General features: G+C 35.8%; 5 protein-coding genes and 1 long non-coding RNA gene across 13 annotated transcripts; 4 read left to right on the top strand and 2 right to left on the bottom strand.

Moving 5' to 3' along the window:
• The first annotated feature begins 27,302 nt into the window (after positions 1-27,302).
• LOC141448497 (uncharacterized) lies at positions 27,303-29,933 on the top strand. The gene is made up of 3 exons (XM_074116876.1): positions 27,303-27,532; positions 27,768-27,957; positions 29,621-29,933. Exons 1-3 carry the CDS (start codon positions 27,439-27,441, stop codon positions 29,931-29,933), a joined length of 597 nt encoding a protein of 198 aa, XP_073972977.1. The 5' UTR covers positions 27,303-27,438.
• Positions 29,934-32,038: 2,105 nt separating this feature from the next.
• LOC141450052 (uncharacterized) lies at positions 32,039-166,211 on the bottom strand. 5 transcript variants are annotated; one of them, XM_074120075.1, is made up of 6 exons: positions 165,429-165,566; positions 163,354-163,600; positions 146,958-147,192; positions 86,530-86,585; positions 35,410-35,483; positions 32,041-33,054 (listed from the first exon to the last, which is right to left on the bottom strand). In XM_074120075.1, exons 1-3 carry the CDS (start codon positions 165,455-165,457, stop codon positions 147,121-147,123), a joined length of 348 nt encoding a protein of 115 aa, XP_073976176.1. In that variant the 5' UTR covers positions 165,458-165,566; the 3' UTR covers positions 32,041-33,054; positions 35,410-35,483; positions 86,530-86,585; positions 146,958-147,120. The 5 variants fall into 5 exon arrangements, 4 of the variants coding, with proteins under 4 accessions (XP_073976177.1, XP_073976176.1, XP_073976175.1 ...); XM_074120074.1 differs by having other exon boundaries at positions 32,042-33,054; positions 35,401-35,483; XM_074120073.1 differs by having other exon boundaries at positions 32,808-33,054; positions 35,414-35,483.
• On the top strand, positions 124,270-834,389 carry LOC141450051 (Krueppel-like factor 7). Of its 4 annotated transcripts, XM_074120071.1 has the most exons (7): positions 616,278-616,436; positions 637,403-637,447; positions 669,659-669,709; positions 714,944-715,336; positions 715,430-715,646; positions 826,939-827,104; positions 832,487-834,389. In XM_074120071.1, the coding sequence occupies exons 4-7, from the start codon at positions 714,956-714,958 to the stop codon at positions 832,515-832,517; spliced, it is 795 nt and encodes a 264-aa protein (XP_073976172.1). In that variant the 5' UTR covers positions 616,278-616,436; positions 637,403-637,447; positions 669,659-669,709; positions 714,944-714,955; the 3' UTR covers positions 832,518-834,389. The 4 variants fall into 4 exon arrangements, with proteins under 4 accessions (XP_073976169.1, XP_073976170.1, XP_073976171.1 ...); XM_074120069.1 differs by lacking the exons at positions 616,278-616,436; positions 637,403-637,447; positions 669,659-669,709 and adding exons at positions 166,264-166,500; positions 246,127-246,193; XM_074120068.1 differs by lacking the exons at positions 616,278-616,436; positions 637,403-637,447; positions 669,659-669,709 and adding an exon at positions 124,270-125,389.
• Positions 834,390-861,729: 27,340 nt separating this feature from the next.
• Positions 861,730-884,519, bottom strand: LOC141450053 (uncharacterized). Its single transcript, XM_074120077.1, has 10 exons — positions 884,069-884,519; positions 876,377-876,571; positions 876,090-876,274; positions 872,162-872,264; positions 871,607-871,786; positions 869,911-870,015; positions 866,396-866,592; positions 864,406-864,535; positions 863,479-863,655; positions 861,730-862,097 (listed from the first exon to the last, which is right to left on the bottom strand). The coding sequence occupies exons 1-10, from the start codon at positions 884,207-884,209 to the stop codon at positions 861,855-861,857; spliced, it is 1,656 nt and encodes a 551-aa protein (XP_073976178.1). The 5' UTR covers positions 884,210-884,519; the 3' UTR covers positions 861,730-861,854.
• Positions 884,520-913,654: 29,135 nt separating this feature from the next.
• Positions 913,655-932,309, top strand: LOC141450056 (RCC1 and BTB domain-containing protein 1-like). The gene is made up of 11 exons (XM_074120083.1): positions 913,655-913,910; positions 917,120-917,266; positions 920,394-920,590; positions 922,007-922,153; positions 922,246-922,460; positions 923,545-923,636; positions 925,086-925,318; positions 925,412-925,524; positions 927,597-927,700; positions 929,141-929,265; positions 930,512-932,309. Exons 1-11 carry the CDS (start codon positions 913,823-913,825, stop codon positions 930,683-930,685), a joined length of 1,635 nt encoding a protein of 544 aa, XP_073976184.1. The 5' UTR covers positions 913,655-913,822; the 3' UTR covers positions 930,686-932,309.
• Positions 932,310-944,523: 12,214 nt separating this feature from the next.
• On the top strand, positions 944,524-951,028 carry LOC141450054 (uncharacterized). The gene is made up of 4 exons (XR_012455913.1): positions 944,524-944,742; positions 944,834-945,126; positions 946,129-946,425; positions 946,590-951,028. It is a non-coding gene; the product is annotated as an uncharacterized lncRNA (long non-coding RNA).
• The last annotated feature ends 48,374 nt before the right edge of the window (positions 951,029-999,402 follow it).

Here is a 999,402-nt window from a genome sequence, read left to right on the forward strand (position 1 = left end):
TAAAATACACACTTTTGTAAAGTTTACGTATGTTCAGGTATGTTCGTAAAAAGAGACTTCCATAGCACTTATTTCGTCCCCGTTTTACCCAGTTAAGCCAACTGAATTTTAAAGATGTTTAGTTTTGAAAATATTCATTTTAAAATTTTTAAACTTAACTCTTGTGCAAATGGGCATTAGTGACCCAAAAGCTAGTACTAAAAAAAATGAACAAAATTTGACCCACGTCTCAAAAAGGTTTGCCATATCTAGTCTACGTACACTCGAAAATAAATTGAATAGCAAAAACTAGAAAATAAGTTAAGAAAAAAGAATATTTCATATTTTTCTTCTCAATTTTTTGTTGTTTTCTTTTCTCCATCAACAGTTTCGAACTTAAAAAAGAAACTCCACCAGGTTACGTTCAATGTAAGCTAGAACAAACAAACAAATTTTGAAGATCACTATTGCCATGCTGGGCAGCAAAAGAGCGGGAGTTGTCCAGAGGGGCGGTTCAAATAGTAATATAAATTTGGCGATAAATATAGGGTGACATCCAAAATGTGTCAATAAGTATCCATGTTGGATGAAGTTATGGTAGGGGATTAGACAAGGGTTGTCTGTCTGTCTGTCTATCCACGGAGGGTTTCGAGTCTAGAAATAACACAAGTATAATAGCCTGGATAGGATAAGGTCAAAAGTAAACCAGCCAACCAAAGCCATGTCACACATCTGGGCGTTCTATCCTCTCTCCTTGAACCTGCTCTACAGGATTGGGGAGGCTGTGTTTTTATTACCCACCAGTACCAAGAGAAAATGAGGGGTAGTTTAGAGCCGGCGGTGAATGAGGTGTAAACCTTGTATATATATATATACACACACTTTCATCCCCTGTCTAAGGTAATCTATTACCCAAACTATGCGAGGAAGGGGAAATGCGAAGGGAAGTTTAGTAAACTGCTAGCCAGTGAGTAATATATCTCATTTCCGGTCTTGTCCTAACTTCAACCACCCTCTCCCCCGCTGATATTTCCCTAACCACGCTTTACTATCCCAGCTTTTCCCTTTTTTTTTATATATATTTATTTTCCTTTTTCCCCTCTAAATGGTTATCCCACTTCTCTCATACCAAAGTCGCGTCTGCCTACAGCCCTCTTGGAAATTCCACATACTTGTAGAAAATTCATTACTTATTTATTAAGTGACTAAGAAAGAAGTTTGGTTATTTTCTCTTACTAGCTTTTCTTGCTTTTAACATAAATAATGGCGGAAGTCTTAATTATCTTGGTAATTACTATTTTCCTAGTAGAACTAATGTTCTGCTACTGTTCTGTTAGTTCTTCTCTTAAGCTATACAAAGTTACATCTAGTTTAATTTTGTAGGAAACTCAGCTAGACTAACTATATTACTTAAGGGTTTTTTTTTTTTAGCTAATTCCAACTTCCGGTTACGTCTCAATAAATTTTGTGGTAATAAAAACATGTCAACGTATTTAAAACTACGTACACACAAATAAACAAGGGGTGCATTGTAAATATATAAGAATTCTAAGATATGTACGAGTATATTCTCATGCGAAGATTCAAGAATGGATAGAACTGGATCAGAATTTGAAATGGGAAGAGGAGTAAGCCAAGGAGTATCCCTTATCTCCCAATATTTTTAATGCAGTACTGGAACAAGTATTTAGAGAGCTGTATTGGAAGAATTTAGGTATAAAAATCAATGGCAGAAAACTGAATAATCTACGGTTTGCAGACGATGTAGTTCTGTTTGCTGATTCTGCAGAGGAATTGTCAATTATGATCGAGGAACTCCTTAAGCAGGCGTCAAATGCAGGTTTAGGTATAAACGCCCAAAAGACTATGGTACTGACAAACGGACGAGAATCGGCCATAACAACAAATGGAGAAGAAATCATGTGGGTATCCGAAAGTATAATTACGAGGGTCGTTTGAAAAGTGCGTGCAAAGTCAGAGAGAGCACTACTGGCGCGTATCGAGGTTATGTTTAGTTAGTAGCATCTCTTGGAAGAACACACACCAAGTTTCAGCCAGATCGGTCTATTTCTTTGTGTTTGGCATTCGTTTGAATCGAGGAAGTCGAGTGATTTTCAAAAAATGGACGAAAAAGAATTTCGTGTGATGATTAAACACTACTTTATGAAAGGCAAAACGCCTCAGGAGACTAAAGAGAAGCTTGATAAACATTATGGTGACTCTGCACCTTCGATTAGAACAGTTTATAAGTGGTTTCAAAATTTTCGGAGTGGCCATATGGGCACAAGTGACGCTGAACGTTCTGGACGCCCTGTTGAGGTTACTACACCAGAAATCATTGATAAAATCCATGATATGGTGATGGATGACAGAAGAGTGAAGGTGCGTGAGATTGCTAGTGCTGTGGGCATCTCGAATGAACGGGTACATAATATTTTGCATCAACATTTAGACATGACAAAGCTATCCGCAAGATGGGTGCCGCGATTGCTCACGCTTGACCAAAAACGAAATCGTGTGAAGTGTTGCAAGGGACGGTTTGCAGCTGTTCCAGAAGAATCCGCAGGACTTTAAGCGTCGTTTCGTCACTGTGGATGAAACATGGATACATCACTACACTCCTGCGACCAAAGAACAATCTAAACAATGGGTTACCAAGGGGGAATCTGCGCCAAAAAAGGCGAAGACCGTTCCTTCGGCCGGAAAGATTATGGCGACTGTCTTTTGGGATTCGCAAGGAATAATCCTCATCGACTATCTGGAAAAGGGTAAAACTATTACAGGTGCATATTATTCATCGTTATTGGACCGTTTGAAAACCGAGCTGCAAGAAAAACGCCCACGATTGGCCCACAAAAAAGTCCTTTTCCATCACGACAACGCACCAGCTCACACCTCAGCAGTTGTGGTCGCAAAATTAATGGAAATAGGGTTCCAACTCGTTTCACATCCCCCCTATTCTCCAGACTTGGCTCCCTCGGACTACTATTTGTTCCCCAATATGAAGAAATGGCTGGCGGGAAAAAGATTTTATTCAAACGAGGAGGTGATTGCAGAAACGAATGGCTATTTTTCAGACTTGGACAAATCCTATTATTCGGAAGGGATCAACAAACTAGAGCAGCGTTGGACGAAGTGTATAAGCCTAAAAGGAGACTATGTTGAAAAATAAAAAAGGTTTACCCCAAAAAATTAAGTAGTTTTTATTTTTGCACGGACTTTTCAAACGACCCTCGTACTTAGGACAAACAATTTCATTCCAAAAAAGGAACCACGCAGCGGGTGAATAGGAGAATCTCCATCAGTTGAAGAAAATACTGGTCACTCAAGCAGGTCTTTAAAGCCCCCATTAACTATGGAAATAAGAAAGCAAGTGTTCAATGGTTGCATAACTCCCTGCCTTCTATATGGTGCTCAGACTTTCGTCTTTGACGAAAAAAAATGATCAAAGTATACGTTGTAAACAACGTGCTATGGAGAGGAGCATCCTAAGTGTGAAAAAGGAAGGATACAGTCCGAGCAACGGTAATCAGAAGAAAGACTTTTGTCTCACAGATGTGGTAATGACAGCCCTAGAAAATGGCCAGTTGCTGAATTCAAAAACCGGGAATTCTGGACTCCCTAACCGTTTGTTATTAAATTTTGCAAATATTCTCACGTTAATATGGTAACAGAAGTGTGTAATAATAGAATATTTCTAAACAAAATGTTATGAAAGGAAATAGAATTAGTTGCTCTGTACTAGATTAATTGTGGCATCACTAAATGAAATATTTTGTAAGTTTTGGGTGTGGCCATTTAAATAATGGGGACCCATAATGGTGTTATGAAGGGAGTAGTGTGTTGTACGTATAATGTACGAGTTGGGCGAAGGGTTACGCTAGGTTTGGTTTTGTAGTAAAGTATTATAGGATGATGCTGTATAAAGATGAGGTTAGTGTATTGTGGTGGTCCAGCTAGTGGATATTTAGGAACTAAAACTAGTGGGCGGAGGCGAACTTTGCCTCAGTTAGTGAGTTTCATTGGTTAAATTAGTTCAGAAGTGCAGTGAAACTATTGCACTATTCATGCACAGGACACACTATGTGTACGTATGTTTATGGTTGTTTTTCACCATAAAACCATTGCTAAAATCATTATCCAGAAATCTCTCTTTTAAAACTTCATCTACACCCAAATTACAACACAGTAAAACTACCACGAATGTTTACGTAACTAGCCAGATACTACAATTCATGAATATTAAATCTCTTTTCTAGTTTCTGAGTGTGTGTTTATTTGTTCGTGTGCAGGAGGAGGAAATGCAGACTGACAAACGGAAGTATCCCCCAGTGGCGTTTGTTTGTTTTTTTGGTACCCAGTATCCAGGACAAATTAAATTATCATAACAAACCGATAGGAACCGAACAAGCAAAAGCAAAAGCAACAAGACAAGCAAAAGCAAAAGCTCCAAAATCTAACCTTCGTGTATACACGTACAGCACTATATAGACATACACAGAACCAACAAAAGGGACACAATATATATAAGGCTGGCTGGGGCTACCTTATACTCCAAGGGAGATAGATATTGTTACAGAGAGAACTAACTACACTATACAACACAAGAAGATGGTCCAGTTGTTCTAGCATGCTGTTCAGAGTTTATGCTATACACACTCAACTTAAACTCAACTAACCATGTTGTCACCAGAATGTGCTTAAATTTCGTTGCTCAATATGTAGTACCCGTTACCTCCCAAAACTATGATACTTCTTCCACCTAGAATAACTATTGTGTATGCAGTGCATGGTCATCCTCTGTAACCAACTCACAGCCTCCATTATTTTATAAATCTTCAAACCATTAACAAGGAGATTTACCCATCCTAAACTACAACGTTTTCATGTTAAATTTACTACAATATAACAAATTTTAATGTCCATTTTACAGAAAATGAAATCATTGAAATGTCTATAGGTAAAATTAAATTTTAACATAAATTTACTGAATCTAATTAAATAATAGAAAACATGAAATTAAAATTCATGTTTTTCAAAAGGCAATTATGTCGAACGTGACTTCACTATCATTGTAGCTGGTGCAAAAACCAAAAATGAAACAAAAAAACTCGGATTTACGAGTCGCTTACAAAAGAATAAGTCTTTTTCAGACATTGCAGGCTTAGAATAGCACAATTGAACTTTTCTACAGAGTCTGCTTAGTTTTCATGGGATAGAAACAGGGATAATCACTTCTGGAAGTGTTTTTTTTTTTATCCCTGACATACTGTGAATGTTTGTTTGTCCACCATTGGACTCGTGTGAACGGTCCACTTAGCAACAGTAAAATGAGGAGGGGGGAGGAACAGTAGATCTAGTTGGTAGCAGGATATCCGGTTAAAATACACACAAGATAAGATCCCTGTGATAATACGCACATTGTTTAATAAAACTTGCTAAAGATAAGTGTTTAACGCTAGGATCCTTTTTTTCTAGCCTTAATGTTTTGGCTTAATTAGGAGCTCAATCTATCCCGAATAAATTTAGTAATTTTTAGATTAGAATTAGAATTAGAAACGGGACGGAACCTAAGCCCCACGGCACCGCAGCCACAAGAGACTATTGTGCCATCCCTCTTTAGATCTAGTAGACGAAATCTCGCCTACTAAGGCTGGAAACATGGTGGAGTGGCGAGCAATGCGGCGATGATAGTTGTTTCAAATCAGAGAGAGAGCGACGAACAACGAGCAAATAGTCGCCAGCACATAGTGACCGAGTTTAGTCACGTTTCTCCTTTCGACGAGACATGATGGCGGAATTATTTCTCTACGAAAATTCTTCCTTGAAAATTTGGTATTTACAGCAGCTTAGAAGCAGGAGCTGCAGTGTTCATGATATAAACAGGACTAGACATGAACTTGGTGAATTCCATCACTTGTACCCAACTACTTCGGGAGCATCCTGGCAAGTTTCATGCGTATTTTCGAATGTCTGTTTCAACATTTGATTACATACTAACCAGAGTTGAAGGCATGTAAATCAAGGAAAAGGACGAATTTCCAATGTTAACCCCATTAATCCTGTTCCATTTCTTATCCAACACAAATCGGTTGTGATGTAGAAGATCCTTTTGGTCTCACAGAGGTTTCTTTAAAAAAAACTACACCAATAAATGCAGCAATATCCCATTTTAACCTTTGCAAATAGAGCGCGATGAGAGCGAAGAAATCATACATGTCACAACACGTTGCTCTACTCTCTCTTGGTAGCGTTACTCTATCTTCGCTTTGCTCCCGACTATGCGCGCTCCCATGTGTTTGTTTACGCCGCTCCACTATGTTTCCAGTCTAAAGAGGTTTGAGGTCTTTCCCTACTAGTTCTTTTTTTGCGCTACTATCTTCTTAGGTCTCAAGATTTCCAAAGGTTTCATAGCGCAACTACTCGATTGTAACAAAATCAAACAACAGCTGAGAGGCCATCTTTCATTTAGATTAACTCCAAACTCACATTATTAGGAGAAATTCAAAAAATCGAACAATCACAGGAATGATTTGTGTATCGATATTCAAGAGAAGTTGAAGCTACCATCCACTTACTTCAGCCACAATTGAACCATTAGATTCCTCGATATTTACCATTTCGTCAACCCTAAACCCATATATGAAGTGAAGCCCTTCTTTTTTTGCCTCCTTCATTCCAAATATTGAATAACATGAGCCGAGAGGATCGCAAGATGAAGAAAATAAGATCAAAAAAAGTTTAGGGATCATATTTCTCATCTCCAACCCTTAGTCGAAGATCAAAAGCTCACCTAATCAAAAAAAAAAAAAAAAAAAAGCGCACCATTGGAAGGGTGGTACACAATCCATTTGTATTCTTTTACTCTTAATGAGAAGAGTGTAATCCCCCATAATGTTGATGATGCTTGGGGGTAAAACTCAATACCAAAAAAGAGCAAAAAAAAGTCCCTACCACATTGAAGCTAACAGTTCAGTCAGGATTTAAGTACGTAACAAAAAATTTAAAAATTTCGAAAAAAATTTGACTGACCGGAAATGGATATTCCCTAAAAATAGTTTCCGGTCTAATTTATCATTTCCCCCCTCACAAAATAAAAAAAAATTGGTACCTAACAGTGAAAATGTAAAAGAACATCGTATGTGTGACCAGAGCAGCTTTTTAAACTGTAGAATTAACTTTGTAGGCATTTTAATATAATGCAAGATTACATAACCTGTTTAATTATAATATCTAATTTGATTCAGTTGTTGAACCTGTTTGTTAATCCATGCCATTGTGTTTCTACTAATGTATTAAATTAATTAAACACATGTTTCTGTTCTTTGTTGCATAAAATCAGCTGATAATCTTTTTTTTTAACATACACCATATGATTTTATTCAAAATTATTCTACACATATAATTATTAGTTCTTTTGTACATTATTTAATATTATTTTTTTGCAAAATTAAGTTATTCAAGAGCTAACAGAAGAATCACTATTACGAAAGTAAAGTCAGTGGGAGAATAACCAACTGTTTCTACAGCATTCTTGATCTGTTCTTTCTTCATATTTCTTCAACGAAACAATTTGTCTTGAAGCTGATCGTTACTTTATACCAATTTCAGAATAATTTTCGAAACTAAGGTGGAACTTTTGTAGACAGTTTAGTAGAAAGAGACAAGTACAGAGTTCCCCAATTGCCCGGTGTAGTACAACCACTCTGGGTAACAGGCCATCTGGTTCTCAGCTTCTGGATAACAGCCCCTTACCGACCTTATCTCTCACAATCTCTCTTCTACTGACTAAACGAACTCTGCAAACAGGACTTCCATCAATGATCTAGATCAGTGATGGCGAACCTAGTCAGACACTGGACCCGTGCAAGCTTTTTCACTGACCCACACAATTGCTAGGGCAACCATTTGTTTGTCTACGCGGGTTGATTTAGATTTTTCTAATTGTGTGGATAATTTTTATTCTATCTGTATTTTTCAATCACACATTGGACACAAAAGCAATTTAAATGCTATCTATAACCTTTAGTTTGATTATTACCAGTTCTAAAACGCAAATGACGACAAATGCTTTTGTAGTATTTGAAATAAAGCAAAAGTGTTTACAAAATATCAAATAAAATGTATAATTTTACTCATATTTTGTTTGTTACAAAAAAATCGACAACCCAAAGCAAATAACCATATTTAGATTTTTGTCTTCAGATAAAACATACTTTTGTTCAGTTATGTTTGTAAAAAAAGAGACTTCCATAGCCCACTTGTTTCGTCCCGTTTTAACCCCGTTAAGCCAACTGAATTTTAAAGATGGTTAGTTTTGAAAATATTCAGTTTAAAATTTTTAAACTTTACTCTTGTGCAAATGGGCATTAGTGACCCAAGAGCTAGTACTAAAAAAAAAAAAAAATGAACAAAATTTGACCCACGTCTCAAAAAGGTTCGCCACCCCTGATCAAGATCTTCCGAATCGTCATTGGATTATCGTCATAAAAAAAAGAAAAGAAAAAGGAAATTAGGATTTGATTACACAGTAAGTAATGGTGCTGTGTGTAAATCAGTTCATTCCTGTATCAACAAAAATCTCGTAAAATTATTGATCAATCCAGTTGTAAAATCCTGTACTACGATAATATTTAAATTTTTGAAACAAACTTCATAAAATTTCCAAGGTTTTTCTTTTCCTCGTCAAATATTAATATTCTATTTTTAAATCTTTAAATGTCCTACATTTCAAGATCTGCGATAACAATAATGTTATTATAAATCATAAAAAAAGCAAATATTATCATTGTACAAAGCATACGTATACCGCTTGTGTCTGTTTATACATGTACGCGCGTATGTTTACATTATATATGTATTCAGTGTAAAAAGTCCTTCAAGTAACATATAAAGTAACATTTGACATCTTAAATGTCACCTAAGGTGCTTGACTTTACTTTATGAGTTGCACTTATTTAAGTAGCACAAATAAATATTTCTGATTGCGTTTTTTACAACTTCATATAAATATTTTTTAATCGTATTCATGTTTTATAGTTATTTTTTTTGTCTATTATTATTAATAACGAATCAATTCCATTAAAAATATAATTATTGAGTAATTCTTCCCTCTATAAACTAGCTTTATTAAAACTGTCCGGTAGGACAGTTGTATAAGGGTTGATCATCAAAAACTGCACGAAAAAGCGTAACGTTGAAAAACACCCAACTTTGACAATTTTTTTCTCTTTTTCTATAAAAGATAAAATTCCCAAATTTTCTTCATAATATAGGGCAAATCCTCCTTTATAACTGTAATTTTTTTGCAACAACCTAGATTTGATAGATTTTGAGAAAAAAGATGCTGAAAATGAGCAAAAACGGCATTTTCAAAAATTGTTCTTGTTCTTGTTCTTGTTCTTCTTCTTGTTGTTGTTGTTGTTGTTACCTTTTTTGTAAACAACGTAGCGCCTAAACGCGTGAACCGATTTTCATGAATGAGGTATCATTCGATTCGGAATTTTATGTAGATGTGCCTTTTGTGGGTCTCGACGCTGTACATGGAATGGGAGAGGAGTTAGCCGCTTTTATGTAAGGCCCCCTCCAAAATTATTATAATTAATTACTCTGTAAATCTTAGCCCGATTTTGATAAAATTTGGTAGGATGACAGGGTTAGGGCTCCCCTACGTAACATTAAAACGACGATCTGCTCTTACACTTGTTAAGGGGAAGTATAGCAATCGTTTCAAATTATCGAAACGTGAACCGATTTTCATGAATGAAGTGTCATTCGAATCGAAATTTTGTACAGATTTGCACTTTAAAAGCCTCGACGCTGTGCCTCATAAGGAGGGGAGTTTGCCCCACCCAGGTAAGGCCCTTTCTAAAACTATTATTACCAATATTTCTATTCTATAACGCTTAGTCCGATTTTGATAAAATTTAGCATGAAGAAGTGATCAAAGCTCCTCTACGTGGCTGTGAAGTGCCATCATGCTCTTACACGTACTAAGAGGAAGTACTGCAATCGTTAAAATTATCAATGAGTGAACCGATTTACATCAATGAATTGTCGTTCGATTCAAAATCTTTGCCTCTTTGCCTTTTAGGGAGAAGTACTGTAATCGCAGTTTATTTTTCTTACTCCTCTTAAAGGGAAGAACTGAAATCGCAGTTTAATTTTGCTATTTACGTACAAATTACCTTCCTATTTTATTCAAAATGCTTTCTCAAAAAAATTGTTATTGAGGATGGTTTGGGGACCGCAACTATAATCATTCTTTAAAAAGATCTCTCCAGTGGTAGTAACTCCGACTTAACACCTTTTCAGGTTATAATGATACAATTAAAATTTATTATTCCCAATTTTAATAAAATCTGTAAAGCAGATATGTAACTTTGAAGAACATACAAAAAGGAAAATCTATTCAAAAGGTACAAAAATCTCTTTAACAAAAACTTACAGTTTAAAATGTTAAGTATAAGGGTTGATTAAACGCCAAAAGGTACACAAATCAGCAAGTACCCAACATTTCATTAATACTTCATTAATATTTAAATAATTCTACTGCATTAATTTTCATTAATATTTTTTTGAATTTATTAGATGTTTCACAGACCCTTATGCTGGCCAGTTCATTCATTTTCTTTTTTTTTTTTTATGATTTAAGTCGCGTCAACATCTAAGGTTATTGGCGCCCGGAACTTTTTTCAGTGCACTGCCGGCCTCCGGACAGTGTTCTCTCGTTACAGACAACACTGTCCATCACCCAGACAGTGAGCTGTAAGAAGCTCTTAGAAAGAGAAAATCAAAGGGTCTGCAGCTGGATACGAACCCGGAACCTCCACGTGGGAATCCAATACGCTAACCGCATAGCTAATCCCTTCCCTTTGTTCATTCATAATATTTTATTTTTTTGTTCTAATTATGATAAAATGTATATTATATCTTCATAATTAAATAGGTACTTTATTTTAGCTTTATTCCAAATTATTCTTCTGATTTATCTTTATTATGCTCTTTATTCTGAGTAGTCACATGTATGTACGAGTATGTACATGCACGTTAAAGTAGATAAAGACTAAGTAGAGTCGGCTACTATTTAAATTTGAATCACGGATTTAAAACAATATTTCAGTCTAGAATTCGCCTTTCCGAAGTATTTGTGAGCGTAGGTAATAACGCGTAGGTAATATCAAGTAAATTATTCAACAATAATTATTCATTTCTCAATTGTAATTTAATGTAGTCCCTCTAATTTTACTTATAGTAAAATACTGGAATAATTATGTTAGCTGTCATAAAAATATGCATATCTTATTTATCTTATTACAGTCAATCTAAGTTAAATGGTGTTCTACTTGAACAAATATTTTGTAGATTAAAATGGCCAGCATAAGGGTCTGTGAAACATCTAATAAATTCAAAAAAATATTAATGAAAATTAATGCAGTAGAATTATTTAAATATTAATGAAGTATTAATGAAATGTTGGGTACTTGCTGATTTGTGTACCTTTTGGCGTTTAATCAACCCTTATACTTAACATTTTAAACTGTAAGTTTTTGTTAAAGAGTATTAATAATGCAACGTTATTTCATCTAGAATTTTATTCTTTTGCAAAATTAATTATTGTTCTTCAATTCTTTCTTGAGTGCGATTCAAGGTTGGCAGAACTGCAATCTAACTTCCTTTTAACGTTTCATTTAGCTGTAATGTACGCTATATTATGTAGATTGTAGAGTGAATGGCTTAATAAAAGTCAAATCTACTGCAATCTATTGTGGATTCAGTAAAAAAAAAAAGAAGAAGTTAAGTGATGCCTTTGGACGGTGGCGAGTTGTAAACATATTTTATTATAAATCTCTCATGTATACGAGGGTCGTTTGAAAAGTCCGTGCAAAGTCAGAGAGATAGCACTACTGGCGCGTATCGAGGTTATGTTTAGTTAGTAGCATCTCTTGGAAGAACACACACCAAGTTTCAGCCAGATCGGTCTATTTCTTTGTGTTTGGCATTCGTTTGAATCGAGGAAGTCGAGTGATTTTCAAATCGTGTGAAGTGTTGCAAGGACGGTTTGCAGCTGTTCCAGAAGAATCCGCAGGACTTTAAGCGTCGTTTCGTCACTTTGGATGAAACATGGATACATCACTACACTCCTGAGACCAAAGAACAATCTAAACAATGGGTTACCAAGGGGGAATCTGCGCCAAAAAAGGCGAAGACCGTTCCTTCGGCCGGAAAGATTATGGCGACTGTCTATTGGGATTCGCAAGGAATAATCCTCATCGACTATCTGGAAAAGGGTAAAACAATTACAGGTGCATATTATTCATAGTTATTGGACCGTTTGAAAACCGAGCTGCAAGAAAAACGCCCACGATTGGCCCACAAAAAAGTCCTTTTCCATCACGACAACGCACCAGCTCACACCTCAGCAGTTGTGGTCGCAAAATTAATGGAAATAGGGTTCCAACTCGTTTCACATCCCCCCTATTCTCCAGACTTGGCTCCCTCGGACTACTATTTGTTCCCCAAAATGTAGAAATGGCTGGCGGGAAAAAGATTTTATTCAAACGAGGAGGTGATTGCAGAAACGAATGGCTATTTTTCAGACTTGGACAAATCCTATTATTCGGAAGGGATCAACAAACTAGAGCTGCGTTGGACGAAGTGTATAAGCCTAAAAGGAGACTATGTTGAAAAATAAAAAAGGTTTACCCCAAAAAATTAAGTAGTTTTTATTTTTGCACGGACTTTTCAAACGACCCTCATTAACAAAGTCTTTAAACAAAATGTATAGACTACGTATGACTGAGAATCGAATCACTTTACGGACACACTAGGCTATCGTGGTTTCTAGAGTATGTGGCAATGTTTGCTCATAGAGGCGTCTGTCTGTAAATGTGAATGAGTGAATTTTTGTGTTTTTGGTAGTGAATGTGGTAATCACTGAAACCAAAACAGTTGCCTGTTCAGCTGTGAATGTTTAGAACAAGGATGAGCAACACGCGGCCCGCCAAGCATTTCTAAAATTGAATTTATTTTATCGACTTTCTCCCATCAATATATTGTTATAAAATTAATTATAATAAAATGGTAGTAAATACTAAACCGAAATATTTTTTTATGGCGAGTTACTGTCGACGACGTTTTTAAACATGCAATACGAACGCGCCGCGTCTGCGCGATTTTTTTGTGACGAGATACACACTTGTCGGTGACTTGTTCAAACATGCAATACGGACGCGATGCGTTTCGTACGAAGTTTCGTAAATTATTAATAAGAGTTAATCTATGTGCGGCCCGCCAATAAAAATAAAAATTTAAATTGGCCCATTGATTAACAAGGTTGCTCACCCCTGGTTTAGAAGAATAAGAATTAATTGTTACTAGGCTGGGATGCCCTTAGTGTCCACTTCTTTCTCATGGGTTTCATCTTTGGTTAAAATTTAAAAGTATTTTTTTTTTTAGAATTTCAAGTTGAAATAAAAAATAAATCGGTCAGTGCACTACGGTAGTTTCATTGGGAAATACTCCTTCAGGAGAACTCCTTAAACTCCGATGCCTTAAGAAGAGGGAAAGTGAAACTTTGGGATCAACTCTTTCCAATTTTCTCTTACCACAATTCATGGAAACTTAAATTTTCTGAAAACCTAAAATTTTTACTAAAAATATTGTATATTTACTCGTACTTTCAATATTATTATATTGTTGGCTAAAATAAAGTTATACTGTTGAAGTAAATAGAGCTCCAATCCCTTATTATCATCCCTAAACACCGTTTTCCCTTAAAAGAAGTTTAAAGAAGCACCTTAAATTAGCTTATCCCTGAAAAACCCACTTAAAAAAAAACATTTTCCTGGATCAATTCTTCAAATAAGACTAATAAACGAACTCAGAGAGAGAGAGAGAAAAAAACTATATTTAAAAAAAGGTGTTTTCTGGAAATATAAGAATACGGTTTTGATCAAATTCCCTAAATCGGAAGTTCGACTTTTTCTGAAAAAGTTCTTTATTTTGTTTATTGTTTGTTGAAAATGGCTCCAATTTCCGGTTTTGAATTTTTGATCCTGAACTTAAACATTGTTGAACAGTACATGTTTTTGATGCTAATAAATATAATGAAACATTATCTGGGTTGCAGGTAATGACAATAAAAATGCAATTTAAATGATATTAACTGCAGCTGAAAAGTTCTTTATTAAAAATGCAATTAGGATACCTGTGAGAAAGCTATCCAATCAAATAAACCCCCTTCATCCTGTAGAGAGTGCTACCGCTGGGTAGTTTCTCTCCTCCTGCCTTTCACGCAGGATATAAGGGATTCATTTATCCCTTATATTCCTATTTACTCACTGTACACTTGTATACCGATTATAAATTACAAAATAAAAAAACAAAATCATAAGAATAATTTTCTGGTCAAAAATCTAATCAATAAAATGGCCATGTTTAAAATTTTATATTTCATTTACGTAAGCCTTAGCGAATACTGGGTTCCCCAACTCGGAGATCATAGGTTCGAATCCAGCTGGTGGCCCTTTATTTTTTTTATTTTTTCTTCCTAGGAGCTTCTTAGCGTTTACTGACGGGTGATAGGTTGTTTGTAACGCATCAGGTGCGACGCGCCTTAAATTTAAAAGAAAAAAAAAACCAAAATCTATAAATTTTTATTCCTTTTATTATACAGGTGATAGGGCCGTACATTGTCCAGAAATGATCCGTTAGAAGGAAGCTTTAACTCCACCTCTCCCCCAGAGCTATCTAAAATAAAATGAATTTCTTAAAAATCGATCAAATCAAAATTGAAAATAAAATAAATACAGAATGACTTTTTCGTATTTAACCAGTAAGTAAATACTAGTTGTGAAAGATATAAAATTTGCCATTAACTAAAAAAACTCGAAATTTTAATGTAAATACAATAAGAATATTATTTTACATGAATACATACAGTTTTCACACTAAACCGGAAAACCCTCCCTTCCATATATTTCAACCATATTGCTCTTCCTACCGTTACAAAAGTACGTTACCTTGGACTTCACCTCGACAAGCGACTGACCTGGAATCCTCATAGTCGACTAAAACGAACTGAGTTAAATAACAGATATAAACTATTAAAAAAATTACTAGACAAACGTTCAAAACTGACGCTACGTAACAAAAGACAGCTGTACTACACATTACTAGCCCCTATATGGACATATGGAATAGAACTGTACGGGACAGCCAAACACTCGAACCTTCATCGTATCCAATCCCTTCAATCCAAAATCCTTCGTACCCTTGTCAATGCTCCTTTCTACGTCTCTAACCATACTATCCACAATGACCTTAAAATTCCCTTCGACTCTGTCCTCGCCAAATCCCGTTACATAAAATTCCATTCCCAACTAACCTCTCACATGAATCCTTTAGTCCAAGCCCTCTCAACCTCCACCCTCCCAACTAATCCTCCACGACGGTTGAGGCGTCGGTGGCCTCGCGACCATCTGCGAATGTAGCGTCGGCTGTCTAGTGTGATAGTCGTGATTCTCCTGCTATTATGGCATATTACGACTGCTATCGCTGGATGGCCGTCGTTCATGTCAGTCATGTCAATGTGTGCTTGTTGGCCTAGCCTATCAGCACACTCTATTATCGACCATCTGTTTTGCTTGTTGCATTGATTTCTGTGCAGTTGTAAAAATCTAAATAAAGGTTAAAAAAAAAATTTTGGCGGGATGTTTCCTTTATCTTAAAATGTGGTGGGAGTCAGCCAAATGATAAGTGGTTGGTACATGTTTGGTCTCCGCTTTAGAGATTGGGGAATTAGGCACACACAAATAGAAGCTCTCAACCCTTGTGCAATGCCCGTTTTTTTACCTTAGAGATTCAGACCTCAGTACGAGCATGATTTCATTTTGAGAACAGAATGCAAAGCTCTTTTCTTCCTTGTAAAAGCTCTTGCGTCCCCTAGTTAACTAGAGGCAATGCATAACGTGAAGCGGTGCAAGATTTTTGAATGAGCACAGAATGCTCTGGTAATCTCAAACCCTCAGAGAGATTACAGAAAAAGTCGCTTGCAAGTGCCTAATTACGAGACGTTGTAAACTTTTGGTTTGTTTTGCCCTGCCTGCGTTCGACCTTGTATACACGTCCATTGTCTGATTTTAATTAATTCCGCACACTGTGGGGGCAGGTTTTTTTAATTGGTTAAAAGGTATTTCCAAAAAACAAAAATTCAGCCCGATCACAAACCTTCCACTTTCAAAAAGGAAGAGAAAGTAAAAAAGAAAAAGAGAAGACATTCAGTGCTGCTGCTATCTCTTGTTTCAATTAAACTAACTACAGTGAAAAATTAAATCAATTTTCCTAAGCGCCCCCATTTTTTACTTAATTAAAAATGAAAAACAGACTCGTAAATTTATTAGATAACATCAGAAAATGTATCACCTAGTTTTTCTCACAACTTTTCGTAGCATTTTTCTTTTTCTTTTTTAATCGTTATCATGAGGTCCTTAATTATCACAATTACAATTAATACTACCAAGATATAATTACAGAATCACTTTAAAGAAAATTTATTGCAATTAAAAATTGAAATGCAAGATAAATAGTTGTGTTGGTGAGGAAGGAAAACCTGTTGATTTGGAGATCTTTAACAGTTTATTAAGAAATTGTTTTTATCTTGTTTGCTTCCGTTAAAATCTTATTCTTCTCCTTTTTGCTTTATCCGTGTGTACTATCTTTGGATAGAAGAATTAAGTCTGTTTTTTTGGAGACTGTGTCAGTAGTTTTTTTTAATAGTTATTTAATTTTTTTTTTGTACCCACTATAATGGTGTGAAACGTTTTACAGTTGTAATCGTAGTATGCTGGAGTATAGGATGACTTCCTATACAAACGGAAATGCCTTGCTCCAGTGGCCCTCCCGTTTTGTTATTTAAATGCTAAAAACTGACAAGCGATTACCATAATGGCTTATTTCCACTTTAAATGGTTTTTCCAGCCAATTTGTGTGTGTGTGTGTGTGTGTGTGTATTCTAAAAATAGAATTCTGATGCTTTGAATGATGAGAAAAACTAGCGCTCTTTGTCTGGGGTGGAAATTGGTTGAAGTTCTGAAATGTAAAAGAAAATTCTAAATTACTTTTTCTTAGTATTAGGAAAAACAGAAAAACAAAAGGAAATAATGAAAAATCGTGGCCAAATATTTGCGAATTGAGAATTCATCGGAAAATTACTTTTAAGGACCCAAATTTTCTTCCAATTTAACTTAAATTTCGCTGAAATTGATACTTTATAGAAAAATACAATCTTTACGTGACCTTAAATAAATTTTGTTTTCTTTCTCTCAAGTTAAAATGTTACCAATAAAAGTAATAGAGCTCTGGCTAAAGCCCTAAGTTAGTAAGAAGGAGAGAGGGGTGCACATTTGAACAGAATTTACATTTTCTGTTCACAGAGTGCGCACAGAATCGTATTATTGAACCTTTTTATTTTGTTTTCTACAACTTTCAAGTCTTCTTAACAGATCTACGATCAATAAAAAGCTGGTACTTTACATACATATCTATATATTTTTTTTTTCTATTTAAAAATGTGTCCAATGTTAATATCTGCCCCACTGGTTGGGGTAGCTTTGAACACAATATAAAATAGAAAGAAATGATATTACTTTACTCTGAATCTACCTTCTATCAGTTATTTCTCTCTCACTACTACATTACTTTCTCTTTTAAACCACTGAAATCTGGTTCAAAAAATCAAGAATGACTCAGTTCCGGGATGTTGTACCCGAGAAGTGATGGGGTTTAGGAAGTTTGAACAAAATATTCGGGTTTGTTGCGCTTCTTAATGTAGTAGAGGTTCGGACCACTTTCTCCTTCTCTGCGATTAAACAAAAAAAAGTCACAAACTTGCTGAAATGATGGAAATGTGCTCCGTCTCCTTCCATAAAAGAAAATTTAACATCCAACACTATTTGCAAGCAAATAGACTTTTTGTAAAATACTAGGTTTTTAAAAATACGAATTACAAAATGTTAAATATGGACTCTAACAATACCCAACACCTTGTCAACTACAAATCTTTACAATACCACTTCCAAAGGCTGCAACAAAAATTTTTTACTTCCACCTTACAGAAAATATAACCATTCCTCAATTCTGGACTTTACCAAACCATGAAAACAATGAAGGGAAACTCTGTCAATTTGTACAACAGGTCTACCACACAAAAATATGGAGAAAATTAACAATCATAAATGTTTGTAAATATTTGGCGAGAAATTAAAACTGTTCAGGTTTTTTTTAAAGTAAATCGTAGGAGCCATTTGAGAGGGTCATCTCAAGAAACTGGAAAAATCTGATGGGAAAAAATCACACGATTTTTCTCTTACTACTATTTCTCCAAGGTTCGAATTCACAAATATTATTTTAACTTGGTATATTTGAGCCATAGAAATTATTTCACTAATATTTGACAAGTATGTAACTGTACTTTACACTAAAATATAACCTTGGAGGGAAACCCTACTATCCCTGGGTACTTCTTTACAACAAATTTTCGCAGAAAAATTGAAGTAGTTATTTTTACTTCGAAAGAGAGTGTAGAGCGAATAACATTAAACACTTTTTATCACTTTCTGTCTGGTGCACAATTAAAGATAAATACCAGAATAGAATAATGAACGTATACGAACAAAAGAAGACTTAGAGTTCAAGAAAAACAGAACATAGATAAGAAGATGAAGAATTGAGAAAAGATAATTCAGCCAAGCCCCTGAATGATCAACATATTTAGAGGTATGTTTTTTTTTTTCTTCTATTCTTGATAATGATCCATTTCAGTGTTTGTTTGTATATAGGTATATAACGAAAGTTGCGAAAGTTTCAAAGTTTACTCGGCAGCAAGAATGAAGTTACTTTTGCACTGTTCAGTTTCTGGATGAAGAAGACGGTAGTGGTACATCAGCAACGAAGTTGTTTCTCACTTACTAGAGGAGAATATACACACAGAGCTCTTTTCTTCTACGTCTAAAATAACATCTTTAATACATTTAAACAGGAAACCGGGGCAGGCTGCAAGAAGAGGAAGAAAAAGAGGAAGTAGAACGCAGAAGAAGAAGAGGAAGAAGAGCAACACTAAGTGAGAGAGGAGAGAAGAAAGACAGATAGACTGTTTGGGGGTGGAAATGAAGGCAGACTTAATAAAACTTTGCTGTTAACAATTTTAGTCCATAAAACATGATAATCAATTAGTAATAATTCTAAATTTAATTATTAAAATTAAAAAGTTTCCCGAGAAGAAAACAGGACTTAATTAATACAAAAATAAAACTATTATATTATTCAAAAATAAAAAAGAAGTATTTTAAACAATATGCTGGAATGTTAAATTATAATTAAAAATAAATGACTGAGATTAACTTTAGAGAATTAACTCCTTTTTGTTTTGGATAGATTGCTACCAAACTTTATTAACAGGAAAAAGGGAAGATTCAGGATTATGTAGGGATTGATGGTTCAGCACGTGGAAATCTCTAGTTCGATTCAAATTTCCTTTTTGATTTTATAATTTATTAATTGTCTTTAGGAAGCTATTCGCTAAAAACTGGTTGCAACTTTTTCTTCAGCAAAACCATTTGGAACGTCTTGTAAAGGATTAGTTTGGCTCAGGGATTCTGGAAATCAATATTTCCCAAGTTTTCCTTCGTTTTTGAAGTTGTTTTGCCAAAATATTAGCGACCCAATATGTATATTTCAACTTTCTTCTAGTTGTCGGTAATGTCAGCATAAATACACAATTCTAGGTCATTTCAGCTAATATTTCCCAAGTTTTCTTTAGTTTTTGAAGTTGTTATAGCCAAAATATTAGCGACCCAATATGTATATTTAAGCATTGTTCTACTTGTCGGTAATGACAGCAAAAATACACAATTCTGGGTCATTTTAGCTAATATTTCCCAAGTTTTCTTTAGTTTTTGAAGTTGTTATAGCCAAAATATTAGCAATCCAATATGTATATTTCAGCTTTGCTACAGTTTTTGGTAATGAAAACGAAAATATCAAGAAGGCAGAACCTTTGGGGCAAATTTCGTACTGCGATAGTCAGTGTTCATTTTAGGTAGTGTAATTATTTTTAGCACCCTCTATTTCTTAATTATAAAATATCCCTTACCGACAGGAAAATATAGGAACTATGGTACCTTTAAAAAAAAAAAAAAATCCAAAACGTTTTCGTAAGTAAAAACGACCATTTCCTTCCACTCCAACTCAAGGTCCTTTTTTAATAATAATCAGCAACGTGCAGAAAAATTACTTAATCTAAAAAAAAGAAAAATATTAATAAATAATACAAAAGAAACTGAAATTAAACTGTAGATGAATCTAAAATCTACAATGCTCTCTAAATTAAAAGCCTCTCTAATTGGGACTCTACTTCTAGATACATCGCTACCAGCAGCCAAGAACTAAAATAAACACTTCTACTAAATAGACAAGAACCATCAAACTATTAATTGTTTCCTGAAGTTTTTTCAATCACTACTTCCTTATTAAATCAAGCCAGTTAAAACCTGATCAGTGATCACCATCTACAACAAATAAGCAATGTTTATCATTTGGATGAATACTTACTAATCAATATATCCGTGTGTTCATCAGTCATTCTAGCCCTAACATAGTTCCCACATTACTAGCGCATTCCGCAACATAAGTATGTACATTTTTGCAAATAAAATAAATAGAAAAGGAAGAAATAGAACTGTACGCAACTCTGGACTACGTATGTGCATTTCACTGTTTTATGTCATACCTATAAATAGACAAACTATTATAGTTGCAGTGTACATCAGTTATATGTGTATGTTTGTGTGGTTATAGAATGTGCCATCATCATCAATCCGTACATACTGGATTCATTCCAAACTATTATGTCACCAACTAGTTAGCTCCCAGTTATTTCCACATTTTACAAAACTATGAACTATTCCCGAATTTTCTCCTCATTTTCCTCCTACCTTACCTACTTCTTCTTCTTCAGCTACTTTAATGCCTTCTTCTTCTTTGGTACTTGTGGATGAGAGATTTTCACCAATCTCAAGATTTTAGCAACACATTTAATCCTGTTTTACAGGATGGAAAACCAAAACATAAAAAACCATATAATAATTTTTTTTAAGGAAACCAGCCTATCAACTTCCTTTCTAAGAAGTGCCATTTTCCAACATGGTAGACTAAGACGAGAACAATATGAAAAGAAAGTTTAAAGAAGATACGTTGGATGAAAACGAGTTCTAATTATCAATAGTTAGTTGAGTTTATTACAACAACGAAAAATAACTTACTAATTACGAAATAATTAAGAAAAATAGTGACCATGGTTAATAATTAGCTACTAGATGTCAAGGAAATTGTGAAATGTTTACTTTAGGTAAACAAATCCCGCGAGAGAGAGTGGGGAAAGAATCAGATCTCGAGATCGAGTCATGCATCATCGAGCCCGATATTCATAATTCCGGTTATGTAATATTTAACCAGTTTGTTTTGTTCACAACTTGGAGGAGTTTAAGCTTTCATTAAGTTGCGCCAAGGTCATTAATTTAAATTTATTAATTTTTTAATTCAATACGATAATGATAAGGTTTTTGATCCAATTCTGGTCAGTGGTACTGGAATGCTGCGGAAATAGATTCACATCTCATTTAACACTAATTTCATAACTATACCCACCAGAGAATGGAAAACATAAAGTACTGCATTATGAGAAATGCCACTAAACCTATCGTTCCCTTAATAAACTCAAAAAGAATGTGTAGTAGAATAATACCTACACTTGTGTAGGATGTTCTGCACATCATTGTGTGACATATTCATTTATGGTATAACCACACTATAGTTCTAAGATTACTAACTAAAGCTAAACATATAGGATCATAAATAAACTCAAAAACAATGGAATGTAGTATAATACCTAAACTATTGTAATGAACACTACTGCCTGACATATTCATTTATGGTACAACCACACTATAGTTCTAAGTTCACTAACTAGAGCTAAACTTATATGGTCATAAATAAACTCAAAAACAATGGAATGTAGTATAACATAATACCTAGACTACTGTAAAGAACACTACTGCCTAACATATTCATTTATGGTATAACTACACTATAGTTCTAAGATTACTAACTAGAGCTAAACTTATATGGTCATAAATAAACTCAAAAACAATGGAATGTAGTATAACATAATACCTAGACTACTGTAAAGAACACTACTGCCTGATATATTCATTTATGGTATAACTACACTATAGTTCTAAGATTACTAACTAGAGCTAAACTTATATGGTCATAAATAAACTCAAAAACAATGGAATGTAGTATAACATAATACCTAGACTATTGTAATGAACACTACTGCCTGATATATTCATTTATGGTATAACCACCCTATAGTTCTGTTTACTAACTAAAGCTAAACTTATATGATCATAAATAAACTCAAAAACAATGGAATGTAGTATAACATAATACCTAGACTATTGTAATGAACACTACTGCCTGACATATTCATTTATAGTATAACCACACTATAGTTCTAAGATTACTAACTAGAGCTAAACTTAATATGATCATAAATAAACTCAAAAACAATGGAATGTAGTATAATACATAAACTATTGTAATGAACACTACTCCCTGACATATTCATTTAAGGTATAACCACACTATAGTTCTAAGATTACTAACTAGAGCTAAACTTAATATGATCATAAATAAACTCAAAAACAATGGAATGTAGTATAATACCTAAACTATTGTAATGAACACTACTGCCTGACATATTCATTTAAGGTATAACCACACTATAGTTCTAAGATTACTAACTAAAGCTAAACATATAGGATCATAAATAAACACAAAAACAATGGAATGTAGTATAACATAATACCTAGACTATTGTAATGAACACTACTGCCTGACATATTCATTTATGGTATAACTACACTATAGTTCTAAGATTACTAACTAGAGCTAAACATATAGGATAATAAATAAACTCAAAAACAATGCAATTTAGTATTGTTAAACTAATACTGTTTAGGTATAACTATATTTACAATAGTTTTATTGTAATGAACACTACTCCCTGACATATACATTTAAGGTAAAACCACACTATAGTTCTAAGTTTACTAACTAATGCTAAACATATAGGATAATAAATAAACTCAAAAACAATGCAATGTAGTATAATACCTAAACTATTGTAATGAACACTACTCCCTGACATATACATTTAAGGTAAAACCACACTATAGTTCTAAGTTTACTAACTAATGCTAAACATATAGGATAAACTCAAAAACAATGCAATGTAGTATAATACCTGTTTAGGTATAACTATATTTACAATAGTTTTATTGTAATGAACACTACTCCCTGACATATACATTTAAGGTAAAACCACACTATAGTTCTAAGTTTACTAACTAATGCTAAACATATAGGATAACAAATAAACTCAAAAACAATGCAATGTAGTATAATACCTAAACTATTGTAATGAACACTACTCCCTGGCATATACATTTAAGGTAAAACCACACTATAGTTCTAAGTTTACTAACTAATGCTAAACATATAGGATAATAAATAAACTCAAAAACAATGCAATGTAGTATAATACCTAAACTATTGTAATGAACACTACTCCCTGACATATATTGTACATTTAAGGTAAAACCACACTATAGTTCTAAGTTTACTAACTAATGCTAAACATATAGGATAATAAATAAACTCAAAAACAATGCAATGTAGTATAATACCTGTTTAGGTATAACTATATTTACAATAGTTTTATTGTAATGAACACTACTCCCTGACATATACATTTAAGGTAAAACCACACTATAGTTCTAAGTTTACTAACTAATGCTAAACATATAGGATAATAAATAAACTCAAAAACAATGCAATGTAGTATAATACCTAAACTATTGTAATGAACACTACTCCCTGACATATACATTTAAGGTAAAACCACACTATAGTTCTAAGTTTACTAACTAATGCTAAACATATAGGATAATAAATAAACTCAAAAACAATGCAATGTAGTATAATACCTAAACTATTGTAATGAACACTACTCCCTGACATATACATTTAAGGTAAAACCACACTATAGTTCTAAGTTTACTAACTAATGCTAAACATATAGGATAATAAATAAACTCAAAAACAATGCAATGTAGTATAATACCTAAACTATTGTAATGAACACTACTCCCTGGCATATACATTTAAGGTAAAACCACACTATAGTTCTAAGTTTACTAACTAATGCTAAACATATAGGATAATAAATAAACTCAAAAACAATGCAATGTAGTATAATACCTAAACTATTGTAATGAACACTACTCCCTGACATATACATTTAAGGTAAAATCACACTATAGTTCTAAGTTTACTTACTAATGCGGACTACTTTTCAATCAATGGCATTCAAAAATAGATTATTGTTTGCATAAAATTGTCAAAAATGAATACTTGATGTTTCAAGTCATTCATAAATACAAAAATCAAAAATAAGATTTAGTTACAACATGCCATGCAGATATTATTTTGACTTATATATTATTATTTAGAATAGAAATAAACTTACCTCAGTAAAAAGTAGGAGGATAAGACTTAAGGGGGTTCTCATAGGATAGGCTTCCGCATCATAGGAGGTTATTATACTGTATTGAAGTTGCAATCAGGTGACTACAATGTCCGACGATACTAGTGCCTTTTTGATTGTGTTTTATTTTATTTTATTTATGCATACATAAATTAGGTAACATTATCTATTCTGTAATTAATTAACTTTGGAATTACCAAAAAAATGTATGGTACTTTTTTTCCCAATGAAATGCAACATACCAGAGCTAAGAAACAAAATTATAGTTATATTAAAAAAATTATGTGCTCGTCAATAATTAGATGGGTTGCTATAAATTAGCAGCAATGAGAGGACACTGTTACAGTGGCTGTGGAATGAGTAGCCAATGAATTTATTGCTACGTGACTTAAGAAAAAAAAATACGTGAAAAATGTTAAGGAAGAAATCTCATGGTATACGATGAAACGAATATGTTAAGGTCAATCTTTAGCAGTTCAAGAATTGAACCTTATGTAGGGGACGCCGTCACTGAAGAAGGGTGAACTATTAGGGTATCTGCAGGATAGCTAAGAACCCTAATAACGTAGTACTCCCTTAAGGGCACTTCTTCTCCTTCTTCTTATAAAGCACTTCACTTTAACTAGCATAAATTGACATTTTACTGCACCCTAGTCATGAAGAAAGTGTACTTGAAGAGTATTGGGATACTTCCAAACTGGTTCTAGTACCGAATGCAAGTAGTAATTGGATGCAAGAGCAACAAGTACTTACTTGTATGATCCTGCTTACTCCTGAAGAAAACGCATTACGTATATTACTGCACTTACGCTAGACTAAAAGAAAAGTAAAATAAAATTTTAATTGAAAAGTATTAAATCTTTTAGCTTTAAAAGAAGTTACTGAGAGAAGTTATAGGATACGAAAGAGAAATGTGTGTTAGGCGGTTAAGAGACTGTACCCGCAATGCTAAGATGTATTGTTGGTTTAGTGGGTTCGATTCCCCCGGTCTAGGCCTTGGATTTTATTTAATGGTTAATATGAGAAATTTACAGTAAAATATGTTACGCGGTTAACAGACGTAGACCCGCAATGCTAAGATGTATTGTTGGTTTAATGGGTTCGATTCCCCCGGTCTAAGCCTTGGATTTTATTTAATGGTTCATATGAGAAATTTATAGTAAATTGTGTTTGCTAGTTGCCTCCGTCCACGACACCTAATTTGGTAGTTGGTCGTAAAGCCCGCCTGAAAAAATAGGCATTACTTTTACTAATGGTCAGATCAAGGTATCGCAATAGTGACCAACAATTTGCGATATCGAGTTGTCACTGGAAATTCCGTTTTAAAGTTCCCTGAAAAACAAGTGATTTTTTTAAAATAAATTTTTCCCATGAAAATGGATTTGGAAAATAGGAGGGGGTTAGTCTTCCTACAGAAATTTCAATTCAGCGTAATAGAGCTGGTTTAAAAATAGTAAATTGTTAGTAAGAGCAGAATGTGGTCCATGTACGAGGGTCGTTTGAAAAGTCCGTGCAAAGTCAGAGTGATAGCACTACTGGCGCGTATCAAGGTTATGTTTAGTTAGTAGCATCTCTTGGAAGAACACACACCAAGTTTCAGCCAGATCGGTCTATTTCTTTGTGTTTGGCATTCGTTTGAATCAAGGAAGTCGAGTGATTTTCAAAAAAATGGACGAAAAAGAATTTCGTGTGTTGATTAAACACTACCTTATGAAAGGCAAAACGCCTCAGGAGACTAAAGAGAAGCTTGATAAACATTATGGTGAGTCTGCACCTTCGATTAGAACAGTTTATAAGTGGTTTCAAAATTTTCGGAGTGGCCATATGGGCGAAGACCGTTCCTTCGGCCGGAAAGATTATGGCGACTGTCTTTTAGGATTCGCAAGGAATAATCCTCATCGACTATCTGGAAAAAGGGTAAAACTATTACAGGTGCATATTATTCATCGTTATTGGACCGTTTGAAAAACCGAGCTGCAAGAAAAACGCCCACGATTGGCCCACAAAAAAGTACTTTTCCATCACGACAACGCACCAGCTCACAACTCAGCAGTTGTGGTCGCAAAATTAATGGAAATAGGGTTCCAACTCGTTTCACACATCCCCCCTATTCTCCAGACTTGGCTCCCTCGGACTACTATTTGTTCCCCAATATGAAGAAATGGCTGGCGGGAAAAAGATTTTATTCAAACAAGGAGGTGATTGCAGAAACGAATGGCTATTTTTCAGACTTGGACAAATCCTATTATTCGGAAGGGATCAACAAACTAGAGCAGCGTTGGACGAAGTGTATAAGCCTAAATGGAGACTTTGTTGAAAAATAAAAAAGGTTTACTCCAAAAAATTAAGTAGTTTTTATTTTTGCACGGACTTTTCAAACGACCCTCGTAAGTTAGAAATTTTGGTAAACAAAAGTCGTTTAAGTGTACCAAATGGATTCTTTTTTCGTTGTCTCTTTTTAAATGGAATTATAAAATTGAATGTCTATTTTTTTAAAAAAAGAATAATCGATTATGTAATTGGTTTCCATTTTCTGTTTTTATCTTTTTTTAAGTATATCTCTGTCTCTCTCTCACTCTCCTCCAACTTGTGTCTTAATGAAGCGTTATGAAATGTTTAACAAAGCGATTAGTAACGATCTAGAACAAAAAGCCCGCTAATAAACACGTGTATTCTTGAAAATGAATTATTAGAATGTTATTGTTAATTTCTTATTTTAGGTCACAAAGTTAATTTACTTTTTTAATTTTAATTTTTAAGAAATTTCATTTCTAGCTAAAAGTCGCGTCATGTATTTTAGGTTGATTATAGTTCTATCGTTATTTAGTGTAACTACAAACGATCTAGTGCTGGTTAATGATTTGCTGGATCCATTTGTCAAAGGTAACTAATTGAATTTTCAGTTTTCTTTTTTTCTTTTTTTTTCTTACAAAAGCAAAAGGAAGTATTAGTCAAATATTTTCCAAAATGATGTAAGGAAATTCATGATTTATGGCTTTAATAATTGAGAACATCAATAAGATTAGACCATATTGTCACAGCATCTCCCATTCCAGGAGATTTACAAAATGTTAAGGGATAAAAAAACTAATTCATATTTATTTAAATTTTATTGTAGAAAGAGTAAAAATTCTTGGTGATAAAATTCAATTGGGTGACATCAGTTTTGCTGGAACTACTCTAAAAAATGCAACACTAGAAGGTTTACAAAATTTAAGAAGATCTGGAGATATTTACGCAGGTGATTGGTACACGAAACTTTGGTCAATTATTTTTGGTGATTTTAAAGTTGATTATTTGGTAATAAGGTTTGTAATTATTCTTTTTTTCTTGTTAATTTTGACTATTTTTCTTTATTATCTCTCGTTACCAATAACACTGGCCAATAACCGTACAATGAGCCGTAAGAAGCACCGAGAAGGTAAAAAAATCTAAGGGTATGTAGCTGGATTCGAACCCGAGATCTCCACTTGGAAATCCTGTATATACGCTAACCACTGAACTGATGCCTTCTCACGGCACTGCACATGTTGTGTCAGTGCGAAGGGCTTGTCTGGCTAAGGATGTTGGAAAAAACCAACGCCTGAGAGTTTTACCCAGGAGCCGCTCTCCAGAATTAAGAGTCTGATTAAATGGATGCGTCTGGAGAGCGAGGTACAGAGTGGGGGAGCCACAATAGGTCCAAAGGAGTCGCAGTGGCGTAGTTAAATTTCTCATATTAACCATTAAATAAAATTCAAAGCCTAGATACCAGGAATCGAACCCACTAAACCAACAATACATCTTAGCATTGCGGGTCTACGTCTCTTAACCGCCTAACATAATTTACTATAAATTTCTCATATTAATCATTAAATAAAATCCAAAGCCTAGATACCGGGAATCGAACCCACTAAACCAATAATACATCTTAGCCTAACATACTTTACTATAAATCTCTCATATTAACCATTAAATAAAATCCTAGGTCCTAGAAAACCGTGAATCGAACCCACTAAACCAACAATACATCTGAGCATTGCGGGTATAGTCTCTTAACCGCCTAACATACTTTACTATAAATCTCTTATATTAACCATTAAATAAAATACAAGGCCTAAGATAGGGGAATCGAACCCACTAAACCAACAATACATCTTAGCATTGCGGGTCTAGTCTCTTAACCGCCTAACATACTTTACTATAAATCTCTTATATTAACCATTAAATAAAATACAAGACCTAGAAACAGGGGAATCGAACCCACTAAACCAACAATACATATTAGCATTGCGGGTCTAGTCTCTTAACCGCCAAACATACTTTACTATAAATTTCTCATATTAACCATTAAATAAAATACAAGGCCTAAACCTGGGGAATCGAACCCACTAAACCAACAATACATCTTAGCATTGCGGGTCTAGTCTCTTAACCGCCTAACATACTTTACTATAAATCTCTTATATTAACCATTAAATAAAATACAAGGTCTAAGACCGGAAATCGAACCCACTAAACCAACAATACATCTTAGCATTGCGGGTCTAGTCTCTTAACCGCTCGGCTACCGTGGCGCCTTAATTTACTTAATAATTTTCCACTAAAAAAAAAAAATCTAAATTTATAAGAATGACGAGATATGCGCACCATTCACCTTGATTTATAAATGTTATTTTACTATTTCAAATTACAAACTAAAAGGAAAACCATGTTTTTACGAGGAGAACTGATTCACATGTACAGCAAGCAATTTGCGTACCTCTTACCCTGGCCCAAGGACTTTTCCAGCTGCATTCGCACACTAGCCTGTGAGTCATCTCGCATTTCCTGCATCTTTAATTAATTCCACATTTTTTTTTATTTTGAATTTCACTTTTATTATTCTGAGAGAATTCCCCAAATACATTGTACTTTAAAACTCTAACTGAAATAAGGAATTGATTTATTTGTCAATTAATATAATTTTTCTTTTCTTTTTCTACTGAAAAGATACACGAAGATAATTGGCAACCATAACCAAAATAATCTAGTATCAAATACTGGTTGGATTAAAATATCAAACGCTGAAATACACATTCATTATGAAGCATATTTCTCGGTGAATGGCAGTTGTAAATTAGATAAAGAATTGATTGGATGGAAATGGTTGGATGAACTGATAATAGAGAGCAGAGGATCATCTGTGATCATCACAGAAGATGAAATGAATAAGCTGAAATTATCGCTACTCTGTGAACCAATTAAAAACTATTTCAGACAATTATTTATGTATAAATGTTTGATTGGTTTTCCAAAGCATTAAATGATTATATTACTTTCCTATTAAAGATTAATGTAATTTTATTTAACAACTAATTAAAACTTTTAAATAAAAAAAGGTTTTCCTTTAAATTAAATCCAGACAAGGATCATTAATTTGTAAAACAAGCTTTAAAGCTTGTTTAAACTGGATTTCCAATATTCTAATAAGATCCCTCCATCATGAAGGCCGGATAGATTAAAGTTACGAAGGTTGGTGGTAAATCCAAACCGGATTTACTAACTCACAAACTTACAATCTAATCTTATCCACTTCAAATTATATTAGATCAGTTTGTCATCAAAAGACTCAAGTTAGAGCAGCAATCAATTTTAATTCATAATTTTTGATCAATATTTCTTTTGGATTTCTCTAATATTGAACTTTAGGTTATAATCAATATTATAGCAATTTATTCTCTGTTCTGATCTCACGACTAAATGAGAGAGCCAACTACAAGTATGATTCAGGCGGGGCTTTACGTCCAACTACCAAATTAGGTGACGTGGACGGAGGCGACTAGCAAACATATTTTACTGTAAATTTCTCATATTAACCATTAAATAAAATCCAAGGCCTAGGCCGGGGGAATCGAACCCACTAAACCAACAATACATCTTAGCTTTGCGGGTCTAGTCTCTTAACCGCTCGGCTATAGTGGCGCCACCTCATAATGCTTTAAGCTATAACTCTTTGAGACTGGGAAAATTTCGTTAATAAAATGAATTGTAAATTTAGTGAAATTGCCTTCGTACAAAAAGTGGCACCCTTTCCCTATACCTAAATTCGTCCCTTTTTTACCTGCGTCGCAAGCATTACATTCTCCCTGTAGTTGGTAATTATTCATTATAAATAAAAGGAATAAAGAAGGACTTAGCTTCTTTTTTTTTTTTTTATTGGGATTGAAAAGATAATCGGTTATACGGATAGCTGGACGGGGGACAATGAATGCATCTAGAAAGGTAAACCATTGAAAGAAGAATAGAAAGACAATTGTAGTGAAAATGCAGCCATAGAAAACGACCACTTGTAAAATCATGTTCATATCTCGTGAAGTGCATTTCCAAATGCAAGCCATCAGACGTCGTCATTATGACGTACTTTAAGCGAAGCGGAAATAAACAGAGATAGAGAAAAGGAAAGTGGATTAAGACTAGGTAAAGATTAGAGATGAGCTTTAGAAGCTGTGCTACACATAAAGCATATTGTGTTTAGCATGCGGTGCAAGCAGGAAGGGAAATAATCCGTTGTCTTAGTGTGACGAGGATTTGTTCCCAATGACAATAGCCGCGGTTGGGGGTAGGGAGGATGCTTCAAGTTAGGGCCAAAGCTTTACACTCATATCTGTAATTCTGCTTTTGCCATTGCACAAACATTATTGTACGGTGAAGACAAAATTTGGTTTAACACTTAAGATTAAATCCCGACTTCTGAATGGAGTAACAATCCTTGTTGCACCGAGTATTTTAACAATAACTTCACTTAAGTGCATACAAATTTGACCACAATTTTAGCAGAAGAGTATCTAAGATCCTCCGTGTCTAAACTTCTTCCTTCATTTTCGGGAAAAGGAGGTAGCAATGTCTTCTTTTTTAATAGGTCTACTTCTTCATGAGGGAGAAGGCTACCAGGCGTGGATCTGGACGACGACACCCTGGTTGACCAGCGACTAAGAAGCGACTATCATTCTTAACCACACCTTGCTGGATTTAATCCCTTTCCAATAGAAACTTCAACAAAAATGGCTTGACTCGTCAGGCGCAAAAATACGCTTTTGCAAAATCCATAAAAAAAAACAAAAAAGCAGCCTAAACAACATTGATACTCTCCCAAAATCCGCTCAATTCCAAAAGCCTTAATCTGCAAGAAGTACAACTAGGCTAGCCATGACTAGTCATGGTGCTCATAGCGACGTTGAGACTCTCAGAAATTATGATCATAGGCCATAAATGATAAGCCTAGGCGCCACGGTAGCCGAGCGGTTAAGAGACTAGACCCGCAATGCTAAGATGTATTGTTGGTTTAGTGGGTTTGATTCCCCAGGTCTAGGCCTGGGATTTTATTTAATAGTTTAATATGAGAAATTTATAGTAAAGTATGTTTGGCGGTTAAGAGACTAGACCCGCAATGCTAAGATGTATTGTTGGTTTAGTGGGTTCGATTCTCCTGGTCTAGACCTTGGATTTTATTTAATGGTTAATATGAGAAATTTATAGTAGTATGTTTGGCGGTTAAGAGACTAGACCCGCAATACTGAGATGTATTGTTGGATAGTAGATTCGATTCCCGGTGTTTAGGCCTTGGATTTTATTTAATGGTTTTTAAAAGAAATTTATAGTAAAGTATGTTTGCTAGCCGCCACCGTCCATGACACCTAATTTGTGATGGACGTAAAGCCTGCCTGAAAAAATAGGCAATTACTTTACCTTTTTAATAAGCCTTAACAGCTGACTACTAAAACATGACTTATTTGGATCCGGACGCTCCTAGGCATTCAGGACGTGTACGAGTTAATACATCTAATTAGGAAGCCAGACACTTCCTGTTCCGGGAGGGGAAACTTACAAGTAAACAGATAAAAAAAACTAAATTCTAAATTGATGATTAAGTGGTAGTACTTAAAATCCTGCGTGGCTACACCTAATGAACTTCCAGTACTTTAATAGCTCACCAATACTCTGTCCTGATTTACTGCACTTACTACAACTACTGAATCCTTCTTTCTCTTCATGTCCCTTACTTTCCTACCATGTGGTCGTATCGGATTATTTAGGATTATAAGGATCTGCTTCCTCTCTTGAAGCCAGGGAATCAGAAAAGATTGATGGATCTTCTTCTATACAGGAGTTGGCTACAATTTAGGAAAAATAATAAAATTAATAAAGATAAAATAAATGTTTTTTAGGATTTATTAAACAAAAAAAAAAAAATATTAATAAATATATGAAACTAAATATCTGAGAAAAAGTAACTGCCATATCAATACACAAATGTTCACTCGTCTCCTAAGATATGCTCAACTTCACTTTCTTGGTGTTTGGTGCTCTGGATATCCAGGCGGAAACCCTGTTTTATTTTTTGTGTTTGTCTCCAGTAAATACTTGTTCTCAGCTCCTCTCAGCGCCTGTAAAAAAAGTGGATTTTAATAAAATGGTTTTCTCTCTCTCTCTCTCCCTCGCTCTCTATCTCTCTCTCACAGACCCATACACAGAACGAGCGTTAAATACTGTGATAAAACTCCCAAGTTTATGAAAAATTCCACAAACCAGAATGGATTCTTTGGTACGTTTCTAAATTTTGAGTTTTAAATTCTGAGTACATGTCGAAGAGCTTCGAGAAATGCAGTCAGAGATAGTCATGTGAGTGTTCCAAGTGTATCTTTTTAAAAGTAAAAATTGCATAGAATTGCAGTAACAATTATTATAATAAATTCACACAGAAATATACCAATTTAACATCAGCACATTAAAAAAAAAAAAAAGATAAAATACAAATCGCTTTATTATTGACGTTTATTACAAAGTATGTAACATCAATCATGCCATAAATCACTTCCTGATAGATTGGAATGAACATCATTGGTAATTTTTTTCTAAAAATATTTTTTTAGTCATCAATGTAAAGAAATACAATGATTTCATAGTAGCATCAAGGAAATATAGTGTAATGTAATTCACTGTTCATATCTTTGGAATGTAGCTAATTATGTAGTCATGGTTTTAAATATTAAGCGTTTATGTAAACTACCTAATGTAAATGATAAAGACTACAATTGAGAAGTTTAAACGAAAAACAAAAAACAAATGTTTAAAAGTTAAGTAAATTTATAATAGAATCGCAAAACAGAATGTTGCTGGGAAAATAATACAAATAAAAGTTAGAAATCTACCAGTAGATAGCGCACACTTTGTGGGAAATCTTAGAAAACTCCCAGAAAAAAAGAAGAAAAATTCATTCACAAAAAAACTAGTTTGCCTCTGAGTGTAGAAATTTAACTAAAATCTCGGAATTTATTAAACATAATTCACCCTTATTAGTGTAATACGACAATCCACCGTCCGTCCGTACATTATACTGAAATAGCCATTAGAGAAAAGCTATCCGTCCTGTCAATCCAGGAATTACTCAGCCGAACTTTCTAGTAATAAAAGTTTAAAATAGATGTTGGATCAAAATGAGCTCAATAAGTACTCAAGTTTCTAATAGGCATCGCTGAATTAATAAGTGTTCAGGTTTCAAATAAACTTTGATAGAATCGACATAAGTATTAAGAAGAGGACTCAAATTTGAAATAAACCTTGCTGATCAAAATGAGTTAATAAGTACTAAAGTTTCTGACAGAAGTTATTGAACAAAATATGTAAAAAGAGTACATACTCAAATTTCAAAGAGGCGTTGTTGAGTTCAAAGAGTTCAGGCTTTAAATAAACTGCTGATCAAAATGAATACAAAGAATACTCAAATTTCAAAGAGGCGTTGTTGAACAAAATGAGTTCAAAGAGTACTCAAATTTCAAAAAGGCCTTGTTGAGTTCAAAAAGTTCAGCTTTTAATTAAACTGCTGATCAAAATAAAATACAAAGAATACTCAAATTTCAAAGAGGCCTTGTTGAGTACGAAGAGTTCAGGCTTTAAATAAACTGCTGATCAAAATAAAATACAAAGAGTACTCTAATTTCAAAGAGGCGTTGTTGAACAAAATAAGTAAAAAGAGTACTCAAATTTTAAATAAACCTTGCTGATCAAAATGAGTTATTAAGTACTAAAGTTTCTGGCAGAAGTTATTGATCAAAATTAGTAATAAGAGAACTCAAATTTTAAATAAACCTTGCTGATCAAAATGAGTTATTAAGTACTAAAGTTTCTGGCAGAAGTTAATGATCAAAATAAGTAAAAAGAGAACTCAAATTTTAAATAAACCTTGCTGATCAAAATGAGTTATTAAGTACTAAAGTTTCTGGCAGAAGTTATTGATCAAAATTAGTAATAAGAGAACTCAAATTTTAAATAAACTTAGCTAATCAAAATAAAATAAATAAATAAAAAAAAAAACTCAAACTTCAAAGAGGCGTTGTCGATTAAAATGAGTTCAAAGAGTACTCAAATTACAAAGAGGCTTTGTTGAGTTCAAACAGTTCAGGCTTTAAATGAAATACTGATCAAAATGAATACACGTACAAAGATTACTCAAGATATTGTTAAAAAAAAATAGTTCTCAAGTTGAAAAGAATATCTTTAAAGCTATTTTCGAGAAAATCGAAAAAAAAGAAAAGAAAAACCCATTTCTTTATTTAATGATTACTTCCGGCTCAGTGATTTTATTTCTCAACTCATCGACTAAATCGAAATATATCCCCACTTCCAGCGATTTTGTGTTCCCAAGATTTCTTTCTTTTTTTCTTGTTCGCACACATTTTTTTTTTCTCAAAAACTTGCGATATCAAAGAGTTTTGATAATATGAACGCAATACTTTTCTTACTAACTCAAGATGGAGGAGGATTTTCTTCACGTTCAGGGCTGCACAGCCCTGTTTGAAAAATCTTCATGTGTCATCTGAAACATATAAAACAAATACAAATTTTAAGGTACATTTTTTTTGGGGAATTACAAAAATATTATAGATATTACCGAAATAAATATTACTAAATAGTTACCAGTTAAGAGGAGGTGTTTTCTAATAGTTAGTTCCAACAGATTGATTATGAGTTTTATTTAGTGAAGCGAATTTTATTGGTAAACCACAAAAATAAAAGAAATAAAAGAACTTTACAAAGTTTTCTTTTCTAATTATTTGTAAAATACAAACAAACAAATATAATTTGAACAAATCAAGATACGAGGGTCGTTTGAAAAGTCCGTGCAAAGTCAGAGAGAGCACCACTGGCACGTATCGAGGCTATGTTTAGTTAGTAGCATCTCTTGGAAGAACACGTACCAAGTTTCAGCCAGATCGGTCTATTTCTTTGTGTTTGGCATTCGTTTGAATCGAGGAAGTGGAGTGATTTTCAAAAAATGGAGGAAAATGAATTTCGTGTGTTGATTAAACACTACTTTATGAAAGTCAAAACGCCTCAGGAGACTAAAGAGAAGCTTGATAAACATTATGGTGACTCTGACACCTTCGATTAGAACAGTTTATAAGTGGTTTCAAAATTTTCGGAGTGGCCATATGGGCACAAGTGACGCTGAACGTTCTGGACGCCCTGTTCGAGGTTACTACTCCAGAAATCATTGATAAAATCCATGATATGGTGATGGATGACAGAAGAGTGAAGGTGCGTGAGATTGCTAGTGCTGTGGGCATCTCGAATGAACGGGTACATAATATTTTGCATCAACATTTGGACCATGACAAAGCTATCCGCAAGATGGGTGCGAGCGATTGCTCACGCTTGACCAAAAAACGAAATCGTGTGAAGTGTTGGCAAGGACGACGGTTTGCAGCTGTTCCAGAAGAATCCGCAGGACTTTAAGCGTCGTTTCGTCACTGTGAATGAAACATGGATACATCACTACACTCCTGAGACCAAAGAACAATCTAAACAATGGGTTACCAAGGGGGAATCTGCGCCAAAAAAAAGGCGAAGACCGTTCCTTCGGCCGGAAAGATTATGGCGACTGTCTTTTGGGATTCGCAAGGAATAATCCTCATCGACTATCTGGAAAAGGGTAAAACTATTACAGGTGCATATTATTCATCGTTATTGGACCGTTTGAAAAATCGAGCTGCAAGAAAAACGCCCACGATTGGCCCACAAAAAAGTCCTTTTCCATCACGACAACGCACCAGCTCACACCTCAGCAGTTGTGGTCGCAAAATTAATGGAAATAGGGTTCCAACTCGTTTCACATCCCCTCTATTCTCCAGACTTGGCTCCCTCGGACTACTATTTGTTCCCCAATATGAAGAAATGGCTGGCGGGAAAAAGATTTTATTCAAACGAGGAGGTGATTGCAGAAACGAATGACTATTTTTCAGATTTGGACAAATCCTATTATTCGGAAGGGATCAACAAACTAGAGCAGCGTTGGACGAAGTGTATAAGCCTAAAAGGAGACTATGTTGAAAAATAAAAAATGGTTTACCCCAAAAAATTAAGTAGTTTTTATTTTTGCACGGACTTTTCAAACGACCCTCGTATGTCTGTCATCAGCTGCATGAATTCAACTTGATCACAGATAATTTTTTTAAAAAAAACTCCTAGGAATAAAGAATAAAGTGGACGATTGAATTCTATTGTTTTACAAAAGAATAGATTGTGTACAGGTAAAACAATAAACACATAGATTAGTTTGTTATTTACCAAGGTTCGCTAAACTTTCAAGAAAATAAACGGTGGTGGTCCATAATTTTGAATAAACGGCCATGAGTAAATCAAAAATTAATGTGCATGACCTTTCTTATGCTTCATGTTTCATGATCATTATTACATGAACATGAGGTAGTTCTTAGTTTCCAGTTATGTGAATGATTCTGTTTTAATTTTAATTGCTTCCTCTTGTAAATCTATTGTTCTTTTCTTTTTCTAATTTGGCCATGTATATATATGTAACAAATAGTTCTATAGGACCAAAAAAGAAAAAATTGCACGATCACTTGACTAGGGTGGAAAAGCGGCAGTAATACATCGTGATCTAGCCCCTTGTAGAGATTATTTTGGAATAGATTTCCAAGATTTATTTTAGTAATTCATCCCTAAACTATTTAGTTCAAAGTAGGTAGTAGGAAAACCTCTTCATAGCCTGAGTTTCTCCTATTGTACCCTTAAATGTGGGGGTATCAACGACTGCTTTCAGGATTCAGGTCTCTTAGTATTGGATACCTGTACTTAACTACTAAGTTTGGGCTTCGTTTAACAATGTCTGCGCTGATTTTCTACAATGTGGTTAATATCAGCTGCCATCTAAGAAGAAGAAGAAGAATATAAATTTATTATTCTGGGACTATTGTCTCCTAAGATGGACATGTGCAGTTGGAGGCCCTATTAGTTTGGCCTAACTTTTAAATATTTATAAATAAAAATAAGTATTTACAAAAATACAAAATTAAAATTAATGAAATAAAAGAATACAATTACAGTTTCAGAGGAAGCTGAGTAATTGAGCAGAAGGGATTTAAAAATGGAAAGGGTAGGAGTATGTCGGATAGATGAAAATGAGGAGTTCCAGAGAGAGGTAGCGCGAATTAGGAAGAATTTGTCAAAGTATGAAGTACGGTGTGACGGGAATATAGAGATCAGAGGATCAGAGATCTAGTATTACGAGAATGGATCGAGGATTTGAACTTGAAGAGTTTGGAAAATATAAGATGGTCTCTTTGAGACGGATGACTTGGAAAAGGAATGAAGCCCCCCCCCAAAAAAAAATACCGGGGAAAAGCCACTTCAACGCGCTTTTAAGCTGAAGAAGAGTGATAGGCGATTGGCTGGAAAATCACCAAGGGGGCCTCTTTGCCACTTCAAATGGGTATTTCCAAATTAAATCTTTTTTTTTTTTTTTTTTTTTATCAACCACCTCGTAGCATCAATTGGATGGCTGATAATCATAGTGGCATTCTTCTAGGGATCTCCTTTTTCTCTAGGGACATGAGATGTTACATTTCAATCATAGATGTTTCTTCTAACTCGTTCTAGAGACATGAGAATCATAGATGTTTTGTTCTGACTCGTTCTAGAGACATGAGAATCATAGATGTTTTGTTCTGACTCGTTCTAGAGACATGAGAATCATAGATGTTTTGTTCTGACTCGTTCTAGAGACATAAGAATCATAGATGTTTTGTTCTGACTCGTTCTAGAGACATGAGAATCATAGATGTTTTGTTCTGACTCGTTCTAGAGACATGAGAATCATAGATGTTTTGTTCTGACTCGTTCTAGAGACATGAAAATCAGATGTTTTGTTCTGACTCGTTCTAGAGACATGAGAATCATAGATGTTTTGTTCTGACTCGTTCTAGAGACTTGAGAATCATAGATGTTTTGTTCTGACTCGTTCTAGAGACATGAAAATCATAGATGTTTTGTTCTGACTCGTTCTAGAGACATAAGAATCATAGATGTTTTGTTCTGACTCGTTCTAGAGACATGAGAATCATAGATGTTTCTTCTGACTCAATCTCGTTTAGGATTAACTTCAAATATCAAGAATGATGCCTCGAAAGATATGTTTTTTGAAACCTATAATTATTTGGAAGATTATCAGCGCATGCAGTCTTTGTCTGCACTGAATTGTTGTAACGTTCTCTCGTTCTAATTATAGAAATGCCCCCTATCTCTCACTCTGAACATGTGCGTGTGTGTATATTGGAGAAAAATAATGGATCATCTTTGGAAAACATTGTTCAATAATATTTCTTGATGGACATAAAAATGGCTTTTATATTATTTTAGTGTGGTGAAGTTAATAAAAGTACTTTGTATGAAGAAGCCCCGCCTACCATGTAAAGCTTTTAGCAAACTTCCAAAACAAACTGTCGGCTCCCCTCCAGTGCACTTCCTTCCTCTCCTACCATCAACTCTACATATACTTGTGCTTCTTCGCCCTCCTATACCCAACTTCAACTTCACTTGGCCATGACAACAATGAAATAGTGGTGAATACTATGTTTATTCCATCCTATGCAAATGCAATTATACTGTTACATGTTAAAACATTAGTGCATCAGTGCATATAACCTTCATTTAGATCTAGAACTCTGGCAGACTCTTTCTCTGTCTCTCTCTCACTTTCCGCCACATACGAGTATATTCACAAAACATTTCTCCATCTCTTTTTGTTCACCAGAGGATGGATTCCTAATAATCACTTAGATAACTTTAAACTAAAGATGGCTTTCATGAAACGGTACAAAGTAACAGAAAAAATGGCAACTAATTATTTCTTCTTAATTTTTTTTTAATATGTAGGAAAAGTTCGTTGAACGTTTAAAGCGAAGCGTTCCTGGAAAATATTCGTTTTAAGGGGCTCCCCTGATCTGAGATGGGGTGGCTTACGAAAGGGTTGTGTAAGTGGGACATTGTTTTCTAACAATACGAGGGTAATCTGGAAAGAAAGGTGAAAAGAGCTCGCCATTTCTCTGTGGCGGTATAGCCAATTAAAGCCGACAAGCAGTGGCTAGCCACCAATCTTTATTGAAGGTTGAAGGCTGAAGGTTGTATATGAGCGAGCTCATTCGCTGCTATGATTCAACGCAAGATAGATTCACTTTATGGAGTAGATGTTAAATTAACAGAACATGTGACAAATTGGTTACGGAAGTACGATTTTGGTAGAGGCGAAATCCACTGTGAATTGAGAAGTGGACAGATATCCTTAGTGAATGATAAGTTGGGACTTAAAATTGAAGATCTTCTTCAGTTTTTTAATCACCATAAGATCTTGGACGCTCTGCACGAACTTCTGTTGAAAATTCATTCCAACAGTCTACTGGAACAGAAAAAGAGTTCTGCTCATCAAATTTCTGCAAAAAGGACAATCAATCAATGCTGCAAGATTGTAGGAGACTTCACAGAGCCATACAAAACAAATGCCGTGGGATGCTGACAAAAGGAGACTGCGCCCTACATGACAATGCTTATCAGCAAGAGTTTTGGCTTCATCTGGTTGGGATGCTTTAAACTACTTCCCTCATAGCCCCCAATCACACACCTAGAGACAAATACTTTCTCTTGGCTAAATTCGAAGAAAATTTTGGGTGGAAAACAGTTTCCCAAATGACGATCAAATTAGAGAAATGGTTAGAAGTCATAACCGTTAAGAAATAAATATCTTCTGGTACAAGTAAAGTAATCGCCTATTTCAGGGCTTCGCACGTCCAAGTACCAATTAGGTGTCGTGGTCAGAGACGACTAGCAAACATACTTTACTATAAATTCCTCATATTAACCATTAAATAAAATCCAATGCCAAGACCGAGAGTCGAACCCACTAAACCAACAATACATCTTAGCTTTGCGGGTCTAGTCTCTTAACCGCTCGGCTACCGTGGTGCCTTTAGTAACAAAGCCACGTTCATGACCTCTACACTAACATCCACCCTTCAATAATTTCTAGCATTACAGTAAATTATTAGAAATTAATAAAACTTATTGTAACAAAAAAATAGATAGAAATATCTATCAATAACTATTGAATAACTGCTCGTTATTTATAAGTTGGTAATAAATGCTCTGAACAAGGTCAAAACGTAAATTAGATACTTTTAGTATTTCACTTAATGACTCTGAAATAATATGAATTATTTATAATTTGATAAGATTGTAGTAGCTAGTGTTTTATTATTAATAATAATATTTGAGTTTTTCTTTAGCGCTATTTCTGCATTTAGTTGTTCATCTTTTTATTATTATAATATTAATTTATTTAATAATATTGTGGCTGTGATGATGTTAAATAAATAAAAAAGACGAAAACGTTTCCACATTGCAGTTTACGTAATCAAGTTTACTTTAAACTTGCAGTTTGTACCGAAAGAACAGATGATCTTAATGTTAAACTTTAAAGCTTAAATTTTCGAAAAAAAAGCTAAAAGCTAAAAAAAAAGAACGAATCAGTAAAGTGACCGGTGAGCCAAATTTAGAACTTTTGTTACATATTTTTAAGTCGCCCCCCTTTATTTTATACAAAATATACTCTTTAAGACTTTTCTGAGGACAATGTTTCAAATTAACGATGTACAAGTAAGTACTACTTATGAGCAATAAGTATTAGTAAGTAATTACCTACTTTTCAGGCGCGCTTTACATCCAACTACCAAATTAGGTGTCGTAAAATCCAAGGCCTAAGACCGGGAAACGAACCCACTAAACCCAACAATACATCTTAGCATTGCGGGTCTAGTCTCTTAACCGCCTAACTTACTTTACTGTAAACTTCTCATATTAACCATTAAATAAATTCCAAGACCGAAACCTGGGGAATTGAACCCACTAAACCAACAATACATCTTAGCATTGCGGGTCTAGTCTCTTAACCGCTCGGCTACCGTGGCGCCTAGCAATAAGTATTATATCAAGTTTAAATAAAATCATAAAAAAGCCGGCAAATCTGGTTAACTGATTATTTTTTTTTCTCTTAAAACTTAATGTCACAACTCTTGATGTTCTTTCCTCATAACGAATGTTATTGGTAGGTATAGACTTCTAAATAGAATATAAGCTCTATTACTATTCTTTCTTCTGTAGAATGAACATAATTAAAGTAAATAAAGTAAATTTATGGTTAGTTATTATTGTAATAAAATACATTCAAGTTAATTAGGCGCTCTCAATATGGCATAAGTTTTTTTCAATAGCTGATTATGTATGTAAATTAGACTATACATGTAAATTATCGTCTTTATTTCGTGACTAATCATTAACTTTTGTTAGCTTATGAATAAATAAAAACTAATTGCTTTAAGTAAAATTTTAAGAAATGACTTTATTTCTTAATTTTTAATTTATACCAGCATTGCGAGAATAGAAAATTAAGGGAATTCGGGTCAATGGGACAAGGAACTTGAATGGTACCGCTTTACACGAATCGGCAGGACTGGCTCTCACTTACATTGCGTGGAGAGCGGTATCTGTTTCAATGAAAGTAGGCGTTCTTGTCGAGAGAAAGAGATGGAGAAATGGATCTGGTATTTTAGCGAAGAGAACCAAAGTAATCAGGAAGACAGTGTACAGTCTGCCATGGCAATTACACTTTTAGATACATGGATCCATAATGAGAGATCAAACAGCAGATTAGAAACAGCAAATAGGGAAGGGATCAACGTGCAAGATTCCCAACGGGTAGATCACGGGTTCAATCTAGACGCTGACACTTCCTAGGAGCTCTCTTCAGTGTCCGCTGATGGACAGTGTTGTCTGTAACGAGAGAAAACTGTCCGAAAGCTGTTAATTCATTGAAAAAAAAAAAAAAAACAGCTCTTAACTAGTCTGGGCCAACTAAATTTCTGTAGATTCTCCAATATTCTACACGAAATGAAGGAAACTCTAGTCGTTGAGTATAATGTTCACTATTTGGCTTCCCAGGAAAATGGAGAAAAATTTGAACTACCTACGGTGATACGAACAGACAAACAGGACGACAGACGCACATTTGAATCTGTAAAGGAAGAATAGAAATGCTTCAGGAATAGCCATAGAAACTAAATCTATCTGCCATTGAGAAAATATGTAGTAATTCCATTAGATTCTCTAGTTGCGTAAAGACCATTTAAGGAATCAAATAACGAAGGGATGTTACTAAATTTATCAATTTAATAACAAACTGGAGACTGTTAATGCACTTCTTCAAGTCGACTTGGAATGCGCTACAGTTTCTGGATAGGAGATGTGCCACAGGACAAAAGAATTCCACTCAACGATGCTCGTACATTAAAAGATTTGTATAAATCGATTAGATTAGATTCTACAAAGTTTGACTTGAAAGCCTAAAAATTGAGTCAATAGTGGTACCCACAGTATCCAGTCTTGTGCGTTTGACTAGACTTAAGCAAGGTCTGATGCAAGATAACTGGATAAAGTATGACGTAAGGGATTTATCTTCTAGTAAGTATAACTGCCATGTTTTTAGTGATAATAGTTATTGAGAAGAAGGTTAAATATAGAAGGTTAAATGTTGGATGTTTTCAAATTCTTTCAAATTTCAAACCTTTATATCTCTTTTCGTATTTATCAGATTTCAATGTATTTTTTACCAAATTATTAAGAAAAGTTAGCTGTACAACAGGAATAAAGCTGCAATGTTTTAGTGACAATAGTTAATGAGATATGAAAGGTTAAAAGAGCCGAACTTGAGCCCTTAAAATCGACCCACAAAACGTGTAGTATTGTTTCATCTTCTTCCTGAAAGAGCCTACAACAAGCTGTCCTTCTGCCAAGACCATACCGATGCATGTGTTTGCTATAAGAAGATAAAAGATTGCCCCTCCACAACTTACTGTTATTAAAAAGAATAACAAGACCGTTTAAATTCTATTTTTCTTCTTTATCTTTTTAATTATTCATAATTGCATTCTATATTTATATAATGGTTGCAATAAAGTAAGATTATCCAAGAAGGATGAGAAAGCAAAATTAATTGTATTAATTCAAGGTGAGTAGATTAATTTAATTTATTAAAAAAAATATAATATTTGATTACATTAAATGATTACGCGGATGCGGAAATACGTGTTACGGTATTAAATATTATTATTCAATACAGTAAAGTAATTGCCTATTTTTTCAGGCGAGCTACACGTCCAACTATCACAAATTAAGTGTCGTGGACGGAGGCGCCTAGCAAACATATTTTACTATAAATTTCTCATATTAACCTTTAAATAAAATCCAAGGCCTAAGACAGGGGAATCGAACCCACTAAACCAACAATACATCTAAGCTTTGCGGGTCTAGGTCTCTTAACCGCTCGGCTACTGTGGCGCCTTTATTATCAATAACATACACACAAAATGGATATAACTGGTAAAAAAAAAAAACTTAATTTCGGAAATTTGACATGACCGCAATGCTTTCCTTTACCGAAATAGTGGGAAAGAGTGTGTGTGTGTGAGAGAGAGAGTGATAAGCGAAAGGCAAGAGTTGATCGCCTTGAAGTTCACTAAAGTTTGTTATTAAAGGAAGTGAAATAATTTTGTTTTCAATAAAAAAAAAACTCAAATTGTATATTTCCGGTGGAAAAACTCAAATTCGAAAATCTACACAATACCCTGTTCTCACTTTATATGATAGACAAAAAAATAGAATTTTATCAAAAAATAGGAATAGAAAATGAGGACAAAATCGTAGAAGCTATTTTTAATGATGAGCATCTAGATGATGCATTTAAACTGCATGGTAATAAGCTCTTCAACTATAAACATGAGATTTTTTATTGCACACGGGTGATGTTTTTTTTATTGCATTTATTGCTTTGTACTGTTTTCGTAGTATAAATAAATTAGAGTAAACATTGCAAACATTATAGCGCAATTAGATCATGCGCCTTGTTTGCTCCTCCCACTCATGGACCAAATTCATTCATTTTTTCCGAAATAATTCCGAAATGAGATTCTACTAAACTGTCTCAATAAAAAAATAAAATTAAAACCCAAAACCTAAGCTTTAAGCCTAACTTTATTTGTAATTGGGTTTTAGGTACCCCAATTAAAGTTTTATCTTTTTGTGAAGAATTGAGAAGTTAGTTATTTTTACTTACGGTACTAGAGCTGTGGGGTTCAGCCAAACCTACAAACATACGGACTGAACTACTGCCGACAGATAGTTGACGAAACCTTTCTACGGTGACTATCCTCACTCTTCACAAGGACCTCAACGTTCCCTTCATAGACCAACTCGCCAAGACTAAATATCAAAACGTTCCATACTACTCTCTCCACTAGCTCTAATCCTCTTGTTTTTCAGGTGGGGCTTAACGTCCAACTACCAATTACGTAGGTGACGTGGACGGAGACGACTAGCAAACATACTTTACTGTAAATTTATTTTATCAACCATTAAATAAAATCCAAGGCCTAGACCTGGGAAATCGAATCCACTAAACCAACAATACATCATAGCATTGCGGGTCTAGTCTCTTAACCGCCTAACATACTTTACTGTAAATTCCTTTTATTAACCATTAAATAAAATCGAAGGCCTCGTCACCGGGAATCGAACCCACTAAACCAACAATACATCTTAGCATTGCGGGTCTAGTCTCTTAACCGCCTAACATACTTGACTGTAAATTCCTTTTATTAACCATTAAATAAAATCGAAGGCCGTCACCGGGAATCGAACCCACTAAACCAACAACACAACTTAGCTTTGCGGTTCTCTCTAATCCTCTTGTACTGTCTCTCGCTTCCTCTGAAGGCCTAAACACCATTATTCTTCTATCTTTCCTCTCTCTTCCTCGTATTCTCTTCCTCACATTCTCCTCTCTCCTATAGAGAGTGCTACCGCTAGGTAGCTTCTCTCCTCCTGCTCTCATCCGACACTAGTTCATCACTCTCTCCATATTTACTGATTTTATACAATGTATACAGATTGTAAATTACAAAATAAATTTAAAAAATAATAATTCTGACAGAAAACTACGTCAATAATAATATTTTTAAAATTTCTTTTCGATTGACCATTTTTTGTCCAAAGTTTAGAAGACCATAGCTTCAAAAATAACAGTAGAGGATCTATTTTTATAACAACGCCACAGTAGAAGGCCGGGAAACTAACTTGTGACCGTCTGGATTCCCCCACCACGATCAACGAGGCATCGCTTCTTCAACCTTGGTACATCATCAACTTGTATTGCGTAACCACTTATGTCATTTTTTTTTTCTTTTTATTCTTTTACAGATTGCCAACGTCTTTTTATTGTACAATTTATTGTTCACCTTTATAGCCGCACATTTAACTAGCCCGTTATGTACATAGTATACACAGAGCGACACAATAAAGACCTTGACTCAGTCACACAGTAAATTCTCTACGAAAGAAATCAAGGTTATTTTAAAATAAAACAATCTCTCTCTCTCTCTCACACTCTTCCTCTCTCTTTTCGGAAACTACTAACCACTTGTTGTGTTTATATTATAATTATTATTATTGCATTAATTCCTGTGGGAAACAGTTTCTATTTAGTTAGTGTATCTTGACTCGTCAAATTCTCTTTTTGTTTTAGTCTATTCGAAGTAGATATATGTAGGTCTAAAATGTAGATCCCCATGGAGTATTAAGGACCCCAAATTCCCCCTATTTAAATGGGACAAATAAAAATTTGTCCACTAATATGCAGTATCAAACTACATTGCAATGTTTTTATGCACTTTTTGACTTTTCTAATAATAATAATATATATTGGTTTAGTGAGAGCTGAAATATGTATTGTGGTACTGGGTTCGATTCCCGGTCTTAGGCCTTGGATTTTATTTAATGGTTAATAAAAGAAATTTACAGTAAAGTATGTTAGGCGGTTAGAGACTAGACCCGCAATGCTAAGATGTATTGTTGGTTTAGTGGGTTCGATTCCCCAGGTTTAGGCCTAGGATTTTATTTAAAGGTTAATATGAGAAATTTACAGTAAAGTATGTTAGGCGGTTAAGAGACTAGACCCTCTATGCTAAGATGTATTGTTGGTTTAGTGGGTTCGATTCCCTAGTCTAGGCCTTGAATTTTATTTAATGGTTAATGTGAGAAATTTATAGTAAAGTATGTTAGGCAGTTAAAATACTAGACCCGCAATGCTGAGATGTATTGTTGGTTAGTGGGTTCGATTTCCCCGGTTTAGGCCTTGGATTTTATTTAATGGTTAATATGAGAAATTTATTGTAGTAAAGTATATTAGGCGGTTAACAGACTAGACCCGCAATGCTAAGATGTATTGTTGGTTTAGTGAGTTCGATTCCCCCGGTTTAGGCCTTGTATTTTATTTAATGGTTAATATGAGAAATTTATAGTAGTAAAGTATGTTTTGCTAGTCGCCTCCTGTTCCACGACACCTAATTGGTAGTTGGACGTAAAGCCCGCCTGAAAATGGGCAATTATTATTGGTTTAGTGACCGTACATTATTAAATTAAGGATTCAAAATTGGCGAGAAATCGGTCCAGAAATAAAAACAACAACTCGTCTTTTGCCAACGTTTCGACAAATATATTGTCTTCTTCAGGGCCTGGATATTACAAATATAAAAAAATCAAACAATTTAGAGAATTGAAAAATCTGTAATAAAAAAATAAATAAAAATTAAATATAAAAGATACAATAATGTTTTTATAATTATTATAACTAGGCCCTGAAGAAGGCAATATATTTGTCGAAACGTTGGCAAAAAGACCGAGTTGTTGTTTTTTATTTCTGGACCGACTCCTCGCCAATTTTGAATCCTTAATTTAATAATAATAACAATAACAATAATAATAATAATAATAAAGGGAAGGGATTATCTATGCGGTTATCGTATTGGATTCCAACGCGGAGGTCCCGGCTTCGAATCCAGCTGCAGACCCTTAGATTTTCTCTTCCTAATCTCACTGTCCGGTGATGGTCAGTGTTGTCTGTAACGAGAGAACACTGTCCGAAGCCCTTCCCTTTATTTTCCTAAATAAATCTAAGTACATACAAACAAAAGGAGTAATCAAAGCTAAAAAACTGAAGAAAAATGAAAGTAAAATAAAGAGTTGTGAAACAACTAAATTGATATTCTAAAGGTCGAAACGTCACATCCGTCAAAGCCATCTTAAGATTTAAAAAAAAAAAATTAAATAGAATGAAAGACGACGAAAAAGCAGATTTTAATAAGAAAATAAACGCTGAATGGAAATTTTTTGAAGCAGGCTTTGATGAGGTTTTCAGGATTGATGAATTTAGTAGGGATTTGAAACGATTTGGTTTCAAAACAAGTCAAGAGTATGGGGATATTTTTTTTGGGGGGGAGGGGAGCAATTTTTGAAGCCTCAAGGTAGGAGGAAAAACGATATCCAACAGTAGCAAAATGGATGAGCAAATTCGAAGGAAGACGGGAAGACTGAAGCTGATCTCTGTTGGCATATCCTTCCATTTTATTTCCGCACCTAAAGGGTCTATTTCTGTTCAATGACTCAGCAAAATGAAAATTAATGAAGAAAAATAACTTTGTTACAAGTTTACTTTTGAGATTAAGTTGAAAACGTAATAAGGAGAGAAAAAAGATGGCAGTCAACGGAAGTCAGCCAACTTATAATAAACGCTTAAAAAAATTAAAAATAATAATAAATTATAAAAAAAAGAAAATACGAACATTTTCCGGTGGAAAATCCAAAGTAAAACTTTTTTAATTATAATTTCTCTCTCTGCGCTGGGGGGGGGGGGCTTTCAGCTTAAAAACCTTTCGACTGTCAAAGTTACAGCAGTTTTAGTGAGAGGCTGTGGCCGCCCAGTTTAGCGTGTGTAAAGTATAACTTTTTTTAATCATCATCTTAATTTTATTTTTAGTTCTTCTACAAATGTTTCCATTATTACAACTAGAAAGGATTAAAAATTAAATGAATTAAATGTAACTTTACTTAGTTTGCACTTCCATAGTTTAAGTCCTGAGTCACAGGTAAATATTGTATTTAGAATTTTACTGGCATTCTCTAAAAGGCCCCTTTTCAGGGTGTAGCCTTTAATTACTAACAAAATTATGTCCAGTCTATTGTCTTGAATATCATAATAAGGAGTAAATGAGTTGCTGAATCAGAAACACTACTCGTTACGGGATGGATTTACTGAACTTCCTGAGAAATACGTCCCTGTTCCAGATTTTATTATTTATTACCTGACAAAAAAAAAAAAAAAAAAAAAAATTGCGTCTTTTACTCGAAGAGTACACACTATGTCACCATCTAAAGCAGGGGGTCCCCAAACTGCGGCCCCTTGAGGCCACTTATCCGGCCCCCGGCCACACTTCCGGAAGGGTACCTCTTTCATTGATGGTATGTGACGGCGTCGCTCATGGACAGTACTACTTCCGGTGACACGGCTCCGGAAACAGTGTAAAATAACAGCCAGAAGTAGGAAGAAAGGCAAATGCACTATAACTAAACCGGACATTGGACCATCTCATTAGCCAAAAGCAGGGGGTCCATAATTCCCACAGAAATACTGGGGCAGTTTGGTGATTTTAATTTACTTGTTCATTATTTTAAATATTGTATTTGTTCCCGTTTTGTTTTTTCACTTTAAAATGAGATATGTGCAGTGTGCATAGAATAGAAAATAAATTCATTATTCTGGGACAATTGTCCCCTAAGAATAAATACAGGTAAAAATAGAGGCCTTATCAGTTTGGCCTGTGATTAAACAGAAAATAAATAAATAAATAAGTATTTAGAAAAAGTGAAAATAAAAATAACAGCAGAAATTAAGGAAATAAATTAAAACGATTAGAATTTCGGAGGAAGCTGAATAGAAAGGAGATAACTGAATAGACGGGATTTAAAGATGGATAGGGTAGGAGCATGGCGGACAGATGAAGGTAAGGAGTTCCAGAGAGAGGTAGCACGTACGAGGGTCGTTTGAAAAGTCCGTGCAAAAATAAAAACTACTTAATTTTTTGGGGTAAACCTTTTTTATTTTTCAACATAGTGTCCTTTTAGGCTTATACACTTCGTCCAACGCTGCTCTAGTTTGTTAAGCGAATAATAGGATTTGTCCAAGTCTGAAAAATAGCCATTCGTTTCTGCAATCACCTCCTCGTTGGAATAAAATCTTTTTCCCGCCAGTCATTTCTTCATATTGGGGAACAAATAGTAGTCCGAGGGAGCCAAAACTGGAGAATAGGGGGGATGTGAAACGAGTTGGAACCCTATTTCCATTAATTTTGCGACCACAACTGCTGAGGTGTGAGCTGGTGCGTTGTCGTGATAGAAAAGGACTTTTTTGTGGGCCAATCGTGGGCGTTTTTCTTGCAGCTCGGTTTTCAAACGGTCCAATAACGATGAATAATATGCACCTGTAATAGTTTTAACCTTTTCCTGATAGTCGATGAGGATTATTCCTTGCGAATCCCAAAAGACAGTCGCCATAATCTTTCCGGCCGAAGGAACGGCCTTCGCCTTTTTTGGCGCAGATTCCCCCTTGGTAACCCATTGTTTAGATTGTTCTTTGGTCTCAGGAGTGTAGTGATGTATCCATGTTTCATCCACAGTGACGAAACGACGCTTAAAGTCCTGCGGATTCTTCTGGAACAGCTGCAAACCGTCGTCCTTGCAACACTTCACACGATTTCGTTTTTGGTCAAGCGTGAGCAATCGCGGCACCCATCTTGCGGATAGCTTTGTCATGTCCAAATGTTGATGCAAAATATTATGTACCCGTTCATTCGAGATGTCCACAGCACTAGCAATCTCACGCACCTTCACTCTTCTGTCATCCATCACCATATCATGGATTTTATCAATGATTTCTGGAGTAGTAACCTCAACAGGGCGTCCAGAACGTTCAGCGTCACTTGTGCCCATATGGCCACTCCGAAAATTTTGAAACCACTTATAAACTGTTCTAATCGAAGGTGTCAGAGTCACCATAATGTTTATCAAGCTTCTCTTTAGTCTCCTGAGGCGTTTTGCCTTTCATAAAGTAGTGTTTAATCAACACACGAAATTCTTTTTCGTCCATTTTTTGAATATCACTCGACTTCCTCGATTCAAACGAATGCCAAACACAAAGAAATAGACCGATCTGGCTGAAACTTGGTGTGTGTTCTTCCAAGAGATGCTACTAACTAAACATAACCTCGATACGCGCCAGTAGTGCTATCTCTATGACTTGGAACGGACTTTTCAAACGACCCTCTTATTAGGAAGGACTTGTCAAAGGATGAGGTACGGTGAGAGGGAATATAGAGATCATATGAGCGAGATCTAGTGTTACGGGAATGGATGGAGAATTTAAACTTAAGGAGTTGAAATATATAGAAAGACTGGATGACTTGAAAAAGGAAAGAAGCCAAAAAATAGACAGCGGCGATAGACAGGAAAAAGCCACTTCAACTCATCGTAGCAGTGCGAAATGCGAGAGTCTCTGGAAATGCTGGAAATAAATCTTATGAAGCAGTTCATAAGGCGCTTAGAGATTAGTTCATAGTTTTTTTTTTTTTTTTTATAGTCCGGCCCTCCAACGGTCTGAGGGACAGTGAACTGGCCCCCTGTGCAGAAAGTTTGGGGACCCCTGATCTAAAGCTTGAAAATGTGCTTGGACAATCTCTACAACACTTTTGAACTACGCCAGCGAATTTTATCGTTATAGAACATCAAAGGGCTAAGCTCCCTCCCCATTTCAACTTAATTTAAGGGCTAAAAACAAACCCTTTCGCTTTTTCCTTTTTTAAAAATAATAATAATAATAATAATAATAATAATAAGTTTATTTAAACAAATAATAATTGTACAAGTACATAAGAATATCTTATCTAAAAAAAAAAGCCAGAAAACTTAATTCGGCAAGGTATCCGTCTGCCGGGATTTGGTAAATATAAACATTTCTTCATATCAAGTGAAAAAATATGATAAAATAGATAAATAAAAAATAAAAATATATCTTTAGAACCAAATTACAAAAATATTTTCCAACAAAGGAAAAGTTAATTAAAGAAAATTGAATTTTTATAATAAAACAAAGTAACAGACAGCTGTTAGTGAAGTAGCTGAATAAATTGCAGGCATGCAGCTAAGTAAAACTCCATAGAAATACATTAATGAGTAAGCTAAGAGACAAAATAGATAATTCTAGCCAAAGAATAAGCATAATAATAATAAGAATCACTTTTCAAATTTAATAACTAATTGTAGTTCTGTAATTAAAAATGTAGGAGAGAAATATATATATATTTATATTTTTTTAATATACTTCATTAGATGAATTCATTATTTATTAGTTTTCTATATTCCCATGCTGCTGTCACATATCTGATTAAGTGAGACCATTCTGGACCATTCAGTACATTGAGAAAGAAATCATATGACAGAAATCTGTCCCCAAATACCGACAGTCTGTATGGGGCCAAAATAGGGCATTGTGCGACGAAGTGGAACGTATCTTCCTTTACTCTGTAATTGCAAAGAGTACATTCTTCCTGGACATCCAGGCTATAAGGCTTGTGGTTGAGGTTCAGCAGTTCCCCCCTTAACTTAAAGACCCAACGTATGTCCGATATACGATTTTCCGTTTCAGTTTTATCAACCAAATTTGCACATTTAACCTGATGATTGAGTAGCTTATAAATAGTATATCGGCGCGATGCCTGAGCTCTTTCTCTCTGCTTCAAAGCAAAAGTTTCCTTCAGCCTGGAGATAATAGATTGAAATTTTAAATGGAGGGCTCCTCTTTCCAAATTGCCAAAACTCAAAGAAGTTGCGGTCTGTGCAGCCAAGTTTTCCCAGTCCTCAGCCCATGATATGCCCAATCTCAAAACCTCTTCCGCAACCACACGAGGAAATCTTAATTGGTCCATATTTAACACTTTGTGTATGTAACGGCTATTTAGACCCAATGTATAGAAAAAAATAGGTTCCAGACCAGTTTCTAGATGGAGAATATAAGATGGTGTAAAATTTGGCAAAGCAAACAACTTTTTTATGAAAAACCACAAGACTCTTTCTATTTCCTGAGATTGCTGGGTTCCCCACACTTGGGCTGCATAACACAGTATGGATCGCGAAGCGGCATTAAATATTTGTAATTTCGCATTCAAAGTTATTTGAGGTTGCATTATAGCTCGTCTCCATACATAATTAATTGCGTGCCTTGCAGAAGATGATTTTTCCAAGAAGTGTGGCTTCAAGGACAATTGGGGGGTTAGCAGCATCCCTAAATAAACATATCTGTTTACAACCTCTATCTCCTGAGACCTGTACGTCCAACGCTCTCTGGCTCCAAGTTTGCCCCCATTACGAAATACCATTACTTTGGTCTTATTGAGATTTACACTTAGGTTCCACCTCTCACAGTACCCCTCTAGTTTGAAAATATTCCTCTGTAGAGCAACTGGATTCTCTGCCATGATTACTATGTCATCTGCGTATAAGATAACCTTAATTAATTGGGTTCCCACTTGCATCCCTTTTTCAAATTCATCCTCTAGATCATTTACATACAACGCAAAAAGAAGGGGACTAAGTAAACAACCTTGCCGCAATCCACTAGCTACTAAAAATGGTTCAGTTTTGCCAAGTGGGGTCCAAACCGAAGCCATAGTTCCACTAAACATATTTTTCAAAGTTGTTATAAATCTTGAAGAGATCCCAGCATTATATAACTTTAAGTACAGGGCTTCACGATCAACTGTATCGAAGGCAGCCTTTAGGTCCACGAACAGAGCATAAAGTTTCTTTCTGTGATACAAACGCTTTTTAATTAAATTATATAGAACAAATATGCAGTCAGCTGTGGAATAGCCTTTTCGAAAGCCAGCCTGGCACTCTTTCAGAACCTTATTTGCATTCACAAATAATTCTAATCTACTTAAAAGAAGACCTGAGAACAGTTTACCCACACAATTCAAAAAAGACAAACCTCGGTAATTTTTCACATCAGTTATGTCTCCTTTTTTAAATACTGGAAAAATAAGAGATTCTTTGAAGCTGGAAGGAATCTGGCCTGTAGAATAAATTTCGTTGAAGATAAAGAGAAGCTGTTCGAGGTACTCCAATGGCGCGTTCTTAAAAAACTCGTAGCTCACTCTATCTACTCCTGGCGCCTTATTGGATTTTGATTTCTCTAAAACCATTTTCAATTCATCCATTACAAAAGCGCAATCCATGTCGGAAGAGCTATTTACCGGGGAAGCATAATAATTCAATGCGTAAGTGGCACGAGACGGACATAACAACTCTCTAAAATGTTGAACCCATTCACCCACAAGAATACCGCTATCGACCATGCGTTTAGAGCTTCTAAAAACATTCAATATATCCCAAAACTCTTTACCTAGTCTTACCTTTTTAAATTTTTCTAGCAAGTTTCTATAATATTCTGACTTCTTTGAAGATATTAATTCCTTATAGCTACTATTCGCCTCCAAATAAGCTCTTTTAACAACTTGCGATGAACTCTTACGGCAAAAATTTAACAACCTTCGCGATTTTTTCCTTGCTTTGTGACAGTCCCAATCATACCATGGTTGCTTAAATGCCTGTTTTTTACTAAGGTGATCGCGATGCCAAAAAGCCGCCCTCCTAATACTCTCAATCATCAAATATATTGCATCCTCAGGGTCGTACTGTCCAAACCGCTGAACCACTTTGACAAGCAACTCCTGATAAAGAAGCTTATTATCACTACTCCATCTTATTTGAGGGAGCAAAGGAAAAATGTCTTCGTCCACATCAATTGATTTTAAAGAGAAAGTTATTGGAAGGTGGTCAGAGAATGTCTCACTTTTTATTGAGAAATCTATTATATTGGACAGGATATTCAGCGACACACAACAAAAATCGATAACTGAGCTGCCACGAGCTCCTATATAAGTAAAGTGGCCTTCAGCATCACTTTTGGAACGACCGTTCAATACAATTAGGCCGTGCTCATCACATATATCAATGAATTTTTTTCCTCTCGAGTTAACCAAACTGTCTTTAGAACATCGGGTAAAATCGAGTTTCCCCGAATCAATAGGTAGCTCAGTATTTAATTGTTGAAGCAAACCAATTCTAGCGTTCATGTCACCTGTTACAATGAAATCAACCTCAGATATTTCTGAAATTAAATCGATAAAGCCATTAAATTGTTGCTCCCAACAGGAGCAGTTTAAATAAATAGGAATGATATAATACTCAGAACCACCACAGTCAGCACACGAAACCAATATTGAGTCCCCAATTTTTATAAATTTAAATTTCTGTTTTAGTTTCTTTTTAATACCGTACAGAGCACCTCCACTAGGCCTCCCATATTTATGTAGTTTTGATGCCGCAATCCAATTAAGGTTAAATTCAGAAAGATATTTATCAAAATAAGCAGAACAATTACCATTATCTATTACATGAGTCTCAAAAAGAAAGAAAATATCGTAAGATTTAATAAAAGAAATAAACGAAAAATCTCCTATCTTATTATTAATCCCTGCAATATTATAGGATAACAAGTTTATAGAATTTAATTTATACTGATTACCATAAGTCGCTATTGAATTCGTATTTTGCCGGCAGACGGATAATTCTCAAGTATTTCTTCTAGATGAAGACTGTTGGCGCCCTGGAGATGTAGGAAGGTTGGCTCCGCGGCGAGGGGGTTCCTGCAGAAGTCCGTGGATGAACTCAGAGAAGTCATGACCCACAATCTCTTTTAATTTAGCTGCCCCAAATTCCTCTTCATAGGAGAGTCCCATAGTATCGTCCCAAGAGAAGATAACATCATTGATAATTAGTTTATCTACCTTAATAAAAGATTTATGGTTGCTATTCAATCGACGAATCTCCCATCGCAGACGAAATAAGTTATGCCTCCGGTTCCGAGTCTTCAGTGAGTAATCTTGTTGAATTCTCCAGTCAGTTCCCTTTAGGCGAGATGTTTGCCTTAAAACTGTCCATTTTTCATGATTACGAAGAAATGACACCATCACATGCCTTTTCTTCATATTCTTATTCCCTAGAGGGCGAACTTCCACTATCTCCACCTTGTCTTCGATTTTCATCACATTAGAAAAAAAATCATATACAATATCTAGCAGGTTATCTTGATCACTGAACAATAGACCTTTTATAATTAAATTATTTTTACGAGAATTATTCTCGAGCATTTCTAATCGTTTGTTTAATTGACGTTCGTTTTCCTTCAAAGACTTTATTTGTACTTTCAGAGACTCATTTTCAATTTTCAAACTTTTCATTTCCTCTCGAAGTAAATTAAAATCATCTTTTGTCGGAAGTACTGCCAATTTTGTGTCTATTATTTTGCCTATTGATATTAACAATTCATCATTACCTGAGATGCTCATTTCACTACTTTTTTCTTCTGTAATTAACTTCTTAGATTGTGAAGGCAGGGATTCTGGAGAACTTCTACTTCTCTTGAGAGGGATTCTTACTCTACTAGGTGTTGAATTTGATGAAGATTTTTGCACCAGATACGACTCTATTTGCTTTTGTGACATTAGTTAATTGCTGTTAAATTTTATATTCTCTCCCTTTCCTTTACTCTTTTATTTATCTAACTAATAATTAAGCAGACTTTTAAATCATTTAGACCTCTTCAATTAATAACTGATTATGAAGAAAATAGAAAAAAGAAAGAAAGAAAAAAAAAAAAAATAATAATAATCATAAAATTATTATAAGTGCCAAAATAGAGATGAAAAGGTGAAATGAAATAATATTTCGTCTTTGAAATAAATTGACTTTGTTGTTTCAATCAGAAAACGTAAATAAATGGATTATTTACTTCATTCATATAAATATGGGAGAGTTACATAGGTGATCTATGAACTATTTGTCTTTGCGGCTCACCTGTGACGCAGAGCCCTCTTCTTTATCCCCTCCAAGTCTGCACCCACTATTCTATTAAAGCAAATCTATTAAAAATTTAATTAATTTTCCACTGATTACGGAGAAACTGTTCGATAGAAATTTTTCAAACTTCACCACAGTTTTTATAAAGTAAATATCTATCCACTTGACAAAATTCACTTTTTAAATCCGTTTTAAACCTTATAAATTTTTAGTTAAATACAGACACGATCTTACTCTGTCGAAGTACAGAACCAAACTCTTTTAAAAATAATAAATACATAAAATATTCAAACATAGCTCCTTGTGTGTACGCAAACAAAAAAAAATTTGCAAAAGGTACGTCCACTCAGCTGATAACATTCTTCGTGCGATAATTGTATTTTTAAATCAGATGTTATTTAAAAATATTAGCTTACATATATATATATTATGACGGGAAAAGACAGGGGTTTGAAATATATAGAAAGACTGGATGACTTGAAAAAGGAAAGAAGCCAAAAAATAGACAGCGGCGATAGACAGGAAAAAGCCACTTCAACTCATCGTAGCAGTGCGAAATGCGAGAGTCTCTGGAAATGCTGGAAATAAATCTTATGAAGCAGTTCATAAGGCGCTTAGAGATTAGTTCATAGTTTTTTTTTTCATAGTTTTTAAGAATCAGCTTAAATGAATAGCCAGCAGAAGAAGTGCTAGAAGAGATTAAGGAGGCTAAGCTGGTTCGGGCACATCCTGGGAGAATGGCTAGAGAGTGGCTTATTGAAGTACATGTGTGGAAGAGGTAGATGCTTTGGGACAAGGACAGAAAGGGATTGGAGGAAGATGCACCAAGAAGAAGGGAGCTTCACACTGTAAAAGCGGAAGAAGGATACGATGAAGATGGAAATGTTATTTATAAAGCAGAGCGGACAGAAGACTAACCCAACTTACAATATCAATGTAAACAAGCATGTCGTAATTAGTTATTAACATAAGCTCTGAAGTAGATCTAAAGTTCCCTAGGTCGAAAGCTCGGCCAAAAATAATGATGACTTTGCATCAAGTAAATTTGATGAAACTGGTTAAGTTCTCATGAATGTCATGTAATAGCAACCACCCATTGATTTCCCAGAGTGGATTGCACTCATATCAGTAGATCCTTAGGCCACTTCCGCTTCAAGCGACGAGGAGGATTGTCTGGAAGGTGAGAAGAGGAGGAGTTGTACAAGAGGATTAGGGTGGAGATCAAGGAGGCTGTGAAAGTTGCTGGTAGATCGGTTACAAAAGGGATGTGAAGGTCAGTGTGTATGGTGAGGTTAGATATGTAGTATGGAGCGTTCAGGATTTTCCTGTAAGATTTTAGAAGACTGTAGTGTCTGTAGGCGTTTGGAGTTAACAGGGATTTGGTTGAGACCCACACTTCTGCTCCGTATGTCCATATCGGTTTTAACAGTGTCTTGTAAATTGTTAAGTTTGTGATTCAAAAGTCGAGTTTGGGATCTGAATGATGACTGAAATTGTCATTATTCTTTCTTCCTTCTAGATTTAAGGCGCGTCAACATCTGAGATGATTGGCGCCCAGAGCTTTTTTTTTTTTTTTTTAAGTACACTGCCGGCCTCTGCCTCTAGACAGTGTTCTCTCGTTACAGATAATACTGGACCATCACCGGACAGTTAGCTGTAAGAAGCTCCAGGGGAAGAGGAAAATCTAAGGGGGCTAGCAGCTGGATTTAAACCCTGGGACCTCCGCGTGGGAGTCCAGAATATACTAACCGTATAGCTCATAACTTCCCTTTTGTCACTAATTAATATTACCAAATTAATTTCTCTTCCGCCCCTCTTAAGATCTCATTGCCTTGTGATGCTTCTCCCTTGGTAAGTAAATTTCCCTTTCTTGGTTCTGTGATATACTTATCTCCTAGTTCCTATAGTTTTAAGTCCTCTACCCTAACTTAGCCGACAGGTGAAATACCAGGCAATAACCAGTTTTACCTCAATTTACTTTTTCCTTCTTTCTTTTTTTCTTGTTTTTCCTGTCCTCTTCCAGCGTATCCCCAATGATGACGACATAGACTGGAACGCTTAAAGACAATACTTTGAAGAAGTCATCCTGGATATAACGACTTATACCACCACTAACTCTTCTACCATGGTCTCTCCGTCTCTCGTTTTCCTTTTTAGTAAGGAAACCTTGTAACTTCATACTGTTGTCGTCATTCTTAAAACCGCCTATCTCACCAACTACTCTTTCATTTTGCCTGTAAATTTTTTTTTTTGTCCGCTTCCCAAAAGAATATTCCTAACGTAGAGTGGGGGGTGGAGGGAGGGCAAACAGTATAAAAAAGTATAAGAATGCAAAGAGAAAGAAAACTGTTCTGTAAAACTCGTTCATAGAGGTAAAGGAACAATGAAAACTTGCTCGTAAACACGCACAACTCGCTCTATCTCTCTTTCTGCCCTCTCTCTCTCTCTCTCTCAGAAAATAACAGGAGAGAAACGTAAATTCCTATTTCTTTTACGTTAACTAAAATTACATGCGAAAGTTACTTTATATGAAGATCAAAATTAAAAAAGTTAGCACTATGTGAAGCTGTAGTAGAGAATATGGAAAATTTGTCCTAATAAGGACTGCTCACGTTTTGAGATTAGGTGTAACAAGAAGTATTCGCAAGGAAGAGATTAGCTAAGAGGTTAGCGTACTGGATTCCCACAAGAAAAAATCCCCCGTAAATCCACGGCCCAGTACGATCTAATGAAGGGACCCCCCCCAATTGTAGCCTGGATTAAATTAAACCGGCTGAGATGGGCAGGCCACGTGGCGAGGCTGAGTGCCGATGAGGTTCCCTCCAAACTGCTGCGCGGGACCCCGGCGGATAGGAGACGGAGGGTAGGTAGACCTAGACTTCGTTGGAATGATGGAGTCGCCCAGCGAGGACGCGAGGAATATCCTCGGACTGCGTTACTGGATGGCGGCCGTTAGAGATAGAGACGACTGGCGGAAGCATATTGAGGAAGCCAAGACCCACAACTCTGGGTTGTGGAGCCAGGAATGAAGAAGAAGAAGAAGAAGATGTGAAGCTGTAGTAGGGAATATGGAAAATTTGACCTAATAAGGACCGCTCACCTTTTGAGATTAGGAGTAACAAGAAGTATTCGCAGGGAAAGGGATTAGCTAAGTGGTTAGCGTACTGGATTCCCACAAGAAAAATCCCCCGGGTTCCAGGGAATCCAGCTGCTAGCCTTTAGATTTTCTCTTCCTAGGGAGCTTCTTACAGCTTACTGTGCGGCGGTCAGCAATGCACTGAAAAGAAAAAGCTCCAGGGGTCTCGAATTTTGTAAGTACATATTCGTCTTCAAAAAGAAAACTTTTACGCCTTTTACAAAGCTTTCTTTTTTTTGTGGGGGGAGGGGCACCTTTCGGTTTTCGTTGAACCCAATTTTGCACTTACTTTAACCAATGCTGCCAGGCACTCTGATATCGTATTTTAGAGAGAGAGAGAGAGAGAGAGATGAAATATTTTGAGGTATGGTGGCTTACGATTTATTGTAAACGTAAAGAAGATTAGAGATCCGAGAGAAGTGGCTAGTCCACTTTCCAATTACATTGGTATCACGAGATACTCTATGATCTCCTGATCTTTGAAATTAAGGAGCTTCTTGTTGAAGGTTTTTTTTCCTTGACTAAGGTTTTCGTTCCTTTCAAAACTACTATTTGTTTTTTTTAAATTCTTCCAAGAAAATATTGTTTTTTTTTGTTTTTTTTAGAGGGGGTCCTCCGGGGGTATGACGTCACGCTTCCTGAAACTTCCTCTCTTTGTAGCGAACTTGTACAATATCAAAGTCAACCAATTTCAGATTTCATAAATAAAAGAAACAATCCTCCGCCCCCCAAAAAAACCCGAATCTACTGGTTTCTTGTAACACACATCAAAAAACCATGAGCTTAGAACCAAATGTTAAATTAATAACATCCGCCCGCCTAGCCGCCATAATTATTTCCCGCAAAACCCATTAAATAAATTAATAAAATGTAATTACAATAACACAATATCCATTAATGTAAGTAATTATATACTCGTAGCAACAGCATTATTACAGCTTTGCCGCTACAATTTAATATGGTATGTGGAACATTTTAAACAGTTTCTGCATGTTCTAAATTGCATGGATGGTATTTCTAGGAAATTTAGTTACTTGATCATGTTTCTTCACATTGTCAAGACCGCATGTAATCTCTTATACATACAGCATTTCGCAGAAAATATTCAGTTGTAGGTTTTCTGTAAAATGGGAAAGTTTTCTTAACGTACTGGTAGGTTAATTGAAAAGTTGATGGAAATGTTAAAAGGTTTACTCAAGAGATATGTATCTCGAGATATTATCTCAAGATATTTACCTCGATAAAGAGGTAAGTATTGTTTTCATTACTTGATAAGTTGAACTTTTCAGAATGGAGCTTTTACCAGAATTAAATGTGCTTTAGGATCCCTGGAACGAGGAAAACACGCTTTCTGGAGTTTTCCAGCAACTGGAAGTGGTTATTCCCCAAGACTAGCGGCTACAGACTCTCTGGAAAGGGCAGTTTCTTTGTAATCGGAGGACCGATTTTCAGAAAATGTGGGGTGTTATGTAGGGGGTTCTTTAGAGCACCAGGGAAGGCGTTGAAAGTTATTGTACCCTACATAGAATTCTTTTGAGGGAGCAATGATGGAAAGGGCTGTGTTGGCTCTCAAATTGGATCGGATTGGTTGACAACAATACGAACAAGGGAGCTCCAAAATTTAGTCTCTGTACGTAATGGTACCATGGGATCGAGAGCCACAGCCCACTGGAGTTCTGCCTCCAGGCTCCAGGAGTTGGGGAAAGATTTCATGGTGGTCGAGGTATTGCAATGATGATGGTAGAGTCCCCATGGTCTATTGTGTAGGAGGTGTATTTCTAAAAGTAATAATCACGACACCAATTAAACGGTGTTACCTCTAAATGGCTCTTATGCTTTGTGTTTTGTGCTTTAGCCAGCCAGTCAAACGACCTTTACGCTCTCATATTAACCATTAAATAAAATCCAAGGCCTAGATCGGGGAAATCGAACCTCACTAACCAACAATACATCTTAGCATTGCGGGTCTAGTCTCATAACCGCCTAACCCCCTTTACTATAAATTTCTCATATTAACCATTAAATAAAATCCAAGGCCTAGATCAGGGGAATCGAACCCACTAAACCAACAATACATCTTAGCATTGCGGGTCTAGTCTCATAACCGCCTAACCCACTTTACTATAAATTTCTTATATTAACCATTAAATAAAATCCAAGGCCCTAGACCGGGAGAATCTAACGTAGTACCCACCCAATACAGTTTCAAATCCCCTACTCCGCTTCCAGTAAAAACAAATTGAAAAAATAATAAACAAATCGGAGAATGCGAGAAAACTCTGGATTCCAGAACTGGGATCCATAGCGTATGGAATGCCCAATGAAAAATATTTGTTTTTTTTATTATTAATAACATTTTCAATTCTGAAAACACTCGTTTCATTTTATTCAACATTACCATCATCATAACTTCTTGCATTTACGCACATCTGGTTCAATTATAATTTTTTTTTTTTTTTTTGTAGATACAGGAAGTGAAATTCTATCTGAGTGCACTTCACTTCCTGTCACACCATATGATGGGCCTGCAAAGTGCCCATAAAAAAATAAAATAAATAAATATTGCTACATATCAGATTTCTTGTTTGAGGATAAAATGCAGCAGCCCTCGGTTTAAACTTTTTTTTTTTTTATTTTAATTTCCTGCGCAGTTATTGGAGCTTATTGTATATATATTTATGGGGACGTAGATTGCATTTCGTGGAGAGCTGTCTATATGGCCTCCCGTGGGATCGATTGGCCTTTAGCGTCGGTCCCAAAATACCCTTCTCTAAGGAATTCTAGGATCTGGGAAGGGTATCTTAACCATTTTCACCGGATCGCTTTCGTTATGAACTAAAAAAAAGATTCAATATATTTTTCTACATTCCAGCCAGTATATACGAGGTCTGTAAATTAAGTAATGAGACAGAATTTTTAGAAGTTTTTTTATTCAATGAACCGGGGCCAATTATCACTTTTACCGAGAGGTTCTTGAAAAAACTTCAAAAAAAAAAAGGGTCATTCGTGTGGAGACCAAACATCAAGAACAAGTGGGTGTTGCATCACCGATAATGCTCCTTGTCACACAGCAATTTCAATAAACCAGAGTTTTTGGCCCAGTAAAAACATTCCTGTGGCTCCTCACAGCCTCCTTATTCGCCCCTGACTTGAGTCCTTGTGACTTTTTTTCTCTTCCCGAAGTTGAAAAATCACCTCAAGGGAACAGTCATTTTTGGGACTGTCGAAAACATTCAAACGGCTGTAACGACTGAAGGCTATTCCAGTATCGGAGTTCGAGCACTGCTATTAGGAGTGGAAGAAACGTCTACAGCGCTATGTGGCTTCAGAAGGAAGTTATTTTGAAGGTGACAATATAGAATTGTAATTCTCTTTTGAATAAAAAAATTTAAAAAAGTCAGTCTCATTACTTAATTTACAGACCTCGTATAAACAAGCGCGACAAATTGGAGGGGTAAAAAAGCAACATACTTTGTGGAAATATTGAATAGAAGTGGGAAAACTTCCTCTCAAGTGGGGGAAGATAAAGCAATCAATAAATCAATAATGGAGGGGGTATGTGAGTGTGAGGAAGTGAGAGAGAGAGAGAGATAAAATAATAGAATGAAAATGACAATTCTACCAACAAGAGTCACAGCCGCAAAACAACAACCTCCGCAAAAAATTCTCATTCATCAATGTGGTGTTGTTATTTGTGTATATGTACGAGAACTATTTATTATGTAGGCAGCGCCACAGTTCATTGCTAAAAAAAAAATTCGGTCGTTTAGGTGGGAGACAGAGAATTACAAATGAATGGTAGATAATAAAAGTTCACTTTCACTAATTTTCGTCTCCTAGCACCTTATTTAGTAGAAGTATAAAACTGGTTCTAGCACATGTGACGTAACAAGATAGCTATATACCTACACCTGCTTATTTACAAAACCTTAAATAACTATTTATTTCTTTGTATGAGGAACTTGGGATTAGGTCAACATTTTTCGAAATTATATTTTTTCTCTTATTACACCGGAAATGATTTTTTCTCTCAGCAAAAATCTGCTGAATTAATTTTCTATTAGAATTTACAGTCGAGCCTCCCCCATAAAGGACACTCTCACTAGCGACCACTTCCATTTACGGACAGTTTTTGGATTTCCCCGTTTTTACCCCTATACACTTGCCTATATAAAAGAACCTTCGGTCTAACGGTCATTCTACATAGCGACCGCGGACATTGAGATTTTGGGGAACGGATTAAATGATGCACCTCCCACCAACGACCACCTTATTATTAAAAGTTTTCGTTTGACGCGGAGATAAAAATAATTATCCCCTCTCAAGTTTTTTTTTTTTTTTTTTTTTCTGGTTTTTCCTAAAGTTTCCTATGCAGGGTGTATAAGAAGGAGTGGTCGAAACTTCGGGAGGTGATTCTGCAGCTCAAATGCAACAAAAAATATTCTATTCACTATGGCCCGATTCTCAATAGTGACCAAGATATTTGTCTATATTCGTGTTTTTCACTATAAAAACAGACGTAACTTTTCTATCCTATATCCTACAACAAATCTGCTTGTTCCAAACGAAAGAGCATTAAATTTCCTATAAATTTGCTCAATTCAGAGCCTCAAAACGTTTCTTATAACTATGAAATTTTTACTTTAATGTCTAAAAAATTAGTTCTCGATGATTTTGGTTAAAATTTTCAACTGTATTTATTCAATACAATACTGTATTTAATACTGTATTTATTCAATACAATACTGTATTTAATACTGTATTTATTCAATACAATACTGTATTTAATACTGTATTTATTCAATACAATACTGAATTTAATACTGTATTTATTCAATACAATACTGTATTTAATACTGTATTTATTCAATACAATACTGTATTTAATACTGTATTTATTCAATACAATACTGTATTTAATACTGTATTTATTCAATACAATACTGTATTTAATACTGTATTTATTAAAGTCTGAAATATTCGCAAATTAAAGAAAATCTCTCGACTTTTCCTACTCTGAGAAAAGTAACTTATGATTAATAAGTTACTAGAATATAGTAGAACAAATAAAAGTTATTCTTCCAATGATATTATTGGTTTGTAGAGTATATTTCGTGGTAAAAAGCCCGAAGCAAAATGATAACAGAGTTTTAGTTACCTTAATGAATCAAGGAGTCACATAATTTCAGAAAAAGTTGCGCATTTATTGAGCTTCAAGATCATATGGATGTTTTTGGTTTTTAATAAAACCCTACCCAGATCAGAGGTGTGTGAATGCAGAAAACTGGGTTTTTGCGTAACCGACTTTTCACTACTAATTTACTCAAATGTCAATTTTTGGAAAAAGAACTAAAAGAATAGTTACCTTTATAGTTTTTAACAATTATTATTTAATAAAATGGAAGTAAAAGCCCATATAAGCTCCATACATCTGGTACCATTTTAACAATTTTTCAATATTACTTTGGACGAACAATATTATTTTTTCCGCTATGTCTCTCAAACGAAAGTGGTTTAACTCTAGAAGAGAAAATAAATGTTTTAGAAGATTTTACAAAAACCAAATCGAGCCATCATCATCAACTTGCCGAAAGGTTTTTTTTCTATTTTTCTAATAATGGATGATAGTATGATGATAATTTTACCATAAATTATTATGGTTAAGAATAAATGTGATGATTATTACAAAAATTGTTATAAAAATTATTAATTAAGTCAATATTATGTAGCTTTTTTGATAAATTTTTTGGATAATTAAGAAAAATCTGATGCATATCATATAGCTGCAATAATTATGCAATTATGCACGTTTTTAAATCTATTAATAATAAATAATTTTTAAATAGATGTTTGGAAAAAAAACCATATTTTTTCTAATGAAACTTGCCTACCTCCTTCTAACGGCCACCTCCAAACAGCGGCCACTTTGCTTTCCCCCGCCAGTGTCCGTTATTGAGAGGTTCGACTGTATAACTAATTCTTGGGGTGAATTTCCCTTATAAGATTGCATGATTTTGGCAGAACAAAGGAAATGCTAAAGAATATTACAATCCCTTTGTTACGTTGGAAGCATTTAAACAGCACGGTACTAGCTGCAAAATCTACGGAAGTAAGGCCAAGGGGACGGAACTTCAATAACATCTCCTTAGAAAATGCTTGCATTACGCTCGTGGACGATTCCTAAAGGTATAACGGCTTTCAATCTAGAGCCGAACTAGCTAGCTCTATTCTGACGACTTTGAATGGTACAGGATTATATTGAAGTAGTGTTCTAGAAGAAGTACAATGTGTTGGACCCACTGTTGTTCCTCTCTTGGAGAACCCTCCACCAAGTACCAAATTTGCCAAGTTACCAAAAATTATATCATTGCCTGAAGCTCGACGTCACAACTCTCCCAGTAACTAACAAAAAATCAATGCTCATGGTAAATAATTTCAAAACCAAAATGATAAGCCTAAAATAGATTTAGTGCGAATGATTTATGGTAACTAAAATATTACAAGTTCAATAATCGAAAGTTCTGAAGAGTGAGGTTTAAATTTGATTGGTGAAATCAAGGTCGCAGAAGGTTAGAACATATGTAAAGAATACCGAGAAGATGGTGATATATTTCAAGCTCTAGTTTAAATAAACGGGGCTCCTGTGCACCTGTCCTCTTCAACAGCAATCTCTCTTCCTAGTACAAGATCTGGTGCGCTACCTTGGACTCTTTATAGGACAAACGATTCACATGGAACCCACACACTAGACTTAAAAGACAAGCAATGACAAAACGTGCGAAACTTCTTTACAGACTACTTGGACGACTCTCCAAATTACCCATTGAACTCAAACGTTTAATATACAATACTATCCTCAAACCTATGTGGACTTACGGTACTAGAGCTGTCTTGGGTTCAGCCAAACCTACAAACATACGGGACAGTACAGGACATTTCAGACAAAACTACTGCCGACAGATAGTTGACGCTCCCTTTCTACGGTGACTAACCTCATTCTTCACAACGACCACAACATTCCAATCGTACAAACAACTCGCCAAGACTAAATATCAAAAGTTCCATACTGCTCTCTCTGCTTGCTCTCGCCTCCTTTGACATTCCTGACAATCCTTTTCGCAGACTGAATCGTCAATGGTCCCGAGACCTCCTTGAAGACCTCAAGGAGGTTATGATAATCGGTTTCCTGTCAAGAGCGCTACCGCTGGGTAGTTTCTCTCTTGCTGCTCATCACGCACCAATATATCTCACCCACCTTCTAATTTACTTATTGTATGTATAAATAAAATTTTAATTTTAAATTATTGGACGTTACAGATTTAATAAGCGGTTTTCTACAAATTATGTACAAAATTTGTAATCGGAGTATCGAGTAATTATGTTACAAAAACATGAAGTTAAGTCGAAATTCTAGTAAGAAAAATTCTTGTAGTGCAAGATTGAATTTAGTTTTTTCTATTTCATTGAATGTTGTGGAAAGATCAAGGAGACATCTATAGACACAACCTAACTAGTGTTAATGACTTTAGATTAACTAAAATAAGCTAGCTTAATAAGATAGTTGCTTAATATGTCACCCTCACAATCTCAGTGTGAAGATCTTTATGGCCAAAGATTCTTAAAAAAATAAATAATTCCAACACCATATTGGCGTGCCACAAAATCAACAGATGGTATTAATCCAGGTCATGTCGTCACCATCAAACACGAACACTCTACGTACTTATGTTTGTATGCCTGTGCACATGGTGGGGGGGGGGGTACCGTTAATGTCATATCATCCGACTCTGCTTTTACGGTGATTGGTGATTTAAAAATCACAGAAAAAAATTAATTAATTATTAAATTAAATAAAAAGGGAAGGGATTAGCTCTGCGGTTAGTGTATTGGATTCCATGGGGGAGATCACAGGTTCGAATCCCAGCTGCTGGCCCTTAGATTTTTCTCTCTTCCTAGGGAGCTTCTTACAGCTCACTGTTCGGGAATGGTACAGTGTTGTCTGTAACTAAAGAAAACATTCTCCGGAAGCCGGCAGTGCACTGAAAAAAGTTCCGGGCGCCGATAACGCTCAGATTTTGACGCGCCTTAAATCATAAATAAAAAAAAAAAACTAAATAAAATAAAATTTAAAAAAAATAGACGTCATGGAAGCCATTTTGATTCACTCCAGCGCTCGTAATGTAAATCGTTGCAATAATTCAACTCAAATTCAGTGTCTGGCGCTGAATGATAACGGTAAATTTATTTGAATTTATATTATAAACAGGAATTTTAACAAAACAATGTACAATTATTTCATCGCATTTCTCCATTTTTTTTTTGTTTTATGGAGTTAATCGAATTGTGCAGTGAATGGCTCAAATGATTCAAGTTACTCGTAAAAGCTAAATATGCGCTAAAAATTTCCGAGATGAATGAAAAAATTACTCAATGAGTAATACGTCTTTAACTCTCAATGGATTCTCCGCTTTCCTTTTCTCCAAAATGGCTCCAAGGATTTTTCCATAAACTTCCAGACATATTATATTACACGATTTATAAGTTTTGCTGGAAATCATTTTTCTGGATTCATTTTAGGAAACGGATCTCTGAGAGGGACTAAGGTAAAGCTTCTCTATAATAAGGTTACAATTTAGAGTAGTCATCATAAATTGAATAAAGTCTGAAATATTCGCAAATTAAAGAAAATCTCTCGACTTTTCCTACTCTGAGAAAAGTAACTTATGATTAATAAGTTACTAGAATATAGTAGAACAAATAAAAGTTATTCTTCCAATGATATTATTGGTTTGTAGAGTATATTTCGGGGTAAAAAGCCCGAAGCAAAATGATAACAGAGTTTTAGACACCTGTTTGCGAGAGATAGCGGCCTTGATTTATTGCCGCTATTTGTTGCGCAGCTGATATTTTGTGGGGGTTACCAGCATTTGTGTGTGCCTGAGTGTGGGTGTTATAACCCAGTTTGATGAGTGGGGGGGGGAGTAGAGTGAGATAGACAAAGTGGAAATGGAGATAGTGTGAGGGTAACTCTACAAGGGGTTGTGAAGTCTGGAGGTTTAAAATCGAGGAAGATGCGCCAGAGAGGATTTCTTTTTTTCCCTGTCCGTGTGCCCACAGGATAATATAACAGTAACAGAATCACAGCCCTCGAGAGCTAGGTATAACTAAAATGGAAGTCCAAAAGAGAAAAAGGAAAGTCTTACTCTTGATCATCATATCCTCAACATCCCTTGAGGGTGGAGGAACTAGAACGCGCACCAAAAGAGAATTAGTACCCATAGAGGTTTAGTACCAGTCTGGGAATACCTAGTCCGCTATGGTTTATTCTTGAAGTGTTTCTCGGGGTCGTTGCCGATTGATTAATGCACGACCAAGGCGGCCGTCCCCTAGACACCAGGATGTGGACACTCCATCCGGTAAAAAGCGCCCCCAAACGTGGCCAGTTTATCTCATTATCCCGACTACTCCTCCAGGTCACACCAACCAACAAAATTTGCACTTCCTTTGCAATATTTAGCCACCAAGAAAGCCACTGCTAGGTAGCACAGTGTTTGTACTAAAAGTAGCACAAGTCATTTCTCCTTTCATCTCCCTATGATGCACTGAGTTACCATGGTTACGTAGTACGGTGGTGTGTGGACTGTATTGTGGTAATGAGGGTATCCTCTGCAGACAATCCTCATTCCCCAGCACATAACCTTCCAGGTCAACAAAAATGGTTACTATTTCCTCTCTTTCACAATTCTATCGGTTTCCTGAATTCTTTTGCAGTACAATGATGGGTTCTTTTTTCTTTCTTTTTTGTGACAAATAATAAAACATAAAAGAGAAGGGATTAGCACATTGGATTCCCAGAGGAGACGTGGAGATCCTGGATTCAAATCCAGCTGCTACGCACTGGATTCCCAAGCGAAGATCTTGGGTTCTAATCCATCTGTTATCCCTCAGATTTTCTCTTCCTAGGAGCTTCTTATAGTTCACTGTTCGGTGAAAAGTTTCGTCTACAACGAGAGAACTCTGTCCGGAAGCCAACAGTGCACCGGAAATGTTTGTAACAAACAATAAATCATAAAAGAGAAGGGAATTACCACACTGGATTCCCCGGGGAGACGTGGAGATCCTAGGTTCAAATCCAGCTAATGTCCCTTAGATTTTCTCTTACTACGTAGGAGCTTCTTATAGTTCACTGTTTGGTGAAAAGTTTCGTCTACCATACAACGAGAGAACTCTGTCCGGAGGCCGGTCGGTAGTGCACCGAAAAAAAGTAGGTATATTAATTCAAAGAATTACGACTTTGCAGGTTAACTGATTTCTTACAAATTCCCATAGTAGATCATTAGAATATAAACACGATCTTAAAATGGGCTTAATCTTAAGAAAATATTTATTTTTAATTGCTTCTGTACAAACAGATAGAAGTAACAGTTAATGCGATAAATTGCAGTAATTACAAAATTAATTTAATTGGCAAACCACCTGTAAGCGGATCTAATACGAGTTATTGTTTTATTTACTTTATTTAATTAGATAATTTTCTAGACATGGAGATGAATATTATTTCTATTAGCAACGCCTTCTAAATGATTAAATGTAGAAACAGTTAATTATTTAAAGAATGCTATAAAATTTTATGTATTGATATGTAGGTAGTAGGTTTTATACTACACACCAATCACTTGTAATTAAAAACCAACAAAACAATAATAATTAAAATATCAAAAATGGAATTTTAATATCTGATTTTATCCATCTCACACTATTCACCGTAAGTGTAGCTGAAACATAAGTGGAAGTTCGAAAGCTCTACACTAAACTGATCAATATACCTCTGATGATGCATTAAAGTCCGAAACCGGGTCAAGGATACAATAAACATGCAAGCTTCGACAGGATTAAATCACTGATGTTTCATTAGCTGCGGATTTTCACATTTTTCTACCTTTTCAGCGCTGAGTTCAATATTCTAGGATTTCCCGCGTGGGGTTCCAATTCGTTAACCAACTGAACTAATCATATTTCCTAAGAGTGTAATATTATTTTTTTTTTCTGCAAACGTTTCAAATAATTTACAAGATCAACTCAAAAAAAAATTACACGATAAAGCTATCCCTTAAAGGTTAGGTTAGGTAGGTTATGTTATGTTAGGTTAGGTAGTTATTGAATTTTGATATTGCACTAACTTAAACTTTAGAACCATAGAATTTAAAAAAACAAATTAGCGATCAAACGACACACAACAAACGATCAAATCTGACCCTGACGAACAAACGAGCACTATAATACCGCTCTTCTTGCCCCCAATATGGACGTACGGAATACAACTCTACGGAAGCGGTAAAAAAAATCGGAACATCAATCGACTTCAAACCTTACAGTCCTAAAATTCTAAGAACAATAGTTAACGCTCTCTTCTATGTCTCCAATCACACAATATTCACTCTGAACTAAATATTCCTCTCGTTTCTGGAAATAGATCCAATCACGGTACACAAAACTCCACTCAAAATTTACACAATCACAACATGTCTACTAGAAAGCGCTTCCTTCAAATCCACAGCGTAGACTAAACGTGGCGGTAGCGACCATCTCAACATCCTCCTAGGATGGTTGCTCTGTAAGGAACATATATAGAACAGACATTTAGCTCTGTTGGCAGGTTGATTTTAACTGCTAGCGATTGGTAATAATTTGAAACTATTTGTAATTCTTCACATATAACATCTCGTACAAGTACTGCTACCCCACCGCAGGCACGTTGTCCTCGGAGATAGTCGTGTCTAAAACAGTTATAGTACGGTATCTGTAACCTGTCTTCTGGTTTCAAATGTGTCTCCTGTAGACACACTATTAATGGAGACTGTTCTCTAATCAATCGTCTTAATTCCTCCCTATGAGTTGTATAACCATTTAAGTTCCACTGTAGAATACTCATGATGATGGTAGTTTGTTTCCATTGAAAATCATTTTATTTTACTTTTTGCCCCTTTCAGCTGGTTCTCCTCGGTATTCTCATCTACGGTGTTTTGAGGTTCTTTTGATTGTTTTGAGGATCTCATTGATTTGGTCACCCTTTGAGTCATAGATGAACCTGATGACGAGGCTGATGACAACGGGCGTCTTAGGCCTCTACTATTAGGCCTACTTGAAGGGCGTTGGTCGCCAGTATTTTCAAGTGTCTGGTCTAGGTTTTTACTTTCTATTTCACAATTTCCTTTTTTGGGAGTTTCATTAACATTAGATTTACTTACCACTTTTTTATTTGACTGTTTGTTAGTTAAACTTGGACCCGTCGGCAGCCTAACTCGAAGACCACTTCCGGAGGGTTTAATATCAGGAGTTTGTACACTCTCCGCCGGAACTTCTGTCGGTTCCGGCAGAACTCTCTGTACTCTCTCCAACTTTTCTATCCTCTCTGAAAGTGCCTCAACAGCTGTCACTAATCTTGTTAACAAGCTTTCTAGTGGTCGCTCCCGTTCATTACTGATGCTGGCTGCTTGTGCGTATGACTGTTCATTCGTTCGAGAAGGTAAAATTCTTCTCTTCGCTTGGGCGTAGGTGAGTTTCTCCTTTGTCATAATTTCTTTGATTTTCTTCTCATTTATGAACACTCTACACTTTCTAGCCCAGGAAGAGTGTCCTTCAGAACAGTTCACACATTTCATTGGGGTCGTGCACTCGCCATCGTGCCTTGGTAGGCCGCACAATCCGCAGACCGGGTACTGGCTGCTACAATTCATCGCTGTGTGGGCGAACTTCATACATTTGAAGCAGCGCACTGAACTAGGAATGTAAAGCCGAACTCCCAATACCAAGTATCCAATATTGACCTTCCTAGGCAGTATAGGGGTATCAAAGGTAAGCACCATTGCCGGTGTAGGTGTAGGTGCTGCTGCCCTGTTCTGCTTCCTGGAAGTTAGTCTCTTAATTTCTATGACATTTTGTGAGGCTAATTCTTCTTTAATTTCGTTCTCATCACAATAGAGTAATTCATAAGAACTGATTACACCTCTAGAGACATTCAGGCCCCTATGAGGTTCAACTCTCACCGCTTCATTGCAGAAAACTGTCACACTTAGTAAATTGCCAAAGTGAGCCTTTGACATAACTTTTATCAATAATGTCCCATTTCTCAGCTTTTTGATTTCAGAACCAGGTACTATGTTATTCAAAGCCTTGTATAGCTTTATAACACTTACTTCCTTAAAAGACTTCTGCTCATCCACCATTTTCATTATCATAAATTTACTTTCTAATACACTGCCTGATGAAAAAAGAGGGTTTGTTTGAGGATTCATAATAGTATGAATAAGGTTCATCTCCTAAGTGGTCCAGCCTCCCTGGACTCTCAAATGGGCCCCGATAGTAGCCATCCCTTTGTAAAGGTAATGGGGTACCGGGGCAGACCATCATAGAAGATATAGTCAAACACCCATGAACGACCCAGTCACTGTGTAAAACACAATGTAGTGCCTCCACGGGTCTCATCCTAACCCACAGGACCCACACAAAAGTATGGTCGTCCCAAGCCGATTGATCGAACTAGGGCTGTCGTTCGACCACCCCTCTAGACGAAGCAAGGGCCAAAGACGAGTGTTGGACTTGGGAGTCCGCAGATCTCCGTCGTCCTCAGCGCCCAGGATCCCTCTTTCCGCCAACATGGGTTGCCACGCACGGCAAACACGTGGGAGACCGTAAACTTCTCAAAGACCCTAGTGTACGAGTGTAAACTGAGAGTAAGTCTGGGTGTGAATGTGTGTGTGTTTGTGTGTGTGTGTGTGTGTGTGTGAGGGTGTATGTATGAGTTTGTGTGTGAAAATGTATGTATGAATCTGTTTGTGTATGTGTGCTGACTGGTACCCGTGGGGGCGTCACTCCCCAGGAGCAGCTAATCTGCACCCCCTGCGGGTAAAGTTTAGTTAATTGCAATTTGTGGCAATTGTGTGAATAAAAAAGTAAATAAAAACAAAATCACGTTATATTATTATTCTTTGTTTTATGTGAGAAAATAGAGTGTTTTAAAAAGTAATTAGAAATTTAAAAAAAAAAAATAAAATAAATAAACAAAATCCCTTCACTTCAAGTACGAAACTAGAGAGAACTAACCCGTAGTACAGGGAACAGTAAACTTAATAACTATGGAATTGTTTATAATTCAAATAGGGTTTTATTTCCCTGCCCCCCCACTACAGCCTGGCCATACTGTTGTCAACAGAAATTTTACAGCTGTTTTTCCAGCTTTTGGGAAACAGAACTTTACAGCTGTTAAAAATAATTAATTTGAACCAGTTAGTGTGCCGGAGAATGGTGGGAGAGAGAGAGAGAGAGAATGAGGGAGCGAGAGGAGAGTTCCGGTTTGTGCGTGCAGAGACCGGGGCATTGATTTAATGCTTCAATTTTTACAATTTATTTTCTCCTCTCCCCTTGTTTTTTTGGGGAAGGAGGGCGCTACACCGTGGGACAATGCTAAGTAATTTTCTTCGTCAAATAATGAGTTCGCTAAATGGAAATTGTGCAATTATACTGAACAATTATTGTTGAAATTAGTTTTTTGTTTGGTGTTTTTTTGGCAGGATAGGATGATTTATTCTGTTCTATTACTTTCTTTTATCGCTGCCACAATAAACTTCATTGAATCAATCACAATTTTGGGTGTGACGTTTTACAGTGGAAATGCATGTACGAGGGTCGTTTGAAAAGTCCGTGCAAAGTCAGAGAGATAGCACCACTGGCGCGTATCGTGGTTATGTTTAGTTAGTAGCATCTCTTGGAAGAACACACACCAAGTTTCAGCCAGATCGGTCTATTTCTTTGTGTTTGGCATTCGTTTGAATCGAGGAAGTCGAGTGATTTTCAAAAAATGGACGAAAAAGAATTTCGTGTGTTGATTAAACACTACTTTATGAAAGGCAAAACGCCTCAGGAGACTAAAGAGAAGCTTGATAAACATTATGGTGACTCTGACATCTTCGATTAGAACAGTTTATAAGTGGTTTCAAAATTTTCGGAGTGGCCATATGGGCACAAGTGACGCTTGAACGTTCTGGACGCCCTGTTCGAGGTTACTACTCCAGAAATCATTGATAAAATCCATGATATAGTGATGGATGACAGAAGAGTGAAGGTGCGTGAGATTGCTAGTGCTGTGGGCATCTCGAATGAACGGGTACATAATATTTTGCATCAACATTTGGACATGACAAAGCTATCCGCAAGATGGGTGCCGCGATTGCTCACGCTTGACCAAAAACGAAATCGTGTGAAGTGTTGCAAGGACGGTTTGCAGCTGTTCCAGAAGAATCCGCAGGACTTTAAGCGTCGTTTCGTCACTGTGGATGAAACATGGATACATAGTGATGTATCCATAGTGATGTAGTGACACTCCTGAGACCAAAGAACAATCTAAACAATGGGTTACCAAGGGGGAATCTGCGCCAAAAAAGGCGAAGACCGTTCCTTCGGCCGGAAAGATTATGGTGACTGTCTTTTGGGATTCGCAAGGAATAATCCTCATCGACTATCTGGAAAAGGGTAAAACTATTACAGGTGCATATTATTCATCGTTATTGGATCGTTTAAAAACCGAGCTGCAAGAAAAACGCCCACGATTGGCCCACAAAAAAGTCCTATTTTAAGCTAAATCATATTTAGCGTATCCCTGATTGGTTTCAGGAATTTCATCCATCGTCAGGGGTAGACTAATCAGTTTGGTGAAGAGATTCGTCTTCACTCACTGTTTCCTGTCACTCACTACGCTTGCTCAAATGAAATCATTTAGAGGCTACCTAAAGAGAATTTTGGAAAACTCGAAAAAGATCAGGTGTGCTCAACCTGAGGAGAAAATGAATAACGTAGTGAAGAATATTTTTATCCTCAAGCGTTTTAGGGTACGATATTTTGCGAAATACATCTTTTGCCAGCTACAATCTTCACTCTGTAACCCTGTTGCACTCTGCAACAACAATAAACGCTACATTCCCTTCCTGCTAGTACCTCCCCCTACCCGCCTCTCTATCTGTCGGCCAAGAGATAATTAAAACAGTAAAATAATTCTAATTAAAGACTAATAATTAGTTTTAAGGTCGTGTGAAATAGGACGCAGCTAGAAATTTTTAGATTACATCCACTTAAAATACGTTCTATAAATAGAAACATATTTTTTTATTACCTACAATTTCCGTTCTTAATAAAAATTTATTACAAACATGTCGTATTGTTTTATTGCGAATGCCGTCATAAATTTGTAAACTAACATATGGAAATGTGTAAAATATTAGCTATTTTTTGATAAGCGCCTTCTTGTATAAAAAGGAAGTCAACACTGAGCGAGCCAGAAAAATCCAAGCAGATAGATTCAAAACCCAGGATTTCTGCGTTTGTATTTCACCTCAAGGCAATCAAATGATTAGGGAAACCATGAAACACTAACTTACAAGATAAGACCGGTAGTGCTTTATTAAAGCGAATGCTGGATTCTGATCCAAGAGAGGAAGACAGCGTTGAGAGTATGATGGGAAAGAAAAGTATTGAGGAAATGGTCCTGTAAACGAGGGAGAGGGACGGAGAGAATCAACACCAACTTGGAACTGTAAACCTCTCTGTGGAGAAGCAAACATCGTTGAATGCATTAAAAAAAAAAGAAAAAAGACTGAGTTGTGGAGAGGATGGTGGATAATAGAATCCCTAAACGCCTTTTATATGGAAGGTCCGGAAGCGTCAGAAGGCCAAGGCTGAGGATGCTTGATGACGTCGAAGAGGATTTAAAGGAAATGGGTGTGCGAAGGTGGAGATTAAAGACTCTTGAAAGAGCTCAGTGGAGAGCCTTGATTGAGGGGTCCCTGGTCCTTTCAGGACTGTAGTGCCGAAGAAGAAGAAGTTCTCTTTCCGGTAACGATTAAAGACTCTTGATAGAGCTCAGTGGAGAGCCTTGACTAAGGAGGCCTTGGTCCTTTCAGGACTGTATCGCCGAAGAAGAAGAAGTTCTCTTTCAGGTGGCGATTGAAGGCTCTTGATAGAGCTCAGTGGAGAGCCTTGATTGAGGAGGCCCTGGTCCTTTCAGGACTGTAGCGCCGAAGAAGAAGAAGTTCTCTTTCAGGTGGTGATTAAAGATACTTGATACAGCTCACTGGAGAGCCTTGATTGAGGAGACCCTGGTCCTTTCAGAACTGTAGTGCCGTGGAAGAAGAAGTTCTCTTTCCGGTGGAGGATTGAAGGCACTTGATAGAGCTCACTGGAGATCCTTGATTGAGGAGGCCCTGGTCCTTTCAGGACTGTAGCGTCAAAGAGGAAGAGGAAAAAGAAGAAGAAAATAAAAACTCACAAATCTTAGAGGGTGATGGTAAAACCATTATTTCAGCTTCTAACACTGTCCGTGGTCAAAAAAACTAGACTAAGTTCGAAACTCTGCTATGAGAATAATTACTTAGAGATCCCTCGTTAGCCCTTAGCTGTTTCAATGGAGGCACACATCTTTATTGTATTCCTAACCTTTTTCGAATCTTCACCCATCATCAGAAATAAGATTAACCAGCTTGGCGTAGAGAATTTGACTTCATTTATGTCTTGCATTATACACTTGTTGACTCAGCAGTGTGGACTAACTTAAATTCAACAAGTGCAGTAAAAAATAATTAAATTCAAGCTCTCTTCAACACATAGATTAATCAATCACTAATGATGGATGAAACTGCGAAAAACCAATCAGATATACAACAAAAATGCGTGCCACGATGGATACAAAAAAAATAAAATAAAAAAATCATTTTTTTCAGACTCAGGGGACTTCATGACGGACATTTCTGAATTAAACGCAAAATTAGTAATTTTGCACAACATTAATGGACATCATTAATGTGGATTTTGTTTTAAGATATTTTTTTTTCTTTTTAAAGGCACGTCAACATCAAAGGTTATTGGCGCCTGGAGCTTTATTTAGGCTTTATTTTCGGACAGTGTTCTCTCGTTAGAGACGATCCTGTAAGAAGCTCTTTCTTTATTATTTAAGTTTTTATTTAATATCGCAAAAGGGGGGACAAAGAAGACAAACAAAAAACTTGGATAATAATCATTATAAGAATAAACAAAAAATTACCTAAATACCATTTTTCATATTAGCCTGAGGAAATTTTCAATTTTAAAAATATCTAATATACCTAAATATTCTGTTTTGGAGATAAAAACTGTTTACAAAGGAAACATTAGCCTCATTATGATATTCTGTAAAAATTATATTTCCACCGAAAAAAATTTATTCCATAAAAGTCTCTACTCTTCAAGATAGCACTGAACAAACATTGTTTCATCTGAATATTATTTTATATTTTCTTTTCGATTAAATAAGAGTTTTTAAAGAATTCTCGGTTTTTCCTGCTTTATTATTATTTATTTTTTTTATTTAACCCATCAGTAAAAAGAGGAAATGTAGCAGATTTGCAATAATATGGTTTCCGTAGTTTCACAGATTGTAGGCACCACAAAAGAAGAGCGGTTAAGAGAGAAACTAGACCTGAAATGCTAAGATGTATTGTTGGTTTAGTGGTTTCGATTCCCCTGGTTTAGGCCTTGAATTTTATTTAATGGTTAATATGAGAAATTTATAGTAAAGTATGTTTGACAGTTAAGGGGCTAGACCCGCAATGCTAAGATGTATTGTTGGTTTAATGGGTTCGATTCCCTTGGTCTAAGCCTTGGATTTTGTTTAATGGTTTTAATATGAGAAAATAGTAAAGTATGTTAGGCGGTTAAGAGACTAGACCCGCAATGCTAAGATGTATTGTTGGTTTAGTGGGTACGATTCCCCTGGTCTAAGCCTTGGATTTTGTTTAATGGTTTTAATATGAGAAAATAGTAAAGTATGTTAGGCGGTTAAGAGACTAGACCCGCAATGCTAAGATGTATTGTTGGTTAGTGGGTTCGATTCCCCAGGTCTCTAGGCCTTGGATTTTATTTAATGGTTAATATGAAAAATTTATAGTAAAGTATGTTAGGCGGTTAAGAGACTAGACCCGCAATGCTAAGATGTATTGTTGGTTTAGTGGGTTCGATTCCCCTGGTCTAAGCCTTGGATTTTGTTTAATGGTTTTAATATGAGAAAATAGTAAAGTATGTTAGGCGGTTAAGAGACTAGACCCGCAATGCTAAGATGTATTGTTGGTTTAGTGGGTACGATTCCCCTGGTCTAAGCCTTGGATTTTGTTTAATGGTTTTAATATGAGAAATTTATAGTCAAGTACATATGTTTGATGTGTGAATAATAAATTCAGGGCCGTTAGCTTTTCACTTCCTAGGAGCTTCATTGTCCAGGGATGGACTGAGTTGTTTGTAACACTGGAGGCCAGCGGTGGACTGGAAAAAGCTCTGGGTGCCAATGACCACAAAGAATGAAAATAAAAATGAATTTAGCGCTTCAAGATTTTGAACTTAAAAACAGTTTTCGTCAACTCAAACATAGAACCTACTAGCTTTTGTTTGGAAATATGTTAAAAACTAATTAATTATAAGGAAATCTGGGAAAGCTGTAGAGTTTGGGCTTTTCTTAATAGAGTTATTTCACATTGGATTTTCCTTATTGCTTTCTCTGGCTGTTCGTAAGACTAGTGCCCAAAATTTTTTGTAATAAAGTTTTCAAAAACATCTATGTGTTAGCACAAAGACATGGAGGAGGGAAGAAAGCAACCTACGTTTGGAAAGATTTGAGAAGGAAATTAATTGACCAAGATTTGTGATAAAAACTATACTGACGAGGCCGGCCCTAAAAAGGACAAAAAAGGCCTTGAAATGAGTGAGCCTTAGGATAGAATCCTAATTATGCTTTACTTATTGTTTTAACCTCTTATTTAATATTGCTATGTCCTTCTAAAATTATAATTTAAATATTTATATGCTTTGTATGTTCATTATTACGTAACTTAATGATATGGTATTCTGTCCGTAATAAGAGATATCAGTCTACTGATAACACAACAATGTCCTTTCGAAATCTGTCTCGTATTACGTATGTTACATACATACGTACATACGTGAGGAACAATCATTTTTGGTTTTGTTTTCAGTTTTACTAATTCTGAGTTTGGGCTGAGTTAGTTAGTTTCTAATTTTCTTTATGATTATAAAAACATATCACAATTAGAATTGTTTTGCTCAGAAATGCACATAGAATAAATAATTGCATCTATTGTTAACCTAAACCTTGCTATACAGTTCTTGTAATGTTGTTTTCTTTTTTTTTTAGGTCATATTATTTAAGGGGATTTCAAAATTATTATTAGATCTATTGTTCAACCAACTTTCTGGAATGATCTAAGTTCTATCTCTCTCTCAAAATGAAAACAAAGTTCCGCTACTTTTACTACAATTGTCGAAGTTCCAATTTACACATTTTGTCCAGCTACGAATTTTGTAACAATATTTAATTCTAAAATTAGGCGCCACGGTAGCCGAGCGGTTAAGAGACTAGACCCGCAATGCTAAGATGTATTGTTGGTTTAGTGGGTTCGATTCCCTGTGTCTAGGCCTTGGATTTTATTTAATGATTAATATGAGAAATTTATAGTAAAGTATGTTAGGCGGTTAAGAGACTAGACCCGCAATGCTAAGATGTATTGTTGGTTTAGTGCAGTAGTCGGCAAAGTGCAGCTCCAGAGCCGCATGTGGCTCTTTGGCTTCTTAAGTGCGGCTCTGGCACGAATATCCACGGAAGGCGCAATAATACTTTCATTTAAAAAAAAAAAACGGTAAGAAAAAATTACATCTTATTTTAGTAAATTAAAATTCTTCTAAAAATCGAGAACATGTATAATTTTTTGTATAAGTTAAAAGATAGATAGGTAATTAAAATTTTATATTGTTGTAAAAATACGTAACGAACATCGAGTTTAATTTTATTAGTTTTCGTAAACACAAACCATGTACAAGCTACCGGCTGAAATTGTTCGTATGTTATAGCAGGTTTCAGGAATTCAAAAACAGTAGAGCAACTTTAGCATTTGTTTAAAATCCTCTTAATGCTACGATAACCGAGTTGAAATTTTCTCCTTTTGAAATTGACATTGGTAGCTTTGAAATACAATTGCTGGATTTAAAAAACAAGGAGATATGGCGCTCTAAATTCGAACGTCTTTGTGTTGAATTGGAAATATTGGAGAAGAAAAAATGTGATCTTAGTTCACAACACAAGTGGTCTGCTTTGAATGACCTGGAGAAGGAAGACATGATCATTTTCAACGTTTGGAATAGTATTCCTGACTCTTACGATCACTGAAAAAGCTCGCGTTTGCTGTTCTTTCCCTTTTCGGTTCTACATATGTATATATGCGAACAATCTTTTTCAAGCATGAACATTATCAAAGAGTAAACTGAGAAGTCGTCTTATTGATGAGGACTTGGAATCATGCCTAAAATTAAAAACAACAACATACAAACCTGACTTACTCAAACCTTCCAAGGAGATGCAAGCACATTGTTCGCATTAATAAATATTTATTAAGTATGAAATTTAGTTTTATTTAGTGTACTATTTATTTAGTGTAATAAAAGTTTACTAAACAAGCAGATTTGGCTCCCATTTTTTTTAAAATTGTTGTAATGTTCATATTTGGCTCTTTGGCTAATAAGTTTGCCGACCACTGGTTTAGTGGGTTCGATTTCCGAGAAAATGGTCTTGGATTTTAATTAATGGGTGATATGATAAATTTATAGTAAAGTATGTTAGGCGGTTGGAGACTAGACCCGCAATGCTAAGATGTATTGTTGGTTTAGTGGGTTCAATTCCCTAGTCTAGGCCTTGAATTTTATTTAATGTTTAATATGAGAAATTTACAGTAAAGTATGTTAGGCGGTTAAGAGACTAGACCCGCAATGCCAAGATGCATTGTTGGTTAAGTGGGTTCAATTCCCGGTCTTAGGCCTTGGATTTTATTTAATGGTTAATATGAGAAATTTACAGTAAAGTATGTTAGGTGGTTAAGAGACTAGACCCGCAATGCCAAGATGTATTGTTGGTTAAGTGGGTTCAATTCCCAGTGTTTAGGCCTTGGATTTTATTTAATGGTTAATATGAGAAATTTACAGAAAAGCACGTTTGCTAGTCGCCTCCGTCCACGACACCTAATTGGTAGTTGGACGTTAAGCCCCGCCTGAAATTCTAAAATTAGTGTTTTTAAAAAAAACTGCTCAATAAAACAAAATGAATGTAGAAGGAACAAAATTAGAACATTTAATGTACACCCATCCTCTGTTCCAAAATCTCGACAACTAATTAAATAATTTATAGAAAAATTATTCATAAAACCATTTCTTTTTTCTTTTTTGTTTCCAGTGTAAGTTTTGGCTCAGGGTTTATTATCTCTTGGTAGAGAGAAAATCCAAGATCGCCATGGAGCAAGCCACTCACCAGCAGACTCCCAAGTCAAAAAATGGACAGAACTAAAAAGGAGGATGCTGTAATCAGTGAGCACCACAATATAGACCCTCTTGTGTTGCAGTGGCTTATAGCCTTTCTAGCCAACTTTATATAGGATCTAATCTGATATAGTGGGTTATACTTCCCCCACCCCCCAAACAGCCAATTCAGTGTAATGTATGGTGTTATAACCTATTAAATTCAAAACTGGTCCGGTAGGAATTTTATGAGGATTGTTAGCCAAAAAAAAACTGCACGAAAAAGTGAAACAACTTTCAAGACTATTTTTTCCCTATTTTCCGGCAATAAAAGACTAAATCCCTGAATTTTCTTTAAAATAAAGAAAAATGCTCGTTTATAAGCGGTTTTTTTTGCTAAAACGCGGATTTTATTAATAAGCATTTAACTATGCAATATAAATTTGATTTATACAGGGTGTCCCAAGCTATATGGATAACGACTTTTTCTCGGAAACTAAGATAGCTAGAGAAAAACTAAAAAATACGTGTTCCCTTAGTTTTTTGTTAGGAATCCAAATTTAATTTGTAAATTTTTTTCGGTGCATTCAGAAGCGAGATACAGGCACCAACTTTATTTTTTCAAATGGGAAGGTGCGGTTTTTATTTCAGAAATAGATTCCTCTATTTTTTTTAAGAAAAATTTACTTGAACGGTTTTTTTCTGTGAGCGATATTTTACAAGTTATGAATGAAAACATGATTCTTATAAGAAATGCCAAAAAGATAATATTATAACGGTTTTTTGATAGAATAAGAAGAAAAGTACTATTTTATTATAAATTTTACTCCTCATTAATATTACAGATCATGCTCGAAATGGCCTCCACCATTACAGATGCATAGACATGCTCTTTCCAGCCAATTGCCCCTTACTGCCAAAGAAATAGATTCGGCTTTAACCGAGTTACAGGCATCTATTATTCTTCGCTTTAGCTCATCTACAGATGCCAACCCAGCTTGATTCTGATGCACCTACATTTAGAAATGCTTCTAGGTAAGCAGAAATAAGGAAAGAAAGAAAAAAGTTATGAATAATCACCTTGTTTTTCAGGTATCCCTAAAGGAAATAGTCCATAGGTGTCAAATCCGGTGAACGAGGTGGCCACTGAATCGCCCCCCGAGTTGATATAACACGCCAATCAAATAGCCTGTCGAGATATCTCTTTACATGCCTGATGGTGTTATATCGACACGGGGGATATTGAGTGGCCACCTCGTTCACCGGATTTGACACCTATGGACTATTTCCTTTGAGGATACCTGAAAAACAAGGTGATTATTCATAACTTTTTTCTTTCTTTCCTTATTTCTGCTTACCTAGAAGCATTTCTAAATCTAGGTGCATCAGAATCAAGCCGGGTTGGCATCTGTAGATGAACTAAAGCTATCTTAGTTTCCGAGAAAAAGTCGTTATCCATATAGCTTGGGACACCCTGTATATTCGTATATTGTTTTGTTTTATTATAAATTCAATTAGAGAAGGTCATCAAAGTATATTTCTACAACATTATATGCGCAAAACAATAGTGAGTGATTGCTACTTTTTGAGTGTTTGCGCAGAAATAAAATATTTAAGGTTATCATTTTATCAAAGAGCAAAAAAAGAAAAGTAGTATCTTATGTACGTACAGTTATTCATATTGTAAGAATTTAATAATAATAAAAAATCATAAATTAATAAAATAACGACAATGTCTCCAAATTGTTATCATATTGTAAACATAATATAAAATTTCATATCTTTTTATTAAAAAAAAATATGTGGAGATATTTCTCAGTCTAACTGTCCAATACAAACAAAAAGAAAAATAAAGAATAAAAAAAGGCCTAAATATTTATTTATTTTTGTATATCATATTTACTTTTCTCCCAATTTGAAATGAGCCTATACTAAAATAAATAAAGTTTAACAATTTAAATTTATAAATATGGGGCGAAGTATTCAAAGAGATAAGAAATGAAATATATGATAATAAATTCTAAAATAGTTTTGTTGGCATAGTGATTTCAAATATAGTAGTGTTGTCTTTAATTTTTTTTTTTTTATTTATCCTTTTAATGTAATTTACACCTGTACCCACAGGGTACAATAGGTAAATGCGATAAGTGTATAAACCATTAACGTGTCAAACGTGAATGACGGCCATCCAGTGATGGCCGCCATTAGTCACCCAGTTGGTCACGGGGCCGACGGCGCCTCAGCCGTCTTCGAGGATTGGAGGGTAGCCGTAGTTGAAGACAGGTTTGCAGCTAAAGGGTTGGGATGAGATGAGAGATTTTGATGAAAATTTTTATATCGGATTTTGGCAAGTTCAGAGATGAGTGGAATTTGGAGATCTGTATGGATTGTGTGGTTACTAACATAGAATGGAGTGGTTACTACTATGTGGCGGAGAATTTTAGATTGGAGTGTTTGCAGTCTATTGATGTTTGATTTTTTAGCTGTTCCGTAAAGTTCGAGTCCGTAAGTCCATATTGGTGGTGAGAAGAGCTGTATAGAGTCGTCGTTTCTTCTGCAGTGAGAGTTTTGAGCGTTTGTCGTAGTAGTCTGGCTAGAAGTTTGTATCGTTTGTTTAGTTCGGTAAGTTTAAGTCTCGTATGGGGGTTCCAGGTAAGTCTCTTGTCTAGGTACATTCCAAGGTACCGCACATGGTCGGCTGGTGGGATAGGTGTATGATGTAAGAAGACAGGTGGTGGAGTTTGACGTTTGAGTGTGAAGACTATGTATTTAGATTTAGTTGGGTTAATTTTTATACGCCAGTTTTCTAACCAAGGTTCTATTGAGTGAAGGTGAGACTGTAGAGAGCGTACTGCGAGGATAGGGTCAGAGTGTGTGGAGAGAATGGCAGTGTCATCAGCGAAGGTGTAAATAGAGGTATTAAGATTAGAAGGTAAGTCGGCAGTGTAGATTGTGTAAAGTAGAGGAGCTAAGACACTTCCCTGTGGCATACCAGCAAGGACAGGATAGATGGAAGAGTGAGTAGTGCCTTGAAGAACTTGGAAGAATCTGTCAGAGAGATAAGAGCTGAGTATGAGGTAATAAGTGCTAGGAAAGATGCGTTTGAGTTCCCATAGTAGACCTTCGTGCCAGACTCGGTCGAAGGCTTGCGATACGTCAAGGAATACTCCAGCGCAGTATTGTTTTCGCTCGAGTGAAGAAGCGATGGTGTCTACAACACGATGGGCCTGCTGGATCGTCGAGTGGCAGCTTCTGAACCCAAACTGATGGTCCGGTATAATTTAATCTTTAATTTAAAAATAATATTATAACTTGACAAACGCTCAAAACTCTCACTACAGAACAAAACGACGACTCTATACAGCTCTTCTCCACCACCATTATGGACTTACGGACTCGAACTTTATGGAACAGTTAAAAAAAAATCCAACATCAATAGACTGCAAACAACTCCAAACCAAAATACTCCGCCACATAGTAGATTGCTCCATTCTATGTTAGCAAACCACACAATACATACAGATCTCCAAATTCCATTCGATCTCTGAACTTGCCAAAATCTGATATAAAAATTTCCATCCCAACCCTTTAGCTGCAAACTTGTCTTCAACTAAACTGCCCTCCAATCCTCGAAGACGGCTGAGGCGCCGTTGGCCCCATGACCAACTGGGTGACTAATGGATGGCCATCACTGGATGACCGTCATTCACGTCTGCCACGCTAATTATTTATACACTTCTCTCATTTACCTATTGAACCCTGTTGGTACAGGTGTAAATTTCATTTAAAGGATAAATAAAAAAAAATATTATAAGACGACTGATGAGAAATATACTCGCTTGAATTACTTTTACCGCAATTTACTCCAGAAAAAAAAAAAAAAACCGTTAAAAGCGCCAAAATTTACTCAGTAAAGTGGTGAAAGTTGCGATGTTCACCCCAAACACATTTCCTCATACTAAAAAAAAAAAAATTATAAGCTCCTGGATTAAGGGCACCAATGGGTATTCAAAAAGGAAGAAAAGAAAAATTAAGAATTTTGATATCTGATCTAAACCTTTACATCATTAATAAAGATCTTAGGAAAAATTTATGTACATCACAATTTTGAATAGTATAGTATATAGTTTAAAAATAAGTTACTCACCTCTGTTCTGGAGCCAACAGGATCGGAAAACCGGATCTCCCAGCTGATAGAAACTCCTGAAACATTTGATAGTTCATCAAATCATAGTTATTCAAATCATCACAGTTTGATAATTTATTTTTACAAAAAATTAAGGAATATAGTCAATAGAAATAGATTAAAAGATTGTATCGGTTTGCTTTAATTAAGATAGAAATATGCACATATATTTTTTATTTTTCTTTGCGTAATGAAAATTTACTACCGCATATTTACCCCAAGATTTTCTTAAAATTTCTTGTGCTAATTATTCATACGTAGTGATTTTGAAACTTTTTTAACCAGTTAAGCGGTGGAATTTAGTTTTAAAAAAACCCCACCACAGTGTGCCGGGATTAAAATCAGACAATGACGTGTATACACGTGTCGAACGCAGTCAGGGCAAAACAAACCAAAAGATTACAACGTCGCAATAGTCACTGCAAGCTCTGCAATTTCTAGGGCTTGAGATTACCAGAGCATTCTCTGTGCTCATTCAAAATCTTGCACCGCTTCACGTATGCATTGCCTCTAGTTAACTAGGGGACGGAAGAGCTTTTTACAAGGAAAAAAAGAGAGCTTTAAATTCTGTGCAAAACGAAATCATGCTCGTACTGAGGTCTGAATCTCTATCTGAAGGTAAAAACGGCATTGCACCAAGGGTTGAGAGCTTCTATTTGTGGTGTGCCTAATTCCCCAATCTCTAATGCGGAGACCAAACATGTGTACCAACTACTTATCATTTGGCTGACTCCCTCCACCCCTCTCCGTATAAAATACTTGGCAGTTCTTGGTAAGATATAGGAAACAACCCACCAAATAATATTCTTATTGTAAAACTTAGGATGGAAGATTTGCAAGGAATCGGTCAAATAAAACAACTCGTCTTTTTGCCAACATTTCGACAAATATATTGTCCTCTTCAGGGCCTGGATATTACATATATTTGGACACAATATATTTGTCGAAACGTTGGCAAAAAGACGAGTTGTTTTATTTGACCGATTCCTCGCAAATCTTCCATCCTAAGTTTAACAATTTGCGGTCACGAAAACTATATATTCATTCTTATTGTATTTTATTAAAATTTCGAGTTTTTATAGTTAATGGCAATTTTATATTTTTCAGGAGTATACCACGTCGAATAGAGATTTGGTTTGACTAGTGTACACGTCAAACACGCTTAACTGGTTAAAAGAATACACTTTAATTAGATTCCTCCAAAAGTTCTAAGAAATTGAATATAACTCAAACGCTAAGGCTGGAAACATAGTGGAGCGGCGAGCAAAGCGGCGAAATCAAACACAAGTAAACATAAGGGACCGCGCATAGTGGCGAGCAAAGCGAAGATAGAGCAACGCTATCTCTAGAGAGTAGAGCAAAGCGTTATGACATGTTTGATTTCTTCGCTCTCATCGCGCTCAATTTGTAAAGGTTATTTTTCAAAGGTTATGGATATTGATACATTTATTGGTTTAGTTTGTTTAAAGAAACCTCTGTGGGGCCATAGTATTTGTGAAGCTACAATAGTTTTTAACAATTAATAATTAATAGTTGAAATTAATTAACAATTAGTAGTTAATGGAGAATTCAGGTAATTTTTGCTACATTTAATTTGGTTCTCAATCCCTTAATGCTAACTTTCATCTAAATACTAGGCAAAATTAAATTACATTTTCACGTCCTACTACTTCTGATCAGGACGGATTCTCCAATCCTTCTTCTGTAGCGTCGTACTACTCCAGTTTTTCAGATGAACAACATTAATTTACGACAAATCATGGTGTAGTGATTTAATAAAATTATTGTGTTTTTTTAATTGACTAATTTCTTTATATCTGCATATATTTCTATTTTATTTTTATTTATTTTCTTATCTTAAAGTAACTGCTAGGATTAATGGGGTTACACAGATTTGTATTTAGTAAATAACCTACATAGTTAATTTTTCTATATTGTGCCTAACTCATGTTATGAGCTGTGTAAGGGTAGTGAAACCCCACCACTCATCCACTCTAGCGTAGGGGTAGTGAAACCCCACCACTCACCCACTCTAGCCAGAGAGAGAGAGACAGCCCCCTCGGCACACAGAGAAGGGAGGCTCGGCGAATGTATATAAAAACGAGAGGAAAGTCAAAAAGGATTCTGTTCAAAGTCTTGCACTTTAATTGTACACATCGTTTTAGCCACGTCAGTCAGTCTGTTCTGTTCTTGTAGTGTAAAGTATACAGTCCTTGGCAGTCAGTCAAATACATATATAATATCTTATACCAATACAAGGTGTTATTTATCCATCAACATCTACAACCAACCTCTCCTCAAACACCATTACAAGCTGTATTACTCAAAAACAATAAAATTTGATTTTGATTAATGGGGTTACACTGGGCTAGTATATAATCAAATGTTGATAAGACATACGAAAATACGCATGAAACTTGGCAGGATGCTCCCGAAGTTGATGGTACAAGTGATGAAATTCACCAAGTTCATTTCTAGACTTATTTATGTCATGTACACTGCAGCTCCTACTACTAAGCTGCTGCAAATACCAAAGTTTCAACGAAGAATTTTCATATAAAAATAGTTCCTCCATCTTGTTTTGTCAAAAGGAGAACGCGACTAAATTCGTCACTATGTGCATGCGAATCTTTGCTCGCTGCTCGTCGCTCTCTTTGATTTGAAGCAGCTATCATCGCCGCTTTGCTCGCCGCGCCACTATGTTTCCAGCCTAAGAGTAAAGTAAGTGCCTACCAGTAAGGTGTCGTGGACGGAGGCGAATAGCAAACTTATATTACTTTACTGTAAATTTCTTTTATTAACCTTTAAATAAAATCCAAGACCTAAGACCGGGAATCGAACCCAGAACCACACATTAGCTTTGCAGGTCTCGCCTCTTAACCGCTCGGCTACCGTGGCGCCTCAAACGCTAAGATTTTAAAAGGAAATTAGTGAGTTTCGAACTTTCGAGTTTAGTCGTGTGAGTGTTCTCAGCAGATTTCTCTTTTTTTTACAATTTAAATTTTGGATCCTGAAAAAAAAGTTACAAAAAAGAGTTTAAAAATTTTAGATTTTGCTTTTATTGGTTAATTTTGTGCTTGCTTTTGATCATTGTAATCACGTTACATTCTAAGTATTTCCGGAATAAGGTAGGGTATAAGCTTAAAAACAGGAAAGGCCCACTAAATCTCCTACTGTTTCACTTTGCAACGGAGTACGAATGTATGAATGCAGAAGTAAGAACAAAAAAGACACTTTTTTGTTTTTTGTCTTAACACTCACAAACAAAAAAACACGCACAAATACAATGGGGGGTAATCATTCACTTTCAAAAGTAAACCATTAATTTTATAGTCTCCGTAAATCTTTTATTTAGTGAATGAACAATGAACAAAAAAAAAAATGGCGGATAAATGAATGAGCCACTGGGAATCCATGGAAATCCTTTCTGTTCGCTTTTGACTGGATCCTTTTTTTTATTTAGTGGTGCGCACATGCGCAGTAAAACAACGAGAACGAAAATGGAAACCAAAACAAAATGTACGCAAGAGATTTAAATGGTTTTGTGACTTTTGATTTTTTGTATCTCCACTTTTCATTGATTTTAATACAATTTTGCTTCTCTTGCATCTTACTGAGACTTGCTTCTCCCGCATCAGTCTTCTTCTCAAAAGCTCATCCACAAAGAGTGGTGAAGCCGAGGGGGAGAAAAACCAGAGTCTCTAAGTTCTTCAAAATAAATGTAAAGTAACTATTTGAAATAAATAGCCATGCTCATTAATAACCCAGCAGTTCTAAGAAACCCTAAGTGTTGAGACTCACTGAATGAAGGATGCTGTTTGCTAGGCAACGTCGTCTTAGACCACATGCTAAGCTGGGGCGGCTTTGCGCTCTCTCTCCCCGTTCTCGCTGGGTAAAAGTCCTAGGACTCCAGACCCAGACAGGGGAGATCATCACTAATCGAGAGAGGATTTTGGTTGCAAATTTATTGCAAAATGAGATATAAACACTTAAAAGGGAAGATACACTCAATCACTCCCTGCCATACCACACCACACTAACATGCACACCCACACATTCGGGTGCCTTACCAAAGTTTAGAAACTTTACCAGTAGTAGATGGCAAACTCCTCTTCGTCACTAGCCTCAGGCGTGTCAAATGTCAAAATGGTAGCAGTCAGTAGAGGAGCTTACTGCTGAAACATTCGCTATAGAGCGCCCCACACTCGTTGTGTGCGCGTACTAGTGAAGTTCAAAGCACAAAGCTGTTCTCCTAATACAAACAAGTACAGCGCTTTGGGTGTTTGTGTGTGTGTGTGAAAGAGAGAGTGAGAAAGAGAGGACAGAAGGAAGGGAAGAAAGCAGAAACATAGTTATAAACCTATTCTCCCATCGTGTTTCTTTCTCATTCAATCCCCAAGCTCCTGTTCAGCTCAAAAAACCTCTCAAGGGACACTTCTATTCGAGTAGGAGCTCACCACCCCTTCTCCTGTGAATAGGAGTTTCGTACTTCTAGGGAAATCGACCTTCTCTCACTCACTCTCTCTCTTATTATTGTCACGCTTTCTCTCTCAAATTCTCCGCTGCTTTCTCTCTTCTTATTTCTCTTTTCTCCCTGATCCAATTTCAAGTATTAACGAACTGTGAAGTCGTGAGACATCACTCTTTCTAAAGTTACACAGAACCGTATAGAGGAGGCTACCACTATTATTCTCCTCTCTCTCCGCCAAAACTAGACAGTAAACCAGATCACGAAGCTCTTGGGGCGCATGCGTTGTCCAGTTTACTGTTTCAACTTTATATTAAGTTCATACTTTTTGTAATTAACTTTTCGCTGCTTTCTTGAATGTAAATATTATTATTTACCAATAAAATAAAATCTATCGTTTAGACTCACATGACTTCCTCTTACTTTTTAAAGTTTCAAACTCAAGAATTTCCTTCAAACTCCGAACGTTTGAGACATATTTCATTACTTAACATCGAATGGTGGTACACGGATGGCTCCAAGACAGTGGAGGGGTTAGGAGCGGGAATGTACGGAGCGAAGCCGAAATGTAGCTTTCCGGTTAGCCTAGGAAAACTAGGCTACGATCTTTCAGGCTGAGCTAGCTGCAATTAGGTTCTGTGCTGCCGAGATTGTGGGACGAGGAATTATTAATTCTAAGGTCGTGATTTTCTCGGACAGCCAGGCTGCTCTACGAGCTATTGGTTTCTACCAGGTCAATTCAAGGCTGGTAAAGGGGCTGTCTGGGTGCCCTGACAGAAATTAGTGACCAAAACAAGGTCTTCTGGTTTGGGTACCTGGACCATTCAGGATATAAAGGAAACGAAGTGGCAGATTTATTTGCCCGGGAATGCTCTGCGAGACACTTCGTTGGCGCGAAGCCCCCTGTTTTGGGGTTTCGAAAGTATGTTAAGTCTGTGGCCATTAACTTAACTCTCAGGAGTGGTGGGTATTTCTTGTAAAAAAACTTAAAATCACCAATTTAAACTATCGTCAAGCGATGCTTAAAGTCTGACTTCCCAATTCTACTACTCGTAATTAAAATATATATACATAAAATAAAATAAAACTTTTCAAGTAATAAAAATAATTAATTTAAATTTTGTGTACTTAATAAACAATATAAATACAGTTAATTTAACAATAATATATAAAGTTAATATGGCGACGTATTGTGCAGTATTATAAATTGTATACATTAAATAATTACAGAGATGCCATGTATATATATATATATATATATATATATATATATATATGTATTAACTGTTTACTACAATAATATTTGTCCACATTAGTATGATAATATTGGGCATTCATTATAGGTGGTGAATACGTATAACTGAACATAAATATGACGTAAGCGATCTCTTCTTGGAAAGTGTCAAATGGGAAATTTAGATTCTGACGTTTCGAAAATTGACAACAGCGATAGCGTCAAACTTAGAAGTGTTATCGAGTTTTCAGAAATAAATTATTATTTTTTTTGTAAAGGAATGCTTATTATTAAGGACACCTAAACATCTAGCTGGCCTAAGGATGTTACTTCTCGGGGAGGAAAAACCAAGGCCTGTGAGCTTTACCAAAGAGCCGCTCTCCAGCATCAAGAGTCTGATTAAAAGGACAGGTCTGGAGGGCGAGCTTTAGAGTAAGGGGAGCCACAATAGATCCAAAGGGGTCGTAGTGGCGTAGGCCTTGAGGCCGCCCTAGTTTAATCTAATCTAATCTAACCATCTAGCTTACTCGAAATGGAGGGGGTAGAGCACTGGCTGGCAAGGAAGGGTTATCCCTTTGGTTGGTACCACCATTAAGGATGAATTGTTCCAGAAATATAGTTTGGTCAGAAATTTTCTCCCACAAAGATGAGCACCAAGAAGTAGGAATGGATGAAGCAGGGAATTTAGTACACGGATGAGCCAAGGACTCCTGAGGCACCTGTTATTTGGGCCGTTCTAGCAACTTCCTGGTGGAAATTCAAGGAAAAGTAAGTTGCGGTTAATTCAGGAGACTGTTCTTCCTCTCCAATACCCAAACTTTTGTGTTACCAACTCAACCGCGCACTGGGAATACGCTAGCAAACACATTGAACTTGGCAGAGACACTTTCTCTCTCTCTCTCTCTCTGTCTAGATCTAGACCGTAGTCTGGGACTGGACCCACCAACAGCGGTACACTATGTAGGGATTTTTATTGTAACCTACAGGGCCTTGTAGGAAAGCTTAATACCAGATTTAGGCGTCAAGAGCACTCAGCATAGTTCGGGTGAAGACCGTGTTGGAAGAGTGTCGGATAGCCGTCTGTTCGTGGCGGCGGAGGCTACTTGGATGTACTTAGAAGGACGCATACTTGCCCTATTCTACCATCCATCCAGTCTAAAAGCTCCAAGGGCCAGCTACCAAAGCTTGGCTCTAAACTACAGCCCAAATTTGGGCAACAAAAGCGTTCCCCAGCTACTTCCTCATGATATCATCACGAAAAGGGAGGACACAGCCACAAAGAGAGCATTTACTTGCAGTCACTTATCAGTTAGCAACCCCAAAATTGTTGTAAGAGAGTATTTCGTCGTTGTCAAAACACATATCTGCTGAGATTTCGACATTTTAACTATTACGACTACTTTACTAACCCAAATTTTCGTATAAAAAGACTGCTATGTGACTCTAAGCATTATACAGTGAATTGTGGTCGATGCACATGCTGTGTGCATCAGCCAGAATATTGGTCAGAATAAAAACTAAGAAAACTAATCAAATAAGATTATGCGACCATCTAACCAACCAATTTCCAGTCTATCAGACCTGGAGATCCCTTCTGTGAATGCTATCAGAGGGATATTTATAGAGGTCTAACAGTGGAAATGTGCTTTTAACTTTGCCTGTCCACATGATTATATAATACTTCCTCAAGGAAGGCGTCTATCCTCGAGAGTATCCTGAACCTTCAAAATTGTTTGAAGGCCCAATTGGGGATTGAACTCGATTTCAGTTCAATCAGTTACAGGAACTTAAAACCGTTTATTGGCCCTGACTACCATCCGTTTTATGATTGGTTAAAGTATAAGTCTGATTAATGCCAGTTTTGGGGTTTTCATTCAACATTATTAAAATACTAATGTAAATTAGACATATTTTTTTACTAATACCAATAACTGACAATTTATAATCTGCTATGTGCACAAATTACTCTAATTTGGTAATAATAAATAAATTATTACATTTTAATACCTAAAAAATCAAACAAAATACATGGTTCACATACAGGGTGAACCATTTAAAACGCACCAATCGCTAATAACTTTTTAGAAAAGCGGAATTCCGAAAAAAAAACCCACGAAGTAAACTATATGTTTTATTTTGGTCTAGTTTTCAAATTTTTCATCCCCGATCTGTATCTTTATTTTTGGCGGAGTTACGGTCAAAAACCCGATTGGGGTACCATAAGGACCACTGTTTTGACAATAATTATGAAAACACCATAATAAACTGTGAAAAATGTCGTTAATCCCGTTTCGATATCCCTAATATTTGTCGAGATATTTAAGATCAAAGTTACAATTTTATCTATTCGTGAACGGTTTTCAATATTAATTTTCCACTAGAAATACACCAGCTTTGGGAAGGTCCTCTGACTGCAAAAAAAAAAGTTATTTGTGACGCAAAGAACAAAAATAGTAATAATAAGAATTGAAGATTTTAAAACATTTAGTGTAATGTAATGGTTTTGGGTGAGTCAGAATAAATTTGTTTTATCATCAAATAAAAGCAAGCAACACATCATTTTAATGTACCCCGTATGCAAGACTTTTTGACCAATGATTGCGGTAAGAATATCTTGCCAGGGAGGGGCGGATGTTGGTCTAGTGGTCAAGAGCGTGGTTTTGTAAGTGGGAGATCCCCAGTTCGAATCCCGCGTATGGCTACATTTTATTAAAAATAGTATTATGATGTATTAAGTAGTATGAATAACTAACTGCATATGCGAGATTCAAACTGGCGATCTCTCACTTACAAAGCCATGCTCTTGATCATTAGACCAACAACCTGGCAAAATATTCTTACCGTAATCACGGTTTAAGAAGTCTTGCAAACGGAGTACATTAAAATGATGTGATGATTGCTTTTATTTGATGATAAAACAAATTTATCCTGATTCACCCACAACCATTACATTACACTACATGTTTTAAAATCTTCAATTATTATTATTTTTTGTTCTTTGCGTCGCAAAAAACATATCTTGAAGTCAGAGAACCTCCCCAAAACGTGTATTTCTGGTGGAAAATTAATATCGAAAACCGTTCACGAATAATTAAAATAGTAACTGATCTTAATATCACGACTAATATTAGGGATATCGAAACGGGGTTAACGTCATTTTTCACAATTTCTTATTTAGTTTTCATAATCATTGTCAAAACCAGTGGTCCTTATGGAACTCCAATCGGGTTTTTGGCCGTATCTCCGCCAAAAATGGAGATACAGCATCGGGGGTGAAAAATTTGTAAACTAGACCAAAATAAACATATAGTTTACTTCGTGGGTTTTTTCGAAACTCCGCTTTCCTAAAAAGTTATTAGCGTTTTTGGTGCGTTTTAAATAGATCACCCTGTATAATACTTCCTCAAGGAAGGCGTCTATCCTCGAGAGTATCCTGAACCTTCAACATTGTTTGAAGGCCCAATTGGAGATTGAACTCGATTTAAGTTCAATCAGTTACAGGAACTTGACCGTGACTACCATCCATTTTATGATTGGTTAAAGTGTAAGTCTGATTAATGGCAGTTTTTCATTCAACAATAATAAAATACTAATGTAAATTAGACATGTTTTTACACTAATACGAGCTATGTGCCAATAATTGACAATTTATAATCTGCTATGTGCCAATAATTGACAATTTATAATCTGCTATGTGCCAATAATTGACAATTTATAATCTGCTATGTGCCAATAATTGACAATTTATAATCTGCTATGTGCCAATAATTGACAATTTATAATCTGCTATGTGCCAATAATTGACAATTTATAATCTGCTATGTGCCAATAATTGACAATTTATAATCTGCTATGTGCCAATAATTGACAATTTATAATCTGCTATGTGCCAATAATTGACAATTTATAATCTGCTATGTGCCCAAATTACTCTAATCTGGTAATAATAAATAAATTATTACATTTGAATACCTAAAAAATCAAATAAAATAATGTAACATATAACACATACCTATATCTTTTAATTTAAATTAGTTTTTCAAAAATCTGCTTCATATAAAATTTTACAGGAAAACGTTTTTATTCAATAACTCGAAAGTTATACGTTTTTCCATGTGTTATAACGACGATTTAGTAGTTAGTTAGAAGAGGGTTCGTTAGTTAACAAGGAGAATAACAAAGATAGAGGGAAGTGAGAGTAAAATTAGCCTTGTTCAGGCTATAGCCTATATACTACTATAGCCTATATAATACTATAACATATACACGTGTATCTGTTATATAAGTAAAGGGTACTAAAATACTAAAACAGTTTCACATCCGGTTGCCAACGAAACATATTATTATATTCGTACTAATTGGAATAGTTAGTAATTAGTAGAAGGTTACAAATTCGAAGTAAATTCTGCTTTGCACACTAAATGAAGGCTTTGTTCACGTTGTATTGTGTGTACATACATAATACATAAGCAATGAATATTTTTTTGGGGGGCTACAACTTCTCTGGCTAAACACACTATCTTGACTACAAAGTCAAGATGATGTAACAGCTGACCTTAAAGGCAATCGTTAGTTTTAAAAAAGCACTCTTATTTTAAAATAATATATGAGCTAAGATATTTATTTTTTATTTATGGTGAAAGCTTGGAAGCAAAAAAAAAAAAAGGAAAAAAAAAAGGCCCCTCCATTGTCAAAATTCCATGAGTTATATCACGGTTCGCCTAGAACGATTTTAATTGAAAAGTTCACCAACATGAAAAATTTTTCTTTTTCCTTATTATTTTGGGTCAAAACTAACCAAAATCCACTGAAAACCAAATCGGTTTACGTTGCGGAATTGTTTTTTTTTAAATTTTTCAGAATTTTTCAAAAAACGGGAAAAACGGCTTTTTTTTTGCATTGTTAAGCCTAATAAATGGAAAAACAATACAGTTTTTTGCATTTTGAAGCTGAGGGAATTTCTAACAGATTGATGTATTTTATAAATGATAAAAATGAAATTTCGACATTCAAAGACATTTTTGAGCAAAATAAGGCAAAAACAAGGTGTTTCTCGCATTTCAAAGCTTACTTAACAAATAAATCATCGTTTTTTTTGGTGGAAGGGAATGGGACTTTTCAAAAATGAGAAAAATTCCTGCAAAATACAATATTTATACACTGGGAAAAGTGAAATTTTCCAATTCAATTTCATTTAATGAAAGAGCCTAAATAATTTTTCTGTCGGTAATTCCCTCAGCTTCAAAATGCATGCATTGGTTTTGCAAAAAACTGTATTGTTTTTCCATTCATTAGGCTTAACAATGCAAAAAAAGAAGCCGTTTTTCCCGTTTTTTGACCTGAAAAATTAAAAAAAAAAAATCTGCAACGTAAACCGATTTGGTTTACAGTGGATTTTGGTTAGTTTTGACCCAAAATAATAAAGAGAAAGAAAAAATTTTTCATGTTGGTGAACTTTTCAATTAAAATCATTCTAGGAGAACCCGTGATATAAAAGCCTCATTTTTGGTACAAAGACTAATCCAATCAATCCTAAATGTGTGCTCAAAATGGGCTACTTCCGCTGTAAAAGATGTATTTTTGTGAAAAATTTGACACGATATTGCTACACTTCCTGTTTTCACCTGCGAAAGGTTTTAGTAAAAAAAAAAGAAAAAAAAAGTGCAGCGAAACTTTTGGGAGTCTGTGTGTATCTTAATCTTTTTTTGTTTTTTTTATAAGAATTACAAGTAAAGTTACGAGTTCTAGTTTTTTTTGCTTTTGTGTGGTATGTGTTTTCAAGTTTTAGTGAGTGTATACACAGGTTGTGAGAAAGAGAGGGGAGAAACGGGATGAAGTTAGAAGATCTGTTCACCGTGGAGGGGGTGGCGAAGAGTAGAACAGAGGGTGGGAAGTGATGGATGACATTAAGTAACAGATGGTTCTCAAACAATATTAGAGTTGGTGTAAGTAAAACGGCAAAGGGTATATTTCGACATCACCCTGGGCCATACCACCCAGAGACGCCAGAGTAGAACAGTGTTTGGCATTGGACAAGAACATAGGCCTAACACTACCAACACATCTTTGGCACAATTCGCTGTGGTGGGGCGGGGGCATGGGCGGGAGGGGAGACAACGTTGTTGAAGGGAGGGTATGATCATATCCTTCGTTTCTACGAGCTGTGAGGCTGCAGTCTCCTCTGCGATAGAGTTAGGCAGTCTGTGGTAGTAGAAGGAGGATGAAGCAATATATATATATATACAACTACAAGGAGAAGTCCCAAGACGGGAGAAGTATTAAGAAAAAAGAATGGGTTGAAAGCACCCTCTTGCAAAAACTCTTGCATTAAGGAGTAAAGGACTCGTTTTGGTAGGACGAGAGATAGAACCAGAGATTTGGTAACCAGTTGTATTAATAATCTTACCTTTATAAAACCAGTTTCCACCACAGTTAGCCAAACTAATCAATCAATCCATAACTTTTTTTTTTGCACACCCCCGTCCACTCTAACTAAGGCTACACACAGCCGACTGACTTCCAAAACCCAATCTAACTCATAAGCACTTAACTAAAACTAAGGAGAAAGGATTACACAAGTTATAACTCTCTAAAGATCACTTCTTTGTAACTTCTTCTACCAACACACTCTTCCGTCTATTAAAGTTACTATGCTTTCCCATTTTCCTGGCCCAAAGGCTTCCTCTTCCCTCACACCAGGGGCTTATTTCCGGTTCTCCCTACCTCACTACCATTTCACCCACTACCAATATCTTCAACTAAATTGTTTTAAACTTCAATGCTCAGGACTTCAAAACTTCCGGTTATATTGAATTAATTAATTAAGGCTGTTGTTAAGGACAACCAGAGAGGTGGAAGAACCGAAGAAAAAAAGAGGTCTCATCTTATCTTTAGTTGTTTCTTTTTATCCCAATCCTTTTCTTCTAGTTTAATTTCAGACAAATAATCCAAATAATTCGTTTAATTCTTGACTTTTATTTAAAAGAGGTTTGAAACTTTTTTGGGGGCGGAAATTATAATTAGGTGGGCAAACCTCTAATTATTGGATGTTCTACTTACGCAAGAATAGAATAGAATAAATCTTTATTTCAATAAAAGTGTGTACATAAAATAAATAAATGAAATTTAATGTTCAAAATATTGTAACATTCGTAAAAGTGCTAATTAGAAAGGTTAAGATGAGCAGAATAAGAATGCAGGGCAAAAAGGAAAGGAAAAACCTGCAGCTAGTGTAGAGAGTTAGAGAAGTACCTGTTTTAGTCCTTTGTAGAGTATAGATGGATCTGTAGGAGGCTACGTCGCGGCAGAGTGGATTAGGGTGGGCAGTCTAGGATGGAAAGGAGTTTTGAGTAGACGATTTTGGATATAGGAGTGTACGGGGGGATTATGGTTGTAGTCTCCGTGGTGTGAGTCAATGGCTAGGTCTTTTATGACTGTAGGAGGATAGCAGGATCTGTAGGAGGCTATGTCGCGGCAGAGTGGATTAGGATGGCAGTCTAGGATGGAAAGGAGTTTTGAGCAGACGATTTTGGATATAAGAGTGAACAGGGGATAATGGATGTAGTCTCCGTGGAGTGTGTCAATGGCTAGGTCTTTTGTGCCTGTAGGAGGATAGCAGGATCTGTATGAGGCCATGTCGCGGCAGAGTCGATTGGGATGGCAGTCTAGGATGGAAAGGAGTTTTGAGCAGACGATTTTGGATCGTAGGAGTGTACGGGGGATAATGGATGTAGTCTCTGTGGAGTGTGTCAATGGCTAGGTCTTTTGTGCCTGTAGGAGGATAGCAGGATCTGTATGAGGCCATGTCGCGGCAGAGTCGATTGGGATGGCAGTCTAGGATGGAAAAGAAAGAAAGAAAGAAAGAAAGATAAATTTATTATGCTCTGGGACTTAAGTCCCTTAAGAGCAACCAATAAAATTTACAATTTAAAAAAAAAAATATTTTCTCTGATCTGAGAGATTAAACTAAAATAAATTCTTGACAACTATTTACATCCATAATTTTATATAAAATATGTACATATATAAAAATTACTAATTATAATGAATTAATAAAATAATAATAATAATAGTAATAATAATTATTAATATAATAATGTAAAACAAAAACAAACAAAAAAAAAAAGAGAAAAATATCTTCTATATACAAACTTAAAAATCTCTTTTGTACAATTCAAACAAATGATTGTAATAGAAAAACTTAAAACTAGGCAGTAATTTCTTGTTGGTCAAGTCAGTAGGTAAGTCGTTCCAAAGTCTACTGGCAGCAACAGTAAAAGAGTTTTGATACGTTACAGTCCTATGGGGTTGTATGTAAAGTCTGGAATCGACAGTCCTTGTAGTTCTTAAGTCTAGTGCAGCTTTTTGTGTAAACATGTCATATAAGTATTTTGGAGTCTGTGTTCTAAACAATTGGTATATGAAATTACCCATAAAGTATTTTCTACGGTAGTCAACAGTAAGCCAGTTTAAAGTAAAGTAATGTGGTGTAATATGTTCGTCTTTCCTAATATTTAGTATAAAACGGATACAAGAGTTAAGTGATCTCTGGAGTTTGGTGTTAAGTTCCGAGGTAAGATCAGCATATACCAGGCAACAGTAATCAAAACGAGGAAACATGAGAGTACTAACTAGCTGTTGACGGAGAGGTATAGGCAACATATTTTTATGGAGTTTTAGCTGGTATAGAGATTTATGAATACTATTACAAATATTACTAACATGACTATTCCAAGATAACGTGTTAGAAATCGTCACACCTAAACATTTTGCAGTCGTAACATAAGGTATATTTATGTTATTAACAGTAATTTTAGAAATTAGGTCCAAATTGATTGTATTTATATATTTTCTACTGCCAATTATCATTGCTTTTGATTTTGTTATGTTAAATGCAATAAAATTTGACTGTGTCCAGCTAAGGATGGAATTCACATCAAGCTTAACTTTCTCAATGCCAGCTTCTAATTCTGACGGTAAACAGTGTAAATATATTTGCAGATCATCAGCATAGAGCACATGTTTGCAATGCTTTATTACTCTTGGCAGCAGCATAGAGCACATGTTTGCAATGCTTTATTACTCTTGGCAGATCATTCAAATACAAGCAAAATAAAAGAGGTCCCAAAACAGAACCCTGCGGGACACCAGAATTAACTGACTCCCAAGGAGATCTTTCTTCATTACTATCAGTCACTAACTGCTTTCGGCCACAAAGATATGAACTAAACCATGAGAGAACAGAATCCGAAAAATTTAATAATTTTAATTTATGAAGAAGTAACAAATGGTTAACTGATTCGAAAGTCAAAAAATACCAGAACAGTAACCATTCTTTTGTCAATTGCAGAACGAATGTCATCTGTTATTCTGAGCAAAACACTCTGTGTGCTGTGTCCTTTTTGATATCCAGACTGGTATGGATCTAATAAATTATTATCACTTAAATATTCTTTTATTTGACAACAAACAATCCTTTCCAAAGGCTTGGAAATTGCTGGAAGTAAGGATATTGGACGTAATTCATGTAAGGAGGAAGGAACTTTAGTTTTAGGAAGAGGACGAATAAGTGATTGTTTCCATATTGATGGATATACTGAATATGTTAAGGAGAAGTTATAAATTTCTAATAACGGAGATATGATAACAGGCATTGATTTTTTTACAAAGTCTATAGGAATTTCATCTATACCTTTGGCTTTAGTTTTACTATGAAAGAGATTAGCTAGAAGTACGTCAAGAGTTATGTATTTAAAGTAGAACTGCTCAAAACTCAAAGTTATAGGTGCATAAGGTAAACTCGAGGTATTAAAGTCAGTAGGATTATTAACAAAGCTGGCGAAGTATTTATTAATTTCGTCACAACTGAAAGGTATGTTTGTCTGTCCTGAACGAGATTTAATTAGTCCAAGTTTTCTTAATTCTTTCCAAATTAAGTTGGAATCATTTATGCTGGAAAATGTGTTTGAGTAATAAGTACGTTTAGCTTTTTTAATTATATTTTGCACTTGATTTCTTTTTATTTTGTATTTTGTATTTCATATAGAGAACCTCGTTGTGCGTTCTTATAAAAGCTCTACGTAATTTATCACGGTCACGCATTAAACATCTAATGTCATCTGTCAACCAAGGTGCTGGTGGTCGCTTAATATTAGCAGAACGTCTGGGAGCATGCTATTGCTGGAAAGGAGTTTTGAGCAGACGATTTTGAATCGTAAGAGTGTACGGGGGGGATGTAGTCTCGTGAAGTGAGTCAATTTTAGTGCTTCGTGGAGAGTTAGTCGCTAGTCTCAGAAAATTTGTTTTGCGTTGTCCTGGAGATTTTTGATGTTGCTACTACAAGTCAGGGGGTTCCAGGCGGAGCAGACCACCGTGTAGAGGAGGAGTTTGTTTGGTCACAGTCATTTTGGAGTCACGTATAAGTAGAAGGAAATAAAAGTTTACGCAAGATGCTATTACGTGGAAGTAGCGGAAGGAAGTACTGTTGAAGGAACAATACTTTTTTTGCTTTCTCTCGCCAAGTAATGGAAAGAATTTCGTTTTTTGTTCGTTTCCCGCTAATTTAAGGTGAATCCACACCTGAACCTGAACCAGGGCACAAAAGAAAAAAAAAAGCCTAGAGCTTGTTTTAAAGTGCCCTCACCGCCCTCAAAGTGCTCTAGATAGCGTTCTCTGATTCTCAGCCACGTGATCGTGTGTTAAGGGCCAACCAAGCTGGATTCAAACCTGGGATCTCCCGCTTGGGAGAATCCCATATAAGCTAACCCCTTTTTCCCCCTTTAATAGTAATAATTAATCTACATATATTTTGGTACTTTTTAGTCACACAAACAGGTGACTAATTAAAAGCCCCAAGCTTAAGGGTGGTGCTTTGTACGTGGTCAATGATAGTGACACTGTATCTAATGTATTTATTTATGAACCGATCCGACTAATACGAAAGGTGGGGGGGGGCACAGCTTAGTGTTTAAATTTGCATGCCAAAGGTAATAATTTCCATCACCTGTGTGAAGCACGTACGTCGCCCCCACCACAAAAGATCGTTGTGTTTGTAAGCAGTGTTCAGGTGAATGCGTGGTATGTGGTTATACCATATATATATTACGAGTATGTTCCATGTACTACCAGTGTACCTCTGCCCAAATAGTTAATAATCGATTTCTACCAAAAACATACATAATCATCGTTAAATATCCAAAACTGTATAATCGCCATGTTTTAGCATCAAACGCGTACTACATACTAAATTTATGCAAATCAACGTACACATGAATAAAATACAAACTTTTTTTTTTTAATCAATGAAAATTATGTTTGAATGAAAAATTCATTCAATCAATCAAAATTTTCATTCAATCAAATTTTTTGTTTCACTTTATTTGCCATATTTACAACTGCAACAAACGTTGCATCAAGTAAACATGATCTTACTGGTTCAGTTCACTTGTAATGTCATGGTTAGAGCAATCACCCACTGGTGAAACTCTTTCACAATGATTTAATCACAGCAATAGATCTCTAGGCCACTTGCGCTTCAAACGACCAGGGATGGTGAGGAGAGGAGAGTTGTTTTGGCAAGAGGATTAGGATGGAGAGCTCTAGGAGACTGTGAAAGTTGCTGGTAGCGAGACTTAAATTAGATCGGTTACAACAAAAGGGATGTGAAGGTCAGCGTGTATGGTGTAATGTAGTATGGAACATTCAGGATTTTCTTGTGGGATTTTAGACTGTGTAGTGTATGCAGGCGTTTGGAGTTCGAGGGTTTGGGTTAAGTCCCAAGCTGCTGCTCTGGATGTCCATATGGGTCTTGTTAAAATTATCAGTTTGTGATTCAAGTCGAATTTGGATCTGCGTTCAAGTAGTCTAGTAAGTAGCTTGTAGCGTCTGTTCACATCTTGTCGTTTCAGTCGAGTATGTGGGTTGTGTCACTTGTCAATGTACAGTCCTAAGTATCGTACTACATACGTTAGCTTGAGGAATCGTTACACCGTTCAGTTGAACTGGTGGACTCGCAGATTTTCGTAAAGTAAACGTAATGTGCACTGATTTTTACTCATTAATTTTTATTTTCCATCAATCAAACATAATTACGAAGTTTCATTAACGCAATAACGTGATGACCAAAAATAATATCACTTATCTCTCCGCCATCTTAGTCTTGGCAGGAAAAAGCAGAATTCCCCGAGGGCATCGTGTATGTTACTTAATTAAATTGAAGGTAAATTTCATTCAATATTAACCAGTTTAATGTTTATAATGTGATCTTAATAGTTAATTGATATTATTGTAGTTAATTACGTAACTTAATTATATTTCAGTTGGGCATCCCTACTACTCACCGTAGGGCAGTATTGTTCCAGAAACTATGATGATCAACTCTATTAAAACTACCAAAATATAAAAAAATAATTGTTGGATCTGTAGAAGGGAATCGATTTCAGTTATAATCACTTTTACTTTTACAATTCTTTAGTAGATCAGTATCAAAAGCGAAAACAAAGAGAATTTAGCTTATAAGGACGCGCTAAAATCAGTCAACCGGAAGTACGACATTCGATACTGCGTATCGATTCTAATCGATGAAGAGCGCATCACACTTGTTAAATAAATAACTATTTTAGCCATTTTTTTTTTTTTTTGTATGCTTGAGTACATCTAAAGCTCTTAACATTTGATTTTTCTTAGGAAAAATCACTCGGAAAACCACTTATTTCCCGATTTTAAGAAAAATACTAGCTTTACTGCTTTGGCAATATTTTTTAGTAGAAACGGGACGAAAAAATTACATAAAAAATGATCTATAGCGTGTCTTCTTTCTCTTTGATAACAAGTTACAAAAATTTGAAATATGATTAATAAATATCCGATTTTTGAAATGGCCTAGCACCTTTAATTTTAAAGATATCGAATTGCGGTTTCCGGTTTCTTTCATTAATTTTTATACTCTTTAAAACTATGTAAATGGGGGTCACCTGCGAACCCTTACTTTTGGTCGCGCATCTGCCCTCGTATGTGGGCAGGAATCACAAAATCAAGTCACATATTCTGATACTAGAGGTGACGGGTAACAAATTTTGTCATCTACCATTTTTTGCTCAGATCAACCGTTTAAGCATGAAATGCATTTGAGGCCGTCTTGAACACCCTGTATATTTTTTAGAGAATTTCAAAAAATTTAAAATGGTATATATTTTTTATATTAATCAATCTGTATCTATATTAGTGTAACATCCCTTTTGTACAGACCCTGAAGAAGGTAAATATTATTTACCCGAAACGTTGGTATGAAGAAACAATATTTGCTTGTGAATTTACTGACCGCACGTTCGCTATTGGTGAACCCTAGTACAATCTAATGTTAGATAAAAGCTAGCAATATCCACCACCACTATTCAGGAAGGGCTCTTAATTGAATTTTTATACAAAAATCCATAAAATAAAATGGCACTTCCGTTTAAAAAAAAAAAAATTAATCTAAAAGTCACAATCGAATCGCCCATGATAGGATCAAATCGAAATAAAAAAAAGTTCCATCTTGGCGCGATATATTTAGTTAGTTAGTTCCTACCAGGTCAACTCAAAACTGGTTTGGGACTGTCTGGGTGCCCTGAAGGAAATTAGTGACCAGAATATAAATTCTTTCTAGTTTGGGTACCTGGTCATTCAGGACATAAAGGAAAAGAAGTGACAGATTTATTGGCCCGGAAAGGCTCTGCGGGACACTTCGTTGGCCCGGAGCCCTGTTTTGGGGTCCCGAAGTGTGTGAAGACTGCGGCCATTAACTTATGGGTGCAGAGTAGGTCTCAAGAGTGGTGGTGACTGCCACCACTGGGCAGAGACAGGCAAAGGAGTTGACTGCAGAACTAATCCGCCAAGGACGTGTGGTTACTAGGGTAATTATAGGCCTATTAACTGGCCACTGCTACTTCTCGGGGAGGAAAAACCAAGGCCTGTGAGCTTTATACCCAAGAGCCGCTCTCCAGCATCAAGAGTCTGATTAAAAGGACGAGGTCTGGAGGGTGAGCTTTAGAGTGAATGGGAGCCACAATAGATCCAAAGGGGTCGCAGAGGCGTAGGCCTTGAGGCCGCCCTAGTTTAATCTATCTATCTATGATAGGATCAAATCGAAATAAAAAAAAAGTCCCATCTTGGCGCGATTTATCGTTGTAGAGATACTTAATCACTTTTTCGAACTCAGAAACTCTAAAAAAAAAGAGTAGTTCAGGCGAAAATCTAATTTCGAAATTTGACACGATAGATGCAATGAAATGAAATTTGCATTAAGTTGGAGGAAAGGTAAAAGTAGTTTGAATGCATCAGCTTATTGCATTCTCTAAACCAAGCCAGTATATTCTGTCTACAGAACATTCACAAAATCACTACACTACACACACATACGAACACAAAATGCATATTAGAATTTGCATAGATAATGCATAGTACATTCGTATAGTATATATCTATTTGAATATGGGGGTTGTACACTGAAAAGGATATTCCCCCCCTTACTGGAGGAACGTGATTTGACTGTTGCATTAACTAGGGGAAGAAGATCTTCAGAGAGCCCTTTGGGCCCTTTCATAATCCAGCTGGAACACAGGTCAAGTTGCGAACAGTCCCTTGGGATACCATGTTATAGTGGAGAGAGTGTAGAAGTTGGTCAAGTCGTCTTACCCGTGCTATCCGCCTGTCTCTTGTCTACACTTGTATCGACCGATACGGGGGGGGGGACTCTAATGAAATTGCCATCCGTATTATAAAGCGAACTCTTTCCTTTTATATTCTTATCATTTTTACTTCCTCTTCCTAAGGAAAAAACAAAAAAATTATTGTTTCAAATTTTAATTTTCACAAGAAACATCCGTGTCTCCTGAGTTCGAAAGAAAAAAAATTGGAAATTGTTTTCCGCAAATTGATGCGCGTTGGACAAAAAAAAAATCAATCAAACCAGAAACCCCATTTACACAATAAATTAATTATTTGGTCATTATTAGGTCACACACAAAAGAGATTTGAAGATCTGTATGAATGGTGAGGTCAGAAATGTAAAATGGAGCATTAAGGATATACCGTAAGATTTTAGACTGCAGTGTCTGCTGGCGTTTGGAGTTAACAGGGGTTTGGTTGAGCCCAACAACACTTTTGCTCCGTATGTCCATATGGGTCCTGACAGATTTTTAGTTTTATGAGACAAGTTGTGGTTTAGTAAGTACCGTAGCTTAAAGCGTCGGTTCACATCTTGTCATTCCAGTCGAATATGTGAGTTCCAGGTGTGTCTTTTGTCAATAACAGTCCTAAGTATCGTACTACGTCAGCTGAAGAAATAGTTACACCGTTCAGGTGTAACTATTAATTTAATTAAAACTGTCCGGTAGGACAGTTGTATAAGGGTTGACCATCAAAAACTGCACGAAAATAGTGTAACGTTGAAAAACACCCAACTTTGACAATTTTTTTCTCTTTTTCTATAAAAGATAAAATTCCCAAATTTTCTTTATAATATAGGGCAAATCCTCCTTTATAACTGTAATTTTTTTTGCAACCACCAGATCTAATAGGTTTCGAGAAAAAAGTTGCCGAAAATGAGCAAAAACGGCTTTTTCAAAAAATGTTCTTGTTCTTCTTCTTGTTGTTACCTTTTTTGTAAACAACGTAGCGCCTAAACGCGTGAACCGATTTTCATGAATGAGGTGTCATTCGATTCGGAATTTTATGTAGATGTGCCTTTTGGAGGGTCTCGGCGTGTACATCGAATAGGAGAGGAGTTAGCCCCCTTTATGTAAGGCCCCCTCCTAAATTATTATTACTAATTACTCTGTAAATCATGGCCCGATTCTGATAAAATTTGGTAGGATGATAGGGTTAGGGCTCCCCTACGTAACAATAAAGCGGCGATCAGCTCTTACACTTGTTAAGGGAAAGTACAGCAATCGTTTCAAATTATCGATACGTGAACCGATTTTCATGTCATTCGAATCGAAATTTTGTACAGATTTGCACTTTAAAAGTCTCGACGCTGTGCCTCATAAGGAGGGGAGTTCGCCCCACCCAAATTAGGCCCTTTCTAAAACTATTATTACCAATATTTCTACAAAGCTTAGTCCGATTTTGATTAAAACTGTCCGGTAGGACAGTTGTATAAGGGTTGATGGTCAAAAACTGCACGAAAAAGCGTAACGTTGAAAAACACCCAACTTTGACAATTTTTTTCTCTTTTTCTATAAAAGATAAAATTCCCAAATTTTCTTTAAAATAAAGGGCAAATCCTCCTTTATGACTGTAATTTTTTGCAACAACCCAGATCTAATAGGTTTTGAGAAAAAAGTTGCTGAAAATGAGCAAAAACGGCTTTTTCAAAAATTGTTGTTGTTCTTGTTCTTGTTGTTCTTCTTCTTCTTCTTGTTGTTGTTACCTTTTTTGTAAACAACGTAGCGCCTAAACGCGTGAACCGATTTTCATGAATGAGGTGTCATTCGATTCGGAATTTTATGTAGATGTGCCTTTTGGGGGTCTCGGCCCTGTACATTGAATGGGAGAGGAGTTAGCCCCCTTTATGTAAGGCCCCCTCCAAAATTATTATTACTAATTACTCTGTAAATCTTGGCCCGATTTTGATAAAATTTGGTAGGATGATAGGGTTAGGGCTCCCCTACCTAACAATAAAGCGACGATCTGCTCTTACACTTGTTAAGGGGAAGTATAGCAATCGTTTCAAATTATCGACACGTGAACCGATTTTCATGAATGAAGTGTCATTCGAATCGAAATTTTGTACAGATTTGTACTTTAAAAGTCTCGACGCTATGCCTCATAAGGAGGGGAGTTCGCCCCACCCAAATAAGGCCCTTTCTGAAACTATTATTACCAATATTTCTACAAAGCTTAGTCCGATTTTGATAAAATTTAGCACGAAGAAGTGATTAAAGCTCCTCTATGTGGCTGTGAAGTGCCATCATGCTCTTACACCTACTAAGAGGAAGTACTGCAATCGTTAAAATTATCAATGAGTGAACCGATTTACATCAATGAATTGTCGTTCGATTCAAAATCTTTGCCTTTTAGGGAGAAGTACTGTAATCGCAGTTTATTTTTCTTGCTCCTCTTAAAAGGAAGTACTGAAATCGCAGTTTAATTTTGCTATTTACGTACAAATACCTTCCTATTTTATTCAAAACGCTTTCTCAAAAAAATGGTTATTGAGGATGGTTTGGGGACCGTAACTATAATCATTCTTTAAAAAGATCTCTCCAGTGGTAGTTACGGTTCCGATTTAACACCTTATCAGGTTATAATGATAGAATACCTTATTCCAAATTTTAAAAAATCTGTAAAGCAGACGTAACTTTGCAAATAGACAAAAAGGAAAATCTATCCAAAAGGTACAAAAATCTCCTTAACAAAAACTTACAGTTTTAAAAGTTAAGTATAAGGGTTGATTAAACGCCAAAAGGTACACAAATCAGCAGTTCCCAACATTTCATTAATACTTCATTGATATAATTTAAGTAATTTTACTGCATTAACTTTTCCTTCACATTTTTTAGAATTTATTAGATGTCACAGACCCTTATGCTGGCCAGTTCATTCATAATATTTTTTTATTATAATTATGATAAAATGAGTGATGAATTATTCTGAGTAGTCACATATACATGCATGTTAAAGTAGAAAAAAACAAAGTTAGAGTCGGCCACTTTTTAAATTTCAATCACGGAGGATTCAAAACAATATTTCAGTCTTAAATTCGTCTTACCGAAATATTCGTGAGCACAAATAACATACATTTAATAACAAGTAGATTATTCAACAATATTTACTCATTTCTCAATTGTAATTTAATTTAGTCCCCCTAATTTTACTTATGGTAAAATACTGGAATAATTAGCTGTCCTAAAAATATGCATATCTTTATTTTCTTTATTTTATATTACATATATATAACATTGTGGGAAGAACACCTAGATTGAGAATGTAATTGAAGAAAACTATATTATTTGCGATAAAGCCAGATTATTTATTACTTATTATTACAAACGTTTGACTACAACATAAAATAACAATTACTTTAATCGAAGAATGAACTTAAACCAATGATTTTTATTTAAAAATAAAAATAAATGCATAAAATTATTGATGTAAAAAAAGTTTATGAATTTTTTAGCCTCTTATTTTTTTTATATTTTTTATAACGTTTTCTTTTTCACCTGTGATTAATAGTTTGATTATTATAGATAAATAGATATTACAGTCAATCTAAGTTAAATGGTGTGCTACTTGAGTAAATATTTTGTAGACGAAAATGGCCAGCATAAGGGTCTGTGACATCTAATAAATTCTAAAAAATGTGAAGGAAAAGTTAATGCAGTAAAATTACTTAAATTATATCAATGAAGTATTAATGAAATGTTGGGAACTGCTGATTTGTGTACCTTTTGGCGTTTAATCAACCCTTATACTTAACTTTTAAAACTGTAAGTTTTTGTTAAGGAGATAAAATTTATTTAAATTCAATATCGACGAACACCTGGATCGATTTACTGAACAGAGGCAGAGTGTAATGATGGAAACAGAAGTGTAGTCAAATTCTCTACACCAAACTACATAAAACTGAATCTACCTCTGATAATGGATGTAAAGTCCTAAAGTGTAGTTCAAGAACTACAATAAACATGCGAACTACAACAGGATAAATTAAATTAAATTAAATCAATAAAAAAATCGACTGACCACAAATTTGCACTTAAACCATGCAATTTCTTGTGAGATTAATAAATCTCGTGAAATTGGACTCGATCGTGAATACTGGAAATGCAATAGAAATAACGGAAGTCCTGTAAAACTTGAAATATGATTTAGTCTTATGTTTCGATTACATGGAAACACCAAAAAACCCAGAGCAGTTAAGATCGCTGGTACCCAGCAGCTAAACGTTACTCTAAACATAAATTTCCCTTTCATTTTCCTGCAAAAAAAAGGGAAAATATTTTCCAGCTTATTATATAATCAAAATTACAACTTTACACAATAGATTTCTGAATTGAACAACGATAATGATTTGTCATTAACGAATTAATGAGCAACTATTCAAAACAATAACGATTACTTGCATTGTTTATTGTGTGTCATTTAACTCACATAAAAATAATAAAAAGGAAAAAAATCTTGTGACAAAATTAAGATAAATAATACAATGAACAATGTTTAAGAGGGGGGGTGGTGGTCGAGGGAATTCCCATAAAATATTTCTGTTTCTCCTGTACCATTGTTCTGGTGACTGATTCGTTAATTCAGAAGGAAGAAAGAATATTGCCAATGATAGTTTTGCGTTTTCGACCATTGTTAAATTGAAATGATTTTGGGAATATTTTGTGATGCTGTCAATCAATAAATTAAAACACAAATATTTGGTTTCATTTCACCAAAGGTTTCGGGTAAATCAATTACCTTCTTCAGGGTCTGTACAAAAGAAATACATTACACTAATATACTTAGGATACAGATTGAGTAATATAAAATGTATTCAAAAATTGTTTTCGATTTTTTTTGAAATTATTTTAGAAATGAATAAAAATATTTGAAAAGTAAGGATTGAAGATTGGCGTTTTTGTCAACGTTTCGACAAATATATTGTCTTCTTCAGGGACTGGATATTACAAATACAACAAATGCAAACAATTTAGAGAATCAGTAACATAGAAAATCAGTAAAAAAGCAGTAAAATAAAATACAATAAATTCTTTATAATTATTGAATAATAGAAGAAGAATAAATATTTATTATAATAAATATATACAATACATAAAATAAATATAGAAGTATAAATGTATAAAACATTTCAACCTTCTTAACAAAGTGAAGTAAGAGAAAAGTTAGGTGAGGAGGATTGGAATGCAGGGAAAAAAGGAGAGGAAAAACCTGCAGCTGTCTGTATGTTGTACGAGGGTCGTTTGAAAAGTCCGTGCAAAGTCGCGTATCGAGGTTATGTTTAGTTAGTAGCATCTCTTAGAAGAACACACACCAAGTTTCAGCCAGATCGGTTTATTTCTTTGTGTTTGGCATTCGTTTGAATCGAGGAAGTCGAGTGAAGATGGATGAATCGCAAGATGGATGCCGCGATTGCACAAGCTTGACCAAAAACGAAATCGTGTGAAGTGTTGCAAGGACGGTTTGCAGCTGTTCCAGAAGAATCCGCAGGACTTTAAGCGTCGTTTCGTCACTGTGGATGAAACATGGATACATCACTACACTCCTGAGACCAAAGAACAATCTAAACAATGGGTTGCCAAGGGGGGAATCTGCGCCAAAAAAGGCGAAGACCGTTCCTTCGGCCGGAAAGATTATGGCGACTGTCTTTTGGGATTCGCAAGGAATAATCCTCATCGACTATCTGGAAAAGGGGTAAAACTATTACAGGTGCATATTATTCATCGTTATTGGACCGTTTGAAAAACCGAGCTGCAAGAAAAACGCCCACGATTGGCCCACAAAAAAAGTCCTTTTCCATCACGACAACGCACCAGCTCACACCTCAGCAGTTGTGGTCGCAAAATTAATGGAAATAGGGTTCCAACTCGTTTCACATACCCCCCTATTCTCCAGACTTGGCTCCCTCGGACTACTATTTGTTCCCCAATATGAAGAAATGGTTGGCGGGAAAAAGATTTTATTCAAACGAGGAGGTGATTGCAGAAACGAATGGCTATTTTTCAGACTTGGACAAATCCTATTATTCGGAAGGGATCAACAAACTAGAGCAGCGTTGGACGAAGTGTATAAGCCTAAAAGGAGACTATGTTGAAAAATAAAAAAGGTTTACCCCAAAAAATTAAGTAGTTTTTATTTTTGCACGGACTTTTCAAACGACCCTCGTAGAAATTAGAAAGGTTGTTCGTCTCTGTCCTAATATTTCTAGATAATTTAAAAAAAAATCGTCAAAAATGCTTGTATAATTTTTATATTACTCAATCTGTATCTACAATATATTAGTGTAATATTACTTTTGTACAGACCCTGAAGAAGGTGGTAATAGATTTAACGAAACGTTGGCGAGATGAAACAAAAATTTGTGTTTGAATTTATTGATTGACCGCACTTCAACATTCTCCAAAATCATCAATATTACCAATTTCAATCATTACTTTTGCCAAGTTTTCGACCTAAGGGACTAAGATCATCTTCAGGGCTATACACTATGGAACATATTTTATAATGCATTTACAATAATTGTATTAAAATGAATTTAGTTAAAGTAATGCAGCTGCAAGTCCTCTTTCTTCTAAGAAAACTTCTTACAGCTCACAGTCCGGTGATGGGACAGTGTTGTCTGTGTCGAGAGAACACTGTCCAGAGGCCGGCAATGTATTGGAAAAAGCTCCGGGCACTAATAACCTCAGATATTGACGCGTCTTAAATTATTTTTTTTTTTTTGTACACAAGGAGCTTCAAAACCTAATAATTCTTTAAAAATCTTAATTACCTCCTTACTATGAACAAAAAAAAAATAAAGTAAAACATTAAGACTATAAACAAAAGCATTACAAATAACTGGTTATACTAAGCTTGGGACAAGAACAAAGTGACGAACAAAAAAATGGCGCGTTACCATGGTGATCCATTTAAAGATAACGAGGAGATTAGACCGTTAAAAATTGAAAATAGCACTTAAAAACCCTCTAGCAACATAAACTGAGGCTTAAAAGAAGACGCGAGCACCTGTCAAAAAGTGGGTACGAACTCTTCTTTTTAAACTAAACATTTTTTTATTTTTTATAAACTTTTAAATATTATTTTAATGTTATAAACTAAAAATAGTCTCAAAACATTTTTTTTAAAAAAAAGAGTGAACTCAAAATAATTACTTAGACCAGTTACGGGCCAACTACGGCCAAGCGAAAGGTCCAAAATCCGGCCCGTATTTTATAATAATAATAATTAATAAAGATAACAATTACTTTTTGCAAACCAGAATATGGGCAACGTTTAGATTAGATTAGATTAAATTAGGGTGGCCTCAAGGCCTGCGCCACCGCGACCCCTATGGATCTATTGTGGCTCCCCGGCTTTAGAGCTCACCCTCCAGACCCGTCCGTTTAATCAGACTCTTAATTCTGGAGAGTGGCTCCTGGGTAAAGCTCTCAGGCCTTGGTTTTTCCTCCCCGAGAAGTAACATCCTTAGCCATACGAGCCCCTCACACTGACACAACACGTGCAGTGCCGTTTCTTCCTCTTCCTGACAGAACCTACAAAGGCTATCATCTGCCAGGCCCATGCGAGGCATGTGCTTTCTGAGCCTGCAGTGGTCCGTTAATAGGCCTACAATTATCCTTATAGCCCCACGGCCTTGACGGATTAATTCTGCGGTCAGCCTCGGCGAATAGCCTCTGATGAACTCCTTCGCCTGTCGCAGCCCAGTGGTGGCAAGCCACTACTCCTGAGTCTTACTCTGCACCACCCATGCATTGATGGCCGCAGACTTAACACATTTCGAAACCCCAAAGCAGGGCTCCGGGCCAACGAAGTGTCCCGCAGAGCCTTCCCGGGCCAATAAATCTGCCACTTCGTTCCCCTTGAGTCCTGAATGACCAGGTACCCAAACTAGAAAGACCATATTCTGGTCACTAATTTCCTTCAGGGCACCCAGACAGTCCCAAACCAGCCTTGAATTGACCTGGTAGGAACTAATTGCCCGTAGAGCAGCCTGACTATCCGAGAAAATTACGACCTTAGAGTTAATAATTCTTCGCCCTTTAATCTCGGTAGCACAGAACCTAATTGCAGCTAGCTCAGCCTGAAAAACTGTAGCTAGTTTTCCTAGGCTAACCGAAAAGCTACATTTCGGTTTCGCCCCGTACACTCCCGCTCCTACTCCCTCCTCCAACTTGAAGCCATCTGTGTACCACATTGAATCTCCCACAACTGGGGGTCCACTTTTCCAAGCCTCCCGGTCCCCAATACAGACTTTGAAAGGCTTGTTGAAGTTATATTTGGGAGTCATAAAGTCCCAGAATTGGGTCGGCCTCCAGCTCCTCATATAACTCTTGATACGCTCCTCCATGCCTAACGGTAATGGGGGCTTGTCCTGTCATAAGTCTAATGACAACGGCCTTTGCAACGCCTTGAATATATATGTGCAATGGGGGCAAATTTAATAAAACCTCCAAGGCCGCAGTAGGGGAAGTCCTCATGGCCCCAGTGACACTCAGGCAAACCAGCCTTTGAATACCACTGAGTGCTCGGATTCCCCCCACCTGCAAGGTTTTTGCCCCACCACGCCACCGCCCCATGTGACAACATGGGTCTAACCACACTTTTATAGATCCAGAGCGTCATCCTAGGGCTTAATCCCCAACTTTTCCCACACAGCCTTTTGCAGCATCCTAAGGAAACCTTAGCCTTGTGGGAAATCATATTTATGTGTGAATTCCATGTAAGCCTTTTATCGAAGATAACCCCAAGATATTTGGCCTCCATGGACAGAGGGATAGTAACTCCCCCCAGAGTTGGTTGCTCCAATCCACCCAGATTCCTCCTCCTCGTGAAGGGAACAACCCTTGGGCAACGTTTGCATCTTCATTATATTTGTAAGCAGCTTCCCCCCCCCCCAATTAATGAAACTTAGAAAAAGCTCTGCCGGAAATAGAGTGAGGAATAAACCACTCTTAAGAATAACTACGTCACCATTTAGGGCCAAATTACGGCGAACTATTATCAAAACACTTGTAGCTTCACACATTGCATTAGTTAAATTCTGATATTATAAAAATAAGTTTATTCACTTACCAATATATGTATAGGTTTCGTGACCGTAAATTGTTAAACTAAGGATTGAAGATTGGCTGTGGAATAGGTAAAATAAAAAACAACTCGTCTTTTTGCCAACGTTTCGACAAATATATTGTAACGAAGTTGACCTGGGCATAGAAGAAAGGCCTAGATTGTTCTAGGGGTTGAGCGACCAAAGTCGGTATCAGGCCACCACTGTGTAGACAAAAGGGCCGGTCTCTACCTGAACTAGAAAGGAAAGGGCTAGATTGTTCAAGGAATTAGTGACCTGTGTAAAAGCCAGCTAAGAGAAAGGCCTCAGTTGGGGGTGGTGGCATATGTGTTTTCCCAGCCAGTGATTGACAGGTAGGAGCGAGACAGAGAGTAGGAAGAGGGCGGCCTCAGCTGAGGTGGTGGCAGTATGTTTTCTCCAGCCAATGAACGTCAGGAGGGTGTGGAAACTTATGCTCAGAGGTTGGAGTAGGGCAGTCCCAGTTGGAGGGAGCCACGCAGTTAAAAGGAGGCAGACACAGCTGGAGAAGTCAGTTTTTAAGGAGTTATTAGAGTTGTTAATCAGTTTTAACCAGTCAGTGAGTTTTGGAGTTAGTCTAGGAGAGTCAGTGTTGAGACATAGTTAGAGAGAGTCAGTGTTGAGACATAGTTAGAGAGAGTCAGTGTTGCGGAGTGCTTCATTGGTAGCTAGTTGGGCAATTAGTCAGTTGATGAGTAGAGCTGTGTTAGTGCAGCTGAGACTAGTGCAATTCGGTGCAGTGCGGACCAGGGGTCAGTCGGGGAACAGTTTTGTGGCGTTACGTAGTGAGTAAGTAACAGAAAACTGTTGTGACTGTTGTAAATGGTGACTGTAATGAATAGCGTTAGTTGCTAGTAAATGTTAATGTGAATAAAGGTAATGTGTTAATAAATCAGGTTATTACTTACAAATTTAGCGAGTTTTATTATTAATCAAACCCACATATTATATAAAATAACTAGTGGCAGGCACTAGTTGTGTAAGTAAAGTTATTTCTTAGTAAAAGGACAAGAAAAACTTTACAATATTGTCATCTTCAGGGCGTGGATATTGTTTTGTATTTGTAATATCCAGGCCCTGAAGAAGACAATATATTTGTCGAAACGTTGGCCAAAAAAAAAGACGAGTTTGTTTTTTATTTGACCGGATTCCACAGCCAATCTTGAATCCTTAGTTTGACTCACTTACTGTACTTTTTTTTAAAAAATTATTTTGGTCCGCCAAAAATATTTCCTTTTAATTTTTGGCCCGCTCCTAAAAAAAAAAAGTTTGCCCATCACTGACTTAAACAGTAAAATAAATTTAAATCAAATTATTATTTTTTTCAGCGTCCCAATATAGATTTCTTTTTTGGTACCTTCCCTCAATGTGATGAGCTTAAAACCTAACAGAGCTAGTTAATATGCGAGCACATTTCTGATGCTGAGTTTATAGGAGAACCCAGGCGCCACGATAGCCGAGCGGTTAAGAGACTAGACCCGCAATGCTAAGATGTATTGTTGGTTTAGTGGGTTCGATCCCCTGGTCTAGGCTTTGGATTTTATTTAATGGTTTATATGAGAAATTTACAGTAAAGTACGTATGCTAGTCGCCTCCGTCCACGACACCTAATTGGTAGTTGGACGTTAAGCCCCGCCTGAAAAAATAGGCGATTACTTTACTTTACTTATAAAAGAACCCCCATACAAAACCATTCCTAAGACATCCATGGCGATGTCTACTCTTTTCTTTCTATTAAGTTTTTCATAAAGTTAATTCACATCTTCCTGGGCCACCATAGTTCGGGCGATCGAGCAGACAGACATGAAAAGGAAATTAAGATTGCACAACCTGTGTGACCCGCAAGGATTTCCATTGTATTCACTTTTTTAGCAACTTATAGCTCAGAAAAAAAAATGCCGTATTATTGCCAATAATTTGTAGAATATTGTAAACCGGAAGTAATGTTTTTTTTTTAGAAAAAAGTTATTTTTTCTCGAAAATAGCTGCCATGATTGATTTCCTGTCTATTTCGTATACACAATACATGCACATCGATTTAATTGGAAAATTCGATTTTGGGACACTTTTCTCTCTCTGTATTTATGAGTGAGGTATCCACCACTACTTAAACACAAACACATAAACACATTTTAATCATATGTTTAAAGAACCACTCATTTCCGGCGTGAAAACTTAATTTAAAAAAAAGAAGAAAAAAATGTCTCCACTACCGTTATAATACTTTTCATAACCAGAATTTAAAAGAGAAAGTAATAAATGAAAGTAATATTGAATGAATGAATATATTCAAAAGGCACTGATAAATTGCATTTCCTAAAAGATTGCACCCTTGAGATGGGAAAGAGGAGAAGGGGAGGGGGAGAAAATAAGGCTGAAAACTTGACACTGTGTAAGGCTTATTCATATTATTGCTTTTAATAACGGAAGCTATTTTTAACGTTTTGCATTTAATAACTGGTAGAGCTAAGCTTTTCTTTTTATTAAACATCTTTAAGATGACTTTTTTTTTTTTTTTTAATCGTTTATTTACAATTAGCACATCAATGAGTAATGATAGGTGCCAAGGCGCCACGGTAGCCTAGCGGTTAAGAGACTAGACCCGCAATGCTAAGATGTATTGTTGGTTTAGTGGGTTCAATTCCCCGGTGTCTAGGCCTTGGATTTTATTTAATGGTTAATATGAGAAATTTATAGTAAAGTATGTTAGGCGGTTAAGAGACTAGACCCGCAATGCTAAGCTGAATTGTTGGTTTAGTGGGTTTGATTCCCGGTGTCAGGCCTTGGATTTTATTTAATGGTTAATAAAAGAAATTTATAGTAAAGTATATTTGCTAGTCGCCTCCGTCCACGACACCTAATTTGGTAATTGGGCGTAAAGCTCGCCTGAAAAAATAGGCAATTACTTTACTAACTTTAATAGATGCCATAACACATTTATAGAATCCTCAAAAACACGGTTTCACGAACTGTATAAGATAAGATAAGATAGTAGATGGGACGGGGCCTATGCCCCAAGGCACTGCCGCCACAGAAGACTTATTGTGCCAGTCCCTTCTTAATTCTAGTAGGCGAACCCTCCCCTCCTAAAGAGGTTGAGGACTTTCCCTACTAGTTCTTTTTGCGCTACTATCTCCTTCGGCCTCAACGTTCCAAAGGTTTCATAGCGCAAACGTTCGATTGCAACGCAATCGAACAACAGGTGAGAGGCCGTTTCCTCCTCTTCCTGACATAATCTGCACAACGGCTCCGAGCTGATAAGCCCCACCTTGCGCAGATGCTTCTTGAACCTACCGTGCCCCGTGAATAGGCCTGTAATAAGAGTAATCTGATTTCTGCCCAAACACAGGGTCTCTTTGGATCTTTGCTTACACAGCCAAGGCATCAAGGTCTTGCTGTGTTTAACCCCAAGGACACATCACCCAGTACTTTTCGTGCTCCCTCCAGATCCAATCTCTGAGAGCCGCGCGAACCGAACCCCTGGTAATCCCCAGGACAGGCTCTGGACCAATGAAAGGAGTGTTAGCTCCCTTCTTGGTCAGATGATCAGCTTTTTCATTCCCTTCAATATCCACATGACCCGGCACCCATTCCAACCGAACTTTGTTGTGCCGCGCCAGTAGTTCCTAGGGCCTTCCTGCATTCCCAGACCAGGGAAGAGGTCATTCTGAAGGATACGAGAGCCTTCAGTGCAGCCTGGCTGTCCCGAAAAGATACGAATCTCCCTATTTCTAGGTTCCATCCGCAGGTTTTTCTCAGCGCACATTTTAATAGCAAAAACCTCGGCCTGGAAGACTGTGGCGTATCTCCCAAGAGATCTCTCAATGAGTACCTCGGGTTTAACCCTATACACTCCAGACCCAGTCCCACAGTCCATCTTGGAGCCATCGGTAAACCAAAGGCATCCCTTCCGGTACTGGTCCGTCCAGTTTACCCTCCATTCAGTCCTCGGTTTAATACACACCTGAAAAGGAGTCACAAAACTGTATTTAGGACAGATACTGTCCCCTGCCATGTCAATAACCGGCCCAGGGTCGACCTTATCTGAAATACTCAAATGGCCAATGCAGGAACTTATACGCCTCCATTGCCCATTGCTCGCCACTCTGTACGCACTGGCCCTTGCCTCCGCAAGGGTTTCACGAACTGTATAAAGAAGTTAATATATTTTTAAAAATTCCAAGTTTCAGAAAATGTATGAGAAAAGAAAAATCATGAGAATTAATTGTAAGAGAAAGTCGTATCATTCATAATGGATTTTTTGTTTTGTTTTCTTTTCATTCATCGTTTGCTAAAAATAATTATTTAATGGCTTGCTAAAATAAATATTAATTGAAACGAAATTATCCATTCCATTCTAAAAATAACCCTAATTTTAATTAAATAATAACATTGATAAAAAGGGAAAAAAGAAATTGAATAAATAATGGGAAAAGATGGAGAATCCAGAATATATTTCTGTTGTCCTGATAAATTATTTTACGTATTTTTTATATGAAGTAATTTTGCAGAAAGAAATTTAGAAATTTTCACTTTTCTCAGTCTGCATGATTTCTCCTCACCACTAAGAGTATGCACTACCAAGTTTGTCTTTTTCCACGGGGGTAAATTTCCGTTTTGGGGGGGGGTTTAAGTTATATTTGTAACGGAGGGGGGCGTGCAAATTTAAGTGGCAACACTGAATTATCGGGTTCATTTATATTGGGAAATAATTATGGTTTTCAATTAATCATTGATTAACATCTGAGTCTAATCTCTTAAAAAATATCAACCGTAAATAAGCAAAAACTTAAAAAAAACAAAAAACTTTAAATGGGAGAGACCATGCCACATACGAGGGTCGTTTGAAAAGCCCGTGCAAAGTCAGAGAGATAGCACTACTGGCGCGTATCGAGGTTATGTTTAGTTAGTAGCATCTCTTGGAAGAACATACCAAGTTTCAGCCAGATCGGTCTATTTCTTTTTGTTTGGCATTCGTTTGAATCGAGGAAGTCGAGTGATTTTCAAAAAAATGGACGAAAAAGAATTTCGTGTGTTGATTAAACACTACTTTATGAAAGGCAAAACGCCTCAGGAGACTAAAGAGAAGCTTGATAAACATTATGGTGACTCTGCACCTTCGATTAGAATAGTTTATAAGTGGTTTCAAAATTTTCGGAGTGGCCATATGGGCACAAGTGACGCTGAACGTTCTGGACGGCCCTGTTGAGGTTACTACTCCAGAAATCATTGATAAAATCTATGATATGGTGATGGATGACAGAAGAGTGAAGGTGCGTGAGATTGCTAGTGCTGTGGGCATCTCGAACGAACGGGTACATAATATTTTGCATAGGACTTTAAGCGTCGTTTCGTCACTGTGGATGAAACATGGATACATCACTACACTCCTGAGACCAATGAACAATCTAAACAATGGGTTACCAAGGGGGGAATCTGCGCCAAAAAAGGCGAAGACCTTTCCTTCGGTCGGAAAGATTATGGCGACTGTCTTTTGGGATCCGCAATGAATAATCCTCATCGACTATCTGGAAAAGGGTAAAACTATTACAGGTGCATATTATTCATCGTTATTGGACCGTTTGAAAAACCGAGCTGCAAGAAAAACGCCCACGATTGGCCCACAAAAAAAGTCCTTTTCCATCACGACAACGCACCAGCTCACACCTCAGCAGTTGTGGTCGCAAAATTAATGGAAATAGGGTTCCAACTCGTTTCACATCCCACCTATTCTCCAGACTTGGCTCCCTCGGACTACTATTTGTTCCCCAATATGAAGAAATGGCTGGCGGGAAAAAGATTTTATTCAAACGAGGAGGTGATTACAGAAACGAATGGCTATTTTTCAGACTTGGACAAATCCTATTATTCGGAAGGGATGAACAAACTAGAGCAGCGTTGGACGAAGTGTATAAGCCTAAAAGGAGACTATGTTGAAAAATAAAAAAGGTCTACCCCAAAAAATTAAGTAGTTTTTATTTTTGCACGGACTTTTCAAACGACCCTCGTATAATTTTAAACGAGTGTATGCGAATTAAAACTCGAATTTGGTCGTTCATAATGTAATAGGTATTTCTAATTCTTTCTAAGACGTTCATATTTCTTTACTTCCTTCCTGTAGGTTGCAGCGTCATTGAGGCTGTTGATAGTGTCCGGTTGGTGACTGTGTCTGACGTAAGGTTCTTTGTGTTTTGGTGTTATCTACTGCTTTGACCAGTATAGGGGTACTGTCTCATCGGAATAGGCTAGTTTTTATATTCCACTTGAAAGCCAAAAAAAGATTGTTTATTTCCGTTTAGACTCCTGTTTCTCTCCTTCATATACTCCCAAAGTTCGGAAAATTATAAAAAATTGCTGATCTTTGACAAAGGAAAAAAAAATTACCAATCCAATCTGTACTATACAGAGTGACCAGAGTTATAGGCTCCACCCACTTTTTGTTTTAACGGCGGGAAATTTCGAAAAAATAAAAAACACGTATTTAATCATTTTTGGTCTAGTTTATTTTCAGTGATTGGCCCATTTATTTAAACCCCTGTATCTCGAGATACAGCATCCAACTTTTGTTTTTTAAATGGAACGTTATATTTTTTTTGCATATTTTTACAGTATTTGAGCTCCTAAAAAAAACAAAAAAATATTTTTGAAATCAGTTAGGTTTTTCAAAAGTTACGGTAATTTAAAATATGAAAAACAAATTTCAGTTTATTGTCAAAATTACGTTATTTTTTCTTTTTATAGAATCTGTTCAAAATGGGCACAATCAACGTATAGGCAAGCCAAAACTCTGGACTTCCACGCTTTGCTTGTAGCAGCACTTATGCTGGCGAAGTCAAGATCTAGGCAGGCTAGAGTTATTCACGTTTCAGAACATCTACTGAATCCATGGGATTAAGGTTACTGTGCACTTTATTTTTTAGATTTCCCCACAAAAATTAGTCCATTGGGGTCAAGTCCAGAGAGATCGAGGTGGCCATTGGATGGGACAATGGGTCTCTAAGCACTTTTCATGGAAATTTCTGCCCAGGTAACCTCGAACAACTCTCGCATTATGTGCCGGGCAACTATCTTGTTGAAAATACATATCTAGCCGACGTTGTAGAGGAACATCTTCAAGCAGAACTGGTAAAATGTCTCTTAAAAAACGTTAGATACCTTTTACCAGTTAAGTTCTCTCTGTAGAAGTATGGGCCGATTAGATGATTTCCTAAAACTCCACACCAAACGTTTGTAGAAAATACAACCTGAACGTAGAATAACTCTAGCCTACCTAGATCTTGACTTCGCCACCATAAGTGCTGCTACAAGCAAAGCGTGGGAGTCCCAGAGTTTTGGCTTGCCTATCCGTTGATGGTGCCCAGTTTAAACAGATTCTTTAAAAAAAAATAACATAATTTTGACAATAAACTGAAATTTGTTTTTCATATTTTAAATTACCATAACTTTTGAAAAACCGAACCGATTTCAAAGAATTTTTTTTTGTGGGGGGGGGGGAGCTCAAATACTATAAAAATAAGCAAACAAAAATATAATGTTCCATTTGAAAAAAACAAAGTTGGATGCTGTATCTCGAGATACAGGGATTTAAAAAAAATGGGCCAATCACTAAAAATAAACTAGATTAAAAATTATTAAATACGTGTTTTTTATTTTTTCGAAATTTTATATAACTCTGGTCACCCTGTATAAGCATCAAATTTTTTATTAAATTTTTTTTTTTTTTTTAATGATTTAACAGTCAACAGTCAACATCGGAGACTATTGGACGCCCGGAGCATTTTTTTTCAGCGCACAGCCGGCCTACGGACAATATTCTCTCCTTGCAGACAACACTGGTCCATCACCAGACAGAAGCTCCTTGAAAGAAAAAAAATCTAAGAGCCAGCAGCTGGATTCGAACCTAGGATCTCCGCATGGGAATACAATACGCTATGCACACGGCTAATCCGTTTCCCTTTTTATTACAATTATTTATTGAATTATTACTTCGGATTTGATCACTTTTTTTTTTTTTGTAATTTATAATGTTTAACCTTCTTTATTTTTTTTCTCCCCCTAAATATTAAAAAACATTCTTTAAAGTTATTTAAAAAGTTATTATCAAGAAAGGACGAGGTTAGTTTTTTTTGAGACGTCTTAGTGGAGGGGATAGTCTGTCTGTATAGAGGCGCTGTACAACGGCCTTATTGTGTACTATAGCGGCGGCCTGTGTCAAGATTAAACCAGTCTGGTCTGAGCCCGCGCTGCGTAAGGCAAGCCAGTGGATTCCGGTCATAACTTACTGTGTTCCGTTTGTACGCACGCACAGCCCCCCCCCTACGCTGTCCCTTTATCAATAATTTTCTTCTTTTTTTTTTTCTTTTCTTTTCTTTTCTTTTTAATTCCTTCCCTATTATTCTTATGTTCCATTTTTTTTAAAAAAAAATAGATACAAGTAAAATTTCAGATTTTTTTTGAAATTCTTTATTCTCATCACTTCTCACAATTTTTTTTATATTTTTAAAATATTTCACTTTTTCTATTTTCTATATTTTCTCGCTTTCATTTCCTCTCCAAATACGCCAAAAAATAAACTACAAATCCTTCTTACTAAAAACAAAACGGTTTAGTGTTGGAATCTATTTAAATTTGTTTTCTAATCATTTTTCCTTCAAAATTATTTCATTCCTTGCCACCAAAATTATTTCCTATTTTTTTTTTTTACCCCAGATTGGAATACTGTGGAAGGAATATTCGGGACCAACGGAAAAAGTGTGATCCGTGTTTTTTGTTTTCTTTTATGTGTGTCTATGTGTTCACGGCTCTGTGTAATTTTTTTAGGAAAAAAAAGTTTTGTTTAGTTATTATATCCATTTTTTTGGTTAATACCTGCAGCTTTTGAACAAAGCGCCAGTTAAGTATTTTTTGTTTTGTTTTGAGCTGTTTGAAACAAGAAGAAAATCTTCAAGAACAAAAAAAAGAAAGAAAGAAACAAGACTGAGTTATATTAAATTAAAAAAAAATTTTTTTTTTTGTACAAAAACAACTCAAAATCCATTACGAATGGAAGTGTCTTAGTGAAGTGATAGTTTTTTGTTTTATTTATTCAGTTTACAGTTTTTTTCCCCCCTTAAAAAATTTTTGAGGAAAACTAGATTTTCCTTAAAAAATAAAACTGTGGCCAAGTTTATTTCACCAGTTTTTCATTTGGAAATTACAACATAATAAAAAAAGTTCCACCACAATCATGGATATACTACCAAGCGGAAATATATTCCGGGAATTGCAGGATATACACGAAACAGGATATTTTTCAGCTCAACCATCCTTAGAGGATCATTGGCAACAGGTCGGTGATTTTTATTTATTTTTTTTTTTTGTATTATTTACTTTTTGAGACTTCAAAGACGGGGAATTTACCACAACTTTTACTACAGCCTTTTTTTTTGGGGGGGGGGGCTTGTCTTGGAACGCGTACTATCGGACAGGAAGAAAAATTATCTTCTTACGCCCCTGGAAAGTGATATAAAAAGTCCATTATTATCTAAGCCTAGATAGGATTCAGTTGTTTACAATATTCATTCGATCTATGCAAGGCCGGAACAAATTTTTCTTGTTTTGACGCTCCATATGGTATTCATGTTTTGACTACAGATACCACAGCCTCCAAAACAACCCACTCGCATTAAAAAAAAAACCTTTTAACCAACCCATGGAAATCTTTCCCGCCAATTAAATCGCCAAAATACCGCGCAAAATTCCATCACCATTGATCTCTCTCTCCCGAAGGCTACTCGTAACTAGTAACCGTCGTCGGCAATTAATACAGGAAATAGTATTTATTTTTAAAATTCAATTTTCATTTAGATTTAGGCTAAATAGTTAGCTCTTGATTGGTGGTACCTAATTTCGAGTTTTCATCCCAGTAAACGCTTCAGTCAAACACCACGATTTCTGATTGTCCGTTTTTAATTGATGCGAGTTGATCATCAACTGTTGTTTCTAACGTTACTTTTGAGTTATTTAAGGGGTTATAGGCAGTCAGAGGCGCCAAAAAAGTCATTTTTTCAATTTTTTTTTTTTGGGGCGGGGGGGGGGGGGGGGAAACGTGTTTACTTTTTTATTCGGGAACTTTTGCGTCATATCAGTCCATGTTTAAAGAACTTATTGTAATTTTTTCGTTACAAATTAATAATAATTGTACTAATAGCGAATATTTTAATGCCACACGTCAAAAAAATGCAACCCTCTCGTGGACATGATATCTTGAGACTGGCTCATCTGAAATCAAAATTTCGAATAGATTTCGTTAGTAGATGATTTTATCTCGTACTTGACCGAAGGATTTAGAAAAAAATTGAATTTTTAATTTTTGGGACAACTTTAAAGTTTGATTCACGATTTTCACTAAAAAAAAAATTGACCATTTTATGTTTGTAAAACAAGTTCTATTCATTGAAAAAAAAAAAAAATCCTTCGTCCAAGTACGATTTTAATATGTGTAAAAGAAATACGTAAAATTTCAAAAAGATCGGTGCAGTAGATTTTGAGATATCGTGTCCACCGACTTTGAAAACGTAGTTTTGAGAAAAACGCGTTTAAAGTTTTCAGCGGTTAAAGGTTTGCGAATAAAACCTGGATAAAACCCAACTTACAGAGTGTCATCGATTCCAGGCACATAAAATAAGTCCTCCATGTCTTCTAAAATGTCCAAGTTTTCCGATTTCTGCTGTCTCCGTAGGATTCTTGCCTCCCGCGTAGCAAGTTGAGCTCTGTGCTAAGCGATGGTTTGTAAACACTTTCACTCTTACAATTTTGCTCGGATCGGCTTGAAATTTTAGGACAACATTCCTGAGAAACTATACTTTAATATAAATTTTTAAAAAAAAAATCAATTTTTTCAAATTTCTGACTGCCTATTATAACCCCTTAAGTCAAAATATAACCGACTTTCTAATTTTAATAAGCAAATGACGTAATTAAAATAAGTTACATTAACTAGATTTTTTAGGTAAGAAATACTTCAGTTTTTCGCTAAATATTCCCAATATTTTGAAATAATTAAATTAATTATTGATTGATTTGAACCCACCTACCCCCAAAAAGGCTAACATAAAATTGAATCAATTTAAGCCTAGTCTATTATTTATTCATTTTTTTGTTTGTTTCTTTTAATTCATCACTGTCCAGCCTTCATTGGACGATATTATTCACGTTGGGAACCCACTATTCTACACATAGTATTATTATAGTCTGATAAATGCAATCTCCCAAAAATATTTGGTCAGCATTGATAAAGATAGACGAAATAAAAAAATATGAACACTGGGAATAACATTTTGTTTCCCCGTCTCATTTCATTATTATTGTTATTATTATATAGCTTTTTATTATACTACTTTTGAATATGCATATAAATTTTAAGCAAACAATTTTATACCCAATCATAGTACGAGGGTCGTTTGAAAAGTCCGTGCAAAGTCAGAGAGATAGCACCACTGGCGCGTATCGAGGTTATGTTTAGTTAGTAGCATCTCTTGGAAGAACACACACCAAGTTTCAGCCAGATCGGTCTATTTCTTTGTGTTTGGCATTCGTTTGAATCGAGGAAGTCGAGTGATTTTCAAAAAATGGACGAAAGAGAATTTCGTGTGTTGATTAAACACTACTTTATGAAAGGCAAAACGCCTCAGGAGACTAAAGAGAAGCTTGATAAACATTATAGTGACTCTGACACTTTCGTTTAGAACAGTTTATAAGTGGTTTCAAAATTTTCGGCGTGGCCATATGGGCACAAGTGACGCTGAACGTTCTGGACGCCCTGTTGTGGTTACTACTCCAGAAATCATTGATAAAATCCATGATATGGTGATGGATGACAGAAGAGTGAAGGTGCGTGAGATTGCTAGTGCTGTGGGCATCTCGAATGAACGGGTACATAATATTTTGCATCAACATTTGGACATGACAATGCTATCCGCAAGATGGGGGTGCCGCGATTGCTCACGCTTGACCAAAAACGAAATCGTGTGAAGTGTTGCAAGGACGGTTTGCAGCTGTTCCAGAAGAATCCGCAGGACTTTAAGCGTCGTTTCGTCACTGTGGATGAAACATGGATACATCACTACACTCCTGAGACCAAAGAACAATCTAAACAATGGGTTACCAAGGGGGGAATCTGCGCCAAAAAAAGGGCGAAGACCGTTCCTTCGGCCGGAAAGATTATGGCGACTGTCTTTTGGGATTCGCAAGGAATAATCCTCATCGACTATCTGGAAAAGGGTAAAACTATTACAGGTGCATATTATTCATCGTTATTGGACCGTTTGAAAAACCGAGCTGCAAGAAAAACGCCCACGATTGGCCCACAAAAAAAGTCCTTTTCCATCACGACAACGCACCAGCTCACACCTCAGCAGTTGCGGTCGCAAAATTAATGGAAATAGGGTTCCAACTCGTTTCACATCCCCCCCCCTATTCTCCAGACTTGGCTCCCTCGGAGTACTATTTGTTCCCCAATATGAAGAAATGGCTGGCGGGAAAAAGATTTTATTCAAACGAGGAGGTGATTGCAGAAACGATTGGCTATTTTTCAGACGGACAAATCCTATTATTCGGAAGGGATCAACAAACTAGAGCAGCGTTGGACGAAGTGTATAAGCCTAAAAAGGAGACTATGTTGAAAAATAAAAAAGGTTTAACCCCAAAAAATTAAGTAGTTTTTATTTTTGCACGGACTTTTCAAATGACCCTCGTACAATCATACTATGGTAATAATTAATTACTTATTATTCTTTTTAAAACTATTTTAAAGACCAAGTAAAGGCGAACAAGCTTTTAGTCATTGTATATAAGTGATTCGCATTTTTTTTTTTACAATGTACAAAATTGTCCAAAATTTTGTATTATAGTACATTGTATTTTTCTTTCGCTAAAAGTGTAATTTTTTGTTTAACGTAGCCACGGTGGAAGGGGGCCCCTTATCAGTTTTTTAAGCCTCTTTATGTTTTTATGCTCCAGTTACAAAGTTTTAACTTAGAAAATACTGTAAAAACAATAAAAATTCTTTTTATACCTTTTTGCGTATTTATTTTGTTTATTAAAATATAATGTGAAATTAATTAAATACTTATTTATGATTTTAGTATTAATTTTTTAATTGATATTTTTGTTATGGTTACCTAATAATATAATTTATTAATACCATTAAAAAAAAAAAAAAAAAGAACTAAGAAGATCGCGTGCTTTGAGGGCATAGACCAGATGACATACTTTCCCATATTTTTTTTTATCATCAACATTGTTAAGCGATTACGTCAACATTAGCTTATTTCTGTGATTATCTTTTAACAATGTTATTTTTATAACTATTTTATTAATGAACAAAATAAAATGCCGGCCGGCAAAAATACTATGAACTTATTTATTTTTTTTCATTCTTAATTTCCTTTTTTTGTAATTTACTACTAATGCAATTTTTATACTGTATTTACACGAAACAACATGGTGGTAGGTTCTTCTAATTGACATATAATTAATATTTCTAATTAAAAACAAAAATTAACTCGAGTTTTTAATTGCTTTTTCAAAAAAGACGAGAATTTTTTTTTTTTTCTGTAGTAAATGAAGCATAAAACTGTAAAAATAATTTAAGTTACCTTTAAATAATAATTAAAAATAATCCCTTATTTTGATAAATTAATTAACAGTTTTAATTATTATTTTTTCTACTAATTTTTTTTTTATTTAATTAATTGTACAGTTAAAGTTCTTGTTCTTTTGGTGACTGATTCACAATTGATGTTATTGGATTAATAAATGATGTCATAACACAAAAAATGGTGATATAAACTTGATTGATTTAGGCAATCATCTTTTTTACCTTCTTAATTAATTGAACTAAAATTTATGTTTTAAATAAATTTGTATTTTATTTATTTAAATTATGGAAATCAAGTGATGAACTAAGAACGAGACGGTTCCTAATCTGACAATCATTGTTGTGAAAATCCACTTTTAGCAAAATAGCTTGTTGAAGTTGAATTTTGTAGCCTTTTCAAAAATGATTATTAATTTAATAGCTGCGATAAGTTTATTGTTAAACGGAAACATTACATGAAATCTAAATTCTCTACACTAAAAGTAAAGTAACTGCCTATCTTTTCAGGCGGGGCTTTACGTCCAACTACCAAATTAGGTGTTGTGGACGGATGCGACTAGCAAACATAATGTAAATTTCTTTTATTAACCATTTAATAAAAAATCCAAGGCCTAAGACCGGGGGAATCGAACCCACTAAACCAACAATACATCTTAGCATTGCGGGTCTAGTCTCTTAACCGCCTAACTTACTTTACTATAAATTTCTCATATTAACCATTAAATAAAATCCAAGGCCTAAGACCGGGGGAATCGAACCCACTAAACCAACAATACATCTTAGCATTACGGGTCTAGTCTCTTAACCGCCTAACATACTTTACTATAAATTTCTCATATTAACCATTAAATAAAATCCAAGGTTTAGACCGGGGGAATCGAACCCACTAAACCAACAATACATCTTAGCATTGCGGGTCTAGTCTCTTAACCGCCTAACATACTTTACTATAAATTTCTCATATTAACCATTAAATAAAATCCAAGGCCTAGAGACCGGGAATTCGAACCCACTAAACCAATAATACAGCTTAGCATTGCGGGTCTAGTCTCTTAACCGCTCGGCTGTCGTGGTGCCTATAATTCTCTACAATAAATTCACCCAAATCTACCTCTCATGATGGCTGAAAGTCTAAAACCGGACGGAAATACCATTTATACATGCGTGCTACGAAAGATAAAAATCAGCAATATTATCCAGCATCGTGGTTCTAATCCAATTTCACAAGTAGTAAGCAATACGCAATCAGTAGACTGTCAGCCAAAAGTTACTGTTGTTTTTTTTGTAACTGTGACTATCTTGTCGACATACCGTGTGACTGAAGCTCATCAGTAAGTGATTGCTATATCCGACGGCCTAACTGACAATCCAATTGTCCGTTTCCGGTGCCCCTATAAATTATAGCATCACGGTAAGTACACGGAGCTGTGTAATGGTCAGTATGAGCTGAATGGACCAAAATCTGAAACTCCAGTCCAGCTGGAACATTCTACGCCCAAATACAATGTGCACGCACGCCATTAGTAACTATTGAAAAAATAAACATTAGAATTGCCAAACTCAGTTGACGTGGGGTGGTCAATAGAAAAGCCGTCTCCCTCCCTTTTCACCCCATCCCAAAAAATGAACATAGTATATATGACCGAGAGGGGGGGGGCCGACGAACGCATCGACTAAGTGAATGCACACATCTACTGAGCACACCTGGTCACCACTAAATAGCCACTCAGGTTAATTGGCCAGTAATTACGTTTAGCCATTCTAAAGTTGAACATCACTTTTCACTAGGAGGCTTATAATTCAGTTTCCTTTGGCTAGTGCACCGGAACAAGCTGTAACGGGCTAGCAGTAAAATTAATCCTGAACTAATTAAAAAATCTGCCCTTGAACACGTTCACGTCCTTCTCTTACTAGAGTTGTTGACGTATTCACCTCAAAATGTCCAAAACGGATTATCCACCCCCTCCCCCCCCCAAAAAAAAAATTATTTGAAAATAAAAACTTTTGATGAATAAAACGTTGAGGCCGAAGGAGATAGTAGCGCAAAAAGAACTAGTAGGGAAAGTCCTCAACCTCTTTAAGAGGGGAGGGTTCGCTTACTAGAACTAAGAAGGGGCTGTGGCACAATAAGTCTTCTGTGGCTGCGGTGCCGTGGGGCGTAGGTCCCGTCCCATCTACTATCTTAATCTTAATCTTTAATGAATAAACGAATACATTTGCTCTAAGAATAGAGAAGGGATTAGCCGAGTAGTTAGCGTATACTGGATTGCAACGCGGAGGTCCCGGGTTCGAATCCAGCTGCTGACCCCTTAGATTTTCTCCTCCTAGGGAGCTTTTTAGAGCCCACTGTGTCCTGATGTTGCCCGTAACGAGAGAACAATGTCCGGTCGCCAATCACCTCAGATATTGACACGCATTGAAATAATAAGTAAATAGAAAAAAAAAATTTAGAACGCATTTTCGAAAGAATTAAACTATTACAGGTGCATATTATTCATCGTTATTGGACCGTTTGAAAACCGAGCTGCAAGAAAAACGCCCACGATTGGCCCACAAAAAAGTCCTTTTCCATCACGACAACGCACCAGCTCACACCTCAGCAGTTGTGGTCGCAAAATTAATGGAAATAGGGTTCCAACTCGTTTCACATCCCCCCCTATTCTCCAGACTTGGCTCCCTCGGACTACTATATGTTCCCCAATATGAAGAAATGGCTGGCGGGAAAAAGATTTTATTCAAACGAGGAGGTGATTGCAGAAACGAATGGCTATTTTTCAGACTTGGACAAATCCTATTATTCGGAAGGGATCAACAAACTAGAGCAGCGTTGGACGAAGTGTATAAGCCTAAAAGGAGACTATGTTGAAAAATAAAAAAGGTTTACCTCAAAAAATTAAGTAGTTTTTATTTTTGCACGCACTTTTCAAACGACCCTCGTACTACTTCCGATAGGTTTTGGAATTTTCAACTAACTCAGAATTTTATCAAGAAATTTAAACGCCGTTTTTTTTTTAATATAAAACACGCATTTATTAATAAAACAATAAATTATAGACTCATGCAACGAAGTGCCTGAAAAAGTTAAAAGGAAATTGATGAAGCTACTTAAAAAATAAAAATCACAAAGAAGCAAAAAACAACCGCTCAGTACAGTGGTATTTCTTAATTGTGGGATTTAGAACTCTAGACTTCAGCCAGATCCCTTTGGCAGGGATATTAAGTTTCAGCATCCTACGATTTCCCCCCCCCCCCTTTTTTTTTTTTTTTTTTAAATTTTATTCAAATATACAGACCAGTTTCCAAAAATAAAATAAACAAAAACAAAAATTCGAATCCAGGGGGGGGGCCATCAAAATGGGTACTTCTGGGAAAAACTGGAAAAATCTAAAATGTTTCTCAAATATCTTTCTGTCCTTGTAAGAGAAATTTAAATTGAAAGAGTTAGAAAAGGAAAACAATTTCCGGTACAATAATTCTGTTCAATACAGGGCCTAATGGCAACCAATGGGAGCTTGCGATAATGTATTTGTTTTATCTATTTATTGCTATTAAGCTTACATACGCTTTTGAGCAAGTGAATCAGCCATAAAAGTGCAGAAGTAATTATAATAATATTAACGACAAAATATAGAAATAAAATAAAAGATACAAAAGTAAAATAAAAATAAAATAAGAGCAATAAACCATCTTAAAAAATAATTATATCTTGAAATAAGAGATAAGAACCAAAACGGGCATGCTTGAAAATAAAATATAAAGTTTAAAATATCCTCGGATTAAGTATAAAATAAAGCCAAGTAAAAAGTGAATGTAGAGGTTAATAAATTAACCCAGTAATACTTTTGGTTTTGCCGAAAATGTAAATAATAGCATACAAGTTAAATTATTAATTCAGAAATAAATATTTATTATAAAAGTTAGTTTATTTATGGGATGACACAATCATATTCCACACTCCCCCTCGTCGACAACGTCGATGAAATAAGAGGGGATGTGTGGAGTGACACTCTTGCAGAACCCCGGCTCCACCCTACCTTGTTAAGCAAGGTGTAGTGATTGGAAGCTGTGGGTCTGTACGTGTCATCCCAGCTCGAGTAGTATTTGGAAATAAGAAGAACTATGATAGTGGGCGCTAATGACCAAGATGTCGATGCGCCGAGGAAAAAAAAAAAAAGTTTAAAATAATATACTTATGAGCAGAGAAATGAACAAAACGTATTTATTTTATTAAAACACCCTTACTAGAAATATATAATATTTAATGTTATTGTTTTTATTAAGTTCGATAAGTTACAATAAATTGGTAATGTGTTCAACCGACTGATTGTGAACGAGAACAATGAAATTGTTTTTAAAATAATTTGTTAAAATTAGTATTAAAGAAATAATAAACTATACTTCTAATCTATTTGTAACACAATAGCTTTTAAACTTTTATTGTCTTCAGTCATATACTACGCACAGTTGTATAACTGTACGCACAAAAGAGGCCCCTTTTTTTACATTTATTGTTATTGTAATTATTTATTAGGTATTTGTAAAGTAAGTAGATGCTCTTCGTATTTCGAGAGGGGGGGGGGTGATAGAAATGTGGCCATTTCTTGGTAAAATTTATGGTTTTAACTCTAACCTTGAGAATTGTTTTAGATTTAGAATTTTTAGATTTTACACGGCGGGACCGGGATCCATGCCCCACAGCACTTGCAGCCACCAAGAGGCTTATTGTGACTTCCCTCTAAGTCTAGTAGATGAAACCTCCCCTTCTAAGAAGGTTGAGGGCTTTCCCTAGTAGTTCCATTCTGCGCTACAATATCCTTTGGTCTTAAGGTACCAAAGATATCTGTAGCGCAGCCGCTCGATTGCAACACAATCGAATAACAGGTGAGAAAGGCCGTTTCTTCCTCTTCCTGGCACAATCTGCACAACGGTTCCCCGAGCTAATAAGCCCTAACTTGTGCAGGTGCTTTCTGAACCTGCCATGCCCTCTGAAAAGGTCTGTAACCAGGGTAATCTGATTTCTGCCCAAGCCCAGGAGTCTCTTTGGTTCTTTGTTTACACAGTAAGGGCACAACCCTCTTACTATGTTTGACCCCCAGGAAGCATCACCCAGTACCTTTCAGATCCAGTCTCTGAGAGCCTCATGAACTGCACACCCTTGGTGATACCCAGGACTGGTTCCGGGCCAATGAAGGGAGTACTAGCTCCATTCCTGGCCAGCTCATCAGCTGTCTCATTCCCCTTAATCCCCACATGACCCGGCACCCATTCCAGTCGAACTTTATTGTGCCGAGCCAGTTGATCTAGAGCCTTTTTACAATCCCAAACCAGGAAAGAGGTAGTTCTGAAGGTGTATTGTTTTAAGAGACATTTCAATGGTTTTTTATTTTTTAAGATGGGGTTTAAAAACCTTTTTTTCTCTAAGAGAAACCATATTACCAAAACATTTTATTAAATAATTAAATTTAAAATAAAAAAAAATTAATGTAGCACTGTGTTGTTTTAGTAAAAAGTTAGTAGTTGGTAATATTTCATTGCCAAACAGTAAGTTACAGTTGTTAGGCAAACACAATCATTAAACTTTTACAACTTACATTTAGTAAAGTAATCTCCTTTTTCCCTTTTAAGTAACCTTTTTACAAAATACTGTAAATAGGCTTTTTGTATTCTCTCTGTCTCTCTTACCCCGCCGCTCGCCCCATCTCCTTCTCTTTAAGACATTCTAGATAATTTAGTTTGAACAACATGGAAAAAGGCCATCAATACAAAGTGGAATGGGTTGGGTGGGAGGTGGAGGGGGTATTTTAATGGAGAAACCGATGTAATTCTCATGTTATTTTGAACGTTTTAAAATGTTTGATAAAACTTCAGCATTACTGCATTCTAATGGATTTAAATAAAGTAGGTAGCGTTTTTTTTTAATTTCTATTTCTTGTTAAAAGAAATTTATTTTTTAATTGTGCAGACTCTTAATTCTAAGTACACATCGGAAGTATCCCTTTTCATCGGAAGTCGATGAGGATTATTCCTTGCGAATCCCAAAAGACAGTCGCCATAATCTTTCCGGCCGAAGGAACGGTCTTCGCCTTTTTTTTGGCGCAGATTCCCCCCCTTGGTAACCCATTGTTTAGATTGTTCTTTGGTCTCAGGAGTGTAGTGATGTATCCATGTTTCATCCACAGTGACGAAACGACGCTTAAAGTCCTGCGGATTCTTCTGGAACGGCTGCAAACCGTCCTTACACGATTTTGTTTTTGGTCAAGCGTGAGCAATCGCGGCACCCATCTTGCGGATAGCTTTGTCATGGTCCAAATGTTGATGCAAAATATTATGTACCCGTTCATTCGAGATGCCCACAGCACTAGCAATCTCACGCACCTTCACTCTTCTGTCATCCATCACCATATCATGGATTTTATCAATGATTTCTGGAGTAGTAACCTCAACAGGGCGTCCAGAACGTTCAGCGTCACTTGTGCCCATATGGCCACTCCAGAAAATTTTGAAACCACTTATAAACTGTTCTAATCGAAGGTGCAGAGTCACCATAATGTTTATCAAGCTTCTCTTTAGTCTCCTGAGGCGTTTTGCCTTTCATAAAGTAGTGTTTAATCAACACACGAAATTCTTTTTCGTCCATTTTTTGAAAATCACTCGACTTCCTCGATTCAAACACAAAGAAATAGACCGATCTGGCTGAAACTTGGTGTGTGTTTTTCCAAGAGATGCTACTAACTAAACATAACCTCAATACGCGCCAGTAGTGCTATCTCTCTGACTTTGCACGGACTTTTCAAACGACCCTCGTACAAACTAGCTCGGTTAGATTCTAGTAAACCTTTAAGGTTGCCCACATTTCAGTGTCTAAATGGTTAGCCGACAAAAAAAATTGGGTTTATTCGAGGGAACCTTTACTAGAGACCTACTTGATTGCTATTTATTTATAGTTAAAAAAGTATATATTATACTGCTCCCACTGCGAGACACTTCGTTGGCTCGGAGCCCTATTTTGGGGTTCCCCAAGTGTCTTAAGACTGCGGCCATTAAACTATGGAGTGCAGATTAGGTCTCAGAAGGGGTGGCTTACAACCACAGGGCTGAGACAGCAGAAGGAGTTCATTACGGGGCTAAACGTCTCTGTACATTTGAAAATATTGTGAATGAATAGGGCTGAAAATTTGACACGATAGCTCTGCATTGGTTCATTCACAAAAGTACTACTTTTTGAAGTAGCTTCAAAAATGTACGTAATTACTATAGCACTTGTTACATCATCAAAAATTAATTACTTTACTTTTTTTCACTATTATTAGAAATATTCACGACTACAACAAATGCTGTATCAAGAAAATTTGTTGTTACTAGTTCAGTTCACTTGAAAGACTCATTAGAGTAATTACCCAGTGGTTGAACTCTTTCTCGGTGGTTTACACTCACATCAGTCAATAAGTACCTAGGCCATTTCCGCTTCAAGCGACAAGGAAGATTGTTGGGAAGGTGTGGGAGCTGTTAGACAAGAGGATTAGGGTGGAGAGCTAGTAGGCTGGGTATTTGTGGTAGCGAGACTTTATTATGTCAGAACCGAAGAGATGTGAACAGGCGAAGGAGTTCATTACTTGGCTATTCGGCCAAGGCTGACTGCAGATTAAATCCGTCAAGGCCGCGTGGGGCTATAAGGGATAATTTGTAAGCGTATTAACTGTGGCCACTACAGGCTCAGAAAACACTTGCACCGCATGGGCCTGGCAGATGATAGCCTCTGTAGGTTCTGTCAGGAGGAGGAAACGGCAGTGTGCATGTTTTGTGCCAGTGTGAAGGGCTTGTCTGGGCTAAGGACGTTACTTCTCAGGGAGGAAAAAAACCAAGGCCTAAGAGTCGCTCTCCAGAATTAAGAATCTGATTAAACGGGCGGGATCTGGAGAGCGAGCTCTAAAGTCGGGGAGCCACAATAGATCCAAGGAAGTCGCAGTGGCGTAGGCCTTAATGGGCCGCCCAATCAGAATCTTATCTTATTCTGCTCCCAAGTAAAATTTCAGAATTAGGTTCACCACTATTACGAGAGTATTTCTTCAGTTTTAAATTCTTTCGTCTTTTACTTTTACAATTTTGAGAAGAATCTTAAATTTTATTTAGGATATATCCTATAGGATAAAAGAGACGATCTTGAAATTCATTATTTATTGAAAAACACAGCATAAAAAGATTGTGTGTAGCAAGATAGCAACAGCAGTTAACTTTTTATTATCCTTTTCAGAAATGTTTATATTAAAAAATGGAAACAAGAATGAACAAAGCAAATTCTTTCTACATCCGGTTGGGTTATTTCCTGTAAACTTGTCGAATTTTCAGCACAATTAATTCTCTTTAATAATATACAAGACTTAGGTCCCATACATTTGTACTAAATGGTTCTCTAAAATGATCTTTTTTTGCTAAAATTGTGACAGGAATTTGTGTTGAACAATTAATTTTAAATATAAATTGAAGGCTAACAGGGATCACAATTTTGTAATACGTTGGAGTCATTTTTGGGAAAGTAGAAAAAAAAAAAAAAAACCAATCAGAAGATCCGCTCAGAATGGTGGCACTTCCGTTACAGAGATCTTGATCGCTAAGTAACAGTCAAAAGTCCTTGGGTGTAATCCAATCATGGATTGCGATTTTTTAAAGTGTTTTTGAAGATATCTGATCAATATGCACAAACATACAAACAACTTTTTCCGATTTTCAGGGTAACTTAAAACGAGGAAACTACAAATAGAGAATTTGACATTATGTAATACTTTCTTTACGCAGTAACCAAAATTTTTTTGAATTAAAGAAAAACTTTAAAAAGTACGATTTCCAAGATTTAAGTGAAAAGAAAAACCATTCCCTGTGATTTTTCCGGTAAGGTACGAAACTAAATTCCAATTATTTAACCCAAAATCAGAGAAAAACAAGTTCTTTTCCGGTAACTTACAAGTCCATTTCAGTAATAATAAATCATGATTCCTAGAATTCAGTATACTCGTACAACAAATCTTCGGATATTTCAGAAACACATTAGGGAATTCGGGCATTAGCTTATTAGGTTGGTTGGCAAACCTGCAACAGATCCTAGAACCTAAATGCATAGCTCTCTTTATTTGCACGTACTAATAATTTATTGATTACCGTTCAGAAAAACAGGTCAAGTCAAAATTTTGTCATGTTCACTAACACACACGCACATATCACATATGTGTTGCATTAAGCTAGATGACTTATTGAGGTCATATTGTAAATTTATATATTTATTTTGTGACAGCTTTTTTTTAAGTTAATATTTACAGAGATACTATTAAGTAAATTCATTATTATGTAAATAATATTACTTTGATTTTTGAAAGAACAAATTAGCGTACTGGATACACCCACGCAGAGATCCCGGGGTTCGAATCCAGCTGCTGGCATTTCTATTTTTTTTTTTTTTTTTTTTTTCTAGGAGTTTCTTTTAGCTCATAGTCCAGTGATGGACATAGATGCCATATAACGAAAAAACAATGTCCAGAGTGCTTTGAAAAAGTTGTGGGAGCTAAAGAATCATATTTTATATTTTGGAATTGCATCCGTAATTTCCGTTTTGTTGGCCTTTCTGAACGAAAAAGTCCTTTTCCATCACGACAACGCACCAGCTCACACCTCAGCAGTTGTGGTCGCAAAATTAATGGAAATAGGGTTCCAACTCGTTTCACATCCCCCCCCCCCCTATTCTCCAGACTTGGCTCCCACGGACTACTATTTGTTCCCCAATATGAAGAAATGGCTGGCGGGAAAAAGATTTTATTCAAACGAGGAGGTGATTGCAGAAACGAATGGCTATTTTTCAGACTTGGACAAATGCTATTATTCGGAAGGGATCAACAAACTAGAGCAGCGTTGGACGAAGTGTATAAGCCTAAAAGGAGACTATGTTGAAAAATAAAAAAGGTTTACCCCAAAAAATTAAGTAGTTTTTATTTTTGCACGGACTTTTCAAACGACCCTCGTATGTCTCTGTGTGAATGTATACTTTTCAACGTCCTTGAGGGGATAGTTCCTCCCCTCCACCTCACCACACTCATTTGCAACGGAAGTGCTGTCCGTCCCCATGTGTTTGTCTGTTTGTTTGTTAGTCCTATCTGCCTCTGTGTATATCATGTATATTATTATATAGTCATCCGTTTCTCCCAGCCTCTTCACAACACTAACAAATTATCCATCCGCACGTGCAACAATATATTCCTCTCTCCCCCACGCCACCCTATATACATGGCTCCCCACTCGCAATTCCATAATTTTTTTGTTTCTCCCCCCGCCAAACATTTCCATTTAAAAGGAAAAAAAAAAAAAGTATAAGAGAAACGTACGTAAGAGTAAGTAACATTCAATTTCAAAAATAAATGAAAACACATTTGCACACTAATAATAAATAAATTAAAAACATGTGACTGAAATACAACAGCTGGGATTTATTTCTATTATTCAAACCCACGATGCCCAATGCCTGTGTAATATTCAACTTTTTTTTTGCCTTTTTTTTTTTTAATATACATTAAAGCCTTGCATTAATGTATATATTTTTTTAAAAAAATAGAGTAATCCCTTTGTTTTATTGTATTCAGAGTAATTAAACGTTTTGTTATCATTTCTAGTTTTTTGTTTGCTTTTTTCTATTATTAATATTTTTTTTTGAACAAAGAAAGCTTGTCTCAGTAAACTTTTAAAACACATACGAGGGTCGTTTGAAAAGTCCGTGCAAAAATAAAAACTACTTAATTTTTTGGGGTTAAACCTTTTTTATTTTTTAACATAGTCTCCTTTTAGGCTTATACACTTCGTCCAACGCTGCTCTAGTTTGTTGATCCCTTCCGAATAATAGGATTTGTCCAAGTCTGAAAAATAGCCATTCGTTTCTGCAATCACCTCCTCGTTTGAATAAAATCTTTTTCCCGCCAGCCATTTCTTCATTTTGGGGAACAAATAGTAGTCCGAGGGAGCCAAGTCTGGAGAATAGGGGGGGGGGATGTGAAACGAGTTGGAACCCTATTTCCATTAATTTTGCGACCGCAACTGCTGAGGTGTGAGCTGGTGCGTTGTCGTGATGGAAAAGGACTTTTTTTGTGGGCCAATCGTGGGCGTTTTTCTTGCAGCTCGGTTTTTCAAACGGTCCAATAACGATGAATAATATGCACCTGTAATAGTTTTACCCTTTTCCAGATAGTCGATGAGGATTATTCCTTGCGAATCCCAATAGACAGTCGCCATAATCTTTCCGGCCGAAGGAACGGTCTTCGCCCTTTTTTTGGCGCAGATTCCCCCCTTGGTAACCCATTGTTTAGATTGTTCTTTGGTCTCAGGAGTGTAGTGATGTATCCATGTTTCATCCACAGTGACGAAACGACGCTTAAAGTCCTGCGGATTCTTCTGGAACAGCTGCAAACCGTCCTTACACGATTTCGTTTTTGGTCAAGCGTGAGCAATCGCGGCACCCATCTTGCGGATAGCTTTGTCATGTCCAAATGTTGATGCAAAATATTATGTACCCGTTCATTCGAGATGCCCACAGCACTAGCAATCTCACGCACCTTCACTCTTCTGTCATCCATCACCATATCATGGATTTGTATCAATGATTTCTGGAGTAGTAACCTCAACAGGGCGTCCAGAACGTTCAGCGTCACTTGTGCCCATATGGCCACTCCGAAAATTTTGAAACCACTTATAAATTGTTCTAATCGAAGGTGCAGAGTCACCATAATGTTTATCAAGCTTCTTTTTAGTCTCCTGAGGCGTTTTGCCTTTCATAAAGTAGTGTTTAATCAACACACGAAATTCTTTTTCGTCCATTTTTTGAAAATCACTCGACTTCCTCGATTCAAACAAATGCCAAACACAAAGAAATAGACCGATCTGGCTGAAACTTGGTGTGTGTTCTTCCAAGAGTTGCTACTAACTAAACATAACCTCGATACGCGCCAGCGCGCCAGTAGTGCTATCTCTCTGACTTTGCACGGACTTTTCAAACGACCCTCGTATTTCTGTTCTTACATTTTATTTTTTTAATTTAAAATAGTATGTTTTTTATTTTTACTTTATTATATTTTTGAAACATACGATGAACACACATTGATAAAACTTTACTTTTAACACAATTTACTTAATTAAATTTTCTGAAAACTTAGAATATATTCAAAAAAAAAAGGTTGATGACTTTAATCATGTATATATATGTTTCATGCAATTAAATATATAACTTTTTAAGGATACATGGCTTTACAGTTCCTCTTGATATACATTCTTTGATGATTATTATTTTTTATTTTTCAATCAAACAGATGGACCTGATGATATCGTATTTTTGTACACGTTCACATGAACCTCTTGGTATATTCCTACAAAATTACGGAAAATTCCCCCCTCTCAAGAAAAAAAAAGCTACACTATCGACGAATTCCATCTTACTAGTTAGGCGCCACGGTAGCCGAGCGGTTAAGAGGCTAGACCCGCAAAGCTAAGATGTATTGTTGGGTTTAGAAGGTTCGATTCCCCCGGTCTAGGCCTTGGATTTTATTTAATGGTTAATAAAAGAAATTTACAGTAAAGTATGGTTTGCTAGTCGCCTCCGTCCACGACACCTAATTGGTAGTTGGACGTTAAGTCCCGCCTGAAAAAAATAGGCGATTACTTTATTACTTTTTTACTACCTTCTATCATACTGAGATTTTTGCTTTTAAATTTCATAATTAATTATTTATAATGTTAGTAGAAAAAGCATGATGTCTAAAATGGCACTTTAAATGAGATCCTTACTTCACCCCTCTCAAAGATACCCCAACTTGAAATAATGTTTAAGGAAAAATAGGAACTATTTCTAAATAGAAATATACAAATAAAGTAAAGTAATTGCCTATTTTTTCAGGCGGAGCTTTAACGTGTCGAACTACCCAATTAGGGTGTCGTGGATGATGGCGGAAGATCATACTTTACTATAAACAAATTTTTTGTTTCTATCAAATAAAAAGTAGTCATACGCAGGATTCGAACTGGAGATCTTCCTGTTTCAAAGTCACTATCTTGACCACTAGACAAATACTCGCCCTTAATATAAAGAAACAAAAAAACCTATTCACTGCCGGCCAGCTGACCATCTTCAAATTTGAAATTGCAATTACGATTCTTATTTTAATATTTATAGAGTCGATGAGGTCGTAAATTACAATAAAATGGAACATTAGAGGGGGGTGACTATCTCCACCTTTTTTTCGCCCCCCAAATTGCTGATATATGGAAGTTATCTGGAGAAAATTAGAAATTTAAACTGAAAAAATAAAGCCACGGAATTATCACTTCCCTAAACTTCAGCAATACGTAGTTAACAAAAAAGGAAAAAAAAAAAAAAAATGCCTCAAAAAGATATGCCAAGTGGATGATGGTAATTGTGAATCAAGGCTACTAAAACTATGGTCCAAATCTTTTTCTGGATATCTACAACTATGCTCAATTGTGTCCGAGTTTAAGTATAATTGTATTCAGAATTTAAGTTAGCCAATAGCTTCCAGTTTCCCATTTTGCCTCCCATCCCAGTGTTGCCAAATTAAAATGACGACCACCCAATAAACGTGACGATAAACGTGAAATGGTCGCGCGCGGGGGGAGGGGGAGAAAGAGAGAGAGAAAAGAAATGTAAATAATGCAGAATGAGTGAGAAAGACTTAATCTAAAATTAATTTAATAATCTTAGATTACACAAAATGGAATTTTAGTATGTTCACTGCTTTGCCCAAAAGACCTTTTGCTCAAGGGAGGGAAAGGGTTACTTTGTAAACATACAATCCATTCTCTTACTTAGAGGACTAGAGTCAACATCTTAGCTGGCAGGATATGCCAGTCAGAGCTGGATAGCTAGAGGACCCAGCTTAAACTTCTGTCTTACTGGTTAAACATTTCAAGATCTATTGTCTGTTATAAAATTTATGAGAATGTTAATTTATTTCACAATAAAACAATAATAAAAAAAAACAATAAATATTATTATATAATTCTGATTTAATAAATAAATATTTAACTTTTATGTATTCACAAAATTTTGAATGAAAAATTATTCATTTTTCACGAAATTGCGTTTCTAATTTGTTTTCAAAGATAAGTCCGGGAAAAGTGACCTTGTTTTAATCTTGTGTGAAAACTCGATAAGAATTTCCCTCATTATTTCCTTCTTCTTTTTTGTGGCACATCAGTAAAATAAAGTAATGCCTAATTTTTTTCAGGCGGGCTTTACGTCCAACTACAATTTAGGTGTCGTGGACGGAGGCGACTAGCAAACATAGTTTACTGTAAATTTCTTTTGTTAACCATTAAATAAAATCCAATGCCCTAGAGACCGGGAATCGAACCTATTAAACCAACAATACAGCTTAGCTTTGCGGATCTAGTCTCTCTCTTTACCGCTCGGCTACCGTGGCGTCTTTGTGGCGCATCAATTTTCCCTCATTATTATTCTCAAGCTTCTAATTCAGAATTTTAATACAAATTTAATTATAAACAACTTTTTTTTTGTTAGTAAAAACTTAAACCTCAACATCTAAGGCTTTTAACAGAACTCTGCCGTTCTACGGACAAAATTCTTTTGAAATAGATAAACATTGTCCTAACTAATAAAATAGTTGAATTATACAATTTTAATGAAACTACCCTCTCTCTCTCTCTCTCTCTCTCTAAAGGAAGTATACTTTTATACACATATAACTAATGAAAAAGTAATATGTACGATGTTGTTCCAATTTTGGAGATAAAAATGTTTAACCGGAAGTGAAAATAACACAAAAACACATTTAGGGGATTTGCTGCCTAGATATTAACTTTGAACTGTAGCAACTGGAAGTGAAAATCAGTAGTTTAATTAAAAGTATACTTCCTTTAGAGTGGGAGAGAGGGAGAGCGGGCGGGTAGTTTCATTAAAATTGTATAATTTAACTTGGAACAGAACATCTTTAAAGTTGAAAGCGAAGTTGATTGTGTTTATTAGCTTGATCCATAATGTAGAGCAGCACAAAGTTGCGTGTAGAGGCAGGTTCATATTCGGTGAGAGACAGAGAGAGTGAATGAGTGAGGCAGAGGGAGGGACTTATTCTCTTTTCATGGAGGCTATCGATCGCGTCTGGGACATGGAGGCCCACAAAACAAATGAAATACAATGGGCTGTGAAATTTCAAGTGAATTTGCGCGCGTTTTCTCCGTAGCAAATACTCAATCCTAAAACACAAAAATATCGTAACAACGCTTTCGGTAGTTTACTTTAAAGATTGGCTTAAGTTCTTGGAAAAGAATTATACAATGAATAGTATTTTAGCAACGATCTGGTGTCGCCATATTTTATCATAAAACCCTCTCACTGGTGCGAACTATTCAAATGACTTTCTATTACCGGAAGATTTACGTAAAGAAGCTTCCGTAAAACCAATTTTTCACCTAAGATTTTTGTTGTTTCTCTTTCGCTTATTTGTGCTACAATCACAGTGCGGTAGCAATGATAACAGTGAACAGTAGTTAGATACAAACGAGTGGAGAAGTTACCCGATTGTAAAACCTTTCAGAAACACTCTTTCTTGGTTATCAGAAAGAGTTCTTGAAGAAAGATTTTGAGCTACTAGGATTTTGCTGCATGTTATTTATTGCAGGTTGATGTGGTAGTTTCCTGTATCGTGATTTGGACGTCAGGGGTGATAAAAAGGAATGTTAAGATCAGTATAGTCCTGGTTAGAGGCATAAAATGATGGAGCGTTAGTTATAGAGTTATAGATCGAAGTATTTTGTAGAGATTACTTTGTTTGGTGCGTTTGGTTGAATCCCACAGCTCTTTTCCATGTTGACGCACGTTATGTTTAAGATCAGTACGATATACTCGTAGTCCAGTTAGAGACGTAAAATGGAGCGTTTACTATGGATCGAAGTATTTTAGATTGTAGAGATTGCATTCTTTGGTGCGTTTGGTTGAATCCCACAGCTCTTTTCCATGTTGACGCACGTTATGTTTAAGATCAGTACGATATAGTCCGATTAGAAACGTAAATTGGAACATTTACTATGGATCGAAGTATTTTAGGTTGCAGAGATTGCATTCTTTAGGGCGTTTGGTTGAATCCCAGCTCTATTCCTTGTTGAAGCACGTTATGTTTAAGATCAGTACGATATAGTCCGGTTAGAGAAGTAAAATGGAGCATTTACTATGGATCGAAGTATTTTAGGTTGCAGAGATTGCATTCTTTAGGGCGTTTGGTTGAATACCACAGCTCTATTCCTTGTTGAAGCACGTTATGTTTAAGATCAGTACGATATAGTCCGGTTAGAGATGTAAAATGGAGCATTTACTATGGATCGAAGTATTTTAGGTTGCAGAGATTGCATTCTTTAGGGCGTTTGGTTGAATACCACAGCTCTATTCCTTGTTGAAGCACGTTATGTTTAAGATCAGTACGATATAGTCCGGTTAGAGACGTAAAATGGACCATTTAGTATGTATCGAAGAAGTTTAGATTGTAGAGATTGAATCCTTTGGGGCGTTTGGTTGAATCCCAGCTTTATTCTTCGTTGAAGCACGTTATATAATAATAGTAATAAAATAATAATAATAATAATAATAGTTATTATTATTAAAGAAAATCAGTTCAAGGACTTGAATGATCATCATTCAACCATCATAAAGTCGGTTAATTAAAAGTACCGAATGAATTGATTGCAAAGGATGCTCTTGTCTATTGTTTAGACCAGATAGCCGTGAGCCTCCATCGCTTCAGCCTACAAGGAGGATTAGTCAGGAGCGGTAGTACGGGATAAATTGTGGATTAAGAGATTATGAAGTAGAGGAAAGTTACGAGAGGAATTTTATACAAATCTCAAGATTTATCAAATTTGAGATTACGCAAGTTGAGGATGGTATGGTTGCTCACATAAGAAGGGTGCATCGATGATGGTCTAGAGAGTTTGGATTCCTTTCTTAGGTTTATAAAACGCCTTCGCTGTTCCTTACAGTAAGTCCAGATAGGAGCAAGAAGGACTAAGTATAGTCTTTTCTTGATTTTTTAAGAGTCAATTTTGATCTTTTATCAAGTAGTTTATCAATCAGTAACTTTGGTTGAGTTCAAGTCGTGAATAGAAAAAAATTTAATAAAATTTGTTTAAAATGTGCTGGAAAAATCTCAAAATTTAAATTCTGGATAAATTCATTTGTATAAATAATTAAAAAAAAGTACCATCTTACCTGGAATTCTGTACGGTCGAAATCTCTTTTGCGCTTCCGCAACTGTTGTCTTCTTTTCACATCATCACTATTTTTAAAAAAAATTATATCGCAACGGAATTTTGTAAAATAAAGAAAACAATTTGTTAACAGAGCACAGTTTCAAAAGATTCACGCACACTTCTTAGTAAAGAACAATAAAACACTTCCGAAGAATTAATTGTACATCCGGGAATTTTTTACACTGCCGCACTATCTGAAAAAAAGGGGAAAAAATTAAATTAAAAATTTTAAAAGTCCACGTCAAACTACCAAATTAATGGTCGTGGACGGAGGCAACTAGCAAACAACTTTACTACAAAGTTCTCATATTAACCATTAAATAGAATCCAAGGGCTAGACACCGGGAATCGAACCCACTAAACCAACAATACATCTTAGCATTGCGGGTCTAGTTTCTCTTAACCGCCTAACATACTTTTCTACAAAGTTCTCATATTAACCATTAAATAAAATCCAAGGTCTAGAGACCGGGAATCGAACCCACTAAACCAACAATACATCTTAGCATTGCGGGTCTAGTTTCTCTTAACCGCCTAACATACTTTTCTACACAGTTCTTATATTGAATAATAAATAAAATCCAAGGTCTAGAGACCGGGAATCGAACCCAGTACCCACAATACGAGTACAACGTAAACCGTGCCTAGACTCGATCCTGCAGACTAGGTGGAAGTTTCAAGGTATCCTGCCTAGTCCATCAAACACTTATAAGTAAAAATTTTTTATAATGCATAATTTTGAAAGTTAACTAAATTTTTCTTAATAATATTTATTTTTGTTTTAAACTAACCACAGGCGCCCAAATTATTAGCCATTCAAAGTAAGTTCCGGTGCTTGTTAGTAGCCTCGGACTACCTGTGTGGGCTACCGTTTAGCGTACTCCATCTACAGCAAATATCCCATTTCATTTTCTGAGAGCGTATCGTTTGAAGATGTAAAAACTTTATCGTTAGAGAGAAGATATGGTTTTCTTTAAAATCTCAGTACTCTGAAGTCTTAGCGCCGCTGCTTTAAGCAATTGTTACACAAGTAATATACCAAGAATGGAAACTTGTACTTTTGGGGATTTTTGTTTAGTGCTTTGAAGCTTTAATATTGTATAAGGTTCTCTTCTTCAATCAATAATACATCGATATCTAGTTGGCAGAGAAGTTAAAGCAGCAGGAAGTGTGGGTAGCGTAGTATCTCTCGAACTGTTTCCAGTCATCGTGATCACGCGAAATCTCTGTCACTTCCCCCACCCGAAGTAGGGGTGAAGGCAGAAGGGTTTTTATCCACTTTCCTTTTTGCTTCACCACCCACCTGACGTGTCTTTAGCTGTTTATCCCCTGCCACCACTCCTCCATAGACCTTCGTAGACCTTCTTGGTTTTGCTTCACATACACACACACAGCTCCATTTCTTTCTATTTCCTTCAATTAATTTTCGGCAAACCTATTTTCCACTCTCTTATTCCAATGTACTCCCTAGAAACTCCTACCTGAGGTGACTCGTTCTTACCTACCTTGGGGTTTTTAGATTTGTTACTCATTTTTATTTCATCTAAAAGAAGAAGGGTTGTCGTTCATTACACGCGAAGCAAAGATTAAGACCATTGCAGAGAAAGAGGGTGTGGGAAAACCTAGGAAAACTGCATGCAAGAATGAAGGAATTGGGTTGCATTTTCCATTTTTTTTTGTTTTGTTTTTCGCTCTCTGTTTCCTTTCTCTTAATCTCCATTCTCTTCAATTTCCCAGACTTCATCTCTTCTTTTGTTTTTAATCTAGATTCTCGAAAGGATTCACGAATTACAATTATATACTTTTAGATAATACTAGTTTTTCACGTAAGAAATTTTTTTTTAAATTTCCGCTGGAAGTATATTTTTAAACAATATGATTAGCCGAGATGAAGTTTCAGTTTTTTCTTTGCACTCAATTTGGGTGCGCATTGCTCGATAATATCGTTGATTTTATTAGTATCCCTGATCGATTTTGTACATCAGAGGTCGTAGATTAATCCAGTTTGTTGTAGAGATTTCCACTCGCATTCAGTGACAGCAAAAGTAGTGCAAAAGTTATAAAATCAATACAAAAGCTTCATGTATTTTTTTTTTATTTTTCAAGTCATCTTTGGCGCCTTCAAGCAAAGTCAACACTGATTGTTACATGGAATCGATTAAATCGATTATTGAACCATTTCGCTATGTTCAGCTCATAAACACACCTATTTACGATAACTTGTCAAACAGGGGAGATCTCTGAATAGGAGACCACGTGTCTCCTCCGTCCATCAAGTATTTGGTCCCCCTCTACGAGTAACACTAATATAACCTCTCTGGGCTAAAAATATATCACCTTCTTTTCAGGACTTCGTAACATTACTTATTTACACACAAACGGACAACTTGTTTTCATCAAGAGGAAGTTTTTTTTTAATTTCTCTAAAACTGGTTTCCTAACTCATTTCGTAAATACTACACAGCTATAAATTTAACTGTACAACGTTTACGAATGACGACATTAAGCTGTGCCGTAGATGGTAAAGAATTTTTATACTGAAGGAACAAGTTATGGTCAGTCCGCCATACGTTTAAAGTTAAAAAAAAAAATGTTCTTTAGTAAAGCACTGTAAAAACAGACCAAATGTTTTTTTTAAAAATTTATTTATATAAATTTTGTATAAGGCTTTAAGTTTAAAAGCTACTAGCCATCGAGATGGATTACTGGGGAAGGGCAGCACGAATACTAAGACTTGGAAGAGTAAGAAAAGAAGAGATAAGAAAGAAAATGAACATTTCAAAAATAATGTGCTGCAGAAGATGGAGGAAAAGGAACTTAGATGGTATGGCCATATAAATAGAATAGAAGATGGAGGAATGGCTAAAGAAATCCTAGACAAGAAAGCTGAACAAAGATGAGGCAGATCCAAGGATAGATGGCGTCCGAGAAAGCCTCCACACGGTTACGAGAGAAGAGAATATCCAGGATAGATCTAGTTGAAAGCTGAGATTAAAAGAAATATTCGGTTGGAGGCAAAAAGCACAGTATTGAGGAACTCCTGGAGAAAAACAAAAATCCTAAAATTTCCCGGAGAGAGTAGAGTGGATTCCAGAATTAGAGGGTAAAGCCTTGAAAAAAAGAATGGAAGATATTTTGGTTTTGAAAGGTGTACCACATCGAAGGTCCTTTGCACCTGAACTATACCGGAGAATAGACACTTTACCATTTTACTTGATTTACTTTAACATCTAATCTTGTAAAGAACTCTAACCTATTGGTTGTCCTAACTCTTTCCTTTTAACCTAACTAATGTTGGGGTGGAATACTCGATATTCCTTGCACCCCATAAAGGTCTAACCTAAAGTCACCTATTTACATAAAATTTATATACACACTTATACACTCATCCTAATAAGTACATTCGTCCTAATAGATACGTTCATCCTAATAAATACATACATCCTAATAAATACATTCATCCTGATAAATATATACAGTCGAACCTCGCTTAACGAGCATAATTCGTTCCAGAACCTTACTCGTTACGCGAAATACTCGTTAAGCGAAACAATTTTTTCATATAAATTAAAATAAAAGGGGATAATTGCTAGATCAGCCACACTTACACCATTTTCTCGTTTCTCAATGATTTTACGTTTCAATTCTAACGTTATTTTAATTCTTTTCGAAGCCATTTTGTTAGAGGGATAACAAAATAAACACAATAATATTTAAACACAAATATCATTATATGGACTTCCCCTATACACCACTCATTCGGTGAAATTCGGTTTCGACTGTATCAATGCATTAGATACGTGGAGAATATGAAACGCATATGCGTAAACAGGAATGACTAATCGAAGAATGCGCAGTTTTCGATGAGTCAGCGAAAACTGCGCAGTCAGCGAAATGTCATTGGAAAACTATCGTTATGCGAAACATCGCTCGCTATAAGAATCAATTTGTTTTACTCGTTATGCGAATTACTCGTTAAGAGAGGTGCTCGTTATGCGAGGTTCCACTGTATACATTGTTATATTGAATTAAAAACCTTATTATCTTTAAGGAATTGCCGAGTGTTTTGTACGCTGTTTTCATTGTCGTTCAATACTTCTTCCAGTTGTGAGGGAATGTCAAACTTTTGCCCAAGCTCTGGAATATTTGGAACATTCAAATAGGATGTGGCGTACATTTGAAGGAACGTTACACCCAGAGCAAATACGAGGTGGTTCTTCACTTCTGAAGATGTGACCATGGGTTAATAACGTGTGACCAATCAACACGGCGAGTGTGTCGGACATGATGTTAATCACTCCATTGGTGTTGACTTTATATTTCTCAATTTGTTTGTTAGAGGAAATGATTTCCCAGTCTCTTATCTACTGGGACATAATCTTTGATCTAAGATAACTTTTTCGGTCTGAGGGCAGAATAGGAAGATAGAAGAATGGATGCAGAGAGTTCCTAGACTGGGAAGCTGAAGAAAGAAGAAGTTAGCGTCCGAGAAAGCGAACGAGAGAAGAGGATATCGCAAGACACACATTAGGATAGCGCACCAAGAAATTTAAAATCACGGCTAAAATTTTAATTTTCGATAGAAAACAAAAAAATCTGGTAACTGAAAGAGCTACTTAGCATTTGTGTCAACATCTGTGTGATTATTGGCGACAGAAGCGGTTTTTCTTTTTTCAGTGCTCGGTCGGCCTCCGGATAGTGTTCTCTCATTATAGACAACACTGTCGCATCACTGGACAGTGAGCTGTAAGAAGCTCCCCTAGGTAGAGAAAATCTTAAGGGTTAGCAGCTGGATCTGGGATCTCCGCGTGGTTTCCAATACGATAACCGCATAGCTAATTCCTTCCATTCAGAGTTATTTTTGATTTTATAAACAATTCCGAGGATATTTATTATTATATGTCTATCATTATTATATGAGATAATTTTCAGGAACAAATTGTATTAAAGAGTATTTCGGAAAAATGTGGTTAGGCCTTGTTGCCAGCAAGTATAGTGTAAGACGGAAACATATGTTAAGTCGAAATTTCTACACCAAACTCATTAATCTACCTCTGATAATGGATGAAAATCCGAAACAGGTCAGGGGTTACAATAAACTTTTCATGTTTCGGCAGGATAAAATCAAAAAGTTATCTAGGAAAAGCGCAATAAAAAAAAAAAGTTCCTATTTGATGGAGATAAGATTGATTTTCCCTTGATAGCAAGCCAAAACCCAGTGCGTAGAAAATTAAATATGTGTCCAGTAAAATTGAATATTAGAAGGAGATTTTTTTCTATTAACGCAGGAGCAAATCATGTGAGTGTGAAAATAGTTTTATTTTTTAAGAAAATATCAAGTTTATACCAAAATATCCAAGAGATTTTGATCCTGAGTAATGAAACTGATCAGATTGTGTAAATGTTGGGGAAGGTGGAAATGGAATTTTCTATATTTGGAAATCTATTAGTAGGTAGGTCACGGTCGCAGTATGGATTGTACGGGTCAGTTAGGTGGGTTAGCTACATTTCCATTGGATTTTCCTTTTAATTTTCACCAATTTGTTATTTATTTTCCAAAAAATTTCAATAATAATTGAAAGAACGCACCAGCCCAATCTTTTAAAATAAACGCTTTCCCAAGTCACGGCAATTTTTTAAAGTAATGTTTGAGTTTATTGTAAAAATTAAACGAATTTTATTCCAACTTAGTGCGCTTAGTACTTATTTAATAAAGCACCACTTTTATTTTGAATCTTTTTTTCATAAGAAAAGTATTTTAGGTCGTACTGAGAGCACAGACTTAGTTTAAATCATAAATCTCATTGCTTGAAGTAGCGCTCCAAGTAGAGAACAGTGTAACTAGTAACATTCAGATATATTATTTTTCTTAATTTATTTTTATTTTTTTTAAATCATTTATTTAGTTACAATCAACGCATTTTGCGTTATAAGCAACAAGGGTAACAATTAGCAACATTCACACATATCAGAGTGGAGCAGTTACCCAGAGCGGTAACACTCCAATAACATTCTACATTCTACTGACTCTCTACATCAGAGAGGAGATCGCGAGGCCACTGTCTTTTTAAGACTGTCCTAGAAGTGTTGTCTGGAAATGTTCTGGAAGGCAGATGTTGTACAAGTGGATTGAAAGTTCAAGTAATTGAAATTTAAATTTAAAAGCAATTCAACAAATACATCCTTAATTGTAAAAATAATTTTAATAAATATCTAGCCCAGGGGTCCCCAAACTTTTTACCCAGGGGGGCCAGTTCACTGTCCCTCAGACCGTTGGAGGGCCGGACTATAAAAAAAAAAAAAACTATTTTAAAGTAAAACAAAACGGGAACAAATAGAATATTTCAAATAAAGAACAAGTAAATTTAAATCACCAAACTGCCCAATATTTCTGTGGGAATTATGGACCTGTTTTTGGCTAATGAGATGGTCCAATGTCCGGTTTAGTTATAGTGTTTTGTCTTTCTTCCTACTTCTGGCTGTTATTTTACACTTGATTTCGGAGCCGATAACGCGTGCATCCCGCGTCATCGGAAGTAGTACTGTACATGAGCGACACAGCGCTTTGCGGCACCGCCACACAATATAGTGCTCCTCTCATTGACCACTAATGAAAGAGATGCCCCTTCCGGAAGTGCGGCGGGGGCCGGATAAATGTCCTCAGGGAGCCGCATGTGGCCCGCGGGCCGTAGTTTGGGAACCCTTGCATTCACTCAACTTGTGAAGCATATAATGTGCCTTTAAAGGTGCCTCCACAGATACAGAGAGCAGTTGATAACCTCCTGGCTAACCTGGCTTGCGAGTCTGAGGAGGCACCTTTCAAGACACAGTTCATGCTGCAAAAACTGCAAAAGTGCATTATTTGATAAATTAAGGAATAAATTTGATCCTTTACATGAAAGATATTGATCTCTCAAATATGTGGCAGGAGGTTTCCAATTTTTTTGGTAATTAAACGCAACTCTCCCAAAATTACCAAATAATTATTAAACCTTCTTGTTTGTAACAGATGTAAAATTAATTTTTAGCCATTTTGTGTTTGCTTGAGAACATCTAAAGCTCTTAACATTTGATTTTTCTTAGAAAAATCATTCGGAAAACGACTTATTTCCTGATATTAAGAAAAATACTAGTTTTACTGCCTTGGCAATATTTTCAGTAGAAAGGGGATGAAGAAATACATAAAAATGACCTATCGCCTGCTCTTCTTTCTCTTTGATAACAAGTTAAAAAATTGAAATATGATTAATAAATACCAGATTTTGAAATGGCCTAGCACCTTTAATTTTGAAGATATCGAATTGCGGTTTCCGGTTTCTTTCATTACTTTTTATATTCTTTAAAACTGTTATATGAAAATGGGGGTCAACTGCGAACCCTCACTTTTGGTCGCGCGTCAGCCGCGTACGCGATCAGGAATCTAAAATCAAGTCACATATTCTGAAACTAGAGGTGACGGGCAACAAATATTTCCTCTACCATTTCTCGTTCAGAACAACCGTTTAAGCATGAAATACATTTGAGCCGTCTTAAAATGAACACCCTGTATAATAAAAGGTACACATCACATATTTTTCGAATTATTTATTTTTATAGTTAAGTTACGTGTAATAAGTTTTGTCGTATATATATATATTTGTGCGGAACGTTAATGTGATGTTTGCAAAGTTTAGAAATGGAACTCCCATAGACTGGAGAACAGACAGACAGACCGACCGATCGTCCAGTGCCCTGGAATTGCGTGTTTTGACAGACAGACAGACAGACAGACGGCGGTATCGTGTTCACACACACACTCTTTTCCTATAACAACGAAAAGTTCCCACCAGGTATCCCTTCCACTTTATAACTTACCTTCTTTACAATCATTATCGCATTTAAAAACTTTTAACTTATGTACTCGTAATACTTTTACTTGCTCCCTTACAGCTTGGGTAAGGAGAATAATGTAAAAATTAAATATAAGTTGTAAATGTACATTTTTTTAGACGTTTTAAATCACCATATCAAGTTAAGATGAAATTCGTAGAAACCGTTTTCGAAAACAAAAAAAAAAGATCTTAAAATAAATCTTTTCATAAAAAATGGGGCACTTCCGTTAAGTCTAATTTAGTCGCACTAAACAGGAAAGACAGTAAAAAAAGCTTAAACACCTTTTAAAGGGAAACCTATAAAAAAAAAACCTCATCCTCTTAATTGAAATTTCTTCAAAATGTTTCCAACCATAAGTTATAGATCTACATATTTACAACTTAGAATACACCAAGTCGTAAAAAAAAATAAATCCTAGCAGCCATTTTGTTTTGGATAAAATCTCAAAAATACAAAAAAATTAAAGATTTATTTTTGTAAAGGGGTATTTCCGGCTGACCCTATCTTGGCCCCCAAAAAAAAACCATTTAAGGCGAAATATCAAATTTGTACTTCCGGCGAGTTTTTGTTTTTTGAGCTACTGGGGATACGACAGACAGACACATACGAGGGTCGTTTGAAAAGTCCGTGCAAAGTCAGAGAGATAGCACTACTGGCGCGTATCGAGGTTATGTTTAGTTAGTAGCATCTCTTGGAAGAACACACACCAAGTTTCAGCCAGATCGGTCTATTTCTTTGTGTTTGGCATTCGTTTGAATCGAGGAAGTCGAGTGATTTTCAAAAAAATGGACGAAAAAGAATTTCGTGTGTTGATTAAACACTACTTTATGGAAGGCAAAACGCCTCAGGAGACTAAAGAGAAGCTTGATAAACATTATGGTGAGTCTGCACCTTCGATTAGAACAGTTTATAAGTGGTTTCAAAATTTTCTGGAGTGGCCATATGGGCACAAGTGACGCTGAACGTTCTGGACGCCCTGTTGAGGTTACTACTCCAGAAATCATTGATAAAATCCATGATATGGTGACGGATGACATAGTGAAGGTGCGTGAGATTGCTAGTGCTGTGGGCATCTCGAATTAACGGGTACATAATATTTTGCATCAACATTTGGACATGACAAAGCTATCCGCAAGATGGGTGCCGCGATTGCTTACGCTTGACCAAAAACGAAATCGTGTGAAGTATTGCAAGGACGGTTTGCAGCTGTTCCAGAAGAATCCGCAGGACTTTAAGCGTCGTTTCGTCACTGTGGATGAAACATGGATACATCACTACACTCCTGAGACCAAAGAACAATCTAAACAATGGGTTACCAAGGGGGAATCTGCGCCAAAAAAGGCGAAGACCGTTCCTTCGGCTGGAAAGATTATGGCGACTGTCTTTTGGGATTCGCAAGGAATAATCCTCATGGACTATCTGGAAAAGGGTAAAACTATTACAGGTGCATATTATTCATCGTTATTGGACCGTTTGAAAACCGAGCTGCAAGAAAAACGCCCACGATTGGCCCACAAAAAAGTCCTTTTCCATCACGACAACGCACCAGCTCACACCTCAGCAGTTGTGGTCGCAAAATTAATGGAAATAGGGTTCCATCTCGTTTCACATCCCCCCTATTCTCCAGACTTGGCTCCCTCGGACTACTATTTGTTCCCCAATATGAAGAAATGGCTGGCGGGAAAAAGATCTTATTCAAACGAGGAGGTGATTGCAGAAACGAATGGCTATTTTTCAGACTTGGACAAATCCTATTATTCGGAAGGGATTAACAAACTAGAGCAGCGTTGGACGAAGTGTATAAGCCTAAAAGGAGACTATGTTCAAAAATAAAAAAGGTTTACCCCAAAAAATTAAGTAGTTTTTATTTTTGCACGGACTTTTTAAACGACCCTCGTACATTTCCGATTATGCAGATATTTACAAACTCGAAAACCTATCATTATGATTACATTACCTAAAATAAATACGACAGAAACAAACACAAAAGTAAGTAGCCTCTTAGAAGAATGCTCTAAAAAGAAACGAGTATTAAACATCAATAAAATAAAAAAAGAAATAAGAAAAGTAGAACTGGACCAGACTACGATTTACGATTGTTGATTGGATCTTGTTACCACACTAAGAGCAATGTATGTTAGCTTGGTGATGAGGGTCGATATTTAAATATAAAATTGGCAACACTTAGTAGCAAGCTTGGGAGTTTATTTATAATTATTATATAACCAGGGTTTATATCATCTTTGTTTATATTTTGCCATATCTACTTACTACTAACCACAGTGTATTCCGCAACTATTTACTAGCACACTCTGTTGGCATTATTAAGAGTTAACTACTTCGCTCAGTGAAGTATGCAAAGTAGAAATCAATGTAGGTTACAAATTAATGCCTGGCGCTGATTAGAAACATTCAGTTATTAAACCATCTATTGTTTGGTTGCAAGTAACAGGGAAATTTCAAGAGCTTTTCCCCGTGGAAAAATACTGAACCTTTTACTCGGACAATCTCTTGCAACGATATTTTGGAAACCCCTTAAAAATAAGTAGAGGGCAGACTTAAGTCTTAAGAGTGGTAAAAGAAAAGAAGTTGCAATCGAACTGAATCGATAAATTGTTTCGATTTTTTTTTTTTACAAGAGAGAAAGAGGATTCACACCATACCATCCATTCACGTTTCTCTAAAGAGTCGTCAGTTATTGATTGTCCACCGACGAGTTAATCGGGTTGGAAAGTAAAAGGAGAAAAGAGCTAATCAATGAGAGAGAGTTTAAGATGATGTACAGAGAGATTCGAATATGAAACTTCTTGTTTGGTGATTACAGCTTGATGGTAATATTAGATCAATAGAGGATAGAAATATTCTCCTACAAAACGCAATCACTGAGATAGAAAAAATGAAAAATAACAACTACAAGAAGACTTCACAAGAGCACTTTCTCGGGAGCCACTACTTTCTAGGACGGGTGGGTCTGTGTCGGGATTGGCACCCTGGCACGCGTATGAATGGGTTGCGTGAATGTAAATAGGTTTAGGATTGTAAATGAGTCACAGGAATATAGAGTACTCCACTCAATGTATATACAGGATTATATCTATTAGGAAGTATGTATTTATTAGGATGATTGTATTTATTAGGACGAATGTACTTATTAGGATGATTGTATATATAAATTTTGTGTAAATAGGTTTTTTAAAATTTAGGTTAGATCTCTATGAGTTGCGAGGAATATCGAGTACTCCACCCCAACATTAGTTAGGTAGGTTAGAAGGAAATACGAGTTAGGCCAACCGCTGGGTTAGTTTCGATTAGATTGACTAGGTGTAGATTAGGCTGTGTAGTAAAGTGTCTATTCTACAGTATAGTTTAGGTGCAAAGGACCCTTGTTGTTGCGCACCTTACAAAACAAAAAAAAAAAAAAAAAAAAAAAAAAATTTTCAAAGAACTTCAAGACGGACTGCACTGTTCTTTTTTAGGTAAAAGGGAAGAATTTAAATTTTCCAGAAGCAAAATTTTGAAGCTAAAAAAATTAACATTAGAAGAATAAAAATTAAGGCCGAAAACAGATGTCCGGAGGCGCCAAGAGCGATGCTTCAATACAATTAGTTTAATAAGGATATATTTCTCCAGGCGGGGGCCAAAGAGACTATATTTACATATATACACAAGACTTATCCTCAGTAACACATCGATACATATAGTTCTAAGACTTGGACATTGACAACTTAAAGTAAGCTGTAGGGATAGAAAAGTTTTAAGATCCAATAGCATCCGTTTACTGAGTAGGCGAACATGTGTGTTGTGCATAACGAAGTACGATACGCAGTAGCAGTGCAAGGAAGTGCAATCTGATGCATCAATAAAACTATAGGTTACGTTCTGAACACTTAGGAACATATGAAACTACTCTTCCACAGAATTGCTGTGGTTTAAGATGCGACTGGACCAAGTCTGAATGAAGAAAAAAGATGGACTTGCCATCTGAATGTATTAGGATGAAGCAGGAAGATCTGAAGTTTATAGAATGAACATCTTTTAGCAATACTTTGCTTTGCAGAGTAAACAGAAGAGTTTAACAGCTCCATATATTACGTTGTAGTAACGATTAAAAAGAATTGACTAAAGAATATAAATTATTGCTTCATTTATTGCTTAGAAGTACATTAAGTCTTTATAAGCAAAGAGTTAGTTGTGTTTTAAAGAAAATTAAAAATAAAGACAATATTCAAATTATCTAATAAAATGAAAAACTAAAGAAATATTAACTTCTAATTAAATAAACTGTAAAAAGAAAAGAAGACACAAACAAAGAATTGGAAGAACACCTTGTTGAGATAACAACATCTCGGAAGATGAACCATATAGGAGCTTCCTTGCAGTAATGATACATTAACTTAAACATGATTTTCTTTTATTTAAACAGTTGATGGTAAATAGGAATATATTGTTCAGTTGAGATTCAGTTTCAATAGTTAATAAGTTAACTAAATTGTCACTATTGGCATTGTAATTTAAGTTTTACTGAATTAAATATTTAAGTACAATGAAAATTTTGAAAACATTGGAAAATAAAATGGCAGAGATGGTTATTTAAATTTAGAGAGCACAATGAACAAAAATGATCCGGATTAAATTGATGTTTCCCATTTTTAAATAATAATTCTACAAAATTTTCGACCCATTAAACGTATTTGAGCTACCAGCCTAATTCTTTTCAACATTGCAGTTAAATAAAAGATAATTTTCTATAGAACTGAAAGAACAAATACTTCTATACTATAGACTAAAAGAAGAATTGACCCGGTGAGAATGAAAGTGGCGTAAGTCCATTTTGAGCAGTTTTGAGATAAAAACGAGTTTTGTGTTTTGCTCTGTAAAAAAATGCAGATAATAAAAATAGCTTTATTGTTTTTGTTTTTATTATTATTACATAGAATCAAATTTTTTGGTGCATATTTGAATGTAATGGGATTTTAAGTGATTTTAGAAAATACATTGTCATTCTCAACATATCTGGCGCAAGGTGTTAAACAAAGCGGCATTTAAAACCAAATTTAAGGGTTTTATTCCATAAACTAATGCTTCAAAATGCAGAAGACTCATCACAGAGACTCATTTTACTAGCAGATCTTATTTCAACATAACCGACTACACTATCCACAGAACTGATCACCCTGATGACACTGCCCACAGGGGGGGCCCTGCAATTCTAATAAAAAACTGTCTTCAACACAATCTGATCCCAACTAATCCTACCAATTCTCATCAATCAAGAGTCATCTCTCTCCCAATAAACTGAACAGACGATTCAAACTTCTCTCTAGACTTTTCGACAAGCGATGTAAACTCTTACTACAGAATAAACGACTTATCTACACCTGTTACTGAAACCTGACTGGACTTACGGGAATGGAACTTTGGGGCTCAGCTAAAGCTTCCAATATCTACAGAATCCAATCCTCCCAGTCAAAAACACTCCGTCGAATTGCAAATGCTCCTTACTATGTCCCTAACTCTACCTTGCACCGAGATTTCCTTGTTTCAAAAGCTGTAAGATCTCGTTATATTAAATTCTACACATCAATCCCCTCACATCCTAATCCACTAGTATGCCCAACTTACTGCATTGCCTGAATATTCTCCAAGACGGCTGAAGCGCAGGTGGCCACTTGATCTTCTAAATGAAGTAAGTGCTAGTGCACAATAGTGAACTCCTCTTTGGGAATGAGTGAATTCTCCCCTCATGCTATTCATGTACTTATCTATTATCATGTTGTATGTATCAGCTTCACTTATTGCAGAAATATATTGTGCAGTTGTGAAAGTAAAAAAAATCGAAATTATAATTTAACTAATAACACCAACACTAAGGCTTATTTTTAATTTTTAGTTAACTACGTACGTAAAACCACGTAACAATTCACAAATTAACACCACACGACAATAAACTTCACCAAGAAAACAGTCATAAAGAAACAATCAATCTGGTGGACTTACGCCACTGTCATTCTAAACAGTATGAGCTTTTGAGTAAGTACTAAAACTTTGTGCTTCTCCTGATGGCCAATAAGTGCACTAAGAACTTACTGCATTGTCACTCTAAACAAAACAGTTGTTGTAGAATACAAAGCCTTGTCGATACCTTGATTTCAATAAAAAAAATGCACTTACGTCACTTTCATTCTCACCGGGACATTTAAGAAATCAATAAACTGAAGAATATAAATAATAATTAAACTTAGGATTGGTCATAATAATCCCGGATGTCAAACTCGAAAGAATTGTTCCCAAAATGTTGAGGAAGAAAGCAGAAAAATAATTTTCCTGGAAATTTATTTCGTAGATTTTACGAGATAAGGAATTCCCCTTAGCTTACACCTAAATAGCTAAACACCCATTCTTTAACTGGAACATTAAATTTTCTATAGGTGCACCCCCATAGAGCTTCTTTTTTGCTCTGAAAAATAATAAAAATATCCTTGAAGAAGGCTGAAGGCAGCAGCAGCACCTGCTCAAATATTACGTAGAAGGAAAAAAAAATTTCCCCCCTCTCCCATAAAATTTATTTTCCACGAACTTGAAGAGTTTCCCTCCCTCCGAAGAAAAGTTTATTGGCAAGAATAAAAATGGCCATAACAAGCAAGCAGTAAGGCAAGCCAGCGATACGCCAGAGAGAAGACCATGTTTTATGCACTAGTAAAAACTATTGTTATAAAAATTTAAACATAATGAATAGAGACAATAAAAAGTTTTCCCTATTATAAACATTTTGTTTTTTCAAGTTTTCTACTTTTCTTCTTTTAAATATATATATTTTTTTGTTTTGCACCATTTTTAGCAGAAAATTCATCACTGAACTGTGTAAAATCTATTTGTATCTTAGAAAAATATGACTTGCAGAAGAGCTGGTCTATCAGGCAAGCATTTTCTATCATTCAGCTTACAGTTGATTAGCTAATAAAAATGTAAAGAATGGGACCTTAACGCTTATCTAAAGTTTTGTTTAGAAAAAGGGTCTAAAATTAGGTAAAACAGTCCAATTTTGCGACTATTCTAGCTTAGATAAAGGCTTTTATTATAATTGCGAACAATTTTTTTTAGCTTTTAAAGGATCCCCTCAGGTGAATTTCTTATTACAGAGCAGTAAGATGCTTTAAGGAAAAGAAAATCAAGAGCATTTTACTAAAATTAAATTAGAAGGCGTCCGTCTATACAGCGGAGCTAATCTCTATTTTAAAACGGCTTTAAAATATATTTATTCATTGTCGGAGAAAAAAAAATATATCATTATTAGTGTCAGCCAGAGTGCGTTGTGTAAATTATCACATATACACAACCAGTCTGCAGGAATGAATCATATTATCGCAGAGATTGGTAGAAATTATGGGCCATTTTTAAAGAAAAGGGGGGGGGTCTGCATTAATTTTTTTTTTTGTGGGTAAGGGGTGTTCATTGTGTGGTATAAAAGAAAATGAAATTGTTGATACACTTGCAAAGGAAGCCACCAATAGTGGGGCGGCAATAGCTAATTATAAATTACCATACACACCGATATCAAGTGTTCAATTGCAAAAAAAAAACAGCATTACAAAAAAATTGGTAGACAGATTATAGTAATCGTAATAAAGGGAGGATTCTATAAAACTATGGCAGATCAGTTACCTAGACAACCATGGTTTAAGGGAACTGTCAGTAATAAATGACTTGTTACGACAATAAGCAGGCTGAGAGCAAACCACGCGGTGTGTGGATCGTATCTTCACAGGATCAACAAAAAGGCCCTCTCTCCTCTTTGCGTAGATTGCAATGAGGAGGAGGATTTCAAACATATAATAGTGATATGTCCACGTTATGTAGTGTAGGAAGGCAACAAATATTTGACCACTTATACAGGTATTTAGATGCACTATTTTGCTACGAAGATATAATATTCTCCACCAACATCTATGTGCTTAAATCTATAGCAGAGCTAGCAATGAAATATGAATGTATTTAAAAGTTATAGCCGATTAGAATGAATGCAAGAAAATGATTGGAGAAGGATTACGGTGATTCAGGTTGAACTATAAGGATGGCAGGAATATAGAGTACTGATCCATCCATTAGTTGTATGAAAATAGTTGCATATAGTAGAGGGATGAATGTGTGAAGCGAATGTATTTATAAGTAAGAATGGAGAGTGAGTGATATTCTAGTGATAAGCACCTAGACGATGCTGGCTGTATGGCGAAAGCCAATGCCACAAAAAAAGGCAAAAGAAAAAAAATCAAGAGCAAGCAGTTGGTTTTGAACCTGGGATCTCTTAGTAAGAGTCCAATACATTAACAACTAACTCTCGTTTCTTATTATAATAAAAATAACTCTCTACTATTGTTTGTCATAATGCAGAAATAAATAGACAGCAAAATAATTAGGCAATAAAATAGAACAGTTTAGAAATAATAAATAATCTGATTAAAAAAAATAAGTTACAGTTCACTTACCACACCAAATAATGTGTTATTCCTATTTACTCCGTTGGAGAATAGCCTGGAGTATTTTTGCAGCTGAGTTACTTGCTGGAAATAGTTGCCCCCAAAGTAGGGGGTGGTGAAGAGGAGCAGTGGTTCACCACAAACGTTACTGAATTTAGACACCATATGCAGCATTTCATACTCTCTCACATATGTGGTGCCTATTGTGTGTAGTGTATGGTACAAACTCCGCACAAAAAGCAATATGCTTTGCAACCTACAAAAACACATACAACAATCTAAAGTAAACTATATATTCCATATATAAACAGTCAAGTTGTTTCTAGTATTTAGTTTTGCACAAAATTCAACAAAATGTTTATTATAACAACTTAAAATTCATTACAGCTGATTAAAAATAATTTTATTTGGTTTTCAAAAAAGAACAGATGTTCTTTAAAAATACTTTTTATAAAACAGCTGATATATCTAACATTTTATTAAAGAAATAAAAGTGAACTTAAGGAGGAATTTCATGGATATCCCATTAAAGAATTATTGCTCATGATTCATCCAATCATGAGAAGCAATGAGTAAATCATTAATTTCAAATATTTCTTAAAATCTATTATCTCTCTAAAAGTTCTAATCTCGTACAGTTTCTTTTATCTCTGAAAACTTTTCTGTAGCTCGCATTACATAAAAATGATTTCTTACAGGGAAATCTACTTCAACAAACCACCCTGGAAACTATCAAAAAAATCAAAGAATTTTTGGATTAAAAGTTTTAGATCTACTGGTATATTCTAGAAACATTCTACTTAAGAAAAATCTTAAAAATCCATTCACTATAATGGTTTATATGCTTTATATAAATTTATCCTGCTTTACAGAACATAAAATTTCATAGAAATAGCCCTTTAGGGTTGAAGCCCATTTTCATAACAAGATGTTCAATAAAAGAGTTTTACCTACATACATTCCATACACTGGTCATTTCAGAAACACTTGAATCAAATGATGAGATAACTTAATAAGTAATAGACAACCTGATGAACAAATCTGCGAACAGTCAGCTCGATGATTGGGAATCTAAAAAGATGCCAAATAGAAACAGAAAGAGGGAGAAAAAAAAGGATGCTGGACAGCAGGATAACGAATTTATCAAAGTGCAATAAAGAAAGGTGTGGACTAAAAGAAACAGAAAAATAAAGAAGATTCGAAGAAAAGAGAATAAAATTTGTATGGAAGTGTACACGATTAGCAGAGATCATGCAGCAAGTTTCTAAAAGCATCAGATGAGCTTATTAACATAAGAGTTTGGAATTAGATATTCTTACTTTTCAGTAGGCCATTAGTAAACGGCCAACACGACTTAACACATAAAAAGATTCTCAATAAGCTTGAAAAAAGCTACGAATAATTCATCCTTTTCATTATTTTCTACATTCATTCTATCCTAGAAGACCTTGAATGTGCCAAGCTATTTCTAATAATATCTAGTCTCAAAAAATGGTAGGCAACACTATCATTTTTAAAGTGCAAGTTTCTGTCCAATAGAATAGGTTCGACCAAATATAGCAGGTTAACAAAAATTATAAATAATTTTCTCATTACTAAAATATGGCAAAATTAGTAATAAACCAAACCGAATTCTGGCCTCAGAATTACAGGAAATTATTCCTTATAATGGTCTAAGGAAACTGAAAGATAAGAGAGAGTAAGTTGGTAAAGATTCTAAAGTGAAAAGACTAAGTGAGTGGCCAATACAGAAAAAAAAGGAGACAAATTCAGGTACCTAGTCTAAAAATATAAGACTAAGTTGTTTCACTATTAATATTGGATTTAATTAAAATATGTGCAACATTAATTAGTCTAAAGTATCTCAATCAGAAACTTGGTTAAACCTTAGATAATGATTCATTAAACTGTTCCACCTTGATATGATATTAGCTCTAATTCACTTAACTGTGCACATTTTAATTTTAAAGAAGTATTTATTTACTAAAAGCCTAAAGCAAGGAAACTAAGAACTAAAATCGTTCCGGAGGCAATTTTTGCTAATCATTAAACAAAATTGTAAGCATTAGAACAACTGAACTCACAATATCATAAGTTTTAGTGACTGCTTCATATCAAAAAAGTAAAATACCAGTCCCGAAGAGTTTATAAGCAAGTTTACAGATGCTAGCCTCAATTAAAGATGGAAATACAGTAAAATGGTCACTCTATAAAGGATCAATTCTTCCAATCTAAAAGATCAAACCAATTGCATGATTCAGAAATGAAAATTAAGAAACTAAAGTAAAATATATTTTGCAAGAATCAAAAACTATAGATTAACTAATCACTTTTCAACAATATAACAATAACCTTGAGACATAACTTATTTTAAAAAATCTTACTCTTGAAAAAGTTAAGATATTTATCACTAATAATGGAAAGAAAAATCAATTCATATGAAATCGTTATATTGGTGACTCCAAACGGTTATAATTTTTGACTTTGTTTTATTCTTCTTTTACCACAAATCTTTTCTTAATAATAATCTAAAGCTTAAAATTCTTCTTTAATACTTTAAGAAGATTAATATACTATGAGAAACAGTTTTATTGGTTAAAAGAACTCATGAATCTTAGTTCCCCTAGTTCTAACCTAAATGTGATAAGAGCAACTTGCAATTTAGAAAATGAATGTTTTTAAACCTTATAAGCTATCGAAGTAATAGTTTAATTAAGTATTGAAACACTTACTTCTTTTCCTCTTGTACTAAAAATCCTTTTCATGAACTCAAAGATCGCTAAATCACTTTAATACTCTGATCAGACTTGAACGTTAAAAGCGGTAATGGCCGCATCAATTTTTTTTTTTTAACTACCACAGCCAAAGCCCTAATGATCTACTAATCAGCTGATCAAGTAGGCAGTGGCAATTGCCCAGTTGCAAAGATCTCTCGGCTCGTCTTTTAAAATGGTTTCCATTTTTCATTTCTAATGTTAATCTAGTTAGATTTTTTTAATGAATTCGTATTTATTGTTCAATTTTAAGTGATTCTGTGAATAGTTTAAATTAAATCGGATTGGAATTGTTCGTGAATAATTACGGTTAGTGTTTGTGCTTCAAAAAGTGGACTTACTAACAATTGGGTTGTGGAGAATTCCTTGATTAACAATTGCTGTAAGTAAACTTAAATTCACTTTAATCTATTTGTACTCGTATTTTGTGAAAAGAAAAAGATTGATTTTTGCTTTTTCTATTAATCATACATATAGATTTCGCAAGAACTGCAATAAATAGCACTTTTTAATTCAACAGTTATTGAGGGGCATCTTCTTCTCTTGTCAAATAAGATTTTTAGTTGTTCTTAAAAGAAATTCTTTGCTACGATACTCTTTTTATTAAGTAATGCCATTTTTTTTTTCGAAAAAGCGAAAAGAATTAAAGCACTATTTAACTGCAAAATTAGTAATAATTTCATGAAATAAAAGATGACTTTTTTTTTGTAAGTACGATTATGAAAATGGCCATAAGATGGCAGCGTAGTCCAGAATCTTTCTACAACCTTTAATGAAAATCAAAGCTTAATTTTTAATAATTTCTACTAAAATTTCAACTATTGAGTTGTTCTTTTTTAAATTTTATTAATCATAAATTAAAATTAATTTTATTCAAGTTATTCAATGAACTATTATTTTGCAATTTAACACCTCTGTAAATTGCAGAGATCTTATTTTTTTTTTTTAAGCAAATTTACCAATACCCATTTGCTTTATATTATTTAATATCAGACAATATTTCACTCCAGCTACCTGTTTACTACTATTTTATACAACCTTGGCATTTTTACTGTTTAATATTCAAAAAGATTATTCAACTTTTAGAAAGAATATTGAGCAAGTGATATTTTGATTTTGTCTGTGCTTTGTTTTGTGATTCTAACAAAATATATGGACAGAACTGGACAACTTTTTCTTTTTTCTAACCTTGGTAATGATTTAAAAAAAAACTGGAAAATCTACTACTGGAGAATATTATCACTGGTGTATTTATTTTAAAATGATTTATGTTTATAAATATAAAATGAAATCTGATAACATAAACCATTTTTATTTTTAAAAAAGTTGAATCTGATACAAGAAATTCTTTTTATTTGAGACAGTATATAATTTCAAAAGTTCATTGAAAGATATTTTTATAGTTAATAGTGTTTGTAGTTAATTTTAAACAAATTTTATAACTTATTTATAGTTTAAACAGTAAATATTTTGATTTTTTCTGTAAAATTTGTATTAATTTTTGTGCTAGATTAGCAATTTCAATTTTCTTCTTAACAAATTATTCAATAGGATGAAGAAATTAATGCAAGTTTCAATCATTACAAACTTTATTAAGCCGAGCTTTCGACCTAGAGCTAGGCATCTTCAGCCCTGTAGATGACCCTAGTCCCTTAGGTCGAAAGCTCGACTGAATAAAGTTTATAATGACTGAAACTGGCATTAATTCTTTTCATCCTATTGAAACTATGATTCAGTCACCAAAAATAATGAACAGTAATAACAAATTATTGTTTTTCTTCGTCTACGTTTTTTTGGCAGATCTTTTATTTCTAAAAGTGATTACTGTACGGATACATGATTCAGGTATTCTGCCTTTTAAATTCTACAAAACAAGTTGAATATTATTTTTCTTCTTATGGTAGTTACTGCCTTTTAGAATTAGGGATATTTGAAGTGTTTTCTGCGCATTTTCTGTGAAGAACGTTTTTATCTAAGCACTTTTTGCTAGTCCCATGTTGTTTTTGAGGTGGTATATTAGTAATACCTGATGAATAGTATCCCTGGATTGTCCAGATCTTATCCAGATAGTATAGGTTGATGAGAAATCCAATGATGTTTTTTTTCTGGATTATTCATTATATTCATGCTTTCTATCTTTTCATAAATTTGAAATAAGTGGTTATAGTTTTAAATTTTGCAATGTTAAGACACTTTGCGTTTAAGATTTGTTAAGCTTAGAGATATTTCGTACTAAGTCCAGCTTTTATGCTTAAAACGAATTTTCGCCTGTGAAGCTTTGTTTGTAAAGGGTCGAGGCGCACTATGTCCTATCTGTTGTAGTAAGTAGCTGCCAACAAAACATCTTAGCTTCAATTTTAGGAGTGTTCTCAGGGTACCTCTTCTCTTTTCTAAAACCCTTTCAAGACATAAGGCCCTTATCCTACACAGTGGTATTATCCAGCTTCATGTGAATTGTTGCTTGTATTCTTTGCAAGAGTATTTGGTCATCTCCTGTAACTTTCCAAGCTAACTGTCCGAGGCTTTTAAAGCTTTGAAAAAGAAAATATATACACCCTCTTTGAGATTGATCTTCTAAGCACATCTTTCAATGGTGTGAATTACCTGGCCCACCTGGAATTTGTTAGGAAAACTTGGGCCATTCCCTTATTACGTAGACCCCCCCCCAAAGACACGAGTTAATCCCTTGAGTGTTTTTCCCGACCTTAATGATTCTTTAATACGGTTCAGACCTGAATTCATTGCTCCACTCTCAGCTATTACTCAAGGCATCTGTGGATGAATTTTAGATATTTCTTAATCATTAAATCTTCCCTCCGTAGGGAGTTTCCTAAAAGAGGGGAGTCATCGGCAGATATATGTTTTCCACTCTTTGATGTTAGTGTTTTCACTTTCCTTGTTTTTTTTTTTTCATATATTAGAAGTTTTCTTTTGATTGGAATAAACGCTGAAGTATCAGATTTGAGAGTTTCAACTCTTTTCTTTTTAAACATTCAAAATAAATATTTTTAAGCACTTTTTCTTAATAGAATTTTCTTAAAAAGAATTTTCTTAATCTCTTCGTTTGCTTCGTTTTTTTATTTTATCTTTACGTTTTATAGATTTTTATCTGCTTGTAGACTCTAAAAATTACTGTTCAGAGGTTAAAATAGAAATCACAGGAATCAAATCCATTTCAGTTTTGAAATTTTACTGTTTCTTGTTGTGCTATTCTCTATTTTCATCTAATCACCATCTGGGTTATTAAATGTGGATCTGGAAGATTTTTTTTTTTTGGCATTGGTTTTCACCATACAGCCAGCATCGTCTAGGTGCTTATCACTAGAATATCACTCACTCTCCATTCTTACTTATAAATACATTCCCTACACACATTCATCCCTCTACTATATACAATTATTTGCATAAACTACAACTAATGGATGCAGCAGTACTATACATTCCTGCCATCCTTATAGCTTGAACTGAAATTAAAATCACCGTAATCCTTCTCTAATCATTTTCTTGCATTCATTCTAATCGGCTATAACTTTTAAATACATTCATATTTCATTGCTAGCTCTGCTACAGATTTAAGCACATAGACGTTGGTGGAGAATATAATGTCTTCGTAGCGAAATGCTGCATCTAAATACCTGTATATGTCGTCAAACATTCGGTTCCTTTCTACTATACATAACGTGGACATATCCATTATTGAAATCTTCCTCCTCATTGCAATCTACGCAAAGAGCAGAGGAGGACCTTTTTGTTGATCCTGTGAAGAACTGGAAGATTGTAGTTCTATTTTTCTAGTTTTCTGAATTTTCCGTAATGGCCAACAGAAAGTTTTTATTGTGTCTCAACACTGTAGACCCGCAGGAGTATACACTTTTAAATTACTGAGTTAAAGTAGTTGCTCTCCACTACATTTCCGAAGGTCCCTACTCTTGTCCTTTATCTATCAGTTTTTTGAAAAGAGATTCCTCTTCGTTGATTTCTTCCTCAGTTTACTGAACTCCCTGTCAGTTATTTGGTCACTGCTTGGTACTAAAGAAAAATAATACATTATGAATCGTCTCTCAATCTCCAATATTTATTTATTTAACCCTAAAACATCTTATTTAAATCCTGGCCCATATTTAGTTTCTTTTCTTTTCTATTGTAAAAAGATTAATTTTCTTTTATTTATTTATTATTTTTTTTGGCATCGGCTTCCGCCATACAGCCAGCATCGTTTAGGTGCTTATCACTAGAATATCACTCACTCTCCATTCTTAATTATAAATACATTCGCTTCACACATTCATCCCTCTACTATATACAACTATTTACATACAACTAATGGATGGATCAGTACTCTGTATTCCTGCCATCCTTATAGCTTAACCTAAATTAAAATCACGTAATCCTTCTCCAATCATTTTCTTGCATTCATTCTAATTCGGCTATAACTTTTAAATACATTCATATTTCATTGCTAGCTCTGCTATCGACTTAAGCACATAAATGTTGGTGGAGAATATAATGTCTTCGTAGCGAAATGGTGCATCTAAATACCTGTATATGTCGTCAAACATTCGTTACCTTTCCACCACATAACGTGCACATATCATTACTATATTGTCTTGAAATCTTCCTCCTCATTTTCTTTTATTGCCCTAAAACTTTATTATTTTTGTTGTTGCTCAAATGTTTTTGGTACCATTGTCACCCTAACATCAGAATCTGTTCACGATCGTTTTGGTTTGCATTTTAAAGTTTTAAGATTTAGAAATCAGTTTATTTGCTTTTAATTTTTCGATTTAAAGCTTGTCAGCATTTAAAAACCATAGGCGCTGTGAGTCTTTTCGGTGTAGTACTGCCTACTACCAGCCACCAGTCGTCTTTGCAGTCCATTACTGCTCATCACCGTGCAGAGATGTAGCATCAGTAATACGAGGTGTGTTCAAAAAGTAACGGGAATTTTCGTTTTTTGAAAAAAATATTTATTTATTCATCTACATTAATATTGTCGCCTTCAAAGTAGTCCCCTTTGCATACAATACACTTGTGCCAGCGCTTTTTCCAATCCTCGAAACACTTCTGAAACTCGATCTTTGTGATAGCTTTCAGCTCTTTCAGCGATTCGCTTTTAATGTCATCTATGCTTGTAAAACGACGGCCTTTTAATGTTCTCTTTATGTTTGGAAATAGAAAAAAGTCACATGGAGCCATGTCTGGCGAATATGGAGGCTGGGGCATCGTTAAAGTTTTGTTTTTGGCCAAAAATTTACGAACAAGCAATGAAGTGTGAGCAGGTGGATTATCGTGGTGCAAAATCCATGAATTGTTTTGCCACAAATCCGGGCGTTTTTTTCGGATTGCTTCACGCAAACGGCGTTGAACTTGTAGGTAGTACTCCTTATTGATTGTTTGACCTTGTGGCAAGAATTCATGATGCACTATGCCATTAAAATCGAAGAACACAGTGAGCATAACCTTCACATTCGACCGCACTTGTCGAGCCTTTTTCGGTCTTGGCGATCCAGAATGCCTCCACTGGGACGATTGAGCCTTAGTTTCGACATCATATCCGTAAACCCATGTTTCGTCACCTGTTATAACACGTTTCAGTAGATCCGCATCGTTGTCGACTTCATTGAGTGACTCTTGAGCAACTTCCATTCTCCGCTGTTTTTGTTCGAAATTCAACAATTTTGGAACAAATTTTGCTGCCACACGTTTCATACCCAAAACATCCGAAAAAATTTCATGGCATGAGCCAATTGATATGGCAACATCATCAGCGACTTCTCTGATTGTGATTCGGCGATCGTTCATAACCATTTCTTTCACTTTTTTCACGTTTTCATCGGTTGTTGATGTGCTTGGACGTCCAGGTCGTTCGTCATCTTCAACGTTTTCGCGGCCATCTTGGAACGCTTATACCACTCGTAAATCCTTGTTTTACTCATAGCAGACTCACCATATGCCTTTATTAACATTTCACACACTTTATTTCATTTTTTACGCAAAATTTAATATAAATTCTTTGATCCATTTTTTTTAACAAACAAAAATCGCCAAGCTCGAAAAACACGTCTAACCTTAACGGCTGCCACTTAAGAAGTAAACAATGAATATTACTGAAAATTTTATCGTACTTCAGGGGCATGTGTACCAACATAATAAAAACAAAAATTTTACAATCAGACTCTCCAAACCCGCGAAATTTAAAAATTCCCGTTACTTTTTGAACACACCTCGTAGGCTTATTAGAATGAGTAAATTTAGATTAAATTATACGATATACAGAGTCGATTTTCTGGGGAAAAAAAAGGTGGTAGAATTTAATGCAACGGAACGAACAATTGCATACATTACCATATCTACTAGAATGAAGTGAGATTCAGGGATAACGATTGTAGTTAGACTGGGTACATGGAACGTTATAGATCGTGTGAAAGAGCTTTTTATTGGTGCTCGTTTTGGATCAAAACTTGTTACTATATTGCATTCAGATTTAGAGAGGTAAAGTGCTTGTTTTTTTTGTTATTACAGTATGAGTTTGTGTGTAAGTTGGTTGGCTAATATACCATGGAAGCTCATTGCATGCGCCATTGCTTGTGCAGATCCAACCAATCCTGGCTAACGAAGCCGAACGTTGCAATGTCCAATAAAAATGTTCCCATGTTTTACCAATCAGATTAATAGAATATTTTGTTTTCATTTTTGCTTTTCTCTTTTTTCTCAATTTTTTTTTGTTTTGTTTTGTTTTTCTTTTTAAACATTTTATTTTCTCTTAACTTTAACTCTTTTTTTTTCCAGTTACGCATCAAGTTCAATTTTTATGTTATTCCATAAATCGTTTACCACACACACTGAGATTGGTTTTATTTTCATGGATTTGGTTTATTACTTTCTATTTTTCTTCTGAAGGCCCTTACTTCCTTCAGAACTACGTTTTCCCTGGTTTGGGAATGTAAAAAAAAAAGGCCCTGGAACAACTGGCCAGGCACAATAAGGTTCGACTGGAATGGGCGACCGGGGATTAAGGGAAACGGAGCTAATACTCCTTTTCATTGGCCTGGAACCAGTCCTGGGGATCACCAAGGGTGCAGTTCGTGTGGCTCTCACAGTTTGGATCTAGAGAGGTAGCATGAAAAGAACTGGGTGACACACTTCCTGCGATTAAAAACGGCAAGAGTATTATGCCCACCGCCATTCGCCTCCATTCACGATACCCGTCGGTTAGTTAGGCGACAAAAATACAAATAAAATAGAGCGCAAATGTTTATAATCTAAAATGTGAAAAAAAAGAAAGTTCGTAGGAGTCTTTCATTCTAGAAATCTAAATTTTTCATTTCCTTCAAAATGACACCAATCATTTCCTGGTTCTAAACATTTGATACAAAAGATTTCTTGGGGGAATTGGTAGCTTTAGATAGATAGATTCTAGCTGGGCGGTCTTGAAGGCCTACGTCACAGCGATCCCCTTGGATCTGCTGAAGCTCCCACCACCTCAGACCTGTCCGTTTAATCAGGAGAGCGGCTCCTGGGTAAAGCTCTCACAGGCCTTGGTTTTTCCTCCCCGAGAAGTAACATCCTTAGCCCAGACAAGCCCCTCACTCTGACACAACCCAGTGCCGTTTCCTCCTCCTCCTCCTGACAGAACCTACAGAGGCTTAACATCTGCCGGGCTCATGCAAAGCAAGTGTTTTCTGAGCCTGCAGTGGCCAATTAATAGTCCTACAATTATCCTAATATCCACACGGCCTTAACGGATTAAATCTGCAGTCAGCCTTGGCCGTTATAGCCCCACAATGAACTCCTTCGCCTGTCTCTCTGCCCAGTGGTGGCGGCCAACCATCACCCACTCCCCTGAGTCCTTCTCAGGCAGCCACAATTTAATGGCCACCAATCTTAAGGTAAAACTTGGAAACCCCACAAAATAGGGCTCCAGCCCAACGAAATCTCCCGCAGCGTCTTCACGGGACCAGTAGAACTGCTGCTTCTTTTATATCCTGAATGACTGGGGCTACCCACACCCAGAGAAAATCTTATTTTGGTCACTGATTTCCACCAGGGCACCCAGACAGTTCCATACCAGTCTTGAGTTAACCTGATAGGGGCCATTGGTTGCTTTAAAGTGCATTGATGTGAATGAGGCGAATAAAGTGATTGCTTACTTTTTTCCAGGCGATTGCAATCCACAATTTAATAAAATTAGTTTGAATGAAATGAACCAAACATTCTGTTGCATCAGTATTAACTTCGAAAACGTTTGATCTTGTTACATGAAAGTGAATTTCATTACTGTAATAACGTAGATGCATAATACTAGTACTACTTCTATAGTAACTTCACTGTTAGTCCCTTTGAAGGACCTAATTACAACAACTACGTCACCACAACCTGTCATTACTACGTTATTATTTTCTTCTCCTTTTTTTGAAGTAGCCGTTAGTATTTTACAAACACATCCTCTATTAGGCAGATATATATATATATATATATATATATATATATATATATATATATATCAGCATAGTGACTCGACTTCCTTCCGTCTCGCCAGGCCCCCCACTACAACTCACTTGACTACGTCCTTATTCACTCCGTTGCTACAAACAAAAGAGTGTACAATCTACGTACACTATCGTAACACTTGTTGCATCAAAGCCTACGTCATTTATAGCTCTTACTTGTACTGCTTTTTTTTTGTTCTTAATAATTTTTTTATTTTCTTTTATCGATCTGGTAGAGATCTTCAAAATGTTGTAGTTGAATATTTTACCGGAAATATACATGTTTCTATAAGTAGCTGTCAAATGATTATGTACGTCTAATGAAAATGCTCCGTGATTTAGGCTATTTTTGATTGGTTAACCGGAATTGGGGGCGGGCGGGAAACTTACGGTCAACACATTTTATTCAAATCGTTTTGTTCCGGTTTCCACATTGATATCGATTTTTTTTTGTTTTGTTTTTGTTTTGAGTTGTTCTGATTCGTACATACAAACATACATAGTCCAGTCCAATACTACCGTGTGAACAGTGTAGAGAGGCCTTTACAAGGCTTCTTCTCCATTCATCTCTATCCCTTGCCAATTCATTCATCCCCCCCCCCCTTCTCCAATCGAATTTCCATCCCCCGCCAAACCTTCTTCCTCCAAGGTTCTTCTTGGGCGGCCACAGTGTCTTCCACCTTCTGGCTCTTGACTCGATAAACTAGTTTATCCACCCCGATCTAACACAATTCTAAACAACGTGTCCCAAACCAGGAAAGTTGGTTTTCCTTTTTTTGTAAATACAAGAACATGAATTATTATTATTATTTTTTTTTGCCTTTTTTTTGGGGCATTGGCATTCGCCATACAGCCAGCATTGTCTATGTATACGAGTACAGCCAGCATCGTCTATGTATACGAGTACAGGCAGCATCGTCTAGGCGCTTATCACTAGAATATCACTCACTCTCCATTCTTACTAATAAATACATTCGCTTCACACATTCATCCCTCTACTATATACAACTATTTACATACAAACTTACAACTAATGGATGGATCAGTACTCTGTGTTCCTGCCATCCTTATAGCTTAACCTAAATTAAAATCACCGTAATCCTTCTCTAATCATTTTCTTGCATTCATTCTATAACTTTTAAATACATTCATACTTCATTGCTAGCTCTGCTATAGATTTAAGCACATAGACGTTGGTGGAGAATATTATGTCTTCTTAGCGAAATGGTGCATCTAAATACCTGTATATGTGTCGTCAAACATGAATTATTCTCTTAAAAAAACGTTTTTTTTGGCTCAGACGTCTTCAATGCGAATATTTGTTGAGAATTTTTTTTTTTTTTTTTGGGGGGGGCATTGGCTTCCGCCATACAGCCAGCATCGTCTAGGTGCTTATCACTAGAATATCACTCACTCTCCATTCTTACCTACAAATACATTCGCTTCACACATTCATCCCTCTACTATATACTGCTATTCACATAAACTACTGCTAATGGATGGAGCAGCACTCTGTGCTCCTGCCATCCTTATAGCTTAACCGAAATTAAAATCACCGTAATCCTTCTCTAAGCATTTTCTTCCATTCATTCTAATCGGCTATAACTTTTAAATACATTCATATTTCATTGCTAGCTCTGCTATCGACTTAAGCACATAAATGTTGGTGGAGACTATAATGTCTTCGTAGCGAAATGGTGCATCTAAATACCTGTATATATCGTCAAACATTCGTTTCCTTCCAACTACATAACGTGGACATATCATTATTACATGTTTGAAATCCTCCTCCTCATTGCAATCTACGCAAAGAGGAGAGGACCTTTTGTTGATCCTGTGTAGATACGATCCGCACACCGCGTGGTTCGCTCTCAGCCTGCTTATTGTCGTAACAACCCATTTATTAGTGACAGTTCCCCTTAAACCATGGTTGTCTAGGTAACTGATCTGCCATAGTTTTATAGAATCTACCTTTATCACCATTATTGTTGAGAAAATTCTGTTTCTGCTAATGTAACTTTATTTAAATTATTGAAGTGTTGGTGTTTACATCATTTCTTTTTAATAGAATAGATTTTTAATATATTAGGTATATTTATTTTAAAATATCTAATCATTTATTTAAAGATTTTATTTATTTTTTTAGCGTAGTTATTTATTTCTTCAAAAAAGATTACTAACTTATAAATTAAATTACGTAAACTTCGGCGTCTTCTAAGTGTTCAAACCAGATTCATTTTTTACTTCTTACATATTGTCTTGATGAGTTTATTAAGTTTACTTTTTCAGAGCAGTAAATCATTCTAATTACCAACAGTATGTGTTTACTTAAAAAAAAAATAATTCCATATTAAGATTAGCTTCCCTCACCAATCTATTTTATTACAGGCGCTAAAACCACACATTTGGGAACATCCCAGTCCTTGTCCCTAGGCTTGGTTAATAAATGTCAGCGGCAGTGTTTCAAGTTCTTGTGACTCTCATATTGGGAGGAGTAACGTCAAGTCACTTAGTGTCGAGTGGTGCATGAAGCGTGGGTGTTTATTTATTCTCTCTTACTCTCTTTATCTTTCTCTCTCTCCTGAGCTTGTTACATTATATATATGTGCATGTATGTTCGTATATATAGTATACCAGCTTCTCCGTTAATATATAGAGTTGCCTTAGAGGTTCTCATGAAGGGTTTCTTAATTGGTTACCAGGGAATGATTTTATATGAGAACGGAAATTCTAGACGATGTGAACCGTTTTAACTAAAGCCCCAACAACATGTTTGTAGTTGTTATCCTTCAGAATGGTCGACTTGTTGTTGTTGTGTGTTGTAGTTGTAGTGTTACTGTTGATATGTCACTTTACTTGCTTTTTTTTTTCTTTTTAAGACTGAAGTTGAAGTCATAAGATTCACCCTACCATCGTATCAAGCACAACGGAACTATTTCCGGTTTTCAGATCATTGAAAAAGCGTGTGTCTGAAACTAATGTTTTTTTTTTTGCTTCCGGTTACTAATTAAGCCAAGTATTTGAATGACGTCTAATTTTCACCGACTCCGACGTGAAACTTTTTCCTTCCATAAAGACCAAACACGATTCCTCTTTTCCCCCTCCCTAGTTCGATAGACTGGGGATGCCCTATGACTTCAGACACGCACAATCCATAGGTGGCTACCATAGACGGTAGCTACCACTTGTGGGTATCCTGATGACTTGATAATATATACCAACAGCATACTTAATACCGAATCTGGACTTAAGTTCCTTGGAACTGTTAAGTTCAACTAAACTTTCAAAATTCACGAAAGAGAAAGAAATACTTCGGTCAGATAAAGAATTCTGCACCATTATCTACCCTCCTTTACTACTCTAAAGATCTGAAGAATCGAAAACTTTTTCGACTCTCTTCCGTTCTGCCCAAAATCCTCTTGTTCAAAAATCTTGCCAATACTGTCGATTCCCACATCCATTCTACAGTCAACAGAAAGGCTGTTAGTCTTATGATCATCTCCAGTAAGATAAGACACTCCGGCTAAAGTCATTGGCCAGCTTATCTCCTCCAGTGATGAAGACTTCTTACATCAGTTTCACTGATAACGTCCCTCTGCCACTTGTTAGTAGCAAATTAATAAATTAAAAGAAAATTTTTAACCGAAAATATTTGTTTTGGAGGTTAATGATAGCTGTAACTTACCGGAAGTTTAAAAATAAATTTAGCTCTATTTGAAATAAGCTGATCAAATGATCGATCTATCTATCAATATCGATCGATCGATATATCAAATTATCGATTACTAGCGATAAAATAAGAATGCCCCCATATAAGCTGGACTAAGCCATAGATACGTATAGTGTGGAAGTCAGCCAGGTTAGCACCCAGACATCCGCCACCGTTTAACCCGAACTATCGATTCGTATTTTATCTTTATTAACACACTCACACAGACACCAAAAGCAGTGACAATTTAAATTTGAATGTAAAAAAAATAGAACTAAAAACAGACTCATTTTAATATCCCTTAATGGACCACAACAATTCTTTGCGATATAACCAGAAACTGTTTTTGAACATTTAAATAAATAACAAATATTTGGAATATTATATCAAATAATGGATAACATTATTTATTTTTTTATAGATTTATTAAAAAATAAAGATGAGATTTTTTGTTTTGAATGAATGCCTGGTTAAAACAGAAGAATAAATTTAAATGTGATATCACATGTTTAAATAAAGTATTGTTCATCGGTTTTTTTGGCGACTGATTCATTGTTCCAAAGGGAACTGAGAAATTATTGCCAATTTCAGTCTCAGCTTTCAATCCTGCCGGGAACAAAACTTGACTAAAATTGGCAATAATTAAAACTGTCCAGTAGGACAGTTGTAGTATATAAGGGTTGATTGTCAAAAACTGAATGAAAAAGCGTAACGTTGAAAAACACCCAACTTTAACAATTTTTTTCTCTTTTTCTATAAAAGATAAAATTCCCAAATTTTCTTTAAAATATAGGCCAAATCCTCCTTTATAATTGCAATTTTTTGCAACAACATAGATCTAATAGATTTCGAGAAATACGTTGCTGAAAATTGGGCAAAAAACGGCATTTTCAGAAATTGTTCTTGTTCTTACCTTTTTTTTTGTAAACAACGTAGCTCCTAAACGCGTGAACCGATTTTCCTGAATGAGGTGTCATTCGATTTGGAATTTAGATGTTCCTTTTGTGGAATCTCGACGCTGTACAATCGATATGGAAAAGGAGTTAGCCCCCCCCTTATATGTAAGGCCTCCTCGAAAATTATTATTATTAATAACTCCTGTAAATCTTAGCCCGATTTGGATTAAAATTTGGCAGGATGAAAGGGTTAGGGCTCCCCCTTACGTAACATTAAAGTGACGTTCTGCTCTTATACCTACTAAGTGGAAGTTTTGTAATCATTTAAAATTATCGTTTTGTGAACCTATTTTCTCGAATGAAGTGTTATTTGATTCAAAAAGTGATGTAGATTTGCTTTTTTTTTTTTGCCTTACGCATGTATGTAGAGATTAAACGATTATTCCAAATCAGGTGAAAGCCAATCAACTTAATAAGCTTCAAAAACAAAAATTACCAAATATTACATAGTCAAATTACGTGATAGAGGATGGTAACCAAAATAAGTATGAATAGAAATAAACAGATGTCTGTTTGTACGCACATATGGTAACTAAGCTTAATATGTAAAGCTTATGCTGTAATAAAGCTTTAGGAGCCGTGATCTCAATCTCTCTCTCTCTATCTTTCTATTTGCGACGGAGGAGAGTCACGTCGAGTGTTCAAATCTGGGTCATGGCTGTTGGGTCATTCAGCCTACCATTTTTATTCTTTTTGCATTTCATATCTTCTTTCTTCTGTTTTGCAAGTTGTTCTACCTTTCTCCCACTTCTGTAGTTTCATTAAGCTAATATAGTGTCTTCTTCTTGATGCTAATGATTTAAAAAATCCTTTAATTTTTCTCGATTTTACACTATTGCTTTCTATTTATTTTATCTGAGATATTCTGCACTCTGTGATCTTTTATTAGATTCATTGTGCCTTGCTCTAGTCTCAATTCTCTTCAACCCTCCAGGGGGCCCCATTTATTCTTCTGTTTTCTTTCCCATATATTCCCAATCTTTTTATTATTTTCTTTGGTCAGTAACCAGGTTTCACAGCCATAGGTAAACGATTGGCCAAATTACTGTTTTTTTGGATTAGGTCCTTTCATGGCTTCTATAGTGCAAAATAACACTTTACCGGCAGTTACAGAAAATCGCTAATGATCTTGAAATCGATAGTTTAATCGATTGATTCTTTTTCATATAGTAGTAAGTAGTAGTAAAGTTATCGCCTATTTTTTCAGGCGAGGCTTAACGTACAACTACCAATTAGGTGTCGTGGACGGAGGCGACTAGCAAACATACTTTACTGTAAATTTCTCATATTAACCATTAAATAAAATCCAAGACCTAGACACCGGGAATCGAACCCACTAAACCAACAATACAGCTTAGCATTGCGGGTCTAGTCTCTTAACAGCCTAATATACTTTACTGTAAATTTCTTTTGTTATTCATTAAATAAAATCCAATACCTAGACACCGGGAATCGAACCCACTAAACCAACAATACAGCTTAGCATTGCGGGTCTAGCCTATAACCGCCTAACATACTTTACTGTAAAGTTCTCATATTAACCATTAAATAAAATCCAAGGCCTAGGCACTGGGGAATCGAACCCACTAAACCAACAATACATCTTAGCATTGCGGGTCTAGCCTATAACCGCTCGGGTACCGTGATGCCTAATTCTTTTTCATATAATTTTAAAAATATTGAATTTAAAACAAAAATAGGTTGAAGCCAATTTCAGTCATTATATTTATTTTTTTTTGTATTATGCCGAGCTTTCGACCTAGGGACTAGGGTCATCTTCAGGGCTGTGAAACATATTTTACGGTGTATTAACAAATTAAATTACATTAAAATGAATACGTATAATGTAACGTAATTTACAAAAATTATTTACCTAATTGACAATGTAATATTTTTTGATATCATTAAAGGGTTGATTGTGTCTTCTGTCTTGTCCGCTCATTGAACTAAGTTTGCGCGCTGTTTTTCGTGTGTTTTTGGTTGTGAAGGCAGTCAGTGTTGCCAATTGTCGAAGTATTTTGTAAGTGATTTAGCGTATTATGTTGTTTATGCCAGTTTTTTGAAATTTTGTACAGTTTTTTTTGTCTTTGATATGTATTATATCATTTCTAGCACTTCCTTTTTTTTTTGGCTTTTGTTTGTGTTGGTTTCTGATTTTAAGTATCTTTGTTTTTTTTGGGTGGGGGGGGGGAAATCGGAAGTGTGATGATTTTCTGTGCTATGAAAACAGAAAAAACAAAAAACTTCGTATGAGGAAATTATTTTAATACGCACGATCGCAGCATGGCAGGAAATGTTATGTTAGATATCTTTATAAAGAGATAACATCTTTTCCGGACCAACGGGTGATCTTTTTCCTCCAGCTTCATTCGTTGGCTGCGGGGTGGGAGCAAAAAAAAAAGGAAGAGCATTCTTTCCTTGTTTTATTTGGGAGGAATGCTACGACGAAAAAGAGGTAGCAGGCGTTAGTATATTTGCTAATCCTGTTGTTGGGTTCATGAAACGGAATTTCTTATATAGTAAAAAAAAGTAAAGTTCCATCCACATAGGATCGTTGTAAGAACTGGAGGACTTCCTCTCTCTCTCTCTCTCTCTCTCTCCAGTGTTAGATTCAAGGAAGTGAATGGGGAAAAACGAACTTCATCCCAGTAATGTTTATGCCTGTATGGGTACAGTGTCCCCCTAGGATAGTGGTATCAAAAACCCACTATCTCTATCTCCCTTCATTCTGGGTTCTACCCACACCCACCACACACGTCTGTTCTGGGTGTTCCATCGCCCTTTCCTTGCTTGCTTGCTGACTACGCCTGGTTTCTACATCTCATCCTATTCCCCGTTTTAATGGATTAACCTTATCTACTCTTCTCTCTTCGCCTTCTATTTCTTGGCCCCTCTTCTGCGAGAGCCCTTCTCTCTATTTTTTTATGGTCATCCTTTCTAATTGGTTTTCCACCCTAGCATTTTTTTTTTTTTTTTTATATATTTCAAGTTGCACACATTGGTGGCAAGTTCTCATTCGTAGGTATGTATGTCCGTAAGTCCTGAAACTAACTTTTTTACACTCGTCCCTTATACTCTTACAGGCGTAAGCATATTTGTACACTCTAACAAACGGACAGGCCAAAATACAAATACATTGGTTTTGCTTTATCAATACGGAAAAAAAAAAAAATCCATTTAATTCTTTCCTGTCCCAGACATGTAAATACGTAATTCCGGTACGCGGTGGTAAACAAGTTAAAATTGAAACACACTTTAAAAAAAATGTGGTTTACAACTCGTTTCAGCGGGAAATCGCAATTGACCTGTAATTGAACTCATCCCCAATTTTACTCACTTCCGTTCTCTCGTTACCTCAATTTTCCTGCTCCTAACTACAGATCGTTCGATTTCATTATTTTTTTTCTTTTTTTTTATGTATAAAAAAGTCTACTAATTGGATCAGTGTTTATTGCAACCAGAGTTCTACCATTCGACTACTATCTCTTCCATCAATCGACTTCACTCTCTTGTCTACCCATTCGACTTCACCTGTTTCTCTATCTCTCATTGGCTCCAGTACCCCCCTTTGTAATCACTCTGTTATTAATTTTCCTTTGTTTCCTACATCAAAATTTGCTACCTTTTCCATACACTTTTTGACTCGTATTTTTCCGTATTACACATTGAACTTCCGTTATCTGTTTTTTTTTTTAGAATTTAAACCATAAAACATTGGGTTTCTCTCTCTGTCTCTCTCGCCACCAGGGCAGAAAAACGTTTTTGCAAGCACAGGTTTATTTTTTTATCTTTGTTTTGTTTTCTAAATGAATGTACGTATATGTGTGTGTTATCGTACAGCATCATATCACAGAACAGTATCTATCTAGAGATGAATCGTGCAATTAGGGGTGGGGGAAGCCACCGATTTTCAATGAGAGCACTATCCACTGATCATGTAGTCTAAACCACCTGGTGCCTGAACTGCGGAAATTCAAAGATTTACGTGTGTGTAAACGTGTCTGTAAAATAATAGCCAATTATCTGAAAGAGAAATTCTCCGCTTAGCCCAATAAGTTGTTTTTCTTTTAATTTTAAAAATGGCGAATCAAAACTAACGTTACGAAATCAAAATATATAGTATGTACTCTAAGACGGAAAATCCTACCTTCCATCATCTTGAACCATATTCCTATAACAACTGTGGGCAAAGTATGCTCCCTTGGACTGTACCTAGAAGCAAACGGTTGACATGGAATTCCCCCAGACTAGACAGGAAAAGACAAGAAACTAACCAAACGCTACCTAAAATCCTACCTAAAAGATCAATATTTTCAGTGTCAACTGTGGCGCAGCAGACTCTGATATCCATCTAGCCAGGAGCTGGTGTTCCTCAGGGCAGTGTCCTAGGTCCTCTTCTTTACTCCTTATACAGGGTGTTCAGCATAAGACTACGGTAACTTCGGGAGGCGATTCTGGGCATCATTTGCAACAAAAAATTCCATATAAACTATGGCTCGATTCGGCTCCGTTTTATAGATATTTTTAATTTTATGTTTTTTCAAGGTGTTACTACTTTTTAGCAAAAAGATGTCTATATTTCTCAAACTATAAAAGCTACAGCTATTTTAATAAGCTCATTAGAAAGAAGGTTAAATTTCCTTTTAAATAAGCTAATTTGTATTCCAGAATAATAATTATAAGTATTTTACTTTGTGGCCCAAACATAAGAAATAGCAAGTTTCTAATTTTTTCCAAAAACTTTGACTTCATTTTTCTCAAAAACATTTCATATGAAAAAAACCGTGCACTATTCAGGAAAAACATCTACATACGATCACCTTTCGAACGGTATACAATAATTAGGGTTATGTTAAAAATTGATGCAGAAATCTGTGATTAATTGCAAAAAAGTAGGCCTCAAAACAGCGTCGGCATTATGAAAGGAATTCACCTACCATAAGAATATAACTGATCAGAATCATCAAATCCAGTACGATTTTTTGCAAACGTGTAATTTAATAATTAATTAATTTAAGAACTATATTCGAATAGTGCACGGTTTTTTCATATGAAATGTTTTTGAGAAAAATGAAGTCAAAGTTTTTGGAAAAAATTAGAAACTTGCTATTTCTTATGTTTGGGCCACAAAGTGAAATACTTATAATTATTATTCTGGAATACAAATTAGCTTATTTAAAAGGAAATTTAACCTTCTTTCTAATGAGCTTATTAAAATAGCTGTAGCTTTTATAGTTTGAGAAATATAGACATCTTTTTGCTAAAAAGTAGTAACACCTTGAAAAAACATAAAATTAAAAATATCTATAAAACGGAGCCGAATCGAGCCATAGTTTATATGGAATTTTTTATTGCAAATGATGCCCAGAATCGCCTCCCGAAGTTACCGTAGTCTTATGCTGAACACCCTGTATACAGCAGATGTAACCTCAACATCCTAATACCATTCTTTCCCACCTTTGCTGACGATACTGCTATCTTATCTCCTCATTCCGATCCTCATATCGCTACACGAGCTCTACAAACAATTCAACCACTTACAGGACTGGCTTTTCAAATGGCAAATCAAAACTAACGTTACGAAATCCAAATATATAGTATTTACTCAAAGACGAAAAATCCTACCTTCCATCATCTTGAACCAAACTCCTGTACCAACTGTGGACAAAGTATGCTAATCTTGGACTGTACCTGGGACAAACGGTTGACATGGAATTCCCCCAGACTAGACAGGAAAAGACAAGAAACTAACCAAATGCTACCTAAAATCCTACCTAAAAGATCAATATTTTCAGAGTCAACTGTGGCGCAGCAGACTCTGATATCCATCTAGCCAGGAGCTGGTGTTCCTCAGGGCAGCGTCCTAGATCCTCTTCTTTACTCCTTATGTACAGCAGATGTAACCTCAACATCCTAATACCATTCTTTCCCACCTTTGCTGACGATACTGCTATCTTATCTCCTCATTCCGATCCTCTTATCGCTACACGAGCTCTACAAACACAATTCAACCACTTACAGGACTGGCTTTTCAAATAGGGAATCAAAACTTAACGTTACGTAATCAAAATATATAGTATTTACTGAAAGACGTAAAATCCTACCTCCCATCATCTTGAACCAAACTCCTGTACCAGCTGTAGACAAAGTACACTACCTTGGACTGTGCCTGGGACAAACGAATGACATGGTATCCCCCAGACTAGGCTGAAAAGACAAAAAACTAACCAACGTTTCAAAACTTTTCGCCAGACTACTTGGACAAACGATCTAAACTCAACTTACAAAACAAAAGACTCTTATACCTGTTGTTACTGCGACCTATTTGGGGTCATACGGCATCGAAGTATGGAGGATCGACTAAACGTTTCAATTCTTTACGCATCCAGACTTAACAATCAAAAATACTACGAAAACTACTTAACGCTCCGCTCTACATTTCTAACCTCACCATTCATAATGATTTCAAAATCCCTTTCATTAACGGACCTTACTAAAACTCGTTTCTTCAAAATTTCATTCCTTTACAGCAGCTCATCCTAATCCCCTAATTGAACACACCTATCTTCTTCCACATTACCAGGCAATCCTCCAAGGAGATTGAAGAGAAGATGGCCCCGCGACCTACTCTCCTCATAACAGTATTGCGATCTGATCACGTTAATGGAGTGTCGCCATTGGGCGCCTTCTCCAATCTTCAATCAAGACACTATATATTAAATCACATTTGCTTGTTGCAACAACCGTTGCAGTCGCAAATTTCAATAAAAGATTGATCGGTGTTTGTCTGTACATCTGTCAACATCGCAGAATTGATTTTAATTAAATCGGTCTACCGGAAGTGAATCACATTACTGAAAAGATTTTTCCGTTTTTTTTTTTTAAAGGATTTTCTCGAAAACGGCTCGTAGTAGTCTTTTTTTTTTTAATGTTCCGGAGTAGGAGTAAGAGAAAGTTTTGTACGTTTTTCTTGTCACCAGATTTTTTTTTTTTTGTTGAGATTTCCGGGATAATGGCTGCTACGATTTTCTTGTAAGTTGGCACTTTTATATATTCATTTTTTTTTTAACGAAGCTTAATGTTGGGCTTAATTTAAGTTGTGACCGTTCAGAGTAATGCAACGAGAGATTGTCGTGAACATGATTTCTGTTTGTTTCTCCCACCCATTTTTAGCTGCTAGTTTTTTTTTTTATTAACATAATATGTTTATTTCCATTGAGGCACTAAAAATAAACTTCTTCTATTTTTTCCACTGTTAGTTTTTTTTGAATTTGGACTAAAAAATATGAGAAAATTTTATTTTTAGGCTGTAATTTTTAGTGCTTTAAACGAACTTAAATTACAGTAATATCAATTATCATAAACTAAAACTGTAACAAATTTTGTTCTTTAATTGGAGCTCATTAAACTGGATATTGTTTTTCATTGGTCTATTTCTGTTAGTGTTATTTTTAAACTACTACGTTCGAGTCCCAGTATAATTCTTAGACTAAAATGTTTTACATATTTTAAGAAATATTTTTTTTTTGCTCTTGGGTTTAATTATTCTGTTTTCCTGTTTCCGCTATTGATTGTTTATATTTGTTTGATAATGGGAAGAAAATCTGATGTAAAATGATAGTTTTTGTCTCCTCTTTACCAAGTCTACGCCCATAACCATTATACGAGGTCTGTAAATTAAGCAATGAGACTGATTTTTTAAAAAAAATTTTATACAAAAAGAATTACAATTACAATTCTATATTGTCACCTTCAAAATAACTTCCTACTGAAGCCACACAGCGCTGGGAGACGTTTCTTCCACTCCTCATAGCAGTGCTCGAATACTCCGATACTGGAATAGCCTTCATCTCGTCTCGGTTACAGCCGTTTGAATGTTTTCCGACTGTCCCAAAATGACTGTTCCCTTGAGGTGATTTTCCAACTTCGGGAAGAGAAAAAAAAAAAGTCACAAGGACTCAAGTCAGGAATGTTTTTACTGGCCAAAAACTCTTGGTTTATTGAAATTGCTACGGGACAAGGAGCATTTACTTACTTACTCCATGGCTCTACAGCCCTTGTAGGGCCTTTGGCCTCCTTCAACAATTCACTCCAAGCCGTTCTATCACTCGCTTTCCTTTTCCATCCTCCCGCATTTAACTTGGAGAGGTCCTCCTCCACCTTGTTCAACCACCTCAGTCTTGGCCTCCCGCTAGGCTTTCTGCCTCCGGGATGCCCTTCATAGGCGATGCGACGTGCTCTACCTTGGTCCATTCTGTACAAGGAGCATTATCGTGATGCAAATACCCACTTGTTCTTGATGTTTGGCCTCGTCCACAAAGAGTATAATTATTTTTTAATTTTCTGCCTCGAATCACCTGATAAACTTCCCCTGTCTGATACAGCGCTGCTACCATAAAAAGCATAAGTGGGAAAATTGTGTACGAAGTTAAAAGAAAAATCGTTGGAACCAATTTTCAAGAAAATCTTTGTTTTTTTAGATTGAGTAGATTTTTTTTTTCTGTTTTCAGTGAAAAATTTGGTTTTAAACGACTTTTTTTGGTTAGAAAAAAATAGTTTTTACAAAGTTTAGTTATTTTTTTTTACGCGAGAAATGTCTATAAAATCATACCGGATATGGTTAGTATAGCCGTAGCGGATAAATATAATTAATTATAGTTTTTATAATTATTTCCTTTCATCTTATTCTTTTAATTTAAGGCGAGTCATTGGCGGCCGGAAGCTTCATTCAGCGCTTACTGCCGACCTCTGTTCAATGTTCTCTTGTTAACGCCATCACCAGGCAGTGTGCTGAAGAGGAAATCTAAAGACCGGAAGTCCCTGTAGTTTAATCGTAATTTATGTTAGGTTTAAGCTCGCGTTATTCTAGTACGAGGGTCGTTTAAGAGGTTATGTTTAGTTAGTAGCATCTCTTGGAAGAACACACACCAACTTTCAGCCAGATCGGTCTATTTCTTTGTGTTTGGCATTCGTTTGAATCGAGGAAGTCGAGTGATTTTCAAAAAATGGACGAAAAAGAATTTCGTGTGTTGATTAAACACTACTTTATGAAAGGCAAAACGCCTCAGGAGACTAAAGAGAAGCTTGATAAACATTATGGTGACGCTGCACCTTCGATTAGAACAGTTTATAAGTGGTTTCAAAATTTTCGGAGTGGCCATATGGGCACAAGTGACGCTGAACGTTCTGGACGCCCTGTTGAGGTTACTACTCCAGAAATCATTGATAAAATCCATGATATCCGTGATGGATGACAGAAGAGATGAAGGTGCGTGAGATTGCTAGTGCTGTGGGCATCTCGAATGAACGGGTACATAATATTTTGCATCAACATTTGGACATGACAAAGCTATGCGCAAGATGGGTGCCGCGATTGCTCACGCTTGACCAAAAACGAAATCGTGTAAAGTGTTGCAAGGACGGTTTGCAACTGTTCCAGAAGAATCCGCAGGACTTTAAGCGTCGTTTCGTCACTGTGGATGAAACATGGATACATCACTACACTCCTGAGACCAAAGAACAATCTAAACAATGGGTTACCAAGGGGGAATCTGCGCCAAAAAAGGCGAAGACCGTTCCTTCGGCCGGAAAGATTTCCTGTCTTTTGGGATTCGCAAGGAATAATCCTCATCGACTATCTGGAAAAGGGTAAAACTATTACAGGTGCATATTATTCATCGTTATTGGACCGTATGAAAACCGAGCTGCAAGAAAAACGCCCACGATTGGCCCACAAAAAAAGTCCTTTTCCATCACGACAACGCACCAGCCCACACCTCAGCAGTTGTGGTCGCAAAATTAATGGAAATAGGGTTCCAACTCGTTTCACATCCCCCCTATTCTCCAGACTTGGCTCCCTCGGACTACTATTTGTTCCCCAATATGAAGAAATGACTGGCGGGAAAAAGATTTTATTTAAACGAGGAGGTGATTGCAGAAACGAATGGCTATTTTTCAGACTTGGACAAATCCTATTATTCGGAAGGGATCAACAAATTAGAGCAGCGTTGGACGAAGTGTATAAGCCTAAAAGGAGACTATGTTGAAAAATAAAAAAGGTTTACCCCAAAAAATTAAGTAGTTTTTATTTTTGCACGCACTTTTCAAACGACCCTCGTATAAATTATTTGTTCCTCGTAACAGGGTTATTTCCAAATCAGGTTTTAATTTTAAATCCTTTTTTTTTTTCTCGTTACTTGAATGAGAAAGCATCGTCTCAAGCAGCACCATATTCCTCTTCTTAATATTCCGCTCCTTCTCTTCTCAATAGGAGGCTTTTATCTTTTTTTTACTTTATCCACAGCGGCTCGAAAACAAAGATTTAGTGCTGCAATGAATCCTAGTTTCGAAGATTTCTTCTTAAATCAAGAATGCTCTCTTCTGTCTACGTCTTCCTAATCAGTTGCAATATTTACTTTTTACTCTTCTCCGTCCAAAATGCTCTAGTTATCTCTACTTCTTCTCTCTCTTTCTCCAGACATTACTTCAGCGTATCCTATATTCTTCTTACCTCGATTGAACACTGGGCTTTACAGGAACGAACCACAAGTAGATCACTTAAGTCACCGTGAGTTTCGCGCCATATAAAGTCACCATTCTCTCTTCAATCAACCAATCAATTGATGGAAAAAAAAATCCCTTGATAAATTGATGTGAAAGCAGTTCTAATAATATCAATCATGAGAAAATTTTGTAAAAAATATAGTGAAAAAGAATTCGTCTGAATAATACAATCCATTTTGTTTTTCCATCTCTTTTTTTCTTCTCTTCTGTGAGTAATGGGTTCTCACAAAAGAATTTTCCTCTTTCTCCTAGGGATTGCTTGTGTATCCCTGGTGACACACTTTGAATTTATCCTATATATACCCGACATAACACGTCTGTCATAGATAAACGTGTAGAAGGAACAGAAAATATAAATAAACAATGTCTTTTCTTTCGTCACTGTCTCCTTGGCAGTGGATGAAAGTAAAAGATGGATATTGGCATATTACGACTCTCTCCTATCCGCCCCAAAAAAAAAAAAAAGTGGCTCCTCAACTTCTTCATCGTCTCAAACTACCAACACACGTACAGTACTGTGCAGCGTTCTTACCATCCATTCTTTATATTGATTGGGTTCTACTTCCTCCAGGAACGTACATACCCCGAAGGAGATGCCGTTGTGAACGTGCAACGTGCTCTGACTTCACAAAAATCTGCCTTCTTCTTCTTTTTTTTTTTCTTCACGACGACCAGGGTCTTCCTCCAGTCTATTTTGTGCAATGAGAAAGGCCTTCACTGAGGCTTGGTTGTGAGCTTGTGTATTGTTGAAATCCTGGATGAGTGTGCGTGTGTAAGGGCAGGCTTCGCGGGCTTCCTCTTCGTATACGTACGTCTGTATGTGTTTTGTGTGTGCAATGTTAGAAAAGGAATACATAAGAACATAATATTTGTGTTAGTGTTGTGCTAGTGCTAGGTAGACACAAGGGCTGGTTGTAGTTATTCCCTTACACTCTACTGATGCTCCCAGTCTTTCGTGTACCAGGAGAAAGGCCAGGAGGAGATATGGGGTAAGAAGAGAGAAGGTAAAGCGGCTCTGCACAGAGAGAGAGAGAGAGAGAGAGAGAGAGAGAGAGAGAGGAATTGGAATGAAGTGTACGCACAGGAGATCTACCAGAGATGGAAAACTCCATCCTTCTCTGGGTCTTCAGTTCAGATCCAAGTAAAGACACCCCTCTTTCTTTCAACTAAAACATGCCCGTCTTACTGAGTGCGCCCTCTACAACTCTATATATATAGAATTCCCTTCCCCAAAGAAGGGGAGCCATCCTTCTACGTTTGTTTCTAGATTCTTCTTTCACTCTTCCTATATATATAATTTAATTTTTCCCCCATCGAGTGCACGTTGGTGAAGCTGTAGTACAGACTTGGTGTGTCAGCTCAGTTTTTTTCTAGTTCTCCTTAATATTTTTTGCCATGAGCACGATTCTTTATCATTTCTTCTTCTCTTTCTTCTTACTTCGTTTCATTTATCACTAGAATATAAATAAATCATTCGATTGTCAGGACATAATGTTGGTCAACAAGGCATGCCCAAGTATACTCTGTATACAAGCGAAGAGATCTGTAGAGTGTAGCTCTGAGTAGCTTTAGTGTTTTGTTGGTGCAATGGACTTCTACCCGGAGATTCCAACTTTTGTCCAGATCTTCCAATTCAGCACTTAGATTTCTTTTGCTTTTTTAAGAGCCCCTTACAGCTCACTGTACGTTAGTGAACAATGGACCGGATAGTCTGCAATGTCGAAAACACTGTTCTTAGAATGGCTGTTCAATAATAATAATAATAATAAAAGAACTTCCCAGATGTTGATATGCTTTATGCCCTACTGCCAATTAGGTGCCGTGGACGGAGGCGATTAGCAAACATACTTTACTATAAATTTCTCATATTAACACATTAAATAGAATCCAAGGCCTAGACACCGGGAATCGAACCCACTAAACCAACAATACATCTTAGCATTGCGGGTCTAGTCTCTTAACCGTCTAACTTACTTTACTATAAATTTCTCTTATTAACCATATAAAATCCAAAGCCTAGACCGTGGGGAAACCGAACCCACTAAACCAACAACACATCTTAGCATTGCGGGTCTAGTCTCTTAACCGCTCGGCTAAAAGTGGCAATGTACTTGTTGCAGTTAATCTGAATGCTACTTTCAAGCAGGTTGAAACATTAGCAAATGAACTCTACATTCTTGGCGCTTATGGCTTCAACCTTTGTCATTTCACTGTTTGCGTTTTTTTTTTAATTGCCCATCTTTAATACTTCACTTTATTTTGGTTCTAATTCTACTGTTTTCATAATATTGTTTCTTTTTACGTAGAGACATAATTTAGATTTTAGTGGAAATATCCCTGTTGGTTGAGAGTTAAATACAACTAGAAAGGTTTTGGAACGTAAATAACTATTTAGATCCTAAAATTAGCTCCTAGTCTAGCCCCACTCATAAACAGTATTTCTTCTTGCATTCAAATAATCTATAAAAAAATAGAGAATAATTTTTAATCAATTACAACAAATGGAAATCAAATAGTAAAACGTCTCTTTAAACAAAACTTGCTGCAGATCTGAGGAATGTGCATTTTTACCTGCTTAATACTTTGTAACCTGCTTCTCAACCTGACTTTTTATGTGAACCTGCGTAGTGAACCTTTTTTGCTTTTACTCTCCCAGTAACAGGAAATACTGAGATCGCGTCAATTTTTTGAAATTAGGGTTTTTACCGGAAATATAAGTTTTAGGCCCCGTGGATAGATCCATCCAAGAAATTAGCGCATTGTTTGTGTATATGTGTGTGAAGATATATATATATATATATATATATATATATATAAAATTGGGGCAATATAAAATGCATTGCTACCTATATAAGATCTATTGTGCGTGCTTATTGGTGCAGGAACACCATGAAAACCTGGTTCATTCCCAGATATATCAGGATATTAGGTCGATACTACGCAGAATATGTACGCCTCCTCCAATATCTCGTAGCTTCATAGTAACTGATTTCTTAAGTTGTTATACCGGTTGCTCAGACTGGTTTTTTTTTTAAATTCAAATTGAACGCCACAATAAGAGAATCTTGAATTTAAATCTTACCAAAATTTAAATTGTTTGTGAACTCACTTTATTTCATTATAAGAAACAAGTATCCCAATTTAAATTCACTTAAGATGCTCCTAAAATTGTTGAATAATATTAAAAACCTATTTTCTCACATAAGATTCTCCTATTATGTTTCCACCAACTGCAGACAACAGGTGTAAAGATACTGGGAAGATCTCGGGGACCAGGATTAGAAGGGACTTTAGTGAAAAGCACTAAATAGTTGATCCTTGTTGAGCTTTAACGTAAAATTGAACAGGGTCTTAAGGTTGATGTTTAGATAAGAAGGCTGTGCTGGCTTAGGGATTTAGGGCTGCGCTACTGGATTCTAAAGGTTTGAAAGTAATGTGTAGACGACTGTCTTCTCCTGTCCTAGCGCTTCCGTTCTAATGGATCTCGGATATCTTCTTCTTATTTGGTTTCCGGAACTGTGTTAAATGCTTTCTAAATCAATTTGTGGGTGGTGGGGGGAAGGTTTCTTTTTAGAAAAGAAATCACTTCAGGAAGGAAAAGGAGCACATTTGTTTAACTCTATAACAGGATCTCAGACATTTACATCCTGAATAATGTATGCGTTAGCTATCCTGAATGTCAATCCAAAGCACACAAACGAATACTTTACGAAGTTTTTAAGTCTTTTCCACCTTTTAAATGCATGAATTATATCTACTTAAACTTAGAATGACATATATTTTAATGCCATCTAAGAAAAAAAAAAGCTATATTTTGTCAAACTGAACCAGTATACAGGTTACAAAGTATTCAGCAGCGTATTGTTAGCGTAGTTTTGATCTGAATTGAATTAACGCTCAGAAAAATTTATGATCGTAAATCGATGTCCACCATCGATCAGAAAGCCAGCAAGTTTCACTGATCCTGAAGTGTCCTGGTCACAATGTTTCTTCTTCTTCTTCTTAACTGGCGCTACAACTCTAGAGTCTTGGGCCTCCTCAAGGTTCCTCCTTGTGCCCGCCAGGCGTCTCTTTCCTGCACAGCCGCCCTCCAATTTTGAAATCCTAACATAGATGCAGCATCCTTTTTCCACACTATCAGCCTCCCAGCGGAGCTTTGGTCTGCCTACCCAACTGGATCTCCTTGCATGTTTCCTTCCAGCATTTTCTTAGGAATCTCATCTTCCACTCATCCTAGCTAGGTGTCCTGCCCATCGCTGTCTACCAAGCTTTATTACTTTTACTATATCTGGATCCGTGAACGGAGTGTACCATTCCTGTTTTTTCCCCCCCTACTTCTTCAATTCGGTCCATCGCGTGTAGGAACATAGATTCTACGGAGTACCTTCCATTTAAAAAGCGAAAAGGCCCGTTCATCTGCCTTGGTCATATAGGTCACAGTGTTTACCATTACGACCTTTCGATTTCCCTCTGGCTCTGGCTCAACAATAGAAACCGCCTACTCGTTAACTTTGATAGGATACTCCCGTGAAAACATTCATCCTTCTGATTAGCATCATTACGCCTTAAATTCACTGATTTTTGCCTCAGTTTCCTAGGCACGCATCAGAAGGTTTTCGTTCTCTTGAGAGGAATTACAAGAAAATTCCCCGGGGCCACTTCCGTCCGTTTTCCAAATAAATGTACCGAATTTATTTAGTTTTTGAATCGCTATACGAAGTTCGAATAAAAATTGTTGGAGCTTTTATTTTCAGGGAAAGCTTATTATGTGGGAAAATCTATTCTAGTAAAGTCGCATTTCCGGTTTTCTTCGAGTTTAATCTCAAACGAGAGAAAGTTGAAATTAGTCACAGTTAGTACTCGAGAATTTCAGTAAGAGTTACTCGAGTTTGTGTGTACAACTGATTACTTTCTCTTTAATTGAGAAATAAACAATTAATATTTATCTTATTATTTATTTATTTAATTGTTCACATAAAAGATATTCGGCCCTCCTAAAATGAGGGAAGTAAGTAAATGGGCAACTATTCGATTGTATTAGAGGAAACATGAATCGAAAATCTATTCGATTTATTTGTTGCTATGGGAAAATTACGTATGATATTTTCCTTATTGTTTATCCTTGCATTTTTGCCATCTTCTTCTCTCTCTCCACTTCCCCCTTTTACTGCTATTGCAACATCAAGTGCAACTAGGAAAAAAAAAGAAGTAGTATAATGTATTAGTGAATCATTATTTTTAGACTGCAGTTTTTTATTATTAAGAGTTCTACTTAAGTTTCTGTTCTTTTGTTTTCTTTTTATTATTGGTTGCTTCAGGTTTTCCCATTATTCTTCTAGCCAAAACCATATTTCTCTTTTATTCTTCCTGCAATTCAACTGGTTTATGTGCTATAGCGTGAGCTTTTATTTCTTTTTCTTTACTTGTAAATTCTTCTAAAATTAAGATAAGGAATTTGGATAAAATTATTTATAAACAAAGGGAAGAATGTTGTTTACATTTAAAAAGCTGTACAAAGGGAAAAAAATAAGAGCTTTCGAAATCCTGCTATAAACCCTCGCACGACGTTTCTCTTAACTTAGATTATATATATTTTTTTTTTCTTGCATTTATTGTGCTACAATCAGCGCATTAGCGCTGTAAGTAACAATGATAACAGTGAACAGTAAAGTAAACGAGTGGAGAAGTTACCGCAGTGGTAACACTCCAAAACATTAGGCTGTTAGTCCCACTCTCTTCACTTGAAAGGAGATCACGAGGCCACACTGTCTTTTAAGACGTCTTGTCCCCGGGTTATCAGGAAGAGTTCTAGAAGAAAGATTTTGGAGCTAGAGGATTTGCATGAGCTTGTAGGCTGTAGTAGAGTTTTTCTGTATCGTGTTTTCAGCAACTTCTGCGATAAAAGGAATGTTAGATAGATAGATTCTACCGGGGGAATTGGCTATTCAGCCTACGCCACCGCGACATCCCAAGGATTTATTGTGGCACCCCCTTAGTTGGAGACCCTCCCCCTATCCTGTCCTTAACCGAACTATGGAATTGGGGGGGGCTCCCAGGTGGTCAATCAGAGCACCTGCCATCAGAGCACCCTCTCGAGTCCTGCTTGCCTTAAAAGCCTTAATAGGTCCGAGAGAGGGCCCTGGCTGAGGCTTGTTGGCACCAGCTTCTCTTTGCCAAAGAGGCGGTACCTTAGCCAGACCAGCCCCTCGCACTGACATACCACATGCAGTGCCGTCTCCTCTTCTTCCTGACAAAACCTACACAGGCTATCCGTTGCCATGCCCATGCAAAAGGAATGTTAAGGTCAGTATGTATAGTCCAGGTTGGGAGACATAAAATGGAGCGTTTTACAATAGTTCGAAGTATTTTATGTTACGAGTTTTGTCTCTGGGGTATAGTAGTGGACCCAAGTTTCATCTGTAGTCACAAACCGGCGCAAAAAATCTTATTGGTTGCGCTTAAAACGGGCCAGACTTTGTTCGGACATTTCCAATCTGGTCCAATGTCAAGAGCCGCGGCACCCATCTTGCGGATAATTTTTTCACATTTTCGGTTAAAATGTGATATACCTGTTCAGATGACATCCATACAGCTTCAGCAATCTCTCGCACTTTCAGTCGACGATCCTCCATGACCTTTTTTTATGACTTTTGCGATAAATTCTGGGGTCGTAGCACTTTTTGGTCTATCCACTACGCGGATAATCATCTAAGCTCTCACGACCAAAATTTAAACTCGCTGGTCCACTTGAGTTGAATATGAAGGAGCAGAGTCCCCCAGTGTGTTCTGAAAGTCGGCATGAATTTCTTTTGCTTTCATACCTTTCTTTACAAAGTACTTAATCACACTGTTCGAATCTCAGTTTTTTCCATTGTCACTAATCACTACGCGAGAACAAGAACGAAAAGTCGTCACTACCACTCTCCTGCAGCAAGAGCACTGACGCGCCACGTGTTCACTCACAAAGGATGGGTGATTATTGAGCGGGAACCTCGTTGCTCTATCGCAGACTTCTAGCGGTGATTTCGAGAACTTTTCAAACCACCCTCGTAGATTGTAGCGATTGAATCCTTTGGAGTTTTGAGCGTTTGGATGAACCCCACAGCTCTATTCCATACGCCCAATGTACTTGTTGCAGTTAATCTGAATGCTACATTCGAGCATGTCCAACAGTAACTCTACAATCTTGTGCTTATCAATACTATACTTATGTCGTTCACTGTTTTCTTATTTTTGGTTCTGTTTCTATTGTTTTTTATTGTTAGTTCTTCCTTCTAAGTTTCCAATACGAGGGTCGTTTGAAAAGTCCGTGCAAAAATAAAAACTAATTAATTTTTTGGGATAAACCTTTTTTATTTTTCAACATAGTCTCCTTTTAGGCTTATACACTTCGTCCAACGCTGCTCTAGTTTGTTGATCCCTTCCGAATAATAGGATTTGTCCAAGTCTGAAAAATAGCCATTCGTTTCTGCAATTACCTCCTCGTTTGAATAAAATCTTTTTCCCGCCAGCCATTTCTTCATATTGGGGAACAAATAGTAGTCCGAGGGAGCCAAGTCTGGAGAATAGGGGGGATGTGAAACGAGTTGGAACCCTATTTCCATTAATTTTGCGACCACAACTGCTGAGGTGTGAGCTGGTGCGTTGTCGTGATGGAAAAGGACTTTTTTGTGGGCCAATCGTGGGCGTTTTTCTTGCAGCTCGGTTTTCAAACGGTCCAATAATATGCACCTGTAATAGTTTTACACTTTTCCAGATAGTCGATGAAGATTATTCCTTGCGAATACCAAAAGACAGTCGCCATAATCTTTCCGGCCGAAGGAACGGTCTTCGCCTTTTTTGGCGCAGATTTCCCCTTGGTAACCCATTGTTTAGATTGTTCTTTGGTCTCAGGAGTGTAGTGATGTATCCATGTTTCATCCACAGTGACGAAACGACGCTCAAAGTCCTGCGGATTCTTCTGGAACAGCTGCAAACCGTCCTTGCCAACACTTCACACGATTTCGTTTTTGGTCAAGCGTGAGCAATCGCGGCACCCATCTTGCGGATAGCTTTGTCATGGTCCAAATGTTGATGCAAAATATTATGTACCCGTTCATTCGAGATGCCCACAGCGCTAGCAATCTCACGCACCTTCACTCTTCTGTCATCCATCACCATATCATGGATTTTATCAATGATTTCTGGAGTAGTAACCACAACAGGGCGTCCAGAACGTTCAGCGTCACTTGTGCCCATATGGCCACTCCGAAAATTTTGAAACCACTTATAAACTGTTCTAATCGAAGGTGCAGAGACACCATAATGTTTATCAAGATTCTCTTTAGTCTCCTGAGGCGTTTTGCCTTTCATAAAGTAGGGTTTAATCAACACACGAAATTCTTTTTCGTCCATTTTTTGAAAATCACTCGACTTCCTCGATTCAAACGAATGCCAAACAAAAAGAAATAGACCGATCTGGCTGAAACTTGGTGTGTGTTCTTCCAAGAGATGCTACTAACTAAACATAACCTCGATACGCGCCAGTAGTGCTATCTCTCTGACTTTGCACGGACTTTTCAAACGACCCTCGTATAACCATCCACAGATAACTTAGCATTCTTTACCTCAGTCATCCTTAGTAATCCTGTCGCTGTTATATGAAAAAAAAATCTATCAATTCCTATAATCACATCTCTCATCGTACACCATCCCAGAGCAATTAACTCACCTATTTGGGGAGTTTTACCCCACGCCTTCAGAAGAACTGACTAGTAACGTCAGTTCAGCTAATGTACTGCGAGAGGTAATAGAGACGTAAGTGAAGTCAGAAATCTTTACACAAAACTGATCAATCTACCTTTGACGATGGATACAATCGAATAGCTGCCCATTTACTTATTTCCCCCATTTTAGGAGGGCCGAATATCTTTTATGTGAACAATTAAATAAATAAATAATAAGATAAATATTAATTGTTTATTTCTCAATTAAAGAGAAAGTAATCAGTTGTACACACAAACTCGAGTAACTCTTACTGAAATTCTCGAGTACTAACTGTGACTAATTTCAACTTTCTCTCGTTTGAGATTAAACTCGAAGAAAATCGGAAGTGCGACTTTACTAGAATAGATGTATAATAAGATTTCCTTGAAAATAAAAGCTGCTACAATTTTTATTTGAACTTCGTATAGCGATTCAAAAACTAAATAAATCCAGCACACTTATTTGGAAAACGGACGGAAGTGGCTTTTAATTCTTCTCAAGAGACTGGAAACCTTCTGATGCGTGCCTAGAAAACTGAGGCAAAAATCAATGAATTTAAGGCCTAATGATGCTAATTAGAAGGATGAAAGTTTTCACGGGAGTATCCTATCAAAGTTAACGAGTAGGCGGTTTCTATTGTTGAGCCAGAGCCAGAGGGAAATCGAAAGGTCATAATGGTAAACACTGTGACCAAGGGCCTTTCGCTTTTTGGAACGGAAGTTACTCCTTAAATCAGAGGATATTATCCAGCACTACCAACCTAACCATATTTTCATTTATACTTCTTACTTAATTCCAAAAAGGTGAAATCAGGCTAAAGTACTGATTTTACACCTACAAAAATTCAAGCAAATACGCTTAAAATTTTATTTTGTGTGGAGTTGGGAACAGGGACCCCCCACCATCACCCTCCCCCCCCCCAAAAGAGGAATGAATCCATAATTTATGCAGAAGAAATAATGTAGCAGTAAGGCTAACTTTTGTATTTAGTTAGTTAGTTTTTTTTTATTAATTTTTTAATCCATTACTTTTATATGTAGACGCTGCGGAATGTTGGCGGGAACTCTGAACGAACAAACACAGACAGAAATGGAAATTACTATTTTCTATCTCGCTCACATGCTCTTTCTTTCTCAAACTCTCCTGCATTTATATCACACATTCATTCTTAAACTCCTACTCTTTATTCACATCTTATTTATTTATTTATTTATTTATTAAGCCAGGAAGACTACTACTCATTTGTATTTATTTTATTTATAATTTTTTTTTTTTTGTATATATAATATAAATATATACGTATTTATAAAAGTTGGTTGGTATACCTGGGATAATCCAGTTGTCGGCAGCAAAGGTCACGGACATTGAATAGTAATTCTTTAATTTAAGTGATTTCTTTTTTGTCCTGTGTCATCTTTTTTTCCATTTTGCTTTTAACCAAGAAGAGGAACAAAGAAGTTGGAGAAAAAAGAGAGGGATTGATAGAGAGAGAGAGAGAGAGAAAGAGCCGAAGAAAAAAAGAAAATGTTTTGCTTGTTTACGTTTTCAATAAAATTCACAATTTTCCAGTTTTTGTATTGTTTAATAATTTATTACTTTATTTATTTAATTTTTAAGGTTATATTTATTTTTATTAACCTTCTTAGATGAAAATCTGAGTAAAGCTGGCTCTGAAATTGCCAACAGCCCCCCCTCCAAAAGAAAATTTTAACAAACATAATTAATTTTTGGTATTTTCTTTTTGTTTCAGGTGAGTACCTATTGTAATATTTTTGGTGGCGTAATTTTTTGAAGGTAGGCATTTTTACTAAAAACAAAAAACAATTTGCGAATTAATTCCATTTTAACCATCTCGAAACATGGTTCCGGAAGTGGAAAATAAATATTAATGAGCAGGGGCGCCACGTTAGCTGTGCGGTGAGAGGTGAGACCCGCAATGCCAATATGTATTGTTGGTTTAGTAGCTTCGATTCCCCCGGACTCTACGCCTTAGATTTTATTTAATGGTTAATATGAGAAATTTATACTAAATAATTTAAGGCGGTTATAGGCTAGACCCGCAAAGCTAAGATGTATTGTTGGTTTAGTGGGTTCGGATTCCCCCGGTCTCTAGGCCTTGGATTTTATTTAATGGTTTATATAAGAAATTTATACTAAATAATTTAAGGCGGTTATAGGCTAGACCCGCAAAACTAAGATGTATTGTTGGTTTAGTGGGTTCGGATTCCCCGGTCTAGGCCTTGGATTTTATTTAATGGTTTATATAAGAAATTTATACTAAATAATTTAAGGCGGTTATAGGCTAGACCCGCAAAGCTAAGATGTATTGTTGGTTTAGTGGGTTCGGATTCCCCGGTCTAGGCCTTGGATTTTATTTAATGGTTTATATAAGAAATTTATACTAAATAATTTAAGGCGGTTATAGGCTAGACCCGGAATGCTAATATGTATTGTTGGTTTAGTAGCTTCGATTCCCCCGGTCTCTACGCCTTGGATTTTATTTAATGCTTTATATAAGAAATTTATACTAAATAATTTAAGGCGGTTATAGGCTAGACCCGCAAAGCTGAGATGTATTGTTGGTTTAGTGGGTTTGGATTCCCCGGTCTAGGCCTTGGATTTTATTTAATGGTTTATATAAGAAATTTATACTAAATAATTTAAGGCGGTTATAGGCTAGACCCGCAAAGCTAAGATGTATTGTTGGTTTAGTGGGTTTGGATTCCCCGGTCTCTAGGCCTTGGATTTTATTTAATGCTTTATATAAGAAATTTATACTAAATAATTTAAGGCGGTTATAGGCTAGACCCGCAAAGCTAAGATGTATTGTTGGTTTAGTGGGTTTGGATTCCCCGGTCTAGGCCTTGGATTTTATTTAATGGTTTATATAAGAAATTTATACTAAATAATTTAAGGCGGTTATAGGCTAGACCCGCAAAGCTAAGATGTATTGTTGGCTTAGTGGGTTTGGATTCCCCGGTCTATAGGCCTTGGATTTTATTTAATGGTTTATATAAGAAATTTATACTAAATAATTTAAGGCGGTTATAGGCTAGACCCGCAAAGCTAAGATGTATTGTTGGTTTAGTGGGTTCGGATTCCCCGGTCTAGGCCTTTGATTTTATTTAATGGTTAATATAAGAAATTTACAGTGAAGTATGTGTATGTAAAGTATGTCGCCTCCGTCCATGGCACCTAATTTGGTAGTTGGACGTTAAGCCCCGCCTAAAAAAATAGTTGATTACTTTATTTTTATAAATGAGCAAAAAATGTGTGAACATTACGTTTTCAGTACCAAAATCAGTGTGCCCAACAGTACAACTGAACGGTATTACTATTCTTCCAGCTGACGTAGTACGATACTTAGGAGTGTACGTTGACTAGAGACGTGAACAGATACTTCAAGCTACTTACTAAACCACAAACTTGTCTCAAAAAACTAACAATCTACAAACTGACACTGTAAAAACTGATATGGACATCCAGAGCAGCAGTGTGGGGCTCAATCGTACCCTCTGACTCCAAACCCGTACAGGCACTGCCGTCCAAAATGTTAGGGAAAATCTTGAATGCTCCATATTACATTTCTAACCGCACCATTCATACTGATCTCTTCACATCTCTTAAGATATGATTCTAATAGGGCGTCCCTTAAGGCCTACGCCTTTTGCGACTCCTTTGGATCTATTGTGGCTCCCTTCACTCTAAAGCTAACCCTCCAGACCTCGTCCTTTTATTCAGACTCTTAATTCTGGAGAGTGATTCTTGGGTAAAGCTCTCACAGGCCTTGGTTTTTCCTCCCCCCACTGCAAAGACCCATCTGGACGTGCGAAGCTGAGCTGTGGGGCTCTGCGAAACCTTCCAACTTCCAAAGAATCCAATCCTTTCTAATCCTAAAGTCCTTCGGCATATCGTCGACGCTCCTTATTATGTATCCAATTTAACTCTCCATACAGACCTCATATCCCTTTTGTCAATGACGGCTTCCTTAATTTCCATATCAGGCCTAAACCATACATCCTAATCCCACAGCACAAGCCTTATCCACACAACAACCCATCCTGACAGTCCTCCACAACACCTGAAAAGACGTTGGCCCCCCGCGACCTTTTACCAATTTCCTAAACTTCCTTCCAACCTCTAGAGAGTTCCATTATTGGCTGGGGCCCCTCTCAGCAAGCCTTCCCGATTGTGGCGCTGGATCCTCCAGGATTCAGCCTACAATCTGTGTATAACTAAATGAAGATCACATTTACTTGATGTACGATATAACATATGTATATGTACACTAATGTAAAGGTAAATAAATAAATAAATATAAAAAAATAAAATTAAAAAAAAATTAATTTTTGATGATGTTAAATTATAGAGCTATAGTAACTATGTAAATTTTTGAAGCTACTTCAAAAAACAGTAATTTTATGAATGAACTAATGCAGAGCTATCGTGTCAAATTTTCAGCCCTATTCATTCACAATATTTTCAAATTTACAGACGTTTTTTTAAACAGTATTTTATGAATGAACTAATGCAGAGCAATCGTGTTAAATTTTCAGCCCTATTCATTCACAATATTTTCAAATGTACAGATGTTTTTTTAAACAGTATTTTATGAATGAACTAATGCAGAGCTATCGTGTCAAATTTTCAGCCCTATTCATTCACAATATTTTCAAATGTACAGATGTTTTTTTAAACAGTATTTTATGAATGAACTAATGCAGAGCTATCGTGTCAAATTTTCAGCCCTATTCATTCACAATATTTTCAAATGTACAGACGTTTTTTAAACAGTAACCAAACATTTGAACTTGAATTACCATCTCTTTTTTTGCGTTTCCATCTAATTTATTTGTGAATATTTTTTTTTTTCTCTTCACAATAAAATACGCTAACTTCCGCTGTGAACCGCTAACAGCTACTTCGCTAGCACTACACATCCGCTTCGTATTATAAAATTCATTCCAGTCTGGGAACAGGAAACTAATAAGTTTCTTTTTATTTTATTTTCTAATTTTGAATATGCAAATGAAGCGTTCTCTCTCTCTCTCTTTCTCTCTCTCTCTCTTCGTATAATTTATATTCTTTCATTTAAACAATACTTTAATTAGGAGGTTAAGTGGTTAATTGGTAACCTCATATATACAGTTTAATTGGACAGAATGAAAGGAGGTTAAGTTTAATTATTGGTCATTAGTTAATTTTTATTGACAGTTTTATTGGATTTATTGCTTTAAATAATTCTTTTTCTTTTAATTTATTTTTTGAAGTTTTATTTCATTTCCTGAAAAGTTGGTTATTGGTAAAATATGTGCTGAGGAAACCTAGAAATAGGGAGATTCGTATCTTTTCGGACAGCCAGGCTGCACTGAAGGCTCTTGTATCCTTCAGAATGACCTCTTCCCTGGTCTGGGAATGCAGGAAGGCCCTAGAACTACTGGCGCGGCACAACAAAGTTCGGTTGGAATAGGTGCCGGGTCATGTGGATATTGAAGGGAATGAAAAAGCTGATCATCTGGCCAGGAATGGAGCTATAACACTCCTTTCATCGGCCCGGAGCCTGTCCTGGGGGATCACCACGGGATCTGGAGGGAGCACCAGAAGAACTGGGTGATGTATCCTGGGGTTGAACACAGCAAGACCATGATGCCTTGGCTATCTAAGCAAAGAACCAAATAGACTCTGTGTTTGGTCAGAAATCAGATTACTCTGATTACAGGCCTATTCACGGGGGCATGGTTGGTTCAAGAAGCATCTGCGCAAGATGGGTCTTATCAGCTCGGAACCGTTGGTGTAGATTATGGTCAGGAAGAGGAGGAAACGGCCTCTCACCTGTTGTTCGATTGCGATGCAATCGAGCGTTTGCACTATGAAACCTTTGGATCCTTGAGGACCTAAGGAGATAGTAGTGCAAAAAGAACTAGTAGGGAAAGTCCTCAACCTCTTTAGGAGGGGAGGGTTCGCTTACTAGAACTAAGAAGGGGGGCTGGCACAATAGGTTTTCTGTGGCTGCGGTGCCATGGGGCGTAGGTCCCGTCCCATCTATTATCTTATCTATCTATCTATTGCACCAAATTTTCAAATTATTATCGTAAAATTATTTTGGTTTTGATTACGAAAAAAATGTTTTCGAATAGACTTTCCATCGTTTTTCATCGCTTTCCAGCGTTTTTAAAATATTATTAAAAATGTTAAAATAATGGAAAAGCGGCAACATCGTAGTGAAAATAAATCTGTGAACACTTATCTATTTTCCCGCCATATCTTCCGCCAAAAGTTCTGAGGGTGACGCCTTCTGTACCCGTTCGTTACTCCTGGTGAATCCTGATTACAGGAATAAATATCTATTCATATTGTTTTTAAATTTTAATAAGTCAAGAACTATGCACATACAGTACAACCTCGATTAACCGGGGGTTCAGATTAACCGGGATCATGTTGTGTCATCATAAGAACACCTGGATCAGCGCCGAAACAAAAGTTAATTTTCGGTAGCGACAGGAAAATGTTTTTGTCTTCCGATGTAACACATAATTGGTAGGCGTGGCAAGCAACTCTTTTATACCTGATTTTCTTGAAGGGTCATTATGTACGTACAATATGAAAAAACCCAAAATTTGGTGCAATTAGTACTGGAAATTCTTGGAATTTACCATGGTCTTACAAAAGACCATGGGATTTGATGTGTCGTAAATGGTTCATTTTCAAAACTTCACGGTTATATGTAAAATATTTTTAGTGGATAATTACCAGCATTACTTTAATCTTCCCAGAGAGCAGCCTAATCTCAAGCTAGTCTTCAGTGTTAATCAGTTACGTCCTACAGAAAACATCTTTCGATTTGCCCTTTTGGTCGAATTTTTATTTCACTTACGCAATGGAATCCGTTAAGAAAACTGATGCTAAACGTAAACGTATTTGAATGAATGAATGAATGAATGAATGAATGATGTATATTTACAAAATATATGAAAATACATAAACAGAAAAGTATATACTTATTACAAAATGATAACTACAAATAAATTAAATTATAAACAATTCACATAAAATAAAATTTCACATCATAGACAATGGCTCGTAGGCCGTCTGTCGAGTAGTTCCATTTAATTTTAAAAATACAATATAAGTTTGATAATGAATGATAAATGTAATCTAAAAGAACAATAATGTGCACACAAGCGATGAGGGGCTAAAAAATGTAATAATTGTGTTATAATTGCCTAGTATTAATTTATTTTTATTTTTATTTATATATTAGTTATTATAATTAAATTCAGAGCATAACATTTTTCTGTAACTATATGCATCGCGGACATATTTATATAAATTATTTAAGCTATTGACATCATTATTTCCATTTAATATATCAATATATTCCTGCCACTCCAATCTCTTTTTCCCAAAAGACCGTAACCGGAACTCCTTAAGTACAGGGCATACTGATACAAAATGGTAGGTGTCCTCGTTCACATTCATGTTACAGAGGGAGCACATGAAGATTCTGTCTCTTTTCCATGGTTGGTAATTTAATTCTAATAACTCCCCTCTGACACGGAAAATAGTCTGTATCAGATGGAAGTTACTACTGTCGTTAATATACCTGCTACCACCCGCCAAATCTAAACATTTATATTGTTTGTGGAATTCGCTGTTTATAACTTTCTCCTGTAGTATTGTTGCCTGTTGTTCACATAATTTGCCAATAAAGTCTTTCAACCATCTCAAATGCCGGTCCATTAGAAGTGAAACAGATATTTCCAAATTATATTTCCCTGCTTGTACCAATAAAGCTTTGTACCAGGACAACTTGTTTTCTATGATAATTTTGGCCAGAAAATTTGTTAAACGATCAGGGCTTTGGTTCAGTACTTTGTTTAAATAGTTAACATGTAGCCTGAGTGTATAATTGTAGAGTGGCTGACTAGAGGTTTCTAGAAACAACATGTAGTTAGGCGTGTTGTTGGGCAGTTTGTACAATTTCTTCAAGAAATATCTCTGTAGTTTCTCCACCTCGTCATGCTCCTCACCACCCCACACTTGAGCTCCGTAGCACATCACCATCTTTGAGGTAGACTTGAATAATTGCATCTTGCTGCTGAGAGCTACCGCATTATTGCTTATTACATGATGCCAAACACTATTCAGTCCAAACTTGGCGGCTGATAATCTTTCTTTAAAGTGTGGTGATAATGACAAGGTCGGGGTTAAGGTCATTCCCAAGTATTTATATTTTCGCACAACCTCAATCCGCTGATTCTTATAAAACCAATTTTCATTTTTCTTATATCTGCCACGTAAACTTATTTGTTTATCTATCGAAGAGGAAATCCACATCGATTACTATGTAATACTCTGTGTATTCGGTTTAACCGGAATTTCAGTTTTCCCGGGGTGGGTATAGCCGGAGGTCAGCCCGATTAATCGAGGGGTAACTTGGCATCACATTATTGACTTATAAAACCAATACAATAACTATTAAACATCATTCTCTTTAAAAAAAAACCATCAATGAAAAGTACGACAAAATTTTCTTTCACCTACATTCTTAAGTTATTCAGACTGACTGCAGATTTAATCCGTTTAAGGCCGTGTGGATGTCAGAATAATTGTAGGCCTATTAAATGGCCACTGCAGACTTAGAAAAAAACACCTGGGCCTCGCAGATGATATCCTTTTGTGGGTCCTGTGTATTCCTTGGGTTGTGTCAGTGCGAGCGGCTTGTCTGGCTGGTTAAGGATGTGACTCCTCGGGGGGGAAAAGCTTTACCCAGGAGTCGCTCTCCAGAATTAAGAGTCTGATTAAACTAAACGGACGGGGTCTGGAGAGCGAGAGTAGTGGGAGCCACAATAGATCCATTTGGGTCGTCCTGCTAGAATCTAATCTTAATCTATTATCCCTCTACATTGTTTTCTTAATGATTTAAGTGCGCGTCAACAGCTAAATTTATTGGCGCCCGGAGCTTTTTTTCAGTGCACAGCCGGCCTCCGGACAGTGTTCTCTCGTTACAGAACTTTCTAGTTTTGATATTTCCCCCCCACCCAAAAAAAAAAAAAAAACAACCCGAAGCAAAAAAGAGGAAGTAAAGACAGCTGATAATGGATAGAACAAGCTTGTTAGGAAAGCATAAAACTTGCTTCAAGTCTTAAAATATACTTTAACTTAATTTACTATTTTATCTTTTCATCTTATACTTTTCTCTTACAAAAGAGAAAGAGAGAGAAAAAAAAACTTATTTTTCATTTTGAAGTAATATATTTAAAAAGAAAAAAGAAAATTCTATAAAAGAGGAGTTTTCCCATCATTTGTTGTTTTTTTTTGTTTTTCTTCTCATCTTCCATTTTTCCCTTTTATGTTCTATACTTTTAGTTGTTTTAAGTTTTTAAAAGCAAAGTTATTTTTTGGGCTAATTTAACTAAAGTTCGGCTACTTTGTCTCATTTCTCTTCTTCTCCTTTCTTGATGTTTATTTTACATTCTCTCTCTCTCTCTCTCCAAGGCTTTCCATTTCTGAAAATTGTATTGTTCTTTCTGACAATTTGCAAATTACAGTATAACAAGAGTTGTTATTTTTATATTTTTTCATTAATTTATTCAATTAATTTATTTTTCATTTCATTTTATTTTATTTTTTAACAAATATGTCTGTCCGATCGCTTCTTCAATTAGCGTTGTGATGTTCGTCAAGGCAGCATCCTAGGAATTTAGACGGCTGTCCTTCCTACTCAATCTAATAAAATGATATCCTCTAGCTTACGATATTGTCTACATCCTTTCCCCAGGTAGTCTCCTAAAATAAGAAAGACCACCTCGATCTAAGTAATTGAATAGTGCTCGCCTAACCTATAAAATTACATTTACACTGAGACTAGGGCAAAACTATCCGACTGATACGTAGATACGAGTAAATAGAATAGAATAGAATAGAATAGAAAAGAAATTTATTATTCTGGGACAATTGTCCCCTAAGAATAAATACAGGTACAAATAGAGGCCTTAATAGTTTGGCCTGTGATTATAGAGAAATTAAATAAATAAATAAATATTTACAAAAGTGAAAATGAAAGTAAAAATAAAATAATAAAACAGCAGAAATTAAGGAAATGAATTAAAACAATTAGAATTTCGGAGGAAGCTGAATAGAAAGGAGATAACTGAATAGACGGGATTTAAAGATGGATAGGGTAGGAGCATGGCGGACAGATGAAGGCAAGGAGTTCCATAGAGAGGTAGCACGTATGAGGAAGGACTTGTCAAAGGATGAGGTACGGTGAGAGGGAATATAAAGATCAGATGAGCGAGATCTAGTGTTACGGGAATGGATGGAGGATTTAAACTTAAGGAGTTGAAAAATATAGGAAGGCCTTTGAGACTGGATGACTTGAAATAAACCGAGATATACTGTATATACGAGGTGTGGTTATTAAATAACGAGACTATTGCTGTAAAACATTTTATTTTAAATTTATACATAATTAGTTATTATCACCTTCAATTTACACCCCTCCCCTATCCCTAAAACGCTCCATGCGAATTCACCATTGTTCTGAAACAGTGCTGGAAGTCTTTTTCTGTGAGCTCCTATGCATGACGCGTGCAGGCTTTTTCTTTCAGAGCTTCAAAACGGACTGAAATCGTGTTCCTTTTAAGGCAGATTTGACTTTAGGGATCAGACAAAAGTCATACGGGGGCCAGGTCAGGCAAATAAGGCGGATGGCCTAAAACTGGGATATTCTACTTGGCTAGAAACGTCGAGAGCCGGCGCCCGGTTTTCTTGATGGAGAGAACCCCGTGACTTGTTCTTCCACAATTCGGGTCGTTTTTTTCCTTACTCTTTCACGGAGTTGAGCTAGCACCTCACGCGGTAGTAATGTTGATTAATTATAATCCCGATATTTTCATTCGTTTTTGGACGTGGAAAGGCGACCCGGGCGGTCATCATCTCCGACGTCTTCTCGGCCATCTTGGAAACCACTTGAACCACTCCAAAACTCGCGCAAGTGATTAACATTCATCGCCATAAACTTCTTTTAATAAAATATAAGTTTCAGTAGCGGTTTTACCAAGTATCATGTGAAATTTCACGCCAATTCGTTGCTCTACTACAAGTATAGTATCATGTTTTCGGCAAAACGAAACTAACACCTCTTACACAAACGGACGGTTCCGGTCAGACAGATTTTCTCTACAAACACGTGAGACACAGGCTGCAATCGAAAGAGAAGGCTTTACGCTGGATTTGGCGTATGAATAGTTCTTCTGTAGCAGCATCAGTCTCTTTATTTAATAGCCACACCTCGTATTTGCATTTGTTGGGGTCCGGGTGTTGGTCTAGTTGTGGTGAAGAGCGTGACTTTGTAAGTTGAGAGATACCCAGTTTGAATGCTAAGAATCGAAATCTTTGGAAACTGTAAATTTAGACTGCGAAAAATTCCATTTCTACATATTGTTATCGTAGGGAAGCTGTGCCAAAAAGGATGAGAAAATTCTTGCAGATTTTTATCCAAAGATATCATTGAATATTTTAGGAAAACTGAAATAACTGGGCCTTTAGTGTGTTATTGTTCTTGTAGATACTTACAAAGACTTTAATGTGCTACGGAGAACTTGGGAAGGTATAGCACCTGAAGAAAGAAGTCTCTGTAGATTCTATGCTGAGGTTATATGGCGCGTAATTTAGAAATGTAGGCTGAGGTTATTTGAAAGATGTTGAAAAAAATAGTGAGGGAATAGTTTTTGAAATTTATTTCACCTAGAATGAGGAAGTAGTTATAAATCCTGAATAATGATTCGTAATATTGGGAAAAACTGTACCAAGAACAATCTCCCCAATGTTCTGGCTAAGTTAAGGAGATTTAATGCAGTCTCAGCAGGATTAATCTGATATTTCCTTAATACTAAATAAGAACTTCCCTTAGATTAAAGTATCAAAACGTTTAATCAAGATATTCACCTTAACAGGAGCTGTAGGGGTTGTGTTCAAATGAACTTCGCAGTATATAACGGTGTTCTTTATATTAATGACAAGTTATTTTATAAATTATTTGCAGTTATTTAGGGAGCCAAAGGAACTAAATTACTGCCCTTATCCTTATCCCTTTTAGAAGGAACCAAATATTAGTTTTTTATACAAAAGCTGGATATTATATATTTTATACTACAATTACTTTTTATAAATATTTATTTTTTATGTATATAAGAGCTTATAACCTAATTCTTCTTCTTTTTAAATGACGCTACAACTCATGCAGTCTTGGCCTCCTCAAGACGTGCCCGCCAGGCGTCTCTTTCCTGCGCAGCCGCCCTCCAGTTACGGAATCCAAGCATTGCCAAAGCATCTCTTGCCACACAATCCTGCCATCGAGTTCTCGGTCTGCCAAGACCCTCCTTGGACCTTGTTCGCTGCCCTCCATAATTTTTTTTTTGGGGGGTATTTCTTCATCCCCCCCATCCTTGCCACGTGCCCAGCCCCCATCGCAGTCTAGTCTAGTTTTCTGAATTTTGGCGATATCCGGGGTTCCTTGAACAAAGCATATACCACCCGGTTTTTTTTTCCTTGATTCTCCAACTGTGTCCATCATGTACGGGGGCCATAAATTCATTGAATACCGCCAAGGACCGCTCATCTACTTTTGAAATATGGTCCATGCTTCGGAGCCGTACATTTTGAGGTTTCGTGATAGGTTGGTTTAGGATTTGGGGGTTATCGGCCTTCAGCATCCAATTCTGACGGTAGGGCTGCTACCTTAGAGCCTTCAGACCGGCTCCCCATTATAACCTAATTACTGTCTCAAATTAAATAATTATTGTTGTTCATTCTTTTTGGTGACTGATTCATAGTTCCAATAGGTTGAAAAAATAATTGCCATTTCAGTCGAGTAAAATTTATTCTGCCGAGCTTTCGACCTAGGGACTAGGTCATCTTCTGGGCTGTGGAACATAATTACAGATTGTTAACAATGATTCTATTGAAATAGTAATATAATATGTATAACATAATGAATTTACAAACTAGGTAAATAATTTTTGTAAATTCATTATTTTATACATATTATATTATTATAGAACACTGTCCTGTTAGCGGTATACCCATTTTTTAGTAACTTGAACCTGATCGCCCTCAAAAACTCCTAATTGCATCCAATTCAGCTAGAAAATGAGCCTTACATCTTTTACCATTTCTTGAAAAAACGTTTATCCTAAACATAACTCATTTTGGAGCGTCCCAAATTTTTTTCTGCTCGTCAACCCCGTTGGCTGCCGGGACTATAGTTACCCAGTATTGATAAGATCCTATTCCAGCATCCAGTTCTCGAACCACTTTCTCTGCAGATATCCAGAAGTGGTTTAAATTGCTCCTATGAGCAAGGCTTTTTTTTTTTTTTTTTTTAGATTGCGACGAATTCGGAGAGCCACCTTTTGTCCTCCACAGATTTAGAGTATCTTATAGAATGAATTGATGAGCGTGATCTAAAAAAGAATACATCTTGCACCCTAAAGAATCTGTATCTATTTTTTTTTTTGTTGTAAACGTATTTCTGTCAACTCAATTACAATTCTATTTTTATTACTACAAACAACTCAAACTATTTAAAAGCTAAAATTAATTTTGTCTACTTCCTTTATTGCTACAAGTTTTCCTCACAATGCAATAGGAAGTGACGTATCTACTGTAAATGTCTCATAATTATTACGATATTAAAAAAAAAAAAAAAAAAAATTGACGTATAGTGTGGGATTATTGTTTGTAAGAGGAAGCTGTAGTTATGGTAACAGGATGTCCTTTTTTTTAGATGTGATCATATTATTAATAATTATTATTTACTACTACGAGACACATCACTTCCTTAATGTTTAAACTATATTTATTGCGCTACACCCATCAGTGATTACGTAAAATTGGCGGGTTCATTTTTTTTCATTCTTCTCTCTTGTTCATTGAGTTTTCCAGTTTGGGCTTTTTTTTGGGTGGGTGGGGGGTTAAAATATTTTTAAGGAGGGCATTCAGCGTTTTAATATTTTCTCAATTTGTGAACCTCAAATTTTTTTGAGGTTCACAAATTATTTAAATAATAATAATTTCAGCATTTTTTATTTTATTTAGGTAATTTTTTTTTTTAATTTTAAGCTCATGTAGACCGGATTCGAACTCAGGATCTTCGCAAGAGAATCTAGAATGCTAACCATTGATTTTGATCGTATCCCTAATATCAGTATTATTTTATTTTTTTTTTAAAATAATCAATTCATTCAATCAAATAACTTCCCTTTCAGTTCTTTTTTTGACGTAATTTCATCAAGCATCTTTTTCTTTTTTTTGATGTGAACAATAAAGTGGTTTAAAAAAAAAAAAATCTTATCAAAAGTAAGAAGTTTTTGCTAAAATTTTAAACTATCTGTGATTTGATTTTTAAATATTTCTCAACGCTAAAAACATGAAAGATTACTTTTTACAGAATCTGTCCAGTCCTTTAAATAAACATTAGCAAAGAATAAGAGAGCTCATTGCAGCCAGCCAGAGAAAGATTTAGGTCATATTTATTAATAGGGCTAATCATCACGTAATGTCTATTCAGACAATAGTCTGCCGTTGTCGTGATAACTCCTTATCCTTCTCAAGGTTATCTTTTTGTCTTTTTTTTTTTATACACACAATAAGGTTTTAGTCCAAATTGATCTCGAAGAGTACAACTAGTTTTTGAGGAATTAATTTTTTAAGATTATTTACTTTTACGATTCACTTTAAACATGGTTTAATAGATGTAGATTTTAATAGGGCGGGCCAAAGGCCTACGCTACAACGACCCAATGGATCTATTGTGATTCAATAGATGAATTTAATAGATATTTAATAGATTTGTAACTTTTCTTTGAAATAGTTTCCGGGGAAAATACGATTAAAGGCACTTCCGTTAGAGAGAGAGAGAGAGTGTGAGGCGGAAAGAGAGAGAAGTGGTCAGGCATTCCTCTAAAGTGCCCATTATTGTTCATTGTACTTCCGCCTCACCAATGTAATGTTAATAAGAATGAAATTTGGAGCCAAATTTTCTGAATTCAAAGAAAATCTGCGGACCGGAAGTGCTATTTTACCGCCAAGAATTCGCATGATGTTAAGATTTTCCCCAATAACGGCTGCTGCAAATTTCATTGAAACATCACCAAAAAAAAAGAAAAGTTACTAAAAACATTTTCCCCGGATGTTATAAAGGGGCGGAAGCTTAATAGATGTCCTCTAAAGTGTCACTGTTGTTTAATGTCCCAGTCTTATGTCGTGTGAACTGATTAACTCAAGAGTTTAGAGAAAATTCCTGAATGCGAAGTAGGTTTTTAAACTCCATGGATTGTTCACTCTTTCGCCCTTAGGATTCACCGCAAACTTCGTTTATACTTTACATACATACACACAGACTTAATAAGTTTTACTGTGGGGGTAGATTCCCTGTAACCTTTAACCTTGGAGAGTTACAGGAAGGCGTGTGAGTGGTGCAAACTAGTTTTTTCTGTATATTCATTAAATTGTACTAGTTGATATTGTGTACAAACTGGGATGACGTAAAAATAGGTCCCACTACAAATCATCTGTCTAATAAAATAACTATTCATTGAATTAACTCATGATTGTGTTGAGGGATTCTGTATCACATTTTTTTTAAATCACTTTATTGGCAATATTTTTACAACCAAAACGAAAGTTATGATTAGTACAATTGATGTTATTGGTTCAGTTAACAAGTTATGATTAGTTAGGGTAATCACCCAGTAAGACGGTCTCTAAGCCACTTCCGCTTCAAGCGACGACTAGGATTCTCTGTTAGGCAAGGAGAAGTGAGCTATTGCACGAGAGGATCAAGGATGGATGATAAAAAGGAATTGAAGGACAGTGAAAATGGTACAGTTTGATGTATAGTATGATTGTATAGTATGATATTGTATAAAATGATTGTCCATATCTATCGATTTGAAGCAAATGTAGTTCTAAACGACTACATTTTCTATTTTCTTAACTATCTAACTATTTTCTTAAATTTCATTGGCAGGTTTCCCAATTAATTTATTTACTGGACAAACTAATGACAATTATTAGGCTTGTCATTGACAATTATGTTTGTCCAACGTATAATATTAGGCCTCTATATTTTATTTTTTTAGTTCTATTTACAGTATGAATAGTCATTACATAAAACGAATGTAAACAATGAACAGTAACATTATTACAATTATTACTACAGTCAGTGGTAATTGTATTTTTTTTTTTTTTTTTCATATAATTTAACGTAAATTTGTGTACATATTCCGGTTTTTTAATTCATAGCCTTCTTTATTTACAAATAATATTGAATGGGCAAACTGCATTGTCGCTAGTACATTACTATTATGTACATATGTGTGTATAATTATCATTGGGCCGTGTAGGTGAATGTTTCTGTTGTATATAGTGGTTTGCGCGTTAGTTACGTTACACGTAAATATAACAACGGAAACTGTGTGTGCATAGTAAAATGGGTCGACGTTATTTCCGGTTTTTATGTTTGTTTGTAAAAAGTGTGTGTATTGTATTTGAAAGTGAGGTTGTACAAGTTCAGCGAAGCGTGCCCAAGAATTACTAAGTATATTTATATATATATATATATATATATATACGTAGTATATACTCGTATAAGCAGTTTATTTTCGTTTTTCTCATATTCGAGTTTTCCAGGCTTTTTGTGGCTCCTGAAATGAATACATATATACATATATGTAAGGAACGGATTTTTATGTATTTAAAAATGCCAAATATTTAATTAAAATATGCATTTATTTTCGTCAATTATGTGGAAAATATGTGATTTTCTTAAAATATTTTCTGGAATATTTAAGTAAAATGGACATTTTTTTTATTAAAATGGAATTTTTTTGGGGGGGGGCAAGTTATAATTATTTATACAAGAAAAGAACATTTTTACAATTTATAATAATTTATTAGGAACAATGTAATTTGTTTTTACAAGTTATAATTATTTATACAACAAAGAACATCAGCATCACTGTCAAGTTTTCCAATAACTGCATTGGCAATATACCTGCCCTCAACGTCAGTGGTTTCATCAATTGACACCCAAATCGGTCAATCTTTGATATGTTCTCGAATTTTGGTTAGTGTATCTTTATAGATATCTTCCAGGTAGTTTTTCCGCAGAGTCTCGTCAGGCATTTTTTTCCCAATATAGGTCTCTAAGAATCCTTTGAAATGAGGATTTTTTAAGTTTGTGGAAAGAGATATCTGCTCTAACCAAAGCCCGACACAGATCTGTACTCAGAGTAGACTTACTCTGATGATGGAGATGTAAGGAAGGCTTGATAGGACGTCCTCTCTTTATTTCTGTTTTTATTCTCTATGTGCGATCCGGTGGCAATATGTTGGGTGACTTGGGAACGTTGAGAGCAAGAAACGCGCTTGTCACAAGCTGTGCAGTACAAAATGTCTCCATCACTTCGAAAAAGTTCTGCTGGAAACTCGCGAAGATATTTAGCAACCAGTTGTTTGTTTTAGGCCGATGTTCGTGGCATTTCACCCAAAAAAAGAATACACTAAGTGACCGAACGAAATGAATTGGACACTTCAACGAACGAGCTGAAAGAACAGACAACGTCAGACAACTTCAAAGAACTAACAAGTGCCCGTCACTGTTTAGCAGCATTCTGTGTAAATTACAATAACCATTGTACCCACTGTGATTCACAGCCCTACAGTCTGTGGTTCACAGTTCCTGTCAACCACCTCCCAATTATGAAAATATGCCCAAAATGAGAAATATGAAAAAATATGTACATATTTTGATTAAATATGTAGAAATATTTATTTATTTTAATCAAATATGTATAAATATGCGATAACATCCAAATATGTGGAAATTTGTGAAATAAAAGTAGACTCAAACGGCTTAAAAAGTGTCAGTATGAATACTTCTAGTTGAAAAACGTCTGTAAATTGCCTAGAAAAAAATATGTAAATACATACGAATCCGTTCCCTACATATATGTATATGTGAATTTTTACTAAAGTTGTTTGAAAGTTTGAATGGTTTTTGCCAATTTCAGTCATAATTTTGTGTCTATCTTTAGTCTTAGGATTATCTAAACAGTCTAGAATAGAAGACTTCCCGAACTTTGATGGTTAATAGGGTCAGACATCCCTTTAAAGTGGCCATTTATTGATCATTGTACTATCTTATACAGGGTGTACACGGAGGAAAAGTCAGAAACATCCGGGAGGTGATTCAACAGCTCAAATGCAACAAAAAAATATTCTATTCACTTTGGCCCGATTCTCAATAGTGTCCAAGATATTTGCATTTTTAACTCGATATTCGCGTTTTTTTCACCAACATAAAAACGGCCATAACTTTTCTATCCTTTATCCTGCAACAAATCTGATTATTCCAAACGAAAGAACATTAAATTTTCTATATTTCCTGTGTTTTATTGCAACTATATTTTTTACTTCCGTTTTATTAAAAAAATAATTGTTAAAAACTAAAATGGTTACTTTTCTTTTTGTTCTTTCTCCAAAAAAATTGACATACGAGTAAATTAATAATTTGATATCAGTGAAAAGTCGGTTACCACAACATCCTCAGTTTTCCGCATTTACACCCCACTGTTCGGGGTAGGGTTTTATTAAAAACCAAAACATCTATATGTTCTTGAAGTTCCAATAAATGCACAACTTTTTCTGCAATTGGGTGATTTCTTGATTCATTAATCACTAAAAAAAATACAGCTGAAAATTTAAAACAGAAATAATCGAGAATGAATTTTTTTTAGAGATTAAAGGAAAAACTTCATGGTTTTTAAGAAACGTTTTGATACTCTGGGTTAGATTTACAAGAAATTTAATGCTCTTTCGTTTGGAATAAGCAGATTTGTTGTAGGATAAAGGATAGAAAAGTTACGGCCGTTTTTATGGCGAAAAACGTGAATATCGACGGAAAAGTTAAAAATGTTAAATATCTTGGACACTATATTGAGAATCAGACCATAGTGAATAGAATATTTTTTTGTTGCATTTGAGCTGCTGAATAATCTCCCGAAGTCTCTGACCTCTCCTCCGCCTATACCCTGAATTATGTAGGCAAGAATCCAATGTAGGGCTAAATATCTAAAATTAAAAGAAATTAGTGAATCAAAACTGTCACTTTTCTGTACAGATTTTCCCGTATTTATTTGGAAAAATTTTTTACCCCTGAAAATTCGATCGAGGGGTACTTCTAAGGGGCGTGCGAGCTTAATAGATTTAATCCTCTAAAGTATCATTTTAGGGAAATTGACAGTCCTTGGGCAGTAGATAAGTTGGGTTATATTTGTCATTAGAATTCGGAGAAATTGAAGAAAAATTGCTCAATCCGAACTGGATCCTTTACTCCAAGGATTCTTTTTGGGATTCCCTCGTCAATAGCTCCTAGGATTTTCCGCAAATTTTGTATATATATTACAAGCATACTCACGGACTTGTTCTACGGCAAGTCCATTAACGCTCAAGTGTTATGCTTTACGAACTTGTTAGTGTTGGCAAATAATTCATTGTAATTATTGTTATAGAGAGAGAAAAAAAAGAAAGAATTGATTTAAATGACTGTTGAATTGAATGACTATTAAATTGAATGACTGTTGAATTGAATGACTGTTGAATTGAATGACTGTTGAATTGAATGCCCGTTGAATTGAATGACTGTTGAATTGAATGACTGTTAAATTGAATGACTGTTAAATTGAATGACTGTTCACAACTGATTTTTTTTCGACTTCTTTCAGACACTGGCTACCTGGCCAACCCCCACTTCGCACTAAAGCTTGGAACCTCTCTCTCTTGCCACCTCCAAACAAAAACTAATCGATATATTTACCAGCTATAAATGCTGCTCTGGCCAAACTTTCTTCCACCATTGGCCTCCATTTAGAACCCGCTGGGCGCCTAGGGGCGGCTCTCCAATGGACAGTGTGTGTGTAAACATCCCCAAAAACTCGGAGAAAATGATGTGCTTTTGCTTGCGTTTTCTCTTTCGCTCTCTCTCTCGCGCGGATACCCTCTCCTTCTTTCCTGTATCTCTCCAACGCCATGTTGTCCCATATAACTTCGATAGAGAACGGCCCGCGTGCTTTATACGACTTGGCTCCCTCAAGCTTTTCATTGATTCTCCACGGCTGACTCTAATTGACCGCTAATGAATAATCGATAAAGTTCTTCCACTTTCCTCTCAACTTATTTATAATAAGTCTCTCTTTCCTCTTCTTGCGTATTGTTTCATTCTATCTCTCTTTCAATCTAGGATTTTGGGCCCAAAGAATTTGATAAATCTAATCAGAGGAGGTTAAAAATAACGTTTACCGTTATTTAAGAATTTCTTTGATTTCGTTCGTCTTAACTTCCGCTACCATCTCGTACTTCACTCGCTGACTGCGCTTTGTTTGGTTGGAGAGGGAAAACTTCTCGCTCCGAAGTACCTTAGACTTAATCAGTTTTTCAGAATAAAAATTGTTACCAATATAAGATGAGCGAGAAGTTAAGTAGATTCCCAGTTAAGTGCTATTTTTCTGTAAGAACTGTACCGGAAGTATTCCTTTATTCAATACGTTAGTTTACTTTCACGGGAATGGCTGTTAAGTTTTTCCTGTTAAGTTCGTATTTGTAGGGGCTTCTCTGTAAGGTTACATTTCAGTGTTTTTTCCGGTTTTACTAACTATAATGTGGGTCCTCTCCTCTTTGCGTAGATTGCAGTGAGGAGGAGCAGGATTTCAAACATATCAAAGTAATGATATGTCCACGTTATGTATAGTAGAAAGGAAACGAATGTTTGACGACTTATACAGGTATTTAGATGCACCATTTCGCTACGAAGATATAATATTCTCCACCAACTATCAATGTGCTTAAATCTGTAGCAGAGCTAGCAATGAAATGTGAATGTATTTAAAAGTTATAGCCGATTAGAATGAATGGAAGAAAAATGATTAGAGAAGGATTACGGTGATTTTAATTTCGGTACAAGCTATAAGGATGGCAGGAATATAGAGTACTGATCCATCCATTAGTTGTAGTTTATGTAAATAATTGTATATAGTAGAGGGATGAATGTGTGAAGCGAATGTATTTTATAAGTAAGAATGGAGAGTGAGTGATATTCTAGTGATAAGCACCTAGACGATGCTGGCTGAATGGCGGAAGCCAATGCCACAAAAAAGAAGCCAAAAAACAAAAAAAAAAAACTATAATGTTACAGAGAAATTGTATGGTACAAAAATTCCAATTTTTAAGAATACTAATGAGTTCGAACCTAGTGAACAACTCATTAACTCAGTGCTTTAGCAAATACTGGGTTCCCTAATTAGGAGATCATAGGTTCGAATCCAGCTGGTGGCCCTTTATTTTTATTTTTTTCTTCCTAGGAGCTTCTTATCGTTCACTGTCCGGTGATAGGTTGTTTGTAACGCAGTGCACTCCGAAAAAGCTCCAGGTAGCCAATCACCTTAGATGTTGATGCGCCTTAAATTAAAAAAAAACAACAACAAACAAATCAACAAATCTACAAATTTTAGTATCAAGTTATTGATTGCTCTCTTTCTGTTTTTCTTCTGTGCCCAACATATTTTTTAGAATAATATTAAATTTGGATGCCATTTGATTAAATTTTTTTTTAACTGATTCCAATGAACTTCTTCAGCTATTGATTGTACTAAAATTAATCTGATAATTATTGATTAATGGATGCAATGTGGCTGAGTATTAGGATGTCGACTGATCATTAGGCCCTTCATCAATCACGTTCAATTTTCCCGATTTGATTTTATTACCCCCACTCCAGCCCTTTTCACCATAACGGTGCCCTTAGAGCTTATTACAAACATTCTTAGATACAATTATGGCCATGAATTTGCCATAAAAATTTTATCAAACTTTGATTTACAGACTTACGTAGACGAACGTTCTAAGAAAGTTTCTGTATCATTTCTAGTTTTTTTTCACCGAGCGAGCATTCCAATAAGTTTACACGAATGCTTCGAAAAGTGGGTGGAAGAATGGGCCAGCTTAGGCTTGTGATAGGGTTAGAGCATCTGTTGGCTCGCTTAGCGGAAACGGAGCTTAAGATTTACCAGCCATGGTTTTTTAAGCGGTAACAGGAAATCGTGAGAGTCGTCAGACCAGTTTTTTTTTTGTTTTTTTTTAAAGTGAAGTTAAAAATTCACTGAACTATACGAGCTTAACATAGTTTGGTAATTAGTTAGCGAGGGTAATACCCTAACAAAGCCAGTTGGAAACAACTTCGACACAACTTTGCCTTGCCACTCTAGTGTTAACACACTGAATTAGGTGTGTCTATCTTATATTCGTCTCACGTTTCACCTTGCTTTTGATTAACCCTCTTTGGGGTACCTTCATCAGTACTAATCCCTGCGGGGATGTTGCCATCTCACCAGTCTCCACCCACACTCGTTGGGCTCGTTTTCGTATTGTTTTGTGGCCAGGGTGGAGGGAGCCGCGCTCTACCACTATTAACTGATTCTCCAGGCTTTATTCCGTTTACCCTTGTTTCTGTTTTAAGCCCAGGAACACCCCCCCATTGCCTAACTTTGTGTACTATTGTTGTTATGAAAAGCCAGCAGCTACCAGGAGAGTTTCTTTCCTTTACCTTTGAAGAATTACTAATAAGCATTGTGATCGTTACTGATGTTTCTTGTTAGCCTCCTAGTTTAGACATAGAACAGGAATAAAAGAAATTAGCTCTGTGATGAGATGATGACTGGATTTGGGCGCAAAGATCCCGGGTTCGGATCCCGAATTAAAACCGAATTAAGTTTCGTTTTAGTTACCAACTATCAGTGAACTACTTTATTCTTCAACATCTTCGCTCTAGTATTTCGTAGATATCCTTATTAAAAACAGAATTTGTTCAAAGTGAATATTTTTAGGCGATATACCTAATTATTGGAACTATGGTACCTCAGAACTAGGAAATTCAAAAGTTGGAAAAAGTGGTAGTGAAAGGTTTAAAGGGTTAAAGCTCAAATTGGGCTCAGAGAACAGTAGAAGTTGCCCAAAGCCATCAGAGTTTATAAGGACACTCAATCGCATTCAGAGCATTGCATTCACTCGTTGAGGATTCATTCTTCAACTCTCTTCACGGCGTAACTCTACTCGTCATTCAGTGTAGGCCAATTCTTTTAGAAGGGTTAAAGCCCCAGGTAGGGCTCAGAGAACAGTAGAAGTTGCCCAAAGCCATCAGAGTATATAAGGTCCGGCAGACGGTTTTCCATTGCCGTAGAATACTTTTCTTTCACCACCCAGCCAAACAACCCAACCAAAACCACAAAAAAACACAGACACGATCTTAACAGTACCAAGTACAGTACAGTACAGTACAGAGTATATAAGGACGCCAGAATACCGCTCGGGACACCCAATCGCATTCAGAGCATTGCATTCACTCGCTGAGGATTCATTCTTAGACTCTCTTCACGACGTCACTCTATTCGCCATTCAGTTTAGACCAATTCTTTTAGAATTAGTTCATATTTAATTAACCCCAGTTAGTTGTAGCAATTTAGGCTCATTCCTAAGTTAGTGTTAACGCTAGCCATAACACTCTTAGTCTGTGATATTATCTTTTATTCTATTTCAGCCCTCCAGCTTCCCTAGTAAAATCTAATTATCCTCTCGTGTCTATAAATTAATAGCTACTTAAAATCTTCTTTTCATCGATATCAACTTCATCTACAGCTTTTAGTACACTTCCACAAATAATGCAAAGACTTAAAGTTGGGAATCATTTAATTCAACCACCCCTCACCACCATCTCAATTTCATCATTGTTTCAGCATAAATAAATAAATACAAAAAATTGCAGTAAATTTAAATTTATTATTTAGTTCAGTTTCCACTTTCATACCTGAAAAATAAGCTCTTGGAAATTAGCCTACCGGATTTCCGCTGTACTGAATAGATTACTCCGTTTTTTTGTTCTTTTCCATAAAACGGTTTGCCTATGAGTTTTTTCAAGCGTAACGTACTACTTGTGGAATTCTCAGTACTGGGGCCCTCCCCCTGCTTGTTGATATAGAAAATCTTGTAACTACCCCATAGTTGACTAATGGTCTTAGTGTAACTATTGAAACAATTTAATTCTATTCGCTCTTGGAAACAATAATTATTATTGGTTAAATTCACGATAGGGAACCGCCCCAACCGCCTTATCGCAAACTTTTCACCAATAAAGAGAGGTGTACAACCCGACAGTGTGTAAGGGGTCTAAAGTTTTAAACAATAGCGCCGCGGAGAATACCGGAACTAAAACAATAGAACTGAAAATGGTGTTTAGATTGTAAATGAAACTTTACGTAAAAGTTCCTGGGTTCCTGCAAAATTTACATGAAATGTAATTATTGTTAACTTTTCCAATAGGTATGGATGATTTTCTTTTTTCCTTTTTTTTTTTGCTGCAGTTTTCATTTTTTCGTTCAGGTTAAGTATGTTAGGCGTTTGTTATAATTTTATTGAAAGTTCTTTTGCAATTAAAAAACTTTTGCCGAAGTATTCCGTACACTTTACTGAACAAAGTTTCCTGTATTTTTAAGATTTTAAATACGTTTCTAATGATTTTCTTTTGATTTAGTATAAATATAAATATTTAGATCTCAATGGCCAATTTAGGTGTCGTGGACGGAGGCGACTAACAAACATACTTTACTATAAATTACTCATCCAAGACCTAGACCGGGGAAATCGAACCTATTAAACCAACAATACATCTTAGCATTGCGGGTCTAGCCTATAACCGCCTAAAAACAAGCACTTGATATATATTTGCTTAGAGCCGTACATGTCAATTCGTATTTGATAAATAAATTAATGCAGTTTTGTTTTTTCATTTTAAAATGCTAATTTTTGATTTAAATTAAAACTAAATTTATTTCTGTGATATTTTGATTTATAATACGAAGTACTATTGCACATTATAAATGGCTACACATTTGTTGACTTTTTTATATATATATATATATATATATTCAGAACATAAAAATAAACCGGTCCCTACGAAGGTCGATTAATAGAAAGGGTGTCCACCCTTCCCGCAGTCTCTAAAATATTATGCGAATTCACAGCCAAGTGCTGTGTTCACTTAACATTAATATGAATTACCTGCTTCACACTTAATTTATCAATTTTGTGTGCAAGTATGTGTTTGGTGAAGCATAACTTAACGAGGGTTGGTTGGTTGGTTTGGTTTGGTGATAGTAAATAGGAATTGGTTGTTTGGAAATATTCACTTTAATAAATAACATGTGTGTGTGTGTGTGTGTGTGTGTGTGTGTGTGTGTGTGTGTGTGTGTGTGTGTGTGTGTGTGTGAGTGTGTGTGTGTGTGTGAGTGTATGTCTACGAGACTCTGTAGATAAGCATTAAATAATGGGCGCTATGCTGTTGTTATGTCCATGATCTACACCAGTATTTCATGCAGTATCTATTAGCAGAATGGATCTAAGAGACGCCGGTTGACAGGAATTTCATTAGTAAAATTGCTTTAGCAAATCATGCTTTTTTATTATTTCAATTCTTAAGTTCTTCTTTTTCTTCAACTTCCTCTGGTTTTCTGTGCTTTCTTGAAGGAGCTCCGCTAAAGTATGGGCTACACCTTCATCTGATCATAAAGCACTCATGCTTGTTTTCAGCGTCTAAAACTAAGATCTTCTAAGGTGTCTGCTAAGCTTCAAGTCACCTTGTTTTATTTCTAGTAGAATTTTTGGTCATCTTCAAGTCCAGCTATCCTGAACTAGTTCCTACAAAATCTTTGCAATAATCCTTTCTCCCTTGAGATTCTTCACGGCAACCTTTTACTTCTATTTGTACCCCTACTTAGTGTCACCTGTAATAAAAAAAAAAAAACACACAATTCACTCAGGTAAAAGCATGCACAACTATTCCTGTCCCCAATTCACCCCCTTTCTTTAGATTGTGAAGCAAAGCACTTCCAAAAAGGTACTAGAATATTCCTCCTCTCTAATACCAAAGATCTGTGTGCAGGCTCTCCAGAAAAGCTTGGGAGATCATGTCAGGCTCCTAGATGTTCTAAGGACGGGTTTCCCCCTGATTAAAAAGGAGTTAAGTTCTCCAGGGACTTTTTAAGGAGAGAAGAGAACTGCTAGGTGTAATGTTTCCTGATGTTCCATGCATTCCTTCCCATAAAACTCTCCAAAATCGGCCCCAAAATAATTTAAGGGCATCCTAAGAATAAGTAAAGTAATGCCTATTTTTTTTTTCAGGCGGGCTTTACGACCAACTTCTAAACTAGGTGACGTGGACAGAGGCGTCTAGCAAACATACTTCACTGTAAATTTTTCGTATTAACCATTAAATAAAATCCAAGACCTAGAGATCGGGAATCGAACCCACTAAACCAACAATACATCTCAACTTTGCGGGTTTAGTATCTTAACCGCCTAACATACTTTACTGTACATTCCTTTTATTAACCATTAAATAAAATCTAAGGCCTACACACCGGGAATAGAACCCACTATACCAACAATACATCTTAGCATTGCGGGTCTAGTCTCTTAACCGCCTGATATACTTTACTATAAATTTCTCATATTAGCCATTAAATAAAATCCAAGGCCTAGAGATCGGGAATCGAACCCACTAAACCAACAATACATCTTAGCATTGCGGGTCTAGTCTCTTAACAGCTCGGCTATCCTAAGAATAATATACACCTCCAACTCTAGTAATCGTCCATATCTCTGTCTCAAACGCCCTAAGAGGTGCTCTAATTTCAACCATTCGGTTCACGTATCCAAAACACTAAAGTCATCCTTTTTTCTGTTCATTTTGGAGGAATAACTGCCTGCTGCAGTTATTCTCTGATTTATTTTTTTTCGCTTTCATTCCTAACATTATCTCAAGTTGTTTAAAAGTTTGAACCTGTTGTATTTGCAGTCCTTTGAAAAAGGTATTGATTGAAAGGTATCGGCTCATCAGATTGTCACAAATTCTTGGTAGATGTCTAGGTTTTTTTTTTTTTTTTTTTGAGTTTCACCCACCCCTTTCAAGTAAATGGTAGGTCTTCGGCGAACGCGTATATGACAAAAATTAATTATAGAATGATACTAAGTAATCTTTCTCACCCTGAAGTACTCTGTAGGAGCAGTCTTGAATGGCCGGTCAACCACACGAACTTGAAAGAACGATTTAGTTCTAGGTACCGGAATTTCGATTCCAGTTACCAGTTTCGTCCTGTTTAGTTTGTCTGGCGGGTGGGTATATTCCTAAGTGATTGTATGGGAGTTGCAGAGCTCAGTAATAATGAAAGTATCACTCTTAAGATGTTCCTGGGAGATGAACCTAGGAAGGATCCTTTTTTCGTCACATTTACACCCTTACCCTACATAGCTTCCCAACCCAAATTATGTCCTTTCCCTTAAAACTCTTTAAAAAAAATGCCATTTACTCCTGCAGATCATCGCCAATAGCACTAATATCAGCGTAAATGAAGTGTTTCAATAAACTTGTAAATTGCTCCTGCTAGTTTTCTAGGCTAGGAATAAAATAGAGGCGATCTAATGTTTCCTTTTGCTTTTAGCCAGTAAACCTCCCGGAAAATCCTTAATACATGATTTATAAAATAATAATAACAATAATAAAGCCTTTTATTTTTAGAAAAAACAATAAATACAAAAGAAATTTCACTCTTGAACATAATAAAAGACATACACTGGGTCCAAAAGACCATCCGTGGAATTGTTGCCTACAATAATATACTTAAACATCACAAAAATTGCTTTAAACTTTGATTATAATTTAAAATCACAAAAATATTATAGAATTTATTGCATTATACCATTATTTATTTTCTGATTGAATTAGGTAATTATGACGGAAATTCCAAGCGTATTTACAAAAATTTATAATTGGTTTCCATTTAAGGTAACCATTTAGATACAGTGACTCCCATTAATATTGGGACACCTATTACAAAATGATTTAAAAGAAAAATGAAAACAACATACAAAAGTTTGGAATTTTTTTTTTTTAAATTACATTAGCAACATCTGTGGAAATTATATATAAGTATAAATCGATGAAATTCCAAACTGTTAGGTAGCACTTTTTGGAAAAGTGTAAAATAAGGATCTCAAAAATATTGGGACACCAGAAGTGCTAGAGTTTAAATGTTCAATATTTAAAATCTCCTACTATTTAATATTTGGTTGGTAATAATTTAATAATTGCTTTTTGACTTACAATAGCCCTCAAACGATCAGGCATAGGTGAAACAAGTTTTTGGTTAATTCAGGTGGTGTTTTTTTCCCATTCTTCCAGGAAACATCGTTTTAATTCATTTTTGTTAGATATTATTCGTTTTTCTTAAAGCACTGGCTAAATATTGCCATAAATGTTCAATGGGATTACTGCGGAGAGGTTTGGAATACTTTTGGGCAATTGTATAACAGTCACTGACGTATCACCCAAGCCGTAGGTTTGGGGTCGTTATCTTGGTAGAATTTAGAAGACCCTAAAATACCAAATGTTTGGGCACTTTTTTCAAATTATATTTTAATATATTACTATAAACCATTTTGTGGATCATTCCATCAATAAACACTAATTCTCCAAATCCTGATGCGGACATCCAGCCCCAAACCAGAACTGACCCACCTCCACCCGGAGGTGCAGCTTTAAAACCCTTTAAAGTTGGCTGTAAATTCTTCTTTTCGAGTTCAGCATTCGCTTTCCTCCAGACCATAACCCTTCCATCTGACTGGAAAACATTAAATTTTGATTCATCGCTAGAGTATATCATTCCAAAAGTCACTATTTACATTGGAATATTTTTCGGCAAATTTCACTCTCTTAACACGATTTATCTTACTGACAAAAGGATTCTTCCAGGCTACTCTACCATGATAGTCGAGTTTTCTTAGCACTCTCCGAACTGTTTCTGCTCCTTTTTTGCTCTCTGAACATGTCAAAAATTTCACATAGAAGTTTTGGAGCACTAAGTCGGTGATCTTTTTTAATTCTTTTAATATATAACGCTGCTCTCTCTCAGAGAGCAGTTGAGGACGGCCTTTTTGTGGGGTTGAAACAATTCTTTTTTCTTTTTGGTAACGCTGAATGATGTTCCACGCAGTAGATGTTTTAGGTCCGATCAGTTTTTCTGTCTCTCTAACACTTTTTATTGTCTTTGTGCAAAGAAATTATAATATTTCTTTGTTCAATCGTTGTATTTGTATTTTTGCGCGACATGTTACACCTGGCTTGATTTATATAAACTAATTTAATTATTAATTTCATATTGAATATATGCTTAAGGTATATATTTACAAATTGTATAGATATTCGGGCAAAACCTTGGACAAACTATAAATTATAATAGTGTCCCAATATTTATGAGAGGTAGAATTTGCTCTTATTATTATATATATTTTTTTTAATCTACCAAAACATTTTTATGTACTTATTTAAATAGTTTTTATTTAATTAATAGTAATTATAAAATGAAATGAATTTATAAAAATTTGAATAAATGGGTGCCACTTTTAATTTTCGTCAATTTTTAACTTCTATATGTACTGTCCCAATATTAATGGGAGTCACTGTATGTTATTAGCTGCTCTTTTGTGAGACTCTCCTTTTCAAAAAAAAAACAAAAAAAAAAACGAATGCGTAACTCTTAATAAGTGCCGAACAGTCAGCGAGAAAATGATAAGTACTCTTCTCTGGCAAGGACATATCGCACAAAGAACAGAGGGAACATTCAACATCTCTAAAGAAATCTATAAATTAAGATACATAAGTTCGCCTCTCGCTTTTATAATCCAGGAGATCTGGATCTTAAGAGTACTCATTGTTCAAAAAACTTATTTTCTCCTAAATCATAGCTTAGTTTTCCTTGTACAGACTTCCGGTAGAGGAGTTTCTAACATTAATTTATAAAATATTTTCTTCAAATTTTCTTAATTTAATTGTGTGAGTTTGTTTTGTAGTATAATCTTCTAATAATTATGCTAGAAGTGGTTGGGTTCTAAGCATAAATCTATGCTCTGTGGGGAGATAAACATAAAATAATAGATCCCTGGATTTAGTACAAATTATTAGGAACACAGTAACTAGGAATAGCAGGCTAGAGAAACATTTGATGGGAAATTTCATTTGTGAAAATTTACTTTTAGCTTAATTTAATATTTTCTATTATTTCAGTTTTAATTTGTGTTAGTCTAGTTATATCCCCTCCTCCTCCTCCTCCTCCTCCACCTCCTGCCACAAACACACAGAAATTCGCCAGCTGATTATGTTCCCAAAACATTTGGAACACTAACAGATGATAATGTTCACTTATTTAAGCAACAAATGGGAGCCACCACCATGTTTAGCAATGGCGTGGCGTATGGTGTGGGTGAAGAGGCGAGTCAGTGGCGGGTGGGTGGGTGGAGGGGTAAATATCTCGCACAATTTGTGCACACACATTTCTGTGTGTGTATGTGTAAGCATTGCACATTTACACAGATGTTAGTATTACCATGAGACCGCTACGCTATCAGGTCTTGATAGTTACCATGGGTTCGTTATCAGTAGGTCGATATATACAATATATATGTATGTATGTGTTCTCTTCCTTCTTCACCTACCCGTCCTCTCTAGTCCCCCCTTTCTCGCGCGCACGCACAATGCTTACACACCACTCTCTTTATCTAACCATCTTTCTCTAGTAATAACCCTCTACTCTTCTTTTAGGTTGTTTTTAATGCATACGTTTGTATGTGCATAAATTTTGCAATCTACAAATGATTGTTTTTGTTTGTTTTTTTAAATGCTAATGCGCAGACTCCAACAGATTGAACTGCCTTTGTGACGTGGTTATAAACTAACTTTTTTGCAACAAAAAAAAAAAAAATCATCTAAACCATGATGCATATTTTTTTTTTTTTATACATAACGACTTTATGGGCGAAAGAACATCTTCCTTCCGGAAGCCCTGAAAGAAAAACTCCTGACGCCAATAACCTCGCGATATTAACGCGCCTTTAAAAAAAGAAAAAAAAAAAAAAAAAGTATATACTTCAGACTTTATTTTCTCATAAAAATGGTCTCATAACTCCTTAAGAGTGTAGAGCTATGTAGGAAAATTAAATTATGCTATTCGAAAGAGTTATGAGCACTTAAAAGAAACCAGAGAAGAATTAGTGGTACCGTATTATCATGCGGAGATCGTAGGTTCGAATCCAGCTACTACTAGTCCATAGATTTTTTTTTCTTTTCCTAGGAGCTTCTTTTACAGCTCACTGGCCGCGGTGATGGTACAGTCTTGTCTGTAACGAGAGAACAATGCCCATTAACCAGTAGTGCACAGTAGTTTCAGTTCTCGCCTATATTTATATATTTTAAATATATATGATCTGAGGTGCCACGGTAGCCGAGCGGGTTAAGAGGCGAGACCTGCAAAGCTAATATGTATTGTGGTACTGGGTTCGATTCCCGGGCCTTAGGTCTAGGATTTAATTTAATGGTTAAATGAGAAATAGTAAAGTACGTTTGCTATTCGCCTCCGTCCACGACACCTAGTAAATGGTAGTTGGACGTTAAGCCCCGCCTAAAAAAATAGGCGATTACTTTACTTTACTTTATATATGATCTGAATTTGAATATACAGGGTGAACCAGTATAGTCCATAGGCCTACTGTGTGTAGTACATCTAAAGTGAAGTTCAATGACGTATTGGCCAACTTCATATTTTCCACTGTTTCTTGAGAGACGTTACTTTAAATTTTTTTTTTCTAAAATCATTACTTTTTTCCAATAAAAATGTTATTACTCAGAAAGTTTTAGTCCGAATTCGATTCTAATGACACGGTTAGAAAGGTAGATAAATTTTCTAAAAATTGACCACATTTTGAAGCATAAGTTATTCTCCGAACAGCCTCAATCTTCCTCCTGGATACCGGCAAGATAAAAGTAATCGAAAATTTTTGAAGAAAACTCATTAGGCCCTTACGTGATCATTATCAGACCTAGGTGCTGGCACTTTTTATAAAAGTTTCCTTGTCTAATGTGGGCTTTCAAACGGTATATTATTTTCCAGGATTCCTTTTATCTTCGTGTGAGAAATAACGTTTGTTTTAAAAGAAAAGATTCTTAGCTTGTAAAAATCTCACACATGACAACAAAGTGGGAGACAAGAAGGTAGTCTACTTCCATTTCTCCCAGAACTATACCAGAAATCTCTTGGAGACAATTATTCCTCCTGGAGAACAGCTTTAAGAAAATCATTGGTACCATTTTCCAGGATATCATGAAAATGGTAGAAAATTCTTTTTAACACGTGGCATTTCCGTTTGTGGGGATTTTTATCGCTGAGTTATTTCCGGTAAAAATGTAGGTGTCAAAAAATGGTTTCCAACACCTTCTTCTTCTTCTTCTTTCAAGGCGCTACAACCCAGTGATGTGGGTCCTTGGCCTCCTCCATATGTTTCCACCAGTCGTCCCTATTTTTAGCAACCGCCATCCAGTTACGAACTCGAAGAATGCTCTTAGCATCTTAAGCCACACCGTCCTGCCATCTTAACCTGGGCCTTCCAATTGTTCCTAGCACCTAGTAAGTGAAAATAAACCTAGTCTAGATCCAGTATAGTACGAGGGTCGTTTGAAAAGTCCGTGCAAAGTCAGAGAGATAGCACCACTGGCGCGTAAGGAGGTTATGTTTAGTTAGTAGCATCTCTTGGAAGAACACACACCAAGTTTCAGCCAGATCGGTCTATTTCTTTGTGTTTGGCATTTGTTTGAATCGAGAAAGTCGAGTGAAGATGGATGAATCGCAAGATGGGTGCCGCGATTGCTCACGCTTGACCAAAAACGAAATCGTGTGAAGTGTTGCAAGGACGGTTTGCAGCTGTTCCAGAAGAATCCGCAGGACTTTAAGCGTCGTTTCGTCACTGTGGATGAAACATGGATACATCACTACACTCCTGAGACCAAAGAAAAATCTAAACAATGGGTTACCAAGGGGGAATCTGCGCTAAAAAAGGCGAAGACCGTTCCTTCGGCCGGAAAGATTATATGGCGACTGTCTTTTGGGATTCGCAAGGAATAATCCTCATCGACTATCTGGAAAAGGGTAAAACTATTACAGGTGCATATTATTCATCGTTATTGGACCGTTTGAAAAACCGAGCTGCAAGAAAAACGCCCACGATTGGCCCACAAAAAAGTCCTTTTCCATCACGACAACGCACCAGCTCACACCTCAGCAGTTGTGGTCGCAAAATAAATGGAAATAGGGTTCCAACTCGTTTCACATTCCCCCTATTCTCCTGACTTGGCTCCCTCGGACTACTATTTGTTCCCCAATATAAAGAAATGGCTGGCGGGAAAAAGATTTTTTTCAAACGAGGAGGTGATTGCAGAAACGAATGGCTATTTTTCAGACTTGGACAAATCCTATTATTCGGAAGGGATCAACAAACTAGAGCAGCGTTGGAGGAAGTGTATAAGCCTAAAAGGAGACTATGTTGAAAAATAAAAAAAGGTTTACCCCAAAAAATTAAGTAGTTTTTATTTTTGCCCGGACTTTTCAAACGACCCTCGTAAAATAGTGAAATTAGGCACCCGAATTCCATAGAGAATACCTTCTATTACTCCTAATCTTTAAAAAAAACTCTCTTAATTGTTTTGTAAAATAATGGGAGACATTAAAATAAGTGCTTAAAAATAAGTTACTTCTAAAAATAAAAAGTTTTGCTCATTTTAGAAAAAAAACATTCTGACCTAGGTTATCCAGAATCCAAATTCTTATTAATCATTAAAATTCATCCCACATTCCCTTTATTAAATTCCATAACTTTCATGAAATATTTCAACTTTTCTGGATATGAGGATTCCTCCAGCAAAAATCCTTGACATTTCTTTAATTCCCACAGAAAAATTATTAGTCAAAAGATGAAAACAAATTGAAATATTTGTTGATATTTAGTTTATTTTTTTCCTTGGAATTCAAATAATTCGTTGTGTCACTTTTATTTTAATAAATTTATTATTATTATTATTATTTTTTAAATGACATCAGAACGGATGTTGTGAAATGAAAGATGAATATCAAGGTTTAATTTTTTCCAATATAAATTCTCTCTAGTTTATTATATATTTTCTTCCCTCCTCTTAAATGAGAAAATATACTACGCGTAATACTACGCATTTTCTTCTTTCATTATTTTTCCTGCTAAATGATATTCCTAATATCTACTATTTCCTTTTTATTATTATTTTTCATTTTTCTAATCTCTAAAAGGTATTTAAAAGTTATATCAATTTATCTTATTGTGTTCAACCGGAAATACACATTTTTTTTGTGATTCCTTGATTGCGAAAATTTGTATAAAGCGTAATCGCTCTTGCTGATTCATTTTTTAAATCTCTCACCTGTTGCATTACATTATTACATGTATTTAAACAGTTGGTTAGGACAGTTGTATAAGGGTTGATCGTCAAAAAACTGTTATAGGCTAGACCCGCAAAGCTAAGATGTATTGTTGGTTAGTGGATTCGATTCCTCAGTCTAGGCCTTGGATTTTATTTAATGGGTAATATGAGAAATTTATAGTAAAGTATGTTAGGCGGTTAAGAGACTAGACCCGCAATGCTAAGATGTATTGTTGGTTTAGTGGGTTCGATTCCCCGGTGTCTAGGCTTTGGATTTTATTTAATGGTTAATATGAGAAATTTACAGTAAAGTATGTTTGGCGGTTATAGGCTAGACCCGCAAAGCTAAGATGTATTGTTGGTTAGTGGATTCGATTCCTCAGTCTAGGGCTTGGGATTTTATTTAATGGTTAATATGAGAAATTCACAGTAAAGTATGTTTGGCGGTTATAGGCTAGACCCGCAAAGCTAAGATGTATTGTTGGTTAGTGAATTCGATTCCTCAGTCTAGGCCTTGGATTTTATTTACGAAAAAGCGTAACGTTGAAAAACACCCAACTTTGACAATTTTTTTCTCTTTTTCTATAAAAGATAAAATTCCCAAATTTTCTTTAAAATATAGAGAAAATCCTCCTTCATAACTGTAATTTTTTTGCAACAACCTAAATCTAATAGGTTTTGAGAAAAAAGTTGCCGAAAATGAGCAAAAACGGCATTTTCAAAAACTTTTCTTGTTCTTGTTCTATATAGGGTCAATATTAAATAAAATTAATGATTATTAAATTGAGTCTTACCGAATTTCATCAAATTTCATAATTATAGTCCAACTCTAAATATTAGTTTAGAATAAAAGGCTGTAGAATTAAGCTGTAGAATTTAACGACTCAAATCTGCAACTGGACAAAAAGGTTCAATTAAAGAAAGAGAAAGGACCAAAAAGAGCTCAGAGACTTAGCCGAAAAAACCCATCGTACTTAGTTTACCGTTGAGGCTTTCCATTTTCTGTGCAGCCCGTTTAAGTTAGGCCCTCCCTCGTCAGTTAACAAAACCCGAAAGGGCGGTCGAAATGAGCTCGGTATGTACCGCACCTCAAGATATAGTGTTAGTTCAAAATAATGGGCGACCAAACTATCTTGTAGAAAGTTTACACCGTTACCGGAATGGTGTAACTTGCAAATTAACTTTGCGCTGTTACAGTAGCTTGAACACCACAACTTTAACGGGAACTGAATCTTAAACTGATATTCGGCTTTCTCAGGGATGCCCACTTCATTTTTTTAATTGAAGATTTATTACCTCTCTCTCAGCTAATATTCTGCACGACAAATTTAAATTTAATTGCCGCATTTAATGAGCATAGAATATCTGAATCATTAAAAGTAAACCATGATTTAGAAACATTTATTCTTGAGTTTACGATTAGTTACCTCTAGAGTAAACGCTCCCGATTTAGTAATTGGTCCAAAAAGTTTACTTTACGGTAAGGTTTCATTCAGTTTCCTGGTTACCGCAACCAATAATTTTCTTAGAAACTTAGCATTATTATTAGGACATGAATTAATCCACTCCCGATTCCTAAATTTCCACAGCAAACTCTCTCTGACCACCCACATCCTCTGGCTCAATCACTATCCACATCGTCCCATCCTGGCAATCCTCCACGTCGTCTAAAACATCGTTGGCCACGTGACCTCATTGCTTCCTGAACCCCAATAAGTTCCTAGAGAGTTCCAGCGCTGGCTGGTTTCTCTCATCCCGACATCCTGGCTGTGGCACTGAGCCAGCCAGCTCTGTGACACAATCTAATGTAAATTAAAAAAAAAAAAATATTAGAACTTAGTGCTGGTCGTGTTTCTTTCCAAGCCATTTCCCAAGTTGTAGAGGTTCAATTGCACTGTCCGCTTTGAAGGAAGTAGATAAAGACTATATTCACTTTACGTGATCCCAAGATTCTATGAAGTAATCGTTTTAGAGTCATGATCTTCTTTAGTTTCAGCAGAGAGATCGCAACCAAGCAATTTCATGGAAATTTCTTTCTGTTATTGACACGATTTTAGCCAAGTTTTTGGTCAAAGGAATGAACAACTCCCCAAATTCTATTGGGAAGAACCTGTCTTCTTATTACAAAAAGCCACCGTTTCTCACTGGTCCTTGTATTGTTGTTTTTCCTTATAAACTCCAATGATTTCTAAGAGCCTGTAGCCTGGTTGTAGCGTAGACTAGCGGATTGCAGCACACTCCAACCAAATATAAGAGACGTTTCCTTTTCTTCTCTCCACAGAGTATCCTCAGGAAATTTTTGACCCCACCTTCAACAAAAAACACACTTCCGATGTTTTTACTGATCTAGCAAGAAGGCACAAAGCTAGGATCTAGTCGGCATGGACACTCCAGACAAGACCCGCCACCACTGAAATCAGAACGGTCGGTTTGCCATGATCAGCAAAGGCTAGAGGAAGTACTAGCATGACGCATGCCTATGTCACTTACCTGATCAGAAGTTCCAAAGGCTGCAGGTGGAAAGAAGGAGGTTTATCGCACGGAAATCGTTGTCGCACAATGCTGGTTACCTGACCAGCTTCTTGCAGTTTACATAAAACCTCGGTACAAAAAAAAAAGAAAAGCTTACCAGGCTTTTACCCAAGATTACTTAATTCTTATAACATCTTCTCTGAATATAATAGAAAAACATTTTTCCCCACAAAACAAAATAATCAAAAAATAAAAATATATTCTGTATTGATTTTCCAGAGACTTCATTACTTATATATTATTATATACTACTGTCGTAGCTGAGGAATGATGGGACCAGTTAAGTCATCATTTCATGTTATCATCTGATGATGCAAAAAGATACACAAGTCAAACATAATTCGTCATAGTTAATTCTAGCTATACAGTCATTCATAAATGTCAGGCAATGTCATTAGTTTTATTTTTGTCCAGTATAAAAACTTTTATCTTTTTTTTTATTTATTTTTTTGTAATAGAAAGTGGATATGCCTTGAATTTGGTAAAATTTTTTTTTGTAATATGTGTTCTTTTTTGTAATGTGTGTTCTTTTTTGTAATGTGTGTTCTTTTTTGTAATGTGTGTTCAATATCGTTATTTATTTATTTATTTATTTATTTTTTTATAAAATAATTTAAATTAATTATTTAACTGCAATGTCTGGAGGCGTAGAGAGTTGAAACGGTTTAGTCGATCCCCCGTACTTCGATGCCACATGACCAGATAGGTCGCAGTAACAGAAGATATACGTAGGAGCCTTTTGTTGTGTAGGTTAAGTTTCGATCGTTCGTCCAGTAGTCTAGCGAGAAGTTTTGTAGCGTTTGGTTAGTTTTCTTGTCTTTTCCAGTCTAGTATGGGAGGATTCCATGTTAACCGTTTGCTTCTAGGTACAGTCCAAGGTAGCGTAATTTTTCCACAGTTGGTATAGGAGTTTTTGGTTCAAGATGATAGGAGGTAGGATTTTTCGTCTTAAGAGTAAATACTATACAGGGTAAACTAGTAAGTATTGTCAATAGGCCTACTGCGTGTAGTACATCTAAAGTGGAGTTCAATGATGTATTGGCCAACTTCATATTTTCCTCTGTTCTTGAGTGACGTCACTTTAAAGTTTTTTTCTAAAATCATTACTTTTTTCCAATAAAAATGTTATTACTCAGAAAGTTTTAGTCCGAATTCGATTCTGATGACATGGTTAGAAAGATAGTTAAATTTCCTAAAAATTGACACCATTTTGAAGCATAAATTATTCTCCAAACTGCCTTAATCTTCCACCGGAACCTAGGAAAATAAAAGTAATCGAAATTTTTAAGAAAACTTATTAGGCCCTTACGTGATCATTAGACCTAGGTGCTGGCACTTTTTATAAAAGTTTCCTTGTCTAATGGGCTTTGAAACGATATATCATTTTTCAGGATACCTTTTATCTTCGTATGAGAAATTGCGTTTGTTTTGCAAGAAAACGTGTTCACGAGCATACGAGCAAACTCGTACAGCAGTGATATTGTATTGTGTTGTTTAATTCATTAAACTCTTGTGGATGGAGCTGTAGTCAATTTTTAAAGTAGATTGTCTTAAAATAAGGTAGTCTAAGGTTACTTATTGCACATAAAAAAAAAAGAAAAAAAATCTAAACTGAAATATTTGACAAAATGTTAGATTTTGAAACTAAGCAAATTAGCCTTCGATTATAAAAATAGCACTTGTTTAAAATATTTTCTAATATTTTGTCAAATATTTCAGTTTAGATTTTTATTATTATTATTTTATTTATTTATTTATTTTTTTTATGTGCAATAAGTAACCTTAGACTACCTTATTTTAAGACAATCTACTTTAAAAATTGACTACAGCTCCATCCACAAGAGTTTAATGAATTAAACAACACAATACAATATCACTGCTGTATGCTCGTGAACACGTTTTCTTGCAAAACAAACGCAATTTCTCATACGAAGATAAAAGGAATCCTGGAAAATGATATACCGTTTCAAAGCCCATTAGACAAGGAAACTTTTGTAAAAAGTGCTAGCACCTAGGTCTGAAAATGATCAGATAAGAGCCTAATGAGTTTTCTTAAAAATTTCGATTACTTTTATTTTCGTTGGTTCCGGTGGAAGATTAAGGCAGTTTGGAGAATAATTTATGCTTCAAAATGGTGTCAATTTTTAGGAAATTTATCTGTCTTTCTAACCATGTCATCAGAATCGAATTCGGACTAAAACTTTCTGAGTAATAACATTTTTATTGGAAAAAAGTAATGATTTTAGAAAAAACTTTAAAGTGACGTCACTCAAGAACAGAGGAAAATATGAAGTTGGCCAATACATCATTGAACTCCACATTAGATGTACTACACGCAGTAGGCCTATTGACAATACTTACTGGTTCACCCTGTATATTTTGATTTGGGCAACGTTAATTTTGATTCGCCATTTAATAAGCCAGTCAAAAATACTTCTTAACGCTTCTTTCTCACTATCCCAAAATGATCTCAAAATCCCCTTTCATTACAGGATCTTGCTAAAACTCGTTTCTTCAAAATTTCATTCCACTCTACAGCAGCTCATCCTATCTTCACCTATCTTCTTCCACATTACCAGGTCTATCCTCTAAGGCAGTGGTTCTCAACCTTTCTAATACTGTGAGACCCCGCAATACCCCAAACCAAAAAATAATTTTGGTGGCTACTTCATAACTGTAATTTTGCTACAGTTATGATTCGGGATGTTTTTTTTGGGGGGGGGGGCCTATGCCTGTGGCCATTAGCCAATTCGGGATGTTAAATACCTGATATGCATTATGTATTCTCATTGTTACAAATCAAACATAATTTAAACATAGTAATTAATCACAAAAACAATATTAAATTATATGTATATTGAGAAATATTTGTTACTAATTCCAATAAATAACATTAACGGCCATAACGGCGTGCGTTCCAGCTGAATAGCGCTGCTGCAGACGGTAGCACGGCTTCAGCTATCGGAAATATGTATTTTCCGATGGCTTTAGGCGACCCCTGTGTTTTGGTCGTTCGACCCCCGCCGGGGTCGCGACCCACAGGTTGAGAACCGCTGCTCTAAGGAGATTGAAGAGAAGATGACCTAGCGATCTACTCTCCTTCTTAGCAAGAGCACGTTAATGAAGTGTCGCAATTGGGTGCCTTCTCCTATCTTCATTCACGACATTGTTATATTTTATATCACATTTGCTTATTGCAACATAATTAATTTTTTTAATATTTTTATAACGCCATTTTCTCTTATTACTTGGTAAAGATCGTAAATGTGTTTACAAAATATTCCAAAAATAAAAAAATCACCGGAAGTCACATAACCTTATATTCCGATTGGACTTCCCTCCAGGAAGTCGACTTTTCATTTTTGAAGAACCGAATCCTTGAACAGGAAATGCCACTTTTTCTGAATGGATTTTCTTTTCTTTTTCTTTTTTGAGGCGATTTCCCCAAAAATGGCTGCAATGATTTTCTTTTTAATTTTTTCCACTCTAACAAATTTCTTTCGTACCAACATCAATAAAAAAATAATTAAACACAAATTAATAATTACTATAAATAATTTAAAAAAAAATCTATGAAACCACGTCCAACCAAAAATACGAGATTAAAAGTTGGGAAAAAATTATATTTTTCTGCAACCATGTCGGGAAGTTCTCATTACTCAATTAAAATCAGCTGTGTAATGCCCAACTTCCCACACTGGTGGGGAAAAATTCCCATTAGTGTCACTTTCCGCACTAGTGTGTGGAAAAACTTTATTGTGCTTCCTTGATATAAGAAGTTTTGTTATTAACATAAATATTTTCTGTAAAACTTTAATAAGCTTATTTAACGTAATTAAATAATTAAAAAACGAATATTAAAAAATAAAATAAAAATTGAAAGGAATATAGAAATAAAAATAATACTTTAATAAATAATTCGATATTTTTAATTATAACAGTTAAAAAGGTTATAGTGTTACCTTATAGAAATTTAAAATGGATTCTTGCGATTCCTGTTTAGAAAACACTCCATCAATAAAAGAAACAGCAGAAAATGTAATAAGTAATGTAAACACGTAAATAATGTAAATAATTGTAATATAACAATAAATGTTTATAATAAATAAATTACTTTTTGTAGACTGTAAAAATGAAATTTTTAATTTTTTTAGTTAATAAATCTAATGGTTGCAGAAAAAATATAATATTTAACTCGAATGTAAAGTATTTTCCTCACACTCGGCAATTTGCACTTGCACTCGCCTCGCCTCGCTCGCTCGTGCGTGCAAACCCTGCCTCGCGTGAGGAAAAGTACTACTTTCCACACTTGTTAAATAAATAACTATTATATTAAAAGAAAAAAAAAACTGTTACTTTTTTCGCCTGCCAACAACAAAAATTGGTTGTAGATATCCCATGGTAAGGTGAGTCATTTATTGACGTCGGCGCCAGCTAGGCTAAAGTTGGGGGTTGTTTTGCCTTGGCACCCCCAGCCCCACTACTTCCCCTCTAACCGTTACGAGAATACGTAAACCGTACACTGTTCTCTCTCCTCTAACCCCGCCTGCTGGGTGAATATATATATATATATCGAGCCGTGTTTTTTTTTTTTTGGTTAGTATTGTCGGCAGCACTGGCCTCCTAAGGTAAGATTGGGTTGGCTGGTCCCCGAGTTTTTGGACGACAAAACTATATATATTCTAATGGCTTTTGATGGTTTTCTTCTGGGCTAGCCTTGTCTCTCTTTGTCGAGCAGAATGTCCTAGCTCTTCTTGGGTATGGATTTTTATCATAGTAAGACCCTGGGGGGACACGACTAACCCAGTGACGGAGTGCTTCGGGGACAAGGTTTATTTCCTTTTTCTCTCTCTGTCTCTCTCTCACTTTTTGCTTCTAAATGACTTCCTCTTGATCCAATTCACACGATAAGTTGTAATTTCTTTTCTTTTTCTTTTTAAATATAGTGCGGCGCGTTATTGTTGCGTCAGCTCTCTCACTATGGCATTTGCTATTACTTTATTTATTCATTTATTTATTTTTTATTTTACGTGTCTTACAGTTTATTTCTCTACGTAGCCGTGCACGTAAGTTCACCAAGGTGTTTTTTTTTCTGTGGCCGACTTTCATCAAGTTTTCTGTATATTTCACTTTTTAACTGAAGACTCCATTATTTCCGGTTCTTTCTTCTTCTTCTCCTTCTTCTTTACTTCCTCTTCTGCTCGTACCATGAATATTTTTTGAGTGTCCATAAAGTTTTTCAAAACTCTGTTTTTTTCTTTATAATCACATGTAAGAGGGGTTCAAACGTGGATCTGTAGGTTTTTTTTTTTTTTTGTGGCGTCACTGGATAACCGGAAAGCAGACGCAACACTGACAGTCTGAAGACTTCCGTTTTTGCAGGGATGGTGTTAATGTGGTCTGCAAGTTTTATTGCAACCAATTTTGGCTGATATCCATTATTTTGGGGGACATAATGTTACGCTTTTATGTCCTACTTATACAAACAACAATTCCGGGTGACGATTTCCTTTTAACTTTTGTCTTTTCGTGTACTAAAACATTTATTGTCGATTTTAGAATCGATTCTGAGTATACTATCGGGTCCTTCACATAAAGAACAAATTTCGGGCAACGATTTCCTTTTTAACTTTTGCCTTCTCGTGTACTACTGTTTTTGCCTAGAACTGTCAGATCCTTCGCAAACCACTGACAGGTTTCCTCTTCCTGGTTATTGGGTGGAGGGGGAGTTTCAACCAATCGTTTCACGTATCCAAAACACTAAACTTATCCTTTTCTCCTTTCATTTTGGGGGGGGGGGGCTCTTCACTTTTCCAAATAAAATCTCTACTCATAGCATGAAATAACTGCCTGCTGATTTACTTTTTTCGCTTTCATCCCAAAAATCATCTAAAGTTGTTTAAACCTGTTGTACTTTGCAATCCTTTGAAAAAAGGGATATTGATTCATCACCAATTCTTGAAAGATGTCTAGGTTCTAGGATTGTTTAAGATGGGCGAAGACAAGATTTAGGATCCTTTTTATTAGGCTTATGTTAACAGTGGAGTTGCTTAGGTCTTTTTCCCGTACAGTGGTGACTGTTAGCTGGTTCAGGCCTGGAGCTGGATTTTCGCCTTAGGACGGTTGTTGTTGTTGTTGTTTTTATTTGGAGTAGCTGTATAGTTCCAGGGGCGGGATTCTGGGGTAGCATAAGGTTTCCCTCTCCATTTAAGAACAATATAGTACTCAGCAGGGAAGGGATTAGTTGAGTGGCTAGCGCATACTGCATTCCCACGTGAAGATCTCACGGGTTCCAAATCCAGCTGACATTCCAGTATACCTCTCCAAATTTTTAAATTTTAGAAATGGGAGAGCTCGACATATATATGAAACAATAATAAGAATAAATGCATAAAATAACAACTAGAAGAATGCGGATAGAAGTAAAAAAAAAAGGACGGGAAAAGAGCTGCTGTTTTTATAGTATTAAAGAAAGAAGAAGATAGAATGTTATCGATCAAGTAGGCCGTGGTAAGAGAGTAGCAGTAGTTTCCTAGAGAGGCTTTTTATAGTTAGTGCGCCGGGGTCTATATATTCCCTACTAGCGGAGTGGAATAGACGCGAAGGAGACAGTAGGAAGAGAACTTAGCGCGGTGGGTGGAATGCCGGGCCAAGTTATACGAACGGAACTCTGGAGCTTGCAGCCCCCGCGGATGGAAGCACTTCCCACTCTGTCTCTCTCCTTCCAGAAGTTATCCCTTCCCTTTTTTTTTACTAGGCCCATAAAATGGTGGTATATAGTTGCTGGGTGAGCTCCTCCACTGAGTGTTACTTCCAGAGAAAGAGAGAGGGAGTCCTAGGAATAACTCTTAGCTGCACACAGTCGGCTGGCTTTGTCATAGCCGAGCGTACGCTATCATGAGCACACGCTATGGTTTTATATATATATATATATATATATATATTATACGGCAATCTTACCACAAACCTTTCTCCTCCTCCTTCACCAAATGACGACGATCCTCTTGAACTTCCTCCTTGTTTAAAATATACTATATATGGCAGTTGAACACTCTCTCGCGACTATCTTTTACTACCACTATACTAAGAACTTCGAACTCGCTAGTTTCCCTTCAAAACCCCCAAAACTTTGGGGGGACATCCTAAAGTAGAGTGTTAGTAAGAATACTAGACAGTGTTCCCAAATTAAGTCATAGAAACCATTTACGAGAAAATAATAAAATACGGGAAATTCAATTCAGTAAAGTTGGCACTTCCGCCTAGCCAATATTCATCAAGTTTGGAAAATTCGGGTCTTAAATTTGATTCTGATTAATATTATACAGGTGGTAAGCTAGTAAAATGAACAGTAATGGCACTTTAGATAAAAACAGAACTCTTTCTTCTCTAGAAGAACAAAACAGAACTACTCTCTCCCCTAGAAGTACAAAACGGAACTACTCTCTCCCCTAGAAGTACAAAACAGGACTACTCTCTTCCCTAGAAGTACAAAACAGAACTACTCTCTTCTCTAGAAGAACAAAACAGAACCACTCTTTCCCCTAGAAGTACAAAACAGAACTACTCTCTCCCCTAGAAGTACAAAACAGGACTACTCTCTCCCCTAGAAGTACAAAACAGGACTACTCTCTACCCCTAGAAGTACAAAACAGAACTACTCTCTCCCCTAGAAGTAAAAAACGAACTTTTCTAGTTTTTTTTCCCCCCAGGGGACGATTATTTCCTGTTAAAATTTCAATTTTCTAAGATTTAATCCGATCGTAATAATTAATAAAAATAAATTATTATTTTTATTATTTTTTTTTAAAAAAAGCCTCTTTGTAAAAATGTAATTTGAGAAGATTTGTTGTATTGAAACTAAGCTGAAATTGTTCAGTAAAATTGGCTAAATGCCATTTCAATATTTCTACAGAAAGTGGCTCTTAATATAGTCTAGGTATCCATTCAATTTAGTTGTTCAAATTTAAATTGCATTTAAGATGGATGCATTTATTACGAACAAACATTTTACATGTATAAATTTATAAATAAATTACTTTTACGAAATTATTTTTTTCGTTAAACATGGAATTTATAATAGAAAAATGTTTAGATTTTAATGTTATAACCTGTTCACTTTAACTGAAACCAACTAAAATCTTGGCAGTAAAAAAGCATTTCTGGTTAATTTTCCATAAATTTAGGTAATAAATTTTTTAGTGATATTTATTACGCGTGAAGTTCTTAAATTTAAATGGTCAATTAGAGTGACGCTCAATCATTTCCTAGATTGCCCTTAATCGAATTTCCTCCCCAAAAATGTTACAAATATAAGTAAAGTATTGTCCAATGCTTCAGGCGGTTTCGTGGACGGAGGCGACTAGCAAACATACTTTACTGTGAATTTCTCATATTAACCATTAAATAAAACCCAAGGCCTAGACACAGGGGAATCGAACCCACTAAACCAACAATACATTTTAGCATTGAGGGTCTAGTCTCTTAACCGCCTAACATACTTTACTATAAAGTTCTCATATTAACCATTAAATAAAATCCAAGACCTAGACACCGGGGGTATCGAACCCACTAAACCAACAATACATCTTAGCATTGCGGGTCTAGCCTCTTAACCGCCTAACATACTTTACTATAAAGTTCTCATATTAACCATTAAATAAAATCCAAGACCTAGACACCGGGGGTATCGAACCCACTAAACCAACAATACATTTTAGCATTGCGGGTCTAGTCTCTTAACCGCCTAACATACTTTACTATAAAGTTCTCATATTAACCATTAAATAAAATCCAAGACCTAGACACCGGGGGTATCGAACCCACTAAACCAACAATACATTTTAGCATTGCGGGTCTAGTCTCTTAACCGCCTAACATACTTTACTATAAAGTTCTCATATTAACCATTAAATAAAATCCAAGGCCTAGACACCGGGGGTATCGAACCCACTAAACCAACAATACATTTTAGCATTGCGGGTCTAGTCTCTTAACCGCCTAACATACTTTACTATAAAGTTCCCATATTAACCATTAAATAAAATCCAAGACCTAGACACCGGGGGTATCGAACCCACTAAACCAACAATACATTTTAGCATTGCGGGTCTAGTCTCTTAACCGCCTAACATACTTTACTATAAAGTTCTCATATTAACCATTAAATAAAATCCAAGGCCTAGACACCGGGGGTATCGAACCCGCTAAACCAACAATACATTTTAGCATTGCGGGTCTAGTCTCTTAACCGCCTAACATACTTTACTATAAAGTTCTCATATTAACCATTAAATAAAATCCAAGACCTAGACACCGGGGGTATCGAACCCACTAAACCAACAATACATTTTAGCATTGCGGGTCTAGTCTCTTAACCGTCTAACATACTTTACTATAAAGTTCTCATATTAACCATTAAGTAAAACTCAAAGCCTAGACACAGGGAATCGAACCCACTAAACCAACAATACATCTTAGCATTGCGGGTCTAGCCTTTTAACCGCCTAACATACTTTACTTTAAAGTTCTCATATTAACTATTAAATAAAACCCAAGGCTCTAAAACAAGGGAATCAAACCCACTAAACCAACAATACATTTTAGCATTGCGGGTCTAGTCTCTTAACCGCCTAACATACTTTACTATAAAGTTCTCATATTAACTATTAAATAAAACTCAAAGCCTAGACACAGGGAATCGAACCCACTAAACCAACAATACATCTTAGCATTGTGGGTCTAGCCTCTTAACCGCCTAACATACTTTTCTATAAAGTTCTCATATTAACCATTAAATAAAATCCAAGACCTAGACACCGGGGGTATCGAACCCACTAAACCAACAATACATCTTAGCATTGCTGGTTCTAGTCTCTTAACCGCTCGGCTATCGTGGCGACTAAAATGCTACTGTTTTGTCACTTAATTGCAACAAATTCCAATTCAATACTCAATTTTGGGCACTTTCTGTGAATTTTCATTTTCAAGGTGGAAAATTACGTTAACCACGCGCTCATGAAAAAATGAGAGAGAGAAGGTGTGAGAGAGTGAGTGAGAGAGAGAGACCATTTTGTAAATCGCAAATATTTTTTTGGGACTTAAGGGACCTCAAAATTGGATGTATCCTGTGAAGACTCTCAAAATCAGAACTCTACGATATTCTAGTCTCAATTTTTCTATTGGTGTAGTATAGCAAATCTTATGAAGCTGTTCTTTGGCATTCTCTCAGCCTATAGCTAACTTCCTTGTGGATTTTCGTTAAATCCTTGTGCAGGTTCTTCTTCCGCCTGTTCTTGGGACAACCTCTCGATCGCAACCAGTCAGTCTACAGTTGGTACAATTTTACAATCCTCATAGTACTAATTAGTTAAACTAGAACTTCATTACTGGGCAATTACGTGATCAATTTGAACCTGATAACAATCACCCCTTCCAAAAATATACCACTTCCTGTTGGGTGTGGACGAGGAAGTGAACTTAAAGGACTTTTATAATACCTTATCTCTTGTAACATTGATTTTTTTCTGACATTTTGATTGCATTTTAAAATTTTTTGTTTGGTTTGTTTTAGGTAAGGATTTTTATCTTATTGGTTTGGATTATTGATGCAGCTTGGATGCTGTATTTATTCAATAAAGGTAAGATTATTTCTTTTGCATGATTTAATATTGTTTCATATAATTAACGATGTTCTTTCTTTCTTGTTTAGACATTTATTGTAGTTATTAAATTAAGGTGTAATCCGTCAAATACGGAATTTCCCAGCCGGAAATAGCTTTCTACTAAAAAATGGATTGTTCATATTTTTTAAATTTTCTCGGAAATGACTCCTAGGATTTTATGTACACTTTGTATGACGTAGATTTATGGTAAAAAACTAGCTTTAGGCTAGTTCTCAGGGTAATGTTTAAGACAAAGGTTACAATTTCAGTGTCCAATGTACGGTTTTGAAAAACATCTTCTTTCTTGGCCTTTTGATGATTTCACATTATCCATCATCATGCAGAGGTTTGTTTTTATGTAGTGCGGTGGTTTGTCTGTTAGTATGTACGTATACGTAGATACTTGGATCTTAAGACATCTAATGTCGGCCATATAATTAAGAAATGAATTAGATCATCTTTATTGTTCCCACATAGCGGGCAGGGGGAATCAGTATTAAATTTTTTAAACCCTACCGAGGATATAGAGTTGAGGCTTCTTCTCAGACATTAATCTTAGAGTTGACTGGCAACTCTGATCATGTCATTGTGGACATTTAAAGTGAACGGTAATGTTCACCTAAACCAAAAATGTTAATATTACTAAGGAAAGTGTTAATTCGGGAGTTTAACAGAGATTCAGCATCCCTTACTAATGAGATTATTGTTGAATCTTACCATGATATCAGTCAGTTTTACCATTCGGGTATGTGCTGTTTTTCCCAGACATCATCGGAAACCAATTATCTCAAATTGCTTTCGCAAAACAGCGGTCCAGTTAAAAGGGGGGGGGGTAAGACAGTATATAGTGTTTAAGTTGGCCGGAAGTGGGCAGTTTGTCTGTAATATTGCCGTCCCACAGCTGATCCCTACCTTGTTCTTGTTCTTGGCTGCAGGCCAAGATTATGTGATTTGCCTTTGGCTGTTGATTCCCTGAGTCACAGGAGCCAATAAGGGATTTCTTTATATGCCGAGAGTAATTGTGATTTTAATTGTAACTCAGTCTGCTCATGGTGCAGTAAAATCCTCTGTTTTCTGTAAATGCTGCAAATTTAATAATCTTTGTTAGAAATATGACTTAAATAATGGGTTGGCAACTAAGTCATTGCGGATTTTGCGAACAGATGGTTTTACCACATTCTTTTGCTTTGTTTACGTGATCAAAGCATCTAAGCTGGATTGTTTTCTTGTTCTTAGGACTTTCGCCTTTAATTTAGTAAAAAATTTTTTATCGATAAGTCATTTAGTTTCCTTTTTATCCAATTTAAAAATGGAAGAACAAGACGCGCATTTCAGACATATTTTATTATATTATTTCCGAAAAGGCCAGAACGCATCGCAAGCACATAAGACGTTAAGTGCCGTATATGGGCATGAAGCCTTGAAAGAAAGGCAGTGTCAAAATTGGTTTGCCTAATTTCTTTCTGGTGATTTTTCACTGAAAATGCGCGGCTGTCCAGTTGAAGTTGATGAGACCCATATCAAGACTATTTTTGATTCAGATCGTCATAGCACAACTCGTGAGATTGCAGAGAAGCTCAATGTATCGCGTACATGCATTAAAAAAAAAATTAAAACCACTTGGCTACGTCAAGAAACACGATTTATGGATCCCTCAACAGCTTAAGGAAATTCATTTGACCCAACGCATTAGCGTCTGCGATTCGCTTCTAAAACACAACGAAATTGATCCATTTCCAAAACGACTGATTACTAGCGACGAAAAGAGATTAGTTTACTACAAGGTTAATCCGAAAAGGTCGTGCATGAAACGTAAAATGCTTAATTGAATAAAGTTATACTTTTTAGCGAAAATTTGAATTTTCCTTCTTATTTAAAATCCGCAATCACTTAGTTGCCAACCCAATATTTGGAGAATTTGTCAGTCAAAACATTGAAATAGTAGTGTGAATGCTCATATGTTGTTCACGTTTGTTTACTTTCTGCTAAGGATGTGGCTAAGATCGCCTAGAATTAGAGAGAATGATCTGATTATCGGTCTTTAACAAAACTTATCTCAGGTGAACACGATTCCTTTTATTTTATTTAATTTTTTTGGGAGGGGGCAGAAAAAATGGAATAAGGAAATTCCTGGGTGTGAGGGAGGGAGTGGTTACATACGAGGGTCGTTTGAAAAGTCCGTGCAAAAATAAAAACTACTTAATTTTTTGGAGTAAACCTTTTTTATTTTTCAACATAGTCACCTTTTAGGCTAATACACTTCGTCCAACGCTGCTCTAGTTTGTTGATCCCTTCCGAATAATAGGATTTGTCCAAGTCTGAAAAATAGCCATTCGTTTCTGCAATCACCTCCTCGTTTGAATAAAATCTTTTTCCCGCCAGCCATTTCTTCATATTGAGGAACAAATAGTAGTCCGAGGGAGCCAAGTCTGGTGAATAGGGGGGATGTGAAACGAGTTGGAACCCTATTTCCATTAATTTTGCGACCACAACTGCTGAAGTGTGAGCTGGTGCGTTGTCGTGATGGAAAAGGACTTTATTGTGGGCCAATCGTGGGCGTTTTTCTTGCAGCTCGGTTTTCAAACGGTCCAATAACGATGAATAATATGCACCTGTAATAGTTCTACCCTTTTCCAGATAGTCGATGAGGATTATTCCTTGCGAATCCCAAAAGACAGTCGCCATAATCTTTCCGGCCGAAGGAACGGTCTTCGCCTTTTTTGGCGCAGATTCTCCCTTGGTAACCCATTGTTTAGATTGTTCTTTGGGCTCAGGAGTGTAGTGATGTATCCATGTTTCATCCACAGTGACGAAACGACGCTTAAAGTCCTGCGGATTCTTCTGGAACAGCTGCAAACCGTCCTTGCCAACACTTCACACGATTTCGTTTTTGGTCAAGCGTGAACAATCGCGGCACCCATCCTTGCGGATAGCTTCGTCATGTCCAAATGTTGATGCAAAATATTATGTACCCGTTCATTCGAGATGCCCACAGCACTAGCAATCTCACGCACTTTCACTTTTCTGTCATCCATCACCATATCATGGATTTTATCAATGATTTCTGGAGTAGAAACCTCAACAGGGCGTCACTTGTGCCCATATGGCCACTCCGAAAATTTTGAAACCACTTATAAACTGTTCTAATCGAAGGTGCAGAGTCTCTATAATGTTTATCAAGCTTCTCTTTAGTCTCCTGAGGCGAATTGCCTTTCATAAAGTAGTGTTTAATCAACACACGAAATTCTTTTTCGTCCATTTATTTGAAAATCACTCGACTTCCTCGATTCAAACGAATGCCAAACACAAAGAAATAGACCGATCTGGCTGAAACTTGGTGTGTGTTCTTCCAAGAGATGCTACTAACTAAACATAACCTTGATACGCGCCAGTGGTGCTATCTCTCTGACTTTGCACGGACTTTTCAAACGACCCTCGTATTCCTCTAACGTGCCATTACTGTACGCTTGCCGGAAGTGCTGTTTTAATGGCTGGAATTTTCCCTTATTTTCTCGCAAACAGCTGCACCGATTTTATTTTTAAACGTATATATAATGGAAACATTTTATCCTAAACATTCGATTTAATAGGGGAACTTCTCGAACTGAAGGAGTCGATAGATTCCTTTTAAAAGTACTAAGAATTAAATATAACTCAAACTCCCAGGAGTTTGAAAAGAAATTAGTGAGTTTCGAACTTAGAGTATAGTACTAGGGGGGAGTCGTATGAGTATTCAATTTTTTTTTTAATAAGAGTATTTTCCTCTGAGGAATTGTTGAAATGTTCATAAATAAACACATCCTTGTAAAAACACATTAATCTTATCAACATTTTGGAACGTTAATTTTATGATATCCAATGTTTTACTGATAAAAAATGCAACTTTTTCTCTATTACAATTTTGTTATCCCACAATTATTTCATAAAAATTATTTACTATTCCGAATAATAATAATAATTATTATTATTAGAAAAACGATCACTGAGACATTAATTTCATTATTAGGAATTAGCATAGGAAGTGATAAATGGTACGGAGAATGACGTACGTAAGATTTATAACGTAAGAGAACTAGTGCTACACGAGAAACGAGACCGAGACGAGACTTGAGCAACCGAGACCGAGACCGAGACCGAGACATGATATATATCTCGTCGAGAAATCTCGGTCTTGTCTCGGTTTTTCAAATATTAATTTTTAGCTACAAAATTATAAAATTGTGTCCTTTATTAATAAATAATCATTACAGGTATTGAATTAATTATTAAAAGTTACGATTTTATTATATACGAGGGTCGTTTGAAAAGTCCGTGCAAAGTCAGAGAGATAGCACTACTGGCGCGTATCGAGGTTATGTTTAGTTAGTAGCATCTCTTGGAAGAACACACACCAAGTTTCAGCCAGATCGGTCTATTTCTTTGTGTTTGGCATTCGTTTGAATCGAGGAAGTCGAGTGATTTTCAAATCGTGTGAAGTGTTGCAAGGACGGTTTGCAGCTGTTCCAGAAGAATCCTCAGGACTTTAAGCGTCGTTTCGTCACTGTGGATGAAACATGGATACATCACTACACTTCTGAGACCAAAGAACAATCTAAACAATGGGTTACCAAGGGGGAATCTGCGCCAAAAAAAGGCGAAGACCGTTCCTTCGGCCGGAAAGATTATGGCGACTGTCTTTTGGAATTCGCAAGGAATAATCCTCATCGACTATCTGGAAAAGGGTAAAACTATTACAGGTGCATATTATTCATCGTTATTGGACCGTTTGAAAACCGAGCTGCAAGAAAAACGCCCACGATTGGCCCACAAAAAAGTCCTTTTCCATCACGACAACGCACCAGCTCACACCTCAGCAGTTGTGGTCGCAAAATTAATGGAAATAGGGTTCCAACTCGTTTCACCTCCCCCCCCTATTCTCCAGACTTGGCTCCCTCGGACTACTATTTGTTCCCCAATATGAAGAAATGACTGGCGGGAAAAAGATTTTTTTCAAACGAGGAGGTGATTGCAGAAACGAATGGCTATTTTTCAGACTTGGACAAATCCTATTATTCGGAAGGGATCAACAAACTAGAGCAGCGTTGGACGAAGTGTATAAGCCTAAAAGGAGACTATGTTGAAAAATAAAAAAGGTTTACCCCAAAAAATTAAGTAGTTTTTATTTTTGCACGGACTTTTCAAACGACCCTCGTATGTTCAATATTACTACATCTATTTGACATCGAATTACATAAGTAAATTAAGCAAAGTAAACTAATCGCCTATTTTTCTGGCGGGGCTTTACGTCCAACTACGGACGGAGGCGACTAGCAAACATACTTTACTGTAAATTTCTCATATTAACCATTAAATAAAATCCAAAGCCTAAGACCGGGAAGCGAACCTAGTACCACAATACTCATTAGCTTCGCAGGTCTCGCACTATTTTCGTTTTTAAGATACTCTTTGCCTAAGCATTGATACATAAAAGAGCTTTTACTGAATCAGAAGTTAAAGAAGATCTTCTATTGGTCATTATCATCGCAGCTTGCTAAAATAATCTTTCCGATGGCACTGAAGTTGCACAGATACTAAAAATATCTTTTGCCATTCTAGACAAATTTTTGAAGGGAATTCTCAAGTGTTTTCCACCATTCTAAAATGTCAACGTCTACTGGTGCTTGGTCTAATTAATTATTTCTGTCTTCCATGCTTCGGTGATATTTGCTGATTTTTGAGCAAATGGTGCAAATATATTGATGCAGTCGTCGTCGTCGTCGTCAAAAGGTGAATCAACAGATTCTTTATCTTCACCAACAGCCATAACTAATGGAGCGGGAAGTTTGTTGGGAGGTGTATTTTTTATTTCACGAATCAACTTGTTATAGTAGGCAGATATGTTATTTGGGTCTTTCATTTGGCGCGTTTTTAACATCTTTTTGAAATTATATAAAGATATATAACAGTAATAGTAATATATGATGCATTGAAGTGTAAGTAGTTGTCTTCTTTTACACACATTTTCATTACTAATATATAAATTAAAATAATTATTAGAAAATAATAACATTTTTTGAAAAGATTATTAATAGCAAACCGCTTTTAATACTTAAACAAAAATTTAAAAAAACTGAGACTGAGACCGAGATATCTCGACGAGACCGAGACCGAGACTTGAGCGACCGAGACCGAGACCGAGATCGAGACTGCATAAAGTCTCGCCTCGTCTCGGTCTCGTGCAGCACTACAGAGAACGAAGCTTCCTTTCTCTCTTGCATTTCCTCTTCATCTCTTACCATCGCAAGAAAGTAGGAGATCATCGCATTTGCTCCAGTAAGACTGGCTGGAAGAAGAAAAGAGAACAGATTGGGGGGGGGGGAGGCCGGAAATGCAGTTGCACTTCGAGCAGAAGAAAATTGAACAGTTATCATCAATCTGAACAAACGTTGAATGGTCTTCATTTGTTTTAGGTACTTCAAGCAGCCGACGTCGGTTATCTTTTTGTTTTTATTTGCCTATGCGGCGCTATTATCATATTTTCGTAGCTCCATTTTAATTTATCCAAGATTATTTTTGGTGTCAATTTGGTTGTACTCTAATTTCACATTGCCTTATATTCTAATTACTGTCATTCATCTATAAATCCAAAAAATAATCGGCAAAGCCGATCTTTTTTTTTGAGGAACACTTCCTTCCTGTTGATTTTGCTCTTTAGAACGTTGAACACACTATTGTGTGTTTTCTCATAATGGGGTAAATTTTCTGCTGCCCCCCACCATTTCATTGATGGACCAACTTGATAGAATTCTGAGATATACGTACTAGGTGTGGCTATTAAATAACGAGACTATTGCTGTAAAAAACATTTTATTTTAAATTTATACGTATTTAGTTATTATCACCTTCAATATACACCACTCCCCTATCCCTACAACGCTCCATGCGAATTTACCATTGTTCGGAAACAGTGCTGGAAGTCCTTTTTCTGTGAGCTCCTGCATGACGCTTGCCGCTTTTTCTTTCACAGATTCAACAGCGGACTGAAATCGTGTTCCTTTTAATGCAGATTTGACTTTGGGGAACAGATCTATAGTCACATGGGGCCGCCAGGTCAGGCAAATAAGGCGGATGGCCTAAAACTGGGATGTTGTACTTGGCTAAAAACGTCTTCTTGACGGACAATGCAGTGTGAGCCGGCGCCGCGGTTGTCTTGATAGAGAGAACCCTGTGACTTGTTCTTCCACAAAATCGGGTCGTTTTTTTTTTTTTCCTTACTCTTTTCACGGAGTTGAGCAAGCACCTCACGGCAGTAATGTTGATTAATTATAATCCGATATTTTCATCCATTTTTGGATGTGGAAGGGCGACCCAGGCGGTCATCATCTCCGACTTCTTCTCGGCCATCTTGGAAACCACTTGAACCATTCAAAAACTCGAGCACGTGATTAACATTCATCGCCATAAACTTCTTTTAAATGAAAGATCAAGTTTCAATAGCGGTTTTTACCAAGTTTTGATGTGAAATTTCACAACAATTCGTTGCTCTACTACGTTGTGTAGTATCATGTTATCACGGCAAAACGAAACTAACACCTCTTACACAAAACGACGATTCCGGTCAGACAGATTTCTCTATAAACACGTGAGACGCTGCAATGGAAAGAGTAGGCTTTACGCAGCACAGCTGTCGGTCGTTAAGATTTCGTTAAGACAGCGTCGTTTCGTCACTGTGGATGAAACATGGATACATCACTACACTCCTGAGACCAAAGAACAATCTAACAATGGGTTACCAAGCGGGAATCTGCGCCAAAAAAGGCGAAGACCGTTCCTTCGGCCGGAAAGATTATGGCGACTGTCTTTTGGGATTCGCAAGGAATAATCCTCATTGACTATCTGGAAAAGGGTAAAACTATTACAGGTGCATATTATTCATCGTTATTGGACCGTTTGAAAAATCGAGCTGCAAGAAAAACGCCCACGATTGGCCCACAAAAAAGTCCTTTTCCATCACGACAACGCACCAGCTCACACCTCAGCAGTTGTGGTCGCAAAATTAATGGAAATAGGGTTCCAACTCGTTTCACATCCCCCCTATTCTCCAGACTTGGCTCCCTCGGGCTACTATTTGTTCCCCAATATGAAGAAATGGCTGGCGGGAAAAAGATTTTATTCAAACGAGGAGGTGATTGCAGAAACAAATGGCTATTTTTCAGACTTGGACAAATCCTATTATTCGGAAGGGATCAACAAACTAGAGCAGCGTTGGACGAAGCGTATAAGCATAAAAGGAGACTATGTTGAAAAATAAAAAAGGTTTACCCCAAAAAATTAAGTAGTTTTTATTTTTGCACGGACTTTTCAAACGACCCTCGTATTCTTGGGTCTGCACTTTCTTCTTTTTCTTCCTTCAGCTTCCCAGACCCGAAACTCTCTTTAGCCATTCTTTCATCTTCCATTCTTAAAAAAAATAATTAACTTTTCTAATAGCCTTATTTATTTTTTTTTTAAATAAATGATTTCTGGCAATTTTCAAGAACTTAAATTATTAATTTTAATTAAACCTCAAACTTATGTATCTCTAAATTTTATAAATTCTAAATTCTGTATTTAATAGTGCAGTAAAAGCATCATATGACATTTATATATGTTCGTAAATTTTAAATATAAATTAAAAATGCGATTAAAATGGTAAAAATAAATCCAATACGTGTTGGAATTCATTTCATGCATTTAAATAAAATCTAAAAATGACATTTCTAGGGAGGGTATTTCAGGAAGATGTTTAAATTTTTGTTAATTTTTAATATTGCTTTATACTAATATTGTTTGATGCTATCGATTACATGTAGCTGACGCAATTTGTTTTTTTGGTCTGTAATAGGATTAGGGCAGCTGACCATCGCTTTAAATGATTATTTTAAACAGCTGATTTTTATTTATTTATTCGATATATATCCTCTTATCAGTTTTTTCGATATATATCCTCTTATCAGTTTTTCAAATGATCGAAATTCAAAGGAAGTATCTGCTTTGATGGCCACAGAAAGGAAATGATATATACGATACAGGGTGTTCATTTTAAGACGGCTCAAATGCATTTCGTGCTTAAACGGTTAATCTGAGCAAAAAATGGTAGATGACAAAATTTGTTGCCCGTCACCTCTAGTTCCAAGAATATGGGAATTGATTTTAGATTCCTGCCCGCATACGCGGCTGACGCGCGACCAAAAGTGAGGGTACACAGTTAACCCCCATTTTCATACACACACTTTTAAAGAGTATAAAAACTTGTGAAAGAAACCGGAAACCGCAATTCGATAACTTCAAAATTAAAGGTGCTAGGCCATTTCCAAAATCTGGTATTTATTAATCATATTTCAATTTTTTTAACTTGTTATCAAAGAGAAAGAAGTGCATACGATAGGTCATTTTTATGTATTTTTTCATCCCTATTTCTTCTGAAAATATTGCCAAGGCAGTAAAGCTAGTATTTTTTCTTAATATCGAGAAATAAGTCGTTTTCCGAGTGAGGTTTTCTAAGAAAAATCAAATGTTAAGAGCTTTAGATGTTCTCAAAGCATACACAAAATGGCTAAAAATTAATTTTACATCTGTTACAAACAAGAAGGTTTAATAATTATTTGATAATATTGGGAGAGTTGCGTTTAATTACCAAAAAAAAATTGGAAACCACCTGCCACATATTTAAGTGATCAATATCTTTCATGTAAAGGATCAAACTTATTCCTTAATTTATCAAATAATGCACTTTACTCAACTTGTGAAGTATGTACTGGTGCCTCCTCTGGCTCGCAAGCCAGGGTTAGCCAGCAGGTTATCAACTGTTCTCTGTATCTGTGGAGACACCTTTGAAGGCACAGTACATGCTTCAAAATGGGGGTCAACTGCGAACCCTCACTTTTGGTCGCGCGTAAGCCGCGTATGCGGGCAGCAATCTAAAAGCAAGTCATATATTCTGAAACTAATGGTGACGGGCAAGAAATTTTTATTTGCTCAGATTAACCGTTTAAGCATGAATTTGCATTTGAGCCGTCTTAAAATGAACACCCTGTATGTACATTTTTTTTTTTTTTTTTTTTTTTTTTTAATGACTGCCCGGCCTTCGGAGAGTGAGCTGTTAGAAGTTCCAAAGAAAAGTAAAGTCTAAGAGAGCTAGCAGCTCTGGATTCGAACCTAGAATCTCCGCATAGGAATCCCAATATTTGTTAACCAATGAGCTAATCCTTTCCCTGGTTTTTCCAAATTATTGTTACCAAAACTCAGGAAAATCACAGGATGCTTTGAGGTCGTCTAATACTTTGATTAGTTCTCAACAAAGTATTTGGTTAATTAGGGATTCAAATCCTAAACCGAAAGTACCATATTTTTTAATTAATTTTCCATTTGTTCAAAAAAATTTCCTCGTTTGGGGAACCGATGAGACCCTATAAAAACCATAATAGTCGCTAACTCATTTCCCACCTCTATTGAGTGAAAATAATAAATACATCTAAACATACTCTACATAAAAGAAAATCTTGTAAATTACGTTTTGCCCAATGTTTATCAAGCCCTCACTTAGTCTCATAGAATTTTCCCATATTGATCTGTATTTATCGCAGCATTGTTATTTCCCCAACAACGTTTTTTTTTAGTAGCTAATGAGATAATCGATATTTCAACTCGATACAGTCCTTTATGTTTGTTCAATAATAATAATAAAAAAAATCTATTGCAAAATTTTCCTTAAACTAGGAAAATTTTCGCGAGAAAAAAGGAAATAGAAACTACAAAATAAATAAATAAACACAAGATCGCAATACTTCCGTTTTTTTTTTTTTTTTTCTAAAGAGAACAGGAAGTAGAATGTTTTAATTCGTCTATTTTGAGAAATTTCATTTTAATTAGTCGAAACAGTTGGCAGAAATGTAACATCTGCTCTTGGAAACAGTAAACACTGGTTCTTATTATAGATGTTGCATCTTGAATTGAAATTTTAAAAAATGTAGTAATTACAAGAATTTTGAAATAAATACATACGAGTATATATATTGTTACTCTCAATATTCCGAGATATATGAACATTATTCGTCCCCCGCTCCACCTCAGTCTCTCTCTCTCTTTCTTTCTCTCTTTAAATTTATTTAAATACACGCCAACCCACGTTGGTTAGTTGACGGCGTTTGCGCGCTATGATGCCTCATTTGTATTTCCGTCCACTACGAAAATAGCGCGCTTATATAAGTACCAGTTGTATCCCAAAGAGATTTAAAGCATATTCGATAAGAAAGACTCATTTTTTTTGGTGTGTTTGTGTCTGTGTGTTTTCTCTAACGGCTCTCGTTGGTTTGTATTCTTCTCTTCCGTTTTGGTTGGTCTGTTCTCAAAGTGAATATTGGAAATTTATTCCATGTTCCATTTCTCATTTCCGGTTTTTTTTTCGACAGTCCTTTTTTGTCCAGGCTTTAGATTTTTTTTTTAATGACGATATATAATTGCCATTTTTCTCTAACACAACTCCAACTTTACAATTCTGAAACATATCTACATTATCCTATACTAAAAACATTATACGTATAAAACCATTAAAAGTATTCTAGTTTTCATTAATGTTTATTTCAATATTTTTACAAAGTCAAATTGTTTTACGATTCATTAAAATAATAAGAATTTATTTTTGCGTTTATTTATGCTACAATCAGCGCATTAGCGCTATAAGTAACAATGATAACAGTGAACAGTAGAAGTAAATGAGTGGAGAAGTTACCCAGTGGTAACAGTCCAAAACATTATATGGTTAGTCACTCTCTTCACTGGAGAGGAGATCACGAAGACACTGTCTTTAAAGACGTCTTGTCCGGGTTGTCAGGAAGAGTTCTTGTAGAAAGATTTTTAGCCAGAGGATTTATATGAGATTGCAGGTTGAAGTGGAGTTTTCTGTATCTTGTTTTAGCAACTTGTGTGACAAAAGGAATTTTAAGATCAGTGTGTATAGTCCAGGTTGGAGACATAAAAAGGAGCGTGTACAATAGTTCGAAATATTTTAGATTGTAGCGATTGAATCCTTTGGAGATTGGAGCGTTTGGTTGATACGAGTATTCCATACGCCCAGATGGGTTTCAAAATAGAAGTATAAATCAGTCTTTAGTTGTCCAGAGAAAGAGTTTTGATCTGTCGTCTTTTAAGTAGTTGATAGCGTCTGTTCAGTTCTGTTTTTTTAAGTCTAGTGTGGGGAATAATAATAATATTAATAAAAAAATTACACAATGCACCTTTCTCACCTAAGTCAATAACTTTGGGCCAGCCGAAAACATAAATAATATGGAAATCTCTAAACTAAATTGATTAAACTACTTCTCTGACGATTCCACCCGTTTACCTAAACCTCACTCCTCTTCCCACAACAGATTGTGTTAAGTATCTAGGACTCTTCATGGACAAACGCCTAACCTGGAATCCACATACTAGACTCAAACGGAAAGAACTAAACAGACGATACAAACTTCTCTCTAGACTTCTCGACAAGCGATCTAAACTCTCTCAACAGAATAAACAACTGATCTACACTATGATACTGAAACCTGCCTGGACTTACGGAATGGAACTTTGGGGCTCAGCCAAAGCTTCCAATATCTACAGAATCCAATCCTTACAGTCAAAAACTCTCCGTCGAATCGCTAATGCTCCTTACTTTGTTTCCAATCATACCTTGCACCGAGATTTCCATGTTCCCTATGTTTCAGAAGCTGTAAGATTTCGTTACTTTAAATTCCACACATCAATCACCTCACATCCCAATCCTCTAGTAGCGCAACTTACCACTCTACCAGCAAATCCTCCCAGGCGATTGAAGCGCAAGTGGCCACGCGATCTTCTAAATGAAGTAAGAGCCAATGTACAATAGTGAACTGTCCCACTTTGGGAATTCTCCCTTCATGTATTCATGTATCTATTCCATTATCATGTTGTATCAGCTTCACTTGATGCAGAATTATACTGCAGTTGTGAAAATAAATAAATAAATAAATAAAAAAGTTTAGATCGATTGTCAAGTAGTCTGGCGAGAAGTTTTTTAGCTTTTGGTTAGTTTCTTGTCTTTTCCAGTCTAATCTGGGGGATTCCATGTGAACCGTTTGTCCCAGGGGCAGTCCAAGGTAGCGTACTTTGGCCCACAGTTGGTACAGGAGTTTTTGGTTCAAGATGATGGGAAGTAGGATTTTCCGTCTGAGAGTGAATACTATAAACTTTGATTTCGTAACGTTAGTTTTGATTCTCCATTTGAAAAGCCAGTCCTGTAAGTGGTTGATGGGTGTTTGTAGAGCTCGTGTAGCGATAAAAGGATCGGAATGAGGAGCTAAGACAGCAGTATCGTCAGCAAAGGTGGAAAGAATGGGATTTGGATGTTGTGGTTACATCTGCTATATAAGAGGACCTAGGATACTGCCCAGAGTAACACCAGCTCCTGGCTAGATGGATATAAGAGTCTGCTGCTCCACAGTTGACTCTGAAGTATATCGATCTTTTAGGTAGGATTTAAGTATGAGGAAGAATCTCCCTCAGCTTAAACAGTAGTCCCTCGTGCTACACCCTGTCGAACGCCTGAGCGACGTCAAGGAAAACACTCGGGCAATACTGCTGAGGGATGTAGCTATTGGACCTCATCAAAAATTTAGTGTGAACTGAAGGTTTTTCTTTTGAATTGAATTTGTATTGAAGAATAAGTCGTAAAAATAAATTATTTATTCCGTCTGTGAAAACCTCGGAACAGCTATTTTCCGGTAAAAATGAAAATAAAAACGACATTTTCTCTGGATTTTATCTTATTGAAGAGAAAATGAAAAAATGTATAATATTTACTGTCCTAACTTTTTTTATGTCATACATTTTTTTAAATTATTTTTGCTCTTATTTTCTCAAAGGTGAGGATAAAAGAAAAACAAAAAATATATTTAGAAAATAATTTAAATTTTAAAATAGAAAACTACATTAAATTGAAAATTCCAATCATCATATCTAGAAATAGTCTTTCATAATGTGAGTGGGTCTTTTCATGAATCATTTATTTCTGACGAACATCATAAAGGCGAGTATGACTGATTCATTATTTACTCATGATTCACATTTCCTTCATCAGTTTTCCTTTAAGGTTTTTATCTTCTTTATTTTAGTGTTCTTTTGTGGAGCAACGTAATTTTTTTTTTTTTTTTTTACAAAAGTATAATCAACTTTTAAAATAGATTTATTGTTCCATGAAACGGGATTTGGTTTGCCTTTGCTTAAAGTAGCCTTTTATTTTGAAATGTGATCCTGTTTTTAAAAATCATGTAGGAGAGTCTGACTAAATATTGCCGTGAGCAGACTAACGCCATACTAAACGTAGACCCTTTCTCAACAGATAAGTTAGACACACCAGTATTCTGATCCTGGTGGTCCAACTGAGTCAATCTCGGCTTAACTTTGGACCAACAAACTACTAGACTGGAATCTATACGACTACTTTACCCTTTCACTCTCACAAAACTGGAAACTGCACAGAATGAACTCCTCCTCAACAAAATGGTCATCAGGTTAATTTTACTCTACATCTACTCTGCCTGGAGTTAGTAATACCAGAAGAAACATCCAGACAGAGGCGCCACGGTAGCCGAGCGGTTAAGAGGATTAGACCCGCAATGCTAAGATGTATTGTTGGTTTAGTGGGTTCGATTCCCCCGGTGTTTAGGCCTTGGATTTTATTTATTGGTTAATATGAGAAATTTATAGTAAAGTATGTTTGCTAGTCACCTCCGTTCACGACACCTAATTTGGTAGTTTGACCTGAAAAAATTACTTTATTTTAACATCCAGACTGAGGTACAGATTCCTCAGAATCAACTCCTATCATAAGATAACTTCCATAAGTCCCCCTACACTCCTTTATCCAAAATCGTCTACTGAAACACATCCTTATCCATCATGCCGCGAAATAACCAACTAAGATCCTTCCATTCCCCTACAGTATACACAAAAGAATTAAAAATGTCCTTCCTTTCTCCTCCTCTAGCTGCGGGTTTTCCTTTTTCTATCCTTTTTTCTTGCAAATTATATCCTTGTCTAATTCTAAGCTTTTCCCTAAACTAAATAATGAAGGTTGTAATCCAAAAATACATTTGTACATCATTATTTTTGGGAATAATCCGTCCAATCAGAAGTTTACTGAATGTACGAGTATTTTTTACTTCTCTTCGAAAATCCAGACTACGATTGTCTTTGAAAACTTTGTAGATACTTTGCGTGCTTGAAGATCTATAACTTTAATTTGAATGATTTTACAAGTAAAATTTCGTTTCCTTTGGGCATTCTGATGACAAATTTAAGCGCCGTCTAAAGGCAGATTTCGGTCTAATGCGTAGTTTTACAAGCTAGGTAATATCGTCAATAATTAAATGTATCTCACAGACGGTAATTCGGATTAATGTAAACGTTGCAACGTTCAGACTTTGTGGGACAAGACCTGTGAGTTAGTTCACCAAGTTATTTTCACCGTGGTTAATAAAATTTATTTCTTAATTTCATTTTAAAAGCAAAATTTTTGTGTGCTGATTAATTACAGAATAGTAGATAAGATAGTGGGTAATAATGAACACACAGGTACACAGGTGGGAATAAAGATAAACAAGTGACGTCAGGAGGGCTGGGACACCTGTTTGTCGAATCTATCTATTGTAGCCGTATAAGTATGCTAGGTTTTTAGAGTTAAGGATGTTGACCTCGATCATATTGGTGGTTATTTTTGTAAATAATTCAATGTAGGCCACAATATTTTTTTACTCTGAAAACAAAAGTTTACGAGACCTAAAATTTGGTCAGAATGTCTGATATAGCAGCGAATAGTTTAAACAAATACTAGACTTTTAGCCATTTAAATCATCTAATTGGTAGTTGGACGTTAAGCCCCGCCTGAAAAAATAGGCGATTACTTTACTTTACTAGCCATTTAAATCAAATTTAGATGCTACGGCTCTTTTCAAATTTTGTTATTACAAAATTTAGAGCTATTTTGTAGATAATACAAGAAGAATAAGAACAAGAACAATTTTTGCACATTTTTTGGCATCGTTTTTCTCAAAAACTAATTAGATTAGATAGATTAGATAGTAGATGGGACGGGACCTACACCCCGCGCCACCGCAGCCACAGAACACTTATTGTGCCAGCCCTTTCTTAGTTCTAGTAGGCGAACCTTCCTCTCCTAAAGAGGTTGAGGACTTTCCCTACTAGTTCTTTTTGCGCTACTATCTCCTTTGGTCCTCAAGGATTGCAACGCAATCGAACAACAGGTGAGAGGCCGTTTCCTCCTCTTCCTGACATAATCTGCACAACGGCTCCGAGGTGATAAGCCCCCCACCTTGCGCAGATGCTTCTTGAACCTATCGTGCCCCGTGAATAGGCCTGTAATCAGAGTAATCTGATTTCTGCCCAAACACAGGGTCTCTTTGGTTCTACACAGACAAGGCAAGCAATAGTCTTGCTGTGCTTTAACCCCAGGACACATCACCCAGTTCTTTTCGTGCTCCGAACCGAAACCCTGGTGATCCCCAGGACAGGCTCCGGACCGATGAAAGAAGTGTTAGCTCCATTCCTGGCCAGATGAAAAAAAATAAAAAAACTAATTAATCTATGTTATTACGAAAAAGTTACAGTCATAAAGGAGGATTTGCCCTATATTATAAAGGAAATTTGGGAATTTTATCTTTTATAGAAAAATAGAAAAAAATTGTCAAAGTTGGGTGTTGGGCTTTTTCGTGCAGTTTTTGACGATCAACCCTTATACAACTGTCCTACCGGAAACAGTTTTATTACAAAAAAATGTGTAAACTTTATTCTGTTAAGACGGTAGTTTCGTTTTTGTTTTTAGCAACAATTTAGCCTTAATAATGTATAAGGCTCAGTTACCGTACATTATACTGTAGAAATATTTTAAAGAATAGCCTAAAGACGTTCTCTTTCTCTTCCAGAAGCACCTTGAATAGAATTTGTTTGCAAATAAAACAGGTTAGGCCTTAAATTATGATTTACGTATATCTCTACGTTTCGTATTACCGTTGATGTTCTTCATCAGGAGTTTCTTTAGAAGTTGGAAGTTGTTGGATGATGTGATGGTACAAATCATTTGTAGAAACCAACTAATTTGCTCTCACTCAAGGAATTAGAGTGTGTCCAGGATAATTGTGATGTCAAGTAAAACCTCTACTCAGTGTAGGCTACACTAATCTGATGATGGGCGAATATTAGAAACCAGTCAGGAATTAGAAAAAGCCATATACTGTGAGTTAGATCATCCATTGCAAATCTCCCTTCTTTACTCCACCTCTCCCACATTCTATTTTGAGGGTGTGGGTGGCTACCAGAAATGAGAGGGCAACGACGTTGGTGGTACAATTTTATTCTGACGATGTTAAACACTTCTTTCCTTTTCCTTGCAGCCTTTGCAGAACTGGTCCGGCGCTCCTCTGTAGGCTCTGTTTTATGTATATGTTTGTACTTGACTGGTTAGATTGGCCCTATGTGTGTGATGCTGGGGGTGGTGAGAGGGGAGACGCCCTTTCTAGAATTCTCTTACCTCATTCTTGGCTTTTCTTGAATTTGATTTACTGCGAGGTTGAAGTGGTTGCAGTGTAGTCAAAGAGCTGTAGGCGGAGGTTTGCCCGGTCAGGCGGAAATCACTTCCCTTACTTTTCCAAATATTCATCTCGTCCTGTTTTTATTTTTACTCCTTGCTTCCTTTTTTATCCATTTTGATTTTCATCAAACAGTACATAACTGTACACTAATAAAAGATGAGAAAAAGTATTCATACCATTTTCTCTCAATTCTTTTTACATTTTCCAGTTCAGTATATCGTAAATCAACAATTTTCTTTGAAAGAAAAAATAAATATCTTTCAAAATTGATTAAAATGACCATGTCTTTCTTTTACTTCCTCTTTTTTTTTTAGTTCCCGGAAGTGATCGTGCAGATTTTTGATTTTCGGTTTTTACCGGAAATATAAATTTTAAGTTCCAATGAGTCAGAAAAAGTGATTTTTAATTTTCGGTGTGTATGCGCATGTTTCCGTTTTTTTTTAAAGCTAATGTGTTCACTCACTATACAGAGGATGTACACGGAGGAGAGGTCGCGAAACTTCGGGGAGGTGATTCAGCAGCTGGAATGCAACAAAAAATATTCTATTCACTTTGGCCCGATTCTCCAATAGTGTCCAAGATATTTAACATTTTTAACTTTTCCGTCGATATTCACGTTTTTCCACCATAAAAACGGCCGTAACTTTTCTATCCTTTATCCAACAACAAATCTGCTTATTCCAAAACGAAAGAGCATTAAATTTCCTATAAATCTGCTTAACCCAGAGCCTCAAAAAATCTTTTGTGGAATGATGAATTTGAGAAAACGAGTGTTAGCAAGATCTGCAATGAAAGGGGATTTTGAGATCATTATGGATAGTGAGGTTAGATATATAGAACGGAGCGTTAAGTAGTTTTCAATAGTATTTTGACTGTAATGCCTGGAGGCGTAGTGAGTTGGAACTTTTTTAGTCGATCCCCATACTTCGACGACCAAATAGGTCGCAGTTAAAGAAGGTATAAGAGTCTTTTGTTACGAGTATCTATGTCAAGTTTCGATCGTTCGTCAAGTAGTCTGGCGAGAAGTTTTGTAGCGTTTGGTTAGTTTCTTGTCTTTTTCAGTCTAGTCTGGGGGGGATTCCATGTCAACCGTTTGCTTCTAGGTACAGTCCAAGGTAGCGTACTTTGTCCACAGTAATGTAATGTGGAAGAAGATAAGTGTTAAATTAGAGGATTAAGATGAGCTGCTGTAAAGGAATGAAATTTTAAGAAACGAGTTTCAGTAATAGGTCGTTAATGAAAGGGATTTGTGAGAACAATATGAATGGTGAGGTTAGAAATATTAGAATGGAACGTTAAGTTGTTTTCAGTAGTATTTTTGGACTGTAAAGTCTGGAGGTGTAGAGAATTGGAACGGTCTTAGTCGATCCTCCATACTTCGATGCCGTATGACCCCAAATAGGTCGCAGTAACAGTAGATATGAGTCTTTTGTTTTTCGATCGTTTCGATCGTTTGTCTCAAGTAGTCTGTAGAGAAGTTTTGTAACGTTGGTTAAGTTTCTTGTCTTTTCAGTCTAGTTTGGGGGATTCCATGTCAACCGTTTGTCTAGGTACAGTCCATGGTAGCGTACTTGGTCCACAGTTGGTACAGGAGTTTGGTTCAAGATGATGGAAGGTAGGATATTCCGTCTGAGAGTAAATACTATAAAATTTGATTTTGTAACGTTAGTTTTGATTCTCCATTTGAAAAGCCAGTCGATAATTAATACTTTGAAAACCGGAATTATCAAATTTGACTTGAAAAATGACGTGTATATTTCATTTATTTTATTTTTTTCTAGAACTAAGCAAGGAGTAAAGTAATCACAGTCAATAAAATATTGATTAATAATAATTATTTTTTTAATTTAAACTCTAATTGATTATAAAAACTGTAATCATTAAGAAATGATTAATTATGACAGACTAATCTTTATGCTATTTATCTCACTTCATTTTGTTATCAAATTAATATTTTTTTTTATTTCAATACTCATTATGTAATTGGTCTGTTCACGATTTATTATCAAATAGGTATCTTTCAATTTTATTACCATTATTAATGAAGATAGCTTTCTGAACTGTAAAGTTATTTTCTCTGCGTAAACCTGATCAATCCAGTCACTGGAGATTTAGTAAGTCTGAGAAATTCCTATTGGTTTTTGCTTAAAAAAAAAAATGATTCTGCGATAAACAGACACGCTGTAATCACTTTCACACTGTCGTCAAGTGTGATGTGTGATAGTTTTGTGAGTTTTTTTGTTTTTGAAAGTTGAAACTACAGTGCCAATAAACCTCTGATGGTGAATGAAAGTTTTAAATTAAATTAAATAATATTTACTGTCATCATCAACATCTTTATACACTTCTTCTACTCTGCTCCCTTCTACTTGTACTTCTTCCACCATTTCCTCTTTGTCTTCTTCCTCTTTTCTCTACGCCTCATTTACCTCCTCTTATCATCTATCTCTTCCTCTTCGTTCTCCTCCACTTGTGCTCCAGAAGCCATTCTCCCGGAATCCATCCCCAGAACGTGCCCAAACTAGCTTAACCTATTCTCTTCTAAACGCTTCTTCAAGCTGGTTCTTATTGTAGCGTTACGAATCCTTTTTTCGTTTCTGGTCTTCCCCTCAATTATCCTCACATACCTCATATCAGTTTGCCTGTATATTTACTTTTGTTAATGTCCAGGACTCCCGATAATAGTATGTGGGTATGGGGGAGAAATGTCGACCTATAGACCCGGGCAGCTACTGAGGAAGCCTTTCCTGGCCGCGCTTATCTACAGCACCTACCTGTTCATTTTTTAATCTCCTCAAACACATGTCTGGTCCATTCTCGTTTAGATACACGCTTCTAGGTACTTTGTCGATCTATAGACCCGGGCAGCTTCGTACTCTGTTACTGAGGAAGCCCTTCTTGGCGCGCTTACCTACAGTACCTACCTGTTCATTTCTTAATCTCCTCATACACATGTCTGATCCATCCTCGTTTAGATACACGCTTCTAAGTACTTGAACTTGGCATGATCTGGTCCACCTTTTCATTCTCCTATTCCAAAGACCCTCAATAATTATCAATAATAGACAAGAATTTTAATTAGAAAAAATAGTAAAAAAGATCTTCTAGTTTTATTTTATTTTTATAGTTTAAAATTGGAATTCCCCAATGACATTCTCAAGATATAAACCCCTGCCTTTTCCTCCATGCTCGAAACTAGAAGTGGAAAACTATTTATCTATTGTACGAATAGCTATGCTGTTTGCTGTCGTATAGGGTGGAAGGATAGTGCTGGCGTAAGGAACGGGTAGCTCTAGTTTGGTGCGACCACAGCATCAGACGCTGAAGATGACATTTAATTAACGTTGACATTTTGATAGTAAGAGATGGAGAGATAACCGTAGAGTGGCATTACGAGCGAGATAGCTCTTGTAGATCAATTGATCTAATTCATTTGGTGGTTGGGTCTGGTTAGGCTGGCGGGGGTGAGGTGGAATATCTTGCTATGAAAATGGTGTTCTCTCTCTCTCCAGTTAGATGAGATATTTGAAGCATTTGTTCTGCATTCCACTTTTTTTATAATTAATATTTGCGATTTATTTAATTTCTCTTACTCAAGTAAGAGAAAGGATATTGTAATTGTGCAGATTCTCTATTTTGATAATCTTTTCTCATTCACCGGGAATTTCTGTTCTGAAATCCCCTTAAAGTTTGAAATAGTGGTTTTTTCGAATTTAACTGTTACTGCACAGTGAGTGAGTGTGCAGCCACTGTAACACGAAAATGAAAATTCGGTCAAAGTTCAAATTTGAAGTTAAAGTTCCAGAGGTTAAGTCATTTAATAACAGTGAAAATATAAAGTAAAGTAATGCCTATTTTTTCTGACAGGCTTTACATCCATCTACCAAATTTGGTGTCGTGGACGAAGGTGACTAGCAAACATACTTTACTGTAAAGTTCTCATTTTTAACATTGAATAAAATCCAAGGGCTAGACCTAGGAAATCGAACCTTACTAAACCAACAATACATCTTAGCATTGCGGGTCTAGTCTCTTAACCGCCTAACATACTTTACTATAAATTTCTCATATTAACCATTAAATAATTAAAATCAAAGGCCTAGACCAGGGAATCGAACCTACTAAACCAACAATACATCTTAGCATTGCGGGTCTAGTCTCTTTTAATCGCCCAACATACTTTACTATAAATTTCTCATATTAACCATTAAATAAAATCCAAGGCCTGCACTGGGGGTTTTGAACCTATTAAACCAACAATACATGTAAGCATTGCGGGTCTAGTCTCTTAACCGCTCGGCTATCGTGGCGCCAACGTTCATATAGTAAAGGTTACAAAGATCTGGTCACAAACACTGACTAGGGAGAAGTTCTAGATTGCTGTGCCTTTGATTTTTCCAGCTAAAGCTGTGAAAAGATGCTAATCTCGTAATCTCTAAGTTGATGACCATATCCCAAGGGTACTGTCGCAAAGGTTTCTTTAAGCGAATTGAATTTTCTAGCTCACCTCCTTGGGCCGTAAGTGGCTGGTTTATCCAAGTCATATGCCTTTTTTAATAGTTGAATTCCATACAAAATTTCGATCAAGGATTTTTACGTACAAAGACAACACCGTGATTGCATTGAAAGTAACGAACGTTCTAGTCCGGGAATTGTACCCACAATACATCTTATCTTTTGTGGTCCCCTCGCCTTTAACCGCTCGGCTATCGTGGCGCCTTAATTACGTGTAAAGTACAGTTCATATTTAAAAATTAAATTTAAAATTTAAAGTATAAAATTAAATGATGACGTTGAGAATTAAAGTTATTTTAAAAGTTGTGCGTGAATTTAATGGGACAATTTTTTTGTAATTGATTTTTACCAGGTAAGCTGACTGTAGCAATGGTTGTTTTGGGTGGGTGCGTTTTTACGGTGCTTCGACATCTGAGCATTTCCGGTCTCTGGACGGAAAGAGAAAATCTAAGAGCAGTAGCTGAATCCAAACACAGGATTTCTGCGTTTAAATTCTAATCAATGCTAACAACTCAAGAATTCCTTTTCCTATTGGTTGGAGTTAAGTTAAGAGTTATCTACAGCTCAAGCATGTTTTTTTGGTGCTCATCTAGAGAGTAAAGGAAGCCGTAATGATATTGATGATGTCACAACCATTTTCTCTCAAACTTTCTCATCTCTCCAGTTTCTCTTCTCTTATTTACATGTTGTCTGGGATTGGGGTGGTGGTGGGGGGTTGAGCGTAAAGTACTATCATTGTTAAAAAGAGAAATATTTAGTAACGTCGGTTTTTGTGTTAGTAAAATTTGTTTGTAGTGTGAGTGAGTATATGCTTTGTGCTTAGACAATACGATAAGTGTTACATTACGCACCAGAGATAAAATGTAAGACCGTACCTATGTTAACGGAAGACGAGAATTGAAACTCTTAAAGCTTGTCACGTTATACACAGGTACAAAAGTGGTTTCATATATAATGTATAACACTGTTCTCTTTTAGTGCTGGAAAGAAAAAAAGTAAAGTTATAACACAATTTTGCAAAAGAAAACAAAACGAACATGAACTTACAGACTGATGTACAGAACTTAGTTATATAAATTGAAAAAAGCAAAGTGATGTACACAAAAAACACGTCAATTGAAGGGGGAAGAGGGTTTTAAACTGCGCTTACTTATTTTGATGTAACCGCAAGGTTGTTCTCATCAAGAATTCCGGCAAACTTCAGTTCAGTCATTGGGGGGACTCAATATGGTACACGGACGGCTCCAGAACAGTGGAAGGGCTCTAGCTATTTTCAGGATGAGCTAGTTGCAATTAGGTTCTGTGCTGCCGTGATCGTTGGACGAGGAATAACTAATTCTAAGTTCGTGATTTTTCTCGGACAGCCAGGCGGCTCTCCGAGACCAGGTCAATACCAGGCTAGTAAAGGGACTGTCTGGGTGCCTTGAAAGGAAATTAGTGACCAAAATAAGGTCTTTCTTAGTGTGGGTGCCTGGTCATTCAGGGACATAAGGGAAACGAAGCAGCAGATTTATTGGCCAAAGAAAGCTGTGCGAGAGACTTCGTTGGCCCGGAGCCCTATTTGGAGGCCTCCTCACGGGCTATTCGCCAAGGCTGACGGCAGAATTAATCCGTCAAGGCCCGTGTGGGGCTACAAGGATAATTTAGGTCTATTAATCGGCCACTGCAGGCTGAGAAAACACATGCATAGTAGTTCTGTTAGGAAGAGGAGGAGTAAACGGAAATAAATCCCGCTGCATATCCTTCACTCTCAACAGAAAAATACTCCCTCCATTATACCTGAATCACACTCCTATTCCTGTAGCGGATACCGTTCGTTATCTGGGAATATACCTTGACAAGCGACTCACATGGAATCCACATACTAGACTCAAACGACTTGAACTAAACCAGAGGTTTCGAATGCTCAAAAGACTACTTGACAAACGGTCTAAACTGACTCTGACAAACAAGAAACGACTATACACAGCCCTACTCGCTCCCATCTGGACTTACGGACTTGAACTGTACGGAACTGCTAAGCGTTCGAACCTCAACAGAATCCAAACCCTCCAGTCAAAAATCCTTCGAACCATCACTGATGCACCCTTCTATGTGAGCAACCATACTATCCACACCGACCTGCGAATCCCATTTGTTTCTGACCTTGCCCAGTCCCGCTACATCAAATTCCACTCCAAACTTTACCATCATCAGAACCCCTTAATCAGCAACCTGTCCTGCACTAACCTCCCGTCAAATCCTCCTCGCAGACTGAAGCGCCGGTGGCCTCGGGATCACCTGGTCGAAAGATAAACAAAGCCATCCTTCGTATTCCACTCATTCGGTATTTACATTAACCGACTTATGATGGTCATCGTTGGATGGCCCTCATTCACGCAATTCCAGTGATTTTATTTTATTTACTTTTTTATATATTATTTACTTTGTTTTTTTTTTTTTTTTTACTTTATATTTTATTTTATTTTATATGTTACATTCATGTACCTTACGATATCTTATTTGCTTGTTGCGTTTTGAATTACGCAGTTGTGAATTTAAAAATAAAGGGATAAAAAAAAAAAAAAAAAAAGGAAGAGGAGGAGGAGTAAACGGCCACTGCACGTGTTGTGTCAGTTTGAGGGGCCTGTCTGAGCTAAGGATGTTACTTCTCGGGTAGGAAAAAACCAAGGCTTGTGAGCTTTACCGAAGAGCCGCTCTCCAGAATTAAGAGTCTGATTAAACGGACAGGTCTGGTGGGCGATCTCTAAAGTGGGGAAGCCACAATAGATCCAAAGGGGTGGCAGTGGCGTAGGCCTTAAGGGCCGCCCTATTTAGAATCTTAATCTTAATCTAAGTTCAGTCATCAATAGCTTCGAATAAATATTACTTATCCAGTCACTTAGGATTATCTTGACGTACGAACACTAAAACTTTAGACCAAAACTCCAACTTACAAGAATTTTAAACGACTTTACTTCTACTACAATTAACACCTGGCACGGCAATTAACACCTCTACACCGACTGGGAAATACCCATTCATTCATTATTATGGATTAACATTTACATTTCCGGTTTTTAAAAATGTTTTTTTACGTGTTCATGTTTTTCAAATGGATTTATACGTAGTTCATGATTAAATTTTTGTTTGATTATGATGAATGATGGTTTTTTTTATATCTCTGTTATAAAAACGTGTAATTGTGCACAAGTGCGGCCCTTCAAAAATTTAAACAAAAAAAGAAGTTGCTACAGCCCATTCTGGAAGTTAAAATGGTGGCTGTAGCCCATCCAGTGTCCATCACACATCATTTTAACAACCGATTAACATCCATCCACCGCTAATCAAGTTCTTAAGAAATTGTGAACCTAAGAACGTAAACTATAGAAATCAAGTTCTACTTATTATTCGAGAGGCAAAAAATCAACTCTTCTGTATTCCTGTAGATGGGTGCGGAAGAAATAGTTTACACATATTGTTAATTAGAAACAAAGAGAACATTAGTAACGGATTGGCGTTATCGATTCTATAGAAATGATAACATATTTCCTAGATAAAAACGATAAGTATAAGCGTATACTGGGATAATTCATCGGCCCTTTATTGTTTATCTAACGGATGTAGATAAAGCACTTTTTCTATCTTTACACACTCAGAAAATGTTTGCTCTTTAATGGACGGTACGTGTTGTTTTAGTTTTACTAAGAATCTAAACTACTCAATATTATATTATCACTTCTACGTATTTATGAGCCGGAATTTGTATGTGAGAAATCTATAAAATGAAGACTTACACGACTTTTTTTCCTTTTTGTTATTGCAGAGTATCTTTGACAAACGTGCTTAGTTTTGCACGTTTCGCCAGGTCAGTGTGTGCTTGGCCCCCTGTTCTCTACACCATATAAATATATCGCTGATATCCCAAACCAAACCTCATCAAATTCGATGACACGACATTCCTTTCCCCTTGGATTATAAAGACCCCGGTCCTTGTCTGACGTTCTCTTCAATCCCATGATAGAGAATCCCTAGAGCTATTTGGCTAAAGAAATTTGAGAATTAAAATGCACTAACAGGGCAAATTTTTCTAACGGGAAAATCCAAAAATCTGTAATAAATAAACTCAAATTGCACTTTAAAGGTAAATCCGAAGTGCCCTTGAAAGAATTTTCCTGAAATGAAGCATACATTATACATTATAACCTTCATAACAATGGTATGCTGAAAAGCTTAAGATGTGAAGGACACGAAATGCAGCGGAAAAAGGAAGGAAAAACCTGCAGCTTGTGTAGAAAGCTAGAGAAGGATGTGTTTTTGTCTTTTGTGTCTACAGGGAAGATCTTAGGAGGCTATATCGCGGCAGAATGGATTAGGATGACAGTCTAGAATGGAAAGGAGTTTCAGCTGACGATTTTGGATATAGGAGTGTACGGGGATTATGGATACAGTCTCGTGAAGAGTGTCAATGGCTAGGTCTTTTATGTCTGCAGGGGATAGAAAGATGTAGGAGGCTATGTCGCGGCAGAATGGATTAGGATGACAGCCTAGAATGGAAAGGAGTTTCAGCTGACGATTTTGGATAATAGGAGTGTACGGGGATAATGGATGCAGTCTCCGTGCTGTGAATCAATGACTAGGTCGTTCGTGCCTACGGGGTATAGTAGAATCTGTAGGAGGCTATGTCGCGGTAGAATGGATTAGGATGACAGTCTAGAATGGAAAGGAGTTTCAACAGATGATTTTTGGATGTAGGAGTGTACGGAGGATAATGGATACAGTCTCGTGAATAGTGTCAATGGCTAGGTCTTTTATGTCTGCAGGGGATAGAAGGATGTAGGAGGCTATGTCGCGGCAGAATGGATTAGGATAACATTCTAGAATGGAAAGGAGTTTCAGCAGATGATTTTTGGATGTAGGAGTTTTTGCGGATGCAGTCTCCGTGGAATAAATCAATTTTAGTGCGTCGTGGAGAGTCGGTCGCTAAGTCTGAGAAATTTGTTCTATGTTGTTCAGGAGTTTTTAGAGGTTACTACTTACAAGTCAGGCATACCACGAACTATGATTTAGTCTGTGTGACATTACAAGTTTTTTTGTACATACAAATACATATATGGGTACACATGCATCCTATTTATTGGTCTCCGTCCCAATTCTATTTCCTGATCATGGGTTAAACTGTACTGAGTGTAATAAATATTGCATCCCAACTGATAGGGTACCTGAAACACAATATTTAACCGTTCACAATGTACAAACACATTTACGCACATGCAACAACAAGTTAGAATGTAAATACACATAAAATATAAAACACACTGATATACTACATTTACTATTGGCATTTAGACTTATTGTCGGATTTACTTTAAAGCATTATCTATGGACAAATTTGAACAAGTATATTCTGAACTTTAATGTCAAGTTCCGGTTCTAGTCATATTACTGGAAACACCATTTCCTGTTAGTCTCTGAGTTCTTACAATTCAATAAATAAATAATTTTTCAGCGAGAGAGAGAGAGAGAGAGAGAGAATATTCATTTCCACAATTTTCCTACTCAATCTGGTAAAATATGTTTAAACACACAAACGTTTTCTCACAAACGTAAAAGAAAATCGCGTGGGTGTGCCAGATTCATTATTTTGGACAAAAAATATTTATGAAAGGCAGTACAAATCTGTTTTGATGGATTTTATTGGAACTTTAAATTTCTTTTAAATATGTCGCGACAATTCGGCTTGGGGATGTATGCCGTCATCAATGGCTCAGACATAATTGGCGGATAATTCTGCAGTGTAAATCCTTTATCAGATCAATTTTGCCTTCACTGATGCCATGCGGGAGACCCCAAAGCCTCCTTAGGCTGAAAAAACATAGTGGAGCCGCGAGCGAAGCGGCGATGATAGCGAAGAGCAAACAATCACTCAAGTTAACATATGGGAGCAAAGCGAAGATAGAGCAACGCTACCAAGAGAGAGAGTTGAGCAACGCGTTGTGACATGTTTGATTTTTTTCGCTCTCATCGTGCTCAATTTGCAAAGGTTAAAATGGGATATTGCTTCATTTATTGGTGAAGTTTTGTTAAAGAAACCTCTGTGAGACCAAAAGGATCTTCTTTACATCACAAGCGATTTGTGTTGGATAAGGAAGGACTGGATTAATGGGGTTAACATTGTAATTCTTCCTTTTCTTGATTAAAATGCCTTCAACACTGGTTAGTATGTAATCAAATGTTGAAACAGACATTCGAAAATACGCATGAAACTTGCCAGGATGCTCCCGAAGTAGTTGGGTACAAGTGATGGAATTCACCAAGTTCAATACAAGTACGATATATATATATATATATATATATATATATATATATCGTAAATACCCAATTTTCAAGGAAGAATTTTCATATAGAAATGATTCCTCCATGTCTCGTCGAAACAAGAAATCGACTAAACTCGTTACTATGTGCATGCGACTCTTTTGCTCGCTGCTTGTCGGCCTCTATGAGTTGAAGCAACTATCATCGCCGCTTTGCTTACCGCTCCACTATGTTTCCAGCCTTAAGCGATTAAACAGTCATCCTGCTTCACTCCAGATGGATAAGATTAATTGGTTTTCATGTATCTAGGGATATTTGTTGGTACTTTTTTTTAGTTTTAAGTACTACCATTCTTCTGACAGTGTTTCCTCGTCACAGGCTATCACCGGACAGTGAGCTGTAAGTACGAGTAGCTCCTAGGAAGAGAGAGAGAAAAAAAATTAAGCGTCAGCGGCTGGATTCGAACCCAGGATCTCTGCGTTGGAATCCAGTATAATGCTAACAAACCCACTATCTTGTGTTGTTGTTTGAAACATACCCAAAGACATTTTGTGGTCAGCGTTGCCAGAAAATTGTAAAAAATAAAAAAAAATAAAAACCCTGTGGGTTTGCTTTGAGATGAAAAAAACAATAATTCTCTTCATCCCCACCATATTTCATATCCTGCAGAATGGGTATAAACATCATCCCTCACGGGCGGCCAAACAAAGTGATAATTAGCATGTATTATCATCATTAAATTGGATTATTTTAGGCAATTGTTCAGGCACAATGTGAACATTGTTCGGGGGATAAACACAAAAAGTGAATCACATAAATTTATTTGGATATTTTCGTCTTTTTTTAGTCATTGTTTTTAATGTGCTATAAAATGCTGTTAGCAAAGTAGTTAGGCTAATATAGGCTGACTTTATTTTCCGCTAGAAGCGCTGAGAGATTTACGCATAGCGTGCTCATTGTTGGATTATTAAATCATTATTTTACCATTGCCTTTTAGGTCTCCTAATTTTTAATTAATGAAGCATGCTTTATTTAGCTATAAATCTTTGATGTCCTTTTATTTTAATGGCGCTGGAAATTAATAATGAAAAAAAAACAATAAATCTGGTATGAACACACATACAACTTCCTGTCGTATTTAATTATTAACAATTTAGGAGGAAATCTACCCTCTCACAGAATTAAACCATTTCCGGTAAAAATATTTCTAGGTGTAGATCCAAGGTCTTTATGGTCACCGCACAGAAAAGTTCGAAAAAAGTCAAAGGGGACACATTTGAGGAAATCCCTAAAAAGTGGAAAATGCACTTTCAGTCTTCTTCTTCTTCTTGCTTGGCACTACAGTCCATGAAGGACCTTGGCCGCCTCAATAATCTTGTGCCATTCACCTCGCTCTTGGGCCGCTCTTCTCCAACTTCTTACGCCCAAATCTCTCCAGATCCTGCTCAACATTGTCGTGCCATCTCATCCGGGGCCTCCCTCTCCTTCTTAGCCTCTCCTGGATGTCCAAGAAATAGTTTTTTTTTTGGCTATCCTTTTCTCCCCCATTCGTTCCAAGTGGTTCCAACCATCTAATTCGTTTGATAAGGCCAACCAGATACTGATTAGCATAAAGATCTAAGACTTCCTTGTTGGTCCTTATCCTCCATCTGTCCCCTTCCAGAATGCGGCCATATATTCTTCTTAAAATCTTCCGCTCCCAGACATTAAGATCCTGCTTGGTAAGAGCCCACGTTTCGCTCCCCGTACATCACAATAGGTCGCAAAATCGTTTTATAAGCACGCAATTTGGCTTCTCTCGATAGAGTTCTAAAGCGCAACACCTTCTGCAAGGACCAGAAGCACCTATTACCTGCCATAATTCTCGCTTGTATTTCCTTGCTATTGGCATTTCCAGTCACCAGTTTTTATTCAAATTAGTCGTCACGGTAGCCGAGCTGTTAAGAGACTAGACCCGCAATGCTAAGATGTATTGTTGGTTTAGTGGGTTCGATTTCCGTTGTATAGGCCTTGGGTTTTATTTAATGGTTATATGAGAAATTTATAGTAAAGTATGTTAGGCGGTTATAGGCTAGACCTGCAATGCTAAGATGTATTGTTGGTTTAGTGGGTTCGATTCCCCCTGGTCTAGGCCTTGGGTTTTATTTAATGGTTAATATGAGAAATTTATAGTAAAGTATGTTAGGCGGTTAAGAGACTAGACCCGCAATGCTAAGTTGCATTGTTGGTTTAGTGGGTTCGATTTCCGTTGTATAGGCCTTGGGTTTTATTTAATGGTTATATGAGAAATTTATAGTAAAGTATGTTTCCTCCGTCCAGGACACCTAATTGGTAGTTGGAAGTAAAGCCCGCCTGAAAAAATAGGCAATTACTTCACATTTTACTTTACTTTTATTCAAATCCAGTCTCACATCTGATTCTTATCTAATATTATACAGATGGTAAGCCAGTACAAAAAAAAAAACAGTAATAGCACATCAGAGGAATTTTATAATATTGTACGGTAAGAAAGAAGTCTTTTGCCTTTTCCTGTGAAATTTCTCGAAATTAAGTTTTCAAAATTTCCGGGATCCATCCCTTAAGTTCTGAAAGAAATTTAATGAACACTTCACTCGGTGAAGAACATCAACATCTTAATGCAAGATTAAGTTACTTGACGAAGATTTACCAGATACTTGGAAGAACAAGTAGCTTTTAAATATTGGTGTTTCCTTTATCCAGAAAGAGTGTGTATATTTATGTATGAGTGTGGGTGAGAGAGGAGTAATATTCATTCTTCTCATATGAGGAAAATCTTAAATGGAAAAGCTAAAAATATTTTCTAACTTATATGGAAAATGTTCTAAGTAGTAGGAAATATAAATGAGGTTTAGAGTTTTCTATGCAGGAAAATTATGGCGGGTAATTCTGCACTGTGAATCTTTTATCAGATAAATTTTGCCTTCACTAATGCCAAGTAGAGGGACCTCATTATTACTTTTTTCAGTGCACTGCCGGCCTCTGGGCATTGTTCTCTCGTAACGGACAACACTGACCCATCAGTGAGCTGTAAGAAGCTCTCTAGGAAGAGAAAGGGAATCTAAGGGCCAGCACAGCAGGATCCGAGCCCAGGACCTCCGCGTGGGAATCCAATACGCTAACTGCATAGATAATCCCTACCTTCTTTAATTAATTAATTATTATTATTGGACTTACACACGGTGACCCGGTGCCTGAGTTCATATTACTCTTAAATTTTCTCATCCTGGCAAGCATCTCTTACAGCTCAATCTCCAACTGAATCTGCCGGCGGCCGGTAGTTCATTGAAAAAGATACAGATGTCGCTTTGCCTTATTAAAAAATAAATTAATAAATAAAAATAATTTAATAATTATAATGATAATTTTATGTTTTGTTCCAGGTGAGTACACTTTAACAATTCTTTGGATGCTAGAGTTGACTAATTCATAATATCTTTTGCGAGGTATGTTAAATAAGTGAATTTAAATAAATTTTAATGCAGTCTTTATAACTAATAGATGTAGAAGTGGATTTGATGCTAGAATAGATGTAAATCTAGGTCTGTCTATACAGGGTGTCTCGGAGGAGAGGTCACAACTTAGGGAGCTGATTCAGCAGCTCAAACAAAAAAAATATTTTATTCACTTTGTCCTGTTTCTCAATAGTGTCCAAGATATTTGCATTTTTAACTATATACTTTTCCGTCGATATTCGCGATTTTTCACCATAAAAACGGCCGTAACTTTTCTATCCTTTATGATACAACAAATCTGCTTATATCAAACGAAAGAGCATTAAATTTTCTATAAATATGATTAACCCAGAGCCTCAAAACGTTTCTTATAAACAATAAAATGTTTAATGTCTAAAAAATTCATTCTCCAAGATTTCTGTTTTAAATTTTCAACTGTATTTTTTCAATGATTAATGAATCAAGGAGTCACCCACACAAAAAGTTGTGCATTTATTGGAGCTTCAAGACCATATGGATTTTTTATTTTTGTTTTTTATTCAAGAGGGGGTGTAAATGCAAAAAACTGAGGATGTTTGCGTAACCGACTTTTCGCTGGTGCCAAATTATTAATTTACTCGTATGTCAATTTTTTTTTGAGAAGGAACAAAATTTGACTTGATGTACGGAGGCGACTAGCAAATATACTTTACTATAAAATTTATCATATTAACCATCAAATAAAATCTAAGACCTAGAGATCGGGAATCGAACCCACTAAACCAACAATACAACTTAGCATTGCGGGTCTAGTCTCTTAACCGCCTAACATATTTTACTATAAATTTCTCATATTAACCATTAAATAAAATCCAAGACCTAGAGATCGGGAATCGAACCCACTAAACCAACAATACATCTTAGCATTGCGGGTCCAGTCTCTTATCCTCCTAACATACTTTACTATAAATTTCTCATATTAACCATTAAATAAAATCCAAGACCTAGAGATCGGGAATCGAACCCACTAAACCAACAATACATCTTAGCATTGCGGGTCTAGTCTCTTAACCGCCTAACATATTTTACTATAAATTTCTCATATTAACCATTAAATAAAATCCAAGACCTAGAGATCGGGAATCGAACCCACTAAACCAACAATACAACTTAGCATTGCGGGTCTAGTCTCTTAACCGCCTAACATACTTTACTATAAATTTCTCATATTAACCATTAAATAAAATCCAAGACCTAGAGATCGGGAATCGAACCCACTAACCAACAATACATCTTAGCATTGCGGGTCTAGTCTCTTAACCGCCTAACATACTTTACTATAAATTTCTCATATTAACCATTAAATAAAATCCAAGGCCTAGAGACCTGGGGAATCGAACCCACTAACCAACAATACATCTTAGCATTGCGGGTCTAGTCTCTAACCGCCTAACATACTTTACTATAAATTTCTCATATTAACCATTAAATAAAATCCAAGGCCTAGAGACCTGGGGAATCGAACCCACTAACCAACAATACATCTTAGCATTGCGGGTCTAGTCTCTTAACCGCCTAACATACTTTACTATAAATTTCCCATATTAACCATTAAATAAAATCCAAGACCTAGAGATCGGGAATCGAACCCACTAAACCAACAATACATCTTAGCATTGCGGGTCCAGTCTCTTATCCGCCTAACATACTTTACTATAAATTTCTCATATTAACCATTAAATAAAATCCAAGACCTAGAGATCGGGAATCGAACCCACTAACCAACAATACATCTTAGCATTGCGGGTCTAGTCTCTTAACCGCCTAACATACTTTACTATAAATTTCTCATATTAACCATTAAATAAAATCCAAGGCCTAGAGACCTGGGGAATCGAACCCACTAACCAACAATACATCTTAGCATTGCGGGTCTAGTCTCTTAACCGCCTAACATACTTTACTATAAATTTCCCATATTAACCAATAAATAAAATCCAAGGCCTAGAGACCTGGGGAATCGAACCCACTAACCAACAATACATCTTAGCATTGCGGCTCTAGTCTCTAAACCGATTAACGCAAAATATTTTTTATTGTATAATTTTATTTCTTCGAATGTTAGTTTTTACTATTTTGAAGAGCATGTTTATAAATATTTCTATAATTATAAAAATTTGAGAATTGTGATGGCAGATCGTGAGGATCTCATTTCCGAGATTTCATTTTTTTTTTTGTATCTCAAGCAAAAGACTAATTAGAAGGCTCTCACAATTAGTAAAGATAGTTTTTTTTAAAAAGGAGTTGTTATTCCTTTTTCCTACGTCACTTCCGCTCCAGTCTCTTTGGCAGTCGTCTTCTATTCCCCTATTTTCTTTTTACCCATACTTCCGTTTTTATTTTTATGAAAGACTGGGGAGAATAGTAATTCGTACAAAGCTCTCTTCCCCCTCTACCTCCCCTTTATTTCCAGTTTTCTTCCCCTTTTTTTTCGGGAGGGGCATAGTGTGACCCTTCTCCCTAAGTTTTCCACCAAATGCAATCTTGTAAAACCCACTTTACTTGCACCACTAGAGCCACCTGCTACTCGCTTTCCATCTCTCCCCTACAATGCCTCCATCTGATTTTAGTATACTACGGGAGGCTTAGATATCTTTATCTGAAGTCCTCCTCTACTACAGTTTCTTTTTTCTCTTTTTTTACCTCTGCTGTATATTTTGAGTTTTCCGATGCTGTTTTTCCCAGCTAGCCCAGCCTTGTGCGCATAAACGAGTCAACCCTACTTTCCAATTTAATTTTTTTTTTTTTTTATTATTCAACTTTTCTTTCATTCCTCTCTACTACCCTCATGAAGTTTCCGCTCCTTCTCCAGCTACGCTCCAGTCATCGTATTTTATGGTAGAGGGGATTATACGAGAACTGTTTTATTTTTTTTGGTTATGTGATTCTATAAAAGTAGTGGAGGTAACTTTGGACCAATGGGGGTTTAAGATGGGCTAGATTTTAAACTAGTTCCTATTCTGCCTGAGTTTTATTGAGACAACTTTTAGATTCTTTTTAAAAAAAATGCCCTCCTCTATCTCTCAAAAAAAAAGAGTGTTTTAAAATAATTTTTCTTTCTCTCAATTTACCCTCTTGGATTAGATTTTATAAAATCGATTTTAAACTTGTTTATTGAATCTTTTTTTGTTTTTTATTACTTTTCCTTACTTTCGTAAAGGGAAATACTGCATTAGTGCTGTTTAAGATTTTTTTTTTATAAACTTAATTTTTGAAGTTTAAAACTAAATTAAAATAATTTATAAAAATAAACCCGCTTAGCTTCAAACTTTAAACTATCAGATTTAGTTGCTAGCTAGGTTCACATTTCCAATACTAACCAGTCTGCGCTACTGCACCATCTTCATTGAGAAGATATTATTATTATTAATAATAATAACAGTAATAATAATCATAATATATAATAATAATACTGTATTGTTATATTGTAATTGCCTATTACTTCAAGCGGGCTTTACGTCCAACTACCAATTAGATGTCGTGGACGGAGGCGACTAGCAAACATCCTATACTATAAATTTCTCATATTAATCATAAAATAAAATCCAAGGCCTAAGACCGGGAATCGAACCCACTAACCAACAATACATCTTAGCATTGCGGGTCTAGTCTCTTAACCGCCTAACATACTTTACTATAAATTTCTTTTATTTACCATAAAATAAAATCTAAGGCCTAGACCTGGGGAATCGAACCCACTAAACCAACAATACAACTTAGCATTGCGGGTCTAGTCTCTTAACCGCCTAACATATTTTACTAAAAATTTCTCATATTAACCATTAAATAAAATCTAAGACCTAGACTGGGGGAATCGAACCCACTAACCAACAATACATCTTAGTATTGCGGGTCTAGTCTCTTAACCGCCTAATATACTTTAATATAAATTTCTCATATTAACCATTAAATAAAATCTAAGGCCTAGACCTGGGGAATCGAACCCACTAAACCAACAATACAACTTAGCATTGCGGGTCTAGTCTCTTAACCGCCTAACATATTTTACTATAAATTTCTCATATTAACCATTAAATAAAATCTAAGGCCTAGACTGGGGGAATCGAACCCACTAACCAACAATACATCTTAGTATTGCGGGTCTAGTCTCTTAACCGCCTAATATACTTTACTGTAAATTTCTCTTATTAAACATTAAATAAAATCCTAGGGGAATCGAACCCACTAAACCAACAATACATCTTAGCATTGCGGGTCTAGCCTCGTAACTGCTCGGCTACCGTTGCGCCTAATAATAATAACATATAATAATAATCTTGTGTGTTCACTCATACGACATTCTCTCATCGCAGTTAACGTAATTAAATTTTCTCAAAAACTTAGATTTTATATTGAAAAGATATTCGAATCCAATAACAAAACATATGGGTTCAATTTAAGGAGACTATTTGCAAAGAAATCGGTCTTTGCGATTTTAAACCTATGCGAAATATCAAATTTACAAAAATTAGTACACCAACAATGAGACCCAAATTTTTGAAAGTTTTTTTGGTTTTTCCACCCTGACCAATTTTGGAAGATCTGATCGATATTATTAGGAATTCCTCTTTGTGATTGGTTAGGGAACGTTCCAAATAAGTTTAAAAAAAAAAATCAAAATAAAATAAGGGTGAGTAAAATGTTTTAGGGAAAGGGCGACGAGTAAGGGATATAGAAAATGTAAATTTTAAATAGTTAAAGTGAGCCCTTAATTGTAAGCCCTTATCTAAAATTCTAATCGGTTATGAGAAAAGTGGACATACAAACAACTCTGGGGTGCCTTGGACTTTAAAAACGAACTGGGAGCAGTAAGAGCGGCTGTGTGCAGCAAATTGAAGTACTAGTGTCCCTTCAAGTGACTATAGACGGTGTTGTAGGGCTTAAATAAAGTAGGAGATTGAAGGGCTACGGAGGGGTGGAAGGGGAAACAGTAAGAGAGTACTTCACGTTAAATTAGAAACTTAAAATCTCCCTCTCGGTCTCTTTCGGCGGTGTGTCGGTCTGTGTGTATAACCGGTTCACGTTAACCTTTGAAGTATGGGCTATATGAAAAGTTGCTAAAGGCTCGGGAAAAGTAGGGGTTTTTCCTCTGCTTTCAAAGAAATTTTCTCTCTGTTGAATATAAAATAAATTTGTAAACTATATACATCAGTCTCTCTCTCTCTCTCTCTTAAGTACGAGTACTTATGTACGAATATCCAGAAATTTAATAACGCATGTTTCTCCCATCATTAAGTACATAAAGGGGTGTTTCACCATTCAGTGAATTCTCTCGTTCTCCTCCTTCTCCTCCTCCTCATGCTGCTCATGTATTTATGTGAATAATGTAGTTTCAGCGTCATTGGTTACAGCAAAATATGCTGCATTTGCGAAAATTATGGAAGGCAGCAAAATGTTGGGAGTTATTTCATTTTCTTAGAGTTGATTAATTTTTCCGTTTAAATGTTTAAATTACTCTACGAATAAGAAAATGGTGTTTTTCAATTGTGTGCAGATTTTATCTATTCTTGAGATTTTACCACCGGAATTGTTCTTCAAAGTGTTTTGAGATCTTTTAAATACGAAAAAGTGTTTTTCGCCGAGCGGTTAGAAGGCGAGACCCGCAATGCTAAGATGTATTGTTGGTTAGTGGATTCGATTCTCGGTGCCTAGGCCTTGGATTTTATTTAATGGTTAATATGTGAAATTTATAGTAAAGTATGTTAGGCGGTTAAGAGACTAGACCCGCAAAGCTAAGATATATTGTTGGTTTAGTGGGTTCGATTCCCGGTCTTAGGCATTGGATTTTATTTAATGATTAATAAAAGAAATTTATAGTAAAGTATGTTAGGCGGTTAAGAGACTAGACCCGCAATGCTAAGATGTATTGTTGGTTTAGTGGGTTCGATTCCCGGTCTTAGGCATTGGATTTTATTGAATGGTTAATATGAGAAATTTATAGTAAAGTATGTTTGCTATTCGCCTCCGTCCACGACACCTAATTGGTAGTTGGACGTAAAGCCCGCCTGAAAAAATAGGCGATTACTTTACTTTACTTAAAAAAAAAAATACCCTATTGGGAGTGTGTATGTGTAGGTGTATGTAATCCTTCATTTTCTCCAGCATGATTCCGTTACATGCATTCCGATAAATGCACTTTTACTGATTTGAATACATCACATTAAGTGATATATGATTAGTAAAGATATACTTCTGAGAAGAGTCTGTAGCAATTTGAAGACCTTTTGCAGAGACTGAGGCTGTAGACTCAGTAGGTTAAACTCTCAGGCGGCCATTTTGGAATTCAGTTTGGTCCCGCTGGTGTTTAATTGCTGGATTAATAGCTTTAGACAAAAAAAAAAAAAAAAAAAAAAAGATGAGCTGGCACTATAAATAGAAAGAACTGGCGGAAGTGGATCGAGGAGGCCCATTGATAGGCTGTAGAGCCGAGCCAAGAAGAAGAATGTTGAGCTAATTAATGGTGTTTAGGGTAGCTTCTTTTCTCCAGCTGATCCAGTTCCATGATGGCTTCTTATGTCGGATTCACTGATAACATTTTCCCTGGTACGATAGATTGTGAAATAGCAAATTAAAGATACAAATATTTCATTTAGTTACTACCAGAGGTTGCAGAAAATCAGGTTTTAGTCAAAATTGGTTAACCAAATCAATTTGTTAGATTTTTTAAAAAATTTTAATCAAAATTTCTCTTAATCAGCTTTAAACTAAGTGTGCTAATTTTTCATCCCTAGATCCCTTGCAACCCTTTGAAAAGTTTTCCGAGGAAAAATTCAATTAAGGGCACTTCTCTGAGAGAGGTTAGGCATTCCTCTAACCCCTGGTAGCACTGAATCGACGTATAAACTTTCAAACTTCCGGCTGATTTTTAATGTTAAGGATATTTTTGTTTAACTTACAAGATTTACTTTCTAAAAGTAGCGATATTTCCGTTGCAAAATGATCGTAGTACTTTCCTTACTTAGTTAGAAGAAAAATAAAAAGTGAGTTTGTTTGTTAAGTAGGGTTGCTTTTATAAAGCAAACGTTGCACTTAACTACACGATGCTGTTGTGCATTAGCAATTGGAGGGGGGTTGCTCTAACCCCTTGCCCAGTTTCATCTTCACAGGAAGTTGTTGTGAATAAAGAGTGCTCTATTAAATTCTTCCGGGCATGCGGACACCCTAAGTTTTTTTTTTTTTTTTTTTTTTTTTTTTTTTTTTTTTTTTATTTCCGCTGCACAGTTTTTGCCGTAATATTTCCAACTAATCAGCGCTTAACGTTTCTCTTGGTGTTGAAGATTTCAGCATAAATATATATATAAAGTTGAGGAACCTTTTCTACAACTTTGTCTACAGTTCTATCTTCTCTGTTTGTGTATTTATTTGTAAGAATTTATATCAGCTTTTGGTGACCGTAGAAATATTAATATTGAGGAGTCAAATTAACGAGGAATCCGGTTCCAGAATAAAAAAAAACAACTCCGTCTTTTCTACAGTTTTCTGTAACTCAACCAATCCGCATAGCCACGCCCTGATGAAGGCAGTATATATTTGTCAGAAACGTTGGCAAAAAAAAAAACGAGTTGCTTATATTCATCTGCTCTCTTCTTTGGAGGAACTACTTCTTACGACTTTTGTGTTTTTCTATTTCTTCTTACGCCTCTTCTGCTGGTTTCCGTCATGCGGTATCTTCGTTACCCTCTGATTTCCCAGTTTTTTCATCCTTGTCTAACCATCAAGAAAAAAATTCTTTTATCGTACTGGATCAAATTTTCATCACAAAACACTATTCGATCCTAAAAATAGGCCTTTTTTTTTTGGTTGCGAAAATGCTGTAAAGGAACAAAACTTCCAAATTTGCAAATGTTCAATCAACCAATTGTTCATAGTTTTTTTGGTGATTGAATCATTGATCCAAAAAGAAGTAAAAATATTCCCAATTTTTCAATCATAATTTTTTATTATTTTATGCTAAGTTTTTGACTTAGGGACTTGATCATCTTCAGGGCTCATGTTTGTTCGTAATTTTGGAGCTTCTGTCCAAACTGTTATGGTACTGAGACACACCAACCTTTTATGATTAAAATGGGAAAAAAAATATTATCATTATCAACAAGCAGAAGCTCTGGAAGATGACCAAAGCCTCTAGGACGAAAGCTTGGCCAAAAAAAATGATAAGAAATTATCACGGAAATTGGCAATTATCTTTCTCACCTCTCGTTCAAGTTCTTCCAAGTCTACCACTCGTATTATCAATATATCAGGTTGGTTAACTTCCAGTCGCTTCACAATCCTACGGTACCGTTTAGGGAGATTCAACTTCTACGATGGTTTTTAAAGCATCTCCTCATCTTCGTTATCATAGGTCTACCGGTTTGTGGGTGGTCTTCGCAATGATTATGACAAAATTAAGAAAACAATTAAGTATAAAAAAAAGATCCTTTCTTAAAAGCAAAAAATTAAGTCCACGAACACTGCGATATTAAGTAAATATTCCGAAACTTAATATTCCTAGTAATATTTAAGAAATTAAAAGGACTTTTTAAAAGGACTTTAAGAAATAAAGGACTTTTTGTTCGGAAATAAAAGAAAAATAAAAAAAAAACCTCCGGGAAATCAGTGGTTTTCGGGAGAGGGTTACGTGACTATGGAGGAGTGGGTGGACTTACCTCAATTTTTACCTACTTCCGTTGAACTTGGACTCTCCAGGGATTTGGTCAAAGAGAAAACCCTGATTCATAAAAATGCATTTCTTTCCCACCAAGCAAACTGTGGGTACATTGACTATCTCCATTCCCAATGGAATTCATGGAAATTTTTTTTTGGGGAGACTTTTTGGGAACATCTTGGATGGATACTCTTTGCAGGAAGGGTAGTCCTAGTTTGAGGATATTCCCCAGCGAATCGTGGTTATATTTTTTTGTCGCATGGAACTCAACTAAGGGTTTTTTAAAATTATTCAGAATTTCAACTTGATCTTAAAACTTAAGAAGTGACACTTTGGGTTGGAGAATTCAGCAAATCTTATCATGAACACATAAGTAATTACTTACTTACTTACTGTCTGGTTCAACAGTCCTTAAAGTAGGACCTGGACCTCCTCAACAAGTTTTCTCTATTCGTTGAGATTTACGCCATCTTCTCACTCCAACCAGACGAAGGTCTTCCTCTTCCACACCATCCAGCCATCTAAGTCGGGGGCGCTCCCGAATTCTTCTGCCTCCTGGGTTTTCTTTTAACAGTTTTCGGGACACCCTTCCCGCAGGCATTCTCTCCACGTGTCCCTACCATCTCAATCTCAAAACTAATTACAGAAAAAGGAATAAACGCACCTAAGTGGAAGATTTGTTTTCTTTTTGGAATTCCATGACAAAACTTTTTCTCCTTTCTTTGTTTACTTTGAAATTTACACCTGTATAATAGGACTCAATTAGTAAATTTGATGGTAAGAGGGGCACTATTCATATTTTGAGCTTAATAATAAAAAAACAGTAATTTGTCATTGAAAATGACTTTATTGTTTTTCAAAATATTCTCCTTTATGATCTATACACTTCTGCAAATGCGTTCGAACCACTTGTCAAAGCATTTTTTCCATTCCGCTTGAGACACCTCCAAAACATGGTTTTTGAATGCATCAACGGCTTCTTCTACCGACGAAAATCGTTATCCACATAATTTATTCTTGACGTTCGGAAACAAAAAGAAGTCATTTGGTGCCAAATCAGTACTGTACGGCGGATGACCCATTAATTCGATTTTTTGAGTGCTCAAAAAGTCGGTTGTTAGACAAGATGTGTGTGTCTGTGTGTGTGTGTCAGCTGGCAGTGGCTGGAAGAATGATCCGACGGCGCTTGTTTGTTTTCCTTATTTCATCGAAGACTTCCGGCAAACAAATTGTTGTGTTCCATTCAGAAAGTCGTAATAAATCATTGCACGAAAATTTTCACGAGTTAATTCCATTTTTTTGCGCTGAGACACAATTTTCAAGTGACTGTGTAAACAACACAAATCGCGCTCAAATAACAAAACTTTCTGAAGAAGGTTATGGTCAAAAATGTCGAAACTTTCAAGTGGAAACGTCAGATAGATAGCACCTGACAACACTCACTGTTGCCAAGGCTCAAAATATAAGTAGTGCCCCTACATACAATATGAAGGAATAGCCATCCAATGATCCACTCTCCTTTATATTTAGACAACTTTTAATGAAGGAGATCTCAAGACTACTTCAGGGGCTTCAGCCGACGTCTGAGTTGATCTGGAATGTGAGAGGAATTCAGCTGCACGATAAGAGTATTTGTGCGGGGATAATAGTGATTTATGGGTAATTTTTGTAACGGGTAAAAGACTAGGTCTTTATTGGATATTTAGGTGATTTTTCTGAGATATTTTGAACCGGAAAGACTCCATTATTTCTTATTTTCACTAAATTATTTTAAATGGTTAAAAATTATTATTAAAATCTGTGTTAATTTTTTTGTAAAATAAACTTCAGAACTTTTTTGTTTTACAATTTAATTTTTGACAAAATTCCAATACTATTTTTTTGTTTAAATACTTTTTATTTATTTATTTAATCTAAATTCAGCTTTGTAAAATATTTATTATTTATTTTGTAATCTAGTAACGGGAAAAACCTTGTTTTGTTTGTACGTACGTATGTATGTAAGTGTGACAACCGGTGAGCGTGCCAACAATATGTGTGCCAAACTAAGGCACTCACCTAACTGGGTAATATGATAAAACTGATGCCATGCTTCTCCCACTTTTCTTACTAGATTTGTAAAATGTATTTTGACCATTTTCATTCATTGAAAATTTGGGGTTTTCATTCATTCATTTATTTCATTCATAATTTTTTTTTACTTTCTCGTAACCTGTAGTAAGATTAAAGTATTGTAATCTGACAGGTTTACGGTCCTAATAGGTGAATCTTTCTCTGAGGTTAGCAGGATAAAATGAGGTTAACTAAGTGGGTAGTCTCAACCCAAGAATAGTTGTACTTTAGATTATATTTAGATTTGAAAGGTGGGACGGGACCCATGCCTCACGGCACCGCAGCCACAAAAGACTTATTGTGCCTTCCCCTTAGTGTCTAGTTGCTGAAACCTCGCCTTCTAAAAAGGTTGAGGACTTTCGCTACCAGTTCCTTCTACGCTACAATCTCCATTGGTCTCAAGGTACCAAAGATATCTGTAGCGCAGTCTCTCTCTGTCACGAACAACAAGTGAGTGGCCGTTTCTTCCTCTTCTCTGGCAAAATCTACACAACGGTTCCCCGAGCTAATAAGCCCTAACTTGTGCAGGTGTTTTCTGAACCTGCCGTGCCCCCTGTGAATAGGCCAGAGTAATCTTTGGATTTCTACCTAAGCCCCCAGAGTCTCTTTGGTTTCTTTGTTTACACATCCAACGGCTCTCTTGCCGTGTTTGACCCTCAGGAAGCATCACCCAGTTTCTTTTCATGTTCTCTCTCTCCAGATCCAGTCACTGAGAGCCACACGAACTGGCCACCCTTGGTGATCTCCAGGACAGGCTCTCCGGGTCAATGAAAGGAGAGTGTTAGCTCCATTCCTGGCCCAGTAGATCAGCTGTCTCATTCCCATTAATTCCCACATGACCCATGACCCGGGCACCCATTCCAGCCGAACTTTTTACTGTGCCGAGCCCAGTAGCTCTAGGGCCTTTTTTTTTGCATTCCTAGACCAGGGAAGAGGTAATTCTGAAGGAAACAATGGCCTTCAGCACAGCCTGGCTGTCCTAAAAGATGCAAATCTCCCTAATAGTTGTACTTTAGCCGCCATACAGATTTGAGCACTTAGAGTACTAAAAATAAATAAATAAAATAAAATAAATAAATAATAAATAATAAAAAAAACGCTACGGCATCCTAGGAATTTCACTTATTTGGCATAGATTTGATTTCAGTCATAGTTTTGATATTTGGCATAACACTCTTGGTTAAAATTAGTCTACTCCGGAAATGCTCCTATTTTACGGAGCTTTTATTCTTTTCCAAGAAAATCATTTTTCTTTTCGTTTTGGCCTTTTTTCCTTTCACCACTTCTGAAGTCTATCGGCAAATTTAAATTTTTCAAATTTGAATTTAAAAAAATAAAAAATACGTACAATAAAACGAAGTTTCAAAACGAAAGGTGATTAACTCACAATGGTCACCGTGAGATGCCAGTTTCGAATCCAGCAGATTTTTTTTCTAGGACTGTCTAACGAACTCCACTGTCTGGTTATAGACTGTGTGCTCTGTAATGAGAGAAAAAACAGTATCGGCAGACCGGCAATGCACCGATAAAAGCTGCAGGCGCCAATGACCTCATATGTTAACGCGTCATAAATTAAAAAAAGGAAAAAAACAATCTCAGAAATTCCTTAATAATGAATTAACTTCCTGTAACTTCCTGTGACGGAAAAAATTAATTCGTTTATTTTACCAATATTCTAAAAAATTATCAGATTTGAACAGTAACAATTAAAATTCAATCAAATAAATCAAATCTAATTAATACCTCATTTCTCTTGACAAAGGTCAATCGATTATAAAAAATTGATTACAACGGAATGTTGATTACAAAAAAAAAAATAAGGCGAATCAACTTTTAAAGGAACCGGAAATGATTACGGATAGATATCCTTCCGTTTTTTCTTTTTTTAATTTCTAGAATGTTAAAAAAAACTAACTAGTTTATGAATCACCTTTCTTCCTGCCAAAGCTATTCATAATGATTGGAATTTACAAAGATCGAGAAAAATATGTAACCTTTTTGACCAGTTAATTATTTCTTTTTGCTCCCTCTTTCTAATTTAATTTGACCTTCTTTTTTTTTTAATCTTTTATTGGAATTTACCACTGCAACAGTTGTAGCAACAAGCAAATATGGTACCTGATAGCAAAAAAATAAAAGAAAATCATGAGTGGAGAAGGCACCCAGTGGTGTCACTCCAGTAACGTGCTTTGCTCTCACGATAAGAGTAGATCACGAGGCCATCATCTCTTCTTCAATCTCCTTAGAGGATTACCTGGTGATACTGATGTTAGATACATAGAACCTGAGCGTTAAGAAGTTTTCGAAGTATTTTTTTTTTTTTTTTGACTGTAATGCCTGGAGGCGTAGACAGGTGGAACGTTTTTAGTCGATCCCCATACTTCGACGACCAAATAGGTCGCAGTAACAGTAGATATAGCAGTCTTTTGTTTTGTAGGTTAAGTTTAGATCGATTGTCAAGTAAATAGTTTGGCGAGAAGTTTTTTCGCGTTTGGTTAGTTTCTTGTCTTTTTCAGTCTAGTATGGGGGATTCCATGTCAACCGTTTGTCCCAGGTACAATCCAAGGTAGCGTACTTTGTCCACAGTTGGTATAGGAGGTTTGGTTCAAGATGACGGGAGGTAGGATTTTCCGTCTGAGAGTAAATACTATATATTTTGATTTCGTAGCGTTAGATTTGATTCTCCATTTTGAAAAGCAAGTCCTGTAAGTGGTTGATGTGTGTTTGTAGAGTTCATGAAGCGATAAGAGGATCGGAATGAGAAGATAAGATTGCAGTATCGTCAGCAAAGGTGGAAAGGATGTTATTTGGATGTTGAAGCATGTCTGCTGTATATAAGGAGTAAAGAAGAGGACCTAGGACACTGCCCTGAGGACCTTCTAAAAAATCTTTATCTAAACTGTGTGAACTAAATCTTAGGGGGACCAAAAATGAAAACTAAAACTAAATTTTGTTTTTCCAAATTTGGAGAAACTTCCGGTATTTCGTCCTTAAAGCCTAAAATTTTCCAGTGGAAAAAATTTCCCTTAGCAGATTTTTATTATTTGTAAATTCTAAATTGATTTTCTAAACTGACTTGTGGTTACATTATTATCAAAGTCATAAACAATTATGACAAAAAATGAAAACCGGAAATGACTGTTTAAACAATAGGAATTATCAGTGCTGACCTCTTTCTGCACAATTTGACATTTTTTTTTTTTGTTTAATCTGAATATGATTAATTATTTTCACTAACAGCAGTTGAACATTGCACTTTCCATTGTTTGCTTTTCATTTATCATTGTTTTGGTTTTTCATTTTTCTTTAGAGGAATAATGGATTTATACAGTATTATCCAAATTTCTTAATTATGATTTTTTTTCTTCTAACTTTGTCTGCCTGTGGTTTAACGTAGCTGAAAGACAAGAAAAATTTTCGTTCAAAATTAATACTTCTTCTGGGTATCGCTGGTGGATAGAATAAGAGTTTGGTTAAGTCGTGTTAGTTTTTACTTCCTCTTTTCGCTCGTAAGGGGATGTATTGAAATCAAACTGTTCTGTGAAGGCTAGCGTTTATTTTCTAGGTTCTAGGGTTTTCAGGGCTGACGGGTTCTTCATTTTTTGTGTCGTAACACTATCTTCCTTTACGACTTCAAGATCTTGTATGTAACTGACGAATCTAAAGCTAAATCTATAGACCATTCTCTTAGTTCTCTTTCTTTCTGCACAAATCCTCTTGTTCAGAAATCTTGCCTCTACAATGATTTCCCACATCCATTCTACAGTCGACTGAAAGGCTGTTAGTGTTATGATCAACTCCAGTAAGATGTTGCCAATGGGGGCCAGCTTCTCTCTTCTCCAGCTAATCCAGTCATGAAGACTTCTTTCATCAGATTCACTGATTACATTTTAAATGAATAAATTAAAAAAAAAAACCTAGGAAATTCTAGAAGAAGAACGGAGACGGTTGTAGGGTATCCATCCTTCTTGGCACGTCCTCCCACCAAAAATTTGTAAGATGGCATCCCGAATTAGGATATTAGGAGGGGTTAGAGGCTTTCTAGGTATCTCCAAGGTTCTTAAGGGCTAGAGCCATTCTGTCCTCTCTCTCTCTGATGGTCCAAACATCCTTTTACCGATTTTCCTGAAGTGTAGGACATTTTAGAATAATAATTAAATTTATTTAATAAAAATTTTAGAAGTACGAGGTATGGCTATTAAATAACTGATGACTGATGCTGCTACAGAAGAACTATGCATGCGCCAAATCCTAACGACCGACAACGGCTGTGCAGCGTAAAGCCTTCTCTTTCGATTACAGCGTCTCACGTGTTTGTAGACAAAATCTGTCTGACCGGAACCGTCGTTTGTGTAAGAGGTGTTAGTTTCGTTTTGCCGAAAACAAGATACTACACATGTAGTAGAGCAACGAATTGTCGTGAAATTTCACATCAAAACTTGGTAAAAACGCTACTGAAACTTATCTTTTATTAAAAGAAATTTATGGCGATCAATGTTGTATCACGTGCGCGAGTTTTTGAGTGGTTCCAAGCGTTTCCAAGATGGCCGAGAAAACGTCGGAGATGATAACCGACTGGGTCGCCCAAACCACGTCCAAATAGCGGATTATAATTAATCAACATTACTACCGGTGAGGTGCTTGCTCAACTCTGTGAAAGAGTAAGGAAAAAACGACCCCGATTTGTGGAAGAACAAGTCACGGGGTTCTCCATCAAGACAACCGGGGCCGGCTCACACTGCATTGTCTGTCAAGACGACGTTTCTAGCCAAGTACAACATCCCAGTTTTAGGCCATCGCCTGACCTGGGCGGCCTCATGTGACTTTTATCTGTTCCTTAAAGTCAAATCTGTATTAAAAGGAACACGATTTCAGTCCCGTTGAAGCTGTGAAAGGTAAAACGGCTCTAGTCATGCACAGGAGCTGACAGAAAAAGACTTCCAGCACTGTTTCGAACCATGGTAAATTCCCATAGAGCGATCTAGGGATAGGGTAGGGGTGTATATTGAAGGTGATAATAACTGAATATGTATAAAAATTTTTACAGCAATGGACTCGTTATTTAATAGCCACACCTCGTAATATTAGAATTCTAATACGAGTAATTCAAGAAAGATCAGTGAGACTGTGTCTTAGATTTTACAGTCCTCTACCCACATAACATAGTAACAATTAAATAAATGACTACCAATAGTTGATGCGGGTAATAAGACACTGAATTGTCATCCAATAGAGCATCCTATAACGTCTAATAGAATGAAGTAACTCTGTCTCTAGACAAATACGGCTCTTTGAGTTGGTTTGAAGCTCATCGAGATTAATTTTACCACTCAACTCAAGAAGTTAACTCACTTTTTATGACTTAAAGTCAAGAGTCGCGTGGATATGGGAGCCGTATCCAGGAAATAATGTCATTAGGAAAAAAAAATGAAATAGGTAAAACAAGGCGCAGATTCTATGACTGCATCTCATTGGCAGCTAACACGTAAATACCCCTCTATCCCCTCCCTTGAACTTTTTTCTTTTTTTTTTTTATTAGGTCGTCCTATTTCCATTTTTATTGGTCTGGCCTATTCAATCCTTGCAGCCCGGCTATATCACGTCATTTCTGTCGTTAATGAACAATAGCCAATAGCTTTGCTGTTATTTCTGGCAACGTTGGGGGGGGGGGAATCTCCATTAAAATTAGCTAACCGGAAGTATCTTTTTGCTGAGATTTAAGCGTTTTTTTGAGATTTTCAAAAAAATGGCTCCAACAGTTTCCGTTACGCATTCATACGCTCATTTTCATATACGTAGATCTAAAAACTTCATTTCAAACATTTCCCTAAGAATATAAGCAGCTCCTTTTAAAGTATCACTTAAATGTCAAGTGCGGTATTTTTATAAAAGATGATATTTCGTAAAAAATATTTTTTTAATAATTAATGTACATTTATTTTTATATGTATTTACAAATTAAATATCCGTCCGCGACACCTAATTAGTATTTAATTTACAAATTAAATAAGGACCAGGTTACTTAGAGCTTTATACAGATTGATAGATATTCCATATGGAGTTCAGTCCTTCAATGATTTTGATTCAGTCTTGGTTTCAGTCTTCTTGAAGGTGTAGGCTCCGCCAAGGTGGTGTAATGAGATGTGAAGGGAAGAAGCTGTCTGTTAGTTTGGTCATGTCCTTCAAAGATCTTGAAACAGTCTTGGTTTCAGTCTTCTTGAAGCTGTAGACTCCGCTAAGGTGGTGTAATGAGATGTGGAGGAAGAAGCTGTCTGTTAGTTTGGTCATGTCCTTCAAAGATCTTGATACAGTCTTGGGTTCAGTCTTCTTGAAGCTGTAGGCTCCGCCATGGTGGTGTAATGAGAGGTGGTGGAAGAAGCTGTCTGTTAGTTTGGTCATGTCCTTCAAAGATCTTGATACAGTCTTGGGTTCAGTCTTCTTGAAGCTGTAGGCTCCGCCAAGGTGGTGTAATGAGATGTGAAGGAAGAAGCTGTTTGTTAGTTTGATCTTGTGGCTTGAATGCCGACTTCTCTGTGTATTTATGGTTTCCTAGTAAACCTTGGGAAGCTTTCAGTGCAATTTCTAGTTACTTTATTTTTGGAAAGTCTGCAGGTCCTTTCATGAGTGTATAGCTGTAATCCAGACTAGACAGGCGTATTGTTAAAAGAGGTTTAAGGAGCGTCTTGTAGTGCCGAGTACGTACAGGAGTGTTTTGAGCGGTTGTTGTGATGTGCAGTATCCAGGTGAATTGACCAAGGATTACGCCCACGCCCCGAGATAGCTTTCCTTTCCAGGGAATTAATAATAACAAAAGAATGTGTATAACTTAAAAAATGCTGATTGCATAACTAATTCAGTTTGTTTTCGATGTTTATTTAGAAAATCGGTATTTAAAAAACGGTAGGAATTTATGCCGCTTACTAGAAACAGACAGAGAGTTTATTTATTTTTTGTATCAATTTTCTATTCAACCATATTCACATTTTTATGCAAATAACTCTTGTAATATGAATGAAAAACACACTCCTAAAACAAAACAAATAATAAGGAGTTGACGCCAACGTTAAAAGCGATTCAAGGCCACTTTATTTTACAATTAATTATTGGGATTCATTGTTTGGTCGGGCGTGTGATCTATTTATAAGCATTTAACATAACTTTGTGTCCAGTCTAAATATAGAATAGATGTCTGTTCTTACTGGTGAGTGAATGCGCGCATGTTCAAACAGGCAAAATGGTGGACTGTTTTTTCAATTTAGAATACTTCTATTTTTACTAAACTAGTATTATTAGTTTAAAAGTTAATATTTTCAAAATTTGTTTTTTTATTAATTATGTATTTTTTATTCTTTGTTACTCTTTCTTTTCCTGTACTAAACAAGCGGAAGTATTACAATCGTGTCTCATTTCCGGTTTCCAGTTTTTCACAGGAAATTTTCGTTTTGACGTCCCCTGAGGCCAAAAAAAAGAGAAAAAGTTGTCTCTCTCGCTCTCTCGTTCACGCTCTCTCCCTCTCCCACTACCTCTCTCTCTCCCAGTATGTGAGTGTGTCCATCTATCGGTCTATGATGTGGGTTTACCATATCTCTCTAACGAAATATTACCACTTCAAATTAGATATTTAGTTGATAAGTTAAAAACAAACAGCACCCGTGAGAAAAAAAAAATTGGGCTAAATCAATTCTTCAATAATATTAATTCAATCCGTAGTAGACATCATTTACGGTTATTGTTACGCACTATATTCGCTGACTGAGTGAGCTCACAAATGAAGTCGAAATCTTCGTAACAAACTTATTCGATGAAGCTATAAGTGCAGTTTATTATATTGTATTATTCAGGGTATATACTGTAAGACGCAGGCGCTCACGATAGCCGAGCGGTTAAGAGACTAGACCCGCAATGCTAAGATGTATTGTTGGTTTTAGTGGGTTCAATTCCCGGTCACTTAGTCTTGGATTTTATTTAATGGTTAATAAAAGTATGTTTGCTAGTCGCCTCCGTCCACGACACCTAAAAGTTGGACGTAAAGCCTGCCTGAAAAAATAGGCATTTACTTTTTTTTTACTACAACACGCAAATTTTCCAATTAGAAATCAACATGCACTTCCTTTTTACATAAGAGAAAATAATTTTGAAACACAGTTACACATTGAACACAGTATATTTACATTATTTCCTCCCCATTTCTTGATGATACGTCATTTCTATTTTGTGATTAATTTGTCGCTTCCTTTCTCATTTACATTTAATTACCCCTGTTGATGAAAAAAATAATAAAATAACATATCTAAAAGAAAATGCACTAATTTTTCGTTAAAAAATTCAATGGAAATTTCATTTGTTTGGAAAATATTTTTCCCGCGTAGGTTTTTCATCAATCACTAACATGTCAACACAAAGGCGCGCTATCTTTTAATGGATTTTTGCAACAACATGAATGTGTCCTCAGGTTTTTGGTATTCCTATTTATTTTATTTGATTTTAATTTGTGTTTTGAAAGCGTTTCTAGTCCAAGATTATTTCATCAATTAAGAACTGGCATTACCACTAAATATTCATGAAGAGTCGCTTCTTTGTTTAATTACTATTAATTACTTTAATAATTATTTAATAAACCATTTTTTTCTTTTTTAATTTAAGGCGCATTAACATCTAAAATGATGTTTTTTTAGTGCACCAGATAGTGTTTTCTCATTACAAAACAATACTATCCATCATCGGACAGTGTTGTTTGTGAGTAGCCAGCGGTTGGTTCGCACCCAGGTTCGCCGCGTGCGATCTTCAACATGCTAATATTTTTTGTCTGTTCTGTTATTACGCCTAACATACTTTACTGTAAATTTCTCATATTAACCATTAAAAAAAGACCAAAGCCTAGACACCGGGAATCAAACCCACTAAACCAACAATACATCTTAGCATTGCGGGTCTAGCCTCTTAACCGCCAAACATACTTTACTGCAAATTTCTCATATTAACCATTAAATACAATACAAAGCCTAGACCTGGGGAATCGAACCCACCTAACCAACAATACATCTTAGCATTGCGGGTCTAGTCTCTTAACCGCCTAACATACTTTACTGCAAATTTCTCATATTAACCATTAAATACAATACAAAGCCTAGACCGGGGGAATCGAACCCACTAAACCAACAATACATCTTAGCATTGCGGGTCTAGTCTCTTAACCGCCTAACACACTTTACTGCAAATTTCTCATATTAACCATTAAATACAATACAAAGCCTAGACCGGGGGAATCGAACCCACTAAACCAACAATACATCTTAGCATTGCGGGTCTAGTCTCTTAACCGCCTAACATACTTTACTGCAAATTTCTCATATTAACCATTAAATACAATACAAAGCCTAGACCGGGGGAATCGAACCCACTAAACCAACAATACATCTTAGCATTGCGGGTCTAGTCTCTTAACCGCCTAACATACTTTACTGCAAATTTCTCATATTAACCATTAAATACAATACAAAGCCTAGACCGGGGGAATCGAACCCACTAAACCAACAATACATCTTAGCATTGCGGGTCTAGTCTCTTAACCGCCAAACATACTTTACTATAATATTCTCACATTAAACCATTAAATAAACTCCAAGACCTGGACACCGGGGAATCGAACCCACTAAACCAACAATACATCTTAGCATTGCGGCACTAGTCTCTTAACCGCTCGGCTACTCTGGCCCCTTACGCGATAACAAAACTTCTTAATAGACATTTTTTTGCTTCAACAAAATTATTAACTTGGATCTGCTCATACTATAGTCATAGTAGAAACACGGTCTATTCTGACTTGCAGCAGTTTCATTCATTAAATAATTTTTTAATTAAAATAAATTCTTTCTTATTGAAACTCGTATTTCTTGAATTAATTTAATTTAGCCACTTTTTAAAATTTTGTTTTCCTTCAAATAAATGTTTTATTTTTCCCTTGAATTAATTATATTATTTCTTACTTTTAAGAAAATGATAATTGAAACCTTATAAATAATTGCTACATTTTTTATCCAGCAAAAAATACAAAAACATATTATTAAATATAAAAAATGGAATTTCTAAGTGAAGGGCATGTTGCCTAAAAAGCTTTCTTATCAAATAGAACAATTAATTCAGGTTATCTACAGTTTTTAAAAATGATAAGCACACCTCTTAAATTACGCAATTCACGTACTTGTATAATATATATATATATATATATACAGGGTGTCCCAAGCTATATGGATAACGACTTTTTCTCGGAAACTAAGATAGCTAGAAAAAAATTAAAAAATACGTGTTCCCTTAGTTTTTTGTTAGAAATCCAAATTTACTTGGTATTTTTTTTTCGGTGCTTTCAGAAGCGAGATACGGGCACCAACTTCATTTTTTCAAATGGGAAGGTGCGGTTTTATTTCAGAAATAGATTCCTCTATTTTTTTAAAGAAAAATTTACTTGAACGGTTTTTTTCTGTGAGCGATATTTTAGAAGTTATGAATGAAAACATGATTCTTATAAGAAATGTCAAAATGATAATATTGTAACGGTTTTTTGATTGAATAAGAAGAAAAGTACTATTTTATTATAAATTTATAATATTACAGATCATGCTCGAAGTGGCCTCCGCCATTAGAGATGCATAGACATGCTCTTTCCTGCCAATTGCCCTTACTGCCAAAGAAATAGATTCGAATTTAACCGAGTTATATTATTGTGAATAGTAATAACAGGAGGTCGTGCGAGTGTCTTCATTATTATTATTTTTTTTTGCGCATCGATAACCAAGTTATCGATAACCATTTGTGCTTCCATATTATTATTCATTCATTCATTTATTCCAGCAAAAATTGTTCATTTAGATTAGGTTTTATCACTATGAATGATTCTTTTTTGTCCTACAAATCACAACGGAATATTATAACTTATTGGTAATCCTATTCACAAATATAAAAATGTATGAATGAGATCATTTATTTATAGAACAAAAATAATAATAATAATAATTTAAAGATATTTGGCGCCTTAGTATATATTGGCGATAAGATAACTTGGTTTACTTTGTTTAATGTCATGAGTTCGTATATCATTGACAGACTAATTTTTATTTTTTTTTTATATTTTATATAAATGGTTTTAATTATCATCCTACATACAACATTATGTCAATAATGGTATTATCAGTTTGTTTTGGTTATTAACAAATATTTAAAATGACAATTTTTTTTGAAGGTAATAATAATATTATCATTAGATAATGAGAATGATAAAATTACATTTTAAAATTAAAACCTTCGGTTTTTGTTTCCTATTTTATTTAATTTTTTAGGGTTTAGACTCTAAACCGCCTAAAATACTTTACTATAAATTTCTCTTATTAAACCATTAAATGAAATCCAAGGCCTTGACCGGGGGAATCGAACCCACTAACCCAACAATACATCTTAGCTTTGCGGGTCTAGCCTATAACCGCTTAACGTTTTTTACTATAAATTTCTCATATTAACCATTAAATAAAATCCAAGGCCTAGGCACCGGGAATCGAACCCACTAAACCAACAATACATCTTAGCTTTGCGGGTCTAGCCTATAACCGCCTAACGTACTTTACTATAAATTTCTCATATTAACCATTAAATAAAATCCAAGGCCTAGACCGGTGGAATCGAACCCACTAAACCAACAATACATCTTAGCATTGCGGGTCTAGTCACTAACCGCCTAACACACTTTACTATAAATTTCTCATATTAACCATTAAATAAAATTCAAAGCCTAGACCAAGAATCGAACCCACTAAACCAACAATACATCTTAGCATTGTGGGTCTAGTCTCTTAACCACCTCAACTTGGGTGTAGAGATTTCGGGTTTCACTTACATTAAATGTCTATCTCCAGAAGTGAAAGGGAGAGTAATCTACCTTTAATGATGGATGAACTTTGGAAACCAGTCAGTGATACAATTAATGTGCGGTGGATAAAATCAAAGCGTATTGTCCTCGTAACCACATTTTCAATATATTGTTTTGTGAGTATAGTCTTGCAAGTGATTATTTAATTTTTAATAGTTAATTACAGCATTATACAGTGTGAGAACTTCATTATATCTTGCTGTACAGATCAGCACTAAATTAAAAGCAAACAGTCTGAAACCTTTTTGCTAAACCAAGATAAGACTGTTGCATAAGCAGTAATATTGTTCGCCTTAGCGAGCTATTTTACTAAAATTTAGCTTGATATAACATACTTGACAATAGAGAGAGAGATTATAATATATATCGTAGACACCAAGTTCAAGAATTCAATCTTCTGCAGACATAATCCTTCAGCGCAGTGATGTCTGTTATAATAATTCGTATTCACTAAATTCACTTCATTCATTAGCCGACTACCGGAAATACTAATTGGCTTCGCGTATACGTGCATATGCCATAAACACACACACACCCTCACACCCACATCACATGCATGTTGAATACATACTCACACGCGCACAACTATGGCATAGTGATTACTAAAATGGAATCTTAATGACGGAAACTCCTCCTCCTTTAATTTGTAATAGACTAAGGGACGGATCTTCCTTCCGTTCTTGACGGTTAACGTTAATAGAGATTGGCTTATATGTACGCTTCTATTTTGCTGAAGAGCTAACTCAGTTGGCGGAAGTTGATTACGTTATTCAACTAAAACAAAGAAAACAAAACAAAAAGTCTAGGATTTACGCATGCGCACTTTCTCTACAAATAATCTCTAGTTTTAAAGATTCCAAAACTTCAAATTTTTTTGACGCATAATTTTTAATTTAACTCGGATACTAATTTTTTATCACGCGCCACAGTAGCAAGCGGGTTTAGAGGCGAGACCTACAAAGCTAATACGAGTACGTTTGCTATTCGCCTCCGTCCACGACACCTAGTAAATGGTAGTTGGACGTTAAGCCCCGCCGGAAAAAGTAGGCAATTACTTTACTTTTCTTTATTTGTAACTTATTCACCGGAAGTTGTGTGAGAGAGAGGGGGGGTTTAAGCTTGCCTCTAATGTGTCAGTTAAGTATAAAGTGCTGCCTCACCAAGTGTGTAATATTAAATAGGAAATGAGAAATTCTAAATTAAATCCCAAATTTGAAGAAAATGATATAAGCGGAAATGATGCTTCAAAATTTTTGGGGTTTTTAGCGATTTGTTGAAAATTAAAGTGTTGGCAATTCTCTTAATTTCCTCTACTACTGTCCACCAATTGAAGTTGAAATCAATATTCTCTCCTTAAAAACAACTATCTAAATTTAATTTTTTTAAAAAAACTGTGAAGGTTCAACAAACTGAAGCATTAACTTAACCTTGCTACTGAAATTATCCACCCTCGCCGTAGAAGATTATAAGCAATGGCATCAGCAAAAAAAGATACAAAAGGATAAGGTAGAAGTCTTAAATAACCCTGAAGAAGTAATTAGCACCGGTGCTAAGTTTTTTTTTTCACCCAAAACAAAAACAAAGAAAAGGAGAAGAAGAAAGGAGACCCCCCAAAAAAAGGGGCGGAAAGTGATGATGATACTCTCTGCCGATGAAAAGGAAGACGCAGAAGAAGTTGAAGAAGAGGAATTAAGAGAGAGAGAGTATGAGAAAGGTTTTTGGCTAGTAGTAGCGGCAACAGCCACTCAATTAGCGGCCCCCACCACCCTCACGAGAAAGGCTCCTCAACATCGTACTGTTGGCCTTCCTTGGAACCCTGGGACTAAAGCCCCAGCACTAGGAGCTTGTCTGCTTCGTAGTGAAAACTGTTTCCTTCTCCCTACGTTCTTATCAAGTATTTACACTCAATTTGAAGCATGGAAATACTGCCGATCCCGCCCCCTTTCAGTGTAATGCCGCCTCTTCATCCAATTCTGCGTCTCCACCCAGCATCTACCTCTGGATACGTCAGTAAGCCCACGTGCCGCCCATCTTAAAGTTTCTCTCATTTAGAAAGCCCAATGGAAGTGAGTCCAACAAGGCTCAAAATTATTTTCCTTTTTTTTACGCTTACGCTAGGTCACTGACCATTAGTGGAAGTGGTGCATTTACAGCCCATGTCACTAAATCATGGCCATGATGTAGTAGTCATTGATAACTATAAACCCAAATAAATAATAAACGAAATAATTTTTTTTTATATTTATTTAGTTATTTACAATCTGACAACTACCTAATTAGGTGTGGTGGACGGAGGCGATTAGCAAACATACTTTACTGTTAAATTTCTCACATTAACCATTAAATAAAATCCAAGACCTCAACCAGGGGAATCGAACCCACTAAACCAACAATACATCTTAGTATTGCGGGTCTATCCCCTTAACCGCTCGGCTACAGTGGCTACAGTTCTCAAAAATGTAATGTGCTTTCTGGTGAGCCAAAAAAAAAATATTTCTTTCTTTATGTCTTCAGTGGCATTCACTGTTCTTGGGTGTCCAGTGCCTCCTAGAACTCCTAGCTGGCTTACCAGATCTGAAGACGTGTGTGATCACCCAATTTTTCCTATAGCTTCTTGTCTTCTATCAGCATTCTTGAATCTTTTCAATAGATAGCCCCAACTTTCAGAGCTGATAATGTTTAGTGGAAATTTAAAGAAAAAGAAAAAGAAAAATAGTTTTAAAACTCTTGAGAGATTCGAACCGTTTTATTATACCACCCCCCCAGGGACCAATATTTGCGTAAGAAGATATATTATAGCAGTTACTAAACTTCCTTGTTGGTCTGAAGTTAAATCATGGGCTAGTACATCCTTGTTCCTTTTCAGAATTTATCCTCTCTACTCCCATCTTATAGTAGACATTATATATATACAGAAGTGAAAGGAGCCACCATAAGCTGTTAACTCCTTCTTGACCGCATCCTGATCCTATCCTTGGGAAATCGATCTACTACGAAGGATCATCTTAAACCATGAAATATAGAAGGGCTATTCATAAAATGGGAACGCAATTTCCATCACCAACACAGTGCAGCCAACCTCAATGGCTGGTGAACGTCTCCCTTATATTGTAAGCCCTTATATTGTCGTCCCTTTCACTTTACTAACCCTGATATAGCAGCGGTGTAATCCAACAATAACCAACCTATCATTTCTCTTCTATTTAACAATTTTTTTTTTTTTAATACTTTCTCTTACTTCTCATGAGGGGAGGTATTGTGATCGGTGTCAGCTTTCTGATTTGAGTGTTCCCAGGTAATTTCCGTTTACGGTGTTCTTACAATAGATCTGCCGATCTGTCAGTCTGTGAAGTGTGTCGTCAGAATAACCCAAACATTAAAAAAATAAAAACAGAAAAACGCTTTTTTCTGAAAAACCCAAAAATATTTTTCTTTTAATCCTTAAAATCAGCCAATTGAATATGCCAATTTGGTATTTTTATTTACTTTTTTTTAATTACTGGGAGGTTCCTCTTAAATATTTTTTGAATTCTATTTCGTTATTGATTATTTGCCTTTTTCAGTCCAGTTCTTTAGTTTCGAGAAAAATGGATTTTTTTTATGGTATTATTGTACATGAAACAAATTTGAGTTGGTTGAAGGCTTCATATGTCTTGGAGCATATGTGGACGTCGAAAATAATTGCTCAAAAGACACAGAGAAGAGAACTGCTACTAGAAGCTACTATGGGGTTAACCAGGCACCTTAACTCCAGATTGATTTCTTGGTGAGACTAAAGCCTTGCTCTACAAGACTTTGGTAAGGCCCTATATTAATGTATGGCTCAGAAAGTTGGGCATTTAAAAGAAGCAGAGGAACAAAAATTAGCTGTATTTGAAAGAAAAATCTTAAGCAGGCGGATCTATTGGCCGCTGGGCAAGTGGATGGAGTTTGGGAGAAAAAAGGAATAACTAAGAGTTTTTAAAGATATAAACATTGTAAAGGGGGTCAGGGTTAGTAGTACTTCGTCGGCTGGGGACATGTGCAGAGAAGGTAGAAGAAGATGCCGAAGAGAATAAAGGTACGGTAGGGTCAACCCAAAACGGGATGGCTGGATCAGACGGCCAAGTTGGGGAGTTCCTAGATGGGTGCTTGGCGACCATGGAGATGTGTGCGAAAAGTTGTTATTTGGAGTCCAAAGCCTGACCCCGGGGCCTTAAAGCCAAAGAAGTATGTATTGTACAATACATGAAAGACGAACAATACATGAAAGGACTCTGAGAAAAAAGGTCTGAACAATACTTTGAGAAGGGATGAATATCAGTCTAAAATGGAATTTGGATTCTGCACAGATTTTCCATCTTTTGTTCTCTCAGAAATTTTCTGAAATTTCTTTTATCACTTTGTTTCGAAACTATTTCTCTCAAAATATAGATTTAATTGTGGGGCTCTGGGGGAACTGTGACGCCACGCTTCCTTTAACAAGTAAAAATTCTGAATTTTGTGAAAAATTTAATTTTAGAAATTGCGACAAGAAACCAGCGTTTTTTTTCTCTTAATTTTCTTTTATGCAAACACTATATACCTTTAATTTTCACTTAAAATTTTCTTCCACTATTTAAAACTCCTAATAAACTTTTTTCTTTGACGTTGATCATAAAGTGTAAAATAAATAAATAAATAAATAAAATAAAAATCGTAGTTGAATTTAATAATAAATCAAGATTTTCCTGGAGAGTTATTTTTCTCTCTAGAATGGCTTTTCTCTACAATAGAAAAACTTCGTGGACAGCATAATGTTAGTGATTTTTGTTTGTATTCCTATCGCTTTTCTCCTAAGGTTCGTTGATATAGAGGCCTTTTTTCTGCCCTTATTAATGGGTGCAGAAGGGCTATAGAGGTCACATATCCTAACCTAAGTGGGAAAATCTATCAGTATTTTGATTATTTTCTTGTAGTTTTCCTTTGAGCGTGATTTTTTTTTTTTTTTTGAAAGAGGAGACAATTTTACTTTATCATACAGAGATCTTTTTCTGTATGAATTTTTCTTGCTTAGTCTTACAAACAAATTCATCCAGAAATATATTTTATAATTCTCTTTCTCTCTCTCTCTCCAAGCACTCCTCTTTGTTCTTTACCCCGCCTCCAATGCCTTTACTGTTTTGCTCTCGTATTTTCCTGCCAAAAAAAAAAAAAGGAAAAAAGAAAAAAAAAAGAAGCTGCTCCAGGCTCCTGCTACTCTTTAGATGACAGTGTGTGTGCGTGTGCCTGGGACTATGAAAGAGATATGGATGTGTACGCACGAACCGCCGCCGCCGCCGCCGCCGCCGCCGCCTCCTCCTGTTTTTGGAATAACGTGACTGATGTCTGCCTAAGTGGGAAATCGTGTCCTTTCTCTTTCCTACTACTTTCTGCCGCCTCCACAGCCACTGCCGTCTCCTATAGCTAGCTGCCTCTTTCTTCTGATGCTACTGTTACCTCATCACCGTCATCATCATCATCATCATCGTCAACACCACCACAGCTATCGGCCATCAGCTTGCTAAGCTAACATTCCCTTCTTTTCCAACTATACTTTCACTTATTTTTCCGAATGAGAGATAATGTAGGATTGAGCGCGCTATTTTTTCCCTCTATTTTCTGTGTGTTGGGCTCCTCGGAGGCGGGGCTAAAACCCCTTTTGGCATTTTCGTTTCTTTCTTTCACTTTTCTTGTTTTCAGCCTTTCTCTTTTTTATTCTTCTCAGTTATTCTCTTTTCAATTCATTCACTTATACTCTCTAGTACTTCCATTTATATTTATATATATATATATATATGTAAATATATATATATTTTTTATTACCAGCCGACGTCACTTTGCTTTCTGATGGATTAAGACTTAAATCAATAAAAAGTTTTAGAATTTCTCAATTAATTTTGGGTTTTTTCTTGAATAAACCTTTTTTTTTTTAAAAAAAAAATCCCATTCTTTCCATCTTTGCTGACGATACTGCAATCTTATCTCCTCATTCCGATCCTCTTATCGCTACACGAGCTCTTCAAACGCACTTCAATCACTTATAGGACTGGCTTAACAAATGACGAATCAAAACTAACGTTACGGAATCAAAATTTATATTATTTACTCGAAGAGGAAAAAATCCTACCTCCCATCATCTTGAACCAAACTCCTATACCAACTGTGGACAAAGTACGCTACCTTGGATTGTACCTGGAACAAACGGTTGACATGGAATCCCCATACTAGACTGGAAAAGGCAAGAAACTAACCAAACGCAACAAAACTTCTCGCCATACTATTGGACAAACGTTCGAAACTTAACCTACATAACAGTAGACTTTTATACCTTCTGTTACTGCGACCTATTTGGTCATACGGCGTCGAAGTATGGGGATCTCTGCTCTCTACGCCTCCAGACTTTACAGTCAAAAAAATAATACTGAAAACTACTTAACGCTCCAAACTATATTTCTAACCTCACCATCTACAGTGATCTCAAAATCCCTTTCATTACAGATCTTGTAAAAATCGTTTCTTAAAATTTCATTCCTCTATCGCAGCTTATCCTAACCCTCTGTCATAGAACAATCTTCTTCCACTATACCAGGTAATCCTCCAAGGAGATTGAAGAGAAGATGGCTCTCGCGATCTACTCTCATCATAAGAGTAGTATAGCAAGAGCACGTTGACCCCACTGGGTGTCTTCTCCTACCCATATTCATGATACAGTTATCTTATATCACATTTGCTTGTTGCAACAGTTGTTGCAGCAGCAAATTTCAATAAAAGATTTAAAAAAAAGAAAAAAATAAGACAATTGAGTGATTTTGTCTCAAAGCAGTGCCTAGGAGTGATTTTTGAAACTTTCATCACTTATTTATTTTTGGTCATCTTTACACGTACACTTATCACTAAGGAACGGATTTTTATGTATTTAAAAATGCCAAATATTTAATTAAAATATGCATTTATTTTCGTCAATTATGTGGAAAATATGTGATTTTCTTAAAATATTTTCTGGAATATTTAAGTAAAATGACATTTTTTTTATGAAAATGGATTTTTTTTGGGGGGGGAGGGGCAAGTTATAATTATTTATACAAGAAAAGAATATTTTTACAATTATAAATAAGTTTGTGGAAAGGGATATCTGCTCTAACCAAAGCCCGACACAGATCTGTACTCAGAGTAGACTTATTTGATGATGGAGATGTAAGGAAGGCTTGATAGGACGTCCTCTCTTTCTTTCTGTTTTTATTCTCTATGTGCGATCCGGTGGCCAATATGTTGGGTGACTTGGGAACGTTGAGAACAAGAAACGCGCTTGTCACAAGCTGTGCAGTACAAAATGTCTCCATCACTTCGAAAAAGTTCTGCTGGAAACTCGCGAAGATATTTAGCAACCAATTGTTTGTTTGAGGCCGATGTTCGTGGCATTTCACCCAAAAAAGAATACACTAAGTGACCGAACGAAATGAATTGGACACTTCAACGAACGAGCTGAAAGGACAGACAACGTCAGACAACTTCAAAGAACTAACAAGTGCCCGTCACTGTTTAGCAGCATTCTGTGTAAATTACAATAACCATTGTACGCACTGTGATTCACAGCCCCACAGTCTGTGGTTCACATTTCCTGTCAACCACCTCCCAATTATGAAAATATGCCCAAAATGAAAAATATGAAAAAATATGTACATATTTTGATTAAATATGTAGAAATATTTATTTATTTTAATCAAATATGTATAAATATGCGATAACATACAAATATGTGGAAATATGTGAAATAAAAGTAGACTCAAACGGCTTAAAAAGTGTCAGTATGAATACTTCTAGTTGAAAAACGTCTGTAAATTGCCTAGAAAAAATTATGTAAATACATACGAATCCGTTCCCTAGTTATCACATTTAGGGCCTACTTCACACTACTTCAAATACTAGATTATAAATTAAAATCCTTTGCGAATACGCATACTCATCTTTCCTTTGCATTTACACCCATCTTTTGAGAGTAAAAAAAATCGCTACAAACATATGTTAATTGATTAAAAAAAAAAGTAAATGGCATTTTCGCCGATTTTTCACATTTTGGAATTTCACCTTCCTGGAGAAATACCATTTTAGGCGCCACGGTAGCCGAGCGGTTAAGAGGCGAGACCAGCAAAGCTAATATGTATTGTTGGTTTAGTGGGTTCGATTTCCGGTCTTTAGGCCTTGGATTTTATTTAATGGTTAATATGAGAAAGTTATAGTAAAGTATGTTTACTAGTCGCCTCCGCCCACGACACCTAATTGGTAGTTGGACGTTAAGCCCCGCCTGAAAAAATAGACGATTACTTTACTTTTTTTACCATTTTATTTTTTCAAAAATGATACCGATAAATGCAAGTTTAGAGAAAAACTTAACCCTTTTCCAAGGTAAACATTTCAAATAGAAGTTATGCATCTACATCTTCATTAAGCATGCCATGTTTAAAGGAAATCGCTGTAGCCACTTTGGGGAAAATCTGCAGAAAAATACTGGAAAATTGATTCAGTAAAGTGACGATTATGTTTGGCTGATTTCGCCCAAAAGTTAACTGCAGGAGTCCACAATGTGGCACACCTTAGGGAAAATCAAATTTAAATCAGCTGGAATTTTCTTTTCTTTTCCCAAATTAATGATGTCCTCATACAGACGCACACACTGGTAATAAAGAAAGTAAATAAAAAATCTGGTTTTACATCCGACAGAGGGGGCAAAGGACAGACAGAACACACCCTTCCTAGCCCACCAGTAAAATTGACCGTGAGAATTGACCCTTACAATGGCCGAATAACCCCGTAGCCCGGACATAATCTGCTGAGGTTATACCTTTTAAATGGTGGGGAGGAGGAACTTGACAGGGCCATTTCCTCAGGGAGGTGCCTTCAGGAAGTGGCAGCAGGAAAGGAAACAAGTCTCTTCTATCCTTTCATATATGACCGTTACTTCCGCTAATTTTGTGTGCTATTTTTGTGTTCACTTCAACGTTCAACTCTTGCGGAAACCGGTTCTAGCATCTTCTAGCGAATTAGATCGCTCTCAAATGAGTCATTTGTTACAACAGTGGGGAATCCCTGTAATTTAGGGAGAAGCTAAAAATTTGGAAATTATAGGAACTTTTATCAAAGAAACTTAAAAAGTATCTAAAAGTTAAAAGTTTATTTTTTTAATGACTAACATTTTTTAATTAATTAATGTTTTTTAATTATTTATTTATTTAAAATATAAATAACTGATTTGGATATATATTTTGTTACAGGTGAGTCCTGCTTACTAGAATACCTGAAACCTAAGTTTTCTTCCAAGGTAGGGTGAGATTATCCCTTCATTTTTCCTTTATACAGGGTGTTCATTTTAAGACGGCTCAAATGCATTTCATGTTTAAAACGGTTAATCTGAGGAAAAAATGGTAGAGCAAAAATTTGTTGCCCGTCACCTCTAGTTTCAGAATATGTGACTTGATTTTAGATTCCTGATCGCGTACACGGCAGACGCGCGTCCAAAAGTGAGGGTTCGCTGTTGACCCCCCATTTTCATGTACACAGTTTTAAAGAGTATAAAAAGTTATTAAAGAAACCGGAAACCGCAATTTGATATCTTCAAAATTAAAGGTGCTAGAGTCATTTCCAAAATCTGGATATTGATTAATCATATTTCAATTTTTTTAACTTGTTATCAAAGAGAAAGAAGAGCACGCGATAGGTAATTTTTTTATGTATTTTTTTTTCATCCCCTTTCTACTAAAAATATTGCCAAGGCAGTAAAGCTAGTATTTTTCTTAATATCAGGAAATAAGTCGTTTTCCGAGCATTAGATGTTCTCAAAGCATACACAAAATGGCTAAAAATTAATTTTACATCTGTTACAAACATGAAGGTTTAATAATTATTTGGTAGATTTTGGGAGAGTTGCGTTTAATTACCAAAAAAAAAATTGGAAACCTCCTGCCACATATTTAAGTGATCAATATCTTTCATGTAAAGGATCAAACTTATTCCTTAATTTATTAAATAATGGCACTTTGCTCAACTTGTGAAGCATGTACTGTGCCTTCAAAGGCCTTCCTCAGATACAGAGAGCAGTTGATAACCTCCATATAAGAGAAAATTCATTTAATTTTCAAATTTTTCATTTTGAATTTGATTTTTTATTTAAATTCATTATTTTAAGTTCTGCTGAACTTAAAAACATTTTCTGCTTCATCTAAGCCAAGCGTTATTTTAAAATGTGAACCAAAATGCTATTTTATTGACTGAACCTCAATATTTTGAGGAAAATAAAATATTATCAATTACAGTTAGCGAAAATTTATTTGCTGGTTTGGAATAAATAATTAATGGAAATGTTATTTGTTTAATTGTTGAATTAACCTCAATAACAGAGAGCAGCACAATGAAATCACTAGGTATGGTGGCTCTGATGCCTTTTTATTCCGGTCAACAATCATCTGTATACATGTTTGAACACGTTATAATAATAATAATAATAATAATAATTTAGTTAAATTCGGTTGGAGCAATCCAATCATGCGCACACGAATGAAAACAATATTTTAGTTAAATAATTATTCGCACTCATCTCTTTCTCCCTCTCTCTCTCTCTCTCTCTCTCTCTCTCTCTCTCTCAGCGAGCAAATTATTCTATAGAAGCCCCCCACATTCAATTACACAAATGTTTTCTCAAATATTGTGCTACGTTTACAAAACATTTTACGTCTATTAATTGTTTGTTGTAGCATGTGTTTTGTATAAAGTATATCTATTAGGTAAATACGAGTTCAATTTAGTTATATTTCCACTGCATGGTTAGTTTTGCATTTAATTGGGTTTTAAGGGTGTGTTTAATATGTGTAAAATAATTAGCTATATTTTTTAGGGCGTCTTGCCTGTAGTCCAATCATTAATTGAACTGGTTAGCTAGCGTGTTAAGCCGCATGAAATATCTGATAGATGACAATTCTGGGATTAGATAATTCCCATTGCCACTAACCCGTGTTGTCTTAAAAACAAGTACGATGTACGTAGAGGAGGCTATTTACTGTAGAATCTAAGTTAATTTTAATAAATCATGAAAGTCAGTCGCATTTAGGCGCTACGCTGCTTACAAAAAAAAAAAGGGTAACTTTCGGCAGCTTTTTTCCCGGAAATCTATCAGATCTGGGTTGTTGCAAAAAAATTACAGTTATAAAGGAAAATTTGCTCTATATTTCGAACCTACTAAACCAACAATACATCTTAGTAACGCGGGTCTAGTCTCTTAACCGCCTAACATACTTTACTATAAATTTATTTTATTAACCATTAAATAAAATCCAAGGCCTAGACATCGGGAATAGAACCCACTAAATCAACAATACATCTTAGCATTGCGGGTCTAGTCTCTTAACCGCCTAACATTCATTACTGTAAATTTCTCATATTAACCATTAAATAAAATCTAAGGTCTACTAGGCCTGGGAAATCGAACCTACTAAACCAACAATACATCTTAGTAACGCGGGTCTAGTCTCTTAACCGCCTAACATACTTTACTATAAATTTCTTTTATTAACCATTAAATAAAATCCAAGGCCTAGACACCAGGAATCAAACCCACTAAACCAACAATACATCTGAGCATTGCGGGTCTAGTCTCTAACCGCTCGGCTACCCTGGAGCCCTAAAATTTGTAATAGAATTATGAACAGAAATTTCATCAAAATTTTAAAACAATTGGGTTTTATATTTTCTTTTTTTTTGAAATTGTAATCGCAAAGCCTGTTGCAGTTTTATGCTTTCTTTTCCTTCATTTTTTTCTTTTTCTCGTTTTATCTATTCCACTTTTATTCTTATTCCATTTTCTAAAGCAGACCGACAGTGTAGTATAACGATAGACAAAGCGTTTTGTAGCGTTTTCAATAGGAACAGTTCCAGCCTAGCATCCTTTTCTCTCTCTCTCTTTCTCCAATTTCGGTTTGTCTGTCTGTCTCTCTCTTAGTGAGAAACACAGGACTGCCGATGGCGGTGAATGAGATGGAATACAAACACCCAACAATGATGTCACACAAAACGGTACCTGTTTTATCTCTAGACAACCTGTTTTCATTCATGTTTGGTTCTCCCATTCTCTCTCGCTGTCTTTTTTTCCCTCTGGCCCTTTTCCTTCTAAATGAGGTTGTTCATTGTTACTGTTGTAAATAGTAGAGGGATGCATTGGTTGGGGCTCGTGCCGTTGCAGCATATTAAATACTCTTCTCAACTCCATATGTTTAACGGCAGCTATACTTCACCCCAACGTTTTTTTTTCTAGAGTATCAATTAACAAAAATATCGTTCGGTCAAGCCCTTCTAATTAACTTCTTACTTCCGGTTACTCTTGTAGGAAAAATGAAAATAAATCTGTTACAAACACACACAAATTTTTCTCCCACTATACTATAAATTTGCAATTAAAATATGTGCTCAGGAAAACCTGCGGATGGAACCTAGAAATAGGGAGATTTGCATCTTTTCGGACAGCCAGGCTGCACTGAAGGCTCTCGTATCCTTCAGAATGACCTTTCCCTGGTTTGGGAATGCAGGAAGGCCCTAGAACTACTGGCGTGGCATAACAAAGTTCGGCTGGAATGGGTGCCGGGTCATGTGGGGATTGAAGGGAATGAGAAAGCTGATCATCTGGCCAGGAATGGATCTAACACTCCTGGGGATCACCAGGGGTTCGGTTCGTGCGGCTCTCAGAGATTGGATCTGAAGGGAGCACGAAAACAACTGGGTGATGAGTCCTGGGGTTAAACACAGCAAGACTATGATGCCTTGGCTGTCTAAACAAAGAACCAAAGAGACCCTGTACTTGGGTAGAAATCAGATTACTCTGATTCAGGCCTATTCACGGGGGCATGGTAGGTTCAGGAAGCATCTGTGCAAGGTGGGGGGCTTATTAGCTCGGAACCATTGTGCAAATTATGACAGGAAGAGGATGAAACGACCTCTCACCTGTTGTTTAATTGCGTTGCAATCGAGCGTTTGCGCTATGAAATCTTAGGAACGCTGAGGATGAAGGAGACAGTAGCGCAAAAAGAACTAGTAGGGAAAGTCCTCAACCTCTTTAGTAGGGAATGTTTCGTGAACTAGATCCAAAAAAGGGGAAGGCACAATAAGTCTTTTGTGGCTGCGGTGCCGTGGGGCGTAGGTCCCGTCCCATCTATTATTCTATTCTATTCTAATACAAAATTATAACTGTCAACTAGCATTTTTTTTTGTTTATATCAATTAATGTATAATAACATTTCTGTTCCTGTACAATACATTCTGCAACCCTGAAGATTCCCTAGTCCTGGAAAAGCTTGGCAGAAAATAAGACCAAAAAAACCTGATGACTGAAATCGGGAACAATCTTTCTTCCTTTTAAAATTAGAATTTCAACTAAATTGGATTAATTAATACTAATATGGAGTATTTCTCACCAGAACATTTAGTTATACGTACAACGTTTCATTATGTTGGTATGAGTAAATGTACCACTCATATAATTACCAATAAACCTTAGAACATTTATGGGAAACTGGAATACATATTGTAATTTTGTATGCATCTAGATTATTAATGCATTTAACAGTTGTTGAAATTGAATAGTTGGTTGTAAATATATACCAGTTCATTCACCTGTTGTTATTTACCCACCTAGTTATTTATTTACTCTTTACATTCACTCAAACACACACACATATATACAGTTTAGTCAGAGGACATTATCTCTCATATACACGTGTGCATATAGTCTTTTTTATGTCATCCCCACCAAATAGTACTTATTTACACGCTATCTACAAACTATATTTCAAACTTGCTAGTTATTAATAGATGTTGTAACTATTAAAAAAAAAAAAACTATCTGCAGAAACTATCTGTAGGTTTTGTTCTGATAAAAACTCTTATTTAGTATACTCTGACTAGTTAGGTAACTACTTGTGCCTTATCTTGTTTTAACTCGATGATCTAGTTGATGATTCTGCTAACTAGATCTCTATTCCAACTTATCAACGTTTCGCTAAGTCTTACAGTGACATTTTTCTCTTCAGTTGAGGAGAGGATTCTTGGTTTCATTGAATCTTTATCGGGATTTAGACTTAGGAAAATTTTAAGAGCTTATTTATACGTAGAACTCTAGGGGCTTTATTTAGGTCTTTAAGTACTTTTAGGATTCTAAGGACTTTTTTTAAGGACTTATTTAGCACTATGAAGGCTTTATTTAGGACTTTAAGGATTCTAAGGACTTTAGGTCTCTAAAGACTTTATTTAGCACTTTTAGGACCCTAAGGGCTTTATTTAGCACTATGAAGGCTTTATTTAGGACTTTAAGGATTCTAAGGACTTTAGGTCTCTAAAGACTTTATTTAGCACTTTTAGGACCCTAAGGGCTTTATTTAGAGCACTCTTCAGTTATTTCAGCAGATTTTGTGGTAGAAAAGAGTTCTGTATCCACCAATTATCCACTGGATTGTCTTGAGTCTCCTTATATCGCTCATAGTAGATCTGTTGATGCTCTCAACTTTACACCATTTAACATTTTTGACAAAACTAAAACGGAAACAATTCTCAAAGAACCCACACAGGATATTGAAATATGTAATTCTGTAAAAATTCAAAAATATGCATGACGATTAAAAGTAATGCTTCCTGTAAATAGATTAAGTAATGCCAATTTCAGACAGGCTATTACCAAATTAGGTCTCGCGAGATGGAGGTGACTAGCAAATATACTTAACTACTAAGTTCCTATATTAAACCTTGTATAAAATCCAAGGCCTAGAGACCGAGAATCGAACCCACTAAACCAACAATACATCCTAGCATTGTGGGTCTAGTCTCTTAACCGCCTAACATACTTTACTGATAAATTTCTCATATTAACCATTAAATAAAATTCAAGGTCTAGACTAGCGGGAATCGAACCCACTAACCAACAATACATCTGAGCATTGAGGGTCTAGTCTCTTAACCGCTCGGCTATCGTGGCGCCTCACTTTCTATTACACAATTTAGAGAAAGTTAAATGCAAGATTCTGTAAAAAGAGAATCAATGAAGCAATAAATCCACATATGAATTAATTCATTTTGACCTTTATTATCCTTATTAAATAACGCCACAGAAATGGTACAACTATGGTGTGTAATGTGGAAAAACGGCGTTCTCTTGTTTCGGCAAAAAAAAAAAAAAAAAGCACGAGAGACCGCCTTGTAATTCCAATAATTTCTATCCAAGCTAGGAGTTATGGATAGTGGTTGCTAAACCAGTATTTATTGTAGATTCCTCCATCTAGACACTCTAAACACCGCCATGTGTCGGCCATATGGCGGACTTCGGACTATTTTTATTGTGGGGAGATTGGGCCGAGATGTTTTTAAACAGTGGGTGAGATTTTATGTTTATGTTATGGTGGGTTTGATTGAGATTTCTCTATTCGGCTCACCCACCTTTAGTTTTTATAAGCATTTTTAGAAACAGACACAATTTAATATTTTTTGTAGGTGACGTAATAAAAAAAAAAATGGATGATAGAGACTTGGTATTTATTTTCTCTTATTACAGAAAGAAAAGTTATTGTAATCGTAACAATTATCGATTTTGAGATTTTTACCGGAAGGACCCATTTTAAGGTACTTTGAGTTCGAAAAAGTGGTTTTTAAAGATGTCCGCCTGTCTTTTTTTGGATATCCAGCTTAACACTAAAACAAAGTTGAAATTTGATACTTCAGTTACCATTTTACTCAATAAAAAAGATCAATTAAAGATATTTTCCCGGAGAAGTTAATTAAAGAGGGTACTTTTAGGAAAAGAGAGATGAATAGACACACCTCTAAGGTGTCATTTTAAGAAAGAAGAAAAAAATAAATGTATTATTCTGGGACTATTGTCCCCTAAGAATAAATATATTACACTTAGAGGCCCTATTAGTTTGGCCTAACTTTTAAATATTTATAAACAAAAATAAGTATTCACAAAAATGAAAAATTTAAATTTAAAAGAATAGAAACATAGTTTCGGAGGAAGCTGAGTAATAGAACAGATGGGATTTAAAGATGGAAAGGGTAGGAGTATGACGATAAGGAGTTCCAGAGAGAGGGAGCGTATATTAAGAAGGATTTTTCGAAGGATGAAGTATGGTGTGAGGAAATATAGAGATAAGAGGGACGAGATCTAGTATTAACGGGAATGGATCGAGAATTTGAACTTGAAGAGTTGGAAAATATAAGATGGCCTTTTTAGATTGGATAACTTGGAAAAGGAATGAAGCCTAAAAAAATACTGGCGGCGGTAGGCAGGAAAAAGACACTTCAATTCATCGTAGGAGCGTCTCTGGGAATGCTGAAAATAAATCTCGTATGAAGCGTTGTTCATGAGGCGCTTGAGCTTAGCTTCAATATCACAAAAAAGACCGCCGTGCACTAAACAACCATAGTGGAAATGGGGGGAAAATAAATTCATAAGTAAAATTTAGTGTAATTTACCGTCCTATGTCTTGGGTACTGATAAGGAGGGTTATATTTGTTATTAGAATTTGGAGTTTGAAAAAAAGAAATTCGAGAATCCGAAGTTAATTTTTACTCAATGGATTGTTCACTGCTTTGAAATTTACTCGAAAATAGCTTCTCGGATTTCTGAGCTTTATTTTTTTATTTTTTTGTGAAACTTTTGCTCGAATATAGATTAGATTAAAAGGACGCACCCAAAAGATGCTTACTGTGCCATTCCCCTTTGGATCTAGTACAGGAAACCTCCCCTACTAAAGAGGTTAAGGACTTTCCTTAACTAGTTCTTTTTGCGCTACTTATTTCGGTAGGTCTCGAAAGATCCAATATGTTTCATAGCGCCATTACTCCATTGCAACGCAATCGATCAACAAGTAAGAGGCCGTTTCCGTAAGTATCGATCTAATAAGCCCCCAACATTTGTACAGATGACTGGTGCCCAATGTGTACCATGTAAATGTGTTGAGGTATAACAGTATATGTTGCTCATGTTCATGTTGTTATACTAGGGATACCCGCAGGGACGCCAAGCGCCCTGAAGAAGTGGCTACGCCCCTGCGGGGTGTTTGAATATAACTTCAAAATGCAAAATGCTTTTTTTTCTTTTTTGTTTTGAACAGGATGTTTACATTTATTTTAAAACATTCTTTCCGGGAATCAACTAATGTTTTATCTTTTGAATGACGTCCATCAGTATCAGTTGAGGAAAACGCTAAGAATGAAGTGAATGAATAGAAAGTAAAATTAATGTGTAGTATGGGTAAGTTCATCAAAAATTATTTTGCTGGAACATCGTGCTCTGTGTGAGGAACTTGAGGAAGACGCAGCCGATCTCTGTTTGTACACAGTGACGTAGCTATTAAAACAAAAGAAGAACTGTTAGGAGTTAGTGAGCATATAATAAAAGTGAGACTGTGGCTATGTGTTCACAAATATGGTGGGGGGGAGAGAGAAGAAATAGTATTCTTAAGAGTTGTGCTCTGTTGGCGTTGTTGGTTGGTTGGTAAGGTGGGAGAACAGAAGGACCGGTTTTTTTTTCACATGTACACTCCAGGTCCTGGAATGCAACTATTATGCAAGATAGCCGAGAGGTTGAGGTCGTAACGAGGAAACAGCGTGCATTCCAGCACACACACTGGAGGAGTGTGTGTGTGTGTGTGTGTGTGTGATTACCGCTTTTAGTCAGCTAACCAAGTGAACCAAACGCGCACCAAATCACCTCCTCCCCCTCTCAATCTCTCCAGCTCATTTCGGCCTTCAAAGCTACCTACCCATTCTGGTCACAATCTTCTCTGGTGAAATCTTCTGACGCTCGACCGTCTCTCTGTCTGTTCATCTCCACTCTTGCGTGCTCAACTCTACTCTTCCTTTCATCTATTTGTTGATGCTTTTTTTTTTATCCTTAATTCTCTTTAATAAGGCTATTATTATTGACTCACCTTCATTGAACTCATTTATTTCACTTGCCGCATTGCAGTTTGTGTTGAGGAAGTCCAACGAATGTTTCAGATTTTCTAAATTGTATTTATAACTTGTTTCGAGGCCCCATTTTTGGGAGGGGGCAACAGAAAAAATCTGATTTAAGACTTCCTGTCACAACATTTCTTATGGTAGAGGTGGCCAAAATTTCTTTGATATAGGTAATCAAATAATTATACAATCAACACTATTACAAATAAAAGCTTTGCCTATTTTATCAGGCGGGCTTTACATCCAATTCCCAATTAGGTGTTGTGGTCGGAGGCGGCTAACAAACATACTTTACTATAAATTCTCTCATGATAATCATTAAATAAAATCCAAAGCCCAGACCTGGGGAATCGAACCCTACTAAACCAACAATACACCTCAGGTCAAATAAAAGCTTAGAAATAGTTTATTTTAGGTAAAGTACTTGTTACAGTTACACACAATAACACATTCATAATTCAAGGGGGCCTTAAAACGGGTATTTCAGGTGAAATCTCAAAAAAAATCAGCTTGATTAGCATAATTCAGCATCAAAATCAGCATAATTCTTTCTCCTTAGAGAAAGGGAGGTAGCCTATTCTATCTCTTAGTTTTTCCAAGCTGGAATAAAAGCACAAAATTAAAACACTACCATTGTAATAATACCGATTTTCTTTTAGTAAGAGAAAATACTAATGTGAACCTTAATTCGAGTTTTACTAAATATAGTTTATCTCATTAAATTTGCTCGTTACTATGAATTTGTAGTGCAAGATTTAGCGTGACAATGCGCTACAATGATTATTAGTACAGCACTTAACTGCTACAGCATTTTAGACAAGCAATATAATGAAATCAAATTAAATATATTTTAGACATTTTCTTCCCCATTCAAAGATCCTACCCAAATTACTAAAAAAAAAAATCTACATCATCCCATAACCACAAATCAATCAAGCTAGCAATGGCAACAGCTGTTATTACAGTCACCTCATGGTAACCACACATAACCTCTACCTAGATCATACACCTAAAGAAGTGTTCCACTTCAGTATCATATCATTACATCAGTGCACAGTGTCCGACCAAAACGTTTGGCAATTTAAAGAAAGACGAGCGTTCGAAACCTACATCCAACCAGACCGGTGTCCCAAAACCGAAACAGGCAAAAGATAAACTAAACAAGTTAGTGTAATTTAATGTTTAATAGCTTATTTTTATCTGCAACCGTATAATAATAATTTTGCCAATTATTCAATCAATATTTTGTCACAAAAAATTGTACTTTACATCTAGCGTTCCTAAAAAGTGTTCAAATTTCCTTTTTGGTAGGTTTCCAGTAGGTAGGTTTAGAGCATAAGTAATGTTTTATAATCAGTTTTGTTGTAAAGTCCAAACTAAAAACCTTTACAAGTAATTTGGAGCAGTTACTATTGTTAATAATGTAAATGTAGTATGGCTTTTACATTTCACTGTTTTCTTTTAAGTAGGTGTCCAGTGATTTGTTTGTCTTCGGTTTCTATATTTATGGATTCTGTAGATTAGTGCATAGGTAATGTTTTATAACCTGTTGTGAATTCCAACTTCATAACATTTACTAGTAATTTACCGCATTTACTATTGTTAATATTGTAAATGTATTCTTTTAAGTAGGTTTCCAGTGATACGTGTGTTTTGGGTTCTGTAATTTAGTGCATTTACTATTATTGTTAATATTGTAAATGTAGTATGGCCTTTACATTTCACTGTTTTCTTTTAAGTAGGTGTCCAGTGATTTGTTTGTCTTCGGTTTCTATATTTATGGATTCTGTAGATTAGTGCATAGGTAATGTTTTATAACCTGTTGTGAATTCCAACTTCATAACATTTACTAGTAATTTACCGCATTTACTATTGTTAATATTGTAAATGTATTCTTTTAAGTAGGTTTCCAGTGATACGTGTGTTTTGGGTTCTGTAATTTAGTGCATTTACTATTGTTAATATTGTAAATGTAGTATGGCCTTTACATTTCACTGTTTTCTTTTAAGTAGGTTTCCAGTAATTTGTTTGTCTTCGGTTTCTATATTTATGGATTCTGTAGATTAGTGCATAGGTAATGTTTTATAACCTGTTGTGAATTCCAACTTCATAACATTTACTAGTAATTTACCGCATTTACTATTGTTAATATTGTAAATGTATTCTTTTAAGTAGGTTTCCAGTGATTTGTTTGTTTTTGGGTTCTGTAAATTAGTGCATAAGTAATGTTTTATAAAGTTGTGAATTCCAACTTCAAAACATTTACTAGTAATTTAGTGCATTTACTATTGTTAATATTGTAAATGTATTCTTTTAAGTAGGTTTCCAGTCATATGTTTGTTTTTGGGTTCTGTAGTTTAGTGCATAGGTAATGTTTTATAGCCTGTTGTGAATTCCAACTTCAATACATTTACTAGTAATTTACCGCATTTACTATTGTTAATATTGTAAATGTATTCTTGTAAATAGGTTTCCAGTCATATGTTTGTTTTTGGGTTCTGTAGTTTAGTGCATAGGTAATGTTTTATAACCTGTTGTGAATTGCAACTTCATAACATTTACTAGTAATTTAATGCATTTACTATTGTTAATATTGTAAATGTATTCTTTTAAGTAGGTTTCCAGTGATTTGTTTGGTTTTGCTTTCTATATTTAAGGGTTTGGTAGTTTTAGAGCATGAGTAATGTTTTATAGTCTGTGTTGATGTGAACTCCGATCTATCTTTGTGTTTGTTACAGAATGACTTTTAAGGAGTGTATCAGAGTTATGAAAAGATAATTTGGTCTTTCATAATGTTTTGGTGAATGGGTTTCTGATTTTACAATATTTCTAGTATTGGTAAGACGTTCATACGTCTTACTATGGCTGTGCCTGATAAGGTTTTCTTGGTGTCTGACTTGGATTTTTTCCCCCACATATAGGTACCACTCAGTCTTTATAGATTAGTTGGTAGATTCAGCTTTTAGAGTAGGTAATGCATGATTTCTGTTATCTTAACTTAATAAATCATTTTTAATATCTTTCTATATATTGTTGATCATAATGAACATATCTTTGATAAATAAATTTGAATCTACCTTCTTCAAAGGGGTTTAAATGTTTTTGAAGATCTTCAATGCCTTCAGTATATAATCGAAGTACTGACTTATTGTTCGGAATAATAAGCGTTTCATTCTTATCTGAGTGAAAGCTATATATTCGATAAGTTTATTGTGACATAACATCGATTTATAAACTTATTGTAAATGTTATATTTCTAATCGATTGTTTTTATATAATTATTATTCTTTAAATGTATATTTTTGTTATTTCTATTTTGTACTTACATTCATCCTCTCCACCGCTAGTAGACACGTTCCTCCACTGTCTTGTGCTTTTCTATGAAGACAAATGTATAGAAGACACACGGTTATTGTCTTAAATATTAATGAATAGTCACCTGGAATTTCTGGAGAGAAGACAAATATACGGAGGAGGAATGACTAATAAGTAAGCGAAGTGAGAATGAAGGAAGGGTAAGAGAAAGAGATAATGGTCTTAAGTTGTTGTCTTAAAGAGTCCGTAGTGTAATAGTTGTTTGTACTCCATTTTGTTTGTCTATTTATCCGACACTATCTATCTATCTCTTTCTGTGGAGTTTTACGTGTACTTATTTTGTAAAGTACTTGGTGGTGGTGGTGGTGGTGAATTTGTACAGAATACGAAACGTTGGCGTTTACAAAAGTGGAATTCTAATGAGAAATGATTTATGTGTGTGTGTGTCGTTTTCTCCTGGTATAAAAATGGAAGGTAATTGGTTCTTGTTGTTTATAAAGACATTGATGAACTCTATTGGGGTGGTTGTTGTTAAAATTTGTCTCAAAAAAGTTAAAAGAATCGCTGAAACTATAGTTAGTTTGGTACTTAAGGCTGGATAATAATATTTTGAATTTATCCATCTTAGTACTCAGTAAAATTTCAATTTAAAGGCATTTCTAGAAAAAAGTCATTTCAGCATAATGTACGGTCTTTTGGCTTAAACAAAAAGAAAAGGCTAAATGAGTTGCTGAAAATTCTGAGTATTATTTTAAAGTTTTTTGGTCAACTTATCTTTGACCAAACATGCATGTTTATTGTATAACCCCTGACCTGATTCGGATTACCATCCATTATCAGAGGCTATTTTAAATCAGTTTGTTGTAGAAATTTCGACTTCAATTATGTTTTGGTCTTGCACAATTCTTGGTGAATCAATCACATATCTTTATATTTATTTTTAGTCTTTAAAACAAAGTTTTGGGTTTCATTGATTTTGAATTAGATTAGATTAGATTAGATTCCATCGGGGGAATTGGCTATTCAGCCTACGCCACCGCGACACCCCAAGGATCTATTGTGGCATCCCCCTAGTTGAAGACCCTCTCCCTATCCTGTCCTTAACCAAACTGTGGAATTGGGGGGGGGGCTCCCAGGTGGTCGATCAGAGCACCTGCCATCAGAGCACCCTCTCGAGTTCTGCTTGCCTTAAAAGCCTTGTCCGAGAGAGGGCCCTGGCTGAGGCTTGTTGGCACCAGCTTCTCTTTGCCAAAGAGGCGGTACCTTAGCCAGACCAGCCCCTCGCACTGACATACCACATGCAGTGCCGTCTCCTCTTCTTCCTGACAAAACCTACACAGGCTATCCGTTGCCAGGCCCATGCGATGCATGTGCTTATTTAGTCTACAATGGCCAGTGAGAATGCCAACTGCTATCCTTATGGCCACCCGGCCTAGTTGGAGTAGTTCTGCAGTTAGCTTGGGCGAGTAGCTATGGATAAACTTTTTCGCCTGTCTCTGGCATGGAGTTTTGACCCACCATTCCCTTGATCGGTCCTGCATCCATAGCTTAATGGATGTGCTCCTGAGGCATCTTGAGACACCGCAGAACGGCTCCGGCCCGATAAGCGCTCTCATTGAACCCTCCCGGGCCAGGCGGTCCGCCGCCTCATTGCCTCTGTGACCCGAGTGCCCAGGTACCCAAACCAGGAAGACCTTATTATGGCTACTGATTTCCTTCAGTGCACCTAGGCAGTCCCACACCAGCCTTGAGCTGATCTCCCACGAGTCAATTGCCCGCAGAGCAGCCTGGCTGTCCGAATAAATGACAACTCTGGAGTTATACACTCCCCGCCTTCTTATTTCGGTAGCGCAGATAATAATCGCGACTAGCTCCGCCTGAAAGACCGTAGCTAGCCTTCCCAGGCTTGATTTTGAATTACTCATATGCACACACCTTGTTGTCTCCCACTTTCATACAACAAATGTTGTTATTGTCTGGCTCGGTGCCTAAGCGAAATTATCGAAGTTTGAACTTCATGCGATAATTTATTTATTTCTTTTGGTTTTTGAATTTCGGTGGCCACTCAAAGATAAACAGGCAAACGATTTTTACACCCAGATTAATTGGTAAAAATCAAGTTTTTCTGAACGTAGTGGAGCTGAAAACCAGACATTTCCTGCCAAAGTGGAAATCTGCATAATTACCATACTTCTCCTAGTGTTGTAAGAGAATGGCTTATAGAATATCCTAAAATTGAAACAATTTTTTTTTTTCAACCAGAAATCATCAATGTATAATTTTTTTCTGTTTTATTTTTATCTTTACCTTCACTAATAAAAATAGAAAGATAAGGAACGATAAACTGTTTCTTGACGTTTGTTTATTAGAGAATGTGAGCCTAAGTGAATTAATAAAGGTTTTGCTATTTTTCAATCAGTTAGTAAACAAATAAACTCTCAATAAGATAGCGATGGAGAGTATGGGTATATCGATGTGGGTCGATGCTAAATGAAGTAGCAGCAGATTATTGATTCAAAAAATTAAACTAACAAACCTTGATTTTGGGTTATTGTTATTTTTTTTTTTTTTTTGCTTTTCAGCACTTCAAACTGTGTTACCATATTTTTACAAATTCAAGGATATATGTTACGTGTTGGCCATCGTTTGTTTTTTTTTACATGAGCACCGTTTTTTGATACCGAGGCGCCACGCATAGCCGAGCTGTTAAGATACTAGACCCGCAATGCTAAGATGTATTGTTGGTTTAGTGGGTTCGATTCCCCCGGTGTCTAGGCCTTGGATTTTATTGAATGGTTATTGTGAGAAATTTATAGTAAAGTATGTTAGGCGGTTAAGAGATTAGACCCGCAATGCTAAGATGTATTGTTGGTTTAGTGAGTTCGATTTCCCGGTGTCTAGGCCTTGGATTTTATTGAATGGTTATTGTGAGAAATTTATTGTGAAGTATGTTAGGCGGTTAAGAGTTTAGACCCGCAATGCTAAGATGTATTGTTGGTTTAGTGGATTCGATTCCCCGGTGTCTAGGCCTTGGATTTTATTGAATGGTTATTGTGAGAAATTTATAGTAAAGTATGTTAGGCGATTATAGGCTAGACCTGCAATGCTAAGATGTATTGTTGGTTTAGTGGGTTCGATTCCCCTGTATTAGGTCTTGTATTTTATTTAATGGTTAATATGAGAAATTTATAGTAAAGTATGTTAGGCGGTTAAGAGATTAGACCCGCAATGCTAAGATGTATTGTTGGTTTAGTGAGTTCGATTTCCCGGTGTCTAGGCCTTGGATTTTATTGAATGGTTATTGTGAGAAATTTATAGCGAAGTATGTTAGGCGGTTAAGAGACTAGACCCGCAATGCTAAGATGTATTGCTGGTTAGTGGGTTCGATTCCCCGGTCTAGGCCTTGGATTTTATTTAATGTTAATATGAGAAAACAGTAAAGTATGGTTTGCTAGTCGCCTCCGCCCACGACACCTAATTTGGTAGTTGGACGTAAAGCCTGCCCGAACAAATAGGCAATTACTTTACTTTACTTACTTTATTATTTTATTACCGGATAGTGAAAAAAATGTTTTTTTTTTTTTTTTTATTATTAATTCAATAATTAACTAACTTACTGCTTGGCGGCGTTGCAATCAACACTGTTGGTTCCTGGTTTGCTTAAGAAAATCATCATCATCATAATCTATCCTCTTCTAGCGCCTAGGCAGTGATGAGGCCTTACATAATCTTCTCCATTCACTCCTATCCCTGGCAAGCTCCTTCCTCTTCCTCCATTCTACTCCCTTCTCCAACAGGTTCTCTCTTATCTCTTCTTCCCATGTCCTTCGAGGGCGGCCGCGTCGTCTTCTTCCTTCTGTACGTGCTTATTCGTACACTACCCTAGAAATTCTATTTTCTGCCATTCTCATAACATGACCGAACCTTCTGGAGTTGATTCCTTTTAATAATCTTTATGGCCGGTTCAATGTCCAGGTCTCTTCTCACTGTTACATTCCTGGATTCTTTCTCTTTTCGTTTTCTCTAAAATCTTTCTCAAAAATAGCGCATTTCCGTCGCTTGGAGTTGGCTCCGATGTCTTCTCTTAGTTAGAGTCCACGTATTCACTAGAGTAAGATAGGATCGGTTGGAAAACAGTTTTAAAAACAGTGACTTTGGATCGCGCAGAGACTTCTTTCTTTCCTATAAAACTGTTTCTGGTGGCGTGGCGAAAATACCTTCCTGCCGCACCTATTCTTTCTCTTATCTCTTCGTCCATTCTTCCTTTTTCACTTGCTTACGAAAATTCCACTCCTATATCCATCCTCAGCCGTGATCCTCCATTTCCGGACATTTAGATGTCTTCTCAACACTATCCAGCCAACTCATATTCTTCTCCCGCCTAGTTCACGGTACAATACTCTCCTGGGAATGGCAGTTTCTTTCATCTTTACAACGTCGCCTGTCTTCGCATATTAGATATATACTTCCACTTCCGCATTTAGCCAATTCCACGTTGTGATACGTATATTCTCCACTGTTCCTTTTTTTTCCTTAACTGGGACCACATATCCTTCTTAAATCTTCCTTTTAAAGACTATTATGGACTTAATATCATTGAATTGAACAAATAATTTCTGGGCACACCCTTTTTTTAATGTTGTACATCTAATTTCTTCAGTTCGTTTTGTTGATAATTGTTACTGATACTCGTGTAGAGTTGCTCTCTGTGCTAAATTTCCTTTTAATCTTGCAATCTCATCTAATTTTAGCTACTATTTACAGTGTTTTCTAGTAAAGTTTAGACCAACGCTGAAAAACCTCGAGTCTATTTACCAGACACAATTCACTGGCACCCGGTATGATCAGCTTCTATTTATAGAAAACCGACTTTGCCAACATGTTACATTTATTCCAATGTATTTTTCACAACCACCAATAGAGATTGCTGTCAGGTGAGGGATGCTGGGAATAACGAGAAATTTCATTTTCTCTCTTCGAGGCCGCAAGTTAGCTCTCTTTCTTTCTCCCTCTCGCTCGCAGTGAATGCTCTCAACACTAGTTTAGTTCTTCATGCAAGTGGTTTCTATTTTTAAGGTATATTCACTGTACACTGTTGTATTGTCTGTTTGTCGAAGCATGTTGCTGGTTGAACACTGTATTCAATTAGCCGATTGGTGTAGAAGAGTTATTCCCCCACCTACAAGAAGAGAAGAGAATAAAACATTACCATTTCCGCATTTTGCTCTTTTGTTTATTCCTGTTGCTTTATTCTAGTCTAAATTGTAAATGATGCGCACTTTGTGGAATAAATTTAAGATCAATTGAAAAATTGCTCGACCTAGTGGTTAGGTCGAAAGCTTTATTTAAATATATTCCCGAGTTCTATTTGTACAAGATCACATTTATTGCCCTGAAGAAAATGATCAAAATCGTTTACAACGAGGAAACGAAGAATCTGCCTGAGCAGCACTGCTTTGGATATCGAAACTTCATCACTAAATTAATCGAAAAACTCTAATTCTCGTGGTTCTAAAGTACAAATTATCGATTTATACCGTAATCGAATGCTTTTTTGCCACAACAAAACAGTGATCCACACTGTTTCGACTCCTTTGAAGTCTTTGAAACTAATGGAGGTGTTCAGTCGAACACAGCTTTCTCTTGGCGGTTCCTTTTGATCTTTCCCCGCCACCGCGTTACGCATTTTTCCGCGCTTTTTTTTTTTACCTTCACGTCTTGTTCCCGCCATTATCATCATCATCAAACGGCGCTACAACTCATTGCTGAGTCCTTGGCCTCCTCAACTAGTCAGTCCTGCTCTGTGTTAACCTTAAATATTCATCATCTCTGCATCAGTGTTGGGTTTTGGTCTCTTTGGTGTTCTTATTTTTGCCCTTATTTACGGCCCTGGCCCTTCTGGCCTTGACTCGACCCCCCTACTTGTTCCTAACCTTGACGATGTGGTGAGGCTTAGACGGATTGAGGACACTAGAGTGACTAACCCACTCCGAAACACAGCAAGAGAGTTATGCCCTTGTTGTGCAAAACAAAGAAAAAAAAAAGTGACTCTAGGTTTGGGCAGAAATCCCGATTACTCTGGTTACAGGCCTATTCACGGGGCATGTTAAAGGTTCAGAAAGCATCTTGTACAAGGTGGAGGGCTTATTAGCTCGGAGCCGCTGTGCAGACTGTGTCAGGAAGAGGAGGAGACGGCCTCTAACCTGTTGTTCGATTGTGTTGCGATATCGAGAGACTGCGCTACGATATCTTTGGTACCTTGAGACCAAAAGAGATTATAGCACAAAAAGAACTAGTAGGGAAAGTCCTCAACCTTTTTAGAAGGGGAAGGCACAATAAGCCTCTGGTGGCTGCGGTGCCGTAGGGCATAGGTTCCATCCTGCCTTCCAATATCTAAAATTTAAATCTAACCCACTCCAAAAATTCCCGAATCCCCGCAGCTGGGTGTAATAGGCACCACTGCACGCTTACAGTAGGCCTAGCTTTGTTCTACAGTTATTTGTCCTACAAACCAAAATGAGGAGAGTAAAATAATATTATCCATGAAACTTTTTAAAGCCATTTTGTGTGTTTTTATTATTATTAATGGATATCCATGTACTCTAGCCAATTAGAAAGTCTGTATCCGGAAATTTGGTTATGGGTACCTCTGAGATAGGGGTTCTAAAGTGAGTTCGAACCTTGAGACTAGCAGTAAGAGGAAGTCATGTCAGTGCGCACCCCAGAAGATATTTCCTTGTAGTCCAATCGCTGGCAGATGAAAACACAGAAATAATTTGCATCTAGTTATTCAGCTATTGAACCAAAAATAGAACGATGAAGGCTACCCCCTGAGAATCTATAATATAAACAAGCAATTCGTTGCGAACAAAATTTTTTTTTCCGCCGCCCAATCATTCTCTTTCTCTCTTTTGTTCCATCATGTTCTCCCACCAAATAAATCTCTTTCTGCAGAACTCAAATGCAGGCGCACTCCAGAACAATAAGACTCAGATCGGAATCTAAACAGTATTGGTGTTTTCTCTCTCTGCCTCTCTCTCTCTCTCTCTCTCTCTCTCTTTCTCTTTTGTTCTCTATAAACATCCCGTCTGCCATATTGTTCCTATATAAATGTTTGATGGCTTCTGTCTTGCTTTTAAGACTTAATTTATTTGATTTTTTTTTACTTCGAAGAAAATTCCAGCAAAACAAAAAGGAAATGCATAATTTATTGCCTACTTGATCTAGATCCAATAGTTAAGACGATTATTGATAGAGAATTGTCTACTGTGAATTATTCACAGGACAATCCCGAACGATTTCTCGAAGTTTGAGCTCACAAAATTTTCTCCAAAACGCCTTGGGTTATATTTGATTTTTATTACTCTCGAATCGAATTTGTAATCGATTTTTTTTGTGGGGGGGGGAGGAAAAATGCTTCCAAGTAATAAGATGTAACGTAGGGGTGAGGGGTTACCTTTGAACACAGTTTTAATTTCTCGCCAAATATTTAAAAGCATTTATGATTGGTAATTTTCTCCATATTTTTGTGGTAGACCTGTTGTCTAATTGACAGAGTTTCCCTTTTGTTTTCATTGTTTGGTAAAGTCCAGAACTGAGGAATTTTATATTTGGGTAAGGGTGGAAGTAAAATTTTTGTGGTCAACTTTGGAAGTGTATTGTGAAGATTAGTAGTGGACAAGGTGTAGGGTATTGTTAGTCCTTATTAACATTTTTGAATTCATATTTTTAAATCTAGTATTTACTAAAGTCTATTTGCTAGCAAAAAGTGTTGGATATTATATTTTCTTTTATGGAAGGAGAGGCGGCACATTTCAACATCCTCAGTTAAAATGTGCGTTACCGACCTGCAAGTTTGAGACGGGGAAAGTGATCCGAACCTACTACATTAAGAAGCGTAACAAACGCGAATATTTTGTTCAAACTTCCTAAGCCCATCACACTTCGCGAGTACAACATCCCGAACTGTGTCATTCTCAGAACCTTTGAACTAGATTTCAGTGGTTTAAAAGAGAAATTAATGTAATAGTGAGAGAAATAACTGATAGAAGGTAGATTCAGAGTAAAATTAATATCATTACTTTCTATTTTATATTGTGTTCAAAGCCACCCCCACCAGTGGGGCAGTCGTTAATATTTGACACAAAATTTTTAAATTAAAAAAATATAGATATGTATTTAAAGTACCAACTGTTTATTGATATAGACCTGTTAAGAAGACTTGAAAGTTGTAGAAAACAAAATAAAAAGGTTCAATAATACGATTCTGTGCGCACTCTGTAAACAGAAAATGTAAATTCTGTTCAAATGTGGCCCCCTCTCCACCCTACAATGTTTTAATAAAATCGTAGGGGCTGTTTTTGAGCAAAAAAAAACAAACAAAAAAACAACTTAAATATGGAAAATTCTATTCGGTTAAGTGGCACATCCGGTCCATTATTTTTTTGAAAATAAAGTCCCATATTTGATTCTGATTAATATTATACAGGTGGTAAGCGGGGATCACAATAAACAGTGATGGCACGTTAGAGGAAAACCCTCACCCAATAAGGGCACTTTTGGTAAAAATGTGTTTCCAGTAATATTTATAAACCTTGTACAATTAGCAGATGAAAACCTTTGAAGATATCTTACAGGGAAGCTTACGCCAACCACTTTCCAAGAAGTCATGAAATGAATTTTCCTTTTTTTTTAAAAAAAAAGAAAAAGAAAATGGAAAAAATAATACAAAAAAATATATATATAGTAAGATTCAGTAAGTTTTAAAGAATGTAAAGGCCGTTCTAGAAAGAAACACTTTAATGATCAAGGCCAATGCAATTTCTTGGAAATCATAGTCGCCCTACATCTTCCTTATGCAATTATTTACTCTCTTGAATGATTAAGCAATCCTAACGATTCTCAAAAGAGCAGAAGAAGAAGAAAAAAAGAAGCTAATGATGTGCCAAAGAGGGAGGCTGCAGTCCTCTTGCGATGATTTAGTGCATCGTTCGTTCGCTTTGATCATGCGTAAATTAATCTTGAAATAGCGCTGGGAAGATTCCTCCGATCGTTTTTTAGTGATAGACTCTCTAGATTTCCTGCTGATTCTCTCTCTCTCCCACCCACACCCCAAGATGTCTATCAAAGTGTCTCTGATTTTACCAGCAACGAATACTTTTACGTTGGCGCAGAATTTCCCAACATTCTTAGACCTATTGCCTTCCTGGAAGATTTATTTATTTATTTTTTTCCATCGTCCATCAAAATTGCTGTTTTAACATTTCTTCGGGCGAATGGGGAGTTACTGATTAAGTACAATAAAATTCCAAGTAGGAATACTTCAGACAGGCTTTCTATTTGAAATTGCGATATAAAAAATATGAGTACATATTCCTTACTAATATATACCCATGGGTCGTTTATTCCTTACTCTTTCACGGAGTTGAGCAAGTACCTCACGGTAGTAATGTTGATTTATAATAATCAATATTTTCATCCGTTTTGGACGTGGAAGGGCGACCCGGGCGGTCATCATCTCCGACGTCTTCTCGGCCATCTTGGAAACGCTTGAACCAACCAAAAAACTCGCGCAAGTAATTAACATTCATCACCATAAACTTCTTTTAATAAAAGATCAAGTTTCAGTAGCGGTTTTTACCAAGTTTTCATTTGAAATTTCACGACAATTCGTTGCTCTACTACGTTGTGTAGTATCATTTTTTCGGCAAAACGAAACTCTCTCTTACACCAAACGACGGTTCCGGTCAGACAGATTTCTCTACAAACACTTGAGGCGGCGCTGCAATCGAAAGAGAAGGCTTTACGCTGCACAGCTGTCTCGGTCGTTAAGATTTGGCGCGTGCATAGTTCTTCTGTAGCAGCATCAGTCTCGTAATGGCCACACCTCGTATAGTTACAACCAGGCGCCACAGTTGCCGAGCGGTTAAGAGACTAGACCCGCAATGCTAAGATGTATTGTTGGTTTAGTGGGGTTCGATTCCTCAGGTCTAGGTGTTGGATTTTATTTAATGGTTAATATGAGAAATTTGTAGTAAAACCTGTGTTTGTTATTGGCCTCTGTTCACGACTCTAATTTGGTAGTTGGACGTAAAGCACGTCTGAAAAAAATAGGCGTTACTTTACTGTTTCTTCTACGTATCCTCACAACTATAATCTATGAAATGGCAGCTCACTAACCATGAAGCTCATTGGGGGACAATAATCGCCAATTTTCACAAAAAGTTTGTGATTTAGTGTCGCCCACTTTAGGAACTACTATCTGGCTCTTTCTTACCTATAAGCTACGGCCAAAAGTGTACGTTGGGAAGTTCTCTTCCTAAATTCTAAACGTCGGAATTTTGATTCCTTCTTGAAAACATGGAGCCATGTTTCTTGGAAATCAATTCCTGAAAATAAAAGCGTAAAATTATCCTTTTTTTTTAATACAAAAACAAAATTTACTACTAAAATATAAAAGTGGTAGAATGTGTAAGTAGATAAGAAACACACGTTTTGGAAACCACCTGAGAGGGAGTGGATAAGGTTGTGGCAGATTGCAGTTAGAGATTGGCCAACTTTTTTCGAGGTAAAAGTTGTGTTGTTCAACTTCTAAAAAATGTTGTTTTCTACCACCAGGATCAGATCTGGTGAAAATTGGTCTGTTATATATATTTTGTTTCAAAAAAAGATATCTAACCTCAACCTTACATAGTCTCAGACCCAGCACCAGAGCACGAACTCCAGGCAGATAAGGCGTGACTCTAGTTTTTTTTTTTGCACTGGAGCAAACTCCCAGTTTTTATGGAACCCATAGTCTTATATCAGAGTATATATTTTCAACTAGGAAAGCACTTTCTGCTTCCAGCCATCTAGTAGTTTCTAGTTGACAGGAACTACACATGGAAGATGGGTACCAGATGCAATCACCATCGCAGGATATCTCGCTGTGTACACACTCTCTCACGTCATTTTCAGCCCGATCAACTTATGATCTCCATACTTGCTCTTACACTTTTGATATGCCCCTTCCTTCCCCCAAAAAAATCCTTTTCTTCCTATCTTGAGAGTTGAGGTAAAGTAAATATTTTCTTTTAGGTCACATACTTTCTGGTTTTTCACTTCATTTTCCTGTTTATCTTGAAAGAGAAACAAACAAACACGATTTTCTCTTGAAATTCACAATCTATTCTTCCAATTTGGCTTCATTTTTTCACTAAGCGTGTAACTATCGCCTTAAATATTGTGACAGGATCATTGAAATCCAAGGTTAAGAACCACGTCATCCCAAAATCCTTCATTTAAATCAATTTCCATGTAAATAATCTCAAAAAGGAAAGCTTGAGAAAGAAATCTATTTCAATAAATTCTCATAGCTGGTGAAGCGCATTTCTTTGAACTTACAATTTTGGCGTCCTAGTCACTCATAATAGTGCATGGGTGGTAATAATGCTGTTATTATTATTATAACCTTTATTTAAATAAATACAATTATACTAAAATGACAGACCAGTCAAGCTAATATGTATTGTTGGTTTAGTGGGTTCGATTCTCGGTCTTAGGCCTTGGATTTTATTTAATGGTTAATATGAGAAACTTAGAGTAAAGTAGGCGGTTAGAGACTAGACCCGCAATGCTAAGATGTATTGTTGGTTTATTGGGTTCGATTCCCCAGATCTAGGCCTTGGATTTTATTTAATGGTTAATATAAGTAATTTATAGTAAAGTAGGCGGTTAAGATACTAGACCCGCAATGCTAAGATGTATTGTTGGTTTAGTGGGTTCGATTCTCGGTCTTAGGCCTTGGATTTTATTTAATGGTTATTATGAGAAATTTATAGTAAAGTAGGCGGTTAGAGACTCGACCCGCAATGCTAAGACGTATTGTTGGTTTATTGGGTTCGATTCCCCAGGTCTAGGCCTTGGATTTTATTTAATGGTTAATATAAGAAATTTATAGTAAAGTATGTTTGCTAGTCGCCTTCGTACATGACACCTAATTGGTAGCTGGACGTTAAGCCCTGCCTGAAAAAATAGGCGATTACTTTACTTTACTAAAATGACTAGTGCAAAATGTATACCTACAGCATGGCAAATGGCGACTGCTGGTAATAATGCAGTTTAATGCAGAAAAATGGGCACATTAGAAACAAAAAACCATATGCTACCTCCCTTCCAGAACTACTCTTACATATTTTCCTCTAAAATGTTTTACGTGAAAATTTCGAGAAGCTAAAACTGACTTTCAAGAAAATCTTTTCTCCTTTCTCTTTTTTTGCTTCAAATTCTATTGTTTCTGCGCATATGATACCGACCGTACATTACAATAGGATTACTTAGATTGGATTTTAATTTTTTTTTTTCTTCATACAGAATCTGTTTTGAACAAAGATAAGTCCACGGACTGGATACGCGAACCTTCTTGAAGAAGTCAGCAGTCTTTCTAGGGCATCGTTCCTCAAGTTCTGAACTATAACCCTTTAGTGGGGTTCATGCTCACACCTCCTTATTGTAGGGCCTTCAATAATTGCCTCTAAACCCTTCTTAGGGACTACTACTAAAACCAGCATAATGCACAGGACCCATTACACTTCTTCCTGACAAATATTCACCTCTTCCTTTTAAAGCTTGTCAAAGATCTAAATGTTTCACAAGTGTGTTGGTGGCCGCATGTTGCCTAGAAACATGTTGTATGGAAAACAGTTCAAAACATGGGCTTAGGGTTTCTGTCCCTTGGCAGCATCTGTGGCAGAAGGTCCAAACATCTCCTAGTGTATTCCCTCTCCAACTCATGGTACTTCTCATTCAGGGGGCGTAATTCATATTCAACTTTAAGGCATCCTACCGCTTTTAATCAAATTCCTCTCTGCTGTTTTCTTCCCTTAATTCTGCCCTAAATTCGGGTTCTTTCCCATTCTATGTCCCTTAGCATTATTATTTTCTCGCCTTGCCTAATTTCTTAATTTTAATCCGGTACTGTTCTTTTTGTTTCGAGCAATTGTAAAGTTTCGAAAGGACAGAGAATTGGTCTGGCCTTAGTAATGCTTAGAGGCTGTCCTAAGGGAAGCTGAAACATTCCCTAAAGTACCTTGGTAAAGCAACTCTCCTCTTAAGTGTTATTTCAGTAAAAAATGTACGGTTCTAACACCTGCATAATATTTCAAAGTATGAAATCTTAAAACCAATATTTAGAGTTGAAAGAATGTCAGTGCCCTACTTCAGGTCAGCTTTTAGGCAGTTACCAAAGAGTTTATACGTATTTAAAACTCTTGACTTATAAAATGCTTTAGGTCTATCAATTTTTTACTTTAAAGAACAATGATTTTTAATGAAGGAATCAGTAATGTCAAATATTCTTCGACTGAATTATTTGATTATATATAATTGTTAAAGCTGTCTTAAGTCCTCCTAATCGGCGCTGCTACAGAGCTTGCGCGAATCTTGGTCCCCTCTATCAAAGTTCGCCAGCTGTACCGGCCCAATTACCGCCGTCATCCAGGTTTTTTCAGGACACCAAGGAGGAGTTCTCGCATCCTTAGAAACACCATCACACCATCGTGATCTCGGTCTATCCTAATTCAGGACAAAGTAAACGCAGGCAAACTTGACTATACGACTATTATTTCCTCTTCTATCACGTGACTCCAAAATGACTGTGACTAACAAACTACTCCTTTACAAAGTAGTCCGCCTAGAGCCTGACTTGTAGTAGCAACATCTAGAAACTTCAAATAACCTAAAACAAATTGCTCAGACTCGCAACAGACTCTCCACGATGCACTAGAATTGACTCACTCCACAGAGACTGCATCCATTATCCCTCGTACTCTCCTACGATCCAAAATCGTCTGCTCAAAACTCCTTTCCATCCTAGACTGCCATCCTAAATCCACTCTACCGCGACACAGCCTCCTACAGATCCTTCTACAACATACAGACACAGAAGACTAAAACATATCCTCCTCTAACTCTCTACACTAGCTGCGGGTTTTTCCTCTCCTTTTTTCCCTGCATTCCAATCCTCCTCACCTAACTTTTCTCTTACTTCACTGAGATAAGAAGGTTGAAATGTATTGTACAGTTATACTTCTATATTTATTTTATGCACATATTTATTGTAATAAATATTTATTATTCTTCTTCTTCTTCTTCTTCTTCGGTCTATCCTCTTCTACGCGTGCCATATATGGTATTTCCTCAGGATTCTTGCTGCCTTCGTGTCCTGCCCAACGTAGGCGTCCCTAAGCTTTATCAAGCTTTAACCACGTCGACGTCCCTGTTCAAACTCCTTAGTTCCGCGTTACTTCTTCGTCTCCATGTTTCTAAATTTTAAAAAAATATGTTTAAATTTATAACCCATCAGATTTGTTTTTTTTTTTTTATTGCAGAGGAAAAATAGCATTTTCCCCAATTTTTCATGATCTTAACTCTCCATATAAAATACGGTACATAGAATTTATTTCGTTACAGCTTCTTTCCCAACTCATGGTTAGTTAATACGAACAGAAACGGGACGCTAATTCCCCCTATAGGGCTTCGTTTTTCCTCTCTGTCTGTTTTGAGTGCGTGTTCTCTGTTGTGTTTGTTCTTTGTTACATTTTTATCCTATTTTTTTTTTTTTTTTTCTCTTTTCTCTTTACAAGACTTGCTTTTATCTGGATTAGATGGAACAATATGTGGAGAGAACGTGTTGATAAATAGAAAAATAAACACAAGTTTTCTTTCTCTCTCTCTAACGAACAGGGTTTAAGGAGAGGGTTCAATGACTCGTTGACAAACATCACATTTTACGTTGTGGGTGGCGGAAGAGAAACCTGTTTTAATTAATACAATTTGCGAGTATGTGTGTTTGTAGTTAATGTTGGATGACACCGTTTGTTGATTCTCCACATTCTCTGGTCCACTTTGTGTTCGTGTTGTTTGTAAAAATCATCGCACAATTTTATGGTGCTCACGGTGAAACTAATACGTAATAATAAAGAAAAATTTTGAGCTTGGAAAAAACTTACACGTCTTTTTTTACCTGACTTACGTAATTTAGTTACACAAAGTGTCACTTCCGGTTTGTTTAATTTTGTTTAAATTTTGGAAATTTACTTCAATATTTAGTACTGGTTAATACTGAACAGGTGATAAGCCCTTAAATTGCACTAAATTAAGTGAACTGTTAAGCAGTTTAATAGTTCCCTGACACCTTTTTCCCAATTAAGACTCGGCAACTCCTAGTTTCCTCTCTTATATTCCCCCATTTCGACTATGGTTATAATTAGTGTATGGCGCGGTTTTTCTGGTGATATTGAAGCTAAGCTCAAGCGCCACATGAACTGCTTCATACGAGATTTATTTTCAGCATTTCCAGAGACTACCGCATTTCGCACTACTACGATGAGTTGAAGTGGCTTCTTTCCTTTTTCAAGTCATCCAGTCTCAAAGGCCTTCCTATATTTTTCAACTCTTCAAGTTTAAATCCTCGATACATTCCCGTAATACTAGATCTCGCTCATCTGATCTCTATATTCCCTCACACCGTACCTCATCCTTTGACAAGTCCTTCCTAATACGTGCTACCTCTCTCTGGAACTCCTTGCCATCATCTGTTCGCCATGCTCCTACCCTATCTATCTTTAAATCCCGTCTATTCAGTTATCTCGTTTCTATCCAGCTTCCTCCGAAATTCTAATCGTTTTAATTTATTCCCTTAATTTCTGCTGTTATTTTTATTTTCACTTTTTTGTAAATACTTATTTATTTATTTATTTTCTGTTTAATCACAGGCCAAACTATTAAGGCCTCTATTTGTACCTGTGTTTATTCTTAGGGGACAATTGTCCCAGAATAATAAATTTCTTTTCTATTCTATTCTATTCTAAAATGGCACTTCACAGGAAATCCTTATCCACCATTCTTGGTACATAAGTGCCAGTGCCATTAAAATTGAATTTACTAGGAAGAACATCTGATGCCATCATCAGACCCCCCAAGAATAAGCTTTTGGACAAATTCAGCGAACCGGAAGTACCACTTGTGGATTCTAAAAATTGTATTTCAAACATTTTCTCGTAAAAATTCGATTAACTTGTAAAGATGTGGCAAGTATTTCTCTAATGTGTTATTTTTGCGTAATGTATGGATTTACTACCTATTAAGTAAGATTTAATTATGCATTTGAAAAAAAATGACAGACCGGAAATGCCTATTTCTAAATAGATTTTTTAGATCTTAGCGATGTGTTTTTTTACATTTTTTTATGGTAATATCTGAATTTAGTATTTACTAAACGTCTTACGAGTATTAATGCCCCGGTAACTTTGGTTAATAGCTGTGCTCTGTGTGAAAGAGCCTGCGATAACAAAGGCAAAACATTTCTGATGAAGATGAGATGAATTTGAGCGCGGTAAGGGGTTTGATAGATGTGTTAATGTGAAAGATGGAACACATACATATTGTGTCACAGCACATAGGCACATTACGACTATCTGTTTGTGCATTTGTATGTGTACAAAGTTTTAAGTACTTTTATCGTAGTTTCCTTTATTTTTTTCTCTCTTTCCTTCCGCTCTCTAAGCTGGAGGCTTTTGTTTGCAATTCTCCCTTTTGACTTTTAAGTAGAAAAATGTTGAAAAGACTCCTCCGCAAAAGATGCAGCCCAAGAACAAAAATAAAGCCTTCTTTCCGTGCACGCAACCGGAAACTAGCTTTTTCGAATCTCTTTCTTCCTAAGTTTACTAAAACTCCTTTTTTTTTTTAACCTCTAAATAAAATAAGTCCAATAATTTCTCACTTTACTCAAACTCTTAACAACTATCTTCACTATTTCTTAATCTTCTTCCCCCCCCCGCCCCCAGTGACCCAGACCTGGGCTCTTCCAATACATACAGACACATTCCCCTTGGAAAATGGGCTTTTCTTTTTTTTTCCTGCCTCTTAGAAGGTCTTATCGGGAACCAATCGTCCGATAAGTCTCCCTTCCCTATCTAAAAAATGGAAAAACCCCGTAACCCGTTTTGCCCATCTATAGAAAACCACCTTCCAAGTTCATGCAGCGTTACTTTACATCACTCCAGTTTCCCCCGCTAGATCCAGTTTTCCTGCTGCTGCCTCTACTTCTTCACCCTTGAACCATCTTCTCATTCAATCCATCGTTATAAAATCGGCTGCCAATATTTCCTTCCTTCTCTTTCCTCTTCTGGAGATCCCCTTCATCCCTGCTGTTCCCCCCCCAAAACTTAGCAAGTAAGTGACGGTAACATTAAATCTCTAGATGGGTCGATACATGCTGTGGTTATATATTTTTCCCGGGCATTGTAGAAAATAAATAATAATGATAAATAAAAAAAATCCTCCTTTATAGATAGGGGAAAAATCCGATTTTCATTTTAAGTATAAATAAAGAGCAAAAGATTAATATTGGTTCCAGACTCCTTATATCCACTTTTCCATTTTTTCCTAATTTTAATCCGGTTTTTCTTTTTATTAATGGAATCTTTTATTTATTCATATTTTTGTAAACATTATTCCCTAATAAAGAATATTTCCTGGGAGGTGAAATGAAATAAGAGTGAAATAGGAATGGAAAGAAAATATTAGGAAGAAGTAAAAAAGGGAATAGATATTTAAAATAAATAGTAATGTAGAACGGGAAATAGAAGTAATAAACTAGTTATCTGTAGATGAGGTTGATGTTGATAAGTAGAGGCCACGAAAAGGAGATTTAAGTAGCTATTCATTTATAGACACGAGCGGAATATTGGGATTTGACTGGGGAGGCTGAAGGGCTGAAATAGAATAAAAGATAATATCACAGACTAAGAGTTAGTTGGTTAGTATTAACCCTAACTTGGGAACGAGCATAAATTGCAATAACTAACTGGGGGTAAACTAGGTATAAACAATTTCTAAAATAATTGGTCTAAACTGAATGACGAGTAGAGTCTAAGAATGAATTCAGTGAGTGAATGTAATGCCCTGAATCCGATTGAGTGGTCTCGACCTGTATTCTGGCTTCCTTATTACTCTGATGGCTTTGGGTAGCTTTTACTGTTCTCTGAGCCCTACCTGGAGCTTTAACTCTTCTAAAAGAATTGGCCTAAACTGAATGACGAGAAGAGTGACGTCTTGAAGAGAGTGTAAGAATGAATCCTCAGTGAGTGAATGCAATGCCCTGATTGCGATTGAGTGTCCCGAGCGGTATTCTGGCGTCCTTCTATCCTCTGATGGCTTTGGGCAACTTCTACGGTTCTCTAAGCCCTACCTGGGCTTTAACCCTTCTAAAAGAATTGGCCTAAACTGAATGACGAGAAGAGTGACGTCTTGAAGAGAGTGTAAGAATGAATCCTCAGTGAGTGAATGCAATGCCCTGATTGCGATTGAGTGTCCCGAGCGGTATTCTGGCGTCCTTCTATCCTCTGATGGCTTTGAGCAGCTTCTACTGTTCTCTGAGCCCTACCTGGAGCTTTAACCCTTCTAAAAGAATTGGCCTAAACTGAATGACGAGTAGAGTGACGTCGTGAAGAGAGTGTAAGAATGAATTCTCGGCGAGTGAATGCAATGCCCTGATTGCGATTGAGTGTCCCGAGCGGTATTCTGGCGTCCTTCTATCCTCTGATGGCTTTGGGCAACTTCTACGGTTCTCTGAGCCCTACCTGGGCTTTAACCCTTCTAAAAGAATTGGCCTAAACTCAATGACGAGTAGTGTAATGTCGTGAAGAGAGTGTAAGAATGAATCCTCAGCGAGTGAATGCAATGCCCTGAATGCGATTGAGTGTCCCGAGCGGTATTCTGGCGTCCTTATGTACTCTGAGGACTTTGGGTAGCTTCTACTGTTCTCTGAGCCCTACATGGGCTTTAACCCTTTAAACCTTTAACAGCCACTTTTACCCATCTTTTGCATGTCCTAAATTCTATATGATACTACCAAACCAAATGGCCGATTTCGAGAACGTCTCCCTCTACTCAAAACTAAAAAGTCAATTTATTTAAGAGTACTGTTCGATTGGCTGATTGTTTTTTAAATCTAATTATTACGACAAATGGTTGAGCTGCTCATGCGCATTCAGGTGAATTATCAACAATAATTTCTTGGCTTTCCGGAAGTATTAACTTTTAAAAGAAGTTGACGTAAGAGATAGTGAAAATTATATTTTATGAATTAAATTTTTCTGAAATTAAATTCAAATTATTGAAGAAGAAAATGAAATTGTAATTCGATTTTTTTTTAAATATAATTTTCCCTAACAAACTGGAAAAACATTTCCTCACAAATTAGGATATTAGATCTCCCACAGCGATAATGCTCTTCAATAACACACCACCTTTAATATCTTTCCAGACCAGTAAATCTGTTTCCTGCCTAACAGACCGCATAACACTTGAGCTCTAAACATATACCAGCCTAAAAAACTACGAGTATCTCCCTCTTTGTGTCTGTCCGTCTGTAGTTTATCCATTTGCATTAGCCATATTTTTTTCTGGACCGGAAAATTGATTAGCAATTATGACGCATTCGTTGTAAATTATGATTAATTGGTTTGACGTAAATGGTTTCCACTTATTGTGTTCAGCTAACACGGGAAGTTCCTGTTTACGTACGTAATATTAATTTTATGATAAAATTATTCTATTGTATAAAATATTTGTTTGAAATTAAAGTTTCTTTACTTTGCTCTTGTTCGTATTTAAGAGGAATTTGAGCATTCGTGTCTAAATTTTAAATTTGAGTTTGCTGTCGTGTTTTAATGCATTTGATTTGTTTCAACATACTTCCTCGAGTAAACTTATCGTTGTAAAAGTGAATTCTGTCTCAGCGATCTCACCTTTCTCATCAGTAAATCGTCCTTTGGGTAAAAGTACCTAGATATCGCTCCACTATCTTCTAGTACACATGTAGACGACACAGCTACACTACCAACAAGTAGAAGCAGTGGCGAATCAAAATGACCAAATCTCAACGACCTCCAAAAATCTCCTTTCTTACATGCTTGCCCATTCAAAATCTCCTTAAATCCATATCCATGACTTTCTTGGCGTCTGAAGCTCACCGCTGGGCAGTTTTCCCCCTATTCTAAGCATTGCCAGCCGTTTACTCTTTTACGGCGGGGCTCCTGTCCTTCTTACTTCTTAAATAGCAATTCTCTTCCTTGTCCTAGACGAGTGATGACCCGCGCAAGCTTTTTCACTGACCCACAATTGTTAGGCAACCATTTGTTTTGTTTGTTTACGCGGGTTGATTTAGATTTTCTAAATTTTGTGTGGATAATTTATATTCTATCTGTATTTCTTTTCAATCACGCATTGACACAAAAGCAATTTAAACGCTATCTATAACCTTTAGTTTGATCATTACAGTTCTAAAACGTAAATGAAGACAATTGCTTTTGTAGTATTTGAAATACAGCAAAAGTGTTTACAAAATATCAAATAAAATGTTTAATTTTATTCATACTTTGTTTGTTAAAACAATCCAACAAACAACCCAAAGCAAATAACCATATTTAGATTTTTCTTCAGATAAAACACACTTTTTGTTAAGGTTTTGTTCAGTTATGTTTGTAAAAAGAGACTTCCATAGCACTTGTTTCGTCCCCGTTTTACCCAGTTAAGCCAACTGAATTCTAAAGATGTTTAGTTTTGAAAATATTTAGTTTAAAATTTTTAAACTTAACTCTTGTGCAAATGGGCATTAGTGACCCAAGAGCTAGTACTAGAAAAAAAAAATGAACATAATTTGACCCACGTTTCAAAAAGGTTCGCCATCCCTGTCCTAGACAAACAACTAACTTGAAAACCATATACATGACTTAAAATGATGATGAAACTTGTTTGCTGACTTCTCGGAGGACAATACAAACGGAAGTGAAAACATTATTATAAGGTTGGTATAATTATGAAACCGATGTAGATTTACGGAGCAGGGCTGCAGGTCTTAGCCAAAACTTAAATGCCACCTCAGAATCTCTCTAAATCCATATCTGAGACTTCTTTGGCGACTGAAGCTGATAGTTTCTCCTATATTTACTTAACAAATACCACACACTCATGTCCTCACAAATTTATTCAGAATATCTACTTTTCTACAGATAACTGTGTAAATGTATGTACGAGTATGTATGTTTTACTCAGAATTTATTTAAAAAAAAAAAAAAAAATGAAACATTTTTAAGAGCTCACATTTGAAATTGAAGGTTTTGAAACTATTCGGTTTTTGTTGATTGCATGATTTTGACTGAAATACAAATCGACAGAAGCGATTTTCACGCTTTTCTTTGAATAATTGAAATGGTTGTAAGGAAAAACGGCTTTTAACTTTTATTTGAAATATTTTTCCTGGAAAATTAATTTAAGGAAATGTTTAAAGGGGAGGTTACCTTTAATAATATTATTGATACAAATTAATAGAAAACAAATTAATATAATTAATAACAAAATTAAATCAATAGCAGAAGAAATCAGAAAAAAGAAATGAAGAAAATAGAATTGGTAAATTAATTATTAAAAGACAAAATAAAATAATTATTAATTACGAACAACAATAACTACTTCAAAATAGTAAAATTTACCAAAGAGAAATCACAAAAGGAATTTAATTAAAGTGACCTTCAAATAAAAGAAGTTAATTGGTAAAAATAAGTAGGCAACGGAATGTCGTTTTGATGTCGATCATTAGGACAAGAGATTGGCAGAGATAAAGGAGAATAATAATAATGATAATTGGAAGAACGAGGAGGGAAATTGTGTAAGACTTAGGATGGGAGCTTTAAAGGAGAAATTGGTTGAAGTGGAAAATATGGAAATTTTGTAAATATACTCTAATTGGGAAATCACCTAGACAGGAAAGGAGCGTATTTCCGTATAAATGTGTGTGTGTGTGTGTGTGTGTGTGTGTGTGCGTGTGTGTAAAAAAAAATCCTTACGATTTATGACATCATTTAGGGAATAGCGATTTCAATTTTAAAGAATTTTGATTGTAGAATCTGGTTCAGCGTCTTTTGGGGGGCGGGCTGAATCATTTTTCTACAAAAAGAAGAAAGATTAATGGCTAATTTCAGTCATTATTTTCGGCCAAGCTTTTGACCTAAGGGACTAGGTCGTCTTTTTTAGGGCTTATACTTGTTGAATATTATGATATTTTTTTACATTTTTAACAAGGAGTACCTCAAGACAAAAGGTACACTACCCTTTTTGATATTAACAGTGTAAAACCAATTACAGTTTGGCTAGACACTGTGGGAATCGAACCTACTAAGCCAACAATACAACTTAGCATTGCGGGTCTAGTCCCTTAACCGCCTAACATACTTTACTATAAATTTCTTTTATTAACCATTAAATAAAATCCAAGGCCTTTGACACCGCGAATGAATCCACTAAACCAACATTACATCTTAGCATTGCGGTTCTAGCCTCTTAACCGCCTAACATACTTTACTATAAATTTCTCATATTAACTATTAAATAAAATTCAAGGCGTAGTCACAGGGAATCGAACCAACTAAACCAAAGTTGTTAGAGAAAAGTCATATAGTCCGCTCCAGATTTTTTAGTACGTAAAATTAAAATTAGAATTCCAGTTTAAATAAAGAAATAATTTCGTCATTTCTAGGGCTAGTTCTTTTTTAAAGGAATTTTCCAGTCATGACTTATTTATTTTCATTATCTTTTTACATTAAACTTTGAAGTACCCTTTTATCACGACTGATAACGTTTCTAGTAATTTTAAGAGGAAAAAGCAAAATTGATAAAAATTGTTCGTAAGTATTGCAGTTAAATTACTTTAATTAATAAGGTTATTTTTGTGTTCTTATTTCGCTGTTATTTTGCATATTTTAGTGCATCTAACTTCTAAATGTCTAGTTGTTAAGATGCTTATTCCCAGTAATCTCTTCTCTTTTTACTTTCTCGCAAGCATACTTGGTAACGACGAAAAAATAATGCAGTCGGTGTCAGATTTTTGAAATTCAATTTTGCACTTTTTGAACTTTATACTGTTTTCTGTCTTTGATATGTATACATCATTTTCTAGCACTTTTCCTTTTTTTGTTGTGTGTGTGTGTGTGTGTGTGTGTGTGTGTGTGTGTGTGTGTGTGTGTGTGTGTTGGTTTCTGATTTAAGTATTTTTTTTGGGGGGGGGGGGAATCTGAAGTATGATGATTTTCAGTGCTATGTAAGGAATGTGCTGTGGTGTTCTTTTTTTTTAGTTTAGTGTCGTAAGAGTGTTTGTTAACACACCTGAAGATGACCTAGTCTCCTAGGTCGAAAGCTCGCCATAATAAAAATATATCATGAACTGAAATTGACAATTAATTTTTGCATCCTATAGAAAAAAAATTAAAAAAATAAGGATTGGAAATAACATTAGTAAAAGTATTGCCTATTTTTGCAGGCAGGCTTTACGTCCAGCTACCATTTAGGTGTCGTGGACGGAGGCGACTAGCAAACATACTTTACTATAAAATTCTCATATAAACCATTAAATAAAATCCAAAGCATAGAGACCGAAAATCGAATCCTCTAACCAACAATACATCTTAGCATTGCGGGTCTAATCTCTTAACCGCCTAACATACTTTACTATAAATTTCTCATATTAACCATTAAATAAAATCCAAGCCCTAGTCACTGGGGAATCGAACCCATTAAACCAACAATACATCTTAGCATTGCGGGTCTAATCTCTTAACCGCCTAACATACTTTACTATAAATTTCTCATATTAACCATTAAGTAAAATCCAAGACCTAGAGACCGGGGGAATCGAACCCACTAAACCAACAATACATCTTAGCATTGCGGGTCTAGTCTCTTAACCGCCTAACATACTTTACTATAAATTTCTCATATTAACCATTAAATAAAATCCAAAGCATAGAGACCGAAAATCGAATCCTCTAACCAACAATACATCTTAGCATTGCGGGTCTAATCTCTTAACCGCCTAACATACTTTACTATAAATTTCTCATATTAACCATTAAATAAAATCCAAGCCCTAGTCACTGGGGAATCGAACCCATTAAACCAACAATACATCTTAGCATTGCGGGTCTAATCTCTTAACCGCCTAACATACTTTACTATAAATTTCTCATATTAACCATTAAGTAAAATCCAAGACCTAGAGACCGGGGGAATCGAACCCACTAAACCAACAATACATCTTAGCATTGCGGGTCTAGTCTCTTAACCGCCTAACATACTTTACTATAAATTTCTCATATTAACCATTAAATAAAATCCAAAGCATAGAGACCGAAAATCGAATCCTCTAACCAACGATACATCTTAGCATTGCGGGTCTAATCTCTTAACCGCCTAACATACTTTACTATAAATTTCTCATATTAACCATTAAATAAAATCCAAGGCCTAGACCTGGGGAATCAAACCCATTAAACCAACAATACATCTTAGCATTGCGGGTCTACTCTCTTAATCGCTCGCCTACCGTGGCGCCTAATTATAAATAGTATTATATAGAGAAGAAAATTCCAAATTTTTCTCAAAAAATGTTAGTTTTCTTTCCCCCATCTTCAGATAGAACAACTTAAAGTGAACCATTAATTTTACTCCCAATCAATCTTTTGTCAAATACTTGCCAAACAAAACAACCCTTCTCTACAAACCATATCAGTGTAACAGCATCTGGAGCCACTCAAGGGGCAAGATATTAAAACCTCCATTAGTCTAATTGAAGTAGCCCAATTTCCTTCTCACACTTCTTCACAAATCTTAGGCTGTATCCCCCCCCTATTAAAAAATTGTATCCCTCCTCGCTAGATGTTTCTTAGAGAGAGAAATTACTCTGAAAATGTACTCGTATTATTCAATTTGAATAATATTGATTAATTGCACGTTTAAAAAATAAATGAATTAGCGCCCTTCTCTATCACTTGCATTTACTTATTTACGTCATTTACTGCATTTTATGTTTCCATGTAATGGCCGGAAACACGTATCAAACGGCGGACGCCAGACTTATAAATAAATAAATAAATAAATAAATAAATAAATAAATAACTAAATAAAAAGAATAGAGAATATTTTTATGTATGTATACGCGACCTTGAATACTATACATTCTATTGTTATGATTGGACCTCATTTTTGAAGAGTTGTATGATAATGACGTCATGAATGTTTATCTGTTACTACCAAGAAGAATTCCATTCGATTTAGTCACAGAATTCTTTTGACTTTCAATTTTTTTTGAAAAAGTTACATTGTTTTTTAATTAATAATACTATTTTTTGTTTATTTTTTTTATCACTTACTTCATTTAGTCGAAGGAATGGATTTCCCAAATTTTTTGAGTTTTCACTTATTAAAAAACGATTAGAGAAATTTTGAGTCGGAAAAAGTTTATTACAATTTCTTTGAGTGAGTGTTAGTTATCATCTCCCCAAAATATGGATAATTGCAGGGAAGTACGAATGCTGCATTTGATTTAGCTGCCAGAATAGGTCCTCATTAAGCGTTTGGGACAATATCAGGCTAACGGAAGCCCCATTTTACTGAGTCAATTTTTCAATTGATTGAGGGGTATTCCTTAAATTGAAATTTTTTTAATTTAATAATTAAATAAGAGATAATCTTTATTTAATTTTGGCCCAGTTAAGTCCGAAGAAGTATTCTTGATAGACACTCGGTCTAAATCCCGAATTAATGGCGACCTTGTTAATTTTCCTCAGGAATGGACAGTTAACAACAATCAATTGGTTCGCACAGTAATGCTAAGTGGTTGATGTGGATTGATAGACTTGGCGAATGAATCCAGAACACCCGGTTACCTATAACTTCCAGGGCAAAAAGGGAGCCAAGGGAGACCCTTCTTAGGGTGATTAGTACCAAACACTCTCTAACTAAAGTATTTTTACGTCCAACTTTAGGTTGTAAACAAAGAGCAGAATTTCCTGCAGCCTTCTAAAAAGAACTGGATGGCCGTTTTACAGCCTTATCCTGGATAACCCGCAAACTCGTCCCATAATTTTCCTCAATTATTAAACTGTGCAAGCGCCCATAGATTGAGCAAGAGAACTTTATTTTCTTTGGAGATTTTTCACCCAATTTTCAATTTACTTGCAAGTTGGATATTTTTTTTTTTTTTTTACACTGCAAAAAGTCCCAATGGTCTCTGATGCTGACACATAAATTGATACAATCAAAACTGGCACTCGGATGTACCTGAACTAAATTTAGAATTTGTGCATTCGTGATTTTCCTTTTTTAATTGTTTTTGAAATTACAGCGATTATTGATGGACTTTTAGTACTCGTATCGAGAATTCTTAGTATCGAGTTGACGGAAATATGGAAATAATAATTAAAACTGTCCGGTAGGACAGTTGTATAAGGGTTGACCATCAAAAACTGCACGAAAAAACGTAACGTTGAAAAACACCCAACTTTGACAATTTTTTTCTATTTTTCTATAAAAGATAAAATTCCCAAATTTTCTTTAAATCTTACTCCAAATCCTCCTTTATAACTGTAATTTTTTTGCAACCACCCAGATCTAATAGGTTTCGAGAAAAAAGTTGCCGAAAATGAGCAAAAACGGCTTTTTCAAAAAATGTTCTTGTGACTTGTTCTTCTTGTTGTTGTTCTTCTTCTTGTTGTTACCTTTTTTTGTAAACAACGTAGCGCCTAAACGCGTGAACCGATTTTCATGAATGAGGTGTCATTCGATTTGGAATTTTATGTAGATGTGCCTTTTAGGGGGTCTCCAGTGGTAGTAACTCCGACTTAACACTTTTTCAGGTTATAATGATAGAATAGCTTATTCCAAATTTTAAAAAAAATCTGTAAAGCAGACGTAACTTTGCAAATAGACAAAAAGGAAAATCTATCCAAAAGGTACAAAAATCTCCTTAACAAAAACTTACAGTTTTAAAAGTTAAGTATAAGGGTTGATTAAACGCCAAAAGGTACACAAATCAGCGAGTACCCAACATTTCATTAATATTTAAGTAATTCTACTGCATTAATTTTCATTAATAAGTTATTTTTTAGAATTTATTAGATGTCATAGACCCTTATGCTGGCCATTTTCATCTACAAAATATTTACTCAAGTAGCACACCATTTAACTTAGATTTAACTTAGATTGATTGTAATATCTATTTATCTATAATAATCAAACTATTAATCACAGGTTAAAAAGAAAACGTTATAAGAAATATAAAGATATAATATACATTTTATCATAATTATAACAAAATAATATTATGAAAGAACTGGCCAGCGTAAGGGTGTGTGACATCTAATAAATTCTAAAAAATGTGAAGGAAAAGTTAATGCAGTAAAATTACTTAAATTATATTAATGAATGTTGGGTACTCGCTGATTTGTGTACCTTTTGGCGTTTAATCAACCCTTATACTTAACTTTTAAAACTGTAAGTTTTTGTTAAGGAGTACCAAGTTGGAGTTGCGTGAGATTTTCTGCTCGCGAACGGGTTCCACAGGTAACTCAGATTCGAAAATTTTAACCTAATTGCTCTTAATATTTTTGAGAAAGTAAAAAATAAAAAAAAAATTTACTTTTTTTTGAATAAGGCAATGATTAGAAAGTTTTTATTTATCGATTTTTTCTTTTTAATCGATTTAGTTTTAAATGTCGTTAAGAGATATTTTTTAGAAAAGAATCCCATCAGTTTGTATGTAAGTGCAACGCTTTCTAGTATTAGTTTTTACGATGCTTTCCTAATTTAGTACATTATTGGTTCTTGGTACATCCTGGAACAGGCATGGTTAATGCTTTTTAGACTAGAGTACATCCTTGATTACTAAGTATGTCTTGATTGAGTAAGGAGGTCTCTGGTAAGATTTCAATTGCATTGCATTAAGTAGATCAATTACAATTGCCAATAGACTAGTTTCAAATTCGCAATTACTGTTTCAAATTTTCTTATCGAGTTGATTGCCAACGTTTTTGAGATCTCCCAAAATAAAAAGAAAAAGAAAAGCTTTGTAAGGTTGAGCATAGCTCAAAACCCAGTTTAGTAATCTGGACATTCTGTTGATTACCACTTGAGCTCTTCACTTTCTCCATCTGCGACGTTCATTTTAAATAGCATCAGTTATGTTGTTAGACTGGGATACCCCAGGAGGGACGCCAAGATTCCTGTGGGAAGATGCCTAGTCCACTTGCCTCCCTACGGGAGAATATTCCAGTAAGGTCTCATGTTTTATTAATTACACCGTCCGCAGGTGCCAGGGCCGTGTTAATCTCTTCTAATTAATTATCTCCTTCTGGAAACTCCCGTCCTTCAGGATACCTATATTCCGTCTTCTTATTAAAACTGCAGCAAGATATCATTACGTAGGACAGTACTGCTGCACAGCTATTCATTAAAACCATCACAGCTTTAGCTTTTATCGAATCCTAACCAGAAGACTCCTTTCCAGACATCCTAATCATATCCAGAAACTGTGCTACACTTTCCAAGCAGAGTTTTTACGAACTCCACAATTGTAATCCAGGTTCCACAGACTTCGCGAATTTTTTTTTTTTTTCTGTTTTCTCCATTTCTTCCCGGTTGAAAGAAAGCGTTTTATTTCCTGGAATTCTCTTGTACTTCCAGGTTGTAGAGGAAGATGCTCATCTTAGTGTACAGTCGTGAAGGTTTTCCTTTGCTAATCTTCCTCTGCCGGTGGGTAACATTTCATGCTGTAAGCAGCTGGTTAATTTTTTAATTGTGAAATTTCACACAGAATTAGACCAAGGATGTAGACTTGCCTAGTAGAAAACGACGTTAGGAGTAAGTGATTGCAGTAGGGCAAATAGGATTCTCAGACTCTCAGTTGAAGGAAGTCCCACTTAGGTTCCACATTAAGCCTTGATTTGGGGCCCTTAAATTTCAGATTGATTTTCACATTCTCGTACTTAGAAACCAGAATACCGTTTTAGCGAACCGTTGTTCTTCCAAAACTAACTAGAAACAGACGTTTATGAGTAATGTAGGTCTAAAAAAAATAAGTCTATCAGCTTTTTTATTTTTTTTAAGTCAGCTAATGGCGAAATTTCTCAAAAAAAAGTTACAAGGTCATTATATACATATATATATATTATTACATTAGATGTGCAAGGCTTAATTATAGGTCGAGCGTTTTTTTCTTCAGGAATCTGCTTCAATGTCAGACCAGACTGAATTCATTGAACTCTGTTAAAATGCTCTCCTTGACCTACCTTTCACTTGACATTGTTATTTTATTTACTCACGTTTAATTTATGAAAGAGTTTTTCTTAGCGAATCGTTTTTATTTATTATTTATTATTTATTTATTTTTGACATTAAATGTTATTTTTCTTTCTTTTTTTTTTGCGTTTATTTGTGCAACAATCAGCTCGTTGGTGCTTCAAGTAACAAGTGATAATAGAGTAACAAATGAAGCAAACGAGTGGAGAAGTTACCGCAGTGGTAACACTCCAAAATATTAGACTATTTAGTCAATTTCTTCACTTGAGAGGAACTCACGAGGCCAGACTGTCTCTTAAGGCGTCTTGTATCGGGTTATCAGGAAGAGTTCTTGAAGAAAGATTTTGGAGCTAGAGGATTTGCATGTGATTTGCAGGTGGAAATGAAGTTTTCTGTATCGTGTTTTCAGCAACTTGTGCGATAAAAGGAATGTAAAGTAAAGTAATCCCCTATTTTTTCATGAGGGACTTACCGTCCTACTACCAATTAGGTGTCGTGGACGGAGGCGACTAGCAAACATACTTTACTGTAAATTCCTTTTATTAACCATTAAATAAAATACGAGGCCTAAACCGGGGGAATCGAACCCACTAAACCAACAATACATCTTAGCATTGCGGGTCTAGTCTCTAACCGCCTAACATATGTACTTTACTGTAAATTTCTTTTATTAAGCATTAAATAAAATCCAAGGTCTAGACATCGGGAACGGAACCCACTAACCAACAATACGAGTACATCTTAGCATTGCGGGTCTAGTCTCTTAACCGCCTAACATACTTTACTGTAAATTTCTCATATTAACCATTAAATAAACTCCAAGGCCTGGACACGGGGACTCGAACCCAGTACCACAATGTATATTAGCTGATAAAAGGAATGTTAAGATCTGTACTATAGTCGGGATAGAAGGATAGAGCGTTTACTACGGATCGAAGTATCTTAGGTTTGTAGAGATGGAATTCTTTGGAGATTGGAGGCGTTTGGTTGAATCCCAAAGCACTATTCCAAGTTGAAGAACGTTATGTTCAAGATCAGTACGATATAGTCCGGTTAGAGATGTAAAATGGAGCGTTTAGTATGGATCGAAGTAATACTTGAAATACTGTTGCATACGAGTATTTGATTCATAATCCTATTAAAATTGGTTAATGATGGTTTTGATGTTCTTAATATGTAAATTCCTTTCTAGATATTGTTTGCAATAATGGGGGTGGGGGTCATTGAATTATCAAGGATGATATGAAATGGAAGTGGGCTAATTGCAAGGAAAAGAGGGAAGACAAAAAATTGTTTAATGCTTTTTGAAGAGAAAGAAGAAAGAGGACAATTTGTTAATAGTGACCGACTGGTGTGGGGGTTGCAGTGGAGGCGGATAGATTAGTAATGTGGCGGGAATGGGGGCAACAACAAAGCGGCGGCGGTGGCGGACGCTGTTTATGCTGCTGCACTGGATGGGTGGGAAGGTAGCAAGTTGGGTTATAGTGGAGTAAGTGGGTAAGGTCTGGATGTAGTTGGCCCCTTACTAGTGTGGGGGCCGCTCTTTCCCCCTCCACCTCTAACGTTGCCTAGTATATCGACATCTTTCACCGCCCCCGCGGCAAAGGGCAGAGGGGTTCTTCTCCAGTGCATTCTCCCCCTTTTTTTTTCTCCACCCTCTAACTACCCCAAACATCCTTTGTCGCAGCCTTTTCTCCTCGGCCATACACACTCCTCTATTCTGGGTTTCCTTTCGTTACACTCTACACTGTTCTCTGCCAGTAAGCACTGTGTGGGCTTATTTGTGCACACACACACACACACACACACCTCTGTTTGGTAAGATTCTTTTGAGAATGACGACGAGCACAACCACGTCTACCCCCTCCAACCCCATAATTTCGCTACCGTTTTCCTGTTGTTACACTGTGCTTTCAAATCCTTTCTCTTGTTGTTTACCACCTCCTTGCCTTCCTGTTTTAAACTACACGGCAGCATTCCTTCTCTCTCTCTGTCTTTTACAAGCCTACTTTGTTCTTTGCCTGCTAGTAGTTCCCAGGAGTCTGTTTCACATTCTCTTTTTGCAAAGTGCAGAGAGATTTCTTGTCGTCACAACGTAACAAAAACCTCTCCAATCTCCACTACTAGACTTCTTTATCGCACTTTGCGTCTACCTCTTCCTAGCCAAAACGTCTGATTTTTTTTTTGTTTCAGCCACAGTTTTGTTTTTCATTTTCTCACTCCATTTCTCTTCAGTCTATTTTTTCTGTTTTGTTTTGTTTTCATTCTTTGACGAGGAAATAGCTTTACATTACTATTTTTTCATTCACGTTTTATCTTTTCCTTGTATTTAACAATTGAAGTGATTTGTTTTGCTTCCGTTTTATTTACTATTTTCAATCCATTCTCTCTATTTTAACAGGCAACTAGGCGCCACGGTAGCCGAGCGGTCAAGAGACTAGACCCGCAATGCTAAGAAGTATTGTTGGTTTAGTGGGTTTGATTTTCGGTCTCTACGCCTTGGATTTTATTTAGAGGTTAATAAAAGTAATTTTTCAGTAAAGTATGTTAGGCGGTTAAGAGACTAGACCCGCAATGCTAAGATGTATTGTTGGTATAGTGGGTTCGATTCTCGGTCTTAGGCCTTTAATTTTATTTAATGGTTAATAAAAGAAATTTACAGTAAAGTATGTTTGCTAGTCGCCTCCGTCCACCTATTAATTGGTAGTTGGACGTAAAGCCTGCCTGAAAAAATAGGCGATTACTTTACTTACTTCTCTCTATTTCACCAGCTCATCAATATTATTTGGACATTTTTATATTTGAAATTGCCCTAAAGCTGGTCTGCAGATCACTTCCTTAAAAAAGGTGTCAGAGAGCATTTCTAGACTTAGAAAAGTATTGTAGCACCCTCTTCCAGTATATAGTCTGCTGGAAAACTTGAAGTTGAGATTTTCTTTGCTTTTCTCCGTCGTACAATGCATGATTATTGCATCCCTGACTGTTTTCCGGACTTTTAGCTATCATCAAAGGAAATTATGCAGTTTAGTGTAGAGATTTCGACTTCCACTTACGTTACCATCTCGTACTACATTTGCTACTCTTTTATATTCTACAAAATGTGGTTAGGTCTGCAGTGCCGGATGTCTGTGAATTTACCTGTTGTAGTTCGTATGTTTATCTGTATTACGTATCTGTGATCGATTTCGATTAATTTAGATTAAACAGTTTTTGGTGCAAGATAGAAACGGAAGTGAAGTTGAAATCTCTACATCCAACTGATTAATCTCTGAAGATGGCAGAAACTCTGAATCCAGGCCAGGATACAATAAACATGCGTGGCTACAACGGAGAAAAGCAAAGAAAAATCTCCCTCAAAACGGATGTTCTCTGATGAAAACTAAGAAAATGAAAAATTTTGGCACGATTGGTAATATTTTCGCACGCCTACTGTTTTTAAGGGAAAGTAAAAAAAAAAAATAACTTCAAGGATTGCAGGTAGCTATCTGCCGGATGTTAGCCATCAGTCAGGAATTGCACCATGCTCTGGAAAAGGATAACAATGCTGTCGTCGACCCAAACTTAAGCGCCAGCCCATTCTAGGAAGCCTAACTACCAAAACTTATTCCTTTGCTTCATCTTTCCAGTCAACCGCACAATCAGCGAACAGGAGGGAAAATTTAGACATGGAAAGAGTGGCTACATCCGGCCAGTCCTAAAGTGGAATGAAAATCTTGGAAAGTTCCCCCTCCCAGACAAATTTTCGTTCCATAAATTATGGTTTTTGTTTTATTTTTTGAAGATAATTTGATTTGTTGAAATTGTGGTTTTTCCTAATTCTTATTCTTCTTCCAGTTCTGCTCCTTTTCTTAATTCGTTTTCTTTTCCTTCATTAGGCAGTTTGACATTAAAAGAAGGAAGAGAAGGTAAGAAGAAGAAGAAAAAAAAAAATGGCTGCAAAAGAAAAAAAAAAAAAGAACACAGCATTTGGTAGAAAGAAGTAAGTTAGTTAACGAAGTGTTAGTCAGTGTTGAGGCAGACAGCCGCATTCACCACCACTTCTTGTTGCCGCTTCCAAGTCTTTGTGGGCCATCATGTTGGTTAAGATAGTTGGAGATATGAGGGGGGGCTGGGAAAAAGTGAGAAAAAGCGAATGAGAGCAGGAAGTAAAGGGCCTTTTGTGTTGGTGAGAGTTGTGGAATGGAAGAGATGTGTGTTAGTGTAAATGTGTTTGGGTTCTTCTGTAAAGAAGACGACGACGACGACGTCGTTGGAGGTTTTAGCCGGCAGAGAGAGGTTACACTAGATGGGATACTGCCGCCACCACTTCCAGGTCTCTGAGAAGTATGGGAGTGTCGAGTCAGAGAGTTACACTCTGAGTGTGTGTGTGTGTGTGTGTGTGTCTGTTAGGCCCAAGGGGGAGATGACGGATAGCCTTACAGTTGGCACGCTCTGGCTGTAATTAGACCGACGCGGTCTTCTGGAATTGGACGCAATCCAACCTAGCTCCTTTATTTACTACCATTTATTGGCAGCCTAATTCTCTTGAACACCTTTACTTTTAACGCTAAAGCATACAGACAAACACACACACACACACACACACACACCAAGCTATCCTTCTTTTCCAGGACGACGTATAAATGGTTTTTGTGCAGGTAAAGGGTGGTGGAAGACGGATAGAAAGACCGCAAGAGCGTAAGTACCAAAAGGCTTTTCCGGGCCTTCCGCCACCCACCCAAACCTATTGGAAGGAAACGCTCTCTCCTTAACATTGCTCATTCTATCGAAAAAAAAACCCCTCCGCAAACCTTTTCTATTGGGTTTAAGTGAAGTGCACCAGTACTGAGAGAGAGGGGGGGGTAAGGTAAAACCCAGATGCTCCTCATCCTTCCTTCAGCTGCGAAATTCTTTCCTTTTAGTTCGAGAATCTCTACTGGTGTTTCACCTTCCCCAGGACTGTTTGTCTTCAGCAGCAGCAGCAGTTCTATTGGACTCCCATCCAAAGCACATATAATCCTGGTTGTATGTACGCAGATTAAAAGCAAGCATTGTTCCCTTTTACGAGTATACTCTTTTCTTTCTCTCCCTTTTAGTTTAGCAAATAAGTGAGGTTAAAAGAATAAACTCTTTAGTGCCCTTGTTTTTGTGCTTCATTCACGTTAAACATTTAATTAACGATTTCCTTTTTCCTGTTTCTTTTTTGGTTAAAGATCTCGAATTTTAATGGTACAGTGGAGTTATCGCAAACTAAGCACATTTCTTTGGTCAAGTTTTTCACCAGAAATACTCTTTCTTTCTTTTTCTTTTTGTTTTTTTATTTAAAGCGCACCCACATCTAAAGTTAGTAGCGCCCGGAGCTGTTTCAGTGCAATGTCGCATAATTTAAGGTGTCTTTTTCTTTTTTAATGATTAAAATGAAACATAAAGCGTCCCGATAGCTGAGCGGTTAAGAGACTAGACCCGCAATGCTAAGATGTATTGTTGGTTTAGTGGGTTCGTTTGCCGGTATCTAGGTGTTGGATTTTATTTAATCGTTAATGTAAAAAATTTATAGTAAAGTATGTTAGGCGGTTATAGGCTAGACCCGCAAAGCTAAGATGTATTGTTGGTTAGTGGGTTCGATTCCTGGTGTCTAGACTTTGCATTTTATTCAATGGTTAATATGAGAAATTTACAGTAAAGTATATTTACTAGTCTCCTCCATCCACGATTCCTAATTTGGTAGTTGGACGTAAAGCCTGTTTAAAAAAAAAAAAAAGCATTATAATGTCGGCCTCCGGACAGTTACGGATCTCGTAAAATAATTTTTAAATGGCTACTCTTTATATGTTCTTTGTACATGTCTGTTCTTTAACTGTTTGCCTAATAGCGGACAGCCAATGGATCTGTAAGGATCTCATAGGAAGAGAAGGTGTCTAAGGGCTTGCAGCTGGATTCGAGCTAAGGCATTTCCGCTTGAGAATCCAATACGCTAACCGTATAGCTGATCTCTTCTCCCTGGGAAATACAGTTTTGGGGGTTTCCTGAATACACACACTCATACAAAGGTTTTAATTAAATATTTTTTTTTAGTTGAAAGAGTATTTTGAGAATACTCCTATTCCTCCCATCAAGATCGTCCGCTATCTAGGGATGTTCAAAATGAAAAAGACTAAATTGGGTCCTTTTACACACGATTAAAAATAATCGAACTCAAAAGACGTTTCCGACTATGGAGAGAAAAAAAAAAAACTACCTGACCGTGGTTCATGGTTTAACCAATAATTTTAACCAATCATTATTTTACGAACTAAAGTGATGAATGAAAAATGAATAACGGTCAATCAAAATACTGGTCATTAACCGAAATTATGGTTAAAATGAATGATAACAATGTTTCATTCTATTTAAATCCACAGATAAGTAAATATCTGTTGGTATAGGTTCACTGGAGTTTGAAAGAATGATACGATGCATTCTGTTTGTATGTTTGTATAGTGAAACGTATCATGAGATATTTCCGTTTTTTCGATTTGTTTTTGGTAGTTTTGACTGAATAGTTATCTCCCACTTTCTGTCTTTTTTTAATTTTTTTTTGTAATAATTAATCATCATTATTACGTATTATTATTGATTGTGATCAAAGTTCAAATATTGATTAACAATCAATATTGGTGTTATTAGTTATTCATTAATTAAGTTTAGTTCAATATGTGTTAAAGTTCTTGGTCTTCGTGTTTCTCTAAAGAGAGAAAAGATTGTTATTGTGCGAAGTTTTTTTGGCCGGAAATGCCCTTTTAGAGAGAGAGAGATAGAGTGAGAGAGAGTGAGAGAGCGAAAAATGTAATACTTCCTTTAGATGCCTGCGGAGGACGCTAAGGTTTGGATCAAATTCTAAGTCCCGGAAGTACCATCTTTACTTATTAATTCAATTTCACAATTTCTTTTTTCAACAATTTATTTATATTTACTCAGACGCCTCCAGCAGGTTGCCTGCACGGATCTTGTCTCTCCAAAAACACTCGTATCCAGGCAGTTGCTGTCCTGCAGCCTCCCAGCCGGATATACTCCTTCCAGTCCCGCCTGTGGTTCTATTAAAGGGCGGTTGCCACCTCAAAACATCTCCCAGGCCATCTCCGTTGTCTCCCATTCTCAGTATGTTACAGCTCTTTATCGTCATCCACTTCCATGAGCCTTCCTTATTCTTTCTGACCTCACTCTATCCTTCATCGGACAGTAATCATGTTACAAAACTTCTTGGAAGAAAAAAAAAAAATCTAAGAGCCGTTAGCTAGATTCGAACCCGAGTTCTCCGCGCACTTAGCTACTCCTATCACTAATAGCATAAAATTTAATATTATTAAAATGCGTCAACAACATCCAAGGCCACTGCCGTCGTTCTCCAGGACAGTTTTCAGGACAAACACCATAAGCTGTAGTACGTATTATTGCTTACAAAAAATCCTGCTAGTTGTGTTAGTCGGTATCGGGTGACCTTAAGTATCCTAAGGTTAACAGCCTCAGGCACCTCAATGAGGAGGAAGGGAATTATGTTCTTGGGAATATAACTAGACAAATATAGATTAATGTGCTGTCCAACTTTTTTATTGTTATTATTTATTATAAATATCCTTCAGGACACAATCAATAACAGGTGTTTATCTGAATCTACTTTCAGTTAGAAACACAGGAAAAAGCAATAAAATAACAAGGAACGTTCATAAATATATTTATACATATATTTTATTACCGTCATAAATTTTGGTTATATTTAAATTATGATTCATTTTAAATATGTAATGGATATGAATTAATTTAACTGAAGCGGAAGTTCCCTCAGGGTTATTGCTCATTTATTTTATTTTTATTATTTTAGTTTTAAATTTTGATCGCTAAGTACTTCCTGTGTTTCATGCGATCCATCCCTATGAAGTCTCCTTCCAATCTTAGCGAAACTCCTTGAGAAATTGCTCCTAAAAAACGAATTTATCCGCTCCTAGGAATCACGTGAAATACTTCCCTCTCGTCAGTTTCCGGGCTCATCACTTTACCGTCCCAGAAAAGCCATCGCATTGTGCATGTAATTTCAAAGCTCTCTTTAGAATGGACAATATTGCCCGGAAGTATTTCTCGATGTTGTTCAAGCTTTCGAACTCAAGGAACATCCTATGTTACTAGAATATCTTCTAATTCTGGGCGCTCTTTTTTTTTTAGTATTGTCTGTGGAAATTCCTACTCTCCTGTTTTCCCAGTTCTTGCAGGTGTTTTCTAGGGAAATGTTCCTTTGACCTGTACTCTAAGAAATGGAGAATAAAAACAAATATAGGCAAAGCTATACCTTCTCACCATTTACCTAAACCTCACTCCTCTTCCTACAAACGGATTGGGTTCAATACCCAGCACTCTTCATGGACAAACGTCTAACCTGGGAACCCAAATACTAAACAGACGATTCAAACTTCTCTCTGGACTCCTCGACAAACGATTGGAACTTTCATTAAACAATAAACGACTTATCTACACCATGATACTCAAACCTGTCTGGAGATGTGGAATGGAACTTTGGGGCACATCCAAAGCTTCCAATATCTACAAAAATCCAATCCTTCCAGTCCAAAAACACTCCGTCGAATTGCTAATGTTCCCCTTACATTGTATCAAACTCTTCCTTGCACCAAGTGATTTCCTTTTTTTCCTTACATTTCTGAAGCTGCAAGATCCCGTTACTTTAAATTCCATGCTTCAATTTCTTTACATCCAAATCCTTTAGTTTCCCAACTTACTGCATTGCCTGCAAATCCTCCCAAGACAGTTTGAAGCGTAGGTGGCCAGGTGATCTTCATCTTAATGAATTTATGTGCCTGTGCATAGTGGTAAAATACCCTACTTTGAGAGTTACACCATTGGATGAATTCTTCCCTCAGTGTTACACATGTTTATACTATTACTACATATATCATGTTGTATCAGCTTCCCTTGTTGTAGAAATGTACTGCAGTTGTGAAAATATATAAAGTAAGAAATATAAAAGTACTTCTTGTAATTTTTAGTTTGTTTTTTGAGATACAATGAGAGTATTTTTTTATAATCTACATTTTTCTGACTCAGAAGTCATTAAAACAGATATTGCTGGTGAAAGCTTAATTTGGAATATTTGGCAAGGTCGTAATCATGTTTTTTCCCCCCCTCTTTGTAAAATTTAAATTATAAAGAATGTAAATTTGAACCAACGATCTCTTACTCCACTTTAATATTAGACAATCAATCATTGACTGTTAGAACAAGTTCTCTGATTTGGTTGATCGTTATGTTTTCTATTCATAAAGTTTGCGTTACTTTTCTCGGTTTATCCTTTCACAAAGCTCTGCACTTTGCTAATGGTTGTCTGTAGCTAAGAATATTAAGCTAAAATGGCATGAATTTTTTTGATTAATGGTTTTTCTTGATGGAAACTTAAATTTCTTTTGTTATAATTTTCCTCTTTGCTACAGTTTTTCTCTTGAAAATATTTTATCCAATTACTTTATATATGCTGAAAATGTGGTTTTGTTGGCAGTACTGCAATGTTTATTGCATCTCTGACCGATTTCGAACTTACATGCATCATTAGTGGGTAGATTAATCTGTTTGATGATGGATGAAAGTGTGAATCAAACGTATTATCCAACATTGGTGGATCTAACCACATTTCCATTGAGTTTTTCTTCTACGAAGAGTCCCCAATTCCTCACTATAATAATAATAATAGAGAGATTTATTGTTATCAGAAATATACATTTACATAAATGTTTTTGTTCAACTAATCTCTACTCCTTAGTCCTTAGACTGTGAGGAGGAAGGGTCTCACTATGTGTACAATACATTTTACTGTCCATAACATAGAACAATTGACAACATACCTAATTATTATACATAATAAATTATCTTTAATTTGAATATAATTTATTTATTTATTTTCCTTTTATATAAGTATTAATATTTTTTATTTAATTTTATTTATTTATTTTTATATTTAATTTCCTATTCCAGCACACAACTCAGGCTATAGCTAATCCCAGTTGAACTCCCTTACCAAACTTTCCCTAAAAATCCAAGCCTCCTGAGCGTAGCCAACCAGGGATTTAAAATCACCTCCACTTAAAAACTGTTCAAACTGTACCCTGGAGAGGTTTGATAACCCAAACCACTTTCTCCTTATAAATCCCAAAACTGGGCAAATGGCAATAAAGTGGAAGTGATCCTCCATCTGGCCGAGATTGCACAAAGAGCATCTCCTGTGATCTTCCTTCTTCCAAGGCTTGTCATTCAAACTCAACAGTCCACACCTCAGTTTAAAAATCCATTTTACGTGATCTAAATTATTTTCATTGTAAAAATAATTACAATTACCCAAGCATATTTGGCTGTAATAACTGTTGAAATTTGAATGACTTGCCCTAGCTCTTGCTCTCTCCAGCTCAACTTGCTTTACTTTCTGGGATAAACTTCTCATTTCCGCCAACCACATTTCCCTATTTTCCCAATTTAGGGCTAAGCTATAATCATTTTTTCGAGCAAGGTCTGCCCATTCCCGAAACCAGAACGCGTTACATCTAACTACCTCGTGTGCCAGAAACCTAGGAAGACGCTCATCGTCATAACTCAACACAACAATTCCTTACTACTTCTTGTAAAGTCTCTATACTAGCCTGACCATATCTAGTACTCGATATCCTCAATATATGGTACACTCCAGAAGCTCTACAATCATCTAAATGACGGGTTTTGTTAGAATAACACCGTAGGATGATTTTTAAAGTGAATAGCAAACGATGAAGGTTATTCCTCAGTCTAGGGCTTTCACCCACCCATTTAGGCATTCCCTGAAAGTCTAGGGTTCCTATCACAGATCAGATGATCTGTCTGCCTTCTTTTAGCCCCTATATACCGAATTCCGGGCATACAGGTCGAAAAACCATCGTTTCACCTATCGATTCTTGTTACAAATCTTTAAACGTATCACTTGCCTTTCAGGACTTGATACCCTGTAGAGCGGGTTCCTCGTCTTCTTCCTCATTACCATCCATTTCTTCCCTGAATGTTCACTTAGTTACAGGCTAAAACAAAAAAGGGATCTAAACAAATGATCTAACTTCTGAGACTGTGGAAGTTTATGTACTAGATGATATGTGATTATACTCGTAGATAAAGTTTTGTGTTTTGTGCTTAATGTTCGAGTGGAAGTTAAAACAGTACTTAGTGATGTTGTTTTTATTACCTTAAATAGCCCTTTACATAAACTTAGACCACTTGGAAAATTGATTTCCATAGTGTCTAAAAAAGATAGGAGTATTGGAGGGTGGGAACTGAAGTGTAGACAAGAAGAGTGACTAAGGGCGGAAAGGCTATAAGGCTCAAAATACACACACAGACACACATTTACTTAGAATTCCCCCAAACACTTCACTCGTTTTACAATAGATAATAATTTTTTGTTGAATATTCCTTTATACTCTGGTTGAAGCCTTCGGAGATCAATGGTTTGTGTCTCAAAGATATGAATTCTCTTCTACCTTTTTTTTTCTCTCTCTCTCTGTCTTCTTTTCACTCAATTTCGTTCTGATTACATTTGTCCTAATATTGTTGCCATATCATACACAATCTTCACGATGATTTTGTATTACGTTAAGTTTGTGTAATAGATTACTTTACCTTTCAACAAACATTTGCGATCATACCATATTTCTGAAATTGAGTTTTCGGCAGATTTAAGATCACATGAGTCAGAAAACAGGGGGGGGGGAAGAGGGGTTTTATATCAATCAAAAACCACTTCTACCGGAAGTACGACTTTAAATATTGTATTTTTTTACATTTTTTTTGACGTTTTTCTCGAAAACGTTTCCAAAAATGTTTTTTTTTTTCCGAACTTTGTAAACTCATGTTAGTCATTAGAAACCCTGCAAGTAGTACATTCATCCGATTTTTGACCTCAATAGTTTTTTTTTGTTTGCCTTTTTTTGGCATTGGCTTCCGCCATACAGCCAGCATCGTCTAGGCGCTTATCACTAGAATATCACTCACTCTCCATTCTTACTTATAAATACATTCGCTTCACTCATTCATCCCTCTACTATATACAACTATTTACATACAAACTTACAGCTAATGGATGGATCAGTACTCTATATTCCTGCCATCCTTATAGCTTAACCGAAATTAAAATCACGTAATCCTACTCTAATCATTTTCTTGCATTCATTCTAATCGGCTATAACTTTTAAATACATTCATATTTCATTGCTAGCTCTGCTATACCATATTAGTTATTCCATTTCTTCCGCTAATGCAAGAATAATGTGACCGTAAAACGCGAGTTCTCCCACCTCGATCCATGTCATCTTTTAATCTGTTATTATTACTGTATTTGCTGATGTAAAGATGAGAAAAGGATATTGCCAATTTCAGGCATAATAATGCCTGAAGATGACCTAGTCTTTAGGTCGAATGATTGACAATAAGACAGAAATGGGCAATTATCATTCTCCGCTTTGGTCTAATTGAATCAATCACCCCCCCCCCAAAAAAAAGATGTAAAATACACCTTACTAACGTAGTAATTTTATTTTGTTACAGGTAAGTGATGGCTCTCCAGTCAACCTGCACATTTTTCTAGGTTTTTCTTAAGGTAAGATTTTATCTGACAATGAAAAATCTATTCAGTGGTTTTATGTATTTGTTTTGTTTTTTCCACGTAAAATGGCGGAAAAAATATTTTTATAATTGATGTGTTAATTGAATTGTCGGTCGTTATTACAATAAGCGTTATTTTAACGGTAATCTGAGCTCCAAAAACACTCTTTTTAACAGAAAACAGCATAGGTAGTTATTAAAGTTGATAAAAAACTCTGCTGAAGGTGCCCAATATGGTGGCTTAGACCACACCACGATAGCCGAGCGGTTAAGAGACTAGACCCGCAAAGCTTAGATGTACTGTTGGTTTTGTGGGTTCGATTCCCACAGCGTCTAGGTCTTGCATTTAATTTAATGGTTAATATGAGAAATTTATAGTAAAGTATGTTAGGCGGTTAAGAGACTAGACCCGCAAAGCTTAGATGTACTGTTGGTTTTGTGGGTTCGATTCCCACAGTGTCTAGGTCTTGCATTTTATTTAATGGTTAATATGAGATATTTGTAGTTAAGTATGTGTGCTAAGTAGCCTCCGTCTAGGACACCAAATTAGGTAGCTGGATGTTATAAAGCATGCCTGAAAAAAATATTACGGTGACTGAACGATCGTTGAAGAAATTAATATGAATAGTAGGGCGCAAAGTTGGTATAAAATGAGAAGTAAAAGCCCTTTAGAGAGATGTCAAACTATCCATCCAATGAAATTCAGAAATTCAATTCCTAAAATGGTATTTCCGGTTTGCCAATTTTGATCAAAAACCCTAAATGTGGTATCTTTTGCGGGAAGCTAAGCGAAATTATCTAATTTCATCTTTTTGCAATTTTTCGTATTTGACTTATGGGCGGATAGATACACAAAGAATAATTTATGTAAACCACTTTTTTTCTGAGATAAAGGTTTACAAAACCATTATTTCCGGAAAATCACCCAAATCGAGAATCAGAACGATTACGATACCAGAGTAAGAAAAAATATGATAGATAATTTTGTTGTTCCCAAAATTGTGTTCTATATTTTATTTTTTCTTATTTGATACATTTGATGTTAGGGCAATGCAATTGAATAAGTGGAAACCGTTTTCCCGGTATCTTTAAGAACCGCTTTATCTTCGTTGCTCTTATCTCTCTTATTGATCTTTCATTCTGCTTCATATTTTTTTTCTTTTTCTTGGTGAAAAAGCGGCCCTAGCATTCTTTAGTTCACAATGAACGGTAGATGCGGACGGCACGCGTGGTGGAGATAGGTAATTACAACTTTCATTGTTGATTTCTCTCACTCTCTCTCTCTCGTTCGCTTTCATTCTATCTTCCTCCGTTCTTCTTCCTGCAAGCTATTCTTCCGCTTTTCACGGAACTCTGCACATTTCTCTTCATTCTCTTATACACTCTTGGTTATCCTCTTTCACACTGTTCATTGTTTTGTGCACTTAGTGTTTTTTTTTTTTTTTTTATCTTGATATATATATATATATATAATGAATTATACTTCTTAAACGGCCTGGATCTCTTCTCTACCCCTCTCCACTTAAAATAAATCGGTATATAATGAACCCAGCGACAGGAGTGGGTTTTGAAATGGATATACTTGTTGTTTGATGGGTTCACTTGAAGTAGAAGTTCTTCTTTTATTGTTTCGAGAGTGATTAAAATCAACCCTAATTATTTAATAAAAAGCTAATGAGAAAATTTGAAAAAAACAGAACCAGAGGCCGACCGAGGCGGGACTGGCAGCAGTGCCTCCAGGAGGTTATGGCCGCGGCTGGGGGACTGCGGGACACTGATTGCCAGGATAGACTGGATAAGATCTGTGCCTGAGTAAAAAAAACACAAACAAAAAAATTAAAATTCTACCAACTATCCCTTCTAAACCAAGTCCCAAAGACTTCAATGAAGCGTCCCATCTTTAACTACTTCACAGATAGATCTTTTCGAATCATCTGGCCAGGAATGGATCTAACACTCCTTTTATCGGTCCGGAGCCTGTCCTGTGGATCACCAGGGGTTCGGTTCGTGCGGCCCTCAGAGACTGGATCTGGAGGGAGCACGAAAAGAACTGGGTGATGTGACCAGGGGTTAAACACAGCAAGACCATGATGCCTTGGCTGTATAAGCAAAGAACCAAAGAGACCCTGTGTTTGGGTAGAAATGAGATTACTCTGATTACAGGCCTATTCACAGGGGCACGGTAGGTTCAGGAAGCATTAGCTCGGAACCATTGTGCAGATTATGTCAGGAAGAGGAGGAAACGGCCTCTCACCTGCTGTTCGATTGCGTTGCAATCGAGCGTTTGCGCTATGAAACCTTTGGAACGGTGATATTAGCGCAAAAAGAACTAGTAGGGAAGGTCCTCAACCTCTTTAGGAGGGGAGGATTCAGTGAACTAGATCCAAAAAAGGGGAAGGCACAATAAGTCTTTTGTGGCTGCGGTGCCGTGGGGCGTAAGGTCCCCGACCCATCTATTATCTTATCTTATCTTATCTTAGATCTTTACGAAAAAAAAAAAACTCGTTGGTGGTGATGCTGCTAACATGATTTCCGTTACAAACGTACTTCCTGGCAAACTGTACTCAAACCAAGAGAAACTCGCGGCGATGTTGTTGTTTCAGATACTAAGGGTATGTCCGGGAAATTCGTGATGACTGGACTTTCTCAATAATGGCACCAATGATTTTTCTTTTAACTACGTTTGATGTTTTCCGCCTTCTAATCTTTACTTAATAATAATAATAATTAAGTGTTTTATTTTAATTAATATATACATAATCTCATAAGCAGCAAAACATACTTAATAGCGTCTGTAGATCCGTGCTTTGTTACGCCACACAGATTTGGGGTATCATGCGGTTAGAGAAGGCTGAAAAGTTGTTTACTTATTTCATAAAGAAGATGTTAGCGCTGCCCCTAGGTACGCCAAACTATATAGTCTATTTAGAAACAGGAGCCTACCCCCTCTTCATATACAAGTTACAGTTGCATATCCAAAAAGTCCTGTTACTCCCCAATAACAGATCGCCAAAGATCCTGGCGTAGGAAATTATTATGAGGAACTGTTTTTGGTATAATGAGTTTAAGATTACTTGCCAGAAATATGGTTGAGGAAAACAGTGATTACTTGATCAATGGAAATAAACAATGTTTGATGGTTTATTTGAAAATATTAAAACTAAATTTAGAAATGATTTAATTTCGAAGGCCCAAAACTCTACTTATCATGTGAATTGTATAAAAAACGAAATATTGACTTAGAGCAGAACGATTATTTTTCGGATAAATTTAAAATACATTTTATTTAAGTTTATGTTTACTTATCACCTCACATTTGAAACGATTTACCTGAGATGGTGTTTTTAAAGAACTTAACTTTAGGCACTCATCTTTATAAGTTTTACTTCAAAAAGAAAGCTAGAGTTTGGCTGCCAAGACCCCCTTAAAAGACTTAAAAGAACAGAACTAAACAGACATTTCTACTTACTTAAAAGAATCTTAAAACAATAGATCTAATCTGTTTCTTGACAACAAAAGACTAATTTACACTTCTAGTTAAATAAACCCATCTGGGCGTATGGATTAGAGCTGTGGGGTTCAACCAAACGCACCAATCTCTCTAGAATTCCATCTCCACAATCTAAAATACTTCGATCCATAGTAAACGCTCCATTTTACGTCCACTATACAAACTGATCTTAACATTCCTTTTATCAACCAAAGTGCCAAAACCCGATTTAGGAAGTTAGATTAATATAACTTGAAAATATACTTTTGAATTTGACGATGGAGTAACGATAGAAATTAAAGTGTGAAGTAAAGCCTGTTTTTTTCAGGTAGGCTTTGCGTCCAAATACCAAATTAGGTGTCGTGGACGGCGGCGACTAAGCAAACATACTTTACTATAAATTTCTCATATTAAACATTAAAAAAAATCCAAGCCTAGACCGGGAATCGAACCCACTAAACCAACAATACATCTTAGCATTGCGGGTCTAGCCTATAACCGCCTAACATCATCCTTTACTATAAATTTCTCATATTAACTATTAAATAAAATCCAAGACCTAGACCGGGAATCGAACCCACTAAACCAACAATAAGTGCTTTACGTCCTACTACCAAATTAGGTGTCGTGGACGGCGGCGACTAAGCAAACATACTTTACTGTAAATTTCTCATATTAAACATTAAAAAAAATCCAAGCCTAGACCGGGAATCGGACCCACTAAACCAACAATACATCTTAACATTGCGGGTCTAGCCTATAACCGCCTAACATCCTTTACTATAAATTTCTCATATTAAACATTAAAAAAAATCCAAGCCTAGACCGGGAATCGAACTCACTAAACCAACAATACGTGCTTTACGTCCAACTACTAAATTAGGTGTCGTGGACGTAGGCAACTAGCAAACGTACTTTACTGTAAACAATTTTTTTTCTAACAAATAAAAAGTAGTCATACGCGGGATTCGAACTGGGAATCTCCCACTTACAAAGCCACGCTCTTGACCACTAGACCAATACCCGCCCCATGTAAATAATAATATCGTAATAATAATTCCAAATATTAACAAGGGAACGCTTGAGTAAAAAAGGGTTTTATTGATGAAAAATCAATAACTCTTATTTTTCCTCCCTGCAGTAAGCGAAATGTTTTTTTTTTCCTTTTAACTGTACAGCTCTAACAGTATTTGTTCGTCAGTTTGCAGCCCTGGGTAAACAGAAAATCGAACGGATTACCATCCGTAAACATAACAGTGAATCATTTCTAGGATTTAGGCAGATATTTTTAAACATAACTCATTGTTGAAAGTTTATCATCCAATATACAGACAGCTGGTATGGATACATACATGCATATTTATTCTTTACAATACGCTAAAACTCTCTGAGATTGGATTTGAGTGATTGGAAGGGAAAGAATATTTTGGGGGATGGGGGAGAATTCACTCCAATGACGCCATCATTATGAGTACCAACCTTTTTTTTTTTTTTGTTCCGTTTTGCTAAAAGTTGCCGCCATGATGCTTTACTCCTTTAAACAGCATATAATAATCTGGAGTATGAGAAAAATGAGTTTATTGAGTACTCGAAACTGGTTAAAAATCTATATTAATACTCAGTACTCAGATTTGAAATATTAAAAAAAAAAAAAGTCAAGAGGACGACTAGAGCTGCCACCTCAGAACAATCTTGATCCCGAGCGTACATTCCACTTCTTCTTGGTTGGCACAAACGCCTTAAGTAAAGTAAAAAGTAAAGTAATTGCCTATTTTTTTCAGGCGGGCTTTACGTCCAACTACCAATTAGGTGTCGTGGACGGAGGCGACTAGTAAACATACTTTACTGTAAATTTCTTTTATTAACCATTAAATAAAAATCCAAGGCCTAGACACTGGGAATCGAACCCACTAAACCAACAATACATCTTAGCATTGCGGGTCTAGCCTCTCTTAACCGCCTAACATACTTTACTATAAAGTTCTCATATTAAACCGCATTAAATAAAATCCAAGGCCTAGACCAGGGGGAATCGAACCCACTAAACCAACAAAACATCTTAGCATTGCGGGTCTAGTCTCTTAATCGCTCGGCTACCGTGGCGCCTCACAAACGCCTTAAAGAGACAAAGGACTGTGCAACCACTTTCTTTTACTGCTCTCTGGCCCATCTGTCTTTATCTTCTCACACCAATACCCTCAGGTCCTCTATCACGTCATCCTGCTACCGTAAACGGGATCTTTCTCTTTTCCTTCTGTCTGCCTTCATTCTTCCACACCATTCTCTTCTCTTCCACGCCATTCTGCTACCGTAAACGGGGCCTTCTGTCTTCCTCCATTCATTGTAATGGAACCAACCACCTCAGCCACCAGCGTCTTATTACAACCACCATGTGCTGCTACTAATAATACTCTTTCAGTTCTTAGTTTGAAACATATCTTCTGTGGGTTTCCTTCTCTTAATGGAACAAAAAAAACTTTTCTGCAGATCTACTTTTCCCGTCAAAATGTTCATCAGCTTTTTTTTTACCATCTAAAGGTTCACGTCTAAGTTCCTAAAGGCAACTATCGTCCTTAAAATCGTTCTTCTACACTACTATCTTGGCATCAAATGGATGGAGTCTGCAATTTAATGCTTTTTGTCGGCTCTAGCACCAATCCCTACATCAACATAGGAAGATCTTGGCTTTAAAAGGTTTTCTAGGGAGCTGAAACAGTCTCCAAGGGACGGTAGCCCTAGGTTCTACCAACTCGTCAACTTTTCTCACTCCAGACCTTACTGATAATCCGAAACTTCTATTAAAATACCTGCTATTAAAATAATGGCTTTAATTTAATATTTATATTATACTTTTAGGAATGTTGCTCACTAGAATATATATAACTAACTACAGATCAAAATGCTTCATTACATTCTATTTTGTAATAGCCGTTAATAATTATCAGAGAGTGAGATTACTACACACTTAGACGGGTACATATCTAATAGTTAATAGGACATTGTCACCGGCCATCTGACCCAGAAGGGGATTAAAGTTGAACTAGACGAGGATAATCATGTTATATCCTATTCTCAGATACATACAGATACATCTACACACCAATAAGCTATAATATTTAATGAGGTCAAAGGATACAAAATGCTATTCTCCATTATTAAAGTCAAATAAGTCGTTATATAGTTACAATACTTGGAAGGCAATACTCAAATGTATTGCGGGCTGTTATTACAAAATGTTATATTATAGATTCTAAGTTGTAATAAATAGAACTTCAACACCGAGTAATAATTAAATTCAGATATACTGATTACTGAATTGCGAAGCGGTGTGAATGGTCAACAAATTACAATTTAGGATTAAAGTAGTGTCTAATTTTTTTCAGGCGGGCTTTAGGCCCAACTATCACAAATTAGGTGTCGTGTACGGATACGACTAGCAAACACATACTTTACTATAAATTTCTCACATTAACCATTAAATAAAATCCAAGGCCTATGATAGAGGAATCGAACCCACTAAACCAACAATACATCTTAGCATTGCGGGTCTAGTCTCTTAACCGCCTAACATACTTTACTATAAATTCCTCATATTAACCAATAAATAAAATCCACAGCCTAGACACTGGGAATCGAACCCACTAAACCAACAATACAGCTTAGCATTGCGGGTCTAGTCTCTTAACCGCCTAACATACTTTACTATAAATTCCTCATAGTAACCATTAAATAAAATCCAAAGCCTAGACACTGGGAATTGAACTAAACTAAACCAACCCATTAAACCAACAATACATCTTAGCATTGCGGGTCTAGTCTCTTAACCGCTCGGCTAAGCCTGGAGCCTAAAATTAAGAGATTTGTTTACTTGGAGGGAATAGATTTCTCAGTTTTAAACTTTAATTCTTTCTTAAAATAAGGGTTTCCCTGTTCCTGTTTCCTGTTTCTTTTTGTTCAATCCCAAAGGAACTCTTTTGTGGAGCCTCCCTAAGCAACAATGAGAGGCTTCGTGTAGTTTACCTGCGTTACAAAACTCCCTCTTACAATTTATACACAAAAATTTATACAAAAATTAAGAGAAAGTGTAGATGTAGTTACATAGCAGATTTTTTAAAAAAAATAGGAGATAGATAGATAGATAGATAGATAGATAGATAGATAGATAGATAGAGATAGAGAGAGAGAGAGAGAGAGAGAGAGAGAGAGAGAGAGACTGAGCAAAAAGGAAATGATGTACAGATATTTGTAGTATCGATTCAAATTAATTTTAGGGAGAAAAATTTTTAGATAAAGTTTGAGCTATAATATACTGAACACAAGTAATATGGCGTGCAAAAACATAAACACAGCACAAATAGACAGACATAGTTCCATTTCATGTGATCAACATGAGCTTATCTGAATGAAGAAACGGGACACCCAATAGCATCAAAAAGGAGCATCCACTAACCGCAAAACAGTATCACCAGTTCAGTGTTAAACTGGATAGGTACTGTGTAGAACCAAAGTACACAATGTGGAAGCACAGTACTATCATCCGCCCTGAGGGTTATATCCCTTTGTACTTTAACTGTATATATGTGCGCCCTAAGGGTAACCCTTTGTACTTTAATTTTATATATATATATCACTCCCAGCAACTCATCCTACACACATATCCCTACCCGCTTATCCAGACCGAGTTCTACGAACATCTCCCTTAGGGCTGTGTACAATGTTTCTCTATAACTTCTCTGCTTCATTCTCGTCGCCATCATCATCATCATTATCATCCACATCATCAGTAGCAACAGCATACTCTTTCCTTCCAACTCAAGCTTTTCAGTACCATTTAATTACCAATTACAAGAAGGTTAATTAGCTGTTATGTAACTTGCATACATATATTTTAAAGGGTATAAGTACCAAAAGTCTATTTCTTGATCAAATTAACTCAAAGAACTAGATACATTGTCAGTGAAATCTTAGGGGCAAATGTAATAATATTAACTAATAATGAACTCAGTTTCCAGCACATTGCTAGAAGATAAATATCTGCTATATTATAAGCACTTAAAGTAAAGATTGAGTTTGTTTACTAAAATTTATAGTCAGACACATTTCGAGTTAGTTATTTTGGTTGCCGAGCTATCATATTCAAAGTGCCACTCTAAAACTTAATAAAACAAAAAAAAACATTGGTAAATCCAAAATCTATTTATCTTTCAATCTACTTATTTTAGTTCTAATTCTATCTTTCAATCGATCAACTTAACAAGCCGAAATTTAGTCACTAGAAGTGTTTACGTTATATAAGTATCGGTTTGGTCAATCAAAACTTACAAACAGGTAATGAACTGATGGTTGCACTATCTGCCAACGGGAAGCAACGATAGCCGAGCGGTTAGGAGACTAGACCCGCAATGCTAAGCTGTATTGTTGGTTTAGTTGGTTCTATTCCCGGTGTCTAGGCCTTCTATTTTATTTAATGGTTAATATGAGAAATTTATAGTAAAGTATGTTTGGCGTTTAAGAGACTAGACCCGCAATGCTAAGATGTATTGTTGGTTTAGTGGGTTCGATTCTCGGTGTCTATGCCTTAGATTTTATTTAATGGTTAATATGAGAAATTTATAGTAAAGTATGTTAGGCGGTTAAGAGACTAGACCCGCAATGCTAAGATGTATTGTTGGTTTAGTTGGTTCGATTCCCGGTGTCTAGGCCTTCTATTTTATTTAATGGTTAATATGAGAAATTTATAGTAAGTATGTTAGGCGGAGACTAGACCCGCAATGCTAAGATGTATTGTTGGTTCAGCGGGTTCGATTCCCTGTGTCTAGGCACTTGGATTTTATTTAATTTAATGAGTTTTTATTCTGATACTAGTAAAATATTTCTTTAAAATAATAAAGTAACCAATTTACAAAATGAATTCCTAAAAAAAAAAAAAAAAAATGTACTAAATGATATAAACCAGAAAAGGGAAAACAATGTTTACTTTAATTAAAGAACTTTTCAATACTCGATTTTCCATGTTTCTAATTAAAATAAACACACACCAAATTATCCCCTCCACTGAATAAGGATAACAAAAATTAAATAGGAAATGTAAAGTCTTTTTCCAGGAACTGAGTTTTCCCTGTAAACTTTTTAACGAGCATTTATGTTAAAAATAATAAAAACAAAATATTCAAAATAATAATATTATTTAAAATAAATGTGGTAATTAAACAACGGAAATGGTGGTTGTTAGATTCAGCCTGTTGGAAACACTGAGCGAAGTAGCACAGCTAGGATTTCGCAAGTATAATTTTTTTTTTTGGATACGAAAAAGTTTAGATTAACTTAATATAAATGGCTAATTAGTGGGAATTTTAACGCAGGTGAGCTAATTACACATTATATACGTTATGCTTATAGGAAATATGGATGAGAATTATTTAAACTTTATTTTCTCACATATTTTTATGATCATACATATTGGATACAGCCAGGCACCACGGTAGCCGAGCAGGTATAGACCCGCAATGCTCAGATGTATTGTTGGTTTAGTGGGTTCGATTCTCCGTGTTTAGGCCTTGGATTTTATTTAATGGTTAATATGAGGAATGTACAGTAATGTTAGGCGGTTAAGAGACTAGACCCGCAATGCTCAGATGTATTGTAGGTTTAGTGGGTTCGATTCCCTGGTGTTTAGGCCTTGGATTTTATTTAATGGTTAATACAAGAAATTTTGCAGTAAAGTAAGTTTGCTAAGTCGCCTCCATCCACGACGCTTAATTGGTAGTTGGACGTAAAGCCTGTCTATAACTTTTATATGTTATAACTTTCTTAACGGTACGGGGTTTTTTGACGAGGAGTGAAGTTTTGCAATGTGTGGCTTTAGATTTTTATTTGGAGCTGATTAAAAATGTATAAAAAATAAAATCCTGCACCATCTTTGTAAATTACTGATGCTTTTTTGTCACCCACTTTGAAGGGGCTCCTGATAAAGGGGCACCAATTTCACCCCAAAGCAATACTTTCTCTCATGCCCATTGTTGATAAAAGAAAAACCTTCTATACACTTTAATGCTCAACATTATCAATTTTCCTCTATCATTCGCCTAAATGCACTGGAAAACTCATTACAGAAGTTCTTAGTAAATAAAGAAGTAAATAGAGAAAAGGTAATGGAAATTCTGATGAAATTGTAGGCTGCAGTGCATTTAGGTACTTCCGGAAAATTCATTTCTCAAATGAACATCCCGCAGACATAAGCTCGCAGAGGGAGTTTGAGAGAGAGAGTGAGAGAGAAAAAAGAAAATTGAAAAGCAAAAAGGGTAAGAAGATAAAGGGTGGAAAACCATTGCTGAGATCAAAAAAAGAAAAGTGACCATTCAAAGAAGAGAGAGGGTTCTTCATGCATTAAGAGGAAAATGGGGAATGATGGCTGGACTGTCCAGCGTCTGGAGGTTGCAGGGGGGATACTACTTGCACCAGCAGAGCGGAGGTTTTCCTATCCTGTGGTTTTTCCTTTATCCCCACCCGACTTGTCCTGCAACCAACTTCATACACATGTCTAACAGTGAAACGGGGGGGGGGAAAAAAAGGATAAAGCACTATCTCCTCCTTGTTACCACCAATGCTTTTAGGTCATATGACAGATGTCTGCAGATAGAAGAAGGCAAAGTTCTGTTCTGAGACAGAGTGTTCTGTTCACCCCTATCTAGCACATATTGGGGATGAACAATTTTTCTAAGGGTGCCCCGGGAGTCTTTGGTTATAGATGTTCCAGAAGTGAGGAAGGTTGTTGCTGGGTCCATTGTTGGGTTTGGTGTACCCCAGAATTGTACCAAGTACCACCTACTCTTCCTCTGGCTACATGTGATTCGTCCACACTTCACTCAATGTATGCATTATCCCTTCTCCTTCGTCTTCCTGAACAAAGAAAAGAAGAATGTTAAAAGTGATGGCTCTACATGTCTACTGAGTGGATCTGACCATGCTAGAGGCCACTTCTTTTTTTTATGGAAATGTACATATTATAGTATGTTCCAGCTCCTGCAAAATACACACACACACACACAAAACTAACATGTCCTTTCTATTCATGCCACGTGTAGTCCTAAAACTATATATCACGGGTCCCTATTGTACCGTACAAACCCTTCCCCTATTCATAGTCTACTATCATCTCACTCACAACTAATACAATGACATCATCTCTTATTCACTGAATTATCCAAGACAGGTATATTGTCCAGCCTATTATTACTTTGACCATCCCAATTTACCACTTGGGAGATCCTGCAATGTTGGCTGCAATTGAAATGAATTAATCTTTTTAGCTAATCTCCAATTAATGGAATAAGATAATACTCTCATCATTGAAAGACAATGATCACTCCAATTACAACTGCTGGACCTTTTAAAAGCGTAGACCCCAAGTTCTTGATGTAAAGTAAAGTAACTGCCTACTTTTTCAGGCTGGCTTTACGTCCATCAAATTAGGTGCCGTGAACGGAGGCGACTAGCAAAACATACTTTACTGTAAATTTCTTTTATTTTTTTTTAATGATTTTAAGGCGCGCGTCAACATCTAAGGTTATTGGCGCCCAGAGCTTTTTTCAGTGCACTGCCGGCCTCCAGACAGCGTTCTCTTGTTACAGACAACACTGTCCATCACCGGACCAGTGAGCTGTAAGAAGCTCCTAGGAAGAGATAATCCAAGGGTCAGCAGCTGGATTCGAACCCGGGACCTCCGCGTGGGAGTCCAGTATGCTAACCTCATAGCTAATCACTTCCCGATTTCTTTTATTAACCAATAAATAAAATGCAAGGCCTCTAGACCGGGAATCAAACCCAGCACCACAATACATACTAGCTGTACAGGTCTCGCCTCTAACCGCTCGGCTATCTTGGTGCCTAGTTCTTGATGTAATGGCAGCAAAATAATCAAAAAAAGCTATGAATTCAAAATAGGATTTGTGAAAGTGAAACTTATTTAAAGATCATAAAAACTCAAGATAGACGGGGTTTAGGTACTTTCAAGTATTGAGATGTAGGAGTTCCTCAATACTGAAAAGTTTCCTCAGCCAAATATTCCTTTTAATTACAGCTTCCAACTGGATCTAACCGTAGAGGCTTTCTCGGATGCGATCTGCCTTTAGGTCTGCCCTTTCTTATTCTTCCTTCAGCTTCCTTGTCTAGGATCTTTGTAGCCATTCTTCCATTTTTTTTTTGTATGGCTGTACGTTCATTTTCTTTCTTATTTCCTCATTTCTTCCTCTTTTAAATCTTGATATTCGTGTTGCTCTTCTCCAGTAATCCATCTCGATGGCTAGAAGCTTTCTACTTAAGCCTTATTCAAGCAAGGCATATAGTGATACACTTGATATTTATTGTCTTTCTGTTACTATAACCTTTAGAGTTAATTGAACCTCCCAAATACATTTTCTAACTATACAGTCATTAACTGGCTAACCTAAACATATAGCTAGACAACCCCCCCATTGGTTAAATAGAACATTGGTAGTGGATATGCACACATAACATATCTTAATGGTAACAACAACCTTTGACACGTGTAATATTATGCCTCATATTAGTGACATCCAATATTCATGGTTTAGTTCACTTTGCCAGGAGAGGAAGAAGATTATTATAAAGGGTCTAGGCTGGGCACAAAGGGGGCAAGATGACAGATAGAAGAGAAGTATAATCGGTAGGGTCGGACCCCTTACTAAGCGAGCCTCAGGTGTCTAACTGTAATGTAACCGCACGGGTCACAAAACGTTAGCCTATTACGTATGCATATAACGAGCATGACGTTGACAACAAGACAATATTGTAATCGTGGTTAGTTGTAAATATAACATCATATATATGACATCATCTATCGTTATGTATCTACATACTTGATACACCTAAGTTGTGCAAGTACTGAGAGCATATGGTTATTACTTGTTTGGTAAAGTATAGTTTGTACTAAATATGTAGTCGTTAGTAAATTCTGGTACCAAACAATAACGGTAAGTAAATAAGTCGTTAGCTGAAAGACTATTGAAGGTGTTGGGCATTATAGTCTCTTACATAACCATTCAACTTTCAGACAGACCTATATCTTTTGAAAAGACTACCACACCTTAAAATGCTGCATTGTACTTCTAAATAGATATTTAGATATGTCTGAGGATGACTAAGAATTCTACGGAAACTCATTTATTGAAATCAGATTGATAGAACCGTACATTACTGGTTGGCGTGGTACTAAAGAGAAATGCAGGTGATTGTCCATTTCCTTGAAGAATCTTAAGAAACTAACCCAAGTCATATAAATTAGCTCGGTACCTTTGTGCAGATTGTGTTAGGAAGAGGAGGAGACGGCCTCTTACCAGTCTTTCGATCGTGTTGCAATCGATTGGTTGCACTATGAAACCTTTGGAACGTTGTGACCAAAGGAAATAGCAGCGCAAAAAAAAAAAAAACTAGTAGGGAAAGTCCTGAACCTCTTTTTAGTAAAGGAGGTTTCGTCTACTAGATCCAAAAAGGGAGCTGGCACAATAAGTCTCTTGTGGCTGCGGTGCCGTGCTTTACGTACTTTTTATTAAATAAAATCCAAAAAGCCTAGACCTGGGGGAATCGAACCCACTAAACCAACAATACATCTTAGCATTGCGGGTCTAGTCTCTTAACCGCCTAACATACTTTAGTATAAATTTCTCATATTAACCATTAAATAAAATCCAAGGGCTAGACCTGGGGAATCGAACCCACTAAACCAACAATACATCTTAGCATTGCGGGTCTAGTCTCTTAACCGCCTAACATACTTTAGTATAAATTTCTCATATTAACCATTAAATAAAATCCAAGGGCTAGACCTGGGGAATCGAACCCACTAAACCAACAATACATCTTAGCATTGCGGGTCTAGTCTCTTAACCGCCTAACATACTTTAGTATAAATTTCTCATATTAACCATTAAATAAAATCCAAAGTCTAGACCTGGGGAATCGAACCCACTAAACCAACAATACATCTTAGCAATGCGGGTCTAGTCTCTTAACCGCCTAACATAATTTAGTATAAATTTCTCATATTAACCATTAAATAAAATCCAAAGCCTAGACCTGGTGAATCGAACCCACTAAACCAACAATACATCTTAGCATTGCGGGTCTAGTCTCTTAACCGCTCGGCTACCATGGTGCCTTATATCAGGTTGGATCCATTGTCGAAACAAATCGTTGCTAATCACTTTAAAAATTTACTCAGTAAAGTAGCGCATCCATTCGGTTGCTTTTCTTGAAATTTGACATTTTTACTTACATATTTATTTGCAATTAATAGGAAATTCACGTAGTGATGGATGAAATCACTTGAAATATATAAATTGTTTTTTAGTGTTGTGCTAAATTCTCACAGCTGCTGACTCCATTTTATAAGTACTAGACGATTTGAAGAGATAGCAATTCAAGAAATTATAACGGCTTCCTGCAGGAAGTTGTTTTCTCTTGGAGTGACTTGTGAGTAAGTAACCACTCCCTCCTTATTTTTGCTGGCAACTACGAGAAAGCGACCCATAATTTGTCCATGAATTGTTGTATGTGGCCAGTGCCCCATTGTTGTAATAGAGGGACAGTGCTTGGAGTAAAGGGAGCCTTTTTTTTTTGTAGAAGAAGAAGGGGGTGAGAATGGAAAAGGAGAAATATTTGGAGCGGGCTGGAGAGGAATGAAAGATCACTGGCTGGATCGGGTAGGGGAAGATGGGCAGATTCCCCTACCTCCAGGCCTTTTCCCACCCCTAATTCCGTACTCCTACCATTTTTTTTCTTTTTAGCCGTTCACAGTTCCAATTCATAGTTATGTAGGAAAAGCAAATGTGTGTGTGTAAGAGATAGAAATGGTTCCACTCCTCTAGAGGAGAATGTAGGCTATATCGAACTCAAGGAGTAGGAGGAGAAGGAGGAGGAGGCTAAGTTGGTTGTTGGCAGAAAAGATTTTTGGCCAGCATCCAGTTCAAAACTGAAGAATAAAAAAAAAAAAGATGGAAGGTTTAAAAAAAGGGAATTGTTTCAAATATTTTAGAAAAATACAATTGCGTCTAAAAAATTTTTTTATTTTTTTAGTTTCTATTTTTATATTTTGTAGTCTTCAGTGAAAGAAATTGTTTTTAAAAAAAAAGTTTAGAAAAGAGGCTTTATAAAACTGAACTGAACTTTTTTTTTTTTAATATTAGAATACGAAGACAACATGCGTACGTAGGGAACATGGATGTTTTTAGGGATGAAGGAAAGATATACTGGGCTCACATGAGCTGTACTGGGAAGGGGGCTCTTATTTAAAAAAAAACCAGGGGAGTCGCCCCTGTGTGTGTTTTATATAAAAGCTAGTCAGCAGGAGTTGAGAAATGAAAAATTTTGTTCATTCCTCTGCTAAACCGAGATTGGGTGGTAGTAGTGGTCGAACACCCCCCCCCCCCAAGCGAGGAGCTTTAAAATATGAAAGTTTATGGATGGCCCCCAACACTGTGAACCCCGCCCCCCAACTGCTTGGAGACTTAGTTTCAACACACACACACACACACACACACTGTCCCCAAAAGTCCATCCACCAGCTTCATGCAGAGAAGAAGGAGTATGTGGTAGTTGGTAGTAGAACCATCACCGTCTCTCTTCTTTCTTTCTGGGAGCTGCGAGCTGAGGACCCGAGAAGTATTACTAGCTAGGCGCTCTTGGGGCAACAGGGGGTGGGTGGGAGGAAAACCCCCCTTAATCTCCCTAACAAATCTCCCTTTCCTAATTTTCCTGTATGAGGAAAATTGTTTGTGAGTTTTCCGCTGGGTATAGTTATTTATTTTTCTTTTTACTCCGTGACCTGGACGTGATTGTTTTATTCGCACTTATGACCTTTTTCCTCCCCCCCTCCCTCTAGTCTACTAAATCACTCTTGCTTTTCGTCTTGGGTAACAAACTGGCTGACCAGGAGGAGGGTAGTGTGTGAATGGTTCTTGCACAGTAGATGTTCAAGACGCCAGCACCTTTCCTTGGTCTCAGGACATTTCCTCATCAGCTGTAGACTTTGAACTTTGTTCTCAGTGGTTTCTGAATAGTAGCAGCTGTTAATAGTTCGTTGCTCCTCCCAAAAAAAAAAGCATGGACGGTGCTCATTACTTCCGCTTTTCCCGCTACTTTTAAACTTTTCTTCCACCCATACGTGAAAACTTGCCCATTTCATGCAACTACTGCTAAATCTTTTTTTTTTTTTTCATCCGAGAGAATATTTCTAACGGTTGTACGCTTTCCGGAAGTAAAAATAAAAAATAATCAGATCACAGAACGTTGTTCTTTAAAAGTACTTACTTCTGGCATACACGCCACTCTAAGTACAAACCTTGAAAGGTTGTTGATTTTGGAAGGTATTGAGGTACGATCAATCAATAAATTCAAAGTTTCATCTGACCAACGTTTCAGTAAATCTATTGCCATCTTCAGGTATTTTGTTGTTGTTTTTTATTTCTTCTTTTTGTGGCATTGGCTTCCGCCATACAGCCAGCGTCAGGTGCTTATCACTAGAATATCACTCACTCTCCATTCTTACTTATAAATACATTCGCTTCACTCATATTCATCCCTCTACTATATTGTTTACAAAAAAGGTAACAACAAGAACAACAGCAACAACAACAACAACAAGAACAAGAACAAGACTAATTTTTGAAAATGCCTTTTTTGCTCATTTTCAGCAACTTTTTTCTCGTAATCTACTAAATCTAGGTTTGGCCAAAAAAATTACAGGCATAAAGGAGGATTTGCCCTTTATTTTAAAGGAAATTTGAGAATTTTATCTTTTACAGAAAAAGAGAAAAAAATTGTCAAAGTTGGGTGTTTTTCAACGTTACGCTTTTTCGTGCAGTTTTTGATGATCAACCCTTATACAACTGTCCTACCGGACAGTTTTAATACAACTATTTACATACAAACTTACAACTAATGGATGGATCAGTACTCCATATTCCTGCCTTCCTTATAGCTTAACCGAAATTAAAATCACCGTAATCCTTCTGTAATCATTTTCTTGCATTCATTGTATAACTTTTAAATACATTCATATTTCATTGCTAGCTCTGCTATAGACTTAAGCACGTTGGTGGAGAATATTACGATGTCTTCGTAGCGAAATGGTGCATCTAAATACCTGTATAAGTCGTCAAATATTCGTTTCCTTTCTACCACATAACGTGGACATATCATTATTATATGTTTGAAATCCACCTCCTCCTCATTGCAATCTACGCAAAGAGGAGAGGACCATCTTCAGGTATAATAGTTATGATGATGTAGCTTAAAGTTATACTCTACAAATTTTACACTACCCTGAAGATTTATAATAGATTTACCGAAACTTTGTTTAGATGAAAACAAAAAAATTGTTTAAATTTATTGATTGACCTCAATATTCCCAAAATCATCAATTAACAACGGTCGAAAATCAAAACTATCTTAAAGATTGTGTTTACGTAAATATTCCTCGACCAGCTGTTATAGAATAATATACTTACAGTAGTAGTTTATAATTAATAATAATAATGAGAGATCAGCTCTATGGTTATCGTACTAGATTCTGGGTTCGAATCCAGCTACTAGCCCTTAGATTTTCTCTTCCTAGGAGCTGCTTACAGCTGTCGGTCCGGTGATGTACATTGTTGTGTCTGTAACAAGAGAACATTACCCTAAGGCTGGCAGTGCACCAATAACCTAAGATGTTAACGCGCCTTAAAAAATAAATAAATAATCAAGTAATAATAATTAATAGAATATTAATTGAATCGAACAGCTGACTGACACCATTCACAATGCTGCCACCCTAACAGTTGCCAAAGTTCCCACTCCCTGCACTATTTATTGAATAACCCTTTTTTGTATATATGTATCTTCTAAACAGTAAATGTACTGCAAAAATTGGTGAAGAAATATAAAGGTTTAAGAATTTCCAGACATACTCTTTTTTCCATTAATAAATTCCCTCAGCTAGCACCTAGCTAGGATACAACACTATTTGATTAACACTTTAATCCAGAAGACATAAAGATAAAAGGGAGGACCCACCTGCAACCTGGTAAATCAATTACTGGAAGGCTAGGCGATGAGAGAGTTCCTGAACAAAAGTTCCTTCCTTCCATTCCGCCTACTAACTATCGAACTAGGGTTTCTCCTATCTTCTCTTCAGCGCTGGAGTATTGGGATAGGAGTTCTTCCAGCTCATTGCTTCCTTCTACCCCTTCCACATTGGGTTCTTGGGACCTTTTTCTTTTTTTTTTTGTTACAGTTTTCATTCATGTTCCTCCTTTCTTTTGCTTTCATTAAAGTTAGTCACCACCAACTTTAATCTATCTTCACTCTCGCAGTAAGAAGTATTGTGATCGTTCAATTATTTTGCGGGAAGATGGTGATTCACTGGAGATACATCTTTTTAATTCGGAACATTGATTTGTCTGTATGTTCTATGATAGTCAGTGTCAGCGCGTGAGCGTTGACACCCCGAGGCGAAGCGCTAGGGGGGCGCTATGTGCCTGCTGATGAAAAGCGGAAGTGGCGAAGCGGCAAATAATTAACAATTAAAATAAATGCAAATATATATACAGAGTAGAGCAAAAGTAGGAATGAGTAACACTTACCCTTGCGGCCGGAAGTGAAACTCCTGAAGCGCAGTGCTAGAGGTATATGGGCGAATGCCAGAAAAGCGAATATGGTAGAGGTATAAGCTTCTCTAAGGAAAGCGGAAATAGTACTTGTATAGGCGTGTCTGTGGGGTTAAGCCGTAGTGTGGAAGAAGAGGGAAATCTCGGGAACGAACCTTGCACCGGAAACGGGTCCACGGAGTGGCCCGCGAAGCGTAGAATAATTGGGTTGATGTACCTTGATGTCAATCGAGTGATGGTACGTATATACCACCAAGGCTGGGCGGAAGCGAAGCGTAGCAGCGTAGGGAGGCGGTGAGAAGCACAGCAAATACAGCAGGCTCAACAGCACATACAGCGGACTCAAGCACCGTACTGGACGCTGGTCTGTAGCGGACTCCCTCTATAGATAAGGAGGTGACCCTATGGTCTAAGAGAAGGTAGAGGGGGTATTTTGGTAGCGTGAGAATCGAACAGAATGACATAAAAACAAGTTAAAATATATACAAAGCTTCAGAGAATAAGGTTTTAGATATACACGAAAAGCTGAAAGTCCAACAAGCGGATGCGTACGTCAGTACGCGCGCGGGTGATGGGCGGACCAGCGCGAAATCATAGCCAGCCGAACTGGTCGAACGTCTCCGATCACGACCGAACGGTCAGAGTAACTTAAATTCCAGGAAAAAAAAGTAGCAATTTTAAATTTGAGTACTTGGGTATACTACCCAAATCAGAAGACCTAGTAATTAGCTATTGAGGGAAGGGATTAGCCGAGTGGTTGCCGTATTCTGGATAAAGGGTTCGAATCCAGCTGTTGGCCCTTAGAGTCTCTCTTCCTGAGAGCTTCTTTTCAGTCCGATAATGGAAATTATTGTCTCTAACGGATGCCAGGAGTGCACTGAAAAAACTTCCGGGCCCTAATGGCCTCTGATGTAGAGGCGCCTTAAAATAAATAAATAAACCAGCTTTTAATCGAAATAACTCAACAGGAACTATCTTCTTCAGGATGACTTCCTCAAAAACATGCAGATCTACCTCTTATATTTGAAAAGTTTTTCAACGAAATGGGAGCTCCTCTATAAAGAGCTCAGTATTTATATGAATGATGTGGCTGAAGTCGTAGTAAATGTAATTTCAGAGCTCCTAAAATTTCTTTGTTTTTCATCTAACTTAAAAAGGTCATAATTTGAGCGGGAGGTTGTTGTTGATGTAGTAGTTATTACTATTCCACCCTTAATAGTTTCGTGTTGTTGACAAGTTATTAATAAACAGAAATGCAAGCAATGATCTGCAGAACTTTGATGAGTTTTCTGTGGTATGGTTGGTTGTTGGATAAGTTGGAATTTGTCATGAATGAATGAATTTTTGGTGCTAAATTCTTACTTAAAATCTTAGGGCTCATGTTGACTAGTTTGTATTAGTGTATATATTAATTGGAATTGACTAAAGTCTAAACATTTCGAACAATGGCTGGTTTCTATAAAATATTTAGGTTTAATTAAGTGGGCTAATCACCTAGTACAAACCACAAAACGTGAAATTAGATGAGCAGTTAACTTATTTCCTGAAGGACACAAATTCATATTAGTCAAGCTCGTAGGAGAAATTTAAAAACTAATGCTGAAGTGGTTATGAAGCGTGGTTTTGTAAGTAGGAGATCCCTAGTTCGAATTCTGCGTGTAGTATTATTATTATTATTTTAATTTAAGGCGCTTGAACATCTGAGGTTATTGGCGCCTATTAATAGTAAAGTATGAACTTCCGGCTCCGTCTAGGACACCTAATTCCGTAGTTTGACAAAGTTATCCTAAAAAAAAAATATTCATTACTCCACTTTTCACTTAAAGAGTCTAATTTTGGTACGACTTTTTCTTCTTATAGAGTTCAAGTCAGACAATATAATCTAAAATAAATTGATGAATTTTAGGTTTGCTAAACGTCTTTTCTTGTTCCATGTATCAAGTAACACAACAAGCAGCATGGCTGCTACACAATACTTAAACTAAGTTCTCATTTTGGGGCAGCTTATCCCTTTTTTTCTGATAAACGTTAAGTAATTTTGACTATTTTCGGGTAGCGTAACATCTCTTCAGTATTTTAACTACTGACCTGTTTTCTCTTTGGATAACTGAGCCCTTCCTTAAGAAATGTAACTATTGATTCTTCCTAATTGGAGGCCAGAGAATTGGAACACTTTTTATTCGATTCCATCATACTATCCAATCTACAGAAATTTAAATCTTTTTCCTAAAAATTTTTTTTAACGCATAATTTTAAGTTTTTGTTTTTTTAAATGAAATTTAAAATGAAGGCGCCACGATAGCCGAGCGGTTAAGAGACTAGACCCGCCAAGCTTAGATGTATTGTTGGTTTAGTGGGTTCAATTCCCCGGTATCTAGGCCTTTGATTTTATTTAATGGTTAATATGAGAAATTTATAGTAAAGTATGTTTGGCGGTTAAGAGACTAGACCCGCAATGCTAAGATGTATTGTTGGTTTAGTGGGTTCGATTCCTCTGGTGTCTAGGCCTTGGATTTTATTTAATGGTTAATATGAGAAATTTATAGTAAAGTATGTTAGGCGGTTAAGAGACTAGACCCGCAATGCTAAGATGTATTGTTGGTTTAGTGGGTTCGATTCCCCTGGTGTCTAGGCCTTGGATTTTATTTAATGGTTAATATGAGAAATTTATAGTAAAGTATGTTTGGCGGTTAAGAAACTAGACCCGCAATGCTAAGATGTATTGTTGGTTTAGTGGGTTCGATTCCTCTGGTGTCTAGGCCTTGGATTTTATTTAATGGTTAATATGAGAAATTTATAGTAATGTATGTTAGGCGGTTAAGAGACTAGACCCGCAATGCTGAGATGAAGGGTTTAGTGGGTTCGATTTCCCAGGTCTAGGCCTTGCATTTTATTTAATGGTTAATAAAAGAAATTTACAGTAAAGCATGTTAGACGGTTATAGGCTAGACCCTCAATGCTAAGATGTATTTCTGGTTAGTGGGTTCGATGCCCGGTGTTTAGGCCTTGATTTTTATTTAATGTTAAATATGAGAAATTTATAGTTAAGTATTTTTGCTTGACGCCTCCGTCCAGGACTCCTAATTTGGTAGTTGAACGTAAAGTATGCCTTAAAAACCAGGCATGACATAATTTTTTACTTTGCATCATGTTTAAAACGAAATAAATAAATTAAGTACTTACTTAAAATAAATTATTTAGTCCGAGTAGTACACATGTACCCAATTCAATTATCCTGAATGGGTTTTGAGTATACATACGTACATTTACCTATTACGCATTTATACATTTAAGCTTAATAGTAAAAATAAATTCAGGATTTCAATTAATCTTGCCACCTTCAAAATTTATTTAGATTCTATTTTTATTTACAAACACAGGAAATAAATAATTGTGAAAAACACAAAGAAAAATAAAGTTGCAAAAATTTGACACTATAATTCTCTAGAAGGCGTTTCTTGGCGTTTTTCCAGAAAAGGCATTTTTTTTTTTCCTTTTAATCTAAGGAACCCAAATAGATGGATACTATATATTTGGTTGGAAAAACAATCTTTCTAACAATACGGGGGGAGGGGGGAAGTACATGGAAAATTCATAGGATCTTATTTTCCTATAAACTAGCATTTTGGCAGAAGGATATGGGCTAGATCATAACACAGTGGGAGGGTTTGTTTCTGGAAACCCACATTAATACCTCACCAGCATACCCTCCTGGTCCAGCCTGGGGGGGGGGGGGAGCGTCATTGGCACAACACGCCTTTCTCCTTAATTTTCACTAAAACGGCCAATCTAATCTCGGTTTGTTTCGAGATTGAATTCCCTGGTGTGGGTGTAAAAGAAAAAATTAAATATAAGGTTGCAGATGATGTAGTCCTTAAGTTTGGTTCGACAGTATTGATCAGTCAAGTACTTCGGCACCCATTTCCTGTCTTCTATTCCGTTCGATGACCTTACGAGTTCATAGAAAATGGTTAGCTTCGCAGTGCTGGATATCCTTTTCATTTCAACCATCGTAGCAAGCAAATTTATTTTATTTCTGAACGGTTTCAGACTTTCAACCGTCATCAGAGTAGAGCAGGATTAGGCTGGATAAAAATAGTTGTGTGCCGAGCAAAGCGGCGATGATAGTTGCTTCAAATCAAAGAGAGAGCGACGAGCAGCGAGCAAAGAGTCGCCAGCACATAGTGACCGAGTTTAGTAGTGTTTCTCCATTCGACTAGACATGATGGAGTATTTATTTCTATACGAAAATTCTTCCTTGAAAATTGGGTATCTATAAGAAGCTTAGCAGCAGGAGCTGCAGTGTTCATGATATAAACAGGTGTAGACATGGTGGATTCCATCACTTGTACCTACAACTTCGGGAGCATCCTGGCAAGTTTCTTGCGTATTTTCGAATGTCTATTTCAAATTTGATTACATACTAACCAGTGTGCAAGGCTTTTTTTTTCTTTTTTTTTTTAAAGAAAAATGACGAATTACAAAGTTAACCCCATTAATCCTGTCCCATTTCTTATCCAACAGAAATCGGTTGTGATGTAGAAGATCCTTTTGGTTCTTTAAAAAAACTACACCAATAAATGCAGCAATATCCCATTTTAACCTTTGGAAATTGAGCGCGATGAAAGCGAAGAAATGAAACATGTCACAACGCGTTGCTCTACTCTCTCTCTCTCTCTCTTGGTAGCGTTGCTCTATCTTCGCTTTGCTCCCATACGTTAACTTGTTTGTTTGTTTCCACCGCTTTGCACGCCGCTCCATTATGTTTCCAGCCTTAATCAGAGTTCTATTTCACTTATGTCCCCGTCTCGCACTACACTTTTTCCGTTGCGTTAAAAAAAAAAAATAAATAAATAAAAAAATGGCAGGCACTTTTGTAAAGCGATTATGTTCTTTATTTAGAGTTGTATCTCACAAAAGTGTAATCGCTATTGAATATAAAGTTGAAGTCATGAGTATTGGCTATAACCGAGGACTTCATACTGATCTAAACCCTAACGTTTGGGATAATAAAACTCCGCTTAAGCTTTTATGGCTTATGAGTTTCAAACTCATGTTGTGTAACTGTGTAACTGATATTTGGGCTAGATTTTCCAACTAACTAACAGACAACATATTGTTAAGCACATCCCTAGTTCCTATTGTCTTAACAACAACAACACTATTAAGTCTTCCTCCAGCATCCTGCGTCAATCTTCCATCAGTATTTATTGCCTCCACCCACCCCAGTTTCTACAAAATCTCTTCTAGCTCTAAACAATAAGCTGCTTTCCATTTCATATCATTGTTAAGTTGGGTATGCTTAACCATTGTGAGTTTATAAATACTAATGTAATAATTCTAATTCTGGTTTTCATTATCTTTCCTGCCTATACAACTACAATTAAAAGAAACTTCTTTTTAACCAATTTGAAATAATCTTTTGTCATTTCCTTCTAGGTTTTGTAAATTAAGAAGGCCATTCTTTAAATTCCAATATTTTTCCTAAAAAATATTTTTATAGCATAAAGTTTTTTAATTTTTTATTTTTAAATATTAAAAATGAAATAGACGCGTCACGATAGCCGAGCGGTTAAGAGACTAGACCCGTAATGCTAAGATGTATTGTTGGTTAGTGGATTCGATTCCCCTGGTCTAGGCCTTGGATTTTATTTAATGTTTAATATGAGAAAATAGTAAAGTATGTTAGGCGGTTAAGAGACTAGACCCGCAAAGCTAAGATGTATTGCTGGTTTAGTGGATTCGATTCCCTGGTCTGGTCAGTAACTTTTTACTAACTAGCTGAAAATCATTGCTTCATGTTATGACTATTAATAAAACTTCATCACCCAGCAAAGACAGTCTACCGAGTTACGCAGTTAGTGATGATAACATTTTTAGTTTTTCTTCTTTTCCGAACGTTGACATTTCTAAAACTTTTTATCAATACATTTTTAACATACATGGAAAAACCTTCTTTTTTTCTTTTCGTTTTTCTTTTATTTTTTCTAAAAAAAAAGGCTTAAATGATAACATTTTTTTGTTCTCCTCGTTATTAACTTTTAATTAAATATTTAAAAACTTTTTATCAGTTCATTTCTGTTACTGTCACTTGATAATGTCACATGAATGTGTATGCAGTAATTTATTATTATTGTTGTTACTGAAGTTGACAGCGTCACAGATATTTTACCTTTTGATACTAAATAAGGAATGTATTCGTAGAGCTATTTCTAGTTTACATTTTTTTAAAAATCTGTTTCAAGATGATCGATCTTTGGAGCCAAACAGTGGCATGTACAAAATTTCTATTTCCGGTATGAGTGTTTCTAAAATCTGAAATATCTGAAAAAAAAAAACGCAGGAAGGTGGAACTGTATATGCCATTTAGCATTTTCCCCTGCATTTTCCATTTATGAATGTCTAACCGAAATTACGAGTTACTCGAATAGCACCCAACCGGAAATGTGACCCTACAGATTGGAGAGTTCTATTTATTATTATTTTTTTTAGCATTCACAAAAGAAGAGGATTTCATTTGAACTTGAACATAACCCCTTTTGCTTTGAATTTGTTTTTTTTTGGGGGGGGGACTATTGGTCCAATGGGGTTCTGCGGAAGCTTGTGATCTCAGGCTTCCTTTCAAGGACGTCATCACTACAATTACCATATACAATACTGAAGTAGACTAAACTTTTAAGCATCTAATTCTAAGTTTACATAAATTTTGAAATAATTATTACGTTTAAAGCGGTGAGGGAGACAGATGGAGCTTCGTCCTACTTCCGAATAGATGTCGTGGACGGTAGAGGAAGTATATCCTTCTTCTAACAAACAAGAATTAGTTATGCACGGGTTTCGAACTGGGCATCTCCCACTTACAAATTCAAGTTCGCTACTATACACCAAAATCTGCCCGAAAAGTATGAGTAAAGTGATTGCCTATTTTTTCATGGCGGGCTTTACGTCCAACTGCCTAATTAGGTGTCGTGGGCGGAGGCGACTAGCAAACATACTTTACTATAAATTTCTCATATTAACCGCTAAATAACATCCAAGGCCTAAACACCGGGAATCGAACCCACTAAACTAACAATACATCTTAGCTAGTGCTGCACGAGAAACGAGACAAATCTCGGTCTCGGTCTCGGCTTTTCAAATATTAATTTTTAGCTACAAAATTATAAAATTGTGTTCTTTATTAATAAATAATTATTACGGGTATTGAATTAATTATTAAAAGATACGATTTTATTATATATGTTCAATATTACTACATCTATTTGACTTCGAATTACATAAGTAAAGTAAGCAAAGTAATCGCCTATTTTTCAGGCGGGGCTTTACGTCCAACTACCAATTAGGTGTCGTGGGCGGAGGCGACTAGCAAACATACTTTACTATAACTTTCTCATATTAACCGCTAAATAACATCCAAGGCCTAGACACCGGGAATCGAACCCACTAAACCAACAATACATCTTAGCTAGTGCTGCACGAGAAACGAGACAAATCTCGGTCTCGGTCTCGGTTTTTCAAATATTAATTTTTAGCTACAAAATTATAAAATTGTGTTCTTTATTAATAAATAATCATTAAGGGTATTGAATTAATTATTAAAAGATACGATTTTATTATATATGCTCAATATTACTACATCTATTTGACTTCGAATTACATAAGTAAAGTAAGCAAAGTAATCGCCTATTTTTTCAGGCGGGGCTTTACGTCCAACTACCAATTAGGTGTCGCGGGCGGAGGTGACTAGCAAACATATTTTACTAAAAAATTTCTCGTATTAACCATTAATTAAAATCCAAGGCCTAAGACCGGGAATCGAACCCAGTACCACAATACATATTAGCTTCGCAGGTCTCGCACCGCTTGGCTGCCACGGCCCCCTTCGAATTACATAATTTTTACATAAATAATACAGTTTGTTGGGAGGTGTATTTTTTATTTCACGAATCGACTTGTTATAGCAGGCAGATATGTTATTTGGGTCTTTCATTTGGCACGTTTTTAACATCTTTTTGAAATTATATAAAGATATATAACAGTAATAGTAATATATGATGCATTGAAGTGTAAGTACACACATTTTCATTACCAATATATAAATTAAAATAATTATTAGAAAATAATAACATTTTTTGAAAAGATTATTAATAGCAAACCGCTTTTAATACTTAAACAAAAATTCATAAATACCGAGACCGAGATATCTCGACGAGACCGAGACCGAGACCGAGACTTGAGCGACCCAGACCGAGACCGAGATCGAGACTGCATAAAGTCTCGCCTCGTCTCGGTCTCGTGCAGCACTAATCTTAGCATTGCGGTTCTAGTCACTTAACCGCTCAGCTACCGGTATGAGTATTTGGAACGGATTTTTCCTTTTTAACCTAAACTAAGACCATAATTGACAAAAAATAAATAAATTAGAAATGGAAAGCGATGTTGCCGAACCTCCGAGGTTTTGAAGTATAGTCATTTTGCTGGTTTGGAAAATCACTCATTTTAAATTATAAGCATGCCAACAGATATGTAAAGAGACGGCTGAGAACCACGTAGTCCTGTGAGTGAATGGACCAATGAGAGAGAGAGATAGAAATAGAGTGAGAGAGAGAACAGCTCTTGTTGTAGGAGGATGGTAGCCAGGAGATAGGCTACTATAATGGGGAGAGTCAGTGGAGAATCCAACATTGGTTGGACGAACTTGAAGAGGAAATGGGGTAACCATGGAGGGTAGGGAATGTAAAACTGAAGGGATATATTTCGGGATTTGGACTGAGGGGAGGTGGGATTGTGGGGCGTTTGTGGCCAAGAGCCCCTCATTGGTGGACACAAATGACGCGACACTTCATTACCTGCTGCCATGCACAGTTCTCTGCCTCAATTAGTGGAACCAGAGCTAGCAGCTTGCTGCATACTCGCCCACAGGAACTTCCCGCTGTATACTCTGGCATAGATATGCAAAGTATAGACACGCTAACAATGAAAATAAAACAAAAAATTGTCCAAATTTCACAGAATGAGCAAGCGCGTGATCTGACCGCGCTGTTCCTGCCATTCATTTCAGTTCCTCTCACTTCGTAGCTGGGACGCCAATATGCGGGTCTTCAACAAACAATTCTATTTTATATTAGAGCTCACTTCCCTCCCCTCGCCAATCAGACGGAAGTGCAACAATATGCGTACGATGTTCACCCAAAACTTGACTCCAACAATTTCCTTTAGATTATGTTCACTATTTACCCGTTTAAATGTTTTTTTAAATATTTTTTTCAATCTTTTATTGAAATTCGTAACTGTAACAATTGTTGCAACAAGCAAATGCGATATAAGAAAACAATATAATAAATATGAACAGGAGACACTCCATTAACGTGATCTTACTAAACTGCTCTTACGATGAGAGTAAATCGCGGGGCCTTCTTCTCTTCAATCTCCTTGGAGGATTACCTGGTATTATGGAAGAAGATAGGAGTTCTATGAGAGGGTTAGGATGAGCTACGGTAGAGGAATGCGGTTTAAGAAACGAGATCTTTAGCAAGACCTATTACGAAAGGGATTTAGAGATCACTGTGGATGGTGAGGTTGGATATATATTAGAATGGAACGTTAAGAAGTTTTCGAAGTATTTTTTGGACTATAATGTCTGGATGCGTAGAGAGTTAGAACGTTTGGTCCAGTGATTCTCAATCTTATTTTTTTTTTTGTCGCGACACTTCAACACTTCAAAATTTGGCGGTACACTAACAATAAGATAAGTTTAAGAATATTTTACTTATTCCATAATACTCTGTGTAAAATAGTAATAATTTTAACATAAAAATAGATATGAGTATTTTTCTTTAATTTAAACTTTACTCAAAAGTCTTCTTTTAAATCGAAGAATATCCCAAAAAAAAAAAAATTCACCGGAAGTATGGACGTTCTTAAATGGATTTTTCTCACTTTTCTTGAAGTTTTTTTTTTTTTCTTCTTTTTGGGGGAAAATGTATTCTTAATTTTCTTTCAACCTGGTATTTATATCGAAAGTTTTTTTTATTGGGATAATTTTTCTGGTTAGTTAACAATTCCTGGATTACAGTGAAATGGTAGTCGTGTTTAAACCAGATTTATGGTTTAGTTTTAAAACTGAGAGAAATATCATTAAAATTTTCATTTTTATGTTCTATTTTTCTTCAAGTTTTCCTCTTCTTTTTTTTTTTTTTACTGTAAGGCAGAAATAACAGCTATAAATTATATTTTCCACCTGATTTATATTGTAAGTTATGGCCTGTTTGATCGTTCGAATATAACTTATATTATTTATCATTACATTGTCATAAAATGCAAGTTTTACTGCAAGTTTTTTTTCTCTCTCGCTTTCTCTTGCTATGAGTTTGCACCCTTTTCTAGCCATTACTCGTGAGCTATTTTGCTCACCCCTCTCTGTCTCACCAGTATAACAAGATGGCTAAGAGAGAGAGAGCCTCTCTTTCTCACCATGAATACCATTAAATGTTGCAGAAAACCATATTTTCTTTTATGTTGTGGTGGTAACTTTTGGAAGAGATTCTCACTCGTAAAATGGGAGTTTCTGATATCGTAAAGTTGCATTAATACTATCCAAAATATTATCTTTCTCTCTCTCTCTCTCTCTCTTTCTCTTATTAATAGTAAACCTTTATGCTTTCTCTTACTAGTTAAAAGAAGTATTCTGGTGATATCGTACCAAAATGTTTTCTATTTCGTTGCGTTTTGGCGTTCAAATTTCCGGTTAAAGACTTCTGATTCCGAAAAAGGTTTTCTTTTGTTTTTCTTGTTATTTTCTTCAGATAATGGCCTCTCTCACTCACTTCCTTTGTGTTTAGAACAAAATATTACAAAAACAAAAAACTAACAGGAAGTTACAAGCTTCGTATTTCGACGGGTCCATCCAAAATTCACTCTACCGGAAATACCACATTGATGAACGTATTTTTTTAACATTTTTTTTCTTCTTTTTTTAGTGACTTCTTCGCAGCAAATAGTTAACGTTTCTTTTCTATATCACCTCCAATCAAACCATTCACATAGAACTTCTTCTTAACTGGCGCTACAACTCGCTTACGCGAATCTTGGCCTCCTCTATCAAAGTTTGCCAGTTGTCCCGGTCCAATGCTGCCGGCCACCATCCAGTTTCGGACACCAAGGCGAGTTCTTGCATCCTTCGAAGAAACACCATTACTCCATCGCGATCACGGTCTGCCCACTCGTTGCGTGCCATATACTGATATTTTCTTTTATTATCTTGTGTGGTATTTCCTCGGGATTCATTCTGCCTACATGTCCTGCCCAACGAAAGCATCCAAGCTTCACCACACTCACCGACGTCTACGTCCCTGTACAAACTCCTTAGTTCTGCATTACTTCTCAGTCTCCATGTTTCGCCATCCAAAATGGCTCCATAGATCCTTCGAAGAATTTTTCTTTCGAACCTAAGGAGGAACAAGCTCGTCATTTTTGGTAATGACCCAGCACTCTGAGGCGTACGTTAAGACGGGTTGGATAAATTCTCATAGAACTACATATTTCTTTTCTATTTTGTTATTGTGATACTGGGTTCGATTCTCGGCCTTAGGCTTTGGATTTTATTTAATGGTTAATATGAGAAATTTGTAGTTAAGTGTGTTAGGCGGTTAAGAGACTAGACCCGCAATGCTAAGATGTATTGTTGGTTTAGTGGGTTCGATTCTCGGCCTTAGGCTTTGGATTTTATTCAATGGTTAATATGAGAAATTTGTAGTTAAGTGTGTTAGGCGGTTAAGAGACTAGACCCGCAATGCTAAGATGTATTGTTGGTTTAGTGGGTTCGATTCTCGGCCTTAGGCTTTGGATTTTATTTAATGGTTAATATGAGAAATTTGTAGTAAAGTGTGTTAGGCGGTTAAGAGACTAGACCCGCAACGCTAAGATGTATTGTTGGTTTAGTGGGTTCGATTCTCGGTGTTTAGGCTTTGGATTTTATTTAATGGTTAATATGAGAAATTTATAGTCAAGTATATTAGGCGGTTAAGAGACTAGGACCCGCAATGCTAAGATGTATTGTTGGTTTAATGGGTTCGATTCCCGGTGTCTAGGCCTTGGATTTTATTTAATGTTTAATATGAGGAATTTATAGTAAAGCATATTTGCTAGTCGTCTCCGTCCACGACGCCTAATTGGTAGTTGCACGTTAAACCCGCCTGAAAAAATAGGCAATTACTTTACCTTACTTCACTTTTAGTCGATAATGCGAATGAATAATTTGTGATATTGTATTGCCTTGGTTCTTGTTTATTGTTTATAGGTTGATGATGTTTCCCTAAGCTACCTCTTATTTTGTTTCCTCTTGAATATGAGCAAAAGAGAAGAACAGTATAATATGTATTATTGAGTGAAATTTTCCTTTTTCGTTTTAAATTCATTTGCAGTTTTGTATCTTGTATTAATTCTTATAGTAATAGTAAAAAGCTAACTCTTTCTGTAACACGCTCCTTTGTATAAATTCAGAAAATGAATAATAATTATTTAGGTAGATAGTGAGCCAAGTTTAGATAAAATCGTAGTGGATATTATTGAGAAAAATCGATTCTATGTAGTGGCAATTCTCGATTTTGATTGATTTTAACCAAAAGCTTATTGTTGAGTCCCGATAGTGGAGCCTAAAATAAATATAAAATTTTAAATATCTGAAAGAAATTAGAATAACTATAAATAGCGGAATTTTGCACAAAGATGGAATCTGTTCATTGATAAACTTTGGGAAAAAGTGCTATCGAACTATAAATTGAGAAACTAGTCTAAATGTGCACCGTGTTTTGTTTCATTTACGGGACGAATTAACTTCTCTCGGCTTACACTTTGTACATTGATCATTGATCATTGAAGAAAACAAAAACCCTAAACTGGCTCCAAATACAAACTTAGTTTCAAAGAACATGGTTACGATGCTCTAAGAGCAAGATGGTGGTTTTGAAAGTGCATGAATGAGGTAGGGTTAAGGTGGTTTTTAGGTGACCATATTTTGAACGCCCAAATATTTAGCTTCGAAGCCAGTCGGCCTCGTTACTACGGGAGGGGGGCTTTGCCTTTGAAGTATTTATTGTTTATCCTTTTGTATCCTTCGAACGATAGGACGGCGGCCCTTCAATTTGATGTCGCCAACAGATTTTTCCTTTTTTTTTCTCTGGTTGTAGCCAGTACATGTGTGTGTGTTTGGGTTTCTCCTGTTTGTTTCTCTACTACCATGGACACCCTTCTAAGAGAGTTAGGGGTGAGAGAAAGAGAGAGGGTACTCTATGGGCAAAACTCCCTCAGCGCTGTACAGTGCATGAGTAACAAACACATGCAGGACTCCTGGGTGTCCTGTGCTCCTGTTCTCTGTAACAGGATTTCGCAACGGGTATTCACACTCCACAGATTTCCCATGTTCTCCTCCTCTCTTTGCCCAACACTTACTTTTTTCCCGTATCACATCCTGGGGTTACCTCCTCCCTTGCCTACCACTTCAGAATCAGGTTCCCTTTTTTTTTTTTTATAGCTTCACCACCAACCATCCTTTTTTATGCATTTTTAACGACGTCAGAAACAGTGACGTCAGAACTCCAAAACTATTTTCCACTTTCTTTTATGTTCGACCGGCTTTCCCCCAACATTTCTTCTTTTTATTTATTTTTATTTTTCAGTCACTGAAACAAATACTGATATTTTTTTGTTTCAGTGTACACTATGATACTGTATAATAACTGTGTTGTCACGTGTACACTTCATTCTTTTCATACAGTTTAGTCCATATATAGTGCAATTGCGATGTTGCGGTTATATGCAAGACCCGCAATGCTAAGATGTATTGTTGGTTTAGTGGGTTCGATTCCCCTGGTCTAGGCCTTGGATTTTATTTAATGGTTAATACAAGAAATTTATAGTAAAGTATGTTAGGCGGTTAAGAGACTAGACCCGCAATGCTAAGATGTATTGCTGGTTTAGTGGGTTCGATTCCCCTGGTCTAGGCCTTGGATTTTATTTAATGGTTAATACGAGAAATTTACAGTAAAGTATGTTTGCTAGTCGCCTCCGTCCACGGCACCTAATTGGTAGTTGGACGTAAAGCCTGCCTGAAAAAATAGGCAATTACTTTACTTTTTTAAAAAAACACCACTAATTATATTCGTTATGATACGATTTTCTTATATCTGACTGGTTTTTGGATTTACTTACATGATCAGATTTTTGATGACTCACAGTCAACAAGTGCAGTGCATGATGGAAACTTAATTGATGCCTAATTTTCTATATCGGACCGTTTAATCAATCTTTAATAAAGGATGGAAGTCCAAAACTTGTCAGAGATGCAATAAACATGCGTAAAATTACAGATATTATCCAGCATTGTGGACCTAACTGCATTTTTATCATTTATTCGTAAATATAATTGTACTATTATAGTTAATTTTTTTTTTTTTTGTATTGTTTCAGGTAAACTTATTATGGACATCTTATTGGTGGTTGGTTCGTGAAAATGGTAAATATTAACTTTAATTTTTATTTTATCCCAGAATATTTTATATTAAGAAGTTCTCTATATTCATCCCGTGGGACAATTGTATAAGGGTTGATCATGAAGTAGTGCTTAAATAACATTTTATGTACAAATCATTTAGTGATATGGATAAATTTGTCTGAGTATGATGGAAAAAAAAGTAAAAAGTAAAGTAATTGCCTATTTTTTCAGGCGGGCTTTATGTCCAACTACCAAATTAGGTGTCGTGGACGGAGGCGACTAGCAAACTTACTTTACTGTAAATTCGTCATATTAAACCATTAAATAAAATCCAAAACCTAGTCACTGGGAATCGAACCCGCTAAACCAACAATACTCCTTAGCATTGCGGGTCTAGTCTCTCAACCGCCTAACATACTTTACTGTAAATTTCTCACATTAACCATTAAATAAACTCCAAAGCCTAGACACTGGGAATCGAACCCCACTAACCAACAATACACCTTAGCATTGCGGGTCTAGTCTCTTAACCGCCTAACATACTTTATTGCTCTTTGAAGGGCAGATTCTATTTTCTTTCACTAGTTCTGAGTATCAATTTTTTAAACAATTTATATTTGATTAAAAGCTGTAAAATAGTACAGCGCCACTTAAAAGTTTTTTTCAGTCTTCGCCATGTTCATGTTAATGAATTATGGTGAGCGATTGAACGCATTATAACCAAAAACAAACCTCCCCTACTACCTCTCCAGCCTAGTAAAACTCTGCTTCCATCTAATTGGTCTGGAAATATAAACATCAGATAAGAGTGGCTATTAATTTACAGTAGCTGTGAAATTTTAGCTTTTAACCAATAAGATAACTGAACTGGATGCAAAATGTATGCCGAACTCCAGTATATGTGTATGTGTTGTTTTGTGCGCCTTTTATTACACACACAATTACCCATACATCCTGGGAACATTTTGTGTATATAACATTTTAGGCTAAGCGTTTACCCTTCCCCCCTCCAGCTCCAAAAACCCGCTCCGCGTGATTGGCGATGGATTTTAATATTTATGTGTATAATATGTTGTTGTTTGGTGGTATAGCAGTTATGTTTATCCGGGTTTTATATATCGGGAGGCTATTTTGTTGTGTATATAAATGATTACTTATCTATATACATTGATTTATGAGTAAATCCATATTAGTTTTCTACAAATGTATATGTTTGTCAGTTTGTAAAACTGTTTTTTTTTTAGTGATTAATTAATATTTTCCGTGATTTATCGAAGTAATAACGATAACGGGTTGGAATTTTACTCTTTCTAGGAGCTTCTTAAAGCTCACTGTCTGGTGATGGGCACTGATGCTGGATAACGAGAGAACACTTGACAAAGGCTGGCAAGTGCAATCAAAAAAGCCTTAGCTGTGGTCGCCTCTTAAATTAAAAAAAAGAAATATGACGAGCACAACAAGTATTGCAAGTTTGCAGAAAATCGTAGACAGCTTTTTGTTTTTTAAGAGAATACAAAAAATTAATTCAGTAAAGAGCCCCCCCCCCTCTTTAAAGAATAAAGGAACCCAAAAATGAGACGAGACGAAGAATGCTATTGAGGACACATAATTAAAACGATTTCAATTAGATTAACACAATTGGGTTGGATTACTGTATGTGTAAATCAGTGCTTGTATTATTGCCGAAATCAGTTATTTTGTACTGTGTGTTTGTATGTATATAGGCCGACCGTACGCGAACACGCACGGCCGTGCGCGTATGCATGAATTTAAATGTACAGTTTAGAATATAAATTGGTGCAAACATTCAAGGAATGCCTTATATCCAGTCAGCATTGGATAACAGACAGGAAGTTTATTATTTCAAATGATGGTGTCGGCAGGAACAGTATCCTGAGTAGTATTTAATTGACGTGAATGGGATACGTATTTTTTTAAGGTGATTTTTTTAAAATTTTAACTTTTTTAAAAAATATATTTTATGCTAAAAGCATTGCTAGATTGAAAAAATCCGCTCGGTTTTTCTCGAATGTTTTTCTCATTATTTGGAATTATCAATAAATATTTATGTAGCTTCAAAATAACTTCCGTTTTCAATATAACTCTTTCTACAAGAAGACAGATTTTCCTCAGTTTCCATTTTGTTCTACGTTTATTAAGAAAATATTTACTTCCAATTCACTTACATATCATTCAACGTATTGTAAAGTTTTTCCTCTATCTTTCCTCTATTTATTTGGAAGAAAAACTTCAACTACAACTAGTGACTGCCACTAGTTGATAATAAAAGTGGGTTCGTAAAGAATAATACTCGTTAAATTTGTAACAAACCTGGTTTATTAGCACGGTAACATTACTAACATTATTAACATTTACGAGGGTCGTTTGAAAAGTCCGTGCAAAAATAAAAACTACTTAATTTTTTGGGGTAAACCTTTTTTATTTTTCAACATAGTCTCCTTTTAGGCTTATACACTTGGTCCAACGCTGCTCTAGTTTGTTGATCCCTTCCGAATAATAGGATTTGTCCAAGTCTGAAAAATAGCCATTCGTTTCTGCAATCACCTCCTCGTTTGAATAAAATCTTTTTCCCGCCAGCCATTTCTTCATATTGGGGAACAAATAGTAGTCCGAGGGAGCCAAGTCTGGAGAATAGGGGGGATGTGAAACGAGTTGGAACCCTATTTCCATTAATTTTGCGACCACAACTGCTGAGGTGTGAGCTGGTGCGTTGTCGTGATGGAAAAGGACTTTTTTGTGGGCAAATCGTGGGCGTTTTTCTTGCAGCTCGGTTTTCAAACGGTCCAATAACGATGAATAATATGCACCTGTAATAGTTTTACCCTTTTCCAGATAGTCGATGAGGATTATTCCTTGCGAATCCCAAAAGACAGTCGCCATAATCTTTCCGGCCGAAGGAACGGTCTTCGCCTTTTTTGGCGCAGATTCCCCCTTGGTAACACATTGTTTAGATTGTTCTTTGGTCTCAGGAGTGTAGTGATGTATCCATGTTTCATCCACAGTGACGAAACGACGCTTAAAGTCCTGCGGATTCTTCTGGAACAGCTGCAAACCGTCCTTGCAACACTTCACGCGATTTCGTTTTTGGTCAAGCGTGAGCAATCGCGGCACCCATCTTGCGGATAGCTTTGTCATGTCCAAATGTTGATGCAAAATATTATGTACCCGTTCATTCGATGCCCACAGCACTAGCAATCTCACGCACCTTCACTCTTCTGTCATCCATCACCATATCATGGATTTTATTAATGATTTCTGGAGTAGTAACCTCAATAGGGCGTCCAGAACGTTCAGCGTCACTTGTGCCCATATGGCCACTCCGAAAATTTTGAAACCACTTATAAACTGTTCTAATCGAAGGTGCAGAGTCACCATAATGTTTATCAAGCTTCTCTTTAGTCTCCTGAGGCGTTTTGCCTTTCATAAAGTAGTGTTTAATCAACACACGAAATTCTTTTTCGTCCATTTTTTGAAAATCATTCGACTTCCTCGATTCGAACGAATGCCAAACACAAAGAAATAGACCGATCTGGCTGAAACTTGGTGTGTGTTCTTCCAAGAGATGCTACTAACTAAACATAACCTCGATACGCGCCAGTGGTACTATCTCTCTGACTTTGCACGGACTTTTCAAACGACCCTCGTACTAGCAACTATTACCTACTATTCACTACATTTACTATTCCCTATACAGTCACGACAGTTTACTGTTACACACTTACTACGTACCCGCACAACAAAAAACTGTTCAACGACTGACTACTGGACCGCACTACACTGAATTGCACTAGACTCCGACTGCACACGCAAAACTCAACTCAACTCAACTGCTTACTCACTCACTAACTGACTGACTCAACTCCACTCAGTTGACTAACCGCCCAACGGGCTAACTCGGAAGAACATTCCATACCAATTCTGACTGGCTGACTGGGGCCGCTCACTTGGCTTTTACACAGTGGTCACTAAACTCCCAGAACAATCTGGGTCTTTCTTCTCTCTCTCAGGTATGTTCATTTATTAACAATATTAATAATAGCACTATTTTGTTACTATTTTACTATTTTTTTATCTCCATTTTCAAATAATATGAGACAATGCTCATATTTATTTAAGTAGCTTAGCCAATCGCATTATATTTATATATATACTTTAAGGCACGTCAACATCTGAGGTCATCGGCGTCCCGTTTTTTTTATTTTCAGTGCCCTGCCGACCTCCGAATAGTGTTCTCGCGTTACAGATCAACGAACAATGAACTGTTTGTAGCTCCTTAGACGAGAGTAAGGGCCAGCAGCTGGGATATCTCCTTTATTGGCATACATTAACCGCTTAGCTAATCTCTCTTCAAAATATATACACAGAGAATCCACTTCCTGTGAATGAATTAATTCTTTGAGATATTTCGTAAATGTGAACTTCCGTTAATTGCTATATTTTCCTTGTAAGTGAAAGTTTTAAGCGTACTTGTAACTAAATAGTCAAATGAGGCAAAACATTTAACTTTTTTTGCGTATAAATATAACAAAATGAATAAAAGCTAAAATTGTCTTTCAAAAACCATGCAACTTGATTTAAGAAAAGCTCACACACACTATTGGTGCATTTAAATGAAAGAACGAGTGAAGGAATAGTCGGTCATTAGTAAGAAAAACTTCTTTAGCCATGTTAAAAAAGAAAAAGAAAGTTGAAGACCTCACCATTCTTCAAGTAACAGTTAGCAAGTGTAACCAAAGATGAATTTTTTTTTCTCTCATTATTAGATCGCCAGCTGGGGGGCGGCAGGAGATCATCTCTTTTTTTGCGTGGTAAGGTACACCTGGATGGACAAAAGAGCCGAAAAAGAAAATGGGAGAATAAGTGAGAACAAAAAAAAAAAAAAGACCCAGCATCTTTATAGATCATCTCCCCATCTTTAGGTACACCCTCTCTCAATCTCTGCCACACATACTCCAGCATCCACATTATCATCTTGTTTCTACCTAATCTTGACTCCCTAATCCGCTCCATTTGTATTGTATATATAACATCTCTTTCTTCATCTTATGGTCGGCACATCCCTCATATTTTCCTTTTTCTTCCTGTACTCATTCATCTTGTAGTTGTAAAAAAGAAAGAACAATATCATAGCTAGTTTTGGGATGAGGTTTAAAGATGATGCAAAGTTTTTTTCTAACTTCATTCCTACCTTCTCCAGCACATTAATGACTTCAACCTCATCATCAGCTTCATCACTGACTGACTGGAAGACATCATTAGTTAGTTTCGTCCTACCATTCTGAATTTTAGATCCACCTCTTTCTTTTTCTTATAATATGATATTTTATGATTTTTGTTCTGTCTAATACTTCATTTCGTTGGCCTAACTTTACGAGATGTGCTTACTCGTAGATGTGCTTTCATTTACAAGAGAAAAAATTAATTTTTTTTTATCAAAGAAGTTGGTTTTTAATTAAAAAAAACCTAATTCGGACACAGGGCAAAACAACCAAAAGTTTACAAAGTTATAATAGTCGCTGCAATAACATTTTTTATGCAATTTCTGGGACTTGATATTACCAGAGCATTCTGTGCTCATTCAAAATCTTGCACCGCTTCACGTTATACATTGCTCTAGTTAACTAGAGACGCAAGAGCTTTTACAAGGGAAGAAAAGAGAGCTTTGAATTCTGTGCAAAATGAAATCATGCTCGTACAGAGAGGTCTGAACCTCTATCTAAAAGGTAAAAACGGCATTGCAGAAGGATTGAGAGCTTCTATTTGTGAGCCTATGTTAATGTCCAATCTCTAATGCGGAGACCGAACATGTACCAACCACTTTTCATTTGGCTGACTCCCACCAACCCCCTCCGTATAAAATACTTGGCAGTTCTATTGGGTAAGATAAAGGAAACATCCCCACCAAATAATATTCTTATTGTATTTTACTAAAATTACCGAGTTTTTATAGTTAATGGCAATTTTATATTTTTCACAACGAGTGATACACGTCGAACACACCGTAATAGAGATTTGGTTTGACGTTTAAGTGTTTAACTACTTAGGAACCATATTTATCCGAGATATGGCTTGTTAAATGTGGGGAAAAAAAGGAAATAATGATTGCCGGAAGTAGAAGTATGTTTGCGCCTGAATAACTTCCTCAGATCAGATCCTCATAAACTGAGAGTTTTGTAAAACAATCACTGGACACTAAATTGGGAAAGCGATATTACTATGGGAGAGCTGCTCCTCCAAAAAAAAATGGGAAAGGCTTGTTTTGTGGCAGATTTTTTTGTTTGGCTCCCAAAGGATAAAAAAAAAGCAACCCAGGAGTTTATGGGGTTATACGGATCGCTGGATTTGATTGCTGAGGTTAAAAACGTGGAAGCTGGGAATTCATGTACCATTTTCTTCCTTAAATTTGAGGTTTCCTCTGACGCAAGCGGTCCCTCAATATTCTAAATTCAATAACCTAACCTAACCTTCCTCGTCTTAGTCTTAGTTAATCGTCTTAGTTTAGAAGAGTTTATCTTGTCGATTATTAAAACGACTGCAGAAAAAGATTTTTATTATTTATTATTATTATTTTTTTTTATTATTTTTATTTAAGACTTGTACAGTACAATTATGAAAAAAACATAATATATAGGCAATGGCAAATGCCGTCTGCCAGAGTTTACTGCATGAACAATTAAAGAAAAAATAAATAAATAATAAGTAAAATAAGTGAATAAAAAGTACAAATAAACAATATAAATTTAAACAATAATAAATTATCTATTACCATTCGGAAAAAAATAAAATTAAATAAATAAATAAATAAAGAAATTACAATTCAAAAATTGTAGAATTATCTTATAATGTCTATTCTAAATAATGTCAGAAAGCCAGTGATACCTGACCCTCCAGGCATGGCGAGCATAGCGTAGCAGTGGGCAAGGTTGGACCTGGCCAGACAAGAACCCAATGATCTCCTCCCTGGAGAGAGTAGCCTTTTTGAAATAAATTTGACGAAACTCAGATAGTAGAGGACATTCCCCCAGAAAGTGGTAAATCTCCTCGCGAACATTATAATTACACAGAGAACACTTTTCTTCGTCAAAGTCTCTATCTAACCAAGGCCTATGGTTCAAATACAGAAGCTCTCCTCGGAGCTTGAAAAACCAACGCAGATCAAGGATGTTTAGTTTATCATGAAAAGAGGCCGTTACGCAATCTTTATGTTCACGAACTAAGAAACTATATAAAGGAAAACGTTCGGACATAACCGCTCTGTTTAATGACTGCTCGGAAAGAGATTCCCTGATCGCAGAAACAAGAGAGAAAAGCTGACTGCGCCAGTTCGAAAGATCAGCGAGGCAACCCTCAAAGCCATGGGAGTACAACCTTGCCAAAGAGAGCCAATGCTTGAACCAAAAAAGTTTTTTATTGATAATTTGGAGAGCTATTTTTTTAGTAAGTCTATTATCAGGAAAAGAAAGAGTTTTAAGAACATATTTAAAGTGCAGAGATAAAGTGTAAGTCTCAAAAGGTTCCAGACCTGATTCTATAAAGATTTTTATTGTTACCCCCATTTGTGGAAAGCGTTTTCTCTCTCTAGTCTGCTCCAAGTCGATGAGTGAAAACTCAATTTCCCAAACTTCTACAATAAATAAACTATTTCCTGTTTAATCGATCTTTTGGGGGGGGAAAAAAAATCGCGGCGCACATCAAGCCAATCCGGAAGAGCCATGGTACATCAATCGCCATACCCTGGTGTTAATCATTGATCATTGAACAGCTTCATCTGTAACTTCCTTTTTCTTACTCTTTAATTCACTTCCGCCCAATATACGCCATAGAATATAAAAAAATATTTATTGATTGGACAAAGACATTGTACTGTGGGACTCAATTAATGGTCTTCTTGTCTATAAATTGCTTTCAGTGGCTTCTGTGAAGGAAAATATTTCTTTAAAATCAGGTCCTCATTTTCTTTTACTAGGCTTTATTCTAATATTTTCCAACTTGATATTTTTTCCACACTTCCAACACCTCTTTATTCAACTTATTATTTTTAATAAAAAAATTTTCTGTTCTAATTTATGGTTTAGTGATTTGCCCAGTATATACCTTGTCTGCACCAGTGCTGGCTGGATGCTGTGATATCGCACAATGTAGCCCGATGGTAGTAGTTGGCGGCCGTGCGGTATGCGATACTTTAGAAGTATTACACCACCAGAGCACGAACAAAACCAGGCGTGCCTTATCAAGGCTTAGTCAGTCGGGTACTTTGTCGGGGGGTCTTATGTGCAAACAACAAAAAAAATAGAGGGGGAAGGCTATCATATCCTGCTTCTTCCCCCTGGCTATGTGCGATTCGTTTCCCTCTAAAGTCTGCCAGGTTGGTGGTTCTTGCAAACAATCTCTCTCTCCCCTCCGGCCATATTCCAGGGAGTATTGCCAATGAAACTTCTCTCACTTTGTCCGGGATTGTATGTGTATGTTCATACACAAAAATGCTTATATATTTGGTGTGTTTGGTTTTGTCTCCTGTTCTAAAAGTGAAAATTTGTCGGGATTTTCCCTTTCTTTTCGATCCAAACATAAGAAATAGAAAATTATGGAATATTGGTTAACAATTTTTTCTAGGTCTTGATTTTTTAAAAGTTCAGTTTTTATCTTTAAAATATTTCTATTTTCTTTTCATAATTTAAAAGTTTTATACATCAGCTGGGTCTTTTTCTTTATCAGCTGTATTTTATAAAAACAGCACCAGAGCGTGCCATTATGAAAATGAAACCTTCTTGTTGTGTGCAAACATCTGTGGAGGCAAAGTAGATTAGTCGTCTCTTGGGTTTTTCTTTTCTTTATTTTTTCATGAATTTACCGTTCTTGAAGCCAAACTGTCACCTTCAATATTTCAATGCTTTCTTATTTGATCTTTCTAGCCGCTGTGGTAGGTCTTAAACCACTTGTATCCCATAGTAATTTTGATGGAAATGTAAAAGTCTGCGTTACTAATTTTTATTTTCTCTGTAACTCCTGTAGACTGCGCTACCGACTTTGTCTTCTTCGTCGTCTTCTTCTTCCGTTGAATCTTCCCTTCAGATGCTGCACCTTCTGTGCAAATATTGTGCTCTATTTTTTGTTGTTTTTGGACAAATTGGTAGTATTTTTGGGCCTTGTATGTAGGCTTATTAGCTGTCTTGTCCAATTTTTAAATATACAGAGTGTTCATTTTAAGACGGCTCAAATACATTTCATGCTTAAACGGTTGATCTGAGCAAAAAATCGTAGAGGAATAATTTGTTGCCTGTCAGCTCTAGTTTCAGAATTTGTGACTTGATTTTTAGATTCTTGCTTGCATACGCGGCTGACGCGCGTCCAAAAGTGAGGGTTTGCAGTTGACCCCCGATTTTCATATAACGGTTTTAAGGAGTATAAAATGTTATGAAAGAAACCGGAAACTGCGACTCGATATCTTTAAAATTAAAGGTGTTAGGCCATGTCAAAATCTGATATTTATTAATCATATTTCAAATTTTTTAACTTGTTATCAAAGAGTAAGAAAAGCACGCGGTAGGTCATTTTTATGTATTTTTTTCATCCCCTTTCTACTGAAAATATTGCCAAGGCAGTAAAGCTAGTATTTTTCTTAACATCGGGAAATAAGTAGTTTTCCAAGTGATTTTCTAAGAAAAACCAAATGTTAAGAGCTTTAGATGTTCTCAAGCATAAACAAAATGGCTAAATATTAATTTTACATCTGTTACAAACAAGAAGGTTTAATAATTATTTGGTAATTTTGGGAGAGTTGCGTTTAATTACCAAAAAAAAAATTGGAAACCTCCTGCCACATATTTAAGTGATCAATATCTTTCATGTTAAGGATCAAACTTATTCCTTAATTTATCAAATAATGCACTTTACTCAACTTGTGAAGCATCATGTACTGTGCCTTCAAAGTTGGCTCCTCAGATACAGAGAGAGCAGTTGATAACCTCCTGGTTATCCAGGAGTTACTGCTTTAACCAGTTAAAAAGTTGAAATGTAATTAGTAAATACCAGAAAAGCATGAAATGCATTTGAGCCTTCTTAAAATGAACACCCTGTATATTGAAGAGAATTTCTAAATCCACTGAGGATATTTTAGGATGGAAGAGGCCGTTGATGAGCCTAAAGCAGACTATTTTTAGAGCTGTAGGCTGACATCCTAGAAAACGCTATTTTTTTTTTTTTTTTTTTTTAAACGAAATTTGTAAGTGCACTGAGCGCATTTCCAAACTGGAGCAGCTTATAATTGTGGTTTGGTTTCCAAACTTTTACGTCATTTCCGGTAATGAAATGCTGAACAAGTTTGCCCAACAATTCACTTTCCTTTCCATCGATTCCAAACTCGACGTTGGTAGTTACGAGTATTAGAGAGATGTGTAATTTGTAATAACATCCTTAAGGCTACGCTCAGTAGGTGTGTCAGCAGGCCAAAATGACCATTGGAAGGCTATCCCAGGGTGACGTTATTGGGATTGCCAAGGCTCGAATTAGTTAGGATATTATAAGGTAGCACGTCTCACAAGAGAAAGCACAGAGCGAGAAACTGTTGTGCATCTTATTATTCCACTAGGATTGCTACGTGGAAATGCAAGGGTCATTAGCTGGAAAAAGCTTAGGTTTTTTTCTGCTGAAGGTTATTTTTCCGAACAGCTCGGTTAGCCGTAATATTAGGTCACAGTTTTTGAATGACTCATAACAAAAGAAAAGAGCGAAATACTTCAAAGTTTTGTCACTCCTGTCAAAACCTGTCACTTTTGGTTCTTTTTAGTTCTCAGAGTTCTTTAAATTAGTATTCTTCATTGCCTTCATCTATGTCTGCATCCTGTTTTAGGAATTATTTGTCCAGTTATCTTCATTTAAGGAATTGCGGTGATTACGCTCGCTTAAAAGTACCATCTTAATGTTATTTATGATCCTATTACGATCTTAATTAAAGAGATGAATTGCTAAAATTTCTAAAACGTCTTAAGAACGTTCCTGGAACATTTTAAAGTCTCCTATGGAAAAAGTGAATTATATCCATACCTCTAAAGTTCTATTTTACTGAATAGTACAGATATTACACCTATCTCTTTGAAGTTCCTTTCTTGAACATGATTTCAAGAAATTGGTGATTCTGAGACATCTCACTTTACTATGAATAGAGAGAAGTAACAGGAAATAGGAAGATGTACAAAAATAGAATTTCCCAAAGTTACACCTGTACAAGCACAATGTTTCTTTTCTATTTTCTCAAGAATATTTTATAAAGGAAAATGGTAACTGGGAAATATATATAATATCAAGTAATATAAAACTAGCTGATCAATAAAGGAAAAACTTGTCTGCTATTATAAATTTTATTTTCCTGCTCTGCTATTGTGATTTCCCTGTGGTATTTCCTTGCGTAACTTTCATATTTCCTCCAAGTTTTTCGCGCTTTTCTTATTTTGTTTTAATTTAATTTTTATATAATAATAATAATAAACTTATTTAAAATGAAATAAGAATTTTTACTACAAAACATACTGTTCGAAGATCTTGCAAAAAAATAAATTATTTCAGCATTGTACATTTTGTGGAAAATTAATTTCCCTCTTTCCTTTATTATTTGACTTTATTGAAATGGTTTTCCTTGACAAAGAAGCCATCATCGATATTATTAAATATCATGGGATCATGGAAAATGGCTCATTTTAGATCTCTTTCAGTTTTTCAATTTTTTTTTTTGCCAGCGAAAATTTGTTTTTCCCGGGGATCTGTTCTCGTGGTAACTGCTACGTTAGATAACCTTCACTCTAAGGTGCTTATTTAGAACAATTTACTGTACTACCATCATCATGTAATATCAAAGAACGTTGCAAATATTTTTTAAATAGGAAGTTAGTGGAACTGAACTGAATATAGGCTTCATTTTTTGGGATTTTCTTGAAAAACAGCTGTAATAATTTCCTTTATAACTCTTGTACTTCTTACTTTCCTTCTTTTCACTGTGTTTACTCAGAAATGCCATCCCGGGTTATTTCCTACTCTTCCTGAAAAAAAAAAACTAACTAAAAAAGCTCAAGGTTAACCCTTTATTTTGTGAAGGAAAGACACATGGTCTCCTATTGTCTTCAAGTGCCAGAAGGCATATTGTCTCCTATAGTCTACAAGTGCCAGAAAGCATATTGTCTTTTACGATCTCGAAACGTCAGAAGGCACATTCTCTCCTATAATCTCCAGTGCCAGAAGGCATATTGTCTCTTATAGTATCCAAATACTAGAAGGCACTTTTTCTCCTCTAGTCTCCAAACGTCAGAAGGCACATTGTCTCTTATAGTCTCCAAGTGCCAGAAGGCACAATGTCTCCTATAGTCTCCAAGTACTAGAAGGCACTTTTTCTCCTATAGTCTCCAAAAGCCAGAAGGCATATTGTCTCCTGTAGTCTCCAAGTGCTAGAAGGCACATTGTCTCCTATAGTCTTCAAGTACTAGAAGGCACTTTTTCTCCTATAGTCTCCAAAAGCCAGAAGGCACATTGTCTCCTGTTGTCTTCAAGTGCCAGAAGGCATATTGTCTCCCATAATCTTCAAGTGCCAGAAGGCACATTGTCTCTTATATTGTTTTCAAGTGCCAGAAGCCTCTAAACGCAAAACAGCAATTGTCAGGATAATCTGACCGTGTTTTAAGAGATGTTTTCTATCTTCCTAAAATAGTCCCCTCAGAGACTAGACACACCTATGATAGAACATCCTGAGAGAGAGATGTTTTATGATCTATCCAGCCTCATAAGAAGACATAAGGGCAGATTAAATCGGCATGATCACTCCCAAAACTGGTCTACTATGGGGTATGTCGTTTACCATGAATAGTGCGATGAACTTATACGACGTATACTAGCTCTAAATAACTTAGCTATCCAGCCTAAAAGCTCCAAGTGGAAGGATCTATTTCGAAACGGTCACCAGATCAATTAATTCCTCTCCCAATGCTTGGCCCTCTAAATAATTCCATATTTATGGGTAGCAAGCATCCCATTCAAGGGGAATCTATCACTAAATACTAATACTGTTCCCTGCTACCACTTCGTGATGTAACTAATGAAGGTAGAAACTTGGCCGTTGCAAGAGCAGCTCCTCCTTAGCGAAAACTTTTAATTGAAGCATGTTCCTGGAAATAGTAGTTTAAATTGGGTTCTTGACTCTGAAGAGTGTGTAAGGTTGAGAATCTAGGAACTAAGAATGAGGCAGGTGAGTCCTGCAGTGTCATCACTGGCCCTTTTATCTCTCTTCCTGTGAAAGAAACAGCTGTATCCATATTTACTAACCAAACATTTGAAGATAATAATTTCTCTCGTTATTGAAATATAATTTGGTGCAGGAACAAAAAAAGACTGGTGGGTGTGATTCGTCCAGATTTCTGTGTCCAACTTAATCAGCTATCACAGCTAGCGAGAGGAAACCAACGCCTTAATGATCTACTGATCGGAAGTTCGTAATGGGGGTGAGAGGAATTGATTAAATTGCAAGCATATTAATGAAACTGTTGGACCAAAAAATTAGTCCTAAATTCTCTTAGCGGAAGAGGACGTTGAACTCTTTGTGAACAGTAGACGGCGGCTGCAGTCATTTATTAATCTATTTTTGAAAGATTTCCTGGACGGGGAACAGATGCACATACTTCTTTGTTTTGCTAACCAATAAAAAGTAGCTAAACACGGAACACTAACTTTAGATCACCCAATCTACGTTTAATAACCACTACACCAACAATCGCCACCGCCCACTAATTTTTGAAAACTGTAGAATTAGTTTTTCCCCCCAAAAAATTCGATAAAACAAAAAGAAAAATGTACCGGAAATTACACTGACACCAGCCGGCATTGTTGAATTAAAGAACATCGATTGCTCGCCCTTCTCATAAATGCCCATTCAAACGTTGATAACGATGTTCTTCAATTTTTCTGATTTTAAATAGAATTCCTCTTGTAAAAAGTATGCAGATGCTATTGGTGCTTATTTCGTTTAAATTGTATATTAGTTAAGTTGCCCAATTTTAAAGTATTCCATCAGCTTCTCGTAAGGACTTTTACTTCTAGACCAGCGTTTCCCAATATCTTTTTGGCTCGCGTACCCACTTGATAGTACCAATCATGCTAAATTGTAACACTTCGTAAAATATGATTGGTATTTCGTGCAAATTTGTTATTCTAAGTGTGTTATTTTATTATTATTATCATCTTTCGTACGCGACCTCATCACATCTCGGTACAAAAAATTTCATAACTCTCTCACTCTCTCTCTCCCCACTACAATCCGTTAATCCAAGAACTTTCTTCCCACTCTATTCCTGGGAATCCCCATAGAAGACTTGAGACGACGTTTGCCAAGAGATCTACTGATGGAGAGAAATTGATGTATAATTTTTCCTTTGTAAACATGTAAATATCCCTCTCTGTTCTCATTCAGTCTCTATTCTCATTCAGCTCTATTACCTTGCTAATTACTCTCATCTCGCTCATCTCAACATCTCAAGTTCTTCACTTTTCCCCTATCACATTCACAATCTATCGCCTGCATATTTCTCCTTTCTCACTGCTTGACAATATTTCGGAGGATTGTCAGAGGACAATTGCTCCACTCTTGTGCTCATCTTTTCCCTTCATCATAATTTTGCAGTTATAAATTTTTCAATAAATAATTTAAAAAAAAAAAATCATCTTTATTTGTTTAGAGATCCCCAAAGTATCTGTTACAAAGGAGTTCCTAGTTCATGTTCCCTTTATAAACTTCGCAAAGTGTAAGATCTTAGTTTTAAAACTTTTTTTCTAAATAGTTAAAAATTGCGTACATATTTTTCTCTTCAAAATTATTAATTAATTTGCAATGTTCTTCTTTAAAGATTATTTTATTGGTGCCCAAATCTTCTAAATTAATTTCTTTTAAGCATTCCAACTACCTGTTAAGTACCAATTAAATTTAATGTTGCTTGGCTAGAGCTTACTCATTACAATCTAGTCTCTTTAAGCAGATCTTTACATAGTTATCATTCAAGCTCTGTCACATGATAATTCTATTAAATTTTCTTTATCTTTTTTATTGATAATGATGTAGCTTTTCCTTAATTTTCTTTTATAGAAGGGGTTTGAAATCCAATTATCATTTGTGTTTTCCGGTTTTGGGAAAAATACTACATGAATGACAATTTTAAACCTTGATACGAGGGTCGTTTGAAAAGTCCGTGCAAATTCAGAGAGATAGCACCACTGGCGCGTATCGAGGTTATGTTTAGTTAGTAGCATCTCTTGGAAGAACACACACCAAGTTTCAGCCAGATCGGTCTATTTCTTTGTGTTTGGCATTCGTTTGAATCGAGGAAGTCGAGTGATTTTCAAAAAATGGACGAAAAAGAATTTCGTGTGTTGATTAAACACTACTTTATGAAAGGCAAAACGCCTCAGGAGACTAAAGAGAAGCTTGATAAACATTATGGTGACTCTGCACCTTCGATTAGAACAGTTTATAAGTGGTTTCAAAATTTTCGGGGTGGCCAAATGGGCACAAGTGACGCTGAACGTTCTGGACGCCCTGTAGAGGTTACTACTCCAGAAATTATTGATAAAATCCATGATATGGTGATGGATGACAGAAGAGTGAAGGTGCGTGAGATTGCTAGTGCTGTGGGCATCTCGAATGAACGGGTACATAATATTTTGCATCAACATTTGGACATGACAAAGCTATCCGCAAGATGGGTGCCGCGATTGCTCACGCTTGACCAAAAACGAAATCGTGTGAAGTGTTGCAAGGACGGTTTGCAGCTGTTCCAGAAGAATCCGCAGGACTTTAAGCGTCGTTTCGTCACTGTGGATGAAACATGGATACATCACTACACTCCTGAGACCAAAGAACAATCTAAACAATGGGTTACCATCTGCGCCAAAAAAAGGCGAAAACCGTTCCTTCGGCCGGAAAGATTATGGCGACTGTCTTTTGGGATTCACAAGGAATAATCCTCATTGACTATCTGGAAAAGGGTAAAACTATTACAGGTGCATATTATTCATCGTTATTGGACCGTTTGAAAAACCGAGCTGCAAGAAAAACGCCCACGATTGGCCCACAAAAAAGTCCTTTTCCATCACCGAGAACGCACCAGCTCACACCTCAGCAGTTGTGGTCGCAAAATTAATGGAAATAGGGTTCCAACTCGTTTCACATCCCCCCCCCCATTCTCCAGACTTGGCTCCCTCGGACTACTATTTGTTCCCCAATATGAAGAAATGGCTGGCGGGAAAAAGATTTTTATTCAAACGAGGAGGTGATTGCAGAAACGAATGGCTATTTTTCAGACTTGGACAAATCCTATTATTCGGAAGGGATCAACAAACTAGAGCAGCGTTGGACGAAGTGTATAAGCCTAAAAGGAGACTATGTTGAAAAATGAAATGGTTTACCCCAAAAAATTAAGTAGTTTTTATTTTTGCGATCCTCAACGACCCTCGTAAATGTGCTATTATATTTTCTCGTATATCTTGAGATAGACTGACCTTATTACTGTACGTATTAACAACTTTACTGTATAATATTATTAATTAAAACTATTTTTATGTATTATTGGAAAAAACATTTCATAGGATATTTTTATGCTTAATTTTTTTTTTTTCCAAAATTTGTATGTCCGCCATTGATTATTTTTAGCAGTGGTAAGTGTACGCGCAGGTTGGGAAACGCTGATCTAGACTTAATATTGAAGAACTAATTCCTAAGTGATTTTATAAAAATAATATAATTTTTCTCAAAAGTTTGTATAAATTTACTTAAAATTAAAAAATTTTCAGAATACCGTACTTAAAGAGTGTAAAATTAAATTGGATGGTATTAAATAGAAGGATTTGTAAGGTCCTAAATTATTAATTTGTAATATACTACGTTGGGGGTAATTACGTTTGAGGCCTGTGATGCTTACATAAATCCCTGTTTGCCATTGGCTGCTCCCGTATAGCCCTCCTACTTTATATAATATATACAATACATCCTTCTCCCACCCTAGTTTGCCCTAGTTCCACGTCAAGATAGTGAATTACTTAATAATCTTCTTCCTTATATCCATCATTAACTTCCCTTGCGGAAGTATTTACTCTTTGAATTCTTTTACTTCGCGTAAACATGGCCGGAAGTTTGGATTTACACGTTTTTTGCTTGTTTTGTTTTTAACAAAAGGACTCTTGCATGACTGTTCCTAAGAAACCGTTTAAAACAAAATGGTGGATTTACATATTACGAGGTGTGGCTATTAAATAACGAGACTATTGCTGTAAAAAAAACATTTTATTTTAAATTTAAACATATTTAGTTATTATCACCTTGAATAATACACCCCTCCCCTATCACTACAACGCTCCATGCGAATTTACCATTGTTCGAAACAGTGCTGGAAGTCTTTTTTTCTGTGAGTTCCTGCATGACGCGGGCCGCTTTTTCTTTCACAGCTTCAACGGACTGAAATCGTGTTCCTTTTAATGCAGACTTTGACTTTAGGGAACAGATAAAAGTCATATGGGGGGACAGGTCAGGCGAATAAGGCGGATGGCCTAAAACTGGGATGTTGTACTTGGCTAGAAACGTCTTGACAGACAATGCAGTGTTGGCCGGCGCGTTGTCTTCATGGAGAAACCCCGTGACTTGTTCTTCCACAAATCGGGTCGTTTTTTTCCCTTACTCATTCCACGGAGTTGAGCAAGCACCTCACGGTAGTAATGTTGATTAATTATAATCGATATTTTCATCCGTTTTGGATGTGAAAGGGCGACCAAGGCCGCCATCATCTCCGACGGTCTTCTCGGCCATCTTGGAAACCACTCAAAAACTCGCGCACGTTATTAACATTTATCGCCATAAACTTCTTTAAGTTTCAGTAGCGGTTTTATCAAATTTTGATGTGAAATTTCACGACAATTCGTTGCTCTACTACATGTGTACTCCACTACATGCATTCGGCAAAACGAAACTAACACCTCTTACACAAACGGACGGTTCCGGTCAGACAGATTTTGTCTACAAACACGTGAGACGCTGCAATCGAAAGAGAAGGCTTTACGCTGCACAGCTGTCGGTCGAAAGGATTTGGCACATGCATAGTTCTTCTGTAGCAGCATCAGACTCGTTATTTAATAGCCACACCTCGTATGCTATAATAATGCCAAAGTTTCACGATTATCACAATTCACCTATCAATTTCACTCGACCAATTTAGTCCCATACTTTAATCAAAGTCGTCACTGAAACCACACATCCAGCTGGAGGCGGTGTAGAATTGTTTAAAGGGCCGCAAGTTGATGATTGGGACTGCCATGTGTGCCTTCGAGTGGTAATTAGGCCTTCCTTGATTTTTTTTTGGTCGAGGTACTTGAAGGGCTCATTTCTTGATACTTGATTAAACCACTTTAAGCAGCATTTCGGTAAACCGCTTTTGCGCTCTCCATAGCTTGGAGCTGCTGCGAGCATGGAGTTTGTACGTATGTGTGTGTAAGTGAGAAAAAAAGAGAGCTATTTCCATTTAATACCACCCAGGACTTAGTTTCAATGGCAGCATGAGGTAGGCGATCTCTTTTTAACCTAGCCAAAACAAGCTGGAGTGCTGTATATTTCCCGATAGGATAGGCTAAAGATACGAAGATAGTTAGGGGACAACGGTAGCGCAGTAATAACAAAGGATTGGCTAGGAGACTATAACATCGTCGGGTCCATGGTAGGTTTTCCACTGGTGAAGTAGTAAAACCAACCCACGTAGTCCGCAAGGTGGATTTTTTGACCGCGTCCTCTCTTCATCTCTCATGCCGGCACGCTGACCCTGGGCAATGCTTGTGTCTCACTCGAAACTTCCTAGCTTTCCCCCAGTGGAAAACTAAGACCTACATTCTTGGCTCTTGCTTATACAAAACCAACAAGAACGTACCAGCAAGACGAGGATCGTGGAGTAGAAGAGGTAGTTCGGGGTATGGGAAACCCTCTTGGGAGGTCAAGCGAACATGAATACTCTATTAGATTGGAAGGCGAGCAAAGTAGAAATGTGGCGGCCTAGGATTTGCTTAGCCTGTGCCTTAGTAGAGTGTTTTGCGGACGGGAAGAAATCTACCCCAGTGTGATAGCCCGCATTCCGTTGTAGTTGTAGGAGGTAAATAAGGGTTATCCTTGTCCTTTTCCTTAAGGAATCAGTGTGATGAAAGCTTCTTCTTCTTCTTCTTCTTTTTCGTTATGTCTCTTGTTGACAAAATTTATTCATTCATCAATGTTTCGTCTAAGAAGGTTGCAAACAAGTTAGTAGGCCCAAATCAAGTGACCTTTTACATCCGGTTTTTTTTTAAACTTCACAAATTTATCTTTTCGATTGTTTGATTTAGTTTGTCACCAATCCTCCTATATCCGGTGACGTATGAGATTAATACGATGGTCCCTGCGTACTCGTTCACTTCTTGAGCCTTATTTATTATAGAAGACCGACATTCTAGCTGACTATTATCTTGCGAACAACAACAGTAGTCAATGTTGAAGAGTAGAAGACCATGGCAAGCAAAAAATCCTAGAAGCAGTTCTGCTAAATTTGAACTCAGGTCTTCCGCTTTGTGGACCAGTCATCGCCAGTCCTGTGATTAGATTATGTGTAGATGGATTAGAGTAAGAAGATTTTTTTTTTTTGAACTTTGATCTTGAGCATAGAGATGATCTGGATGAAACGTTTGGGATAATATCGTTTATTTTTATCCTCCGTAGTAAGCCTATTTCCTGTATTACTTGCCGGTTTCAAACTTACGTCCATCATTACAGGTACATAATCAGTTTTGTTCAATATTAATCATTTTGACATCAAGCATACGTTTCTACAGCCACAGCCACTGGGCAGAGATAGGCGAAGGAGTTTATTAAAGGCTATTCGCCGAGGCTGACTGCAGAATTAATCCGTCAAGGCCGTGGGGCTATAAGGATGATTGTAGGCCTATTAACTGGCCACTGCAGGCTCAGAAAACACATGCATTGCGAAGGCCTGGCAGATGATAGCCTCTGTAGGTTCTGTCAGGAAGAGGAGGAAACGGCTTTGCACGTGTTGTGTCAGTGTGACGGGGCTTGTGTGGCTAAGGATGTTACTTCTCGGGGAGGAAAAACCAAGGCCTTGAGAGCTTTATCCAAGAGTCCCTTTCCAGCATTAAGATTCTGATTAAAAGGACAGGTCTGGAGGGTGAGCTTTAGAGTGAGAGGAGCCACAATAGATCCAAAGGGGGTCTCAGTGGCGTAGGCCTTGAGGCCGCCCTAGTCTAATCTAATCTAATACGTTTCTACAGACAGACCAAAAATCAACGATACAAATTTTTTATATTCGTTGACACGGAAATAATGCAGAGACTATGAGAATTTATACCGGACATTGGCTTGCCGCACTATACTATTTTTGTAAATTAAGTGCAGACGTCAGTAAAAAAGGACAGGAAAAAGCAGGTTGCGTATAATGTATTACAGTAAGGAATTCCTGCTTCATTTCTAAGCTTTTAATCTCAAATTGCTGAACATTGTTCGGATAATTCCTTTCGTGATTCTATTCCGAGAGTTTCGAGTGAATGAATCAGTGGATTGGTTATGAGGGAGAAGTGAAAGCGTACTTCCCGGAAGAGCTACTTCAAGAACACTCTCAGTTAAAGAAGGGTTTTTTAATAAATAAGTTATGCAGTATAAAACTAGCTTACATTATAAAATATTCTATCCAGCTGGAAGTGATAGAAAGAAGGAGATGAAGAAGCTGCAGAAAGATAATACTTATGACGAGTCTGAGATAAGAAGTTGAAAGAAAACGCACTAAGATAATCTTTGCTTTAATAAGATAAGGGATAATCTCGCTTAGGATGTCACATTGAAGTATGTAATATAGGATAGATGCAACTTAAGTATTATTGCAGTTAACATGCAGAGATCAGTGATGCATAAAAAGTAATAAAGTTATACCAGCCAGTCTACTACAGTCTTTCACGTTTTTACTAGCCAACAACTCGTAGAAGTAGAGGTTAGGTAGTGGAGTAGAAAGACCTCGATTTCATCACTATTGCTTTCCATAAAAACCGCACTATTGCTGGTACAATCAGTTTTTATTACTTCTTATTCTTTTATTCTTACATGCATTAGACGTTAAGTGCATCGCTGGTTTATTACGTTTTAATAGATGCATCATGATAAGTGATTTGCATGAAATGGTACTTGTACTGAAAGTCTGAATAATTTAGTTTTTTGTTAAATTTACGTTAGAGAAATTTAGAATTGCTGTCTTAATACAACTCGATTTAATGCCTCATCAATTGGAATTTAAAAGATAGCATTGAACCGCTCAAGAATGTCACCGCGAAGTCGGTTCTACCTTGACAGAAAGAACTGTTTGTCGATGTAAAAACACAGCAAGACTAATAAAGCCTTGGCTATGTAAGCAAAGTGCCAAAGAGACCCTTTATTTGGGCAGAAATCATATCACTCTGATTACAGGCCTATTCACAGGGGCATGGTAGTATCTGCGCAAGGTGGGGGGGGGACTTATTAGCTTGGAACCGCTGTGCAGATTATGTCAGGAAGTGGAGGAGACGGCCTCTCTCACTTGCTATTCGAAATCTTTGGCTTTTTGAGACTAAAGGAGATAGTAGCGCAAAAATAACTAGTAGGGGAAAGTCCTCAACCTCTTTGGTAGGAGAGGTTTCGTCTACTAGATCCAAAAAAAGGGAGCTGACACAATAAGCCTCTTGTAGCTGCGGTGCGGTGGGATATAGGTCCCATCCCGTTTTTAATTCTAATTCTATCGAGTTTGGCACCAGGTTATGTCCCGGAACACTTAAGATAATCCTACTCTTTTTCCTTTTGCCTTATTCCTTAAATACTATGTATGTTCGAAGTATCCAAGTACTGGCTAGATTCTCTTCAACCTGTCCTTCAACACTGAGGCCCAGCTTGCCGTGGTACAGATCCCTCAAACCTATACTTTACCCAGTACCTACACCTCTTATCTAGATCCTGCATACTTACTTCTATAGACACCTGCAGTGCGAATTTCTCAAATAGGATCTTAGTTGAAAATAATGGAAACTCCAAATCGATTAAAAGTGAATTCACCAACAGATCACCTTCAGACTGTACCTGATAACTCTTCTTCTTCTGCAGTACAATCAAGTCTCACTACTCCCTATGGTTGTTGGCATTCCCTACTTTGGGCTTGTACATTGAGAAAAGAAATTCTCCCTTAAATTTATCTAGAAAAGTGGGATTAGTTGAATACTAATTAGTTGTACGATTGCGTAAATCGCAGAATACTAAACAATACGGGGGTGATTGAATATCCAAAAATTGGGTTGCTGCAGTCCATTAGAGCTTGCTTGCATAAAATATCATTCAAGAGTTCTTGAGGGCGCACAAGGATCTTGAAAACTAGATAAAAGGAAGCTGACAATTACAGGCAAAATTTATTTATATTACTTTAAACTGTAAATCAAGATGGTCGCTTCCCATTTTGACTGAATAGAAAAAATAATATAAAAATACACATTTATTCTCTTATAGTAAAAAAAATAGAAGTCCTCAGAATCTCTGCAAAGAAAATGAATAAATAAGAAAAGAAAAACCCAAAGATTAGGGAATAATTCTTAGTGGAATTCCAGCAGTTGGCATGGCTATAAATTACTGCTGCACACTTAATACGCTTTTCCAGAATTGTGTAAGCTGGAATTCAAAGTTTTCTCCGCTCCAGGGCTCTTATTATTAACTTTACGAAGCATATTCATTTAAAGTATATACATATATCTAACTACTCCAGCCAAATCTTTTATGAAGTTAACCTCCTAAATTGAAATTAACTCGTTTAGATTATTATTAAATTTAGTTGTTAAAATAATAAATGGTTGATGGTTTTGTTTTTATAGCTAATATTTTCTTGGCTTCATAATACCTTATTAGTTTGTTCTCCATTTAATGTGGGTAAATATTTACTTTACCTTTTTAAAGATTGTGTAGCGATAGTTTTAGATGCTAGTGAAATTTAGTTTTACCCCGGGGGACACTTTCATTTCAGGTTCTCTGAAGTGATAACTAGTAACTTTATACACGTCAAACCAAATCTCTGTTACGGTGCGTTCGACGTGTATACTCGTAAAAAATATAAAATTGCCATTAACTACAAAAAAAAACTCGAAATTTTAATAAAATACAATAAGAATATTATTTGGTGGGATGTTTCCTTTATCTTAACAATAGAACTGCCAAGTATTTTATACGGAGCGGAGTGGAGGGAGTCTCAGCCAAATGATAAGTGGTTGGTACATGTTTGGGTCTCCGCATTAGAGATTGGGGAATTAATTACCTCACACAAATAGAAGCTCTCAACCCTTGTGCAATGCCCGTTTTTTACCTTAGATAGAGATTCAGACCTCTCAGTACGAGCATGATTTCATTTTGCACAGAATCCAAAGCTCTCTTTTCTTCCTTGTAAAAAGCTCTTGGCGTCCCTAGTTAACTAGAGCAGGGGTCGGCAACCCGTGGCTCGCGAGCCGCATGCGGCTCTTTTATCCAAATTTTGTGGCTCTTCAGCCTGTCCAAAATGTATTATATATTTTAATTTTATTGAAACGAATAAAAATCCCATTTATTAAAGGTATTTTTTCAAAAATAATTTTAAATGTGGTAGGTTCGAAATTGAATGGAATTATACAATATCAAAATAAGGTACTTGATTTATATTGTAAGATGCCGCCTTTTCATTCGTTATTATTTATTTGTTTATTTACTTTGCAATATGTGAAAATAAATATATAATACAATTAAATGTTAATGAATATCATAAAATAATAATTTGAGAATACAAATGATCTGCAGAGGTTTTTTACTCTGTTATCTCTGCGGCTCTTGGTAATATTTATTAAAATTATTTAAAGAATACTTGAAATAGGTTGCCGACCCCTGAACTAGAGCAATGCATACGTGAAGAAGCGGTGCAAGATTTTTGAATGAGCACAGAATGCTCTGGTAATCTCAAGCCCCCAGAGAGAGATTGCAAAAAAAGGTCGCTTGCAGTGACTATTACGAGACGTTGTAAACTTTTGGGTTGTTTTGCCCTCCTGCGTTCGACACGTGTATACACGTCATTGTCGTGATTTTAATACCGCACACTGTGGGGGGGTTTTTTAAAAACTAAATTCCACCGCTTAACTGGTTAAATTGGGAAAGATTTTTCCGAAAAAAATTTATTAAAACAGAAAGTTGTTTGGCTAACAAACACTACGGCAATGAGAATGAAAAATGTTTTTAAAGAAAATCTTTGGGAAAATATAAAATAAATAAATCCATTCAAGAAATTAGTGTTTCCGGTTGTGAAAATATTCATCAAACTCCGAAATTTCAGTGAACTTCCGGTGTAGATTTACAAATAAATGGTAAAGTTGCGATTTTCTCCACGGCCATAGCATAAAAAAGAAATTATTTTTCAAAAATAGATTTTTGCTTTCAGTTTATTTTTGCTATAACTTTTCATTCATGGGGTTTGACGTTAGGAAAATGAAGAAGCAGTGGAAAAACTTTTTATAGATTTTTTTTTTGTCCCCCACTCTCTAAAGAATATTCCCCCCCTTTTTTTCTGGAGCTTTATTTATTTATTTTTAAAATAAAGTTTCTGACACTTTTAAAGAAGTAGCCATGGTTTTTTTTTATTTTATCTTTTATTAAATGATATAGTTTATTTTTACCACTTTACTTTGACGTCTGCCAGTTCTGCAGCGGAAGTGACGTATATTGTTCATGGACATCATGTCTGAAGAGGACAGGATGAAAGTATAATTGAAAGGCTTTTGGTGAGGCCATTTTCTTTTTTCTTTTTTCCAGTCAAAATAGAAATTAGTTTGGATTTTGCAGCGTTTGAATGAATGATTTTTTTTTTTTATTTTCCAGACAGGAAAAAGGAAATGGGAAGCTGAGGGAAATTGAAGTGTTGTTTGTGGACTTTTTTAATGGCTTCCTTTATTATGATAATAAATTTTATTCTATCGTTGTCGTGCGGGGGGGGGAGTGTGGTCTTACTGAATATCGACTTCAAGTACTCTATTCCAAAAAATTCTTCGCAGAATCACCCCAATACTCCCAATTTACGTTTCCATACAGAATGATCTCAAGGTTCCTGAATAAAGATAGACAGAACTACCAACCTCTAGTTCCAAACTTAGGACTCTACTTAGGACAGTCGTTCTAAACCTGGAGGAACCGTCAAGACACCCGCAATACTTAAAAGACATTAAATTTGCACAACTGTAGTATATTTCTGCAATAAGTGAAGCTGATACATCATGATACATAGAATAAATACATAAATAGCATAAGGGGAGAATGCACCCATTGGTGAAACTCCCAAAGAGGTACAGTTCACTATTGTCGACTGGCACTTAATTCATTTAGAAGATCGTGTGGTCCCACCTGCGCTTCTTCTTCTTACTTGGCACTTCAGTAGGACCTTGGCCGCCTCAATAATCTTGTGCCATTCATCCCCCTCTCTTGGGCTGCTCTTCTCCATCTTCTTACGCCCAAATCTCTCCAGATCCTGCACAACATTGTCCAGCCTTCTCACCCGGGGACTCCCTCTCCTTCCGTTGTACAGATCCCCTCGACACCTCTCATCTTGATCCTATATTCTTCTATTGAAATACGAGTAGAATCTTCTTCTAGCCCCTTCTGGATGTCCAAGAAATAGTTTTTTTTTGGCTATTCTTTCCTGCGCTTCAGCCGTCTTGGAGTATTTCCAGGCAATGCAGTAAGGTGGACTAGGGTGTGAGGTGATTGAAGTGTGGAATTTAATGTAATGGGATCTTGCAGCTTTTGAAACGCAAGGAACAAGGAAATCTCAGTGCAAGGTCGAGTTTGATACAAAGTAAGGAGCATTAGCTATTCTACGGAGTGTTTTTGACTGGAAGGATTGGATTCTTGTAAGATAATGGAAGCTTTAGCTGAGCCCCAAAGTTCCATTTCCATATGTCCAGGCAGGTTTCAGTATCATGGTTAAGTCGCTTATTCTGTAGTGAGAGTTTAGATCGCTCTTGTCAAGAAGTATAGAGAGAAGTTTGAATCGTCTGTTCAGTTCTTTTACGTTTGATTCTAGTATCTGGATTCCAGGTTTTAGGCGTTTGTCCTAATTAAGAGTCCTGGGTACTGAACTAGGAGTGAGGTTTAGGTTAAGGGATGAAAGACATGAACTTAACAGACTTTTCTACGCACTGCCTAAAAGTTTTCTCCTTGGGCCTAAATCCACCCTGACGATACTCCAATAAACACTTTACTAACATTAACATAACTTCAACCTGTTATGGACCAGAATTGTTAATTCGACCTATTATGGACCTGTTATTTTACTTAACTGTAACAATACTTCGTTCTGTCATGGACCTGTTATTTTACTTAACATTAACTTAACTTCGATCTGTTATGCAGCAGAATCGTTGGGCTCCGCCAGATCTTCCAACATTCTTTCTTGCCTTTCAGTACAAAGTTTTCCGCAAATATATAAACGCACTTTTTCCATCAATTTGAGGAAATATTAAATTTTTCACTTTCTGGTTTTGTAGCTTTCCATTTTTCGTATTTAACAGTGTTCTATTCATTTCTATTGTTGTCTTTGTTCCTCATGTCTTTTGTTATCAGTCTTTAAACATTAAATGTACCTAAAAATAAAAATAAAGAAAAAGAAGACTAATAATTTTACAGGAATAGTAAAAAATTTAGAATTAGATCAATAATGAAAAGATCACAAAAGATCTAGTATTCTTTCTTAATAAATAAAAAAAAAAGATATAATTTATAGTTTTTTAGAATAGTGTGTATCTTTATTATGGACGATATCGTTATGGTTATTTTAGTTTATTGTTTGTAAACTGTAAGATTATTGTTTTTATTGTCTCTCCATTGAATGAAAAACACATGATAAAAAATTCATATAAACTAGCACAAAACATGATCTTTATTGTTACTGCTGAAAAAATAATAATAAAAAAAATTTAATTGTATATTCAATGTACAGCGAGCGAGTACTGTATAAATTATTGATGAACATAAAAATGAATGAAACGTGCTCAAAAACAAAAAAATTCCATTCTTTATTTCCCTTTTAACAACAGGTCATGGAATTTTAGGAGTAAGAGTTACTCCCAGTAAGAATACCATACATGAAATTATATAACTTTATCCTTCATCTGGTTTATTCTTGATAAAGAGACGATTAAGACGTGCTGGAGAATGATATGAAGTTGGTTACAAAAAAAATCATATTGAGTTCATTAAGGTCCCATAAAATGAAGTAAGTGGATGCATTTTTCTGCTAACTACTAGTTAAAATAGTAAGGGACAGTATAGTGCCACAATAGCCGAGCGGTTATGATACTAGACCCGCATTGCTAAGATGTATTGTTGGTTTAGTGGGTTCGATTCCCTGTCTAATTGGTGTGTAAAAATTTCATTTAATTTCTAATAATAATTGTAAGTACATAAGAGATTTAAATTTATATATATTTATATTAAATGTATATATATATATTTATATATATATATACATCCATTGGTCTTGTGAATGTCCAATGTTTCGGGAACACAAAACTTGTATATCTCCTTCCTTCCAAATAATAATCTACTGCAAACATTAAAACTGAAATGAAATATCATCCATCTATTTAATCAAAAACATTATTAGTATTTTGAACGTTTGATTCTATTTAACTAATAATAATATTAATGTAAATAATATTAATTTGAAGTAAGAATTAGAGAAATATTATGGCTGAATGAATGGAATGGTTATTGTTATAACTTGGCCAATAATACTGTTTAATGAAACATTTGTAATTAGGCGATATCAATTACCTAATTGAAGATTCCCTTTGTTAAATTGATTGTAAATCAATTATACAACATAAACGGGTTAGCGTACCGTACTGTTCAGGAACTGCATACAATAACAACAGTACAAACTGGTGTGCATGGACAACCGGGTTCTGTGTAGCGAACAGCTTTCTAGTACGTTTGTCCGTCCTACATATATATATAGAGTTCTCGGTTCTAATCAATTACATATATACTATTGTCTTTAATATTATTATTTATTTGCTTATCAAACATTTAATTGGAGTTCAGATACTTTTAAATTAGAGTTATTTAAACTTTAATTTGAATAGATTACTTTTGTTCTCAATATTATTTGCATTTAATGAACTAAGGGAGCCATTTTACTATGTATTTATATTTTTAAATTAGGTAATCAATGGCGACAAATTAGTAAAATTAAATTTTTCTCTGGTGGTCCTCTATGAACATCATAGAACATCATAGAGATATGAATGAAAACAGAAAATTCTACAGAAGGCTAAATGAAGGACGCAAACCATTTCAGCAAAAAAATAATATGTGTAGAGACTTACGAGTAGATGGCACTTTGCTGTCGGACATTAAGAGTATTGTGAGACGGTGGAGAAATCACTTTAATAGTCTGCTCAATAAGGAACCCGAAACCGAACAAACGATGCTCCACCTAGGCAGAGGGAATGGTTTGGATGATCTAGAGCCACCGGATGAAGATGAGATAATAGTGGCGATAGAAAGACTTAAAAATAACAAAGCACCAGGATTCGACAACTTGCCAGCCGAGCTCTTTGACAACTGCTCAAGGTGTTGAGAGACATGATTATGGCTGTGTGGGTAGAAGAAAGCATGCCAAAGGAATGGAATATAACTGTAATATGCCCAATATTCAAGAAAGGTGATTCTTTAGAGTGTAGCAACTACAGAGGCATATCTCTACTTCCTTGTATTTATAAAATCTTTTCAAATATCCTTTACCAAAGGCTACTACCTTATGCAGAAAATATACTGGGAATGTATCAAGCTGGTTTCAGAAAAAACAAATCAACAATAGATCAGATTTTCTCTCTCCGTACAATTCTAGGAAAAGCCAGAGAACATAAAATTCCAACGCTTCATCTCTTTATAGATTTTGAAGCAGCGTATGACAGTGTTCTCAGACCAGCATTATATGACAGCTTGATTGAGATGGGTGTGCCTCTTAAACTTATACGACTGATAAAAATGACTTTGCAGGATGTGCAAAGTCTGGTGGTGCGTGCACAGGGGCACCTCTCTGAGCAGTTCCATACTGAGCGAGGAGTCCGACAAGGCGACGGTCTGGCATGTCTCTTATTCAATCTTGCACTGGACGGAGCAGTGCGCGGAGCAAAAATCCAGCTTGAAGGCACTGTTTTCAATAAAAGCGTACAACTACTTGCGTACGCAGATGATATAGATTTGATAGGTAGATCCCTCAGTGCAGACAAAGAAGCATTCATAAGTTTGGAGAAAGCTGCTCGTGATATAGGACTGAGAGTTAATGAAGAAAAAACAAAATATATGTTTACCGAGACTGAGCTAATTAATCAAATTACAGTAGCAGGACACACTTTTGAAGGAGTGGATAGTTTTGTGTATCTTGGAAGCCAGGTAGATCGCAACAATAACATGCAGTCCGAAATAAAAAGAAGAATTGTTGCGGCTAATAGGTGTTTTTTTGGTTTACATAAATATATGAGTAGTAGGCTCATATCACGCACTTCCAAGATAAGGATATACAAGACACTTATCCGTCCTGTGTTGACCTATGCTTCGGAATGCTGGACTCTTACCAAAAGTGATGAGCAAAGTTTTGCTAAGGTTCGAAAGAAAGATTCTCAGAAGGATCTTTGGGCCTGTAAAAGAAGGGAGAGTCGTGGAGACTGCGATCAAATCAGGAGCTAAGCCTACTGTATAATGAGATGGACGTAGAATGATTTATTAAGATTGGCAGGCTTAGATGGGCTGGTCATGTCGTCCGAATGGGCGGAGACGAAACCCCTAAAAAAGTGCTTGAGGCACAGCTGTTTGATAAGAGAAGAGTAGGCAGGCCTAAAATGAGATGGATAGATGGTGTGGCTAATGATGTGAGGAGTAAGAAATTGGAAATTGGCAGCGCAAAATAGAGAGGACTGGCGCACAATGTTGAAGGAGGCCGAGACCCACATTGGGTTGTAGCGCCATGGAAGAAGAAGAAGAAGACTGGAGGTCCTCTGGAGTTCCAAAAAAAGTGTTTGTATTTACCAATTCGTTAGTGTCTGTGGTTCCAGATGTTCTGCGAATGGTTCTCACAGTTCCCACGGACTGTACAGGGAAGTTTTAAGAATTGCCCCAGTAACACCCAGGGTTAAACCCTTCCTGATGAGTTTTCCACAGCGTTCCGCTTCAAAGAGAGCTTAAAAAACTGTTTCGATCTGCAGGAAAAATTCATTTATTTTGTGGCGAACTTGAGTTTTTTTTTTTTTGCTTACTTTCTGCTACCAACAAGACAATTACTGATGCTGGCTCCATGAGCAAAAATAGAGTAGATAATAGAATACTCACCTAGAAATAGAGAACAACTGAAAATTATTGGCACCTGGTAGAGCTTTTTTTACAGTGTTCACTTTTTATAAACAAGTTTAGCTAGCTTAGAATCCTTCTAAGAAAGAGGAAAAAAAATCTAACAGTCCACAGCACCTGGATTCGAACCTATGATCTCCGCGTTGGAACCCAGTATTCGCTACATCCTTAAATTCCAATATTGTTGATTAACTCTTTATTTAAATTAAACAACATGTTTTACCAATAAAAAAATGTCGTAATATCTCTGACTCATTATACCTTGAGCTCAATGCATTCACTATGTAATAGATACATAAAGCTTTATTGCCTTCTAGTATGGAATACATAATTTTTCTGATGGGTTTGTTAACAAGATATAATTGTAATGGGTTAAAAGTCATTTAAAATATTGGGAAATCATTTTATGTGTTTGAAATTTTGTTTTTTTAAAAAAGAAAAAAAGAAAAAGTGTTTACAAGAACACGTTTTGACTATTAACTAAATGTACTAAGAGAGCGCATAATCTTTTAAAAAAATCTCAACTAAAAAAGCTTACATCCTCCTTATCCCAAAAACAAAGTACGCTAACCATAATTACATACTATTTAAGTTAATAGATATATTTTTATTTTATTTATGTATTTAATTTTATTTGCTACGAACAGGTGGTTACTTAATTTATTAATAAAGTTAAGTCAGTTTACTTCCAAGTATATTTTTGTTGCATATCTTAATCAACATTACGATACAAAAATACACTGCTCCACAAAAAAAGTGGCGCACTTTAAAAATGCGTTATTTTTTTTTCTCTGTAACTTTTTTTGTTCTACATTTTATTTTAGTTAGCAAATATAAGAAGTATAAAGTTACGGGAGGGCTAAAATAAAATAAAAAATGATCTAAAAGAAATGAAAACCTTTAATTTAACAAAAAAGTACTTCTCGGCAAAAAATGAATTTGAAAAAAAAAGTATTTCTTCCGATTAAAAAAAGAGAAAAAGAATTTTAGTAACGTGTATTGCTCGCATTACTGCATCCAATCTCCTCGGCATACTCCTTATTAAAGTTCTCACGAAATCTTGTGTTAATTCCTCCCGTATCTCCACCAGAGTACCTCGCAACTCTTCTAAGCTCCTGGGAGGATTATTTCTCCATCTTAATCGCCTACCCAGCTCATCCCAAAGATGTTCAATTGGATTTAAATCCGGGCTGCGTGCTGGCCACCTCAAAACACGAATGCTAGTATCCTGTAGATATTGAACAACACAGGCGGCAGTGTGTGGTCGGGCATTATCTTGCATAAAAATAAAATTTTCCCCAATAAATGGTGCATAGGGTATCACATATTGCTGCAAAATTTCCCTCAAGAGGAATATGCATTCAAAATTGCCGTGTTGAACACGTGGAGCTCAGTCTAAGCCCCCAAAGAAATCCCAGCCCACACCATCACTGAACCACCTCCGAATGGTAGTCTACCAGAAATATTGCACGGAGCGTAGCGCTCCCCAGGCCTTCGGTAAACTCGTCGCCTCCCATCAGGTGCGTAGAGAGCAAAACGGGACTCTTCTGAAAAGAGAACGTTTCTCCAATCGTTCTCAGACCAGTTGCGGTGTTCCCTAGCGAACTCTAGACGGGCTCTTCGATGGTCTACGGTGAGCAATGGTCCTGTGGCTTGCTTCCTAGGGCGTAAATTCATTTCAGCGAGCCTTCTTCGTACGGTTTCAACACTGAATGAAACTCCACGAACAGTAAGCAGTGTTTGAGCAGTTTCAGTACGATTTCTCAGAGTGTGAATTCTAATAAATCGGTCATCAAGTGCTTCCTGTGGCTCTTGGTCGACCCGAACCTTGTCTGCGAGTGCAGAGGCCTGTCTCCCGGTAACGATGGATGGCTCTACGGACGGTGGTCTCAGGCAACCCTAACGTTCGTGCTGCGTACCGCTGACTCCGTCCATCCTCAACTAATGCAATAATACGGGCCACTTGCTCTGCAGTAATCGCCATTTTCTGAGAATTTGCAATGCTTTCAGCTTGAAAAAAGTCGAAACGCAACTGTAGAGGTCAATAAATTTATTTACTGTTGAGGTAAAGTTCATGTTGTTGTTTACACAAAAAGACCGAAGGGGATTAAACGAGGAATTGCTTCTCTATTTACAAGAAACTTTGGGCCTTGATTCGATTAATTGTTCCCTGACAGTTTATGAAAATAATTAAAACTAATAATCTTTCCCCAAAATGTGATAAAACAAAAAATAAACGCTTTTTTCAAAGTACGCCACTTTTTTTGTGGAGCAGTTTATGTCAGTTGGTGAATTATTATTTTCCATTTGTTTTAAGTTTGAATTTACCTTGACCTGTAATAAGTTCAAAGCACTGTAAAGAGTACCCCACTCCTGCTCAGTTTTTTTTTTGTATACTTAGATTACTTATCTTATTCAAAGTGTCCTTTGAGCTTGCCAATGCTGTTCCATCTTTAGTTCGGTACCCTTTCTTTTATCAAGATGGCCATCAAACTGATGAGTGAATTTAATTAGGAATTCGTTAAATGTTCTTTTAATGTGATCTAGGTTATATTTATTTATTTTATCTTTTAGTCCACATCTTTTGATCATTATCATCTAAGTGAGAAACAAGAGAGAGATAACCTAATTATAAACACTACTTCTGTAATGATTGTTCCAGCGTTTATGGTCTTGGTTACAATCTTACAGGATATGATTCACGCCTCGTATCTTGGGATTTTTCTTCGTGTGCTGAGCACATTTTTCGCCTTGTCAATAATTTGAGTTCTTAACGGATTGTAATATACCTCTTTGAGTTAGAAAAAAGTTTATTTACAATTTAAAATAGTTGTACGAGATGTGGCTATTAAATAACGAGACTGATGCGGCTACAGAAGAACTATGCATCCGCCAAGTCTTAACGTCCGAGACAGCTGTGCAGCGTAAAGCCTTCTCTTTCGATTGCAGCGTCTCACGTATTTGTAGAGAAAATCTGCCTGACCGGAACCGTCGTTTGTGTAAGAAGGTGTTAGTTTCGTTTTGCCGAAAACATGATACTATACACATGTAGTAGAGCAACGAATTGTCGTGAAATTTTCACATCGAAACTGGGTAAAACCGCTAATGAAACTTATCTTCTATTAAAATAAGTTAATGGCGATGAATGTTAATCACGAGTTTTTTGAGTGGTTCAAGTGGTTTCCAAGATGGCCGAGAAGACGTCGGAGATGATGACCGCCCGGGTCGCCCATCCACGTCCAAAAACGGATGAAAATATCGATTAAAATTAATCAACATTACTACCATGAGGTGCTTGCTTAACTCCGTGAAAGAGTAAGGGAAAAAACGACCCGATTGGTGGAAGAACAAGTCACGGGGTTCTCCATCAAGACAACCGCGGCGCCGGCTCACACTGCATCGTCTGTCAAGACGACGACGTTTCTAGCCAAGTGCAACATTCCAGTGCGTTAAAAGAAACATGATTTCAGTCCGTTGAAGCGGCATGCGTCATGCAGGAGCTGACAGAAAAAGACTTCCAGCACTGTTTCGAACAATAGTAAATTCGCATGGAGCGTTTTAGTGATAGGGGAGGGGTGTATATTGAAGGAGATAATAACTAAATATGTATAAATTTAAAATAAAATGTTTCGCAGCAATAGTCTCGTTATTCAATAGCCACACCTCGTACAAAAGGAGGTTTCAGGCTGCAGTGCCTACATACACTCCACAATCTTAATATTTACATTGGTAAATCTGTCCAAACTTACATACTAAGGCCAAAAAACCCTTACTAAATAGAGTTAATTAAAACAAGATATGCTTTGGCCTTTTGTGCTTGAATTTTTTAAAACCAAGAGAATTTAAGTTATAATCTACAATGCCTCTTACATGTGGGTAGGAACTGTGTATAGGAAGATACAAAGTTTTCCGTAGCATTGTAGATAAATGTAAACACGCTGGCAACATCAAGTGCAACATGTATGTAGTCTATGGGTGTCCACCGGGGATATAACCCAACAAGCCTTAAGCATTTATTTTGGACTCTTTGTAACTTCCCCATAGTTGGTGCGACAAGTATTGGACCACACAGGGGCTACAAGTAAGACTTCTGAACGGATGTAGAGATAATAGATTAGTTTTTTATTAAGAACAATCTATGTTAGAGTAATACCTTAAATAACCTTCACCTTTCTCGGAGAATAGTCCCAAAGATGAGATCTCAACTCAATTCATATCTTCAGGGATTTCGCTATTATTATTATTATTATTATTTTTAATATTTAAAATGTGACTATTAAAATGTCAAAGAAAATAAATAAATAAAACTACTAAATCTCAAATTCTGACAAGATATAATTTATAAATACGATAATTAAAAGAAATTTATATACTGTCAGTTCAGCCAGCAATCGGGTTTCTATAAATTATTAACTTAAACTATTATATATATTATTCAATCATTAAAGTTACGTTGGTCACTCTGCTTAGCTTACCTTAATTTACCAGCTGATCAGCCTGGCCAGTTACCGGGCGGCCATCTTTAACTCGTTAGTTGTGTCTCTTTATTTACGTGATTTTTTAAGTGAATATTAGTGAGTGTTAAAGTGAAGTTCGAGTTTATAAATTGTGTTTAAGTTATACTTAGTGCGTGATATACAAGTTATAGTGCAAATAGTGTTGTGAATTATTTTAAATAGTGTCAAGTGTCAAGTGCTATTGGGACTGGTGATCTACTGAGATGCTGACGGATATTCCTTAAACAAGGTAAGACTTTATTATCAATTACTTATTGTAAATTTCAATAATATTTTTATTATTCTTGCATGATAATAGCATGTTATCTTTTAATGAGTACTTACTAAATAATATTAGTGATACGTTTTGACTAGGTTCAGTGTTGATTGATTATTTTCAATATTGCAAAATGTATTTAAATTGATGTACGTATTCTTTAATATTTTCTATTTAAATAGCTATCAGCATTCCTTGTTTTACACAAATAGTTTTATAGAGTTGATTTCAAAATCTTTTTGGTGCATTTTTTGATCATAACATTTTAATAAACTGTAGGTCAAAATTAGTATTTTTGTTTCCCTAGGTTGTTTTTTTGGAATTGATTTCGAAACCTATTTAACGTATTCTTTAATCTCTTGTTTTTAATCGACTATAAGTTCAAAATTAGTATTCTTGGTTTTCCCAAATGATATTTTGGAATTGATTTCTAAACCAATTTAACGTATTCTTTAATCTCTTGTTTTTAATCGACTATAAGTTCAAAATTAGTATTCTTGGTTTCTCCAAATGGTATTTTGGAATTGATTTCTAAATCTATTTAATGTGTTCTTTAATCTATTCTTTTTAATCAACTATAAGTTGAAAATTAGCTTCTTTTTTTTTTTGTTTCCCCAAATTGTTTTATGAAATTGATTTTCAAACCATTTTGATTTGTTCTTCAATCTTTTCCTTTTAACCGACTTTAAGTTCAACTCAATAAGCTTTAACTTTTCTTGTAACGTTTATTGTTACAACCACTTGGATATTATATTGTATTGTTACGAGCTGGAATGAAACAGAGAACATTCTATTTATATTCTACGTTCTTGTTAAGACTTTTTGACTTGTTACATTTGATTTATTTACAACTATTGTTTATTTATTGCATAAATTATACTGCATTATGTACAAATTGTTAGCTTCGTTTTTCCTAAATTCATGTCTATTTATTGCTAGTTGGGGCATAGGAAGGTTATAACCAGGTATCTTTTTATTTTGCTTACTAGCTTCCCTCTGGGGGGTGAGATGATTGTAAGTACTAGCCAATCAGGAGACAATATTATTAGCTAGGCACTTGTTATAATCTCGTTCCTCGGCAAACTAGTTACCGAAGATAGAAATTTACCTGGATTTTATAAGCTTCCTAACAGAACTGACAAAAAAAGAGACATTAAGTGAGCTCTTATTTCCTGTCTCTCTCTCTCTCTCTCTACGAGGGGAAAAAGCGAAGCCCAGGATAAATGTAGTTTAATGTCATTTTTAGTAACCAATCAAAAAAAGTGTTATCGAATGCATAACTTTAATCACTTTTAACCTGTTCTATCTCCAACAATAATATTTGATCCGGAATTAGTGCATGAACGAAGGTAAATCGATTGGACCCCAGCGCATAGTTATATTGTAGCTTTTGTCAAAGTCTAAAACTTGAATTTCACTTGTCAGTTTAGTGTATTGTGAGTTGTATTACAGTATGTTTCGGTCCTCCCCCCAAATTGTAAGTTGTAATACAGTATGTTTCGGTCTCCCACCAAATTGTAAGTTGTAATACAGTATGTTTCGGTCCTCTACTCAAATTGTAAGTTGTAATACAGTATGTTTCGGTCTCCCACCAAATTGTGAGTTGTAATACAGTATGTTTCGGTCCTCCCTCCCCCCAAAAAATACTTTAGCCTTAATAAACAAATAAATGAAGCACAATTACATATTCATGTGATAATAAAAAAATATGGTTTTTAAAGGTTCATTTATTCCATTATAATTTTGGGCAAACGGTTAGCATTTAATTTGAATTTTTATATGTATGAAAAAGTCTCCATTTTTCTTCTTTTTTTTTTGTTTTGTTAATTCTTTCAAAATGAAGAATATTTGTGGCCTCTTTATAATACTGTATAGATGAAGGGGGGCTGGTAACACTTTTTAAAAAGTACAAACACGCATTGTGTGGGGGGCGGAACAAAAAAAAAGAAGAAATTTGTCCGCAAGCGAGAGGATATTATATTGAATTGTTACGAGCTGGAATGAAACAGAGAACATTCTATTTATATTCTACAACAGTCACAACATTAGCAATTCTTATGGGCTTCACTCCCCCCATCACCCCTCCTCATTCGGCGGTTACTGTGCACGGCTAAAGGGAATGGGGAGGGGAGTTTCCAGTAGGAGTAACGTCCAACTCTGCCAGTAACCAGGATCTAAACTAGTAGCAGACTTAGTAACCCTTCTCTAGCGGGGTGTTACTCAATTATTTGATTGGCATGGCCAATATAAGGGGAGGTGTGAGTTATTTTACTATGAGGGTGGGTGCAGTAAGGGAAAAGGCTAAAGCCCTTTCCCCCACTCAACCCCAACCCACTTTGACTATGAGTAAGTCTCTATGTGGCACCTCATAAAACTCTTGGCCAATGTACAAAACACTGAAAGCTAAGCCCTCCACTATTAAATGCCCTTGGGCGAAGAGTTGCTAGTAGCAGAAATTTGATTGGATTAGACAATTTGTTACTCGGCTGCTGGATGGTGGAAATAAAAACTTTGGTGGTAGAGACGTGATGGTGGAGAGAGGTTTATTAGTTGGGAGCTTTTAAGTTAGGGCCTGGCTTTTTGTGCGGGGGAAGAGGAAAAACAGGGGCTTCACGCGCGCTTTTAAGTCCTTGTTTCTCCAGCTACAAAACACACTTTTTCCTTCCTTTCTAATATAAATTCCTATTCCTAAAAGACCTTTTCTGGTTCACTTAATACGTGATCTACGAGGTGTGGCTATTAAATAACGAGACCTGATGCTGCTACAGATAAAACTATGCATGCACCAAATCCTAACGACCGACAGCTGTGCAGCGTAAAGCCTTCTCTTTCGATTGCAGCGGTCTCACGTGTTTTTTTTTTTTAGAGAAATCTGTCTGACCGGAACCGTCGTTTGTGTAAGAGGTGTTAGTTTCGTTTTGCCGAAAACATCGATACTACACATGTAGTAGAGCAACGAATTGTCCTGAAATTTCACATCAAAACTTGATAAAACCGATACTGAAGCTTATCTTTTATTAAAAGAAGTTAATGGCGATGAATGTTAATTACGTGCGCGAGTTTTTGAGTGGTTTTAGCGTTTCCAAGATGGCCGAGAAGACGTCGGAGATGATGACCGCCCGGGTCGCCCTTCCACGTCCAAAAACGGATGAAAATATCGATTATAATTAATCAAACATTACTACCGTGAGGTGCTTGCTCAACTTCGTGAAAGTGTATGGGAAAAAACGACCCGATTTATGGAAGAACAAGTCATGGGTTCTCGCCCATGTCTGCATTGTCTGTCAAGACGTTTCTAGCCAAGTACAACATCCCAGTTTTAGGCCATTCGCCTGTCCTGGCCCCCATATGACTTTTGTCTGTTCCCTAAAGTCAAATCAGCATTAAAAAGGAACACGATTTCAGTCCGTTTAGTGAAAGAAAAAGCGGCCCGCGTCATGTAGGGGCTCACAGAAAAAGACTGTTTCAGAACAACGGTAAATTCGCATGGAGCGTTGTAGGGATAGTGGAGGGGTGTATATTGAAGGTGATAATAACTAAATATGTATATTGTGGTACAGCAATAGTCTCGTTATTTAATAGCCACGCCTCCTAAGATCCTCAAAAATAGCAAATGGCCAGTTCAAGTGAAGGAGTTCATGTTACAACTCCATTCCAGTTTAAGCGACGTTTAATGACGTTGTCCTAAAGAACTTAAATATTTAGACACCATATTTAAAAGACATTCACCAGAGTACGCTGTTATTTGAACTCCCTCCAACTCCTTAAATGATGACCAGTGAGTTATTTCAAGGAAAGGGAGTTTATTTCATTTTAATTTCCACGATTTTCCATTTAATAAATTTTTTAAGGACCCAAAACTCCGCCGCCTTCCTAAATTCTAAATTTATTATCCAACGCGTCTTTATTAAATTAAATTCATAAACTATTTTCTGAAAATATGCATTTATTAAAATAACTCCCGATTTTAACGTCATTATTTTGTTAAAATTCCATAAATAACATGGAACTTCCGTCTCCGCTAAAACTCTTGAGCTCTTCAGACTACAGTTTTACTGTGTTCCTCAAGTTTAGGTTTATCTCTGTCACGTTCTATTTCCGTTATTCTCACTTAAGATTTCCATTTTACAGAATCTATTATTAGTGGAAATTTCCACATTCCATTGCAATGTAATTAATTTTGTTTTTCATCCATCTTTCTTAAAAGTCTTTTGAGGGAGAAAAAGTGGTTTTTCCAAAAAATATTTTCCTGTTTTTCCTTAGGATTTCCTAAGGTTCGATCCACTTTTTTTTTCTTTTTTTTTTTCTTTTCTCTTCTCTTTACATGGTTTGTGAGTATTTCAGAGGAGGATGAATTATGTACTGTTGAGAGGGGGTTGGTTAAATGTATTGTTAAAGAATCGAGTTTCAACAAAGATTCCTATAGGACAGGGGTCGGCAACCTATTTTAAGTAGAGAGCCATTTTCTCCTTAAATAATTTTAATAAATCTTACCAAGAGCCGCAAGGATGACAGTGTAAACAAACTCTGTAGATCATTTGTATTAACAATTTATTATTTTATGATATTCAGTAACATTTAAATGTTTTATATATTTATTTTCACATATTGCAAAGTAAATAAACAAATAAATAATAACTAAACCTGTAATTGAAAGAAAATGGTGGCAGTCCTATATATTACGTACTGTATTTTAATATAATTCTATTCAAGTTCAAACCTATCACATTTAAAATTCTTTTTGAAAAAATATCTTTACTTTAATAAATGAAATTTTCATTTGTTTCAATAAAATTGAAATATACAATATATTTTGGACAGGCTGAAGAGCCACACATTTTGGATAAAAGGGCCGCATGCGGCTCGCAAGCCGCGGGTTGCCGACCCCTGGTATAGGAAGTAGTCCTTTATTCAATCGATAGTTTTAGTTTCTCGATAATGACTCCCTGAGACTAATTCTGTAAACTTCGGTATTGATTTGGGGGTATTTGGGGGGGGGGTACGCTACACCAATATGGGCTACATTTCAGTGTAATTTACGGGTTTTTTTTTACAAACTGCAAATGTTGGTGGGGAATTAAATATGGATGAATTATTCCGAGGAGTTTGAGAGGGATTATTAATGACGGGAAGCAGCTCAGTATTACTATGAAAACTACAATAAAATCAAGAATGTCCTTTCACATCTCGAAGACGAAGCAGTAGCGATAAATACATCCAAGTCTTTATTCGAGAAACCTAATTTAAGGAACGACCTTGCATTCATTTCTGACAATTGCGTATTTCTTGTACAAGCCATTACCCAACTTGAATCCCAAAATGTTCGACTGACAGAAAACGTGTCCAACGTTGAAAAATTCATCGAAAAGGTGGAAGGAATACCACCTTGGAGTAAGGGAGATCTGATCAGATCAAAACTGGTAGAAGTACTGAGCAAGAACAAAGGGTGGGAGACCATCTGCCAGATTTCTGATATTATCAGTGGAACAGAAGTCACCTCAGAACATCGTGTACCCCTTTTACAACCAACGAGATAACTTCTTTCAGCAAGGCACCTATAACATCAGTAGATGTTGAAAGATCTTTTAGTCGTTACAAGTCCATCTTACGCCCAGATCGTCGTCACTTTACGTTCCAACATTTGAAATTTCATGTGGTTGCAAACAATTTCGAAGAGTGAAGTTTTCAAAATTGAAAATTTAACACATCTTTTTATAAATAGTAAAAATGTTCTTTGTTGTATAAATCATTATAACTTGTAAAAACAAATTATTTTGTTCCTAATAAATTATTATAAATTGTAAAAATGTTCTTTTCTTGTATAAATAATTATAACTTGCCCCCCCCCAAAAAAAAATTTCATTTTTATAAAAAAAAATGTCCATTTTACTTAAATATTCCAGAAAATATTTTAAGAAAATCACATATTTTCCACATAATTGACGAAAATAAATGCATATTTTAATTAAATATTTGGCATTTTTAAATACATAAAAATCCGTTCCTTATTAATGAGAGTTCGAACGTTGATTACAAACTGAAACTATCAAGATGAATGAAACACATTGGAAAATTCTGCGCGATTACAATGTCTCCTCTTAGTAAATGTAAGAGAAAGTAAAAACTGAAAAAATAAAAAAACAATTTGGTTGTATTTTTTTTTAAATGTATATTAATAATACTTTAAATCTGTAAACAGCTAAACCGGCAAATATTTATTATTTATTAACAACATGTTGAACTTTTATTAATTATAAATTATTATAATTATATAGATATTTATATGTCATTTTTTTTAAAAAAATTTTTCTATATTTTAGCGAGAATCCTTTATCGTTTCGTTTTCTTTTTTAATTTAGTCAAGTTTATGACGTGATAATAATTTAAATAAATTAATAACCAATAAAGAAGCATTATGTAAGTTATGAGTTGTAAACTTGTTACTATAGTAGTCTGAGGCTAGTCTACCATGACCTACAAAAACGTGTTTTCTTTAAAAGATCGTCATGCGCAATACAGTTTAATGTCCCCCTGTAATTGCCATTTTGTTTTATTGTCTGGTTATAAAATATTTATTTATTTTAATGGATGCGTTTATCGTCTTTTAAAATAAAAGGGACACATTGTCGTACTTTATTACTTTTTTTTTTTTTAGGTTAACGGTAAAAAAAAAAAGAAAGTTACTTGCAACTTATATTACGGTTTTTGGCAGAGGGAGGAGAAGTTTAGACTTAGTAATAATATTTACGTAGTATCGGGTTGGTGTTAGCCTATAAATTACCAGCAGGTTGATAGCCAATATAAAGCTACTAACATTATTACACCTCAGGGTGGTAAATTTAAATTTAGAATTTAGCCCCCTCGCCCCAAATTATATCTATCTTCTCCCAAAAAAAGAGGAAATAATTTTTTTATCCAGTAAATTGTTACATATAAAAGAAATTATTATTTAACTTTATTCTTCGTAGCACTGATATTTATATTATATCATTAAATAGTTTCGTACTTACATCCACTGTTAGTGGTAGATTAATCTGTTTGCTGTGAGTTTACTTACTTCTTACCATTCTTACATTATACTTGCTGACTGAGTGAAAGGTTTAAAGTAAGTAGTAAAAGCAACCACCTATTAGGTGTCGTGGACGGTGGCGACTAGCAAACATACTTTACTATAAATTTCTCATATTAACCATTAAATAAAATCCAAGGCCTAGACACTGGGAATCGAACCCACTAAACCAACAATACATCTAAGCTTGGCGGGTCTAGTCTCTTAACCGCCTAACATACATTACTATAAATTTCTTATATTAACCATTAAATAAAATCCAAGGCCTAGACACTGGGAATCGAACCCACTAAACCAACAATACATCTAAGCTTGGCGGGTCTAGTCTCTTAACCGCCTAACATACTTTACTATAAATTTCTCATATTAACCATTAAATAAAATCCAAGGCCTAAACCTGGGGAATCGAACCCACTAAACCAACAATACATCTTAGCATTGCGGGTCTAGTCTCTTAACCGCCTAACATACTTTACAATAAATTTCTTATATTAACCATTAAATAAATACCAAGGCCTAAACACCGGGGAATCGAACCTACAAAATCAACAATACATCTTAGCATTGCGGGTCTAGTCTCTTAACCGCCTAACATACTTTACTATAAATTTCTCATATTAACCATTAAATAAAATCCAAGACCTAAACCTGGGGAATCGAACCCAGTACCACAATACATATTAGTTTTACTGGTCTTGTCTCTAACCGCTTGGCTACCGTGGCGCCTGAGTGGAAGGTTTACATGATGTGTAATACCACATAATACGGGATTTTTAAATACCCGATTGCTCTTTTTGAGCTCACATTTCTTTGAAACACGTCATTAATACTTGAAGCATTCTTTTTACTAATAATAGAGCGCAAGTATTTCTCAATCCTGGGAATTTTTATGCTTTGTACAGCAAGGATTTCTCCTTTTGGTAGGGATATGTACTTAGTTTTTGCTAAATTTTTTCTTTGTGTATCATTATATTCCAGTTTTCTCTTTTTTTTTATTAATGTTATTCCGATAACTACTCGAATTAGAAAATCTCCACTATAAAACTAGTTACTTTTAAGAGGGTTTAAATGGAAGAAATTCTTCCTTCTCACTTCTCCCCAATCAATATCTTTATCAGCCATTTATTTAAATATATTCCGTCTAAGAAAATGTATTAGGGTAATATAGCTGAACATGTATTTCCATGTAAATAAAGAATGTTGAAGTCAAACAAGATAAGTTAATGTATTCAGGGGGATAAAGGGAGATTAGAGAGATAGAAGGGAGCAGCGAGAGAGAGAATGATGGGTTAGCTGTCCCATATTGCCTGTTTAACTTATGGTAACTTATAATAGTGAAGTTTGCCAACTTTGGAAACCCATCATTCATAAAACTTTTGTCAACAACACTTATCTTATTACATAAATATCTTCTTATTTTTTTTTTTTGAAATGATGAAATCATCTGTGACGGACCCCCTGCTTGTTCTGGAGGATCTCTCTCAACCACCCACTACGCACATCTTCCTTCCTTCCGGTATCGGTCTCTCTGTGCTGAAGAAGTGAGTGGAAAAATGTTCACTGAACTTCCTTCCGCTAAAAAATTGATTCGATTTGTTCCACTTATCAACAACTAATAGTTTTTCTTTTCTTCAATCGTTTACACAGCTTTTAGGCACCGAGTTTTCCATTAACCATTTTTCTTCTTTTACTATTTTATTAACCACTTACTAGGCGTGGAAAGCGTTCATGCTAATTGTCAAACAAAATGGAGTTTTCACTCTAAATATTCATTTAGGTAAAAAGAAAAGTGTTTCGAAGAAAATGGAGTGCAACGCTTTTTATAAAATATCGCCGTAAAGAAAAAAGTAAAGTAATTGCCTATTTTTTCAGGCTTTACGGTCTTTGCGGTCCAACTACCAAATTAGGTGTCGTGGTCGGAGGCGACTAGCAAACATACTTAACTATAAATTTCTCATATTAATCATTAAATAAAATCCAAGGTCTAGATCGGGGGAAACGAACCCACTAAACCAACAATACATCTTAGCATTGCGGGTCTAGTCTCTTAACCGCCTAACATTCTTTACAATAAATTTCTCATATTAACCATTAAATAAAATCAAAGGTCTAAGACCGGGGATCGAATCCACTAAACCAACAATACATCTTAGCATTGCGGGTCTAGTCTCTTAACCGCCTAACATTCTTTACAATAAATTTCTCATATTAATCATTAAATAAAATCCAAGGCTTAGGCACCGGGAATCGAACCCACTATACCAACAATACATCTTAGCATTGCGGGTCTAGTCTCTTAACCGCTCGGCTTTCGTGGCACCTACTTTTTATAAAATATCTCAGTACAGAAAAATCTCAAGTATATGGATCTTTAAGTTAACATTTGGTCTCAACAGAAAGTATTTGTTTGGCCAAGAAATGAGTATGCATATACGATCTTGCGTTAGTTTTGGGAACACCCTTTTGGTTTTCGGTCAAGGCATTTAACCCGCTCCTTATTGCATAAAATAAGTAGGATCGTACAATATATTGAAATGGCTTTTCTAGAAAACTATATCAAAAATAATTATTGTAGGCCAATATTTGTGCTAAGAAAATAGATGGTTTACAAAAAAAATCTTTGGAGCTATCTCTGAGTGTCTTTAAAAGTAGTGTTATAGTGGTACTTCATGGGGCTGGTGTTGGTTTAGTGGTCATGAGCGTGACTTTGTAAGTGGTAGGTCCCCAGTTCGAATCCCGCATATGGCTACTTTTTTATTTGTTAGGAAAAATTGTTTATAGTAATGTATGAGCTTCCGCCCGCGTCCACGACACCTAATTGGTAGTTGGACGTTTGGGTGATTTCATCGTAATTCTTTTATTTTTCTTCTTACTTACTTACTTACTTACTTACTCAAAGGCTATAACCATGAGGACCCGAGCCTCAGCTCTCTACCTCTCTCTCTATTTCTTGCCGACTTTCTCCATCTCTGCTGACCAAGGGCTTCCAAATCTTCTTGCATGTCGGTCAACCATCCTAGTCAAGGCCTACCCCTCGGCCTTTTTCAATCAATATATATTTATTGTAATCAATATACAAAAATTGGTTACAAGAGTAGCTTTTACTACATTTAAAGAAAAATAATACTTATTTTTGCAGTATTAGCATGTAATAAAAACAAACAAATCAGCAGCTATCATTAACCAATCCAATCAGCTATTTTCGATTTTTTTTCCACAATCAGATTTATAAAGAGGTGACAAATGTTGAAGATGTCGGATTTATTTTGCCTATTTAAAAGAGAGATTACTTGCTCTTCCATGTTATCACAAACAGGGATTGGGGAATTCTGCCTACAGGTGGCATATTTGGGACATTGAGTAAGAAAATGCATGAAATCATCCACAACGCCGCATTCTTCACACTGCCCATCCCATCTGACAACCAAGTTAGCCCCTGCCACTGACTATTTACCCACGTGCTTTCCCGACAGTCTCAATTGTGCAAACAATCGGATAAACCCGAAAGCTACTTTATCACTGAGCAAGTAAGGCTGCTGACCCTCTATAAGATTAAGCTTTTTATAGAAATTAGAAAATGAGGAATTTGCCAACAAATTCAAGATCCCCGGCTCGTAAATGTGTTGCTGCGACTCGGAGGACCGCATGACAATCAACATCCAGGAAAGACTCCAACCCTAGCTATATCAAGCAAATTCGAACAACCCGTTAGATCCTACATAGTTCCACGACTTGAGACACCCAATTATCCTCTCGGCCTTTTTCCACCAGGGTGTCCAATAGAGCTTTCCTGGGACCTCTTGTCTCCTCTATTCGGTGAGAAATGTCCCAGCCATCGTAGTCTACCAGACTTTATAGTGGCTACTATATCAGGCTCACCGAACAGTTTAACGACTTCTCGATTCGTCCTGATTCTATAGCCATCCTGCGTCCTTACAGGTCCGAAAATCCTTCTTAATACTTTTCTCTCCCACCTGCACAACCTTTGTTCGTCCGCTTGCAAAATCTTCTTGCTGCTGCTAGATTACAATGTGAAGTTTCATCTCAACTATTCGAATACATAACTATATATAATGTACGTCATACATTATTACCGATCTTGCCCTTACTTGCAGAAGTAATATCATTCTTTGTTTTTCTCTCTCTGCTGAGAAAAGATGTTGCTGCTGTCTTCACGTTATTTCATTCACAATTCTATTCACCGCACTTTCTCTTTTTATTCTCCCGCTTGGAACCATTTTACCGCGCACAACCATTCTCCTTTTACTATATTTCTCTCTCTCTCACTCAGTCTCTCGGTCCATGTGCTTTATAAAAATGGATATTTTTATCGCAAAAAGAAAAGAAGACCCGTTTAATATTGGGTACGATATTAAAAGAAGAAAGAGTTGTATGCAGGCGCGACGAGCTTAAAGATACTGGGTATGGGAGAGTTGGGCATAAAATGGGGTCCTTTAGTGGTTGGAAGCAGCCGTAGGAGGTGGCGCAGTACTGGGAGGGCTGGCTTGAGATGTTGAAAGAAGATTCTCTCCTGGGCGGCTGTTGTTAAAGGATAAGAAAGGAATAAGCCAGTATTCCTCTCGGCCGTTCCCGGTAGTAACCATGGTAAAGAGGGACCATGTCAGATCTATGTATTGCAGCATCCCCCTGGTACTGTACCAGACATTGTACTAATACGGCGAAAATTCATGCTATACTAAGACCATTTCCTGTAGCCGCACATACACTTATTTCCTTCTTCTACTAAAACGCTATCCTTTTTTTTTTTAAATCCTCACACATCACATCCCTCGTATCCTTAATATTAGCCCTTCCTTTACCTCGCCTCTCCAAGGACTTGATTTTTTTAATAAATGATTAAAGAAAAACCCTAATTTCCCATTTTTGGGTTAAACAAAAAAAACAAAACACAGAAACCTTTAGCCCTTATCGTCTCATAAGATTTTCTTATTTCCTTATATAATTTTTTCCCCCTTTTTTAATAAAACCCAGAATGTTCAAGAGAAAAAATAGCAAAAGCAGTATATTGTTTTGCGTAAAACAGGATATCGGTTTGGGCAAATTAAGGAATATAATATTAGCTTTAATAGTACGTGTGCTGCAGTAATACAGTTTTATAACTCCCAAATTTAGCTTTTTAAAGGTTATGCAAGGAAATGAAATTCTTTTCACGAAGATGATGATGATTCGGATAAGCAATCTTCAGAAGTAGATCAATAAGGCAAACCAACTTTTCTACTTTGAGGCTAACAATTATTTTACTTCGAATCTCTTATTCCTTGATAAGGGTAGTTATTTAGTTCTTGTTACTTTGGTGCAGATTTTTCCTTTCTTTTTTTTAAATCTACTGTAGAAAATTGCATTGTTGAAGTTTCCTTAATCCAAAAACTGGATTTTCGAAGAAAGTTCGAGATTCGTTATTTCAAACGAACTACCCACATTGGATCACTTCCATCCAAATATTCGATTCCCTTGTGTTTAGGCCTCAGATTTTATTTAATGGTTAATATAAGAAAGTTATAGTAAAGTATGTTAGGCAGTTAAGATACTAGACCCGCAATGCTAAGATGTATTGTTGGTTTAGTGGGTTCGATTTCCCAGGTCTAGGCCTTAGATTTTATTTAATGGTTTAATATGAGAAATTTATAGTTAAGTATGTTAGGCGGTTAAGAGACTAGACCCGCAATGCTAAGATGTATTGTTGGTTTAGTGGGTTCGATTCCCGGTGTCTAGGTCTTGGATTTTATTTAATGGTTAATATGAGAAATTTATAGTAAAGTATGTTTGCTAGTCGCCTCAGCCCATGACACCTAATTTAGGTAGTTGGACGTAAAGCCCACCTGAAAAAATAGGCAATTACTTTACTTTACTTTTTACTGTACTATCTCTGCAGCCCTGTAAATGTATTTCAAGAGTTTATCAGTGCAAGTGATGTTCGTGTTGTTTACTATCAGCACAAAATGGCTATCCAATTTTGTTCAAACATACATTTAATACAAGGTTTTTATTTTGTCCTCTTTTTAATCTCATTCGCTGATTTTAATTAACGAGAACAGAAACAACATCCAGTAGCCTTCTATAAACTGGTGATTGGAACAATGGAGAAGAAGGGAACAAAATTAGGACGTAGTCAATAATTCGTGATTTATTTTTTTTTTTAAATATTGATTACTTATTTTTACGTCAACATTTAATACAAACTTTTATTAACAAAAAAAAAGAAAAGAAGAAATATGAATATTAATCTAGAAGGCTGTGTTCTGGTGCTCCGTAAATCAACTGATGACATAAACTGCAACGTAATTGAGTCCCCACGGCAACAAAACACAAGCACAATAAATAAATAATAAATAAAGACAAGTTTCTCTTGGATGTCAAAAATAAATGAAATAAATATATAGAATAAAGAAAAAAATAAAATAAATGAAAATAAATCTACTGCATTCTAATTCATTCGCATTTAAGTAGAATCACGAACATTACTTAGTGGTATGGTAAAGAAAAAAGGAAAAGAAGTAATGTTAAAGAATTATTACAGAGAAAGAGAGAGAATAAAGAGAAAACAAATGAAATAATACAATAATTACTGAGTCAACATGCAATAATATGAAGGAGAAAATAAATTACGATCAGTTAAAAATTTGTTCCTTTCAGAACAAAACAAAAACAGAACAATATTAAGAACAAAAAAAGAAAAGACATGGAATAAAATGAAAGAATTGAATTAATTAATTTTTTCCTTTTTTTTTTTTTAAACATTATTTATTCTTTATATATTCTTCTTAATGATGGGAGTTAGTACAGAACAGTGAAATGTTGTACCAACAATTCTCATCACCTCCCCCCACTATAACCGTTGTTCCATTCATAATTGTAATTGTAAACCATGAATGAACAAAAGTATTTCAAGGACAACCGTAGCTATTAGTAAGAAATGAATTTCAGTATAATGTAATTGAGTTTTTATCACGTTATTTAACGTTACTTTTTTTTATAAGGTGAGAAATTTAATTGATAAAAAAAAAGTCAATGAAATGCTGTAATGATTATTTTGAGAGAGAAATGAAGCGGGTGGAAAAGTTATTGTAATGAAGCAGATTTTTAATTATAAGTTTTCAGCAGAAGTATTTGATTTTGACTCCCCTGAGAGTGGGAGCTAACTATTCCTCGGAGCCATCTCATCTTTTCTCTTAACTATTCAGTAAAAAAAAAAGTACTAGGATAAAGTATATGTTCCCCATTTAACCAGTTAAGCGTGGAATTTAGTTATACGAGGGTCGTTTGAAAAGTCCGTGCGAAAATAAAAACTACTTAATTTTTTGGGGTAAACCTTTTTTATTTTTCAACATAGTCTCCTTTTAGGCTTATACACTTCGTCCAACGCTGCTCTAGTTTGTTGATCCCTTCCGAATAATAGGATTTGTCCAAGTCTGAAAAATATAGCCATTCGTTTCTGCAATCACCTCCTCGTTTGAATAAATTCTTTTTCCCGCCAGCCATTTCTTCATATTGGGGAACAAATAGTAGTCCGAGGGAGCCAAGTCTGGAGAATAGGGGGGGGGATGTGAAACGAGTTGGAACCCTATTTCCATTAATTTTGCGACCACAACTGCTGAGGTGTGAGCTGGTGCGTTGTCGTGATGGAAAAGGACTTTTTTTTGTGGGCCAATCGTGGGCGTTTTTCTTGCAGCTCGGTTTTCAAACGGTCCAATAACGATGAATAATATGCACCTGTAATAGTTTTACCCTTTTCCAGATAGTCGATGAGGATTATTCCTTGCGAATCCCAAAAGACAGTCGCCATAATCTTTCCGGCCGAAGGAACAGTCTTCGCCTTTTTTAGCGCTGATTCCCCCTTGGTAACCCATTGTTTAGATTGTTCTTTGGTCTCAGGAGTGTAGTGATGTATCCATGTTTCATGCACAGTGACGAAACGACGCTTAAAGTCCTGCGGATTCTTCTGGAACAGCTGCAAACCGTCCTTGCAACACTTCACACGACTTCGTTTTTGGTCAAGCGTGAGCAATCGCGGCACCCATCTTGCGGATAGCTTTGTCATGTCCAAATGTTGATGGAAAATATTATGTACCCGTTCATTCGAGATGCCCACAGCACTAGCAATCTCACGCACCTTCACTCTTCTGTCATCCATCACCATATCATGGATTTTGTTAATGATTTCTGGAGTAGTAACCTCTACAGGGCGTCCAGAACGTTCAGCGTCACTTGTGCCCATATGGCCACTCTGAAAATTTTGAAACCACTTATAAACTGTTCTAATCGAAGGTGCAGCGTCACCATAATGTTTATCAAGCTTCTCTTTAGTCTCCTGAGGCGTTTTGCCTTTCATAAAGTAGTGTTTAATCAACACACGAAATTTTTTTTCGTCCATTTTTTGAAAATCATTCGACTTCCTCGATTCAAACGGATGCCAAACACAAAGAAATAGACCGATCTGGCTAAAACTTGGTGTGTGTTCTTCCAAGAGATGCTACTAACTAAACATAACCTCGATACGCGCCAGTAGTGCTATCTCTCTGACTTTGCACGGACTTTTCAAACGACCCTCGTACTCGTCGAACGCAGGGTACAACAAACCAAAAGTTTGCAATGTCTTAATAGTTACTGCATGCCACTTTTTCTGCCATCTCTGGAGCTTACACATTACAAGAGCATTCTGTGCTTATTCAAAAATCTTGCACCGCCGCTTCACGTATGCATTGCCTCTAGTTAACTAGGGACGCAAGAGCTTTCTACATGGAAGAAAAGAGCTTTGAATACTGTGTAAAATGAAATCATGCTCGTACTGAGAGGTCTGAACCTCTATCTAAGGTAAAAAACGGGCATTGCACAAGGGTTGAGAGCTTCTATTAGTGTTCGTAATTCCCCAATCTCTAATGCGGAGACCGAACATGTACCAACCACTTATCATTTGGCTCACTTCCACCAACCCTCTCCATATAAAATACTCAGCAGTCCTGTTGGTAAGATAAAGGAATCATCCTATCAAATAATATTCTTATTGTATTTTTATTAAAATTTCGAGTTTTTTTAGTTAATGGCAATTTTATATTTTTCACAACGAGTATACACGTCGAACGCACCGTAATTGAGATTTAGTTTGACGTTTATACACGTCGAACACGCCTAACAGGTTAACTGTCCAGGTCTAGCCTAGGAAACAATTCCATCCATTCTCTGCGACTTTTTCTTTCCTAAGTTTGGCTCCTCTAGAGCAAAATGGGAACCCTACTTTCCATTGAGGTTCCTAGTATGAGAGAGGGGATGCCCAATTGTCAGTAATAATCCCAAATTGCCCAAAATTTGTCTAAAATGGGAAGTTATCTAAAGAAAGTATACCTACTTCCCTCTGTAAGTCTGCAATACACTCTACTCCTATCTCTTATATCCGCATCTGTCGTAACCGTGGAGGATTTCTGAGGCTCCATCTATCCTCGGCATTGCCTCTTCTCCTTTCTTCGGCTTCCCAGTCTAGGATTTCCTTAGCCATTCCTCCATCTTCCATTCTATTTATATGGCCGTTCCATCTAAGTTTCTTTTCCTCCATCTTCTGCTGCACATTATTTTTGAAATGTTCATTTTCTTTCTTATGTCTTCGTTTCTTACTCTTCCAAGCCTTAATATTCGTACTGCCCTTCTCCAGTAATCCATCTCGATGGCTAGAAGCGCTTTTTACTTCTCTTCCAAGCCTTTTTATTCGTACTGCCTTTCTCCAGTAATCCATCTCGGTAGTTAGAAGCTTTTTACTTCTCTTCCAAGCCTTGATATTCGTACTGCCCTTCTCCAGTAATCCATCTCGATGGCTAGAAGCGCTTTTTACTTAAACTCTAGGAAATAAAAATCTGTACAAATTATCTTAGATTTTCTTTATATAGAATTTTCGTAAAGGGGATTTGTTATGTGTTTTACCAGTTTCTGACAATTAACTGTGAAAGTTGGTTTCTGTGTAACCACGAGCGTTTTGGATCGATGAGTACAAAAAAAAAAAACTTTGTGTATAGTCCATACTAACAACGCTCTGTAACTCACAAAATTATTTACATTGTAGAAACTGGGTTATGTATACCCAGCGGTAGAAAGAGGCTCCTATATATATGTATATGTAATATTCATGCTGTAGTAGGTGGGAGGGGGACATACAAAAGCGGTATATGGTATATACACTGAAATGACCCATGGCAACCCTTCTCTGATTGCATCCATTCACTTGCAGCGAGAATGGAAGGCTGTGCCAGTGGTGAACTATGTCTGTCGCTATGTGAGTTAGTTTGGAGTTGCAAGTGTGAGTGTAGATATAATATGTATAAAAACATGTATATAAGCTCACACACCAGCTTGCCCTGCATGTACTGCCCAAATATATATGTATATATTATCCTTTATACTTATACAGAAACCTTTTAGTCTGGAACGGAAAGCTCTCCTCCAATACCCAGCAATCTATACAGCATTTTGTATATCCCTTACCCTTATATATTGATTCTCGTACGGCTTACATATTCTCTTATGGTTTACTTACAGCTTTCTTACGATATATGTATATAAGACATAATAAAACCATAGAAGTAATTAGCTCAGTGCTAGGCGCCACGGTAGCCGAGCAGTTAGAGACTATGTTAAGATGTATTGTTGGTTTAGTGGGTTCGATTCCCCTGGTCTTAGGTCTTGGACTTTATTTAATGGTTAATATGAGAAATTTATAGTAAAGTATGTTAGGCGGTTAAGAGACAATGCTAAGATGAATTGTTGGTTTAGTGGGTTCGATTCCTCCGGTGTCTAGGCCTTGGATTTTATTCAATGGTTAATATGAGAAATTTATAGTAAAGAATGTTAGGCGGTTAAGGGACTAGACCCGCAATGCTAAGATGTATTGTTGGTTTAGTGGGTTCGATTCCCTCGGGGTAGACCTTGGATTTTATTTAATGGTTTAATATGAGAAATTTATAGTAAAGAATGTTAGGCGGTTAAGAGACTAGACCCGCAATGCTAAGATGTATTGTTGGTTTAGTGGGTTCGATTCCTCCGGTGTCTAGGCCTTGGATTTTATTTAATGGTTAATATGAGAAATTTATAGTAAAGAATGTTAGGCGGTTAAGAGACTAGACCCGCAATGCTAAGATGTATTGTTGGTTTAGTGGGTTCAATTCCCGGTCTTAGGCCTTGGATTTTATTTAATGTTTAATAAAAAGAAATTTACTGTAAAGTATGTTTACTAGTCGCCTCCGTCCACGACACCTAATTGGTTGGACGTAAAGCCGGCCTGAAAAAAATAGGCAATTACTTTACTTTACTTTTCTACTTTTACTAGATTCTGGATTTGAATCCAGATGCTGCCCTTAGATTTTCTAGAAGCCTCTTACAGCTCGTTTTCCAATGATGGGCAGGTTGTCTGTAAGGAGAGTGCACTACTGCTGACAGTGCACTAAAAGAAGTAGCTCCAAGCGCTAATAACTTCAGATGTTGATGCGCCTTAAACAAAAAAAAAAAAAAAAATCCTGAGCTCTGTGCCTTATCTTAAAATAGAAATTACGCCCAATACAAACCTGGATATTTCATTCAATTGATTCTAGGGATTCGAACAAAAATTTTAAACAAAATTGTAAACAGAAATGCGGGCCTTCAACGTCTAACGACCAAATTAAGAACCGTAAACGAGAGCGGAAGCAATTACATTGCAACCAACTTTTTTTTTTTTTTTCTAACAGTGGTTACAACCGAGTTTCGAACTTGGAATCTCTTACATACAAATCCATACTTCATAACCTGAGTTTAACATTTTCCACGCAAAGACAAAGTCTCTTTTTAATATAATATGATCATATAACCTGATTGACCTTTTTTTTTTTCTTTTTTTTTCTAAATTATTATTAATGAAAAACTTTAATTAACGTACCCCCATGCTCATTAAATCGTACATCTCTTGAAGCTCACTTCAGATCACTGGAGCGCTAGTGGTTTATGGGTTATGGCGGTAGCTTAACTCTCTTGGGTCATCTACCATCGATCATCAAGACTTCCATTAATCACCCGGCTGGATTTAAACAAGCCATTAGGATCATTATTTAGGCAGCAAGCCATACACCCCCTCACAGCGTCAACCCTGCTTTCCTTCAGTCTCTGGCCTTGATAATTATTGTCCACTATAATTAAACCAGAAATGATAGCCAAAGCTTTCAAGATTCTAACGTTAAGAGGGTGGGAGAAAAAAATGGGGAGAAACTTGGAGGGGAAATTGGGGGGGGGGGTAGTTCGGTAGAAGAAGATAGAAGAGTTTTTTTGTGGGATGTTTTCCATAATAATTTATAATTCTAGTAATTTTGTCCGGAAAATTATTCAAGTGAAAATTCTTTATGTACACATAATGGAATGTATACTACCGGCTGTGGAGGAAATCCTGTCATTTTATTTAATATTTTAGGCGCCACAATAGCCGAGCGGTTAAGAGACTAGACCCGCAATGCTAAGATGTATTGTTGGTTTAGTGGGTTCGATTCTCGGTGTCTAGGTCTTGGATTTTATTTAATGGTTAATAAAAGAAATTTAAGTAAAGTATGTTAGACAGTTAAGGGGCTACACCCGCATTGCTAAGATGTATTGTTGGTTTAGTGGGTTCGATTCCCTGTCCCTAGGCCTTGGATTTTATTTAATGGTTAATATAAGAGATTTATAGTAAAGTATGTTAGGCGGTTAAGAGACTAGACCCGCAATGCTAAGATGTATTGTTGGTTTAGTGGGTTCGATTCCCTGTCCCTAGGCCTTGGATTTTATTTAATGGTTAATATAAGAGATTTATAGTAAAGTATGTTAGGCGGTTAAGAGACTAGACCCGCATTGCTAAGATGTATTGTTGGTTTAGTGGGTTCGATTCCCTGTCCCTAGGCCTTGGATTTTATTTAATGGTTAATATTAGAATTTTACAGTAAAGTATATTTGCTAGTCGCCTCCGTCCACGGCACCTAATTTGTGTTAGTTGGGCGTAAAGCCTGCCTCAAAAAATAGGCAATTACTTTACTACTTTACTTTACTAAATGTTATTTTAGAATGAATTCTATCCAACCAATCTTCCGAGAAGTCGGCGATGTCGTAGTACTCGTATTTTCGTATTAATCTAAACTGGAATAACATTTTAGGAAAATATAATAATTTTAAAGACAAATAGTATTGCTGATGGAAATGCTTGTCCTTGCCGGAAGTAATATATATATATATATGTATTTTTTTATTATGCGTTCTAGTGCCTCATAGAAATATATAAATATAATATTCGACCTTATATGTCCTGCTATAGTAAGTTTTCTTCTATTCCATTTCAGACTTTTCCTTTATTTTTCCCAAGAGAATCTATTCATATTCAAAAGATGTTCCTCTATATTGGTATCTAGGACCTCTGTATGAATTTTAAGGACACTTGTATTGCACCATAATATATTCTTCTTTAACTTAAACATAATCTTCCTAGAAGAGATGTATTTATGTCTATAAGTTTTTATTTATTCATTTATTTAAAAGTTTTTGTCCTAATTTTTGTCTAATTTTAAGTGCCCACTTAAAATTTTACCCCACTATGTAAGACAATAAAATTTAGGCACTTATAATTGTCAAAATTACTTCATTAAAACAAGGCTAGGACGCGTAGAGAGAATGAAATGCCCAAGGGAAATTTATATAGCTCCTTGACTGGTACAAGAAGACGGGTCCAACCTAGGGGGAAGATGGTTTATTGGAGATTGACGATGGTCTGAGATGCGTAAAGGTTCGAAGTTGGGAATCAAAAGCGAGCTATAGGGAGCTGCTTAGTGAATCAATTGTCAAATTTAATTCATTTTTTAAAACTTTTATTGAAATTTGCAACTGCAACAATTGTTGCAAAACGAGTAAATGTTGGTATACTATTGCCCAATATCAGGAATATTAAGTGCTTGAAGAAGGCACTAAATGGTGTCACTTTATTACGAGGGTGGTTTGAAAAGTCCGTGCAAAGTCAGAGAGATAGCACCACTGGCGCGTTTCGAGGTTATGTTTAGTTAGTAGCATCTCTTGGAAGAACACACACCAAGTTTCAGCCATTTCTTTGTGTCTATTTCTTTGTGATTGGCATTCGTTTGAATCGAGGAAGTCGAGTGATTTTCAAAAAATGGACGAAAAAGAATTTCGTGTGTTGATTAAACACTACTTTATGAAAGGCAAAACGCCTCTGGAGACTAAAGAGAAGCTTGATAAACATTATGGTGACTGTGCACCTTCGATTAGAACAGTTTATAAGTGGTTTCAAAATTTTCGGAGTGGCCATATGGGCACAAGTGACGCTGAACGTTCTGGACGCCCTGTTGAGGTTACTACTCCAGAAATCATTGATAAAATCCATGATATGGTGATGGATGACAGAAGAGTGAAGGTGCGTGAGATTGCTAGTGCTGTGGGCATCTCGAATGAACGGGTACATAATATTTTGCATCAACATTTGGACCATGACAAAGCTATCCGCAAGATGGGTGCCGCGATTGCTCACGCTTGACCAAAAACGAAATCGTGTGAAGTGTTGGCAAGGACGGTTTGCAGCTGTTGCAGAAGAATCCGCAGGACTTTAAGCGTCGTTTCGTCACTGTGGATGAAAGATGGATACATCACTACACTCCTGAGACCAAAGAACAATCTAAACAATGGGTTACCAAGGGGGAATCTGCGCCAAAAAAGGCGAAGACTGTTCCTTCGGCCGGAAAGATTATGGCGACTGTCTTTTGGGATTCGCAAGGAATAATCCTCAACGACTATCTGGAAAAGGGTAAAACTATTACAGGTGCATATTATTCATGGTTATTGGACCGTTTGAAAACCGAGCTGCAAGAAAAACGTCCACGATTGGATTCTTCTTTGTCTACTATTATTTCGTACAGCGCCCACTTGGGCACCTTAGCATCTGGGTGTAGGGTATTCGCGCGCCTACAGTGAGATAGTTTTCTTTTTCTAAGAAATCGACGATCTTTTTAACAACTACCTTATCCTTTTTTAGAACTACGCCGTGGAAGCGCTTTTAAACTTGCAGGAAGTAATATATATATATGTATTTTTTTATTATGCGTTCTAGTGCCTCATAGAAAGTCTTCCGCCGTGGAAGACTTGATTTCGTATCCTTCACGAAAAAGGAAGTTACATCAAAGTTTAATCTAAAAAAGAGCATACTTAACTTTAACCTGCATATCCTTCACTCTCGAACAGAAAAATACTCTCTCCAATATACGTATCATGAACTGTTCTCACGATAAGAGTTGATCGCGAGCTTCCTCATCATTCTCCTTGGAGCATTACCTGGTATTTGCAGAAGATGATATTGTGTTTGATTAAGAGATCTTTAAGATCAGCTGCATAGTGGGATGAAATTTTTTATTATTATTCTTATTAACCTGAGAAATTTGTACAGACTCCAATATGTAGCCAATAATTGAGCCGTTCACTGCATGAATCTATTAAATTCACTTTTTGGAATATATCTTAAATTTAAGTGTCAAAGCATTAGGGTTCTGTTATAGCTATTTATATTTATAATAAAGATTAGCACCATTAGACGATTAAATAATAAATAATTTATTTCAGAAGCCATTTTGAATAACTCCAGTGCTCTAACATAAATCGCTGCAATAATTCATCTCAAATTCAGTAGGAGACGCTGAATGATAATAGTAAATTTATTTGAATTTATATTATAAATAGTATAAAAAGGAATTCGGAAAAACAATAAACATTATTTCATCGTATTTTTCCACTTTTCGGCTTTATGGAGGTAATCCAGTTTTGCAATGAACGACTCATACATATTTTTAAGAGGAACATTTCAAGTGCTTAGATTAATAACCGCTTTATGATTGCAATACGTAGTTACGCGTATTTATACGCATGATGCTTTATTTATTATTTATTTTAAATTTCCCTTCCACACTTTAAAAAAAAAAATCTCTATGCAACTTCATACCTACATTTCACCCATTCATTAATATAATAAATACTTCTGGAAATGGTTCAAATATTTATTAAAGAAGCTGGATTAAAACTGTCCAGGTAGAACAGTTGTATAAGGGCTGATCGTCAAAAAGTGCACGAAAAAGCTGTAACGTTGAAAAACACACAACTTTGACAATTTTTTTCTCTTTTTCTATTAAAGATAAAATTCCCAAATTTTCTTTAAATTACAGGGCAAATCCTCCTTTTATAACTGTAATTTTTTTTAGCAACAACTCAGATCTGATAGATTTTGAGAAAAAAGATGCTGAAAATGATCAAAAACGGCTTTTTCAAAAAATGTTCTTGTTCTTGTTCTTCTTGTTCTTGTTGTTGTCACCTTTTTTTTGTAAACAACGTAGCGCCTGTACGCATGAACCGATTTTTATGAATGAGGTGTCATTCGATTGGGAATTTTATGTAGATGTGCCTTTTTGGGGGTCACGACGCTGTACATCAAATGGTAGAGGAGTTAATGAATGATGATTGTGTTTTTTCGTGAATTCGAGAACGAAATCTTTATCTAAGTGGAGGCCACATACCATTAGAATCATACCAATCATACCATTAGAATTGTAAGAGCTCAATTTTAAAATCTATTTAATTTTGGTTAAATTAATGTGAAGAAACACAGAAATAAATAAATAAATAAATAACGAATCTAAAACTGCAATTACGAATTACAAAATGGAACAAAATTATTTATCTTTTTCTGGTTTAATAATATTGATTACTGACCTTGATAATCAATTTGATTTAAATCAATCAGTTTTTTAGCCTCTTGTGGGTTTTTTTGGTAACATGTGGACTATAATAAAAGTAATAAAAGATTCGTTAAATTATATTTTATAGAACCGCTATCATAATAAAGTAACAGACAGACCACACTCTAGTAAAACATGTTGGTTTCGTCGGACCTGCTGCAAACTTTTGAGAGAGACCCAAAATAATACTGCTCTCTCTCCCTTTCTCTTCCTCGGTCATGTATGTTATGGCAACATACATTATTTGGATTGTCGATTGAGCAAGCAAAGATGTTCGGGCCCGTATCATGACGACAAATGCTGGTGGTTGGTGGTTGGTGGAAAATGTACAAGCAATGAGTCACGTGTACACTTTATATACATACATATATACATACTGAATGCATAACTAACACTAACACAGGTTAACATTTTGCTCCAAAACCATGATCATTGATTGCCCTTAACGTTTTACTCACTTCTACAGCATCAACGAAGGTGAGATAGTTTTCTTTTTCTAAGAAATCGACGATCTTTTTAACAACTACCTTATCCTGTTTTAGAACTACGCCGTGGAAGCGCTTTTAAACTTGCAAAAAAGAGGACTTGATTTCGTATCCTTCACGAAAAAGGAAGTTACATCAAAATTTAATCTAAAAAAGAGCATACTTAACTTTACCCTGCATATCCTTCACTCTCGAACAGAAAAATACTCTCTCCAATATACCTGGAATCACATTCCGATTCCTGTAGCGGATACTGTTCGTTATCTGGGAATACACCTTGACAAGCAACTCACATGGAATCCACATTCACATAGACTCAAACGACTTGAACTAAACCAGAGATATCGGAATGCTCAAGAGACTACAAGACAAACGGTCAAAACTGACTCTTACAAACAAGAAACGACTATACACAGCCCTACTCGCTCCTATCTGGACTTACGGACTTGAACTGTACGGAACAGTTAAGCGTTCAAACCTAAACAGAATCCAAACCCTCCAGTCAAAAATCCTTCGAACCATCAAACCATGATTATTTATTTATTTTTTAAAAAACATTTTTGAATCCTTCATTCACATTATTTTTGATGTGTTTCCAAAAATTTGCACATTTAAAGAAACTATAGAAGTTACGATCGTGATAATTTTGGTAACGAAAGTCATTTGATTGTTGTCATCGCCAACGACTCAGAGAATATTTTGCCCTAAAAATTACTGCAGTCGATGCACCTCCCCTCCCCACCAAGACAAATAATTGGCCGTTGGTTTAGTTGAACTTTCTCATAACAACAACCACTTCTTATTCCAGGACCTATTGAACAGAGCACTACTAGCGGAGTCAGGTTGAATTAAATTTGAAGACGAACCTTCTATGCAACACCCTTCAGCACCGGAAGTTAGTAGCATAAATTGGATTAGAAAAGGAAAAAAGAAGTTTCCCTCTCCCCCGCTTTTTTGGTGTGTCAAGTGGCTACAATTTGTCCTTTAAATTGGATTTATCAGACCAAAATTTACCCTTAGAAAGGAAGTTAACGCTTCTTTATGGTTGGGAAATGGTATAAACTGACTTAATGTCCAACACTAAGGGATGACTGATAACTGTTACTTAAAAGGGATTAATCCGTGCCGATGCTTTGGCACCAACAAAAGAGCCGCCCCCCAGAAACCCTTAACAGCGTCAAGTCTAGGGTCTCTGGGCAGCATCACATATAATAGGGATCGAATTTCCATATTATTCCCGTATATATATATATAAACTACTCTTACAATCAATTGGCTGACTCATACGAGTAGAATCATGTAACTGTGATTCATCTATATATCTAGTTCTCCTCTTAGTCCCATGATATATAGGTCACTTTATTTCCCCCTCTGCGTAGTGATGATTCGTTCATTTACTTCGTCTATTGCTTCCTTCCTTTTCGATTTACTTATCCAATAGTTGTGTTCAACAAATAGTTTACCATTATGTTAGTTTCTTTTCTTTCTAATCATATGATATTTCTTAGCTCCAGCTTTGTTTTTGTTCCTTTTTCTTATTAAAGAGTTCTTCTTCTTCTCTTATCCTTCCAATACCACTGCACATATACATTCAGGGCGTTACAAGGGCCGTTGTCGTTAGGCTTATGGAAGGACAAGCTCCTATTACCGTCAGGCATGGAGGAGCATATCAAGAGTTATACGAGGAGCTGGAGGCCGATCCTATTTTGGGCCTGCCTTCGGATTTTATGACTCCCAAATATAACTTCGACAAGCCGTTCAAAGTCTGTATTGGAGACCGGAAGGCTTGGAGACGTGGACCCCCAGTGGTGGGAGATTCAATGTGGTACACTGATGGCTCCAAGATGGAGGAGGGTGTGGGAGCGGGAGTGTACGGTGTGAAGCCGAAATGTAGCTTTTCGGTTAGCCTAGGGAAACTAGCTACAGTTTTTCAGGCTGAGCTAGCTGCAATTAGGTTCTGTGCTACCGAGATTGAAGGGCGAGGAATTATTAATTCTAAGGTCGTAATTTTCTCGGATAGTCAGGCTGCTCTACGGGCAATTAGTTCCTATCAGGTTAACTCAAAACTGGTTTGGGACTGTCTGGGTGTCCTGAAGGAAATTAGTGACCAAAATAAGGTCTTTCTGGTCTGGGTACCTGGTCATTCAGGACATAAGGGTAACGAAGCAGCAGATTTATTGGCCCGGGAAGGCTCTGCGGGATACTTCGTTGGCCCGGAGCCCTGTTTTGAGGTTCCGAAGTGTGTTAAGACTGCGACCATTAACTTATGGGTGCAGAGTAGGTCCCAGGAGTGGTGGCTTGCCACCACTGGGCAAAGACAGGCGAAGTAGTTTATTAAAGGCTATTCGCCGAGGCTGACTGCAGAATTAATCCGTCAAGGCCGTGGGGCTATCAGGATGATTGTAGGCCTATTAACTAGCCACTGCAGACTCAGAAAACACATGCATCGCATGGGCCTGGCAGATGATAGTCTTTGTAGGTTCTGTCAGGAAGAGGAGGAAACGGCACTACACGTGTTGTGTCAGTGTGAGGGGCTTGTGTGGCTAAGGATGTTACTTCTCGGGGAGGAAAAACCAAGGCCTGTGAATTTTACCCAAAAGTCACTCTCCAGCATTAAGAGTCTAATTAAAAGGACAGGTCTGGAGGGTGAGCTTTAAAGTTAGGGGAGCCACAATAGACCCAAAGGGGTCGCAGTGGCGTAGGCCCTGAGGCCACCCTAGTCTAATCTAATCTACCAGCATCAGTACGACTGCCCTTTTTATATTTCTTTACACCTTACCAAAACTCCTTCCTTTTTTGGAAGTGCCAAAAAAGTATTTGCACCATTTCCTTACCCTCAACTCTTTTCCTTGTTGTAATCTATTACAGTTGCAAAATAAGTAAATAAATAAAAAGAAATAAAAAGGAGTTTTGTTCCCCGACTTATAAGGAAATTGTAAGAACAATGTCGTAGTCACACTATTGGAAAAGAATTAAGGGATACATTGCCGCTGTCGTTCCCAAAATGCAAGCTGAAGTCCATGTTCCCTGAGGTACACCAGGAGGTCTAAGCTTGTAATGCTTGTATTTTTCTGCTACGTGATTTCTTTCTTCCGTTAATAATAGCTTTATTTTTACTCTATTTTTTTAGAGTAATTAGATAAAAATTAATCTGAGAAAAATGTTAATAACGAATCTTCTCTCTTTTTAACCCTGTTTGCTGCTCCCCACTCTCCTGTTTCTATAATAATAATAATTATTATTACAAGGAATCTGCGAGTAATTAATGGTAATTCTAATTTGTATATCGCCAATAATAGGGCCCTTCTTATTGCTGCACCAGGACAAAGATAAAAAACTTTTCTCAAAGAGGCCCTTTTTTTAAAAAAAAAAAAAAAATCAAAGGGTATTTTTACCCTTCGTCTCCCTTCATCTTCTCTTTCTTTGTTAGCACATTATATCTTCCCTGGGGTGTTTTTTTTTTTTAACATCTTTGCCCTCCATTTTTCTTCTGCTTCATATTTTTTTCTTTTTGTTTTTTAATTATCTTTTTCTTTGAGATATTTTTTTTCCCGCCAGTTCTTTGTAATTTTTCTTTCTTTGTAATTTTTTATAAAATTATAAGGCATTCGTTTATTATTACCTATTTTTTTTTTTTCTTGTCTATCTCTCTTCTTAAGGACTGAATATTAAATAATTATTTTAATAATTATTTTGAATTTTTATTTTTTAATGTAAGGCGGGTGAGAATATCTGAGCTTTTATTCAGTGCACCGCCAGCTTCTGGACAGTGTTCTCTGGATCACTAGCCGGACAAGTGAGCTGTAAGAAGCTTCTAGGAAGAAAAAAAAAAAAAAAAAAACTAAAAGCCAGCAGCTGCTGGATTCGAACCTGTGATCACAAGTGATGGAATCCAGTTTTACCCTCTACCCCCCACTCTTTTTTGATATTGAAAGATACGTATAATAATATCTGTAACGAACACTCATAGACTTTCTCTTTTTCTTTTTTTTTTGAAATTTACGTAATTAAAATATTCATGAAACTTAACATTTTGCACTAAGAATAAGAATTAAGTTGATGACGTCAATATTAACTAGTATTCTCGTAATCAAAATGGTGAACAACCTACTGAAGGAATTTTTTTTTCTTTTTTCTTTTTTTGCAGAACGGATATCATTTTAGTGCAACATGTGAAACAACATATAATTTACGTAATATTACCGGGTTGCTAAAATTCTGACTTAAAAACAACAAAATTGCATCACCGGAAGTTGCTAATTTTTTTTTTTTTGCAAGTTTTTGCAAAGTAATTTCATCTATTTTAAACGTACACCATTTAATAGGTTAGGGCGCTACTGTAGCCGAGCGGTTAAGAGATCTAGACCCGCAATGCTAAGATGTATTGTTGGTTTAGTGGGTTTGATTCCCCAGATCTAGGCTTTGGATTTTATTTAATGGTTAATATGAGAACTCAATAGTAAAGTGTGTTAGGCGGTTAAGAGACTAGACCCGCAATGCTAAGATGTATTGTTGGTTTAGTGGATTCGATTCCCGTCGGTGTAGGCCTTGTATTTTATTTAATGGTTAATATGAGAAATTTACAGTAAAGAATGTTTGATAGTCGCCTCCGTCCACGACACCTGATTGGTAGTAGGATATAAAATTTAATAGGTTTAAATTAAAAAAATAAATAAATGAAATGAATAAATAAAAATAATCTAGAATTCATTCTAAATTTATACCCCCTTCGAAAAAATTAAAACGCACAAAATAAACTGCGTTTATTAACTAGAAATATATATATTTTTTTTCAAACCATAAAAACCAATTTGATCGAGGTATGTTATAATTAATCTAAACAATCTACCAGAATACAGGAATACTTAACCACAAACACGTATACTTTAACCTAGATTCTGTACGGTAGGTATTTGTTAAAATAAATGTCTAAATATGTATTTTCTATAAATAATACAAACCATAAACGGAATAAATAACGAAGTGCATGTTAAATAAAATCTCTGATAAATATATAATATATTTTTTAATGGAATTTTAAAATGACTATTTGTAATAAAATTCTCTTAAAATCATAGAATTTTTTTTTCTCGAAATGGGATAGTTGCACTCACAGTTTAATGTCTGTTACGTCACTATACAACAAGAATCCTCGTTAAAGAAACGTATGACATCACAGATTCCCTATCGATTTCTCGTTGAAATCGATGTTCCATAGCAGAAAACTTTTTTCAAACTAATGTACTAGGGCTCTAACATGGGGCGACTGCCTGCAATCAACACGAATTAGTCAGTCGTCTTATACAGACTCATTTCCGGTTCATCTAATATTTGTTTCAATTTCGTAAAACATTGATTTGACATTTTGGGCACATTGTTCGTGCAGTTAAGGAGCAACCATAGAAAAACGGCAATGATAATAATAATTATTATTATTATAATTAATATATAAGTTTCGAGACCGTAAATTGTTAAACTTAGGATGGAAGATTGGCGAGGAATCGGTCAAATAAAAAACAAACTCGTCTCTTTGCCAACGTTTCGACCAATATATTGTCCTCTTCAGGGCCTGGATATTACAAATACAAAACAATTTACAGAGTCAGTAACATAGAAAATCAATAAAAATCAGTAATACAAAAATAAACAGTAAAATACACACACACACACACACACACACAAAAATCTAAACTGAAATATTTGACAAAATGTTAGAAAATATTTTAAACAAGTGCTATTTTTATAATCGAAGGCTAACTTGCTTAGTTTCAAAATCTAACATTTTGTCAAATATTTCAGTTTAGATTTTTTTTTCTTTTTTTTTTATGTGCAATAAGTAACCTTAGACTACCTTATTTTAAAACAATCTACTTTAAAAATTGATTACAGCTCCATCCACAAGAGTTTAATGAATTAAACAACACAATACAATATCACTGCTGTGGGTACACGTTTTCTTGCAAAACAAACGCAATTTCTCATACGAAGATAAAAGGAATCCTGGAAAATGATATACCGTTTGAAAGCCCATTAGACAAGAAAACTTTTGTAAAAAGTGCCAGCACCTAGGTCTGAAAATGATCATATAAGAGCCTAATGAGTTTTCTTGAAAAATTTCGATTACTTTTATTTTCCTAGGTTCCGGTGAAAGATTAAGGCAGTTTGGAGAATAATTTATGCTTCAAAATGGTGTCAATTTTTAGGAAATTTATCTGTCTTTCTAACCGAGTCATCAGAATCAAATTCGGACTAAAACTTTCTGAGTAATAACATTTTTATTAGAAAAAAGTAATGATTTTAGAAAAAAAACTTTAAAGTGACGTCACTCAAGAACAGAGGAAAATATGAAGTTGGCCAATACGTCATTGAACTCCACTTAAGATGTACTACACGCAGTAGGCCTATTGACAATACTTACTGGTTCACCCTGTATATACAGATATAGCGGGACTTACACGGGAATTTTGGTAATTACAAGGGACGATACAATAGACTAATTACAACAAAAGAGTAAATAAAATAAATATAAGTAAATAAATTTTGAACATAATTATTGCTGGGTTTCTTAAATTTACTTCAAATCTTTTGGTTATTTATTATTTAGTTCATAAGGGTTATTTGGTTTCTCCTGTGTTTTGTGTTTAACGGTTTTTGTTGTTTAAAGAAATTCCCCAATATTTATTGTATTTACTCTTTTGTTGTAATTAGTCTATTGTATCTGTCTTATTCTTTGTAAAATACTCGTGTCACTCCCAATGAATCATAAATTCTCATTACACCTACCAATGCAAAGCGCCCGGTGGATACCCTAAATCCATATGGTTATCCATATGGTCCAATTAACTACCTCATGAAGGATTTTGGGGAATGCCAATGTTTGTTAATTTCCTGGAGATAAAAACCTCAGAAACTAAAATATCTCTGGTGTTTTGGCTTGTTGATTCCATCTTCCACGAATAGCTGTGGAGATTTTGGACCATCCATCTTCCACGAATAGCTGTGGTGTTTTGGAGACCATACTCTGTTATTATTTTTTTCACCAGCATTTAGTTGGAGGATTTTAGGGGCTAAAGGGCAAACTGGAATTGAGATAACGCTAAGTTTTCTCCGTTTATATATTTAGCTGACAAAATAACGCCATTCAATACTGTAATTTTCTTACCTTAATTTCAGCATATAATATAAATATTTTCGAAGGTCATATTTATTGTTTTTACCTCGGTACAAGTATTATGTTGTATGTATACAACATACATATTATATAGTGGTTTGTGATGAGATTGTATGTTAAGATTGGAGTTTACTGTATCATGTTTTATAGCAACTTGTGTTTGCACGAATGGAATCTTTTAAGTCTGTGTGAATGGTTTGATTGGTGGACGTAGAAAGGAGCGTTTACTGTAGAGCGAAGAATTTTAGATAGTAAGGACTCTAGATCCTTTGCAGATTTGAGCTTTTGGTTGAACCTCTACAGTTTTAGTGCAATAGGCCCAGACAAAATAAGTCTTTTGTTGTCCAGAGTGAGTTTAAATCTGTTGTTTAGTTAGGTCTTTTCAGTTGCCTGAAGCAGCTGTTGAGTTCTGTTCTCTTAAGTCAGAGTATGAGGATTCCATGTAAATCTCCGCCAAACAATAAATACAATAAAAATATGTAGCAATTAAAACATATAAAATAAACAAGTTTAAATTATCGCATTTTACATTTTGGTAAGCTCCTTGAAAAATGAACTTTTAATAGGAGAATATGAAAAAAAGAGATGAAAGTTATCATTATTTCATTGCGATATTGGATCTCTCTCTCTCTCTCTTTGGTTATGTAATATAACCTTTTGGTTACTTAATGAAAAAGTTGGTTACGGACATATAGAAATTGATAGGGTTTTAGTAGCGATAGGGCGAAGCAAGCAGCGGATGAGGTTTCCACGCAAGCCAATCCCCTCCCCCAGTCAGGGAAAGTGGTTTGCTACGGTGGCGGGGGCGGTGGTAGTGGAGGCGGACTGTGGAAAACTCACAACCCAGTTTCCTCTACAACAAGCAGCCCAATATTGAAAGGCTTTAACTCTGGCTGACGACGGAGGCGGGCGGTTTGGTACAGTTTGGTGTTACTGTGAGAGAGAGATCTCTCTGCCGCCTCCGCGCCTTGCTTCTCCGCCTTTTATGCTGGCTCGCTCGATCGGTGCGGGGGTTTGTTAGCCTTTACACTGTATGTAACTTCTCTCAGTTAGAGAGGAAAAAGGGGAATGGGTGATTTCATCATTTTCCGTTACTGGTGGGGGAGAGTTTTGTTGGGGATAAATGAGCGAGATAGAAAATGTGCGTGTGCAAAACACAGCTTCTGATAACTATGGCTGGTCTAGTGATGATGGGAGATGATGCTGTTACAGTATCCGAATTAGAGAAGGATGCTCACTTGTTTCCATCTCGTTCTCCTTGGCTCTACCTCCCAACATCGCCCAGTTCCTAACCTAATCTCTACATTTAGAACTAAACCATTCCACTTTGACTCAAACCTATAATGCTAAAATTTAATTAGCAACAAGCCTTTCATAGTGAGCTGATCCATCTCAATTGTAAGTGGACATATACAATTATGGATGTATTATTGATACAGTACAATTTAATACACAAACATCTACGTCACTATATCGGGATGATGTCATCATCATATTTTATTTTATTTTCCATAAAATTTATTCTAAGAAAACCAATCTTGAATAAATATACTAAACATTATTCATTTATCACTTATTAGCAATCGTTACAGCATGTTTATTTATAAAATCTGTTGTAAACACTCTCATGACTTATTTTATGGCGATCCTCAAGGATTTTTGGCTAATCAATTAATTTTTTTACTAACTCGACTTTTAATACATAATCCTTAGAATCTCCTCTCCTTAAAATCCAAAATGCGAATTTCCCCTTTTAAGAATATTAGCCTCAAGTTAAGGATGGTCAGATGTTATGTCTAGGCTGTTCTTTTGTATGGAGCTGAGGCTTGGACCTGTCAAGATAATCACAATGAGAAGAACTCGATATTTGACTATACTGAGACGTGATCTCTTTAGTTGACAGAACATCCAATGGCGAAATTCGGAACTGTTAATCGTCAATCAAAAGCAGGAAGGTCGAATATTTCTAGGCCATAATATTTGAGGGTTGAAAAGTATATGGGTCTTCACCAGCTGATTATGAAGGAGACTAATTGAAGGAAGTCTCAGCGAGGGGGGGTAAGGAAGCAGCACCTTTCCTGGCTGAGGAACATCAGGGATTGGACCAGCATAAGGAGTACGGGAGAGCTCGTACACGGGGGAAGCGATCGTGAAAGTAATTTGACAACGTTCGGGAAATCGGATATGCCACGTTGAAGAAGAAGAGAAGATCCAATAACCCTATAATGTGTTTTGTCAGTGTGAGGGGCTTGTATGGCTAAGGGCGTTACTTCTCGGGAAGGAAAACCAAGGCCTGAGAGCTTTACCCAGGAGCCACTCTCCAGAATTAAGAGTCTGATTAAGCGGACGACGGGTCTGGAGGGTGAGCTCTAAAGTCGGGGAGCCACAAAAGATCCATAGCGGTGGCGTAGGTCTTGAGGCTGCCCTAATTTAATCTATCTAACCCTATAACCTCACACAAAGCAACTATAGCCAGAATGAACAACCCCCCTTTCGACATCGAACGGAAGTACATAGACCTTTTTTCCCCAGTTACGAGGGTCGTTTGAAAAGTCCGTGCAAAAATAAAAACTACTTAATTTTTTGGGGTAAACCTTTTTTATTTTTCAACATAGTCTCCTTTTAGGCTTATACACTTCGTCCAACGCTGCTCTAGTTTGTTGATCCCTTCCGAATAATAGGATTTGTCCAAGTCTGAAAAATAGCCATTCGTTTCTGCAATCACCTCCTTGTTTGAATAAAATCTTTTTCCCGCCAGCCATTTCTTCATATTGGGGAACAAATAGTAGTCCGAGGGAGCCAAGTCTGGAGAATAGGGGGGATGTGAAACGAGTTGGAACCCTATTTCCATTAATTTTGCGACCACAACTGCTGAGGTGTGAGCTGGTGCGTTGTCGTGATAGAAAAGGACTTTTTTGTGGGCCAATCGTGGACGTTTTTCTTGCAGCTCGGTTTTCAAACGGTCCAATAACCATGAATAATATGCACCTGTAATAGTTTTACCCTTTTCCAGATAGTCGTTGAGGATTATTCCTTGCGAATCCAAAAAGACAGTCGCCATAATCTTTCCGGCCGAAGGAACAGTCTTCGCCTTTTTTGGCGCAGATTCCCCCTTGGTAACCCATTGTTTAGATTGTTCTTTGGTCTCAGGAGTGTAATGATGTACCCATGTTTCATCCACAGTGACGAAACGACGCTTAAAGTCCTGCGCATTCTTCTGGAACAGCTGCAAACCGTCCTTGCAACACTTCACACGATTTCGTTTTTGGTCAAGCGTAAGCAATCGCGGCACCCATCTTGCGGATAGCTTTGTCATGTCCAAATGTTGATGCAAAATATTATGTACCCGTTCATTCGAGATGCCCACAGCACTAGCAATCTCACGCACCTTCACTCTTCTGTCATCAATCACCATATCATGGATTTTATCAATGATTTCTGGAGTAGTAACCTCATCAGGGCGCCCAGAACGTTCAGCGTCACTTGTGCCCATATGGCCACTCCGAAAATTTTGAAACCACTTATAAACTGTTCTAAACGAAGGTGCAGAGTCACCATAATGTTTATCAAGCTTCTCTTTTTGTCTCCTGAGGCGTTTTGCCTTTCATAAAGTAGTGTTTAATCAACACACGAAATTCTTTTTCGTCCATTTTTTGAAAATCACTCGACTTCCTCGATTCAAACGAATGCCAAACACAAAGAAATAGACCGATCTGGCTGAAACTTGGTGTGTGTTCTTCCAAGAGAATGCTACTAACTAAACATAACCTCGATACGCGCCATTGGTGCTATCTCTCTGACTTTGCACGGACTTTTCAAACGACCCTCGTATATCAGGTACCCTATGCCCTTCACGTTATCGCAAAGGACAGTCCACCTATTGGTGGAAACACGAAGCCATTGAAGCTGCAATTGGAAGAACCAATTCCACTCGATTTTGTTATCCGCTTTGATGACTTTGTGTAAAAAATGGCTAATATAATGAATTTTTATTATTATTAACCATCGACGTATAATTTAAATTAATCGATTGGATTAAATTTAATCGTGACCACAACACAATTAAACAGACAAATTTTAAATAATAAAAGCTAAATTACTTTTGTTTAATTATAATTAAATTAAACATTTTAAATGAAAATCTTATAAAATCAATTTAATTCTCCACTCCGATAATCTCTGGGTTTTTTCAATTAATTATTTTAAATTGTAATTCTGAGCTCACCATTTTGTTTTTTTTACAATTTGATCTTCTTAATTTAATTTTATTACTGCCATTTCGTCAATTTAATTGTTAATTGTCAATATGTGTTTTCGAGTTTTATTGTCAAGTTTATTATTTTTTTGTAACTTAAAAGTTATTACTGTTTATTATTTTTGGTGACTGAATCATAGTTTCAATAGGATGAAAAATTAATGCCAGTTTCAGTCGTTATAAACTTTATTATGCCGAGCTTTCGACCTAGGGTACTAGGTCCATCTTCAGGGCTAATTTACAATATACTGTTTTACATCATTAAAGGGTTGGTGTGTCTTTTATCTTGTCTGTTCATGGACTGAATCATAGTTTCAATAGGATGAAAAAATAAATGCCAGTTTCAGTCATGATAAACTTTATTATGCCGCGAGCTTTCGACCTATAGGGGCTAGGTCATCTTCAGGGCTAATTTACAATATACTGTTTTACATCATTAGAGGGTTGGTGTGTCTTCTGTCTTGTCTGTTCATGGACTGAATCATAGTTTCAATAGGATGAAAAAATAAATGCCAGTTTCAGTCATGATAAACTTTATTATGCCGCGAGCTTTCGACCTATAGGGGCTAGGTCATCTTCAGGGCTAATTTACAATATACTGTTTTACATCATTAGAGGGTTGATGTGTCTTCTGTCTTGTCTGTTCATGGACTGAATCATAGTTTCAATAGGATGAAAAAATAAATGCCAGTTTCAGTCATGATAAACTTTATTATGCCGCGAGCTTTCGACCTATAGGGGCTAGGTCATCTTCAGGGCTAATTTACAATATACTGTTTTACATCATTAGAGGGTTGGTGTGTCTTTTGTCTTGTCTGTTCATGGACTGAATCATAGTTTCAATAGGATGAAAAATTAATGCCAGTTTCAGTCGTTATAAACTTTATTATGCCGAGCTTTCGACCTAGGGTACTAGGTCCATCTTCAGGGCTAATTTACAATATACTGTTTTTTACATCATTAGAGGGTTGGTGTGTCTTCTGTCTTGTCTGCTAATGGACTTTGACAATTAGCCTTTAATGATGTAAAAATATTACATTTTTAATTAGCCCTGAAGATGACCCTGGACGCTAGGTCGAAAGCTCGGCATAATAAAGTTTATAATGACTGAAACTGGCATAAATTTTTTCAACCTATTAAAAGTTATTCATTATTTTAAACAGTATTGCATTTCATCGTTGCTCGCCTTAGGAGGCATGTTTATTGTATTCCTGACTGTTTACGTACTTACAATCATCATCAGAGGTTAAATTAATCTTTTTTTTTTTCTTTTGCAGAGGTTTCGACCTCGAATTAGGTTTCCATCTTCAGGTAGTCGAAAAAAAGAAAAGAAATAAAAGGAGTTCGTTTTAAAGAGAGAAATAGAGAACACTTAACACAAACTAAACACATTACTTACTGAGCTTTGTCTCGAAACACACTCAAAAACTTGTAACTCCCGGCTTGCTTCTTCAAAGCGTGGAGAGGGAAGGAGGTGAACGCCAGTGTGCTGCCATTCTGCGCTGAAACAGTGAAATTTAACCAGTTAAGCATCGAATTTAGTTTTTATAAAACCCCACCACAGTGTGCAGATTTAAAATCAGACAATGACGTGTGTATACACGTCGAACGCAGGCAGGGTAAAACAACCAAAAGTTTAGAACGTCGTTTATAAGTTACTGCAAGCGGACCTTTTTCTGCAAACTCTCTGGGGGCTTGAGATTACCAGAGCATTCTGTGCTCATTCAAAAATCTTGCAACGCTTCACGTATGCATTGCCTCTAGTTAACTAGAGATGCCAAGAACTTTTTACAAGGAAGAAAAGAGCTTTGAATTCTCTATCTAAGGAGGTCTGAACCCTCTATCTAAGGTAAAAAAACGGGCATTGCACAAGGGTTGTGAGCTTCTATTTGTGTGCGTAATTCCCCAATCTCTAATGCGGAGACCAAACATGTACTAACCACTTATCATTTGGTTGACTCCCACCACCTCCCTCCGTATAAAATACTTGGCAGTTCTATTGGTAAGATTCAGGAAACATCCCATCAAGTAATATTCTTATTGTATTTTATTAAAATTTCGAGTTTTTATAGTTGATGGCAATTTTATATTTTTCACAACAAGCATACACGTCGTACGCACCCTAATAGAGATTTGTGCATACACGTAAAACACGCTTAACTGCTTAAAATGAAATCGTAGCTGCGTGTTTTCGTGGAAATCTTAAATATACAGGAAAATCTTCTAAGTGGCATTTCCGGCAATTAAAATCCTTATAGCAGCCTCCGGCAGACAGACAGACAGACACTTTTATTACATTTTTGGGACTCAGAAGACTCCAAAACTGATTCTTCCGGTAAAAAATTCAAAATAGACACGATTACAATGACTTCCTGCTAACTACAGTAAAGCAAAAAAAGTAATATATTCTAACATGTGTATGAATTTACTAAAAAAAGAGCGCTGGAACTTTTTAGCAGTGTCTTTATTACTTCTAAACTTTTAGAATAAAAAGAAGTTATGGTTCTAGAAATAAAACTAGTAGAATTCATTGTAACAGTTATCAGAAGTGAAGGCAACTGTAATCTTTTACAATGAATGTAATAATCCTACGCCAAGTTTGACCTACCAAGAGAGGGGTGGTAGTAGCACAGCAGCTGGGGCTGCGAGCTTGAAATAGTGGAGAGACGATGGTGTCGGCAGTTTGAGTTAAAGGGAAAACGCGCAGCACTGTCTTGTAGGACTTTGGGTATAGGGTGGGAGCCAGAGAAGAGGAAGAAGGGTTAGCTGAAGACGATGCCCGTTCCCCTTCTACATCCACTAACTTTATAAGCCCGCAAGCAAAGACAAGAGGAATAGCAGCAGCAGACTAAGACATCCTTTCTAAAGAGATATAGTCTCACAAGAGAGGTGGGTGTAAATGCCCTTTCCTCCAGTTTGCTAAACGGGCACTAGTTGCCAGTTATGAGTAAGAGGTTCCGGAAGAAGCCCTTAAAGAGAGAGAGAGAGAGAGAGAGAGAGACAGATAGTGGGAGTGAGAAAGAGATCACTTCCATTCTTCAGTCTATCTGCAAAAGGCACCTTAAGACTTTAAATCTTTGTAAGCCATTTGAATGTTAATGGTGTTTGATTAACATTGTTATTATTAATAATAAATTATAATTGATTGAACATTAAATTATAATAAAATATAAATTTCGTGTTTGGAAAATAATAAAAAACGAAATTATCAGGTCTTAAGTAGTGACTAAAGTTATAGTTTTTAATCACCTGTGAGTTTAAGACTACTTTATTAAATCTTAATTTTTCCAAGTATCTAGTCTGAAACCAGGATATTCTCTCCTGAAGAATGGTTTCAAAAGTAGATGATAAAATCTTCAAAACTGTCAGGACATAACCTTCACTCTTAGATGTGCCCTAAGATTTAAGATTAGAAACGGAACGGGACCCAAGCCTCACAGCACCGCAGCCACAAGAGGCGTTTTGTGCCAGTCCCCTTTTGAGTTCTAATAGTTTAGTGCTGCACGAGACCGAGACGAGATCGAGACTTTATGCAGTCTCGATCTCGGTCGCTCAAGTCTCGGTCTCGGTCTCGTCGAGATATCTCGGTCTCGGTTTTTTGAATTTTTGTTTAAGTATTAAAAGCGGTTTGCTATTAATAATCTTTTCAAAAAATGTTATTATTTTCTAATAATTATTCTAATTTATATATTGGTAATGAAAATGTGTGTAAAAGAAGTCAACTACTTACACTTCAATGCATCATATATTACTATTACTGTTATATATCTTTATATAATTTCAAAAAGATGTTAAAAACGCGCCAAATGAAAGACCAAAATAACATATGTAATTGCCTCCTATAACAAGTCGATTCGTGAAATAAAAAATACACCTCCCAACAAACTTCCCGCTCCATTAGTTATGGCTGTTGGTGAAGATAAAGAATCTGATGATTCACCTTTTGACGACGACGACGACTGCATCAATATTTTTGCACCATTTGCTCAAAAATCAGCAAATATCACCGAAGCATGGAAGACAGAAATAATTAATTACACCAAATTAGACCAAGCACCAGTAGACGTTGACATTTTAGAATGGTGGAAAACACTTGAGAATTCCTTCAAAAATTTGTCTAGAATGGCAAAAGATATTTTTTAGTATCTGTGCAACTTCAGTGCCATCGGAAAGATGATAATGACCAATAGAAGATCTTCTCTAACTTCTGACTCAGTAAAAGCTCTTTTATGTATCAATGCTTGGGCAAAGTGTATCTTAAAAACGAAAATTTGTGGCAATATTTTTTAGGTGATAGTCTTTTTTTTCAAATTCACTAATTCCAAAATTCTAAAATATAATTCAAATAATATCAAAGTTCAAAGTATTAGATTATTAATAGTGAAATTTATGAAATTGAATGAATGAATGATATGAATAGTGAAATTTAGTGAATTTATGTAAAAATTATGTAATTCGAAGGGGGCCGCCACGGTAGCCGAGCGGTGCGAGACCTGCGGAGCTAATATGTATTGTGGTACTGGGTTTGATTCCAGGTCTTAGGCCTTGGATTTTATTTAATGGTTAATATGAGCAATTTACAGTAAAGTATGTTTGCTAGTCGCCTCCGTCCGCGACACCTAATTGGTAGTTGGACGTAAAGCCCCGCCTGAAAAAATAGGCGATTACTTTACTTTGCTTACTTTACTTATGTAATTCGAAGTCAAATAGATGTAGTAATATTGAACATATATAATAAAATCGTATCTTTTAATAATTAATTCAATACCTGTAATGATTATTTATTAATAAAGAACACAATTTTATAATTTTGTAGCTAAAAATTAATATTTGAAAAACCGAGACGAGACCGAGATTTCTCGACGAGATATATATCATGTCTCGATCTCGGTCTCGGTCTCGGTTGCTCAAGTATCGTCTCGGTCTCGGTCTCGTGCAGCACTATAATAGTTGAAACCACCCCTGCTAAAGAGGTTGAGAACTTTCCCTACCTAGTTCTTTTTGCGCTACTATCTCCTTTGGTCTCGAAAGTTTCAAAGGTTTCCTATAGCGGAATAGATGTGCCCTAAGTTCTTCAGTTAACTACAAAGAAGACTACTTCCTTGCACTGATACTAAACATCAGCAGGTAGTACAAATTAACCTCATTTAAAATTCAATTTGAAATTTGACATTCTTTCTTTGATCAATCAAAAAAAGAAACTGATATAGCAAACACATTTCAATGGAATTTATTATTAACAATGTAATTGATCGAGTTATTCTTGACGATACGAGTATAACTGGCTCTCTCACTATTTCTCTGTAACACTTATGTGCGCATGTAAGACTTAATCAAGTCTTATGCCAGTATAAAGATAGTATTAGATAGATACGAGTCTAGCAGGGCGGCCTTAAAAGCCTACGCCACCGCGACCCATCCCATGGATCTATTGTGGCTCCCAGAACTCTAGAGCTCTCGCCCTCCAGCCTCCGTCCGTATAATCAGACTCTTAATTCTCTGGGAGAGTGGCTCTTAGGCCTTGGTTTCTCCTCCCCGAAGAGTCACATTCTTAGCCCGCAGACAAGCCTCTCACACTGACATAACACGTGCAGTGCCGTAAGATAATATTAGATATTATATTTACCAAGATGGAGGACAAGTAACAATTAACCTGTTGTTAAGTTCAATTACTTAGTTCTATTTATCTGAAGTGTTTCATTTTATTTCACAAAAATATCCAGCCTTTTCAATCCAAAAATACTTCGTCAGATTTTTGGATTCTCCATTTTATGTCGCTAACACTATCCTCCATAACGATCTCAAGATCTCTTATATGTAACTGAAGAATCTAAATCTAATAATGGGAAGTTGAAGTAGTAGAACAAGGGAGAAGTTTTTCCGTTTTATACTATCTATTTTATATCGCCTTGCTTTACCATTTAAAGTAAAGCTGGTAATTCCTCTACTTAACAGAGATGAACCGTATCAAAGTTCACAGTTAACCAAAAAAGGAAAAAATTCCTCCTTTAGAAATGGTACAAAAGGAAAGAAAAGAGAGGAAAAAAGAAAACATTAATAAGATTTAAAATCCTCGCTTAATTAAACTTGAATGAAATATCCAAATATAAGAAGGATGAAAGGGAGAACAGAGAAGAGGAATGTTTCTTGAAAAATAAAGGGGATAAATAGGAGTATTAGATGTGAAAGGAATGTTAAGAGAGTATGGGTGTCGCAATGGTATTCTGTGGTTGCTTGCATTTGGGGAAGCACTCCAGCGGGATAAGCTTTCCCTTTCGCCACTAGCAGAGGGAGCCAGAACCTCTGGGATATGATTAGAGTGTAGTGTGTATACGCTTTTCTGCTTCAAAGCGATCGGCTACAAAGAAATAGTAGAAGAATATAAGAAAGAGAAGCTGGCGAAAAGAAGTGTGTAAAGAGGGGGAAAGCTTGCTTTGAGTAGCTTGCTTGTGGTTTTGGAATGTTGGTACACCCTTACAGAAATAAAGGTTTCCTTTTTTGTATGTGTGAGGATATAGAAGAGTGTTTAAAAAGGGAAAAATAGCAAAGCTCGGTTACGTTTTTTTTTGAATATTGTGTAAAACTGTTTTTTTCTTGGGAGGAATCTTAAGTCAGTAAAAGGGGGAAGACAGAAAAAGTAGATGAAGGAAACAAAGTAGAGGTTTTTTTTTTGTACTTAATAAAGGATTTCCTACAGAAAAACAGAACACTAATTGAAGTAGTACTTTCATAATGGAAAAATCAGCCAGCAGAACAAAAGCCTTTCTCGAGTATTTTTCGATTTCTTGATCGACTAACCGAACCAATTAGCTGTAAGAAGCTTGGTAGCAGAGAAAATCCAAGAACCAGCAAACCCGGGGATCTTCTTCAGGTTGCGAATCCAGTGTGCTAGAGTAAAAGAGTAAAATTCCCCTTTTTTTTTTTTGTTGGTAAGCGTTGAAATCCTTGGAAAAAAAACTCCAGATCCTTGAAGAAGAAGCGACATTATTTTAATTATTTTCCCCAAATTAATAGTATTATGAGAATAGCATGGTAATAATTACCCAAGAAACAACTTCCGCCCCTGAGATGTAGTCAGTTAATGTCACAATTGATTGCCTGATTTTTATAATTATTCAATCATAGGTCTTTTTACGAAGTGTGGGGCTCGACTAAGCGTCAACCAACTCACTACGCCTCCAGGCATTAGAGTCAAAAATACTTCGAAAACTTCTTAACGCTCCGTTCTATGTATTTAACCTCACTATAACCATACTGACCTCAAAATCCCTTTCATTACAGATCTTGCTAACACTCGCAGCTCATCCTAACCTTCACTCATAGAACAACCTATCTTCTTCCACATTACCAGGTAATCCTCTAAGGAGATTGAAGAGAAGATGGCCTCGTGATCTTCTCTTATCGTGAGAGCAAAGCACGTTACTGGAGTGACACCACTGGGTGCCTTTTCCACTCATGATTTTCTTCTATTTCTTTTTTCTTTTACCATATTTGCTTGTTGCAACAACCGTTGCAGTGGTAAATTACAATAAAAGATTAAAAAAAAGATCTTTTTAACCTATTTTTCTTATTTGTTCCAGGTAAGCCTGTTTCTGGATACTTCAAAATTAGTTTTCTTTTGGTAATAGTAAGTATAAAGTGCATTTTCATTGTTAATTATTAATATTATTATTATTTATTGTTACTTGCTTATAATATTACGATTGTAACCCGAGCATTTTCTCGCAACACTGAAACATCCGGTAATGTGGTACATCCGATTGTGGAGGAGTTTGATCGCCAAGTTATTGTGACGTAATTCCTGTTATTATTTTTTTTCAGTTTTAGAATATCTAAAGTGCCACATTAGTACTATGTTATATCTACTACGTTTCTATACAATATTGTGGGGAAAATACGTGTTATTCTATTTGTAGGAAATTGAATAGCTAAAGAAAAATCGATTAAACGGAAGTACCGATTATAGAGTAAACGCTAGCGTCATTAAGGGAATTTATTACGATTACATTTTGTTAAATAAGCATGAATTTGAGTGTAGTAATTTAAATGTTCAATTAAAAGCAATAATAAATGCTGAAATGAATTCAAGTAGAAATGTACTAGGAGATTTGAAGCTATTAAATATAGCTTTACAAAGACAAGACTAAAAACATTACGCAGCAATGTGGGATTGATTATATACTAGCAACTTCATGCACTTAATACCTGGCGCACAAGAGTGGGGCCTGGTGGCGGGACGGAGGGAAGCTTGCAAGCTAAGTAAGGGCTTGCGTGTAAACACTCAAGCTCAGCTTAGTACTTTGGTCGGATGAAAGCCCTCTTTAACTGTAACTAAAATGTTTGCGCCTCTTCAATTTCCTTCTGTGTTTATCCTGTAATACAGGACCGAGATTTCCTTAATACTCTCTCTCCCACTCTTCCTCTTTTAGTTATTCATAAGAAAAACTATTGCTCTGGTTGCTGAATTTTTTTGGAAATTGAGTTTTCCAATAGAAATGCATGTTTTCTGCATCCCTTTTCTTCCTTTACTTCTTCTTCTTCATTTTCTTTCGCTTTTAACCTATACAGTACTTGGATAAACGAAGATTCCAATATCAAGGTTTGCTAGCTACCTCTCTTCTATTAATATTTCTTCTTCTTCTACGTCTTCTTCTATTACTTCTTCTTCTTGTTCTTGTAGTCCTTGTTCTTCCTCTTTTAAGTTGTACTGTCCACGGAAAAACGAGGCTTCCAATAACAAGGTTTTCTAGCTACCTTTCTCCTACTTCTTCTTTTATTACTTCTTGTTCTTATAGTTCTTTTTCTTCCCCTTTTAAGCTGTACTGTCCTCGGAAAAACGAGGCTTCCAATAACAAGGATTGCCTAGCTACCTCTAATCTATTAATATTTCTTCTTTTTCTATTGTACTTCTTCTTCTTTTGATTAAGGTGTCACATCCGAAGATTTATTTTGATCTCTAACCTGGTGGATTCTAAAAATAAATTTTAAAGATAATATAAATTTGTTTTTTTTTGAGTTAGCTGATGTCAAGGTAGAGACAGACCAATTAATAGTAACTATCTTGGTCTAACTTAAAATCATGTAATCTGCGAGATCACACAACGTCCTTTTTTCAAGTGCTAAGAGCAAGTTTAATGAATACAAAGTTCGTGGTGTTCTTATTGATGGTTTTATAGTCGAGATAAGGGGACTTTTGAAGCCAATAATTTATTAGGCTTCTTTTTTTTGGTTAGCGTTTGTTGGTGTTAGTATATGCGTAGGAGAAGTGTATTGGTGAACAGTATAGTGAAGTTCATTAGTAAGCCGTGTCCTAAAGTAGACTTTGGTACTAAACTATAGACCAGTACACCGGACACTAGACTACCAAACCTTGCATATGCATACGCGCTAGCATGCACGCCATACCGACTGACGTACGTACAACGCTATCTGCTTATATTCGTGGGGTTTGTTTTGTGTGTATGTGTTTTAGAGATAGGGTTTGTTCCCTAAAGACTTGTTACGGGTCAGACCATAGCATTGGGTGGGTTTTATAGTGGGAGACAGAGAGAGAGGAAGGGTTCAAACTCCGCTCCAAAAGCGTAGGCTCTTGTTTTATGGTGACCCAGGCTACCAGAACATAAATTAGAAGTTCTCTAAAGTGCGAGCTAGTGTACGTGTAAGAGAATACAAGTGCGTGCGTCTGCAAGTGAACTATGGATATCAGCAGCGTGGGGTATGTGATATAGGTTTGCCTCTCTCCACGTTCCGTGAACCCTGGTTCTCCCTTCTGCTTCTACACACACACACACACACACACACACACACACACACACACACACACACACACACACCCTAACATTGTCCATTGTAGACCACTGGTCTCCACACACAAACACCCCTCCTTCCATTACGTACGTACTTCCCTTGAAATCAACCTCCTCGTGTTTCCAAGATTATTTAATCAACAACAATCTTTATCAATTTGCCTTCTTCCCTCTCTACACCACTCCATTCACTTTTCTCAGCTTATCTCTAGGATTATAAATCTTGTTATCTATTTCTATTATTAGGAATCTCATCTGATGAAGTAACAATTTATATAAAAGTTTTTAAGGTAGCCGAGCGGTTAAGAGACTAGACCCGCAATGCTAAGATGTATTGTTGGTTTAGTGGGTTCGATTCCCAGTTTTTAAGCCTTGGATTTTATTTAATGGTTAATATGAGGAATTTATAGTACAGTATGTAAGGCGGTTGTAGGCTAGACCCGCAATGCTAAGATGTATTGTTGGTTTAGTGGGTTCGATTCCCAGTGTTTAAGCCTTGGATTTTATTTAATGGTTAATATGAGGAATTTACAGTAAAGTATGTTTGCTAGTCGCCTCCGTCTACGACAACTAATTGGTAGTTGGAGGTAGCTCATCAACACAATCAATTCCCGTAATCTAATTTGTAACGAGTCAGATATATTCCAGAACAAAAAGGGGCCCAATGGTTCGGTTTTAAAAGAACTGCATTTTTTTTTTGCTTCTATATTAAGTTAAAATTCCTTTGGTTGGAAACAAAGTTGATTTTTCTTTTCTTTTCTTTTTCCTTAAAATGTTTACCCAACTTTTCACATTGGAAAATTTATGTCACCATATTTCCTCCGTAATCCTAATTATAAAACAGACCACAGCTATAAAAAGAAAATTAAATGAACCCAAAAAAAAAAATATTATTTATGTTTTGTGACTGTAAACATAAATAATTAGAAAATACAATTGTTGAAATTTATTACCATTTTCCCCTTCCAGCTTTTTCTTTTTTCATTTCTGAAAAAATTTGCTTGGAGTGTGCGGGGTGAGGGGGGAAACCGTGCAGGAGTACAAGATCTTCTTCAGTAGCTTCTGAAAGCGGATGTATTTGGATCTATGCCAGCCCAACGCTTACAGTGATTAAGGAGCGTGCTTAATTCAAACTGTAAAGCATCAAGCACAAGAAACAAGAAAAAGAAATTCTAGAATTGTTTCTTGGAGTTAACTGGAAATTATAATTAATGATTGTTTACAATTTACAACATACTGATGGAATTGATGATTTGTTTTTCATCAAAGTTGATCGTTGAGGGCTTTGGGTCAAGCGTGACGTGCATCCTTCCTATTGGTAGACATTGATGAACGTTGAGAATGTGGGTTATGTTAGGTCTCTGCAAAACAGGAAAATTTCTTTTGATTTCATAGCAAGCATATTTCTATTTTATTTTATTTATTTATTTATTTATTTATTTTTTTGTAACCCTAACCGCTTTCGTGGGCAATTAGACTTCAAAAATGTTATCGCCTAGCAAAGGGGTTCTTCAAACCTTTTTATACTTTTAGTGAACCCTTTAAAATGGTGATCACTTGCGGAACCCATTCAGATCTCTTTTTAATCTTCAGAATTCAATGATTTCTTTACCCAACTGTAGATATTAGTTTACTCTATAACTGATATAAATTGCATAGTTTTAGTGATAATAGTAATTGAGATATATAAGGTTGAAATTCGGAGGTGTTGTAAATCGTTCAAATTTCAATCCCCTAAATCTCTCTTTCTAATCTTCAGAATTCAATGATTTCTTTACCCAATTGTAGAGAAATGTTTACTCTATAGCTGATATAAATTGCATTGTTTTAGTGATAATAGTTTATGAGATATAGAAGGTTGAAATTTGGAGGTTTTGTCAATAATTCAAATTTCAAACCTCTAGATCTCTCTTTCTAATCTTCAGAATTCAATGATTTCTTTACCCAATTGTAGATATTAGTTTACTCTATAACTGATATAAATTGCATAGTTTTAGTGATAATAGTTTATGAGATATAGAAGGTAGAAATTTGGAGGTTTTGCATTTCGTTCAAATTTCAAATCTTTATATCTGTCTTCGTATTGATTTCAGGAACCCGCGGAACCCAGGTTGAATACGCTCTTGTGGGGGCAGTTATTTTGGGCTCACGTGTGAAAACACCATTTCCTGTGCGCCTACCACAAATAACTAATTTAGAATTCTAGAGTTTGAAGAACTTCCTGTTGTTAGAGAATGTCCTGCGAGTCTGTTCATTCTAGATATTTTTTCTCTTGCGGCTATATTGCTGTACATGTTCACGCTGTTTTTATTAAATAAACAATATTTATCTTCTATGCCGGACATCCGTTTAATCTACTTAAAATTATCAGCACTCTTAGAATTAGGTAGTTGAATTTCGAAAACATTTTCGAAATAAATTTACTTTTATATATATATATATATATATATATATATCTCAGGATCTATATATATATAGATCTCAGGATCTATATATATATGTCTGTCTAAACATAAAAGTTTCACAGAAAAGTTAGTTGTTAAAATGTAATGCCCTGTGCGACAGCGCTAACAATTGCTTCTAACAACACTGGGATGCTGTGCGTGCACTGTGAATGTCCCATCTACAGTGAACACTATTTGACGGGAAGGCAGTTGTGATGCTAGTCTAGTTACATCCTGCATTCGACAGGAAATACACTGTGTGACGTCATTACGACTAAGAATAGAATAGTCTACTCTCCATCGTTCTCTCTCTCTCTAGTACAGTATGTTTTACTCTTCTCTCTATTAACTCTTTTCTAGTCCTACCATGTTACTAGATACAACACCACATCTAGTATATAACCAACGTTTGTGTGACATTGTCTCTTTCTCTGTACTCTTATTCAATTATTTTGTCAGAATTATTTTTATCTTTTTTGGTTTCTCTTTTAATAAGTAACATTCGTAATCGAATACGTGCTAGTTTACTTTAAATAGAGGAAACCTTTTAACACAGTGTGCTCGTTTTGTTCCTTCTTTTTTTACAGGAGTATCTCTAGGAAGGGTTTAACTCAGCAGTTATCCTACACTGGATTCCAACGCGAAGATCCGGGGCTCGAAATCCAGCTACTCGAAATGGCTTCTTACAGCTCACTGTCTTCCAAGCTCCAGGCGCTAATGGACTAAGAATAATTGATGCGCCTTAAATTAATAAAAAAAGAATTAAATTTCTGTTCCCTTCGAAGTTAAAACTTGTTTTTTTTTGGCCACTTTATCGTTGTCAATATCACCGCTAATGCCCTCAGATGTTGAGGCGCAAAGGAAAAGAAATAAGCAGATTCTGTAGCCTACAGCACAGAGGTAGCTGAAGGATATGTGGTCTGTAAGAGTATTCTAGGTAATAGGCAGGGATTTATGGAGTTTAAGGGCTCGGACGACGATCATATCCCTTTAAGAAGGGATTTTTTTTTTTTCATTTTTATGGGTTGTTTCATTGGTTACTTAAAATGCAGAATTGGTAGTTTTTACTCAGGATTTAGGATTAGGATAGGATGGCTGAGAATCTCATTGTTATAGTCCGTGTGAGTACGTGTAGGTTACGAGTATTGAGTTGTAAATTAAGTATGTGCATCAGTTTATTGTTGGATAATTTTGATTGAGTGGGATTTGGTCTGAACGTTTTAGCACTCTGAAGGGTGTTGGCGTTTGATTCGTATTTAAGGATCCAGGTTGAGCCCTCTTGTCATTGTACAATTCTAGATATATCAGCCAAGAAGTTCGTAGGAAGTTGTGTTTTGGGTAAATTAGATGGTTGGTCTTACATGTGAAGAGAGAATCTAATGGATATGCCACACAGTAATATTATTTTTATTATTTTTATTATTTGTTACAACTAACAGTTTTACAAGAGAGAGTTGGGACTTCACAAAATATAGTAAAAATATAATATACATTACGAAAAATAAAAAAAAATTACACCTCTAAAAAACAAACAACCAATAGTGCAGCACACTGTATAAGAAGGATATCCTCTGGACACATCATTTGAAGAATTTAACTAACTCACAAATTTTTATATTGACTATTCATTCATAATAAAGGATCTCAACTTCAATGAACCCCAACACATAATACACAATGTCATTGATCTTGTCTGTACTGTCAAATACAAACAAACTTACAATATCGAGGTTCATTGAAGGGAAATATTTTAGTATCGTACTGCTCGCGTAGAGGTCCAGTAGAAGGGCAGTAGAAAAAGAAATGTTCCATATTTTCCATTTCATTTCTATTGCACAAACTGCACAACACGCCGCCATCCAAACTGCACTTATTACCTTTATAGAGTATCCTTACTACATTTTTATGAGAGAGACGAAGTTGAGCTATAATTCTAATTTTTGTAATTGAATAAGTCTCTCCATCGCCCAAACAGACTTCTATAAGTGTTACGCTACACAGAAAATATCATACTTAAGTTGAAATTGGTTATTTCGCGTAGGTATACCACCAGAGGGTGCCAAAATAAAGTTTGGGATAAAAAAAAAAAACTAACGGAAGTAATACTTTAGATATATACGTTTGTGAGTTATAGACTCCTGAGTAAGAGCAAACTAAAGTCCCACAGGAAAGTTTCACTAACACATTTACACTTCCTCCTCTTTTTTGACGTAAAAAAAGATACAAATACAAAAAAAAACGTAAACACGGAAAATTAATTCACTTAACGAGTAAAACTTTTCCTTTTTTTCCGTTCACATGAATTAAGTGCACTCACACAAAAAGAAAGAAAAAAAGATTTCCCAGGCAAACGAAAAACAAAAGAAAAAACATTTAAATCCAAACTAAAGATGCAGGTGTCTGACAAAGCGAACAATTTGCACGTTTAGCAGTCAAGCGTGATATCTCCGTATAATTGCAAGCAGTGTTGCAATTCTCTAATGCACCAAACAACGTTGTATGCTAGTTTCATTTTTTAGTACTGACATAATAAACTGCTCCACAAAAAAAGTGGCGCACTTTAAAAAAGCGTTTATTTTTTGTTTTATCACATTTTGGGGAAAGATTATTAGTTTTAATTATTTTCATAAACTGTCTGGGAACAATTAATCGAATCAAGGGTCCTAAGTTTCTTGTAAATAGAGAAGCAATTCCTCGTTTAATCCCCTTCGGTCTTTTTGTGTAAACAACAACATGAACTTTACCTCAACAGTAAATAAATTTATTGACCTCTACATTTGCGTTTCGACTTTTTTCAAGCTGAAAGCATTGCAAATTCTCAGAAAATGGTGATTACTGCAGAGCAAGTGGCCCGTATTATTGCATTAGTTGAGGATGGACGGAGTCAGCGGTACGCAGCACGAACGTTAGGGTTGCCTGAGACCACCGTCCGTAGAGTCATCCATCGTTACCGGGAGACAGGCCTCTGCACTCGCAGACAAGGTTCGGGTCGACCAAGAGCCACAGGAAGCACTTGATGACCGATTTATTAGAATTTACACTCTGAGAAATCGTACATCAACTCCTTCTGAAACTGCTCAAACACTGCTTACTATTCGTGGAGTTTCATTCTGAGCCGAAACCGTACGAAGAAGGCTCGCTGAAATGAATTTACGCCCTAGGAAGCAAGCCACAGGACCATTGCTCACCGTAGACCATCGGAGAGCCCGTCTAGAAGTTCGCTATGGAACACCGCAACTGGTCTGAGAACGATTGGAGAAACGTTCTCTTTTCAGACGAGTCCCGTTTTGCTCTCTACGCACCTGATGGGAGGCGACGAGTTTACTGGAGGCCTGGGGAGCGCTACGCTCCGTGCAATATTTCTGGTAGACTACCATTTGGAGGTGGTTCAGTGATGGTGTGGGCTGGGATTTCTTTGGGGGCTTAGACTGAGCTCCACGTGTTCAACACGGCAATTTTGAATGCAGATTTGTATGTGAGGGAAATTTTACAGCACTATATGATACCCTATGCACCATTTATTGGGGAAAATTTTATTTTTATGCAAGATAATGCCCGACCACACATTGCCGCCTGTGTTGTTCAATATCTACAGGATACTAGCATTCGGGTTTTGAGGTGGCCAGCACGCAGCCCGGATTTAAATCCAATTGAACATCTTTGGGATGAACTGGGTAGGCGATTAAGATGGAGAAATAATCCTCCCAGGAGCATAGAAGAGTTGCGAGGTGCTCTGGTGGAGATATGGGAGGAATTAACACAAGATTTCGTGAGAAATTTAATAAGGAGTATGCCGAGGAGATCGGATGCAGTAATGCGAGCAATACACGTTACTAAAATTCTTGTTCTCCTTTTTTTATGGGAAGAAATACTTTTTTCTTCAAATTCATTTTTTGCTGAGTAGTACTTTTTTGTTAAATTAAAGGTTTTCATTTCTTTTAGATCATTTTTTATTTTATTTTAGCCCTCACGTAACTTTATACTTCTTATATTTGCTAACTAAAATAAAATGTAGAACAAAAAAGTTACGGAGAAAAAAAAATAACGCATTTTTTAAAGTGCGCCACTTTTTTTGTGGAGCAGTATATATTTTTAGACTAAAAGCAGTAATAGATAAAAGTAGGTACCAAAAGAAAATGGTCTAATTTGGTTTTTTTAAATATTTTGTTTTAATTCCAAATTTCACTTGTTTCATAGTTGGTAGAGCCATGGAGAATGGTCATACAGTATTTCTATTATCTTTGATTTTATCTGTAGTAAGAAAATGCATGTCTATTGTATGCACTGATCGGTTTCGAACTTCTTCCCATCCAACCATCAGTGGTAGATTAGACAGTTTCTTGTAGAGATTTCCACTTCACAATACTTTCGCTACCACCAGAGGATGTTAAAATAAAGTTTGGGGGGTCAAAAAAAAAAAAAAAAAATAACGGAAATAACACTTTAGATATACGTTTTTTAAGTTATAGCCTCCAGAGTAATTATTGTTCATTATTTTTGGTGACTGAATCATAGTTTCAATTGGATGAAAAAATAACTGCCAGTTTCAGTCATGATAAACTTTATTGTGTCGAGCTTTCGACCTAGGGTGACTAGGTCATCTTCAGGGCTGTGGAACATATTTACAGTGTGTTAACAATTATATTACCAATTAATTATATTACAATGAATATGACGAAAATTTACAAAAATATTTACCTAATTTACAATATACTGTTTTTGCAACATTAAAAACAGTTGGTGTGTCTTCTGCCTGTTCATGGACTGAGTGTGATCGGTCTGTGTGTGATTGTGTTTGGTTTTAAGTAAGTCAGTGTTGCCAATTGTCAAGTATTTTGTAGTAAAAGTTGGCGTATATGTTGTTTATAAATTGTTTCCAAAAAAATAAATCCAACCCTCTAATGATGTAAAACAGTATATTGTAAATTAGCCCTGAAGATGACCAAGTCCCTAGGTGGAAAGCTCGCGGCATAATAAAGTTTATCAGGACTGAAACTGGCAGTTAATTTTTCATCTTATTGAAACTATGATTCAGTCCATGAACAGACAAGACAGAAGACACATCAACTCTCTAATGACGTAAAACAGTGAATTGTAAATTAGCCCTGAAGATGACCTAGTCACCCTAGGTCGAAAGCTCGCGGCATAATAAAGTTTATCAGGACTGAAACTGGCAGTATTTTTTCAACTTATTGAAACTATGATTCAGTCCATGAACAGGCAAGACAGAAAACACATCAACTCTCTAATGACGTAAAACAGTGTATTGTAAATTAGCCCTGAAGATGACCAAGTCCCTAGGTGGAAAGCTCGCGGCATAATAAAGTTTATCAGGACTGAAACTGGCAGTTAATTTTTCATCCTACTCCAGAGTAATAGTAAACTCAAGTCGTGAGAGTATCTTTTACATTTTTAACTCACCAACCTTTTTTCAGCATCAAAGGTAGGTGTGTGAAAATGTAAAATATTTAAAATTGTCATCAAGCATAAGCTTCATTTTTTTTTGTATAAAACGTAATTTAACATTGTAATGTTAGTGTAAAATATGTTCTAAAGCACATTGACAACGTTCAGTAATTTCGAGGTCGAAAAAACGTGGCAGAAAATAAATTAAAAAATTGTGACAGAAATTGGCAATAAACTTTCTCGTATTTCAGATATTCATCAATATTTGATATAACAATAATTATTTTTCCTGTCCAAATGAACTATGTATGTACAATTTTCCGTGTTTTTTTGGCTTAAATTCGTTCTGTCTGCCTTCTATAAAATACAACTCACAACTTTACAGTTCTAAAACATTACACATGCATAAAACTTACAGAAACTTTATTAAATTTATTGATTCTTTTCCATTATTTTTAAAAAATGCAACAAGTATATTGCCAGACAAAAAATATAAATGAAATCCAAATCTCTACAACAATCTGATTAAACTACCTCTGACAATGAATGAAAATCCTAAAACTGGTCAGGGATACAATACAATAAGCATGCGTGCTACTCGTACGAGACAGTTCTAAAATCTAAAGATGTTATATGAATAGCTTCTTCATTAAGTAAAAAAACGGGTTATATAACTTATTAGCATAACACTTCTTGCATTAGATAACAAATTGTTCTCCCCTCTATATTGTGGAAATATTCTCTTAATTTATGCAAAGTATGAGTCATATGAATGATTCCATTCATTCCATAAAAAAAAAACCTTCATACGCTAGATCTTCTCATATGGACCATTTTCTTAATGGGAGTTAATTTCTGGAGTAATTGAGAATGTGGGCTTCCCAGTCTGTCAGTGGGAGGGGTACTATATTAGGGAATATTAAGTGTTTGTATTTTACAAAGAGGGAGATTCTTAATTAAATGAACTATTTTCAAAATGGTATTTATTACAAATTCTCACATTCCCTGTCTAACACTTGGAATTTTCGATTAAATAAATTTTTAATTGGTTTTAGTAAGAATTTGTGTAGAACAAAAAGAAATTAAATGTATATCTTGTGTTGACACGTTTCAGGCGCCACAATAGCTGTGCGTATTAAGAGACTAGACCCGCAATGCTAAGATGTATTGTTGGTTTAGTGGGTTTGATTCCCGGTGTCTAGGCCTTGGATTTTATTTAATGTTCATTACGAGAAATTTACAGTAATGTATGTTAGGCGGTTAAGAGACTAGACCCGCAATGCTAAGATGTATTGTTGGTTTAATGGGTTTGATTCCCGGTGTCTAAGCCTTGGATTTTATTTAATGATTAATATAAGAAATTTACAGTAAAGTATGTTAGGCGGTTAAGAGACTAGACCCGCAATGCTAAGATGTATTGTTGGTTTAGTGGGTTTGATTCCCGGTGTCTAGGCCTTGGATTTTATTTAATGATTAATATAAGAAATTTACAGAAAAGTATGTGTTTGCTAGTCGCCTTCCGTCTTTCTAATTTGTGATAGTTGGGTGCAAAGCTCGCCTGAAAAAAAATAGGCAATTACTTTACTGCTTTTTGCTTGTCTCGCCGCGGGTATCCCTGCATTTATTACGGATCCCAAGGTTTACACTGAAACAGTTGCATTTTAAAACTAAATATAAGTATCATGTTACCTAAGTATTCTTTGGGGAACCAATTTAGGACACTCCAGGACGAGTTAGTGGTCCTATTTTATAAATCTCCCTTAAATTAAGCCTGTCCTTAAAGGTGGGGAGTGGGTGGCTAAGAAATATGAACGTGTTGAATATTGTAAAGGAGTTCATATACACACGACAAACACACAACACATGTGCACATACACATTTCTACATGTATATACATAATGTATACAGGATGAGCACTGTTAGCGCAAATTGCGGGCATTTCCTACTTGGTTGAGTTACCATCAGACAGTGCTGCCATCACCAGAGCACAGACTTCTCTCCTATCTACCTATATATATGGGCTACAATTTAGTTGAAGAATTGTTCACATAATACTATTCTTGCAAAAAAATTCCCTCTAATCTTATTTAATAACTGTTTCATGAACATATGTTCTATTTTAGTCTTGATTTTCATTTTAAGAGGAACTTATTTTCGATTATATCCAGTTTAGAAGTAAGCATGCTTCCGGCTTAGGTGACTACGTCATCTTCAGGGCGTACACTTATTACTAATTATAATTTGATTTACATTAACTTTAAAGGTTTGTGCGTTTGTCTGTCCCGTCTATTTAGATACTCCTGGTGAAGCCAATTGTAATTAGCACGATTGAAATACTTCCTCTTTTTATAGTAGAGTAAGAAAAAGTGAAAATGTAACAGTTACTTCCGGTGAAATCTCAATTAAGGAAAGAAAAACCCAGGATGATACTAGGACTCCTTCTTCCTTTTAAGATTCCCAGAAAGGGACATTAAGGAAATCATTGAAGCTGTGTGACTTGTATCTTAATCTAATCTTCTGAGTGTAACATTAAGGACTTCCGCATCCGGCACAATAAAGAATTATAATAATAATTTAGTATGAATGAAAAACATCAAAAGAATTTAGCGGCATAGGCTTCGTTTGGAGTGTGCGCACGTATATTTGTGTGTACGTATTTTTTTTTTTTATAAAAAAAGGAGATATAATCAATCATCATCAGTGATTGATGGATATGTGTTCATCCGTGATGATTTGGAAGAAGTAGCACCAACGAACCTTATAGAATGGTTGCGTCACACCCAATGGGTAGTCATAATATATTTTTATATTCACCATGTTCCGTCTCTAAAAAAAGCTTACAAGTTGAGTTTTCCATACAGTTCTCGGTACATTTCAAGAGGACGTTTGTAGCTATAGGGTATTAGCACCAAAGAGAGATTGATTAATGCTGATGGCTGGACCACCGATCTTTCTATAGCTTCTATATCTTTCTATAGAAGTTACTGTAAGTAGAAGACAGCCCATTCCTTGAAGGAGTGTTGGAGAATGTAATGACATCAGTGGAAGTAATCATATCCCTGATTTCCGGTTTCCATGAGGAAGAGTCTGGATGCATTCCTTCAGTGTTCGTGGGCCGTATTTTATTTTGTATTCTTTTTTCCCAATTTAAGGCGTGTCAAAATCTGTGGTTATAAGCTTTATAGCTTCTTAGTGCACTGTTGGTCTCTAGATCTGTAAGTAGAGGGGCCAATCTAAGGGCCAACAGCTGGATTCGAACACGGGATCTCTGCGTGGGATCAATAAGCAAATTCTTCGTAATTCGTCCTTTGACAAATTCTTCCTAATACGCGCTACCTCTCTCTGGAACTCCTTACCATCATCTGTCCGCCATGCTCCTACCTTTTCAACTCAGCTTCCTCCGAAATAATAATTGGATGCATTTATATCCTTAATTTTAATTCTTATCTTTTTGTAAATACTTACTTATTTTGTATATACAATTATCTAAAATACAGTCCAAACCAATAGGGCCCCCAAACTGTATATGTATTTATTCTAAGGGGACAAATAGTCCCAGGATAATAAATTTATTTTCTTTCTTTCTTTCAAATTCCCCGTAGAGAAGGCCCTATTCTCGCAAGAATCCTTTCAAAACTTGCAGGCAATCTTGTTTTTTCAAATATCCTTTGGGATAGGCATCAAGGAAATGGTTATTTCTGACCACTGGGTTTCTCACTTTTTCTCTTGGTACTTCCTTAGGGTGTCTGAGTTATGGTATTCCCTATACGGTGTCACAGTAAAGTCCATTTCCTAAGCGAAATACGAGGTGTGGCTATTAAATAACGAGACTATTGCTGTAAAACATTTTATTTTAAATTTATACATATTTAGTTATTATCACCTTCAATATACACCCCTCCCCACGGTAGCCGAGCGGTTAGAGGCGAGACCTGCAAAGCTAATATGCATTGTGGTACTAGGTTCGATTCCCGGTCTTAGGCCTTGGATTTTATTTAATGGTTAATAAAAGAAATTTACAGTAAAGTATGTTTGCTAGGCGCCTCCGTCCACGACACCTAATTGGTAGTTGGATGTAAAGCCCCGCCTGAAAAAGTAATAAATTACTTTACTTACTTTTTACACCCCTCCCCTATCCCTACAACGCTCTATGCGAATTTCCCATTGTTCGGAACAGTGCTGGAAGTCTTTTTCTATGAGCAGCTGCATGACGCGTGCCGCTTTTTCTTTCACAGCTTCAACGGACTGAAATCGTGTTTTTTTAAATGCAGATTTGACTTTAGGGAACAGATAAAAGTCACATAGGGCCAGGTCAGGCGAATAAGGCGGTTGGCCTAAAACTGGGATGTACTTGGCTAGAAACGTCGTCTTGACAGACAATGTAGTGTGATCCGGCGCGTTGTCTTGATGGAGAACCCCGTGACTTGTTCTTCCACAAATCGGGTCGTTTATTTCCTTACTCTTTCACGGAGTTAAGCAAGCACCTCACGGTAGTAATGTAGATTAATTATAATCGATATTTTCATCCGTTTTCGATGTGGAAGGGCAACCCGGGCGGTCATCATCTCCGGCGTCTTTTCGGCCATCTTGGAAACCACTTGAACCACTCAAAAAACTCGTGATTAACATTCATCGCCATAAACTTCTTTTAATAAAAGATAAGTTTCAGTAGCGGTTTTACCAAGTTTTGATGTGAAATTTCACAACAATTCGTTGCTCTACTACATGTGTAGTATCTTGTTTTCGGCAAAACGAAACTAACACCTCTTACACAAAACGACGGTTCCGGTCAGACAGATTTTGTCTACAAACAAGTGAGACGCTGCATTCGAAAGAGAAGGCTTTATGCTGCACAGTTGACGGTCGTTAAGATTTGGCGCATGCATAGTTCTTCTGTAGCAGCATCAGACTCGTTATTTAATAGCCACACCTCGTACAGAATTATTGAATAGTTCTTAGTAGCATTATTCTACGTCTGGCTCTTGACTTTTCAAAAATACTTTGCAGTCATAAGTAAGTCAAGCCTGTTGATCTAAAAAGCTTATAGAGACGATGATCCCGAAGGTTTTTTCCTTCTTCATCTAAGCTCCCCTTCTTATCCTAGACTTTATCATAAAAAACAGGAAACATCTTCAACATGCTTTAAGAAATATCTAAAAAGAACTTATTCCCAATTTTTACCTGTATTTTCCATTATTTTCTCTCTTGGAGATGTTTACTTTTCTTTTCTTTTCTTTTTCTTTTTTTTTTTTTTAGTCCTACCATCCTTTAGAGCTTTTCCTTCGTTTGCAGTCTTTATCCTTGTTTGATGGCCTGAACAAAGGAAGAAGTAAATTAATAATGTTACAAAGAAAGTATTTACAAAACAAAAAACAGAATTAAAAATAAAGTAGACCATTTCTAAGGAGAAAGTTTTTGAATGGAATTTCAGGTGACTCTAGCTCATCAACATTGGTAACCATTATTTACCTACTTCTACCAATTGAAAATATCTATCATTTAAGTTTGGTTACACCTAATTGGTAGTTGGACGATAAGCTCCGCCTGAAAAAAATTGGCGATTACTTTATTTACTTTACTTTACTTTAAGTTTGATTACTGTTTGATTTTATTATTAGTAAAGGTTTAAAGATACGAGTACATCAAATCAGCTGGTATAGTGCGAGACGGAAATAAGTGAAGCTGAAATCTCTACACCAAACTGATGTAAAGTTCGGTGTAAAGAATTTGATTTCAGCTATGTTTCCTTTACACAACTGACTCACTGAGAAAGTTAACATTGTGTGAATGTTTGTTATTAGTAAAAGTAAAGTAATCGCCTATTTTTTCAGGCGGGGCTTAACGTCCAACTATCAATTAGGTGTCGTGGACGAAGGCGACTAGCAAACATACTTTACTGTAAATTTCTTTTATTAACCCTTAAATAAAATCCAAGGCCTAGACCTGGGGAATCGAACCCACTAAACCAACAATACATCTTAGCATTGCGGGTCTAGTCTCTTAACCGCTCGGCTATGTGGTGCCTGGTTTTTAATATAATATGACCTGTATTTTTCATTTATGGTGCATGACATTCAATTAAAGCCTGAAATGGAATACATTAATATTCTATCATAAACATATATATATATTTCTAAACGGAAGACGGTTTCTCTATCTTTGTAAAGTTCTGTGTAACTGGGCTTCCCCACTCTGTGTTAAATAGTCTTGCCTTACAAGTTTGCTATTTCCACTATAATAGCTGATTGCATTGATATCTCCAGATTGGATTGGCTTTCCACAGCAGTACACTCTGGCTGTTCTCTTCTACAACTTGTATGTGCTTCCTGTATATTGGCGGCGGCCTCCTCACCCCTTTCTCTTCCTTGGGCAAAGTTTGGTCTGCATTTGACAAGGGTAGCTCTCGCGAATCGATTACAACATCAACGACAGACCTATTTCTAATACAAACTCCTCCTCTCTGTCTCCAGTCTGCGTCCGGGAGTTTCCCTTCACTTTCTTCCCGTCGAAAGAACTTTTAATTATTACTCCATATTTTCCTGTTACCTCATTCTGTCTTCACTCATACACAAACACATCCTCTACAGCTTCCATTTAATCTTAATTTATAAAATTGAAAAAAATAAATTAAATACAATTAAGATAAAAATTAATTGGCCTTCCTACTTCCCTCAATTTTCCTAATCTTTATTTTCCGTTCATTAATATATTTACCAAGAAAAGCAATTCTTAAAAATAAATACTAACAAAAATTGGCAATTTTTTACATATACGGAAAACATTTTTATCTTAAACATTTAATAGTCAATAATATGATTAGAATAATCAGCATTGATGGATATATCATTGATTTTATACTGTCGTAGCATGCATGTTTATTGCATCCACGATCAGTTTAAGACTTTCATCCATCATAAAATTATCATTAAAACATCTCTCTCTCTCTCTCTCTATCACTGAGTCAATAAGTATAACTGCGAGCCGATAACGTAAGTGAAGTCAGTTTACTACTAAATTGATAAATCTACCTCTGATAATGCATGAAAGTCCAAAAAACCGGCCTAGGATTCAATAATCATGCACTCTACGCCGGATCAAAAATCAAAGATCATCATTACAATCAGTTGTAAAAAAAATCATTCCTGAAGTTTACTTAAAAATTTTTAATATTCCCGTTGATTTCATTCAGTAATAAAATTGTATGTAAACATTGTTTTTTATATGCTTTTTTTCCCGAGGAAAATATGAACGTATATACAGGGTGTCCCAAGCTATATGGATAACGACTTTTTCTCGGAAACTAAAATAGCTAGAAAAAAAAGCTATTTTACACTAGTGTTTTAACTACAATCGATAGATTGTGACGACAGCTGACGATTAAAACTTAAACGAACATCGTAGCTTCTCCGAGTCAAAAGTTATACTAATTGCAAATCTCGATACGCAGCAAAATTATCTCGAAATGGCGGCGCTTCCCCCTCCACCGCGCGCGATGCGTCACAGTCCTCGCTTATTGTAATGAATTCTTTGATCCTTTAGCTATCCAGTGGTCTAATTTAATTTTGGATGTAGACGATAGATTCGAAACTATAACGCCAAACTGTATCCCCCGATTTTGTTATCATTAGGTTTTTTTGGATTGCCTCCATATGATTCAAATTTGAAGACGTATTCACGTCAAAAAAACTAAAAAATACGTGTTCCCTTAGTTTTTTGTTAGAAATCCAAATTTAATTTGTAAATTTTTTTCGGTGCTTCCAGAAGCGAGATACAGGCACCAACTTCATTTTTTCAAATGGGGAGGTGCGGTTTTTATTTCAGAAATAGATTCCTCTATTTTTTTAAAGAAAAATTTACTTGGACGGTTTTTTTCTGTGAGCGATATTTTAGAAGTTAAGAATGAAAACATGATTCTTATAAGAAATGATAAAATGATAATATTGTAACGATTTTTTTGATTGAATAAGAAGAAACGTACAATTTTATTATAAATTTTACTCCTCATTAATATTACAGATCATGCTCGAACTGGCCTCCACCATTAGAGATGCTTAGACATGCTCTTTCCTGCCAATTGTCCCTTACTGCCAAAGAAATAGATTCGAATTTAACCGAGTTACAGGCACATATTATTCACTGCTTTAGTTCTTCTACAGATGCAATCCCGGCTTGATTCTGATACACCTAGATTTAGAAATGCTTTTAGATAAGCAGAAATAAGGAAAGAAAGAAAAAAGTTATGAATAATCACCTTGTTTTTCAGGTATCCCCAAAGGAAATAGTCCATAGGTGTCAAATCCGGTGAACGAGATGGCCACTGAATCGCCCCCCCCCCCCCGTGTCGATATAACACCATCAGGCATGTAAAGAGATATCTCGATAGGAAATATGGGCGTGTTATATCGACACGAATACAATTTACTAACAAAAAAAGACTAAGGAGACACGTATTTTTTAGTTTTTTTCTAGTTATCTTAGTTTCCGAGAAAAAGTCGTTATCCATATAGCTTGGGGCACCCTGTATATATACTTATGTATCTATTGAAGCATTTATTTAAGTTAATAAAAGAAAACCTTTAAAAACAGTTATTGAGAAAATCTAAGAAAAACAAAAAACAAAATAATCGATCTGTCTCTTTATAAAATTGTATTCCGGTTCACTAAAAACTTAATTTAAATTTGAATTTTCCTCAGTTTTCTTCTTTTTTTCCAGAGAACTCTTAAAACATTATTTTCTGGTGGAAAATTCTAAATCGAAAATCTACGCGAGTACACAACAGAGACAGGAAAATTATCTAATAAATAATTAATTACTATTTACGATATAACACAGTTACGTTATCATGACAAAATTAAATAAATAAGCGCAAGACAATTTTCTTTTTTGCATTTTTTCAAGAAACATTGCAAATTACATTTTTCAGTTGATGATTTACAGCATAAATAGAGTCAGAATAGTATAATGTACAAAAAGAAAAATGTATTATGTCATTTGACTCATTTCTTTAAATAGACTCGTAACTCTTAGATGATTTATGAGCATATTTGTTCTATTCTAATTTTATTTCAAAAGAGTCTTTAATTTCTTTTTCTTTTATTTTTTTTATTATATTTTAGTTTTCTTCCTGAGCACATCAAAAAGCTCCCAATACTGACCGCTTTGAGTTATCTTGGTGAAGCTCAACTACAATTATAATGAATGAATAAATAAATATTTATTTCTATAAATATAATACATGAAATAAATACATAAGTATAATGTGTAATACATTTCAACCTTCTAAACAAGTGCGGAACGAGAAAAGTTAGGTGAGGAGGATTGGAATACAGGGAAAAAAGGAGAGGAAAAATCTGCAGCTATTGTAGAAAGTTAGAGGAGTATCTGTTTTATTCTTTTGTGCCTGTCGGGAATAGAAGGATCTGTAGGAGGCTATGAGGCGTCAGAGTGGATTAGGTTTGACAGTCTAGGATGGAAAGGAGTTTTGAGCAGACGATTTTGGATACAGGAGTGTACGGGGGATAATGGATGTAGTCTCGTGGAGTGAGTCTCAATGGCTAGGTCTTTTGTGCCTGTAGGAGGCTATGAGGCGTCAGAGTGTATTAAGATGACTGTGTAGGATGGAAAGGAGTTTTAAGCAGACAATTTTGGATATAGGAGTGTACGGAGGATAATGGATGTAGTCTCGTGGAGTGAGTCTCAATGGCTAGGCCTTTTGTGCCTGTAGGGGGATAGAAGGATCTGTAGGAGGCTATGAGGCGTCAGAGTGGATTAGGATGACAGTCTAGGGTAGAAAGGAGTTTTGAGTAGACGATTTTGGATATAGGAGTGTACGGGGGATGTAGTCTTGGTGAATTGAGTCAATGACTAGTGCGTCGTGGAGAGTCTGTTACAAAATTCTCAGAAATTTGTTTTGCATTGTCCTGGAGTTTCTTGATGCTGCTACTACAAGTCCAGGCTCCAGGCATAGAGTAAAGGAGTAAAAGTAGTCGTGTAGTCCAGTTTGCCTAAGTTTACTTTGTCCTGTACGTGGAGTAGTGAAAGTTAGTTTGTTGTCCAAAGTTAGGCCTAAATACTTAACGTGGTTAGACCACGGGAACAGAGGATTATTGAGTCTAATTTGTCGATTAAAGGATGGTCTGCATTTGGTAAAGAGTATAGCGTTAGTCTTATCGTGGTTTATTTTAATTTTCCACTTTGTGCAGAATTTTGTTGGTCTATCTATGGCAAGAGTTAAGTCTATTGGTGATGGTGTCCATTCTGCAAGATGACGTGTAAAAGGCCACGTCATCAGCGTACAAGGCAAGCTCAACTACAATTATAAAAACCTTGAAAATCTTGAAATCTTCTACATTCCTCTATTTTCTTCTCGAACACTTCTAGCTTCTAAAGAATTTTGAATCAAATTACAAACAAACAAAATCCGTGAATATCCTATACAACCGGAAGTCTTAAAGAAACTGGAAATTTGAAACGTCATTAAATAATGGATTCTTCTACTCCTCTTTCCCCATCATAGGTTATTACTTTTTTTGGTGGGGAGGGCTTTAAGATCTCTTAAAACGGGTTTCTAGCAAGCACCATTCGGCTCTGAGAAAATGAACGCGAACATAATAACCTTCCTCCAAGGCTAATAGCCGAAAATGAAATAATATATAGGCTATAATTTTGACATCTGGTAATAAAATAAGTTTTAGGTTTAACTTTTTTTTTATTAGTCCTTCTGTCTCTCTCTTCCTCTAACTATCCCCACTCCTCCTCTAAGCATCACTCTCAAGTTATCTCCTTCTAGAGATTCTCACCGAACGGAAGTTCCATTAGTAAAGCTGGCTTCAAGCATGATCTATGAGCGTTAAAGTATACAGTTTATACTTAAAGTTATATGTACTTAATTAGTGATCACTTGGGATAGACGATTTACTCGCATCTACAGTGTTATTAAAAAAATAAAAAACAAGTCAGGAGTGTACACTTTTCCCGACCATTTTTCAAGGTTTCCTAAAATTATAAAAAAATTTCATGACTCCAAACATTTGAGTAATATTTAATTCTTATAACTTAGAAGGAATCTATCCCATTCTTGCTCGCAGTTTGTCCAGTTTTTTCAAGATTTTCTGGGAAATTTGTTCGCAGTAAAAATTGTCGTAGTTTCTATGTGCATGTAAACACTGTCTTTAGTTTCAAAAGACAGGACACCATAAGCCACTCCCCCACCAATAAAAGCACAGTTATCCAGAAACAAACATGGTGCTCGTTCACTTTCATTCAATGATCTAGATTTTACTTTCTTTTACTTCTAGAAAATATTTCGTTAACTTTTTTGATTCTGCATTACATTAGACGTAAGAAACCGGAAATACAATATAAGAAAAAAATTTATTTTCGAAATTTTTACGATTTAAATGTTTTTGTTCTGTGTTGTTCTGGAGTTGATGTTGTTGCAACTACAAGTCAGGCTCCACGTGGAGCAAGGTAAAATTATGAAAACTAAATATATAAAAATCCCTTTTTCAAACTGAGAAATATCATTTCCTGTGAAAAATCTGCACCATCGCAGTAGTTTTTCTTTTCATAAAGAGAATTAAGAGATAGTAAAAAAGACCAAAGTATTAGGAAATTTATTAATAGAAGAGAAACCGTATATTATTAGAATAACTTGTTATACTAACACCAAAGTCTTCTAGTACCACTTCTCCTACACTTCATTTACACCCCCAAGTCTTTTACTCCGCCTTGGGAGTATACGTAGGCCCAACCTCCGACAATTTACAGTCTGGAGGAGATTAACTTTACAGTCTTGGAGGTTGGAGGGTCTTCGCCAACCAAACACCAAAACTATCCTCTCCTATATTTTTTTGGGAGCAGCCAAGTTGGTTGAATGCCAAATATTATAATTTCTGGCCATTCTCTCTCCTGTCGGCCACCACAGCACACATTAGCAACACCGCTAGACTCTTCTCAAATGTAATATTTTGGCCTGAAGGGGGACGGCGTGGGGGCGGAGAACTGTATTTAATATAATCAGTTACTAAATAGATTGTTGTCAGGTTATTTAATCAAGTTGGTGTTATGCCAAATATAACACCGCTGTCCTTTGTTAGTTTGTAGTTATTTAGTTATTTCTTCTTGCTCCCACCCCCTTCCTCACACTCTAACTAATCTCGCCATCACTGAGTGTTTAGTTAATGTTTTATTATCATTATTATTTTTTTTTTTTGCAATTGTTAATGTGCCCATAATTTCTAAACTTTGTGAAACACAAAGTTCACAAAGTTTTAATCTTTTGTTATTTTTGTTTATTTTATTTATTTTTGTATTCTGAAGGTTATTGGCACCCGTAGCTTTTTCCAGTGCATATCCTGGCCTCCGCACAGTGTTCTCTCGTTACAGACAAAACTGTTCATCACCCGCATCAGTGAGCTGTAAGAAGCTCCTTGGAAAAGAAAATACGAGGGTCATTTGAAAAGTCCGTGCAAAGTCAAAGAGATAGGACCACTGGCGCGTATCGAGGTTATGTTTAGTTAGTAGCATCTCTTGGAAGAACACACACCAAGTTTCAGCCAGATCGGTCTATTTCTTTGTGTTTGGCATTCGTTTGAATCAAGGAAGTCGAGTGATTTTCAAATAAATGGACGAAAAAGAATTTCGTGTGTTGATTAAACACTACTTTCTGAAAGGCAAAACGCCTCAGGAGACTAAAGAGAAGCTTGATAAACATTATGGTGACTCTGCACCTTCGATTAGAACAGTTTATAAGTGGTTTCAAAATTTTCGGAGTGGCCATATGAGCACAAGTGACGCTGAACGTTCTGGACGCCCTGTTGAGGTTACTACTCCAGAAATCATTGATATGGTGATGGATGACAGAAGAGTGAAGGTGCGTGAGATTGCTAGTGCTGTGGGCATCTCGAATGAACGGGTACATAATATTTTGCATTAAAATTTGGACATGACAAAGCTATCCGCAAGATGGGTGCCGCGATTGCTCACGCTTGACCAAAAACGAAATCGTGTGAAGTGTTGCAAGGACGGTTTGCAGCTGTTCCAGAAGAATCCGCAGGACTTTAAGCGTCGTTTCGTCACTGTGGATGAAACATGGATACATCACTACACTCCTGAGACCAAAGAACAATCTAAACAATGGGTTACCAAGGGGGGAATCTGCGCCAAAAAAAGGCGAAGACCGTTCCTTCGGCCGGAAAGATTATGGCGACTGTCTTTTGCGATTCGCAAGGAATAATCCTCATCGACTATCTGGAAAAGGGTAAAACTATTACAGGTGCATATTATTCATCGTTATTGGACCGTTTGAAAAACCGTGCTGCAAGAAAAACGCCCACGATTGGCCCACAAAAAAGTCCTTTTCCATCACGACAACGCACCAGCTCACACCTCAGCAGTTGTGGTCGCAAAATTAATGGAAATAGCGTTCCAACTCGTTTTACATTCTCCAGATGTTCCCCAATATGAAGAAATGGCTGGCGGGAAAAAGATTTTATTCAAACGAGGAGGTGATTGCAGAAACGAATGGCTATTTTTCAGACTTGGACAAATCCTATTATTCGGAAGGGATCAACAAACTAGAGCAGCGTTGGACGAAGTGTATAAGCCTAAAAGGAGACTATGTTGAAAAATAAAAAAAGTTTACCCCAAAAAATTAAGTAGTTTTTATTTTTGCACGGACTTTTCAAACAACCCTCGTAGGAAGCTCCTAGGAGCTGGATTCGAAACCGGGATCTCCGTATTAGAGTCCAGAATTAGCTAACCACTCAGCTAGTTCATTTCCTAAATCATTGTTATCGTGTACACTTATTACTATAAGTTCATTTATCGCACAAAAAAAATATTTTTTGTTTATTTTTTTAATCTTTTTTTGGAATTTGCAACTGCAACGATTGTTGCAACAAGCAAATTGTGGTACATGATACAACAGAGCTCATCAGGATGTGGAGAAGGTACCCAGTAGTGTCACTCCATTAACGTGGACATATGTTAGTCTGCTCTTATGATGACAGTAGATCGCGAGGCCATCTTCTCTTCAATCTGGATCACTTGGTATTGCAGAAAAAGATAGTTTGTTCGATTAGAGGGTTAAGATGAGCTGCTGTAGAGTGGAATGAAATTTTAAGAAACGAGTATTAGCAAGATCTTTAAGAAAAGAGATTTGGAGATCATTATTGATGGTGAGGTTAGTTACATAGAACGGAGCGTTGAGTAGTTTTCGTAGTACGTATTTTTTGGACTGGACTGTAATGTCTGAAGGCGTAGAGAGTAAGAACGTTTAGTGTAAGTGTGCTCACCGGTGATGTATAGTGTAGCTGTCCGGAGGCCGACATTGCGCTGGTAAAAGCTAAGCGAGCGCCAATAACCTCAGTTGTTGGTCGCGCCTTAAATACAGGAAAAAAAAAGAAGAAGAGTAACAGGATAGAAAGAATCCAGCAATGTCTGTGACTGTGTTCTTCAGACCTCAAGAGAGTCTGAGTGCTATTGAAGATTCTGCGGGCGTGGATGGATTGTCAGAAATGATACTAGAGACTAGAGACTGTACAAATGGATTAGAGCAATTAGAGAGAGAGAGAGATCAGTTTGGAACTGGTGATATTTTGTCTTGTATAGTTACACGAATGGAATGCTGGGATAAGATTTGTAACTTAGAATGAAGTATCAACTATGTGCTTGTAATTAATTATTTGGCTCACTCACCTTTTAAGAAATAAAAGTCACGTGACCTATTAAATATATATTAATACATAGGTAACGTATTTATTTATAAATGTATACATATATTTATGTTAATGACAGTGTGCCAACGCGCGATCGGGGTACGTAAATATTGCAAAGGTGATAGAAGTGCCATACATATATATGACGTCATCACCAACAGTACGGCTCGAGCATTCTCACAGATTGAAGTAATCTACTCCCTCTCCAACCCCCGACCCGTCACTGGAACGAGACCAGTGTGTTAGTGTGTTGCAGATGTATAGGTATGTTATTTACAGTGAACAGGTGTTCTATGATGCAAGAATCCGGTTTTTTCTCTATGTATGTGTGTATATATGTAATGTATGTGTGTATATAATTCTGGCGTGCACATAGTGTGTCTTTTTTTCTTTTCTGTGCTGCATCAGTATGATGCAGCGTTTGTGCAATCACTCTTATTTTTGTTTGCATCCTTGAAATCAATTATTACACATGTTCACTTTCGTATAACATAGTATGCATCATTGCAATTTTCTCTTTGTTTCAATCATGGTTCTATTTTAGCGCCGCATTAAATCAAAAGAAATGTATTGGTAATGAGGAAAAAAAACAGAGAAAGTATAATTTTGCAGCCGTGATGGTCTATTGAGATTCTTAAAAGTGTATTTATGCATAGAATGTGTGGGGTCCAGTTAAGTGTCCTATCTGTGTCCATGAGTTCGAATTTGCCTCCTGAGGGTTCGCCAAACCCACATACTACACATCACCTACAATCTACAGGCGCTATTTATTTATTTTAATGTATTTATTCCCCCACACTAGACTTAAAAGAACAGAACTAAACAGTCGCTATCGACTACTTAAAAGACTCTTAGACGAAGATCAAAACTCTCTCTGGACAACAAGAGACTGATTTATCTTCTATTTTGAAAAACCCATCTGGGCGTATGGAATAGAGCTATGGGGTTCAACCAAACGCTCCAATCTCCAAAGGATTCAATCGCTGCAATCTAAAATACTTCGAACTATTGTACAAGCTCCATTTTATGTCTCCCAACCTGGACAATACACACTGTGACCTTAACATTCCTTTTATCGCCGAAGTTGCTGAAAACACCATACAGAAAACTCCACTTCAGCCTGCAATCTCATATAAATCCTCTAGCTCCAAAATCTTTCTTCAAGAACTCTTCCTGACAACCCGGATAAGACGTTTTAAAAGACAGTAGCCTCGTGATCTCTCCTCTCCAGTGAAGAGAGTGTGACTAACCATCTAATATTTGGGAGTGTTACCACTGCGGTAACTTCTCCACTCGTTACTTATCATTTGATACTCGGTTATCACTGTTACTTATAGTGATTGTAGCATAAATAGACGCAAAAAAAATATATATATATTTATTTACTACAGAATATCTTAGTTTCTTGATGGGCTAAACTCTAGGATTCAATTGTACCGTACCAAATTCAACGAAAAATTCTCTTGGCATAGCAAAATTCTGCCGGATATAATTCTTTCAGCCCTGAATTGTTTTAATGTCAGCTGTTTCTAAAGATATTTTTCTCCTATCAAATTATCCATTGGTGAAACTCCCAAAAAAGAACCGTTCACTATTTTGCACTGGCACTTACTTCATTTAGAAGATCGCGTGGCCTCACCTGTGCTTCAAACCGCCTGGGAGGATTTCCTGGTAGAGTAGTAAGTTGAGCTACTAGAGGATTGGGATGTGAGGTGTTTGAAGTATGGAATTTAATGTAAGGAGATCTTGCAGTTTCTGAAACATAGGGAAAAAAGGTAGAGTTAGAAGTAAGGAATATTAGCGATTCGACTGTAGTGTTTTTTGTCTTCAATCTGGAAGTCTGGAAGGATTGGATTCTTGTAGATATTGGAAGCTTTGGCTGAGCCTCAAAGTACCATTCCCGTAAGTCCAGACAGGTTTGTGAGTATCACGGTGTAGATAAGTCGTTTATTCTGTAGTGAGAGTTTAGATCGCTTGTCGACAAGTCTAAAGAGAAGTTTAAAATCATCTGTTTAGTTCTTTTCGTTTAAGGATTCCGAGGTTAGGCGTTTAAGTCCATGAAGAGTTCTAGGTACTTAACCCAATCCGTTTGTGGGAAGAGGAGTGAGGTTTAGGAAAACGAGTGGTTGCGCTTTAAAGAATAAGTTTGTTAAGTCTTATTTTTAGCGCACTTATCAAAATATAACAGCCAAAAAGATGCAGTTAAAAATTTGACTTGTTCTATTTCCTCAACATGAATTAAATAAAAATATGCAGAGATCTAACAGAGTGGATCGTTTATTTGCAAATGTGTATTTGTACCATACAAATTGCAAGAAGTTACACGCGTCTGCGCATAAGTGGGAGGGGGAGAGAGAGAAAGAGAAAAAGAGGTGGGAGAAAGTATAAAAGGAGAGAAGCGAACTGCGAGAGAAAGAGAGAGAGTGAATTCAGCCTAAATTCATAACGGGCTGAACTAAGAGAAGAGGGTAAAGTTTGACATATCAAAATTGGATGACTCCGGGGCGTGGGGGGTGAGTTTGAACGAAATGTCAAATGTCATTCTATTTGAAACGGAAAATCAATTCATAGTTTAGGTATTGTCTACTATTATACATTACTGCCGTCACAATATTGGTAGTCTGGCATATCCAAGCAACAGGCTCCATGTTACTCTTCACCAGTTGGTTCATTTAGACTATTTTTATTAAAACTTTTTTTCTACAGAAATCTGCTAATTTCTTTTATTAAATGACCAGGCACATGTTCTATAATACAACATTAATAATTTTATATAATCGATTGTTTTAAATCGATTGTTTTAAATCGACTGTTTATAATCGATTGTTTTATAATCGATAACTCCCATTTCGATACTCAGCATGAACACAACTTTCTGGTAATTCAGACGTCCGGTCAAAATTTCGTAGAGAACATTTGATAACGATGTAATATAAGCGTCTGTTTTCCCTTTCATTTTATTCGTCAATTTTTTTGCTGCACCACAAATCTTCAACGTAATGACCTGAAGGTACGCCCCAAAACATCGTTCCACACATTTAAAAGCTCGAACCCATTTCCGTACGATTTTCCACTGTTCATACATAATTCACATTAAACTTCATTGAACTCACGATGAATTTCAAGAAAACTGAATCATAACCGAGTTTTACACAGTCAGCGAGATTCTCTCCATCGGTGGAGCCATTTTAAATATTCACAAACAAACATAAACACGATGGAATTCAGGTACATAGCGCGCATGCGCCAAATGCCGACCGCATGTTGAACACAGATGTTTGCTCAGGAGATGGTAAGTTTAAACAGGAAATCCAGTGATGGCTAGCTAGACATGTTAGCGAAGAGATTCATTACAGTGAACATTTGAGTAAATGTAGTAAATCCCCCCCTCTGTAAACGTGAGTAAGATTGAGTAATTGAGCACAACTAAATTTAATTGATCTATTTTAGATTAATTAAATCCAAATATGGTGATTTTAATTAATTGATGCCCGCACAATTCACAAGTGAAACATCACGTGTATATACGTGCATCAATGTATCAGATTATACCAATTTGGCAGATTAGTGCAGTATTATGCACAACTTTATTTCCATCATTTTCAAAACTTCATTTTGTTGCAAAATCATCCGTTTCTTATTTTAAACTTTCAGCCAAACTGTAAGGGGAAGAAGTGGACTAGCCACTTCTTCAGGGATCTTGGCATATTCGAAACTATATGAGTAATTGAATTAATAATTAATCTTAACAGTGCTCGGACTATAATTGAGTAGTGGTTCTATTTTACAGCACCAGAAAAGAATTAGGGCAAGAATTTCCCTGATATTTGATTTTTTAAAATGTGGGATTCTAGGACAAAAAGGACGAAGAAGGTTGTTTCTATTACAAATGAAAGACAGAACTGATAAGATTTGATATCGTATTTCTTTAACAAAAAGAGGGTTTGCCTAAAATTGACAATATAAGAATAAGTTAGCGCTTAGCTTGGTTGTACGCTTGCGTAGTCGGTTATCAGAGAATGACAATCTACTCGCTTTTTCACTAACTGCAAACGTTCGTAGAACAGAATTGGTACAGAGTGGTGTGAGTATGTGGGGAAGTTGCTAGAAGACCGATGGAGGTGGGAAGTTGTGAAAGGAGCGTAACTAAGCGAATTGCCTGGAGGGAGAGCTTGGTGGGAGGAGGAGTAGGGTAGTATACAGAGAACATCCTCTGTAGGGAATGGTGTTCTCGGCTCGTTTACTGGATGGCTATGGGTGGGTATTGCCATACCACACAGTTCCTGGGTAGCTACTAGGAGCTTGTATTTCCCATGGGGGAGGAACATCCAGCGAAATGTTGAGGGAGCCGTATAAAAGAGAATAGTGTACAGGCTACATTTCCCACGGAGGTAGTTGCCGGACCGGGGTAGAGCAGTGTGGCGTAGCGTAAAGCGGCGTTACGCTTCGTCCTGATGTATGGCAGCGAAATGCTGCCTCCAAATTGGCTTTTATCTTACATCCAGTTGGGGGTCTCAGACGCCGGCTCCAATGTCATTTCATATCAATCTTTTGAGATCGTTTTTCTTTGCTTTTATTGTTTTTTAATATATCCAACTTTAGCTCTACTTGTATCAATTTTCTTTCTCGACGTTTCATTCACGTTCCATTACTTTATTTATTCATGTTTATTACATGTAATACATTTGATTTATGTATTTGTTCTACTGTTATACTGTTTTGTGTAATTTCTCTTAGTACTAGTTAGTGGATGTATCCTGATCGAGGTGAATTATCCATATCGTATTTTCAACGGAAGTACACGGAGTTTTTAAGGTTAACAATTTTATTTTTGAAAATGGCAAAACTGGAAACTAAAACCTCATCCGGTTGGTGCCCATTTTTATTTTTATTTATTTATTAATTTCAACAGCAATCCTCTTCCATGTACAGATCTGGAGCTAGCTACCTTGGGCCCTACATAGACAAACGACTCACTTAGAACCCACACACTAGACTTAAAAGACAAGTAATAACGCAAAACGTGCAAATTTGCTTTACAGACTTCTTGGAGGACGCTCCAAATTGCAGATATAGAACTCAAACGCTCAATATACAATACTATTCTCAAACCTATGTGGACCTACGGACTAGAGCTGTCTGGGGTTCAGCCAAAACCTATAAACATACGGATAGTACAGGACATTTCAGTCAAAACTACTGCCGACAGATAGTTGACGCTCCTTTCTACAGTGACTAACCTCACTCTTCATAACGACCTCAACATTCCCTTTACAGACCAACTCGCTAAGACTAAATATCAAAAAGTTCCGTACTGCTCTCTTGATTAGCTCTAATCCTCTTGTACAGAGTCTCTCGCTTCCTCTGACAATCCCTAATACACCTCGCCGATTGAATCGCCAGTGGCCCCGCGACTTCCTTACAGTCTGAAGGCATAAACACCATTATTCTTCTATCTCTCCTCTCTCCTCCTCCCATTCTCCTCCACACATTCTCCTCTCTCCTATAGAGAGTGCTACCGCTGGGTAGTTTCTCTCTTCCTGCTCTCCTCCCGCACCAGTTCATCACTCTTTCCATATTTACTTATTGTATACAGTGTATACAGATTGTAAATTACAAAATAAATTTAAAAAAAATATATATATTTATTTATTATTTAAATCGCGTCAACATCTGCGGTTATTGGCGCCCGGAGCTTTTTTCAGTGCACTGCCGGCCTCCGGACAGTTTTATCTCGTTACAGACAACACTGTCCATCTCCAGACACCGCTATAGAAACCAGAGTACATATTGCGGTTGTTGGCCTCACGCACTGGTTGAGCGTGATCTCAACCCGCCTCTAAGGAGGCCAAGCGGGGAAGGCCTCTGGGAGGCCTAGCACTTTAGCCACCCCGTGGTGTTGGGTGACATCCTCCTCTTGTAAAACTACCTCGTGCTTGCACAGGGGGTCTGGTATCTCCAAAAGGATAGGAACGGACCTTAAAGAACCCCTAGTCCTGGTGCAGGTACGGGAATGACGGGAAAAATGTCCATCTCCAGACAGTGAGCTATAAAGAAACTCCTAGAAAAGAGAAAAATCTAAGGACCAGCAGCTGGATTCGAACTCGGGATCTTCGCGTGGGAATCCAATTCGCTAAACGTGTGGCTAATCCCTTACCTGGGCCATTTTTATTATTATTATAGTGGAATAGAAGGGAAGCCCGTGTATTTATTTTGTTATTGTTGTGGTGTTAACACTTCCGCATTCCGCTACACTAGATGGCTTTAGAATTTCCTAGAATTAGTAAGTAAGGACATAAGGACCGTTCCATAACAAAAGGAGTAAGTTCTTGTAAAAGGAAAGAGACACAGCGCACATACTATATGTAGTCGCCACACGCTTTGAATGGGAAGAAGAGTTGGACAGTCCGGGGTTTACCTTCCAGTCTACTGAACTCATGCGAGCCGACTATACACATTGTATCCTTCCGGCCGGATAGTGTGCGTGTGTATTGGTAGCTCTCCTTTTCTTATTGCTCCCCTCCAGTATCTTCAGTATACCCGACCACCGCTGGCAGTCCTTTTGGTACGGCCGTAGCGCAGGTCCCCCCGTGTATTGCTTATACAATCAACTTCAAATAGCAGCATGGAATTGTATCTTCTCCTCTCTATTCTTTTGTCCCCTATTTTCTTTTAGTTCCTGGATGTTCCTCTACCACACACTCAACTCGGTGGCTCTCAACTATTCGATTGGGTTTTTGGTTATTTTATTTTTTCCTGAATCTTGGTTTTCTATTGTTTTTGGCAAATGTGCCATTTCCATTTTCCCTGGGTTTTATAAGGTAGAAAAACATCTTCCTGTCTTTTTTTTTTTTTTGTATTGAATAACTCCAAGTTATCAAATTTGGTATCAACTTTGCTGCCTGGGTACTAATCTTAAAAGAGAAGCAAGAAAACAGCAATAATGATAAGTAGTTCCATCCATTGTAATAATTAAACTAAGTCCTCGGCAAGTGAGTTTAAAGAGTACAAGACGTGTCCCATGTTTAGCCGTAGTAGGGGGCTTAGAAGCAATTTCAGCTTTGGAGCACCTTCAACTCTCCTGTGTGTCACGTAAAGTAAAGTAATCGCCTATTTTTTCAGGCGAGCTTTAGGGCCTCAACTATTACAAATTAAGTGTCGCGGACGGAGGAGACTAGCAAACATACTTTACTGCAAATTTCTAATATTAACCATTAAATAAAATCCAAAGCCTAAACACAGTGAATCGAACCCACTAAACCAACAATATATCTTAGTATTGCGGGTCTAGTCTCTAAACGCCTAACATACTTTACTATAAATTTCTCATATTAACCATTAAATCCAAGGCCTAGATACCGGGAATCGAACCCACTAAACCCAACAATACAACTTAGCATTGCGGGTCTAGTCTCTAAACCGCCTAACATACTTTACTATAAATTTCTCATATTAACCATTAAATCCAAGGCCTAGTCACCGGGAATAGGACCCACTAAACCCAACAATACATCTTAGCTTTGCGAGTCTAGCCTCTTAACCGCTCGGCTACCGTGACGTTACACATTTAATGTAAACTGTGGCACTAAAGTTTAATTTAAGACCAAGCTAATCAATTTTGACGAATGAAAATTTGGAGGAGAAACTTGATGACTGCACTGATGATTTTCCACTGGGTCAATTATCAAAGCTCCAAACATAACTTCAGCACCTAGAAAATCAATACCCGGTTATCAGTTCTGAGTAGCGAATTTGCACGTAACCTATTGAGACTTATAATCATTACACATGTGCAGAGTTCAGCGTCCTGTGATAGAGAGAAGTGGTACAGGGGAAATGAATTAATGATTGCTCTCTTGTATCTTGCAAATGCTATCAGAGAACATTCTATTTGCTGCTTCTTTACTTAACTGTAAGGGAAACCGTCAGTTATTTGGAGGATTTCGAAGTCAAATTTAAGCTTTAAGACTAAATCAACTTACCGGAAATGCTGAATACAGCAAAATCAAAACTTTTTTTTTCACGAAAATGGCTCCTGCGGTTTTCGTATTCCATAGATCAACTTTTACTTGAAACAGTTTCCCAACAAAATGCTCCTCATGGTAGTACTGGAGGAAGAGGATGAAGTGAATCTTCTTGCGTAGTACTGTCTTAAATTAAATCTATAATTAATAGTGCAAACTGGCACTGCGAACTCAGAGGGAATCAGCAGGCCTGCCACATGACAAACGCGCAATTCTTCGAGAGGGTTCTCCTTATGTTGGTACGAATGTTAGATTTAGGCTTTTAATCCGGGGTTGAAAGAAATTTATAAAAGTATTTCAACCCCCCTTAGGTTTAAATTCATTTAGGATTAGGTCCCACTTTTAGAGTGTGCAGGAACATTTGTTAAAAGTACTGCACACTCGAGTTAGATTCTACAGAAATAGCCTCCTTACGATAGACTATACGAGTATACTTGAAGCGGATAAGGCATCGTGATTATATAGTATATATGTTTAGTTGAAGCTAAACCCAAATAATTTACTTTAATTGATTAATTCTTGACCAAATGTGAGTTTAAGAATTAAGGGATGGTACCATCGGCGAAACCGCATTCCCCCTCGTCGACCAGTTCGATGATGTAAGAGGGGAGCGCGGTCCGATATCCGATAGCCTAGGCTCCACCTTGCCTTGCTATGCAAGATATGTATGTGATAGCCCGATAGGCCAATAGGTACCATTCCAGCTCTAGTGGCCATTGAATAAGAAAAGAGAAAATGTGTGGTGGGCGCTAATGGCGATAGACGTCGATGCGCCGGCCAAAAAAAAAAAAAAAAGTTAGTGCAAACTAACGGAAATCAGTTCAGCGCAAATGCCATATGTTATTATAGATAACTTTTGGCACTAACTTTTTGTAAATGGCGGGTGACAGAAAGTCCTGTGAGTGACGGCATCAGATTAATTTTTTACTTTAAGTAAAAGTGTTTGAATACAGGTTATTGGAACAGTTAAATAAACCAGCTGACAAATCCACACTGTTACGTAAGCATGCAATACTAAATTATCTATCATTTGTCAGCCAATAAATTGTAGTTTTATTCATAAGGCTATTTATTATAATATAGGCAATCAAGGCAATATATATTTATCATATTTGATAGATAAAATGAAAGTTTTTAATGATTGCGGGACATTTATGTACCTCTATATGTGATCTATAAATCATTACGTATTTTAGATTCCTTTTGTAGATTAGTGCGATATTGATGTATGTAGAATTGTAACTTGGATAACTATTAGAAGGGAGAGTTGTTATGTTAATGACGTCATTGATTGTAGCAAACTTTCTAGCGATGATGTCATACAGTAATATTCTTTGATTCTCGTCATCTCCATTTTCTGATGAGTAATGGACCAAATGATGTGTTAATAGTAAATGTTTGAAAATGCTGTCTAATTATTATGATGTTGAAAATGTAGTTAGGTTCATATAGTTCTTGATGATATCATTTTGAATTTTATCCCGTCATAGCAGATGCTTGTATTCTCGTATCTATGACCGGTTTTGGGCTTACATTCACCATCAGAGGTAGGATTAATTAGTCCTGTGTTAGAGAATTCGTTTTCACCTTTTTTTTTCCGACTCGCTTTACATTTTTCCAGGTAATGCACGTGCAGTGCACGACGAAAACGTGAAAGAAGTCAAGATCCCTATACCATACCGATTAACGTACTTCTGGTGATGGACGAATGTCCAAAATCGGTCAGGGATGCAATAGACATGCGTACTGTACGGCGACGGATAAACCTCAATGGTTAATTTTGTTCCATGTCAGATACGCGAGCTCGACATAAGTAGTTCGTTTGTCTAGGAACTGGCATCTAGGTAAACGGAGGTGGTCTACGGGTAAGTTGGAAGTATTGAAATAATTTAGTAAAGAGGATAGATCCCTTTTTATACTTGAAATTTGGATTTAATTTAAATTTCTTGAATTTGGATAGCCACCACTTTTAGAAGTGCCCCAACCGACTTGGGAACTAGATTAGATTCGTCAAGGGCGGCCTCAAGGCCTACGCTACCGCGACCCCCTTGGATCTATTGTGGTTCCTACTACTCTAGAGCTCGCCCCCAGTCACCGTTCGTTTAATCAGACTCTTAATTCTGGAGAGCGACTCCTGAGTAAAGCTTGGTCCCCGAGAAGGAACATCCTTAGCCCCCAGACAAACACCTCACACTGACACAACACGTACAGTGCCGTGGGAAGGAATTAGTTCAGTGGTTAGCTTATATACTGGCTTTCCAAAGTGGAGATCTCAGGTTCGAATCCAGCTAAAGGCCCTTAGATTTTTCTCCTTCTTGGTGCTTCTTACAGCTCACTGTACGGTTATTGGCCAGTGTTATTGGTAACGAGAGGTAATAAAGAGAAATAGTCAAAAGTAACAAGAAAATAAGAATAATTACTAACCTTATTACCAAATAATCAACTTTAAAATCACCAAAAATTATAGACCAAAGTTTCGCGTAAATATCTCTAGATCTTCTTAAATTTTGTAAACCTTCTAGAGTTGCATTTTTAAGAGTAGTTTCAAAAAACAGTGCTGTTTCCTCCTCTTCCTCCTCATGACAGAACCTAACCATCCGCCCAGACCCATGCGATGCATGTGTTTACTGAGCCTGCAGTGGCCTGGTTAATAGTCCTACAATTATCCTAGTGCTGCACGAGACCGAGACGAGGCGAAACTTTATGCAGTCTCGATCTCGGTCTCGGTCTCGGTCTCGTCGAGATATCTCGGTCTCGGTTTTTTTGAATTTTTGTTTAAGTATTAAAAATGGTATGCTTTAATAATCTTTTCAAAAAATGTTATTATTTTCTAATAATTATTTTAATTTATATATTAGTAATGTAAATGTGTGTAAAAGAAGACAACTACTTACACTTTAATGCATCATATGTTACTATTACTGTTATATATCTTTATATAATTTCAAAAAGATGTTAAAAACGTGCCAAATGAAAGACCCAAATAACATATCTGCCAGCTATAACAAGTGGATTCGTGAAATAAAAAATACACCTCCCAACAAACTTCCCGCTCCATTAGTTATGGCTGTTGGTGAAGATAAAGAATCTGATGATTCACCTTTTGACGACGACGACGACGACTGCATCAATATTTTTGCACCATTTGCTCAAAAATCAGCAAACATCACCGAAGCATGGAAGACAGAAATAATTAATTACACCAAATTAGACCAAGCACCAGTAGACGTTGACATTTTAGAATGGTGGAAAACACTTGAGAATTCCTTCAAAAATTTGTCTAGAATGGCAAAAGATATTTTTAGTATCTGTGCAAATTCAGTGCCATCGGAAAGATTATTTTCGCAAGCTGCGATGATAATGACCAATAGAAGATCTTCTTTAACTTCTGACTCAGTAAAAGCTCTTTTATGTATCAATGCTTGGGCAAAGTGTATCTTAAAAACGAAAATTTGTGGCAATATTTTTTAGGTGCATAGATAGTCTTTTTTTTCAAATTCACTAATTCCAAAATTCTAAAATATAATTCAAATAATATCTAAGTTCAAAGTATTAGATTATTAATAGTGAAATTTATGAAATTGAATAAATGAATGATATGAATAGTGACATGAAGTGAATTTATGTAAAAATTAGGTAATTCGAAGGGGGCCGTGACGGTAGCCGAGCGGTGCGAGACCTGCGAAGCTAATGTGTATTGTGGTACTGGGTTCGATTCCCGGTCTTAGGCCTTGGATTTTATTTAATGGTTAATATGAGAAATTTACAGTAAAGTATGTTTGCTAGTCGCCTCCGTCTGCGACACCTAATTGGTAGTTGGACGTAAAGCCCCGCCTGAAAAAATAGGCGATTACTTTACTTTGCTTACTTTACTTATGCAATTCGAAGTCAAATAGATGTAGTAATATTGAACATATATAATAAAATCGTATCTTTTAATAATTAATTCAATACCCGTAATGATTATTTATTAATAAAGAACACAACTTTATAATGTTGTACCTAAAAATTAATATTTGAAAAACCGAGACGAGACCGAGATTTCTCGACGAGATATATATCGTGTCTCGATCTCGGTCTCGGTCTCGGTTGCTCAAGTCTCGGTCTCGGTCTCGGTACCGAGACCGAGACCGAGACCGAGATTTGTCTCGTTTCTCGTGCAGCACTAAATTATCCTTATAGCCCCCACGGCCTAGACGGATAATTCTGCAAACATCCAACTTGGGAACTGCCCTTAATGGTTTTTCCTGAAAAAAAATGCTTCATGACCTGTGATACTGTAGGTGCACCAGTTGGAACGAGAATTCCGCTCGGGTTGAGCGAATTTAATCGATAATTTTTATGGTGTCCCGTGGGAACCTAGGGACTAAATATAAAAATATAAAGTTTGGAACTTCTAGCGCTTAAACACACCCCCCCATTTTGTGAAAACAACTTTGACTGAGTCCAGAAATCGCAAGCCATTCATTTCCGGTTTAAAGTTGATTTTAAAGTTTTTACTCAACGCTTTGAATTTTAAAATAATGAAAAAGATGGAATTATTTTTTAAAAAAGGCTAGAAGTAATTACTATCAAGTAGTAATAAAATGTTGATTGTGAATAAAATTGAAACAAATCCTTTGAAACACAAAACTTCAAAATGTTGCTAACAATATTTTCAAGAGGGTTTTTCTAATGGAAATCCAGTTTCCCGGCTTACTAATAATCATAATGTCTACATCAATTTACCAAAATATTCCAGCGAATACCTACTTTTTGAATTTCTGACTAGATTATGTAAATTATTACATTATTCAGTAAAACGAATGCAAATCATTAATGTGAGAGAAAACAGTATATGTTTTTGTTAAATGTTTGCGGTTGATAAATGCATCTACAATATCATTTATCTGGAAATATGATTAAAAGAGAATTAATTCTAACAAGAATTGCCGAAATGCTAAATACGTATGATAATTATTTACTGAAGTGTAAGAGCGTAAACTGTTGTTAGTAGTAAAGATTTGTATAAATTTAGGATTTTTTCATTTGCGTTTATTTGTGCTACAATCACAGCTCTTTGGCGCTATAAGTAACAATGATAGAAGTAAATGGTAGTGGATACACTGGAGTGGAGAAGTTATCGCAGTGGTAACACTCCAAAACATTAGACTGTTAGTCCCACTCTCTTCACTTAAGAGGAGATCAGGAAGACGTCTTGTCCGGCTTATCAAAAAGAGTTCTTGAAGAAAGATTTTGGAGCTAGAGGATGTACTTGGTTGAAGTGGAGTTATCGTGTTTTCAGCAACTTGTGCGATAAAAGAAATTTCAAGGTCAGTGTGTATAGTCCAGGCTTGAGATTCAAAATGGAGCGTGTGTTCGAAGTATTTTAGATTGAAGAGAGTGAATCCTTTGGAGATTGTAGCGTTTGATTGAACCTCTATTCCATACGCCCAGATGGGATTTAGGATTTATTTTATTTATTCGATAATATGTTGCACTTGGATGTATCTAAGAAGTTGAGCTTTCACTAAGAATCCACATTTAGAGGCTAAGCTGGTCTTCTTCCTTTCTTAGTTGAATCCTCATCTAAGCCAAGGGTGTAGAAGCCTTCCAAAAGGAACTCCATAGGTCTCTGTTCTTTGCCATGCTTTTGGCTATGATCAAAGTATCTGGAACTCTTCTGTAAAGCTCTTTTATTCTGTAACTTCCTACTTCTTCCACTGGGACTTTCTTACCTATCACTTTGGTTTCAAAAGCCTTTCATAGTAGACGGGGCTTTCGCCCATCCCGGCAGACATGTACGGACCATCGCAGCCGCTCTTTTTTCCATTTTCAAATTTCAACGGAGGCCTTAGTGTTCGTGTTTCGAATGCTGTTCCTTGTTTTTCTTTTTTTCCTTCTATTTTTCTTGGATACTCTTTCTTAGATACAAAACCTTAGATTTTTTTAGGTCTGATGTAGCTGGAACTTGAACCAGAGTTCAAAATTCAAGAGGATTTTTTTTAAATGCAGACCCACTTCTCAAGGCAGACTCAAACAGACTCACACACTAATTCAAACTGATTCAATTTGTAAAAGAACCGCCTACTTTTTCTCATCATTCTTTTTTCTCTTTTGTTGCAGGTAAGCTCAATATGAAGTTATTTCAATTCAGTCAATAGCCGTAAGTAATAATATTAAGCGCTTTTTCATAGAATATTGGTAATAAAAACAAAAAGCCCTGTAAATGATTCTGTTATTTTGTTATACTTGTAATTAATTCATTTTTAGGCACCACGTAGCCGAGCGGTTATAGGCTAGACCCGCAATGCTAAGTGTATTGTTGGTTTAGAAGGTTCGATTCCCCAAGATTAAGCCTTTGATTTTTTTTTTTCGCACTGCATCAACAGCTGAGGTTATTAGCGCTTGGAACTTTTTCAGTGCACTGCCGGCCACCGGACGGTGTTCTCTCGTTACAGACAACACTTTCCATCACCGGACAGTGATCTATAAGAAGCTCCTAGGAAGAGAAAATCTAAGGGTTAACAGCTGGATTCGAACCCGGGACCTCCGCGTGGGAATCGAGTACGCTAACCACATAGCTAATCCCTCCCCTCTTTGATTTTATTTAATGAATAATACGAGAAAATAGTAAAGTATGCTAGGCGGTTAGAGACTAGACCCGCAATACTAAGATGCATTGTTGGTTTAATGGGTTCGATTCCCTGGTCTTGGCCTTGGATTTAATTTAATGGACAGTATGAGTTTATAGTAAAATATGTTTGCTGGCGCCTCTGTCCAATACACCTACTCGTAATTTGGTAGTTGGACATAAAGTACGCCTGAAAAAAATAGGTATTACTATAGTTAATCCATCTTTTTTAATTCATACTTGGTAAAATTGAGATTTACGGATTTTTAGTTTAAGTAAATGATGGATATTTAATTAGAAATTTTTAAGAATTTATACCCTGAACAGTCTTAATGCACAGATAGTCTTTCTTAAATAATGTTTGCATACGTAAAACGGCTATTCTCCTTATTTATTCCTTAAAAATTTTAAGGGGAAGAAAGATTATTGGCCTATTTCAACCATATTTTGTTTTGATTTTGTCGTTTTAATGGCTAACTTTTGACCTAGAGAATTCGACATATTTACAGAAACAGATTAAATTAGGCATTAATTTAATTATATATGAAGGAAAATTTTAAAACCGACCACTCAGCATCAACATCAAATTAATTTTTTTATTTTTTAACCTCTTCCTGATAAAAAAAACATGTCCCACGTCCCTGAAGTTGACTTTGTCCCTGGATCGAAAGCTTGGCTTAAAATAAATTAACAGGCATTTGGCAATAATCAATTTTCCTTTTGGATTAATGAAACTGCCACCAAAAAGAAAGATGACAGATATTCTCCAATTAGAATTTTATTTATTTTTTTAATGTTGTACGGTTCTACAAGGAAAAACACAAACATTGGGAAGTTTCTTTATCATTTCCCCCCATTTGATTACGTTTATCAAGCTGGAAAAAGCTACCATTTAAATAATAGTATTGTATGCCTTATTGTGGGAATACTCCATATAAATTATGACCTATACTGATCCAACTAGCAACTATTGTCGTAGGAGCCTTATTGTGGGCATACTCCATATAAATTATGTCGTATACTGATCCAACTAGCAACTATTGTGGTAGGAGCCTTATTGTGGGCATACTCCATATAAATTATGTCGTATACTGATCCAACTAGCAACTATTGTCGTAGGAGCCTTATTGTGGGTATACTCCATAAAAATTATGACCTATACTGATCCAACTAGCAACTATTGTGGTAGGAGCCTTATTGTGGGCATACTCCATATAAATTATGACCTATACTGATCCAACTAGCAACTATTGTCGTAGGAGCCTTATTGTGGGCATACTCCATATAAATTATGTCGTATACTGATCCAACTAGCAACTATTGTGGTAGGAGCCTTATTGTGGGCATACTCCATATAAATTATGTCGTATACTGATCCAACTAGCAACTATTGTCGTAGGAGCCTTATTGTGGGTATACTCCATAAAAATTATGACCTATACTGATCCAACTAGCAACTATTGTCGTAGGAGCCTTATTGTGGGCATACTCCATAAAAATTATGACCTATACTGATCCAACTAGTAACTATTGTCTTAGGAGCCTTATTATGGACATAGTCCATGTAAATTACGACCTTCTATACTTATCCAACTAGTAACTACAACTGTAGGAGCCTTATTATAGTAATACTCCATGTAAATAATGACCTTCTGTACTGATCCAACTAGCAACAACAATCGTAGGAGCCTGTTTTGAGGAAATGTTTAAAGAGCGGAAAATTCTATTGGGAATTCAGGTACTATTTGCTGCCTTCCATATTAATATGGGTTTTTTCCCCGGGTCCGTTTTCCTGTTTCTTTCTCCAATCTGTATTAATAAGCTAGATATCTGCATTGCTGTCTATATCTGGATTGTAGTAATGGTATTTACCGCACTGTATAGAAACTCTGTTTTTGGTTCATGAATTAATAGAGTTTGGGTTGGGAAGAGAGAGAGATATTTGATCACTAGATAATAGAAGTTAGACAATGCTATGATATTTCTAGTTGCAAAGAATCACGAAATGTGTAACGTAATTCAATTGTCGCTGCAGAAAAATCAGATATAATAAGGAGCATGTTCTAATTTTTTTGCCCTAAATCGACGACTTTTTTTACCTGCAAATCTTTCGTAGATGTTATTTTCTATTTTTCTAATTAAAGGTTGCCATGATGTCAAATTTTCGTAATTGAATTTTACATGTTTACGTACATAAACTGCGTTTGAAGATAAATAATTTTGTATTATTTATTTTTTTTTAATTATTATGTTATTATAATTAAAATTTGATTTGACGGCACTGGCGTACACTAGGGGTAACCTAGTACAATGAACAGTAATGGCACTTTATAGGAAAGCGTTATCACCTCCCCTATCTGAGAGGAGCTGGAAGAAGCCTGGAAGAAAAGGTCGTTTCCCGGAAGAGTTGCCAGTTCATCAAATCCAGAACCAGTGATTGGTGCTACCTTCTGCAGAATACTTATTATCTGTCTAAGAGACCTCCATTAAAACTGTCTAAATTTAGGTAGCGTATATCTTACGACAAGAAATTTGACTCTAAAAACATTAAAACTTCTTCGCTGTTATCTTGAAAGTCATGGAAATTAATGGAAGAATGAAGCTCGCATCTGCACCTTTGCTCCGTCTAAAAAGAGAATTAATTATTTTTTTAATAGTCTTCCAGGTTTTTAGGGCTTGAACTTGTAAGTATCGCTTATAACATCTTTATTTTTTTTTGGACATAAAGCGGGATGTTGAAACATTCTTGGAGTTCTGCTGTATAAAATGGAGATGTACGTTTAGAGGGACTTCAAAGGATTTGTACTAAAATTAATTTAGGAGAGAGTAAGAGAACAATATGTGGGTGTTAGTGACAGAGCCGTGATATCTACGCAAAGATAAAGTAACGAGATGCTGCTATCTTTTCTACGAGTTTTGAGAAATACTCAGGTTATTATGATGTATGTATGATAAATGCCTGAAGCTGTGATGTGCTGATGATGCTCGTCTAAACATAAGCCGTAGAAACAAGAAACTACATCAACTACAGTAACAAAATAAACAACACGAATAACAATAAGTTTAGTAGCTACTTGTAAGCAAATAAACTTACGTGTGTGTCAAGTATTGTCTGCAATTTATACATGTCTGTACCTGTCAACTTTTCTAACTATATTAACATCAGTTCATTGTTGCTGGCACTTTAACACCACATCAACGGCACACATTCACAATAATCGCACTGAACTCTACAATTTCCGCTTGTTATCGTCCTTCTCTCTCTCTCTCTCTCTCTCCTTCTTCTCTTTGTCTCTTCTCTCGCTAAAGCTCTCTTTAAGTACGAGTTTCGAACTTTAAACTGGCTTTTGCATATCCTGGAGTTCTCTATATCCATTACGCATGCACGTGTGCCCACATTGTCTTCTATCTTGTAAATAAAGCTGTTGTTATCTCGGAAAGCTTTACGGATATCCGTTCCTACTTTATCCTTTTCCACTTCCTTCATATCCAGGAAAAAGTGTCCTTTTTCCCTACCAAAATCGTGTGCCACAAAACAAATAATATCTAATTTTAAGTAGTTTATAATGGAGTTGCTGGCAAAATATAAAGTACACCAAACCATATGGTGTAATAGAGCAGCCAAGGTAGTACTCTAGGGATAAAACCCTTTACATTGCTAATGTTTCGGTATCTACCTACATGAAGTTGTAAAGGTTCTAGCTTAATCAAGGTCAATCAGAGCTTAGCCAAAGCTTGCATCCAATATTCTCGTTGTTCTGCTTAATTCAAACAGAAATTCATTATTTATTAATAAATAAATAAATAAATTAATTAATTAATTAATTATATAACCATATTCGAGAAAATTAACCATTCATTAAATACTGAGGTCACTTCTGGTGTAAGTATTTTCATCAAAATCTCGATTTTTAACACCTCCTCAGCAGTACGCAAGAGGTAGGACCGTACATTACACCAAAAATGGCACTTGAGAGAGAATCTAACTTACTTTTACGAGTACTTTATTTATCGGAAGTACTTTTAAATAGAATTTTCCTGGAATATTAAGGGTACTTCTAAGCGTTGGTCTTAGTCCTTCCTACTGATTAATAATAATGTTTTAGCCCTTTAGGCGATGGTTATCCCCGATCCTCCGGCTTAGGTGGTTATCAGATGCGGAGGACGGAATGTATCCTTCCTGGAAGAATTGAAGTTTGGGTATCTGATAGCTCTGGGCGGTGGTTATCCATATCCGGACTTTCCTATTTCTGCAATTTATCCCAGAGAGCCCAGGGTGTTTAGTGGAATTCACACCCCCTCCCTTTTTTTTTGGAAACTCCTGTCTAATTTGGGAAGCCGTTTTAGTATTTAGTATATCAGGGGAATGGAGGTTATTGAAGAAGGTTGAATGGATTACAGAGAATTATTATTAATACGTACTTACCAGATACTTGATTATAATGAGTTTACGTATTTTTTAAAGTGCTATTATATGGAAATATTGTGATACATCCGGTAAACCAGCTGTAAGAGATGAAGCAAAAAGTATTTTAAAATACGAAACTTTGTTACATATTTTTCCCGAGCAGTTTTTTTTCTTGGCATTTGGCTTTTCTTTATTATAAGTTGAAGGGAAAAACTGATAGTAGAAGTTTTTTTTTTTTTTACCATTTTCCGCTCTTTCTGAAGAAAAACTTTCAGAAATGGGGTTTCTTCATTACATCCTTTACAACCTTAGGACAGTCCGTTTCCGCTCTCCCCTGGGTCTATCTATACCTCTCGCTAGCTCCTCGATCTGTGCTTTACTGTCTGATATTTTAATTGACAGCCTTATTTCCATTTTGAAAGGGGGCCGATAGCAGGAGCCTTCCCTAAAAGGGTTGTAGTTCGTCCGTGGCCCCTCCTCAGTCCTACCTCCTTCTACTTCCTCATAGACCTGACCTTTTAGTTCTCTGTGTCAGTCATCGAAAAAAAAAATACTGTACCAATTTTATCGGGGTAATACCACTTCTAGTACGAAAAGAACTAAGTTCACCCCCGATGGTCCTGGCTAGAATGCTCCTTGCAAGGAGAGAAAAAGATAGAGAGCGCTATGTCTTCTTGACTTCTTCTCCTGAAGAATGGATCTAGTTGCTCCAGTGTCCCATCTTTTAGGTAAGTGAACTCTACCCAGTCTGGCTTCTCTCTCTTTGGTCCTCTCTTTTACCAATACACGGCTTCTATTTCTGTTCACTTTTCTTTGGGATTTCCTTTTGAATTTCAAAGTGCTACGAGTATCACTACGTAAAGCTCTTCTCTTAGTTTTTCCTTCATCACTCTCTATCTCTCTCTCTATCTCCCTCACACACATACATACACACACACACACACACACCACGCTATCAGTAGTAGAGTAGTAAAACCTGAATGCACCCTTCAAATTCCCTTCAAATAGTAAAGAGAAGCCCTTTACTTCTTTACTCCTCTTACTCCCTCTCCGCACTAAAAAAAAAAAAAAGAAAAAAGAACCTAGTAACTTTTTCCTACCTTTTTTTTAATTTTTTAAAAAAGAAAATATCGATTAATCAGTCCGATCAGAGTTTATCGATAAATTAGTAATTTCACGAGGAGAATGAGTCGTCTATAGTATATCGTATTACTTTTATTGTAATCACATTTACAGGGTGTTCATTTTAAGACGGCTCAAATGCATTTCATGCTTAAACGGTTGATCTGAGCTAAAAATGGTAGAGGAAAAATTTTGTTGCCCGTCACCTCTAGTTTCAGAATATGTGACTTGATTTTAGATTCCTGCCCGTATACGTGGCTGGCGCGCGACCAAAAGTAAAGGTTCACAGTTGACCCCCATTTTCATACACACACTTTTAAAGAGTATAAAAAGTTGTGAAAGAAACCGGAAACTGTAATTCGATAACTTCAAAGGTGCTTGGGCCATTTCAAAATCTGATATTTAATAATAATATTTCAATTTTTTAACTTGTTATCAAAGAGAAAGAAGAGCTCCGCGATAGGTCATTTTTATGTATATTTTTCATCCACTGTCTACTAAAAATATTGCCAAGGCAGTAAAGCTAGTATTTTTCTTAATATCGGGAAATAAGTCGTTTACCGAGTGATTTTCCTAAGAAAAATCAAATGTTAACAGCTTTAGATGTTCTCAAGCATACACAAAATGGCTAAAAATTAATTTTACATCCGTTAAGGTTTAATAATTTGGTTAATTTTGGGAGAGTTGCGTTTAATTACCAAAAAGAAAAAAAATTGGAAACCTCCTGCCACATATTTAAGTGATCAATATCTTTCATGTAAAGGATCAAACTTATTCCTTAATTTATTAAATAATGCACTTTACTCAACTTGTGAAGCATGTACTGGTGCCTTCAAAGGTGCCTCCTCTGGCTCGCAAGCCTGGTTAGCCAGGAGGTTATCAACTGCTCTCTGTATCTGAGGATAAAAATTAAAACCATTACATCCTGAATTACTCGAAAATAATTAAAATATGGAATAACGATATATAAAGGACAGATACATATAATTTAAAGTATAGAGAACAACTACTTAGATGCAGCTAACTCTGATAAAATAAATTAGAATTTTTCAACACCTGAAGTTAACACCTCAGACAGCTAATTTATTGAATATATACGTACGAGGGTCGTTTGAAAAGTCCGTGCAAAAATAAAAACTACTTAATTTTTTGGGGTAAACCTTTTTTATTTTTCAACATAGTCTCCTTTTAGGCTTATACACATCGTCCAACGCTGCTCTAGTTTGTTCATCCCTTCCGGAAAATAGGATTTATCCAAGTCTGAAAAATAGCCATTCGTTTCTGCAATCACCTCCTCGCTTGAATAAAATCTTTTTCCCGCCAGCCATTTCTTCATATTGAGGAACAAATAGTAGTCCGAGGGAGCCAAGTCTGGAGAATAGGGGGGATGTGAAACGAGTTGGAACCCTATTTCCATTAATTTTGCGACCACAATTGCTGAGATGTGAGCTGGTGCGTTGTCGTGATGGAAAAGGACTTTTTTGTGGGCCAATCGTGGGCGTTTTTCTTGCAGCTCGGTTTTTCAAACGGTCCAGTAACGATGAATAATATGCACCTGTAATAGTTTTACCCTTTTCCAGATAGTCGATGAGGATTATTCCTTGCGAATCCCAAAAGACAGTCGCCATAATCTTTCCGGCCGACGGAACGGTCTTCGCCCTTTTTTTGGCGCAGATTCCCCCCTTGGTAACCCATTGTTTAGATTGTTCTTTGGTCTCAGGAGTGTAGTGATGTATCCATGTTTCATCCACAGTGACGAAACGACGCTTAAAGTCCTGCGGATTCTTCTGGAACAGCTGCAAACCGTCCTTGCCAACACTTCACACGATTTCGTTTTTGGTCAAGCGTGAGCAATCGCGGCACGCATCTTGCGGATAGCTTTGTCATGTCCAAATGTTGATGCAAAATATTATGTACCCGTTCATTCGAGATGCCCACAGCACTAGCAATCTCACGCACCTTCACTCTTCTGTCATCCATCACCATATCATGGATTTTATCAATGATTTCTGGAGTAGTAACCTCAACAGGGCGTCCCAGAACGTTCAGCGTCACTTGTGCCCATATGGCCACTCCAGAAAATTTTGAAACCACTTATAAACTGTTCTAATCGAAGGTGCAGAGTCACCATAATGTTTATCAAGCTTTTCTTTAGTCTCCTGAGGCGTTTTGCCTTTCATAAAGTAGTGTTTAATCAACACACGAAATTCTTTATATAATAATTAGACGCCACGCGAATCTGAGCAGTAATAACGATATTTTATTTATGTTTAATTCAAAATTAATGCTAAGACTTTCTAAGTGTAGCTTGGATACAATATTACTGTATATTGTAATCACATAATTTAACCAGCTGATCAATTAATTCGCGTTGAACACGTCGCGCTCAAAACATGCGGTTGAAATGAGTATTTTATTTGTTTTAATTTTAAAGTTACCTTTAAACAAACCGTGATCATTGGCGCCTACAGCTTTTTGCAGCTGCTAAGAACAAAAAAAAAAATCTAAGGGGTCAGCAGCTGGATTCGAACCTGCGATCTCCGCGTACTCCGGATACGCTAACCATTCAGCTAATCCCTTCTCTTGTTCTTTTCTGATTATAATTTTATTTTGAAAACATTTTTTCCTTCTTCAAGTATTGAAAATTAACTGTTCAAAAAAAAAAAAAAAAACAAATTACGTCACTATTAATATACAATAATTGAACAATTGTACAGGTATACGACACCGGGGGCAGTTTTGTTATAAAAGGTATCTGGTATCTGAACAATTATTTTTATCCTCATTAATTGCTTTTCTTTTTTTTTTTTTAAATAATGAAAATGGACACTAAAGGTCAACCAACATCGAACCAATCAAATTGTCTGTTTAATAGAAATTGTTTGTCTTAGGGCCAACCACCTGTTACTGCGTATATTGTAACATTATACTCAATATTATATTCAATTAAATTATCCTGTAGAAAGGAAATATTTGAATGTTAAACCATTACTCTACCATTGATCAGGCATACAAAATCTTTGTTGATACACTTGCTTCTTCCTTTGAACAGGAGCAGTACTGCTCCCCCAGCGGCTTTTCTTTACATTTCTAGCACCTGTGGGGATCCTTCCTTCCACCTGCTACCTAAACCTCACTACTTCCTGGTTGACGAAGGCACTTCCTTTTCTCTTATATTTCCTATTCTTGCAGGGATCTCTCAAGGAAGCATTCCTTGCTCCTCTTTTATACACAATACACACGGCAGAACTCCTTCATCCTAACACCATCACCTGAGAATACAGCTATTCTTTACTCTTTAATCCCTGACCTGGCTACTTGTCAAGCTCATCTTATAAGATCCTGGATTGCTGGAAGTGGAGAATAAGGGCAGATAACAAAAATTCAAGTACATTGTTTTCATCTTAGGCAGTAAATTCTTCCCTCCCAGCAATCGCTCAAGTTCTTTACCTAGGGCTACACTTGGACAAAAGTTTGACATGGTAACCTCAAACGAACTGGATAGCAGAGACAGAATGTTAAAGAAACTATTAGACAGTTGCTCCAAACTGTGCAATACAACTATGCACCTCTGTTCTAGCTCCAGTATGGACTTATGGACTTGAACTATAACTGGACTTCCAAAAGCACAGCCCATTACAATTCAAAATCCTACATATCATACCCAAAGTTCCTTTTTTTTACATCTCAAACCTCCACCATCCATATATCGACCTGAAAAATTCCCTCCGTTTCCGGCAAGTACAAAACTACGAGACCAGAAATTTCATTCCAAACTATCTCCTCATTCGAATCCAACTTATCCAAGCTCTTTCAACCCCAACTCTTTCTACAAACCCTCCTAGACATTTAAGTCGCCGCTAGTCGCGCGACCGCCTGAATGCCTGTGAGGTCTGCTATCCAGAGAGGCTCTAGCACTTCCTATCGCCTTAAGGTAGATAGAAAAATACTGTATTTAGTTTTTTTATACAAAAACATTACAGAGGTTCTGTAATAACAGAAATAAAAGAACAGAACATATTTATAAAGAACAAAAACAAAAAATAGATACTACTATGAAACAAAACTAAAATGAACTTTTAAAAATGAAAATGAAGAAAATTATACTTAGAATTCCAATATAATAATATCTGTATAATATGTTATACGGAATTTATTTTTAATTTCATACATATATTATATTTAATAACAACCTAGGCATCTACAACTACCCATCAAACCTCATAGCCTTCATAATTCACTCATTTATGGCAAATGCTCTAAGCTTTAGAGCGCCAGTAACGTAGAAGTAGAGATCATCTACTTGTCTCTCAGAGGCAACGGTCAACAAGCTAACCAATGCTTGGCCGTCACTCACACTACCCGTCACATATCGTTCTAACTAGTGATTTCTAATAGGAGAGTAAAGAGGGCAATGGATTAAGAAGTGTTCCAGCGTTTCATTGGCATTTAAATTACACAGTGTACACAATGCTAGAGCATCAATAGCATGGTATCCACCATTGCTGTACCATATTCTAATAGATTTGTCACTTGCCAATCTCAGCTAACTCACTACTCGAAGTTTGTCAATCGCAGTTCTAAATCCCAAATATTTTTCAATACTCGTAAATCCCAAGCTACTGATATTTCTATAGATAGTGTTATATCCAGAGTGAAGCACTCTTTCAATATCCACTGAAACGGCATGATTGTTCCATTTTGTAATTAAATCGGGAATTTTAGCATCTAAGTGATTAATGTTTTCAGTAAACGCAATTTCAGGTTCTCCTAACATACTCAGCCAATTCTGTAGCTGTGAAAACCAATTCCACTCCGCCTTAACACCATCCAGATTATGTAGATCTTGTAAGTCTTTTAAAACATAGTTTAGGAAGTCGATCATCACTCATTTCTAAAATTCTTTTCTAATAATTAGGAATTCTTTTTAATATTTTTGAACTCAATGGAAAGCGTCCTGATTCTAACCTAACCATATAGTCAGGGGTGTTTCTGGGCCAACACATTATTTGTTTAAAAAATTTTATTTGCTATCCAGAGAGGCAATAGCACTTCCTATCGCCTTAAGGGCCTATTAAGGCTGTCTTCTTTTTTTTTACTGGTTGTACTGGCTGAACAGTTGTAAAATACTTAAATTTAAAAAAAGGGAAAGAGAATATTATTGACGTAATAACAGAGATTTGTAAAGTTGTTGAGTTGTACAGACGATTGCAGCTCGAACAGTGTTGACAGTTTGATATTTCTAATTTCCCTTGCGTAAGTACAACAACCCATTTGATACAATATATATATATCAAGACGGAATTGTACCAGGAAGTGGTATTGATGTAACTTTAGACCACAGCCGTGCTTAGACATCTTGTCCTATTTGTAGTCAGCAGTAAGCTGTGCATTTATCATTATTAAATGTAGACTTCTTAGTAGATTACTCTAACAATCTACAACATGCTTATTCTTCTTTCAGCTGTATGTTTCATATTACATTGGCCATGTATGGGAAGCAGAATTCTCTCCATGCTACAGGAAGCTTAATATTTGGTCCAGGAAATGAAACATCTAAATACAAATTCTATTAAACTTTATCGTCGAATTCGGCGGGAAAATGGAGAGTGTAGTTGTGGAGTTGTAATTGGGTCGAATGTAGTCAATAGTTGAAGACATTTAAATGCGCAAGCCTTTTACAAAATATGCTACTTATGTATTTGTTCATGTACTCCATTTAAGTATTTTGTTTTATTCGTTTTTTAAGTAAACGCCATTTACGAGTAACCCTATTTGATATTTGTAAACCATTGCATTCCTTTTTTTTATTGGTTGAGCCAACTATTTAAATGCCATGTACAGAAGAATTTACCGAACTAGGCTGTAATCTTGTAAGCGGTTACCCACCAATGGGCATTAACTTACTGGTTATCCTTTAGTGTATGGTAGAAATAATGTTTAGAAATCTCATTTTAAGTCTCCTATTGGCCACATATTTTCTATTCTCATACTGGATTCACTTTTTATCTCAAAACACGATCCTATTAGGTAGTTTTTGTTTGAGAAATTCAGTTAAAAATGAAGCTGTAAATGTGACAATTCTTATCGATCATTTTTCTATTTTCTCTCTTTATTAAATTTACAAACTGCCTATTGGCATCAAGTGAACATGATTGCCTATAATATAATAACAAAAATAAATTGAAAGAATTGAGTAAAGGCTATCCAATATGATGATGATCATTAGTCTCGGCTAACTAAGGACGGATCATGCGATCCAGGTAATGGGCGGGCCAATCGTTGCTTTAGCCGTCAGGGAGGATTCAAGGAGAGTTTGAGACAGGTCGAAGTACGAGCCGGAGTTGGGAAAGATTTGGGGATGAAATTTGTGTGTAATGGGATTTGTGGCTGGGTCAAGAATTAAAGGGATTTTCAGAATTTTGGCTAGGGATTGGATGCGGTTAAGATTGGAGTACTCAGCTGTACGGTGCAGTTCAAGTCTTTAAGTCGCTAGATTAGGGCTAGTAGGGTAGTGTTTCTTTGTTGTTTGTTAGAATCAATTTGGATCATTTATCCAGTAATCACTTGATTACTCAAGTAACTTAAGTTAAGTTCATGTTGCTTGAGCCGGATATGGACTCAAGTCCCAGATATGGCACTATATCTGCCGGAAGGGATGGCAATCTGATTCAGATCTGATTGGGAGGGAGTACTTTATGATTTAAGGGCAAAGGTTATATAGGGTGATTCGTCCTAGTTGACCTTTATGCCGTTCGTGGAAATCATAAAGTATCATCTATTACTCGGGTCGTGCGTGCATATTTCATTCGTTATTCCACCATTATTTCCAAACTTCCACCTCATGAAATAATTTAGGAGCCCATAAAGTTTCTTTTTATCACTCCTTTTTACTTGTAAAACAAGAAATTTAAAAATGTGATGCACAAGGAATAAACAGCTTATACAGAGAGGGAAGAAGATGGTAACTTTGTACTTATGTGCACGAAAGGGCGTGAAAAAAGAGAAAGTTCTGATAGAAGTCTTGGACGAGAGTAAATTTACATAAATTTTCAGTTGATTTCCGTTTGAGAGAAATATTTATCTAAATATATCTGAGCGTGTTTTTTTTTTTAAAAAAGGTAGTTTGGTTGTTACTGGACAGGTAAAATATGTTAACACTTCAGGTAAGATGGGCCGGTTAAGGAGGAGTTGAAGGTTAATATATTCTAGAAAGTACGGCCAGGAATAGGAAGGAGCTGCTGCTAAAGTTCTGTTTAATGAATTCATTAAAAATTATTGAAAGAGTTGAGATTGACAAAAAGAGAGGTGCAATAATAACTACTTCTTTTTCATTCTCTTTTTCTCATTTCATATGAGATGCAGCTCGCGTGTGCAAAAGTCCGAAGATAGAAAAGAACTTTTGCCGTGCATTTCCTGCCCCTGGGCAGTGTTCTCTCATTACAAACAACACTGCCTATCACCAGAATTCTGTCTTATCAGAATGTATAGCCTGATGGCACACCGGCAAGTCGAATCTAACAAATTCTTTGGGTATGCCGATGATATTGTGGTCCTGAAGACAAGAAATGAGAAAATATTAGAAGGCATTTTTTTTTTGAACCAAGCTACATTGAAGAATGTAAAATAGTAGGTCTTGATGAATTAATAAAGCTAAAAAAGTACGTACATGGTATCTTCGAACTCTGAAATAAGAAGAAGGCAGCGTAAATGGTCTCTTGACCGTCATACTTTTGAAGCTGTTCACCGTTTCGAAGTGACGAAGTCAGAAGAAGAAGAAGAATGAGTGGCTACAGAGGCTTACTACGGCCTCATGAAGTAGACGAAGTCACCCTGCTATCTAAAAGGGACCAAACTCAAGCTGTACAGCTCTCTTATCAGCTCTGTCATGACCAGCAAGCTCTAAGGATCTTCGAAAGGAAGATATTGAGACGTATCTTCGGCCTTGTGTACGCTCAAAGAGCAAGGTGCATCAGGACCGACCAAGAATTAGATGACCTTGCACTACATGAAGATATTGTTAGGTTTATTAGATCCAGAAGATTATCAGCTGGTTAGGGACATCTAGAAAGGTTGCCAGACATAAGAAAGGCTCAAGAAAGCTTTCCAGAAAGCCATCCCTGGAAAGAGAAAAAGAGGGCGATAATGTTGACATTCATGACACGGCCTGATCAAATGCATTCAGAGTGCATAATTGTTAAAGAAGACCTTAGCAGCCATTTTTTTTTTATCTTTTAGTGATTTTTCGTTGAACGCAATTAACGTACACTCAGTGTAATCTACTTTTTTCGAACACAGAAGACATCAATGTGCGATTTCATTGCGAATACTCTAATCCAATATCGAACATTAGTCACCAAAGCACAGCTTTCATTCACAGCAATTCAATTAAAAAGAGTGAATAAGTTTAATTATAAAAGTATTATGAATGGAATTAACTTTATGAGCTTTATATATATTATATATATAAAAAAAACAAAATCAATCAATCAGAGAGAGCAATTAAAAACCCTAACTTTCACTTGGCTTTTGATTGGCTAAAGCTTCTGTAATAAAACTCCAATACCTAATTAGTTTGGCCGCTGGGAGCTTGTTAAAGTATATCTATTGAATGATGCCTGAAATCCAAGTACTCTCCTTTGAAAGACCTACTCTCCACTAAAATATAAGCAATAACGAATCAGAGCGCATTAACTTCAGAGGAGTGATATGGGGAGAGAGAGTGGGGGTGAGAGAGAGAAAGAGAGTCTTTAAGTACCAATTTAATAGTTCCCCAACAGTAATATGTGGTACTATTTTGGTAAAGCATGCACAGACATGAATTAATAATGTCGTTCAACTTTACCATATACCTTATTTATTTTATATAATACCATTTCTCCTTTTGAATTACCATTTATGTACTTCTAACGATTTCATGTTTGATACTTGATTTCAAAAGTACTTTCTCAAATAAAGAGTATTTACTCCTTAAGGCGCCACGATAGCCGAGCGGTTAAGAGGCTAGACCCGCAATGCTAAGATGTATTGCTGGTTTAGTGGGTTCGATTCTCGGTGTCTAGGCCTTGGATTTTATTTAATGGTTAATATGAGAAATTTTGTAGTAAAGCATGTTTGCTGGTCGCCTCCGTCCACGGCACCTAGTTTGGTAGCTAGAAAAAAATAGGCAATTACTTTACTTTTTACTTACTCCTTGATTGTAACTTTCATACGCTTTACTTATTTATTTCTAGATTCACTTATGATTTCCTTAAAGTTTCCCTTTTTTTTAGAGAGACTTCATCAAAGTAGTTCATAAAGAAACGAAAAAAATCAGTTAAAAAAAAATTTATACGTTCTAATGAAAGACCATAGCAACAATTATTAAGTTTTTGACTTATTGAAGCATTTTAAACACACCTCCAAATGCCCAAAATAGATTTCTCAAAATTTATTCAGTTAAAAATTTAAATAAATTGATCTAAATACAATGATTAGTGAAAATTTAGACGGTATTTTCGTAAAAAAAAAAAAAAATAAAATAAAAATCTAAGAAAAGTGAAAAATCCTCTCCAGTAATTCTGATAATTTTGGAATTTCTCTACTAATTGGGAATTTAATTTCAGTGAGTTGTACATTGTACTGAAGTAGAACATTAGAGGGATGAATACTCCTCCCTCAGAACAGTCCCTTGAATCGAATTATCCTGGAAAATTATCCCCCCCCAAAAAAATAATAAACACTAGGGAATGAGGATGAAAAGTTTTTTTTTAAGAAAATCGTTAAAGGCAATTTTCATGATAGTTTCCCCTGCACCCAAAATTTGGAAAATCCATTCTGTGTAGAGGTACTTCCGTTCGTGGAATGTTGATAGCTATTAGTTTACAGTCAAATCCTTGCTTAGTAGGGTATAATTTGAATATAATGTTTACAACTTCTTGCAATTTTTCAACTTTTAAGTGATTTTGTTCACAAACACACGCGAACACTTACTACGCAAGCGCACACGGAAAGAGAGAGAAAGGGATATTGAAACAACATATTACCTTTTCATTCAAAAAATCTGATATAAGAGGGTCGTATGAAAAGTCCGTGCAAAAATAAAAACTACTTAATTTTTTGGGGTAAACCTTTTTTATTTTTCAACATAGTCTCCTTTTAGGCTTATACACTTCGTCCAACGCTGCTCTAGTTTGTTGATCCCTTCCGAATAATAGGATTTGTCCAAGTCTGAAAAATAGCCATTCGTTTCTGCAATCACCTCCTCGTTTGAATAAAATCTTTTTCCCGCCAGCCATTGGGGAACACATAGTAGTCCGAGGGAGCCAAGTCTGGAGAATAGGGGGGATGTGAAACGAGTTGGAACCCTATTTCCATTAATTTTGCGACCACAACTGCTGAGGTGTGAGCTGGTGCGTTGTCGTGATGGAAAAGGACTTTTTTGTGGGCCAATCGTGGGCGTTTTTCTTGCAGCTCGGTTTTCAAACGGTCCAATAACGATGAATAATATGCACCTGTAATAGTTTTACCCTTTTCCAGATAGTCAATGAGGATTATTCCTTGCGAATCCCAAAAGACAGTCGCCATAATCTTTCCGGCCGAAGGAACGGTCTTCGCCTTTTTTGGCGCAGATTCCCCCTTGGTAACCCATTGTTTAGATTGTTCTTTGGTCTCAGGAGTGTAGTGATGTATCCATGTTTCATCCACAGTGACGAAACGACGCTCAAAGTCCTGCGGATTCTTCTGGAACAGATGCAAACCGTCCTTGCAACACTTCACACGATTTCGTTTTTGGTCAAGCGTGAGCAATCGCGGCACCCATCTTGCGGATAGCTTTGTCATGTCCAAATGTTGATGCAAAATATTATGTACCCGTTCATTCGAGATGCCCACAGCACTAGCAATCTCACGCACCTTCACTCTTCTATCATCCATCACCATAACATGGATTTTATCAATGATTTCTGGAGTAGTAACCTCAACAGGGCGTCCAGAACGTTCTCAGCGTCACTTGTGCCCATATGGCCACTCCGAAAATTTTGAAACCACTTATAAACTGTTCTAATCGAAGGTGCAGAGTCACCATAATGTTTATCAAGCTTCTCTTTAGTCTCCTAAGGCGTTTTGCCTTTCATAAAGTAGTGTTTAATCAACACACGAAATTCTTTTTCGTCCATTTTTTGAAAATCACTCGACTTTCTCGATTCAAACGAATGGCAAACACAAAGAAATAGACCGATCTGGCTGAAACTTGGTGTGTGTTCTTCCAAGAGATGCTACTAACTAAACATAACCTCGATACGCGCCAGTGGTGCTATCTCTCAGACTTTGCACGGACTTTTCAAACGACCCTCGTATCTGAATAATTTGTTTTATTATGCAATTTTATCTACGCTAATCGCAAAACTGTTCAATCGATTACTGTTATTTGGTTTTGATGTGCTTTTAACTGCAATGTTATTGAACGAAAAACTCAACAAAGAGCGAACGATAGAGAAAGATATCATGAGAAAGTAGAATTAAATCACTATGAAAATAGTGTTGGAAATGGATGCACAAAAGGCTCTGTTTCAAACTGAGACATTACATGTGCATAGCAGACACCCCAGACTCAGAAAAGACCCAGAAGGGTGGACGGACGGACAAACAGATCGTGTGTTTGTAGTAAAAGTTGTTAGCAAAGTAGAGATAAACATAACTAAAATAGTATAAAATAGATAGAGACGAGCTGTTTACTATCAACACCAGGACTGACTGTCTGTAACAGCAGTGTGCCCATGGGTTGTGGGTCATTGCATATAAACCCACCTCCAGCCGTGCACACACAGCAGCGCAGATGAGGGTTGATGATGTAAGTGAGAATGTATTTGATATTGTGGTCCAGACTGATAACAGAACCCTAGTAGGAGTAACTCTCTGTTAGTACCACCACATTTGAACGAAGCAATAAAATTATATGTGTGAAACAATTTGAAATCGATATTTGTGGGAGTAAAATTTTATCACTTTTTTTTTACACTTAATATTTTATTAAATGATTCTGACGTAAGCGGAAATGCGGATCAATATTGTGGATATGGCCAAAATGTTTAACCAAAGATTTAGTTAGTCACTTTTAGCAGCATTATTTTGTGGAAGTTGTAGTAGCAGTGCTTTTAAGTCCATCGTATCCAAAAAAAAAAAAAAAAAAAAAAATTTGGTTATGACTTTCTTAGCAACGCCATCTTTGGTGCAAGGCTGAGTAGTTAATTTCGCGCCTTTTTTGCACGATAGTGGTACACGTGACTCCAAAATGACTGGTGGCCAACAAACTCCTCTTCTACAAAGCAGTCATTCAGACAACGCAAAACAAATTTCTGAGAATTTTGCAACAGACTCACTACGACGCACTAGAATTGACTCACTTCACAAGACTACATCCATTATCGCTGGTACACTCCTATATCCAAAATCGTCTGCTATAACTCCTTTCTATCCTAGACTGTCAATCCTAATCCACTCTGACGCGACATAGCCTCCTACAGATCTTTCTATCTATAAATAGGCACAAAAGACCTAGCCATTGACTAACTTCACAAGACTACATCCCCCGTACACTCCTATGATCCAAACTCGTCTGCTAAAACTCCTTTCCATCCTAGACTGCCATCGTAATCCACTCTGACGCCTCATAGCCTCCTACAGATCCTGCTATCCACTTACAGACACAAAAGACCTAGCCATTGAGACACTCCACAGAGACTGCATCCATTATCCCCCGCACTATACTCCTATATCCAAAATCGTCTGCTCAAAACTCCTTTCCCATCCTAAACTATCAACCTAATCCACTCTGCCGCGACATAGCCTCCTACAGATCCTGCTATCCTCCTACAGACACACAAGAATAAAACAAATACTCCTCTAACTCTCTACACTAGCTTCTCCTTTTTTCCCCCCTGCATTCCTATCCTGCTCACTTAACCTTTCTCGTTTCTCACTTGTTATGAAGATTAAAATGTATTGAACATCATACTTCATGATTTATTTTAAGTATATATTTATTGAAATAAGTATTTATTCAACCATTCACACGATTTAGTAAGTACTTCTACTGATGATGAGGTCGGTAACTTAGCAGAGCTTGCTGCTCCCCATACTATTGAAGTAAGTAGTAAAAGTAAAGTAATGCCTATTTTTTTCCAAGCGGGGCTTAACTTCCAACTACCCAATTAGGGTGTCGTGGACGGGGTTGGAAGCTCACACTTTAATTAAAACAAATTTTTTCTACCAAATAAAAAGTAGTCATACGCGGGATTCGAACTGGGGATCTTCCGCACACAAAGCCACTATCGTGACCACTAGACCAACACTCGCTCCCACTTCCAGTAGTAATAAAGTATTTTTGGATATAGTCGCTGCCATCTCTCACCGTGAAAATACTTTTTCTACCGTTTTCTTTATTTTCCCCACTTGCTTTCTTTTTTTTTGTTTGTTTCTTTTTATTGGATAGCAGCTGAAAGAAGTTGCTTTGTTGCTTTAGACTTGGTTTAGAATGAAGCTTTTTGAAAGCTAGGTGGGGAGAGAAAGAGAGACGAAGTAAGAAGCAAGTAAAAGCCAAAGAGAATGTCAGTGTGTTTGAGAGGAATAGAGGTTTTTCTAGCCACCGGAGGTTTTTATTGGAGGAGAGCTTTTGGGGGCGGAGCGGGCGGTTAGTACCAATATAGTTGAAGGAGTTTCTTATTAAAAGCAACATTTGGCACTAATACTCACTTTGTAGTTAGTAGTTATTGCAGCTTGGTGTGCGTGTATGAGGGCGGAAACAAGGTTCTTTCTTTCCCGTTCTTCCCTTCCTGCTGCTGGCTTCCCCTGCAGATCGGCTAACTAATAGTTTTACCGTACCGTGTGTAGTATTGAACTGACACAGTACTCTACGCTATTTGGGGGTGAGTTTAGAAGATAGAAACTGTAAACGCCGGTGTGGGAGCCAGCCAGAGTGTATTTGTGAACCGAAATGCGGTTGGAAAGATTTGAAATTGGCTAGCAACAAAACCCTTCTGCTCCCTGAAACCACCTACCGACTCCCCTTGTTTAGCCAGACTGTACCACTTTTGATTGCAATTCTATCTATCCCTTCCACACTCCAGTCTCATCCCCTCTCTCTTCCTCTTAATGGTTTTAACTTCGAATTGTTTTCCCGCCACTTTATTGCACCCACAATCCCTTCTTCCCTCTCTTTCTAATGGTCCAGTCTCTTTAACAAGATTAAAACACATTTCTGTTTGATCTGTATTTATAAGTCGACTACAGCTGTGGGTCTCAAAACTTATTTCCTCTACCGCCCCCACTTTGAGAATCAATTATTTCCTAGCGGCCCCCCACAATTTTTTCACTTTACCACATCTTAAAAATCACAATCACAATCATTACTTTAATTTAAATTCATGAAAATCAGTTCACGCGTTTAGGCGCTACGTTGTTTACAAAAAAAGGTAACAACAACAAGAACAAGAACAATTTCTGAAAAAGCCGTTTTTGCCCATTTTCAGGAACTTTTTTTCCCGGAAATCTATCAGATCTATATTGTTGCTGCAAAACTACAGTTATAAAGGAGGATTTGCCCTATATTTTAAAAAAAAATTGGGAATTTTATCTTTTACAGAAAAAGAGAAAAAAAATTGTTAAAGTTGAGTGTTTTTCTACGTTACAGCTTTTTCGAGCACTTTTTGACGATCAACCCTTATACAACTGTCCTACCGGACAGTTTTAATTAAAGTAAAAAAAGTAAAGCAATCGCCTATTTTTTCAGGCGAGGCTTAACGTCCAACTACCAATTAGGTGACGTGGACGGAGGCGACATACTGTACTATAAATTTCTCATATTAAACGTTAAATAAAATCCAAGGCCTAAGACTGGGGGAATCGAACCCACTAAACCAGCAATACACCTTAACATTGCAGGTCTAGCCTCATAACCGTCTAACATACTTCACTATAAATTTCTCATATTAACCATTAAATAAAATCAAAGGCATAGACGCCGGAAATAGAACCCACTAAACCAACAATACATCTTAGCATTGCTGGTCTAGCCTCATAACCGTCTAACATACTTCACTATAAATTTCTCATATTAACCATTAAATAAAATCAAAGGCATAGACGCCGGAAATAGAACCCACTAAACCAACAATACATCTTAGCATTGCTGGTCTAGTCTCTTAACCGCCTAACATACTTTACTATAAATTTCTCATATTAATCATTAAATAAAATCCAAAGGCCTAGACACCGCGAATGAATCAACTAAACCAACAATACACCTTAGCATTGCAGGTCTAGCCTCTTAACCGCCTAACATATTTCACTATAAATTTCTCATATTAACCATTAAATAAAATCACAGGCATAGACGCCGGAAATAGAACCCACTAAACCAACAATACATCTTAGCATTGCTGGTCTAGTCTCTTAACCGCCTAACATACTTTACTATAAATTTCTCATATTAATCATTAAATAAAATCCAAGGCCTTTGACACCGCGAATGAATCAACTAAACCAACAATACATCTTAGCTTCGCAGGTCTCCCTGTTTTATATTGACGACCTTAATGGACGGAAACTTGAAACTCTGGTATTCATTTGTACTTCTTAAGAAGTTTTAATTATTGCTTGCCGTATGAGTCTTATCCTGCTTCTGAGTTCGAACTTACACTTTTAAATGATGCTGTTCTATTGAGAGCAATAAAATGTAACTTTATAAATAATATTTAGAAAAACTTCTATTCAAATTAAAACAAACATTTCAATTTAAATTTTAAAACTAATCTAATGTTAAGGAATGAATCTGATGATTTTTAACAAGTTTGGTTAATATCAGGCTAGAATTTACTCAAAAAACAGCTGTAAGTCACCGCCTTTCTATCTTTCCTTTTTCTTCTTCTTCTTAGGGAATATTGATTTTTAATAGATTTTGGGGGGAGCACTGACGTCACAAGTATCATTTTATTGCACCGAATTTGTATAATATTTACGTCAACTAACTTTTTAGCATAAAATTTAAAAACTGAAAAAAACGTTCTTGTCGTGTGACTTTTCATGAAAATTTTTTTTAAATTACTTTTCGCAAGAATTGTAATTACAAAACTATGTAGCAAGGGTTTTATTATTTATTTTTTTTATCCTGGCACGCTTGATTTTGAACTGCCATCCATCGGTTAATTGTTAATTAATTGGACAGTTAATTTAATTAAAATTGGTAACTGACAATTGGTTCATATAGCTCGGTTTAATTAATTTTACTTATTTTCATATTTTATTTTCTCTTACATTTCACTTTATTATTATAGATTGTGAATAGCTAATAAATTAAAACAAAATAAAGTTGGTCACACTGCTTAGATAACCTCCCTTTACCAGCTGATCGGCCTGGCCAGTTACCGGCGGCCATCTTTAACTCGTTAGTCGTGTCTCTCTATTAACGTGATTTTTTAAGTGAATATTAGTGAGTGTTAAAGTGAAGTTCAGTTTTATAAATTGTGTTTAAGTTATACTTAGTGCGTGATATACAAGTTATAGTGTAAATAGTGTTGTGAATTATTTTAAATTGTGTCAAGTGTCAAGTGCTACTGGTGATCTACTGAGATGCTGATGAACTTGGATATTCTTTAATACAAGGTAAGACTTCATTATCTAATACTTATTCTAAATTTCAATTATATTTTTATTATTCTTGCATGAAAATAGCATGTTATCATCAAATGATTTCTTACAAATTAATATTAGTGCTCTTACGTTTAACTAGATTCAGGTTTGTTTAATTCTTTATTTCAATACTACAAAAAGTATTTAAATGGAGTTTCAAATCTTTTTTTGTGTATTCCTTAATCTTTTCTTTTAATCGACTACAATTTCAAAACATTCTTTGTTTCCCCAAATAGTTTTTTGGAATTGATTTTAAAACCTTTTTGGTGTATTCCTTAATCTTTTCTTTTAATCGACTATAATTTCAAAACATTCTTTGTTTCCCCAAATAGTTTTTTGGAATTGATTTTAAAACCTTTTTGGTGTATTCCTTAATCTTTTCTTTTAATCGACTATAATTTCAAAACATTCTTTGTTTCCCCAAATAGTTTTTTGGAATTGATTTTAAAACCTTTTTGGTGTATTCCTTAATCTTTTCTTTTAATCGACTATAATTTCAAAACATTCTTTGTTTCCCCAAATAGTTTTTTGGAATTGATTTTAAAACGTTTTTGGTGTATTCCTTAATCTTTTCTTTTAATCGACTATAATTTCAAAACATTCTTTGTTTCCCCAAATAGTTTTTTGGAATTGATTTTAAAACCTTTTTGGTGTATTCCTTAATCTTTTCTTTTAATCGACTATAATTTCAAAACATTCTTTGTTTCCCCAAATAGTTTTTTGGAATTGATTTTAAAACCTTTTTAGTGTATTCCTTAATCTTTTCTTTTAATCGACTATAATTTCAAAACATTCTTTGTTTCCCCAAATAGTTTTTTGGAATTGATTTTAAAACCTTTTTAGTGTATTCCTTAATCTTTTCTTTTAATCGACTATAATTTCAAAACATTCTTTGTTTCCCCAAATAGTTTTTTGGAATTGATTTTAAAACCTTTTTAGTGTATTCCTTAATCTTTTCTTTTAATCGACTATAATTTCAAAACATTCTTTGTTTCCCAATAGTTTTTTGGAATTGATTTTAAAACCTTTTTAGTGTATTCCTTAATCTTTTCTTTTAATCGACTATAATTTCAAAACATTCTTTGTTTCCCCAAATAGTTTTTTGGAATTGATTTTAAAACTTTTTTTGTACATTCTTTAATCTTTTCTTTTATCGATTATTTATAGTTTAAAAACTATCATTCACTGTTTCACAAAATATTTTTAAGGAATAGATTTCTAAATTTTTTTGGTGTATTCTTTAATCTTTTCTTTTAATCGACTACAATTTTAAAACATTCTTTGTTTCCCCAAATAGTTTTTTGGAATTGATTTCTCTAACCTTTTTGGTGTATTCTTTAATTTTTTTTTTTTTATCGACTATAATTTTAAAACATTCTTTGTTTACCCAAATATTTTTTTGGTGTTCGTAAATTTTGTAATTTGGTTTTCCTAGAAGAGAATCGTTTATTTTGTTTCTCCTTCCGATAGATGGATTTGGTTTTATTTTAATAAAGTATTCTTTTTCCGTACACCTCTTTTGTGTACTTACCTATCGAGCATAAACAAAACAAACTCTACATCCTGCGTACAAAAACAAACATACTTTTTCAAAAGTTGGGTACCTCAAGATATATTTTGAAAAAATTTAATGTGGAGAATTTTGTCTCGAACCAAAGTGCTTTACACGTGAAATGAGTAAAAAAAAAATATATACCTATATAGTATATATATATTTTCTAACTAGAAGAAGCAACAATGTAACTTATTAGACGTGTCACAAACATATGTTCCCTTTTTTAGTTTTATATATATTTTTCCCTCGTCATTTGTTTGTTAGTTTGTTTATTTTTAAATGCCCAGACTTCCTTCCTTAATGCATAAAGCTTGTTTACGTAGAATTGAAGTGAATGGTCTCGTAAAAGTGACTGATAACTTTTTTTATTTCTAGTTTAACCAATCATTTAATTCCATTTGTACATTAGGTATTTCCTGACGTATAGATCTCTTTAATTGTACCTTTTTTTATATACAAATCTATGACTAAAATATGAATAAATTATTACTTTTATCCTTAATAAATGGTTAGCGTATGAGAAAAGAAACACTGGGAACTACGTCATTCAAGTTAAGTCTAAATAAAGATGAAGTTAATGACGTGTTATCTCTAGTTTTTTATTTATTTTTTCTGTTCGATAAATAACGTGGGAATAGTATGTTTTGTTACCACCAATGTACGTAGTATATGTTACCACCACATATGTGTACTAATTACGTTTATGTTAATTATTTTTAATTATATACCAGCGCATTAATTGTTGTGACTGACTTTACTAGAGACTTTTAATTTTGGTTACAATTATTTATTTATATCGAATAGCTAAATAATCGATCAATCTATTGTACCTGCTGCATTCATTAAAGTATATCGTTGTTCGTATGTACACTGTATCCCTAACCTGTTTCCTACTTTCATGAGAGGTAGATTTATCAGTTTAGTGTAGATAATTCGACTTTCACTTACGCTATCGTCTCGCACTACACTTGTCGACTGAGTGTGAAGGAGGTTAGATTACATAATTAGAGCATCGATAATGTTTTTAGAACTTTGAAGTTAAAGTATTCTATTTAAATACTTGGAGGCGCAAGCGAATTGGAACAGAAATTATTGAATTACGAGATTAATTCATAAACAAACTATTCATAATTTATAGTTAATCTGTTCCAGTAGTGCTCAATGAATCAGAGTGTTTTAAATTTCACTTTGATTCATAACATTGTGAATTTAAGTTAATTTGAATTTAAGCACAGAGACAAGTTCACAAAGTTCCTGTAAAAGTATTCCAAAAGTTCTTCTACCGTCTAGCCATATTTCTTTTGCATATTTAATCTATAGAGATGTTTTGCTCAAAGAGAATTTCATGTATGTTACTAAATGCAAATAGAATTTCTACAGAAGATAATGGTAGTGTACTTTGCCTTTGACTCTGATGATGCTGTTAGATCAAAAATTTCATCCAAAGTGTTTTCCTTTTATTAATCAAGGTACTTTATTTGAGAATTATTTAAAAACAACAAATTTATTTATGGTATTTTCTAAGATAAATTATTTCTCACATCACTGTGGCCCCCCACCAACAAACACCCACGCGTAATGAAGGACATTTGTCCTTTAGTCCTGTTCTGGTAGGATGTATATATCCGAAACAGTGTACTCCTGGTGAAACCAACCTAGACAATTTAGGAAAAGGTATGTCAAAAAAGGGTATATCCTCCTCCATTACCATTACGATGGCTTTATGAAGAGCTTAAACGCCATCTCAAGCCCAAAGCTTGGAAAAGCTACTACATTCCATGGGGCTTGAAAGCAACGTCATCCTTTGTGCTAATCATTTTTCGCATGGAGTATATCTTCCTGCTAGATTTGAGAACTTGTTTCATAGCCCTAAATTGGTGGTAATCCTCAATATCATAAAACTCGCCTATTTTTTTCCCCTGACAGTTTGATAGAAAAGACTCGTCTCGTGGAAAAGATGTGGGTGAGGATATTTGGGGCAATCCTTTGCAAAAAGTCTGAGGATGAGTCATTTTATCCAATTTTTCACAGATAGATTTGAATCTGAGGATTACCTTTGTCTGGAGATTTTTTTTTTTTAAGACAATTCCTTTTTGTCCATCTCCCAGCAAGAGCATGAAGATCACCTTCATCCTGGATATGGAATATAACACCGTCTCTGTTATCCTGCTTCTAGAAACAATTGTGCGGAGTTGGATTTCCTATATTTAATAACTAACTCTTAGGATTTCTTGATAGTTTAAAGAATTTTGTAATTTTTTTATTTAGCTGCTCAATTCTTGTCATCATTACATCACCATCTAGTAGTTTTGTTACTGCCTCTTAAATGATTTTGCTTTAGTAAGGGAAGCCTAATATATCTTTTAGTGTGTATTAGTAGTCACGTATGGTCCCAAGTTATTTATCAAACATTAGTTGTTAATTGGCTAAAAGAGGATGAAGAAATAGTTGTACTCAGTGCAAGAGGGGGTGGACAGTGTGATGTTTCAGGACTAGACTTCCTGAGAGACGATAATGACATAAGTTTTCCGCCGTCATGTGGACGGACGGACCCTTGAAAACTCAGTTTAGATCTCTGAGGCGGTAAAGTTGTGCGACAGACCAGTCTGTCTTCCCTTTTCAGATGAAGATGGGGAGGTGGTTGGCTAGGGGGGTCGGGTGGGTTATTTGGAACTTGGAAGCTTTTCTTCTTCCAAGCTGACGAGAGTAGGAGAATGGAAAGCGTTTAAGAAAAAGAGAGGAAAATTGTTGGGCGAAGCTTTACTTTTAATGGAACCCCCAACGGCTGGCAGTGTTTCGTAAAAACTACTACCAACACAGTTTTACTTCGTAAACACGTGTTTTCAGCTGGGAGAAGGCGGGAGGGAGGTTACTGTTATTCAGGAAAGTCTACCTGCAATTTTTAGTTATCCTCCAGCTAGGCTGTATAAGAGAGAGAGCAGAAGCGACTTCTACCCTCTCTCTATCTCTCTCACTTGAGCCCTGCTGTTTCATCCTCTCATCCTCCTGCAGCTGGACTTCTACAAGGCAGAGATGCCCTTTTTCTTGCAAAAACCTTATACACACGACTACGCGCAAAAAGGGCGACCAGTTGTCGCTCACGTAGTAGCAACGCTTTCATTAGTCTCATATTGTAAACAATTTCTCTCTCTCTGTCTCTCTTCCTCTGCTCCTCTCTCTCTTTCTTATATAAAATCCATGTTGGCCCGGTCGGTTGGTGGTACGTACACGCAGTGGTGGAACAAAACTTGACGTTGTCGTGATTGTAGAAGAACTAAAAGGAAGTGGTTAGTGGTAGGGATTGGTTCTTACCACCGGATTTTTTTCTCTCTACCGCAAAACCATCTCTAGTAGAAAACCACCACCACTTTCTCTGGGATATTCCTCAAATTCATTTTTCACTAGCTTCCTTCCTGTCTTAGGCATGATTTTATCGCACACCCAGTCCACCAGCTCCATCTAGCCTACGTTCTTCTATTTTCTAGGATAGACAATCCTCCTTCCTTGCTCATTTCTCTAGTTTCCTTTCTCTATTATTTTTCTTATTCTTCTAAATTAATTTTTAAAAATAATATATTTACAAATCTCAATTTTGTGTTTTGTGTCTCTGTTTCGTATTTAGTTTATTTACAGACTGCGAACTTAAAGACGATAGCTTATTAGCTTTTAGACAAACCAAAGTTTCATTTTACAAAATCATATTTATTTTTCAGTTTTTTGAAAGAGATTTTCTTAAATTCCTGTTAACCGCTATTATCCTTTTTTTTAAATCTCTTTAGAAAAGTTCTTTTTTTTTTTGGGTTATTTTTTTGGCATTGGCTTTCGCCATACAGCCAGCATCAGGTGCTTATCACTAGAGTATCACTCACTCTCCATTCTTACTTATAGATACATTCGCTTCACACATTCATCCCTCTACTATATACAACTATTTACATACAAACTTACAGCTAATGGATGGATCAGTACTCCTATATTCCTGCCATCCTTATAGCTTAACCGAAATTAAAATCACCGTAATCCTTCTCTAATCATTTTCTTGCATTCATTCTAATCGGCTATAACTTTTGAATACATTCATATTTCATTGTTAGCTCTGCTATAGATTTAAGTACATAGATGTTGGTGGAGAATATTATGTGTTCGTAGCGAAATGGTGCATCTAAATACCTATATATGTCGTCAAACATTCGTTTCCTTTCTACCCCATAACATGGACATATTATTAATATATGTTTGAAATCCTCCTCTTCAAACTACGCAAATATGAGAGGAGGACCTTTTGTTGATCCTGTGAAGATACGATCCGCATACCGCTTGGTTCGCTCTCAGCCTGCTTATTGTCGTAACAATCCATTTACTAGTGAACTAGAAAAGTTAACTGTCGGCGTCTACACAGTTTCCAGAGTGTGACTCAAAATCTTGAACATTTTTTTCTGAATTTCCAAATTCTGGGACACCAAAAAATTGATCTAAATCAAGCCGCCTCTCTCTCCCTTGTACACTTACTTCATAATACTTAGTGTCTTGAACAACACCCAGAAACCAAAAGTATCCTAGACATCGGTAGCGATAAATGAATACGTCTAAAACTAAAGATCTTCATCATTAATAAGTTTTGTTAGCAAACTTCCGTTTTTTATGGATTAACAACGAGGAAGTCCATAAATCTGTCTGAAACAGGTGCTTGTCTGTTGGTTTTCTAACATAATTTTAAAATAAGTTATCAAAATATTAGCTTATAATTGAGTTATGTTTCCCATTGAGTTATTTTATGTTTTTTTTAAAGTTATTTTAAGTTATATATACATATTAATTTAAACTTGTTTCTCTTTCGTAAAACTTTTGATTATATGTAAATGATAAGACCATTTATACAAATTAATACTAAGCACGCTATAAGCTATTTATGAACAATTATTCTCTCCCCCTCCACCATATTGTGTTATCAGTTAATTTATCGTTATTTTAATAACTGCAGTGATTATGATAAGAACTATTGTGTCAACAAACATGTCCGTGTGTATTTGTATAATATGTGTGGATTAAACATGAACTTAGCAAGTTATGGGCTAAGCAGAGGGGAGGCTGAAAGTCAAATACTTGATTAAGGTTTTTTAGAAAAAATTTGTTCAAAAAAAAGTATATAAATACAAAAGACAGTGAGGCGCCCCGGTAGCCGAGCGGTTAAGAGACTAGACCCGCAATACTAAGATGTATTGTTGGTTTAGTGGGTTCGATTCCCCAGGTCTTAGGCCTTGGAATTTATTTAATGGTTTATATGAGAAATTTATAGTAAAGTATGTTAGGCGGTTAAGAGACTAGACCCGCAATGTTAAGATGTATTGTTGGTTTGGTGGGTTCGATTCCTGGTGTCTAGGGCTTGGATTTTATGTAATAGTTAATATGAGAAATTTATAGTAAAGTAAGTCTGCTAGTCGCCTCCGTCCACGACACCTAATTGGTATTAGTTGGACGTTAAGCCCCTTCTGAAAAAATAGGCGATTACTCTACTTTGCTTTTTTACTTACAAAAGGCAGTGGGTTTACAGTATATACTGATTTTCAACCCAAGATTTCCGCGTTGAAATCCACCAGCTGGCGCTTAGGTTTTTTTTTCTTCTTAGGGATCTTCTTACATCTTACAGGTCTGGTGATGGAGAACTTACTGTTGTCTCTAACTGTCCAGAGAACAGTAGGTATACTGGAAAAAAAAACATATATATATGTATAAAAAAATATATATATTACTTTTTCTTTTCTTTATTTTTTTGTAGATACTTACTTATTCGGCGCTACAGTTTGACATGAACTTTGGCCTCCCGTACAATCCTGTTCCAGGTATCCCGATCTAACGCCTTCGTCCTCCAAGTCTAAGTCCTGCTCCACGTCTCTCAACCAGCTCGTTCTGGGACGCCCTCTTCTTCTTTTTCCATCAAACTCCTGCTTCATTATTTTTCTGGTCATCAATCCCTTTGGTAATCTCCTCTATATGCCCCAAGCCAACTTATTCTTCTCGACTTGACAAAACCTAACTATACTATATTCTCATGCCCCATGAGTTCATCAAGTTCTCTATTCTTCCTAATTCGCCATGTGCCGTATACACAAACTGGGCCAAATATGTGTCTGATTATCTTTCTTTCAAAGACCCTTAGGGCGGCCAACTGTTCTGCAACTTTCAGGGTCCATGTTTCAGCTCCATTGCACACTATCGGCCTAATCAGCGATTTGTACATTTTAAGTTTGGTTTCTTTTTTTTTTTTTTTGAGATTGAAGGATAATAAGGATAATTTCTTTGGATGATCCTTACCTGTTCCTTTGGGAGAAGTATTTTGAATCAGCTGTATTATTTATAATTGTAACAACCACCAAATATCTTAATTAAAATATCCATAAATAATGTTATTTTCTCTTTGTTTCAGGTAAGCTCAATAAATATTTGGAACTTTTGTGAATTACTTGCACATTACGTAAGTTGTAGCCCTTAATAATAGTTTTATTCATTTTTACTTTTATTTAAATTTAAAATTTCATTCTAATCACTTAGTTAAAGTCGGGAATAATTGTCATGAATACGGCAGCTTACTTTGAAGCACATCAAGATTCAGGTGCTCATTTTTAGAAGTCTTAACTCTATTTTAAGACATTCTTGTCTACTCTCCACAATCGTATTAAGGACATTAATTCGATTATCGTTCTCAAGAAATCGGACTTCATCTTAAGTATCTCTCTAAAAAATTCTTTCAGTTTTAGCTATAAAGTCTTAAAAAGGATTTCCTCTATTTTCTTTGAATTTCTTTTCCTAGTCAAGGGGCAGAATTTTCTAGAGTTATAAGGGCATCTTCCTTTGAATTTTCTTATGACTACCTGATGTCCTTTAGTTTCCGTCCATCAGGTTAGTGAACTAAACAAAGGGCACCAAAAAAAGAAATAGTAAACTGTTGTTGTCGGCGTCGTTCAGGATGACGTTTTCTTGAATAATTAAGTCCTCCGGAAGAACTTTTGTTGTTGCAAAAGGAGTGGGGGGGGGGTCTCTGAATTTAGTAGGTAGTTGTGGAGGGAAGGGGACGGATGTTGGTCTTCGTTGGGTTAAGAAAGTGGGAAACGAAGGAAGGGCTCTCCTGTTTTTGGGGCTACTGGCTGGCAAATTGTTATCTAAGGCCACGTGCACAGGTCTCTTCCAAAAAAAAAAAGCGACGTAAATCCCCTTCCTATTACGCTGTTTGGTGTATTTCTGTCCACCTCACGTGTTCACACGCACCAACAGTGACGTGGTCTTTCAGTCTAGCTGAGTGACATCACGATTCTGAGTGCAATATTCAAGTAGCCCTTTTTCCGTTTGTTTTTGGTCGTGGCTTTTTGACGTTCTTTCGCTACTCATTTCCCTGAATAAGAAGTAGTTTTCTCTTTCTGTCCCTCTCTCATATTATGGCTTTCTTTTTCTCTTCCTCTAACTTTTTCTGTTTTCTCCTTTTCATAGTCCATCTCTTCCTTGTTTCCTTGTTATCCATTCTTCTTCCTTTAAGCCTCCATTCCATAACTTCGTCTTGCACACTACTACTCCCTTGAGAGCCTTTCTTTACCACCAGTCTAGGCTGTTGTTGTTCACTCCAGTCTACTCTATATCGATCTTTTTTTACCATTCAGGTACCAAGGGATAAACTGTATTGTAATGGGTTTTCACTAATTTCTTTCTAGTTCACCATTGTTATTTACCACTGCAACAGTTGTTGCAACAAGCAAATATGGTAAAAGAAAAAAGAAATAAAAGAAAATCATGAGTGGAGAAGGCACCCAATGGTGTCACTCCAGTAACGTGCTTTGCTCTCATGATAAGAGTAGATCGCGAGGGCCATCTTCTCTTCAAGCTCCTTAGAGGATTACTTGGTAATGTGGAAGAAGATAGGTGTTCTATGAGAGAGGGTTAGGATGAGCTGCTGTAGAGTGGAATGAAATTTAAAGAAACGCGTGTTAGCAAGATCCTGTAATGAAAGGGATTTTGTGGTTATTATGGATATAGTGAGGTTAGATAACATAGAACGGAGCGTTAAGAAGTTTTCGAAGTATTTTTTTGGACTTTAATGTCTGGAGGCGTAGTGAGTTGGAACGTTTAGTCGATCCCCATACATCGATGGCCGTATGACGCCAAATAGATCGCAGTAACAGTAGATATAGGAGTCTTTTGTTATGTAGGTAAAGTTTCGAACGTTTGTCAAGTATTTTGGCAAGAAGTTTTGTAGCGTTGGTTAGTTTCTTGTCTTTTCCTGTCTACTCTGGGGGATTCCATGTGAACCGTTTGCTTCTAGTTACAGTCCAAGGGTAGCGTACTTTGTCCACAGTTGGTATAGGAGTTTTTGGTTCAGGATGACAGGAGGTAGGATTTTCCGTCTGAGAGTAAATACTATAAACTTTGATTTTGTAAAGTTGGTTTTGATAGTTATTTAAATAATTATTGGGGAATGACAAAGCTCTAATGAATCCTCCACTCTGTATGATGCATATTTATTTGGATATACAGGTTTGTCGAATGCATCTGTGAATTTGAGGATATGATGTTGAAGGTAGAATTTGTCTGCGAGGCAGCTGAACCCAAAATTGATGGGATTGTCCCAGTAAGAGTGGTTCCTCTTTCTTTTCCACGCTTGGGAATCTCGCTTAGGGACGCCAAGATTCGTGAAGAAGTGACAGTCCATTTCCCCGTACCCGGTGCTCTAGTACAATCATGGAAAACTGAAACTAACCCTCTTTCACTTAGCACTATTCTTTGCTATTTACAGAAGAAAATTTCCCAAATCCTCCTTTTTTTACCTTTTTTTTTCCGCATCCCTTTTTTATCCTTACAAATATCGTCTCAACTCTTATTCATGTTACATTATTTACCTAACTAACATGCTTTCCTTTACGTTTGCTTCTTTTACCCCTTCTATTTCTATCTAGACTAGCTTAGCCAAACACACCCTAACGATTTGTAATTCTATAATATACTGAAGACATTGAAAGGGTACATCACTTATGATTTGTGATAATAATGGATTTACGGGACGCCCAACGGGGAAAAATATTCATCCCGGAAGGTTTTCGCCTTCGGTAAAATGAGTTTAACCAGTTAAGCGTGTTTGACGTGTACGACACGTCAAACCAAATCTCTGTTTCGGTGCGTTCGACGTGTATACTCGTTGTGAAAAATATAAAATTGCCATTAACGATAAAAACTCGAAATTTTAGTAAAATACAATAAGAATATTATTTGGTGGGATGTTTCCTTTATCTTACCAATAGAACTGCGGTGGGAGTTAGCCAAATGATAAGTGGTTGGTACATGTTTGGTCTCCGCATTAGAGATTGGGGAATTACGCACACAAATAGAAGCTCTCAACCCTTGTGCAATGACCGTTTTTGTACCTTAGATAGAGATTCAGACCTCAGTACGAGCATGATTTCATTTTGCACAGAATTCAAAGCTCTCTTTTCTTCCTTGTAAAAAAGCTCTTGCGTCTCTAGTTAACTAGAGCAATGCATACGTGAAGCGGTGCAAGAATTTTGAATGAGCACAGAATGCTCTGGTAATCTCAAGCCCCCAGAGAGATTACTGAAAAAAGTCGCTTGCAGTGACTATTACGAGACGTTGTAAACGTTTGGTTGTTTTGCCCTGCCTGCGTTCGACACGAGTGTACACGTCATTGATTTTAATTTCGCACATTGTGGGGGTTTTTTAATACTTTTTTTTTATTTCTTTTATTGTGCTACAATCAGCGCATTAGCGCTATAAGTAACAATGATAACAGTGAACAGTCGAAGTAAATGAGTGGAGAAGTTACCCAGTGGTAACACTCCAAAACATTATATGGTTAGTCACTCTCTTCACTGGAGAGGAGATCACGAGGCCACTGTCGTTTAAGACGTCTTGCCGGGTGGTCAGGAAGAGTTCTAGAAGAAAGATTTTTTGCTAGAGGATTTATATGAGATTGCAGGTTGAAGTGGTTTTCTGTATCGTGTTTTAGCAACTTGTGTGATAAAAGGAATGTTAAGGTCAGTGTGTATAGTCCAGGTTGGAGAAATACTCGTAAAAAGGAGCACATACAATAGTTCGTAGTATTTTAGATTGTAGAGATTGAATCCTTTGGAGATTGGAGCGTTTGGTTGAACCCCACAGCTCTATTCCATACGCCCAGATGGGTTTCAAAATAGAAGTATAAATCAGTCTTTTGTTGTCCAGAGAGAGTTTTGATCTGTCGTCTAAGAGTCTTTTAAGTACTCGTAGTCGATAGTGTATGTTCAGTTCTGTTCTTTTAAGCCTAGTGTGGGGGTTCTAAGAAAGTCTTCTGTCTAAGTAAAGCCCAAGGTAGCGGGCAACGTTCACTACTGGTAGAGGTATTATAGGTTATAGAATACTAATACTAAATTCCACGCTTAACTGTTTAGGGAGAGTTTTCCTCCTTTAGGAATGATGTTATGGTAGGATTTTGATAAAACGAAATAGTATAAAGGGTGTCCATTGCGACCGGTTTAGTTTCATCTTGGTGGTCGCATTGGACATCCTTAGCGGCCATGTCGAAGACTATCTTTGGCTGCGGGTGTGCCAATTTCTAGTTAAGAAAGTGATGATTGGAAAAGAAAGGGTTAAATCGTCAAAGAAATGAAAAGTTAAAAAAAATAAAAACCGTAGCTTAATAATTAAATAATAATCTTGGGATTCAGAGACGAAATTCGTTGAGCAAAAAGCGAAAAATGAAAAGAAAAAGGAAGCTAGAAGAAAGAAACAACCAGAATATACTCGTGCATGAGAACAATAATTACATCTTCTCGGTTCCACTCTCTCTCAAAACTCATCCAGCCAAAATTTTTGCTAATTCCCTCTTTTCTCCCAGAGTTCGCTGATTGAACTGGACATCAAGAGCTTTGTGGTAGAGAGAAATAATACAGAAGTGTTGTAAAAGCATAAATTTGAAGAAACAAATTAAGTAATTATATAAGTTGTGAAAAACAAAACAAAAAAGGTGGAAATAACTTTTCCTTTTTAACATTCCACTTCTGGTTTTTTCCTTTTTCACATTTTCCTTTTTTCAGCCCTTTTTCCTTTTAAAACAAGTTGTAAGAGTTGTAAGTGGTGTGGGTGTTGGGAAAATTTGTTGCTGAAGACGACGAACTCCTTTGTCTGGTGTGACCGTCGTTGTAATGATAATTGTTGGGAAATGATTCTTACATTTTTAATTAAATTTTCTCCTTTTTCTTTAGGCTTTTCACTTTTAATAAGAAAATTATTCTGTTTATTGTTTAATATGGATACTAATTATTTTTGCCCTTTAAATAGTTGCGAACTATCTCTGAACAGACTAAAAAGTATTGATGAACAGCCACCGTTCTAAGTAGGTCCATTGATTAGATTGGATTTATTTATTTATTTGGATACTCCTCCATACAAAATATAGTTTGCAATACATTTAACGTAAACTTTCATTGTTTTGGATACGAGGTGTGGCTATTAAATAACGAGACTGATGCTGTAAAACATTTAATTTTAAATTTATACATATTTAGTTATTATCACCTCCAATATACACCCCTCCCCCATCCCTACAGCGCTCCATGCAAATTTACCATTGTTCCAAAACAGTGCTGGAAGTCTTTTTCTGTGTGCTCCTGCATGACGCGTGCCGCTTTTTCTTTCACAGCTTCACAGCGGACTGAAATCGTGTTCCTTTTCATGCTGATTTGACTTTGGGGGACAGGCAAAAGTCATATAGGGGTCAGGTCAGGCGAATAAGGCGGATGGCCTAAAACTGGGATGTTGTATGTAACTTGGCTACAGACGCAGTATAAGCCGGCGCTTTGTCTTGATGGAGAGAACCCCGTGACTTGTTCTTCCTAAAAATCGGGTCGTTTTTTTTCCCTTACTCTTTCACGGAGTTGAGCAAGCACCTCACGGTAGTAATGTTGATTAATTATAATCGATATTTTCATCCTTTTTTTGGACGTGGAAGGGCGATCCGGGCGATCATCATCTCCGACGTCTTCTCGGCCATCTTGGAAACCACTTGAACCACTCAAAAACTTGCGCACGTTTATAAACATTCATCGCCATAAACTTCTTTTAATAAAAGATAAGTTTCAGTAGCGGTTTTATCAAAGTTTTGATGTGAAATTTCACGACAATTCGTTGCTCTACTACGTTGTGTAGTATCATGTTTTTGGCAAAACGAAACTAACAACTCCTACACAAACGACGGTTCCGGTCAGACAGATTTTGTCTACAAACACGTGAGACGCTGCAATCGAAAGAGAAAGCTTTACGCTGCACAGCTGTCTCGGTCGTTAGGATTTGGCGCATGCATAGTTTTATCTGTAGCAGCATCAGTCTCGTTATTTAATAGCCACACCTCGTAATTAAGACGACAGCTGGACTCGAACCAGGGAAATTCCGAGCGGGAATCCAGTACACTAACCACTGAGCTGGACCTCTCCCTCTTTTTTGCCCCACAACCCCTCGTTCATTTACTACTTAGATGAATGAAAATCAATTGTGAAAGTTTCAGGCGTGTAATTTTAAAACGTCTAAAAGCTGTTATTAATTTCATTCTGTTGAAATTCTTAATCGATTGAATAGAAAGGAACGAAGAATGAAATAGTAAAGGGAAAAGAGGGATAAATGCACAAAAAAAAAAAAAAAAATATCTCCAGCAACGGATAGTGACGGTTCTTCTATCTCTTTCTCTGCTTCTATTTAATTAAATCTGTTCTTCCATCTTGATTTTCCGGTAGTAGTAATGTTGGCTGTACTGGAGACGTTGTAGTCTCCAGTTGTGGAGAAATCTTGCTTTTTACCGGTGTACTGTGTGTTTGTGTGTGTAGAGCAAAAGAGTGGATGGAAATTTGGAGGCGAATATGCTTTGGACGTAAGGATGGACCAGAAAAGGAGGCTTTGGAGGAACCCAAAACGGGGAGCGGGTGCACAGCCGGGAAAAGGGTTTTTCCAGGGATTTATGTTTATAAAACGTTTTCTTAATAACGTTGATAACGTCCTCTCCTTTCCCGCCTTGCTTTCAACTCTCTCTCTCTCTCTCTCTTTCCCTCTCTCTCTCTCTTTCCCTCTCTCTAAGCCCTCACTTCTCTCTACTTCCGTCTGTATGAAACATTATTAAAGAACAGCACCTCCTGTTACTAGTATTAGAATAAGACAAAAACTTTTGGCTTAAAGAACGTCGCCGCTTCGTATTTTAGTAGTCCCAGAGAATTGGTGTACACGAGTTTTTTTTTTTTTCTTTTTAAAATGAAGTACAAGAAGTTGGAGAACCAGTGCACCACTACTGGTCCAAGACCCGGTCCAGAGGATGAGAGAGGCTTAGCGGAAATATGCAGAACGGGCGAGGTGGTAACCTTTCACATAGGAAAAGGTAGAGGGTAGGGAAAAAAGCTGCCATGGATTTTGGTTGATGATGGAAAGATAATGGTAAATACCCGCTTTATACTTAGGCAGGGCTTCCGGTTTGCATTCCTTTTAGATAAATGGCGTGTTATGAAAATTTTCTTCTCCTTCTTCACTTTTTTTTTTTTTAAGTGTTTTCCATTTCTCTTACCTTGAGGGAAAATGCTCATAATGGAATTCATGTCAACAGTTTTTTTAAAAATTAAATTTACATCAATTTTGCTGAAGAAAATTATTAATTTTTCTCCTGAAAATTCGTCTCCTATCAATCTCATACTAGATAAGCAATTAGAATCTTGTCTAATTTTTTTCTGATTTCTAGTTATTCACCGGAAATATACCTTTTGTGGTAGGCGCCACGATAGCCGAGCGGTTAAGAGACGAGACCCGCAATGCTCAGATGTATTGTTGGTTTAGTGGGTTCGATTCCCCGGTGTCTAGGCCTTGGATTTTATTTAATGGTTAATATGAGAAATTTATAGTAAAGTATGTTTGCTAGTCGCCTCCGTCCACGACACATAATTTGTGATAGTTGAACGTAAAGCCCGTTTGAAAAAATAGTTTTTTGTACACCTTTTAAGAAAAAAACTAATTTATGTGAGGATCAAAGAATCTGGAACACTTAAAATCTGTGCAAAAAGCATAGCACATTATATTTCGATTGATTCTCACCAGGAGATTCGATTGTAACTTATCGATCAAAATTTCATATAGATTTTGCTCCAATGATGATTTTCTTGTCAAAATTTTTCTTATTACGATCTACAACGTTTTTTACTGAAACAGTATTTCTAGGGAAATTCGATTAAAAAGCTACCAATTTCCACATAAAGTCCAGTCATGTACTTTTACGTGTTGAAAGGAAAGTTAAGTTAATTGAAAATAATTAAGGTTAAATTGATTGGCAAAACTCGAGAGTTTTTAGGAAATCCTATAACCGGATGTACTACTTAAATGATTGGATTTTTCCTCTGTTTAATTTTCTGAGAAATGGTTTTCAACGATTTTATTTGAAACATTGAAAATGTTGATTGTTTTAATTTAAATAATTTCCCATTTAATGAAGAAAATTTGTTAATCTTTGATAAAAAAAAAAAAAACTGTGGCGGGACATGTGATAAGTATGGAAGTGGGTGCTTTTCACTGCAAGAGTCGAAAGAGTATGTTTTCATGGAGGAAATGATTATGAGTAGATTAGAGTATGTTTTCATATTAACCATTAAATAAAATCCAAGGCCTAGATACCGGGAATCGAACCCACTAACCAACAATACATCTTAGCATTGCGGGTCTAGTCTCTTAACCGCCTAACATACTTTACTATAAATTTCTCATATTAACCATTAAATAAAATCCAAGGCCTAAGACCGGTAATTGAACCCACTAAACCAACAATACATCTTAGCATTGCGGGTCTAGTCTCTTAACCGCCTAACATACTTTACTATAAATTTCTTATATTAACCATTAAATAAAATCCAAGGCCTAAGACCGGTATTCGAACCCACTAAACCAACAACACATCTTAGCATTGCGGGTCTAGTCTCTTACCTGCTCGGCTACCGTGGCGCCTACTGTTTAAATATGAATACAATTAAAAAAAAAAAAAATTCTTGGACATTAAGCAGCATTTTTACTAGTTGGGGCTCTTTCACTTTTTTAAAGGACTTTTTCTCGTACGATGCCTAAACTTCGTTTTTCTCTATACTTTGTATGTGTACTAATACGCAAGTAGATATTTAAATTATTTTCTAAGAACATTCATTTTTTGAGCACTTTGAGAATGAATGATTTAAATATGTTTGAAATTTTGGAGTTCCCAAAAAAATCTATCAGAGTTTTAATTTATTATTTTTATTTATTTATTTATATACACATACATAAGACAAAAAATTGTTAAATTTTTTGTTCTTTCTTGTATGTTTACCCTTTGTATTATTAGTTCTTTGTAGTTAGAGCGTTCTTACCTACTTGAAAAGAGGTAAAGATTCCTTACAATTACAATGCCACCCGGGCTTTTTGTACTTTTTACCACTAAAAGCTCTCTCTCTCTCTCTCTCTGTACGAGAAAAACTTTTAGAAAACATTGATCATGAGAAAATAGGAAGAAGAGAAAAGAGCTTTGACGGAAGAGGAGTTAGTGGGAGTAGATGAAAGTTTTTCAAGCTTTTTGTTGTTTGCTTACTTTCTCTTGCGGGCAGAGGAACTAATGTAGTTAACAAGAGTTTGAAGAATTTCGTTTTGTGGTTTTTTTCCTTCATCCCATTCTCATCGCTTCTTCGTTCTCCCAGTTCTTCGCTTTTTCTGTTTTGATGGAAACCGAAAACTTGTGAAATCTTTAAAACTTATTTTTCTAATGCAATAATAATTCACTCGATATCTTTCTCTTATTACGATTCTAAAAGTTCTAACTTTTTACATTTTTTGTTTTAAACTCTAAATTTTTAAAACATATACATATTTATTTTATTTTAACTTGAAGTACGACTTAAGCAGTAGGACTTGAGCAACCTTACCCTAATTTCATTTATTCTATTCAGAAAACAAGCAAAAAGATAGAGAAAGAACAAAAGAAGATGATTTAGCTAAGTCAGGCGGTGGCCAACAAGTCGATCGCGAGGCCAATTTTGGTCGAAAAGTCGAACGCTCGCCATGTCTGGGGGTGGAATTCCGGAGTACCATGGACCATGAAGCGATTGTAGAAGACAAAACTTTCTAGCAATAGTTTAATGCATTCTGGGAATTTGCCAGACACTTATAAATTGCAGTTGATAAAAAAATTAAATTGCATTTTAAGTTGGTAAAAATCTATCTTGAAAATGTGTCGGAAAATGAATTTTTTTGAGGTCCCGCATGTACGGGAATGCTGCTATCAAAAGTTGGGTCTGGAAATTTATTTTCTTCATGAGCCTATATCTCGAAAACTTAATAAGTGATTTAAAAAATTATTTATATTTTACCTATCTACCCATACCTCTCGCTGGAATGCACCTTATACTGAAATACAGTCTATAAACATAGTATGCATTTCACACCCCTTCTCAACCCCTAAGACTACTCCTATGACAACAAGTCGATCGCGACACAATTTTAAGATAAAAAGTAGATCTTATATACAGAAAAGTAGGGCCACCCCTGAGCTAAGTGATTAACGGAGAACCCATGTTCGAATCTCAGCTGATAGACAGAGTTTTTTTTGGGGGCTTTTTTTTGGCATTGGCTTCCGCTATACAGCCAGCATCGTCTAGGTGCTTATCACTAGAATATCACTCACTCTCCATTCTTACCTACAAATACATTCCCTTCACACATTCATCATTCTACTATATACTGATATTCACATAAACTACTGCTAATGGATGGAGCAGCACTCTGTGCTCCTGCCATCCTTATAGCTTAACCTAAATTAAAATCACGTAATCCTTCTTTAATCATTTTTCTTCCATTCATTCTAATCGGCTATAACTTTTGAATACACTCACATTTCATTGCTAGTACTGCTATAGATTTAAGCATACAGATGTTGGTGGAGAATATTATGTCTTCGTAGCGAAATGGTGCATCTAAATACCTGTATATGTCGTCAAACATTCGTTTCCTTTCTACTACATAACGTGGACATATCATTATTATATGTTTGAAATCCTCCTCCTCATTGCAATCTACGCAAAGAGGAGAGGACCTTTTGTTGATCCTGTGAAGATACGATCCGCACACAGCGTGGTTCGCTCTCAGCCTGCTTATTGTCATAACAACCCATTTACAAAGTTGTCTATAATGAATGAACACTGTCCAAAGACCAGCAGAGGCCTGGATACATAGAGTTTAGGAGACGCTTAAGATGGGACAAGGGATATATAATTTCCCCCCGTAAAATTGGGTAGAAAAATTACCAGCTTGAAGGAGAAAGAAAGTTATTAGAAGGATATGTTTCTTTTGTGGTCCTGTACCGGGAATGAAAGGATTTCGTGACAACAATCTGGAGTGAAGAGTGGAGTTTCAGCAGACGGTTTTTGCAGGAACCTAATTTTATGGTGTGGATTGATTCTAGTAAGCCGAGAAGAGTCTGTCGGAAGTCTCAGAAATTTGCTTTGTGCTCCTTTGGATGATGTTACTTACTGCCCGGTCCAGGAAGACAGGCGTAGAGCAACAGCGGCCAGTTGAGAAGGGAGTTAGTTCTGTACAGTTTATCGTCGAGTCCTACGGATAGAAAAGAATACCAAAATTGTCTGGTAGTTTCAGTTTAGTCAGAATTGATCTTGTCCTAAACGTGACTAGAGAAGGTCAAAGTTTGTTGGTCGAAAGTTAAGCCGAGATACTCGTATTTCGGATTTTGAATTAAATAGATTTACTAAATAAAAATTTATTTATTTTTTTTTTTTTTCACTTTATTTTTATATTTACAACTGCAACAATTGTTGCACCAAGTAAATCTGATCTTATTGGTTCAGTTCACTTGAAAAGTCATGGTTGGAGCAATCACCCACTGGCGAAACTCCTTCACAATGATTTAATCACAACAGATCTCTAGGCCATTTTCGCTTCAGTCGACGAGGAGGATTGTCTGGAAGGTTTAGAGAGGAGAGTTGTTGGACAAGAGGATTAGGATGGAGAGCTAGGAGGCTGTGAAATTTACGGTAGCGAGACTTTATTAGGTCAGTGACGAAAGGGATGTGAAGGTCGGTGTGTATTGTAAGGTTAGAAATGTAGTAAGGAGCATTCAGGATTTTCCGTAGGATTTTTGACTGTAGTGTCTGCAGGCGTTTGGAGTTAGAAGGTTTGGTTGAGCCCCACACTTCAGCTCCGTATGTCCATATGGGTCTTAACAGTGTTTTGTAAATTGTCAGTTTGTGGTTCAAGTCGAGTTTGGATCTGCGGTCAAGTAGTCTAGTAAGTAGCTTGTAGCGTCTGTTCACGTCTTGTCGTTTCAGTCGAGTATGTGGGTTCCAGGTGAGTCTCTTGTCAATGTACAGTCCTAAGTATCGTACTACGTCAGCTGGAGGAATCGTTACACCGTTCAGTAGAACTGGTGGACTTGCAGATTTTCGTAATGTAAAAGTAATGTGCACTGATTTTTGTTCATTAATTTTTATTTTCCATTTTCGGAACCAGGTTTCAAGAAGATTTAAATGGATTTGACTGTTCTGACTGGCTTGTATCGGATCGGAGTGGGAAGAAAGTATGGCAGTATCGTCAGCGAATGTTGAAACTATTGTATTTTGAGATAGAGGTAAGTCAGCAGTGTATATTAGAAAAAGAAAAGGGCCTAGAACGCTTCCTTGAGGGACTCCAGCTTTTATGCGTATAAAGGATGAGAGGGCCTGCCCTTGACGAACGCGGCAGTAGCGATCGGTTAAATAAGATTTTAAGATCAAGTAGTAGGTGAAAGGAAGATGATTTTTAAGTTTGTGCAGTAAGCCCGAGTGCCAGACTCGGTCAAAGGCCTGAGCCACATCGAGAAAGACACCCGAACAGTACTGTTTACGCTCCAAGGAAGAGGATATGGTATCTACCACACGGTGCAGCTGTTGAGTTGTTGAATGAAATGCGCGGAAACCAAATTGATGTTCAGGCAGCAATTCCTCTATTATAGGGATTAGACGCCTTAGCAGAAGCTTCTCCAGTATTTTCCCTAAAACAGGTAAAAGGCTTATTGGACGATAGAAGCTAGGTTGCTGTGAAGGTTTATTGGGTTTCAGTATCATTTTCATTATGGAGTATTTCCAGAGCATTGGAAAGTAAGTCGTTCGTAAAACTGCGTTGTAGATGTAAGTTAGAAAGAGAATACCACTTTTTGGTAAGTTGCGTAAAATGTTACTAGTTATGAGATCATAGCCAGGAGATTTTTTAGTCGGTAGTTGCTTAATAATGTACTTTACGTCTGAGGGATTAAAGGCTTTAGGAGGTAGAGTGAGTTGTAGGGGTGAGTCTAAGTCCTAAGTCTAAGTCTTCAATGTTGAGTTCGTGCAGCTGATCGTTCATGTCTGGATGTGGAATAAATACATTAGATAGGTGAGTGGCAAAGAGATTAGCTTTGTCTTGGTCTGTTTTCGCCCAGTTGGAGTTGTCATGCTGTAGAGGAGGAGAACAGTCTTTGTATGTCAGAATTTTGCGAGTACAGAACCAAAAAGATTTGTCTGATGTTGTTAAGGATGATGTGTATTGACTGTAAATGTCTGACTTAAGTTTGTACAGTTCCCGTTTGAGAAGTCTCGTTAGTTGATTTAGTCGTCTATGTTCGGATGGATATCGGGTCCGTTGCCATCTTGCTCTAGCTTTCCTTTTCTCTGTCAGTAAAGTCCTTAAGTTTAGAGGCAGTAATAAAAATAAATTAACAAAAATAATATGCATTGCATTAATTTATCAATTTTTTTGAATAGTTTATTGTCACAAACTATGGATTCGTCATAAGTTCGCCAAACCCTCGTTGTAATGATCTGCGTGGAGTACTTCACCAGTATAATTAATAACAACTTGGGATGATGATGATAATAGTAGATCTGTTTGGGGGGGTTAAGAATGGAGCGGATGATTGGATTGGAGCTACATTTGATGAGTTCATTGGCTTTTAATTACTTATCTAAGATTGCTCTCTATTCGAAATACTTCCTTCCGCTGTTTTATTAGATATTTTATTTCAATACTTGGAACGTACTGGAACGTACAAACTGTTCTTTTTTTCAGCCCCGATTATAGCATATGGCTTTCCTAGATGAAAGGCTTGCTAGTCTAAAAATATGAACATCATCATCACAATACTACGTATGTTCAAACATATGTGCTTTATGTTTGTACACATGCGCAAAGCATTTTATTGTGCTAGACACTTCTACTTTTATAGGAATTGTAATAAAAATTCTTATTTTTTAAATGTTTTATTCAATTTACCGAACTAAACAAACGATACAAACTTCTAGCCCTGACTACTTGAAAAAACGCTCAAAACTCTCACTACAGAACAAACGACGACTCTATACAGCTCTTCTCCACCACCATTATGGACTTACGGACTCGAACTTTACGGAACAGCTAAAAAAAAATCCAACATCAGTAGACACTGCAAACAACTCCAATCCAAAATACTCCGCCGCATAGTAGACGCTCCATTCTATGTTAGTAACCACACAATCCATACAGATCTCCAAATTCCACTCATCTCCGAACTTGCCAAAATTTCGATATAAAAATTTTACATCAAAAACTCTCATATCATCCCAGCCCTTTAGCAGCAAACTTATCTTCAACTATGCTACCCTCCAATCCTCCTCGAAGACGGCTGAGGCGCCATTGGCCCCGTGACCAACTGGGTGACTAATGGGTATACTGTATTGTAATGGGTTTTCACTAATTTCTTTCTAGTTCACCATTGTTATTTACCACGGCAACAGTTGTTGCAACAAGCAAATATGGTAAAAGAAAAAAGAAATAAAAGAAAATCATGAGTGGAGAAGGCACCCAGTGGTGTCACTCCAGTAACGTGCTTTGCTCTCACGATAAGAGAAGCTTCTCTTCAATCTCCTTAGAGGATTACCTGGTAATGTGGAGGAAGATAGGTGTTCTATGAGAGAGGGTTAGGATGAGCTGCTGTAGAGTGGAATGAAATTTAAAGAAACGCGTGTTAGCAAGATCCTGTAATGAAAGGGATTTTGAGGTCATTATGAATAGTGAGGTTAGATATACATAGAACGGAGCGTTTAGAAGTTTTCGAAGTACGTATTTTTGACTGTAATGCCTGGAGGCGTAGTGAATTGGAACGCTTAGTCGATCCCCATACTTCGATGGCCGTATGACCAAATAGGTCGCAGTAACAGTAGATATAAGAGTCTTTTGTTATGTAGGTAAAGTTTCGAACGTTTGTCAAGTATTTTGGCAAGAAGTTTTGTAGCGTTGGTTAGTTTCTTGTCTTTTCCTGTCTAGTCTGGGAGATTTCATGTGAACCGTTTGCTTCTAGTTACAGTCCAAGGGTAGCGTACTTTGTCCACAATTGGTACTGCGGTTGATTGGTAAATTCAAATAAATTTACCGGGATCAATTAGCGAGCAGCTACTGAATTTGAGTTGAATTTGGGCGATTTATTATGGTGTGCTCAAACGTTTGCTGAAAGTCAACAACTCGGGGGAATCGGTAAAATAAAAGTCCAGCGAGTGTTCACAGCAGTTAGGCTGTGCTACGATTGGACTGTGGTAATAGCTTTTCTTTTTTTCCTTTTCCCGTTTTTTTTTCTTTCTAAATTTATGTGGTGGGAGTAGCTTCTGTGGGGGTAATGGACGTTGGGTCCTTGCGGAGGCAGTGAGGAGTGAGATGCTGCAGAGATGGCCATCTCCCTAAATTGGACGATGAAACTGCCAATGAATGTTAAACTGGAAGAGCCTATCCCACTCTCCACTTACTCCAAGTAGCATCATTTCAGTTCATTTTTCTGTCTCTCTGTATCTCTGTTTGCCCCTCTTACATTTAACTTCTATTTCGTTCTCGTCATCTCTCTCTCTCCATCTAATTTATTCCATTTCTCCATTATTACCAATTGGTCTACATTTCTATGTCCTCCGCTTTGGGGAACATCTTCACTTGCTTGCAATTTCTTTTTTGCTTTCTTTGAGCACTAATGGACCTCTTTGAACCCATCATTATTCCTTTTTCTTCTTATTTCTTTTAAAGCTAATTTCACTTCTCTATTGACTCTTTCTCCAGTTCTGCGTCTTTTATTTCTTTCTTTTATTTTTCACTTGAAAATAATTATTGATTGAGAAAAGTATGAACATGTTACACAATACTATTTTTACAATTTCTCATTGCCCCACAGTAAGTATTATATTCGAGAAGATTTTCAATTTTTAATGTTTTAACCAGGAAATAAGTATAAGTTTTTGAGATATCTTGAGGTCCGGAAAAGAAAATGGCCGCTACAATCTACATTCCGCCGCTACATTCGATTGAGGACACTTCCGGATTCAAGGGGTGGGGATGGGCTTTCCGCTAAGGTGCCGCCGCTTTAGCGTATTGTTTGGAATTGGCAGCTAATAAAATATTAAAAAAAGGTCATCTTCAGGGGCTAATTTAAAATATACTGTTTTTTACATCATTCGAGGGTTGGTGGGTCTTCTGTCTTGTCTGTTCATGGACGCCGCGAGACGAGTAAAGCTAATATATGTTGTGGTACTGGGTTCGATTCCCCTGTTTTAGGCCTTGGATTTTATTTAATGGTTAATATGAGAAATTTATAGTCAAGTATGTTAGGCGGTTAAGAGACTAGGCCCGCAATGCTAAGATGTATTGTTGGTTTAGTTGGTTCGTTTCCCCCGGTCTAGGCTTTGGATTTTATTTAATGGTTAATATGAGAAATTTGTAGTAAAGTAGGTTAGGCGGTTAAGAGACTAGACCCGTAATGCTAAGATGTATTGTTGGTTTAGTGGGTTCGATTCCCCTATTTTAGGCTTTGGATTTTATTTAATGGTTAATATGAGAAATTTGTAGTAAAGTAGGTTAGGCGGTTAAGAGACTAGACCCGCAATGTTAAGATGTATTGTTGGTTTAGTGGGTTCGATTCCCCTGTTTTAGGCCTTTGATTTTATTTAATGGTTAATATGAGAAATTTATAGTAAAGTAGGTTAGGCGGTTAAGAGACTAGACCCGCAAAGCTAAGATGTATCGTTGGTTTAGTGGGTTCGATTCCCCTGTTTTAGGCCTTGGATTTTGTTTAATGGTTAGTAAAAGAAATTTACAGTAAAGTATGTTTGCTAGTCGCCTCCGTCCACGACACCTAATTGGTAGTTGGACGTTAAGCCTACCTGAAAAGAAACGCGATTACTTTATTTTACTTTTAGATCTGCCATTTGCCCATAAATTCTCTCCATACACTTTTTGTTATACTCTCTTCAAAGTAAATTATTAATGGTGACCGATTTAAAATCGAAACGGGTACAGCATACTTAGCTCTTCTTGACAATGCCCAATATTCTTAATTTTTCTTTTATTAAAACGTTGGTTTCTCGCGTCCAAATTTTTTATCCATAGAATTCCAATACAAGAGCGATCCTATAACCTCTACCTGCAACTAGCTTTAGCTGGTTTCTCACATCACTTACCTTGCGCTTATTAGCGCTAAGCTAGCTCGGGTAACTTCCTGTACTAACATTTTTACGAAGATAGAAGTATTAACAATAAATTTTGATTAAAATAGCTTTTAATTATTAATGAAATCTATAAGGTCGTATTCTGGGTAAAGAGTTACTAGATCACTTTCTAGGGAGCCTAGATGGAAGTGGAGAGTATAAGATTGGAAGTCCGCTAGTTGTTTACCTATGGGAGAACATCGTAGTTTAAGGTTTGGAGAAACAAAGAGCGATGGACGGTATAGACAGAGAGAGAGTGATATAGAGGAGGGGAAGAAGCTTAATGTTGATTAGTAGCTTAGCACTCCTCAACTCCTCCTCATCACTCCTAAACTCCCCCTCATCACTCCTCATAATCCCTATTGCTGGCAGTACTTCCTGTTTAAAGGGAAATTGGAAGTCAAGATGTTTTCCTTTGGGGAAATGATTTTCCTGCCCCGGTTTTCATCTCATTGGTGGTCGGTTATTGCTTCGGGATGATATTAACAGGGTTATATCCGAAGGATAATTTAAAATTAGATTACAACCACCTACCTACAAGGATAATATTGAATATTAAATTTTGGCCATGTCATAATGAAAAACAGGGATGGGTTTTTTTGGGGGGCTTTATATATTTTCTATCTCTTTTAGGTTATTTTTTAATTTTGAAAATTATTTCCTTTACTACAACGTTATCTTAAATCAAATTATTATATAGTGTGACACACTCAGTCCATGAACAGACAAGACATAAGGCCCATCAACCCTGTAATGTAAAAATATTACTTTGTAAACTAGCCCTGAAGATGACCCTAGTCCCTAGGTCGAAAGCTAGGCAGAATAAATGTATCACGACTTGAAATGGCAATTATTTTTTCATCCTATTGAAACTATGAATCAGTCAACAAAAATAATGAACAACAATTAATCTACTACTTATAGTGGAAACATTTTGTCGTAAACATTCGATTAAATAGGGGAACTTCTCGAACTGAGGGAATCGATAGATTCCTTCTATAAGTACTAAGAATTAAACATAACTCAAACCACGCACTGTTACTTTCTAATTATCACCCTTGGGATTTAAATATGAAGTAGAAAACTTATAAAGGGGTAATAGAGGAATGGTGGGGGGAATTGGGCAGAACGTTTGGTATCCCTGGGGTTGAAGAGAGCTCTTGTTTCACAACTCTTTTCCTCCTGCTCCAGGGATTGTTCACTACTTCCTGGTCTTGTCTTCTTCTTCTTCTTCTTCTCTTTTTGGTTTCTATTCATTGAGAGTCCCTAGGGAGATTTTCCATGTGTATATATATATATATATATGCTCTACTCTTTGGTTCAACAGTTACTTTTTAAAGTTTCTCTAAGATTGTTTGTTGGGCTTTTGAATGAACTTTTTATAGGACTCACTATCAAAACTTGAATATTGTCCTAGAAAGCTTTAGCATGAGAAGAATGAGGATATAGTCTCAGCTAGGACTGTTCTTTAAAGATGTGGTGGAGAGACGCCACGATAGCCGAGCGGTTAAAAGACTAGACCCGCAAAGATGTATTGTTGGTTTAGTGGGTTCGATTCCCACGGCCTAGACCTTGGATTTTATTTAATGGTTAATATGAGAAATTTATAGTAAAGTGTGTTTGGCGGTTAAGAGACTAAACCCGCAAAGCTAAGATGTATTGTTGGTTTAGTGGGTTCGATTCCCCCGGTCTATTCCTTGGATTTTATTTAATGGTTTAATATGAGAAATTTATAGTAAAGTATGTTAGGCGGTTAGGGACTAGAACCGCAATGCTAAGATGTACTGTTGATTTAGTGGGTTCGATTCCCGGTCTCTTGGTTTTGGTTTTTATTTAATCGTTATTGTGAGTTTATAGTAATGTGTTTGGCGGTTAAGAGACTACACCCGCAAAGCTAAGATGTATTGTTGGTTTAGTGGGTTCGATTCCAGCTCTAGGCTTTGGATTTTATTTAATATTTTATTATGAGAACGTTTTAATAAAGTATGTTTGTTAATCGCCTCCGTACACGACACCTAATTTTGGTAGTTGGACGTAAAAAACCTGCCTGATAAAATAGGCAATTGTCGACACAAAATGTCTTGAGGCAACCGGAGTTGAGAACCAGTGGGAGCCATCGGAATAGATAGGGAGATATAATATTGTATTTTCCCCTTTAATGTCAGCTGATTTTAAGTATTCCATTTTTTTGTAAATCAGTTTTTTCCCCCAAATCAAGGGAAGACAAGATGTTCTTTGGTTCTCCTTCTAAAAGAGCTCCCACTTGGCCAAATTGGTCTACCTCTCTTCGTGGGCACATATATCCGCGTGTCTTCTAACCCTAACGATATCTATTTGAGACCATCTCTTGAAAGACTTCTTTTTAACGAGCGCAAGTTATTACAGTTAGTTTAGACTTTATATTTAGCTTAAATAATCTTTCTAATTTATTGAGTCCTACTAACTATTACTGAAACAATAACTGAAGATTGAAGAATCATTCGAAGTGATAGTAAAACTAAATTTCTTTTTGTAAAAGAAACTACCATAATGTCATTTTCTTCGGGATGTAAGACATATTGCACGAATTGGATCTAGAATCTGGTCCTCCTTCATTTCCCTTTTTCTTTAAGACGTCACCCACTTTCTGATAAAGAAATCAGAGAGAAACGTTATCCTAGAGCCAGAAGCGTGAGGAAGAGCCACTTCCGTCTTTTCTGGGACACAAAAAAAAAAAACAAAAAAAATAGAGGACACATTTTCAAGAAGAGAACGAGATCCCGTGGGCTAGGGTGGGTGGTTGGATGGAGGTAATATGTTATTCCATGGGATAATGCCTCCACTTCTTGGAGCCGTGATTTATTTGGCCACTTTTCTGTCTTCTTGTTTGGGCTGGTTTGTGTGTTAGAGGTGGCAGCTGGCGGGGGAGAACAAGCTGGAGTAGAAGAAGTGTTGTCCGTCTTACTATATAGAGGTTGATGGGTTAGTTGAGGAGTTCTGGCATATCCAAAGACGTCGTTACTCAAATGTAAGTTCGTTTCTTTCTCTACATCTTCTTAGTGCTCCTCCTCCTCTCTCTCTCTCTCTCTCTCTCCCATTGAGGACGCTCTTTCCACTTAGTTTTCTTTTATCTTTCCTTTTATATAAATATATATATATATATATATATATATATATATATATATATATAAACCTCCGCTTCTAAGTAGGGTCTTCCTTTTAAAAATTCTCCCTTCTCCTAACTTCCCCATTGTAGTCGGGATATCTCTGTATTCCCGAACAGAGTACGCTAAGCTCTTTTGTGACCTTTCCAACCATTAAGTCATCTTTTACCTAGCTCACAAACTCCCACTAGCCCCCTCTCCCGCCAGTAAACTCCCTGCTTTTGCCCATCTCTCGTGGTTAGGATGATGGCCTTTAATAGCATTAACGTCATTTATTGATAAGTTAAACACAGCCTAAAAAAAAAAAAAAAAAATCTTGAATTTTTACTTCTACCTTCTGAGCAAAGGTCTTCTACTTATTTTCTTCATTCTTCCTTGAATCTCCTTTCTTCCTTTCCTAATGCCTTTTCTTTCTCTTCCAGTTACTTTCACTTTAATGTAAAGCTCTTTGCTTATCGTTGACAGTCAAAATGTCCATAATTACTGTCTCTCTACAATTCGGAACCTCCTTGGTTTCTTTAGCCGCCGTTGGGGTCGTTGATTTAGTAGTTATGAAGCGTGGAAGATCGCCAGTTCGAATCCCACGTGTAGCAACTTTTTTATTTGCCAGAAAAAAAAAAAATTGTTTACAGTAAAGTGCAAGCTTCCGCCCCCGTCAACGTCACCTAATCAAGTAGTTGGACGTTAAGCCCCGCCTACAAAAAACAAAAAATAGGCGATTTACTTTACTTTTACTGTTTCCTGCAGAGAAGGAAATCCTGCCAATTTATCAAATGGCTAGTTACTTTATAAAATTCTACAAATTGCCTAAAATGCTTATTATCTCCTTCACATAAAAAAGTTTTTGAGAAGTTAAGTTGTGAACGACAAAAGGTACAGAAATCCAGCAAGTGCCTAACATATTTCATTCATACTTCAGCTTATAATTTCAGCTTAGTTTTCTGTAACTCAACCATCCTGTATAGCCACGCCCTGAAGAAGACAATATATTTGTCGAAATGTTGGCAAAAAGACGAGTTGTTTTTTATTTGACCGATTCCTCGCCAATCTTGAATCCTTAGCTCATAATTTCAGTTTGGATTCAGAAACTTACGAAAAAGCTTGTATGCTTTATTCAAATTTTATATCATTTAAGTAATTTTACTACATTCAATTTTCTTGATATTGTTAATTTAATTAATATTGTTTATTAAATTAACAATATTAATAATTAATATTGCTTAGAATTATTAATGTCACACACTTATGCTGGCCATTTTCATATACAAAATATTTGTTCAGTAAAGCTTAGGACCCATTTAATTTAGATTGATTGTTATTAGAGGTATTTATCGCTAAATCTTTTTAAAAAAAAATCGTTAAATAAACAGCCCTAAGCAAATAAACACACAATATGGCGGTGAACATTGAATGTATAACCCACAATTTTCTTTTACATACTTCGCAAGAAAATACGTAAGATATTTTATTCAATAACTAAGCATTTGAATTAAATGCCATGCTTGCACATTCTTTCGGTAAATATGCGTAAATAAAGTGCAAAAAATTAAAAGTATAACCAAAAAATATAAGTTAGCGGAAACTAGTATACATATATCTATATTAAACGGTTTTTGTATTCCGCAAACCACAGTTTTTGTCTGCGGCTGCTATGTGTTTGGATTAGCTGGATTAGGGTTAGGGCAGCACTTTTTTGTTACGTTGGTAAGCTTTGCATAAAGTTCCGCCTTTTTAGAAAGGAGTTGTGAATAAGAACTTCCTTTATTGAATTTAATTTAAAGAAAAGAAAAAAAAAGAAAAGAAGACCTATTATGAATAATTTTCGGGTATTTGTATCATAAATAGTCTGCTCCAATGTGCCATGTAATTGTACGGTGACGCCACGGTAGCCGAGCGGTTAGGAGGCGAGACCTGCAAAGCTAATATGTATTGTGGTACTGGGTTCGATTCCCGGTCTTTAGGCCTTGGATTTTATTTAATGGTTAATAAAAGAAATTTACAGTAAAGTATGTTAGGCGGTTAAGAGACTAGACCCGCAATGCTAAGATGTATTGTTGGTTTAGTGGGTTCGATTCCCCCCGTCTAAGCCTTGGATTTTATTTAATGGTTAATAAAAGAAATTTACAGTAAAGTATGTTAGGCGGTTAAGAGACTAGACCCGCAATGCTGAGATGTATTGTTGGTTTAGTGGGTTCGATTCCCCCCGTCTAAGCCTTCGATTTTATTAATTGGTTAATAAAAGAAATTTACAGTAAAGTATGTTTGCTTAGTCGCCTCCGTCCACGACACCTAATTGGACATAAAACCCGCCTGAAAAAATATTTGTGACAAATTTAGATTGATTGTTATAAGAGGTATTTAAAACTAAATTTTTAAAAAATAGTTAAATATCAGCCCTTAGCAAATAAACACACAATATGGCGGTGAACATTAAAATTTAACCCACAATTTTCTTTTACTTACTTCGCTAGTAAATACGTTCAAAATCTTGTTACAATTTTGAATTTTTGAAGAATAATAGCTTGAAAGTATAAATCTCTTGAAAGACTTTAAAAAATCTTCTAATAAAACCCAATCACTTTTTTCTTTCTTTTTTTTTCGAATTCTCTTCGTGAAAATTTATTTTTTTTATGAGGGAATTGGTTAAAGTCCAGTATTCCTCAAAAAAGAAAAACCTTGCGTATTCTAGTGTGAGTAAATGTTCGCTACAGATCTTTGTAGTTGCCTCTTTCTTTTAAAAGAATGGTTCCTCTCAGCACTAAACTTAGACAAAAGATTAAACCAGATAATAATCATTCTATCCATGGCAAACATGTCAAATAGATATTCGTGTTGTTGTTGATGATGTGTTGCTTGCTGATGATGATGATGAGGTAGTTATTAGCAGTAGTAAGTTGGAGCAAGTTCTCATTGTGTAAAAGGGTCCATTTGCCTGCGGCAATGACTGTACATTCCTTTAGTGTGACGCCACCGGCATTCAGTTTGAGCGCCTAGCTTGGTTAGAGAGTTCTCTGTAGATCTCAGTGTCTGGGTGTGCGTGTGCAATCTCCACTGACACTAACACTAACTTTACTAACACAAAAACACCACCTCGCTGACCGACACAATGTGTGTTGTTCGCCATCACCAAACTCCCATATATATGTAAGTATATACATATCTTGACTTGCAAACACACGCTCACAACAATTCCATGTGTATGCGTTATGGTATGCACATTATGTGTGTTGGTGAGATGCGCGTTTGGGTGCGAAAAGAGAGAGAGGGTAGCCCGTTTGTTATACAATTGAATACGGTCGGACTGATATAATAATATAAACTGCACCTAGGCTTTTACACTATATTACACAGTTAACTCACAAACCTAGACTTTACAGCCAGTATCTCGTCGCATTACTATCTTGTCTGTCCGTTCATCTCATTTAAGTTATTCGTGAAAGTTATTTTTATTCTGATTTTGGTCAAATAAATTCTATTATTTACCTACTAAGGTTTTTATTAAATCCAATTTCATGCATATACGTACATACATGCGCCACGATAGCTGAGCGGTTAAGAGACTAGACCCGCAATGCTAAGATGTATTGTTGGTTTAGTGGGTTCGATTCCACGGTGTAGGTTTTGGATTTTATTTAATGGTTAATATGAGAAATTTATAGTAAAGTATGTTTGGCAGTTAAGAGACTAGACCCGCAATGCTAAGATGTATTGTTGGTTTAGTGGGTTCGATTCCACGGTGTAGGTTTTGGATTTTATTTAATGGTTAATATGAGAAATTTATAGTAAAGTATGTTTGGCAGTTAAGAGACTAGACCCGCAATGCTAAGATGTATTGTTGGTTTAGTGGGTTCGATTCCACGGTGTAGGTTTTGGATTTTATTTAATGGTTGATATGAGAAATTTACAGTAAAGTATGCTAGGCGGTTAGAGGCTAGACCCGCAATGCTAAGATGTATTGTTGGTTTAGTGGATTCGATTCCCCAGGTCTAGACCTTGGATTTTATTTAGTGGTTTATATGAGAAATTTACAGTAAAGTATGTTAGGCGGATAGAGGCTAGACCCGCAATGCTAAGATGTATTGTTGGTTTAGTGGATTCGATTCCCCTGGTATATGCCTTTTTTTAATGGTTAATATAAGAATTTATAGTAAGATAAAAGAGTATTTAGAACAATACTTCAAATGTAGCAGCTACAGTTTCATTCTAAATTCATAGCTATCTGGAATGTTAGGTTCGGCAATTTCTTCTATCTCCGGTGTCCTTAACTACCAACATTCTATCCATAGCTGAGATATCCTCACGTCTTCTTTGTACGTTAATTGATATTTTTACTGACGAACCTGAAATCCAATCTGGCAATCACCCTCAATAACGAAAACACTTCTTAGATTCATACTTATTAACTTATATAAATAAATTTCCCACAATAACCATTAAACAAAGTCCAAGGCCTATACACCGGGAATCGAACCCACTAAACCATCAATACATCTTAGCATTGCGGGTCTAGTCTCTTAACTGCTCGGCTATACTAGGGCGCCGGTATGTATTTGCATAAAATTGGGTTTTTAATTGGCTAAAGCTTTCTACAGATTGTAAGTTTTAGGAAAATAGCCTTGAGTAAGAGGGGTCGTACTTTCTAGCGTACAAAGAGAGTAGGGCCAATCCGAGTTTGGTAAATCAAAACCAATAAGCTGTTTTAAACTTAAAATACCTATTTCATCCTCGTTTTATAGGTTGCAGTTATAAACAACCATTTAATCTTCTTCCACTGCAAATCCATTCTTTCTTTTTTTGGATGAAACCTTGGTATTCTGGTGTTCTCTGCACCAGATTTTCTTATTTTAATACATTTTAGTGGATTGCCTTTTTTCCATTCAGAAACCAGAACTGCTAAATTAAGTGCAGCAGTTTGGTTGTCCCATATTTGTAAAAACGTTTACAGCTTTCTTTTAAGGGCTAAAATTGGTTGGGTATTGCCCGATCTTAGGGACTATCTTCTTATCCAATTTACATTTCTGGAACACCCCTCCCGCTTTCCACTAGCAAAACTTATACACTATCTCACCATAATTTCTACTGTGTGTTTGCGTGGGGGGGGGGGTAAAGAAACCCCTTCTTCCTCCAGCTTCCATTCACTTGAGCCTTGAGTCTAGCGGTGATAATAGCAGACGGTAACTGGGTTCTTGTGCACAGAATGAGAAAGTTTGATTTATTACTATTAAATCTTAAACCCATGCCACCCACTACTACTGCCACCGTCAGAGAAAAAAAAAAAATCTGCTGGCCGTCTTGACACCAAAGTATGTGCGCAAGCGTGGAAAGGATTGAGCGTATCAGCTGTTCTCAACTTCTACTTTCCCATTTCTATCTTCTTCTAAGATAAAAAGATTTTCTATCTTAGTTTTCTCCTCCATTTTCTCTTTATCCTAGGTTTTGCAAACTGCTTAGATATTCATTTTTTATATGTTTCTCCTCCCCCCCCCCTTCAACTACTATCTCTATCCAGAAACTATCTGTATTATAGAGGATAGCTCCAGTAAAGGCTTTAGTTTTGTAGACTATCTATTGAATGAAAGAGATAAAAAAAAAAAAATAGAAAGCTAGTATTATTGGCATATTTAGAAAAACTATTAAAAGTCTATTACCTTCTCCTTTTTTTTTACCCAATCACAACTCTGCTATTGTTCACAACCCAGATGTTTGTTCGAGATCGTTATTATTCTAATATTCTCATGGTTTTACTTTAGGATATAAAGAAAAACGTTATTTAATCTTTTTCACCACTTCTTTTTATTGTATATAACTGCGAAAAGTTTGGGCATGGATGACTTCATTTGCATTGTTGTGACGTAAAAGTTTGATCCACACCTTGTGCAGCCATTGAAACCATGACGTATCATGGTTTGGCAAGTAATAATAACAAATTTTCATTAATTAATAAAATCTAACAAATACATTCATAATTTTTTTTTTTTAATTTTTTACCAAAATTTGCTTGTTGCAACAAGCAAATGTGATGTAATATAGAGGTCTTGATTGAAGATTGGAGAAGGCGCCCAATGGCGACACTCCATTAACGTGATCAGATCGCTATACTGTTATGAGGAGAGTTGGTCGCGGGGCCATCTTCTCTTCAATCTCCTTGGAGGATTACCTGGTAATGTGGAAGAAGATAGGTGTGTTCAATTAGGGGAATTAGGATGAGCTGCTGTAAAGGAATGAAATTTTGAAGAAACGAGTTTTAGTAAGGTCCGTTAATGAAAGGGATTTTGAGATCAATATGAATGGTGAGGTTAGAAATGTAGAATGGAGCGTTAAGTAGTTTTCGTAGTATTTTTGGACTGTAATGTTCTGGAGGCGTAAAGAATTGGAACGTTTATTCGATCCCCATACTTCGATGCAAATAGGTCGCAGTAACAGCCAGGTATAAGAGTCTTTTGTTTTGTAAGGTTGAGTTTAGATCGTTTGTCCAAGTAGTCTGGCGAGAAGTTTGTAGCGTTTCTTGTCTTTTTCAGTCTAGTATGGGGATTCAATGTCAACCGTTTGTCTAGGTACAGCCCACGGTAGCGTACTTTGTCCACAGTTGGTATAGGAACTTGGTTCAAGATGGAAGTAAATACTATAAATTCAAAATTTAAATATTTTATTTATTTTATTTTATTTTATTTATTTCATACTGCTTTTGGGGCTTATCCCCTTAGCATGGAGTTTGACATTGATACATAAATACAATAAATCGATACAATGATACATAAATGGTAGATATAAATACGCAAAAAAATAAATTTAAATTCGTAAAAACAAAATTATATGAACATCCCAAGAGCTTTTCTTTTCCTTTCTGTCTTAAATCAGACCTTAACTTTCAATAGCTTTCTTAGCTTTTTAAGAAGTTACCACTCATTAAGTAAAAAGCTTCTTATTTGTAAAGATAATTTAACGTAATCACATATAGCATTGATTTGATTTACAGAGTTAATGGAAAATAGGTTTACATAGTTTTCTGGTTCAGGTAAAGCTGTTGCAATATAGTTATTTAATTTATGTGTTCGGAATGACTGAAAGACCTGGCAGGAGAAAAGGAAGTGGAGCAAGGTGTCTGAAACGTTATTTTTACATAGAGTACATATATTGGAGCTATCAAAGACATAAGTACAAGAGTTGAAATAGATTTTTGTTTTATTGAGGTTAGCTAATCTAAGCTGGGATAATAAGCGAATTTTTTTGATGGAAATAAGCCAAGATAGATGCAGTTCATTGCTGCCCAGACTACTTATGTGACGGTACAAAATGTTATACTTACACCGGTCAATTACATAGGCGATATCTCTACTTAAACAGTCATTCCAAAGTTGTTTTTCTAAATTTTTAATTTGAGATTTAAGAATAACGGGATCTCCCTGCATGAAATCTAAAGCCCCTATGGAACTTAAAATTGATTTAAACTGGGTGACCCAGTTGTATTGAATTTTATTAAACGGAAGAGTTTCCCTAGCGAGAAGAGCGTCAAAGCAGATACGAGGCAATCGTGTTGGGGGCATCCCAAGTATATTTACTGCAAGGGTAACCATACTTTTAAATATTCTAACTTTTAAAGGGACAAGTCCATATTCCAGACGCACAATACTATTTGGCGTAAATTTACTGACATTATAAATTTGTTTAATAAATTTCAGCTGTACTTTCTCAATTTCATCAAAGTAGTTAAATGCCCACAATTCTCCGGCATATAACAAAGTAGACCTAATTAAAGCGTGCAATAATTTATCTCTAACTTTTGTGTCTGGGGTACGGGATTTTATCAAAAGTTTGTGTACACGGGTTATTGCCAAGTTACCTTTTGCGGTGAAATACTTACAAGCTTGAAAAAACTTACCCGTTGCACTTAATGGCAATCCCAAGTAATTCACTGAATTTACTATCTCTATCGGTTCACCAGCGAGAAACACTCCCCGAAACTTCTTCGGGCGGGTACTTTTAGAGAAATAGACAATTTTAGTTTTAGAAGAATTAACATAAAGGGAATTTTCATTACAATATTTTTCTAGAATTGAGAGTTTTTCAATTACATCTGGTAAGGCACTCGCGAATAACACGATATCGTCCGCATAAGACAGAAGGAGCAAGCGATTATTTTTATTAATTGGGAAAAAAGAGGCATCATGAGATTCAAAAAACTGAACAAAATCACTAATGAATAAATTGAATAATAACGGTGATAGTGGTTCTCCCTGAAGGACACCAGAAGTTACATCAAAATCAGCCGTACTTCCAAGATTGGTGGCTACGCAAAGTTTAGCATTATCGTATAAACTCTTAATAATTTTAGTTGTATTTGAACCAATTCCCAATTTTATTAATTTAAGCCATAAGGTTTTATGAGATATTAGGTCAAAAGCCTTCCGGAAATCTACAAATATTGCAAAAAACGGTTTATTATTTATTAGTCTGAGAGAAGTAATTGAAGTGAGAACAAACAAATTGTCGATGCAACCTCTTTTTGGTCGGAAACCATTCTGTTCCTCGCCTAATATTGAGTTGTATTCAATCCAGGTATTCAATCTGTTTTGCAATATTGAGGTAAACAACTTTGGAAGACTGTTTAATAATGCTATCCCCCTATAATTGCGAGGATCAGAGGCGTCGCCCTTCTTGTACAACATTTTCAAATCAATTTGAGCCCAACTCTCTGGTATTTTCTGAGTTCTTATTATCAAATTGAACATATTCAGAACATAATGTTGCCAAGCAGGAGGGAGATTGCCATAAAATTTGTAAGGAATCAAGTCCCTGCCGGGAGCTTTGTTAGCCTTACAGCGGGACAGAACCCGTTGAAGTTCACCCAAAGTTATTTCCTGCTCTAGTTCACTGTTACTGCAACATAACTCTAAGTTCCCCGTGATTTCTCTTGGCCGATAAAAATCAGAATAAAATTCATGCCATTTTTCAAGTTGTAGGACCGGAGTTGCGTTCCTGAAAGGTGCTAAACATTTAATAATTGACCAAAACTCTTTTGAGTTTCGCGCTGCCGTCAGACTATCTATATATGACTTCTTGAACTGCCTTTTCTTATTGTTAATTAAATTTCTGTACACATTTCTTTGGACAAGGAATAACTCTAGAGCACTCCTGTTAGTTCTATTTTTGCGCCATGCCCTATAATAATAATTGAAAGCGCGTTTAGCTTCATAGCATTCACCGTCAAACCATTTATTTTCTTTATAATTAACATTTATAGTTTTATTAGTTTTTTGAAATCTAATCATTTTTAAAGATAAGGCAGTTTCCACAATAGCAGAGTTCAGGTTCTGATATAGTTCTTCACAGTTATTACTATTAAAATACAAATGAGTGGAGCTTACAATTGTATTAGTGAATTCCTCTTTTAAATTGTCATTCCAAATGAATTTTGTTTGATACACCAATGGAGTACATCTTGTTTGAGGACTTAGTTTGTGAAGTACATTTAATTTCAGTGAACATGCGAAATGATCGCTTAAAAGGTTTAAATTTTTTACTTCAAAGCTTGAGATAATATTAACTGAATTAAGATTGCACCATATCAAGTCGATGATACTTGAACCCTGTTTAGAGAGGAAAGTGAATTGTGCAGGAAAATCTGTCGGCAGACGCCCATTCAGGACAAACATTCCATTTTCCTCCATTAACTCCACCAACAATTTTCCTCGATTATTCACAGTTGAGTCCAAGGAATCACGGGTTGGCAATAGAGGTACGTTTTGAAAAATATCAGCATCTAGGTTATTTAATGTCCCAATTCTGGAGTTGTAATCACCCCCCAATATAATTGGCAGTTCAGAAAATCTGACTATTGTCTTCAATAATTTCCGACAGAGTAGAGTGATAACAGTCAAACTGAATAGAAGGCCTCCAATAAATCAACCCTAATATAATGCTACAATCTGGAGTTTTAATACTAAGAACAATAATAGTGTTATCTTTATATATTAAGCCCGTAACATAACTGCAATGTTTATTAATCAGAATCATTAGTCCGCCACTAGGGCGTCCTAATGCCTTTTCTTTCACTGCCTCTGAGAGATAGCATTCAAAATTTTCCAAAAAACTGGGCAATTTGAATTTACTAGATATGAGCCAAGTTTCAGTTAAACAGAGGATATCTATTTGAGAAATACAAGCTTGTGAATTTTTATCTAAATCAAATAATGAAGAAAAACCGCGAACATTCTGAAAAACGACATTTAATTTTTCATAATTGTAGCTAATATCTAAATTGTGGACATTATTGTTAGTATTAATTTCACAATAAGAAAAATTTTGATTAAGTATAGAACTACTTCTCTGCTTTTTTGTGGGGGCGAAAAAATTCGCCAATTTTTGAAGTTCTTGGAATCTTCTGAGTCCTCTTCCTCTTACTTTGTGTACTGCTTTCGGAGATATCAGTCGCATCGGATTCATCTAACTCTGCTTCATCCCCTAATAATCCTCGTACGTCTCTTTTAGGCTTGGTAATATTACTTAAATCCTCTTTACTTGTTATCAGCAATGGGCGAGATGATTCAGATATTTTAACAAATATTTTGCCATTCCTTACCCAAACAAATTTTAGCAGATTGCTCTTCTTCATGTTTCGAGCCTCTCTGAAGATAGCTGCCATTTCCGGTATTAAATATTCCGATATGTAGATTTGTGTGTTCGGTAAAGTTTCTTCAATCATTTGAGAAGTTAACCTTACTTTATTCTCTCTTAGAATCTTTAGAAAAGACATTTTATCTTTATTTCTAAGGAATTTCACTATAATTAAAGGGGTGTACACACTATTCTTAGAACTCAGTCTGTAACAATCTTCTATGAACACTACATTTACGCTAAACTTAATGTATTTACAAACTTTCTCAAAAATAGTAAAAGGATCTTCATTTACACTAACAGGAAAATTTGAAATTTTTATTAAATTTTGTTTGGTTGTCTGCTTTAGGGCCAAAATTTCATTTTTATCATTAATCATTTCTTGCCTCAAATTAAATATTTCATTTTTCAGTTCTCTACAATTTTTCTTAAAGTACTTTTCCTGAGACGAAATAGAAAGAGAAATACGTTTGTTATCTTCTCTTAGTGCTTCCAAATCTTTTCTCATTGTTTTAATTTCAGCAGTAATATTTTGCATCATATCAAACATGCTAGTTAGAAGATTATCATTGTAATCCCCACTACTTATTTTAGGCACACTGGAGCTACTCCCACCTGACTCTATGTTTTCGTTTGTATTCGGCATCTTGATAAATATACAAACAGACAAGAGTTCAACAATCCGACTAATTTGAAATAAAGCACTCTTTCTCTATATTCTAAGTTATTTTACACTAAAATAATTAGAAAATTACTCGGTAAATTGTTCTGAAAATTCACAAAACTATTACCCACACAATAATCTCAATTTCTGCTAATTTTCACAAATGTCACTCACCATAAACCATAGAAAAAACAAGAAAATTACAGAGACGAAGTGTACACCTGCACAGTCACTGACAAACTCCAAAATTTAAATATGGAAAAATTTAAAGATTGTTTTCTGCAGCTCTGATTTTGATTTTACTGGAAGATGGTAAAAGTTTCACAGCTGGATCGTTATTTGTCACCTTTTTTGGTATTATCAAAAGTTAATTTAGAAATTGACTAAAAAACATTGAAAAAGGCCAACAAACTTGAGTACCAAATCAGACCCTTTTTCTTGCGACCTAAGTTAAGACTGGTTTTCAGGGACAACGCTAAATAGCGTACGGTCTGCAATTTATTTTAAAAATTATGCATTTCTAAAAATATCCAGTTTGGGCACTCTAATAATGTTATGCAGATCCTTTGGTTTAGAAAACATGATTGGCTGATGATGGTGGAGTAGGTAGGGTATTCATGATAAAACCTGTGTTACTTAAATATTCAGAAGGCTATGGTGCTATCGTTACAGCTGTTGGCACCGACGACTGAGGAAGGTTTTTTTTTTTTATTTATTTTGTCAGCAGGTAATACAAACAATGGCGCGTGTCACAGGGTAATTTCATCTTTGCATCCTCCTTTCTAATATTTCCCTCTCCTTTTAATCCTTACTCTTTCTCACTCTTTTATTTTTTGTGCTTGTTCAAACATGCTCTTCGCCCTTGACACTCACTCTATTCTGGAGAAAAACACCTTTTGTCTTCAAGTTTTTCTTTTATTACATTTTCTCTCTCTCTTTCTCTCTTTAACCTCCCCTTTCTTTACATTCTGTCTTAGATGAAGGAAACTTAATTTATCTTTTAAAATAATCTACCTCCATTATATGGAAATTCACGAACTAGAAATGGAAAACGGCGAGGGTTCCCTGGTCTTAGTCTTGCCTCAATCTTCTTACAGAGCTGTTAACTCCAGTATCCATGATAGCTGGAAGAGTTTGCGTTCCTGGCAGGAGGCAAATCTCCAGAGGGTTTAAAGCATAAAGCACTTCTGGGAGAATATATTCGCCAAGAAATAAAAGTTAGTGCCGGAAGCCACCACAATTGTATACTACAAAGAGGAAGGATGCTTATTTCACTTTTTGTCCTTTTATTTTCAAATTTCCTAAAAATAAATTTGACCTTATATTTGGTATCTTGATTATTTGCTATTTCTTAGAATATTTTTTTCTTTTTCTTTTTAACTAAATGCCAAACCAATAAACCATGCCGAATAAAAATACCACCAAAACTTTGCCTAGAACATTATTCAAGTCCTGGACTTAAATCATTTATGATTTACAACTGTCCAAATCTAGGGAACAATACATAATAAACTTACAATAACCTTAAAAAGGATAACAGCCTAGTTAAATTCTTCTCCGTTGATCTAAAGAAAGTACTCTAAATGGTATCCAATAAAAAATATCCCTATAATTATTTTAATAACCATTTTAGGGGGATATCCCTCCTCCATTAATGGGAAACTTGCCGTTTTGATTTTTTCTCTCTGCCTTTAATATTTAGAAAAGATTTAATCCCGGTTTTTATTGGCTAAGTGTGGGAAAAAAAATACTACAATGAAAAGCTTCAGTATAATTTTCCCCTTCTCAATTACATGGGCTTCTATCTTGAATTTCCCTGCAGGCTTTTTCTATTTTAATTTTTGTATTCATAAGAAAATTCTATGATCATCAAGATAATAGCGAGAATGATTTCACGTAATTATGGAAATTTTCTTGGAAAAATAAGAATGATAAAAAGGAATAAAATTTTAAAAGATCACTTTTACGAAAATAGAACGTTTTATTATGTAGTTTAAGAAGGGCGGCCGGCAGGAGGGGAGAGCGGAAGAATTAGTATATCTGGAGCAACAGGTAATAGAATTTCGCTTAACCCTCCCCCTCCACATGTCGCTGAGAGAGAGAGAGACAGAGAGACAGTGGGAGAGAGAGGGACTGAAAATAATCAACTCATGCGTAAAAGAATAAAAGTATATTTTAACAGTTGGTAGTCATGCGTAATGATGATGTCTATATGATGAATTAATGTGCTGAAACTACTCGTAGAAGAGAAATGAGGTGAATTTGCAGGAGCGGGTCCCCTCTTCACCTTTTTTTTTTTTATTCACCCGCCGCTGACTTTGCTGACTTTTATTAAAGTCTATTTTTTTTGTTTTTTTCACATATTTGACTACTTTAACTTTTTTCAGCCATTTTACGCTCGTACTTCTCTTTACTTCTTGAGTTTTTCAGCGAGGGAGATTTCAGTTGATTGATTGTGTTGGACAGCTGCTGAAAATTAACCTTTGGCTTCATCTTTTTCTTCATTTCTGGGGACGTCCTGTTTCCTACTTTACCTGACCTGATACACTTTATCATTAATGGCATATTTAAGACATGCTTTGATACCCCATATTTTTTTTTAAATTTATGACGCGTCAATAATATCTTGGGGTCAATGGCGCCCGTAGCTTTTCCCAATTCTCTGCTCACAGACTCATCTACAGGCAGTCTTCTCTAGTCACAGACCGTCACCCATCAACAATGTCACTGTAACAACCTCCTAGGAAGAGATAGATAGATAGTTAAATAAATCTTTATTATAAATATGTACATTAAATACAGACATGAAGTAGTAAAGTACGTTTGCTAGTCGCCTCCGTCCACGACACCCCTAATTGGTAGTTGGACGTAAAGCTTGCCTGAAAAAATAGGCGATTACTTTATTTTACTTTACAGACATGAAGTGCAAATGTACAATATATTGTAACCTTCATAACAATGGTAAGCTGGAAAGCTTAAGATTTGAAGGATTCAGAATACAGAGAAAAAGAAAGGAAAAACCTGCAGCTAGTGTAGAAAGTTAGAGAAGTATGTGTTTAATTCTTTTGTGCCTGTAGAAGGATAGCAGGATCTGTAGGAGGCTATGTCGCTGTAGAGTGGATTAGGATGACAGTCTAGATTGGAAAAAAAGTTTTGAGCAGACGATTTTGGATATAGGAGTGTTCGGGGATGCTGGATGCTGTCTCGTGAAGAGTGTCAATGGCTAGGTCTTTTGTGCCTGTAGAGTATAGAAGGATTAGTAGGAGGCTATGTTGCCGCCTAGTGGATTAAGATGGCAGTATAAGATGGACTGCAATTTTAGCAGATGATTTTGGATCATAGGAGTGTAAGGGGGATAATGGATGCAGTCTCCATTGAAGTGAGTCAGTGGCTAGGTCTTTTGAGTATATTGGTTATAAAAGGATCTGTAGGAGACTATGTCGCTTCAGAGTGGATTAGGATTGACAGCCTAGGAAGGAGTTTTGAGCAGACAATTTTGGACTTTACGTAGTGTAGGGGGGATGCAGTCTCTGTGTAGTGAGTCAATGACTAGTGCGTCGTGAAGAGTCGGTTGAGAAATTCTCAGAAATTTGTTCTGTGTTTTCCTGAAGTTTCTTGATATTACTTACCACAAGTCAGTTTCCAGACAGAGCAGGCGTAGAGCAACATCGGCCTAATGACTACTTTGTAAAGGAGGAGTTTTTTGGGCTCTTTTAGACGCGCATATCCTAGGTTTGAATCCAACAGTTAGCCTTTAGATTTCCTCTTCTCTTCTTAGGAGCTTCTTGCATCTGTCTGTTTATATGAAGTGTTGTTTGTTAAGAGAGAACACTCTCTAGTGGCTGGGAGTGCACAGGAAAAAGCTCTGGCGCCAATGACCTCTCATGTTGATGCTTCTTAAATTTAAAAAAAAAATTTAAGTTTCATCTCGTGCTACAAGAGTTGTTTTTAGATGGTTTAATAGAGGTGGCAAGACAAGCTATGTTAGAATTTAGTTTGACCGATTCCCGAACCCAGAAATAGCGTACTACTGCTGCTGCTGGAACGGGACTAGTCTGTTGCAGTAATAATGCTACATTCTGGATACCCATCCCAGCACCAGTAAGTTAAAGTAGTAAGGAAGTGGATGTTCTGGAGGGGGTTTACTATGGAGAAACCAGACTGGAACCTTGTTAAACCTCTCTCCCCTCTGGGCTCTTCTAAAAACGGAAGTAAGCCTTGGAATTGCTATTTGCTAGCTGTAAGTAAGATTTCCTCGTACAAGCCAAAACATTGTAGAACGATATAGTCACCCTGCTTCAACATTTACTTCTCTACATTCCGTTCCGCCCACTTTACTCGGTAGTTATATCGAGTTTTACCATCTTATCGTTACTTCCTGTTTTGTTGGCTATGTCTGTGTATGTAAGTCCGACACAGATACACTCGTATCTCTATCTCTCTGTGTACAGTAAAGAGATGCTACTGGCACTTCCTCAAGAGCGAGTTTGTCTACAATCCTACCAGTTCCCTTTGGCCGTAAAAAAGGGAAACCGCTTCCAAAAAAAAGAAAAGAAAAGCTGTTTATATGCTCGCCTACACTTTGCTTAAACTGTTCTTCCATTTCTCGGCAATTGCGAAGAATTGCCAACGATAAAAAAATGACGCCATTTCACAAAAGCTACTAATTGAATTACACTTCTGGAAAGATTACAGCTTCCCAAGAAATAACTGTAGCTCTCTCTCTCTCTCTCACTCACTCAATAACGACTATTTCTCCAAGCTATCCTTTACTAAAAACAATCTTCCATTGTTGTTCCCTTTGTTTAAAATACTAGAAGTCTGTTGTTAATCGTCCTGAATTAATATAAACGGGATCATTTATTCAACTGTAATAAAATTTAACGATGCATCTTATTGCTTTTAGCTATAAAATAACTCGAGTTCCTTTGAGACACGATGTGTTTCGCACACTTCCGTTATCATTTTTTTGTTTCTCAAATAAAGGCAATCTTTACGCCATGCATAATTATACAAGGTGTTCATTTTAAGAAGGCTCAAATGCATTTCATGCTTAAACGGTTAATCTAAGCGAAAAATGGTAGAGGAAAAATTTGTTGCCCGTCGCCTCTAGTTTCAGAATATATGACTTGATTTTAGATTCCTGCCCGCATACACGGCAGAAGCGTGTCCAAAAGTAAAGGAACGCAGATGACCCCCATTTTCATATACACACTTTTAAAGAGCATAAAAATTAATGAAAGAAACCGGAAACCGCAATTCTATATCTTTAAAATTAAAGGTGCTAGGGCCATTTCAAAATCTGGATATTTATTAATCATATTTCAATTTTTTTAACTTGTTATCAAAGAGAAAGAAGAGCTGCGCGATAGGTCATTTTTTTGAATTTTTCATCCCCTTTCTACTGAAAATATTGCCAAGGCAGTAAAGCTAGTATTTTTCTTAATATTAGGAAATAAGTAGTTTTCCTAGTGATTTTTCTAAGCAATAATCAAATGTTAAGAGCTTTAGATGTTTTCAAGCATACACAAAATGGGTAAAAATTAATTTTACATCTGTTAAAAACAAGAAGGTTTAATAATTATTTGGTAATTTTGGGAGAGTTGCGTTTAATTACCCAAAAAAAATTGGAAACCTCCTGCCACATATTTAAGTGATCAATATCTTTCACGTAAAGGATCAAACTTTTTTTTTTTTTTTTTTTTTTTTTTTTTTTTTTTTTTTTCTTAATTTCTGCAACTGTACATATATACAACAAGCAAAATTGATGTGTGAATAATGTACATATAAATAAATATATATACAAATTGGCATGAGCGATGTGAACGGCGACCATCCAGTGATGGGAGCCGCTAGTTCGCCAAGAAGGCAATCTTACACAGCAGCCATCCTAGGAGGCCGCCGTTCTGCACTTAAATGATCGCGCGGCCACCTCCGCTTTAGTCTTCGATGAGGATTTGAAGGAAGTGTTCTTGAGGATAGGTCACGGATTAGGGGATTAAAATGGAAGGATAGTTTGGAATGAAATTTTGTGTAGCGGGATTGGGCTAGGTCAGAGACAAATGGTATGTTTAAATCGGAATGGATAGTATGGTTGGAGACATAGAAAGGAGCATTGAGGATGGTTCTCAGGATTTTGGATTGTAGGGTTTGAAGACGGTTAAGGTTGGATCGTTTAGCAGTACCGTAAAGTTCAATTCCGTATGTCCATATTGGGGCTATCAGGGCAGTGTAGAGTCTCTTTTTGTTCAGTAAAGTAAGTTTAGAGCGTTTGTCAAGTAGTCGTTTCAACATTTTGTACCTGAAGTTGCAGTCAGTTCGTTTGAGTCTAGTATGAGGGTTCCACGTTAGTCGTTTGTCTAGATGTAGGCCAAGGTATCGTACTTGGTTCGCAGGGGGGATAGGAATGTTATTCAGGTAAAGAGAAGGGAGTGTTTTTTTGTTTAGGGTGAAGACTACATGTTTAGATTTGGGTTCATTTACCTTAATCCTCCATTGCCGAAGCCAGGGTTCGAGGATGTGAAGATGGGATTGCAGAATTCGTGTTGCCACGATAGGATCTATGTTTGGAGAAAGGATTGCCGTGTCATCGGCATATGTAAGGGTGATAGTGTTTGGGTGAGTTGGTAGGTCAGCCGTAAATAGTGTGTAGAGGAGGGGAGCAAGAATGCTTCCCTGAGGAACTCCTGCAAGAATGGGATAAATAGGAGAGGATGAGGCACCTTGGACTACTTGGAAGAAACGGTCGGTCAGGTAGGACTTGAGGACAAGATAATAGGTTGCAGGTAGGACGCCCTTGAGCTTATACAGCAGCCCTAGGTGCCATACCCTGTCGAAGGCTTGCGATATGTCCAGGAAAACACCCGGGCAGTACTGCTTCAGCTCAAGGGAGGTAGCGATGACATCCACAACGCGATGCGTCTGGTGTACAGTCGAATGGCAACTCCGAAAGCCGAACTGGTGATCAGGAATGACATTTAGGGCTGCTATTTCATTTTGGAGACGGATTAAGAGGAGCTTTTCAAGGATTTTCCCTAATAAGGGCAGAAGACTTATTGGCCGATATGAGGTGGGGAGGTGTGTAGGTTTTTTGGGCTTGTGTATCATTCTCACTGAAGAGAATTTCCAGAGGATGGGGAAGTAGGTGGTGGATCGAACTTATTCCTTAATTTATCAAATAATGGCACTTGTGCAGCACGTTACTTTTCAAAGGTACCTCCTCAGATACAGAGAGAGCAGTTGATAACCTCCTGGCTAACCGTTTCTCAGTAAGGTATTTCCAGTTTAGGAATCGTTATGTTACGATAGATATATCCTATGGGAACAAATCATTTTTCTACAAATCATTTGTTTACCTACACTAACACATGCACAGAAAAAAAAGAGATAGAGATAATTGAGCCGTTCAATGTACAAATCGATTAATAACACGACATTTAAAAAAAAACCCAAATTTAAATGTCAAAGCTCTTAGTTCAATTATAGCTTTTTGTATTTATAATACATTTTCCCAATTAATAAAGATTTAACATCGTTAAACGACACAATTTTTTTGGGCCTTTAAAATAATAAGTAATTTATTTCAGCAGCCATTTTGATTAACTCCAGTTCTCTAATATTCAATAAATCGATGCAATAATTCAACTCAAATTCTGGAGCAGGCGCTGAACAATAACGGGTAAATTTATTTGAATTTATATTATACGAGTAAACAGGAATTAAAAAAAAAAAAAAAACAACGTACATTATTTCATCGCATTTCTACACTTCTTCCGTTTTATGGAGTTAAATCGAATGAATGAATGAATGAATAAATATTTATTTCTATAAATATAATATACATAAAATAAATACAGAAGTATAATGTATAACACATATCAACCTTCTTATCAAGTGAGGAACGAGAAAGGTTCGATGATTATAGGGTAGGAATGCAGGGAAAATGCACCTGCAGCTAGTGTAGAGAGTTAGAGAAGTATGTGTTTAATTCTTTTGTGCCTGTAGGCTATGTCGCAGCAGAGTGAATGACAGTCTAGGATGGAAAGGAGTTTTAGCAGACGATTTTGGATCGTAGGAGTGTACCGGGAGATAATGGACGCAGCCTCTGTGGAGTGAGTCTCAATGGCTAGGTCTTTTGCGTCTTTAGGGGGATAGAAGGATCTGTAGGAGGCTATGTCGCGGCAAAGTGGATTACGATGACAGTCTAGGATGGAAAGTAGTTTAAGCAGACGATTTTGGATCGTAGGAGTGTACCGGGGGATAATGGACGCAGCCTCTGTGGAGTGAGTCTCAATGGCTAGGTCTTTTGCGTCTTTAGGGGGATAGAAGGATCTGTAGGAGGCTATGTCGCGGCAAAGTGGATTACGATGACAGTCTAGGATGGAAAGTAGTTTAAGCAGACGATTTTGGATCGTAGGAGTGTACCGGGGGATAATGGACGCAGCCTCTGTGGAGTGAGTCTCAAGTGGCTAGGTCTTTTGCGTCTTTAGGGGGATTGAAGGATCTGTAGGAGGCTGTGTCGCGGCAAAGTGGATTACGATGACAGTCTATGATGGAAAGTAGTTTAAGCAGACGATTTTGGATCGTAGGAGTGTACCGGGGGATAATGGACGCAGCCTCTGTGGAGTGAGCCTCAATGGCTAGGTCTTTTGCGTCTTTAGGGGGATAGAAGGATCTGTAGGAGGCTATGTCGCGGCAAAGTGGATTACGATGACAGTCTATGATGGAAAGGTGTTTGAGCAGACGATTTTGGATCGTAGGAGTGTACCGGGGGATAATGGACGCAGTCTCAGTGCAGTGAGTCAATTCTAGTACGTCGTGGAGAGTCTTTTGCGAGTCTCAGAAATTTGTTTTGCGTTGTCCTGTAGTGGAGTTAAATCAAGCTGTTCAATCAACGGCTCATATATCGAAGATTAAACCTTCCTCAGAAAAACTATTGTTAACTCAGAATATTTCTAGTGAAAACATAGATTTTTTTTTTCTAAGTTTCCATAGAAACACAGGTCTTTAAAGAACACAGTAGGAGATTGTAAAAAAAAAAAAAAAGTAGAATTTATATTATTGCGAGTACTAAGTACACTTGTTTTATCTATTGCATTGTATTTGTATTTACCAATCTAGCATACAAATATAGTGTGAATACTAGTTTCTATTGTCAGTCTAACTAAACAATAACTTTCCTAATTACTAACTTTCTAAACTACTCGATCAGTTAGTTAAGTTAGTGAAAAGATTTCCACTTCTTCCAGACGTAGAAAATAAAGAAATAAGGCTAATGAACTGTGTTTTTTAAATAACTATGTTTATGTATATTTTATGTTTACATTAAACGTCTATACGAGTATGTTAGGTCATTCATTTCATTAAGAAAGATCTATTTAGGATATTACACACAATGTATACTACATGTAAACCCTAGCAGTGGATGAAAAAACAGAGATTAATCTAGTGCAAATTCAGGTCCTTGTATTTCAATTCGGCATGCAATTACATTAGCTCGATGGTGGGGGTAAAAGCCTAGTTTTTAGTTCAGATTATTACATAAAAGGCTGTTAGATTCCATGGACGATTACGTTTGGTTACAATTTCTGACATGTCAGGGTTTTTAATTATCTGTGAATGTTTGTAACAGTTTTAACTCTGCAATAATCCCTTGTTTTATGTTTAATGTTTTCGTCATTAAAAGCACACATAATACAGTAGAGCACAGGGAAAAGTTTTGTTCGAGCCTTGCACTTGAGATCGGCGTCAATGATTTTTTTTAAGTTACGTCCAACATCCTAAGATCATTGTAATCCGTAGCTATTTCAGGACATGTTCTCGCGATGAATGAGAAGGTGGCGCATCTATTCCCGAAGGCTAAACGACCATCCTCCCCCCCTCCCACACAATAGACCAAGGGGGACTCTACCATCGTCCCTGCATTACCGCGACCACCATGAAACCTTTCCTCAACTCCTGGAGCCTGGAAGCACAGAACTCCAGCGGGCCTGTGGTACCATTTCATCGAGACTCTGTCTCCTATTTTAAGGCCTAGAATGGTCACACTGGCCCAGGACATGCCCAGCTCATGACTTACAGTTTCTCTACACCCTCCTGGTGTCCGCTTGGTCTTACTACACCATTCCAGGTGAGGCGGTTTTCCGTACACGTTCCCCTATTAGTCGCCCCTTACGACAGGCAGGGGATACCGTGGGACACACGGAGAGGACTCTCCTAGACAGTGCTGTCCCTTGTTCACTGATTATTATCACCGGACAATGAGCTGTGAGAAGCTTCTAGCAAGAAAAAAAAAAATTTAAGGGTCGCCAGCTGGATTTGAGCCCAGAATTCTCCGAGCAGGAATCCAGTACGCCATAACCTCTTACCTAATTCATTACTTTAACATAAACTGTAAAGTAATCGCCTAATTTTAGAGGTGGGCCTTAAAGGTTCCACTACCAATTAGGTGTTATAGAAGCACATACTTTACTATTAGCATTTTTACAAACATCTCTCCCCTTCGTCGACTGAAGCCGATGGTTTAAGGGTTGAAGTGGGAAGATATGCTCCAGTGTCCCTCGGCTCCGTACTGCTTCCCGATGGAAGCTGTAAAGGATGTACCGGGGGAGAGAAGGAGGTGCCACCTGAGCAAAAGACGGCGCTAATGACCAAGCTGTCGATGCGTCGGAAAAAAATATTTACTAACGAATAACCTGGAATTCGAACTTGGGATCTCCCACTTATAAATCAACGCTTCATATCATCTTCACCAACACACCCGTCCTCTTTAACAAACAAATTAACATTAAAGTTTAATTTTAGTATTACAATACTAAAGATCATAACTTTATCTATACTAAAATCCATATTAAAGTACTTTTGAATTAAAGTTACATTGTGTCTTGAAGTGCTTTGATGATAAGCGATAATCCTTCGTATTGCTGCTAAACAATTATCCGTCCTTACCTTCATTTCGTCCAGTCCAGGTTTTCTAATCTTTCCAGCACTTTGCTTTAGAACTTACGTTATCTCACCGTCCGTACAGCGACTTCTCTGTAGTGCCAATGACACAGTGCACACACAACTTCTGCCTAGATTCTAGAAGATAGATGATATCATTTGCTTTGCTTAATAACCCTTTATATAACCTCTTAGCCATGTGCCAGTTGCAGACGTAGTGACATTAATTACTCTCTTGGTATGCTTTTGAACCTTAGAACTGTTTGAAAGTAAAGGGTGCAGCGGTCAGTTTATCGAAGAGGGTGGTTAGGGTAATGTTTCTGGCCCGCAGGAGATCTAGCGGTTTTCCAATCTGGTAAATCAGAAATCAAACTTAATCATAAGAAAATTTATGTGTTTTCATCCGGAAGTGAGCTTGCCAACACTCGTGCTAAGTTGTAGCCTAAGGACCATAAATATAAAGTAAAGTAACTGCCTATTTTTTCAGGTGGGGCTTTACGTCCAACTACCAATTAGGTGTCTTGGACGGAGGAGAATAACAAACATACTTTACTGTAAATTTCTCATATTAAACATTAAATAAAATCCAAGGCCTAGACCAGGGGAATCGAACCCACTAAACCAACAATACATCTTAGCATTGCGGGTCTAGTCTCTTAACCGCCAAACAAACTTTACTATAAATTTCTCATATTAACCATTAAATAAAATCCAAGACCTAGACACCAGGAATCGAACCCACTAAACCAACAATACATCTTAGCATTGCGGGTCTAGTCTCTTAACCGCCAAACAAACTTTACTATAAATTTCTCATATTAACCATTAAATAAAATCCAAGACCTAGACACCAGGAATCGAACCCACTAAACCAACAATACATCTTAGCATTGCGGGTCTAGTCTCTTAACCGCCAAACAAACTTTACTATAAATTTCTCATATTAACCATTAAATAAAATCCAAGGCCTAGACCGGGGAAATCGAACCCACTAAACCAACAATACATCTTAGCATTGCGGGTCTAGTCTCTTAACCGCCAAACAAACTTTACTATAAATTTCTCATATTAACCATTAAATAAAATCCAAGGCCTAGACTGGGGAAATCGAACCCACTAAACCAACAATACATCTTAGTATTGCGGGCCTAGTCTCTTGACTAGTTGTTGTACCATTAATGCGTAATAGTATAGGAAGTTCAATAAAAAAAAATAGTTGTAGCCTATATTGAGGCACTTCCGGTATGCTGCTGATTTCGATAGATATTTCGAAACTAAATATAAAAGTTGAAGTTTTAACGATTTTTCATTAGATACCGACAACTTGCAGACCAATACGCGTGGGAGGGGGGAAATCACTTATTTTGGACTCAGCGACCTCAAAATATTTGTACGATAAGTCAGAGAAGGTTAAAAGAAAATGCAAAGGTGGTAAAAAGATAAAAAAAAAGAAAAGAAAAGCTAAATGGAATATTTATACGGCTTAGTTCACACTAGAATTCCTAGTCATCAATTTTAAAGTGACATTATGCCAAACTATAAATAAAACATGTCTTAAAAAGAAAAGAAAAAGAAGAAAAGTAGATAAATAATTCTATGACCTTGTAGTAGTTTTGCTAGCAATATTCCCTAGGGAATATTTGTGCTATTGTTGAAACCAAACTTCTAACATGACAACAGGTATGACGTATTAGAAATGGGAGACATGAGTATCCGATTAGAATTCTGATACTTTGTTCAAATTGTCACAGACAGTAGGATTGATCGATATCGATATCGATCTCGAACTATGCGTAGAAAAATCAATTAAATAAAATACTGAAATTAGTTTAAGTACATTAATAATCATTAGACCTTCTCTAATTACAATTGTCAAGGTTTCGAACTCAATAAAACACTGCCAAACTTGGAATATTTTGACTCATATTAATTTTAAACAATATTGTAGTTTGTAAAACTATTGAAACTAGATTCAAAACTAGCCGACCTAATTTATATATTATGAAAGCCTAAATATGAAATAGAATGTTAGAAACTGAAAATAAGGAATTCCCGATAAAACTATCGAACATTTTCCATTTCTTCCCTTTTTTCTGAAACTCTATATTCAAAACTAGCCGACCCAATGTGTATAATGTATGCCTGGCTTTGAAATAGTATGTTAGAAATAGAAAATAAGGAATTTCCAGTAAAACTAATGAGGATTTTTCTATTTTTCCCTTTTTATCTGACTATTTCAGGCAAAAACTAGTTATTACTTCGGAATGTAACCTTACAGAGAAGCTGTACCCAACCAATAACAAGTTTAGTCTTAGGAGTCATTATCGAGAAAGTGGATTATCGATTAAATATAGAAGTAATTCCGATATAAGAATTTTCTTCAAACTCGATTTTTTAACAATACGTTTAACTCCCACCCCCACCCCCATCCACCCAAAATGTTCACAAAGATAGGATCATATTTTACAGAAATGGTTCTTTATTGGGAATCTACCATACGTCACGTTTGACGCATACGCCACTTTTTGGCCCATTCCAGGCTTTAATCTGTCTGTTGTGTTTCTAATCATTATTTGTACGATTGCAGACGGAAGTTCATCAGTTAGTTTTTATTTGATCATATTGCTTAAAAGACACCACGATTCTTATGCTAGAATTACCTTACTGGCTTAAAAGGATAGAAACTCAAAATAGGAATTTTAAAAATAGTCTTTAAATTCAAAAGTGAATAGACAGACCATTATGTTCTCTTTGAATTATGTCTTCGGTGTCGCAGCTTCTTTATAAAAAATACTTATTAATTCAACACGTCCGCTAAATTGCAAAGAATTGAGTTTTAATTTAAAAAAAAAAAAAAAACTAAAAGAAACTAAAAATACTTGAAAATTCTATTACAGAATAGAAGAGAAAAACCAGACGATCCTAAAATTACATTACAACAAGCCTGTGGTAGTATAATGGAGTGTATAAATAAACAGAAAATAAATAGCAACTCGTGTACATTGACAAAAGTCTTTCATTTATTTCGTTTCCGGTAACTGTTACCTTACACTTGGCAAACGGGAAAACAGCAAGACGGGAACACCTAGGAGTATGAGTGGAGGAGGAAGAGGAGGAGGAGGAGAGAGTTGCCGCTCCTTGCCGCCTCCTCAAGGTCTGTCGTCATACTCTCCCCCTCAGACAGTAGATCTGCCGCCTCCGTACTTCCGTTGTCTTCTACTTTTCCTTCATCTCACACAACAGGAACTTCCTTTACCACTTCGGTACCATTTCTTCCATTTGTTCAATAGAAAGGAAAAAGAATCTATTATTAATTAGAAGCAAGATGAATAAATAAATAAAAATAAAATTAGGAACAAATAAAATTAAAACCATAACCTGATTCTTTATTTAATAGAATTAACAATGAATGTTATAATTTTTTTAAAAAAAGGCTTTTTATAATTAAAACAGGATTCAGTGCAAATTTGTATATTGAGGCGCCAAGGTAGCCGAGCGGTTAAGAGACTAAACCCGCAATGCTAAGATGTATTGATGGTTTAGTGGGTTCGATTCCCCTTTTCAAAGCCTTGGATTTTATTTAAAGGTTAATATGAGAAATTTATAGTAAAGTATGTTAGGCGGTTAAGAGACTAGACCCGCAATGCTAAGATGTATTGTTGGTTTAGTGGGTTCGATTCCCCTTTTCAAAGCCTTGGATTTTATTTAAAGGTTAATATTAGAAATTTATAGTAAAGTATGTTAGGCGGTTAAGAGACTAGACCCGCAATGCTAAGATGTATTGTTGGTTTAGTGGGTTCAATTCCCCTGGTCCAGGCGTTGGATTTTATTTAAAGGTTAATATGAGAAATTTATAGTAAAGTATGTTAGGCGGTTAAGAGACTAGACCCGCAATGCTAAAATGTATTGTTGGTTTAGTGGGTTCGATTCCCCTTTTCAAAGTCTTAGATTTTATTTAAAGGTTAATATGAGAAATTTATAGTAAAGTATGTTAGGTGGTTAAGAGACTAGACCCGCAATGCTAAGATGTATTGCGGTATAGTGTGTTAAATTGCAATAAATGAATGTCAAGTGACTATTAACAGATATTGCCATTGGCTCAGCTCCTCTAAATTTGCAATCCTCTGCGAACTCAAAATTTCTTAAATTTTTTTGAAAGTTTAAAAAAAAAAAAACTGTTAATATTTTATTATGAGCTGAAGTTTTTTTTTTTATTATCTAAAGTTAAAAAAGGTTAACCCGACAAAAAAAAATCGTATTTTAAAAAAAAAAGTTTTACGAAATTTAACATAAATTTACCGTTAAGCGAAGATTAATACTTAAAATGACAGCAATAAAATTATGTAGCTTAAAAAACGAGTTGAGGTTGGTAGTCCTGTTTCTCTAGAATCTATTATTGCCTAATCCAATACGATGTAGATTTTTGGTTTCTTTAAGCTGGTTATTATGTATTAAATGTTAATATATTATGCTGCTATATCTGTCTAGATTTGTATTAATTTTTTTTTACTAATATATGAGGCAACCCAAAATAAAGAAAAAAAAAATTGTCTTGTATATTTATTTATACAAAAATAAAGTAGATTTGTATGAGTGGTCTGTTTATCTAAAACTTCCAAAACAGGAACGTACGTCGTATTTCATTCAACATAGAAGTATGTTGCTATTGATATTATGTTTACTCTAAACTATATTATAAATAATCTATTATTATCCTATATTATAACCTATATTATCAATTTATCAAAACATATTGGACATCTATAAGGTTATTTAACAATTAACTAATTCTGTTTCATATTCTGCTGAAAAAATACGTAAATAAATACGTAAATAAATAAATAAATGTATCTCGGTTCACTAACTTTTACTATGATTGTAAGAATCTACGAATAGTTTTCGTAAAAATTTTTAGACTAAGTTTACAGTTTTATTTATGTTACGCCAAAGAACCGGAAGTTTAGGAATTTAGTATTCAAAAGGAAGAAAGATTATTGCCAATTTCAGTCGTAATTTTCTCCTTTTTTTTTATGAAATAATTAATTTTATTTTGTTCAAGTTTTCGAGCTTAAGGAGATTAGATAATTGCTTTCAGGGGTTTTTCCTTAGCTTTTCTGGTAGTGGGTATCAAAAGTGGGTTCCACTTCCATGTGAAAGTGTTGGATGGTTTAACATTCATACGGTTTTGAAATAAAAGAAAAGCAAGTATACTTTTCTTAACAATTTTATTTTTACATGAAAGCCTGGTACCTTAATCTACTCTTCTATGATTGCCACTAATATTAAGGCACTTATCGTATCGTAGAACCCAGCTTTTTGAACCTCATCCCCCTAGAAGTCTATGCGGAAACAGTCACTGGGTGGTCAACGTCAATCAACGTCAAACTTTCTGTACCACAAATCTTTAGTAATGACAAAAAAAAAAAAAAAATAAGGTCGCGACAATTTGTTCCACATCAAGAACAATCACTTAAAAGCTCGAACCCATTTTCTGTACGATTCATAATCTTTTTCTCCAATAAACTTTACTGATCTCACAATGAATTTCAGTTGCTTTCACATCTTTAGCATTAAGAAAACGAATCACAGTCAACGGGATTCTCTCCATCGGTGGAGGCCTTTTTGTAACTCACGAACAAACGTAAACAAGGTCGAATGTTTCCGTAATAGCGACAGGTTTCTTCCTGACAGATTTGGATAGACAGCACGCATGCGTCAAATGCCAATCCAGTAATTACTCTAAAAAAAAACACACACCTCTTACATTGTAGAGTATTGTTCAACTATTTTAGCACTGTCTTGTCATTTAAAACCTTTTGTGCTGGGATGGCACCTCCTTTTTCCCGTGACAACGTTAATCCGGGAGTATCCGGTAGTAATAAAATTATTAAAATCATTATTTACATAAATCTTGAGCATATTGGTACCCGGAGCTTTTTTCCTTGTTTGCACCAGTTTTTATTAACATCTTCCAGGACCTGGAATCCAGGTAGCCATTTTCTTTAGTTTACAGTCCAAAAGGAAGTAACTTCTCCCACATTAACTTCACTGCTTCATTTAGTTTTACTTCTTCACTTCCTTCCTCCCCCCCCTTATATCTAAGAAAAATTCGTTCTTTAATCAGCCGTTCCTAAATAAGGTAAACTTGTCCTGAAAAAAGAGTCCTTGCAAAGTCCAACTTTTCTTTACGTACTTTTTCCTCCACCGGAACCCGTCATTTCCAGGTCTTTTACTTTCCGCCTTCCTGGTTTATAAGTTGTAAAATTCGCCCTAAGTTTTCTTCTTGTTATTTTTACAGGTTTTTTTTTCTTCCCTCTCTCTCTCCTGCCCGTTTAAACATTTTCCCTTTTTTTTTTTTTGTAGAAAAGGTGTTGTTACTCTCTTCTACGACGCGAGGACGTATGGTGGACTCGGCTTCGCCATAACTCTCCCCTTAAATGTACTTGGTTTGGGGTATATAATGAAATTAACTGCGCTTCACCCTCTTCAGGGGTGGTGTTTTCGGATTTTTTTTTTTTTTGTTGCTTTTATGTTGTTGGACAGAAGAGCATCATCAACAACCAATTTACTTTTCCCCCCTTACTTTTACATCTCCCCCTAAATACTCTTCCTACCTCATAATTATGTCCTCATAATGTCAAGTAACTTAGGGGTGGGTGGGCGGTTGAAGAAGTTACTAAATAGGGACATGTTTTAACCTGCAGATTCTTGCCAGTTGGTTACGCTTTCACTTTTAGCCGCCCTTGTTCGTAACCATTTCCTCTTCAACAGTCCTGGCCCCATTCACCTCCTTTCATCATACACCCAAGGGGGAAATTTAAAGGAAAATTATTAATAAGAAGAAAAGAAAGGACCTTGTTGTGGCCCAGGAGCTTGGAAAAGCTAATCTGTGCTTAGAGCTTATCCCTAGACTCGCGATTGCCCGCACTGAGTTTAAAAAGGGTTATTAGCTCCCTGTTTTTTCTTCATCACTTCTTTACCTTCCTTACAATGGCGGAAGATGATAAAAAAAAAAAAGAGTCACAGCCACTCCATCCATCCACCGGATATCTAATTCTTTGAATATTCAGTAAGTCCCGTCTACTTCTTCCTCTGTTTTTTAGCTCTCCCTTGAGAAAGTGACTTCTAGTTTCATGTTCTTCTTGGAGTTAGAAGTTACCGAGGCTGGCGGGAAGGGAATTTTAATCTCGATTCCTCTTTCTCTTCCGATGAGTGCTACGCCGTCTTACGTTTTAAATACTAACTAAAGCATGTAATGGATATTTCCGTTCCTATTTTTTTTTTTTTTTTTTTTTTTTTTGAGATAAGATTAAACTTTGTCTCACACCACCTAGTCCAGAAACGTCTAACAAGGCATAAGTTCCTCAAAATTGAGTTATTCTCACCGGAAACCATGTTTCGAGTCCTTGCATAAAACCCAAAAATTTGAGCAACATGGAGTATACGTACGTCATAGGGAAATTTACTAATAGACGGTTAGAGACTAGACCCGTAGTGCTAAGATGTATTGTTGGTTAGTGGATTCCATTCCCGGACTAGTCCCTTACAATTTATTTAATGGTTAATATGAGAAATTTATAGTAAAGTATGTTAAGCGGTTAAGAGACTAGACCCGCAATGCTAAGATACATTGTTGGTTTGTGAAGTAAGTAAATTTGAGTAAAAGAAGTAATTCATGTACGCACCAGAATTTTGATTTTCATTATTATAATTAAGCAAACTGAAATAATTATTTATGGTGTCCTGAATAATGGTATATACGTATATATTCAATTAAATTATTATTACAACACGGAATATAAATTCATAATAATGAACCATTGATGGTGATATATATGGCTTCCAAATGTTCGATACCAGCTGTGTGTACACGAAGATATTGTGTGAGTGTGTATATACGTATGAGAGAGAAGGTGGGTTTGTGTGAGAGAGAGAGCGATGACACGAGAGGGGCGTACAAAAGGTCAGACTCAATAAACCATTTGATATGACTCGAGTAAAGTCCCTGATATAGAGACAGAATCAATATACACATTCGACATGTGGCTTTCTACTGCAATTATTTTTAATTAAAAAAAATAAATAAATATCTGTAATAATAAAATAATAATAGTTATATCTTAAGAATTTAAACAATCTTTTTTTTCTTTTTTTTATCTCCATACATTTGAAAAATACGTGGTAAAAATAGATTTAAAATCAAATAACTTTATAAAATACCAAATGTACATTTATTTATTTATTATCGGTACTTCTATAAATTCCTAATAAAGTACCGCAAATAAAATACTTCGGTTGTGCACCAAAAAATCTCTCTACCTCACATTCCCTGAGCAATTAAATTACATTCGTTTCGTTTTTTTTTTTTTTTTTTTTTTTTCTTTTATCAATGTGTAAAATAAAAGCGGAACAAATAAATTAATAGGGAAATCGGTTTGTTCAAAATTGTTTTATCTCTAGTCAAATTTATATCGATAGTGAAGAACCGTCAGGTTGCAATTTAAATATATTTAAATCAGGTTTGATTATAACTTTTATATAGCCCATTCTTTTAGTTAAATAAATTTTTGTTTTATAGTGAAGATTTTCAATCGATTTTCACCAAAAAATATGTTTTTATGTTACGTCTCTTTAGTTAAGTAAAATTCTGCATATGTAATTCAAACGCTCAAGAAAATGGCTAATGCTAAACAGAAACATTTTTTTTAATGCCAATTTTATTAGGAGAGCTTTAGGTCCAACTACCAAATTAGGTGTCTTGGACGGAGGCGACTAGCAAACATACTTTACTATAAATTTCTTTTATTAACCATTAAATAAAATCCAAGGCCTATACCTGGGGAATCGAACCCACTAAACCAACAATATATCTTAGCATTGCAGGTCTAGTCTCTTAACCGCCTAATATACTTCACTATAAATTTCTCATATTAACCATTAAATAAAATCCAAGGCCTAGACCGAGGGAATCGAACCCACTAAACCAACAATACATCTTAGCATTGCGGGTCTATTCTCTTAACCGCCTAATATACTTCACTATAAATTTCTCATACTAACCATTAAATAAAATCCAAGGCCTAGACCGGGGGAATTGAACCCATTAAACCAACAATACATCTTAGCATTGCGGGTCTAGTCTCTTAACCGCTCGGCTACCGTCATACATATTTAAAAAGAGTTTTAAATCTTTTATATATCTAAACAGGTCTTGATTGTAAAGTTTTTTTGGGTGAAAAAATGAATCAACTGGGAAAAGCCATGGTTACTGCATTGATTTTCCAGTATTTCTTCAAAAAATTGTAACGGAATACATCCTCCACTTAGCGGAAATTGGGTCCTGTACCAAGGAAGTGGTTGTCCTCAATTTGTCGACCTTTCTTTGTCATCTTTTTTAGAATAGTCCCAAGTTTCTGATTTGGGGCAGAGTTGAGAGTGTACTGTAGATTTCTTAGAAACCCTTTATTCAAGCAATAGGTATTGATTGTATCTATAGTTGATATACAGTATCTATTGATTATAATCATTTGCAGAGTTTGATAAATCGTTTGCCAAAATTTTTTTTGATTGTTAAAAATATTAAATTATTTGATCCATTGAATTAGAAGAGGCTCAAATTTAAGAAGACTTTTAATCTTCTCTGAAAATTTTAAAGCATTCCCTTAGCTTTTTCATTGAAATTCTCTCAAATTTATTGCTTGAATCGTTCAAAACAATTTCGAATTAAGACAATAAATAAATCTTTCAATTTATTATCTTGATAATTTATGAACTCATTTTTATCTTTATTTTTATTAGGTAAAAAGTATATTTCATTTTATTGGGGGTTATTTATTATTATGGGTTAATGTAATTAGTGTAAAAGTCGTATTAAATGATGCTATTAATGTAGCTTTAGCTTTATGTTATCATTTCCCATAATTTATTTTATGACCCAATACATTTCCCCATCCCTAATTGTACATAAGTATTAACTATTGTGTTTAACCACTCTTGATTAGCCTCAATTACTTTTAATTAATCTAAATTAATCTAGATTGATTTTTTTTATTAATTAATTTTCGCGAATCTCTCAATTAAACTTTATTATTTTCTAAGTAGAAATCAAAGTAATTGTTACTGATTTTTTTTAAAAATAAATTGTTAAGAGAACTTAATTAAATTCTTACACAACTTTCACATATTATTAAAAAATTAGGAATTTTTAGAGAAGGGATTAGCTGAGTGGTTAGAAAATACTGGATTCTAACGCGGAGATCATGGGTTCGAATCCAGCTGCTGGCTCTTAGGTTTTCTCTTCCTTAGGAGCTTCTTACAGCTCATTGTTGGGTGATGGACAGTGGTGACTTTAACGAGAGATCACTGTCCTAAGGCCAACAGTGCACTGAAAAAAAAAGCTGTGGGTGCCAATGACTTCAGAGGTTAGCGTGCCTTAAATTAAAAAATATATATAAACATAATTTTCTTAAAAAAAAAAATGTTTGTAAAAAATGTGATAGGCTTTTGATTGCTTAAAGGATAAAATTTTTAGGATAACGTATTGTGGTTAGATGTATGATCATGTTCAGATAATATTAAGTTCTTGTAGTGGAACTTTTTAATAGTTTCGATCGCATAGAAGCCCGCAAAGCTAAGATGTATTGTTGGTCGATTCCCCCGGTCTAGGCCTTGGATTTTATTTAATGGTTTAATGTGAGAACTTTATAGTAAAGTATGTTAGGCGGTTAAAAGACTAGACCCGCAATGCTAAGATGTATTGTTGGTTTAGTGGGTTCGATTCCCCCGGTCTAGGCTTTGGATTTTATTTAATGGTTAATATGAGAAATTTACAGTAAAGTATGTTAGGCGGTTAAAAGACTAGACCCGCAATGCTAAGATGTATTGTTGGTTTAGTGGGTTCGATTCCCCCGGTCTAGGCCTTGGATTTTATTTAATGGTTTAATGTGAGAACTTTATAGTAAAGTATGTTAGGCGGTTAAAAGACTAGACCCGCAATGCTAAGATGTATTGTTGGTTTAGTGGGTTTGATTCCCCCGGTCTAGGCCTTGGATTTTATTTAATGGTTTAATGTGAGAACTTTATAGTAAAGTATGTTTGCTAGTCGCCTCCGTCCACGACACCTGATTTGGTAGTCGGATGTTAAGTCTGCCTGAAAAAATAGGCGCTACTTTACTTCACCTTAACTAATGATTAATTTATCTCTACTGGCCACCCAGTCGACTCTCCAAGAATGGTGTTGATCAGTTTGACGCCCTCAAAGGAAAAGCTTCCAGTCTGTTTTGCTGCATACTGACATACAAATCCGTAAATCATTTTCTAAAACCATTTCTTCTGTTTCTTAAGTTTTTAAAAACCTAATTTCCGGGTGGAAATACAATTTCAAAAATCAAAAGCTTTCTTCTTATTGACAGGAATAAGGGAAAATATTATTCCGACATGTTAGAATATTTTCCTTAGTACAAAAATAAACAATTCCTTATGTACATTTTTACAATTGGAATGAAAATGAAGTGGAAACAGAATGATTGCAAGCCGACACCCTACTTTCCACAATGGTGGAAATTGTTTATGAAGAAGAAGTTGTAGGTAATAGTAGTAGTGTGGGAAATCTTGTTGGAAAACTTAAGTGAAAATGACAGATGTAATTTATGATATTATTACTTTAGCATACACACACAAATATATATATGTACAGACCTACAAACTTACACACGAATAAATACATACTCCTTATACGTTTGGAAAAGTTTGTGTAATATATGCAGCAATATTTTTTGGCCTGTATATATAATTTTCTTTACCTTTTTCAATTAAATTTTCTTTTATACATTGATTTTTTTTAACTCTTTTTATTTATAGTAACTGAGAATATTGGAATCGTCACAAATTTATGCTCGTTGCATAGCTCTGTAACTATGAAAATTCATTTTTTAAGGCAGCTCTGGGAAAAAGGAAGGGTTTTCAAGGAAGGAATTCTTACTTCTGAAGGTTTATGCCTTCCATAAACTATATGACAGTTGTGTGAGGGATGATCGTCAAAAACTGCATGAAAAAGCGAAACGTTAAATGAAAAACACGACAACTTTGACAAGTTTTTTTTTTCTTTTTCTATGCAAAATATATTTTCCAAATTTTCTTTATAATAAAGAGAATAATATAATGTCTGGAATAATTAAATGCTTCGAAAATTAGGAGTTTTGAACTTCTAATAGGGGAATGTCGGGTTCAGACCAGTTTTTTTCCCCTTTTTTAAATAATATTCACTCCCTTGAATCGCAAATGCTCCTTACTATGTCCCTAACTCTACCTTGCACCGAGATTTCCTTGTCCCTTATATTTCTGAATCTACAAGGTCCCGTTACATTAAATTCCACACATCAATCACCTCACATCCTAATCCACTAGTATCCCAAACTTACTGCATTGCCTGGAAATACTCCCAAGACGGTTGAAGCGCAGTCGGGACTACGTGAAGTTTCTAATTGAAGTGCCAGTGCAGAATATTGAACTGTTATTCTTTGGGAGTTCCACCAATGGGGTGAATTCTTCCCTCATGTTTATACTGTGAATGTGAATACTGTGATCAGCTTCACTTTTTGCAGAAATATACTGCAGTTGTGAAAGTGTGAAAGTTGTGAAAGCAGTTGTGAATAAATAAAGTAAAAAAATAGCAATAATAATATTTTTTTAAATTATTTTATAGTTATAGCAAAAAAATAAATAAACAAAACCTGAGACTTAATTTTTAAATTATTTTATAGTTATAGCAAAAAAAACAAAACCTGAGTCTTAACTTTTTAAATTATTTTATAGTTACAGCAAAACACAAAACCTGAGACTTAACTTTTTAAATTATTTTATAGTTATAGCAAAAAAACAAAACCTGAGACTTAACTTTTTAAATTATTTTATAGTTATAGCAAAAAAACAAAACCTGAGACTTAACTTTTTAAATTATTTTATAGTTATAGCAAAAAAATAAAACCTGAGACTTAACTTTTTAAATTATTTTATAGTTATAGCAAAAAAACAAAACCTGAGACTTAACTTTTTAAATTATTTTATAGTTATAGCAAAAAAACAAAACCTGAGACTTAACTTTTTAAATTATTTTATAGTTATAGCAAAAAAACAAAACCTGAGACTTAACTTTTTTAATTATTTTATAGTTATAGCAAAAATAAATAAATAAATAAATAAAACCTGAGACATAACTTTAAAAAAAATAATAATTTCATTTTTATTCAGTATTTCTTGATTTTTTTAAGGGTTACTAAAAATAAAGGATTGATGGAAGGAAAAGTACAAAGTACAGAAGGTTGGTTGTACAAGTACAGGTCAATAACTGAAGTTGTCTTATCTAACGATGTCCTAAGGGTAGACATTATTGAAGAAGGGCGAGTGTGACGATGTTGCAGAGAACTAGAAGGACAGAATGGAGAGTACAGCTTGAGATTGGGGGGCAGGAGATATAGAGGGCAGAAAATAGGAAAGATGAAGGGTGAAGGGTGAGGGCACTCTGACTTTTTTCCGCGTGGCCCCCTTCAGGATGGGAGGGGGGAGGACAGTTCGATTACTAGCCTTTCAAATTGCTGCCTTACTTCTTGCTGTCTGTCTCCGAGTCCCTTATGACTTGCTCCTCCGCATCCTTGTCTACATTCCTTCTTCGGCACATTCTTCTTAATGTAGTCCTCTTACTACTTCTTTCTTTTCCTGCTCAAGAGAGTCGCCATTCCCCCCAAAGAGCGAGAAAGAAAAAGAAAACTCGTTTTTCCCTCCATCCTTTCTAGCTCCTTCAAGAAATATCCTCCTTGCTGTGTGACCTCAGTTTAAGCCTTTTTGGATTGCACGGGCTAGTGGGTGTGGTAGTAATAGAGGGAACATCCAGTAAAGCCTTGCCTGCTAGCCTGTGTTCCTCTTCTAGAGAGGTATTAGGTCATCTCAATTTTCCACTCTTCCTGGAGAGAAAATAAAACGAGAGGTTTTACATTACATGCTCCATCTAATAAGAACTAAACTCCATTTCCTTCGATGAACTACCGGAAGCCTACAGTAACTACATCCTCCACTCTGTCTGTATGTTCTGTAAAATGATATTAAAATGAGATGTATTGTTTGGGCACATTTCCCTTATTTTTCTTCGCTTTTCTCTTCTAATATGCTTTTCTTGGAAATAGAACTTTTCTTCCAATTCTTAACCTTGCTTATCCGGGAAATTGACTTTTTTTCTTTTTAATGAAATTAGTGCTCCGCAAACAAGTAAATTTATTTTTATTATTATTTTTTGTTTCGCTCTCGCTAAATAATGAGCCAGTTTTGGTACTCAAGTGAGGAAAGTTCAATTTTCCGTCACTGCTTTGTCCGTATTGCTTTTGTGCTTTAATTAGTAAGTTTTCAATTCTATTTTTCCCTTGCTATATCAGATGAGAGGTTATATTGCGATAATAGTATGATTTCGGGGGTCTGAGACGATTTCGATTTTACGACTTCACCGGAAGTACATAGCTGTTTTGAGATCCAGTGAGTAAAAAAAAAATAAAAAACAAAAAATTGATTCATACAACTTGGGTCTGTAGGTGTTTGAGTATTTTGAGTATTTACTCATCATAACTCAAAAATAATAATTCGCAGAAAGTTAAACTATGCTATTTAAGATTTAGGTGTTCTTTTCAACATTTTATACCTCAGACTGAGGTCAGTTCGTTTGAGTCTCGTGTAGGAGTTCCAAGTTAGTCGTTTGTCAAGATGTAGTCCGAGACTACTCGACAAGCAAACACTATATACTGACCTACTTGCTCCAATATGGACGTACGGAAGCGCTAAAAAATCGAACATCAATCGACTTCAGACCTTACAATCAAAAATCCTAAGAACAATAGTTAACGGTCCCTTCTCCAATCACACTATACACTCTGATCTAAATATTCCTCTCGTTTCTGGAAATAGCCCCAATCTCGTTACACAAAACTCCACTCAAATCTATACAGTCACTACAAACCTCTGATCCACAACATGTCTACTACAAAACACTTCCTTCAAATCCACTTCGCAGATTAAAGCGGCGGTGGCCACGCGATCATCTCAACATATAACGCCGACCTCCTAGGATGGTTGCTGCGTAAGCTTGCCAATCTGGCGAACTCTTCCTTATAGTGACTAGACTCTTCTCCTAATAATTATTAATATGGATTAAAATGTATTCCTTCTTTCTGGGGCACTACAGTCCTGAAAGTACCCGGGCCTCCTCAACCAGCCTTCTCCTTTCCTCTCGATCGTGGGCTCTAGATGATCGCCATCTTTGCACGCCCATGCTCCTCAGGTCTGCCTTCACCTCAAACGAGGCCACAACTCGATGACGTCGACCCCATGGAATGCCATACAGCATCTTTCTGGGCAAGCGCTCTGGATCCATCCGCTTCACATGAGCTAACCACCTATGGCGTTCTTGTTTAATGTATTAGAAAAGTTTAAATTGCAGAACTGTAAGGGAGCTCCAAATAGGGTGGGATATTGGCAGTTCAGGATACTTCTAACGCTCCTCAGATATACTGAAATTGATTCTCCCTAGACAAAGTGGAATAAGGTTTTCTAAAAGATTTCTAGGAAGATCCAAAACTGGTGTTTGTCAGGATTGATGGCTTTCGGTTATCAAAAAAAAAAAAAAAATTCCTTTTAACTCGTTCTAAATATTTTTAAAATAATAATCCCAATTTTTTTGGACTTTGGAAGGGTGTTTTTTTTAGTGGTACACATTGAAGAGAGCAATAACAATCAAAGCTTCAAAACAATCATCGGAAGAGGGATTTTGAAAAACTAACGTGTTAGCACCATTGCTTCTTCGTCAATGAAAGTGGATTAGATTAGATTAGACTAGGGCGGCCTCAAGGCCTACGCCACTGCGACCCCTTTGGATCTATTGTGGCTCCCCTCACTCTAAAGCTCGCCCTCCAGATCTGTCCGTTTAATCAGACTCTTAATTCTGGGAGAGCGGCTATTGGGTAAAGCTCTTACAGGCCTTGGTTTTTTCCGCCCCTAGAAGTAACATCCTTAGCCACACGAGCCCTTCTCTCTGACCCAACACATTCAGTGCCGTTTCCTCCTCTTCCTGACAGAACCTACAGAGGCAATCATCTTACTAGCCCATGCGATGCATGTTTTTTTTCCGAGTGGATGCTATCCAGGAGACATCAGCTTCGGCGGCCCTCCTCCTGATATGGAGACTGCTTTAGCTGATGATGGCTCTGCAATCAGCAGCAGTATATCGCAAACAGCCGGATGATGTTTATCCAACTAAATTCCTAAACGATGATTATAATTACAGCTTTAGTAAAGCCATCAAACTTGCCAGAAAATTAAGATTAATGATTGTACGATGCTTCTTAACCCAAATTGAATTTATCTTAAGAGTTATTATTTATAGCACAGCGATTGCACCGCTTTGATTATTATTACGTATTATTAATTACATTATTAATAATTTTATAATACATTTTTACATTTTTTTTTTATAATATCTAAAAAAAAGATGAAGAAGAAATAAGCCCATATCTCTCTTTTAAAGCCACAAATAAAGGCCACCATATAAAAGCCCTTTTATAATTTATTTGGATTAAATCCATTGGATTATTGTTAAATGAAACAAGATTTAACTGGATGTTCTTTACTGCAAGTGATCCTCGTGGATTGACAGAGAGAGAAAGAGAGAAAGAGGATGATGAGGAGTTGGAAGAGGAAATATTGTTAATTTTAATTTATTTTAAGCTCCGTTTTGTTTTCCGTCTTTCTTCCTTTGCTTTTATACTTTCTTTTTTTTGCTTTCTTTTTTAAAAGACTTCTTTTAATTTAATGTTTTCCGGATTAGCATTATTTATTAGGCGGAGTTTTGTTTTTTGTTTTTTTTTATCTCACTTTCTTATTCTTTTCTAATTTTCTCTCTCTTTTACGAGTAGAAGGAATAAAATTTCATCAAATTGGGCATTTTTACTTATTCTGATTATGGAACGAAAAAAAAATTATTTATTTAACGCGTGTTTTTCGTCTGTCTATGTGATCAGCTTTACACAGATAGTTTAAATTGGATTAGATTGCACTATCGGCCCGAAAAACTCGAGTTAATTCAATATATCACAAAATTTATCCTTACCTTCCAGCAGGGACTCTTTACGTCAGGAGCATTTTTTTTTTTTAAATTTATTTCTTTATTTACAATCTGTATAATACACTATACAATAAGTAAATAGGGAGATTGAATTATAGAAGCGTGAAAGGCAGGAGGAAAGAAACTGCCCAGCGGTAGCATTTTCTACAGGGTTTGATTGTTAGGCCTTCAGACTGCGAGGAAGTCGCGGCGGGGCTAATGGCGATTCAGTCGGCGAGCAGGATTGTCAGAGGAGGCGAGAGACTGTACTAGAGGATTAGAGCTAGTCTAGAGAGTAGTATGGAATATTTGGTATTTAGTCTTGGCTAATTGGTGTACGAAGGGCATGTTGAGGTCGTTGTGAAGGGTGAGGTTAGTCACCGTGGAAAGGAGCGTCAACTATCTGTTGACTGAAATGTCCTGTACTGTCCGTATGTTTGTAGGTTTGGCTGAACCCCAGACAGCTCTAGTCCGTAAGTCCACATAGGTTTGAGGATAGTACTGTATATTAAGCGTTTGAGTTCGAAGGGCAATTTGGAGCGTCGTCCAAGTAGTCAGTAGAGCAGTTTCGCACGTTTTCTCATTGCTTGTCTTTTTAAATGTGTGGGTTCCACGTGAGTCGTTTGTCTATGTAGAGCCCAAGGTAGCTCACCAAGATCTTTATAAGAAAGGAATATATCCCAAAATTTATCCTTACCTTCCAGCAGGGACTCTTTACGTCAAGAACATTTATTATCGCAAAAAAAGGAAAAGATACTATTGAATAGTTCAGCGAACAGTTGGATGGAACAGCGAGTTTACAGTTGGATGTCCAGTTATCCACCTGCTATCTACTTCTCAAGTGTAAAAAAAGTCCAACTCCTCTCACTTGTCCCTAAATTTAATTGCTCCAAATAGTTTTTTCCCCCCACTATCCGACTGAGACTGTTAGCGGCACGTACTTATTGTTGATATAAAACTAATGTTTATTTTGCGGATGTCCGAAAAGATAAAAGATAGTTTGTCTGTCGGCCTTCTAAAAGCTTTTTCAAAATACATACACACACACTATAAGAGAGGGGAATGCTTTTACGCAAGTAGGTTCTTGGAGTATGTGACAGTATTGAACCAACCAACAGATAGAAGGACAGACAGATAATATGTGTGTTCTATCATAGTGTCTCATATCCAATACACTGTGCACTTCAACACGTATTGCTCCTACTTCAAACACTTACGAACCAATCAAGAGTACATCTACTTAATCTCGTACTGTTTCTACGTCACTGGTTGTCTCCTATATAGTACTAATGGTCTGATCCGGTTGCTAAGCAAATTTTCATTAAAGGAAATAGTGAAAATAGCTTTTCTACACTTCCTTCAGTTTAATCGATATAATTGTCGTTGATTATCACTTTAGGCGCCACGGTAGTCGAGCGGTTAGAGGCGAGACCTGCAAGCTAATACGCATTGTGGTACTGGGTTAGATTCCCGGCCTTAGGCCTTGGATTTTATTTAATAGTTAAAATGAGAAATTTATAGTAAATTATGTTAGGCGGTTAAGAGACTAGACCCGCAAAGCTAGATGTATTGTATTGTAAAAACCCAATACTTTACACTGACCCAGAAACTTAAGTACATCCTCTTTGAAGCCCACATTGCACATACTGCATCATAGTTTCTTCTCTGAACACCCGGTTTAGAGTTTAGATCAACAAGTCCAGTCCCTCAACCCTCTAATTTTTGAAAATTAGGATAAGGTTCAAACAGCGTCATCCAACCATTGCAGGAAATCTGAGTGTTTAGCTAAAGGTTGGAAATGCGCCCTTCCTATGCCCTACCATTAATGATCAAACAGACGTTAGTAGATGTTGTTGTAAAGTCTATGTATATCTAATGTTGTTTTACCCTTCCAAGTAACTAAGCAAGTTAGAATTGGCTCTCTTGAGAATCACATCTTCTAAACCATCTAAATTATCATTCTAATGGTTTTCAGCTAACCCTCTTGCGTACCTCCATCCAGGAGTTCATCCCGTTTCCTTGTTGCACTTCGAATGCTACAAAATTGTGTTTATGCATCTGGCTACAAAAATATTCTATAATTCACTTTAAAAGTTAGCTGACCAGAAAGTGGTAACACCTTTTTGAATTAAAATGGAAACTAATATGTCTTTAATAATGTAGGCAATTTAGCTGAATTCCAATTAATTTATCACATACATTTATATGGATAGCCTTCCTCGATGGATACAATCAGTTTCTCTTTATGTTCACATCAGAGACATTAGATCATGCATAATTGATGATTGACATTAGATCATGCATAATTGATGATTGATGATTAGCTTGGGGACGATTGGGGAAGGGTAGAGAATACTTGAAGCGTAATTGACTTATATATATGTGTGTGTGTGTATGAGTGATAAAATGTTTGTACGTATAGTACATTTGTGCGTTCGTGTTTAGGCTATATATTATAGGCTTAATCATCACATTTCACTTGGCTGAATTCTGCCTATATTCCGCTATATTTCTTGCTGTCACTCGTTTTGGCGCGTTATATTGTTGTAACGAGCCAAATTGGACCATTAGATTGTGCGAAGCAATGATGGACATAACTACGCATATAGTATAATATACATGTGGCGAATCACTATGCACTGATAAACATCGCTGTAGTGAGATTATTTATCATTGGTGTGTTTCCTCGTGCCAGTTTAAACTTGCACCTTAAATATTAGGATTTCATCTCCTGAATATCCAATTTTGTGGCAAATGGGTTAAACTTTAAATAAAAAGAGCTGTACTTCTTTTGATAAAAATAACCTCTCAGCCGTTACTACTTTGGTTATACTATTCCAGGCAAACACAAGTGTAATGTTGGTCTAGTATACTCTCATTTCTTGATTTCTATATTTGCTTTCAATTTCTAACGTAAAGAAAGCTTTGGCAGTTATAATAAATTTTTAAAATTACTTTTTCAAAAAAAATATCCATTTTTTTGGGGGGGGGTTACCTAAGTTCGAAAAAGTGATTTTATTACAATATCTGTCTTATATATAATAAATGAGGGATTAATTTGTCGCCACAACTTTTGTGTATTAAGAAAATTCCATACCGGAAGTAATATGATTTTTTTTTCAGATTTCGGAGATTTTTCCATCGAAGTAATTTAATTTAATTATTTTTTATATAGTTATTTTAATTGAATTCTTAAATCTTCTAAATTTAAAGAAAAAAAATTTTGAGTTATAACTTTGAGAATGATTGTAAGAAAGAGTCTTGTGAGTGGGCTCTGAAGATTCTTTTTTTGTATTTAAATCTTTACTAAAGGTGTTCGTAATTTAAATAAATTATTTCGTTGGCTATGTGTGACCATTATTTTTGTAAATAAATGGCAAATTGTTATCGACATATCCCTTTTAATAAGTTACCAACTGAAATGATTGATTAAATGATAATAACATAATTATATACGGAAGGGATTAGCTATGAGGTTAGCATACTGGACTCCCACGCGGAGGTCCCGGGTTCGAATGCAACAGCTGACCCTTAGATTTTCTCTTCCTAGGAGCTTCTTACAGCTCACTATCCGGTGATCGACAGTGTTGTCTGTAACGAGATAACACTGTCCGGAGGCCGGCAGTGCACTGGAAAAAACTCCTGGCGCTAATAACCTCAGCTGTTGATGCGCCAAAATATATATATATAATAATGTAAAGCGCCACGGTAGCCGAGCGGTTAAGAGACTAGACATGTAATACTAAGATGTATTGTTGGTTTAGTGGGTTCGATTCCCGGTGTCTAGGCCTTGGATTTTATTTAATGGTTTAATATGAGAAATTTATAGTAAAGTATGTTAGGCGGTTAAGAGACTAGACCCGCAATGCTAAGATGTATTGTTGATTTAGTGGTTTCGATTCCTGCTGTCTAGGTCTTAGATTTTATTTAATGGTTAATATGAGAAATTTATTGTAAAGTATGTTTGCTAGTTTCCTCCGTCCATGACACCTAATTGGTAGTTGGATGTAAAGCCCGCCTGAAAAACTATGCAATTAACTTTACTTTTTACTTTAACAATGTTAAATATTGAAGTTAACTATTTTTGGTAACATGGTGTAAAGTTGCAGAATTTTATGTTTTAATATGCACATGAAGGACAGAAAAATAATTAAATAAAATTGTGCAGCGTATTGTTTTCGTAGATTAATTTTTTTTCTTTTCCGTTGTACTGATATTGACCGTGCGAGGGTGTTAAAACGCTGTGATTCAGCCTGCTCTCATTAGATGGCGCCACAACCGGCCTGTCCCCACACCTACTGGTGGAGGCTGTGTATATAATACTAACCCAGCGCCGATCCGGGGACTTGGTCTTTTGTTTTTGCTTTGGTATTCGCCGGACAGATATATATACTGGGTGTAACCGCCGTCCTGGAAAGAGTCCTTGGGTGGGTTTTTCTCAATATGAGTTTAATTTAGAGCCGAGAAACGCACGTTTTCCCCAAACCGGGACCCGGTGGTTTACACTTTTTTGGTTACATGGGAGTAATGTTCCCCTCCCCACAGACAGTGTGCTACAGGAAGTTCTGGAGCAAAACAATGGTGCTTGGGTACGGCGGCCGGCGGGCTAGAGAGACACAGAAAGCACAATGCAGCATAATGTACTGTCTGCATACTTCTGCATGCTTCCTCCATGTTGTACATGAGCCAGTGTTTTTTGTCATCTTTTACAGCCATTAGTTGTTGTCTGGTCATGGTAACACAATTTGTCCGACCATAACTCATCACTTTGATAATTTTTTTGTTTCTACAACTTCTAAGCGGATCACAAGAAGTCAACTTTTCTGACGAATTCTGTGGTAAAGCGTAATCGTCTATTTAAACAAACAAATTCCATTCATTGATTTAATAACCTTCATAAAATATTTTATTGGTTTTATATTTTGAATAAATATGATACAGTCAGCACCTTTATAGCTAGCACATACATTCTAATCCTGATGACGCAGAAAGCAATCGAATAAATAATACATAATAATATTTACGAAAGGATGTGAAGGAAGTGTAAGTTAACGACATCATAGATTAGCACCATCAAGGATAAAACATGCATGGCCACATGCATAACAACATTTAGATATGTTGATGATATGCCATCATCTTTTCCCCTTTTTTTTCTGCACTTTAGTTGAAGAAAAATGGTTTATCCTAAGCGGGAAAATATTTTCCAGAGATTTTTCTACCCTCATTGCCACTTTTCAATAGTTATTGTCCACTTCAATTTTAGTACTGATTTATTTAATTTGCATTTTAGGGGGGAGGTTTGTGGAGGGGGATATTATGAGGGCGTAAAAAAAAGGGAGAAAATGTTATTATGGGCTGCAGTTGACTTGGAGTTGTGTCTTGTAAGTCTTATGTTTTCTGTTGAGAGTTTGAACGTCGGTCGTCAAGTAGTCTAGAGAGAAGTTTGTAATGTTTGTTTAGTTCAGTCTTACGTGTGGGTTCTCCGGATGAGTGGGCTTATCTAAATAGTGTCCAAGAAAGGGAACTCTGTCAACAGTGGAGATTATGATCCTTTGGAAGGATAGGAGGTGCATGGCTGTGGTTGAAGGATAATGCATAAATTAATGCAATGTTCTAGCAGGATTAACTGTGATTGAGCCAAATTTGACAGGAATTTGACAGTGTGTGTGTTACGGTAACGCGGGATGCTAAGCCAGGGATCTGGATTGGGAGTACAAGGACCACTTAAGGTATCGTTAGTTTAGATTTGCAGTTCCTAGATGAGATAACATTATTAGTGTAGGTTAAATGTTAATTTGAATTGACATTCAGTAATTAAACAGACAAATTACTGGCTGTACATAAAAAATGGTTTATTAAGTCAACAAACAAATTTTTTATCTCCATCAACTTCTAGGCACATTTCCCATCATCTTTACCCAGATCTCGAAGCCAGTTTTTGTGCTTTTTTTCCTCCCCTTTACCTCCTCGTGGCCGTTGAACTTGATATCACGCAATGCTTCTTTCATTTGGACCAAACTGATAAAAATCTTTCGGGACAAAGTCAGCGCTGTTAGGAGGTTGAGGCAGGAACCCTAGTTTCTCTAAAGCTTCTACCGTCAGGAATGCCGTATGATGTCGAAATGTTTCTTTTTAAGAAGAAGCAAAGCTAATATGTATTGATGGTTAGTGGATTCGATTCCCCTGGTCTAGGCCTTGGATTTTATTTAATGGTTAATATGAGAAATTTACAGTAAAGTATGTTAGACGGTTATGAGGCTAGACCCGCAATGCTAAGATGTATTGTTGGTTAGTGGATTCGATTCCCCTAGTCTAGGCCTTGGATTTTATTTAATGATTAATATGAGAAATTTACAGTAAAGTATGTTAGACGGTTATGAGGCTAGACCCGCAATGCTAAGATGTATTGTTGGTTTAGTGGGTTCGATTCCCTGATCTAGGCCTTGGATTTTATTTAATGGTTAATACAAGTAAGTTAATAGTAAAGTATGTTTGCTAGTCGCCTCCATCCCACGATACCTAGTTGGACGTAAAGTCTGGCTGAAAAAGTAGCAAGTTACTTTACTTTACTTTTTAAGAAGAAGCAAGTATTTCTTCTGACATCTCAGACATTACCTCATCAGTACGGAGTGTTGATAGTCCGTTCATGGATCATGGGCACTGCTCCGGAAGTGCTTACGCTTCTGCAACCACTTTTAAACTTTCCCATCGCCTTGTTCAAGCAATTACGGCCATATTGTTTGTTCACCCGAGTGAATATTTCTAACGGTTCCGAAAGTAAAAAAAAAAAATCGGGATCACCCAATTACGCTGTTCTTAAAAAAAAAATTAACTTTCTTCGAGCGTACACTTCATCGTAACTAAGAGCTTAATGGTTATCTTTATGTAAATATTAATCGAACAGGTGACTGAATATCTTCGCAAGGTTACCAACCGACACTTAGAAAAGTAAAAATTCCCTGCATTAAACATGGAATGACTCTCGTTTTAATTTCAAAAAAACGGATATTTAATTAAGAGATAAATCTACGTTCAAACTGAAAATTGATTTCAAAATAATGGGCAACATAAATATTAAAAAAAATAATAATAATCTAATTTCTTTCAATTAGTTGCCCACACAACTGATATATGTTCACATATCAGTCGTGTGGGCAACTAATTGTGTAATAAAATAAAATAAGACTAAAACAAATAAAAAAGACGGGAAAAGAAAGCTAATGATCCGTCTAAAAGCTCCCAAGTCTTCTCTTTTATAAACCCAAATAGACCATGTAACTTGGCTCACCGTTTCTTGCTCTCTCTCTCTCTCTCTAAAGCTGATAGCTCTAATGACCAATTATTTATCAATGACTTGGATCTAACCACACTTATTGAATGAATCTAGATTGTCCTTCTTTTGTCCTATTACTTCGCCATATTTAAATACAGATTACTTTGTTTCCATTTATCTTTTGATTAAAAAAGATGTAAGCTTTAAAAAATTAGTTGCCATGGTTATTTGTGTTTTCAATTTTATTTTTCTACATTTATTACACGTTTTCTGATCAAATAACTTTACTTTCTCTCCAAAATGACTGTGCTCTCCTAGTCATTGACTCATTCCACAGAGACTGCATCCCCCGTACACTACGTGAAGTCCAAAATCGTGTGCTCAAAACTCCTTCCTAGATAGTCATCCTAATCCACTCTGCCGCGACATAGCCACCTACAGATCCTTTTATAACCAGTAGACTTAAAAGACCTAGCCACTGACTCACTTCAATGGAGACTGCATCCAATATCCTCCGTACACTCCTATATCCTGAATCGTATCTGCATGAAACTCTCTTCCTCCCTAGACTATCATCCTAATCCACTCTGCCGCGACACAAATAGATCCTGGTTAGATCCTGGATCTGGATAGACCCTGCTATCCTCCTGTAGGCACAAAAGACCTAGCCATTGACTCACTTCACGGTGACTGCATCCAATATCCCCTATATACACTCCTATATCCAAAATCGTCTGCTAAAATTGCTATCCATCCTATACTGCCATCTTAACCCACTACGCAGCGACATAGCCTTCTATTAATCCTTCTATACTCTACAGGCACAATTGACCTAGCCATTGATACTCTTCACGAGACTGCATCCACCATCCCTGTACACTCCTAAAATCCAAAATCGTATCTGCATGAAACTCCTTTCCATCCTAATCCACTCTGCCGCAACATAGCCTCCTACAGATCCTGCTATCCTTCTACAGGCACAAAAGAATTAAACACATCCTTCTCTAACTCTCTACACTAGCTGCAGGTTTTTCCTTCCTTTTTCCCTGCATTCTTATCCTGCACCTTAACCTTTCTTGTTATCCCCACTTATTATGAAGGTTACAATATTTTGTATATTGATATTTCTTATATTTATTTCTATTTACATATTTATTGTAATAAAGATTTATTCTATTCTATTCTGACTTATATTAACCAAACAAATGCAACAAAGTAATTACACTGCTCCACAAAAAAAGTGGCGCACTTTAAAAATGCGTTATTTTTTTTCTCTGTAACTTTTTTGTTCTACATTTTATTTTAGTTAGCAAATATAAGAAGTATAATGTTACGGGAAGGCTAAAATAAAATAAGAAATGATCTAAAAGAAATGAAAACCTTTAATTTAACAAAAAAGTACTACTCAGCAAAAAAAGAGTTTAAAAAAAAATGTATTTCTTCCGATTAAAAAAGGAGAAAAAGAATTTTAGTGACGTGTATTGCTCGCATTACTGCATCCAACCTCCTCGGCATACTCCTTATTAAATTTCTCACGAAATCTTGTGTTAATTCCTCCCATATCTCCACCAGAGTACTTCGCAACTCTTCTAAGTTCCTGGGAGGATTATTACTCCATCTTAATCGCCTACCCAGCTCATCCCAAAGATGTTCAATTGGATTTAAATCCGGGCTGCGTGCTGGCCACCTCAAAACACGAATGCTAGTGTCCTGTAGATATTGAACAACACAGGCGGCAGTGTGTGGTCGGGCATTATCTCGCATAAAAATAAAATTCTCCCCAATAAATGATGCATAGGGTAGCACATATTGCTGCAAAATTTCCCTCACATACAAATCTGCATTCAAGATTGCCCTGTTGAACACGTGGAGCTCAGTCTTAGCCTCCATAGAAATCCCAGCCATCACCAGCACTGAACCACCTCCGAATGGTAGTCTACCAGAAATATTGCACGGAGCGTAGCGATCCCCAGGCCTTCGGTAAACTGGGTAAACCCATCAGGTGCATAGAGAGCAAAACGGGACTCGTCTGAAGTGAGAACGTTTCTCCAATTGTTCTCAGACCTGTTGCGGTGTTCCCTAGCGAACTCTAGACGGGCTCTCCGATCGTCTACGGTGGGCAATGGTCCCGTGGCTTGCTTCCTAGAGCGTAAAATTCATTTCAGCAAGCCTTCTTCGTACGGTTTCGGCACTGAGTGAAACTCCACGAACAGTAAGCAGTGTTTGAGCTGTTTCAGAAGCAGTTGATGTACGATTTCTTAGAGTGTGAATTCTGATAAATCGGTCATCAAGTGCTTCTGTGGCTCTTGGTCGACCCGAACCTTGTCTGCGAGTGCAGAGGCCTGTCTCCTGGTAACAATGGATGGCTCTACGGACGGTGGTCTCAGGCAACCCTAACGTTCGTGCTGCGTACCGCTGAATCAGTCCATCCTCAACTAATGCAAAAATACAGGCCACTTGCTCTGCAGTAATCACCATTTTCTGAGAATTTGCAATGTTTTCAGCATGAAAAAAGTCGAAACGCAACTGTAGAGGTCAATAAATTTATTTACTGTTGAGGTAAAGTTCATGTTGTTGTTTAAAGACCAAAAAGACCGAAGGGGATTAAACGAGGAATTGCTTCTCTATTTACGTGAAACTTAGGACCCTTGATTCGATTAATTGTTCCCTGACAGTTTATGAAAATAATTAAAACTAATGATCTTTCCCCAAAATGTGATAAAACAAAAAATAAACGCTTTTTTCAAAGTGCGCCACTTTTTTTGTGGAGCAGTTTATATTCATTTCTTTAGGAAGATACGTAAATCGTGGAATAAACTTCTAGTTAGATTATCATGCACGAAGTCGCTATTGTTGTTTCATGCGATATCGATACTACGTTCGATTACAAGTAAATTTATTCAATCATGTTTTTTTCTGCTAAAATTCGTGCGCCTCCCTCCTACAAAAATACAACTCCTAACCCCCAACACTAAAACAAGACACATTTTTTTGTTTTTCTATATTTTTTTACAAAATATTTTAACCTTTCATCAACATATTGAATAACTCACATACAAAACCATTTTGTAACCTTCCTCATTTAACAAGTCTAGTGCGTACCATCTCGCTTAAACTTAAATGAACTCAGAATCTCTACAAAAAATTGATTAATCAAACTCTGATCATAGATGAAAATCAAAAATCGGTTTAGGGATACAATAAACAATCCTGTACTTCGACAGGATTTCAAATGCTAATTCCTTTGTACGGATGCTGTGGATGGTAATCAATTTAATGAAATTGACTGCTCAACAAAACTCACAAAAAAAATTTAATCGAGTTATTATGATCGATAACAAAACCATCAAATTTATGTAAAATATTGCACATTTACGTATATTTATGTTGCTAACTGCTGGACCTAAAATATTCCAGTTCTAAAGCATTACTACCGAACGGGCTTAATCCTTAGGGAGATCTAAGTTGTGTATCCAATTAACAAAGTCATCATTTTGACTATTTTTTTGTCCTTTATAATGTTACTATCCATTGATTATTATTTTTTTAACAGTTTCCATAGTAACAGCTTTAATTTTTTTGGTGTAATTTCAGAAATGACTTTACTACTAAAATGTTTTATACGTAGACAGGTCTGTGCATGAGTAGTGACGTAGGTATGTTAGCCGAGTATAACATGCGAGCGTAAAGCATAATGCTGCAATTAATTGCACGACCAGGTTCACTAAATCAACTGTAAGTAGATTTCATACTGTGGCAGATACTCGCTACACCCTCTTCAGCCCTTTTGCTCACTGTTACTCACCCTTTCTTACTCACTTATACTCATTTCACCCACACATACCACTCTAGTCAACTCCAGGACCTATATTATGATTGTACTATTACAGTATATAGTGCTTATGCACTCTAAAATGTATTTGTTTACATAATTAACTTTATTAATTACCATATTAACCATTTTTCTTTTGATAAAATTATCCCAATCGGAAAAATCTAATTAATAGCAAAGAATTTTTATGAATAAAGTCAACAATTTAAATACACCTACGATACATATTTCCTAATATAGCACATAAAATAATAATATTTCATCTAATTGTAAAGATCAATGTTCCCTATAATTATATGAAATATCGTAGATTTCTGATGAGCCGAAAACGAGCTATTGATATCTATAGTTTCGGTGTCTTGCAAAACCTCTAAATTTCAAATGCTATATCTTCTCTTCTATAACACCCAAAACGATAATATTTCATACAATTGGAAAGACTAATGTTCCCTATAATTGTATGAAATTCCGTAGATTTCTGATGAGCAGAAAACGAGATATTGATATCTAAAGTTTCGGTGTCTTGCAAAACCTCTAAATTTCAAAACGCTATATCTTCTCTTCTACAACACCCAAAACGATAATATTTCATAGAATTGGAAAGATCAATGTTCCCTACTGTTCATTGAATATTTAATTCTGGACTCCCCCATGTATTTATTTTCAAAAGTTTAAATTTACTTTAAAAGAAAATTTAATTATAGAAAAAGTTTATTAGTTAGCTTTTTATATGTCTCTAACAGATGTTTTCTTGAATACTCTTTGAAGGATTATAAAAGAATAAGGAGAGAATTTTAAAGCGGGAGGGGGCAACTTGAAATAAAGGTCAGGAGAATAAACATTTGTTCTCTTCCGACTGTCTTGCTTAAGAATAGAGAAGAAGGAGCGATGAAAATAAAGAACTCCAGAGAAGATGGGTTGGGTGTGGGAAACATAAAAATGGAAAAAAGAAAAACAAGGAAGAATCCTGGAAAACACAGCTACATTTCTGAACATTAAGTTTTCTCGTTCTAGGTTTTTCTCTCTCCTGCTTTTCATCTGGTGCCCAATTTTTTTTTTCTTATATAATCCTAAAAGTATTTATAAGTACAATAATAATAGAAGGCTTCTCCAAGTGTTTGTTGCATTTTATTTAGTTCAGGTTAGTTTTTGGTGGAAGAGAAATTGGGATTGCTATGTGTGAAGTCCATTCGGCTCAATTTTAGGGCTTTTCATCCAAGAGTTCTCAGGCAAGAATTTTTTTTTTAAATAAAATAAAATTTTAGGACTTAAAAAAGGTTCTCCATTGATTATGTTTTCTTCTACTAGGTTTTGTTCCTATAATGGTCAATCAAACTTTTTCCCGGACCATTGATAGCTGTTGATAAAAGGTTACAATTCGATCACATTGCGTTGTTGACCTTAATCTTCGTTTGAGCCAATATGTACAGTTTTTAGCACGAGCAAACTCTTTATTTTATTTTGCTTTTATTCCTCCCTTTATCAGAGATTATAGTAGTGGGCCCTATTCCTTGCAGGCCTTGCAGCTAAAAGAGGGCTTACTGTGTCCAAAGTTTGGTTTCTTATAGAAAACTTCTCCTTTTTTTGTGCAGATTGTTTCTGTCAGTTCTTTTTTCTCTCTCTTTTTGTCTATAATTTTCACTGGTCATCATTAATGCCGCCCTGGGATGCCTTAAAAATGCATGCGGCCAAAACTTAACAACAGTCTGCTGTGGACTTGGATGGATGCACACATGTGTCCTGCAACTTGGTCATTTGTATAAGACTCGAAACCTAGTTGAGGGCACACCTCTAATAATAACATTAGTAGTTTCGAGAAAATTTACAATATAAAAAATTGATCTCATATTTATAATGTAAAAGTAAAGTAAAGTAATCGCCTATTTTTTCAGGCGGTGCTTAACGTCCAACTACCAATTAGGTGTCGTAGTCGGAGGCGACTTGCAAACATACTTAACTGTAAATTTCCCATATTAACCATTAAATAAAATCCAAGGCCTAGACCTGGGGAATCGAACCCACTAAGCCAACAATACATCTTAGCATTGCGGGTCTAGTCTCTTAACCGCCTAACATACTTTACTATAAATTTCTCATATAAACCACTAAATAAAATCCAAGGTCTAGACCTGGGGAATCGAACCCACTAAACCAACAATAAATCTTAGCATTGCGGGTCTAGTCTCTTAACCGCCTAACATACTTTACTATAAATTTCTCATATAAACCACTAAATAAAATCCAAGGTCTAGACCTGGGGAATCGAACCCACTAAGCCAACAATACATCTTAGCATTGCGGGTCTAGTCTCTTAACCGCCTAACATACTTTACTATAAATTTCTCATATAAACCACTAAATAAAATCCAAGGTCTAGACCTGGGGAATCGAACCCACTAAACCAACAATACATCTTAGCATTGCGGGTCTAGTCTCTTAACCGCCTAACATACTTTACTATAAATTTCTCATATAAACCACTAAATAAAATCCAAGGTCTAGACCTGGGGAATCGAACCCACTAAGCCAACAATACATCTTAGCATTGCGGGTCTAGTCTCTTAACCGCCTAACATACTTTACTATAAATTTCTCATATAAACCACTAAATAAAATCCAAGGTCTAGACCTGGGGAATCGAACCCACTAAGCCAACAATACATCTTAGCATTGCGGGTCTAGTCTCTTAACCGCCTAACATACTTTACTATAAATTTCTCATATAAACCACTAAATAAAATCCAAGGTCTAGACCTGGGGAATCGAACCCACTAAACCAACAATACATCTTAGCATTGCGGGTCTAGCCTATAACCGCTCGGCTACTGTGGCACCCCAATATTTCTAATGTAATTTTCGATTGTAATTGAATCTAACTTTCTTTAAACCAAATAACAAAAAATATGTAAACAAGTTTCATTCAATTTTTGCAATTAAATAGCAATCCTATACTGCTCTAAATGTGTAACAAAATAATTCAGTAATACTAACGTAATTTTGATATAATTAGGTAACAATTCGCATGCGCTTCTACTCACCTACATATCACTCTGGGTTATTATAGTATTGTTAACATCTCTCACAGCCTCTTTCACACACACTCACGCACAAAATACCTCTCACGCTCTCTGTGAGACTAGGTGTTAGCAGAGGTCGTAGTTAGGAGGGTGGAATGGTGAAGTAGGGAAGAAGCGAACGAGAGAGTGTGATTTGGTTGCTAGGATCCTGCTGGATATTATAATTATAGCATAATGTAATTATGCATCCAGCACAACATACTATTTAGCTTGCACAATACTCTGTACAGTGTGTTCTGCTGCGTACGCTTCACATATCACATATATAGTACGTATTGCTATAATAACTGCTGGTTGCATCTAACTCTGTATAACGGTTTGCTATCTACTAACCATTACTATATACATAGAACTGTTTGCTCTTTGGTAATGTACACAAACACTGCATACCCTATAGGCGTAGCTAGTACTAGTTGTTGGTAATTACGTCACTAATTGTCGTAACTAATATTAATAACAAAATGCATCTCTTGAGTCTTGGACTATGGCTCCATCCTTCTGTTGATAGATTAAGTGAATATGGTGCCATAAAGTGTGTGAAATTGTCATTTACTCACAAGTGAGAAAAATAGAATTTTTTTTTTTGGTTCTGACAAAAAATTGGTGGGCAGAATAACGCCCTTCTAGTTTATTGCTATTACCATTTCTAGAAAAACACTACCTTCTAGGTACCTGAATCACATTCCTTGTAACAACGTTCGATCTAAGACTTAGGTTTTTTTGAACTGTATTAGAAGAGCAAAGCGTTCAAAGTTAAACCAGGTTATTTACTCAAAAATCCTGCGTATCTTTTCTGATGCATCCTTATATGTTAGCATCCATAGCATCCACACCGATCTGTCTCCCGCTATACCAAATTCCAAATCCAAATTTTCCCTAAATCCGCAACTTGTACCTTACCTAATTTCCTCCTCGAATCCACCTTGTTGACTACCTTGGTAAGAATATTAAGAATATTAAGAAAGCTCCCAAATCATTTACCGGTATTGATTTTTTTTCCCCCCAAATTGCGTCATATATAAGGAAAAGATCTAGGTAGAATGTGATTTGATGGTGAAAAAACTTTTCTCTTACAATTTCTCGTTGAAAGTATGTTAATTTTTCTCTTTTTCTCTCTTGGGAAACTAATCTTTCTCATTTCTCTTCTTTTTTTTACCCAAGCTTGCTCTTCTCATTTTATAGATACTATTTACTTTCTCAGAGAAACTATCTACCCAACTACTTACATACATATAGAACCACTTAACGTATTCACACAAGCTTTTCCGCCCGTCTAATGCAAAAAAGAAAAGAAAAGTGGAAAACTTTTATTTTTCTATACTGCAAGTGAGTAGGTTGCTAACTTTTCTTTTTACTTTTCACTATAATTCTACAATTTGTTCAGTAACTAACATTTTAAAAGTTTGAAAAACTTTTCTCTTTCTTTTTTTTATTTCTCATACTTTATTCACTGTTTTCTCTCACTTAAATTGTTGGTAGCTATATAATATATAACTATTTTCTAAAATAAACAGTTCGCACTCTTTAAAAAAAAAAGTGAACTATAATGCAGTTTTAATAGTCTAGGTCGGCCATTAGCGCAAGCCTTAGAGGCCAAACTAACTTCTTACAACATATGAGAAACATTATTTGGTGGTAAAAGCTGATATTTTTTGTGGTGATCTCTTAGAACGTCAAAAAAAAAGAAAAAAAGAAACCACCTTAGGAGCTTGAAACGTTTAGCTGATAATATGGAACATACTTCTATTTTTCCACCCAGGCCAACCAATAGAACTTCTACCTCTTGTTACTTCTAACTTCCTGCATTTCTGAGGCATTAGGTGAACATTTCGCAACAATTTCTAGTAGGATAGAGAAGGATCCAGGAGAAAGAGGATTGGAATTAACCTATTCGACTATCAGACGTGCCAATCTCTGTTAGCGAAAGTGTCTTGGAGAAATACTACAGGATACGTTTCTCCTCCATTAAATAATTAATCTTAACTTACACTTCCTAATGCAAGAAAGAAATGCAATCTGGTCTATTTCCGATTGAGAATTCACACCGGATTTAAGGAGTGTGTGGACAATATAGCTCGAAACACGAAAATAATTACAGTAAGGTTCAAATTTTAATTTCTACTTAGTGTGGTTTCATTGATATCATTAGAAACGACAATAAGTTTTTTCGACAAAATCAGCCAATCAAAAGTGCCCCTTTAGTGTATCGATTTTCCAGATTTTCTCCATTGATAATAACTCCATTTGTTTAAACTCAGTGCACTTAACGTAGGCGCCACGGTAGCTGAGCGGTTAAGAGACTAGACCCGCAATGCTAAGATGTACGTATTGTTGGTTTAGTGGGTTCGATTCTCGGTCTAAGCCTTGGATTTTATTTAATGGTTAATATGAAAAATTTATGGTAAAGTATGTTAGCTAGTCGTCACCGTTTTTGCCACTAATTTGGTAGTTGGACGTAAAGCTCGCCTGAAAAAAATAGAGGCAATTACTTTACCTTTACAGTGTACTTAACCTTCTTTCATTTGAGACGTTTTTCCCCTTCGAGAAAATTCAGGAAACCTAATTTTTTGTCCGAGTACTCACAACAAATTATCCCCGGATATTATTCTTTCAAACTATTCAAGTTGTTCCAAATACGCTTCGAGTTCCTGGCAAAAACATGAGGCGCCCTATAAGGAGTTGTCTTTTTTTCAGCTCCCAGCAAACTAAAGAAAGTACGCGCTAACCACTGATGTAATCCCGTTCCTTGTTTCTATCATCATTAGGATTATTCTCTTTTGAGTGGTCAAATAAAAAAGTAAACATAAAATAAATAAGCAAAGTAACATTACAATCAGACGACTTCGACGGAAATGTAATGGTAAAATGGAGGAAATGTGTTTTCCTTTTCCTGGGGTGAGATAGAGGGGGGGTTTGTAACAATATTTTCGTGAGAAAGTGCTTTATCATTTTACATTCCAAGTTGAACTAAAGACTCTCTAGAGTACGTACATCGTAACTTATATAAGTAATGACTCCCTGGGGTTAGTTTTGGGTTTGTAGAGTTTGTAGATGGTAGAGAAAGTAACCGTTACGGTTGTGGGGGGGGGCGGTGGAGATCGGTCGGCCAGGGGCGGTAGAGGCGGCTACTTGGAGGTGGCAAGTCGTATGCTCTTTCTTTCTTCCATTTCTTCATTCTCTATTTATATATTTTGGAATATATTTACCATCGTTTACATCAAAGTTTTAACGCCTCTTCTTAACTTTAGTTCTTGACCTCATTTTCTTAAGTTGTACTGCGACAACCTTCCCCTCCCCTCACTATATAAAGAAAGACAAGTTTTTTTTTCTTTTTTACAAACTAATTCAGATTGTTCAAGATTTCTACAATCTGGTGGGACTATTTAAACGTAGATTCTTATCCGTACTTTGGGGCATGACATCTTGGATTAGGATGAGCTAGGGTATCATTTTTGGATACGCTAAACCTAAATTAGTTACGACATCTACTTGCCTGTCTTTGCAGGTCCTGTAGTTTGATTATTAGAGTGTAAGAACTGAGTATTGTTTGTCAGATTATACTGGTACTCACCCTGAGCTCCAAGATCCTTAAAGAAGGGTTGGTCCTCTTACTCTTACAGGACAAAGCCCTGTTGATTGTATTACTCCAACTTTGTTACTTTATCTCACTCTACTTCAGTAAGGAAAAGAATTATAGTCCTATAGATTTTCAATTATGAGATTTCTTCAGAATTATCCGTCTTGAGGGGGATCCCAAGAGTCTGTAAAAGTATATTGTCTATTTGTGTGTGCATTATAACTTGAAATAATGATTTGGATAACCAGAAATGAGTAGCACTTTACTGGAACGTTTTAATTACTTTTTTCTTTTTACATTTTTTCAAAAAAATGGCTCCTATGAGTTTATTTATATTTCCTTGTAAAGTAAGTAAAGTAATTGCCTATTTTTTCAGGCGGTCTTTGCTTCCAACTACTAAATTAGGTGTCGTGTACGGAGGCGGCTAACAAACATTCTTTACTCTAAAATTCCTTTTATTAACCATTAAATAAAATGCAAGGCCTAGATACCGGGGGAATCGAACCCACTAAACCAACAATACATCTTAGTGTTGCGGGTCTAGTCTTTTAACCGCCTAACCTACTTTACTACAAATTTCTCATATTAACCATTAAATAAAATGCAAGGTCTAGACACCGGGGAATCGAACCCACTAAACCAACAATACATCTTAGAATTGTGGGTATCGTATCTTAACCGCTCGGCTATCGTGGCGCCTTATTTGCTTGTATATTTTTGTATATCTATAACTTCTGTTTTTAATATTTTTGCTTGAGTAATTTGATTGAGGGCACTTTTTGGAGAAATTTTGTTGTATAAATTACAGTCCTAGTTTTTCTGTTCATAAATGAAATTGTTTGCTAAAAATTGAGTATAAAAATTCGTCAATCGTAAGTATTTGATTACTCAATGAATTTCCATTAATAAAAAAAAAAGGTTCGTAGGTGAACTTTGAATTTCGATAAAGGGTGTTCACGGGGTAGGGTTAGGGCAACCTCCCTGTTAGGTTACATTTCAGTGCAATGTGCGCGTAGGAAGTTATGTGAGTGTGAACAGAAGATTTTTTTCATTTACAAATTTTATGGACGCTTAATGAGGGAGAAAGAAATGTCATGAAAAAAATGTCTTGGGATCGCTGGGGTTAAAAAGTATTAGGAGTGTTTTTCTTGGAGGGGAGGTGAAGGAGGTTACTCTGAGGGGTGTTTCAATTGAAAATGATGGTCGGTGAAGTGAAATGAACGAAGTTGAATGGGTGAAGCGGGTGGCAGAGTCCTGCAATTTGTTTCGTTTCCTTCTTTCTCTTTCCCTAAATCCCACCGCCCATCTGCTGCACCCATCCACGCACAAACTCACAACCATAAACTGGTTCATCCCGCCCAAAACTAGACTAATATCCAGAAAGTGTTCAGGGGGAAATGGTGCGTTTGTAAAACGGGAGTAAGCTAACTCCAGCCCCTTACTCTACTGATTCCCCAATTCCTCTGGTAGGTTCCTTTCCTGCCCCATGCTTTACCTCTTCTTTTTTTGTACTCCTGAAACTTAGCAGCCACTCCGAAAAGGATCAACTCTTCGTAGAGTTCAACTCTGACTGTAGTTTGCTACGTCCTGTACTAAGCACGTGACTCTGCCAGAAGCCACCAGCTGAAGAAACACATAGAAGAGATTGTTTCTTTTTCTTTCAAGTGTGCTAAATAGTGATTTACCCGAGAAAACAGCGGGACTCCAGCTGGAGAACAAAAACTCTTTTCCAGAAGCATAACCAAGGTGAGAAAGAAAGAACACCCTTCCCTCTCCCAACTTGTTTTCAGCGTGACGTCACAGTTACTTTGTTTAGTCTAAGAGGAGTCTACATTTCCCCATTCCTTAAATTCCCTCACACCCCGGTGACCCTTAAAAACTCATCCTACAGATCCCCTTATCCCACAAACTGCCGCAAACATTATTCCTGCCCTTCTAACCTTTTGCTAGGATACTCCTTCCAATTCCACACTAACACTCAACCACTAAAAAACTTACCCTTCTATACACAGTTTCTAGTATATAGCCAAGTTATGCTCTCCCGAGTATCTGACAAAAACAGGTCTCCTGGATTCCAGGAGTCGTCGTCGTTCAGGGGCGGCGAGTAAGCGAGAGGGTGAAATTGTATGGCCAGGAGAGTTAGGCTGCAGTAGAGTTTCCGTTTCAAGTGCTTTATGAGACTTCTTCTTTTTTTTTTACTACGTACGGGAGAACCACACTCCTGGAGTGAAAAAGCCATTCCATGATATCCACGTGCAAAACCATTCCACCTCCCCTTGGGCAATAGCATCATCCCCACCACACTGTGCATGGGAAAACTCACTTCCATTTCCCTCCTCCTTTCTTTTAGTCCTTGGGTTTTTTTTCATAGTCCTCGGAAACTGGTATCCTTACCACAATTCTGGAACTGCAAGAAATGGCAAGAGTTTGTTTTTTTCTGTTCTTTCTTTCCCTTCTTTATGTCCGTATATGACATGCGGGCCTACCGACGACGACAACAACCATAAAAAATCTGGGCTGTTATTGTTCCACATCTATAAAACAGGTTTTTCCTTTATGTGAAATTTTCCTGGAGTGGGGGGTTCTCAATTTTAATAAATCTTCCAAAAAAGTGCCTCCACTGAGCGCAAAAATAAAATTGAAAAGAAGTTGTGCGTTTATTTTTTGTTTTGAGTTTGTAGATGAGCTATAACATGTACTATTTGCAGCCTCACTCTGCTATAATGAGAGTAGTTTTCGTGTAGACTTCCGACTTCCGCTTTTACACCGGAAATACCAGTTTTGGGTTCCCTTTTCTTAAAAAAAAATGGTTTTATAAATTGCATCACGTTTTTGAGAACAGATTTTTCCAGATATTCATTTCAATTTACCCACTTCCTGTGGAAGTGTTTCAAAAATTCTGCTTTAGTTTTGTGAAAGTGGTTTCGAAATTACTGTCACTATGGTGACGTATATAGTGCCGTGTTCTCAGCAAACAAGGGATAACAGTACATTTAATTTTGACGTGAATACATCTTTAAATTTTCCTATCATATGGAGGCAATCCAAAAAACCTAATAACAAAATCGAGGGATACAGTTTGGCATTATAGTTTCGAATCTATCGTCTAAATCCAAAATTAAATTAGACCACTGGATAGCTAAAGGATCAAAGAATTCATTACGACAAGCGAGGACGTAGCACGCGTTGGGGGGGGGAAGCGCCGCCATTTTAAGATCATTTTGCTGCGTTTCGAGATTTGCAATTAGTATAACTTTTGACTTGGAGAAGCTATGATGTACGTTTAAGTTTTAATCGTCAGCTGTCGTCAAAATCTATCGATTTTATATAAAATATTAGTGTAAAATAGTGACAGTGAATATAATAAGATGTTAGAATAAAAATACATACGCGACGAAAAGCCAAAACCAAATACAGAGATCGTATACGGTTGGAAAGGGCTTCTCAAGAACAATCGAATGGTAATAATGAAACACCATATGACCGAGTCAAGCTGTGCCGGGAACGTAAAAGAATGAATGCGGCCGAGCGGATCAACGACGGTGTCTGCACAATCTGCAGCTGGGGCGGTTGATATTATGCAAGTGGATGATGAAATCGCTTCTAGATCGACAACGGACTGTATAGGCATAGATTGTGTTCGATCGTCGATTTGTTTCCCTCATTTTATCCTAAATACATACCTAAATAAAAATATTTTATATAAAAAATATCACTTGTTACGCAAACGTATTCATGTACATCACACGGCCGGGTCCATGACACAGTCACAGTTTTTTTTTTGTTTTTTTTACAGACAGATCATGAACAGAAAGATAATGGTACAGAACTGGCCCGAGGACTGATCCTTGAGATACTCCAAAGTAACTTCAGACTTCTTGTGTTGAATTCAACATCGCCATACAACTTCCTCCTTAACTTAACTAATGTTAATAAAATCAAAATTTAATCGGCCACAAATTTTAATTAATTACACATTAATATTCATGAGAGGAGCAGCATAAATAATGTTGTATATTTGAAATGGCTACCCTCTTAGACGTTGAATATTTCCCAACCAAATTATATGAGTAAATTTTATGATTTTTATTAAAGTCGCAATGATAAGGGTTTTTTTTCTGTTTTTCTTTTGCTTTCGTATTCTGCATTTTAGTTAGTCTCTCTCTCTGCACTTAAACTGCCCGAATGTATATAGCAGGCAGTGTATATGACTCGAAAATAAAGACCCCCCCATCCATTTTGTCTAGTATTCATGTTTGAGGCTGACTTTATTATCTGTGCGGGTATAAGGGAATATACACAGCTCTATCCCTTATCTATACATTGCTTTAATTCATGCTCTCCTTTTGTTGCAATCACATTATACAGTTTTGTGCAATTCTTGCACATTCACGTCATTTCTTCTTGTTCGTAGGATATCCTGCTTATAATATGTATACAATTTTTTTGGAACTTTTATCCACAATTGTACACACACCACACATCACTTTTGTTCTGAATTTAATTTTCTTTTCTTTCTTTTCAATTTTAGTGTGGCTCTATTCTGGAGCTGTATTTACCCAGAATACTGTGCGACAGTCGCGGTAGTGTATGACCAATACGCTTTCCATTCTAATTTACAATTAACTGGTCTAAAATATGTTTTGTCCCTTTTTTTTATTCGTTTGAATATTTGTTTTTTTTTTATAGTTTCTCTAACTAGCTAAATGACTAAAAGCTTTATTCAAAATTGAAGGAAGTTCACTATAATTACGAATTATGTAGTCTGCTCCCCAAGAAGTACAAATGAATACCAGAGTTTTAAGTTTCCGTCCATTAGGGTCATCAATACAATGGGGCACCACAGTAGCCGAGCAGTTAGAGACTAGACCCGCAATGCTAAAATGTATTGTTGGTTTAGTGGGTTCGATTCCCCTGTCTTAGGCCTTGGATTTTATTTAATTGTTAATATGAGAAATTTATAGTAAAGTATGTTAGGCGGTTAAGAGACTAGGACCCGCAATGCTAAGATGTATTGTTGGTTTAGTGGTTTTGATTCGCTGTGTTTAGGCCTTGGATTTTATTTAATAGTTAATAAAAGAAATTTACAGTAAAGTATGTTTGCTAGTCGCCTCCGTCCACGACACCTAATTTGGTAGTTGGACGTTAAGCTCCGCCTGAAAAAATTGGCGATTACTTTACTTTTTTGCAACATACATTTTCCACAACTCGTAATGTATTTTCCTAATTTGGAATTTTTACTAACTACTCTTATCAACGTGCGATCTCATCCAGCGTCATGGTTGGATGTTTCTGCTATATCTCAAGGTGAGGAGCGTACGTCTTTTTCTCCTTGAGTTCCCTTCTTTTGATGGAACCTTTTGGTACGTGCAATCAAATTATAATTGAAGTCAACTTTTCAGCATCACGGAAAATTTAAGTAAATACGTAAACTTTCATAAAGTCGCGTAATAGTTCTTTTTTTGTAGTTTAATTGTTTAACATTTAAAACAGTAAGATTCACTTAAAAGGCATCATTGTCATTCTTGAGATTCTTCATGAAATAATAGTGGCTTAGCGTATTGTTAAGCCCGTGTGGGCATAGCATTGTTAATCTGAGATTAACCTCTTTCTCACTCTGTATCTCTCTCTCTCCACATACACACACGCAAGGTCGGCTTCTTTGATCTTTGATCCCCCCTCCTATTGATATATACATTCTATACTCAGGGACCGACACTCTGAAAGAGAATGACTTTAGATAAAATTCGTGAGCCCCAGAGTCTAGAGAGCTACATGATACTCTCCGATGTAGCGCTGCATCTTTTTCTGCTTATTTATTAAATACTTGAACTCTTCAGTAACCTGGGTAGTAACCTTTTTATTTAAACCCACACAAAACCCATTCTCCTCTCGCAGGGTCTATTATAATAATGTGCTTTCACAGATTAATGTGGTTGGTTGTAGTTGGGTGTGAAAGGTAGTGGCAAATGGAGGGGTGAGAGAGAGCGAGAGAGAGGAATCTAAAAGACAAAGACAGAGAGAATCTGTTTCCAGCTGTTGTATTCACTGCCACCATGAGGTTGTTATGTGTTGTGGAAGTTAGTCCCTAAACTATATCACCTAATAGAACAACAACAAAACAGCGCAACAAGACACGTGGCAACCTGCTGTTTACTAAACAATGGCTACCTTCATCCATCACATCACTGATAACATAAGCAATTCAACCATCCCAACATACAAAGCTCTGGCGGCTTCTAGACAAAACTAACAATGTTACTTAAAAAATAAATAAAAATAGAATATTAAAAAAAAAGTAAAAGAATAAAAAATTCTTCATTAACAGTTCATTCTTTACTGTCTCAGTTAACCTCAACTACAGTTCAACCTAAATGAAGACCTTCCAAGTTATTAAGTGATTAAACCAAAACATCCTACAAATCAATGTTATTATTTCATTATTTACTTGTTAAACTGATCAAGAACGCATTTCTCCCTGGATTTAAATCACCTGTTGGAACTAGAACCACTGAAGAGTCCACACATCCGTATCAAACTGTTTGACAAGCAGAAAAACAATTTAACATACGAGGTGTGTTCAAAAAGTAACGGGAATTTTTAAATTTCGCGGGTTTGGAGAGTCTGATTGTAAAATTTTTTTTTTTATTATGTTGGTACACATGCCCCTGAAGTACGGTAAAATTTTCAGTAATATTCATTGTTTACTTCTTAAGTGGCAGCCGTTAAGGTTAGACGTGTTTTTCGAGCTTGGCGATTTTTGTTTGTTAAAAAAAATGGATCAAAGAATTTGTATTAAATTTTGCGTAAAAAATGAAATAAAGTGTGTGAAATGTTAATAAAGGCATATGGTGAGTCTGCTATGAGTAAAACAAGGATTTACGAGTGGTATAAGCGTTTCCAAGATGGCCGTGAAAACGTTGAAGATGACGAACGACCTGGACGTACAAGCACATCAACAACCGATGAAAACGTGAAAAAAGTGAAAGAAATGGTTATGAACGATCGCCGAATCACAATCAGAGAAGTCGCTGATGATGTTGCCATATCAATTGGCTCATGCCATGAAATTTTTTCGGATATTTTGGGTATGAAACGTGTGGCAGCAAAATTTGTTCCAAAATTGTTGAATTTCGAACAAAAACAGCGGAGAATGGAAGTTGCTCAAGAGTCACTCAATGAAGTCGACAACGATGCGGATCTACTGAAACGTGTTATAACAGGTGACGAAACATGGGTTTACGGATATGATGTCGAAACTAAGGCTCAATCGTCCCAGTGGAGGCATTCTGGATCGCCAAGACCGAAAAAGGCTCGACAAGTGCGGTCGAATGTGAAGGTTATGCTTACTGTGTTCTTCGATTTTAATGGCATAGTGCATCATGAATTCTTGCCACAAGGTCAAACAATCAATAAGGAGTACTACCTAGAAGTTCAACGCCGTTTGCGTGAAGCAATCCGAAAAAAACGCCCGGATTTGTGGCAAAACAATTCATGGATTTTGCACCACGATAATGCACCTGCTCACACTTCATTGCTTGTTCGTGAATTTTTGGCCAAAAACAAAACTTTAACGATGCCCCAGCCTCCATATTCGCCAGACATGGCTCCATGTGACTTTTTTCTATTTCCAAACATAAAGAGAACATTAAAAGGCCGTCGTTTTACAAGCATAGATGACATTAAAAGCGAATCGCTGAAAGAGCTGAAAGCTATCACAAAGATCGAGTTTCAGAAGTGTTTCGAGGATTGGAAAAAGCGCTGGCACAAGTGTATTGTATGCGAAGGGGACTACTTTGAAGGCGACAATATTAATGTAGATGAATAAATAAATATTTTTTTCAAAAAACGAAAATTCCCGTTACTTTTTGAACACACCTCGTATACTGTGATTGATCTTCATCTTCATTGAGTAGATTAAAAATGTGCCACACTTTTGATCCCAGATCCCAATTTTATTTTTAAAAAATTGTCGGACTATTCTAGGTTCGTAACATGTGTCGGAGTTACTTAGCATCATGAAGATTATAGATTATTTTTTAAGAATTTTAAACCATAAAATGATTGATTTCATCATAATTGTCAATAAAAGGACTATAAAGTCTGGTGTTAAGTTAGCACTTAGTCCTAAGCTAGACTAACTATTAACTGTTCAATCGTCAAAAAAAAAAGTCATTAGCAGTTTAAAGACTATCTTTCTGGATCATCTCTTCGGATCTAAGCCACATTTCTGAACTTGAATAGTCTTAGGTACTTAAACCCAATCTGCTGTAGGAAGAGTAGCGTGGTTTAAGTAAAGGAGTGGCAGGATAGTTCACCTTAAGGACAATGTGGTTACATTTCTTTTAATTTCCAATTACCTCAGCCAAAGCTCAAGGGATTCTATATGGGATTGAGAGGAGCGACAAGAAAAGTTCGCGTCTTTGTCAAGAGAAAGAATTTTGTCCGTGGCTTAAGTAGAATGTGTATTGGTAGACTATATACTCGTAAATATAGTGTAGAGTACAGGCCTAAGGGCGCTCCCCTGGGAAATAACTGTACAAACTGGGTGCGTAAAACGTAATAAAACTAAACATTCCATGAAATGGTATCCAACAAGCGAAAGAGAAACCTACTCCAAACCCTCAGTAAGAATGGTGGAAGACGCCAAGATAGTCGAGCGGTTAAGAGTCTAGACCCGCAATGCTAAGTTGTATTGTTGGTTTAGTGGGTTCGATTCCCCCTGGTCTAGGCTTTGGATTTTATTTAATGGTTAATATGAGAAATTTATAGTAGTACAGTATGTTAGGCGGTTATGAGACTAGACCCGCAAAGCTTAGATGTATTGTTGGTTTAGTGGGTTCGATTCCCCCCTGTCTAGGCCTTGGATTTTATTTAATGGTTAATATGAGAAATAATTTACAGTATATTTGTTAGTAGCCTCCATCCACGACACCTAATTTGTGATAGTTGGACGTAAAGTATGCCTGAAAAAAATAGCCATTATTATCAGAACTGTAATGAACTATTACATAGGAAATAAAGGCTATAGATCTTACGTCAGCAATAATTAGTATAGAAATCGTAAAATCCACTTTTAAAAGAATTTATTTAAAATGGAAACTCCAATTAAAATTCGATTGTCCCTAAAAATAACAAAAAGGCTAAAATATAGCCAACATAATTTTCTTGATTAAAATTTGATTAATCTAAATCAAAACGCCTTCTCACAGTTTTCTTCTTCTTATTGTGTTGTTTTAATGTTACAAAAAAAAAAAAAAGAAAAAAATTAATCAAAAATTCTGTGTAATGGATCATATAAAAATCCATTTCTTCCTAAAGAAGATGTTATAAGCATATACTACATAAATTTACTACTCCCATCAAAAATGTCTTATCATTTATTTCTGAGACGTGCTTCATACAGAACGTGCTTTTTACGATTTACGTGAATCTATTTGCCTGATATATATATAATTTTCCTCTTCAACATTTTATTATTATTTTTCTTTTTTTTATTTAATTTTTTTTTTACATTTTCTATCATTTCTTTTAATTCATAATTTTATTTTCTTGTAAAAGTAATAAAAGTATGTTTTAAAGGAATTTCCCCTTTTTATTTCATTATTGTTGTGACAATAAATTGTCAGATTTATTTTTAAGATTTTTTTCTTAAAGTTTATTTTATTACAAGTTTTATCTTAAATAAAAACCATTAGAAGAAATGGTTGCAGATCAATGTTTTTGCTACGCTAATACTAAGGTTCGTAATTCAAATTAGGATTGTTTCTTAGACAAGGAATCTTAAAAACAGGATAACTGTTAAAAGCTTACTTTATGAAGTTTGACCCAAAAGTATTGCTTCCTCCTGTTTCCTGTTTCTTTCCTGGTACATCGAAGAACGATTAGATCTCCAAGACATGGTAGCTGAATAACCATTTCTCTGACGGACAAGTAAAATAATGTCTAATCTCTTTCTTCACAAAGTCCAGGCTGTTACCTTACTAGTTGCTACTCTTCTGTTCTCAGCATGTCTAGGATTGTAAAACAAACGAACCAGAAGGCCAATTGTGATGAGCACTTAAGTAAAGTAAAGAAATGCTTAATTTTCCAGGCTGGGGAATCAAACCCACTAAACCAACAACACATCTTAGCATTGCGGATCTAGTCTCTTAACCTCCTAACATACTTTACTATAAATTTCTCATATTAACCATTAAATAAAATCCAAGGCCTAGACACATGGGAATCGAACCCACTAAACCAACAATACATCTTAGCATTGCGGGTCTAGTCTCTTAACCGCTCGACTACTGTGGCTCCTGACGATGTTCGCCTTTATACTTCTGTTTATTCTTGCGTATTTTCTCTATTAAATGACAGAAAAACAATAATCAATCCGAATTCACCATCATCGATCCTGTGCTTTCAAACTAATTTTACGTACTCTCTCAAATAAGAAATTGAACTAGCATTTTATTAAGTAAAAGGTAATAAAACTGATCACATCAAATTGTTAATTATTATTAACATGTGGAACGAGTAAGAAGATGGTCAATCAAATTCTCGCCATATTTAATATGCTCAATTTGGGATACTTGCTCTATTTTTGGTAATGGCTGGAGTAAAGTTGAAACAATAGTGAGGTTAAGCCAGTGATGTATATAACTAGGTGAAGTTGGTTGTATGATGAGCATTATACAGGGTATTATATATAGATATATATATAGAGGAAGGTGTATGCTATGAAGCGAGAGAAAGGTAAGCCTAACTAAAGGTGAGACGGCAGGATGTGGAGTTACTCAGTCCAGAGAGCGTCCTATGACACATACTGTTTGAAACTATGTTCACTTAATTAACCTTAGAGGTCGTGGACATTGCTCTGTCCTCTCTCTCCATCTCTCACCATCCTCTGCCTTGGCGATGGAAGTCATTGTTAACCTTGGGCGAGGTACGTATATTGACAAAGAGTGTGGATGTGGCAGCCCTGTCTATCTGCAAGATACGATCATCATCAACGCCTGACTTCCTGTACTATATTGTTTAATCATTCTTACGGTGCTTAGAAAACTTCACATGCTCAACTGGGAAACACCACCCGTCGTCATCTCTGTTATCAGCATTGTTGGTGATAGTCCTGCTTACATCCACACACCCACACTGCGTGCCATACTCAACCTCTCCTGCCAACACCTAACTGGCTGCCTTCCACAAGAAGCTTTATTAAACTATTTCAGTACCACCCGCTCACCCCGTCTTCTATGAACCCTGGGGCACAATTTAAGTACCCACTAACGTACATTTAAGTATATATATATATATATATATAAATACCTATTGAACATTAGACACATTCCTAGCTGGAATCGCGTTGCATGCCACAAAGTACTTTGGAGAATTCTGGCCCAGATTTCACCCTTGAAGTTTGTGGCTTTAGTTAATAAACTATTATGCCAACAATTTTGGACGATCGGCAAGCTTTAGCATAATAATTAGGGAGTTCACTGCGCATTTCCCCCCCTCCCCTCACTACCTTATGGAAATTTATGAAGTAGTCTAAAAGAATCTGCCTAGAAGTGCCCAAGAATTTCTATTTTGGTTCAGTTTCTCGCAATTTATCAAAGTCCAGTCTATCATGCGCTTTTTTTTTTTAATAACTGAACTGAACTCACAAACTAAACAGTCCTTGGGCGAAGAAGTTTATTAAAGGCTATTCGCCGAGGCTGACTGCAGAATTAATCCGTCAAGGCCGCGTGGGGCTATAAGGATAATTGTAGGCCTATTAACTGTGGCCACTGCAGGCTCAGAAAACATATGCATCGCATGGGCCTGGCAGATGATAGCCTCTGTAGGTTCTGTCAGGAAGAGGAGGAAACGGCACTGCACGTGTTGTGTCAGTGTGAGGGGCTCGTGTGTGGCTAAGGATTGTTACTTCTCGGGGAGGAAAAACCAAGGCCTGGTGAGCTTTACTCTCAAGAGTCACTCTCCAGCATTAAGAGTCTGATTAAAAGGTCAGGTCTGGAGGGCGAGCTTTTTAGTGAAGGGAGCCACAATAGATCCAAAGGGGTCGCAGTGGCGTAGGCCTTGAGGCCGCCCTAGTCTAATCTAATCTAATCTAAACTAAACAGTCGCTTAAGTCTCCAGTAGATAGCTACAACAACCTGTCCACATCTTTCAAGTCGTAGAGGATCAAGTTTATCCATTACTTCCTCTGCTAATTCTCCAGAATTCCGACGTCATCGCTCCAGAGTTGTCCTCTTCCTCAATTTTTTCCACAATTATTGAATGAACTATCTTAAAACTCAAGTTCATGATTAATAGCGAAAATTTTTGTTTTCTTTTTTCTCTCTCTCTCTAACTCTCCTGTAACCGTTTCAAGATGGATTTGCCCTTAAATCTCTAGATGATAGACACTGATGTAAAAAAAAAAATATATAATAGACGGGTTCAACCGAACAGCAGAGGTGGGTGAGAGACCATTACGTTAGTGTATACATTACTGGTATACAAGTTCCGGAAGGTGTGGAATATGGTTGGAGAGAGAGAGGTAAGAGGCGGCTAGACAGGAAAGACGTGTTTTGGACCGCCCCCAAACACTACTAACACCAGAATGTAGCCGACCTCTTTGGCGGCGGACTCTTAACAATATTTTGCTTCGCCCCCTGTCTCTTCTTCTTACACCCCCAACACTTCTCTTTAATGTTATGGATGAAACCCTATTTTTTACTCCTACCATAACCAGACAGCCATCTTCCACTTGTACCTGCTGTCATCGCTTACGTTTTTGGATAATGGTGTCAAACGTGCTGACGCATACGATAACCAGACTATCGGATAAAAAAAAAAAAAAATCTTCCCTTACCCCTGTTGAATTCTTTCTTTCCCAATAATCTATATCTGGGGATATTCCCAAGTTTACCAAATATTATCCAAGGATTTGACATGTTAGAATATCGTCGTTTTTTTCCCCTCTAACAATACATTTAATTTGGAATGCCAGTTCAGTTTATAACTAATTTATGGATTTATCTCTGCATTTGAGGTTTTAAATAGTGGATAACCATTGAAATCCCTCGTAGAATGGATTTTATAAAATATAGTTTTTATCCTTGGCTAATCCGCACGATCAGAAACTCAAATAAAAACTAATATGTACACGTACCCGACATTCTGTATTCCAATTATTAATATATGGCATCTTATAGTATCATTTTTACTGAAATCAGCTTTTGCAGGGCGTATTCAATTTTGTATGTATCGGTTCGGCTTTAGGCTTTTCTTTTTAGCCTTGCCAGGTTAAGCCTACCCATCAACAAGCTGGGCTACCGTCAAATTGGGAAGTGGATCATACACATCGCCGTCAAAAAACAGGAAAATAAGTTGTTCTAATGTGACATCACTCTTTTGATTTCTCTATTTTCTTAAAATTTGAAATTCAATTAGTGCTAATACTAATACCCGTAGGGAGGAAGTGGGATAGCCACTTCTTCAGGGATCTTGGCGTCCCTGCGGATATCCCAGCCTAACAACATGAACAATATGCACTCTAACACCACAAAACATTCAACCTACAGAGTATACACATAGGGAGATAGCTGATGTCTTCACAATTAACATCTGATATCTCTTCCCAGCTTATGGACGTCTTATTGCTTTATGTTCATGAAACAAATAACAGACCAGTAGAAGAAAGGTCAGCCAGATGGAAGTTTTTACATCCAATTATTGTCCTTAAAAGTTCATCAGTTGATTGGTCTAATTAATAACGTTTCGAATTTAGTGATTAGCCAAAAAAACTAGGCTTCATAATTACTATATAATAAGCGCCACAGTAGCCGAGCGGTTAAGAGACTAGACCCGCAATACTAAGATGTATTGTTGGTTTAGTGGGTTCGATTCCCGGTGTCTAGGTCTTGGATTTTATTTAATGGTTAATATGAGAAATTTATAGTAAAGTATGTTAGGCGGTTAGGAGACTAGACCCGAAATGCTAAGATGTATTGTTGGTTTAGTGGGTTCGATTCCCGGTCTTGGGCTTTGGATTTTATTTAATGGTTAAAATGAGAAATTTGTAGTAAAGTATGTCGCCTCCGTCCACGACACCTAATTTGGTAGCTGGACGTTAAGCCCGCCTGAAAAAAAATAGGCAATTATTTTAATTATATTATTAACGGTATCCATTTATTATTCTAAAAATTATCCTGTAATAATTTGTATTTTCTCTGTTTTGCTTCAGGTAAGTCCAAGATTTGGAAAGACTGCCAGATGGGTGAACTCATGCGTAAGTTGTTACTACGTCAACAGTCATTTACTTAAGTTAATAAAACCACTCGGTTTTATTTTAACAAAATTTATTTTAAAATCAACCAATTAGAAGCCAACATGATGGGAGTATTGATGAATTGATTGTAGAAGAGTGGAAAGTAATTGGGTAAACTATCTTGATGTGTTGCCCCACCGTAAGCTCGTCCTAGCGCCTATAGTGAGGTGATCTTGTATCCCCCCACTTCTTGAGCTGGTAAGGGCGAGTAGCCAAAGCATTTTACTAACTTCTTACAGTCATTTACAATCGTAACCCTTTCTTATTTCGATATAATCGATCTTGAAAAATTGCTGAGATATTTACGATTTAGTTTTTTTTTGGTAAGACAGTAACATCACGTTTTTCTTTTGATTTATTCTCCAGAAATGTGAACGTAGGTTTTTGGAAAAAATTATTTAATTCCTTTGTGAGAGGGAAGCCTACTCCTCCTGAATCGAATTTTCTTGGGAAATTGTATCACTATGAGTACAAATGTGTGTACATTGTACGATCGATGGAACTATTTTCGAAAAAAAGTCACAAAAAAAAAGTGAAAAATTTTTTAATGGAAAGTTGTTACTTCCGGTTCAGAGACATTGCTCTCTAGATTGCAATCAATTTAACCGGAAAAGTCAAATATAAATTTAAAGTTACGACTTCCTGTAATGTGTAGCTGTTTTATTAGTTATTTTTTCTTTTTACAAAGACCCAGACAGACAAACACAGAAAATTTTCTGTAATTCTATTTTTCTGGCTATGAGAACGTCAATATGAGTATTTCCGGTCTAAAATGGAAATCGAAAATTTGACGTGATTGAAATACTAGTTAGAGGAAATAAATAATTAGGAATGAAACTCTATGAATTTGACTTTATATTAAAATTCAAATAAAATCCAATTTTTATCTTACAAAATTCCCATTGCCAACTCAAAACTCAAATTCCATCATCATTTCCGCCATTTACTTTATCTATAATCAATCCATACCACCAAACGTTCCTATCATCTGAACAATGATTGTCAAGTGAGATGACAGTTTGGATGATTGACGATTTTCAATTGAATTGTTAAAGCCACGGGCCACAGCGCGGCCACCACGAGAAAGCGGTGGGGATGAGGACACTCGGTCGGACGATCCTAGAGGTTAGGTTATGGAACGAGAGGGCGTACGCGAGCACAGTACTGTGTGAACCACCGTTTGGGGCTGTTATTCCGCCAACCTTAGTGAGGAAGCAGGCAGGCAGTTAGATCCAGGTTTGTTGTTGTGTGAGTATGGGGGATACATATCCACAACCCAAAGCAGGCAAGCAGCCAGGAATATATATATATATATATATATATATATTCCCAACTGGAGGTTCCCGTTCTGGGATACCAGTACCCCGCCTCCTAGTAGGTTATCCTTCTCCGGTAATCCCACACACGCCGCCTTCACTGCGTGTATTCTCTCGTCTGTCGTCTGCTCGGTTGCGCTGTTTACCCTCCAGTATACGTCCAACGTTATTGTTTGTCACTCTGTAGGATTTATGGTTCTAACTGGGTACTTCCGCCAAACATAACAAAAATAATCTTTAGTAAAAAAAAAAAAGCAAGAAGTAAGGACTATCTTCTCTCTTTTTTTGTTTTTTGATTCTATCTCTCTCTCTCTCCAACTTTAAACACAAAGTTGGACTTAAAATTTAAAAGATCCTTTTTTTGCACCAAAATTTCCTTTTCATTCATCCACAAACAAGTCTGCTTAACTGAAACTTTTTTTTGAACTTACCTTATTTATTTAGTAAAATATCTTTTTGTTTAAAAAGGAGCTTTGAATTGGCTGATAAAATTGTTAGATATGCCCAACAATAGATTGCCTAAAATCTGTTATAATAAATTATTAAATATGGATAGCTCTTCTAGTAATGTCCTTAAATATAACTGGGTTTCACTGATAAAAAGCTATTTCATAGAGTTAGGCTGTGGAAGAGCCAGCGGGCAGATTTAATGAAAAAATTTAATAACTAGCAGGCAGAAATCTATTGCAAATGACCTAGAGAGAGCTCATTTTTCCTCCTGTATAGTACATTGTATAAGGATATCCTGCTCGCAAAATACGAGAACTATTACTTGTTCTATATTATTGGTTTGGAAGCCGTTAGGGTGTACAGCCAATTCAGGATTAGTGCTGTTAAAAAATGTACCATTAATACAAATAAAGATAAGCTATAGCGTAGAACTATCGGGAACTTATAGATTATGCAGAGCGTTGCGAGGAATCTCTCGAGCACATATTTTTAAAATGCCCCTACTACAGTTTATATAGCAATAATCAGTCAGATACTTAGTTTAATAAACATACTTGTTATGTACAAACAAAGTTCAAGTTATTTAACGTTAGGATGGAAGATTTGCGAGGAATCGGTCAAATAAAACAACTCGTCTTTTTTGCCAACGTTTCGACAAATATATTGTCCTCTTCAGGGCGTGGCTATGCGGGTTGGTTGAGTTACAAAAACGTTATTTAACGTGTATAACTTTTTTACTAAAGCAATGAGATTACGTAGTACTTAGTTACAAGAGTAATGTCCAGTCTGTGCTCACTAGAACTATTGTGTAATGATGTTATTTCAGTCAGTAATACGAAGGTTTAATTTATGATTTTTTAGATTCCTATTTACTGTTATTATGTTGATGTTATTTTCCTGAGCTAACACTTAGTTTGTTTCCTTTCATACATGAGCAAAGGAGAAGACCAGTTTATGTACCATTGAGTGTCATTTTCCTTTTGACGTGAATAAGTCTTTAAATTTGAATCATATGGTGGCAATCCAAAAAACCTAATCATAACCAAATCGGGGGATACAGTTTGGCATTATAGTTTCGAATCTATCGTCTACTTCCAAAATTAAATTAGACCACTGGTATAGCTAGAGGATCAAAGAATTCATTACGATAAGCGAGGACTGTGACGCATCGCGCACGTTGGAGGGGGTAGCGCCGCCATTTTGAGTTCATTTTGCTGAGTATCGAGATTTGCAATGAGTATAACTTTTGACTCGGAGAAGCTACGATGTTCGTTTAAGTTTTAATCGAAAGCTGTCGTCACAATCTATCGATTGCATATAAAACATTAGTGTAAAATAGTGAATAGTGACAGTGAATATAATAAGGTGTTAGAATAAAAAAAATATTATCAAAAATATATAATGTCCGGCCTATACGCGACGAAAAGCCAAAACCAAATACAGAGATCGTATACGGTTGGAAAGGGCTTCTCAAGAACAATCGAATGGTAATAAAACACAAGCTGTGCCGGGAACGTAAAAGAATGAATGCGGCCAAGCGGTTCAACGACGGTGTCAGTACATCTGCAGCTGGGGCGGTTGATATTATACAAATGGATGATGAAATCGCTTCTACATCGACAACGGACTGTTTAGGCATAGATTGTATTCGATCGTCGATTTGTTTCCTTCATTTCATCCTAAATACATAAATAAAAATATTTTATATAAAAAATATAACCCGTTACGTAAACGTATTCACGTACAACACACGGCCGTGTCCATGACACAGCCACACGTTAATTTTTTCTTTTTAAGTTCACCTGCAGTTGTATTACGTTTAGGTTCTGTGTAAGTTTGTCTATTTCAATTATTTTTAAATCTTAATTCTTATAGTACAGTAAAAGGCTAACTCTTTCTGTAACATGCAACTTTGTATAAATACAGAAATAAATAAATAATATATATACATAATCTAATATATATATATATATATATATATATATATATACGAGGTGTGTTCAAAAAGTAACGGGAATTTTCGTTTTTTGAAAAAAAATATTTATTTATTCATCTACATTAATATTGTCGCCTTCAAAGTAGTCCCCTTCGCATACAATACACTTGTGCCAGCGCTTTTTCCAATCCTCGAAACACTTCTGAAACTCGATCTTTGTGATAGCTTTCAGCTCTTTCAGCGATTCGCTTTTAATGTCATCTATGCTTGTAAAACGACGGCCTTTTAATGTTCTCTTTATGTTTGGAAATAGAAAAAAGTCACATGGAGCCATGTCTGGCGAATATGGAGGCTGGGGCATCGTTAAAGTTTTGTTTTTGGCCAAAAATTCACGAACAAGCAATGAAGTGTGAGCAGGTGCATTATCGTGGTGCAAAATCCATGAATTGTTTTGCCACAAATCCGGGCGTTTTTTTCGGATTGCTTCACGCAAACGGCGTTGAACTTCTAGGTAGTACTCCTTATTGATTGTTTGACCTTGTGGCAAGAATTCATGATGCACTATGCCATTAAAATCGAAGAACACAGTAAGCATAACCTTCACATTCGACCGCACTTGTCGAGCCTTTTTCGGTCTTGGCGATCCAGAATGCCTCCACTGGGACGATTGAGCCTTAGTTTCGACATCATATCCGTGAACCCATGTTTCGTCACCTGTTATAACACGTTTCAGTAGATCCGCATCGTTGTCGACTTCATTGAGTGACTCTTGAGCAACTTCCATTCTCCGCTGTTTTTGTTCGAAATTCAACAATTTTGGAACAAATTTTGCTGCCACACGTTTCATACCCAAAACATCCGAAAAAATTTCATGGCATGAGCCAATTGATATGGCAACATCATCAGCGACTTCTCTGATTGTGATTCGGGCGATCGTTCATAACCATTTCTTTCACTTTTTTCACGTTTTCATCGGTTGTTGATGTGCTTGAACCGTCCAGGTCGTTCGTCATCTTCAACGTTTTCGCGGCCATCTTGGAAACGCTTATACCACTCGTAAATCCTTGTTTTACTCATAGCAGACTCACCATATGCCTTTATTAACATTTCACACACTTTATTTCATTTTTTACGCAAAATTTAATACAAATTCTTTGATCCATTTTTTTTAACAAACAAAAATCGCCAAGCTCGAAAAACACGTCTAACCTTAACGGCTGCCACTTAAGAAGTAAACAATGAATATTACTGAAAATTTTATCGTACTTCAGGGGCATGTGTACCAACATAATAAAAAAAAAAAATTTTACAATCAGACTCTCCAAACCCGCGAAATTTAAAAATTCCCGTTACTTTTTGAACACACCTCGTATATTTATATAATCTAATGTAAAATATCTTTTTTAATTTCCCCCCGCTAAAACTTCAAAAGAAAACCGGCTCTGTAAACGAACATTTTAAAATTTAAATAAATAAATGAAATTCTCTCTCTAGTAAGATTTTTTTAAACATTAAATTTTTGTGTAAATTTAAAGTGGAAACGGTGACCCCTTAAAAGTAAGAGAGTCATTCCCCAAGGAAAACTAAAGGAATACCTGAGGGCTTTCATGGAGCAAAAGGGAAAAAAAAGGAGGCATGAATTTCCCTTTATTTTCTTTATTTTTCTCTCCCCGTCTCTCTCTGCTTTTACCTTCTTAACATGACCTCCTAATTTAGCTAATTCGTCATTAATGTTGTCCTTGGCAGAGTGGAAAAAAAACGGGTCAGAAAGGAGAGAAAAGTGCCTGGAGAATAAAACTGTAAGGGATTTAAACAAAATGTAAATATACACAAGAAAGAAAACTTCGTTTAAAAAAAGAAAATACCTTTTTTTAATGTTAATTAAGTTAAAAAGAAATATGTTCTGGCCATCATTATTTATTTGCTAGCATATACTGCTCCTAGCAGTGCAGCAGGTAACTACGTTTTTTTAAAAAAAGAAAAAGAAAATTTTAAATAATTAAAATATTAAGTAGCGTTAATAAAAAATAATTAATTAAATAAAGTAAATTAATAAATTATAAGAATAACACTCTTATTACTTTCATAAAGCCATTAAAAGTCATTCATAAAAAAAAAAATATATATATGGCTGTGTCATGGACACGGCCGTGTGTACGTGAATACGTTTACGTAACGGGTTATATTTTTTATATAAAATATTTTTCTTCATGTATTTAGGATGAAATCAAGGAAACAAATCGACGATCGAACACAATCTATGCCTATACAGTCCGTTGTCGATGTAGAAGCGATTTCATCATCCACTTGCATAATTTCAATCGCCCCAGCAGCTGCAAATGTACTGAGACACCGTCGTTGATCCGCTCGGCCGCATTCATTCTTTTACGTTTCCCGGCACAGCTTGAGACTCGGTCATATGATGTTTTATTATTACCATTCGATTGTTCTTGAGAAGCCCTTTCCAACCGTTTACCGAGCTCTGTATTTGGTTTTGGCTTTTTCGATGCGTATAGGCCGACATTATATATATCACTGTCACTATTTTACGCTAATGTTTTATATACAATCGATTGATTGTGATGACAGCCGACGATTAAAACTTAAACGTACATCGTAGCTTCTCCGATTCAAAAGTTATACTAATAGCAAATCTCGATAGGCAGCAAAATGATCTCAAAATGGCGGCGCTTCCCCCTCCACCGCGCGCGATGCGTCACAGTCCTCGCTTATCGTAATGAATTCTTTGATCCTTTAGCTATCCATGGTCTAATTTAATTTTGGATGTAGAGGATAGATTCGAAACTATAATGCCAAACTGTATCACCCGATTTGGTTATCATTAGGTTTTTTTGGATTGCCTCCATATGATAGCAAATTTAAAGACGTGTTCACGTCAAAAGAAAAACAAACTTTTCAACTAAAAATTTATTTTTATAAAACATTATCAAGTTTTTGAATTCTATGACGTCTAAGGAATGTTGATGTGTCTGTGGGTATGTGAGTTACTTCTGGGCTTACAATGTGGGTATTACTTGAGGGATGGAGGATTTGTGCTTGTTTGTGATTAAAGCGGAAATCTTGTGGAAGGAAAGGCTGAGCTTTAAGAAGCAGCTTCCGGTGCTGCTGCTACCACCACTACTACATACCACGCTTTGTGTATATAGTGTAAATTGTGTTTCCACCAAGCACATTGCTTGGTGAGCTGACACAAGACTGCTTAAGAGAATGCTATGTACGAGCTCCAGTATTTCCCTTTAAGAGACTCTACCCATTCACCTCATGTACCAGTAAGCATCCTGCTGCTGCTATCTCTACACAGGCAACCAACGAACACATTGTTTGAACAACACCCATAGTATATACATAGTATATACTCGTAGAATACCATGGAAATGTTAAACTCACAAGTTTGTGAGTCCTGTTAGTATGTAAATTTTAGAAGCAACACACACACTCCTTTTTTTTTTATAAGGATTCTCTATCTTCCCGAAATTCTCAACCAGCTAAGACATTCCTCAAAATATATTTATGCCTTCCTCGAGGCGTGTGTAAACACAAATATATGTATTACACATGTAAGGTACATGTACGCTGTTCTAAAATAATATTTCCTTTCTTGGTATTCACGCAGTCACTTCCTTAATGCTGAGCCGATACCTGTACTTCCTTAAATTATTCCAGAACTCGATGCACTACAGCTGTAGTCAGTCCTGTTTTTAGTTTTCTCACTTCACATCCTCTAGTCTTCACTAACAGCCATCCTAAGATATAGTGATTCATCCTCTAAAAAGTGTCCCTAGACACCTTATTCTTCCTTTTTAATAGGTTCTCCTAGAAATCCTTGGCCTGTCAAAAATGGATATTGTTGGTTTTAGCAGGTCCCGGATCACGGCCAGTTTGGTTCAGGTTGGTTGAGTGGACATGCGAATTTAGCGTATCATCTTTTCTCAAATGCGACCAAATTGTGCTGGCTGAGGTGGAGTCTAATGAGAGACTGTGCGGCACTTTGTAGAGGTGTGTCCCAGTTTATTCTGAAAACTAGATTCCTCGTCTTCGGGGAGGTTAAATGTTTCCCTACCAGAAATTGTGGCATCTGGTAATCTTTACCAGAACTTTCTAGGTTTATTCAGTGCACTGGGCGATTGAGTCGCCATGCTCCCTAGTGTCCTGTTACTACTTTATCAGTTTATTGTATTGGCATCTGGCAACTTTTACCCGGATTTGTTGCTTTAAAGCCCCGGTATCTCTCATGAGATGAGGGGTGGGCGGGGAACAATGGGCATTTTGGATTGGCTGCGTTCCTTTCCCTTCCTGGTGGAGTCGCCCGTCTGAAACAATCTAATCTAAGGCTTTCGACCTAAGGGACTAGATCATCTTCAGGGCTGTACACAAATTTTGTTATAATATAATAACTGTTAACACACTGTAAAATGTCTTGTACAGAGCTATCTTTTGTTGCGCGTGACAGCAAGAAGGAGCGGAAGACATTACACATTAGACAAGGCCTCTGTAGTGACATACTCTGCAGAAACATGAACCCTATGTGCTAGCGCAGTCAAACACGCTGAAGGTGTTTGAGTGTAAAAAAATATTAAGAAGAATATTTGGACCTGTACTGGATGGTGGGTGCTTGGAGTAGAAGAGATAATAAAGAGCTGTATGAGTTATCACAGGGATCTGTGATATTGTACAGTTTATCAAAGTGAGCAAGGATTGATTGGCTAGGGACATGTTGCGAGAATGGCGGAGGACAGAATGCCTTGGTAAATGTTATTTGTAGACGTGTTCGGAAGTAGAGAACGAGACCGAGAAGACATTGGCTCCAGGTTGTTGCAAGGGACCTAAAGTGCTGAATGTGGAGATCTGGAAGAGAAAGGCCCTGTGTAGAGAGGACTGGTGGAGCATTGTTGGGGAAACAAAGGCTCACTGTGGGATGTAGAGCTGTTTAGTTAGTTACACTACAAAATATGTCCCACCGTCCTTAAGATGACCTTAGTCCCTAGGTCAAAAGCCTTGGCAAAATACAAAAATTATGACTAAGTAAAGTAAAGTAAAGGCAATTACTTTACTTTTTTACTTTTACTTCTTCTTCGAGACTTCCTCTTTTCACAATTCTTCGAAAAATGTCTACCATTCCCTTTAGAACTTTCCTCGTCATAATTAAAGTAGTTATCCCAAAACTAAACTTATATCTAATAAACACTCATCTTCCAGTGCTCCAGGGGTGTTAGCTTTAAGCCTGTGCCGCCTTTGCCTGTTAGTCACCCAGCTAGCTGTCTGTACAGACAGACATCCTGTTTCACCCCTAGGGCGGAAGGTACTCGTTGGGATTTGGGGCGGGGTAGGATCGGCAATCTTGTTAGTAATGATAATACAATCCTACTTCCGTTCCCCTTTAGTTTCCGCTATCCACAAACTTCATACTCACTCGACTTCTCGGGCTTGTTATTTCTCCTAACCAATGTACAGGTCGGTACCCTCTCCTGTTCTTCCTTAAAGCACGTATTTTCCTATTGTTGTCGGACTGACTTGACTGTCTGTCTGTTCTGTTGAGACAGCCTTAACACAAGACTAAACTTAAAACGCACTTCAAAACTTGATTACTAATTACTAAGTAACAACCAACAGACTTAGATGATGATCAGTTGTGTCTATAGAAGAAACAGTTTCCGAACTTTACAGTTTTACTGGTTTAATGTGAAATCTCATCTCATCATCGGGTGCCATAATACGAGTATATACCTATAGACATGTTTAATTACATCTCGATCATTATGTTTTGTTCGGGCGTAAATAACTTTACGAAACTTTTGAAACTAAGTACTTGACTTTAAACTTCTTTAACTTAAAGCTAGATTAAAATGAACTGTGAAAGTAATGAAGTACAGTGTTTAGAACTAGTTGAATTTCTATTTGAATAAGTTTCATTCAATTTTTAAGCATTTATGCTTGATAGGAATTACCAAAAATGTCTTCTGTAATTCTATAGGATCTATCTGGGCATCTCATACCCATTTTTCTCCCAGCTTCCTTACAGTTAATGCTCAATTCCCTGTTTTTTTTCTGTTCAGTTTATCACTCTTTTTGTTTGTACTTATGTAAGTTATACTAATTGCAAATCTCGATACTCAGCAAAATGATCTCAAAATGGCGGCACTTCCCCCTCCACCGCGCGCGATGTGTCACAGTTCCCGCTTATCGTAATGAATTCTTTGATCCTTTAGCTATCCAGTGGTCTAATTTAATTTTGGATGTAGACGATAGATTCGAAACTATAATGCCAAACTGAATCCCCCGATTTTGTTCATTAGATTTTTTTGGATTGCCTCTATATGATAGCAAATTTAAAGACGTATTCACGTCAAAAAAACCTATTACGTCTACTTTAAAAACCCTAATTCTTATCCCTACTTTTTCGGATTTCACTCCGAAACCTTGATTGTTGAAGCATTAATGGTTCCTCAGGAGAATTTCGTTCCATGTTTCAATTTCCAAACATCCTAACCCTCTAGTTTCCCTACTTACCTATAGCATGAACAGGAAATCCTCCAAGACAGTTTGAAGCGTCGATGGCCTTGCGATCTTCTTCTTGCCAGTGCACAGTCTTTGAGAGTTTCTTCACCATTGGATGAATTCACCCCTCATGCTACTCATGCTTATCAGCTTTTCGTTTTGCAGAAATGTATCGTGGTAGTGAAAATAAATAAGTTAAAAGAAAAGTAGAAGAAGATAATTCTAGGATACTCCTCAAATCTGGGCGATTTAATCCCCGACCTGTCCGAAATGCCTGCCCTAGTGCCCTTTTCTTATTTAGGGAGCTAGGTAATTCTCAACTGCCCTTTTATAAGCGTGGTTTATTTTGAGAGCAACAATTTATTTGACATCTATCTTACATCCTCTGTACCACCTCCTTACTGACTTGCTGGCTGGGAGTTGTACGTTTTTCCAATCAGTGCTGAAAATATATTTTTCAGTGAAAATTCATTTACAAAAATTTATCATAATTGCAATTAGAAAGGAAAATTATAAAAAAAATTAATGATCTTTAATTAAATTAACCGGAAAATTTAGTTAACTGTGAAATAGAAACTTGAATTAAATTTTATTAAAGTGCCAAAAATACTCAGTATTAATTTGAATAAAAGGTTTACGTGTTTTAGCGCTGTATATCAAGATTGGGTTGCTCCTATTTAGGACCCCATACCAGCGCCACCGTATTGACGGCTCTGGAGCAAACTAAAAAGGCCGCTACATGATTGGACCAAGCCCAGTAGGGGAGTACGAGGTCATTTAGCCTGGGCTGTAGGATCTCTCTGACGTTTCTGCCTGCGGCTAGTACGGAACATGCTATGGTCCGTCCGCAGAGAGAGAGTGTACTGCCAGTGATGATTAGATAGTGGGATAGGAAATAGGTTGTTAAAGTAGACGTAATAGGTATTGGTAAATCTCGGAGAGTGAATTAGGACGCTCAATCCAGGAGGCTCTACCTACAATGGCCTTTTGATGGTATCACGTTTGGTTTAGGCTTGTAAATATTTTGGTTGCATTTAATTGACAAAGTGAAAATAAAGTAATTGCCTATTTTTTCAGGCCGGCTTTACGTCCAACTATCACAAATTAAGTATCGTGGACGGAGGCGACTAGCAAACATATTTTACAGTAAATTTCTTTTATTAACCTTTAAATAAAATCCAATTGGCTTAACGCTCATTGGCGTTGAACCACGTTCAAAACGACGCCAGTTCATTTATTTAATCAAAATACTGCCACAATTCGGCTAGTAAGATGTTTAATTTAAGAAAGACCTATATAAATGAAATTCATGCACGTTATAATAGTAAAACATTTTTATTAAAAGTAAGTAATGCTATCTGTGAGCAGCGACATGAAGTTTCACCTTGCTCTAGTATTCATTCTTTTAATTGGGCATAATTACGTTTCCAATTTCAATCAAGTGATCCAGTATTGGTGGTAGATGCACTAAATAATAGGCCGCCCAACTTTGACCCCTTTAATTTCTCATTGGGTTATTGCCCTTTCTTCAGGTCAAACAAGGGCTTAATTGTGTCTGATATTCTCTCAGTTTGTACTGGACTACATAATATTTTCTTTTACGTTAATGTTTATAGATTGTTTGAATTTTGATTTATTTATTTTGTAATTTACTATCTGTATAAATAAATATATACAATAAGTAAATAGGAGGTGAATGAGATGAACTGGTGCGGGAGGAGAGCAGGAGGAGAGAAGCTACCCAGCGGTAGCACTCTCTATTAGAGAGAGGAGAGTGTGAGGAGGAGAATATGAGTAGGAGAGAGAAGAGATTTAGTTCTTCAGACCGCGAGGAAGTCGCGGGGCCACTGGCGATTCAGTCGGCGAGGAGTATTGTTAGGGATGTCAGAGGAGGCGAGAGACTGTACTAGAGGATTTGAGTTAGTAGAGAGAGCAGTATGGAATTTTTGGTATTTAGTCTTAGCTTGTTGGTCTATGAAGGGAATGTTGAGGTCGGTGTGAAGGGTGAGGTTAGTCACCGTAGAAAGTAGCGTCAGCTATCTGTTGGCAGTAGTTTTGACTGAAATGTTGGTTTGGCTGAACCCCAAACAGCTCTAGTCCCGTAAGTCCACATAGGTTTGAGAATAGTACTGTATATTAAGCGTTTGAGTTCAATGGGTAATTTGGAGCGTTGTCCAAGTAGCCTGTAGAGCAGTTTCGCACGTTTTGTCATTGCTTGTCTTTTAAGTCTAGTGTTGTGGGTTCCACGTGAGTCGCTTGTCTATGTAGAGCCCAAGGTAGCTAGCACCAGATCTGTATAAGGAAGAGGATTGCTGTTGAAGGTGGACAGGTGGACAGGAGCCTCGCCGGAAAGTAAACGTGGCATTTCTGTGAGTTCATTTTAATCCGCCACTTCTTTGCCCAGGATTCTATTTTATGTAAGTGTGTCCTGTAACTTGTATGAAGCTGATGAAGGATGTGTACTTGAAGCTAGTATGGCTGTGTCGTGTGCATATGTACAGAGTAGTGTAGAGGGTTGTACAGGTATGTCTGATGTCTGAGAACGGGCTCAAGTATACTCCCCTGCGGCACTCCCGCTCCCCACTGTGGAGAAAGAAGAGATTGCTGAGCCAGTACTGACTTGAAAGAATCTATCTGAAAGATAGGAGCGCAGAATGAGGTAGTATGTTGAGGGAAGATGCTTTTTTAGTTTGAACAGTAATCCAGGATGACAATCACGATCGAAAGCCTGTTTTCTGTCCAGTAAGCAATAACATCAACAATTTAATTTTTTCTTTGAATTTCCTATTTTTCTCTTTATTCCTTCCGGTTCAGAGGCAAAATTAATCAGCTGTTAATTAAGCTCGAAACCTTTAAAGGGGCGAAATTATTACTAATATGCGAACAATTTCAGCCTGTTGTTAACCGGGTCCCATTCAATTAGAAATTCTTATTAACCACGAGAAATGTGATTACATACGTCCTATTTATGGTAACTAATTATACCCATACGGTCTACACTGTTTAAATGAACCATCAAATGTAACCGGATAGGAGGACAAAGTGTGCACTCATACTCACACAAATCTATATGTATTTACACGACCTTTACGTGTGTGTATAGCTCGCGGTAATTGGATAAAATCTGCAGTTAATTTTCAGAGGCTGCAGTGTTACAGCCCTAATTATTACTGATATCTGATTGTTTGTATTTTAGATGTGTGTAGATGACAACTGTTCTATGTTCTCTGCGTGTCGTATAGCTGCTAGTGGTTTGCTTAATGGAAAATTATTTATGAATAGCATTTACGCTAATGGTTTATTGTAGTAGATATTCAGATTAGGGAAAAATCCTGACATATCTCTTTCTATACTCCATCTATCAGTCTATCTCCAACGGATGCAGTTGGAGAGGTTGGTATTGTTTGTGTACGAGGTGTGGTTATTAAATAACGAGACTGATGCTGCTACAGAAGAACTATGCATGCGCCTATATCCTAACGACCGACAGCTGTGCAGCGTAAAGCCTTCTCTTTCGATTGCAGCGTCTCACTTGTTTGTAGACAAAATCTGTCTGACCGGAACCGTCATTTGTGTAAGAGGTGTTAGTTTCGTTTTGCCGAAAACATGATACTACACAACGTAGTAGAGCAACGAATTGTTGTGAAATTTCACATCAAAACTTGGTAAAAACCGCTACTGAAACTTGATCTTATATTAAAAGAAGTTTATGGCGATGAATGTTTATCACGTGCGCAAGTTTTTGAGTGGTTCAAGTGGTTTCCAAGATGGCCGAGAAGACGTCGGAGATAATGACCGCCCGGGTTCGCCCTTCCACATCCAAAAACAGATGAAAATATTGATTATAATTAATCAACATTACTACCGTGAGGAGCTTGCTTAACTCCGTGAAAGAGTAAGGAAAAAACGACCCGATTTGTGAAAGAACAAGTCACGGGGTTCTCTCCATCAAGACAACCGGCGCCGGCTCAACACTGCATTGTCTGTCAAGACAACGTTTCTAGCCAAGTACAACATTCCAGTTTTAGGCCATCCGCCTTATTCGCCTGACCTGGCGAATTATGACTTTTATCTGTTCCCTAAAGTGAAATCTGCATTAAATGGAACATGATTTCTGTTAGTTGAAGCTGTTAAAGCTCACAGAAAAAGACTTCCAGCACTGTTTGGAACAATGGTAAATGGATAGGGGAGGGGTGTATATTGAAGGTGATAATAACTAAATATGTATAAATTTAAAATGAAATGTTTTTTTTACAGCAATAGTCTCGTTATTTAATAGCCACACCTTGGTGCTTGGTGCTTAAGAACGTTCCACGTCTTAGGATATCAGTCATTGTCTTCTATGCGGTGTGTACGCTGAAGGTGATTAGCTTTAATTGACATTATAATTGGTGAATGCCACTTCATTGTGTGGTGAACAGTGCTTTTAATTCCTTCACGAGAGCTTGTAATGGTTTTTCTTTTTTTCAAAAAAGATTATAGAGTTCTACCGGAAATACATTTGGTAAAAACATTTAGCGAGAACTAATACTGTTTAAAAAAAAAAAATTAAAAGAAAAGAAAATTGAAAAATTGTATGAAAAATTCTGAAGAGTTGAGGCGCCACGGTAGCCGAGCGGGTTAAGAGATTAGACCTGCAATGTTAATATGTATTGTTGGTTTAGTGGGTTCGATTCCCGGTGTCTAGGCCTTGGATTTTATTTAATGGTTAATAAGAGAGATTTATAGTAAAGTATGTTAGGCAGTTAAGAGACTAGACCCGCAATGCTAAGATGTATTGTTGGTTTAGTGGGTTCGATACTCGGTCTAGGCCTTGGATTTTATTTAATGGTTTAATATGAGAAATTTATAGTAAAGTATGTTTGGCAGTTAAGAGACTAGACCCGCAATGCTAAGATGTATTGTTGGTTTAGTGGGTTCGATACTCGGTCTAGGCCTTGGATTTTATTTAATGGTTAATATGAGAAATTTATAGTAAAGTATGTTAGGCGGTTAAGAGACTAGACCCGCAATGCTAAGATGTATTGTTGGTTTAGTGGGTTCGATTACCGGTGTCTAGGCCTTGGATTTTATTTAATGGTTAATAAGAGAGATTTATAGTAAAGTATGTTAGGCAGTTAAGAGACTAGACCCGCAATGCTAAGATGTATTGTTGGTTTAGTGGGTTCGATACTCGGTCTAGGCCTTGGATTTTATTTAATGGTTTAATATGAGAAATTTATAGTAAAGTATGTTTGGCAGTTAAGAGACTAGACCCGCAATGCTAAGATGTATTGTTGGTTTAGTGGGTTCGATACTCGGTCTAGGCCTTGGATTTTATTTAATGGTTAATATGAGAAATTTATAGTAAAGTATGTTTGGCAGTTAAGAGACTAGACCCGCAATGCTAAGATGTATTGTTGGTTTAGTGGGTTCGATACTCGGTCTAGGCCTTGGATTTTATTTAATGGTTAATAAGAGAGATTTATAGTAAAGTATGTTAGGCAGTTAAGAGACTAGACCCGCAATGCTAAGATGTATTGTTGGTTTAGTGGGTTCGATACTCGGTCTAGGCCTTGGATTTTATTTAATGGTTAATATGAGAAATTTATAGTAAAGTATGTTAGGCGGTTAAGAGACTAGACCCGCAATGCTAAGATGTATTGTTGGTTTAGTGGGTTCGATTACCGGTGTCTAGGCCTTGGATTTTATTTAATGGCTAATATGTGAAATTTACAGTAAAGTATGTTTGCTAGTCGCCTCCGTCCGCGACACCTAATTTGGTAGTTGGACGTAAAGCCCCGCCTGAAAAAAAATAGGCGAATTCTAAAGAGTTTTCTGGAGATTTTTGTTGTTTTTCTATTTCCACCAGAAGCTCCTTAATAAAATCACAGCTGCTTTAATTTCGTTAAAAAAAAATGCTAAAGTAAAATAAAAATACCTCGTTAATTTCATTGTATAATTAGTTTAAATTATCTAACTTTATTTTATTTTCTTTTATGAGAGAATTGCATCTGTACGTCCTGATGTCTTTTATACAAAGAAGAGGTGAGTTAGTTAGATTAGAATTTAGTAAGGCGTGGAAGAGTAAGCGGGGGAATGGAAGATGGTAAGAAACACCCGTTTTAGGGTGGTATATACGAGGTGGAGGGACACACCAACAAGAAGTTGTCGTTAAATAGGAAGGGAGTGGACGTCTCCAGGATCAGAGTGATGGAAAAGAGAGGGTTGAAGGCTTGGTTTAGCGAGAGAAAGAGAGATAGCTGCCAAGTCTTTGGGTATGTGTGGATGAACTGAGAGATGAAAATTACGTTTATCATGGCCATAGTGTTAGTGAGCTTGTGTAGAGTAGGTGGTGGAGAGGGGAGCAAAAGCAAGCCCGGTAACCCAGACATCCGCTTTCTCGGTCGTCTCTCTCGTCTTTTCCACCGACTTCCTCCTCCTCCGGGGGGAGGGTCTCTCCTGTGTAAGGCTTTCCCAAACTTAGTTGCTCTAACTCGATTACTTGACGCCATTGAGAGTCTTGAATACAGGCGCTGATGAGATGTCTATTTCATTTACCATCCCCAACTATATTCCTCTTCTCGCTTCTCCCTCCTATTTGCCCTGGCTTTTACTCATACCCTTGTTGTGTCTTGTTCATTGTGATGGTGTTAGTAGGTTGGTAGGGAATACACTTTCGGGGTAGAAGCTGTTTGAAAAGTAGATTTAGGAAAAAAGAAGGAAGAACCGGGAGAACCGGGAGAATGAAACAAACCTCCCTTTTCTATTTAGCGATGGCCAAAGTTTGTGGTTTGCGAGGAAGCTTTTATTTTTTTTTTAGATAGAATCAACTCTACGCAGAGTTATGTAGAGGTTGTAAAGTTCCTTGGGATATATTTGTCTATTCCGGTATCATCCAAAATAGTTCGAGAATATCGAGGGTGACGGAATAAGGGCTACTTCAAAACTAAATTCAGCGACAGCTGAAGATACATTCATGGGCCTTCTAACGGTGTGTCGGCATTGTAGTGGACCAGTAGGCTTCCCATTTCCACAAAGACAAAGTGGGGAGTCAAGTTTTATTCCAACTTGTGGGCATAACTCTCTTATCTGGCTTTTCCACGCTTCCTAGTTCGTCTCACGTTTCCCTTACAGTTTTTCCGGCTTTCCAGTGAGAGTTGTTCTTGAAAAGTCTTATCAACTTACCATTTCTACTCCCTCTGAAGCCTGGTATCTCTCCCACAGTTTCCCCCACTCCCTTTTCTTGGCCAGTACATGTAAGTGGATATTTGCAAAACTACGCGGACTTAGCGAACACAATGGCAAATTTTAGCTCCTATGGACACAGTCCTTTACACATGCAGATACTGCCCTTTTTTTCTTTTTTTTTTTTTTTGCAAGACGCAAGTAGATAAGGTGTTTTTTTAGTCAATTCCTGTTTAACCTAAAAATCTCTTCCAAATCATCGTCTCTGGCAAAATGTAGAGTGTTCCAGGGATTGTTTATTGGCTCAGTATTGTTTTCTGTATATGTAGGGTGACATTGCTAAGGTCTTCAAAAAGTTGCAAGTATACCTATATATTTTTGGACCGCAACCTAGAAATTACAAACTAAAACAGGAGCTTAGGAGGCCGTTTCCTCAACCTTGGTCCAGGGGATCAATTCACCCTCGCCTGTGCATTTGACCATAATTCTCATAGACTTATCTAGTTTTAACAAGCTAGAAAGATGTATTAGACTTCCCTCTCCGTTTGATAAGGTGGTTTTAAAAACCACCAATTGCTTGGCGTCACACAAAAAAAAAGATGAGTCTGTCCTTGCTTATCCCTCCTCAGACTTGAGATATCAAAGTTTTGTCCTCGGCTAAGTTACTTCATCACTTTATGAAGGTTCTCTATTGACCTGCATGCATGACTTGGCTCCAAGGATCATTCTATTATACATATATTAAATAACTGAAAGTAGTATCAGTATCTTAGTACATAGTTTCATATATCCTCAAGTCACGTCGTATATACGTAATAACAATTCAGCAATATAGTAAGCAAAAAAATTTAATTTGATTATACTACGAAAGTTCGTCTTTCTTAATAATAAGAAATTTATGTTCAAAAAATAAAATTTGTAAATATTTTTCTTTATTAAAAGAAATAAAAATGAAAAAAACAAATACGAAAATACAAAAAAAATAGGCGGAAATGAAACAAAAGAACGAAAGTCGCCTAAAAATTAATGGCTGACATGTTGATGAAAAAACGGGCTGTGTTATTCATCATACTCGTCAAATATTTCTTAACAAAAACGAAAAAATGTTCTAAAATTATTTGTGCAGTACAACTTCCGGCAATATCTGTTGGCAAAGAGGTCTCCTTGCTTCTTTTTATTTTTTATTTTTTTTAATAATATGAGCTCTTTAAAATTTTACTCTTTAAAAGAGAGCTTAGCTTACAGATGGTGAATTTTGTCAACGATCGCTACTTATCGGAAATAGATTAATATTTTTGAATTGGAGGCCGGCACTGAAAAAAAGCTCCGGGCGCCAATAACCTTAGATGTTGACGCGTCTTAAATCATTAAAAAAAAAAAAAAAAATATTGTATTGTACCGCCGAAGCGAGTACATTTGCTAAAATGCTACAGAGAACCCATAAAAAAAAAAATGTAATATCAGTTCCTATCTAAAAATCCTATCTAAAAACGGATAAAAAAAAATACAAATTTTGTATCAGTGGAACATAATGCAGTAGGAGCTCACTGCAAGTGCTTGGTGAAAAGATATATTCAGATTGGAAGAAACAGTCAGCCAATCAGAAGTAATAGTATTTTGCCCGGTACGATTCCTGTTTCGCATTGGCTAAGTTGAAAAATGGGCAAAATGGAGAAGTTCCAGGTATTTGATGTTTTGATTGGTTGGTATTTACTACCAATAAATTTATAACCTTCCCTTGTAGATTCCATGACGAGCTCCTTTACAAACATGTTCTACTGATACTAAAAGTGAATGTTATCATAATTTTAGATTTGGAATATTGGCCAAATTTCGTAATTTCCTAGGTTTATCTGGGTTTTTTAAAGTTTAATTGATGCCTAAATGATCCCATTAGACCAGACTTCAATTAAATATTAGTTTTTATTTAATTTTAAGTATGTACACAATAAAAGTCATGAATGCTACGTCGATTTCAAATACATGACATCAAAAATAAATAAATAAATAATAAAAATAATGCTATCCCTTCTATTCTTATTAAATTTTTTAAACATCTTCTATCTATTTGTATTGTGTTTTAAATTTCGAGTCTTGGAATAAAGAGGGATTCTTTTCTTGTTTATGAAAAGCCGGAGGCTGTAAGAGAAAATAATTTTTCATTTTCATTATGTTTAAGAGAAAAAAATTTTTTTTAAAGAAAAAAAATATATAATATTCTATCATTAAAATTATTATCCTTAGCTTGTTATAGTTAATTAATATTTTTCAGGACTTTATTCACCGTTACACGGGAACTGTTTTTTTTTTTTATTTTTTTTTTTATTTTTTTTTTTGTAACCCTAGAAAATAAATTGTATAAAAAAAGGCTAATTGCGGGAGAAAGAGCTACAATTTTTAGCCTTCAGCAGTTTTCTGGGAGATTCTTCCTTGTTCCAAAAAAATTCTGGTAGGAATATCCACAGGACCTTTCTCTTACTACTTACTATTTTCACAAATTTTTTTTCTTCGAATCCAGAAATTATGGGTCATATTTTACTCTTACTCATTTTAGGATAAATCTACGATCGATTTCTTATCTTAGAAGTTGATAGAATCCAATTTTTATAGGAAAAAAATGTTTTTGAGATGAAATTTGGTAAATTGGAAAAAGGCGCTCCTCCCCTTAAGTGGTTCTAGTGGGAATTATATCGCCCTAAGGCGCACCACCAAGCCTTGGTAGAGAAGAAATAGCATGCTAATCTAAGTCTCCACACTTAGAGTCGTAGGCAGGACTAGGCGTAACCATCAAGCCATGGTGGAGAAGAAATAGCATACTAATCTAAGTCTCCACAATTAAAGTCGTAGGCAGAAAGTAGCTACTATTTACATTCCATGACCAAGGTAGGTGACACTCAGCAGAGTGTTTAGCTCTTGGATCCCAAAGCGGGAATCAAAAGATTCGTGTCCAGCTGCTGAGTCCCTTAGATTTTTCTCTTCCTAGGAGCTTCGTACGAGTTCATTGTCTGGTAACAGGAAAACCTTTTCTAGAGATAGGCCTTAAATACACAAAATAAATAAATAACCGCCCTTTTTTTGGGGGGGTGGAGAGATTCAAAGTTTTTCCCACCAATTCTTTTTGCGTATTATCGCCTCTAGTCTTCAAATACTTAGAGGTCACCTACCGTGAACTAGTTCATCTAGACTTGGCAAATTCTCGGTTAGGGTTAGAGAGAGTTGTTTTTCTGTGCCTTGGTGCACTAAATGGCTTAGGGCTAGGACAAGTCAGCATGTATCAGTCTAAGACCCGTGGACTAGTTACTAGCTGGATATAATAAGCAAGGGAGATGCGACTATAGACATCAGAGCCTGGTGCAAATAGGACTTCAATGTCGGCATGATGGCTCTCAGTAATTCTTAAGACTATTGAGTTTAAAACTCTAAAGGCTGCTTGGTGGATATGTGCAGACAAGAATGCTGCAGCCCTCCAAAGAAAAAAACGCTCCAGAACTCCGCTACGTTAGCCCAAGATTAGCAACCATCCCAGACTAGAAACTGTTTTGCTACCTTTTCGTGAGACCACCACGTTCATGGAATGTAAACAGTTGCTACTTCCCGCCTACGACTCTAAGCGAGGGGACACCCTCTTTTTCTGCTTCTTCTCCAAGTCTCAGTCTCAGGATGCTATTTCTTCTCCGCCATCTTCTTGAAGGTACCAGATGATGAACATCTTCATCCTAACCTCCTCCATGGTTAAGCACACTTTTCTCTTCTTCTTCCACAGAATCTTATGGGGGACCCAAACCAAAATGGTGGGTATATCCTGCGATGTATTTTAGTATAAGAATGCTTTTCCATTCTTAGCCATCTTCTTTCAGGCCTCCCACTCCATGCCATCTGGGGATGTCTAGATAATTAAAGAAAAAAATAAATAGAGCAAAAATATTATTAACCCATTAAATTGCCAAACAGAACATCTGGCTGCCATTTAATTTCTCAGTGGGTTATTAGAAATGAATATTTTTTTTAAAACAAATCAGTAGTGAGGGGGCATTAATATAAAATTTTCTTCCCTTTTCCTCGATATTTATTTCTGTATTTTCCTAATGATTAGAAAATCCCTTTGTGTGGGGGTCATCCGCGTTCTATATATTTTTTTTTCTGTCTGTTTTCCACTTCTTCATTTTTTTCTCATCTGTTTTTCAAAAGTATGATTCATTCCGCTTCCCTCTCCCGTTGTAATCCGGGATTCTGTTCCACTCTTTCATCTTCTTTTTAATTAGTTTTATAGCGTATATATATATATATCTCTTTAACAAAAACTTACAGTTTAAAATGTTAAGTATAAGGGTTGATTAAACGCCAAAAGGTACACAAATCAGCAAGTACCCAACATTTCATTAATACTTCATTAATATTTAAGTAATTCTACTGCATTAATTTTCATTAATATTTTTTTGAATTTATTAGATGTTTCACAGACCCTTATGCTGGCCATTTTAATCTACAAAATATTTGTTCAAGTAGAACACCATTTAACTTAGATTGACTGTAATATCTAATCAACAAACTATTAATCACAGGTTAAAAAGAAAAACTTTATTAAAAAAAATAAAAAAAAAATATGAGGCTAGAAAATTCAAAAACTTTTTTAAAAAAATGCTTACACCAACATTCATCAATGATTTCATTTATTTATTTTTATTTTTAAATAAAAATCGTTGGTTTAAGTTCATTCTTCGATTAAAGTAATTGTTATTTTATGTTGTAGTCAAACGTTTGTAATAATAGGTAATAATTAATCTGGCTTTATCGCAAATAATATAGTTTTCTTCAATTACATTCTCAATCTAGGTCTTCCCACAGTATTATATATTTGGAATATAAGATAAATAAGATATGCATATTTTTATGACAGCTAACATAATTATTCCAGTATTTTACTATAAGTAAAATTAGAGGGACTACATTAAATTACAATTGAGAAATGAATAATTATTGTTGAATAATTTACTTGATATTACCTACGCGTTATTTGTGCTCACAAATACTTCGGAAAGACGAATTCTAGACTGAAATATTGTTTTAAATCCGTGATTCAAATTTAAATAGTAGCCGACTCTACTTAGTCTTTTTCTACTTTAACGTGCATGTACATACTCGTACATACATGTGACTACTCAGAATAAATAGCATAATAAAGATAAATCAGAAGAATAATTTGGAATAAAGCTAAAATAAAGTACCTATTTAATTATGAAGATATAATATAAATTTTATCATAATTAGAACAAAAAAATAAAATATTATGAATGAACAAAGGGAAGGGATTAGCTATGCGGTTAGCGTATTGGATTCCCACGTGGAGGTTCCGGGTTCGAATCCAGCTGCAGACCCTTAGATTTTCTCTTTCTAAGAGCTTCTTACAGCTCACTGTCCGGGTGATGGACAGTGTTGTCTGTAACGAGAGAACACTGTCCGGAGGCCGGCAGTGCACTGAAAAAAGCTCCGGGCGCCAATAACCTTAGATGTTGAAGCGATTTAAATCATAAAAAAAAGAAAAAGAAAATGAATGAACTGGCCAGCATAAGGGTCTGTGAAACATCTAATAAATTCAAAAAAATATTAATGAAAATTAATGCAGTAGAATTACTTAAATATTAATGAAGTATTAATGAAATGTTGGGTACTTGCTGATTTGTGTACCTTTTGGCGTTTAATCAACCCTTATACTTAACATTTTAAACTGTAAGTTTTTGTTAAAGAGATTTTTGTACCTTTTGGATAGATTTTCCTTTTTGTATGATCTGCTTTACAGATTTTATTAAAATTGGGAATAATAAATTTTAATTGTATCATTATAACCTGAAAAGGTGTTAAGTCGGAGTTACTACCACTGGAGAGATCTTTTTAAAGAATGATTATAGTTGCGGTCCCCAAACCATCCTCAATAACAATTTTTTTGAGAAAGCATTTTGAATAAAATAGGAAGGTAATTTGTACGTAAATAGCAAAATTAAACTGCGATTTCAGTTCTTCCCTTTAAGAGGAGTAAGAAAAATAAACTGCGATTACAGTACTTCTTTCTAAAAGGCAAAGAGGCAAAGATTTTGAATCGAACGACAATTCATTCATGTAAATCGGTTCACTCATTGATAATTTTAACGATTGCAGTACTTCCTCTTAGTACGTGTAAGAGCATGATGGCACTTCACAGCCACGTAGAGGAGCTTTGATCACTTCTTCATGCTAAATTTTATCAAAATCGGACTAAGCGTTATAGAAATATTGGTAATAATAGTTTTAGAAAGGGCCTTACCTGGGTGGGGCAAACTCCCCTCCTTATGAGGCACAGCGTCGAGACTTTTAAAGTGCAAATCTGTACAAAATTTCGATTCGAATGACACTTCATTCATGAAAATCGGTTCACGTTTCGATAATTTGAAACGATTGCTATACTTCCCCTTAACAAGTGTAAGAGCAGATCGTCGTTTTAATGTTACGTAGGGGAGCCCTAACCCTGTCATCCTACCAAATTTTATCAAAATCGGGCTAAGATTTACAGAGTAATTAATGATAATAATTTTGGAGGGGGCCTTACATAAAAGGGGCTAACTCCTCTCCCATTCCATGTACAGCGTCGAGACCCCCAAAAGGCACATCTACATAAAATTCCGAATCGAATGATACCTCATTCATGAAAATCGGTTCACGCGTTTAGGCGCTACGTTGTTTACAAAAAAGGTAACAACAACAACAAGAAGAAGAAGAACAAGAACAAGAACAAGAACAAGAACAATTTTTGAAAATGCCGTTTTTGCTCATTTTCAGCATCTTTTTTCTCAAAATCTATCAAATCTAGGTTGTTGCAAAAAAATTACAGTCATAAAGGAGGATTTGCCCTATATTATGAAGAAAATTTGGGAATTTTATCTTTTATAGAAAAAGAGAAAAAAATTGTCAAAGTTGGGTGTTTTTCAACGTTACACTTTTTCGTGCACTTTTTGATGATCAACCCTTATACAACTGTCCTACCGGACAGTTTTAATACAGAACTATGTATACATTTTTTTTAAGGAAGGTTTTTTTCTTGATTTTTTTTTCAATTATCTGTTTTTCATAGAAGGGCAAAGTTCACTTCTTTTAACCTTAAAAGTTAGTAATAAAAAAAAATCCTCACGACCCTTTAAGATGATTATTACATTTTTTTAATATTTATTAATTAATTAATGAAAGCATAGATTAATTCACGCTTTTGAATGAAAAATTAATTAATTTATTCGTTCTTTATTTATTTATTTTTTTTTTGTATTTAAAATCAGGAAAAAATACTATTTAGTAGGTCAGAAATATGAATCCAATAATTTCTATTCTAAGAATAATCCAGGTACCATTCTTTCTATCTTTGCTGGTGAGCCTGCAATCGTACCTCCTCATTTCGCTTTTAGCAGGCTCTTCAAACGCACATCAACCACTTGCTGGATTGGTCTTAGCTAAGTAATGGCAAATCAGAACCAAATCAAAATATATAGTATTTATTCTCAGACGAAAAATCCTACCTCCCATCTTCATCGACCAAAACTCCGGTGGACCAACTGGTGGACAAAGTACGCTAACCTTGGACTGTACCTAGAAGCAAACGGTTGACATGGAATCCCGCCAGACTAGACTGGAAAAGACAAGAAACTTACCCAAACGCTACAAAACTTCTCGCCAGACTACTGGACAAACGTTCGAAACTTAACCTACACAACAAAAGACTCTTATATCTACTGTTACTGCGACCTATTTGGCGTCATACGTCATCGAAGTATAGGGGATCGACTAACCGTTCCACCACTCTACGCATCTAGACATTACAGTCAAAAATACTTCGAAAACTTCTTAAAGCTCCGATCTATATTTCAAACCTCACCATCCATGATGACCTCAAAATCCCTTTTTGTAAAAGATCTTGCGAAAACTCGTTCTTCAATGTTTCTTCCTCTACATCAGCTCTTTCTAATCCTTTAATTGGTCACCTATCCACTTCCGCGATATCAGGTAATCCTCCAAAGAGATTGAAGAAGAGAAGGTGGTATCGAGATCTACTCTTGCTGTGTTTAACCCCAGGACACATCACCCAGCACTTCTGTGCCCCCCCTCCATTCCTGGCCAGTCGATCAGCTATTTCATTCTCCTTAATCCCCACAAGACCCGGCACCAATTCCAGCCGAACTTTATTGTGCCAAGCCAGTAGTTCTAGAATTTTTCTGCATTCCCAGACCAGGGAAAAGGTCATTCTGAAGGAAACAATGGCCTTCAGTGCAGCCTGGCTGTCCGAAAAGATACAGAACTCCCTATTTCTAGGTTCCATACACAGGTTTTCCTCAGCACATATTTTAATCGCAAAGACCTCGGCCTGGAAGACGGTGGCGTATCTCCCAAGAGATCTTTTAATGAGTACCTCGGGTTTAACCCTATACACTTCAGCCCCAGTCCCACAGTCCATCTTGGAGCCATCGGTAAACCAAATGCCTCTCTTCCTGTACTGCTTCATCCAGTTCACCCTCCAATCAGTCCTCGATCTGAGAAACACCTGAAATGGAGTCTGGAAACTGTGTATATAGGAAAGATACTGTCTCCCGCCATGCAATAGAAAAAAGTGAATTTACTTATTATAATTCCTCTAAAATACTATTTCAGTGCAAGTTACGATTCTTTACTTTTTACAGGAAGTGTCAGTTAATATATTGAAAATACGTTTCGAAATTCTGTGTTTGAGGATAATTTAATGCCCAATTGACGATCGCAGAATTGAGTAAACATAAAATTAAACCAAATAAATAAATAAAATACATTTCACTATCTAACTTTTTTTTTTAGTGACAGATATATTTTTTATTGATGTGTATAAAATTGGTACAGTAGTGAGCAAGTATATATACATAGAATATTTTATTAATAAAAGTTTTTTTCTAAAGCTGTGCGTGGGGTGGTAAAGGATTGAATATGATGTGGTGATGATTGGATCTTGAACGATTTCTGTTCTCTATCCAGCCAAACCACCCCTCTGCAACATCTCGTTACTTTGGGACTAGCTATACATAATTCAATATATTTGGTGTTCTTCGCTTCGTCTTCGTTTTTCTCTTTCTTTCTTTTTATTGATGATAGTGTCGGAGCGAGTGTAATATAATAGGGAATTTCTGGAATAAGGGGAATGATGTTAGTACGTAGACACACACACACACACACACTTTTAGAAATATATATATATTTAGCACTACATACACACATAATATTATTGCTGTATTAGTGAGTGACGATATTAATTTCTTGGGATGGCGTTTGCCAGTGCCACACATATATATATATATTACGAGGCCACCATTCTCCACACCAGAAACACACAAGCTACTGTTCCAGCCACCCACAGCATCCCTGGGAACCGCCGCTCTCTTTAGTTCAGAAGAGAAGAGCTGCTGTGCTCATTGCCTGGGACCCAATATAACCTCCCGTGCCCAATTTCCTCTACTAAACTTAATTACCGTTGAAAACCACAGCCACTCAAATCTCCCATCTCCACTGCGCGGCTATACCTTCCACCCCCCACCCACCCGCCCCCCCCACCACCACCACCAGATCCGCCTGCACATACATACGTACGTACGTACATGCACACACACACCAAAACGTGGTTCTATGTTATCATCTATCCCAATTTCCTCGTTCCTTTCTCACGTCATCACCAGGTCTGACTATAATGAAAACTCGTACACACAAATACTAATCTCAATGTATAGTATAAAGTCTTGTTTCTCTTAATTTTTTAAAATTTTTATTTTATATTTTTTCCGTATTACTGTTGAAAAGGGCGCCACGGTAGCCGAGAAGTTAAGAGACTAGACCCGCTATGCTAAGATGTATTGTTGGTTTAGTGGGCTCAATTCCCGGTCACTAGGCCTTGGATTCTATTTAATGGTTAATTATGAGAAATTTACAGTAAAGTATGTTAGGCGGTTAAGAGACTAGACCCGCAATGTTAAGATGTATTGTTGGTTTAGTGGATTCGATTCCCCTGGTCTATGCCTTGGATTTTATTTAATGGTTAATAAAAGAAATTTACAGTAAAGTATGTTTGCCTCCGTCCACGACACCTAATTGGTAGTTGGACGTTAAGCCCCGCCTGAAAAAATAGGCGATTACTTTACTACTATTGAGGAAAAGTATTAAGATACTACAATTTTCTCTAAACTTGTCTTCTTATCGCAAATATCCGTTTATTAAAAAAATTACCAGAAGTTGAAACTCAATATTTCAATTTAGTTATCACCAAATAGACCTGATTTTGTGATATGGCGATAAACATACTTCAACCGAAAGTATAATTTTATATTATTAAAAGAATATTTTTCACCCTTTTTCCAATTTTTTGTTTTGTTTTTCCATGAAAAATGGTCTCATAGATTTTCTTTTGTATAACACGTACAGATCTATAAATTTAGGAGATTTCTATAAGTTAAGAGGGGATAGATTTTTCAGTAGCAGGTACCGCACTATTATATATTATTATTCTTTATTTTATTTTTTCCTTCCTACTTCGACTGCTTCGTCCATTAGCAAGCAGCCTTTGATACCTGTTTTTTTTTTTTTTTTTTTTTTTTTTTTGGAACGTATTCCGCACGCGTTTATGAGAACATATATTCCAGTTACTTACCTGTGGAAAGTCCAGCAAAAACCTTAGCCAGCAAAGTTTGGGCGGAGTCTCAGACGTTGGGAATTGATTCCATTTGTCTCCACTTACATCATCGACTCCTAGTCGAGAAGAGAATGTATGAAATCATGGAACATTCCACCATCATCATCAATATTATTATTACTATTATTATTATTATTATTATTACTATTATTATCAAGTTCAAGTTTAATTACTACAAATTTCATTACGGTAACAAAAAGAAAAGTTAAATAATTTATTTTTATTTTACCAAGGAATTTTGATAAGTTTTTTGTAACTAAAAGAAGTGATATAATTTTTATTTTTACTTAAATGTATATTTATTATATTTATTTAAATCATTGCAAACATTAATATTGTAATAATTTATCATAATCAACCTCATGATATTATTAACTTTTTATTTTCATATTATTATTTTTTTTTACTTTTTAGTATTACACTTTCTGTAATCTCAAGTATGTTTTAAGTTCATTTCAAAGTAAATTTCCTTTCCATAAATTGATATGTAAAATCTTTTTTGTTTCTCCTTAAATTTAATTTCAATTTAAAGGTTGTGTGTAAAATCATTATGTTATTATAATCTAGATGATAGTGACAAACTCTTGTAAAAAAGTTTAACTTTTGTACAATAAAGATTATTATTATTATTATTATTATTATTACTATTATTATTAGTAAAAGTAAAGTAAGTGCCTATTTTTTCAGGCAGGCTTTACGTCCAACTACGTACTATAATGTATTCAGTAAAGTGATAATTCCTTATCTACCGCTATAATACATTTAATACATTAACCATACCGTTAATACATTAACGCGGCCATACCAAAATCTAAGGCCTAGACCTGGGGAATCGAACCCACTAAACCAACAATACATCTTAGCATTGCGGGTCTAGCCTTTTAACCGTCTAACGTACTTTACTGTAAATTTCTTTTATTAACCATTAAATAAAATCCAAGGCTTAGACCGTGGGGAATCGAACCCACTAAACCAACAATACATCTTAGCATTGCGGGTCTAGCCTTTTAACCGTCTAACGTACTTTACTGTAAATTTCTTTTATTAACCATTAAATAAAATCCAAGGCCTAGACACCGAGAATCGAACCCACTAACCAACAATACATCTTAGCATTGCGGGTCTAGCCTCTTAACCGATCACTATTTTTACTATTACTATAATTATTATTACTATTATTATTATTTATATTATTATTAATTATTCCCATCAACATGTAAATTCATTCATAAATTGCATTGCTCAACTAGCCTCCGGACAGTGCTCTCTCTCTCTACTGACAACACTGTCCATCACCAAACAGTGAACTGTAAGAAGCTCCCTAGGTAGAGAGAGAGAAAAAAAAAATTAAGGGTCAGCAGCTGGATTCGAACCTATGACCTCCGCGTTGGAATCTAAAATTAGCAAAAACCACTGAGCTCCTTTTAGAGCGGTTCTTAGGTGAGATAAGGATACTTGCTAGTAGTAAACTAAGAATTTCATTGACTTTTTCTGCCATATTTTTAAAATGGAATTAAAACTAGTCACAGACCATATTTTTCCAGTTGCAGCTAAAAATGGAATAATTTGATGCCCTGTTTAAACATTTTTATGGTATGCATAAGTTCCTATTGTGCTCTAGAATGATTGTAGGATGCTGCTGAGTTTTAGGGAAGAATAATCTCTGCTGACAGCGTTATTTAATTTTTTTCACCACTCTTTATTAAAGAGTTTTTTGGGGGGGGGGCGATAGGTATTAATCTACACCTTCTTCTACTTGAGAAGATATAGAGTGGGAAAAGTGGAGTTTGTGGTCCATGGTTTGGGGGGGGGGGGGGGTAAAACTTCTTGGGGAACAGCATTTTGGGTGTGATGATTGCAAAAATTTTGTATAGGTTGACCTCAAATCAAACTTCCACCCGTACATCATCATACTGTGGTGGATTTAGAAAGCGACGACATCATCGTCAGTTTTTTTTTTTTTGCTGCTGCTGTTGTTGTTGTTTGGCATTGTTGGTGGAGTGAGAGGATTGTCATGCGTTAGGCATCATCATGTTGTAAAAAGAGTTTGTTATTCACATGGCGATGCCTGTATGATTGTGTATTGTGAAGTGGTGGTTTGGTTGAAATTGAAAAATCAATGTCAGCCCGGTGGATGATGCTGTTGTGGCTCATCTGAATTGGAGAAATTCTTCAATATATTTATGTCGTTCGCTTTTCTCGTCCTCCAACATCTCTTGTACCGCCCCCAATGGTTCTTTTTTTTGGTTTGAGTAAAGTGGTACTGAAAAATAGACATACAAACACACATACATTATGCGATGTTCGCCGACAGTCGTACCACTAATGTCTGAACTAAACTTTTAGGTTTTTAAAGTTTGTACCCACTTTTCTTCAGCATCACAATTTGAATTCTTTTGATATGAGTAGAAAATTTAGACGTTTCACAAACAACCCTGTCTAATACAGGTAACCGGAAGAAAACTTACAATGAACGTAATATCCTGTTTCCATCTTTCCATGACATCTAATACTTCCACAATTTTTTTTGACTGTGCGACTGTGGGCGCACAGTGAACTACGTATGTTCTAACAAAAGGAAGATACAGAAAAGCGTAGAAAGTAAAGCAAAGCGTACACTATTTCATATAAATATAACGAGAATCATCGCGGAGGGCGGGGGGTGAAGAGGGGCTAAGGGGGGAAAAATGGAGTTTTTCCCTTTGAAATCTAATTTATGCATTCTTCTGTCTTTGTCTGTCATTCTGTCGCTCCGTTCTTCATTCCTTTCTACCTTCGCTTCGGATTGTTATGGATTTCTCTTTAGACCTACTGACATCTTATTTATTCCTTTATTATAATACATAAGAATACAAAAAAAAAAAAATAATTAAAACTGAGTATAAAGATTGATCGTCAAAAAAGTGCACAGAAAAAGCGTAACGTTGAAAAACAACGCAACTTTGATATTTTTTTTTCTCGTCTTCTATAAAAGATAAAATTCCCAAATTTTCTTTAAATTATAGGGAAAATCCTCCTTTATAACTGTAATTTTTTTTTTTTTTTTTTGCAACAACCCAGATCTAATTGATTTCGAGAAAAAAGTTGTCTGAACATGAGTAAAAAACGGCATTTTCAATAAATGCTTTATTGTTGTTGTTCTTCTTCTCCTTGTAATAATTAGGGATCTATTTTAAAATATTGCTAGAAATATTTATGCTGCTATTTTTAACAATCATGTAAATGTTAGCGTCGAATTGCTTTAAAAAAACATTTACAACCATTTACAAGATTCGTCTAAATAATGGCGAATCAAAACTAACGTTACCCAAATCAAAGTATATAGTATTTACTCTAAGACGAAAAAATCCTACCTCCCATCTTCTTGAACCAAACTCCTGTTCCATCTGTGTGCAGTACGCTACCTTAGAGTGTACCTAGTAGCAAACGGTTGACATGGAATCCCCCAGACTAGACTGGAAAAGACAAGAAACTAACTAAACGCTACAAAACTTCTCGCCAGACAACTGGACAAACGATCTAAGCTTAACCTACATAACAAAAGACTCTTTATACCTACTGCGAACTATTTGTTCATACGACGTCGAAGAATGGGGATCGTCTAAACGTTTCAACACTCAAAGTCAACTCCCAATCATTGCATGCAAATATTCAACGGGAAATTCTTATTGCTCCGTTTTGTGTTTTGTCATTTGCATCTAACCACACTAGCCATAACAATCACAAAATCTCTTTTCGTCAAACTCTTCTTAAATTTCCTTCCACTACAGCAGCTCATTCTAATCTCTTAATCAAACAATAATATCATCTTCTTCTGCAAACTAGATAATCCTCCAAGGAGATTGATAGCTCTAGCGACCAATTATTATCTAACCAATAATAAGTGATAACGATAATTATGATAACACCTTCTGTTGTCCAACAATCCTGGTATTCTGTTATCATGTAACACAGTTAATTGCGGAAGTTGAAAATTTTATCAGTCATTTAGAATAATAATTTTAATTTTAAATATTTTAAATAGGAGCTCAAACAGGTTAATTAATTTTTACTTTTATTTTTTTCAGGTAAGAACAGTGAGACATGTTGAATTAATCAGGTGAACAGTGCTGTAAGAGGTAACAAGTTGATTTTATTTTACATTTAGCTTGTAACTCCTCTTTTAGTAGGTGCTTTGCAGGAAGAATAGGAATCTTCTTGCAATCTTCCTTGACAAGCCTAAACCTCTTCTCATAAACCCCCCACACTCCGCAGAGTCTTGTCCTGGTGCCACTGGAATAATAGCTGTTATCTGCGCCGATTTGCTGTTGTACACTCTCTTGTAGTTGTTTTTCGTGACCTTAACATTCTCTTGTAGTTTACTTTTCGTGTCTAAAAAGCTGACTATGGTCACAATAGCGGCCCTGGAGTTAACCAGTAGCACAATTTTTTTTGCACGATCGGCCCTTTAGTGCATTTCAAGCTACGAAGACTTTGTGATGTTGACACTCCCTTGTAGTATACTTTTCGTCTCTATGATGTGCTGTTGGTTCTACTTTGTAGTTGCTTTTCGTGTCTACGATGTGCTCTTGGTACTATCTTGTAGTTGCTGTTCGTATCTACGATGTGATCTTGGCACTCCCTTGTAGTATGAGTCTACGATGTACTCTTGGTACTACCTTGTAGTTGCTTTCCGTATCTACGATGTGATCTTGGCTTACTTTTCGTGTCTAAAAAGCTGACTATGGTCACAATTAGCGGCCCTGGAGTTAACCAGCAGCACAATTTTTTTTTCCACGATCGACCCAAAGACTCTTTTGAGATCACAAAGACTTTTTTGAGAATCGTCATTATGTGTTAGTTAACCAATTTTTATGATTTATTCATTTTTTTAAAGACTTAGGAGGACACTGAAAAAGGGTTAAAAGGCACCGTGCTATACTGTGATCTTGACACTCTCTTGTTGTTTACTTTTCGTGTCTACGATGTGATCTTGGCACTCTAGATCTTAGATTAGAACTTGTAACTAAATGCGATTCCTAAGGCGCATTCAAATTCAACTTCTACCTGTTTAGACATTGTGTACATCATTCAGGCATACAAAACACTATATGTACTACATATATAATTTAGTTATTATATGGACGTTTAACTATTTAGTTTAAGGAGGAGGGGTTGTTGGAGGGGGACTAGTCGCTCGACAATGGGTACTAGGGACTGAAAACGAACATTGACACTATGTAATTCCTCCCTCTCGGCAAACCACACTTGTCAACATAAATTATGTTTCCCCCGGACCAAAACCGATTGTTTAATGTTACTATTGGTTGGTTGGGGGGTGTGTGGAACTGTGCGTTGCCATTACCTTTACACACCTTGCTAACAGTCTAGAACAGTCTACATCCCCGCTGCCGCCTCCGTTGTAGAGTCTATCTTCCCTTTCCTACTGCCTCCAATTTCATACACCCTATTCCTCAATCAGCTTTCTGTACATAACGTCCCACTTCAAACTCTACATCACCCATTTCCCTAAACTATTATATCTTCCCATATAATACAATATCCTGTATTTACTACATAAATAAATTACATAGAACGCACATGTATTTGTGTTATACTTCCATACACCCTTCAAGCCAACACATTAATTTCCCAACTATTAAACTAGACATCATCATTGAGTTCCCTATCCCTAACCATCCTCGTGCTTACATCCCCTATTCAAACTACACATATCCTCGCTTTATTTCCAAAAACAGTTCTAAATCATATGTTAACTTATACGTGAAATTCTAACCCCCAAATTTATTGTCGATCATCTATAATTTAATATGTCAAAATATAGTTGATAATTTTTTTTTTCGTTTATTGTATCCCTGTATCCGGTTTCGGATTTTCGATGATCATCAGCAAGTGTAGTACGAGACGGAAACATGAACATGAACACTAAACTGATTATTCTACCTCTGATGATGGATGCAAGTTCGGAACCAATCAGGGATAGAATAAACATGCATGCTACAACAGGATTAAATCAAAAGATATTATCCAGCACTGGAGGATCTAGCTGAGATTTTTAAAGGAAACAGTCGCTGCTAGAATATATTTAAAAAAAGAAAAATCTGATGTGCTTTTACTGACGGCTTTCTCTTACTTTGATGGGAAAAAGATATTCTTATGAAGCTAAATTTTAAATTACCGAAAGTATCCTGTAGGCGCGCGAAGACGCCTACACCCAGATGCGTGGTGCTCGTAAAATACCCAAGTGGGCGCTGTAAGAAATAATAGTGAACAAAGAAAAATGAAAGAAATGAATAAGTGTATAGAAGAAAAAGGGGAAGTTACTTACCCTTTGGTGCAAGAAGCGATGTGCGTGAGGTAGGTTGACAAGACGCCTGAGAAGCGATGAGAAGGGAAAGGAAGCTGTGGAGCGGAAACGTGTTTATATGTTTGTGTGAGTTGAACTCTGAGAAAGGTAGGCAATATTTGGGCTCAGGCTCAGAGAAGCGTATCTGGTAAGCGGAAGAGCAAAGGGGAATGGTGCAATAAGTGCACTAGATGCGGGATGCGGTTGAGGGAAGGGTAATAGTGCAATCAATGGACTAGATGCGGATGATGGAAAAGTAACACTAGATCCAAAGGGGTCGCAGTGGCGTAGGCCCTAGTTTAATCTATCTATCTATGGAAAGATAATAGTGCAATATATGCACTAGGTGCGGATGAATATACGTGAAGCTATAACGTAAAGATGCGTTTAGATGCGGATGATGCGAACTGCTAGGTGTCAGCGGAAGTGAAGCGTAGCGGGCTGAGATGCGGTAAAGCGTGATTATCGGTGAAGCGTCTGAAGCAGAGAACTGATTTAACAGGAAGGGTGACCACATGGTCCAAAAGGAAGTAGTGGGGCAAAGGGTCTAGAATATAGACATACAAACAACGGTGAAAGGAAATAGAAGCTATAGGTAGTGACGTATTTCGCATTAGAAACGGAAACATCAAGTTGAGATAGATAGAAGGTGTAAAATAATAACTTAGTTAGCGTAAAGAAATAGGAAGAAGGAAATTAGCGCGGGCGCGAGGCTGACTCGCGAGAATCGGAAGCTAGCCAAACTGGCCGATGTTCCCCGGTCACGACCGAACATATCCGGTTTTTAGTTTACGGAGCTAAAAAAAAAAGAATTATTTTTTTGGGGGGGTGGGCAGAAGGAAGTTTGTAGGTATGAGAATTAAATATATCGATAACTAAAAAAAAAATCGCAGATTGCTTTCCAGCCGAAGAGATCTGGCGGAAAATTAACGATCAAAATTTTAAGAAAAATTATTTTTGGGGGGTTCTGAGGGGTATTTCGGTGTTACGAGAAAAGGGTGTATTCAAAGTAATAAGTTTCGAAATTGGAAGTTTGAAAAAAATGGTTTAAGGGGTTATAGGCAGTCAGAGGCGCCAAAAAAGTCATTTTTTCAAATTTTTTTGGGGGAAAAACGTGTTTACTTTTTTATTCGGGAACTTTTGCGTCATATCAGTCCATGTTTAAAGAACTTATTGTAATTTTTTCGTTACAAATTAATAATAATTGTACTAATGGCGAATATTTTAATGCAACACGTCAAAAAAATGCAACCCTCTCGTGGACATGATATCTTGAGACTGGGTCATCTGAAATCAAAATTTCGAAAAGATTTCGTTAGTAGATGACTTTATCTCGTACTTGGCCGAAGGATTTAGAAAAAAAATTGAATTTTTGGGACAACTTTTAAGTTTGATTCACGATTTTCACTAAAAAAAATTGACCATTTTATGTTTGTAAAACAAGTTCCATTCATTGAAAAAAAAAATTCCTTCGTCCAAGTACGATTTTAATATGTGTAAAAGAAATACGTAAAATTTCAAAAAGATCGGTGCAGTAGATTTTGAGATATCGTGTCCACCGACTTTGAAAACGTAGTTTTGAGAAAAACGCGTTTAAAGTTTTCACCGGTTAAAGGTTTGTGAATAAAACCTGGATAATCTTTTTTTTCAACTTACACAGTGTCATAGATTCCAGGCCCATAAAATAAGTCCTCCATGTCTTCCAAAATGTCGTAAGTTTTCCGATTTCTGCTGTCTGCGTAGGATTCTTGCCTCCCGCGTAGCAAGTTGAGCTCTGTGCTCAGCGATGGTAATTCGAACGGTCGGGGCTTGTAAACACTTTCACTCTTACAATTTTGCTCGGATCGACTTGAAATTTTAGGACAACATTTCTGAGATACTAGTAAAGTAATCGCCTATTTTTTTCAGGCGGGGCTTAACGTCCAACTACCAATTAGGTGTCGTGGACGGAGGCGATTAGCAAACATACTTTACTGTACTCGTAAACTTCTTTTATTAACCATTAAATAAAATCCAAGGCCCTAAGACCGGGAATCGAACCCAGTAACACAATACATATTAGCTTCGCAGGTCTCGCCTCTAACCGCTCGGCTACCGTGGCGCCTTCCTGAGATACTATACTTTAATATAAATTTTTTTTAAAAAAATCGTTTTTTTCAAATTTCTGACTGCCAATAACCCCTTAAGTTATAATCTCGAGAATTTGGGAATGTTTACTCCATATATGGTAACTAAATCGGATACATAGAAAATGTAAACTGTATTCCGTTGGTTTAAAATTTGTAATATAAACATGGAATATTTTTTTTTTACTTTATTTTGGATCTCTGAGAGGGGGCGAAAAAAAAGGAGAAGAGGATTCCTGGGTTTTGTGGTGGGGTTGAGGGGGAGCCAAGGGTGAGAGAGAGAGAGAGAGGCAATGGTGAAATTGTAGAGGAAATCGAGGTCATGACGTGACCGGAAGTGGGAAGAGGTTACCCGCGGAAAAGCTGCCGCTCGCTGTACTTTGCCCGCGTCCTCCTCCCATAATCTGGGCGCATCTCTATCTCTATCTCTCTCTCTCTTCTTACACACAGCTTACCCATATCCCTGGAGAGCAGCAGGGCCGCCGCAGCAGACATTAGAGAACCACACGCCTGCCTGCCTGCCCTGCCCCGCAAAAGACCACTGCCGGCGTTCTGGCTTAAATCGACATGCAAGGAGTGGAATAGAGAAGGAAGGCGCGGCATGACTTAAGGGACGATACATGCAGAGGAATGGAAGAATGCGGGTCTAACTTTATATACATATATATAGACTTTTTTAAATGGCTGTCGTCGGTTATACTTTATACATCACGTGACCACAATTTTATCCGCATAGCTCCTATCGTATTTGTTTTTCCGTTAATATAACCTTCATTTTTTTTTTTTGTTATTAATCATAAAAATTATCAATCACTTAGTTATTTACTTCATACTATTGATGAATTTATTGGGAAACCAAAAGTTTAATGTAGAGTTAGGCGGCGAGCAAAGCGGCGATGATAGCGAAGAGCAAAGCGACGAAAACAAACACAAGTTAGCATATGGGACCGCGCATAGTGGGGAGCAAAGCGAAGATAGAGCAACGCTACCAAGAGAGAGTGGAGCAAAGCGTTATGACATGTTTGATTTCTTCGCTCTCATCGCGCTCAATTTGCAAAGGTTAAAATGGGATATTGCTGCATTTATTGGTGTAGTTTTTGTTAAAGAAACCTCTGTGGGACCAAAAGGATCTTCTACATCACAACCGATTTGTGTTGGATAAGAAATGGGACTGGATTAATGGGGTTAACATTGGAAATTTGTCCTTTTCCTTGATTAACATGCCTTCAACACTGGTTAGTATGTAGCCAAATGTTGAAATAGACATTCGAAAATACGAACGAAACTTGCCAGGATGCTCCCGAAGTTGTTGGTACAAGTGATGGAATTCACAAGTTCATATCTAATCCTGTTTATGCCATGAACACTGCAGCTCCAGCTTCTAAGCTGCTGTAAATACCAAATTTTCTAGGAAGAATTTTCGAATTGAAATAATTCCTCCATCTTGTCTCGTCGAAAGGAGAAACGCTACTAAACTCGGTCACTATGTGCATGCGACTGCTTTGCTCGTTGCTCGTCGCTCTCTCTCTGATTTGAAGCAACTATTATCGCCGCTTTGCTCGCCACACCTCTATGTTTCTAGCTTTACAAAGTCCGTTTTATCTAGTTTAGATATAATTATAAAACCGGATCTGTGGAAGTAAAATGCACGCTACAACAAAGTGGCCAGTGCCACAAATTGATGGAAATAACCGTACATGTTTACGCGCCATAAATAAATAAAAACAAAATAGTTCCGTCAAGTGTTACTTCCGTTGAAAAAAGTTTTCGCTAAGTTACTATCAAGTCCCATGCGAGTACCAAAATTAAAGACTGAAGTTTCAGTTTTTGAGATTCGTTCTTTCTTTTTTAGATAAAAGGGGGCCTACAATTCATCTATGGACCAAATATTTTCTAGAATTGATTTAACTTTTTCCAATACGCAACATTTCACCAACAAGCCTGAAGTAGATGAAAGCTGGGTGGTGAAAATATTGAACAGGATACTGTGGTCTATAGTAAACCACAGAATCCCGGATGTCATTCCATTATCAAGATTAGTCCATAGAATATTTAAATGGGATCTCTATGCTGAGTTCCCACTTCCGCCGTTCTAAGCGGGTTACCTGTGGGGGATAGTGTGTTTCCCACCAGGAGCCAGTCCAATTAATAGGTTAACACTGGATTTGACAATTTGATTGAATAAGTCACAAAAACTTTGCGTATTTTGTTTGTTGTTTTTGATTCTTAGAGACTTAATTATTTTCGTAAGTTGAGAAAAGGGATCATCCAAATATTTATAATTGAGATTTTTCACAGGAAGTGAGTTTTTGTTCCACTGAATGAGAATATGTTATTCACATGGAGGTTCTTAAATTTGTTTATTCATTATTATTGGGTCTTTTCTATCAGAATTTCTGATTGGTTTGTGACTATATAATGTATGCGTAGTGTTCGAATTGGACGCACTGTTACAATTAGAACCAATATCAAATTGATTTTTGATTGGTTAGAGCAGTTAGCGATCGAATCCATGTTTTCTAACAGTTTGAGTCATGCGCATTAGGCCGCTCCAATTGTTTGCTATAGAAAGGCTTCAAAACAAAACAATACAAAAATTCTTTGGGCATGCGCAAAGTAATAAAAGTTTTCCGTAACATTAATTGCCAAATTTGATCACGGCACAGTTCCAAGGCATCGCATTCAAAGAGATCTAATATTTATCATGCTGTTAGATTGCTAATAGGTCAAGGTATACCCATCTTTAAAGTATCCAGAATCTTCTACTCCGTTCTTTGGTTTTTTTCTTTTCTTTTTCTGGGCGAAATGATCTCCATATCGCTAAATATTCCCACCTCGCGTTGACAATGAGATCAAACAAGCTTTAGGATGACGTTTCTTCCATTTCCAGGTTAATTAAAAACCCTGTGAAAATGTTTTCGGAACTTACCGTGTCGTGTAATAATAATAATAGTAATATCCAGCAGCTGACCCTTAGATTTTCTCTTCCTAGGAGCTTCTTACAGCTCACTGCCGGTGATGGGCACAGTGTTGTCTGTAACGAGAGAGCACTGGGAAAAGCTCCGGGCGCCAATAACCTTACATGTTGACGCGCCTTAAATTATTAAAAAAAATAATAATATTTATTTATTGACAATACATATCTACATACTTAGATTGGAGTGCCAGTATAGCTGTGTCTGTTAGGTGGTCACCAGAGTAACTTGGTCCTTGTAAAACTTTATTTTGTTCCAAGTTCTAGTATGATAAATTCTTTTATACGAGGGTCGTTTGAAAAGTCCGTGCAAAAATAAAAACTACTTAATTTTTTGGGGTAAACCTTTTTTATTTTTCAACATAGTCTCCTTTTAGGTTTATACACTTGGTCCAACGCTGCTCTACTTTGTTGATCCCTTCCGAATAATAGGATTTGTCCAAGTCTGAAAAATAGCCATTCGTTTCTGCAATCACCTCCTCGTTTGAATAAAATCTTTTTCCCGCCAGCCATTGGGGAACACATAGTAGTCCGAGGGAGCCAAGTCTGGAGAATAGGGGGGATGTGAAACGAGTTGGAACCCTATTTCCATTAATTTTGCGACCACAACTGCTGAGGTGTGAGCTGGTGCGTTGTCGTGATGGAAAAGGACTTTTTTGTGGGCCAATCGTGGGCGTTTTTCTTGCAGCTCGATTTTTCAAACGGTCCAATAACGATGAATAATATGCACCTGTAATAGTTTTACCCTTTTCCAGATAGTCGATGAGGATTATTCCTTGCGAATCCCAAAAGACAGTCGCCATAATCTTTCCGGCCGAAGGAACGGTCTTCGCCTTTTTTGGCGCAGATTCCCCCTTGGTAACCCATTGTTTAGATTGTTCTTTGGTCTCAGGAGTGTAGTGATGTATCCATGTTTCATCCACAGTGACGAAACGATGCTTAAAGTCCTGCGGATTCTTCTGGAATAGCTGCAAACCGTCCTTGCAACACTTCACACGATTTCGTTTTTGGTCAAGCGTGAGCAATCGCGGTACCCATCTTGCGGATAGCTTTGTCATGGTCCAAATGTTGATGCAAAATATTATGTACCCGTTCATTCGAGATGCCCACAGCACTAGCAATCTCACGCACCTTTCACTCTTCTATCATCCATCACCATATCATGGATTTTATCAATGATTTCTGGAGTAGTAACCTCAACAGAGCGTCCAGAACGTTCAGCGTCACTTGTGCCCATATGGCCACTCCGAAAATTTTGAAACCACTTATAAACTGTTCTAATCGAAGGTGCAGAGTCACCATAATGTTTATCAAGCTTCTCTTTAGTCTCCTGAGGCGTTTTGCCTTTCATAAAGTAGTGTTTAATCAACACACGAAATTCTTTTTCGTCCATTTTTTGAAAATCACTCGACTTCCTCGATTCAAACGAATGCCAAACACAAAGAAATAGACCGATCTGGCTGAAACTTGGTGTGTGTTCTTCCAAGAGATGCTACTAACTAAACATAACCTCGATACGCGCCAGTGGTGCTATCTCTCTGACTTTGCACGGACTTTTCAAACGACTCTCGTATTAATTAAGCTAAGATTTCTCTCTGTATTCGTTTAAATTTAATTATTATTTGAGTTAGTAATAAATTTTTGGTGTGATTCAATATCCAGTCTCTTGACGTATAGTCGATAGAGAGTGTGTAGGAAGGACGTTAAAGTGAGACAGAAAAATGCTGGAGAGAAAGAGAAAGAGAGAGGGAATGCTTTAAGAATTAGGTCACATGAAGTGAACAGTCATTCACATAGTTCTAGTAAGTAGTCTGGGCTAGAAGGAAACAGCCAATAACTAACAAAGTAAGTAACTAAGTAAGAGTAAGTAACTTGTTGGAGCCAAGCCAAACGACCAATAAGATGGGGGGGAGGCTAGCTTTAACAAATGTCACTATAAACTTACAAGGAAAATAAGTCAACGTAATAGTGTGAACTAAAAGATCTTCATACTATCTTATAGTGTTTGCCAGTTAGTTAACAACATTCTCGCACGTAAAACTATTTCTATTCAACTAACTTCCTGAATGTTTGGGATTTACAAAGGTGTTAATGAAGTTGAAAACAATTACGTAATTATTTTTACAAATAAATTCAAGTAAAAGTGATGAAAAGTGTCTATTTTGACCCAGTTAAATTAATATAATACGAGTAATAATATTAATATTAATTAATATAAGAAATGATTGTTATCGAACTATAATTTAATCTCGTACTAACATTATAGTTTGTAAAATCGTACCATTAATGAAAAAAAGAAAAATCTTTCGAGTTACTTTAAATGAAAAATTCTTGCCTTTTTTTTTTACTTAATTTTCTCAACTGCTGCAGTATAATTCTGCAACAATTGATGCTGATATAACATGATACATAGAATAAATACATAAATACGTGAGGGGAGAATTCACCCATTGGTGAAACTCCCAAAGAAGTATAGTTCACTAATCATTCCGCTGGCACTTATTTCAGTTAGAACATCGCGTGGCCCCACCTGCGCTTCAAGCCGCCTGGTAGGATTTCCTGGTAGAGTAGTAAGTTCAACTACAAGAGGATTAGGGATGTGAGGTAAATTGAAGTATAGAATTTAACGTAACGGGATCTTACAGTTTCTGAAACATATGGGAACAAGGAAATCTTGGTGCAAGAGTTTGTTACAAAATAAGGGGGGAGCATTAGCGATTCTACGGAGTGTTTTTTTGCCCGGAAGGATTTGGACTCTCGTAGATATTGGAAGCTTTGGCTGAGCCCCAAAGTTGCATTCCCGTAAGTCCAGGTAGGTTTCAGTATCATAGTGTAGGATAAGTTGTTTATAACTCTATTCTATATGAATATCTGTAATCCACCTTAATATTATATAGGCGACAAGATCGTGTATTATACTAAAATAACTCTTGTAAAGGGAAACCAAAAATGTTCATAATCCAATTATCCAGTAAAAAGTATTTTCTGGAATAGAATAAGTTTTTAAAAAGCAATACGTGATATAAATTTATCCATGACTGTAGGTTTCTTATTATATTAGCCACCAACCGAAAGTAAAAAGCAAATAAATAATGGGGAAAACGGATTCTATTGGTCAGCCGAGTAAAGAGAATTTTCATTACGACAAACGAAGAAAATTTTTACAAAATTTCCTCTCTCTCATATGATTCGTCAGTTTTGAGACCATATACATTATAAAAACAAATTTAATTTTTCTGCAACCATGTAGGGAAGTTCTCATTACTCAATTAAAATCAGCTGTGTAATGCCCAACTTCCCACACTAGTGGGGAAAAATTCCCATTAGTGTCACTTTCCTCACTAGTGAGTGGAAAAACTTTATTGTGCTACCTTGATATAAGAAGTTTTGTTATTAAATATTTTCTGTAAAACTTTAATAAGCTTATTTAACGTAACTAAATAATTAAAAAACGAATATTAAAAAATAAAATAAACATTGAAAGAAATATAGAAATAAAAATAATATTTTAATAATTAGATATTTTTAATTATAACAGTTAAAAAGGTTATAGTGTTACCTTATAGAAATTTAAAATGGATTCTTGCGATTCCTGTTTAGAAAACACTCCATCAATAAAAGAAACAGCAGAAAATGTAATAATGAGTAATGTAAATAATTGTAATATAACAATAAATGTTTATAATAAATAAATTACTTTTTGTAGACTGTAAAAATGAAATTTTTAATTTTTTTAGTTAATAACCCTAATGGTTGCAGAAAAAATATAATATTTAACTCGAGTGTAAAGTATTTTCCTCACACTCAGCAATTTGCACTTGCACTCGCCTCGCTTCGCTCGCTCGTGCGTGCAAACCCTGCCTCGCGTGAGGAAAAGTACTACTTTCCACACTTCTTAAATAAATAACTATTGCTTTAAATTTGTTTAATAAATAATAAATTTGAAGAACGTATTCAAAAAAAAACAAACAAATAAATGAAAAATTGATGACTTCTAAAAAAAAAAATTACTGTCTAAAAATGACAATTTTTATTAGAGGAACATAATGTGAGAGGAGCTCAGCAAAAAAAAAAAAAACATGTTTTAATTGTGGGGGGGAAGTAGGGGTAATGAATCAGCCAATATGTATGCAGTACAAGTTATGGATGATTGCGTCGATTTGTGATTGGTCAGCGTGTTTCAGTTTTTTAAAAAAAAGTGGCTGTATATTTAATGGTTGAGGTTAACCCTTCTCTTGAGTCCAAAGGAGCCATTTTTGTGGTGGGGGAGGAATCAGGAATCCATCTTGTAATGTAGTTTTTTTCAGTGAACCAATTTTCCACAAATTCCAAAAAAATTGTAGCAATGCTTTTAATGTTAACTGATATTCTATAGACTAGGAAACCTGTATCTTATTTTGAAATGGCACCTAAGTAGGTTGCGTTAGAGGTTTTTCTAATTTTGGAAGGGGTGAGAGGGGGGGGGAAATATATAGTTTAGTAGCAGACATTTTGGAGAAAGTGATATTACCGTAGACGGAAAGCGTCCGCTGTCAATATATAGAAGAGGATGAAGATCGTAGAGAGTGGTCTTTGGCAAGGTGTGCCTTTATCTAATGAGAAGCTAGCACACCCATGGGTACAACAGTTCACTCCCATTTTATATACTATACACAAGCCCCATGTCCTGTATTAGTGGGGTGTTCTCGAAGGGGAAATACGATGGGTGGTGGTGGGAGACGCTTGATAGGAGAAGATTCTCTTCCCACATTCAACGCCTCCAACCCAAACTAGCAGGGTTATATTCATCTAATGCACCCGCATCCTAACGCTCCAAAACTAATACACTATATACACATGTATATATTATGGCCTCCCTAACACCTAACACTTTCGCCTACCTCAGCAGTGTAACCTTTCTTAGAGGCAAAAACCCCTTTTACCTTAGGACGACCTCTTAATAAAGTACACACTGGAGACGGTGTAAAACACCTGCTACCTCTTACCTGCTAGGTTTACATGGCTAAAAAAAAAAAAAAAAAAAAAACAGAAAAGTATTCTATATAACCATAAAAAGAGACAATTGATATTCTTGGGGGTTAGTGTTAGTGAAGGTATCAACGTATCCTGCAGATATTATCGTAACTAGTGGAGTTAATGGTAACTATAATCTCTGATAAGTTATAGCAGTTAGATGGTAAACTTTTTCACTTTCACTTTTTTAGCCATATTTACAACTAGAACAAATGTTGTATCAAGTAAATCTATAGTTACTGGTTCAGTTCACTTGAAAGACATGTTAGAGTGATCACCCATTGGTGAAAGAAACACTTTCACAATTATTTAATGACAATAGATCTCTAGGCCACTTCCGCTTCAAGCGACGAGGAGGATTGTTGGAAAGGTGAAAAAACTGTTGCAATATACACTTTGTTGATTAAGTGCACTTAATTCTACTTTAACCTAAAATAATGTGCAGCATCTGTAGTGGAAATTTTAAAGCAATTTTCCGTTTAGATTTTTTAGAGGCACTAAATGAACTTTTAAAAAACATTAGTGGGTAAAAAAAAAAAAGAAAAAAAAAGAGGCGGTGGTATAATTGTTTTTTATAGGCAGGCGGCAGACTGGAGAGTTTGCCACCTCCAGTGATTTACTGGCCGGCTGTGCGCACTTGATAGTGCCTAGAACATACTTGTCTGGAGCCATAGTCTTCTACATTCTGTTTCTAGGTTCTACAAAGTCTCTGAGATTCCCTATGATTCCCTACAACTCTGTGGTATCTCATTTTTTTCGGATTTAATTTACTCTCTTCATTGATTAGAAACTTTATACGCTAACTTATTTAGATAAGTACACATTAGTGTACCGGTAATCAAGTAAAGTAAAGTAATTGCCTATTTTTTCAGGCAGACTTTACGTCCAACTACCAATTAGGTGTTGTAGACAGAGGCTACTAGCAAACATACTTTACTATAAATTTCTCCTATTAATCATTAAATAAAATCCAAGGGCTAAACACTGGGAATCGAACCCACCAAACCAACAATACATCTTAGCATTGCGGGTCTAGTATCTTAACCGCCTAACACTCTTTACTATAAATTTCTCATATTAACCATTAAATAAAATCCAAGGCCTAGACCGGGGGAATCGAACCCACTAAACCAACAATACATCTTAGTATTGCGGGTCTAGCCTCTTAACCGCCTAACATACTTTACTGTAAATTTCTCATATTAACCATTTAATAAAATCCAAGGCTAAGAGACCGGGAATCGAACCCAGTACCACAATACGTATTAGCTTTGCAGGTCACGCCTCTAACTGCTCGGTTACCGTGGCTACCGTATACTACTGAACATAATAGTCTAATTTGTAACCGGCAGATCTGCTTAGTTGAGTTGTTGAGATCCGGTAATATATGCAATATTGAATGCAATTTGGTACAAACGCTCGGAACCCAGAATTCGTTACCGTCTTCTGTACATACGCTCTAAAAATCACTCTCTAACTAAAGACTACAATGGACAGACTAGACCAGACCTGCCGGTACTTTATAAGGTTCCAACTTGATCCCAATTCTGTCCCTCCAATCACAAAACTACTCCTTCTTCTTAAGAAACTCCAAGCTCATCTTAAGCTTTCAGTACTGACACTCAAAAATAAAGGTGTCGGAATACTGCTTTAAAAATTAAGATAACCCATTTAAGGTATGGTAAGCTAATTTTCATCTAAAGTAAAAATATTATATTTGTTACAGTTACAAAATTTTACGCAAAAATTTAAGCGATTATAAAATTCAATTTGAAAATTGTCCCAGTTGTTAGAAGTTTAGAAATAGTTGTTTTAAATATTTCTGGTGGTTTTGGTCGTGGGTTGCCGGGAAATTTTTACCATTTTCCAGTTCCAGACAAGGTTTCAGCCTGGCTGCCTTTATTAATGAAGATTTTGACGACGCTGGAGAATTCCATGGCGGATACAGCACATAATCGGAGAGAATGGGTGACGGAAGAATGCCCTGAGAGATAACAGGGTTTTTGGCCGTGCGTAATAACCTCCTTATAGAGAGAGACACTGAGTAAAATGGTAGGGCAGCATCTAGGAGTGATGCTGTGCGAATGAAGCGAGCAAAAGGCTAGGTTGGTAAGCCGGTCCATTCCATGCGTAGTTCTTCTCTTAGAGACAGAGAGAGAGAGAGAGAGAGAGAGAGATCTTGGGAATTCCTGAGGATGGCTGAATACTGGATGCTGCATACTCATCACCAAGAACGCACCCGCGTTTGCTCTAACCCACACTACCCAATGCCCATCTATATTCTCTGTGAACTCCAAACCATTCTACCCATATTTCAGCTACCTTTGTCTTGCATTAAGGAAGCTGTAGTCGGTTTCGTAGCTACTCCAGGCTTTAAAAGGCCCTCTTACCTCATATTCTCAGTTCCTTCCGACTTACTAATGTGCTTAATGGTAACTATAAATATTTAAAGTGTGACACAAAGTCAAGTTATACTATTATAGTTATTAATACATGGACTTAATTATTAATTAATAATAATATTACTAGTATCAATAAGTTTCTCTGGTATTAAATGGAGCTCAGTGGTTAGAGAAGATTGAAATTGTGGACGGAGAGGATCATAGAGTGTCTGGTTCAACACCTGTTAGGGGAAGCTGTGGCCAAGATAGCATCTAGAAGAGTCCATCTCCCCAACAGTAAACGCTTCAAATTAACGACTAGCATGCTCAACAACTGGTTCCAGCGCACATGGGACACTTTGGAGGTTAAGCTGTCCAAAATATCATTCTATTACTCTAGATACTCTCTGAGTATCTGAGACGGATGGTAGCTCCACTCCTGAGTCGAAAACTCTAATTTAAAGACTATTCAAGAACTGAGATGAATAATGGTTATAGTTTTGTTTCGTTAAGTTTTTGTTAAATTTACGTAAAAAATCTTGAAAAAAAAAAAAAAAATGACCGCAAAAGTCCTTCTGCTCAATTAATGACGTTTACGTCTTCAGACTGCAAGAAAGTCGCAGGGCCACTGGCGATTTAGTCGGCGAGTAGGATTGTTGGGGAATGTCAGAGGAGGCGAGAGACAGTATAAGAGGATTAGTGCAACTAGAGAGAGCAGTATGGAATTTTTGATATTTAGTCTTGGCGAGTTGGTGTTGTACGAATGGGGATGTTTAGGTCGTTGTTAAGAGTGTGGTTAGTGACGTAGAAAGGAGCGTCAGCTATCTATAGGAGTAGTTTCGACTGAAATGTTTGTAAAGTCCTTAAATTTGTATTTTAAATAAATAAATTAATAGAATAAAAAAATATAAGGCCTTCTCCTCTTTGCGTAGATTGCAATGAGGAGGAGGATTTCAAGACAATATAATAATGATATGTCCACGTTTTGTAGTTGACGTCTTATACAGGTATTTAGTTGCACCATTTCGCTACGAAGTCATAATATTCTCCACCCAACATCTATGTGCTTAAATCTATAGCAGAGCTAGCAAAGAAATATGAATGTATTTAAAAGTTATAGCCGATTAGAATGAATGGAAAAAAATAGATTAGAGAAGGATTACGGTGATTTTAATTTCAGTTCAAGCTGTAAGGATGGCAGGAATATAGAGTACTGATCCATCCATTAGTAGTAAGTTTGTTGTATATAGTAGAGGGATGAATGAGTGAAGCGAATGTATATATAAGTAAGAATGGAGAATGAGTGATATTCTAGTGATAAGCACCTAGACGATGCTGGCTGTATGGCGGAAGCCAATGCCAAAAAAAATAATAAATAAAAAATTAAAAAATAAATAAAGTTACTAGTTTTTAGCGGAAACAGAAAACTCAAAACCATTTCTCAATACTTCCTTTTAGATGGGACATTAAAAAAATATATATATATTTTCTCTATAAAATATTTTCAAAACAATATTAAAAAAACACGTAATGTAGAAAATTTAGTAGAAACCCCCTTTTACTTTATTTATATTGGACCCATTATTTAGTAAGCCGTGGTTAATATTAGATAGAACTTTATCCATCCTCGTTGAATTTTAAGAGAACTCATTGCATACGTGAGACAATTCGTTGAATGTTTTGAGATTAAGTGAAAAATACTTTCCTCGTATCCAATAAAGTGTAATAAGTGGGGCTTGTATTGGGCAGAGAAATGGAGGTGAATAGAAAGAAGGAGAAGTTTAGAGCAGAAGGAAGGGAGGTATTTTTGATGGATGGATAAAATCCAATGGATTTACAACGTACATGGGGGCAACGTACATGGTAGGAATAAATTCTCCGAGGATGTGACTTCATTAAAAAGGAAAAATCCTTACAAGAAATGATGACGATATGATAGATGTTAAAAACCGCTTAGTTTATTGAAGTTATGCTAGGCTGGAATTTTTCAAATTGGGAAGTATTAGATTTCTCTTCTTTTTTTTTTAGCGGAACTGAAAGTGGAGTTATCAGCGGTAATAACCGAGAACGTAGCGGTTGAATAAGAAGTCTTTGGGCTACGTGTACGCTATTACCCCGCGAACATCTTGGAGAAAATATCCAGTAAGATCTAAGACTTAATATTCTCGAAAAGTACCTATACCAGCGAATATATAGGCAATTACTTAACTGGGCAACCGGAAATGTAATTGATTGAATAGTTTCTAGAATTTATTTATTTATTTTAAATCATCCATTTATTTATTTGCTACAGTAAAAATTGATGAAAATACACAGTGTTATCCACTTCATGGCGTTTTGGAATTAGTGAAGATGATCTTTGAGGCCGCTGGCGCTTCAATCATCTAACAGAGAGTTAAGCTTTGGTAAGTTTAAGCTTGAAAGCTGTTGTAACAAGAGGATTGTGTGAAGATAGGATAAAGGAGTTGTGGAATCCAAGATAGCAGAATCCTGTCAGATTGGATACGAAAGCAATGGATAGATCATTATGAAGAGTTTTATTGGGGGATATAATGAGGAGCATTAAGGTGATTTTTCCCAAGGATTTGGGATTGTAAGGATTGAAATTCTAAGCAGCTAATCCCTAGGTCTGTTCAGGTTAGTTTATTTTGTAAGTTACGATCGTTTGTCGATAAGTATTGATAGTTCTAAACTATTTTCTATTAAGATGCAATAAGCAGTTTTATTAAGTAATATTTTTGGTTTGAATTATTTTCCTTAAATAGTAAGAAATAAGGACAGAAAAAAATTGGTTCAAATTGAATGACGTAGTTTCGAAAGTTTGGCAACACATTTGATGCTGATAAATTGTTTTAAAGATATTAGATCAATAAAATAAAAGGGATAGCTTATTCTTTTTGTTATTAGAAAATAGATGGTTCTGTCTTTGTAAGAATAAGAAAAAAATTACAAATTATTATTATTTTAAATTGATTTAGTTATTTACAATCTGTATAAAAAAAAGTAATGCCTAATTTTTCAGACAGGCTTTACGTCCAACTACCTATTAGATGTGAGTATGTGGACGGATGCGACTAGCAAACATACTTACAAACATACTGTAGATTCCTTTTATTAACCATTAAATAAAATCCAAGGCCCTAGACACCGGGAATCGAACCCACTAAACCAACAATACATCTTAGCTTTGCGGGTCTAGTCTCTTAACCGCCCAACATACTTTACTATAAATTTCTCTTATTAACCATTAAATAAAATCCAAGGCCTTGGACTAGGGGAATCGAACCCTACTAAACCAACAATACATCTTAGTATTGCGGGTCTAGTCTCTTAACCGCCTAACATACTTTACTATAAATTTCTCATATTATACATTAAATAAAATCCAAGGCCTAAGACCGGGAATCGAACCCAGTACCACAATACATATTAGCTTTTCAGGTCTCACAACAATCTGTATATACAAATATACAGTAAGTAATAAGGAAGAATGAAAGATAAATGGGTGCGTGAAAGGCAGGAGGAGAGAAACTACCCAGTGGTAGCACTCTCTATAGGAGAATAATGGTGTTTATGGTCTTCAGACTGCAAGGAAGTTGCAGGGCCAATGGCGATTCAGTCGGCGAGTAGGATTGTTAGGGGATGTCAAAGGAGGCGAGAGACTGTACAAGAGGATTTAGTGCAAGTGGAGAGAGCAGTATGGGATTTTTGGTATTTTGTCTTGGCGAGTTGGTGTTGTACGAATGGGAAGTTGAGGTCATTGTAAAGAGTGAGGTTAGTCAACTATCTGTCGGAGGAGTTTTGACTGAAATATCTGTCTGAACAGTCCGTAAATTATTATTTTAATAAAACAAATAAATAATTTCTCTTTGAAATTGATGTGCATTAGGGGAGAAATGCACTTTTAGAAAATAGGAAATAAGTTCCAGTCTACTTTATTTAGTTAAGCCCCCTGGATAGAATCATTCCCAAATAAGAAACATGAAGAGGAAGACAAAACAAAAAAAAAACAGGAAAAAGGGCAAGGTCTTGTTTCTATAGTTACTAAAGAAATTATGAGAAAAAAGGCTATACAGGAGTAAAAAGCATAAATGGTTGCGAACGAGTTTAGGGAGGCCACTCACTTCCTGTGGGCTACAAATGGCCGATATAATACTAGGCTTTTCCGGTTTATGGGTTATGTTTTTATTGCCATGGACAATGAAATAAAAAAAAAATAGAAAAAAAGGAAAAAGACTTTTCCTTTCCTTCACCTCTCCCCACAGTCAATCTCATAAAACATTTCGCCAAGTTTTCCGATTACGAAACAACAACATAAAGTTGACTTTTTCTTAAACCTGTTTAGAAGATTTTTCCACCTCCCTGTGCGTTTTCCTGTGTAAAAAGTGTAGGTGTAGATATTTTCTTTCTTTTTTTTCCTTATCACTCACAGTAATGAGATATCTTAATTTTCTCCTAAAACGTGATTAGTTAAAAATGGCTGCTCTGGAATTCAGTGTAAAACTTAGAGGAACAGCTGTGATTTGAACAGTATACAGTATATCCTTGTTTCTTTTTATTGGTTGTTTTTAGATCTGGGATAAAATACTCCCAAATCTATCCCGCTCCTTTAGTTACAATTTAAAGGGGAAAACAATTCATTCAATAATTGAATTTTTCCTAAAGTACCCTAAATAATATAATTTTTCCACGTTCTACACCACTACACCCACAAATATGTGTATAAATGCATGTTTCACACGTACGCGATCCATGAAGATCAGCGTTAGCAATTTCTGGACGAAGAATAGGACATCAGTTTTCTTTGCTCTGAACATAGGATGATTGATTTTTCTTGTGCAGACAGGAGAGCATAATAAGGCCAATCGTTCCCTCAATCCCACTCTCTATCTCTCTCACATACCCTAAAACACAAGATAGTGTTGCTCCCGATTCGTTTTTGAGACAGGTTCAAAACCCTCTCTCAGTATACCCCTTCTTTATCAACATTCATCTCTCCTTCTTCATCCCTTTCTAATAAAAAAAAAGCACAGACATTATTGGATACCAACTTTTTAAAATTAGAAAAGGAAATAGTATTTTATTTTCATTTCTTATTGGTAGACTAAACAAAAAGAAAAAAAAAGAAGACAAATTAAAGTAATCATCCAATCAAAATATTTACTTTGGTTAATTGAATTGAAAGTGGAGAGAGAGAGAGAGAGAGAACTAGTGAATGAATGGTAAGGAAAAAAAACACAGCGAGGAAAATGAATGAAAGAAAAACATAAAACCGGAGAATCAGTCCGTTATAAACGGAAAAATGCTTTTAGGGAAGCAGAATTGAAAATTTTGTGGGTAGCATTTATATTGTCTACAAATGGTTAAGTTTTCATAAAGATCCGATGTATGTGGAACGAGAAATCGAGTTGTTAATTTTAGGGTGTGTTTAGAAACTTGAAAAGTTTACCTGTCTATAACTCCTAAACTAATGCATAGTAAAAGTTCATATTTCACCAGTATATAGAGACTAATATTGTATACAAATGGTTGTTTTCAGTCTATCAGTTAAGCTATCAGTTTTTGGAAATTTTATTTTCCATTTTTGATTTTTCAATTTCGGTTTATATTTGATTCAAAAAACCAGTTTATAGTCACCTTTTCTTAAACAGGTGTGCCCTCAAAGCGAATTTTTTTTTTCTGTAAAAAAAAAAAAGCCTAAAACCAATATTAGCGCGATTACAATACTTCCTCTTGCTTGGTAGATAAAGCGGAAGTGAGAAGAAAAAGATAGTGACGTCTTGTTTATGTTTTATGAAGAGTTAGTAGTACATTTTTTTTTTTTTCAAGTGTTCTTTGATACTTGACGTAATAAATGAACCCTTTGATGATGTAAGAACAATTTGCCTTAAAAAAAAATGAACGACCCTTTAGTAGAGTGTGGCAAAGGAGTGTTTTTGAATGAAATAAATGTTAATGTTGAGGTGGCAATTACTAAGTGAGACTGTGAATGGCCTAGGAGTGAGTGCGACGGGCTAAGTGCGGGCCATTTATAGTGAGTCGGCGGGAAAAAACATACTTGAGACCTCGAGGAAAGCGTCGTCACCACTCGGTCTGTCATATTCAAGTAGGTTTCCTTCTTTTTCTTTTTTCTTCTTTCTCTCTCTCTCTCTCTCTCTCTCTCTCTCTCTCTCTCTCATTCAACCTCTAGGACCGTCCTTTCATTGGCCTGGTCCACACTTACAGGCTCGACATCCTTCTAGGACAGCCACTCAAAATCGTAATTAGTGTGTACCCAAGCCTACTAGCCCATTACAAGTCAAAAGAGATGAAAATAAAGAAATGGAAAAAGTAGAAGACCATTTCCTGGGCCACTTATCTCCTGAGTCTTTATGTTCCAAATTTTCTTTATTAATTTATATTTTAAACATTCTCTTCATTTAAATGGCCACTTTTGCTATTAATTACGTTCATTTAGTTTTTATTTTATTTTTTCAACGTCATTATTTCAATTTCGAATTTATCCTGCAAATATTCATTCTGAGGTCCCTTGGGTTTTTTTTTTTTATATAACTCGGAGGAGGATTATCTTGAAAGATTCTGGTTTTGTTACAGTACCCTCTGAGAATCTGGTGACTAATCTAACTGTCTAGGATATCCCAAGAAAATGGGGGGGGCTATAATCGGGTATAAGGACTCTACCTTTATGCTCATTCCCTCTTCTCCTCCTTCCTAGTTGTTCCGATGATACCCCTCATTCTAGCAAGTGGAGAATTACCACAAATATTCACTGTGAGATAAGTCCTTATTCAATCTTCTTTAGCCGGCGCCTAAATACTAAACAGTTTAAACATTACGCAAGAGATAAAGAGTTCGAAATATACGTCCCCCCCCAAACCTTGATGATTAATAATATTGTTTAGTTGTACGGCCTTCTTTTGGCGGTTAACTTATTATCTTCCCACCATCTGTTTCCCGCACTCTACTTTTTTCCCGCCAAACTTCTGTAGCCTCGCATCTTCTCGGGCTTCTTCGGTCGTTCTTCTCACCCATAGCAGACGAACAAAATGCACTGTCTTGTTGTCTTGCCTGAGGAAACAACTGAGCTGAACTGATTTTATTTAATGGTTAATATGATAAATTTATAGTAAAGTATGTTAGGCGGTTAAGAGGCTAGACCCGCAATGCTAAAATGTATTGTTGGTTTAGTGGGTTCGATTCCCCTGGTCTAAGTCTTGGATTTTATTTAATAGTTAATATGATAAATTTATAGTAAAGTATGTTAGGCGGTTAAGAGGCTAGACCCGCAATGCTAAGATGTATTGTTGGTTTAGTGGGTTCGATTCCCGTTCTTAGGCCTTGGATTTTATTTAATGGTTAATAAAAGAAATTTACAGTAAAGTAAGTTTGCTAGTCGACTCCGTCCACGACACCTAATTGGTAGTTAGACGTAAAGCTCGTCTGAAAAAAAATAGGTAATTACTACGACTTTAATTACAACAAAAACTGGGTTAACTTTCCAAGTTGAAATTTCAGTCGAAAATTCATGAACAGAAAACGCGACATCACTCATTGTGTGTAACGAACGTCGATAGATGCGAGGCTATAGAAGAGTTTGGCGGGAACAAGGAAACGCCGGAAAAGGCGTAAAACAGATGGTGGGAAGATAAAGTGATCGCCAAAAAGAAGGCTGTGCGACTGGACAATAAATATTGAAGCAGAAAAACACATATTACCAATGATTTCAAGTCTATTTAAAAAATTGTATACGATTTTTTTATTGAATACTTATTATTTTCAACATATTCAATCTAGCAGCTGAGTGCCAAAAGCATGGAAATTGTAGCCTACATATGTATTTCTCTTGTAATGACAGTGAAATTGTGCTTTCACTGGTGCTTTTCCTGTGCCATTTAGTGAAAGTGAAATTGATCGTATACACAAATGTGTGCGAATTTCGATGAGAGAGAGAGAGAGAGAGAGAGAGAAGCACTTGAAGAGGGAGGTGGAGAGATAGAATGGGAAGCGAGAGAAGAGATCGATAAAGCAGGCCGTGTGGAACAACTACCAGTACGATTGGTCCCGTTCTAATTTAAAGCACCAACCCAATGTTACAGAGTGTTGTATTAGTAGTGGTTGGTAGTAGTCAGAAATACAGAGTAGGTTGTGGAGCAGGACGAGGAGCAGACCGGGAGGGGATACCAGCTGACCCCTGCCCTCCCTAAGGGGATAGAACCAGCCCCCTATTTACACTTCGCTAATCGAAATGTTATTTGAACTGGAGTTCGAGGTAAATATTTCTGACAAAAGCTCTTAATGAAATTCTGAAGTGTCCAGAACTTTGTATCCATAACAAAATCTTACCTCCTCCACTTCTTCGTGTACAAAACGGTACATATATTTAATATTAAATATATTATTATTTTTATAACAAAATATATTTAAATTATGTCGTAGCCGAGCGGTTAAGAGACTAGACCCGCAATGCTAAGATGTATTGCTGGTTTAGTAGGTTCGATTCCCGGTGTCTAGGCCTTGGATTTTATTTAATGGTTAATATGAGTTTATAGTAAAGTATGTTTGCTAGTCGCCTCCGTCCTCGACACCTAATTGGTAGTTGGACGTAAAGCTCGTCTGAAAAAAAATAGGCAATTACTACAACTTTAATAACAACAAAACCTGGGTTAACTTTCCAACTTGAAATTTCAGTCGAAACTTCATGAAGAGAAAACGCGACATTACTCATTGAGTGTAAAATATTGGTCTACTCTCTTACAGAGATTTGTTTTGTTCCCTTTCTTCAGAATTAAGTCTTAACAAAACAGGCTTAATCCTGTTCAAAAGGCTAAAATAAATTGGCGCTCTGAGCTTTTTTTCTGGGCACTGCCAAGCCTCTAGGCAGTGTTCTTTAGTTCCAGATAGCATTGTCCATCACCTGTCAGTGAGCTGTAAAGAAGCTTTTAGGGAAAGAAAATCTAAGTGCCAGTAGCTGGATTCGAACCCAGCATCTCCTTAATATCATTATCCCTTCCCTTATTATCTATTCTAACACAATTTTGAAATATTAGATAAATTTATTGGAAGTGCATGGTAGACAGAGATAGTAGAATATATATATTTTTTTAATAAATTTCTTTCCATTTAATGACACTAAATTATTGGACCGCGTGAGAGTATTAACACTGAAGACCATCTAGACGAGGGAATGTGGTGATCAGTGATACTAGGTGCCGAAGGCTACAAAGCAGGAGTGACTGTTGTAGTGGCTGATATAAGCATCAACACTTTCAGCATCAAATGCAGGCCGTCGTCAGAGTGAGGGAAAGTGACAGAGTATGAGAGTTGGGGGCCGGGGCGAAGCCAATGTTCCAAAGATAAGGTTCGCCTCCCCTACCACCTTGTAGTACGGCTCCAAAGTCTTCGAGTGTTTAAGCAAGTGTGACAGGATAGATAAGGACCCTTCCCCCCACCTTGGTAAGGGAAGCTTTCCACTTTGGGTGGTGATAGCTTGGTTTGGGGGTGGGTGAAGCGGGGGGTAGGACAAGTAACTGTAGCAGCTCACTCTTGGACACAGTTAAGTTGGGAGAGCATAGTTCTGGCTGTGTGTAGGTAAAGAGTTATCTGTCGAGTTAAGTATGGTATACCGTACATGTGGTGTGTACGAACAGTATGAAGAGCAAGAAAAGCTATAGGAACTGGACTAGATTGGTAACTTGGGAGTGGTTGCGAGGGGTTTGTTGCAAGACATGAACTCCACAAACATGCATAGCATCCACTTGGCAACACATCCTACACGTGGAATGATGCTACTAAGGAGATAACAGTACTTGTAACCTCTGTCTCCTTTAGTCCCTCTTATTTCACTCAACGCTTTCCACGTTTTTTTATCAGGATGCGCCCCGAAGTTCAGAAAATAGGCTTTTTTTTAGCCTCCTTCTCATTCTTACTGCCTCCGTCTTCTCGGCTTCATGCTTCCTTCCTTCCTTCCAGTGTAGGGTTGCCTCAAGTAAAGAAGAGGGAAGTATGGTAGTAATTTAATTATATGTTGCACGTCTGGGTAACTACAAAGGGAATATGGTGCGTTTGTGGTATCCTGTTTACATGAAAAAGCTATACTTGTCTTGTACAGTCACAAAGCAATGTGCCCTAAACCACAGTCTCTTCTCTGTTTGCTTTGATATCGAATCATTTCATTCTAAATATACGTACGTTTTCTAAATAAATCCTAAATATACGTAAATTCTAAATATACGTAATTTTAAATATGCGTAAGTAAAATACACGGAAGAATTTTATTCTCTCCTAAATTTCCTTGTAAAAAAAAAAATCACATATTAATTTTTCGAAATAGAAAATCTTATGAAGATTTCCCTTACAAGTTTCTTTCTAAATTTACCTGTAGATTTTTAAAATTTATTTTATTTATTACATCGTCACTCCATTTCAAATATTATTCTTCTGATTCATCTTCATTCTGATTCTCTTTATTCTAAATAATTTTCACAAACACATACACAAATAGAATTAAGAGGAAGTTAGAATTGATTCGTTACTGTCGTAATTTGAATCTCGGAGTTAGAACGAAATTTCAGTCTTGAATTCGTCTTACAGCAGAATACGAGAGCGAAAAGTTTACAACGGTTAATATCAAATAAATAATATTAGTAATAATAATTCATTTCTAAGATAAAAAGTGAAATAATCGCCTATTTTTTCAGAGAGGCTTTACGTCCAACTATCACAAAGTAGGTGTCGTGGACGGAGGCGACTAGCAAACATATTTTACTATAAATTTCTTTTATTAACCATTAAATAAAATACAAGGTCTAGGCACCGGGAATCGAGCCCACTAAACCAACAATACATCTTAGCATTGCGGGTCTAGTCTCTTAACCGCTCGGCTACCGTGCCTACTTTTATTTCTAAAGTATAATTTAACGATGTACCTTCAATTGAGAACTTTTAATGAATTTTTATAATAAAATAATTACTAATGTAATTTAATAATAAAAATATGCATATAGCATTGAGACTCTCAATTTGAGAGGATAAATTAAAGATTAAAAAGTGCTTTTTTAGATATCATTAATTGTTCCATCTATAATTGTAAACACAAACAAATAGTGTATGTGTTTATAAAAGCATAAGTGGTGGCGGGAGAAAATGTGTTAAGCCTGCGAGCTTTAGAAATTTTAAGGAGCCACTTGATGTAGACACAGGAGATTATAAAAGGTGGTCGGGGGGATGACTATAGCTTTGAAAGTGGTGGAGGCGGCAATATGCTGCAATGGATTTGATGATGGCGATGATGTTGGCGGTAGAGCAAAGGTGTTTAATGGGCGTGATTAAACAGGAAGTTCATTATGAAGACAGGGAGTGGAATATAGTTTTGTGTCCCGGTGGGGGGTGTTTGAATGTGTAGGTGCATGAAGTGTGTTTTTGTTGAAGTGGCTTGTCTGCTCCTCGGAGATTGTCTGCAAGAAGTTGAGGGTGGATAGAGAAAGAGCGAACTATAGAAGGGTTCAATTGGAAGTACAGAGAAGAGTCTGAAGTACATGACGGCGGCACCACTCGCTTAGTCCCCAGGTTGTTTCTTGTTCAGTGGTTGCTCTTTGGACGGGCTTCTTCAACCCCCCACTCCACCTCACCAGTAAATAGGCGAGGTTCTAGAAGTGATTTAAAGAGAAGCCTCGTCGTGTACAAAACCTCTTCTGTATATGCCTCACTTGTATCTAAAGAGTGTCGCCGTCGTACATCTAGTCCACACACTTCCACGCTAGTAGCCTATTCTACGCCACTTTTCTATACGCTCGTTCAGTCTTAAAGCCTTACTCTATAGCAGTAATACCTCCACAACTACTTCTCTCTCTACGTCTTCTCCTTACCTTCATCAACATCAGTTACGAGTTTTGTTTTGTTTCTTCTTGTTACAATCTACTCACAGTTCCTCTACTTCTATTTAACCATTTGTAAACAAGAGACACACACACACACACACGCACACAAAACATTTATTCACCCGACTCTGTACCAACTTTTTGCAACACGTTATTCACTATAAGTACCTACCATATCTCCGCACTAATTCCTTCACACAGGCTCGCGCAAAAAATGCTTCTTAAATCCTATATAGTTCTCGCTGAAGACCGTGGACAGTACATTAATGAACTCTGAACTACCTGTCTCTACTTACCTACTTCTAGTAACACAGACAAGTTTAGAATTCTTCAAGATTGGTGGTAGCTAGATAAAAGACTTAAAAGAATAAATGACGATTTACTACATTGTTTATACTGTCTATTTTTATAACCTTGTATAATACTTATTATTGGGCGCCACGGTAGCCGAGCGGGTTAAGAGGCGAGACCTGCAAAGCTAACATGCATTATGGTACTGGGTTCGATTCCCGGTCTTGGCCTTGGATTTTATTTAATGGTTAATGAGAAATAGTAAAGTACATTGCTATTCGCCTCCGTCCACGACACCTAGTAAATGGTAGTTGGACGTTAAGCCCCGCCTGAAAAAATAGGCGATTACTTTACTTTTTTTTTTTTACTTTACTTTTTTTACTTATTATTTACTTTTTTTAAAGGGCCACGGTAGCCGAGCAGTTAAGAGACTAGACCCGCAATGCTTAGATTTATTGTTGGTTTAGTGGGTTCGATTCCCCTCGGTCTAGGCCTTGGATTTCATTTAATGGTTAATATGAGAAATTTATAGTAAAGTATGTTAGGCGGTTAAGAGACTAGACCCGCAATGCTAAGATGTATTGTTGGTTTAGTGGGTTCGATTCCCCTCGGTCTAGGCCTTGGATTTTATTTAATGGTTAATATTCATAGTTAAGTATGCTAGGCGGTTAAGAGACTAGACCCGCAATGCTAAGATGTATTGTTGGTTTAGTGGGTTCGATTCTTGGTCTAGGCCTTGGATTTTATTTAATGGTTAATATGAGAAATTTATAGTAAAGTATGCAAGGCGGTTAAGAGACTAGACCCGCAATGCTAAGATGTACTGTTGGTTTAGTGGGTTCGATGAGGCCTTGGATTTTATTTAATGGTTAATATGAGAAATTTATAGTAAAGTATGTAAGGCGGTTAAGAGACTAGACCCGCAATGCTAAGATGTATTGCTGGTTTGTATTCTGATCTGGATCTGGTATGTGAATTCATGTATACCCCCAAATATTTGTGAAACGCCTGATGTATTCTCTAATTGTAACGGAAGGAAATAATCTGAAATAAAATAACGTAAAAATGAAAAACAAAAAAGAATCCGTCTTAAGAAGAGAAGAGAGATTTTGTTTTTGAAAGGTTTTTAAAAAAAAATATGTTGATGCAAGAGAAAAGGACGAACAGAATGGGAAAGAAGAAACTAAACAAAAAAATCAAAAACAAAAAAGAAACTAAAAAAAAAAAAAAAATGATTTGTGAGTTACAGTATTGTATGACAAAACTTTACTTCCGTCCCAGTTCATACTACCTAAGCTCTGGGATGGTGTGCGACGAGAGCGTTTGTGTATTTGACGGGATTGTTTGCACCAAATATTGTACTACAGTTAGGGTGGGGGATAGAGTGACAAAAAAGAAAAAAAGAAAAAGGGTTGGCTCAGTATTTTTGTGCGTACGTGTGGGGTGTGTCCACACGTCACAGAAAGGTAATTGTTGGCCAAGAGTGTCTGTACGTACGTACGTACATATACCTGGACTCTGGGTATAATAATAACACACACACTCAGAAAAAAAAAAGGGTTTAAATTTAATTGTAATAGGGTTTGAGTGAGTGAATGAGTGATACGAACAGTCGGAACCAGATCATCCTTCTGTAATGGGTGGAGTTATGTACGTTTGTTTGTACGTATGTGCGCGATATATATATATATATATATACAATTTTTTTTTTTAGAGGATAAAAGTTGAGCCCTTTATGACGTCATATGTGTGCGTGAGCTTGTGTTTTGGATAGCCTGGCGACAAAGAGGTAATGACGGAGGAGGGATACTAAAAGTGAGGTCATCCGAGTGAGAGAGAGCCATTTGTTGTGACGTCACTACCAGGCATACTCCTAATTCCCATCCCTCAGAGCTGGAAATACTGGTCACACTATAGGTAGTACTTAGTGTGCGAATCATTCTCAACCTGTTTCACTTACTGTGGTACTCCTATTGGCACAACTCTTGGGGACAAAGAGTGAGGTTCCTATTGGAACCTCACTCTTAACAGCCTTTTGGTAGCTCACACAGGCATGTGTCTTACGTGTTTCGAGAATACTCCTTAGAAATTTAGTTTAAAAAAGGACGTCGTGTTAGGTTAAACCGTTATTGGATTTGCTATATTTGTTCTACCACACTAACTGAAAGAGATTCATCCCCTCTTTATTTGCCAATTCTGTGGATTGGAAAAATAAAATAAATTCGTTGCCACCATTATGGTTTTTCATCAATCCTTTTTTTTTTTTTTTTTGTTCTGAACACGGTATTTTCCGGTGTTTATTGAACGTCATCAAAAAAATTTTTCTCGGTGGAGGGGGCAAAAAACCAGTAAGGAGAAGCTGCTATAAAGAGAAGAGATTTCATAGAAACCTTCGAACATCCAAAGAATCCAATCCTTTCAATCTAAAGGCCTTCGGCATTTAGTCAACGCTCCTTATTTTATGTATCCAATTTAACTCTCCACACAGACCTCAATATCCCCTTTTGTCAATGACCTAATACACTGCTCCACAAAAAAAAGTGGCGCACTTTAAAAATGCGTTATTTTTTTTCCTCTGTAACTTTTTTGTTCTACATTTTATTTTAGTTAGCAAATATAAGAAGTATAATGTTACGGGAAGGCTAAAATAAAATAAGAAATGATCTAAAAGAAATGAAAACCTTTAATTTAACAAAAAAGTACTTCTCGGCAAAAAATGAGTTTAAAAAAAAATGTATTTCTTCCGATTAAAAAAAGAGAAAAAGAATTTTAGTGACGTGTATTGCTCGCATTACTGCAGCCAATCTCCTCGGCATACTCCTTATTAAATTTCTCACGAAATCTTGTGTTAATTCCTCCCATATCTCCACCAGAGCACCTCGCAACTCTTCTAAGCTCCTGGGAGGATTATTACTCCATCTTAATCGCCTACCCAGCTCATCCCAAAGATGTTCAATAGGGTTTAAATCCGGGCTGCGTGCTGGCCACCTCAAAACACGAATGCTAGTATCCTGTAGATATTGAACAACACAGGCGGCAGTGTGTGGTCGGGCATTATCTTGCATAAAAATAAAATTCTCCCTAATAAATGGTGCATAGGGTATCACATATTGCTGCAAAATTTCCCTCACATAAAAATCTGCATTCAAGGTTGCCCTGTTGAACACTTGGGGCTCAGTCTTAGCCTCCATAGAAATCCCAGCCCACACCAACACTGAACCACCTCCGAATGGTAATCTACCAGAAATATTGCACGGAGCGTAGCACTTCCCATGCCTTTGGTAAACTCGTCGCCTCCCATCAGGTGCATAGAGAGCAAAACGGGACTCGTCTGAAGAGAGAACGTTTCTCCAATCGTTCTCAGACCAGTTGCGGTGTTCCCTAGCGAACTCTAGACAGGCTCTCCGGTGGTCTACGGTGAGCAATGGTCCTGTGGCTTGCTTCCTAGAGCGTAAATTCATTTCAGCGAGCCTTCTTCGTACAGTTTCGGCACTGACTGAAACTCCATGAACAGTAAGCAGTGTTTGAGCTGTCTCAGAAGCAGTTGATGTACGATTTCTCAGAGTGTGAATTCTAATAAATCGGTCATCAAGTGCTTCTGTGGCTCTTGGTCGACCCGAACCATGCCTGCGAGTGCAGAGGCCTGTCTCCCGGTAACGATGGATGACTCTACGGACGGTGGTCTCAGGCAACCCTAACGTTCGTGCTGCGTACCGCTGAATCAGTCCATCCTCAACTAATGCAATAATACAGGCCACTTGCTCTGCAGTAATCACCATTTTCTGAGAATTTGCAATGTTTTCAGCATGAAAAAAGTCGAAACGCAACTGTAGAGGTCAATAAATTTATTTACTGTTGAGGTAAAGTTCACGTTGTTGTTTACACAAAAAGACCGAAGGGGATTAAACGAGGAATTGCTTCTCTATTTACACGAAACTTAGGACCTTGTTTCGATTAATTGTTCCCTGACAGTTTATGAAAATAATTAAAACTAATAATCTTTCCCCAAAATGTGATAAAACAAAAAATAAACGCTTCTTTCAAATTGCGCCACTTTTTTTGTGGAGCAGTTTATATTCTCGGCTTCCTTAATTTCCATAATAGCCTAAACCTTAGATCCTAATCCCCACAGCACAAGCCTTATCCACAACAACCCATCCTGACAGTCCTCCATGACACCTGAAAAGAAGTTGGCCCCGGCGACCTTTTACCAATTTCCTAAACTTCCTTCCAACCTCTAGAGAGTTCCAGCATTTGCTGGCACCCCTCTCAGCATGCCTTCCCGATTGTGGCGCTGGATCCTCTAGGAAAAGTCCCGGGCATAACAAAGAAAACACGTTTGTTTTTTTTTTTCAAAATTAGCTTTATCCATCAACGTAATTTCCATCAAGAACAACGCAATCATTCCAGCGCCGCTCTAACATTTCAATACCACTTTTTGTAGAACGATTTATCTTTTTGCCTCAAAATAGGCATCAGTTTCAGCGATAACCTCTTCATTCTAGTGAAATTTCTTACCGGTGAGCATTTTTTTTTTTCTAGCCAGTAGTCGCTGGGAGCCAAATCTGGCGAATACGGTGGATGTGGGGAGCAATTCGAAGTTCAATTCATGTAGTTTTGCCATTGTTTTGATTGGCTTGTGACACGGTGCGTTGACTTGATGAAACAAAATTTTTTTTCTTTGCCATATATGCGGTCGTTTCTTTGCAATTTCGGCCTTTTCAAACGCACCAATAACGCTATATAATATTCACTGTTGATGTTATTTCCCTTCTCAAGATAGTCGAAGAATATTAACACCACGCACATCCCAAAATACCGAGGCCATAACCTTTCCAGCCGATTGTTGTGCTTTCGGCCGCTTTAGAGTGAGCTTCACCAGTTGCTTTCCACTCAGATGACTATCGTTTTGATTCCGGAGTGAAGTGATGGATCCATGTTTCTACCATTGTCACATATCGACGCAAAAATTCCAGTTTGTTACGTTTAAACATGGCCAAACACTGCTCAGAATCATCAACACGTTCTTGTTTTTGGTCAACAGTGAGGAAACGTGGCACCCACTTTGAACAGAGCTTTCTCATAGTCAAATTGCTCATGCAATATAAAACCAACACGTTCTTTTGATATCTTTACGATGTCAGCTAACTCACGCAACTTCACTTTTCGATCATTCAAAGCGATTTTGTGGATTTTTTTTTATGTTTTCTGGCGTTATCGGTTACTATCTGTGCCTAACTCAATTAAGAACACACTTACTTGATGTATCGTTTATGTATATGTACAGGTTGTAAATAAATAAATAAAACATCGATGAAAACATCGATAAAAACTTAATTTTCTAAAATTTAGCGTGATCATAATTCTTTTTTTCATCACCATTGGAAGAGTTATTAAAATTGTATAACTGGTTGTTCGTCAAAAGAGAAAGCATGAAATAGCGTAACTTTGAAAAACACCCAAATTTGATAAATTTTTTTTTTTTCAAATAAAAATACTAAATTCCCAAATTTCTTTAAAATATTGGGCAAATGCCCCCCTCCAATATATCTGTAATTTTGTTTTGCAACAACCCGGTCTACTGCCAAATTTACACGTGTGTCGTATATATATATTTTTTCCCCCCAACTTTTAAGCAAAACACTAGGGAATTTTTTCTTTTATTTCTTTGTTGTAGTGGCAGTACTTGTCACTTCCTGATCTCAACTAAACTATGCATGTTATTGTATATTGAAAAAGTTCTCCCCCTTCTGTCGGTGGGATGTATGTGTCGTAGTAGTATATGTGTATGATACAGACGTCTACACGTTATACATTTTATAGTTCCTTTGTCTCGCTTCCTTCCTTCCGCTTTCATCCTGTTCATGCATAAATTTTTCTGCAAATTTTCCGTTTTATTTATTTCCTTCTTCTTTTTTTATATATATATACAAGTACTTCCGGAAGTATTTATGATGACAGCCAAAAAAAAATAAAATGAATAAAACGGAAAATCTATTCGGAACACATTTCCAAAAGTTTTCTACGAATTTTCTTGGATTTAGCATTAGTTTCCTAGGAAAATGAAAATCCATTTTAGAGGTTAGACTAACCGTCACTATTTTAAACTATCATAAAATATAATTTTCCATGACAAACTACTTCAAATAGTTTTTGAAATCTGGGCAAAATAGTGTTCAGGATCTCAAATAAATGAGAAAATGTTTTCGGGAAAATTGACTGGTCTAAGCCAATCAGAACATTCAAATCCATTTAAATTTTCTCGAAATCATTAATCAATAAAAATTAATGAACAAAAAATCAGTGCACATTACGTTTGCTTTACGAAAATCTGCGAGTCCACCAGTTCGATTGAACGGTGTAATGATTCCTCCAGCTGACCTAGTACGATATTTAGGACTGTACATTGACAAGAGACTCACCTGGTGGAACCCAGATACTCGACTGAAACGACAAGACGTGAACAGACGCTACAAGCTACTTACTAGACTGAAACAAATAAAATAATTTTTTTTTTTTATTGTATATATTTATTTATTTACAACCTGTATACATATACATCCAGTAAATGAGATCATAATTTAGTTATGCACAGATTGTAGGCTTCATCCGAGGACCCAGCGCCACAATCGGGAAGGCATGCTGAGAGGGGCCAGCCAATGCTGGAACTCTCTAGGGGTTGGAAGGAAGTTTAGGAAATAGGTAAAAGGTCACGGGGCCAACGCCGTTTCAGGCGTCGTGGAGGACTGTCGGGATGGGTTGCTGAGGATAAGGCTTGTGCGGTGGGATTAGGATGTATGTTTAGGCTATTATGGAAATTAAGGAAGCGAGACTGGATTAGGTCATTGACAAAAGGGATATTGAGGTCGATTAAGCACGATTTGGGTCTGAAGGCCAATAGGTAGGATGGTCGGGGGAGAAAAAGGAATATCCTTGGGAAAGGATTAAGTTGTTAAGGAGATGGCCACGGGAATTGACAAGTCTACTACCCCAATGTTTTGCATTGAAGTCTCCTCCTGCAATAAATCTGCGACCGAAAGATTGGAAGAGGGATCTCATTTGGGGATAATAGATTGTGAAGGAAGGGGAACAATAAACTGCTGATAGGAAAAGGAAAAAATTGGAGCGATATTGAGGTGGATTGATAGGAGTCGGTGAATTTTGATAGGTGCAAAACCAGCACCAACTGTAAGGCTAGGATAGCGGTACCACCTTGAGCTCTCAGTGCTGTACTGTCGGTTCTGTAAGTAGTGTAACCGTTTATGTGAAAACGATGTCTGTCGGTCAAGTGAGTTTCTGTAATAAGTGCTACGTCAACGTTTTTGTCTTTCAATAATATTTCGAGTTCATGTTTATGTGTCAGCAGTCCGTTTGAGTTCCAGAGAAGAACTGTGAGAGGCTTTGAAGATAAGGGATTCATGGGTTAGGATTTGTGAGAAGTCGGGATACTAAAGTAGTAAGGAGTGAAATAAGGGGGGTAATAAGGGATTTAAAATCGTTTAAAAAGGACGCTAGTTGATGGGAAAGATCAATATAGCAGGTGGAGGTAAGGTTGTGGGAGTAAATAGGGGTGTAGGATTTGTTGGGATTGGAGTGTTGGGAATGGGTTTGGTCCTGATAGTGGCGCTGGCTACTTGGGCGTAGCTGGTAGTCGGCTTTACAAGTCCTAGAGTGTTCGAAGCTGGGAGTACAGGGTTGAGACTTCCTCTAGTTGCTCTGATTTGAGGTAGATGTGTAGGTGTGTGAAGCGACTGCCTAGCATCAGTTGATGCTGTCCTCGTGATTACCTTATTTTCAGGAGTGAGCTGTTGCGCCGCCGTAATTTGCTTTATATTTCTTTGCTTTTGAAGCTCGCGATGTGTGACACAGCCTTTATAATTCGCTGGATGCGCCCCTCCACATTGGGCGCAGGGGACGTAGTACGATATTTAGGACTGTACATTGACAAGAGACTCACGTGGTGGAACCCAGATACTCGACTGAAACGACAAGACGTGAACAGACGCTACAAGCTACTTACTAGACTGAAACAAATAAAATCAAAATTAACCTGAAAAATATATTAGTACTAAAGTAAAATGATTGGCTATTTTTCAAGACGGAGCTTAAAGTCCAACTACCAATCATTTAGGCGTCGTAAAGATGAGCGGAAAGCACATACGCGGGATTCGAACTGGGTATCTCCTGCTTACAAATATAAGCACTAAATCAACATCCGCCCTTTACTCCGAACAAGTCACTAGGTCAAAACACGGACAATTTTTGGTCAGTAAAAATAAGTCGTACAAAATTTGAATAAATTAAAATTAAAGAACTCAGACAGATGTGTTGAAATTATAGGTATAAATTTAAAAAAAAAAATGTAAACAGTAAAAATTATACTGTTTAAAAATTTACTGTAACCAGTAACCTTTTCATTGACTGCAAACCAATTGGTGGTCCAATACAAAGTAATTGAACACAAGTTATTACCCTTTTTTTAATCTCATTCGTCCTAATTTTAACCTTAAATTTTCTAAGTTATTTTACATTTTCTTTGATTGTTTAAAGAAAAAAAAGTATTTAATAAATACTTAGGAGTAAAAGTATACATAGGGGATGATCTTGGCAATTTACGGGACGCCTTAATGCTGGATTGATTTAGTCTCCATGTAGAGTTGTCCGGGGCAAGAGGTAAGGGTGTTCAGCTAACTGAGGGATCTTTGCCTTGATGATAGAGTTGGTGATAAGCTTCAGCTTAATGATGATGTGGCTGTTTGTTAATATTCTATAAAGCAAAAGCCCTTTCGTACCTTACCGTATTCAACATATCACCTAATTACTAGGTGTATTAGTGTGAAAGGTTTTCGGATGATGAGCGTTCGCAATGATGGTTGGTATGAGAGAGAGAAGATCTGGGATGTCTGGGAACAGAATCCCAGTATTCCTCGCTTGATGGTGCCACAGTGTTGCTACTGTGTCTGATACAAACTAATTGTAGCACGTGACTGGATATTAAGTAGGGGCTGATTCTGGATAGACGATGCTCTTCTGTTGCATCTCACACTCGGCTAATTTAACCAGTTAAGTCTTATCTCGTACATTTTGTTAACTGGGTAACTGAGAGAATTATTATCTGCATGTCAAGGCATGTTTCCTTGGTTTCCATGGTTTCTACGTTGCATTTCCTGCAGTTTAGATTTTGTCCAGTGAAACCGTAAAACGTACACACAATCTTAAGGAAAACATTCCCTACTCCTTTTACTACAATTCTCCAGTGAATTTGAATTGAAAATGTACGCCTTGCTGGAATCGTAAATGACTTAGCGTTGTTATTTAATCTGGGTAGACTGTAGCCAAAGTATGACACTTCAATTTCATATTAAGAGAAAAGAAACAAGCGTGAACATTCACACGATAAATTTTCTTTAAACTCCCAAAATTTAATTCTTAACTCTTTAGACGGTTTGGAGTTTTATTTTAGTCCAGCTCTCACAGTTATACGCCTCACTAATATCAAGTACTAGATAGCAGTAATTACAAACTTGAGTGGGCAACTGCGCATGTGCAGAAGGCTTAAAAAGTGGCACTCTTTAGTAAAAACAAGGAAGCGTGGGTTCTCACGATTTATTCTTGTAGTCATAGAGAATTAATGTAAACGTTTGACGTGTACATACTTACTTATGATTACTATGTAACTGGAGAAACAAATTGTCGCCTTTTATTACATTAATACAGGAGTATTACTTCTGTTATATGATAATTTTTACTAAGTTTATTTAGAGTTAGAAGAATAAATGCAATAACTTTAATACTGAATTAGAATTTAAAAGAAAAGATCTACAAAATTTATTCTGCGGGGAAAAAATAGTTGTGAAGAAAGTTTTCCAGCATCCTCTCTGGCTTTGGAGAGAGAAAGAGTTAACATAGCATAAGGCTGAATTTATGATTAAAAAGTTTTATGAAGCTGTGGAAGAGGACTCCCTCTAACTTGTAAGGCTTGCTTGTGGTGGGGGGATAAGGTAAGGATTGGAAGATGTTTTCCACAGGATTTGGGGGATATAAGTGGGTGTTGGAGAAGCCGGTCTAGGGGGAGAGTGGCGGATTACCTTATAAAACTCCGGTTTATAGGGTTGAGAATGAAGTACTGATTAATGTAATTAAAGGCAAATTGTGAGAGATATACAGGACTGGCGATGGTGGAGGGGATAGGATAAGGCGAAGGAGAGGGAAAGTTTGAAGTAAAAAAAGATGCAAGAGAGATTTCCTTACAGAGTTTTCCGCCAAAGTAATATTGTAAAATTAGAGTTTTCATGAAGACTTTTCTCTTCTTATATGGTTTTTCCATCCCATCTTTTTTATTTTCCTCATTCTGTGATGCTCCTATGTTGTGAGTTATATAATGTAAATAAATAAGACAATTTTATGTTTGGTTCCTGGTGCTCTCTCTTCTTCAACTTTAAATAAGGAAGAACTTCTCTCTCTCAGAAAATAAGGGTTATTTCCCTCTCTTTTTCCCCCTCCTTCGTGCTCACTCACTTTTATAAAAAGAAAAAACTCCTGGAAATTGCCTTAAGTCGTCAGTTTGTTAAAGAAAGTCGAACTTTGACATTAAAGTGCAAAAAAACAGAAAAAACAACATTTTCACCTCCTAATTGCTTTGAAACAGAGAATTCTTTGGATACTTAGGATTTTTTTTTTCATTTTAAAAGAATCTTTTCTTGGAAAAAAAAAAGAAGTTTTTTTTTCTGCAGAAAAGCACTTTTCACCTAAATGATCACAAAGGGGGTTCCGGAAGGAAGTATATTGATTAAACGACATGAATTTATTTGCTTCAGTGATTTCAATTGAACAATAACTTAGTTAAACTTCAAAATTTATTTACTATTTTGGTTAAATTCAAGCTTATTTATTTCTACAGAAATAAAGTAATTGCCTATTTTTTCAGGCAGGCTTTACGTCCAATTAGGCCATGGACGAAGGCGACTAGCAAACGCATTTTACTGTAAATTTCTCATATTAATCATTAAATAAAATCCAAGGCCTAGACACTGTGGAATCGAACCAACTAAACCAACAATTCATCTTAACATTGCGGGTCTAGCCTATAACCGCCTAAGATACTTTACTGTAAATTTCTCATTTTAAACCATTACATAAAATCCAAGGCTTAGACCCCGGTAATCAAACCCACTAAACCAACAATACATCTTAACATTGCGGGTCTAGTCTTTTAACCGCCTAACATACTTTACTATAAATTACTCATATTAACCATTAAATAAAATCCAAGGCCTAGACACTGGGGAATCGAACCCACTAAACCAACAATACATCTTAGCATTGCGGGTCTAGTCTCTTAACCGCCTAAGATACTTTACTGTAAATTTCTCATTTTAAACCATTACATAAAATCCAAGGCTTAGACCCCGGTAATCGAACCCACTAAACCAACAATACATCTTAACATTGCGGGTCTAGTCTCTTAACCGCCTAACATACTTTACTGTAAATTTCTTTTATTAACCATTAAATAAAATCCAAGGCTTAGACCCCGGTAATCGAACCCACTAAACCAACAATACATCTTAACATTGCGGGTCTAGTCTCTTAACCGCCTAACATACTTTACTGTAAATTTTTTTTATTAACCATTAAATAAAATCCAAGGCTTAGACCCCGGTAATCAAACCCACTAAACCAACAATACACGTTAACATTGCGGGTCTAGTCTCTTAACCGCCTAACATACTTTACTGTAAATTTCTTTTATTAACCATTAAATAAAATCCAAGGCCTACACACTGGGGAATCGAATCCACTAAACCAACAATACATAGCTTTACAGGTCTATTTCTACAGAAATACTGATTAAAAAAAAAAATAATTTAATTTACTTTGTCGAAATAATTACATCAAAAGAACAGGACTGCAATTAGCTGGATGTCTTTTGCCGTATACTGGATCTCCTACGCGGAAAGCCGAGGACTCACTTCCGGTGATGCGGCAGTATTGCCTTTAACGAGAGAACACTGTCTGGAGGCCGACAGAGCAGTGAAAAAAAAAGCTAATGACCTCAAATGTTGACGTGCCTTACTTACTTACTATCTGGTTCGACAGTCCTTAAATTAGACGCCATCTTCTTATTCCAACACGACGAAGGTCTTCTTTCCACATCATCCAGCCTTGACGTGCCTTACATTAACATGAAAGCAAAGAAGTGTAACTTATCTAGTAAATTTTTACTGTTTTAGTAAATTATTAATATTAATACAATTTGAGCATTCTTTTTGAGTGTGTGTTAATATCTAGTATTTTCTAGACTTATATTAAGTCTGTAATTATTTTATTTTATTTTTTTAATTTTAAGTTGACGCGATATTTCAACCTGAAAGTTTGGTTTTTGTTTATACAATTTTTTCGCCAAAGTAATTATTGTTTAATTATTTAAGGCTAATGTTTTATATTACGAGATATGAAGCGAAGGCGAGACTGCAAATCATACAATAAGAAACAAATTTAAATTTAATATTTCATTTTAATTACTTCCTGAGAATTATAACTTCCTTTGGTGAGGATTAATAATTAAATTGCTAAATTTATAGTTTGCAGAATAATCTGCGGAAGTCACTTTTAACCGCTAGCAGTGATTCCCCAATAAGCAGTGGTGATCTACAAGAATACTCATCATCTGTTCCCTAATTTGGTTTGGAATTTCATCACAACGGAGTCAATTTTTTGTTTGTTTTTTTTTACTCTCATTATATCGATTTTATTATCGACTGATAATAAAAGTAACGCGATAGTATCGAACGTTTTTTTATATCGACGACGTGCCGGAAGTTTCCATTTTGGGGACCCCTCCCCCCTCCCAGAGACCGTAAAAGTGTTTTTTTTAAAAAAAAAAAAAAAAAAAAAGTCCATTTCAGTGTGTTTGTAGTGTGTGACCATTCTATGTACAAAACCGGAAACTCGCAAGCAGCAGCATAAACAGTTTATTTCGTATAGTTCATCCCCTTGGGAGCTGATAGAAAGTTAATGGCCCCCTAAATTTCTCAACCGGAAATAGAATTTTATTGAAGTGTTATTTCCTGTTTTATAAAATTCTTTATATTGTATGTATAATTCATTTGAATACAGTCGAACCTCTCAATAACGGACACTGGACGGGGGAAAGCAAAGTGGCCACTGTTTGGAGGTGGTCGTTAGAAGAAGTGATAAAAAATGGTTAATTATTAATAGGTTTAAAAACGTACATAATTGCATAATTATTTAGCTATATGATATGTTTTATCATATCATATCAAATTTTTCTTATTTATCCCAAAAATGTATCAAAAAAATACATTTATTATTGACTTAATTAATAATTTTTGTAATAATCATCACATTTATTCATAACAATAATAATTTATGGTAAAATTATCATCGTACTATCATCTATCTCCTTAACAAAAACTTACAGTTTAAAAAGTTAAGTATAAGGGTTGATTAAACGCCAAAAGGTACACAAATCAGCAAGTACCCAACATTTCATTAATACTTCATTGATATTATTTAAGTAATTTTACCGCATTAATTTTCATTAATATTTTTTAAGAATTTATTAGATGTCACATACCCTTATGCTGGCCATTTTCATCTACAAAATATTTGTTCAAGTAGCACACCATTTAACTTAGATTGACTGTAATATCTATTTATCTATAATAATCAAACTATTAATCACTGGTGAAAAAGAAAACGTTATAAAAAAAAAAAAAATATGAGGCTAAAAAATTCATAAACTTTTTTAAAAATTGCTCACACCAACTTACATCAATGATTTTGTTTATTTTTATTTTTAAATAAAAATCGTCGGTTTAAGTTCATTCTTCGATTAAAGTAATTGTTATTTTATGTAGTAGTCAAACGTTTATAATAATAGGTAATAATTAACTGGCTTTATCGCAAATAATATAGTTTTCTTCAATTACATTCTCCATCTAGGTGTTCTTCCCACAATGTTGTGTATATGTAATATAAAATAAATAAGATATGCATATTTTTAGGACAGCTAATATTCCAGTATTTTACCATAAGTAAAATTAGGGGAACTAAATTAAATTACAATTGAGAAATGAATAAATAATGTTGAATAATCTACTTGTTATTAACTGTGTGTTATTTGTCCTCACGAATATTTCGGTAAGACGAATTCAAGACTGAAATATTGCTTTAAATCCTCCGTGATTCAAATTTAAACAGTAGCCGACTCTAAATTTGTCTTTTTCTAATTTAACATGCATGTATATGTGACAACTTCAGAATCAGAAGAATAATTTGGAATAGAGTTAAAATAAAGTACCTATTTATACGAAGATATCATATACATTTTATCACAATTATAACTATTATGAATGAACTGGCCAGCATAAGGGTATGTGACATCTAATAAATTCTTAAAAAATATTAATGAAAATTAATGCGGTAAAATTACTTAAATAATATCAATGAAGTATTAATGAAATGTTGGGTACTTGCTGATTTGTGTACCTTTTGGCGTTTAATCAACCCTTATACTTAACTTTTTAAACTGTAAGTTTTTGTTAAGGAGATTTTTGTACCTTTTGGACAGATTTTCCTTTTTGTCTATTAGCAAAGTTACATATCTGCTTTACAGATTGGATTTTTTTAAAATTTGGAATAAGCTATTCTATCATTATAACCTGATAAGGTGTTAAATCGGAACCGTAACTACCACTGGAGAGATCTTTTTAAAGAATGGTTATAGTTGCGGTCCCCAAACCATCCTCAATAACAATTTTTTTGAGAAAGCCTTTTTATATAAAATAGGAAGGTATTTGTACGTAAATAGCAAAATTAAACTGCGATTTCAGTACTTCCTTTTAAGAGGAGCAAGAAAAATAAACTGCGATTACAGTACTTCTTTCTAAAAGGCAAAGATTTTGAATCGAACGACAATTCATTGATGTAAATCGGTTCACTCATTGATAATTTTAACGATTGCAGTACTTCCTCTTAGTAGGTGTAAGAGCATGATGGCACTTCACAGCCACGTAGAGGAGCTTTAATCACTTCTTCGTGCTAAATTTTATCAAAATCGGGTTAAGCTTTGTAGAAATATTGGTAATAATAGTTTTAGAAAGGGCCTTATTTGGGTGGGGCAAACTCCCCTCCTTATGAGGCATAGCGTCGAGACTTTTAAAGTACAAATCTGTACAAAATTTCGATTCGATTGACACTCCATTCATGAAAATCGGTTCACGTGTCGATAATTTGAAACGATTGCTATACTTCCCCTTAACAAGTGTAAGAGCAGATCGTCGCTTTATTGTTAGGTAGGGGAGCCCTAACCCTATCATCCTACCAAATTTTATCAAAATAGGGCCAAGATTTACAGAGTAATTAGTAATAATAATTTTGGAGGGGGCCTTACATAAAGGGGGCTAACTCCTCTCCCATTCGATGTACAGGGCCGAGACCCCCAAAAGGCACATCTACATAAAGTTCCGAATCGAATGACACCTCATTCATGAAAATCGGTTCACGCGTTTAGGCGCTACGTTGTTTACAAAAAAGGTAACAACAAGAACAAGAACAAGAACATTTTTTGAAAAAGCCGTTTTTGCTCATTTTCGGCAACTTTTTTCTCGAAACCTATTAGATCTGGGTGGTTGCAAAAAAATTATAGTTATAAAGGAGAATTTGGAGTAAGATTTAAAGAAAATTTGGGAATTTTATCTTTTATAGAAAAATAGAAAAAAATTGTCAAAGTTGGGTGTTTTTCAACGTTACACTTTTTCGTGCAGTTTTTGATGGTCAACCCTTATACAACTGTCCTACCGGACAGTTTTAATTATTAGAAAAATAGAACAAACCTTTCGGCAAGTTGACGATGGCTGGATTTGGTTTTTGCAAAATCTTCCAACATATTTATTTTCTCTTCTAGAGTTAACCACTTTCGTTTGAGAGGACATATCGGAAAAAATAATATTGTTCGTCCAAAGTAATATTGAAAAATGATTAAAATGGTACAAGATGTATGGAGCTTATACAGGAAACTTTAGAAAAAACAGAAAAAAAGAAAAACTTGAGAGGGGATAATTATTTTGATCACCGCGTCAAACGAACTTTTAATGATAAGGTGGTCGTTGGTGGGAGGTGAAACATATAATCCGTTCCCCAAAATCTCAATGTCCGCGGTCGCTATGTAGAGTGTCCGTTAGACGGAGGTTCTTTTATATGGACAAGTGTATAGGGGTAAAAACGGGGAAATCCAAAAACTGACCATAAATGGAGGTGGTGGCTAGTGAGAGTGCACTTTATAGGAGGCTCGACTATATTCAAACTGAATTAATCTTATATTTCATGGCGAAAAAAGCATCAATGAATAAAAAAGTTATTATTTATCTTCTACAGCTCATTCAAAAAAAAAAGAAAAAACTAAGAGGGTCGATAGTTTTCACTTTTACGAACAGTGAAAGGAAAATGGGAGGCCGTATACTGCTTTAATCCATAGCCGGACAATGGAGCCTTTCATGGAGGATTAGTTTCTGGAATATGGATAAGTCTCTTCAAGACTCTAGGCCTTATGGATGGGAAGCAAGTACGTACATTTTGGGGGATAAGGCCTGGTTGTTGTAAGGAATTATGTCAGTAGTAGCATCAATTCTGTGCGGGTAAGGGAGAGAGAGAGAGAAAGAGAGAGATGCTCTGTGTGCGTAATAAGTAAGAGATGGAAGTGCTCTTTGCAAGATGATGAAGAAGAGGCGGTAAGGGCTCTTGGAAAGGATATGGACCGGATGAAGAGGGGATATGCTCTCTGGCTGTAATGTTTTTGGACTAGAGGGGGGGTGTTTGAAGAGAAATGGAACCCATATGGGTTAGGGGATAGAATCTAGCTGGAGAGTTAGTCTAGGATATTGTGGGAATGCTGTGGAGTATGCCCTCTTGTGTTCCCTCGCTCGTTCCTTCTCGGTCTCTCTTACTTACGTGCCTATCCTTCCCCCCTTCCACGGCCATAGCAGGGTTTAAACTTTGGCGGGGTGGATGGTTATTCTTGTTCGGCGTCGGTAATGGAGTATGAAAAGATTTATCAACTGAAAGAGAGAGAGAGACAATAGTTACAGCTTCCTCTTCTTTACTTTGCTCTTCTCCTCCAAATCACTGTTTCTGCCCCCCCCATACTCTGCTTCCTTACACATTTCACCTTCTTTCTGGGCAGAACTGCCCATATAAACGCAAATTTTCTTGTTTACAGACTGTAAAGATAGAATTTTCTAGTACTATTTCTAAAGTACACTACATTTCTTCAGTGCTGTTTGATTCTTTAATTATTATGCATGTCTTCAGGAATACTTAGAAGATCATCCTTAATTTGTCCCGAATACGATCAATTGCCAGAATTATTCCCTTTTTATTTCAAACCCACTCAATTTTAAAATATAAATTTAGTCGTCGACTAAACGTCCCAAGTCTCAAAGTATCCAGACTTAAACTAAGGAAGCAGTTAAAATCAAAACAGAATCATTCTTATAACTGGAAACTAAGAACTACCTCATGTTCATGTACGCAATAATGATCATGAAGCATAAGAAAGGTCATGCACATTAATTTTTGATTTACTCATGGCCGTTTATTCAAAATTATGGACCACCACCGTTTATTTTCTTGAAAGTTTAGCGAACCTTGGTAAATAACAAACTAATCTATGTGTTTATTGTTTTACCTGTACACAATCTATTCTTTTGTAAAACAATGGAATTCAATCGTCCACTTTATTCTTTATTCGTAGGGTTTTTTTTAAAAAAATTATCTGTGATCAAGTTGAATTCATGCAGCTGATGACAGACATATCTTGATTTGTTCAAATTATATATCGACTAAACGTTCCAATTCTTTACGCATTCAGACTTTACAATCAAAAATACTACCAAAAACTACTGAACGCTCCGTTCTACATTTCTAACCTCACCAGTCATAATGATCTCAAAATCCCTTTCGTTAAAGATCTCTTGCTAAAACTCGTTTCTTAAAATTTCATTCCTCTACCACAGATCTTCCCTAACACTCTCATAGAAAACCTATCTTCTTCCTGCCTTACCAGGTAATTCTCCAAGGAGATTGAAGAGAAGATGGTCCTCGCGATCTACTCTCATCACAGTAAGAGCGCGATAGTGGAGTGTCGCCACTGAGTGCCTTCTCCTATCCATTTACATGATACAGTTATCTTATATCACATTTGTTTGTTGCAACAGTTGTCGCAGTTGTGAATTTCAATAAAATATTATATTTTTTAAAAGATTAAAGAATTGTATTACTCTTTGATTAATATTAGTCTTTCTTGTTCATTTTGTTTTCCAGACATGTTACGAGATGGAGCGCTATCTAAAAGATGAGCCGAAACTGCAAAGTTACAAGAAATTGCCAACAGAATTAGATACACCATGGGATATGTTCACCGTACCGCAGAGCACATGGAAATTGGAAGTAGTCGATCCAATTGACGAAGTCTCTGAACGTACATTAGATTCGTTGAGTCTATCATCGTCTGGTTCTGCATGTTCACGTATCTCCTGTGGTTCACTATCATGTGCAGTCATATTGAAAAAAGAGCCAATTGTGGCTACCACAGGCACCGTGGACGATGATGAAGATGAAGAGGAACTATTGTTGAGCGAAGAACCAATCTGCCGGGAATCTTTGCCAACGCTTACACCTCCTTCGTCGCCGGAATCTCACCAAGGTCAAGCCAAGGTAGGTTCCAGGGATTCAATCATTATATTCAGTTCTCTCTCTCTCTCTCTCTCTCTCTACTTAATCAATGATCGATTGTTATTAATCGTCTAGGTGTCGACGACGACGACGACGACGCCGTCAGCGACCAGCAATGCGGGTTCAAGGACGGTACGTGCCCCAACGGGCGTAACAAAGACCACCACCTCAAGATTGAGGATAGACCATTCGCCTGATTCAAGGCGGAAAGTGCATAAGTGCCAATATCCAGGCTGCGAAAAAGTCTACACCAAAAGCTCTCACCTCAAAGCCCACCAGAGGACGCATACAGGTCAGCCATTTTTTTTTTTGTCACTTTTTTAGTCAGTAATTTTGATTTTTTTTTAGTCCAAAAGTGCAGTTATTTGCCCCAAATTCGGGTCAATTTTAGCTCAACGCACTTTTAGTCCCAAATTTTCCCCAATACTAAACAATTTTATCACAGCTTCTTTTGACTCAAGACGTTAATAATTGAAACAGAATAAAAAATTGTAAACAGGAAGTCATCAATTTAAATCAATTAATTAAAATACGTTGTACGGGCTTAGTGCACAGCCACCTGGTGTCAGCCATTTCTTTGATTGTAGTTCCGTTTCCGTTTTGTAAATAACCTACGTTTCATCGTACAAACTTATGAACAAACTTGCATTACAAACTTAATCGGCCGATCGTCTGATAACTTATTATGCACTTCCTCCGAGTATTTTTATCTGTTGCCTGTTTTATTCATGTTGAATTTATCTACTTGAAAAGTGAGACCATTTTTAATTTCAGCCATTTCATTGTTACGATTAATTTCCGTTTGCAGTTAACCAGTAACGGTTTTCAACACATTAAAAACAATATTTCGTAGTCAGCTAACACCAGCTAAAAAGTTTAAAACTTTTTAGCTTTACACTAGCAATTTTAAAGGGACTACACTTCAATTTAATGTATTCAAAATTCCTAAATAATGAATTCAAAAGTAGATAATAAATTTTGTAATATTAAAAGAAAAAAAAAATACAATAAACCAACGAAGTTGTACAGGAAACTAACTTTTCCGGGGGAAAATGGTATGTAAATTTGTAAGTTTTTCATTAAAAAAAAAAAAAAAAAGTTAAGCATAATTTTCTTCTTGTTTAAAAAGTTTTTTCTCTAGTAAAACTAATAGGGTGGAAAAATAGGGGAGAAAAGCCAACATATAAATATTGGAAAAAACAAAAAGAAAAACTTCCAAAAGACGAAGAATTTACGAACAAATGTACATACAAACTATTCAGTAGTTTTTCTTTTTTTTTTGTTTTTTTTAAATTTCTTTCAATCAACTAAAAAGAGGAAGTATTGTAATCGCGCAGATTTCTGATTTTGAGTTGTAACCGAAAGTATTCACTTTGATGTTCCCCCTTAGACAGACCCAACTTGGTACAATGATTACAATACACACATAAATTGATAACTTTGACTTGGAAAATTTGATTAAATAGAGGATAGATTTTGCTTGCAATTTGATAAGTATTGAATAAAAAAAAAAGTAAAGTAATCGCCTATTTTTTCAGGCGTGGCTTAACGTCCCAACTACCAATTAGGTGTCGTGGACGGAGGCGACTATCAAACATACTTTACTGTAAATTTCTCATATTAACCATTAAATAAAATCCAAGGCCTAGACCTGGGGAATCGAACCCACTAAACCAACAATACATCTTAGCATTGCGGGTCAAGCCTATAACCGCCTAACATACGTACTTTACTATAAATTTCTCATAATAACCATTAAATAAAATCCAAGGCCTACACCAGGGGAATCGAACCCACTAAACCAACAATACATTTTAGCATTGCGGGTCTAGTTTCTTAACCGCCTAACATACTTTACTGTAAATTTCTTTTTTATAAACCATTAAATAAAATCCAAGGCCTAGACCTGGGGAATTGAACCCATTAAACCAGCAATACATCTTAGCATTGCGGGTCTAGCCTCTAACCGCTTGGCTACCGTGGCGCCTTATAAGTATTGTGAATATACCGGAAACGTGCGGAGTTCGATGGAAATTCGTAAGTAAGAACTATAAGAGGAACTCATGTGAGTGGTCACAGCAGGAAGTTTTACTTGGCTTCCTTCTTTTCACACGGGTCTACCCGTGCTAGTCTACCCTGGCCACCAGCGCATCTTCTACGGACCCAATAAAATAGTTCTATACTACTTTTTTACCCGCGACAAAGACTTGAAAAAGCTTTAATTTGAAAGAGAAAGAACTGAGAAGCAGAAAGAAATCCTTTTTCTCCAGAATTTGAAAGAATGGCTCCCTAAACTTAACCCAGGATGGTTGTTGAGTTACAAAGCTGCACAGTGCTTACAGGGGGGATAAACGTTTAGGGGGGGGAAATCTTGTTTTTCTATCCCACACCATCTTTTGGGTCCATCTTCATCGTCTAATTCTCTTTTATGTTATTACTACGAAAAAATACACTCTGTTCTGTCTCCGTGGTCCTCCTTCTCTATTTCTTGGAGAAAAATGAGGAAAAAAAAAAAGTTGAACGCTCTCCTCTAGAGTCTTGGACTTCTTTTCTTTCTTTTTTTTTCCTGGAAAACAACCCAAAAATCCAGCCACTCCTTCCTTACTCACTAAGACCCTGCCACCACCACCCATTGATGTGTATACGAATGTAGGATACGATTGTCCTCTTGCTGTAAACCGTTTGTTAACCGGTTCATCCGCTAGGAAATCCCATTATTTCCTGTTGTTATTGTTACGAGATTTTCATTCCTTTATGATCTGCCAACCAAATGTCGTGTTATATTTCCACTTCCTTATTTTGTCCTACGTCTTCTTCTTCATCTTTTAATTCCTTTTGTTCTGTCCTTTTCTTCCATCAGTGACGCACTGTTTGATGATCTGTTATCAAGTGATTTCCTTTTATTATGGTTTACGTACGTAATATAAATTTTGTTTAAACTTACTTAAATTAAAAAGTAGTTCACTTCTATGTTACACGTTTTCATTTAAAAGAATTATATTTTGTTTTAAAGGAATCATTTTAAAAAAAAGTCGCTAAAAATTTAAAAAAATTTATGAAATAGGCACTTCCGGTTTACTAATTTCCTTCAAATATGGACTTCCGGCTACATATTTAGTCCAAATTAAAAATGAAGCACTTAAGCGTGAATCCCAACCATCGATCCCGTCTTGAAATGCTATTAATCGAATTCTTCCTGGACAGTATTTCAGTAACAGTTTTAGAACTACTTAATTTTTGAAATGCTAAAGTTAATGAAATTGTAAGAACTATTTTCTAGAAAACAGCTTAAAGATTTCTACTTCACTTATGACTCGGTCAGTAAGTGTTGTGCGTGATGGAAAACATAAGTGAAATCACAATCTTTTCACCAAACCTCTGATGTTGGTTGAATGTCTTGAATCGGATTCAGGGATTCAATAAAAAACAAAGATATCACACCAAACACTACGGATCTAACCACATTTTCCAAAAGTAAAGTAATGTAATAATCGCCTATTTTTTCAGGCGGGGCTTAACGTCCAACTACCAATTAGGTGTCGTGGACGGAGGCGACTAGCAAACATACTTTACTATAAATTTTTTTTATTTACCATTAAATAAAATCCAAGGCCTAAGACCGGAAATCGAACCCATTACCACAATTAGCTTCGCAGGTCTCGCCACTTAACCGCTCGGCTATCGTGGCGCCCCCGACATTTTCCAAAAGTATGAACGTTGAAGTAACAAGAGTTTCCGGTCGTAACAGCCTTGTCTAGTTTTACAACTTTTAACCCGACATAAAAATGGGAAATCCAATATTAAGAAAAGTCACTAAAATTAAGTGAGGAAGTTGTTTGGCGTGGCTTGGTTCAAAAATCCAACATTGCTACATCCGCTTCTTTTTTAACTAGTCAAATCCTCCTCAATTCCACAGGCACTGAAGGTTACATCCTCAGACTCCTTCTTGTAGGAGCAACCTATCTTTTTTGCGAGATTCAGAATTCTCTTCTGTAAATCCAGGGTATTATCTCTTCCGGACTCTTCAGTCTAATCTTAAGCTACAGGTCTTATAACGAGTTATTGGTTCTTCGTGTCCAGAATCATAGCAATGCTAACCGGCTCGGCTACCATACGCGCATACGTTCAAAACAGGGCGTTCTCCTTTCACAGTTTTGTACAGTAAATGAACACCCACCCACAATGGGATGTGATATCTGATCTGATTTATGCATCCTGATCCTATCTTTATCATCAGGAATTGGGTGCCTTCGCTTGCTAGATCTAAAAGTAAAAACCTCTTCATGCCAGGGGAAAAAAAGCGACAAGGAGGCCTTGTGCCTGTGGGAACCCCTACTGGGGGGGGTCTTATACTGGAGTTCCCGTTGCCAGGAAATGTAGGGGGTAAAGATGGACATAATAGAGTAGCTACTTCCCAGGTAATCCTGGTTTTTCCTGGAGATATAGAGCTTCCAGATTTATGTAGCCTCAAAAGAAATCTCTTTTGCTTTCAGTATCAGTGGAAGAATTACCAGTGGAAATTTGTTCCATTTAATTAGCGATAAGATTTAGTATTGTTTTACCAGAAATTGTTATATTTTCAATTTTCTTTTTTAGTTAGAGGTTTTCCCAGTTGTTATTACTGTACTCTACTGCCCGTAGAAGGGAAGAGAAAATTGGAGGATTCAAGTGAAAATTTATTTTCTCCTATTTGGACGGTGCAGTCCCCTTTTTCCTATATTTGTGTGTGTTAGTTTTATCCATGTGGTTTTTGCTGTGGTATTGCTGTAGTTTGTAAGGGTGGATATTGAAGGAAAAAAAGTTCTGCCAAAAGGGGTGTCACAACCCCCGGTAAAGGGTTTAAACAACGGAGTTATTCTGGCAGACCCGTGGCTTGGAGAGGATGGCGGCAGTAAAACCTGCTTGTTTACTACTGTCTAGCATGTAGTAGTATGTCCTGGGTTTTTTTGTACCCTATCAGCACTAACCCAAACTCTATCACACACTCCCTGCGAGAAACCCACCACCTTGTGATTGGATATCCAGGACAAGTTGATAGGATACATGTTTGTATGTGCTGCATGGGTTTTCTTTTTTTGTTCAAAGTACGTGTAGGTTTTCTTTTTACTGTTGAAGAGATTAGATAGCAGGATTTTGGGACAGGAAATGGGGTTGTTGGATGGGTTAAGAAAAGAGTGTGTAAGATAGAAATATATAACATGTTGTTCAGTGGGTTAAGAAGTTGAATGTGTTTTGTAACCCAGAGAATCACTATCTAAACTAGAACTGGAAGATGAATTGTACAGAACAGAAAAGAGATTGTGAAATAGAAATAGAAAAAGAAGGGTATATAAAATACTAGGCGGGGGTTCATTACGTCACCAATCTGGCACTTTTTTCCTGCCTCTAGCTTCCACAAAATGAGAAAGAAGTATCTTGAATACTAATTACTGTTTTTTTTTTACCTTCATTTTTCCCTTTGTAACCCTTTGACCTTAATCGAATAAACCTGCGGTTTCCACGCTACTGCTACTATGTCCCTTATTCCAACACTTGCAGTAACTGCGGGCGATTTGCTCCTCCTAGTTAACGTAACCAAAAAATGGCGTCGAACTCTTTCCTACCTCTAGCTTCCACAAAATGAGAAAGAAGTATCTTGAATGCTAATTACTGTTTTTTTTTTACATTCTTTCTTCCCTTTGTAACCCTTTGACCTTAATCGAATAAACCTGCGGTTTCCACGATTTCTGCGGCCATGTCCCTTATTCCAATACTTGCAGTAACTGCGGGCGATTTGCTCCTGGTTAACGTAACGTAAAAATGGACGTTGAACTCACAGTTTATCTATTTAAACAACTACAGTATATGATATAGAAGCTGATATAAACATGATACATAGAATAAATACATGAATAGCATGATGGGAAAATTCACCCATTGGTGGAAGCTCCCAAAGAGATATAGTTCACTATTTTACACTGGCACTTAGATAGATTGATTAGACTAGGGCGGCCTCAATGGCTACGCCACAGCGACTCCTTTGGATCTATTGTGGCTCCCCTCACTCTAAAGCTCACCCCTTCAAACCCGTCCGTTTAATCAGACTCTTAATTCTGGAGAACGACTCTTGGGTAAACCTCACCAGGCCTTGGGTTTTTCCTCCCCAAGAAGTAACATCCTTAGCCACACACGAGCCCCTCACACTGACCCAACACATGCAGTGCCGTTTCCTCCTACTCCTCCTCCTCCTCCTGACACAGAACCTACAAAAGGCTGCCTCATCTGCCAGGCCCACGCGCGATGCATGTGTTTTCTGAGCCTGCAGTGCTCACAGTTAAAAAGGCCTATAAATTATCCTTATAGTCCCCACGGCCTTCTTGACGGATTAATATTCTGCAGTCAGCTTTGGCGAATAGCCCGTGATGAACACCTTCGCCTGTCTACACTGGCAACTTACTTTATTTAGAAGATCGCTTGGCTCCCTAACTGCGCTTCAACCGCCTACTGGGAGTATTTCCAGGCAATGCAGTAAGTTGGGGATACGTAGAGCATTAGGATGTAAGGTGATTGAAGTATATAATTTAACGTAACGAGATCTTGCAGCTTCTGAAGCATTTGGGAACAAGGAAATCTCGGTGCAAAGTAGAGTTAGAAACAAAGTAAGGACCATTAGCAATTCTACGGAATGTTTTTTGACCGGAAGGATTCAGTTAATTTAAAATTATTTATATGAGTGCGGAAAAACACTTATTTCCTGCCACTTTTCACCTAATATAATTCAAAATTTTTCTTTTCAATATAATCAAAAAAACATAATTTTTTGGTTTTCAAACAATATTTTTGGTTTCAATGCAATTAAATTCACTCCCCTCTCCCCTAAAAATGAAAAATGTTATGCTATGGTGATTGGGTAAAAAAGGTGAGGGCAAGAATCAGCTTAATGGTTAGCATTAATTGGAGTCCATCATTTCCTTCCGTAGATTTCAAAATTTTGAAACTCTATTTGACCATCTTTCTTTTTAACCGTCCTTAGTACGCTTCCTTCATCCAATTCCTTCATCTTCGCCCATCATCAGAAGTTGGTTTAATTCGATATATTAGAGAATTCTAATAGAACTATGTGTGATGCCCCTCTCACACTACACTTGCGAATATAAATAAAGTGGAATTCACATAACAACAAACCGATTACCGAACCTAAAATCAAAGATATTACCCCAACAATGCGAATATAAAACCCCTTAGTTTTCTCTGTTAGTACAATCCCTAGAAACGCGAGAAAAATTGAGAAACAATTTTCTGGAATAAATATTGTTGAAGCAGGAAAAACAAAGAAAAATATACATTTTATTTTCCCCACTAATGGAAATTTAACGATTGTTTCAGCCCCTCTTTCCATCTTTTGTATGTTCGTCTCTCTTTTCTTAGTGTCACCATCGATAATGGTGGGATTCTTTATTCCTAAGTCTTACTTCTCATATCTTCTTTACATCTTCGCAGAATCAGGTATAGATTACGGTAAATTAAGCATACATCTGGAGGCCACAATACTTCATATTTAATGATTAAAATAGTAATTTCTGTTTTCTTTTATTACATTCTTTGGTGACGTATGAAACAATTAAATTTAAAATAGTTTAGCTTTGTTTTATAGTTTTGTTTTTTTATAGTTACCGTACTAAACTTTAAATTTGGAAATAGTTTGCATCTGGATTAGATTTGAGTGGTGTAAAGCTGCAATAGATCCTATTCTGTGTCCAAAAAAGGAAAAAATCTATAATGTTGGGGGGTCTTATTTGTGGGTCAATCACAGTGTTTTCCCATGAAATCTTGGAATCTGATAACTATCGAAAGAAACCATCATAATGAAGCGGTGAGTTTTATACGTTTTTGGTCAAAAATAATTTAGACAATGCCTTAAAAAAAAAAAAAAAAAGTCAATGATCAGGCTATAAAGAATAAAGTAACTTTTTTTCTTAACATGTGTCCAGTACATGTTGCTGTCAAAGATATTGAAATAGCATCACCCTGGCAGAACAAGGGCGCTCTGTATCTTCATTCTTGTAGGTACCCTAAAAACGTTTTTTAGGATCTACAGGATTTAAACAAAAGAAAAGGGAAGAGAAAGTGACGTCTGAAATTACCTAACAGCTGGTGAAGATTCGTCTTAAGCACCGAGAAGAACTGAGAAACACCGTGTTCTGAGTGAGACAAACAAAAAATGTAGGCTTTGCAAGTAAACGAATTTTTCTTTAGAAGCATCGTTCACACTAAGAATCCCTCGTAGACCAAAAAAAAGCTCGACTTAAACAGTGATAGTAAGAGTAACAGAAGAATCTGTGGGAGATGTAGCTGATAATAATATTCCTTGAAGCTATCTTTTAAGGAAGAATTAGAAGCTAGGATATTTGCACAGCGTTGGAGAAGTGAGGATTATGGCTAATTCTCTTAAGAATCTTAAGAAATCTGTAAAGGACTCTACAAGTTTCTAAATTGCTTCTGAATAGTAGGGCGCAACAGTCCATCAGGAGACGCTTTGAATTAACTTCCATCATTCAACGCCACGTCTAGAGCGTCGTGCTTCCATAAAGAACCACGACGCTCTCTATCGATGTATCGATATGAGAATATGGTACAACGATTGTACAATGTACCATAAGGGAACTTTTCTTCCAGCCAATATTACTCTTTTATTTCAGCACTTTTTTAGTTCAAGGCTCTTCTTAGAAGTTTGTCTAGCCAAAGAAGAATCTAGAAAGAAACGTTAAAACCATTTAGATTTTGTACCGTCCGTATACGTACATCATTTAGGAGAGCCTGATTTCTAGACTCAACACACAAATTCTTTTAATCAACAATCTTTGACCATTAATAGAACAGAAAAAAAAAAGTTATTAACCTTGAATCGTTCAATGCTTCGTTCTTGAGCTCTTTCATATGATCGTCTTTTCTTGAGGAAGACACAAAAAATAGACAGCAGCCTCCATTCTCCACTTCCTTTTTATTATGCATCATTGAAAATTCTTTTAAAAATAATATTTCATTGAAATTTGTTATTTATATTTTCAAAAAACAGTTAAATTTTAGGAAGCAGAGAAAATAATTAAATAAACGAAAAATTCATTTTATAAAAAAAAAATAAGAAGAAATTGGAGAAAGCAGAAAAAAAAAAGGGAATAAAAATGTCCAGAAAATTAAAAACAAACCAGCCTAAGGGGTCCTATTTAAAGGAGACGGCCGCGCCGCCCTTGTCCTTATTGCATCCTCATTTAAAATAATAAGAGTTTAAGGGAATGGAATTCTCTTTTTTTTTAAGAATCAGCTCCTTTTACCATTTATTTATTTTTTTCTGTTCCTTTCTGTCCCTTAAACCGGCCTAGGATTTAATTAATTCAAGTCTGAATTGAATTTTGGATTTAGAAAAAGTCCTTCAATAAATAGAATAGATTAAAAAAACTCCTCGGCCCAGGTTTTATTCTCCAAATTATCAGGTTCTTTTCTTATACTAATTAAAATTCGTAATTGTAAATAAAATTTTCAAAATTTAAGAAAATCAATTGAGCGGAAAAGCTATTTTATTTAAAGTTTCCGGTTTTTAGCTACTCACGTGTTGGTACTGTTACTGCGTGTAATTTTGGTTAAGATGTTTCACACAGACAAATATAATAATAATACCTACAATAAGAGAAGGGATTAGCTATGAGGTTAGCATACTGGACTCCCACGCGGAGGTCCCGGGTTCGAATCCAGCAGCTGACCCTTAGATTTTCTTTTCCTAGGAGCTTCTTACAGCTCACTGTCCGGTGATGGACAGTGTTGTCTGTAACGAGAGAACACTGTCCGGAGGCCGGCAGTGCACTGGAAAAAGCTCCGGGCGCTAATGACCTCAGCTGTTGATGCGCCAAAAAAAAAAAAAAAAAAAAAAAAAAAAAAAAAAAAAAAAAAAAAAAAAAAAAAAATACCAATAATATTTTTTTTTGGTGGGGAGCCTGCAAGTTACAGAAGTATTGAATGGCAGTTGCCACTCTCTTTCCCTTCAGCACTTCCTTAAATCGCCTGGGCATTTCCTCCCCCTGTTGATAGGAAAGGGGACAGAATTTAAAGAGGCGATCATGTGTAAAATGGAAATACGAGTAGCTCTGGCGATGGTGTCCCTGTTTCCTCCATCCCCACGATTCCAACCTCTTCCCTGACTCTTCCTCCCATTTCCGTACCATGAGGCCGTGTTCAGGAGTGAGGAATTGGAGGGTGAGAGAGAGGAGGTGACTTGCAGCTTCCCCTTCGAATAAGTGATCTGTATTAAATTTGTAAAACAATTAGTAATTTGCTTTTCAAGAAGAACAAAGAAACTTTCGGTTCTAAACTTGTTCATCTCTTTTTCGCCCTTATTATTCCTTCTTTTCCCTCTTTTATGCAAGGGAAGAAAAAGGTGTAGGGATGTGCAGGGAATGAGAGAAGAAAATTTGCGATAAGCATAAAGATGAAGAAAAATATGAAATACCTAGGAAGGAAAGGTTTTAAGAAAAATATATGGTCCTGTAAGAAGTGGTGAAGGGTGGAAAATGAGATCCAACTCTGAACAGAGAGGGAGCTTTACCATGAACCGGATATAGTGGGAGTGGTAAAAGCCAATAAGACTGAGGTGGATTGGGCATGTAGAAAGAATGGGAAAAGAAAGAATGCCCAAGAAAGCCGTAGATGGTCACCCAGGTAGTAGAAGATTGAGGATGAGATGGTTGGAGGATGTGGAGGAGGATATTCGCATATTGGATATTAGGAGATGGAAAGTTAAGGCGCAAGACAAGGAGGTTTGCAAAGGAGGTTGTCGAGGAAGCCAAGGGTCTCCATGGCTTGTAGCGCTTTAAAAAATAAAGATGAAGAAAAGAAGTTGAAAAATAAAGCATTCTTATTTTTAAGAAGATGAACTGAAAACAATTTTTGCTTTTGAAAAGAAATTGTTTATTAGCTGGAGGTTACCTGAGCTGGACCACCTGCAGAATAAATGACTTCAAAATGTTAAGAGTACTCGAAAAGACAGGGTTTGTTTTTTTTGGTTTCTTCTATGTCTTCTACAGCTTTTGCAGAGGGATGCTGCCACCGTTAGCAGATGCTGCCAAACTGTCAGTCGTCCATCTTCACCCAAAAATCTGTCACAAAATCTTGTAGCGACCTCTAGGGTTCTTTTTTGTCTTCATCATATGGCTCTTTCTGGGTTAGTGGACACCCAGCCAGTGCAACCTTCCCAGTTTTCTGGTAGCCTCTTCTTCTTTGTACAGCCTGATATACCAGGGTGGTTTTTTTTTTTTTTTTTTAAGCAAGTAGCATTTTGAAATTCCGCCGCTGCGGTGCTGTAGTGCAGTATTAGGCGCATGCGCGCTTTGTCCCCTACATCTTTGTCCAGTAGGCGTTACTACGGCAACAGGAGACAGTGTTTACGTTTGTTAATGAATATTTAAAATGTTTCTGCAAGAAAATTATACTTGTTTTTCTTTTACTTCAAAATTTTACCAGAAAAGCACTTCTCGTAGTTTTGTCTTTATTTTCTATGACGAAGAACGCCACCGTACTCGACTGCTACTCCATAAGCGCATCTATTACCAGCAATTCACCCTTAAGCCCATCTGCTGCATTCAATAGCCAATTATTGTAAGCCTTAAAAGTTGAGAAAACGCTGCTTTAATGGATTTACCATCCCAAATTATTAAGACGATTGCTGAATAAATTTAATTTTCAACACTTGAGGGGGCTCAATGTTAACATCTTCCGCCTCTCCTGTTTAAGCTAACATATAACTTACCTCCATTACTTTTTCGAAAAAACTATGTATTTCTGTTTGGAAAATGCCTACCAAAAAAACTGATAAAAATCTCACAGCAATAAGAGGAAATAAATAACTGTGGAAAGCAGGCGGAAAGCTAGGGGTAAAACGAGGAAAACTGTTTCCTTTCGCTTTGCTTATAAAAGTTTTTAATTAAATAGAACACTTACAGACATTGGAAAATGTTTGTAATATGTGGACGCCAAGGTGAGCTGGGAAAATCGTAGATGCAGAGTTGTGTTTGTTTTCCATTACTGTTCTGGAAAAATCTCGCATCACCATTCAGCCTGGGGGACTTCTGGAGTCTCCAGCACATTATATCTGCACCTCCAGCGCCAAATGTACATTTCTCTCATATATTTATCTTTCATTGCTAACAAAGTATCACTTAAATATAGTATTTAATTAATAGCACATTTATTTATCGTTATTAAATTTAATAAATGCTTATTCCCTCTGTTACCTTTCGAATATGTTCACTAATTCTCAGATATTTCGGTTTTTTTATACCCTCTCTTTAAAAGCTCATTCAGTGGTGTTATTCAACAACTACTATATCATTCAACTTACTCAGTTTGGTTATTTATAAACAAATTACATTAACAACCTTAATATTATTGGGTTATTTTTACAGCCCTTTGAACTTTAGTAGGGCATCCAGGTTATAGGAACTTCTCTTTTTGTTTTAATTCTTTTGCTCTGCTTCAGGAACATTTTTAATGGCAAAAAAAAAAAATCGTTCAAAAGAAATGGGACACGCCATTTCCTGCAAAACTCAGAAATGTATTCAGTAAAAAAGTCCTTATCTGCTATTATAATACATTTAATACATTAATCATACCGTTAATTCATTAACGCGACCATACCAAAATCCAAGGCCTAGACATAGAATCGAACCCACTAAACCAACAATACATCTTAGCATTGCGGGTCTAGTCTCTTAACCGCCTAACATACTTTACCATAAATTTATCATATTAACCATTAAATAAAATCCAATGCCAAGAGGCCGAGAATAGAACCCACTAAACCAACAATACATCTTAACATTGCGGGTCTAGCCTCTTAACCGCTCGGCAAAGCGTGGCGTCTTGATTTCTATATTAGTTACATTAAGAGGTGTTTGATACCGTACACAGTACTGAGACAAAGATTTTTTTCAGCAGAACTCTTTTCATAATTTAAGACTTAAATACCAAGGAAGTCGTGAGCCTTTGTGCTACTGCAAGACACTGCAATTCTATTCAACATTTTGCCGATCATTACAAGTAATCTTATCGTATATTTGGTTTTATTAGATTTAGATTTCTGAGACCTGTTCTGACTATGTGTGTGATCAAAAGCATTGTTACTTTTGGTAATTAGATAACCTAAGCAAAGTATTCACTTGTTAATACTTTGGTCTTGTTTGGTAACCCAATTACAAGGAGAGTTCACTAGGTTAGGATGTATCTCTATACTCCCACTTAGGTAACTATCTTCTCGGCTTTAACACATTCTATCTCTTCTCACTATATATATATAGCCACTAATCCATCACTTGGGAGAAGCATGTCCACCTTGATATATTGCCTGTGAAAGCCAATACTGTCTGTCGTCCTTAGGGCTTGTCCCTGGTTCAGGATGTGGTCGTATCTTTAATCCCACTTCTCTGTTCACCAACCTATACAGTGTACTTCCAGCTTGTCCTTTACTCTGTATTAAATTTACTCCATTAATAATAATAATACACTAAAATAATAATAACTAACATTGTATACTTTTCCATCATTTCCTGGATACTAACAAAATCTTTCCCTTGAAATTATTTCAACTTTATGCTTTTTTAAAAAAAAAAAAAAAAATCGCTCTTTAGCTTTTCAATCATTTTTCTCGGAAGTTAAGAGGAAATATTAAGATAGTGGCAAATTTTCTGCATTGATAGTTCTCCAGTTGGGGTATCCAAACCTTTTTTTTAGGTATTAGGAAACGATAAAAAAGGTTTTACCTTCATTTTTAAGAGAACCCTTAAAGAAGAATCGTTTCTGCACTGTCTATAAACGTTTTTTGTTTTTGTTTTTGTTTTTTTTTTTTTTCTACGTTGAAGGGACTACAGTAAGAACAAAAAGCCCTTCAATAATGTGTTATCTTTGGTTCAGGGATTTTGTTCGCTAACTTACTTTCACGTTCCATTGGGATTCGCCCGAATGGAATATTGAGTATGCTCTTTATTTTCTAAGGGTTAAGATGCTGACATTTACACTATTCTCAAAAATTACTTCTTTTTTTGAACTCAGAGAATCAGAAAACGAATATTTCACTAGTTCTAAAAGAGGAACTACTACGTACACAATATTGCCAAACTTGTAAAAAAAATTAATTTCATAGTACTTAATATGTACTTAATTTCATAGTTAGTACTTAATAATAATTAACATTGCTTCCAAAGTAACAAGAACCTTAAAATAATTTCAATATTGCCCTTAGACCAGGATAGCAGAATAAAGCCGATATTAATTCTCGGTTGGTTACTCTGCTTGTATCGTCCGCCATATTACCTAAATACCTGGAGAGCCAACTTTGTACAAACACACACTCACAGACACAAGATAGCTCTCTCATCATCATCAACATGCAAGGCTTTTGGGTTAGCCTTCACCCACCGCCATTGTTATCCGGCGTTGTTTGGTTACTTAGCCTCCTAGCCAACTCTCTCTCTCTCTCTCTCTCTGTGTTTGTGCATGTTTATACATGCTCCTTTTGCTATTAGTAGCTACCACCACCACCACCACAAATATGCTTTTCTAACTTTAGACGCACTAAGTACCCAGTGACTATCCCTACTTTTCGTCTAGGTACCTAAATCTCAACACCACTTACCTGTGTTATCAAAGGCGGCATATCGGCCACCCCTCTCCTAAATCCCCTCTCCATAACGAGCATGCTGCAAATACCTTTTATATATAATATCTACTACTAAGCATATCATTTCTCCCCATGAAATAGCTTTGATACGATACTAAAACATGCAGGTCATGACAATAATTTAATAACTATTGATAAAGAAATAAGTTAAAACAGTGACTATAATCAAATTAATAATTACAATTAATAAATTACGAAAATAACGTTATATGAGTTTATATGAGTAATAAGCTTCAATTTACTTTTATGTCTATTAAAAGTGATTTATCCATGGACACTGACAACTAAAGAGCGCAATAGCCTTAATTCGACTGAAATGGGATTCTGGATGAGATGTTTAAGGAAAACAATCTTCGATAGAGTCCCAAATATGGTTATAAGGGAAGCCGTCGGTATAGATAAAACCATACTGGATAGAGTGGACGAAAGAAGGCTGTTGTGGTTTGGACATGTCCTTCGCATGAGCGATACGCGCCTCCCAAAAAAGGCTCTCTGCTGGCAACCTGCTGGCAGACAAAGAAGAGGGAGGCCTATGAATAGCTGGCTAGCGCATGTAAAGGAACTAATGATAGTGCGAGGTCTATGCGAAAGCGACGCTCTGGATAGGGAAGGGTGGATGCTTGGCGCAAGGAAGCCTGGATAGGAAAACTCCTTGAAAGAAAAAGAAAAGTGATTTATGTATGTGCTCATATGGAATAGAGCTGTGGGATTCAACCAAACGCTCCAATCTCCAAAGGATTCAATCGCTACAATCTAAAATACTTCGAACTATCGTAAACGCTCCAACCTGGACTATACACACTGTGACCTTAACAATTCTTTTATCACCACGATACAGGATAACTCCACTTCAGCCTGTAATCTCAAATAAAAAACCTCTAGCTCCAAAATCTTTCTTCTAGTACTCTTCCTGACAACCCGGACAAGACGCCTTAAAAGACAGTGACGGCCTCGTGATCTCCTCTCTAGTGAAGAGAGTGACTAACCATAGAATGTTTTGGAGTGTTACCATTGCGATAACTTCTCCACTCGTTACCTTATCATTTGATACTCGGTTATCACTGTTACTTATAGCGCTAACGCGCTGATTGTAGCATAAATAAACGCCCAAAAAAAATATATGTGCTCTTTGCACTAATTTTGTCTATCCAAAACGTACTCTATGATATAAACAAACCTATTTTTTTCAGCTGGGCTTTACGTCCAATTACAAAATTTAACAAGGCATATGTCTGGTTTTTCCAATATCCGCTCGATCGCAGTTCTTTCCGATGTCTGAGGAGTTAGAGAAAGCTTAAAACTTGGAAAAGTGAGTTAGTTTTTCACATTCGGTTTCTTTTCTTATATTTTCGGTGTCATCAGAGTCTTAAATTCAGCCATATTGATGCACCCAAGCTGCAGAAGAACTGGCTGGAATGAAGGAGAGACATTCAGAGAGGACATTCAGTCTTCAGAGTTCACCTGTTTCCCCATTCAGTAGCTCTTCTAATTTTCCCCCTTTATTTTCACCGTTTTCCTCTTTAGTCTCATCTTTTTCTCTCTTTTTTTGCCCCCAACAGCACATTATTTATGAAAAAGGGAAGAACTCTTTGCCCCCTTGGGACCTGTGCATTGTTTTTCATAATTTTCTCTAATATTAATTTAATTAGAAAAGATAAGGTCTCTCACACTCTCTCTGTCTCTCTCCCCCCTAGAGGAAAATTCTTAAAATTGTCTCCGTCATTTGTACTTCCCCCTCCACAAATAATCCCTAAGTTATCGTCACTTCTTTATTATCTTCTATAAATCCTCTCCTCAAACCTCCTCATATCAACATTGCCTTGTACGCTGATGAAGTGGCCTTTTAAACGGTCATCTTGGAGGATGGACACCATCACCAACAGACTTACTCTTGCTCTAGACAGACTAACAAAATTCTGCAGTAAATGGAAAATTGAAAGAAACCACGACAAGATTAACGCTATACTCTTCACCAAACGCAGACCCTCCTTTAACCGACACATCAGACATAATAATACTCTCATTCCGTGGTCTACCCACGTGAAGTACTTAGGACTAACTTTGGACAACAAACTGGACTTTCACTACGCATGTTCAGGACAAAGTAAACTCAGGTAAACTGGACTATACGACTATTATTTCCTCTACTCTCCAAGTGTCCCCAAAATGACTGTGACAACAAACTCCTCCTTTACAAAGTAGTCATTAGGCCGATGTTCCAGGTACGCCTGCTCCGCCTGGAGCCCCAGACTTGTAGTAGCAACGTCAAGAAACTCCAGGACAACGCAAAACAAATTTCTGTAGACTCGCAACAGACTCTCCAAGACGCACTAGAATTGACTCACTACACAGAGACTGCGTCCATTATCCCCCGGTACGCTGATGAAAAGATATATTCAAAATCGTCTACTCAAAACTCCTTTCCATCCTAGACTGTCATCCTAATGCACTCTCCCGCGACATAGCCACCTACAGATCCTGCTATCCTCCTACAGGACACAAAAGAATAAAACATATCCTACTCTAACTCTCTACACTAGCTGCAGGTGTTTTCCTCTCCTTTTTTCCCTGTACGTGTTTTTTTTGTGTGCATTACTGTACAACACTGTGAAAAGCCCGCGAACTACAGTACGTGTGCAGTACTGTACAGTAGTATGAAATTTTTATTACAGTACACTACTGTTTTTTATTACTGTTTCATTTCATTATTACACGTACTGTTCAGTATTTTATATGTGTTTTTTGATAATTATGGTGGGTACTGTGTTAGGATAGGCTAAGTGCTTACAGTACTGTACTGTTATTATAGTAATACAGTACTGTACTGTATATGGTACAGTTCACGTATGTTCCGACTTACGACAAAAAAACGGTTTACGATGCCCCGTAGGAACGGATCAACTTCGTAAGTCGAGGACTACCTGTATATATAAACCGGAAGTTTGCAATTTTCGAAAGATTTTTCAACTTTTCGCTATTTCTTTTTAAGTCTATTTCAACGGATATCCTTAAAGTTGCTACTTAGACTAGATTTGTTAAAGGGTTAGTAAGTTCATTGACGCGAATTACGGTAAAAGAGAATCAATTCAAAGTTCACCCTTAAATATTTTTCGCTCCTTTTTATTTTCTGTTTTATTATTTCAAATTAAATATAAATCAGGAAATGAATAAACTTTTCTCCTTTTTTTCCCTCCCTTTTATTATTTCCGGTGTATATTTTCCTCTCAGGCGTATGCGGCTTCCCTCTTATTCGTTGTATGTTTGTACGAATGTGTGTGTACGTGTGTGTGTGTGTGTGTGTGTGTGTGTGTGTGTACGTGTGTATTTATTAGGAGTTTGCAAAGTGGAAATATCAGTTCAGCTTTAGTTATTGTGTTTCTAGGGTTTCCTGTTTACACACGGGCGCGCGGGCACGCGCAGAAAATAGGGGCCAGTGTTAGGAATAGGTCCATCCATTGTCCAATCTGACGGAAAATGTCCCGTTTCCTATTGTTTCTTTATCTATTAATTCCCCCCTCCAAAACCTGTTTTTCCAAAACTAAATGTAGTGCTTCCACTCCCAGCTATTCCCGTAGAGTTCTTCCACTCAAATATCCTGACTGAACTAACCCCATGCTTCGTCGGATTGGTCATTTCATCCCTCATTTTATTTTCATTTTTATTTATTAATTTATTTTGTATTTATAGATTATTTTATTGATTGCTGCACCCGTTTATCTATTTATCGCTCATCAAACCTAGATCCTGTTAGAGATATCAGGGATATATGACGGAAAGTTCTTGTTCTTGGAGTGAAAAGCTTTAAAAAGAAATAAGTAAAAATGATAATAATAATAATAATAATATGGCCACAGACGTCGATGCGCCGAAAAAAAAATAACAATAATAATAATTGTAGGCGCGCGAAGACGCGGAAGAGGCGAGAGATTTATAGAGGGTAATCTCTAGTGCCCTTAGTGACACTAGAGACAACCCTGCAGATGAAGATGGAGAAAAACTGATGCTGAAGAGAAGTGTAATGTAATAGGATACAGAAAGGCGGCTGTTGCTCCTTCTTCTTGCCGATGAACGAGATGCACTGTAGCCTGGAAAGAAGAGAAACGAAAACATAATGAAGGTTACAAGATGCAGAAGTTTGGCGGGAACCAAAACGCGGGAGAAAGTATGGCGGGAAATTTAAAAAGAGGGGCGCCAAGAAAAGATGAGTTCGATGAACAATAATAATAATAATAATAATAATAATGGAAGGGATTAGCTATGAGGATAGCGTATTGGATTCCCACTCGGAAATCCCGGGTTCGAATCCAGCGGCTGGCCCTTAGATTTTCTCTTCCTAGGAGCGTCTTACAGCTCACTGTCCGCTGATAGGGACAATATTGTCTGTAACGAGAGAAAACTGTCCGCAGGTCGGCAGTACACTGAAAAAAAGCTCTGGGCGCCAATAACGCTCAGGTGTTGATGCGCCTTAAATCATTTAAAAAAATATTGCAATCATTATTGATTTTTTTCCTTTAATTTCTGTTATTCACAAATAGGTTAGCTTTGCAAACGTTCAAATTTTTTAAAAAAAAATCGATTTTTCACAGGTAATAATCGATTTAATGGTCCCTGTGGTCTAGAGAAAAAAATTAAAAAAAAAAAAAACTTGGTCTGTGTATTAGTTATTGTCAGTCCGTCTATCAATCTACAAAGTTATTGGTGAGTCAATCTGTCAGTCTACCATATCTGTCTATGGAATGTTAAATATCTTGTCTAGACACCTGTACCATCGATAACTGACAATAACAGTTTGTTGAAAATGTCAACTTTTTTGTATGAGTTAGAAACTAAATAAATGTAGACGAATTCTCCCCGATGCACATGATTACAAACTTCCCATTTATGCATTTATTGCACTATTGCAGCAGCAATGTATATTACGATCATTTATTATAACTAAGGAACGGATTTTTATGTATTTAAAAATGCCAAATATTTAATTAAAATATGCATTTATTTTCGTCAATTATGTGGAAAATATGTGATTTTCTTAAAATATTTTCTGGAATATTTAAGTAAAATGGACATTTTTTTTTTATGAAAATGGAATTTTTTTTGGGGGGGGGCAAGTTATAATTATTTATACAAGAAAAGAACATTTTTACAATTTATAATAATTTATTAGGAACAAAATAATTTGTTTTTACAAGTTATAATGATTTATACAACAAAGAACATTTTTACTATTTATAAAAAGATGTGTTAAATTTTCAATTTTGAAAACTTCACTCTTCGAAATTGTTTGCAACCACATGAAATTTCAAATGTTGGAACGTAAAGTGACGACGATCTGGGCGTAAGATGGACTTGTAACGAGTAAAATCCTTTGAAATGAGGATTTTTAAGTTTGTGGAAAGGGATATCTGCTCTAACCAAAGCCCGACACAGATCTGTACTCAGAGTAGACTTACTTGATGATGGAGATGTAAGGAAGGTTTGATAGGACATCCTCTCTTTCTTTCTGTTTTTATTCTCTATGTGCGATCCGGTGGCAATATGTTGGGTGACTTGGGAACGTTGAGAGCAAGAAACGCGCTTGTCACAAGCTGTGCAGTACAAAATGTCTCCATCACTTCGAAAAAGTTCTGCTGGAAACTCGCGAAGATATTTAGCAACCAGTTGTTTGTTTGAGGCCGATGTTCGTGGCATTTCACCCAAAAAAAGAATACACTAAGTGACCGAACGAAATGAATTGGACACTTCAACGAACCAGCTGAAAGAACAGACAACGTCAGACAACTTCAAAGAACTAACAAGTGCCCGTCACTGTTTAGCAGCATTCTGTGTAAATTACAATAACCATTGTACCCACTGTGATTCACAGCCCTACAGTCTGTGGTTCACAGTTCCTGTCAACCACCTCCCAATTATGAAAATATGCCCAAAATGAAAAATATGAAAAAATAAGTACATATTTTGATTAAATATGTAGAAATATTTATTTATTTTAATCAAATATGTATAAATATGCGATAACATCCAAATATGTGGAAATATGTGAAATAAAAGTAGACTCAAACGGCTTAAAAAGTGTCAGTATGAATACTTCTAGTTGAAAAACGTCTGTAAATTGCCTAGAAAAAAATATGTAAATACATACGAATCCGTTCCCTAATTATAACATATATCAACGTATAATTGAATGCTACTAACAAAATCGATTTTGGTCGCGACAAATCATTTATTAGCACAAAACAACTTACCGGAAGTTAGCAAAAAAAAAAAAAAAAAAAAAAAAACACACACACACAAAGGATGTGGACTTCCTTTTTGAAGACTGGGCACGTGGTTTGGATTTTTAATCTCTCCTCTACACCTTCTGTTGCTTTTGTTTTCCATCCTTTGCTCTGCCATTGGTGATGATGTTACCAGCATCAGCAATGATGATTTTTTTTCTTTTTTTAAATCACAAAATTAAGTTCCTTACGCAGAATTTTTAATGAAGTTTTTTGTTTTAGAATTCAAGATTAGTTGTATGGTTTGTTTTGAGCAAATAGTTGACAGGGATAGATAGCCTGATTTAGAAGTGAAGAAGAGTTTGATGATTCAGACGTCTTCGAACGTCGTGATTTTTCTATTCACTCCAACGTCTCAGTTTTTAACCACGAGGTTGTCACTGTTCCTACAGATAAACCAAAAAATATAACCATTGGTTATAGATTAACAGGGAAAACATGAGAATAAAACCAGAGGTTTTTTTTTTTAAACAATTAACGAAGCGTTTACCCCCCCCCCCCACATTTTTTTTAACCGGATCCCCTCCGTTGACCCATCACTTCCAAAAGAAGAAATTTCAGTGTTATATTCCTAGTCTTTACAGCGTTACTATACCAAGTTGATGTTCTAAAGTTGAAATATCTCTACGATTGCTATTCTACCAATAGCATTGATGCATTTTTTTGTTTTCCTATTTTTATAGCACCCATCAGATTTATGTAAAACAATAAAATTGTAAATTGTTTTTTTCTTAACCCATCCAGCACTAGAGTTTTATTACGACATCTCGTGATGTCATTGTGAAAAGTCTGGTATACAGTACCTCGGCTTCCGTTTTTTAATGCAATTCGTATTAAAATGCAATGAATTTTTAAGGAAATATAATTTATTAACATTTGTTTCCAAATTAAATTAAGTAAAAGCACGTCAAAATTCTAAATGGGCTCTTAATAATTAATTTCTTTTAAAGAAAAGAAAAGAAAAGTAATATATAGCTTGTTTATTTTATGATTCATTCAAATTATTAATTGAAAAATAATTGAGATAAAGAAAGGAAAAATTCAATTTATTTTCTCTTACTCAGGCGCCACGGTAGCCGAGCGGTTAAGAGACTAGACCCACAATGCTTAGATGTATTGTTGGTTTAGTGGGTTCATTCTCTGGTCTAGGCCTTGGATTTTATTTAATGGTTAATATGAGTTTATAGTAAAGTATGTTAGGCGGTTAAGAGACGTAGACCCGCAATGCTTCGATGTATTGTTGGTTTAGTGGGTTCGATTACCGGGGTCTATGCCTTGGATTTTATTTAATGGTTAATATGAGAAATTTATAGTAAAGTATGTTAGGCGGTTAAGAGACTAGACCCGCAATGCTAATATGTATTGTTGGTTTAGTGGGTTCGATTCCCCCGGTCTAGGCCTTGGATTTTATTTAATGGTTAATATGAGAAATTTATAGTAAAGTATGTTTGCTAGTCGCCTCCGTTCACGACACCTCATTGGTAATTTGACGTAAAGCCTGCCTAAAAAAATAGGCAATTACTTTACTTTTTCTCTTACCCTTTTTAAGAGAACGTATTGCAATCATACAGCTCTATTATATATTTAGTTTACCCAGGAAGTTCACGCTTTAAAGTGAGCAATATACGATTATATAGTTTCCGGATTAATAGCTTTATGATAATCTTTACGTACTCAATTCGAAGGCAAAAATTTATCAACATTTTTAATAATTTGTTTAGGTAAATAGATGCATTGTGTAAATTGATTAACTGGTTTTGTACTGATTCTGGATATGGAGATCTTTAGAAGTGTTTGAGAATTTGGAGGATAAATCTTAAAGGAAAGTTTTTCTTCAAGAATTACTGCAAAACATTACTGGGTATTGCCGCGAGAAAAGTAATTCTTCGAGACGATGTTGTCAACTATCCCAACTAATAGACAGTAATGTTCGGTAGTAGTAAATTAAAACGGAGTTAAGTAGGGTACGAAGTTCAGGTTATGTTTGTATTAAGTCTGGGCTCAGTTGTAGCTTTTGCAATGGTTGCGATTCTGCGATGAGGAAAGCGATTACATTACCTTTCGTATATATCTAGAATCCTGGTTGAAGATGAAAGCTGCTGCGGATAAATAGCCTTAAAGAAGGCAAACCTTCAGCTAGAAGCGGAAGAAGTAGAAAAGAAGAGGAGAAGAGGAAGTAAAACTTTTGTTTGAAATAAAAAAATACATTTTATTAGTTCATTTTAGGGTTTTTTTTGAGGGGAAGGGTTTAATAAGTTTGGTGTAGAAATTTCGACTTCCGTTCTGCACTACAGCTTTGCGTAGTTAACATTAATGTTCAACAATTTAACATTAATATTTCTCTTACTACTTTTACCGAAATTAAAAATAAATAAGATAAATTGTAAAATAATCGGAGCCTATTTTTGTACTGGAAGGAGTAGCTCTGGTCAAGTCGTGTGAGCTGAACAAGAACGGTGGGAGAGGGGGGAAATCACTCCGGAAATTGTTACTGAATAATTGAGATAAACCATCCTCTTTCCGCTATTGTTCTAATACCCAAAAAGACTTTTTAGATATTGGGAATGAAGATTTGGAGGCAAACAGTAAAAAAAAAAGTCGTTTTTTTTTTTAGGAGCGAGCAGTAACAGGATTCTAGAATGTGGTAAGAGCTTTTTGATGCAAGCGATTGGTTTGTGTCCATTGCGAAAAAACGTAGAAGTATATAGCAAGTATTTGCGGGCAATTAGGGGGCGCAGGAGGCGCAGGAGCTGTAAGCACCTCCCAGTAGAGGAGTAGAAGCATCTTTGCTGTTTGTATGGTAAAGGGTGTACTAAATAACATTGGCCGCTATACAGGACAGGGCAGTCCTCTTTCTTCCGCCACTCTATAACAGGACGTATTCTCCATCTTTCACAGGAAACTGGAGTTCACGGTGAGTTTTTTTTTTTTTTTGTGGGTGGACAGGAGACGGTATGGGCGGAAGTGTGGGTATTGTTGTTTGAAGAATCGGCGGTGGGCTGTAGGTTCTAGGCGGGGAAGTGGGCATTATTTAGTATATTCGATCAACCCCACCCCAGTAACTGTCTGTAGTTAGGTCTCGTGTCTAGACACTGTCTGGCCTATATTTTCAACATTCTTTCTCTTAGTGCTTCTATCTTATTTATCGTCCATTACATTATTTCTTTATCTATTAAAAACAGAGCAAATAATCAAATGTTTTGATATTCATTTTAGTACATTTTCTCTCCCCCATATTGAACAAGGAACTATCTAAATCTACATTCATTCAAAAACTATGCAATTGCGTGTTCAATTAATAAAAACACTTCAAAAAATATATATATCCTCCGTTCTATCAAAGCAATATTAGACTTTTGGCAATTCTGGAGATATAACGTGATAAAATTTGGGATCTTTACACTTCCTTCCAAATTTCGAATTGCTGTATCTCCTCTCTGAATAGGGTAAATCCCGCGAAACATTGTACTATTATAGTACTGTTTTACCTCTACAATTGTGCATAATTGCAGCTTTCTATCTGTATTTATAAAGAAGATATAAGGATATATAGTTGGGGATCTTTACATTTCCTTCAAATTTCGAATTGCTGTATCTCCTCTCTGAAAAAGGTAAATCCCGCGAAACATTGTACTATTATAGTACTCTTTTACCTCTACAAACATGCATAATTGCAGCTCTCTATCTGTATTCATAAAGAAGATATAAGGTGATAAATTTGGGGATCTTTACATTTCCTTCAAATTTCGAATTGCTGTACCTCCTCTCTGAATAGGGTAAATCCCGCGAAACATTGTACTATTATAGTACTGTTTTACCTCTACAATTGTGCATAATTGCAGCTTTCTATCTGTATTTATAAAGAAGATATAAGGATATATAGTTGGGGATCTTTACATTTCCTTCAAATTTCGAATTGCTGTATCTCCTCTCTGAAAAAGGTAAATCCCGCGAAACATTGTACTATTATAGTACTCTTTTACCTCTACAAACATGCATAATTGCAGCTCTCTATCTGTATTCATAAAGAAGATATAAGGTGATAAATTTGGGGATCTTTACATTTCCTTCAAATTTCGAATTGCTGTACCTCGTCTCTGAATAGGGTAAATCCCGCGAAACATTGTACTATTATAGTACTCTTTTACCTCTACAATTGTGCATAATTGCAGCTTTCTATCTGTATTCATAAAGAAGATATCAGGTGATAAAGTTTGGAATCTTTACATTTCCTTCAAAATTCGAATTGCTGTATCTCCTCTTTGAATAGGGTAAATCCCGCGAAACATTGTACTATTATAGTACCGTTTTACCTCTACAATTGTGCATAATTGCAGCTTTCTATCTGTATTTATAAAGAAGATATAAGGATATATAGTTGGGGATCTTTACATTTCCTTCAAATTTCGAATTGCTGTATCTCCTCTCTGAAAAAGGTAAATCCCGCGAAACTTTGTACTATTATAGTACTGTTTTTCCTCTACAAACATGCATAATTGCAGCTTTCTATCTGTATTTATAAAGAAGATATCAGGTGATAAAGTTTGGAATCTTTACATTTCCTTCAAATTTCGAATTGCTGTATCTCCTCTCTGAATAGGGTAAATCCCGCGAAACATTGTACTATTATAGTACTCTTTTACCTCTACAAACATGCATAATTGCAGCTTTCTATCTGTATTCATAAAGAAGATATCAGGTGATAAAGTTTGGAATCTTTACATTTCCTTCAAAATTCGAATTGCTGTATCTCCTCTTTGAATAGGGTAAATCCCGCGAAACATTGTACTATTATAGTACCGTTTTACCTCTACAATTGTGCATAATTGCAGCTTTCTATCTGTATTCATAAAGAAGATATCAGGTGATAAAGTTTGGAATCTTTACATTTCCTTCAAATTTCGAATTGCTGTATCTCCTCTCTGAATAGGGTAAATCCCGCGAAACTTTGTACTATTATAGTACTCTTTTACCTCTACAAACATGCATAATTGCAGCTTTCTATCTGTATTCATAAAGAAGATATCAGGTGATAAAGTTTGGAATCTTTACATTTCCTTCAAATTTCGAATTGCTGTATCTCCTCTCTGAATAGGGTAAATCCCGCGAAACATTGTACTATTATAGTTTTCTTTTACCTCTACAAACATGCATAATTGCAGCTTTCTATCTGTATTCATAAAGAAGATATCAGGTGATAAAGTTTGGAATCTTTACATTTCCTTCAAATTTCGAATTGCTGTATCTCCTCTCTGAATAGGGTAAATCCCGCGAAACTTTGTACTATTATAGTACTCTTTTACCTCTACAAACATGCATAATTGCAGCTTTCTATCTGTATTCATAAAGAAGATATCAGGTGATAAAGTTTGGAATCTTTACATTTCCTTCAAATTTCGAATTGCTGTATCTCCTCTCTGAATAGGGTAAATCCCGCGAAACTTTGTACTATTATAGTACTCTTTTACCTCTACAAACATGCATAATTGCAGCTTTCTATCTGTATTCATAAAGAAGATATCAGGTGATAAAGTTTGGAATCTTTACATTTCCTTCAAATTTCGAATTGCTGTATCTCCTCTCTGAATAGGGTAAATCCCGCGAAACTTTGTACTATTATAGTACTCTTTTACCTCTACAAACATGCATAATTGCAGCTTTCTATCTGTATTCATAAAGAAGATATCAGGTGATAAAGTTTGGAATCTTTACATTTCCTTCAAATTTCGAATTGCTGTATCTCCTCTTTGAATAGGGTAAATCCCGCGAAACATTGTACTATTATAGTACCGTTTTACCTCTACAAACATGCATAATTGCAGCTTTCTATATGTATTCATAAAGAAGATATCAGGTGATAAAGTTTGGAATCTTTACATTTCCTTCAAATTTCGAATTGCTGTATCTCCTCTCTGAATAGGGTAAATCCCGCGAAACATTGTACTATTATAGTACTCTTTTACCTCTACAAACATGCATAATTGCAGCTTTCTATCTGTATTCATAAAGAAGATATAAGGTGATAAAGTTTGGAATCTTTACATTTCCTTCAAATTTCGAATTGCTGTATCTCCTCTCTGAATAGGGTAAATCCCGCGAAACATTGTACTATTATAGTACTCTTTTACCTCTACAAACATGCATAATTGCAGCTTTCTATCTGTATTCATAAAGAAGATATCAGGTGATAAAGTTTGGAATCTTTACATTTCCTTCAAATTTCGAATTGCTGTATCTCCTCTCTGAATAGGGTAAATCCCGCGAAACATTGTACTATTATAGTACTCTTTTACCTCTACAAACATGCATAATTGCAGCTTTCTATCTGTATTCATAAAGAAGATATCAGGTGATAAAGTTTGGAATCTTTACATTTCCTTCAAATTTCGAATTGCTGTATCTCCTCTCTGAATAGGGTAAATCCCGCGAAACATTGTACTATTATAGTACTCTTTTACCTCTACAAACATGCATAATTGCAGCTTTCTATCTGTATTCATAAAGAAGATATCAGGTGATAAAGTTTGGAATCTTTACATTTCCTTCAAATTTCGAATTGCTGTATCTCCTCTCTGAATAGGGTAAATCCCGCGAAACATTGTACTATTATAGTACTCTTTTACCTCTACAAACATGCATAATTGCAGCTTTCTATCTGTATTCATAAAGAAGATATAAGGTGATAAAGTTTGGAATCTTTACATTTCCTTCAAACTTCGAATTGCTGTATCTCCTCTCTGAATAGGGTAAATCCCGCGAAACATTGTACTATTATAATACTCTTTTACCTCTACAAACATGCATAATTGCAGCTTTCTATCTGTATTCATAAAGAAGATATCAGGTGATAAAGTTTGGAATCTTTACATTTCCTTCAAATTTCGAATTGCTGTATCTCCTCTCTGAATAGGGTAAATCCCGCGAAACATTGTACTATTATAGTACTCTTTTACCTCTACAAACATGCATAATTGCAGCTTTCTATCTGTATTCATAAAGAAGATATCAGGTGATAAAGTTTGGAATCTTTACATTTCCTTCAAAATTCGAATTGCTGTATCTCCTCTTTGAATAGGGTAAATCCCGCGAAACTTTGTACAATTATAGTACCGTTTTACCTCTACAAACATGCATAATTGCAGCTTTCTATCTGTATTTATAAAGAAGATATAAGGATATATAGTTGGGGATCTTTACATTTCCTTCAAATTTCGAATTGCTGTATCTCCTCTCTGAAAAAGGAAAATCCCGCGAAACATTGTACTATTATAGTACTCTTTTACCTCTACAAACATGCATAATTGCAGCTCTCTATCTGTATTCATAAAGAAGATATAAGGTGATAAATTTGGGGATCTTTACATTTCCTTCAAATTTCGAATTGCTGTATCTCCTCTCTGAATAGGGTAAATCCCGCGAAACTTTGTACTATTATAGTACTCTTTTACCTCTACAAACATGCATAATTGCAGCTTTCTATCTGTATTCATAAAGAAGATATGAGGTGATAAAGTTTGGAATCTTTACATTTCCTTCAAATTTCGAATTGCTGTATCTCCTCTCTGAATAGGGTAAATCCCGCGAAACTTTGTACTATTATAGTACTCTTTTACCTCTACAAACATGCATAATTGCAGCTTTCTATCTGTATTCATAAAGAAGATATCAGGTGATAAAGTTTGGAATCTTTACATTTCCTTCAAATTTCGAATTGCTGTATCTCCTCTCTGAATAGGGTAAATCCCGCGAAACATTGTACTATTATAGTACTCTTTTACCTCTACAAACATGCATAATTGCAGCTTTCTATCTGTATTTATAAAGAAGATATAAGGTGATAAAGTTGGGGATCTTTACATTTCCTTCTAATTTCGAATTGCTGTATCTCCTCTCTGAATAGGGTAAATCCCGCGAAACATTGTACTATTATAGTACTCTTTTACCTCTACAAACATGCATAATTGCAGCTTTCTATCTGTATTCATAAAGAAGATATCAGGTGATAAAGTTGGGGATCTTTACACTTCCTTCCAAATTTCGAATTGCTGTATCTCCTCTCTGAATAGGGTAAATCCCGCGAAACATTGTACTATTATAGTACTCTTTTACCTCTACAAACATGCATAATTGCAGCTTTCTATCTGTATTCATAAAGAAGATATCAGGTGATAAAGTTTGGAATCTTTACATTTCCTTCAAATTTCGAATTGCTGTATCTCCTCTCTGAATAGGGTAAATCCCGCGAAACATTGTACTATTATAGTACTCTTTTACCTCTACAAACATGCATAATTGCAGCTTTCTATCTCTATTTATAAAGAAGATATAAGGTGATAAAGTTGGGGATCTTTACATTTCCTTCAAATTTCGAATTGCTGTATCTCCTCTCTGAATAGGGTAAATCCCGCGAAACATTGTACTATTATAGTACTCTTTTACCTCTACAAACATGCATAATTGCAGCTTTCTATCTGTATTCATAAAGAAGATATAAGGTGATAAAGTTTGGAATCTTTACATTTCCTTCAAATTTCGAATTGCTGTATCTCCTCTCTGAATAGGGTAAATCCCGCGAAACATTGTACTATTATAGTACTCTTTTACCTCTACAAACATGCATAATTGCAGCTTTCTATCTGTATTCATAAAGAAGATATCAGGTGATAAAGTTTGGAATCTTTACATTTCCTTCAAATTTCGAATTGCTGTATCTCCTCTCTGAATAGGGTAAATCCCGCGAAACATTGTACTATTATAGTACTCTTTTACCTCTACAAACATGCATAATTGCAGCTTTCTATCTGTATTCATAAAGAAGATATCAGGTGATAAAGTTTGGAATCTTTACATTTCCTTCAAATTTCGAATTGCTGTATCTCCTCTCTGAATAGGGTAAATCCCGCGAAACATTGTACTATTATAGTACTCTTTTACCTCTACAAACATGCATAATTGCAGCTTTCTATCTGTATTTATAAAGAAGATATAAGGTGATAAAGTTGGGGATCTTTACATTTCCTTCAAATTTCGAATTGCTGTATCTCCTCTCTGAATAGGGTAAATCCCGCGAAACATTGTACTATTATAGTACTCTTTTACCTCTACAAACATGCATAATTGCAGCTTTCTATCTGTATTCATAAAGAAGATATAAGGTGATAAAGTTTGGAATCTTTACATTTCCTTCAAATTTCGAATTGCTGTATCTCCTCTCTGAATAGGGTAAATCCCGCGAAACATTGTACTATTATAGTACTCTTTTACCTCTACAAACATGCATAATTGCAGCTTTCTATCTGTATTCATAAAGAAGATATAAGGTGATAAAGTTTGGAATCTTTACATTTCCTTCAAATTTCGAATTGCTGTATCTCCTCTCTGAATAGGGTAAATCCCGCGAAACTTTGTACTATTATAGTACTCTTTTACCTCTACAAACATGCATAATTGCAGCTTTCTATCTGTATTCATAAAGAAGATATCAGGTGATAAAATTTGGGATCTTTACATTTCCTTCCAAATTTCGAATTGCTGTATCTCCTCTCTGAATAGGGTAAATCCCGCGAAACATTGTACTATTATAGTACTCTTTTACCTCTACAAACATGCATAATTGCAGCTTTCTATCTGTATTTATAAAGAAGATATAAGGATATATAGTTGGGGATCTTTACATTTCCTTCCAAATTTCGAATTGCTGTATCTCCTCTCTGAATAGGGTAAATCCCGCGAAACATTGTACTATTATAGTACTCTTTTACCTCTACAAACATGCATAATTGCAGCTCTCTATCTGTATTCATAAAGAAGATATCAGGTGATAAATTTTGGAATCTTTACATTTCCTTCAAATTTCAAATTGCTGTATCTCCTCTCTGAATAGGGTAAATCCCGCGAAACATTGTACTATTATAGTACTCTTTTACCTCTACAAACATGCATAATTGCAGCTCTCTATCTGTATTCATAAAGAAGATATCAGGTGATAAAGTTTGGAATCTTTACATTTCCTTCAAATTTCGAATTGCTGTATCTCCTCTCTGAATAGGGTAAATCCCGCGAAACTTTGTACTATTATAGTACTCTTTTACCTCTACAAACATGCATAATTGCAGCTTTCTATCTGTATTCATAAAGAAGATATCAGGTGATAAAGTTTGGAATCTTTACATTTCCTTCCAAATTTCGAATTGCTGTATCTCCTCTCTGAATAGGGTAAATCCCGCGAAACTTTGTACTATTATAGTACTCTTTTACCTCTACAAACATGCATAATTGCAGCTTTCTATCTGTATTCATAAAGAAGATATAAGGTGATAAAGTTGGGGATCTTTACATTTCCTTCAAATTTCGAATTGCTGTATCTCCTCTCTGAATAGGGTAAGTCCCGCGAAACTTTGTACAATTATAGTACTGTTTTTCCTCTACAATCATGCATAATTGCGGCTTTCTATCTGTATTTGTAAAGGAACTATAAAGTGATAAAGTTTGGAATCTTTCCTTCAAATTTCAAATTGATGTATCTCCTGTCCTCTACACAACTATAGTATGTTAAATTTGTTTTAATGTGTTCTCTTTTTTTTTCTGTTACAGGTGCGTAATAGATATGACTAGAATAACTATAGTTTAACATTCTCAGACAGGTAGGTGGTATAAAATAGAACGTATGCTAAACAATTTTCATTTCATATCAATTCTTATTTGAATTTTCCTTCCTCTTCCTCACCCCCCCACAAAAAAAATCTCTTCAAAGAAAAAAAAAGTTTTTCCATATTTTCCACCATTCATTTTCCACATTTTCCGTTTTATTATTCAAGAAGGTGTGAAGGCAGTAGTGCAAATCCAAATACTAATCATACTTGAACCATTCTTATTGGTGTTTTTTTTTTTTTTTTTGAGAAGCGTCGATTGTGAAAATTGTGTCGTTGATTTTTTCCATCGTCAAGATTGTTTAGTCGTTGTCGAAATGTTTTCTTTCATTTTCAATCCACATTTCTATATCTGTAGGTAGGACCGTTTGGCGGGAGGGGTTGCTGTGCTTTCTAGGGATGGAAGGAGCATACTGGCTGGCTGTTCTTTAAGCTTTCCCATTTAAATCTGTCTTAAGGAATAGAGAGGAAATTTTTGTGTGTATATAGAGTATATACATTTATTTGGCAAGAGAACATGGTAGTGTGTCTTTTGAACGGAAGATGATTTATAGTTGATTGCGAACAAGCTGAGGAGAATTCCATTGTTGGTGTTTCGGTTTTGTGTTTGTGCTCCGTCCAGCACAAACATCTTCCGCTACAAGCTCTACAGCGTAAATATATCTAGCGCCCTCTTCTACGTCAAATCAACCTGTTCATTTCTCCCCTTACAATTAATGTTTTTTAATGTCTGAACTCTTCGTATTGCTCTAGCTGAATCCCCAACGCTTTTCCATTCACCCTTCCCATCGATCCCTACTTCCATCTTTTCCCGTAGCGGTTTCTGTCTGCTTTTTTCCCTTTAAAATAAATCTTATACACTGTGTTAGTTGATTTTTATGTGCAATTTTGGTTATTCCCTTAATGTGTTATATATTAACTCATATTTCCGGTTGTGTGTGTGAAACAAAGTCCGCTCAAACACAAGCGGAAATTCCCACTTTTCCGCTCTCTCTCTCTCTCTCTCTCTCTCATTGCTTTCCGCTTTTATTTTCCATTAGAAATGGAAAACGTTAAGTCCTTTTTCTTTGTAACTGTCACGCTCCGCTGGTAAAACAATTATTATCACCGGAAGACAGAAGATGAATTTTCTTGCATTTAAATTATTAAGTGGATTAGTTTTGTACGCTTGCGCATTTGATTTTTTTATTTTTTGGATTTTTCAGCTCTTTTTATTTTGCTAAGAGGAATTATGGATGAAGATGCCAAGTTTTCCAAATTAAGCCTTTCATCGAAAATAAGAGCTTTAAAGTCCCTTGAGTTCAGAAAAAAAGTAGTTTTTAGAAAGTCATCTTGAAAGTGGGAAACCAAAATATCTTGCAAGAAGCTAGAGATTTTATTTCGATTGGATTAATCAGACTTTTATTGATCATAAATTCTTCAATCAGAAGGACCCGTTTTTCAGACAGGCTTTACGTCCAACTACCAAATTAGGTGGACGGAGGCGACTAGCAAACATACTTTACTATAAATTTCTCATATTAACCATTAAATAAAATCCAAAGCCTAAGACACCGGGAATCAAACCCACTAAACCAACAATACATCTTAGCATTGCGGGTCTAGTCTCTTAACCGCCTAACATACTTTACTATAAATTTCTCATATTAACCATTAAATAAAATCCAAAGCCTAAGACACCGGGAATCAAACCCTCTAAACCAACAATACATCTTAGCATTGCGGGTCTAGTCTCTTAACCGCCTAACATACTTTACTATAAATTTTTCATATTAACCATTAAATAAAATCCAAAGCCTAGAGACCAAGGGAATAGAACCCACTAACCAACAATACATCTTAGCATTGCGGGTCTAGTCTCTAACAGCCTAACATACTTTACTATAAATTTCTCATATTAACCATTAAATAAAATCCAAAGCCTAAGACACCGGGAATCAAACCCTCTAAACCAACAATACATCTTAGCATTGCGGGTCTAGTCTCTTAACCGCCTAACATACTTTACTATAAATTTTTCATATTAACCATTAAATAAAATCCAAAGCCTAGAGACCAAGGGAATAGAACCCACTAACCAACAATACATATTAGCTTTGCAGGTTTGTATAGTCCTGTACTTACATTCTATTATTTTTTTTTTTATTATTAATTTAGGGAACGTTACCTAGTAGAATTTAACTCCTGGTGAGTGGCCATTCCGTATGTCTGAGAGGTCTTAGGAGGTGACTAAGAAACCTGCTTGGGCATTCCTAACCTAGCTTATCCTTGAATACAAGAATCTTTGTTCTGTCCAATTTCATTATTCGAAACAACTCTATTCTAAGAGGGAGTCCATAAGCCGCTCTCGCGAAGGCCCCCTCTCTAAGGAATAGGCATCCCAACAGAAAAGCTCCTGCAGATCCTGCTGTTTGGTTCTCCTGCTTAAAGCAGGTCTCGAAGAAGTCTCTACAAGAACTAAAGCAATGAAATAGTTTACAAAAATAATAATAAGAATAAGGAATTGGTTGTATTAATACCATTGAATTACAGATTGAAAATCGTGTCGCTTGAAGAGGTCCATCAATCTTCGAGGTATTGTTCCTCGTTATATTGTCACTTGTATAAAAGATGTTCCCCTCACCCTCTATTTCTCCGTTTTCTTTTATAATTCTTTCTCAAGTTGTCCTTTTAGTCTACTTCTCATTCTTGTCATTTCGAAAGAGAAAAACCAAACCACTTTGACTGGGAAGTTGGAAAGAAAAAAGAAAGACAGCCTTTTTTTTCTTTTTTCACCCGCCCCTTATTCTCCACTCACTTCTTCGTTGATTTCCCACCTTTTCCACTTCCTTATCCGGGAGTGTTTCATTCTTCTATAGTGACGAGTAAATCTTGATGGATCGTGACCCTACTGTCGAGTGTCAAATCAAATCTAATTCTTTGCCCTGTTCACTTCATTAAATCTTCCAATCCTAAAAATCCTTCTCCCCCTTCCCCACGTTTCATCCAATATTTTGGCGTTTTTCTTATTCGCTGGGCAAAAGTTTAACTCCTAAGCTTCTAGAAGAGGGAGCTTTCACTTCTCACTCAATGCTATTCAGCTGTTGATTTTTTACATCTCCTAAATGGCGCTAGTTTCTTTCCAAAGAGACTTCTAAACTGATTGTCAGGTCAGGTTTTTTTTTTGGGAGAAATGAGAAGGTTTAATGGTTTTGAAGGGAAAAATTAGGGGGCACCACTCTTCCCATTATTGAGGTCCTGAACTTCCTATCGTCGTATCTCCTTTTGGTGGCAATGATTTGCAAAGAAATGAGTCTGTTCTAAACTTCCAAAGACTCACGTGGAACCCACACACTAGACTTAAAAGACAAGCAATGACGAAACGGGCGAAACTGCTTTATAGACTACTTGGACGACGCTCTAAATTACCCATTGAACTCAAACGCTTGATATACAGTACTATCCTCAAACCTATATGGACTTACAGGACTAGAGCTGTCGGGTTCAGCCAAACCTACAAACATACGGACTGTACAAGACATTTCAATCAAAACTACTGCCGACAGATAGCTGACACTCCTTTCTACGGTGACTAACCTCACCCTTCACACCAACCTCAACATTCCCTTCATAGACCAACTCGCCAAGACTAAATATCAAAAATTCCATACTGCTCTCTCTACTTGCTCAAATCCTCTTGTGCAGTCTCTCGCCTCCTCTGACATCCCTAACAATCCAACTCGCCGACTGAATCGCCAGTGGCCCCGCGACTTTCTTACAGTCCGAAGACCTAAACGTCATTATTCTCCATCTCTCCTCTCTCCTCCTCACATTCTCCTCTCTCCTATAGAGAGTGCTACCGCTGGGTAGCTTCTCTCATCCTGCTCTCCTCCCGCACCAGTTCATCTTATTTACATCCCATTTACTTATTGTATATATTTATACAGATTGTAAATTAAAAAATAAATTAAAAAAAAAATGTTCGAACTTCCAGGAATGAGGGTTTCACCGTCTCTAGATCCTTAAGGAAGAGTAAATAAAAAAAATAAATAAAGTTACACAAAATATTATTCAAGAATAACAAATTTACCGGGAAGTTAATTTATGAACTTATTATTCAATGAATTTCATTTCTGGCACCAAAAATAATTTATTAATATTTAATTTATATAAATTATAATTTTATGCTCGGAGGATTTATTAAGCAGATGATTTCACAAAGCATGTGGTTGAGTAAATATTAACGTTACATTAAAAAGGGGTTATTTTATAAATTCAAGATTAAATTTTCTCTTTAAATTTTATAATATTTATAAATAACCTTTTATTTTATAAATCATTTATTTTAATAAAGTATTTATAAAGAAAATCTCTTTACTTACTTTCTTTACAGTAAATTTTGTAGAAAATTTTTCTTTACATTTTTGTTGTAATAACATTTAACGTGAACGTGTATTCCCGCTTGATGATCCCGCCATTCGATTACGCGCCATTAGTATATCAATATTAAAGCTGAAGAAAGTGAAATATCGATCGTTTAAAGTGGAGGATCTTCTATTTGTTTGATTTTGCCTCGTTTCTTAGTATTTTTTTTTTTTTTTTTTTTTATTCTCAAGTCTGATTCTGTGTGAATTCAACAGACACTCAAATTCTTAAAATTTGGACTGAGCGAATGGATGATCGATCTCAAAACAGTTATTAGTTGTGATATCGATTATTGGAATCGATCTTTTGAACTGTTATCTCAAACTGTTGGTGCTGAATAACAGAACATAACATTCATGCAATTCATTAAGTCATGAACATTTAAAACTGTTAAAATGAAAGAGGGCTTTAGAGAAGCAAAACTTTCCGCCATAATTATTGTGCACTGCTTTCAAACTCGCAAACGGAATTTCCCCTTATGTCACAGTGTTACCAACTTTAGATATTACTTTGATAATTAATTTAGTTTTCCATATAAACTCTCTTTATCGTTTGCATACGTAATGATCGTTTGCTAGCCTGTTTTTTATTTTTATATTTTATTTTCCAACTTAGGAAAATGGAAATTTATCTTCTTCCATTTTGTGTAGCTGTTCGGTAGCCTGTAGTTCCATGTCTCTGATTGGATATAATGTGCCACTTCCTCCAACGCAGGTTGTCTTGAGATATCCTAAGAGTAAATCTTGAGATACTGTACTTAGAGAGAAACACTCCATTATATTCCTTCCTTATTATTCTGTTAGAAGTTCCCTAAAAAGTGGGATACTAAGTAGGGGTATAACTCCCCTCTAACACACCTGGTAACTAACTCTAGAAAGTCAGATTGGGTGATGAGGAGTTCACAGTTAGCGTTACCTACACCTTGGGGCCATGCACGCGCAGCCATCCAGCTTTTCCCAGTTGTTCTGAGGATAGCTCCCTCTCCTCTGTATCCTGAGGGCTAAGGCTCCCCCCCCCCAAAAAAAACAAATACTAACTAGAGAGGAGAGCTGGTGGACTATTTGCAGAGTTGGCTTCCAAATCAAGAGGTTGGGTAGGTTCTAAGAAGGTCCCTCCTGGTAACCAATCAGGTTCTCTGATACGATAATTTCAGGGTAACAGAAACGGACTGTTTGAGTTAACCCTTCAAATGTCTTAGTCTCCTCTCTCTAATACCCATGCTGGAAGAATTTATCCAGTTTCACTCTTGGTAACTATTTAGCCTCACTTAGCGAAGACCTAGGAGGAAGATGGAGCCGAAAGATTGGGATTATCATTAGAATAAATCACCCTAAAACTTCCAAAATATATATCTATATACAAGGCCTGGCTATTAAATAACGAGACTTTTTATGAAAAAGAGTTTTATTGTAAAAGTTCGATTATACAATCGAATGCTCCACTTCAATGTACTCCCCTCCCCTAGCTACACACCGTTCCATTCGTTTTTTCCCATTGGTCAAAGCAATGCTGAAAGTCTTCTTTTTGTAAGAGCATTTAGGAGCTCCGCCGATTTTCGCTTTACCTCTTCCATCGACTCGAACTGGATTCCTTTTAAGGAATAACCTCGTATAACCTTCTTCACCACCAGGTAACTATGAAGGCTTTCTGATAAAGTCAAATACCCCCTTAAGCCCACGTAAGTTAGAAAAGGCTACTTAATCAGAGAAGAATTCGTTCACGACCTCTGTGCCATCAGCACAGTCACATGACACCTTGAATTAGACCTAGGATAACCCTACTCCATAGTGCCGTAAGCTTCCTTCTTCCCTTGTCATCGATCTTCTGAGGATAACCAGCCTCTCAGTCACAATGTGAGAAGAGCTATGACATTGAGAAAATTATCACAATCTCGGCTGTGAGAATAATTCTAATAGCATCTCTGTTAGCTTTTGTTCCACGGGACAATTGTCCAGAAGGCACCACGAGAGATAGAGTAGAGACCGTATTCTTCCGCTAAATTCCATCTTTCTGGAGTATTTTACTTACGTAACTTCCTGTAAGAGAAAGTTTTGTGGCTGAACACGTTAGAATGCTTTTAAGTTCAAAGTTTTTGTTAGTTTGAACACGTGCAGAACAGTATATTTGAGTTTTTTTACGCATGTTCGGACTTACATGCATCATTAGAGTTAGATTAATCAATTTGATGTAGAGAATTCGTCTTCATTTCCGCACTAAACTTGCTGAATGAGTGAAGGAGGTTACATAGTGTGTTTTTTTTTAAAATGATAATTTATCGTAAAATAATTTTATAAACAATTATTAAACAAAAAATAAATGAAACCCAGAACTAGTTTTTATAAACTGAAACTAGTTTAATTTGTTAAGTTTAAAGTAAAATGCTTAGTCTGCTTTTGGCTTTTAAGTGTACAGAATCGATCTGCATTTTGGCGAGCGTATTTTGTATAATTTATTAAACTGCTAAATAGTAAATCTCCTGTTGCGGTAGATTTTACTATTCAGAATGTCTATAATTGAGTAGGAGAATCTGCATAGTCTCTGTAAGCCAGCAACAGCAGCAATAGAAGCAGACATAGCTGGCAATGTTTAGTATAAAGTTGTTTTTGTAGTTTAGTTTAAATATGCAATAAGACTTGTCGGCCTCGCAGTAAGACTAAAATGTTATGTGTTGTGTCTGGATGAAGAGAAGGAAGCCAGTGCCTTAGTGGTGGTTTGGTACAGATGAGAGGCTGAGAGGAAATTAGGAAAACTAGAGGAGGCGGAGGAGGTCCCTCGGAGTCAAGAATACCAGCTCCTCCACTCACTTTAGAGCTCTCTGGACCAGAACGGCAGGCATTGTTAATTAGTTCCCCCCCTTCTCAGCCCGTATCATGACCGCTGAGGATGTGCTGCTGGGTGTACTAACTGGTCTCTTGGTACACCATTAGTTCGGAGGGCCAGGAAGGACCTTTCCCTTGTTCTTCGTACTCTGTGTGTGTATGTATGTCGGGCTATTCGGGTCGGCAGAGCAAAACTAAACTCACGTCGTGTCTTCCACGATACTCCCCAACTAGCATTCCTCTACTACTTGTTCAGCAAACTGGAGAAGAGTTTTACGCCTTGTTGTGAATTGCTAATTCAGAGCCTTTAGGGGGGGGGGTGTTGTGGACGTCATCGTCTCTATCTTCACACTACTATCTAATTCTGTTTTTCTACTACCACTACACAACTTTACTAGCTCCATCTATGGACTAAGCTAGCCACTGGTGCTTACTGGAACCACTGTACTTCAAAGAGACCATCCTATTTCCTAGTCACCAGTTATATCCTAATTGTGATTACTTTACTTTCCTTTTTTTTCCGTAACAAGGACGTAAGATCCCCTTCATCCGCCGTTGGAAATATGACTAGCAAACACTTAAACAGAAAGATCATTAGACCAGAAAAGACCATAAAGTCCAACAGGTATTACGCTGCCCGGCACAAAATGGGAACAATCCCATCTTGGATTTTTTTTTTGGAAAAAAAGAAGTCCGCAAACTAAAGATTTTTTACTTTCATTTACTAAAAAGAAAGTATCACGTGATGTCCAGTTTATTTATTTTGAAAATTGAGGTTCTTTTAATCAAAAGAAAAAAAAAGTGGGTTTTAGAAAATAACATAATTGTAAATGCCCTAGCTTATAACTTTAAAGAAAAACTGCACGAACCTTAGACTTAATATTTCCTTTTGAACACCCATAATTCTCGACAGAAAATTAACGGAGAAAATCTCTCAACAAAAAGTGTTTTTCTTTTTTTGGTTTTCTCATAAAAGACTCTCCCAACAATTTGCAATAAATTTTGTAGTACTCATTGCACAAATGTAGATATATATAGTTTTAATTTGTAGGCGTTACAATAGCCGAGCGGTTATGATACTAGACCCGCAATGCTAAGATGTATTGTTGGTTTAGTGGGTTCGATTTCCCTGGTGTCTAGGCCTTGGATTTTATTTAATGGTTAATATGAGAAATTTATAGTAAAGTATGTTAGGCGGTTAAGAGACTAGACCCGCAATGCTAAGATGTATTGTTGGTTTAGTGGGTTCGATTTCCCTGGTGTCTAGGCCTTGGATTTTATTTAATGGTTAATATGAGAAATTTACAGTAAAGTATGTTAGGCGGTTAGATACTAGACCCGCAATGCTTAGATGTATTGTTGGTTTAGTGGGTTCGATTCCCGGTGTCTAGGCCTTGGATTTTATTTAATGGTTAATATGAAAAATTTATAGTAAAGTATATTTGCTAGTCGCCTCCGTCCACGACACCTACTTATGTTAGGTATTTGGACATAAAGCCTAACTGAAATTAACTTTACTATTTCTTTTTTTATTTTAACCATCAGATGATCTATCTAGCCCTCCCTGGCAGTAAGTGGAAGTATGGTCATGTCGTAGATAAAACTAGACAAATTGGTATTTTATTACTGAGTTGAAAGTGAGCGTTGTATCTAGAAATCTTGAAGCCTTCTTGAAGGGAGCGTAACCGGACCCAAGTTCATGCCCACCCCCCACCTTACTGGCTAGACGAATGTGCAGGTCATCTTGATGGGGTGCTTTATCTAATTTCTTGTTAAAAGTGTACATTTCACTTAAGCTAGTTCTTCATGTTCCTCCCCAATGTTCTCAAGGACTTACAGACAGTCCTTTCCAACCTTTCAAGGCGAGCCAGCCAGTTTCGTACTGAAAATTTCTACACCCTTCCATTTTACAAACAGCTTTACTACGTAGAAGCGTCTAACTCAATTACATTTTAAGCACCCTCTCTCTTTCCCAGTGTACGACGGGCGTTGAAAAGCGCATCTTCTTCTCCAGCATTCAGTCTCTCTCGACTTTCTTCTCTCTTTTCTGTTGCATACCTTCTTCTTCTTCTTCTTCTTCTTCTTCTTCTTCTTCTTCTTCTTCTTCTTCTTCTTCTTCTTCTTCTTCTTCTTCTTCTTCTTCTTCTTCTTCTTCTTCTTCTTCTTTTTCTTCTTCTTCTTCTTCTTTTTCTTCTTCTTGCTCTTTAGAGGATCTAGGGAGAAATGTTGCCTTTGCAAGAACTTCTAAAACTAAGAGACTTTTTTTCTTATCTTCCTGTGGACCACCATTTCCTCTTGTCCACACCTTCAAAGAAGTAGTCGACTTAATACTCCTTTTTTTTCACTTTCTCCTCTACTTCCTGTCACTTCTTAGCCTTATATATATATATTCACAAAATTACTTATAAATCAGAAAGGGCTGTAAAATGTAGACCTCTTTGTGTAACTTATATTAAAGGTAACACAATTATATATCCCTCTGTAGGGTAACTTAATTATCCACTAATTGTATAGAGTGAGAGAAAAGGGCCACTTCCTACTCCCAACCACTTCCTCCGGCCCTACAGACTACAATTTACTTATAAATCATCCCTTTTTAAACTTTACTTAACTTTTCTCTCTCTAATTTTTGTAAATGAATTACATTTTCTCTTTCTTTTCTTTGTCACTTGTGAATTAATTATTTGAAAGCAATATTTTATCCATGGGTCACAACCAACAATTTGCGGAGAATTTTAATCTGGGCGAGATGAATTTCAGAAAAATGTATTCCCCCTTGAAGATACACAATACGGAAGACTTAAGATTCTGATGATGATTTGCATAATCTATTAACAGGCTTGCTTATATTTGGTGGATGTCATTGTCAATAGGGAGTCCTCTATTTAAAGAGGCTGTAGAGATGAAAAACAAAAAAAATTGCTTAACTTTAAGGTTAAGATGACCTTTAAAAAAAGACTTATTTTAAGTCGAAGCACCGAACTTCAGTTTCAGAAGGCTAGGAAAAGTTTAGTCTTGGTTCGTAGCGATTCTATTCTTCAACCTGATGTTGGGGTAAGGGCTAATTGGAAAACGATTAAGACCTATCAAAGAGGCATTGTATTCAACAGGTTGTACCAATGGTTGACGTAGCAAAAGGGTCCTGTACTCAAGGATTATTTTTTTAAAAAGAAGATGCAAGTTAAGATATTTATTCAATACAAAGTAATGCCTACCATATTTCAGGCAGACTTTAGGTACAACTACCAAATTAGGTGATGTGGACGGTGGCGTATTTGACCATTGTATTAAATGCAAGTCCTAGACACCGGGTATCCCGAACCCAGTACTAAAAATAGTTAGGCTACTCCATCCCATATTAGAACTTCCCCTGGCTCAAAATGGCGTAGATTCGCTTGCCATGGTGCGTAATACAATTTAGTCTAGAAAAAATTTATATTTTATGCAAACAAAATTATTTTCATTGAATGTACCATACGAACTGAGATTACAGGCGTTGCTCTACAATGGATTTGAGTTGGTATTAAAAGCGTCTAATTACAGCTGATATGGCAGACGAGTGATAGTCAGTCAGACCTGGTATTAAATGGCATTTCTGATTGTTGATGACGATGAGTTTCACTTAAAATTGATTTGTCGTCACCAATAGCGATGTAGTCGTCGTCGTCGCTGTCGTCTATGCTGTGTAGTCCAGGTGACGCCAATGGTGTGATGAACTTTGATTAGATGGTATTGTATTATATGGGTATAAGGGAAGTGTGCCAGATTCCTGAGTAGAGAGAAAATGGCGTCTTCTATTTCATACAGCATCCAACAAAGCATCTGTTTGCTTGTAGAACTAATCATTATTATTGTAGAAGTCGCAGAGAATAAAATAAATCACAGGATTTGGGGGGGGCTTCATTTAATTTTTTGTTTTTTTACTTCCGGAAAAAAAAAGAAATGAACAAGTGCGTTTCCGGTACAGAGTAGAACTTTCGAAGTTGTTCAAATTTCATCAAGAAAAAAAAAAGACTCTTTGGTTCCGTTTGCACTTAGTGTACCGGTTTTTCCCCTTAGAAGTGTAGTACATTTAAATAAATTTTCTTTTCTCATTTCACTCAGGAAATTGGGTAAAGGATGAGGGAAAGCTTTCCTTGTAAGATATAGAATGGCTCTTCTTCATGGTTTGTTTTTCCACTTATTCTTCTTGGCAGGAAAATGAGAAAAGGAGAGAGAGAGAGAGACTGGAAAATATGCGAGCCAATAAAAAGAAATCCAAAAAGGAAGTAAAGTGGACTTTTAATTATTATACGACTACAAGGGGTTCCAATTTTTGTGATTACAATAAAAACACACACCCACAGACACACAAACACAACCCCCACTCACTTGTGTGTTTATTTTCACTTTACTCTAACCCCCCCCTTTCTTAACCAACAGACTTAACACGAAAAGAGAGTTTGTTGGCCGGAAAAGTGGGACGAGGGAAAGCTAGTACTAGAGAAAATTTTCTTTAAAGAAAAAGCTTCCCTCTCTATTCTCATGCAGACCTTCTCATTCCAAAGTTCTCAGCCCTTTTTCCAGAAGGGCCTCTTCACCTTGCTTTGCTCTATATCCGCCGAGACAGTTGATGGGAGAGTGGGTAGGTACATTGTGGATTGGGGGAATGATTGTGACATTTTAATTATGCTATTTTTCCTTTTCCCACTTTTCGCAGAAGTAAAGAAAAACAGAACAAAGAAAAATGACTCGTATTAATTTTCCATCATCTGTTGTAGGTCCGCTTATGTTTTATTATTTATTTACTCTTAGGGCGCCACGGTAGCCTAGAGTGGTTAAGAGACTAGACCCGCAATGCTAAGATGTATTGTTGATTAGTGGGTTCGATTCCCGGCCTTAGGCCTTGGATTCTATTTAATGGTTAATATGAGAAATTATAGTAAAGTATGTTAGGCGGTTAAGAGACTAGACCCGCAATGCTAAGATGTATTGTTGGCTTAGTGGGTTCGATTCCCCAGTGTCTAGGCCTTGGATTTTATTTAATGTTTAATAAAAGAAATTTACAGTAAAGTATGTTTGCTAGTCGCCTCCGTCCAAGACACCTAATTGGTAGTTGGACGTTAAGCCCCGCCTGAAAAAAATAGGCAATTACTTTACTTTTTTTTTACTCTTATTGAAAATTCATCATAAAAAAAAAACTAATTGAAATAATCCATTTTTAAGTGGTAAACGGAGCATTGTTTATATCATTATCAGATTTAGGGAACAAGCGGCAAAGACTGTAGTAGCATTTATTGTTCTCCTGTAGATTAAATGGATCAGATTGTCCTTCTTCAGGTATCTTGGCAACCATGCGGGCATTCCGCTTAACTACACGAACAACATTCAATCTTGGAACACTCTTAACATTCTCTTAAAATAAAGTAGAGTCTGACGAGATAGTTGATGTATCCAACTGTTTTGGTTCAGCAAAACTATAGCCCAGACTAATCCGGAGGTGTCATGATGTTAATCCAGAATTGGCGGTTAGCAAAATGGAATTTCCGAGACACCAATAGTAAAAATAGCTTCTTGTTGAATTGAAAGAGCGTCTATTTTCCCAGAATGCCTGCCTCCAGTTAGCCTTTCTGAGCCTCCAGGAATTTGGTTTATCTAAATCTGCCAGCTCTCTTTTCTTTCAAGGGCTTCCCTAGAAAGCCTGAATGGCAAAAAAAAAGGGCGATATATCATCATAGAGCAAACGGGCAGAGGTTTTGTATGATCTAGAAGTGGATTTCTCCAATTCCTGATGCTTACATCTCCCTTGAAGTCATGATAGAAAACCCGGGCAGTTACTAGGGATATCCCTTCCTAGAATACCTTCAACCTTTTTTTTTTCTTTTTCCTGTTACTTTACTTTTATTACAAGTTGTTCTACATTGTCTTGACTAGCTACCAAGAGCACACTCGAGTAATGGAATACTATAGAACTGGTCTCAAGTCAAAATGAATTACCGTTGACATTGAAAGATAGGTTTCTTTTTTCTCTGTCTCACTTTCTCCCAGTTTCCCTCTCGCTCTTAGGTATGAAACCTGTTCGGTTGGTGGCAGCAAACTGGGACGCTAGTTGTAGTAGACATTTCTCTTCCTGAACATGACCTGGTAACTTAAATTGGGAACTCCCGGTGACGGATTGCTCTCGCTTTTTCCTTTCCTTCTTTTTTTTCTCTATATTTCATCTTCTAGCAGCTTTTCCAGTTCTGTTTTGTTTGTTTTTCCAATTTTTCTTAAAAATTTAGCGGGTTTCCAGGAACTAATTTCAAAATTAAAATAGAATTTTATCTTATTTTATTTTTACTAACTCTGCTCTCCCTTTTTTTTAAGAGCTATTACGATAGCCATCACATTTTCGTTATTATTTCACCGTAAACACACGTTTGGAGTCCCATGGAACTGAAAAAATGGTTTTACAAATTCGGTAAGGACAATCCTTCTCATAATCATATTAAGACTAAATTTTGAGATCTATTGAGCTTCCCCAAAAAAGTGTTTTTTTTTTTTATTGGTCAATATATTTTTATGGTACTAGTATCTATATAACATTCATTATATGTCTAATTAATTATTTTCGTGATGGAAAAATCAATCTGATTACTTAAAAGTAAGAAAATTTATACTTATATGTCATGGACGGAGGCAACTAGCAAACATACTTTACTATAAATTTCTCATAATTAACCATTAAATAAAATCCAAGGCCTAGACACTGGGGAATCGAACCCACTAAACCAACAATACATCTTAGCATTGCTGGTCTAGTCTCTTAACCGCCTAACATACTTTACTATAAATTGCTCATATTAAACATTCAATAAAATCCAAGGCCTAGACCGGGGGAATCGAACCCACTAAATCAACAATACATCTTAGCATTGCGGGTCTAGTCTCTTAACCGCCTAACATACTTTACTATAAATTTCTCATAATTAACCATTAAATAAAATCTAAGGCCTAGACACAGGGAATTGAACCCACTAAACCAACAATACATCTTAGCATTGCGGGTCTAATATCTTAACCACTCGGCTATCGTGGCGCCTAATCTCTCGTTACTATTGAGCAGTTATTTTCAAGTTTTCTGTCACTATAATAGAAGTAGACTTTTTAGCTAAACGTTTTTATTTCAATTTGAACATAAAATGTTTTTCCAACTACTTTGATTTGGAATTTTTGTTTAAGTAAACATTGATTTGATGCAAAATTTGATTTCGTACTAACTGTGGCTTGAGGTAAAAGTGTAATGATTTTTTTATTTTTTACTTTCTCGCTCCATTTTCTAATTCACAATTTTTGAAATATAACAAAATTGTACGAAGTAGAAATGATCTATAAAAGAAAACATTGAATGAACATCAGAAGAAGAAGAAGAAGAACTAAGTGAAATGATAATCAATAAGAAATCATTGGGATTGGATATTTCTTGCAACTCTCGGTTGAATTCAGTCCGCCAGTCTTGAACAATGAATTCCCTAGGGAGAAAAATTATAAAGATCGAAGTGAAAAGAAGAAGAAGAACAAAAAAGAAAAAAAGTTTTCACAACTTAGAAATTTAGAAAGAAAAATACACACCTTACAGAAGAAGAAAATATATATACATCTTAGTTTTTTCCTAATCTCTAGAGAATTTTCCTCTTACGTCACTAATGAAACTCTTGGGATTTTGAAACTTAAAGTGTAATAAATATTGCATGTATATATATATATATATGTGTGTGTGTGTGTTGTGTGTGTGAGAGAGAGAGAGAGTGAGTGAGAAGGAGGGAGAATAAGAGGGAGAGAGATATTCCTGTCTCTTAATAATCTTTTAACTGTTCCCTTTATCTTAATTCGCGGCTTTTTGTTCTACCTTTTCTTTGCTTAGTTAATAGCATAAGATTATGCCATTTTTGCAAGCTATTTTTTTTTTATATCAAATCAATGTAAATTACAATTCTATTACTGTAAAATATATGTTCCACAGTCCTGAAGATGGTCTAGTACCTTGGTCGAAAGCTGGGCAAAATAATTGAAAAAAAAATAAAGATTATAACTGAAATTTCGGAAATATTCTTTCTTTTTTTTGGTCTAATCAAGGCTATTAGAGCTCAAAATTCAGTGCTACCATCACAACTAATCAATATGACCAATATTAAACTTACCGATATAGGTTGGTAGACTGGCATTAAAAGGGCGGAAATTCTGAACGATTAAATGAAACCATTTAGCCACAGAAAGTCAAGTACTTAGCATTGGAAGAATTAAAACTACAGGAAATTTTGTTTCGGTGGCTTAGTTGAATTAGTAAGTAGATAAATTTCATTATTAAATAGTTCCATGTTAGTCGTTTGGTCAAACGTAAAGTCCTAAGTAGTTGACAATGCTGGCGCTAGGTGCAGTTGACGGGAAGGCAAAACTTCTTCAGCGTAAATGTAGTCTTTGTTTTAGTAAATGTATTAAAACTTTGTTGTAGTTTTGAATATTTAAGTAAATGATATCTAAGAAGCGGTTTTACTAAGTATTTTAGTAAATAGTATTAAGTTACACATACTATGGGAAAATAGATATTTTCTCACCAGGAAAAACAAAAACAAACAAACAAAATTGTAAAGAAGGGAGTTTTCCTTCTTCTTCTACTTCTTCTTCGTTTAGTTTCCTTTTTCTTCTCACCACTTCAGAAGAGTAGCCGAAGAGATTCCAAGGCAGGCTAGAGATTAAGAAGAAAAAGAAAGAGATATATATATGAAGAGAAGAAAACCCTTTTTCGGAAAGGCATGTGTGATAAGAAAAGAAAAACCTGTGTAAGTAAGGGTTATCCATGAGAAAAGCCGTTGTAGGGGTGGGGGTTGAGGAAGAAATGGGAGCTATCTGTTTTGGAGGAGGAAGAAGACTCCCACCCTTTGTCCGGCCCTACAAAACAACAAAAAACCATTTCCCTCCTGCCCCTTTTCTTTTTCCACTGTTAACTTCTCCTTTTCTTTCTCTAGGGCCATCCCACTCAGGATCTGGAATTCAAATAACTGGACCCCCATACCCTTATACTTCTGCATTACTGGGGCGATCTAGGGAGAAACACATTTTACCGATTTGCTATTCTCAATATAAACCTAAATCCCGCCCCCAATAAAAGTACCATTCACAGATAGCGTGCTGAAAGAAGGGTAAAAAGAATAAGAATCCCTTAAATCCCAGACAACTACTCTTTAATGATTTCTTAAAAACCAGAAACATGATAAAAGTTCAAGATAAAGCTAGAATAGAATACTGGAGGGAGGGGACAAAGATTTCACTTAACAGTTTTACAGATTTACGTATAGTTGCTTTTTTTTTTTTTTTTTTTTGTTCAGTTTATTTATTGTTTACTGCAGTATTGGTACTGGAAGGCGCCACGGTAGACGAGCGGTTTAGCGACTAGACCCGCAATGCTAAGATGTATTGTTGGTTAGAGGGTTCGATTCCCTGTTTCTAGGCCTTGCATTCTATTTAATGGTTAATGTAAGAAATTTATAGTAAAGTTTGTTAGGCGGTTAAGAGACTTAGACCCGCAATGCTAAGATGTATTGTTGGTTTAGTGAGTTCGATTCCCTGTACCTAGGTCTTGGATTTTATTTAATGGCTAATATGAGAAATTTATAGTTAAGTATGTTTGCTAGACGCCTCCGTCCACGTCACCTAATTTGGTAGTTGGACGCCTGAAAAAAATAGGCAATTACTTTACTTTACACTACTATTGGTACTGGAGTTTCTGTTGTTGTATAAAAACTTAAAAGACATTGAAAGTTCGTTCATAAAAAGATAATTAATAAGACAATTTAACTAAAACTATTTTTAACTTAATTTCAAGATGATACCAAACTAATACTAAGATTGAATATATACTTACTTGGGAATAGAACACGGTGCACAGTTCCTGCCCTTTTACTGTAGCCAAAGAAGGTTTATTGCCTAAGATCTTAGTGGATAAACCTCTCGTTCACTATGGTCTACGGATATAACAACTAGTCATACCAAAAACCTCTAGCGATTGTAAAACGGAAAGACTGTCGTGGATTCAAAAAAAAATATGAGTGCTAAGACGAATACCATTAAAGGTCTTAATCCAGCAGCACTAAGGGACCAGTCTAATTAGTTGAGGTATTTATGGCTTATTGTTACTGAGTAGCTGATTACAAATATACTTTTTATTGTATAATGAAAATATAGAGTAGTCTGAGAAAATATTAGAAGAAAAATTGAAAGAAAAAGAAAACATAAAATAGAATGATATATTTAGCAAGTTTGTTAGCGGGTAGAGATAATATAAAAGACAATATTGCTCACTAGAATATTTGAGCGATGATGATATCTGAACGCGAACCCATTCTATCCAATCATCATACCCACAGAGTTGAAGCACTTGATTTCTTACCCATACACCCGACTAGCGGATCCTGTACGTGTTGTTCTTCTGGTACACGTATTCGTAAAGAATAAAATACCCAAAACCCAAAGATTTCTTACTGAAGCTGGAACACAACTTCCTACCCCTTTTCCATCATCTTTTCCAACTATGAAGACCATTTCGCCCTTTATCCCCCCAGTTGTCTTATACAACTGTGGCGACTTATTGGATACATAGAACCAGATGTTCTTATTGATGCTTCTTTCTTCTTCTCTCTGTCTCTCTCTTTCAGAGAAGTTGAATTTTCCTTTCTTCTATTGTCACCAAATGGCGTCAGTAACTTGTGTTCACCACCCTATTCTACTCATCTTACTCTACATTTTCATTTACGTCTTTCCACTGATGTAACCAATTTTTAATAAAAACATTCCTTTTATAGTAAAAGATAACGTATTATACAAGATTTTTTCTTCGAACTTTCTTTGTTGGTTTAGTGGATTCGATTCCCGGTGTCTAGGCCTTGTATTTTATTTAATGGTTAATATAAGAAATTTATATTAAAGTATGTTAGGCAGTTAAGAGACTAGACCCGCAATGCTAATATGTATTGTTGGTTTAGTGGGTTCGATTCCCCTGGTCTAGGCCTTGGATTTTATTTAATGGTTTAATATGAGAAATTTATAGTAAAGTATGTTAGGCGGTTAAGAGACTAGACCCGCAATGCTAAGATGTATTGTTGGTTTAGTGGGTTCGATTCTAGGTGCTTAGACCTTGGATTTTATTCAATGGTTAATATGAGAAATTTATAGTAAAGAATGTTTGCAAGTCGTCTCCGTCCACCTAATTTGGTAGTTGGATGTAAAGCTCGCCTGAAAAAATAGACATAAAAAAGAACTTAAGGCCCTTCAACGCTTAAGGTCATTGTTCTCCAGTTTCCATTGCCAGCTTGCGGACAGCAAGAATTGAAAATTATTATGGGATCTTCTAAAACATCTTTTAAAAACCTGAATTTGAAGTCAACTAACATTTAGTAAAAATACCAGTTATGAAGAAAACTTTAATTAATGATATTGATAAGAGAAAGTCGTTTCACGCTTTTCCTTTTTCTCCTTTTTCTTCTTCTTCTTCTCCTTTTTTTTTCCTTGTGTTTGGAAAAAGTTTCTTCCTTTTAGTGGTATTACTTGGGAAAAATCAAAAAGTAAAATCGAGCAGCAATAAAAGCCGGGAAAGTGTGAAAAGTGCTGGAAATGAGATATAGGTGGTACTTTTAATTTTCCACCACATTTAACTTCTCTCTTTTCTCTCGCTTTACTCCTGGCATTTCCTTCAGGACGACAGCTAAGAATAAGAATTAGAACTTTCCGAATAGAAGAAAAGGATGAAAGAAATAGAAATAAAGTCGAAGGAACGAAGGGCTGAAGAAATGAGAAAATTAAAAAAAAAAACTCTGATATGGGCTCCATTTTCTCTCACTAATTTTCTCAAGGTTTTGATTTATCAATTTGCTTTGGACTCCCCACGTTAATTTGTAACCGTACATTACACTGCAGTATTACACTTTGTATTGGGAAAATTTACTCGTTGTCATAATTGGACTTTGAGGAGGTATGCGAAGCAGTAAAACATTGTCAAGCAGAATTACGAAGCAGTAAAACATTGTCAAACAGGAATACGAAGCAGTACAATATTGTCAAGCAGGAATACGAAGCAGTAAAACATTGTCAAGCAGGAATTCGAAGCAGTAAAACATTGTCAAGAAGAAATACGAAACAGTAAAACATTGTCATTCTGGAATACGTAGCAGTACAATATTGTCAAGCAGGAATACGAAGCAGTAAAACATTGTCAAGCAGGAATTCGAAGCAGTAAAACATTGTCAAGAAGAAATACGAAGCAGTAAAACATTGTCATTCTGGAATACGAAGCAGTAAAACATTGTCAAACTGGAATACGAAGCAGTAAAACATTGTCAAGCAGGAATACGAAGCAGGAAAACATATGGAATTTAATAATTTAATAAAAAGCAAAGCAAAAGGAAAAAAATTCAATGTAACACTCACAAGACTTATTCTCACCGCAATTTATGTAATGTGTACCTGATACTTCCGGTGAACACTTAATGTCAACAATTCGATCGTAGCACTTCCTGTTTTTGCATTAAAAGTTAGTAAAATAATAAAAAGCTAATTTCTCATAACTATCGTCCATTTAAAGTGGTATTGATGCACATAAAGGTGTAGGGGAATATGTCGGACCCTCTAATTCTAATTCTAAACAAATTTCATCCCTTTTTTAGAAATCCTTTATTTTACATTCAACTGGATGGGCTTATTTCGCTATTTCTCTCCCTAAACTACTAAAGTAATTATTTTAAAAGCGAGATTAGATTAATTAAAATTTTTAACCATTATTCAACAAAATTCAAAACCTGTTGTTTAATTTTTTTTGGTTAGTTTGGTGTTTTGGTGAATAGCAAAATGGCATAATACGGAGGCAAGTTTGGTTTACACCTATACCAAAGTGAGGGTAGAAGGTAAGTTGCCCTTACCAATTATTTTAAAAGCCACTACCTCTAGTGGGTGAGTGTGGAGGCTACTAGGCTCGTATATTGAGAACAACTGGCCACTATTCGGACGCGTACAGTGAGAGAGAGCGAGTTAGAGAGAGGTCCATGTGTGCAGTTTTTTGGAGCTTTCCACATTCATGTTTTACACAAATTGGAAAATTCAAATACGCCTAAATTGTTTTTCCAGGGAAAAACACAGAACAAAAAAACATGGTTAACATTTTTCTTTCTTTTTTTTTGTTATTAAAACAAAGAACAAAAAAAAAATTTTGTGTGTACACCCTTTCTCTTATTTAAAATTTACGTAAATTAATTTTTCTTGAAACGTTAAGTTCAGAAAGATGTTAAAAGATAATAGTTGTAACTTTAATTTTAAAGTTCAAGAAGAATTAAAGAAACGGTGACGTCACAGCTCCCCCTTCCCCTAACCCCTAGAATATTCTCTATCGAACTATATTAATAGTCCTGATATACGTTTTATTCACAATGAATGCCTTTTTTGGCAACTGCCCAGAAACTTACACAAAAACATGAAAAAAAAAACCCTTTTTCCGAAAAGTCTCACTTCCGGTGTACTGGAAAATCTCTACCTTCTTGAAATTTTTAGTTAGTCAAAAAAAAAATCAATGGATTTCCGGAAATAAAAAGTGCTACGCCTAACTGGGCCGTATACATTTATTGTAAGTAGTATAGAAACGCCGATTCTGGGTCAAATTCGAATATACGAACAGCTTAATATCAACAGATTATCGCTCAATGTTTTTGAGCTAAAAAAAAGATTGTGCAGTCTAACTGTTTAATTTGTCATGATGCTGTTATGCAGAGTGATAGCCTGTAAAAAAAAAAAAAATAAAATAAAGTAAAGTAATCGCCTATTTTTTTCAGGCCAACGTCCAACTACCAATCAGGTATGGTGGTATTAACCATTAATATGAGATCCAAGGCCTAGACACCGGGGAATCGAACCCACTAAAGTAACAATACATCTTAGCATTGCGGGTCTAGTCTCTAACTGCTCGGCTATCGTGGCGCCTGTAAGCATTGCTTATACTTTCTGTTCAGAAGTGTAAATGAAACTATTAAAATTCCTCAACAAGGAGTAACTGTTATTTAAAGAGAACAACAGTCAGAAAAAGGGTAAAGCTGAAATTAGTATACAACTGTTAAATTTACCAGTTAAGCTCTTGTATCCCAGCATCCCAATCTTCCAGGAACTGCACAAAGCGGACTAAAGCGAGGTATGTGAGGATGGGATGCTGTGAGAGACAAAGATTCCGCTAGCAATTCTTTTTTCTTTTTTTTTAAATAGACTAACCCTTTCCACAATGTAAGTGGGAAGTCTCCGTTTGTCTTTCTCTCTCTCTCTCTCTCTCTCTCTCTCTCTCTCTCTCTCTTTTAAACGTCGCCACTCCTCACAGAACCTTCAGAACAAACGGAAATACTCTGGTATTCCTCGAGTGTTGTGGCAAGTCAGGAATTAGGTGGAGTCAGTAAGCTTTTCCAACAAATTTGTTTCCACTGTTATATAGCAGCAGAGGAGACCATGTACTCAAAACATGCTGTCTAGTTGGAGAAAAATGCTACCACTGTTCCAGAAGCAGGTCCCTCTGTCTCCGCGCCCTGGTGGTTGAAAAGTAACAGCCACAGTGGAGGCAGGTAACACACACACACCTCTTGTTCTCCCTCTTCTTCGCCGCCTCCAGTTCTCTTTTCCATTTTCCGTCAGACCAAACCACACACTTCTGCACCGTGGTAGAGGAAAATGCCAGCCCAGTAATTGTATGGAAAATTATGTATAGAGCCCAGGGGAAGTCGTAGTGGCTGTAACCAAGTATTACTAATGCTAAAAACAAACTGGTAAATACCTGAGGTTTGTAACAGGCTGAAATGGAAAATAATTTTCCGTTTTACTTCCGCCCCCAAACAGCGCAGATCTGGTTTGGGCTACCATCAAAGGCTGCAATTTTATTTAGAAATTGGACACAGATTTCTTTATCTCATACTAGAACATCACTTTTTGCAATTATATATAACTATTCCTCCTTAAATTTTTAATTATAATGAACATAAAAAAATATTATTGAAGGCAACACTATATATTTTTTTAGCGCAAACTTTAATTTTTCCCAAGAAAATTTTATTATGTAAACTGTAGTAAATGAAAAATTTATTGAGTTATATTTAACTCGTGAGTAACTCAATGCACAAAGTGAATGCATAAATTAAAATTTTAAAAGGAGACTTCGTGTTTAATGAGCCCATTCCAAAGCAAACAGTAATGTCATAGACTGGAAAGCTAGCAAATGGATTACCTGGAGATTACTGGAAATACATTTCCGAATGGCATACAAACATTATAAATGTCCATTAATGTAACTTATGCCATCTAGATACTAAATACAAATACTGTTCATATATTATTTAAATAAATATTACATATTTGTATTTTATTCCTGTTTGAAATTAGCGATGTTAAAAATACACTTTACCCAGAACAATAGAGTTGCTTTTCGTAACTTGATTTCCATTTTCGTTATTTTTCTAAAAAGATAAACCATCGTTTTACTTTACTATAAATTTCTTATATTAACCATTAAATAAAATGCAATGCCTTGACCACGGGAAATCGAACCCACTAAACCAACAATTCATCTTAGCATTGCGGGTCTAGTCTCTTAACCGCCTAACATACTTTAATATAAATTTCTTATATTAACCATTAAGTAAAATACAAGGCCTAGACACCGGGAATCGAACCTACTAAACCAACAATACATCTTAAGATGAAAGTAGTAGCAATGCGGGTCTAGTCTCTTAACCGCTTGGCTACCGTGGCGCCTTATAGTGCAGATATATTACGTCCATTACATCTAATTTTGGTTAAGCTATACTTGTAAAAATAAATCTTACTCAATTTGTGTCCGTTCTGCAAATTAATTGAAGTAAGATTTGACTTTTTTACTATATCTTAGGTATTTCTATTGGTTTTATGTATCAATGATCCAGAAATTAGTAGTTTTAAATTTTGGTTAAGCGTTATTCTCTGAAAATTAAAATCAAATCAAATCATGTATTCTAAATAGTATTTTGTTGTTTTTCATAAAATCAATGACTATATTTTCAACTTTATTGCAATATTAAAAAATGTAATGTTTCCTACATTATAATTGAATACAATATTAATTCCACGCTATGATTAGATGATTCTCTGATTATAAAATTCTTGTATTTAATTTTATAATTAAATTGTCACTCGCCTTTTTTTTTTTGTACTTTGCCCTAATTGATTAATATTGTTTTTTTTATTAAAGGGATTTTACAGCATTTTTAATTATTGCAGCTTTATTTTATCTTTGGGCATTTAATAATGTTTAATCGCTATTATTTCAATTTAATTATGATTTTTCTTTTTTTTTAAATGCTCTGGGCTGTTTTTTTTTCTTGCTACGTAAATAAAGTCATTATTTCTATTAGCGCTGTACTGATAATGAGCAGCAATTACACGTAAATAACACTTTGGACGGAAATTAAGCCAGCTATTTCCCGGAACTGCCTTAAGAAGCAGTTTCCTTTGAAAATGTTCGTTATAAAAGTTGGAGATCAACAAGTGTGCAATGAGTAATCGATATTTGAAGAAAATCGTTCGAGAAAAACACTGGATTTTGTCTAAAAACTTATTGTCGGGTCCCATGGTTACACACTAAGTCGAAATACTGCAATTCTTTTTCTTTTTTTTTAAGTATACTGATCAAACAAACACACAATTACAAAAATCACACGGAAGACTTTTAACACGGATATATTACAAAGTGAAGACAAAAAAAAATGGGTAAAACCTGAACGATAAAAGAAATTAAAAATTATTCAGTTATATTACTATTTTCGGTTAAGAGGTTTCGTCAAAACCCTAAAGAGCTAGTCGTATTAACCTGCGTTCTTTTATATTTAAGCTAGAGTTCATTACTTCCTGTGTAAACTTGTAGAAAGGAAGTTTGTAATTGATTATGGGAGGTTCTTGGTGGCCACTAAGACGTTCAGGTTATTCTGGTGACAATGAACGGAAGGAAGGGATAGTCCTATGAGTATTTCACATCCTATATTTTTTTATTACACATAATAAATCTTCTTAACGATTTAATTTTGTCTTTTTACTTTCTTAATTAAAAGAGAAAGAAGAAGAAGTTAGAGAAAAAGCATTTTCTCATAAACAACTTTACAAATTAACATATTTTAAGAGAAACTCAGCTTTTGATAATTGAAGTTGAGCTTCAAAAAAAAAAAAAATATCCCCTCCGCAGGGCCTACTGGTGCTTACTTCGTGTTATACTTAACACGAGACGCCCTTATACTTCTTCACCAAGGGCTGTATACTTCGCCTGGATGCTTTTTCATACTTCCGAACTTTCAGTAAGGGGGGTAGCAAACAGTGTTCTCAACTTTATTAAGTTCTTAATTTGTGTGAGCTTTTTTGAGCTGTGGGCTGGATGGATGGAGAGTGGGTTGTCCGGGTTAAGTCGGTAGAGAGAGAAGAAGACTATTTGGTCGCTGAAAATGAAGTGCTTAATTATAATAACGGGAATGGTCCAGAATGGTCCTTCAAGAGCAATAGGGGAAGCAGTAGTATCCTAGTTTAGTAGTGGCCTTAGAAGTCTCACTTTCTCAAAACTTATGAAACTGTTGAAGATTTGGTACTGTAAAAAGCCCACACTGTAACCCGCCTCTCCTCCTCAGTATCTAGAAGTCACTCCTACCTCATCAGTTTGACCCAATTTTAAACTTATTTGATTTATATTGGACTTTATTAATTTAGAAAGAAAACTTTCATGATTTTCTGTGAACATTACAAATATTTCAAAAAAAAATTTATGAAAAGTTTTGTAAATACAATACGCACTACAAAGGCGCCTCAAATTACTCTTAAGTAAGCAGTCGACATAAGCTTTTTTTTTAAAACAATTATTTAGGAGTAAGGTTTTTGTTCCACTGCGACTTTCCATAAAGAGCTTGAGCTTTATCAAGAGTTAATAGCAACTCCGGCCGACTTAAAAACATTTGCGAAGCAAGCTATGTTTAGAAAGTGGCAGTCCCAATGGGATCTCTTAAATGAGAAGCTGAAGAAAAATTAAGATCAAGCAGTAGAGAACTTACCGTCGGTAGAGAGTCGGTAGTGCTTACCAGGCTTAGAATTGGGCATACAAGAGTATACACTCACGGATATCTGCTAGTGAATGGAAGAGAACCGAAATGCCCACTATGTAGAGAAAGACGGACCGTGATCCACATGTTAAAAGAGTGTCAGGCAATCCTCGATTTCTTAAGCAATCCCCCAGCTATTAGCTAGAGAATGGCGCGAAATGTTAGGCTGGCTTCTTCCCGTCGACGGATACGATGGTAAAGAGAGTAAGTCAAGATCATCATACCATACCTACTTAGCTCTCTCCGCCTTTGACCATTTAAAGGCGTTGTTTCGGATGCTGGTTCGGGTGGAAAGGAAAGAGTGTGAGGCGCTAATAACCAAGCAGTTGATGTGCCGGAAAAAAAAGATAGCAACTCAATGGGTGCAGTTTACAGGTACTTCGTTCCAAAGCGAGGCTCATGGACTGAAACTCGAGTGAGAAATTATAACAAGCAGTCGTTATACCATATATGGAGCCCAGATTTGGAGACTTGCACATATAGAGGCTTTAGAAAAATGTCACTTAAACTATTATAAAAAGGAAAAGTATTCCCAAACTATATTGTACATCTCCAGATCGGCTCCTGTCCACAACTAGTTGGTATTGTGCTAAAGTAGTATAGTTTAACTTTAGTGCCACAATTTACTCAAAAACTAGCCAGGTATAGATAGCTCCTAGAGCGCATACGTTGATAAAATGTGGTCCTGTGGTCAGCAGGGAAGGTGATAATTTGTGCGCTCCCAGAAGTCTGTTATGGATAATTGTGTTGTACGATTAAAGACATTTATCAGATCAGTTTGATAAGTGTAGCCTGTTAGGAATTTTAATTGTTTACAAAAAATGTTTTTTTGTTGCTATTAAGTAGTTGCAAATTAAATAAAGTTAAAACAAATTTTAATGCTAAAAAATAAATTTAAAAAAATCAAAGATTATGGTTTTATAAAATGTTCGTGATTACCCTTAAAATGCGACCCAATTTTTTTTTTTATTATTATTTATTTAGAATAAAGACTTCATTATTTATTAATTCAGTATCAAAAGGTAGAGGAATATTTTGTACTCGTATTTATAGCTTAAATAGCAGGGAATATAAAAAATCATGCCAAAAAAGTCAAGCCTAAAATAAGCATCCCTATTTGCTTAAAAACTGGGAGAATACCTACGGGTATAATGGGATGATTTTACATTTAGTCTGAGCATTTCTCCTTTCATCATCACCTCCCTCTCTATCTAAACTAAACAATATGGACTTCTTTCTTCGTCTACGCCCTTTATCTACTCCGTTTATCACCTGAGTATAAGCCTACTTTGGCAACGTAATCTTCTACATCTCAGTTTTCTTTCTTTGGTCCTTATTACTGCATAATTCATTCTTACTTCCTACGCTTACTTTATATCCTGTTTTAGGCATACTTATAAGGTATATAATGTACATTTCTCCTATCGACTTCCTGGCACAGTTCAACTTCCGATAGAAATTATAGCAAAAAAAGAAGATGGAAAAGAAATGGTTTGCTGCGCCGTGTATTAAAGTAAGTATGGAGCTGATTAGTGAGTTATTGCTCTCTCTCTCCCTCACTGCTTCTCTTTCTTCTTCTTCTTCCTCTTCTTCTTTTACTTCTCCTATTCATCCTTATTTCTCTTTTATTTCCAAAACCAGCTACGCTAGAAGCAGTGAATTTCGTTACACCATCAAAGTCTTGCTAAATCTCTTCTACGTTATCTTATCTATCCTTTTTTATTGTTGCTGTTGTTGTTGTTGTTGTTAATTTCTTCTAATTTACCGGATATATTCTGTTTTTGGTCCTCTGAGTCTAGAAAATATTTATAATAAAGTGACCAAAAAATTAGTATCTTAAAAATAATATATAATATATAATAATATAAACACGCAGGGGTGGGTGTTGGTCTAGTGGTCAAGATATTGGCTTTGTGAGTGTAAGGTCGCCAGATCGAATCCCGCGTATGGGTACTTTTTATTTATTAGAAAAAAATTGTTTATAGTAAAGTATGAGCTTCTGCCCCCACCTCCGTCCACGACACCTATAAAATCATATTATTCACCGTTATTTAATTTCCATTTAAATGAAAGCCAAGTTACCATTAGACAGAGAGAGAAAGAGAGAAAAAAGAAAGATAGAGCATATAATATATATATCATAATTTCTCGTAATCTCGCAGAGTTTGGTAATAACCATGGTAAGGAGGGAGAGAGAGAGAGAGAGAGAGTGTAGAACAGGGTGAACTGGTTTGTAACGTGGTCAACACCAACCCAGTCGTGATATTGTTTTAATGGTCCTAACTAAGAATAATGTTTATTACTTCTATAACAGATTATTACAGATATTATTACAATTTAATTGTTTTATTTTATGTACTCATCGCTAATGTATATATATTACTGTTTTTGACTGCGTTATATTATTGTATATTATAAAAGTTTATAGTCCAGTCAAATTTGGTAAAAAAAAGGGTAAATCTAAGAATGGAAGATAACAAGCTATAAACATGTATAAACATTTGTTTTTTACATTTTATAAGTTTGCTTAAAAGTTACATAGAATCTCGTGTGCGCATCACCGAAAATTCAGTGATCAAAGGTCACGAAAATCTTTTAAGGAATGATGTTTAACTCAATAAAGGGTAAATAAAGTATGACAACACTTTATTATTACATACTTTTATTAAAATACTTTCTTTTATATTATTATAGCAGTGTATTATTTATTCTACGTATACAGTTTAATAAAAAGTTAAAAGTTTAAAATTTAAATTCTACACAGTAATGGGTTATTCTATTTGCTATTTAAAACACAATTATTAAGAGTAAATGTATTGCAGAAACTGTTAATTTACTGAAAAATAAGGAAAATTTTGAAAAAATCCCCTTAAAAGTGCAACAAAATACAAAGTTTGTTTCCGGGTAACATATTTCTGTAGGAGCTAACTGTAGAATTACAGTAAATAGGCGTGGCCAGAGTATCAAGATATTTTTAGCCAATCAGAAAGAAGTACACTGGTCATATGTTTTACAGATGGGTACTTAATACTCATTGGCTGATGTTTCTCTCAAGAATGGCCCCACCAATCACACATAAATTCAGAAACTGGTGATTTACTAAAAAAGAAAGTAAAATTAAAAAAAAAAAAGCCCCTTAAAAGTGCAACAAAATACAAAGTTTGTATCCGGGTAACGTAGTGCTGTAGGAGCTAACTGTAGTAGAATAATTACAGTAAATAGGCATGGCAGAGTATCAAGATATTTTTGGCCAATCAGAAAGAAGTACACTGGCCATATGTTTTACAGATGGATACTTAATACGCCATTGGCTGATGTTTCCCATTACCACTGGCCCCGCCCATCACATACAAATTCTACTGTAAGCTCCTATACCAGGAGGAGCTACTGATACAAAACATGCATTTTACCTTGTTTTTTTGACTGGGATTTTTGCAAATTCAGTACTGTATCTAAATATTAATTATTTTAACACGTTATTCGTTCCAAAATAATTAATTTTAACCTAGATAAATCTCAGTTTGCATTATTTGATTTTAAATGCCTTTTTCTTTTGCACAAGTGTTAGGTTAGGAATACCTGAATGTACATACGGCAAAAGATCACTCGCTTTGTTCAGGACGCGATTCTACATCGAATGAAGGCAGCAGCAGATCTTTTATAGCATTTTTAATTGATTGTGATTTTTGTTGGCGATTTCTATGCGTAAGTGTTAATTAATTGAAAAAATTATTACAACAAGCAAGTTAATTAAATATTATTATTAAATAGAGAACAGGAACAAAACATTTAAGCATGTGTTTAAATTAATTATTTTGCTCGTTTTGTAAAAGTAGGTTGGTCAGAGTGTTTGCAGTGAACTGACTTCCTAACAAGATAAAAGAAAAAGAGTATTATTATTTTTTTAATATGGTTCTTTTTCTCGCAAAAAAAAAAAAATCTTGAAAAAAAAACTAAAATAAAACGAAGAAGTTGTCGTACGTATTATTTGTATGGGTATTGCCCAGTATATACCCCCGTAATGGAGCTGCCTAGAATATATACTCTTGCTTGTTCTATTATATTTCCATACCCTGCTGTAGTTCTACAGCAGGCCAGTGGTGTTTTGTACCGCTATTGGTGCCCTGGGTCGCCGGTACAGTCAAGTTAATTAGAATATACCTGGGTCTATGTAGAAACCTTTCTCCACTTACTTTACTACTATGTAGTAGTAGTACCTTCTATGGACACAAACTCCATGGACCGGGCCGCCCCGGTTAGTCTTGTTGGGTTTGGGGGGAGGGGCCGGGCTATTTATACCATCCACTTTTGGAGGCGGTGAGGCCGGTATGCGTGTATATTCTGCGAAAACCATGGGAGGTGGGTAACCCCTTTTCTGCTGAACGCTGTTTTTGTGAAAATTTGTGTTATATATGTTACAGTATTAGTGTTAGCTTATCCCTTTCTCTCTCTGTCTCTCTCGCACACACACACACACCCTTTCATTGACCCCTCTCTCACTCTCTCTTTCTTCCTTCTTGGCTACTTAGTATTTATATATTCATTAGGACTCAGTGACTTTGCGCACCGTACTCGTATATGGCGGCAAGCAGGAGGTTATGTTCATCTAATTCCATCCTCCATTCTCTTCATTTATTCTTTACTGCCGCCTCCCCAATTATGTATATTTCAAATTTGTATATAACGAAGAAAAAAAGAAAACAGGAGAATGAGGAATTATGAAAGGTAGGCAACAGCGACAAAGAGGGAACTAGAAAGAGAGATAAAGACAAATCTGTGCATAATTTATTTTCTTTCGCATAGAATAATTAAGTTGCATTCCATTTTACTTTTTCTTTTTTACAACATTGTTCCATTTCCTGTTGGATGTTCAAAAGGATTTGGCCCACAAGGCTAAGATAATAGCCTATAAAACCATCATCAGATCCATCGTCACCATACGAGCCAGCGAAACGTGGATGCTCAGCAAAGAAAGTGAAAAGATACTTTTTATTTATTAATTTGGTGATTTACAATCTGCATACAGCTGTATACAATAAGTAAATAGGGTGTAAATAAGATGAACTGGTGCGGGAGGAGAGCAGGAGGAGAGAAGCTACCCAGCGGTAGCTCTCTCTGTAGGAGAGAGGAGAATACGAGGAGGAGAGAGTGATGAACTGGTGCGGGAGGAGAGCAGTAGGAGAGAAACTACCCAGCGGTTGCTCTCTCTGTAGGAGAGAGGAGAATACGAGGAGGAGAGAGTGATGAACTGGTGCGGGAGGAGAGCAGGAGGAGAGAAACTACCCAGCGGTAGCTCTCTCTGTAGGAGAGAGGAGAATACGAGGAGGAGAGAGTGACGAACTGGTGCGGGAGGAGAGCAGGAGGAGAGAAACTACCTAGCGGTAGCTCTCTCCTCTGTAGGAGAGAGGAGAATTTGAGGAGGAAAATACGAGGAGGAAAATACGAGGAGGAGAATGTGAGGAGGAGAATACGAGGAGTGATAGAAGAATAATGGCGTTTAGGCCTTCAGACTACAAGGAAGTCGTGGGGCCACTGGCGATTCAGTCGGCGAGAAGTATTAGGGATGTCAGAGGAAGCGAGAGACAGTACAAGAGGATTAGAGCTAGTCAAGATAGTATAGTATGGAATTTTTGGTATTTAGTCTTGGCGAGTTGGTTTATAAAGGGAATGTTGAGGTCGGTGTGAAGAGTGAGGTTAGTCACGTTAGAAAAGTTACTTGGGGTTTGGGAAAGAAAAAAAAAATAAAATGCAGAAAGATGGTGACTGGAAACTAAGCACGAATCTCGAACTAATGGAATCCGGGACATAGTCGCCTAAATAAAGAAGCTGACACGTGGAGAGCTTGCCTGCGGGAAAGGTACCCCCCCCGAAAACTGTTCGTGCATGCATAAACCCTGGGAGGCAGAACGAATTCAAAGGGCGCCCTCGACTTAGATGGCTGGATGATGTGGAGAAGGAGGAAGACCTCCGTCGGGTTGTGAAGTGAGAAGATGGCGCCACTTTAAGGCCGTAGAATCGGCGATGAATCGGGAAAAACTTGTTGAGGAGGTCCAGGTTCTACATTAAGGACTGTTAAACCAATTAGTAAGTAAGTTCCATTGATAACAACTCACTGTGAATCTTGTACGAATCTCGTACTTGAACGGTTATTTAATTTTAGAGTTAATATCATCTTTACAGCCCCATGTCTGATACTTAGAAGAGGAATTGGAAGGCTAAGAAGACGTGACCACTAAACACGATTTTCTTTTACTGTAGTTTAAAACAATATATTGATTACTCAAAGTTGAAAATCTTAATCATTACAATTCTTTCTTGCAAGGAGTCAAAAAAACAATACAGTTTGGGCGGAATGTATGAGCAAAATAAAATAAATTGTAGCCTTAAGTGGTTCTGGCATGTAGAGATTAGAAGGATACAATTTATGAAGAATTTAAAGGAAGTTGAATGGAAAAAGAAGATGAAGATTGTGGGAAATGGTGTAAAGGAAGACCTAATCTGAGATGGGGGCTTTACGATTTAAAGGGAGATCTAATCCTAGATGGAGACTCACGATTAAAGGGAGACCTAATCCGAGATGGAGACTCACGATTAAAGGGAGACCTAATCCTAGATGCAGACTTTACGAGGGAGACATAATCCGAGATGGAGACTCACGATTAAAGGGAGATCTAATCCTAGATACAGACTTTACGATTTAAAGGGAGATCTAATCCGAGATGGGACTAGATTAGAGGGAGACCTAATCCTAGATGAATAATTAAGGTCGCGAAAGAAAAAGACACTTCATGAAAAGAAGGGGAAGTAGAATAGATAAAAAAGATGTAGATTGTGCGAGGTGGTATAAAGAAAGTCCTGATCCGAGTTGAAGAATTGGGGTCTTGGAAAATGAGACTTTCCGTCACCCTGGCTTGAAAGGCGCTTTTTTTCCCACCCTTTTGAACCCTTCAGGTACGAGATACTAAATTCTCCAGGAAGTGCTTAGAAACGAACAGTGGGGGGCCTCCAAGAGATGTGTACACCGGCAGATTCTATGAGGAAATGGAGGAAACTGCAAAAAAAAAAAAGAAAAAAACATCCCATCTCATAATGATTTTTCCGAAATATCTGACCCATTAAATGTGCGTTTACTTTCTGGAACCCCCCCCTGCGTTACATCCTGAAGAAATGGGATATGCGCAAGAATCTATTGGTGAAAAATAGTTTGAAGAAAATTATTTTCAACAAAATAATTAGTGAAAATCTAAAAGAAAGAGGAAGCAAGAGGAAATCGATGAGATTTTTTTGGGTGAAAATAATACATGCATGTTCATACATGCAGAAATGCCATGTGAAATAAAGTAAAGTTGAATATGGATGATTTTATGGCGATGAGAGATGAGCAATAAATCCAAGAAATAAAATTCTGAGTACGATGATTATTAGCAGCAAAAGATATAAGTAAGTCCGAGATTTTTTTAAGGCGCTTCATCATTAGCGCCCAGAGATATTTTTTCTCAAAGCACTGCCGGCTTCTGGACAGTTTTCTCTCGTTACAGACAACACTTAACTGCGAGAAACTCCCAGCAAGAGAGAGAGCGAGAAAAAAATCTAAAGGCCTAGCTGTTTGATTCGAACCTGGGATCTCCACGCATACGCTAACCACTAAGCTAATCCCTTCCCTAATTAGATGATTAAATTAAAGTCTAGGAAAGCCAGATGAAAGCGCTCCTGGTGGTAATGAATAGCAAACACGCGCGCAGAGAAGCGTAAAGTTATCCGACTCCACTCATTCTACCTTACTGTCCTACTAGACCTTTCTCTTTCCAACCGGCTAGTCTCTCACCAGCTGTTTGTTTGTCCAGGATGGAGGAGCCAGATCCTGCAGGCAAAGGGGAAGGTTATACTTTTTTCGGGCTTGTTTGTCCTGGCTAATTAAAAAAGGTTGAGAGTGTAAAAAAAAGTGTGTGACTCAAATTAAGCAGGACCTCACGGAGTGATGACGGTTAAAAAAATGAGACATATGGGTCTCTCCTCAAATATACCAGTGGTGGGTTGATTAAGAGGAGGGAAAAAAACTCGATCATCATTTATTCACCTAAAAATCAGGAAAAAGAAAATAAACGATTTTTCACTCAAGTGTGGAAAATCCTTTCCTTTACGGGATACATTAAAAAATGGGAATAAAAAATGGCAAAAGTGACAGAGTTTAAAAGATAATAATTTTTGGGATTTTACGGCCCAAGAACCCCAGACACAAGTGATTGTAGACATCACAATAAAGCCCAATCTACTGCGACCTTAAAGATGCCGAGGATCTCAAGTACTTCTTGGGTACCATAAAGAATTTAATTTTTCCAAAAAAGAGGGCTCAAGCTTGTCACTATCTAAAGCTTTAGGTGCCACGGTAGCCGAGCGGTTAAGAGACTAGACCCGCAAAGCTAAGATGTATTGTTGGTTTAGTGGATTCGATTCCCCTGGTCTAGGTCTTGGATTTTATTTAATTGTTAATATGAGAAATTTGTAGTAAAGTATGATTGCTAGTCGCCTCCGTCCATGACACCTAATTGGTAGCTGGACGTAAAGCCCACCCGAAAAAAATAGGTATTTTTACTTTACTATCAAATATTTTAGTAACTAAACCTTTTCAGCAAAACTACAGCAAACGTAAGCTGAAATCTGCATTGGCCTTTTTGCGAGAAAGGTAATAGCTTTGCTGGAACTTAGCAAAGGATGATTCCATGAACTCTGGGCCAAGTCAAGCGAAGATCTGTCTAAGCCGAAAAAAAAGAAGCTCTAAAAGACGTGCCTCTACACGCCTAGCATGCTGAACTTTTACTTCTTTCTTTCGGCACATAGACGCATCTAAATAGCATCTAAAAAAAAAAGCTAAGCCTGGACCCTGATGAAATCTGTTGGTTCTGTGCAAGAGGTGGAAGTAACATCAAAATTCCTTCTTAAGCGACCTTGAGGTCAACATTTAAAAAACGTTTCCCAGTTAGCTGGGAAGTTAACCAGAAAACACTTCGTCCTTTCAGCAGCTCCCTAGGAAATCTGCTTTTTTTTTCTGGATAAGTTCCCAGGATAAGGGCACATCTATTTAGAAGAGGGTATCTGTTAAACATCCCTATGAAGTGTCCTTTTATTGTAAGTACAGTCCTACCTGTAAGCAATTAGCAGGAAGTTAAATGTGCTGCTAAAAAATTTAATTTTGGGGAAATTTCGTCAACCAGGAGTACCACTTTAATTTTGTTTACTCTTAAGATACTAATTGCACACACTTAGTTCTGCCCATAACGTAGTAGAAGGCTGTGCCTTTTCAGAATTATGTACGACTCTATCACCTATATTCTACTAAGGAAGGTGATATTTATTGTTACAATCCCTACATGGAAGAAAATTCCTCACAACCACTAATAAATTGTTTTTAATTTTCTTGATTAAGTAATAGAAAGTAAAGTAAGTGCCTATTATTATTTATTTACAGACTTTAAGTCCAACTACCAAATTAGGTGTCATGGACGGAGGCGACTAGCAAACATACTTTACTGTAAATTTACTCATATTAAACATTAAATGAAATCCAAAGCCTAGACACCAGGAGACGAACCCACTAAACCAACAATACATCTTAGCATTGCGGGCCTAGTCTCTTAACCGCCTAACATACTTTACTATAAATTTACTCATATTAAACATTAAATGAAATCCAAAGCCTAGACACCAGGAGACGAACCTACTAAACCAACAATACATCTAAGCATTGCGGGTCTAGTCTTTTAAACGTTCGGCTATCGTGGCGCCTGGTTCTATACTGTTATAAATGGGCACAGTAACCAAAAAAAAAAAAAATCTGGTTTAAACCCTTAACGACATTCTCTCCCTGCGATTCCCAAAGTTCTAACCTAAGAATTTTCTTTCAACTATGAATTTCAAAACAAACATTTCACTCAGAATCAGGCAGATTCTAAAGACTTAATTTTTTTATTATTATTATAAAGAAAATTGAAAATTTAGAAGTTTTTGAAACTTATATTACAAAAAAAAAGATAAGCTTTCCCCCCTCCACAAGCAGAGTCTCACGTGATAAGAAGTGATTATGATGTTAAAGAAATGTTTATCTACAATCCGCAATATTAATTATCTAAACGAGGAAACAAATATATATATATATAGAAGTAGAAATAAAAATATCCATAAACAATTTTGATTGGTTTATTATATTACAAACAATTTCCATCACTTGTGATGGTTAATCTTATTTAATTTTTATTAACATTTATAATAGCTATTAAAAGTTTTATTACTGCGGCAATATAAACAAGCGGCCCGTAATAGCACTCTCGCTTTTAAGTTAATTGTATAAGTTGGGTCGCATTGCTGGAATAAACTGTGTACATGTATATATACATAGTAAATAAACACCCTCCTTTTATATTTATATATATATATATATATATATAATTCTGTGTGTTGTATATTTTATACTGGTACATTTACACACACTATCTCACAGTTTTTATATTTAATTTTTATTTACTCATTCTCTCTCCTTTACACACCTCTTATTGTATTATACAATTTTTTTTTTTGTATAATACAAGTATTTATACTTGTTGAATATATAGGTATTTTATAAATTTATTTTATATCTTTGTGTATAAACGTTTCAACTTCTTTTTTAATACTCTTTTCCCCCTCCCCTCCAGTGCATTACTACAAAAAATAATTAAATAAGCCCCTCCCTGTGTGCTGCCATATTGGTTTATGTATATATATTTTTTTTTTTTTTAGGCATTTATCAAAAAACCTTTTTCCAGTCCCTTTAACCCTTCTTCAATAATAACTTTGCTTTTTTGTTACAGTAAACAATACAATTTGTTACAGTTTTAATTTTAAATAAATACAATGCAAATGATTTGATTGTTTATTGTTACTGTTACTTTACTGTTTGTTTTTTTTTTAATTTATTTATTTATTGTTTATGTCATATTGATCAGGCATTCTGTTTTATGCGTTTCGCTAATTTTATTTTTTTTATTTTGTTTATTGTTTCTGATTATATTCCATTCTTTGATGTGTCCTGTACATTATGTTTACTGTTCATATATTAATTATTAACGTTTTATGCTCTGATCACCCTCAGTATTATTATTTTTAATTATTAATTGCAGTATAATATGACAGTATGCCTGTTGCAGTATCAATAAACTGGACTTTTCCTCTTTTTTTTTAGTAATATATTTTGTGTTATTCCCGGAAATCCCTTTTGAACTGGACATTATTGTCTTCTTTTTTTATTGAACTTACAGCTAGAAAAAAATTTCTGAATTATAATTGTTATAAATGAGGATATGTTCCCTGAGTAGTATAGAAACGGCATTTCAGGACGTTTTTTTTTTTTTTTTTGGCCCTGGCCTTATGGGGGACAGTGTGAGGGAATGCAGGGGGGAAATCCCGCTTCCTCACCTGGGCCCACACTAGAATCGTGCGTACGTACGTACGTCATCCCCATTCCTAGGAGCGTACGTATGTATAAAACATGGTGTTCCATTACTCAAAACTATAATTATTTTACATGCATGTTTAAAACATGGTGTTTCATAGACATTACTTTATGTTTAAAACATGGTGCTTCCTACACAAAACTCAAAACTATAAGTATTTTACATGCATGTTATGAAAACATCTATCTTTTTAAACATGGTGTTTCATACACAAAACTATACGTTTAAAACATGGTGTTCTATACACAAAACTATAAGTATTTTATATGCATGTTTAAAACATAGTGTTTCATAGACATTACTTTTTGTTTAAAACATGCATGTAAAACACATACAGTTTTGAGTCCCTGTTTAAAAACATGCATGTAAATACTTACAGTTTTTTTGTATGGAACTCCATGTTTTAAACATATGTAACGTAGTGGGGGTAAAATACGTACGCACGCACGATTCTAGTGTGGACCGTGGCGAGGAAGCGGGGTTTCCCCACTGCATTCCCTCACCCTGTTCCCCATAAGGTCACGGCTCAAAAATTTTAACTGGAAACTACCTTTCTATACTACTGTCCTTTATTTTAAAGATTCTTTAGGGAATTTTTAACTTTTATAGGAAAAAAAAAGGAAACAAACTTGTTAAAGTTGGGTGTTTTTTTATTTTAAATATTTCGCGTTTTACGTTAAGTTTTGGACGATCAAAATCCTTATACAACTGTCCTACCTGGAGCGTTTTAATGTACGTAGTTAGCAATAAAGAACAAGATCAATAGATCTCTCCTATAGAATAACAGTATACCTATACCGTTCTATTGTTCTTAAAAGCACACGTCTTTTTTTTAAAAAAAGAGTTAGAGAGAGAGAGAGAGATAATCACCTCTATGCCACACTGATAGCAGACATCTCTTTGCAGTATATACACAGGAAATAGGTTGTTGTGCTAACTTACCTAGACGGGTTGTGAGTGCTTGTCAGGACCAACTTGTTGCCAACGTGTAGCTTCCTAAAGCCCTTAGATACACCAAACAATCTTGGAGATGGAAACAAGAAACAATTATACCTTCCTCTTCCGCAATATTTACGCAAAATTGGTCTGAATTTATTTATTAATTTTAATTAATTTATTTTTGGCAACTGTCCAAATTTATTGTTCCAAAAAGTTTATTTATTTCACTTATTTTAACTGCACCAATAAAGGTAAGCGGCTTTATTTTTTCAGGCAGGTTTTAACACGTCCAACTACAAATTTAGGTGTACAAGGCCCGGAAGCTCACAATTTACTATTTTTTATTATTTTTTTTTAAATTTATTTGTTAAATTACACCAGCGCTAGTCACGCTATAAGTAACAATGACAATAACTGACATCAAACTAACTAATTGAGGGGAGAAGTCACCCAGTGATAACACTCCCTAAGTCGTCTCCAGGATTAGCTACTCTCTTAGCCAATGGCTCGTTTTAGTCGCCTGGGAGGATGATCTGGAAGGTGATGAGAGGATAAATGGCGGACAAGAGGATTGGAATGAGAGTGCAAGTTCTGGATGAAAACTTTTATAGCGAGTTCGAGGCGAACTGACCTACAAACAGAATTTCCCACGTCTGTGTGGACAAGTTAGATTTTGACGCTAGATTTTAGATTTTAGCCGTTTAACGATAGTGCGGAGAATTTTAGACTGTAGCGATTGAATTCGATTGAAGATTGGAGCGTTTCGTTGAACCCCACAGTTCAATACTGTACGTCCAGACAGGTTTTAGTATAGAATTGTGAATCAGTCGTTTGTTATTAAGTGAAAGTTTTGAACGTTGGTCTAGTAGTCTTTTAAGTAGTCGATTGACTGACTGGGAACCTTAAACGAACTGAATTTACTATTAAATAAAAAGTAGCACTGTGCGGGGATTCTATCTGTGAATCACTCACTTACAAAACCACCTTCCTAACAACTAAACCAACCCATAAAATCATTATTAAAACATGGAGAATTATAGTAATAGAATGACGTATATGTTTTGTGATTAAGAATATAGTTTTATTGTACTATGTAAAGTGCCTGAGTAAAAGTTAAAAAAAAGTGGTGCGAGTAATCGTATTGAATTGGAAATCAGTGATGCTGCATCTGATGGAATGTAGAAGATATCGGAGAGGCTGTGAGAAGAAGCCCCCCCCCCGGAGTCTATTGGACGCGTAGAATATGTGATGCTGGATAAGGAATAGGGCTTCTTTTTTTTTCTAATGCTGCCTTTAGTCCGTAAGTTAGTGCTACTTGGCGAGTAGGAAGAATAGGAAAGTCGCGGTAACTGTGGAGGAATGAGGATTCTGGGATATTCCTGGAGCTCCTCACACGGAGCTAACGCCTCCATGGCGCTCTCGTCATCCCCCTCCCATTCCAGCCACTCCGCAAGACTATTACAATTGCCAGTATCTTGCATTGTTCGAATATCTCTTTCTCTCTCTCCAGCTACAGTCAGCATCCCTTGCAGCATCCCTACACACACTCGCTTGCCCAGATCTTCAGTTGTGCTTTCACCCTCGCCGACACATACCTCCTTCTCCTACTAAACACTTCTACACACGTCTCACTCTGCACACAACATACTCTCCCGTTTCTTACTTTTCTGCAGACATGTATTAACCTCCTCTTTTAGACTCTTCCCACTTCAGCGCTTCCCAGAAAGTTGCCAGCTGGCCGAGACCAAATTCTACACTAAACCATTCCAGGCAATTTCAGTTTTAAACCAAGAATTTCATTACTCTTTCTCTTTCTCTGCCCAATTCACATGCCAACACTGTTTAAACAGTTTACTGTTTCCGGACCAATCACTTCCTCTTTTATTTTGCAGATTCACATACAAAACCTAAAACAATATCCTCATAGAATATTATTTATCATTGTTCAGCGTATAAAAAGGTATTTATTTGATACTTGTCTTATATTCGGGATTTTAATCTCTTACCTTTTCATCTTGCTGAGCAGGTGGCCAAAGAAAGTCATCCATAGAATTTTCGGGAAGAATTTCGAGGGGGAAAGGGAGCACTCTCTAAGGCAGGGGTGTCAAACTCAATTAAAACACGGGCCAATTGGTGCTACAGGCAAGATTCACGCGGGCCACATTACATTTAAATGTCCACGTTATATAGTAGAAAGGAAACGAATGTTTCCTTACTCGTATACAGGTATTTAGATGCACCATTTCGCTACATAATATTCTCCACCAACAACTATGTGCTTAAATCTATAGCAGAGCTAGCAATGAAGTATGAATGTATTTAAAAGTTATAGCCGATTAGAATGAATGCAAGAAAATAATTAGAGAAGGATTAAGTGATTTTAATTTCGGTTAAACTATAAGGATGGCAGGAATATAGAGTACTGATCCATCCATTAGTTGGTAAGTTAGTATGTAAATAGTTGTATATAGTAGAGGGATGAATGAGTGAAGCGAATGTATTTATAAGTAAGAATGGAGAGTAGTTATATTCTAGTGATAAGCACATAGACGATGCTGGTTGGTTATATAGGCGATGCTGGCTGTATAGCGAAAGCCAATGCCAAAAAAGAGGCAAAAGAAAAATCACATTTAAATATTTTGTTAAAGTTATATTCTAAAGTGAGGATTCTAGAATATGGATAGAATAATTAAAGCACTATAATTGTATTATAAAATTGAAACCAATAATTGTATTAATAAAACGAAAATTATTCTTTTTTACCTCGAAACTTGGCCAGCGATTTCCTCGTACAAGTTTGGCTATATCTCTGGATTCAAAGACAGAGAACTTAAGAATATAGTTTGGGAATTCCTACTTCTTTTTTGTCTATTAAAACCGTATCATTCTGGAATTCCACTTAGAATGGCTTCCAAACTTTGCCAGAACTGAGTCAGTGGTGTTTATACACGCCCGCTGGCTTTCAGGTAAGGCACTGGGCCACGTGCATACTCCGTCTTTAATAGCTAAAGGGTTAATGAGGGAATTTTTGTGTATGGTAGTGACCCTAAGCGCTATTTATTATTTTTTTCTATCTTCATTTTATTTCAGAACAAAATGGGCCACAAAAATTACCTGGGGGGGAGCGGCCAGTTTGACACCCCTTGTCTAAGGAGAAATTGTTGAACCTATTCCCTCCAAACACTTTCTTAGACTAATCCAAGGTTGTTTTTATACGCTCCTTGCTGAAGAATGAAGAGTGAATATGTTGATAACGGAACCTATGAAGTCTGGAAATCTGGAGCGAATTAAGTAGCCATTTCCAGTTATCATCACTAGCTTAAGAAGACAATAAACGGTTAGAACTCATAAAGGAGAATGTACCCTAAATTTGGTGAAGTAATCCCGTTTTAGAGGGTGACCATCCCATTCGGCTGGTTCCCTCTTTGGATAGCCTGGGTAGTTATCACGGCTGGAGGCGTAAATACTTCCTCTACAGCACTGGTTCCCAAAGTGGTCCCTACGGACCCCCAGGGGTCCCCGGTATCATTCAGGGGGTCCATGGAAAATTAAAATTGATTTGGGGGTCCCTGAACAACGTCAAGGGGGTCCGCGCAAGGTTCAATATAAAAAAATAACTGTGATCCATTTTTATTATTATGGAAATTAGAAACTAACAAGGTGACCAATTAAATTTAATCAAATTAAAAGCGTAATATCTGCGTATGTTGTAAAACGTTTTCTGTAAAAACAAAACTTGGGAAGAGGAGAACGTTCTCAGTTTCCAAATCTTTCGAAATTGCAAAACAGAGATGTAGATTTGGTAGATTTCTGTCAACACTTAACGGCTCTTCATGCAGACTTGAACCAAAGATTACTCGTGGGGATTTGCGGTTGCTACTCACAAACATTGAGCCGGATATACATAAACTCATAACATCTCATCACGTTCATCCAAATTATTATTTTTTTTTTTTAATTTTATTTTAAACAAAAGTTATAATTTCAATAAATACTTCTTCAACAAAATGTTTTTTTTTAAATTTGTAATTTTTATACTATGCATTTATGTAGCTTTTTCACTTGGGGTCCGTGGGCAAGTTTTGACTATACAAAGGGGTCCATGGGCAAGTTTTGACTATAAAAAGGGGTCCATAGGCAAGTTTTGACTATAAAAAGGGGTCCATAGGCAAGTTTTGACTATACAAAGGGGTCCATGGGTCAGAAAAGTTTGGGAACCTCTGCTCTACAGGATACATCCCTAAATTTCTTCTTAACCAATCAGATCTATTCACAGTTTACCTAAATGTTCCCTTTTTTCTGGATCTAGCCCCGTGATTCTCAACCGCGGCACTTTTGCTTGTCGCGATAGTTTTGAAGTTTGTCGCCAAAGTTTAGAAATGCATACAATAAAAATTATAAATTAAATGTAACAATACGATATGAGAGCAGTATTATCATTTATACGACCAAATATAAACTGTAATTATTACAAAAAACATGAAGCTCAAATTTCTCTTTAAAAGTATTCTTAATATTAACTTGTAATTAATCCCTTAATAAACAAATATACTGTTGTTTTTGTAGTACATATTATTTTATTTTATATTGAACATTAACTCAAAACTATTTTACACAGTGTATTTATGGGATAAGTAAAATACTTTCAAAATTTATCTTATTGTTAGGGTACCGCCAAAGATTGAAATTGTTAAAAGTGTGACGCGCCAAAAAAAAAGGGTAGAGAATCACTGATCTAGCCAATTCCTATTACACCAAATTTCATTCCAAATATTATAAGAAAATGCTAAGTTAGTTTCTAACTTTCTTTTAAATTCTCAGTTCCTAAAAGAAACTCAAGTTATTTCTTTTTTTCCAGTTATTACCCCCCACTCTTTTTTCTTTTTTTTATTAAATGCACATTTATTCAATTACAACTTGTTATAAACTCAAGAGAGAGATAAGACTTAATATACAATAAAACTGTTATTCGCAGACAACTTTGAAAACAATCTCATCCCCCTCTCGGAAAACTATCTGGATGCACATTTAAACTGTTTCCCCACCCCCACCAACACAAACCACTAGAGATAGTATTTCTATATGACTTCTAGACTGTTATACAAACATCGTTATAACTTTAGACTACTTGAACAATCCCGTATGATGGTTAGCTTTGATATTATCATATAATTTAAGTGATATACACTTTTAGAAAAAGTCCCTTGTGATTTACAAAAGACAAACAGAACATTCTTAAAATATGTTTACCTCATTCTTTTTCCTCTAAAATTGTGCATAATTGCAACTTTCGATCTGTATTTATAAGGAAGATATAAGGTAATAAAGTTGGGGATCTTTACATTTCCTTCAAAATTTGAATTGCTGTATCTCCTCTCTGAAAAGGGTAAATCCTGCTAAACTTTGTACAATTATAGTACTGTTTTTCCTCTACAGTTGTGCATAATTGCAGCTTTCGATCTGTATTTATAAGGAAGATATAAGATGATAAAGTTGGGGATCTTTACATTTCCTTCAAAATTTGAATTGCTGTATCTCCTATCTGAAAAAGGTAAATCCTGCGAAACTTTGTACAATTATAGTACTGTTTTCCCTCTACAGTTGTGCATAATTGCAGCTTTCGATCTGTATTTATAAAGGAGATATAAGGTGATAAAGTTGGGGATCTTTACATTTCCTTCAAATTTTGAATAGCTGTATCTCCTCTCTGAAAAGGGTAAATCCTGCGAAACTTTGTACAATTATAGTACTGTTTTTCCTCTACAGTTGAGCATAATTGCAGCTTTCGATCTGTATTTATAAGGATGATATAAGGTGATAAAGTTGGGGATCTTTACATTTCCTTCAAATTTTGAATTACTGTATCTCCTCTCTGAATAGGGTAAATCCTGCGAAACTTTGTACAATTATAGTACTGTTTTTCCTCTACAATTGTCCATAATTGCAGCTTTCTATCTATATTTATAAGGAAGATATAAGGTGATAAAGTTGGGGATCTTTACATTTCCTTCAAAATTTGAATTGCTGTATCTCCTCTCTGAAAAAGGAAAATCCTTCGAAACTTTGTACAATTATAGTATTGTTATTCCTCTACAATTGTGCATAATAGCAGCTTTCGATCTGTATTTAAAAAGAAGATATAAGGTGATAAAGTTGGGGATCTTTACATTTCCTTCAAATTTCGAATTGCTGTATCTCCTCTCTGAATAGGGTAAATCCTGCGAAACATTGTACAATTATAGTACTGTTTTTCCTCTAGAGTTGTGCATAATTGCAGCTTTCTGTCCGTATTTATAAAGAAGGTATAAGTTGTTAAAGTTGGGGATCTTTACATTTCCTTCAAATTTCGAATTGCTGTATCTCCTCTCTGAATAGGGTAAATCCTGCGAATCTTTGTACAATTATAGTACTGTTTTTCCTCTACAATTGTGCATAACTTCAGCTTTCTATCTATATTTATAAAGAAGATATAAGGTGATAAAGTTGGGGATCTTTACATTTCCTTCAAAATTTGAATTGCTGTATCTCCTCTCTGAAAAGGGTAAATCCTGCGAAACTTTGTACTATAATTGTATTGTTATTCCTCTACAATTGTGCATAATTGCAGCTTTCGATCTGTATTTAAATAGAAGATATAAGGTGATAAAGTTGGGGATCTTTACATTTCCTTCAAAATTTGAATTGCTGTATCTCCTATCTGAAAAAGGTAAATCCTGCGAAACTTTGTACAATTATAGTACTGTTTTTCCTCTACAGTTGTGCATAATTGCAGCTTTCGATCTGTATTTATAAAGGAGATATAAGGTGATAAAGTTGGGGATCTTTACATTTCCTTCAAATTTTGAATAGCTGTATCTCCTCTCTGAAAAGGGTAAATCCTGCGAAACTTTGTACAATTATAGTACTGTTTTTCCTCTACAGTTGAGCATAATTGCAGCTTTCGATCTGTATTTATAAGGATGATATAAGGTGATAAAGTTGGGGATCTTTACATTTCCTTCAAAATTTGAATTGCTGTATCTCCTCTCTGAAAAGGGTAAATCCTGCGAAACTTTGTACAATTATAGTACTGTTTTTCCTCTACAATTGTCCATAATTGCAGCTTTCTATCTATATTTATAAGGAAGATATAAGGTGATAAAGTTGGGGATCTTTACACTTCCTTCAAAATTTGAATTGCTGTATCTCCTCTCTCAAAAGGGTAAATCCTGTGAAACTTTGTACAATTATAGTACTGTTTTTCCTCTACAGTTGTGCGTAATTTCAGCTTTCTATCTATATTTATAAAGGAGATTTAAGGTGATAAAGTTGGGGATCTTTACATTTCCATCAAAATTTGAATTGCTGTATCTCCTCTCTGAAAAGGGTAAATCCTGCGAAACTTTGTACAATTATAGTACTGTTTTTCCTCTACAGTTGTGCATAATTGCAGCTTTCTGTCTGTATTTATAAAGAAGGTATAAGGTGTTAAAGTTGGGGATCTTTACATTTCCTTAAAATTTCGAATTACTGTATCTCCTCTCTGAAAAGGGTAAATCCTGCGAAACTCTGTACAATTATAGTACTGTTTTTCCTCTACAATTGTGCATAACTTCAGCTTTCTATCTATATTTATAAAGAAGATATAAGGTGATAAAGTTGGGGATCTTTACATTTCCTTCAAAATTTGAATTGCTGTATCTCCTCTCTGAAAAGGGTAAATCCTGCGAAACTTTGTACTATAATAGTATTGTTATTCCTCTACAATTGTGCATAATTGCAGCTTTCGATCTGTATTTAAATAGAAGATATAAGGTGATAAAGTTGGGGATCTTTACATTTCCTTCAAAATTTGAATTGCTGTATCTCCTATCTGAAAAAGGTAAATCCTGCGAAACTTTGTACAATTATAGTACTGTTTTTCCTCTACAGTTGTGCATAATTGCAGCTTTCGATCTGTATTTATAAAGGAGATATAAGGTGATAAAGTTGGGGATCTTTACATTTCCTTCAAATTTTGAATAGCTGTATCTCCTCTCTGAAAAGGGTAAATCCTGCGAAACTTTGTACAATTATAGTACTGTTTTTCCTCTACAGTTGAGCATAATTGCAGCTTTCGATCTGTATTTATAAGGATGATATAAGGTGATAAAGTTGGGGATCTTTACATTTCCTTCAAATTTTGAATTACTGTATCTCCTCTCTGAATAGGGTAAATCCTGCGAAACTTTGTACAATTATAGTACTGTTTTTCCTCTACAATTGTGCATAATTGCAGCTTTCTATCTGTATTTATAAGGAAGATATAAGGTGATAAAGTTGGGGATCTTTACATTTCCTTCAAAATTTGAATTGCTGTATCTCCTATCTGGAAAAGGTAAATCCTGCGAAACTTTGTACAATTATAGTACTGTTTTTCCTCTACAGTTGTGCATAATTGCAGCTTTCGATCTGTATTTATAAAGGAGATATAAGGTGATAAAGTTGGGGATCTTTACATTTCCTTCAAATTTTGAATAGCTGTATCTCCTCTCTGAAAAGGGTAAATCCTGCGAAACTTTGTACAATTATAGTACTGTTTTCCCTCTACAGTTGAGCATAATTGCAGCTTTCGATCTGTATTTATAAGGAAGATATAAGGTGATAAAGTTGGGGATCTTTACATTTCCTTCAAAATTTGAATTACTGTATCTCCTCTCTGAAAAAGGAAAATCCTGCGAAACTTTGTACAATTATAGTATTGTTATTCCTCTACAATTGTGCATAATAGCAGCTTTCGATCTGTATTTAAAAAGAAGATATAAGGTGATAAAGTTGGGGATCTTTACATTTCCTTCAAATTTCGAATTGCTGTATCTCCTCTCTGAATAGGGTAAATCCTGCGAAACATTGTACAATTATAGTACTGTTTTTCCTCTACAATTGTGCATAATTGCAGCTTTCTGTCCGTATTTATAAAGAAGGTATAAGTTGTTAAAGTTGGGGATCTTTACATTTCCTTCAAATTTCGAATTGCTGTATCTCCTCTCTGAATAGGGTAAATTCTGCGAATCTTTGTACAATTATAGTACTGTTTTTCCTCTACAATTGTGCATAACTTCAGCTTTCTATCTATATTTATAAAGAAGATATAAGGTGATAAAGTTAGGGATCTTTACATTTCCTTCAGAATTTGAATTGCTGTATCTCCTCTCTGAAAAGGGTAAATCCTGCGAAACTTTGTACAATTATAGTACTGTTTTTCCTCTACAATTGTGCATAACTTCAGCTTTCTATCTATATTTATAAAGAAGATATAAGGTGATAAAGTTGGGGATCTTTACATTTCCTTCAAAATTTGAATTGCTGTATCTCCTCTCTGAAAAGGGTAAATCTTGCGAAACTTTGTACTATAATAGTATTGTTATTCCTCTACTATTGTGCATAATTGCAGCTTTCGATCTGTATTTAAAAAGAAGATATAAGGTGATAAAGTTGGGGATCTTTACATTTCCTTCAAAATTTGAATTGCTGTATCTCCTATCTGAAAAAGGTAAATCCTGCGAAACTTTGTACAATTATAGTACTGTTTTTCCTCTACACATGTGCATAATTGCAGCTTTCGATCTGTATTTATAAAGGAGATATAAGGTGATAAAGTTGGGGATCTTTACATTTCCTTCAAATTTTGAATAGCTGTATCTCCTCTCTGAAAAGGGTAAATCCTGCGAAACTTTGTACAATTATAGTACTGTTTTTCCTCTACAGTTGAGCATAATTGCAGCTTTCGATCTGTATTTATAAGGAAGATATAAGGTGATAAAGTTGGGGATCTTTACATTTCCTTTAAATTTTGAATTACTGTATCTCCTCTCTGAATAGGGTAAATCCTGCGAAACTTTGTACAATTATAGTACTGTTTTTCCTCTACAATTGTGCATAATTGCAGCTTTCTATCTGTATTCATAAGGAAGATATAAGGTGATAAAGTTGGGGATCTTTACATTTCCTTCAAAATTTGAATTGCTTTATCTCCTCTCTTAAAAGGGTAAATCCTGCGAAACTTTGTACTACAATAGTATTGTTATTCCTCTACAATTGTGCATAATTGCAGCTTTCGATCTGTATTTAAAAAGAAGATATAAGGTGATAAAGTTGGGGATCTTTACATTTCCTTCAAAATTTGAATTGCTGTATCTCCTCTCTGAATAGGGTAAATCCTGCGAAACATTGTACAATTATAGTACTGTTTTTCCTCTACAGTTGTGCATAATTGCAGCTTTCTGTCTGTATTTATAAAGAAGGTATAAGGTGTTAAAGTTGGGGATCTTTACATTTCCTTCAAAATTTGAATTACTGTATCTCCTCTCTGAAAAAGGAAAATCCTGCGAAACTTTGTACAATTATAGTATTGTTATTCCTCTAAAATTGTGCATAATAGCAGCTTTCGATCTGTATTTAAAAAGAAGATATAAGGTGATAAAGTTGGGGATCTTTACATTTCCTTCAAATTTCGAATTGCTGTATCTCCTCTCTGAATAGGGTAAATCCTGCGAAACTTTGTACTATAATAGTATTGTTATTCCTCTACAGTTGTGCATAATTGCAGCTTTCTGTCCGTATTTATAAAGAAGGTATAAGTTGTTAAAGTTGGGGATCTTTACATAACTTCAGCTTTCTATCTATATTTAAAAAGAAGATATAAGGTGATAAAGTTGGGGATCTTTACATTTCCTTCAAATTTTGAATTACTGTATCTCCTCTCTGAATAGGGTAAATCCTGCGAAACTTTGTACAATTATAGTACTGTTTTTCCTCTACAATTGTGCATAATTGCAGCTTTCTATCTGTATTTATAAGGAAGATATAAGGTGATAAAATTGGGGATCTTTACATTTCCTTCAAAATTTGAATTGCTGTATCTCTTCTTTGAAAAAGGAAAATCCTGCGAAACTTGGTACAATTATAGTACTGTTTTCCTCTACAATTGTCCATAATTGCAGCTTTCTATCTATATTTATAAGGAAGATATAAGGTGATTAAGTTGGGGATCTTTACATTTCCTTAAAATTTTGAATAGCTGTATCTCCTCTCTGAAAAGGGTAAATCCTGCGAAACTTTGTACAATTATAGTACTTTTTTTCCTCTACAGTTGTGCATAATTGCAGCTTTCTGTCTGTATTTATAAAGAAGGTATAAGGTGTTAAAGTTAGGGATCTTTACATTTCCTTCAAATTTCGAATTGCTGTATCTCCTCTCTGAAAAGGGTAAATCCTGCGAAACTTTGTACAATTATAGTACTGTTTTTCCTCTACAATTGTGCATAACTTCAGCTTTCTATCTATATTTATAAAGAAGATATAAGGTGATAAAGTTGGGGATCTTTACATTTCCTTCAAAATTTGAATTGCTGTATCTCCTCTCTGAAAAGGGTGAAACCTGCGAAACTTTGTACAATTATGGTACTGTTTTTCCTCTACAGTTGTGCATAATTGCAGCTTTCAGTCTGTATTTATAATGAAGGTATAAGGTGTTAAAGTTGGGGATCTTTACATTTCCTTCAAAATTTGAATTGCTGTATCTCCTCTCTGAAGAGGGTAAATCCTGCGAAACTTTCTACAATTATAGTACTGTTTATCCTCTACAATTGTGCATAACTTCAGCTTTCTATCTATTTTTATGAAGAAGATATAAGGTGATAAATTTAGGGATCTTTACATTTCCTTCAAAATTTGAATTGCTGTATCTCCTCTATGAAAAGGGTAAATCCTGCGAAACTTTGTACAATTATAGTACTGTTCTTCCTCTACAGTTGTGCATAATTGCAGCTTTCGATCTGTATTTATAAGGAAGATATAAGGTGATAAATTTAGGGATCTTTACATTTCCTTCAAATTTTGAATTGCTGTATCTCCTCTCTCAAAAGGATAAATCCTGCGAAACTTTGTACAATTATAGTATTGTTATTCCTCTACAATTGTGCATAATTGCAGCTTTCGATCTGTATTTAAAAAGAAGATATAAGGTGATAAAATTGGGGATCTTTACATTTCCTTCAGAATTTTAATTGCTGTATCTCCTCTCTTAAAAGGGTAAATCCTGTGAAACTTTGTACAATTTTAGTACTGTTTTTCCTCTACAGTTGTGCATAATTGCAGCTTTCGATCTGTATTAATAAAGGAGATATAAGGTGATAAAGTTGGGGATCTTTACATTTCCTTCAAATTTTGAATAGCTGTATCTCCTCTCTGAAAAGGGTAAATCCTGCGAAACTTTGTACAATTATAGTACTGTTTTTCCTCTACAGTTCTGCATAATTGCAGCTTTCTGTCTGTATTTATAAAGAAGGTATAAGGTGTTAAAGTTGGGGATCTTTACATTTCCTTAAAATTTCGAATTACTGTATCTCCTCTCTGAAGAGGGTAAATCCTGCGAATCTTTGTACAATTATAGTACTGTTTTTCCTCTACAATTGTGCATAACTTCAGCTTTCTATCTATATTTATAAAGAAGATATAAGGTGATAAAGTTGGGGATCTTTACATTTCCTTCAAATTTCAAATTGCTGTAACTCATCTCTGAATAGGGTAAATCCTGCGAAACTTTGTACCATTATCGATCTGTATTTATAAAGGAGATATAAGGTGATAAAGTTGGGGATCTTTACATTTCCTTCAAATTTTGAATAGCTGTATCTCCTCTCTGAAAAGGGTAAATCCTGCGAAACTTTGTACAATTATAGTATTGTTATTCCTCTACAATTGTGCATAATTGCAGCTTTCGATCTGTATTTAAAAAGAAGATATAAGGTGATAAAGTTGGGGATCTTTACATTTCCTTCAAATTTCGAATTGCTGTGTCTCCTCTCTGAATAGGGTAAGTCCTGCGAAACATTTTACAATTATAGTACTGTTTTTCCTGTACAGTTTAGCATAATTGCAGCTTTCTATCTGTATTTATAGAGAAGTTATAAGGTGATAAAGTTGGGGTTCTTTACATTTCCTTCAAATTTCGAATTGCTGTATCTCCACTCTGAAAAGGTTAAGTCCTGCAAAACATTGTACAATTATAGTACTGTTTTTCCTCTACAATTGTGCATAATTGCAGCTTTCGATCTGTATTTATAAAAAGATATAAGGTGATAAAGTTGGGGATCTTTACATTTCCTTCAAATTTCGAATTGCTGTATCTCCTCTCTGAAAAGGGTAAATCCTGCGAAACATTGTATAATTATAGTACTGTTTTTCCTCTACAGTTGTGCATAATTGCAGCTTTCTGTCTGTATTTATAAAGAAGGTATAAGGCGTTAAAGTTGGGGATCTTTACATTTCCTTAAAATTTCGAATTACTGTATCTCCTCTCTGAAAAGGGTAAATCCTGCGAAACTTGGTACAATTATAGTATTGTTATTCCTCTACAATTGTGCATAATAGCAGCTTTCGATCTGTATTTAAAAAGAAGATATAAGGTGATAAAGTTGGGGATCTTTACATTTCCTTCAAATTTCGAATTGCTGTATCTCCTCTCTGAATAGGGTAAATCCTGCGAAACATTGTACAATTATAGTACTGTTATTCCTCTACAGTTGTGCATAATTGCAGCTTTCTGTCCGTATTTATAAAGAAGGTATAAGTTGTTAAAGTTGGGGATCTTTACATTTCCTTCAAAATTTGAATTGCTGTATCTCCTCTATGAAAAGGGTAAATCCTGCGCAACTTTGTACAACTATAGTACTGTTCTTCCTCTACAGTTGTGCATAATTGCAGCTTTCGATCTGTATTTATAAGGAAGATATAAGGTGATAAATTTAGGGATCTTTACATTTCCTTCAAATTTTGAATTGCTGTATCTCCTCTCTCAAAAGGATAAATCCTGCGAAACTTTGTACAATTATAGTATTGTTATTCCTCTACAATTGTGCATAATTGCAGCTTTCGATCTGTATTTAAAAAGAAGATATAAGGTGATAAAATTGGGGATCTTTACATTTCCTTCAGAATTTGAATTGCTGTATCTCCTCTCTGAAAAGGGTAAATCCTGTGAAACTTTGTACAATTTTGGTACTGTTTTTCCTCTACAGTTGTGCATAATTGCAGCTTTCGATCTGTATTAATAAAGGAGATATAAGGTGATAAAGTTGGGGATCTTTACATTTCCTTCAAATTTTGAATAGCTGTATCTCCTCTCTGAAAAGGGTAAATCCTGCGAAACTTTGTACAATTATAGTACTGTTTTTCCTCTACAGTTGTGCATAATTGCAGCTTTCTGTCTGTATTTATAAAGAAGGTTTAAGGTGATAAAGTTGGGGATCTTTACATTTCCTTCAAATTTCGAATTGCTGTATCTCCTCTCTGAATAGGGTAAATCCTGCGAAACTTTGTACTATAATAGTATTGTTATTCCTCTACAGTTGTGCATAATTGCAGCTTTCTGTCCGTATTTATAAAGAAGGTATAAGTTGTTAAAGTTGGGGATCTTTACATAACTTCAGCTTTCTATCTATATTTAAAAAGAAGATATAAGGTGATAAAGTTGGGGATCTTTACATTTCCTTCAAATTTTGAATTACTGTATCTCCTCTCTGAATAGGGTAAATCCTGCGAAACTTTGTACAATTATAGTACTGTTTTTCCTCTACAATTGTGCATAATTGCAGCTTTCTATCTGTATTTATAAGGAAGATATAAGGTGATAAAATTGGGGATCTTTACATTTCCTTCAAAATTTGAATTGCTGTATCTTCTCTTTGAAAAAGGAAAATCCTGCGAAACTTGGTACAATTATAGTACTGTTTTTCCTCTACAATTGTCCATAATTGCAGCTTTCTATCTATATTTATAAGGAAGATATAAGGTGATTAAGTTGGGGATCTTTACATTTCCTTAAAATTTTGAATAGCTGTATCTCCTCTCTGAAAAGGGTAAATCCTGCGAAACTTTGTACAATTATAGTACTGTTTTTCCTCTACAGTTGTGCATAATTGCAGCTTTCTGTCTGTATTTATAAAGAAGGTATAAGGTGTTAAAGTTAGGGATCTTTACATTTCCTTCAAATTTCGAATTGCTGTATCTCCTCTCTGAAAAGGGTAAATCCTGCGAAACTTTGTACAATTATAGTACTGTTTTTCCTCTACAATTGTGCATAACTTCAGCTTTCTATCTATATTTATAAAGAAGATATAAGGTGATAAAGTTGGGGATCTTTACATTTCCTTCAAAATTTGAATTGCTGTATCTCCTCTCTGAAAAGGGTGAATCCTGCGAAACTTTGTACAATTATGGTACTGTTTTTCCTCTACAGTTGTGCATAATTGCAGCTTTCAGTCTGTATTTATAATGAAGGTATAAGGTGTTAAAGTTGGGGATCTTTACATTTCCTTCAAAATTTGAATTGCTGTATCTCCTCTCTGAAGAGGGTAAATCCTGCGAAACTTTCTACAATTATAGTACTGTTTATCCTCTACAATTGTGCATAACTTCAGCTTTCTATCTATTTTTATGAAGAAGATATAAGGTGATAAATTTAGGGATCTTTACATTTCCTTCAAAATTTGAATTGCTGTATCTCCTCTATGAAAAGGGTAAATCCTGCGCAACATTGTACAATTATAGTACTGTTCTTCCTCTACAGTTGTGCATAATTGCAGCTTTCGATCTGTATTTATAAGGAAGATATAAGGTGATAAATTTAGGGATCTTTACATTTCCTTCAAATTTTGAATTGCTGTATCTCCTCTCTCAAAAGGATAAATCCTGCGAAACTTTGTACAATTATAGTATTGTTATTCCTCTACAATTGTGCATAATTGCAGCTTTCGATCTGTATTTAAAAAGAAGATATAAGGTGATAAAATTGGGGATCTTTACATTTCCTTCAGAATTTGAATTGCTGTATCTCCTCTCTTAAAAGGGTAAATCCTGTGAAACTTTGTACAATTTTAGTACTGTTTTTCCTCTACAGTTGTGCATAATTGCAGCTTTCGATCTGTATTAATAAAGGAGATATAAGGTGATAAAGTTGGGGATCTTTACATTTCCTTCAAATTTTGAATAGCTGTATCTCCTCTCTGAAAAGGGTAAATCCTGCGAAACTTTGTACAATTATAGTACTGTTTTTCCTCTACAGTTGTGCATAATTGCAGCTTTCTGTCTGTATTTATAAAGAAGGTATAAGGTGTTAAAGTTGGGGATCTTTACATTTCCTTAAAATTTCGAATTACTGTATCTCCTCTCTGAAGAGGGTAAATCCTGCGAATCTTTGTACAATTATAGTACTGTTTTTCCTCTACAATTGTGCATAACTTCAGCTTTCTATCTATATTTATAAAGAAGATATAAGGTGATAAAGTTGGGGATCTTTACATTTCCTTCAAAATTTGAATTGCTGTATCTCCTCTCTGAAAAGGGTAAATCCTGCGAAACTTTGTACCATTATCGATCTGTATTTATAAAGGAGATATAAGGTGATAAAGTTGGGGATCTTTACATTTCCTTCAAATTTCGAATTGCTGTATCTCCTTTCTGAATAGGGTAAATTCTGCGAATCTTTGTACAATTATAGTACTGTTTTTCCTCTACAATTGTGCATAACTTCAGCTTTCTATCTATATTTATAAAGAAGATATAAGGTGATAAATTTGGGGATCTTTACATTTCCTTCAAAATTTGAATTGCTGTATCTCCTCTCTGAAAAGGGTAAATCCTGCAAAACTTTGTACAATTATAGTACTGTTTTTCCTCTAAAGTTGTACATAATTGCAGCTTTCGATCTGTATTTATAAGGAAGATATAAGGTGATAAAGTTGGGGATCTTTACATTTCCTTCAAATTTTGAATTCCTGTATCTCCTCTCTCAAACGGGTTAATCCTGCGAAACTTTGTACAATTATAGTATTGTTATTCCTCTACAATTGTGCATAATTGCAGCTTTCGATCTGTATTTAAAAAGAAGATATAAGGTGATAAATTTGGGGATCTTTACATTTCCTTCAAATTTCAAATTGCTGTAACTCATCTCTGAATAGGGTAAATCCTGCGAAACTTTGTACCATTATCGATCTGTATTTATAAAGGAGATATAAGGTGATAAAGTTGGGGATCTTTACATTTCCTTCAAATTTTGAATAGCTGTATCTCCTCTCTGAAAAGGGTAAATCCTGCGAAACTTTGTACAATTATAGTATTGTTATTCCTCTACAATTGTGCATAATTGCAGCTTTCGATCTGTATTTAAAAAGAAGATATAAGGTGATAAAGTTGGGGATCTTTACATTTCCTTCAAATTTCGAATTGCTGTGTCTCCTCTCTGAATAGGGTAAGTCCTGCGAAACATTTTACAATTATAGTACTGTTTTTCCTGTACAGTTTAGCATAATTGCAGCTTTCTATCTGTATTTATAGAGAAGGTATAAGGTGATAAAGTTGGGGTTCTTTACATTTCCTTCAAATTTCGAATTGCTGTATCTCCACTCTGAAAAGGTTAAGTCCTGCGAAACATTGTACAATTATAGTACTGTTTTTCCTCTACAATTGTGCATAATTGCAGCTTTCGATCTGTATTTATAAAAAGATATAAGGTGATAAAGTTGGGGATCTTTACATTTCCTTCAAATTTCGAATTGCTGTATCTCCTCTCTGAAAAGGGTAAATCCTGCGAAACATTGTATAATTATAGTACTGTTTTTCCTCTACAGTTGTGCATAATTGCAGCTTTCTGTCTGTATTTATAAAGAAGGTATAAGGCGTTAAATTTGGGGATCTTTACATTTCCTTAAAATTTCGAATTACTGTATCTCCTCTCTGAAAAGGGTAAATCCTGCGAAACTTGGTACAATTATAGTATTGTTATTCCTCTACAATTGTGCATAATAGCAGCTTTCGATCTGTATTTAAAAAGAAGATATAAGGTGATAAAGTTGGGGATCTTTACATTTCCTTCAAATTTCGAATTGCTGTATCTCCTCTCTGAATAGGGTAAATCCTGCGAACCATTGTACAATTATAGTACTGTTATTCCTCTACAGTTGTGCATAATTGCAGCTTTCTGTCCGTATTTATAAAGAAGGTATAAGTTGTTAAAGTTGGGGATCTTTACATTTCCTTCAAAATTTGAATTGCTGTATCTCCTCTATGAAAAGGGTAAATCCTGCGCAACTTTGTACAACTATAGTACTGTTCTTCCTCTACAGTTGTGCATAATTGCAGCTTTCGATCTGTATTTATAAGGAAGATATAAGGTGATAAATTTAGGGATCTTTACATTTCCTTCAAATTTTGAATTGCTGTATCTCCTCTCTCAAAAGGATAAATCCTGCGAAACTTTGTACAATTATAGTATTGTTATTCCTCTACAATTGTGCATAATTGCAGCTTTCGATCTGTATTTAAAAAGAAGATATAAGGTGATAAAATTGGGGATCTTTACATTTCCTTCAGAATTTGAATTGCTGTATCTCCTCTCTGAAAAGGGTAAATCCTGTGAAACTTTGTACAATTTTGGTACTGTTTTTCCTCTACAGTTGTGCATAATTGCAGCTTTCGATCTGTATTAATAAAGGAGATATAAGGTGATAAAGTTGGGGATCTTTACATTTCCTTCAAATTTTGAATAGCTGTATCTCCTCTCTGAAAAGGGTAAATCCTGCGAAACTTTGTACAATTATAGTACTGTTTTTCCTCTACAGTTGTGCATAATTGCAGCTTTCTGTCTGTATTTATAAAGAAGGTATAAGGTGATAAAGTTCGGGATCTTTACATTTCTTTCAAATTTTGAATTCCTGTATCTCCTCTCTCAAACGGGTTAATCCTGCGAAACTTTGTACAATTATAGTATTGTTATTCCTCTACAATTGTGCATAATTGCAGCTTTCGATCTGTATTTAAAAAGAAGATATAAGGTGATAAAGTTGGGGATCTTTACATTTCCTTCAAATTTCAAATTGCTGTAACTCATCTCTGAATAGGGTAAATCCTGCGAAACTTTGTACCATTATCGATCTGTATTTATAAAGGAGATATAAGGTGATAAAGTTGGGGATCTTTACATTTCCTTCAGAATTTGAATTGCTGTATCTCCTCTCTGAAAAGGGTAAATCCTGTGAAACTTTGTACAATTATAGTACTGTTTTTCCTCTACAGTTGTGCATAATTGCAGCTTTCTGTCTGTATTTATAAAGAAGGTATAAGGTGATAAAGTTCGGGATCTTTACATTTCTTTCAAATTTTGAATTCCTGTATCTCCTCTCTCAAACGGGTTAATCCTGCGAAACTTTGTACAATTATAGTATTGTTATTCCTCTACAATTGTGCATAATTGCAGCTTTCGATCTGTATTTAAAAAGAAGATATAAGGTGATAAAGTTGGGGATCTTTACATTTCCTTCAAATTTCAAATTGCTGTAACTCATCTCTGAATAGGGTAAATCCTGCGAAACTTTGTACCATTATCGATCTGTATTTATAAAGGAGATATAAGGTGATAAAGTTGGGGATCTTTACATTTCCTTCAAATTTTGAATAGCTGTATCTCCTCTCTGAAAAGGGTAAATCCTGCGAAACTTTGTACAATTATAGTATTGTTATTCCTCTACAATTGTGCATAATTGCAGCTTTCGATCTGTATTTAAAAAGAAGATATAAGGTGATAAAGTTGGGGATCTTTACATTTCCTTCAAATTTCGAATTGCTGTATCTCCTCTCTGAATAGGGTAAGTCCTGCGAAACATTTTACAATTATAGTACTGTTTTTCCTCTACAATTGTCCATAATTGCAGCTTTCTATCTATATTTATAAGGAAGATATAAGGTGATTAAGTTGGGGTTCTTTACATTTCCTTCAAATTTCGAATTGCTGTATCTCCACTCTGAAAAGGTTAAGTCCTGCGAAACATTGTACAATTATAGTACTGTTTTTCCTCTACAATTGTGCATAATTGCAGCTTTCGATCTGTATTTATAAAAAGATATAAGGTGATAAAGTTGGGGATCTTTACATTTCCTTCAAATTTCGAATTGCTGTATCTCCTCTCTGAATAGGGTAAATCCAGCGAAACTATGTACAATTAAAATACTGTTTTTCCTCTACAATTGTGCATAATTGCAGCTTTCGATCTGTATTTATAGAGATGATATAACGTGATAAATTTGGGGATCTTTACATTTCCTTCAAATTTCGAATTGCTGTATCTCCTCTCTGAATAGGGTAAATCCTGCGAAACTTTGTATAGTTATACTACTGTTTTTCCTCTACAATTGTGCATAATTGTAGCTTTCGATCTGTATTTATAAAGAAGGTATAAGGCGATAAAGTTGGGGATCTTTACATTTTCTTCAAATTTCGAATTGCGGTATCTCCTCTCTGAAATGGGTATTCCTGCGAAACTTTGTACAATTATGGTACAGTTTTTCCTCTACAATTGTGCATAATTGCAGCTTTCTATCTGTATTTATAAAAATGATATAAGGTGATTAACTTTGGGATCTTTACATTTCCTTCAAACTTTGCATAATTGCAGTATTCGATCTGTATTTATAAAGGAGATATAAGGTGTTAAATTTAGTGATCTATACATTTCGTTAAAATTTTGAATTGACTTATACGCACTGAAATGTATAATTTGCAATTTAATAAATGAAAATAAAAATTTTATATAAAAGCTCCATTCGATTGATCGTTGTTACTATTTGAGGGTCCATTACTTAAGCCTTAAAAATCCACATATCCATTTTACATCCAGCAACACTTTTCATAATAACAACAACAACTTACTGGTTTCCAAGGGTTCGTAAATAAACATTTGATTTGTCTGTAATGATAAATAAAAACTCTTTTTGGTTTTTATAAAAAATTTTCATTTTACAGGATATAATACTTTTGTTCTGTTTTTTGTTACTTATTTATTAATTTGTTTATTTCATTTGTTTGTCAGTTTGCAGTTTGCTGTATTTCAATTTGTTGGTTCTTTAAGAAATAATGTTCTCATTTTGTTTTTTTTTAATTTATTTTTATCGCTTTATGCTCTTTGTGCAAAATATTATGATTTTAATTGATCCAATATTTACTAAATTTATTCATCGATAGGAATATATATATTTATTAAATAAACTGCATACATAAGAAAAACAAAAAACAAAAAAAATATGTGCAATTCATAAATATTATGTTTAACTATTATCCGTTAACATAAGTGAAGTTGAAATCTCTACACCGAACTGAGTAATCTACCTCTAATGATGGATGTAAGTCCGAAAACCAATCAGGGATACAATAAACATACATGTTACGACAGGATAAAATAGAAAGAGATATTAACTAGCAGCACAGCTGACCTAAACATATTTTCGATCTTCTTTTGCTTTCCTTCTGTTCTAGTTCAAGTTAGGGTACGAAGACTCGAAGACTGCGGCATAAGAAATAATGTATAGCGTACTTTCCGATAATTTTAGTATACTTTCTAAATAAAATACAAGCTTAAATGTAGGCTTTCATGAAGCAAAGTCACATTATCGTTAGCAGGCATTTTATCTTGTATTATTTTTATTTTTTTTTTAAATGGTTGCGTCATTATTAAACAAAACAAACAAAAAAACAAAACAAGAAAATCTTGTCTAAACATGACGTCATAGTGTAATAAATAAGTAATATAGGAGATTGATGACTGGGAAATATCAGTAGAAATGCTTTATCCTAGCAATTTCAGTTTGATCACATATCTGATGACAGCGCTACATATCAACGGTTGTCACTTTAATAAAAAATAATCACCAATGATAGATCGTACCATATTTGCCAATTTTTTATTTTATTTATTCTGATATATTATTTATTTATTTTTCTTGAAAAAATGAAACAAAGTACATTGCAGGAACAATCAACTTCTGTTAACTTTGAAGAATTTAAGTGATTGAAAGTAAATTACTTTACTAAATTTTCTATAATGATGGGTCTATTAGGCAGGAATTAGGTTAAGAAGTTAGCTTAAGAAAAACTTATAAACTTAGATGTAAAGATTACTGAAGGTTATAGGTAGGTTATAAAATTTAGAATTCTGGATTAACTTAAAGCTTAGAAGGGTAAAAAATTTAGAAATTATTTACAAATTACTAACTTATGGAAGATGGTCCAAAGAAGATGGTTGAATTGGTACCCGTTAGATCTAATGAGAAGTAGAAGAGGAAGAGACCTTCAGTCTGGATGGGATTCTGAGTTTAGAAAAGCATGCGGAAGAGTGGTTTGGCAGTGATGTACTTTGGGAACTCAAGAAGGCGAGAAGGTTTTTTTTGGGAATAGAATGAGAGTTAGGAATTGAAAATTAAATAAATGATTTGTTTATTATACCATAATATGTATCTAATACATGAAACCAGTATCACTTTTTGCAATATAGAAAACTAATTAATGTCCAATAAATAAATATATTTGCCACAATAGCCGAGCGGTTAAGAGACTAGACCCGCAATGCTAAGATGTATTGTTGGTTTAGTGGGTTCGATTCCCCCGGTCTAGGCCTTGGATTTTTTTTAATGGTTAATAAAAGAAATTTATAGTGAAGTATGTTAGACGGTTAAGAGACTAGACTCGCAATGCTAAGATGTATTGTTGGTTTAGTGGGTTCGATTCTCCCGGTCTAGGGCCTTGGATTTTATTTAATGGTTTAATACGAGGAATTTTTGTAGTAAAGTATGTTAGGCGGTTAGAGACCAGATCCGCAATGCTAAGATGTATTGTTAGTTTAGTAGTAACTAAACAGAAGTTATGATAAATTCTTTTGGATTTTTATTGTCCATATTCCAGCGCTGGTTAACTATAATAAGTACAACAGTGTTGGTAAAGCAAAATTGTTCATAAACTTCAGCTATTTCCCGAAAATAGTAGAATGAATTTAGTCCTAGAAGATGGTGTGAGACAGGAATATAAACTAGATGTTGCTTGGAAATAACAAAAAATGAATTCCAGGCTTCAGAAAAAAAAAAAAATGTATACGAGGCATCCTGGAAAAATTTTAGTAACAGCTACTGGGAGATGAACATTTTTATGGGAAACTATGCAAGCTATACCGTTACAGGAATAGAATTTTACATATTTAAAGGATTTCCACATTATTTTTTTCAGGATCATTTTATGTTTTTGCTTTTTCAATTTTTCTCTCCCGTTTCTAAACTGGAAATATTTCACAAATTTTGGGAATTTGTTTTGTTTTTATTAATTGATTGTATTCATTTATTTTATTGAACAATATTTCCCGTCAAGAATTAAACTTTACAGCAATCTGTGCACTCTTCGGTGAGAATTCCGAAAGATGATTTTTTTAAGGTGTTCTACAATTCCTCTTCCCTTAAATTTTAAAAATTATTATGGTTCCATTTTGCTGAAACAGATGCAGATGGAGTTTTTGTTAAAAATAACTTTAAAGTCTCTTAGTAGCTTTGCCAGGGCCCTTTAAGCGTTAAAGTTCCCTTCAGCCCAAAGGAGTTTTTGTTTTTTATCCCTTCAAATCAACCCCTACAAACCAAAAATCCATATGATTTTATGCTCGCTTCTCCATCTCCAAAACATAACCATCCCATTAAGTTTTCTTTTGTGACAGATCTAATTAATTCTGCATCCTAAATCCATTAGTACGTCATCTGTGAATCTGAATCTTCACCAGATAAATCTGGTGGATTTCATCCACAAAAAAAAATTGACTAAGTGAAGTTACAATATTATCATTTATTAGGGACGAAGTTAATTAATAATTTTATTGAAATTTCCACCTGTACCTACAGGTACAATAAGTAAATGTGATGAATGTATGTAAATAACGTGGCAGACGTGAATGACGGTCATCCAGTAATGGCCGCCATTAGTCACCCAGTTGGTCACGGGGCCAACGGCGCTTCAGCCGTCTTCGAGGAGGATTGGAGGGTAGCGTAGTTGAAGACAAGTTTGCAGCTAAAGGGTTGGGGGATGAAATGAGAGTTTTTGTTGAAAATTTTTATATCGAATTTTGGCAAGTTCGGGGATCGAGTGGAATTTGGAGATCTGTATGGATTGTATGGTTGCTAACATAGAATGGAGCGCCTACTATGCGGCGGAGTATTTTGGATTGGAGTTGTTTGCAGTGTCTATTGATGTTGGATTTTTTTTAGCTGTTCCGTAAAGTTCGAGTCCGTAAGTCCATATTGGTGGTGAGAAGAGCTGTATAGAGTTGTCGTTTGTTCTGTAGTGAGAGTTTTGAGCGTTTGTCGTCGTAGTCTGGCTAAAAGTTTGTATCGTTTGTATTAGTTCGGTATGTTTAAGTCTCGTATGAGGGATTCCAGGTAAGTCTCTTATCTAGGTACATTCCAAGGTATGATGTAAGAAGAAGTTGTAAATTTAAAAATGAATAAAAATTAAATCACTAAATTTGGAGTTTTTCACTTCTTCTTCCTCTTTTTTGGCTACTTGGAGAATTTTTAAATTTGTACTTCCGATGAATACTGTAAATAGCAAATTCTGCAATAGGTCCACCATTTTGAGAGATGCTTATAGGAAGTAAAATGACGTGTGGGTTTCATTTCATAAAGATTTTTGGATCCTCCATGTTTGTTGTAGATTCTGTTTGTATCTTTCTTGCTGGCCAACGTCAATTCCTATACGAAAATTTTTGCTTGTTAATGCTGAAGTTTCATTACTCATTAAAGAGTCCATTTTGAAATAATCAGTGTTGCGAGACCTGCAAAGCTAATATGTATTGTGGTACTGGGTTCGATTCCCGGTCTTAGGCCTTGGATTTTATTTAATGGTTAATAAAAGAAATTTACAGTAAAGTATGTTTGCTATTCGCCTCCATCCACGACACCTAATTTGGTAGTTGGACGTTAAGCCCCACCTGAAAAAAAAGGCGATTACTTTATTTTACTAAACAGTGTTGCGTGTTGTTATCATTCATAGTTTCTTGGCTAAACTTTTTTGGAAGTAAGGATGTGGAAGATCCTTAAAAGTATTCCTGTGCTCCTTCAGCAGGGCTGTCTTAGTGAACTTCTCCCAGATGTACGAGATATAAAGGTAGAAGTGAAAGAAGGACCCAGCTGAAAATTGGCTCTCTATAAGAAGCTACCCCTGGATATCCAAAAAAACCCCCCTTTATTCTGGGCCCTCATCCTGTTATTCTTGGCGAAGAGAGAGAGAGAGAGAAACCAGGACCCTCTTTGCTTTACCTGCTTTACCAATTCCATCCACCTCACTCTCTTGCTTTTAGACCCACTTCCGTATAATTACATGGTTTTAATCAGTGCTGCCATTTACTGGGTCCTCCTCTCTTTCCCCTGTTATGAAGATAAAAGCGGTGCGAAGAGAGAACTTCTTGCCCTTTTCCAAACCCTTTTACTTGTTTCTCCTGTTCCGGTGAATTTGAAGAATATTATAAAAAAAAAAAAAGGGGGAGGACTCCTCTCTTTTTAAAGGAAGCAAATAGAAGTTAGAGGCAAGTTTTCTGGAAAAAAAGAAAAAAGTGATGGGTAAAGTTTGATAGGGAAGTTCCGCTATCACCTAATTTGTAACTAATTAATATTGACGTTTTTCTTTTTACTCTTTTTTCTTCTCCCACTTCCTCTTTGACCTCTAGCGACATATTGCATTCATTTTGAATTTTAGAAAACCCGTGGAAATCCATTGACTAGATTTACGACTTTACAGAAACGGTTTTTTTTTTTCAGTTATCCCGCAACTTGTTCGTATAAAATACCAAAAAAAAAAAAAGATTCAAATTAAGGCATAAATCATTAACTTTAAAAGGTTTCTTAGTTTAGGGATCCATTTCGAGAGCTACAGTAGTAAGATAAAGACATTGTATCAATTTAAAATAAAAAATGTTGCAAATAAAAAAATCGGATCTTTAAACCAAGCTATTAGGGGAGGTTAGCATGGCCCCTTTTTTAAAAAAGGAGTTTTTAGTTGTAGTATGCCCAATTTCATAGACAGGGGAGAATCCGGCTAGCCTGGAGGATCATGGTCTTATGTCGAAATGCTTTGTAAGAGAAAAGAAGTTTCGAAGAATATTTTGCCTTTAAGATTAACAGTGGACTAGAAACGTGAAAGTAATTAATTGGTAATGAGCTTTCTGAACTGTAGGAGGTCTTAAATTCACTCCCTTTTTTTTGTGGCGGTTATGAAATATCAGGAAATTATTACTGCATTTTCTGATCCCTATATTTTGGGACATCCCAATAAGTGCTTGGTGCTTTATAGATAGAGACCAATCGAACTTCTCAAACTCAACTCATATCAATTCTTTTCCACAAAAAGATATGAGTGCACCCTCCATCCCAATTCGAGACTCAAAAAAAAAAAATTGTTTGTTCTTTGATTGGGTTTTGACGAAAACTCGAAACTTTATAAGTTTATGCTTTCAACAGCAATTTTCATATTTAGAAAATTTCAGAACCAAATATTTCCAGCGTTTATTATTTATTACTTCCTTTGAAACGACCAATAGTAAGCAGGGAAATAGTAAATAAATCATAAACAATAATTTTTAATGTCAATTAATTTATATTTATTGTGTGGTATTTATTTTGGATGTATGCTTTAGCTGTACCATTTGTTTGCAAAAACCTTTGTTATTGTTATTAGCTAAACAATACTCCACAATATGTAAATAGAAACAAAATTTGTATGACGTAAGACTGGTTGTATGTATATTGTTTTAGGATGATGCTATTATGTTGAAAATAGGGCTCAAAACCAGGGCAAGGGTTTTCGGTATTCAGAAAGTTTACTGAGAAAAGGTTGTGAATGGTATTACTGGGAAGGGATGGAGATTGTACTGTTGTTTGTACATAACAGAGACTAACACTGGCATGTCTGTCTGAACAGTAACCATGTCCGGGTTATAGTATGATGATGTCACGGCTTGCTATCAGAGCCACATCCCTTTGCTTCTATTGCGTAGCACCATGGTTCACTAGGTGAACTATTATCGTACACAAGCATGATTCAACAGAGAGGGCCATATTATTGATGAAGATGATGGTATGGTACTTAGTATGCTTGATTACATTATGCTTCCTGGTAGTTCATGATGATGATGATGATAGAGATCCACCTACCTTGTCAATTAACGTCCAGAATTAGTACCAGACGATTTTGTACAGACTGGAAATGAATTTTTGATACTTGCCTTTTGATACGTCAATTACGAATGAAATTTTCAAGTTCATTTACGGAGAGGGAATGTTAGAGACGTAAAATGCTGAATTCAAAAATCTGACAAAGTATTTTTGGATTGAAGTAAAGTAAAGTAATTGCCTATTTTTTTTCAGGAGGGCTTTAAGTTCAACTACCAATTAGGTGTCGTGGACGGAGGCGACTGGCAAACCTACTTTACAATAAATTCTCATATTAACCATTAAATAAAATCCAAGGCCTAGACACCGGGAATCGAACCCACTAAACCAACAATACATCATAGCATTGCGGGTCTAGTCTCTTAACCGCCTAACATACTTTACTATAAATTTCTTTTATTAACCATTAAATAAAATCCAAGGCCTAGACACCGGGAATCGAACACACTAAACCAACAATACATCTTAGCATTGCGGGTCTAGTCTCTTAAACGCCTAACATACTTTACCATAAATTTCTTTTATTAACCATTAAATAAAATCCAAGGCCTAGACCCCGGGAATCGAACCCACTAAACCAACAATACATCTTAGCATTGCTGGTCTAATCTCTTAACCGCCTAACATACTTTACCATAAATTTCTTTTATTAACCATTAAATAAAATCCAAGGCCTAGACCCCGGGAATCGAACCCACTAAACCAACAATACATCTTAGCATTGCGGGTCTAATCTCTTAACCGCCTAACATACTTTACTATAAATTTCTTTTATTAACCATTAAATAAAATCCAAGGCCTAGACCCCGGGAATCGAACCCACTAAACCAACAATACATCTTAGCATTGCGGGTCTAGTCTCTTAACCGCCTAACATACTTTACTATAAATTTCTTTTATTAACCATTAAATAAAATCCAAGGCCTAGACCCCGGGAATCGAACCCACTAAACCAACAATACATCTTAGCATTGCGGGTCTAGTCTCTTAACCGCCTAACATACTTTACTATAAATTTCTTTTATTAACCATTAAATAAAATCCAAGGCCTAGACCCCGGGAATCGAACCCACTAAACCAACAATACATCTTAGCATTGCGGGTCTAGTCTCTTAACCGCCTAACATACTTTACTATAAATTTCTTTTATTAACCATTAAATAAAATCCAAGGCCTAGACCCCGGGAATCGAACCCACTAAACCAACAATACATCTTAGCATTGCGGGTCTAGTCTCTTAACCGCCTAACATACTTTACTATAAATTTCTTTTATTAACCATTAAATAAAATCCAAGGCCTAGACCCCGGGAATCGAACCCACTAAACCAACAATACATCTTAGCATTGCGGGTCTAGTCTCTTAACCGCCTAACATACTTTACTATAAATTTCTTTTATTAACCATTAAATAAAATCCAAGGCCTAGACCCCGGGAATCGAACCCACTAAACCAACAATACATCTTAGCATTGCGGGTCTAGTCTCTTAACCGCCTAACATACTTTACTATAAATTTCTTTTATTAACCATTAAATAAAATCCAAGGCCTAGACCCCGGGAATCGAACCCACTAAACCAACAATACATCTTAGCATTGCGGGTCTAGTCTCTTAACCGCCTAACATACTTTACTATAAATTTCTTTTATTAACCATTAAATAAAATCCAAGGCCTAGACCCCGGGAATCGAACCCACTAAACCAACAATACATCTTAGCATTGCGGGTCTAATCTCTTAACCGCCTAAGATACTTTACTATAAATTTCTTTTATTAACCATTAAATAAAATCCAAGGCCTAGACCCCGGGAATCGAACCCACTAAACCAACAATACATCTTAGCATTGCGGGTCTAGTCTCTTAACCGCCTAACATACTTTACTATAAATTTCTTTTATTAACCATTAAATAAAATCCAAGGCCTAGACCCCGGGAATCGAACCCACTAAACCAACAATACATCTTAGCATTGCGGGTCTAGTCTCTTAACCGCCTAACATACTTTACTATAAATTTCTTTTATTAACCATTAAATAAAATCCAAGGCCTAGACCCCGGGAATCGAACCCACTAAACCAACAATACATCTTAGCATTGCGGGTCTAGTCTCTTAACCGCCTAACATACTTTACTATAAATTTCTTTTATTAACCATTAAATAAAATCCAAGGCCTAGACCCCGGGAATCGAACCCACTAAACCAACAATACATCTTAGCATTGCGGGTCTAGTCTCTTAACCGCCTAACATACTTTACTATAAATTTCTTTTATTAACCATTAAATAAAATCCAAGGCCTAGACCCCGGGAATCGAACCCACTAAACCAACAATACATCTTAGCATTGCGGGTCTAGTCTCTTAACCGCCTAACATACTTTACTATAAATTTCTTTTATTAACCATTAAATAAAATCCAAGGCCTAGACCCCGGGAATCGAACCCACTAAACCAACAATACATCTTAGCATTGCGGGTCTAGTCTCTTAACCGCCTAACATACTTTACTATAAATTTCTTTTATTAACCATTAAATAAAATCCAAGGCCTAGACCCCGGGAATCGAACCCACTAAACCAACAATACATCTTAGCATTGCGGGTCTAATCTCTTAACCGCCTAACATACTTTACTATAAATTTCTTTTATTAACCATTAAATAAAATCCAAGGCCTAGACCCCGGGAATCGAACCCACTAAACCAACAATACATCTTAGCATTGCGGGTCTAATCTCTTAACCGCCTAACATACTTTACTATAAATTTCTTTTATTAACCATTAAATAAAATCCAAGGCCTAGACCCCGGGAATCGAACCCACTAAACCAACAATACATCTTAGCATTGCGGGTCTAGTCTCTTAACCGCCTAACATACTTTACCATAAATTTCTTTTATTAACCATTAAATAAAATCCAAGGCCTAGACCCCGGGAATCGAACCCACTAAACCAACAATACATCTTAGCATTGCGGGTCTAATCTCTTAACCGCCTAACATACTTTACTATAAATTTCTTTTATTAACCATTAAATAAAATCCAAGGCCTAGACCCCGGGAATCGAACCCACTAAACCAACAATACATCTTAGCATTGCGGGTCTAGTCTCTTAACCGCCTAACATACTTTACTATAAATTTCTTTTATTAACCATTAAATAAAATCCAAGGCCTAGACCCCGAGAATCGAACCCACTAAACCAACAATACATCTTAGCATTGCGGGTCTAATCTCTTAACCGCCTAACATACTTTACCATAAATTTCTTTTATTAACCATTAAATAAAATCTAAGGCCTAAAGCGGGGAATCGAACCCACTAAACCAACAATACATCATAGCATTGCGAGTCTAGTCACTTAACCGCTCGGCTACTGTGGCGCCTGTATTTTTGGATTGAAAAAACTGGATTTCTTGAAAGTTTGGTTGAACTCTAAATTTCAAATCCGTAAGTCCAGATCGGTTTGAATAAGCTGCTGTTGTAAATTAGTCGTCTATGTACCTGACGTAACTTTGATTGTCTGCCCAATTAGTCGCATTAGTAATTAATTCTTCCGTCGGTTAAATTCAAGGTCTTTTCAGTCTACTGTGCAAATTCCACGTTAGTCTTTTTTTTGGATGTTCAACCTAAGAGATAGCGGAACTAGGTTAGCAGGAGAAAGAGGAATTAAGTTTAGTTTTATAGGATAAGAGTTACGTCGCAGGGTAAAAAAAGGTTATCTGTTGACTATTTGTTTGCGCAATAATTCAGACTCTCCACTTTTTAGCCAATGGTTCTAGTTTCTTTTAAGTGGGTTAAGTCTCAAAAATAAGACTGCAGATAAGACTAAAAATAATCAAAACAGTTGCATTATTGCAGCAACTACTCATATACTGAACATATAGCTGAATATGTTCTTAATTTTAAATAACAAAAAAGTTGTCAATTAGAATGTCTTGAAATTTTTGTAAATGTTCAGATTCTGGAAGGGGGAAGAGATTATTTATTAAAGGTGTGTAACTTTTACTAAGATTTTATACTGAAAGGCAATAAAGTGCCCTTAGCTTTTGAAAGTAACTTACGTAGTATCTAATGAACTCCAACGTGCCGGGGTTATTCATCTGGATTACCTTCCACACTGTTATGTACACAGTCTTAGTGTGTGTGTTTGTTTAGAAGATGAAGAAAAATTTTTCAAGGTTTCTTCGCCCACTTCCCCCAACACTTTTCCCAGTCTGCTTTAAGTTAAACTGGCTGAGCTCTGTCTCTCTCTCTCTCTTTCGAAGGATGTTGGCTAGAATATAAGATAAAATAGAAGTGAGGGATTTGGCGCCCTTACCCGTGCAGGAATAAAGCTGAAACATACACACTATCCCAGTCCCATTTACCTTGGGGGGCCGTGCGCGTAGGAGTACCTTGGGTGTCCTGGTCTCTCTCTCTCTATATATATATATATCGGTAGAAGGGAAAAACCAGGAGAGAAGGACAAGCCAAGAGTACAAGATAATCCTGGACATTATCAATCTACGTCAGTAACTTTTCATCCAAGAGTCTCCTCCCCTGTAGCAGAGCAGCCAATATCCGACCTGTACGGGATTAAACGGAACCTTGGTTTCTGTAACTAACTTGCACGTATCGTTGGGAATACATTGTGGGTATGTCTATGTATTTACAATATAGTTTTCTAGCATTGGAAATGATGGGGGGTTTATTAGAAGCAGATAAACAATTTCTACTCAATAGATCGAAATCCTAACATCTCTTCAACAAAACAATCAAATTAAATAAAAGTTTTATTTCTTCAATATACTTCAGTAAAACTCACTATTTCGTTTCTGGAACGAACAATCAATCGACTTCCCTTATGGCAATCACCTAAGTTCTTAACTAAAGAACTTCTTCAATTGTTGAAAACTGGATATGTTCGATTTAATTTGCATTACTGACTAACTACCTCAGTTGGAGACGTCCCTAAGTGTAGTGCTTTGACGTTAAAGTAAATGAAGTTGAAATCTCTACACCAAATTGATTAATCTAACCTCTGATCATGAATGAAAATCCGAAACCGGTAATAAATATGAGCGCTAAGATGGATAAAATCAGAAATAATTTCTTCAAAATCTGCTTATCTTTAACTCGTTTATTTCTTTTTCTCCAAATTATACAATTTTTCAAAAGGCGCTACAGTAGCCGAGCGGTTAAGATGCTAGACCCGCAATGCTAAGATGTGTTGTTGGTTTAGTGGGTTCGATTCCCGGTGTCTAGGCTTAGGATTTTATTTAATGTTTAATATTTTTTTTTTTTAATCATTTATTTAGTTACAATCAACGCATTTTGCATTATAAGCAACAATGATAACAATAAATAACAGAATAACAGAGTGGAGAAGTTACCCAGTGGTAACACTCCAAAAACAATTTACTTTCTACTGACTCTCTTCATCAGAGAGGAGATCGCGAGGCCACTGTCTTTTAAGACGTCTGGAAGTGTTGTCTGGAAATGTTCTTGAAGATAGATGTTGTACCAGTGGATTGTGATGTGTTTGAATGTTAAGATGGAATTTTCTGTATCGTGATTTCAGCAACTTGTGTTTGCACGAAAAGGAATGTTCCAAGTCTGTGTGAATGGTTTGATTGGTGACGTAGAAAGGAGCTTTTACTATAGAGCGAAGAATTTTAGATTGCAAGGACTGGATCCTTTGCAGATTTGAGCGTTTGGTTGAACCCCACAGTTCGATGCCATAAGCCCAGACTGGCTTTAGTATACTTACATATATAAGTCTTTTGTTGTCCAGAGTGAGTTTTGATCTGTTGTCGAGTAGTCTTTTCAGTTGTCGGAAGCGTCTGTTGAGTTCTGTTCTCTTGTTTAATATTAGAAATTTATAGTAAAGTATGTTAGACGGTTAGATACTAGACCCGCAATGCTAAGATGTATTGTTGGTTTAGTGAGTTCAATTCCTCGGTGTCTAGGCCATGGATTTTATTTAATGGTTAATATGAGAAATTTATAGTAAAGTATGTTAGGCGATTAAGAGACTAGACCCGCAATGCTAAGGTGTATTGTTGGTTTAGTGGGTTCGATTCCCCCGGTCTAGGCCTTGGATTTTATTTAATGGTTAATATGAGAAATTTGTAGTAAAGTATGTTTGCTAGTGCCTCCGTCCACGTCACCTAATTTGTGATAGTTGGACTTAAAGTTCGCCTGAAAAATTAAATGTTACTTCACTTTCTCTTTAAAGTTTGTTAAAACCGTACAACACAATGGAATGTTTACTTTAGACTTAGAATTTGGGGCTCAGCCATTGCTTCCAACATCCTACAGAATCCGATCCTTCAAATCTAATTCTCTTCCTTCTCCATGTCTCTAACACTACCCTTGCGCCGAGATCTCCTAGTCCATTAAATTGAAGAAGCTGCAAGTTAAGTTCCACGCCTCACCTTCCTTACATCTTAACCCTTCTTAAGATTTCCCAACTTCACTGCATTTTACTAAGAAAGTCTCTTTTTTAAATTTTCTAAAATATTCCAGACAATCGCCAAAGATTTCATTTTAATTTGGGGCGTTATATTATAACGCGTTTGGTCTATGTAACTTTGATTTCAAAAAAATTTTCAAGGGGGTAATATTGATTTCGGTGAGCTTTTTTGTGGGTGGGGGGGGGGGGGTGACGTGATGTCACGTGGTTTTCAGAAGCTTTCGTGTCATGATTTCTTTAACTGTATAATTTCATTGTACGTAGTAAACGTTGACATAATATTAAATTTATATAATTATTTTTTTTTTGGTACGCATTCATTTATAGAATTCAGAGCCCTTGCCCTAATCAACGGAGGGCATTATACTATAATAAATTTCATAAAAGCAATTAATAAAAAGAGTTTACAAAGGAAATGAGTAAAAAATATTTATGCTTTGAGGAAGATAAAAGTAAAGCGCTATATCTTATAAGAATGTTTAAATAAACTTAGTTCGGTGAGCATAAGATTGAGCACTGTTTTGTACTGCACGGAGAACTTGGTAAACTTAGAACTGAGAAATTTCAAAAAATTAATTACACCTTATTTACTTGATTAGAAAGAGTCGCGCATTGTTTTAAAAAAAAAATCTTACTCTTTTCTGAATAACTGATGAGATATTAAGTAGATCTGAGAGAAGTAAAAGTTTGAATTATTGAAGAAATCAACTTCTATATGTGCTTCATGAGTGTACAAAAAAAAAAAAAAAAAAAGTTAGCAGAAGAGATGCAGCATCCACCAAGGTTATGAGAAGGGACGGTGAACTTTTCCTGACTTAGTCTTGACAGTGAAGAAGGAAGGCAGGGGGTCGTCGTTGAAGTTAGAAGCACCAGGAGAGAACTCACTTTCGGATTCAGGTAGTGTGTCCTGGCATCAAGATTCAGGACTTGAGGGTGGCACGGTTCCATTTCCTTCGCTATATTCCCTTTACTATCCTGTGACCCCTACACATATGGAGTACCTTTTCCACTACATCCTCCCAATTGCTGCGCACAAGACATAAGGATAGGATACTCTTACTGGTTGTCTCTACAACGTCTGCACTTATAAATATACAGCCTCCCACCTCCTCCGTTTTTTCTCATAAAGCTTCGCCAAAGGAAAAGAAACTTGCAGACGTCAGATATCCTATAAATATGACCTTGAACTCTCTACCGACTTTTCTCTTGTCGAATCACCCTTTATTTATTTTTTCAATTTATTGTACACTCCTAGACTACTGAACTTATTTTATTCTTTCGTGTAATAGCTCTCTCGTGACGCACCAAGCAAACTTACGGAACGGTGGTGACTATATGGAGGAAGTGTTCGCGTGTTTTGTTTTTTTTTGGTGCGTAACGTCATCCCACGCTCCATTTTCACCCAGGCTGTCTCCCTTGGTTGCATGAATCTCTTGTTAAAATCTTACTCTATCCCATAACCAGCCCGCTATCTGTCCTCTTGCAGCTTCCATCATCTTCCTCCTCAGATCCTTTTTTTCATCCTGTACTTTACCACTGGTGCACCAATATTCTCCCTTCATATCTCTCTCTCTCTCTCTCTTTTCTAAATTGTTCCTATGACAGCGGGATACTTCCGTCCAATATACTTTCATAAGCCAAAAGGGAAAGCCCTTTCCATGAACCTGTTTATCCTTAAGCTTATCCCACCAATATTCTTCACAAAACACGCCTTTTTTTTCGCCCCTTCAACACCAATTTACTCCAGCTCTTCTATATGACGTGCAATGCAGCATGGGATTACAGCATGAATTTCTGACACAGCAAAGGAACGATGTAAAAAACGAATATTACATATAAAGTATGTTACACATTTTTTTTTTCCTTCTCATACAGGAAGTAATGTAATCGTGCAGCTTCTCTAATTTGAGTTTTCAACGGGTTTTCCATTAAGTGAAAGTCAAAATCTTGTCTATTTTTCCCATTTAGGTACTTTGCTATAAATTTCTCATGTTAACCGGGAATCGAACCTACTAAACCAACAATACATCTTAGCATTGCGGGTCTAGTCTCTTAACCGCCTAACATACTTTACTATAAATTTCTCTTATTAAACCATTAAATAAAATCCAAGGCCTAGACACTGGGGAATCGAACCCACTAAACCAACAATACATCTTAGCATTGCGGGTCTTGTCTCTTAAACCGCCTAACATACTTTACTATAAATTTCTCATATTAACCATTAAATAAATTGTAAGGGGCTAGGCCGGGAATGGAATCTACTAACGAACAATACATCTTAGCATTGCGGGTCTAGCCTCTTAACCGCTCGGCTACCCAGTACTATAAATATCATAGCTTGACTGCCCTCGCCTCTAGCCTCACGTTTATCGTCCCTTAAATGTGTCGCTCAACGAAGATTATTCAAATTTAATACTTGTTTTAGGTGTCCATTAAGAGCACTTTATTAGAAAATAAGTTGAGTGTTTCTGAATGTTACGCATTTTCTTGCAGTTTTTGACGATCAACCCTTATATAGCTGTCCTACCGGACATTAGTTCCATTAGTGTCCTATCTCCACTTCCCATTGCAATAATAACACTAAAGCAAACTGTACCTTTATTAAAAATTCTGAGTTTTAAAATAATTTAATGTTCAATGTATTAAGAAAAAATCGAATCCCTTTCAGACCAGATATTTCATGAAATGATTTTTTAATTTTAAAATCTATTTTAATTTAAATAAATAGCGATAGATAGTTGATAAATAAAACAAAATATATAAACGGATTGAATTGAATAGAACTAGCACATAACAATAGTGAAAATAGTTCAGCATTCAGTTCATCGGCCATATTGAAGTGAAGAACTAAGGTTGAATAGTGAGCCGTTTGGAATCCAAGAAAAGCAGGTCACTCAAGCTTCCTAGACACAACTTCTTGATAAAGAAAACCGGGCAACAAAGGAATCGAGATTCTATTACTCTTAACAGTGGCCAGGAACCAGAGCGGATAGGAGTATGAAAGCGCTGGTAGAAAGAGACAAATAGATTTAGACTAAGAAGAGGTATAACAGAGACAGTGAATATAACTGACCTCCAACAATAAATATAACTCATCTTATAGCAAAGTCTGTCTACTTGAACAAAATCTACAGTTTGCTCTTTATATTTATAACCATGGCATCTATATGATAGTATATATATGAGTTTATTCTTTTTTCTATGTCTCTTTCATTGTTCCATTGGTTTCTAACTTTAAATCTTCGAATTTGTCCTGTAAAGCTACTGGGTTCAATATTATAAGGTTAAGTAATGCCCATTTTTTCAGGCGTAATTTACGTCCAACTACTAAATAAGGGAGTTGTGGACGAAGGCGACTAGCACACATACTTTACTATAAATTTCTCATAATAACCATTAAATGAAATCCAAGGTCTAGACCGGGGAAATCGAACCTACTAAACCAACAATACATCTTAGCATTGCGGGCCTAGTCTCTTAACCGCTCGGCTATTGTGGCGCCTGGTTCTATACTATTATAAATATGCACAGTAACCAAAAAAAAAACTCTGGTTTGAACCCTTATCGACATTCTCTCACTCCGATCCCTAAAGTTCTAACCTAAGAATTTCCTTTTAACTCTGAATCTTAATAACAGATTTTACTCAAGCTAAACTGCAGAAAGTTAGTTTCGTAAGTGCTGACAAATATCTCTTCCTATTTTAACCATCGTATCTCTCATATTTATGGGTATCTCTGACCGGTTTCGGACTTTCATCTACCATCATAGGTGAGAATTTCGACTTCACTATGTTTCCATCTGAAAGTAAAGGCGAGTAAAATGCTTCAGTTTCCAGCGATTTCTTGTTTTTGTGATGGTTACACTATTATGAGATTAACAAAGTTCATAATCAAGATTTTGCAGGATTATAATCAGTATTTAATCTGTGACCATCTCAGCCTATGAAGGGCCTGAGCCTCAAGTCATTTATATTTTTAGCTGTTACTTTATTATAGTTCTTCTTAAATGGAAGAATCGTTAGCGTCTCCTACAACCGTACACCCTGAAAGACCAGGATTTTCTGTAGGGCTTAACCCAATCCCTTAGCCTTTGAACAATGCAGTGGGGGGAATAACCCACAAGGCGGTGGGGGGATGATATGATGGTAGAAAAAAAAAGGAATAAAGGAAAGCTGGTAAGGAACGGGAAATGGGGAGTGAACATAAGGACGGACAGGGTGCAAAGGTCAGCCGGGACATCTGTCCTGTTTAGTCGCCTCTTACGACAAGCGGTAAATACTGTGGTCTTGTTCTAACCCCAGAACCACAGGGGGCACTATTAGCCAAAAACATAAAATAAAATAAAATTTGAAATAAACCCTTCAAAACAAATTAATTAAAGGTGAAACTCGCGCCTTTTATATTATGTTTGGGTTGAACTTTAGGTTCCGAAATATTTGATCTTATTAATTGTATAAGATTAACGTTTTCTCAGTTTATGTTATTTATATTTTCCCTGTTTGAATTGTGCAATTCTTCTTACTTGGTTGTAGTTTCCTAGCATTTCTTTCTGCCTTTTTCGCCTTGAAATTAAAGTGTGTATATGTGTAGGTGGATGACGGAAGTGAGAGACATTCTATGTGGGTGGGTGTGTGTGTGTGAGAAAGAGGAAGAAACAGCGAAATAAAGAACCTGTCGTCAAGACGTATAATCTCCTTGGCACAGCATCACTTTGCACTTTGGACGAAGTAAGGAAATAGGCACGCAGTCTCCTCCGTTGTTGGTATAGCTTAGACACCCCAGCTAAGAAAGAATAATTGGGGATTTCTCTTCCTCCCCCGCTCTCACGTCCTTTTCCACTTAAGGATAGCGTACAGAAGGTGGTAAGTTCAGTCATTCCATTCTTGTCCGTGTCTTGTGCCGCTCTAGCAGCACTACAGGCATAACCCCCCCCCCCAAACTCCGAACAAACTCTATCAGGAAATAACTAAGAACCCCTACCGAAGAGTGTGGTATGAAGAACTCCCTGCATCTCTGGCTGGCTGGTTGTTGTACGCAGCAGGGTTTACTCTGGGGCCCAAGGTGTGAATATATATAGTTATACATAGTGGTATAGTTTCCTTGGGTGTTCGCGTCTTCTCTCACTGTTACCCCGTAACCGTTCGTCTTCATACTCAGTTCTCCTTCGTGTATGCCAGTTGCATCACTAAGACTTATTTTTCAACGCCGTTCTTTCCTGTTCTTTCCCCTGCCTCCACAGTCACTGTGGGTGTTGTACTATAATACCATCCAGTCCGAGCCCTTATACCCTTCGACTTGCTTGAAGCTAGTCCTTTCCCTTTTCAGCTATTTTCCCTCCTTCTTCTTCTTTCCCTTCCTTTTACCAACCCAAGCCTCTCGCTCAGTAGTAGTATCCTTTATTACCCCTTGAATAATCATGAGCTACATTGTCATTCCGGTGGCGGACCTAAACCACCACTCTCCAAACCCTAGCGCGCACACTATTGCTGCTACTACTTTAAACTTCATTCCCATTGCCTTTTTTTCAAGTAAGAGAGAGAGGGAGAGCGAGGGATACAGCCAGCCTCTAGGTCCTTCTATCTACCTGTAGGCTTGACTTGCCTCATAGCTGCCTACTAAGTTAGTACCTCGCCATACTACGTAGTATAACTCAAAACAAACAGAGTCAAGTACCCCCCACACGCCTTGAACAAAAACCTGCCACTTATTAACCTTCTCCAACACTTCTCCACCAAAACAGGAAACATTCATTTCCTTGTCCACCCACACGCTCATAACAACTATACTTCGCTCCTTTCATCTCATTCCTAACAATAAAAACTGTACATGAATAGGATACGCACAAACATGCATTACTCATGATCCAACTTGTACCCTCCTATCCATGTTGGCCACTTCCGTGAATGCAATTATCCTTACCTCTCCTTCTAGCAAAAGAAAAACACACATGGTGCGTACGCACAAGACTAAAAAAGGTAGATATGCATATACAGTGGGTACCACAGGTTTTCGAACGACTTGACTTTCGAACAAAATCGGCATTCGACCAAGCAATTCGGGAAAATATTGTCCTAAAATCCGAACAAACGTTTGAAACTCGAACACCACCGAGATGAGCCGAGTAGGTTATATTTACACTTTTAGATCTTATTTCTTGTTTAGATACATGTTTTTACATAAAATATAAAAAATTAGGCCAGCAAAACGGCCTAATATTTCTGGGGCTTAGTAACGAAATAAATCACATATTTCTACATTATTTGGGATTAATTGGTTCGGTTCTCGACCGCACTTACCGAACGAATTGTGGTCGAGAACCGAGGTACCACTGTAATTCTGTACATTTGTTCTTGTTTATCTGCTGTTCAGTACGAAAAGTTAAATATTTCTCCTGTTTCCGCTTCTTGGTTAGCCTCTGCAACCATTTTCCTCTCAGACCTGAGTCACCAACTTCTTCCTCAGGTCCTCCACAGTCAAAAAATGTAAACCAGGCCTTCCTCCGGTGAAAAGCATCTTGGGTATTTCGTCTTCCTCGCATTCTTTTGTAATAAATGACCAAGCCATCTCAGTCTTCAGCGTTTTATCACAACCACCATGTTCTCTATCTCCTTCTAAAAGCGTTTATCAACTTCTTTATTGCTTCAATAGGATGAAAAAATAAATGCCAGTTTCATTGATGATAAACTTTATTTTGCCGGATCTTTCGACCTAGGGACTAGGGTCATCTTCAGGGCTAATTTACAATATACTGTTTTACATCATTAGAGAGTTGATGTGTCTTCTGTCTTGTCTGTTCATGGACTGAATTATAGTTTCAATAGGATGAAAAATTAATGCCAGTTTCAGTCATTGTAAACTTTATTTTGCCGGATCTTTCGACCTAGGGACTAGGGTCATCTTCAGGGCTAATTTACAATGTACTATTTTACATCATTAAAAGGTTGATGTGTCTTCTGTCTTTTCTGTTCATGGACTCTATGAACAGACCACACAGAAGAGACACCAACCCTTTAATGATGTAAAATAGTACATTGTAAATTAGCACTGAAGATGACCCTAGTCCCTAGGTCGAAAGCTAGGCAGAATAAATGTATCACGACTTGAAATGGCAGTTATTTTTTCATCCTATTGAAACTATGAATCAGTCACCCGAAAATAATGAACAGTAATTCTTCTTTGTTGCTAAAATGAAGTGCTAAGCGATGTTTGATTTCCTATTTCGTAATCATGGTCTTTTACTTCTAAGAAGCACATATTGTAAATGGTATTTAATTTATCAGTTAGGCTTATATTTTCCCGCTCAGAGAGTACCAAATTCTTCTACTTTCCAGGCATGCAAATAAATAATAAATAAGGAACGGATTTTTATGTATTTAAAAATGCCAAATATTTAATTAAAATATGCATTTGTTTTCGTCAATTATGTGGAAAATATGTGATTTTCTTAAAATATTTTCTGGAATATTTAAGTAAAATGGACATTTTTTTTTATGAAAATGGAATTTTTTTTTGTGGGGGGGCAAGTTATAATTATTTATACAAGAAAAGAATATTTTTACAATTTATAATAATTTATTAGGAACAAAATAATTTGTTTTTACACGTTATAATGATTTATACAACAAAGAACATTTTCACTATAAAAAGATGTGTTAAATTTTCAATTTTGAAAACTTCACTCTTCGAAATTGTTTGCAACCACATGAAATTTCAAATGTTGTAACGTAAAGTGACGACGATCTGGGCGTAAGATGGACTTGTAACGACTAAATCCTTTGAAATGAGGATTTTTAAGTTTGTGGAAAGGGATATCTGCTCTAACCAAAGCCCGACCCAGATCTGTACTCAGAGTAGACTTACTTTGATGATGGAGATGTAAGGAAGGCTTGATAGGACGTCCTCTCTTTCTTTCTGTTTTTATTCTCTATGTGCGATCCGGTGGCCAATATGTTGGGTGACTTGGGAACGTTGAGAGCAAGAAACGCGCTTGTCACAAACTGTGCAGCACAAATTGTCTCCATCACTTCGAAAAAGTTCTGCTGGAAACTTGCGAAGATATTTAGCAACAACCAGTTGTTTGTTTGAGGCCGATGTTCGTGGCATTTCACCCAGAAAAGAATACACTAAGTGACCGAACGAAATGAATTGGACACTTCAACGAACGAGCTGAAAGAACAGACAACTTCAAAGAACTAACAAAGTGCCCGTCACTGTTTAGCAGCATTCTGTGTAAATTACAATAACCATTGTACCCACTGTGATTCACAGCCCTACAGTCTGTGGTTCACAGTTCCTGTCAACCACCTCCCAATTATGAAAATATGCCCAAAATGAAAAATATGAAAAAATATGTACATATTTTGATTAAATATGTAGAAATATTTATTTATTTTAATCAAATATGTATAAATATGCGATAACATCCAAATATGTGAAATAAAAGTAGACTCAAACAGCATAAAAAGTGTCAGTATGAATACTTCTAGTTGAAAAACGTCTGTGAATTGCCTAGAAAAAAATATGTAAATACATACGAATCCGTTCCCTAATAATAAATAATAAATAAATGAATAAAGAACAATGATAAAGCTAGTTTTCAATATAAATTAATTTCAAAAATTAATTTAAAAAAATAATTATAATTTTTTGTTTTGTTTTCTGTTACAGGGGAGAAACCATACAAGTGTCATTGGGAAGGCTGTGGTTGGTCGTTTGCACGAAGTGACGAACTTACACGGCACTACAGGAAACATACAGGGGCAAAACCATTTAAATGTCGCCATTGTGATCGCTGTTTTAGCAGATCAGATCATCTGGCATTGCATATGAAAAGGCATGTTTAATTTATTTAAAAACAAAAAAAACAAAAATTTAAAAAAAATTAAAATAAAAAATGTATATGTATTAATAATTTTAAGTACATACATATATAAATTGATTTAAAGTAACATAAATTTAAAAAAAAAATATTTATAGCATAAGTTAAAAATGAAAAAAATGAGAAAAATTTGTGTGAGCGGTTATCTTTCCAAAAAAAAATTAATAAAATCTACATCAGGATCGAACCTTCCTCGCACGCATTTATATGTGCCACACATTTAAAATGATTTAACATAAGTATAAATTCATTTAAAAGGAAAAAAAAAATGAATAAATATTTATATATATATATACTCGTATACATAATACATACAAAAGTATAAAAGAACGCCCCCAAATGCAGCCAATAAAAGTGATGTAAAACTGATTTGAAAAAAAAAAAAAAAAGAAAGAAAGAAGAATCGGAAGTTCCTGTTTTTTTAAAACAAAAACGGAAATTTGAAATGAACCACTGCCATATTCCGAGGTAATATATATATATCTGTTTTTATATGTGTACATACAAAGTTTTTAGTGAAATTTACATTTGATTTGATTTAATGTTTCAAAACTGCCATCTAACTACGAGTACATTGTTCGGTTTTGGGAAATCCATCAATAAGGTGCTTCCCCTTATTAAGGTGCTTTTGCTGTGAATATCAGAACTTTGCTTTTTTCTCCTCAAAAATGTCTTCAATATTATTTTGCAAAAGTCTTCAATATTTTTTTTTTTTTTTACTTTTCGGCAGAAATTGGATTAAGCTTGAATTTGTCTTTCTTTTTCATTAAAATCTCTTTTCTTATGCTTTGTTCTTGGTCTAAATAAGAACCTTAATGCCCCTTTCTTTCGCCCCGTATCTAGGCCACATTTCTGGCTCTACTCTTATCCGAAAACTCCTTTAGTCTTTAGTTGGGCAGTTCTCAAATGCGGGAGCACCTTTGTCTCTTTTTCTCCAGCAAATAGGATCCTGTTTCACCCAAACATTCTCACAAAAAGATGCCGGACTCCCACTTCAGTCTACTAACTTCAACAATATCTCCATTATATCTTACTTACACTAAATTAAATTCTTAAGCACCCTACTAGGCATAGTCTTTCAAGATATTCCCCAATACATTTTTTTTTAGGAATAAAGTCTTTTGCCCCCACTCAAAAAAATTTTAGGAATCATTTTCACCTTCCTATGACTTAGTTACTTGAGTTGCCAAAATTTCAATTTATTATTGAACTCTATCCATTCAAACCACTGGAACAAATCATAAAATTACCAATAGAAATGAGGTCGTAGGACAACGTTCAATGTTCTGATACCAGCCTTTTTATGTACAATATTTCTCTCAATAAAACGTTGAAAGAGTCCATTTCACAAAGCACTGTAAGCTGAGGAAAAAAAAGAAGCTTCCCTCCATAATTTCCATCATGTTTAATTCCAGAAATGTTCCCTAGGTACATAATTTTTTTTTTCCTTCAATAATAAGAAAACCAAATGTATGTATATGTATAAATAATACATATATACCTAGAACAAAAAAAAATATATATATAATATAAGAATTTAAAAAAAAAAAATTAAATTTAAAATAGTAATGCCTCGGAGCTGTAAAAAAAAAAAAAAAGTTTTTTATAGAGTTATTATAAGTAATTATAAAAAAAATAATGGTAACTGTTAAAACAAAAAATCTGAAAAAATGGGAAAAATTATAAAATAATTAAAGAAAAAAAAAATACGTTTAAATTAAAAATTTTAATTCAATTTTTATAATTACGATTATTATTTTAAAAAATAAATAAATAAATAAAGAAAAATTTTGAATGCTTTTACCTTTTCCGGTATTCTCTATTTCCGGTTATTCTAAATTTCTGGTTCACCATTTTGTGAGGGTACAAGTTTCGGTTTTTTTGGATTTTAATTTTTTTTTTTTAATCTTGGTATACGCCAGTTTAATGAGTGTGATAAATACGTAAATAGTAAAAAGAAAAAAAGAATACTAAATAAAAGAGAATTTAAAATATTTAAATGTATATTTATGAATATGTTTAAAAGCAAAAAAATTAATTAAAAAAATTAATTAAAAAATTTAATTAAAAAATTAATTTAAAAAATTAATTAAAAAGAAACATAAATAAGTTAAATTTTTTTATTTTTGTTTAAACCATATTTTATGTTCAATTTCTCTCTAAGCTTGTCAGCTTAAAATTATCAAGATTCTTTTTTTGCATTTTGCTTTTTGTGGGTCTTTAGCTAAATTTAAAAACGAGCGATGTTCTTGGAGGTTAAACAAAAAAAAAACAAATACAAAATGGCCTAACTAGAATTTTCATGAAATTGTGGGTAAATTTTTGTATTAGTTTTATAATTATTTGTTTTACTACGTAATGTTTGAATTTTTGGTCAAAATGTTTAATGAGCATTTTTAACTAGCTGATTTGATCAAAATATTTATCTTCTTTTTTTTTTTAAACTACTGACAGTTTCCGGAAAAACGGAAAACGAATAAAATAATAAAATAAAAAAAATAGTCGAGAAAGAAATACTTAAAATTTACTTCAAGAAATACTTGCGATTCCCCCGATATCTAGGTACAAAGTGAACTCTACTTTGGGTCTTTATCCCTAGAGTAAAACAAAAAAAAAAACAAAAAACAAACATCAGATCTTGGACGTCTTAACTTCCGATTTGTGGGATAACCTTATTCTTCTCAAAGATTTCATAAATCATCCCTTAAAGGGTGATTCATCCAACTGCTCTTTGTTCACTTTTCTTTAGATTTTTAGTAAAAAACTCTAGGTCAAAATAAAATAACAATGATTAAGAGATGCAAAGATAATTTTACTTCTATTTTCGATTTCATTTTATCTTCGTGGTCCCAAGTGACTTGTTAGCAAATTGATTAAGAAATAGTAAAATTTAGTAGCTATTTAGTGAAACGCTTATTTGCCTTTATCCTATTTTATATGGATTATTTTAACCCGTTAAAATCGCTTTTTACCTCCCTTTTGTAATTTTCAAAACCAATCATACCAACAAAAAACAAAAAAAAAATCTTCAAAATACTCTAAGTAATAATTAACTGTTCAAAATATTGCCCATTTCATTGAAAAATTGATTGTTGATTTTTAGCAGGCTGCCTATGGAAATTAAAATTAAAAAAAAAAAAAAAAAAAAAAAATCAGTCAATGACCTGTATTCAAATAAAGTAATCTTGAAAACGCCCAAAGCGAGAAAACAATTTCGGATTTTGAATAATTATGTATGGGTTGTTGTTGACCAGAGAGACGCGGCGGAAAATTCGCTTAAAAATAAAAGAAAAGTACAGAAAAACCATTTCCATAATTGTGGATGACGTGGACAATCCTCAAAAGAAAAAAACGGTTTTCATCGACTCTTTTTAGTTCGAACGTTTCGATTCTCCAGGTGCCCGGATATACATCTGAAAAAGATAATATATGTTGTTCAGCTCTTTATTATTAATTTAGATTAAAAATTAATTAATGAATAACTCATTCATAATATGTACTTCTTTTTTTTTCTAAAATTAAATGAATTGCAAATAAACGCTAAACATAATAAAGAACATAACTTATTAAGTTTTATTAATTATGTATTTAAATTGTAAATTAAATGGCATTCCTTGTTCTCGTATCAACAAAAAAAAAAGTTGTAATTTTGATTAGCTGAAAGTATATATATATATAAGTGAATAAAAAAAAAGTTTTTATTAATTAAATTTTATTATTTGCAAATTAATAAATTTTTTAAAAAGTATATATTAAATATATATGTATATGTACGAATGAAAAACAAAACGAAAAAATTAATTATAAGTACAATATAATTTTGTGCATAATGTATCAAAAATAAAAACAAATAATTTAATTTAAAAAAAACAAATGCAAGTTTCTTAAATAAAAAATTAATTTAAAAGAAAAAAAAATCATAAATACATAATATATACATATAATTAAGTACTTCCTTTATGTGTATATATATGTATATATACAATTTTAGATTTTAATAAATTATAAAAGAAAAATTGAATATAAGTGATTTTTAATATTTTTAGTATATTTGTATAAAATTTAAATAAAAAAATTTAATAATAAGTAATTAATTAATAATTAATAAAAAAAAAATAACGTAAAAAAATAATTTTTTCATTTATTTTATTTTCCTTCTGGTGAGAAACTTGGTATTAGTAAATTAAAGAAAGTTTTATTACAAATTTTTAATTTTTCAAATTTAAATTTTATTTAAAATCTTCGCCGGGAATTTAATAAAAAAATTTTAGTGTTTGCTTATTTTTTTAATTTTAAATTTTTTAAAACACGTATATGCGCAGAATATGGCTTATGGCTTTTTTTTTTTTTTTTTAGTTTTTCTCAATAATTAATTTACTCCTGAGAACTGTGTTAAATTTTTTGGCCCTAATGAGAGTAACAAAGAGGCGCTTTTGAAATTAATTTTTGTTTTATAATTTATCTTTTTTTTTTTTTTTTTTTTAATAAATTATAAATTTACTACTCATGCCACAATACTTTGCTTACATGAACTTCGAAATCTTCTATAATGTGAAACATTTTTTTTCCTTAAAAAAAACTTCTTTAAGGCGATTTTTCACCAAAAAAAAAAGGGTACCTATAGAATATAATATACGTTTCCAATCACCTGTATGATACTTGTCAGGGCATCCACAATGTCCACCTTACTAGATGCGCCTGGAATGGAACAATTAATTGCAGCAAAATAGCATTCTGAAAGGCACACAAAAAAGAAAAATGGATATTTTTTACACAGTGATTAAAAAAAAGGAGATAAATAAAATATTTTGTGTATTCGTAATTGGGAAAAACTTGCATTTATATCCCTTTTTTTGTTTTTTCAAATTCCGCAAATAATAAATTTAAATATTTAATAAATTGAATTAAATTTGTTTATCCCCCTTTTTCCCCCCCTTACAAAAGCTCTATTTTTTTTTTGCTTTTCAATTTACATCTTTTAAATTTATTTCCTGAATAAATAAATAAAAAATAAAGCGAATGTATGTATTATATATAATGAGGCAAAAAATAAGTAAATGTACGTAATAATGAAAATAAGGGAAAATTGAAAACAAAGAAAAAAAAAAGAAAACGAAATATTGAAAATTAAAAAATTAATTAAGAAATTAATTAAATAAATCCCTCATTGGCAATTTAATTTTTTTGTATAGTGAAATTTTAACTAACTGGTTTTCGTTAAGGACACTATTAAATAATTTTTTTTTGCTTTTTAATTATTTTTAGTTTACTTTTTTACTGCTTTTATTTTTATTATTTTTTACTTATCATATTATTTTATTTTTTTTTCTTTTCTAGGAAAAAATGCAAAAGTAAAAGAGACGAATAAATGAATTATAATGGAATCAATTTTATCTATGTTTAGAATTTTTTTTTTTTTTTTTATATAATAAATTATTAAGAAATTGTTATTTAAATAAATAAAACAGTGCTGGAAAAAAAATTAATTAAAATAATTAGAGTAAACATTTTTGCAAACTACGAGAGTGTATATAAGTTTGAAAAATTAAAAGAAATAACATTATATACAAAGTAATAGTTAGCCAAAAGAACAATGATGTGAAAAAAGTAAAAAAAAAAACTAATTCAAAATCACAAAAAAAAAAATAAATTAATTAAAAATGCAAAAAATAAAAATAAATTATCTTTATACAAATTTTTTTTTGTTTTTGTTCAAAAAAAAAAAGGAAAAAGCTTATTGCAAAAATAATACACATTTAATTACTATATTAATTAATTGTGTGGTTCTTCCAACGAATATTATAACTTTTTTATTTTTTATTTTTTTTTTTTTACTAATAAAAAAAATTTATTACCCCTCATTATAATAAAAATCAATTATACTAATGATTCATTTTTCGTTAAAAAAAAAAAAAAAAAAAAATACGTAGATATTGACAAAAAAAGAGAGAGAGTGAGAGAAATAAGGAGTAATCAATCAATGCTGCCAACCCACAGACATAAAAACAAAAAAAATATATATATATATTAAAAATATTTACGAGCACTTAAATATTGTTTTTTTCCTTTTTCTCTCAATGTTTCCATCTAATTTTCTTTCATAATTAACATTCTTCTAGTTGATGTTAACCTACCAATTCTCTGCCCCCCCCCCAAAAAAAAGCCTAGGTCACATAAACAATTTTTTTAAAATAAAACTACTATTACTAATCCATAAAATTTTCATAAAAACTCATTTTTCTGGGAAAAAATAAATAAATAATAATAATAATTATAAAAATAATTTTTGTTATACTATTTTTAACTTTTTGCTCTTAATAAATTTAAATTATAATTAAAAAAAAAAAATTACCTATCGTTTTTTAGCCCCCACCACCAATCACTCTTTCTATAAAAATATTTTGAAAATGATTAAAACAATTTAAAAAAAGGTTTTTTATGAAATTATTCAATGTTTTTTACTTAAAAAAATAAATAAATGAAATACAGAGAAAAAAATGAAGCAGAGAAATCTTTTAAATATATTGAAAACTAAATACTATCTTGATGTATATTTGTAATTAATTTCTTTATTAAAAAAAATTAAAAAATAAAAAATATATTAAAAAAAGAACGGAAGAAAGATAATTATAAAAAATTATATATATTTATATATATATGTTTGAACATTTATTATTTTTTTTCTCTGTTTGTTAGTGTATTAATTTTTAATATTTTGTAATTAGTTAATAAAACAAAAAAAAAAATAATTAAAGAGAATTTAAAATTAAATTGTATAAAATAAATTTTTAAAAAATGGGCACAAAAAATAGTGGATAATCAATATCTGACGAACAGCAAACCATATCTAAGTTGCTACAGGCATGATCCAATAGATGGGTTGGTGTTTCTTTCGGATATACATATTATTATTTTTATTATAATAATGCGTATATATTTATTATTATAATCATTATAATAATAAATAATTCCAAAACAAAGAAAGTTTGCCTACGTTTCAATGTTCTTTCGCCAATTTATTATCACTTTTCTTTGTGATGATTAGACATGAGTTTTGACCCAAAATTTGCAACGTTTTTCATAGCCGACAGTAACCTGTTTTGTAGATTTTATAGGGAACGTTGTTTTATACTTAACGTGATGTTTTCAAAAATTAAAACATACCAAAAGAGAAAATTGTCAGATATTGTAGTCAAATCCACTGAAAAAAAAAAAAAAAAAAATTATTAAAAAAAAATAAGTCCATAAGTTGTTACCACCTAATTATTAAATATTTCCAATTTTTTGATAGAAAAAATAAAAAATAAAAAAATAGAAAACAAATGTATCAGCTGATTGGTATTGTTCTAGTTTATTTTTTCAAATCAGCTGTTTTTATATTATTCCATCAGCTGATCTAATAATGAATAAAATAAAAATTATCTAAAAATATATTTTTTATTCATACATCACAACAATTTTTATTTTAAGATCTCAATTTTTTTTTTGTTTTTTGTTGTTTTAATAAAAGTTTTAAATAAACAAAAAAAAAAAAAGTAATCAAAAATATTATTATTATAATGGCTGTGTTTGATTTTAAATTACTTTTTTTTGTTATTTTTTATTTTTTGTATACCACGATCAACTGATGGAATCAATTTATTTTTCTTGTAATAATAATTATTATTATTTGTAAACAAATGCTTTTTATTACTTTTGTTGTTACCTGATTATTAAAATTAATATTAAAAATAATAAGAGGTTATTTAAAAAAAAAAAAAAAGAAAAAAAAAAATTAAAATGCTCGATTATGAAAAATTAAAATAAAATGGATTAAAATTAATTGAAAACTCCATTTTTTTTTTTTGTTCTTTAATTAAACTATCTAGGTTTTTCTTTACCCACCAATCCCAGCAATTGAACCCACCGCCAATCAAAACTGTATTTCCACTCATTAATAAAATTTTTTCCTTTCATAATTAAGTGTTTCTGAAAATACAAAAATTCGTATACATAAAAAATAATCATAAGTTGAATAAATAAATGTTTTGAATGTATACGAAATTTTCTTTTATCAAAAATTAATTAAATAAATGAACTTATTATAAAGTTACATAAATGATGAAACAATGTAAACAAATTTTTTAATTATTGCGATGTTCTTTTTTTTACAAAAAAAAAAAAAAAATGAAAACTAACTTTTCACTTTATCATCAAAAAAAAAAATAAAAAAAAATAAAAAAATAAAGAATCCTTTGTCCCTGTTAATTCCGTAATGTATTTAAGATAAATAAATAATAAATTTGTATTTTAATCTTTTGAAATTATTTCTTTTTATTATTCTATTTTAGTTTTTTTATAATAGAATAAAAATTATCTCAATTCCTTTAATATTAAGAAGGCTTGATTGGTAAGTAATTCAAACTGTTTTAGACCATGAAGCTTAGCATGAGCCATTATCATTAATTTTTGAAACTAATTTTCATTTGTTACAAAATAGATAACGATAATAATGAAGTACATACGAGGGTCGTTTGAAAAGTCCGTGCAAAGTCAGAGAGATAGCACCACTGGCGCGTATCGAGGTTATGTTTAGTTAGTAGCATCTCTTGGAAGAACACACACCAAGTTTCAGCCAGATCGGTCTATTTCTTTGTGTTTGGCATTCGTTTGAATCGAGGAAGTCGAGTGATATTCAAAAAATGGACGAAAAAGAATTTCGTGAGTTAATTAAACACTACTTTATGAAAGGCAAAACGCCTCAGGAGACTAAAGAGAAGCTAGATAAACATTATGGTGACTCTGCACCTTCGATTAGAACAGTTTATAAGTGGTTTCAAAATTTTCGGAGTGGCCATATGGGCACAAGTGACGCTGAACGTTCTGGACGCCCTGTTGAGGTTACTACTCCAGAAATCATTGATAAAATCCATGATATGGTGATGGATGACAGAAGAGTGAAGGTGCGTGAGATTGCTAGTGCTGTGGGCATCTCGAATGAACGGGTACATAATATTTTGCATCAACATTTGGACATGACAAAGCTATCCGCAAGATGGGTGCCGCGATTGCTCACGCTTGACCAAAAACGAAATCGTGTGAAGTGTTGCAAGGACGGTTTGCAGCTGTTCCAGAAGAATCCGCAGGACTTTAAGCGTCGTTTCGTCACTGTGGATGAAACATGGATACATCACTACACTCCTGAGACCAAAGAACAATCTAAACAATGGGTTACCAAGGGGGAATCTGCCCCAAAAAAAGGCAAAGGCCGTTCCTTCGGCCGGAAAGATTATGGCGACTGTCTTTTGGGATTCGCAAGGAATAATCCTCATTGACTATCTGGAAAAGGGTAAAACTATTACAGGTGCATATTATTCATCGTTATTGGACCGTTTGAAAAAATCGAGCTGCAAGAAAAACGCCCACGATTGGCCCACAAAAAAGTCCTTTTCCATCACGACAACGCACCAGCTCACAATTAAAACTCAGTTGTGGTCGCAAAATTAATGGAAATAGGGTTACAACTCGTTTCACATCACCCCTATTCTCCAAACTTGACTCCCTCGGACTACTATTTGTTCCCCAATATGAAGAAATGGCTGGCGGGTAAAAGATTTTATTCAAACGAGGAGGTGATTGCAGAAACGAATGGCTATTTTTCAGACTTGGACAAATCCTATTATTCGGAAGGGATCAACAAACTAGAGCAGCGTTAGACGAAGTGTATAAGCCTAAAAGGAGACTATGTTGAAAAATAAAAAAGGTTTACCCCCAAAAATTAAGTAGTTTTTATTTTTGCACGGACTTTTCAAACGACCCTCGTAAGTGTCTTATTTAATTTTCAAAGGTAAGTATAAAGATCATATAAATAATAGATAATCAATACTGAAAAGATTAGGAAAGTTAACGATCATTTTATATCACAGAGATGGTGGCAGGCATATTTATTGTATCCCTGGCTGGTAATCGGTCTTTCATCCATCACCAGAGTTTGGTGTAGTGGTTTTTGTAAATAGGAGAACCCCAGTTCGAATCATGCGTTAATACCTTTTTCTTTTTTTTATTTATTTGTTAGAAAAAAGTATTAATAATAAAGTATGAGCTTACCGCCCGCTAAAGACTTAGGTTATTTAGAGCCGTGCACTGCCAGCCTCAGGATAGTGTTCTCTCGTTACAGACACCACAATCGCCGGACAGTATGTAAGCTGTGAGAGGATGTCTAGAGGAAGAGAAAATCTAAGGGCCAGCTGGATTCAAATCTATTGTGTATGAAAATTTCTCAGGGCTTCCCCCAAAAAAATATTTCGTAAAGCCCTTGTTACACAATAGATGATCTATGTGACAATGGATTTACAAGCCAAAAAAAAAAAAAAATTGAACTAAGTCTCAATATCTCCAAGTCCTCCGTTAGTTCGGGACATGTTATTTTGTTTGCTGGTATAAAAAGAAATTGTCATCAATGACGGGCCTAGGCTCATTGTGTGAGCTAGATAGCCTTAGGCCCTCTGTCTCTCTCATTCTCCTCCTCCTCCTCCTCGTTTAAGATGTTTCCCGTCCAACTAGAGTCCACGGTACCTGCACACGCAGTCAACAACTCAGGGCTACCATAGAACTCTTTCTTGTCCCTTAGCTAGAGCTCTCCCTATTTCTCTTCCTGAAACTCATAAACCATCTTACATTGCATTACGTGCACTGAATCTTTAAACAACTCCCCTGTCATCGTTCTTCTTTCTACCTTCTCCCGAACCACCCGACGGGTTGACTTAAACTTCTTGTTCGCCGCCATTTTCTAAATGGCAGACTGTCATTGTTCTTCCTCAACTTCTCTGTCTACTTTTTCTTCATTTCTTTTTTTTTTTTTTTTTTTACAATCCTTCCCCTCTCCTGTTGGAAAGTTCTCTAATATTCATGGATATTATTATTCTCTTTATTACTGCAGAAACGGGGAGGATGTTTTTAACTTCCGTTCTGATAACACATGTCCATAATATATTAAAACTTTTTTTTTTTTTGGAGATTTTGAGATTTCACCAGAAACATCCGTTTTGAGGACCCCTGAATTCCTAAAAATGGATTACGTTGTCTGGCCGTATCCGTCGTAAATCCAAAAACAAAACCAAAAATCGCAAAAAAAAAAATTAAGATTGGGTATTTTTCTTACAACAAAGCATTTGTAAACGAGACAGTAAAGTTAAAGTCTCCACACCAAACTGATTAATCTACCGCTAATAATGGATGAAAGCCCAAAACCTGCGTCTACCGCTAATGATGGATGAAAGTCCAAAACCTGCGTCTACCCAAAGATGGATGAAAGTCCAAAACCTGCGTCTACCGCTAATAACGGATAAAAGTCCAAAACCTGCGTTTACCGCTAATAAAGGATGAATGTCCAAAACCTACGTCTACCGCTAATGATGGATGAAAGTCCAAAACCTGCGACTACCACTAATAATGGATGAAAGTCCAAAACCTGCGACTACCGCTAATAATGGATGAAAGTCCAAAACCTACGTTCTCCAACGAATAAAATCAAAGATGGCTGGCTACCAATTACTGATAGAAGATACACTATCCCTTGGATCTTCCTCAAATCCTGGGATTTCTCGTCCATCTTGCGGCCGTTTTGGCAACTATGACGCTACTATGAGCACTGGGGAGTCTATTAAGAAGTGCAGCCGACCAAAATGCTCAAGCACTTTTTTTAAAAAAAAGTAAAGTAATTGCCTATTTTTTCAGGCAGGCTTTACGTCCAACTACCAATTAGGTGCCGTGTACGGAGGCGACTAACAAATATACTTTACTAAACAATTTCTCATATTAACCATTAAATAAAATACACGGCAAAGAGATCGGGAATCGAACCCACTAAACCAACAATACATCTTAGCATTGCGGGTCTAGTCTCTTAACCGCTCGGCTACCGTGGCGTCTAGCTCAAGCACTTTTTTTTTTAGATCATTTTAATGAAGTTAATTCTTAGCTATATAGACATCGCACTCTGTGATATCCACAGTACAGTGTGTTAGCCACTAAGTAGTGACCAATCAATCTATTAATATTATTCAGCACCGTAGAGCTAACCACATTTTCAACTTTTTAACTTACCTCTGGGATCTAAAAGCTTTCTAGTTGCGCTCCTGGTGGAGAAATCCCGCAATATGGTTCAGGTCATTAAAAAAAAAAAAAGAATAGGTTAATTCTTAATATTGCCCAAACATGGCCGTCTCATTTCCTAAAATGCATTTACTAGAAATCAGAATTCCAAATTATGTTAAATTTGGTCAAAGCAGTTAGTTATTAGGATGTCATGAAGAGGTAGGAGCTTAGAGATCAGCCCACCCCCAAACTCCAATTGTTAGAAATAACAGGAGCTCATTTGATCAAAAAATTATGGCAACATATTTGATTCTTAGATACAACTGTAGACAACAATAAAGTATTAACTTCAAAGGGGGAGAATCACGAAGAAGGAAGATTCTCTCGAGGGGGGAAGAGGGAAAATGTAGAGGAAAACTGCTATGGTTGTGAAATCATTTCCTCCATATTAGAAGATATACTGTTTCAAGAGCGAAAAACGTCATTAAAATTTTCTTTTTTCTTTTTTTTTCACTTAGATGCTGCCCTCTTTAATAATAGCAATAAAAATGAGATTATTGCTATTATTGTCGTTCAGAGAGTTGTTTGTTTTTCTTAGCCAGCCTCTCTCCTCTCTTAATGGGCAATAACCCAAGCTATAGTTTATCATGGTGGAGGGTGTAAAATCATCATTTGATATGATTTAGTGGTGCTGGAAAAACGCAAAAGGAAAACTCCTTAACTTTTTCCCCGAACTGCAGGCAACAAAAAGTTTTTCTCTTTAAAGATGATTACATATTCCATACACACCTCTTTTTTCCCCATATCTTGCCCAAATTTTCATCACTTATTGGTTCTGCACTGCCTTTTTTTGTATGTATATACACCTCCTCCTATCTAAAAAAGTAGAATCCCCATTTGAGACAATTTTGAGACCCATAATGTTGTAATGATGTTTTGTGAACATATGGCCGAAATAGCGAACACTATTTACACAACATTGCTTTTTCTTTTCTTTTTTTTATCCTTTCTACAAAGTATACGAAGAGATAGGAAGTAATGGTAGGAAATACACCGGAAAGGGCAGCGAAAGAATGAAGGGGACAAACTTAAAAGTAGAAGAATAAAAAAAAGTTATACGTTGAATATGAGCGTTAAGTTCCACCCTGTCAGTTTGTAAGTCGTTTGGTTGCTGGAAGCGGTGGTAAAAGATTTTGTCCTTCTATCTTCCCCAGCACAATCTTCATGTAGTTCTTGAAAGTTGGGGGTTAGTCCCCCACCCCAAGTAATAGTTAGATAGTTCAGTACACGTCACTAGTCGGACCTTCTTGACAACAGTGCCCACTACACTGGGCCGGCCGGGGTTTTGAACCGCAAGAAGGTCATTATCCTCTTCCCCCTAGTAGGGACTTGCTTCGTATACAAGAAGTTCTTGAAGGGTGACGTCCGCTGGTTCTCCAGTTACTTTTATACTTTCAATATAACCTCCTGCAACCTTCCTTCTTCTTTGGAGAGCAAAAAAAAACTTTTAAGACTAAAATTAGTTTTACGATGCTGTACTTGATCGTATTCTTAGTTTTGCCTCCTTGTCCGCCCGCACTAGCTTAGCACTGAAGGTAGCACGTATTTAAGTCCTGATTTTTTTCCTACAATACTTTCAAAATCAATACGGAGTGGTTTACACTAATAAGATTTCATCTTTTACAGTTACCAGTAGTGAACATTGTCCGCTACCTTGGGCTTTACTTAGGACCGAAGACTTTCTTGGAACCCACACACTAGACATAAAAGAACAGAACTGAACAGACGCTAGCGACTACTTAAAAAGACTCTTAGACGACAGATCAAAATTCTCTCCGGACAACAAAAGACTAATTTATACTTCTATTTTGAAACCCATCTGGGCGAATGGAATAGAGCTGTGGGGTTCAACCAAACGCTCCAATCTCCAAAGGATTCAATCTCAACAATCTAAAATACTTCGAAACGCTCCATTTTATGTCTCCCAACCTGGACTATAATACACACTGTGACCTTAACATTCCTTTTATCGCTCAAGTTGCTGAAAACTACTACCAGCAATCTCTCATATAAATCCTCTACCTAAAAATCTTTCTTCTAAAACTCTTCCTGACAACCCGACAAGACGCCTTAAGAGAAGTTTGGCCTCGTGATCTCCTCTCAAGTGAAGAGAGCGATTAATACTCGTAGCCTAATGTTTTGGAATGTTACCATTGGGTAACTTATCCACTCTTATACCTCTGTAATTCACAGTACTGTTATCACTGTTACTTATAGCGTCAACGCACTGATTGTAGGAAAAATAAACGCAAAAAAAAAAATATTTTACAGTTCAAAACTAGTAATTCTATTTCTATTAAAAGAAAATGTATTCTTACAACAAAATGGACTTTCCAGAGAAAACACTGAATCGAAAATTTTTCATGATTCTGATTCTTTTCTCACGTTTTTTATTTTGTAAATTTTTATGAAGTCCACATTAACAGATTGAATGATTAACTGTTGTTACGTTTATTCCACTGATGAGTTATTCCCTAGATGCTAAAAATTACCCAGATGCTGGGCTTCCATGATTGAGTTAGGCAAAAATCTGCCTGGATAAAACAAAGTAAAAATACCTGAACACATGGATATTTAAGGACAACTGAAGGCATCTTGGTCTGGAACGCCATAACAGCTATGCGGATTCTGTGAAGTGAGACAAAAGAAACTGCATTTCTTTTTTATCGAAGGTAAGTAGCCTATTACTAGTAAGTATCCTGGTGTATAAGACATTCCATCCCCTTAGCACTCTTACAGAAAAGTGGATTATCGGGGGACTAGAAAGAGCGCTACAGGGACTTGCCTGGCGCTAGGGCACAATAGTTCTAAACAAAGGGCTGTTACCCAAAACTGATCTTCAAAAGTGTAACTCATACATGCCCCCAAAATGTACGCGTCCTTATAACAGGACGCGTACAGAAAAATACGAGAAAAATCAAAAAAACTGTGCAGAGTTACGCAACAATGAATCAGTAACAGTATAGCATCAGTGAATCAGTATCGCATCAGTGAATCAGTATCAGTATCGCATCAGTGAATCAGTATCAGTATCTCATCAGTGAATAACAGTAAAGGTGAAGAGATTTGCCCATTTACTTACTACAAATTATTATATATGGCTTAGCAATGCTATAATTTTGTTACAACTACATTTTTATATTTCCAAAACTTTTGATGAATATCACTTATTTTTTCTTTTTACAAAATTTCTAATTAATTACTAATTGCTGAATATAGGAGTTTAAATACTTTAATATTTATATTTTTATTTGATTTAACGATTAATTTTTACTTCTTTAAACAAAATTCATTACTTGACTTCACTAGAAGCACATTGAAATCAACAGTTAATACATTTTTAATAATTTGTTTAATTGATAGCAAAATAGGTTTCTTAAATAGTTTTAAAAATTTTCCTATAATCAAATTTGTTTTTCTATTTGGGGTAGTTCTCCATTTAAATTCTAGATCACCATCATTTTTGGGTTTTACATCTGTAATTTTCATTAAGCATAAATTTTTCCTATCAAAGTTCATAGTAATACGAAATTCTGTAAAAATAATGGCTTTAACAACACCTTTAAATGTCCAGAACATTAATTTTCCAATTGAACCACTAAATGATATGTATAAATTATTAAATTTGAATGGGAAATTAATAAATAGATGACTGTTATTTGCAAAATAATCAATCATACTCGTTCTCATTAATGTGCTAAAATTTCCACTTTTACCATTATTTAAGGAAAATGTTATGCCATATTTTGATATATTTATTGGTTTCAATGAAACCCTATCTTGTTTTACATAATTCTTTGAATTCATTTTTTTTAATATTTGATCAATACCTTCTTTTAAATAATTATTTAGAAATATTGTAGCATTGGCTTTCACTTCATTGCTAACATTTTCTTTATTATCCTCTAAATGTAAACTTAATAATTTATCAAAAGTTTTTGTTGACATAGTTTTCAAATCTGATAAACTAATCTCATTGCCCACCTGTCTCTTATTAAGCTGATGTTGGCTATTATCATCATAATTATATGCTTTTGTGATTGATGTTTTCACTGATAGGATGATGTACAGTAGAATGATTACCTTCATATTTTTTCTATCTTTCCTCAGTAAGTTCTATTAATTAAAACTTCAAGAAAAACGCACACAACAAAGAAACGATAAATACAAATTATCCAATTTCTAAGATACTTTCAACTAACCAACTATTGAAGTAATTCTCATTTATAAAGCGATTAATTGCTGTAATAATGAAATAAGTATTATTTTATGATTATTTTATTACATGTTGATAATTAAAATTATAATAATTATTTAATTACCTGTTGCATTAATATTTTAAATTTTTCTATTAATTCATTTTCTTTTTTTGTTCGAAGTTTTATTGTTCAATCAATAAAAATAATTGGCAAACTATATCGTTAATTATTATTTAATTATTTTAATTTAATTTTAATTTATTTAATTAATCCAAATAACCAAGCACTCTCAATAACATTCAATAGTCTCTTCCTTTTACTTCAACTTACCTAACTATACAGGGTGATCCATTTAAAACGCACCAATCGCTAATAACTTTTTAGGAAAGCGGAATTCCGAAAAACAAAAAACCCACGAAGTAAACTATATGTTTTATTTTGGTCTAGTTTTCAAATTTGCTACCCCCAATGCTGTACCTTTATTTTTGGCGGAGTTATGGCCAAAAACCTGATCGAGCTTTCATAAGGACCACTCACTGGTTAGGATAGCGGAATTCCGAAAAAGGTCAGAAAACCGCAAGAAGGTCGTCATCATCCTCTTCCCCTTATAGGAGGAACTTGCTTCGTGTACAAGAAGTTCCTGAAGGGTGTCGTCCGCTGGTTCTCCAGTTACTTTTATACTTTCAATATAACCTCCTGCAACCTTCCTTCTTCTTTGGAGAGCAAAAAAAAACTTTTAACCTAAACTTAGTTTTACGATGCTGTACTTGATCGTATTCTTAGTTTCGCCTCCTTGTCCGCCCGCACTAGCTTAGCACTGAAGGTAGCTCGTATTTAAGTCCTGATTTTTTTTCCCTACAATATTTTCAAAATCAATACGGAGTGGTTTACACTAATAAGATTTCATCTTTTACAGTTACCAGTAGTGAACGTTGTCCGCTACCTTGGGCTTTACTTAGGACCGAAGACTTTCTTGGAACCCACACAATAGACTTAAAAGAACAAAACTGAACTAACGCTAGCGACTACTTAAAAAGACTCTTAGACGAGAGATCAAAACTCTCCCCGGACAACAAAAGACTAATTTATACTTCTATTTTGAAACCTATCTGGGCGTATGGAATAGAGCTGTGGGGTTCAACCAATCGCTCCAATCTCCAAAGGATTCAATCTCAAAAAACTAAAATACTTCGAAACGCTCCATTTTATGTCTCCCAACCTGGACTATACACACTTTGACCTTAACATTCCTTTTATCGCTCAAGTTGCTGAAAACTACTACCTGCAATCTCTCATATAAATCCTCTACCTAAAAATCATTCTTCTAAAACTCTTCCTGACAACCCGACAAGACGCCTTAAGAGAAGTTTGGCCTCGTGATCTCCTCTCAAGTGAAGAGAGCGATTAATACTCGTAGCCTAATGTTTTGGAATGTTAACATTGGGTAACTTCTCCACTCTTATACCTCTGTAATTCACAGTACTGTTATCACTGTTACTTATAGCGTCAACGCACTGATTGTAGGAAAAATAAACGCAAAAAAAAAATATTTTACAGTTCAAAACTAGTAATTCTATTTCTATTAAAAGAAAATGTATTCTTACAACAAAATGGACATTCCAGAGAAAACACTGAATCGAAAATTTTTCATGATTCTGATTCTTTTCTCACGTTTTTTATTTTGTAAATTTTTATGAAGTCCACATTAAAAGATTGAATGATTAACTGTTGTTACGTTTATTCCACTGATAAGTTATTCCCTAGATGCTAAAAATTACCACCATCTACGTATATTTTATTTATTTATTTTGAAGAATAATCAATAAAAAGTATAGTCTAGTTTGATTTGCTGTGGCCTTGAAACTTTTTGCGGTGTGAATGATGGGTTAAAGATTAAAGAGAGAGATGCTGGGCTTCCATGATTGAGTTAGGCAAAAATCTGCCTGGATAAAACAAAGTAAAAATACCTGAACACATGGATATTTAAGGACAACTGAAGGCATCTTGGTCTGGAACGCCATAACAGCTATGCGGATTCTGTGAAGTGAGACGAAAGAAACTGCATTTCTTTTTTATCGAAAGTAAGTAGCCTATTACTAGTAAGTAACCTGGTGTATGAGACATTCCATCCCCTTAGCACTCTTACAGAAAAGTGGATTATCGGGGGACTAGAAAGAGCGATACAGGGACTTGCCTGGCGCTAGGTCACAATAGTTTTTAAAAAAGGGCTGTTACCCAAAACTGATCTTCAAAAGTGTAACTCTTACATACCCCCAAAATGTACGCGTCCTTATAACAGGACGCGTACAGAAAAATACGAGAAAAATCAAAAAAACTGTGCAGAGTTACGCAACAATGAATCAGTATCAGTATCGCATCAGTGAATCAGTAACAATATCGCATCAGTGAATCAGTATCAGTATCGCATCAGTGAATCAGTAACAGTATAGCATCAGTGAATCAGTATCGCATCAGTGAATCAGTATCAGTATCGCATCAGTGAATAACAGTAAAGGTGAAAAGATTCGATCATTTACTTACTACAAATTATTATATATGGCTTAGCAATGCTATAATTTTGTTACAACTACATTTTTATATTTCCAAAACTTTTGATGAATATCACTTATTTTTCTTTTTACAAAATTTCTAATTGCTGAATATAGAAGTTTAAATACAAAGTTTAAATACTTTAATATTTATATTTTTATTTGATTTAACGATTAATTTTTACTTCTTTAAACAAAATTCATTACTTGACTTCACTAGAAGCTCATTGAAATCAACAGTTAATACATTTTTAATAATTTGTTTAACTGATTGTAAAATAGGTTTCTTAAATAGTTTTAAAATGTTTCCAATAATCAAATTTGTTTTTCCATTTGGGGTAGTTCTCCATTTAAATTCTAAATCACCATCATTTTTGGGTTTTACATCTGTAATTTTCATTAAACATAAATTTTTCCTATCAAAGTTCATAGTAATACGAAATTCTGTAAAAATATTTGCTTTAACAACACCTTTAAATGTCCAGAAAATTAATTTCCCAATTGAATCATTAAATGATACGTATAAATGATTAAATTTGAATGGGAAATTAATAAATAGATGACTGTTATTTGCAAAATAATCAATCATACTCGTTCTCATTAATGTGCTAAAATTTCCACTTGTACCATTATTTAAGGAAAATGATATGCCATATTTTGATATATTTATTGGTTTCAATGATACCCTATCTTGTTTTACATAATTCTTTGAATTCATTTTTTTTAATATTTGATCAATACCTTCTTTTAAATAATTATTTAGAAATATTGTAGCATTGGTTTTCACTTCATCGCTAACATTTTTTTTATTATCCTCTAAATGTAAACTTAATAATTTATCAAAAGTTTTTGTTGACATAGTTTTCAAATCTGATAAACTAATCTCATTGCCCACCTGTCTCTTATTAAGCTGATGTTCGCTATTATCATCATAATTATATGCTTTTGTGATTGATGTTTTCACTGATAGGATGATGTACAGTAGAATGATTACCTTCATATTTTTTCTATCTTTCCTCAGTAAGTTCTATTCTATTAATTAAAACTTCAAGAAAAACGCACACAACAAAAAACGATAAATACAAATTATCCAATTTCTAAGATACTTTCAACTAACCAACTATTGAAGTAATTCTCATTTATAAAGCGATTAATTGCTCTAATAATGAAATAAATATTATTTTATGATTATTTTATTACAAGTTGATAATTAAAATTATAATAATTTAATATTTAATTACCTGTTGCATTAATATTTTAAATTTTTCTATTAATTCATTTTTTTTTTTTTCTGCGAAGTTTTATTGTTCAATCAATAAAAATAATTGGCAAACTATATCGTTAATTTTTATTGGACAAGACCAGCGAGTATCTGTCGTTGGTGCTGTATTTACAGTTAAGTCTTACCAGGAATGTTCATAAAGAAAGGATTCTATAATAGATAGAGTAAAGATAGAGTCTGGTGGGTTTATGATTCTAAGTTTTTTTAAAATAGTCCAGAGTACACAGCGTCGAAGAGGTCCCATTGTCGAAGGCGGAAGTTGACATCTAGGAAATAGCTACCATTCTGTACACCAAGTTGTGTAATTGGTGCTCTGTAAATCGTTTGTAAGGTTGTTTTAAATGGCCACAGAGTTCTGGCCTAAATTCTAATTGGTATGCTGTTATTAGTGTTCGATTCAGTAAAGTGTTTTTTAAAAGTCATTTTATAGGTTATTCATTTCTTTGAGAGAGAGTTTAAGGTCGGTAGCTAATCGAATCAGTTTTCAGTTTTGGAATACGAATACTATTGCAAGCAAACTCGACCTCATCAACAACCAACAAAAGTAGTCAAACTAACTATCCTCTTTTTAATATACAGGGCGATCCATTTAAAAAGCACCAATCGCTAATAACTTTTTAGGAAAGCGGAATTCCGAAACAACAAAAAACCCACGAAGTAAACTATATGTTTTTTTGGGTCTAGTTTTCAGATTTGCTACCCCCAATGCTTTACCTTTATTTTTGGCGGAGTTATGGCCAAAAACCTGATTTGGGGTTCCATAAGGACCACTCACTGGTTAGAAAAGCGGAATTCCGAAAAAACAAAAAACCCACGAAGTAAACTACGAGGGTCGTTTGAAAAGTCCGTGCAAAGTCAGAGAGATAGCACCACTCGAGGTTATGTTTAGTTAGTAGCATCTCTTGGAAGAACACACACCAAGTTTCAGCCAGATCGGTCTATTTCTTTGTGTTTGGCATTCGTTTGAATCGAGGAAAATGGCGAAGACCGTTCCTTCGGCCGGAAAGATTATGGCGACTGTCTTTTGGGATTCGACTATCTGGAAAAAGGTAAAACTATTACAGGTGCATATTATTCATCGTTATTGGACCGTTTGAAAACCGAGCTGCAAGAAAAACGCCCACGATTGGCCCACAAAAAAGTCCTTTTCCATCACGACAACGCACCAGCTCACAATTAAAACTCAGTTGTGGTCGCAAAATTAATGGAAATAGGGTTCCAACTCGTTTCACATCCCCCCTATTCTCCAGACTTGGCTCCCTCGGACTACTATTTGTTCCCCAATATGAAGAAATGGCTGGCGGGAAAAAGATTTTATTCAAACGAGGAGGTGATTGCAGAAACGAATGGCTATTTTTCAGACTTGGACAAATCCTATTATTCGGAAGGGATCAACAAACTAGAGCAGCGTTAGACGAAGTGTATAAGCCTAAAAGGAGACTATGTTGAAAAATAAAAAAGGTTTACCCCAAAAAATTAAGTAGTTTTTATTTTTGCACGGACTTTTCAAACGACCCTCGTATGTATATGTTTTCTTGGGCCTAGTTTTTAAATTTGCTACCCCCAATGCTGTACCTTTATTTTTAGCGGAGTTATGGGCAAAAACCTGATCGAGCTTTCATAAGGACCACTGGTTTTTGGCAATGATTATGAAAACTACATATAAAAAACTGTGAAAAATGACGTTGACCCCGTTTCGATATCCCTAATATTAGTTGAGAAATTTAAAATCAAAGTTACAATTTTATCTTATTTTGGAACGGGTTTTCAATATTAATTTTCCACCAGAAATACACCGGTTTTGGGGAGGTTCTCTGACTGCAAAAACAATGTTAAAAAATAATAATAATTGAGGATAGGGAAGGGATTAGCTATGCGGTTAGCGTACTGGACTCCCACGCGGAGGTCCCGGGTTTCGTATCCAGCTGCTGTCCCTTAGATTTTCTCTTCCTAGGAGCTTCTTACAGCTCACTGTCCGGTGATGGACAGTGTTGTCTGTAACGAGAGAACACTGTCCGGAGGCTGGCAGTGCACTGAAAAAAGCTCCGGGCGCCAATAACCTTAGATGTTGACGCGCCTTAATTAAAAAATAAAATAATAATAATAATAATAATTGAAGATTTTAAAACATGTAGTGTCATGTAATGGTTGTGGGTGAATCAGGATAAATTTGTTTTATCAACAAATAAAAGCAATCATCACATCATTTTAATGCACCCAGTATGCAAGACTTCTTGACCTATGGGTGGAAAATTTGAAAACTAGACCAAAAAAAAAGAAAAACATAGTTTACTTCGTGGGTTTTTTCGAAATTCCGCTTTCCTAAAAAGGTTATTAGCGATTGGTGCGTTTTAAATGGATCGCCCTGTATATTAAAAAGAGGATAGTTAATTTGACTACTTTTGTTGGTTGTTGATGAGGTCGAGTTTGCTTGCAATAGTATTCGTATTCCAAAACTGAAAACTGATTCGAATAGCTACGGACCTTAAACTCTCTGTCAAAGAAATGAATAACCTATAAAATGACTTTTAAAAAACACTTTACTGAATCGAACACTAATAACAGCATACCAATTAGAATTTAGGCCAGAACTCTGTGGCCATTTAAAACAACCTTACAAACGATTTACAGAGCACCAATTACACAACTTGGTGTACAGAATGGTAGCTATTTCCTAGATGTCAACTTCCGCCTTCGACACTGGGACCTCTTCAACGCTGTGTACTCTGGACTATTTTAAAAAAACTTAGAATCATAAACCCACCAGACTCTATCTTTACTCTATCTATTATAGAATCCTTTCTTTATGAACATTCCTGGTAAGACTTAACTGTAAATACAGCACCAAACGACAGATACTCGCTGGTCTTGTCCAAGCTGCGTTTCAGAAATCCCTAACTCTTCAATCTCTACTGCTAGAAAATTCCAAAAACTGCTTCTATGATCTAGAAACTGCTTCTATGTTCCAGAAGAGATTAGATTAGATTTTACTCGGCGGGACGAGACCCACGCCCCACGGCACTGCAGCCACCAAGAGGCTTATTGTGCCTTCCCTTAAGTCTAGTAGGTGAAACCTCCCCTTCTAAGAAGGTAGAGGGCTTTCCCTACCACTTCCTTCTGCGCTACCATCTCCCCTGGTCTCAAGGTACTAAAGATTTCGTAGCGCAGTCTCTCGAGTGCAAAACATTCGAATAACAGGTCAGAGGCCGTTTCCTCCTCTTCCTGGCACTATCTGCACATAACGGTTCCGAGCTAATAAACCCTACCTTGTGCAGGTGCTTCCTGAACCTTCCGTGCCTTGTGAATAGGCCTGTAATCAGAGTGATCTGATTCCTGCCCAAACCTAGAAGAGTTACTTTGGTTCTTTGTTTGCACAGCAAGGGCATAACCTTCTTGCTGTGTTTGACCCCAGGAAGCATCACCCAGTTTCTTTTCATGTTGTCTCCCGTTCCAATCTCTGAGAGCCTCACGAACTGCACCCCAGGACTGGTTCCGGGCCAATGAACGGCTCCTTTCCTGGGGAATATTAGCCAGAGTAAAAAGTGGAAAAAAAAATAAAACAGCTGAAGTACTAAGAGTGCAAGCAACTAAGTAAGCAAGAACAAGATAGGAAGCCTACGGAAGTGGGTGGGCAGAGAAAGAAAATAATGGGTCTTAAGGAGTAAGAAATTGGAAAGATTGAGGGGAGCTATTTCATTCCCCTCAATCCCCACATGGTCCGGCACCCACTCAAGTCTGACTTTATTGTGCCGAGCCAGTTGATCTAAAGCCTTTTTACACACTCCCAGACCAGGGAAGAGGTAGTTCTGAAGGAAAAGAGAACCTTCAGTGCCGCTTGACTGTCCGAAAAATGTTCCAGAAACTGCTTCTATAGCTTACCCATTTTCACAGACCATACAATGCTAGCCTAGTGCAACAGATGCACAATATTAAACAACTATTCATCTTCAATACTAAGCAACTCTTTTAAGGGCAAATATTTCTGAAGGTGTCCAGCGTCCGAGTTCAGTAAGGGAAACGAGAATACTAGCAGTACCATCGCAGTTACTTCTCTGCTAAACCCAAAATAGTTCCAGCGCATCCATCCACTACCTCTGCAAGCCTTATGAGTATTTTGTGAATGTTCTTGGTGTCAGTGCAAATGTTGTTCGTGTTGTTAGACTGGGGATACTCGCAGGTACGCTACTTCCCCCAACGAGATAACCTGTCGTGACAGCATACTTTATATTAAGATAGCAGCTAGTCGCCTTGTTGTAGATGACTCATTAAAATATTTTTTTTCTTTTTAATATTGTTGTTGTAGTATTGGTGCTATAAAAACAAAAACAACATCGTTTTAAATCGAATTATAAATTTTTAAACAATATAAAATTTATGTTTATAATATGAGGCTAAATTTTATTATTTCCACTTTTATTACTTCATTGAAACAATGAGTCATGATTTAAATAATAAAGATAAACATGTCTAATAATAAAATGAATATAAATTTAAAAAAAAATGTTTCCTTTCACTGTTTGAAAATTATATTAAATTACTGCCAGGAATATACGAAATTCACATGTCTAAACCTGTAGTGAAATTTATTATTGGTCAAAGTTACGATACATTTTTTTTTAGATTCGAGGATACAGTTTTGATTTCTGACAAGGGAATCATGGGTTTATAAGAGCTTGACAGGACAATCTTCAAGATGGTACTTCACCTCAAACGGTGTTGTTTACACGGTTAGAGAATGAAGTGTCTGGAAGAGGAAGCTTGTGGATGAGGCCCAGTTCCTTTAGGCGCCATAGTTAGATAGATAGAGTTTGCTGAAAAAGAATGAATGTATCTTCTGCTAATTTGGATAGCATTTAGTGAAAGATAAGAAACTAATGGCAAACGGCATGTGGATACCCCAATCACCAGTCGATAGAGAGGACCTTAGGTCTTTGTGAGTGGGAGAAGTGAGAGAAAACCTGATCTTTCACCTACGAGTAAGTGACAAAGAAGAGCCTGCTGAAAATATGGAACCAAAGAAAGAGAGCGAAAATAAAAGACTCTCTCACTTAAAAAGGAAGGAAAAATTAAAGTAAAATGGAACACAAAATAATCTTTCCAATTTCTTACTCCTTAAGACCCATTATTTTCTTTCTCTGCCCACCCACTTCCGCAGGCTTCCTATCTTGTTCTTGCTTACTTAGTTGCTTGCACTCCAACTGGTTTTTTTTTCCCCCACTTTTTACTCTGGCTAAAAAGAAGTTTTTAGCCACGTAAAGAAAAGGGAAATAGGAGACCAAGTATTTTCATATGATAAAACAATTTTCTTGCCTTTAAGTCCTTAACATCACATTGCTCAGCAATTTTTCTTTAAAATTCTTAGCTTTCTTCTTTTCTTTTACTTAAGATGATTCTTTATTGGGGCTTTTTATCCAACTAAAAAGGCATTAGAAGAGTAATTTCATTCAGATTTCTTTTTCTAAATAATGAAAGGAAGAAAAGTAACTAGAAGGAAGTCGCCATTGTCATGCTTAGTGTCTGACCTCTAGCTTGTCAAGAGGAAATAGATCAATGGGTTTGCAAAGTCAGAGAAGCTATGTGGGCAGCATTGAAAGCAAAGCGAACTCAGAAAAGAGGCAATTGTAAAAAGATAGATGGAGACCAAGTTGCCAAGGGATATATTATGTACCCTTAGTAGAAGACAAAAGATCTAGTTAAGAGATAATGACCTGCCACTAAGTTGCAGAATTACCAAACTGTAAGGAGTCAAATATGTCAAAAGTCAAATATTCAAGAGCTAAGAAGAGACATTCAAAAAAGAATATGGACAAGAAAATAAAGCCAACGCCTCTACAATAGTACAGTCATGTGAGGCGTATGGAGGATGAAAGATGACTGGATGGACTGGAGTCTCGACAGTTGATAAGAGAAAAACCATCTCGTGGTATGCGGATTTTGGGCAGAATTCTCGTGGTATGAGGCTTTAGCAAGAGCGGATAAGCCATTAATGCTGCGATAATTCTTGAAAATCAATCAATATAAATTTATAGGAGGGTGAACAGACAAACAGACAAACAAAAATTGCACGCACAAAAAAATTAATAAATAATCCTAATGAATCCTCATTAGGTGAAAAAGACAATGTGCATAAATTGCATTGAAAATAAACTGCAATTCAATCTCTAATTTACAGTTTACTCTGATGGGTAAGGAAGGGTGGATGCACTGGCACCCACATTTTGGAGCTGGATTGTGATTATTTCTGACCTGGAAATTCTGTTTGAAATTTGTTTTTGCACGTTCAGAGGACGGGTAATTGGAAATTGTTAAAATTTTACTTTGTGCACATATTGACTTTGCTCATGCACAAAGTCAAATTAAAAAAAGTAATTAACGGCTATTTTTTTCCAGGTGGGCTTAATTACGTCCAACTACCAAATTAGGTGTCATGGTCGGAGGTGAACTAGCAAACAGTACTTTACTATAAATTTCTCATATTAACCATTAAATACACCGGGAATGGAACCCACTAAACCAACAATACACCTTAGCATTGCGGGTCTAGTCTTTTAACCGCCTAACATACTTTCTCAATAAATTTCTCTTATTAACCATTAAATAAAATCCAAGGCCTAGAGACCGGGGGATCGAACCTACTAAACCAACAATACATCTTAACATTGCGGGTCTAGTCTCTTAACCGCCCGGCTATCGTGGCGCTTTAATAATTTAATATTTTAGGGCGTTATTAATCCCTTACAATATTAAAATTATTATATTGACCATATTTTCATATAACAAAAATATATAAATAACACTTACCTAAATCTGTATCTGTGAAGGTTGGTGATCTTGTGATCAATCTGAAGAGTAAAACATTTCACGCAGCATTTAAACTCACTTACTCGTAAAAATATTACTAATTAATAATACTAAAATATGATTTCATTTGAAGCCGCGTAACAACCAGTCTTTAACTTTTTAATACGTAGCAGGACTGAAGCCTGAATTATAATTATAATAGCCTGAAATTTTAATTAAAATAAATGGTCAAAAAAAAAAATTAATTTTAGGATAGTTCCTAGGATATAGGGATAGACAATCCATTATTTTCTCTCGTTAAGATGTACGATTTTTACAAAACTGAACAGTTAACCAAAATAAATTTGAAATTTGACCTTTTGAACCTGGAAATAAGAGAACGAGTGTTAAAATATAATATTTTTTTATGTCTATTTAGAAATTGTTATTAATACTTAGTATAATTTAAATTAATTAATAAATAAAAACTGATCAAGTATTCAATAAATTGAAGTGAGTGAATGAAATTAAATTTATGATTTTACATATGTCCTAAACAGACATACATACAAACACCCCCTTACAAACACCCTGCATGACATAACCATATCTCATTCAACATATACCTCTTGGAATATGGACATTAATAGCATCAGAACACCTACCAACAACATTCACCCTTATACCCTGACCTAACCTCTGTCACTTTGAATAAAAATAACAAGAGAATAAGAGCAAATAACGTTTAATCGCCTTGAGTTCACCTTTTAGTATTATTATTATTATTAATTATTATTATTATTATTATTATTATTATTATTATTATTATTATTATTATTATTATTATTATAGTTGTTGTTGTGTTGTTGTACTACGTATACAATTTTTATATAACCTATAGCTATTTTTAAGTTCACATTAATTTTAAAGAAAATTTTATTATTTTTCAAATTATTTAGAAAAAAAAGAAAATTCTGGTCTGAAACCCAGCTCATTTTCTTACTCGAATTTTCCCACTACGAAAAAATTTTTCAAGTCTTCTGCAAACTTGGAATTAAAAATTAGAAATTGGCGTGAATGTATTGATTTGAGTAAAAGTATTTATCGGCAAGAAAATTGTATGAATGTTTAGGATAGATCAGAGTTCGGGGGTTGATAGAATTTTTATAAAAGTATTTCACCCCGTCTAGGTTAATTTTTAGACTAAGTTTATTTTAGAATGTGCAAGAAAATTTGTTACAAGTACTGCACATTATCATTGTTTTAGGGAAAATAGCCTCCTTATGTTAGATTAGATTCTGTCCTAAGTTACATTCGACAATAAAACACTTTTGGATTTGTCACCAATTTTATATTACAAAAGTTGACGTAGATAAGGGAAGGCACGAATATATTCCACCCTCCCTCCTCGTCAACTAGATCGATGAGATAAGAGAGGATGAGTTAAGATGAGGAGGGTGGAGATAGTTCAACTTATCTTGGCTCCACCCTACCTTGCTCAGCAAGGTGCAGCAGAATGTGGAAGCCCGAAGGTACCGCGTGCCGACACAGCTCGAGTGGCTAAAAGAAGAAGAGAGAAGATTAAAATGATTAGGGCCGCTAATGACACCCCAAAAATAACACTCAATTGTCTTCAACTCAACCACAGATACAGAATACAGATAACAGAATTTAAGGTACAGCTCAAAAGACTACAGATAAAAGAATTTAAGGTACAGCTCAAAAGACTACAGATAACAGAATTTAAGGTACAACTCAAAAGACTACAGATAACAGAATTTAAGGTACAACTCAAAAGACTACAGATAACAGAATTTAAGGTACAACTCAAAAGACTAGTTGCGATCAAAGTTGACTCATTGCAAACAAAACAAAAAAAGACCGTGCTTAGTTCTTATCTTTTTTTTTTTTTTTTTTTTTTGAAAGTGGTACTTTCGTTTTGAAGGATTTTTCAAACGCTAAGTTATAGTCAGGTTCTTGGTGTGACAAAATTGAAATTTAAAATTTCTGTTTCCAACATCTTTCTTTTATTTCTTACCAGATACGTTGTCTACAACCAATCATTTTTCGGACTCAGTGGCATTCTAAACAGATATTTTTGTTCAAACTAGAAATAGAAAATTTGTCAACAACTAAGAGAAAGTAAGAAAATAAAGGTAAAGAATTTTCCATCAACTTAAACAATTTTTCCATTACATTTGCAATTCGCTTAAAAGTAGATTTTTTTTTTTTTTTTTAATTAAAGGCGCGTCAACATCTAACGTCAATAGCGCCCGGAGCAGTGAGCTATAAGAAACCGCTAGGGGAAAAAAAGATCTAAGGACCAGCAGCTGGGTTCGAACCCATGATCTCCACATTCGAATCCAAGTACTAATCCTCATCCTAAAAGTAGATAATATATACGAAAATGTATTCCAAGTAATTATCACAACTAACTTGTAACATATGTAAGTTTGGCTAAAACTATCACAAATTAAATTTTAACTACTACTAACTAGTTCCAGTTATAAAACAAGCCATGTGTGTGTGACTGTGTGTGTGTGTGTGTGTGTGTGTGAAGTGGCCATCCGGTTCTTATATGCAGATAAATCCCTCATCATCCATATGTATTCCGGATGGGTTAATGTGGTATGGCATTGTCTAGGAAATCACAGCACCTTACCCACACATGTTGGGTTACGAATACCCACAGCCGTGGTAGACTGTACATGTCCAATCTAAATCTCTGGGCAACCACCCCACCCACCCCACCAATCCCTTGGTCTAGTGGTTAAACACTGTTGTCCCAACACTGTCACCATCTACAATCAAGCATCATCCGGGTCCTGGACCCTCAACTAGCTGTCCTTCCTTTATATATGTATATAATGTGTATAAAGTAACATTAACTATTACAAATTATATGTTTCATTTCCTCCAGTTCATAAATCAAAATTATTACCTATTGATTTATTTAAAAATAAATTCTTTCCAAAACAAAACAAAAAATCTATATTCAAATCGTCCTTTAAAAGAAAGCCTACCAGCTTCCTCTTTCAAAAGTGCCCTAAATCGATTTTTTGCTGAAAAATGTTCCTTGGAATGAAAAAATTGTAGATCACTACAAGAACAACTTCTAGACACAGTTTGAGGAAAATTGAGCTTTGGGGGGGGGCAAAATTCAGAAAAATCCAAAATCTGCTTGTGGTACTTCCTGTTTTAGGATTTTGATCGCAAGATTACTGTCAAGTCTTAATGTAAATCAAAGGGTTTTCACCTTTTAATTTAGTTTTTGGTATATTTTGTTAGTTTTTTGCTATATTTTGTTAGTTTTTGCTATATTTTGTTAGTTTTTTGCTATATTTTGTTAGTTTTTGCAATATTTTGTTAGTTTTTGCAATAATTTGTTAGTTTTTGCTATATTTCGATAGTTTTTGCTATATTTTGTTAGTTTTTGCTATATTTTGTTAGTTTTTGCTATATTTCGTTAGTTTTTGCTATATTTCGTTAGTTTTTGCTATATTTCGTTAGTTTTTGCTATATTTTGTTAGTTTTTGCTATATTTCGTTAGTTTTTGCTATATTTCGTTAGTTTTTGCTATATTTTCACACAACATACTATGGAGAGAGATCATTTTCTTAAAAAAAAACATTTTCTCAGAATCAGGAGTCTCAAAATGAATATTTCCGATGGAAAAAAAAAAAACCTTAATTGATCTGGACGTAAAGTGAACGTATTTATTCTAAGTCAAACATAAGCATACCTCACTTTTTTTTCACGTGTATTTGTTCGTTTTTTTCATCCTTCTCGACAAACGACCATTTGTTTTTAAACTAGAAAAAAAAATCCGACAGTATTTCACTAACTGTTTAAATAAGGACATTTAAATATGGTATTGAGGAAGGGGGGAGGAAATATTCTTTTAGAAAGGGCTTATCTATCAGTTTGAATGAACAAATTGTGCCACATCTGTTTTGTGGTAAAAACACGTAGGTATTTTCATGTCGAAAAACATCACCATCCCTCTGGCATTAGCCACCAGTGGCTAAAGAAGAAACGGTTTGCCAATAGACATCGCCTAGGGAATTGGCTGTATTGCCTGTCATTAAAAAAAAAAAAAAAAAAAAAAAAAAAAAAAAAAAAAAAAAAAAAAAAAAAAAAAAAAAAAAAAAAAAACTAACTCAGATGTCTCCTTCAGGCTAACTGTCTATCTGTCTCACACAAATTTTACTATCTCAAATTCATGAATGTCACAATTCTTTTTTGGGTTTCCTTCAAATTTATCTGCTTTTATTCGTTTTATTTGTACAGATAAATGTCATCTGATTTGTCAGTTTTACTTTTTCTTGTTTTTGTTACTTACTCTGAGAGATGAATGGTAAGATTAAGATTGTAGGTACATGCGTGAATGCACAAAGAAATGCACAAATGTTTTTGTTAATAGTACTACTGGATAGGGAAGGGATTAGCTATGAGGTTAGCATACTGGACTCCCACGCGGAGGTCCCGGGTTCGAATCCAGCAGCTGACCCTTAGATTTTCTCTTCCTAGGAACTTCTTACAGATCACTGTCCGGTGATGGACAGTGTTGTCTGTAACGAGAGAAAAAAGCTCCGGGCGCCAATAACCTTAGATGTTGACGCGCCAAAAAAAAGAAAAAGTGCCACTGGATTTCATTTCACAATTATTTCTCTAATACATATCGTTGAGCTTTAACTTATGGCTATAAGTAAAGCTTAAAGTCAAAAAAATAGTCAAAGAGTAGTAGAGAATACTCTTTACACCCTTTTCCGCAGGCAGAGACACGCATCCGGTAAACTCTTTCGAGTCAATGAACCTTTTTTTCCCAACAGCTTACACTAGAGGTCGCCAAAGTTGACTATATACACCCCCCCCCCCAGGGGTCCATTTAACAAAAGTAGGGGGTCGAAGGAAAAACCATTTCGAACCCAATATAGCGAACCTTGCAAAGAAACACCAGGCACAACCATTTCTTTAATTAAGAAGCATTACTGCAGTAAGATATTTTTCATAAAACTATTTGTTACACAATGTAAAATTACTTTAATAAATGTTTAAAATCATAAAATAAATTGTACAAAACACAGTACCTAATAGATAGTTTTAATTTTAATTAACTGAAAATTACTTTTATGTTGGGGGGGTCGATGGAGATTTCGAAAAATTATATAGAGGGGTCCATGATCAAAAACGTTTGGCGAACCCTGGCTTACATTATCAGTATACTAGCCCAACATATCATTAATAGCCAATCACATCATTTCATATCGTTTCCTTAAATCATAATCAATCATTTAATTAACGCGGTTAGGGTAATTTAGTTAAAAAGGAAGTTTAGGGTTAATTAATCATTGTTTGAATCGTTTTCTTACAGTTTATCCTCACATTTACCAAAATGCTATCGCTTATATCATTATTCCAATCTCTCTAGACCGCTAGGTGTTGATTTTCTTCAAACACGGAATTTTATTAATATATTTACGATAAATTTGACAGGATTACGAGTATAATACAGAAATATATATAACACAATGCAGAAGGGTTCTTTAGAAGATAACCTAACAACTACCTTCCTGCTCTGAGAAAATTTAACAAAAATAAAAGTTTAAATCTCGAAAAAGTAGGAAAGGATTCTAATCGCCAAATTATAGTCGAGTTCCACAGTGGGGCCATGTCAAAATATTAAGTCTCATCCGCATAAGAAATTTTATTTTCATATATTTTATAAACGCACTCAGACCGTTTACTGAAAACCATTTTTTTTTTCGGAATTAGGGAAACTGAAAATTTCTTTCATAACTTACTATACTCTATATGAAAATGGGGGTCATTTCTGAACCCTTACATATGGACGCACGTCTGCCGCGTACGCGATCAGGAATCTAAAATCAAGTCACATATTCTGAAACTAGAGGTTTGTCGGGCAACAAACCTCAGTTCGTATATTTCTATTGAGAAATCAAATTCAATTATATTAATTACAATCATTTCTTACCTAGTAAGAGAAATTAATGAAAATTCTCGAAAAGATCACACAAAGTAAATTTTCCTTTCAACGAAAAGATTTATTAAACCTAAAAGGAGATTTCAACAAAAGAGGATGAAATCCCTTTTAATTAGCCCTTGGGTTTATTCAAAGACTTCCGTCTAAATTAATTTCCATCTTAGCTAGCAGCTTTTTAACCACACGATAGAAATGTTAAGAGCAATAGTTTATTTGTAAAGATTTCTAAAGAGTTGGCCCAATGTTCTCCTTTTGAATTTTCCACTCCTATAGAAAATGTATGACTGTGAATGCATAACTAAGATTGGAATTTTCCCAATAGAATGTGAAAGTCTGATTTTTCCCTTTTAGGTAGCCCCCCTCCCCCCCTAGCTATCCCAAATAGGGTTTCAATGTCTTCTTTTCTTTTTATCAGTTTCCTGGAAAAACTAAATAAAATCAAAAGTCGTCCTAATTAGGGCAACAGGCTGTGTGAAAAGAATTTTCCATTTCCTTCTTACAGAAAAGCTCTTAAGAAAAAACATCTTTTAAAGCTATTCATATGTATTGCTCATAGTTAATCTATATTCCATCAACTATTAACCAAAATAACATCTCTCACTTCCATCAACAAGGATCTTCAACAGCTACTGATCTCCTGTAACTACTTTAAGAGGTAGTTACAAGGATGTTCACATTTATTGAATCGCAGACGAGCTATACTAAGAGAGTTGAAGACTTTACACTGTTTCCCCCAAAAACTTATCCAATTATTCACCCAGATACCAAAATAGGAAACGGAATCAAATATTGAGCAACATCTGTCACTATATGCGCCACGGTAGCCGAGCGGGTTAAGAGGTGAGACCTGCAAAGCTAAATATGCATTGTGGTACTGGGTTCGATTCCTGGTCTTGGCCATGGATTTTATTTAATGGTTAAATGAGAAATAGTAAAGTACGTTTGCTATTCGCCTCCATCCACGACACCTGGTAATTGGTAGTTGGACGTTAAGCCCCGCCTGAAAAAATAAGCGATTACTTTACTTTACATCTGTCACTGAAACAATTGATTGTTTCAATTTTAGGAACTGTTTCAATTTTATTCATTAAATTGGTAAAAATGTGTTATTTATTCGCCTTTAAAAAGTATAAATTGGTAATGTAAAAGATTTGGGAACCGAATGTCGGTGAGGTAAAGTATGTGAAGAAACGGTTGTGTACCTTGATATTAAAGTCATACGGAAAATGGACAGTGAAATATCGTACATCAACAACGGTCAACGATGACCACAGTTTCAAATTAAAGTATTCATTTTTCTTTTCTTTTTGTTACCGTTCTTTTCAAATTTTTCTTTTACTTCCACTTTTACCACACTACAATTAGTTCCCATCACTAGGCGCCACGGTAGCCGAGCGGTTAGAGGCGAGACCTGCTAAGCTAATAAGCATTGTAGTACTGGGTTCAATTCCCGGTCTTAGGCCTTGGATTTTATTAAATGGTTAATAAAAGAAATTTACAGTAAAGTATGTTTGCTGGTCGCCTCCGTCCACGACACCTAATTGGTAGTTGGACGTTAAGCCCCGCCTGAAAAAATAGGCAATTAGTTTACTTTACTTACTACTTACTTACTTTCCATCACTAAATAAATATGCTTTTCATTAGAATCTGTATTTGAATAGCAATTATTTATCGCATAAATTAGGTAAAAACCCTGAATTGACAAAAAAAAAAAAAATTAAAAAAAGTCACAAATAAAACTATAAAGAAAATACAATTAACAGATCATGGTATTAATTTGTTGTGAGTCCTTGCCCGTTTGGAAAAGTATTTTCAATTGTTGCATTTTCCTTTCCTGTTTTTTAACTTCGCATTGCAGTAAATTGATCTGCTCACGCCATTGGGTACCCGTGAGTTTCATCCGGTTGTACACGTCCTTATAGCTGGCCTTCACTGTGTGCAATTGTCTTCGCATTTCCACAATCTCATTGTCTAAATTTTCACTCATTTTTTGCGAGTCCTAGATTTGAACAAAAATCACAATAATATGACAACAAAAAGAAAACAAGAGTGATGTGAAAATATTCACACTACTGTAGTCAAGCTTACAACATGCACAATTTCCTCAAAATTCCGAATTTTAAAAAAGAAAAACTATACTGAAATGATAACTTAAATGGAAAAACCTAACCCCAGTCATTCCCTGAAACGAATTTCTCTTCAAAAAAAAAAGAAAAACGCTGCCAGCAAAGCCTGGAAAACTTTGAACGCTTTTCAAGAAATTAAAGATTTTTTAAAGGAAATGTGGGCGCATTTCCCTTAAACTTTTCAAGATTTATCTTCAGTCAAGCCATAAGCAACCGCAAGAGTTAATCTTCTTCTTCGGGGCTGAAAGGACCAGGGCCACCTCAATCAAGGCTCTCCACTGAGCTGTGTCAAGAGTCTTTAATCTCCACCTTCGAACACCTATTTTCCTTAAATCCCTTTCGACGTCATCAAGCCATCTAAGTCTTGTCCTACCTCTTCTTCTTCTTCTTCTTGTTCCACAGCACTGCAGTCCTGAAAGGACCAGGGCCTTCTCAATCAAGGCTTTCTACTGAGCTCTATCAAGAGTCTTCAATCTTCACCTTCACACTTCCATTTTCCTAAAAATCCCCTTCGACATCATCAAGCCTCCTCAGTCTTGGCCTGCCTCTCCTTCTGACACCTCCAGGTCTTCCATATAAAAAGCGTTTAGGGATTCTATTATCCACCATCCATTCTCCAACATGTCCTAACCAACTCAATCTTCCTTTTTTTTTAATGCATTCAACGATGTCTGCTTCTCCATAAAGAGTTTGCAGTTCCAAGTTGGTGCGGTTTCTCCGACCTTCTCCCTCTTTTACATGATCATATATTTCAAGAGTTAATATGCCTAATATATAAATTTACCATATTTATATGCGCTCAGTATGCAAACGGTTTTTTCAGCCTTTTTATTGTTAAACTACTTTGGTACTGTGTTTTTTTTATTTTATAAATTTTCTAAGGAATATATTTTTTTTATAGTTATGAGATCTGAGTGTAGGATTGATAAGGAAAGAGAGATGGAAAAGGGAAGATGAATGAAGAGTAAGTTCCATTCCAAGCAAGAACTACTCCCACCAACTTAATGATACTTTTAAGTTCATCAGTAAATCAGAATTCCTGTAAGAATTGCAGTTTTACACCTAATTTTCACGCGTATTATCCTTAGTACTATTAATAAATGATATCATAAGAAATAGATTATGTTTAAGGAAAATTTAGTGCGGTTCTTCATCAACACCTTGCGACCCACAGATTTTAAAAAATTGTGCAACTCTGATCAACACAATTCAAACTTAATTATTTAAAATAAAGATAAAAAAAAATGCTCTTACGTCAATCTGTTTTTGAAGATCTATGGCAGCTTGAGCATATATTTCTGAATGTAAAGTTTGGGGTTGTCCACTGAGAATTATTTCTTCGTTCGCTTCAAGATATTGGGAAACTTCTCTCTGAATCCGTTCAATCTCCATAAGTACATCGTGTACACGTTGCCATTCTTTTCTGATTATCTGAGAGAATAAAATAGAAATTATTTTAGATATATTATGTATTCTCCTTCTTATTATGGACATAGGCGCACCCTGACGGGGTTTTTGGGAAGTCGAAATCTACTGCTAAACAATGTAAAGGTAAGGCCGACTATACACCATTATTTCAACACTAATTCAAGATTCAATGGCCTTAACCTCTCCTTAAATCTTTATAAAGTAAAAGTGAATCCATCTTTCACCGCTTTTTAAACATAATTCTCTAAGTTAGGATAAGATTAGAATCACTTAAGGGGTTCAACGCCTTTCTAACCTGTACCCGCACCTGATAAACAAAAAGAAATTTAAAGTAATTACATAATATGAATATATAGTTTTCGTGACCGTAAATTGCTAAACTTAGGATGGAAGGACTTAGTTTCTGTAACTCAACCAACCCGCATAGCCACGCCCTGAAGAGGACAATATATTTGTCGAAACGTTGGCAAAAAGACGAGTTGTTTTATTTGACCGATTCCCCGCAAATCCTCCATCCTAAGTAATTACATAATTATTAATGTTTGTTCAGAGATCTTAAAAAGGCAGAAAGTAAACGAGACGTATTTTAAACTGAAGAATATTTGTGTAATGGATTCACATCACCAACCAAAACCCTCCTAACCAAAAAAAGTATATTCTATATGCGCCCCTGATTATGCTAAGTAGATTTTTCAATTTTAACAAAATGGGGTAAACAAAAAAAAAAAAATTATAAGGAAGAGTAATACTTACAAAATATTTCTCAATATTCTCTCTAGTTTCTTCAACGAGTGCATTTCTGTACGATGCTAAAGTTTCATGGTGTGCATTCTTCTCTTGTTCATAAATTATTGCTTTTTGCCGTTCAAATAAGAAATTTATCCTAAAAAGTTGTTTTACAAGTATTAATTATCATTAAAACTGTTGAAATTGTGGTTAGGTACGCACCAAATGATGATAATATCTTTGATTTTCTTCATCGTAGAACGTATGTTTATTGTATCCCTGACCAGTTTCAGACTTAAATCTATCACCTGAATTAGATTAATCCATACGCATTCCAGTTCACACATGTTTCCATCTTATTCTACACGTGCTGACTGAGTGAGGTTATACCAGTGTGCATGATTGTTATTCAAAATGTCGATGCATCGTAAAACTTTTTTTTTAAAATAATGAAATCAAATTAATTAAAATTTAAAAAAATAATAATAAAATGAAATAAATTACTGAAACTTGGCTTTTGTTTAAGAGTTCTGCAAGTTTCATGCACGTGTAATGTTTTTGGAATTTGAACTTTGGATTTTGGATTTTATAGGAGGGTTGCGCGTAAATTTAAGCAGAAAATCTGAATTATACTTAGTTCATTTGTACTGCAAAATGAAGATTTTCTTTACTTATTTACACATTATTTGATAAATGATTAGTATAAAATATTCATCAATATTTGTTTTAACAATAACTATTTGCCAGTACATATGAATGAAAAAGTATAATTCAGTAATTTGTGCTCAAATAAAGTACGACTTCAAATTTACAATTCTAAAACATTACACGCCCACAAAACATTCAAAACACCTTAAGCACGTGCTAGGTTTCATTAATTTTATTTTAATTTATTTTTTTTTTAAATGTTCACTTAACTTTTTTAATTTTACACATCATGGTAACCTTATTTCATACAGCAAACCACGCGGTGTGCGGATCGTATCTTCACAGGATCAACAAAAGGTCCTCTCTCCTCTTTGCGTAGATTGCAATGAGGAGGAGGATTTCAAACATATAATAATGATATATCCACGTTATGTGGTAGAAAGGAAACAAATGCATGACGACATATACAGGTATTTAGATGCACCATTTCGCTACGAAGACATAATATTCTCCACCAACATCGTATGTGCTTAAGTCTATAGCAGAGATAGCAAAGAAATATGGATGTAGTTAAAAGTTATAGCCGATTAGAATGAATGCAAGAAAATGATTAGAGAAGGATTAAGGTGATTTTAATTTCGGTTAAGCTATAAGGATGGCAGGAATATTAGAGTACTGATCCATCCATTAGCTATAGTTTATGTAAATAGTTGTATATAGTAGAGGGATGAATGTGTGAAGCGAATGTATTTTATAAGTAAGAATGGAGAGTGAGTGATATTCTAGTGATAAGCACCTAGACGATGCTGGCTGTATGGCGAAAGACAATGCCAAAAAAAAAAAAAAGTAGTGTAAGCCGAAAAGCGAAATCTCTACATCAAACTGATTAATCTACCACTGATTATGGATGGAATTCCGAAACTGGTCTGGGATACAATAAGAAATAATATACGATGGATCCAAGCTGTACAGTCCAAGTTGTACAGCTTTAGATGAAAGTTCTTAGTAATTTTCTGAACCTAAGATGTACTCTGCAGTAGATTTTTACTTCCTTCGTCCACTTTTACTTCTCTCAGTAAGTAAGGGCAAGGAAAAGTATCGCAAATTTTCAATTTCGAATATTTCCAGGAGATATCTGTTTTAAAAAACCACAATAAATGAAAAAGAGGACAATCTCTTTATTAAACTTGCACAATCGATCGAAGAACTTTACTGCAACTCACAATCTAAATCGAATTGTTCTAGACACAAGACTCAGACCAAATTCTAAAATCCACCTTTTTCTGACTTCAAAATTGATATCTAAAGTAATTGTAAATGAATGTAATAAATAAAACAAACCAAAAACTAGTAAAAACCAAATACTAACGTTTCTGAAATTCGATCCCCATAAAATCGAGTTAAACGTACAATATTTTCTTTGGGAATTGTGTAATTTTTCACTGATTTCCAAATGGCACAATCACTTGGATCGGCTATATTTTTACTTAGATCCACCATTGTTAAATCTTGCTTTTCACCCATTGATGATTTTATTTCATTGATCAAATGTTCACGATTTGTTATCTGTAACATTTGTTTTTTTTCAATGAATACAGGTTGTCCTCAGGTTACGACGGTCTCGAGTTATGACGTTCCGTGGTTACGACTCCCATTTACAGTACAGTACTATGAAAAACCCGCGAACTACTGTACGTGTTTTGGTCTGCAGTACTGTACAGTAGTATGAAATTTTTATGACAGTATACTACTGTTTTTTATTACTGTTTCATTTCATTATTACACGTACTGTTCAGTATTTTATATGTGTTTTTTGATAATTATGTAGGGTACTGTGTTAGGATAGGCTAAGTGCTTACAGTACTGTACTGATAGTTATGGTAATACAGTACTGTACTGTATATGGTATAGTTTACGTATGTTCCGACTTACGTCGAAAAAAAGCTCTACTGTGGCTGTGTCATGGACACGGCCGTGTGTTGTACGTGAATACGTTTACCTAAGGGGTTATGTTTTTTATATAAAATATTTTTATTTATGTATTTAGGTTGAAATCAAGGAAACAAATAATTACTGTGTTACAATATAGCTTTATTAATTAAAAGTACGACACAAATGGCATACAAGATACATCGAGATTTCTGGTAAACGTTAAATCAATATAGGTATTACCTAACGTTGTTGGAGAAGTTTCAATATACTAAGACAAATTGAACTTGCTGAGCATGAAGTAGGGCAATGAGCGGTTTTGTGAGACATCAACATTAAAGTCTCCAACTATCATAATTGGTGCAGTAAGATCAGGCTCGTATTCGGGTATAATTTTAGAAATAATTTTGGAATATTTTAACAACGATCGTAACATAAAGAGTTTAATTTCTGCTAACGCTGTGCCCGGATGGATATACACACACCCGTGTACGAATTTGAAGATGCCATTGGCCTTTTTCGTTTACTAGACAGACATCACCAGCTTTTGCGTCTTTCATTTCCAAATAAATTTCCGAAATGTCAATGTTAACTCTATTACCATCAGTGAAGCTATTGATGTTGCGATATATGGCGACTCCACCGGCTTTGCGACTTTTACCATTCGATTGTTCGTGAGAAGCCCTTTCCAACCGTATGCGATCTCTGTATTTGATTTTGGCTTTTCGACGCGTAAAGGCCGACATCATATATTTTTGATAATATTTTTTTATTCTAACACCTTTATTTTATTCACTGTCACTAATGTTTTACATACAATCGATAGATTGTGACGACAGCTGACGATTAAAACTTAAACGAACATCTCGATACGCAGCAAAATTATCTCAAAATGGCGACGCTTCCCCCTCCACCGCGCGCGATATGTTACAGTCCTCGCTTATCGTAATGAATTCTTTGATCCTTTAGCTATCCAGTGGTCTAATTTAATTTTGGCTGTAGACGATAGATTCGAAACTGTAATGCTAAACTGTATCCCCCGATTTTGTTATCATTAGATTTTTAGGGTTGCCACCATATGATTCAAATTTAAAGACGTATTCACGTCAAAACGGTTTACGACGCCCCGTAGGAACGGATCAACATCGTAAGTCGAGGACTACCTGTATTTGGTTATAGAGTTCATTTATATATGAGCTTTCACTTAATAGATTCCAAGGTGGAGCCTATACAAAAAAATACTTTTCGTAAAAGTGTAACTTTTAAAGAAATAGACAAATATTAATCTAGATTCATCTCTGCATAATTACAAATTTAAAAGGGAGTTCCTCAACAAAGTGATCTCCTAGTATGTTCTCATTTTCTACATTTTACAGTATGTACCACTATTCGATCCTCGAAAGGATCCTTCGGCCCCCCCAGCTTAGAATTTGTCTGTTGCATCATTTCGCAGTTGGCAAAACTGCGAATGAGAAAGGAGAGGGGATCGCTGAGAGAGTGTGGAAAGAGTTTTGTGGCCAGTTGCCCTTGGGCATCAAAGAGAGTAGGGGAGGGGGGGTTAATGACTGATTTTGTCTGTGTGTCCGCCATTGCCAGGTTTTATAGCGTCGGTCTGGCTGGAACTGTTTTCTCCAAGGATTGGGACAACCCCTTTAGCCGATGGGCTAATGTAAAGAATAGCGCCCGGAGGTGTGGCCTGTTTATTTTTGGTGCATGCGCAGTACAGCACAGTTACCGTTGACTTTTTAAACTACTTCCCGCCAATGTTCAATATATTCTTTTTAAATTTCTCAACTTCCCGCTAATGTGCTGTATATAATTTTTTTGAATTTCTTACCTATTTATGTTGAGCGCGCATGCGCAGTACACTTACTGCATAGTAACTGCTTCTTTTTCAACGTATTATCAGTTCCCGCTAGTGCCAGTGTGTAACTTTAGGTTCCTTTTTTTTTGAAACTTCATAAAAGATGAGCGTTTTGAATTTACAGTTTTTCTTTAATTTAAAGCATGAATGTAGTCTGAGGGAGGATAAAGAGATGAAAGTTTTATCATTTTGAATAAGTGTTGGTTTAATTAGTAATATGTAGGTCCGAAGTGTGGAAGTGAGATAAGTATGAAAAGGAGTCATTCTTCCATGGGCGATCAATTGAGAGCATTATTTAAGGGAGTGAATAAAGTGTACAAACAGAAGGATAGGGATTGCATTGAATAAGGTAGGCTTCTTTTCTTTTGTTTTCCATGTGTCTGAATTACAAATTAGAGTTGTGATAGTGGATTAGTGGGGCAGTGAGGGGGGTGTGGGGGCGAATCCCCCATAAAAACAAAAAATAGATCAGGGGGTGTGGGGGCACAGCCCCCCACGAAAAATGTTTAATAATCTTAAATTAATAATTCGAAGTGATTCTGATTCGCTGTTACCATATAACCCGCCAGATTTAAATGTAAATATAAAATAAAGAAATATTTTTATATTTACATTTGAATTTGGCGGGTTATATGGTAACAGCGAATTAGAATCACTTCGATATTAGGCCACACCTCCGGGCGCTATTCTTTACATTTACCTGAACGATGTACTTTCGTTTTTTTTTTTTTTGTTGTCTTGTGTCAAGTCAATTTGTGAGTGTTACAGTTAAGTGTAATTAAGTCAGAAAACTTGTAAGTCTAACTAATTCAGTTTTATTCAGTATTTGGGTCATGATCTGTTTTGTATTTGAGTTCAAAATTGTCAAATAAAAATTGTATTGTATTTGTCTAAATCGGTTAAGGTAATCTGAGTGTTTGTGGCGTCCCCAACCTTTTCCTTTCCTTTATTTGATGTCATTTTATTTTATTTGTGTTGCTCTCCCAAATTGCCTAGGAAGGTCTATTATTGTCCCTTAGTCAAATATTTTTCAACCACGATATAGATAAATCTAATATATTAAAGTAGAGCTAAATAAAAGAAATACTAGCCTTTTCTAATTTACAAGCCACTTTTCTTTTAAGCGCCATTAAAAGCGTTCTAGCGTGAATATCAACAGGAGCGCACATTAATCCGCCTACTGTCGCCGTTTCACACTAGAAAAAAACAAAGCAAACAAATGTTATTACATAAGTTTGTGCAATAGTATTAGCACAGATTTTCAAGATGTGCAAACTGAATTGTAGCTTGTTTTTCTTTTTAGAAAACACTGTCTGAAAGACGATTATATAACTGAGAAGGCTGTAGCCACTAAATGGTCTTGGAAAATTCAAAACTTTTTAAACAATCTTCAGGAGCAGGCCAAAGAGGACTCGTTCTACCAACACGAAGAATTGTTGAGTAATTCTCAACTTGCTCACAGTTCAATTTCTCAAAATGTTTGGTGGAAGTCGTTGGGGGGAAAGAATAATTGGTATAATTAGGAAGAGATTTATCCCTGGTTGCTCGTTCCCGTTCATTCTAGCACTTCTCTGGACAGCATTGGTAATTTCCATGGGGGAAGGGAATTCACCTGCCCTACAACTCATTCAGTTGCCCCCACTTGCTTGGGTAGACAATACCAAAGAAAAGACGAGAGAGTTCTCTAGCTGTCCCCAGCATCTTAAAACTTCTCCAAAAACCAATGGTTTTCAAAGATTGTTCCGCAAAACATTTGATATTCCATAATTCTTTCGTGGACGCGAGCGGATAGCTCATATTTTACTATTAACAATTTTTTTCTTAGAAATAAAACACTGGATTCGAACTAGGGATCTCCCACTTATACATATTCACAACTTCTTAACCAATACACCAACAACCGCCCTGGTGTTTAATAGTATTTCAAATTCGAATTTTCGTCCAAATAAATATCTGCAAATTGTACGTGATCTTATCGGACGTTTCTGCGGTATATGAACTAAATTTAGAACGTATTCCACAATTCAGAAAAAATAAATAAAACAAGCTTAAGACCCCCGGTGTTAACCTCAGGTTAAGAGGTTCTCGAGTGTCAGGTTAGTTAGTGTATCTCTTCACAGAACCCTTTAATATTCTGAGTTTTCTCGGATATTTTGAATTCAGAAAGTATGCTGTAAGTGAGTAAAGGTAATACTGGACTGACAACAGTACAGAATCCTGTAAACACAAAATAAACACAACAATGTACCAACTTAACAACCTCAAAAGACGTTTTCAAAAGAGACTAAATAATAATAATAATATGAGCGCCACGGTAGCCGAGCGGTTAGAGGCGAGACCTGCGAAGCTAATATGCATTGTGGTACTGGGTTCGATTCCCCGGTCTTAGGCCTTGGATTTTATTTAATGGTAAATTTACAGTAAAGTATGATTGCTAGTCGCCTCCGTCCACGACACCTAGTAGTTGGACGTTAAGCCCCGCCTGAAAAAATAGGCGATTACTTTACTTTACTTTTTTTTTTAATAATAATAATAAGGGAAGGGATTAGCTATGCGGTTAGCGAATTGGATTCTCACACGAAGGACCCGGGTTCGAATCCATCTGCTGACCTTAGATTTTCTCTTCCTAGCAGCTTCTTACAGCTCACTGTCCGATGATGGACAGTGTTGTCTGTCCGTCCGGAGGCCAGCAATGCACTGAAAAAAGCTCTGGGCGCCAAACACCTGAGATGTTGAGTAGCCTTAAATCATTTTAAAAATAATAATAAATCAATGAAAACATATTACCCTAATCTTTTCCATCATTTCCTGAATGACCGGATCTTTAATATCGATTGGATCGCTAATATCTTTATGTTGATGTAAAATGCATTCAATTCTTTTTAATATATCCTGATAGAATGCTGTCAGATTTTTCCGTTCTCTTTCGGAAACTCTAGTTTTCAAAATATCTGATAATTTAGAGCCCTGCAAAGATGATTTATCTGAAATTAGATGAAAGTCCCAAAACCGGTCAGGGATACAATAAACGGATAGAATCAATGATATATACAAAGATCAGCTGGCTTTCATTTTTATTGTGAATATATAAATACGAGTATGTATCACTGGACTTGAGATAAAGTGGTCAAGATATATAATATAATATGTGAGTGTATGTATATTTCAAGATATAATTTATGAACCTATTTACATTAAAAATCTAAATTATGAAAACAAAGTATCTTATTGAATTGAAATCATAAATCTTCTGAAAATGAACAAGAACAAAAAAATTATTATCTTGAAATCTTAAGAGAACAAAACAAAAAAGGCTACACAAAAAAATGTCTTTTTTTTTACCGTAGACTCTTTTGTCGGTTGTGCGTCGGCACCACTTTCTGTGGTAAGTTTCTCTTCGGATGACATTATTGGAATTTCTGGGACATAATTTTCAACCACTTTTCTGGAAGGAAAAGGAAAAAAAAAAGACTTGGTACGAATACTGATATCTTTTGCCAAAGTTTCGAGAATCAACAAAATTGGCGCATCAACAGCTGAGGTCATTAGCGCCCGGAGCTTTTTCCAGTGCACTGCCGGCCTCCGGACAGTGTTCTCTCATTACAGACAACACTGTCCATCACCGGACAGTGAGCTGTAAGAAGCTCCTAGGAAGAGAAAATCTAAGGGCCAGCTGCTGGATTCGAACCCGGGACCTCCGCGTGGGAGTCCAGTATGCTAACCTCATAGCTAATCCCTTCCCTAAAAAAAAAATTGAATAATCTATAAAATTATACAGGGTGTATACGAAGGAGTTGGTCGAAACTTCGGGAAGTGATTCTACAGCTCAAATGCAACAAAAAATATTCTCTTCACTTTGGCCCGATTCTCAATAGTGTCCAAGATATTTGCATTTTTAACTTTTCCGTCGATATTCGCGTTTTTCGCCATAAAAACGGCCGTAACTTTTCTATCCTTTATCCTATAACAAATCTGCTTTTTTCAAACGAAAGAGCATTAAATTTCCTATAAATGTGCTTGGTACAGAGCCTCAAAACGATTCTTTAGAATAATGAAATTTTTACTTGAATGACTAAAAATTTCGTTCTCGATGATTTTTGTTAAAATTTTCAACTGCATTTTTTTCAATTATTAATGAATCAAGGAATCACATAATTTCAGAAAAAGTTGCGCATTTATTGAGCTTCAAGATCATATGGATTTTTTTGGTTTTTAATAAAACCCTACCCCGAACAGAGGGGTAGGTAAATGCAGAAAAGTGGGATTTTGCGAACTGACTTTTCATTACTAATTTACTCAAATATCAATTTTTGGAGAAGGAACAAAAAATAAAGTAACCATTTTAGTTTTTAACAATTATTATTTAATAAAACGGAAGTAAAAATAAAGTAGCAATAAAACGCAGTAGTTGACTACAATTGTCGGTGCAACTTATTTGAATGACATAATGGAGGTGTTTTTGATCAAAGTTAGTTAGTAATAATTCAAAAATAAAATGGTTATTTTCTTTTTGTTCCTTCTCCAAAAATTGATTAGTTTTGAATTATTATTAATTAACTTTGATGAAAAAAAAAAACTCCATTATGTCGTTAAAATATGTTGCACAAACAATTGTAGTCAAGAAACTAAAAATTTGCCACAATTCTTTCCCACTTCCTTGTTTGAATAGTTCGAACGATTTTTGTAGCAATTTTAACTAGGCACCTGCCTATTGTACTTTTTCACTTCTGTGTTTTATTGCTACTTTATTTTTTTACTTCCGTTTTACAAAATAATCATTGTTCTAAACTAAAATGGTTACTAAAATGGTAAAAATTGATATTTGAGTAAATTAGTAATGAAAAGTCAGTTCGCAAAATCCCACTTTTCTGCATTTACCTACCCCTCTGTTCGGGGTAGGGTTTTATTAAAAAACAAAAAAATCCATATGATCTTGAAGCTCAATAAATGCGCAACTTTTTTTGAAATTATGTGATTCCTTGATGCATTAACCATTGAAAAAATACAGTTGAAAACTTTAACAAAAATCATCGAGAACGAAATTTTTAGTCATTCAAGTAAAAATTTCATTATTCTAAGAATCGTTTTGAGGCTCTGTACCAAACAAATTTATAGGAAATTTAATGCTCTTTCGTTTGAAAAAAGCAGATTTGTTGTAGGATAAAGGATAGAAACGTTACAGCCGTTTTTATGGCGAAAAACGCGAATATCGACGGAAAAGTTAAAAATGCAAATATCTTGGACACTATTGAGAATCGGGCCAAAGTGAAGAGAATATTTTTTGTAGCATTTGAGCTGTAGAATCACCTCCCGAAGTTTCGACCACTCCTCCGTATACACCCTGTATAGGTAATTATATCATACATGGTACTTTGCAGAAGAACATAACCCCAATATCTCGAAAGTTAAAGATTTCCGTAGAAAATCTTTTAAATGAAAATTATTGTTCTATATGTGTGAGGCGCCACGATAGCCGAGGTGGTTAAGATACTAGACCCGCAATGCTAAGATGTATTGTTGGTTTAGTGGGTTCGATTCCCTGGTGTCTAGGCTTTGGATTTTATTTAATGGTTTAATATGAGAAATTTATAGTAAAGTATGTTTGCTAGTCGCCTCCGTCCACGACACCTAATTTGTGATAGTTGGACGTAAAGCCTGCCTGAAAAAATAGGCAATTAATTTACATTTACTTTACATGTGTGCATTCTAAATGAGTATTGAAGAAGGATGTAAAGTAGTACTTTCGGATTATGGCTTTTCAGTGCTTAATTTCCGACGTGGATTTTGTATGACGTAGCATAAAAACAGAAAGAAACAAATGTAGTGTGAGGCAGAAACATAGTTAAAGTAAAACATTCTCTACGCCAGACTTTTCTTAAAAATTGCTTGCTACGATGCACGGAAAACACAATCAAATTTTCAACAGTTAATTTTTCTTTAGTTTTGGACAGAATTGTGAACAAAACATCCTGCGATTATAAAAAAGGGGAAAAAATAAGGAAAGCATTTCTATCTGGGAAGCATTGTTGGATGAGACTCAGCCATTTAACAGGATTTTTCTTGCATGGACTGTTGAACTAATTGAAGGTCCCCATTACAGGTTACCCGATCCTTCATTCCAAGTTAACGAATTCTTTTAAACTTGGGAATCCTCGCTGGTATTCAGCAAGGAAGCATCCGAGGTCTTGTACAACTGATATACCCAACCATTCAGATACGCTGAACAAGATCTATGCAGATGATGATCTGCAAATTCTGTTTCTACGCTAGCGTTCTTATAAATCCAAGAACACGCAACTTCTTTTGGTGCAAAAAAAAAGAAAAAGAATGTAAGACTGAATGAAAACAAAAATAAAAAAATCATTAAATAAAACAAAACAAAATCCTGCATTAGAAAGATTAATTTACGACAGACGCTTAAACAACTGAAGCACAGTTAATCCCCCACTGTTAGATGTACAAACTGTTAAAATACTCTAGTGAATTGTACACCATCATAGGTTTACAATCAATGCTGTACAATCTGTTTCATTGGTATCTCCCGGCTATCATTGATATTCACATTTCCCGTGGGAGTAAAACTGAAATAATAGCAGTTTACAGTCCAACGGGATGTCTACCATATTGTCAAGTATTAAATGGTAAGCTCAGACCTAAAAGCTGAGATTAATTTTGAATTTACATACGTAAGTACGTGGTACTACTCTAGCATTCAACGCAATGACCTCATAAATATAGAAAAGGATGTCAAAGGAAACAAAGTCAATTTGTGCTTTAGTTCTCTCAGTCGAATAAGTACTTTGACCTTTTTGCTGTACAAGGTCAATTCCTACGATTTTTAGACTATAGCATTATTCCAGCAAGACCAAGTGGCTATAAGGAAGGCACCTTTTCGCAGGATTAATTGTTGGCTAAATAAGCACAACCATCGACTAGATCTGGCGGAGGACAGCCTGTGTTGTTGCCAGGAAGAAGATGAAACGCGCTGCACCTTTTATGAATAAAGTGAAGGGCTAGTTTAGCTCTGATTTCGACTCTTCGGATTGTCAAAATCCACGTCGTCAAACTTTGCCCAGAAGCTTCTCACCTCCTGGACTCCTAAGACTGGACAAACAAACAGGACTGAAGTGGTTACTCTTAATTAGTGAGTACCATAATAGGTGCCCTCTGCGTCGCAGGTAAAGCAGTTTTTGTAAGCGTGCATATTTTTGTAAGTGAGGGAACCCCAATTTCAAAACAATAATACGAAAACCAAAGAAAGACGAACTACGTTGGCCTGCCGCAAGAATCCAGCCACAATCCTTTTGATGCTTCACCAATAGAAACTGCCAAATATCCACACATGCCGGCACCTTCAGACAGTGATTTGGCCGCCATATAAGTACGACCATCTTGTGAGACATGTTGAAACGTGTTACTATCCAGTGGGATTTCCAACTCTAGATCGTGTACAGTCTGCGCAAACAAAAATAATAATAATAATAATAATAATAAAACATCCTTGTTATAAAATGCAGTACATAACTGGTACCCTTAGAGCCACTTTGTAGTAAGTACCTTTTTTGAATACAAATTGGCGCCGTCGAAAACGTCCATCGGTGGTATTAGATTACCTCCAGGTGGCATGTCTGCAAAAACACCACTCAGTCTGTCATCTTTTAGTTGTAATAATAACTGAGATAGATAGATATTTCTAGCTCTTTTTTTCACAACAGTAGATGCTGGACCAAATACCAGTTTCTCCAGCCAGGCCTAGAAAGGAATTTTTTTTTTTAATTAAAACAAAACTAATACGTTATATTTAGCGTGAAAAATTTTATTTCTGGCGCCACGGTAGCCGAGCGGTTAAGAGACTAGACCCGCAATGCTAAGGTGTATTGTTGGTTTAGTGGGTTCGATTCCCCCCGGCCTAGGCCTTGGATTTTATTTATTTAATGGTTAATATGAGAAATTTATAGTAAAGTATGTTAGGCGGTTAAGAGACTTGACCCGCAATGCTAAGATGTACTGTTGGTTTAGTGGGTTCGATTCCCCCAGTCTAAGCCTTGGATTTTATTTATTTATTGGTTAATATGAGAATTTTTTTGTAAAGTATGTTAGGCGGTTAAGAGACTAGACCCGCAATGCTAAGTTGTATTGTTGGTTTAGTGGGTTCGATTCCCCCCGGCCTAGGCCTTGGATTTTATTTTTTTAATGGTTAATATGAGAAATTTATAGTAAAGTATGTTAGGCGGTTAAGAGACTTGACCCGCAATGCTAAGATGTATTGTTGGTTTAGTGGGTACGATTCCCGGTGTCAAGCCCTTGGATTTTATTTAATTGTTAATATGAGAAATTTATACTAAAGTATGTTAGGCGGTTAAGAGACTAGACCCGCAATGCTAAGTTGTATTGTTGGTTTAGTTGGTTCGATTCCCCCAGCCTAGGCCTTGGATTTTATTTATTTAATGGTTAATATGAGAAATTTATAGTAAAGTATGTTAGGCGGTTAAGAGACTTGACCCGCAATGCTAAGATGTACTGTTGGTTTAGTGGGTTCGATTCCCCCAGTCTAAGCCTTGGATTTTATTTATTTATTGGTTAATATGAGAATTTTTTTGTAAAGTATGTTAGGCGGTTAAGAGACTTGACCCGCAATGCTAAGATGTACTGTTGGTTTAGTGGGTACGATTCCCGGTGTCAAGCCCTTGGATTTTATTTAATTGTTAATATGAGAAATTTATACTAAAGTATGTTAGGCGGTTAAGAGACTAGACCCGCAATGCTAAGATGTATTGTTGGTTTAGTGGGTTCGATTCCCCAGGTTTAGGCCTTGGATTTTATTTAATTGTTAATATGAAGAATTTTATAGTAAAGTATGTTTGCTAGTCGCCTCCGTCCACGGTCGTAATTGTGTCGTAGTTGGACGTAAAGCCGGCCTGAAAAAATAGGCATTACTTTACTTTACTTAAAAATTTTATTTCTCTTACAACATTTTCCTGCATTTTCCAACTTGGAATTTCAACTAAACAGTTAGTTGGTTTAATTACAATAACAAGAAGCCTGAGGTCCCAATGAAATCTCTCTTCAACGCCAAAGGATTGTGCTTAGAAACTTTATGGGATAGACAAGAAAGCTGCTGCCTCCGAAAACAAAAAAGAATTGGTGCGGAAATTGTAGCACGACTAGAAGAGAGGAGATCAAATTTTTACTTTCCTCCTATTTTCGGTGCAGAATTTAACATGATCGCAATACTTGGACTAAAACAATAAAGAAAAACATTGATTTTAATGGTACTGATGTGAGGAGTGTTGAGAATCAATTTAACAATTAAGTTTGAACTTGTAAATAGTTTTTAAGCTTTTATGTTAAAAAGAAAAAAGAAAACTCCAAATTCCAGATTTCTTCAAAACTTAAGAAAGAATGGAGAAGAAATTCTTTTCAACATTCTTCTAGCTTAAATTAGATTTTATTACAGTGTGAATCTATTATACAGGAAGTTTATAAAAATTTGTTTGAACTTAAGAGGAATTTCATTACAACGTTTTAATGTTATCGTCAGATTCTTCATTGACTTTATTTTAAAATATAATTCCCAATCGCCATTCCCATTCCCAACTATCCACTCACACGAATCTTTTAAGCCACTCGAGACTCCATTCCCATTCCCAACTATCCACTCACACGAATCTTTTAAGCCACTCGAGACTCCATTCCCATTCCCAACTATCCACTCACACGAATCTTTTAAGCCACTCGAGACTCCATTCCCATTCCCAACTATCCACTCACACGAATCTTTTAAGCCACTCGAGACTCCATTCCCATTCCCAACTATCCACTCACACGAATCTTTTAAGCCACTCGAGACTCCATTCCCATTCCCAACTATCCACTCACACGAATCTTTTAAGCCACTCGAGACTCCATTCCCATTCCCAACTATCCACTCACACGAATCTTTTAAGCCACTCGAGACTCCATTCCCATTCCCAACTATCCACTCACACGAATCTTTTAAGCCACTCGAGACTCCATTCCCATTCCCAACTATCCACTCACACGAATCTTTTAAGCCACTCGAGACTCCATTCCCATTCCCAACTATCCACTCACACGAATCTTTTAAGCCACTCGAGACTCCATTCCAAATTTTTAAAATAATCCTCACCGACGCCTGAAGCGTTGGTATGGCCATGCCAAACCAATTGTGTATGTAGCAGCCATTGGCAGTCGTGAGTCTCCTACTTTAATGCCAAACATACATCGCGCTGGATGGCCATCGTTCATGCCAGTCATGCCTTTTAAGTGTTCGTTGGCTATCAGCCAAACTGCGCACTTGATTATATAAATTATTACAAGTCATCAGCTTTATTTGGTGCATTTATTTTTGGGCATTGTAAAAATCTCAATATACGTAATTTAAAAAAAATATATAAATATTTAATAAAAATTATTTTTCTCGACCGGTTTCGATCCATCATCAGTGGCAGATTATTTAGTTTAGTGAACAGATTTTGATTTCATTTATGTTTCCATAAGTGATTCTATTGCATAAGTTGAGTCATTCTGTCTGAATCAGTGAGTGTAGTGCGAGACTGAAACATAAGTGAAAAAATCTTCTCACTAAACTGATTCAAATCTACCTCTGAAGATGGATGAAAGTTCGGAACCAATCAGGGACACAATAAACGTGCATGCTACGACAGGATTAAATCAAATATATTATACAGCACTAGGATTTAACCACATTTTCAAAAATATATATTGGATATATGTAAAATTGGAAGGTTTAACTAAAAACGTTGTGAAGTATAATAAATGAGAATCTTAAAAAGTATTTAGAAGGAATATTTGCGCCTCCTGTTTCTAAGTGCAAGAGAGAGAGACGCTCCCTAAAGTGAGAAGTAGAGAGACTTCTTTCTACCGTTAGCCTTTGAGAATTGAATCGTTGATAACGCTCTCACTTCTGCCCTAGATTCCAGGACACATCCAAACCAAGCAATCTAGTCTTCCCCCATCTTTTTCGTGACACCCTCCCGGGGGCTATCCTACTTCTACTCTTCTTCTTCTTCTTCTACTACCAACTCCTCAACCATTCCAGGCTACCGCTCAACTTCCTCCCTCCTTCCTCTTCATCTCTTTGGCATGGCGAGCGACGATGTTCAAAGGATCCAGTGTGCCTTACCGTGGTATGAGGGGGTGAAGAAGTGAACCTCAGAGTTACAAGCTCTCTCAAACCTCTATATACCCCCTAGGGAGTTACATCGTCAAAGGCGACCGGCTACAAAACCCTTTGCCTATGTGACACTCTTGAGAGAACCCTACGTTCGCATGCTTTCCATTGCTTCAACAGTCAAACAAGTAGTATGAGAAAGTGTTTCTCTAAAGTGCGCCAATGTGGAGGGTTATTAGAAAGGCAGAGGGAACCCGAAGTAAGGAGACAGGAGCATATACCACATTACAAACATAAGGAAATTCCCTCCACGCCATTTTAAAGTCAAACATTGTATCCTAAATTAACTAGCTATTAATAGCTTGTTAGATGTGCTTGTTTAAGTTCTACACTGAACATACTCGATAGGTAAGTATATTTCAAAATATTGGAAGTTTTATTACGCAATAACTAGAATAACCTACTGTTAACAAAGTTTGTACGAAAAGCAAAAGTAAAATAACTAAAATACATTGAAGCAGAATTAATACAAAACACAAGGGAACAGATTAGCTGTGCGGTTAGCGTATTTGATTCCCACGCGGAGATCCTGGGTTCGAATCCAGCTGCTGGCCCTTAGATTGTTCTCTTTCTAGCTTCTTATAGCTCACTGTCCGGCGATAAGACAGTGTTGCCTGTAACGAGAGAACACTGTCCGGAGGCCGGCAGTGCACTGAAAAAAGCACCGGGCGCCAATAACCTCAGATGTTGGACGCGCCTTAATAAATACAAAAAACAAAAAAAAAATATATAATACAAAATAAATTATTATAAAAATAAACATTCTAACTCTAATTCCTGATAGAAGTTTCTCCAGCAACAAGAAGTGGTGAAATTGAGCCATCGTCAATTAAGGTTCTCTGAAATCCCCTTCCCAAAAATGAAATAGAGCTATACTATAGAAGAAGTGCATATCTGTATGTGTTAGTGATCACTCCAGGTCAAAAAATAAATAAATAGAAGGGAAATCAGGAACAGTTCCAACTTTATATTATGCTCATGGGACCTTACAGAGTAACTTAGCTAAGAAAATCTTTTTTTCCGAAGAAGAGTGGAAAACTTTTTCACTTTTAAAATAAAGAAAAGCTTACTTTTTCAGGCGAGCTTTACGTCCGATTACAAATTAGGTGACTTGGACGGAGCCGAGATTACCAAAAGTACTTTATTAGAAATTTCTCAAATTAATCATTAAATAAAATCCAAGGTCTAGACACCGGGAATCGAACCCACTAAACCAACAATACATATTAGCATTGCGGGTCTAGTCTCTTAACCGCTAGGCTACCGTGACACCTTATGTTCATTACAGTAAACTTTCATAACTAACTACACATGTCATAATAACAACTGAACAAACAAAATATAGACTTTTTTTTTTTTTTTTTGACACCAGTAAAAGTGACTTAAAAACGATCTTATTGCAGAATCAGCTTTTCTCTTTAACAATTATCTTTTTTCCATTTTTATTTTTTTTTCAGAAAAGCTTTTTTTTTTTAATTGGGTAGACTTCATATTCTTCTATCAAGATGGCCCTTATTTTCAGCATTTCTTGTTCCAATCAACAACAAAATAAAAATAACGCTAAAATTTTCGTGTTCAAAATTTCAGTTCAAGTGGACAACCAACCAGTGACCTTCATCAACCAATTAGTTTTGTAAACAAAAATGGCTGATACTCTACATTACGACCAAGATTTCATCGGATAAAGCGACTGTAACTTAGCGTTCTAAATTCTTCTACCAGAAGCACAACTTTGTCTGAATGGATTTTTTTCATTTATCTCAGAGATTTTTCCAGATATGCCTCCTACGATTTTACTCTAAATTTCGAATACTCATCACTTACATGATGAGTAGATCAAAAACTTTTATTTAAATAATTGTTTTACCTTAATACTTTTCTTAGCTTGGGAGTTTGATAATTAAGGCGTGTATCTTTAAGTACGACAACAACCAAAATCTTTATCGCCCTTCGAGCTTTTTATAGTGAACTTGCCGGATTCCAGTCACTTTCCTCCGTCAAGGTTAGCTTTAAGAAAATCCTAGACCAAAGGTCGCCAAACTTTTTTGATCTTGGACCCCTATATAATTTTTCGAATCCTCCATCGACCCCCCCCCCCCCATAAAAGATCATCCATCCAAAGTAATTTTCAGTTAATTAAATTTATTTATTTACAACCTGTACATATACATATATATCAAGTAAATGTGTTCTTAATTGAGTTATGCACAGATTGTAGGCTGAATCATGGAGGATCCAGCGCCACAATCGGGAAGGCATGCTGAGAGGTGCCACCAGCCAATGCTTGAACTCTCTAGAGGTTGGAAGGAAGTTTAGGAAATAGGTAAAAGGTCGCCGGGGCCAACGTCGTTTCAGGCGTCGTGGAGGATGGGTTGTTGTTAGGATAAGGCTTGTGCTGTGGGATTAGGATGCATGGTTTAGGCCTATTATGGAAATTAAGGAAGCCGAGAATGTATTAGGTTATTGACAAAAGGGATATTGAGGTCTATGTGGAGGGTTAAATTGGATACATAATAGGGAGCGTTGACGATATGCCGAAGGACTTTAGATTGAAAGGATTGGATTCTTTGGATGTTGGAAGGTTTCGCAGAGCCCTACAGCTCAGCTCCGTAGTTAATTAAAATAAAACTAACTATTAGGTACTGTGTTTGTACAATTTATTTTATGATTTTAAACATTTATTAAAGTAAAATTTTACATTGTGTAACAAATAGTTTTTATGAAAAATATCTTAATGTTGATGAAATTTAAATATCTCAATATTATTTAAATAATAATTAATTATAAATAAGTAGAGTAACTACAGTATTGCTTCTTAATTAATGACATAAGTGTGCTCTTGGTGTTTCTTTGCAAGGTTCGCTATATTGGGCTCGAAATTGTTTTTCTTTCGACCCCTGGCTCAGATCGACCCCCTACTTTTGTTAAATAGACCCCTGGGGGTCTATTTAGACCACTTTGTCTATATAGACCTCTGAACTAGGAAGAGAAAATCTCTAAGAGCTGCTGGCTGGATTCGAACCTGGGATTTCTGTGTGAGAATCTAGTACGCTAAACATTTAATGCCTTCTAGCAGTCAGTAAAGTAAAGTAATGTAATCGCCTAATTTTTTCAGGCGGGGCTTAACGTCGCAACTACCAATTAGGTGTCGTGGACAGAGGCGACTAGCAAACATACTTTATTATAAATTTCTCATATTAACCATTAAATAAAATACAAGGCCTAGACTTGGGGAATCGAACCCACTAAACCAACAATACATCTTAGCATTGCGGGTCTAGTCTCTTAACCGCCTAATATACTTTACTATAAATTTCTTATATTAACCATTAAATAAGATACAAGGCCTATACTAGGGAATCGAACCCACTAAACCAACAATACATCTTAGCATTGCGGGTCTAGTCTTCTAACCGCCTAACATACTTTACTATAAATTTCTCATATTAACCATTAAATAAAATCCAAGGCCTAAGACCGGGAATCAAAACCATTACCACAATACATATTAGCTTCGCAAGTGTAGTATCTGTTCTTATCATCTTAATCTAGCAGTCAGTATGTCAATGATCAAATAGATTATTAGTTATTTATTTATTTTGTAAGTTACACCAACTGGCTGCACTATTAGTAACAATAACAATAATATTGACTGCACTATTTCACATTCACTAACTGAGACTAGAAGTTAACCACTCACTAAGTTATCTCTAGGATTAACTACTTCTCTCAGAAGAGAGAAAATCGAGAAGCCATTGGTATTTTAATTGCCAAGGAGGATGATCTGGAAGGTGATGAGATGATAAATTGCGGCGGAAAAGAGGAATGGAATGCGACCGACTTACAAACGGAATAGCTAAGAACTGTGTGGATGATTAAGATTTGAAACCATAAAATGGAGCCGATTAACGATAGTGCTCAAAAAGAGATTGGAACGTTTCGTTGAACCCCCACAATTAGATAATTCTGAAAATAGTTGACCTTTTTTATTTTATCCTTATTTTTTTTTTTAACTTAGTATTAAAAAATATTACCTTGAATTTAGGAAAATCTCTGACATTGTTTCCTTTTTCAGCCAATTTTGAAGCGTATTCTAAGAAAATTATAAAATCTTCATCCATTTTGTCATCTACTGATGATAATGGATTCGCGTCTAAAAATTCTTTGTCTGTCATAGTTTTCCATTTATTTTTGTTTGCCTCTACATCATCATCATCATCATTTCCTGCCACTCTATCATCCTCTCCACTATCAGGCTCATCTATGATTATTTGTTCATTTTCAGTTCCTTCTTTCTTTTTCTTTTTTCTTCTTAAACGTGGCAAACACCGAGAGCCCTTTGGGCGTGAACTAGATTCCTTATTAGACACTTTTGTTTTTATTACTTTACTTGTTTCCAAAAGATAATCTGTAGAATTTTCTACATTAATTTTTTTAAACAAATTTTTACTATTCTTCAATTTGCATTTTTGGCGCAATAAGTCATATGTTTAATGTTATTTATTTATATATATATATTTTTTTTTTTTACTTCCAATTTAAAATTCTATGTATTATTAAGGTTAGAAGGTAAGTCGGCAGTGTAGATTGTGTAAAGAAGAGGAGCTAAGACCTCTATTTACACCTTCGCTGATGACACTGCCATTCTCTCCACACTCTGACCCTATCCTCGCAGTACGCTCACTACAGTCCCACCTTCACTCAATAGAACCTTGGTTAGAAAACTGGCGAATCAAATTAACCCAACTAAGTCTAACTACATAGTCTTCACACTCAAACGTCAAACTCCACCACCTGTCTTCTTACATCATACACCTATCCCACCAGCCGACTATGTGCGGGTACCTTGGAATGTACCTATACAAGAAGAGACTTACCCCATACGAGACTTAAACGTACCGAACTAAACAAACGATACAAACTTCAAGCCAGACTACTACGACAAACGCTCAAAACTCTCACTACAGAACAAAACGACGACTCTATACAGCCCTTCACACCACCAATATGGACTTACGGACTCGAACTTTACGGAACAGCTAAAAAAAAAATCCAACATCAATAGACTGCAAACAACACCAAACCAAAATACTCCGCCGCATAGTAGACACTCCATTCTAATGTTAGCAACCACATAATTCATACAGATCTCCAAATTCCACTCATCTCCGAACTAGCCAAAATTCGATATAAAAATTTTCACCAAAAACTCTCACTTCATCACAACCCTTTAGCTGCGAACTTATCTTCAATTACGCTACCCTCCAATCCTCGAAGGCGGCTGAAGCGCCGTTGGCCCCGTGACCAACTGGGTGACTAATGGCGGCCATCACTGGATGACCGTCATTCACGTCTGACACGCTATTGATTTATACCTATCACATTTACCTATTGTACCCTGTAGGTACAGGTGTAAATTTCATTAAAAGGACAAATAAATAAATATGTAGTATGGCCCGCAAAGCTATTATGTACTCGGTTCGATTCCCATTCTAGTCATTAGATTTTATTTAATGGTTAATATAAGAGATTTATAATTAAGTTCATTTTTCTAATCGCATCCGTCCATGACACCTAATTTGATAGTTGAACGTAAAGCTTACCTGAAATAGGTACTTTACATATCTAGTCGTCTTTTACATATCTAGACCTCTGAACTAGGAAGAGAAAATCTCTAAGAGCTGCTGGCTGGATTCGAACCTGGGATTTCTGTGTGAGAATCTAGTACGCTAAACATTTAATGCCTTCTAGCAGTCAGTAAAGTAGTTCCGGCAGACGGAATTTCCATGCCGTAGAATATTTTTTTATTTATTTAATTGTATTTACTTTCTTTTTATTACAAATAAAACATTATTATTATTATTATTCAGTCAGTAAAGTAAAGTAATGTAATCGCCTATTTTTTTCAGGCGGGGCTTAACGTCGCAACTACCAATTAGGTGTCGTGGACGGAGGCGACTAGCAAACATACTTTACTGTAAATTTCTTTTTAATAACCATTAAATAAAATCCAAGACCTAGACACTATGAATCGAACCCACTAAACCAACAATACATCTTAGCATTGCGGGTCTAGTCTCTTAACCGCCAAACATACTTTACTGTAAATTTCTCATATTAAACATTAAATAAAATCCAAGGCTTAGACAAAGGGAATCGAACCCACTAAACCAACAATACATCTTAGCATTGCGGGTCTAGTCTCTTAACCGCCTAACATACTTTACTGTAAATTTCTCATATTACCCATTAAATAAAATCCAAGGCCTAAGACAGGGAATCAAAACCATTACCACAATACATATTAGCTTCGCAAGTGTAGTATCTGTTCTTATCATCTTAATCTAGCAGTCAGTATGTCAATGATCAAATAGATTATTAGTTATTTATTTATTTTGTAAGTTACACCAACTGGCTGCACTATTAGTAACAATAACAATAATATTGACTGCACTATTGCACATTCACTAACTGAGACTAGAAGTTAACCACTCACTAAGTTATCTCTAGGATTAACTACTTCTCTCAAAAGAGAGAAAATCGAGAAGCCATTGGTATTTTAATTGCCAAGGAGGATGATCTGGAAGGTGATGAGATGATAAATAGCGGCGGACAAGAGGAATGGAATGAGACTGACTTACAAACGGAATAGCTAAGAACTGTGTGGATGGTTAAGATTTGAAACCATAAAATGGAGCCGATTAACGATAGTGCTCAAAAAGAGATTGGAACGTTTCGTTGAACCCCCACAATTAGATAATTCTGAAAATAGTTGACCTTTTTTATTTTATCTTTTTTTTTTTTAACTTAGTATTAAAAAATATTACCTTGAATTTAGGAAAATCTCTGACATTGTTTCCTTTTTCAGCCAATTTTGAAGCGTATTCTAAGAAAATTATAAAATCTTCATCCATTTTGTCATCTACTGATGATAATGGATTCGCGTCTAAAAATTCTTTGTCTGTCATAGTTTTCCATTTATTTTTGTTTGCCTCTACATCATCATCATCATCATTTCCTGCCACTCTATCATCCTCTCCACTATCAGGCTCATCTATGATTATTTGTTCATTTTCAGTTCCTTCTGTCTTTTTCTTTTTTCTTCTTAAACGTGGCAAACACCGAGAGCCCTTTGGGCGTGAACTAGATTCCTTATTAGACACTTTTGTTTTTATTATTTTACTTGTTTCGAAAAGATAATCAGTAGAATTTTCTACATTAATTTTTTTAAACAAATTTTTACTATTCTTCAATTTGCATTTTTGGCGCAATAAGTCATATGTTTAATGTTATTTATTTATATATACATATATATTTTTTTTTTTTACTTCCAATTTAAAATTCATATGTATTATTAAGGTTAGAAGGTAAGTCAGAAGTGTAGATTGTGTAAAGAAGAGGAGCTAAGACCTCTATTTACACCTTCGCTGACGACACTGCCGGTACTTAACATATCTAGTCTCCTTTTAATCCTAGAAAGCCATTGACCATTGTTTTTACTATCGGAGCTTACTATGTAAAAAAGTAAAGTAAAGTAAAGTAATCGCCTATTTTTTCAGGCGGGGCTTAACGTCCAACTACCAAATTAGGTGTCGTAGACGGAGGCGACTAGCAAACATACTTTACTGTAAATTTCTTTTATTAACCATTAAATAAAATCCAAGGCCTAAGACCGGGGAATCGAACCCAATACCACAATACATATTAGCTTTACTGGTCTCGCCTCTATCGGAGCGGACTAAATCACCCCGAATCAGAATTTCCAAATAGCTAAATATAAAAAACTGGTTTTTAATCATTGCTCATGGCTAGTTTTACATTTTTTGGAGAATGTTATAACTGAGATAGTGGAGATGGTTAGTCCACTTGTGGAAGAGATTATCTGAGTGGTTCACATTTTATTTGGATGCCGACACGGAGATCCCGGGTTCGAATCCACTTGCTGGCTCTTTAGATTTTTATTTTTTTCTCTTCCTAGGAGCTTCTTCTTCTTCTAGGAGCTCAGTGTCCGGTGATAGAGTGTTGCCTGTAATTGAGATTAACACTATCAGGATGCCAGCAGTGCGCCTATAACTTTAAATGTTGTCACGCCTTACATTTAAAAAAAAAAAAAAAAAAAAAAAAAAAAAAAAAAAAAAAAAAAAAAAAGCCATATTATTGATTTTAAGTCGTACACAGCTTTCTCTTGGCTGTTCCTTTTATCTTTCCCGCCACCGCGTTACGCATTTTCCCGCGCTTTTTTTAACCTTAACGTCTTGTTCCCGCCAAACGTCTATAACCTTCGTGTTGTATTTCTTTCCTTTCGTTTCCAGGTTATCCCTGTCAGTGCTTCTTGTTCGCAGTTTTTCTGGCTAATAGCGAGTGAGAAGAAGGAACAACAACCGCCTTCCTGTTTACTTTAAATATTCATCATCAGTGTTGGGTTTTGGGTCTCTTTGGAGTTCTTATTTTTGCCCTTATTTACGGCCCTGGCCCTACCGGCCTTGACCCCCATTTAACCTTGACGAGGACACTAGTGACTAAAATTCCCTCTTCCTCGGATCTGGGTAAAGGCGCCGCCCTTGTGTGCTTACAAATGTTAATTATTAGCCATTTTAAAGTCAAGTTCCTGTTCTAAGTTATTTATTTGACAAAACTTATTAACATTTGTATAAAATACGTCTTTTAAATTATTACATCTTTCTTCAATGAAGACTTCACGAATCTCCATTGAAGAAGTCACCAGTAAATTCAATGATTAGTTACTAAAATTATTTATTTAAATATTGTACTCTCTAAAATTACATTATAATAGATTCAATTTATTTGAAATTAATTTATACAACTTTAAAAGCGTTTTAGTTTAATTTTAAATTTTTTTTTAATAGATGTTTTTATTCAAGTTAAAGGATTTTTTTAAAAAGAAAAACAGTGTTTGACTATTTAACAGTTTACTTTGAGATTGATTGAATATTTAATCTACCGAATCCCATTTATCGCGTCATTAAACCTTTGCCTTAGAGTTTTTAATTAAAATTTACCACCTAATAAAAGTTCAATCTACAAGTAAAGAGTCTACGGGATGCTGTTTATAATTATAATATTCTAGTTAATACCTTGATTCAATCTTGTCATGACATCTGAAGATGCTCGAAACTTTTAAGTTAGATAATACTTCATATTTTGGAACTTTTCATTGATTAAAAACAACTTTTTTTAAAAAAAAAAAAAGAATTTTTACTAAATGTTTTACTGCCCAATTAAAATGAGACATAATGTCTTAATCCTCTATCAAGAGGAATCAGTGAATCTGATATAAGAAGTCTTGACTTGATCAGCTGGAGAAGAGAAGCTGGCGCCGGAGTCTCTTACATTACTATCGGAGATGAACGGGAGGCTAACAGCGCTTCAAATCGACGTCGAGAACTATTGGAATCGTTGTAGTGGCAAAATTTTGAACAAAAGGATTTGTATTGTACATAAGAAGAGAGTTCGAGAATTTTTCTTAAGTTACATATGAGAGATCTTGAGGTGGGGCCGGCCGTAAGGATAACTTTAGGCCTATTAACCGGCTACTGCAGGCTCAGAAAACACTTGCATCGCATGGGCCTGGCAGATGAGACAGCCTTTGTAGATTCTGTCAGGAAGAGGAGGGGGAAACGGCACTGCATGTTTTGTGCCAGTGTGTGGGGCTTGTCTGGGCTAAGGATGTTACTTCTCGAGGAGGAAAAAACCAAGGCCTGAGAGCTTTATCCAGGAGTCGCTCTCCAGCATTAAGAGTCTGATTAAACGGACGGGTCTCGAGGGCGAGCTCTAGAGTAGAGGGAGCCACAATAGATCCAAAGCGGTCACAGTGTCCTACTTTTAAAAGCTCTTAAGACACACCATCCGGAGACGGACAATCTTGTCCATATCAAGAGAACACTGATGCACTGAAAAAAAGCTTTGGGCATCAATAATGGTGACATGCTTTTTTAAATAATAATAATAATAATAAGTAAGTAAGTAAGTAAGCAATTGCCTATTTTTTTAGGCGGGCTTTTCGCCCAACTAACCAAATTAGGGGTCATGGACGGAGGAGACTAGCAAACATACTTTACTATAAATTTCTCATATTAACCATTAAATAAAATCCAAGGCCTAGACACCGAGTATCGAACCCACTAAACCAGCAATACTTCTTAGCATTGCGGGTCTAGTATCCTAACCGCTCGGCTACCGTGGCGCCTCAGTAATAATAATGAATATCATAAGAATTAAATTTAAATATAAGAGCACTAGTACAGCTAGCTTAGCTAAACTTTCACGTCTAGCACATCAATTCACTAATCACAAGTTTTTAACTACGGATTACCTAAGGTTCTAAATCTTGTACAGAGAAGGAATTCAAGGTAGATTCATCAAGAAAACCTTTTAACACAACAAAACTTTTACGGATACAACCAATAAATCAAAATAAATGGTATTTTTTTTAGTGTTTTAAGGGAAAATATAATATACAATTTATTTACCAGCAATAAATTTTCCAAGACCGTTTATCCTCCGACTAATAGGGTTTTCCCTTTTATCCTTTTTTTTTTTGAGGGCGGTTCACAAGACCAGGAAACTATGCGCAGGATAGAGCTTAAACACAGCCCTATTATATAAGGATGATGAATTGATTTATACAGAGTAATTTACCTATTTTATTCTCGACGTGCTAAAAACAGTGTAGAAAGTGATCCATCGAGAAATATCCGACCTCGACGTTTATTTCTTTACGAAATATAAAAGAAAAAGTAAATAATATCATCTTTGGGATGAAGGAGAGCGAAAGAGAGCTAGAAGGGAGATGCGGAAAAGCGGTAAAAAGGAATTTTAAGTTTCACAAGGTGAGGGAAAATTGTAGACTGGGAAATTATCCAGAGCTACATGTTTGTGTGTGTTTGTATGAAGGTTTTTCCACTTTTCTTTTGGTAGAATGAAGCAAACTTCCGCTTTACTCCCCCCCCCTTTCCACTCTCTTTCACTAACACACGCACACGCAGTGTTTCGCACCTTCAAACCTCCAAGGTCCTACCAGTAGAGGAATCTCTGCCGTCGTTATAAATCTTCGACTGTGGTCGGAAGAAGAATGGAGCTGGAGCGATATAACATCGCACTCCCTACACAAAGAGGTGGGCGGAGGGGGTGATCCTGCGTAGCTCCTTGCTCATCCTTGATAAATTAGCCGATTTGTTTGGGGATTTTGCCAGTAATGTTTCTCTACAAGAAAAACCTTGTAGTTTTTTCCCTTTTTTCTTCGAGTGTTATTTTTATATTCATCGCTTCTTTTGTTTTTGCTACTTATGCATAACTTACCAAGTTATGGTACGTCTTTTCTTTCTCCCACCCTTCTGCTTCTTATCGGCTTCCAATTGATGAATCGCCTTCACCTTAGTTACATTCATAAATTATTCCCACAGCCACCTTGAAGTAAAAACCACTAAATTCCGCTAACTCTTCCTGGATTTTCACCTAGACATCAGCTTTCCATACGTCATCATTTAAAATTATCCCGATCTTCTTAGATCTATGTACCATCCATCATGAACTTGGTAATTATTCCCAAATACTTCAAAACAAAGGCGCCACGGTAGCCGAGCGGGTTAAAAGGCGAGACCTGTAAAGCTAATATCCATTGTGGTAGTGGGTTTGATTCCCGGTCTTAGGCCTTGGATTTTATTTAATGGTTAAATGAGAAATAGTGAAGTACGTGATAATAATAATTACGCCACGGTAGCCGAGCGGTTAAGAGACTAGACCCGCAATGCTAAGATGTATTGTTGGTTTAGTGGGTTCGATTCCCGGTTTAGGCTTGGATTTTATTTAATGGTTAATATGAGAAATTTACAGTAAAGTATGTTTGCTAGTCACTTCCGTCTACGACACCTAGTAAATGGTAGTTGGACGTTAAGCCCCGCCTGAAAAAAATAGGCAATTACTTTCCCTTTTTTTTTTTACTTCAAAACAAAAATAGTCATACAATATAATAAAGTGACCGGTTAGAGCTATAAATTTATGGCGATAAACGAAGGAAAAATAAGGAAATGCGCCACCGGAGCCGAGCTAGACCAGCAATGCTAAGATGTAATGTTGGTTTAGTGGGTTCCATTCCTTTGTCTTAGGCCTTGGATTTTATTTAATGGTTAATATGAGAAATTTGTAGTAAAGTATGTTAGGCGGTTAAGAGAGTAGACCCGCAATGCTAAGATGTATTGCTGGTTTAGTGGCTTCGATTCCCGTTGTCTAGGTCTTGGATATTATTTAATGGTTAATATGAGAAATTTGTAGTAAAGTATGTTAGGCGGTTAAGAGAGTAGACCCGCAATGCTAAGATGTATTGTTGGTTTAGTGGATTCGATTCTCGGTCTTAGGCCTTGGATTTTATTTAATGGTTAATATGAGAAATTTGTAGTAAAGTATGTTAGGCGGTTAAGAGAGTAGACCCGCAATGCTAAGATGTATTGTTGGTTTAGTGGGTTCGATTCCCGGTTTAGGCTTGGATTTTATTTAATGGTTAATATGAGAAATTTACAGTAAAGTATGTTTGCTAGTCACTTCCGTCTACGACACCTAGTAAATGGTAGTTGGACGTTAAGCCCCGCCTGAAAAAAATAGGCAATTACTTTCCCTTTTTTTTTTACTTCAAAACAAAAATAGTCATACAATATAATAAAGTGACCGGTTAGAGCTATAAATTTATGGCGATAAACGAAGGAAATATAAGGAAATGCGCCACCGGAGCCGAGCTAGACCAGCAATGCTAAGATGTAATGTTGGTTTAGTGGGTTCCATTCCTTTGTCTTAGGCCTTGGATTTTATTTAATGGTTAATATGAGAAATTTGTAGTAAAGTATGTTAGGCGGTTAAGAGAGTAGACCCGCAATGCTAAGATGTATTGCTGGTTTAGTGGCTTCGATTCCCGTTGTCTAGGTCTTGGATATTATTTAATGGTTAATATGAGAAATTTGTAGTAAAGTATGTTAGGCGGTTAAGAGAGTAGACCCGCAATGCTAAGATGTAATGTTGGTTTAGTGGGTTCGATTCCTTTGTCTTAGTCCTTGGATTTTATTTAATGGTTAATAAAAGAAATTTACAGTAAAGTATATTTGCGACACCTAATTGGTAATTGGACGTTAAGCCCCGCCTGAATAAATAGGCGATTACTTTACTTTTACTTTACTTATAAGGAAATGCGAACTAGTTTGGGCAGATGTAGAGTGTTTTTCCCGGTAAGAAGTTATTAATTGACGCAGCGCTTCAGTTACCCTGGTGGCGCTGGATCTGCTCACAGAACGGCATTTTGGTAACCAAGTAATCCTCATTCAGTTATTTTAACTTAGGCTAAATAACGGAAGTAGAGTTCTCTGGTGGGGCCCAATCGAAATATGTGGTTACTTCTTCCGGCGATTTGCTGTTTTCAAGATGCAATTTAAAAAAAAAATTAAAATAATACTTTTTCTGACTCAAGCAATTCTAAAACGATACTTTCTTGTAGACTCAATTAGAACATTTTGCACATGCGCAATGCATTTTTTTTTACAATCAGTTAAAAATTATACAAAAAATTTAAAGAATTATGTTTGTTATTATTTTAATAAATTGACTGGTTTTAGCAGTAGATCAAAATAGAAATGACAAAGGGAAAGCATTGTTTTGCTTTGGGGTAGAAAATATAGGACGTAGCGCTCGCCATCAGCGTGGTTGGTCGGTGAACAAGTAAAACAGGCCCTAACCTTGAGGTGGTAGAGAAGCTAGTTTTTAGGATGTGTTGGTATACGTATATATATATATACACACATAATATGTGTGTTTGTGTTGAGTGTTTGTGTGACGTCAGAGGCGCGTGTCGCCGCCGCCCTACGTCACAGACAGGCTGGTATCCACTAAAGCCGGTAGCTACCGGGGGACGGCGCAATGGTAAGGGGTGATCCATAGAGTAACCATGGTAACCCAGCAAGCTAGGTCAATGATCTGGCGTTTTCCCTTCCCCCACTACTGGCAAAGTTGGCCGCCTCCACGCTTTGGCAATGGTGCGCCAAATACATATTACATTCCCGCTCCTTTTTTTCCCGCCTTTACTTCACTGCAGACAAACTCGTAGACGATCCCTTCCTATCCAGTTATTAATAATTTAAAAAACAAAAAACCTACTTCCTGCGAATCACAATTTCCTGCTGTAATAAAAGCATATTTTTAATTTGTTTTCTTTTATTCTAATTATATTTTTTGATAAGATGGTAACAGTTCTTGGCCAATTCTGATGAATGGCGAATGAAACAAATTATCCGTTTTGCCATTTAGATAGAACGCTACCTCAGGAGCAGGAGCGCATCTAACCCAAGAGTACCTTAGTGATAGTTACTAAGTCAACAATTAATTGAGAATATAGCCCCCCCTCTGTTTTAGATTACGCTCCATCAGGTTCACTTCTCCTGGTTTACTTTTCTTCTCTCACTTCAAACAATAATCCATTCCGTTCCTCAACTTCCTGGACAGAGCTGTCCAAATCAACAGTCTTGCTTGCTTGGTTACTTCCCTGTAGCAAAGTCACCAATACTTTCCATATTTAAACCTTTAATTTCAACATCTACCAGAACTTTCTATACAAAATTACTGCATCTAGGATAATCTACAGGTAATCGATCAGGAAAATTGGGATCTTGTTGCATCTAGATTAGGAAAGAAGAGTTAACGAGGAAAAATATTTGATCGTTTAATTGAGATTCTTAGATTAAGTTTTGATAAAAGTTTAAATGATTAATAAGAGAGAAAACCTACGATTCACGGAGCCAAATCTTTAGGATAACATTTCTGCCAATATTTACTTCCTAATCAGGGCTCAAAAAACAAAAACAAAAAACAAAAAAGAGATCTGTATTAGGGGGGAAGGCGCAAAAACTTGTACGCACCGTCGAATTCGATAAAAAAAATTTCTAGCGATGAAAATGTCTAATTATGGAGGGAGCGATGTTTTCAATGAATTTTCCCAATACATACTCGTACAACATGTAAACGTTAATTTTCTTTTTTAATATTTACCATATCACCTGCACTTTATCCCTGAAGAAGACACGCAAAACTTTTAGTAACTTAGGGAAATAAATACAATTAAAGACTGTAAGTTTTAGATATTTTCTCTTTAAACAGCGACTGATAGTCGAACTAATTCTTAAAAAGAGATAAGAACTAAGTCAAATAAATGGGACTCCTTCCCAAACTCTTTGTCCTGAAATGTTCAATTGTTAAAAACTTTGGGAAATTCCATCTATGAATCTAATGGTAAACATATTTAACTAACTAAATAATAAACAAAGATAATGCGCCAAGTTGGAATTTAAAACAACATGGTATGCGGATATGACGTCATAATATGATAGACAACACAATGATTAGATATTTAACCCCTCCCGGGAAATACCCTGGATAAACTTAGCCTCAAAAAGATTATAATAATCTTGGATTAAATAAAAACTTTCTGATTTTGCAATTTTTCTAAAGCTGATTAAATAGTTTTATTAAACAAATCAAGGAGTTTCAGAATTCGTTTTTATTATTATTATTATTATTATTATTATTGTATTATATTTATTATTTTAGGCGCCACGATAGCCGAGGTGGTTAAGATACTAGACCTGCAATGCTAAGATGTATTGTTGGTTTAGTGGGTTCGATTCACCCTGGTCAAGGCATTGCATTTTATTTAATGGTTAATAAAAGGAATTTAACAGTAAAGTATGTTAGGCGGTTATAGGCTAGACCCGCAATACTAAGATGTATTGCTGGTTAGTGGGTTCGATTCCCCGGTCTAGGCCTTGGATTTCATTTAATGTTAATATGAGAAATTTATAGTAAAGTAAATATGTTTGCTAGTCGCCTCTGTCCACGACACCTAATTTGGTAGTTGGATGTAAAGCCTGTCTGGAAAAATAAGCAATCACTTTACTTTTAAAACCTGAAGTTAAGAAAATAAAACAGAAAAAAAAAATATTTTCTCTAATCAGGTTCTAGTTCTATAGATTGACATCGGAGGCACCACTGTCTAAGTAGAATTGTTATTACACCTTGAGAACACGATGCAGTCTTTTTAAGTTGTTAAAATTTTACTAAAAATTTTGTTCAAATCAGCGAAAATTTTCACATTATCATAAAGAGAAGTCAACTTTTTAATTATAATTGTAATTATTTAATATAGTAGTAATTTGCTAGTCGCGTTCATCTACGACACCTAATTTACTAGTTTGAACGTAAAAGCCCAAGCTTTGATTTTTCTTTATTTTTAGCTTTCCCTGAGTTTGATAAATTGCAAAATGATTACTGAGTGTTTTAATGCCCAAGAAGGAGACGACTTCATTGAAAGTTGAAAACCATTGGGTCCACCGTAACCTGCGGGTACATTAGAAAATTTAAAATTCTATTCCTTTTCTAGTGCTTCTCTATTATTTAAATGATAAAGTAAATTTTTTTTTTTTTTTTTTAGGGAAGAGGTTTTTTTATCCATGGTAAAAAGGGAATATTTTATTTCGGCAAATTTAAGGGAGCCGCGGTAGAGATTCTGGTATGGACTTTGTTGGCCGATGTTCAGACACATACACAGGAACTTTGGACAAACTAAAATCTCTATCAGCAAAGAGAGAGAGAGTACAGAAGAGAGAGAGAAAGAGAGAGGACAACCAGGGGGAAGTCACTGAATTGGATGTACATATCACCGCCCGTACTTCTCTGTTCGGTTACTCTGGACGTCTCTTTGGACGAGCCTGCCGTTTGTATTATATACAACAGTTGTATGATATATGTGACAGAGTGGTCCTCTATTAGTATTTACTACCAGTGTCACAGTGCCAGGCTATGGGGGGGGGGATTGGCAGTAGTAGTCAGACATGGCAGAAAGAATATATACCGTCCGGTTACACCAGAGGAGTATGGGAGATGTGGAATAGACCTCCTCCTCACCATAGAAAGAGAGGAAGCATTAGAAAGGTGGATGGCAAATTCTAACTTTGTTTTGGTGGTAGTATCCAGGATCGGGTACCGAAGCCACACCAGAGGGAAAGCCGCAGGGCAAGTGCGGGTGGGATGAAGCTCTGCATTGGTGAAGAGTGTGGTATTGTAATTGGCGGGCAAATCCCACGACAGTCATGTCAACAATTTCGAAACTACGCCTTCAATCGGCCCTTTTTCCAGTACTACATATCTCTTTCTATATATATTTTTTTCCCCACATTTAGACATTGTCCTGGTTATATTTTCTTAGACCATATCTATGGTACAATATTTAAAAAGTAAGCATTCAGAAAATAATTTAACCTGTATGGTCTAGTAAGATGAAGCGACGTGTATAAATTTTTGAAATTGATATTTAGTAAAGTAGTAGTAAAGTAATCGCCTATATTTTGAGGTGGGGCTTAACGTCCAACTACCAATTAGGTGTAGGGGACGGAGGCGACTAGCAAACATACTTTACTGTAAATTTCTTTTATTAACCATTAAATAAAATCCAAAACTAAGAGACCGGGAATCGAACCCACTAAACCAACAATACATCTTAGCATTGCGGGTCTAGTCTCTTAACCGCTCGGCTACCGTTGTGTCCGAAATTGATATTTAGCAGGAAATGAAACTTAAAAGTACCCTGTACTAAAAAATAATGTAATCAAGAATTTAAACAAATTGACTAGTGTGATGGATATTCATTTTGAAAAGAACTATCAGGTAAGACTTGAAAGAGACGGAGCGAATCAGAATTTGAGCAAGATGCCGAATAGAAGGACAAAAAGTATGAGCGTGAAGATCAGTGTTGCTAGCTGAAAGTAAATACAGAAGAACAGGTTTAAGAGGAATAAGATATTTCACGATAAGTTAGGCCCTGCATAAATCAGACAGCTGGTAAAGGAATGTAGATGATGACTCAGGAAACTAGATTGAAAGAATGTTGAAAAGCCTTTCGTACGTTCCGGAAGATCAAGGAATTCAAAGGAATAATGGAAGAGGCAGACGAATTGTCGAAGGCCCAGAAACTGTGTTGCTGATTTTTGGGGTGCCTTAATCAGAGAGTGGGGAACTAATAAGCAGTGCACATGTTTGCCAACTTAACTTTTGCGCTCATTCCAAGAGATTTAAAGAAAAAAAATTGTTGAACCTAACCATTCTTTTGTGATCAACAAATTGGAGCACAGTAAGATCTAAGAAACGTTGTAGCGCTAATCGGCTTTGCCAGTTACTCAACATGAAGGTAACTTCAGTGGGCAAGCTCAGTGTCAACATTATGAAAATTGTAGAGCAAACAAAGTAGCCAGCGCACGACCTTGGGCAATGTAGACTGCGGGTACTTGGAGTGGGGGTTATACAGCGGGATTAGGATTAGATTGTATTAAAAGGGCGGTTCCACCAAAAATAGGGAAGGAACACAGGCAATCCAAAATGCCCATTGTTTCCCGCCCACCCCTCATCTCATGAGAGATACTGGGGTTTAAAAAAAAAATCCGGCTAAAAGTTGCTAGATGCTAATGTATAATAAACTAATAAAGTACTAACAGGACATAGGAAGCATGGCGACTCAATCGCCCCCAGTGCACTGAATAAACCTAGAAAGTTCGTTAAGATTACCAGATGCAACATCGATGCGGGACAGGTTTACATTGCTACAGGTAACTAACAAGACAGTTAGGTTCAAGATAAACCAGTGTAAGGATTGAACGAGAGTTAGGTTTTCTATTGGGTAGGTTAGGGGCCCCACTCATGGCCTAGGTCCTTGTGCCTCATGGCCTAGGTCCTTGTGCCTCACGGCCTAGGTCCTTGTGTCTCATAGCCTAGATCCCTGTGCCTCATGGCACCAGTCACAAAATTGACTTAATTAGCTTAATATCATTAGTTTAGTGAATGGTAAAACTTTGATATGATCTTAAAAGATTCTTCAGCAAGGAAGTAATAAAAGAAAATTGGTACTAAAGGATATCCTAAGAAAGAAGGATATTTTAAGATCCTCTTTCCGCTTTTTTTTAATGCCTACTTTTCTCCGTTCCTTCTTTTTTACTTCCTGGACTACAGGAAAGAGGCTTTTAGCGTCATATGACTTCCATTTTGAAACGTCATCTAGCTATTATTTCTTCTTCACAAGAGTATATATGTATGTATATAGGACTCTTCTGTTTTACGAAAACCAGGGTGCATATTTTTTTTCTTTTAGTGTAGTGGTATTTATAGATATATAAGCACACTCTGGGACATATATCCATAACACGTATACTCTAACCAGCTTATCAGGATTATGGTAAACGAATTGTTGTACTTATCCTCCCTTACTTGGGAGCAAAAATGCTGGCAGAAGAATGTGATAAAGAACTGGCTACTAGGGAGCTGGACAGGAAGTGAAAGAGGAAGAAGGACGAAGGAAGGAGAAAAAGAAGGAAGTGTTACCAAAGAATAGATGAGGAAACTGAAAAAAAAAGAAAGAAGATATTGCTCTCTCTTTTTTGGAGGGGCGAGAGAGGAATGTAGAATGTAAAGGAGAGTACTGAGTGTAATGGTTGGTTAGATGATACTCTGGTACTTGGTAACCAAGGCGGAGTCTTGATGAAGCGTTAGCGTACGTACACTAGGCCATACATACTACGCTGTACGCTACACTATAGTGTGCTTACTATTGTTACTAACACTAACCGCACTACGACAGTAACCTACTTGCACCACACTACGACAGCACACTATTCCTACAATCATCTCGCACTCTGCCAGCCAGTAGTAACGCTTGGCCTCCTCCTTACTCCAGGACCCCGTTCTAGAGAGAGGCTTCCCTTTATGACCTCATCAGAGCGCCTAATGTGCTGCTTTCGATGATTGATGTTGGGAACGGTATATTGCATTGAGGTCCATTCGTCCTATTGAAGCAAACCTCAATAAATTTCATGATGTGCATTGCCTTCCCGCCCCACTCCTCTTCAGCGCATAACTACCACTCACACACCCTCTGAATCTAACACACACACACACCGACAAAGTTTTATATGAAAAGTAATGTACCATAAGTTTCTCTATTATTTTTATTATGTACCTGTGAACAGTAGCAATGAAGCGTGGGTATTTCATTTTGGTAGACTAAGCTTTTCTTTATCTTCTATTGGTTACGTAATAAATTAAAAGTAATCTTTGTGAACACTTAGTCTACTTTCACTTACTAAAATTCTAAAGATTGTGAATTTACAAAAATTTTTACAAAAAATTTTTGAATCATTGAGATTACAAAATTATACAGTTTGACAAAAACTGAACAATATCTCGTAAAGTAACCTTTCAGGAAAGTGAATCCCGGCCGCTCCCCAAGAACTAATCTTAAAAACAATCATCAAAAAATAATATAATATTAATATCAAGAAAATAGGTGTTTTCCTGTAAGTACAACGGCGAATAAGGGCAGCACTAAATGTTACAACTGGAGTAGATCTTTTTCTTTACATTCATTGCCAAAAACCTGTGGAAAAATATGGAACTGTGAGCAAGTACAACGTGGAGAATAGGTGTTTTCCTGTAAGTACAACGGCGAATAAGGGCAGCACTAAATGTTACAACTGGAGTACATCTTTTTCTTTACATTCATTGCCAAAAACCTGTGGAAAAATATGGAACTGTGAGCAAGTACAACGTGGAGAATAGGTGTTTTCCTGTAAGTACAACGGCGAATAAGGGCAGCACTAAATGTTACAACTGGAGTAGATCTTTTTCTTTTCAATCATTGCAAAAAACCTGTGGAAAAATATGGAACTGTGAGCAAGTACAACGTGGAGAATAGGTGTTGAAGAATAGTAGCCCTAAATGTAGCCCCAACTGAGTAAGACGTTTTCTCTTTTGTTGCTAAAAAGGAATAAATATATGGAACGGAAAGTTATTTTTGACGAGAAATAGCAGTTGTAAATTTAAATGTTTATAATCACTATAAGTCGTTTCAATAAAATTGTAAGTGTTGTTTTATGAGTAAATCTTTAAATACTGAAAAATTTAGTAAATTTATGGGAATTTAGTCCCATATTTGATTTGTATTAATATTATACAGGTGACTAGACAGTTCATTTAATAATTAATTGCACTTTTTAGAGAATTATCTAGGCATCACTTTTACCATAGATTTGTACGTAACCAAAAATATGTAAACAGTACTTTCACCACCTGTTTATACAATAGAATTGTTTATATTTAATCTAATTTAATTTATTCATTTGTATCAATCGATATATTGCATTGATGCTATAGCGCAATATAAAGGCCCAGGGTGATGGGCTATAAAATACAACTTTATGGGCGTCCAGTTTTTACGACCTGCTGGGCAAATAATTCAACAATTGATATGTAATGGTGATCCCAGAGCGAATAAAATAAAGTAAAGTTTCTTTGGATTCTCTTTCTCAGGTGATGCTGGCCACTTTGATAACGATTCTGATCCAATGTTGTGCGTGTGTGTGTGTGTGTGTGTGTGTGTCACAAAAGAAGCATTGCAATCATAAAACAATTTTTTTTGGCAGTCAGATATGAAAAATGAAATTTCGGGACTTTTAAAAATTTGGAGACTTGGGATTTCAGAATTATCAGAAATATTAAGGCTATACCGGCCGTACTAAACTACAAAATGGGAAGAAGTAGATGTCGAAGAGGATGTAACGGATAGTTGGGAATCAGGAAGCGGACGAGGAAGAAGAGCAAGTTAAGAAGAATAAAACCTATTGGCGAAAAAGAGGGAAAAGAAGTCCCATTTAAAGGAAATGGGTCACCTATGGAGACCGTCCCAGAGATTAAGCTGATAAGCACAGCTGATAAGCACTTCGATCTTCTGAGAAGCCGAGAAGCGAGTTTATTTTTCTACCAAAAACTTTTGTGAATAGCACTTACAGTCCATAGATTTAATTTGAAATTTTACTCATATATTTAATTTCTGTAACGTTGTACAGGCAATGAGGCCGTTCATACTATACTTAGGGCGGTTAAAGAGCAAGCGAAAATTTGCTAGACACTGAAAATCTGTTCAGCAACAGAGAAGGAATCTATAGAACTATTTTTCTCCCCATACTCACAAAATACTTATCAGAGTCCTGGACTTAAGAAAAACATAAAAGTTAGAGACAGGCTCCTGAGATGAGATATTTGGAAAAATAAGGTTGAGGGGAAGACTAGACATGGCTAGGTTCGAAATGCCGCCCATAAGGGCCAAGCTGAGGATACAGTCAGCAGCAGAAAAGAATGGTTAACACTGGTTCAGGGTAAACGATAGGCAACGAACCCGACAGGACAGGGTCGTTCGGTGCACAGTTTGATTGGACAGAATAGTCAGAGAGGTTGGCCGCGAACAGAATGGGAGAATGGGATGAAGGAAGCACGTTGTAAAAAAAAAGGAGGAGTTACAAGTAATAACAGGAAATCATTGGCGCAGGATATGTAGAAGTATGCAGAAAGGTTGTACAATTTTAGATTCCTCTCTCTCTCTCTCTCTCTTCGTAAAGTATCTCCCGAAAAGCTGGATTTTCTTTTCAATCCTTAGAACATCTGGGTTTTGTTGGTGCATGGCGTGGGTGGCACAATAGGCGGAAGACGACTTAATAATCACAATGATGATCGACATATTGGATTCCTACAAGCAGTACGCAGAGGTAATGGGGTTTATTTTTACAGGAAAATGGTTCAAAAAGAAAAACTCAAAAAAAAATCAAACTCAACCAAAATCCGGTGGAAAATCTAAATTATAAAATGAATTAATTTTGTAATTATAACTTCTTAAACAAGCGACAAACCCGAGAAGGTTAGTTTAAATTAGTTGTCACTAGCGCTACTAGTAGACTGGAAAGTAGTTACCTAGTTTGTGCCACCAAAGTGGAATCCACAATTTGGTAGTAGTTTTAGTGGAAATAATAAATACCATGTGGTTTAAAGTGTTTGGTACGTACATGTCTGGACATGCTGACCGCATTCTAAAAGCGCAGTTTTGGTGAGGTGTCACTATAACTGGGTGTCTCCAGTAAGACATAGTTAGTCGGTTAGTTTAAGATTACCATCCGGAAACTACAGGTGGCAAAGGTACACACTGGTGGAAGAGTGTTTCTGGTAACTATTGTTTAGAAACTAGTTACCACCTATTACCTTTAGTAGTTCAGGGTAACTGTTTGTTGTTTGCATGTGTTTTTGGAAGGGGTGTGCTTATATTTAGAACAGCAAATTAACCTTCCTGTTTTACTGTAGTTTAACGGCGGAATAGTTTATCACTGTTTCTGTTTACTTACACTATATCCTTGACTATTCAAGGTCAGTCACTAATTTTCTTTCTCTTAATATTCCTCATATTATTACTAGTAAGAGGAGGTATTATGTTCTTGCTGAATTTTAATAAAAGTAATAGGAAACGGTGTGAAGTGCAATGGCGTGCGTTTGTGGCTTTCGATACAGGCTTTCGATCCTCTCTGGATCTTAGTTGCAGAACGCCAGCCAGGGTAGCAAGCAGTTGGACTCAATTTGGAGTGCTACTTAGACTTGGATGCGTCCTCCTCGCTGGGTGTCTGGAGATTTTGATCTTAAGACCTTCAATTACATCCCCACTATTGCTACAGGTAAGACACTGTAAGATCCCTAAGTAATGAAACAACTCATCTCTGTTGTCCAGCTTCTTTGGAACAATTTTTCGGGGACAGCACGTGGTTGTAGAGATAGAATTTCGTCCTCAACCACTGATCTGGTTAAGACACGGGCAGTTTTTTTACATAGATACTTTTAAAGAAGAATTAGAGAAGGGAAAAGAGTCATAGGATTGCTCAATCCAGTGCTGTGGAATAAAAGTATTTCCCGAAGCAGAAAGCACCTAATCTATAAGGCTATATTTGAAAGTATTGTGCTATACGGAGCAGAGACCTGGGCTCTACATAAAAAAGAAAAGAAATAGACTACTGGGAGGTGGTCAGCAGGTAACTCCAGAAGGAGAAAAATAAGAAATGCAGATATTAGGACAGTTTTAAATGTCCAACAAAATATCCTTCAATCCTTTAGAGCTTAAGCAGCTAAAATGGGTTGGGGCATTTGTTAAGGGATGGGTGAAGACAGAATCCCGAAGGCAGTGTATGAGATGACGGTTGAGGGAAGAAGAAGAAGGAGAAGTCCTAGGTGAGTTTTATGTTTCTTTAATCACATTAAATTAGATAGAACATTATTAAACCAAGACTTTATTTAGGTGTCACTAAGTCCGCAGAGGGTGATCCTGAAGGAAACTGACTACGCTACAAGACCGGAAAATCGTAAAAGTAATTAACGTGTTAACAATTTTCACTTTATTTGCAAACTTTTACCAATTATAATAAATTCAAATCAATTCAACGGGAAAAAATTATCATTTACATGGTTTCTAAAAGTCCATAGTTTATTTAATTAAAGAGAGATCTAAATTTTTCTTAGCTTAGTTCTTAATAACAAAGCAGCAAACGGAAAGTGTGAAAGGAAATTTTTTTTTAAGTCTCTGTTACAAGCGGATGTTGCTCATAAAATTTAAACTGGCTGTGATCATTAAGTAGGTAAAAGAAGATTTAAGTAATGGAATACTTATTGAGCCGAAGCTTAAAAGGCTAAGTTACCAAATTAGGTGACGTGAACGTAGGGAAGGATGGACTAATAGAGTTTTTCCGGAAGTAGCTAAACAAGGGTCGACGAACTGGGGGGGGGGGGAATATTTCATTTCTGTCTATTTTGCTTTTAAAACCACTAAACTACGAGGGTCGTTTGAAAAGTCCAACGCTGCTCTAGTTAGTTGATCCCTTCCAAATAATAGGATTTATCCAAGTCTGAAAAAAATAGCCATTCGTTTCTGCAACCACCTCCTCGTTTGAATAAAATCTTTTTCCCGCCAGCCATTTCTTCATATTGGGGAACAAATAGTAGTCCGAGGGAGCCAAGTCTGGAGAATAGGGGGGATGTGAAACGAGTTGGAACCCTATTTCCATTAATTTTGCGACCACAACTGCTGCTGAGGTGTGAGCTGGTGCGTTGTCGTGATGGAAAAGGACTTTTTTGTGGGCCAATCGTGGGCGTTTTTCTTGCAGCTCGATTTTTCAAACGGTCCAATAACGATGAATAATATGCACCTGTAATAGTTTTACCCTTTTCCAGATAGTCGATGAGGATTATTCCTTGCGAATCCCAAAAGACAGTCGACATAATCTTTCCGGCCGAAGGAATGGTCTTCGCCTTTTTTGGCGCAGATTCCCCCTTGGTAACCCATTCTTTAGATTGTTCTTTGGTCTCAGGAGTGTAGTGATGTATCCATGTTTCATCCTTAGTGACGAAACGACGCTTAAAGTCCTGCGGATAAAGTAGTGTTAAATCAACACACGAAATTCTTTTTCGTCCATTTTTTTGTAAATCACTCGACTTCCTCAATTCAAACGAATGCCAAACACAAAGAAATAGACCGATCTGGCTGAAACTTGGTGTGTGTTCTTCCAAGAGATTGCTACTAACTAAACATAACCTCGATACGCGCCAGTAGTGCTATCTCTCTGACTTTGCACGGACTTTTCAAACGACCCTCGTAAAGTTTAGACTCGAGACTAGATAAACATGGACACTGTGAGCAACTATTGAAATACTCGTAAACAAAAGTCTTAAAACCAAAAAAAAATTAACAATTTTAAGAAAAAAGATACAATTCAATATGAAGTAGCCAGTAAATAATAAATAAATAAATTTATTATTTACTGGCTATTTATGGAGATAATGATGACATTTCGCTGGCTCAATATTACAAGGTTCTATGTGACCAGAGGCAGGTTTCGAGAAAATCAAATTTCAAATTTTTATTCTACAATTATTAGATAAGTTAGCGCTGCTAAATTGAGTCTAACTGTTACTTACTAATGTGTTAACTAAAAAACAAAACTGAATAATCCCCATTTCGCCTTATTTAGATTAGATTTAATTAAATATGTTTCATTATACAACTTTGATACTGAAAATTCCTGTTTAAAAATGTTTAAATGTTACATAGAACTTGGATTTTCTGAATTTAAGCGGGTTATTAAAATAAAGGAAGAACAATAATGGGCGCATTCAGCAGACAAGAGCGCTACGGAACTATCCGTTGAATGGCGCACTTTTAGCATCGCTCTCCACAACATGTTGGGAGCGGAAATTTTCTATGCTACTTCGACGGAGCGGTGATCGCTACTAGCAAAGTACGTGTATTTATAAAAACAAGTTTGAAATTTTTCCAATTTTTTTTTGGTAATTAAACGCAACTCTCCCAAAATTATCAAATAATTATTAAACCTTCTTGTTTGTAACAGATGTAAAATTAATTTTTAGCCATTTTGTGTATGCTTGAAAACATCTAAAGCTCTTAACATTTGATTTTTCTTAGAAAACCTCACTCGGAAAACGACTTATTTCCCGATATTAAGAAAAATACTAGTTTTACTGCCTTGGCAATATTTTTAGTAGAAAGGGGATGTAAAAAATACATAAAAATGACCTATCGCGTGCTCTTCTTTCTCTTTGATAACAAGTTAAAAAGTTGAAATATGATTAATAAATACCAGATTTTGAAATGGCCTAGTACCTTTTAATTTAAAAGACGAGTTGTTTTTTTATTTGACCGTTTCCTCGCCAATCTTAATTCAAAAAAAGGTTATGTTTAGGTTGTATTAGTAGCAGAGCGTTCAGAGAAATAAAGCGCTCCCAAAGGGAGCGATCTGGTAGCGCTCTTGTCTGCTGAATGCGCCCAATGTTACATCCTATAGAACTCTCTCTCAGCGGTACTTTTGACGCTTTTCCCTCTCACTTTTTTTTGTGTTTCCGTCTCCCTCGCATTTTGTCCTTTCTCGCATTACGCGTTATCTCGCGCTATAACTTTTCCTTTTCTTGTCGCCGCCAATTATTTTATTTTTTCTCAGTTCCCACGGTATCGAACCTTCCCCTCCACTACTATCTCTAAACCGTGGGGCTTCATAGTCTGAATCACCGTTACTACTAAAGTCCATAATAATTGAAAACTCTTCCTCCTCGTTCATTGCCATTCCTAATAACAAAATATCAACTCCAAATAAAGTAGTACTTGCACAAAGATATAGTAGGTATAAAAATTAAAATAATTTTCTCTGTTAAATAAACTGAACTTGTTCGCAAAGTTTATAACAAACAACAGTAAGATAACCTCCATCAATCACTAAACCAGTGGTGAATCACTAGGTGATGGCAGCTCTTGAAGTCAGTTGAGTATCGGAGTTCTATGTGTTACATACAACATTGATGCTGAACTATAGCCGTTCTCATAACATAGAACTATGAAACATTGTTGTTTAAGAGCACTACGCTCGTGCTGCAATCTGTTGCCATATACTAAAAGTTGTAATTTGAACCATACAACCCTGTAACTCCGCTAACGGAAAATCGAAAAAAATGTAACGTACAACCTTGTAATATTGAGCCAGCGATTTGTGAAAAATTCAAACTCACACAACGAGATCTGAGATTAAAATAATTAGCGAGGAAAAATACGCCAGAAAACCGCAAAAAAATCTAATCGATTCCATGGCACTTCTGCTCAATCGATTTTCTTTATACATATACCAGGGATGGCCAACTTTTCTGTACATAAGATCTACTTTTTATCCTAAAAGTGTGTCGGTTGAGAAGGGGTGTGAAATGCATACTATGTTTATACACTGTGTTTCAGTAAGGTGCTTTCCCAGCGAAGTATGGGTAGATAAGTAAAATATACTATTTTTTGAAATCATTTAAGTTTTCGAGATATAGGCTCATGAAGAAAATAGATTTCCAGACCCAACTTTTTATAGCAGCATTTCCCGCGCATGCGGTACCTGAAAAATTCTATTTTCCGACACTTTTTCAAGATAGATTTTTACTAACTTAAAATGCAATTTAATTTCTTTATCAACTGCAATGTATAAGTTGTACTATTTGTTCGTAAATATGAAAAAATTGTTATAAAAATGCACACTATGGCTGATAATATGATTTCAATATTTCACTTTCGCGTTTTTTGGAGGGGCCAGGAAAATTTATCTTGAAAGAGTAATATACTTTTTGCTAATCTATCAATAGCTCGCTGAATACACCTCGTACTGAAATATAAATGTATGGCTTATCTACCTACGTAGAAAACAACAACAATAATTATTTAAAGGGCCAAAAAACTCACATCCAGGGGAATGAAAAGAAAATGGATAATTATTAAGAATATTTATTAATTCAAAGTAGCAACAGATAAAGACAGATTTGTTGCGTTAACATTAATGGGAAGACTGAGTTTGCATGTCTCTAACCATGGAATCATAATTGGGTGTATCCTGACAAAGATAAATAATAATGAGTCTTCAGTATGGGAATCAATCAGGACAGAACGTTGTTTAGTCTTCGTTTAGGCTTCAAGTATGAAAACATTGCGAGCGATCGACGATCGACCAAAACTGGCCTCGCGATCGACTTTTTGGCCACCCCTGATGTATACAATTTAACTTAAATATTTAAACCTTTATTAATATTATAAAGTCATTGCGCTAACTTTATTTCCTTCCTGTGTAAATACACACACACACACACACACACACTCTCATTAAGTTGAAAAACCATTTTTTTGTACTCTGGGCACTTAAAAACATTCGTTTTCCGATTTATACTAAAAATTCGCACGATTCTAATACATTTTTCTCACAAGATTAAAAAGAAAGTAAAAAAATAATAATAATATATTTAAAGGGTAAAATATTATGAACTTACAGAAGTACGGTAAAATTTCTGGAAAGAGACTAGAGACTACTAAAGCCTCGGCCGGGGCGGGCCCGGTGGTGAATCCCAATAGAAGATGTTGCCCGCAAGGATTATGGCTATAAGTCACAGGAATGCTGCAAACCAGGTGAACACCTGCTAAATCTTATCTGGTTAAAATTTACGGTCTGTACTCCGGGTAATAGGGTAAAGAGGATTAGCATTTCCAGCACAGGAATGGGTATGCGATCTGTGCGAGGTAAACTGGGAATGGATAGTACGTAGGAGAAGAAAAGGCAAGCTGTAGACCCAAAGGGTAGACACAGAGCAAGAGGTTGTTGGCTTCGCACAATGCCTGGAGTTATTATGTACTGATATACCACAGAGAGCATGTACAACGGATTTTACCTTAAATATAACTTGGCGTGCCCGTACAGAAAACCACCTATCTGAACACACCTAGACTACCTCCGTACAAAGCTGTTTGAATTAAGTGAATATTATACTTGTCCACAAAGTTAAGGTGGGGTACTTTTTTTCTCTGTTATTATCATGTTTGTACCCAAAGGGTTTACAGAATACCCTAGAACATGAACACCTTTTTTTTGCCCTCATCCCTACATATTCTACCCCAGAGTCAGGGAGGGGCGTATGTAAGCGGATATTTATAACAGATTTAGCTACAAGTGTAGATAGTAATATGACACTTTTAAGCTCAATTGTCTGAACCAGATTTTTTTACCTATTTCCGTTGAAAATGGCTCTCTAAATTAATTACTTCCTTCCGACTAGATGAAGAAACTGTTTTTTACTCGCAGTGTTTCTGTCAGTAGGTCAGTAGATTCTCTGCGCATTCATCATCATGATCTTGTACCCAGAAGTGGAACTATCCTACAGGAGGCCAGACCCAGGAATTTTATTAGGGAAGGGATTAGCTGAGTGATTAGCTGGATTCCAACGCGGAGATCCAGGGTTCTGCTGACCCTTAGATGTTCTCTTCCTAGGAGCCTTCTTACAGCTCACCGTCCAGTGATGCGACAGTGTTGTCTGTAACGAGAATACTAATAATAATTTTATTATATTTGCAAAACAGTTATCAAGAAGCCTAATCAACAGCTTAGGTTTATGCCTTCCATTGTCGAAATCTCCCAGAGAACATCCTAGAAATTATGGGCCTACCGCCTATCACTTTGTCCAGAACCACTGGACTTTTTCCAAGGCAATCTTTCTCTTTATCACTCTCTCTCTCTCTCTCTCTCTCTCTCTCTCTCTTCATCCATTCGTTCTACATGATTCTTCTATCGAAGACGATCAAGTTTCGTTCAGTAGAGACAGGTCAATAGAGAAGGATAATTACCTTCTACCAAGTAGTTCTACCAAGAATAAAACTACAAGATAATTTTCTAGACTTTCTTACTGAGTGAAATCCTGCAGGTTCGCCTAAAAAAAAAAAAAAACAACAGCGGGTTCATTGTATCTCCTTGGAGGATCGCCTCCGAGATCGGGATATCACACATCTTAATGCCGCCCGATATGAGTTAGCTTGCTGATTGATATAACTCAATTAAGAAACGTAGCATTTTCATGATTTACGGAATCGAAAGCTCTCCTAAAATCAATAAATATAGCTTTATAAATATAAATATATAATATAAATACATTCATCTTAAATAAATATAACTTTATTCTTTTTCTGTCTTAACATAGTGCAATATTTACAGACGGTTTTACCACGCCGTAGGATGTGTAGAAATACAGTACTTTTGTGTCTACATATTATTTTTATTATGTAATAATATTATTATTTATTTTTATTATTATTTATTATTACTATTATTATTATTAAAATATTATTATTATCACTACTATTATTCTTATTCTTATGCTAAAAACTAATCTGAATTCTCAGTCTGAAATTTTAAATAAACTGGGAGAATAATTCTGTGGTATCGTTTAAACCAGGGGAGAGCTCAAAATTTGGGGGATAAGGACCCATTTAAGGACCAAGTCTTTAGGCATTTTAATAATAAAGAAACCATTTCTTTTTTCCTCTTTTTAAAGTTCAGACTTTTCTTGGACACTTAATTTGAGAATTTTCTCTCCTTCCAGGTTGTTTTTTTAATAAGTATAAAATATTTTCATTAGAAGATAGTTTTCCTCTTCTAAAATCGATGTCCACTTTTGGTAAGTACCATTGACAATGAACTTTTCATTTTGGGCAAGATAGCATTATTCCCTTTCCTTCTGGGATTCCCTGATGTTTTAAATAAATTTTCTTAAACATTCTTTTATAGACGATAACGGCTTATTTACGATAATAATTTGTAGTGTAAGCACTTTTAATCAGGCGATACCAGCGTATGCATATCCATAGAATATAAAAATAAGTAACTAGAAACTCGCTGTGTTCATCGTAAAAAAATAAATAAATATTGTGCAGATCTTCTTATCAGGAATATTTATTTTTATTTTTGTCTTCTACAATTCCTCTGCCAATTAAATTAGATTAGATCATCGTCTTTATTTAGCAATGATTAAATATCTCCTTCTTAATGTTTTTTGTTTCTACAACTGTTCACATTCGTTGTGCTTAGTGTATTCATTCTCTTCTTCTTAAATGTTCCTCTTGGTGGTTGGCTAATTTTGTTTTACTATAATTCGCAGCGATTCGAAATCAAGATTTAATGTAATAATCTACTGCAATGAAATCACAATCTCAAAAGATTTCTTAACAAGAATACCGTTCTTCTGTCTGCACTAGGTCTTCCTTGTACCTTGCATAATCCAGTGCAGCAATTACCTTAGGGCAGTGCTTCCCAACCTTTTTCTGGTCATGGCACACATTAGTCAGAATACCAAACAGTAAACGGCACACTGGAACTGAAATGCTCCCATGACGTATTATGCTCTCAACTAGTGCTGTAATAACAACACTATTACAATCCTACAAAAATACCAAGTTTTCGTGGCAGGATGTAAACATTAATAGCAAACCCAATCATTCACCCGTCTAATACCGTTCTCTGCCAATACAATTAACTACATGTATGCAGTAGCAATGAATCTTATGACAAAAAAATTCTTTATTTTAATGCCAATTATTGGATGTCAAGAAGTGCCTGTAATCCATGTAAAATTATAGCGAACAAATAAGTATAACAAATATAGCGAACCTTGCAAAGAAACACCAGGAGCACACCCATCTCATTAATTAAGAAGCAATACTGTAGTTACTTTACTTATTTATAAATAGCTGTACCCGTTCACACGTTGCTGTGTTTAACAAAAAGGCAGTTTTGATACCTCAAACATAATTTATTAATGATCAAATGTATACAATACATCGAAATGAAAATTAACAATAAAATTATCCCTACTTCAGAGTACAGTAGTGTCCTTGCAAAGGTATCATTTCTACATAATGTGAAAAATTCAGTTAATGTTGTTGGAGGTGGTGACATTGCTCTTGCAGGTACATTTTCTGATGTAAAGTACACACGATGTCCATTTTCTGCTAAATGAACAACCGTTGGATATCGCTCATGAATGGAAAATGATAAAATACGCCATACGGCCTCATTGCTACTTATGCAGCGTCCCAGTTGATATTGGGTGACTTCATCGTTAGATGCAGTTGTATTTTCCACCCCAAACACTGCCATATCGCTTCCTTTGTTCACATATTTGCAAATATATTTTATAGCTTTCACTGAATTGCAGTACCCAACATTTATGCGTTATACGTTTTTAGTAGTAATGGAGAATATGGTACTACCCAACGATTATCAACATCAATAGTATTGTTGAGTTCTTTTAGTTTAATGGATTTTCCACCATCTTCGGTATAATTTATTCTCGTATTAATAATTGCAAAAAACTGTTTTTCAAGGTTTTCATGGTTACACTTTTAACAAATATTACTAATTAAATGTTATTTTGATATTTTTGGGATATTTGTTCGGGAGCACCTAGAACCCCAACTCTGATTTTAAAAAAAACTTTGCAAAAACCTTCCCGGGGATATACCTAATAATTTCCCAAATTTTCACGGCGATTGGATGTATGGTTTTTGAATCTATCGAATACAAACAAACAGACACACATTCATTTTTATATATATAGATTACTTATTATTTAATAAATATTAAGGTATTTAAATTTCAACTTTAAGATATTTTTCATAAAACTATTTGTTACACAATGTAAAATTACTTTAATAAATGTTTAAAATCATAAAAATAAATTGTACAAAACACCAGTACCTAATAGATAGTTTTATTTTTAATTAACTGAAAATTACTTTTATGTGGGGGGTCGATGGAGATTTCGAAAAATTATATAGTGGGGTGGCCATGATCAAAAAAAAGTTGGGCGACCCCCTGATCTATACGATGGATTTTTTGAAACTTATAAAATAAGATGCTATCTATATTCTTTAAAATTTTCAGATCTTTCGCTATGCAAAATTTCAAAAGAGAAAAGAACCGATTCCAGTCAATGTAAATTGCCATGAGTATAGTTATCCTCAATCCTAATTAGATACCAATTGATGAAGGCAGTTTTTGGACCACACCAAAAATTGTATAACCCAATAAATTCGAGTGAAATATTTCCCATTATTGTTGGAAAGAAAATAAAAATAGTTCCAAAACTATCATACATTGAGCAATGTGCCTAATAGTTTTTTATTTTTAAAGAAAAAGATCTAAATTAAGGAGAACTTAGGCGAATGATGGAAGAGAAAGTATCAAAATAATGTTGAAACAAAAATTAGCAATTAGATCGGAGATTAATGAGATTATTTCTGTTCAAATCCTGCCCCCTCCCTGGATCAAATTTTTCCAAATACCCCTACTCCAAAACAGAAAGGAAAGGTTAGGAGCGGAGAACTCAAAGCCCACTAGTATTATTAGTGTACTGGTGTTGGATGCAACCGTGTACATAGAAGAGTATTTTCATTTTTAGCAAATAAGTTATTTTTCTTTCTTGAAAAAGTTTGTTTTTAAATTAGATTTCAGTTATTTTGTATTAAGCCAAAAACCTAAAATATGGAAACATCAAATCTAGTGGCTGAATGGAACCTAATCGGTACTACATTGAATATCCTAAAAGAATGTGAAGCTGTACATTTCTTCAGTAAGTATTAAAGCATATTTTTCACTTAGTTTTCTAAACTGACTGTACTTTAAATGAGAAAAACAAAAAGTTGTTCGGCATTAAAAGTGAGACAAGACACAAATAGATAAATTTTACACAGAAGTTGTAGGAAAATTCACGACTCTTATCTATCAGCTCGGTACTAGGATAGCAACATAGTAAACATAACTATTATTATTTCACTTTTTCGTACAAGCCTTTCAATTTATACCAGAGTAAAATTAGTTACAATGTGCCAGAAATTCGTCTTAACCTAAGACAGAAAACTGCCCCATTTTGTACACATTTTTCCTGTGGGATATGTTTTAATTACGTGACATTATGCAATCAATAAGCAATTACAGTAAACAATTTATCATCATTGGATGATTTCTTAGACTGGACATGTTCATCGTATTAAGGTACAAGGTGATGGTCTTTGCATTATCCATCTTTATAAACCAAGTTCCCTTGAATAATCCTTATATTAGGGAAGGGATTAGCTGCGAGAACACAGGTTCGAATCCAATTGCTAGGCCTTAGATTTTTTTTTTCTCTTCCTAGAAGTTTCTGGCAGCTCCTTCTTACTGCCTGGTGATGGACAGTGTTGTCTGTAAGTGAGCACACTGTCCGCAGGCCGGCGGAGTACTGAAGCAACTTCTGGGTGCCAGTGATCTTAGATGTTGACGCGTCTTATAATAAAAATAATATCCTTACAATAAGAAAGGGTGAAATATTATTGCCAATTTCATTAATAATTTCTTATTTGTATTTAAAGGTTGCTTGTCATCTTTGGTAACTGAAATCGGCAATAATCTTTCTTCAAGATAAGAGAACAGTACGCTGCATCCTTACAGAATTAATCTAATCAGAATCGACATTCACTTTAGATTTAAAAGACAAAAACTGATACGACGTTTTAGACCCAACATATCGTAGAATTTGTTACAACAGATCTGAACGGACATTACAAAAATACACGGTATTTAAACCCAAATCTGAGTCTATAGAAATGGTCTAGAAATGGCGAACTAGCCGGAAGTCTATCCATTACTTTCTCTCGCAAGTTTTCTCCTTAATAGACTTTTTCATGAAAAAAATGCTGAATAAGTCGTAGATTGATTCGCTGTAAAATAATTTAAATGTATTTTAGAAACCGATTTTAAGAAAAATACTAAATACATTTTGATTCTTTTTAATAACTAGAATAAACCTCTAAGTAATGAGCTGTAGGTAAAAACAATATGAATATATTGGTTTCGTGACCGTAAATTGTTAAACTTAGGATGGATGATTTGCGAGAAATCGGTCAAATAAATTTGATCGATCAAATAAATTTTTTATTTGACCGATTCCTCGCAAATCATCCATCCTAAGTTTAGGGGTAAAAACAATTTAATTTCAAATTACCAATCATCAGTAGGTAGATCACGCTCAGATGGTACAACTCAAAACGGGTATTAACATTGAAAACTTGTCATAAAATTGATCCCAATTATTCCGATAAAATGATAATTTGATTTTTATAGTCATGTATAATCATAATCACTTTAATTAATGAGGTTGTCAATCGATTCGAAATTTCAAGTAGATGTGCGTTTTAGAGGTCTCGTTTAACTTTAATTAATCTTCTTTTATATGTCTTAAGATTAGATATAGAATGTTCTTAGCGATAAAAAGAAAACTCAAGTTTCGAGACTGATTTAACTTGATCCTAATCCCTTCCCAACTTTGCTTTAAAACAGTTCTTTTTTTTCCGCAGATCAAATAGATTTTTAGAAAAACTGCAAAAAATTAAATTTTATTCCTGTTACAACATGTTTATAAACGCGTGAACCGATTTTTCATGAATGAGCAGTCATTCGATTGCGCCTTTTGGAAATTTCATTTATCATTAATTAATCGAAAATCTTCTTTAGTATGTCTTAAGATTAGTTCTATAATATTTAAGTTTCAATACACAAGAAGAAGGACTCTAAATCAGGAATGGCGAACCTTTTTGAGACGTGGGTCAAATTTTGTTCATTTTTTTTTTTCTAGTACTAGCTCTTGGGTCACTAATGCCCATTTGCACAAGAGATAAGTTTACAAATTTTAAACTGAATATTTTCAAAACTAAACATCTTTAAAATTCAGTTGGCTTAACCTAGGTAAAACGGGACGAAACAAGTGCTGTGAAAGTCTCTTTTTACAAATATAACTGAACAAAACCTTACAAAAGAGTGTTTTATCTGAAGACAAAAATCTAAATATGGTTATTTACTTTGGGCTGTCCGATTTTTTTTTTTTGTAACAAACAAAATATGAGTAAAATTATACATTTTATTTGATATTTTGTAAACCTTTTTAAACTAAAGGTTTATAGATAGCATTTAAATTGCTTTTGTGACAAATGCGTGATTGAAAAAAAAAAATACAGATAGAATATAAATTATCCTCAACAATTAGAAAATCTAAATCAACCCGCGTAAACAAACAAATGGTTGCCTAGCAATTGTGGGTCAGTGAAAAAGCTTCGCGGGTCCATAGGTTCGCCATCACTGCTCTAAACCGTCTTCAGAAACACCTAAAAAAAAAAAATATTCCTTGGTCAATATTTCACATATAGTAGTATATTCCTTGGTGTTTGTATTTTACATAAGAAGTTCAGTAAAAAATCTATGTTGCATTTTCGAATGAATTTGATAAGAAGTTCCTTCAGCACTGCAGTACTTCCGTTTAAGGGATTTAAATTGCTAAAATCACAATTGTTTCCTCTGACAATGTTTTAGCTCCTTTTCATTTTGGTTATATTTAGTTAAAAAAATGCATAACTTATCTTCTTCTTTTTTAACCTATTATTTTCAGACTCAGTTTATCTTAAAACGATTTTTAACGAAGTAACCATAAAATTAGACATGGCCATAAATCTTTCCTTACCTAGTGAGAAAAATTTTGAAAAAATAATATCTCGAACGCAATACTGTGAACTGGATGTGAGACATTACTTAGTTTTTTTTTTTGTTTTCATCAATTTTCTCAAAAAAAAAAAGTCTCGTAATGATTTTCTTTCAACTTCCTGAATTATTTTCCTACAAAATCTTATTTTATTTGAAGTATTTTTTTTCAAAAATTTGGAGAGATATACTTAAATGCAGATAGATAGATAGAGAGAGAGAGAGAGAGAAAATTGTATACATTTCTATGGATTGGTAATTTTTCATTTTCAGATAGTGGAAAGAGTGCTTTCCTTGTAAAGGACAATGGTTTATACGCCTTTGGCGAAGGCCACCTTATCTTTAATACGAGCAAGTCGGCGAGCAACAAAGGTTTCTTTATTCCATACAAACTAATGGATCTACCCAATGGAATAAAATGTGAGTACTTAATCGCATTATTCTTTTTAAAAGCTGAAGTTAACTTTGCTGCCGCTACTTCTAAGGGTACGTTCACAACGGAGCTGTGAGCATAGATGATAGCTGAGATGATAGCAGTGATGCATCAGCGCTTATAGAATAACCTAGTACATTCTTATGTGAGCGTGCACAACGAAGCTTCGACTAGTGACTCATACTCGCTGGTATAAACGAGCATAGATGATAGAATTGAATTTTTCATTTTTCTGCTAGCTGAACTCCAGTATCGGAGCTTCAAAATGGAGGTAGAAAAATTAATTAGTGCTGTCTTTACTCATTATTTTTGGTTATTATTTTATTATTTACTTTTAAACAATATTTTGTTTTTTAAATCGTGCTTACATTTATTTTTATGTGTATTTATTTGTTTTTCCTCAATATAACCTTACCTCAGAGTTATCACTAGTTTTTCTTCTATAGTTATAGGATTTCCATGACAATTTTTCCAAAGTTTTCTTAATTTTGACCTTATTTTTTCTAAAATATAGTCGAATGTGGGTGGACCCATCCTCACATATTCAAAAAAACGATCCGGATAATTTCTAAGTTCCTTATATAAATAGTGAAATTCGCCCAAAGTACTTCGTTTTTTTATTTATGGTATGTACATGATATTTTCTACATCTTTTTTTTTTAAAATATACCATTTCGTTGCTGGTGAACATAAAAACTCTTCTTCACTACTCGACATGTTGCATGTATCACAGCTCCGTTGTGCACACTAATCAGCGATTATATTTTACTCTATCAGTTATCATCTCTGCTATCATCTATACTCACAGCTCCGTTGTAAACGTACCCTAACAAACATTCAAGTAGTAAGTACGACCTAAAATTTTATTAGGAGTGTCGGATTAAACATAAATAATAAATAACATCAAAACCTTTGTAAAATTAATTGTGAACTTTTACTCATTTTTTACTTTCAATTGTAAAATTGTGTTTTTAAAGAAGGCAGTGGGAAAATCTAAAGCGCTCGTGGGCCCCCCCTTCTCCAATTTAATGTTTGCGCATAGACTATGGGCGTCTTGTCAAGTGTTCAACCCCTGAGAGGTCGTGATCTAAGCAATTGCAACTTCGGACGCCTATCTGCAATACGCATGTATTCATGATTAGTACGCGCCGAAATACTTAGGAAAAAACAAAACAAAAAAGTAATACTCCAAATAAAGTACGTAATTTATGAATTTTCAGAAATAATTGTGAAAATAAATTAAAAAAAAAAATGGAAAAATTATTTTAAGGGGTAATCTTTATTATACGGGAAAGTTATCTTTTTATTATTATTATTTTTTTTTAAAATGATTAAGGCGCCTCATCATCTGCGGTTATTGGCGCCCGGAGCTTTTTTCAGTGTACTGCTGGCCTCCGGACAGTGTTCTCACATTACATTGTCCGCTGGAAGAGAAAAAACTAAGGGCCAGCTGCTGGGATTCGAACCCAGGTTGGGCAAGTTATTATAAAAATAAAAGAACCAAGAACTTTGACTCTTAAAAAAAAATTTAAAATATTTCAAAAAGTGCTGTTAATCGATTTGCTCTTTCTAAATTGCAGTTGCACTTTTTTTTTAAGCTCAACTAGATAAAATTATAAGCCTCAAGACTTCGAGGCAAGATAGGTAGATAGGTTTTTATTATAGCCTCTTAAAAGTATTTTCCTAACTTTGTTAGTCAGCCAGTTTTAACCACAAGATGGAAGAAAGATAGAATTTCCCAGTGATGTAATTGTCCCTTGGAAGACGAAGTCTTCATAGCCGCCAGCAAACATGGAGGAGGACATAATTAAAAATAAATGTATCGTTCAAAAGATTCATTTTTATCATAAAAACTATTAAAAATTTCAGTTTTCCCATTTACGGTAAAATTTTTGGGCAAACAAAGCCTAATTAAAACTGTCCGGTAGTTTCCCGCACCAGCTCACACCTCAGCAGTTGTGGTCGCAAAATTAATGGAAATAGGGTTCCAACTCGTTTCACATCCCCCCTATTCTCCAGACTTGGCTCCCTCGGACTACTATTTGTTCCCCAATATGAAGAAATGGCTGGCGGGAAAGAGATTTTATTCAAACGAGGAGGTGATTGCAGAAACGAATGGCTATTTTTTTCAGACTTGGACAAATCCTATTATTCGGAAGGGATCAACTAACTAGAGCAGCGTTGGACGAAGTGTATAAGCCTAAAAGGAGACTATGTTGAAAAATAAAAAAGGTTTACCCCAAAAAATTAAGTAGTTTTTATTTTTGCACGGACTTTTCAAACGACCCTCGTATTAAATTGTGTTTACTAGGAAGACATTTTGATCGTCAAAAACTGCACGAAAAAGCGTAACGCTGAAAAACACCCAACTTTGACAATTTTTTTCTCTTTTTCTATAAAAGATTCTTTAAAATAAAGAATAAAGATTCCCAAATTTTCTTTAAAATAAAGGGCAAACCCTCCTTTACAACTGTAATTTTTTTTTTTGCAACAACCCAGATAATTAAGAAGCTATAGGTCAGGGGTCGGCAACCTATTTTAAGAAGATAGCCATTTTTCCTTAAATAATTGTAATAAATCTTACCAAGAGCTGCAAGGATGGTAGAATGAACAAACTCTGTAGATCACTTGTATTCTCAAATTATTATTTTATGATATTCAATAACATTTAAATGTTTTATATATTTATTTTCACATATTGCAAAGTAAATAAACAAATAAATAATAACTTAAGGAATGAAAAGGCGGCAGTCTTACAATATAAATCAAGTACTTTATTTTGATATTGTATAATTCTATTCAATTTCGAACCTATCGCATTTAAAATTATTTTTGAAAAAAATACCTTTAATAAATAAAATTTTCATTCGTTTCAATAAAATTAAAATGTATAATATATTTTGGGCTGGCTGAAGAGCCACATAATTTGGATAAAAGAGCAGCATGCGGCTCGCGAGCCGCGGGTTGCCGACCCCTGAGCTATATACCAATAAAATTTAAGTTCTTCAATCAACTAGTTGCTTTTTCAAAGCACCCAAATTTGATTAAGCAATTATTTTTTTTATTATAGAATAAATCTTGCATATTTAGTGTTCAATCTTTTCCCTTGTACAGCACTTGCAACAGGAAATGAACACGTAGTTCTATTGAACAGTATCGGAGATGTATACACTTGGGGCAATAATGATCAGGGACAACTTGGAGACGGCTTAAGTTTTCCCAGAATTCAACCATATTTAGTTAAATTGCCGCAAATTGTTCGCATTTCTTGCGCACAGAATTATACACTAGCTCTTGATTATAAAAATGAGGTAATTATTAGAATTCTTTTCTTATGTAATATTTTTTAAATTTATTTAAAGCGTGAGGTTTTTTTGTTTTCTTCATATTGTTTTCTTTTTATTGACAAATGCAAGAAACTAAGCATTTTTACTTTTTGCATAAGAGCATCCTCATAAAAACAAAAACAAAAAAAAATCTACTGTGGCTGTGTCATGGTCACGGCCGTGTGTTGTAGGTGAATACCTTTACCTAATGGGTTATATTTTTTATATAAAATATTTTTATTTATGTATTTAGGATGAAATCAAGGAAACAAATAATTACTGTGTTACAATATAACTTTATTAATTATAGGTCTGTTATACGAAAAGTACGACGCAAATGGCATACAAGATACATCGAGATTTTTGGTAAACGTTAAATCAATATAGGTATTACCTAACGTTGTTGGAGAAGTTTCAATATAAGACAAATTGAACTTGCTGAGCATGAAGTCGGGCAATGAACGGTTTTGTGGGACATCAACATTAAAGTCTCCAACTATCATAATTGGTGCAGTAAGTTCAGGCTCGTATTCGGGTATAATTTTAGAAATGATTTTGGAATATTTTAACAACAATCGTAAAACATAAAGAGTTTAATTTCTGCTAACGCTGTGCCCGGATGGATATATACACACCCGAGTACGAATTTGAAGATGCCATTGGCCTTTTTCGTTTACTAGACAGACATCACCAGCTTTTGCGTCTTTCATTTCCAAATAAATTTCCGAAGTGTCAATGTTAACTCTATTACAATCAGTGAAGCTATTGATGTTGCGATACATGGCGACTCCACCGGCTTTGCGACTTTTACCATTCGATTGTTCTTGAGAAGCCCTTTCCAACCGTATACTGATCTCTGTATTTGGTTTTGGCTTTTCGACGCGTAAAGGCCGACATTATATATTTTTGATATTTTTTTATTCTAACACCTTTATTTTAATCACTGTCACTATTTTACACTAATGTTTTATATACAATCGATAGATTGTGACGACAGCTGACGATTAAAACTTAAACGAACATCGTAGCTTCTCCGAGTCAAAAAGTTATACTAATTGCAAATCTCGATACGCAGCAAAATGATCTCTAAATGGCGGTGCTTCCCCCTCCACCGCGCGCGATGCGTCACAGTCCTCGCTTATCGTAATGAATTCTTTGATCCTTTAGCTATCCAGTGGTCTAATTTAATTTTGGATCTAGACGATAGATTCGAAGCTATAATGCCAAACTGTACTCCCTGATTTTGTTATCATTAGATTTTTTGGATTGCCTCCATATGATAGCAAATTTAAAGACGTATCTACGTCAAAAAATGACCCCCCTTAAACATAAATTTCCTTTTCACTTTGTTTAAAAGTGGGCGTCACAAAGTTTTATTCTAGATTTTTTAATGTTTTCTAGGTATGGTTCTGGGGCAGATTGAATTATGTTTCAGAAAAATTCCAAGGGCATCGAGTACCAAAACGTATATCATTACCAGGTAGCATTGGTGTTTCGCAAATAAGTTGTGGCAGTACTTTTGCTTCAATTGTGACAGTAGATAACAGGGTAAGTAAATATGTGTGAGTGTTATAACAGCTTCCTTTTTAATTGGCTTCCCTTCATTGCATTTTGTTTGTTTTTTGTTTTTTTAAAACTAGGTATTTATTTGGGGGCAAAACTTATGTGGCCAGCTTGGACTTGGACATAAAAATCCAGTTGATGAACCACGAGAAATGTCTGGATTAAAAGGAGTATCTGGAGTACTCAGCGCTACTAATTCAGCTTTATTTCTTACCAAAGACGGACGTGTATACGTGACTGGCCGAACCGGACAAACTATCTATCATACAAATCCTAAAGAAGTGAAATTTAAGTTAGTTCAATTTGTAATATAAACAATTATTTATTTATAGTTAGCTCAACAAATGGAAAAACCGGTGATATTAAAACAAAAGATTTTCATTACAAAAAAAAAAGCATTCTTAAATCCTCTGAGATACTGCACTGACCCTAACAGTCTCGAATGTTCCTTCTATCAATGGCATAGTTTTCCTTGCCTTTAAGAATTATACAAGAAGTTGTCTTTTGCCTGTCTTCTTCAGTTGCGAATACTTCTCCTTTCTGGTTATGTTTACAGCTTGATAGTATTCTGGGGAACTGAAGACTAGCTTTGCGGTTATCTTCAGATAAGGCAGTTATTTTGAACTGACAATAAATACATTTAAATAAAATTTAAATGCTGTATTGTTCTATGGCCAGTTAGTTCGTCCATTCCATAAGTGCAATTTGTAACCTTTGACTTCCTTATTTCAAGACAGTGTACTTTAAAATTGAATATTGGTCCATCTAAAAGAGTTTTCAATGAATTAAACAACTTGATAAACTAACACTGTTGGTGTGCTCGTGAACACGTTTTCTTGCAAAACAAACGTAATTTCTCATACGAAGATAGAAAGGAATCCTGGAAAATGATATACCGTTTGAAAGCCCATTAGGCAAGGAAACTTTTATAAAAAGTGGCCAGCACCTAGGTCTGATAATGGATCACATAAGTGCCTAATGAGTTTTCTTAAAAATTTCGATTACTTTTATTTTTCCAGTATCCAGGAGGAAGATTGAGGCTGTTTGGAGAATAACTTATGCTTCAAAATGGTATAAATTTTTAGAAAATTTATCTGTCTTTCTAACCGTGTCATCAGAATCGAATTCGGACTAAAACTTTCTGAGTAATAACATTTTTCTTGCAAAAAAAAGGTAATGATTTTAGAAAAAAATTTAAAGTGACGTCACTCAAGAACGGTGGAAAATATGAAGTTGGCCAATACGTCATTGAACTCCACTTTAGATGTACTACACACTATAGGCCTATGGACAATACTTACTGGTTCACCCAGTATTTGTATTTGTACCAATAAATACACTTCTGAAAATCAATAAAATTTTCTTTTTTTCTACAGCAAGAAAATCGTTCAAATTGGTGCTAGTTGGAAGCTAGATCAGTTTGGTGTGAAAACTGAGAATGGCGAAATTCATCGTTGGGGATTTCATGGTAATTTTTAAAGCAACTTCATTTATTTTATTTAGATTTTCAATTATGTTTATAGTAACTACGGTCGATAAACAGTCATATCCGGTGTTATCAAATAAGATAAACAACAGCCAAGATTGCGTCATACTCCTCACCCAGAAGCGCATTATGTTTATCTTATCTTATAAAAATGTCATCCAATCTTTCGGTTTCACGATCTTTATCAACTTTATACTAGTATGCAGAAAAAATACAAAGTTCTTTAAATGTTTTTAAATGCATCGCCTTATCTTGAACTTGATTTTTGTTTTCAAAATTTATTTTCCTGGATGTGTCCCGGAGATTCACAACGAAAATAATCCTAATGAGAAGACAGAGTTTGCACTGGCCTTTTTGTGTAACCCTTCCTACGGCAGGCACCCCCCCTCAAACGTTACAATCGGTGGGGAGGAAAAAAAAAAGAAGACTTTTCTGGACTCAGGGGACATCAAAAAGAATATTTTTATTTTTTAGGGAATACACAATTTCGAACATTTTATACGATCTTTATAGCTTAAACCTCACCTAGAGCTCTAAAATAGGAAATAAAAACTCTTGTCTTTTAAAATTTATTTTGTGAAGTGTATAATTTTGTATCCCAAAATTCAGGAAATCGGCAACCAAAATAAAGATCGCCGTTATGTTATACATTTTTCCAAAAATTCTTGATTAAGACAAAATGTATTTTAATTTCGTTTAATTTCACTCTTCGACGCATCACTCTTCCTCCTGTCTTTAACAATTTAATTCCTTTACCAGTGGTCAACGTAGTCCACTACCTTGGGCTTTACCTTGACAGAAGACTTACATGGAACTCTCTCATACTCGAATTAAGAGAACAGAACTTAACAGACGCTTCCGACAACTGAAAAGACTACTCGACAACATATCAAAACTCACTCTGGACAACAAAAGACTTATATATGTAAAGTATATTAAAGCCAGTCCTGGGCATATGGCATCGAACTGTGGGGGTTCAACCAAACGCTCAAATCTGCAAAGGATCCAGTCATTTCTACGTCACCAATCAAACCATTCACCGTGCAAACACAAGTTGCTAAAACACGATACAGAAAATTCCATCTTAACATTCAATCGCATCACAATCCACTTGTACAACATCTATCTTCCAGAACATTTCCAGACAACACTTCTAGGACAGTCTTAAAAAGACAGTGGCCTCACGATCTCCTATCTTTGATGAAGAGAATCAGTAGTCGTGTTATTGGGAGTGTTACCGCTGGGTAACTTCTCCACTCTGATATGTATGAATGTTATTTATTGTTATCATTGTTGCTTACAACGCAAAATGCGTTGATTGTAACTAATATATGTAAACAATTATTTGTAAGAAAATATATTAAATTTCTTAATATTTCCTTTTTTGGTTTCTCAGATACAGCCATAAATATTTTTTTCTCTTTCTTTCAGATAAAACTGGTTTACCACAGTTAACAGATTTTGAAAATATCGTTCAGATATTTTCAAACGGTTGTACGCCTACAGTCTATCCAGATAATTATAATTATGGCGATGGATTTATTGTTTCAAAATTGAAATCTGAAACTAAATCAACTAAGACTGAACAAGTAATCAATAAAAATTCCAAGGAGAAAACAGCAACAAAGAAAGAGAATGTTGGATCGACTCGCTCTTACATTGATGTATGTATAATTTACGTTTAGATCGTCAAAGAACATATTTGTGATAACAGTTAATAAAGTAAAATAATTTATTATAATATTATCATTTATCAGGGTTGGAGTGATGTGAAAGTACGACTGACTGATGGATACTTTGCAGCGCATTCCAAAATACTCAGAGAGAGTTCTATGTACTTTGCAATTATGTTAGATTGTGGAGCAAATAAGTAAGTGTTAATTGAAAATGAACAAATAAGGCATGACAAAAATGTAGCAACAATTCTATTGTGTGAACATTTTGACTAAAATCACGCAACTCAATTGAAAATGCGGTTTAGGTCTCTCCTGGTGTACTGGATATCTTGTATTCCTCATCCGGAATTTTCTAATTTTCATCCATTATCAGCAGAGGTAGGGTTATCCATCATGGTGTAGAGATTTTTACTTCACTTATGTTTCCATCTTGCACTACACTTGCTGACTGAGCATAAGTGCAAGTCAAACTATCTACCACCAAACTGATCACTGCAAAAAGTCCAAAAATCTGTCAGAAATACGGCAAACATGCGTCTCTATAATAAAAGATACTGACTCAAATTATTCTCTGTGAAGAGATAACAAAATCAGTTGAAGGCCCTTGACAATAGACAGAAACTTTGTTTTGTGGAGGGAGGGGCTTCATTTATGTGCCTAGCAAATTAACCATCTGTGTCTTAGAACTTGGAAGTTATCACAGGAGTTAATTTAAATTTGGATAATATTTAATGAATTTCCTAAAATTCTATCTCTTATTACCTATTTAATATTGTTGAGAGATGTGAAGTAAATGGAAACGTTCGAGTAGACAATGATGGAGTTCCGTAGTTTTTTTCTCCGCAGTTGGAATATTATTTTGGACTAGATAGAATTATGGTTATCCGCTACAAAATGCCCTTCCCGTATTGAGTCTAGGTTTGTCTATTTAGATCAGCGTTTCCCCAACCGTGTTGCTGGTTGGTGGTACACGAAAAATTACCAATAATGGCGACCATAAAAAAAACAAACAATATATTTCAAAATGTTGGCCAACAACATTTTAGATAAATTCATTTCTTTTCAAGTTATTCGAATTCTTTTTGAAATAAGATTGGGTGGTCCCCTTGTGTTATTAAATTTAGAAATCAATAATGTAATTTTGTACAGTCAAACCCAAAGATCATTGCTTAATGTGTAATAAGAACGAGCCGGAAACATTAATTGTTTATCAGCTGTCTAGTCTATGAAAGTTTTTTGAATCCCACTCCATATAAACAAATATAATAAACCTAAAATAGAACTTGGTAAATTATAAAGTTTATAAAGTGAACATGAACTTGGAACTCCTTTGTAACAGATACATTGGTATCTTCTATACAAATAAAGATGATAATAATAAAACACACTTGGAATAACAAATTTACACGAAATACAATCATTTTTACGAAGTGGTACAATTTCGCATGATGTACTACCAAGTGGTACGGTGAGCCAAAAAAAATTGGGAAACGCTGATTTAGATCATGAAGGGCATAGTTGTGATTAAATTTTAGTCTTGAGATAATTCTATAAAAAGGATCGTATCTTCTGTGATCAAAGATTATTACCACGGTTTGGCATAAATTCTATACTCGTCTCAAGCGTAGAAATTTTCCCTTGAGAGACAACGGAGAACTTGCGTTTTCTCTATCTTAAGATGTGTTGTTGGACGATTTTTGTTTTGAATTTTTGAAATCGAAGGAACTATTTTTATTGATTTATTGATAGGTATATCATCTCTTCTGCTTCTGTTTCTTTGAGCAGATTGCTCTTCAATTAAAGTAACCTTTTCAGCCTACAGAAGCTTTATTAAGCATTTTACTCAGGTATCCCGAGATTAAATATAACCCTTTAATCTCGGGATTCTTGATTTTTTGGTAAGCAGTTTTACTTTTCTTTTATTTTCTGCTATCACTACCTTTTCCGCATTGGTTGAATTCCGCAGAGTTAAAACTCGAAGAGTTTAGGGCATTTAATTCAACAGTAAAAACTGACGCTAAATCGTACAAGTTCTATTGAGAGTCGTTCACCAAATAACTAACCTCTTTTAAGTTTGTTTTTTTTTTGTGGGGGGCCCCAACTTTAAGCTTTCCGTCGGATATACAACTTTGATAGAAGACTCAACGAAAACTCAGCTATGAAAGAAATCCTACACCCAGATGTACCACTATTAGTTAGTTGGATGTGACTGTTACAATAATCTTTTTTCTCTATTTCTTTTACTATTTATTTTTATTCTTTACAGGAAAGAGTTAGATTTAACTGAATTTGATGCGGCTACGTGCAGAACATTTTTTAAATATCTTTACACTAGTAAATTGGATACAGTTAATGTGCAGTATGTTCCACGTAAGTTGCATCTTTTTACTTAATATTTTGTTGCAATTTTTACTTTTTAAAACTGTCCGGTAGGACAGTTGTATAAGAGTTGATCGTCAAAAAGTGCACGAAAAAGCGTAACGTTGAAAGACACCCCCAACTTTGACAATTTTTTTTCTCTTTTTCTATAAAAGATAAAATTCCCAAATTTTCTTTAAAATATCGGGAAAATCCTCCTTTATAGCTGTAATTTTTTGCAACATGGATTTTGAAGAGAAGGTTTAAAGAAGGAGCAAGTCTTTCTGTTTTTAGTTTTCCTTAGATATAGATCTAAATATTATTTTTGCAACAAGATGTATTCTATATATTTAAATGTAATATGATGATAGTTTATAATACAATATAACTTTTATGTTTTTGGCGACTTTATTGTTGTTTTGTAGAAATTCAAAGTTTCTCGATAACTTTCATTACGTAAATTGCGGCGACAGGAAGTTATGAGTATGTTTGCACCAAAATTGACGGTAGCTGTTCCTTATTTATGATCCTGGTTAAAACCAAACGTTTTGGGATTACAGTTCGCTAATCTTTAGCCATGCATTCGATTATTTTTATTTATTTCTTTTTCTTTTTTTGTCTTCTTCTGACCGTTCATGATCATTGACAAATTTACCATTAAGTAGCTTGGAGACCTTGGTTTAAAGGTACAGGCATGAACAAAAGATTGGTTACTACAATTAGCAGATTGAGAGCGAATCCATGCAGTCTGCGGGTCGTACCTACATCGAATCGGTAAACGAGTTACTCCGTTGTGCGAAAAAATTTTAAGAGAAAGAATATTTTAAACATGTCGTCATGGAATGCCCACTTTATAAGAAAGAAAGAGATGAGCTATTCATCATCTCGCTGTACGAAAATTTGAGTGCGCCATTTAGATACGAGGACATCATCTTTTCTAATAATGTCTATGCCCTGAAACCTGTTGAAGATTTGATTAACAAATATACTTGTGGATAGGAAGTTACATAGTTAAGATCAAATATCCTAGGAAGTAATAAGATTTGAAGTTGGCTGTATGGTGAAAAGCCAATGCCAGGGGGGGAAAAAAAGAAAAGTAGCTTAGACTTTCCAGCGTTACGACATCTGGCATTTCGTTTTCCTCTTTGTTCTAACTTACGAGATTGTATTTTCTATATTAAGTGTTTGTTGTTCACTTATTTAAACAAGCTGTTGAGCGAATTGCGGATACTGATTATTCTGCTTCCATCTGAACTTTTTGTAGAAAAAATTTCGTTCAATACAAGAAAGGCTCTACTGGAAAAGGGAATGATTCCAGTGCTGGAATCATAAAATTCCTAATTTTGTGTCTTGTGTATTCAGACAATCTTAAATTGATCATTAAAACATAATACTGTGCTTTCCCTTAATAACAAATTGTCTATTTTACTGTAAAGTTTTATATTTATTTAGAATTGTACCAAATGGCTGACAGAGATCCGGAACTGCACCAGAAATGTCGAGAAATCTGGGAAAGACATTTAACAAGGCGTACCGTTTTATCAATGTTCGAGAATGCTTTTAAATATAATGCTACGGTAAGTCTTAATGTCTTATAAATTTCAATTTGATTTTCGTTATTGCTATGATTGAGGCAATACGATAAATTCTTCTTAATAAACAGTTTAATGTGTGGCAAATAAAAAAAAACAGTAGGTTGTTTGTAGCTGTAGCCCGACGAAACCTTTCAATTCCAGTAGGAATATTCTCTAAACGTTACAAAACTGTTGAGAACCTAGATTAGAGTAGATTCTGTGAGGAGGAATGGCTGATTAACCAAAATTTAACAGATCTGTTGTGGCTAGGAGGCGTAAAGAAACCACTCCTGTCCTGTACGCTTATTTAGACTTATCGAATCTCTGGAGCGAGTCTCTGGAGAGTGCTTCCTAGGCGTAAGCTTGAAGCTTTCATTCAGTTTTAGGAGCTATTAGGCTTTTTACACTGACTCGGTAAGGGCAAGTCTTAATTTCACCTTTGAGAGAAATTTCTCTCACCCCTTCATTGCCTCCATAATAATTTGCTTCTCATCCAACCATATTTTTTCTTGTATTCTAGCAGTATATCTTGATTATTTTATTTTGGTTAACTTTAGAATCTTCAATTTTATGTCAGTAAAAACTATCTTAATGAACAAGCTCTGAATAATTTTGTTTTTCTTCCTGACAGAAATACAATGAAAATTTTTGAAATTGTCGCGTAAATTTTCTGTAAAACGCCGTTTTTAAAAACAGTAAAGAAAGACGGAGACTTCTATTAAAGTATCCGCTTCATTGTCGCTTTTAAATTAAAGCCAAAAAATAATATAATAATTCAGTAACAATCTAATTTTCATTTTTCACCTGACCAGATCCCACACGTAAAAGAAAAATTACGCTCTAATACAGTAATAAAGCAGGTGATACGCTAGTTCTGTTGTAGAATTGTCTTGCGAAGTTTCTGTCTGGACTCCAGTCCAATAACAGCTTCACAGTCAGATCTCCCGGAACAGATACGTTAATGGAGGGCTGAACCAAATTCCCTGTTATGTTTCATCAATACCATGACCTTAATCTCGTCCTTAAGTCCTCCGGAGTGAGGATGCTTTAACTCATTTTAACCATATTTCATTACTGGATTTCTTAGTGCCCCGCCGGAGCCTCCATTCCCTCTATTCAGAACACCTGCAGGAACTTCTGCTACCTATCGGGCTAGAGAGATTGTGTCCCAAAACTGGATTAAAAAAAAAAAAATTAATAAAATAACTTCTATTCTTAATTTACAAATTTTTTTTTGTGCCAATTGCAGGGCTTAAAGAAGTTGTGTATTCCATTATTAATGCAACATAGCGATAATTTATTAAAATCAGAAGAATTTAAAAGATTACCAAATAATGTTAAACGAGGTTTATTGTCTTTATTGAGTGATTTCACTGAATTTAACCTCGCAAGTATGTTTCATCAAATGAAATTTCAAATTTGATTTCTCATCTTTGTTTTTTTTTTTATATAATAGAATTTATAATTGTGTTTCTTCTAAAAAAAAGTTTGTTCTTTCTCTTTGATTTTTCGTCTTTGTTTTTTATATAATAGAATTTATAATTGTGTTTCTTCTAAAAAAAAGTTTGTTCTTTCTCTTTGATTTCTCATCTTTGTTTTTTTATATAATAGAATTTATAATTGTGTTTCTTTTAAAAAAAAGTTTGTTCTTTCTCTTTGATTTTTCGTCTTTGTTTTTTATATAATAGAATTTATAATTGTGTTTCTTTTAAAAAAAAGTTTGTTCTTATCTCTTTGATTTCTCATCTTTGTTTTTTTATATAATAGAATTTATAATTGTGTTTCTTTTAAAAAAAAGTTTGTTCTTTCTCTTTGATTTTTCGTCTTTGTTTTTTATATAATAGAATTTATAATTGTGTTTCTTTTAAAAAAAAGTTTGTTCTTATCTCTTTGATTTCTCATCTTTGTTTTTTTATATAATAGAATTTATAATTGTGTTTCTTTTAAAAAAAAGTTTGTTCTTTCTCTTTGATTTTTCGTCTTTGTTTTTTATATAATAGAATTTATAATTGTGTTTCTTTTAAAAAAAAGTTTGTTCTTTCTCTTTGATTTTTCGTCTTTGTTTTTTATATAATAGAATTTATAATTGTGTTTCTTTTAAAAATAAGTTTGTACTTTCGCTTTGATTTCTCATCTTTGTTTTTTATATAATAGAATTTATAATTGTGTTTCTTTTAAAAAAAAGTTTGTTCTTTCTCTTTGATTTTTCGTCTTTGTTTTTTATATAATAGAATTTATAATTGTGTTTCTTTTAAAAAAAAGTTTGTACTTTCGCTTTGATTTCTCATCTTTGTTTTTTATATAATAGAATTTATAATTGTGTTTCTTTTAAAAAAAAGTTTGTTCTTTCTCTTTGATTTCTCATCTTTGTTTTTTATATAATAGAATTTATAATTGTGTTTCTTTTTAAAAAAAGTTTGTTCTTTCTCTTTGATTTTTCGTCTTTGTTTTTTATATAATAGAATTTATAATTGTGTTTCTTTTAAAAAAAAGTTTGTTCTTTCTCTTTGATTTTTCGTCTTTGTTTTTTATATAATAGAATTTATAATTGTGTTTCTTTTAAAAAAGTTTGTTCTTATCTCTTTTTTTTTTTCATTTAATTTAAATACTTGAAAAATATTTGTCATTTTAAAATTGAAGATATTACTACTAATTTTTGATTGTAATTTCACTCACTGACTGTTCTCATTTTCATTTTCAAAGAGATGTTATTACGTTAGTTTTACATAATTATTTTATTTTTAAATGTAAGTTTTATAAATCTAAGATTTATTGCTTGGTAAAATGTTCCAATGTTAAGTATTAAATAAACATAGTTAAGAGCGTTAATTACCAACATTTTTCTTGTGATAAAGTAATAGTAACAGTTTTAGTGAGATTAAAAAAGGAAAAATGTATCAGCTGTTCTTTTTAACAATTTCAGCCCAAATAAAATCCACGTTTGTGTGGTGATTGGAGGCTAATAATTTCCTAATTTTATTGGTTTATTAATTTGTTTAATATTTTTTAAATACATTTGTAATAAAAATAATTTTATGTTTCTTGAGTAAAAATGTTTTATTCCTTTATTTGGGGGAAGCTTTTAACCTAGGGGACTAGATCTTCTTCAGGGCTTGTGCTTCTAAATAATTAAAATATTTATTTACATTTTGTTTTTTATAATTAAGTTATCTACAATCTGTATATACATATTATACAACAAGTAAATCAGGACGTACTAAGATTAATTGGTACGTGAAGAGCAGGAGGAGAGAAACTACCCAGTGGCAGCACTCTCTACGGGAAATAATGATCTTTAGGTCTTCAGACCTCAAGGAGGTCACGGGGCCACTGGCGATTCAGTCGGCGAGGAGTATTAGGGATGTCAGAGGAGGCAAGAGACAGTACAAGAGGATTTGAGCTAGTCGAGAGAGTAGTATGGAATTTTTGGTATTTAGTCTTGGCGAGTTGGTCTATAAAGGGAATGTTGAGGTCGTTGTGAAGAGTGAGGTTAGTCATCGTAGAAAGGAGTGTCAGCTATCTGTCGGCAATAGTTTTGATTGAAATGTCCTGTACTGTCCGTTTGGCTGAACCTCACAGCTCTAGTCCCGTAAGTCCACATAGGTTTCAGGATAGTACTATATATTAAGCGTTTGAGTTCAATGGGTAATTTGGAGCGTCGATTTATATTGTTAATCTCAAATTTTTGCACGTTTTCCGCCTTGAATGTTTAGGTATTAAGCATTATTGTTTTTTTTTTTTTTGATGATTTAAGGTGCGTCAACATCTAGGGTTATTGGCGCCCGGAGCTTTTTTCAGTGCACTGCCGGCCTCCGGACAATGTTCTCTCGTTACAGACAATACTGTCCATCACCGAACAGTGAACTGTAAGAAGCTCCTAGGAAGAGAAAATCTGAGGGTCAATAGCTGGATTCGAACCCGGGACTTCCGCGTGGGAGTCCAGTACGCTAACCGCATGGCTAATCCCTTCCCTAAAGCATTATTGTTAATATTATTATTATTATTATTTTATTTAGAAATCTTATACATAGCCCAAATAAATGTACAAAATAAGTAAAGCAAAAGCCGTTCACTGCTTTGATTGGCACAGTTACTCGTAACATCGCTATTGCTTTGACTGACATAAAACTTGTTTTCAAAATCAGTGATTTTTTTTTTTTTTTTTTTTTTTTTTTTTTTTTTTTTTTTTTTTTTTTTTTTTTTTTTTGGTGAGTGTTGTAGGCAAAGATTTGTTCTTAACTGTGTTAAAATTTCATGCTTTGGCGCTAAGCTGTTAATAAGCATAAGCCCTGAAGATGACCTAGAACCAAGGTCGAAAGCTTGTCTGAAAATAAATCATTATATGACTGATATTGGCAATAACCTATTTTCTTTTTGGCCTTAATCAATTAGCCACCAAAAATCTTTAATTGTACGCGACGATTTTTTTTGTATAATGTTAATTTCCTCAAATTGCAAACTTCTGCCGAGTTTGACGACGAGGTTTTAAATTTATTTAAATATTTGTTGTTTTTTTTTAAATAATAATAGAAGAGTGAGAACTTGTCAATCAGAGAAACATTGATCCTATATTCTTTAACCTCGGATTGGAGACGGGTGATTGGTGGACAGTTTAGAAACGATCTGGTTAAAAACTGGCTAAACTTCTACTAGTATGGGGGATGGATGGCTGAGGACTGACATTAAGGCTCCCAAGTAGACGGGATGAGGTAGCCGAAGCCGTTGAGCAATCCATCAAGGAGGTTGGTGGCGCCCATTACAGCTGACTTTATTACTGTCTGTCATTGCTCAAGAATGTCTGGGCTATTAGGCTGAGTTGAGGACACAGAGAGAGAGGGTTGGTTGGTGGACGGTAGGAAGTCTTTAAGTACATCCTCTAGTGAAGACGGGAAGAGGGAAGGAGTAGAAGAGAGATAGAAAGAGCATACATTTTTCTATCGTTATCCGCGATATATTTCTTTTAAGGTTGAGCATCTCTCAAAAAAGAAGGCTTAAAAGAAGGTTTTTGGATTCCCTTTTTTCAGATATTTTTACTGAAATAGAAATCCAATTATACAGTGCTCTTTCTACACAATTCATTAGTATAATCGAAAAATTTTGGTACCAATAATGATGAAATTTAACGAAGAGCAAACTGAATTTACATTTCAATGACCTCTGGACCACTAGTGAAATAAACTGAAAAAGAAGCAGAAGATGAAGTAAAATATTTTTCCACCACTATTCTTTTACTTGAACATCATCTCTCCGTTAAAAGTGTACAGCGTAAAAGCTTTATATCGATGGTGTACAAGTCGATATTCCCCCTGATCAATTTCCAAAGAATATACGTGAGCTGTTTCTTTAACAAGATCCTGGGACGAATACGAAGTTTCGTAATACGTGTGCTACATTTAAAATTTACAGTTTTCAAAAAATAGATATATATCGATAACTGAAGTAGTAAATGCATTACTTTTTCCCTTAAAAGAGTGCACATTTTAATTATTTCACATTGCAATTCTCCATTACTTTTTTTTTTAAATGAGTTATTACTGGGAATTTTGATGTACTTAAAAATGAAATAATCATAAGTAATTAATGGAAATGAAGAATTAGTTTGCGACTTATGCATGTCACGTGATACAAAGCCACCAGCAATTCAAGAAGGAACAGCAGAGTCAAATTCTAGATGTTTGATAGCTCAAGTATGGCCAGAAAGTTTAAGCCAACTATAGATTCAATAATTTGCAGAGATTATCAAAGAGAAAGGGCTTAGACCCGGGAATTGAACCCAAGTACCACACAATACATTGGTTAGTCTTTTCTCGCAGCTAACCCGCTCGTCTACCGTGGTGGTGAACGATTGAAATATACTAGTAAAATTTTACTTCGCACTTTGTTAAATTTAATCGCTATTGGAACAAGATTTCTGGATTAGATTAATGAACTGTAGGAAGAGTATTGTAATTGGATTTTTATTTCAGCAGAATTTTTGGTAAAAATATCTTTGAAAAGTCTGTGGAAGAGGTCAAATAAAATAAAACTCCTAAAGGAAAGGGAAGGGTGGGGACGCCACCGACACTCAGAATACCTTAAATGATTGAGACAAATACAATAAAATTTTATATATTTACCAAGTAAGATACAAATTATACAAGGTCCTAGAGTCTAAATAATATATCATGGTCATGACCAGTGTAGACTTTAGAGGCACAAAATCTCACTAGACACATGCGCCTGCCGACGTGCCACAAGACAAAAGATGGCTGAACTGCAGACAAGACTGATATGCATATACGCCCCTATACTCTCCTGAGAAGCCCAAGGGCAACTGGCTCGAGCTCCCAGGCACACGCTGGAGCCCCCTCTCCGTTGTCTTCTCCAGTGCTGCCAACCGGACAATGCTGTGCCAAAAGATAAATTCTAGGCCGGGGGGGCCGCACATCCCTTCGAGGATCGAACAATCTTGATCACAATTTCAACCAAAATAACCAATTCCAGTGTTATCATTTTTTCTTAAGAACAGTCTTTCCTCTATATTTTCTACTGACTATCAACTATGGGAAGTTAATTCAAGACTAATGAAGAATTGCCAGGGCAAATTGTGCATGAAATACATATGCTTTGTATTTACTTAAATCCTTTGCACTACAGCTGATTGGCTGTGTTTCGAAACTTCTTTTGTTCTCCTTTTAGCCGAATCTCTTCTTGCTCCATTCTCTTTTTCCAAATTTTAGCCAAATCTCCCATGACATAACATCTAATAACCTTTTTTAAAATCAGAAATAAACAATTTTACAAGCAATAGTATTCTTTTTTGCAAATTAAATCGACAGTTCCCCAGGACAGCGTCCTAGGTCCTCTTCTTTACTCCTTATATGCAGCAGATATACCTCAATCCAGATGATACTGCAAACTTATCTCCTCATTCCGATCCTCTTATCGCTACACGAACTCTTCAAACGCACGTCAATCATTAACAGCACTAGCTTAACAAATGGCGAATCAAAAAACGATTCGAAGTTGAAAGAAGTTTTAAAAGTTCTCACTACTTTTTCTTCCAGAAGTTTCAAATTTGAAAATTTTATGTTTGTTACTTAGTTGTTATGAAAAATCGATTTTTTGATTCTGATATTTCAAAAATTTGAATTTTAGTTCAATTATTACATTGTAAGTCAATCAGCTCTATTTTGAATTAATAATTTATTTTTTTTTGTTAGTAAAATTAGGATGAATATCGCGTGGGCCATAAAATTATTCAAAACGGGCCGCAGGTTTGCCAACCCTGCTTTAGACAATGTTTTGCGACAGTGCTGCCTCTATATACCCCTACCACAGACGTTTGATCCAGATTGTTTGTTATATCCACTACCTGCCTGAGAGATATTTATTGTGCTTTGGCCGTTATCCAATCGGGTTTTCCATCGCTTTTTCATTCCCGCCAGTTTCCTACCCGCACATTCTTCATTCTAGCCTCAAAATACTGTTATAAAGGCTTCACAAATACGTATAGATATGTATATCAAAAAAATAGCCGGGTCGATACATTATCTACAACATCTATAGAGAGGATATTACAAAATATGAAGCAATTATTTAGATACATGTATTCGCGATTTATTTATTTAAACAAAATTATTTTATTTTTCCAATTTTCCTGTAAAAACCATCAAATTTAAATTACTTCTATCAATTTAATGACATTTGATAAAGTAGCTGGTAGAATTTCAAATCACTGCCTTCACTCAAACCACAATGGTTACTAGCCTAGATGATCGAAGAAGAATAATGACCGCTTTAAATGAAGAGCAAATGGATCGATCATTCTCTCTCGAAATACTTGAACAGAGATTGTCCAAACCCAAATATGAACTACTGTTCGGAATTAGCCCAAATCTGACGCAATTTATCTAGATGAATAGCTCTTCTCCTAATTGTCGCAACTTTTCACAGAGTTCAAACTCAATGCTAACAAATTTGACCCCAAGAAAAGGACCCCCAGATGAGAATAACAATCTAAGCCAATTTATGGACACAAAAACCACCCAAAATAATTGTTTCCTCCACAGTACCTCATAAACTCAACAAAAGATGTTTCATAGAAGGTTAACTATGTTGTGATGCTTCCCTAAGCAATATCTTGAAAGAAATCAGTATAGTCCAGGTGAGATCTTTGATATTGGGTTCGCTGGCTGGATGTAAAAGCTTAAGGTAATCCCGTCCTTTCCCGTATTACCAATAATCAGTGTTGTCCATAGGAATGTTATTCCCATGGGAAACGTCCCATGGAATGGGATGGGATGGAACAGCACACATTTGTATTTCCCATGGTAGTCGATACTTGATATTGTAAAATAAATTTAGGCTGAAATTTGCAGTTGCGTAAGTGCAACAAAATAGAATTCATTCATCATCTATGTAACTGCATGGTGCTATGAGAAGGATTTCGAGTCTAAAGAATAATTCAGGTTTTCCTAGATTTTTTAATGGCTCTATCAAGGTATTAATATTATAATGGGAATCCCGTGGGATGGGATGAGATGGGACAGGCATAAATTGCCATGAGATGGGATGGGACAGAAAAATATGTCCCATGGACAAGCCTGCCAATTAGCCCCAAATGATTTCCAAACAACTGCTAATGGGCTCGTTCTAAATATATCATTGTACAGACAAATTTGTTTTATTTAGATTTATAGATTACTAGCTAATGTGACAGGACAATAAATGTCTATAGTTTCGCACTATACAGATGTTTGAAGATAAATCCTATAAAAAATAACTTAGTATTTTAATTGTTAACTAAAGACATTTTGGGGCATGCATTTTACAAGAAGCTAACAATATAGAAGGCGCAGTAAAAAATTTATCTAAAGTAAACAAACCTTTGATAAAAATATCAATAAGCTTTATCTAGCTGCAAGCTGCAATTACTCTCTGCATGCATTTGAAAAGTGCAATGAAAGATAAAAGTCAGTCAGTTTGAGCGTATAACAAGTGTTTATCTCATGTTTTGGATTTGATTAATCACTTGCAGTCATGCTATCTATGTAATTCCAGAAAGGTGTAAGAATCGATTCGAAGGTTTTACAAAAATCGATTGATTAGAACGGATCCATTATGTCATCATATTTATTTTTATTTCTTGCAAGCAGTTAATTTCGTAATTTCTTTCAGTCTACTCTCTTCTATTGCATGAAATAAAACAGTGAAAATAATAAATAATGCATTTCTTTAAAAAAAAGGGGGCAGTTCAAAAATTAGATGACAGTTTGTAGTCAAGGTGACTGTCACGATAGTGTCGCCATCTACATTCATGAAAATAGAAGTAGTTAGTAACAGCTGGAGAACTAGTAAGTTCATGGTTGGCGCCTATCTAAACAACTCGTGGTTCTAGTTATTATAATTAATACTGTTAATAAAGTTAATTAAACTAAATAAAAGGTCTTAAAGTTATTTAATAAAACTTTACATGGCGCAGTCGGTTAAAAAAGGGTTAAAAAGTGTTAGTTAAACAAGTGTTATTTAAAAAAAAAAAAAAAAAAAAAAAAAAAAGTGTTAGTGTTAGTGTTAGTCCCCGTGGAGGAATTAGACAAGCACGACAGCGAGGAAGAAGACGAAAAATTAGAGATGGAATCGTCCAAGCGACCGCCTTCGGCCCTCTTGTTCGAGGGTAACCTCAAAGAAAACTGGCGTAAATGGAGACAACGCTTCGAGCTCTACCTGAAGGCAACCGGACTCGATACGAAGCCTGCGGAACGACAAGTTGCAGTTCTCCTTCATGTGATTGGAGACGAGGCGTTGGACAAGTTCGATACGTTTGGCCTTACGGACGACGAGAAAAAAGTGCTTGCAACCGTGCTAACTGCATTCGAAAACTTTTGCACGCCAAAGGCAAATGAAAGTGTTGATAGACATATTTTCTTCACGCGAAAGCAGCAGCCCGGTGAGACTTTTTCGTCCTTTATCACCGACCTAAAAAAACTCAGCAGTGTGTGTGGTTTCGGTGAGCTTCGAGACAGTCTGATAAAGGACAGCGTCATCTGTGGTGTACTGGACCAGGACTTAAAATCGAAGTTGTTGCGAGAGGACGACCTCAACCTGGAAAAGTGCATAAACATCTGCAAAGCTGCAGAATTGTCACAAACGCAACTCAAGACGATTGACTCGGATGCAAAGGTAAACGTGATCAAAATGGCCGTGAACAAAAATCAGCAAGGACAAAAGAAGCGAGGCAAGCAACTCAAAGCAGCTGTACAAAGCCCGATTGAAGCTACATATTGGGGCGCACAGCAGACGTTCCAGCCAAGCAGTACGAAGGCGTCACAGCAGTTTACGTGCAAGCCCTGTCAACGATGCAACAAGCTTCATCCAAGGAACCAGTGTCCAGCCTGGGGAAAGAAGTGCTCAGCCTGTGGTAAGATGAATCACTTCGCACACGCGTGTAAATTTAACAAAGTAAATACACTTGAAAATGAAACCAAAACTTTGCAAGTAGAGTCATTGTTCGTTGGAAACATTTCTCTTTCACAAAACGATAAAGATTGGTGCGAAATGATTCAAATTAATAACCAAAACAAAGTGTGTGTCAAATTAGACACCGGTGCACAAAGAAATGTAATTTCAATTGAAAATTTGAAAAAAGTGTGCACTGAAGAACCTAACCTAGAAAAATTCAATGTCATTTTAAAAGCGTATGGGGGAAGCCAAATACCAGTCTTGGGGAAGTGTTACTTGACTTGCAAATTTGAGAATCGAATCCCAGCGATTCTTGAGTTTATTGTAGTTGAAGGAAACACAAATGTACCAACTGTAATTGGCTCACCTACATTGGAAAAGTTAAAACTTGTACAAAGAGTTGATGTCATTGAAGAAACTGTAAACAAAGAAAAAAGTAGTGTAAAAAATGAGTTTGTCAAAAAACATGCAACTGTTTTCTCAGGAACTGGGTGCATAAAAAACTTCGAATATGACATAAAACTGAATGACAATGCAGTAGGTAAAGTTATGCATTGTAGAAAAGTACCAGTAGCATTAATTGAACCTCTGAAAAAAGAACTTGATAAAATGGAAAAAGCAGGTATAATTGAAAAAGTGAAAGGTCCTTCAGACTGGGTAAATCAATTTGTTATTGTAAAAAAGCCTGATGGTAATTTGAGAATTTGTCTTGATCCAACTTATTTAAATGAAAATATTAAAAGAGAGCATTTTAAAATTCCAAGTTTTGAAGATTTGTGCTCCAGAATGCCTGGTGCAAAGGTATTCACAACACTGGATGCAGACAAGGCATTCTGGCAGATAAAATTAACAGAAAAAAGCTCAGATTTAGTCACATTTAATACACCGTACGGTAGATACAAATTTTTGCGCATGCCTTATGGAATTACGTCAGCGTCAGAAATTTTTCAAATGTGTTTTCAAGAGATTTTTGGGGACATTGAAGGTGTATTGATTTATATAGATGATCTCATGATTTGGGGAAAAGATAAAAAAGAACATGATGAAAGAGTTGAAAAAGTTTTGAAAAGGGCAGAAGAATGGAATGTAACTTTCAATTTAAAGAAATGTATTTTTGGAGCTGACAAAGTGAAATACGTAGGTCATATTTTTTCAGAAAAAGGAATTAGTATGGACAACGAAAAAATCGTGCAATAACAAACATGGAACGTCCAAAAAACAAAAAAGACATGGAAACGTTTTTGGGAATGCTTGCGTATGTCAGTAAATATATCCCAAATGTGTCACACGAAAGTTCACATTTGAGAAATTTGATAAAAAAGGACGTCCCATGGTTGTGGACAGAAACTGCAGAAAAAAGCTATAAAAAAGTTAAAGAAATTTTGATAAAAAATCCTGTTTTACAATTTTTCGACGTAAACAAACCAGTTGTATTATCAGTAGATGCTTCAAAAGATGGTTTAGGTAGTGTACTCTTACAAAACAACTTACCAGTTGCTTATGCTAGCAAATCGTTGTCAGAAACTGAACAAAGGTACGCTCAGATAGAAAAAGAAACTTTAGCTATTTGTTTTGCTTGTGAAAGATTCAGTCAGTACATTTATGGTAAACATGTAATTGTAGAAAGTGATCATAAACCGTTAGAGTACATATTTAAAAAGTCACTAAATGAATGTCCAGCAAGATTATTGAGAATGAGACTGAGATTGCAAAAATATGATATAGAAATTAAATACAAGCCAGGAAAAGAATTGTTATTGGCTGATGCATTATCTCGTCATTATCTTGTAGAGCCGTCTCGTGAAAGTGAAAAAGAAATTGAAGCACAAGTTTGTTTATTATTAGAGTCATTTCCGATTTCAATAGAGAAAAAAGCTGAATTTCAAAAAGAAACTCATAATGACCAAGAAATGCAAATGCTGATAAAATTCATCCAAGAAGGTTGGCCAAATAATAGTAAAAAGATACCGGATATAATAAAACCTTATCATACTTATGCGGATGAATTGTGTGTAATTGAGGGTTTAGTCTTTAAAGGTAACAGAATTGTTGTGCCAAAAAGTCTGCGAAAAGAGATGTTAACTAAAATTCATTATTGTCATCTTGGTATAGAAAAATGTAAAAATAGAGCACGTGAAATTGTATACTGGCCGGGTATGAATCAGCATATTGAAAACATTGTAAACAGCTGTGAATCATGTATGCGTTTTAAAAGAGCAAATGTAAAAGAAACTTTGTTACCACATGAAGTTCCTATTGGTCCATGGGAGACACTAGGAATGGATTTGTTTGAATTTCAAAACAGTCACTTTCTATTAGTTATTGATTATTTTAGCAAGTATGTGGAAGTTGCAAAATTGGAAAACATGTCTGGAATCACTGTTGTATCAAAGTTAAAGTCAATTTTTGCAAGGTTTGGTATTCCGAAAAAAGTAATTTCTGATAATGGTACTCATTTTGCAAATCAAGACATGCGAAATTTTGCAAAATCCTGGAATTTTGAACATGTAACTTCAAGTCCAAATTATCCAAAATCAAATGGTATGGTAGAAAGGAGTATAGGTACAGTTAAAAGCATGTTTAATAAGATAGAACACAGTGGTAGAGATCCAACACTTGCATTGTTAGAATATAGAAACACACCGATCTCAAACAATATTAAGTCGCCGAATGAATTGTTATTTGGTTACAAAACGCGTGGAATCCTTCCAATTAATGTAAAAAAGGATGAGTGTGAAAAGTATGAAAAAGTGAGGCAAGAACTGATAAGAAGGCAAAGCGAACAAAAACTTGTCTACGATAGAAATAGTCACAATTTGAAACCATTAAGTTTAGCTGAAAATGTATTTGTACGAAAACAAGTGGATAAGCCCTTAGAGCCAGGTATTGTAACAAAAATCTGTAATAGACCAAGGTCTTATGAAGTGGAAATGTCGAATGGTAGAAAGCTTGAGAGAAATCGTGTTCATTTGTACAAAAACACTACGGAGTTTGATTGTAATGAAAATGATCAAAGCAAAGCGTTTACAAATGTAAGTCAGTCATATCCTATACAAGCGAGTTCTAATTATGTGCACCAATCTGATAGTTCTAACTCAAATCACAATGTTCAAACTACTCAACCTTATGTCACAAAATCTGGTAGAATAAGCAAACCGCCATCTTACTTGAAAGATTACAAAGTGTAAGCCAAAAGATTGTAATTCCAAAGATTGTATTTTCTAAGATTACTTTTGTACTTTTATAAGATTCAAACTTGTAAAAAAGGGAGATGTCACGATAGTGTCGCCATCTACATTCATGAAAATAGAAGTAGTTAGTAACAGCTGGAGAACTAGTAAGTTCATGGTTGGCGCCTATCTAAACAACTCGTGGTTCTAGTTATTATAATTAATACTGTTAATAAAGTTAATTAAACTAAATAAAAGGTCTTAAAGTTATTTAATAAAACTTTACAGTGACCAATTCTCTTGGTGAACTTTGTGAATAATAAATGCCAAGTGTTTGGCATTGACTTCTCTCTTACATATATGTAGATGAAATACTGCAGGGAGGCAAAAGGAGAAAAAAATTAAATGAGGGTTCTTCTTGAAGAAAGAAAGAAAACACGTGCCAGCACGGGAAATTGAAAATTCCCTTTAATGTGGGGGTGTTGACTTGTTGTGAACATGTTATTTATACGACCAGGGTGCCAAACAAGTCTCCACAAATCTACCCACATCCATCCACTTACTTCTTCGCTTACTTATTTTCCTTGAAATTCAAATATGACTGCAAGTTGTGCAGAGGGCGAGGAATGCATGGCAAACTAGTTGTCACGCCATTAATAACATTCATTCCAACAACTTGTCATGTTTCTGCCATTTTTTTTAACCAATCACACACACCAATTCTACCACTACTTCAACTTATTACTTTTTCTCACTGCTTACAAAAAAAATGAAGAATTAAGTTCGTGTCAAAATTTGGAAATAAGTTTTTATTAAGAAAGCAACAAGAGACTCCAGAATAGAGGGGAAAATATCATTTAGTGGGAACCGTACAAAATTTGCGCCGACTGAAATTGTAATGGATGTAAACATATGATTCTTTCTAAAATCATCCCAGTTTATTAAAAACCATCATCGCACTAATTATGACCTTCTAAAGGGTTATCTTTCCCTATCACACCAACAGGTTTATCTCAAAAAGAATTCTTCTAAACCAGGGGTGAGCAACCTTTTTAATCAATGGGCCAATTTAAATTTAAATTTTTTTTGGCGGGCCGCACCATAGATTAACTCTTATTAATAATTTAAGAAACTTTATTTATAATAAATATTAGAATAAAAAAATATAAAATTTAAAAAAAAAGTAAAGATTTCATATACAAATTTTAATGCAAGATAAGAACAAACAAGAAAAGAACAGAAAAACGAATTTACTTGAAATTTTTAATGAGAAATTTGGCACTGTTTTTTCGATACAAGCTGATCAATATTAGATCAAAATCAATTTTAGAAATGCTTGGCGGGCCGCGTGTTGCTCATCCTTGTTCTAAACCAATTATTATAATCGAAGTTATAGATCGATGTATTCATATAATGTATAAACAAAGTTTAGTGGAAATCGTAAGTGTGCTATTTTTTGGACAATCTCAAACAAATGAAAAATTCATCATAAAATTTTTTTCTAATTTCAAATTTTCACCTTAAGTATATCAATTTTAAGGATACTTGTCTTGAGTTTGACTAAACAGTAGTGGTACGTAGCGTTAAAAATCGATAATATAGAAAAAATACATCGAGGCTTTTCTATAACCTTAGTGTACAACATTATGTATAAATCGACTTATAACTTGTAATTTTAAAATTTTTCTTGCAAATATCGATTTACAGCAATCTTGGGAAGGAGTTGTGTTAGGCTACCCAAGGTTAGATTACAACTAATTTCAAGTCTGCTAAGTTTACAAACTGTATAGTGTTTGATAATAATTAAATGTGATTAAAATGTTCGCAGACTGAGGATAATTTGTTAAAGAATCAGAATCATGAAAGTCATGTAAGTTTTATTTATTTTTTTTTTAAATTGATAAATTTCATTTATCTTTTAGAAGGACATCAGTTGATTTTTCACTTTTTCCTATTTTTAGGGGAAACATCTGTTATACCATACTTAAAAAATAGTGATCACAGATTCCAAAATTAGAAAATTTGAAAAAAAAACTCACATAGTTGAAAAAAATACTTCAAAAAAGAGATGGAACAAAAAGAAAAAAAAGTAAGTATTGCATTCGGGACACGTCATTCCGCGATAGCGAATTCAACAGGATCACATTGTGCATAAATATTAGCACTGTCAACCGCCGACCACTGTACGTGTTAAGATGAGGGCGGCCATGCTATAGCTTTTGTCAAAACCACCAGAGAATCTACATCCCTCTGTGTACGCAAGTTTTTTTTTTTTAGCAGAATATTGGATTCTGCGAATGTTGTGAATATTTAATTATTATTTCATTTTCTATCTGTAAAGTTCTTGGTTCGCTTTAAAGTGGACAATTTTGTTCAATGTTGTAGTTGATAAGAAGAGGTTTTAGGGAACAAACGTATTATGTTTCTGCAGAACAAAAGAGCTAAATGTCCCGTGACATTGGGAATTAAATGTCATTAGTTCTGTACCTTTTAGGGAATTAAAATAATGTGAGAAGACCAATCACTTCTAATAATTCCAATAATTGGAAATCCAAACACGAAAGTTTTCACGGCCAAAGCCTTAGATCTGAAAAAAAACCATCCCAAACTAACTACACGTCAGCCTACAAAGTGGGGTTGTATAAGTCATAAAGGAAGTTGGTATAGTAATCCCAATCCGCATCAGTTTAGATTGAGCATCAGTTTAGTATGCCAGTTTAGGTTGAGTGTTTACTAGATGATCTCGAGTCTGCCTGTCGGTTCGCTAAACCCAATCAGTTGCACACATTATCTATCTCTGCAGGCCTTATATGAATTATATGAGTGTGTTTGAGATAAAAGTGTTAAGTGTTGTTCGTGTTGTTAGACTGGGGATACCCGTAGGGACGTTTAAGATCCCTGAAGAAGTGGCTAGTCCATTTCCTTCCTACGGGGGATTATCATGTGAAAGAGACTTAGAGAAAGTGTCTAGTGAATGTTTGTGTGTAATCTGAACGAAATATCTTTTTTTATAAAAAAGATCATTCACAAGGATCTGAAATTTACATTTCGATTTTGAACCTCTAAGAGTTCTAGAACCATAAATACATCTGTGCGAGCTTTGCAGCGTTTTGGTTCAGCTATCAAGGCTCCAGTTAGAATCAAATATGTATTGAGATTTGGATTTTAAAAGAAAAATAAATTTTCTTTTGTGTGTTTGAGCTCATAATAGATTTTATAATTATTTAACCCTAATATTTTGCTTTTTATTTTTCAGACTGTGTTTTAGCCTAATTGTTCTGCTTAACCTAGACCAAAAAAAAAAAAAAACAGATCGATGAAAATAAATCTGTAACCCTATATTTAGTAAAATAAAAGGAGATTTTAAGGGTGGAAAAAGGGAAAGTGGTATTGTCTTTTTGAAAGAATAGCGGCAAAAGTAAACAAAAAAACAATACATTGAAGATGAGAAATGTAAGAAAAAGGGAGGCTTGCAGAGAAGGTCCTAGAAGTCTTCTGAGTAGGGAAGGACATTTACTTTGTCTTGGTCTACAGTTAAACGATCAAACAATAGGTACGTTTAGGGAGAGAATAAGCGAGCTTGCTACAAAGCGAAGTGCTACTGTATTTCCGTTGTTTTGTTTCAATAATTCTAAGGAATAGGAAGGGTCCAGTGTGGGACTAATAACAATAGGAATATCTCCACCATACTATCTTCTTCTTCTTCTTCTGATCTAGATGGCAGTACGACTGGATAGAACGAGAGAGAGAGAGAGCGAGGGGAGAGGTGGAACTCTCCTGAGTCTTGGAGTAGATGGAGGTGGATATTCTATACGACGTTAGTCCGCCAAACAGAGCACGCTCAGAGCTATTGTGATAAAGAAAAAGTTGGCATCCTGCGCTACAACAGTTTGAGCACACGGCTGACATTGGACGTACGCGCACATCCCAGTAATCCAAACATCGGACCCGCTAATGACAAATCGGACAGCCTTTCTAAACCTTCTTATTCTAGCCATCATCTTCTCAAAAAGAACTGAAAACGCTTTTCTTTTTTTTTCTTTGTAGACATTTTAGAAGATTTCTTAAATCAGGTAAGAACAAAAAAGAAGATTTGGAGTGTTTTAATGAGTTAGTAGATGATGCTGGCTATGAACGGGAATTATGAACATAAAATTCTGGAACACTATGGTTGGTCGGCACAAATGAGCTGGGAGATTTAGCTGGCAAAACTTGCAGGATGGTCGAGTAGCGATGGCTGTTAGATTAAGAAAAAAAAGTGGAGAATGTGGAGGGAAATTCAAAGCCGATGTGTCCAGTCGCGTAGAACAGTGAGAACAATATTGTTCTCTGATACAGAGCCTGTATCTAGAGAGAGATACAGGTATACACACAGAAACTATGATTCCTTAGTAGAAAGTAGTTTGACGTAAGGAGCTATGACGTATAAAATTAGCAGTATTCAGCGCTGCATAAACCTAACCACATTTTTAATTTAATTTTTTGTCTTAACTGTGAATTAATGATTACAGATCGAGAGATAGTCCGTTCGGGATTGTATGAGCGGTTGCTGAAGATACGCGCAAAGTGTTGGTGAATTGTTGAACTGTGCTGAATTGGTAATTTATAAACGTTATTTAGCAGACCGCTTTCTAGATTATTTCTTTGAAAGTGGGAATGGCAGCGAATCATGTGTTCCCTTCTAAATTCTCCCCAGTTCGAGACTTTGTAGTTAAAATAGATTGTATTAAAAGAGCGGTTCCACCAAAAAGGGGAAGGAACGCAGGCAATCCAAAATTCCCATTGTTCCCTGTCCACCTCTCACCTAATAAGAGACACCAGGGCTTCAAGACCAATAAATCCTTCTAAGAGTTTTTAGATAGCAGGACAATAAACTAATAAAGTAGGAGTAAGGACACTAGGGAGCATGGCGACTCAATCGCCCAGTGCACTGGAATAAACCTAGAGAGTTCTGGCGAAGATTACCAGATGCCACAATCTCTTGGAGGGAATCATTTAATCTCCCCGAAGGATGAGGAAATCTAGTTTTAGAATAAACGGGACACGCCTCTACAAAGTACCGCACAGTCTCATTGGACTCACCACAGCCAGCGCAAATTGGCGACTGAGTAAGGCCACATTTGAGAAAAGATGGTACGCTAAATTCGCATGTCCACTCAACCAACCTGAACCAAACTGGCGGATCCGGGACCTGCTAAAGTCAACCTTGTAGTTATATTTATTAAAACTGTCCGGTAGGTCAGTTGTGTAAGGGTTGATCGTCAAAAACTGCACGAAAAAGCGTAAAGTTGAAAAACACCCAACTTTGACCATTTTTTTCTCTTTTTCTACAAAAGATAAAATTCCCAAATTTTCTTTAAAATATAGGGCAAATCCTGCTTTATAACTATAATTTTTTTTTGCAACAACATAGATTATATAGATTTCGAGAAAAAAAGTTGCTGAAAATTAGCAAAAAAAAAGCATTTTCAGAAATTGTTGTTGTTCTTCTTGTTACCTTCTTTGTAAACAACGTAGCGCCTAATCGCATGAACCGATTTTCATGGATTAACTTACAAGTTACAACTTACAATGGTAAGAACTCTCCTATCAATACACCCAAACTTTAATTTAGACTTTTTTAGTACTTCTTTTTCTTTTATTATGAAATTTTTTTTACTGAGATTTGTTTTTTCCTTTATTCAAGTTATGAGTTTTTAATTAAATGTTGTTTTTGTTCTTAAATAATAGGATGCTGTCTAAACCACTTTCTTTTTTTTAATACTATTTAAGTAGTTTTTAGGAATTACAGCAGAGGAGAACAGCGGTGATGGCAGCAAATCCGAGGTACAAGGAGTAGCAGGAAAATTCATAAAATTAATCTTGCACCCTGAACTACACAGGGTGGGTTTTTACTTGGCTACAGCATCGCGTCTCATTTTGATTAATATCTTTTTGTAATTTTCATAATACAGAAGAAGATTAACATTAAGAAAAAGGATTTTTTTGGGGGGGTGTGGTGGCGAGGAAAGGCATGGAAGATTGCAGGTTGGTTTTGCAGTCTAGGTTGGGGGTACCTAGATGATGTTAGACATTATCCAGGTGTGGCTTCCTTGGTCTTAACTCCGTCCAGCTGGGAGTTACGAAGAGTTTGTTAAAAAAAAAAAAAACATGGTTGTGAAAATCCTATTATCAAGGCACCAGAGATATTTATAAAAGCTGGTAGACGGCTCTTGTTACTCCAGCAATTCTTCCAGGCTTACCATGAACATGGAAGCCTTCTTTTTCCTTTTTCCCCTTGTTCCTAGAAGAGGGCGTAGCTCCTCTCCAGCACGTTCTCTTTCTCCTTGACTCTCTCCCATCTCTTATCCCAACAACTCCATCTATCTTCCCAAATTAGAAACTTCACTGTTTATAACAACAAGAAGTTTACTTCCAATACTTCCTCCACCCACCGCCTTTCATTCAACCACCACCAGAAACTCAATCCTCAATTTGTAATGTTTATTGCTTACCAATACAGAAGTTGTGCTGGGACGAAGTGGTATTACAAACAATAATTGGGAGTACTGTTCGCCATCATTGTAATAGCAATTTTTGGGCGGAGCTTTTAATGACGTCAAAGCCTGTTAGTAATTTGATTTATGAAAATTTGTAGGCCTTGTATTAGGAACTTATAAATGACCTTTCTGTGGGGCTCCGCGAAACCTTCCAACATCCAATGAATCCAATCCTTTCAATCTAAAGTCCTTCGGCATATCGTCAACGCTCCTTATTAAGTATCCAATTTAACCCTTCATACAGACCTCAATATACCTTTTGTCAATGACTAATCCAGCGTTTCCCAACCTTTTTTGGCTCATGTACCACTTGCGGTAGTACGTCATGCTAAATGGTACCACTTCGTAAAATTGATTGTACTTCGTGAAATTTTTCATTCCGAGTGTGTTATTTTAATATTATTATCATCTATATTTGTATAGAGATAAATCCAATCCTTTCAATCTAAAGTCCTTTGTCCCTGTTACAAAGGAGTTCCAAGTTCATGTTCACTTTATAAACTTCGCAAAGTGTAAGATCTTAGTTTTGAAACTTTTTTTAAATAATTAAAAATTGCGTACATATTTTTCTCTTCAAAATTATTAATTAATTTACCAAGTTCTTCCTTAGCATTATTATATTGGTGCCCCAAATCTTCTAAATTAATTTCTTTTAAGCATTCAACTACCCGTAAGTACCAATTAAATTTAATGTTGCTCGGATAGAGCTTACTCATTACAATTCAGTCTCTTTAAGCAGATTTTTGTACATAGTTATCCTTTAAGTTCTGTCACATGATAATTCTGTTAAATTTTCTTGTATCTTTTATTGATAATGAAACAGCTTTTCCTAAATTTTCTTTATCCAATTATCATTAGTGTTTTCGGTTTTAGAAAATACTCCATGAAAGACATTTTTAATCCTGTTAAATGCGCTATTATATTTTCTCGTATATCTTTAGACTGACTAACCTTATAACTGTAAATATTAACAACTTTAATGTTTAATATTATTAATTAATAATTTTTAAGACTTAAAAACGTTTCTATGATATTTTTATGATATAATTTTTTTAATTTTTTTTTTATGTCCGCCATTATTGATCATTTTTCGCGTACCACCCACCAGCAACTCGCGTACCACAGTTTGGAAAACGCTGACCTAATACATTCTCGGCTTCCTTAATTTCCATAATAGCCTAAACCATACATGCTAATCCCCACAGCACAAGCCTTATCCAAAACAACCCATCCTGACAGTCCTCCACGACACCTGAAAAGACGTTGGCCCCTTGACCTTTTACCAATTTCCTAAACTTCCTTCCAAACCTCTAGAGAGTTCCAGCATTGGCTGGCCCCTTTCAGCATGCCTTCCCGATTGTGGCGCTGGATCCTCCAGGATTCAGCCTACAATCTGTGCCTAACTCAATTTAGAACACATTTACTTGATGTATATGTACAAGTTGTAAATAAATAAATAAAATAAATGACCTTTAGTTTGGTTACCTACTTTCAGAAAAATAAGTCTATATTAAAAACATTTTTTCATGTGGTTACTGGTACGCAACAAAAAAAATAAATAAATAAACCTAATGTAATAGTGAAGTAAGAGTAAGTATTATATCAATTAAGAGAATGATCCAAAAATTTGAAAGACTTACTTATAAACACATAGAAATACCATACAAATGCTTTCTTCAACAGTTCGTAAACCTTTCATTACTCTGAAAGGTAACCTAACAGAAAGCCTAACTATTTTTGAAATAATTTAATTAACTTTGAGTTGTAATAATTCACTGAATCCATGGATGATGCAAGTTCGAATCACTTGCTGCATGCCTATCGAGGACTCCCAGGTCTCACTATGTGCGCATACTCGTAGCTTCCATTCTATTCTACCAAGAAGACAAGGAAAAGGACTTCTCCTACTACCAGCTCCTCCGTTGTCTATATACCCATACCATTTTCAGTTGTGTCATCAACGGAATGCAATATAACTGGGTAGCCCACCCACCCAGTTAGTTCTATATATCGGCCATCCGACTCAAGAGATCTTCTATTAAAATACCAGTCCAACAACGTTCACCATTTAACACCATCTCCATACCTTGTATATGATGGGGCTCTGCCACTATCCGACTATCCGACAACAAGACTCCGCCCCCCCCCGCACTACCCATTTGAAATATGACGCATTTCATAAACATCATCTTATTTAATTCCTCAAAACTATTTATTGTAGCCTTTGTCTGTCCAGTTCTCTTTAGCTCATTGTAAATCTGGGGAAATTAGTAAATATTTAATATTTCAATGACGAATCACGCAATCTACGAAACTATGAATCTACGAAATTCATGAACATTCTGTTACTAATTTCTTTCTTTCTAAAAAATTGAATTATTTTAATTATTTATCCCTTTAGAACGATTCTAAGCACCCCATCTTTTCACTACAGAGTTTGTAATCACTATATAAAGTTTAAATAAAATCGCCGGAACCATTTGCCGGAAAATTCTGAAAATACGGAATATACTATTCAGTATAAAGTTTCACTTTCCGGACGGCTAATTTTCTACATAATTATTTCCAAAATTAGTCTGTGTTCCGGTGTTGTTCTCATTGAAGCCCATTGTATCTTCAATCACCAGTCTCGCCACGTAGATTGGGTACAGGGTAGGGGGTATTACAGGTTGTGGAATGACTGTTAACCAGTGATGGCATCCTAAATTCTTAGGAACTGTTTCCATATGGGCAAGTGATATCTAGAAACATATAGGCGCCACGCATAGCCGAGCGGTTAAGAGACTAGACCCGCAATGCTAAGATTATTGTTGGTTTAGTGGGTTCGATTCCCGGTGTCTAGTCCTTGGATTTTTATTTAATGGTTAATATGAGAAATTTGTAGTAAAGTATGTTTACTAGTCGCTTCAGTGCAGGACACCTGATTTGATAGTTGGACGTAAAGCCCGCCTGAAAAAATAGGCTTTACTTCTCTTTATTTCGGAATCATGTATTTAATACTAAAATCTTGAATATAATATTTTTAAATTCGGAGATATAAGTTAATAATTAACCTTGATAATCATAATTTAAGAGAAGATCGTGTGAGTAAGTGCTCAAGATTTTTCAGCGTGCATTATTTGTACCTCAAAAAAAGAAAGAAATGCATCTGCATTTAAGTACTCCAATTACTGCTAGCTTTTGTTCATACTTTGGGCTTCAATTGGCCAACTTCAAGCTCGCAATACAGCTATTTTCGTAAACAAATGTTATTATTACTTACAAATGGAATGGGGAAAGATACTCTTTTCATCGACCGCGTTAATGTACAAAGTTTTAGAAAGTATAAAAGGAAACGAACTCTCGAGAGATGTGGTAGTCTTTGCTGTAGTGGTAAAATGGTGTGGTAGCTGGAAGTATAATGAGATTATGGAAAAGCGGTAGGCGTGCTTCAGTGTGTATGTGTGTGAGTGAATATTTCTGTGGTATGTTTTCCAGTTAAAGGACAGCTCGTGAAGAATAAAGAGGAGCAATATATAGCGAAAAACGGGGGGAGGTCCGCCTTCACCACCCCCAAAGCGTACAAAAACAAGTCGTTGCCAAAAGGCACAAACTAGACACGACTGGGGCCTCCCCCAACCTACAATTTTCGCATGCTCTCCACCAAAACGTTGTAGAGTATTGCAAATTCAGTGGTATTCCATGAAAAGCGTAGCTACCACTAACAACGTTCCTCCAACCCAGACGGCTGCCTCCAAAGTGAGGAGAGTTGAAGTAATTAGGCGACTGTGCGAACACTAAAATCTACCAAAACCCAGTTTACTTCCGTTTTCTCCACAATTCATTCACCACACAAGAGTGTTTGTTAACAATTCACTTTTCAATGTGAATCTTCCAACAAGCACTTTATTCACGTAATATTCCAAACAGAAATTCATATAACATTCACGTATTCACATACAAAACAAGGCTTTCTCTTCCCAAGCAAAACTGTTTATTATACATTTATAAAAGACTAAAAATGAATACGTGTATCTGAAGTTTACAAAGTACTGTAGGGACCACTTTATAGACAATCTCAAATACTGAGTAAAGACGTACTTACGATTTCGGGAATTTCTCTTCAATCCAGGAATTATAGCGAAAAAAATAACGATATACACGAGACAGGACCGTACATTTCAAGAAAATTTGCTCCTTAAAGAAAACCTCAACCTTAACTTCTATCTCAAAGGTGTCTTTAGTCGAATTTTCTTTAAAATAATGTTTTAATTAAAATATGAATATATATTTTAACCTATATAGGTTTCGTGACCGTAAATTATTAAACTCAAGATTGGTGAGAAATCGGTCAAATAAAAAATAAACTCGTCTTTTTGCCAACGTTTCGACAAATATCTTGTCCTCTTCAGGGCCTGGATATTACAAATACAAACAATTCAGTAACACAGAAAATCAGTAAAAAAAACAGTAATAAAAAAAAAAAATGAAATAAATTATTTATAATTATTGAAAACTTAGGTGGCTATGCGGGTTGGTTGAGTTACAGAAACTAAGAGCCAGAACTGGAGAACAGGTATATATACAGATATAGCGGGACTTACACGGGAATTTCGGTAATGACAATGGGACAGATACAATAGAGTAATTACAATGTTCAATTTTGACAATAAAATAGATATTGGGAAATTTCTTTTAATACAAAAAGCCGGAAAAACTAAAAACCCTTATGAACTAAATAAGAACCAAAAGATTAGCAAATTTAAAAGAACACAGCAATAATTATGTACAGAAGTTAGAAATCTTTTATTTTTTAATGATTGGTTGAATTCGACGTGTCTGTCCTAAAGTTTACTGTCTTGTTTTGTTTCACAATGTGGCACATTTATAGAAAATTACGTTTGTATTGGTTCTTATCCCCGATTCCTCGCCAATCTTGAATCCTAAGTTTTAATTAAAAGTTATACATCTTCATAGATGCCAACAAAATCAGGCTTTAAATACTTTTTATTAAAAAAAAAAAAAAAAAAAAAATTAACACCTCGAAGAGGTCTCTTTTTGCGGACTATCCACTTTTTCAGGGATATCAGCAAACCTGCGGGTATTCAAAGTCTTAACAAAGGCAAACAACGTTTACACTAACTTCTCAAACACTCGTCACATTCACTCATAAGGCCCATAAGAGATAGTTGATGTGGGCTACTATTTAGGTTTAGCCTACCCACAGGCAAACTCCAACTCATCAACACCATACGCACATTAAACTATTTATCAGATGCCCATATTCTATGCTTCCCAAAAATCTCTAAAAACTCTTTTAGCGTGCCACAATAGAGAGCTTTTTTGATTAGATCGAGTATGGATACTTAAAAGTTTACAATTCTCACGTTTATTGTGTATGTGAAAACATTGGACATTACAGTCATGGAGTAGGCATGGTCAAGTTCTTGAAGGTTCAGCTAGATGAATGGGTCTCTTAATGGTTAAACTTAATTGGCAATAACCAATCCCTGCGCTCCCATCAACGCCATCTGGAAGGTAACCGTGCAGGTTATCTAGGAAGATTGCTTAGCCGCCCCAACAGAGTCGCTTCTTTAAGCCAGGACAATCATCTTTATTGATTAGAAGATGAAAATTTGTCCTCTTTTATCTGTAACATCTGTAGCGGGATAGTCATGCTTGAATTTCATCCCAGAATTGTGTTCTTTTCAAGGTACTTAAGGTTGATAATATGCAGCTTCTTAAGAGAAATAAGGATTAAAAGCCTCGTATCTCCGGGAGTAGAAAGTTTTTACATATGTACTTACCATTTAACAGGAGAAAGGATAAGAGATTTACTGAAGCATGGTATGTTTTATGAGTTTGCGTGCAATGTATGTTTTTAGCAAGGAATTGCGTGGTTTGAGCATTTCCTTTACTGTTCAGGAGTGTTCTTGTAGAGTGGCAATCAAGAGAAGGGTGTGAGTGGAAGAACAAAAGGAGGCTAAGAATTAGCACCTGGTATGCCGTGATAAAGGAGAAGGGTCCACTAAAAGCTTGCTGAGTTACTTTGAAAAGGGCCAAGTAACTGAAAGTTGTTTGGATACATTCTTTTATTGTTTGCCATCGTATCCAGGTGGTAGTTAAAAAATCCATAGGGAACATTTAGCTTAAGTGATTGGCGAAAGACGATGGTAAATCTTCAAATCTTCCACATCCTGTTGATTTAACATCAAGCATTGGGAGGCGGAGAAGAATTGAGAAGACGTACAGCGTCTATATTGCAACCACTCCGCTGGTAGCTAAAATTCTGTAAATTTTCCTCTAACAGTGGATGCTAAAATTATTTTTCCCCCTAAAAAAGCGCCAAAAACGTAAAATTCCTTTTAGTAAAGATATCTTCCGGTTACCAAGAGCTTTTTGTCCGATTTAATTGTGGCATCTAAACCTAATCTCAAGTGAGATTACTCCGCTTCAATGTCCATTTCTGAGTTACGGTAACAGTTACAGAAACTACAAGAGCAAAATGAGTATAAAAAAATAAAGAGCATCGTTGTGGTTATAAAAATGAAAAATACTTTTATATTAAAATAAGTTATCCAGTTTTGGATCTCCTTTTCGACATAAAATGTCTTAATAACGCTTTTCCAACTTCTTATTCCGGGTCAGAGACCCTTGGAAGCATTGACTGCCATTTTGCCAGATGATTCTTGAAGATAAGCGCCTTCAATCGTAATAGTTTTGAACTATTCACTGTACAAATCAAAGCATTATAGTTTTACTGATCTATGATTTACCCCATAACACCCCCTAAAACTTTTTTAAAAAAATCTTTTATTGAAATTTACAACTGCAACGATTGTTGCAACAAGCAAATTGTGGTACATGATACAACAGAGCTCATCAGGATGTGGAGAAGGTACCCAGTAGTGTCACTCTATTATCGTGGACATATATTAGTCTACTCTTATAAGGAGAGTAATCTGGATCACCTGGTATTGCAGAGAAGATAGTTTGTTCGATTAGTGGGTTATGATGAGCTGCTGTAGAGTGGTATGAAATTTGAGAAAACGGAGTTTTAGCAAGATCTTTACGAAAAGGATTTGGAGATCATTATTGATGGTGAGGTTAGAAAAAAAAAACTCTGGCAGTGTCATGGACACGGCCGTGTGTTGTACGTGAATACGTTTACGTAACGGGTTATATTTTTTATATAAAATATTTTTATTTATGTATTTAGGATGAAATCAAGGAGACAAATCGACGATCGAACACAATCTATCTATGCGTTGTCGATGTAGAAGCGATTTCATCATCCACTTCCATAATTTCAACCGCCCCAGCTGCAGATGTACTGAGACACCGTCGTTGATCCGCTCGGCCACATTCATTCTTTTACGTTCCCGGCACAGCTTGACTCGGTCATATGGTGTTTTATTATTACCATTCGATTGTTCTTCAGAAGCCCTTTCCAACCGTATACGATCTCTGTATTTGGTTTTGGCTTTCGACGCGTATAGGCCGGACATTATATATTTTTGATAATATTTTTTTATTCTAACATCTTATTATATTAACTGTCACTATTTTACACTAATGTTTTATATACAATCGATAGATTGTGACGACAGCTGATGATTAAAACTTAAACGAACATCGTAGCTTCTCCGAGTCAAAAGTTATACTAATTGCAAATCTCGATACGCAGCAAAATGATCTCAAAATGTTGGCGCTTCCCCCTCCACCGCGCGCGATGCGTCACCGTCTTCGTTTATCGTAATGAATTCTTTGATCCTTTGGCTATCCAGTGGTCTAATTTAATTTTGGATGTAGACGATGGATTCGAAACTATAATGCCAAACTGTATTCCCCGATTTTGTTATCATTAGGTTTTTTGGATTGCCTCCATTTAAAGACGTATTCACGTCAAAAACGGAGCATAAAGTAGTTTTCATAGTATTTTTGGCTATAAAGTTTGGAGGCGTAGAGATTTGGAACGTTTAGTCGAACCCCATACTTCGATGCCGTATGACGCCAAATAGGTCGCTGTAATAGAAGGTATAAGAGTATTTTGTTTTATAGGTTAAGTTTCGATCGTTTTTTTTCAAGTAGTCTGGCGAGAAGTTGATTAGTTTCTTGTCTTTTCAGTCTAGTCTGGGGGATTCCATGTCAACCTCAAAACTTATAAAACAAAATTTCTTCAAGTTTTAAAATTTAATGAAATAATAAAACTATGCCCTACGTAAAAACACGTAAAGACGTTAAAAGCAATTTAATTAAGTTGCTCTAAGTGAAACGAGGAAATTCTAGGATGCCACACTTTCAGCTTATTAAGCTGTACGAAGCTTTCATTAAGAAATGAATTTAAGCTCATTAAAAGCTCATTATAACATGTAATATAAACACGTCAGTAAATATATCTCTTTAGAAAGTCTTCATGAAGTCTGCTTAGAAGCAGGTAGAAAAGGGAAGAGGTGGGGGAGTTGAAAGAAGCAGGGAAATAGAATGTAAGCATGCGAAGGGTGGACTGGAGTCAGAGAGAGTGGGGAGAAGATCTGCGCCAGTACTGTGTTACGAGTTTTCTTCCATATAAATGTTAAGTTGGTAATGAGGGAACAGATTTCCACGCAAGTTAGTGAGGAAAATAGGTCCATATCAACATGGTGCCTCTAATAACAAGCTTGTTCAAGTGGCTTTTCAAACTATTTCAAATCTTTATTGTAATAGAATTTTCACTTATATAATAACATAAGATTGAATAAATTAAATATTTCAACAAAATTAAATGCTTCTATAAAATGCCAAAAAAAAACTCAGGTAAAATTTGGTTTTCCTCTGGCAGATAAGATGCGCGATATCTTGGACTTTTTCTCGACTTACGTGGAACCCACCATAACTGACTCAAGCGACAGGAACTTTACGAATGACTAAAAGACTCCTCGACAAACGCTCCAAATTTGTCTCTTACCAACAAAAAAAGAAACTACACAGCTCTACTAGCCCCAATCTGGATCTACGGACTTGAACTTTACGGTACTGCAAAACGTTCCAATCTCAACCGCATCCACAATCCCTGCATAAGCACAATTCTTAACGCTCCTTTCTACGTAAGCAATCACACCATCCAGAGTGACCTAAAAAATCCCCATTTATCCTTGACCGAGCCAAATCTCCCGTTACAACCAAATTTCATTCCCAACACTTCAAATCCGCTCATAAACAATCTATCCCAAAACTACTCTTCCCTCGAATCCTAGCCCGAAGAGTGATGCGTCGATGGCCTCGTGATCACCTGTTCGTAAGATAAAAAAGGGCATTCTTCGAATTCACTTCAACGGCATCCTGTGTCATGATGGTAATCATTGGTTGACCCTCATTCAAATCTTTCCAGCCATTTTTATTTTTGTATTGTAAACAATCTGGATTTACTTGTTGCCAATAGGCAGTTGTAAATTAAATAGAGTTAAAAAAGAAAAATACTATAAATTTCTCGTATTAACCATTAAATATAATCCAAGGCCTAGACACCGGGAATCGAACCCACTAAACCAACAATACATCTTAGCATTGCGGGTCTAGCCTATAATCGTCTAACTTACTTTACTGTAAATTTCTCATATTAACCATTAAATAAAATGCAAGGCCTAGATCGGGGAAAGCGAACCCACTAAACCAACAATACATCTTAGCATTGCGGGTCTAGTCTCTTAACCGCCCTGTTATCGTGGCTTTACTTGTTGCCAATAGGCAGTTGTAAATTAAATAAAGAGAGTTAAAAGAAAAAAATATAATAAATTGGTTTAATTGCAAAGGAGGGCGCCGCTTAAAAATCTTGATTTTTTTACCTCCTAGAAATTCTCTCTGACTCTCGTGGCCAGTTAATTGTGGAAATACTTAGAGGTCTAACATTTGCCTTGACCAGCAGGAGGAGTAGACGTGAGTATCTACTTCTCTAGTCCTGAAGCTCCACGGGACGGAGCCAACACTGACTTTACTGAGAAGGAGACAAAAGTGAGACCATATCGATTATTCTAGCTCTGGTGATGGTAGAAAGTTCGAAATTGCTCTGGAAAACAAAAATCATGCGAACTACGCCGGATAAAATCAATGATAATACATTGAATAGTGGACCTAACCACATTTTCAGCAGGATGATATTGGGGTGGTGAGTGGAAGAGGAGTTTACTGAGGATGTACCTATTTCCTGAGATAACGAAAGCACTGGCTTGAGTTTTAGTTAGTATTTCTTCCTTTTTTGCTCTTCTTATCCTTAAAAACCTTACTGTTAGTAGGTAACAAAAGGGGGACAGACAAACCTATATCCTCAGCTTCCTCGTAATTCTCCTGCATCCTGTTTGTGTGTGAGTATACTGTCTCTATGTTTCAGTATGTTCCACTTCCCATCCCTTATACGGCCGGTTTTTCCTCTTTACACCTATCTTTTACTCCCTCGGTACTAGCATAAAGCTTTACCCCCATAGTCTGGGTAAAGAAGGAGCAAAATCTCTATAATCCATGTAAAGCTCATCCCCGTTACACCTCAGACAAGCTCAGATACTTATACACACACTCACAATCCCTATTTGTTCTTCCACTAACCATACATTAGGTTGTAACAGTGTGTGAAAGGATGTGATGGGAACACGTTTTTGTGGGAAGATAAAGGATGACAGGAGAAGTAGGATTGCGACTCTGTTGTCGCACCCACTCTCCCCCTTTGGGGGGGGGGGCTGCAAACTATAAATTAAGGACACTATACGTCCCTTACATTCTTATAACATAACCTTGAGCTTTCCAAACCATCCAGATGAAAGAGGTTTTTTTCATTCTCCAAGGAGAAGAACATTTACCTGTACGAATTATCCTCGCGTAAAGAGGAAACAAAGGAAAAACAAAATGTACAAACATTTTAAAGGAAAGGAAACAACTTTGAATTGTTTTTTCTCCCCCCTACTCTTAATTAAATAAACAGGAAGTTTGGAATCGCGTCAAATTTTTGAAACTTGACGGTACCCGGAGAAATGCAAGACGTTTTAAAGCTCCATAAAAATCTTTACTTACGGACTGTATGTGAACAAAATATTTCAAAAATAAAATATTCTCAGGAAATTCAAACTTGGTATTCCAAGTTTTGGTGCCATCGTCTAAAGTTTTGGCCTTAACCCTATAGTGGCATCATGTTGCATTTCTGCAACATAATCTTTAGCTTTGTGCAGGAGAACTCTCTTAGATTTCATTTGAATTAAAATATGATGAATGTATGCCACAACATGTTTGGTGTCAGTTTATATAAGGTTTATGTAGGTTCTAGAAGGTAATAAGCTGTTATAAAGCCTGAAAGTGAAAAAAAAGACAACAAGACCGTAGTCTGTGGTAAGTTCGCGCAGAAATTACAGTTCTTGTGCCTATTTTATTGAAAATTAACATTTTTAAAAATTTTGCTGTGCTTGGGAAGGTTAGTATTTATCTATTATTACTTTATAAATTTGATAACAATTTTTGCTTAGACCAAAAATTGAAAATAATTTGTGTTGCACATTTGCAACATTATGTTATGTTCTAATATGTCTCCTAACTTTGTACACAGATGTCAGATGATATCTGCCTAAATGCGTCTTTGCTAAGAGATTTTTCAAGTTTTTTTTTCACGATTTCCTAGCAAATGCCTTCTTAGTTTTTCTTCAAAAAAAAAATCATTTACAATTAACCTAATTTCATACTTATAATATTTATATTTAACACTTTTACTTCAGGAAAAATTGTTCTTTGTAGAACGTTCTCGGTTGGCGTGCGTCAATGTGGTAAAACTTAATCTTACTGCTTCTCATATCAGTAGTTTAGAGTTGCTGGTCATAGTGTACGAATATCTTACAGAATATCTGCAATACCGACAAAAAAAAAGCTGGTCACTTCCCAGAAAGATATATATATATATATATACTTAAGGAGCTTACGAAACTTCCTTCCTCTGTTCCTTTCATTGTAAGGAAGTTTTCTTCTGAATATCTGGCGAGAGTCTTGCAAGGGAGGAGTGTTAGCAAGATTAGTGCGAGACAGGAACATAAGTGTAGTCGAAATGTCTTCATTAAACTGATAAATCTACCTTTAAATGGCGGAAGAATGTCCACAGCTAGCCAGGGATACAATAGAAATACTGCTTTTGGGATAAAATCAGAGGTATTATCAGAGAGCTTTAGACCTGGACCACATTTTCAATAGATTCAGTCTGTCCGCGGGGAGAAGGCATCTCTAAAAAGAATCCTTGAGCAATTTTGAACCGGAGAATGTCTCTTAATTTTCTCTCTGAGATACTCCATGGTCCAAGGCGTCCTCTTAGTCCTCTCTCTCTCTCACAATTTTCTTTTCTTCTCCCAAACTTGGCGACAACAATCCTCCAACCATTCTTGTATTCTCGGACTTCTTCCTCCCTACAAAGGTACTAAAGGCAAACTCAAGATATTTCAAGCAGGAATGACACAACCTGTGGTACGCGAGTTGCTGGTTGGTGGTACGCGAAAAATAATCAGTAATGGCGGACATAAAAAATTTAAAGAAAAAAATGAAAGCATAAAAATATCATAGAAAGGTTTTTACCAATAATACTTAAAAATTATTTTAATTAATAATATTATACGGTAAAGTTGTTAATACAGTACAGTAAAAAGGTTAGTCTGTCTCAAGATATACGAGAAAATATAATAGCACATTTAACAGGATTAAAATTGTCTTTCATAGAGTATTTTCCCAAAACCCGAAAACACTAATGATAATTGGATTTCAAATCCCTTCTATAAAGAAAATTTAGGAAAAGTTACATCATTATCAAATAAAAGATAAAGAAAATTTAATAGAATTATCACGTAACAGAACTTAAATAATAACTATGTAAAAATCTGTTTCAAGAGACTGGATTGTAATGAGTAAGCTACGAGTATATCCAAGCAACATTAAATTTAATTGGTACTTACAGAGGTAGTTGAATGCTTAAAAGAAATTAATTTAGAAGATTTTGGGCACAAATATTATAATCCTAAAGAAGAACTTTGTAAATTAATTAATAATTTTGAAGAGAAAAATATGTACGCAATTTTTAACTATTTAAAAAAGTTTTAAAACTAAGAGATCTTACACTTTACAAAGTTTATAAAGTGAACATGAACTTAGAACTCCTTTGTAACAGATACATTGGTATCTCTATACAAATAAAGATAATAATAATAATAAAATACCAGGGAAGGGATTAGCTATGAGGTTAGCATACTGGAATCCCACGCGGAGGTCCCGGGTTCGAATCCAGCAGCTGACCCTTAGATTTTTTCTTCCTAGGAGCTTCTTACAGCTCACTGTCCGGTGATGGACAGTGTTGTCTGTAAAGAGAGAACACTGTCCGGAGGCCGGCAGTGCACTGGAAAAAGCTCCGGGACCTCAGCTGTTGATGCGCCAAAAAAAAAATAATAATAATAAAATAACACTCGGAATAACAAATTTCATGAAATACAAACATCTTTACGAAGTGGTGCAATTTAGCACGATGTACTACCAAGTGGTAAGCGAGCCAAAAAAAGATTGGGAAACGCTGCTATAAGAGTTCAAGAATGAATAAAGGAATCCTATGACCTTGGCGATATCCGTTAATAATAGCAACAACTTAATGTCACAAAGAATCACAAAACAGCTGATGTAAATTCAGATATTATTTGAGATTCTTCAGTCAGAATTTACGAGAAAAATAAAAAAATCAATTTAAAACAATAAATACTTCTTCATCCTTTTTCTTTATTTAATATGTGCATGCTATTGGTTTATATACAACGACAATCATCAGCAGAATGACAAAGTGGCCTTTATTTGCCTTGCAGTGCTTGAAAAGGAAATAACAAATAACATGCGGAAATTGTTTTTCCTTATTCCATATTTCTTCTTGTTGAAACAATCACTGCTTACAAATATTTACTTTTGTTTAAATTAAAAATAAATAAATAGATAAAGTAAATAACACATAAAATGGACAAAATCAACTTTGGTAAAATGTTACACAAAAAAAAGGAAAACAGAACAGACTTTGTACCAACAAAGTCTTCTGGAGTTGTTCGTCTAAGAAGAGAACAATATTAAGCATGGCTTCTACTGGACCCTCACTTCCGTCACAGACTAGTAAGTAGACCTAACAAGAAGATTGGTATTCTACCAGCATTCAATTCAGTTATGCATATAAGCTGGAAGTGGTTCAGCCATGTAGCAAGTTTTTCTGAAAAAAGAAACAGAATTATAACTGACTATGTTTTCTTTTGCAAGAATCTTGAAATTTTATTGAAGTATAAAATATTTGTATTAAATTTTTATTTAGTATTTAAGGCGCATCAACATCTGAGGTTGTTGCCGCCCGGAGCTGTTTTCAAAGCACAGCCAGCCTCCGGACTGTATTCTCTGTGTTAGCTATTTTAAAAGTTAAGAATGAAATACGAGTATAACTCAAATTTTAAGTGTTTGAAGTCGTATGGATGTTCACACCAGATGTAGGGGAGAGCGGGCACCTTTGAACAGTTTTAATTTCTCGCCAAATATTTAAAACATTTATGATTGGTAATTTTCTCCACATGTTGTGGTAGACCTGTTGTATAATTGACACGAGTTTCCCTTCGTTTTCATTGTTTGGTAAAGTCCAGAATTGAGGAATGGTTATATTTTGTAAAGTAGAAGTCAAAATTTTTGTTGCAGCCTTTGGAAGTGTATAGGTGAAGATTTGGAGTTGACAAGGTGTTGGGTACTGTTAGTCCCCAAATTAACATTTTGGAATTCGTATTTTTAAACCTAGTATTTACAAAAGACTATTTGCTTGCACAAAAAGTGTTGGATATTATATTTTCTTTTATGGATGGAGAGGGGCACCACATTTCAACATCACCAGTTAAAATGTGCCGCTCTACCGACCTCTGCAAGTTTGTGACTTTTTTTTTTTTGTTTAATCGCAGAGAAGGGGAAAATGGTTCGAACCTACATTAAGAAGCGCAACAAACCCGAATATTTTGTTCCTAAACTTTCGAAACCCATCACACTTCGGGAGAACAACATCTCGGAACTGAGTCACTCTTGATTTTTTGAACTAGATTTCAGTGGTTTAAAAGAGAAAGTAATGTAGTAGTGAGAGAGAAATAACTGATAGAAGGTAGATTCAGAGTAAAGTAATATCATTTCTTTCTATTTTATATTGTGTTCAAAGCTACCCCACCAGTGGAGCAAGATATAAACATTTTACACAAAAATTTTAAATTAAAAAAATATAGATATGTGTAAAAGTACCATCAGAGGGGGCTGACGCGACACAACCTGAATGTGAGGTTACAGCCTAGGAAGGTTCAGCGTCATTTGAGTGTTTACGTTAGATTGAGTGTTTACGTAGTTTACATAGAGTGTTTAAAGACGGTTACTTATACTTAACTTAGTAATTTAATTATTCTTTTCAGGTATTTTATTTGTTTTAATTATTTATTTATGTACGATTAATGTTTTGTATTAATGTTTATTTATAAAAATATAATTCTTTTCAGAATAATAAAATCTGTTTTAAAAACCGTCTTACAAATTAAATTACTAAGTTTATAAGTAACCGTCTTTAAACACTCTATGTAAACTACGTAAACACTCAAATGACGCTGAACCTTCCTAGGCTGTAACCTCACATTCAGGTTGTGTCGCGTCAGCCCCCTCTGATGGTACTTGTTACTTATAAACTTAGTAATTTAATTATTCTTTTCAGGTATTTTATTTGTTTTAATTATTTATTTATGTACGATTAATGTTTTGTATTAATGTTTATTTATAAAAATATAATTCTTTTCAGAATAATAAAATCTGTTTTAAAAAACGTCTTTATGTATGTAAAGTACCAACTGTTTATTGATATAGATCTGTTGAGAAGACTTGAAAGTTGTAGAAAACAAAATAAAAAGGTTCAATAATACGATTCTGAGCACTCTGTAAACAGAAAATGTAAATTCCGTTCAAATGTAAATTAATAATTTTAAAAATATTGGAAACAACATCAGAACATCTCTACACAATCTTGTCTATCACTGAGATGTAGCGTGAAGTTTCCGTCTAAAACTTGATACTCGTTTCCGTTCACCACTAAATTCATTGTTTATAGTAATCGATAGCTAGAAATGCGAGGGTTGGTTTCTTAGAAGCTAAGTGGTTAACGCCAAGGGAGAATGGGCTGTTATGCCAGTTATTAAAGCACAACATCTTCTTGCTATATTTTGGTAGGGTCCTGGGAGCATTGCTTCTCTTGTATACCGGCTTTATGAACCCCGCCATTCCGGTTGCCATATACCCGAGATATCATTCGTGCTAAAGGGTGCTGCTGTTATTATATAAGTATATATATATATATATATATATATATATATACTTTCCTTAATAGCCCATCAATGCATTATTGTATTCCCTAAGCTAAAAGGTGAAGGGAAACGCCACAAACCGATTCCGCCTATCTTTTATTGACATCTTGAGTAGACTTTGCTCTTACAATCAGAGCGTACACATTTCTCTTATAGACACTATATTTATATTAATAATAAGATTTTAGGGGCCTAACACATTGGCACTTTCTTTTATTTCTTCGACTGGAAGAAATATAAATACACTCCTTTACAAAATTGTGCACCATCTTCTTACAAAGATAAAATTAAACTACGAACTTTATTAACAATAGTTATCTTTTATCTTAAAAAAAAATCCCTTTTTCATAAACTGTAATCCGTTATTTATTAAGTTTTATCACAGTACCCATAAACATCATGTCAGTCGATTTTTAGCCCCTTTAATGCACTTATCAATTTGAGTTTACATGCATATTCAATTTGAACACTTTTTAGAGTACGAGTAATTGCCTATTTTTTCAGGCGGGCTTTATGTCCTACTATCCAATTAGGTGTCGTAGACGGAGGCGAGGAGCAAACATACTTTACTATAAATTTCTCTTATTAACTGTTAAATAAAATCCAAGGCCTAGCTAGACCTGGGGAATCGAACCTACTAAACCAACAATACATCTCAGCTTTGCGGGTTTAGTCTCTTAACCGCCTAACATACTTTACTGTAAATTTCTCATATTAACCATTAAATAAAATCCAAGGCCTAGACCTGGGGAATCGAACCTACTAAACCAACAATACATCTTAGCTTTGCGGGTTTAGTCTCTTAACCGCCTAACATACTTTACTATAAATTTCTCATATTAAACCATTAAATAAAATCCAAGGCCTATACCAGGGGAATCGAACCCACTAAACCAGCAATACATCTAAGCTTTGCGGGTCTAGTCTCTTAACCGCTCGGCTACCGTGGCGCCTTACTACTACAGTAAAGTTACAAGAAGTAAAAAAATTAAACTTTTATTTATTAAATTTGAACTCTTTTTCAATTAGTGCTTTGTAAATATTGAATTTTAATTTGAATCTTTTTTTTTTGAATCGCAAATTAATGCTGCTATAAATTAGGAGCTATTTGAAATTAATACATATATATACAAACTAAGTAAATAAGGGATAGATAGCGAAATGAACTATAACTAGTAAAGTTGGCTAAGTAGCAAGTTGTCCCCTCTAGTTTAATTTATAGCCTTGGCCAAACTCTCTAAACTCAAGAGTTCTTCTCTCACCAAGAGTCCGCCCTACAACTCAAACTATAGTTTAATATTGGATTACCCGGGTCAGAGTAAGATAGTGGACGAATGAGGTGTAAGTTTCACCAGTGTGGTTGTATTCCATCCGCCGCGCGAATAGTTGGGGACACTAAAGCAAAAGCCTTGGGATTCCTTTTAGCTTTTAAGGAAGACAAACAAGATGCCCAGAGAGAAAACATTGGGTTTTCAAAGAATTTTCTTCTTCCTTTTGGAAAAAAACAAAAATTCCTTTAGATAAAATCATTTTCATTTACTGGTATCAAAGAGCTACTAGGAGAAAATTATGATAGTTTTTAAACTCATTTTACAGAACAATATTTACAAATATGTATTTAATATCTTTGAATTTCATCAATTGTCAGTTAGCTTCAGAGATAAAAGCGATAGGCCTTTAGCTTGAATGGACATAATCTGCAATTGTAAAATGGATTCGGAAAAATGAGATTTTCAAAGGATGTATTTTGATTCTCATTTCGGTATCTAAACGAAATATCAAATTTGAATTACCTGATCACAGACTAAAACAAGATCAATCAAAAAACCCAAAGGAACCCAGAACTTGTATTTTTCCGTTACGATGTTCTCACACGTTTGAAGTAATAAAAAGTTGTTAGTTCGTTTTTTTTGTCAACTTATCTATCGTTCAAAAAAACTTAAATGTTAATGAAGAAAATTATCTAAAGCAGGATTAGTTATATCTCTATGAATGGGATTGATCATTAAAGGGAAGAGTGCGTGAATGTTTCACGCTTAGCTTATTGTTTAATTAATAACAGTTTTGTATGAATCAATAATTACAAAGTGCAGATCATATTTAGAACACACATGAAGTAATGTGCTCACGTAGATTATGTGTTAATCTTCAAATATGATTCCATTTTATTAATGAATATATATATTTGATCCGTAGCAAGATTATTTTATTCTGTTTGTATGGATGTATATAGATGTTTGATAAATAGACGAGCGCGATTAGCGAGCGGTTAATCTACGCGTGAAAATTTAATGAATTAATGTATAATGTATTTTGAATACAATAATGGTAAATCAGCAAAATGTTACATACAGGAAGATTAAATCTTTTTAAAAGGATTATAAATACTCTTTTTGTTCGCTAAAGTTAGTACAACTTCCGTCATAGATAATATTTTAATGATGTTTAAGAAATATAAGCTCATAACACACACACAAAAAAATAATAAAAGGAAGAAAAGGAAGATTAGAGATTCATAGAAAAAAAATTAATAATTTTTTGGTTTAGGGGGAAAAAAATCGCAATGTATTTATAAATTTTGCGCCCAGGATGGCCCCCCCTCTTTTTCACGAATTAGTAGATAATTTTATCTCTTTACGCTAGCACAATGGACTTATATAACAGCTTACAGAAGGTAACAACAATAAAAACTGATGTTAAAGCTTCAAATCAATTACTTTAATCGTTTAACAGCCAAACTTGAGTATTATCATTTATTCGTTTTGTGTAATCATTTGCGGGAAAAAAAATAAATAAAAATTCCGTCAAAGAATCATTGTCAAAACAGTTATTACCTGGGTTCAAATGTTATGAAGATAGAAGAACTTCAAAGTTATGAAAGCCTTAACCTGTAGAGAACAGAGTAATCAATACTAACAAGGTGTACATCTGGATTCTTCAATTGTGGTTCTTTACAGTTACTTTATCGATATATAAGGAGAAGAGACGGTTCAAGATGAGCGGCCGATACCTAGCAACAAATTGTTAGTTTTTGGACAAGGTTAGGTAATCAATTTGTTTACCATCAGGTGAACGAATCCAACAAATAGAGTCCAAAACCTCCAACATATGATTCACTCAATCACTCAATGGTGATTGCACAGTCTAGCCAACTTTACCCCCATCAACTACCACTTCTAATTTGAACTCTTATTTTAGACTTTCATTTATGTTAAAAAATAATTTTTGATTGATCATTTAAAGTTTAAAGAAAATACCTAAATTATGTTACTGATGTAATTGGAGGAAGAAAACGTTTTTGCGAGTAAAAATTTTTTTTTTTTTTGTAAAGGGGGGCCCTACCGAATGAGAAACACTGGATACATATAACCCCAGCTTTTAATTGAACCTACCTCGTCAACTCTCATTATTCTTTCATTTCACTGAAAGTGGTTTATTGCCATCCTAAATTGTCATGCGTCTAGAATTACCGCATGAATTCAATACTTTTTTATTACATACTTTTTTTGTGTATATATGTATAATTATTTGTATAATGTTATGCGATATTGTTTAATATTGTTTTTTGGGAACTGAAAGGATTTGATAGTTTGTTTTATTTACGAATTTTTAACTTGATTTTTATTTTTTCTTTATCAAAAATCCGGCTCCCCTAGTGGGGATCCAATCGAAACATAAAGTTTTCTGCGATTTATCGATTTTCAGATAAATTTAATTTAATTATTATTTTTTCTTAGCCAAAATATTGATGAAATTATATATTGAAGCAAACATTGATTGTGAGCAAAGCGGGTATGACTTGATCTTCAAGTGGATCCGAAATATGCATGTGGCCCCCCTCCTTACTGACATATTTATAAAGGGGTGCGTGTTAGTGTAGTGGGAGATCCTTATTTCGAATCCCACGTGTCGAGCTACTTTTAATTTAATAGAAAAAATTATAATAGCAAAGAATTGTGCTTCCGTAACACATTACCTAATTGATAGTTGGACGTTAACCCTCGCCTGAAAAAAATAGGCGATTACTTTAATTTAATTTTACTTTAATAAGAGAAACAAATTATAGAAAGAATAAAGTTGCAAAACATTGGGTTTATAAGAAAATAATATATATATGATAAAAGAGTTTTGTGAAAATGAGCGATACGTAAAGAAGAAGAAGGCAATGATAAACGGCATGGTGAGAAAGAAGTGGAGGTTCTGCTTACATAGAAGTGTTCTTAGTGTAAGAAAGAACAATTAACTGGAGATAAAGACAGTAGAAATTAAGTTAACGAAGCGAAAGCATTTTATTTAATGATTATAAGAAAAGATCATATAAATATAATATATAAAAAAATTAAGATGTTTGGTGAGCAGTAAATATGGCTAAAAATATTTTAAATCTGATGCGCCACGATAGCCGAGTGGTTAGAGGAAAGGCCTGAAGTGCTAAGATGAATTGTGGGCTCTGGGTTCGATTCAAGGTCATGCCAATTTCTATTTCAAAAATTTGAAGGAAATTTATGATTTAGAACTATGACAATAGTAAGTTGTGTGAGTCCAAAAATCTGGCGCCAGATCATTTGAAGGATGTTATTTGTTTACTTACAATTTAGCGATTAAAATCTCTCAACTGAAACTTCCATGGATTTTTCTATTAAAAAAAAAAATGCTTTTCTTGAAAATAGCACAAACAGTTTCCCATAACCAACATACAGTAAACAGAAATGTTATAAAATTTAATCTCAATTCAAGAGAAAACTGGTTTTGATATTCATTTAGAAATTTCATCTGATAAAATTGAGTTGTTGTCAGTTACAGCAGATGGTGTTACTCGCTCTGGCAAGAGAGAGAGTGGGAGGGATGTGGTTTTAGTGGGGGGGGCTCGTGGAGTGGCGTGACAAAGACTTTTCCACCTGCCAACCACTCGTGTTTTCGTTAATTTTCATCTATTTATACCATATTAATTTTGTTCCTTATTCAAATGTGTAATTATATTGTTTTCTAAAGTGGAAATGATGTTTCTATTATTCACAAATTATAGATCATAATTCAACTATTACTTTTAAATATTATTATTAAAAGTGTAATTAGTTATAAACGGTGTTAATAAAAATGATTTATCTAGAAATTAAATTAAAAAACAAACAACTAAAAAGCATTGCGAAGGATTAGTTCAATGGTTAGCGAACTGGATTCCCATGCGGAAATCTTGGGTTCGAATCCAGCTACTGGCCCTATAGATTTTTTTCATATCACCTGCAAAACAAAAAACAAAGAAAACAACCAATCATTAAAAACAATGGATCTAAGGTATAAAAGAAATTTGACCGATTCTACCTGGACCAAATTGATGAATGATTCTACCAGTAAGAAAGTCAATCGAGTTTGATCTAGTAAAATTGATTAATAAATCAACGGGCGCGAATTCTGGAAGTATGGTGTGTTTAGATAAAACTTTGATCTTGAAGTAGTTTAATTTTTTTTTTTTGGATAGCGATTTGTAAAACTTGTGGGCAAGTATTGACATGAAAAAAAAGGTAAAGAAGAAAACTACAGACGGGGGAAGGAACAGGAAAAGCGGGTGGGCCAGAAAATCTTTCTTTTTTTGTTTTTAGTCGATTCACAAGTCCAGAGTAAGTATTTGAGAATCAGGTTTTTTTTTTTGGAGGAGATTGTCAAGAGGGTATATGTTATGGTTTGTATTAGTGTAAACAACTATTGAATACGTATATTTACATAGTTGGATTTTAGTTTGTAGTATAGATTTTTTATATTGGCAAAGTACCAGTAAGAATGGGGCGGCACATCCTAGAATGTGTTTACGAGCGAAAGAGACCACCAATCACAACAAACTAACCAAAATCCAACCAATGGAAGAATACTTTATTCTTGTGGAGAAAGGGGGTGGTTTGGTCCTGTAACCAGAAAAAAAAAGGAATTAAGGGATTGCTTTTAAGGATACATTTCTTGATTATTTTCCCACACACACACAATCAGTTTGCTTCCTCAATAACATATCTATTAAGGAACAATTTTGTAAACAAAACACACACACACACACAAGGATTTAAGCTTTAAGCCTAAAAAGGGGAACAAACAGATTTAAGGGAAGAGGGGGGAAAAAATGTGGTCTGAACTCTAAACTGATTCTATATCTCACTCTCAGAAATTATTCTCAATTCCAACTTACAAATAATATCTTATTTAATTCTTACCAAACACTATAAAATATTACACCGAAACGTATGAATTTATATGTAGCTTTTAATGACCGTAAAATATTTTTAAGGATTCAAATTAGCGAGGAATCGGTCCAGAACAAAAAAACCACTCCGTCTCATTACCAACATTTCGACCAGTATATTGCCTTCTTCATGGTGTATCCATGCAGGTTATTTGAGTTACAGAAACCCACATAGCCCACAACCTGAAGAAGGCAATACATTTTTTCGAAACGTGGGCAAAAAAGGAGTTGAATTTTTTTTTGTTCTACACCGATTCCTAGCTAAATTGAATCCTTAATATGTATATTAGCACTAAAACATAGCAATTTATGTCAGTTATAGAGTAAACTTTTCTCAACACTTGGGTAAAGGAATCATTAAATTCTGATGAATAGGAAGAGAGTTATAGAGGTTTGAAATTTGAACGATTTACAACACCTCCAAATTTCAATCTTTTATTTCACAATTACTATTAGCAGTAAAACATTGCTATTTATACCAGTTGAAGAGTTAACTTTTCTCTACAATTGGGTAAAGAAATCATAATTGTGATAAACAGGAAGAGAGATAAAGAGGTTTGAAATTTGAACGATTTACAACACCTCTAAATTTCAACCTTCTATATCTCGTTTACTATTAGCACTAAAACATTGCCATTTATATCAGTTATGGAGTAAACTTTTCTCTACAATTGGGTAAAGAAATCATTGAATTCTGATGATTGGGAAGAGAGTTATAGAGGTTTGAAATTTGAACCATTTACAAAACCTCCAAATTTCAACCTTCTATATCTCGCTTACTATTAGCACTAAAACATTGCCATTTATATCAGTTAAGGAGTAAACTTTTCTCTACAATTGGGTAAAGAAATCATTGAATTCTGATGATTGGGAAGAGAGTTATAGAGGTTTGAAATTTGAACCATTTACAAAACCTCCAAATTTCAACCTTCTATATCTCGTTTACTATTTGCACTAAAACATTGCAACTTATATCAGTTATAGAGTAAACTTTTCTCTACAATTGGGTAAAGAAATCATTGAATTCTGATGATTGGGAAGAGAGTTATAGAGGTTTGAAATTTGAACCATTTACAAAACCTCCAAATTTCAACCTTCTATATCTCGTTTACTATTAGCACTGAAATATTGACATTTATATCAGTTATAGAGTAAACTTTTCTCTACAATTGGGTAAAGAAACCATTGAATTCTGATGATTGGGAAGAGAGTTATAGAGGTTTGAAATTTGAACCATTTACAAAACCTCCAAATTTCAACCTTCTATATCTCGTTTACTATTTGCACTAAAACATTGCAACTTATATCAGTTATAGAGTAAACTTTTCTCTACAATTGGGTAAAGAAATCATTGAATTCTGATGATTGGGAAGAGAGTTATAGAGGTTTGAAATTTGAACCATTTACAAAACCTCCAAATTTCAACCTTCTATATCTCGCTTACTATTAGCACTGAAACATTGACATTTATATCAGTTATAGAGTAAACTTTTCTCTACAATTGGGTAAAGAAACCATTGAATTCTGATGATTGGGAAGAGAGTTATAGAGGTTTGAAATTTCAACGATTTACAACACCTCCAAATTTCAACCTTCTATATCTCGTTTACTATTTGCACTAAAACATTGCAACTTATATCAGTTATAGAGTAAACTTTTCTCTACAATTGGGTAAAGAAATCATTGAATTCTGATGATTGGGAAGAGAGTTATAGAGGTTTGAAATTTGAACCATTTACAAAACCTCCAAATTTCAACCTTCTATATCTCGTTTACTATTTGCACTAAAACATTGCAACTTATATCAGTTATAGAGTAAACTTTTCTCTACAATTGGGTAAAGAAATCATTGAATTCTGATGATTGGGAAGAGAGTTATAGAGGTTTGAAATTTGAACCATTTACAAAACCTCCAAATTTCAACCTTCTATATCTCGTTTACTATTTGCACTAAAACATTGCAACTTATATCAGTTATAGAGTAAACTTTTCTCTACAATTGGGTAAAGAAACCATTGAATTCTGATGATTGGGAAGAGAGTTATAGAGGTTTGAAATTTGAACCATTTACAAAACCTCCAAATTTCAACCTTCTATATCTCGTTTACTATTTGCACTAAAACATTGCAACTTATATCAGTTATAGAGTAAACTTTTCTCTACAATTGGGTAAAGAAATCATTGAATTCTGATGATTGGGAAGAGAGTTATAGAGGTTTGAAATTTCAACGATTTACAACACCTCCAAATTTCAACCTTCTATATCTCGTTTACTATTTGCACTAAAACATTGCAACTTATATCAGTTATAGAGTAAACTTTTCTCTACAATTGGGTAAAGAAACCATTGAATTCTGATGATTGGGAAGAGAGTTATAGAGGTTTGAAATTTCAACGATTTACAACACCTCCAAATTTCAACCTTCTATATCTCGCTTACTATTTGCACTAAAACATTGCAACTTATATCAGTTATAGAGTAAACTTTTCTCTACAATTGGGTAAAGAAATCATTGAATTCTGATGATTGGGAAGAGAGTTATAGAGGTTTGAAATTTGAACCATTTACAAAACCTCCAAATTTCAACCTTCTATATCTCGTTTACTATTTGCACTAAAACATTGCAACTTATATCAGTTATAGAGTAAACTTTTCTCTACAATTGGGTAAAGAAATCATTGAATTCTGATGATTGGGAAGAGAGTTATAGAGGTTTGAAATTTGAACCATTTACAAAACCTCCAAATTTCAACCTTCTATATCTCGCTTACTATTAGCACTAAAACATTGCCATTTATATCAGTTATGGAGTAAACTTTTCTCTACAATTGGGTAAAGAAATCATTGAATTCTGATGATTGGGAAGAGAGTTATAGAGGTTTGAAATTTGAACCATTTACAAAACCTCCAAATTTCAACCTTCTATATCTCGTTTACTATTTGCACTAAAACATTGCAACTTATATCAGTTATAGAGTAAACTTTTCTCTACAATTGGGTAAAGAAATCATTGAATTCTGATGATTGGGAAGAGAGTTATAGAGGTTTGAAATTTGAACCATTTACAAAACCTCCAAATTTCAACCTTCTATATCTCGTTTACTATTAGCACTGAAACATTGACATTTATATCAGTTATAGAGTAAACTTTTCTCTACAATTGGGTAAAGAAACCATTGAATTCTGATGATTGGGAAGAGAGTTATAGAGGTTTGAAATTTGAACCATTTACAAAACCTCCAAATTTCAACCTTCTATATCTCGTTTACTATTTGCACTAAAACATTGCAACTTATATCAGTTATAGAGTAAACTTTTCTCTACAATTGGGTAAAGAAATCATTGAATTCTGATGATTGGGAAGAGAGTTATAGAGGTTTGAAATTTGAACCATTTACAAAACCTCCAAATTTCAACCTTCTATATCTCGCTTACTATTAGCACTGAAACATTGACATTTATATCAGTTATAGAGTAAACTTTTCTCTACAATTGGGTAAAGAAACCATTGAATTCTGATGATTGGGAAGAGAGTTATAGAGGTTTGAAATTTCAACGATTTACAACACCTCCAAATTTCAACCTTCTATATCTCGTTTACTATTTGCACTAAAACATTGCAACTTATATCAGTTATAGAGTAAACTTTTCTCTACAATTGGGTAAAGAAATCATTGAATTCTGATGATTGGGAAGAGAGTTATAGAGGTTTGAAATTTGAACCATTTACAAAACCTCCAAATTTCAACCTTCTATATCTCGTTTACTATTTGCACTAAAACATTGCAACTTATATCAGTTATAGAGTAAACTTTTCTCTACAATTGGGTAAAGAAATCATTGAATTCTGATGATTGGGAAGAGAGTTATAGAGGTTTGAAATTTGAACCATTTACAAAACCTCCAAATTTCAACCTTCTATATCTCGTTTACTATTTGCACTAAAACATTGCAACTTATATCAGTTATAGAGTAAACTTTTCTCTACAATTGGGTAAAGAAATCATTGAATTCTGATGATTGGGAAGAGAGTTATAGAGGTTTGAAATTTCAACGATTTACAACACCTCCAAATTTCAACCTTCTATATCTCGTTTACTATTTGCACTAAAACATTGCAACTTATATCAGTTATAGAGTAAACTTTTCTCTACAATTGGGTAAAGAAACCATTGAATTCTGATGATTGGGAAGAGAGTTATAGAGGTTTGAAATTTCAACGATTTACAACACCTCCAAATTTCAACCTTCTATATCTCGCTTACTATTTGCACTAAAACATTGCAACTTATATCAGTTATAGAGTAAACTTTTCTCTACAATTGGGTAAAGAAATCATTGAATTCTGATGATTGGGAAGAGAGTTATAGAGGTTTGAAATTTGAACCATTTACAAAACCTCCAAATTTCAACCTTCTATATCTCGTTTACTATTTGCACTAAAACATTGCAACTTATATCAGTTATAGAGTAAACTTTTCTCTACAATTGGGTAAAGAAATCATTGAATTCTGATGATTGGGAAGAGAGTTATAGAGGTTTGAAATTTGAACCATTTACAAAACCTCCAAATTTCAACCTTCTATATCTCGCTTACTATTAGCACTAAAACATTGCAACTTATATCAGTTATAGAGTAAACTTTTCTCTACAATTGGGTAAAGAAATCATTGAATTCTGATGATTGGGAAGAGAGTTATAGAGGTTTGAAATTTGAACCATTTACAAAACCTCCAAATTTCAACCTTCTATATCTCGCTTACTATTAGCACTGAAACATTGACATTTATATCAGTTATAGAGTAAACTTTTCTCTACAATTGGGTAAAGAAACCATTGAATTCTGATGATTGGGAAGAGAGTTATAGAGGTTTGAAATTTCAACGATTTACAACACCTCCAAATTTCAACCTTCTATATCTCGCTTACTATTAGCACTGAAACATTGACATTTATATCAGTTATAGAGTAAACTTTTCTCTACAATTGGGTAAAGAAACCATTGAATTCTGATGATTGGGAAGAGAGTTATAGAGGTTTGAAATTTCAACGATTTACAACACCTCCAAATTTCAACCTTCTATATCTCGTTTACTATTTGCACTAAAACATTGCAACTTATATCAGTTATAGAGTAAACTTTTCTCTACAATTGGGTAAAGAAATCATTGAATTCTGATGATTGGGAAGAGAGTTATAGAGGTTTGAAATTTGAACCATTTACAAAACCTCCAAATTTCAACCTTCTATATCTCGTTTACTATTTGCACTAAAACATTGCAACTTATATCAGTTATAGAGTAAACTTTTCTCTACAATTGGGTAAAGAAATCATTGAATTCTGATGATTGGGAAGAGAGTTATAGAGGTTTGAAATTTGAACCATTTACAAAACCTCCAAATTTCAACCTTCTATATCTCGTTTACTATTTGCACTAAAACATTGCAACTTATATCAGTTATAGAGTAAACTTTTCTCTACAATTGGGTAAAGAAACCATTGAATTCTGATGATTGGGAAGAGAGTTATAGAGGTTTGAAATTTGAACCATTTACAAAACCTCCAAATTTCAACCTTCTATATCTCGTTTACTATTTGCACTAAAACATTGCAACTTATATCAGTTATAGAGTAAACTTTTCTCTACAATTGGGTAAAGAAATCATTGAATTCTGATGATTGGGAAGAGAGTTATAGAGGTTTGAAATTTGAACCATTTACAAAACCTCCAAATTTCAACCTTCTATATCTCGTTTACTATTTGCACTAAAACATTGCAACTTATATCAGTTATAGAGTAAACTTTTCTCTACAATTGGGTAAAGAAATCATTGAATTCTGATGATTGGGAAGAGAGTTATAGAGGTTTGAAATTTGAACCATTTACAAAACCTCCAAATTTCAACCTTCTATATCTCGCTTACTATTAGCACTGAAACATTGACATTTATATCAGTTATAGAGTAAACTTTTCTCTACAATTGGGTAAAGAAATCATTGAATTCTGATGATTGGGAAGAGAGTTATAGAGGTTTGAAATTTGAACCATTTACAACACCTCTAAATTTCAACCTTCTATATCTTGCTTACTATTAGCACTAAAACATTGCAACTTATTTCAGTTATAGAGTAAACTTTTCTCTACAATTGGGTAAAGAAATCATTGAATTCTGATGATTGGGAAGAGAGTTATAGAGGTTTGAAATTTGAACCATTTACAAAACCTCCAAATTTCAACCTTCTATATCTCGCTTACTATTAGCACTAAAACATTGCAACTTATTTCAGTTATAGAGTAAACTTTTCTCTACAATTGGGTAAAGAAATCATTGAATTCTGATGATTGGGAAGAGAGTTATAGAGGTTTGAAATTTGAACCATTTACAAAACCTCCAAATTTCAACCTTCTATATCTCGCTTACTATTAGCACTAAAACATTGCAACTTATTTCAGTTATAGAGTAAACTTTTCTCTACAATTGGGTAAAGAAATCATTGAATTCTGATGATTGGGAAGAGAGTTATAGAGGTTTGAAATTTGAACCATTTACAAAACCTCCAAATTTCAACCTTCTATATCTCGCTTACTATTAGCACTGAAACATTGACATTTATATCAGTTATAGAGTAAACTTTTCTCTACAATTGGGTAAAGAAACCATTGAATTCTGATGATTGGGAAGAGAGTTATAGAGGTTTGAAATTTCAACGATTTACAACACCTCCAAATTTCAACCTTCTATATCTCGTTTACTATTAGCACTAAAACATTGCAACTTATATTAGTTATAGAGTAGACTTTTCTCTACAATTGGGTAAAGAAATCATTGAACTTTGATGATTGGGAAGAGAGTTATGGAGATTTGAAATTTGAACGATTTACAAAACCTCCAAATTTCAACCTTCTATATCTCGCTTACTATTAGCACTGAAACATTGACATTTATATCAGTTATAGAGTAAACTTTTCTCTACAATTGGGTAAAGAAACCATTGAATTCTGATGATTGGGAAGAGAGTTATAGAGGTTTGAAATTTCAACGATTTACAACACCTCCAAATTTCAACCTTCTATATCTCGTTTACTATTTGCACTAAAACATTGCCATTTATATCAGCTGTAGAGTAAACTATTCTCTACAATTGGGTAAAGAAATCATTGAATTCTGAAGAATAGGAAGAGAGTTATTGAGGTTTGAAATTTTAACGATTTACAACACCTCTAAATTTCAACCTTCTATATCTCGTTTACTATTAGCACTAAAACATTGCAACTTATATTAGTTATAGAGTAGACTTTTCTCTACAATTGGGTAAAGAAATCATTGAACTTTGATGATTGGGAAGAGAGTTATGGAGATTTGAAATTTGAACGATTTACAAAACCTTTAAATTTTTACCTTCTATATCTCATTTACGAGTACTATTTATTAAAGAGATATAGGGATTTTAAATTTGAACCTTTTACGGAACCTTCAAATTTTAACGCTCTATATCTCAATAACTATTATCACTAAAGTATTGGTTGTCTATGACTGGTATAAATATGTGTACATAAAATTGAAAGAAAAATCATTTCAAGATTTAAACATTCTTTGATTTGCCGTTCTTTGTGTTTTTAGTCCAACGACTGTCATCAACTTACAATAATCTGCAAGGAAGTTTTTGTTTTATTAACAAATCTAATATTCTTACTTTTCCAATGTCAATAACTTATAGGATTTGGAAAACTGTCGTAAATTCTATTATAATTAGAAAAGTTTTTTTTGTAATACTTTGTGAAAAGTTTGAAATGAAAACTCCATGAATTGACAGCTCTGGATTTTTCCATAACTTTAAGGGAATAAGGAAAATTTATATTGGGACAAGTACTAATGCCATTCTAGTTCCTTAATATTGTCGTTTAATAATTTCAAACATTCCCTGAATATTCTAATCAAAGAAGGAATGTGGTTGGGAAAGAAACTGGCTGCTCGTCTGCTCCCATTTTAATACGTCCTTCTTTATTCCTACTTCCTTCAGTTAGAAAATGGTATTAAGGATTAGGGAAGGGCCTACACTTTTACACTCCCAACAAACACACGCACACACACAAAGAAGAACTTTGCAGGAAATGAAATTAGGAAATGGATTGTGTCTGTTGAAAGTTATTTGCAATTCATCTGTCAAATGTAGAGGATTCAAATTAAGCCCCAACCCCCCCCCCCTCCCAAAAATTCTTTGGAATACTTTAAAGTCCTACTTATTGTAAATTATTTTTAGAAATCCAGTCTTTTTACCAAGGCTAAGTCTGTATGTTTGTGTAGACATTTTGTGGACTACTCTATCGATCTGTTTTCCTAGTTTGCTTCAGCTAAGAGTTAGACGTACAGTTTTAATCAGGATTAAAAATTTTAAGTTAACCCATGTTTTTAGAGCACTATTAAAAGATTAATCATGGGACTCATTTAATTAATTTATTTTTTATTTTAAAGGCGTGTCATCAATTGATGGTTATTAGCGCCCGGAGTTTTTTTTTTTCAGTGCACTGCATTTTTTACAAACAACAACACTGTCCATCACTCAACAGTGTGTTGTAAGTACGAGCTCCTCGTACTCCTAGAAAGAGAAAAATCTAAGGAGCCAGCAGCTGGATTCGAACCCATGACCTCTGTATTGGAACCAGTATTCGCTAACCACTCAGCTATTGTAGGGTAATGCTTTAATATGATTCAAATAATAGTAGTTTTAGAGTTAAAAAAAAAAATCTTGAGAACAGTAGTTAAAGTCCTAAGTTTTCAAACCAGATTTTCTTGTTATTTATTTTTATTGGTTTTTCACTGCAATATTTTATTTACTTTTCATATACACATATAATCCGTTGAAAACTTCTTTTCTTCTTTTTTTTTTTTCTAAAAACGTGGTTTAAATCTAAGTGACGTAATAAATTTATGTGGAAGAAATGTGACACAAATACGCGCGTATACGTGACGTAAGTACATAAAAAGATATATATATACACGTATTATACATGGGGGAAAATGAAGGGATTTTTCACGAAGTATATAAAATATCTGCCAAGATTAGTATTTTCTTGCGAATTTTCCTTGAATCATTATTTTTTCCTCTTTGCTTTTAGTAGCATATCCTCTCCCGCCTTTTCTCTTTTAGATCCTTCGCATGCTTTCTATTTCTTTCTCTCTCTTTTCTCCCACTACATCTCTTTCATCTTCATCCGTACGATGCTACATCGTAAATCAAGATGTAGCTGTTGGGTTTGGGGGTGGCCGCCGCCCTGCTGTGTGACGTCACGCAAAGCACCATATATCATAATCAAACACAAAAAAGCAATTTGGAGAATTACTTAGGGCTGGTCACAAACAACTAGTTGGTAAGTACTTCATCGTTCCTTTGCCATAGGTACGAGATAGGTTAGGTTTTTCTGGACCCAACGAGATTAGAGTATGTGAACAGTAAATAGTGTAACATTTAAATGGTTTTGTTTAAGTGTGTGTACAACGTATCAATCAACCCAGAACAGAGTCCAAGATCATTTCCTGTGACTGGGTTAATGTGTTTTTGAAACTCATTAGTGTTATACCGTAAGGGATCATTGTAATAGTTTTGATGGCTACATTTTTACATTGCTGTCGTACAGAATTTCGATGTTAAGTTTCGATTATTCGTTTAGTGAACCCTTAAAACAATTAAAAAAAAAGAAGTTTTTACTATTCGATCTATATTTTTATGTGGGTTAACGAAACACTAAAATTGAAGATCTTAGTGATGGAGTGGAAAACGGAAAGTTTATGTACTATACACGGAGGAGAGGTCTCGAAACTTCGGAAGCTGATTCAGCAGCTCAAATGCAACAAAAAATATTCTATTCACTTTGGCCCGATTCTCAATAGTGTCCAAGATATTTGCATTTTTAATTTTTCTGTCGATATTCCTGTTTAAAAACGGCCATAACTTTTCTATCATCTATCCTACAACAAATCTGCTTATTCCAAACGAAAGATCATTAAATTTCCTATAAATCTACTCAACCCAGAGCCTCAAAACGTTCTAAAAAAATTTGTTCTCGATGATTTCTGTAAAAATTTTCAGCTGTATTTTTTTCAATGATTAATAAATCAATGAGTCATCCAATTGCAGAAAAAGTTGTGCATTTACTGAGCTTCAAGACCATATGGATGTTTTTGGTTTTTAATAAAACCCTACCCCCGAACAGAGGGGGTGTAAATGCAGAAAACTGGGATTTTGCGTAACCGACTTTTCAATGATATCAAATTATTAATTTACTCGAATGTCAATTTTTTTGGGCGAAGAAACAAAAAGAAAATTAACCATTTTGGTTTTGAACAATTATTATTTAATAAAACGGAAGTAAAAAATACAGTAACAATAAAAGACAGTAGTAATAAAATACAATAGGTGCCTACCTAAAATCGCTACAAAAATTGTTCTTCGATTCATTAATCATTGAAAAAATGCAGTTGAAAATTTTAACAGAAATCATCGAGAACAAATTTTTTTAGACATTAAAGTAGAAATTTCATTGTTAAAAAGAAACGTTTTGATGCTCTGTATTGTGCATATTTATAGGAAATTTAATGCTCTTTCGTTTAGAATAAGCAGATTTGTTGTAGGATAAAGGATAGAAAAGTTACGGCCATTTTTATGGTGAAAAACGTGAATATCGACGGAATAGTTAAAAATGTTAAATATCTTGGACACTATTGAGGAATCGGGCCAAAGTGAAGAGAATATTTTTTTTTGTAGCATTTGAGCTGCTGAATCACCTTCCGAAGTTTCGCGATCTCTCCTACGTGTACACCTACTGTAGAGAAACACTGGTGTTAACTTGTTCTCGACAATTGAGAAAGTGAAGTGCGCATGTTCGAGACATGCAGAACGCCATGCGTACTGTTTTCACCTCTCTCAAACAATGCTCTCAAAACAACAATTACCCAAAGCAAGCACGAAATATGGCGCGTCATCGTCCGCAATTATAGCAGAAGACTAACAATTTTTTTTTTTTTTTTTTTTTTTAATTTTAGCGGAGGGACGCGACCATCATTTCGGACAATCTTCGTGTTCTTTTGCCCTGAGCAGTCTCAGGGAGGAGAGGTAAAACACTTGGTGGGGTCAAAGCCTGATGGGCCAGGAGTTTAAAGAAACAAAGAGCTCCCGCCAAGACTAAACACATGTTTAAGTACCAAGTAACTGAAATGAAAACAATCTACCTCTTAACTGCAAGCTGTACGGAAGTATACGAGTAGAGCGTATTAATAAACTAGATTACTAAAGAACACAAAAACAAGATGGCTTCACGACAAAAATCATGAAAGCAAAAAAAAACAAAAATTCATATAACAAAACACAACTGACTTGTTTTTAACTAGAGCTTTAAAGTCAGACAAGAAAAGCATCCAAACACTACTACAGTATGTTTTACCTTTTCTATGAGAAGCAGTGTATCGCTAGCCACCTGAGCGGCTAGCACTATACAGTATTAGTCTGGTCCATCCAATAGATAGTCTCTTGTGTATACAATAGCTTAACTTATGTATATACTCACACACTATTTGTTTTTTGTTAGTTGTTTTTGTTGTATTACTCTTTGTTATTGGTTAAGTTTCATCAAGTTGAGAGCTTGAATGTTGTTTTCACTATCAACGCTACCCAATAAGATTGTTTACTGCTTTTTTTTGCTCCTCCCTGATCATCTCTGATCAGTGCCACCTTCCGTCAACTCTAAACTCTATGCGCTTTCCCACATTTTGTATTAATATTAGATAATAGTACTAGGACTAATGAACCCAGTGCTATGGAGCAGAAATTTGTTACCCAGAGAACCAAGATGCTAATCTTTACATCGATTCACCAAAGTATCCTATGGTATGCCGTAGAAACATGGGTCTTGAACAGAAGACAGCGCGAGAGAGACTCCTAGCAGTAGTGATGGATTTTTAGAGGAGATCTACAGGATGTTCGAGGCGGGACAAAGTGAAGAATGTTGATATAAGGGAAAGGATGAGAGTAGAGGGAAACGTCCTGGAGATTAGAGAGAGACTAAGGCTAAATGGTATAGGACATGTAAGGAGGATATGGGTCCAGAGAGGAGATTGCCCTAATGGTGGTGATGGACAGCGAGGTGGATGGCCGGAGGAAGAGAGGAAGACCCAAAAGTATGTGGAGGGGCCAGGTGAAGGAGATGATGGCCGGGATATGGTCTGACAGAGGAACAGGCAGAGGATCGTGTCGCTTGAAGGAAGGCATTTACTCTTGATAGCTGAAGGGAACCACGAGTTCTGGAAAACCCCTTTAATAATAATAAAAAAAGATGGTAGTCCTGTTTTCTTTATTTTATTTTTTATTATAACCTAAACAGTTGTCCATTATTAACCGCACTTTACTTACGTTGATGATGGAACACCACTGACTAGAACGCCTACCGAGTAGGTATAGGATTGGAAGAGGAAGCCAAGCTGCCTGAGCTTCTAAGAAAATTATCAGACTTAAGGTTAGCAAATCTTCAAAAAAAATTGTGAATGAACTGAGTTTAGAAAGAGCTGGGATCTTTCTGATGATTCTGGGAGCCAATCACTTTTTCTGAAGAATGTCATCTCTTGTTTTTCAGGATAAAAACTACAGAATTGACGGCGGACAACAGATGTCTAAGTTTCTAAGAATAAAGTTTGGCAGAATGGAAGCTATCCATAATGTTTTTGGAGGCCCCCCCCCCAAACAGTTCAAGTTCATGCAAGAATAGTCGCCAAATTGTGCCGGCTGTGGTGGAGTCCAATGAGACTGTGCGGCACTTTGTAGAGGTGCGTCCCGATTATTCCAAAAACTAGATTTCTCGTCTTCGGAAGGTCAAATGTCTCCCTACCGGAGATTGTAGCATCTGGTAATCTTTACCAGAACTTTCTAGGTTTATTCCAGTGCACTGGGCGTCTTATCGCTCCTGTAGTGTCTTATCGCTACTTTCTTAGTTTATTGTATTGGCATCTGGCAAACTTTAGCCGGATTTGTTGTTTTTAAAGTCCCGGTATCTCTCATGAGATGAGGAGTGGGCGGGGAAATATGGGCTTTTTGGATTGTCTGCGTTCCTTCCCCTTTTTGGTGGAACCGCCCTTCTAATATAATCTACAATCATGCAAGAAATTATTAGCCAACAAGATTCTAAGGTTGATATTGGGCAGGTTATATCTTGCAAGATTAACTCCAACGTACATATATCTAGTCTAAAAGCTCCCAGAATGAATTGAGGCAGAAAATTAAGCTAAGGAGTGATTCTTACCTTGCGATTACTTATAAATTTAATGTTCTTCATTAAACCCCCTTTTGCATGAGGGCAACCGATGTCTAGGAATAAAATACCATGCACCTCATTAAATTCAGAACAAAATTAATCATTTACCGAGGCTATTCAATCACCATTCGTCAAGGAACAGTTTGGAGACACGGGCGGCGATACAGGTGAACATTAAATGGTTTTTTGGTAATCTATTAGGTTTTTACAAAAACTTTGAACCATCAGGATTCAGAGTGTGCAAGTAGTTTGTAGCATGAACATGGTTACAATATCCAGAAAGATTTGTGAAGATTATCATCACCTTCAGGAGATTCTTTCATTATATCATTATCCCATATAGATGAGAGAAGAACAATGACAAGGCGACATTGAACGATATGAAATATAAGTAACAAACAATGAGAATACACACAAAAGGAATGGGCAGACAATTGTGAAAAACATGGTAATTTATCATTTTTGGGAAAGTGAAGAAAAACTGAATAAACAGTAGTTAAATCGTTTATTGAATATGAAACTTTTTTTTTGGAAGAAGGAAAAAGTATGAGTGGAAATAAAATCCAAGTCGAGATGGAAAACACCATCATTAAATCATAGAAATAATCGCTCGCATGGTTCTTATTTTCCTGTCGGAGAGAGAAAAAAAAAGGTGGATTGGGTTTGTAAGCAGCCTTGGTGATTCAAGATGGACGAACGAGCGTGTTGGTTCTAAGCAAGTATGGTGGTACCCAAAGAAAACAAAACTTGAAAATTACTATAGTTGTGAGAACTTTTCATTGTTGTGAGGTGTTTGTTTTTACAGGTTAGGTAACATGGTTGGGGAGGCCATCGATTTAAAGAGGGGGGAAAAAAACGACACACAAACACCAGAGCCCTTAAGCGTATGACGTCAGCAATGTGTGTGCGGAGGTTATAAAAGAAGATCCAGGTTATTGTCACTATAGCCTTTGTTGCTGTTATAGTTCGTTCTCTAATGCTGAAGATGCTGCTTTTACTTTCTACACCCACTTAGGCTGGGATAATAAATATTTGTCCAGACAATAACACTGTTTCACATACTAAAACCTTCTTCACGCCTGAAGGTTGCCAACAAGGATAAGGGGGGAAAATCTGCTTTTATTTGCTCCATCTTTTTTATTTCACTTTAACTTTTTTTGTTTCTTTTCATCGCCAGAATTCTTTGTTTTTTTTTTTTTACTTCTTTCTATCTACCACTGTTTATCAAGGATTTCTTTTTTCCAGCGCCACCTGGCAACTCAGCCAGGTTCTTTAGGGAAGTCCCGGAAAGAACGGTGGAAGCTGGAAACTAAGGATGACCGTATACTGGTACCAACTCATTCCTCTCTTCGAGTGCTCTCCCTAGATACTGTGAGAAAGATAGCACAAAGAGTAACAGAATTTTTAGATAAGGTACATTCCCCCTCCAACATTTGGTAACATTCACTAAGATCTCGAAGGATGCTACTCATGCCAACCTTCCCACTTCCCTGAAGTTCAGAGGTTAGCTCTCCCAAATTAAGAAAACCAGACTCATCAGAACCGTTCTAGAGAGAGAGAGAGAAGAAGAGATACGAGAACGCCGCGGTTTGTTCAATCCACCCTCCCCACAACTCCACTAAAGTAGCGCGGAACGGGAAGGATAACCATCACGTAGTGCCAGACACCCACACTCTCCAAATCCTTACTAGATTAAGTACGTACCTCTCCAACACTTGGTAATAACCCAGATTCTTTAAAAAGAGAGAGGAGCCAGAAGACAGAACGAAACAAGCGATTTTTAATGTCAAATTAAAATTTCCTTGAGCAGGACTGAATTTTACTGACTGTTACTTCATAATATAAGTACAAAAAACCGTGGAAAAAGTCGGAATTCCGGCCTAGCTTCAAAGAACGAAGTGATTTATAATCTCAAATAACCGGTAACTAGTGCAGGGCTGGATGTTACAGACTGGGTCGCCCTTATTTCATAATATAAGTTCAAAAAACAGTGGAAAAAATCGGAATTCTGGCCTACGTTCACAGAACGAAGTGATTTTTAAACTCAAATAACCAGTAACTAGTGCAGGGCTGGATGTTACAGACTGGGTCGCCCTTATTTCATAATATAAGTTCAAAAAACAGTGGAAAAAGTCGGAATTCCGGCCTAGCTTCAAAGAACGAAGTGATTTTTAAACTCAAATAACCAGTAACTAGAGCAGGGCTGGATGTTACAGACTGGGTCGCCCTTATTTCATAATATAAGTTCAAAAAACAGTGGAAAAAATCGGAATTCCGGCCTAGCTTCAAAGAACGAAGTGATTTTTAAACTCAAATAACCAGTAACTAGAGCAGGGCTGGATGTTACAGACTGGGTCGCCCTTATTTCATAATATAAGTTCAAAAAACAGTGGAAAAAATCGGAATTCTGGCCTAGGTTCATAGAACGAAGTGATTTTTAAACTCAAATAACCAGTAACTAGAGCAGGGCTGGATGTTACAGACTGGGTCGCCCTTATTTCATAATATAAGTTCAAAAAACAGTGGAAAAAATCGGAATTCTGGCCTAGGTTCACAGAACGAAGTGATTTTTAAACTCAAATAACCAGTAACTAGAGCAGGGCTGGATGTTACAGACTGGGTCGCCCTTATTTCATAATATAAGTTCAAAAAACAGTGGAAAAAATCGGAATTCTGGCCTAGGTTCATAGAACGAAGTGATTTTTAAACTCAAATAACCAGTAACTAGAGCAGGGCTGGATGTTACAGACTGGGTCGCCCTTATTTCATAATATAAGTTCAAAAAACAGTGGAAAAAATCGGAATTCTGGCCTAGGTTCATAGAACGAAGTGATTTTTAAACTCAAATAACCAGTAACTAGAGCAGGGCTGGATGTTACAGACTGGGTCGCCCTTATTTCATAATATAAGTTCAAAAAACAGTGGAAAAAATCGGAATTCTGGCCTAGGTTCACAGAACGAAGTGATTTTTAAACTCAAATAACCAGTAACTAGAGCAGGGCTGGATGTTACAAACTTAATTACTAATTACTTTTCACAATATCATTAGATTATGGCTCGTTGTGACACATTACTTGAAACTAATATTGTCTAAATTCTCACCATAGTGTAATCGTTGGCAATAAAAATGTTTGCAACATACGGATTAAACGAATTGCTGTCAAAGTCATCGTTGTACCGTTTTTCGCCGTAGAAGTATGATTTGATCAGTAGTTTATTGCACAGCATGCAATGAAAGTTTATGGCTGCGAAGAATGCCTCTAATGCGGTCGCGGTTGGTTAACACTATCCTAAATACTGTCCTATACTCTCTGTTGGATAGACAATTCAATAAAACTTACCATCTTTTCCGTTACCCCTCTTCTTCTCTCTCGCTCCTCTTGCTCCTGCTCTTCCACAGTTTCAAGAGAAAAGCCTTCTCAGATTCTCGCAACATGCGTACGCACAGTAAAATGTATCTTCGTTTCTTTGTGAGCAAGCGTTTGGGGAAACTAAGCATCATAATTCAGCCTCGCCAGTTTGCTTCGCCATGGAAACGTCTGCCACATTCAGATAACAGACTCCAAGACATTACCAGTCTCTCTCTATGGCTATGTGTGCGAATATTAGACAGCAAACTGCCATATCCTGGTACTTACTTACTATCACATACAGACACAAACACACTTAACGATTCCTTGGTTATTATGTGCCGTGCATCTGTAAACATCATTCCTTCCCAGGCCACAGTGTACCTTCCAGTCTAACCTAACCTTCATCATACGTACAACCTCCATTCCCTCACACCTCATATACATATGGATGCACTTAAGGGTTATTACAAGATTGTGGAGGAGGGTGAGGGCGAAAAAAAAATTCTTATCAACGTTGTTACAAGCAGCCCTGTGTTCAGTACTAGACGCCCACTACCTTAGGCAATCCCTGCTCAAACATAGAACGTTCTCGCTAATGGTTTGATCAATTAAGCCGGTGAAATGTTACTACGTAGCTAAACGTTTATTTATTAAATTTTTCTTTTTCAAATGTATCTCCACTTTCATACTAGGTAAAGAAAGAATTGCAATAAGGTTGGGGACAGTGTCTGTCCTAGATACAGTTTCGAGACTACGTTTCAGGTGATCCTCAGATCGAGCACTGAATGGAGGGTAAACTGGACAGAACATTGCCGGAAGGGAATCATGTGGTTTACGGATGGCTCCAAGATGGCCTGTGGGACCGGAGCTGGAGTGTATGGGGTTAAACCTGAGACACTCATTGAGAGTGCTCTTTGGAGATACGCCACCGTCTTTCAGGCCGAGGTCTTTGCCATTAAAACTTGCGCTGAGGAAAACCTACGGATGGATCCTAGAAATAGGGAGATCTGCATCTTTTCGGACAGCCAAGCTGCCCTACAGAATTACCTCTTCCCTGGTCTGGGGAATGTAGAAAGGCCCTAGAACTACTGGCTCGGCACAATAAAGTTCGGTTAGAATGGGTGCCGGGTCGTGTGAGGATTAAGGGGAATGAGACAGCTGATCTACTGGCCAGGAATGGAGCCAACACTCCTTTCATTGGACCGGAGCCTGTCCTGGGGATCACCACGGGTGCAGTTCGTGAGGCTTTCAGAGATTGGATCTGGAGAGAACACGAAAAGAAATTGGGTGATGCTTCCCGGGGTCAAACACAACAAGAGGGTTATGCCCTTGCTGTACAAACAAAGCACCAAAGTGACTCTGGGCTTGGAAAGAAATCAGATTACTCTGTTTACAGGCCTATTCACCAAGCACGGAAGGTTCAGAAAGCACCTTCACAAGATAGGGCTTATTAGCTCGGAACCGTTGTTTAGATTGTGCCAGGAAGAGGAAGAAACGGCCTCTCACCTGGTATTCGATTGCGTTGCAATCGGGAGACTGCGCTACAGATATCTTTGGTACCTTGAGGCCTAAGGAGATTATAGCGCAGAAGGAACTGGTAGGGGAAAGCCCTCAACCTTTTTAGAAGGGGAGGTTTCATCTACTAGACTTAAAGGGGAAGGCACAATAAGCCTCTTGGTGGCTGCGGTGCCCGTGGGGCATGGGTCCCGTCCCGCCTTTTAAAATCTAAAATCTAAAAATCTACTAGGTAAAGAAAGAATTTCAAACGTACCAAATTTTTGTTTATCGATACCAAAAACTGAATATCGCTAGAATATCAAATTTTATTTATCGATTTGGTCCTATCAGCGTAAATTAAAACTCAAAATTCTGCACAACGGCAGATTTACTCGTATATTGATGAGTAAATTCCATTAAATGAGAAATAAGTGTTCCAATACCAGAAACAAGTGTTTAAAGTTTCAATGAAAGTAATAAACTGTATCTGGTCGCAGTTTAAAACTATTTGTATCTGACTTTCATTTTTTCTGAATAAAAATAATGTTTAATCAAATGGAATTACGGTTCTTTTTTCCACTGTTCTCGTTACTGGTATAATACATGTAGAACTCAGCCTTATAAACCAAAAATAATTAGAGTTTTAATAAAAAAAAGTTAATCATCACTTCATCTGCATTTGAAATGCAAAAATTAAAGAGATGATTACAGATGACTAAAAATGAGATAATTACAAAAAAATAAAAATAAAAGGTTGACAGCGGAACAATTCTCAATCATCTGCACAGTTATCAAAGATCATTATTCGAACGAATCTGCTACCATTAATCTCACAAATCATAATAACATTTTTAGTAACATTTTTTAATAACATGATCCGTTTTGTATATACGAGGTGTGTTCAAAAAGTAACGGGAATTTTTAAATTTCGCGGGTTTGGAGAGTCTGATTGTAAAATTTTTTTTTTTTATTATGTTGGTACACATGCCCCTGAAGTACGATAAAATTTTCAGTAATATTCATTGTTTACTTCTTAAATGGCAGCCGTTAAGGTTAGACGTGTTTTTCGAGCTTGGCGATTTTTGTTTGTTAAAAAAAATGGATCAAAGAATTTGTATTAAATTTTGCGTAAAAAATGAAATAAAGTGTGTGAAATGTTAATAAAGTCATATGGTGAGTCTGCTATGAGTAAAACAATTTACGAGTGGTATAAGCGTTTCCAAGATGGCCGCGAAAACGTTGAAGATGACGAACGACCTGGACGGTCCAAGCACATCAACAACCGATGAAAACGTGAAAAAAGTGAAAGAAATGGTTATGAACGATCGCCCGAATTACAATCAGAGAAGTCGCTGATGATGTTGCCATATCAATTGGCTCATGCCATGAAATTTTTTCGGATGTTTTGGGTATGAAACGTGTGGCAGCAAAATTTGTTCCAAAATTGTTGAATTTCGAACAAAAACAGCGGAGAATGGAAGTTGCTCAAGAGTCACTCAATGAAGTCGACAACGATGCGGATCTACTGAAACGTGTTATAACAGGTGACGAAACATGGGTTTACGGATATGATGTCGAAACTAAGGCTCAATCGTCCCAGTGGAGGCATTCTGGATCGCCAAGACCGAAAAAGGCTCGACAAGTGCGGTCGAATGTGAAGGTTATGCTCACTGTGTTCTTCGATTTTAATGGCATAGTGCATCATGAATTCTTGCCACAAGGTCAAACAATCAATAAGGAGTACTACCTACAAGTTCAACGCCGTTTGCGTGAAGCAATCCGAAAAAAACGCCCGGATTTGTGGCAAAACAATTCATGGATTTTGCACCACGATAATGCACCTGCTCACACTTCATTGCTTGTTCGTGAATTTTTGGCTAAAAACAAAACTTTAACGATGCCCCAGCCTCCATATTCGCCAGACATGGCTCCATGTGACTTTTTTCTATTTCCAAACATAAAGAGAACATTAAAAGGCCGTCGTTTTACAAGCATAGATGACATTAAAAGCGAATCGCTGAAAGAGCTGAAAGCTATCACAAAGATCGAGTTTCAGAAGTGTTTCGAGGATTGGAAAAAGCGCTGGCACAAGTGTATTGTATGCGAAGGGGACTACTTTGAAGGCGACAATATTAATGTAGATGAATAAATAAATATTTTTTTCAAAAAACGAAAATTCCCGTTACTTTTTGAACACACCTCGTAAGTTTAAAATTGTAAATATACCAAATATATTTGTTATTGTTAAGTGAAGGTATTCTGAGTGTCGGTGGCGTCCCCATCCTTCTCTTTCCTTTAGTTTTATTTCATATTATTTGACCTCCTTTAGTGAAAGATTTTTCAGGGTCCCATATTAACAACTCACAGTGCTATCAAAAATGGTGATGTTGAGCTTCAATCGGAAAATCCCATGTTCTCGTATTTAATTTTCAGATATTATTAAATGAAAACTACACATAACAAACACCAAGTGTAGATAAAGTACCCTCTCCAACAACAACAACAACAACAACAAAACTAAAAAAAGAAGAAGATATTTAGGTGATCATTGTTATTGTGCAAAAAGGAATAGTATCATTAAGGTTGGGGAAAAATAGAATCATTAAAAGAAAATATATTTATGTATTTGCGAGAGAAGAGCAGATAAAAATTAAAGACAAGAGAGAAAGAGCAATTAGTGAAGTTTAATAACCATCGGCTAGTTGACAGAAAAGAGAAGAGAAATTAGAAGAGAGTCAGCGAGGCTTTTCCCGTTTCTTTTTCCCCGAGTTATTTCCCAGAGACTTGATGATGACAGTATTTCCCTTCCATCCCTTTAGACCGTCCATCCCTTACTAGGTACTCTTCTCCGTGACATATACGAAGCTTTTCTGGAATCCTTTAATAATATCTCTGTAGCTTTAATTACAGCTCATCAAGGAGGGCATCATTGAACCAGGCTGTCTAGAGAAAGAGAAAGAGATAGATGGCTAACGAGAGAGAGAGTATGGCCTCTTTTCTTCCCAATTGGACATCCCAGACAATCTCTTTAATCGTTCTTAAAAGAAGGGAATGTTTCCAATAGAAAGAAAAACTATTTGTACAACCGTTCTTATAAGCGAAAACAAAACTTATTAATAGTCATTTGTTTAACAACTGTGTAAAGAAATGCATTTTTCTACACTTGTGTTAAAAATGTTTTTCCCCCCTCAACAACCGCACTAAATTGATTCTTAACTTGAAATGCAGTCATCATCCAGTGCAGAAATTCAGCCAGCAAAAAATGGCTTCAATGAAGCGCCTAGGGCAGTCCAAATCGTTCGTTGACTGGGACGAGTAGAAAGCCGACTGTAGACAAGAACCAAATTTTTTAAGAAAGTCAATGTTGAAATTTAGTTTAAAATCTGCAGTACAGCAATGAAAGATTTGTCAAAGCAAAGATTGCAATAGATATTGTGGTAAATATGGACTTCTTTGGTTCTTTCCAGATTCTTTAGGAAAACTACGATTGCATTAGAACTGTCAACCAACATCTAAATTAGGAAATTGTCCCAATTTACACATACATACACAAAAAAAAGATTGTCCCAAGATCAATTGTGTCTTGTGTTTTGTGACAATGAAAACCTATTTTACAACTATGTACTGATAAAGTAAAAAAAAAAGTAAAGTTATCGCCTATTTTTTCAGGCGGGGCTTAACGTCCAACTACCAATTAGGTGTCGTGGATGGAGGCGACTAGCAAAAATACTTTACTGTAAATTTCTTTCATTAACCTTTAAATAAAATCCATGGCCTAAGACCGGGGGAATCGAACCCACTAAACCAACAATACATCTTAGCATTGCGGGTCTTGTCTCTTAACCGCCTAACATACTTTACTATAAATATCTCATGTTAACCATTAAATAAAATCCAAGGCCTAAAACAGGGGAATCGAACCCACTAACCAACAATATATCATAGCATTGCGGGTCTGGTCTCTTAACCGCCTATCATACTTTAATGTAAATTTCTTTTATTAACCATTAAATAAAATCCAAGGCCTAAAGACCGGGAGAATCGAACCCAGTATCACAATACATATTAGCTTTGCAGGACTCGCCTCTTAACCGCTCGGCTACCGTGGCGACTATGTACTGATAATATATAAGTAATATTAAGGATTTAAATTAACAAGGAATTGGTCCAAATAAAAAGACACAAAAACTCATCTTTTTGCCAAACGTTACGACAAATATATTGCCTTCTTCAGGGCCTGGATATTACAAATACTCGTAAAACAATGTAGAGATAATATCCAGGCCCTGAAGAAGACAATATATGAGTATTTATCAAAACGTTGGCAAAAAGGCGAGTTGTTATTATTTTATTTCTGGACCGATTCCTCGCTAATTTGAAACCTTAACATTCACTAAAAGCTAATATAAATTCCTATGTTTATAAGCAAGTAGTTTACTTAATACTTAAGTGTTGTTCATTGTTTTTGGTGACTGATTCATAGTTTCAATAGGATGAAAAAATAAATGCCATTTCAGTCGAGTAAAATTTATTTTGCCAAGCTTTCGACCTAGGGACTAGGTCATCTTCAGGGCTAGTTTAGAAAGTAATACTTTTACATTTCAGGGTTGGTGTGTCTTCTGTCTTGTCTGTTCATGGACAGTCCTATTTTTCATCCTATTAATACTTAAGATTGATACAACATATGACACTCTCTACTTACTGAATTGTCATCATCACGTTCTCCAGCTGAACTTCTTAAACAACATATCTCCAGTTTTATAAAACTCATCTACAAATTCACCATATGTGACACATATACCTAGTAACATCTTCGTTACATCTATTTTTGCTTTTACTTGCTAAAAGATACGCTCTGGTATAAAAAGGAAAAGACAAAGAAAATTTTCGTATGAGGTTAAATTGATTACGTAGTGGAATATATAAACGGTAACAAGAAAAGAGACAGTTTTTTTTTTCTAACACTGAAAAGCATTCGCTATTTTGAAAATTATGAAAAGTTTATAAATTATGTATTAAGCGAAAAATGGCAAAAACTGATTCATTAACTACAGCCGTAGTTTAGTAAAAAGATGGAAAAAAGAAAATGCTTGTTAACTTTAACAGGTTGTTTGCTCTTGTAGCTAGAGGTAAGAAAAGAGTTTGGATCTTGTCAAATTTAATTAGAATTCAAAGTCAACGTTCAGCGCCACTTTATATTCAACATTTATGGTGATGTCAACTAGTTACGAGTTTTTCCTTTGAACGAAAAGCTAATGGCGAGCCGGGAGAAATTACTGAATGCAAGCGATTGTAAAAACTTCATGTAGGGTAAAAATTTTGAAGTACGGCAGACTGTCTTCAAGATGGCAGCACAATGCAGAAGACTTTTTGTGAGATATGTTGAGTTAATAACAAATTAAACAATTATAGGGTTTTGTGGGCATTATTTTGTAGAATTAAATAATTTACCATGTATTATAAAATTATGCTTTAGAAGATATCATTGAAGGATCATAAGACAAACCTTTCGCATAATATAAAGAAGGTATAAGATGCTCCATGAGAACTCTCGCATCTCTCTTTGAGATCTTTTATCAAGATGCTTTATTAAGTATCTTTAAGCAGTTTATTTATAAGCTGATTTTCAGCGTACACAGATGGGTGAAATCATATCTTTTTCATCGTTTTAAAATCTTAGCAGACCGTTTCCAGCATCTGCTTTGCCCCCTGAACTCAATGTTCAGCATGTCGTTTTGCACCTTGCTGGATCAAATCAGAGATCCAGCATCGACACCTCAAAATCTTTTCTTAGATAATACAACTTCGATTACTTTGTGAAATGATAGTTTGTATGGAACATTATTTATTTGTTTATTTTTATAAACAGTATCGCATCTGTTTTATTCGTACTTTAACCGTAACCACTCTTCAATATAATATATCTAAGACACCATTTTTTATTTATGGCGCGCCAAACATCTGGTGGTTATTGGCGTCCGGAGCTTTTTTCAGTGTACTGCCGGCCTTCGGACACTATTCTCTTGTTGCTTGTCCACCACCGGACAGTGAGCTGTAAGAAGCTCCTAAGAGAAAATCTAAGGGCCTGCAGCTGGATTCGAACTCTTGATCTCCGTGCTGGGATCCAGTATCCGCTAACTACTAAGCTAGTACCTTCTCTTACTACACAGTTATTTATTATTGAATTTGTATTTGTGTTCATGTTGTAATGTTATCTAGAGAGATAATGTTTTAAGCATGAAGTATATGTAATGTGGAACGTATTAGAAATTTTTACGTCTTCCAAAAATGTGGGTAAAATGGTTTAAAAAAAATGTACTTTTTTGTATTCTGAGGACCACAAAATAAAATAAAAAAATCCATCTTCAAAAAACAATATCTACACTTACTTAGCAGGAGCGGAGAGAATAAAATCTGTTGAAGAGCTAAAATTTGGTTAGTAACTGTTCAGTCGTACACAGCTTTTCTTGGCGGCCATTTTAACTTTCCCGCCATACTTTTTCCCACGCTTCAGGTTCCCGCCAAACTTTGGTAGCCTCGCATCTTATAACCTTTGCTGTGTTTTCATTTCTGTTCTTTCCAGGCTACCTACAGTGCACCACCTTTCATCGGCAAGAAGAAGGAGCAACAACCGCCGTCCTGTATCCTTTACATTACATATTCCTCTCTTCAGCATCAGTTTTTCTCCATCTTCCATCTGCAGGGGTTGTCTCGGTGTCTTTTTTTTTGCCCTTTTTATGGCCCCTGGCCCTTCCAGCCTTGACCCCACTTGGTGTCCAACCTTGTCGAGGTGGTGGGGCTTACGCACTAAGGGCACTAGAGATTAACCCTCTCAAAAAAAAACTCTCGCGTCTTCCGCTTCTGTGTACAGACGTCTTCCGCTTCTGTGTACAGACGTCTTCCGCTTCTGTGTATAGACGTCTTCGCGCGCCTATAGTAACCATTTTTTTTTTTTAGTATCTGCCTCGGGTCTTTATAGATGTAGCACAGGTTTCAGCTGAAGTTCTGAGCACGGAAGGGGGAGGAAGGAACTTTGGGTTAAAAAATGTTATTTAAGTGTAAAGTGCTGCTTTACAATCTAGACAATGTCATTAAATTAAATTCGGAGTTTTTAAAAAATCTCTAAGTTAATACGTTGAAAATTACAGCAAGAGAAGGCATGTAAGTTGTTTCTCTCTCTCTATATATATATACATATATATAAAAGGTAGACAGACATTTAACTAGTAGAAGGAAATATGAGATTAAATGGGTGCTCTGAGTGAGTGAATAAGTGAAGGTAGTTTTAGTGAGCGAGTAACATGAACGGAAGTGGTTACTATGTAATAGAGGAAACTGTGAGTGAAGTTTCCAGTGGCTAGAGCAAGAACAAGAAGGCTGTGGCAGTTTCTGGGGTCTGTGGAGAGTACGGGGCCCATCATTAGAAAGTTGTCAATTTAATTAGCAAGTAAGTGTAGAATGTCTAGAGAGAGCAAAATGTGGCTCTCTAGCAAATAGAGAATTGAAAGGGAAGTTTTGTGTTATCATCTGAGGTTAACAAAACCTAGTCGTACGCATTCCCACCCCCCTCACCACCGGGTCCAAGTAATCGGGTGCTCATACGACCTCTCTGCCAACTCGGTATCTACCCTAACAATAGTAGTATAAACCAATAGGGAGTATACATTTACCAGATGAGGAGATGTTGTTAGAAAACGGCTAACAACTTTAACTAAGGGAACTCTGTTCACCATAGACACTGTCTTCCTCACCCCCTCTGCCCCCCAAAGTAATTATTTCAAGAACAACCGAAAGTTTTTAACAAATACCTTCATCATAAAAATATATTTATACAGAACATTGGTGAACACGATTTTGATCTTATAATCAACTTGTCTAATCTTAAAATTCGTACTATGAAGAAATTGACTTCAACATTATTGATGTTCACTTTAAAGATACAATTTCTTTTTTAAAGAAAATGCCACAAAAATTACTCTTTTTTTTGGCATTGGCTTTCGCCATACAGCCAGCATCGTCTAGGTGCTTATCACTAGAATATCACTCACTCTCCATTCTTACTTATAAATACATTCGCTTCACACATTCATCCCTCTACTATATACAACTATTTACATACAAACTTACAACTAATGGATGGATCAGTACTCCTATATTTCTGCCACCCTTATAGCTTAACCGAAATTAAAATCACCGTAATTCTTCTCTAATCATTTTTCTTCCATTCATTTTAATCGGCTATAACTTTTAAATACATTCATATTTCATTGCTATCTCTGCTATAGACTTAAGCACATAGATGTTGGTGGAGAATATTATGGCTTCGTAGCGAAATGGTGCATCTAAATACCTGTATATGTCGTCAAACATTCGTTTCCTTTCTACTACTCTTAAAACTACACAAAATCCCTTATTTCTTTTAAGATTTTTTGAATGATCTTTTTTTTTTACATTTCTTTGAAGTTCCCGATCTTTTGCATTGAGCTGAAGCTCGTGATGAACTCAAAAAAAAATGCACCTCCTTGTTCCCAAACTTTTGAAACTATAATACTCATTTATGTAAGTTATTTTTGGGGGGGGGTAGTTTTCTTTCATATCCATATTTCTTTGGTCAAAATTTCTTTCTCTAATCTCATGTGCAGATAAAGAGTTCTTTTTTTTTTTTAAATGCGTTGGCTACACTTTTATTTTTTGGGAAGTTGCCATTCTATCCTGCAAAATAATTAAAACTAAATATTTTTCTCAAAATCTACTTGATCTGGGTTGTTGCAAAAAAATTACAGTTATAAAGAAGGATCTGCCCTTTATTTTAAAGAAAATTTAAGAATTTTATCTTTTATAGTAAAAGAGAAAAAAATTGTCAAAGTTGGGTGTTTTTCAACGTTACGCTTTTTCGTGCAGTTTTTGACGATCAACCTTTATACAACTGTCCTACCTGGACAGTTTTAATTACATTGGAAAACCCCTTAAATGATTTCACGTTTACTTTTTTGTTTAAAACTGTGTAACTTTATGTATTAATCTGAAACAAAACTTAAGTTGCACGTCTCTATCACCGCCCTCTATTCCAGAGTGCACTGAAACGGACATTCAAAGAAAAAAATTTTCATACAAATTTTATAGGCCCAAGGTTACCAAAAAATGAACCCTGACTCTTAAAAAAAAAAAAAAATCGTTAGAGCTATTTTAGTGATCATGTTAGAAAATTCGATTTTTCAAGCATTTTGGCCCGCCAATTTTTTCCATTAGATC

This window comes from Rhodnius prolixus, unplaced genomic scaffold (genome assembly GCF_049639745.1).
Source record: "Rhodnius prolixus isolate KJV_2025 unplaced genomic scaffold, Rpr scaffold_2, whole genome shotgun sequence".
Lineage (NCBI taxonomy): Eukaryota > Metazoa > Arthropoda > Insecta > Hemiptera > Reduviidae > Rhodnius > Rhodnius prolixus.

Bases quoted from the DNA above. Each gene is read 5' to 3' on its own strand.
- LOC141450052 (XM_074120076.1), bottom strand. From the start codon at position 165,457: ATGAAGCAGTCACTAAAACTTATGATATT. The intron at 163,601-165,428 runs GTGAGTTCAGTT...GTGTTTTTGTAG, and splicing joins TCACTAAAACTTATGATATT to GTTGCAAAGCATATTGCTTT. The intron at 147,193-163,353 runs GTAAGTGAACTG...CCTTTTTTTCAG, and splicing joins ATAACACATTATTTGGTGTG to ATAGTGCGGCAGTGTAAAAA.
- LOC141450051 (XM_074120068.1), top strand. From the start codon at position 125,288: ATGGATATACTACCAAGCGGAAATATATTCCGGGAATTGCAGGATATA. The intron at 715,337-715,429 runs GTAGGTTCCAGG...TTAATCGTCTAG, and splicing joins CTCACCAAGGTCAAGCCAAG to GTGTCGACGACGACGACGAC. The intron at 827,105-832,486 runs GCATGTTTAATT...TTTCTTTTCTAG, and splicing joins CTGGCATTGCATATGAAAAG to GAAAAAATGCAAAAGTAAAA.
- LOC141450053 (XM_074120077.1), bottom strand. From the start codon at position 884,209: ATGACAGACAAAGAATTTTTAGACGCGAATCCATTATCATCAGTAGAT. The intron at 872,265-876,089 runs GTAGTTCGTCTT...TTTTCCTTCCAG, and splicing joins GATTCTTGCGGCAGGCCAAC to AAAAGTGGTTGAAAATTATG. The intron at 862,098-863,478 runs GTAAGAGCATTT...GTTCAAATCTAG, and splicing joins ATCTTCAAAAACAGATTGAC to GACTCGCAAAAAATGAGTGA.
- LOC141450056 (XM_074120083.1), top strand. From the start codon at position 913,823: ATGGAAACATCAAATCTAGTGGCTGAATGGAACCTAATCGGTACTACA. The intron at 922,461-923,544 runs GTTAGTTCAATT...TTTTTTCTACAG, and splicing joins CCTAAAGAAGTGAAATTTAA to CAAGAAAATCGTTCAAATTG. The intron at 923,637-925,085 runs GTAATTTTTAAA...TCTTTCTTTCAG, and splicing joins TCATCGTTGGGGATTTCATG to ATAAAACTGGTTTACCACAG.
- LOC141448497 (XM_074116876.1), top strand. From the start codon at position 27,439: ATGTATTTTAGGTTGATTATAGTTCTATCGTTATTTAGTGTAACTACA. The intron at 27,533-27,767 runs GTAACTAATTGA...ATTTTATTGTAG, and splicing joins GCTGGATCCATTTGTCAAAG to AAAGAGTAAAAATTCTTGGT. The intron at 27,958-29,620 runs GTTTGTAATTAT...TCTACTGAAAAG, and splicing joins GTTGATTATTTGGTAATAAG to ATACACGAAGATAATTGGCA.